This window comes from Sciurus carolinensis, chromosome 7, assembly GCF_902686445.1.
Source record: "Sciurus carolinensis chromosome 7, mSciCar1.2, whole genome shotgun sequence".
Lineage (NCBI taxonomy): Eukaryota > Metazoa > Chordata > Mammalia > Rodentia > Sciuridae > Sciurus > Sciurus carolinensis.
Window position 1 is genome coordinate 87,041,997 of NC_062219.1, and position 1,050,107 is coordinate 88,092,103.

The 1,050,107-nt window shown below is 36.9% G+C and overlaps 9 protein-coding genes, 3 non-coding genes and 4 pseudogenes across 17 annotated transcripts; 8 read left to right on the forward strand and 8 right to left on the reverse strand.

The window, feature by feature from the left end:
- Positions 1-308: 308 nt before the first annotated feature.
- Mto1 (mitochondrial tRNA translation optimization 1) lies at positions 309-28,185 on the reverse strand. 3 transcript variants are annotated; one of them, XM_047559669.1, is made up of 12 exons: positions 27,828-28,185; positions 22,217-22,416; positions 22,019-22,136; positions 16,496-16,785; positions 13,980-14,092; positions 13,697-13,887; positions 13,336-13,466; positions 12,533-12,737; positions 12,283-12,454; positions 6,324-6,442; positions 3,782-3,942; positions 309-988 (listed from the first exon to the last, which is right to left on the reverse strand). In XM_047559669.1, the coding sequence occupies exons 1-12, from the start codon at positions 28,051-28,053 to the stop codon at positions 827-829; spliced, it is 2,088 nt and encodes a 695-aa protein (XP_047415625.1). In that variant the 5' UTR covers positions 28,054-28,185; the 3' UTR covers positions 309-826. The 3 variants fall into 3 exon arrangements, 2 of the variants coding, with proteins under 2 accessions (XP_047415625.1, XP_047415626.1); XM_047559670.1 differs by having other exon boundaries at positions 27,837-28,184; XR_007109604.1 differs by lacking the exon at positions 309-988 and adding an exon at positions 6,815-6,885 and having other exon boundaries at positions 3,912-3,942.
- On the forward strand, positions 9,449-9,523 carry Trnaa-ggc (transfer RNA alanine (anticodon GGC)). Its single transcript has one exon. It is a non-coding gene; the product is annotated as a tRNA-Ala (tRNA).
- A 3,287-nt stretch (positions 28,186-31,472) lies between the features above and the next one.
- Cgas (cyclic GMP-AMP synthase) lies at positions 31,473-49,644 on the forward strand. The gene is made up of 5 exons (XM_047558511.1): positions 31,473-32,277; positions 37,814-38,033; positions 41,629-41,871; positions 46,967-47,069; positions 48,172-49,644. The coding sequence occupies exons 1-5, from the start codon at positions 31,597-31,599 to the stop codon at positions 48,515-48,517; spliced, it is 1,593 nt and encodes a 530-aa protein (XP_047414467.1). The 5' UTR covers positions 31,473-31,596; the 3' UTR covers positions 48,518-49,644.
- Positions 49,645-66,408: 16,764 nt separating this feature from the next.
- Positions 66,409-84,278, reverse strand: Ddx43 (DEAD-box helicase 43). Its single transcript, XM_047558510.1, has 16 exons — positions 84,029-84,278; positions 81,873-81,928; positions 79,005-79,131; positions 77,738-77,866; positions 76,271-76,352; positions 75,755-75,911; positions 75,421-75,539; positions 74,368-74,478; positions 73,524-73,665; positions 72,843-72,943; positions 71,436-71,523; positions 69,579-69,706; positions 69,289-69,398; positions 68,483-68,621; positions 67,062-67,149; positions 66,409-66,522 (listed from the first exon to the last, which is right to left on the reverse strand). The coding sequence occupies exons 1-16, from the start codon at positions 84,276-84,278 to the stop codon at positions 66,409-66,411; spliced, it is 1,941 nt and encodes a 646-aa protein (XP_047414466.1).
- Positions 84,279-123,304: 39,026 nt separating this feature from the next.
- On the forward strand, positions 123,305-124,295 carry Ooep (oocyte expressed protein). The gene is made up of 3 exons (XM_047559189.1): positions 123,305-123,494; positions 123,684-123,866; positions 124,195-124,295. The coding sequence occupies exons 1-3, from the start codon at positions 123,305-123,307 to the stop codon at positions 124,293-124,295; spliced, it is 474 nt and encodes a 157-aa protein (XP_047415145.1).
- A 4,417-nt stretch (positions 124,296-128,712) lies between these two features.
- Positions 128,713-129,678, reverse strand: Khdc3l (KH domain containing 3 like, subcortical maternal complex member). Its single transcript, XM_047559191.1, has 3 exons — positions 129,510-129,678; positions 129,004-129,309; positions 128,713-128,867 (listed from the first exon to the last, which is right to left on the reverse strand). Exons 1-3 carry the CDS (start codon positions 129,676-129,678, stop codon positions 128,713-128,715), a joined length of 630 nt encoding a protein of 209 aa, XP_047415147.1.
- Positions 129,679-139,448: 9,770 nt separating this feature from the next.
- On the forward strand, positions 139,449-140,285 carry Dppa5 (developmental pluripotency associated 5). The gene is made up of 3 exons (XM_047557302.1): positions 139,449-139,560; positions 139,645-139,824; positions 140,227-140,285. The coding sequence occupies exons 1-3, from the start codon at positions 139,449-139,451 to the stop codon at positions 140,283-140,285; spliced, it is 351 nt and encodes a 116-aa protein (XP_047413258.1).
- Positions 140,286-227,903: 87,618 nt separating this feature from the next.
- LOC124989865 (U6 spliceosomal RNA) lies at positions 227,904-228,010 on the reverse strand. Its single transcript, XR_007109674.1, has one exon. It is a non-coding gene; the product is annotated as a U6 spliceosomal RNA (small nuclear RNA).
- A 3,928-nt stretch (positions 228,011-231,938) lies between these two features.
- Positions 231,939-240,505, reverse strand: LOC124989266 (mediator of RNA polymerase II transcription subunit 28-like; annotated as a pseudogene).
- Positions 240,506-259,430: 18,925 nt separating this feature from the next.
- On the reverse strand, positions 259,431-262,137 carry LOC124989267 (60S ribosomal protein L7-like; annotated as a pseudogene).
- Positions 262,138-265,411: 3,274 nt separating this feature from the next.
- Positions 265,412-266,357, forward strand: LOC124989268 (KH homology domain-containing protein 1-like). The gene is made up of 3 exons (XM_047559192.1): positions 265,412-265,511; positions 265,665-265,847; positions 266,170-266,357. The coding sequence occupies exons 1-3, from the start codon at positions 265,412-265,414 to the stop codon at positions 266,355-266,357; spliced, it is 471 nt and encodes a 156-aa protein (XP_047415148.1).
- A 9,676-nt stretch (positions 266,358-276,033) lies between these two features.
- Kcnq5 (potassium voltage-gated channel subfamily Q member 5) lies at positions 276,034-803,114 on the reverse strand. 4 transcript variants are annotated; one of them, XM_047559115.1, is made up of 15 exons: positions 802,477-803,114; positions 446,315-446,405; positions 396,064-396,190; positions 368,053-368,228; positions 367,666-367,791; positions 355,378-355,488; positions 349,836-349,931; positions 341,808-341,902; positions 337,717-337,743; positions 332,235-332,291; positions 328,460-328,680; positions 301,110-301,218; positions 283,777-283,908; positions 281,618-281,744; positions 276,034-280,471 (listed from the first exon to the last, which is right to left on the reverse strand). In XM_047559115.1, the coding sequence occupies exons 1-15, from the start codon at positions 802,869-802,871 to the stop codon at positions 279,509-279,511; spliced, it is 2,853 nt and encodes a 950-aa protein (XP_047415071.1). In that variant the 5' UTR covers positions 802,872-803,114; the 3' UTR covers positions 276,034-279,508. The 4 variants fall into 4 exon arrangements, with proteins under 4 accessions (XP_047415071.1, XP_047415075.1, XP_047415072.1 ...); XM_047559119.1 differs by lacking the exon at positions 355,378-355,488; XM_047559116.1 differs by lacking the exon at positions 332,235-332,291.
- On the reverse strand, positions 345,364-345,438 carry Trnai-uau (transfer RNA isoleucine (anticodon UAU)). The gene has a single exon. It is a non-coding gene; the product is annotated as a tRNA-Ile (tRNA).
- A 2,169-nt stretch (positions 803,115-805,283) lies between the features above and the next one.
- LOC124989269 (3-methyl-2-oxobutanoate dehydrogenase [lipoamide] kinase, mitochondrial-like) lies at positions 805,284-837,081 on the forward strand (annotated as a pseudogene).
- Positions 837,082-912,553: 75,472 nt separating this feature from the next.
- Positions 912,554-913,316, forward strand: LOC124988985 (proteasome subunit alpha type-7-like). Its single transcript, XM_047558864.1, has one exon. It carries the CDS (start codon positions 912,554-912,556, stop codon positions 913,298-913,300), a length of 747 nt encoding a protein of 248 aa, XP_047414820.1. The 3' UTR covers positions 913,301-913,316.
- Positions 913,317-1,004,603: 91,287 nt separating this feature from the next.
- Positions 1,004,604-1,009,476, forward strand: LOC124989766 (baculoviral IAP repeat-containing protein 2-like; annotated as a pseudogene).
- Positions 1,009,477-1,050,107: the final 40,631 nt, after the last annotated feature.

Here is a 1,050,107-nt window from a genome sequence, read left to right on the forward strand (position 1 = left end):
AAATTATGGCAAGGACCATTTCATAAGAAAATATCTTTATTGTATGATATGAAATAATTACTTTATTCTTCCTTAACTAGGTTACCAAACAAGTTTCCACACTGTGGATGATATGAACCAATGATGATTTCTAATCTTTCTACTTTATAGGTTTTTCATCAATGCTCAAAAGCCATTATTGATAAAGATTTCCTGAAGTACATAAATCTTAGAAGTCAACTTTAACCATACACATTGTGTTCCAAAATTAGAAATTAACTGATTCTGATGATTTTGTATAGTGTCAATTCATAGCTCTGAGGGCTTTATTATTGCTTCCTAACTTCATGGTTAAAGTCCTTATGAGCAGACAGATCTGCAAGTTGAGTTTTTTTTTTCCAGGTTTAGTTTTGTGTAGTTATATGAGTAGGCTGACTATATTACAGCTTCTGAGAGTATAAATTGTTTACCATTTTTTAGAGAAAAAAAAGCACAATTGTAACTTCTGTCCTCTTCATAAATTAATGACAAACCCATAAAAACCTACTAAGACTATTTTCATGGGTATTAGAACAGTTCTTATTTACTATTTATACTCTTGTGTAGGTTAAATTATTCAAATACTTTCTTTAAAAATCTATGGGGGGGAAGGGAAAAATAACAGAATAAGTCAAAAACTATTACTCTATGTAAATGTATTATTACACAAATGGTATGCCTCTACTTCATGTACAAACAGAGAAACAAGATGTATCCCATTTGTTTACAATAAAAATAAATTAAAAAAAAAAACCCAAAAAACCCAAAAAAAAAAACCCAAAAAAAAAAGTCTTCTATAAATTGAAAGCTATAACTCTCTTTCCTGAAGTTTGTCTGTATCACGTAAGTATTCATCTGTTTGGGGCAGTTTATTCATAGCTCCCTGTCTTTGCTGAGTGGTCTTCACAAATCTGAGCAGATTGATGATAGCAGCAGGTGTCACTCCAGGTATGCGGCTAGCAGCCCCGATCTAGGAATCAAAACCACGAGAGAATCATATGTTAGTTAGTTATGTCAAATGAAATTATCCTCCTCCTAACAACCTTGTAGTGAGTCTGCAAAATATTTAGGTATTAAGATGGGGTCTGGCTATGTTGCCCAGGCTGGCCCCAAACTCCTGGGCTGAAGTAATCCTCCTGCCTCAGGTTCCAAAGTAGCTGAGATTATACATTGTAGGCATGTACTGCCATGCCCAGCTCCTGTTTAAAAAATAATCATTGTTTCTTCTTTTCTTTCCTTTTGGTACTGGGATTGAACCCAGGGTCTCACACATGCTAGACAAGTACTCCACTACTAAGCTATGTTCCCAGTCCTTTTAATTTTTTAAAATTGAGACAGGGCCTTGCTAATTTGCTTAGGGCCTCACTAAATTGCTGAGGCTGGCTTTGAACTTCCAATGTTCCTGCTTCAGCCTTCTGAGTCACTGGGATTACAAGTGTGCCACCACACCTGGCTGCAGCCCTTTTTTTATTTTACATTGAGACAGGGTCTCTGTTGCTCAGGCTGCCCTTGAACTTGTGATCCTCTTGCCTTGGCCTCCTGAATAGTTTGGATTACAGGCATACATCACCACTCCTGATAATAATCATTATCTTAATATATCTGCAAAATAATATTGTAAAGTAGATAAAAGAAAGGTGATCATCATTTGTTTTCACCTCAGAGAAGATAAAATGATTTGTACAAGATCACAAATCTAACATGTTAGATTATCTACTTTATCTATCCATTAAACTAAGAAAAATTGCAATAGAGTTCCTTTCTTCAAATATAGGTCCACAGTTCCTTAACTGAAATCCTAGAGGCCACAGGTTTTTGTACTAAGGTGAACTATTGTACATATGGTAATATCCTCAGGAGTGGGTGCAGACAACACCCTGCAATTTTAGTCTCATTAATATTCTTGGCAGTGAGATTTTTCTTTTTTTTCCCTTCTTTTTCTTTTGCAGCACTGGGGATTGAAACCATGGCCTTGCACAAGCTAGGCTAACAGTTACAAATGCAGCCCCTTTTTATTTTACTTTGAGACAGGATCTCACTAAGATCAATAGTATATTTTTACAGACAAATGAATGACTATTCACTCTAAGTGTTTAAAAGACCAAAGAGCTTCATCTTAGTTCTGTTATTAAATGAGTATGGGGGCAAACTTTTTCTTTCTTTCTTTCTTTTTTTTTTTTTTTTTTTTGTGGTACTGGAGATGGAACCCAGGGCGTCAAGTATGCCTGGCAAGTGCTCTATCATTAAGGTACACTCCACACCTGTGGCAAATTTTTGTCAAAGCTTTTTGTGTTCTGGAAATGAGATGTAAACTCCTATGGTAAGTGCTGTCCAGTTGAACTTTCTGTGATGGAACTCTTCTGCAACATTTGCAGTGTAATAATGAATTGTGCAAAATAGTACTAACTAATGACATGGCTCCTGGGCACTTAAAATGTGACTCATAAGGTTAAAGGGCTAAATTTGAAATTTAATTTAATCAACATACATGGCCACACTTGGCTAGCAGCTATCATGTTGGGCACTGCAACCTATGATTACCCATAAAAACATAACCTAATCAATAACATAATCAACGAGAGGGGACGGAGTTGTAGACTTTAAGGCCCATTTATCAAGTTTCCATGATGTCTACTGTTAAGAACATCCTCTTAGCGGGCTAGGGAGATAGGTCAGTCGGTAGAGTGCTTGCCTTGCATGCACAAGGCCCTGGGTTCGATCACCAGCACCGCAAAAAAAAAAAAAAAAAAACAAAAAACAAACATCATCTTATATTGATGAAATCCCTCCTCCCACTAAAAACAACCCACCCCATTTGTTTATATATCATAGTTTAGTAAAATGCCCTTTTATTTTATGAACCATTATGAAAAAATATACAACCAAGGAAACTATGACATGCTATCATTTTTTAAGATAAAACCCAATTCTAGAGATGTTAATATGTGAAAAAAAAGTGCATCTCAGATGTCTTTAAACATTCAGTAGAAGCCCTCTACTATATAATAAAGTAGCTTCTTTGTTTTATTTTTTAACTTTGCTTATGCTCCCTATTATACACACAGAGTAAAGCTGAAGCACAGAGCAGGGAAACACTTGGCTCCCCTTTCTCCTATTTGCTTATAAGGCAACACTATGGAATGCCAAGGGAGGGATCAAGTAATGATTTGAGAACTACTAAAATGTGTTATATTTTAACACAGAGTGGTTTCTTTTAAGTCATGTGCACATGCACACAAGTACACACACAATTACACATATACTAGTTTACATCGATGGTTTAGTTCAGGTAATTTACACAGATGACCAAAACAATTAATAAAATCTTCAGGTAATTTACACAGATGACCAACTCTTTCTACCCTTCTCCCCATATCATCCTGTTATGTGCCTTTTCCTTTTTCTTTCTTTTTCTGTGCATTTTCATTACATAATTTTCCAGGAAAAATCTTCTATCAAAATGCAGAAGCCAATTCTCTGTATTTTTGTGTTTGAAATTTTTTTATACTCTCTGGTTGAGACCAGAGAGTAGTAGCAATCAACATCAAACCAATTCTTGATTACCAATTATTTATTTTAATTAAGCTTTATCATCTCTTCTACAGACATACTGGCATGTCAAAAGTCGGGATAAAGAAAACATGAGGTATGTTTCTTATCATTAAAGAAAACATTAGTTATATGGTCACTGTATCCCCAGATTTAAAGATTAAAATACTAGCTCTTTTATAACTTGTTCCTATTCTACTGCTTGTTTTCTTACCGTCTGTGGGCGACTGAAATGTAGTTTCTCTCGAACTTCATGGGACAAAGACACATCCCTGATAGTCAAATAGTCTAGGTCTTTTGGCAGTTGGAGAGCTTCATCTCGTTGAACTTCCTTTATTTCCTGCAGCTGATGGATCACTACTGATTCATAAGTGGCTGGTGAATAAAATTAGAATTATGTTATATTAAAAAAAATTATGTACTCAGTTATACTAACAACCTATATTGTATAGCCTTTTACTACTTATAAAGAGCTTTTGCAGCATCATCTCATTCAATACATTGCAACACCATGAGACAGGTGGAGAAGGTGTTCCCTTTTTCAGATGAGAAAACTGAGGCTAAAGGGAGACTCTTGTGTGTTAACAAAATTCTGTCTTGCAGTTCAGCGTATATCATCTTCATTTCAAATGTGGAAATTAAAAGTTAGAGAAATAATTTGTGCCAGGAGTAGAGGCACGTGCCTATAATCCCAGTGACCAGGAAGGCTGAGGCAGCATGATCACTGTTTGAAGCCAGCCTCAGCAACTTAGCAAGGTCACATGTAACCCGGAAAGACCTTGTCCCAAAATAAAAATAAAAAGGGCTGGGGATGTAGCTTAGTGGTAAAGTGGCCCTGGGTTCAATCCAGTACCAAAAAATTGCTTTTCCTGTCAGTGCAAATCTTGGTTGAAACATTTCCCTTAATAAGCCATGGGTTTGATTTTTAAGTCTGAAGGATAAGATGCTTCTCCAAAATGGTTCTTGGAACAATCTCTATATAAACCTATTAGAAGAATAATTATTTTTTTCTTTCAGTACTGGGGGGATTGAATTCAGAGTGCAGCACATGCTAGGGAAGTGCTTTACCACTGAGCTACAACCCCAGCCCTTTTAAATTTATTTTGAGACAAAGTCTCACTAAGTTGCCTCAAATTTGTAATTCTTCTGTGTCAACCTTCCAAATACCTGGGATTATGAGCCAGGTATAAGTCACCATGCCTGGATCCAAAACTATAATTTTTTGAAGTGGAACTTCTTAGTTGACAACACTTAACTTATTTAGCAGAACGGGGTATTGAACCTGGGGCCATGTACACTATGCTACATCCCTAGTCCTTTTTATTTAAAAAAATTTTTTGTTTGGTATTGGGGATTGAACCCAGAGGTGCTTTAGCAGTGAGTCACATCCCCAGTCCTTTTTATTTCTAATTTTGAGACAGGGTCTCAGTAAGTTGATAAGAGCCTCTCTAAATTGCTGAGGCTGGCCTTGAACTTGTGATCCTCCTACCAAGTCACTGGGATTACAGGGATGCATCACAGTGTCCATCCAACATTATTTCTTGTCTAGGTCATTTGGAAAAATGATACTAGGATTTGTGGTAATACCACACCATCGACCAACTCTTTCTACCCTTCTCCCCATATCATCCTGTTATGTGCCTTTTCCTTTTTCTTTCTTTTTCTGTGCATTTTCATTACATAATTTTCCAGGAAAAATCTTCTATCAAAATGCAGAAGTTAATTCTCTGTATTTTTGTGTTTGAAATTTTTTATAATTAAAACCTAAAAAAAAAGTAAAAGAAATCTAAAGACATCTGTGTCTTTCACTGTCAGCAAACTGAACAAAAATAGGACAGCACATCATATGTTAAAATGTATAGGGGCAGATTCTGAATTTCTTTGACAAAGTTTTTTTTGTCTGTTTGTTTTGTTCTGTTACTAGGGATTTAACTCAGGAGTGCTTTACCACTGAGCTACATCGCCAGCCCTTTTAAACTTTTTTTTTTTTTTAAATTTGAGGCAGGTTCTTACTAAATTGCTCAAGGCTTCACTAAGTTGCTGAGGCTGGCTCGAACATATAATCTTCCTGCTCAGCCTAAATTGCTGGGATTATAGGTGTATGCCACCATGTCCAGCCTTGTTTTTGTTTTTTACAAAGAGCTCTGCAATAACACTTCCTAATCTTGTAAGATACACCTGAAGATCTTTTTTTTTTTTTTTTTTGTACTGGGGATTGAGCTCAGGAGCACTTAATCACTGAGTTACATCCCCAGCTGTTTTTTGGTATTTTATTTAGAAATAGGGTCTCACTGAGTTGAGTAGGGCCTTGGTAGGCTGCTGAGGCTGGCTTTGAACTCTCTCTCTCTCTCTTTTTTCTTTCCTTTTTTTTATTCCCTCTGGGGCGCGGGGGATTCAAACCACGTGCATGCTAGGAGAGCACTCTCCAAAAGGAGCTATTTCTTTAGCTCGTGGCTTTGAACTCTTGATCCTCCTGACTCAGCCTCCTGAGCCACTAGAATTACAGGCATGTTGCCACCATGTCTGGCTCACCTGAAGATCTTAAATGTAGATTCTCACTCAGTAGGTCTGAAGGGGGGCATCTGTTAAGTTCCCAGGTATTGCAATGCTGCTAGCTGGGGACCACACTTTGAATAGCACAGAGTGAGACACTATGGTGGTCCTACAGTTATGACTTCCCTTGGTATAGACTGATCTGTTGTTCATTCATAATTTGCACAAATGAAGAGTATACAGACATCTTAATTATTTTCTACCTTCTATTTTCAGTCTTTCAGCAAGCTCTCTACATTTAGTATACTTCTTCAAGGATTCTGGAATAGCTTTGGCTAGTAATTCCATGTCAACTTCCTCATACTTCAGAACATCTAGAGCTCTGCAAATATACAGAAGTGTCATTAACATAAGGATCTGTATAGAATCTGTATATCACACAGTAGATTAAGAACAAGATTCCTTGGAATAATACCAAATCTTAGAATCAATAACCAAAAGATACCTTAATTCTTTCCAGTACAGTGAGCAAATACAGCACTATCTGCAGAACAGTACAATTTCAGTAAGATTTACTATTTGATTCTCCCCAAATCCTTATCATGAGAATTAAGATGTTGGATAAGGGTAGCATGGTTACAATTCATTTTTCCTTCCTTTTGTGTAAGAACAGAATATCCTCTAACAAGCGTTTCAATGAAATCTAAAGAACAGGGAACTGCCCTAATATCTAAACTATGCTAAGTCCTAGTACCTGGTGAGTGAGTTATCCTTTTGGATGCTGAGAAGCACAAAGGAAGTCTCCTGCTGCTTTTGACAAAACTCCTTAAGGAAAAACAAGAGAACATTGTATGCTTAAATATATGCAAAACAAACTAATAGAAATTATATGTTTTAAAAAAGTATTCTTCTAACTGATATTTTCTTCTAATTTTATATAATCTTCATTTTGATTTTTACCATAAGGGAACTTTTGACAGTTCATAGTTCTATTTCTACTACTCATCTGGATGGGCTACTATCTCCTGGAAAAAAGCAGGAGAGAAAAAAAAATACACGCTGTTAATAAGAATAATTAATAAAATCTTCAGGTAATTTACACAGATGACCAAAACAATATGCCTAAGTACTAATGCTACAGATAGATCAGGTGAGATTTCCATTAACTTGATTCACTAGCACTTGCTGATATCAAACTAGTGAGAGAAACTTTGGATACATTTAGTCTTCAGAAGTACTGATGTTCCTCTGATCAGTTTAACCCCTTTTATACTGATCTTGGGTCTTCCCTCTTGGTATCACTCACCTTCAATCCTAATTTGATCCCAGATACTACCCTATAACTTCCTGATCTGTTATTTACTTACTTCATCTGCATGTGGCCCTTTTTTTGGTTATAATTTGATTAAAATGCTATGGCCAATGGCATTTTCCACAAAAACATAACTTTTCTTTTTTGGTACCAGGGATTGAACCCAAGGGTGCTCAACCCCAGAGCACATCCCCAGCCATTTCTACTTTTTTTTTTTTTTTTGAGACAGGGTCTTGCTAAGTTGCTTAGGGCCTTGCTAAATTGCTGAGGCCAACTTTGAACTTGAGCTGCTGGGATTACCACTGTGCCTGGCAGAAATAGAACTTCCATCTTAAAATTCATATGGAATCTCAAGGGACCCACATAATCAAAATAATTTTGAAAAAAGAACATGGTTGAAGGACTCATATACTTCCTAATGTCAAAACATATTAAAAAGGGGCAGTAATCAAAACAGTGTGGTACTAGTGCCAGGCATAGTGACAACTGCCTATAATCCCAACAACAGGGGAAGCAAAGGCAGGAGAATTCAAGTTCAAGACATTCTTGGCAATTTAGTGAGACCCTTAGCAACTTTGTGAGATCCTGTCTTAAAAAAGAGAAAAAAAAAGTTCTGGAAACCTATTGTACAACAATGTGAAGATACTTAACACTATTGTACTATACACTAAAAATGATTAAGATAGTAAGTTTTCCAGGCACAATGGCACATTCCTGTAATCCCAGTGACTCAGTAGGCTGAGGTAGGAGGATCAAGGTTCAAAGCTAGTCTTAGCAACTAAGTGAGGCCCTAACCAGCATAGTGAGACCCTGTCTCAAAAAAAAAAAAAAAAAAAAAAAAGAGGACTTGGGTTGTGGCTCAATGGTAAAGTACCATTGGATTCAATTCCTGGTACCAAAGGGGCGGGGGGGGGAAGAAGCATATTTTGTTGTTTACTGAAATGAAATAAAATAAAATAAAATAAAATGTTGACTAAGAGTGGTACATAATGAGTTCCATCTTTACCAAGACTCTGGTTCTATTTGGTTGAGCCCTGACAACTGTCCTTGGTTCACCTCACTCCTATGGTCCCAAGATTGCAAAATATTCTGCAGTTTCTGCTAATTTTGTTTGGTTCTCCACTGGTCTCTCTGATCTGTATAGTTTCCCTGAATTTACTGTCTTAATTCATTTTATTTCTGTTTACCAACTTTGGTATTTTTACCTCTTTTAAAACTGTTATTTTGATGAATTCTGTCCAACCATAACCAATTAATTTAATTACTAAGTCAACAGAATGTTAATACTGCTCTCCCAAAGCCTCCCAGTCAAACATCCTTATAGCTCAATCTATTATTACAATCACATATTATTACCTATGCAGATATTTGATTCCTCATCTGCTTCTCAGTTGAGACTACTCTAAGAAGGTCTCAGAATTCTCTCACCATGCTAGGCAGGGTGGTGCATGCCAGTAATCCCAGAAGCTCTGGAGGCTGAGACAGGAGGATCACAAGTTCAAAGCCAGCCTCTGCAAAAGCGAGGTGCTAGGCAACTCAGTGAGACCCTGTCTCTAAATAAAATACAAAACAGGGCTGGGGATGTGGCTCAGTAGTTGAGTGTCCTTGAGTTCAATCCCCAGTAGACCCCCCACACCCCACACCAAAAAAAGAATTCTCTCACCACAATGGTCAGTTTTATTATACTCTAGTAGACAAAACAGGTCAACTCATTGCAGAAGCCTTATTAAATAAGCTATAACAAACCATAAAACTGAAAGCAGAAATGGTTGTCCTTTCAGAAATTATAGAATACACTGGGGTACATACTTCCTAATGACTAAGCAAGGAAAAAAAAAGTTATCTTGAAATCCTAACTCCACCCTATCCAGTCCATCACTGAAGAAGCTCCTCCAGGTCCTGGCCCCCTTTACCCGTAAGTTATAAATAAAGGAGAGTTGGGTGAGTTATTTTAAGAGGTCAGAGCTAGTATGGCCAGACCCGTTATGCCCCCTCTCATTTAAAAAGAGAGGCTCTTGTGTGTTTATTGAGTAGATATAAGTTTTTTGGGTAATAGATAGAAAAACCACCAATGGGGCTGGGGAGATAGCTCAGTTGGTAGAGTGCTTGCCTGGCAAGCACAAGGCCCTGGGTTCGATCCCCAGCACGGCAAAAAACAAACAAACAAAAATACAAAAACCGCTAACATCCTCTTTCCAGCAGTTAACCCTTTTCTCCTCCATGCAGGACATGACAGAGGACCTCCACAAATCAAGTCTAAGCCTCAGATTCCAGAAGTTAACATACTTCATATGAATCTGAACGAATCTGTGAGCGACCTAACACATCTACAGTACCAACAGAAAATGTGTATGTGCATTTATGTACCTTTCCTGTTAAAAGGCCTATTTGGAATTTGGTTCCAATAACTGATTAAAAAAAAAAAACCCAAAGCATGGTGTTAAAAATTCTTTGTCCAACTTTTCAAATAATTTAAATTTAAACAAATGGATACATAGCTGAAGGGCCAAATACACTGTAAATTGCTCACACTATTGCCATTTTCCAGAGCCACTTAGCTGGTTCTATGGTTTAGACATGGTTTGAGTGTGTTCTCCAATGGTTCCTGTGCTGGGAGCTTGGTCCCTAGTGCAGCAGTGCTTAAGCGGTAAAATCTGTAAGAGGAGGGACTGAACGGGAGGTAAAGAGGTGCTGGGGCGGGGGTCCTCAGAAGGGATTAATGTTGGTCTCATGAAGTTAGTTCTTATGAGAGAGAGATGCTGTAAGAATAAAGGTGGGCCCTAAAGCTCTGGCTCTCTGCCTCACCAGGTAATCTCAGCACATTCTCCCACCAGTGTGACACCATCATCTTCCATGACACCCTCACCAGAGGCCAAACAGATAGGGCTGCCCAATCTTTCAGCTTTCAAAACAGTGAACCAGATAAATCTTTTTTCTCATTAAGTATTTTATTTTTATTGTTGTACTAAAAACTGACTAATATAGCTGGTCAGCAAATATATTGACTGCTATAGCCTGAATACTGGTGTCTCCCACAAAATTCATACTTTGGAATCTCAGATGATAGAGTATCACTAATGTGGTATTATTAAGAGGCAGGGTCAACCTTAATGAGAGAGATTAGTGCCCTTACAGAAGAGGCACAAGGGAGCTTGTTTGTCCTCTCCGCCACATGAGGATGCAGCAAGAAGGTGTCATATTTTTTTCTCTTTTTACATATTTTATTGGTTGTACATAATGATGGAATTTGTTGTTATATATTTGTACATGCACACAAAATAACAATATAATTTGGTCAATATAACTCCTCAGTACTTCTCTGCTCCCTCCCTGCCCCCAACCACTTGGTTGCTTTCCTCCAGGGATCTCCGTTTGATTTTCATGAGATCCCCAACCCCAACCTTTCTTTTCCTTTTTTCCTCTCTAGAGAAGGTGTCATTTTAGAAATAAGCAGCCCTCACCAACATCAAATCTTCTGATACCAGATATTGGAGTTACCAGCCATTAGAACTGTGAGCAATAAATCTGTTGTTCATAAATTACTCAAGACTTTCCTTTCCTTTTCTTCTGAAGTTCTAGGGATCAAACCCAGGACCTCATGCATATTAGATAAGAGCACTACCACTGAGCTATGCTCTCAGCCTTAAGTTTTAATTTTTTAATTAATTAATTTTGGTACCAGGGATTGAACTCAAGGGTGCTTAACTACTGAACCACATCCCCCCAGCCCTTTTTACTTTTTATTATGAGACAGGGTCTCATTAAGTTGCTGAGGGCCCTCCTAAATCACTGAGGATGGCTTTGAACTTGAGATCCTCCTGCCTTGGCCTCCCAAGTCACTGGGATTACAGACCTGTACCACTGCACCCAGCAAGATCTAATTTTAAAAAATCTGCTTAATATCTTGTTATAGTGGTGCTAGTGTTTCGGGAAATTCCCATAAAAATGAAAGCTTGGGAATGTAAGTTGGAAAAGATAAAACACCCTGATGAAATGAAAGTTAAAGAAGGACATATTGATAAATAAGGAAAGAACTTCTGAAAAGATTATAGATGATACAGAGTTGCATTAAAATGAGTATATCTTAAAGTTCACAAAAACTATCACAAGCAAAATAGGGGTTGAAAAAGGGAAAAAAATATACTGGAAACACAGCTGTATAAGATCAATGCCATTATAATATATACAACATGCTTCTAAGCTACAAAGATTGTTGATTTGCGGCCCTTGGGCATCTTTTCCCATGCTAATTATACTTCTTTTTCCCCCAAATGGGAAAAAAACAATGATGAAATATCCAGAGTTTGTATTAAGCAAGATCCTTAGGACTACATCTCTGAAGCAAAAATGTTTAATATATGCCCTTTAGACTCAGAGTCTATACAACTATAATGACAAAAACTATGAAATACAGCATGGGTCTCTTTAAGTCCAAAGAATTTATAATACTCTTCTTTGTTTTATAAAAGAGGTTTTCTTGCTATAGCTAATGGACAAGGTAAGACCACTTAAATTGCTCCAAGCCCACTAAAGAAAGCAGGTAATTATAATTTTTTCTTTAGGTCCTCTAAATTTAGGAAAATTAAAAAAATTTAATAGGCGCCACAGAAAAATTATATACAAACAGAAATAACAATTTGGAAACTCTTATAATATATAAACACACACACACACACACACACATTTAATTTTTGGTGTTGGGAATAGAACCCAGAGCCTCAAACATGCTAAGCATGTGCTCTGGCAACAAGTGACACCTTTAGCCATATGTATTTTTAATACTGAATAAACAGATGTTATATCTAATCACTTAAAATGTACAAGTAGGGGGCCTATTGGTAATGTCTCTCTGAAATGATGACATTTTTCTGCAAAAAGTGGTGAGAGAAATCTATATTAAAAATGCATACCTGACAGGCAGACTTCTTGCAGTACTTATAGAAGCCTGTGGGATTAACTTTTTCCACTTGGAGCTTGAAAACTCAATGGATTTCAACACAGAAATGCCTTCTTCTAAAGAAGACTTCATCCAAGAAGCTCTTTCATATCGTTGTTGAGACACACAGCCAGCTTCCTTATACCCTAGAGAGGAAGAGAGGCTATAATGAGAGAGGTTTTAAAAAACAGTAAACTAAGTTGTAGTACTTAGTGAAGAGTTACCTCGGAATGTAAGCCGGCTGTCAGCATTATCAGGGCGCAGTGACAAACGGAACTCCACTCGGCTGGTAAACATGCGGTATGGTTCACAGGTGCCCAGTGTGGTAAGGTCATCAATCAAAACTCCTATGTAGCCTTCTGTTCGACTAACAATAAATGGTGGTTTGCGACTGACCCGAAGACTGGCGTTGATTCCAGCTATCACACCCTACAAGAGGACTGAAATGTTTAAAAGGCCATTATGAACTGGATGAAGAGCTATCCTATTCAAAACACTACCTGGAAAGAGCAGTATGGGACAGGGAGAAAGCAGACCCATAAGGAATATGTTAGAGGTGGAAAATGTAATCCACATTAAGGAACAGAGTATGCAAAATGTACCATTTTAGCATGTTATGACTTATTATTTTCAGAAATACCTAATAGTTCTAAAAAGTCTAGGGAGGAGGAGCTAATCTTTTTTTTTTTTAGCCTTTCTCACTTAAAGGTAAACCGTTTTCCACTAATAAGGAATACTAATAATTTTCAATAAAGTTATCTTAAAAGAACTAAATTTCTTTTTTTTAAAACTTCAAAGCAATGTAATTCATCTAATCAAAATAGATCTAGGAAGTCAGAAAAGAATAAAGCCACAAATGTTTTAAAAATCCTATTATAAACAACAGCCATCTTCATGTAACCTAAAACACAAATAGTCTTCTATTAGTTATCAATTGTACCTAAGATATATATAGTTAACACAAGCAGGAGAAAAACCAGTTAAATAGTCCCTTTGAGTTTATAGTAACATCTGAACAAGCTCTTACTTGAGCTGCGGCTTCCTCATAACCAGTTGTGCCATTTATCTGTCCAGCAAAGAAGAGCCGTTGAACCAAATGAGTCTCAAGGGAAGGAGTGATTTGACGGGGATCTAAGTAGTCATACTGAACACCATAGCCTGATCAAAGAATAAAGGGCATAAAATAAGTAAAAACGGAGATGAATCTACCTCAAAGTAGAGATGTGAAGATTACCATTAAATGGCCCTCAAAAACTAAGACTATTTTATATGTGTACATCTTGGACTTCATTCACTGAGGCTCTAAGTAACAACGGGAGCAGCTAAGACCTCCTCACTAACCACTAAAGCAATGAACAAAGCCTGAATAGCAGCTGTAGCCCTCTTACCTGGCTGAGTCATTTTAGCATTCTCCAAGCCTCTAATGCACATGATCATTTTCTCCTGTAACTCAGCTGGTAGTGTCACAGATAACCCTTGGGGATAGATGAGGTCAGAATCCATTCCTTCAGGTTCTAACCAAACCTGATGCACACGATTCGGAAAACGTAAAACCTTTGATTCAATGGAGGGACAGTATCTAGAAATTAAAATATATATACATAATATTATGAATAAAAAAGGAGTGACATCATTCCTTAAAGTAATTGAGCACTGATGTTTTGTCCTTACCGGGGCCCTCTTGTAGTTTCCTTAACATGACTATTAAGGTGAAGGTTCTCAAGCACGATCTTATCCACTCTTGGGTTGGTGTGAGTCAAGTAGCATGGCAGCTGATCTTCTGGCTAAAAAACAGTAATCAGATACAATACTCTTTTATTTCTCTACTAGTTTGCCTCTTATCCAAATAAATTCTACTTGATATTTACTCACTTTAATGAGCATTAAATTTATGCATGATGCCCAGCACTACTCACGAAGTACTCTTGCCAAAAATGAATAACCCAAAAGATAAAAACTTCTAGATCTAACTACCAGTTTACAGGAAGGACAGAAGCAGTAGAGGGATGCAATCAGACCCATCAAGAACGTGGGAACTTCTAGAGAATGAATAACTCAACTTCCTCTGTAAATAAATGTTAAAAAGAAAATAGGGAAGTAATTATAAAACATCCTGGGCTGGGTGGTAGAGTGCTTGCCTAGCATGTGTGAGGCACTGGGCTCAATCCGCAGCCGCACATAAAAATAAATGCATAAAAAATAAAAAAAATAAAGAGATTGGGTCCATCTATAACAAAAATATATTAAAAAAAATAAAACGTCCTTAAATCCATGTGTGGACCTGGTTCAAAAGAAAAATGTAAAAATCATTTCAGAGGCTGGGTGCAGTGGTAGGTGCCTATAATCACATCAACTTGGAAGGTAGGAAGATCACTAGTTTGAGTCCAACTTGGTCAATTTAGTGAGAACTTGTCTCAAAATTTAAAAAATAAAAAGGCCTGGGGATGAAGCTCAGTGGTAAAGTGCCCCTGGATTCAACATGCGTGCACCCACACACATGATTCTTTTTGGGACAATTAGGGAAAGTTAACATTGAGTATTAGGTGATAAGAAATTATGTTTTATTAGGCATGATAGTATTGTGGAGTTTTTAAAAAGTTCTTCTCTGTTAAAGAAACATACCAAAGAATAGGTGAAATGATATGACATCTAGAATTGCTGCTTTAACAATCAGCAAGAAAGAATGAAGCAATAATGTAAAAATGTTTTTTGTTGAAGCTTGGTGATGGAGACATAGATTCATTATACTATTTCACTACTTCTGAAAGTTTACAATTAGAAGTATATACTCTAAGATAGTATAATATTGCATTTTACCAAAGCAAAAATATAAAAAGTTATTTGGTTAAAGTAAAAGAATGTCTCATCAGGACATTACCAGAAATTGGGACTATCAATTGTTAATCTTCAATTCTAAACTCACAATATACATCTTTTGGGGTGGCAGTACTGGGTATTGAACCCAGGGTCTCCTGTGTGCTAACCAAGAGCTCTTCTACTGAGATATATTCTCATCCCTTTTAAAAAACTTTAGCCAGAGATGGTGGCACCCACTGTAACATCATCAATTTGGGAGGCTGAGGCAGGAGGTCAGCCTCAGCAACTTAGTAAGGCCCTAAGCAACACTGCAAGACCCTGTCTCAAAATAAAAAAAATAAATAAAAAGGGCTGGGGTAAAGCGCCCTGGGTATCAATCTCAGTACCAAAAAAAGAAAGAAAGGAAAAAAAAATTGATACTGGGGATTAAACTCAGGGTCACTTTGTCACTGAGCCACATCCCCAACCCTTTTTATTTTGAGACAGGGTCTTGTTAAATTGCTTAGGAATGGCTAAATTGCTAAGGCTTGGCTTGGGAACTTACAATCCTCCTGCCTCAGCCTCCCAAGCCACTGGGATTACAGGTGTGTGCCACTGCACCCAGTTTTTTTCTTTTTTTTAAACTTGAAGGATAAGCAAAAGCAGCCAGTATTCTTCAAAACTGTCAGTTTCATAAAGACTGAGGAACTGTTTCTCATTGAAGAGATTAATGAGAAATGACAATTAAAAGCAATGCATGATCCTAGATTGGAAAAAATAAAAAGGTCACTGGATGATATTGGAAAAATCAACAGAATTTGACTATGGATTTTATATTAGATAGCAGTATCGTATTGGTGTTAAAAATCCCCATGTTTCAAAATTGTACTGATGCTTTATAAAAGGATGTTTTTGTGTTTAGTTCAGATATGGCAAAGTTAGAGTCAAAGGCTCATGATCTCAACTACTTAATCTCAAATGTTCTCTAGGGGAAAAATATGTATATATTACTGTTTTATACATTAAACATGCATTAACATCTACATGTCTCTCCTTATGTACAGGGAGATATATAAGGGAAAATATGGCCAATGGGTAATTTTAATGGTTTATAAAGGAGTTTAGTATAATTGTCTTTGCCATTTTTCTGTAAATCTGAAATTGTTTCAAAAAGTTTAATTTACAAAATGTGTAAAGTTATACAAGTAACAAAAATTTAAAATTTATAGGGAAATACCAATTAGCCAAATTAGTTAATACTTTTTAAAATCACTTTACACCTTGAACAATAGTGATGTGAATGGTTGTCAAAAAAGAAGAAAATAAGGTAGTATATCTCCTGCTACAAATGGTCAATATCAGTTAAGTCAAATTTTCATAAATCATCTTACCTTAATCCACACTGTCTCATTGACAAAGCTGAATGGTATAGATGGATTATCTGGTGTCTGTTTATTTAGAATGCTGAAATTAATGGTCTCTTTGGCAATTCGAGGTGGAGTCCCAGTCTTCAACCTTCCCACCACAAACCCCAACCTCTCCAGAGTCTGAGCCAACCCCATAGAAGGCTGATCTCCCAAACGTCCTGCTGGGTGCATCTCCAATCCAATTACAATCATGCCTCTCAGAAATGTCCCAGTAGTCAGAATCACACTCTCTGCATATACTGTGCTTCCATCCACTAAATGAAAAAAAAAGAAAAAGTAAAATTGTTTTCTAATTACCACAGATCAAGATGGAATGTGATTATTTTACATCGGAACTACAGAAAAATTTTCTCTATTTAGAAACTTGAGAATTGTGTGTGTGTGTGTGTGTGTGTGTGTGTGTGTGTGTGATGCTAGGGTTTAAACCCAGAATCTTGCACATGCTGGGCAAGTACTCTACCAATGAGCTACGTCCTCAGTCCTTTTTACTTTTTATTTTGAGACAGGGTATCACTTAGTTGAATATACTGGCCTAGAATTTGCAATCCTCCTACCTCAGTCTCGAGTTCCTGGGATTACAGGTGTGCACCATTGTAACTAGTTAAAAAATCTTTTTTTTAATATTTAATTTTCCTCTGTTTCTTTTCCAAGCTTTACTGAGGTATTACTAATAACTAAAAAACTATCTACTTAATGTGTACAACATGATATATAAGTATGCCTTTGTCATCATTCCCATAATCAAGCCAATTAATATACTCATCACCTCAGAGTTACAATTTGAGAGTATGGTAAGGACATTTAAGACTACTTCCTTAGCAAATTTCAAGTATAAAATACAGTATTATTAATTATAGCTATCATGTATTGTACATTAGATCTCTACAAAGCATTTATCTTTTATTTATTTATGTTTTATTTACAACTGTCTGGCTAAGTTGCCTGGGCTGGCCTTGAACTTTGATTCTCTGGCCTCAGCCTTTTAAGGAAGTGGGAATACAGGCAAGTGTCACCACATTCAGCTTTATTTACTTTTTTTTTTTTTAAGAGTTTTTTTTAGTTGTTGATAAACATTTATTTACTTATTTATATGTGGTGCTGAGAACTGAATGCAGTGCCTCACACGTGCTAGGCAAGCACTCTACCACTGAGCTATAACTCCAGTCCTATTTACTTATTTTTAATGTCCCCTGAGGAGGTACACTATTCCTAAAGCTACTGCGATACCAGGTTGCAATCTGGTAGGAAAACTACATTGTGTTATCACTAATACACATATTTCTAAAACCAACCTCAGCAACTTAGCAAAACCCTGTCTCAAAATAAACATAAAAAGGCTGGGGATATGGCCTAATGGTTAAAAACCCTGGGTTCAATCCTTGCTCCCCCCACAAAAAAAAAAAAAAGAAAAGAAAGAAAGAGAGTAGTCAAAAGAATGGTAACTGACTTAGGAGAGGGGAGAGAGCTAGGAGAAGATACCAATAAGAATGAACTAATTTGCCCTGCAAAGGCTCAGAAATTGAAGAACTGAGAATGAGAACTTAAGAATGTAAGATGACTGAGGCTAAAATAAAAAATAGTTTGAAATCTACATACGAAAAATTTGTCTCCAGTCAGATTTGTCTTACAGGAAATGAAACTTAAGCTAATGAGGAGTTATTATTTAATGGATACAGAAATTCAATTTGGGATGATGAAGAAGACGGACAGTGGTGAAGGCTGCATGACACTGTAAATGTACTTAATAACACTCAATTGTATGTTTAAATCATGGTTAAAATAGTAGTTTTTTTTTTTGGTGGTACTAGGGATTGTACCCAGGGGCATTCTAACACAGAGCTATGTCCTTATTTTGAGACAGGGTCTCACTAAATTGCCCAGGATGGCCTAAAACTTGCAATTCTCTTGCCTCAGCCTATCCACAGGTGGGATTACAGGCATGCGCCAGTGTGCATGGTTACAATGGAAAATTTTATATTAATTTACACAGTAAAGTGACAAAAAAATGCATTAGCTGGGCACTAATACCACAAAACAAAAACAAAAAAACCGGTACTGTTAGGCCTATAAAATATAGACAAAAATAACATTTAAGGATATTAAATTAAATAACAGAAGTACAAATGACTTAAAGGTAGAAATGGTCTATAATAGTAAAAGTAATAATTAAATCCAGAGGCGAAAGTAAGTAGGGGGAAGAAGAGGAAATAAATAAAAGGATATAAAGCTAATTTAGTAATTATTCACAGAGGACACTCAGTTAACATCAATTAAAAAATAAATTTATGCATATTAGGTAAAATCACAGTTACTGGGGTGGGGATACAGCTCAGTGATAGAGTGCTGGCCTAACATGAATAAGACCCTGGATTCTATCCCTGGCACCACAAGGTGAAAAAAAAAAAAAAATCATCGTAATTAAGGTAAACTCCATAAAAAAACAAAACCACAAATTTTCAGAAACAAAATCGTCTTCAAACGCAAAACACAGATCAAGTGAAAAAAATTTTTATTTGAAAAAAATACCAGATGAACCTTACAGCCTGGAAATTAAAATTTAAAAAAAAAATCAGGAAAAAGTTATGTCATGAATACATAAAATATATGTTAGAAGTAGCAATAGTCTATTTTATCATTTACTATCATAAAATTTATACAAATCTAGTATAAAAAGTTAAAAATTTATCCAAACATACTCACACACAGATAGGGGTATAGCTCACGGGCAGAGTTCTTGCCTGGAAAATGTAAGGCTCTGGGTTCAATTGCTAGCAACACACACACACACAAACACATGCGCACACACACACCTTTAACACCATATAGAGCAGCATCATTTTTTTTTTTTTTTGGTACTAGGGATTGAACTCAGGGGCACTTGACCATAGAGTCACAGTCCCAGCCTTTTTTTTCTATTTTATTTAGAGACAGGGTCTCACTAATTTGCTTAGTGCCTTACTTTTGCTCAAGTTGGCTTTGAACTCATGATCCTCCTGTTTCAGCCTTCCAAGCCACTGGGACTACAGGCATGCACCACCACGCCCAGCTAGCCTCATTCTTAGTTAAGAGAAATGTAAACAAACGAAGATGCAGTATTAAATCATAACGGAACAAAACTGATTTTTTAGCTATTTCCTATTGCTATTTATTGCAGTGAACTTAGGCTAATCAATTCAGGTGAGTAGTTTAACTTTTTATTAATTGCACTTGGCAATAAAAAGTGACTTCTCATTCTGTAGTTTTCACCATATGTAAAATATATGTAACAGAAAAAATAAGTGTGTATGTGTTAATCGACTGCTTATGTTATCGGTAAGGCTTTTGGCTAACAGTTATAATAAAATTTTGAGAGTCCAAAGTGAGGATAGTCAGTCAGGGGCTATTCAAGGATCAACTGTGTATGCACAGATAAAAAGACCACACAAGAAACTGGTAGCAGCAGATGCTCTTGCAATAGAAAACTGGTTGGTTAGCCAGGCATGATGGTGCCTGCCCAGAATTCCAGTGGCTCAGGAGGCTGAGGAAGGAGGATCACAAGTGTGAGTCCAGCCTTAGCAACTTATTGAGACCCTAAGCGTATAGAGACCCTGTCCCAAAATAAAAAATAAAAAGGACTGGAGATGTAGTTCAGTGATAAAGCACCTTTGGTTTAATCCCTAGTACTGAGAAAAAAAAAAAAAAAAAAGTAAAATGACAAAAAATGAAAATAGAATTATATATTTAATGAAAAACCTAGAGAACCAATCGAAGAAGGAAAAAGCAAGAGAAGAAACCAACAAGGGCATGTATTTATAGATTAAAAGGCAACACTGAGTATCCCCATCACAATGAATGAAAAAAGTACACTGAGGGACACCATCTTAAAATATCAGAACACTAGAGACAAATAAGATACTAAAGCTTTCAGAGAAAGAAAAAAGACATACACATGCAAAAAAATTTAAATCAATATAGCACTGGGTTTCTCAACAGCAAAACTGGAAACCAGAAGACAATGGAGCCAGACTGTCAAAACTCTGAAGAGAGGGCTGGGTTACAAGCGCTCAGTGGTAAAGAGCGCATGCCTAGCACGTGTGAGGCACTGGGTTCGATTCTCAGCACCACAAAAAAAAAAAAACAAAAACAAACAAACAAAAAAAAAACCCAAATAAAATAAACTTATCAAAAAAAAAATTCCAACTCTGAAAAGGTTTAACTCAGAATTCTATACGAGCCCCAAATTAAGAGTCGTACCTGAGGGAAGAATAACATATTTTCAGAATCTGCAAAAACAAGAAGTTTACCTCCCATGCATCTTTTCTTAGGAAGTTACTGGAAGATGTGCTCCAGTAAAAATAAGGTAGTAAGGAAGAGATAGGAGCTCCAGGAAACAAGGGATATAACAGCAAAGCAGTGAAAGCAAGTCTCAAAATACATCCATGCAGGCCTCAGAAACAACAGTCCTGATTATAGAAAAGACGGTTCAGGGGCTGAAGAAACTGATTTCTCCGGGAGGAAGCATCAAAGAAGCAAATTAGAATGGACAGATTACTTGATATTTGAGTATTAACAAAATAATATTTGGACATGATAGTTCATGTTTATAATCCCAGATACTTGAGGGGATGAAATAATAAGATCACTTGAGCCCAGGAATCTGAGGCTGGCCACACAGTTTCCAAGACCCTGTCTTGGAAAACAACCAAGAAAAGAAAAAGGAAAAAAAAAAGAGGAGGAAAAAGAAAACATAAAGCAAAACAATATTATGCAGTGAACAATATTTAAATAATCATAATATAAATACCATATATCAAAAATTATGGCATAATTGTAGCTGTGAGGAGTGTAGCTTACTGGTAGAATTCATGTTTAGTGTAGACAAGGCCCTGGTTAAATCTCCAGCACCAAAAAAATAAATAAATAAAGAGAAGAGAAAAAAAAGGGTCAGTATATAGCTCAGTGGTAAAGTGCCCCTCGGTTCAATTCCAGGTACCAAAAAAAAAAAAAAAAAAAAGGAGAGAAAAAAAATTGAAAGAAAAGAAATATGGAGGTATGTACCAGAAGTGACAAAATAAAAAAGTTGATGTAGCTTTCTCTAGGGAGGGAAGTAGTGGTTTTTCCTATACAAATGTCTAAATTTTATTTAATGAAAAAAATATTTTATGCATTATCTTGGTTAGAAATATTCACATGTAACTTTTAAAATAAAAAATTCAATTGATAAAACATAAATTTAAAAAATTTAGAACCAGAAAAAAATAGAAATTACAATAGAAAGACCAGGAGAAAAAGACACAAATAAGCAGGCTATGAGGTTCTATGCGCTTGAACTTGACTGAGCTTCATGATGGTCAAAATTAAAAAAGAGAAATATGATCATTTATGTAGTTTTTAAAATCCAGGCAAAGAAAACACAACAATGAAACATTTCCACACTTCGCTCCATAATAAATGTCTCACATGGAGTTTGATACACTGTAATTACCATCTAACTAGTACAGTACATACCCAAAACAACACCACTGACACGGCATTTCCCAGTGTGTTCAGGTTCTGGTTCTGCAAGAATAAGATCTTCTACAGCCCCCTCACGAACAGTAAGCAGTGGTGTGTTCAGGATTTCTTTCTGTCAAAAGACAATGCCAGTTGAAATACAGAGGTTAAATAATTACAGTACTCTTTCCTATTTTCATGACCTATTCTTACCTGCATGTTTTGTTTATAGAGTTTCCTATCAATTTGAGCTCTCAGTCCCCACACAGCTGGTCCCTTCCGTCTGTTTAACACTTTGTAATGCACACCAGACTGGTCACAGATTCTAGAACACAGGCCATCCAAGGCATCTACTTCCCTCATTAAATGTCCCTTTCCAATGCCACCAAAGGAAGGATTACAGGACATCTGACCTAAAGAGAACAGACAAAAACAAAATACACATCAGCAGTGTAGGCCATATAGCCCATCTCGTAGAGTGCCTGCATCTCATGCTGGAGGCCCGGGTTTGAGTCCCCAGCACTCAGGGATTGTGGAAATAACAAACAAATGAAACCAACCTTCCAAAATACACATCAGCACCTTGCATACAATGAGCCTTTAATAAGGACATGTTCATAAAGGTGACTAGAATCACCTTATATGAAAAAAACAGAAAATTTGAAACATACTATAAAGAAAATCCTGAGGTCCCAATGGAATGCAACAGTTGTCTAGGGCATCCCAAAAGACAACTCCCTGAACTTTCTTTTGAATAGTTTCCTTGATACACATAGTTATTGTTTCCTTAGGCTGCCTTTTCCTTTAAAACATGGAATCTCATTAAACCTTCCTAAATCAAGCACACTTTTAAGAAGTTCCATGGCCCTGGCTCATTGTTATAATCGATCATATCTCATAAATGCCATCTGCTATTTTCCTTTTGCTCTTATTTCTTAGAAATAATTAAATCATAAGTAGAGACCATATCTTAAACCTTCCCTTTAAATCTACTGTGATTACCTCAAAGATTTTTATAGGAGGTTCTGCCTTCATGGCTCAAGCAATATTCGTAGTTCATATACAGAGTTCAGAGATGGGAAAGTTACCCAACATCTGCACATCAATTACAGTCACCATTGAGCCTTTAAAAAATTTTAAAGTTCTCCATGGGGAGGCTGAGCATTCTGAGTGTGATTGTGAGGAATGTGTTAAAGAGATCTGGCTCAATTTCTAGATCTACTACTTATACTGTGCCACAAAAGTTGAACATGAAGTCAGCATTCATTCGTAATCATCTGGAGTTCATACACAAGATAAGTCTAGGGGCTGAGGGTGTGGCTTAGTGGTAGAGTGCTCAGGGTGAAGGCCCTGTGTTAGATCCCCAGTACAGCAAGAAAAAAAGTCTACTGGTCATCTCTGCTTTTTTCCCTCATATTGGAGACTTAATCCCAGGGGTGCTTTACCATTGAGCTATATCCCCTGTCTTTTTTTTATTTGTAGTGCCAGGGATCGAACTCAGAGGCACTTACTACTCAGTCACATCCCCAGTCTGTTCTGTTTTTGAGACACAGTCTTGCTAAGTTGCCTAGGTCCTCACTAAATTGCTGAGGCTGGCCTCAAACTTGTAATCCTCCTACCTTCTGAGCCACTGGGATTACAGGTATGTACCACTATGCCCAGCTTTAAAAAATTTTTATTTTGAGGTAGGGTCCTGCTAAATTGCCAAGGCTGGCCTCAAATTGCAATCCTACTGCCTCAATCTCTCAAGTCACTTGGATTACAGGTGTTTGCCACCACACCCAGAGGTCATCTGTACTATTAAATATAGCCTGCTAATATCTTAAGTGTGGTATCAGTTTTGGAGGTGGGCAGTGGTGGTAGGAATGTGTAATTCAATTTATCTTACTCTTCTAAAGAATGTAAGTCAGCAATGTAAAAAGCTTATGGCAAAATAATAGCTAATATTTAATACAGACCAGGCATTATTCTAGGTGATTTATATGTATTTTCTGATAAACTTACAACTCATCAGTTTGGTACTATTGTTATTTCTATTTTATGGAGAAAGGATATGAAAGTATGTATGAGAAAGTATGTAGAAGAAAGAAGGATGAAAAAAGAATGCTTAATGGATGGAAGGGTGCAGTTGGATGGGGGAAGAACTTCTAATGTTCTACAGCGCAGCAGGATAACAATGGTTGACAAGTTGTCCTTTGACTAATGCCACATGGCTGGTACACAGGGAGGACTAAATTCAGAATGTTTATCTTTTTAATAGGGAACACCTGTCATGATCCTTTTTTTTTTTTTAAGTTGTCAATGGACCTGTATTTACTTATTAATTTTCATGTGGCGCTGAGGATGGAACCCAGTGCCTCACACTTGCTAGGCAAGAGCTCTACCACTGAACTACAACCCTAGCCCCCAAGAAACTTATAGGTGAAAGGAAGAATAAAAAGACTCAGAAAGTCCTTTTTTTTTTCATTGTGTGAAAAAAAATAGTTTGTCAGAAAGCATTATTTTACAGGTTGGTATGCTGTAAAAAACTTTCTGCCTCTGACTTCAAAAGGAGATATTAATAGATGCTATGATCTAATCATTCCTGCCTTTTGCATTTCTATGGTCAAAGCTGTCCTTCCAAGTTAAAGCTATATTTTGGTTGAGCGTAAGTAGGAATACTAGATTCTCTACTATATCAAATTACCTTAAAAATCAGAATTTGAGGGCTGGGGTTGTAGCTCAGTGGTACAGTGCTTGCCTGGCATGTGTGAGGCACTGGGTTTGATCCTTAGCACCACATACAAATAAATAAAGGTATTGTGTCTATCTACAACTAAATATATTTTTTAAAAAATCAGAATTTGATTTCAAGATAGAATTGTTATTTGCTAAGTTCACCTAAGTTATTAAAATATCTCTGAAATGTATTAATCTGAACAGAAAACAAATCATGCTGTATTGCTATGATAGAGTATGGATTTTGTAATACTAGTTATATAGTCAAAAGACTTACATCTGTACATTAATTTCATGTTTACTTCAGCACTAGTCACAACTGCCAAGAAACGGAATCAAACTAAGTGGTACAGAAAATCCATGCATTTGTGTGTGTCTGTATGTGCACACATACACACAAGCATAAAAAGAACAAAATTATGTCATTTGTAGCAATGTGGATGGAACTGAAGGACATTATGCTAGGTAAAGTAAGTCAGATACTAGATTCTCACTCATTTGTGGAAACTAAAAAGTTGATTTTAACTAATTAGAGAATACAATAATTGTTACCATAGCCTGGAAAGTATGTAAGAGAAAGAAGGATGAAAAAAGAATGCTTAATGGATAGAAGGGTGCAGTTGGATGGGGGAAGAACTTCTAATGTTCTACAGCACAGCAGGATAACAATGGTTGACAAGAGTTACCTAAATATCTCAAAATAACTAAAAGGAAGTATTTTGAATTTTCTCAAAGCAAAGAATAATGTCTGAGGTGATAGATATGCCAATTACTTGATCTGATCATTACACACTGCATGCATGTATTGAAGTATTATAGTGTAGCCCACAAATACTTACAACTACTATGTACTATGTATAAAGTATATATATATTTTTTTCTGTCTACAATACCTTTATTTTATTTTTATGTGGTGCTGAGGATTGAACCCAGGGCCTCACGCATGCTAGGCAGGCACTCTACCACTGAGCCACAACCCCAGCCCCAGTCTGTCTATAAATTGAGTGACTTAGTACTGTTTTTCTTTTTTCTTCTAATTTATTTTTATTGTAAACAAATGGGATACATGTTGTTTCTGTTTGTACATGAAGTAACAGCATACCATTTGCGTAATCATACATTTACATAGGGTAATGATGTTTGATTCATTCTGTTATTTTTTCCTTCCCCCCACCCCTCCCACCCCTCTTTTCCCTCTATACAGTCCCTCCTTCCTCCATTCTTGCCCCCCTCCCACCCCCCATTATGTGTCATCATCCGCTTATCAGCAAGATCATTCGTCCTTTGGTTTTTTGAGATTGGCTTATCTCATTTAGCATGATATTCTCCAATTTCATCCATTTGCCTGCAAATGCCATAATTTTATTATTCTTTATAGCTGAGTAATATTCTTACAACTACTATGTATAAAGTGTATTTTTTAAAAAGAAGAGAAGTAGGAATGTAGTTCAGTGGCAGTGTTTGTCCAACATGAACGAGGCCCTGGGTTTGATCCCAGTACTAAAAAAGGAAAAATAATAGAAGAAGTGTTTTATTTGGCTGAACATGAAAGTTTATCAGCAGTCAGTAGTTGTATTCTTTTTTTTGAAGTACTGGGGATCAAACCCAGAGCCTCGCACATGCCAGGCAAGCACTCTAGCACTAAGCCCCAGTCCCAGGCCCAGAATATGGGTTTTGATGGGGAATCCCTTTATCCCTGAAAGAACATTATTTATACTATGCAATAATCAACTTAGTTCAATAAGTTTTAGTTCATTAGATTTTTTTTTAAAGCAAAGGTGTTACCAGGTCATTATTATTTTTTTTTAAATGCAAACAACACTAAAATGTATAATAAAGTATAATCTTCCTGGAAACCATATAGTCCCTTCTTCCCCCAAAAGAATCCCTGTGAAAGGTGCATATTTCTCCACAGTTATGAGAAATAATTTCTAAAAAGTATTTAAGTATATACAAATATGTGATTCATTCATAATTTTATTTACTATTATTATTTGCAGTATTGGACGTTGAAGCCAGACCTCTCACATGTTAGGTAAGCGCTCTCTCACTGAGCCAAATCCTCAACCCTTTTTTATTTTCTATTTTGAGACTGGGCCTCACTAAATTGCCCAAGCTGACTTCAAACTTGAGAGTCTCCTACCTCAGTCTCCTGAATAGCTGGGATTAAATTCACAATTTTTACCAAACACAGTAAATATTCCAATTACTGCTCATTCCTAAGCAAAAGGCAGGAAGAAAAGCATAGGCATGCATAATTTATAGGACGATGTTTCAGCAATCATCTACCATGATGCTAGAGTAGAAGAAGTCTTGCTTTAAAAGATTTCCTGACCATCCACTCACTACCCGTTACATGGGGATACGGAGTACCATCGGGACCTAAGCACAAAATTGACAAATACACATCCATTAGAAATACATGATGCAGTAAATAGCACTGTTCTCCAAAAGGGTTTCATAAAATTTCAATGAAAGCGCAACTGTTCTTTAATAAATGATGTAGAATAATGTTAATCCACCTTTGATCTGAAGTACCAAGGCAGTAGAGGGTAAACTCTACAATGAACTAAGAAGCTGTCAATATTTCTTGTTTCTCCCTTCCCGGAGGCACCACGCCCTCCCTCTCTCCATCTTCGCCGCAAGTGAATACTTCTGACAACAGCAATGCTCCGCGGGTCCACAGAATAGATTAATGCAGAGTTCTAGGCCAGGTCAGCGTGATCCCTATGACATTACACTTTTATAAAAGCTAAAACCGCCGTGTAATGCCAGCGGCTCCGTAGGCTGAGGCAGTAGACTCGCCAAGTTCAAGGTCAGTTTTCTGCAATTTAGCAAGACCCTAAGTTACTCTGTGAGAACCTATCTCAAAATAAAAAATATAAACGGTTCAGCGGTTAAGCGCTTCTGGGTTTTATCCCTGTACCAAAAACAAAAACAAACAAACAAAAATTACCCCCCAAACAAACAAAAACCTGAAACAACAGGAGTTGGAATTCTCCCTAGCTTTAGGGGAGGGGAGAGCACGCCCACAGAGGGTTCTGGGGTTGGAGGGAGAAAAGGGGTATTGATTACTGCGTCCTATGCCAGACGTCACACTACTCACGCGCCTCACCGATAGTGTCCACGCGGTGCGTGAGAAGCAGGGTCCGGGAGCCGCACCGAGCAGCGGCAGCGGCTGCCTCGGTCCCGGCATGTCCTCCACCTACGACTACCACATCGAAGTGCGGAGAACACGGCGCTGCGCTGTCCCGGCTTAACCCGGCGAACGGAAGGTATTGTTTGGTGAGAGAAATTGCGACCCTGTGGCCACAGCGTCGGAAGGAGAACATGCTGGGAGAAGACCACAGGAAACCTGACTTCGAGCCAAACACGAGCGCGACGCGAAAAACACTAGGCGAAAGGAAATCTGCAGGGCGCAGCCATCTTTCCCATGAGGTCACGGACGTAACGCTCCACGTCCAGCGTCGCCACTGATTGGCTGCTTGGCGCGACTGTACTTTTGGCGACACTGCATAACGACGTACGTGGCCCCGCGGGTGCGTGCGTTCTTTCCCAGTCAGCTCAGGCTTTCTGATTGCCTGTAGCTCTGAGTTTGGGCGTTCCCACGGAAGTTCTTCTTTTGGCTTTTCCCGGAGTTACAGTCATTATTGCCAGATGCCAACCTACGGACAGTAAATTTGATCGTTTTGATTTGCCATGTTTCTTTGTAGGTTATCATCTTAACTTCAGTTTGACTATAAAAACTAGAGTCTGAAAATACGAATAAATTCGAAAGGAGTTAAAATATATTTGTGGACAAAAGATTCATATTGCCAGTTAGTGGAATTAAATGGTTGGAGACTGTCCTGCTTATGAAATGTAATATTCTTAAAACCTTCCTCGGATGGGAAATTTGGGTAGTGAAGCAATCCATGTTGCAGTTTTACTGCTCTGATTATTAAAATTATCAAATATAAAGCCGGGCACAGTGGCGCACGCCTGTGTCGCACAGGCTCCGGAGGCTGAGGCAGGAGGATCCTAAATTCATCCTTAGCAACTTAGTGAGACTCTCAAACAACAACAGAAACCGTGGTTATAGCTCAGTGGTTTAAGTGTTCCTGGGTCCATTTCCCCGTACCAGATAAAAAAACAAAAAAAATCTCAAATATATAATTGTATTATTTTATTGAAAATAAACATTCTGCGTGCAATTTAAACCTTACAGAAATACAAAATTTGTGGAGTTAAATGTCACTTTATTTTGAGGGTGGTATTTGGAATTGAACCCAGAGACACTTCAACACTGAGCAACATCCCCAGCCCTTTTTTATTTTTTATTTTGAGACGGTGTCTCGCTAAGTTGTCAAGACTGGACTGGAACTTGAGATCCTTCTGCCTCAACCTCCTGAGTTGCTGGGATTACAGGCATGGGTCACTGGCACCCTCCTTAAAACTTGGAGAGCTAAAGAAGTCATAACTTGCCTGGCCTCTGCACTCCCGGAGACTCCTGAGGAAGGAGGATCCCATACTGGAGGCTAGCCTGGGCAATTTAGGAGGACCCTGTTTCAGAAATAATAAGGGCTGGGGGTGTAACTCAGTGGTAGAGTGTCCCTGGGTTCAATTCCCAGTAACACTCCCTTCTCCACAGAATAAGGTGTAAAAATCAAATAAATAGAGTACCCAAAACAAATTTCGTGCATTTTCGTACTAGATAAAATCCAAGCTCCACATCAATATTCAACTAAAAAGACATTCCTATTATGACTTGGACACTGGTTGCTGTGGCAAGACTGAGCAAGGAAAGAATTCCTTTTTTTTTTTTTTTTTTTTCCTGGAGTTTTCCTCTTTTGACAGGCCAGCAGTAAAATTGTTTAACCTGGTCTGGTGGATTGTTGCTTGTGCATTCTGGGTTAAGCAAATACGAATGGATTGTAGAGGATTTTAGAGACTGTTGGAAGAGAGCATTAAACTGGCAGTGAAGTCATTTACAGGATTCCATGTGAAGCAGCCCTCCCCTATGGGTTCCAACTTTTGGCTTGGGAGTTTGGGCAACATGGGAAGGTGAGCCTTGGTCCAGCCTGGGTCAGGGCATTCAGGGTGTTCAGCCCTTTCTGGGAAAGGAGTGCACTGGAGTGTTCATCCCTTTCTGGGAAAGGAGTGCACTGGATTGGGGCACCCTAGTACTGCCACCTTCTAGCAGATGACTAATCACCTGCTCTAGTTTTCTTTTTCATCTCTAGAGGATGCATGAATGCTTCCCTCTTTTTTTTTTTTTTTTTTTTTTTTTTTTTTTTTTGAGAGAGGGTCTTGCTAAGTTGCTAAAGCTGGCCTGGAACTTGCTATCCTCCTTCCTCAGCCTCCCCAGTCACTGGGGTTACTGACTGGCTAGTGCCACTGTGCCAGGTACACTTGTTATCCTTCTTCCTCAGCCTCCCCAGTCACTGGGGTTACTGACTGGCTTGTGCACAGTGCCTGGTACTGCCTTCTTTTTTTTTTTTTTTTTTTTTTTTGGGTGCTGGGGATCGAACCCAGGGCCTTGTGCTTGCAAGGCAAGCACTCTACCGACTGAGCTATCTCCCCAGCCCCTGGTACTGCCTTCTTGTTAGTCTTTGTGGGGATCATTTTAGGCAACAGGTCACTCAAAGGGGCTTGATCCACAGGGCTCCCATTGTGGGACTTGGAGAGAGCAGAGGGAAGCCGAAAAAAGAAGAGCAAGGAAGGAAAAGAAAATAAAAAGTAATCAAGGCATTTTTGTCCATTGTCAGATTAAAGGATAAATACAAGGAGATATGTACATACAGTGAAATAGTATTCAGCCTTAAAAAGGAATCATATTCTCACATTTCCTACAATATGGATTAACTTTGTCTAAGTGAAATACTGTATGATTTCACTGACTTAAGGTACTTAGGGCAGTAAAACCTCAGAAAGAGTGGCGAGTGCCCAGAATTTGGGGCAGGGGGAATTGCTTAATATTACAGAATTTCAGTTTTGCAAGACAGTTGGATTCAGATGGGTTCCAAATGGAGATGGATTCATAGAGATGGTTTACAACAATGTAAATGTAGCCACTGAGTTGTACACTTAAAAATAGTTAAGATGATTTTTACACAGTAATCAAGACTTTCTAAACCCAGGGGGTTCCTGTCTAAAATGTATTTTTATAAAGGAGGAAGCTTGGCTTCATAAATAGATATTTAAAAGCCTGCATTGAGATACTCTGGAATCACAACAGCAGAAGCAGTCTGGATGTTGTTGTTTGTTCTGATGGGCTTTAGAGAGTCTGAGGTTGAGGATGTAGTTCAGTGGTAGAGCACTTGCTCAAGCAGGTGCCAGGCCCTGGGTTCAACCCTCCTACAAAATCAATCAATCAACAATCCGAAAAGTCAGCACTTGTAGATAGGAACTTTAAGATTTTGTATGCTTTTTTTTTTTCTTAAAGAATCAAATAAAAGTGAAATACTTCAATCCTCATTCTGTGTTGTAAAATTTGAATATTTTCTATTCCTCATTAAAAACTATAAGATACTATTTACACTGAAAAAGTTTTCTCTGTCGACTTCAAATGTTCACAAATATGTAGTTCTTCAAAATAATTGAAAGCTGTGTGCCAGCAAATGTGTTTGGCTATCAAAGGGCTTTAGGAAGTTACCTGTGATTCCTAAGCCATTGGCGCAGCCTTGCCCGGAGCGCTCCAGGCAGGCAGCCGCGAGCCCGCCACTTCCCGGCGGGGGCGTGGCTCCGCGTGACCTCTCAGTGCCAGCTTCCAGGCCGCAGACGCTGCGTTCGCGCCACATTTTTGAGTTTCATTTCCATCAAGACATTGCTAGTTCCTCCTCCCCTGGCCTTTTCCCGAAGTTGACTCTTCTTTTGAGCAACAGAGAGCACCAGTCATGGAACCCCAACGCGGAAAGGTGACTCGGACTGCTTCGAAAGCCGGAGCTGCCACCCGCAAGGTTTCGGAGCGGAGCACGAGGGTCGCGGTGACCGAGCCCCGCGAGTCTCCCGCTGCTCCCCGGGCCGCCCAGCTCAACGTGGGAAACTGCGGCCCTGTCCGGGAGTCGCGATCCTTGCAGACCCAGAGCGCCCGGGACCCCCAGGAGGAGCTGCAGGAACGTGCACTCGGAGCCCGCTCCAAAAAGGCATCTTTGCGCGCGCAGGGTGCGCCGCCCTCGGGCGTTAGTAGCACCGACAGAGCTGAGGCGAAGTCGGCTCCCGCCGAGGCACCGAAGCCTCCTGTGGTCCCAAGGCCGCTCCCTCCTAGGGCAGGGTCTCGCCGCGAGGGAGGCGCGCGCTCGGCTCGGGAACAGAGACCCGCGCCTGAACCCGCGGAAGTGCCTTGCTCTGTCACGCCGGCCCGGGTTCCGAGTCTGGGCGTGCGGGAGGTGGCGCCTGGCGGCTGGAAGCCCCGGGCTGTGCTAGACAAGTTGAGGCTCAGGCGCCAGGAAATCTCAGCAGCGGCGGAGGTGGTGAACAGGGTCGTAGACCACCTGCTTCGGAGACTGCAGGACTTCGATTCCGAGTTCAAAGGTGTCGAGCTGCTGCGCACCGGGAGCTACTATGAGCGCGTGAAGGTGAGCCACGTCCTTCCCAATCAGTTATTCCCCGCTTCCCTGGACTCGGGATCCCTTACTTCCCTTCCGAGGTAACTCAGACTTATTCTACGGTGGCCCGTGACACAGTTCTAATTAGAACCACAAACAGTTGTCGGTTCATTTATTCATCTGTTCGTTCAGTGGTCATGCAACCAACAGATATTGATTGCCAGCTACTCTCAAGACACTGCTTTGAAGGAATTCGAATTTATAGATTCATTCATGCAAACAGATACATACTGAGTTTCTTTAATAATTCCATGTTTGTTTGGTGTTGATCTGAGGTTCCAAGTCAAATTCCGACTTGAAACATTTGAAGTGGTCTGTGAAAAATTCCACCAAAATAATATAAGAAACTTTTTACTATGAGGTGGAAAAATATCTTCAATATTCCCTTACCCCTGCAGACACCCCATTTCTCTCCAATTTTATTTCATCGCCCTTTCTGGGGTTTGAACCCAGGGCCTCATGCCTTCTGTAGCCCCTATTTCCAATGGATGTAGATGTAGTGGAATGTATGGATGTAGTGGAAAGCTCATATAGAGTGCTGTTTTTTAAAAATTAGGAAAAATGTTCTACATCTACTAAAAAGCATAATTCATAAACACATATCTGATATAATTGCTTTTGATTGTATATTCCACAGTTCCACTTGTTCATGGGTAGTTGAGTCACTAGAGTAACATGTCAGTATAAATTAAAGGTTTGCAAGTTCCTGCCTGAAGTTTGTTTCCTGACCAGTGTCAGATTCCTTTGGTTGTGTTTTTGGTCTGGCCAGTCAGCTTAATGAGTGCTGGGCTGCACACTCCTTTAACTCAGTAAAATCTTTGGTACAGTGTGAACAGAAAGAGAATGATAGTATATGTTTACTGAGTAATCATAATTTATTTTAAAGTTATATATTAGCTTTATACAACTAATTGTTGTCTTCCAGTAGGTGGGGTGATTATAAAAGCTAGATTTAGGGTTTAAGTATTATAAACTCTTGTTTTTCTCTTTGGTGTCTTTATAAAAATCACACAAGAGAGCAGGTTAATATTATGCATCTTTTATATCTAAGCCTTAACACATGCATTTCATGGCAGTGAATGAATGAGCTCAAGAAGAAAGGATGGGTGCAGTCTCTCAAGATTCATACTCATCCTTGAACATCTTACTAAAGATACTCAAAACTTAATTTTTAATTTTTTTATTCTTAGTTATACATGACAGTAGAAGGTATTTTGGCAGACTATACATACATAAAGTATAACTTATTCTATTAGGTTCCCACCTTGTGGCTGTATATGATGTGGAGTTACTCTGGTTGTGTACACAAATACAAGGCTAGGAAAGTTATGACCAATTAATTCTGCTGTCTTTCCTATTCTCCTCCATTTCCCTTGTTTCCCTTTGTCTAGTTCAGTCTATTTCTATTATCCCTCTCCCCAACCGCCTTTGTTTTGGGTTATCATCCACAAATCAGAGAACATTTGGCCTTTGGTTTTTTGGGGATTGGTTTATTTCACTTAGCATGATATTCTCTAGTTCCATACATTTACTGGAAAATGCCATAATTTCATTCTTTGTGGCTAATATTCCATTGTGTATATTTACCACATTTTCTTTATCCATTCATCCATTGAAGGATACCTAGGTTGTTTCCATAGCTTGGCTATTGTGAGCTAAGCTGCTATAAACATGGGTGTGGCTGCATTACTGTAGTATGCTGTTTTTAGTAGACTGAGAAGTGGAATAACTGGGTCTAATGGGTCCATTCCAAGTTTTCTAAAGAATCTCCATGCTGCTTTCCATAGTGGTTGCACCAATTTGCAGTCCCACCAACAATGGGACATCCTTGCCGAATTTATTGTTACTTGTATTCTTTATAACTGCCATTCTGACTGGAATGAGATGGGATCTCAGTATGGTTTTAATTTGCAATTCTCTAATTGTTAAAGATGTTGAACGTTTTTTCATGTATTTTTTGACCATTTGTATTTCTTCAGTGAAGTGTTTGTTCATTTCCTTTGCTCACTTATTGATTGGGTTTTTTATTTTTCTGGCATTAAGTTTTTTGGGTTCTGTGTATATCCTGGAAATTAATGCTTTATCTGAAGATACTAAAAACTTAAACCATACTGAGTAAATTTGAAGAGGAATTAAATAATGGAGACCTATATCATGTTCACTTTTCCTTAGATTGACCTATAGATTTAGTACAATCTCAGTAAAATTCACTCACTTTTCTGTTTAAATTGACAACCTGATTAAAAGATTTATATGGAAATGCAAAGGACTTAGAATACAAGGCAACTAAAGGAGAAAATGTTGGAGGGTTTACCCTACCAGAGAGCAAGACTTACTACAGTCAAAGCTATCCTAATTAAGCAGGTATTAATTGGTGCAGTTATAAACAGAAAGCCAATTAAAAAGAAAGTCCAGAAATAGACCTCTACATATAATTAAATATAGCACACAAAATATACATCAATGTATTCAGTAGGGAAAAGAGAGACCTTTCAATAAGTGGTACTGGATCAATTAGATATCCAAATGGGACAACCATGAAATTTGAACCCTACTGCACATCATATGCTAAAATTAATTTTTTTTTTTTTTTTTTTTTTTTTTTTTTTTTGCGGTACTGGGGATCGAACTCAGGGCCTTGTGCTTACGAGGTAAGCACTCTACCAGCTGAGCTATCTCCCCAGCCCTAAAATTAATTTGAGATGTAACGTAGACGTAAAAGTGAGAAGTAAAAACAATAAAGCTTTTAAAAGGAGGCATAGAAAAATATCTTCTTAATTGTGGAGTGTGAAAATATTTCTTAAACAAGACACTAAGTCCACTACCCATAAATGATAGATATATTGAACTTCATTAGAATTAAAGAAATTCTCATCAAAAGACACCATCACGAAAGTGAAAACTCAAGCCACAATTGGGAGAAGATGTTTATAATACTTAGATTTGACAAAGGATTCATACGAATCAACAAGAAAAACACAAACCAGTCTGGGAATGGTGGCTCATGCCTGTAATCCCAAGCAACTTGGGAGGCTGGGGCAGTAAAATCTCAAGATCGAAGCCAGTCTCAGCAACTTGGTAAGGCCCTAAGCAACTTAGCAAGACCCTGTCTCAGAAAGAAAAAAAAAAAAAAAAGGGCAGGATATAGGGTGCTGGGGATGTAGCTCAGTGGTAAAATGCCTCGTAACCCCCGCCAAAAAGGATAAACCAATTTAAAATTGGGCAAACAAGTTGAACAGACAGTATGCAAATAGCAATAAACATGAAAGGTATGTAGCATCATTAATCATTAGGAAAATGCAAATTGAAGCCATGATGATAGTTAAAATTTAAAACAACAGCAACAACAAAAACTTGAAAATTCCAAGTGTTGGAGAAAATGTGGGAGAAACAGAAATTCTCTTAACACTGATGATGGGAGGGTAATTTGGTACTACCTTTTTAGAAAAATTGGTAATTTCTTCTGAAATTAAAGAAATGCCTACTCTGGTTCAACAGTTCCACTCCTGTGCATACAGTAGAAACGAGTGTCATGTCCACAAAAGATATACAAGAGAATGCTCAGAAAAATATTATTTGTAATAGTTAAAAACTGAATTGACTCGGAGTGTAACTCAGGGGTAGAGCACTTACCTAGCAGGCTAGAAGCCCTGGAATCCATCCCCAGCACCAAAATAAAACTGAAAATGACCCAAATATCTGTCAAAAGAATGAGTGAATATATTCGACCTTACTTCAATGGAATACTATATGAAGTGGAAAAAAAAAACCCAAAATACCAATAAACCCAACAGAATATTGAATTTCACAATGTTGAATGAAAGAAATCAGATTTAAAAGGGTACATACTATATGATTCCTTTCTTATGACTTTCCTAAGGAGGCAAACTTAGTATGGTGTTAGAATATCCCTTGGTGGAGGTAACTGACAGAAAGTGGGAATGAGGGAAGGTTTGTGGTGCTGAGGATAGACATGGGCAAGTTAGAATGCTGCAGAGCGCGCTGTAATTATCGGGATTCTTTTTCTTGAATATATCCTCCTTGGTTTGTTGTAAGCCTTTAGTAGAGTTCTGAAAAAGCTGAATTTGATGATTTCTGCCTGTATTCTTATTGTATTCTTATGGAGAGCAGATCTGTGAAGGCTCTTCACCGTTCCTGCTGATGTCCTCCAAGTGTTTGTTTCACATCATAATATGTTTCAGCTCTGGCTGCCCATGACGAAGTACCATAGATGGATGTCTTAAACAATAAATATAATTTCTTACAGTTCCACATACCAGAAGTCTGAGATATGGGTGATCGCATGGTCAGGTTCCAGTGTGGACTGTCTTACTGCTTTGTAGATGGCTGCCTCCTTGCTGTGTTCTCAGTGCATGTGCACATGTGTGCATGTGATCTTCCTCTTATGAGGCCATCAATTCTGTCATGTTTAGGGTCCCACCCTTATGACTTTATTAAATCTTAATTACTTCCTAATAGTCCTATTTTCAAATAGAGTCATATTCAGGGTTAGGGCTCCAACATATGGATTTTGGGAGTCCATTACAGTATTTCTCATTTTGAATCAGTCACATTTCATGTCATTAGTAGACATGTATGGTAACTTGATTTTGTGTGTTGTGTGTATGTGTGTGTGTGTGTAGAAGATTGAACCCAGTGGTGCTCTACCACTGAGCTCCATCTCCATGCCTTTTCATTTTTTATTTTAGTACCACTGAGTTGCCCAGAATGGCCTCTAACTAGTGATCCTCTGGCCTTAGCCTCTGTAGTAGCTGGGATTATGAGCCACTGCTTCTGGCATGGTTACTGTATTCTCTATTGAACAGTACAGTCTAATAGCATTACTTAAAGCTAAAGACACTAGCTGACTTGATACTTGTGATATTTTCAACAAGGGAAAATAAATATTTATTTATTATGATTGCTGTAACTGTTGTTGTAAGAATGAAAAGAGGATTCTTTGAAGCTCCTGCAAATGCTATATTTCATAGACACCAATGTACTGCATGACTTGGAGCTCACATGCATTTGAGTGACTGGCAGCCATAGAGATAGCCCTTGCTCAGGTGGCCAAGAGGTAATTACACACATTTTTGAGGCCACCATGACAGGAGGGTGACTGCAGTGTGTATCTCATGGTATAAAAGGTAGAACATTAAAGGTTTTTAATTTTATTAAGCTTTAAACTAAATATACCCCAACTGGTACAGATTTTAAAAGCTTACATTATATCATTCAAAATTGTTTTAATTATAAAAATAATGCTTGCTTATGATTTAAAAAAATAGAGAAGAAAGAAAAATTGAGAGTAGGCCCTGCATACTAAATCCAGCAGTAATATTCACTATCTACCGCTAGCTTCAGTAGTCCCACTCCCAGAGGGCATAACTATTATAAATCTTGCTTTTCAAAGTCGGATTCCAAGTGGAAATTTCAAGAAAATATTGTAATTGCTTGGAACATAGTCACAAGTATACATTTCAGTTCTATTTTTATGATTTCTTAGATTTCTGCACCTAATGAATTTGATGTCATGTTTAAACTGGAAGTCCCCAGAATTCAGCTAGAAGAATATTGTAGTAGTGGTGCTCATTACTTTGTGAAGTTTAAGAGAAATCCCAAAGGAAATCCTCTGAAGCAGTTTGTAGAAGAGGAAATATTATCAGCTTCGAAGATGTTGTCAAAGTTTAGGAAACTCATTAAAGAAGACATTAAAAACATTGAAGGTAAGATTTTTGACTTTTGATTCTTAAAGTTCTAATGCTACTCATTACCAACATACATACTTCTGAGTTTTTTTCAACTTCTCTGCAACAGACTGTTGATTACTACTTCCTTCTAGAAATATTTCTTTACTATTGGTTTTCATTTGATGCTTCTTCTTGAAGAAGTGTTAACGGACTCTTTTGGTTTCCATTTAGTATTCATTAAACTGCTGCCTGTGTCACTGGATAAATGTACCTGAATAAAATTGGTGGGATCCCCCTTTGAAACTCACACTCTAGTAGAGACACAGTATAAATAACATAACCCTGAATTGCAGTGAGTGATCTAAGGGTATGAACTGGGAGATGATAGTAATAGAGGTGGAGTGGAACATGACCCTGAGGTAGCAAAAACCTGGCGACCTCAAGGAACAAAATGAGGACCATGAGGGCAAAGGGAAGAATGACAGGCAGGGGCAAGATTCAGGAAAGACTTGGAGATCCTGGAAAAGGAGTTAGATGTTATTCTGTGTTTATTGATAATCCAGGTTTTAATCAAGGAGTAATGATTGACTTTATATTTTTAAAAGTTTACGCTGGCTTCTATGGAGAAGATATAAGAAGGTAAATAGGAAAATTAGAAAGTAATATGTTTTAATACTTGAGGTAGCTTGGATGGATAGGCATGAAGTGTTAGGGATGTAGAGAAGCAAGCAGATCCACGCTGTGGCAGTGCTTGCATCTGGATTAATAGTAGTGGGTGAGAGAGAAGACTGAATTAAGATGGTTCCCAGGTTTCTAGATTGCACCTTTTTCTAGGATGGGAGGAACTGAGGAGGAATATTTTGTTAGCTTTCTGGTATTATAACAGTACCTGAGATTATCAACTTAAAAAGATTAAAGGTTTGTTTTGGCTTACAATCTTCAGTCCCTGTTGCTTTGGGTCTGTGGTGGCACATTGTGGCAAGAGCATGAGGTAGAGCAAACCATTCACTTCCTGCCCAGGAAGCAAAAAACATAAAAGAGAAAGGTAGCAGGGTCCCACAGTCTGCTTGAAGGGGATGTCCCAATGACTTAAGTACCATCCACAAGGTTCCACCACCTAAAGTTTCCACCACCTCCCAATAATGCCATCCTGAACCTTTAAGTATTTGCAAAGTGGTGCATGCCTATAATTCTAGTAACTCAGGAAGCTAAAGCAGGAGGATCACAAGTTCAAGACCTGCCTTGCAATTTAGCAAAGCCCTAAGCAATTTAGCAAGACTCTTTCTCAAAGTAAAATAAATTTTAAAAGGCCTGTGGATATAGCTCATTGGTGGAATGCACCTTGGTTCAATTCCCAGTACCAAAAAAAAAAAAAAAAAAAAAAAACAACAAACAAACCATAGCTAATATATGTAGGGATGTAAATTAAGAGTTGGATTTGGATATGTTAGTCCAGTTAGAGATTCCTGATCCACATCAAAGTGGATATGTTAAATATGTAGTTGGGATTGTCTATATAGTAGAAACCATAGCACTAATTGGCTTCTAGTATATAGATAGTTGTTTTTTCCATTTGTTATTAATTGCATATCCTTACTTACAAGATTATAAGGTACAGAAGACACAGGTCTTCATCTTTGTATTCACTAATATATCCTAAAAACCATTCCTACACCTTAGATAATCAATGAATACAGATTAATGAATAAATGAATTGACCCTCTCTGCCTAGGTGGTCTCACCCATTCCAAATGCCAGCCTTTATGTTGATGATTTCCAAATGTTTATTTGTAGTCCAAATGTATCGTCTGAGCTCCACACTTATATCTTTTTTCTTACAACTGTAGTTTTTCTCCTGACTACATCCCAGCACTCCTGATCCTTCTCATTCTGCAGAATAGGGTCTCATGAGAGGCTAGGGACAGGAGAATGCACAAAAGGAGAATATATTTTGCAGCAGTGGTCATTGTTTATTTGTTTTTGGTACTGGGGATTGAACCCAGGGGTGCTTTACCACTGAGCAATATCTCTATCCCTTTTTATTTTTTATTTTGAGAAAGGGTCTCTTACTTGAGATCATCCTGCCTCAGCTTCTGGAGTTGCTGGGATTACAGGTGTCTGCCTCCCCACTGGACATTGGTCAGTGTTTAGAATGCTATTGACATCTAGATAATCATTGGATTATTTGGTCTTTGGATTTGAATGACTGTTGGTAACTTTGACAAGAACAGTTTCAATGGGGTTATTGACACATAAGAATGAAAGGCCTAGGATGCAATGGAGACAGTGTGTGTAGGCAACTTAAAAGAATTTGGACTGGGAAGGAAGCAGAAAGATGCATGAGCATGGGGAAGAGGAAGATGTAGGATCAAGGGAGGATGTATTTTAGAGTGAGAGATACTGTAATCCTTGTATGCATGTAAGAATGATCCAATAGGGAGGGAAGAGATGGCTGAGGCAGGAGGGGATCATTAAAAAGTAAGAGGCTTGAAAAGGTGAGAGTGTATATACAGGGGTGGCCTTTGACATGTGGAACATGTGGTAACAGAAGAGAAGAAGGATCAATCAGTAAGAGGTGGGCAGGTGCGCAGATTTCTCCAGCATTTTCTCCTTTGTGCTCTACTCCCAGAAATCTAATCTAATCCTTTCTTTTCTTTTTAAAAAGTGTTTTGCTAAGTTGCACTGTCTGGTCTTGAACTTGCCATCCTCCTGCCTCAGCCTCCTGAGTTGCTGGAATTACAGGCATGCATCACTGCATTCAGCTAGAAATTCTACTTGGAAGTAGTCTTCACTACTCAAACACCCACAACTTGAAAAGCCACCTGTACTTCTGACCACCAATAGCCACCTTTCCAGTGCCCATATCCGATTGGGTGCTCATGGTGTCCAAAGTGAATTTCAAGTTGGCCTGATTTTTCTTCCCTGCTTTTTGTTTTGGGAAACAGAATCCACATCAGCCATTTCTCAGGCTGAAATCTAGGATAGAATCCCAGGCTCCTACTTTCCTCTGCATCTCACAGACTCAGTGCATCTATCAGTTTTGTTGATTTAAACCTCTTTATTCTATTTATTTAGAGGTGAGATTTCATTACTTGCTCAGGCTACCCTCAAAAACATTCTTTTGGAGTTTGCTGGGGATCAAATGCAGGGCCTTGCACATGCTGGGCGAGCACTCTACCACTGGTCTACATCCCAGCCCTGATTTGAACCTCTTTAATTGCTCTCACCTCTGTTCCTTGTGTCTTGCTGCTCACTGCTCTATGCCTGACTCTTGGCGTGGTCTGCTCTCGGGTCTCTGTCTTCCCTGCCACTCATGTGGCCTTCTTTTCAGGCTTCCCTCCAATTCTAAATGAAAATTCAATTACAACACTCCCAAATTCCAAAGTCTTTAGGAGCCCCTCCTCATGTATGCTAGACAGAATCTTGACAATGCTTCCCAATCATAGGTATCAATAAATATGGGTTAAACGAATAAAACCCTGCCTTGTGGGGTCATTTTCTGTTCTAGAACCAATATTCACCTTCTACTTAGTACTTCATAAATCCTCAATTACAGTTACATTGCTTCCCCGCTATTTCCAGAGAAAATTGGATTGATAAACCCTTTCTTCCCTTCTGTATTTTTTAACAGGTATAGATGTCATTATGGAGAAGAAAAAACGAGGGAGCCCTGCTGTAACACTTTGTATTAGAAAACCTGAAGAAATATTTGTGGATATAATTCTGGCTTTGGAATCAAAAAGTAGCTGGCCTGCTAGCACCCAGCAAGGTCTACCCATCAATAACTGGCTTGGAGCAAAAGTTAGGAAGAATTTAAGACAACAGCCATTTTACCTCGTACCCAAGCATGCAAAAAATGGAAGTGGTTTTCAAGGTATTTTAAATGTGAAGTTAAACATGAACACATAAAAGAGTTGGTAATGTTTTATGCTGGGGCAGTAGAAGACCCACAGGCAACTAATGCTGTTGGCATTGCAAGAGCCATCAGGATAAATAGGATACAAGACGAGAGTTTGGTGAGAGACAGAATTGAAGAGGGCATAGTTACAGTAGTATTATCAAACAGTTATAGAAAGCTTCAATTGAACTTTTTAAAAAATAGGCTAATGTAAGTGTTCTGAGACTAGGCTTAGCCACCATGTACAGTTGGGAATATTAAATGCATTTTGAATTTATGATATTTTCTGTTTACAATGGTTTTTCTAGACATAACCCCATCATAAGTCAAGGAACATCTGTATTTGCATGAATTGTTTGGGATCTTTCTGCATGGGCAATTTGTCTCTTTTCTACCATTTATCAATTCATTCATTTTTATTGGTTTATCAGTGTGAACTGGGGAGATTTGTTTCATACTTGGGGCTGTAATCTAATACTACTTTATTTAGTTTATTGCTTAGAGTGTTCCAGCTTTAGCCATTAGGAGCTCTTTCAGTTGACTTCTGGGTTCTTTTGACATAATTGCCTCGCTCTTTTTTGAGCACTTTTCACTTTCTAGCACTACAGGATCCAACCTTTTCTTGTATATGACCTGCTGTGTCCTGGAATCCAGGGACCTCTGGATCTCTTTATTGGAGAATGTGCTAGAAACCAAGATCTGGGTGTTAGGTGTGCTTATCACTAGTAGGGTGTCATTTCCTTCACCTAATAAAGCAAGGAAATGTGTTTGTGTACTTTAACCCTAGTATATACGCGTACCTATAAATATTTCTATGTGTAGCTACCTGAATTGTTAAGTTATACTTGAAGTCATACTGATGTCTTTAACTACAATCCTTTGCTGCATGGATCTTTCTAGCCTTTCCTTTTTGTTGTCTATAACCTCTCACCCCAACAATAAAAGCACTGGCCCACACCATGAGCCATTTATTACTTAATTCTGTGATTCTAGTGTGCAGGTATAGTTGTTTCAGAATTGTGAATCCATTCTCCTATGGGAAACAGTTATGACTAGAGTATAGTGCTTATATAGATTCTTTTGCCTTTAAAACTACAGACTCTATTCATTCCCAGAGAAAAGCATCGTTTCCCCCACCTCTTCAAGGAGGTTGTTTTATATATTTAATACAATTAGATCTTTTCACACTCTGAATTATTCTCTTGGCTATCCTGACCTCCTAAGTGGGTTTGTTGTTGTTGTTGTTGTTTTTTGGTGGTGGTTGTTTTGTTGTGCTTTACCACTGAGTTACATCCTTAGTCTTGCCCCGCGACCTTTTTTAAAATTTTGAGACAGAGTCTCATTAAGTTGCTCAGGGACTTGCTAAGTTACTGAGGCAGGCCTCAAACTTGAGATCCTCCTGTCTCAGCCTCCTGAGTTCCTGTTATTTCAGGCATGCACCACTGTGCCCAGCTGCCAAGTGCTCTTTTTAAAAATTTGCATACATTTGGGTTGACCCTTTGTGCTGAGTCAACACAAATGTTGACAAATACATTGGGTATGTATTGGCCCTTATATAATAGTTTTACTTTCCTAAAAAGTCCTGTGCTTTATCATTTCAACCCTTCCCATTCCAAATCCCTGGCAGCCACTGATCTGTTTACTGTTTTGCAAGACGCACATATTACTGAATGTCTATGTAGCTATTCCTGCACTATAATTTGTCCTGTTAACATCTTGGCCTACGGTGGGGTATAGCCCAATGGTAGAGCACAAGGTCCTGGCTTTGATTCCTAGCACCACACACATACACAAAAAAAAACAGAGGAAAAAACCTTGATCTATCCTTGGACTAGTACCATTTTGTCATATATAATATAGCTTTATAATTGATCTTAATATCTGGTAGGGAAAGTTCTACAAGTTTGTGCTTCAGGGGTGTTTTAGATATTCTTGACCCTTGACATTTTCATGTAAATGTAGGAATCAGCTTATTAAGTTCCACAAAAATAATTTTTGGAATTAAAAAAAATTTTTTTAGTTGTAGTTGGACCCAATACCTTTATTTATTTATTTATATGTCGTGCTGAGGATTGAATCCAGTACCTCAGATGTGCTAGGCAAGTGCTCTACCACTAAGCCACAATCCCATCCCAATTTTTGGAATTTTGATTAAGATAACATTGGATGTGTAGATAAAATTATTGAGACTTGTTATATTAAAAATAGTGAGTCTTTAGACACATGTACAAGTACATGTCTCCATTTATTTATATCTTCTCTAGAGCTGCTTCTTTTTTTTGTTGGTACTGGGGATTGAATCCAGGGCCTCACACCTGCGAGGTGTGAAGACACTACCACTGAGTCACATCCCTAGCCCTTTTTATTCTATTTTTGAGGCAAGGTCTTACTAAATGTCCAAGCTGACCTTGAACTTGAACTTGCAAACCTCCTGCCTCAGGCTCTGGAGTAGCTGGGATTACCTGCTGCTTCTAATGCTTTTATTTTTTTCCTTCTGTCCTGGTTGTTCTTATTTTTTTTATATTTGTTTATTTATTTTGATTTATTGTACACAATGGGGTACAACTGTTGTTTCTCTGGTTGTCACACCATTTGTGTAATCATACATATCTAATGCTTCTTAATGAAGTTCTTGAGTTTTCTCTATAGAAATTTTTTTATCTTTAGGCCATTGAGCTATTTAAAGCCTTTTATTATGAATTTTTAAACTAATAGAAGAGTAGGCTGAAGAATATGTTAAACTCACACATATTCCCACATACTAACTTTAACAGTAATCAACTTTGTGGCCAGTCATGATATTCACTTTCCTTTTTTCCTTATCATTTTGAGGCTAATACAAGACATATAATTTTACTTATATCTGAGTTTGTATCTCTAAAGTAAAGAGAAGATGTGAATATAATAATTACATACAAAATAAATAATTCCCTAATGTTATCAAATAGCTTGTTGGTGTTTAAATTTCCACTTGTCTCGTCATACTTTTCTCAGTTCACCTCTTTGGATCAGGAACCAAATAGGCCCACACATTGTGAATGGTTGATATGTCTGCCCAAATTTTTTTTTTTTTTTTGGTATTGGGGATTGAACTCAGTGGTGCTCCACAAATGAGCTACATCCCCAACCCTTTTTACTTTTTATTCGAGGGTCTTGCTAAATTGCCCAGGGTGCCCTCAAACTTGGAATCCTCCTACCTCAGCCTCCTGAGTTGCTGGTCTACTAAATCCCTTTTAATAGACCCTTTTCATCTTTTAATAGATCCCTTTTCATCTCTCTCTCTCTTTCTTTGTCTTTTATTCTTTTGAATTTACTTATTGAATTAATAGGTTATGTGACCCATAGAGTTTTTCATAGAGAGGATTAGCATGTTCTACTTTCTTTTGTATTTCATTGGTAGTTATATCTAGTAGGTAATATTTTTTATGCCATTATAAATAGTATTCTCCTTAAAATTTCATTTTTTTCATTTGTCATATATTAAAATACATTTGATTTTCTTATCTGCAATCTTGGTAATTCTTAAATTAATTCTGTAAATTTATTTATAACTTCTCATATATTTTATATGTACAGTTGTCTCATCTACCAGTAATGATAGATTTGTTTCTTCCTTTCCAATGCTATACCCTGTTTTTCCTTCCATTTCTTGTGTTTTCTGGGACATCCATATTGGCAGAAATAGGGATAGCAGGCCAGGAGTAGTGAAACACTCCTATTATAATTCTAGCACCTCAGGAGGCTGAGGCGGGAGAATTGCAAATTTGAGGCCAGCCTGGGCAACTTAGTGAGATCCTGTTGAAAAATAAAATAGAAGCATTAGGGATATAGCCCAGTGCTTGGTTAGCATGTAGAAGACTCTGGGTTCGATCTCCAGTACCAGAGGGAAAAAGTAGCAGTCATCCTTGCCTTCTTTCTAACTTATATGTTTAACTTTTGACCTCATATTCTCATGTTGCTGTAGTTTTCTAAAATCGACTTTTTATCAGATCATGATCTCATCTAAACTCAAATTGCTGGGAAGTATTTTTTTGCTTTAAATGATGAATGAATGTAGAATTTTATTAGTTATATTTTCTGCATCTCCTGAGAGGATGATGTGATGTTTCTCCTCTATTCTGTTATTGTGACAGGTTATATCTGTTGATTTTCTAATTGTAAACCAGTCGTGCATTACTGATATAAAACCAACCAGGATGATTAGAGTTTAAAAAAGCAAGCCATGCCAGGCATGGTGGTGCATATCTGTAATCTCAGTGGCTTGGGAGACTGAGGCAGGAGGATCACAAGTTCAAAGCCAGCCTCAGCAATTTAGAGAGGATCTAAGCAAGTTAGCAAAACACTGTCTCAAAATAAAAAAATAAAAGGAGCTTGGGATGTGGCTCGTGGTTGAGCACTTTGTGTTCAGTCCCTGGTACCAAAAAAAGAAAAAAAAAAAGTTGACCATTTGACCCTACAAGGTGGTGCATATTTCCAGCTACTTAAGAGGCAGAGGCAAGAGAATTTTGAGTTTGGGGCCAGCCTGGGCAACTTAGAGAGCTCCTGTCTCAAAAAATAAAAAGGGCTGGGGATGTGGCTCAGTGGTTAAGCACCCCTGGGTTCAATTCTCCTGTACAATAAATAAATAAATAAAAGAGCAAATAATCATTCTATTTTTACACAAACTCTTACAAAGAATAGAAGGAAACATTTCCCAATTCATTTTAAATTAATACCAAAACTTGCAAGGACGATACAAAAAACTGAATCAGTTGTGATTCAAATTACTATGGAAACAAACTATTAACAAACAATTTGGTAATATATATATAAAGCGATACGTCTTACCTCGACTAACTATATTAAGCTCCTACCTCTCAGCCCCTCCCACTTTTTTCCCATTTAGGCCATTTCTTTGCTTTACTGCCCTTATTTTAATGTATAATCAAATTATATGTTTGTTCACTTCTTTTGGTCTATCTGCCTCTAGAATTTCTTCAGAATATTATTGTAATAGAGAATCATTTAAATATTGTGTTATCTAGATAGGCTTTTGATAAAGTGCTTTTCTATTTTTCTTTTTGAAATTAAGAACAGACATGGCGGCTCTCTTTCTCTCACATTGAAAAGGATATTTTGAACAACCACGGGCAATCTAAGACATGTTGTGAAAATGATGGGGTAAAATGTTGCAGGTAATGTCCTTATTTTGTTAAATGGCAGATTGTATGTGGTTTGTTTAGTTTTTGTTGACTCTATAGCTCATACATGAAGATGATCATTGATTTGGGGGTCAGGGAAGGGTTTGGTGACCTAGGGAGAGTGTGAGCATATTAATGCCATGTAATGGGAGGAGGCAGAGGGTTACTCTTATTGGACACTAGTGCTTACTTTGGAATGGTTTGACTGCATTGACAGGTAGGAACTGACTGGCTAAACTTGAAACCACACTGAATAGGTAGTAATTTCTCTTGTAGCATACACTCCATAAGGAACTGAGGTGGAAAAAGAATTGTTCATGTGATTTTCTAAAGTTGACTTTTATAAAGGTTATGAGAGAGAAAACATCAAATCATGAATAGCCAAGATTCAGGCACAGAGGTTCTTTAATGTGCACATGTTGAAGCAAGCAATTAGGAAATATATTGCTGATAAGGCTAAGTAATTTTACAAACATTAAATGTTGTCATTGCCTAAATAATGGGATAATATTGTAAATATTTATAATCCAATGAAAGAAGATGATTTTATAAAAATAAAAACAGGGCTGGAGTGGCTCAGTAGTATAGCCTAGCATGCATGAGGCACTGGGTTTGATCCTCCACATAAAGATAAATAAATAAAGGTCCACTGACAATTTAAAAAATTTTTTTAAATAAAAAAATAAAATTTTTTTAGATACTGAAGAAGTAGAGGAGTAATATAAATATTTGTTATTTCTTCATGGTTGAATTAATTCTTTTTTGTGTGTGTGGTACTGGGGATTGAACTCAGGCGTTGCACATGTCAGGCAAGTGCTCTACCACTGAATCACATCCTGAACCCTAGTTGAATTAACACTGATAGAAGAAAATGTCTAAGCTAGGATTGGGGAAGAAAGAAGAACTATGTGCTTTCAAAACTTCAAAGCATATGTTGGAAAATATGATCAGGTTTAAGGTGACTATATTACATTTCATTATATTAATACATCTTTATTGTTTAAATGTTTTTTTTTCTGTAAAATGATGAAGTATTTTGTGAAATAAGTAAGTTGTAAATAAGTAAAAGTAAATGGCTTTCTTTCTTATTTGACAGGAAAGATTGTTTAAAACTAATGAAATACCTTTTGGAACAGCTGAAAAAAAAGTTTGAAAAAGAACTGGATAAATTCTGTTCTTATCATGTGAAAACTGCCTTCCTGCATGTATGTACCCAGGACCCACTGGATAGTCAGTGGCACCCCAAAGATCTAGTATTCTGCTTTGATAACTGTGTGGCATTCTTTCTTAAGTGTCTCAGGACAGAACAACTTGAGCATTATTTTGTTCCTATAGTCAATCTTTTTTCTCGAAAATACATTGACAAAATAAGTAAAGAATTTCTGTCAGAGCAAATCGAATATGAAAGAAATAATGGATTTCCAATTTTTAATGAATTTTGAAATTTTATTTTAAACAAATCAAGAAGTGACCGTAGTAATTGGGATTGTCACAGTAATGATTGCCTAGAATGAATGTAATTATTCAGTTCTCAGTTTGTCATAAACAGCCCTAATATAAAGGATTGTAGATAAAATGTGAAGGACTGACAATCCTAGAAAAGACATTAGTTAAGAAATGAAAAGCACAATGAGTATTTAAAGTCTAACAACTTTACCAGACCAGGCACTGTGATACATGCCTGTAATTCCAACTACTTGGGAAACTGAGGCAGGAAGAGGCCAGGAGTTCAGGACCAGCCTGGACAACTTGGGAGACTCTGTCTCAAATGAAAAATATAATAATAAAATTAAATTATGAAATAAAAACTTTACCAGAGTGGAAAGTGGAAAAAGGATGAAATATATATCCTCTCCAATTAAATTCATCAAGCACTTATTGAATATCAGTTCACACCTATCACAGGTATGTGGAAGGTCGTGAGAGGCAGTAGTAGAAATGATTATTTCTTCCATAAAAGTAGTAGGCTTTGTTTACCTTTAAAATATATTTGGGGCTTTGGGGATATGGGTCTTGCCTAGTGTGCAGGAGGCCCTGAGTTCTATCCCCATCACCACACACAAAAATGTGTATGTGTGTGTGTGTGTGTGTGTACAAACACACATACTGTATTTTGAAGCATTGTCTGGTCTGGTCCTGTATGCTAGGATAAGAAAGAAGGAAATGAAAAAATAAGTTTTATATTGTCTGTACATGTTTGAGGAAATACATAATCTTATAGGAAAATATAAGACATTTTACTATATGTGATTAAGCATAAAATTAACTTATTTTCTTTTATTTATTTTTATTTTTAGTAATACTTTTCTGTGTGTTTCTGGAAGGGTAATACATATTGTACCAAACTCAGAGGAAGGGGCGTGGGGTAAAATGTGACTCTCCTTTGTATTCAAGTAGCACTCATTCTAGAGGCACTGATGTTCGTTAACTTTATTTGCTGGTACATTTTGCACTTTATCTTTTGGGCTGGTTTATCTTTTCCTCATCATTTTGTTCATTGTGTTTTGGATAATTATCATTTGTTCCCCGTGTCACATATGACTTCTACCATGTTGGTTGTCTTCATGTTTTTTTCATGTCTTTTAGTAAACAAGACTTTAAATTTTCATGCATTTGGATATATCAATCTTTTTTATGGTTCGTGCTTTATACTTAACCTACTGTTTTTGAATGTACTAAGATAAAACCTAGGCATTCGGGTGAAACTTTTGAGAAATAATTAGAAAACTTGGCGTACAAGCAAAAAAAATTCAAGGTACATTTAACATAATAAAAAATGTACATAAAAGAGAAAAGTACATGAGGCCCTGGGTTCATTACCCAGTATACACACACACACACACACACACACACACACACACACAAACAAAGAGAGAGAGAAAGAGAAAGAAAAGGAAATCATAGACTGATTTGATAATATTGCTCAGCTTCAGTTACATGCAAAATTGTAATATAACAATTGACTATCTTCTACTGACTATATTAATCTTGACATTATGATTATTACTATATGGGGAAGTTAGGACAATTGGCTGAGTGCCTGTATTGTGATAATATAGTAGATGGAGAACAGATTGTTTTAGTTTCCTATTGTTGCATAACATATTGCCCCAAGCTTAGTGGCTTAAAACAATTCGTGTTTATTATTTCAAAGTTTCTATGAGTCAGGAGTGTGGGCATGACTCTGCTCAGGGTGTCATGAAGCTATAATGAAGGTGTCAGCTTGGACTATAGCAGCATCTGAGACAGGAGAAGGATCCACTCATGTTGGCAGAATTTGTAGGACTGAGGGCTTCAGTTTCTGCTGTCAGCCAGAGGTTGCCCCCATGTTCCTTACCACCTGAGCCTCTCAACATAGGCGGTCCATGATAGTAACTTAATTCTTAAAAGCCATCATCTAACTAAATTTTCTATTATCTTACCCCTTTTTTGTATTTCCCATCTTTTTTTGTCCTTCTGTATTGCAATCTGGATATCTTCCAGCTCTTAGTTACTCTTTGCCTGGCATGGCGGGGCATGCCTGTAATCTGAGGGACTTGGTAGGCTGAGACAGGAGAATTGCAAGTTCAAAGCCAGCCTCAGCAACTTAACAAAGTCCTAAGCAGTTTAGCATGACTGTCTTAAAATAAGAAATAAAAAGGGCTGAGGATGTTGCTCAGTGGTTACACACCCATGGGTTTAATCCCCAGTACAAATAAAAAGAAAAAAAATTTTACTCTTCAGTTGCCTCTAATCTGCTAATAAACTCATCTTTTAAATTTTTACTATGAAAATATTTAAATGTACATAAAGGTAAAAAGGATGATAGCATAGTCCCATATGTTTCTCACCTGGCTTCTGTGATATCATCATTCTACTTCTCTGGTTTTCTGTGGTCATTGAGTGTGAAATTTATTATTATTTTCATTTCTAGAAGTTTTATTTGGTTCATGTTCATATGAAATATGCCATTTTTTTTCATTTTCCAATTTCTGGTAAGTAATTTGAAGTTCATGTTTTACTTAATCATAATATTAAGGATAGTTTATAATGTTTGATAATTTCAACATTTGTAGCTTTTTCTGTTTCTTGTAGTACTTATTTGTGGTGCTTGTTTTTTTTTTTTTGTGTGTGTTTGTTTTTGTTTTTTAGCTAAGTATTCTTGAAAAATTACTTCAAGGATTTTTTTTCAGCCTATGAAGGTGCCTCCCTATGGAGAAGAGGTGTTTAGATGTGTTTGCATTCCTTAGGCTTCTAGGGACATTATCAGTCAGCCAAGCACCTCAAATCAAGGTTACTTCCTAAGGCTTTGTAGACCACATTTACACAATGTGAACCTGGTCTTCATTCACATCTCTGTAGTGTAGATCTACAAGTTCTTACTGTTTTGTTTTTTTTTTTTCCACTTTTCATTTTATCCCATTCTACCATGTGCCAAGAAAATCTTTCTGCAATAAACTGGAAGTGGAATTTATTTTTGGTTCATCCTTAACCTTGTTTCAGTCCTTTGAGGTAATTAATTTAATTTGAGGAAGGTTTTATTTCTGTTCTCCATTAGTAGAGAGCCTTGATTTTTATAACCAAAGTCAAAATTCAAGTTTTCTATATGGGAAGCTGTATTTTTGGGCTTCCCCAAGTATGGACGAGTCCCTTGCAGGGATCTACGAAGCTATGCCTGTGAAGCTTTTATAAGAAATACTGGCTTCCTATGGGCTATGGGGCTCCAATCAAATGTCATGTGTAAGGTGGAAGAACATATCCAGAGTGGATCTAGTCTCTTGTCCCTTTACTGCCACCTGTGGGTCCCAATAAGCATTAACTTTAGAATGGTTATGTGGGCTATAAAGGCTACTCTCATAAAGGTGACAATGCCTCTGGCATGCGAAGTTTATTGTCTCATATGCTCCTGAGTGAATCTGATCCAAGTGTAGCCTCTGGGAGGGCTGTGAGTCTGAATGTCCCTACCCTTATGTCCCTTTGGCCTGATGAAACAGGATTGTCAAATATCCTTAAATTCAAATTTTATTTTGGAGCTGTCTGCATTGCATGGGTATGTGCACTCTCTCTCTTTGTGGTGCTGGGGCTTGAGCCCAGGGACATTTTTACCTCTGAACTATAACCCAAGTCCTTTTTAAATTTTCAAACAGGGTCTCACCACCTTGCTGAGAGTCTTGATAATTTCCGAGTCTGGCCTCAAACTTCAAATCCTCCTGCTTTCCCCTCCTGAGTTGCTCAGACTACAGGTGTGTGCCACTATGCCCACACATTGCTACATTACTCTCTAGGTTCACTCACCCTTAAATTTTAGGCTATTTGTGCCTTACTGTCTTGCCAGTTCTCCTTTTAAGGAGACTTTAAAGTAACAGCTTTATTTAGGTACAATGCACATATCATACAATCCATTTAAGGTGTACAATTCAATGGTTTTGGTATAGTCACACAATATTTTCATCACATTAGAATGAAACCCTGCAGTTAATACCTTTTGTATATCTATGTCTGCACTTAGTTTTTAAAAGGAAGTTTTTTTTTGTTTTTTTTTTTTTTTTTTTTTTGGGTGCTGGGGATCGAACCCAGGGCCTTGTGCTTACAAGGCAAGCACTCTACCGACTGAGCTATCTCCCCAGCCCCTAAAAGGAAGTTTGTTCTTCAAGCTGTTACTAGGGTCCTGATTGTCCTTACCCTATCTCAGTAGCAGGGTATAGGCCCTAACAGGAAGCCAACACCATCAGAAGCTGCCTTCTCAATCCACTGCCCAGGTTGTAAAGTACAATTGTTGCTCTGAGAGCAGGCTACTGTCCCCTCCCTCCATCTTTTTGGTTTTGTATACAATGGATTCCTTATGTATAGCTTGTTTTCCCATGATTTCCACTGGTAATCAGCTTTTCATCCCTGTAACCACAATACCTGACCAGAACAGGAAAAGTTTATTTGGGGCTCATGGTTTCAGAGTTCTCAGTCCATAGTTGGTCATCTCCATTACTCTGGACCTGAGGTGAGGGAGAATGTGGTAAAAACACATGGAGAAGGAAAGCTGCTCAGCTCCTGGCAGCTGGGAATCAGAGACGAGAGAGAAAGAGACACACACACACCAGGGACAAATGTAAGGTCTTGCCCCCAGTGACCTACTTCTTCCAGCGAGGCCCCACCTACCTATAGTTATCACCCAGTTGTCTACAGATTATTAATCCATCAAATGGATTAATCCACTGATGAGGGTTCAGCTTTCATAATCTAACTACTTCTTCTCTGAATATTTCTGCATTGCCTAACACATAAGCTTTATGGGGACATTAAAGATCCAAATCATAACATTATTACCCATGCCCAACCAAGGTCCCAAAATATTAAGTGGGATTTTGGGAAATAAAGAATTTTTGTTGGGCACGGTATCATACACCTGTAATCCCAGTGCCTTGGAAGCTGAGGCAGGAGGATCAAAAGTTCAAGGCCAGCCTGGACAACTTAGCAAGACTATCTGAAAATAAAATATAAAAAGGGCTGGGGGTATAACTTAGTTGTTAATTGCCCCTGGGTTCAATCCCTGGTCCAAAAAATAATAATAAAGAAAGAAATGATTCATAAATTTTAAGTTGCCTGTCATTCTGGGCAGCATGATGAAACTTGCTCTGTCTGATGCCATCCTGTTTTGTCCTGCATGGGACATGAATCATCCCTTTGTCCAGAACATCTATGCAGTATTATGCTACCCTCCAGTAATCACATAGCTTTCTTAGTTATCAGATCAAATCTGTCATGGTATCAATTCTTGTGTTCAAGTAACCCTCATTTTATTTAATAACTGTCACAAAGTGCAAGAGTAGTGATGCTGGTAATCTGGATACACAAAAGAGAAGCTGTGAAGTGGTTTTTTTTTTAAGTGAAAAGGTCTCAATGAGAAAAAATATATATACCTGGGGTTGCTAAGATCTACAATAAGAACAAATCTTCTCTAAAACTGTCATAAAAAATTGTTCTAGTTTTGCTGTTGCACCTAAAATGCAAAGGTTTGGCCACAATGCATGATAAGAGCTTAGTTAAGATGGAAAAGGCATTATTAAATTTGTGGTGGAAGACATGAACAGAAAATGTGTTTCAACATTTGCAAGAGAAAGCATTATGCCTATAAAATGACTTCAGCAAAGGATCCATAAAAACAGGTGGCACCAAGCTAGTTATAGGGGTTAGATAGATTCAGGAATAGATTCGGACTGAGAAATATAAAAATTACTGGAGAGGCTGAATCTGCCAATGAAGAAGTTGCTGCCACATTTCTGACAGGGTTGAAGTTGTTTAAGAAGAAAGGATACCATCCAAGACAAATCTTCAGTAGTTCTACTTCTTGTTATTATTGCTCATCTCTTGTGCCTATAACTAAACTTTATCACAGGTATGTACTATGGAACAAACAGTATATATAGGGTTCAATATTATTCAACTGTAGTTACCTGAGGGTCTTTGCATACTTCCCCTTCAACTAAGTGGTGCATGTAAATGCCAAAATTCAAATGGTACATAAGCACAATAAAAGTATCATTTCCATTTGTTATTCAGCCACTCATTTCTCAGAGGCAATTACCACTTCTTCTTATATCACATTCTGAGTAGATGCTTATATTATATGTAGTCCAATTAAGATAACACATTCTCCTCTTTAGTTTTATAGAATGAATTAGAAAACTCATCTTTTAAAAATTTTTGGTACTGGGGATTGAACCCAGGGTGCTTTACTGCTGAGCTAAACCTCCAGTCCTTTTTATATTTTGCTAAGTTGCTGAGGCTGGCCTTAAACTTGCAATTCTCATGTCTCAGCCTCCTGAGTAGCTGGGATAACAGGTATGCACCACCATGCCTGGGAAAAAACTCATCTTTTTAAGTGTTCTAGCACATAGGAATTTATCCTCTCATTGAAGGTCCTTGGTTACCTTTCATATTTCTTCTGTTTTGTCTGCTCAGTTAACTACCTGAGTAAATTGTGGTAACCTAGAAAATTATGAAGTGGTCAATTCAAAGAATTTTCATATTTGATGGCAAAATTATGTTCAGTGTTCTTATCATTTGATTCTTTTAAGCTCCCAACCCCCAGACTTACAAGAAACTTGTGTACTTGATTGGTCTTACTAAAGAATCAGTTGTTAAGTTTTCACTGATTTCTATCTCTTAAGTCATTTGTTACCTTTATTTCCTTTTCTCTCTTAAGTTCTTATTAATCTTATTGTTAACACCTGGAAACTCATGGCTTGAATGAATAATTTGCAATGAAAGCCTAAACTAATTATGTACAAATATAATTATAAATGCACAAATTCTAGAAATTAATAAATATAAGCAACTCATGTGGAGTAAAAGATAACACAAAACTGTAAGGGAAAAACATAATGAATATGATCAAGGAATGTTCATGGAAATGCCATTTGATTTTCTAGGATGTTAGCATACACCAATGGGCTAAAATGTAACTGATTGTTACATATTTTGTTCTCATAAATAATTCATTTAATTGGTTCATATTTCTAAGTAAGCAAAGCATAATCATTTAAGAAAAGCATAGAAGATGGTGGACTAGAGGGAAGCTGCATTTCTTTTTGCTCCATAACTCGGGATTCAAGCAGAGGAAATACTGTTTCTTTGCAAGGCAGTCATTGCTGCCCACCAATCCCCTGCTGTTTACCCCAAGATCACCTGCCAGCATATTGCCTGCCTTTTGAGTGTGGATCGCTCACTGACTGCCACCTATCATTCGCCATTTGCCCGTTTGCCTGCCTCTTACCCACCCCTCGCCCACTGTGAAGTCTACCCACTGATCATCCACTTTTGGCCTGCAGAAGGCCTGCAGGCAGCCCACAGACCACCAGCAGATCGACTGCTGCCTGCTGTTGCCTGGAAGTCCATTGTCACAGTACCCTCAGATGAGATACTGGAAGCCTTCGGGGACACTATAAGACAACAGGGTAGAATCTGTACTGCCTCAGCTCCATACCACTAGCTGAGAAGACACACAAACATGAAAAAAACAAGGGAACATAGTGCCTCAAACAAACCAAGATGTTCCAACAATAGAATCCGTAGACAACACAGTAGAAGAAACGCCAGAGGAGTTTAGAAAATACATAGATTGATCTTCGAAATAAAGAATGTTATTGGAGAGAAAATACAGGAAGTAAAAGATCACTACAATAAAGAGGCAGCGATTATAAAAAGGAATCAAGCAGAAATCCTGAAAATGAAGGAAACAATAAACCAAATTAAAAATTCAATGGAAAGTATTCAACAGACTAGACCACATGGTAGACAGAACCTCAGACAATGAAGATAAAGTATATATTCTTGAAAAGAAAGTTGACCACAGAGAAGATGGCAAGAAACCATGAATAGAACTTCCAATAAATATGGGATAACATGAAAAGACCAAATTCAAGATTTACCGGAATGGTCGAAGGTGTGGAGATACAAACCAAAGGAATGCACAAACTTTTCATGGACATAATATCAGAAAACTTCCCAAATCTAAAGAATGAAATGGAAAATCAACTACAGGAAGCTTACAGGACTCTTAAATGCACAAAATTACAACAGATCCACACCAAGGCACCTTATAATGAGAATGACTAACATACAGAATAAGGATAGATTTTAAAGGCTATGAGAGAAAAAAAATCAAAGTACATATAGGGGGAAACCAATTTGGATCTCAGCTGACTTCTCAACACAGACCCTCAACGCCAGGAGGTCCTGGAATAACATACATCAAGCTCTGAAAGAAAATGGATGCCAATGGAGAATTTTATATCCAGCAAAATTAAACTTCAGATTTGAAGATGAAATAAAAACCTTCCTTGATAAAGAAAAGAATTCACAGCTAGAAAGCCTGCACTACAGAACATTCTCAGCAAAATATTCCATGAGGAGGAAATGGAAAAAAAAAAAACAATGAAAACCAGCAAAAGGAGGAACTATATTAAATGAGAGGTCAATCAGAGGAGAAATTAAGTCAAGTTAAAAAAAAACAAAAAACAAAAAAAAACCCCAAATGACCAGGAACACAAATCATATCATAATAATAACACTGAATGTTAATGGCCTAAACTCAATCAATCAACAGACATAGACTGGCAGATTGGATTAAAAAGAAAGATCCAACAATATGCTGTCTTCAAGAGACTTACCTCCTAGGAAAAGAGAACCACAGACTGAAGGTGAAAGGTTGGGAAAAATCATATCACTCACATGGACTGTGTAAAGAAGCGGGGGTTTCCATTCTCATATCAGACAAAGTGGACTTTAAACCAAAGTTAGTCAGAAGGGATAAGGAAGGACATTTCATACTGCTTAAAGGAATCATACACCAACAAGTCATAACAGTCATAAATATTTATGCCCCAAACAATGGAGCATCTATGTATATCAAACAAATCCTTCTCAATTTCAAGAATGAAATGGACCACAACACAATAATACAGGGTGACTTTAACACACCTCTCTCATCACTGGATTGATCTTCCAAACAAAAACTAAACAAAGCAACTATAGACTTAAATGATACCATCAATGGTTTAGACCTAATGGACGTATATGGAGTATTTCATCCATCATTGAGTGAATACACTTTCTTCTTAGCAACACATGGATCTCCTCTAAAATAGACCATATATTATGCTAAAGAGCAACTCTCAGCAAATTAAAAAAAATTCAAATACTACCCTGTATTCTATTAGATCATAATGGAATGAAACTAAAAGTCAATGATAAAATAAAAAATAGAAGCTGTTCCAACACTTGGAGACTAAAGAGCATGCTATTGAATGTTGAGTGGATAAAAGAAGAAATCAAGGAGGAAATAAGAAAAAATACTTAGAGTAAGTGAGAACACCAATACAACATATCAAAATCTCTGGGATGCTATGAAGGCAGTGCTAAGAGGAAGTTCATTGCTTTGAGCTTGTACATTAGAAAATAAAAAGTTAACAAATAAATGACTTAACATTATATCTAAAAGTCCTAGAAAAAGAACAAATCAACGCCAAAAGCAGCAGAATACAGGAAATAATGAAAATCAGAGCTGATATCAATGAAATTGAAACAAAAAACATTGAAAAAACAAAAAGTTGGTTGTTTGAAATAAAATCAATAAACCCTTAGCCACATTAACAAAGAGAGAGAAAACACAAATTACTAAAACTCATTATGAAAAAGGAAATATCACAACAGATACTACTGAAATACAGAAGATAATTAGAAACTATTTTGAAAATTTATACTCAAATAAAATAGAAAAAATTGAAGACATCACCAAATTTCTAGACATAGGATCTACTCAAACTAATGTAGGAGGACATACACAATTTAAACAGATCAATTTCAAGCAATGAAATAGAAGATGGCATCAAAAGCCTACCAACAAAGAATAGGCTAGGACCAGATGGATTCTCAGCCAAGTTCTACAAGACCTTCAAAGAAGAATTAACACCAATACTTCACAAAGTATTTACCCTTCCAAATTCATTTTATGTAGCTAGTATCACCCTTATACCAAAACCAGACAAAGATACATCAGGGATAGAATACTTCAGACCAATAACCCTCATGAATGTAGACACAAAAATTCTCAATAAAATTCTGGCAAATTGCATACAAAACATTAAAAAGATAGTGCACCAGGATCAAGTGGGGTTCATCCCTGGAATGCAAGGTTGGGAATGCAACATAGGAAAAACAGTTAACATAATACATCACAGCAGTAGACTTAAAGACAAGTATCAAATGATTATCTCAAAAGATGCAGAAAAAGCATTTGACAAAATAAAGCACTTCTTCATGTTCAAAGCATTAGAAAAACTAGGCATAGTAGGAACATACCTCAACATTATAAAAGCTATCTATTATAAGCCCATGACCAACATCATTCTAAATGGAGAAAAATTGAAACATTCCCTCTAAAAACTGGAACAAGATAGGGATGCCCTCTTTCATCACTTTTATTCAACATCATCCTTTGAAGTCTAGCCAGAGCAATCAGACAGATGAAAGAAATTAAAGGGATAAGTAGGAAAAGAAGAACTCATTTGGAAAAATAAGAGACCCAGAATAGCCAAGGCAATCCTTAGTAAGAAGAGTGAAGTAGGAGGCATCACAATACCAGACCTTAAACTATACTACAGAGCAATAGTAACAAGAACGGCATGCTATTGCCACCAAGATAGACATGCAGACCAATGATACAAAATAGAAGATACAGAGACAAACCCACATAAATAGGGTTACTTCATACTAGACAAAGGTGCAAAAAATATACATTGGAGAAGAGATAGCCTATTCAACAAATGGTCTGGGAAATCTGGAAATCCATATATAACAAAATGAGATTAAACCTCTGTGTTTCACCCTAACAAAAATTGACTGACTCAAAGTGGATCAAAGACTTAGGCACTAGAGCAGACCCTGTGCCTAATAGAAGAAAAAGTAGGCCCAAATCATCATGTCGGCTTTGGACCTGACTTCCTCAACAAGACTCCTAAAGTCAAGAAGTAAAATTAAGAATCAATAAATGGGATGGATTCAAACTAAAAAGCTTCTCAACGAAGGAAACAATAATGTGAACAGAGTCTGCAGAATAGGAAAAAATCTTTTCTACATGCACCTCAGATAGAGCACTAATCTCCAGGATATACAAAGAACTCAAAAAACTTAACACCAAAAAAACAAGTAACCCAATCAATAAATGGGTTAAATAACTGAACAGACACTTCACGGAAGAAGAAATACAATTGATCAACAAACATATGAAGAAGATGTTCATCATCTCTTGCAATTAGAGAAATGCAAATCAAAACTAAGATTTCATCTCCAGTCAGAATGACAATTATCAAGAATACAAGCAATAAGTGTTGGCGAGAATGGGGGGGAAAGGTACCCTCATACATTATTGGTGGGACTGCAGACTGGCGTAACCACTGTGGAAAGCAGTATGGAGATTCCTCAGGAAACTTGAAATAGAACCATTTGACTCAGCTATCCCACTCCTCAGTTTATACCCAAAGGACTTAAAATCAGCCTACTACAGTGATGCAGCCACATCAATGTTTATAGCAGCTTAAGTCACAATAGTTAAACTATGGAACTAACCTAGATGCCCTTCAACAGAAATGGATAAAGAAACTGTGGTATATATACACAATGGGATATTACTCAGCCATAAAAAATAATGAAATAATGGCATTTGCCAGTAAATGGATAGAAGAGGAGACTATCATGCTAAGTGAAATAAGTCAATCCCAAAAAACCAAAGGTTGAATGTTTTCTCTGGTAAGTGGATGCTGATCCATAGTGGGGGGTGGGTAGGGAAGAATGAAGGAACTTTGGATTATGCAGAAGGGAGTGAGGGAAGGGGTGGGGCAGTGAGGATGGGAAAGACAGTATAATAAGACAGACACTATTATCCTATATACATGTATGAAAAATTTTTGTTAAAATAATAATATATGCCCCATTTGTGTACAATGAATCAAAAAATTAAAAAATACATGCATGTAAACATTACATGGAACCCCTTTAGTAAAACAATTTTGTTTTTATGTATTAGTTTAAAAATACATTTTAAAAAGTGAAAAAACAAAAGAAAAACATATGTGCCAGGCACGGTGGAGCAGACCTGTATTCCCAGTGACTTGGGAGGCTGAGGCAGGAGGATCTCAAGTCAAAGCCAGCCACAGCAACTTAGAAAGGCTCTAAGCAATTGACCCTGTGTAAAAATCAAAAATTAAAAGGGCTGGGGATGTATCCCTGGGTTTAATGCCCAGGACCAAAAAGAAAAGAAAACACACACACACACATGCACACACAAATAAAATACTACTTAGGAATACAAAATTAAGGCACTACACAGAAAAACAAAGTTCAACTTGTCCTTTTATCACAAAAATTAACGTTTATTTTGTTAACAGTTATCTGTTACTGCCATGACAACATCTGAACAAGAATTAAACTCTTTAAAGACTGACCTTACTACAGCAACATTACAGATATTTTTTAGTTTTTTTAATAAAAATATTTTAAATAAAGGAAAACCTTCTCCTTCATCCTTAATAAATATCCATGAAAAAAATTTCAACTCAAGTTTTAATACTTTTGATTTTATTAAAGAAAGTATAAAATATTGAAATCTACATTTTTTTGCAGTACTGGGGATTTGAATTCTACATTTTTAAACACTATTATGTTAAGAATCAGCTGTCTCTTCATACTACTGGTATGTTTCAATACTTCTTTCCATCTTGAATAGCATATATTTCTAAAACACTTGAATTCTGAAAAGTAAGCAGAAGAAATGTAAATTGTTATTCCCAACATTGTTTTTAAAGTATAATTGAGATGAAATATACATAATATAAACTTTACCATTTTAACCATTTTTGTGTGCTGTTCAGTAGTGTTAATATTCATTGCCATGCAACAAATCTCAACATTTCATCTTTTTAAAATTTTTTTTTGTAGATGGACAAAATAGTTTGTTTTATTTTTATGTGGTACTGCTGAGGATGGAACCCAGTGCTTCATCACATGTCCTAGGCAAACACTCTGCCACTGAGCTAGAACACCAACCCCAGAATATTTCATCTTAAAAAACTAAAATTCTGTACCCATTAAATAATTCCTGCTTTTCCTGCTTTTCCACCAGTCCTTGATAACCTCCATTTTGCTTTCTGTGTCTGTTAACTATTTATATATCATAAGCGGGTATAGCTTTTTGTGACTGGTTTATTTTATTTAGTATAATAGCCCCAAAGCTCATCCACCTCCCCAGCAGTACACAGCTTCAATTTCTCGACTTGCTTGCCAACATTTGTCATTTATTAGATATAGCATTGTCTTTTTTTAAAAGTTTCTCTAATGATTAGAGATGTTGAGCCTTTTTTCATGTGGTTATTTGCAATTTGTATATTATCTTTGTGTGGTTTTTTTTTTTGCGGTACTGGGGATTGAACCCAGGGCCTTGTGCTTGCAAGGCAAGCACTCCACCAACTGAGCTATATCCCCAGCCCTGTATATTATCTTTGGATAAATACAGATTTACTTGCCCATCTTCTTACTAGGTTGCTTTGTTTGTTTTGTTTGGTACCAGGGATTGAACCCAGGGCACATAACCACTGAGCCTCATCCCCAGCCTGTTTTTGCATTTTATTTAGAGACAGGATCTCATTGAGTTGCTCAGGGCCTCGCTAAATTGCTGAGGCTGGCTTTGAACTTGGAATCCTGCCTCATTCTCCCGAGTGGCTGGGAATATAGGTGTGCACCACTGTGCCTGGTTTGTTTTGTTTTTGTTGAGTTGTACAAGTTCTTTTGGATATTGACTCCTAGTCTGATGTGACTTGAAAATACTTTCTCTGATTACACAGGCTGCCTTTTCATTTTGTGTCTTATCATGCACAAATGTTACCATAGTCAAGAAATTACTAACAAACCCAATGTCAAATTATTCCTGTTTTTCTTTCTTAGGAGTTAGTTTGGGTCTTATCATTTTAGGTCTTTAGTTCATCATCTTGTGTTAATTGTTGTATGTTATAAGTTAAGGGTCCAAATTCATTCTTTTGGAATGTGATTGTCCAATTTTCTCAGCAACATTTGTTGAGGGGACAAATGTATTCTTGACACCTAGTTAAAATCATTTGCTCAACAAGGGTTAAAATTTTTAAGGTATATTTCTGGGTTGTCTATTCTATTTCATTTGTCTATATATCTATTATGCCAATATCATAGTTTTAATTACTGTAGTTTTATAAAATGATAAGAAGTGTAAGGATTCCAATTATATATATTTAAATTTTTGGGAAAATATCTCCCTTTGATCCTTAGGCTAACCTTGAACTCACAATCCTCCAGCTCTGCCTCCTGAGTCACCTGAATTAGGAATTTGCCACTACACCTGGCCAATTAAGTTTTTGTTTGCGCTATTTAGGGGTTCTTTGAGATACCGTTTGAATTTTAGGGTGAATTATTGTGTGCTATGGATTGAACCCAGGAGCACTTAACAGAACCACATCCCTAACCCTAGCCCCTTCTTTGTATTTTATTAGAGACAGGGTCTCACTGAATTGCTGAGGGCCTTGCTAATTTGCTAAGTCTCAGTTTGAATTCACTATTCTGCCAGTTTGCTGGGATTATAGGCGTGTGCCACCAGGCCCAGTGTTTTTCATTGTTGAAAAAAAAAAAGCTATTGAGATTTTTGGTAGAAATGGTATTGATCTATCTATAGATTGCTTTGGGTAGTACTGGCATCTTAACAATATTGTCTTCTAAACCATAAAAATGGGATGTTCCATAAACCAAATATACTGAAGTGAAATCAGAGGACCCAAGTAAAATGATTCTGTGATGTCATGAAGAAAGCATCGTGGAAGACTGGGACAAGAAAAGTGATGGGCCAGATAACAGCAGAACAGGATCTAAGAGTGAGTCTGATACATAAAGGAAAACAGGAAATGATTCAAAAATAATTCTTCCTAGAAAAATATTTCATTTTCCAACAGTGTGGGGAGTTACAAGAAATACAGGATGTTCAAGGGCCTGGGTTAAATTCCCAGTACCACAAAAAAATTAAAAACAACCAACTTTTACCAACTTTGATGTCTGTTGCCTAAATTTTCATAATTCTTGTGTAACTATCAGCATTATCAGCATTTTTTCCTCAAAACATTTGTAAAATACTTCTGCTTGACCAGTGAGATAAGCATTGTGCCAGCATCATTATGTTTGCATATGGTTCAGTAGCAGTGTTTCCAGAAATACTATACATAATAAAATAAACACTGTGGTTTACAAACAGGGTTACTCTTCTATTTATCTTCCAGTTTTCATAGTATCCTTTCTTTGTATCTTTGGTTTGTTTTTGAATGTATCCTTTCCTACTACAAATGGAATTTTCTTAAATTCTAGTCTCATTCATTATTTGTATATTTCAGATGTGCAACTAATTTTTTGTTAATTCTACATCCTACAACTTGACAAATCTTTGTAGTATGTTCAGGACTTTCTAGTCTATGCTCATGTCCTCTATAAAGATACCCTTTTCCAGTTCTGAGGTCCTTGGACTTTCTTGCCTGCTTGCTCTAGCTAGGATTCCCAGTGCTCTGGTGAATGGAAGAGGTATGAGCATGCTTGTCATATTCCTTATTTTTACCTGGCTTTTAAAAAATTTGTTTTTAGATATACATGTTACTAGAGTGTTTTGACATATCATTCATATATGGAATGTAACTTCCCATTTAGAATCCCATTCTTGTGGTTGTATGATTTGAAGTCTCACTGTGGTATACTCATTAACATAGGAAAGTTATGGCCTATTCATTGTCTTTCCTATTCCCTTCCCCCTCCTTTCCCTTCATTCCTCTTTCTAATCCAATGAACTTCTATTCTCCCCCTCCACCAACTGTTTATATGGCTTCATCATGTTCTGGATGTTTCCTTCTGCTTTTTTCATTGTGAGTGTATGTTGAAATTTATCAAATTATTATTCTATGTCTGTTGAAATAACCACTTGTCATGTTGTTTCCCCCTCAACTTTATTAATGTTGGAATGTTTAATTTCTGTACACAGCAATATGTGTATTCCAGGAATAAATCCCACCTATTTACCTTTTTAAAGTACTGCTGAATCATTAGCTAGTATTTTGAGTCTTTTTACACCAATGTTCAGGGATATTGTTCTGTGGTGTTAGTCCTTGGCCTCAGTGTCAAGGTAATAGTGGCCCCCATGTAATGGGGTTGAGGTATTAGCATTAATATTTAAATGTTTGCCAGAATTTGGTGAGGCCATCTAATTCTAGGTTTTCCTTTAGGGGGAAGTTTCATCACTGATTCAACCTTTTTTTACTAATTATAGTTCTGTCCTGATATGGTTTATGATTTAATCTTGTTAGGTTATTCTTGGTTAATATTTTCAAACAAAAGTAAAACCAGGATGTATGGCATAAACATCTCACACTTAGGATTGGTGAGGCAGGATTGTTTGAGCCCCGGGGTTGAGAGGCCATCTGCGGCAACACTGTGAGAGATTGATAAAATGAAATCCAAAAACAAGATGCCACTACTGGTAACTGGTTTTATGCAAAGTCTGTATTAAATGTTATTAATTAGGAGGATACTTTAAATATTACTTCTGAGGGGCTGGGGATATAGCTCAGTTGGTAGAGTTCTTGCCTTGCAAGCACAAGGCCCTGGGTTCAATCCCCAGCACTGCAAAAAAAACGTATTCCTGAGCTTTATTTTCTTCCTTTATATCAGAGGCATTGCATGATTTCCTCTTATCTTGTCACAATTGTTTTCGGTCAACTTAATTCTCTTGAGTTTTCAAAATATTAAAATATACCCAGGATTTCTTTTGAGTCTGAAACAAAGAAGGGTGTCCTATATGAACTCAGTCCATTGTCTGAGTTGAAAGATTTTGCTTTGAACACTACAGACGTCTAAGGATGATTCACATGTTCAACAGCTGGAGAACACACAGGACACTGCACAGTATTTGATGTACCATTGCTTATTCATCTATCCCCTAGTTGGCATGTTAGATTTTGCTACTACAAATATCGTTATAAATTTTAAACTCACAAATGTACATACACACACATACACACACACACACACACACACACACACACACACACTAACAGAATACATTCCTATTAGAATTATGAAATTTAAAGGTATATGTGGGCTGGGGTTGTAGCCCAGTTGTAGAGTGCTTGTCTAGCATGGGTGAGGCCCTGGGTTTGATCCTCAGCACCACATAAAAAAGATACCACATAAAGTTTAAATTAAATAAAGATATATTTATACTTGGTAACACTGTTTCTCAAAGGTGGTTCTGCCTCCAAATCCTTCGCACTCAGTGATATTTCTGAACAACCACAGTTTATTGTCAAACCCAAATTAGTATGTATGTATGTAAATATGTCTATATTTAAATAAAATGTTGAATCTAGGGCCTTGAAAATGCCAAACAAGCATTCTACCACTGTGTTACATCCCCAGTCCTTTTTATTTTATGGACAGGTCTTGCTGTTTTCCAGGCTGGTCTAGAACTTTTGATCTTCCTGCCTTTCCCTAAGGAATAGCTGGGATAAGAGGCCCAAATCTATGTGGACCCCGACTCTACTACATTTAATAAAGTACTAGAGATTCATTAACTAAACTTTTGTTTATAGGTGAAAGAATAACACCTAATAATTCAAAGCTCTTGGAGATAATGCTGATTTTAATAAATATACTAACAAAGTCTAGTTTTAAAAGGCAGGAATTTGAAAGTCTATGTTACATAAATTTTACCTCTGGTAGGTTAGTACCATTTTTCAACATTTATTAATTAATAAAACTTCTGGGGCTTTCCTTGAGGTCTTCCCATTTTTTTCTCCATTTCTCTTTTCAGTTTATTTGCCTTGTATCTCTCAGCCATTAGGACAAGTTCCTCTGGAATACTCTGAAATTATTAAAAGTGTGATTAGGATTCAGAGTTGTATCCTACAATATACTAACACGCCTCCAAGTCATTTCAGTGAATCTACAAATAACATCTTCGCCAAAAAGAAATGTGTTTGCCTATTAAGCCTTAAGCCCATTTTCAGTCTATTAAACTAGTCAGATTTAAAATATACCCATCATTATGCTCCTCCCCTGCTGGAATAACCCTTCACCTTCTTCCCAGTGCCCTTAATATTCCTTTTTTGGGGTATCATTTTCTACACATTGCCTCACCTCTGCTCCTGAATGTTTCCACTGCAGGAACACCTACCCCATCTTCTACAACTTCCATTCCGCCCGGTGGTTTCCTCAGCAGGGTTTTCATTGCTCACTGACAATTTATTTCCCATAGCTCCTATTCTTTGCCATGTTATGAGCCCTCATAACATTTTAGAAACTTGTTTTTATCTGTTTTTCCTGATAAGCTGTGTGATCCAACACCTGGCATAATGACTGAAACACTAATGTGTAGATGTCTAATGAGTTGCATATTCTCACCTGATTTGCTCTTTCCAGAATATTAATCAATTCAGTGGCAACCCTCCAATCATTTCTAGTGATAAGAGTAATTGACATGCCGGTCCTCCTTAAATGTGAAGAGGAAAAAACTTCATGTAATTTCTTTTCTAATATGTACTGATTTAGTTAATACAGAAAATGTAAAAATAGATTCTACTTTTTTGCACAAAGACCAAATATATATTATTCATTGAGATTTAGGGTTATGCAAATAGCATTTTAGAACCTAAATACAGTCATTTCCTCAGTATTCAAAGGAACTTCTGAGGATATCAAAATCTGAGGATAATAAAGTCCCTTATATAAAATGTCATAGCATTTGCATAACATTTACATTCTCCTATATACTTTAAATCATCCCTAGAATACTTACCTAATATAATATAAATGGCAAAAAGAGCTATTATACTCTATTGTTTAGAGAATATGAAAATATATATATATATATTCAGTAGTCAATTCTTTGAAATATTTTAGATATTACCGAATACAATATAAATGCTATACATATAGCAGGGGACATGGCTCTGTGGTAGAACATCTGGCTAATATGTCTAGGGCCCTGGATTGAATCCCTAGTACTGAAAAAAAAAAAAAAAAACTACAATATGTTATTTTCTAATTTAAAGTTTTTAATTTGTTGTTACCCAGGATTGAGCCCAGGGGTGCTCTACCATTGAGCTATATCCCCAGCCCTTTTTGAGCTATGATTTTGCTAGATTTGCCCAGGATGGATTCAAACTTGCAGTCCTCCTCCCTCAGCCTCTGGAGTTGCTGAGATTATAAGTGTGTGCCAGTTGTGCCTGGCTTATTCCATACTACACTAGGCTTACTTCCTTATTTAGAGAATGACAAGAAATGACTGTAATCTACAGTTTAAATTGCACAAGAGGGTATGGTGGTAGGGAAGAAATTATTCTCTCTTAGCCTTACCAATTTGAACACTTTTTTCGGGGGATTGAGATGGAATCCAGAAGCACTTTATTGAGCTGTATCCCCAGTCCTTATTATTGTAATATTTGAGATATGGTTGCTTAGTGCCTTGCTGGCTTTGAACTTGCCATCCTTCTGCCTCAGCCTCCTGAGTTGCTGGGACTATAAGTGTGCTCCACCACACCTGATTCAATTTGAGCAATTTGTAAATGAAGTAATCACTTGTTATAGCTCAGTATTGTGACATTGTAGATATAAAAACTAAGTGTCAGAAATAATTACATGAAGCTAGTCATGGCAGGGTATAGTAGAATCTGGCCAAATGAACAAAGGAGCCAAGCAGGTTCTAAGGAGGATCAGAATTTATAAGGAAGAGAAAAATATGGTTTTCTGGGCAGGAATGGTCTGTGAGGGAAGTGATGAGAATCCAGAATTGACCTCTTCAAGGGTAGATTATGCTTACTTACCCTGCTCTTCCAGTTCTGCCTACTCTGTGTACATATTCTTCAATATTCCGTGGAAAATCATAATTATATACATGTGTGATATCATGGACATCAAGACCTCGAGATGCAAGATCAGTAGCAATCAGTATTCTCACTTTACCTAAAGTGTGAAAGCCAAATAAATATTAAATCATTCTGAAATAAACCAATCCAAAACAAATGAAAAGTGCATGTTCCTTTATTGTTCTTGGCATTGGGGAACAAACCCAGATATTGAGCTATATCTTAGCCCTTTATATTTTATTTTGAGACAGTGTCTTGCTAGGTTGCCCAAGCTGACCTTCATTTGGAATCATTATGTCTGTCTTCCCAGTAGCTGGGATTATAGGCATGGGCCACTAGACCTGGCCCTCCCATTATTGTTTAATCAGGTGAACTATTATTACTTTCATTAAAAAGCTTATTGAAAATGGTAGAATTTTTTGACTGATGGCAGATTACAACACAATAGATGAAATACTTGAGCAAGTGGTCACTGAACCAACTGGCCAATGTCAAAAAGATATATACCTTTAGATAAACTGTGACAGTTCCCTCCGCAAAGTAACACCTGGGTACACAGGTTTTAAATATCAGCATTTTGGAACTTGGCTACTTAGTTCTTAGAAGCATATTAATATTTAGAGCTCTAGTAAGTATATTTTGGAGCAATGCACACTGAAGGCATATTAACTTGGAAATGTGTTCCATGAAAAATGCTGTCATTCAGCCAAGCCCAGGTATAAACTTATTTTAAACTGTAACAGAAAACAGTTATATATATGTACCTGTTTTAAAGTTCTCTAATGCTTTCTCCCGATCACTCTGTTCTCTGTTGCCATGCAGAGACTCTACTGATATGTGTCTGAGAATTAGGTCACTCGATAAATGATCAGCGCTGAAAGACAAGGTAAGACAGAGATGCTTATTCTCACGACACCATCAACTCACTAGCTTTTCTTCTATTAGCAAAAAGTTGAATAACATTGTAAAGGACAAGTTGCCCCCATTTGAAATTAATATAATCCTAAGCAAATCAGTTTGGTTGATTTTAATGCAAGCATGAGAAAATACTTACACTGCTTTCCTGCTGACAAAGACAATGACTTTATCTTTAGGTGACATACTCTCCAGAAAAGTTTGAATATGAGTTCGTTTTTCTTCCTCTGTTGTGATGATTATATTTTGCTTCACTGTATTTACAGCCTGAAAGATTCAAAGATCATGGTATATAAAAATGAAGGAGACACCATTTAGTTCAAAATGCAATTTTGGTTAACTGCCAACAAAAAGCAAAGATCTTAGTAAAATTATTTATTTCCATTAAGCTCACCCTTTCACTTATTTATTCACATTAAGAACACTTGAATACTTGGCAGAGTATGCTGAACACAATGATTACTGCTGTAGGAAAATAAGCTCATGTCAAGCTTTTGACTCCTGAATTCTGGGTACCACTTAAAATGTAGGGTGGTCACACTACAAAAGAGGACTCTGAATTCAGTGAGTATTTTGATATTTTGACCCATTTAATAAAATATTTGGAAATACTACTGTTACCCTTCTTTAACCCATAAAATATTTATTTACATAGATAAGATTTTACTAAGCATTTAAAGAAGGAGGAAAAATCCAGCATTTATAAGGCCTTTCCTGAATGGCTAGTGGTTTTATAAAAGTATTTAATGATCTCCTGCAAATCCCTAATGATATATGGGGCTAGGAGACCCTGCTTTCCTTTTTTGGAGTGCCTTGCACAGTATGGCAATTGTTCTACCACTGGGCTACCTCTCTTGCCTAAGCAATGATCTATTAATTAATGATTAAGTAATGTACCAACAGAAAACTTTTTACCACATTTTTTACTGGCACATTGTTATAGCATAATGATAGGATTTATTTTACATCGTTTTTCTCCCCTTGGTCCTTTTCCTGTACTCTATTGGTCCTTTATTTTATTTTATTTTATTTTTGAGATTACCACTACCTCTCCTTTCCTTCTGGGTCTTTTATTCTTACAAATAAATTTTAGGACTGTTATTTCTAATGCTCTTAAAAAAAACTGTCAATGGTATTTTGATGAGAATTGTGTTCAATCTATAGATTGCTTTTTTAACATTATTAACTGTACCTATCCATGAACATATTCATTTTTCCAAAGGCAGAAACAGGTTTATTTAGGAAAGTCAAGGCACATTCAGAAAGAATGTGGGCTATCTTGAGAGTAAGTCAGTCTTTATCTTCTAATGTCTTTGGTTTATCTTCAGAATTCTATAGTCTTTCAACTCCACGGTTAGATTTATTCCTAGGTTTTTAGACTATTAAAAATGGGATTGTTTTCCTGATTTCTTTCTCAGTAGATTCATTATTGGTACATAGAAAAGTTACTAATTTTGCTATGTTGATTTTGTATTCTGCTGCTTTGCTGAATTTTCAAAGCTTTTTAATGGGGTTTGGGCTAACAATGTTTGAAGTCAATGATCAATTTTCACTTCATAAGAGAACACTAGACTTCCATATATACACATATGTAAACTTGTGTTTAGATCCTGACATACAAGTAAATATGAACAGCGACTTGATAGTTGATAATATTTAGGGATTATTGCAATTTTAAATGTCATAATGGTACTAGTTATTAAAATGAATCTTATTACACATATACACTGAAGAATATGGATAGGATATAGAGATAAAATTTTATGTGACTGTGATCAACTCTGAAATTGAGTAGGCAGAGCAGATAGATATGCCAAAATTGGCTGGGTTTTTTTTTTTTTTTTTTTTTTTTTTGCTTTTGTTTTGGAATTTTTGCTGCTAGGGATTGAACCCAGGGCCTTGTTCATTACCACTAAACATTTAGCTAGGTGTTTTAAATGTCATGAAAAAACCTTAATAAACATAGCAATAGTATTAATAATAAAAACAAGCTTACAACTAGATCCAAAGTACCAACATAGACAATCATTGGTTCTTTCAAATAAGACTGTGCAAGTCGACGGACAGCATAAGGCCAAGTAGCACTGAAAATAAAGATACACCAATATTAAAAATTTAATATAAATACATATTAAATTTATAATTTCTTAAGTTTACTATCAGTCAAGTTTCTGGTGAAAGCTAAGTTTACTATTTCCTATCTTTTCAATAAGGCAGATGTTACAGAACTTTAAGAATTACTGAGCTAAAGGTAATAAAAGCTACTAGAAACATGTATATAGGTTCAATTAAAAGTATTTACAAGCTGGCTGTGGTGGCACACTTCTATAATCCCAGCAACTTCAGAGGCTGAGGCAGGAGGATCTCAAGTTCAAAGCTAGCCTCAGCAAGTTAGCAAGGCCCTGAGCAACTTAGTGAGATTCTGTCCAAAAAAAAAAAAAGTGCAGGGTAAAGTGCCTTCTGGGTTCAATTCCCAGTTTTATAAAAAGTTTATAGATAGGTATGCTATTGCATGCCTGTAATGCCAGTTACTAATGAAGCTGAGGTAGGAGAATCCCAAGTTCAAGGACAGCCTTGTCAACCTAATGAGACCTTAATGAGACAGTAAAAAAGGCGTGGATGTAGCTCTGCATGCATGAAGTCCTGGATTTAATCCTCAGTACCCAAAGAAAAAAAAGAATTTAGTGTTAACCAAATACAAAAAAAAAAAAAAAAAAAAAAACCAACTAGTACTTTTCATACAATGTCAGACTTTTGCTGATATCACATACAAATCTTTTTACTGGGCATGGTGCCATATGCTTGTAATCCCAGCAATTTGGTAGGCTGATACAGGAAGATCACAAATTTGAGTCCAGTCTTAGCAACTCTGTGAGACCCTGTCTCTAAATACAAAAAGGGCTGGGGATATGGTTCATTGGTTAAGGGCCAATGGGTTCAACACCCAGTAAAAAAACAAAAACAAAAAAATAAACATACATCATTAAGTGCAGCAAAGGATATATAAAATTTAAATGTTTCTTCAACCATATATAAAATGAAAGTGGTATATCTTTTCAGTTTTATACTATCCTTAATGCAAATGATGACAAAGTATATAGAATGAGAAGAAATTGTTACATAAGTGTAGAGTATCTAAGGACAGGTGATTCTTTATTCAATGTAGGGCCTTCCAAGAGAAACAAATGTATACAAAGTCCCATCTGTAATTTAGGAATAGTTAAGAATAAAGCAGTCATCTTTATGCTTATGCTGAGTTGCTTAACTTAGTGAGGACATAGTATTCTCTTTCACCTAAAGATCTCAAAATACTTTCTAGTGATGGCTCCAAAATATTCTGGAGAACCAGTGAGAGTGAGATTCTAATCCACTGACTTATTTTACACAAATTAGGCATACCTACCTTGTCATAATAGTCTGTCTGTCAGGGCGTACATCTAACAAAATTTTCATTATCTGGGGTTCAAATCCCATGTCCAACATCTTGTCAGCTTCATCTAAAACCTGAATTCACAATTAAGAATGTACTTGATTAGATGAAATTTAGCCAATACGTATATTTTCTTTACAAATATAATAACCATTTTGCTGGGCATGGTGGCTCATGCCTATATTCCCAGCAACTTGGGAGGCTGAGGCAGCACTGTACCTTCCGTGCCAGTTTCAGCAATTTGGCCCGATAATCAGTAACTAAGACCTCGTCTCATTAAAAAGAAAGTACTGGGAATTTAGCTCAGTAGTAAAGCACCCTGGATTCAATCCCTAGCACCAAAAATCAAAACCCAAGAATTCCTCATATCCCTAGAGATCAAAATAATTAAGCCATTGGAAGTCATAAGAACACTGATTTATTTTTGTTGGCTTTCCAATATCTTCTTCTAAATATATTTAATGAAAATAAATACCTAAATATCCAAGTAGATTTTAATAATTCCTTTTTAATTAACTACATTTTACAATTCTTTTAACATACTAAAAATAATTTACAATATTCCTAGAACCTAAAACCATTATATTATTAACCATTCTAAAATTTTAAGAAGCAGTTTTTTCCTCCCAACATTCCCAACTTCTACATGATTACCAAGTATGTTACACTTCTCAAGTTCACAAAGTTATTCATTTGAAGATCATTCAGTCTTCCAGGAGTTGCAATAATGATGTCTACACCTTTGGAAACATCTTGTATTTGTCCATCTCTATCTCCACCACCATATACACAAACACTTTAAAAAAATCCAGAGGTTCATGTTTAGACAAACAGTATCCCATAACTGAAAATCTCATTAAACCTATACATTCTAGGTATACAATAAGATGAAATTAATATCAAATAACTTTCTAAGAACAATCCAAACCACCAGTTCACAGTGGTGCAAATTAAAGAACCGTGTAACATGACTTAACCATATTACACAGCTATGGTTGATTGGATCAGTAGTGAATAAAGACCTAACCCATGTTAAGCTCTACAGCTCCTAAATATATGAGAAGCAAGAGGATGTATAAATTTACAAATCTCTAACGTATGAATTCTTAATCCTGATGACACAGGAGGCTGAGGCAGGAGGATTGTCAGTTCCAGACCAGAGCCTGCAACTTAGTAAGACCCTATCTCAAAATAAAGGGCTTGTAATTTAGCTAAGGTGTAAGGCACCCTGTGTTCAACATCTAGTATAGAATAAATATATAAATGAATGTATAAATATTTGAGGAAAGATGTTTGCTCTGATATAAATATCATAAAATGTATTTATGTATTGCAATATCACAATGGTACCCCATTAATATACAATTTATGGTCTGGGGAAATAGCTCAGTGGTGAACACTTCCTTAGCATATGCAAAACCCTGAGTTGGTTCCCAGTATCACAAATAGATAAATATTTTCTTATACTGGCACAGAGTTGGCCAAAGAAATTACTTACCTTCGAAGACCTTTATATGAATATTTAGAACATTCAGCTTCAACTTGAAGTGCTAATTCCCGAGTTGGTGTAAGGACTAACATGCCAGGTCCATTCCTTTTCTCTCTAGCTCTTTGGAAAGAAAAAGATTGCCTATCTCACATGTACGGTACACTTAGTACAAAAATTTACAACAATGAGTGTCAAAGACATATGCAGAGACACATTTGCACCTTTTAAGATATGATTATAATATCCTTCAGTATGCTTTGGCGTACTGTTCTTCACATAACAAATAAAATAAGCTAATGGTAAGTTTGTGTAAATTATTTGATTTCAAAAGCAATAGTTACCATAAATTACAGAAATACAGGAAATCATACACATAAAAACTCAATGCTCCAAATAAAGTAGTTAAATTCTGATAGGGTTTTGTCATGGCTTAAATGACGAATGATCAATATACCAGTCTTGCCTCGTCTCTGTACAAAATGAATTTATGTTTAAGGGGTCTTATACTATGAGGGTGGAATGGCTCACTAACTGTACCAATGGCAGAGGCCATATGAACTCATGGGAACCATGTGGCAGCCATTTGCAAGCTTCCAGTACAACTGCTGTGAAGGCATATTCTCTTGTCAGTGCAGATCATAACAGGGAATGGTACTGTATGCATTTTAAGATCTGGCCTAGAATATTTTGTTCTTCCCTACCTACAAAACAGAAATAACAAGAGAATAAACCCAATGTTCCAAATATCCACTTTTTCATTTAACATGGTCTCTTCATTAACATTTTTATTTAAAATATGAAACATTTTCTCACTGAAGAGAGAACTGTATAACATGATAATTTAAATAATTTGAATTCAGTGTTTCTCTATTAAGGCTTTTTGTAGACATTATCTATTGCTTCCTAAAAATATTTTGTCAATTTATACATTCATCAGCACTGTATAGGCATGTACTTGCCAGAGACAAGGCATTCCTTTTTGATTGATGTAATAAAGGAATCTAACATTTTTGGTGTCTAGCTTTGAAACCATAAAGAGAACACAGCCAAAGGATTTCTTACACTGGTTGAGAGTCTAGATGAATAAATCCAGGCATTAAATAGGATAGCGTCTTCCCTGTTCCAGTTTGAGCTACTCCAATAAGATCTATTCCTTGTAGAACTATTGGCCATGCTTGTGACTGAAAAAGAATGATAAACTGTAAAAAACGCATCTCTTCTCATTACATCTTTCCCCAGCTCCATACTTCATTTAACAATTTTGAATGCAAGGCCTTGGTGGGAGTGATAGAACTAGGAAAAAGTTCAAAAGAGACAATTGTTCTATGGTGATTTAATATCAGATACTGCTTGGGAGGAAATATTCAGTAAAACACTAGAATTATGGAAAGCATACCTGAATTGGTGTTGGTTGCTGGAAACCTGCCCTTTTAATGTTTTCCATAACTTCAGGGTAAGATTGAAAGGCATCTTCAAATTTACAGGTAGGATTGGGGATAGGACGCTTCTCACCATCTTTCAAGTCATCACATGTTATATTAAAATTTTCCTTCCTTTACAGAAAAAAAAATAAAAATGGAGGATTAGGAGCTTAGGTCACTTTACTCCCCAAGAAAGAAATTTCTAAAAACAGTTTATCACTTAGAAATTCAACTATGAATGATTAAAATCAGAGTACTAGAAAATTTAGAGTGAAACATTGTTAGCAGCATAATTATATTCAGTTTCTCAGCTTAGTAGTCACATTTAAGTGCTAATAGCTATATATTTCTATTCCAGACACAAATTAAAAACCATTTTCCATCATAGTGTATTTTATTGGATACCAAAGTTCTAAAATATATTTGCCTAAAGAGTTAATGCTAATAACAATCATGCAAAGGCACACTTAAGTTAACAATAAACTACATACCTCCAGATATTTACTTGCACCTCCGACATAGAACTTGTTGTTGGAGATTCAACATAAAAGTTTTTCTTGATTGGAGGTAAATCTGGGATAAAGATGAAAATCCAAACTTTGGTAATATGAATTTACATTTCATGAACATTTATTCAAAGCCACAGAAACAAACTAAAATACCTATTGATTCAACATGCATACAGATAATTTAGATGTTTCTATAGTTTACCACCAAGAGTTATGCCAGTCTAGGAGATTTCCTTTAGCTTTGTAATTTTTCACCCAGGAAAGAGATCTTTAATATTGAAGTTTCAAATAAACTAAAGCATGCTTAAGATAGAAAAACACAATTTATGATGTTTCCTCTCAAACATAAACTTAACAGTTTATATCATTACTTTTTAGGAATTAAATTTTCATTATTATTCTGCTTTATCCAGCAATATCTTATATGCCTATGATACCTCTTCCAAACTTAAATCTTTCCTCTGGTTTCCCATACCAAATCTCTAACAGATCTATTGTTGAGGTAGCTCTGGAAACTTAACGTACAGATGTGCTGACAGTGATGTTAGTCACTTATAATTTGATCATCCTATTTCAGTGTGTTACTTTTTAATTAAATATAAAAGATGCAGTATTGCTACCTCACTCTAATTGCCCAGATTATTATCTGCAACATACCCAGATCTAATATACCATGTGTGCAATTTCATTTAAAATTCAAAAATGGCCAAGTGCATGGCACTCGCCTGTAATCCCAGTGACTCAGGAGGCTGAGGCAGGATCACAAGTTCATTGCCAGCCTCAGCAATTTATAAAAAATAAAAATGGCTGGGGACTTAGCTCAGTAGTAAAGTACCCTTGGGTTCAATCCCCATATAAATAAGTAAATAAATGAATGTTAAAAATGCCTGATGGGGTGGTGCATGCCTATAATCCCAGTTAACTCAGGAGGCTGAGGCAAGAGGATCACAGTTGGAGGCCAGCCTCATCGAATTAGTGAGACCTTGGTGGTCTCATTGGTAGAGCACCCATAGGATCAATTCCCAGTACTGAAAGAAAAAAATATCCAAGAAAAAACCATCTCAATATGTTATGCTTTTTATGATTTAATGGTTTTCCATTTTTCTCAATCTCATCAGCCAGGTCATTCCAAGATAAATTTTTGGTCAACCACCACAACAACTTGTGGTTGGCATGTTTAGTCACTTCACATTTAACCCTTGGGCTTGATTTTCTTCCCTTTTTCTTAACCTTTTTATAGTGAGTTAACTCACATAAGGTATAAGTGTAATATTTAATTTTCCATTCATAAAATAGAAAACATATAGAAATAATCATGACCTAGAGATCAATGACAAATAAGTTTTCTATTTTTCATTTGAATTTCATTACTAAAAATATGGCGGATATCTTACAGAGAAGAACTGAAGTAACTAATAGCATGTGTGAATCTTAGGATGTAGCACGGACCTGCCCACTTTTTTTTTTCCCATTTCACAGCATCCTCTCGAATTTGATCCCAATCTATCAATGGCTGATCTTCTGTAACACTGTCATTTGTGCTTGCATTTCTTCCAGCAGGTTGGAATGCAACGATATCTGTTAAAATATTTATACCAAATTAGTTTTATAATAGTTTGTCTGCACAAAATCCTCAAAGCTATTTTTGTTTTTTAAAAATATTTTAGTTGTCAATGAACCTTTATATGCGGTGCTGAGAATTGAACCCAATGCCTCACACATGCTACCCAAGCACTCTACCACTTAGCCACAACCTCAGTCCCTCAAAGCTATTTTTCTATTCTGTTTAAGGATCAGAAGTGGGGATGTTGATGCACACCTGTAATCCCAGCTACTTGGAACCTGAGACAGGAGGATCAAGTTCAAGACTGGCTTGGGTAACTTAGCAAAACTGTGTCAACATAAAAAAATTTTTTAAATGGCTAGGGATGTAGCTCAGTGGTAGGCTGCTTGCCTAGCAAGTATGAGACTTTGAGTTTTAATCCCCAGTACCAAAAATAAAACAAAAAAATTGAATATGAAAAATAATTCTTGAAATATAAAATTCATTTTTTTTGGTTAACCTAGCATGAGCAAGGAGATCCCAACACCACAAAAAAATAGTGGTGAGAGGGATCATAATATACTACCATGATAATCTAGTCACATGGGTTTTGTTATCATTTATTAGCTTATGAAAATTTTATTTACTAGTAAAATAAATGAGAGTCTCGTGTGTACTAAAATACTATAAGTTATATTACCCCATCTTGACAGATAAAATGATGCCTTTTTAGTTTACATTCCAAGAAACACTAAGGAGGGGAAATGTGGCCATCAGAACTCAAGTTTATACTCTTTTTACTTTCAACTTGCATCTAGATATGGTTCAATAATGGTTTTTTCTCTAGTTTTTGGATTTTAAATATTTCAATGATTAAGCATTTTTCCAAGTCATCCTTGATCTAGGGAAAAGAAGAGTCAGAAGCCCACGATTAATCCTCACCATTATTATTGTTTTAAGTGTATGAAAGGGTTATTTTCAATTGCCTGTAGGTGAAAGCAAGCTAAACTGAACTACAGACTTGACAATTTAATTTGAGGAAAGAAAGTAATCTGGTCTTCTATATAAAAAAATATGACTATGAAAATAAAAACCTATGTCTCAAGAAATGAATCAAATATAATGGCTTATAACAAAGAAATTTTTAAGTTTTTAAAGGGAAAATTTACTTACCAACTCTGCGTTCTGGATTGTAATTTTCTTGTTTTTTAACAAAATTTTCTATCATTGCCTTTGCTTTTATTTGCATTGTCTTGTTGCCAAAAATTTTGACTTCTGCCTCAGGATTTCCTTTTATTATCTGGATATAAGAGGAAGAATAGGTAAGAATGAAGTCCCTTCACACCTATCCCCGTCACTCAACCTCAAATAATATAATAGGATATAGTGTTACTATAGATGAATATCTAAATTTCTCACGTGAAGAGAAGGCTTGTTATATCCACTCTGGGATTTAACTCATGATTGGATGGGGAGTATCAGGACAATCTATAGATTAAAAAACTTACAGCTAGAAAAATTAATTCAGGCTGGGTGTGGAGGTACCCTCCTAATTCTAGGAACTCGGGAGGCTGAGTAAGGAGGATTTCAAGTTCAAGGCAGCCTGGGCAACTTAGTTAGACCCTATTTCTTCTTTTTTTAATACATATTTTTTTGAAATTTTTTATACCTTTATTTTTATTTTTATGTGATGCTGAGGATTGAACCCAGTGCCTCATGTGTGCTAGGAAAGCGCTCCACCACTGAGCAATAGCCTCAGCCCATAGACCCTATTTCAATATTAAAAAATAGAAAGGTCTGTGGATATAGCTCAGTGGTAGAGGGTCACTGGGTTCCATCCCCAGAATGGCCAAAAATAAACAATTCAGCAAGTGTTAGAGGGAAAATTAGAACATTAATCTCACAGGTGATAATACTTTGAAGTCTGAATTCTCTCATCTATGATGGGACTATTTTGGCAGGTTTATTGTACAGAATTGTAGGGCTGAAGTGGATTAAACTGTTATGTGGATAAACATTTACATTCTTTATTATTTTATTGGACCTGGATATTGAACCCAGGGGCACTCCACCACTAAGCTACACCCCCAGCCCTTTTTTCTTATTTTGTGACAGGGTCTAAGTTGCCCAGGTTGTCTTCAATCTTGTGAACCTCCTGTCTCAGCCTCCTGAGTTGTTGGGATTATAGGCATATGCCACTGGTCCCAGCTAGATAAAACTTATTGAACTGCCAGGTTACTTATATAAAATTTTAACTCCACGCATTACATGTATAGACATGTATACCGTTATGGAGGTAACTTCTTTTTCTTTCTTTTTATTTTGGTACCAGTGATTGAACCCAGGGGCACCTTACCACTGAGCCACATCCCCAGCCCTTTTTTGTCTTTATTTTGAGACAGGGTTTGACCAAGTTGCTTAGGGCCTCACTAAGTTGCTGAGGCTGACCTGAACTTGTTTTCACCCTGCCTCAGCTTCCTGAACTGCTGGGATCATAGGTGTATGTCACAGTGCCTGGCTGGAGGATAAATTCAACAAGGCTGATATTATGACATTGAGGATAGAATTTTTAACACCTTTAAACATGCCCAACAGCAGATAACCTCACTGAAAAATCATCTAGAAACTACTATACACTAAATGCTGCCTTAGGCTGGTGAATCAATGCTCATCATCTGCGGAGTTTACAGAAACAACATTGTGTAAGTCCTGAAATGAGGCAGTCATAAGATGTTGACATAGAAAAGGGATACCTACATAGAATGGTGAGCAGGACAGCAGGAAGCCTTAGACCTCCCTGATGTGATAACTAAGCTTACCTGAATGAGTAAGAGTGACTTATAAGATGACACCAATATAGGAGAGTATTTGGAAATGTGTGGTAGTGTTCAGGACAGTAAGGGAGGTTAAACATGCTAGCTCATTGAACCATGCTGAGGAGTCTGAACTTAAAGGCTAAGATACCATGATAGATTTTATGCAGGAAAGGAATGTGAACGTAATTTATGTTTTAGACTGTTCAAACTCCACTAGAGAATTGTTACAGGGGGAGAAGAATGGAAGCAGAATGTATAGTTAAGGGAGAATACTAATGATGACATTTCCCCTTGAGAAGTATGATCAACAGACCAAATCAGTGAAGGAAAAGGAAGTACCACAGAAGATAATCAGATTTCTGACTTCGAACTCAGTAAATGATACCATCTCTTGCACTAACATTGTGAACACAGGAGCCAGGTTTCAGGGGAGGGGCTCAGACAGGTTGTCATTTGGGGCATGATGAGTATCACACAGATAAGTGTAGATCAAATCTAAAGATTTATACCTCTGGCTCTTTCTCCCTCTCTTTTTGCTTCCTGGCTGGCAGGTGGTAAGCAGCTTTGTTCCACTACACCTTCCCCACCAAGAGGTTTTGCCTCACCTCAGGCCAATAGCACTGGGGCCAAGCAACCATTGCCTGAAACCTCTGAAACAGGAGTCAAAATAAATCTTTCCTCTTTGAAAAAAAAAAGACCTATACCTCTGAAAAATCACAAAACCTATGCACGAAAAGACTATGGCACAGGTAAATTCTTAACTATCATTATGAAGAGCTTTAGCAACTTATGAGAATATGTTAATAACTAAGCAGAAACTAGAGTTAGGTCTTCTCTTAGGAATGAACTATATACACTTTTAGGGTTTAAGAACACAGATGACAGCTGGGCATGGTAGTGCACTCCTGTAATCCCTGTGACTCAGGAGGTTGAGGCAGGAGGATGGCAAGTTTGAGGCCACCCTCAGCAAATTAGTGATGACCTCAAATTAGTGAAACCCTTAACTCAAAAAAAAAAAAAAAAAAAAAAGACCAAAAAGCTGACTAAAACAGCCCTTGTGTTTAGTTGCTTATAGGGCTTTTTCTTTTTATATGAAATTAAAGCATATTTTATGTTTTAAAAAAATGAGATGTACCTCTGGTAAAACACCACTGGGTTCAATCCCCAGCATAAACACACACACACACACACACACACACACACACACACACAAAAGATGACTTACCTGTATTCTAGTGTTTGTCATATTTTGGATTTCTTTTATTTTTGACCCTCCACGACCTGTTTTTAAAAGTAAAAGAGAGAAGGAATAGGACTATAATAAAAGGGATTATACATACTTTCCTCAAAGAATCTTGTCTAGCTCTTCCCCAAGATCATTTTATTCCACATTTTCCAAGTATTACAAATTTTTGTGGAGGCTTCTTTCTCAGCAGGGGAGTCCAAGAACCCTACCACAACCTATGCAAAAAACTAATGGATCCACACTGGAACAAGTATGCACAACAAAAATTCAGTTTAAAAAAAAGAAGGTCAATAGCTGGGCATAGTGGAGCATGCCTGTAATCCCAATGACTAGGGAACCTGAGGCAGGATTGCAAGTTCAAGGCCAGCCTCAGAAATTTAGCAAGGCTCCTACTTAGTGAAACCCTGTCTTGAAATAAAAAGGGCCATGAATGTAGCTTAGTGGTAAAGTCCCTGGGTTCAATCCCCAGCACAGTAAACAGTAAATAAGAAGGCAATGGAGTAGACACTTCCCAAAAGGACTAATAGGAATCTAAGATGTTTGATATCACTGATTAGGTAAATGCAGATAGAAATTGAAACCACAGGATGATATATCACCTCATACCTGTTAGAATGGTGATTACGAAAAAGAAAAAATAGTAAGACATTGGAACCCTTGTGCACTAATGGTGGGATTGTCCAACCACTATGAAAAACAGTATGGAGTTAAAAAAAAAAAAAAAGCCAGGTACAGTACTGCATACCTGTAATCCCAATGACTCAGGAGGTGGAGGCAGGAAGATCACAAGTTCGAGGCCAGCCTCAGCAAATTAGTGAGGCCCTCACTAACTTAGTGAGACCCTGTCTCAAAATTCAAAAATGGACTGGGATGTAGCTCAGTGGTAAAGCACCCAAGTTCAATTCCCAGTTCAAAAAAAATTAAAGGGTCAAGGTATATAGAGAGCTTGCCTACCATAAGTGAGACCCTGGGTTCCAACCCCAGAGATGGAAGAGAGCTTGCCTACCATGTGAGACCCTGGGTTCCATCCCCAATAGGGGTTTTGGGGAAGCCTGACATAGTACAGCATTCCCACTTCAGAGTATACATCCAAAAGAGCTGAAGCTGGGTGTGTCAAAGGGATTTTTGCACTCCTGTGCTTATAGAAGCACTTTCACAATAGTCAAAAGCTGGAAAGAACCCCAAATGCTCAGCAATGGATAAATGGATAAACATACAAAATGGAATATCATTCAGCCTTAAAAGGAAAATCCTGTCATGCTACAAAATGGGTAAAGCTTGAGCACATTATGCTAAGTAAAATAAACCAATTACAAAAGACAATTACTTCATAACTACATATTTAAATATCTGAAGTTACCAAACTCAACCAGAACAGAATGGTGGTTGTCAAGAATGGGAACCTGGGAGAGCTGTACAATGGTCATAGTTTCAGTCATGCAAGCTCTAGAGATCTGGGATGCAACTTTGTCCTAATTGTTAATTCAGAACTGTACATTAAAAAAAAAAAAAAGTTGGAGCTGGGTTTGTGGATTAGTACTAGGATTTGCTTAGCATTCATGAGGCACTGGATTCCATCCCCAGCTCTACCAAAATTGAATAATAATTTGTTATGCTTTTATATCAAAGTTAAAAGTAATTGGATCTGGAGCTAGGGATGTATTTTAGTGATACAGTGTGTGCTTAGTATTCACCAAGTCCTGGGTTCCATCCCCAGCATACATGCATAAACGCTCAGATACACACACAAACAGTGTTAGATACAGATTCAACAAAGTCAGTGCACTGTAGTACAGTGGCCTCACTTTACAGCTACTTGTTAAATGCCGAAAATTGATCCATTTGGGAATAAGCTATCTGTCCTAAGACCTGATCGTTTAAAGCATCCCTCTTTTTTCCCAAAGATAATCTAGTCTTCTGGGAGTTGCTCCCCCCAAAACTTTTCTATAAAATGTCAAAACATGCATTAAACTATTCGAGCCCCAGAAAGTTTTAGAAATTATCCCAGAGAGAGATGTGTATCTCATTATATGGCAGCTGATAGGCGGAAGAGCAAATGAGGAGGGGTACACTTGCCCGGACCCACCTATATTCCTCCCTACCCTTGCCCGCCACTCCCATTCTCTTGCTCTCACCGATCACCGCTCCGACCAAGTCGTTTTTGAATCCAAAGCAGAGCGGCGGTTCCCCGCGACCAGCCGCCACAGCCTCAGGGGGGCCAGAGGGCTCTCTCCAGCCGCCACTTCTGCCGCCCCTACTACTTCCCCGACCTCGTCGATTCAGCTCCTCTGCCGCTCTCCTCTCCGGAGCCCGGGGCACAGTCGAGTTTCGCCGGGAAGCAACGACCCAAGGGGAAGCGTTGGCTCCTGCTTCTTGCCGAGACATGGTTCTGCGAAGATTCTGCGCGCCGGACCTATCAGGCTCTGCACCACCCAACAGCGCCGTCGTATAAGTCCTGTGCTAAGGCACTCACGCAGCCGCTACTTAAGGACCCAGCGCGAGGCTCGCCCCGCCCCTGACCCGCCCCGCCCCACCCTTGCTGCGCAGTCATTGGCCTGTGGGCGTTGTGGGCGGAGCCCTGCAGTTTTAGCCAATCGGTCTCTCAATCTTGGGAGCGTGCTTTGACCTAGTCGATGGCGTCGATCGTGTGGGTGTTCCTTTTCAGGCGTGGGACTTTTCCCTACCTCCCTCCGTGCGCCTCTCCCTATTAAACACCCACCTTCACTACTCCGCATCTTAGTGCCTTGGAAACGTTTTCAATTGTGCTTCAAAAAGCTAATCACTTTTATAACGTGGCTCAATCCACGCATTAAAAAATCTGAAAGAATTTATAATCCCAGCGACTCAGGGAGGCTGAGGCAAGAGGATCGCAAATTTGAGGCCAGCCTGGGCTATTTAGGGAGACTGTGTCTCAAAATAAAAATAAAAAGGGTGGGTGTGTAGCTTAGTAGGACAGTGTCCCTGGGTTCAATCCCCAGTACCGGAAAAACAAAACAAAACAAACTTGGAAAAAAAGGCTGTATGTAGTGGTATACACCTGTAACTCCAGCGACCATGGAGGCCATAGCAGAAGAATGGCAAACTCAATGCCAGCCTGGGCAATTTAGCAGACTGTCAAAAATGAACAAACCAACAAATAACAACTGGGGATGTAGTTCAGTGATAGATCCCTCTGGGTTCAAACCCTAGCAAAACAAAACTCTTGAAGCAGAAGGTTAGGATCGTATCCTTGTTATGTAAGCACTGCTTTCATATATTTAAACCTATTTTTAAAAATAATCACTAATAATAAAAAGAACATTTATGACAAAAAAAATTTAGTTTTAAAATCTGACCCTAGTTTTAAAAAATGTATCTGATGACCCACAGTTTTAAAATTATTGGCTTGAAGCGAGGCGCGGTGGCGCAGCCCTGTAATCCCAGAGACTCATGAGGCTGAGGCAGGAAGATCGCAAGTCAAAGTCAACCTCAGCAATTTAAGGACGTCCTAGGTAACTTAGTGAGACCCGTCTCAAAGTAAAAAATAAAAATTGCTGAGTTATGATAGTGCATAACTCAATGGTTAAGTGCCGCTGAGTTCAATCCCTGGTACCCATTCTATCCCCTCCACCTCAAATTACTGGTTTGAGCCCATGGCGGTGACACAATCCTGTAATACCAGCAACTCCCCCGATGGAGGTAGGAGGTTTGCAAGTTCGAGACCAGCCCGAACAGTTTAGTGAGACCCTATCTCAAAGTAAAAAGAGCTGGGGATGTATAATTCAGTAGCCACCTTCCAGCCTGAGTTTAATCCCCAGTGCTGAAAAAAGCAGAGACAAAAGACAAAAACCAAAAATAAACAAAAACAACAGGCTTGAAAGATGTTGTTCAGTGCTTCACACACCATCATTTCAATGTTTGTTCTAGTTTCAGAGCTAACAAAATTAACGACTTTCAGTTGATAATGCTGCATCAGTGTAGCTTCATCCATTGTAACAAATGTACTCTTCTGGTGAGTGATGATGGTTGGCTATGTATGTATGTTGGGAGAGGGGACTGAGAAGAAAATGGAAGATATCACTACTTTCCCCTAAGTTTTGTTGTAAAACTAAAATTCCTCTGAAAGCACCCCCTTTTAAATAAACAGGATTGAACCCCCTGAGCCAAATCCCGAGAGACAGGGTCTCCCTAAATTGCTTAGAGTCTTGCTACATTGCTGAGGCTGGCCTTGAACATGCAATCCTCCTGTCTCAGCCTCCTCAATTAGGGATGGTGGCATTACAGGCATGAGCCACCCCACCCAGCTAAAGCCTTTTCTTAACTGAAAACAAAACTTTTTCTTTTCTTTTCTCTTTTTTTTTTTTTTTTTTTGTACCAGGAATTTGAACTCAGGACATTCAACCACTGAACCATATCCCCAGTCCTATTTTGTATTTTATTTAGAGACATGGTCTCACTGAGTTGCTTAATGCCTTACCCTTGCTGAGGCTGGTTTTGATCCTCCAGTCTCAGCCTTCGGAGCTGCTGGGATTACAGGTGTGCTCCCCGGTGCCTGGCTCGTCTCTCTTTTTCCTTTTTCTTTTTTTGTACTAGGGATTGACACATCCTCAGCCTTTTCTGTTTTTTATTTTGAAACCGGGTCTATCTAAATTGCTGAGGCGGGCTTTAAACTTGCAATCCTTCTGCCCCAGACTCTAGTCGATGGGGTTACAGGCGGGCGCCACCATGCCCAGCATAATTTTGATTTTGTTTTTAATTGAATCGGGTAATTCCTTGTGCTGGCGCAGGGGATGAACAAATGATATTTTGATACTGTTATCCCGAAGGACAAGGAGGGGTGAGAAACGGTATCCAGAACGGTAATTTCAGGTAATACGGATCTTTGTACTCTTCTATATTTTATACTTGTCACAAAATAGAGCAAAATCCAATTCTCCCCAGATCTGTGACAGCAAAACCGTTTGCTAGAAAAAGCGGTAGAATCTCTTATCCCAGAGCAGGGTGGCTGCAGGAATTCCACATTCTTCAACCACCTTGCTTCCCCAACCGGCCCACTCCCGCAACTCGGCCCCGCACTGAAAAGGATTAAAAGATTAAAAGACACTTCGGGGTTCCTTTTGAGCTGAGTCCCCTGAGGCTGTTTTCTTTCACCAGGCAGGCAGAAAGGTGTGCACTCCCCGGTACTTTTGCCTCGGGTGAACTGCAGGAACCTCTACCTGGCTCCCGAGGCAAAAGCTAATCCGCCCAGATCTCGGGCGACATTTCCACTCCACTTTTTGAATCTCAGAAGGTGAGTCCGGCCTTTCGCCTGCTGCCAGGCGATTTCTTTGGTTCATCTGGGTTCCTAGAACTCCGGCTCTGACCTGGCAAGGATTCTCTGGGACCCGCTTTCTCAGCCTGGCTTCCCCAGCAACTCCGGGGCGCCAGATGAAAGCCTGGCCCCGGCTCGCGCGCTTGCTCTAGCGTTTGCCAAGAGTCCCTAGGCGAGCCCCACCTGTCGCATTGGCTAGGGGTGGAGCAGGTGAGAGTGGAAGGTTCCTCTCCTTTGAAAAACTTATTTTTGAGCCAGTCAGGCAAGGAACCACCTTCCCACCAGGGGGCAGCAAACAGTCTTTGGCTCTTGGAGCAGCGGAGTAGACAAGTTCCACTGAAATGTAGGCAGACACTAATGTGTGAATTCAGGGGGACCCTCACTCTGGGAAACACCCCGGACTACCTGAACCAGGGAGGCTGCCACTTTCTTATATTGACACCTATAATCTGTCAGACTCTCTTTTCATTTAATTCTTAAGTCCCCCTGCCCCCCCAAGGCATGGGTAGGTTTATTTAAGAAAGTAGAAAAAAAATTCTTTGGAGAATGGGGGAAATCTCAAAGGAGATGCCTCTGGATTAGAGTAAGGAATATGCACACAAAGGAGAAGGCGGGCTATCTCCGTGTGGAGACAGACTCATTTGATTATTTCAAAACTCTTTTGATGTGGCTGTGGGAATTCCTAATTCAAGGATAAAGAAACATCAGAGAAGCTCTGCACTTGGGAACCCAAAGAGATGTGATCCCGAAGCCAGACCTTTTCTGTGGTACAACTTTGCCATTTAAGTACCCATAGCTGAATTTCTAGTCGGAAGGGGATTTCGGCCTGGATCTGCAGTCCTCTTTTCAACAACAACAACAAAACAAACAAACAATTCTTCTGAATTAGGAGAGCTAATTTAAGCCTGAAAGTGATTACAGAGTTAATGTGTTCATGGATACAATCTGAAAAAATAAAAATATAACCCACAATTTATTCCAAGTTTTTTTGAGGCAAATTTCTGAGATTGTACTGTATATTTAATTTTGCACTAACTTTCCCCCCAAACTTCACAAAATAAAGCATTTTCCATTGTGAGACATATAAACTTTACTATATACATTCTCTTCTGTTCATAACTGTTTTGTTATAAACTTTATTTTATATATATATATATATATATATATATATATATATATGTAAGTGCAATATGTATAAGCTACTGGACTTCCTTCTCTTTTGTTCCTTGAAGGAGACTGGCATTTTTAAATTCTCAAAGGATCACTGCTGCTAAAATAGATTCTAAGGGAAATACTGATCTGGTGGAGTTGTAGCTTACACAATTTTGAGAGTATAAAGAAGCTATCACAGTGGCAACTGATGCTGATGGTTTGGACTGGCTTCTTAGCAGTGGAGACCATGAGAGGTAATGCAGTTTGAGGTGTGTATTGAAGTTAGATTTGACAGGATTGTTTTATGGGTATGAGAGACAGAGGAATAATCCAAGTGAATGATGGTAGACTTTTGAAAGGAACTCTAAGGAAGGGCAAATGTTGGGAGTAGGTTAAATGAGAGATGTCTATTTAGTTTAGCTACGAGGTAGGGAGTTAGGCATGTTCAATCAATTTTGTACTTCATAATCCTCTGTACTTCAACACATATGAAATTGAAAATACTTTTGTAATCTCTTAAAAAAAAGGAAAAAAATAAAAAACAATCTTTACAGAAAATAAAACATGTTTATGATCTTTGCTTAGTAATTCAAAGTCTGATGTTCTTTTCTAATGGAAATATTTATAATGTGCAAGGAAGTTTATGCAGATGGTAATAGTTGACAGTATTTTTGTTTGTTTGTTTGGCATAATTAAGTACATGTATCAACTCACTTCATCTTCACAACTCTGCGACAAAGGTATTATTGTTCTCATCCCAGATTTACAGATTAAAATCAGGGACTAAGCAGTTAGACATCTTGCACATAACACCAGCTAGCAGGGCATGGTGACCAACGCCTGTAATCCCAGTGGCTTCAGAGGCTGGGTCAGGAGATTGAGAATTCAAAGTCAGCCTCATGAATATAGAGAGACCCTGTCTCAAAATAAAACAAAATAAAAAGGGCTGGGTATGTGACTCTGTAGAGACTCTGGGTTCAATCCACAGCACCTGCCCTGTCCCCCAAAGCAGGGGATGGTGGTGTGTATATGAAGAGGGAGTGGAACAGGATCCAAAGCAACTAGTCACTGTTGGTTACAGAATGTTGGAGACAGTACGTTGTGGTATATATTGGATTTTTTTGTGACTTTTTTTTTTCTTTGTATTGGAAATTAAACCCGGGGCACTGTACCACTAAGCCAAATCCCCAACCCTTTTAATTTTTTTCTTTTGAGATAGTCACTAAATTGCCTAGGTTGGCCTCGAGCTTGTGATCTTCCTGCCTCAGCCTCCGGAGTAGATGGGATTACAGGTTTGAGCCACCGCGCTGGGCTGCAAATCATTTTTTTTCGGCGTAGGGAAATATTATGAGCCAAGAATTGTGCTTGGCACTTTAGATGCATCAACTTATTTATTTAATCTTCTGAATAATCCTATAAGTATTACTAGTTTTCATTATTCACATTTTATAGATGAGGAAACCAAGGAACAGAGAAGTTATAAGTAAACTGCCATTAAGTGACAAAACTGGAATCGGAATCCCCACTATTCTTTCTTCATCCCATAAACATTTTGTGCCAGGAGCCATACTACTTGCTGAGAGTACTTTAGCACATAAGACGTGGTCAAATGCTAGGAATACATGAGTACATAAGATGTGGTCGCTGCTCTAAAAGATTTCCAGTCCAATCTAGTAAACAGACCCAGAAGGCGCAATTCGTTTGATCGCGTAGCCCTTTGAGAACTCCCGGTCCAAATAGTGTGAGCACCCCTTTTCATTACGGTGAAGTTCGGGAACACTGATCTGACTACTATCTGCTGAGGGAAGACAAGGAATTCGGAAGCCATCCCGACGTTCAAGAGGACTGTAATTCGGCTGTTCCTGGTGGTCCTCGCTACTAGATTCTGGGTTCCTTGGGCTGCGCTTGGCGTCCCGGCGAGCTGAGCTACCGGGGACCGTACCGGGAAAAGCAGTTCTGTCTGCTATAGGCGCGCCTTCAGCTGGAGACGCAAGCCCACGATGGCATGGTGTGCCTGAGTCTGGCTCATGGCACTGAGCGACAGCACAGGTTTGTTCCGGGGCACTGCCCACACGTGGAGGGTTTCCTAGGTTCCGGCGGACTGAGGCGTTAGAACCAGGAGGCGTCTGCGACGTCTCTCAAAGAGCAGGACATGGGGAGAACCTGACTGTATTCAGAGACCAGAATTGCAAGGACCGGAACATCCTTTCCGACTGATTACAAGAGGAGAACCGGCGGGCTAGGGATATAGTTCAGTCGACAGCACGCATGACACTCTGGATTCAGTCCCAGCACAGAATAAGAGGAGCTTGGGAAAATGGGTAGTGTTGCCCTTATCCGTAGAGTGGAAATGGTCTTTAATGTTCTGAAGTGGCCTATCTTTAGTCAAAACTGCCCAGTCCCTCTACCCTTCCTCCAATTCCAATACAAAAATTCCCACTCTTCCTGCCCAGTCAGGGTCTCCCCCTCCGGGTCCAACTTCCCCACCACGAACTCCCAACCAGGCACAAAAGAACATCACATGCCACCCCTTGGAGCAACTGACCGAAATCCTGCTTCAAGGGTAAATTCTGTACCCCCAAGTCGTGGCCAAGATCTTGAACGTAACCCGCCTCTCCCCCACGGGAAGAAGCAGCAGGCGTAGCTCATAAAAGAGCTGTACTTCGTAAAATGAAGAACCAGGATTCAATCCTGATGGTGGGATTCAATCTGAGTCCCAAGGACTGAGAAATCCGGAGCTCAAAAGTCTAAAGGCAGGAGAAAATGGATACTGCGGCTCAAGTCGCAACTGGGCCTGGTGCGTCACCTACAGGTGGTGCCTACAGTCTCAGTTACTTTACAGGCTGAGGCAGGAGGATCGTAAATTCCTGACCAGTCTGGGTAATTTAGTGAGACCCTTTCAATCAATCAATCAATCAATCAATCAATCAATCAATAAGGCTGGGATGTAGCTCAGTGGTAGAGCAACCCTCGGGGAGCCGGGGTGGGGAGCTAATTCGCCTTTGCTTAGTCCTTTGTTCTATTCAGGCACTCCTTTGCAGAAAAAGGCAGCTCCTCCCGGGTTGGTGACTGTGTGGGCGGGAACAGTAGCGTTTGGCATTGCCTGGCGAGCTTTCCTTTTCTGTTTTCAGCCTGCGCTAAGATCATGTTTCCTGGCTCCTAGGTGATTCTGGCAACTACTTGATTCAGAAAATGTTTTTTGAAATATCAGTTTCACCCAGTATCTATCTTTTCTTTTTCTTTTTGTACTGGGGATTGAACCCAGGAGCACTTTACCACTGAGTTACATTCTCAGTCCTTTTTAGTTTGAGACAGGATGTTGCTGAATTGCTGATACTGGGCTCCGACTTGCCATACTCCTGCCTCAGTTTCCTGAGTTGCTAGGAGTATGTCCACGTGCCTGGACAGAAACCAGTTATTTAATCAAACGCTAATCAAAATCCTGTTGTGAAGTATTTTGTAGATATACAATCAGTTTATGTAAAGGAGATTACCCTCAATAATCTAGCTGGGCTTCATTCAATCAGTTGAAGAGTTTTAAGAGCAAAACAGATTTCCTAGAAAGTGAAATTCTGCCTCAGAACTACAGTATCAAGTGGGTCCTGGTGACTCATAGTGTTAATCCCAGCCAGGAGGGAGGCCAAGGCAGGAGGATCAAAATTTTCAGGTCAGCTTCAGCAATTTAGTGAGATCCTAAGCAACTTAGCAAGAACTTGTCTCAAAATAAAGAATAAAAAGGGCAGAGGATGTGGCTCAGTGGTTAAACATCATTGGGTTCAAGTCTTGGTACAAAAACAAACAGAACAAAACATTACAGCATCAGTTCCTGCTCAAGAATTTCAGCCTACTGGCCTGTCCTAGCGATTTTCAGGCTTGTCAGTCATCACAACTACATAAACCAATTTCAAAAATAAATAAATAAGTAAAATATGTAGAATATTTAATATATCATTTTATATGCATCATACATCTAATTAAATAATCAGACACAACAAACAACCTTGCTCACTCTTTTCAACCAAGCATTACATTTTCAGAGACATTCCTCAACATGCCTGTGACCACCATAAGGAGATTTTGCATTGATTTGCTGGCACTTCAACCTGTTCTTTGCCTTTTGAAGAATTTCTAACTATTTGCTTATTGGTGATCTCCCTATGATTTTTTTTCCCCTCCATGCAGGGGATCAAACCGGGAGCTTTGCAAATACTTGGCAAACACTCTACCACTGAGCTACAATGCCAGACCTTAAGATTTCTATAATCAGTACAGCATATTTCTTTATTCACCACTTAAAACCTTATCTGGTTTATAGTGGGTGCTAAACAAATACTTAGTAAATTAATAAATGAACATATCAGATTCCCAGTGCTTTTATTTCCTAGGGAGGGAAATTTATAAATACATTTATCTGAGTTTAATTTTGAAGCATTTAAAAATATAGGAAGCAATTTCAGATGTCATATACTAATACAGTTTAAGAAAAATTTTGCTGGGCATGATAGCATGTGTCTGTGATTCCAGCTACTCAGGAGGTTGAGGCAGGAGGAACCCAAGTTAGAGGCCAGCCTGGGCAACTTAGGGAGGTTGTTCCAAAATAAAAAATAAAAAGGGTTGGAAGGGTTGGGGAGTTAGGTCAGTGGTAGAACAATTGCATATGGCCTGGAATCAATCTCCTGTATCAAAAAAAAAGGGGGGGGGGGAGGAGAAGGAGGAGGAAGAAGAGGAGGAGGAGGAGGAGGAGGAAAGATGAAGAAGAAGAAGAAGAACAACAACAACAACAATAACAACAACAACAACGGAAAGGAAAAAAGAAAAAGAAAAAAATTTTTTAAATTTTAATTTATTTTTATTGTAAACAAATGGGATACATATTGTTTCTGTTTGTACATGGAGTAACAGCATACCATCTGCGTAATCATACATTTACATAGGGTAATGATGTTTGATTCATTCTGTTATTTTTTCCTTCTCCCCCACCCTTCCCACCCCTCTTTTCCCTCTATACAGTTCCTCCTTCCTCCATAAAAGAAAAAATTAATAAAGCTTTAAATAAATGTATTTCCTGCTGGCGCTGATTTCATTTTAAAACATAATTCATAATTTTCCTAATTATTTTGTCACCTTGAAAAGTCTATCTAAAGCCAAATCATTGTGTGAAGGTCGTCTTCTTCATGATATAAGCTTCTGGACCGTAGTAGCTCATTTTGATTTTTGTTTGTTTGTTTTGTTTTCCACTGGGGTTTGAACCTAGAGGCACTCTACCACTGAGGTACATTCCATTCCTTTTAATTTTTTATTTTGAGACAAGGTCTGGCTAAATTGCCTAGGCTGGCCTTGAACTTGCAATCCTCCTGCCTCAGTCTCTGAAATTGCTGGGATTACAGATGTGTATCACCATGCCCAATGCCACATTAACTTTAGAGTTGTACCACATGACTTTAGAGTTCATATATGGTGCTTAAAATCGTTTCATATAGGTTGTATTAATTCTCTTTTTCTTTATGTACCCAGGATTGAACCTAGGGGTTCTTAAGCACTGAGCCACATCCCCAGCCCTTTTTATTTATTTTGAGACAGGTCTTGCTAACTTGTTTGGGACCTCACTAAAATGCTGAGGCTGGCCTCAACATTTTATCCTCCAGCCTTGGCCTCCCAAGTCACTAGGATTACAGGTGTGTGACAACATGCCCTGCTAATTCTGTTTTTCTGAGGACAATATACATATCATCACTGTATAATTCATCTTTTTTATCACCCCAGTGCCTCCATAAAACTTTGTGTGCTTTAAAAACTTTACATATTGTTAGATTTAAAATTATATTTCTTTTTTCTTTTATATAATTATAACCAAACAACACTTTTTTTTGTACTGGGGATTGAAAACCCAGGGTAATTTTACCAAGGAGTTATATCCTCAGTTCTTTTTAAAATTTTTAGATAGGGTCGGCTGAATTGCCCAGGCTAGCTTTGGACTTGTGATCCTCCTCTTTCAACCTCATAAATCTCTGGGACTACAGGAATGCACTACTACACCTGACTAAAAATAGACTTAAAAAGTGATGAATATGTCACATCCATCAAGACGTGTTTAAAAGAGACAGAAGGACTGGGCTCAGAGGCACATGCCTGTAATCCTGGAGACTCAGGAGACTCAAGCAGGAGGATCACAAATATGAGGCCAGTCTTAGCAATTTAGTGAGACCTGGGGATGTAGTTCAGTGTTAAAGAATCCCTTGGGTCAATCCTCAGCACAAGAAACAACAAAAACAAAACAAAACCAGAGAGAGAGAGAGAGAGAGAGAGATGGAGGGGTTGGGCATGTTGGCTCTACCTATAATTCTGGCAGTGTGGGAGGCTGCAGCAGGAGGATCACAAGTTTGAGACCAGCCTGGGCAATTTAAGCCAGATTCTGTCTCAAAATAAAAAAATAAAAAGGGCCAATGATGTAGTATAGAGGTTAAGTACCTCTGGTTCAAGCCCAGTAAGAGAGGGAGAGAGGGAGAGAGGGAGAGAGAGAGAGAGAGAGAGAGAGAGAGAGAGAGAGAGAGAGAGAGAGGGAGGGAGGGAGGGAGGGAGAGGTATCACTACGTTGCCAAGCTGGCCCCCAAATCCTGGGTTCAAGTAGTCATCCTGGAATTGGTAGTATATCCATACACTACTACACTTGACTAATAAATGTTTTATGAATGCTGGAGATCCTGTCTCAAAATAAATAAAAAGTGCTGGGGATGTAGCTCAGTGTAGAGCATCCTTGGAGTCAATCTCCAGTTTAAAAAAAAAAAGTTTTATGAATGCTTAGACCAGTTATTTAGTGATTCTCTGAGTAATCCATTAGCCATTTGACCAAAAATTTTCTTCAGAAAGTGAGCATTTTGATCTCTTTTCCATGAGGCAATGCCTATTTTTGCTATTTCTTTTCATCAGGAGCCATAAGTGATTTTTAAAATGTTCTCTAGTTTAAATTAATTAGAGGTTATAGACATAAATTAACAATGAAAAGTCAGTAGAAAAAAGCACATATATAACTCCTTATCCTTGAGAAATAGAAAGAAGACAGCACTTAAGACATCTGTTTATTAAAGCTCTCATCGCTTGCTATCTTAAATGACTTGAATTTTTCTCTCCACCAGAATAGAAATGGAAATAAGAAGAGCACTGATGCGGTACTTGGTATTGCCAGCACTGCTGTGAACATTTTCAGTGATTTGGGGCATGTTTTAACTTACTGTACTGAAGTTTCCTCACCTGGAGATAATCCTTCCAAATTATGAACCCATCTAGGACTAAGCATGAATAGTAAATGTTTGTGAAGTGCTGTGCAATGGAACAGAATAACACCACAGAAATAATATGAATCACCTCTTCCATAAGTGACTCATGGAAAACCTATAGATTGTTTAAAGTGAAAAAGTAGTGACTCCAGGACTGGTTGTGGCTCAGTGGCAGAGTACTTGCCTAGCATATGCAAGGCACTGTGTTCAATTCTCAGCACAGCATATAAATAAATAAAATAAAGGTCCATTGCCAACTAATATATATATATATATTTTAAAAGTATTGACTCTGAGGCTGGGGATGGAGCCCAATGATAGAGTGCTTGCCTAGCATGTGTAAAGCCCTGGGTTCAATCATTCCCAGTATCTAAAAAAAAAAAAGTTTCCCAACCACTATTTCAGCCCACTGTGGGTTGAAGACCTCTAGTTAGACCTAAGGACACTGAAGGGAGGCCATCAATCCATATAGGTATGATATTTCCTAAGACAATATTATTTGCAAAAAAAGAGACTTAAGGAGAAGTTTATTCTGTTGCAAAACAAGCATTCTAGCTTATAAGGTTGTTTGACTTAATAATATAATCACTAAAACTATCTAGATTCTATTGTCTACTAGACAAGGGTGCCAAAAACTTACAATAGAGAAAAGATAGCCTGTTCAACAAATGTGCTGAGGAAACTGGAAATTCATATGCAGTAAAATGAAATTAAACCCCTATCTCTCACCCTGTACAAAACTCAACTCAAAATGGATCAAGGATCTAGGAATTAGACCTGAGACCCTTCACCAAATAGAAGAAAAAGTAGGCCCGAATCTCCATCACATTGGCTTAGGACCAGATTTCCTTAACAAGACCCCCATAGTGCAAGAAATAAAAGCAACATTCAATAAATGGGATAGATTCAAACTAAAAAGATTTTTCTCAGCACAGGAAACAATTAATAATGTGAAAATAGAGCCTACAGAGTGGGAAAAAATCTTTTCCACAGACACTTCAGACAGAGGGTAACAGATGAGATATTCTCCAAAGTATATAAAGAACTTAAAAAACTTTACACCCAAAATACAAAGAACCCAATCAATAAATGGGCTAAGGAAATGGGCAGACACTTCACAGAAGAAGATATACAGGTGAACAACAAATATATGAAAAAGTGCTCATCATCCCTAGTAATTAGAGAAATGCAAATTAAAACCACCCTAAGATTTCATCTAAATCCAATTAGAATGGCTATTATCAAGAACACAAGCAATAATAAGTGTTGGCGTGGATGTGGGGGAAAAGGCACACTCGTACAGTGCTGGTGGAGTTGCAAACCGGTACATCCCACTCTGGAAAGCAGTATGGAGATTCCTCAGAAAACTTGGAATGGACCCATCATTTGACCCAGCTATCCCACTCCTCGGTTTATACCCAAAGTACTTAAAATCAGCATACTAGGATCCAAGATGGCGGACTAGAGGGTGACTGCATCTACAGTGGCTCCAGAACACAGGATTCAAGAAGGGGAGGCATTGAGAGACTCGGACTAAAATAGAGCCACGGGTGAGTCTCCCTGACCGGGTGAAGCTCAGCCTGGATAGGGGTGGCTGATCAGAGCAGGGCAGGGCAGCTACAGTCTTCCACAGGCAGCCCTGCGCACTCCGGCAGTGGGCCCCTCCCACACGGCCAGCTTCTCCAGCTTCTTGGAGCAGGCCTCCCAGTGAGAGCCTTTCTGAACAGAACCAGCTCCAAGTCCCGGAGTCAGCGCAGCGTGCTCCGGCCCGCAAGCAGCTTCAGGGACCAGGACAGGGCAGCCAGAGATTCCCCCAAGCAACCTGTCCCCCTCCGGTGGGAGGCGCCTTTCAAGGCTAGCTTCTCGGAGTAGACCGCCCAGTGAGAGCCTTTCTACACAGAGCTAGCCATAAGTCCCCGAGCCAACGGAGAGCTTCGACCCGCAAGCAGCCTCTGGGATCAGGGCAGGGCAGCCAGAGACTTCTCCAGGTGGCCCTGCCCCCTACGGCCGCAGGCTCTTTCCACAAGGCAATCCAAGATGGTGGACTAGAGGGTGACTGCATCTCCAGTTGCTCCAGAACCCAGGATTCAAGAAGGGGAGGCATTGAGAGACTCGGACTAAAATAGAGCCACGGGGTGAGTCTCCTGCACCGGGTGAAGCTCGGCCTGGGCGGCAGGCACGGATAGGGGTGGCTTATCAGAGCAGGGCAGGGCAGCTAGAGTCTTCCCCAGGTAGCCCTGCACACTCCAGCGGTGGGCTCCTCCCACACGGCCAGCTTCTCGGAGCAGGCCCCCCAGTGAGAGCCTTTCCGCACAGGGCCAGCTCCAAACCCTGGAACCAGTAGGGGGCTAGGGGCAGCTTTCTTCGGAAGCACTGCATTATCAAGTTCCTCCAAGACTTCAGGCAATTGAAGACTGGGAGGTGATACACTGGAAATCTACCAGGACGCTATAAGCCAATAGAGGAAATCTGCAATATCTCAGAGTCCCACTGACATCTGACCAATATGAGAAAACAAGGGAAGAAAATGTCCCAAATAAACCTAGATACTATATCAATAAAACCCAATGACAGCACAGCAGAAAAAATGTCAGAAAGGGAGTTCAGAATGTACATAATTAAAACAATCAGGGAAGCAAAAGAGGAGATGAAAGAACAAATGCAGGCATTGAAGGAGGAGATGAAAGAGCAAATGCAGGCATTAAATGATCGCACCAATCAACAGTTAAAAGATTAAATACGAAAGAAGGACTGTGTAGAGGGAAAAGAGGGGTGGGAGGGGTGGGAGGGGTGGGGGGGAGGGGAAAAATAAAATAAACATCATTACCCTATGTAAACGTAAAAAAAAAAAAAAAAAAGATTAAATACGGGAAGCAAGAGACCATTTCAATAAAGACTTAGAGATACTGAAAAAAAAAAACAAAACAAAACCAGAAATCCTTGAAATGAAGGAAACAATAAACCAAGTTAAAAACTCCATAGAAAGCATAACCAACAGGATAGAACACCTGGAAGACAGAACCTCAGACATTGAAGACAAAATATATAATCTTGAAAACAAAGTTGGCCAAACAGAGAAGATGGTAAGAAATCATGAACAGAATCTACAAGAATTATGGGATATCATGAAAAAGCCAAATTTAAGAATTATTAGGATTGAGGAAGGCTTAGAGAAACAAACCAAAGGAATGAACAATCTATTCAATGAAATAATATCAGAAAATTTCCCAAATCTGAAGAATGAAATGGAAAACCAAGTACAAGAGGCTTATAGAACTCCAAATATACAAAATTACAACAGACCCACACCAAGGCATATTATTATGAAAATACCTAACATACAAAATAAAGACAGAATCTTAAAGGCCGCGAGAGAAAAGAATCAAATTACATTCGGGGGAAACCAATAAGAATATCAGCAGATTTTTCAATCTGGACCCTAAAAACTAGAAGGGCCTGGAACAACATTTATCAAGCCCTGAAAGAAAACGGATGCCAACCAAGAATCTTATACCCAGCAAAACTTACTTTCAGATTAGACGACAAAATAAGATCCTTCCATGATAAACAAAAGCTAAAGGAATTTACAAAAAGAAAGTCGGCATTACAGAACATTCTCAGCAAAATATTCCATGAGGAAGAGATGAAAAACAATGATGCAAATCAGCAATGGGAGGAACTAGCCTAAAGGAATAGCCAAATAAAGGAGAAACCAAATCATGTCAAAAAACAAAAATGAGTCAATTGACTGGGAATACAAATCATATCACAATAATAACCCTGAATGTTAATGGCCTGAACTCCTCAATCAAAAGACACAAACTGGCAGATTGGATTAAAAAGAAAAATCCAACAATATGCTGCCTGCAAGAGACTCATCTCATAGAAAGAGACACCCATAGACTAAAGGTGAAAGGATGGGAAAAAACATACCATGCACATGGACTCAGCAAAAAAGCTGGGGTATCCATCCTCATTTCAGATAATGTGGACTTCAAGCCAAAACTAGTCAGAAGGGGTAAAGAAGGACATTACATGCTGCTTAAGGGAAGCAGAAATCAGCAAGACATAACAATCATAAATATCTATGCCCCGAACTCATCCATGTACGTCAAACAAATCCTTCTCAATTCCAGAAATCAAATAGACCACAACACAATAATACTAGGCCATTTTAACACACCTCTTTCACCACTGGATAGATCTTTCAAACAAAAATTGAATAAAGAAACTATAGATCTCAATAACACAATCAACAATTTAGACTTAACCAACATATATAGAATATACCATCCAACAAAGAACGAATACACTTTCTTCTCAGCAGCACATGGATCCTTCTCTAAAACAGACCATATTTTATGCCACAAAGTTACTGTTAGCAAATATAAGAAGATAGAGATACTACCTTGTACTCTATCAGACCATAATGGATTGAAATTAGAAATAAATGACAGAATAAAAACCAGAAACTTCTCCAATAACTGGAGATTAAATAACACACTATTATATGATGAATGGATAACAGAAGACATCAGGAGGAAAATAAAAAAATTCTTAGAAGTAAACGAGAACAAAGACACATCATATCAAAATCTCTGGGACACTATGAAAGCAGTACTTAGAGGAAGATTTATTTCATGGGGCGCATTCAACAAAAGAAGTAGAAATCAACAAATAAACGACTTAACACTACAGCTCAAAGCCCTAGAAAAAGAAGAGCAGACCAACACCAAAAGTAGTAGAAGACAGGAAATAGTTAAAATCAGAGTCGAAATCAACAAAATTGAAACAAAAGAAACAATCGGAAAAATTAACAAAATAAATAGTTGGTTCTTTGAAATAATAAACAAAATTGATAAACACTTAGCCACACTAACAAAGAGAAAGAGGGAGAAAACTCAAATTACTAAAATTCAGAATGAACAAGGAAATATCACAACAGACACGAGTGAAATACAAAACATAATTAGAAACTATTTTGAAAATCTATACTCCAACAAAACAGAAAACCTCGAAGACATCAACAAATTTCTAGAGACATATGAATTACCTAAACTGAACCAGGAGGACATACACAACTTAAATAAATCAATTTCAAGCAATGAAATAGAAGAGGTCATCAAAAGCCTACCAAGAAAGAAAAGTCTGGGACCACATGGGTTCTCAGCCGAGTTCTACAAAACCTTTAAAGAAGAGCTCATTCCAATACTCCTCAAACTATTCCATGAAATAGAAGAGGAGGAAACCCTCCCAAACTCGTTCTATGAAGCCAATATCACCCTGATACCTAAACCAGACAGAGACACATCGAGGAAAGAAAATTTCAGACCAATATCCTTAATGAACATCGATGCAAAAATTCTCAACAAAATTTTAGCAAATCGCATACAAAAACATATTAAAAAGATAGTGCACCACGATCAAGTGGGTTTTATCCCAGGGATGCAAGGTTGGTTCAACATCCGGAAATCAATAAATGTCATTCACCATATCAACAGACTTAAAGTTAAGAATCATATGATTATTTCAATAGATGCAGAAAAAGCATTCGATAAAATACAGCATCCCTTCATGCTGAAAACACTAGAAAAATTGGGGTAGTGGGAACATTCCTTAACATTATAAAGGCCATCTACACTAAGCCCATGGCCAATATCATTCTAAATGGTGAAAAACTGAAAGCATTCCCCCTAAAAACTGGAACAAGGCAGGGATGCTGTCTTTCACTACTTCTATTCAACATCGTCCTTGAGACTCTAGCCAGAGCAATTAGACAATTTAGAAATGAAAGGGATACAAACTGGAAAAGAAGAACTCAAACTATCCCTGTTCGCTGATGACATGATTATATATTAGAGGAACCTGGAAATTCCACCAGAAAACTTTTAGAACTCATAAGTGAATTCAGTAAAGTAGCAGGTTACAAGATCAATGTTCATAAATCCAATGCATTTTTATACATAAGTGATGAATCTTCAGAAAGAGAAATTAGGAAAACTACCCCATTCACAATAGCATAGAAAAAAATAAAATATTTGGGAATCAATCTCACAAAAGAGGTGAAAGACCTCTACAATGAGAACTACAGAACACTAAAGAAAGAAATTAAAGAAAACCTTAGAAGATGGAAAGATCTCCCATGTTCTTGGATAGGCAGAATTAATATTGTCAAAATGGCCATACTACCTAAAGTGCTATACAGATTCAATGCAATTCCAATTAAAATCCCAATGATGGACCTTACAGAAATAGAGCAAGAAATTATGAAATTCATCTGGAAGAATAAAAAACCCAGAATAGCTAAAGCAATCCTCAGTAGAAAGAGCGAAGCAGGGGGTATTGCAATACCAGAATTTCAACTGTACTACAAAGCAATAGTAACAAAAACGGCATGGTATTGGTACCAAAATAGACAGGTAAATCAATGGTACAGAATAGAGGACATGGACACAAACCCAAACAAATACAATTTTCTCATACTAGACAAAGGGGCCAAAAATATGCAATGGAGAAAAGATAGCCTCTTCAACAAATGGTGCTGGGAAAACTGGAAAACCATATGCAACAGAATGAAATTAAACCTCTATCTCTCACCCTGCACAAAACTCAACTCAAAATGGATCAAGGACCTCGTAATCAGACCAGAGACCCTGCATCTTATAGAAGAAAAAGTAGGTCCAAACCTTCAACTTGTTGACTTAGGATCAGACTTCCTTAACAGGACTCCCATAGCACAAGAAATAAAAGCAAGAATCAACAACTGGGATAGATTCAAACTAAGAAGCTTTCTCTCAGCAAAGGAAACTATCAGAAATGTGAAGAGAGAGCCTACAGAGTGGGAGAATATCTTTGCCACTCATACTTCAGATAGAGCACTAATTTCCAGAATCTATAAAGAACTCAAAAAACTCTATACCAAGAATACAAATAATCCAATCAACAAATGGGCAAAGGAAATGAACAGACACTTCACAGAAGAAGATATACAAGCAATCAACAGATATATGAAAAATGTTCAACATCTTTAGTAATAAGAGAAATGCAAATCAAAACTACCCTAAGATTTCATCTCACCCCAATTAGAATGGCGATTATCAAGAACACAGCAACAATAGGTGTTGGAGAGGATGTGGGGAAAAAGGTACACTCATACATTGCTGGTAGGGTTGCAAATTAGTGCAGCCACTCTGGAAAGCAGTATGGAGATTCCTCAGAAAGCTTGGAATGGAACCACCATTTGACCCAGCTATCCCACTCCTCGGCCTATACCCAAAGGACTTAAAATCAGCATATTACAGAGATACAGCCACATCAATGTTCACTGCTGCTCAATTCACCATAGCCAGATTGTGGAACCAACCTAGATGCCCTTCAATTGAATGGATAAAGAAACTGTGGCATATATATACAATGGAATATCACTCCGCCAAGAAGAATGATAAAATTATGGCATTTGCAGGCAAATGGATGAAATTGGAGAATATCTTGCTAAGTGAGATAAGCCAATCTCAAAAAAACTAAAGGACGAATGATCTCCTGATAAGCGGATGAGGACATATAATGGGGGGTGGGAGGTGTTAGCGTTAGGGTTAGGGTTAGGTTTAGGGTTAGGGATAAGGAGGGTGTTAAGAATGGAGGAAAGAAGGACTGTATAGAGGGAAAAGAGGGGTGGGAGGGGTGGGAGGGGTGAGAGGGGTGGTGGGGAAGGGAAAAAATAACAGAATGAATCAAACAACATTACCCTATGTAAATTTATGATTACACAAATGGTATGCCTTGACTCCATGTACAAACAGAGAAACAACATGTATCCCATTTGTTTACAATAGAAAAAAAAATCAGCATACTACAGTGATACAGCCACATCAATGTTCATAGCAGCTCAATTCACAATAGCTAGATTGTGGAACCAACTTAGATGCTCTTCAATTGATGAATGGATAAAGAAATTGTAGACTATATACACAATGGAATAGTACTCAGTCATAAAGAAGAATAAAATTATGGCATTTGCTGGTAAATGGATGAAGTTGGAAAATATGCTAAGTGAAATAGGCCAAGCCCAAAATAACCAAAGGCTGAATGTTTTCTCTGATAAGTGCACGACAACATATAATGTGGGTGAGTGGAGGGGGGAAGAGAAGAATGAAGAACTTTGAATGGTGTAGAGGAAAATGGGGTGGGGGTGGGAGGGGGTGGAGGGCAGAAAGATATTAGAATGAAATAGACAGTTTTATCCTATGTATATGTATGAGTACATGAATGGTGTGAATTTACATTGTGTACAACCATGGAAATGAAAAGTTGTACCCCATTTGTGTACAATGTATCAAAATGCAGTCTGTAAAAATAAAAAAGATTTTAATAAAATAAAAAAATATAAAAAGAACTGGCAAAAAAAGGGGAGAGGAGTGGTTGGGGCTATAACTCAGTGATAAAACACTCCTGGGTTCAATCCCTAGTACAAAAACAAAAACAAAACAAAATGAAAACTTTGATATAGCCTAAAAATAAACATATAATGACTAAGCACATTCAATTCCATTGCTTGGGGAAACAATAAGACCCATTTGGATGTATTTAAAAGGGACCTTGCCTGGTATAGTGGTGCTTGCCTGTAATTCCAGCTACTCGGGATGCTGAGGCAGGAGGTTCACAAATTCAAGGCCAGCCTGGGCAATTTAGGGAGGCCATGCCCCCAAAATAAAACATAAAAGGGCTGTGATGTAATTCAGTTGTACAAAGTCTCTGGGTTTTATTTTTAGTACCTATAAACAAACAAACAAAGTTTCCAGGTTCTGCATCATTTATTTATTTGTTAATGTAATACCAGAAATAGAACCCAGAGAGCACCTTATCACTGAGCTACATTCCTACAGACCTTTTCATTATTTCTTGTGAGACAGGGACTCCCTAAAATTCCCAGGCTAACTTCAAACCTGTGATTCTCCTGCCTCAACCTCACAAGTAACTGAGATTACAGGCGTGGTGTTTTGTTGTTATAGTGTGCTGCAGATTGAACCCAGACCATGTGCATGCCTCGCAACTGCTCTTCCACTGAACTACATCCCCAGCCTATCTTTACAGTTTTCACAGGATTTTATGTTCAGCAAGTAGGACTGCAATAGAGACTTTTTTGGATATGACTTTAAAGTTTTCTAACAAGGCTGGTTTAAAGTTGTAATCACTCTATCTCTGCTATGGTAATAAGATTAGACTAGAGTTCTTCCCAGCATGCAGGAGGCACGGGATTTCATCCCCAGCATCCCCTGATCAACCAACTTGATACTACAAAGCCAAAGATGTGATCAGAGTCCAATTTCAGAAAACAAAATTTGTGAGGCTGGGGATGCTGCTCAGTGATTTGTGAGGTCCTGGGTTTATTTGCCAGCACACTTGTATATAGAAAGAAAGAAAGAAGTCTAAAAAAGTACAGAAAGACAACCTCCCCCCACTTGTATCCAATTGCATGAGGTAGTAAGGAAGGGAAACAAGGAATTTTTGTCTTTGATGAATACACCGTTACCAAGTTGAGGGTCTTGTGCAAACCTTAATAGAACCTCCTTGCCAGGCAGGGTGATGCATGCCTATAATCCCAGAGACTAGGGAGGCTGAGGTGGCAGGATCCCAAGTTCAAGGGCAGTCTCAGCAATTTAGCAAGACCTTTAGCAACTTAGCCAGATCCTGTCTCACATTAAAATGTAAAAAAGGACTGGGGATATGTCTCAGAGGTAAAGTGTCTGAGCTCAACCCCCAAAACCAAAATAAATAAATAAATAAATAATCCTAGCCTTAAAAGTCAATTGTCAATTTAAGATCATTAGGGACCAACTTGTAGTCTGACACATCAAGGTTTATTGACTCCTTCTTGTGAGGAGACTGCATAGCAGAAGAACCAAAGGACATCTTACTGGCAATAAAAACATGGTTTTCTTTTTCATAGGAGTTTGGGAAAGAAAGCTGTTTAAGTGAAGTGTGCATGTGTGTTTCTGAGGATCAAACTCAGAAGCTTGAGCAAGTGCTTTACCACTGAGCTACAATCTCAAACTCCAAAATGAACTTTAAACAGCATTGGACCAGTGGCCTATGCCTGTGGTTCAAGCTACTCCAGAAGCTGAGGTAAGAGGATGCTTGAGCCCAGGAGTTCACGAGCAACCTGGGCAACATTGCAAGGGCAAGTCTCAAAAAAATAGTGTTTCTTTGTGCTGTATGTGTAAGGATTAACATCAGTCTTGTCTGTGAAGTGGACCCAGAAACTCGTCTTGTTGAAAATTACAAAACTGAGATAGATGTGGAATGTTGTATCCAGAAACCCCTTATCTGAAACTTGGCAACCAAATTGTAAATCAAGGCTAATTTGTATCAAAGTGTTAGAGTTTCCTGGCAAGAATGGGATGTTTCATTGTTACTTAGAAATAATTTCAAGTAGTAAAGTTTCTGATAATCTGTAACTTTAGAAAACAAAGTTTCTCATTAAGAATGCAGTAGTGTACCCACATGGGGGAATGTGCCTGTAATCAGTGTCACTCAAAGTTGAGGGGGGGGGGTATCACAAATTCAAAGTCAACCTGGGTTACTTAGTGAGACCCTGCCTAAAAATAAAAGGAAAAGAATTGGAGATATAGCTCAGAGGTAAAGCAGCTGACTTCCATGTATGAGACCCAGGGTTCGGGTCTAGATTCTTGATTGTAATCTTTATTAATTTCTTCGGGATAAATTATTTTAACATACATGTTTTCACAGGTTTCAGAAACTGCTTACTGAGCCTATTGGAAGGACAAACTTAGCCTAATCATCCTCCTCTCCGGGAAAAACCCAAGACCCAATGTGAACTGACCAGAAGGAAGAACTCTCACAGTCCTTTCCGTCCACTTAAGAAGCACCTTGATTAACTATCAGGCTCTGAACCTGACCTCAACTGGATTCAAGCAAGAGTTCACATCCTGCCAAAGTCGGTCACTTTCTCGATTGTAAGGACCCGTTCAAATTGAGGCTTCTGCACTGAAAAACTTTAGTTCAAAAGGGGAATTCTGCCGGGCGCGGAGGCTCACGCCTGTAATGCCAGATGCTCAGGAGGCTGAGGCAGGAGGATCGCGAGTTCAAATCCAGCCTCAGCAAAAGCGAGGCGCTAAGCAACTCAGTGAGACTCTGTCTCTAAATAAAATATAAAATAGGGCTAGGGGTATGGCTCAGAGGTCGAGTGCACCTGAGTTCAATCCCAGTAACCCCCGCTCCCCAAAAAGGGTGGGGGAATTCGGTGACTCCACAACCTGCAGATCAGCTGGGGGAGAGCGCGAGAGGACTCGGAATGCTGCTCCAACCTGGGGCGCCCGGCACCCGCTGGGCGGTGGAGGGAATAGGATGGGCCTCACGTGGGCATCACCTCCTCTGCTCACCAAAACCCATTTCGTTCAGTCCCATTTCCAGGCAGAACACCATCTGCAATTTTCCTGGGTTTTTGGGTCGACGCGCAGGAGTGAATTAAAATCAGACTCTAAGGCCTCAAACCTCAAACCAAAGACCAGCTGACCAAAGTCCTCAAAAACAGCAGGCTACCTAAAGTCTGCAGCCTCAAGAGCCCCGCCTCCGGTCGCTCATTGGCCTGCAGGCGAGGCGGGGCCGCCCAATCCGCACAGCAGGAAGTCGCCGACAGCCGACGCTCGGGGCTCACCGTGCGCAGGTGCGAGTGCGCGAGTGAAGCGTTCCTGGAGGAGGTCGGTCTTCTCCGTGTAATTTCCTGCGATCAGGGAGCTTCGTACCTGAAGTCCGGCCGCAGACTTTCAAGGAGCCAGTAATGCACCCCAGGGTTTACCAAGGGCTTCCACCCCCCAGTAGTTCTGTTCTGACTAGTGCTGGGTGGAGCGGTTCCTGCAGGCTCGGAAGGCTTGCGCGGACAAGCAGCTGTTCACAGAACCCGGGGGGTTGGGGAGGGTAGAATGGGCTGCACGCAAGGCGCTCTGTTTCCTTGGACTTTCCAGCACATACAACGCGGATCCTCCAGCTCCCGGAACCCTGTGTTTTTCTTCCTCCGGTATCCTGCTCCCCACAACCACGACCTAGTCCTTGCTCCACTCTCTTGCCAGGTCTTTTCCGCGCCGTGGAGTCCTGGGTCGCAGAGTATTACCGAATACTCACACAAAACTGAGGTCATGCTGTTCCAATTTGTAACTTGCTCTTTTCATATACAGTTGATCAACGGTAATTGAGGCAGCGTCCTCGTCTTCGAGCCCGAGAGCCAGCGAGCAGATCCTCTGCGCCCGCAGGGACTCCATCCCACGCTGTGGCGGGTTCCCAGGGTTTCTCCGGCCGGCACTGGTGGGCCTCTTGCACCAGCTATTTTTGTCCTTGTTGAGATCTGAAGGGGTACTTAGGTTACGTACCTCTTTGGCCATGATGCCTACTTCACCTCCCCTCTTTGGCAACAGAGACATACAGCAGCCCCCACTGATCCCACAGATAGCCCCATGTAGGTGAACTTCCCTCATTTCTCTCTGCAATTTGGAAAGAATTCCTCTGTGGGAAAAACACCTTTCTAGCCCCACAACAAACTCCCAGCAACCACCTCCTAGCCTCCTATTGAGGTAAAAGTGCCTTTACTGGGACAATTATCTTCCACCCTGCCAATCAACCCTGCTGGCTATGGTCACCTTTATGGATATGCCTACGTCCCCCTTTCTTGTGTTGTGTTCAGGTCTGCCTTGACCATACCCCACCTAAACCACAAAATGAGGGAAGTGGGTACCTAGGATTTCAGAGTGCATACTCTACCTGGTGACCCTCTCCAAATAACCTCCTCCTTGTGTGTGTGGGAGATGGTTCTGTGGAGATAGAAATAAGCAATAAATGTTAATATCTAAAAAAAATTCTTTGGAGTCAACCCAGTCTATCATTTATTATTATTATTATTATTATTATTAATTTTGGTACTGGGAGTTGAACCCAGAGGCATTTTACCACTGAGCTGTATCTCCAGTTCTTTTTTTTATGTTGAGACAGTCTCATTGAGTTGCTTAGGGCCTCACTAAATTGCTGAGGCTGACTCCAAACTTGCTATACTCCTGCCTCAGCCTCTAGAGCCCCTGGGATTACAGGCCTATACCACCACAACCAGCCCAGTTCTTTTTTTTTTTTTTATTTTTGGTACTTGGGATTGAACCTAGGGCATTTTACCACTGAGCTGTATCCCTAGTTCTTTTATTTTTTGAGAGAGGGTCTTGCTAAATTTTTGAGGCTAGTCTCAAACTTGCAGTTGCAGTCCTCTTGCCTCTGCCTCCTGCATGGCTGGGATTATAGGCAGGCCCCACCACACTCAGTCAAATTATTCTTTTTAAAAAGCATGTGTTTTTAAAAAGTTGTGAGGCCAGGCATGGTGGCACATGCCTGTAATCCCAGATACTTGGGAGGCTAAGGCAGGAGGATCTCAAGTTCCAGGCCAGCCTGAACTAAAAAATCATGATTGGTGAAGAGCACCCTCCAGGAGCATCTTGTCAGGAACCTCAAGATGCTGCCAGGTATGTGGGATTGATAAAAGGTTTCTAAATCATTAATTCTAAGAAGCAAGTTGGGAGGAGTGAGATGCTGAATTTGCACTGGAACCTGTAGAGTTTTAATGTCTTGGGGACCTCCTACTTGGTCAATTTGGTAGTACCTGGAAAAAGGTTGTGACTGGAGATGAGGGTTCATGAATAATTTGTTATATGTGATATACCACATTTTGCTGTTGATAAGATGCCTAAAGAGTAAGTGCGTAGAGAGGAGGATGAGAACTAGAGGTACTTCAGAACTCTAAACTTAAAAGAAAAGCAATGAAGTCAAAACTGGTGATAAAGGAGAAGAACAAAAGGAGGGATCCTCAGAAACCAAGGAAGGAAAGAGAATCTGGTAACAGAAAAACATGAAGCAGAATTCAGACAGAGTAAGAATGTAATTTATTTTTAAAGTAATTGGATAGCCATGTGTGGTGGTACATGCCTGTAATCCCAGATGCTTGGGATGCTGAGGCAGGAGGATTGCAAGTTCAAATTCAGCTTCAGCAACTTAGTGAGGCCCTAAGCAACGTTAGCAAGACCCTGTCTCAGAAGAAAAAATAAAAAGGGCTGGGGATGTGGCTCAATGATTAAGCCCCAGTAAAAAAAAATTAAATTAAATTAAAAAATTTGATTCTCAGTTTCTGAATAATGTCATTGTGACTTGTAATGTAGTTTCTTATAATTTTGTCTCAGGTGAAATCAAACAGATCAAATTTTTTTTTTTTTTTTTTTACTATACTGTAGATTGAACCTACCCAGGGTGCTACCACTGACTTACATCCCAATTACTGGTGTGTAACGCAGTTACCTCTTTGGCATAGCTCTGGCCTGAAGCACCTTGCCTTCCTGAGTAGCTGGGATTATACAAGCCTGTTTCCTTTGCTTTTTCTTTTTCTTTCTTTTTTTTTTTTTCTTTTTTAGATTTTATGTCATATTGAAGTTGCTTGTTTTACTTTTTAATTTGTAGAAGGTACTTTTTAAAAACTGTCAAATTCATCAATGCTTTTATTAATAGTCTGTATTTGTGTCTGAAGAAATCTTTCTTGGGCTAGGGATGACACTCAGTGGTAGGGTTTAGTATGTGCAAGGCCCTGGGTTTGACCTCTTCATCATAAATTAACAGGGCTGGAAATGTAGCTCAGTAGTAAAGCATTTGTCTAATATGTGCTAGGCCCGGGGTTCTAACCCAGTACTGGGGAGGGGAAGGAAAAATGAGAACAATCTAGAAGATTCAACATAACAATCAACTAACAGATTTTAGAAAATAAGAACAGAGAAAATGTTGGAAGAAGAAATTATAAGCAGATAATTCAAGAAATTTTCCAGAGTTGAAAAGGACCTGTGTTTTCAGATGAAGAAGTCATACAAATTGCTGAGCCTAGAGGATAAAAGACAAAGAAAAAATCCAAAGCACAGAGACAGAACAAGAAAATGACACATGGAAAGAAATAGGAAACTCCTCTGTATGATGCTATGTAATGGTGGATACATTTGTCAAAATCTGTAAAATATACAGCACAAAATATACAAGAATGTACCCTGAGGCAAAACTGTGAACTTGGGTAGTGATGTACCTACATAGGTTCATTGACTATATTAAGAAGTATATCAGGGACTGGATTGTGGCTCAGTGGTAGAGTGCTTGCCCAGCACATGTAAGGCACTGGGTTTGATCCTCAGCACCACATAAAAATAAATAAATAAAATAAAGTGGTTGTGTCCATCTACAACTAAAGAAAAATTTTTTTTTAGAAAAAAGTAGTGTGCCACTCTCAAAAAAGAAAAAAAAAAAACTATGTCACTCTGGTGCAAGCTATGCACCAGAGTGTGTGGAGACCAGAAGTATATAGGAATTCTTTGTACTTTCTGATCCAATTGTGACAGGAGCCTAGAACTGTTCTTAAAAAATAGTCTTTAGCCTAGTGTGGTGGTACATGCCTGTAACCCCAGCAATTTGGGAGACTGAGGCAGGAGGATCCAAAGTTTGAGGCCAGACTGAGCAATTTAGTAAGACAGTGTCAAAAAATAAAAAGGACTGGGGATGTAGCTCAGTGCTAGAGTACCCCTGTGTTCAGTCCCCATTTGGGAGGTGAAGCAGGTACAGGAGAGAGAAGGACAAGGGATGCAGCTCAGTGGTAGAGCACTTGACAGCAAGCAATACATTTTTAAAAAATATATTCTGGAGGAAAATTTTTTAAAACTCAAGATTATATAACCCAGCCAAACTATTTCACAGTCTTTAAAACATTTTAGACATCCAAGGTGTCAATACACTTACCTCTCATGATCAGAAAAATGTATTCCTTTGAAATAAGTAAGTTGATGAAAGATTTGGTGCAGAATCAATGCAATTCAGTTTCTGAAAGGAGTCACAGTGAGACTCAGGCTCCCTAGTTAGTTAGGTTCTCCCAAATATTTACATTCCTAGCTTTTCTATCTTCATTTCTAGGCCTCTTTATTTGGAACCTGGTACAATGATCCTCTTGAGGAGCCTCTGCTGAGATCTCCTCATGAAGGTACACAGAGAGGAGGTGAAAGAGGAAACCTTGAAGACATTTTCTTTTTTAAAATTTTATTCATTCTTTTTAGATATACATGATAGAATCCATTTTTGATATGATTATGCCTTATTCTAATTAGGGCCCTTGTCTTGTATATACACAATGGTGAGATTCACTGTGGTGTATTCATATATTTACATAGGAAAGTTATGTCAGAGTCATTCTTTTCTCTTTCCTTTTCCTATCCCCTTTCCCTTCCCTTCATTCCCATTTGTCTAATCCACTGAACTTCTATCCATCCCCTGCTCCATTGTGGGTTAGCTTCCACATGTCAGAGAAAACATTTGCCCTTTTGGTTTTGGGGGATTGGCTTATTTCACTTAGCATAATAGTCCCCAGATCTCTCCATTTATAGGCAAATGTCATAAAGTCATTTTTCTTTATGACTGAGTAATATTTCATTGTGTATATATAACATTCATCTGTTGAAGGGCACCTAGGTTGGTTCCGTAGCTTAGTTACTGAGAATTACACTGCTATAAATGTTGACGTAACTGAGTCACTGTAGTATTTTCATACTCCTAGCCTCCCTTCCCTTCCCTAGTCAGTGTACATAAAATCACTCTTACTTGTGAAACACCTTCCATGCCCAAAGTGGTCCACCTGAAACTTCACCTGTGGTTTCTTTTAGCCTCTTGCTTATTATCATTGCAATAAATGATTAAAGGTTGACGCTTTCCTTTTTGGCTTGTTGCTTTATTATTATTATTATTATTTTTATGGTGCTAGGACTCAAACTCAGGTCCTTGGACATGCTGGGCAAGTGCTCTACCACAGAACTGCATGCCCAGCCCCCACCCCTTTAAAATTTTTTTTGTTGTTTTTAGTTGCAATACCTTTATTTTATTTATTTATGTGGTGCTGAGGATCAAACCCAGTGCCTCACGCATGCAAAGCAAGGGCTCTACCACTGAGCTACAACCCCAGCACCCCAGCCCTTTAAAATTTTTATTTTATATTTTGAGACAGGCTTGATGAGGTTGGCCTCCAACATGGGGTCCTCTTGCTTCAGTGTCCTGAATTACTATAATCACAGGTGTGCACCACTGTAGTGATTATTTTCTTTCTTTTCCTTTTTTAAATGGTAGTGGAGATTGAACCCAAGGGTGCTTACCACCCCCAGCTCTTTTTGTTTTTATTTTGAAGTAGGGTCTTCCTAAATTGTCCAGGTTGGCCTCATCATTTGATCCTGTGACCTCAGTTTCCCAAGTAGCTGGAATTACAGATGTGGGCCATCATACCTGGCTCAGCTATTTTATTTTAGCCATTTTTCCTTATATTAGCATTTTTTCCTAACAATCTAAACATATTTTGATACTATGTGGTATAAAAAGATATTATGTTTTCATTATGCTTTATACCTTTTTTCATTATACAAAGATTTCATTTTAGAAGTTAAAGATTAGATCAAGAAGTGATATCTTGATGATTAAAAGTGCCTCAATGAGAAATTACAAAAGCAATTTATTCACATATTCTGTTGCTGAACCCAAAGCCCTTCAGGTTGGTTCTTCCAGGGCTAAGCAGAGGAAGTGAAAGCATATTTGTGCAGGAAATCTTAGTAGTTTTTTGTTTTGGTTTAGTTTTGATAGCGTATAAAAAGTTTAAATAAGTATTCAGTCCCGCAACTAGAAAAAGAAGGAGTCAATATTTAAATCTCCTCCATTTCCAAGATCAAAGCAGGACACCTGGGAGGTAACAGAATGACAAAATTGACTGTTAAATGCTGAAAACATGCTGCAGGTTCTGTTTAAATGCTAAAATCATCTTAATTTTGTTGGCGGCCAGCATGGGAACCAGCAAATAAAATTCAGGACTTTCCCGGTGTAGGAAACAATAAAACTGAGATCCCAAAGAACTATACTCCAAAATAAAAGTAAAACAAACTGCCATGAAGATGAAAATGGCAAAGAAATTTGTCTTTCTCAAATTTTTTGACATTATAGTAATTAGCTTGTGGCTAACTCAAGCTACACGTGGGACTCTGAAAATGGTTAAGTAGATAATTAAAAAAAATTTTTTTTGAGGTACTGGGGATTGAACTGAAGGGTGTTGTACCACTGAGCTACATCTCTGGCCCATTTTATTTTTATTTTGAGACAGGGTCTCAATAAATTGCTGAGTCTGGCCTCCAATTTTCAGTCCTCAAAGAGATAATTTGAAGTAGCTTTAGGTTGAATGCATTCTCAGGAGAAAAGTTCAAATAAAAAATCACTAATTTACCAGGTACAGTGGCATATGCCTATAATCCCAGTGAGACTGGAGGCTGAAGGCTGAGACAGAAAGATTGAAAGTTCAAGGCCAGTGTGAGCAATTTAACAAGACTCTGTTCCAAAATAAAAGGGATTGGAGATGTAACTCAGTTCTAAAGGACCCTAGGGTTCAATCCCAAGTACCACCTAAATAAAAAGTACCTATTTATTTATTTATTTATTTATTTAATGGAGGGGCAGTAACACTATATTTGCCAACATTTTCTATCCTGTTTTTACTTTTTTTAAAGAAACTTTTATTTAAAAATAACAATTTATGAAAAGATGAAATTATATCTTACCTCATCCCTAATTTAAAAGAATTGCCACACAGCCAGCTTCTCCAGGTTCTCGGAACGGAACTGGCCCGCTAGTGAGAGCCTGTCTGAACAGAGCACGCTCCGAGTCCCGGAGCCCCTGCAGTGCAGTGTACTCCTGCAAAGAACCAGCGGAGAGCCTCGATCTGCAGTCAGCCTCAGGGATAAGGGCAGGGCAGCCGGAGACCTCTTCAGGCGGCACTGCCCACTCCGGCTGCGGGCTCTCTTCACGGGGCGATCCAAGATGGCGGCCTAGAGGGAGACTGCACCTCCGGTCGCTCCACAACCCAGGAGTTAAGAAGGGGAGGCATTGAGAGACTCGGACTGAAGTGGAGCCACGGGTGAGTCTGCCCACTGGGTAAAGCTTGGCCCGGGTGGCAGGCCCAGATAGAGGTGGCTTATCGGAGCCGGGCAGGGCAGCTAGAGTCATCCACAGGCAGTCCTGCGCACTCCGGCGGTGGGCCCCGCCCACACAGCCAGCTTCTCCAGGTTCTCGGAACGGAACTGGCCCGCTAGTGAGAGCCTGTCTGAACAGAGCACGCTCCGAGTCCCGGAGCCCCTGCAGTGCAGTGTACTCCTGCAAAGAACCAGCGGAGAGCCTCGATCTGCAGTCAGCCTCAGGGATAAGGGCAGGGCAGCCGGAGACCTCTTCAGGCGGCTCTGCCCACTCCGGCTGCGGGCTCTCTTCACGGGGCGATCCAAGATGGCGGCCTAGAGGGAGACTGCACCTCCGGTCGCTCCACAACCCAGGAGTTAAGAAGGGGAGGCATTGAGAGACTCGGACTGAAGTGGAGCCACGGGTGAGTCTGCCCACTGGGTAAAGCTCAGCCCGGGTGGCAGGCCCAGATAGAGGTGGCTTAGCAGAGCCGGGCAGGGCAGCTTGAGTCTTCCCAAGGTAGTCTTCCACACTCCGGCAGTGGGCTCTTCCCACACGGCCAGCTGCACGGTGCAGGCCCACAGTGAGAGCATTTCCGCACAGAGCCAGTTCCAAAACGTGGAACCAGTAGGGGGCTAGGGGCAGTATTCTTCGAATGAGCTGCTTTATCAGATTCCTCCAAGACATCAGGCTACTGAAGGCTGGGAGGTGATACACTGGAAATCTACCGGGACACTATAAGCCAATAGTGGAAAACTGCAATATCTCAGGGTCCCACTGACAACTGACCATTATGAGAAAACAAGGGAAGAAAATGTCCCAAACAAACCTAGATACTACATCAATAAAACCCAATGACAGCACAGCAGAAGAAATGTCAGAAAGGGAGTTCAGAATGTACGTAATTAAAACGATCAGGGAAGCTAATGAGGAGATGAAAGAGCAAATGCAGGCATTGAAGGAGGAGATGAAAGAGCAAATGCAGGCATTAAATGATCGCACCAATCAACAGTTAAAAGACCAAATACGGGAAGCAAGAGATCATTTCAATAAAGAGTTAGAGATACTGAAAAAAAACCAAACTGAAATCCTTGAAATGAAGGAAACAATAAACCAAGTTAAAAACTCCATAGAAAGCATAACCAATAGGATAGAACACCTGGAAGACAGAACCTCAGACATTGAAGACAAAATATTTAACCTTGAAAACAAAGTGGAACAAACAGAGAAGATGGTAAGAAATCATGAACAGAATCTCCAAGAACTATGGGATATCATGAAAAGGCCAAATTTGAGAATTATTGGGATTGAGGAAGGCTTAGAGAAACAAACCAAAGGAATGAACAATCTATTCAATGAAATAATAACAGAAAATTTCCCAAATCTGAAGAACGAAATGGAAAACCAAGTACAAGAGGCTTATAGAACTCCAAACATACAAAATTACAACAGACCCACACCAAGGCACATTATTATGAAAATACCTAACATACAAAATAAAGACAGAATTTTAAAGGCCGCGAGAGAAAAGAATCAAATTACATTCAGAGGGAAACCAATAAGAATATCAGCAGATTTTTCAATCCAGACCCTAAAAGCTAGAAGGGCCTGGAACAACATATACCAAGCCCTGAAAGAAAATGGATGCCAACCAAGAATCTTATACCCAGCAAAACTTACCTTCAAATTTGACGATGAAATAAGATCCTTCCATGATAAACAAAAGCTAAAGGAATTTACAAAAAGAAAGCCAGCATTACAGAACATTCTCAGCAAAATATTCCATGAGGAAGAGATGAAAAACAACGATGCAAATCAGCAACAGGAGGCGCTAGCCTAAAGGAATAGCCAAATAAAGGAGAAACCGAATCATGTCAAAAACAAATATGAGTCAATTGACTGGGAATACAAATCATATCACAATAATAACCCTGAATGTTAATGGCCTGAATTCATCAATCAAAAGACACAGACTGGCAGATTGGATTAAAAAGAAAAATCCAACAATATGCTGCCTGCAAGAGACACATCTCATAGAAAGAGACACCCATAGACTAAAGGTGAAAGGATGGGGAAAAACATACCATGCACACGGACACAGCAAAAAAGCTGGAGTATCCATCCTCATCTCAGATAATGTGGACTTCAAACCAAAACTTGTCAGAAGGGATAAAGAAGGACACTACATGCTGCTTAAGGGAAGCATAAATCAGCAAGACATAACAATCATAAATATCTATGCCCCGAACATTGGCTCATCCACGTACGTCAAACAAATCCTTCTCAATTCCAGAAATCAAATAGACCACAACACAATAATACTAGGCGATTTTAACACACCTCTCTCACCACTGGATAGATCGTCCAAACAAAAATTGAATAAAGAAACTATAGATCTCAACAACACAATCAGCAATTTAGACTTAACGGACATATATAGAATATACCATCCAACAAAGAACGAATACACTTTCTTCTCAGCAGCACATGGATCCTTCTCTAAAATAGACCATATTTTATGCCACAAAGCTACTGTTAGTAAATACAAGAAGATAGAGATACTACCTTGTACTCTATCAGATCATAATGGATTGAAATTAGAAATAAATGACAGAATAAAAAACAGAAACTTCTCCAATACCTGGAGACTAAATAATACACTATTATATGATGAATGGATAACAGAAGACATCAGGAGGGAAATAAAAAAATTCTTAGAAGTAAACGAGAACAAAGACACATCATATCAAAATCTCTGGGACACTATGAAAGCAGTACTTAGAGGAAGATTTATTTCATGGGGTGCATTCAAAAAAAGAAGTAGAAATCAACAAATAAACGAGTTAACACTACAGCTCAAAGCACTAGAAAAAGAAGAGCAGACCAATACCAAAAGTAGTAGAAGACAGGAAATAGTTAAAATCAGAGCCGAAATCAACGAAATCGAAACAAAAGAAACAATCGGAAAAATTAATAAAATAAATAGTTGGTTCTTTGAAAAAATAAATAAAATTGATAAACCCTTAGCCACACTAACAAAGAGAAAAAGGGAGAAAACTCAAATTACTAAAATTCGGAATGAACAAGGAAACATCACAACAGACACGAGTGAAATACAAAACATAATTAGAAGCTATTTCGAAAATCTATACTCCAACAAAACAGAAAACCTTGAAGACATCAACAAATTTCTAGAGACATATGAACTACCTAAACTGAACGAGGAGGACATACACAACTTAAATAAACCAATTTCAAGCAATGAAATAGAAGAGGTCATCAAAAGCCTACCAACAAAGAAAAGTCCAGGACCAGATGGGTTCTCAGTCGAGTTCTATAAAACCTTTAAAGAAGAGCTCATTCCAATACTCCTCAAACTATTCCATGAAATAGAAGAGGAGGGAACCCTACCAAACTCGTTCTATGAAGCCAATATCACCCTGATACCTAAACCAGACAGAGACACATCAAGGAAAGAAAATTTCAGACCAATATCCTTAATGAACATCGATGCAAAAATTCTCAACAAAATTTTAGCAAATCGCATACAAATATATATTAAAAAGATAGTGCACCACGATCAAGTGGGTTTTATCCCAGGGATGCAAGGTTGGTTCAACATTCGGAAATCAATAAATGTCATTCACCATATCAACAGACTTAAAGTTAAGAATCACATGATTATTTCAATAGATGCAGAAAAAGCATTTGATAAAATACAGCATCCCTTCATGCTCAAAACACTAGAAAAAATTGGGGTAATGGGAACATTCCTAAACATTATAAAGGCCATCTACGCTAAGCCCATGGCTAATATCATTCTAAATGGTGAAAAACTGAAAGCATTCCCCCTAAAAACTGGAACAAGGCAGGGATGCCCTCTTTCACCGCTTCTATTCAACATCGTCCTTGAGACTCTAGCCAGAGCAATCAGACAAACCAAAGAAATTAAAGGGATACGAATAGGAAAAGAAGAACTCAAACTATCCCTGTTCGCTGATGACATGATTATATATTTAGAGGAACCTGGAAATTCCACCAGAAAACTTTTAGAACTCATAAGTGAATTCAGTAAAGTAGCAGGTTACAAGATCAATGCTCATAAATCCAATGCATTTTTATACATAAGTGATGAATCTTCAGAAAGAGAAATTAGGAAAACTACTCCATTCACAATAGCATCGAAAAAAATAAAATACTTGGGAATCAATCTCACAAAAGAGGTGAAAGACCTCTACAATGAGAACTACAGAACACTAAAGAAAGAAATTCAAGAAAACCTTAGAAGATGGAAAGATCTCCCATGTTCCTGGATAGGCAGAATTAATATCGTCAAAATGGCTATACTACCTAAAGTTCTATACAGATTCAATGCAATTCCAATTAGAATCCCAATGATGTACCTCGCAGAAATAGAGCAAGCAATTATGAAATTCATCTGGAAGAATAAAAAACCTAGAATAGCTAAAGCAATCCTCAGTAGCAAGAGCGAAGCAGGGGGTATTGCAATACCAGATCTTCAACTCTACTACAAAGCAATAGTAACAAAAACGGCATGGTATTGGTACCAAAATAGACAGGTAGATCAATGGTACAGAATAGAGGACATGGACACAAACCCAAATAAATACAATTTTCTCATACTAGACAAAGGTTCCAACAATATGCAATGGAGAAAAGATAGCCTCTTCAACAAATGGTGCTGGGAAAACTGGAAAACTATATGCAATAGAATGAAACTAAACCCCTATCTCTCACCCTACACAAAACTCAACTCAAAATGGATCAAGGACCTCGGAATCAGACCAGAGACCCTGCATCTTATAGAAGAAAAAGTAGGTCCAAATCTTCAACTTGTTGGCTCAGGATCAGATTTCCTTAACAGGACTCCCATAGCACAAGAAATAAAAGCAAGAATAAACAACTGGGATAGATTCAAACTAAAAAGCTTTCTCTCAGCAAAGGAAACTATCAGAAATGTGAAGAGAGAGCCTACAGAGTGGGAGAATATCTTTGCCAACCATACCTCAGATAGAGCGCTAATTTCCAGAATCTATAAAGAACTCAAAAAACTCTACACGAAGAATACAAATAATCCAATCAACAAATGGGCTAAGGAAATGAACAGACACTTCACAGAAGAAGATGTACAAGTAATCACCAGATATATGAAAAAATGTTCAACATCCCTAGTAATAAGGGAAATGCAAATCAAAACCACCCTAAGATTTCATCTCACCCCAATTAGAATGGCGATTATCAAGAATACAAGCAACAATAGGTGTTGGCGAGGATGTGGTGAAAAAGGAACACTCATACATTGCTGGTGGGGTTGCAAATTAGTGCAACCACTCTGGAAAGCAGTGTGGAGATTCCTCAGAAAGCTTGGAATGGAAACACCATTTGACCCAGCTATCCCACTCCTTGGCCTATACCCAAAGGACTTAAAATCAGCATACTACAGAGATACAGCCACATCAATGTTCATTGCTGCTCAATTCACCATAGCCAGATTGTGGAACCAACCTAGATGCCCTTCAGTTGATGAATGGATAAAGAAACTGTGGCATATTTATACAATGGAATATTACTCCGCAATGAAGAATGATAAAATTATGGCATTTGTAGGCAAATGGTCGAAATTGGAGAATATCATGCTAAGTGAGATAAGCCAATCTCAAAAAACTAAAGGACAAATGATCTCGCTGATAAGCGGATGAGGACATATAATGGGGGTGGGAGGGGCTAGCATTAGGTTTAGGGTTAGGTTTAGAGTTAGGCTAAGGAGAGCAGTAAGAATGAAGGAAAGAAGGACTGTGTAGAGGGAAAAGAGGGGTGGGAGGGGTGGGAGGGGTGGGAGGGGTGGGGGGGAGGGGAAAAATATAATAAACATCATTACCCTATGTAAACGTAAAAAAAAATAAATAAATAAATAAATAAATAAAAAAAAAAAAAAAAAAAAAAAAAATAAAAGAATTAACCCCAGAGCTAGGGACATAGTTCAGTAGTAGAGCATGTGCTTAGCTCTGTGTCAGGCCTTAGGTTTAATGATTCTATAACACCATTAAAAAAAAATAATAAAAACAAGATTGTTTGAGGATTTAAGTGTTAAGACAGAAATTTCAATATTCTTAGTAGAAAGTAGAGGGACTCTCTTTAGAGGACAAGGAAGGACCGACCCCCTCCCCCAATTTCTCTCTCTCTCTTCTTTGAAATGGGGTATTGCTATGTTATCCAGGTTGGCCTGGAACTCAGGATCTCTCTGTTTCAGCCTCCAGAATAGTCAGGGTTCCAGGCATGCACCATCTAAACCTGGCAAAAACACAAAAGATCGCTTAAAGATGAAAAGACAATTTATATTGGAAAAAGAAATTTATAATACACATTGTTAGCACAAGAAGACTGGGCAGGATGCAAACCTCGCAAATTATCTCAGCTGTTTATGCAGGAACAAAGCTTCACACAAGAACAGGGAATGTGGGAATGAAATGGCGGGTGGACCCACTTTTGTGGTGGAAAATGAGTCACTGAACAAAGAAAGGGATGGGTTTATGTAAGTTATTTTGAAGGGTGGTCTAGTGGGCATATCAGTTTTCTTGGGCACTCAGGAATTTGAACTTTCTGGGTGGAGGGGGGTCTGTGGGCAGTGTCTGGAGAGGATTTACTTGAAAGGAAATAAATGCTCCCTAGAGACTTACTTTAGGGTTGATAAAACCCTCCTCCCGTCTGCAGCCTACACCTAGAAAACACTTGTCTGGGGGGATGAAGGCTGTCAGTGCATGGTCTTCTCTTTCATTCCCTTTTTCCAGGCTACATTATCTTGGGGATTTTTTTATTTTCCACACCTATTATACATAATTGAAAAAGGAGTAGTAAGAGCTTGAGGAAGATTATGTATGAGAACTTTCACATGTTACTTTTTATCCTCATGACTTTTTATAATACATATTGTGTTTATTTTCAGAATTAGATAGCCACTAAACTGAGATTCAGTCTGTCTCTCTCAACTTGTGTGGGTGTGTGTATTTGTACTGGGGATAATGGGGATTAATCCCAGGAGTGCTTAACCATTGAGCCCATCCCCAGTCTTTTCTACTTTTTATTTTGAAACCTGTTCTCATTAAATTGCTTTAGGGCCTTAAGTTGTTGAGGCTGGCTTTGAACTTTTGCTCCTTTTGCCTCAGCCTTCCAAAGCAGTACTATTTCAGAAAAGAGAACTGAGGCAAAGGTGGGAAAATGTCCACATCTGTGAAATTGAAGGGTACATGGGTGTGTCACATGATTTTTTTGATTTTGTGAAATCTTTTATGATTTAAAATTAAAATTAAGAACACTGGGAGAAAATGTTTACTGACATGTTTACTTAGGATAGTGGAAATAAATGAAACTTTTCTAACTTGCTATGTGTTGTATAATGACCACCTCTGACGTTGTGTGTTGTGTTGAAAACATGACATAATGGTTTGAAATATTCTGATATTTTCTCTCTGGCATTCAAATCAGTGTAATAAAATTATTACTGGTGAGTAGGATTTGAATTAAGAGATTCCTCAGCCTTGAGTCTGGGTCTTCTCAATTAAACGTGAGGTGGCTAATGACAAAGCAAAGAGTGACTCCTTTGGGTTTTTTCACTGATGAGAGAAGTAGGCACAGTAAGGTCCAACTATGACCTTGAGTCCACTCCCTAGAGAAACGACTGGCATCTGGGCCCTGCTTTTTTGTAACAACCCAAAGGGAACTTTCCAAGTGTATAAAGTATGTGGCTCATTTGCATAGTGACTGAAACCATCTTTCAGGGAAACTCCCTGTGTAACATACAGAATTATTATTAGTTTCAGTAGGGTTGAATGACCAACATTGGTATTGACAGAAAGGAGGGAATGATTTCACACTGGAGAAGTAGCAAGGATTAAGAGAATGTCTCCCTGTCGGAACTTTCCTAAGCTACTAAATATAATTTTATTTGCACCACACTTGATGACAATTAAATCAAATATTAGCTTTGAAGTACTGTATAATCAACCGGAAATGTTCATTTTAATTGCTTGTAAAGGGAATGATAATTGTGAATATTTGCAATGAGAGAATGGCTAGTCTATAAACTGCAGCCAGCACAACAGGAACATTTCTAAATGTAAATTCAAAGAAGGTTGAAAACTTAAATGTTCAAGTGGGGAAAAAAATCTGAAATGGCAGCCATGTGGGCAGTCAGAATATAACAGAGTAGGGCTGTGAATATCTACAGATTTGAGAATCTGCCCTGGGTCTGATCTACGTACTTATGCTTGGAAGGTGATATGCAAACCTTAACCTAGGCACAGAAAGTTCAAGGTTGACTCAGGATCAACAAGGTCATCAAATCAAATTCACAGTTAATGGGTCACCAGTCTTTGAAACTACCTGACACATTCCAAGACGGAAATGAGGACCCCAGGGGCGTCTGAGATCAGAACCCAGTTCAAGTAAAAAGTAGCTGGCTGTCTCAGGCAGCGCAGGAAGACCGGCGTCCATTGGGCCTGCGCTCCCGGAGGGCGCCCGCAGCCGCCGGAAGGGCGGGGTGTCGGGCATTGTAAAAGGGAGCGGGTTGCGGGAGCCTGCGTCTGGAGGCAGCCAGAGAGAGTCACTTGGAGCACGCTGTTTGGGTTGCTGTTTCCATCATGGTAGGCCAGGCTGGTGCTGCTGAAGCCGCTGGGGCCACAGGGACGTCGGCCCACTCACTGGAGAAGCTGTTCGGGTTACCCCTTCCGCCACCACGGATTCGCGTCCGGCCCTGGTGGTTTCCTGCGCAGGAACTGAACGACCCTTTGGTGTTTTACCTGGACGCCTGGGTAGTGGACTCAATGTTTGGTGAGCCACCCTGACTCGGGTATGCTCGGGCTCTCCCTGTCCAGTGTGGGAGAGGCTCCCCAGAGCCTCTTTCTCAAATTCGCAGGCCACGGGAGTTTCCGTGATGGTCAGTCTCCTGCTCGTCCTTTCCCCCAGCCAACAGCCCCTCGAAAGCTAGCTCCTCCTGAGGGTCTCTCCTTACCTGTTTAGGTAAAGACCGATCTATACTCTCGGAAATAGAGTGGATGAGCCAAGCCTTGCTGAGGGTGGACACAACGGACACTGGAAACTTAGTCGAAATCACCGTGTTTGGGCATCCCCGCGTAAAGAATCGGGTGAAGAGCATTCTCCTGAGCCTGGCAACGTGGTACCGAGAACTTCGTGACCAAAGAGGTGAGGGTCCTTGTGAACCTACATGTGGAGGAAGTACAGGTGGTCCCTCTGGCCTTATGGCTTCTTCTTAGTCTCTTTTCTCACAACTTCTTGCAGTTTCTTAGCCCCAGGAAGCTGCAGAGCCCCTGAGATCCCTTTAGCGAAGGATTCCTGGGAAAGAAAGCGGAGATCCCACGCATTCAGGGCCATCATTGCCCAAGTCAGCCTTAGCTGGGGCATATCACAATCGCTAGATCCCAGGTTCATAATCTCCCCTCTCCTCTCCAATCACGGAGTAATAGTTCAAACATTTTTCCTTGTGGATGGTTGTCAGTTGCTTGCCTTCCAGCTAAGAAGATAAAACACCTTGAGGAGTTCTTGAAGGCTCGTGCATCATGTCCAGACGCTCTTAAGCATCCAGTTCAACACAATCAAGATTGCAATAATTAAATCAAGAGGAAAAATCTGCTTTTGCTAAAGAGATGGAAGAGAAGTATTCTTAAATCTCTGCATTACTTTCCCCCTGTCTTTGAATAGTGGTGTATTTTGTTGCAGATGTGTTTGTAGAACTATTCTAATTTTTGTCTGGAATAAAGTCTTTTGTTCACGGGAAATAAAGCAAATTTAGGAAATACTGAGTTTTCATGACTTGATGTGAAGTATGGGTAGAAGGCTGATAGTAATTTTGGACCTTTCCCCTTTCTCTCCCCCTTTATGGTCTTAGAGTTGAGTCCTCAACTGATTTGACAGATTTCACAAATGGTATTTCAGTAGTATTTTTGTACTGAAGATTTAACCCAGGGGCACTTTACTAGTAAGTCCCATCCCCACTCCTTTTTGAGACAGGGTCTCCCTAAGTTGCTGAGGCTGGCCTCGGACTTGCAATTCTCCTGCCTCTCTTGAGTACCTGGGAATACAGGTGTACACCAGAGGGTACACCACCGATTCCCGTTTTTTGTTTTAAACACAATTGCTTCTCAAACTTATTTGGTGCGCAATTTTTTTGTATGTGAAAATTGTACAGAATGACTTTCTGGTTCTCAAACTTTACGGCAAATTAGCAATCACCTTGAGCTTGTTAACAATTTTCCTAGGCCAGGAGGGATTGATTACAGTGGGTGGGGCTCGTTAATTTACAATTCTAACAAGTTCACAAGTACACCTAGGAGCCCTGTTTGAGGCGCTCTCAAACTGCAGTTTGTCTCCCGCGGAGCACCGGGTGTGCGTTCTCTTGGAACCAGTCTCCTTGCGCACAGGTGGCGTTCAAACGCACACTTTAAGGTGTTGGTTGAGATTTCCCACAGAAAATTCAGCGTCCTAGGCCCGTTGTACGCAAGGACGTTCTGTTTGAGTCGCCTGTAGGTTTTCTGTGATGCCACATAGGTGTTTGTCTCGGGCGGGTTGTTTTTCCATTACCCTTTACACTGCAACGACCAGTCTGCCCCAGACATCTCCCGTGGCACCCCGTACTTTCCAGAAGCGGAGTTGTTAGAAGGTGCCAAGAGGGCCGGGGTTGTGGCTCAGTGGTAGAGCGTTTGCCCGGCAAGCATGAGGCACTGTGTTCAATCCTTAACACCACATAAAAAGAAAAAAAGGTATTATATCCATCTACAGCTAAAAAATCTTTTTAAAAAAGTGCCAAGAGATCTATAGTTTCAAATTTGGCTTCTGTTTGAGCCGTGCGAGTCTTCTCCACCCTCCTCACTCCTTGGTAATAGGGAATTACAGATTTGCCACCGGCTAAAAAAGCCTTGTTTTGATCAAGAGTGGAGTTGAGCTCTCGCAATGGCACACCAGGAATCCCAGCAACTCAAGAGACTGAGGCAGGATGATTACAAGTTGTCTCACAATTTAGTGAGACCCTCTCTCAAGGTAAACAAGAGAATTAGCTCGTTGGTAAAGCACTCCTGGGTTCAATCATCAGTACTTAAAATATATATATATATAAAAAGTTTCTTCCAGATTTGTCTGGGCAAGCAAAGGCCTGCCTTTTCCTAACCTGTAGGCAGTGGGGATAGGAACTTCCTCTTCTTCTCTTTCCTTAGTCCTAGTGGGAGGATTTCATGTTTATTACCTTGATTTTTCACTTAGAGGTAGCCAGCCAGATTCTTTCGGACCACAGGCCCAACTACTACTACCCTCCAGTGGATGAACAGTTTTCTGGCTATGGAGTGGGGACTGGTGTGGGAGGTTTCTTCCTCCACCCAGGCAGGGCTGGACTGATCCTTTCCCACCAAAACTAGTTGTTGCTGTGCACTCCCACCCCATCCCCCAACTGAGAGACTCCAAGAGTCAGGAAGGGCTGTGGATGCATGTGCCTTTGGGAGAAGACCTTGCACCATTTATTATGAGACAATAAACTAGGGCTGGTTCCAATAGCTATGAAGTGCCCACCACCCTATCTCCTACTGTGACCCCACTCCTTCAGGATCAGGAAAAGTACTTGGAATGTAACTCAGTGGCTAAGTGCCACTGAGTTCAATCCCTGGTTTCCAAAAGGTGGTAGGTGGTACACGGCTGTAATTCCAGTGACTGGGGAGGCTGAGACAAGAGGATGATGGGTTCAAAGCCAGCCTCAGCAAAAGTGAGGCACTAAGCAACCCGGTAAGACTCTGTCTCTAAATAAAACACAAACTATTAGGGTTGGGGATGTGGCTCAGTGCTGGAGTCCAATCCCTAGCACTCCCCCTCACCCACCAAGTGATGTTTTGTAAGGAAGTGAGTTTGGGAGGGGGAAGCAGCTCTGGAGATTTTGATCTGAGTAAAAACTCTTTTTGGCAGTACTGGGGCTTGAATCCAGGGGCATTTTTTCTATTCTTTTTTTTTTCTTTTTTGGTACCAGGGATTGACCCCAGGAATGCTTAACCACTAAGCCACATCTCCAGCCCTTTTTATATTTTATTTTGATACAGGGTCTCACTAAGTTGCTGAGGCTGGCTTTGAACTTGTGATCCTCCTGATTCAGCCTCTGGAGCTGCTGGTACAGGTGGGCACCACTGTGCCTAGCTACTTCTTTCATTTTTTTTTTTGAGACAGGGGCTTGTTAAAGATGCTGGGGGTCTTGCCCTCAGCCCACCAAATGTTTTGTGCTTTGGCAAGGTTTGTAGTAAGAAAAATAGTTTAAAAAAAAAAACTTACCTATATGCACTAAAATTTGTTTTTTCAAACATGTAAGCATGATATCATTTAAGTTCTACATATTTTCCCCTTGGCTCTGCCCACCTCCACTCAAGGATGTTTAATGTAGTACCATAGTTTTAAATTTAACTATGAAGGTCAGCTATCAAAGCCAAATTTGTTTTGGTACAGGGAATTTAACCCAGGGGTGATTTACCACTGAGCTACATTCTCTCAGTCCTTTTTTTTTTTTTTTTTTAATTTGAGATAGGGCACTGCTAAATTGTTGAGGCTGGCCTGGAACTTGAAATCCTCCTGCCTCAGCCTCCAGAGTCACTGGGATTACAGGCGTTCATCAGTGTGCCAGCCAAACTTGTTCTTAAAGATTAGATTCCCTCTGCCTTCTGCTGGGGATCTAACCCAGGGTCCTTGGCATGCTAGGCAGGTGCTTTACCAGTGAGCTACATCTGTAACCCAGAAGAGTTTGAAAAAATCTTACATCATTCTGGGGGCATTCATTTGCAGATAGGAATAGATCGGAGTAGAAATCAACCAGGTTCTTTAAAGCACGCATTTATATGTGATGCTTCATATGCTGTACAGTTTCCTTAAGGGAAGAGGAATGAGTCGCAAAAGGCCAGGTGGTTGAGGAAATTCTATAAGGAGACCACATCCTCTCGAAAATTCCCTTTCATCTCCATATTCAACTTTGGCACTGTGCCCTCATTCCAGAAAGCCAGTTTGTAGCCGCTGTGCTTTGCTTTCCCCTCCTCAGTGACCACCTCCTCCTTGAATGTTTTAAATGAAAATTTTCATATCATGAAGATCACTGTGTGCTATTGTTAGCTTAATCCTAGTATCCTAGGTAAATATAAAGAAAAAACATCCTGGTATCCTGATTCAAAAGTGTTGATGTATAAATTTCTAGTTTAATGCACAGAAGCCAGGACTAGCATTCCTGTACCACTTGGGGCCCTACAACCCTAGAAGGAAGCCAAAGGGGGCTCAGCTACTACTCAAATCTTCTAGTTGCTGAGTTAACCAAGGAGATTAACCTTGCACTGCCTGTTGGCTGGCTCATGTCAAACTTCACGAAAGCTTTGTTGACCCTGACAAAGATTATGGACCTTAGCATCGCCTCCCAGCTCTCTTGCAGTTTCCCTCTCTTTGGTCAATTGACCAAGTTGGGAAGTGTCAGGTGGCAGAGTGGGGATACACCCAGGTAGGCCTTTTGTATTCAGCTGGGTCACAGTCACTGGATTCCAATTACCCCAGGTTTTTAAATCCCAAGTCACTTGGAGTAGAATCACGGTTTGGAGAGGGTTCCCAATAAGGACTGACTCAATGGACACGGAAGGCCTCTCACCCTTTGCAAAGTCAGATACCCTGGGTTAAGGAGTACAAAGGAAACACCTGACCTCAGCCAGAGACTATTGGTCCTGGGCAGCTAGCAATCCAAGAGGTCCCACCTGCCTCAGGGTAGAAAATAGCACACAGTAGAACTTGGTTGCAGGAAGAATGTATTATTTCCTTTCCTTCTACCTTCCAATTAACAATCCCTAGGGAAATTTAATTCTTTATTAGAACTTTTTAAATTTATGTTTACATTTAATGCAGGGGGAGGGAAGCGAACACATCATATCACACCATTATTTCCCCAGCTTTTAGGGTAGAAGGACCATTAGGAATACGACTTCTTCGGAGACTTCCACTTTAACTCCTGGATCTCATTCTCTGCTCAGAGATGCCTTCATAACCTGGTAACCGGGTCCTCTGCTGCCTTGGTAGGCGGCTGAGTCCCGGTTTCCTGGACTTCCAGGTCCGGAGGCTGCTGGGTCCCGGTCTCAGGAACCTTGGCTGGAGATCCCTGGGTCCCAGTCTCCTGGGTAGCAGCCTTCTCTGAGCCTGGAAGAAAAGCAGTGTGAAGAGGTTGCACCTGTGTTCCCACACCCTCTCCACAAAAGTATAGTCACTCCTGCTGGCTGCGGTTGTGGGGCCCCGAGAGTCCCAGAGCGTTGAGTCAATTTGGCCTTTTAGATACCTTGCAAAGACGAAACCCTCTCCCCGCCCAACCGAGGGCGAGATTGCAGCGGTGAAACTTCAGGATCCCTCCCAAAGAGCGGGGCTTTGAGCGGGATGGCCCTCCCCATTCCCCGGCCCCCCGTACTTTGCATCCGGAGCTGGCGGAAATGGTCAGCCAAGTTCATGATCATCTCGGATACGTCCTGTTGGTAATAAGGCCTGCCAAATATCAAGATCTCAGCCTCGCCGTCAGGATTCCACCGATTCACGTGAAGCAGGGTGTGGGTAACACACTCGACGTGCGGGATGTGCTCTCCGTCCTGGCCTGCGCAGGGAGGCCGAGATGGTAGAAGTGACTCACCCGGCTTGGGAGGGGAAGGTGGTGGGCGAAGGAGGCGTGGCGGCAAGAGCTTGGGCTCCGGGCCCCTGGAGAGGCTTTCCCCCGGACGCGCGCAGACTGTGAGGGGCGTAGGTATAAGTGGCAGAAAGTAGGCTGCATCACCCGCCTGTTCCCGGTGCACTCACCGAATATCGCTTCCACCAGCCACGCCTCCAGGTTAACTGCTTTCGGACATTTTAGGTACTCGGAGTGGAACCAGTTAGGAGGCTGGGTGAGGTTTCCGAAGACCTCAAATAGTTTCCCTTTTTTCTGTTGCAGTTCCACAAGCGTGTGAAACTTCTTGGGTGTGGCCATGCTGCATGAACTTCGCGGCGGGTAAAAGTGTCCCAGGAGACCCTAAAGCTTCCACCCTATAGCGGGTGGAAGTTGCGGCTCCCTGGAGTCTTATTTCAAGGGCTTTCAGCAGGCCCCTCCCCACTCGAGCTCTTCTCATTGGATCCCAGGCCTCGCTTCGCAATTGCTGCAACCAGGCCACTTCTCCAGCCCACGCGAAAGCACTGGGGTCTGGGCTTTTCTGGACCCGCCCTCTTCCCTGCGCGCCTGGAGGGACAGCCGGGCTCTGGACTTGGACATCGGTTGGGAACTCGCTGGAGTCCAATCCGGGACTCAGGAAGGTGAGGACAGTTCCAGTGGGGTAGGAAAGAACCAACATCTAGATAGAGTCTCTTAGGAAAAAACCAACTGATTCTTGTGGGACTAATATTCCTTAAAGGACTAAATGCAGACCTCCACATCCTTCCGAACTTTGGCCACTGAGTTCCCTCCTCTGGCCACCACATTTCTAGATTCTTCTATTACCTTTCTGAAACAGCAGAGCACAGGCAAGGGTTACTTACCTTTAATTCAGTCATACACACACCCAGCAACAGATGATTCACGTGGCTGGGACACCAGAGAGGGAGCGCTTGAAACTTTTCTGATGCCTCCATTCTCTAAACAACGTGATTTCTCTTTCTTTATTTTTCTGTTCCACTTAAAGAATTGTTTATTAACTGTTATTTGAGAAGATGAAGTTATGATTCTGGTGTCAGTAGTAGGGGGGTAATACCCAAACCCAAGTCAAGAGGTCCCTAGAACTGTCAGGCTGCTCCTTGTATTCTCTATGCGAACTCTGTAGTTCAAGGAAGCGTCTGAGAAAATGCAGGGATCTAACAGGATCAAAAGTCTTGAAACCTAAGCAGAATATGAATTAAAAGTCAAAAGGCCAGATGTGGTGACCTGTAATCCCAGCTACACAGTGAGGCAGGAGGGTTTCAGTTCAAGACAGCAAGTTAGCAAGACCCTGTCTTTAAAAAAAACAAAACAAAACAATAAAGGATGGAATAATAAACTTATGTGGGTAGTAGAAGAACAATTAGATGAGTATATAACTGAAACTCAAGGATCTGGTCTCCACAACCATAACCATCCCACCTTGAGATGATGAGACATTGACATACAACTGAAAACTGAAGTTTGAAGTACCATCAGTGTCACCCATAAGAATCGAATTCAACATTCCCATGAAAATCTCTGGTCTGAAATCTATTTCTTATACCACAATGATACAATTGTTCCTTAATTGGCATAAGAGGATACTTACAGTTCTTGGTATGTTATTCTTTAGTGTGTGTGTATTGGCATGTGTAGAGATCTTTCTTTCCTGAAACTTCAGAATAGAGTTGAAATGTTTAAGAGAATAAAAACTGTAGTATAACAAGTTGTGTTAAAATTTTTAACTGATGGAGACTAATGTATAGTGCAGAAACCAGGGAACAATTGACTGGGAATGGATGTGAAGGAATATATAGAGGAAAAAGAGGTACTAGGAAACTCTTGAGGATGATGGAAATGTGCATTGTTTTGATTGCAGTAATTGGTTCGCTGGTGTATCTGTATGTGTCAAAAGTAAAGAATCATACATATTTTAATATAAGCAATTTATTGTACTTAAGTCATTCATCAAATTGGCTATAGAATTCATTAGAAGTAAAATTTTTCATGCTAAGCACAGTGGTCCATGCCTGTAATCTGAGCAACTCAGGAGGCTGAGACAGGAGGATCTCAAGTTCAATGCCATCCTCAGTAACTTCCTAAGCAACTTAGTGAGACTCTTATCTCAAAATAAAAAAGGACTGAGGATGTAGCTCAGTGGTAAATGTCCCTGGGTTAAATCCCTAGTGCCCCCACCACCCAAAAAAGAAAATTTCCCCTCAAAATTTCATGCTTTGATTCATTTTACCCTAACTCCCAGTAATGTTTTTGAAAATTTTGTGCCATTCTATTTTTTGATTTCTAGAATTCTGTTATTCAAAAGTTGGTCCTCTGAGCCAGTGCATGCCTGTAATTCCAGCCACCAGGGAGGCTGAGGCAGGAGGATCACAAGTTCAAAGCCAGCCTCAGCAAGCTTGTGAGGCCTTAAGCAACTTAGCAAGACCCTGTCTCAAAATAAAAAAATTAAAAATTAAAAGGATGTGGCTCAGTGGTTAAGTACTCCAGTGTTCACTCCCCCTCCAAAAAAAGAAAAAAAAAAAAAAAAAAGACCCCCTGAGCTTCCAAGGTGATGTGTTATTTCCAGCTACTTAAGAGGCAGAGGCAGGAGAATTTTGAGTTTGCAGTTAGCCTGGGCAACTTAGAGAGCTCCTGTCTCAAAAATTAAAAAGGGCTGGGGATGTGGCTCAGTGGTAGAGCACCCTTGAGTTCAATCCCAATTTCACCCACTCCACCCAACCCCCCCCCCCCCCCCAAAAAAAAGAAAGGAAAAAGTTGGTCCCTCTGGACTGATATTTTTCTTTTTTATCTCTTTGCTCTTATGTTGTCTCCTAATCATGAAGGCTTGGGAGATTAAAAACAAACAAAAACCTAAACAAACAAGCAAGCAAACAAACAAAAACTAACTGGAAGCTTGGAGCATGTTACTTTGTCTCTACATTCACTAGAGGACCTTTCCTTGAGAGCCCCCATGCAGTGTTATTAGGTCTTTTCATCTATGCACTCTTCTTTGAGGCCCTCTCCAGGATTGTGGAGTACCACCCACAATCCTGGCATTTCTGGGAGTCCTTCTGCCCACTCATGATAGGTCCCTGCTTCTCATGGAGCTGGTGTCTGAAACCATTGTCCAGGTGAAAGTGACGAAACAACCAGAGACTATTCATGACCATGCCCTCAGAGATAGTCTCAGGTGACAAGGTATGGGGCACAGGGAACAGATGGCAGCCTTCAAGGATGGAAGGTGAAGCAAGGAGAGGACAGGAATTGACCTGGATCCCACCTACCCCCAACCAACTTATACCACCAATGGCCAAATTGGCCCATGTTGTAGGTCCTTATGATGGACCTCAAATTCTGACTGCTGCCCAGGCCCTTAGGTGGATATGGTCCATTTAGGAGGGGAATGGGATGTCTCTCTTCCCAGTCCCTTTCTGTTGAGACAGTGGGTCCTAAACAAGAAGTACTGCCAGAGCTGACCCAACCTGAAGCCAACTCAACAATTGACTCTGGAGCTGGAGTGTGAACAGCCTCTGTGAACAGGCTCTCTGGAGGTACAGCTGAAGCTGGGTGCTGATGGGACTGTTCCTAACTTGCCTTGATACTTAATGCCACAAAAGTGTGGCCAATGATTTTTCTTACTGCCCATCCATTTCCTTACTCTGGTCCTTGGGCACAAGCATTTTATTCTAGTAGATATGTTTTCCTTCATTGAGATTAGAAGAAAATCCTTCTTTGTTTTGTACTGTACAAGCAAGTAGTATTTGTCTACCACTCTTAATGGGAGGGTCACCCTAAACTGAGTGCATACTTTACAACTAGGCTCTAAGATGGTGGTCTTTGACAAGTTGCAGGCTATAGGTGATCATCACAGCAGGGGTTTTATGAAGAAACCCAGACAATCCGGCCTGGGATGGGTGGAAGTGGAATAGACTCTGAGGCCTGGCTGGTTCCCCTCCTTGTTGACTGTATCCTCAACCAATCCCTAAACCTAGCTATGGTCTCACTGATCCAAAGAAATTTCTTCAGATGGTGACATTGTAGATCCCCAGTGCTTGGAGACCAGGGACCAGACTTTGGTAGGAGTGGAGGAAGAGCTTATTTTTCCTGAACACTGAAGACATCAGTTGAAAAAAGCTTTCTGTTCAGCAGAGTACTGGGTTACAATACTCATACATGTAGCCTGGGGTGCAGCTCAATGGTAGAGAGTCTGCAAGTGTGAGACCCTAGGCTCCTTTCCCAGCATTGGGAAAAAAAAATTGAACATAACTTGGGAGATTGATTTATGGTGGTACTGGGCATTGAACCCAGGGCACTCTATAACTGAGCTACATTCTTATCCCTAAATCGCCAGGCTGACCTGGTAGCTTGAGATCCTCTTGCTTCAACTTTCCCAATAGCTGGAATTAAAGCCATGGGTCACCATACCCTGCTTCTATACTATGTTTTGAAATCAGGTATTGTAATGCCTCCAGCACTGCACTGCCTATTCAGGGTCTTTTGGGCATATGAATTTTAGAATTATTTTTTCTAGTTTTGTGAACAATGTCATTGGTAATTTTGATGGGGATTGAATTGCATCTGTAGATCACTTTAGGTATAAGGAATGAGATATGCATTGAGGTTCAATATTATATAGTTTATTTTATTTTTGCCGATGGATGTCCCACTGCCCCCATGCCATTTGTTGAAAAGGTTCTCTTTCCTCTATTGAATTTCTTTTGTTCCTTTATCAAGAATCAGGGATATTTGTGGGGCTGATTCAAGGTTCTTTGTTTTGTTCCATTGATCTATGTGTATTTCTTTGTTAATGAAATGGAAAAGAGGCTGGGTTTGTGGGTCAGTGGTAGAGTGCTTGGCCAGCACATGTGAGGCACTGGGTTGATCTTTAGCAACACATAAAAATAATAAGATAAAGGTATTGTGTTCCTCTACAACTAAAAAAAAATGAAGGGGAAAAAAAAAAAAAAGAAATGGAAAAGAACCAAAGTAACATCATTTTGTTCTGACCTGACTCCATCGTATGCTTGCTTATGTTTTCCTTTCAGTCTCCTGAAGCTGTATCTATGTTGACAGTACAGTAGGACCTTCCCAGGTCCCTGACTATGGCCCTGATGTATATAACAAAATGACTCTGAAATGTATAATCAAAACAATTCTCTCATGTAATCAAAATATCTGTCTCAACAGGGTCTTTCTGACCTACATGTGCCTCAGTTGTTCTTGTGGTTTTTGTGATTTTTGCCTTTATAAACTCTGTCATTCCAAAGTTCAGGTGCTGGGAATTCTTCGAGGTCTTAGCCTGCTCCCACCCACAGCTTGCCTGGCATGCTTATTTAAGGAACCCTTTTTTCCCTTTCAATTTGGCTCTATATGGTGGTGGTTTGTAATTCTCCCATGCTCTATAGCAATTAATATCACACAGTTTGGATTACTATAGCTATGTAAAGCATATTCTAAAGTAATCTAACCTCTATCAGGTGTGGTGGCACCAGCCTGTAATCCTAGCTATACTCTGTTGGATTGAAAGTTTGAGGCCATCCTAGGCCGGTCTCATCCCTTCCCAAATCTGACCTGGGAATTGTATTTCTCTGGCTCTTCCAGAGACTGAATGAGCTGTTTCTGGACTTGAAAATGTTAGACTCTTGTCGGTGCTCAGTCTACCATCATTAACAGCAGCAGAGGAAGCAGGTCTAGCCCTGCTGGTCTAGTGATGGCCTGTAGGCACCCAGCGCCATAGTTGCTTCCAGGGTGAACTCTGAGATCTGGGGACATCTCCAATGCAATAGTCCCTGTTAGAGTCTGGCTTCCCTGCTGATGGGCTAGACCCAGGGGCCACTTCCAGGTGCTACCTCCCAGGAGTGATGGAGTGGAACTGCCTTTAGTTTGGTCCCTATTCCCCAGTCTAGAGACACGGATTGCCCCGCGCTCCGGTAATTGAGTCTTGTGCACTCCCAGTGATGTGATAGTCTCCTCCTCTTCCATTAATCCAGGGCCTTGGGCAGGCTAGGCGAGTGCTCCACCACTCAGCTACATCCTCAGCCATATTAAACCAATTTTAGTTTGAGACAGTTCTCATTAAATTGCCCATGCTGGTCTCGAATTTGAGCACCTCCTGCCTCAATCTCCTCAGTAGATGGGATTACAAGCACTGGCTACCTCCCGAGGCTTTTGTTTCTGTCCCCCACCCCATTTTAAATTGGTGAGTTATACTTGTACATGATGATGGGATTTGATGTTACCTATTCATAAATGCATATGCTATAACAATACAATTTGGCCAACATCACTCCCCAGCACTACTCCCTACTTTTGTTTTTGAGACAGGGTTAGGCTCTGTTGTCCAGTCTAGTCTGGAAATCCAGGGTTTAAGTGATCCTCCTGCCTCTGTCATCCACGTAGCTGGGGATTACAGTGGTGCGCAGCCAAGCCTGACCGTGATTGTTTTTTATTCTTTATGTAATTTTAAAGACAGCTTTATTGAGAGATAAATTGCACTTGCATAGTGTACAATTCAATGGTTTTTAGTATTTTCGGACATAACAGAAACCATCACTATTACCAGTTTTAGAACATTTTCTTAAAAAGAAACCCAGTACCATTCAGTCCTCACCCCTCTATGCCTATATTTTTTCTTAACACTACACAACTGCTAATCTGATTTATTTCTATAGATTTGTTATTCTAGTTATTTAAATGGAATCATTTAATAGGTGGTCTTTTGTGACTGGCTTTTCATTTAGAACATTACTGAGGTTCATCTATGTTCTAGTATGCATCATTACCTCATTTATCATGGACAAATAATATATTGTAGGGCTATACAATATTTTGTTAGTCCACTTATCAGGTGATTAAATCTTCTGTGCCTGTACTGTTTTCATAGTGTTTTTCCCCTCAAGAACTGAGAAAAAGTATTAAAATTTCCTACTATGATTTTGAAATTATCTGCATTTATAATTGACAGTTTTAACGGTTCTGATAAAAGCAGTTAATTTCTCCAGATCCTGTGGAGGCTTTATGATGGAAACTCAGCTTTGGTATTTGTTTGTTTCTAGCAGCAGAGCCGCAGCTCACTAGGATTTTCACCCGCTTCTCGGTACCGGTTGACCCAAGAATTAGAACAGACCCGAGATGACTTCTGGATTTTAGCACAACGGGTGGAGAGGCAAGGGAACAAGAACATCAGATGTCTGAGAAGTCGCTACTGAACTGGGCGTGGGGTATCAGCAGCCTTTTCCTGAAGAAATGGCGAGGGGCTTAATGACTGTTGCCAGGACAGCTTTTCCTAAGGCAACGTCCCCAACGATTCCGTACATGGCAGAAGCACGCTGCAGCTGTACCTGGTTGGTGCTCCGGACCAAAGACTGCTGTATGACCACTCACTGTGAGGGCGTGACTGCCTGATGGCTGGGTTAAGCCACCCTATCCCGGCTCTCCTCGAGCCCCACACTGACATCGACATCGCTAGCTTTGCATGACTGAAAGCGTTCGAATCTCGGACTGAATGTAGCTGAATAGGTCGGATCGCAGGTCTCAAAATTCTTGAAGGGGCCCAGGGGACAGACCGGCGTGTTTTGGAGTCTCTGGCACTTCTGGTTAGGCTTACCTAAGGTTTACCTGCTTAGCCTCTTAGGCCTGCGTTGGGGGCTATCCAGGTGCTCCCAGCGGACCGCCCACAGTTTTTCCTACCGACTGTAAGCACTTCACGTGGGAGAGGAGTCTATGGCGCAGCGCCCTATGCTTCAGTTTCCAGTACTCGTCTATGTGCTTCCCCCTGCACCCCGCCCGCCACCGCCACTGTGCTCGTGAATAACAGTCTTACGTGTGCTGCGCACTCTACCACTGAGCTACACCCCTAGTTTCCTCCATGTGCTTTAAAAAATCTTACACTGAACTTGTAATTAAAGAAATGAGAGATGAGGATAACTCTTTAGAAAGTATAATAGAAGTCCTGATTGAAGAGATGTATTATTACATTTTCTCCCTTGGAAAAAGTTTCTTTTTATTAGTTACTTAACACACTATAATACTTAATCTTCTGTTTTTCATTAATAAAATAAGAACTACAGAAAAGATGAAAGACTATAGAAAAAAATGTTGTCAGCTAGAACCAACTGTTAACATTTGTCAAATTGACTCTGTTCCTATATATACATGTAAAGTTCTGGAGGTTATTTATTTATTTATTTGTGGTGCTTGTGATTGAACCCAGGGCTTTGTACATGCAAGGCAAAAGTACTCTACCAACTGAGCCATATCCCCAGCCCTGGAGGTTATTTTTTTACAGGGGATTTAATATTTGTTATTTAACTGCAGATATGCCAAGCCTGTAATTCCAGTGACTTGTGAGGCTCAGGAGGATTTCAAGTTTGAGGCTAGCCCCAGTAACTTGGTGAGGCCTGAATCAACTTAGTGGGACTCTGTCTCAAAATAAAAAATAAAAGACTGGGAATGCAACTCCCTAGTGAAGCATCCCTGGGTTCAATCCCCAGTACCAAAAATAAAAAAAATTAAAATAAATTGCAGATATAACAGTCTACTCTTCATCATTATGCTGCTCCTGAGAACAAGGACTTTCTCTTATATAAGTGGTATAATGCTAGAAATTTCTAAACACTAAAAGACACAACTTTACAATTTAGTCCGTATTCAGATTTCCTTCATTGTTCTGAAATGTTCCGATTCAAGATTACTTGAATCATCAGAACAGTTGGTTGTCTTTAGTCTGTTAATAACAGTCCTCTGATTTTTGTTTTCATGACATTGCCCAATCATCCATTTGCCCCATTACTGATGTTAACCTTGGTTATGGTGGTGCTCTCTAGGTCTTACAAGGGAATGATTTTCTCCTTTGTAACATAATTTGTGGGCTAGGACTTCCCAGATCTTTTTTCCTTTTCACCCCAGATTTTAAAAATATCTAGTCTTCAATATCATCTGATAGCTTTAGCTGTTGAGAATTTTCTAGATAGATTACAAGGTGGCTGCAAAACAATCCATTGTTGTTGTTTTCTCCTTTTCCTACTGGTTGGGGGGTGGTGGTTTACCGCTAAGCTACATCCCCAAACCTTTTTATGTTTTATTTTGAGACAGGGTCTCTTAATTTGCCCAGGTTGACCTCAAATTTGCCTTTTGCCTTAGCCTCCTGAGTTGCTGGGATTACAGGGGTGGGCTTCTGTGCCCGGCTGTTCATTCGTTATTAAAATATATTATTTGAGGCTGGTGCAGTAGCGCAGGCCTGTAACTCCAACGGAGCAGGAGGATTGGAAGTTCAAGGACAGCCTCAGCAAGCAACTTATTAGCGAGTCCTAAGTAATTTGGTGAAACTCTGTCTCAAAAAAAAAAAAAAAAAAAAAAAAAAAAAGGACTGGGAACGTAACTCAGTGGTGAAATGCCCCTTGGCTCAGTGCCAAATACCAAAAGTAAATAAATAGAAAATAAAAACGAATAAACCAAGTTAATTTAGTAAGCCCTCACGCATTTGGGCACTAGTGAGCTTTGAAACAGGTCAGCTCCAGAACAGGGAACAGATCTCAAGGAATGGAACTGTGGGGGCACTTTAGAGCCCCTTTTGCCCCAAGTAAGAAAATGAATTTCCGAATCCCGATTTCCTCTTTGTTAAATGGCAGGAATTATTGCTTCATTCCTGGTAGTTGCCTGGGCCACCTGCACAGTGAAGGAGCGGGACAAGCTCCTTTGGGACAAGGAGAAACGACCCTCTTTTGGAACCTACAAGGCACAAACTGATACCTACATTTTGGAATATGACCAATCTTTGGTTTTCTAGGGGGAAAGCATCTTCTTCCTACTCACTCTCAAACCCTCAGTATTTTCGCGCAGAAGACTCGAGACAATGCAGGTGGAAACCCTAGTTAACTTGGAGACAGCTGGGTAGGAGTCTCGTACCCGCGTGCCAAGTCCAGGAGTTCGGAACCCGGCTGACCAATACGTGGGCGGGGCGGGCGGAGAGCGTGGAGGGTGGGATTGGATCCCAGGCCCGAGGCCGCCGCCCCGCTGGAGACTTTCCTTGCGCGGCCGCTCTGTGCTGCCCTAGGTCTCTCCACTGGAGAGTGGTTGGTTTTCAAGGACTCAAGATGGGTGCGCTCCCGGAACGTAGAGATATCCCGCCGTGGGTGAAAGTTCCCGAAGACCTGAAAAACCCAGAGGTGTTACAGGTCCAGACGCGACTGCTGGAAGCCCTGTTCGGTGAGTGCCCAGTCCTGACCCCGCTGCCCAGTCATCGGCTCTCGGTCTCCGAGACCTGGAGCGCTCATTTCCTTTCCCCGACAGGCCCACGCGGATCTCGAATCCCTTACATAGAGCAAGTGAGCAAGGCTATGCTCCAGCTGAATGCTCTGGAATCCTCAGATTTCACCGAGGTGTTGGTTTATGGCTCCCACTTGTTTAAGCTCCGGACCAAGTGGATGCTTCAGTCCATGGCTGAGTGGCACCGCCAGCGGCAGGAGCGAGGTGAGAGACTCTGTGACAAGGTGCCCTTTCCTCCAGCAGTCCTTTTTGCCTCTTCCCTCTTCCTCGCTGCCCCGAACCACCGCTGTTACCAGGAGCGCCCTGAGGGTCTGGTCTGTTCCTGGAAGTTTTTTGGGAGTTGCAAGCCTGATGGACTGAGAGGCTGAGGCTGGTCTTGTTATCCGACATCTCTCAACTTGGTCCCCACCTCCGACCTAGGTTTCTTGGAGGGTTCGAAACCAGGTCTAGTTTTTTGAGGGTTTGAGAGTTTCAGACCCAGAACTCCTGGTTCAGAAAGTCCACAAAACTACCTTGAAAGAGGTGGAGAACAGCGAGGGCTGTTATCCTTCCACCCTCCCTCCTTCAGCTCCCATACTCGCCTCACTGTTGCTTTTTCTGGTTTAGGAATGCTCAAACTCGAGGAAGCCATGAATGCTCTTGAACTAAGCCCTTGGATGAAGTGAAGCCAGTTTCCAGCCAGTGTGTCTGGGACACGGATGTAGAGATGAGGTTATGGCCAGACTGGAGTGGGTCTGGCGTGGTTTAAAATCTGTATAACTTCTATAGCCACAGGAGTGAAGGAAAAACCAGATATTTGGGGTTCTCTGCCTTGTACTGAGTCCTGATGTGAATTTCTCTTTCCAAGGTTTCTAATAAAGGAATAAAGTTTTAAATAATATTCCTGGACATTGTGGCTGATGGATTGAAAGTAGCACCTTAGATATCCAATGCATTGTGGAAGTGTGGAAACCCCCCAAACTGGAAAGCAGTCCATGGGCAACTTGACAAGAGGCAAAAGGATCTGAGAATCCAGTCCTGAGATGAAGATGTAATCCAAAAACCCACAGGAAGTATGATATCATCAAGCACTGACCAGGACCCATTTAAAACGGCCGGAACATAGGCTTCTGTAATCCATAAGACAAAAAGCAAGTGCTCTCCCAAAACAAAACTATGGAAAAACCAGGACCGACTTCAGTGTGGCAGGTTTGCGTCCCTGTGCATTTCTTAGTAGACAACAGCTGGGTTTTCATCTTCAATCTGTTAAATATTAGCTAGGTTGATGCATGTGAAGAAAATTAGGCTTTACACAGATGGAACAAGAATTCCTAAGGACACTTCCATTCTTCACTAGGCACCAAAAGGAAAGTGGAATTTGAGTGGACAAAGTTGTCATAGGTGAGGCTTGTTGCTGATGGTACTACAATTTTCCCTGGTAGAGAGGAGTTTGATAATTAACCTAAAATGAATCCCACTTGTGGGGACTCTCTGGCCCTATGACCTTAGGCCAGTTGTTTAATACTTTAAGTTCCTCAATTTCTGAGGATAATAACAGCATCTATAATCATGAACTATCTTCAAGAGAAGTCTAGCATGTCTATCAGATATTCCAAATAAGCTGGGCCTAGTGACCCGTGCCTGTAATCCCAGCAACTCAGAAGGCTAAGGCAGGAGGATTGCAGGTTTGAAGCCAGCCTTGGCAATTTAGGTTTTAAGCAACTAAGTGAGAACTTGTTTCAAAAGAAAAGGCTGGGGATGTGACTCAGTGGCACTTGGGTTCAATCTCTGGTACCAAAAAATAATTGTAAAGTGGGGAGCAATCAGTAAGTGAAGGCACCACCATTTTGATCCAGTGGTTAAGGTAAAAAAAAAAAAAAAAAAATGTGGTTCAAATGGTGGTTCCATTCCAAGTTTTCTGAGGAATCTCCACACTGCTTTCCAGAGTGGCTGCACTAATTTGCCACCCCACCAGCAGTGTATGAGTGTACCTTTTCCCCATGTCCTCACCAACACCTATTGTTGCTTGTATTCTTGATAATCGCCATTCTAATTGGGGTGAGATGGAATCTTAGTGTAGTTTTGATTTGCATTTCTCTTATTACTAGAGATGTTGAACATTTTTTCATGTATCTGTTGATTGCTTGTACATCTTCTGTGAAGTGTCTGTTCATTTCCTTAGTCCATTTATTGATTGGATTATTTGTATTCTTGGTGTAGAGTTTTTTTGAGTTCTTCATAGATTCTGGAGGTTAGTGCTCTATCTGAAGTGTGTGTGGCAAAGATTTTCTCCTGCACTGTAGGCTCTCTCTTCACATTGTTGATTGTTTCCTTTGCTGAGAGAAAGATTTTTAGTTTGAATCTATCCCAATTATTGATTCCTGCTTTTATTTCCTGTGCTTTTGGAGTCATGTCAAGGAAGTCTGGTCATAAGCTGACGTGATGAAGATTTGGACCTACTTTTTCTTCTATAAGATGCAGGGTCTCTGGTCTAATTCCTAGGTCCTTGATCCACTGAGTTGATTTTTGTGCAGGGTGAGAGATAGGGGTTTAATTTTATTCTGCTGCATATGGATTTCCAGTTTTCCCAGCACCATTTGTTGAAGAGCCTATCTTTTCTCCATTGTATGTTTTTGGCACCTTTGTCTAATGTGAGATAACTGTTTTTATGTGGGTTTGACTCTGTGTCCTCTATTCTTTTTTTTTCATTTTTATTGTAAACAAATGGGATACATGTTGTTTCTGTTTGTGCATGGAGTAACAGCATACCATTTGCATATTCATACATTTACATAGAGTAATGATGTTTTATTCATTCCGTTATTTTTTTTCCTTCCCCCCGACCCCTCCCACCTCTCTCTCCCCTCTATATCGTCCCTCCTTCCTCCATGCTTGCCCCCCTCCCACCCCCCATTATGTGTCATCATCCACTTATCAGTGAGATCATTCGTCTTTTGGATTTTTGAGATTGGCTTATCTCACTTAACATGATATTCTCCAATTTCATCCATTTGCCTGCAAATGCCATAATTTTATTATTCTTTTTTTTATTGTATACAAATGGGATACATATTGTTTCTCTATTTGTACATGGAGTCAAGGCATACCATTTATGTAATCATAAATTTACATAGGGCAATGATGTTTGATTCATTTTTTTTCCCTCCCCCCCACCACTCTATAATTTTATTATTCTTTATGGCTGAGTAATATTCCATTGTATATATATACCACAGTTTCTTTATCCATTCGTCAATTGAAGGGTATCTAGGTTGGTTCCACAGTCTGGCTATTGTGAATTGAGCAGCTATGAACATTGATGTGGCTGTATCTCTGTAGTATGCTGATTTTAAGTCCTTTGGGTATAGGCCGAGGAGTGGGATAGCTGGGTCAAATGGTAGGTCCATTCCAAGTTTTCTAAGGAATCTCCACACTGCTTTCCAGAGTGGCTGCACTAATTTGCAGCCCCACCAGCAATGTATGAGTGTACCTTTTTCCCCACAACCTCTACAACACCTATTGTTATTTGTATTCTTGATAATCGCCATTCTAATTGGGGTGAGATGGAATCTTAGTGTAGTTTTGATTTGCATTTCTCTTATTACTAAAGATGGTGACATTTTTTCATATATTTGTTGATTGCTTGTAGATCTTCTGTGAAGTGTCTATTCATATCCTTAGCCCATTTGTTGATTGGGTTATTTGTATTCTTGGTGTAGAGTTTTTTGAGTTCTTTATAGATTCTGGAAATTAGCGCTCTATCTGAAGTATGGTTGGCAAAGATATTCTCCCACTCTGTAGGCTCTCTCTTCACATTACTGAGAGTTTCCTTTGCTGAGAGAAAGCTTTTTAGTTTGAATCTATCCCAGTTGTTGATTCTTGCTTTTACTTCTTGTGCAATGGGAGTCCTGTTAAGGAAGTCTGATGCTAAGCCAACAAGGTGAAGATTTGGACTACTTTTTCTTCTATAAGATGCAGGGTCTCTGGTCTGATTTGAAGGTCCTTGATCCATTGTGAGTTGATTTTTGTGCAGGGTGAGAGATAGGGGTTTAGTTTCATTCTGTTTCATATGGATTTCCAGTTTTCCCAGCATCATTTGTTGAAGAGGCTATCTTTTCTCCATTGCATATTTTTGGCACCTTTGTCTAGCATTAGAAAATTGTATTTATTTGGGTTTGTGTCCATGTCCTCTATTCTGTACCATTGATCTACCTATTTTAGTGCCAATACCATGCTGTTTTTGTTACTATTGCTCTGTAGTATAGTTGAAGTTCTGGTATTGCGATACCCCCTGTTTCATTCTTCCTGGTAAGGATTGCTTTAGCTATTCTGGGTCTCTTATTCTTCCAGATGAATTTCATGATTGCTTTCTCTATTTCTATGAGGTACATCATGGGGATTTTAATTGGAATTGCATTGAATTTGTGTAGCACTTTTGGTAGTATGGCCATTTTGACAATATTAATTCTGCCTATCCAAGAACATGGGAGATCTTTCCATCTTCTAAGGTTCTCTTTAATTTTTTTCTTTAGTGTTCTGTAGTTTTCCCCAGCCCTTATTTGTTTTAAGACAGGGTCTCACTAAGTTGCTGAGGCTGGCCTTGAATGCCATCCTCCTGCCTCAGCCTCTCAAGCTGCTAGGATTATAGGCATGTGCCACTATGCCTGGCTTTACTTACATTTTAAATAAATTATACATTCACACAGATCAAAATCCTAAAGTGATAGAAAGGTCTCCCTCCTATCTCCTTTCATATTCATGTGTTTTCTACTCCCCAACAATAGTTTTATTTTCCTATGTGCCTTTCTGAAGTTTTTGTTTTTCCTTTTCTTCTTTCTCTCTGATTGTGGTCTTGCTGTATTTCCCTGGCTGTGCTTGAACTTGAGCTCTTTCAGCCTTCTAATTAGCTGAGATTACTGGTGTAGGCTGCTATACTCAGGTCAGAATTAGTTTTTAATGCAAATACAAGTAATTATAAATGTAGATTATTGTCCTTATTTCTTAGTCACATATTACATTTGATTATTATTTTTTTTAAACAAGGACTTTTGGGGTTATTCACAATCTTTTGCTTTTACAAAGATGTGGTGAATGCATTGAAATGCTTTTGTTTTGTGAAATTCCAATTATGTCTATAGGATGAATTACCATAGGGGAGAATTATTGGTCCAATGGGGGAAAACATAATTTTGCAAGATATTACTCGCTTGCCTTTAGTAGGGGCTGAAAAAGTTTTACTCTAACAGCAATATATGAGATTGTCTGTTTTCCCATTGCCTCACCCCAGAATTCCAATTCTTTCTTTCTTTTTTTGGTACTGTGGATTAAGCCCAGGGGTGCTTAGCCACTGAACCACAGCCCTAGTCCTTTTTATTTTGAGACAAGGTCTTTCCAAGTTATTTAGGGCCTCGCTAAATTGCTGAGGGTGGCCTCAAACTTGCTGTCCTCTTGCCTCAGTCTCCCAAGTTTCCTGGATTACAGGTACGTGCCACCACAACTGGCCCAATTCTTTTTTATTTTTATTTGTGGTACTGGGAATTGAATCCAGGGGCACTTTACCATTGAGCTAAATCCCTAGTCCTTTTAATTTTTATTTTAATCAATTAATTAATTTTAGTACTAGGGATTGGACCCAAGAGGTGCTTAACTACTACGTCACATCCCCAGCCCTTTTTACATTTTATTTAGAGACAGGATCTCACTTAGGGCCTCTTAAGTTGCTGATGCTGACCTTGAACTCGCTATCCTTATGCCTCAGCCTCCCATGCTGCTGGGATTACGCGTGCACACCACCTTGCCTGGCTTCAATTTTTTTCTTTTGAGACAGGGTCTAGCCTTGAATTTACAGTCCTCCTGCTTCAGCCTCCTGCATTGCTAAAATTATAGGCATGTACAACCATGCCCAAGTCTGAATTCTAAGTATGCAGTATGAATCAAACACACAAACGCTGACCTTGCAGGATAAGGGCTGAGGCCTGGGTTTAGTCCCCAGTACACAAAACAACAAAAACTGACTTTACCCTTTTAAGTCAACTTTAGGAGAATCTCTCAGTTGAGGTAACCAAAGTGGGAAATGTAAGCTTGGGGGCAGGGCTAGTGACCAAATAAAATTGGACAGAAAGTGATGGAACCAACCCGCCCCCATGCCCCAACACCCGTGCAGTCAGTGTAGGGAGCCCGGAGAAAATCGCACATGGCTCCAGCTGCCCAGGGTCTTTATAGGCTGGAATAGGTGTGGGGGTCCTGCTGAGTGATAAGTGGAGGTAAGGGTCAGTATTTTTCTGCCTCTGTTCGATTGGTCGTTGTGTGGTGCGCTGCCCTTTGCCTCCGTGGCTCCGCTGTCCCTCATATAGTTGCTCAAATTCCGACCTAATGGTAAATATAAGAATATGCTATGAATTCTATGCATATGGAAGACTTAAGACTTTTCAACGTTCAAAAACAAAAACAACAAAATACTTTTAAAAATATTCAAAGGAAAAGTTGTAGAAGTAATAGTTTGAAAGTTAAAACCAGCGGGGTGCGGTGGTGCATGCCTGTAATCCCAGCAGCTTGGGAGGCCAAGACGGGAGGATCGTGAGTTCAATGCCAGCCTCAGCAAAAGTGAGGTGCTAAGCAACTCAGTGAGACCCTGTCTTTAAATAAAACACAAAATAGGGCTGGGGATGTGGCTCAGTGGCCAAATGCCCCTGAGTTCAATCCCTGGTACCCTCTAAAAGCACCCAAAAAACTCCCCTAAAACAAAGTTAAAACCAGTGTTTGTCTTGGAGTGTGTACACACACTATGGATAGAAACGGAGAGCACTCTGCCACTGAGTTACTTCCCCACCCTTGTTGGTTTTCCATTTGAGACCTGCTGGAGTTTGAGGTCCTCCTTCCTTAGCCTCCCAATCAATTGGGATTATGGGAGTGTACCTCCACACCAGGCTCCTTTTTTGAATTTTAATACCTTTGGTGGAACTCTAATGAAGAGATGAGAAACAAATCAAATGTTCATTGTTGTGGAGATGAAGGGGTCTGCCTAAGGAGGGTCAGATAATGGGACTGAAGAGTTTTGGAGAGAAGGTAAAACAAGTATGAGAAAGCCTTAAATAGTCAATAAAGGAAAATTGAGTCAAGTGAAATCCTTCACACCCAGTCTAATATAATCATGAGAGTCAACGACTCCCTATCATTTTAACTCAGTACCTTCTCCAAATGGTAGCACTTCCCTTGTACAGTTCAGCCGCTTGAGGCCCCATCAGTCACATCACCTTCCCGGGACTTATTTATTCCTATTTGAATGCTATGTAATTTTTTTTGAAGGCCACAGGGAAACTTTTACTCTTGGGGTGGGCTGATACAGTGGGATTGGGGAAGCAGAAGGCTCCCCAGTGAGTGTGGATGCTCCATGGCAGAGCCTGGCAGGTTGCCTATGCCTATCTCTTTCCCCAGTGGGCTCTGTAGACAGGTGGGCTCCACCCTCCAGGGGCTTCCTGCCTGGCTGGGAATTCTATGGATCTAAGAATCCATGAAATGATGACAATACTAAATGTGACAAGAAGCTTGACAGTGCTTGGGAGAGTATAATGTGGACAGGAAAGTCAGGGGGACCTGAACAGGAAGGTTCTGTTGCCGAAAGCTTGTCCCTTGTCCCCAATGCCAGTCCAATAATGAGGACACAGTTTTGTGAAAAAGGAAAAAGGTTTATTGCTTTGTTAGCAAAGGAGAAACACAGGGGACTCCTGTCTCAAAGGCCATGATTCTGCCCATCAGCAGGAACAGGGGACTTTTCGAGGTGACTGGAAGGCTACATTCTACGTGTTCTCTGTTGGAGATGTTATTCACTTGTTAGTTTGGGAGGCAGTCATTTCTGAGACTTTCTAGTACCATCCCCAGTCTGGGATTATTTCATTCCTATGATGCGGGTGTACTCAAGGACAGATAGCTCTGCCAAGGATGGAGAAGAAAGGTAATCCTGTTTCCCCTGAGATTGTGGGGGGCGGAGATTAGGGAGAGAGGAAGAGAAAGAAACATGCCTATTTTAAAAATAAGTTGCAGTATCAGAGCAGCAAGGGTTATATTCAAAGCATAAAGTGAACAACTAGTACAGTTCCTGAGAAAGTTACCTCTGGGTGAGATAGAAATGACCAGCTAGAGAACTTGGGAATGAACCTTTGTCCAGGAGAGGTTGCTTTACTAGGTTCTGTAGTCACTTTTGTAATTTTTGCAGCAGAAATGGAAGCACCAGGTTATCTGAACTTGACTATTAGACTCTAAAACTGAACCTAATTTCATGGGTTTTCTCTTTTCTTTCTGGTTTTAACAGAAGGCATGACTATTGTTGCCTTGGGAGTATATAAAATATGCCTCTACTAAAATGCCAAATAAAACCAGGCACAGTGGCACATGCCTGTAATCCCAGTGGCTCAGGAGGCTGAAGCAGGAGGATGGTGAGTTCAAAACCAGCCTCAGCAAAAGCGAGGTGCTAAGCATCGCAGTGAGCCCCTGTCTCTAAATAAAATACAAAATAGGGTTAGGGATGTGGCTCAGTGATTGAATGCCCCTGAGTTCAATCCCTGGTACCACCCACAACCCAAAAGAAAAACAGTAAAATGCCAAATTAAATAATGTTCAGTTGTATCACAAGAAGAGGAGAAAGTGGAGGCAGAAATAGAGGGAAAAGAAGAGGAAGAGAAGAAGGAAGAAAAGGAGCAAATGGAGGAAAAGAAAGGAGAAGATGATGACAGGGAGGAGGAAGAGGAGGGAAAAAGGAAAGAAGAAGAGGAGGAAGGATGGAGGAAGAGAATGAAGAAGATGAGGAAGAGGATAGTATGCACTACCCTGAACTTCTATCATCATCATGGGACTTTATTTCTTCATTTTTTTATGGTGCATGGACTGGAATCCAGGGCTTTGCACATAGGCATGGAACTTTAATGGAATAAGTAGTGCAAAAAAAACAGGGGTACCCTAATTCCATCACTATACATCATGCACATGTATTAAATTTTCACAGTACATTGCATAAATGTGTTTAATTTTTAAGTATCAGTTGAAAAGAAGAAATGGATAGAGCTAGTAAGGCAAAAGTTAGGGCTTGGGGTCTATGGAAGAAGAATTGGAAGGAGGAACAGATAAAATTCCTGTTTTGAGGTTTTAGTAAAGTTTGATGGAAAGAGGCCCAGCTAATCTTTCTTGCAAAGCTTAAGGGATAATCAAGTGCTGGGATCAGAGGCAATCTCCTGCTTCCAGGATGGTGGCTTCGTGGGTGGGCAGGCCAGCCAGCAGGTCATCTGAGTAGGTTGTTTGAGTGATGAACTGTTGGTTGCTCAGGTTGAACTCTTCACCCCCACTCTATAACTTGACCTTCTAAGATAGTGACTGTTTTGGATTACAGTCATCAGTATCCTCAGGGACTTGTTTCTAGGACCTGCAATGGTTACCAAAACCCATAGATGCTCAAGTCACTCATATAAATTCAGGCAATATTGCTATACATGGTGCACACCTGTAATCCCAGTGACTCTGAAAGCTGAGGCAGGAGGATCCCAAGGATCCCACACTTGGAAACTTAGTCTCAAAAAATCAAAATGGGCTGGGTTTTAGCTCAGTTGAGTGCTTCTGGGTTTAATCTCCAGTATTGGGGGAAAAGGTGTAGTATTTGTACATAATCTGCATACATCTTCTTGTATAGTTCATCATTTCTGGATTGATACATTGTAAATGCTATGTAAATAGTGGTTATACTGTAGTATTTATGGAATAATGATTAAGAAAAAAACCAGTACATACCCAACCATCATAGGCCTACTGAGCAACAATATTTTCAATTCACTGTTCATCTAAAGATATGGAGGGCTGGTTGCACTTGACTTTTCCTCAGGTTCTTATTTTACCATACAAAATCAAGATGCTTTTCCACACTGGGTGATATAACACTGGAAAAAAGTTGTCTAAATTGATTTAATCATTTTACTTTCATCCAACAGGAGGATTATAGTATGATAATTATGTGTATAGTGGTAGAGCAGGCCTGCATTCCCGGCAACTCAGGAGGCTGTGGCAGGAGGATTACAGGCTTGAGGACATTCCCAGCAACTTGAGAGCCTGTCTCAAAATCTAATAATAAAAGGGGTGGAAGTGCAGCTGAATGATAGAGCCCCTCTGGATTCAGTCCCCAGTTGTGCAAAAAAATATATATATGTTTGTATGTATATGCATATATATATATTCATGTGACAAGAAGTTCAAGATATATTGGAGGAAAAGTAAGGTGCAGAACATTAGAGGATGATCACATTTTCATTTAGCATATATTCAAAAGAAATAGGAATACAAATCAACTGTTGTGAACTATAGAAATGTTTTTAACAATGGCCATTTTATCTTATCATCTGGAGGAAAATGAATATAGAATCATTATAATTGAAGCATAAAAGCTTAGAAGAAAAATAAAAATGTTCAAGTCATCACTTATAATCTTAGAAAGGCTTCTATAAATCTAACATCAAAGGCAGAAATTGTAATTGAAAATAGTACTACACCAAAGAGCATAAAAATGGCTGTCTGTTCCACCTACAGTACTGGGGAACCCCAGGGCCTCACACAGGCTAGGCAAGTGCTCTTCCACTAAACTACATCCTCAACCCTTATACTATTGAGTCAGAGTCTCACCGAGTTGCCCAGCTGGCCTCCAACTTGGTGATTCTCCTGCCTCAGCCTTCGGAGCAGCTGAGATGACAGGCTTGTGCATCCAGACCTGCTTGTCTAAAATCTTGAAATCTTATTATTAACAAGAGATGAATTTGGCTTATTTTGTGATATCCCAGAAGCTGAAACAAGTTCCAGTATTTGGAAGTTTATGGAAGAAGACTCTAGTTTAAGGTGGAGAAGAATTTTCTAATTGAACTGTTTAATGTGGTCTTGTGTGCAAAGGGAGATGTAAAGGGAGACACAATGTACTTGCATTTTAAGTTGGTTTAGTTTAAAGGCACTGAGGCAAAAATACAGTGAGTACAAAAGTACCCCAGATTACTCACAGTTGGAAATTTCTGTAAAAGTTGAATATGAAACGAACTAATTTGCTTACATTTAGTGCATGGGTTTTGGAGCAACATGTATCTTCAGTGCAGAGCCTAGTGAGATACTTGTGTAGCTGAGGGAATTCTCACTAATCTTTGATTAAATTAAATTTGTAGATAGTGCAACTCCAATGTGTATATGTGTGTGTGCATATGAAACACTCTTGGATAGACGAGTAAGAAACCTTATTTCACTGTCAAATTGGATGGGGTTTAGCATAGGAAGGTGTTATCCTGTTTTTTCCATTTGATATTTATTCCCTTGTCATGCTCCTGTGTTTGAACATGAACTATAATTGTAAAGTCTGAAAGATTCAAACATCAACATTTCTTTTTTTTTCTTTTCTTTCTTTCTTTTTTTTTTTTTTTTTTGGAATGAGGGATTGAATCCAGGAGTACTTAATTATTGAACCAAATCCCCAGGCCTTTATTTTTCATTTTCTATTTTGAGACAGTTTTGCTAAGTTGCTGAGGTTAGTCTTGAACTTTCGATCCTCCTGCCTCAGCCTGCCTAGTCACTGGGATTACAGGTGTGTGCCACCACACCTGGCACATGAATACTTCTCACCACTCAGCATTAGCATTCACTCCTGAAGTCAAATATGTAACAATAGTGATTGCTAACAGAGTTCCCCTAGTGCAGTAAAAATTAACAAAATGTCAGCTTGTCTCCACTGATAGACAATATCAGTACGTTTTGCCCATTTTGCCAATGGGAAAATTGAAATTGTGATTAAGCATCTTAAGTGGTCCCTGAACTAGTGTGTCACCTAGGAAGTTCTTAGAAATGCAAACTTTCAGATCCATGTCAGATATCTGAATTAGACATTCTGGTATGGGGTCCAGAAAACTGTGGTTTACAAACCCTTGGATTCCTTCTTTTTTTCCACCCTTTAAAAAAATTTGTTCTTTTTGGTTATACATGACTATAGAAAGTATTTTGGCATATCATATATACATGAGTATAACTTCCCATTTTTGTGGTTGTACATGATGTGGACTGATTGTGTATTCATATATGAACATAAGAAAGTTATGTCCCATTTATTCTACTGTCTTGCCCATTCCCATCCTCCCATTTCCCCCTGTATAATCAGGTGAACTCCCCTGCTTCATGCCCATTGTGAGTAAGCATCTGCATATCAGAGAAAACATTCGGCTTTTGTTTTTTTGGGATTGGCTTATTTCACTTAGCATGATAGTCTCCAGTTCCTCCATTTACCTGAAAATGCCAAAATTTCATTCTTCTTTATAGCTCAGTAATATTCCCTTGTGTATATGTACCACATTTTCTTTATCCATTCATCTATTAAAGGGCACTTTTGGTGATCCATAGCTTGGCCGTTGTGAGTTGAGCTGGTATAAACATTGATGTGATTGTGTAACTGTAGTATGCTGATTTTAAATCCTTTGGGTATAAACTGAGGAGTGGGATAGCTGGGTCTAATGGTGATTCCATTCCAAGTTTTCATAGGAATCTCCATACTGCTTTCCATAGTAGTCGCACCAATTTGCAGTCTCACCAGCAATGTGAGTGTACCCTTTTCCCCACATTCTTGTTTATTGTTTCTTGTATTCTTGATGATTGCCATTCTGACTGGAGTGAGATGGAATCTCAGTGTAGTTTTAATTTGCATTTCTCTAATTGCTAGTGATGTTGAATATTTTCATATATTTGTTGACCATTCATATCTTCTATGAATTGTCTGTTCAGTTCCTTTGCCTATTTATTGATTGGGTTATTTGTTTTTTTGGTGTTAAGTTTTTGAGTTCTTTGTATATCCTGGAGATCAGTGCTTTTATCTGAGGTGCAGGTGGCAAAGATTTTCTCTTATTCTGTAGGCTTTCTTCACATTCTTGATTGCTTCCTTTGCTGTGAAGAAGCTTTTTAGTTTGCTAATATCCCATTTATTGATTCTTGATTTTACTTCTTTTAATTTTTCCTAATTAGTTATACATGACAGTAGAATGCATTTTGACATATCATACATAAATGGAGTATAACTTCTCATTTGGCTGGTTGTACATGATGTAGATTTACACAGGTCATATAATCACATATGCACATAGTGTAATAATATCCAATTCATTCTACTATCATTCCTATCCCCATACCCCCTCAGTGTAGTCTAAAATACCTCTGTTCTCCCCCCTGCGTATTGTGAATTAGCATTTGCATATCAGAGAAAACATTTGGTCTTTGGTGTTTTTGGGAATGGCTTATTTCAACCAGCATAATATTCTCCAGTTCCATCCATTTACTGGCAAATGCCATAATTTCATTCTTCTTCATGGCTGAGTAATATTCCATTGCATATATATACACCACAGTTTCTTTATCCATTCACCTGTTGAAGTGCACCTAAGTTGGTTCCATAGTTTAACTATTGTGAATTGAGCTGTTATAAACATTGATGTGGCTGCATTACTGTAGTATGCTAATTTTAAGTCCTTTGGGCATAAACCTAGAAGTGGGATGACTGGGTCAAATGGTGGTTCCAGTCCAAGTTTTCTCAGGAATCTCCACAGTGCTTTCCATAGTGGTTGCAGTAATTTGTGGTCCCACAAGCAATATAACTTTATTTCCCCATCCTCGCCAACATTTATTTATTGTTGCTTGTATTCTTGATTGTCATTCTGACTGGAGTAAGATGGAATCTCAGTGTGGTTTTAATTTGCCTTTCTCTAATGATAAGGATGTTGAACATTTTTTCAAATATTTGTTGACCAATTTTATTTTTTCTTCTCTGAAGAATCTGTTCAGTTCCTTTGCCCATTTATTGATTGGGTTATTTAAATTTTTTTTTTTATTTTTTTGGTGCTAAGTTTTTTGAGTTCTTTGTATATCCTGGAGATTAATGCTCTGAGGTGTGTATGATAAAGATTTTTTTTCCCTTCTGTAGGCTCTCTCTTCACATTATTGATTGTTTTCTTTGCTATGAAGAAGATTATTAGTTTGATACAATCACATCTATTGATTCTTGATTTTACGTCTTGCACTTTAGGAGCATGGTTAAGGAAGTCAGTTCCTAAGCTGACATGGTGGAAATTTGGGCCTACTTCTTCTTCTCTTAGGTGCAGGGTCTCTGGTCTAATGCCTAAGTCTTTGATCCACTTTGAGTGAGAGAGAGGGATTTAATTTTATTTTGCTATATATAGATTTCCAGTTTTCCCAGTCCCATTTGTTGAAGATGCTATCTTTTCTCCAATATATGTTTCTGGCACCTTTGTCTGTATTTATGTGGGTTTGTCTCTGTGCCTTCTATTCTGTACCATTGGTCTTCATGTCTGTTTTGTGCCAGTACCATGCCATTTTTGTTACCATAACTCTGTAGTATAATTTAAGGTCTGGTATTGTGATGCGTCCTGCTTCACTTTTCTCACTGAGGATTGCTTTGGCTATTCTGCAAGCTCTTAGCTTCTGATGTACATCAATGTCTGAAAGCTACTGACTGAACTGAACTTAGTAAATTGGATTCTAGTCCCTTTACTACTTCAAGCTGAGAGACAAGTATTCTCAGTTCACCAGTCTAGGTTTTCTTTAAATGATTCCAACATGAGTAATAAAAGAGTGCCCTGAGTTTGCATTGGTGGAAAGGGAGAGAATTCTTTGCTCTGTGTACTGGGAAATGACTGATTATTATGAAAACTTGGTAGCTGCATGACGTAAGATACACTCTTTGTGGTTACTCCTGCTGAAAATGGGGGATAATAATTGTAGTACCTCATGAAATTGTGAAGATTAAATGAGTTAAGGGGCTAAGAAGAGTATCTAGAAGATAGTTAACCACTCAAATATTAGCTGTTTTGTTAGTGCTGCTCTTACTCTTCTCTTCACTATTTTGCTTATTAAACAGGCTCTGTGTATCTAATAGGTATTGCTAACATGACCAGTATTTTACTGCATTGGATTTGGTTCAGTGCGAGCAAAAAAGCAACTTAAGCCAGCAGCAGTGGTGCACAACTGTGATCCCAGTGACTTGGGAGGCGAAGCAGGATTGCAAGTTCCAGGCCAGCCTCAGCAATTTAGTGAAGCCCTAAGCAATTTAGTGAGACCTAATCTCAAAATATGAAATATAAAGGTCTGGGGATGTGGCTCAGTGGTAAATTGCCCCTGTGTTCAATGCCCAGTACCAAAAATAAAATAATTTAAAAAAATCTACTGCAGGGCATGGTGGCACACCCTGTAATCCCTGTGGCTCAGGAGGCTGAGATAGGAGAATCGTGAGTTCAAAGCCAGCTGCAGCCATGGGGAGGTGCTGAGCAACTCAGCGAAACCCTGTCTCTAAATAAAATTCAAAATAGGGTTGGGGATGTGGCTCAGTGGTAGAGTGCCCCCGACTTCAATTCCTGGCACCCCCACCACAAAAAAATCTCTCAGTGGGGTGCAGTGGTGAGTGCCTGTAATCCCATCAAGTCAGGAGGCTGAGGCAGGAAGATTACAAGTTCAAGGCCAGCCTTAGCAATTTAGTAATAAGACCCTCAGTAACTTAGCAAGAACCTACCTCAAAATAAAAAGTAAAAAAGTCTGAAGACATGCCAAAATACATAAAAAATACATAAACAAGTAAATCTCTCACCATTTCCCATTATATTCGCTCCATTAATTGCTCTGGTATATACCCTGGATGAAATTTCAGGCAGATTCTACAGCCTTTTTGCGTCACTTTCAGATACTAAAGTATCCAGTTAGGTCTCAAATAAGCCAGGGAGTTAAAGGATCGTAAGTGTCCAATCAGAGGACGCTTTATCACTATTTGTGACCTGCTGTCAGAAGGCTGCAGTGCAGGGGCCTCTGTTGAACCCACAGGAGGATGGTGGGAGGCTGGAATGGACCTCCATTCTCCCTGGAGTTCTCCTGGGCTGCCTTTTCTTCAGGATGACTCAAGGCCACTCTTTTCTACAGGCCCACAGGAAACATTATTTTTGCCTGGCTGTCAGGGGAAGCAATTCTCCATTTCATTCATTCCCTGTCCTTTGCCATCGAGTAGCTGACTGGCCTTCTGCCTTGAGGCTTTCGGGTATCAGTCATTTACAAGTCTCTATATTCCATCAATTGTAGGAGACTAATAAAATCTATTTATGGTGCTTCTGGATACTCTTCTCTTGGCTTGGGAGGGGGTTGGCTATGTATTTGATGCCCACTCCCAGAGGGAATAGACACAAATTTTCTAAGACATCCTCAGCTGGGCGCGGTGGTATATACCTATAATCCCAGTGACTTAGGGGGCTGAGGCAGGAGGATTGCAAGTTTGAGGCCAGCCTCAGCAACTTAGTAAGGTCCTAAGTAACTGTGAGACCCTGTCTCAAAATAAAAAATGAAAAGGTTTGGGGATGTGGCTCAGTGGTCAAGCACCCCTGGGGTCAATCCTGAGTTGCCAAATAATCCAATTAATAAATGGAAAAATGAACTAAAAAGACACCTCTCAAAAGAAGAAATACAAATGGTCAACAAATATATAAAAAATGTTCAATATCATTAGAAATTAGGGAAATGCTAATCAAAACTACACCAAGATTTTACCTCATTCCAGTCAGAATGGCAGTTATAAAGATTACAAATAATAATGTGTTGGACAGGATGGAGAAAAAGGAACACTTTTACATTGTGGGATTGTAAATTAGTAAAACCTCTATGGAAATCAGAATGGAGGTTCCTCAAAAGACTGGAACCACCATATGACCCAGTTATACCACTCCCCACTATTTATACTAATGAATTAAAGTCATCATATTATAGTGATATGTGTATACACAGTGGCGTTTTATTCAACCATAAATAAAAATGAAATTCTATCACTTGCAGGAAAATGGATGGAACTAAAGACCATTCATTACGTTAGGTGAAATAAGCCAAACTCAGAAGGTCAAAGGTTGTATGTTTTTTCTCATATACTGAAGCCAGAGAGGAAAAAGGAAAAGAAAGGTGTGTGTGTGGGCGGTGCCACAGAGCTCATTAAACCAAAGGGATATCAGTAGGGGAAAGGGATGGGGGAGGAAGGAGAGAAGGGAAAGAGGAAATGCTGGGAAATGATGTTGGCCAAATTATATTGTTACATCATGTGCATATAGAATATATAACAATGAATCCTACCATCATGTACGACTATAATGCACCAATACAAAATATTGGGGGGGAAGGCCACTGATACATCCATGCAGGTCAGCCTTCCAAAGCATACATCAGGGTGGGAAGGAGAAGAGTGGACCAAAGGACAAAATGCTATCCAGCAGAGCCCAAAGCCATGGGGCCAGCTTGAGGAGGGAGGTGGCTCAGTGTATTTTGTTACTGTTTTAGACAATTTGGTTTTGTAAAGGGGTAGAAAGGTCATGGAAGGTAAATGGAGATTGGGATTATGGAATATTTTATTAGTGAAAAGTTACACAACTAACCTGCAAGGTTCTACATTATCTGCCTTCTTTCCTTGTATGTTGTTGTGAGAACTGTCATCAATTTTGTTCAACTTGGTCAAGATCCCTTGACCCTATTTTAATGTTTTGTTGTTGTTGTTTTTCTTTGGTACTGAGGATTGAACCAAGGAGCACTCAACCACTGAGCCACATCTTCAGCTCTTTTTTGTATTTTATTTAGAGAGGGTCTCACTGAGTTGCCTAGTGCCTCACTAAGTTGCTGAGGCTGGCTTTGAACTTGCGATCTTCCTGCCTCAGCCTTCCAAGATGCTGGTATTACAGGCAGGTAATATCTCACCCGGCTTAATTTTTTTTTTTTTAGTGTTACTGACTGTCATACTAATCATTATCCCTGGGAAGCCGTGGCATAAAAACCATCTGTGAACCCAGCAGTATCACTGAAGTCAGGGAGTAACATTGTAAAGTCAGGTTACATACAGGAAGTCAGCTGCGTGTGTAGGGATCTCTCATGCAATGACCAGTCTCTGGAAAGGGAAAGGTCCTGTGGCTCTGGGCTCTGCTTCGTCACTGAAATATCATTTTTTATTTAACATTGGAGTTCTCATGGACATCTCTTTATTTATTTGATTATTGCAGTGCTGGGGATCATACCCAGGGCCTCACTCACTAAGTATGTACTCTATCACTGAGCTACATCCCAGGCCAAACATATGAATCTCTTTTTTTTTCTTTTCTATACCCTAAATATGCCCTGAGTTGACCAAGGATGTAGGTCAGTGATAGAGTGCTTACCTAGCTCATATATGGCCCTGGTTTTGGTTCCTTGACACCACTGGGGTTGGGGAGCCCCATGTTGACTTGATTCAATTCATAGTAGTTCCATGTGAGAAAAGATGGATATGGTCCTAAAATGTCAATCTAGACCCAATAGGTGTCTAGTAACTGCTAAAAGCAAAAGCAACAGCTTCTGAGAGGCACAGAGGAGACTTGTTAGATTTTTACAGGGACCTGCCAAGGATTCCCCGTCACCATATTGATAAGAACATTCATCTGGAGAATCACATTTTGGTGTGGGAATTAGTGACTGGGAGGAAGAAGGCATTGCTTATTTAGAGCACCATATATATGCACACACCCCTATGTATAAAGATCATCTCTAACATCAAAAATCAACAACTTTAAAATCTTGTTATGTTTAAGTATTTGTTCCCCCTTTTTTGGGAGACATGAGCTTTAATGAGGAGCAGACCAAGGAGTTAGCTGCTGACCAGAGCTCAGGGCCATTTTCTGTTGGAAAGGGCTGGAGGAGAGTTCCCACATCTCCCTTTTGTCCATTTCAAGAGGCTGTATTCCCCCGCCCCTGAGATCTGAGATGCCTGGTTAGCAGTCTGATTTCCTGTGTGGATTTCGCCACCTGGCTAATGGCTTTCTGTATGAATCTGTGACTTGGATTTACCACTTGCTGAGTTGTGGCTCTGGTGCTGTCCCTGCCTCCTGGAATCTCCTAGCCACCTGCGGCTTGAGCTTCTGCAAGCACTCCTTGTCATGGCTGTCAGAGATCTGTGGGGTCAGCAAGGGCAGCCGAGAGACATTGATTCTTGCTCACCCTCCCCACCACTTTATGTAACAATCACTCAATTATTCTTGCAAAGTTAGTTTATGCTGGTTTAAAGATTTCAAGCAGAGTAGAAAAGTATGAGATGAAAGTAAAAATAGCACCCAAGTCCCATTACCACTAGAAATTGTCACCACTGACATTAGGTAAGATTCAATTTAATTTTACTTGACTTTTATAGCTGAGAAACATACTGGGTAAAATTGAAGAAATACTTGAATTTCAAGTAAGTATTTTTCATCATAAAAGATATTAGTTCTTAAGTTATTTCTTTAAGGTTGAAAAGGAGAAAAATATGCTAAGTTATATCATTTTAAGTTTATGACATATTCTTTTGTTATAGAACATAAATTCTATATTATCATAATCCACATTTTTTTTTTTTTTTTTTTTTTTAGTATCACACCCCTCCTTAGTTCTTCTCTTTTTATGTTTTTCCAGTACTGGATATCAAAACCAGGAATGCTCTGCATCACCAACCCTTTTAATTTTAATTTCGAGATAGAGTGTTGCTAAATTGTGGAGGCTGACCTTGAACTTGGGATCCTCCTGCTTCAGCATCCTGAGTTACAGACATGTGCCCTACACTGGGCCTAACTTTTATTTTGAAATAATTTCAAACTCATAGTTAAAATAATACAGGGGACTCCTGTGTGCCCTTTTAACGATTTTACAACATGTGTTTTCTCACTTTAATTTGTTCCCCTTTGTCTTCTTTCGAACACACATACAAATATGTACATGTAATACATTATTTTTCTGGTCATTTGAGTGTAGGACTGGGGATGTGACTCAGTGGTAGAGCACTTGGCTAGCATGCGTGAGGCCCTGGGTTTGATCTCCAGTGCTGCACAAAAATAAAATAAAATGATAAAAAAAAATAATCACTCAATTAAAAAAAGATTAACTGCTGAGTGTAGTATGTTGAATATATTATGTTCATTTATTTAAGAACTAGGGCTCCTGTTATGTAAACATAGCTCAGTTATTGAATTCAGGAAATTGAATGAACACACATACTTTTTTTGTCTGTGTGCCAATGCCTTGTGCAAGCCTAGGACAGCTACAGCTGTCCACCTCAGGCTACCCTTCTGTTTTGGCTGAGGGAACACTGAAGCTCCAGGCAGGCAGGCAGACTGATAGAATATTTTAATTTAATATATGGTTTATATTCCAATTTTTTCACTCATCCCAATATTGTTATTACAGTGCTATCTCTTGAGTTCAGGATCATATATTTAGTGTTTAGTTGTTATGGCCAGTTAGTCTCATTCGATCTGAGATAGTTTCTCAGGCTTTCTTTGTTTTCAAGATATGGACATTTTTTAAGAATGAGTTTTTTGTTTTTGTTTTTGTTTTTAAGGGAATTTTTCTTAATGTTGTGCCCTTCTCGGGTCAGCATATCTAGAGGCACATGATGTCCTGATGTTCTTTTGCCCCTCATTGGTGATGTGAAGTTTGATGATCTGGTGAACATCTTGTCTGAGTTTTCCATTGTATAGTTACTATTTTTCCCCTTGCAACTAATAAGTAACTTGTGGGAAGAACTTTATAACCATGAAAATATCCTACTTGTCATCAAATGTTCTCCTTGTATTTAGAATCCATTGATGATCTTGCCCAACCCAATTTTTGATAATGTGCTTTCAAAATGGTGATTTTTTTCCTGTCTGTTTTTTCCCATGTACCATTATACTGTGAGGAAGAACCTGGTCCTCAAGGTTTCCTAATTTGATCCATGGTTTAGAATCCATTACTGTTGGTATTGGTATTGACATTCAGATTTGACCCCAGGAGTCTTCTGATCTGGATGCTATGTCCTTAACTATATGCCCATCACAAACCTTCCCTGCCCTATCCTTGATTACTGCTCTTGGCCTAGAATCAGTGAGTGCTCCAGGGACTCTTGCTTCCTTTTCATGGAGAATAGTATTGAGAAACCAAGATCTGTGTTCTAGGTATGCTGATTTTTAATGGTGTATGTATGTGTGTATGCTTTTTTTTTTTTAACTTAAAGAGATGAATAATGCATTCTGGAAATCACTCTAACAAGTGATCATTCTCATTTTTTTGTTGTTTTATTAAAGTTGTGTAGCATTCCATCATGTAGCAGTAACAATTTATTAAGCCATTCCTATATTTTAGAAGTCCTAGTACAAGGCTGCTTTGATTACTACAGCTTCGTGTTACTATTTTTTGAAGTCAGGTATTGTGATGTCTCCAGCTTTGTTTTTTGCTTGGAATTGCTTTGGCTATTCTGGGTCTTTTGTGGTTCCATATGAATTTTGTGATTGTTTTTGTTCTAGTTCTCTAAAGAATGCCATTGATAGTTTGATAAGGACTGTCCATAGACCATTTGGGGTAGTATGGACATTTTAACAATGTGAATTTTTCCAATCTATGAGCATGGGATGTCTTCCCATTTTTTTTTTTTTTTTGGTGCCTTTTATGATTTCTTTCATCACTGTTTCATAGTTTTACTTGTAGAGAATTTTCATTTTCTTGGTTAAATTTATCTCTAAGTATTTTATTGTTTTTTTTTGTAGATAATGTGAAAGGCATTGATTTTTTGATTTTTAGTCAGTTGATGATGATGATGATTGATTTGGTATTGAAGACTTAAACCAGGGGTGCTTAACCACTAAGCTACATCCCTAATACTTTATTTTTATTTTTTATGTTGAGCTAGTCACTAAGTTCCTTAGGGCCTTGCTAAGTTGCTGACGCTGGCCTTGAACTTGTGATCCTTCTGCCTCAGCCTTCTAAGTTGCTGGGATTACAGGCGTGTGCTACCATGCCCAGTGCCAGTTCATTATTGATGTTTAAAATATATGTTATGTATATGTAAATATACATATATTATGTATATATAAAATGTATATATATAATGTATATTGGTATTGTCTTCTACAACTTTATTAAATTCATTTATCTATTTCAACAAATTTTTTTGGAAGCTGGAGTCTATAGGTTTTCAATGTATAACATCATGTCACTTGCAGAAGGATTATTGAACTTCTTTTCCAATTTAAGCATCTTTTATTTCTTTCTCTTGCCCAATTGTTCTGGCTGCTTTGCCAATTTTTAAATTGAAATGCTTGTTTTCTTTTTGTTGAGTTTAAGATTACTTCATGGTCTTAGATATGTCTTTTTGCAAATAGTTCTTTCCCATCTACAACTTTTCTTATCACTCTCTTGAGAATGTCATTCACAGAGCGGAAGGTTTAAATCTTAGTGTATCCCAGTTTATCAATTATTTCTTTCTTTTTATGGATCATGCCATTGGTGTTGTATCTAAAAAGTCATCACTACTGGGTGGGGTGGTGCACACTTGTAATCCCAGTGGTTTGGGAGGCTGAGGCAGGAGGATCACAAATTCAAGACCAATCTCAGCAATTTAGCAAGACCCTGTTGCAAAATAAAAAATGAAAAGGACCGGGGATGTGACTCAGTGGTTAAATGCCCCTTGGGTTCAATCCACAAACAAACAAATAAATAAATAAATAAGATAAATAAATAAAAGATCATCACCATCTGACTGTGGTGGCCTCAGCCTATAATCCCTGCTACTCAGGAGGCTGAGGTGGGAGGATCATAGTCCAGCACTCAGCATTTTAGTGCAACTCTGTCTCAAAATAAAAATGACTGGTGTAGCTCAGTGGTAGAGCACCCCTGGGTTCAACCTCTAGCACCAAAAAATAAGTCATCATCAAACTCAAAGTCATCTAGATTCTTTCCTATTTTTTTTAAATTTATTTTTATTGTAAACAAATGGGATACATGTTGTTTCTGTTTGTACATGGAGTAACAGCATACCATTTGCATATTCATACATTTACATAGAGTAATGATGTTTGATTCATTCCGTTATTTTTTTCCTTCCCCCCACCCCTCCCACCTCTCTTTTCCCTCTATACAGTCCCTCCTTCCTCCATTCTTGACCCCCTCCCACCCCCCATTACGTGTCATCATCTGCTTATCAGTGAGATCATTCGTCTTTTGGATTTTTGAGTTTGGCTTATCTCGCTTAACATGATATTCTCCAATTTCATCCATTTGCCTGCAAATGCCATAATTTTATCATTCTTTATGGCTGAGTAATATTCCATTGTATATATATATATATACCACAGTATCTTTATCCATTCATCAATTGAAGGGCATCTAGGTTGGTTCCATAGTCTGGCTATTGTGAATTGAGCAGCTATGAACATTGATGTGGCTGTATCTCTGTAGTATGCTGATTTTAAGTCCTTTGGGTATAGGCCAAGGAGTGGAATAGCTGGGTCAAATGGTGTTTCCATTCCAAGCTTTCTGAGGAATCTCCACACTGCTTTCCAGAGTGGCTGCACTAATTTGCAACCCCACCAGCAATGTATGAGTGTTCCTTTTTCACCACATCCTCGCCAACACCTGTTGTTGCTTGTATTCTTGATAATCGCCATTCTAATTGGGGTGAGATGAAATCTTAGGGTAGTTTTGATTTGCATTTCCCTTATTACTAGGGATGTTGAACATTTCTTCATATATCTGTTGATTACTTGTACATCTTCTTCTGTGAAGTGTCTGTTCATTTCCTTAGACCATTTGTGATTGGATTATTTGTATTCTTCGTGTAGAGTTTTTTGAGTTCTTTATAGATTCTGGAAATTAGCACTCTATCTGAGGTATGGTTGGCAAAGATATTCTCCCACTCCGTAGGCTCTCTCTTCACATTTCTGATAGTTTCCTTTGCTGAGAGAAAGCTTTTTAGTTTGAATCTATCCCAGTTGTTGATTCTTGCTTTTATTTCTTGTGCTATGGGAGTCCTGTTAAGGAAGTCTGATCCTAAGCCAACAAGTTGAAGGTTTGGACCTACTTTTTCTTCTATAAGATGCAGGGTCTCTGGTCTGATTACGAGGTCCTTGATCCATTTTGAGTTGAGTTTTGTGCAGGGTGAGAGATAGAGGTTTAATTTCATTCTGTTGCATATGGTTTTCCAGTTTTCCCAGCACCATTTGTTGAAGAGGCTATCTTTTCTCCATTGCATATTTTTGGCCCCTTTGTCTAGTATGAGAAAATTGTATTTGTTTGGGTTTGTGTCCATGTCCTCTATTCTGTACCATTGATCTACCTGTCTATTTTGGTGCCAATACCATGCTGTTTTTGTTACTATTGCTCTGTAGTATAGTTGAAGTTCTGGTATTGCGATACCCCCTGTTTCATCCTTCCTGCTAAGGATTGCTTTAGCTATTCTGGGTTTATTATTCTTCCAGATGAAATTCATGACTGCTTGCTCTATTTCTGTGAGGTACATCATTGGGATTTTAATTGGAATTGCATTGAATCTGTATAGCACTTTTGGTAGTATGGCCATTTTGACAATATTAATTCTGCCTATCCAAGAACATGGGAGATCTTTCCATCTTCTAAGGTCTTCCTTAATTTCTTTCTTCAATGTTTTGTAGTTTTCATTGTAGAGATCTTTTATCTCTTTGGTTAGATCGATGCCCAAGTATTTTATTTTCTTTGAGGCTATTGCAAATGGATTTGTTTTCCTCATTTCCCTTTCAGCTGTTTCGTCACTTGCGTATGAAAATGCTTTAGATTTATGTGTGTTGATTTTATAGCCTGCTATTTTGCTGAATTCATTGATGAGGTCTAGAAGTTTTCTGGAGGAGGTTTTTGGATCCTCTAAATATAGAATCATGTCATCCACAAATAGTGGATCTATCCGCAAAATAGATTCTTTCCTATTTTATCTTCTAGAAATTTTAGATTTTCATTTTATGTTTATGTCTATAAACCATTTGACTTAATTTTTTTCAGTCCTGGGAAATGAATCAGGGCTTTCTTTGTGCTAAGCTCATGCTTTACCAACTGAGCTCATCCTAGTCCCATTTTGAGTTATTTTTTGAGATGAGTGTAAGATGTGTCTTAGTTTTATTGTTCTGTATGTGGTTGTTGAGTTGTTCCTGCACCATTCGTTAAGAAGACTATCTTTTCTCCAGTATGTTGTCTTTGTTCCTTTGTCAAAATCAATTGGCTATATTTTTATGGATCCATTCTTAGACTCCCTATTCCACTCAATCCATCTACTTGTCTATTCATACTGTATTCTTCTTTTCTTTTTGGTATTGGGGACTGAATGCAGGGTCTTGCACTTGCTAAAGATGTGTTGTACTACTGAGCTACAAACACTCTTAGCTCAATACAACAGTCTTGATTATGATAGCAGTACTGTAATAGTTTTGAAGTCAGGCAGTGTCTGTCCCATTTTGTATTGTTTTACTGTGCATTTCCCAATAAATAGGTAGATCATGTCTTACACTTGTAAGTCATTTGTTTTCCCTGTTTGTGGATTGCTTAATCATGTTATTTTTCCATTTTCTTATTGAGATCCTTAACCTATTTTTGTTTTATTTACAAGAAAATGGTTTGCATATCAATATTTCATGGGGACTTTTGGTGTTACAATTACCTTCAAATTTGTCATCAATATAAATTTTGTGATGTCATTTGTTGAAAAGAAACCCTTAAGTTTTAGGTATTTGAGACAAAGAATTGTGTCTAAAATTCAAATTTAATTGAGCATCTTGTGTTCTATCTAAAACCTTAGTTAGGAAGTGTTTTTTTTCCATTCTATAACCTCTTCTTTTCAAGAATTTCCTTTGAAAGATTTGAAGGATTGTTTCTGCTACTATGCAGAAATACTATATATGTAAATACCCAAATTTCTGTTTATCTTAGTGAGGGACCAAGTCCACACTAAAGAGATAATCAGTCAGTTCTCTTTGGTTTTTTTTTTTTTTTTTTTTTTGCAACTGGTGAGATGGGATGGAGGAGACGGGAGGTGGGGTGAAATGGTGGGGTGGGGTTTACTGAGGGTTGAACTCAGGGGAGCTTTACCACTAAGTCATATCCCCAGCCCTTTCTACTTTTTATTATGAGACAGGGTCTCACTAAGTTGCTGAGGGCCTCGCTAAATTGCTGAGACTGCTTTTGAACTTGGGATCCTCTCACCTCTGCCTCCTGAGTCTCTGGGATTACAGGCCACAGTACCTGCTGCTTGTTCCTCTTTTAAGAGCACAGTTGTTTGAAAAACACAAGCACCATTGAAGAGGGAACATTTGACAGTGAGTATTTTAACCCTTTGAACTTAATATTTGGGACCCTCCCCTGTCTCCATTTTCTGTTAGGATTCCTCACATTTTTGAGAATGTGTCAAAGATTCCTAGTTTCAGAGGCTAATTCATTGTTGGCCACTAGGTAGCGCTAGACTCTCATTTATGGTGATTCTTAAGCTTGCTATTTATGGATGTCCCCTTTAAGTGATAAAGAACACTTTGTCTTAGAATTTTTAGAACACGTTTGCAAAGCAGTCTTCATCATAAAATTCCCCAGAGATCATCATATGCATAATAGGAGAAGATGGAAGGGGAGTTTATGTACCAATTGTGTTTCAGCATAACTATCATCGACATGAGGAGAAGCTGGGCAACTCGGGAGTCTGTGCAGTCTGCTTCTGCATTTGGTCTAAGATGTTTTAGGGCACTCGATAGCCAAATGTTAAGAATACTTCTTTTTCTTTCTTTACTGGGGATAAAGTGATTCTTTTTTCTTTTCTTTTTTTTTTTTAATTTTAGTGGTACTGAAGAGAGCCCAGGCATGCTCTACTACTGAGCCACATCCCAAGTCCTTGTTATTTTTTGAGAAAGGGTCAAGCTAAGTTTAGAATTTGTGGTCCTCCTACCTCAGCTTTCTGGGTAACTGGGATTATAGATATGCCACACCCTAGTAATTGCTTCTTTGGAAATATCAGTGAATATAACATTGTAAACTCTATAAACGGATATTATTTAAAAAGAATTTTCAGTGAAGATCTTTTTGACTACTCAAGATGTTATTAAGGGGAGATCAACAGAGAAGAGGGAGGGAATCTAGAGGGAGAGGATAGGGGGAGGGCATGGTAAAGTACTGGGGAATAAATCTACCAAATTATGCTATATCCATGAATGAATGTACCATGATGAATTATGTTTATTTACATGTATACATACATATGTAATTGTAATGCACTACTTGAAATAATAATAATAGAAGGGAGATCAGGTGAGCAGAGCAAGCAGATTGGGAGAGGGATGAGGGGAGGAAATGGAAAGGTAATGGCAAATAAATTGATCAAATTATGTTATACATGTATGAATATGGTATAATGAATCCCACTATTATTAATAATTATAATGCACCAATAAAAAATTAAAAAGATGTTATTAAGTATAGTCAGTTTTACTCACATTGGTTTCTCTTAGCCTTCAGCTAAGGAGGTTTTTTTTTTTTTTTTTTTTGGTAGGTAAATTAAGGCTATTTATTGCAAAATTATACTCCTGAATTATTTTAAGTAGCAGTACATAAGGGCTTGTTGTCTTTTTTTTTATTGTAAACAAATGGGATACATGTTGTTTCTCTGTTTGTACATAGAGCAAAGGCATACCATCTGTGTAATAATAAATTTACATAGGGTGATGTTGATTGATTCATTCTGTTATTTTTCCCCTTCCCCCCACCCCTCCCATCCCTCTTTTCCCTCTATACAGTCCTTCCTTCCCCCATTCTTGCCCCCCTCCCTAACCCTCACTCTAACCCTAAAACTAACCCCTCCCACGCCCCATTATGTATCATCATCCACTTATCAGCGAGATCATTCTTCCTTTGGTTTTTGGAGATTGGCTTATCTGACTTAGCATGATATTCTCCAATTTTGTCCATTTGCCTGCAAATGCCATAATTTTATCATTCTTTATGGCTGAGTAATATTCCATTGTATATATATGCCACAGTTTCTTTATCCATTCATCAACTGAAGGGCATCTAGGTTGGTTCCACAATCTGGCTATGGTGAATTGAGCAGCAATGAACATTGATGTGGCTGTATCTCTGTAGTATGCTGATTTTAAGTCCTTTGGGTATAGGCCAAGGAGTGGGATAGCTGGGTCAAATGGTAGGTCCATTCCAAGTTTTCTAAGGAATCTCCATACTGCCTTCCAGAGTGGCTGCACTAATTTGCAACCCCACCAGCAATGTATGAGTGTACTTTTTTCCCCACATCCCCGCCAACACCTGTTGTTGCTTGTATTCTTGATAATTGCCATTCTGATTGGGGTGAGATGGAATCTTAGGGTGGTTTGATTTGCATTTCTCTTATTACTAGAGATGTTGAACATTTTTCCATATGTTTGTTGATTGTTTGTAGGTCTTCTTCTGTGAAGTGTCTGTTCATTTCCTTAGACCATTTGTCGATTGGGTTATTTGTAGTCTTGGTGTAGAGTTTTTTGAGTTCTTTATAGATTCTGGAGATTAGTGCTCTATCTGAAGTATGATTGGCAAAGATTTTCTCCCACTCTGTAGGCTCTTTCTTTGCATTGTTGATAGTTTCCTTTGCTGAGAGAAAGCTTTTCAGTTTGAATCTATACCAGTTGTTGATTCTTGCTTTTATTTCTTGTGCTATGGGAGTCCTGTTGAGAAAGTCTGGTCCTAAGCCGACATGTTGAAGATCTGGACCTACTTTTTCTTCTATAAGTTGCAGGGTCTCTGGTCTGATTCCGAGGTCCTTAATCCATTTTGAGTTTAGTTTCGTGCACGGTGAGAGATATGGGTTTAGTTTCATTCTGTTGCATATGGATTTCCAATTTTCCCAGCACCATTTGTTGAAAAGGCTATCTTTTCTCCATTGCATATTTTTGGCCCCTTTGTCTAGTATGAGAAAATTGTATTTGTTTGGGTTTGTGTCCATGTCCTCTATTCTGTACCATTGATCTACCTGTCTATTTTGGTACCAATACCATGCCATTTTTGTTACTATTGCTTTGTAGTACAGTTGAAGTTCTGGTATTGCAATACCCCCTGCTTCATTTTTCCTGCAAAGGATTGCTTTAGCTATTCTGGGTTTTTTATTCTTCCAGATGAATTTCATGATTGCTTGTTCTACTTCTGTAAGGTACGTCGTTGGGATTTTAATTGGAATTGCATTGAATCTGTATAGCACTTTTGGTAGTATGGCCATTTTGACAATATTAATTCTGCCTATCCAGGAACATGGGAGATCTTTCCATCTTCTGAGGTTTTCTTTAATTTCTTTCTTTAGTGTTCTGTAGTTCTCATTGTAGAGGTCTTTCACCTCTTTTGTGAGATTGATTCCCAAGTATTTTATTTTTTTTGAGGCTATTGTGAGTGGGGTAGTTTTCCTAACTTCTCTTTCTGAAGATTCATCACTTATGTATAAAAATGCATTAGATTTATGAGCATTGATCTTATATCCCGCTACTTTACTAAATTCACTTATGAGTTCTAACAGTTTTCTGGTGGAATTTCCTGGTTCCTCTAAGTATATAATCATATCATCAGCAAATAGGGATAGTTTGAGTTCTTCTTTTCCTATTCGTATCCCTTTAATTTCTTTGGTCTGTCTAATTGCTCTGGCTAGAGTTTCAAGGACGATATTGAATAGGAGTGGTGAGAGAGGGCATCTCTGCCTTGTTCCAGATTTTAGGGGGAATGCTTTCAGTTTTTCACCATTTAGAATGATATTAGCCATGGGCTTAGCATAGATGGCCTTTACAATGTTAAGGAACGTTCCCACTATCTCTATTTTTTCTAGTGTTTTGAGCATGAAGGGGTGCTGTATTTTATTAAATGAAATGCTTTTTCTGCATCTATTGAAATAATCATGTGATTCTTGACTTTAAGTCTGTTGATATGGTGAATTACATTTATTGATTTCCTGATGTTGAACCAACCTTGCATCCCTGGGATGAAACCCACTTGATCATGGTGCACTATCTTTTTAATATGTTTTTGTATGCGATTTGCTAAAATTTTGTTGAGAATTTTTGCGTCGATGTTCATTAAGGATATTGGTCTGAAATTTTCTTTCCTCGATGTGTCTCTGTCTGGTTTAGGTATCAGGGTGATATTGGCTTCGTAGAATGAGTTTGGGAGGGTTCCCTCCTCTTCTATTTCATGGAATACTTTGAAAAGTATTGGAATGAGCTCTTCTTTAAAGGTTTTGTAGAACTCGGCTGAGAAACCATCAGGTCCTGGACTTTTCTTTGTTGGTAGGCTTTTGATGACTTCTTCTATTTCATTACTTGAAATTGGTCTATTTAAATTGTGTATGTCCTCCTCGTTTAGTTTAGGCAATTCATAGGTCTCTAGAAACTTGTTGATATCTTCGAAATTTTCTATTTTGTTGGAGTATAGATTTTCAAAATAGCTTCTAATTATGTTTTGTATTTCAGTCGTGTCTGTTGTGATATTTCCTTGTTCATTCCGAATTTTGGTGATTTGGGTTTTCTCTCGTCTTCTCTTTGTTAGTGTGGCTAAAGGTTTATCAATTTTGTTTATTTTTTCGAAGAACCAACTATTTATTTTGTCAATTTTTTCTATTGTTTCTTTTCTTTTAATTTCGTTGATTTCAGCTCTGAGTTTAACTATTTTCTGTCTTCTACTACTTTTGGTGTTGGTCTGTTCTTCTTTTTCAAGGGCTTTGAGCTGTAGTGTTAGGTTGTTTATTTGTTGAGTTTTGCTTCTTTTATTGAATGCGCTCCATGAAATAAATTTTCCTCTAAGTACTGCTTTCATAGTGTCCCAGAGATTTTGATATGATGTTTCTTTGTTCTCATTTACCTCTAAGAATTTTTTAATTTCCTTCCTAATATCTTCTGTTATCCATTCATCATATAATAGCATATTGTTTAATCTCCAAGTGTTGGAGTAATTTCTGTTTTTTATTTACTCTTTCATTTATTTCTAGTTTCAATCCATTATGATCTGATAAAATACAAGGAAGTGTCTCTATCTTCTTGTATTTGCTAACATTAGCTTTGTGGCATAATATATGGTCTATTTTAGAGAAGGATCCATGTGCTGCTGAGAAGAAAGTGTATTCACTCTTTGTTGGATGGTATATTCTATAAATGTCTGTTAAGTCTAAATTATTGATTGTGTTATTGAGATCTATGGTTTCTTTGTTCAATTTTTGTTTGGAAGATCTGTCCAGTGGTGAGAGAGGCATGTTAAAATCACCTAGTATTATTGTATTGTGGTCTATTTGGTTTCTGAGATTGAGAAGGATTTGTTTGACATACAGGGGTGAGCCACTGTTTGGGGCATAGATATTTATGATTGTTATGTCTTGCTGATTTATGGTTCCCTTAAGCAGTATGAAATGTCCTTCTTTATCCCTTCTGATTAACTTTGGCTTGAAGTCCACTTTATCTGAAATGAGGATGGATACCCCAGCTTTTTTGCTGGGTCCATGTGCATGGTAAGTTTTTTCCCATCCTTTCACCTTTAGTCTTTGGGTATCTCTTTCTAAGAGATGAGTCTCTTGCAGGCAACATATTGTTGGATATTTCTTTTTTATCCAATCTGCCAGTCTATGTCTTTTGATTGATGAATTCAGGCCATTAATATTCAGGGTTATTATTGAGATATGATTTGTATTCCCGGTCATTTGACTCATTTTATTCATTTATTTGTTTATTTTTGACATGACTTGGTTCCTCTTTATTTGAGAGTTCCTTTAGGATATCTCCCCCCTTTGCTGATTTGCTTCTTTGTTTTTCATCTCTTCTTCATGGAATATTTTGCTGAGAATGTTCTGTAATGCTGGCTTTCTTTTTGTATATTCTTTTAGCTTTTGTTTATCACGGAAGGATTTTTTTTCGTCGTCAAATCTGAAGGTAAGTTTTGCTGGGTATAAGATTCTTGGTTGGCATCCATTTTCTTTTAGGGCTTGAAAAATGTTATTCCAGGCCCTTCTAGCTTTTAAGGTCTGGATTGAAAAATCTGCTGATATCCGTATTGGTTTCCCCCTGAATGTAATTTGGTTCTTTTCTCTCACAGCCTTTAAGATTCTGTCTTTATTTTGTATGTTAGGTATTTTCATTATAATGTGCCTTGGTGTGGGTCTGTTGTAATTTTGTGTATTTGGAGTCCTATAAGCCTCTTGGACTTGATTTTCCATTTCATTCTTCAGATTTGGGAAATTTTCTGAAATTATCTCATTGAATAGGTTGTTCATTCCTTTGGTTTGTTTCTCTAAGCCTTCCTCAATCCCAATAATTCTCAAATTTGGCCTTTTCATGATATCCCATAGTTCTTGCAGATTCTGTTCATGATTTCTTACCATCTTCTCTGTTTGTTCGACTTTGTTTTCGAGGTTAAATATTTTGTCTTCAATATCTGAGGTTCTGTCTTCCAGGTGTTCTATCCTATTGGTTGTGCTTTCTATGGAGTTCTTAATTTGGTTTATTGTTTCCTTCATTTCAAGGATTTCTGTTTGGTTTTTTTTCAATATCTCTAACTCTTTATTGAAATGGTCTTTTGCTTCCTGCATTTGCTCTTTTAACTGTCGATTGGTGCGTTCATTCAATGCCTGCATTTGCTCTTTCATTTCATCGTTTGCTTCCCTTATCATGTTAATTATGTACATTCTGAACTCCCTTTCTGACATTTCTTCTGCCATGCTGTCATTGGATTTTATTGATGTAACATCCAGATTTGTTTGAGGCATTTTCTTCCCTTGTTTTCTCATGTCGTTCAGGAATCAGTGGACTGCAGAGATGTTGCAGATTTCCTCTGTTGACTTATAATGTCCCTGAAGATTGCTAGTGTATCCCCTCTTATCCTTCAGTAGCCTGAAGTCTTAGAGGAAGTTGATACTGCAGTGTTCCCTTAGGAAGCTGCCTCTCTAGGGGTGGTGGTCTTCAGGTGGTGTATATTCCCTGCTAGTGGGCAGAAGTGCTTCTACTTGTTGACCAATGGTCATCCAAAGGGGAACTAGACTGCGGGCTGAGGCAAGGCCTGTTTGGGCCTGTGTCTCTGGTTTTACCGTCCTTGTGGGAAAACCTCACCTGGCGGGGAAGACTCACCCGGTGGGGAGGTCTCGCTGGTCAGTTCCCCTCCTACAGGTTCCTTTCAGTCCACAACTACTGCCTCGGCAGGGCAGCCTTCCCAGGCAACGTTCCCAGGGGCCTGGACCTACCTCCTGGGCCTGGGAGCCCTGCCCTTTGCAGACGAGTCTCTTTAGGTAGCCCCCTCCTCAGAGAAGCTGCCCTCAGTCCTGGAACCTTCGCTCCGCCCCTCAGCTTGTCTCTGTGTAGTTCTTTCAAGAAAAGGTGCCTAGGTCCCCGGACCGTACCATGCTATGCACCTAATCGCCTGGCTATCGACCCCTCCTCTGAGCAGTCACTTGGAGCCTCGTACATATGCTCCAAGCCCCAGTGACCCGTCGCTCGTCTCTTCCTCCAGGCAGCCACCCGGTGTTCTGTGTGGGCGCTTGGAGACCAAGCAACTCACTGCACACCTCCACCTCCTCAGGACAGCCCCCTCCCCGTTGTTCAGGCGGTTGCTGAGTCCAAATAGCTCGCTGCCCAACTCTTTCTCTGGCAGCCGCCGGAGCCCCGGCAGATCGCTCCAAAACCAAGCGCTGTGCTGCACGGCCTCCTCTGCAAAGTTCCCCGCTTTCCGAGTTCACTGCTCCAGCGGGGGGAGGGGTGTCTTGCCGCCTGGGCAGGGCAGCCTTCGCAGGCAACGTTCCCAGGGGTCCGGACCTACCTCCTGGGCCTGGGAGCCTCACCCTTCGCAGACGAGTCTCCTTAGGTTGTCCCTCCTTAGAGAAGCTGCCCGCAGTCCTGGAACCTTCGCTCCGCCGTTGTTTCGCTCCGTTTTTTCGCTCTGCTCTGCTGTCCGTGTTTACCGCTCCAGCGGGGGGAGGGGCGTCTCTCCGAGCCACTCTACTTCACAAAGTTCTCTGCATTCCGGGGCTACCGCCCCATCTGGGACGCCTCCCCAATGGGAGAAACTCACCCGGCGGCTTTGAGTTGGTCCCAAGTCACTCACTATCTCCTATTTTGAATCTTGAGTCCTGGAGCAACATGAAATGCAGCTGCCCTCTAGTCCACCATCTTGAAAACCCAAGGAGGTTTTTTATTGACTTGAACTATTTGTAAATTTAGAAAGCTAAAGATCTTGTTCCTTTCTTAGAAAGGTAGGTCTGTAGGAAGGGAAGTTGGTAGATGGTCATGTTCCAAGCACACAGTCTGGTCATAGATCCAGCGGAATGAGAAGATTGCTTCCCTATGTCATACCTGAGATGACGATAGTCATAACAACAGTTTCTCTCTTGCCAGGGCATCGATGTACTGCTTTTCTTTGAGCTTTAAGAGAATGTTACAAAGTGGTCAGTGATATGGTGATATAGGGCAAGTAAAGATTTTGAAGAACACATAATTTCCTCACTCTGCTTGCCTTCTGCATTGTGGCTTGTGACTTGTGTAAAATTTGGAAGGGAACAAATAGCTCAACACTTTGAGTGTCATGCTCTCTGAGCTGCCAATAGCCACATTCTTTTTCTCATATGGAGAATTGTCGAATGGGGAATGGCTACAGGCCAGCCTGATGTCTGGCTGCTCCAGGGACATCCTGGCTCAACAGTCACTCAGAAGCTCAGCTCTGTGGGAGAGAAGCAGTTCCTAGGCAGCCTGCATAACTGCCGACAAAAGTTAAGCAAGAAGAACACCAGAAACAGCTAATAACAACCAAGAACAGGTACCTGGCACTTTTATTATCCCAGGCAGTTTTATTCTCTCTTAAATATGTATCTGTTGGGCTTTTACAGTTATTAAAATGTCTTCCAAGATTTCACCACGACCTTTATGGATCCCAATTTATGAAGCAGTTAGCTAAGCTGGCAGGTAGGAAGATTTATATATTCTTTGCCTCTAAACATGATGTGTTCCATTAAAAAAAGAAACAAAACAAGGGCTTATTTATTTATTTTCATTCTGTAAGTGTTCCACACTGTTTCAGGGATGTGCTAGGTATGCCAGCTTCACTGCTAAAATGTAAGGCAGGAAGCCATGGGGTTTGCAGTCTGCTGGTTACATAGGAAGCCTGTATGCTGTTGGCAGGATTTAAAGATCCCCGCCCACACCCACCCGGTGGTACTGGAGACTGAACCTGGGACCTTGCCTCTGCTAGGCAAGTGCTTACCACTGAGCCAGCTCCGCCCAGCCCACAGTTTAAGGGATTTAGAAAGACACCTTAGGATTTGGAGAATAAACTGAAAATGTAATCATTGTAATTTGAACATTGACTTTTCCTCTGTTCTAGGAGATGTGCCAGGTTTTCCAAATAATGCTGTATTTTCAAACACACACACATAAATACAGGGCAGAAGGATATAAGATGACAAGTAAAATCCCCTTTCTTTATCCCCTCTTCTTCCTATTCTACTGTTAGACTTTGATTTTCCCTAGCATTTTTGGGTATATAGTTTGAACTCATTCTTTTTTCTTAAACTTTCTATTATAAATGATTCAAATGTAATCCAGGCACAAGTCTGTAATCTCAGTGATTTAGGAGACTGAGACAGGAGGTTGGCAAGTTTGAGTTCAGCCTAAGTAACTCAGGGAGACCCTGTCCCAAAAAATTTTGAGAAAGGGGTGAGGTCGTGGCCAATAGGTAGAGCACTCCTTGGTTCAATCCCCAGTCCAAAAAAAAAAAAAAAAAAAAAAAAATCAAAGGTAAACAGAGGTAGAACAGGGGGAGGATCCAAGATGGCGGACTAGAGGGAGGTTGCGTTCCTTGTCGCTCTGTAACTTGGGTTTTAGGCAGAGGATGTCTGGGTTTTTTGTTTGTTTGTTTGTTTGTTTTGTTTTTGCGGTGCTGGGGATCAAACCCAGGGCCTTGTGCTTGCAACCAGACCAACCATACCCCACCTCCAGGACCCCTGCCTGACCAACCACACCCCACTCGAGGACCTCCAGCCACCACACCCACACCTGAGCTGCTGCTCCCCAATTGCCAACACATTTGGAAGCCACAGCGGCCATCTTGGATAATCCTGGAAGCCATAGCTCTGATCTTTAGGTGGGGCAAAACCCATCCTGAGATGCTTGCTGGAGACTTGAAGCTCATTGTCAGGTACCTCTCATTCATCAGGCTACTGAAGACTGGGAGGTTTGAATACTATGACTGTTGTAGTGTAGATTTTCTTTTTTCTCCTTATTGAACAATTTTAACTTTTTATTTTTTTATCTTTTCCTTTTGTTTACTTGTCCCCTCAGAGTCTCTTTCTCCCTTTTCTTTTGTTTACACTCTCACACTTTCTATTATCTAGAACTTCTATATATTCTTTTCTTATCCCATTAACAGCTACATCCTATACCCCTCTGCATCCTCTTTGTCCTCCATTAGGAACTGCAGACCTTATTGCAAACATATTTGTTATACTGAAGATAATAATCGAACTCATTCTGTTTATTTTGACAATATTGTTAATGTCCTCATTGAGGCTATTTGGTTTCAGGTTGCATACTGTCTGAACTGGGCACTGTGGATATTGATTTCCCCCTTAAAGAAAAGGTTTTGGAAACCTATAGGGTCACTATAAGCCTATAAGGGGGAAACTGCAATACCCCAGGTCTGCACTGCTAGAAGGGAAGATACATGAACAACATGAAAAAACAAGGGAGGAAAATGATCCAAATAAACCTAGATTTTATATTAATAGAATCCAATGACAGCATGGTAGAAGAAATGTCAGAAAAGGACTTCACATTATACATGATTTAATATGATTCATGAAGCAAAGGATGAGTTAAGAGAGCACATGCAGGCAATGAATGATCATACCAATAAGCAGTTGAAAGAGCAACTGCAGGAAGCAAAAGATCATTTCAATAAAGAGATAGAGATTCTCAAAAAAAACCAAATGGAAATCCTTGAAATGAAGCAAACAATAAACCAAACAAAAAACTCAGTGGAAAGCATCACCAAAAGACTAGACCACTTGGAAGACAGAACCTCAGACAATGAAGCCAAAATATTTAATCTTGAAAATAAAGTTGCCCAAACAGAGAAGGTGGTAAGAAATCATGAACAGAATCTCCAAGAACTATAGGACATCATGAAAAGACCAAATTTAAGAATTATTGGGATTGAGGAAGGCACAGAGATAAAAACCAAAGGAATGGACAACCTATTCAATGAAATAATATCAGAAAATTTCCCAAGCCTGAAGAATGAAATGGAAAATCAAATACAAGAGGCTTACAGAACACCAAAGGCACAAAATCACAACAGATCCACGCCAAGGCACATTATAATGAAAATGCCTAATGTACAAATAAAGATAGGGTTTTGAAGGCTTCAAGAGAAAAGCATCAGATTACACATAGCAGGAAACCACTACGGATATCAGCAGATTTCTCAGCCCAGACTCTGAAAGCTAGAAGGACCTGGAACAATGTATTTCAAGCTCTGAAAGAACATGGTTGCCAACCAAGAATCCTATACCCAGCAAAACTAACCTTCAGATTTGAAGATGAAATAAAATTCTTCCATGATAAACAAAAGTTTAGAGAATTTACAAATAGAAAGCCTGCACTACATAATATTCTCAACAAAATATTCCATGAGGAGGAAATGAAAAACAACAATGGAAGTCAGCAAAGGGAGGAACTACTTGAAAGAAAAATCCATTCAAAGGAGAAACCAAGCCAACTTAAAAACCAAAAATAAGCCCAAATGACAGGGAATACAAATGATATCTCAATAATAACCCTGCACATTAATGGCCTAGATGCATCAATCAAAAGACATAGACTGGCAGAATGGATTAAAAAGAAAGACCTAACAATATGCTGCCTGCAAGAGACTCATCTCATAGAAAAAGACATCCACAGACTAAAGGTGAAAGGATGGGAAAAAACCTACCACGCACATGGACTCAGTAAAAAAGCGGGGGTTTCCATCCTTATTTCAGATAAAGTGGGCTTCAAGCCAAAGGTAGTCAGAAGGGATAATGAAGGACATTTCATACTGCTTAAGGGAACCACAAATCAGGAAGACATAACGATCATAAATATTTATGCCCCAAACAACAGTGCATCCATGTACATCAAACAAATCCTTCTCAATTCCAGGAATCAAATAGACCACAACACAATAATTCTGGGTGACTTTAACACACCACTGTCACCACTGGATAGATCTTCCAAACAAAAACTAAACAAAGAAACCATAGAACTCAATAACACAATCAATAATCTAGACTTAACAGATAGATAAAGAATATTCCATTCATCAACAAGCGAATACACTTTCTTCTCAGCAGCACATGGAACCTTCTCGAAAATAGACCAAGCGTTATGCCACAAAGCAGCCCTTAGGAAATGCAAAAAAATAGAATTACCTTGTGTTCTATCAGATCATAATGGAATCAATAATGGATCATAATGGATCTAATGTTCTATCAGATCATAATGGATCAAATTAGAAATCAATGACAAAACAAAAAACAAATTACTCCAAAACCTGGAGACTAAATAATGTGCTATTGAATGAAGCACGGATAACAGAAAACATCAGGGAGGAGATAAAAAAATTCTTAGAGGTCAATGAGATCACTGATACAACATATCAAAATCTCTGGGACACTATGAAAGTAGTACTAAGAGGAAAATTCATTGCATGGAGTGCATTCCAGAAAAGAATGAAAAGTCAACAACTAAATGACCTAACATTACAGCTCAAAGCCCTAGAAAAAGAAGAACAGAATAACAGCAAAAGTAGTAGAAGACAGGAAATAATTAAAATCAGAGCTGAAATCAATGAAATTGAAACAAAAGAAACAATTCAAAAAATTGACAAAACAAAATGTTGGTTCTTTGAAAAAGTAAACAAAGTAGACAAACCCTTAGCCACACTAACAAAGAGAAGGAGAGAGAAAACTCAAATTTCTAAAATTCATGATGAAAACAGAAATATCATGACGGACACCACTGAGATACATAACATAAAGAGAAGCTAGTTTGATAATCTATATTCCTACAAAATAGAAAATACCGAAGACATGGACAGATTTCTAGAGATATATGCTCCTTCCAAACTGAACCAGGAGGACATACACAATTTAAACAGGTCAATATCAAGCAATGAAATAGAAGAAACCATCAAAAACCTACCATCCAAGAAAAGCCCAGGACCAGATGGAGTCTCAGTCGAGTTCTACAAGACCTTCAAAGAAGAACTCATTCCAATACTTCTCAAAGTATTCCAGGAAATAGAAAAGGAAGGAACCCTAACAAACTCATTCTGTGAAGCTAATATCACCCTCATACCCAAACCAGGCAAAGACACATCAAGGAAAGAAAATTTTAGACCAATATCCTTGAGGAATATAGATGCAAAGATCCTTAACAAAATACTGGCAAACCGACTGTGGAACCAACCTAGATGCCCTTCAATTGATGAATGGATAAAGAAACTGTGGTATATATATATATATATATATATATATATATATATATATATACATACAATGGAATATTACTCAGCTGTAAAGAATAATAAAATTATGGCATTTGCAGGCAAATGGATGAAATTGGAGAATATCATGCTAAGTGAGATAATGCAATCTCAAAAATCCAAAAGGCGAATGATCTCACTAATAAGCGGATGATGACACATAATGGGGGGTGGGAGGGGGGCAAGAATGGAGGAAGGAGGGACTGTATAGAGGGAAAAGAGAGGTGGGAGGGGTGGGGGGAATGAAAAACAATAACGGAATGAATCAAACATCATTACTCTATGTAAATGTATGAATATGCAAATGGTATGCTGTTACTCTATGTACAAACAGAAACAACATGTATCCCATTTGTTTACAATAAAAATAAATAAAAAAAATACTGGCAAACCATATCCAAAAACATATTAAGAAAATTGTGCACCATGATCAAGTAGGTTCATCCCTGGAATGCAAGGGTGGTTTAACATCCATAAAAGAATAAATGTAATCCATCATGTCAATAGACTTAAGGATAAGAATCATATGGTTATTTCAATTGATGCAGAAGAAGCATTTGACAAAATACAACACCACTTCATGCTCAAAACACTAGAAAAAATAGGGATAGTAGGAACATACCTGAACATTGTAAAGGCTATTTATGCTAAGCCCATGGCCAACATCATTCTTAATGGAGAAAAACTGAAAGCATTCCCTTTAAAAATGGGAACAAGACATGGATGCCCTCTTTTACCACTTCTATTCAACATCATCCTGGAAATACTAGCCAGAGCAATTAGACAGAATAAAGAAATTAAAGGATATGAATAGGAAAAGAGGAACTTAAGCTGTCACTATTTGCTGACATGATTCTCTATTTAGAGGATCCAAAAAACCCCTCCAGAAAACTTCTAGACCTCATCAGTGAATTCAGCAAAATAGCAGGTTATAAAATCAACATGCATAAATCTAAAGCATTTTTATCATAAATGATGAAACATCTGAAAGGGAAATGAGGAAAACAACTCCTTTCTCAATAGCTTCAAAAAAAATAAAATACTTGGGAATCAATCTAAACAAAGAGGTGAAAGATCTCTACAATAAAAACTAGAAAACATTGAAGAAATTGAGGAAGACCTTAGAAGATGGAGAGATCTCCCATGTTCTTGGATAGGTGTCCCGACCCGCGGGACATCAACGCAGGACGGCAAACCTAAGAGAGAAGGAATGAAGGGACAAGAGACACAGGGAGTGACAGCAAGACAGGAATTCTGATCAAGCTGCAAATTTTTATTGTTCTCAAGGGTATTTATGCTGAGGGAATGAGGGGTATGATGAGACACAGGCTGGTTGGCTGTGTTTTTCTTTTGGGCTCCTGATAAGGTGCAAGTTCACGCCGGCGGGCCATAGGCAGAACTATCAGCCGGGAGTGGGGAGGGGGCGCGTTCCGGGAATCCGTCAGCCTTCAGCTGCAGGGTGCCTGAGTTAGCTGCAGGGTGTTTGTGCAGGGGAGGCAACCGCAAAATGCTCCCTGGGCTGCTGCTTATCATAAAGGTCAGAACGTCCTCAGAATGAGAACTTCTTCTTGGTCCCTGACAGATAGGCAGAATTAATATTATCAAAATGGCCATACTTCCAAAGGCACTATACAGATTTAATGCAATTCCAGTTAGATCCCTATGACATTTCTCATGGAAACAGAAAAAAGCAACCATTAAATTCATCTGGAAGAACAAAAGACCCAGAATAGCCAAAGCAATCCTGGGCAGGAAGAGAGATGCAGGAGGTATCACAATACCAGACCTTAAACTCTACTGTAGGGCAATAGTAACAAAAACGGCTTGGTACTGGCACCAAAATAGACAGGTAGATCAATGGTACAGGATAGAAGACACAGAGACATACCCATATAAGTACAGTAACCTCATACTAGACAAAGGTACCAAAAACTTACAATGGAGAAAAGATAGCCTCCTCTTCAAAAAATGGTGCTGGGAAAACTGGAAATCCATATGCAGTAAAATGAAATTCAACCCCTATCTCTCACCCTGTACAAAACTCAACTCAAAATGGATCAAGAATCTAGGCTTAGACCTGAGACCCTTGACCAAATAGAAGAAAAAGTAGGCCCGAATCTTCATCATGTTGGCTTAGGACCAGGCTTCCTTAACAAGACCCCCCATAGTGCAATAAATAAAAGCAAGAATCAATAAATGGGATAAATTCAAACTAAAAATTTTTTTCTCAGCACAGGAAACAATAATGTGAAAAGAGAGCCTATAGAGTGGGAGAAAATCTTTTCTACACACACTTCAGAGAGAGCACTCATCTCCAAAGTTTATAAAGAACTTAAAAAATTTTACACCCAAAATACAAAGAACCCAATCAATAAATGGGCTAAGGAACTGGGCAGACACTTCACAGAAAAAGATATACAGGTGGTCAACAAATATATGAAAAAGTGCTCATCATCCCTAGTAATTAGAGAAATGCAAATTAAAACCACCCTAAGATTTCATCTAACTCCAATTAAAATGGCTATTATCAAGAACACAAGCAATAATAAGTGATGGCATGGATGTGGGGAAAAAGGCACACTCCACAAAACTCCACACATTGCTGGTGGAGTTGCAAACTGGTACATCCACTCTGGAAAGCAGTATGGAGATTCCTCAGAAAACTTGGAATGGACCCACCATTTGACCCAGCTATCCCACTCCTTGGTTTATACCCAAAGTACTTAAAATCAGCATAGTACAGTGATGCAGCCACATCAATGTTCATAGCAGCTCAATTCACAATAGCTAGATTGTGGAACCAACCTTGATGCCCTTCAATTGACGAATGGATAAAGAAACTGTGGTGTATATACACAATGGAATAGTACTCAGTCATAAAGAAGAATAAAATTATGGCATTTGCTGGTAAATGGATGAAGTTGGAAAATATCATGCTAAGTAAAGTAGGCTAAGCCCAAAAAACCATAGGCAGAATGTTCTCTCTGATAAGTGCATGACAATATATAATGATGAGGGGGCAGGGGGAAGAGAAGAATGAAGAACTTTGGATGATGTAGAGGAAAATGGGGTGGGGGTGGGAGGGGGTGGAGGGCAGAAAGATATTAGAATGAAATAGACAGTATTACCCTATGTATATGTATGATTACATGAATGGTGTGAATCTACATCATGTACAACCATAGAAATGAAAAGTTGTACACCATTTGTGTACAATGAATCAGAATGAGTCTGTAAAAATAAAAAATATTTTAATAAAAAAATATAGTTAATGTAAAAAGAAACAAAACAGAGGTAGAACAAACTGTATAATAAACTCGTTCTATTATCTAGCATTAACAATAATCAATAACCTTGTTTTATCATATGTTCCATATCCAGATTATCTTGAAGAAAATTCTAGACATTTCATATGTAAATATATCCTGTTTAGTTTTTATTAATAGATTTTTAGTTTTTAGAAGTTTTAGTTTTATAGAAATATTGAGTGGATAGTCATGTTCCATTCTGTATCACCCCTAGTTTCCCCTATTTATTAATTCAATTTATAATATATGTACATAATATGTATGTACATGTGTATACATGTATTATGTACATGTTATGTATTTTTTTTCTTGCAGTGCTGGGATCAAACCAAAGGCTGTACACATGCTAGGTAAGAGCTGTGCCATTGAGCTAAAACTTCAAGCCCAAATTCCTTATTATTAAGAGTATCATATACACTTTCAACAAATGCATGATTCTCCACTATAAAGTTATTCTTCCCACCCACTTCCATACTGTGCTCTTTGGAATGAAGTCACTGGACAGAGTGTACTTCTAAGGAGAGAGGAGTTATGTTCCCCCTCCTTTAGGATGTAGTATCCGCAGCATTTATTTGGAATTTTTCTGCACAGACTTGTGTTTTCTGTGTTTATTAAATTGTTTATACAGGTGTGGACTTGTGTGGTCATAATCCAGTACTACTTTATTTTGTTGTTCACATAATTTGAACTCTGGCCATTGAGAGCTCTTTCAGTTAGCTCCTGTGTTCTTTTAACACACCATCATCAGTTTTTTTGTATTCTTATTTTCTGACACTAAAATGTGCTCTAAGTTTCATCTTGTAAGTTTCCTGCCCAGTTCCAGAAACAGTCGTTTCCCTAAGGATCCCTTCTGATGGAGAATGGTAGTAGAACCCAGAATCTGGAAGCTAGGTGTGCTTATTATTAATAGTGTGTTGTTTCTGTTAGGCCACCTCAGCTGATAGAGTGAAGAAACTTATGTGTGTTTACCTGTAAATTCCAACTCTGACAGTGATTTACTTAATTGTTCAACTCTAGTGTGTATATACAGCAGTATCAGTATTGTTAACTTGTACCTCCATGGGAAACAACTTTATCAAATTGAGTATAGAGTTTGTTTACGTGTAGTTTCTTTTAGTCTTATGGACCCCATTTCCAAAGTTGCTTAGGTCAGAACTCTCCCTACCCACATTTAGTAAATTTTTAAATTTTTTTGGTGCCAGGGATTGAATCCAGGAGTGCTTAACCACTAAGCAATGCCTCCAGCCCTTTTTGTTTTTTATTTCGAGACAGGGTCTAGACTGGCTTTGAACCTTTGATTCTTCCACTTTGGCCTCCTGAGTTGCTGGGATTACAGGCTCACACACTGCCTTGCCCTCATCAGCTTTTCTTACTATTATTCTTTGCAAAACTCTGTCATAATTCATTCAGTAGGGGGTAACATTTAAAGAATTTGTTTCAATTTAATCTCTCTTTTTTTTTTGAGACTAAGGATAAAGAATTTTATTGCTTTCTGTATATTTTCAATATTGCCATATTTCTTGCCTTCCAATTTATATCAACAGAGACCAGAAAAAGTTAATACTTATAAATATTCATAAATTGGATCTTAGGAATAAGAATAATATTCATTGTTATTATTTTTTGCATATTTCTGGTCAGATAAACTTCTTTGTAAATATAAGAGAAAGGACATCTTCATTTTTCTAAGAATCTATTTTTTAAATTTATTTATTTTTAAATATTTTAAAGACTGTATTTTGATTCATTGTACACAAATGGGGTACATCATTTCATTGACTTCCTTAACGAGACTCCCAAAGCACAAGAAATCAAAGCAAGAATCAATAAATGGGATGAACTCAAACTAAAAAGTTTTTCCTCAGCAAAGGATACAATCAATAATGTGAAAAGAAAGCCTACAGAGTGGGAGAAAATCTTTTCCACATGCACTTCAGATAGAGTACTTATCTCCAAAATTTTTAAAGAACTTTACACCAAAAATACAAAGAACCCAATCAATCAATAAATGGGTCAAGGAACTGGTCAATTTAATATCTTTAAAAACTTTTTTTGGTCTTGGGCATTGAATCTGGGAGTGTTCTACTACTGCCTGTTTAATTTAATCTAATTTTAAAAATTTGAGAAAGGATTTTGCTAAATTTCCTAGGTTGCCTTGAAGTTGTAATCCTCCTGCCTCAGCCTCCTGAGTCACTGAGATTACAGTATGTGTCACTGAACCAGTTTAATATCTCGATACTTGACTTTGAATTTATTCTATGTTATTGACAAAATCTGCTGTGTTCTAACCTGTACTTATTATTTTGGGGTTGGTAATGAATTCCTTAGAGTTATATTGTCCAATACATGTGGTATTGAAATCAGATCATTTAAAATTAAGTAAAATTAAGAATTCAAATCCTTACCACTAGTCATATTTCAAGTGCTCAGCAGTCCACATGGCTAGTGTCTATTATCACATTGGACAACACAAATATGTATTTCCATCATTGTAGAAAATCTATAAATAGTGCTGTTTTAGTGAATTTGTTGAATGCTAAGCACAGTTGACTGACAAGTGCAGGCTCCATAAAGCTAGCATGGATCTCAGGGTAAATCCCTTGCTTTACTTGGTATACCCAACTTGCTTTGGCATTAGTGTCTGACCTTGAAATGATTGAAAAAACTGAGTATATGAAATTCTATGATCACCCTGAACCTTGGGTCCTAGACTCATTAATCCATGTAATGTCAAACAGTAATCACAGAAAAGTCAGTCTTTGAAAATATGTTTCAGGCACTGTGTGTAGTTCAGTGGTAAAGCACCATGCGAGGCCCTGGGTTCAATCCCCAGTACCAAAAACAAAGAAAGAAAATATGTTTCAGAGCCTTTGGTTCAGGCACACTCTTATCTAAAAAATAGCTATTATAAATGCAATGTGTCAGGGCAGGTATGTTAAGAGGAAAGTGACTTGTCTCTGCCTCCATCCTACCTTATCAGCACAGAGGTGAAGTATGGATGGGGAGAACATTTTCCAGTGAGACATTAAGAGACGAAATAATACCAGCAATAGTTCATGCCTCGTAACCCTCAATACTTGAATTATTTTCTTTAATTCTTGCAAGGAAAAGATGACTATTTTCTCCTTGTATCTGGAAAATGTTAGGCTCATATAAATAAATTGCCCAAGATCACACAAACATGTAATGGCAAATCAGGACTAACCAAAGCCAGCCTGATACCATTCTGCATAATACCTCCCTAATTTGTTCCCAGTTCTATAGGTACCAGCTCTGATGAACTGTGAATGCCGCTGAGGCATCTGGGGCTGTCCTCTTCTATATGTGTGTTAGGCAGAAGTCACCAAATTTAGAGTTGCAGACAGAGGGTTCAGTATCCTATCACTTTTTGTAGCTCAGGTTCTTGAACCACAACATAAATGGTCATAGGGGTAGCAATTTATTTATTCCCTTACCCAAACTGGTGAAGCAGAAGAGTTTGGAGCAACCTAAATGCTGACGTGGTTTCAAAGCACCAGGGACTGGGGTTGGCTATTTTTTTTTTTTTTTTTTTTTTTTTTGGTACTAGGGATGTTGAACCCAGGGGTACCCAACCACTGAGCCACATCCTCAGCCCATTTATATTTTATTAGCAACAGGGTCTCACTAAGTAGCTTAAGGTCTTGCTAAGTTGCTGAGGCTGGCTTTGAACTTGTGATCCTCCTGCCTCAGCCTCCTGAGCTGCTGGGATTACAGGCATGTGCCACTGAGCCTGGCCTAACACTGTTTTTTAGTACCTCCTCTCTTCAGAACTTCTCATCTTTTCTCCTGTAATGCTTGGTCACTGTCCTTGCCTCATCCTTCTCTGAAAAACAGAAGTCACTAGTTTTCATTTCTCTCATCCTCTTTCTGCATGTTGATGAAGTTTTAAAATCTTAGGGTCAATGATACCTTATTCTATTAGAAATATTTTGAATTCATATTATTTTTTCTAGTTCTATCATAGAAAGTGGCTCATGAATATCCACTAAAATCAGTTCCCCATCAACATTATTAGGTTTATTTAGTCCCCAGATTTCGGTTTCTAATTTACTATGAAGAGCAGGACACAGCAGGGTGTCTGTTCCCAGGTCTTTGGTCCTGTAACATTCTGTCATGATGTAAGGAATAAAAACATCCTTTGCAGACAATGTCAGGTTTTGTTGTTTTCTTCCCATTTTTGGCTGGAATTGTGTAACACCTCCATGATAATTTGTTTTCTCTGGCTGATCTGAAGCTGTGAGTGGATGCTGAAGGTATCAGGGAAACTTTGGCAGTCTTGCCTCAGTAGACTAAGACTGTGGGTCACTTTCTTTTTGGGGGCAGTGGGTGCTACCAGGGATTGAACTCAGGGGCACTTGACCAGTGAGTCACATCCCCAGCCCTATTTTGTATTTTATTTAGAGACAGGGTCTCACTGAGTTGCTTAGTGCCTCACTGTTGCTGAGTCTGGCTTTGAACTCTCGGTCCTACCTCAACCTCCCGAGATGCTGGGATTACAGGGGTGTACCTCTATGCCTGGCATGTGGGCCACTTTCTATTTTGATGAATGGGTTTGGGTTTGCTGGGAGCAGACTCTGAGTTGGATGTCTACAGGCAGAATGCCTGTTAGGGATCAACATCCATGGAGGGGAGATCAATGTACCTGGGTTGGGAGAGGGAAGTTGAGACATGATGCAGGCTGTGCAAAGGTGTCAGCTGACCCCATGGGGAATCCTAGGAACTGGAATGGGTGGACTTTTGGAGTTGAACTGAGTTGAGGTAAGAAGGCCCATTGCTTTATATCCCACGTTATTCAGTCACTGGATGTGGTTGCTCCAGCAAGTGCACATGACCTGGGCGAGATGGCTCTCTCTTTTCAGACACGGCAATTCTTGAGACTGGTCACTGAAGGCTCTCTGGCATCTATACCACTAGGAGATTAGAGCACACATCCCACATTTCTGAGCAGAAATCTAGGTGTCATTATTAACATCTACTTTTCTATATAAGCTCTGGGAATGGCAACTCCAGGATTCTAGTGGGCCTCATTTCTGGGATAAAGTTAGAAAGGAAAGGGCAGTGGAATGAGCTAAAACGGGTACTCCTCTTCTTCCTCCTTTCCATTTTAGATTCCTGTCACTCTCACATAGCACCTCGGCGAGTCTCGGGGTCTTTCTTGGTGGTATGACCCAGAAGGTCATCATGAGAGGTCCCTACCCTTGCTCACCACACCCTTTTCTGGTCATGCCTTTTCATTTGCCACCAAAACAGGACAAGGAAGTACCAAGAGGTGTACAAGTAGAACCCTGGAATATACCCTTCCTTACTCTCATTAACACAGTTCTACCTGCTCCTGGTAATCAGGGTCAATTATCCTCATCAAGAATTTGATTCTGGGCTGGGGATATAGCTCAGTTGGTAGAGTGTTTGCCTTGCAAGCATCAGGCCCTGGTTCAAACCCCAGCCTTGCAGGGGGCAGGGATTTGATTCTTTTTCTTGCCTGCTGACAGCTGAACAGAGGAGCCAAAGGGCTCAGTCAGCAACGACCACTTTTAGATCAATGGGACTCTTGCTGTGTCCTCTGAATGAAGTGTTTATCTTTAGAATCTAGGATCAGAAACCAAAGTTGCAGAGATAGGAAGCAGGAATTCCCCGCATGGGTCACTGGGACAGGGTACAACCATTCTTCCTTTCACCTCTTCATTTTTCAACCTTTTATTCTCCCTGTTGGTCATATGGAACCATGTAAATGGCATCGATTTAAGTATTAGACTACTTCCAGGAAGAGGGTATCACCTCCAAGCTGGCAGTTCAGCTGTGTGTTCCAAAGGCTATTCTTGTCACTTCATGAGGCTGGCAGCCGTTTAGTGTATGGACCAGTTATGTGTCCATTCCTGCTTCTATTTGGATAAAAAGTAGGTTCCCTGATCTGAAGGAATATTATGTGGGATCTAGCATTTTACAAGTGATGCTGAATGAGGTCCTGTGGCAGGCAAGACAAATTCATATCTAGAATATGTGTCTGTTTCCATCAAAATTAACACCTGCCTCTTTTAGCAGAGGGCAGGGGTGGGGGGTCTAATGTGGACAAGTGTCTCCTAAGTGGCTGCATGGTCTTCTTGAGCATTGGATGAGGGTGCCTGGGGAAGGGGGCATGTTCTTGGTGAGACAGCTGTCCTTAGTGGAGGCTAGGCCCATATTGCCAGCAACTGAGGATTCCCTGTTTGAAGCTTGCCTCACAGTCAGGAGTTCATACAATTCCTTCATCTGGGACAAAGGCAGGCTTTCAGGCTTGATTAGATGCCACCAACAGAGCCTAGAAAATCTAGATTTATGATGGGCCATGCATGACAGATTGTTTAGACAAGGGGAGGAAAGTGGGAAAGTAATAACACCATCTGGTTCTTCAAAATATTTACATATTGCTCTTTGTCAGGAGAAATTCTGTATACTTGTCTTGGTAATTTTTTTTTTTTTTAACTTTAGAGAATATAAGAGGAGTGGCGTTCAGTGTTTGATTAATAAATAGAAAGTTGATCTTGTGGTACGTCACTAGGTGCTGTGGCACATGCCTGTAATCCCAAAAGTTTGGGAGGCTGAGGCAGGAGGATTGCAAGTTCAAAGCCAGCTTCAGAAATTTAGGAAGGCCCTAAGCAACTTAGTGAGCCCTGTCTCAAAATAAAAAATAAAAAGGGCTGAGCATGTGGCTCAGTGGTTAAGCAACCCTGGGTTCAATGCCTTAGTAGCTCTCTCTCCCAAAATAGAGTTTATGGTACATTTGTCATCTCAGGTACAAAAGAGGGAAACAGGGCACTTCATCATCAGCCTCTCTTTTTTCTTTATAGTTCTGAATTTGATATAGTTCAAGGAAGAAGTCTCAAGAGCAGGAGATAAGAAAACAGCATGGGTAATATTATAATTTCACCTTATGAAACTATACAAGGGACTTTTTAAAAATAAATCCTCTTTGATACATATTTTAGTCAGATTTTCACTGATATGAACAAAAGACCTGATAAGAACAATTTTAGAGGAAGAAAAATTTATTTGAGGGCTTACAGTTCAGAGATCAGAGGACATAGACAGCCTCTACAGTCCAATGTTCTTCATTATAACATAGAATTGGAACTACTCACCAAAACCTGGGCTCTTTGCACTGAGCCCAGCTCCATTCCTTGGGCTAGAGATGAGGCTAAACATTAGGGCAGAAGAGTGAAGGGAAGTAGCTCAGGACATCACACCAGGAAGCCGAGAGAATGAGAGACACTTCACTCACCAGATACAAAATATACACCCTAAAGACTATCCTAATGACCCACCTCCTTCAGCCATACCCTACCTGCTGGGTGGGTATAGGATTCTGATTGGGCTACTCATGGCTCTAAGTCTTGCCTTCTTGAGCATATAGTTTTTCTGAATTATGTGGATAAATAAGCTCAATAGTTATTGCATTTGCACCTTCTCTTCCTGAATATGATTATCTATAGGAAATTTAAAAAATTTGCAGTGCTTTGGAAATCACCCTAAAAATGAAGGCAAGAGGCCTTTACATTTTATCTTTTATTTATTTATTTATTTATTTTTTGCTACTGGGGATTGAACTCAGGGGCACTTAATCACTGAGCCACATTCCCAGGCCTTTTTGTATTATATTTAGAGACAGGGTCTCACTAAGTTGCTTAGGACCTCACTAAGTTGCTGAGGATGGCTTTGAACTTGTGATCCTCCTGCCTCAGCCCCCTGAGCTGCGGGGATTACAGACATGTGCCCAACTCCATTTTATCTTTTAAACAACTAGCTAGGAATGGAATTCAGATAAGACTGAGAATCTGGGGGTGTAACTTAGTGGTAGAGCACTTGTGCTAGGCTCTCAGTTTGATTTCCAGCACCTCTCCTCTTCCCTGCCCCCCAGTAAGATTGAGCTTTTCTTCTGGTGGTTAACTTTGGGATCTACTCTTAGAACTATGAACTAACCAAATTTGAAAATATTTCAATTTTCTTAAAAAGTAGCATATAAATCATAATAAGCGTGGAAAATTCATAGAGGCCAAACCTGCAGAGTCAATACCCAGTCTTTGGCAGGATCTGTGGTATTCTTGCCAACACTTTAAAAGAAGATGAATAAAAAGTAACCTTGTCTTTCTGTGGTCAAACAAGTCCTATGGAAAATTAGAGAACGACTTATGATTGACCCTACCTCTATGTCCATGGGTTCCACATGCATGGATTCAACTGACCTCCCATCAAAAATGTTGGGCCTACATTGGTTGCTTTTATACCAAACATGTACAGACTTATCCCTTGTCATTATTCCCTAAACTGTACAGTGCAACAACTTCTTACATAGCATTTACATTGTATTGAGTATTACAAAAAATCTAGAGATGATTTAAAGTATATAGGAAGATGTGCTTAGGTATATGCAAATACTATACTGTTTTATAAAGGAATTGAGCATCTGTGGATTTTGGTATTCTGGATTCATTCCCCTGCAGATACTGAAGGATTACCACATTTACAATGCAAATTAACAGAAACAATCCTTAGTTCTTGAAAAGAAGAAAATCAAGAGTAGTGGAGAAGCCTGATATTCCAAAAGAAAGGGCAGCTATGAGAGCAGATGTGGAGTGTGAAGTCTGAGCCCAGCAGATGGAAATGCTGTTAACCCAGCAGTTTCCAAGGCACCAGAGAGGGATGCCTGAGTGAATGGCAGATGGGAAAGCATTGCCCCTCTTTGTCCTGAAGCTAGAGTCATCCACAGGCAGCCCTGCACACTCTGGCGGTGGGCCCCGCCCACACAGCCAGCTTCTCCAGGTTCTCAGAACGGAACTGGCCCGCTAGTGAGAGCCTTTCTACCAGAACAAGCTCCGAGTCCCGGAGCCACTGCAGCGCAACGTACTCTGGCACACAAGCAGCTTCAGGGACCAGGATAGGGCAGCCAGAGACCTCCCCAAGTAGCCTGGACCCCTGCGGTGGGAGGTGCCTTTCAAGTCTAGCTTCTCAGACCAGACCGCCCAGTGAGAGGTTTTCTAAATAGAACCAGCCAGAAGTCCCCGAACCAACGGAGAACTTCGATCTGCAAGCAGCCTCTGGGATCAGGGCAGGGCAGCCAGAGACCTCTTCAGGCGGCTCTGCCCACTCCGGCTGCAGGCTCTCTTCTCGGGGCGATCCAAGATGGCGGCCTAGAGGGTGACTGCACCCCCAGTCGCTCCAAAACCCTGGAGTTAAGAAGGGGAGGCATTGAGAGACTCTGACTGAAATAGAGCCACAGGTGAGTCTGCCCACTGGGTAAAGCTCAGCCCAGGTGGCAGGCCCAGATAGAGGTGGCTTATCGGAGCCAGGCAGGGCAGCTAGAGTCTTCCCAAGGTAGCCTTCCACACTCTGGCAGTGGGCTCCTCCCACACGGCCAGCTGCACGGTGCAGGCCCACATTGAGAGCATTTCCGCACAGAACCAGTTCCAAACCGTGGAACCAGGAGGGGGCTAGGGGCAGTTTTCTTCGGATGCGCTGCTTTATCAGATTCCTCCAAGACATCAGGCTACTGAAGGCTGGGAGGTGATACACTGGAAATCTACCGGGACACTATAAACCAATAGCGGAAAACTGCAATATCTCAGGGTTCCACTGACAGCTGACCAATATGAGAAAACAAGGGAAGAAAATGTCCCAAGCAAACCTAGATACTACATCAATAAAACCCAATGACAGCACAGCAGAAGAAATGTCAGAAAGGGAGTTCAGAATGTACGTAATTAAAACGATCAGGGAAGCTAATGAGGAGATGAAAGAGCAAATGCAGGCATTGAAGGAGGAGATGAAAGAGCAAATGCAGGCATTAAATGATCGCACCAATCAACAGTTAAAAGAGCAAATACGGGAAGCAAGAGATCATTTCAATAAAGAGTTAGAGATACTGAAAAAAAAACAAACTGAAATACTTGAAATGAAGGAAACAATAAACCAAGTTAAAAACTCCATAGAAAGCATAACCAATAGGATAGAACACCTGGAAGACAGAACCTCAGACATTGAAGACAAATTATTTAATCTTGAAAGCAAAGTTGGCCAAACAGAAAAGATGGTAAGAAATCATGAACAGAATCTACAAGAATTATGGGATATCATGAAAAGGCCAAATTTAAGAATTATTGGGATTGAGGAAGGCTTAGAGAAACAAACCAAAGGAATGAACAATCTATTCAATGAAATAATAACAGAAAATTTCCCAAATCTGAAGAATGAAATGGAAAACCAAGTACAAGAGGCTTATAGAACTCCAAACATACAAAATTACAACAGACCCACACCAAGGCATATTATTATGAAAATACCTAACATACAAAATAAAGACAGAATTTTAAAGGCCGCGAGAGAAAAGAATCAAATTACATTCAGAGGGAAACCAATAAGAATATCAGTAGATTTTTCAATCCAGACCCTAAAAGCTAGAAGGGACTGGAACAACATATACCAAGCCCTGAAAGAAAACGGATGCCAACCAAGAATCTTATACCCAGCAAAACTTACCTTCAAATTTGACGATGAAATAAGATCCTTCCATGATAAACAAAAGCTAAAGGAATTTACAAAAAGAAAGCCAGGATTACAGAACATTCTCAGCAAAATATTCCATGAGGAAGAGATGAAAAACAACGATGCAAATCAGCAACAGGAGGCGCTAGCCTAAAGGAATAGCCAAATAAAGGAGAAACCAAATCATGTCAAAAACAAATATGAGTCAATTGACTGGGAATACAAATCATATCACAATAATAACCCTGAATGTCAATGGCCTGAATTCATCAATCAAAAGACACAGACTGGCAGATTGGATTAAAAAGAAAAATCCAACAATATGCTGCCTGCAAGAGACTCATCTCATAGAAAGAGACACCCATAGACTAAAGGTGAAAGGATGGGGAAAAACATACCATGCACACGGACACAGCAAAAAAGCTGGAGTATCCATCCCTTTTTAGATAATGTGGACTTCAAGTCAAAACTAGTCAGAAGGGATAAAGAAGGACATTACATGCTGCTTAAGGGAAGCATATATCAGCAAGACTTAACAATCATAAATATCTATGCCCCGAACATTGGCTCATCCACGTACGTCAAACAAATCCTTCTCAATTCCAGAAATCAAATAGACCACAACACAATAATACTAGGCGATTTTAACACACCTCTCTCACCACTGGATAGATCGTCCAAACAAAAATTGAATAAAGAAACTATAGATCTCAACAACACAATCAACAATTTAGACTTAACGGACATATATAGAATATACCATCCAACAAAGAACGAATACACTTTCTTCTCAGCAGCACATGGATCCTTCTCTAAAATAGACCATATTTTATGCCACAAAGCTACTGTTAGCAAATACAAGAAGATAGAGATACTACCTTGTACTCTATCAGATCATAATGGATTGAAATTAGAAATAAATGACAGAATAAAAAACAGAAACTTCTCCAATACCTGGAGATTAAATAATACACTATTATATGATGAATGGATAACAGAAGACATCAGGAGGGAAATAAAAAAATTCTTAGAAGTAAACGAGAACAAAGACTCATCATATCAAAATCTCTGGGACACTATGAAAGCAGTACTTAGAGGAAGATTTATTTCATGGGGTGCATTCAAAAAAAGAAGTAGAAATCAACAAATAAATGACTTAACACCACAGCTCAAAGCGCTAGAAAAAGAAGAGCAGACCAATACCAAAAGTAGTAGAAGACAGGAAATAGTTAAAATCAGAGCCGAAATCAACAAAATCGAAACAAAAGAAACAATTGGAAAAATTAACAAAATAAATAGTTGGTTCTTTGAAAAAATAAATAAAATTGATAAACCCTTAGCCACACTAACAAAGAGAAAGAGGGAGAAAACTCAAATTACTAAAATTCGGAATGAACAAGGAAACATCACAACAGACACGAGTGAAATACAAAACATAATTAGAAGCTATTTCGAAAATCTATACTCCAACAAAACAGAAAACCTCGAAGACATCAACAAATTTCTAGAGACATATGAATTACCTAAACTGAACCAGGAGGACATACACAACTTAAATAAACCAATTTCAAGCAATGAAATAGAAGAGGTCATCAAAAGCCTACCAACAAAGAAAAGTCCAGGACCAGATGGGTTCTCAGCCGAGTTCTACAAAACCTTTAAAGAAGAGCTCATTCCAATACTCCTCAAAGTATTCCATGAAATAGAAGAGGAGGGAACCCTCCCAAACTCGTTCTATGAAGCCAATATCACTCTGATACCTAAACCAGACAGAGACACATCGAGGAAAGAAAATTTCAGACCAATATCCTTAATGAACATCGACGCAAAAATTCTCAACAAAATTTTAGCAAATCGCATACAAATATATATTAAAAAGATAGTGCACCATGATCAAGTGGGTTTTATCCCAGGGATGCAAGGTTGGTTCAACATTCGGAAATCAATAAATGTCATTCACCATATCAACAGACTTAAAGTTAAGAATCACATGATTATTTCAATAGATGCAGAAAAAGCATTTGATAAAATACAGCATCCCTTCATGCTCAAAACACTAGAAAAAATTGGGGTAGTGGGAACATTCCTTAACATTATAAAGGCCATCTACGCTAAGCCCATGGCTAATATCATTCTAAATGGTGAAAAACTGAAAGCGTTCCCCCTAAAAACTGGAACAAGGCAGGGATGCCCTCTTTCACCGCTTCTATTCAACATCGTCCTTGAGACTCTAGCCAGAGCAATCAGATAAACCAAAGAAATTAAAGGGATACGAATAGGAAAAGAAGAACTCAAACTATCCCTGTTCGCTGATGACATGATTATATATTTAGAGGAACCTGGAAATTCCACCAGAAAACTTTTAGAACTCATAAGTGAATTCAGTAAAGTAGCAGGTTACAAGATCAATGCTCATAAATCCAATGCATTTTTTTATACGTAAGTGATGAATCTTCAGGAAGAGAAATTAGGAAAACTACCCCATTCACAATAGCCTCAAAAAAAATAAAATACTTGGGAATCAATCTCACAAAAGAGGTAAAAGACCTCTACAATGAGAACTACAGAACACTAAAGAAAGAAATTAAAGAAAACCTTAGAAAATGGAAAGATCTCCCATGTTCCTGGATAGGCAGAATTAATATTGTCAAAATGGCCATACTACCAAAAGTGCTATACAGATTCAATGCAATTCCAATTAAAATCCCAATGATGTACCTTGCAGAAATAGAGCAAGCAATTATGAAATTCATCTGGAAGAATAAAAAACCTAGAATAGCTAAAGCAATCCTCAGTAGCAAGAGCGAAGCAGGGGGTATTGCAATACCAGATCTTCAACTCTACTACAAAGCATTAGTAACAAAAACGGCATGGTACTGGTACCAAAATAGACAGGTAGATCAATGGTACAGAATAGAGGACATGGACACAAACCCAAATAAATACAATTTTGTCATACTGGACAAAGGTTCCAAAAATATGCAATGGAGGAAAGATAGTCTCTTCAACAAATGGTGCTGGGAAAACTGGAAAACCATATGCAATAGAATGAAATTAAACCCCTATCTCTCACCCTACACAAAACTCAACTCAAAATGGATCAAGGACCTCGGAATCAGACCAGAGACCCTGCATCTTATAGAAGAAAAAGTAGGTCCAAATCTTCAACTTGTTGGCTTAGGATCAGACTTCCTTAACAGGACTCCCATAGCACAAGAAATAAAAGCAAGAATCAACAACTGGGATAGATTCAAACTAAAAAGCTTTCTCTCAGCAAAGGAAACTATCAGAAATGTGAAGAGAGAGCCTACGGAGTGGGAGAATATCTTTGCCACCAGATAGAGTGCTAATTTCCAGAATCTATAAAGAACTCAAAAAACTCTACACGAAGAATACAAATAATCCAATCAACATATGGTCTAAGGAAATGAACAGACACTTCACAGAAGAAGATGTACAAGTAATCAACAGATATATGAAGAAATGTTCAACATCTCTAGTAATAAGGGAAATGCAAATCAAAACTCCCTAAGATTTCATCTCACCCCAATAAGAATGGCGATTATCAAGAATACAAGCAACAATAGGTGTTGGCGAGGATGTGGTGAAAAAGGAACACTCATACATTGCTGGTGGGGTTGCAAATTAGTGCAGCCACTCTGGAAAGCAGTGTGGAGATTCCTCAGAAAGCTTGGAATGGAAACACCATTTGACCCAGCTATCCCACTCCTTGGCCTATACCCAAAGGACTTAAAATCAGCATACTACAGAGATACAGCCACATCAATGTTCATTGCTGCTCAATTCACCATAGCCAGATTGTATAACCAACCTAGATGCCCTTCAGTTGATGAATGGATAAAGAAACTGTGGCATATATATACAATGGAATATTACTCAGCCATAAAAAATGATAAAATTATGGCATTTGCAGGCAAATGGACAAAATTGGAGAATATCATGCTAAGTCAGATAAGCCAATCTCAAAAAACTAAAGGATGAATGATCTCGCTGATAAGCGGATGAGGACATATAATGGGGGGTGGGAAGGGTTAGCATTAGGTTTAGGGTTAGGTTTAGGGTTAGGGATAAGGAGAGCGGTAAGAATGAAGGAAAGAAGGACTGTATAGAGGGAAAAGAGGGGTGGGAGGGGTTGGGGGGGAAGGGAAAAAAAAAATAAACATCATTGCCCTATGTAATCGTATGATTACACAAATGGTATGCCTTGACTCTATGTACAAATAGAGAAACAACATGTATCCCATTTGTATACAATTAAAATAAATAAATAAATATTAAAAAAAAGATAATATAACAAGAAGAATACTGAGGAGGCAAAACTTCATATAAACCAAGAAATTATAAGTAAGGTCAAAGTAAATTTATGGAGAATTTTAGTTTGGGTACAGAATAGATTGGTATATTGAGAAATACAGACTCAGAAACCAAAACAAGGGTACGGAGACTGATTTTTAAAGGAAAAATGGGGAATAATGGAATGAGGTGAAATAACTTGTAAAATATTCGATTGGTCTTGTTAGTTACAGAAGTTGTTTTGAAGCAATTTAGATTGGTTGGCATCTGTCCATACTTTAGCTATACATGACTGGTTGCTAGGGGGCTATCTCAAGGGGTTAACAGAAGCAATACGTCTTTGGAGATAGTGGAAGGCCCAGGATTTGAAACTGTCACAATTTGTAGTCTTGCAAGCACATTCTGTTTTTTTTTTTAAATACATATATATATATATATATATATATATATATTTATATATATATATATATATATTTAAGTTGTAGATGGACACAATACCTTTATTTTATTTTAATGTGGTGCTGAGGATCGAACTCGGTGCCTCACATGTGCTAAGCAAGTGCTCTACTACTGAGCCACAACCCCAGCCACAAGCACATTCTTTTGAGACAGTATTCCTTATCTGTAAGTTAAAAACTGAGGTACTTATGTCTGGGAGGCAAACTGCAACCTGCCAAATATGATTTCTGAGACTCACAGGGAAACTTTGTTTTCTCTTCTTGACCAAACTGCAGTCATCTTAGTTTATTTCCCAAGTCATTAAGGAGAAAAACAAGTCCCATGTATGTAACCAGTGAATAATGGATATAAAAGACCCAAGCAGCTCAAGCTGAACATAAGCCTCCTCCCTAATCCTAGCTCGCACTGGGGGTAGTGGAGGTGGTAAAGCAGGGCAGAAGTACCTGAGGGAGAAGTGGGCTTGAGTTCCTGATGGAGATAGAGGACTGTGCTCCTATGCCAGTGTCACCAAAGACAGCAGGACAGAAGGAACAGAAAGAACATGTTCTGTGGTCTGGAAAGCCTCTCACCACCATCCTGGACCAAGAGAACCTCAAGTTAGTGTTCCTCTAAGAGTTTAATCTGGTGATGGTCAAGCCGAATGTTGCAGAAGGAGATTACAAAGAAGCTCGGGGCGCTGTCCCTGGGTAGGCCTGGATGACCTGCCTCTGCAGGTTGGAGCCAGCTGTACAGGCCTAACCGAGGTGAAGCCTGGGTGTGTCTCCTAGAGGACTTCCCCATGTCAATTGGTCTAAAGCCCTAGAGGCCTCCTGAAGCTTTTCCTTCCCCTTCTTCCTTTGGCTGGTGACCAACCCTAGCAGTTCTGCTTATCAGTGTGGGCCCAGGCAAGTACTGCCTAAGGAATTTAATGCCCAGAGGCAAGATTTCCTTAGAAACTCTGTTCTTTAGCCTGAAAAGAGTCTGGGGTTCCATATTACCAGTGAGAGAAAAGGAGGAAAAATGTTTTTTGCAAATCTTCCCAGTTATAACATATAATTTTAGCAGGGACTTTTCTTGACACTGTACAGCATATATAGGGATTCCTATATGGTCAAATGTCCATGTGGTCAGTGTTTATTCAATAATAGGGCTTCCTTAAGTAGGGTTAGTTGATTGGAAAATTAGCAATTACTAAAAGAGTTAATCATCCAGTGTTTAACTATGTACCTAGGGCCTCAGGGGTAGGAGAATATAGACAAATCATCTCTACTGCCAAAAAAGGAGGTTATGGCTTCCTGGGAGAGAGTGTGTTTGCATGGAAAGAAAAGTGACAGAGGCAGGACAGACATTGATGTTCTCCCACTGTTTATCCATTTGTAATGGGCATAAGCTATTTACTTTCATAAGATTATTTTAAAGATCAAAATCAAATAATATGTGTCAAGTACTGAGCAGAGAAACTTGTACATACTAAATGCTAAATAAGTGATAATTTAAAAATTTTAAAAAGGAGGGGAAGAACAGATTTGACTGATTTAGGTCTTGGGACAAGATCCAGAAGTAATTGGTTGGTGAGCTGGATATACATCTTCAATAGGTTTTTTTTTTTTTTTTTTTTTTTTTTTTTTTTGCAGTGCTGGGGATTGAACCCAGGGCCCTGTGCTTGCAAGGCAAGCACTTTACTGACTGAGCTATCTCCCCAGCACCCCCAATGTAGATTTTAAAAGTTCATTTTGATTAGTGCTAATGTTTGAATCTTTAAACAAGTCTGTATGCAGAAGGTGGTAAGAGAGAACACTGAAAACGCTTGTTTCCGTTTGGCTGCGGAGGTGGGGATGCAAAAGGTGGGATTCTGAAGGGCCTCTGAGGTCAAGGCTCCTGAATACAGTCCTACCTCCCTGCACTGAGGTCCTGAGCTCAAAAATCACATTGCTTTGGGAATGGATTCCTGGGAAGTCTCCTGACCTATTTCCAGTGACTACATGGTTTTATTAGATTGTCCATCCCTGTGGCTGAGAGGAAAGCAATGAAATGAGCTTCATCTGTTCAAGAGACTTCATGACTTCCAGCCTGTGCATCTCTATATGTGGAATAAAGGCAGAGAGCAGGTACAGTTCACAGAACCTACAGGATACACAGGGAAAATGACCCTACCGAACACACTGATAAGTCTGCCTTGCTTGTCACCCTAGAGCAGACCACCTGCATTAGAATCACCAAGAATATCAATAAAATAATGATGGCTAATATTTATCAAGCACTTTCCATGTGATCTAAGTGCTTTAATGTATTCATTCTTTAATTCTTGGGAAGAACCTATAAATAGGATGCTATTACTAGCCCCATTTTATGGATGAGAAGACTAAAGAACAGAGAGGTCAAGTAGTTTTGCCAGTATGCTTGACTCCTAGAGGGAGTCATGCTGGGCAACCTGTTTTTACAGTGCTCCTGGGCTGATTCTAAGTCTGAGAACCACTGAGTATAAGACCTTCCAGGCTGGAGTTTTATCACAAAAAGTGGAAGCCAGATAGATTCCTTCCAATCCTTGAAAACAGAGATTTACCTAGGTAGATGGGGGAGAGGCTAGGCTCGAAGATCCTCAAAGCTTCTCCTTCCCTGCATTTTCCAACTACTTCCCACTGTGCCTCATTCTAGAGCTTCTAGGATTACTCAGGCATCCCAGGTTGTGAAGGAGTCCCAATCCTGTGGGAGGGGTAAAAAGTAAAAGAGGAAGGATCCCTTAGCATAGCCCAGATCTGCAGCACCCAGACCCTGGGCACTTAAAACTCCTTACTTCCAAATTGTTTCCTTGAGAATCTCACTGCCAAGTGTGAACCAGCCTTCTGGTGTGCTTCCCGTACCAGTGCCCCCAGAGATGAGACTCTCATTTTGCCCTTAGGTCCTAGACAGAGAAGAACTCTGCTTGGGCCTGTTTGGAAAGGGGAGTTCCTGAGTTTTGACCAAATGAGGTAAGGCTAAAAGGGAATCGATTATGGGGAAGAAGGGAAGGAAGGTCACTGGGATCCTGGCCAGTAGGATCCTAGATACCACCTTAGGTCTAAGGCGGGTAGCTCAAGATGGGGTCTAGGATACAGAGGTGGGGAGAGGTGGTAAGGACTCCAGCACACTTGCCAAGTATCTCTTCAAGCAGACAAACCTCCCTATGAATGTCTGATGTTTTCAGAAAGGATCTAAACCTGCGCCAATGAGACGAGTGCTTGGAAGGCATTTCTTTCTGGAATGGAAACATTCCGGTCTGCTCGGAACACTCAGCACAGGCTCACCATCAGACTGGGCACCATCATTTGCACCCAGGCTGGGATCTGAAATTAGAAGCCCATGTGGATCACAGGCAAGCCGAGACTGTTGGACTAGCCCACAGTGCCAGATGAGATCTTTTGGTAAGCCCTGCCGCCTCCAGGGGTGCTTGCTCTTTTGCTCCTGCAGACCCAATACAGCATCTGAGCAATGCCCATCTTCAGTCTCCAGCTGGTGTTCACGTGGTTAAGGTGAAGGAAACTGGATTGGCCTATAATCCTTTGAGTCCCATTGTTTCTCTAATAACAAATGTTATAAAATTAAGGGATTTTCAAAGGCACATTGTTCACTGACATTTGAAGATTCATGTCTTCCAGTCCTAAACACACTAATATGAAGATTTTTCTGCAGCGTTAACCAGCTAATGGAACTGGGATGAGAATCCAGGCAGTAGGCAGGCAACCCATATTTGCAAAAATGTAAAATGAAAAAAAAAAAAAGTAAAATGACGCCATTATTCTCAGTAAATCTTTTTTTAATTTTAGAATATACAGTTATTTTACACAAAAGTATCCTTTAGGTTCACATGTAAATGTGTCTGTTATTTTTAAATAAATTAATAAATGAGTATTTTAAAATGTCAGTTTTATTTTATTTTTTAAATTTTTTAAATTTTGAGACAGGGCCTCGCCAAATAGCTGAGGCTGTCTTTGAACTTGTGATCCTCCTGCCTCAGCCTCCCGAGCAGCTGGGATTACAGACGTGAACCTCTAAAATGTTAGTTTTAATTTCTAGCACAGTAAATATCAACAGATTTGACTTATAGAAATGATCTCTTTATGGGTTCTCAATTTTTAAGAATATAAAGTTGTTCTAGAATCAGAAAGACTAACAAATACTACCCTAACAGAAAAAATCTGGTGCAAATTTTGAAGTCTTGCTTTGATTTCACCACTTATATTTGAATATTCTCCAGCATTTTTCTTCCCTCACAGCTTCAGTTTATTTAAACACAAATCTAGGAGATTATATTTTATTTCAAAGGAATATGGTATAGTTTAATGAATAACACTGGAGAAAATATAAACTGTTAAGCACTAGATGTCAATATTTAATCTTACTGTATATGTAACCAAAAACCTGGGTGTGCAGCAGAATTCTAAGCCCTGAGTCATCTGTCACTGCAGACTCTAGAGCAGACTGAGCCATGTCAGAAGATTAGATTTTTTTTTTTTTTCCCAGTACTGGGATTGAACCTAGGGTCTCATGCATGCCAGGCAAGTATTCTACTACTGAGCTACATCCCTGGTAGAAGATTAGATTTTAAGTACCTTAGGTCTTATCAAAAACAAAACAAAACAAAAACAACAACAACAAAACTGCCCCCCCCAAACCCCAAAACAACTCTACCCCTTAATTTTAGGAAATTCATACTGCAGTGTTAGGCAGGAAGTATCATGATGTTAGCAACTTTCAAGAGATTTGGCAAAAATATTTATTTTTATACATATGTAGATCAATGTAAAGCAACAGGACAGAAAGGTAATAAACTGTTGAGTGAAGATGAAAAGTTTGTGGATATTTACTGTCACATTTTTTCTACTCTTTTATAAGTTGTTTTCATCATGAAAAATTGGAAAATAACAACAGTTTCAATGCTTTTAAAAAGTCAACAGGTATACTCTGCACAGAAGCTATTAAACTAAGAGGCTTAGCAATATAAAAAAAAAATACAAGAGTATGGTTAAAAACTTAAAAAGATGTGCAACATCACAGATCTTCTCACTCCAGAATTCCACTTCCCACCCAACCGGCAACTATGGGCAGTTTATTGTTTGTCTTTGCAGAAAGGCTGTATGCATATAATATAAACATTTATGTGCATAGCAAGTGGATTTGAATCATATGTGCATTCAAACTTACTAGAATGCAATTACATTATAAGTTACCAGAAGTGAAAGAGGTTAAAGAAAGGAAGGGTAGGAGGGAAGGAGGTAGTTCAAGAAAATAATTTGAATTGTGCAAGTGATTCTTTCTGTTACTGCACTCAATGACCAAGTACGAAATGGGGAGGTGGCTTTGTCCAATCTTGGTTTCTGAGGGCTTAACAACTATCAAGGGCTTAACAACTATCTTAGCTACTACTGTCTTTAGAACCTAAGGCCTTACAACGGTGCCCCTCTATCCTTTACTCAATGACAACACACTGCATTCACTGTTGAACAGCTCTCATGGTTAGAAGGCTTTTCTCCATTTTGAGCTAAAATCTCTGTCTTGAAACCAATTACTGGCATCTTATATACAATCCTTCAATGAGGTAGTTAGCTTTCACACCTTCTCCCACTCACAATAGAGCCTCTTTAAATGACTTAGCAACTATTTCTGATTAATCATTTTTTAGGATGTTATCTAATTAAAATAATGATATATATTTGTTTTTGAAGAAATATGCTCTGAGTGTCTAAGTTTATTATTATTATTATTATTTTGTTTGGCACTGGGGATTTGACCCAGAGCTACCTAACCACTGGGCTATATCTCAGTCCTTTTTAAATTTTTTCCTTTTGAGACAGGGTCTTGCTAAGTTGCTGAGGTTGGCTTTGAACTTACGATCCTCCTGCCTCAGCTGCCCAAGTCACTGGGATTATAGGTGTGTGCCCCTACACCTGACTGGGTAAGCTTAATTTTAATTAAAAAATTTAAAAAAAATTCTTTTGCAGTGCTGGGGATTGAACCCAAGGCCTCACATGTGTTAGGAAAGAACTTATTTTAATTAAAAAAAAATTAAGCTAATGAAACCAGTTATGTGTGTGTTTATGTGTATGTGTGTGCATTTGCACATGTGAGAACAGTACTTTTCTGGTTAGTTGAGTCAAACATGACAACCATGGTACATACACACAATGGAATATTACTCAGCCATAAAGAAGAATGAAATTATGGCTTTTGTGGGTAAATGAATGGAACTGGAGACTATCATGCTAAGTGAAATAAGCAATCCCCTAAGCCAAAGGTCAAATGTTCTCTGATGTGTGGAAACTGATTCATAATAGGTGGGGGTGGGGGGTGGGGGGAAGATTGGAGATTCACCAAATTGGATAGGGGGGAATAGGGGTAAGGGATGGGGGATAGAAATGGGAAAAACAGTAGAATGAATTGGAAATAACTTTCCTATGTTCATATATGAATACGTGACCATTGTAACTCCACATCATGTATAACTACATGAATGGGAAGTTATACTACATATACGTATGATACGTGAAAATACATTCTACTGTGAAGTATAACTAAAAAAGTATGAACAACAACAAAAAGTGACGACCACTTCACATCTGAATCCTAGAGGGTTCAGTTTTCTTATACATTTGTAAAATAACAAACAAACAAAAAATCACTTAACATATAGTGACCATAGATTCCCAAAGAGGGAATCTAGAGGCTTCTTTGCCCTTCATCAGGGTGTATCTCTTCCAGGTAGGAGTAACTTAAAAATTCTGGTCTGACTGACTAGAGCAAACTCTTCCCACATACAGCAAGTGAATGTCTTCAGAAGCCACAGCCCCACCCTCATCCTGTCATTCTTAACCTTGGAGATGGCTTTTATTTTATTTATCATTTATTTTATTTAGTCATTGATGGACCTTTACTGAGAATCAAACCCAGTCCTTCACCACTGAGCCACAACCCAGCCCTTGGAGATGGCTTTTAAATTACAAAACAGGCCTGGAGAGACTGCTTATCCTATCAAGCTCTCTATTGGATTAGGTGGACTCTTGTGGTCTCTGACAAATTTCTGCTTTGTCAAAACGGAAGATAAGTGGTTGGAGAATCATGAGGAAGAAAATGCCACCATTTTATATCTTGATCGCTGCTGCCTGCTTTTATTTAGCCTTTGTAGCCAAAACAAATTTTAACTCTTTTTACAATTGTTTTAAATCTTTTTAACTTACTTGGATTTCTCAGCAGTATTTTGTCAGATTACCTCCCAAACAGGAGCAAAGCTCTAATCTGGGTCATCAGAGTTCCAGAAACTGGACTAAGATTCCAGGCCCACATCCTCCCTGTACTTCAAATAGTGCTGGAAAACTCACAGTGTGAATCAAGGACTACGTTGTTCATGGCTTCTTCAGGTCTGAGCATCCTGTACCCTAGTGAAAGGAAGGATGTAGGGAGGATGAATGTCAGAGAAGAAATTCCACAATAGTTTAGGTAGACCAGAGGCTGTCTCACCCTTTTTAGGTGTCTCCTCTTTTTTCAACATAAAGTCTGGATCTATCTCAGAAGACGGGCTGACCTTGCAGGCATTCCTCCCAAGGCCCACGGGTTTCTTTCCTTTACAACATCAGCTGAATCCTCAGAGCTGTGGAATTACTCTGAGCTAACTAGATAAACCAAAGGAGTCTTCTGGAAAATTGATGGCTTCACAGTGCAAGGCCCACAGAGAAGGAGGTATGGATCACTTTCCCTTCTAGGCCCAGAGAGGAGTGGTTGGGAAGGGGAAATCCAAGTTTTGTGGCTTTGAAGACCATCCAGAAGTTTCCAGTTTTGAGTTCTTGCTTTGTATGGACAAAGAGGTGTCTCTGCATCCATCTTCAGGGAGGGACATTTTCCCTTGGGCTACAGGGGTTGAAACTAGGAATTTTATGTGTGACCCCCTACAACTTTCTGGGAACTCAGGAGTTAGTCTTTTCTCTTAATGAAAAAGGACCTCAAACTGGAAAGGTTAATTAGCTCATTTCTGAGGGATGAGACAGAGCATTAAAGTGCCATTGGTTTGAAGCTTCTGAAGTAATCAGGATTATTTAATGGTCTGAATTAGTGGTTTGGGACTGCCCTGGTCATGCTGACTCAACTCTTCAGGCCCATCCTGAATAATCATCCCACATGAACAGGACAACCTGTTTATAGACATTGACATGACTACCATCAAACTACACCCTACCATAAACGTGGAACAACAGTGTATATCTGAACTGAGCATGTTCCCAGCAATAATAGTTCTCTTCCCTCAACTTTATGCTGAGTAATGACAAAAGGGATTTGAGAGCTGAGACCAACATATTTTCTTGTTCCTGTGCTAAACAATTCTTGGACTATTACGGTTTGAGTCTTGTGTTGAAGCCTTGGTTACCAGCCTGTGGCACTCTTGGGAAGTGATGAAACCTTTAGCAGGTGGGGCCTTGTGGAAGGAAGTTACGTCATTGGAGACATGATCTCAAAGGGGATAATGAGGTCCAGGTCCCTTCTCTTTCTTTGCTTCCCAGCTGCCTTGAGGTAAACAAGCCTCCTCTGCTATGCATTCCCACCATGATGTGCTATATCACCACAGACTCAAAGCAATAGGGCCAAGTGATCTTGGATTAAAATCTCTGAAACTGCAGAATGACAATAAACCTTTCATCTTTTAAGTTTATTATTTCAGGTATTTTGTTATAGTAATGTGGAACTGACTTACACAGGGACCAAACATGTTTTCTTGTTTCTATGCTAAATAATACTGACTCCAGGAAGTATTTGTTACTAAAAAATGAGACCATGAATCAGCTAAAATAATTTACTTACTAAAACTAATGACTTGCCAGTTAAGATAAATTTTAAGCATCTTACCTTATGGTGTCTTCTAATCCAAAACTATTATGTTGTAAATGCTATTCCATCTCAACTAATTCTCCACTATGCAAATCCAAATAAAATCATCCAGCCCAGGTCCCTAGACCATGTGTAGCTCTTTATCTTTTTCCTTCTAAGACTTTACTAAGATTTCTGTCAAAATGGTGTAGGAATTCTAATTGACTTAGATTTGCATGATCAAAAATTCTTTTCTGGGGAATGGATAGAAGTTGAAATTCATGCAATGCAGGATCAGAGGGGTAGGAGCTCCCTGTGCTGACTTGGGGTGCCCACCACCATCCATGCTCCAGGCCTGGGGGACACAGCTGTATCTTCTGGAACCAGATTCAGGAGTCCTTGTTCCTTCAGACCAGCTCAAGCCTGGGTCCACCTACACTGCCCCAGAGGACTCATGCATGAGTCCTGCTGCAGAGGGTGTGTAGCTCTAGGTTTGCCACGTGCTGGGAGGTTCTCAGACCCTAGACCATCTGCTTCTCGACACCTGTGTTTTCCCAGATAGTGACCACTGTAGTTCTCATGGATGTGTTCTGGGAGTGGATCGTTCTGGAGCTGTGTGTATTTTGTGTGCCAATGACCTTCAAGGACATGACCGTGTACTTCTCTAGGGAAGAGTGTGAGTGTCTTGGCCCAGGCCAGAGGGCCCTATACCAGGCCGTGATCCTGGACCACTTTAGGAGCTTAGTTGCTTTGGAATTTTGCAGCCCCCACCAGATCTTGACTCTTACCTGGAACAGTGGGATGAAACTTGGGTTGAGGATTGGGTGAGATATGAATTTCAGGAAGCATGGAGGGGTTTCCACCCAGGGTCAAGGAAGCCTGTTGACCACAAGACATGCTATGATCAGCTGGCCCAGGCTTACAAGAAAGTTCGCCTGTGGAGAAGAACCCAGAAGGGAGTTGGCTTCAAGAAGAACTTCCCCCCAGCTGTGGATAATGTGCAGCTTCCTGGGACCACTGCAGGGAGGAAAGCAGACAAACCCACAGCTTTCCGGGGCCTGCAGGCAGTGGCCAGTTTTCAGGGATCAACTCAGGAGCCCTGGGGAAGATCATGCATTCATCTGTGGCACATGTGGGCTGCCCCTGAACTGCCAAACAGTGCACCCAGGGACTAGGTCCTTGGAGTACTTCCACTGAGGCCTGACCTTCTGGTGGTGTTCCAACATCCTGTGCCACCAGAGGAATGACACTAGTGAGAAACCCTTCAGCTGTAAGTTGTGTGGACAGGCCTTCAACTTGAAGGACCATCTGGCATAGCTGCACAAAGTCCACATGAAGCACCAGACCTATGTGTGTGCTGTCTGCAGAAAGGCTTCCATTAGAAGTCCTTCCTTCTCTGCACCAGCTTGCGCACACTAGAGAGAGGCCTAGGAACAAGGAGAAGCTCAGCCACCACCAGTGAATTCACAGTGGGGAGAAACCTTATACTTGTGCAGAGTGCAGGAAGGCCTTCCGGTGGCCAAAGAACTTCAGGATCCACCAGAGGCTGAACCTGACCAAGAGGTCCTGTGAGTGTGAGCACTATGGGAGGGCTTTTGTCACCTTGGCTTCTTCATGCAGCATCAGAGGATTCACAGGTCAGGTGAGGTAGAGATGCCTTGGTCCTGTTGGGTATTCCACTCTTGCTGGAGAGTTGGGTCTTGGTCTTCCAAGCAGCAGTTCAAAGCTCCCCAAATGCCCTAAGAAATTGTACCAGGTAGCTGTCTGGGGGAGAAGGGCATCTGGAATACACCAGCAAAGCCATCGGAGGCTGCTCCCACAGTGCACATACTGTGGAGACGTACCAAGTGCATGCCTCCACAGAGCCATCAACAGCTGCCTCAGCCCAGCATGTCAGTCATGTGCACTTCAACTTTCTTTCTTTCCTGGATCTCTCCCTTGCTCTTTGTCCATCTGTCTTTCTTTCATCCCTGCAAGATAGCTTTAGGTCTTGCAGAGAAACAAAACCTCTTCTATGACTTCAAGAGGTGGTACTCAGAAATGAGCACCTATTTGGCATTGTTAGCCAGTTAAAAGGTCATAGAGGGCTAGGCGTGGTGGTGCACACCTGTAATCCCAGCAGCTCGGGAAGCCGAGGCGGGAGGATTGTGAGTTCAAAGCCAGCCTCAGCAAAAGTGAGGCGCTAAGCAACTTAGTGAGACCCTGTCTCTAAATAAAATAGAAAATAGGGCTGGGGATGTGGCTCAGTTGTTAAGTGCCCCTGAGTTCAAGCCCCGTACCAAAAGAAAAAAGTCATAGAGGAACCTGAGTTCCAAGCTGGGTGCTTGGCACACTGCATGTGGGAATGCCTGATGGCAGCATAGGACAGGTGGACAGTCACAAGTTTGTTAAAGCCACATCCTCAGCATTCTCCCTTTGATGCTACTCTCAGACTGAAACTGACTTGGGTGTTGGGTCTTTGACAAAGGAGCATGGTGTCATGCTTTCTTAGGATCTGATTGGGAAGGCTATTCCCAGGGTCATGGTGGAGGCCTTTGTCTTAGTGCACAAAGCTGTCTGGCTGGCTGCAAAGAGCCTGTTGGAGTCTCAGCTTCTGAGTATGTGGGTGAGGTCTGGATACATCTCACCAGTCTGGTGTCTGCATGTGGGGCCATAGAGATGCTGCTAAACTAGGACTGTTTTGTTTACCCCTGACTCCTTTACTTTCAGGCCCTGTTTGTAAGCTTTGAATGCTGGACAGCTCCATGCATGTACCTGGTGCTGGGTGGTGGGTGGTGCTGGGCAGCTGGCTAAAATGGGAGTACTGCTGCAGCAGAATCTCCCTCTCTCCATGCCCTCTCTGTTGGTTGGGGGCTCAGTGGGTCATGCCACTGGAGTTTGCGAGTGAGGTTGGGTCTGAGAGCAGCACTAGGAGGCCATGCTTGCTGCAGAATGTCTCCTGGGAAAAAGATGACTCTGTGTTCTGAACTTGGGGTGTCTCTACTTACCCAATCAAACACATAAGCCAGCCAGGTAGAGCTTGCAGGGCAGCCCCATACTCCAGAAGCTGATCAAGGGCCTGAACACTTTTCCCAGCTCTATCTGAAGTTATCCTAATACCTTGTTAGGGTTTTGCTTTTTAAGAATTCCAGTTAATAAACTGAGTGCAGTGGCACATGCCTATAATCCCAGCAATTTGGGAGGCTGAGGCAGGAGGACTGAAAGTTCAAAGTCAGTCTCAGCAATTTAGTGAGGCCCTCAGTAACTCAGTGAGACCCTGTCTCAATAAAAAATAAAAAGGGCTTGGGCAATCTCAAAAATCCAAAGGGCGAATGATCTCACTGATAAGCGGATGATGACACATAATGGGGGGTGGGAGGGGGGCAAGAATGGAGGAAGGAGGGACTGTATAGAGGGAAAAGAGGGATGGGAGGGGTGGGAGGGAGGAAAAAATAACAGAATGAATCAAACATCATTACCCTATATAAATGTATGATTATGCAAATGGTATGCTGTTACTCCATGTACAAACAGAAACAACATGTATCCCATTTGTTTACAATTAAAAAAAAAAAAGGCCAATGAAGGCCTTCATATAAACCCCAGGGACATATTTTTCTTCTTTAAGCAAATAAAAGGCACAGCTCCACTGGAGTGGTGCCTGGCATCTTAAAAAAAAAAAAAAAAAAGGACTTGGGATCAGTTGTCCAGTGCCCTTGGGTTTAATCCCTGGTACAAAAAAAAAAAAAAAAAAAAAAAAAAAAAAAAAAAAATCCAGTTAACAGCTAGGGGCACACTGGTGCACACCTATAATCCCAGCAACTCAGGAGGCTGAAGCAGGAGGATCACAAGTTCAAGGTTAGCCTAGGCAAATTAGCAAGACCCTGCCTCAAAAAATAAAATCGCTGTGGGGTGTAGCTTAGTGGTAGCAAGAACGCATCCCTGTCAGTATCTAAAGCTACCTTAGTTGCAGCCTCCTCCTCCTCCTTCTTTCTATTGGGCAATGAACCCAGGGGTGCTCTACCACATCCCCAACTCCTTCTATTTTTTATTTTGAGATAGGGTTTTGCTAGGTTTCCTAGGCTGGCTTTAAACTTATGATTCTCCTACTTTAGCCTCCTGGGTAGCTGGCTAACAGTTTTCTTAATTATTATTTATTATTTATGGTCTGAATACTCCATATATGTTTCTTACACTTTTTTTTTGACTTGGACTTATAGTAAAAAATTATTTTAAATTACTGCTATGTATCTAAGAATAATAGACTTTTATTCTATTTTATTTGATACAAAGGATATTTATTGTTCTTTTATAGTGCTGAGGATTGAACTCAGGGGTTCATATGTGATAAGCTCATGCTCTAACCACTAAGCTACACTCCCAGCCCCCAAAAGGTATTGATTCTTATGAACTAAACTGACTTCACCATCCTTTAATGGATAACAACCTGCAATATGAAAAACACTGCAATCATTTATTAATTGACCATTAAGGTCAATTAGAAGATTCGTTTGTAATAATGTGACATTATAGTAATTAAAACAAGTGAGACAGTCATAAGAAATATGTCCATAGTTTAAGAAGTCTCGAGGCTGGGGAGATAGCACAAGGCCCTGGGTTCGATCCCTGGCACCGCAAAAAAAAAAAAAAAAAAAAAAGAAGTCTGCCATTGTCAGGTGTGGTGGTACATGCCTGTAATACCAATGACTCAGGAGGCTGAGGGAGGAGAAGTACAAGTTCAAGATCATCCTCAGCAGTTTAGGGGTAACTTGTCTTAAAATTAAAAAATAAAAATAAAAAGGGCTGGGATATAGCTTAATGGTAGCCTGTCTCTGGGTTTAATCCCTAGTACTGCAAAAAAAAAAAAAAAAGTTTTGTATATGATGTAAGGTAAGGATCCAACTTTGTTCTTTTGCATGTAGATATTGTTTTCTTAGCACCATTTGCTGAAAAGACTGTTCTTTCCTCATTAAATGGTCTTGGCGCCCTTGTCAAAATACAGGTGAACTTAGGGCAACTTAATTAGATTCTTCAGCTTATTGGTCAGGCTCTTGGTAACTACTCCTATAGTAAATGACACGTTTATGCAATAGTGCCTATTATTTGATAAGCAAAGACTAACTGAGTTAGTGAAAGTAAAGATCTTAGAAGATCTGGCAAGTATAGGAACTCACATTGGCTATTTCATCATTAAAAATGACAATAGGGTTCAACATTTCTCTTATTTTGCTAAAGGTTTTAACATTTAGTGAATTCCACTTTGCAAGTAAATCAGACTTTTAGGTACTACATACTAGTCACAGCTGATCTTTGGCTTTTTCTTCAGGACAGATTATTCATCCCATTCACTGCTTCAGAGTTTATTTTGCTTGTCATGTCGGTTATTGCACTTAACATCCAAAGACAGTTCTTGGTTGAAACACATGGCACTACTTTTCTACGCGTTCTTCATAGCTAATTAATAGGGCAAAAGAGATGAGCATTAATGCCCATAAAACTGTTCTCTACATTTAGAAGCATTTTTATTAGGACAAATATTTTACTAGTTATTGATGACAAAGATTTTTTAAAATACTCAATTCATACAGTAGAATCAAGATAACAATTTACACCACTTTACACCAACAAATTTCCTCTCATTTCACATTGATTCTCCAAGAGTACTCTCAGGGGGTAGACCTCCTTTGTAGACATGGTGAGGCCCAACTGTCATCCTACATTTTTGTTTGTTTGTTTGTTTGAAACTAGTGGTTTATTTATTACAAAATTAGAGGGAGAGAGAGAGGGAGAGAGAGAGAGAGAGCTCTGTGAATTTATTCATTCAAAAAATAAATTATTGACCTAACTTTGAAATGTATGTTCCATCACTGGCTGCATAGATTATGACATTCTTATGTTTTAAAACAATCTCATCTGATTAAGAACTTTATTGTACTATCCAAAAGTCCATTTGGAATCCAATTAAATAAAATTATTAAAGTGAATTAAAAAATTAATTAATGTGAAATTCAGATTCTGACAAAGACATGATATGAAAATTACAATGAATGCATTGAACCTGCATGTTTCATTTGCTCTCAAACCTGCACACACTATTATTCTGCAAAAAAAGACAATTGCAGCAAAGAAAAAAAACCCTGCCCTTTCACAAACAAGACTAAAAGCATCCCTCCAATGAGGCCAAAATTAACATGTGTATAAAGTGCTACTGCTTACCATAAATGCTATTTCTAGAAAAGTACAACTGCATAGGTTATAAGAAATATGCAACATCTTAAGCCATTAAAGCACCAACATAAAAAAAAAAAACAAAATCATGATGATTAACACACAAAATATTAATCAAAATTCAGGAAGTAAATACTTGACTAAAATGATACCCACTGTTGGGTAAATTTTTCTTTGATTTAGCTGTCTTTTTTCAACTCTAAAAAAAAAAAAATCCTTAAGTGCTTACTTTATATAAAGGGTTCAAATTGTTCAAGTAATTTGTTATTAAGCCAATTTTTAAACTACAGTGATACAGAAGACAGTCAAGTAGAAAAAAGTGAGAAGTGTAACTCGACAAAGTCATAAAATGCTCTTATCCCATCAGGGCCTTCTCATTTCAATTGAATGTGTAAGTAAACAGATTTAGGTATCTGCCGGTTTTACTACACTAGTTACCTTGGATTTGCTAAAATTTATATAATAATCAATAGGTATACATGAAGTTCTAAGAAAAAGGATGCCTCTTAAAAATCTACATTGGACACTAATCAAAGCAATCATAAAATGTTGTTCTACTACTATAAATGACTATAAAAAGTCAATAGTTCTTACAAATGAAGAACTGCAACCTTGTCCAAAATTTAATTACTCCTGCCCTGGAGCAGCTTTTTCAAGAGAGTACACATTAAAAAAACACAAAGTAGGGTTGGAGATGTGGCTCAGTGGTCAAGTGCCCCTGTGTTCAATCCCCAGTACCCAAACAAACCAACAAAAACAAGTGATGATTGAGGGGTTTGCTGTGATCTTTTTCCTTTCTAAAAGAACAATCACAGAGGATACACACAAATCTCCCTCAGTCACTTGGACGGCCAGAGTTTCCTGTGCATCTTTCGTACTAGCTCCTTGTAGAACTAGACTAGCCTCGGGCAGTCCAGAATTGTCACTACTCTCTGACACGTCACGTAGGTCACTCCCATCATAACTGTGGGTGCCTTCATCTTCATCAATTTTTGGGGACCCGTATGCTGCCACAGTGCAGAAGGTGAAGCCAGCACAGGTTTGGACACTGCTTTGTTTCCTTCTAGTGCTGGGAGAAGCAACGGTGAAACTGGTTCTTCAACTGCTGAGTCTTTACCAGGGAGATTCTCTGTTGTGTTCTGATCAGCGTCCATTTCATAGCACAAAACATAGCTGAGTCGGGCTGATGCTTATCATCTAAAGCTTCACCCTCCGAGCTGTTTGAATTCAGAGCGATCCCTTCTGAACACCGGGGGGGCTGCCCAGAGGAAGAGGAGGAGCGCGGCGTGTCGCTTGGTCTAGGAGTGACTGCATCAGAGCTACAGGTGGTTGCCAGAGGAGGAGCGGCATGGCGAGCTGTTTAGACTCAGAGCGACCGCTTCTGAACACCGGGGGGCTGCCCGGAGGAAGAGGAGGAGCATCGCGGGTCCCTTGGTCTAGGAGTGATTGCATCAGAGCTCCGGGTGACTGCTCAGAGGAGGAGGCGAGTAGTGAGTTGTTTGGACTCAAAGTGACCGCTCCTGAACAACGAGGGCCTGCCTGGAGGAGGAGCACAGTGGGTCGCTTGGTCTCGGAGCCACTGCTCCTGAACACCCCGGGGGGCTACTCCGAGGAGGAGGAGGAGGAACAGGGCGGGTCACTTGGACTCGGAGTGACTGCCTAGGGCTATGGGCGGTTGGCGGGAGGAGGAGACGCGAAGTGAGTTGCTTGAACTCCTAGTGACTGCGTTGGAACACCGGGCGGCTGTCCGGAGGAAGAGGTATGTGGCAGGTCTCTGGGTCGCGGAGCTGTTGTACGGGGCTCCAGGTGGCGGCTCAGAGGAGGGGCTGCAAGCCAGGCGATTAGGTGCAGAGCACGGTCCCAGGACCTAGGCGGCTTCTTGGTGGAAGAGCCGCACAGAGACACGCCTAGGGGTGGAGCGAAGGTTCCAGGACTGCGGGCAGATTCTCTGAGGAGAGGCAGCCTAAGGAGACTCATGTGCGAAGGGTGAGGCTCTCAGGCCCAGGAGGTAGGTCTGGGCCCCTGGGAACATTGCAGAGGAAGGCAGCGCAGCCCAGGCGGTAGTTGTAGATTGAGGGGAACCTCTAGGAGGGGAACTGACCAGCGAGACCTCCCCACTGGGTGAGTCTTCCCTGCCGGGTGAGGTTTTCCCACAAGGACGGTAAAACCAGAGACACAGGCACAAACAGGCCTTGCCTCAGCCCACAGCCTAGTTCCCTGTTGGATGACCATTGGTCAACAAGTGGAGGCACCTCTGCCCACTATCAGGGAATATACCCCACCTGAAGGTCACCACCCCTAGAGAGGCAGCTTCCTTGTGGAGCACCACATTATCAACTTCCTCAAAGACTGCAGGCTACTGAAGGATAAGAGGGGATATACTAGCTATCTTCAGGGACATTATAAGCCAATAGAGGAAATCTGCACTATCTTAATGGTCCACTGATTCCTGAACAATATGAGAAAACAAAGGAAGAAAATGCCCCAAACAAATCTAGATGTTACATCAATAAAATTCAACGACAGCATGGCAGAAGAAATGACAGAAAGGGAGTTCAGAATGTACATAATTAAAATGATCAGGGAAGCAAACAATGAGATGAAAGAGCAAATGCAGGCATTGAATGATGAGATGAAAGAGCAAATGCAGGCATTGAATGATCACACCAATCGACAGTTAAAAGAGCAAATACAGGAAGCAAAAGACCATTTCAATGAAGAGTTAGAGATATTGAAAAAAAACAAACAGAAATCCTTGAAATGAAGGAAACAATAAACCAAATTAAGAACTCCATAGAAAGCATAACCAATAGGATAGAACACCTGGAAGACAGAACTTCAGATATTGAAGACAAAATATTTAACCTTGAAAACAAAGTTGAACAAACAGAGAAGATGGCAAGAAATCATGAACAGAATCTGCAAGAACTATGGGATATCTTGAAAAGGCCAAATTTCAGAATTATTGGGATTGAGGAAGGCTTAGAGAAACAAACCAAAGGAATGAACAATCTATTCAATGAAATAATATCAGAAAATTTCCCAAATCTGAAGAATGAAATGGAAAATCAAGTCCAAGAGGCTTATAGGACTCCAAATACACAAAATTACAACAGACCCACACCAAGGCACATTATAATGAAAATACCTAACATACAAAATAAAGACAGAATTTTAAAGGCTGTGAGAGAAAAGAACCAAATTACATTGAGGGGGAAACCAATACGGATATCAGCAGATTTTTCAATCCAGACCCTAAAAGCTAGAAGGGCCTGGAACAACATTTTTCAAGCTCTGGAAGAAAATGGATGCCAACCAAGAATCTTATACCCAGCAAAACTTACCTTCAAATTTGACGATGAACCAAAATCATTCCATGATAAACAAAAGCTAAAAGAATTCACAAAAAGAAAGCCAGGATTACAGAACATTCTCAGCAAAATATTCCATGAGGAAGAGATAAAAAACAAAGAAGCAAATCAGCAAAGGGAGGAATTATCCTAAAGGAACTGTCAAATAAAGGAGGAACCAAGTTGTGTCAAAAAAATAAATAAATAAATAAAATTTTAAAAATGAACCAAATGACCGGGAATACAAATCATATCTCAATAATAACCCTGAATGTTAATGGCCTGAATTCATCAATCAAAAGACATAGACTGGCAGATTGGATTAAAAAGAAAGATCCAACAATATGTTCCCTGCAAGAGACTCACCTCATAGAAAGAGATACCCATAGACTAAAGGTGAAAGGACAGGGGAAAACATACCATGCACATGGACTCAGCAAAAAAGCTGGAGTATCCATCCTCATTTCAGATAATGTGGACTTCAAGCCAAAGTTAGTCAGAAGATATAAAGAAGGACATTTCATATTGCTTAAGGGAAGCATAAATCAGCAAGATATAACAATCATAAACATCTATGCCCCAAACAGTGGCTCATCCATGTATGTTAAACAAATCCTTCTCAATTTTAGAAACCAAATAGACCATAACACAATAATACTAGGTGATTTTAACACGCCTCTTTCACCACTGGACAGATCTTCCAAACAAAAATTGAACAAAGAAACCATAGATCTCAATAACACAATCAATAATTTAGACTTAACAGACATTTATAGAATATACCACCCAACCAAGAGCGAATACACTTTCTTCTCAGCAGCACATGGATCCTTCTCTAAAATAGACCATATATTATGCCACAAAGCCAATGTCAGCAAATACAAGAAGATAGAGACACTACCTTGTATTCTATCAGATCATAATGGATTGAAGTTACAAATTAATGAAAGAGTAAAAAACAGAAACTACTCCAACACCTGGAGATTAAACAATATGCTATTATATGATGAATGGATAACAGAAGATATTAGGAAGGAAATTTAAAAATTCTTAGAGGTAAATGAGAACAAAGAAACATCATATCAAAATCTCTGGGACACTATGAAAGCAGTACTTAGAGGAAGATTTATTTCATGGAGCGCATTTAATAAAAGAAGTAAAACTCAAAAAATAAATGACCTAACACTACAGCTCAAAGCCCTAGAAAAAGAAGAACAGACCAACACCAAAAGTCGTAGAAGACAGGAAATAGTTAAACTCAGAGCTGAAATCAATGAAATTGAAACGAAAGAAACAATCCAAAAAATTGACAAAATAAATAGTTGGTTCTTCGAAAAAATAAACAAAATTGATAAACCTTTAGCCACATTAACAAAGAAAAGACGAAAGAAAACCCAAATCACTAAAATTCGGAATGAACAAGGAAATATCACAACAGACACGACTGAAATACAAAACATAATTAGAAGCTATTTTGAAAATCTATACTCCAACAAAATAGAAAATTTTGAAGACATCAACAGGTTTCTAGAGACATATGAATTGCCTAAACTGAACGAGGAGGACATACACAATTTAAATAGACCAATTTCAAGTAATGAAATAGAAGAAGTCATCAAAAGCCTTCCAACAAAGAAAAGTCCAGGACCAGATGGGTTCTCAGCCGAGTTCTACAAAACTTTTAAAGAAGAGCTGATTCCAATACTTCTCAAAGTATTCCAGAAAATAGAAGAGGAGGGAACTCTCCCAAACTCATTCTATGAAGCCAATATTACCCTGATTCCTAAACCAGACAGAGACACATCAAGGAAAGAAAATTTCAGACCAATATCCTTAATGAACATCGACGCAAAAATTCTAAACAAAATTTTAGCAAATCGCATACAAAAACATATTAAAAAGATAGTGCACCATGATCAAGTGGGTTTCATCCCAGGGATGCAAGGTTGGTTCAACATCAGGAAATCAATAATTGTAATTCACCATATCAATAGACTTAAAGTCAAGAATCACATGATTATTTCAATAGATGTAGAAAAAGCATTTGATAAAATACAGCATCCCTTCATGCTCAAAACACTAGAAAAAATAGGGATAGTGGGAACATTCCTTAACATTGTAAAGGCCATCTACGCTAAACCCATGGTTAATATCATTCTAAATGGTGAAAAACTGAAAGCGTTCCCTCTAAAAACTGGAACAAGGCAGGGATGCCCTCTTTCACCACTTCTATTCAATATCATCCTTGAAACTCTAGCCAGAGCAATTAGACAGACCAAAGAAATTAAAGGGATATGAATAGGAAAAGAAGAACTCAAACTATCCCTATTTGCTGATGATATGATGGTATACTTAGAGAAACCAGGAAATTCCACCAGAAAACTTTTAGATCTCATAAGTGAATTCAGTAAAGTAGCGGGATATAAATCAATGCACATAAATCTAAGGCATTTTTATACATAAGCGATGAATCTTCAGAAAGAGAAATCAGGAAAACTACCCCATTCACAATAGCTTCGAAAAAAATAAAATACTTGGGAATCAATCTCACAAAAGAGGTGAAAGACCTCTACAATGAGAACTACAGAACACTAAAGAAAGAAATTCAAGAAAACCTTAGAAGATGGAAAGATCTCCCATGTTCTTGGATAGGCAGAATTTTTTTTTTTTTTTTTTCACACGAGGAACTTTTATTCAAGCGGACAAAACGTGTCCACTCGGGGGAAAGGGGAAAGGGAAAGAGAGGAAGAAGATTTTGCACGGTTCTTTGTATTGGAATTTCGTGGGCTGGGAGGAACCAATCACGGAGGAGAATTATTACAGACTGACTGATGGACCAATGACATAGTGGAACGTAATGTAGGAGGCAGGAAGGTTACAGCGACGTAAGCCGGAAATTCCTAACATTCCCCCATGTCCTTTTTTATAAAAAAAAAAAAAAAAAATTGGGGGGTACATGGATGAAGGTCAGTCTTCTGTAATTACTTCCTGCAGGGGTGTGGACGTAGAGCTGGTATCATTGTGACAGGGAGAACTGGAGACTTGATAGTTTCTCTGGAGGCACATCTGCAGCCAGGCTCCAATCCTGGAGGCACATCTGCAGCTAGGCTCCAATTTTTGTGAAATCCTAATATTTCTGCAATACAAGTTGATTAATTGACATGGAAGTAAAAGACAGGGGGTGGAAGAACTGAGAAGTTGTTCCCATAACAAGGCCTAGCAAAGGCTAGAGAGGACAGGCCTTCATTTGGGAGTTTCAACATTGTCTAGGTCATCAGGAATGTGAACACAACATTTAGTACTAGCAAACATAGATTAAGCCTATTTGTGTCTGTAGGCCTTAAACTGACTAAAAACAGAAATTCTGACTCTAGCAGTTTCTCTTGATAGTTACTATTATTTTTTAAATGCCCAAGAATGGCTATACTTTGGTTTTAACTGATTTGCTAGGTGTTTAAGATCAAACTGGTCAATGTGACCTGTTCCTGTCTGTTAAAGAGTCAGCTAAGTTTCCACAGGGGTCACTCATAGAGAACTTAAGAGCAGTTTCTTAGCTCCATTAGTGCAATTGGTAAGGCAGGGTCTTTTCGATGACGTGACTTTCCATGACCCTCCTCTGCAGCAGATGCACTGAGTCTCACCAGTCTCATCAATCTCCTTGCTCAGGAGGTTGTGTGACCCAGAGTTGCAAAGCTTTTTGGAGAAGTCCTCTTGTTTCCTGGGTTCAGGCTGACTTTGAGGGCAAGACCCAAATATGGAGTTTTTCTTGGCCTCTGTATTTAATTTCTGTCTTTAAGTTTGATCTTAACCATCAAGCAAGTCAGTCTCACCAGTCATAAAGTAAGAGTACTGGGCTTTAGCTTTAATGTTTATAACTTTACAGTTATTTACCCCCTTTTTTAAATTTGGGTTTACATTATCTGTTCTATAGGTGATGGCTTACTATTCCAAGTTAATTTACGGTGTTCACTCTTGAAGCAGTACTTCTGCAAAATATTGATCAGGCAACAATTAGAGTTTACAAGGAAAATACAAAATAGAATTACCAACAGTAAAACATTCAGTTTGTGCAATAGCTATCTTGAATTTTGGCTGAGTCCCATTTTTGCTACTGCATATTACACTCTTTCTTAAATGTCATTTTACTTATACCCTATTGATGACAGGTCCTATAACAGAATATTAAATGATAGGGTTACCATTACAGACACGTTTAATTTGGAGAACAGCAGCTTGATAAATTTTCTGCTTTAAAGGCTTGCATACCTGGAAAATATGAACACATTTAATATACAAAGAATAATCTTTTTAAGTATGTTACTCCATGGAATAACCTTATAAATTAATTAGATGTCTCTAACAAACATATTTGAGTAATCCCATACATGTTGACTCCAATTCACTCATCTTATTGTAGAAAAACCAAGATATTAGACAAGTGTACCAATAGTATTTGCTGTCTCTTTTCTGTTGAAGAAAATTCCTAGAAAAATTGATGTTAGACATTTTATAAATATTAATATTTTATTAGTTTGACCACTTAGAGACTTGTGAGTTAATTTTAAGGACATTTTACTTTTTTTAGTATACCCAATTTAAATTGAACCTCATTAAATCACGTGAATTAAAAATATTTGAATCCATTTTTTAAAAATTTAATTTTTATGCGCGCTTATATTTAACACAAAAGCAAAGGCCTTGTAATATTTATCTCCATTGCAATGTAACAGATGTTCAAAAATAACTCAAGTTGGATAAAAAGAACTGATCAAAAATCATTAACCTAGGTCTGTAGGATCAAAATTGTGAGCTCAAAAATACAGCATTTAAGAAAAATAAAGTCCTGGAAGAAAAATGATAATGGTTATTAATTAAAGCATGCGAAAATGAGAAGGAGAGAAAAGTTGAAAGGGAGAAAAGTATTCTGGGTTGTGGCCCAGGAGAAATTTCCTTGGGCTTGAAACTGGTCTCCTACTGAGCCTTTCTACATTTACATTTCAATGTAACCCTTGACTGAGATCTGAATCTGAAAGAGGCTAATATGTTCTAGCAGAAACTTGATGCTTAGGACCTTTTAATTTCTTGAATCTGTAGGGAGAGCTAAGAAAAGAAAGAAAAGATTTGAAAATACGAGACCGCATGGTTGGGGAACTTGGAGGGCTGAATGAAGAAGCGGAAGGAGGAACAGAATGAGGTGAACTCAGAAAGGAAAGAAAGGTTAAAAGGTGGGGGAGAAGCCAAGAGAGGTTTAGCAAGAAAGAAAGGAAAAAGAAGAAGGGGAAAAGTTCCTTTCCATTCACCAGGTTGCCCATATATGTACTTAGTTATAACTAGCATAATTAGGCATACAATTTTACTTAGTATAAAGCTAGAATTTAGGGTGTCATAAATAGACCATTCTGATTTACTATCTAAAGGACAATTTAGCTCTGATTCAGGGAATAGGTAAAGGGGTTTGAGATGATTTAATAAGCATCTCAGGGGCGAGTTTGCTGGGTTGGATGTTTTGAATTTCATGGTAAGCTGAGACCCACCTGGGTAGTGGATTTGGCGTCCCAGAATCCACGGTACCAGGCAACGAGAGGTTAAAAACAATGATTAGGTCGTCACCCGAAATCACTGTTTAACCGGGCAAAAAGCCGAGAGAGAGTTTGAAGACCTGGCCAGGGTTTCGGGAGGGAACTGCGAGAGGAGGGGGAGAAAAGCCGCAGAGCGGCGAGAGGGACTAGCAGCGGCAGAAGTAAACTTCAAACCCGAGAAAGAATCACAGCACCATAAAATTCAGACATCCACCCAACAACTAAGACCAATTATGAGGACCAAGGAGGTACCCCCACACCTTGGCGGTTGAGTGGCAGGAGCCACGAGGGGTGAAGCCACAGGGCGGCGAGAGATGAAGCCGCTGGGCGGGCAGCGAAAGGCTGCGAGCCGGCGAAGGAAGCTGGGGACTGGCCGCTTTATAATAAGGAGGGGGCTACAGCGGACTGCAGGTGGAGGTGCGGGGAGCCGAGATGTGTTTAAATGGTCAGGGGCCTGCCTAAGGGGAACTCACCAATTTTGGAGTCCGGTGTTGTATGCAGAAAACTGGGCATCCAGGTAAATGGAAGGTGAGCCTGAATCTGCGGGCGCAGGAGAAATCGGATGGGGTTCCGCTTGCTTAGTCAGCGGAAAAAAATCACCCATCCTGGGTTTCTCGGCACCAGATGTTAGTTAGATGTAAAGGGAGCAGTTTTGGTTCGTCGATAACTCCCAGAAAAGACGCTCCGCAGATACAGGTCTCACACGAGGAACTTTTATTCAAGCGGACAAAACGTGTCCGCTCGGGGGAAAGGGGAAAGGGAAAGAGAGCGGATAGGCAGAATTAATATTGTCAAAATGGCCATACTACCAAAAGTGCTATACAGATTCAATGCAATTCCAATCAAAATCCCAATGATGTACCTTACAGAAATAGAGCAAGCAATTATGAAATTCATCAGGAAGAATAAAAAACCCAGAATAGCTAAAGCAATCCTTGGCAGAAAGAGTGAAGTAGGGGGTATCGCAATACCAGATCTTCAACTCTACTACAAAGCAATAGTAACAAAAACGGCATGGTATTGGTACCGAAACAGAAAGGTGGATCAATGGTACAGAATAGAGGACACGGACACAAACCCAAATAAATACAATTTTCTCATACTAGACAAAGGGGCCAAAAATATGCAATGGAGAAAAGATAGCCTCTTCAACAAATGGTGCTGGGAGAATTGGAAATCCATATGCAACAGAATGAAACTAAACCCATATCTCTCACCATGCACGAAACTAAACTCAAAATGGATCAAGGACCTTGGAATCAGACCAGAGACCGTGCATCTTATAGAAGAAAAAGTAGGTCCAGAGCTTTAACATGTCGGCTTAGGACCAGACTTCCTCAACAGGACTCCCATAGCACAAGAAATAAAAGCCAGAATCAATAACTGGGATAGATTCAAACTAAAAAGCTTTCTCTCAGCAAAGGAAACTATCAGCAATGCGAAGAAAGAGCCTACAGAGTGGGAGAAAATCTTTGCCAATCATACTTCAGATAGAACGCTAATCTCCAGAATCTATAAAAAACTCAAAAAACTCTACACCAAGAATGTAAATAATCCAATTGACAAATGGGCTAAAGAAATTAATAGACACTTCACAGAAGAAGATATACAAGCAATCAACAAACATATGGAAAAATGTTCAACATCTCTAGTAATAAGAGAAATGCAAATCAAAACCACCCTAAGATTCCATCTCACCGCAATTAGAATGGCGATTATCAAGAATACAAGCAACAACAGGTGCTGGCGAGGATGTGGGGAGAAAGGTACACTCATACATTGCTGGTGGGGCTGCAAATTAGTGCAGCCACTCTGGAAAGCAGTGTGGAGATTCCTTAGAAAACTTGAAATGGAACCACCATTTGACCCAGCTATCCCACTCCTTGGCCTATACCCAAAGGACTTAAAATCAGCATATTACAGAGATACAGCCACATCAATGTTCATAGCTGCTCAATTCACAATAGCCAGGAACCAACCTAGATGTCCTTCAATTGATGAATGGATAAAGAAAATGTGGTATATATATACAATGGAATATTACTCAGCCATAAAGAATGACAAAATTATGGCATTTGCAGGCAAATGGATGAAATTGGAGAATATCATGCTAAGTGAGATAAGCCAATCTCAAAAAACCAAAGGAAGAATGATATCGCTAATAAGTGGATGATGACACATAATGGGGGGTGGGAAGGGTTAGTGTTGGGGTTGGAGTTGAGTTTAGGGAGGGGGGCAGGAATGGAGGAAGGAAGGACTGTATAGATGGAGGGGAGGGGTAGGAGGGGTGGGGGGAAGGGAAAAAATGGCAGAATGAATCAAACAACATTACCCTATGTAAATTTATGATTACACAAATGGTATGCCTTTACGCCATGTACGAACAGAGAAACAACGTGTATCCCATTTGTTTACAATAAAAAAAAAAGAATGTACATAATTAAAATGATAAGGGAAGCAAACAATGAGATGAAAGAGCAAATGCAGGCATTGAATGATGAGATGAAAGAGCAAATGCAGGCATTGAATGATCACACCAATTGACAGTTAAAAGAGCAAATACAGGAAGCAAAAGACCATTTCAATGAAGAGTTAGAAATATTGAAAAAAAACAAACAGAAATCCTTGAAATGAAGGAAACAATAAACCAAATTAAGAACTCCATAGAAAGCATAACCAATAGGATAGAACACCTGGAAGATAGAACCTCAGATATTGAAGACAAAATATTTAACCTTGAAAACAAAGTTGAACAAACAGAGAAGATGGTAAGAAATCATGAACAGAATCTCCAAGAACTATGGGATATCTTGAAAAGGTCAAATTTCAGAATTATTGGGATTGAGGAAGGCTTAGAGAAACAAACCAAAGGAATGAACAATCTATTCAATGAAATAATATCAGAAAATTTCCCAAATCTGAAGAATGAAATGGAAAATCAAGTCCAAGAGGCTTATAGGACTCCAAATACACAAAATTACAACAGACCCACACCAAGGCACATTATAATGAAAATACCTAACATACAAAATAAAGACAGAATCTTAAAGGCTGTGAGAGAAAAGAACCAAATTACATTGAGGGGGAAACCAATATGGATATCAGCAGATTTTTCAATCCAGACCCTAAAAGCTACAAGGGCCTGGAACAACATTTTTCAAGCTCTGGAAGAAAATGGATGCCAACCAAGAATCTTATACCCAGCAAAACTTACCTTCAAATTTGACGATGAACCAAAATCATTCCATGATAAACAAAAGCTAAAAGAATTCACAAAAAGAAAGCCAGGATTACAGAACATTCTCAGCAAAATATTCCATGAGGAAGAGATAAAAAACAAAGAAGCAAATCAGCAAAGGGAGGAATTATCTTAAAGGAACTGTCAAATAAAGGAGGAACCAAGTTGTGTCAAAAAAAATAAATAAATAAATAAAATTTTAAAAATGAACCAAATGACCGGGAATACAAATCATATCTCAATAATAACCCTGAATGTTAATGGCCTGAATTCATCAATCAAAAGACATAGACTGGCAGATTGGATTAAAAAGAAAGATCCAACAATATGTTCCCTGCAAGAGACTCACCTCATAGAAAGAGATACCCATAGACTAAAGGTGAAAGGACGGGGGAAAACATACCATGCACATGGACTCAGCAAAAAAGCTGGAGTATCCATCCTCATTTCAGATAATGTGAACTTTCAAGCCAAAGTTAGTCAGAAGATATAAAGAAGGACATTTCATATTGCTTAAGGGAAGCATAAATCAGCAAGATATAACAATCATAAACATCTATGCCCCAAACAGTGGCTCTTCCATGTATGTCAAACAAATCCTTCTCAATTTTAGACATCAAATAGACCATAACACAATAATACTAGGTGATTTTAACACGCCTCTCTCACCACTGGACAGATCTTCCAAACAAAAATTGAACAAAGAAACCATAGATCTCAATAACACAATCAATAATTTAGACTTAACAGACATTTATAGAATATACCACCCAACCAAGAGCGAATACACTTTCTTCTCAGCAGCACATGGATCCTTCTCTAAAATAGACCATATATTATGCCACAAAGCCAATGTCAGCAAATACAAGAAGATAGAGACACTACCTTGTATTCTATCAGATCATAATGGATTGAAGTTACAAATTAATGAAAGAGTAAAAAACAGAAACTACTCCAACACCTGGAGATTAAACAATATGCTACTATATGATGAATGGATAACAGAAGATATTAGGAAGGAAATTTAAAAATTCTTAGAGGTAAATGAGAACAAAGAAACATCATATCAAAATCTCTGGGACACTATGAAAGCAGTACTTAGAGGAAGATTTATTTCATGGAGCGCATTTAATAAAAGAAGTAAAACTCAAAAAATAAACGACCTAACACTACAGCTCAAACCCCTAGAAAAAGAAGAACAGACCAACACCAAAAGTAGTAGAAGACAGGAAATAGTTAAACTCAGAGCTGAAATCAACGAAATTGAAACAAAAGAAACAATCCAAAAAATTGACAAAATAAATAGTTGGTTCTTCGAAAAAATAAACAAAATTGATAAACCTTTAGCCACACTAACAAAGAGAAGACGAGAGAAAACCCAAATCACTAAAATTCAGAATGAACAAGGAAATATCACAACAGACACGACTGAAATACAAAACATAATTAGAAGTTATTTTGAAAACCTATACTCCAACAAAATAGAAAATTTCGAAGACATCAACACATTTCTAGAGACATATGAATTGCCTAAACTGAACAAGGAGGATATACACAATTTATTTATTAATTATTATTTACTTTATTTTATTTTATTTTTTTATTTTGTTGTAAACAAATGGGATACATGTTGTTTCTCTGCCTGTACATGGTGTAAAGGCATACCATTTGTGTAATCATAAATTTACATAGGGTAATGCTGTTTGATTCATTCTGTTATTTTTTCCCTTCCCCCCCATCTCTCCCACCCCTCTTTTCCCTCTATACAGTCCTTCCTTCCTCCATTCTTGCCCCCCTCCCTAACCCTAACTCTAACCCTAACATTAACCTCTCCCACCCCCCATTATGTGTCATCATCCACTTATTAGCGATATCATTCTTCCTTTGGTTTTTTGAGATTGGCTTATCTCACTTAGCATGATATTCTCCAGTTTCATCCATTTGCCTGCAAATGCCATAATTTTATCATTCTTTATGGCTGAGCAATATTCCATTGTATATATATATACCACAGTTTCTTTATCCATTCATCAATTGAAGGACATCTAGGTTGGTTCCACAATCTGGATATTGTGAACTGAGCAGCTATGAACATTGATGTGGCTGTATCTCTGTAGTATGCTGATTGTAAGTCCTTTGGGTATAGGCCAAGGAGTGGGATAGCTGGGTCAAATGGTGGTTCCATTCCAAGTTTTCTGAGGAATCTCCACACTGCTTTCCAGAGTGGCTGCACTAATTTGCAGCCCCACCAGCAATGTATGAGTGTACCATTCTCCCCACATTCCCTTTGGCAGCAGTGGTGATGGTGCCAAAAGTTCCCGTGTGCTTCTGTGTTCCTTTAGAAGCTGGCTCTTTAACAGGTACCAAGCCAACTTCAGTAAGGACTTGCTCCTTCTGTGCCATTTCATTCTGTATGTTGAACTTTTCCTTTCTGTTACCTTTTTGGGGAAAAGTATTTTTGGGAACTGGTTTGTTATAAAGAAGGAGGAAACTCCATCTGAGCTGTTCCATTCTGAACAACTTCTGTGTGAGCAGGCTCTATCTGAGCAGGCCCCTTCTGAGTAGTATCCTTTTTAAAATATGGAATGCCATAGTACAGTGATGCAGCCATATCAATGTTCATAGCAGCTCAATTCACAATAGCTAGATTGTGGAACCAACCTAGATGTCCTTCGATTGATGAATGGATAAAGAAACTGTGGAATATATATATAATGGAATATTACTCAGCCATAAAGAATGATAAAATTATGGCATTTGCAGGTAAATGGATGAAGTTGGAAAATATGCCAAGTGAAATAAGCCAAGCCCAAAAAACTAAAGGTCAAATGTTTTCTCTGATAAGTGCATGACAATATATACTGAGGGGAGGTGGTGTGGTAGGGGGGAGAGATAAATGAAGAAACTTTGGGTGGTGTAGAGGAAAATGGGGTGGTAGGGGGTGGGGGAAAGATAGTAGAATGAAACAGTATTACCCTATGTATATGTATGATGACATGAATGGTGTGAATCTACATCATGTACAACCATAGAAATGAAAAGTTTTATCCCACATGTGTACAATGAATCAAAATGCAGTCTATAAAAATAAAAATTAAATTAAAAAAATATGGAACACTTCATGAATTTGCATGTCATTCTTGTGCAAAGGTCATGCTAATCTTCTCTGTATCATTCCAATTTTAGTATATGTGCTGCTGAAATGAGCACTGTTTTTTTTTTTTTAATATTTTTTAGAATTAGGGATTGACTCTAGGAATGCTCTACCTTTGAGCTACATCCCCAGCCCTTTTCATTTTATTTTTTAAAAATTTGAGACAGGCTCTTACTAAGTTGCCCTGACTGGCTTCAAATGGGTAATCTTCCTGCTCAACCTCCCAAGTCACTAGGATTAAGGTGTGTGCCACCAGGCCCAGCTCAGCCCAGTTATTAAGACTAGGTTGTGAGCACTAAAGACTTGAGATACTTGAGAGAAGCCTAACCTCCTCTAATGACAATCCTTATTCTCCATTCCCACCACCCCCAGACCCAGTTCTAGTGATCTTTTACTTCTTTTCTACCCATTTGGTATCTTCTTTAGTACAGAGTTTATACTTGATTTTTTTCCTCAACAATGTTTTGGGGTTCCTGGGGAAGAGTTCTTACTTCTTTCCATATCTCAGAGGCCTATGCAGAAGAACTAAAAAGGTATTTTATTAAAAATTTACCATTTGACAAGCTTGAACACCTACTTAAATCCAAGGGTCTTAGAAATTTGTTCTGTGCCATTTAATTCAAAGCACACTAGAGCCCTGCATGTATGCAAGAATAAGGGTGGAATGCATCCTCTTGCCATAGAATGAGCTTTTTTCTGGGTGTACAGGGATTCCCCTATCAGTTCTTTGGTGATTCTGCCTCCAGGAGCCTCAGAAGCTAGATGTAATCATGTGTTGGTCTAGTTGACGCTGTAAGCTCATTCCAAAAAACACCTTGCCCACTCAAAGGCCGGGTGTCACTGGCTTCTTTTGTCAGTAGGCCACATCATCTTTGAAGAGACCCATTGCAGATTTTTGACCTTTTAACTGTCAGTGTTGGATTCCTGTCCTGTACCTGGCTGGTCCTGGTTCCTCTGTGGTAACTTGCTTCCCTCCCTGGATTGGGACTTCCTACCTCTGTACCCCGGCCTGGGCTTGCCAAGGGAATGCTCCCAGAGCTACCTACTCCTGTCCTGGAGAACCTATCTGGCACACCCTTGCTCCACAGTCTTCATATCTTTAGGTCTTGGCTGACTAGCAGTTCCTAGTGTTGGGGGCTGTGCCATGCAGACAGTGCCAGGATGGCGCCTGGCAGTTAGCCAGAGGTTGTCGGCAGCGAGGAAGTTAATTGACATAAGCACACCCAGGTGATTTATCGTCCACGCACACAATGCATGTGCATGTGTTCTCGAGCACTCCTAATTGTGCCTGCTTGGACATCTAGTTTCTTGCCTAATCTTTGCATAAGAGGCGTGGCCCTACTCTCCGCCTCCTGGAGGTGATATAAGCAGGCTGTAGGCAGAAGGCGGAGTGTGCCAGCAGAGCAGCAGCTAGCAGAAAGAAGCGGAGAGAAGCCACTAGCAGAAAGGAAGAAGAAAAGGCAGCAAGCAGATAGAAGCAGCTCGCAGAGAGAAGCAGCAGGCAGCGGCAGAAGGCAGATCACAGAGTGGAGAATTGAGAACATACCTCTAGATCACAGATAGGCAGACCGCAGTACGCGGGACGCATCACTAAGAAGCACCTCAGATAGATGCACCCTTAGTTCACAGGATGCAGGACGCACCTTTAAGAAGCAGCAGAACTAAGAAGATATAGATCTATGAAAGTGTAGTCTCTCTCTTAAGCAAAGTCTCTCTTTCTCTCTTATGCAAAGCCTCTCTCTCTCTCTCTCCTCTCAAAGCAAGTAAGCCTCATTTCCTCTATCCTCTATAAACAAGCAAGTAAGGAAGCAGCTCAGAAATAGAAGTAGTTCAGTTTCCAGTCCACAACTGATAAATACCCGCGCAATTGTTGCCACAGGCGGTAATAAATATTCGTGGATGGCAACACCTAGGTGCCCAGAGCCCTTTTTCATCAATGGGAGAAACACAGCTATGCCCCAAGAGGGCAATCTGCCTCCTTGAGCATGTTCTGGCTTAAGACTCCTAGGTTTCTTTCTGAAGTACCTGATATACCATATATCTTAGGATGAAAAGGATACTAAAGAAGTTCTCAAAGTTGGAATTTTAGTGGTGTCTGTGCCCCTCATCAGTGGCACCGACTTGAGTATTCCCTGCTACATTAATGCTCTTACTCCGAAAGACACAGATGTAGAGGTTTCAGGACACCATGCCTCTGGAGAGGGTAGAGTCCAACTTTTATAAATACTCTTTTTTTAAAATTGTTATTTATTTGACAGAAAACTTCTGAATTAATATAAAGAAATGACAATAACTTGTGTACACACTAATTCAAAACATTTTCACTAAGCACCAAGTAGAACAGTTGCCTATCTTTTCACCAAAAACAACTTTATCATTGAAAGACTGCTTCAAACTTAGTTTATTCAGGATTTTAATCAAGAAACCTAAAACTGCCAATTGGAGCTTCTAATTAGCATAAGATGACCAGGTTAAACCCTTATGGGTAAAAAATAACTTTTAAGTTTCGACCTATACATTCCAACCAAGGGGATATGCTGGCCTCAGGCTGATCAACACCCGTCATAGGTCCACAAGACAAATATCATCCTCAAAGCACACACAAAAAAATGAGTAATATATATATATACACACAAAGTGAGAACAAAGTATCATGTAAAATACATTTTTGTGTATATTCAAGGGGAGTAATGCCTATTTTCCATGAGCATACAATGCAGCAAGGGGCACAGAAACAAATACCATACACTGAAAGGAATGAAAGTCCTGTGCCTTGGAATGGAGTGCAGGCTTCTCGACCAGGGGGCATCCAGGCCAGACCAGGAACAAGAGTAGATATCAAAGCGTGTGGGGAAGGATCTTCCTTGTTGGAGAGGACAAAAGAGCCACAGACCTACTGACTACTCAGAAGACAGTGGAGTGTCTATACTGGCTAAAGCGATGTAATCTAAGAAAAGATACAACAGAGAACAGAAAACCTCCTCCAACAAGAGGGCAAATACCTTCCTCAGAGGAGCCGTGTTTTCTCTATGGAGGTGAAGGAGCCGAGGATCATTCTGCAGGTCAACTCCACCCCAGGCCCTGGTCCCTGGCAATCAAATTCATGAGCAAGAATCCTCCTTCATGTAAACTGCCTTTTCTTCAAAAAATAAAACAAAAACACAAGCAAACAACACAAAATTCAAAAGAAAAAGAATCAGACCAAGCTTTGACCCCTCGTACTTCACCTGTGTCCCAGCTGTCGTGCTAGGGACTGGTCTGCTTTGTTACTCACACTGGTTCATTACTGCAAGGCATCTAGCATATCATGCTCCTAGTACAGCTCCCCATCCAACAGGCAACACCACACAACACAAACTCACCTAAACAAAAGGCAGCATCAAAATAAGGATCTGCTGTGATATTACTACACTAACAGCATATTTTAACCCTTTTTTCTGAGTCATTTACAAAAAATTTACAAAATACCTACACTACTATGGAAGCATTACAAACATTGCATTAGATTCTTCTTCTTGAGGTAGTTCAAAGTCTTGAGACAGCAAATTTACATATTTTTCTCTACTATCATGAATGGGTAGTAAATGTTAAAGGACTAAAACCAAATTCCTTCTCCCCTGATTCTGGAGTATTGTAATTTTCCCCTTAAGATAATAACAAACTAACAACTGGGAAAAAAAACTATATAAAAGCCATATAAAATTTTTAAAAACAAGCAGAAAAACAAGAAAGAATCTGTGTCATCAAACTAAGTCTAAACTTTGCTACAAACAAAACCAAACCTCACTTGGTTCACCAAGCCATAAGCATTTTATAAACTAATCAAGTAATTAACAGTTCACAAAAATCAGGGAAAATTTTTAGGTAGAAACAAAATTAACACCAACTAATACCCTGGCAAATAATTCTTCTAAAATGTCATGTCCACACAGAGAGGTTTGGTGAAACTGTCTTCAAGAGGCTACCTTGTAGGCCAGACCCCTCTCAGGTCTGCTTCAGAGGCTCAGGGATATTGGCAGAAACCTGCTCCAGGTAGGCCAAGGAGCCCTGAGGGACTTTGGCTGGTTTTTTTGTGCTGCACATTGATGTCCTCCAGCACCTGCTGCCAATGCCTTAGCTTTGTCAAATGCTTCTGCACCAGCGCATCTGTCTGCTGCAGTTCATTCCTTAGTTCTGAGATGTCCTCTTTGATAACTTGCTCCAGTTTCTGGACATGCCAGGGTCCAGCCCTAGCAGAAGTCCATGGGTTCCACACAGGTAAACAGGGTGCGGGGAGACAGCGTCGGCGATGGATGGAGAATGAAAGACACAGACTGTCAGGGGCGGGCTCTGAGGGCCCCAGAGCCGCACCGTGGCCTGATCTCTAAGATGGCGCCTGGCAGCTTGCCAGACATAGCTGCACTCATATACGGGTTTTAGGAAGTAACTCTGGTTGGCTGTTGTACATGAGGCGATCCTGGTATCTGCCTGGAGACTGTTCCTTGATAGGCTGACTTTCCTGGTAGTCTACTCTCTGATAGGCTGATGTTCTCAATATAAGTCTGAGACTTGCGGAATAAACTCCTTTTGGTTCCTGTGCTCAAGAAGAGCGTACGCGTTGTGACTGTCCCCGCGGGCGGTGGGTGATCATAAGTGGTGCCGAAACCCGGGAACTCGAGTTACGAAGAAGGAACTGATCAGGTAAATACAGGGTAAGTAAAGTACAGTCTGGCCAGGTTAAAGTTCGCGGGATAAGCGACGGAGACTAAGTGTTTGTGTGAGCTTTCGTTTTTGTTTTATTAGTTAAAGTGGTCTGCCTTTTGGTTTGTTTAGCGGTAGCTAATGGGCACTGAAATGTCACGAATGCGCATGGAAGGTCCCTTAAAGGATTTGCCCTACAGATCTAAAAGGTCCCTTACCTCCTGATACTGTTGGAATTTTATTAGGTAGGAGCTCTAGTGCACTCAGGGAACTTAGTTATCCCTGGAGTTATTGACTCTGATTTTACAGGAGAAATTAAGGTTCTTGCACATTCTCCTCTAGGAATTATCTCCATATCACCTTGGGACCGCATAGCTCAGCTTTTGATTATTCCCAGCCTTCATAATAATTTTCCATCAACCACAGCAACCAAGGGAACTGCAGGTTTGGGATCTTCTGGGGTTGATTTTGCCTGTCTTACCATGGACTTAAAAAATAGGCCAATGCTTAAAATAAAGATTAAAAATTGAGAATTTTTGGGACTCCTAGATACAGGAGCTGATATTAGCATTATTACATTAAAAGATTGGACAAAAGAATGGCTCTACAAGTAGCCGAACAAACCCTGAGGGGATTGGGTGTAGCTTCTAGCCCACATAGGAGTAGTTCTATATGATGAGGGCCAACAGGGAACATTTCAACCTTATGTCTTAGACCATTTACCTGTTAGTTTATGGGGCAGAGATATTCTCATGCAAATGGATTTAGTACTCACTACAGAAGGCCATTATAGCCAAAAGGCTCAAAATCTAATGGTAAAACAAGGTCATAAATGGGACAAGGGGATAGACCGCTATGGCCAGGGAAATACCCAGCCAATTAGTGTTAAGGGCAATCAAGGTCGACAAGGCTTGGGTTTTTCCTTGGGGCCACTGAACAAAAGTATGTAAAAATAACTTGGAAATCCAATGCACCAGTGTGGGTCTCTCAGTGGCCCCTAACATTAGAAAAACTTAAAGCGGCCCAAGAACTGGTACAACAACAATTAGAAGCAAATCATATTAGACTTTCAACTTCTCCTTGGAATACCCCTGTTTTTAATACTCCAAATATATTATTATGCCACTCTGAGGAAGATATTTTAAAGGATATTTACTCTGAATTAATATTACAACTCAAATTATGGGGACTCATTGTAGCCCCTGAAAAGGTTCAAGTTGGTACTACACAAGAATTCTTAGGAGCCCAATTAATATCTTACAAGGGGATCCCCATCCCACATTTCCCAGAGAGCTCACTCCTGAAGCGCATCTGGTTTTGAATATTATTCAAAAAAAGATTAGATGAGGCCCAAGTAGATCATATTGATCTCTCTCAGCCATTACAATTCATTGTTATTCCTAACAAGAAACTACCCACTGGAGTCTTTTGGCAGGAGGGTCCCTTGTTTTGGGTCCATCTAGCCTGTTCACCCAATCAAACTCTCTTACCCTACCCTGAAGCAGTAGCTCAAGTAATCTTAAAGGCACTTAAATCATCTATCACAGTGTTTGGAATTCATCCAGCTACTATCATTATTCCCTATGATAAGCATCAACTTTCTTGGTTTTGTAATTTCATGGATTCTTGGACTGTTGTTAGATGCTCCACTCAAGCTAACTTTGATATTCACTATCCTAAACATCCTTATATACAATTTTGTAGTAATAATTCTGTAATATTCCCAAGAGTTACCTGACAACAACCTATTCCTAAGGCTCCTGTGATTTTCACTGATGGATCCAAAACAGGGACTGGAGCTATTTGTTATCTAGATAAAGTCCAAACATTCCTTTTCCTTACTAAGATAGTTTATATATAGTTCAAGCTCTCAGTAACTTAGAATGTGCAGGGCTTATTGCCCCAAACACTACTATTTTTTATCCTTTACAGACTTTACAACAAATGATTTGGGATTGTTATAATTCTTTCTTTATTGGACATATCAGAGCTCATACCAATTTACCTGAACCTTTAGCTCTAGGGAATAATGTAGCAGACGTAGCAACTAAGGATTCCCACATTTTTTCTGCGTTTGAGGCAGCAAAAAATTATCATCAACAATTCCATGTTAATTCTACAACATTAAAACTGAAGTTTCCCATTACTAAAGAAACTGCACGTGCTATTATTAAATCTTGTGGCCAGTGTACAGTCCTCCATCATCCACCTTCTATAGGAGTTAATCCTAAAGGACTGTTACCTAATCATCTATGGCAAATGGATGTTACTAGTCTGCATGGTGGGGAAACTGAGGAACCTTGCAGGAATAGGGCAAGGGAAAATTCAAGATCCGCCTCCGGGAATAGGTACGGCAGGAAAAGTAGGAACCTTGCAGGAGTCTCTGGCCAGAGCAGTTTAAGGGCAAGGGATAGTAAAAAGAAATAGGGTCAATCGAAAACTAAAGGTCGCAAAGGACACTACAGTTGAAGTGTAAAAATGCGTGTATTTTGTGTTTGTGTGTTTGTCAAATTCAAGATTCTTGCTCTAAGTAGCGAGGTAAGCTGAGGACCCTGTCTCTTCCTCTGAGGCAGTTAGGCACTCAGGATAGCTGGCCAGGTGGTGAAATATAAAGAGGATCGATCATAAAGGAGCTCCGGAGTATGTGTATTGAGTGTTGTTTGTGTGTTTGTACTGCTGTTAGTGTGGCCTTTGTACAGTGAAGGATGGATTCAGAAATATCACGAAATCAGTCTGAAAGGATAATTCTAAAAGGAGGCATGAAAAATATATTACAAGGAGAAGAAGTGCTGGGAGAGATGAAAGAGGAAGTTAACTGGGGTAACCAAAAACAGGAAAGTTCTGGGGAAGAAAGAAACACTGGGGAAGAATTAGAAAATAAGGAAACCAGTGTATGATCATATGTTCAAACTCTAGTAGAAATAAGCCCAGGTTTATAGAAGAAAAGCTGCTCAGTGTGCCACAGCAGGATCTTCATAAACAGGATCTAATAGCAACAGAAAAGAACTCTTAAAGAGAACAAAGTGAGGAAGGATTGAGTGGTAGTAACCTAGAAAACAATTACTCAGAAAATTTAAGAACAAGGGAAAAAGGAGAGCTAAATCTAATACAAAGAACCCCCAAAAGAAATAACCAAGTGGTAGTGAAAACTTAAGAACAAGGGGAAAAGGTAGTAGAAAGCTAAACCTAATATAAAGAGCTTCAAAATTTGTAGAACCTGCCCATATTTGAGGACCAAAATAGAGATACCATCAACCATTAGAAAAACTTTAAAGAGGCAGTTAAGACTGATTGGAAACAGGTATGCAGAGCAGTGTTATCTGGAGGACAATGTCTAATTGGAGAGCTCAGTGGCAAGAAATAGCTGTTGAAACTGCTTGCAGAAACGTAGTAGCAAGGTTTCCTGGTAGAAATGTTGATATGCTAATAGAAGGCTAATATGATACTCAAAATCAATATGATCCTGGAGTGTATGCACAAATATACAGCAGCAAAGAGACAATACCCTAACAAAAGATAAAAGATAACTATAGTAAAATCTGTTACACCTTATGCCCCCAGGTCTTTGTCCAAAGTGTAGAAAAGGAAAACATTGGGTTAATGAGTGCAAATTACTGATGTTGAGGGCAAGATGTTACCAAATCATTTAAGAAACAAGGCACAGGGCTCTTCAACTCAAGGCTCACAAAATGGAAGCAGCTGTCATAGCTCTTGTAGAGTTTAAGGAGTAACAGATCTTTTTGCTGAGAGTGATTGCATCACTCAGGCAATTCCCAAATTGGAATTGGTTGGACCCATAGCCCCTCATAAGCTGATTTAGCCACATAGATGATTTTCATCTTTTTCTCAGTAAAGCAAGCTGCTTATTTTCATCCTATGTAACTTTTTAATTCTTCATGTTGGTACCTCACCTTTAAGGAGGGTTTATAAGAAAGGGAAGTGCACTGATTTGAAAGTTAATGGAGTTAATATTGAAAAATGTAGAGAGGGTGAAATAGTTTTTTCAGCATAATTTGGCACCAAATTTTGGGGATTTTTAGGTTTTACACTAATAGGCTTGGGTGTGCTTGTATTAATTCTATTCTGCATCTACAAATGCCTCAAAGCCAGTCAACAGGCTTATAATGTGATCATAAGATAAGATTTCTGAAAGTGTAGTCTCTCTCTCTCTTAAACAAAAAGTCTTTCTCTCTTATGCAAAGCCTCTCTCTCGCTCCTCTTAAAGCAAGCAAACCTCAGTTCCTCTATCCTCTATACCCACGCAAATTGTTGCTGCAGGTGGTGACAAATTGCCATGGGCGGTGACAGTTACTCACATTCCTGAATTTGGTAACCTTAAACAACTTAAAATGGACAATGGCCCTGCTTATACTTCAACCTCTTTTAACCAATTTCTCATTAAATTTGAAATAACTCTAACCACAGGTATACCTTATAACCCACAAGGACAAGATATTGTTGAACGTGCACATCTCACCCTCAAAAATACTCTTTATGAACAAAAAGGGGGAATAGGGGAGACCTTCAGGTCCCCTAAAGATAAACTTTCTCTTTGCCTCTTTATTTTGAGTTTTTTAACTCTGGATAATGAGGGTCGCTCTGCCGCTGAGAGACATGGCAATCATAAACAACATGATAGAGTGACGGTGAAATGGAAGGATGTTCTTACTGGACAATGGAACGGCCCGGACCCGGTGCTTTACTGGAGCCGTGGCTTGGTTTGTGTGTTTCCACAGGATAAAACGTCACCTATCTGAGTTCCTGAACGGCTGACTCGACCAGTGGCAATGCTACCAACAAGTAATTCGGATCAACAAAATGAAGACACCAAAGACACTCCTGACGATCATGCTATTGACAGTTTTTCACCCCTTAGCCATGCTTTCTTTTCACCCAGGTGAAAATGGTTCTACATTTCAAGAATACATAAAAAACTTAACAGGAAATGCTGTTTTACTTTCAGGATGGGTACCTTGCAGACATAATGCTACAGGAACTACTTTCAAAACCCCTAAAATCTTCCCTCCTTGTAATCCTAAACATAGTACACTTCCATATGGACAGGTTGTCAACATGCAGGACCAGCAACTCCTGTACAAATGGATTTTTTTTTTCACTCCCAATTTCACTTCTTTCACTGCTAATGATAACTTCACTAATAATGTTCAATTAGGCATGAAACGTGTCAACCCCTTTGACAATTGGATGCTTTTCACTGCAGCTTCAGGATATACTAACTTACAATCTTTTTTCAGTCTCTTAGGAGGGGCATTTCGGCTATGTACTTGGAACTCCTCTACATGGACAAACAGTTCTAGGTTCACTAGTGCTGCCTCACAATCTACGTGTACCTGAAATATTACCTTTCCACCTACCTCAGTTTGTGTGTCCCCCCCTTTTTTATGTTTTTAACTTCTTCTCTTCTCAATTGCACCTCAAGCAAATGCATATTCCTACCTTCCTACGTGTTCCAGTCTCTGTTACAGATAACAGAACTGCCAGTACTACTATCTAGAGACAAGAGAGATTTTGGCATCACAGCGGCTGTGGTCACTGCAATAGTGGTTTCTGCAACAGCAGCACTAGCAACTGCCATACCTACAGCAACAACAGTCAATCACTTGGCCAAAAATACAGCTACAGCCTTACAGACTCAAGAAGCTATAAACAACCATTTTAAGGCAAGCATACTCCTTGTAAATCAAAGAGTGGACTTACTACAAGAACAAGTGGATATCTTGCAAGAACTTTTGGGACTGGGATGTGTTTATCCTTTAAGAGCAGTGTGTGTCACCCCTATTGCTTATAATAACCTTAGCTCTGTGGCTATGTTATCTAAAAATCTCTCTGTCTACCTTACTGGCAATTGGTCATCTATGTTTGATAATTTAACCAGTCAGCTACGAGCTGAAATACTCAGAGTCAATGCCACCAGGGTTCAAGTTGCATCGGTATCCAAGATGTTCTCTTTGTTATCTAAAGCCCTGGGATTGACAAAACAGTGGGCTGGAACAGTAGCTGTTCTGATTATTATCTGCTTAGGGATAGCCTATGTTATACGCAGCCAAATCAGAGCTCGCCAAGATGCCCGACGTCATCGACGGGCTGTAGTACAGGCTTTGACAGCCATTGAGACAGGCACATCCCCCCAAGTATGGCTAAGCATGCTGGACCAGTAGTCAAAGACGGGTAAGATCCGTGGAAATGCATACCAACCTAAGACAGGGTTCTGACGCCTGGAGGTCAGAATTCCAATGACGGGTAAGGATGTAATTTGCCATGGACAACCTAAGACAGGCATGGTCCCAAGTCATCTTTTCTTTATTTAAAGAATAAGGGGGAGATGTCAGGGCCGGGCTCTGAGGGCCCCAGAGCTGCACCCTGGCCTGATCTCTAAGATGGCGCCTGGCAGCTTGCCAGACTTAGCTGCACTCATATACAAGTTTTAGGAAGTAACTCTGGTTGGCTGTTGTACATGAGGCGATCCTGGTATCTGCCTGGAGACTGTTCCTTGATAGGCTGACTTTCCTGGTAGTCTACTCTCTGATAGGCTGATGTTCTCAATATAAGTCTGAGACTTGCGGAATAAACTCCTTTTGGTTCCTGTGATCAAGAAGAGCATACGTGTTGTGATTGTCCCCGTGGGCTTTGGGCGATCATAACAGACTCTAGTTCTGGTGCAATAAATCCCACTTTATTCTGGGTAAGACTGGGTTTATATACATTTTTCTTCAGGCTATACTGGCAGTCTTATGGTTAATATTAAAGAAGTTTCCAAAGCATAGGCAGAAAACAACAACCTTACAGATTATCCTTACCTAATCACAATTGTTTTAAGAATATCTAACTATGTCGATGAGCTAATACAATATTTACTTCCTTAATATCTAAACTCTATGTGACCTAAGACTATTCTTATTATTCTCGCGGTTAAAACAATAGACAAGCAATCTCATGTGACCATCTGTACTAGGTCCATCTGGTTAATATCTAAATTGCTGAGTTAAGGGTTACAGTAGGGCAGCAGTCCCAATTGTAATTGTGTACCAACATTTATTATAGGGGTGACATATTCTTTGTAGGAAGGAAGGAATGTTGTGAAACCTTATTCTCTTACCTCACCACCACACATGAACAAAACCATTGTTAAAATTTAACCAGCCTGTTGGAGACAAAGGCAGATCTACAACTATTTTCTCCAGAGGCTTTCAGGGACTCATTGCATGGTTGCAAAATTATTTTTAATTTTGTTAGTGGTAAAGACCCATTGTTTTTCAGATTGTAGGTAATATTTTCTGGAATTTTTGTTGTATTCCCCTCAACCCCTTAAGCAATCCGTTCAGACTGAAATGAATAATATATTATCAGAAAAACACAGAAGAAAAAACACCATGCTCCGGAGCAAAACATCCGGCAATTCCTTTTAGGATGAGCCTTTGCAATCATCCTCCAGAGGATCTTTGTCAAGCACTGGATGGAATTCCGGACGCCCCCGCATGGACAGACAACTGCAATCTTTTTGTAGAAAGAAGCATTCTGTCTGTCTTGCAATGTCTAGAAACTTCTGGATACACTGATCAACACCAGTTGGAATTTCTTCCTGATCGGTGCCATTGACATAATCTTGACTCATGAGAGAAGCAAAGCAAGCCTCGAAAGATGACTCCAACTCGTCCACCAAGGTGCTGCTAGAAGTTCTGGAGGCGCCAGGCGCTGCGTGGAGAAGGGAAGCGTGCCCCCCCCCCGACCCCCGTGAGTCCCGGCTCGGGTGGCAGTGGCCCCGGAGACTGCCCGGAAAACATACCGTCCAGTGGAGCCGACGTGTTTGGGATGGCGGGCCGGAGCTGGCCCACTCTATACTCTTGACGCATCATCCAAATGGAACTGAGGAAAAGTATCTCCCTCTCTATACTGCCAAGCAGGGGGAAATGTGCCATTCATTCAATTCTTGTGCTTCATGTTTGAGGCCTTGTACAGAAAGGGATAAAATGAAACCCACAGGAAGAAGTGACAGTGACCCAAGGACACGCATTTTCCCCGGCCTTCGTGGCAGATGGCATCCCACAGACAACTGGTGGACACACAAGAGGCTGTCACTGGGTTGGCACATGCCGGCTGAGGATGGATCCAGCTCATCCCCTTCGGAATGCCGCAGGCATTTTTCCCTAGGCTACTGCCTGGTCAGGCTCCCGAGGGCCCCTAGGATCTTTCACCAATTTTAGGGGTGAGCACACAGCGCGGGGAGGGGCAGTTTGTCAGTCTGGGTGCCCAGGACGCTGCCAGGAGGCCACTGAATGCGCAGCTCTGCCAACCCGGCCTCCACGGGCGTCCGGGTTTTAGGTCCAGCCGCAGACTCTTCTCTCCCCACATGGCCACTTCCCGGGCTCCAGGGAGGCTGGGCTCCTGGCTTGCGGGCAGTGGCTCTGCAGGCGGCGGCTGGCTGCACCAGCAGCCCGACTCCCGCACAGAACACGCTCCCAGAGGGTCCACGTGACGCCCTGCGCCGCAGCCGGGCACTTAGGCGGGATCACGGCTACAACTGCCTGGGCGCCCTCTGGAAGGTTTGCTGGAAGGTTCCGGCACGCCTCCGGAGGTGCTGCTGTCCCCTCATTCCCCGGTTGGTTGCCGCCCGCCGCCACACTCTTCTCCTGTGTTACCAGTCACCAAAATTGAATTTGCGTGCCCGAGGTGCAGCAAACAACAATCACCACAGAGCACTGGGGCTTGGAGTACAGAAAGTTTAATTGAAAAGAAAGCGACCAGTGCTCTGTGGTGATTGTTGTTTGCTTCAAGAGCGAACACCATAAATTAACTTGGAATAGTAAGCCATCAGCTATAGGGACAGATAATGTAAACCCCAATTAGATAAAAGAGGGTAAATAACTGTGAAGTCATAGACATTGAAGTTAAAGCCCAGTACTCTTGCTTTATGACTGGTGAGACTGACTTGCTTGATGGTTAAGAACAAACTTAGAGATTGAGATTAAATACAGAGGTAAGAAAAGTCCATATTTGGGTCTTGCCCTCAGTGTCAGCCTGAACCCAGGGAACAAGAGGACTTCTCTAAGGAGGTTTGCAACTCTGGGTCACACAACCTCCTGAGCAAGGAGATTGATGAGACTGGTAGAGAAAAAGCGACTCAGTGCATCTGCTGCAGAGGAGGGTCAAGGAAAAAGGGAGATATCCCTGGTGCTTTCAAGGGAAGCCACCTCATCAAGGAGACCCTACCTAACCAATAGCACTAAGGGAGCTAAGAAGCTGCTCTTAAGTTCTCTATGAGTGACCCCTGCGGGAACTCAGCTGACTCTTTAACAGACAGGAACAGGTCACTTTGACCAGCTTGATCTTAAACACCTAGCAAAATAGTTAAAACCAAAATATAGCCATTCTTGGGCATTTAAAAGAAATAATACTTAAATGTAACTTAAAATGTACACTTGTGTTAGCCTACTAGAATAAAGACTAAAAGCTACAAAAGAGAGATTCTTAGGCAAATGTGCCTGATAACTATCAAGGAAGGAGAGAGAAGATGAGATCTAAAATTTTCTGGTGGAATTTCCTGGTTTCTCTAAGTATATAATCATATCGTCAGCAAATAGGGATCGTTTGAGTTCTTCTTTTCCTATTCGTATCCCTTTAATTTCTTTGGTTTGTCTGATTGCTCTGGCTAGAGTCTCAAGGACGATGTTGAATAGAAGCGGTGAAAGAGGGCATCCCTGCCTTGTTCCAGTTTTTAGGGGGAATGCTTTCAGTTTTTCACCATTTAGAATGATATTAGCCATGGGCTTAGCATAGATGGCCTTTACAATGTTAAGGAATGTTCCCACTATCCCTATTTTTTCTAGTGTCTGAGCATGAAGGGGTGCTGCATTTTATCAAATGCTTTTTCTGCATCTATTGAAATAATCATGTGATTCTTGACGTTAAGTCTATTGATATGGTGAATTACATTTATTGATTTCCTAATGTTGAACCAACCTTGCATCCCTGGGATGAAACCCACTTGATCATGGTGCACTATCTTTTTAATATGTTTTTGTATGCGATTTGCTAAAATTTTGTTTAGACTTTTTGCGTCGATGTTCATTAAAGATATTGGTCTGAAATTTTCTATCCTCGATGTGTCTCTGTCTGGTTTAGGTATCAGGGTGATATTGGCTTCATAGAATGAGTTTGGAAGGGTTCCCTCAACTTCTATTTTATGGAATACTTTGAGAAGAATTGGAATGAGCTCTTCTTTAAAGGTTTTGTAGAACTCGGCTGAGAACCCATCTGGTCCTGGACTTTTCTTTGTTGGTAGGCTTTTGATGACTTCTTCTATTTCATTACTTGAAATTGGTTTACTTAAACTGTGTATGTCAAATAGAAGAGGAGGGAACTCTCCCAAACTCATTCTATGAAGCCAATATCATCCTGATACCTAAACCAGACAGAGACACATCAAGGAAAGAAAATTTCAGACCAATATCTTTAATGAACATCGACGCAAAAAGTCTAAACAAAATTTTAGCAAATCGCATACAAAAACATATTAAAAAGATAGTGCACCATGATCAAGTGGGTTTCATCCCAGGGATGCAAGGTTGGTTCAACATCAGGAAATCAATAAATGTAATTCACCATATCAATAGACTTAACGTCAAGAATCACATGATTATTTCAATAGATGCAGAAAAAGCATTTGATAAAATGCAGCACCCCTTCATGCTCAGACACTAGAAAAAATAGGGATAGTGGGAACATTCCTTAACATTGTAAAGGCCATCTATGCTAAGCCCATGGCTAATATCATTCTAAATGGTGAAAAACTGAAAGCATTCCCCCTAAAAACTGGAACAAGGCAGGGATGCCCTCTTTCACCGCTTCTATTCAACATCGTCCTTGAGACTCTAGCCAGAGCAATCAGACAAACCAAAGAAATTAAAGGGATACGAATAGGAAAAGAAGAACTCAAACGATCCCTATTTGCTGATGATATGATTATATACTTAGAGAAACCAGGAAATTCCACCAGAAAAGTTTTAGATCTCATAAGTGAATTCAGTACAGTAGCGGGATATAAGATCAATGCACATAAATCTAAGGCATTTTTATACATAAGTGATGAATCTTCAGAAAGAGAAATTAGGAAAACTACCCCATTCACAATAGCATCGAAAAAAATAAAATACTTGAGAATCAATCTCACAAAAGAGGTGAAAGACCTCTACAGTGAGAACTACAGAACACTAAAGAAAGAAATTAAAGAAAACCTCAGAAGATGGAAAGATCTCCCATGTTCTTGGATAGGAAGAATTAATATTGTCAAAATGGCCATACTACCTAAAGTGCTATACAGATTCAATGCAATTCCAATCAAAATCCCAATGATGTACCTTACAGAAATAGAGCAAGAAATTATGAAATTCATCTGGAAGAATAAGAAACCCAGAATAGCTAAAGCAATCCTCAGTAGAAAGAGTGAAGCAGGGGGTATCGCAGTACCAGATCTTCAACTCTACTACAAAGCAATAGTACAAAAACGGCATGGTATTGGTACCAAAATAGAAAGGTGGATCAATGGTACAGAATAGAGGACACTGGACACAAACCCAAATAATACAATTTTCTCATACTAGACAAAGGGGCCAAAAATATGCAATGGAGAAAAGATAGCCTCTTCAACAAATGGTGCTGGGAGAATTGGAAATCCATATGCAACAGAATGAAACTAAACCCATATCTCTCACCATGCACGAAACTAAACTCAAAATGGATTAAGGATCCTCGGAATCAGACCAGAGACCTTGCATCTTACAGAAGAAAAAGTAGGTCCAGAGCTTCAACATGTTGGCTTAGGACCAGACTTCCTCAACAGGACTCCCATAGCACAAGAAATAAAAGCAAGAATCAATAACTGGGATAGATTCAAACTAAAAAGCTTTCTCTCAGCAAAGGAAACTATCAGCAATGCAAGAGAAGAGCCTACAGAGTGGGAGAAAATCTTTGCCAATCATACTTCAGATAGAGCACTAATCTCCAGAATCTATAAAGAACTCAAAAAACTCTACACCAAGAATGCAAATAATCCAATCGACAAATGGGCTAAGGAAATGAATAGACACTTCACAGAAGAAGATCTACAAGCAATCAACAAACATATGGAAAAATGTTCAACATCTCTAGTAATAAGAGAAATGCAAATCAAAACCACCCTAAGATTCCATCTCACCGCAATTAGAATGGTGAGTATCAAGAATACAAGCAACAACAGGTGTTGGCGGGGATGTGGGGAGAATGGTACACTCATACATTGCTGGTGGGGCTGCAAATTAGTGCAGCCACTCTGGAAAGCAGTGTGGAGATTCCTCAGAAAACTTGGAATGGAACCACCATTTGACCCAGCTATCCCACTCCTTGGCCTATACCCAAAGGACTTACAATCAGCATACTACAGAGATACAGCCACATCAATGTTCATAGCTGCTCAATTCACAATAGCCAGATTGTGGAACCAACCTAGATGTCCTTCAATTGATGAATGGATAAAGAAACTGTGGTATATATATATATATATATATACAATGGAATATTACTCAGCCATAAAGAATGATAAAATTATGGCATTTGCAGGCAAATGGATGAAATTGGAGAATATCATGCTAAGTGAGATAAGCAATCTCAAAAATCCAAAGGACGAATGATATCGCTAATAAGCAGATGATGACATATGATGGGGGGTGGGAGGGGGGCAAGAATGGAGGAAGGAAGGACTGTATAGAGGGAAAAGAGGGGTGGGAGAGGTGGGGGGGAAGGGAAAAAATAACAGAATGAATCAAACAGCATTACCCTATGTAAATTTATGATTACACAAATGGTATGCCTTTACGCCATGTACAGGCAGAGAAACAACATGTATCCCATTTGTTTACAACAAAATAAAAAAATAAAATAAAATAAATAAAGTAAATAATAATTAATAAATAAATTGTGTATATCCTCCTTGTTCAGTTTAGGCAATTCATATGTCTCTAGAAATTTGTTGATGTCTTCGAGGTTTTCTGTTTTGTTGGAGTATAGGTTTTCAAAATAGCTTCTAATTATGTTTTGTATTTCAGTCGTGTCTGTTGTGATATTTCCTTGTTCATTCTGAATTTTAGTGATTTGGGTTTTCTCTCGTCTTCTCTTTGTTAGTGTGGCTAAAGGTTTATCAATTTTGTTTATTTTTTCGAAGAACCAACTATTTATTTTGTCAATTTTTTGGATTGTTTCTTTTGTTTCAATTTCGTTGATTTCAGCTCTGAGTTTAACTATTTCCTGTCTTCTACTACTTTTGGTGTTGGTCTGTTCTTCTTTTTCTAGGGCTTTGAGCTGTAGTGTTAGGTCGTTTATTTTTTGAGTTTTACTTCTTTTATTAAATGCGTTCCATGAAATAAATCTTCCTCTAAGTACTGCTTTCATAGTGTCCCAGAGATTTTGATATGATGTTTCTTTGTTCTCATTTACCTCTAAGAATTTTTTAATTTCCTTCCTAATATCTTCTGTTATCCATTCATCATATAATAGCATATTGTTTAATCTCCAGGTGTTGGAGTAGTTTCTGTTTTTTACTCTTTCTTTAATTTGTAACTTCAATCCATTATGATCTGATAGAATACAAGGTAGTGTCTCTATCTTCTTGTATTTGCTGACATTGGCTTTGTGGCATAATATATGGTCTATTTTAGAGAAGGATCCATGTGCTGCTGAGAAGAAAGTGTATTCGCTCTTGGTTGGGTGGTATATTCTATAAATGTCTGTTAAGTCTAAATTATTGATTGTGTTATTGAGATCTATGGTTTCTTTGTTCAATTTTTGTTTGGAAGATCTGTCCAGTAGTGAGAGAGGCATGTTAAAATCACCTAGTATTATTGTGTTATGGTCTATTTGGTTTCTAAAATTGAGAAGGATTTGTTTGACATACATGGAAGAGTCACTGTTTGGGGCATAGATGTTTATGATTGTTATATCTTGCTGATTTATGCTTCCCTTAAGCAATATGAAATGTCCTTCTTTATATCTTCTGACTAACTTTGGCTTGAAGTCCACATTATCTGAAATGAGGATGGATACTCCAGCTTTTTTGCTGAGTCCATGTGCATGGTATGTTTTCCCCCGTCCTTTCACCTTTAGTCTATGGGTATCTCTTTCTATGAGGTGAGTCTCTTGCAGGGAACATATTGTTGGATCTTTCTTTTTAATCCAATCTGCCAGTCTATGTCTTTTGATTGATGAATTCAGGCCATTAACATTCAGGGTTATTATTGAGATATGATTTGTATTCCCGGTCATTTGGTTCATTTTTAAAATTTTATTTATTTATTTATTTTTTTGACACAACTTGGTTCCTCCTTTATTTGACAGTTCCTTTAGGATAATTCCTCCCTTTGCTGATTTGCTTCTTTGTTTTTTATCTCTTCCTCATGGAATATTTTGCTGAGAATGTTCTGTAATCCTGGCTTTCTTTTTGTGAATTCTTTTAGCTTTTGTTTATCATGGAATGATTTTATTTCATCGTCAAATTTGAAGGTAAGTTTTGCTGGGTATAAGATTCTTGGTTGGCATCCATTTTCTTCCAGAGCTTGAAAAATGTTGTTCCAGGCCCTTGTAGCTTTTAGGGTCTGGATTGAAAAATCTGCTGATATCCATATTGGTTTGCCCCTCAATGTAATTTGGTTCTTTTCTCTCACAGCCTTTAAAATTCTGTCTTTATTTTGTATGTTAGGTATTTTCATTATAATGTGCCTTGGTGTGGGTCTGTTGTAATTTTGTGTATTTGGAGTCCTATAAGCCTCTTGGACTTGATTTTCCATTTCATTCTTCAGATTTGGGAAATTTTCTGATATTATTTCATTGAATAGATTGTTCATTCCTTTGGTTTGTTTCTCTAAGCCTTCCTCAATCCCAATAATTCTGAAATTTGGCCTTTTCAAGATATCCCATAGTTCTTGGAGATTCTGTTCATGATTTCTTGCCATCTTCTCTGTTTGTTCAACTTTGTTTTCAAGGTTAAATATTTTGTCTTCAATATCTGAGGTTCTATCTTCCAGGTGTTCTATCCTATTGGTTATGCTTTCTATGGAGTTCTTAATTTGGTTTATTGTTTCCTTCATTTCAAGGATTTCTGTTTGTTTTTTTTCAATATCTCTAACTCTTCATTGAAATGGTCTTTTGCTTCCTGTATTTGCTCTTTTAACTGTCGATTGGTGTGATCATTCAATGCCTGCATTTGCTCTTTCATCTCATCATTCAATGCCTGCATTCGCTCTTTCATCTCATTGTTTGCTTCCCTGATCATTTTAATTATGTACATTCTTTTTTTTTTTATTGTAAACAAATGGGATACATGTTGTTTCTCTGCCTGTACATGGCGTAAAGGCATACCATTTGTGTAATCATAAATTTACATAGGGTAATGTTGTTTGATTCATTCTGCCATTTTTTCCCTTCCCCCCCACCCCTCCTACCCCTCCCCTCCATCTATACAGTCCTTCCTTCCTCCATTCCTGCCCCCCTCCCTAAACTCAACTCCAACCCCAACACTAACCCTTCCCACCCCCCATTATGTGTCATCATCCACTTATTAGCAATATCATTCTTCCTTTGGTTTTTTGAGATTGGCTTATCTCACTTAGCATGATATTCTCCAGTTTCATCCATTTGCCTGCAAATGCCATAATTTTATCATTCTTTATGGCTGAGTAATATTCCATTGTATATATATACCACATTTTCTTTATCCATTCATCAATTGAAGGACATCTAGGTTGGTTCCACAATCTGGCTATTGTGAACTGAGCAGCTATGAACATTGATGTGGCTGTATCTCTGTAATATGCTGATTTTAAGTCCTTTGGGTATAGGCCAAGGAGTGGGATAGCTGGGTCAAATGGTGGTTCCATTTCAAGTTTTCTAAGGAATCTCCACACTGCTTTCCAGAGTGGCTGCACTAATTTGCAGCCCCACCAGCAATGTAAGAGTGTACCTTTCTCCCCACATCCTCGCCAACACCTATAGTTGCTTGTATTCTTGATAATCGCCATTCTAATTGGGGTGAGATGGAATCTTAGGGTGGTTTTGATTTGCATTTCTCTTATTACTAGAGATGTTGAACATTTTTCCATGTTTGTTGATTGCTTGTATATCTTCTTCTGTGAAGTGTCTATTCATTTCTTTAGCCCATTTGTCAATTGGATTATTTACATTCTTGGTATAGAGTTTTTTGAGTTCTTTATAGATTCTGGAGATTAGCGCTCTATCTGAAGTATGATTGGCAAAGATATTCTCCCACTCTGTAGGCTCTTTCTTTGCATTGCTGATAGTTTCCTTTGCTGAGAGAAAGCTATTTAGTTTGAATCTATCCCAGTATTGATTCTTGCTTTTATTTCTTGTGCTATGGGAGTCCTGTTGAGGAAGTCTGATCCTAAGCCAACAAGTTGAAGATTTGGACCTACTTTTTCTTCTATAAGATGCAGGGTCTCTGGTCTGATTTCAAGGTCCTTGATCCATTGTGAGTTGATTTTTGTGCAGGGTGGGAGATAGGGGTTTAGTTTCATTCTGTTACATATGGATTTCCAGTTTTCCCAGCACCATTTGTTGAAGAGGCTATCTTTTCTCCATTGCATATTTTTGGCCCCTTTGTCTAGTATGAGACAATTGTATTTATTTGGGTTTGTGTCCATGTCCTCTATTCTATACCATTGACTTACCTGTCTATTTTGGTGCTAATACCATGCTGTTTTTGTTACTATTGCTTTGTAGTATAGTTGAAGTTAAAAGCATTATTCTTTGTATATTAAATGTGTTCATATTTTGCAGGTATACAAGCCTTTAAAGCAGAAAATTTATCAAGCTGCTGTTCTCCAAATTAAACTTGTCTGTAATGGTAAACCTATCATTTAATGTTCTATGTAGGACCTGTCATCAATAGGGTGTATGTAAAATTTGTTAAATGTATTTCTAAAACTTACTGAGAGCCTGATTTGTTTAAAGGTTAGGCATGAAAGCATTTTACCACTTTGCCACGCAAAAGGAAACTTAAAAGCTGTCTCAGCCTTTCTTTAATTCATGTTTTAGATATAATATTAAATTGTGTTAACTAATGTTCACATAGACGCAGAAGTCAATACCTATAAACTTCTTAAAGATTGCTGACATAACTCTTTAGATCTGCATTTCCATCAGAGAATAGAGCTAAAAGCCCCACCTCACCTGAGATAAGACTCTGCCTCACAACCCTGCTGCATATTAGAATGACTCCAAAGTAAGCCAGTCTTTAACTCATTTAAAGTTGTGTTTAAAAAGTTTGATGTTTGTTGTAAAGATTACTGTGATCTCAAACAAGGGATATAATGAATAACTAGGCCAAAATTCAAGATAGCTATTGCACAAACTGAATGTTTTACTGTTGGTGATTCCATTTTGTATTTTCCTTGTAAACTCTAATTGTCACCTGATCAATATTTTGCAGAAGTACTGCTTCAAGAGTGAACACCATAAATTAACTTGCAATAGTAAGCCATCAGCTATAGGACAGATGATGTAAACCTCAATTAGATAAAAGAGGGTAATTAACTGTGAAGTCATAGACATTGAAGTTAAAGCGCGGTACTCTTGCTTTATGACTGGTGAGACTGACTTGCTTGATGGTTAAGATCAAACTTAGAGATTGAGATTGAATACAGAGGTCAAGAAGAGTCCATATTTGGGTCTTGCCCTCAAAGTCAGCCTGAACCCAGGGAACAAGAGGACTTCTCTAAGGAGGTTTGCAACTCTGGGTCACACAACCTCCTGAGCAAGGAGATTGATGAGGCCACTAGAGGAAAAGTCACTCAGTGCACCTGCTGCAGAGGAAAGTCAAGGAAAAAGGGAGATATCCCTTTCAAGGGAAGCTACCTCATCGAGGAGACCCTACCTAACCAATAGCACTAGTGGAGCTAAGAAGTTGCTCTTAAGTTCTCTATGAGTGACCCCTGTGGGAACTCAGCTGACTCTTTAACAGACAGGAACAGGTCACTTTGACCAACTTGATCTTAAATACCTAGCAAAACAGTTAAAACCAAAATATAGCCATTCTTGGGCATTTAAAAGAAATAATACTTAAATGTAACTTAAAATGTACACTTGTGTTAGCCCACTAGAATAAAGACTAAAAGCTACAAAAGAGAGATTCTTAGGCAAATGTGCCTGATAACTATCAAGAGAAACTGCCAGAGTCAGAAGTTTTAGTCAGTTTAAGGCCTATAGACACAGGTAGGCTTAATCTATGTTTGCTAGTAACAGAAGTATAGAGATCTCTACTAAATGTTGTGTTTACATTCCTGATAACCTGGATAAAGTTAAAGTTCCCAAATAAAGGCCTTGTCCTCTCCAGCCTTTGCTAGGCCTTGTTATGGGAACAACTTCTCAGTTCTTCCACCTCCTGGTGAGGAATTATTGACTTCTGTCATCTTTATGATATTCATTGGCATGTTCCAGATTCTGCAGCATTTATATTGTATCCATCTCATTTCAGTACTCATGTCTTTTTGTTCTTCTCTCATAGAAGCACCCATCCCCAGATGCCTTTACAACCTGCTCTTCTCAACCGGACTTCTACCATGGACCCCTCAATTGACCCGATTTCTAAAAAGGGAACTCCAAACTGCTTGCCCCACGCTGCCCCTTTCCAGCTCGATGAAGCCAGATCGGTCATCACCCCCTTTCCCTACAACAGTGAAGGAGTTCCTAGAATTAGAGGGGTAAATGAAGTCAGAATTGGGGACAGGCAGTTAGTGTAGAAATAGGGAATCAGTCAAATCGAGGAAATGAAGTCCATGAAAACCATCTGCCTTTGGAAGTCTGGAAGGAGAATGGACTTTTTACATCTCACCTGCAAAACCAGCCCCAGTCACTTAGGCAGGAAGGAGAGAGAAGGCTTCAGAAAGAACTGGAGAGCAGAAGATTTTCTTATAAAAAAACAAATGGGGGAATGTAATGTATAAAGCTGCTCCCTGCCCATCAGGTGCAGTCATTTTCCCCGCCTCCCAACCACTTGTAATCTGAACATCCTAGCTAGCTATTAGTTCATCAGTCAGCTTGCAAGTATCCTTCTCCGATATTGGTCCCCTGTTAGCTCGGCAGAATTCAAATGTTTACCATAGCTTCCCCGCCTTCTTTTCCCATCCTTCTGTCTGTCCTCACTTTTCTCTATCCTCCTGGCTTTCACACTCTCTCTAGCGTGTGCCTTTTCTCTTTCCTTTCTCTTTTCCTCTCATTTTCTCTCTTACTCTGCAGGGAGACACTCTGTTTGCTTAATAAACTCCCTTATGTGATTTAAAAAAAAAAAAAAAGTCCAAGTCCAAAGTCTCCTCTGAGATTTAAAGCAAACTCAACTGTGAGAACCTGTGAAACAATAACAACAAAACAAAACAAAAAATAAGTTTTTTGTTTCCAAAATACAATGACACAGAGTAAACATTCCCATTCTAAAAGGGAGACACAGGGACATGGGATGGAAGGATCAGACCAAAGCAATATGGAAATCCAGCAGGGCAAACTTTAGATCCTCAGTTTCCATGTTCTACATCTGGGATGTAAGTGGTGGTATGTGAGTTCTGAAGGGCTTGGGCAGCCCCACCCCTGTGACCTTGCTGATTGCAGCCCACATGGCCATTATCTGTACCAGTTTTGCTTGCTACCTGCAGTTTATCTCAACAAGGAATCCACCTTCCTGGTATTACCCTGCCAGGGTCTAGTTTTTTTGTTTTTTGTTTTTTGTTTTTCCTCGTTTCTTTGTTTTTGGTACTGGGGATTGAACCCAGGGGCACTTTAACACTGAGCACATCCCCACAGTGCCCCCCCCCACCCCTTTTTAGGCAGCATCTCACTAAGTTGCTTAGGACCTTGCTAAGTTGCTGTATCTGGCCTTGAACTTGCAATCCTCCTGTCTCAGCCTCCAAAGCCACTGGGATTAAAGGCATGCGCCACTGCTTTAGGCTCAAACTGGTTCTCCTACCCTGTGACACACTGCTTCCTAGGCTTTCCTTTGAAATCTCAGTGGAAGCCTCCAATGACCCCTCAAGTCTCGCATTCTGTGTGCCTGCAAAACCAGCATTATGTGGATGACACCAAGTCTGCTGCTTGTGTGAGCTGCAGGGGGCCCCTGGAACCATAGCTGCAGTGGCCTCTCCTAGCCTCAGTAGCTAAACACAGGAAGTGAATTCTCAGGAAGCCCTTCCCTAGGTGAATTAACTATGTAGGCTGTTGTTCATTAGGTTGCAATTGATTTGTAGTACCTCTTGATATATTATTAAAATTCATGCTTTATTTGTAAAATGAGTTGCAAATATTTCTTCCAGTTTATCTTTTTTTCCCCTTTGGTACTGGGGATTGATGCTCTACCACTGAGCTACCTCCCCAATTTTTTTTATTTTTAATTTTGAGATAAGGTCTCCCCTAATTGCCCAGGTGTCCTTGAACTTGCAATCCCCCTGCCTCGGCCTCCTGAGTAGCTGGGATTATAGGTGTGCACCACCATGCCTGGGTGTTGTTTGTTTTTCACTCACTGTGGTGGTGTTTGTCAGGTATTTGACTTATAGTCAAAAATTACTAGGGCTGGGGAGATAGCTCAGTTGGAAGAGTGCTTGCCTTGCATGCACAAGGCCCTGAGTTCAATCCCCAGCACCGCAAAAAAAAAAAAAAAAAAATTACTTTTTACTTATAGGCATTGGACTTTTTCATTCTTGGAAGGACTTCTTCATTCCATGACTAGAAATATTTGCTTAGGGTTTCTTTTGCTCTAGTTTGGGTTCTCTTTCCACATTTATATATTTGATATGCTTGAGATGTAATATGATTTAGCTGCAAGGTATGGTCTAAATTCATTTTTTAATGGTTTATCTCCTTATCTCAACATCATTGATTAAGCCATCTTTCCCACACTAATCTGAACTGTATCCTTTTAAAATATTAAGTTGCTATGTGTACATTTGAGAATATTTTTGGATTTTCTACTCCAATTCATTGAGATGTCTCTTTGTTCCTACATCAATAAATGCAGTCTTATATTTATTGAAGTTTTGTAATATTGGGTACCTGGATAGGATTAATTATTTTTCATGTACGGTCTGTGAGTTAGTAATCATTTTTACATTTAAAAATTTTTTTGGTGGGTACTGAGGATTGAACCCAGGATACTCTACTACTGAGTTATTCCCCCAATCCTTTACTTACTTATTTACTTTTATTTTGAAACAGGGTCTCACTACGTTACCCAGGCTGACCACAAACTTGTGATCTTCCTCCTGTTTCTTGAGTTTTGGGATTACAGGCATATGCCACCATGCCCAGTTTAGTTTTTTAAAAATCCAAAGAATGATAATATTCCATTACACATAAAATTATATAAAATTCACTTTGTGTTTATAAATAAAATTTTCATGGCCCAAAGTTGTACCCGTAATTTATGAATTATCTTTGACTACTTTTATACTGTATAGCTGAGTTGAATATTTGACAGAGACTACATAAAACTAAAGCACAAAATATTTTCTTTCTGGTCCTTTGTAGAAAAGTTTGCCTGACTATTGCTCCAACTTACCAAGAAGAACTAAGTTCTTTGAATAAATTGATATATGTAAAAAAAATTTTTAACAAAATGATTGCTTATGTAACTTAATTAAAATTTTATTATTCAAGTTTGTGCTTCCTTGAGTGCAAAATATCTGAATCTATGGCTTCAATATATATATTTATAATGAATTCAATTTATTTAAATATAAGTTTTCTCTTGATCAAAATAGGATGAAATGACTTTGAAACATTTGTCATTGATTATGTTTATAGAGTATTTTTTCCAGTGTGCATTTGGTGATACTTAATAAATTGAGATGGTACTGAAACTTCCAATGGATTATATGTAAAAGTTCCACCCCCCCATATTTAGGTTAGAAGAGAAAATTGATTTTCCATATAGATTACCTATAATATTTTCCTTTATTATAGGTTCTCTGATTTAGCAACAAATATAGTGTTCTTTTTTCTTATTTTCATTACATTTATTGGACTTATCCTCAGTGTAATTTCTGCAGTGGTTCTTTTTCTTTTTCTTTCTTTTTTTTCTGAGGACTTAACCTCTGAGCTGTACCTCAAGTTCTTTTAATTTTTTATTTTGAGACAGGGTCTTGCTAAGTTGCTGAGACTGGCCTTGAACTTGCAATTCTTCCCTGTCAGTCTCCAGAGTCACTGGAATTACAGCCATGTGCCACCACACCTGGCCCCAGTGTAAGTTCACAGGTTTGATAGAAATAGGACTGAAGTTTCTCATTCTAATTGCGTTAATAGAGTTTCTCCCCAGCAAGATGCACAATAAAAGAATTCCAACTCAACAGCTTCACCACTTAATGTTTAAGTTGAATTTTTCTATAGCATTAGTTTTCTGGTGCTCAGTAGGGCCAGAACTACATATGCATTTCAATTGTGAGTTATTTGATGCTAATGTTATATCATTTTGGAAAGTGCTTCCAAATTAAAACTATCAAGATGCACTGTACTTTTTTTTTTTTTTTTTTGCAGTGCTGGGTATTGAACTCAGGGCCTTGTGCTTGTGAGGCAAGCACTCTACCAACTGAGCTATATCCCCAGCCCCTACACTGTACTTTTTGATCTTAAGATATTATGTGAAAAAATACTGGTTACCTATAGTTCATTCTCCTTCCTTCAAAAAGTAGAATATTGGTGAGCCCAGTTATCAAAATGAGAAGCATGTAAAAGGAACTACTATCAAGTAACATAGTTTGAACTGCACCTAACAGAAAATATTGGTCAAACTGGATGTCAAGAAAGTATTATTGCTGTTGGGCGTGGTGGCATATGCCTGTAATACCAGCAATTAGAGAGGCTGAGGCGGGAGAATTGCATTTCAAAGACAGCCTGGGCAACTTAGTGAGATCCTGTTTCAAAATAAAAAATAAAGAGGGCTGGGGATGTAGCTCAGTGGTAGAGCACCCCTGGTTCAATTCCACTACCAGGAATAAAAAGAAGAAGAAGGAGGAGGAGGAGGAGGAGGAGGAGGAGGAGGAGGAGGAGGAGGGGCAATTATTGCCAATAGAGGGAAATCCAGGCATAGTATGTCAAGGGCTCAGATTTAGTTTCTCTACCTGTGTTGGCTTCCTCTTCAGACTGGTGGTAGCAAGATGCTTCTTGTTGTTTACAAATTCACATCCAGTCACAACTACCAGGAGAAGAGAAGAGGCAAGTTCTTTTCTTTCTCTTAAAAAATCTCTTTCAGAAATGAAAAAATCTCTCTAGAAGACTCCTCCAGGTTTTACCTCATTTCAAAATCAGGATAGTTACCATTTCCTAAACCAATCACCTGGCAAGGGTAATAGGATTACCATAATCAGTCTAAACTAATCATCTGAAGTTGAAATGAGATTGGAAGTTACTTTCCATTACCACTATAAGAATCTTTTTTTCTATATTTTCAAGACATCTGAGCATTGAAAAATTTTTTGTTTTAAATTATTATTTTAGAGAAAACATTCAGCCTTAGGTCTTTTTGGTTTGGTTTATTTCACTTAGCATGATATTCTCCAACTCCATCCACTTACCAGCAAATGCTGTAATATATATATCACATTTTCTTTATCTATTCATCTGTTGAAGGACATCTAGGTTGGTTCCATAGTTAAGCTATTGTGAGTTGAGTTATTATAAACATTGATGTGGCTGCATCACTGTAGTATGCTGATTTTAAGTCATTTGGGTATAGACTGAGGAGTGGGATAACTGGGTCAAGTGGTGGTTCCAGTTCAGGTTTTCTGAGGATTCCCCATACTGCTTTCCATAATGGTTGCACCAATTTGCATTCCCACCAGTAATGTATGGATGTACCTTTCCCCCCACATCCTTGCCAACATTTACCGTTGCTTATATTCTTGATGATTGCCATTCTTATTGGAGTGGGATGAAATCTTAGAGTAGTTTTGATTTGCATTTCTCTAATTGCAAGAGATGTTGAATAATTTTTCATGTATTTGTTGATCGATTGTATTTCTTCTGTGAAGTGTCTGTTTAGTTCCTTAGCCCATTTCTGCCCCCTTATTGTAGGTTAGCTTCCACATATCAGAGAAAACATTTGACCTTTGTTTTTTGGGGATTGGCTTATTTCACTTAGCATGGTAGTTTCCAGTTTCATCCATTTACTGGCAAATGTCATAAAGACATTCTTTATGGCTGAGTAATAGTCCATTGTGTGTATATATACCACATTTTCTTTATCCATTCATCGTCATAGGGCACTTAGGTTGACTCCATAGCTTAGGTATTGTGAACTGTGCTGCTATAAACATTGATGTGGCTGCATTACTGTAGTATGCTGATTTAAAATCCTTTGTATATACAACAAGGAGTGCAATAACTGGGTCAAATGATGGTTCCATTCCCACTTTTTTGCGGTCTCTTCATATCACTTTCTAGAGTGGTTCCACCAATTTGCAGTCCCACCAGAAACATATGAGTGTACGTTTTTCCCCACATCCTCACCAACATTTATTGTCACTTGTATTTTTTATAATTGCCATTCTGGCTGGAGTGAGGTGAAATCTCAGTGTAGTTTTAATTTGCATTTCTTTAATTCTAGAGATATCGAACATTTAAAAATTTATTTTTTGCCCATTTTTATTTCTTCTTTTGAGAAGTGTCTGTTTAGTTCTTTTGCCCATTTATTGATTGGGTTATTTATTTTTCAAGTTAAGTTTTTTGAGTTCTTGCATTGAGGATTGAAAGCTTTTCACTGTCATCTAGAGATTGACAGAGTGGTAGAGCTATGGAATAAGAATTGAACTTCTGGGGCTGGGGTTGTAGCTCAGTGGTAGAGCACTTGCCTAGCACATGTGAGGCACTGGGTTCAATGCTAAGTACCACATAAAATAAATAAATAAAATAAAATTATTGTGTCCATGCACAAATAAGAAAAAATTTTTAAAAAAGAAGACTTGGACTTCTGCATGACCTGAAAATCTGAGAAATCATACTAAATGAAACCTGTAAATTGGAAGCTGTTTCTCATAGGTGGTCTGTTTATTCTCTCAAGTATAAAGAATCATTTGAATATCATGGAGGATGTAATAGAAACTCTATTTTATTTGTGGGCATATTAATTAGCATATTTTCCTACTATCAGAAAATTATTGAGAGTTTTGGTTTCAGATGTGCCTGTCTTGTTGTGAGTCCACATCCATTAGGAGACAGGTCAACCCAAGAGTATTAAGGATCCTGTACTTTTGTGTGTGTGCACATTCATAGGAGTATATTAAATAAAAACATTTACTTACTCAAATTTTAGACTTGCAAGTCTTGTTTTTTATGTTCTAAAATATGAGGTAACAAAGATTGTGCACAATTATCATTAGGTAACCCACTGCACACTATTTTTGACTGTGTTTCTGGTCCTATTGTGGTACTTTGGATTATACTAATTTTATAATTATGCATGAATAAATTGGTAAGTGATTTGCTATCCCTGAAATAAAATTTTTCTACATTGATCTGATTATTTTTAGCTTCAACACAAAAGTTAAACAATTTCTATATCAATATGTGCACTATGCTAACTAGAAGATTAGTTTTCTTGAAATAGAAATTCAAGTCTCCTGATAACACAGGTGTCACTTATACATATTTTGAAACTTTACCTTTTTTTTTTCCACCTCCAAACATAAAGACCATCGTAAGGAAACTTAGGAAAGTAATACTTTATTTCTGATTTTTTCTTTATTCCAAAAAATACCTCAAAATTTCATCATTAACACTAACATGCAACACCAAATATCCTACAGGACAGATGGAAACAGAAAGTCAGATGGTTGGTACTTAAAAGCAATAGCAGTCAAGCACATTCAGGCACACCTGTATTCCCTATGATTTGGGAGGCTGAGGCAGGAGGATCACAAGTTCAAGGACAGCCTTAACCACTTAGTGAGGCCCTAAGCAACTTAGTGAGGCTCTCAAGAACTTATGGGACCCTGTCTCAAAATAAAAAAATAAAAAAGGCTGGGGATGTGGCTCAGTGGTAAAGTGCCCCTGGATTAAATCCCCAGTACCATAAATAAGTAAATAAATCAGTAAATAAATTAATAAAATGAAATAAAATAAAAACAATAGCTATTAAGTAGTTAAAAGTGGATCAGATTGTCACTTAGCTTTTGTACATTTGAAAGACTTGAGTGGGAGACGTGGCTTTGGCAACAAGATCAAGTCAAACTGGATGCTTCCTCTCTGACAGCAGGGTCTGGATCTCATCTGCCTCAACAACTTCCCATTTTCAATTTAAATTCTTTTTTTTTTTAATTTAAATTCTTTATGCACTAATTTTCTCAGGGGATGTATTCATTTTGTTTTTCCTCCTGAGCAGAAAGAAATCTTTGTCTTCACCCTACTTCTTTCCTCTGAGCAAACGTAATGCTCTCCAGGAGGAGGAAGGCATCTTGTGCTGCACTTAAGGTGCAGGAGAGGAGGAGTAGGGGGTCTGGGGTGGGGTGGATGGAGGGGAGAGAGAAAGGGAAGAAGAGAGAGGGAGAGACTGATTAACAGAATGAGATTGGGAAGAGAGATAGAAGAGGGAGCAAGAAGAAGGGAAAAACTCCAGGCTCTAAATATCTCCAACACTGTTCAAAATACTTTTCCAGGAGATGCACATGTGACCTCAGGAAAAGGTCACCAGGGGATCCCTTCTCAGGTCTCAGTCTCCCACCACCAAAACCTGGGTATTCTGAGAAGCACATCTTGTGGATGGATTCAAGCATACACACCACTGAGGCGGAAAGCCTCACTGTCAAACCTGGAGGGAAGACCAGGAGGTAGTGTCAGAGTGTGGATTCTCTGGCTGTCTCCACTCTTAGCCGAGCAGCCTGCAATGCAAAGTGAGGTGCGGGTGTTTCGGAGATTTTCCAGGGCCATCAGCTGGTCCCAGCTGGCTGCCCAACTTCCACCATTCAGCTGAGTACCTCCCATAGGGTCCCAGGAGTGGCCTCGAATTGCTACTCTTGCTGCTGTCCGGGGTTCTGCAGACGGAAGCAGAAGAAAGACACCAAGGTGGTACGGCACTCAGTCTCTAAGTTTTAGAAACATTTTTTGAGCCACTTGCCTCGAATCTTGAAATCAGAAATTCCTGCTGGCTCTAACTTCAAAATACATCTCCATTTCATACATTTTCTACCATTTTAACCCACTAGCACTCTAGTCTGAGACATACCTTTTTATTTAAGGGTGGGGTGGGAGGGTTATAGCCCAGCAACTGAGTGTGAGGACCTGAGTTCAATCCCCAATAGCATAAAAAAAAAAGTTTTTATTTTGTTTTCTAAAATCCGGGTACCAAATCCAAAATCATCAAAACATTAAAATGTGCTTTATTGGGTTTCTTGGAATGACCATCATTTACAAAAATATTTGCTCTGATAACTTATAAAGGAAAGGATAATAGAAATATTCAGGTTTGTTGACATTCTCCAAATTTTGAGAAATTCAAACATATTGTGACTGTTCTTTTGGTTATCAAACAGAATAACATAAAAAAAAAAAAAACCTTGTTCATTCCAAATTTTGGTGATTTGGGTTTTCTCTCATCTTCTCTTTGTTAGTGTGGCTAAAGGTTTATCAATTTTGTTTATTTTTTTGAAGAACCAACTATTTATTTTGTCAATTTTTTGTATTGTTTCTTTTCTTTCAATTTCGTTGATTTCAGCTCTGAGTTTAACTATTTCCTGTCTTCTACTACTTTTGGTGTTGGTCTGTTCTTCTTTTTCTAGGGCTTTGAGCTGTATATACAATGGAATATTACTCAGCCATAAAGAATGATAAAATTATGGCATTTGCAGGCAAATGGACGAAATTGGAGAATATCATGCTAAGTGAGATAAGCCAATCTCAAAAAACCAAAGGAAGAATGATCTCACTGATAAGTGGATGATGATACATAACGGGGCGTGGGAGGGGTTAGTTTTAGGGTTAGAGTGAGGGTTAGGGAGGGGGGCAAAAATGGGGGAAGGAAGGACTATATAGAGGGAAAAGAGGGATGGGAGGGGTGGGGGGAAGGGGAAAAAAAAAAAAAAAAAAAAAAACCCTGACAAAGTAAAATTGGGTTTTCTGAGGTTAATTATAATATGATGATTGTGTGGTTCTAAAGTTTAAAAAAATCCTTTTGCAGATAGAATGAAACAATAACTGTCAACACACTGATTTTAAAAAAGAAAAATTCTTTGTCAGTTGTCAATTAGTGACATTTATAATATACTTACTTTAGGGTATAAATTAAAGCCCCTGGATGTTAGTTGTTAGTGCTCTCATTAAGTGTTTTTATTTCTGTTGGTTTGTTTGCTTTACATTGAGAACAGGTACTGTTCTATTAACTGTCCAGATTACAAAGTAGATACTGTAGTTCATTCTTCTAATAAGCCTGTTGTTCTGGTCTACCCGGTGGCTAGCATCTCCACCTTCTACAAAATGGGTGGTCTTTTTCTTCATTCCACCTTTTGGAGAACATCATTTGAAGGGCCACAGGAAGTTAGTTGCTTCTTTGAAATGTTTTCCAACAGTGTAGGTCTCATGAATCAGATCCTCCATGCAGACAATGCCATACCTACCAAGAGATCAAGCAATTGAAGTGTTATCTGTCAAGGCAATTCGTTTCTTACTGATTTTGCTATATCCACACTTGTAGATAGTTTATTCACTGACTTCAGGTTTGGATACCCACACACAATGCATGGTTCCACAGTCCTCAACATGTTAACTGAAGCCTTGTTGAGCTTAACAAAGGGGGCACTGAAGATCTGGGCGAAGGAAAAGAAGTTGTAACAAAGGTTACCTTAGTAACCTTTGAGCTCACAGCATTGATACCTCTGATTGATGACAAATGTCAATTTGGGTTCTACAAGTACATAGAAGTTGCCAGTTTTTCTTGCCATCCTAGTCATTTGAATCTCCGTTCTGTACATCTGCCTGTATTCCTTGTGGAAATGCTTGGCTTTTTCACAGATAAGCTTCCTCTGTGATGGGCTGACAGATCTGACTCCATGAGAATGTTACAGGCCAGACTCTAAGGGAAATGACTAAACAGACTCCATTTTGATTTGAGACTCCATGTTATGTAGGAAATAAGCTTCTCCCATGGGAACACCCCACCTCTGTGCCCATCATCAGTTACTTAGTGTGACATGTTTAACAATACAGAATGATAATTCCTATGTAAAGAAAGATTGCTCTCTTTTGATCCCTATTGCTCCTAAACAATGTACCATGTGAACAGTGATTGTGTGGATGTTAGTAACCATTCTTTAGTTTGTACCTAGGTAAGAGTCATTTTGACCCACTTCCCCCTCTGTCGATGATCTCATGATGTTAATGTGTAATTTTGAATCATAGCAACAGACACATATGATTAATGTGATTTTTGGTATAAGAACCCCTACAACGCTGTGGTCGAGGTTGTTCTCCCAATAGTCATTTTTTGGGGCATTGTATGAGACAGTCAGTTGGCCAGCTTAATAAAGACTCTCAAATTTGGACTTCTCAGTGGTGATCGGTCTGTTCTTAAGTTGCGCCCCATAACATCTCCTTGCCTTTTGAAGCATCTTTTGAGCAAGCTACTTCTTTCTCAGATGCATTACCTTCAGCTCTGTGAAATTCCTTTGCTTTTCTTTTTTTGTTTATTTTTTTGATCTTTCTAGATATACATGACACTAGAGTGTATTTTGACATATTATACATACATAGAATAACTTGTTCCAGTTAGATCCCATTATAGTGGTTGTATATGATGTGGAGTTACATTGGTCATGTATTCATATATAAGGATAGGAAAGTTATATCCAATTCATTCCAGTGCCTTTTCTATTCCCACCCCCTCTCTTCCCTTAATTCCCCCTTTGTCTTGTTCAATGAACTTCTTGCTCTACTTATTATCATTCTTTGGTGGCTTCCAGAGGTCAACAAGTTTTCAAGAGTCTTTCAGAAATCTTCATATTTTATCTTCTTAAAAAAATATTTTTTAGTTGTAGATGGACAGAATACCCTTATTTATTTTATTTTTATGTGGTGTTGAGGATTGAACCTAGTGCCTCACATGTGTGAGGCAAGTGCTCCACCACTGGGCTACAACCCCTGTCCATATTTCATCTTAACTCTACTATTTTTCTCCACCTAAGGAAAGGCAAAACCAAAATCTTCTTGTGTATTTTTCTTGGACTATTATCTATTGTTTTAAAACTAACTGATTAATAAAAATTTTCATCCTGCATCTGTTTTGACTAACGAAAATCTAATAGTTGTTCCTTTCCACACTTTAAATGGCAGATTTTCTTTTGTGGGCCCCTTCTGGAACTTGAATTTTCCTGAAGTTTAATTTTAACCTTTACTTCTATCAAAATTGGACACTGACCCCAAATAACAACATACTTCTACTGACATTATTGCAACAACAGATGGAGATCATCCTTGCGGTATTAGTGTGTTGCCAGGGGTGCTTAACTACTGAACCACATCCCCATCTGCAGCCCTTTTTATTTTTTATTTTGAGACAGAGTCGTGCTTAGGTACATAGGGCTTCTCTAAGTTGCTGAGGCTGACTTTGAATTTGCCATCCTGCCTCAGCCGCTTGAGTCACTGGGATTACAAGTGTGCACCACCATGTCCAGTACCCCAGTCACATTGTGATAGGTGACAATTTACCCCCATACAGTTTGTGTAACACTAAGCTACCACAGTTCATGCGGACATCAGGTTTTCACCTAATCACTATACAAACCTATCTTGTGTGGTATGATGCAGCTTTTTGAATATTTATTAATAAATATTAAAATCATACTATTAACTTTAAAAATATTTTCCAATTTTTAATCACCTACTCCTATTAGAAGCTGTATTTTCTGAGAAAGATACTTAGAGACCTAAAATGAGGCAAGCCTGGACTGTGGAGGAAAGCTCCAAGGACAGATGATTGGCTCCCTCTTCCTCTATACTCAGGAAGCTCCAATTTCAATGTCAGGAATAGTGCAACTAATGTGTTCCACAATGTGTCTCTGGCCCTCAACAGAAGTTACAAATGACATGACCTCTACAAACTAGTTTCAATTTAAGTTTCAAGGCGACTATGAGCGATTGCAAATCCTTTGACTGGCCGAGAACTTTGGTCACAAACAGTGCTTACAGCACATCCTTAGAACATTATTGGTCAGGTAGGATAGTTTTGTGACTCTATTAAATAAAGAAAAGGCACCCTGGATCTCTAGAACAGATTCGGATGGATTTTGGGATATGATTTCATGGGTTTGATGTCTGTGCAGTCTTTTGATAGGATACACAGTCATTTAGTTTCTAATGATTGCCTGCATTGTGTATGACAGTGTGTTATGTTTAATATGGTGGATGCTACCGTGCAGTCATTGACTTTTCAGATCACTCAATATCTCATTTTGCAACAAATGGCCTATGAGAGACTAACTGTATGCCACTGTAGGCCGTATGCTCTGAGTAACCTTGTTAATGAGTTCTGACGATGGTGTGGATCTGAACTGGGCAAATTCAAGTCCTGAGGGCTGACTTGTTTTTGGCCAAAAGGGGAGGGTGAAGAGTGAAAAAACACTTAGGAGCTTATAATCTGAAACTGATAGATAAACCATAATCTTCCCTACTAAATATAAACATCTCTCTTTTTTTGAGTACTGGGATTAAACCCAGGGTGCTTTATCTCTGAGTTACATCCCCAGTTCATTTTATTTTTTGTTACTGGGAATTTAGCCCAGGGGCTCTTTGCCACTGAACAACACCCTCGGCCCTTTTTTTATCTTTATTTTCAGACAGGGTCTTGTTAAATTGCTTAAAGCCTTACTAAATTGCTGAGGCTGGCCTTGAATTTGCGACCTTCCTGTCTCAGTTTCCCAAGTTGCTGGGATTACAGGCATGTTATTCACCACACCCAGCTATTTTAAACTTTGAAACCAGGTCTTGCTAAGTTGCTAAGGATCTGTTTAAGTTTCCCAGGCTGGCCTCAAACTTGGGATCCTCCTGATTCAGCCTCACGAGCCGTTGTGGTCACAGGTGTGCACCACCGCACCTTGGCTCTTAAAAAATATTTTAACCGGTCAAGGCCATTCAGATACAGTGATGGAAACTAATGGACAAAGGCCACTCTGAAACTATTTGAAACTAGATAAAGATAATACTTTACAATTCAGATCACATTCATCTCCCTACCGCTTAGATGAAGATTGCTAAGATAATTATCTAATTGTCCCATTTTAGAAAATTGGCTTCTGCTTCCCTAGTGCAGCACACTATATAAACCCAGCTTTGTTTGACTGCACATGTGTAGTTATTGGTTAACTGCCAGAACCTGTCAAAATCCAGGGAGCCTCTGCGAGTCTTCCTGCCCTAGCACCTTCCTTTCTGCCACCCCTGACCTGGTTGATGCTCAATGGATCTGCTCCAAAATCCTTTGAAATTAGAGTAAAGAAAATTTTGGATCCCTGGGAATTGTAAGGGCAAGCACTGATTATCTCATCTAATATGGAATGAAGGGATTAAGCCCAGAGTAGAATATTGCTGGATTGGATTATCTTGAGAGGGGGTTACAGGAACAGAAAATCCCTAGGGTGTGTCAGAGGGTGGGTTGTTTGAGTGCCCATATATAACACAGGGCCGAGGCTCTTTTTCACATTTTCCAGCCAGTTACTTGGACTTGCCCTGCTTTGAATCAAGTAAGAGCAGTGCACCATTTGGAAATGAGCACTCTTGGCAAGAAAGCGTGGTGGACCTTGCCTGCAAACTTTCATTCTCCGCTGGTATTTTACATGGAAGAAGACCAGGAGAAGCACATATTCGGTAGGCGACCTGAATATCTCCTCCCCCATCCCTCCCTTCCAACCTTTCTCTCCCCTCCCCAGTCTGCCCCAGGTCCCTACCCTCAGGGCCACCTCTTTGTCTCACCAAGTGCTGGGGTTTACTTTTCCTTTCTCTCCCCTCTTATATTCACAGGTCAGGGAGACACCTACCTTCGCTGCATTGAGTTGCATAGCCACACCCTCATTCAACTGGAGCCGTGGTTCACAGCCACAGGTCAGACTCGAGTTACTGTCGTTGGACCACAGAGAGCAAGGCAGTGGTTGCTGGCCATGATTCGGAGTGTGGGGAGCCAGAATTCTTACTATAAGTCCCAAGGTAAGTATCTTTACCTGAATCGTGGTTAAGAACAAAGTGACAGTTCTGGTAGATTTGTGTGGCATTCAAGGATTGCTCAGGTGGCTGGGAATCTAGGTGCTCTGCAAAGTCCATTGCAAGTGGAGGGCCAAAACCACACCATTTTTGTATCCTGAAGTCACTGAGAGAGAAAAGGTATCCGGGAGTCATGAATGGCTCATCTGACAGTGCCTGGGTTGGAATGGCTGTCTTCCCCACAATGTCCCTGTGGGGGGTCCCTACCTGCACTGCAGCCTCCTAGTCGTGAGTTGTGTTTCACTATTCCTGGTCTTTCCCTTCACAGGCCTGGAGATGTTGAAGCGTGTCCGGAGCCAGCCCCTGACCGATGGAGACCTGACTGGCAACACCATGGTGGAACCAGATACCTGGAGTATATCACTGGCCACAAGACTGAGTAGGATCATCTCTCTTGAGGCTCCTCAGGGTTCCCCTTACCAATTGCATGGTTGTTTTCAGTTGCATTGGAGTTAGCTCTATCCATAATAAGGGAATGCCCTCCCGGGCAGCTAGATGAGAGAAGTCTAGTTTAGCCCTTGTTGAGAAAAACGTGAAAGACCTGATAGAAGTTTGAATTTGTGGCCCATTTAATCTCTCAAGCCTTCTAGACATGTGTCTGAAGGAAGTTTCCTAAATGTTGAAAAATTTTTCACTGGCAAAGATATCTAATAAAGCATGCTACCTAATATGTAATGCCTTTACTGTGTCGGCCGCTTTCTTTTGGATAAGCTTATCTAGCCCAGAAAGGTATTTTAGGGCAGCCTGGTGCTGAGATGTGGGTGGTCTCTACAGCCTCTGGGGAGGCCCAGCCCAGTCATAAGACATCTCTTTAATGAACTGCTTTCCTCAGACCAGAAGCTCTTAGATTAATGAAAACAGGGGCTTCTGAATAGAAGGGATCATCCTAGGAGGTTGAGGCTTCTCCTGAAATTAAAATGCAAATAAAAAGGAAGAGTGGGAAGTTGGGAGGTCCAGATGGAGACGGAAGGTGGTACTCATTTTTACTGCCTGTGAAATAGGTAAGGAGGCAACCCAGCTGAGTCTGAACATGAGGTAGCCAACCTTGTCCCTGATTGCCAGAAGTTTTGAAGGTGGGCTTTGAGGGGGTGGTTTTCTGGGAGCAAAGTGTCCTGAGATCCTTTAAAGCGTGAATAAGATGATCAGTAAATCTTCTTGAATTTTCACTTCAGAACATTCTCTTGAATGCCAAACATACATTTGGATTTCTTCATCCAATATTATGGCAAACTACACAGGCCCTTACCTTTGAACACTTCTTCAAACCCGTATCTCCAGGAATCTGTCTTGTAGTGAAGCTGAAGTCAGAATTGGGGACAGGCAGTTAGTGTAGAAACAGGAAATTGGGTCAAATCCAGGAAATGGAGGCCGTGAAGCCATTGCATCTGGAAGTTGGAGACTGCCCCTGGGAGAATGGAATGTCAAGTATCTCCAGAGCTCATTGATTACCAAATTTACCTGCCCTTGTCAAGGACTACAGGCAGGGAGCTGCTAATTAATGCCCCCCCTGCCCTTACCTGCCTGAATACTTTGACCCTCCCCCTGCCATCTGCTGCTTACCTTTTTGCTATGTCACCGCAACTACTGGGCCTAGTCAGTAGGCAGGAAGGAGAGATAAGCAGGGAGAGAACAGAACAAAAGATACCCTAACTATAATAAAAGGTGTAGGGCGTGCTCACTTCTTGGGACTCTAGAACATCAGCCATGGCTCCCTTCTCCCTCCTGGGAGAAGTCTATATTATTACCTTTAAATAAAACCTGCTTAATATGCTTTACCCTGGTGTGCTTCTCTGATGTTATACTTCAGCACCTGAGAAAGCAGAACTCTTACCGTTAAAAGGCGGTATCAAAGCCATTGCAGTACTTGGGAGAGACATGGCTGTCCTGGACCACAGTGGAGTAGTAGAAATGTCAGGAATTTGGAATATATTTTGAAGTTAACAAGAATGCTAACTGTGGGTGGGACTGTAGCTCAGTGGTAGAGTACTTGCCTGGCACCTGTGAGGCACTGGGTTTGATCCTCAACACCTAATAAAAATAAGTAAATAAAGGTATTTTGTCCATCTACAACTAAAAATATTTTAAGAAATTCTAGCTACATGATTTATTTATTTAAAAAGATTATTTATTTTTGATACTGGAGATTGAACCCAGAGGCCTTTGCTACAACCCAAGCCCTTTTAAAAATTTTATTTTGAGATGTTTTTGCTAAGTTGCCCAGGCTGGCCTCATTTGTGATCCTCTTGCCTTAGCCTACTGAGTAGCTGGGATTATAGGTACATGTCACTATACCTGGCAAACTATATGATTTTTACATGGCCAGTTACTAAACAAAAGTTAGATCAGATTCGCAGTTAAAAAAATTCACGAATCTGACTGGAGGAAGAGAACAACCAAACCACATTATTCTCAAAGGAAATGTCATATTTACCTTTTTTTTTTAAAATATTTTTATTAGTTGTTAATGAACCTTTATTTATTTGTCTGTGGTACTGAGAATTGAACCCAGTACCTCACACTGGCTAGGCAAGCGCTCCACCACTAAGCCACAATCTTTGCCCATATTCATTTCTTAATTGACAATTTAAAATTGAGAGTTCACAGAATAGAGGGCAAACCTTTTATTAAAATAAAACAAAACAAAACAAAAATGCCTGAAGCTGGGTAGGGTGGTGCACTCCTGTGATCCCAGTGACTCAGGAGGCTGAGGAAGGAGGATCACAGGATCCAGGCCAGCCTCAGCAATTCAGTGAGGCTCTAAGCAACTTAGACCCTGTTTCAAAAACAAAAAGGGCTGGGGATGTGGCTCACTGGTAAAGTGCCCCAACATTCGGTCACCAGTTACAAAAAAACAAAAAGTTTGCCAAGAGTATTTCTTCCTTCAGTTAAGTTTCAAGCCAGTAATTATCAAATTAGCATTTACTTTCTCCAGGTTGTAATTCTGATTTCTAAAGGTTTCTGTGATGTCAGAGCCCAGGAGTCAACCTAGGATTTGATATTTCCAATACTGAAGTGAGACTACATATAGTTTAAATATGAACTCTACTGCTAAATAACTTTGTGATCTTTGGCAAGTTATTAATTTCATGGAGCATTGATTTTCTCATCTAGGAAATGAAGCCATAATAGTAACTACCTCAAGTGGTTTTTTTTTTTTTTTTTTTTTTTTTGGTACCAAGGATTGAACCCAGGGACACTTAACTACTGAGTCAGCCCTTTTTAAAAAAAAAAAAAAATGTTTTTTATTTAGAGACAGGGTCTCGACAAATTGTTTAGGGCTTCACTAGGTTGCTGAGACTGACCTTGAACTTGTGATCCTTCTGTCTTAGCCTCCTGAGAGGCTATATATAGGGTAAGAATGTCTGTCTCATTCTACCGTCCTTCCCATCCCCACCACTCCACTCCTCTCACTTCCCTCTGCACAATCGAAAGTTCCTTCATTCCCCCCACCCCCACACACTCTATGGATCAGCATCCACTTATCAGGAAAAAATATTCAGTCTTTGGGTTTTTGGGAATGGCTTATTTCACTTAGCATGATATTCTCTAGTTCCATCTGTTTACCTGCAAATGCCATAATTTCATTCTTCTTTAAGACTGAGTAGTATTCCATTGTGTACACGTACCACATTTTCTTTATCCATTCGTCTAGAACTGGGAATCTTGATGATGTAATCGAGCAAATTGTACTCTGCCTGGACTTCTAGTTATGTTAGATAAGAAAGTCTCTAGATAAGAAAGACTGACTAGAAGGGCATCCTCGTAGGACCAAGGACAGAAGGCACCATCTGCCATGTAAGGTTCACATTTCACCTCCAGAGTCATGTGGGGCCACGACCATTCATTGAGCATCTTCCGCATGCCAGGCAATGGTGTCCTGCTCCAGTGTGCTCCTGGCCATGCCTTCCTCCCCCTCCAGGTCTCAGTTAAAGCTTGCCTTGACTCCTTGGAATAGGTCCTAAGTTGCCCAGGCTGGCCTTGAACTTGAAGTTCTCTTGCCTTAGCCTCCAAGTCACGGGGCTGACAGGCTTGTGCTACCATACATGTTTTCAGCCAGGGTTTTCTTAAACCTATAGCCAAATCCATCCCAACTGGTGCATTACTTTTGGTAAGATGGATCAAGTGAGATAATAACTGGGAAGCACATATTAACATAATACTGGGCTGTCACTAGGCATGGGTTGTTACTCTAAAGCCAAGACTCTGTAGGAAATAGAGCAGGAGAAGGGGGAAGCAGGAATGTGGAGATCCAGGGCTCAGGGGTGGGGGAAGGGAGAAGAGTCCCTCTTTTCCTTTAGAATCTATAGCAAAGTTGGGGGTAACCAGTCTTCTAGATAAAAGGGCAGAGTCCAGTCTGGGTGTCATCTGAGGGATCTGTCAGTTGTTTTGGGGGCTGGCGAGGGGATGGAGGTGGAAGACGCTGAGGCCCGGGCGGAGCCTGAGCAGGGCTACTGAGCCAGGTGCTCTTCCCATCTTGTGGACACATGATTACTGGTTATTCGGCGTAGATTAAGTTCTTCCTGGGTCCTTTTGGAAAAGTAAAGACCTCTGGGGCAAGTAACACATTCAGTTTGTGACACGGGGTGAATGAAGTTGGTAATCACACTCTCCTCTTGGTTGAAAGGCTCCTGAACTTAGAGTTTGGAAGTGGTTGGGAACTGCATTAAATGCCCAGAGCAAACAAGATACTTTTATTCTTTAACATAAATAGTTCCTTTTGCAGGCACAGTGTGAGAAGCCAAGAGGGACCTTGTGAATATGATGTTCTTGCCCTCAAATTTTCTTACCCTAGGGCATTAAAGGTGAATTTAGGGCTCAAGTGAAGTTATGTAGATGTGATGAGTAGGAGGGGATCTGGGTTGGAGACACGAGACAGGGGAGACCACCTTGTAGTTGAGGTCATGGGTGAGACCCCTGGGGAGAGCATGAGTGAGGAGGAAAGAGAAGAGGTTGAAACAAAATCCACTGCAGACAGTTATGTGCCAAAGATCAATAAGGAATTTGGAGAAGTCAAAGATGAGCAAGCCAGAGAGGTAGGCGACATGCAGCTCCTGAAACACTGGAATCTCCACAGTGAGAAGTGTCGTTTTTTATTTTATTTTATTTTTCAGTACTAGGGATTGAACCCAGGGGCATTCTCCTACTAAGCTAAAGCCCCAGCCCCTTTTATTTTTAGAGAGGGTCTCACTAAATGCTGAGGCAATCTGCCTCAGACTCCTGAGTTGATGGAATTACAGGCTGTGCCCTGTAGTATGTGTTTTTTGTATGCTAATGAGAAGATGAAGGGGGTGGGTTAGATAGCTTCAGGTAGGGCGCTGGCCACCAAAAAGGATAAGGAATGATTAGTCAGATGGGATTTTTAACCTCAATCTCCCAGCCCCAGGGAGGGGAAGGGACTGATGGTTAAATTGATAACCAGTGACCATTGATTTAATCAACCATGTCTACACAATGAAGCTTCCATAAAAACCTAAAGATTGAGTTCAGGGAGACTGCAGAGAGCTGAGCATGTGGAGGTTCTTAGAGGATTTTTCCTACCTCGCCACATAATCTGGCCCTATGCATCTCTTCGAATTCTTTTTAAGATCCACTAAAATAAGTTGGCAAATGTAAATAAAAAGTTTCTCTGAGTTTTGTGAGTTGCTCTAGCAAATTAATGGAACCCAAAAACAGGGTAGTGGGAATCCCAGTCTACAGCAGAGTGTACGTTTCAACCTATGCTACTATTACTGGTGATGAACGTCTGAAGTTGGGGCAGTCCTGTGGAACTGAGCCGTGAGCCTGTGGGATCTGATACTATCTCCAGGATGATTGTGTCAGAACTAAGAACTGGAAGAGGCACAGCTGGTGTCCAATGTAGAATGGATTGATTGGTTATTGGCGGGGAGAAATCTCCACGTGCTTCTTGGTGATCAGAGGTCACAGGAGTCTTCTGTGTGGATTGTTGAGTGAGAGAACAGAAAAGCATTTTTCCCCTTTATATATTTTTTTGGTACTGGGGATTGAACTCAGGGGCACTCACCACTGAGCCACATCCCCAGCCCTATTTTGTATTTTATTTAGAGACCAGGTCTCACTGAGTTGCTTAGCAACTTGTTGCTGAGTCTGGTTTTGAACTCGTGATCCTCCTGCCTCAGCCTCCCGAGCTGCAGGGATTACAGGTGCGCGCCACCACACTCAGCTCCCCTTTATATTTAGAGACAGATTTTCATTTGGGAAGATGAGAGTGTTTTAAGGTAAAGAGTAGTTGTGTCAACTTGTCTTGCTCTTTCTTTCTTTCTTTGTTTTGGCAGTACTGGGAATTGAACCCAGGGCCTGGCACATACTAGGCAAGTGCTCTACCACTGAGCTATATCCTTAGCCCTTGTTGTGGTGTCAGCTACTATAGAAAGACCACAAAGGATGCCGACTGAGTGTCCATTGAATCAACTCGTGGAAGATCATGGATGAACTCATAAAGCAGTTTTTCTGTGGTGGCACATGAGGGTGAGTCTGACTGCCATGGCTGGTTAGTATGTGAATGCTGTGGAAACGAAAGTACCTTATACCCTTCTACAATTTATTTTATAAGCACAGTCACAGATAGCTTCATGATGGGATTTTTTTTGTTTTTTTTGGGTACTGGGGGTTGAACCTAGGGGTACTCTACCACCGAGCTACATCCCAACCCTTTTTATTTTCTATTCTGAGACAGGGTTTTATTAAGTTCCCAGACTGGCCTTGAACTTGCAATTCTTCTGTCCCAGGCTCTTGAGTTGATGGGATAAGTTCTAAGAAATGTGTTGTCAGGTAGTTTCATCATGCAAACATCACAGGCTGTGTTTAGGTCAGTCATTCCATGTGGCCATTTGATGCAATCAAAAAAGATGGTGAACATAAGATATTTGAGGCTGCTGCATTATCACACTGCAGTGTTTTACAGTAAAAATTTTTATAAATAGAAGTACATGCCAAAGTAATAATAAAAAGTATGATATAGTAAATATATTAGTAATGTAGTTGTTTTTCAAATGTTATTACTATTCCTTATTGAACGCACCAACTTTTGTATCACTGGCAGTGCAGTAAGTTTGTGTATACCAGCATCACCACGAACATGTGATTCATTGTGCAACCACATTATAATGACTGTGATGTCAATAGGTGACAGGTATAATATAAAGCTGCTTCCCCGCCCTTTACACTGCAGCCATTTCTCCCTCTCCCATCTTACCCTAGATTGTCAGTCTGTGAACATCCTAGCCAGTTATTGGTTCACTAGTCCGCCTGCGAGCCCTCTTCTCAGTAATTGGCCTGACTGTTGTTAGCCTGTGAAATTCCACTACTTAGGAGAAGCTCCCCCGCCATTTTCTCTCTCTTTCTCTCCCAGCCCCGAGAGCGGAGGCGATTGTCCGCCTAATAAAATCTCTGGTGTGAGTTCCCAGGTCCGGAGTGGCTTTCTGGGTGCTGTTGTTGGGCCGCAACTCAGATCAGGGCGCCCCAGAGTGCTTACTCCTCTGGATTCAAGGGTCTGAGCTGCCTTGGGACCCAAACTGAGCCACACTTTTCTTACAATAGGAAATTTTCCAGCTGCATTTTAATCATATGGGTTCACTGTGGTATATGTGGTTTGTCATAATTGAAATGCTGTCACTAGTTCCAAAGCTGTGTGAAGATGAGGTATGGAGTACAATAAAGAGGAAGAGGAGACTGGAAAGTTGCTGGTAATGAAAGAGGTGTAAACTGTTTATGAGGGGAAAGAGCGAGAGCTAGGTGCGGCAGGGGTGGGGATGGGGAGGGCTAATGGGACAACCATGGTCTTGGGAACCCAAGAGCAGAAATAGTCTCTTCTAAAGACAAGCAGCTCCCATCCTGGAGTGGTGGTGTTGGCCTCCCCTCCCACCAAGCAGTGGGATCGCTGGGAACGGGAGAGGGCATCAAGCACTGCCCTGAGGGTTCAGGTGAGGCAGTCCATTGGTTCTCAAAAGCATCTCTGCTTTTGGAGTCTATGTGGCACGCTCTTCTAATAACTTATGTCAGGGTGAATGGCCCTGTGAGCTACAGCAAGGAGAAAGCGAGTGTCTAGTTACTTGAGGGCACAAGAGTCTGCAGGGATTGGAAATCTAGGAAGCCAGTCATAGCAACATAGGCAGAGAAGGAAGAAAAAGTTAGTATGCAAAGTCACTAAAGGTAAGAGAAGAAACATAAGGTGGACAGATTTAAAAGTAGGAGTGGGTGCTGTCACCATGTATGGGAACTGTAGAACACTGACATCTCTCCTAGAGCATATCCTTCCACTAGTCACCCCAAATTATGGCAGAACTGACACGAATCATGAGTGGTAGACTAACATATTAAACCAATGTGCTTCGGGGTTTTTCTATTTATCTGAAAAGAAAAAAATTGTCATTTGAGTTTTTGGGCAGTGCCTGTATCTACAGGTTGCATATAATGTATTTGAAAAGTATCTGCTTTGTAATATAATAAAACCTTCAATAATATGGAATTAGGTTGGTTAGAGGGAGTGTTATAGCTAATGAAAATTAAAATTTTTTTGAAGAAATAATTGTATCTGATTATTGAAACACTTGAAACCAGGCTAGTAAGCTTTGCCACTTTAAGGTCCAGGAAACTATTTTTTAATCCATGGTCGGGGTAAAATAATTATAAATATATTTTGCTTTTAAGAGCTGGGGCTGGTTACTGCTTACCAAGTAAAGTACTGCTTACAAAGTAGTTCTAGAAATGTTTGGAAGCAGTTTGCATTTACAAGTTGGTCAAGCAAACCTGTCCTGTACACACTTTCATTTTTACTCGTTTAGAGGTTGATAAAGCAGGCACATCTCCGATCTTTTAAGAGCCATAATAGGAAGCTCCCTCCTCCTTCAAGGTAGCAGTCCCTCGTTGTTCTTCCCCAGGTCTAGAACACCAGTTAGGGCTTTCTTGCTTTGGATTCAGAATTCCACCGTTTTGGGCCTTCTTGAAAATGATTTCACTGGAATTAATCCTAGTCATCTGGCAGAAAGTTGCTAGCAGAACAGAAGTAATAGAATTTTTTTTAAGGAACAAGGATGTAGTACATTTGGAGGAGGAGCCCTTTCCTAGTAAGGCAGGGCTAGGTACTAAAAATAGTTCTTAGTAACCAGAGGCGGCAAAATTTGGGCACACACCTGGTTTCCATTTCTTATCACTTGTTTAACAAACCTTTTTATTCCACAGGTTAAATGTCCCTCATCTGGCTGACTGTAGTGGCACACAACTGCAATCCCAATGACTCAGGAGGTTGAGGCAGGAGGATTGCAGGTTCCAGGCCAGCCTCAGTAACTTAGGGAGGTCCTAAGCAACTTGATGAGAACCTGTCTCAAAATAAAAATAAAAAGGACTAGGGATGTGGTTCAGTGGTAAAGCATTCCTGAGTTCAATCCTCAGCATACCCTCCACCCCCAAATTCCTAATCGGAAAACCTGAATCCAAAATATCCCAAATCTGAAACTTTTTGAGCAATTATATGACTACCACAAATGGAAAATTCTATATCATGAAACCTTGTTCAGTTCTCGAAATTATTAAGAATATTTTGTAAAGGGCTGGGGTTGTAGCTCAGTGGAAGAATGCTTACCTAGCATTTGCAAGGCCCTTAGTTTGATCCTCAGTACAAAAAAAAAAAAAAAAAAAAAAAAAAATTGTATAAAACTATCTTCAGGCTTTCCATATAAAGTATATATAAAATGAATTTCATGTTTAGATTTGGATCTCATCCTGAAGATGTATCATTATGTATATACAAATATTCCAAAATCTGAGAAAATTTAAAATCCAAAATACTTCTGGTCTCAAACTTCTTAGATAAAGGATACCTAACTTGTAGTTAACACAAAGCTCATATGATCTATATCAAATGAATTTTTCTTATAATACTCTAAAGAGCACATGAAAATCTCCCCCATTCTCAAATTATCAAAGATTTCTTTAGCAACATTGCAAAAAGCTAATTTTTATATTTCAGTCTCAAAACTGTCAGTTTAGTTGACTTGGATCAGTCAATTCAGAACCAACCAGTTAGTTTCAGATAAAATGTTTATATTAGTTGTTTATAGATAGCTTTTTACTGTTTTACTTTAAAACGAATAATCCCAGTAAAAGAGAGCAAAGGAAATAACATTTTAATGATAGCTTGAAATGGATACCATATTCCCGATTTATTTGTTTTCAGGAAATAGACAATTGCATTGTCGTACATGACTTTCAGAACTGCTCACTTAAATGCACATAATTATATTAAGTTTCTCTTAAAAAACACAACCATGTCATTTAAGGCAAAAAATATCAGCTTCTGGGGAGTTAATATTTGTGATATTTCCTCAATCTGCTTGAATGAAGAGATCCATATATTTAGTCACCCAGGTTTCTTCATTCTTTATGGTTTTGCTTTGCACATGGGTAGGAGACTTAGTCACTTTGTGCCTGATTTCCTCCTCATTATTAGACTTGTTTGATTTTCAAATTAAGAACTTTCAGAATCACTGAGTCAGTGGGAGGTGAGAAAGGCACCTTAGAACAAGAGATAAGGACTTAGAAACTCAGGAAAGTATTTTACTTTAAACAAAACTTGCAATCTACAGATATCAATTTAATTGAACAAATGCAAACATTTAGATAAGACATAGCAAAAATTTTTAATTAACCTCATACATGGGATATTTGCAATTAATTATTAGCTTGATCAACCCTACATATTGAAGAAGGCGAACAAACCTGAACTGAGAGAGCTTGTGACTACTCAGTACTCAGCTAAATTGTGCTTCAAGACACCACCTGGGATTGACCAATGGGGTTTTAGTGTAAATGGGAGACCCCTCTTATTTCCATAGAGAGTGACATGACGAAACCTACAGTTTTCATACCATACAACTATCTTAATTTTAACATCCAAGAGATTTTTTTCTTTGTGCAAGAGTAAGATAGACAAAATGGTCATGGCTTAAATGTATAAAAGTTTTCCACAATACAATTTATCACATTTTGCTATGATTAAGACCTCAGTGATGTGTTTAGGCATTGTTCCTGAATCGTCAGTCTTTAGCAATGCTGGACCAACTGTACTGTATTTGAGGCCTAAGAAGGGGTCCCCGATACATTCAGAATTCCTGCTGCCAGTGGGGTTCGACCTGGGACAGAGTATGTCCAAGAATCAGTGCTACCTGAAAGGCGCTGCCTCCTTCTTCTTCCTCTGCTAATATTTGGAGAGAACCTGCCGAGTACAGGGCAGGTGTCTGGCTTTAGGTCTGTGGAGGGATGTGCGTTTGGGTGCAATGTCAGAACTTTGGGTTGAGTAGAGACAAGGGTAGATGAAAATTTGTATTTAATAATTGACTAACATTCTATGTTTGGAAAATGAAAATAATAGCCTTAAAAGCTTGACAAAATCTTTTTAACTGGAGTGTAAAATTTAGATTCTAGACTGTGTATCTCCAGCAGCCAAGAAGGTTCTGAATAATACACTGCAGGTGATAGTATTAGGATCCAAGTGGGGTGAGAAGAGGAAGCTTTTAAAATTTATCAAAGGGACAAAAATTTTTTAAATGTTAAGAAAAACATTTTAGGTAGAGAGAAGAATTGGTTGGGGATGGAGGATGGATAAGGTCTAGTGAAATTTCAGAGCAAAATAGTGGTAGGGAATCAATAAGCAATCCAGGAAGAAAAAAAGAAAGGTAGTGATAGAGACTGTCTGCTACGGGGGAATTGGAAAGGGTCACTGGATTTGGGGGCCTCTTTTCTTTGAAGGGCCAGTTAATATTCCTGGTCATTATCCCTGGCTGCTGGAGAAGTTTGGCTGGAGGCAGCTCAGAGGTTTGCCAAGGGAAAAGCTCTTCCTTTCTTGAGGTTTAACTTATTTGAAATGTTCTTTTTCCTTTCCTTGCCTTTGGCCCAGGTTCTGACCATCTGAGAGAGCTCGGTTTCTAAAAACCAGTCTGCATTTCTTTCTTTTGTTTTGAACTGGGAATTGAGTGAGGCACTTTACCATTGAGCCACATCTCCAAACATTCTTGTTTTGATTGTGGCACAGGGTCTCATTGAGTTGCTTAGGGCCTCACTAAGTTGCTGAGGGTTGCCTGGTACTTGTGACCCTCCTGCCTTAGCCTCTTGAGTTGCTGGGAGTACAGTGCTCCACAGCACTTGGCCATTTCTTCCTTTCTGATAAATACATTTTTAACTTCTTTCCCTTGGTCTTTTTTCTGCCATGATATATTATTAAGCATTGTGATTAGTGGACCCTGCAGTGCTATCTGGCTTCTAATTGTGAATGTTTCTATGAGGAAATCGAACTGGTAATTTCAGATTTGGGACAACATTCTTGGGGAGAATACCAAGTGTTCACTATAGTATAAAAAGTAAAGGAACCTTTAGTTGTAGCCTTTCATATGCAAAAATGTAAGACATAATAGCAAAAGACATTCAGGGTATATTAAAAAATAAATAACTTGCAAAATTCTCTGTTTCTATATAAGAATAAGGGATGCTTAGGCAGTTGAATTCCTTAGCAATACTCGTTTTCCAAAAATTTGATTTCTTTTATTTTGGTTTGTTTCTCTCCCTCTCACTGCCCTTTGAGGGAGAAGTCATTTTCTGGATATAGCCTACTTCCTGGTGTTGTTTCTGGCTTCTTTTGAAGCCTTTTGTCTCTCAGTTCCACTTAACTGTCCCGCTCCCCAGGGTCCTACCTGTGTGTTGGCTAAATGGCAATAGCTTCTCACACTGGCCCTTCATACGGCCAGGATTGGCAAACCTGGGCTTGGTGCCATCGCAGAGATGCCCAATCACACTGGCTGTTCTACCCATCAGTGTTTCATGCATGTGTATAGAAGCTGACCACTCATAGAGTTGATTCTGCCATCAGGGAATACGTTTCCATAAAGTCAAATATGTCAGATAGTGAGTCTATTTGCCCTGCTGGCCCTGAATTTCATTATTTGCACATTTTCTAAATGAAAAAACATTCTTGTCATAAAGGACAACATGAAAATGATGTGCAAAATTGCTTGCCACAGCGCTAAATCACCAAAAGCATACAAACTGACAAATTACATTAATAATAAAATGACTGAATAGAAATGGGTTGGCAAATATATCTTGAAATAAGCAACCATTTCTGTTATTCCCAAATTCTGTTTTACTTGATACCTTGTTAGCAGCTATGAGAGCCATTGTGTTTAAATATACATTATGGCCTAATTTTGAAAACGTATTTTGTATTTAGTTACAAAGCAGAAATGCCTGAAATTTGAAGGTGTTTTCTTCCACAATTTCAAAACACAGTGTCGAAATCTTCTAGATCACCTAATCTTGATGTTTTCATATACCCTGTAGCATTAGCAGTGTTTGGTTTCTGATGATTTTAAACTCAAGGTACATTACTAAATGAGTGGGTTAATGTTGATGCACCTTGGAATTTCAGCCATCCCTAAACATGCATTTTCATGCAATTAAAAGATAACGGGCTTATAAACTGCCTTTCATGTTCTTTCTGATTCTTGCAATTTCAACTTTTTAGAAGGGCTTTCAAAATAGTTCATGCAATGATATGTATGGCTAAAGGAACTGCTATGCCTAGAAATAAAACAAAGAGCTTATTTCAGTTTGACATGAGGCAAGCTGAGGGCATCTGTACTTTCTCCCGCTTTACAAATGCTCTGAGATGATCGTGATCTTCCAGTCCTTAGAGAGTCTGATGCAAAAGCAGCTTCCCTGGCCGGCTGTGGGGTGGCATCAAAAGTGTCTGTCTCTATCTCTTCAGGACCCACCTCTTCATCAGTTATAAACAATTTGGATTCCCTCCACTTGGGGTAAAAATCTTGGCTGCCTCTGGAGCCACTTGACTCACTCCCTGAAAGCTGTAAATTCAGTTCCTCTGTCGACCTGATCAGGTTTTGTACAGACAAAGATTTGCCCAAGTCCTTGGGCACCATGGGGCGAACAGACAACAGAGTTTCTCCTCCCATGTCAAAGCTTTTCCTCAGGGAACGGTCCTTGATCAGATTTGACTGTGCAACCTGAACGTTTTCCTTGGAGGCAACAAGGCAGGTGGTGGCATCAGAAATACTTTCCTGTAAGCCTGCGGGGTTTGGGTGCAGGGTCTCGGGCCTGGTCAGATGCTTGATGGCTGGGAGAGGAGGCGGGATCTGTAAAGTTGTTGGGGCTGCTGGCTTGGGTGCCGCATTTATTTGGTTTGCAATGTTGCTGGTGGCCGCCACTGCGGAACCATCACTTTGACTCATTGGCACCTGTGTTGCTTGACTGTGCATAGTAGGGCTAAGCGCATAGAAAGTCTGAGCGCTGAACTCATTTGGCGTCAGAATGAACTGCAGACCTCGCGAGATGTTGGCACTAGCTGATCTAGTTAAGCAGCCACTGTTCTGCGCGGAACTGGACAGGTCTTTGCTATCCACAGGGCTTTGATAGTCAGATGTCTGTTCACATTCAAAAGGTGGGATCTGGAATGAAGCCAAAGTAAGGGCTGAGGCAGAGCCTTTCCGGAGGACCTGTTGGTAGATGTCCAGCAGGCAGTCCAGCTTAGACTCAATGGACTGGACCTAAAAGGAGGGAAATGGTAACACATGAGGACAACCTGCTGTGAAGAATGAATTTCACTTCTGGAATTAAAATTATGGTCAGAGTGTGTCGATATAGTTAAATAAATAGAGTGTAAAGTAACATGCAGTTTGGACTCAGTGAATGTAGTAGCATCTGACAGTGATGAAGCAGGGAAGGTTATTAGGGGAGAGAGCTACTTTGGTTTCTATATAATCCCCACTGGCCATCCCCCTCTGCTTCTTTATAATGGATGACTGGTGTTCTGAAAAGGCACATAAGTGCTATAAAAATGCAACTTTAAAGCTCCCCATCCCAGTTAGATTGCCTTTCCCAGTTCCACTGATGGCCTTTCAGGAACTCGATTGCATTTTAATAAGGAACTTATTCTATAGTGAAATTAAGACCTACGTATCAATCCAGGTGACCCTGAGTTTAAAAACAAAGGTACCAAATGCTTCAGAATTAATACTTGGAATATTTATGATTCTTTTGGGAGAGCAATTTGATTTCTGGAAAATTGTTTTCGTATAAGAAGATTAACCTGGGGTTACCAAAAATTCAACATGTTGTCATGATTATCATAAGGTTTTGTCTTATTTTTAGGAAGAGTGACCTAAAGGACAACAAAAATAACCAAAACACAAAGGGAAAGTAGATCTTTGCTATTTTACTACTGAAAATCTATAGTTGCTTCCAGTTAAGTATTAATTGATGAGATAAAATTCTATATTCTTTATATGGAAATCCAAAGATGTTTTGGAGAATACTGTCAGAGGAAATTTAATATCATTCACTCTACATTTTATTCTTTAATTTTTCCTTTATATACATGTATATGTATATAAACATATAAATTATATATTCCATACTGTGGAAAATGTATATAAAATAATATATAATATATGTGTTATATGTACTATATAGATTACATTATATATATATCCCTTATCCCTAGGTGCTGGGGATAGGACCCAGGGATTCATGCATCCTAGGAAAGTGCTCTACCACTGAGCAACCTCCTTTACCCTATTTTCATTCCTTATATATATGTTAATTATTAAAAAACATCCAATTGTCTGTAATCAATTTTCACAAAAAAAAAAATCTGACTAAGAAAGAAGTTAATTAGCAGTGTTGAGTTGTACCTGTTTTTCAACTTTGACCACCCGGCCAAGCATACTGAGGTCGTCTGTGGTCTCATGTTCTGCTGTTATTTTCTCTCGGCTCTTCTTATCTGATGTGATTTGCCCTTTTCCAAGAATTTGATCAACACTACCAGAGAAAGAGAATATCTGATTATTAACACTGAAGATGGAGATTGTCCTAGGTCAGACCAAAGTGTTTTGAATAGAAGAATTAAATATAAGTATCTTCAATTTTTGTGAATTGAGTGTGTTGTAGATGATGTGCTTTTTTTTTCCCTTTCTTTCTTTTTTTGGTACTGGGAATTGAACCTAGGGGTCTTTACCACTGAGCTACATCCCCAGCCCTTCTTGCTTTTTATTTGAGACAGGCTCTCACTAAGTTGCTTAGGATCTTGCTAAGTTGCTGAGGCTGGCCTGGAACTTGTGATCCTCCAGCCTCTGCCTCCTGAATCACTGGGATTACAGGTATGTGCGCTGTGCCAGACTGATATGCTTATCATCTTAACATGTGGTTACATATGAGATTAGTTTTCTCATTATTCTGGTCCATGTTGAAATCACTTATGGGTAATCTTCTGAAGGCAAACTGTTTTAAACCAAGTAACTTGTTCATTTCCACCTTGGACCAGACAGTTCCTGAATCCAACCATTTTGAAATATAAAAAATCATAATTATGATGATTTTTGTATTAATAGAACAGATTGTCAATAAAGATTTATTGTATTTGGATGATAAGAGGATAAGAAATCTACAGTCGCTTTGTTTTAGAATATGAGTGAGAGAATATACATGAGGTAGAAATTCTAGGTTAGTTCTATAAATTCTGTAGCAGTGAAATTTTATAAAAACCATCAGAACGTTCCATTAAAGGAGTTGGAAGACCATGGCTGCCTAGGCAGAGATTATAACACAACCACAGGATGAGTTAAAGTAATTTCCAAGGAGGCTTGATCAACTGAAATGGAAAACTTGATCATTTTCCTCTTTTTTTGTATTTTAGACTTGAATTATCAGGGATACTGACTCAACTTTCCAGTTTACTTTGCCTGCACAGAAACAGGCAGTGCCTACTTTCTGCTATGATATCTAATGTATTAAACCATAAGCTCTGCAAGGACTGGGTCATTATTTTATTAATCACTGAATGTCCAGTAGGCCTGGCACACATAATGGGCTCAATATTTATCTGCTGAATGAATGAGCAAGTTGTGATTTCTATAACAGATCAGCAGGCATTTTATGAAAGGCCTAGTATATGATTCACTCTGGGCTAAGTGCGCCGTAGGGATGCAAAAACAATTTAACCCTTGATCCTTGCATTTTAAGAGCTATTCAATCACAAATGCTGTTTTATCTGAATATAAAGCAATATGCTTTAAAAAACCTGAATTGACTAAATATTTGGCTTGAAGATGCCACAATCAACCCCAAGTGGTTGGAATTAACATATTGAACTCACCATTCATTTCAATCATTCAAGAAGATGCTCACTGGAAGAAAAGTATTTATCTACCACTGTACATGACAGCAATGAAGAGAAGGCCCTATCTCAGTGGAGAGGAAGGGGGAGTACACTTGCAACCAAAGAACAGTACAGGGGCTGAGTCTCAACTCTCTGGCCTGTCATACCAAGATTATGAATGGGCCTTGGCTCTGTAGTAGACTTTAGTGCTGCAAGAGGTCAGAGAAAAGAAAGGTCTGTCTTCCTGGGCTAGATAGTTGGGTAAAGTTTAGTGTAGGGGAAAGGCTAGCTTAATCCTGATGGGTTTTGATAATAACAAAAGTGATTGCAACAGCAGGAATAATTCATATGTCAGCAATAGTCATTGATTTTTATTGAGCACTCAGTGCCAGGGTATTACATACTACGAGTTACATGTATTAACTCATTCAATCCTCAGGACAACCCCAGGAGGTAAGCACTAAAATTCTCTCCATTTTTACAGATGAGGAAACTGAGATGGCAGGAGGTTTTAGTGACTGATTTACATCTATGTTAAAAGCAAAAATAAACTATACATTAAAACAAAAGTCCAGTTGCCCACTAAAAATGAATTAGGAATATGGAATCCAGAGGTTTTTTTCTGTTAAAGAGAAGTTGCTCCCAGATGGTTTCCATGCCTGCTCCTTTACAATGAATAATGTTTTTGTTGCTTACCGTGTTTGAAGGCTTTTAATTCTACACAGCATGTCCAGGTGACCAGCAGAATATTGTTCAATGACATCTTTTACATCATATGGGCGTAATGTTTCCTTAAACTTCCGTTTGGCGACATGAAATTTCATAATTCTGTATGAACAACATATGATGTATTAATCTTCATGACTTTGCTAAAAGAAGTGACCAAAATAGTTTACTGAGAAATCTAAGAAACACTGGAAGGAAAAGTTCATGCATCAAATTATTTTAAGCTCCTACAGAAATGTAATATAAAAGTCTGAGATCACAGAGGACAATCTAAGAACATTTCCTATAAGACAATACACTAAAAATAGACTAAGCATTAAGTATTGTACTTTTTTACTGTCCATTGAAACACCAGATTAAGACTATAGTTGAAATGTCATCCCACAAGTCCAAGATGTAATACCCAGGCTATTCAAATGGACTTTTATGTAACTACATGCATTTCTGGGACACAAATGTGTTTTCAAAATTCTTTTATTCTCCTGAAGCAATATACAGTAACGCATAGAAATTTGTGAACTTTTTTTTCATAAATTATTTCTGCATTATATTGCTTGATAAGCTAGTTAAGTTCTTTTATGTTAAACACCACACACTTAGTAACTAAGCTTGCTATCTAAACTTTTAAGAACCAGAGGTCTTTTATTATAATGCCTACCCTAACAGGAGCCGCAGGTTTTGAAATATTTCATCAGTAACCTCCATGATGCTTATGATAGCTAATCTGCTTAAGATAACCAGTTACAGCAGTAACTTCATAAAATTCCTGATGAAAGCAAAGAAGCATTGTCAACTTAGCCTGTGCAGTCTCATTGCAGGAAAATGTTATATATACCTATTGGTGTTGTTTAAGTATTTAAAGTTTCAAAGATTCAAAGAATTGAAGTGACTTGCACCCAAACAAGCAACCAGCATCAGGTAAAGCCAATATCCCACTCACACCTTTCTGGTTTCCCAGAATGACCTGGCTTCCCATGCACCAACTCTGGAGAAGTGAGAAAGTGCCTGGGACCTTCAGCAGTTCCTTCTTTCCCTCTGTGGTAGTGGAGGGGCAAGCGGCAGCACTAGTCAGTGTTCCCACTTACTGTAGCTCCGGCATTTGTGGCACATCTGCCCAGTGGCAATAGTGAACCCCCCACTCCTCTAGACTGAATTACCTTTTTTTTTTTTTTTTTTTGCCATAGAAGGGTCTCACACTTATTCTTGGTCAGCTGTTGTGTGAGTTCTCTATGACAGTGCATTTCAAAGTTGCATGTTGCTTTTCTCCCTTTTATTTACTTTTATTAAAATTATTATTATTATTATTTTATTAGAGCTTTATGGTTATACATAGTAGTTGGGTTCATCCCAACAAACTCATACATGCCTGGAGATTGACTTCAGTTCAAGATACCCTGTCTTTCTCTCCCTCTTTTCCCTCCCATCTGCCCTACTTCCCTCTCCCATTCTCCTTCTTCTACTTGACTTCCTTTTGCTCGTCTATTAATTTGTTTGATTATTTATACTATCCTGTCCTTCCCTCCCCCTTGCCTTTATTTTCCTTGAGCTTCCACATATGAGAGAAAACATTTGACCTTTGGGTTTCTGAGCTTGGCTTATTTCACTTAGTATGATATTAAAAATTATTATTTTAATTGTACAGATTACTAGTATGATGTGATAATTTGATACATGAATACAGTGTGTAATGGTCAAATCAGGATAGTTAACCTTTCTGTCTCCTTAAACATTTAAAGATGTTTTTTGATTAACATGTAATGATTGAACATATTTGTGGCATACTTTGTGATATTTCAGTATATGTACTGATCAAATCATGGATATTCATGTTTCCATTTCCTTATCATTAATTTGTGTTTGGAGACTTTTAGCTCTTCTCTTCTTGTTCTCCATAAAACACATAATAGGTCATTGTATCACCCCGCTGTTCTGTAGAACACTTATTACTTCTCTCTACTTGTTTTGTACCTGTAAGTCAACCTCCAATTATCCACCCTCCTTCCCACGCTTCCTAACCTCTAGTAGCCACTATTATACATTCTAATTTATTTAAGAAAAAAAAAAACTATTCACATGTGAGGGAGAATGTGTGGTGTCTGTCTTTCTGTGTCTAATGTATTCCACTTAACATAATGTCCTCCTGTTACATTAATTTTGCTGCAAATGATGAAATATTCCTTTTTATGGTCAGATAATATTCCCATTGTGGACCCACCATTTGACCCAATTATCCCACTCCTCAGTTTATACCCAAAGGATATAAAATGAGCATACTACAGTAACACAGTCACATCAATGTTTATAGTAGCTCAATTCACAATAGCTAGATTGTGGAACCAACCTAGATGAATGGATAAAGAAACTGTGATATATATACACAATGGAATATTATTCAGCCATAAAGATGAATGATATTATGGCATTTTCAGGTAAATGGATGGAGTTGGAGAGTATAATGCTAAGTGAAATAAGCCAATCCCCAAAAACCAAAGGCTGAATATTTTCTCTGATAAGTGGATGATGATACATAATGGGGGGAGAGGGGCTAAGGGAAGAATGGAGGAATGTTGGATTGTGTAGAGGGAATTGAGGGGTGGGAGAAGGACAGATAATGGAATGAGACATACATCATTACCCTATGTACATGTATGATCATACAAATGGTGTGACTCTACATTGTGTACAACCAGATAAATGAAATGTTGCACCCCATTCATGTACAGTGAATAAAAAAAAAGATAATATTCCATTGTGTTTATATGCCACATTTTCTTTATCCATTCATCCATTGATAAGCATCTGGGTTGATTCTATATCTTAGCTATTGTGAACAGCAACAAACATAATCATGCAGGTCTCTTTGCTATGCTGATATAATTTCCTTTGAACATATGTATCCAGAAGTGGGATAGTTGAATCATAGGGTAGATCTACTTTTAGTTTCTTGAGTAATGGTTCTCCATAGTGGCTGTACATTCCCATCAACAGTATGTGAGAGTTCCCTTTTCTTTACATTCTCACCAGTGTTTATTACTTTTTGACTTTTTGATAACGGTCATTCTGACTGGAGTGAGATGATATCTCACTGTGGTTTTAGACCTGCATCTCCCTGAAGGCTAATGGAGTTGAGTATTTTTATATAAATTTATTGGCTTTTTGCATTTTTTTTTGAGAAATGTCTACTCATATTTTTAAATTGGATGATTTGTTTTTTGTTATTGAGTTTTATTATTATTTTTTTCAGTATTGGGGGTTGAACCCAGGGGTGCTCTACCACTGCGCTACCTCCCCAGCCCCTTTAAATTTTATTTTGAGACAGGGTCTCATTAAATTTCCCAGGTGGGTCTTGAACTTGCAAACCTTCTGCCTCAGCCTCCTGGGTAGCTGGGATTATAGGCATGTGCCGCCACACCCAGCTGTTATTGAGTTTTTAAAGTTCCTAATGTATTCTGGATACCAATCCCTCGTGATATGAATAGTTTGAAAAATGTTTTTCTCTTTTTCTTTCAGAAGCTTAATTTTGAGCTGTTTGACAGGCAATATTTCCCCCTCACTCAGTCATATTTTATATAGCCCTTAAATAATTTCACTTTTACTTACAGAACTTATTATTCATGTGCTAGCCAAATTAATGAAAGTCCATTTTTACAGTTTTGATCAATATTTGTCATTTTGATCAATATTAAAAAGGAAACTGACTACCTTTTATGTTATTTCAGTATAGGCATATGATGATAGTTACACAGAGTTGATTTAAAAATTCCTAATAAGCTTACTATTTTTTACACATCATACCATTCTTCAGGAGGTACTGCTTTCTCTTATGTGCTTTATTTACAGATTTTTGTACTTCATGTACCAGAATGAAACAGTGAAAACTGGATTAATAAATATTCCAATTTTTTGGAAAAGAGAAATATATACAGTAATGGGCTGTAGTAGGCTGGTATTGGCTCCTAAGAGCTGACTCTTAAAATTGTTAAGAATTTTTATGACTGTTAAATACATCCAATATTAAAATTTAAATCTTATAAACTTACAGTCAAATATGTTATACTAAAAACAAAGACAATACTTACTCAAAACTCACCACTTCTTAATTATTTTATTATTGTGTTGCTCTTTTACAGTCTTGCATGTTCCATCTATGGTGTCACTGTCGGGGGAATCCTATCTAATGATGTAATGCTGTACATCTCTTTTCAATTCCAGGCTTAGGGATGTCTCATTGGAAGCTTGAAACCAGTGATTTTAGTAAAAGTATTTACAGTACAGAAATTGGCAAAGATGCAAACCACCACTTTGCTTTCCTGCAGAGCTGGTTGTTAAGCATGTACTAGTGCGCTACAGAGGGCGTAAGTCCATCTTACGAAGGATTGAGCTTTCTAAGATGGTGATCAAATAGGTTTTCTTAGCTGGCTGTATTGTGGGTTGACAACAAAAGCTGTAAAGAAGGTTTGAGGTAAAACCAGCCTTAGTGCCATGGACCAATAGTCCCAGCTCCTTGAGAGGCTGAGGTGGGAGAAGCCCAGGAATTTGAGACCAATCTGGGCAATACAGTGAGACCCTGTCTCAAAAAAAAAAAAAAAAAAAAAAAAAAAAAAAAGTATATGTATATACACATATACGAGAAGTTTGAAGTAAGATGAAAATACTAAATCAGGTATTATGTTTTATAGTTTATATTTTTTGTTATAATAGTTATATTTTTTGTTTGCAGAGGGAATGTTTAAAGGCATAAGTATTTTTAAAATCAATAATTTATATAAAAAATAATGTCCCTGTCATTTTACTTGCTAAGTAGGGAACGATGAAGCATGTCCTAATAGTTCTCAAAGCTGTCCCCTCCTTTGCATTTGACCGGCTATAGCCTAGAATGAAACTTTCAGAATGTAAGTAAGATCATGTCACCCCCTCCTAGAATCCTCTGTTGAATTCCAAGTCCTACTGGGTAAACATCAGACTCCTCAGCATACTTCAGAGGGCTGTCTGTGGACTGGTGGTCTCCATCTATCTCTTTTACCTCTTCACCTTTCACTTCCTCTTTGGAATGTAGGTTTCAGCAAGTATTTGCAGGTCCACAAAAACACCATTTGATCAATTATACACTTTATTTGCTGCTTCTTTTCTTTTTGATTTTCTTGTTATCTAAGTGCTCATTCCTTAGGATTCTCTCAATGTATTCCACCTAACTATTCCAGATTCGGCTCAGTCATAAGTTTCTTTAGGAAGTCTTTTCCATTCTCTCCCACAGGGGTTAGATAGTCTTTTTCTGTGTCCTCAAGTGGGCTATTATGTAGTTAAATATGTGGAAGTGTATTCAACCACTGGAATTTATTAATGTCAGAGACTGTTTGTTTTGAAGGTACTGGGGATTGAAATCAGCAGTGCTTTACCACCGAGCAACATCCTAAACCCTTTTTGTTTTTATTTTGAGATAGAGCCTTGCTAAGTTACCCAGGTTGGCCTCAAACTTGGAATCCTCCTGCCTCAGTCTCCTAAGTCACTGAAATTATAGCAGTGTGTCACTGTGCCCTGTTTGGGACTATGTTTTTAATCTTAGCATCCTGCACAATCCTGGCAAGTATGCTAGCTGAATAAATGAGTGAGAATTTATTATTGCTTACTTGTTTAAAGCTTGTGTTCTGTGATAAGGCAGGCTCTTGTAGAAATCTTCTAAAAAGGATGCCTTAAGATAGATTCAAGCTCTTCAGGCACATTTCAGAGATAACATACCCTTTGACTCTCCTCTACAGGTGTAAGAAGCTTCTTAAAACAAATGCTTATTTGTTTGATAGCCAGGAACATGCTAGGGGCAGGAAAATAATTTAAATAGAACTGCTTCTGAAAAATCATGAAAACAATAATATTCTTTTCTCTTAGATTACTACTGTAATTGGGATCTCACAAAACAATTGAATCACAAAAAAATAAGATGTCATTATAAGGAAGTAAAGAGAAAAGCCCAAAACAAGTTAAGGTTCAAATTAATGAACAAATGGTACTGTAACCCGGTAAGTAGCAAATGCAAAGAGGAAGCTAATGCAAACTGAAAAGCAGCCTAATGTTAAGCAGTTAGTAAGTGTGGAATTAGGAACTAAACTAGTTTGGTTCCAGTGTTGAGCTCTTAATTATAATACTCACTATTGTCTTTAGATACTCTTTGTATTAAGATGCTTTGATATACTAGGACTTCACTCACATGAGGCTGACACAAGCAGGTGCTTAATAAACCTTTGTGAAGTGTATGGCCTGTTCTGCTGGAATCATTAGATGGTCTGTGGTAGAGTCACCAACAGGCTGAGGAGTTACTGACACACTCACTGGCTTATTTTTTCACAAGGGTAAATAGCATCACCTGGTCAACAGAACAATAAAAAGCCAAAGTTCACTACTGTCAAGTCTCCTTCCATGTTGTTGATAACTAAAAGGATAGGAGTCTAGTAACCTATTGAACAAAACTGACATGCCCCTGTAGTACCACTAGAGGGTGGAAAAGATTCATCACAAACCCAAACTGTCAACTTCTTGAAACTGAAAAACTGCTCATACAATTTTCTGAGTACGAAGAAATAACTAAAGTTAAACTCTGGGGAGAATATATCTATATATATACCCAAACACATGTGCACTTCTAAGGAAATGTAGGTGCATTTGTTTTGCTGCCATGAGTTATAAAATCTTGCAGAAGTCTTGTTCCAGTCCTCTAAATCAGGGCAAAAACATTGCATATGAATATGCAGAGATAAGAATGATGAGAAAACAGAAGCAGCAGTGACTGCTGCCACCACCTACCAGATGGATGTGTCCGTCCAGCAGCCAAACCATGTGCAGGGTGGAGAGGGCTGCGCTGACTGTGCACTGAAGAGGCAGTTTGATTGACTGTGAAGACAGCAGAACTTCCCAAGCTTGGCTGCTCATTGGGATCACCCACAGACCCTAGGTCTTACCTCCAGAAACTCTATTTGAATTAGTTCAGTGTGTAGCCCAGGGATTTTTGTAAAAACCCTCGAGATATGCAAGTCTTCAGTAAAGGTTAAGAGCCACTGAGGAGGAGTGGGACTGGGGTAGTGGTGGAGGTTGTTGGGGGTGGAAAGTCTCTGCTCCCATTTAAAGAACTGATCATAACTTTGCCAATTTGCATAAATCTTCTAAGTCACACATGTCACACCAATGGGCCAAGTGTTAACATCCATTGACGTCAGGTCTCTAATCAGAACCCAAATGCTTCCTGCCTTCCACCTCCTTGATGAGGTCTGAAGTTTCATGCAAGCAGTGAAGAAGTTCCATTAATTTTTCAAAGGATTGTTGGAAAGGAAAGGGAGTGCCAAGGTGACTGATTCATACATTCTTTTAATGCATATTCATGAGCACCTACGCTGTTGTGCTGGGCACTGGGCTATGTTGGGAGGAGCACCAGCTCTTCCAGGAGGGAGTGGGCAGAGTTGAGGAAGCCTCCCACATGATGTCAATGAGTACTCAGTCTCTGCTCTCTTTCTTTCCATGTTCATGGTGCAAGACAACAGTTGCTGCAACTATGAGTTCTGATAGGATTTGAGAACCTCATGTATCCAGCCTGGAAATTCCAGATGAGCTCACTGTGGCTGCTTCTCCAAGCGATGGCAAATATGTGCCTGATGAGAAGGACTTGGTCACCCATCCATTCATCCATTCATTCACTCATCCACCAAACATTTATTGAGTGCCTACTCTACACCAGTCTATGTACTAAATGGCAAGGATACTATGATGAAGAAATAAATCTTGGAGCATTTCCAGTCTTGTGTGGGTGCAGGACTATGGGAAGCATAGGTTAATGTAGGGGTGCAGGAAAGGAGGATTTGGTCCATATTGGCAGAGGTGGTAGGGAACCACTTCTGGAGGAGAAGACTGTCCTTTATCAGCTCTGCACCTTCATCTCTGTGGGTATTACTAAGTGCAGAGAGCCCTAGGATGGTGGCTGGTGTTGAGCCAAGAGGTGGCGCATAATTAGTGTTAACATCGTGATCTACTTTTGCCTGATTAATGTCTCTTCTGCGCTAGTGGTCAACAGATGTTCCTCATTCTTAATTGGTACCAGGGCGCATGCTCCAACCATCCTACTTAATCCTAAGCTGATTGGCTGCCTTAGTGTATATAAGACATTCTTTTCGCCTGGAAGAAGATCACAGAACAGAGAACTAACGAGACACCTATAGATCACAGAATGAAGGTTACAGATCGCAGAACGCGGGATGAAGAACGCACCTCTAGGTCGCAGATCGCAGATCACAGAACGCGGGACTAAAGCCACACCTCTGGGTCGCAGGTTGCAGGACACAGGCAGCATGCTGCACCCAGCACCTCCCAAGAAGTGACCCACCTTTAAGAAGCAGTAGATCTTTGATAAGCGTAGCCTCTCTGAAAGAGTAGCACCTCTAAAATTAAGCAAAGTCTCTCTTCCTCTAAAACTAAAAGTAAGCAAAGCCTCTCTTCCTCTATAAACTAGTGAACAAGCAAGTAAGCAAGGAAGAACCCCAGATAAAGAAAATAGAAGTAGTTCAGTTCCAGTCCACCTCCAATAAATACCGCGGGATTGTTGCTGCGGGGCAACAACTAAGTTTCTCAAGGCTACTGAAATGGTCTTATGATGCCAGATCTTATATTTTGGGTGGATGTGGGAATCTTCCCCCAGACCCTCTCCTATTTTGTGTTGGTTAGTTGGGCTGATATACTTTACCAATATGCATTCCATATTATTATTCTCCCATTTGCAAAACTCTATCTTCTGATTTCTGACTCTTCAGAAGAACTCTAACTCCCTTAAAACCAGGGGTCCCAGGTTTTTTTCTTGAGGTGACCCAGGGCCTTTTCATCACCGAATCTTCCCCATATAATCTTAGTCAATTTTTAGAGATTGGTCCAAGGATATTGATCATAGAGCAAATTCAGCAGACAACTAGGACTACAGAACTGGCTGATTTGTGTTACTCTTGAAGGCATGTGTGTGACTGGTTTAGAATATGTATTAATATTTTTTTCCCATTAATATATAAACATAATTTAAAAATACAGATTTGCATTTGTATACACAGTATTTAGACCCTAAAAATAAGCTACAGAATTATACAGCAAAAACTGGGCATGATGGCACATTCTGGTAATCTCAGTGACTCAGAAGGTTGAGGCAGGATGACCAGTTTGAGGCCAACCTTGGCAACTTAGTGAGGCCCTAAGTTGCTTAGCAAGATCCTGTTTCAAAATGAAAAAAGGAAAAGGGCTGGGGTGTAGCTCAAGTGTTTGAACCTCTGGGTTCAATCCCTCATTTCTCTTTCTCTCTTGCTCTCTCTCTCACACACACACACACCCCAAAACCTGAAGAATTATATAGCTGAGACTCCTCTACGCTTCCTTCATCTCAGACTGGGCTGCTAGCCAGTAACTAAGGAACCCCAGGGGTTGCTGAATCTGCTGACCAGTCTCATTTTCTTGCTTTTAGCTCTTAATAGAGACATTTGCCCCAATGCTATAGTCTATCTGATGTCCTCACTGCAGGGTTAAGCAGATACCCCATTTGTCTGATTTAGGACATTAGGACAAGTTCTGTGGCTGCACTGTTTCCACCAGTGGAAGTGGAGTTGTTATTTTCATGCCTGTTATTATTGTCCCTTATTTTCAGGCTCTAGTAGGTTCTCCTGTAGATTTTGTTAGATTTTCTTTCAAAAGGGTAAGAGTTAAGAAAGACCCAAGCAAAAACTTCTGGATCCAAGCAAGTCTGTAAAGGGTTAACTTTCCCTCTAGGGTTTTGTGGTAACTAAATTTGTGAATTTTGTTCTCTCAGGAGTATACAATCCTTCATACATTTTAAAGTGTGAAATGAATAAGTAAATAAATAAAGTGCCCATACATGTTAGTTAGTCTTAAATATTTTTAGTCATGGCAATGAAGAAGAGATTCATTTTAAATTAAAGCCAATTGAAAGGTTAAAAATCTCAGATGCTACCAAGTGTGTCTACAGTAGTTTAATGTAGCCTCAGAGAAAAATGTGGCTACATGTAATTATCTTCAAAACAAAAACAAACAATAAGAATCTTCCAGGGACTATATTAACTGATTTAAACAATATGTGCCAAATGATCCATAATGCTTTTCTAGCAGCATCCTTTACTGTAATACACCATAGATCTGGCTGTCAAGAGGGTCTTAATAGTTACTTGCAAACAAAGACTCATCACCTCTGTTAGAATAGCAGAAATGTCATCAGCAAAATTAAGAACTGGCGATGATTAAACAGCTTGTAGATTTAACAGAAACATGTGCAAACATGTGCCTCTTCTCTATTTGTGGAATATTCTTGTCTGAAGTATAAAATGAGATTCAAGAAGGAGTCAAAGTTGAGATCATTTTAAGGAAGGGTCAAGACAATGGTCTCAAGCTTGCCTTTCAGAGTAAGAACAGTAGGGTAAGAATACTGGAAAACCTTATCACCTAACACATGATTAAAAGCAGGGTCTGATTAGCATATCCACCTTGGAAACTCTGAAATGTCATCAGTGATTCTTCAGTGTGCTGATCAGATCTGAGCTATTTTAGAAGAGTAGATGAGTCTTCCCTAGTTACAAAGAAATTCTTGACACTTCATCCATGTTCATATTAGAGTGAAAGTTTCTGATAATTTTAAAAAGTGTTCTGTTTATTGTCTGGCTTCAAACCCTTTCCCCTCTGAATTTTTCTCCAAAGTCCTGATGACCTCCTTGTTGCCACTTTCAAAGAACATTCTTATTCTTTGTCTTCCTTGACCTCTTGGCAGTGCTTAATGCAGCTGACTTCCATCTTCTGCTTGAAACATGCTCCTCCTCTGGGTGCTCTTCCACCACATCTTCTGATTTCCACCTGTCTGCTGCTTTGAGTTGGTCTCCTTCAGAGCCTCCTTTTGTAGCTCCTTCCATGTCTGTGAGCCTTGGCATTCTGTGTGGACCACCTTCTCTTCACTTCCTGAGGTGAGGCTTCTGTAAGCCATTTATCTTTGTGTTGATGGCTACCATGTTTGTCCCCATTCCATAATTTTCTGTCCTACTCTGCCATTCCATCCTTTCCCATCAGTATATATCCAAATTCTATAATTTTTAATGTCCAAAATGCTCTGAAATCCTTCCTCCACTATTCTCCATCATGACTATGTGGTTCAGGTTCCAGCAGATCCAGGCGTTGGGACAACAATGTCTCTTTTGATCTATTCTTTATTCTATAATTTGGAAAGACAGCTGGGCATAGTGATGCATGCCTATGCTTCCAGTTGCTTGGGAGGCTGAGGCAGGAGGATTGTGAGTTCAAAGCCAGCCTCAGCAACTTAGTGAGGGTCAAAGGTTGCTTGCAGTGATACTGTCTCTAAATAAAATATAAAAAGAGTTGGGGATGTGTCTCAGTGGTTAAATGCCTCTGGGTTCAAATTCCCAGTATCAAAAAATAAAAAAAATAAAAAAATAAAAAGATGACTTACTGCAAAGTAAAAAATGGATTGCAGTGCAATGTACCAGTCTGATAAATATACTTCTGTACTCAAGATTTCCTTACATCCCTGCTCATTATGACAGTCCTCTTTTCAGCTTCACCTCTGCTCTCCTAGCCTTCCAGCATCTATTAACACATACATTCTAATGCCACCTTCACTTCTGCTTTTTGCAATTGCAATTCCCTCTCTCCTTAATTATTCTCTTTAATAACCTCCTAGTACCTATGAATCTACCAGATCTCTATTCATACCCTCCTTCCAGAAAGCCTTCCTGAATGCCACCTCTCACATGAGTGCTGATTTATGTTGACCCAGAACATCCTGGACTTCTATCATTGTAGTGCTGTGTGGCTCTGCATCAAGATTGACTCTGTACTTTTCTGCTAACACCTCATGACTCTAAGTGGGGCTCTCTCTCTCTCTCCTGCTAATGTTTATCTCTGTGACTGGTGCAGAGTAGAAGCTCCATACATATTTTTTGAGTGCATGCACTGACTTCCTGGGAGGAACTTCAAAGAGTCTGTAGTCAGGACTCTGAAAGGAGAGTCTCTGGAGGAGAGACAGAGAAGAGGTAACTTCTACCACTTACTGTCCTCTGACTTCTTTAGAAGGCGAACGGGAAGGCAGGAAGTTCCTCCCTGAGTGGGAAGGAGGAGAGATCTGATTGGAACACTGCCTCATGGTTGGGTGAAAACATTGCTCTTTTTTGCTTTGAGTAATTTATCAGCTCAGGTGGTGGAGAGATAATTTGAAATGCTCCTTTTACGTTACTTGTCATTGGAGCAGGTGGAGAGGCAAAGGTCAAAATCCCCTTTCCTAGCAGATGATGAACAGTGGAGGTGGCAGCATACTAGGGAGACACCAAGTAGCCTGAACAACTCAAGGGTGGTAACAACTAGCACCTACATAGTACTTAGCATGTGCCAGCAACTGCTCCAGGTGCATTGCAAATGTTAATTTTTTTAATCTCTGCAACAGTACTGGGACACTATAATTGCCATATCCTTCTCACCTATGAGGACACAGGCCCAGAGGGGTTATGTGAGTTACTCAGGACCCGACAGAGGAGGGTAGTGTTCGTGGACCACTTCTGTGCAGCACTGGGGAGGCGGACAGGCAGAGTGGAATTAACCTGTGGTGTCAGGGTAGTCAGCTGCAGCTTCAACTAAAAATTTCTTTGAGCTGGGCATGGTGGTGCACACCTATAACCCCAGCAGCTCAGGAGGCTGAGGCAGGAGGATGGTGATTTCAAACCAGCATCAGCAACTTAGTAACTGCAAGTAACTTAACAAGAACCTGTCTTAAAATAAAATACAAAAAGGGCTGAGGATGTGGCTCAGTGGTTAAGGGCACCTGGGTTCTGATATGCCACAACCCACAATTCTTTGAGTTTTCACCCTAGACCTTTATTTATTTATTTGCTTCTCTAAAAGGCTGGTTTGACTTGGGAAATGAAATGTTACATGCAGAAAAACATGGGAAGCATGATGTTCATTGCATGAAGGTACTAAGAGAAGTTAAGAGCCTGATATAATCAACAACTTCTCTTTCATTTCCCTTGAGAATAGTAAGTATCTGTAGTGGGGTTTTTGGACTGTCTTCACAAGGAAAATAGGTTGCACAATACTGTGATCTTGAAGGCTGATGGAAAACATGGCAGTAAGTATAAAGCAAACTGATAGGAGAACCATTGTCATTGAAGTTCTTGTTAAGAGTGGCCTTGATCCTAGATGTAGCAATTCTGTGAAAACAGAAGTGGTAGGAAACATATTCCACTGTCTTTTTGTTTGTTGTTTTTTTGGTGCCAGGGATTGAACTCAGAGGCACTCAACCACTGAGCCACATCCCCAGCCCTATTTTGTATTTTATTTAGAGACAGGGTCTCACTGAGTTGCTTAGCGCCTCACCATTTCTGAGGCTGGCTTTGAGATCCTCCTGCCTCAGCCTCCAGAGCCACTGGGATTATAGGCCTGCCCCACTGCGCCCGGCATAGTCCATTGTTTTAACAGAAAAAGCACTTCCTCCCAATTGCCCTAAACATACTAACATTTTGCCTTGGTGTACATATCTGAGAAACTATCAGTTTAGTATAGGAAAACTAGTTACCCAGTTTCTTTTGTATTTTAAAAAGTCATTTTTGGACTCTTAAAAATAGTTAATTGTATTGGACATGACTTTCAAAACTTGTTATCTCAAATTTAAAAAAAAGCATATTTTTTTTTTTGTATGAAAATTTGCCCAAGACTCATACTTACATGGTGATCTATAAGTCCTAGCACTAACAGTCATAGTTAGTCTCCACTCAGAGAATTCAGAATCTTTGGGAAGAACACACCCAAGCAATTTATGGACTATATTTTTATCAAACTGTGATAGGAAAACTGTTGTCCTATTATAAGATAGGGAAAAGTGAGTATGATGAATGCTCTAGATTTGTTTGTAGAATGTCTAGATTGATTTGTGTACTTCCCTGCTAATTTTCTCTTTCCATTTAGATACTAATTTCTAAGAATGGAGGAAAACAAACTTAACATTGTTTGAATTGAGTCAATAACAAGACATAGAGAATTTATTAAAAATACGTATAAGCCAGGCACGGTGGTGCACGCCTGTAATCCTCCCGGCTCAGGAGGCTGAGGCAGGAGTTGGAAGTCAGTCTCAGTAACTTGGAGAGGCCGTAAGCAACTTAGTGAAGCCCTGTCTCAAAATGAAAAATAAAAAGGCCTGGGGATGTGGTTCAGTGGTTTAGCACCCTTGAATTCAAGTTCTGGTACAAAAAAAAGTAAATTTCTAATCCCAGTGGTGAATTTGAAGACATAGTCCAGAAAATTTGTGCATTTCCATGAAATGTTATTTTGAGAAAAATCTGTGATAATTCTAAAGGAATTATACAAAAATAAATTTTTTTCTGTGTAAAAGACATCTTGGAAATAGTCTAAGAAGAGTAATTATTCTATGTGTACTGTAAAAAGTGGCATCATTCATTAAAAAGCCAAGTGTATTTGGATAATAGAATCCAGACAAATTCAGACAAGATTGAATGCATTCAGGGTGGTATGGTGGTACTTAGAATCCAGACAAATTCAGAGTGGTCTTAATTGTCTCATTTCCTGAGAATTTTCACTCTTAAAAGTAAGTAGAAAATAGTTACTTAATAAATATTAATAACTGAAAATGAGAATTCTTACTTTGCTCTTTGTAAATGTAGTAATATTATTTTCTATACTGTCCATCCTTGCAGTAGAATACATATTTTCTACACATTTTATTTTTAATTTGGTTATTAGGAAAACCTATTATTGTAAGAGCTATTGGGATACAAAAAGCATATCCAAGCATTCATATTAAGTATTCAAACAACCAAAAATAACAAGAAAAATGCCAAAGCAAAGTTGTTATTTTAGAGATTGATAATATATGGTTCACACTTGAATTCAGTAATGTATATGTAAAATATTTCAGGTGAGTTGCAAGAGGTGGACATATTCTGGCAAAAAATGTTTTAGCCAACTGATGCTGAACTTATTTATGCAATCTAACTTCTCAAAAAAAAGAACACTTTTTTTTGCATATGATTTAGGAACTTATACCTGCAAACTTCTTTTCAGAACTGCTAATTATATGGGTTGGTCTTTTAATTACATATCTTTAGAAATTAAGTACCACTGCAAGTGAAAAATTTCCAGTTATTATACTATTTAGTATAGCTATTAGATTTTTATAGAATCCAATAATTTCAGATGAAACTTGAAAATGATTTAAAAAAAAACCCTGCTAAGCAAAATCAGGATATGGCAGAGAAAAACATCTCCCTCAAGTGTCACAAAGTGCTACACAGAAAGTTTCAGAAATCCACACAAGGATAAGACAGATAATAATCCAATTAAGTTAAAAATAAGGACCAAGAAAGAATTCTGAAAATCAAGGGAGTTCTACAAAGGACATTACAAAAATCAGTCAGGTTTCAAGAAGAAGGTAGAGCAAAGTGAATCTTAAACTGTTGCTAAAGTGCTTAGCTAGCAGAATAAACCTATTTCATTTTCTTTCTTGCAGCTCACAATCCATTTTACAGGTTGTGAAGCAAAAGCAGAAAGCTTCAGAAGGTCTTGGAAAATGACAGAAACCAGGTTAAATATGACTTTTAGGAAACCTAATCTGCTTCCACTAGATAAGATTTTTCTATTCTTGTTGCAAGTTAGATTAATTTGAGGAGTGAATTGCCCCCCCAACCCCCTTTAGGATCTTTCATGGATATAATCAATGCATGTAAAGAATCTCAAGGTGACTTGTAGACCAGCGATGTCCAATAGAACCTCCTGCAATGAAAGAAATGTTTCATATTTCCTTTGTCCAGTATCGTAGCCAGCAGCCACCTGTGGCTACTGAGCACTTGAAATGTAGATTGTAAGACTGAGCAACTGAATTTTAAATTGTATTCCAGTTTAATCAGTTCAAATTTAAATAGTCTCAGGTGACCAATGGCTACTGTGTTGGACAGTGCATTTCTAGATCCTCTCCATCTCTTTAACTTAAGTAAGGCTTTCAGACATAATTTTGCTACATATTCTGAGTTTTCTGGGCTTAAATATCTTCCAAGATTTTTAGTTTTCCCAGGGTAGGATATTGATATAGGTGGTTGACCAAACTGGGATACTTTGAGAAAGGGAATATTATTAACAAGTACAAGGCAAGAGGCATAATCAGAGACTGGCCAGGCCAAATATGAGGTGTGATCTCCTGTAGGACTTGATACTTGAATTGTTCCACTGGGAAATAACTAGGCTTTACTTTATTTTGTTTTAGGTTGCTGTTAAAGATAGCTTGAGCATAAAAAAAAAGGTGTACTACATATTTTTACCATACCATGATTTTCTTTGTCCCCACAAACATTCGCCAAAATCTTTTCACACATTTCTGCTTTCCTAGTGACTCCCAACCATAGAGAAAGCCATGTGCAACATGTTGCTAACTGACCAAATAAACACAGATATAATCAGTCATGCTGATATGAGATTAGACCAAGCATCTGAATAGTTAAACTCTTTTGAATATTTTAAGTTTTTTCTCCTGCTTTTTGATAAGAGGCAGAAAGTGCCAAAAAAATCAGAGGTGTTTTTTTTTTGCAGTACAGTCACTCAACATTCCCTTACAGATATAAATTCTCCCAAAGGGATTCAACTAGACAGGCTGAGCATGCAGCAGTTCATTTAGTCCACATCCTGAAATTCTTCTTCATTTTTTTCTTTTTTTGTGATGGGAATAGGGGCCTCAAAAATATAAATATAAATTTAAGTTTCTTTTGATGCATTCCTAGCTTTCTTTCAGCAATAGAAGAAGCAAAGTTAAAGACTAATCATTAACAATTACATTTCAGAAGACAGGACCAAGTCACTGCATTTTAATTTGGGTTTCCCATTTTCACAACTCATTATCTTAAAATAACCTAGAGGACTGTATCTTTGATACAAAACACAAAACGTAGATTGGAGCATCACATCATAAGAGTAATTTAAAAATCCAATTGTATCAATGAATTATCCTTAAAGCAACAAATACATACAGCATGCTGATTCCTATGTAATTCTCCAGGATGGCCTGGTTTTTCACCTTTTAAAACATACTTTGTGTTGAACACTGTAGAATTTTATATGTAGAAAAAATATTTCACAACTTAATAGGCATTTGGATGAATCAGAAAAGGGAAGGTAGTTATTTCAGGAGATTTACCTGCTAAAAAAAGAACTTAGCAACATAGTAATTCAAATAATCAGAGGTATGCCTCTGAATCATTTGGTTTCAAATTTTCACCAACCTGATAGCTCTAATGACAGTTTTAAGTGGTGGGGTGAGGTCTTCTACTGATACATCACACTGGCATCCTTTTTCATCATATACATCATCTGTGCCAAGTGCGGTGTCAGCTGCAAGAGAAAATGCCAGTCAACACCAACAGCAGCAATTGAAAACACATGGCTGAATTATCTCACGGGAATAGTGGGTACTCACAGATTAAGCTTATAAACCAAAGTGTATATAAGGTAGCCGATTCTCTACCCAATGTTATTCTTTCTCATTTTTCTACAGTCTCACCAGTTTCGAGTGAGTCGACATGAATACTTTTCCATGGGAAGACAGTGGCGAGTATTTGTGTTGATCTACCCATGCTCTTTTGCACAGTTCCTTGGAAACTAACAACCAGAGTTTAAACAACAGCTGTTTGGAGTTAGGGAAATAGTCTCTGGACACATAACTAACTGGCCTGCATATGTAGAGCTCGAATCCCATGACATTGACCCCATTAACCCTATGCCCTGAACAAGTGAGCTAAGCAGCCAGACCCAGGAATGCTGGCTACTTGTTACTGCACACAGGCAGCTGTAGCCAGGAGAGAGCCTGCTTAAGACAAAGCTGAGAGCAGATTCTCAGACTGGATAAGAAAATCAGTTCCTCATAAATCAAGCAAATTTACTTTTGGGTTCATTGCAACACTGAGAAAAGAGGAAGGGTTATATTAAATAGCAAGCCATTAAGGGTTTATAAGATGAATCAGAAATAAACTCATACATTCACATTTTTTTTTCACTGACAAAGTATTGAAAACAAGTTGAAATTCCTTGAAATTTTATCTATTTAGGGATGGGCTAAATGAATATTGGTAGGTTTATATAATGGAATATTAGGAAGCTGTCACAATACATTGTTTTTTATTATAATCATTAGCACATTAACTGTATAAAACAATGGGTTTCATTGTACAATATATTGTTAAAGAAAAAAATTTACATATCTCTCTGGGATTAAGAATGATTTTGCTCTTTTTTCGAAAGTTTCTATAATGAATGTGTATTACCTTAGTAATAAGCATGTAAATGAAATAATACAAATGCACTCATGAGAAACAAGTTGTGTGACCTCTAAATGCTAGATTTACACAGTCTAAGCCTCTACATGTTGACCTGCACTATAGTACTAAAACTACTTTGTGTTGCCTTTGCTCTGTGCTGTGTTCATTGGGTAAGCCAAGAAAGGGAGAGACTTTGCCATGCACTGTCCTGGCTGCTTCAAAATCCAAGGCTACTGGATGTTCATTTTTTGAGACAGCTTGTATTTGGAATGATGTTGGTGTGTCATTTATTTCCTGTGATATTTACTGTGGGTTTAGTCCATTTACTTTTTGCTGGAGTGGAGGTGTGTAAGGGAAGAGATGATGGGATATATGTGAATGAGTTTCCACAGCTCTTCTTCATGGTCCCTTTGGCCTTCTGGTCTAGTTAAGGGGGAAAGACGGAATTATCACCTCACAACAGTTATAGTAACTGGGATATTATCAGAATTCATCCCCTAAAATTTTTATGCTGAAATTTACTCAACAATATGATAGTTTTAAGAGTTAGGGACCTTTGGGAGGTGATTAGGTCATGAAAGCAGAGTCCTCATGAATATTAGCAACCTTGTAAAAGGGCTGAAGAGAACTAGTGAGGCCCTTTGGCTCTTCCATCTTTTGCACTATGTGAGGACACAGGTTCATCTTCTCTGAAGAATGCAACAACGCACCCTCTTGGAAGCAGAACCCCAGTCCTCAGCAGACTTGGAATCTGTTGGTGCCTTGATCTTGTACTTCTAGCCTCCCTAACTGTGAGCAATAAGTTCCTGCTCTTTATAGTACCCCATCTCAGGTGTTTTGTTACAGCAGCACAAAAGGACTAAGGCAAATATCAACCACTCACTGAGATTTATGCCAGTCCTTAGGTGAAGCTCCTGCATACATTATTTTCTTACTTGGAAAAGTTCCACAAGTTGTGGTAGTGTTGTGCAGAAATTCAGGCCTGGAGAGGGTAAATGCCTTGTCTGAGGCCATGAAGGTGGGTAAATGAAGCTAGTACATCAAAGAACATGGTATTACAATCCAGTTCTCTAAAGCTCCAGAGTTCCTACACTTTGCATTGCATCACCCAGTGTCAGAATGCATTCAGGGTTAAATAGTGACACATTATAGGTTAGGAAAAACAGAGTAAAGAGCTTATAACATGTGTTGTCTGATGAGTTGCCGCCTGTCCCTGTTGGGTACCTTTAACTTTTCTCCAGAGAAGTTTGCCACCGTTTAAATGAGAGCACATGATTAACTCTGTTTGACAGCAGGTATCTGACTCAGAGATGACCTTGAGGGTGGCTGGCTTATTTTGCTTGATTGACCACCCATGCAACACAGCCATTACAGCCCTGAGATATCATGCCTATGGTGGGATGACATTCTTTTAGGAACCATTCATGGTTTCTTCCTCCAATTCAAACTCAACTTGCTTAGTTGCTATAGTGGAGTGATTAGCTTTGCTCCCAAATTTATGTCCAGAATATGACCTTATTTAGAGTGTTTTGCAGATATAATAAAAGTAAGATTTAGATAAAAACATACTGAGTTGGTTGGACTCTAAATACAATGACATTGTCTTTATAGGAGAGGGAAAAGGAGAAGACATAAGGATACAGAAAAGATAAAGACAAGAAAATAGAGTGATGCCTTTGCAAACCAGGGAACACCAAAGATTGCTGGAAACCCCCAGAAACTAAGGATTGTTTCTCCCCTGGAGCCTCTGGAAGGAACTAGTCCTAGGAATACCTTGATTTTGGACTTCTGGACTCCTGCATTGTGAAACTATATTTCTGTTGCTTCAAGCTACCTAATTAGTGGTAATTTGTTGTGGTAGCCTGGGAAACTAATACATTTGGGAAACTTTTCACCATGGTTTCCAATTTTTCACTTCAGGACAGAATGATTATTATAATAATAGTAATAAGAGTTTTTTTTTAGAGAAATCTAATTATAAGCCAAGAACTTTAATTGATTGCTACAAAACCTCATGAGGTGTGTACTATTATTGTCCTGTTTTACAGATTGCAGAAATGAGGTACAAAAGTTAAGGAGACTCCCTAAGGACAAATGGAGAGTGAGTGATAGAACCAGAATTTAAACCCATGCAGTTGGGGTCTGGAGCTACCTGACCCTGAACTTCATCTCCGACCCCTTCCAGATTTGCTCTTGTCTCTTTTTTTGGCATCTAGGTTTTCTTCTCCTACATTATATTTTCCTTCACATGACTATGTGCACCTGGCATAATGTGGCCCACCAGCATCAACAGAGGATCCAATTTGGAGAAGTATGGTTACCATGCACATGTACTGAGCCAGTCCACATCCCAAAGGATCCCTGGAAATACACTCTGGAACTTCTAAGAGAGTGTGTGAAGGGTGGAAGAGGAAAATAGGTAAAGAGGGGACTCACAAGCTGGGTAGGCGGCAGACAGAGCTGGGGCCACTGGCTGCCATTATGGAGCTCTGTGGGAAGCCCAGATATTAGCTATTCACAGGAAATATCAAAGAACACTTTTTGAGGATTCTATATATGAACACAGAATTCACGAGAGTGTTCTATGCTGTCCTTCAAAATAGACGCATGTGACTGATTTCCCTCCTCTGAACTCTAGCAAGAGGTACCTCTAATAGTCCCATCTTATACCTTGGGAAATTGGGGAACACTAGAGAGGGTTCAGGGAAGGCAGATCCTACAATACCTATATTGATGATCTCTTTCCATGAAAACAATATAACCAAACATAACATGATGATGAAGATCTCAATGGCTAAGTAGGGTAAAATGCAGGGCTTTTTAATTGTAAGGTTAATGAAAAACTGGCTTTTCAGCAGGTGTGTACTGTAACAATAAGCACTATAGTGAGCACACTGAAACTGATGTTCACAACTGATAGTAAATGGAACTGGGAACATGCCATATGGTTATGGGACAGCTGCTTGCTAGACCAGTGCTGCACTCCCTTATTCCCAATAGAAGATTCATCTATTCCTTTTGTTTAGAAACAAGGCTGCACAGGAATGGGAGTCAGACACCAACTGTATTTTATTTAAATGCATCTTATTGGGCAGTTTTATTTTAACAATTTATAATTTCATTATTCAATGCATAAATTAAACTCAGTCCTGCTTTTTTTTTTTTTTAATTTTTGTAGGTTTCATTAGAGCAAATGAAGAGGAAATGTGTTGAGGCAGAAACTGAATTAGAAATTTTTGTCCTCCTTATTTCAAAGCCAGGAAAATGGGAAGAAGTTGCTATCTTTCTGTTCTTAAGTATCTTGAGATGTCAATATTCTTTTCAGTGAGGTTAATAACACATTAAATGTCTTTCTTATGATTCCCAGGGACTTAAAACCTTCTATGAATACTAAAAAACCTGGGTGGAAATAAATTTTCAGCTGAGACTGGCTTTCTGCCCCCCAACCAGATGTTTGGCTCTCTGCCCTGGCATTTTGGGAGATGTGGGTTAAGGGAACATAAGCTCATGTGAGCACAGATCTGTGCAAAGTCTAATCACCAGTGGCAAAATGACAGTGGAATAAGGTGCTCCCTTTATTCCTGGTGGGCCTACCCCATACTTGGCATGGGGGAGTAAAAGAAGAATAAAATGTAACTCTTTGCCTCCTCCATTACTTCCTTTTTCCTCCCTCCCTCCCTTCCTTTTCCTCCCTTCCTTCCCTTCTTTTTTAAATTAATTAATTAATTAGCACTCCTGATGGAACCCAGGGCCTTATACATGCTGGGAGAGCACCCTAACACTGGGCTATACTTCCAACCCTGTTTCCTGTGAGTTGTTAGTGTTTTGGAATTGTTTCCCAAACCTCCCCCTGCTACATTTTAGAAAATCTAAAATGAATTTTGGAAAATGCTACTTAAAATTGCTAATTCTCATAGTGTTTGGAAAGAAACACTTGGTCCTTAGGTGATAAAGGAAGAAGGCGGTAAAGAAGACATGCTAAAAATTTCTGCTGTGTCCAAAGGTCATTTTTTCTGTTTCCTTTATGAAAATTTGTCATCAAGATGCATTTCTGAAAGCAGGACAAGAGCTTTCTAGTTCTTTCTTTTGGACACCTCCTCTTAAAGATTCTTTTTTTTTTTTTGGCATTTCTTGAAATGACTACGGTGGGTTTCAACCTTGGATGCACATTAGAATCACCTGCAGAGTGTTAAAAAAAATGCCAATATCAGGATGCCCTCAGGACCAGCGTTAGAAACTGAAGAGTAGACCCAGGCATCAGAGTTCTTTTTAAAGCTCTCCAAAGTAGTTCAAGGACAGCCAACAGCAAGGACCATGATGGTAAGTGAAGAAATGACATCCCCTGGTTTCTCTCAACCAGAGTTGAAGAGTGTTTAATCTGCTGCTATCTTTTTCTTGGTGCTACTGGTGTATTTTGAGAGGAGCAATGACCTCTGGACATGACCACATCATTAAAAAAAAAAAAAAAGAAGAAGAAGAAGAAATGTCCCCAGACAAATTGATGATAATAAGAAAAAGTTTGTCTATCAAGATATCCTAATCATTTAATTCAGCTTGAAGCCCTCAGTCTTCAGAGTTCCAGGTACTGTCTTCCTTCCCACTACTGTCTGAAACCTCACTCCTTTTAGGTTTTGGCACTCTTCCTCTTTTAAAGTAGTCACTACTGTTTTTATACACAAGAAGTTTACATTTGCACATACCAAAGTAAAATAACAATTTTCCAAAAATGGCAGAAAATATTTTCTTGCCTTCTGTGGAAAAATGATAGTGTGCTCAGGTTTGGGGTAATAGAAGAAATTATAAAGGAGAGAGATGACATTTTTGATCAAGAATACGGAAAGTATTGTTACCCACAGTAACATCATAATGCCAAAAAATTCAATTAGGAAAAAAAATCACAAAGTATGAAAGGGCTTAATACCTATACATGTATAAGAAGTTTATTTGAATGAATTATGATATAAAACATAGAAGTATGAATAAGTTAGTCGAGAGAGATGAGTAAAGCTCAGGGCATAGCTCAGTGGTAGGGCACTTGCCTAGAATTTAAGAGGCCCTTTGCAATCCCCAGGACTGCAAAGGAAAAAGGAAATCATCCTAAAGAGACTAGGAGTAACAAAAAAAAGGATTTAAAACTATTCAACTTTAGTATATATAAAAATCTATAAATTAGAAGTGTGGACTTAGAGCTATGTAGTTTATAAAGAATAATAATGGCTAATAACAAAATTGATATGGTTCTGTACATTTTTTCATAGCCTGTGACAATGCAAATTGAAATGAATTTTTATGGCAATAGAAACTTTGAAAAAATTGTATTCAGTAATTATATAATTTTATTCCAGAGAAATTTTCTTTGAAAAATAATTTTGAAAAGGTTAGTGCAATAATGTTTATTGTATTGTTGCCTGCTGTAGAAAATTGTCATATAAATTTCAATGTCCCAAAGTAGAAAACTATGAATTATCATAAATTATAGTATTTGACCATGAAGGTGTACTGTGCAGCTAAAAAAGATAATTATGGGTAGTATATAATAACATGAAACTATTTAAAAGTGTATGATTAAATTATAATATGAAACTACTCATGTTGATTATGTACAATGATGTAAAAAATAGCTAGAATATGTAAAAATGAGATTTTATGTTGTGTGCATATACCAATATGTCACAATGAACCCTACTTATAATATATGATTATAATACATCAATAAAAATGAGTTTAAAAGATTAAAAAAACAAAATAAATTATATTACTGGGGCATGAGATTAAAAATGATATGTATTTGCTTTAAAATTCCTTATAGAATTTAAGAACCTTTTTCCATCATGAAAATATGTATGCTTTTCTTGGGGGCATTGCTAGAGATTGAATCCAGGGTCTCATGGACACTAAGCATGCACTCTACTACTAAGCCACACCTCTGGCCCTTAATAATATGTACTTTTTGACAGAGTATTTTAAAACTAGAAAATAATCAGAATGAAGAAAAATACATATCAAAGTTCCAGAACTTAAAAGCAACCAGGATTATAATATTTTTCTTATAGTAAGAGTGTGAGGGCCAGAAGCTGACAATATATTTTTATTTTAGGAATTTAAATGAAGCATGCAATGATTCTGTTTCATTATGCTATGGGGAACACATATTAAAATGGTTGCTATTAATGGCAGTGATGACTAATTTGTTACGTTCTTTCATGAATTATAATTTATTTTCCAAGGATTCCTTCCTCTGCTGCTGGTTGTATCTCAACTACTCTACACCCCACCTCACCCCACCCTCTGCTATAATTTCCCAATACCTTAAATATTCTAAATTTAGAAATTTCATTTTAGACATGTGCTAGTCTAGTTGGATTAATTTCTTTAATCCAAATAGAGTTTAGAGTAACTGCTTGGACCCTGATGCACTAGCACAGTTTCATTTCACTATGTTCTTGGCTAAGGTCTTTTTTCCTGTTCTGTGATAGATGCTGCTAAGTCACCAAGAGACATACTGGGTTCCTGAGGCACCTTTTATAAGAAACCTAGAAAAACACTCTGGACAATACATTTTTTTTGCTGTTGTTGTAGACTTTTCTCCTTTTAAATGCTTTTTATTTTAACTTTGTTTTTCTCTCATTATAATAATATATACTCATTGTAGAAACTTTGAAAATTTAAATTTCAATATTTTAAAAATAATTTATTTTTTGATTGATCACATAATATTTGTACATTTTAATGAAATACAACATGATATTTTTGATGCATGTATAAAGTGGATAAAGATCAAATCAGGGTAATTACTTTATCTGTCACTTTAACTTTTATTATTTCTATAATAAGTACATTTAATAATCCTCTCAACTATTTTGATATATGGTGCATTATTATTAACTACATTCACCCTGCTGTGCCACAGAGCACCAGAACTTATTCCTATTTAACTGTAACATTGTACCTGTCTATCAACCTCATCCCATTCTCCCTCCCTGAATTTTAAATTAAATCATAAAGAATGAGAAGAAGTTTGCCTGTAGTTCTAACACTCTGAGGCAAATCCTATTAAATTTTAGCATATTCCTCTGCATCAGCGGATGGTTAATGTCAAAGTCAATTTCTCAACAAAGATTTAAAGTTAAACATTTGAGTGCCATGTAAGAGAAATTTATTTTGATAGCTCAGAGCTCATTCAGCCACAACTTATTATGGCCTTTCTGTCCCATGGTCCAGTCACACCAAGCTACAAATGGTTTTTCAAGGTGCTGCTAAGCATCAACACCATGGGAAAATGTCCCAAGGGTTGTTGTTTACCCACCCCCATCCATTCTTTCCTTTTTGTTTTACTGGCAATCTCTGGGAGCTGATTTTTTTTGGTAGGATTTATCCACATTGGCCCATGAAAATACTTAAGAGGAAAAAGATGTTTAAAGTAAAAGAATGAATAACTTCTATTGCAGAACTTAGAAAATATGTATTGAATAAATATTGTCTACCACAACTTGATTTTTAGTTTGAAATGCTACCTGTAGGTATACTTTAGATTCTTTGGTCTATAAAGTTTATAATTAGTAAATAGTAGATGAATTTTAACATTAGGGTCAGGTGTAGTGGTGCATGCCTGTAACCCCAGTGGCTCAGGAGACTGAGGCAGGAGGATCACAAATTCAAAGCCAGTCTTAGCAAGTTAGTGAGGCTCTAAGTAATTTAGCAAGACCCTGTTTCAAATTAAAAAATTAAAAGTGTTGGGAATGTGGCTCAGTGGTAAAGCACCCTGGGTTAAATCCATTTTACCAAAAAATAAAAAGAAAAAAAAAAAAAAGGAAAGAAATTTAATATCAGTACGAAAAGCAAGAGGAATCTCTGGGAGCTAGTGAGCTCTCTCTCACTAGTTATCATTCATATTAAGATAACAATGAAGGCTATTCAGAGTGATTTTTCTCTTTAGGAACAAGGTGACACTGATGAAAACGTAAATATATTTCAGTGAAATAAGGTGTTACTTCGTATATCACTTTTGGATAATTGACTCTGTGTCTTTTTCCAAATGTGATATTTATTCCAGGATTTATGTTGTTGGGACTATGGGACAGTGGGGACAAACTGAAATTTCAGTCATGTGGCTATTGTTTTCTCGATTCTGAATCTGATTTGGACTGAATATATTATAAGTAAGTTCTTATTAAGAGTTAGGAAATCATCTCACTGAGCTCCTATAGATAGATATAAAAGATAGTGCTGTAAGGGAATTTTTGATACAACTGTGAATGTGTTTCCATTAACTTTTCTCTAGGCTGTAGAATTAAAATAACCCAATATTTGAAAAACATTCTGGGAAGTGGAGAAAAAAAATGTTTTTATTAAAAAAGCTAAGCACTCATATATGCAGCAAATATTAGTTTAAAAATAAAATAACCTTTCAATCTTTTAAAGCAATGTTCTAGTTAAAGAGCTAATTTTAATATTTTAAGAAGGTAACTGCATTTTCCTGTTATGTTTTTTACCAAAGTAGATGCAATTTAAATACCAAACATTAGCACAATTCAAGGTTACAGATTGATAGAGATTGTGTGACTTAACTGGACTTCCTGTTTATTTTATTTTTTAGTGTTATGACGTTCTTGACAAGGAACAGAAAATTTGGAACTCAGAATAACAGTCCTAGTACCCGAAACAGAAATGAAGAGAAGCATTCAAATACACTATGAGAGGAAGTATAGTTTACCTTGGTAACAGAGATTTAACCCAGGGGTATTTTACCACTGAGCCACATCCCCAGCCTTTTAAATTTTTTATTTTGAAACAAGACCTTGCTAAATTGCTTAAGGCTTTGCTAAGTGACTGAGACTGACTTTGAACTTATGATCCTCCTTTTTTTTAAAATTTATTTTTATTGTAAACAAATGGGATACATCTTGTTTCTTTGTTTGTATGATCCTTGTCTTAGTCTCCCAAATCACTGGAATTACAGGCATGCACCACCATGCCTAGCACCTCCCCCTACCCCCTTAAAAGAGTTAGGCCTAGAATTTCCTGTGAATGCCACTTTCTGAAAAGTGACCTTATATATCTCTAAAACTCTTTTAGATCTATGGAACACTTTCATACTAAAGAGAAAATATGATTAATTTTTGATTGAATTTGACTATCCTTTCTTGGCTTGGCCTAGTAATAACTTTCAAACTTTTTGAATTCCATACACAATATGAAAACATTTTACATCATGATCTTGCACACAAAAAGATCTGCAAATACACAAAAAATTAAGATATAAGTTCCCTTCCCATGGTAGGTTGAATGCACACCTAATTTTGCTCCCTCTGAAAAACTAAGTAACATGAAGTGACAAGATAAAAAAGATATAAACCCATAAAAGGACAGAATAGAAGAAGAAGCAGCAACAACGTAAGTTTGGAAAAGGGAAGCAGGTGGATAAGTTAGGTAACTGACTAGTTGATACCAGAGAGAAAGCCCTATGCCAACACTGGGGAAAAAAGATTTACATATTCGAGAACTCAAACATCTTGGAAATTGGCAGGATTAGGTACCTCTGGATCCAGGGGGAAAGGGATGATACTATGATAAGGAAGACTGTGTGTAATCCTTTCTGGACTATTGGCTGTATTGTCCTGTTCTTTTCTAGGAGAAGATAGAAATCTTGGATGAGGAGTCATCAGCCACAGTTGAAGGAGCGGTATTAAAAAAATGCTATGGAATTAGGTGACTGTATGTAGTCTGAATTCTGGGAACACACGACTACCTGCTCACCAATGTAACAAGCCCTTGATCCCCAGGTAGGAGTTTGGATAAGTACTCACTAGGGAACCTGACCAGCTTCAGAAGAAAGTGCTAAAGACACTAACACTAGAAACTCACCAAGAAATGGCAGGCTCAGATCAACCTGTGGTGAAGATCAAAGTTAATAAGCTCCTGTAATGAGCTAAAAAATTCCAGCCACCTCTGCAGTCTTTCATACTTCATTTATGAAGAAGTGCCCAAGGGTTTATATACTAGCTGAGAAAAACTTCCCATACAAAAACAGAGAGCAAGAGCAACTAGAAGAAACCAAGGAAAAGAATATTTCAAACATTATCACAATTATCTTCGCAGATACAAGGTGAAATACTGTGTCCAAGCAAAGGAACTCTCAGTAAACAACAAAAACAACAAAGAACCTTTGAAAAATGGAAAGGTAAACTGAGAGAGAGGAAGACACAGGTGCAGAAGGCATTTGAAACACAGTGGGAGCCAGGGACAATGGAGAAGGACATCATTGTATGACACAGGGCAACAGGTGGGGTGGGACTCAGCTCAGGTGGAATGAGTGTAAAGGAAGGAACTGGCTGCTGGTATCTGTCATCATGTGCTTTCTGTCAGCACACCATCTTTTTACATGAGAAAAGTATTAGAGGTTTATGTTCCAATATAGTGGATGGAGTAGATTTAAACAGACAAAAATAGAAGAACCTAGCAGTTGAAAATTCATTTTTGGGTTTTTTTTTTGTGGTGCTGGGGATTGAACTCAGGGCCTTGTGCTTGCAAGGCAAGCACAGCAGTTGAAAATTCAATGTAGAAGAAAATGAAATTGAAAAGATAATGGCTATACAGTAGGCTTACGAGCAGCCTACTGTGCTAAAAGGAGGATAGAGGTTTCCAGGATGGGTTCCCAAGAAAGGTCACATGAAACTTGTTGGTTCCAGATGCAAGTGACCTTGAAGAAATTTAACTGAGCGATTACAGGAACATGGAAGAATTATGAAAACAGCAATAACAATAAATGAGGTATTACTAGTGCACTACAAGAAAAGCAACAGGTAAATAATCATAGTGCAATACATTGACATAAGATAAACTTTGCATTGACTTATTAAAAAGTATCATATCTTATATTGGAAGGATGGGAGGGTCTTCAGAACAGAAAAGTGAAAACAGAGCTAAATTCTAAGTTATAAGAATAGGGAGCGAATACATAATGTTCAAAATTGATTAGTGTTATGGTTTGGATGTGAGGTGTCCCCCAAAAGCTCATGTGTGAGACGATGCAAGAAGATTCAGAGGAGACATGATTGGGTTATGAGAGTCTTAACCCAATCAATGATTAAATCCCCTGATAGGGATAACTGAGTGGTAACTGAAGTGGTATGATGTGGCTGGAAGAGGTGGGGATTGGGGGCATGGTTTCGGGGTATATATTTTGTATCAGGCAAGTGGAGATCTCTCTCTCTGCTGTTTAATCATCATGTGAGCTGGTTCCCTCTGCCACACTCTTCCACCAAGATGTCCTGTCTCACCTCAAACCTTGAAGAATGGAGCCTGTTGTCTATGGTTTGAGACCTCTGAAACCGTGAGCCTCTAAATAAACCTTTCCTCCTTTACAGTTGTTCTGGTGGGGTTCTTTAGTCCAGCAGTAAAATAGCTGACTAAAACAATTAGGAATTAACAGTATACACTATTATTGGAAAAACATAGAGATATGTAAATATCAGAAGAAATAGCTAAAACAAGAGTTGCCTCTGGAAAGGAAGTCTGTGGGTAGAGTGGGAGAGTTGGGAAATTGAGCCATCACATTCTGTTATAAAGGGTTTATATTATTTGACTTTATTTATTATTTATTTGTATTTACTTTTAAAAGCTTGAACAGATAACATGTATATATTTATTGCATATAATGTAATGTTTTGGGTCATGTATATATTGAGAAATGGTTAAATCTAATTAAATGCTCTGTCATTTTTGTGGTAAGAGAATACTTAATATCCCCTCTCTTTGCATTTTTCATGAATACAATAAATCATCAGTAACTATATTCATCTTTCTCTAACTACATTTGTTGACTTTGTTCTTGTCTAGTTGTAATTATGTGTCCTGTGACCTACCTTTCCCCATAACTCTCTCTGGCAACCACCATGTTACTTTATATTCTATGGGCTCAACATTTTTAGATTCCACATATGAGCAAAATCTCTCTGTCTGACTTATTTCACTTAAGATAAAGTCCTCTAGGTTCATCCCTTTTGTTGCACATTTTCTTTATCCATTCATCTGTTGTTGGACACTTAAGTTCATTCCTCAGTGTGGTTATTGTGCATAATCCTGCAATGAACATGAGCATGGAGATATCTTTCTACATACTGATTTCATTTCTTTTGGGTTTGTACCCAAAAGTAGTAGGATTGCTGGATCATAAGGTGGGTCTATTTTTAGTCTTTTGAGGAACCTCCATACTGTTTTCCAGAGTGGCTGTACTAATTTATATCTCCACCAACAGTGTAAAAGAATTACCTTCTTCACATTCTCACAGAACACTTTTTATCTTTTTTTTTTGATACTAGCCATTCTAACTGGAGAGAGAGGAGATATCTCATTGTCGTTTTGATTTACATTTCACCAATGATTAGTGATGTTGATTTTTATTGTGTTAGTTCTCAGGTTTGCCAATTAGCAACATTCAGAGATACTAATTCACACTAATGAGGGGATATATTATGTAAGATAGTACGGCACTTGAGTGTTTTCTCTTAAAGATCAAAGATGCCATTTAGGGATAATTCATGCATCCTCAGCATCTTAAATTATGTTAATTATGCTATGAAATTCTCTAAGCTTCTCTATTAAAGATTGTCAATTAACCTCACTGGCTAGCAGAAATGCTGGCAAAATTTCATGGAATAGTTCTTGGTGCTTAATTAAAAGGAGTCTTTCTGCTTTGATTGATGATATGAAGCACTAGAGAGTTTTCAAAAACAATTAATATGGTCTCTACTGTTAAAATTGCTGATCACACCATAAAATGGCTTAGTAAGTGCCTACAACATGAAAGGGAAAAATATAAGAATTTGTTTTCTTTTTAATTGCATGTTACTATATTTTTATATTTTTCAAATAGGAACACTAGAGTATGTTTTTATGTGTTCTTTAAAAATTATTGCAAATTGAGCAATACAGGAATTTCATTATTTTCTTAAAATCACTCCAATATCTTCTTATGGAATACCTCAGCATTCTGTGGTTCAGCAATAACTTCACTAAGACACCCTCTGACTCAGCAATGCAGCTCAGTTGTGTGTGGGCTTTTTATAACCCCAAAGAAATGTTATCAATAAGGTTTAAATAATTGAATATTATTGAATCAAATAATATTGAATATTGAATCACTTATTTGTTTACAACCTGTTCATTATTTATTTGCTCAAAATTTTTTTCTAAGTAACCATTATGTGTCATGCACTATTCTATCATTTTGTAAGTCAACGTCCCCTCCCAGAGTGACAGAACTATTCCTGCCAATTTTAATAAAGTCAATGATTCCTGATAAATAGTAAGATAATAGGATATAATAAAGATAATTTCATCCTTTCTGTGATTATATTAATTATTCAATATGAGGACTGTTAAAACTCACTCTAAGGAATAAAAGAATAAAGTTTGTATAAGCTTTTACATTTTAACCTTCCATTTACCATAGATAGGAAGAAGAGGAAAATATGCAAATTAATTAAATTTAGGACTTCATTCATCAATATTAGTGAAGAAATTAACATTAATGAATTAATAAATAATAACCATATTCAATTTATTGAGCACCTATACTGTGCTGGGCATTCTATGAGAATTTTATATACGTTATGTTGCATTACAACTCACACAACCCTGCTAGGTAGGTATTATTCCTGTTAGAAAGACGGAAGAAAGAGAAAGTACAGTGAGGTAAGTCATTTGTCTTATCTCACTCAAATTAGTGGGGTCCTAGGATTTGAAACAAGTTCTGTTTTACTCTAAATCCATGATCCTAGCCACTGTGTCTGATGAATTCAATTTTCATAAAAATTCCTTGAGAATTCACAATAGCCATGAGGCTTTCCAAATGAAAAGAGATGAAACTCACAGCTTTATGGAAACATTTTTTACTCATGTATACAAAACTTTTTTGTTTTCCTTTTTCTTTGACACTAGGCATTGAACCCAAGGGTGCTCTTCCACTGAGCTATATCCCCAGATCTTTTTATTTTTTATTTTAATACAGGGTTTCACTAAGTTGCCAATGGTCTCTCTGAGTTACCCAGGTTGGCCTCAGACTTGTGATCCTATTACCTCAGTCTCCCGAGTTGCTGGAATCACAGGCATGTTATGTGATAGGGAACCTGCCACAAAAATCAATTTTGCAGATTTTATAGTTTTATTTGCAAATTGTTTTAGTCAGTTATTTTACCACTGTGATTAAAAGATCTGACTAGAACCATTTTAGGGGAGAAAAAGTTTATTTGAGGGCTCATGGTTTCAGAGGTCTCAGTCCATGGACAGCATGGCTCCATTCCTTGGGGCTTCAGGTGAGACTGAACAATATGGTCGAAGAGTATGGCTCAGGGAAGCAGCTCACAAGATGATCAGAAAGCAAAGACAGAGAGAGAGAGAGAGAGAGAGAGAGAGAGAGAGAGAAAGAGAGAGAGAGAGAGAGAGGAAGACTCCACTCTCCAGATACAAATATATACACCAAAGCCACACCCCAATTCCCACCTCCTCCAGCTACACCCTACCACTTCAGTTACCACTCAGTTAATCCCTATCAGGGGATTGATTCATTGATTAGGTTAAGACTCTCACAACCCAATCATTTCTCCTCTAAACTTTCTTGCATTGTCTCACACGTGAGTTTTTTTGGGGACACCTCACATTCAAACCATAACACAAATTATCAAGGTGTTTGTAACAAAAGCAAGGCAAATTCATAGTCTAGAAGGAATGTCTTTATTAGATGGAATGTTGAGGAAATCCTGGTAAAGTGACCAAATACAATAGGACCACTGAAAGAGTTGTTACTCCATGTCTGAACATCATATGACAGTCCCCTCACACAGTCAGGTGATGGAGCTAGGTCACACTAGAAGACACCAATGAATTGCTTTTACCATTCTACACTTAAAAATTCCAGAATGTTTTACCATAGCAGAAATACTGAGTTAATGGCAAATGACTTACAGGGTCTTATTTACTCCTATCTTTATAAGCATGAGATCTGTTTTCTTTGAATCATATTCAAAGGTATCCAACCTTAATCAAAGTAGTCATGCTTTATAATTCACACCCCCCCCCCAAAAAAAAAAAAAAACCCTGGAATCACAAAGCAACAATATTCTTTCATCAGTTCTCTTAAGGAATTCTAAATAGATCTGATGATTCTTCTCAAATTTCAACTCTTATTAGACTAATATGATATTGTTGGGAAATGCCAACATATCACCCTAATATCATTTGAACCAGCTTGACCAGGCATGGTAACAAAACTGTTGCTTTAAAAAAATAACAGAAAGGTTGAGGATGTAGCTGAAGGATAGAGCACTTGCCTAGCACGTGCAAGGCTCTGGATTCAATTCCCAGTACTGCAACAAAACAATAACAACAAAAAGAAAATTACTGGTGTATCATCTTAATTGACACATGTAGGGGTAAACAATGATAAAGGGGCATGGATTGAGCAGATTTGCTATATTTACTGAAAAAGAAGACAAATTGTTCCACTAACACTACATAGATAGTATGTCTACATCAACTTTCATTCATTCATTGATATGAATTATTCAAAGAAAAGATGCCAAGCAGCATGATAGAATATACGAGGGTTTGAGACAAGACCTAGGTAATTTCAAAAACTCAACTTCGGCCTTAAGACTGAGCTACATGGGCAAGTTATTTGCATTTTCTGAGTCTTAATTTCCTTGTCTGCTAAATGGCTATGTGATTGCTACATGAACCAGTAGAAAATATCTAGTAAATTCCTGGTTCCCCAATGCTATTTTCCTTCTTAGGTTCTGAATGTGAAGGAAACTTTCGGGAGGACTGCAAAATATATCAGATACTAACACTGTCTTCATAGAACAAGTAGGATTTGAAAATACTAAAAGTGAGTCAGCTACATATGACTATGATGGAGACTCCAACACTGGCCAAGGCATCTGTAGTTCCTCTCCTTGTTTTATTGTTTTCCTCCCTTTGCATTAGCGCTGTCTGTCATTCGCTTTGATCAACAGGATGCTTCAGATTGTATATTGTGATGGTTTTAGACTAAGTATCAAGGAGTTTTGCAGGCTCCATCTGTACTGCTCTCTATGTGAACCACCCCAGCCTGATGGAAGGTGAGAGAACATGTGGAGTAGAGATGAGTAATCCCAAATGAGGCTCCCTTTGGCCAGGCAGCTCCCCAGCCAGCTCAGCAACTGATCACAGAGAGTGAGCAAGTACAGCCAAGAGCAGAACTGCCTAATAGAATTGAAGTCTAAATGAATGGTTGTTGTTTTAAGCTACTAAATCTGGGGGTGGGGGGGAAGGGGTTGGTTATGCAGGAGCAGACAATTGATGTGAATGTGAGGAGATATGGGGCCATGGCCGTTTTTCAGCTAAAAGAAAATCATGGGAACAGAAGGTTGAAACAATTTTGGAAATGATTAGTTACCAATTGCAATGGAATGGTGTGATATACCAGTTGCTACCGCTCTAGTTGAATGAAAGATGCAAATCACTCACTAGTGGGGATTAAGGGTTTCATGTGCAATTGATTCTTTGCAATTGGAGGTACAGAGATTAATTTTCCCCAGGCAATGTTTTCTGAGGGTTCTATATTTTTGGACTCCAGGAACTGTTGTACATGGCAACAGAGGATAAAGATGATGGCAAGGGAAGAAAAACCAGGAAAAATTAATGTTGAATATAAAATAAAAGGGATTTGGGACAAAGTTTCATAATGATGATAGCAAAAAGCAAAGCCCAGGCAACTTATCTTTTTCCTATGTCAGTTGGCCATTACAGAAAAAGGATTCTGGCCTTTGCCTAACTGTTTTTTCCCCCCTCTTTACCAAGTAGAGCACACCACAAATGTGATTAAATATAGTTTTAAAATTGTGTCATATTGGTTTCTCTTTGTGAAGCAGAAAACTAAGTGTGCCTTTGAAGGAAATAGTTTGAGACAGATGAATGAAAAATCACCAGTGCCTTTCCTAAATATGGACTAAATTCTGTGATTTGTGTAATGGTTAACTTTGTGCTTATTTTGTGCGAATTTCAGAGGTCGTGCACAGGTTATTTCTGAAAAGTATGACGTTTGAGGAGTGAGGAAGGTGCCTTTTGTTCTCCCCAGTGCCAATCAATACTGTAGCTGAGGTGGAGTCAGGGCAGTAAAACTTGTAACAAACAGCATGTTCCTTGAGGTGGCAGTTGTCCTATTTACTCCTGCCCTCTAAGTATCTAGGAAAACGCTATCCCTGAGCAACACCCCTTAAGTACTTGTTGATTTGGGTTGAAATCTGCAAATTGAGGGCTTATTCAAATTTTATGGATGATTCACTATGGGTCTCACACATCTACCTCAATGGTAGATGGGACACACTTTCACACTTCACAGAATATTATGGATTAGCATTAATACAGGAAAGGAACTAAAATAAAGTGGGACTGGTTAGAGGTGGGAAGTAATGGGAAGCACTTTTCTGTATCAGAGTAACCTGAAACCAGGGTAATAACAGAAAAATTCCTCAATCAATCCTTCATTCCCTCTTCTATTTCTCAATTTGGAAGGATAAGAGGTAATGACTAAGGAACTTATTTTCTGCCAGACCAGAAGAGCCTCTTATAAGAACTCAGGCCTAAAAGAAAATTTCTTAGAAGGTTATCTGGTTTGATCTCAGAAAAGGTCTAGAAGTTCTTGATTATTCAAGTCTGACTTGCTTCAATCATGGAACTCATTCTATTGGTGCAGGGTCTCTGATTGCTAGGCCATCATTATAATGCACTAACAATTAATACCATACAGCTATTGGTTCTGGTTCTACACTTTCAAGTTACCCAGGATTACATTTAGCCTTTTGATGTAGTTGAAAAGGGGCTGTACATTGTTTAAGAAAAGGTGCTGGCTTAGAAGTTAGAATACCTTGGTTTGCAACCGAGTATCTAGTTTCCCACTCCCTCATTTAATTTTATTTATTTATTTTATTATACTAATTCTATGCTCAATATTTTGTTACTATTACTTTCAAAGGAGCAACTAAGAGTCAAATATAATTGCATAGCTATTATGTGATCCAGGTTGAGGGCCAGGGTGTGGTTGATTTTTTTAAGATAGAATAGAAAGAATATTGAACATGAGATCACAAGCTTCAGTGCTTCTAGAGGGAGGCAAGTAATGCAAATATTTGAAAGGGATGAGGAGCTGATGGTTATGATTCCTGGAAAACAACAGGGAATGGTGAAAGTCTGTGACTTGAGACATACTAGATTACAGGGCATTTGTGATAGGTAGCCAGCCTGTAAGATGGTCACCAGCAATCCCCACCTCCTAGTATTTTCCTGTTGGGTAGTCTCCTACATTGTACCAGGGTTGGTTGCATGACTACCTCCATGTGGAAGGAGTTCTGGTGGAGTACTTCCAAGGCCAGGTTGTAAAAGACTGCAGCTTCTACCTGGGATACTTTCTCCCTCTCTTGGGAGAAGCCAGCTGCATGTCCTCTGAACACCCAGGCAACCTAAGGAGTGGCTGATGCAGTGTAGAAATGAATCCTGCTAGCAAATGCTCGAGCGAGCTTGGAAACAGACCTTGTCTCAACTCAGCCTTGAGATGACTGCATCTCTAGCCAAGAGCTTGACTGCAAACTCATTGAGCCATAGTCACTCACCTAAAATGCTCCTGAATTCCACACACAGAAACTGTGAGACTACATATGCACGTGTTAAATCACTAAGTTGGGGGAAATTTGTTGTGTAACACTAGATAACTAATACAGCATTCAGATTTATTTTGAAGCAGCAGTATACACATGCACACATACATTTTGCTGGGGAAACAAGATAGTGAGCTCCAGTTCACAAATCTGGGTTTCTCTATAAAAGCCAGAAGGTGTGACGTAAGATAAAACTTGGAGGTCATTAGGGAGCTTAGCTCCTGCTGGAAAGGAGGAGGTGGAATCCATTCACACTTCAAACAGGAACAGAAAATAATTTCCCCTATCACTCTAGGGTGACAACAAACACTGGGGCAGAACCTAGAGAAATCTGACAGAAATCCTGTTCAGTAATACAAAGAACATTTGAATGAGAGTAGAAAGCCAGGAGGAAATTTAGCCCAATCAAAACAGAAAAGATTTCCCTTATAATTAAGAGCTAGGAATAGGTGCTTTACAAAAAGTAACATATACTATAAAGCATGAGTTGCTTCTTTCCTTAAAGAAGCAACTTGCTATGGTGTGAGTGCTTGTGTCCCCTCCCTACAACCTCACATACATTCCACAGGTTGAAACCCTCACCTCCAAGGCGATGGCATTAAAAGGTGAGTTCTCTGGGAGGTGACTAGGGAATGAGGGTGCAGCTCTCATGAATGGGGTTTGCACCCTTATAAAAGAGACCCACGAGGTGCCTTTCCTCTTCCAGCATGGGAAAGTAGACCCTCATCAGAAGAAGAATCAACCAGTAGCATGATGTTGGACTTTCAGCCTCCAGAATTATGAGAAGTGAATGCTTGCTGCTTATAAACCATCCAGTCTACTGCATTTGCTATAGCAGCCAAAAGTGACAGACACACCCTTCTCAGAAATAACAACAAACACTTAGTCTTTGGAATCTATAACTAGAGATTGAGAGGCCCTTCCCCCATCACAATATCAAAGCTTCAGAGCTCTGCTGATAAGCTTAGGGGGCGAGAACAGTTAGGAAAAGCAGGAGAGGACTAGGGGATGTCTTAGAATAAAGAAAAGGCTAATAACCAACAAACCAAATGAAGAACCTGGATAATTAAAACCATCACTACCACCACCACCAACCCCCAAACCAAAACACCCATAGGCCAGAATCGAGACAATTCATTCAGGCAATGGTTTCCATTAATAACTTAGTGAAGAACTGAAAGTGTATACTGTGTACCCCTTGTGGGCTTTTGCATAGAATTATGGTCCCAAGTTGAATATAGAGAGAAATGTGGGGTGTAAACTGTCAGAATTTAGATCCGTCATTCTCAATAGGCCACTTGGTCCTTATCATTAAAGAAAACCCTCAAGTTTTGTTATAAACAACTGACAGGAATGAGTACACTCCTCAGTCAGAATCCCAGACCAGGAATGTGTATAAACTGGCTCAGTAGAAGTCCTAATAGAATGCTGCTTGAACCAGATTGTTTCCGTCATCACAATGTAGAGTCATTATTGGGCAGTTTCAGAAAGTGCCAGGAAATAACATATACTGTAGAAAGTGGTAATCAGGGTCTGGATGAAGTTGGACCATCATTATGGAAAGTCAGGGAAAATGTTACATACAGTAAGTACAGAGACTGGCATTTTGTGGGAACACCAAAAATGTCACCTGGGGAGACTAAGAAAAGCATGAGGGAAGAAGATGCCTTTGGAAAACAAATGTAAAAGAAGATTATAGAAGATCAAAGCCCATGTGCATTAATCAGACATGTGAAGTGTTGATATCTTGTAATTTATGCTGCTTGAAAGAAAATATCCTAGTATGGATGTAGGAGACTGTCAGTTCAGATACAAGAGTTGTCAAAACCATTGTGCTAAAATGCCTCCTTTTGTTCAGTATTCTTAGTTATTTTAAACTGATAGTTTCAGGCAAGGGTTTTAGTAGACCAGTGGACCTGAGATCAGAGAGAAAAGGATGAACTGACCATCTTCCAGAGGATTTGAGGGTTCTTATACCCATTGTGTACTTCTGTTTGCTACTTTTAGGTGAGATCTGGATAGTTATCACTAATGTCAAAAAGGAGAGTGACTAAGGGAAATACCCAGGAGCTAGGTGTGGTGGTGCACACTTGTAATCTCAGCGACTTAGGAGGCTGAGGCAGGGGGATTGTGAGTTCAAAGCCAGCTTCAGCAATTTAGTGAGGCCCAAGCAACTCAGTGAGACCCTGTCTCTAAATAAAACACAAAAAAGGGCTGGGGATGTGGCTCAGTGGTTAAGCAACCTGGGATTCACTCCCAGTACCAAAAAAAAAAAAAAAAAAAAAAAAAAAAAAGGAAATAGCTGGAGGAGTGGGGTTTTGAGGGGCTGCTAAGCAGGTGGAGAAGAGGCATATGAGCCAGCTTTCCCTTAGTGATGGCGAAGCAGACAGGAAATGGATGTGTTGGTCACATGGGAGAAGGGATTACATGATCAAAATACTAATATTTATTTTTGTCTAGTTTTTGCTTTACCTACTCTGTCCTTCTTTTGAAATTCAAGGAATAAGAACAGTATGTTCATTGTCTTGTGGAAATGATGTGATGAAAGAATACAGGAGGAAAAACAGGATTCTAAATTTGGCTTTTTGTTTTAAAACCTAGAGATGCCTAGCATAGTGTTGCATGCCTGTCATCTCAGTGATTTGGGAGGCTGAGTCAGGAGAATCACCAAGTCTGAGGTCAGCCTGGGTAACTTGGTAAGGCCTGGTCTTAAAATAAAAATAACAAGGGTTGGGGGTGTAACTCAATTTTAGAGAGCTCCTGGGTTCAATCCCCAGTACCAGGGATGGAGTGGGTTTTATTTTTAAATCTATGTGTGAGTTACATTTTTAAATCTATGAATATTTCTGAAACTAACAAATGCTATTTACTCTAGAACTCTCAAGTTAATATCAAATTACTAAGCACTACAGAGTGGACCTACCTCAACTTACCTCCTTGTCCTTCTCTGTCAAAGTTATTGTGTTCTTTGAGTGCTGTTCTGAAAGGCATTCGCATGTGCAGCAGGGTCTGAAAAGCATGGCTCTCCTTGACAGCAAACCAGTCACCCAGAATCTGAAAACTTTCCCCAGCTCTACCTTAGTTTCACTCATGTAGATTTCGGCTTGATCTTTCTTACTTGCAATCTGCTACTTTCTACTGGCTCGTCTGTTGACAACAGCTGTCCATCTCCCGCTATTACTTTTTGCATCTTGAAACAGACCTCAGATAACCCCATCATTTGCCTGCCTGCCTGGGTAAATGGACACAGACCAGCACAGCTATTATCCTGGGTCTCTTCCTAGATACCTGATCAAAACAGAGAAGGGTCAACAAAAGGCCACTTCCCCAATTTGCCTAATCTAGCTCTGGCATCCTTTGAAGATGATGCAGTTAAGAGGTATGGCAGCTGGGACTGGAAGACAGCCTGGAGCACTAGCAAGGTAAAATGGCTTGTATGAGATGGAGGATCTGGACCAACTGAAGATGGAAGAGTGAAAGGCAGGCAGGTAGGAAGGGAAGAAATGAAAGATGCTGAAGGGAAATCGATGTGACTGACTAGAGCACAACTTACAACGTGTCTGAAGGAGGGCTATGAAATTAGATGGCCCAGTGTGCACTATGGCTCCTTGACATGGACACCTGGCTTAGCTCTAGATCTCAGTTTCCTTACACATGAAACGGTATAATAATGTCACTACTTCACAGGAGTACAGGGAGAATTAAATGAGATAACAGGGATAAAGCATTGAGAACACGCTGTCACAGAGGAGTCAATACAATTTCATCATTATTCTTATGCACTCATGATAAAATATCACTTCTGTGCTACTTAATTTCTAAAATTACACAACGTGGCCCAAATACTTAAATATTGACTTTCTAATTGTTCTTATAGAATTTACAAACTAAAAATACCAATCATATCATATTGGTCAAAATAAATGTGCTATGGTAATACCACACCAGCCCTTAAAGCTGACTTTCTTCTTTTGCCATGTTTACATTTCTGGTTTTTCATCATCTTCCTGCTACTTTCTACTTCTCTGATGCACATGAGTATGGAATATTAGGAGATAATTGTGTCCTTTTAAAGTGTGACATATTAATCTCATTAAAAGTTACAATGAACAAAGAAAAGCAAGATGGATATTTAATAACCTTTTGAGAGAGCCATTAAATTACAAAATACTGCCATCTGTGGTAAAGAGTACCAGATTTAGTTAGAATTAATAAAATTTATAGATTAACTCTGAATTTGTTTTGCTTTTCCTTTATAGTATTTTTCAGTTACAGGCCCATTACTTTTGAAATGTAGCTTTGGTTGTTAACTTACAGGCTGATCTGAATTTCCATTATTCTTTTTTTATTCATCCAATCTGCTTGAGCATGCTAATGGGCAATGAAATGCCTAAAAATATATAAAGAAAAGAGAGAAGTGGAAGAAAAGAACCCCAGAAGTGAATGAACTAATGGACCTGGAACAACTGGGAGTTGACTGTAGTGTTCTATATTATTTTCTAAGGATAGCAAGTGGATTTTAGAAATACTTAAAGCCTGGAGAGGCACTAAAAATAAGAATGTATAATTGAAATCTATGTTTACTTGATAGCTACTTCAGATTTTTTTTTCTTTTCTGTAAAAAGGAATTTCCATTGTTTGAAGACCCAACATCATGTTAATTAGAGGTAAAGATTCTGGACTATTGGATTAAATGAGGAGTCAGGAGGTCCATCTCCTGCAAGTGTGAAGCCAAAAGTTACTTCAGCAGAATAGCAGTCAGTCCTTTCATCACTTGGGGAGCTCAGAATCCATCGAGATGACCATTGGCCAGGGAAAAGTAATTCCTTTCTAACCAAACAGAACTGCACTTGTATGAAATGATCTAGAAAGTGGGTGACAGGAGACCTTTCCAATTTGTGAAATGGTAGAGACAGGACATCTGCTTTTAAGTCTGACCTCGGAGACATCTTTGCAGATACTGGGAATACTGTGATAGTTAGTGCTGACTCTGTCAAGTCTTTGAAATTCTCTTTCCCTCTGGCCAAACAGTACTAGAATTCATTTTCCATGCTTGGAATCCACATTCTATGAATTCTATATTTAAATATGCTCAGCCAACCATAAGGACCTCACAGCAAGAAGTTGAATGTTTTCTGAAGCTCACATTAGAATACAGACCCACTGTAATGTGTGATTAATGAGTTTCTAGTACATTATGAACCCAGGGTCAGGGTGAAGCTATGGACGCACCTTAGCTTACCAGGGATGCTGTGGTGTGGTGAGCAGGAGTTCTGTCACGGGAGGTATTGTGACCCCCTTCCCCAATTCATGTGCTGAAATCCTAATCCCCAGTACCTCATAATGATCTTGTGTTTGAAGTTAGGATATTTAAAGAGGTAATGAAGTTAAAAATCACTTATTATGGTGGACCTGAATCCAATATGCTTAGTATTCTTATAAAAAGAGGAAATATGGACACGAACAGGAAAAAGAGGAAGATTGTGAAGATGCAGAGAGAAGATGGCCATCTAAAAGTCAAGAAGAGAGCCTTTAGAAGGAACCACCCTAGCAAGAACTTGATCTTGGGCTTTTAGACCCAGACTGTGAGAAAATGAATTTTTGTTGTTTAAACCACCAAGTCTGTAGAGCTTTGTTACAACATTCCAAGTAAACTCATACAAACTGTATTTGTTGAAGAAGATGTCAAAACTCATCTGACAGTGCACACCTGCACTCAGCACAGGCTGGTCCCCACATGGGAGGAAATCAGCTTAAGGAGAAGGGTTTGTGAGTATACGTTGGTCCCAAGGCCCTAGAGCACAGGGAGGGCGAGAGGGGAGTGTGTGAAAGGAGGGACTATTTTTGAACAAAAAAAATATTCTTTTGCTTTCTTATTACAAAAGATTTACAAGTTCATTGTAGAAATATTAGGAGATATAGATGAAGAAATGCATAAATGGTATATAACTGGGATCTCTCATCACTTCGAGATAAGTATTCATACATTGTTGTTAGTCTTTCCAGACTTTTTCCTGTTAACACACAAATCTAAATATGCAATACGTACATGTATATAAGCAAAATGGAATAGTTTATTTTTCATGTCTGATATAATATAATATTATTATATTCTAGAAGTGGAATCAGTGGGTGATATGGGTCTAGGATTAGGCATATACTAATCCTAATATACTTTGATATACTTTGCTGAATTACCTTCAGAAAGGATGCAGCCATTTATATTCAGTGAATCTATTTCAAGTACAACATAAAGCGCTATTACCAGTAACTCTACACTCAGCTGCTTAAGGGCTGTTAGCCAAATTCCGAGGAAGGAAAGTGTGGAAACTAGAGGACACTGAAAATCTCTGCCACCAGTGACTCAGGGCATTGCAAGTGGTCTGATGGAGGAGTGTCCAGTGTTGAAGGAGGAGGCATTTCCCACCTTAGCAAAGCAACAGGTGGAAGCAAAGCGTGGCAGGAACAGCATGTACCGAAGCTGAGGTGGTAGTCGCAAGCTCTGCCAGGAGGGACCACATCATGTCAGCAGTTAGGAGTCTGGATAGCATACCCTTATGGGGTTGTGGGGAAAGGAGAAGTGTGAAGAGGGGACTTGCATAGCTTAATTGAGGGTGGAAGCATAGCCCCAAGATCTCAGGAAATTGGATGAGGCCCTGGGCTGAGGTTCCAGGGGTTTCACTACAGGGAGCCTGAGATCACTGTTGATTATGACCCCTGGTTGTTGATTTTATCCCTTGAGTTTTCAGGGCCTGGGAAAATACAGGTTATTCTAGGGAATGAGAACACAAGGACTGATAGCCTTTGCAGTTTTTATGCATTAATGGCAAATGCTATTTGATTTTGGTTCTTTGCCCAGTATAAGAGATCCCAGAGGGCACACTTAAAAGGGAAAACAAGCTAATCTTTAAATGAAAAATAAACATTTTATTTCATAAACATGAAAATTATGTGGCACTCAGTAAAGTGGGTTAGCAAGTAAACTTCTGCTACATAATATGATAAATAAAATAGGTTAATTGTGCTTGGGAGAAGAACTTGAATTTCACTTATCATTGGGAGATTTCAGAACTTTTCAGCAGGAGTCTTTCTGAGGAAGAGAGGCAGTGGTCTGACTTAGTGGTAAACGGAGCATGTGAGGAAGGGGAAGAGCATCTTCTTCACTGACTAGAAAGGAGCTGTCATCCTCTGCTTATGTTTCAGCATATTCAGAGCACCCAGTTGTCCTTAAGCCTTTGTTGGTCAGACATAACTATATGTTGGAAATAAATATATTGTAGATATGAGTGAAAAACTAATAAAAATCTTATTTATTTTTTGTTGTTGGCTTTGGGGGTGGAACTCAGAGTCTCCACCTATGCTAAACTCTACCACTGCACTACGTATCCATTCCCTTGGCTTCTTTGAAATGTGAATTTAGCTGCCAAAGTTGCTTCCAAAAGTTAACTTATATTCTGTACATTTGCCCAAGGCATTGAATAAATTTACAACAAAACAAACAAGCAATTTCTTTCCCAGGAGTGTTTCCTTCTGTCTTCAAGTGGTACCATGGAGAATTAATTACTTCATAATCTCACTCACTATAGCCTATCAAATTAAAAGTGGTTATGGAAAAGCAGAGCTTACCATCTATCACTGGTTTTGGCTGAGAACTTTTGAGGCGTAGCGAGGGCCGGAAGCGGGTTCGGTCATTGAAGCTCCAGCTCTTCTGAACTTTGGTGGGGCTGCCCTCGGCTGTGATGTCGGTGCTTGGGGACCTCCTGTCACCTACTGAGGCTTGTCTGCTCTTAATACTCTGGCCCCTCGGGCTAGCCATGCGCACTCGCTCCTTAAAACTTAGCTTCTGACTGTGGAGAACAGAGGCATGATTATTCCATTTCAAGCAGTTTCTTTCATCTCACTTGGGTACATAATTGGATGAAATTGTATATGGTCATGTATAGACAAAGTGTTTTCAGCAAGTAGGAACATAGAAATGTATTTTATCCTTATTGAAAATTTGAGCTTCATTTAATCTGTTTGCATTCATGTGAGTTCAGTCTCATTCCATAGACATACACACACTTCTTGTATTCATCATAGAAAGGACTGCAACCAGGTACATTTTGTACACAATTACACTGGAGATAAACAAGAACTAGTTTGGAATTCACTTTAAAACTGTTGGGTGATTTTAGCTTTAACCTCAACTTTAAATTAAAAAGTTTCATTTATTTTTTGTTTGGGAGCATATCTCTTTGTAATTTCTAAACATTTCTACAGGAAAACAGGGATGACAGTTACATATATACCTACATTCAGCATGCATTTTTTATTCCAGGCAAGATTATGAAATTCATACATTCATGCAATATCATAGCATTTGGTAGAACTGCATACACAATACTAAACATACAACACTTAACATTACATTTCTTTTATGCTTACATTCATTCTTGTGAGACAAAACCCACCAAGATAGAACAGCCTCAACATATAATGAATGACATGACTGATTAACGGAATGAGATGTAATGTTCACTAACACAATTTCCTGCTATTAAACAGGCTATTGATTTGCTGTGGCAGCTACTGGTAAATTATATTTGTTCAAACATTCAGTTCTCTGGTCCTGGCCAGGATTAAATTGTTGTGGACGGATCAAGGAAGCATTAACAGCAAGAAAATCCCAAATGCATCTTCACACATTCCTAATCAAGAGATGTGGTGTGATGTGCTGGTAAAGGGAAGGTTGAAACCAAAGAGACATGGCTTTTGGAATCTGATCTCTGACATGGAGATAAAAGCAGCAATGTGGCTAAAGGATTTTTGTGGTAATCAATTGAACTGTAGGAAGCTTTGCATACGCATTTTGTTTGTTTTCTTGCTTCTTTAAGTAACTTGTGCTAGTCTTTAGAAGGCAACGCACTGTTACCAATGTGAGAGGCCCAGGACTCAGCAGGGACTGAAGAAATAATGGGCAATGGGTCTATGGGAGAGTCACCCCGAGCAGCTCTTCTGAGTCATGCTGCAGCCCTTGTGGGGGATGAAGGCAGTGTTCTCATGGATAGGGATTATTTGAGACAAAGTGGATGCCTTGTCTTTTCCACTTACCGCAATGTCCACTGTCCCCAACTGCAGCATGCCAACAGCAAATGTGTTTAGTGGATATGTGTTTTATAGCTAACAAGAAACAATAACATTTATTTTTCCATGCCTAGTTGCTTAACAAATGATATTCTAAAAATGCACTGCATTTTATGTGTGTTTACATGGAAACAAATTATATCATGAATTGGGGTGGTCAGAGAGTTCTGGTAACAATAAACAAGTTGACCATGCAACTGACAGCTCCCCTCTGAAATGCAGACACAGCAAAGTCCAGCACGGCTAGCTGAAGGCACATGCAGAGAACAGGCTGGGCAGTTTTGTGATGAGGTCGGGTGAGTTCAAGAGTTCTTTACGATAGTACCACCAGTCGGAAGGTTTATCTGTACTTGACAAATGTGTGATTAAATGATAGATTACATTAAACAAGAGCAACAATAACATCATAAAACTGCATCTTTTTATTCTCAGACTAGGTTCTCCGTGTCATCCAAAAATCTTTAATTATTTAAACAAATCCATCAAAGGGATAGTGCCCAAAATGTATATTTTTCTTAATTTTTTTTATTGTAAAATTTCAGATCTCTTCTTGATTTCAACAGACCTGCTCCACAATTTAAATTTACAATGATCTGGTTCAGGCACCATATGCTCCCGTCTGCAACTTTATTCAGATTAGTGAAGGAAAAGCAGACGTAGCTATCATTACAGGAGTCCTCACTCTTCTTGATCTTATCTATTACCTTTTCTGGAACCGACAGAAGCTAATTCTTATAGAAGGTTGGATTTAGTAAATATTAAAGTATTTTCTCACACTTTCAAGATATCTCTTTCCTGTGCCAACTAAATGAGCAGGAGACTAATAAAAGTCATGGAACTATTTAATGTGAAACTCATTTTGTTACTTTTAAAACATTTCAATTTCTAAAAAAGTTAAAAAAAAAAAAAAAAACCCTAAAATGAAAGTATCAACTTCAAATCCACCATGGTCTATTTACAATAACAAAATATTTAAAAATTGCTCTGACAAAATATATTAAAAAACTGTTCCTCTGAAACATTTTGGGATTATCTCTATGGATTCATGGAAAGTGGGAACAATGTTCTCTAAATCTTAATTTTAAGTTCTATTCAAATGACTTAAAGTTGGTATAAATGAATTCTGGTTGCCATTTCCCATTTTTACCTCTAAAATACATGAATATTTGCTTAAGTCTAATATTTTAAAAATTTTCAAGAACTATTTTAAAATAAACTCAGCATATTGCATAGTAGAGAAAATGTAATGTTTTCATTTTTTCTTTTGACAGAATTGTCTGAAAGGTAAGAATAAGACCCTAACCCAGAACTTTTTAATAAGGCAATTTTTTTTCCCCAAGGCAAAGATGTGTTCTTGTGTTCTCTCACAAAAAGCCCATTTTTATTGGTTGTTCTACTTCATTTCCCCTTTGGAAAACAACAGAGCATTTTGATTTGATGACAAACTGATTAAGTAGCTGTTATTGAAAACACACATTGATTAAAAATATAGACTCTTAACTGGTACATTAAATTTTCCATTCTTTTCCTGCTTTCTTGTGACATTTAGAAGCATCATTTTTGAGGAAGATTTATGTAACAGTATTTTTAGGAAGAATGCCAAGAATGATCCCCAGGAGATCAACAAGTAGGTCTCTTTGGAGAAAGTAACCAAAAGGTTGTTGTGGTCATTGATTGGAGCATCCTTCTTAGTATATAATCCCACATTCCCAGCTGAGGACCATGCTCAGGGGAGCCTGCACAACTGCTCTGGAAGGGAATTTTTCCCTCTAGAACCAGATGTACAAGTTATTCAAATGGCCCAGCATGCAGTTAACTACTGGATGCTCCCTGCCAGGGAACTGTGTAGCATCATATCCCACAGTAATCCTCTAAGGCTTAGAATGCTGTAGTTATTGTTATACTTAATTAGGGTTTTAGCCCTTCATAGGATAAGCATTCTACAATTTCTCGCCTCAGGCACAAGATGGCAACTAAGCCATAGCAATCCAATGCGTGCAGCAGCTCAGCAGTTGTCCAACCACAAGGAGGCGCCAAGGGGCTGACTGCCAGTACTATGTGGGACCCTGCCTATTTGTCCCAATAGTGAAGAGTATCAAAGCAGGCAACAGGCAATAAGGAAAATGACAAGCCGGCTGAAAACCTCATTCAAGAAGTCCCTAGGAGTAGTAAGTCTGTGAACAGGGCTCAGGTGGGGTGGCGGTGTAGCCTGGTCATGCACCTGAGGTTAGTTGGCATTCTCAAATCTCATGTCAATAGCTGGGATGCTGGGTACCTCTGCTTCCGTGAAGTGTACATTCTGAAGAGCTTCTGCTTATTACTACAGAACTTACTAGGAGTGAGGGAAATAGAGCAGCACATTACTAAGCATTTTACCACCAGGAAAGTGCTTAGGGATTTTTTCTTTCTTTTTTTTTTCTAAAAACAAAGCCTTTTGGCTTTATCATGTTTTATATATAAATACATAGACTATTTAAACAGTAAATACTATGTACTTTAATTGTGCTGCTTGAAATAAATTCAGTGTTCTTAATTGTTAGGTTGAAATAATTAGGTTTGAAATAGGCAATATAAATGATGGTAGTCTATGTGTTAGCATCTGTTTCATAGGAAAAGAAGAACACAGATATTTTAGAATATAGCAACCCCTGTAGTAAATATCAATGCAACACAGTATAAACGATTGAGGAATAAAATATTTCAGAAATTTTAAGAATAAGTATTTATAGAAATCAATGAGGTAGATAACATTAATCGCTTTGAAAGGTAAGAACAGAAATTTTTGATTTCTGCAAAACACCTGCAGTTAAAATTAATATAAGTAACTGTCAAATAACTACATTAACAAAAACAAGAAAAGAGTCTAGATTGCTAGTCTGATTAAAAAGTTTCTTATTTCAAGTCCTATGGTTTTTTAAAAGATTAAATCCTTTCCCTCTATCAATAAATATGAACAGAAGGAGAGATGGTTTTAAAAAGATTTTTTTTAAGCAATTGAACATTTTCCCAATAATGATTCAAGTTGACAATGCTGGCAAAAATAAAGTCTAGTTTTACTGAGCTTAGTTTAACAAAACATGCAGATCATTCATTGCACACAGAAGAAAGAAAATGTAAATAATGGGAAATAAATGCAGAAAATAAATGCAGATTTGTGAGGATTTCTTCCACAAGTGTTCTAGAGTTCTGTCCCAGGAGCCACACACTCTCAGAACCCAATAAAGCAATCATGCTGGAGTTGTTTAGACAAAGCACTCAGTGGATCACAGCACAAGACTATCATGTAATCAAAGAACATTATTTGTGCCTTAACTTTTAAGACAAGCATCTTTATAAGTCTCACAAGTACCTGTGAAAGCAAGTTTGGGTAATGTACTGGCTGAGAAGTCTGAGGGGGTTCTAGTGTTGCTTTGTAAACAGCTACTAAGGAAGACAGTGTAACTATAAAGCAGGCGCCTGCCCAACAATTATTGGCTGAGAAGAGAGGTAAACAGACGCAGAGGATGGCAGGTAATCCCCACATCTCAGATGGCATGATTTATTCCTGTAGCAATAAAAAGCCAGGTAAGAAGAGGCACAAGTTTTCTTATTTCAATGTGGTGACGACTCACTGACCATTATTTGATGACTTGGTGAAGGAGGAAAAAATGTAGGACCAGGTAAGAATCCTGTGCTAAAGTGGCCAGAGAGGTTCACAAGTAAATTCCATTCTCTGAAAATGTCAATTTACACCATACAGAGAAAAACTGTCCCATTTAAAAAAGTGGGTTGGAAAAATTATTAATGAGATGATTAATTTGAATAAAATTAATAAACACACTTGCCATTTCATATCTGAGATTAAAACTATTTTCCTTAACCTGTTTATGGATTGGGTTATTTGTATTCTTCATGTAAAGTTTTTTGAGTTTTTTATAAATTCTGGAGATTAATGCTCTATCTGAAGTGCATGTGGCAAAGATTTTTCTCCCACTCTGTAGGCTTTCTCTTCACATTGTTGATTGATTGCTGAGAAAAAGTTTTTAGTTTGAATATTGATTCCTACTTTTATTTCTTGTGCTTTGGGAGTCATGTTAAGGAAATCTTGTTCTAAGCTGACATGAAGCAGATATAGGCCTACTTTTTCTTCTATTTGGTGCAGGGAGTTGGAGAATATCATGCTAAGTGAAATAAGTCAGTCCCAAAAAACCAAAGGCTGAATGATTTCTCTGATAAGTGGATAAGTATGAGGGAGTAAGAGAAAGAATGGAGGAAGGATGGATTGTGTAGAGGGAAATGAGGAGTGCGGAGGGGGTGGGGGAAGGAAAGATAATAGAAAGAGACAAACATCATTACCCCATGTACGTGTATGATTATGTAAATAGTGTGACTCTACCTCATGTATCACAGAGAAACATTGTACCCCATTTGTGTACAATGAATCAAATAATAATAATAATAAACTATTTTCATGGGAAGAAAAAGAAATGAGTACTAAAATGATGCTCAAGAAACTGTTTTCATGGTCTAAGTGAGGAAGAACAGAGCAGGCTCAGCTGAGACCCACAATAATTTGTACCCAACGTTGTACCAAAGGGAGCCAAAGAAACATGATTTTCACTATTGCTAGTTGAGCTATATTTAAAAAGCTCTTCTTGGGATGGATGGTTTGTACTTTTTTAAAAAGATTTTTGGATCTGTCACAAACAATAAAACACTGTTTCTTAGCCTGGGACAATCACAGATGAATTTTGTTTGACATATCCTAATTTCAGTGTAGAAAGACAAAACTCTGTTTTTTTTTTTTTTTTTTTTTTTTTTTTTAATAACAGAAACACTCCAAAGCAGGGAATATAATTAAGTAAGCGTTATGCGAATGTGTTTGACCTCCATCCATTCTGCAGAGAGAAGAGTCTCTGTGGATGGCCCAGGCTACAGTGCTGGCTGTCTGTGGGTGCCAGGTGCTGGAGAGAGGGTACTGGTTGCTGGGTGGAGCTCATCTGCACTTGTGTTAGTCTGTTTCTGACACAAAGAAAAATCACAAGGAAAGACTGAGGAGATTCCAGGCTCTGAGATATTTGAAAGATAAAAAATTTGGCTCCTACTTGGGCTGAAACTTGTCTATTCCTTTTACCTGAATTGCTATCAATAACCCACTGGCCCCAAACAGTAACAGACTCTGCAGCTGGGTGATGCTAATTGGTTCATTGAAATGGGTCAAGCATTAATTATCAATATTCTGGACCCAGAGCTGCTCTTCTCTAAGGGAGAACTCTCATTATAAATGCATTTTTCTTTGTGCTTATTTTGCTTGGATAAGGACAAATGTGTTATTTTCTACGATGGTGCTATTGCTATTGTCATTACAATAGTCTTTCTGCATTCATTATGCAGCATTATAAATTCCATTGCCTATGGAGCACAAGGTGAAAGCTAAGGCAATATTCAAATGGGAATTTCAATATGTACAAATTTTTTGTGTCAAAAAAGTGGGAGCCTTTAGCTTCTTTCCTTCAGATTATTTCAATGTTTTTAATTTATCATTTTCTATTTTTTTATATTTCTCATTTTCCATGTCTGTTTGTGTTTTCTCTCCTCACATAAACTCCTTGAGGTCAGGGACAAAATACTACTCTATCCAAGAATTATTAATTGAGCACATTCTCTGCATAACTTTACATAGGTAATATGACAGAGTTGGGGGTAGGAGACTTAAATGTATGAAGAATGAAGCATGAATTAAGGTGTTCAGGCTAAGTAGTAGTATAAGATTTGTTTCAAGGTAGTTTTGCCAGATGTCCAATGACTGGGAAGTAAGAAATTTTCTAAGTCATAAATTCAGTTCAATGGTTCGGTACATATTCAAATTCCTGGATGAGTTATCCATCTTTGACAACCTCAGTCCCAAACATGCAGAATAGATTTAATTATTTTAGATACACGTGAAATTTAGAAAATTCGATTGTAGTCCTTTTGCAATGCTGACAAGGAGGCTCATTTTTGGATTAGTGAGCAGAAGCTCAATAGTGACACTTGAATTCTCTTTTCTTTGTTGTCTTGGAAAGCTTGTTGGCCCGAAGTGAATGCCACTAAGCTCTGCCATGGAGCTCACGATCATTCACTCACCTCCACAGGATTTACAAACTTCCCCTCTGGGAGTCAACAGTTCTATTTTGGAGGATGAAAGCAAGATAGGTGATCTTATTCTCAAATAGTGTTGTAATTCATGCCAAAGGTGATCTCTGCCCTTAGAATTTAGAGACAAATCACCCTTGGAGATAATTTGTAAGTAGATAGCTCCTGAGACAAGGGAAGCTTTAAAAATGTCACAGAGAGATTAAAACGGCTTATAGGGGCCATGATTTGTTTTGTGTAACTTTTTTTTTCACAAGTAAATTTGTTACAATAGAAGGATGGAAAGGTCTTCATAGAAAAGCTGTGGAAAAGGTGCTATGGGGTTGGAATTGGTCTGCTGGTCACTTCCAGTGTTTGTGCAAAAATGTTTTGAGTCTAATGACTAGAACTCTCCTTGTTCAGAAATAACTCTAAGGTGGAGGAGAACAACCCTTCAGGCAGTTAAAATTTTCTGGAAGTATCACTCAGGAATATCCAATGACCATTTCTCTAACTCTACGGCTATCAAGTAAGAGAGGATCCTTAACGCCATCCCTGTACAGGCCTGTGTACCCAGGAGGGCTCACAGATGAATGCATTGGTGTCTTGGTTTGGGAATCTTCTTAAGTGTCAATGCTGAAATGAAAGCCTACAGTCTTCTTATCCCAAGTGAACTTTCAAGACTAATTTCAATATTGCATAAGTATTTTATGATTAATGTCATTATTATAATACTACAATACACAGTGGCTCCCACCTAGAAGCCAGCTCTAAGTTGGGGGGATGCCTTTGCTTCCTGTATCTTGAAACGAGTGGCAATGATAGGAAGAAAATCCCTCCCAGGCACTTGTTCAGATTTGGGTACTTGTTCAGACTCGGCCACTCCTTACACCATCAGTATGGGGGTCCACTGGCTCTATCCTTCAGGGTTTTACTCTGGAATCCTGGTACTCATTAAGACAAATAAACATTTTCTCTTTTTACTTTCTGTTCCCTCTAGGTCTAATTCTACACTATTTAATCTGATTAGGCACTTTCTTTTGGAGCACAAAAAAATGAACATTTGTTATTTGGAGAAGTTTTGGAGGACTATCTTCTTCCTGAAAGATGGAAAGGGTTCTTCTTTTGAATTAGAGAACCTAAGTAAACCTCATTGCTCAATGCACTGGAGATATCCTAGAGAAATGGTTCTCACCTCTTGTGCATAGTGTTTGTCTAATAAAAAAAAAACAAAATAAAAAAATTTTCACCTCCAAATAAGCACTCTGATGAAGGAAAGTGTATCCTAGACTGTTTTCTGAGCCCATAACAATCATAATTTTCTTCTTCTTTTTTTTTAGACTGTCTATATTTCTGTATTTGAATACTTGAATTAGACTGGGAAGACGGCAGCAAGGAGTAATCAAAGATCGTAATTTTTTTCTCCCCAGAATGTTCTATGTCCTGCAGATTGTTAAAAGCAGTGAGTGGGTTAGGGAAAGATGCTTCTGCTCCCAAGGGGAGAATAATCAATAAAAAACCAGCAAACTTTGCAGGCAATCTTGTGAAAGGTCACTTTTAATCATCTCGAATTTGTTGATCGATATTACTCATGAGGCACATTTAAAACATCTGTTAGGCATCAGATTTATAAACAAACATGTAGCAAAAGAGAAATCACAAACCTGCTTGATGCTTCCCCTTGTTCTTTCCTTCAGGTGCGTGCAGACAGAAGAGAAACGATGATAAACCGGTGAATACATTTACAGCACTTGATAATGGCCAAATTGGAGACTGGGAAATCAAGTACCTTAAGTAGCCCTTTTCAAGTACAACCCACAAAGGCAGTATCACTTATAATAAATATACCCAGCTTTCCAACATATGTTCTTTGTGGTATAGATCTGAGGTAGCACATTTACTTGGCAAATCCAATACTGCCCACATATAGCCCAAAGCTCTTCATTAATCAAGGTTATTCATAGGTAAGAAAAAGTAGTTCTGATCCAACTGGCATTAGAAGGTTGCTAATTACAAAGAAGCTCCAGTCTCTGTGTCTTAGGCAGACTTTTGGGCTCTAAATCAGGATTCATTAATCACTAACTGTGGTTTTTTTTACTTCAGCCACTTGTTGAGGTAGATTTTTTTTCTATAGGATAAAATAAGAATTTGCTTGGAATAAATAAGGTACATAAAAATGCATTAGAGCTCATCCAGTCTACGGTTGAGTAGCATTTTTAACAAGTTATGTGAGCAAACTCAGGTCACAGCAGCAAGGTGCTGGGGCATCACTCTTAGCAAATGAACCGTGGGACTCTGGTAGTAGGCCCCTCACTTCCCTTTGGGTCTTGGTGTTTCTCATGACTGAATGGAAAGGCCTTATGTTAGACAGTCTTCAACTTCTGACTTCTTAAGGAACCTTGTGGCATCCCTGGAGTTTGATAATTCCTTGCAGCTTCACAGAATATGTCTGACTCATCCTCTAAAATAGCACATTTACCCACGTTTCACCCTTTGCATAGCTTTCGCTCACTCAGAGAAGAAAACTCAAGGCAAACCTTTCCCTCTATAAATCCTTCTGTCTGAACAAAACTTCGAAGTAGCATCTCAGATTTGCGAGGTGTATATAAGAGACAACTAGGCCAGAAAAGAGAGTAGGAAAATGCTGGTTAGCACCTCTGGCAGGATGGAGGAGATGTGGCATGTCCCCCTGCCTGCCTCTCTCCCCAACACAACACCTCTGTTTCTTAGACGCTTTCATCCTACTCTGGGGAGGAGTCTGTGGAATCACAAAGTCCCACTGTATTTCTAAAACTGTGGGGAAGCAGAGCATGGGGTTGCGGTCTTTTAGGGATAACTCCATTGCTGCTGCTGATGGTGATGATGATGTTAGTAATGTGTTCTTTCCCCTGACCTCCTACTTAAAATTGCAGCCCCAATACTCCCTAAATTCTTTATTTTTCTTTTATCCTTAACACTTTTTGCTGTCTAACATATTTTGCATTTTACTTTTTAATTTATTTCCAGTATCTATTGCATATAGACTTCCTGAGCCCTGAGGTTCAAACGTTTTTGTTTTTCTCTCTGACTGCTGCATTTCTGGTGACTCAAACAGTGCCTGGCACCCAACAGGTAATCAAGGAATGCTTGTTGAATGGATACATAGAAATATTATATTTCTCTCCAGAAGTTCTTGCACTCTGATAAAGGAAATGCACTATAGAAATAACAAAAGCTTTGCTCTTTTTCTTACTACATCACTCTGCATTCAATAAGCCATCTAATTATAAATATAAAAATATCCCTCTAAGTCACTGCAAATTATTCTTCTCACAAACATAGAAGCTTGACTAAAGTAGGTTTTCTTTCTTAAGCAAAGGTTCTGAGTTCATTAAAATTGTGAGCAAGGTTTTGAGTTTTATTTGTGCAATGAATATTATTCTTAGGGAAAAGCTCTTAAGTTCCATCACAACACTGATATAAAGAATAACAATAATACCAATAGCAAGAACCATGAGAGTCATGAAGTATCACTGGAAGGAGAGATGTTCAGATACCCAGGTTTCTATGGACTGCACCAGGGACTGCTGTCATTCTGGACACATAACTTCTCTTCAGTAAATGGGGCTGAGACACAGAGGCCAATGAGGTTGCAGGGAAAGGTGAGTGAGGGCATGGCTGAGGGACACAACAGGACAGGGGGAAGGCAGGCACTCACATCTGTCAATCCTTCTCCATCTCCACCCCCATTTAAAACAGGGACAATATCAGGAAAAGAAAGAAAATGATGAGTCAAATAATAACTGATTGCACCGTGAGAATTCGATTCATTATTAAATGGGTTTTCCAGGCTTCAGAATGACTTTTAATCTCAAACTGCAGTGAGTGGGATAATCACAGATGGTACTTGAGAACCCCAGTTTTCCTACCAACCTTATTATTTTACCTTTAGATTCTTTAAGATAAGAAATATAATTTCTGTGTAATTCCCATTTTTATTCATATACCAAGGAATAGATGACAACAAGAGTTAAGTTCTTTTTGAATTTCTATACCAACACCTTGAAAGGATCTACTATTCAATAAAAGGAATTCAACGAAATTCCAAGATCTAAATGAAGAATGGATTCTAATCCACACATTCACTCAACAGCATTCAGACTTCTGTCCTTGATAAGGTTCCACCTTCTCTAAAATCCTGGAGCTGTTGAGGTGTTTCTATGAATATCTCTGTCCCAGGTGCTGATAGTTTTGGCGACTGACCTCTAGGAAATGTGTTCCATTAGCACTTAGGAACCATCTTGACAGCTCTTATCATTTTCTTTGTGGATAGGAAGATTAAGGCCCAGGGCAATTCAGGGAAGTCACTTAACAAATCCTGTTAGTTAATGGTTGGTTTGCTGCATCCCAACACTGAGCATGGTGCTGCCTTACAAAGCTCCACACAGTAGCCATGCTGTGGGGTAAGTCATGAAGGTTTCTGCAGTCCATCTCCCTCCCAGATCAATAAGAATAAGATGGCCTTTCTGAGTCACAGTGGTGAGACCTTTGAATCCCACAAAGTCACTGAGACTGAGGTTTTGTCAGGCTAAGAAGGGAAATGGCCAGTGCACTAAAACTCTAAGCCAGATAAGCAACTTACTATCTTTGGAACAATCTGAAGGACTGACTCCTTGGATTGAGCTGAGAGACTCAGAGAGTCTTTATCAGGACAAACTTGCTTTGGTGCCTCAGTGAAGGCTTCTTTAGTAAGATTGCAATTATGATTTAATGTGTGCTCTGTGAGTTGAACTGGAGTCTAGGATTCTAGGACTAAGGATTTTTTTTTTTTTTTTTTGGTGCCAGGGATTGAACTCAGGGGCACTCAACAACTGAGTCACATCCCCAGTCTTAGTTTGTATTTTATTTAGGGTCAGGGTCTCACTGAGTTGCTTAGTGCCTTGCTGTTACTGAGGCTGGTTTTGAATTTGCCACTCTCCTGCCTCCCAAGCTGCTGGGATTACAGGTATATGTCACTGTGCCTGGTTGGACTAAGGACTTTTTAAAATTAAAGATCAGTATGATAATCATTACTTGTGTTCAAATGTCTTAGGTTCTCTCCTACTTCTAGGTACATGGTAGGATTACACTTTCCCATTCCCTTTGAATGGCATGGTTGAATGATTGGCTCTGGCCAATGAAATGGGAATGGAAGTAATAATATGATTTTAAAATCTTGATTATTCCAAATTTTATTCTGATTAGTCCCATTGCCTCATTGTAAACTCTAATTTTATTGAACTTCAATTCTCCTTCTCCTCCTCCTCCTTATTTTTTTTTTTTTGCTGCTGATTTTTTTTTTTGCTAAATAACCACCCTGTAAGACACAGATGAGCAATGACTTTGACTTAAATGTGTGAAGATACATTGCTTTCAAGGCACTCCCCTCCTGAAGTTAGGTGATGAGTAGAAAATAAGCAGGAACTGTGGTGCTTCCCTCTAGGGTTCTGGTGGCTTTTATGAGTTGAGAAAGTATGAATAGCAGAAAGAAGTCTATATAATAGTTTACATTCCTGTAATCTTTAATCCTGGCTTGTGGGTGATGGGGAATGACACTGATTCCATTTAGTTTTGTGCTTAAGTTGCTAAACAGGTATAAATCTCTTTAAGAGCAAAAGAACCACAAGCCAAAATTGACACTGTGTGTGCATGTGTGTGCATGCACGCACGTGTGTACAGTTTCTTTAACAAACTTGAAATGACTCACTACAGCACCAGCTGTCACATAGATACCTACTTGGTGGGGCTGCAGGTGTGCAAGGCCTTCAAGTGGGGCTTCCAGGTTGCAATGGAAACAGATTTCTCATCAGCTGCATAACTACGCCAAACACACTGCATGTGGCACACGTGGGGACATGAAAAAGAAAACAAAAGAGAGAAGGAAATAGAATGACATAACAGGGGGAATATTAAGTTATGCACATTAAGAATCTTTTCTTCAGGGCTGGGGTTACAGCTCAGTGGTAGAGCACTTGTCTAGCACTAGGTCCAGCCACAACTAAAAAAAAAAAAATCTTTTCTTTGTCATACTTAGCCCTGATAAATGCCCAAAGGAAGAAGAAGAAGTCTACTTTGGCATTTTCAGCTGACACACAGATTCTGCTACATCAAAATCATTTTTCAAAATAATTCACATCAAAAAGCAAAAGTACCAAAAAGTATAGCATAACTCAATTTTTGAATTGGTTTTGAAAAAATACTATATTATCTAAAACAAAACCAGTAATGAGTAACTGATTCAATATACTAGTTAGATATACTAGTTAGAGAAACTTCTTGAGCATGGACATGCATTCCAGGGTGTGGTCTTTAAGCAATATTTGAAAGGATAGAGGCAAAGAATTACCAAAATCCACTGTGCAACTAGTGAACTAACTAGTACACTAATGGTATGTTAATGATTTCATTAGTGAAGTCCCTGAAGGTGAACCATAAAGTAGTTCTAATGATAAAAATGAAAATAGTGATAACCAGAATAGCACTAAAACAAGATTGGGAGGGATGTATCTGTAGGAATATAATTGGAAAACACCTAAAGGTTTAATATCATGAACTAAGAATATATTTATATCTCTTTGATATAAAATATAAGCTTGGTCTACTTAATGTAATCATACCTGACATTCATAATATTAGGTATTTTCATGAGATCCTTACAATCAAAGTGTGGATTAAGACCCCCATTTTGTAGATGAGAACAAAGTGCTCAGATAAATGAAGAGGTTTACACAAGCTTGGAGGGGTTGAGACAGCACCTCCAGTTGCCTGGCTCTTGGTCACAGCCCCCCAGTGGGGATTTTACTGACTGCTTGATCACTGTGGTTGAAAGAGCTTCCGTCTGAACTGTCTATTTGAGAGATTGCCTGAGCTTACTTTCCATGTAGAGTTTGGTAAACGTATCCCCTTGCAATGGGGCTGCAAACATCTCTAATGATCAAATGTTTGCTCCAATTTCCTCAGAGAAAAGTTTTTATTATGATTCATTACTCAGAGTATTCTATTTTATGTGGCAAATTCATTTAAATGGGTCATCTCCCTACTATATAACCATCAGTCATGATTTTGAAACCTACAATGAAGGAAAAAAGTGATCTAATTATATTTCCTTTCCTGAGCATATCATTGAATAAATCTGAGCTGCATAAAAAGTTAAAAATTGGCACAACTACTTTGGAAAACTGTCTGGCAGATCTATTAAAGTTGAACATACACAGTTCCTATGATACAGCTATTCAACCCTAGGTAAATGACAGAAATGTTTATATATGTTCACCAAAAGATATGTACTAATTTCTTAATAAACTAAAGCTAAAAATGCCCAGATATCCATCAGCAGTAGCAAAAGCAGGAAACTCGTGGTGTGGTCATGTAAGGGGACACTACATGGTAATAGTTCATTCTAACTATGCTCAAAATATGGATAATAATAACAATATGCTAAACTTCATATGAATAATGTTGAGTGAAGGAAATAAGACAGAAATGAATACCTTACCATCATGTACAAAACCCAGGGAAAACTAAACTATCCTTAGAAGGCAGCCCAGAGTTACCCTTGTGCAACAGTGATTGAGAAAGTGTACACGGGAGGTCATACTTTGCTTATTGGGGTGCTGGTTAAGCAAGGTGCTGAGTTTTGTACAAAGTGTGCTCTTTGCTGCATGCACATTATACTTCAGTAAAATGCTCAGGAAATGACATGAAAAATTAGAAAAATATATAGTAGAACCTGAGGGACTTTTTTGTTTGTGAGAAAGATTTTTATATTTTCAATGAGGATTCCTTGCCTGAAGCCTTACTCACCTGGCTCATGTTGATTTAACCAATAAATCTGTGGAAATTTGTGGTAAGCATCTTGACATCTTATAGACAATAAAGCAATTACTAGCCTATCATCTTGAAATGCTAATTTTTGCAACCACATATATGATTTTTAGAGTGACCTAGAATAATCAATGAAAATTCATGAATTTGTTATTGCAGCTTCTGTAGTGATAAGGCCTAGAGAACCTCTGATGCTGTGAGGGAACAGATGGTTGCTTTACTTAAATAATTTCTGTAGAAGGTATGATAAATATGTGAGCTCTTGATACCCTGAAAGCAAAGACAGCAGGGTGTGTGCATTATTTGAAACTCATGGGGAAAAAAAAAAATCCCAAACAACAATACAACAAAAAATGGAACCAGGGCACTATCTGTTAATGTTACAGAGAAGTGGGGGCAAAAACTATGCTGAGAAAATTGAAGATTTTTTTCTATTTTCTTTCTTTCTTTCTTTTTTTTTTCTTTTTACAATAGGACCTGGCTTCTTGCTCTTTTTCATAAAATTGATCTCAGCACCTAAACTCCTGTTCCCTTCCTTACTCTTCTCCTAAAAATGCCTTGTAAATTAGAGGTACAGAAAGAGCAAGTGGCATCTATTCCAGGGATAATATTAGTTAACAGTTGAAAAGGCAGAGGGAAGTGTAACTCCACTACTCTAAGACCTCTTAATAACTATGTCCTGCCTTCCATCTCAGTTAATTGCTTCTAGCAGTTGAAATTCAAGTCCACATTCGCATGATCCAGTACCTAATGTTCCTACATTTAAAGTCCAAATCGCATAGTGGTTGGCAAGAGGAAAACAACACCCCAGAGGGATTTCCCAAGGCTAATTTACATGGTGTATCTACTCCAAAGGACAAATTAACAAGAAGCAAAGTGAGACCTAACTTTTCTATTTGTCAGGTGAGGGGTGGTGCTCTAGACAGCCAAACAAATTTGAACCTTTTTCTATGATCATAAATACAATGTAGTATAATTCAATTTTGGAAGTGTTTAGTTGCTCTATGTGAAGTAGCCTATGGATGGCAAGTTTGACCTTTTCTGGAAACAGTCCAGAAGGTTTCAGATGATCATCCAAAGATATATTAGTAAGGAAGTTATTTTTTTCTTTAATCTTTGTTTTTCTTTCTTTCTTTCTTTTTCTTTTTCTTTTTCTTTTTTTGTTTTTGGTATCAGGGTTTGAACCCAGGGGTGTTTAACCAGAGACATATCCCCAGCCCTTTTTTATATTTTTTATTTAGAGACAGGGTCTTGCTGAGTTACTTAGGGCCTCACTAAATTGCTGAGGCTAGCTTTGAACTCTCGATCCTTCTGTCCCAGCCTCTTGAGCTGCTAGAATTATGGGTGTGCGCCACCAAGCCTGGCTGTCATTTCTGCTTTTTAAGAATCCCAATTCTTAAAGTTTACGCTCATATTATTATTTCTTTTTTTTTTTTATTTATTTTTAACGTTAAGAATTTTTTTTTTTTTGGGGGGGTGCTGGGGATTGAACCCAGGTCCTTATGCTTATAAGGCAAGCACTCTACCGACTGAGCCATCTCCCCAGCCCTTTATTATTTCTTGATTTTCTATTTTTGGGCATCATTAATTAACTTCCTACCATGAAAGATACTAACATGGCCCATTTACATGCCCCCTTCCCCTCCTCTCATCCTTCCAACATTTTTGTATCACAATTTTAGTTATCATTTAGTATTTTCATTATTATAAACATGTAACTACTGTTCCCAGTTCAGCAATGTAATATACTATGACTACTCATTCTTTTCTATATAATTTTTTTTTGTTTTGCTTACAATTATCACTGCCCTATTTAGTTTATTGATTTGCCTTCATGTAATTATTATGAAGACATTCCTGCTCTTGCCTACAGAACTATAAAATTTTTCTCATCAAAAGCATCATGGAATCTGTCAGTTCTGTTTTTGCATGTCCTTGGAGATCTTTCTCCTGAATCCCTCAGCCTCCTGCTCACTCTGCTATCCAGCCTGCTGTGCCTGTTGCCCGGGGACTTCCCTTTCTTATCACTGTAGAGATGGAGCTCTTATTTCCTGAATTTCATATCTCTTCCTCTCTTGGCTTATCCTCTTTTGGAAGGGCGATCCTGTCCAGGTAGCTTCTTGAGTAAAGGAAAATAGTAGGTAAGTTTTTGAGATCTTTATGTCTAAAAATGCCTTTGTGCTCCATGACTGGTTTGGCTGTGTGTAGAATTCTAGGTTAGAAGTAATTTTCCTTCATAATTTTGGATGCGTTATTTCACTGTCTTCTAATTTTAGAGTTACTAATGAGATAGCTATCTAATGCCATGCTGATTCTTGTTCCTGGGGATATGTCCTGTTCAGAAATCATTTTGAATCTCCTTTGTTGCAAGCATTCTGATATCTCATTATGATAATCTTGGTATGAAGTTTTTGGTTCACATTGTTGGGCATTTGGTACACTCATTTACTGTGGCCACTTCTGGAGAATCACAATATATATTTATGTGGTAAAATCTCCCCTCTTCAGTTTTCCTGTACTCCCTTTGGAGATTTTCACAACTTTATCTTTCCTATTATTTTTCTCTACTGTCATTTTTTTAATATACAGGATTTTTTTCTGATTCTGTTCTTATTTACGACTGAAGCACTAAAAAAGATGTATAGTCTGTATAAGTGACTTGAACTTATGGATTGGCAGCCTCACTTTAGGATAACTTGGTAAAAGTCAAGTTATGTCATTAGAGGAACCCAGTTTTATATATATTATATATAAAAAATATATTTTATTATATAAAATATATAATATATATAAAACGTTTCCTTTGGGTCAGTTAGCATCCTCAAAGCAACAGCTTTTAATTGCCTCCTTTAAGGAAATTAATTCTATCATCATTGATTTCTCAAACTTTCATTTAATTCCCCTGTTTCTGTTTCTAGGAAAGCATCTTGGCTACACCCTGAACTGGTCCATCCTCTACAGAGGTAAACTTCTGATGTGGAACATTGGGACAACCCTTAAATGTTAACCCCAAAGTTCAGAAATGCCTGTATGAAGGTGCAAGGGTGCTTTTCCAAAGGAGTAATGGATTTGGATCTAAACATCAAGAATTTTAGTCCAAGCTCCTCCTGGGCTTGTCTTGAGGATCAAGTGACATTGTGTATTAGAAGCACTCTCCAAACTAAAAAGCACTTCATGAGTCTTAGGCATTATTAATAAAAGTTGTGACATTTGGGCAGGTATTCAAAACGTTACTGAGAGCTGATTTCTTTTCCCAGACTGCTCCACTTGAAATGAAAAGTTAATTTAAATGAATCATGCAAAGATATTGACACAGCTAAATTTACTGCAAGCTGCTGGGGTTTTAAACTTTTTCCTAAAACCCTGAAATGCTGGTTAATTTAGTTCTCTCACCAACCAAATGACAAAGCAATTTGGGCATCTCACTTGCCCTTGTAGGAAGAGAGTGGCTCTGGCTTAAAACAAATGAGATTGCTTTGGGTCTTGATACTTTGTATGTTCAGCAAATCAAGTCAGGTTTATTGGGTAAGAAAATGAATGGATCAGCAAATGAGGCTTGCTTTTCAATCTAGTGCATCCTTAAAAATAAATTTCTACAATATATAATCAAGGTCTAAAGCCCTGAATTCTGTCCAAAGACTACATCATGGAGAAGTAGTGAATGAATTAATAGTCATAGTATTCTTATGTATAATAAATAAGTTGCATTTGAATGAGGGAGCAGTTGCTTTTTAAATTAGTAAATTCTATTTCGATTTATGAAACTATGATTAGATTTTAAAGGTGTTCTTCAACATTTCAAGTCCTGTATTTTGCATTATTTTCTGCTAAGAACAACATATACTTTGGAAATTTGAGTAAAAGAAAAATTCATGATTTTGCTCTATTTTTACCTACATTTTTACAAGTTCAATGGATTGTGATATATGTTATATAACCAAGTTCCATAAAATAAAATTCTAAGCCTCCAGGCAAATCTGTTCAATCAGCATCTTCTCCACCTTTTATAGGTTACCTGTGATGCAGACCTTGTCTTAGGCTGTGGATATATAAATGCCTTGCTTCAGTGATTTAATGCAGGAAAATCGCAATTTATTTTAAGTTCAATTGGAAATTGTTTTTGCACAATTTAGTAGTTAATAATGGTAAGTCAGATCAGAAAAGTTTCTGCTATTTTTCTCCACATATGTCTTATGTAATATGGTAGCCAATAGCCACTAAAAGCAACTGAACACTTGAGAAGTATTTAGTACAAAGGAAGGGATTTTTTATTTTAATTAATTTTTGTTTAAGTAGCTACACAGAGCCTGTGGTTATGGTATTGGGCAGAATAGCCCTATAGCATCACAACTGATACATGCATAAGAAATTCCTACATGGGCTCACTTGCTAACAGAATAGCTGATGTTCTAAGAAGTTTTAAGATGTAAGAGGTAAGATATATTATTGGCTCTTTGCATAGACAGGGTTTGGTGCCCAAATGGAATCAAGGAACCCATCAAATAACCTTTCACTCACAGGTTGGAAAACATTTTTCTAGAGTGAAGGAAAATTAAAGAGAAGAATAGTAAAGAGAAGGTTTTATTAGAAGCGTGGAAACACAATCAGCTAAGTGCTAAAGGATGAAAGGCTTGGAGTACAGGGCCTCAGGGTGTTGTGTGTGCATCCTCCTTTCCTTTTGCTGATCTTTGTTTGGCATCAGACCTTATACTCTTACTACTTAAGGAACTTTTCCTTTAAGTAAAGTAAATTTTCTTTCTTTTGTGCTCTTTTAAAGTCTGGAAATTAAAAAAAAAATAGGGACTTTGTCAGTGATTTGCATTGAAAGTCATATGCAAAGATCCATTTTTTTTGTCAATAGTTGCAGAATAGATTTAAAGATTAATGTCCTTGTCTAGCCATTAGACATGAACAGATCTCTTTCATGGTGTACTCCTCTTGCCTTTCCCTAGCTCCTCTTGTGTTGGACATACTGCAAGGCTAAAGGTTCTGGTGGTTACTTCCTATTAGGTCAGCCATTCAAATCTACGATGTAAATTAAAGCCATGTGCCTGTTACTACAGCATGAAGACAAGCCTCCAAGTACCTGGGACTGCCATCCCAAACACCTCCAGTTTAGAAGTTCTGGAGCTTCAACTGCTTGACAGAATGGGAAAAACTTTAGAATGTAGAATTATCTTACCCATAACTAAATGCCAACTTCACATTATGAATCCAGCAAAAAATATATTTTGTGATTCTCAACCTGATTCTAGGATAGTTCCACACCCAAATGATATGGATGGCAAAAGGATAGCTCATTTCTTTTAGTCCTAAGGCAAATTTTGAGTTATTGAAAAGAAAATGAAATGCTTAATAACATCAATATATTATGAGCTAGCCTCAAGTAATATGCTTATTATTGCATATCCTCAATCACGGATACATCCCATAATCCCACCAGCTCTTAAAATAAGATAACTCTTTCAAGTGATTACCCTAGATGACATTAAAAGCAATTTCACGGCACTAAACTTTGACACCCTAAACACATCTGTTCTTCAGCATGGACATACATCTGGCTGGAGAAGTTAACTGTCACGCAGGGAACAATGCCATGTTCTGCTCCATCACTTAATGATCAATTACATTTCACCAATAATTCATAAGACACATTAGGTCATTCCAGGAGAAACATAACAGCTAATTTCTATATGGCTTTGTTAGTAGAGTTAATTAGTCTGAACAAGGCTCAGATCATTTGCTGAAAAAATATATTTTTCTGTTGGGAGAGAGGAAATACCTGCCCAAACCCAAGACTGTTCATTAAAAGTGCTGACTTTATTTTTAAAAAGAGACAAAATAGTAGCTCTACAAAGCAAAGAAGCACAGAGATTTGAAAATGACCCAACAAGCACTGTGGAGACCGATGTTGTGGTCTACCTATTGCACTGACATTCACCTGAATGAGGTTGGCAGCTGGGTTCCTTCTTTTCTCGAAGTGTTTCTGGCGGTGCTGTTCCTGTACTTTTAATGCAAAACCTGAGCCAAGAATGCCCTGGAACAAAATATAAAAATAGCACTTTTAAAAACAAATTTCAAAAGTACTGTTAAATAATACAAATATTTTAAAAACTGCTAAAATGGGTCTGAGAAGATAAGCAGGGTGTCACCTGTCCAGAATAAATATGTTACTTACTAAAACAAACACTATTTATCTCTATTATAATACCATCAGCTAATGGCAAATTGTTAGGCAACATTGTCAAGAGATATAATTTCTGTCCTTTAGCAAATCAACTAGGGATTGTCATTTCTTGTCTTTGCTGGTATAGTAAGAGGCATCATAAATGCAAATATAATTTGCTATTAAATTGTTTCTCATGTGACCTTCTCTGTGATGTTTCTTTATGTCTAAATTGGAGTAAGTGGTCTTATCCAGTGATAGCATTTTGAGGACATGAATTCTGGATTTTGACTTTGAGAGAAGTAAAATCTTGCTGCTATGGACATGGTGACCCTCTAGCCCTTTGACATAACTCTAAAGTTGTATATTCTTCATCCATGAAATGCGGGGGAGGGGTGTTTCAAATCTGTCCCAGTTATAATCTTTCATGATGCTGTAATTCTACATCTACCAAAGTAAAGTAAAATAGAGGGGACGGTTATTCAGATGAGACAAACAGGCACTCAGTTTTGATGAAAGAGGTTTTCCATTTTGCCTGTCTATACAATAGAGACATGACTATGGGTCATTGCAAAGTACATTCCTGTTTTCCTGTTTTCATCTCTCACTTTTAGCAATCCTTACCTTTTGGTTTTGGCTCACCTATTCAGATTTTGCAGTTAGTAAGATTTGTATCCCCTCTTATGTTTACATTAGTTTTTGGCTAGTTTTCTTTCCTTCTGCTTATCATCTTGATCAGCCCCAATCCTAGTTCTTTGATGTTCCTGTCTCCTTTCAGTTTGGTCTAACATTTGTGGAATCAGAGTGCTTTTTGTCTCAGTCTTGGGTTGGCTTTTAGAGGTTGCTACATTCAAGTCTCTGGGTTTTGTCTGTATTCTCAACTTTATTGGTATGGTACTTGGAACACCACTGCTTTCAAGTTTGTGGATTTTATTTGATGGCTATAAATTATTAGCTTTTCATTAAACTTCAAGGAGTCTAACCCTTAGGTTAAAGATGGACATCTTAGAAGTACTAAGTCATTATTTGCCATAGGTAAGGAATGGTTGCTTTCCTTTTCTTTATATTTTTAAAGTAGTTCAAGGATAGTACAGGCTGCCTGGAGAGGTGGTGGGTTTATTTCATCTCTGGGAGGTGTTAGTTAAGTCTTGACTGGGTGACAGTTTGGCTGAGGTATTTTTGGACTCTAGATAGCCTTTAACCTTCCTTCTTATCTTGAGATTCCACAATTCTGAGTACATCTGTGACAATAACCAGACAATCAGTAATGCAATCATGTTTAAAATACACAATTATAAAATAATACTATTTGCTACTAATGAGCAATGATCTACTCCATTACTAATTAGATAAATGACTGTCCCATGTAATGAGCAATGACATCATAGGTTCTGCTTTCCATCTCTTTTTTTCAGTGCATGCCTCATGCTGTCTAAGATTTCCATCTCATACAAGTTGTGATTATACAAACTAAGCTTTATAATAACGTGGTTTCTGTGATCTGGTTTGCAGATTTAAACAATATTTACCTCCACTTGGAGTTTATAAAAATGGCTTTCTACTTCTAAATCCAGATCAACTCTAATCATTCCTAATTCCTAATTTTTTTTTGTTACAGTAAGTTCTTTAGGAAAAATTGATTTATTTTCCTTTTAATGTTACTGTCCATGAAGTATAAACATATAAGAGAATATAAATCCTCATAACTTACAGTACTTATTTATAGTATGTATTAGATGTACATTATGTGTACATTTGTATATAACTGACTCTTATGGAACATAATATTCTGTGGAAATTGAATTAATGGCCGTAACTGCCAGTTTTGAACACTTGTGTGGTTATGAGTTTGGAAAATGAAGACAGGCCCTATATAGCACAACCTATGCATCTACCAAACACTACAATTTGCTGAAAGTCGTGTTGGTTTTGTTTAGAAAACTATATTAGTAGATGGCAACTATTTGCTACATATCTTGTGCGTCAGATTGTACATTACAGCAGTTATTAAACCAGGTCTGCTCATTGTCTCATTGTGGCTCCATTCCAACTTTCTTCCACCTCTCTCTTAGTATACAGCTCAGTGTACCTAAATAGAAGTCTGTTAAGTAAAGTCTGTTATGATATATACACATACAACATGGCTTAATCTTTCAACATATGTGTTATCCCTGCAAATATTGACACCAATAAATACAAATTCTTAGAAACCGAGTTTTGTTTTCATTCATTTTCTGGGAAAACAAGGCTTAATTTTAAGGTTTTAAGTTTCAGTACTAGGCTGAGATGTGCTACATAAACACTAAGTAAAAAAAAAAATATGTTCTGCTAAACATTTTAAAATATTTACCTTTCCTTATCTTCCAGATTAAATGAGCCTAATTTGTATACCACACTTGGAAAACAAGTTCTGCCAAAAGACTTTTTAATAGTTGTTAATATTTTACTATATATAATAATTACATTTGTTAATATTGTTAATGATTATGGATAGAGGCTAATATTTATTTTTTGAGTGGTTAATGTCCTGAATCAAACAGAACTAGTCCTTGCATTGAACTTATTAGCCCAAGGTTTCAAGTAATTCAATCTGTAAAAATTTCTTCATCAGTAAAAAGATACCTGTAGTAGAAGTATTAGCAGGAGGGAGGGAACACCCCAAAGAGGAGAGAGACCTTCTTTCTCATCAGGGTGATCCCGGGATACTGGGGCTGCTTCTGTGAGCTCTTTAGTCTAGGTGAGAGGGCCTCAGAGGAAGTCACACAGTGTGACCTGTATGACTCCGTGGTGTGCAAGATAATCCTTCAACTTTGAAGGTAAGATGGGGAATCCCTGGTCTTCAAGTTTACTGGATGGGAGAAACCCGAAACCGGACTGATCACAATCCATCTCTAACTTTTTCAGCAAAATGCCAGTGTGTCCACCTAAATTTCAATCAGACAACACTGTTGACTGGTGGGTACACATGACAAAATGATAACTCAGCACCTCCTGCAAGGTTACAGTAAAAAGATCCATGACAAAGGCTACTTTTCTTGGCTTTGTTAGGAAATGTTCTGTTCTGTGCAAATTCTTCAGGTTTCCAGCATGTGTTACTTTGATTTGCATATAAAATGTAATCACTTTATTGGAAACATACCCAAGAAGACTAGTCTCTGACCTTTAACCTAACAGCAACACAACTTAAACTCCCTGCAACAGTCCAGAGTTTCATTATGGGGCACAAAGCATTTCACTGTGCTGGAGGCAGCCAGTTTCTAGGGGCAGGTTGACCCTAACACTAATTGGCTCCAGGTCTTTACACACCTTTAACAGTTAGGTCTGCCATTATTTTAGGAACAAAAAATTGCAAACTGTTTTTCACTGTTCTTATACTATTTTCCTGCAGGAATCTAATTGTTCAGTGAGTCTCTGCTCTGTTCTAGGTTGTTCAGACTGCCAGATGAGTTGACTTTGGATAAGTGAGAATTTTTTTTTATTCTCTTTGATGTCATCATTTTGCAGGAAACATGTCTTTTTATATTCATGCAATAAAGGAAAGTAGCATTTATTAAGTTTTCTTCATAACAAGTCCTTGACTTACATTATCATACTGTTTTTTAAAATTTTTTATTTGTTCTTTTTAGTTATGCATGACAGTAGAACGTATTTTGACATATCGTACATACGTACATACATACATACATACATAAAGTATAATTTCCCATTTTTATGGTTGTATATGACATGGGTTTACACTGGTTGTGCATTCATAAGTGAACATAGGAATGTTATGTCTGATTCATTCTACTGTCTCATATTGGTTGTTCTTTACAAAATTTCTCTAGGTTCAACAATTCTTCCTCCATTGTATTGATGAAGAAACATACTCAAAGTCACTGAATGGAATTATGTTCCCCAAAATTCATATGTTGGATTCTTAATTTCTAAACCTCAAAATGTAACCTTATTTAATAGGGCCCTGACTGAGGTAATAAAGTTACAATAAGGTCATTAGAGTGGGCTCTAATCTAATATGACTGATGTTCTTATAAGAAGAAGAAATTTGGACATGGAAGACATGAACACACAGGAAGAAGATGCTATCCTCAAGCCAAGGAGACAGGCGTGGAATAGATGCTTCTCTCATGGCTCTCAGAAGAGACTAATCCCTCCAACATCTTGATTTTAGATTTCTATCCTCCAAGAACCATGAGACAATAAATTTCTATTATTTAAGACAACCAGTCTGTGGAAACTTGTTATAGCAGCCCTAGCAAACTAGTCATATAGTATGTGACAAATAATTCAAACTCAGGTCTAATGGCTAAGCACGTGTATAGTCTTTTAAATCTCTTTTCTGTGATTTTGAGTGTTCTGAGAAAGAAACAGCAGATCAATATGGAGCTGGGCTGGCTGTGAGAAGGATGAGAATGTCATTTGAATTCATTAATAGGCAGGGAGGATCCCCATGAAATAAACTCTGTGGAGCAGGAAAGCCCCATCTGACTCCCACTCCCTTGGCTTCCTTTGGAGGGTACGCTCAGGTTTCTCCTTGGCAGAGGCTCTGCCATGGCATTTGTGTGTGTCTGGAGGACACAACTGTGTTCCTTAGGTACACTTGTGACCACCACCTCAACACTCCATTACACTGACTGCTCCCCACCCCCCAGGCAGAGGGGACAAAAGTTAGAGCTTTGAAACAGGGACAAACTAATATTTTCTCCAACTACCAACAAAGAAACAACAGGATAAAATGATCAAAAAAATAAACTTCATCCATTAAGTAGAAAATAATCAGAAACTTGGGGGAAGATAAATGTGCTCTTTATTCTGATAAGATGCAGAAACTGCTCATTAAGAAAAATCAATGACAGTGACAGAGAATAAATCACTGGACACATTTAAAACCTTTTAAGGTCATATGTTTTTCACTCAAATAGATCTGAAGAGGAACGCACTCCACTTGTGCATATCCATCTCTTTAGTAGCACATGTTATAAACCAAATTGGAACAATCAGTTTAAAATGAAGACTTTTTAAAATTTTCACAAATATTTAAAATGTATCGAGAACATGCTGACTGAAAGGTGATACCATCTGAATTATTATTTGGTCATAAAGACCTAGCTGGTATTAAAGTCTAACTGCTTCCAAGGGAAGACCACATTTTATAAATTATCCGTCTAGATATATTTAGAAAAGTCAACATTATATTAGAAAAATTATATTTGTCAGTGACACAGATATGTTCCCAAGCATACCAATGTGTGAAAGCTGACTCCACTAAACCTCTAAAAACTGATTGAAGCTGCTTTATTGATGCAAAGATACTCACGGCAGGAAGTGCAAAGAAAGAAATGCCAAGGAGCGCAAAGCCTGCAGAAAGCAATCTTCCCAGCCAAGTTAGGGGAGTTTTGTCTCCATAGCCAATAGTTGTCAATGTAATCTAAAAACAAAATAAACAGAACTTTCAGCTTAAGTACTTGAGAGGGAAGTTAGGACCCATGAACAGGAGACAAAGCAACATTTCCACTAAATCATTACTCAACAAGTCTTGTTGGCACATTTTATTACTGTGCTTTAATTTTCCATGACGCATAACTGAACTTCTCTTTGTTTAGGGAAAGGAATAACCTACATAGTTGTTTCTCCCGTATAACAGCTCTCCCGTATAACAGCTCTCCATCTTTTCTAAGTGTATTCAAGGAAAGGTTATTTAAGTAAGTAGATAGTCATCAGTGATACAGAAATGAGTACCATGAATTTAGGACCGGATCAGTACCCCAAACAATAATTAATGTTAATTAAGGCTGTCCATTAATTACCTTGGCAGGCACTTCCTGAAGTCTTGGTGTGCACAAGGTACATGTCATGATTTGTAGTGGAACAAATATGAGAGGTACATAGTTTTTGGCTTAAGATATTAGGGGAGGTGTGTCACACACAAATAATTAAAACATAAAATAGGGCAAGGCAGGGATGGGGATGGAGGCCCAAATAACCTGCTGTAGAAATATAGGAACAGATTGATTGTTAACAGTTTGGAGGTTGAGCAGGCTTTACTGGGGAGATGTCATCATATTTAGGTTTTGAAGGAGGGGTAATATTTTGAGAGGCAGAGATGATCAAGCGTGACCTCTGGGGAGGGGAAACAGGTGACCAGCAGCACAGCAGTGAGAACATACAGTAGATTCTGAAAAGTCTAAGTGGTTCAGCTGAGCTGGGGCATGGCAGATTTGAAAAGGGTTAGTGGCTTCCTCAATTTCTTCCACTATTATTTTATAGTTTTCAGTGAACAGGTCTTTCACCTTCTCATTTAAAAACTTGCAAGTTTTTACTTCATTTTTTGGTGTCTATTGCAAATGGGATCATTCTCCTGATTTCTTTTTCAGAAAGTTTTTCGTTAGTTTATAGAAATTCTGGGGACTATTGTGTGCGTTGATTTTGTATTCTGCAACTGGACCGAATCTGTTCATTCTAACAGGTTGTGTGTATGTGTGTTTCATCTTTAGCGATTTCTATGTATAAGATCATGTAATCAGTAATAAGTGATAATTTCACTTCTTCCTTTCCTGTTTGGATGGCTTTTATTTCTTTCTCTTACCTAATTGCTTGGTAAGGACTTCCAGTGCTGTAATAAATAGAAGTGGTAAGAGGAGGGCATTCTTATTTTGTTCTGGATCTTAGAGGAAAGACTTTCAAATTTTCACTGCTGAATATAATGTTAGTCATGGGATTGTCACGTTTGATCTTTATTGTATCAAGGTAACTTTCTTCTTCACCTAATTTATTGAGAGTTTTTTTTTTTATCATGAAATGATACTGAATTTTGTCAAATGCTTTTTCTGCATCAAATGAGATGTTCTGAAATAAATGAGGCACAAAAAGACAAATACCACCTGGTCTCACTTATATGTGGAATCTAAAACAATTGAACTCGGAAGCAGAGAGTACAGTGGTAGTTACCAGAGGTGCAGGGTGGGGAGAACGGAATGACTTCTTCATCTTCTTCTTCTTTTTTAAGATTTATTGCACAATGTTGTGAATATGGCTAATTATAGTGTATAGGATATTTTAAAATTGCTGAGAGTAAATTTCAAAATTCTCGCCCCAAATGATAAGTGTTTGAAGTGGTAGTTACATGAATTAGCTTTACTGGATTATATTTTATATTCATAAATCATAACATCTCTTGTACCCCATAAATATATACAACAAAAAATTGTCAACATATAATAAAAACAAAGAGCACTAATGGAAGAGGAGGTTAAATAGATTTACTAAAAGTATCTTTTTATTTTGGTTTGCCATCCTGGGAATCAAATCCAGGACCTTACACATGCTAAGCAAGGTCTACCACTTAGCCACATCCCTAGCCCCTCAGGGAGTGTGTTTGAAAATGATAATCAGAGGGTGTTCTCTCTCATTCTTAGTCAGCTCCAGAGGCTTCCTATATTCCTAGAACAAAGTCCCAGCTCCTCCTCAAGGCCTGCAGGGTTTTGCAAGATTGGGCCTCTGCCCACTTTTCAGGTATCTTCTTCCACCACTCTCTATCTCCTACTGCTTCCATGGCACCTGCCTTGCTGCTCATCAGTATGACAATCCTTTGCTTGCCTCTGGGTCTTTGCACTTGCTGTTTTATTTGTGGATTTCTCTTACTCCAAGGTCTCCATTCAGGTAGCTAGCTGCTCAATTGTCAGCTCCACAGAAAGACCATATATGATTGCAGGTACAGGGGTGCAGTTGAATAGGAGGAGTAACTTCTAATGTGTTATATAGCACAGTCGAATAACTAGAGTTTTCAATAATCAATCAAAAATTTTAAAACATTAGAAAGGATTTTGTATGCTTCCAACATAAAATATGATGTGTCTGTGACAATAGAAATGGCAATTACCCTGCTCTGATTATTATACATTGTATGTGTGCATGTATGTGCGATTGCTATGTGTCAATTAAAAATAAAAATAAATCTAACAGACTATCCCTGGTCACCTTATTATTCCCTGACAATTGTTTCCTAAATCTTTAATCTGTTCATATTTATTCATAGATAATATAAGTATCTGAAATAGTATTTAGTGATTAAATTTACTTGTTCACTGGCTTCCCTGCTAGAATGTAAACATTATATGGGCTGTGGCTGTGTCTTACTTACTGCTGAATCCAAGTACAGTGATTGGGTGGCAGTAGTCACTCAGTAAATATGAACTGAATAAATGAGTGAAAACCTTAAGTGGTGAGATAAGAATTCTGCTTCCTGTCTTATAGCAAGGGAAATGCTTATGAAAGGTTTTTAAGGTAGTGTGCATTGAAGTGATGATTATAAAAATTGAAATTTTAGCAGATAATGTTTAGAATGGATTGAAACAGGGAGAAATGAGAAGTGGAGAAACCAGTTAAGAGACTGTATGGAAATGACAAGTAGAGAGACATGTTTAGGAAGTTCAATAGAAATACATTTATTGTGTGTCTGGGGTAAAGGGGAAGACTAAGTAAAAAATGACTTTAAAAGTTCAAGTGGCAAGATGTTTGTGGCGTAAATAAAATTACAACAATGGAAAAGAGAAGGTTTTAGAGTAAAGGTGAAGAGTTTGTTTTTGCAAATAATTTTTTTTAAATGTCAGTGTGACTGATGTAGCCAAGTCTAGCAGGAATTTGAGAATGAGAGCTTGATTTTGAGAAAGATTGGGTTTGGCATGATATTTGGGTTTTGAAATCAGGCACAGTGATTGTTGAAGCTTTGTGCAAAAATGACATTACAAAGAAAGCAAAGAAAGGTCCAAGCACACCTCAGAAAAGAGATATTTAAAGGATGGAAAAGGAAGTCAGAAGAATGTTGTTCTTCAATAATAGAAGAACAATTTAAAAACTGCTATATGAATGCAACCCTACTAAAGAAGAGAAGGACTGTCACAAAGGATTAGGAAATTCCTGATATTGCAGAGTAATAGGGAACCAGGAGAATGAAGATTGAGAAAAGGTACCAATGTGGTGGGGATAAGTGGCCGTGGGTAATCCCTGAGAGTGATTACTCAGGTCACGCCATCTTAACTGGGTGTTATGGTTTGGATGTGAGGTGTTCCCCAAAAGCTCACATGTGAGACAATGCAAGAAGGTTCAGAGGAGAAATGATTGGGTTATAAGCGTCTTAACCCAGTGAATTAATCCCATGATAGAGATGAACAGAGTGGTAACTGAAGTGGTAGGGTGTGGCTGGACGAGGTGGGATTGTGGCTTGGCTTTGTGTATATATTTTGTATCTGGAAAGTGGAGACTCTCTCTGCTTCTTGATTGAAATGTGAGCTGTGTCTGTCTGCCACACTCTTCTGCCACGATGTTCTGCCTCACTTAGAGCCCCGTGGAATGGAGCCAATCTTCTATGGACCTCTGAAACTGTGAGTCCTCAAATAAGCCTTTCTCCTCTATGGTTGTTCTGGTCAGGTCTTTTTGTTACAGCAACGAAAAAGCTGATGAAAACACTGGGCGGGTATCATTCTGAGAGGTAGAAATGATAAAAGGAGAGACTCTAGCATCAGACCTTGCAGAAGCATTCATTTGAGTGGGCCATCCTTCCTCAGAGCACTTTTCTCTCTTCACTTCCATGGTTTCCCTGTGTTTCTGGTAGCTCATTATCTATGGGGTCCTCCTACTCCTTCTAATCTTTGGACATTGGATTCCGAAGGTTTGACTTAGGTCTTTTAAAAATTATTTTTCTTGGACTTTCTTTTTCCTTTTTTCCTTTCTCTCTCTTTTCTCAGGTGATCTTAAAAGTTCTTGTGGATTTAGATATCATTTTCATGCTGAACACACCAGATTTATACTTCTAAGCCACGCTACTCTTCTGAGTTTTGAATTCACACATCTGCAGTTCATATTTTTATTTGGATATCACAGAGTCATTTAAGCTGAACTCCTGTTTTTTTTCCAATCTGTGAATTCCCAAATGTTTCCCCTTTTATCTTTTTTCCTTAATAATTGTTTTAGTTGTAGATGGACACAATACTTTTATTTTATTTATTTATTCTTATGTAGTGCTGAGGATCGAACCCAGTGTCTCACATGTGCCAGGCAAGTGCTCCACTACTGAGCTACAGTCCCAGCACCCACCTTTCATCTTAATCAAGAGTACCACTATCCATTCAGGGGCTCATGTCAGAAGCTCAGAAGCATCCTAATTACTCCTTTCTCTTGCCACCACCTCACTGAAACAATCTGCAAGTCCTATTGATTGTATTTATTTCAGTTATTGCAAATTCATCTCCTTTGCTCTGTCTTCACTGCCAGCCTGGAAGACCAGGGTGTTACAGCGGTCTCTTAATTGCTCTCTGTTTGTGTTCTTGTCTTCCTCTATTTCCTTCTTTACACACATTACTCTCCTCAAAAAATATTTTAATGGTAATCTGTTGAATTAAGAAGAAATTCTAAGCTTCTAACCATGACATGCATGATCTGATTTCTGCCAACCTTTCCAAGATCATCCTGGAAAAGGGTTGTAAGGCTGAGAGGGCATCAGGTACAAGTCGACAAGAGGCTTCTGGAGTAGAAGAGGTCATCCATGGTCAGAGTTGGAATTTGCCAAGTTAATAATATGTCACCAGAAGTGTCAGTATGACACTTGATTTCTTGAAGAATGCAAAAAAAAAAAAAAAAAAGGACAATTTTATTACAGATTTCTAATTTTAAGTATGTGGGAAAGATTTTAATGTACTATTATTTTACCTTTTCTGCAAAATATCCTTTATAGTAGTTTATTAATAATCATCTACTGAAGGTGAAATTTGATGTTTTGGTCACAGCAAAAGTGTTACCTTTCATGGTTTGCTTTACATTCCAATAACACATTTGAATTATTCTTCTTGGTTCAAGTGCTGACAGTGTAGCAGTTTAGGGTCCTGCTGGCTGGGTGAGGACTCTTCCTACCTTCTCCCTGCACTCTGGGTCTGGCCTCTGGGATGACCACATTTCAGAGTGCAGGGACCTGAAGAGCTAGTACTGATCCCCTGATCTCTACAACTTCCTCTGTTCTGATGTCAAAGTAGCACAGGGAGTTTCTTGGTTGGCAGTAGAGAGACTTTTTTGTCTCCAGGGTAGGCCTGGGAAGGATTTGGTAACAGGTGGCAGTTTGTTTCCTCCATGCCAAGGAGGGAGGTGGTGGGAGTTACCTTTGTTTTTTGTCCAGAGAGCGCATCACTTCTGTGGATGCAAGTGAGCAACTGGACTCCACCATGTGAATTGAGAGAACACCAGACAAAATTATGAAGTCTCTAAGGTGCACTCAGAATAAAAAGATGCGAATCTTCTCCAGGAATTCACGATGGCTCATCTGGTTGATCTGGCTGCTAGCTTTCTAAGGCAAGGGCCAACTGCATTCAATAAAGCCATCTTTGGATTAAGCCCTGCATAGAGATGATTGATTTTCCAGACTTTCAGGTGAAGCTTCCCTTGAACTACCAGCGAGTCTCCTTGGAACAGTACAGCTGCACAGTAAAGCTGTTTCTTTTCTTTTCCTAGCACTGGAAATGTCTTGCTAATGTCAATCAGTTGATCCTTCACAAATGAAGGTGAGAAGCCGAAGCCCCATTGGGACTGCCTCTCCTATGCTTATGCTAAACAATAAAACACTTCTGTCTTCCAGAAATCTCGTGAATCTTACTTTGGATGTACCCATTAATGATTACTTTTATGGAGATTCAGAGTCAGAGAGAGGTAGGCCCCTGTAGGACCTAAACACCCTTCAGGACATTGGAGGAGATTCTGGAACAGCAGTTTGTTTCAGAGAAACTTGAGGCCACCTCTGAGCTCTTCTGGGGTTGAGAGGAAACCACACCTGGACTTTACAGTTGAACTGGGTGATAATGGGGCAGTTGATTTGTCTTCTGGAAAAACTCTTTGCAGATCTGCAAGATCCTGGAAGTATCCTGATGGTTTGGCATGGTAAGATGAGTTTTATTGTATCTCATCATCTCTGTATTGTAGCAGCTCCCACACCAAGTGTATAGGTAACTCCCAGTCAGAGGACAGATGGTGATTATTAATTACTGTATATAGTTAACATAGTAAGGTGAACTGCATGAACTTACAGAGAAAGTGTTGATTTTGATTAAAAAGAAATCTAGTAATGGAGTACTATTGTAACAAAAACCAAATCCCTTGAAACACCAGTTTCTTTAGGGATCCAACACAGAAATAGAGTAAGTAATATAGTTGTTCTTTGAAGATTTCTTCATCAGCCCTGTGTTAATTACTTGCCAGTTCTACATGTGCACACGACTTAGGGTGCAAGGGTTGAGTCCAGTGGGTAGTGGTACTGGAATCAAGTTCAATGCCTCTGTTCATCTTGGATGAGCCTGAGGATGCTTCATGACTGCACATAGGCTGGCTGGGTGGGAATGACAGGGACTGGGTGGGCTCATGAAGACAGAAAGAACTGAATTGTAATTGTTTAATGTGTTCTCCTTTTACTAATACATTTTGATAATCCCTGAGTCAAGGCATTTAATTCCCTTCTAAGATATAGTGAATCACCATACAATAGACTTTTACTCTGTATAGCAAATGTATTTCAAGGGAATGAACTGAACCACAGTGCAATTGAATTAATGTAAAATAAATGTTCTTATGAGACTCCTGTTATTTTTTGTAGGTGAGATGATTTTCTGAGATTATGTATTAATGCATGATAGTATAAAGAGAAGCTTTTCTGATTGAAACTTCTGTGATGATTAATTGGCCACTTAGTCAGAAATTTGATTAAAGTACATAATCACAAAGAGATAAATGTTAAATATTTTATTTTAACCTGAAACACACAAATGTACATTCATTTCCTAATATTCTTGATGAAAGGCATAGTTTGCAGTTGGCGATATGCTTCATTTTCCTTGCATAAACTTCACCATAATGAATCATTTTTCTTAATTTTAATGTTTTTTTCATAAGTTGTATTTTTAGTGAAGCAAGAACACAGTGGAGACATCTGAGTATAGAGTTCTAGATATTTAGGATTTCCCCCTGTGTAATTGTATGCTCACTTTTGGTTTCACAGCAACACAATTTTTAGAATTTTGCATTTATTGAGTTTTTCTAAGGCATTCTATTCCATTTTAATAGGACCATCCATCTTTCTTTCTGTACCATATATCATAAGCTTATGCAATAATATGAAATGAAGCATGCCATTATAATTTCAAATACGACGGCCATAAAATACTTTGGAATGAACACATTGAACACTTTGCAAGCATTCAGACAATGGTGAGAACAGAATCCTGTGGATACCAAAGAGCGTTTGGTGTGCCACAGGCCTCAGTTGGTATATTTCCTAGGAGGGAATTGATGGCTGGAAAACTTACTGCAGGGGAATGAAAGTGCATATTTGGGATGTCAACTTGTTGAGTGCATAGTGCATTACATTACACATACAGCTTGCTTTGAGATTATAAGGATTTTGGCATGAATTCTGAAACTAAATCTCGTTGATGTAAAATTTTTCTATATGAGTGAGGTAATCATAGTCTCACATAGTCTCAAGTGGAGTCTGTATGCAGATGTTTGCTCAAGATCAGATTTACACTATCTGCTGCTGCATGCATCTTTCTTTTAAACCAACAACACTATTTTAATTACAAGAATAGCAGCAAATAGAGAGAAGAAGAAAAAAAAAACTGGTTTTCTAGAACAGTTCGTTACCAGAAAAAAATTGCTTCAGGAAAATCCAATTCCAAGTTATTTTAGAATAAATTTAAAGAAAATCAAAAGGAGAAAAAATAATAACAGGAAAGGAGGGAATAATAATAGAAAATAACTTCAGGAAAATTCATTCTTAAATGAGTTCAGAATAAATCTGAAGCAATTAAGAGGGAAAATAACAGGAAATAACATTAAACGGAGCTCCACCTAGCACCCAGAAGATTCTCTTTTGCAGGAGCTACCAGTGCCTCAGCTGGCAGTCACTTCTGCTCACCCCTCATCCACTGTCTGTCACAGGCCCTTTTAGTTACCCACTTCAGATCCCAGAACATCTTTTCATCACAACCTTCAATTCCCAAGCCTCCTCTGTGCTTAAATGGTGGGTCTGCAATGAAACCCATGGTTCTATTTTGTCTCTTTGGTTGTAAAGATCCCTCCAATGAACATCCGCAACAGTGATGTCTACACCAGCAATAGCTGCCATCTTTGGGCACTTGCTATATGTTCTTGGTACCAGGCCTCTTTACCTGTTACCTAAGTTAATCTCTGAACTAGATGCCTTCATTCTCTAGTATGGAGCTGTTTTCAAGGATCTAAGTTCTTGTTATTTGCTGTGAGCGGGGCTGGTCACACCATAGTACTCCCCAAAATTTGTCTTGGGGACAGTTCTCATAATCTTAATGGAAGGAGCTTATATTTAATACTTGGAATTCACTGGCAGCCTGTATCTGTAGAAAATGAAATACATTTTGGTACTTTATGTTGATACTTTATACTCTTTTAATAAAGTTTTTTTTTTTTTTTGCTAAAGCCAAGTACTTAGAAATACTCCAACTCAGGATGTTTTCTTTCATTTTCCTATTTAATTTGATACTTCTATAGTTATTAAGGTGCTCATTACATGCAAACTAGACTTTTTTTTTTATATTGAGCATGATCTCAGGAGTACTTTACTACTGAATTACATACCCAATTCTTTTTTTGTTGTGTTTTTTATTTTGAGACAGGGTCTCACTAAGTTGCTGAAGGTCTTGCTAAGCAAGGCTGAGGTTGGCTTTGAACTTGTGACTTGTGATCCTCCTACCTAAGCCTCCTGAGTCACTGGGATTGCAGGTGTGAGTCACCATACCTGGCTAATCTGGACAATTTTAATTAAAAATTATCTAGACAAACCTTTTATGAATGTTTTATTTACATAAAATAACATAAGATATAATAGTCTAAATTTATTTTAATTAACACTATGACCTAGTATATATTCTTCTTATAATGAATAGAAATAATAAGTCCTCTTTCTTACTTCTCATGTTTTTTTAGGCTTCAGAAAATTTCATTAATGACTCAGTATCAACAAACCTGCTGTGTACCAAAAAGGTTTTTTTTTTTTTTAAGAAGATTGATATATAAGAAATTTTTACTCTCATATCAAGGCTAGAGTTTTTAAACAGAAACAAATTAAGGCATTTAGATACCTGTTAAGTATAAGTTAAATGTCAGTCAAAACAGCACTGCTGAAATGGAAATCATTGAAAACATGTTGCTTCCCCCTGAAAGTCATAGATTATGACCTTTGCAAACCTGTTATGTGTGTTACTCTGGCAGAAGAAAGTAGTTGGTAACTAAGTGAGAGGTATAGAAAGAGTTTCCCACACACTGTTTAATACACAGTACAGCACTTCTTATTAGTAATAAGGAGAAAGAGAAGACTAATGGAAGGAAGCACAGAGAGCTGCCAGGCTGAACTCCCCAATAACTGCAGACCAATGCAACAACCTAGGACTCAGAAAATACTATTGATGATTTAGAAATGAACCTTTGTTGGACCAAGTGGGAAAGGTGCACATGAATACTTCTGTAGTTGAAAGACATTAGAATTATCTAAGAGAAGCAAAAACTAAGCTTGAATTCAAGCCATTGCTTCAAAAACTGGGAGGATACAGCTTTCCCTTCCCAGGCAAGAAAAGTCTCTGTTTTCTCAGTTTACACAGTTAATCCTACCACGAGTAACAGATTTTCATTTGCTCTCTACTTATAAAAAGTATTTTAAGAATGTCAGATGACTGCTCTCTTTTGGTTTTCCACTCTTCTCCTTTCAAAATGTCTATTACTGCTTGTGGGTGGGGAAGAGGAGTTGGAAACCAAATTATTAATGCAACAGAATACTTTGTTACCAATGACACAATCTTGTAAACATTTGCTCAGATAATTTTAAGAAGTCCTAATCTTTAGGTGAATGTATTTTTGATTTTTATTCATTTTATTGCTTCTATGCAACCCACAAATATGCCAAGTTCTGCTTAATTCAGCCCTGATACATTTTCTTTGTTGCAGGCAGGAAGTCCTATGTTTTGCTGTTGAACCTGTGATGGTGGCCTAAGGAACAATTGGTAACTTCAATCTGTGCTCCACAAAAAACAAAACAAAAATCAAAAAATGTTTCCATCACTGTTTATGAAAGTGGTATGTTTTTATTTTGCAACAATCTAGCACTCAAAAAAATGTTATTGATGATTTATAAAAGAACCTTTCTTTGATAGAGCAAAGACAGTGGAAATTCTTTACAAAATTATAAATGCTGTATATTTCCACATAACTCCCCATTGGAATGTCTTAAGAATAAAATCAAAAGAAATGTAATTTATATATTGCATAAAGCACTCCTATATCCTGTGAAATTCTTGTTAGGGCACAAGTTCAATGACTGTTTTATAAATTCTTTATAATGTAGGGAAATTTTTTGCTTCAAAGGATAACTATGTGTTGTTTAGTTATTGGATCCAGTTTATTAAATTTTGATTTTATGGGGCCCTGCACCTTTCATGGTTTTAGCTATTTTACAACTCTGTAAGTTGTAGATAACAGGTAGCAATGCAAAATAATTTTTTTCTATAGACATATAAATAAATTATGTCTAGTGGAGGTTCAACTGGCTTATTTCCAATAGTATAGAAAAAAACAGGTTTGCTTCTATTTGTACATCATTTCAATTTTCCTGATCTTTAGATGTCTTTGTTCTTTGGTATTTGAATTAATTGTAACATCTTACAACAAATGTTGTAATGACTTAAAATTTTTTAAAAGAGTTGAATACAATGATTAGCATTTGTTTATTTTCTATCTGTATCAAGATTTTACTTTGTTTGGAAAATTATTCTCAATAAAAATGTAAAGGAAAAGTAGGATTTTGAGTTTGAAGTTTTGAAATCAATTGTATGTAACTGCTGATCTCACAGGTGGATTTTCAGCTTCTTTTTTTTTCTTTCTTTCTTTTCTGGTGATCTATTTTACGCTTCTAACTTTCATTCAGTAACCATTTACTTTTTTAACTCCTGATAACCTTTTAAAAAATTTTTTTTTGGTGTTGATAGACCTTTATGTTATTCATTTATTTATATGTGGTGCTGAGATTCGAGCCCAGTGCCTTTTTTGATGAGTAGAAGATCAATGCAACAATTGACAATGTATATCTGTGCTTCCTAAGGTTAAAACACAGAAATAAGACTATCAATTTTTAATCACCATTGAAAAAATGATATATTTTATTTTGGCAACAATCTAACCCTCAAGAAGCATTAATGATTCCAGCTAGTTGGGAGGCTGAGGCAGGAGGATCACAAACTCAAAGCCAGACTCAGAAACATAGTGAGGCCCTGTGTCAAAATAAAAAATAAAAATAGGGCTGGGTATGCCTCTGGGTTCAATCCCGGTACTGGAAAAATATTAATGATAAAATGATAATTTATGAGAGAACTTTGTTGGATCAGAGGCCTGGAAGATCTCAAGACAATTATAAGTAATATATATATTTTCACATACCTCCCTTTTGGAAGTTTATATTTTCATTGAAACCATTCATAGGAGCCATTACATAGTATTCAAAAGAAACATTTCATGATATCCAAGAAATAAAAACAGATTTTTTTTTACTTACTGTGCCCCACCAGAGAGCATCTGCATACGTAGAAAACTCTTTATTTGCATCCTTTTCCACCAGATAGACAAGGAAAGATGAAAATATAAGAACCAAAAATCCTATGTACCAAGCTGTGATTAATTCCTAGATATAAAAGGAATGAAAGATTTTTTAGAGGCAAAAAACTGAAAAAAGGGGGAAAATCTACGCATAATTCCGCTCACTTTACTATTTCTTGGATATTTAGGATGTTCTTTAAATAATCTACTACCCACTATGTCCCTAAATTGCTTTAACTAACTTCTGAAATGACTAAGCTTGCTTGTGATAGGTTTATTAAATATTACAGTTATCAACAAAAATGTTTCAAGAATTTTGTTCTAAAACTCAGAAAACAAATCTTACCTTGCTATGTGCATAAACCACTGAACCTAGTAATTTCCAAGTGCCTCCCCTCCGGTCCATGCGCACCATACGGAGGATCTGTAGGAAACGGAGACTTCTGAGTGCGGACGTGGCAAAAATGTTACCCTGAGTTTTTGCAGAAACAACTGCTATTGAAGCAATAAGAACAATGGTATCTGAAAGAAACAGGTTGAGAGAGCCATCAGTTGCATGACATTTTAATTTCTCAAAACAATAGTTCCAAAAGGTTCTCTTGGATCTGTTTGAAGCACAAATAAACAGATCTTGAACCCTAGTCTCGCCTACAGCTACTTGGGTTCCCTGATGATTGAAGAGTGAAAAGGCAGAGAACAGTTCTGACTTTTGGTCACTTGGTGCTTTACCCATGGAATTTTGAACTACATACTATGTAACCTTTAATGAACTCGACAATGGCCTTGAGGAAGTTCAGTGTTTCCAGAAGCTGAGTCTGCCAGGCAGTCTTCCTATTAGCATTCCTTTCTGCAGAAAGGAGCTCCTACATCAGCCCCCAATAATGCAGCTCCCTGTTTTATGTGGTAGAGGCATCACAACCCACCCAGGTGTAAAAATGCTGCTTACTTGGTATAATGTCTCTTATTTTTTTGCCAAACAGTTTGTATCTCTTTTATGTCCCAAATTCCTAATGTTGTGAAGTCTGCAGTTTTGCATACTGTTAAACAAAGGCCTAGACTAAACTGAACACTCAGACTTTCTCAATACAGTACTCTTTATACCTGGTCTGTTAGTGTGTGAAAGTCTGGTGCACAAATTGAATAATATTACATTTGTTATAATAGAGTACATCATTATAAACACTGCATTGCATGGGAATGGATGTTTAATATTTGACATGTTGACATTTGGCTTAAAGATATTGGCCCTTTTGTAAGCAAAAAAGAGACAAAGAACAGCTAATGAAAGCATAGAAAATTTAAAAGAGGACTTAATCACTCCCTGAGTAAATACCTGAGTGATGTGAAATAGATTTTGAAGTGGAAAAATGAAGTGGGGATGAATGACCTCCTGTAGCTATTTTAATTCCTTAGCTTGACCTTAACATCTTCAAATAAAATTTCTTTCCTGTTTCAAGAGAGTTGTGCATGACTGCACTTCCACTCTCCAAAGAAAGAGTTCCACTTCAAGGGTGTTGCATTTGTCATGTTTCCATGATTCTCAGGATTGGCTGTTGTCTGAACATGTATAATTCATTCAGCTCATCCTTCTACCTGCACTCAGAAACATCTGGTCTCTTGGTGCCAATTGCCAAGATCTTCTGAATCACTCTGTGGGTGCCCCTTTTTGGGCCAGTGCATGGAGGAAGAGGGTCTGTGATTGACAGTGCATGCATCAAAGGGCTTTTCCCAGTCAGATCTAAACTACGTAATATTGTGGGTAGATACCAGAGAGTCCCAAAGGCATCCTTGAGTTCCTGCTCTAGGCAACTGTTGGAAATAATAAGGAACTAAATGGGTTGATACAGACATGGAGAATATATTTTAAAAGAATAAAAGTCCTTTTTCTTTGTTAATGACATGATCTTGTATGTAGATGACCCAAAAAACCTACACCAGAAGACTTCTAGAACTGATGAACAAATTCTGCAAAGTTGCAAGATACAGGATCTTATGGGTTAGATATGCAAAGTCTCCCAAAAGTTCATGTGAAACAAGAATTTTCAGAGGTGAAATGATTAAATTATGAGAGGCATAATCTAATCAGCGGATTAATCAAATGATATGGATTGACTGGGTGGTAACTGTGGGCAGATAGGGTGGGGCTGGAGGAGGCGGACCACTGGGGGGTGTGACTTTGGGGTTTATATTTTGCCCTTGGTGAGCACAGCCCTCTTTCCACTTCCTGGCTGCCATGTTCTGAGCTGCTTTCCTCTGCCATGCCCTTCTTCTATGATGTTCTGCCTCATCTTAGGTCCAGAGAAATGGAGTTAACCATCAGTGGACTGAACCTCTGACCACGGGCCAAAACAAAAAATTCCTTCCTCCTCTACATTATTCTTGTCATTCTTTTGGTCACAGTGATGCAAAAGCTAATTAAAACACAAGATCAACATACAAAAAAAAAAAATCAACAGCTTTCCTATACTTCAATAATCAATCTGCTGAGAAAGAAATCAGGAAAATTATTCCAGTTCACAATAATCTCAACAAACAAACAAACTTGGGAATCTAACCAAGGAGTTGGAAGACCACTATAGTGAAAACCATAGAACATGAAGAAATAAATTGAAGTAGACCTAAGAAAATGGAAAGATCTCCCATAGTTATGGATAAGCAGAAATAATATTGTCAAAATGGCCATACTACCAAAAGCAATATACAGATTCAATCCCATCAAAATACTAATGACATTTTTCATAGAACCAGAAAAAAACAATTCTAAAATTCATTTGGAAGGATAAAAGATCCAAAATAGCTAAATGGTACTGAGCAAGAAGAGAAATGCAAGAGGCATCACAATACCTTATCTCAAATTATATTAAGGAGTTATAGTAATAAAAACAGTATGGTATTGGCCTCAAAGCAGTTATGAAGGCTAATAGAATAAAAGACATAGAGAAAAATCCACATAGTTAAAGTCTTGTCTTACTTGACAAGGTGCCAAAACCATATGTTGAAGAAAAGATGGCCTTTTTAGCAAATGGTGCTAAGAAAACTGGATATTCACATGCAGAAGAATGAAACTAGATCCCTAGTTCTCACCCTGCAAAAAAGTCAAGTCAAAGTGATTAAAGACCTAGGAATTAGACCTGAAACACTGCAACTGCTAGAAGGAAACAGGTTCAACAGTCCAACATACTGGTGCAGTCACTGACTTTTTTCTTAAAGTTCAAGAAAAAAGCCAAGGATTAAAATGTGGAATGGCATTAAATCAAAAAACTTCTACACAGCGAAGGAGTATTAAGAGAGAGCCTACAGAATAGGAGAAGATCTTGGCCAGCTAACTCCTCAGACAAGGGATTAATATTCAGAGTATATAAAGAGCTCAAGAAACATAACACCAAAACACCTCAAATAACCCAATCAATAAATGGGCAAAAGAAGTCAACAGATATTTTTCAAAAGATGGAAAACAACCAACAAATATTTGGAAAAAATGTTCAACATCTCTAGCAATCAGGGAAAGCAAGTAAAAACTACACTGAGATTTCTCTAACTCTAGTTACAATGACAGTCATCAAGAATATAAATAATAAGAAATGCTGGGGAGGAGGCAGGGAAAAGGTGTATTCATGCACTATTGGCAGGTCTACAAATTAGTACAAACACTTTAAAGCATTAGGGAGAGTCCTGAAAAGACTAGGAATGGAACTGTGGTATGACCTAGCTATCCTACTCCTTGCTATTTATCCAAAAGAACTAAAAGCAGCATATTATAATGATACAGGCACATCAGTATTTATAGCAGTGCAATTCACAATAGCCAAGTTATGGAATCAGCCCAGATGCCCAGCAATAGATGAGTGGATAAACATATGTACACAATGGAGTTTTAGTCAGCCAAAAAGACAAATAAAATTATGGTATTTAGTAAATGGATGGAACTGGAGAATATCATGCTAAATGAAATAAGTAAGACTCAAAAAGTCAAGGGTCAAATGTCTTCTCTCATATAAGGGGCTAGAGGAAAATAAGGGGTGGGGAAGAGGGTGGTTAATCCCATGAAAACAGAAGGAAGATCAGTAACATAGAGGAAGGGGATTGAGGGGGAGGAAGGAGGGACAGGAAAAGGGAGGAACTATGGAGTGAGATTGACCAAATTACGATAGGTACATAAATGAATATACCACAGTGAATTCTATCTTTATGTATATCTATAAAGCACTAATTTAAAAAAAAAACTGTAAATAAATAGGATACCAGTAATATAGAGGAAGGGGAACAGGGAGAGGGAGGAGGGCAGGGAAAGAGGAAGTACGAGGGACTGAGATGTAGCAAATTATATTCTATGCATGCATGAATATGTCAAAATGAACTCTCCTATCATGTATAACTATGATGCATTAATAAAACATTCGAAAAAGCCAGTTGCAAAACAGAATATACGATGTGATCTTATTAAAACATTTGTATTAGTATATGACTAGGAAAAACAAATGAGAATATATACAGATTATTACCATTCTTTATCTGTAGGGGTAGAGGGTTAGGGTGATATGTAGAAAAAAGGACTTTTCGCTTTCCACATTATTAATTTTTGTTGTGTTAGAATTTCATAACAATGAATATATCTTTGGAAATTAGAAACAAAGTTAAAGAGTTCTGTGTAAATCAACTCATGGTTTTCATCATTTGGAGGAATTTATTCCTGAGACTAGTGACTTGCATACAAAAAAGGGTTTTTTATATGGCCTGCTGGATATATATGTGTGTGTGTGTGTGTGTGTGTGTGTGTGTGTGTGTATCAGTATATATGTGTATACACACACATATAAAATTTAAAATTTTATTGTAATATTTCAGCCTCCCAAGCATACAAAGGAGAGAAAGAATTAAAATACTTCATTTACAATATCAAAATATTTGGAACAGTAGAAATAAGTAAATAGCTAGTAGAGGTGCAGAAAATGTAGCACTGAAAAATTACTATTGTGCCTGGCATTTTTCTACAGTTCTAAGACATTATCTTTCTTAATCCTTATAAAAACCTAGTGAGTTAAGCATTCTATAGGTCCACTGTGTAGATTAAAATAAAAAGAGGCATACAAAACATATATTGTATTATTATTTTAAAATAAACTTTATGTGATAGATGCAAGAGAAGAGTGCTATGAAGTTAATTCATTAGAGAAAAACTATATAAAGTAAAAGAACAATGTTAGAGACAATTTAAGAAATTATTCCTGTAGTGAATCATAGTCTAAATATCTGAAGTCACAGCATATGCAGAGGTAACAACAGATTTGATTTAATACCCTCATTGTAATTCAGATCAGAGAAGAAAGTCAGAGTTCAGTAAAATGAAAATCATAGATGAGCACCCAAATGGCAAGTAGTGAATGCAGTTGCAAAAATGTTTCCAGTTGGTTCCAGTCGTTTACTGGAGGTTTGCTATCAGTAACACCTAGAGTGTTTCCTAGGCTAATATTTTAAAAACTATGAGTAACCTTTACTTTTGTGTTTATATATTTATTGCTTTTGTGGTCTGATACTTTAAACAATACAGGTATGGATCACTAAACACTTGGATCCCAAGGACCTAGAATAGTCCCTGCAATGTGAAAGTCATAGAATGAGTTTAGAGAGCTTGAGCTTTGTTCTCTTACCACATATATGGTTTAATAACTGGGGTATCAACCTAAAATACTTATGTAAGTTAATTAAAGAATCACCTCAACATTTAGTACTAAATTTTACTGAAATGTAAGTTATGGTTATTATTCATTAATATATAGAGTACATATATATTGAATTGGGAGGGTAGGTTATAATGTGAAAATAGTTAATCATCTAAAATATTTTTTAAATGTAGGAGCCTTGTGTTTTGTGAGGCTATTACATTTTAGTATATGGCATAAACTACAGACAGCACTTGCAGCTCACCTAATAGTAGATGCTTTTTGTAGTACACAACTTCTGTTAGAAAGCTCTCAGCTTCTCTGAATGGCTTCCAGTTCATTTGTTTATCTATTTATGTATTAAGTAGTTAACACAGAGTGGCAACCATTATATTAGACCCATGTTTCAAATGATCATTCATCTATCCGACCATTCATCAAGTCGCTGCTATGTACCAGGAAACATATTAAATGTTTATGTACTTCAATGGTTCTGGAGGGGTACAATTTTGCCTTTCAGGGTCATTTGGCAGTCTGAAGACACATTAGGTTGCTCTAAGTGGAGGGGGAGTTGCAACTGGCATTAGTGGTCAGTGGCAAGTGTTGTTGCCGAATAACCTAGAATGCCTAGAACCATCCCCAGAACAAAGAATGACTCAGCTTCAGATGTAACTACTATCAAGGCTGAGAAACCCTGATATACACTATTTCATTTAATCCTTCGGACAACTGTATGTTGCAGATATTATTAAGATTATATCCTTCTGGGGCTGGCGTTGTAGCTCAGTGGTAGAGCACTTGCCTAGCATGTGTGAAGCACTGGTTTCAGTCCTCAGCACCACATAAAAAAATAAATAAACAAAATAGACTTATAAAAAACCTATATCCTTCTCACAAATGGAGAAAGTGAGGCTTGCAGTGGTCAAAAAATCAAGGCCCAGCATCCATAGACCATCAGGTTGGCCCTTACCTGACTCCAAAGCTGTGCTTTTAAGAGTTATCCTGTTCCACTATGTGGATAGAGAGAATCCAGGGCAGGATGAATTGGGGGAAGAGAAAGGAGGAGGCTGTGAAAGCAGGTGGAAAACAAATCAAGAATAAATTGTTATCACATAAAGCATTTAGGGAAGAGAGAGTGCAGGGAGAATAAAGCAGAAATAAAACGATGCTAAGAACAGATGGTACTTTTATAGATGTATCAAGAGAAAATGGGGCCAGAGAAAGAAATAGAACTGCTAATAAATAAGTAGGAGCACTAAATTGCATAAAAATCCATGCAAACCTTGAGCCCTAAAGTCTGCCTCTTCCAAAGGAGACAGTAGTGAACAAGTTGAGAAATAGTGAAGAAACAGTTATTGATTTTAAGCAGCCCAGAGGAAATGTGAAATACAGTCTTGTAAGGTATTAAGAAGTAGACTCACAAACTTACTGAATCACTTAGAATGATTTCTAGAACCAAGTCAAATTCTGCTGTCATTCAAAGTCTACAAAATGCAACTGCTCTGCCTAGAAAGTGTTTCCCTTTGCTGTCTGTTTAACTTGTATTTGCTTCTGGAACTCAGCACAACTCATTGAAGAAACCTGTTTTCACATCACTAGTGCCCAGAGCTCTGAGGTACCCTTTGGTTGTAACACTGCTCACTGTTGTTGTAGTAGTCTATTCACTTCTGGTGTCTTCTATAGTAGACCATAAGAAACTGACAGCATGAAGAAGTGCTTTATTAATTTTCTTATACCATCACTGCCTAACTTAGTAATTATTATACTACAGTTGTTCAGAACATCTCGAATGGAATTATTTGATGACTTGTTTTCTTATAGTAATAAGCAAAAAACTAGAATATAATTTTTTTTGCATTTTGCAGTTGCGAATCTAAGCCACAAATATGGGAAAATTAAAAATTCTCTGTGTTAAAAAAACCCACACAGACTGAGATGCAAAAAATAAACTTGGAAAAATTTTTAATATATATGATAACAGATAAAGTGTTAATATATGAAAAAGGTGATAAGAAAACATGGTAGAAGAAAATTGTATAGAAGGCATGAACACAAATTTATCTTAGGAAGAAGTAAAAGCGGCCAATAAATATATAGAAGTTTATAGTTTCTAGTTTTGAAATTTAAAGTAGTAATAAGTTACCATTTTACTCTATCAAGCTAACAAACTTTAAAATCATGTTAATATCGGAAAGGAGGAGAATAGAAAGTTCTTTCATGAAGATTTTCTATAATAATAAAGTGTCTTTTTTCTTTCTTCTTTCTTTTTTCTTTTCTTTTCTTTTTGGTGTGTGTGGGAGCAACTTGGCATTATTTGCCAAAGGTATTAATGTGGATATGTATTATTTTGGTAATTTTAATTCTAGGAATTTATTCTAATGAAAAATTGTAGATGCCAAATAAAGGTATGCATCAGCATGCTTATTACACTATTATTAATAATATAATAATTAGAACCAACTTAAATTTCCAATAAAAGTGTATTAATGGAAAACAATATGGTTTTTCTTTTTCAGAGCAAGGACTGTAGAGTTCTGCCTGAATTCTAACCCTCTTATTAGCTGGGCACTTGAGTTAACTGAATCTCTCTGGCTTACTTTTTCTGTAAAACGAGGGTAATAAAAGTAACTATGCTGTTTTGAGAATTAAACAAGTGCTAACACATAAATTTTTGCTAACTTATTATTACTATGACAAAACATCATGGTTTATAAGAATATTGATGAGATAAAATGTTTCCAATATGTCACTGTGTAAGAGAATTGATTATACAACTGGATGCATAGGATGATTTCAATTTTACCCCTAAAATGAATTACATATTCTTATAGTACATATAAGAATGAATGCTATAAGTACACATTTTTTCATGTTAATGGTGATTGTCTTTGGGTGGTGGGATGATGTAAAATTTAGTTTTTTTTTTACATGTATGTCTTTTGCCCAAAATTATCTACAGCAAGTTTGTACTACTTTGTAATGAGAAAAGGGAGAACTATTATTTCTTTAAAATGAGAAGCTGTGGTTCTGGAAGGTTAGCATTGGCCAAGGTAATTTATTTAGTCAGTTGTGGGGAGAGAGAAGGGAAATAGGCTACACTTTTTGAGTACTTCTGATATAGGAGGCCTCAAGGGTCCTCAGTACACAGACTTTATTTCATTACTTCTCCATAATTGCCCTTCAAGGAGGCAGAGAGATTATGATTGTGGAGTTCATGTGAGACAGCACAGGAGTTCCTAGTTCTCTCCTTTGCTAATTGTTTGATCTTAGGTCTATAAATTGTGCTGAGCCTTGGAGTTCTCACCTATAAATAGAGAGTAGAACCATTTTTCTCATAGGGCTATGGTGAGGATTAAATGAGATAATACACATGAAGTCCTTAGTCTGCTTTAGTGTGCCTCACATCATGTTAACTTCTCAATTAAAAAAAAAAAAGAATTATCCATATTTGTATCTACCTCTCCCTACACTTTTATACATCTGAAAATTGATACTAAGAAAGTTCAAGAATCTTATCCAAAGTCATTTAGCTAGTAAAAGGAGTCCAGAACAAAACTCATAGCTGTCTGATTCCAGAGTACTTGCATTTCATTCTCTTTTGGCAAATTTCACCTAAGATAATGACCAGCCAATAGGCATGTAGGCGGGCAGTAAGGCCAGCCTCCAAGAGGTGAAGTGTTAATAGAGAATGTGATTACTTACAAATGGTTATTACTCAAACAAAAATTAGTAAAAATTTTATAATTAACACATTTTTATATTTTAGGTTGTCCCAATGGGACATCAGAATGGTCAATCTCTCTCGCCTATGTGGGACCACTTCTGCAAGAATTTACAGTTTTGTCATGTCCCCTGGGTATCATGTGGCAGATGTTATACTACCAACAGAGCAGCAGGATAAGGAGGAATTGAAAATTTGTGGTCCTATTATATTTGCCTATGTATAAATGATTCTAACCCCCTGAAAGAAACAGAGATGTCAAGTATGGAAGCATAAAGAATATTGACCCATGTGTGGTTTAGCTATCACTTCCTCCATTGTCTAAGTTCTCCACTGCTAATCTCTCAGGGTTGTTTTCATACTTTAAAATGAGATGGAGTGAACTGGAAAGTGGCAAGGATCCTTTCTAAATATGAATTTCTAGAATTCTAAGTGTATATTCCTTATTTTTGACACTGGTTGAATGATAACATCAGCAAGAGTGTTTTGTAAATAATTTTTCTCAAATAAATGGTAAGACAATTCATTCATTCATTAATTCATTCAGTCATTAGTTCATTCAAAAAAAGTTTCTGTTGTATGTCTGCTGAGAGCCAAGCACCTGGAAGAGGGCAATGAATAAAGAGAAAAGTTTTCTGCCTTCCTGAAACTTATGTTCTGAAGGGTAAGGATGATGTTGAACTAATATATTGAGTAGTAACAAGGGCACTGGAGAAATACAATGAAGGATGAAGGAAGCAAGTGGATCTCTCTGAGCTGGAATGGTCAGAGAAAACATTTCAAAAGAGATGACATTTGAGCTGAGATCTAATGAAGTAAAGGGGTGGCTGTGACCACATCTAAAGGGAAAATGGTTCCAGGCAAAAAATTCAAAGACTTTGAGGCAGATGCACCATCTGTGTGTATAAGAAGAGGAAATATCAAGTGAGCTTGAGTGGAGTGGAAGGGGAAGAGTGGGTCAGATCATGGAGATTTTGGTAACAGCTTTAGATGTACTTTTTCTTGCTTTCTTTTTGAGACAGGATTTTACTATCTTGTCCAAGTTGGCTTCAAATTCATGACCTTCCTGCCTCAGGCTCCAGAATAGCTGGGATTATATGTGTGCCATACTCAGCTAGATGTCCCTGTAAGTGTGATAGCAGTCATGGACGGTTTCCGGGTAAAGTCAGAATCAGATCTGTATTTTGAATCATGGGGATTTTTTAGCTTTTGAAAAATAAGCATACAAAGCATTAGAAATAAAGTCAACTTTATTAGCCACAAATTAAATCATTAGTGTGTACTTAAAATTTAAGACACACATTATCTTCTAAAACACAGACCTTAACACTTAATTTTATAGTAAGAGATAGAAACATTAATACATAAACCTTGACCTTGACATTTCCTAAGGCTCTTGAAAATAACTTCTCATCCTGTATGTTTGACTTTAGAGTATGTCACCTGATTCTCCTTTAGGAGTTAATCATTCAAAATGATGAAATCAGCATACTACAGAGATACAACCACATCAATGTTCATTGCTGCTCAATTCACCATAGCCAGATTGTGGAACCAACCTAGATGCCCTTCAGTTGATGAATGGATGAAGAAACTGTGGCATATATATACAATGGAATATTACTCTACCATGAAGAATGATACAATTATGGCATTTGCAGGCAAATGGATGAAATTGGAGAATATCATGCTAAGTGAGATAAGCCAATCTTAAAAAACTAAAGGACGAATGATCTCGCTGATAAGCGGATGAGGACATATAATGGGGGGTGGAAGGGGTTAGTGTTAGGGTTAGGGTTAGGGATAAGGAGGGTGGTAAGAATGGAGGAAGGAAGGACTGTATAGAGGGAAAAGAGGGGTGGGAGGGGGGGAAGGGAAAAATAATAGAATGAACCAAACAACATTACCCTATGTAAATTTATGATTACACAAATGGTATGCCTTGACTCCATGTACAAATAGAGAAACAACATGTATCAGGGCAGCTAGAGTCTTCCCCAGGTAGCCTTCCACACTCCGGCAGTGGGCTCCTCCCACACGGCCAGCTGCACGGTGCAGGCCCCCAGTGAGAGCCTTTCCGCACAGAGCCAGCTCCAAGCCCTGGAACCAGTAGGGGGCTAGGGGCAGCTTTCTTTGGAAGCACTGCATTATCAAGTTCCTCCAAGACATCAGGCTATTGAAGGCTGGGAGGTGATACACTGGAAATCTACCGGGACACTATAAGCCAATAGAGGAAATCTGCAATATCTCAGGGTCCCACTGACAGCTGACCAATATGAGAAAACAAGGGAAGAAAATGTCCCAAACAAACCTAGATACTACATCAATAAAACCCAATGACAGCACAGCAGAAAAAATGTCAGAAAGGGAGTTCAGAATGTACATAATTAAAACAATCAGGGAAGCAAATGAGGAGATGAAAGAACAAATGCAGGCATTGAAGGAGGAGATGAAAGAGCAGAGGCAGGCATTAAACGATCGCACCAATCAACAGTTAAAAGACCAAATACGGGAAGCAAGAGATCATTTCAATAAAGAGTTAGAGATACTGAAAAAAAAACAAACTGAAATACTTGAAATGAAGGAAACAATAAACCAAGTTAAAAACTCCATAGAAAGCCTAACCAATAGGATAGAACACCTGGAAGACAGAACCTCAGACATTGAAGACAAATTATTTAATCTTGAAAACAAAGTTGACCAAACAGAGAAGATGGTAAGAAATCATGAACAGAATCTACAAGAATTATGGGATATCATGAAAAGGCCAAATTTGAGAATTATTGGGATTGAGGAAGGTTTAGAGAAACAAACCAAAGGACTGAACAATCTATTCAATGAAATAATATCAGAAAATTTCCCAAATCTGAAGAATGAAATGGAAAACCAAATACAAGAGGCTTATAGAACTCCAAATATACAAAATTACAACAGACCCACACCAAGGCACATTATTATGAAAATACCTAACATACAAAATAAAGACAGAATTTTAAAGGCTGCGAGAGAAAAGAATCAAATTACATTCAGAGGGAAACCAATAAGAATATCAGCAGATTTTTCAATCCAGACCCTAAAAGCTAGAAGGGCCTGGAACAACATTTACCAAGCCCTGAAAGAAAATGGATGCCAACCAAGAATCTTATACCCAGCAAAACTTACCTTCAAATTTGACGATGAAATAAGATCCTTCCATGATAAACAAAAGCTAAAGGAATTTACAAAAAGAAAGCCATTTGTTTACAATAAAAAAAAATGATGAAATTTGTGAAACTGTAAAGGTAGAAAATACTCCTTCGTGTTTCAAATCATTTACAGATTTTGGGTCTTGCCAAGACCATACCTATCTCAAGTGGATAATATGTGATTCTCAATCAGCAGGCTCCATCATTAGGAGCTCATGATGGCTCCCAAGTACATTCATTTCTACTCAGGACACTGTTAGCTGAGGACATACAGAAGGAGTAGCTGTGTCTGGGTATGTATAGCAGGAGTCAGGCATTTCATCTGCTCCTAATCTTGACCCTCTCAGATTTGTATTGTACAAGATCATGTTGGTTGCCTTATGGAACAGATCAGGAAGGGGCTGGATGCCAGAGAGGGAGCCAAAAAGTCAGTTAAGAAGCCACTTGCTGTTGTCTGGTCAGAGGGTGAAAGCAGCTTTACAAAAGTAAGGAGAAAGTGGGTGGTTGGATTTAGGACGTGAAATGAAGATGGAGAGGTCAAGATTTGTGGAAGGACTGATTGTGAGATGTGAAACTAAGAAGGGAATCTAAGGTTGACTTTGGGGCTTGGGGTCTGAACAACTGTATGAACAAAGTGCTGTTTTCCGAGATGGAGAAATTCTGTGAGTAGAGAGGTAAGAAAGGACTGCTGTTCCAGGGGCAAAATTATCAGTGTGTTTCAGCATTAAGATGCCTACTAGACATCTGGTAGATGGTGCCTGAGGTTGGAGTTCAGGGGAGAGGTCAGGGCGGCAGATTCAGGCAATAGGTTTTTTACCACCCCACTCTCTTTTGCCCCCAGAACTGGGATTGAACTCAGGGGTGCTCTACCACAGCACTATATCCATGGCCCCTTTTTAGGGTTTTAGTTTTGATGCAGGTCTAACTAAGTTGTCCAGGTTGGACTTGAACTTGTGATCCCCCTGCCTCAGCCTTCGGAGTAGCTGGGGTTACAGGTGTGTGTCACTGCATGTAGCCAGGCAATATATTTTTGTTTTTTTTAATGCTCAGAATAATCCCATCTAATATCAGTGATCAACTGAAACTATTGCTTCAAGTGTGATTCAAACATTTAATTTCAGATGTGTGTTACAGACTGGAGGATGTAAGGAAGCTGTGTTTCTGTATTTATAACACAGGAAAGAAGTGTTTGTCCCCTGAGAATCATTGTGAGTGAGTCGGAGGCAAACTCATTCTCTTTAAAGCACCATATAGCATCCTGAGCAAATTACCTGGGTGTAATTCCATCAGTCCTCAATAAATCGAAGGGATGAGAAGTCATGTATACTTCTCAATGATTTGAAACATGGTTTAGGACAATGACATGGCGGCTTTACATTACATTCTTTTATACAGAAAGTACAAGACAGGCTTTCAGAAACAGCAACTTCGTACTTCAATGTCCTCCTTTAGTGTCCAGGTGTTTAAAATTTTCTCTTAGTACTTACTTTCATACATACCAAATGACAAAACTATAGTCAGTTTTGATTTCTAAGTAGAGCCCTCAACTAGTATTTGACTACAGAGCTAAAAAAAGATTTGGATTGCTACCAGTGAATGATCAAAGTCGAAACTTCTACTGGAAATCCCCTAACAGCGTATGATGAAATTCAATGCTTGGCTATCTCATTCTCAGGGTCATAACCTGAATGTGTCTATACCAACAGGCAAACATTATCACAAAGGGTTTAAATTTACAGAGTAAAACACAAATTCCTCACTTTCAATTCTCCCTTTTTGCACTTGCACTTAGCAGTTGAATAATTAGTGACTCTGCATCTTGGTGGCCAGTTGTGTTTAGTAGTGTTGGAATATGTAATATTTCTTTGAGAAACTTGACACTTACTTTCAGGTGACATGCAGGTTATGATTAATCACCACCTACCATTAAAAGTTTTTAAAAGGATATCTTCAGGAAATTCTTTGATGAGTTGCTATTAGGGTCTTGCAATGGAGGGGCCACTTGAGCTCAAACGCCTCTAAGTGAAGGGAATGTATGGATGGGAATTTATTTCTAAGTATAATCTGGGGAAATTGAGAATTACCTGGTTCACCTGGCTCTCTTAATCTTTTCCAATGCACATTTCTTATTTTTAGAAATAAGAAATAGATACAATTTAGGCACTCGGCTAATCCTTTGGGATAAACACTGGGGTGTGAAAATGGATTCTTCCTTCTGTGAAGAATGAAAAGATAGTGCTTTAAAAGAAGTTAATTTGAGTAAATACAAGCAACAGATAAATACTTGGCACTCCTTATAATTTTGAAAATCCTACTTGCTGCCATTTGGCAACAGATAGGTTATATCTACCTATTTTTAATGTGATTATTAACCAAATAGATCATGGTTAATTATACATTAATGTTCCATCTTTATTTATAAAATCCTTGCCAAGATTTTCCATCTTTGACACTGAAGGACAGTTTTTAGAACTTTCTAATTTCATAATTGCTTTCATGCACTACTGTTTATGAAACCTACAAGGGTACTACTGTTCTTATCTGTGCTTAAAAGGAAAGAAACTGTCTCAGAGAGGCTTTACAAGATAATGCAGAAAGTTGCTTCCAGAAACAGTGTTAGAATTCCTGGTAGCCAACCCCTGAAGCAATAGCTCAGACTGAAATATACTGTCATTAAGAAATCCTAAAGCTACGAGGAAAAATCCTCCTTTGGACACATTTTTCATTATCAATTCCTTTCCTACCATTGTGAGCTTTTAGAATAAGACACGCTCTGTTTAAAGGAGAACAAAAAACAAGGTTTATTGGAAACATGTGATAATAAACCTAGGAATCCTTTATAAAAAGACTGGAGATGGCCTAACGGAGTTCAGTACCACTCAGGAGCTGGACATTTTCCCAATAACTAAATATGGAAAAGTAGAAAGAAAACGTAATTCAAAAATAGTTTCAGATGTGCACATTTTAACATTATGATTGGTAAACACTCCAGAAAACCACAGAAACTTGATAAGAAGTGGATTCTTAAGTCACAAGATGGCAAATGTCCTAAGGATTAGCTACAGTACTTTGATCTCCAAATTTCAAGTGCAGATTTGGAGTCTGTAGTAGGGGCTAAAATCAAATATTTAAAGCATTTTGCAAAAGACAGAAATGAAAAAAAAATGAGAAAAAGACTGTATAGGCAGAGAGCCTATTGCAAGAGTCTGAAAGTGCCAAATAAACACTTTATTTAAAAAATCACATTCACAAAACCAAATTAGAGAGTTGAAGCAATTAGATTACAAAAAAGTAGGCAAACATTGTTTGCCTGAAAACTCCTGATGACTGAGGTGAAGTGAAGGTGCTGTTTTTCGCCTTGCACTGCTTGGATAGCTGCCACAAGCTGTTCCTTCATTCGTTCTTGCTGACTGTCCTTTCCACACTGTGCTTCTGGGGGTTGCGATGGTGGGTGGGGGGAGAGGTTCTTCAAGTGAATTCTTAGTAGCTGACAATTTTCTAATATTCCAGTTCACCCACTATACGTTCATGTGGTAGAAACTGCTAGGACCTGAGTATACATAATGGAAAAGTGTTTGGAGAAGGTGTGCACAAGAGAGATGCTGTCCATCTACACAGGGTGATAGGTCAGGTGGCAGAGAAGACACCAAAATGTGCAACCACAGTCATGGTTTATGACAAGTGTTATGACAGAAGAAATTCCAGGAACACACTCCAAGGGCAGTTAGAGTCAAGGGCCAGGGAAGTCCTCCTAGGAGAAATGTGGGTCAAGCTCTAATTAACAACCAGTCAAAAACAAAGCTTCAAAAATCCTCTAAGTAACCCAACATCTTTTAGGTACAATACACACCATTCCTATAATATAATGTTATGGTTTGGATGTAAGGTGTTTCCCCAAAACCTCACATGTGAGACAATGCAGGAAGGTTCAGAGGAGAAATGACTGGGTTGTAAGAGTTTTAACCCAATCATTGAATTAATCCCTGACAGGATTAATTAAAGTGGTAGGGTGTGGCTGGCGGAGATTGGAATTGGGAGGTGGTTTTGGGGTATATATTTTGTATCTGGAGGGTGGAGACTGTCTCTCTCCGCTTCCTGATGATGTGAGCTACCTTCCTCTGCCACACTCTTCTCTTCTGCCATGATGTCCAGCCTTACCTCAAGTCACAAAATGAAGCCAGCCTTCTATGGACCAAGACCTGTGAAACTGTGAGTCCTCAAATAAACCTTTCCTCCTCTATAATTGTGCTGGTCAGATCATTTAGTCACAGCAGCAAAACAAAACAAAACAAACAACAACAACAACAACAAAAACCCAAAAAACAAAAAAAACTGGCTAAAACAAGTAATAATAATAATAATAATAATAATAATAGTAATTGCAGTACTGGGGTTGAACCCAGGGGTGCTCTACCACTGAGCTACATCCCCAGCCCTGTTAAATTTTTGTTTTGACACGCGTTCTTCCTAAGTTGCCCAGGCTGTCCTCAAACTTGCCATCATCCTTTTCAGTCTCCCGAGTAGCTAGGGTTACAGGCATATGCCACCACTGCGTCTGGCTTCTTTTTCCTTTACTTATGTCTTGGGATCCTTCTGTAGCTACAAGAAGATCTTCTTCCTCAAGTTCCATTGTGTAGATGTAACTTGGTTTATTCAACTATGATGAACATTTACTATAAATGGATGGAGTTATTAGGAAGTGGGATTTCTGGGTCAAAGAGTAAATACTTATGTTATTTTAACAAGAAAGAGCACATGATGCCTATTTCCACACATTTTCACGAAAACATTGTGTGGTCAAATTGCGGAGTTTTGTCAGTCTTATAGGTAAGAAAATGTTATTTGCATTTTTTTTAAGAGTGAGACTGAGTATGTCTACGAGCCATGCAACTGTTTCTTTTTGTGTGTATGTGTATTCTCTGTTCACTTCCACTTCTCATCTTTTTTTTTTGTACTGAGTTTTGGATTTCCCTTGATGTTTAAAACTCCTTCTATCTTAGGGTGATTAGTTCTTTGTCTCTGGTAGGAGTTGAAAATATTTTCCCACCTTGTTCTTTTGACATTCCTTGTTTTTGTTTTGCTTATCAGGCAATATTTTTTTTTTAATTTGATAACCTGATTTATCAGTGTTTTCTTTGGTATTTTTAGTTGTAGTTAGAAAAGGGTTCCTGGTTCCAAGTTTACAAGAGAGTTTACTTATTTCTGCTTCCTCAGATTTTTTGGCTTTATTTGATTTGCATCTTTGATTTTTTTTTGGAATTTATCTTAGGATAGGATAAGATAGAAAGGTATCTAATCACTTCCAAACGAGTAACTGGTTTTTCCAATATTACTGCAACCAGAAAGTGGATGAAGTTGAAATTCATAAATTTGGCTGCATAGGGCTACTATTAAATTTTGAAAAAAAAAAGACTTTTGTGTTGATTGTGATGGAAGATCCACTGAAAAATATTAAAGAAAATTTTGGAGGAAAAGTAGACTTTTAGATATAAGACTAGGGGATTCTTAATTTTAAAAGAATAGGAGGATTTCTTAGATATGTTGGATTGAGGAAAACAAATGATCTCTTTTTTGATCATATGAGAACTATGAATATTGGGTCCAACTCTCCATAAAGCACCATCGGGCCTTGGTGGCAATTTCCAACATGTTACTCGGTTGGAGTCCAACTAACAAATGTGATTATGTGTATCCGTTAGCAGGCAAGCATAATTAGTATTGGTCTCAGTAAGGTTTGCTTGAATAAGGACTTTCTACAAAGTAAAGTCAGATTTAAGCAATGGTCCTTCAGGAATTTGACAGTATTGACTTTTTACATTAATTGGTCTCTCAACAATTCATCTACATAAGCATCGAATTTACATTCATTTATCAGAGCATGAAGAACTGCTCCTTAATGGGCTTTATTTTTGTTTGTTTCTTGACTCGAATGGTGAAATATGAATTTCATCAACTTTTGCTTATTAAAATAATTTTCATAGAAAAACAGAAAAAGCAGCACAAACATATTTTCTATGAAAATAAACAATGTCATTGAAGGGCTGGAGGTGTAGTTCGGTAACAAGCATGCCTGAGGTGCTGGGTTTGATCCTCAGCACTGCAAAAATGTCATTTAAATCATCATAGACATAATTTACTACCATCAAATATTCTAAGCCTATGTTTAAAAGGGATCGGCCAGATTCTAGAAAACAGTTTGGCAGTTTTTGGTAAAGTTAAACAAACACGTACCATGTCACTCACTTCCCAGTAATTATCCCAGACAAATAAAAACATGTTTATACAAAAACCTCAACACGAGGGCAGGGGGTGTAGCTCAGTGGTAGAGCACTTGCCTAGCACGTACGAGGCCTGGGTTCATTTCCCAGCACTGCAACAAACAAAACAAACCTGTACATGAGTGCTCAGAGCAGCTTTATTTGTTTTAGCCCCAAATCTAGAAGTAAACCAAATGACCTTTAGCAGGTAAGTGGATAAATGGATAAACAAATTCTGGTACATCCATATCATGGAAAAATATTCAGCAATAAAATTTGAAGCACATGACAACTTGGATGGATCTCAAGAGCATCATGCTGAGTGAAAAAGCTAATTTCAAAAGATTACTTCTGTATGATTACATTTACATGACATTCAAAACATAACAAAATTATAGTGCTGGGAAACAGATTAGAGGTTCTCAGGGGTTAAGACTCCAGGGAGGGAGTGACTCTAAAAGGCTAACATTAGGAGTAGCTTCCCAAGTTTCTTTAGGGCAATGGAAAAGTTCTGTATCTTGATTGTGGTGATGGGTAAATGAATCTGTATATGTGATAAGATTTCATAGGAACATATGTAAATATTGAGTGTGTGTCAAAACTGATGAAATCCCAGTAAGGTCTGTAATTTAGTCAACTGTCTGTATTCACATCAGTTTCCTGGTTTGGCTAATTGCACTATGCTTCTGAGATATTATCTATGGGGGAAGCTGGATGAAGGTTACCTTGAACATGGTAATCTCTGTATTATTTTTATAACTTCTAAGTAAGTTTAAAGTTATTTCAAAATAAAATGTTAAAAAATAGGCCAGATCTTGGGAAAAAGACTACTGAAGGAATCACTTTTTTTTTTTAATGCTGATATTTACTTTTAGAATTTAGGTAATGTCTCCTAGAGGGAGGAGTGAGATTTGGTGAATAAGACTCAGACTTCATCATATGGTTTATTAATTTGTTCCTGTGCTGCACATGGGTGGTGCAGAGAGAGAATGGGTGTCATGAGGAGAAATCAAGATATGACATGAGTAAATCTCTTTTTCTTTCCTGGCACTTCAGTTTAGATAGTGTGTGGCCTTTGACAATGCTCTTAATCCTAGTCTTAGTACTTTACAGCATAAAATAGAATCATAATATCTTGCATGTTTAATAGAATTGTTAGGAGAAGTATGTGAAGTAACTTATAAATATGGTTTACAATTTAAACCATGAAATTTTACTGCTGTTGATGTAATACCAGGTAGCTCAACTCCTAACCTTCTGTTTTACTCAGTTTCAAGGGAAAATTTCTTATTTAAATATGTTTTTTAAACTATAGTCCTTTCTCTAATGCAGGTATAAGAAATAGACATTGAATGAACTGGCATGTACACGGCTACGGGGAAATTATTAGAAAAATGATCAAAAGTCAAAAAATTGAAGAAAGGCACACTCATCTTGTTCCTAAAAGCTGTGAGATGAGCATTTAACTCTTTGTAGTTCCTTCTTTTAACTCAGGAGGGGTGGTAGAGGGGAATTACGCACCTTTCCTCCCATGATATTTTTATTTTTAATCAGGTTTATTTCTCACAAAGAAGATGGTTCTGCAGCATTTTCAAGTGAAACATTTACTTATGCTTCAAAGTGAGGAAAATCAAGAAGTTCTTTACCAATTCTGGCCAGTGGAATTAGGATAACCTCTTTCATGGCATTGAACATTTTCTAGAAAATGCTGAAAATCTGGATACTAAAAAGAAAGCTGCATTCAATGTAACACTAATCTGTTAATAAATTCATTTTTCCTGCTCCCTCATTATTCTTCCATGTGTAGATTAAACGGATTACACTGTAATTAAATTTGACTCTAACAAGAGGCAGTGCTTCAGAGCAGTGAGCTCTGGGAGGCCAGCCTTCTATTCCTAGCTTCACTGCTGCTTATAGCTGAGGACAAAGCACCCACTTCATGGTGCCTCAATTTTTCCATCTATAGAGTGAGATAAACAATGTCTCAGAGGGGCATAGTTCTGCTTTATGAGCTCCATTTTCTAATTGAGCTCCAAATTCCTTTATAGAAAGGTACTCTTTGAAGAATTAAAGATGTATTTATATTGTTGTTGTGACTCTTAATAGAAATGAAGCTTTAAAATCTAATTTTAAAAGCCTCCTACTGCACAGTACATTATCCACGTTCTTAAATACTGCAATCAGCTGTGCACTGTGATGTTTATTAAAGAAAAAAAAACATCGCAAAGACATATTATAGAACATTTTCAAAGCCTCATGCCGCAGTTTAACTGTGGGACTTTCACTGAAGTTAATGGGACTCATACTGGCAAATTCCAAGCACCACTTTGAAAATTTACCCCATAGTGACAGTTTAATGCTTCTTATTGATCATAAGTTTTCAGACAACACCTCAAGGCAAAAAGGGACAATTTCTCAAAGGAAATAAATAATCTTTAATGAAATAAATCTGTATTGCAATCATTATAACTAATAAGAATCTGAAACAGTTTTTTGGTAAGAAGGCTCTCAGGAATTGTTTTCTGGTGATGGTTAACCAATGGGGCTGTAAAATAGTTTCTATCACATTATAATTCCGGTAGCTCATAGGAAATAACACATTTTATTTTTAAATTTGAAAATTCGTGTTTCTAAGGGCAGAAATAGAGATACATGGAAAATTCAGAATTATTATTCCCTTATAACTTATGCTTCTATTCCTCAGAATGGGTAATGCATTGTATATTGCCAATAGGAAGTACAAGCAGGCATGCTTTTTGTTGCCTAAATATATATTCTTGTTTTTAAACCACATATTCATACTAGACTTGGCAGCAACCTCCTGGAGCTTCGCATGGTGATGGGTCTCCAGAAGCTGTCTTGCATCTTGGTGGACATGACCCTTAGGGCAGGACCTCTGCCTGTCTTCTCTCTCTTCATAATATTCTCCCCGCTCCTCACTGAGTTCCTCTGTGTACAAACCAAGCTTATCAGGTTTTAAGGATTTTGGCAATTATTCTTTCTTGTCCTGGAAATATATGTGCCTAAATATTTTCATAGCTGGCTCCCTTTTAAGATTGAGGTTAACTGAGCATCCACTCTTTAGAAAGACTTTGTCGGAACACCCACTCTAAGGTAGGGTTACCTCTACTCACTGTTTCATCCCCAGCATCCAAAACCATGTGTGCACATAGTAGAAATTGTGTAAATTTTTTTTTTTATGATCGATCTCAAAAATTGAGAGTTGTCTTTTGTTCCTTTGTCTTATGCAATGAGTCATGAAATTCTAAAGCCTTTCCCCCATCACTACTTCAGCATCTATCACTTATCCTCTGTATCTCCATAATTGGCATTCTCCTCTCTGGTTTTGCCTTTCATTAAGGACACAAGAAACTGAACTCTTACAGGTGGGGACCATGTTCAGCTCTTTTTTGTATCCTCTACACCATGATTGCGTTTGGCACATAAGTACTCTGTGAATGAATTTTCTAATATAATGTGACAGTGCAAAATATTAGTAAAAATAGTTTATAGAGGGAGTGGGAAATAATCTTTAGTTATTAATTTTCCTCTAAGAGTACTCTCTGTATGGTCAAAATATATCAGTTAATCAAACTACCTTATAAGTTCAAGTTTGTGTATAAGGTCAACCATGTCTTAAAACAATTACCTGAACTACCAATAGTCTATTAGTGTTAAACATCTGAAGGTATTTCTGGGAGTAACACTGCTTATCCTTGTATGTGTTTTCAATTTGAAAATAGCAAGGGAATTTCATGATAACATTGCTCAAAAGCATATGCAATTTGATGTAGGACACATAAGTCTATTTTTTCTCCAATTTCCCCTTCAGTTTAGAGAGCAATAATAATTAGGTTGACAGTGGCTATAAATAAGGCTGGTATTGCTATTAATGTTATTTTGTTAAATCTGATTTCTTCTCAAACATCTTGAAGTACATAAAAGTACCAAGTTTTATATTTATAAGTTGGTGGTAATGGACAAAGTTCAATTAAATTTAATTTTAAATTGCTAACAAGAAATAAGGGCAATATTTTTCCATAGCTGGGTTGGTTAAATTTCATAGAATGAAATCATGCCATCTTCTGCCACTCACCTTTCTAACTTTGGGAAAGTTTCTCAAGCCCTACCTTATTTCCTGATCTATAAAATAAGATATTATGATACTTACATAGTGTTAGATAAGATAATATTGATAAAGTACTTATAGCAGTAACTAGCATATAGTAGTTCCAGCAAATAGCAGCTACTGTTCCTGAAAGGTAGTGAAATGGCTTAATGTTCTGTGGTCAATCAACCAGGTTTTATTGTCCTCATATGGTCTGGTCCATCGTCTGAGGGAGTCTATGTGCACAGAAGGAATTTGAACACTTAGTAGTTAAGAGAAGTTGTAGAAGAGAGTATGGCTGGCAGGAAATAACCTGTTTGAATATAGTTCTTACTAAAGGGGAAAAGAGATTAGAGGATGTAGAAAATGACCCAGTTGAAGAGCAGATCTCTCAGAACAGAAGATAGAGAAGGCAGAGAAGTGGAAATACGATGTCTCAAATCTTTACAAGACAGTGGCAGTTCTGAGAGCCTCTGATCTAACTTTTGAACACATTAACAGCTAAAGTTTCCTTTTAATTAGATGAAATCACTACAATGGAATATTAATTAGCCATAAAAAAGAATGAAATCATGGCATTTGCTGGTAAATGGATAGAACTGGAGACTATCATGCTAAGTAAATAAGTCAATCCCTAAAAAACAAAGGCCAAATGTTCTCTCTGATGTGCAGATGCTGTTATGCAATAAGTGGGGAGGGAAGAACAGAAGTTCACTGGATTAGACAAAGGGGAATGAAGGGAAGGGAGGGGGTTGGGAATAGGAAAGACAATAGAATGAAACAGACATAACTTTCCTATGTTCATATATAAATAGACAACCAGTGAAAGTCCACATGGTGTACAGCCACAAGAATGGGAAGTTATACTCCATGTGTGATATGCCAAAATACTTTCTACTATCATGTATAACTAAAAAGAACAAATAATAAAAAGAAAAATATATATAATGAAATCATAGATATACTAGTGCAGCCTCAGTCATGTGGTTGATCTCAATAAAGTCTTTGATTTTCTTTTAGCCAAGTTAGAAACTGGCTACATTTTCTATTAAAAAATACACTTGTTGGTACTTTCCTGAGGAACCGTTATCTCAAGTCAAAGACATCTGTGCTCAGTTCACGGGGGAAATATCATGCTGTGGTTTGCCTGCTTCATCCTCTTGTGGAAATACTACACTGAAGGGAAACTTAAAATAGCAATAAGAAATCAGCTTACATTTTGCATCAAATACAGATCCAAGATTAATAACAGGCTGGTATTTTCTGCTTCACTGAGACACATTGCAAGACTGAAAAAATATGGCCCTGCTATATCTGTCTGTAGAAGGAGTCACCAAGGAATCCAAAAAAAGCCACTGTTGAAAGTAATTTGTTGGCTTTCTGACATCTCAGGCTCATAATTGTGATCTAAATATCAGTCCTTGGTACTATTTGCAGTTTCCGGGTAGGTCATTAATGAAAAAGGAATGGAAAAAACAATGACTATGAAATCAGGTCTTGAGACTATTCATACATTCTTGATACTGATGTTATGGGGTGAATGACTTGTGTTTGGGTATAGAAAAATCACCCAGCCTAGGCAAGTGAAAGGCAGTTCAGGCAGTCATTCCAAAACATATTCGACTCTCCAAATTAGTAATGCAGCGGTCACTGCCTGCAGATGTAGCAATGTTATGAAGAATACTAGGGGGGTTATGTAAATTGAACACACAGGTATAAGGAAAATTTTTATATTCTAGATAAGGTTTTACCAATTTTCAAAGCAAATATTCAAAACCAAGTAGAAATAATTCAGTATAGTAATGAAAGAAAGTTCCTAATTAAAAAGGAATCAAAAGGACTTTTCCCTTAGGTTATAGGGGTTTAAAATATGTTTTCCTTTGCTGAGAGAAAGCTTTTAAGTTTGAATCTATCCCAGTTGTTGATTCTTGCTTTTATTTCTTGTGCTATGGGAGTCCTGTTAAGGAAGTCCAAAGGACTTAAAATCAGCATACTACAGAGATACAGCCACATCAATGTTCATTGCTGCTCAATTCACCATAGCCAGATTGTGGAACCAACCTAGATGCCCTTCAGTTGATGAATGGATAAAGAAACTGTGGCATATTTATACAATGGAATATTACTCCGCAATGAAGAATGATAAAATTATGGCATTTGTAGACAAATGGTCGAAATTGGAGAATATCATGCTAAGTGAGATAAGCCAATCTCAAAAAACTAAAGGACGAATGATCTCGCTGATAAGCGGATGAGGACATATAATGGGGGGTGGGAGGGGCTAGCATTAGGTTTAGGGTTAGGTTTAGAGTTAGGCTAAGGAGAGCGGTAAGAATGAAGGAAAGAAGGACTGTGTAGAGGGAAAAGAGGGGTGGGAGGGGTGGGAGGGGTGGGGGGGAGGGGAAAAATAAAATAAACATCATTACCCTATGTAAACGTAAAAAAAATAAAATAAATAAATAAATAAATAAAAAATAAAATAAAATATGTTTTCTAAACACAAGTATATGATGATTTTATGATTTTTTTAAATCAATGAATTTTTGAAATGCCCTTGGTTTGGCTCAAGTTAAGGGGGTAAGGAGGGTGAGCAGTCCAGAAGGGGGCCTCTATCGTACAAAGGATGATGCTGGCATGCTAACAGAAAGCATTTCCCACATTGAACACATAACATCCAGCATACTACAGTCTTTTCTATGTTCTTTTCTTGAATCCTCAAGAATTCTAAAAATATTTGGGTGTGTATTTTGCATGTTCAAAGTAATCAAATCTTACAAATAGATGAAATCTTAAGAAGTTTTAGCTACATTTCCAAACTCCCACTCAGAACAGCTATTATAGACAGATGAGAGAGATGTGCTATATTCCTTTTTTCATTTTGCCTGTATAAATTTGGTCAAACAAGGGCTCACTTTACCATTTTTACCAGTTAATCAGGGATTTTTATGGACCAACTAAACAAGCCTAGAAAGGACCTCGACAGTCATCTAAGTTAAATCTCCTGTCTTCAAACAGGTGACGTTTGATTCATCTGTTTGGAAAAAGGTATGGTTATTCCAACTGTAAGTACATATCTGATCTTTGTTTTAATGGAAATTCATTATTTATTTACCTATGGAATTTTCTTTCAAAGCAATTAATTTACTTGATATAAAATATCCAATGGAAGAAAAGGCCTGGAAACTTAATAAAATTGCAATTATGCCCAAGCCATGTCATACTAAATTTGTGAGGTCACTACTGATAGGTGCAAAAGCAAGTAAGATTACAGATAACATCATTTTTAGAACAAGACCTGCAAGGATCTGAGGCAGGAAAAGAAAGATTAAAGCACTAGGATGTTCTTATATACCCATCTCTGAAAACAGCTATCAAAAGGCTGCAGGCATCTGGGAGAGAGCTTTCTTTTTAGCTTGGAGGCCAGAAATACATTGGCATTGCCTCTGGAATTGGAACAAAATCAATTTTTAATTGGCTTTAAAATCTGGAATGGAACATTCCTGCAGCCATCCATGAACCGACCTTATCCTGTAGAAGTTGAGTGAATCTTGGCCAACCATCTGCCTTGTGAATTGTTTTGTTTGAGTCCCTCATGGGACAGACAGTACTTGTTGTGCAGTAGTTTTACATCAAGTTTCAGTCCTTCATAATGTTGCCTGAGTGGAGAATTTGAAAGAGAAAAAATCTCTTGGGAGAAAAATCAAATGCCTTCAGCAATATGCCTTGGAGCTGGGTGGACCCACAAGACTGGGAATTACCACCTGCTTTCCTCCATATCTCAGCACAACGACTTCCAAAAAGAAGTGCAGCTTATGCTTGCAGATGAAAGACAGCTGAGCAAATAGACTCCTTTAATGAAGGCCAAACAATGTATTTTTAAGATTGATTTAACTTAGAATTTCACTATATTCACTATTTAAAATCCAAATTTCCATAAATTCTGGTTGCATTCTCTTGAAGTGTGCATACTGTGAAGCAAGTATGGAATAAAGGTTTATTTCTAATAGTGCCCATGAATGGGGAGTCACTTTCCTTCTTGAATCCATCTTGTCCCCACCACAGGGAACATGAATAAAGGAGAAAACTAAGAGGATGAACTACCAATTTGTAAAACAAAATGGAAAATCTATTGTGGATGAGTAAGATAGTCTAAACTACATTATAAATTAAAACTCCACATTCTCAGCGTGGAAATAGTTGATGTAAGTAAGCCTCAATGGAACTTCTAGCATTTGAGTTTGAATGACTGCTTAAGAAGCAAGAGAGAGAGACAAGAGCAAGAAAAATCAAATTTAGCAGTCTAATAATAATAATAGATTTAATATATAGGGTTTTCAATTTCATGATGTTTTAATATCTGGTTTATATTCTTGGAAGATGCAAGACATTAACTCCAGAGTGCTCTGTGGCATCTTCATAGAGAAGTATGATTTCAAGTCACAACCCAGCAGAATGGAGTCCCTCTGGAATGACAGCAGCAAGAGACATGCAGAGATCTGCTATTTATTTGGGAACTGTGGGATGGAGATGAATCAGACACTTAAGTCTGAAATCATCAAAGCAAAAAGTAAATCATACTTGTAATCTTTCTTAAAGTATACTAATTTATACACATTATTAGGACTAATACAATCGTATCCATTCCAGCCTATCAAAAGCATAACCTGGTATCCTATTTTAGACCTAAAATAATTTTTTTCTCTTTCCACATTTTCTGTTGGTACATTATAGTTGCACATAATGATGGGATTTGTTGTTACATATTTATACATGCATACAATATAACAATATAATTTGGCCAATACCACTCCCCACCACTTCCCCTCTTTCCTATCTCCCTCCCTATCCCTTTCCTCTACTCTACTGATCTCCCTTTGATTTCCATGAGATATCCCCACCCCCATCTTTGCTTTCCTTTTTTCTCCGTAGCTCCCACATATGAGAGAAAACATTCAACTCTTGACCTGAGTTTGGCTTATTTTGATTAACATAATGGTCTAAAGTTATATCCATTTTCCTGTAAATAACATAATTCCCTTTTTCTTTATAGCTGGATAAAACTGAAAATTTTTTTATACTTACTGAAGTCAGTTCTTCCCCTATTCAAGGAAACCCTACTTGAATATGAGTTATTAACGTAACTTATTTGATATGAACGTGTGTTCTAGAGTAAGATCACTTGGCTCCAATCCAAGCTCTACCTGTAAGTCTTTCTGTAACTTTCTTTGCCTCAGTTTCTTCATCTGTAAAATGTGGATAATAAAAATATCTACTGCACAGTGTTGTGAGGAGAATTAAATGAGTCAAAATATCTGGTTCATGGGAAGTACTCCACAGGTATGAGCATTTCATGTTAAACAAGTGTTACAGTACAGGAGGAAAGTATGCAGTGTCATAAATCCAGGCTCTAGGTCTTTCATATTCACCTATAACACAGAAGGGCTTTCGGGCAAACCTCAGTCTTCCTTGCCATCCTCTATACCGACAACAGCAACCTGCCGACCAGATTCGAATGATGAACTCCAAGCCAAAGACGACAATCATCACGAACTCCTAAAATATCAGATAAGACACATCAGAGAGAAGTAGCATGGAGAAAACCCCAGTAAGAATCTCTGTAAATATTTCTGGGCAGATTCTCCAAACCCAACTAAACATGAAAAGCTTTGAATCCTCGTATTCTCTGCATTTACTATCACGGGAAACTATTCCTTTTCAAGTCAACTAACACTCTGACATTTAAGAATCAGTTTCAACACTAAACATGCAGGCTAAATAATGTTTCTGTCTCGCTGTAATATATGGTGTAGCTGATGTTAGTTATTCAGTAACATGAATATTGGAGTCGAAGAGTGGACCCTAAAATATAATTGCAAGTTCTACTGAAAACAAAGATTCATTTTGTGCAAGGAATGACACAATCCTTAAGTTTTTAAGAGTTGTTCTCAGAGAACAAGAAGTAAATATTTAGGAGTAACTGAGCTCTTTTGTTACAGTGTCAAAATCTCCTTATAAAACTGATTGTTCTAAAGCATCACCATGTGTGTGGCCTGCATATCCATTGCCAGAAATAAGACCCTGAATCCTCTGAGTCTGAAGCCTGTTAATTATTATGCTGCCCTTTGGCAACAGCTGCCTGAAAAACAACACCTGCGCCAGCAAAATGACTTTGAGATTATTTAGGAAGAGTTGTGAGTGAACCCTGGGGAAAGGCCAGCTAAAGTGGCTCATTAAACAGTCAGTCATAGAAGGAAAAACCAAATGGAATTTGAAAAAGGGAAATATCTCTGGGACAAACTTAGCAGAGTCACTTGTCCCTATAGGGATAGGTACCAAATTTATTAAAATTGTTTTTGTTAATAATTCCCTTCCTAGTTTTTAAACAAGGATTGATTCAGCATTTATAATGCAGACAACATTTGTTAATTGATTTTTATTACAATGGCTTAATTGTTAAAGTGGTACATGCTCTTTACTGAAACTTCCAAACATCACAGACATACAGAGCATTATATAAAGACTGCAATCCACTCCTCACTCTCTCATCCCACTCCCAAGATGAAAACTGTTACCAAATTTATAAAAATGGCATTTTTGTTGCAAGTTTCAGGCAAATGTCTGTTTCTTTAGTTAGAGCATGTGATGATGTGCTGCACTTTTGAAACATCCAGTAGAGACACATCATTCTGTCCTTCTGTTATTTTGTACTAAGTAATCTGCAAATATTTCTCATGGGAAATAAATCTTCCATATCATCATTCCTTACTCACAGTGACTTAGAACTTCTCACAGGATAAATCTCAGAAGACAACTTTAGGCACAGATCACCAAACTCTGGTCAATACATTTAGTGATTGAGAATTTGAGGGTTTTGATTAGTTTTGGCTTTCTTTTGGTTTTGAATGCATATCTGAGTAATTGAGTCTATTTATTTAATAAGATTTCAAAAATTTCAGATCATCTATTTTCATCCAGCACATCTTTCCATATATAGAAACCATGCTAAAGAAAACAACAACAACAACAACAACAAAAAAAAAAAAAACCAAAAAACAAAACAAAACAAAACGAAAAAAGAAACCGAGCTAAGGCCTAGAATGTCCATGTAGCTGTACCTTGGTCCAATATAAGTTTCGTGGAAGGTCCATTTTTTCCTTAACCCTGCCCTTGACTCCCACTATGCGAGGAAGTTTAGTACCGCTGTTGTGAGACATTGTGTTGTGAAGGATACCCAAGAAAACCTGAAGTGCGACTTGAGCCCCCCTAGTACTACCATGTAATGATTTTTATTTTTCATGGAAACAGACGGTACCAATAGATGGATAACCATTGTTCTTAAGAAAAGTATGCCAAGGGCTCTGTATTATTTCTATGGTGCAGTGAGGCAGAATAAATTCTATTTGCAACTTATTTTCCTGAGGCCCATTGTACAAAAATACTGCTTGCTACTGCTTCCCCTTCCCCTCTGTTTTTTTTTTTTTTAATTCGACCTTTATAGGTTCATCCCGGCAAACTCACACATGCATGAAAATTGATTTCAGTTTATGATCCCTCCGCTTTTCCCTCCTATTCTTCCTTCCCTCTCTCATTCTGCTTCCTCTGCTCTACTGGAGTTCCTTTCACTCAACTATTAATTCATATTTGATTGGTCCTTTCTACCTGTACATAAAGGTGATATTCCCTAGGGTATATTTATATATGCACATGACATGATTTTTTAAGAATTCATTCTCTGTTGCCCCCTTCCCATCCCTCCTCTTTGCCTCTCTGACTCCTTCTATGATACTGATCTTCTCTTTATAATATCCTATCCTTCCTTCCCCCTTTTCTTTATTTTACTCTAGCTTCCACATATGAGAGAAAACATTCGATCTTTGAATTTCTGACTTTTGTTATTTCAGTTTTGAGGTTGTTTTTTGGTTTTGTTTTTAAAAGAGATCACAAAAAAAAATGGCAAGTGCTTTTTTTTTTTTTTTTTTTTCCACCTCAGGAAGCAAAACCTGGTAGAGTTGAAAGGAGAAATATAGAAATCCACAGTTATATTTGGGGAATTCATCACTTCCCTTCTCAGAACTGCTGGAATAGAACTAGTGGAAAGAAAATCAGCAAGCTTATATAATATTTGAATAAAATAATAACTTATAGGATCTAATTGGCAAATATAGAATATTCCACCCAAAAACTGCAGAATATCGAATTCTTTTCATTCTTGCTCAATGTTCTAAGGAATATGTGCCAAGATAGATTCTATCCTAGGTCATAACAAACTTCAAAGGGTTTGAAAAAATGAAATCATAGACTGTGGTCAAACCACAATGAAATCAAACCCAAAATCAACAATGAAAGGACACATCTCTAAACATGTGGAAAGTAAACAACACATTTTTAAGTAATTCATTAGTCAAAGGGAAGTTGTGAAGGAAATCACAAATGCGTAGAACAGGAAGAAAATGAAAATATAATGTATCGAAATATAGGGGGTGCAGTTAAAGCAGGGCTGAAAGAGAAATTTATAGCACTAAATGTTTGTATTAGAAATAAGAAGAGGTCTAGCCAGGCCCATCAGGGAGGTAAGGCAGGAGGATTGTGTTTGTGGTCAGCCTGGGCAACATAGCAAGACCCTGTATGAAAAAAATTTAAGAAAGAAAGAAAGAAGGTATGGACTTAAACGAGCTAGGACCCTAGTTCAAGAAATTAGAAACACAGAGTAAATAAACCCAATGAAAACAGAAAGAGGGACATAAAAAAAAGCACAGATTAATGAAATAAGAAAATAAGCAAAAAGAAAATTCATGAAACAAAAAAATTGGTTTTGTGAAAAAAATCAATAAAATTGGTAAAATTCTTGCAAGCTGACAAAAATCACCAGAATACTACAGCTATTAAAAATAATAAAGAGATACTATGACTAAATTTAAGTATATAAATATGACAAACTTGAAGACATTGACCAAATTCATAAAACCCAGCAAAGAAGAAATAGATAATCTGAATAGTCAGTCCTATAATCTCTAAAGAAATTGAATTTTTAGTTAAGAAGCTTTCAAAAAAGAACTGTCCAGGCCAAAAGATTTTACTGCTGAAGTCAACTAAATATTTAAAGTAAAATTATGCCAATTTCACACAATTCTTTCCAGAAAATAGTAAAGGAAAAAACACTTCTGGATTTACTTTTCTTAAAGAGACAGGGTCTCATTATGCTGCCCAGACTGGCCTCGAACTCCTGGGCTCAAGCAATCCTTCTGCCTCAGTGTCCTGAGTAGCTGGGACTATAGGTGTGTGCCACTACACCTGGTTAAAAAATACAAAACAAGGCAAAACAAAAAATGACAAGCCAGTATCTTTAATGCAATTAGATGCAAAAATCCTCACAAAATTTCAGCAAACTGGACCTATCAATATATAAAAATATATATTCCACAAACAAGTAAAATTTATTCCAGGAATTCAAGTACAGTTCAATATTTGCAATCAGTGAATATAATGCATTATATTAAGAAACTAAAGAAAAAAATATAATCTTATAAATTGATACAAAAAAAAGTTTTGGACAAAATCGAATGCATATTCATGGTAAAAACTCTCAATAAATAAGGAATAGAGAGTGATTACTTCAAGTTGATGAATTACATCACAAAAATCCTACAGCTGACATCATATTTAATGGTAAAAGACTGGTTGCTTCCTCTAAAATCAAGAACTAGGCAAGATATCTACTTTCAACACTTTTATTCAACATTGTTCAGTAAGTCACAGTCCTTGCAAGAGGCAAATAAAAGGCACACAGTTGGGAAAGGCAAACATAAAATGGTCTGTATTTGCAGATGATGTGATTGTCAAGAGAAATTCTCAAGGAATATACAGACACTCTGAGAACTAATAAGTGAGTTCAATAAAGTTGCAGGATATATAACCAAAATGAAAAAGTCAATCACATTTCTGGGTACTAACACTAAGTATGTGGAAAATTAAAAATATGACATTAATTACAGTTATTCCAAATAAAAATAATAATTAAATTTATGCTTAGAAAAACAAGTGTAGTTTATGTATTCTGAAAATTACAAAATGCTGATGAAAGAAATCAAAGAAGACCTAAATTAGTGGGTGAAATACCATGTTCACAAATTGCAAAATTTGAATAATTAAAGTTGCTAATTATTCCCACACTGATCTATAGATTTTATGAAATTCCTCTCAAAATCTCAACAAAGCTTTTTTGGAGACAGAAATAAACTTATTCTAAAATGATATGGAAATTTGCAGGCCCTAGAAGAGCTAAAACAATCCTAATAAAGAAGAATAAAGCAAAAGGAATCATTTTATCTGATATTAAGGTCTACTACATAACTCCTGTAGCCAAGATTAAGTGGTACAGGCAGAGGGATGGACATATAGAACAGTGGACCAGAAGAGAGAACTCAGAAATTGGGCCATGCAGACATGCTGATTTTTGTTAAAGTTGCAGAAGGGATTCAATAGAGGAAGAACAGCCTTTAAAACAAATGCTGGAGAACTGGACATTCATACGCAAAAATAACAATGATGACAAACAAACAAACAAACCACCCTCCATCCAAACCCCTCAGTCTATACCTTACACTGTGTACAAAAATCAATTAAGGTCTCGTACTGTGTCACATGCTTGGAATCCCAATGGCTTGGGAGGCTAAGGCAGTAGAATGGTGAACTCAAAGCCAGCCTTAGCAACCTAATGAGACCCTCTTTCAAAATAAAATATAAAATGGGCTGGGGATGTGGTTCAGTGGTTAAGCATACCTGGGTTCAATCCCCAGTACCAAAAAAAAAGAGTATCATTTAAGAAGGATCTTGGGTTTAATTATTAGATAGAAAACAGTAAGTTTTTAAATGAAAAGTATAAGAGAAGATTTGGGGGACTTGGGCTAAGCAAAGAGTTCTTAGACTTTACACCCAAATCACAATTATTAAAATGAAAATTTGACAGATTAGACTGCATCAAAATTAAAATGTTTTGCAAAAACCCATGAAAGCCCATGTACAGAAGATAAAAAGAGGAACTATAGACTAGGAGAAAATATTTGCAACCCACATATCTGACACTAGTATCTAGCATATATAAAGAAATCTCAAAACTCAACAGAAAACCAAAAATGCAATAACAAGATTGTCAAAAGATACGAACAGGATATTTTTAGTAAATGTGAAAACAAAGAGAATATATTGCTGATGAGTAAGCACGTGAAAAGATATTTGACACCATTAGCCATCAGGGAAATGCAGATTAAAATCATAATGAGATATCACTACACAGTTATCAGAATGTCTAACACAAAAAATAGTGACGGAAAATAGTGACAACACAAAATGCTGAGGAGGATGTGGAAAAGCTGGATCACTCAAACATTCTGGAGGGAATGTAAAACAGTAGAGTCCCTCTAGAAAACAGTTAAGTGGTTTCTTACAAAATAAAACATGATTGCCATGGAAGTCAGTCATTGTATTCTTGGGCATTTATACTAGAGAAATAAAAACTTATGCTTGTACAAAAACCTGTACATAAATGTTCATAGAAATATATCCATAATGAACTCAAACTGCAAACAGCTCAGATGTCTTTCACCATGGAGTGGTTAAACAAGCTGTGTGTGATACATACATACCATGGAATACTATTCTACAAAATGAATGAAATACTAATACTCACAATTGGGGTCAATTGCCCATTATACTGATTGAAAGAAAGTCAATCCTGAAAGTTATGCACCACATTATTCCATTTGTATCACATGTTTGAAATGAAAAAAAAAAAACATTTAGAAACAGAGAACAGATTAGTGATTGCTGGGAGCTGGTCTGGTGGGAAGAAGGGGTAGACCAATGGGATGGAGGAGATGATCAACTTGAGAGATTCTTGTGGGGATGGAATGGTTGAGCATCTTGACTCTGTTATGTGATAAACTTGCACAGAATTAAACACACACAAGTGTACAAGTAAAACTGGAGAAATCTGAATAAGCTCTTGTGTATTTTGTCAATATTATCATCCTGATTGTGATATTATACTATAGTTTTGCAAAAGATTATCACTTGAGGAAATTGGGTAAAGTGTACAGACGATATCTCTTCATTATTTCTTACAACTGCTTATGAATCTACCAATTACATCAATAAAATTTTCAATGAAAAACCATCACCAGTGATCTAGCCAAGGAAATATGTTCTGCTTCAAGTCCAAAGGCTAAATCTGATCTCATCATGTGTTGGTTTAGTTGTGCTCTCTAAATCACCTTTTGCATAGGTCTCCTTATTTTCTTTTCAAATGAGTTAAAGATCTGTGTGTTCAGTTGAAATGATTTAGATTAGTGGTGGTTATTCTGATCCTTATTTGGTCAGAAACGAGATAGATTCTGGTGCTTTCATTGCTATTCCTTGGGATAAATCGGTTCACTTCTCTCACTTGGTTCTCATTGAACTAGAAATTGCATAGTATTACTTAAATGACTGCTGAAGAGATTAGTAAATTATACTCAGAGTACTTGATCTACTTGGAGGAAAGCTGTAATGTAAAGTTAATGGTTAATATTGGTTCTATCCTTCTATTACATAGAAGCCACTAGAAGTTAGGCTTTGGTTAGAGGTATAAAACCAAAGGCAATGCTTGTTATTTTTATTACTAGTATTGAAGAAATTGTAGTGCTTCCTCATTAGTCCTCATATAATTTTGGGAAAACATAGAACACTTTACTATTTTTAAAGACTAAGGAAATTCATATAGAAATTAAGAAATCTAAGAGGCCGTGGTAGAGTTAGTCCTGAGTTCTATCTAGAATATCTATCAAGGCTACTAATCAAGCATTAAACATCTTTTCTAGATATTACATAAGCCTCTTCATACATCACACCAGAGAACTTTGACACTATTTCATTGGTAGATATGACTTTGTTGTATCATTTGAGATTTGAATTCCATTCTTGAAGTTATTTTGTTTTTTAGTTACTTAAAGAGGTTTTCAGGTAAAAGATTGATTGATTCCTTTGTGGGGTACAAATTCACAATGCCTAAAACCACATGTTCTAGTTGTTTTCTCATTAATTAACAGCACTGTTCATTAAAACACAGTGACCTTTGTCTAATCTACAAACTGTCGGCTGTGACTATTAGTTTTTTCCTGTGTTATGCCATCAAATGGTATTTTTGTGAAGATGAAATGCCACCATTACAAGCTCTGTGACATTTGCACCAATTCTTGAAGAGCTGTGGCTAATTAGACACACAAAATTGGAACTATTGCCTTTATCCACAATATCAGCGTAATCAATTTCCAGCTATTTTTGCTCCTTTTTTGTGTGTGCATATATTTAAAGTAGCACAGGGCTAGCAGGCCAGCATGCCACACAATACCTGCAGCAAAAGACTTTGTAATGTAAACCATATTGTAAATTGCAAAGAAAAGCATCAGTCAGAAGAGTTGCAGTTGTAATTCTTCATAATTTAGAAAATTCTACCAGTATAATACATATTAAAGAAATGAAATTAAGATGCAGAAATGGTTCCTCACTTAAATCAGAAAGTGGAAAGAGATGTATAAAAAAGTAAATCATCATTTTGTATTTTATCTTTCTGAAGGGCAGAAAAATATCTCAAAACATGCACTAACCATTACTTAAAGGACATCACATACTGTCATCAATCTAGTTTTCAAAATTTTCCTTATTTTTTTGGAAGATACATTAATTATTAGTGTATCAGAAGAGATTTGAAAGAATGATTTGCATTGCTGTTGCAGACACATCAGTACTTTCAGAATCATGCCTGTATGATGATGGTGGTGGGAATACCAGGGAACTTTACCAAGGTGCTCAGCAGGCACTGCAGGAGGTGGTGTAGGTTGGAGGATATAGACGTAGGAGCAGGGTAGAGATGGGGAAAGTAGAACACAGTATGAAGGGGCATCAATGCTTCATATCTTCAGAAGCAATGACTGAGAGTTTGGAGGACAGTATAATTGGGACTAGCCCCTGTGGGCTGGAAGGCTTAGGAAGACTTGGGTGAATTAGTTTAAGTAGCACCAGAAAATCCATTGCCTCTGTAGGTCTTCTGTATTTTTGTTAGTTGATTTTTAAAAATTTCCTAAACATGATTTATCCTTTCAAGATTTTCACAACTGTTAAGTGGAATTCTCCTTCTGAAAATCAATTTGCTTAACCATATCTATATGGCAATGTTCATTTGTCCCAGAAGTCCTTCAGAGAAGAAAACGAAAGGGAGAAGTTTGAAAATGCCCCATTCCAAATGACTGATTTACACTTTGTTACTGAGGAAGGATCAGGGCAGATTTTTAGCAGGTATTGGGGCCACATGTTAAGAACATGTGGGTCAGGGGCAGGAAGAGGTGCCTCCCTTTTGGGGAGAAGGATAGCACTACAAGATATGAGAATACTGCGGCATTCCTGGTCCCTGCCCCTACCCCAGGAGTTGATCCTAGTGTGGTCCTGTGCATCTCAGTTACCAGTTGGGATGTTACTAGGAGGACTTCCATCCTCTCTTGTAGTTATTTTACACAGTTAGGTTGGTTAGTTGCTGGTAGATGCCATCATGCCTCCTTAGTATGTGTTAGCCACATAAGGGATCCTTTCTATGCTAGTCACATCAGCATCACAGTGGAGGGTGTCCCAGGCCTTCACCCACCACAGGGAGGATCCATCCATGAGGCAGTCTGTGGTGGTGCCCTTTGAGAAGGAGCCTCAGTTGGCAATGCACACAATGGAGATTCTCACATATTCCTTTCTTCTCTCCACAAGAATGGAAGCTACCTGATCGTGTTCTTTTTGGTGGTCTATCCCACCCCACAAACATAATTATATCTTAACTGGTTTGCAGTTGATGTTATGGGTGTGTGTGTTTGTCACATGTGCATACAGAAGGATTGGAACTAAATCTCTGTAGCTGGAAGAAATTGACAACAGGTTGCTGCATCTTGAACTGAATCCAGATAATCTATTCTGTCATAATTTTGTGAATTAATCACAAACTAACCAGTTCAACTTAGAACAGTAGCTGAGAACCCTAAATCAGATCAAAATGGAAACACCAAATGTCTCCAAAATAAACAAAATCAAATCAAGTTTTTGTTTGATTTAAATTGCTGATTTGTCAATTTTTCATTAACTTGTCAATCTTTCATTAGACTTTTCTTTCTCTTAAGAGTTATATAAGATTTCCCCCATATTATATGATTGACAATTTAAAACTAACACTGCTGCCAAAAATAAAATTAGGCCTTTCTTTTTCTTTGTTTTGTTTTTTACAGTAATGAGGATGGAACCCACAGTTTTGCACATGCTAGGCAGGTTCTCCACCACTAAACTATATCCCCAGATGAATATTTTTGTTTTATAATAAGGTACATGCAAGGCTAATGGGTTTTTCTTATTTATAAGGATTTAAAATTAAAATTTAAGATATTTACACAAATTTAAATAGAATTCCTTAAACCCAACAAATGATGTATTTCAGTTGAGAAACATCTCTGGGTTTAAAAAAACTGGTGCACATCAGCCAACTGACTATAAAGCAAACCTTGTCTTCTCCTGTTGGTGATACTTATCCCAGGGGCTGAGGCAGATACCTGTGACAAGACAAGAGGTAGGACAGCCTTTGAGCTCCTGAGGGGCTGAGTCAGGTCAGGGCTGGGCCTGCTCTTGGAGACTTTCAGAACTTTCTACTTTTCTTGCTTGGGAGTTACATCTCTGTGCTTAGAGCTGCCCTTTCCTGGACCAAAGAAATTGCTCTTATACTTCGAGTTCCAGAAAATCTGTCCTTCCTTTAGGGTATTTACATAGTTTAGTATAATTAACTGCTCTGCAAGGTTCATTTTATTTATGGGTGTTCTACTTCTCAGGAATTCACTTTGAAAATGTATGCCTTTACCATAAACAGGCGGGATGAACACAGTGTTCTACCACCCTAGAGGAGGGGAAAATAAGACATACAACCAGAAAACTCACGAAGTTCAGTGTCCCGAGTGCTGCTGGGGTAGTGGTTCTGGAGAAATCCCTTTCCCACTGTTGTGGCTCCTCTAACTAGGGCGGGCACTCACTGGGTGTTGACCCTTCCTTCAGTTCAAGGCTTTGGGTTTGGTGAAACTCAATTAACATACTGTTTTATTAATCCATTAAGATCAAAATTCTGAAAAACAGCTAGCTAGACATTAAAAACTGGAACAAGTTAATTGTTCTGCAATTTTTTTAACCTGCTGCTTACTTCATGTTATTGACACTGATTACCACAAGGTGTCTTGGTATCAGTGTGTGCCTATTTTAATTAAGCTATAGGACAGTAATTACTGAATATTCCTCATATGACTAATACTGCTGACCAATTTTATTTCCATTTGGGGTCATTTTTTTTCTTTTACTTTTTTTTTACTAGAACGAAAGGAGTTTTCACCAGTGGTTATGCTTGTGTTAAGGAAGCCCAGGGAAGGAGGAAACAAAGTAAGAGATATTTTTTCTTTTTATTTGTGCATGTTTTAGGAAGAATCTCCAAATGTCTTGGTTTTGGAGGAAATGAAGATTCAGGGTGGAACCAAAGTGAATCCTGAAGGTTAAACAGGAGCAGTCTGTATTTTGTTACACACTGTCTAGGAAGACTGAGCCTGTGTTGGCGGGTCCAAGGCCTAAAAACCTCAACTGTAGGGCTGTCAGTTGGAGTTATATTTTGCGTGTTAGTAGAGTGGGAAAATGGCAGGCATAGCCTGGAAGAAAGAGACACCTGGGTTTGTGGCTTTCAGAGAAGAAAAGTCTATGGGCTATGTAGTGCTGAAGTGCTGCATAACTATCTATATACACACTTGCACAAAAGCTTTCAGAACCTGATGTTGGGACTCAGTTTTTCTATATGGGTTCATATACCCATATAGAGAGGACAGATAAATCATGAGTAAGTCAGGCCTCATAGGAAAGGGAGCCAAGGGTTACCCAGGGAATGCTTGGGGGCGTGTCGCATATGATCCTGTTATCCCACTCTTCGGTAAATATCCAAAAGATTTAAAATCAGCATACTACAGTGATGCAGTCATATCAGTTTATAGCAGCTCAATTCACAACAGTTATAGTATGGAGCCAACTGAGATGCCCTTCAACAGATGAGTGGATGAAGAAAATGTGGTTTAAGTACACAATGGACTATAAGGTCACCCCCGACCCCCCTTTAGGTGCCAATATGGCGCTGACTGAGCTTCTCTTCCTGATTTTACTCCTCATAACTTCTTCCCGCCAGCGCAAACTTGCACCCAATCAGTGCTTGACACCCCACCCAGACTGCTAGCAACAAGGCTCACCCAATCAACCATCGCCCTGCTCCCCAGCAACAAGCCTCTCCCAATCAACTCTCAACCCGTTTCATGCCCCAACCAATCAGCCTCTTCCGGGACCTATATAAGTTTGTGCATTTTTAAAATAAAACAGGACTTCTTCAGTGATTTGCTTTGGACTGTGGCTCTGTGCACTTCTTTCAATTCTGCCATAAAGAAGAATGACTTTATGACATTTGCCAGTAAATGAAAGGATCTGGAGGCTATCATGGTAAATGAAATAAGCCAATTCCCAAACACCAAAGGCAGAAGGTTCTCTCTGATATGTGGATACTAACATACAATAAGCAGGGGTGGGGAATAGAAAGTCAGTGAGGTAGACAAAGGGGAATGAAGGGAAGGGAGTGGGGGACAGGAAAAGGAAAGACAGTGGAATGAATCTGACATAACTTTTCTACATACATATATGAATATACCACAGTGAATCTTACCATCATATACATCCACAAGAAGTTAATTAAAATAACGGGTAAATGGCAGAAAGGTCAATAGAGAGAAGGGAGCAGGAGTGGGGAGAAGGAAGGGAAGGAGAGGTACTGGGGTCTGAATTGGAATAAGATATAATCCATGCTTATATAATTATGTCAAAATGGACTCTACTGTCATGTATAACTAAAAAGAACTAATAAAAAGGAAAAATGGGAGAGACAAAAATTCATAAATGAAAATCTACAGGTGTCCCTAGTAACAGTACACACAAATAGAAAGTGCATTTTATCTCTCAGGGAAATCTCTGATTGACATAAAAAAGCTTATTATCCCCAAAGTACATACATGGATGTTGTTGTATCAATATTCCATTAAACCATTAAGTCCCAAGTTTTTGATTCTTGGGAATGACATAGATACATTAAAACAGATTAGAAATCATAATCTATAGCTTATATATATATTATATTATAATATAATTTTATTATTATTTAAGTATATTATATATTACATGCTATGTTTAAGTTTTTATAGGTATTTCACATCTGGAATGATGGGAAAAAATGGGTTAATAACATTTTCTAAATTGAAGGAACATTTGAAGCTTTCTATCATTTTGAATATTAAGACCACAAAGACATTTCAAATATATAAAAGATAATTTAAGTTTCAATTTTATTAACTATGGGAGCCTTCACTGTATATTCCTTATGAAATCTGTCATGATTCTGAGATATCTATTTATATCTCTAATTGTTTCTAGTCATCCATCAAAGTTATTCAAGACTGGTTATGCCATAAATCAAGTATACTCTTAAATTGAATAAGATGAAGGACCTGCTCATAGATAATCTAGAACTAATAAAATGAGTTATTTTGCCTGTTGTTCATTTGAATCATGAAATAATAGATTAAGAGTAAATATGTCTTCTCTATTTACTATTTAAGAAAAACTGAGATGATATTATAAACAAGAAACTACCTGGGAATTTTCAGGTGTTTTGGAGTGCCAGGTTTGGTTATCTCTAAATATAAGATACAGCACTTAGCAAATATTTGTCAATTTAATTTAATGGTGAATTATTCTGACAGAAGAATCCAAGGAACACATGGGGTGTGCATTGTTTCAATCACAGTCTATTTCTCTATTATGTTATTCAACATATCACTTTCTGATTCCCATTTGTTTTTCCAAAGTTTCCTTTTTGGAGAGAAAATGCCTCATCTTGCTATGTCTAACTTTTATCTGAGGCAGAGAGGACTCTTCTTGTATAGAAGCCATCACTCTTATTTGCTCATAATAGTATTTGGGATGTTATTGCTGCCAAACTCACATCACCAACATATCTTAATTACTACACCACTACCCACTTGCACCCATTATGAGCACCTGCCAAACAGCCTCTGATGGGAGATGGCCTCCATCAATAGGATGAATTGCCATCATTTGGACTGATTTGGAAAATCACTTAGTGTAGGAAGGAACTGATCTGTCACAGTAACTTGAAACTCTGTTCTGCTCCTCTGCTCTTTTATTTGGTTGTAGGCTTATTCTGAGCTGGCAACCTGACACTTGCTCTGGAGACCAAAGTAGTAGTATAATGTCATATGAGAGGACTGATTCACAGTTTTGACTAATAAAGCATCCAGTACACAATTAGAGATCAAAGCCATGGAAATATAGACACACATACTGACTGACTTTACAGGACATTAACAAGAGGTAGGCTCTGGGCAAAACTCTGTTTAGAAGTGGGAGTCTGCCCCAGGAAAGAATGCACTGGAGAGAAAGTGCACTTCTTAACATTTCCTAAGCAGCCTGGATGTCTGAATAGAGGTAAAATGATATGGCAGTGTCAAGTTGACCTTTTGTAAAATCTAGACAAAAGAAGTCCTGGAACAATGTGCACTGGAAGTAAGTTTACAGCCTGCCTAGAGTTGGTGGGGGTGGTGGGCTGGAGGAAAAAGAAACAAGGAACTTACAGGGTTTGTTCTCCTCTTGAACCAACAAGGGTTTTGGGATTTCCTTGTTTGGGAAGGAAAGAGCTCTCACCTCTCATTTGTACCCGCCTTTTCCATCATGACTTCCTTTTACAGACCAGTTCCTGAATCCTTTCTGGAGGAGATGGGGTCAGGCTCACTTTTGGTAACCTGCCTGTGCAGCTGCATTCATTGTGGTAAAAGAAACCCCAAGAATCTCTACACAGGTGTGGGACTGGGGGAGACTTTTCCCTGCTACTTCTGTCTCAGTCCATATCTTCACAGGCAGGGACTAGAATTACACTGAAGCCCCACCCTATGATAAAAGAGTGTCTGTGCGTTACTAGAACACAGTGTTTAAAGACTAGCTTTACATTCCAAGATTGGTATTTCATCCGAAGGTCTGAACTGTCTATACTGTTGAAAGTTCCCTTTCTATCATCCTTCCACTATTTTACTCTGCTTGTTTGCACAGTAAATATGGTTTCAATGGAATCTTATCTTTTTCAAGAGCACAAACACAATTAATCACTTCCATTCAGACACCACTAATTCAGAATTTGCAACAATTCCATGATAGTTTCGGTAACACATTTTTGTACCATTTCTTAAAAGAGGATTCACTATGAAAATTAAGAGCAGAAATGAAAGGACAAGGGGAAAAGTTTCATGTATTTGAGAGGAAACATTTCTCAAGATCCCTAATAGCAGTTATTTGCATTTAAACAATTAATGGAATAATTACTACCAAGTCATCTCATTAATTAAAGAAAACTCAGCAGGATCTTTATTTGGCAACAGTTTATTAGCAGAGATTCCCTAAGTATCAACTCAATGGAATACTGGTAAGAGATATTCCTCCTCCCAAATTCTAATTACCCCCTTTCAATCATCTTAAATATTTTCCAAACATTGAGGTTATCATTTCAATAAATTACAGCTAGCTGCATAAATTAGAATGCAGATGTGTTAGTCTGCCCCACAGGTAGCTCCAAGGCCCCTGTAATCTGTGCCCCCAGCCTAGAAAGAGCATGACAAGCTGGGCCAGAAGGAGAGACTATACTAATTCAAGGGGCTTGAGACTCATTTCTAAAGCTCTGTGTTCATTAGTTCCTTCCACTGAATTTGAATATTCTGTTCTGATATTTTTTTCATATGTCTACAAAAAGATACACAGCCTTTCCTCAGTAGATATACTTCCTTGCCTCTCTCCCTGATACTGGCCCCTGGATGATTCGCTGCAAGTTTCGGGGAAGCAGAAGACCAGCATGGTGATCAGTCTAGGTTAGTGTCAAACAGTGGGATCTGGTCATAGTAGGACACTTAGGACAACTTTCAGAAAATGGAGATTCCACTGTTTCATTCATTTAGCAGAACCCAGGGGTAAGGAACATAGAAAGGCTATGAGGTATGTACAATTTAACTTAACCACTCTGTGCCTCGATTTTTTATTCTATAAAATAGGGATGAAAATCCCTTATTAACTGGGAGCAGTGGTGCTCCCAGCTAATAGTTCCATCAGTTCAGAAGGCTGAGGCAGGAGGATTGGGAGTTCAAAGCCAGCCTCAGCAACTTAGTGAGACCCTAAATAACTTGGTGAGCTCCTGTCTCTAAATAAAAAATACAAAAAAGGGCTGGGAATGTGGCTTAGTGGTTAAGTGCTCCTGGGTTCAATCCCTGGTACCAAAAAAACCTCTTATTAATAAAGTTGTTACCAGATTTTAAATGTTAATGTTTGTGTAGCATTTAAACCAATGTCTGATACATAGAAATCACTTTATAGCTGTTAAATAAAATAAGTGCAGTCATTAAATATTTACTGAGTCCTTTCTAGGTGTGGGGTACTTTTCTAGATTATGGGCATAGAGTAGTGACCAGAGTGAAAAATCCCCGCCCACTTGGTACTTCTAGTGGAGGAAGTAGATAATAAACGAGTACATTTTACAGCACACTGGGAGATGACTACTCTAGGGAATGATGAAAGAGTGGTGCTGGAAAGAGCTGGCAGTCTTAAATAGGAGATTCAGGGTAGACCTTTCTGGAGGCAATTGAAGTTGTTAAGGGAGTACGTCAAGCAGCTCTCTGATGGAAAAGGTTGCAGCAAAAGCTCTGAGGTGGGAATGAAGAATAGGAGACCAGGGCTCTGAGGTGGGAATGAAGAATAGGAGACCAGGGTGGCTGAAGGAGGCTGAGTAAGGGAGAGGGGCGGGGGGAGATAGATGGGAATGGAGGACAATGGTCTGTAGGGTTGCCTTGTTTTTTTTTTTTTTTTTGCGATGCTGGAGATTGAACCCAGGGCCTTGTGCTTGCAAGGCAAGCACTCTACCATCTGAGCTATATCCCCAGCCCCTGCCTTGTGAGAATTTTGGCTTTTACTCTGAGGGAAATGAGGCGAATGCCCCAGGACAAAGGTCTCAGGCACCAGTTTGGGTTCTCTGTTTCCTCACAGCTGCTCTTCCCCTCAGTAGGGGGCAACTGGGAGAACACTCATATGTATGTCTATTCTGGGCAGGAGAATAGAGTCTCTGAGCTAAGAACAAGGCATTCCCCACACATGCTAAAAGCAGAAGCTCGAAAATATATCATACCCTCATTAGTTTCCATAATTGTTAGTACCCACTAATCTGCTCACTGCCAAGTGCCAACCCACAGTTCCTCAGTCCTTGTCTTTAATGTGGTCCTGAACTGACAAGCTTCCAAAGAGCGGCTCTGAGGAAATGGGAAACAATGTTAGACTTGATATTGTTTATTGGCAGTAAAGGAATGGGAAACAGTAGCTCAGGGAAGAGTCCTCTTATACTTGATTTTTACATAATTCTAAGATAAATTTAAATGGAAATTCAGAACACTTTAGAAGTTTTTTAGTTATAAATTTGTAGGATATAAAACCCTACAAGTCCTGCTTATCCTATACTACTGCTCACATTCTTCTTGCTGGTGCCAGGGATGTAGCTCACTAGTAGGGTGCTTCCTAGAAGGTATGAGATCCTGAATTCCATCCTGGGGACAGGGGGAGAAAGAAAAAAAATATTATTCTGGAAATTTAGAAATATAGAACATTGATTATATTGCCATAGTTTGGGTAAATCATTTTTAATCCAATTTTTATAATAGCAGGCTCAAAAGTCTGAGTAGCATGAAGGCTGTGAGAACATTATTCTCTCTCCTTTTGGAAGCTAAGGCAAAGTTGGGGAGAAAAAACTTTGAGATTCCCTTATTGTCTGACTTTGGGGATGCATGTAAAGGAGTGCCCACATAGTGAGAACACTAAAGAGGTCAGGGATAAAAAATTCCTACCTTTCCCTGCCTCTCAATTGAATGCTGGGTGCTCAAGGTGCTAAGAAAAGCCTACGGCATGCATTGATACTATTACCTAATGTTGAGACCCTCTAGTGCCCAGGGGAGACAGTCTTCCGAGTAGCTCTGTGCTGTGGGGAGGAGGCTGGGCTGACTTGTCACATGGAATGCACTCAACATTCATAGGCCAGGACCTGAATCAGATAAGCTGAGCATGCTTATTTCTATGGTAATAGTTTGTCAGTTGGAAACAGAACCTACTGTTTTTGTTTGTCTGAAATGTCTGTCTTATGAAAAATGGCTAGTCACTGTAGTGGTTGCAAACTTCCATCTTATAATTTTTTGAAAAGTTGTTGGATGTTGACAGAAACAAAAATGAATCCTGGCTCTGGCTAGCTTAAATTATGTTGAAATTGTATTTCATCCCTCTATATATCTGAACATTACTGAGTCAAGAGAAATAGAAATCCCTCATTTCAGATAGATTTTGTTTTTTCTTGGAGATTTTTCAGAGCAATTAATTCTCTTTGCCTTCCTGCCCCTGTCTCCTGAAAATCCCAAACTTTGATGTTTTTGTCTCCAGCATATCAAGATAAGTTTGTATATGTAAATAAACTTAGGCCTTTTTCTTGTTTGTTTCATCATTTTATCCTCTGCATCACTCCGTCTTTATGATGCAGATGTTCATGCTGGTGACTGAACTCATACTGACATTTGCTGCTCAGATATAGGACTAGACCTATTTTTCCCAGAGACATAAGGATAAGGACTGACTTCTTACAGTTCATAACAACTTAGGTGAGTGGTTCTTAAAGGGCAGGACCTTCTTCTATCTATGATATGTTAGGAGTTAATTTTGATTGACCCAATGATTATGGGAAAGAAAACTGACTTTTAAGGAGGATGTTAAGATTCCTGAAAAGCACTGATCCCACCTTGAATGTTTAAACTAAGCTTTCCAAGGTGGTCCATTTCTTGGAGAAGTCCATCCCTCTGTCCTGCAAGAAAATGGGCAGCAGCATGTGATTTCAATCACCTAAAACTTTGTCAATTTCAATCCTAGATTTAGGTTAAAGAAAGGTTCTTGGTAAATCCTTTTTAAAAATTTGCTTTAAAAAAATTAATTCCAGTGGGTCATCAGTGCAGTGTTAATTCATCACTTATTCATTAAGAAAGACGACTATTCCTAATTGTTAATGGTTTAGATGTGGTGTCCCTCAAAAGCTCACATGAGACAATGCAAGGTTTGGAGGAGAAATGATTGACCTATAGCCTTAACCTAATCAGTGAATTAATCCCTGATGGCATTAACTGAGTGGCAACTGGAAGTAGGTGGGGTGTGGCCAGAGGAGGTGGTTCATTGGGGGCTGTGGCTATGGGGTGTATATTTTGTGTCTGGAAAGTGGAGTCTCTTTCTCTCTCTGCTTTCTGATCATCAGATGAGCTGCTTCCCTCTGCCACACTTCTATGCCATGATGTTTTGTTTTACCTTGAGCCTCGAGGAATGGAGCTGGCCTTCTATGAACTAAGACCTCTGAAACTGTAAGCCCTCAATTAAACTTTTCCTCCTCTACAGTTGTTCTGGTTAGGCCCTTTTAGTTACAGCAGCAAAAAAGCTGACTGAAAAAGAAATTGGTATGGTGAAGTGGGGGTCGTTGCTCTGACTAACCTGACTCATAAATTTTTGGGGCATTTTGCCATTGGTAGGAGGAATTTTGAGATGCTTGCAGTACACGCTGGAAATGCTTTAGATTGTTGTAAGCAGAGCTTAATGGCTGATTCTGGTGGGAGCTCAGAAGACCAGAATGGCAATAGAACCATGGACAGTGAAGACAGGGCTCAAGAGGGTTCAGAGAAGGAGAACTCTATTGGAATTTGGAGTAGAGGTCATTTGTGTTATGTTCTGGCTGAGAAGTTGTCTGCATTTTTCCTGTGTCTCAGGACTCTCTGTGAAGCCAATTTTAAAAGTGATGGACTTCTTAATCTGGTGGAAGAAATATCTAGGCAGCATAGCATTCAGGAAGTGGCAAGGGTATTGCTGGTGGCTTTTAGTCAAGTTTATTGTGAAATTCAGGAGCAGAAAGCAAAGCAGAAATATTTGAAAAACTTGAACTTGAAAGGCAGGAGTAAAACTGGAGCTAAGGAAGTTGTGATTTTTAAAGACATTACTGCCACTAAAGAAATGCTATAGATTTTGTCCAGAGACAATGAGAGAGATGGCTTGAGGGCATCTCAGGAGCTAGAAAGAACACACCCATCTCAGGCTCAAGGTAGTAAAGGTGAAAATTCTCTTGAGAAGAGACCAGTGGGGTACCCTTCTTTCATGAAGGGGCCTAGGAAGTTTTTTCAACATGCTCAGCCAGCTGGACACTCAGAGGCTGCTGCATCCAGGGTCCCCGGAGGTTATACTACTGCTTGAGATGGTGACAAATCTTGGCATCAACCATGTGGTGCTGGTTCTGAAGGAATGCAGGATGCTGGAGGTAGGGGATCATGGAGGCAGGGGATCATGGAGGCTTCCACCAAGATTTCAAAGGAAGGCCTTGAAGGCCAGGCAAAGTGCAGCAGGGTCAGAATCCCTGCGGGTATATCCTGAGAAAGCTAAATGTGGAGATTAGAGGAGGAAGCCAAAACTGCAGTGGAGATCCCAAGATGAAGAAATACCAATAATGTGGGACATTGTCCTGGGGAAGCTATAGGAATTGATTAGAGACAAGCCAACAGAAAGGTCACTTGGGCTGCAACCAACATGGTCACAGGAGTGGAGCTACACAAGTCCATTGGAAAGAACATCACCATGCCATGTGCCCCAGATGCTGGACATGGAGCTACAGGACATGTTTGTCTAGCTGGATTTTGGTCTAACTTTGGTCCTATCCCATTTTTCTATATCCCTAATTTCGTGAATGGAAATGTTTACTCTGTACCATTGATATATTGGTACTTGTAAACTGCTTTTAATTTTATAGGAGCTCACAATGTGAGACTGTCTTGAGTCTCAGAGAAGACTTTGAATTTGAAATTTGAGCAATCTCAGAACTGTTGAGAATATGGACTCTTGGGAATGGACTAAATGTTTTTGCATTACCAGATGAGTGTGAGCTTTTGTAGGCCAGGGGCGAAATGTTACGGTTTAGATGTGGTGTCTTCTCCAACTTCACGTGTGAGACAATGTAAGAAGGTTTGGAGGAGAGATGATTGGGTTGTAGCCTTAACCTTATCAGTGAATTAATCCCTGATGGTATTAACTGAGTGGTAACTGGAGGCAGGTGGGGTGTGGCTGCAGGAAGTGGTTCACTGGGGGGTATGGATATGGGGTATATCTGGAGAGTTGAGTCTCTCTCCTTTCTGATCACCATGTGAGCTGCTTCCCTCTGCCACACTCTTCTGCCATAATGTTCTACCTCACCTCAAGCCCTGAGGAATGGAGTCAGCTTTCTATGGACTGAGACTTCTGAATCTGTGAGCCCTCAATTAAGCTTTTCCTCCTCTAAAATTGTTCTGGTTGGATCTTTTAAGTCACAGCAGTGAAAAGGCTCACTAAAACACTAATTTTGCTTCTATCATATAGGACCCCAAGAGTTTGGATGAAGACTGCTGTAAACTGGCATTGTAACAAGTTGAATGGCCAGGACTGAGATGCAGGTGGTAAGCCATGTTCTGGGAGGGACTTGATGAAGTGTGAAAAGTCTAAACATTAACAGAGGAGGTGTTGACACTAGGTTTCTAGGGGCATGACATGAAGAAAAAGAGTGTTAATTTTGGATCTGTTTTTAGAGTAATTTGCTTGTTATATGGGTGGTTGCTACTTTCTTATCCAATTTTTTCACTCTCCCTTCTCGAGTTTCCTTGATTGCCCCTACATAACCATGACCTATACGTACAAACTTCCACAGCTACTGGGTTATAGATAAATATTTCCAGTCTTCCCGATGATCCCCAAGTGGGTCAGGTTAGTGTATCTTCAACCAGTCTGAATCCTTCTGAACCTGTTGAAGGTTCCATGTTCTCAGTCTTGGTAGATGGCATCACTTTCGGATTCCACTTCAAAGACAGAATAGAATAGCTAGGTATCCTCACCCTCAGTCCCCCACATCCGTATCTCACTACACAAGCCATTGCTTGTTGGCTCGGCTTCTGATCTCAGCCTTTCCTCTCAACTTCTCTGCCTCTGTTTTAGAGCAGATGCTAATTAAGTTGCTGCTGGGCAACGTGGCAGCCTCCTTTCTTTCCTGTCTTCCACTGTTCCTTCTCTATTCCAGCTATTCTCCAAAAAGGAGTCAGAATTATCTTCAAAACCAAATTTGAACAGGTTATACTGGAGTATCTCCTTTCAATTTCCATCACAGCATAAAATAAAAATGACTTGACAGTAGTCCTCTTTACCCTCTGGAAATGTGTTCCAAGACTCCTACTAGTTACCTGTAATTGCAGATAGTAGCAAAACTTATATATACTGTTTTTTTCTCATACTTGCATATATATGACAAAGTTTCATTTATAAATTAAGCACAGTAAAAGAACAACAAAACTACTAATGGAACAACTATAACAGTGCACTGTAATAAAAGTTACATGAATGTGGTTCTCTGTCTCTTTTGCTCTTTCAAAATATCTTATTGTTCTCTACTCTTCTTTTTTGTTGTGATGATTTGAGATCATACAATGCAGGTGTGATGAGATGAAGTGAGGTGAATGGAAGGCACATGGCTTTAGCATGTGATTTTTTTCTTTCCTGATTAAGTCAAGAACTTTAACCTTTTCACTTAAAAGAAGCAGTTCATGACTTCTCTTTGGCGTATCTGAATTCCCAGTGTCACTACTCTTGTGCTTTGAGGTCATAATTTAGTAAAATAAGGGTTTCTTAAATATAAGCACTGTAATACCATGAGAGTGGATCAGATAACTAAGAAAGGTAGGTAGCATATACACCGTAGACACACTAGACAAAATGATGGTTCATGTCCTGGGCAGTCAGAGATTTCATCATGTTACTCAGAATGCCACACATTTTAAAACTGATGAGTTATTTCTGGAAATTTCCCATTAAATACTTTTAAACTGGTTGATGTGGATTACTGAAACCACAGAAAGCAAAACTACAGATAATGGGGGGTGGGGGAGATTACTGTACTTAGAAACCTAGGTTCTTCTAAGTCTGGTTCAAACAGTTCCTCTAAGCTTCTGTTCAACTACATGATTTCCTTAAAATCTAGCCAGACTGATCCAGATCTTTGTGATGCTTGATCCTGCTTAAATGTTCCCACCTCTGGAAGTTTTTCCAACTCCTAGTGAACAATGAGTCATTTCCTCTGTTGTAACCAATTGGTCTTTTTATACATTTCTGTCATGCCATCATATTTATGAATCACATAGCCTCTAATTCAACTTCTCTTGATTCATTTAAGTGTGAATAAGATCAGGAATGAGATAAGGCATTGAGCCTAGAACAGAGTAGGTACTTAAGACTTGTTTGTTTAATGCATGGTTGAATATACATCAAATGTGAAATTTAATAAAGTACTGCATGAAGTCTGAGGAGGGAGTGGTAACTACATCTTACTTTGATTAGGCACAGCTAATCTAAAATGTTATCACAGGAAGTTGTTTGGAGACTATTTTTTTTTCCTCTAGAGATCATTAGTGAATGATTTAGTCATTACTAAATGACTTTTTAATTAAAATATATTAGTATTGAATAACTGGCTAGGTCTTTGCAGTAATTACTGTTATATGATCCTGTTCATTTTTAATTTTGGCTGCAGACTTATGTTCTACTGTTATTCTTTAATGTTAATGATCAGACAGCTTTGATTTTAGATAAGAGTATTTGCCATAATAACATAAATGCTTGATTAGCCCAGATTCAGAAGGGTAAATTAAACTCAGAAGAAAATGAGAAAGAGGGAAATAAAGAGGTAAAAATGAGCAAATAATCACTTCATTTTAGATTTTGAAACTTATGTTCCACATTACTTAATTATACTTGCCTTTATAGGTCTTCCAAATGAGTGAAAAATTATTTTTGGAATTTAATACTGCTGAAATTACAAGATTAATTGAAACCAGAGTATTTTAATGTCTCCATGGAGGCAATGAACTTATATAGTAATTTATGAAAAAGCTTGCTCTTAGTATAGGAGAGCAAAACCTGGATCTAGTCATTCATTTCATCCAATTGAGAGTTTTATTTCAAATTTCTTTTTTTCCAGACTCTGAGCATTTATTTTATTTTAGGCATTGGTGATAAAGTGGTTAACAAAACAACAAGGGCTGACTCTTAAGGAGCTTGTATTCTGGTGACAGAAACCAATAATGAAATGCAATAACAAATACATAAGAAAATACCAAGTAGTGGTAAATACTATAATGACACCAAAACAGGAGTACATGCTGGCTTCTTTAAATTAGATAGTCAAGTTAGGGAGCTTATATCTGGCGAAAGAATACCTTTCACATGTTTATTATATTCAATATGCTAGGCACTGTGATATATACTAGAAAATAAAGACTACTAACATACAGTCTTACATAGTTTTCAGTCTAGCAGAAATAAAATGTGTATGGAAACCAGCAGTGGTACTAGAGTGCAATGAATGCTTTTATAGACCATCTGCTGCTACAGACCATTCCTTCTGAGCTGTGTTGGACCCCAGAAGACAGAAAAAGTGTAACAACTTCTGGAGAATCAGGGAAAATTTTCAAGAAGAGAAGGCATGAGCTGAGAATTTAAACATGAATAGGAATGACCAAGGTGACAAGGGGAAGTGGGGGAACTGAGTCTTCACTAGAAGGAACATCACTGAAGGCACACAGGTAGTGTATGTATAAAGTATGAATGACTTAGTACTGCTGGAGTGTAGTAAGTGGCTGTGAATGTGTGTGTGTGTGTGTGTGTGCACCCATGCACGTACTGGTGCATGCGAACATGCAAGGGAAACTGGTACAAAACTTAGGCCAGAGATGTAGGAAGACCTGGACATGAGAATCCTGCATGTGGCAGAGTAAGGAAATGACCCTTTTATTTCTGATAATTGTTTGGAATTTTACTTAAGGTTAAAAACAAGAAAAAATAGTATAACCTAAATGTTATGGGTTTTACACACTGAGAAGATGTCAAAATACTTAAAGTGAAAAGGGTAGTTAAAAATTATTAAATCAAACTATCTTATAATTTTATTAAAATATTATCAATTTGCTCTATGGAGTTTTAAAATTTGTTTCTAACTTCAGTATCATATAACATTATTTTTTAATCTAAGCTACCTAAAAGTCGTCCTTATTAAAATTTAAGCTAACTTAAAAAATGTAAATGTTTGATGAATAAACTTGTAAAGTTTAAATGTTTCTTTGACACAGATTGATAAGGGGAATGTAGAAAAGTTTGGTTAGGTGAATTGTACTCTAAACCATGATCTGATATAAGCTTTTATTCTTTTGATTTATTTGACATAAGGATGACAACCCCAAACTTAATTTGTGTTGCTAATCTCTTTCTCTTAAAAAGACCAATGTCAAGAGAATACAATGTAGGTTTTTGAATAAGTAGGATGGGTCAATTCTATTTAAACACTGACACTGTGCAATATATGCATCACTGAAAAGCATATATATATATATATATATATATATATATTTTTTTTTTTTTTTGTACTTGGAATTGAACCCAGGGACACTTTAGCACCAAGCTATATTTCTAGTCCTTTTTAATTTTTAGTTTGAGACAGGGTCTTGCTAAATTGCTTAGGGCCTCGCTAAGTTGTCTAGGTTGGTCTCAAACTTGCAATCTCCTTGCCTCAGCCTCCCGAGTCACTGAGATTACAGGTGACCATCACTGTGCCCAGCAGAAAGTCTGGACATAGGCAAAATTTCACATAAGAAGCACAGGGATTATGATAAAAATAGGGCAAATCACTCTAAACATTTGGAACTTCTAAACAGAGCTATAAGAAAAACAATAAAAGTATGGTCAAATAGAGATGTCAAATTCTAAAACAAAATGCACAGCAATCCTGGCCTTCACTTAAGGTGAAGAAGGCATGATGGATCGGATGTCAGGAAGTGTCTAGGCTGCTGGGTTATGGAGTCAAGGGCACCCTGTCATGTATTGCAGGTAGAGGGAAATGCTAACTTGGCACAAAAATGTAGTGATGCTAAAAATGGATCATTTCTGTTTATCATCTTATGTTCAAGTCTTTTGCACAAAGACTGGGGGAGGATGGTTTTATCAGTAAACTCCAAAGCAGAGCAAGTGTCAAAAATAGAGAAGATGGTCATACGCAGTACTCTACTTCTTGAGTATGGTTGCATTCAGCTAGGGTAATGTGCTTTCTGCTTAGTTGTTGTAACAGGAGAAAAAAGATAATTCCTAACTCCCATGTTACATTGACATCATTATCCTATTGACAGTTACTGAAAGGTAGTAGAGGCCTGTGTTTGCATAATATTGCAAACTGTTTAGTTGATTTAAATAGGAAAATACTTTTAAGATCCATCACAGGCAAGGATGGGACCATATGAGTATCTCAGTGCACAGCTGCTATATAATGTGTGTCATGCCTCTGGCCACAGGACGTTTGGTAGTTACATAGTGAAGAATGAATAAATCAATTGCACAGTTGCATTTGATGTCCATTTGTCCATAAAAGAATGAATGAATCAATGAGAAGCTCAAAATAATAATAAAAAACGGCCTTTACTCTGCAAAGGTGACTGAAGGAAATGTTTGTCCTTACAGCGTTGGACTTCTGAATGGATTGCCTGATGTTTCACATTGCTGACCTCTGACCTAGCGCTCTCTATAACTCTTTCCAGGATTGTGAAAATGGACAAGCTTCCTGACCTCATCATACCTCCCACTGACCTCAGCTAGTTTTATGCCAATCCTTGCCTGGCAACAGTGACCCTGGGCATCCAATTCTCCCCTGCTGTGGACTACAGGTCAAGACCAGAGAGACTCAGCATGCTTGAGAGAAGGTAAGGACAGAAAATCTTCCAGATTCATAGATGTGTGACCAACTTACAACTGCTCTAGTCAATATTATTATTAATTCAAAGAGAATGAGAATTCTTGCCAACTCCTTTTCTGTATAACAGCCCTTCTGTTATCTTTTTCTTTTCTTTTTTTTTTTTGTGGAGGGAAGTATCAGGAATTGAACCCAGAGGTGCCTAACCACTGAGCCACATTCCCAGCTCTTGTTATATTTTATTTTGAGACAGGGTCTTGCTAATTTGTTCAGGACCTCTTGAGTGGCTGAGGGTGGCTTTAAACTTGCAATCCTACTCCCTCAGCCTCTGGAGTTACTGGTATTACAGGTGTGTGCCTCTGCGCCCGGCAGAATTTATCTTTCTTTTAAAGTTGCATTTGATGTCCATTTGTTCTTGATTCCACATGATTTGAAAAGTAGTGTTCAGGAGAGTAAGGGTAGGGAATGAGAATCAGAGTTAGTCCTCCCCTGCCCTGCAGCCACTTTCCATGCATCCCCTGAGGACTGTTACTTCCTACAGTTTCCATTTCTTTGTTAAAGCTGTTCTTCAGTGTTCTTTTGTAAGGAGGGCTTTCCAGGTTTCCCATGTTGCTGAGATTTTGCAGCCCTACATCTTCCTCAATCAGTCTTCTGTGAGCCAAGGCTGGAGGCCTGTACCCTTAGACAGACTCTTTTCTGTTCTCCATTTTCCAGTAATGTTTTGTGGATTCATAGTGATTTATAGTCCTGGAGGAGGCCAGGTCTGCAGCATTTTCATTGAATCCAGCCTGTAATGTTGTTTGTCAAGCTGCCATTTACAGCTTGGAAAATTCTTCTCTAATCTACTTTGCAGAGGCCTGGTGTGTCTTCTCACCTTAATTGTGACTCTGGTGTCTGTCTGCATGAGAAACAGTGGAACCCACCCTACCTAGCTGTTGGTTTTGTATAGTACCAAACCGAAATTTAGTAGTAGTGACCTAATTGAAAAATAGTTTTTTAAAATCATCTTATTTGTAATTTTCAGGAGAAAAAGATGATGAGATAGGTCTATTTACTTGTGTGGATATGTTTTTAGGGAATTTTTAAAAATGATAAACTAATTTCTCTCTCATTTCCTAATTTCATCATTTATATATATATATATATATATATATATATAATTTTTTTTTATTGTAAACAAATGGGATACATTTTGTTTCTCTGTTTGTACAGGGTGTAAAGTCATACAATTTGTGTAATCATAAATTTACATAGGGTAATGTTGTTTGATTCATTTTGTTATTTTTTCCCTCCCCCCCACCCCTCCCACCCCTCTTTTCCCTCTATACAGTCCTTCCTTCCTCCATTCTTGCCCCCCTCCCTAACCCTAACCCTAAGTCTAACCCTAACACTAACCTCTCCCACCCCCCATTATTTGTCATCATCCACTTATTAGCGATATCATTCGTCCTTTGGTTTTTTGAGATTGGCTTATCTCACTTAGCATTATATTCTCCAGTTTCATCCATTTGCCTGCAAATGCCATAATTTTATCATTCTTTATGGCTGAGTAATATTCCATTGTATATATATACCACAGTTTCTTTATCCATTCATCAATTGAAGGACATCTAGGTTGGTTCCACAATCTGGCTATTGTGAACTGAGCAGCTATGAACATTGATGTGGCTGTATCTCTGTAGTATGCTGATTGTAAGTCCTTTGGGTATAGGCCAAGGAGTGGGATAGCTGGGTCAAATGGTAGTTCCATTCCAAGTTTTCTAAGGAGTCTCCACACTGCTTTCCAGAGTGGCTGCATTAATTTGCAGCCCCACCAGCAATGTATGAGTGTACCTTTCTCCCCACATCAACGCCAACACCTGTTGTTACTTGTATTCTTGATAATCGCCATTCTAATTGGGGTGAGATGGAATCTTAGGGTGGTTTTGATTTGCATTTCTCTTATTACTAGAGATGTTGAACATTTTTCCATATGTTTGTTGATTGCTTGTAGATCTTCTTCTGTGAAGTGTCTATTCATTTCCTTAGCCCATTTGTCAATTGGATTATTTGCATTCTTGGTGTAGAGTTTTTTGAGTTCTTTATAGATTCTGGAGATTAGCGCTCTATCTGAAAGTATGACTGGCAAAGATTTTCTCCCACTCTGTAGGCTCTTTCTTCGCATTGCTGATAGTTTCCTTTGCTGAGAGAAAGCTTTTTAGTTTTAATCTATCCCAGTTATTAATTCTTGCTTTTATTTCTTGTGCTATGGGAGTCCTGTTGAGGAAGTCTGGTCCTAAGCCGACATGTTGAAGCTCTGGACCTACTTTTTCTTCTATAAGATGCAAGGTCTCTGGTCTGATTCCGAGATCCTTAATCCATTTTGAGTTTAGTTTCATGCATGGTGAGAGATATGGGTTTAGTTTCATTCTGTTGCATATGGATTTCCAATTCTCCCAGCACCATTTGTTGAAGAGGCTATCTTTTCTCCATTGCATATTTTTGGCCCCTTTGTCTAGTATGAGAAAATTGTATTTATTTGGGTTTGTGTCCGTGTCCTCTATTCTGTACCATTGATCCACCTTTCTATTTTGGTACCAATACCATGCCGTTTTTGTTACTATTGCTTTGTAGTAGAGTTGAAGATCTGGTATTGTGATACCCCCTGCTTCACTATTTCTGCCAAGGATTGCTTTAGCTATTCTGGGTTTTTTATTCTTCCAGATGAATTTCATAATTGCTTGCTCTATTTCTGTAAGGTACATCATTGGGATTTTAATTGGAATTGCATTGAATTTGTATAGAACTTTTGGTAGTATGGCCATTTTGACAATATTAATTCTTCCTATCCAAGAACATGGGAGATCTTTCCATCTTCTAAGGTTTTCTTGAATTTCTTTCTTTAGTGTTCTGTAGTTCTCATTGTAGAGGTCTTTCACCTCTTTTGTGAGATTGATTCCCAAGTATTTTATTTTTTTCAAAGCTATTGTGAATGGGGTAGTTTTCCTGATTTCTCTTTCTGAAGATTCATCGCTTATGTATAAAAATGCCTTAGATTTATGTGCATTGATCTTATATCCCGCTACTTTATTGAATTCACTTATGAGATCTAAAAGTTTTCTGGTGGAATTTCCTGGTTCCTCTAAGTATACAATCATATCATCAGCAAATAGAGATAGTTTGAGTTCTTCTTTTCCTATTTGTATCCCTTTAATTTCTTTGGTCTGTCTAATTGCTCTGGCTAGAGTTTCAAGGACGATATTGAATAGAAGTGGTCAAAGAGGGCATCCCTGCCTTGTTCCAGTTTTTAGAGGGAATGCTTTCAGTTTTTCACCATTTAGAATGATATTAGCCATGGGTTTAGCGTAGATGGCCTTTACAATGTTAAGGAATGTTCCCACTATCCCTATTTTTTCTAGTGTTTTGAGAATGAAGGGGTGCTATATTTTATTGAATGCTTTTTCTGCATCTATCGAAATAATCATGTGATTCTTGACTTTAAGTCTATTGATATGGTGAATGACATTTATTGATTTCCTGATGTTGAACCAGCCTTGCATCCCTGGGATGAAACCCACTTGATCATGGTGCACTATCTTTTTAACATGTTTTTGTATGCAATTTGCTAAAATTTTGTTGAGAATTTTTGCGTCGATGTTCATTAAGGATATCGGTCTGAAATTTTCTTTCCTCGATGTGTCTCTGTCTGGTTTAGGTATCAGGGTAATATTGGCTTCATAGAATGAGTTTGGGAGGGTTCCCTCCTCTTCTATTTTATGGAATACTTTGAGAAGTATTGGAATGAGCTCTTCTTTAAAGGTTTTGTAGAACTCGGCTGAGAACCCATCTGGTCCTGGACTTTTCTTTGTTGGTAGGCTATTGATGACTTCTTCTATTTCATTACTTGAAATTGGTCTATTTAAATTGTGTATGTCCTCCTCGTTCAGTTTAGGCAATTCATATGTCTCTAGAAACCTGTTGATGTCTTCGAAATTTTCTATTTTGTTGGAGTATAGATTTTCAAAATAACTTCTAATTATGTTTTGCATTTCAGTCGTGTCTGTTGTGATATTTCCTTGTTCATTCCGAATTTTGGTGATTTGGGTTTTCTCTCGTCTTCTCTTTGTTAGTGTGGCTAAAGGTTTATCAATTTTATTTATTTTTTCGAAGAACCAACTATTTATTTTGTCAATTTTTTGTATCGTTTCTTTTGTTTCAATTTCGTTGATTTCAGTTCTGAGTTTAACTATTTCCTGTCTTCTACTACTTTTGGTGTTGGTCTGTTCTTCTTTTTCTAGGGCTTTGAGCTGTAGTGTTAGGTCGTTTATTTGTTGAGTTTTAATTCTTTTATTAAATGCGCTCCATGAAATAAATTTTCCTCTAAGTACTGCTTTCATAGTGTCCCAGAGATTTTGATATGATGTTTCTTTGTTCTCATTTACCTCTAAGAATTTTTTAATTTCCTTCCTAATATCTTCTGTTATCCATTCATCATATAATAGCATATTGTTTAATCTCCAGGTGTTGGAATAATTTCTGTTTTTTACTCTTTCATTTATTTTTAACTTCAATCCATTATGATCTGATAGAATACAGGGTAGTGTCTCTATCTTCTTGTATTTGCTAACATTAGCTTTGTGGCATAATATATGGTCTATTTTAGAGAAGGATCCATGTGCTGCTGAGAAGAAAGTGTATTCGCTCTTGGTTGGATGGTATATTCTATAAATGTCTGTTAAGTCTACATTATTGATTGTGTTATTGAGATCTATGGTTTCTTTGTTCAATTTTTGTTTGGAAGATCTGTCCAGTGGTGAGAGAGGCGTGTTAAAATCACCTAGTATTATTGTGTTATGGTCTATTTGGTTACTAAAATTGAGAAGGATTTGTTTAACATACATGGATGAGCCACTGTTTGGGGCATAGATGTTTATGATTGTTATATCTTGCTGATTTATGCTTCCCTTAAGCAGTATGAAATGTCCTTCTTTATCCCTTCTGACTAACATTGACTTGAAGTCTACATTATCTGAAATGAGGATGGATACTCCAGCTTTTTTGCTGAGTCCATGTGCATGGTATGTTTTTCCCCATCCTTTCACCTTTAGTCTATGGGTATCTCTTTCTATGAGGTGAGTCTCTTGCAGGCAATATATTGTTGGATCTTTCTTTTTAATCCAATCTGCCAGTCTATGTCTTTTGATTGATGAATTCAGGCCATTAACATTCAGGGTTATTATTGAGATATGATTTGTATTCCTGGTCATTTGGTTCATATTTAAAATTTTATTTATTTATTTATTTATTTTTTGACACATCTTGGTTCCTCCTTTATTTGACAGTTCCTTTAGGATAATTCCTCCCTTTGCTTCTTTTTTATCTCTTCCTCATGAAATATTTTGCTGAGAATGTTCTGTAATGCTGGCTTTCTTTTTGTAAATTCTTTTAACTTTTGTTTATCATGGAATGATTTTATTTCATCATCAAATTTGAAGGTAAGTTTTGCTGGGTATAAGATTCTTGGTTGGCATCCATTTTCTTTCAGAGCTTGAAAAATGTTGTTCCAGGCCCTTCTAGCTTTTAGGGTCTGGATTGAAAAATCTGTTGATATCTGTATTCGTTTCCCCCTGAATGTAATTTGGTTCTTTTCTCTCACAGCCTTTAAAATTCTGTCTTTCTTTTCTATGTTCGGTATTTTCATTATAATGTGCCTTGGTGTGGGTCTGTTGTAATTTTGTGTATTTGGAGTCCTATAAGCCTCTTGGACTTGATTTTCCATTTCATTCTTCAGATTTGGGAAATTTTCTGATATTGTTTCATCGAATAGCTTGTTCATTCCTTTGGTTTGTTTCTCTAAGCCTTCCTCAATCCCAATAATTCTTAAATTTGGCCTTTTCATGATATCCCATAGTTCTTGCAGATTCTGTTCATGATTTCTTACCATCTTCTCTGTTTGTTCAACTTTGTTTTCGAGGTTAAATATTTTGTCTTCAATATCTGAAGTTCTGTCTTCCAGGTGTTCTATCCTATTGGTTATGCTTTCTATGGAGTTCTTAATTTGGTTTATTGTTTCCTTAATTTCAAGGATTTGTGTTTTGTTTTTTTTCAATATCTCTAACTCTTTAATGAAATGATCTTTTGCTTCCTGAATTTGCTCTGTTAACTGTCGATTGGTGCTATCATTCAATGCCTGCATTTGCTCTTTCATCTCATCATTCAATGCCTGCATTTGCTCTTTCATCTCATCGTTTGCTTCCCTGATCATTTTAATTATGTACATTCTGAACTCCCTTTCTGTCATTTCTTCTGCCATGCTGTCGTTGGATTTTATTGATGTAACATCTGGATTTGTTTGGGACATTTTCTTCCCTTGTTTTCTCATATTGTTTAGGAATCAGTGGGTCATTAAGATATTGCAGATTTCCTCTATTGACTTATAAGGTCCCTAAAGATTGCTAGTATATCCCCTCTTATCCTTCAGTAGCCTGAAGTCTTGGAGGAAGTTGATAATGCGGAGCTCCACGAAGAAGCTGCTTCTCTAGGGGTGGTGACCCTCAGGTGGGGTATATTCCCTGCTAGTGGGCAGAGGTGCCCCCATTTGTTGACCAATGGTCATCCAACGGGGAACTAGGCTGCAAGGCCTGTTTGTGCCTGTGTCTCTGGTTTTACTGTCCCTGTGGGAAAACCTCACCCGGCAGGGAAGACTCACCCGGTGGGTGGGGAGGTCTCGCTGGTCAGTTCCTCTCCTAGAGGTTCCCCTCAATCTACAACTACCGCCTGGGCTATGCTGCCTTCCTCTGCAACGTTCCCAGGGGCCCGGACCTACCTCCTGGGCCTGGGAGCCTCACCCTTCGCAGGCGAGTCTCCTTAGGCTGCCTCTCCCAGAGAATCTGCCCACAGTCCTGGAAACTTCGCTCCGCCCCTAGGCGTGTCTCTGTGCGGCTCTTCCAGCAAGAAGCCGCCTAGCTCCTGGGACCCTGCTCTGCACCTAATCGCCTGGCTATGCGGCCCCTCCTCTGAGCCGCCACCTGGAGCCCCGTACAATATCTCCGAGACCCAGATACCCGCCACACACCTCCTCCTCCGGACAGCGGCCGGTTTCCGACGCAGTCACTAGGAGTCCAAGCAGCTCACTTCGCATCTCCTCCTCCCGCCAACCGCCCATAGCCCTAGGCAGTCACTCCAAGTCCAAGTGACCTGTCCTGTTCCTCCTCCTCCTCCTCGGGGAAGACCCCCAGGTGTTCAGGAGCGGTGGCTCCGAGACCAAGTGACCCACCGCGCTCCTCCTCCAGGCAGGTCACTGGTGTTCAGGAGCAGTCGCTTTTAGTCCATCAACTCACCACTCGCTTCCTCCTCTGGCAACTGCCTGTGGCTCTGATGCAGTCACTCCTAGACCAAGGGACCCGCCGCACCTCTCCTCTTTCTCTGGGCAACCCCCCAGTGTTCAGAAGCGGTCGTTCTGAGTTCAAACAGCTCGCCACGCAGCTCCTCCTCAGGCAGCCGCCCGGAGCCCCAGTGGTTGCTCCGAGTCCAAGCGCTGTGCTGAGCCACCTCCTCTATGATGATCCCAGTTGTCCGTGTTTACCGCTCAAGCAGGGGGAGGGGCGTCTCGCCGGGCAGCTCTACTTCACAAAGTTCCCTACGTTCCAGTGCTACCGCCCCATCCGGGACGCCTCCCCAACAGGAGAGACTCACCCGGCGGCTTTGAGTTGGTCCCAAGTCTCTCACTATCTCCTCCTTTGAATCTTGCGTCCTGGAGCAATGTGAAATGCAGCCGCCCCCTAGTCCGCCATCTTGAAAAACCTGTATATATTTTTTTATAAACTCATGATTTGCTCTAGAATCAGAGGTTGGAGATAGTGACGTGGTTCAGATAATGAATTCTCCCAGGGAAAGGCAGTGTCTTGCTCCTATTTGTGACACCAGTCCCCAGCACAGGGGCTGGAATGTAGGAAACACTTAACATATTATGAATTAAAATCACAGTGAGTTAAAGACCTGGTACTGGAGAAATTAGGGAAAAGGGTAGGCAGGAGCCAGGGAAATAACTAAAATTGATGGAACTCAATAGGAGCAGAGACTAACTTGGAAATCCAGTTTGGATACACAGGTCAGAGCATGATGGTGGGTCTCAACCACAGGGGCAATGAGGAGATGGAGCCACAGAGAAGACAAGCAGCCTCTCGAGCAGGAGGCAGTGAGCTGTACCTGGGTAGTAAGCAAAGGGGCAAGATAATTCAATTCTGAGGAGAGAAGCCCTCCCGACTCTCTGTAAAGCGCAGATCAATTAGACAGACTTACAGCTTTAACTTTAGCTTTAACCTCCAACCTGCTGACATTGCTCTACTGTGTGGCCTCATTTTGGTTCATGCTTGTTTGTTTGGTTTAGGGCTCCACTGAGTTTTACAGGAATGACTTCAACTGTTTCCTAAATGACATCCACCCTATAACTTCCCTACTCAGTTCAGGTTCTACATCTTGTTTTAACTTTTTTTTTTTTTTTTTTTGTACCAGGGATTGAATTCTAGGGGCACTTCACTACTGAGCCACATCCCAGCCTCCCTCAACCTTTTTAAATTTTATTTGTTCTTTTTAGATATACATGACAGTAGAGTATATTTTGACATATTTGCACAAACACGGATTCTATCGCCCAGCTCTTTTTATACTTTATTTTGAGACAGGACCTTGCTAAGTTGCTGAGGCTGGCTTTGAACTTGTGATCCTCCTACCTCAGCCTCCAGAGTTGCTGGCATTACAGGCATGTGCCACCATGCCTGGTTTGTTTTAATTTTAACACCATAACCATAATACTGTGATGATCTCAATATTAATGCTGGCTAATTTAAAATTGGGTATCTTCTTTCATCAAGAATCTATTGGCAATTGCCACCCAATATCCCTGTATTAAATGCTGACACTAAATCAACTTTGGATTCTATTCTCAAAAAGTTTACAGTTCAATAGGTGCTTCATTTTTTTATCCTCTCTGTGCTGGCTCACTGTTCTTCAGTTGCTGTGGTCTTCTTGTCTCTCCTTGTTGCAGCAGGTCCAATGTTGCCCAGGGCTTTTCTCCTTGCAGCTCCATCTGCCGACAAGGTTCTTCCTAATCACTGCAAGTCTTATTGCCTCACTTCATTCAAGACTCGGCTATAATGCTGCTCCTTTTCAGTGGAATTTTCTAAGCAGATTATGAAATATGCCCTCATAATCTCTACTTTTTTCTTTCTTTCCTTTTACTTGTAATTCCTGATTTATTGATTTGCTTGTTTACTGTATAGCTTCCCCACAAAAACGTGAATTCCCTGAGGAAAGAGATTTTGATTGTTTTGTTCATTGTTTGTATCCTCAGCTCCTAAAAGATGCTTTGTCCATATTGGGAACTGATTACTCACAAAGAGAACTGCATAAATCTTGTTAAATAAATGAGGAATAAAAGAGATATAACATAAAATAGACAGTGCTAAAGAAAGTTAGAGGAAAGAGTTCTTGGAAGGAGGAGGTATTTGGAGTTCCCAGTGGTGGGGATGATTTAATGATGGAGTGGTAGTAAGGGAAGGATGTTCTTCCTATTGCCAACTTTCTTGCATTCTAATTTTTTTTTGTCTGTGTGGTGCTGGAGATTGAACCCAGGGCCTTCGTGCATGCAAGGTAAGCACTCTACCAACTGAGTTATATCCCTAGCCCAGGATTCTAATTTTTTTTAAAAGCAGTCTTGTAAAGTTTACCAACCTACTGTTCCCCACCCACCCTCAGCTGAATATACTTTTGTCGAGCTCAAATGGAGCTAAGCATCAATGTAGACCTGGTTGAGGGTGGCTTATTGATTATGCTAAGGACGTCTGCTGGGCTGTTCATCATTGAAACAAATATTATGGAGAAATATTGTGATAGAATAGACCATTCGGTTAGATATTAATATTTGCATCATAAGTGTGGAAGTTTTTCTTTCCTTATCTTTAAAAAAAAAGACTTTAAAATATATTATGCAAAGTTCTCTTTGTGAGTAATCAAGATCATTAATTGGGAAGAAAAAAATTCAATACAATGACATGCAGAAGCCCAGTGTAAGGAAAGCACTTGATATTGCCCCTTCTACCTGGAATGGCACAGCACAGACAGGAAGTTTATTTCCTGGTCCCAAACACATTCTGCAAACAACAAAGCATAGGTTTAAGTATTTGAAACATGAATGAAGGACCCCTTTCAAAATGAGGAAGTGGAAATAGGTCAGCTCATCATGCTTGGCCTTGCTGGTGTGGAGGCAGACAAGGTAAAGGGCTTGCTTCCATGATGGAGACTTCTGAAGACCGTGAGCATTACCAACCCCATGCTCAAGGAAGACATTTGTCCCTGCCACCACCTGGCTCTTGAATGACACACCCTTACACACAGGGAATTTCTGTTTTTTGTTGTCTTAGAGCTGGAACTTCACCTGGTTGGAACATCCAGGTCTTGGTGGGGGCAGCTGCGTGATGCATCATGCAGGAGGCATAGCAGACTGTGAGCTGACGGTGTGGGACCAGGCAGCGGTGCCAGTCCTTGCCTTTGTCAGACACGATTTCATTTTCTTAAACTTGAACAGCTCTTCCCTCTAACATCTAAAGTACTTTTCACAGGGAAACTTCCTTACTATATTATTATCCTTCAGTTAAGATTCAGTGTAGGTGTTTAACTACTCCTGCCTTTTCTTTTCAGTCATCAGCAGATTGATGAGGGTCGTTAGTCTCCATGAATCATTTTAAGCTTATTTGCATTTTCCTTGATGAAAGAAAAGCAAAGGAAAATAATTGCAGTTTTCAATGCTCATTGGGATATTCTGAGAGTTTTCTACAGTAAATTATAGGGATGTGAGAAACCTAAAGAAGCATCACTCATTTCTCATGTGATTGCTTAATATCTCAAACTGTATCATTTCTATTGCAAACATAAGATTTAATACCCTTGAATGGATTCTTATCCTTACACTCTGTTATCCTGTCTTACAATGTTTAGCATCAGGAGCTTTAAATGTAAAGACTAATGTAATCATATTCTACATCAAATCAGTACAATTCCATATGCAAACTTCCCTACTTTGCAAGGACTGGCAAATAAATGTGTTTGTGGCTGATTCCTCTCTCCCTTCCTCCCTCTAATACTGGTAAACAGGAAATGGCAACAATATCTTTAGGTCTTCAGTACCATGTTATATAGTGTATAGTTACATAGCAATTAAAAAAAAAACCACACTCACCCAATTAAAAAAGAAAACAAACATGTAACAGATTAATTATGTAGTTGTTTTAGCTATTCAAGGGAACTCTTCATTTTACAAAGGGATTCACTACAGATTTTCTAGTGAAAATCTAAGCTCTACTAGTGTACTTAAGATATAATTAGATCTGCCTAAATTGGATTTGTACACATTTCAGGAACTGATTCACTATGCAAGGAAACAGCAAACCCATGTTTGCTTTGCTACATGAAGCATAAGCAGCAAATATGCATATGTTATATCCAGAAGGTGTCAAACAACCAGATGTTTGGGAAAACCTGGGTATCTGACCATGCATTCAAATACCAATCCAAATGCTTAGCATGGTATATTTGGGTATGAAGTCTTTCTAGCATAACAGGAGGAGCACATACATGACATAATCTCCATTGTACTAAAACTGATAGTGCACCCCTTCTATTACTTATGGGTGGGCAAATTTTGATGAAAATTTTGCAAATAATATCCATCACTTTTATTAAATGAAGAAGTTGTTTTCTATGTGATTAACAATTTGCATTTAAAGGTCTAAAATAAAATAAACAATAATAATTATTATTGATATTAATTATTATTATTATTTTGATACTGGGAAGCAACTACTCTTTCAATGAGCTAAACCCCAGCCCCTAAAAGTAACCTGAAAGTCAAGATGTAACCAACAGAAAAGAAATGCACTTGAAACAGTATTGTTCTCAAAAAGACAGGAAATGAAATGCTAAAATATACAACCTCATGCTAACAAAATCAAAATAGCCACAGCAAAATTTTCCACAACAGTCTAATCTGGAAGTAGAGGAGTTTACTTTACTAGATTGATGCTCACCTGAACAATGTGAGCTGGGACTAGAAGACAAAACTTCACACTGTGGATTAGGCTGTTGAGTGCTTACAAAATAGTATTTAGAATACCTGATACAAAGAACATCCAGTGGTCTAAACTGATATACCCCTTTGTGATAATTTTGTAAGTGGATCTCTTTATGAAAAAAGAAACCAACTTATTCTGGGTAAAAGTGTTGTAGGCATCACTTGAGGATTAGGGGACCAAAAAAAAAAAAAAAAAACCCTTAGAACTTAGTGCTTCACTGGGTGGTGGCAAATGCATTCGAAGGAACTAAGAGAATAAGAGGTAGTTGAATGTCTTGAAGATAAGTCTGGGCTTTTAGTCAGCAAGGCCTGTGTAAAAATCACAGCTCTGTTTTATACTTGGTATATTATCTCACACAATTTATCAGGCCAATTAGGTAAAATGGGCATGGGGTGGGGAGGATAATACTTAACATTGTAAGGTGTTTTTGTTCGTTAGTTTAAACAAGAAATCAGTAAGTCTGATAAATAAAATATACTCAAATGCTAGCTCCCTTTAGGTTTTGACAACTTTGCAAAATATAAGACATTAATATTAGCTTTAAATTGTCCTTGGAATTTGGATACACAGCCTCAGACATGTTCTTAAGTTCATAAATTTTATCTCCAGAGGGAAGGTAGAGCAGCGACTCTGTCAGATCTGGAGTGATCCCTGCCTAATGCTCCTCTCAACAGAGGTAGACATTGAGAGAAGAGCTTACAAAGCCATGAGCACTGTCATCAGACACATTTACCACAAAACTACAACAATAAAAATTCATTTCATTAGTCACTAGAAATAAGTGGTTATTGTGAACACATCAAGTCACTTTTAGTTAGATAAATATGTTTGTGGACAAAACTGCCACAATTAAGAGAGTTTGATTGTGGCAAGAAAACTCTTACAAAGATGCTTCCACTATAAAAGTATAATATTTTCTCCCATGTAGCATTTAAAAATATTCCACAGTTCACTTGCTCTTGTGTTAAGTCCTCATACATGAAAAAGTCAGTGATTGTAATATTTGCTAGCTTTCCAAGTATTTTCTCTGTGCAGGGCTCCAGTTCTAAGAGCTTCAATTTATCTAATTTTAGTAACAAACTTATGAAATAAGGTATATTATTATCAGCATGTTTTTGAATTTTTAATTTCATTTAATTTTTAAAATTTTTTATTGTCATAAAATACTTATAAAATATACCCCTTAACCACATTAAAATACATTTCAGTGGTGTAATCATTTCATACATTTCATAATGTTGTGTAATCACTGTCATACAAATCCAAAAGTCTCTTCATCTTAATAAATTGAAAAACTATGCATATTAAACAATAATTCCCCATTCCTCACTTCCCCCAACACCTAGAAACCATCAATCTACTTTACCTCTCTGATGTTTGACTAAGTCATCTCATGTAAGTGGAACGATATATTAATATTCTTTTTGTAACTGAATTATTTCACTTAGCAACAAGGTCCTTGAGGTTCATCTATATTATAGCATGTCCCCATTTCCTTCCATTTTTAGGGCTGAATAGTATATTGTTGAATGTTTATAAAAATATTGCTTATTTTTTTTATCTTTCAATGGACACTTGTTTTGCTTCCACATTTTAGCCCTTATGAATAATGGTACTATGAACATGGGCATACAAGTATTTCTTCGAGATCCCGCTTTCAATTTCTTTGGCTGTACACCCAGAAGTGAATTTGCTGCATAATAAGGTAACTCTATTTTTAGTTTTTGGAGGAACTGTCATACTCTTTCCTACAGTGGCTATATCATTTCATATTTCCACCAATAGTGCAAAAGGGTTCCAGTTTTACACATCCTTGCTGACATTCAATATTTTCTTTCTTTCCCTCCCTCCCTCCCTCCCTCCCTCCCTCCCTTCCTTCCTTCCTTCCTTCCTTCCTTCCTTTTTTTGTAATACTGGAGATTGAACCCTGGGGCACTCTACCTCTGAGTTACATCCTTAGCCCTTCCTTATTATACTTTGAGACAGTCTTGCTAAGTTGCACAGGATGGCCTTGAACTTGGAATTCTCCTGCCTCAACCTCCTGAGTGCCCGGGATTACATGCGTGTACACTATGCCCAACTGTGATTGTTTTGATAGTAGCCATCCTAATGGGTGTGAATGGTATTTCATTCAAATTTTGATTTGTACTTCCCTAATAATTAGTGATGTTGACCATCTTTTCATGTGCTTATGGCCATTTATATATCTTCTTTGAAGAAAAGTCTATTGAAGTTCTTTGCTTATTAAAAAAAAATATGGTAGAAGTTTGTCCCTTGGAAAATAGTCTGCAGTTGAGCAGTTCAGTGCTGTTTGGGTGTCTTTCTCATTTTTAAATCAGGTTGTTTTACTATTATTGAGTTTTAGGAATTCTCTACATATTCTGGATATTATTCCTGTATCAGATTTATGATATGCAGATGTTTTCTTCTTTCTTGTGAGTTGACTTTTTACTCTGTTGATACTGTTTTTTATTTATTTTTATTTTTAGTTATAATGACAATAGAATGTATTCTGGTAGAATGAATATACATACATAAAGTATAACTTATTCTATTAGATTCCCACTCTTGTGGTCATACTTGATGTGGAGTTACCCTGGTTATACACAAATACAAGGCTAGGAAAGTTATGACCAATAAATTCTGCTGTCTTCCCTATCCTCCTCTTCCCTTTGTTATCCTTTGTCTGTTCCAATCTACTTCTATTATTCCCTTACTCAACCTCCCTTGTTTTGGGTTAGCATCCACAAATTAGAGAGAATATTCAGCCTTTGGTTTTATTTTTTTGGGGGGGGAATTGGCTTATTTCAATTAGCATGATATTTTCTAGTTCCATCCATTTACTAGCCATAATTTCATTCTTCTTTATAGTTGAGTAATATTCCATTGTGTTTATACCACATTTTCTTTATCCATTCATCCATTGAAGGACACCTAGGTTGTTTCCATAGCTTAGTTATTGTGAGTTAAGCTGGTATAAACATGGATGTGGCTGCATCACTGTAATATGCTGATTTTAAGTCTTTTGGGTATAGACTGAGGAGTGAGATAACTGGGTCAAATGGTGGTCCCATTCCAGGTTTTCTAAGGAATCTCCATAATGCTTTCTATAGTGATTGTACCAATTTGCAGTCACACCAACAATGTATGAGAGTACCTTTCTCCCCACATCCTTACCAACATTTATTGTTTCTTGTATTCTTTATAATTGCCATTCTGACTGGAGTGAGATGGAATCTCAGTGTAGTTTTAATTTGCGTTTTTATAATTGCTAGAGATGTTGAACATTTTTCATATATTTTTTGACCTTTCATAGCTCTCCTTTGAAGTGCCTGTTCGGTTCCTTTGCCCATTTATTGATTGGGTTATTTATTATTCTGGTGTTAAGTTTTTTGAGTTCTTTATATATCTTGAAAATTAATGCCTTATCTGAGGTATTGGTGGTGAGGATTTTCTTCCAATCTGTAGGATCTCTGTATATGTTCTTGATTGTTTCTTTTGATGCGAAGAGGTTTTTCAGTTTGATACCATCCCATTTATTGATTCTTGACTTTTCTTTTGTGCTTTAGGAGTCCTGTTGAGGAATTCAGTTCCCAAGCCAACATGTTGAAGAGTTGGGCCTAGTTTTTCTTCTAGTAAGTGCAGGGTCTGTGGTCTAATGCCTAGGCCTTTGATCCACTTAGAGTTGAGTTTTGTGCAGGGAGAGATATAGGGGTTCAATTTCATTCTATTACATATGTATTTCCAGTTTTCCCAGCACCATTTATTGAAGAGGCTATCTTTTTTCCAATGTACATTTATGGCATCTTTGCCTAGGATGAGATAACTGTATTTATGTGGATGTGCTCTATGTCTTCGGTTCTGTTCCATTTGTCTTTATGTCTGTTTTGGTGCCAATACCATGCTGTTTGTGTTACTACAACTTGGTAGAACAATTTAAGGTCTGGAGTTGTGATGTCACCTGCATCACTTTTCGTGCTAAGGATTGCTTTGGATATTCTGGGCCTCTTATTTTTCCAAATGAATTTCATGATTGCTTTTTCTATTTCTGCAAAGAACATCATTGGGATCTTTATAGGAATTGCATTAAATCAGTTTAGTGCTTTTGGTAGTATGGTCATTTTGATGATGTTGATTCTGCCTATCCAGGAACAAGGGAGATCTTTCTTCTGGGGTCTTCTTCAATTTCTTTCTTTAGTGTTCTGTAGCTTTCATTATAGAGGTCTTTCACTTCTTTTGTTAGGTTGATTACCAAATATTTTATTATTTTTTTGTGGTTATTGTAAAGGGGATAGTTTTCCTGATTTCTCTTTCAGCTGATATGTCTTTGGTGTATAAAAATACAATTGATTTATTGGTATTGATTTTAAACCCTGCTACTTTGTGGAATTTATTTATGAATTCTTGGAACTTTCTAGTAGAGTTTTGTGGGTCTTCTAAATATAGAATCATGTCATCAGCAAATAGGGATACTTTGAGTTCTTCTTTTCCTATTGGTAACACTTAATTTCTTTCTTTAGTCTGATTGCTCTGGCTAGGGTTTCAAGGACTATGTTGAATAGAAGTGGTGAAAGAGAACATCCCTGTCTTGTTCCAGTTTTACAGGGAATGCTTTCAATTTTTCTCCATTTAGAATGATGCTGGCCTTGGGCTTAGCATAGATAGTTTTTACAATGTTGAGGTATGTTCCTACTATCCCTAGTTTTTCTAGTATTTTTAATACTTTCTCTTAAGAGTTTCATACTTTTAGACCTTATATTTAGGTCTTTCATCTGTTTGGTGTTAATTTTTGAGTGTGGTTGTTAGGCAAGGGTCCAACTTCATCCTCTTGCTTATGGACTTTCCCAGCACCATTTGTTGAAAAAATAGTCCTTTCCCCATTGAATTGCCTTTTCTCCCTTGTTAAAAATAATTTGACAATATATGCAAGGATCTATTTCTGAACTCTCTGTTCTATTATATTGGTCTGTATGTGTGTCTTTATGCCACTACCATACTGTTTTTATCACTGTAACTTTGTAATAAATATTGAAACTTGGAATTGGGAGTCTGCCAAGTTTGTTCTTTTTCCAAATTTTTTTGATAACATAGGATTCTTTGAAATTCTATTCAAATTTTAGGATGGCTTTTTATATTTTTGCAAAAAAAAAAAAAAGCCAAAAAAAACTTCCTTGGGATTTTAATGAGGATTACATCAATTCTGTAGACCATTTTGAGTAGCCTTGACTGCTTAACAATATTAAGTCTTCAAAACCATGGACATGGGATATGTCTCCATTGATTAAAGGCTTATTTAATTTATTTCAGCAATGTTCTGCAGTTTTCACTGTATAAATACTTGTAAATTCCTGTATAAATACTAAGTAAATTCCTAAGTATTCTATTCTTTTTGAGGCTGTTGTTAATGGAATTATACATTATAAATGGAATTTTCATAATTTGCTTTCAGATTGATCATTGTTAGTGTACAGAAATGCAACTGGTTTTTGTGTGTTGACTTCATATACTGCTATTTTGCTGGATTCACTTATTATCTCATAGTATTTTTTTAAGACATTGATAGACCTTTATTTTATTCATTTATTTTTATGTGGTGCTGAGACTCGAACCCAGTGCCTCACACATGCTAGGCGAGTGCTCTACCACTGAGCCACAACCCCAGCCCTCATACTTTTTTTTTAGTGGAAGTTTTTCTGCATATGAGATTGCATCGTCTGTGAACTTAGATAATTTTACTTTTTCCTTTTCAATTCAGATGCCTTTTATTTCTTTCACATGTCTAATTTCTTTAGGTAGAACTCACAGTACTATGTTGAATATGAGTGGTGAAAGCAGGCATTTTGTCTTGTTCCTCATCTTATGGGAAAAACTTTTAGTCCTTCATTCAGTATGGATGTTGATTGTATGTTTTTTGTATAAGGCTTTTATTATATTGAGGTAGTTTCTTTCTATTCCTGCTTTGTTGAGTGTTTCCTTTTTATCATGAAATGGTGTCATGCTTTGCCAAATGCCTTTTCTGCATCTATTGAAAAAAATCACATGACTGGTTCCCTTCATTCTGTTAAATGCCTTTTCTGCATCTATTGAAAAAAATCACATGACTGGTTCCCTTCATTCTGTTAAAGGTGTGTATTTGACAGTTTGAACCAGGCTTCCAGTCCAGAATTTAACCCCATTTGGTCATGGTGTATTATCTCTTTAACATGCTGCTGAATTTGGTTTACTAGGATGTTGTTGATGATTTTTATATGAATGTTCACAAGGGTTATTAGTCTGTAGTTTTCTTTTCTTGTAGTATCTCTGGCTTTGGTATCGAAGTAGCAAAGGCCCCATAGAATCAGAAAACATTACTTCATTTTCAAATTTTTAAAAAAGTTTGAGAAGGATTGCTATTAGTTCTTTAAACATTTGTTAGAATTCACTAGTGCAGCCATCAGGTCCCAAGCTTTGTTTTTCAGGAGATTTTTGATTATTTACAGAATTTCCTTACCAGTTATTGATAGGTCTATTCAGGTTTTATATTTCTTCTTGATTTAGTCTTGGTAGGTTTTGTATTTCTAGGACTTGGTTCATTTCATTTATTAAATTTGTTCACAGTATTATCTTATAATCCTTTCTATTATTGTAGAATCATTGAGTTTCTGCTGAATCCTCCCTTTTTCTTAGTCTATCTAGCTAAATGTTTATTGATTTTGTTGATCTTTGCAAAGACCCTGTGTTTTGTTTCACTGGTTTTATTTTTTTCCTGTTGTCCATTTTATTTATCTATGTTCTAGTTTTTATCATTTCCTTCCTGTGGCTAGCTCTGGGTTTGGTTTGTTCTTCTTTTACTGTTTCCATAAGTTGTAAATTAGGCTGTTGAATTGATCTTTGGTGTTTTTTTTTTAACCTCTCAGTATTTCCTGATTTTCCTCATGATTTCTTATTTGGTCCATTGGTCATTTAAGGGTATTTGTTTAATTTTCACAGATTTGTGAACATCCCAATTTTGCTGATGTTACTGATTTTTACCTTCATCCCACTGTAGGAGAAGATACTTTGTGTGACGTCTATCTTTTAAAGTATACTAAGACTTAATTTGTGAACTGACATATGGTCTGTCTTATAAAGTGTCTATGTGTACTTGAGGAAGATGTGTGTGCGTGTTGTTGGGTACGGTGTTCTGTTCATGTCTGCTATGTCTAGTTTGTACATTGTGTTAGGTCGTCTCTTTTCTCATTGATCTTCTGACTGATTGTTCTATTCATGATTGATTGTGTAGTGTTGAAATCTCCAACTATTATCGTAGGAGTGTTTATTTCTCCCTTCAATTCTATCATTTTTTGTTTCATGTATTTTGATGGTTTGTTATGATGGATGTAAATATTTATAATTGTTATATCTTCTCCTTATATTGAAACTTTTATTATTATATAATGGTCTTCTTATCTCTTAAAACCACATTTGATTTAAAGCTTTTTTTGTCAGATTTTGGAATGGTGGCCACCTCTGCTCTCTTCTCCTTTTACATCCATTTTTTTCTTTGGAGCTAAAGTGAATCTCTTGTTATCAGCATATAATTTAAGGACGTTTTAATCCACTCTTCAAATCACTGTCTTTTGATTGGAAACCTTAACCTATTTATCTTTAAAGTTATTAATGATAAGGAAAAAATTTACTTTTGTCATTTTGCTATTTCTTTTCTAAATATCTTAAAGCATTTTTTGTCCCTCATATCTACATTACTGTATTCTTTTATGTGGCAGTGAAATGTTTAAATTTCTTTCTGATTTCCTTTTGTGTATATTCTTTTTACCATAGGGTTTATTAACATCTTAAAAGTTATGTCACTCTAATTTGAATTTATACCAGCACAACTTTGATAACATGCAAAAACTCTGCTACTTTACATCTTCATCCCCACTAATCTCAGAATTTTAGCTTTGTAGACTGTGTTTCAAAAGGGGGAAAAATAAAAATAAAGAGGAGGGTCGGGTCCATCAAGTTCCATAAAAGTTCCTTCAGCTGGAGGAGGATATTGTAATACTAGGAGGTATAACAAGAATGGCTGCCACAGTTTGTCTGAATTTTTGTGATCAGATGCAGTAATCAGTAATCATAGCACAGTTCTCTGATATTTGAAGGACAGGGCCCTTTTGCACACCCTGGCTCCTGCGAGCGATGTGAAGGCTGTTTCAGGAACACAGGCACAGATGCCTGCCATGGGCTGGCATGAGGGACCAGTAGCTGTTACTGTGCTAGAGCTGAAATTGACTGAAATTGACTATAATTTACTGTCCAACCCTTCCTCTAGAAATTGAAAGCAGTCAATAGATCCCAGAGTTCCAAAAATAGTTACATCAGATTCTGCCAGTGCAATTGTTGTCTAGGTAGGGAGGCCCATTCCTCGTGCTGTTTATTCTATCATCTTCTCCAAATCCTCCTATCCACTTTTCTTTTTACTTTTTTTTTTTTCTTTTTTGGTTTTGGGGATTGAACCCAGGGACACTTTACCACTGAGCTACATTCTAGTTCTTTTTTTTAAAAAAAATTATTTTGAGACAGGATATTATTAAGTTGGTGACAGCCTCACTAAATTGCTAAGTGCTGGTCTGCACTCCTCCTGCCTCAGCCTCCTGAATTGCTGGGATTACTGGTATGTTCCACCACCTTAGGCCTCATATCTATTGAACCCAGTGGCTCTCTACCACTGAACTACATACACCCCAACCCTCTTTTAAATTTTTTTATTTTGTAACAGGGCCTTACTAAATTGCATAGGCTAGCTTAGAACTTGCGATCTTCCTGCCTCAGCTGCCCAGGTTTCTGGGATTACAGGCATGTGCTACCACATCTGTCTCCTATCCACTTTTAACAAATGAGAAAACTAAGACACAGAGAAATGATTTCCCAAATCACAGAGGTAAAAAGTGGCAGAAATGGAATGGGACACAGGGTGCCTGGCTACAGAGACTATATCACATTCTTGAATTATAAATTGCTATTTCTGTAGAAAGAAATAAAGGGAGTGGGTATATAGCATGAAATCTTAGTTCATCCTAGTTCACCTAACTGAAAAGAATGAAAGAGTAAATTAGCATAGGTATTAATCTGGCTTGTAATTGAGGTAAATATGCAGCTTCAAGTTTACAAGTAGTTTTGGAATATAATTCTGGATGAGGATGACAAGAGCCTCTCTGGTCTGTGGGATAAAGAGCTGAAGTCTTCATGGGGCCTCAGGAGGTGAGCAAGACAATATCCAAATGGCTTGCATGCCATACCTTGGTGCCCTCAAGGAAACACTTTAGTGGAAAAGAGCAAGTGTTAAAGAGGCCCTGGGAGGTTTGTCTGGGGGCCAGGTTTGCTTGTAGTGTGCTCCCTGCCAGAAGTGTGGGTTCCTTTTACTTGACCAGAAATGAATTATAGGAAATCTCTGAGCACATTTAAAAATGTTTTTTAAAAACCTAAAAAGGACAAGGCTATGAAAAAATGCACAATTATGATGTGTGATTTATATGTCATTCTAAATCACTCCTCTGGTGGTGTATTTGTTCACAACAACATACCCCAAAGTATACAAAAGTGACTTTAATCTCAGCCTCTTGGGAGGTTGAGGTGGGAGAATCACTTAAGTCCAGGAGTAGCCTGAGCAACATAGCAAAACCCTGTCTTAGACAAACAAATTGACAACGTCTGTATTTTATCAACTAAAATGTATTCTAGTTACTAAATTCTGATCAGTTGTCCACTGCTCATCATGTTTAAAAATTCAAGGTTTTAGTCAATTTTGGTCTTTGTGGTTTTATGGGTTTCTTTGGTGTCTTTAGAAACTAAATAGCAATGATTAAATATACATTTCAGAGATTTGGAGGATGCAACCTAACATTTTAAATTATTTTTTCATATTTTTTATTGGTACATTATAATTTACATAATGGTGGGATTTGTTGTCATGCATTTGTACATGTGCACAATATAACAATGTAATTTTTCCAATAGCACTCCACAACTCTTCCCCCTTAGTATTTCCCCTTTCCTTCCCGTGCATTTTGGATTCTTGATTTATGAAAGAAACCTTTTTATGAAATTCCTAATGATGATTTATTCCTAATATATATCAATGGTCATACAGGGGATCCAGTTTTTCATGTTCTCGAGTCAGAAAATGTGATGTATTTTCAGTTTAAATTCTTGTTTGTGATTCTGCATGTAGACATAAAACCAACTGTGCTTGAGATCTTTGGCTCAGATCACTTGTTGCAGTCAAAGGGGTGGACAAACCTAAAAGCCCACTTGCTACCCAAATGTAAACCTTGTAAATGGAACAATTCTCCAGTGTGCTCTGTGGTCTATCTGTTCTCTGTCTTGGGTTTTGAAACAGTAACCATAACATTAGAAATATACTGCTGAGCACAATTTTTATGGAAACAAATTGAGATAGATTTGTTTCAGACTCAAAAATATTTTCTCCCCTAATACTGAACCCAAAGACTTGATGATTTCTTGGCAACCTCAAGCACAAACTAGTCATCTTTTTAAAAGCTAAGGTAAGAAAAGCATCTGCCTTCCTCTCAGGTTATGTGAGTTGCAATCTTCCAGTTCTCACCTTCATAGCAATAACTTTTATTTCCAAAGTAAATGCTTATTGCTGTGTATAACCAATCTCTGTTTATTAGGGCACATAAACCATCTTAATTGGGCTCTCCTCCATCCTTCATTTTCCACTAGGTTTTACAGAAGTGAGTTGTTTCAGTTCATTCAGACGGTTCTGAGACTGTCAATTCTGATAATTTCGGACTAAGTGAGCAGGCCAAAATGGATGTAAATGAATCAAACTTTCAATCATATGTGATTTGAGTACACAGAGCTACATAGTTCAGTTGTAATAGAAGGTATAAGAGCTTAAAAGACCCAGAATAATTCATACTAAAATATCTTGAGGTCTTTTTCCATTTTAAAGTGAATTGAATAATTCTGTGTGGTTGAGGATTGACAGCAGAATGGAAACAGAGCAAACTGTAGAATTTTTCACCAGGTAACTGCATTAGCAGCAAAACTCATAATATAGTCTGTCAGTTGAAAAGAACATGAAGGAGCCTTCTGTTTTCTTATGAGGTGCCATATTCTCACAGTTCCTGGCCAATTATACTCAGCTACTGCTGAAATGAGGTTATTAGAAAATGCTCTCTTCCCTTGTAGCTTTTAGCAATAATGAGAGACTTCATGGATACTGACTCTTCTTATAATTTGTTTATTAGCATAGGTAAACATAATTAAAACTACTTTCAAATACTGCTTTCTAATTATAATGTGCCTATAACATAAGCTATTGTTCTATAATATCAAGACTGAATTTTAAAAATACATTCCTAAGGATTGACTACAAGGTTAAACTGGTGGGCAAATGCTTTAGTGATCTTTGAAACTTTTATATTTCATAGTAATATTCTTTTTTTTTCTAGATAGAAATTTCTGTGGGATAAAATGCATACCATAAATGTTATAGACAATTATTACAAAACATGAATTTTATGCACATTTTTGTTCATGTATTTCACTTACCAGAATTAAGAGGCAACTTGAGGCCAATTTTGTGTGTTCAGGGATGGTAGAAAACACGGACAAAATCAAGCAACCAAAGACAAGGAGGAAACTGTAAAACAACAATAAAAAAGAGGTATTTGATAAGAAACTTGCCTTATCATTATAGAAAGAATAAAACACCAGACCCACTTGAATAGGCATAAGGTCAAATCATAAAAGCCATAGTAGACACTAGCCATTTTGAATATCAAAATACAGTATGATATAAGGTGTAAATGGGGCTCCTTACAATTTGATTGATGAATAAAAGTTTGCATGTGTGGGTTTGTGTGTGTGTGAGAGAGAGACAGAGAGAGAGAGAGCGTGATGCTGTGTTTAAGTGTTTACATTTAAGAATCTACAAGTTTCCAATATAAATCTTTCCTCAAGCAGGGATCCTGAGAAAGATCCAGAAAGTGGTCTTGTTCTCCTACTGGAGCAGACTGCAGTCACTTTTCTTTCAAAGAAGCAGAATCCACCTCATGTTTGGCAACTTTAGTAAACTGTCAGGTATTTTAAGTCACGGTTACCAGGACACTGGCCCACTGTTAGTGTCTGATACTGCTCATGGATTCTCATTTGTCCCTCTTTTATATGAATAAGAATAGAAATGGGAAGGGGTGATCTACTCTGCTACCCATGCATCTCAATTTCCATGCAGTCAAACTGCCAGAGAAATGACCTCTGTGCTCTGTCTCCTCATATTATAATGATAAGAAGTGGAAGTCAGGAGCAACAATTTCTTACCTATCCATCTATAGACTTCTTTATTTCAAGAAAGGTGGAACTTGCAGAATGAAGGGATGAGTGAAGTTCCCACGGAACGTATAATAAAAGAGAAGACTCTGTTTCAAAGTCAACTTACAAGATGACAAAACAAAACACCTGAGTTACCTGCTTTGGAAAAATTTCAACTTTTACTTATTTCTGAGAAACTCATATAATAAGGTCCTTTAAAAGATCAGTTTTTGTGTTCTTCTGTGTAATAGTGGAGTTAATCCTTGCCTCCCCTTGGCTTGCCCTGAAAAGTCTTACAAATCTTTCTACTACCCTTCACTGAGAGTGCCTAAGGGCTTATAGCCAGGGATTGGCTAATATGGTCTGGGAAACAAATTCGGTCATAACACCTATTTTTGTAAATAAAGTTTTATTGGCACACAGCCATTGCTACTCATTATGTATTGTCTGTGACTGTTTTCATGTTACAACTACAAAACTGAGTAGTTGCAAAAGAGACAGTATGACCAGCAAGACAAATATTTACTATCTGGCTTTCCAGGGAATAAATTTGCTGATCCCGACTAATACCATCTATTCCTAATTTCTTTGTATCTGTCTCAACAGATAACTGGAGGGGAAGCTCATAATTGCTCATATTCTGCATTATGATAATAATTACCAACATTCACAGACCATTTCCTATAGGTTGGACACTGCACTAAACTTCCTTTACCTGCATTCTCCCACATTATCCTTACAAATTTGTGGAGTAGAATTGTCTCCAGTGTACAGACGTGAAAACTGAGAGGTAAGAATCTTTTGTAAGTAGTCCAAGGTTTTGCAGCAGGAGGGTTTGAGCACTGTGTGCAGTCAGCCTCCACACAGAATTGCTGGATGAGCTTCAGTGTGCCTGATGAGAATGATGATCATGTTCTTGGCTCAACAAGACATTGGGGGCTACCTCTCTATTACTTTAAATCAAGAGAGTAGTAGTTGCTGTTCCAGATAGAAGATGTTTCTAAGGGGAAGGATTCTACTAGTGATACAAATCTAGCACACAATGTTAATAATGTCACATGATCCTTGACTTGTTCATCTAATAAATCAGGATACTTTGGATTATATATTAAATTCATCCTAAATGAACTAGAAATTATAAACCAGTGGTCAAAATCTAGTGCATCTACATGACTACCAAACTACCAATGAGAAAATAAATCATTAAGGTGGTTGAGAGAAAGATGTGGCATCTAATAAGGATGATGACAGAGGTTTCCTCTCTTATGAGTGAACATTATCTGGATATACTCCTTGAATCCAGTTTTACCAAAAAAAATTAGGAAAAGTGAGCTAGTGATTTTTTAATCACAAAATATCAACCTTCTCCAAGAGATCTCAATTGTAGGCTCATAATCTCTTATGTCTGTATCCAAAACGGAACTTTTTGCTAGTTCCTTCTTCACTTCACTTACATTTGGATCTGTTTAGTCTTTTTTCATTATGTCACCACTTTTCCCATTTTCTTTTTTGAATTAATACTAACTTCATTTCTAATGAGAGTAGTTTCTGTATTAGCATTCTGTCATTGCTACAGAGGCCCATCTGAAGACTGAAAGACAAAGACCGCTGTTGCTCTGGTTGCCCAAGAAGCTATGAATGGACAAATATGTTCATTAGTTTATCCCTTTCTCTCCCTTCCCTCCACCACCTTCAACCAGTTATCCATTCAGTAAATACTGATTAAGCATATAATGCTAGTCTGAGTGATGATTGCAATGTCAGGGAAAGTACAGGGGATGACAGGAGCAAGAGTAGATGACAGATTAGGCAGGATTGGCTGCCGCTGGATTTGTGAATTCCTATGCAAAATAAAAATATGTGGATTTTGGTAAAAATTTATTAATAATTTCATGATAGAAACAACAGAGCATGAATCCAATTTTAGCACCCTTTAAAGTGTGGGATTCCATGGAACTATACAAACTGCACACCCATGAAACCAGAACTGAGGTTAGGGAAGATTTCTTGGAGAAAATTCTGGACAAACTAATCCTAAAGGTCTAGCAGGAGTTAGTTAGGAGAATGGTTGGGAAGAAAGAGTACTCTAGTTCATGAGACCATGTGCATCAAGGTCAGATGCAAGCAAAACATCACCAGAATTTACTAATTAATCAATAAATTAGAGTTAGTGAATGTCTGTTAACTTATTTTATGATATATGAAAAGAATCAGACAGATCAGTAATGCAAATCCATTTTTTTTTTTTTGCATACAGCTCATTTCAGTTCAACTGAAAACATGTATTGAATTCTCTCCTTATTGTGAAAGACACTATGCCAAGCATCACAGGGGTACAAAGATAAATTAAGCAGCACCACACTTAGGAACTGTATATCTAGTGAGATGGACAAGGTGAGCATATTGGATCATAACAAGAGGCAGAGGCAGATAAGCACTAAGAAAAATGCTTCAGAGACTGAAAGAAGGGAGGGATTTTACTCAACTGGGAAAGGTAGCAAAGATAGCAGCACACTCAGAAAGTTTCCCAAAAAAGGTGGTGTTTGAGATGGTCTTTGAAGTATAGGATTTCAATATGAGAAGTTTTTTGGAAAAACACATTCCAAAGTAGGGTACAATATGAGAAAGGCAGCAAGCCAGAAAACAAATGAGAGGCTTGTAGAGCAAAGGTCTGTATCTAGTTCAGTAGACAATGGGAACCATTGAATAAATTTTGACAGAGTATTAATATCATTAGGGTTTCTAATGAAAGGAAACTCTCCCCAACATGGCTCCAGACTCCATTTCAGCTGCCTATTTCACCCTGCACTGCAAGCTTGATTACTTTGTTCCATGAAACAGGGAGCAAATATTTTGCCTTATTTGTTTTCTGGCTTGCTGCCTTTCTCTATTGTACCTTCTTTCTGGAATGTGTCTCCAGAAACTTCTCTTGTGGAAATCTACCCCTACATGAGCAAAGTGGACATGAGAATAGAACAGAGGCAGCTTGGAGGGTTTCTGCGAGCTGGTGAGTGGAGATTGGGAAGGGGGCATGGCAGCTGGGAACTTGCAGGTTTTCGTACGTAGTTATTAGTGATGCTCCTAATAAGTTAGGAGGAGAAAAATCAGTAAAGTCAGGAGGAGAAACTGATTTTGGGGACAAAATGACAATCCCAGGTTTAGACATCCACATGGAAATGTCAATCAGAATCTTGGGTACTGAGTTAGGAGGAATGTACATATATTTTTTCCCCAAAGAACTAAATGTGTAAAACATATTATACTGAGAACAGTACAGACCAAACGTATAAGGTTTTGGTAAATAAGCATAAAGGATATTTGAGGACTACTTTCTGAACTTGGTGAATGACATCATACAGAAAAACAGCTCATTTTGCTATGAGCTCTTGGTAGCATTGTCAGAAGCAGATTTTCTGACTTCAGAAAGCACTGATTTGAAACAGTGACCCCTTTGAAGTGACAATCAGACATGCAATGCTCATTGGTAGTGACATGGTGTATTACTGGGATGTGACTATGCCTCTACTGACATCATGGATTCTGAAGGTCTCATGCATATGTGTATGTATGTGCATGCTAGTGACCTGCCATCACCCTGCTGCACCTCTCTGGTGGCTGAATACAAGTGGGAACAGTGGCAAGAGTCTCTGAACTTAGGGTGTCTTATGTTGGATTAATAGGTCTCCAAGGAACTGGTGCATAGAACTTAAGAGTGTTGTGAACTTGGGTTGGAAAACCATGACTTTATCTTGCACTAACCATGGTCACAAATCCTGATAGTATTAGTAGTACTTGTGACTTTGTCACTGATAGAAATTAAATATTTTTATATCTCATTTTACAGTGTAGATAAAATCATAATTTTCCTCCTGAATAGTGATTTGGCTCATCATTATTTTGAGATTAGTGTAGTCATTAGACTTCCTGCTAGGGGCTGTTTTTAATGCAGTCAGAAAGAAGGATATGCTCTACCATGTAATAAATTTAATATTTCAATGATAAATTTTCAAAATAAAAATTTCTTATGTGATCACATGTATTTTATGCATTTAAAAACATTATTCTACCTGGCGTGGTGGTGCACACCTGTAATCTCAGTTACTCAGGAGGCTGAGGCAGGGGGTCACAATTTAGTTAAACTCTTCCTCAAAATAAAAATGAAGAAGGATTGAAGATGTGGTTCAATGGTTATACACCCTTGGGTTCAATCCCTAATACCACCAGAAACAAACAAACAAATAAATAAATACAGCATTATTCTGAGAGGTGGTTCATAGGCTTTACCAGACAGCTGAAGGTCTGTGGCACACACAGCAAAGGTAAGATGCTTTGGTGGAGTATTAGGAAGTCAGTGTTGGAAGCTGGAAGATGGGCAATTTTGACAGCCATCAATAATTTACCCACGAAAGTTTTATGATCAGTGTTTTAAATGTAGCTATTTTGTCTTTTATACATAAATCCTAAGGTATTAGATGATGTATATTCTTTCAAAGTCATTCTGTAACAGTTATTGGTCTTTATTTTACCTAAAATATTCATTCATATTTTGTTTCTGAAGACATTCACTTTTATCCAAACCTTCTTTGGAAGGTACTGACTGTTGCAAGAAGAAAAGAAGTCCATGTCCAAAAAAAAAAAAAATATTACCAGTTCAGAGGTGATATTTAGTCAAGAAAACCATCATCAACTTTCTTGTGGGTTAATTAAGAATCGGTCAGGTTCAATTTTGTAAGATGTTTGACTTGGAAAGATCACTGGTTCTTGTGGATCAGAAGATGTCTATCTTCCAAAGCTTGTGCCTCAAGCACAGATTCACTTAGCTAGAATTAAAATGTCTTGAAAATAGAGCATTAGGAAAAGCTCTGGTGATGCTTCATTAAATGAATTGTGGCAATTTTCATTGTTGTCATTCACATGAACTCACAACTCAGCCATCTTCAAATAATTGTGAATGATGCAATGAAGAAAGAAGAGATAGAGCTGATACTTAAAGTGACCATCCTCAGGTACAATCACAAGACTGGAAAGTTACACTTCATGTAGGTATGATATGTCAAAATACATTCTGTCTGAATAACCAAAGTGAACAAGTAAAAAAAATTAAGTGATCATCCCACCGAGCTTAACTAGAAGTACCCATACATTTCTACCCAGAAGATGCTCTCTGCAATATTTTGGTGAACTATAAGTTTTGCATGACACAACTGTAAGTCAGTTATACATACTGAGAGGAGGGGGGAGATCTTGAGTGTCTTCAAAGGAAAGGAATCATGGGATTAAAATAAAGGATACTAATAAGAAGTAAATACAGAATCTTTGAAGAAAACAAGTCTTTTTTTTTTTTTTTTTTTTTTTTTTTCAGTGCTGGGCATTGAACCTAGGGCCTGGCACAGGTTAGCACATACTCTACCAGTGAGCTACATTTCCACCCCTTGCAGAAAATGATTCTTTAGAAATAACTTCCAAAGGAAATTCAGCCTGGCCTCTGACTTTTCATAAATTTCCAAGTATTGCTTTGATCAAGTATGCACTTTAGAACATTTGATGGGAGACCTTGCTAGTGTACCACAAATTTTGCCAGCTGGAGTTGGTGTTATGCATGCTGGTGTTGGTGACCAAAGTGATCTGCTGACAGACATGCACTGGCCTGGAAGACACCCTATCTGATGAAATAAAAAGTTCATCATCAGAGGAAAGGGCTTCCTGCGTCCTAAATTTATCTGTCTTTCTAAACTTGGTAGTTTGTAAATGTCCTTTCTGAGTAACTTTTCTATAAGATAAGTGCATTTTACACCTGAAATCTATTCACAGCACACCCCAGCTTCCATCACAAAGCAATAAAATTTTAGCACGACATTTTTTTGGCATCTTCAACAGTGATTTAGAATATTTGACTGGAAATGCTGTACAATTCTGCTTAAGTACAATGAACCCTAAATATTAATAAAAACTCTACTCAATAAAAATTATCAGTGAAGTCTTTGTGAAGTTTTAAAAATAGGGTAACCAGCTGACAGTTTTAAAAAATGAAATGTTGCATTTTAGATGTGGTGTTAAGGGGAAATTAGGTGTGGGAAATGGCAGTTTTCGCTTACTCAGTGTGTTTCTGTGGAAGACAAGGCTAAAGTAACTGAGCTAAAACATGGCAAGAAAATCCTTAAGCAGTATGAGAGGCTTCCCTCTGATTGCAATTGGACTCTGCTGACATCAGCTTAGGACGTGATCTGCCAGATTCCTATTCCAGGATCAGGGAATCTACAGGCTAGATTTATTTCTGACTGAGTCTCCCTTTTCAAGACAGGGATTATTTTAAAAACATCACAGTCAGTTGAACAGTTTCTCTTTGAATCTTTCCAGTGTCTAGAACCCTCCTACCACTTTAAGGCAGCACAGGGCTGCTATAGACAGCTGTACTGTTGGAAGGCTATTTTCTCCTCTGAGTCAACTGTCCTTATCTGGGACCTTACTCATTGGCCCTCCATCAGGCTCTGAACCACAGAGGACATATTCTCCCACCTCCCTAAGATAGTTCTTCAAATAAATGATGTTCGTTTTTATCATGGCTTTCCCATCAGTCTTCAGATAAAATATACCAAGCCTAGTTTGTTGTCTGCTTTGCCTCTGAAACAATGTCCAGGTCTGTCACTCTCCTTGTCACTGCTCTTCAAGTTTGCCCAGTTTGTTATTGTATCCTTCCAAGTGAGACTCCTACCCATCATCATCCTCCAGTGTAAGCAAAAGATTTGGCATTTAATCACCAACATAAAATAGCTGCACTGTTGATTCTTGCCAGGAAACACAAGTTCAAACTTTCCACTGCCCAACTATTAGCAAAAGTTTGGTTTCAAAAAAGGACTATCTCCAGCATATGCAGTCACTTATTTTCTTTACTTTTCCTACTACACCACAAGGCCTGGAGCAAACCTAAGCACTGGGCCTCCCGACCTTGGTCTCTAAAGTAATTACCTTCACAAACTGTCTTTGATTCCTGCTATTTTTTCAGTGCTATGACAGTGTTCTACTATTGAGTTACACCCCAGCTCTCTGCTACTACCTTGAGAAGGAGGGAGTATTCAGCCAACTCATTCGACTTTTAAGAGCTTCTCAGTATTTCACTTTGCATTTACTGACTGAGGCCTCCATGGGGAATTTGTCAGTATTTTATTGAAAGAAAAATTTGTGTCATATCGCTTCAGGAAAAAAAATGAAGTTTTAGTGTGAAACAGTAATCTTTAACATTTTGTTTCCTTGTCTGGGTTGTTAGGAAGCTCAGAGGTGACTCTAATCCATGTTAATGATGACTTGAATCCATTACTAACACAGTTGTATGAGTTCATGGTGAATTTCATTCTTGACTTCTTTTTACTAGTCTATCATTACCTTATCTTCCCTGTATTGTATTAGTCATAAATATTTAGAGACACTGTGGTGGGCACTGGGAACTCAGACATTGTCTGTATTCTGACAGGGTTTTCAGTACCTTTGATTATTTTATTCATTTGTAATATATTATATATATATATTTAATATATATTTAATATCCTCAAATTTTTTTCTATGATACAGAATATACAGGATATGCTTGACTGAATGACTAAGCACAAAAGCAATAAAGATATGCTTTTGTTTATCACTACTCTTCCTTGAGAGTATTAATGCAGCTTAAAGTTGCATTCTTTTAAAAGAATCAAATGACACCTTTGGGTTGATTTAAAAAAATTGTTTTTTAGTTGTTGATAGACCTTTATTTTATTCATTTATTTATATGTGGTCTGAGAATTGAGCCCAGTGCCTCACACATGCTAGATAAGTGCTCTACCACTGAGCCACAACCCTAGCCCCTTCGGGTCAATTTTAAAGTAAACTAAAATGAATTGATTTTGCTTACTTAGATTTCTGAAAAATCTTATATTTATTACTTTTATGTATTATTATGCTTATTCTTTTATTCTTAGCATGAATTACCAACTCCCTACTCTAAGAACCTCCAAATGTCCTGTACTTGTCTTCAGGATTTTTCTTGTGGTATGTCTTTGGAGAAGTTGTACTAGGTATGTATTCTCAGGACTACCATCATTCCTGCCTAATTTTGTCTTTTTACCCCTCAAGGATGCTATCAAACATTTCCAGTACTTTTCTGAAATGAAGATGTTTCACTTACTCCGTAGCCCTAATACAGCAAAACTGATAAACCTATTCAAATAAGAAACAAACATCACTTAATGTTTCTTGCTTTTGGCAAGCTTTTTAGTAACTACATTGTTTGTTTACATTTATGATAAACCATTGGCTTAATATTCTTTCTGAAATATTTTTAGGAATTGTTATTGAGCTTACCAGTATACAGAGTCCAGAACTCCCTATTGTACTGTTTTTTGACAATCAGTATATTTTCTTCTCTCTGATCATTTGGCAACCATTACACTTTTTCAAGATTAATTAATGTCTGTTAATAACAGTTCTTCAATTTATCTATAAAAACTTCAGTGCCTTATAATGTAATAAATGTAGGTTCAGAAATATGAACTCGTTAGGTTAAGAGTTTGCATATATTATATTTTCATTTTCTCTTAATCACATTTAAAAAAATAAACCCCTTTCAGTTTGAAAATCATGCTTTTTGATGGAAAAGAAGGAATAGGTTTGGGTTTAAACAGCTCTGATTTCTCTGTGTCACTGTAACAACATTTACTCTTGAAGTAGAATCACTTATCATTTCTTCTCTAATCCTGTTTTCTGTTTTTAAGAAAAGGAGATTTTTGAGGTAAGTGTGTTGTGGTTTACCTGGCTTATAGCCCATCTGAAATTGTTCTTGACAATTCTGTATTTTTTTTTTAACAAATATGTTCTTGGTTAAAAGAGCTTCCAATTTCTATTTAAAAATACAGAGAAAAAAAAATCTGAGTATCTGAGTTCTTTGGAGAATTTCTGGGTAAGACTGGTTTATTTCTATGCTCCTTCTTTCCAGTTCCTCTTGTTAGTTTCTGTCCAGGGTTTCAAATCTCTTGTTTTTGCTTTTTTTTTTTTTTAATGTTTTCCTAACCTCTTTATTTCTTTATCTCTGTGCTTATTCTGTCTATATCAGTCTGAGTTCTTGAGAAGAGTCCTTGGGATGGGTGTTGGGTATCTGTCACCAGTCTGAGCTTCTTGAAGACACAGTCTGAATGAATTGGATGGGAAGTGACCTTTCAAAATTAAATTGATCACACAATTTATGCATGTAATGAAACATCACAAGTTGCACCATTAAAAGTATTTATTTTGTGGCCTTATGAATCAATTAAAAATGTCTAATTTAAAATTAAACTGAAAATCCCATTTTATGATAAGGATATTTTTTTTCCTTGTGAGGCAAGTGCTTTGCCACTCACTGAGCTACATTCCAGCCCCCAGTTTTGTTTTTTTTTAAAAGCACATTCTCATTCTGCAAGATGGCTGAATGCAATGATTAGGAATGGTCTTGTTGACTAGAAAAATACAACAGAACTATTTCTTAAAGGGCCTGAGGTCTGCAGTTTAGAAATCGATCACAGTCAGGGTCTTGCCTTTGCAAGCGCTCTGTTTTGGTGCCCTTTCCCAGAAATGTAACTGATGTTGAAAACCAATGCATATTGTTCAGAGATAATTAACTTAAAATGAAAAATCTTTCCTATTGTCACATATTAAATGCAAGCAACAGTAAAACAGTCTGCCTGCTGTTATATATTCTTCTTACCCTGTTGTGTATTTCTCTGAGCACATAGTACCATTTGGAATTACACATGTAATTGTGTAGGTAAGCTCTAGGAGAGCAGGGACTTTGTCTCTCTTTTTTAATCACCTTACTTCCAGTATCAAGAACAAGACCTGGTACAGGTACTAGTTAATTCACTTATTCATGTAACATGTATTATTCAGTAGCTACTATGTACCAGGCAATGTTCTAGGTGCTAAAGTTCTAGTAGTGAATAAAGTTAACAAAATCCCTGCCCTTATAGAACCTGTATTCTAGCAGGAGAGGTAGGACATAAATAATGTAAATAAATAATATGTATACTTTGTTAGAGAGTGATAACTGTGAAGGAGGGGAAAGTGCAGCAGGGAAGGATAAGATACAGAAGTGGACAGAGTTGAAAATTTGGATAGAGTGGTCAGGGACTATCTCACCAAAAAGGTGACATTTATTGAATTTCAAAACTGAGGTCCAATTAATCTATGAAGTCAAAGTACTTCCTGCACAACCTGCATAGTTCTTGCATACCCTGCTCCTCAAGGGACCGCCTTTATCATGTGAATTCTTTGTTTAAAAACTTGTGGCCCCCCTCTGTTGCTTTCTTACTCAAACTTTTTTTCTTTAGAGTTTAAGATCTGCTCAAGAACATTAATTCTTCCATTTCTTCTGAGTAGACCCTCAGGGCAGGCCTGTCTCTTTTCTATTTTCTGTGCTATATCATGCTGGTACATATAATGCGATGTAATTATGGAAGTTCATGATTCTGTGTGCTGCGTCCCCTGCCTGCAGTCACATCAGCAAGTCAGATGTCAGTTGATCCCCACATGGCAGCTCTGTCTGTTGCTGGCACGTGCACACAGCCTCCTCACTGTGCTCCTTGCCTCTCCTGAAGTGTTTCAAGGAAAAAATGAGAGAGCCTCAAATTGATAACCCTGTCTTAACATAGTAGATACCAAATGGAGTGAAAAATGCTAATTGATACATAATCCTTACAAGTTTTCATTAACACAGGTCATAATTATGACAATGAATTAAATGGAGATATCATTTAGAATCTCTGTAAAGTAAGACATTTAAAAATGTAAAATATGAAACAAGTCTAGCAAGATCAGAGATGCTCAGATAATGACTTGGTCTAAGCAAAGCTGCATGAATGACGTCATGACAGCTGTATTTGTGTGTGCTGAAGTGCTGAAGGCTGGCTTGTCCTATCTTCTCCATACATAACAGCTTGGGTGAGCTGGACCTGCATTTAGCCTCTCCTGACTATTGGCCCTGAGAAACTATTTGAGCTGCCCTAACTGAAGCTGCTTGGTGGCAGCCATTAGGTGGGAATGAGCCTTGGTTAAACTGACCAGGCAGATATTCCAATTCATCATTAAAATGACCCCTAGTGATTCTGCTGACCTAGGCTGCTACGCTAATGAACTGATAATCTGCCCATCCGAGGTGAGAAAGGGGCTGCCTCAAAGCAACTAGGCTAATTATGCCATGAATGAAATAAAAGTGAGGGTGAGGAAGAGACATTTGTAGAATCTTTGTGTTTCCATTAAAGTCACCTTCTAAAGAGATTAATGTCAATGCCAACACCATAGAAAATAATCCAGTCTGATAGTTTTGATAATATGAATCTCTGCGGATTAAATTTTCCATATTTTGTTTTTAAGGGTCTGTGTATGCCTGAAAGTAAGCCATAGTAAGTGTTGAAAACATGTTAAAAGATGTTTGCCAATAGTTGTCTAGCCTGAATCATTTTTCCTTAAAAAGGGTTGGAAATTTATTAGACAAATAACATCTTCATCGTTGTAATTTTTTAATGACTATATGATAACCATATATTATCTGGAAATTAAAATTCTAAAGTACATTTATTTAAATATAATTGGAAACAAAAGTAAAAGGGGATAAAATAGGCTTAATGTTATTTTTATCTGGGAAAAAAGCTATTTTAAGGTACTAAATTTGGTAATAAAAATCAATTATGAATTTGGTTACTGCCAACTGATTAGATCCATATAATCCACATGCTTTAATCCACATTTTCCTTGAAAGGTTTTCTGGGAGTATTCACAACTCATGGAAAATCTCAGTGCAGCTCTGTTATGCATATATATAAAAAAATCCTCTCATGAAATGGGAGTATTTTAAAGCTGATGAAAAGCAAGAACTTGTAACAGGAGCAAGCCAGGTTAAGCTATGTATATGGCCTATGGAGTGTGGAATTGCTACTGATTTTCTCCAATTTCTTTGGTCTACAGAAATAAAGTAGTAAAGTGACTAAAACAGCAGAAAACAAAATCTTGAAGAGTTAAAGTGCTGTTGGCAGAAGACTTTATGATGTGGTACATCAGGAAAAAATAAACCCAGCAGACAGATGTCTCCAGAGAGTAATAACCATAAACTCTGAAACTACTACACATGTCAGAACCTGCCCATAGAATAGAGATGGTAGATGGTTTTCTTGGGACTGACCTACCATGGCACCTGTTGATCTCAGTGACCAGAGTTGAAAGGAAGCTGAAAGTCAGCTTTCGTGTGTAGAGTCACTGAAGTATTTTGTAGACCAGAGAAACTGGCAAGCAATGACAGGCACCAGATAACACGTACTTCCTCTGTCCAAAAATATATTCACGGTCAGCTTAAAAACCGTAGACACTCCTTGGAGGTCTGGTAGGTAGGAAAAAGGGTGAGTTTTCTCCTGCTGCTGTTACAGTGATAGACACCAAGAATTCCCTGTTCCCTTTTTGTTCACCAAAATATTGAAGTTGGTGATTCCATGTTAAAAAAGGGAAGCAAAGCACTATCTTACACTTTACCATTCACTGAAAATTCTACATGTGTTTAAATGTTTTTTTTTTTGTTGTTGTTGTTATTGTTTCACATGCATTGACGAAACTAGAACATATTAAGTATGATAGAAGATGTAAAAGTAGAAAGTGCTAATTGTCTGGATATTTTGCTCTGAATTTTCAGTTTTCATGAGCACTTATTTTTTTGTTTTCATTAATTTTTCTATCTTTAAATGGAAACATAAGTCGGTTTTCTTATCAAAGCTTCCAGGGATGCACTAAGTAATACCTTAATGTCTCCATCAGTTAAAAATTCAGTTTTTTTGGGGGGGGGTTCTCTGCTATCTTTGCTTTTAATCAGAGTTGTGGCAGAAAGACCCTGCTGTTGAAGAACCATAAATAGTTTCTGATTCCTGGGTCCTTCCAAAATGCACGTGAATGGCAAAGACCCAGAAATATAGCCTGTATAACCCAGGGGGAAAAATGTTATTTTCCACTTCTTGCTGTAAGAGTCTGGGTTATGTCTTTTCTCACTAGTTACTAACATTTGCAAGAGGAGAAAGATTCACAGCAGGTGAGGGCAATTTTTTTTTCTGCAAAGGACTAGACAGTAAATATTTTAGGCTTTGTGAGCTGTATAGTCTTTCTTACAGTAACTCATCCCTGTAGTTAGAGTGCAAAACCAGCCCCATAGCTTGTAAATGAATAGGTGTGACTGTGTTCTATTAAGACTTTATTTATGAAAACAAGTGGAGGACCAGATTTGGTTCAATGCTGTAATTTGCCAGTTCTTGGTTTTAGAGTATTATAAAGGGCAAAAATACGATTTCCACTTTCATCTAGTAAGACATTGGTTATTCTGCTTTATAGTTCATTTATTTCCCTGAAAGACATTTGAGTGTGTATTTCTTCCTACTTAAGTCCTGTGAAAGAATCCGGTAAGAACATATTCTTTTATCTTGCCATTTATTGTGGATTTAAAGATAATCATTCAAAAATAAAATATAGGGGAAATGTATGTTCTTTTTTGTCTTTAAATTAAAAAAAATTAACCAAAGGACAAATAACAGCAGGTTGAGAGATGTCGTGTATTTGGAAATATCTCTGGTAGGACTAAAGTTCCCATTCTTTTCTGTTTTGTCATTTTTATTAGACAAAATGATTTTGAGTTGATCCGAGGAGTAGTTGGTCTTTGTCTTCTTTGTTTAGTGCTGCTTGGTAGAAAAAATCTTTGAAAAGCAATAGGAATCTATGACAAATCCATAGCCACATCATAGTGAATGGGGAAATGCTGAAAACATTTCCTCTAAAATCAGGAATGAGACAAAGATGTCCACTCTCACCATTCCTATTCAGTATAGTACTTGAAAGTTAAGCCAGAGCAATTAAGCAAGAGAGGAAATAAAAGGGGATTTAAGTAGGAAAGGAAGAAGGCAAATGATCATTATTTGCAGATCATATGATTCTGTACTTAAAAGACGCCCCCCCCCAAAAAAAAACCAACTCCACCAAAATTCTTCTAGAGCTGATAACAAATTCAACAAAGTAGCAGGATACAAGATCAACATACTACAACCAATAGCTTTTCTATACGGAAATAACGAATCCACTCAAAAAGCATGCAGGAAAACAATTTCATTTACAACAGCATCAAACAAACAAAATACTTAGGAATAAAGCTAACCTAGTGAAAGAACTCTACAACAGAAATTATAGGGCACTGACACTGCAAGATGGAAAGACCTCACATGTTCTTGAATAGGCAGAATTAATTAATTAAATAATTAAAATGATCATATTTCCAAAAGTAATATACAGATTCACTGCAACCACCCGCGTCCCCCACAAATTACTAAGGTCATTATTCACAGAACTAGAAATGAAGTCTTAAAATTTATGGAAAAATAAAAGACTCAGGATAGCCAAAGGAATTCTTATAGGAGCCAGAATGGAGGTATTACAATACACAGTCTCACATTATACTACAAAGCTATAGTAGCAAAAACTGCATGGTACTGGCATAAAATCAGTAGACATAAGACCAATGGAATAGAAGACTCAGAGAAAACCCCACAAAACATACAAAGTTCTGATCTTTGACAAAGATGCCAAAAACATTTGTTGGAGAAAAGACAGTCTTTTAAACAAATGGTAGTGGGAAAACAGGATATCCATATGTAGAAGAATGAAACCAAACCTCTCTCACTCTGCAAAAATATCAACTCAAAGTGGGTCAAAGACCTAGGAATTAGCTGAAACTGCTAGAATAAAACACAGAGTCAACACTCCAACATATAGACATACATTTCAACTTCCTCAATAGAACTCCTAAAGCCCAGGATGCAAAAACAAGGGTTAATACATGAGATGGCATCAAATTAAAAACCTGCGTAGCCAAGGGAACAATTAAGAGCATGAAGATAGAGAGCCTATGGAATGAAAGAAAATCTTTACCACCTTGTCCTTTGACAGAGGATTAATATCCAGAAAATATAAAGAACTCAAAAAACTTAACACCAAAATAAAACAACAACAACAAAAAACCCTAACAAACAACCCAATCAATAAATGAGAAAATAGAGAATGCAGACATTTCACAAGAGAAGAAATACAAATGGACAACAAATATATGAAAAAATGTTCAACACTTTTAGCCATCAGGGAAATGCAAATCAAAACTACACTGAGATTTTATCTCACTTCAGTTAGAATGGCATCCATTAAAAATAATGGCAAAAAATAATAAAGGCCAGTGAGGATGTGGGAAAAAAGGAACACTTACATACTATTGGTGGAACTGTAAATTAGTACAAACAATATGTACGTTCCTTGAAAAACTAGAAATGGAACCACTGCATGACCCAGTTATAACACTACTTTGTATTTATCTTAGAGAATTAGCATACTATAGTGACACATACATACCTATGTTTATAGCAGCACAATTCACAATAGCCAGCTTACAGCACCAAACTAGGTTTTCATCAGTAGTTGAATGGATAAAGAAAGTGTGGTGCATACACACAGTGGAGTTTTACTCAACCATAAAGAAGAATGAAATTATTGGGTTCACAGGAAAATGGATGGAACTGGAGAACATCATGATCAGTGAGATAATCCAGACTCAATGTCAAGGGCTATGTGTTTTCTCTCATATGCAGTAGATAGGAAAAAGAAAGAAGGAGGGGGAGAGAGAGAGAGAGAGAGAGAGAGAGAGAGAGAGAGAGAGAGGAGAAGAAGGAAGAAAGAAAGAAAGAAAGAAAGAAAGAAAGAAAAAGAAAAGGAAGAAAAGAAAAAAAATTAAAGACAAGTAAAACCCATAGAGTAGAGAAAGGGGATTTGGAAGCGAGGAGAGGAGGGGAATGGGCTATATGGGGGACTGAAACAGAACAATTTATGCAAGTACAAATATATCACAATGAATCATATTATTATGTAAAACTAGAATGCACCAATAATTTTTTTAAAAGAAAGAACAAAAAGGGAAAGAAGGAAGAAAGAAAAGCAATAGTAAATTAAGAAGGTACTACTATCTGTAATGAGTGTTAGGTAAGTTCTGCATCACTGTAAAATTCTAAGTGCTTGAAAAATTTTCAAGAGCATCTTTTTCCATGAAGTTTGGTAAGAAAACAATTCAATATTCTCCAGTTTCAAAATAATTTTTCATAACAGTTTAGTCTTTTTTAAGGATTTCTACAAAATGCTTTGTCTCCAGTTGAAAATGCAAAGGCTTTAACACACACACACACACACACACACACACACACACACATTCATACTTTTAAAATGCTTCTGAGAATAACTTTCCAACATTCAATGCTTGAAAAAAAAATTCATGGCATCTCTAAAAAAGTACTATTGACCTCAAGTTTTTTTTTTTTCCCCATGCCTTTCTTTTTTTATAGCCATCTTAGGTTCACACCAAAATTGAGAGGGAGGTATAAAGATTTCCCATGACCTCAAAGTTTTAGAATTTTCTTTTAACTGAGTAACATAAAAAATTTTAAAGATAAAGAACTATTTTACTTGTTAAAAAACTTATAACCCTGTCAATACAATATGACTTTGGTAACCAGTAACCTATCACTAAGAAGCTATTAACTGAGGGACACATATTGCAAAAAGTAGGAAAAATTTTTCAACCCATTGGGGGCATTTGTGAGAGAACAAGTAAGTGTTCTTACTGTCTTCCGTTAGAGTACTTCTTTTGTATTTTTACTTTTGGTACTGGGGATTTAACCTGGGGGTGATTTACCACTTTAAAAAAAAGTTCTTTTTTAGATGTTGACAGACCTTTGTTTTATTCATTTATTTATATGTGGTGCTGAGGAATTGAACCCAGTGCCTCACACATGATAGGCAAGCACTCTACCACTGAGCCACGTTTCAGATAGGATCTCAAGTTGCTGAGGGTCTCACTAAGTGGCTGAGGCTGACCTTGGATCTTCCTGCTTTAACCTCCCACGTCATTCTGTGTGTGCCACCATGCCTGGCTAGAGTCCTCCTTTTTGTTTGATTTAGTAAGCAAGAGCAATTTGGTGGAACTAGCATTATATGAGGCATGAGAAGTCCTGGAGTTCAATTGAGCCTCATTACTTCCTACATGGAACCTTTGGGAAAATCTCTTATCTTCTCTCAGTTTCAATTTCTTCATTTGCAAAACGAAATCTAACGCCTGCTATGTGTTGATAGGATTTGATTATGTCTGTGATGAAATGAAAGCTTTGCACAAACACCTGGCATTCTTGTGAGAAAATTATAATGTCCCCGGGAACAGGTCTTTGTCTTATTCCTTTGAATTTAAGAAAAATTCATTGAACACCTATTAAGCACCAGTATTAACCACCAGGGCCTTATACAAAGAAGTAGTTCAATGATTACTTGTTGACTTGTATTGGGTTAAATGCTATTTTTAATGAAAAACATATTCATCTATTCATTAATAAACAGAAAATGCAAATCCGTATAAGACAATGTCTATCCATTAGATTTTTGAAAGAAAGAATATGAAAACTGGCTTTCTGGCATGGCAGATGGTTTTCAGACTGACAAAGGGAAGGGTTGTGACAAATGTTGTTAGAGAACGCCTTTACCAGTAGCTAGAGAGGAAGTGCAATTTTTGACACTATCAAAAAGCCATAAGAACAATTGTGTCCTGAAGCGAGAAGATGGTGGATTAGAGGCACCGAGCACTTGCTTCCTTCTCCATGAGATAGAATCACAACAATAGGCGAGCAGCTGCAAGTCGAGACAGGTGCCTGAGAGAGAATGCGGCACGCATAGTGGACAGAGACTTGGGATAGTGGACTGAACAGAGGTGAAATAAGTACCTCAGCACTAGTCACATGGAGGGGTGGCAGAGGAGGGAGGGGAAAGAGGGAGAGTCCCTGTGAGCACCACTGGTGTAGGGATCAGCATCTTGCTGAAATAAGGTGTAAAGAGACACCAGACCTAAACGGACAGCATAGTAACTGACTCTGGACAAGTTTTCTGCACTTCTCAGCATATTCTCATGGTGCTGTAATAGGGCGTCATTTTGAAAAGATCCTGTATGAGCTTATGGCTCTGGGAGTCAAAGGCCTCTGCATTTTTCTGTCTCTAGGTCCCCAAGGCAATATTACTACATTGGCTCGGGGATCAGCTGTCTTGAGAATCAGTTTGGTCCCAGGGGACAGCCTCTCACAAACCCACTAAGAATTTTATGGTGTGGGAAGCTGGACTGCAATGCATAAGGGAATGGAGGATCCTTCCCCTTTAAAACTGGTGGTTCAAGAAGCCAGCTGCAGGAATCGGGGAATGTGTGTGGGGTCTGCTTCCATCCCTCTCAGCATAGGTAGTTACAATTCTATATCATCTCCCAAACTTGGAGTAGAGTATGTAGCACAAAGGGCGCCAGGGTCCTTGACACACTGCAACACAGTACCTACTCCACTATGTGACTGTGCCGCCCAAGTAGCTCTGGAGTCAATCTGCCTGGGGAGCTCTGGGTTTTTCCCAAGCTTGTTTTTGTGTGCATTGAAGGCATTGGCAGGCATTCCAAGTGGCTCTGGCCACAAATCCCTCCCATTGGTCACCTGGTGAGCACAACAAACTAAAGAAGAAAGGAATGAGTAACTGTTTTCAAGGGCACACAGCCTAAGAAGACAAGGAAAGAAGGTCTGATCAGCATATGCTGCCATTATCCATTCTTGCCCACACAATTGAGCAACTCAGTAAAGTAAAAATTTTTATTTTTTATTAACAGCTTTCTTGCTATTGCTCTTTTGTGTGTGTGTGTGTGTGTGTGTGTGTTTGCGTGTGTGTGTGCGTGTGCGTCTGTGTCTTTCCTTTCTCATTTCTACTTTAAATATTTAAATTTTTTCTTTACTTCTGTTTTAATTTTTTTCAATTTTAACTTTATCTTTCTCTTTTTACTTTCAAGATTTCTCCCCTTTCCCATTTTTCTTCCTTTTATTTTTTTATAAATTAATTTACTTTATAAGCTTTTCAGTTTATGCTATATTATTTTTGCCCCTGTCTTTTCTGTTGTTTGTTGCCGCCTGCGGCAACAGTCCCGCGGATATTGTTACCACCTGCAGCAACAATTGCGCGGGTATTTATGGGAGGTGTACTGGAAACGAACTACTTCTATCTTTCTTTTTAGTGGGCTGCTTCTTCCTACTATCCCTCACCCTTAAACCTCTCTGTCCAGAGACTCCCGCGAGGTTCCTACTTTCCCTCGCCCTACTCCTGCGAGGCTCCTACTTTCCCTCACCTTATTCCTGCAAGGCTCCTCAGTTTCCCCACCGTGCCAATTTCCCTTTTTCCCTTTCTCCTTCCCCGTAAGGGCCACCATTTGTCGCCGCCCGCGGCAACAATCTTGTGGTAATTTGTTGCCACCTGCAGCAACAATTGTGCGGGTATTTATTGGAGGTGGACTGGAAACTGAGCTACTTCTATTATCTTTCTCTTTAGTGTGCTGCTTTCTTGCTTGTTTTTTCCCTAGCTTATAGAGGAAGAGAGGCTTTGAGAGGAGAGAGAGAGAGAGAGAGACGCTTTGCATAAGAGAGAAAGACTACACTTTCAGAGATCTATATCTTCTTAAAGTCCTGCATCCTGCAAACTAAAGGTGCGTGCTATCAGAGGTGCTTCTTCTGTGATCTGCCATCTGCCTTCTGCAATCTATCAGAGGTGCTGCTTATACGTGCTTATCGGGTTATCCGTGGTGCTTCCTATAGGTGTGTCTTATATACCTAAGGCAGCCAATCAGCTTAGAATTAACACAATTGAGGCATGCCCCTCGGTACCAATCAAGAAAGAATAAAGAATATCTGTTGACCACTAGCACAAAGGAGATTAACTAATCAGGCAAAAGTAGATCACGCCATGTTAACACTATGCGCCACCTCTTGGCTCAACGCCAGCCGCCATCTTAGGGTTACCTAAACATGTCTTCTGCAGTTGTTGTAGTGGTGGTTGTTTTATTTGGATTTATTTCTTCATCTGTTTTTTATTGTTGTTGTTGATATTGCTGTCACTTGTCTTCTTTATATGCAGTGCTACAGACTGAACCTGGCCCTTTGAGTATGTAGTGTGGGTGCTAGGCCCCTGAGCTATACTCCCAGTTCACTTCAGAGAAACTGTACCTTATTCCAGTCATGACCGAACCTTGTTTGAGCATTTTAAGATACTTCAACTTTAAAAATAGGAGAGATAAAAGTTTCTAATCATTGAACTATTCCCAAGCAGGTAGATGGGAGCGGGGGAGGTGTTGCGGTCCTGTTTGTGAACATTCATCCCATAGCAATAACAGAGAAACATAACAGGAGTTATAGACACAATATTTATGAGGGACCTCAGCATAGGTTTCTTTCAAACCCCATTAGACCTCATATTGCTGGAAAGACTGCAGGAGTAGTCACAGAGGGTGCACCCTGTATATTATGCTGCCTATATCACATCTGTCTGAACTACCAGAGGGACCTCACTCTGGTGACACCTACAGAAAAAGTGGGTCTTTCAGGCTCTGACACATTATACATTGTGTCAAAACCTACTAATTATGGCTAAAGGAGCTTCAGGGAAACTTCATTATGAAGTCCAAATGGAATTAAACTCAACACTACACAATAACCTGATATTCAAGGTCATATCATTAAGAGAAGACCCTCATATTAAAAAGACTAAGAAGGCCCTCATATAGAAATGGATGAGATAGGCATCATAATAGATGCACAAATAGCAATATAGAAACACAAGACATATGGAAAATATGACATCTGCTAATGTTCATAATTCTCTAGTAACATCCCAAGGATTGAAGTGCATGAAATTCTGGGCAAAGAGTCCAAAAGAATGATTATTCTAAAGTTCAGTGAATTCTAAGAGGATACAAATAAACAGCTGAATTAATTTAGGAAGACAATGCAGGATATGAATGAGCAATTCAATAAGGTATTAGACATTTTGAAAAATAACCAAACAGAAATCTTTGAAATGAAAAGTTCAGTAAGTCAGATTTAAAAAATCAGTCGAAGGGCTCACCAACAGACTAGAATAAACAGAATAAAGAATATCAGGGCTTGAAGACAAGTTGCAGGAATTATCACATTCAGATAACAATAGAGAAAAAAGTAAGAAGGAATGAGCAAAACATACAAGATCTATGAGGCACCATTAAAAGACCACACATGCTGCTAATCAGAGTAGAAAAGAGAAAAGCTATAGGCTAAAGGCATAGAAAACCTATTCAGTAAAATAATAGCATAAAAATTCCCAAATCTTAGGAAAGACATGAACATCTAGGTGCAGGAGATATTCAGAACCCAAACACACAAGACCAGAAAAGAACTTTTCCATAGCACATTATGTTAAATTGCCGAAAGTACAGAACAAAGAAAAAATATTAAAAGCTGCAAGAGTAGCACAATTCACAATAGCCAAATTGCAGAATCAACTAAGATGCCTATCAAAAGATGAATGGATTAAGAAACTGTGGTATATATATACACAATGGAGGTTTACTAAGTCATAAAGAAAAATGAAGTTATGGCATTTGTTGGTAAATGGATGGAAATGGAGAAAATGATGCTAAGTGAAATAAGTCAGTCATCAGATCAAGGATCAAATGTTTTCTTGGATATGTAGAAGCTAGAGTAAAATAAAGGAAAGAAGGAGGGGAGGATCAGGCATCATAGAGATATAGGGAAGATCAGTAGAGCCAAAGGATAACCAGAGGAAGAGAGGAGGGATGGGAAAAGGGAAGAAATGGAGAATGAATTTTATTGCTATGTGCAATGTAAATTACCAGGGAATCTCACCTTTATGTATAAGTATAAAGAATCAATCAAAAATAAGTAAGTTGATGATCAAAAGGAAGAACAATAGGGTAGAGGAAGGAGAATGGAGGAGGAAAGAGGGGAGAAAAAAAAGGGGTGGAGAATGTGAACTGAAATAAAATTCCATGCATATATGATTTTGTTGGGACAAACCTAACTACTTTGTATAACTATAATGATCTAATAAAAAATCTGTGAGAGAAATTCAAGGTCACATTTAAAGGCATAGAATAACAACAGATTTCTTAAGAAAAGCTTGAAAGGCTAGGAGAGCATGGAATGATGTATTTTGAATCCTGAAAGAAAATATTGCCAACTTTTTACTATACCCAGTAAAGTTATCCTTCAGAATCAAAGAAGAAATAGACCTTCCATGCTAAGCATAAACCTCTAAAATTCATGACCGCCAAATCAGAATTATGGAAGATACTTAAGAGAATTCGAAATTCGGAAGAGGAAGAAATCTAAATATAATAATGAAAACACAAGAAAGAATAAATTTCACTTGAAGAATAGATAAGCAAACAAGAATTAGAAAAGAATTAACATTATTAATACAGAAAACCACCAAACTTCTAAAACAAGTAAGAGAGGAAGAAACAGAATATTCAAAGCAACCAGAGAAAAACAACAAAATGATAGGAACTTATACCTTTCAACAATAGCCCTGAGTACAAATGGTCTTAATTCACAAATTAAAAAATGCAGACTGGCAGTCTGGATTGGAAAACAAGACCCAAAAATATTCTGAAAAGACATACGCAGACTCAAAGTTTAAGGATGGAAAATAATATTCCAAGCAAATAGAATCTGAAGGCAAACAGGAATAACTAGTTATATCTGACAAAATGAACTCTAGGAAAAATCAGAAGAGACAAAAAAAAATCACTATATACTGGGAATGATTCATGGATGAGATATTACAATTATAAATGTACATGTGCTGAATATTAGCACACCCAATTTTAGAAAGCTCACACTATTGGACATAAAGGAAGAGACAGGCCCCCAAACAATGATAGTGGGTGACTTCAGTACTCTACTTTTGCCAATAACTAGATCATTCAGAAAAAAATAATGACAAAGAAACATTAGAATTAAGATACACTATATATCCAATGAACTTAATGGACATCTACAGAATTTTTATCAGCACAGAACTTTTCCCAAAACAGAATATATATTTGGTGATAAATCAAGTCTAAAAAAATTCAAAACAATTGAAATAATTTCTCTGTACTTGTCAGATTATAATGGAGTGAAAACTAGGAATTGGCAGCAAGAAAAACTACAGAAATTATACAAACACATGGAAATTGAACTATACACCTTTAAAAGAATAGTGGGTCACTGAAAAAAATCAAGGGGGGAATTAAAAATCAAAATCAAATTACAATGAAAACTGACAAAAACTGTGGGATTCATTGAAAGAAGTCCTATGAGGGAACTACAATTATCTGCATTTGAAAAACAGATCTCAAATAACATAGAGATGTATCTCAAAGTCTTAGAAAAACAAGAACAGACTAAACCCACAATTAGTAGAAGGAAAGATCAGGGCAGAAATAAATGTAATAGAGACTAAAAGAACAATACAAAGGATCAATGAAACAAAAAGTTGGTTCTTTGAAAAGGTAAAAAAATTTGACAAAACCTTAGATATGCTAACCAAAAGAGAGAGAAGATCCAAATAAATAAATAGATGAAAAAGTGAATATTACAACAGGTACTGCTGAAATTAATAGGCTCATTAAGGAATATTTTGCAAAATGATATGCCAATAAGCTCGACAAATCTAGCAGAAATGGACAAATTTCTGGACATGCATGACTTAAAACAATTAAACCAAGAGTTTGTAAAAAATCTAAATAGATCAATACAAGAAATGAGATTGAAGCATGTGACCAAAATACCTGACAAGAAAAACTTAGAGGAGGAAAGGTGTCTTTTGGTTCATGGTTTAGAGGTTGAGTCCCCGGTCAACAGAACATCATGGCTGAAGGTTAGGGTGAAGGAAACAGCTCACCTCATGGTGGCCAGGAAGCAGAAAGGTGGGTGTAGGATGGGACCCAGGAAAAATGAACCCTTCTAGGTCATGTCCCCAGTGAGCCACTTCTTCCAGCCACACTCCACCTGTCTAGTTATCATCCAGTTATTCTCTTCAAAGTAGGAATGATTGATTAGGTAACAGCTCTTCCAATTCAGTCATGTCTCCTCTGAACATTCCTGCATTAACACAGGCCCTTTTGGGGAGATACCTCATATCCAAACCATAACAATTTCCTAACAAAAAAAGCCAAGAACCAGATGGATTCACCATAGAATTTTATCTGCTTTTAAAGAAATAATACTGTCTCATCAAATAGAACGAAAAGAAACCCTTCTAAATTCATTCTATGAAGGCAACATTACCTGACACCAAAATTTGATAAGGACACAACAACAAAAGAAGAAAACGATAGACTAATGTTCTTGATGAACGTAGATGCAAAAATCCTCAATATAATACTTGCAAGTAGAATTTAGTAGCACATTAAAAAGATCATAAAGCATGATGAAGTTGGTTTTGTTCCAGGGAGGGATTCGAGGATGGTTCAATGTATGCAAATCAAGAAATGTAATATAGTACATAAACAGAAGCAGGATAAATGTTATGTATTCATCTCAACATAGTCAGTAAAACCTTTCATAAAATTCAACATCCCTTCATGATAAAAGCCCTGACTAAATTAGTTACAGATGCATCATATTTCAACATAATAAAGCCTACATATGACAAATCCAAACATCATACTAAATGGGGAAAAACTAAAAGCATTTCTTCAAAAATCAGGAACAAGACAAGGGTGTCCACTCACCACTTACACTATTTTATACAATGTTTGAAATTTTAGCTACAGCAATTATATATGACAAAGATATGAAAGAGATACAAATCGGTAAGGAGAAATTCAATGTATCTCTGCAGATGATACAACTCTACCTACAAAACCCTAAAGACTACACCAAAAAACTCTGGGAACCAATTAAGAAATTCAGTCAGGTGGAGGGATAGAAAAATCCACATTTTGCATATGACAGTAACACAGTCACATCAATTCACAATAGCTCAATTCACAATAGCTAGATTGTGGAACCAACCTAGATGTCCTTCAACAGAGGAATGGATAAAGAAACTGTGGTATATATACACAGTGGAATATTATTCAGTCATAAAGAAGAATAATATTATGGCATTTGCAAAGAAATGGATGGAATTGGAGAATATCATGCTAAGTGAAATAAGCCAATTCCAAAAAACCAAAGGCTGAATGTTTTTCCTGATAAGTAAATGATGATACATAATGGGGGTTGGGGGGTTGGGTTGTGAGAGAAGAATGGAGGAACTTTAGATTATGTAGAGGGAAATGAGAGGGAGGAGGGGGGCGGGAATATGAAAGATGGTGGAATGAGACAGACACCATTACCCTACGTACATGTATGATAACATGAGTGGTATGAATCAACATCATGCACAACCATAGAAACAAAAAGATGTACCCCATTTGTGCATGATGAATCAAAATGCAATTTGTAAAAATAAAAAAAATAAACTAACAAAAAAAATCAATAACTTTTCTATAAACCAATAATGAACTCATTGAGAAAGAAATCAGGAAAGCAATCTCTGTCATTCATTATAGTCTCAGAAAGAATCCCCCTGACAAAAACAATAACAACATCATCATCAACAACAACAAAACCTAGAATAAATCTATCCAAAGTGGCAAAGAATTTTCAAAATGAAAATTACAAAACATTGAAGAAAGAATTTGGAAAGACCAAATTCTAGAAGATGGAAAGATCTCCCATGTTCATGCATTAGAAGAATTAATTTTGTTAAAATAGTCATACTACCAAAAACAATGATAAGACTCAATACAGTTCCCATCACAATACCAATGATGATATTCACAGAACTAGAAAACAATCCTAAATTCATATGAGACCACAAAAAACTTTGAAGAGTCAAAGTAATCCCAAGGGAGAGATAAAGAAGAAGAAAGAAAAAAGAAATGCTGGAGCATCACAATACCTGATTTCAAAATACAATATACCACAGAGACATAGTAACAAAAAAACATGATTTTGGTATAAAACAGGAATGTATACCATATAATAGAATAGAAATAAACTCACACATCTACCATCAACTGATTCTCAATACGGGTGCCAAAAACACATTCGAGAAAAGATGGCTTCTTCAACAAACGGTGCTGGGAAAACTGACATTTACTGCAGAAGTTTGAAACTAGACCCCTATCTTCCACCTTGTACAAAACTCAACTCGAAATGGATCACAGACCTTAATGTAAGATCTGAAATTTTGAAACTACTAGAAGAAACAGCAGAAACAATTGAAGATATTGGTACAGGCAACAATATCCTGAATAGGACATCCAACATCTCAGGAAACAAAGCAAGAATTGACAAACTGGTTTATATTGAATTAAAAAGCTTCTGCACAGCAAAGGAAACAATCAACAAACTAAAGAGACAACCTACAGAAGGGAGAAAATCTTTTCCAGCTATTAATCTGACAGAGGATTAATATCCAGAATACAAAAAGAACTTAAAAAACTTAACTAAAGAATAAGTAGTCCAATTAATAAATTGGCAAATTATCTAAATAGGCACTTATCCAAATAAGTATAAATGGCCAAAAAACATGAAAAATGCTCAATATTTTTAGCCATCATGGAAATGCAAATCGAAACTACATCAAAATTCCATCTCACCCTAGTCAGAATGATTATGATAAAAACATTAATAAATTTAATGCTGGCATAGATGTGGAGAAAAAGAAACTCTTATACACTGTTGGTGGAAATGTAAATTAGTACAGCCACTATGGAAAACAGTATAGAGGTTCTTCAAAAAACTAAAAATAGAACTGTTATATGATCCAGCCATACTATTCCTGGGTATTTATCACAAGGAAATGAAGTCAGCATATGATACAGATGCCTGCATGCTCATGTTTATTGTGTCACTATTCACAATAGGCAAGATATGGACTCAACCTAGGTGTCCATCAACAAATGAGTGGATAAAGGAAGTATGGTACATATGCAATGAAGTATTACTCAACCATAAAGAAGAATGAAATTATTTGTAAGTAAAATAAATCAAACTGGAGAATGTCATGTTAATCAAAAAAAGTCAGACACAGAAAGACAAATATCTTAAGTTTTCTCTCTGATGTGGAAACAAACAACAAACAAACAAACAAACAAATGACCTGGAAGTAAAAGTGGGACATTTAAGGAAGGGGAAGGAGGCTGGGGAGGGGGGAGTCTAAGAGGGGAAGAGAAGAGAAAGTAAAAGGGAGGGTAAACATGATAAAAGCATAGTAGTCTGCTTCCTTTTTGCTAAGTCCTGTGGTGCTTTCCTCCACCATGCCCTCTACCATGATGCTCTTGCTCTGCTTGGGCCCAGAGCTATAAAGTCAACCATCTATGGATCTGAGACTTCTGAAACCCAAACACACTTTTCCTCCTTTTTGTTTTCTTGTCAGGTCTTTAGGTCACATCAACAAAAAGACTAACTAAAATAGAAATGGGTACCGAGAAGTGGGGTCATTGCTGTGACTAACTAGACCATGTGGTTCAGAACCTTTTGGAGCTGGTTTCCATGGGTAGGAATTTTGAAAAGTTTAGACATGCAGGGTGGAAAGGCTTTAAAATGTTGTATGTGGAGCTTAATGACCAATTCTGGTGAGAGGTCCAAAGACCAGAATGCTGAAAAGACTGTGAGCAGTAAAGACTGGACTCGAAGTTTCAGGGGAGGAGGACTCCACTAGAAACTGGACTAGAGGCCACTCGTGTGGTGTTCTGGCAATGAAGTTGTCTAAATCTGGCCCATGTCCTGAGACTTTCTGTGAGTCTGAATTTAAAAGTGATGGAGTAATTTTCTGGAGGAGGAAATTTCAAGGCAGCATAATATTTGGGTGGTGGAATGGATATTATTGGCAGCTTTTAGTCACGTTTACTGTGATAATCAGGAGCAGAAAGCACAGCAAAAGGATTTGAAAAACTTGCAATTTGGCCAGAAAACTGTGTATAAAACTGGGGCTAAAAAAGTTGTGGTTGTTGAAGACATTATAACCTCTAAAGAGTTGGTAAGTTCTTTACAAATAAATAATAAGAAAGATGGCTTGAGGACATCCTAGGGACTGGCAATACAACATTTGTCTCAGGCTCAAGGGTGTAAAAGTAAAAATTCCTTTGAGAAGAGACCACTGGGTCACCTTCCTTGCACCGGGAGACTAGGATGTTGTTTCACCAAGTTCAACCACACAGTCACTTACAGGCAGCTGCAGCAGCCATGGTCTCAGGAAGCTTGGCTACTGCTCAAGATGCAAGCAGACCTTGGTGTAAACATGAGGTGCTGGTTCTGCAGAAATGCAGGATGCTGGAGTAGGGAGGCATAGAATTTTCCATTGAGATTTCAAAGGAAGGCCTAGGAGACCAGGTGAAGGGTAGCAGATTTAGAGTCTCTGTGGGCATCCCCAGAAAGGACAATGTCTGAAGACATGAGAAGGAAGCTGAAGCTTAATCTTGAGATTAAGAGATCTGGGTAACACGGGACATCTGCTAATGAAGCTGTAGGAATTGAGCAGAGACAATCCAAGAGGTCATGTGTGTATTAAGCAGAAAAGTCATAGGGACAGAGTTTAAAAAAGCCCTTTGAGAGAACATCATGATACCATGTGTCCCAGATGCTGGATGTGGAGTTACAGGACTTGTTTGTTTAGCTGAATTTCAGTTTTGCTTTGGTCCCATTCCTTCTTTCTATGCCCCTATTTCTCCTCTTTGGAATGGAAATTTTACTCTGTGGTTTTATATAACATTGGATATATGTAACTTGTTTTTGATCTTTACAGGGAAAAACATCTAAGAGTTTGCTTCGAGTCTCAGAGGAGACTTTGGGCTTGACTGGACTTTTGGGCAATATTGGAACTGTTAAGACTCTGGGGCTCTTGGAAATGAACTAAATGTATTTTTTATTATGAGACTGGCACGAGCTTTTGGGGGCTAGGAATGGAATGTTGTGGTTTCTATTTGAGGTGTCTCCCAAATGCTCATGTGTGAGACAATTGCAAGAATTTTCAGAGGTGAAATGATTAGATTATGTGAGTTACAACCTAATCAGTGGATTAATCCATTGATAGGGATTAACTGGGTGGTTAATATAGGGAGTAGGGTGTGGCTGGAGGAAGTAGATCACTGGGGGTGTGACTTTGGGATTTATTTTTTGTCCCTGGTAGTGGAGTTCTCTGCTTCCTTGTTGCCGTATCCTGAGCTGACTTCCTCTGCCATGCACTTCCACCGTGATGTTTTGACTCACTGTGAACTCAGAGATATGCAGTCTGTCTATGGACTGAACCTCTGAAAGCAAGAGCCAAAATAAACTCTTGCTTCTTTATGTTATTCTTTGCCAGGCATATTGGTCACAGTGACACAAAAGCGGACTAAAATATTTCTTTTTTTTACTCAAAAATATCAGCTACCAAACACATTAGATCATATTTAGCATCTCCTATAACATTTCATTCTCCTCAAATTGACAATTAGATTTGGTTTCACTGAAAATATGCATGGAAAACACATTTTGTGATTTTTAAAATATTTCCAGATTATTGTGAGAGTACTGTATACATGTACATGCTGACAAACTACTGAGCAGTCGGGTCAAGGCTCAGATACCTAATCCATGAAGCTGGTGTTTGTTTTGATCTGTAATCATAGTGGTGGGGGCATCAAATAATGAAATACAGGGAGCAAGAGAGTAATAAGCATGCTTGATTTATGGGGGGAGTACTGTTAGCATTTGTCAGGAAAAACCATTTTCTATGCAGGCCTTAGAACCCTGCCAGGCAGGGCATCAGACAAATCAGAGGTTGTCATCCAGATAGAATCCTGTTAGGCACCTGAACTTCTGGGGTCAATGAGAAACTCTTGGACAGTATCAAGAGTAAAAAAAATAGGGATTGGCAATAGAGGAAGGGCAGCAATAGTTGACTTATTCTACACATGTGATACTGAACTCAAGCAGGGTCTTTCTTTGATCGTTACAGTCTGATGTCTGTGAATTTTCCAAACAAGAGATGAATAAACATAAATAATCAGTCTGTCTGGTAATATGTAGGAGAATGAAAGAACAGAATGATATACAAGCAGAAAAGGCAAAGAGAGAATTCTGAATCAAATGGGGAATGTGATGAGAATCAAAGTACTACCCTAATACAACTGGTAAATTCTCCACACAAGGGAGGAGGGAGCACTAACTAATTAGTGAGCTAAACCACCTGGTTCAGCTGTATGAAATCGTCATTATTGGAGGTCAGAAACAGTCACTTTTGAGCAATTTTTCATGATTTAACTATGTGGGTACTGGCATCATGCTACTTTGCTGTGTATATATTTATGTCCAACACAAAGGTCATGTGTATCTTCTTCCCAGATTCAAAAAGAATAATTTCTTAAAGAGTTGAGCAGGGAAATGGTTTTCTAAGGTCATATTTATAAAACATCTCTTTTATCTAGAGTTATTTCTAAACCTGGTTATATTTTCACATTAAAAACATCATGTATTTTGGGCATATATAATTTATTAACTATTAAAGAATATCTAAATTCTCCATTTTAAGAAACAAACATAATTTAAAAACTCAATACTCCGAAATTAAGGTACGATTTAAAAAGTTCTTACACAAACTGAACTATAGTTAAGACATTCAAGTTGGCTATTTTCAGCTTACTCCTCAACTCCTTAGTTTCAGGCATAAAGTCAGCACATACCCATGAGGTAACGAGCCAAAAGGAAACTTAGTACACTGTTTATTCTCATTCCTGAAGTCAGTCACACTTGAGAGATGAGCAAACAGCAGGTGCGGCTCAAGCTCACAACACAGGTTGACCTTGATGTTTCAATTTATTTTTGGCCAAGATATTGTACTTGCACATTATTTGTTTGTAATTATTACACAGATGTGTATTAATTATGAAAATAAAGAGCTATGGATATTATTAACTAATCTGATAGACAAACTTAGTGAGTTTTAGAAAAATATCTCCTAATTATAATAAGCCCACTTTCTGGAAAAACTAACATGTAAACAAGATAGAAACATATAACTTAGTCAAAGTCCCCAGTAATCATTGTCTGCACTTTTGCCCCCACTAATCCAAATAATCAGTGTTAACAATTTGGGAAATATAACATCTGTTTCCCCCTTGTTGGACTAATATTCTGCTTTTTCTCAACTACACTTTTATTTCTTCTAAAGTCTAACGTTTGAGATTCTTTTCTTCACCAGTCCAGATCATAGTGATCTTTCTCTTCTCTGCACTTTCAATACTTTGAATTTGGACTCAAAATGGTAATAATAAAATTTCACTCGTGGTTCTCTAATTTGCATTTCCCCCAACCATTTCCCATAGGATGCTGATATCCCAAGAGAATTTTATAGGATCAAAGAAAAAATTGCCTCATCAAATACATGTAAGGAGTACTAGATTTAATGCCAGCCACTGGGTCTCTTTATCACAGGATTTCTGAGGCACCTCTAATACCTAATGTGAATGGTGAAGGCTTAGGGGAAGACTTTAGTGTCCCATGTTTCTAAAACTTGGATTAAAGAATACCACCCTATTCATCCTCTTATGATATTTTAAATGACACTTAATGTTTCTCAGACATTAAGAAACACTACATTCTTGAAAACAGAGACTATGTTCTTCATTCCTTTGGAGACCCTGGTCGTGCATAGGATAGTTCTGAAAATGTCAAAGTACTCAATAAATATTCATTGATTACTTCATATAATTGAGGGTAAATAAGAAAGGAATGAGACATATATTGAAAGATAAATATACACAAATCATTCACCATTTTTGTCACTGATTCTTTATCTTTAATTAAATAACTTGACACCTTTTGTTTAGATGTACATCTTAAAATTACACAAAGCCATTATCTTTCACTATCCTGATAAATCATTACAGAGGAAGGGTCTGGGCACTGGAGATCAAATCACTACAAAAACTTGAAAATTTTACTGATTAATTTTTTATAGGGTAAGAAATGTTTTTATCCTAAAGAGGGTTATAAAAAAGGTCAACATAAAACTCTCAGAGAAATACCATTACATTTATGGAAGTTCATTTCCTATGTATGAATAGAGTGTGATGGAAAACTTCATAACTGTGGGCCTTCTCCTTTGTCATAGCTGAGGGAAGTCAAACTGAAATTTTGTTCCATATAATGAAATGTACAATAAAAGAAAATGTTGTATCTTAAATACAACTTTGTGGCTGGGCATGGTGACACATGACGGTAATCCCAGCAACTCTGCAGGCTGAGAAAGGAGGATCACAAGTTCCAGGCAGCCTCAGCAATTTATATCTTTGTATATCTTCCTCTGATTTCTACGAGACATAAAATTAATCTTATCTAATTCCTTAATGTCTCCATCTCCCTCCATAAGTCTTCAAGGCACAGTAGAGAGGGTTTTATTGAAATCAGTGACTGGTAGTCCTTGCTAATCATTTGTGCTATTGTTGAGTTACAGAGGATGTGTGCAGCTCCCAGGTATGTGTATATGGAGGAAATTCTTCTCAAAGCATGTGTCCCTATCTCACACTACCTCTCATCCTCCTGCTCAAGACCTAGTCGTGAGTTTCAGATTGAACAACTTGAATGTATGTTTTCCTAATGCAAGCTCAGTTTAGTATAAATATTTGAGTGTTACCATAAATTTAAGAGAAGGTTTCCTTTCAAAATATTGCTTTCCTTTTTATAGTAAAAAGATGAAATAACATTTCTGATTCTATGTTTACTGGTAATATTTGACTTCTCTTTACAAATATGCCTGAACTAACGAAGAAGGAAACATATATTTATGAGATAACAAGAAGAAATTCTAGTAGGATTGAGCTAATATTTCAAAGTAGTCCAAAAGTATGTTGTTTTCTATAATAGTTGTCAGTACTTCACAGGAAAGGTGATCTGATGGAGGGAAGTACTCACACTGAACTGGATGGTCATATCTCCCCACTTCTGCCCTAGAAGGTGGCCTAGGGCAGGCACTTAACCTCCCTGTGACTGGCATTTCTCTTCTGTAAAACCAAGAGTTTGATCTGCATAAGCTCAAACAGCACTTCCATATAAATCCAAATCCATGTATTATTCCACGTAAAAGTGTGCTGTAGATTGTTTCACACATAGGCAAAGCAAATTACTCTCTATTTTTTTTTAAAGCATATTGTTAGGTGCTGCTAGTTCTCAAGCAATATGATTGCATTATAGTTAACCCAGTTATGAGTCCTTTCTAAAATTTTAAATGATACTGTCTATATCTAGTAAATTCGACCTTAATAGCAGGCTAACTGTTGAGATTTGGGTTTGAAAATAAAATAGATGAGCCTCCAATGGTTAATAACTCTGGAGACTTTGGGGACACTCTGTCTATAAATTGTTTGATCCTTAGCATCAGTGGATTCAGCAATAAGAACATCTACTCAGGTCACACATTTTTCATGTTCCCAACCAGGCCACAATAATTCATGATGACATATTGGGAAAATGACTTCTAGAAAAGAACATAGTTCATTCTCATTATTTGCAGTAGTTATGTTTTATAATGCTGTCACAAACACTGAATTAGCAAATACCAAACCACTATTCCTAGGGAAAATACAGAGGTAGGCCCTTGTGATCTTCTGGCCACAATAGTTTCGTTAACTGATTAATTCATAAACTTGTTTAATGTGTGTTTATGTTCATTAAAATACCTTTTGCTAATATCTTTGTTGACACAGTAACATTGAACTCCCAGCCAAAAGTGAGCACTCTACTCATGGTGAAAAAAGTTTACCTAATCCATGTATTTTCTCCATGAAGCACACCACAGCCTCTGGTGCTTAGGAACATTATATAGCATTTCAGCACTGCCCTCAGGGATCATTTTACATAGTGAAATTATCAATGAAAAGCACAAAAATGCAAAATCATGGCAGTAACTAGACCTAAAAAAGAGAAGCATGTTTACAGTCTGAGAGTTGAGACCAGAAGATAAGGTATCACTTTCTTTCAACTCACTTGGAAACCTGTGTATTGCGAGACTAAAATTTTTTTCACCACTCTGAATGATCATGAAGATTCCATGAATATTAATTATTTTGTTTCACAAATTAATTAGTGAGTTTTCACAAATAAATTAGTGAGTTAACAAATTTGTAAATATAGAATCCATGAATAATGGGTTATTCTAAAAGTAAGTAATGGTATTGCTGTTTTAAATGCGTAGAAAATATGAACTTCTAATACTTTCTTATAAACACACAGTAAGAGAAATTAATAAAATAGAATTCACAAAAATAATTTTTCTATATCTTGCTGCACATTTTCACTTGATAAAGGGAATTTGTTTTAGAATCAAAAAATAAAGATGAATTACAACATACAAAAATAGGAATCTGAGAGTAATGAGGCCTTCTCCTAATATTGATTAACACAAATCCTTTGACCACATCCTTAGAATAATCCATGTATAATTGCAAGGTCTACCAAAAAGAGTAAAATGAACAGTTTAGGTGATGCTGTCATTTTTTTTTTTTTTTTTTTTTGATGCTGTCATTTTTAACACTTCACAGCTTATGTTCAAAAATCTATCAGGACACAATTACGAGTACTTATTTATTGATTGAATAAATACAAAGCTGCCAAGGCATTCATGAACTCGAGAACTAACATAAAAGCACCAAAGACAACATCATTGTAATTCATTTAAATTAATATCTATTCTTTCTAATTTTCCTGAACAATGAAAAATTGTGGGAGCTCAAATGAGGCACTGAAACTCATCATGACAGACTTGACAAGAAGTATACTAAGCTCTCCATCTTAAAAATAAAAGCCATGATTAATAGCTATAGCAATCTAAATGAAGGTTTCAACTCAGGCTTTAAAATAAACGCTTTCTATTATCATTTAAGTAAGGTATTTTTTGCTAAAACAGTACTCCTTCTAGATTTTAGGCATTTTCACATATCTAATAATGTGAAAGGTGTCACATTTTTTGTGGCATTCACTAAGAAAGAATAGTCATAAATTAAAATAAATAAGAAATTTAATTCCAATAAGCCTAAGGTTTATTCTGTGAAAAACAGAAGTGAAAATATATTAGCTAAATCCTGTTTTTATTCAAGTTTTAAATAGACCATTCACAAGTGTGAAATCCCTATATGCAACCCAAGTATCGCATTGGTCAACCAAATTTTCTTTCCATCTCCATTGATTAACTTTCTGCTTTTTAGTTACCACAGGTAAAGAACCTTTAAACCTTTCCACTTTGGATTTTAAAACAATATCCTGTCTCCAAATGATGTTAACTACCAAATGTCTGAAAATATTTCAGTCATATAAACTCAACCAACTCTGGAATGTTTTTTGCTTTTGTAAATATCTAAATTAACTCAGATGCATGTTTTTTGTTGTTTTGTTTTGTTTTGTAATATGCATATTGTTTTAGCTCACAAAAATTAAAACTTGAATGAAACAATTTTTTCTCAGAAAAGTGTGATACATAAATTTGCTTTAAAGGGAACAAAAGAATCAATAATGCCTTTAAAATACATCTAAATTCTCAGATAACAAGATTTTTTAATGCAAGATAGTTATTGGCTATAGTTGGGTATTACATAATAAAAAGCTTAAAGACCTTTGCAGATGGACAATGTGTGACCCTGAGAAACAATTAAATTGTATCCATCTAGTGCAGGCTCTTAACGGTCTCACAATTTGATGTTGTGATTGGCTCTTTACTATTCTCTTTATTATGCTCCCTGGTTCCACTCTTCTCTGCTGCCATATAGCTTACAAACTGCTCCTATATTTCTCCTTATTTCAGTTCACTTTCTTCCTCTGACAGTCATCAATGGTTCCTATGGCTTCCAGAACTGAACATTGTTGCAGTTGCCTTTCAAGGTCATCGTGCATGACCCAGATATGATCCTTTTCTTTTCCTCTGACCAAATGCAAAATGCTCCGGGTGGGTCTTACCATTTTCAGGTTCATTTTGGTATTCCTCAAGTTCATGCCTAAAATACTTTATCCTTCCATTATAGCCTGTTCAAAATCCAATTAGCCTTGCCTCTTCCAGTCTATTTCACTTCTCCTAAAACATACCTGTGGTCTTATGGTTCCACATGCAATTACATACATGTATTTTTTATTGCTATTTAACTTTTCATTTCTAATATTCTTGTCCACAAGTAGATGATGTGAGTCAGAATGGTATATTTTCAGTTTGCAAAATTACATCAGCTTCAGAAATGAATTGAATTATTGATGATTTAGAATAGTCACTTTTTTGTTTCACTATGCTGATATTTTTGTATAAAAATAATTTATATAGGAGCACTGAAATAGACTATTGAGGGAAATATTTAAGTATCTATCAAAAGGTCAGAGAAATGAATAAAGAAGTAAATTTGATGAATACATATTATTATAATTTTGACATCATGAAATGTTTAAAGTTGCCTACTGTTAGATCTTGATCATTTGTGCTAGTGATAATGTGGTTTAATGCCATGAGATCTTTTGGGCACTCTCTCCCCATTTAATCATGTGCTTGTAATTCTCCTTACCTGACAGTATGTTATATGTCATATGTTATGAAAATGCCAACAGAAGGGTTGTGTTGTCAAGCTTCTTTCATTGTAATCCCAGTCTATCACAGAGGAAGATTCAACATACACAATAGTGTGTATCAGACCATTCCTTTTCACTCTGAGCCACAGATGGCATGCTTTCAAAAATCCTTAGCAGCACAAGATCACTCTGTATTATATTTATTCATTTTAGAGTGTGTGTTAGCTTTTGTTGCTATGAGCAAAACAACTAACAACAATGACTTGACGGAAAAAATAATTACTTTGGCTCACAGATTCAGAGGATTCAGTCCATGGTCCCTGGCACTGCTGCTTTGGGCCAGAGATGAAGTAGAACATCATGGCAGAGAGTGTAGTAGAGGAAAGCTGCTCAGTTCCTGGCAGCAGAGAAGGAGAGAGGAGGAGAGGAGGTGGGCGGGAGGTAGAAGGGTTGGGGGAGAGAAGTGCTGGGGACAGGATAAACCTTTCCAGGGCATATCCCTAGTGACCTACTTCCCACCTCCCAGTGGTCAGTCTATTTGAATTATTAATCCATCAAATGGATTAATTCACTGATGAGGTTAGAAACTTCATGATCCAATTCTTTTTTAAAGCTCCATCTGTGGACCTTGTTCATTGAGGACTAAGCCTTTCAATACACGAGCCTTTGGGGGACCTTCCAAATCTAAACCACAATAGTGTGTTAGATGAAAAAAGTTATTGCTAAAAGTATAGTTAAAAAATTTAACATATTCAACATACTTCCTATACCCTTGTGCTCTAGGACGTCATTTCTGTAATTAGATTTGAATTGTATTGTGCATCTCCTAGATCTTCAAGTGTATAAATAAACGTTTATTCACCAACAATTTCAGTCTGAGTTTCCTCCAAAGCAACTTGTTTAAAAAAAGAAAAAGAAAGAAAATGGAAAAAAAAAGCTATCATTTTGTATTTTGAACTCTGAAATGAGCAAGTGTGATTTATTCATGCCTCCCATTTATGGGGAAGAATTCTTGTTTTCTTTAACAAGTCTGAATCTCAGAGCTATCCAGCACATTATATAACCAAAGGAATATTGCTTGTTATTCTTTAGATTCACTTATATTGTACTAAACTATGTATCCTAAAATATTTTAATTACCTCCTTAGTTGGTAGTACAATTTCTAGAATCAAGGGTGTATGTTAAAAGTTTGCAGGTAACTCATATATTGTATATGCATGTTTCCTAAAAATACAGAAACCTGAGACCTCAAATAGGAATTGTGCTCCTTGAAGAGTTCCTTGGAATTCTTTAACTCTGGTAACTTATAATACTCTTCCTTTTCTTTCCCAATTATGAAAGTTAGTGTTAATTTGATGTATTAAAATGAAATAGCAAATATGAAACAGCAAAAATGAGAGCCAAAAAGGCCCTGGGCAAGATTCCCAGGCAGAACATCTAGAATTCTAGCCCTCATTTGGAGGATCATTATTGTCCAGGCCTACAATGAAAGCTAAATGCAGTTTATTCTGCTGATGGATGCATGTTCTGCTTCATAACGAGACAAGAGATTACTAAACTCATTTTTTTCTGCAACAGAAAATCTGATTTAAAGTTCACATTTTCAAAAGGGAAAGTGAAGAGTACTGGCTGACTAGTATCATCACAAGTATTAAAATACAACTCAGAAGCATATAGAAGAAAAGAGAAGGATAAACACTTTCCAAACCCTCTTTACTTTATAGTAAATAGGTAGCATGTATACAGGATTTTATGAAGATTTACATTCGTTGGAGATGTTAGGAAATGGGTCCTAGCGTCTTATAGAAATAATAATACCTCTACCTAATGTGGTACTAATGGATGGTTGCCACATGTTTTCCTGTTTTCAGATAATGTACTGCACTTTAAAAACGTAAAAAAGCATGTTCCAATGGTACCAATTAGGGCAATTCTCCTATTAATGTCATTAGAATTATTACCTGATTCCTGACATTAGTGTAAGGCCTGTTTAACATCAATTGAACACATATTTATTGGGTACTCATGTGTGAGGCCTCATATGGTTTTGATATTTTGTTGTCCCTTAATATATCTGTGTAAAATAATCTAAATTCCCTTACCATATTATTCAGTATAGAGGTAATGTTTGACTTTAATAGCTTACAGAAAACTTAAAGTGAGAACTTCAAAAGTAAGCATGCTTTTGAAAGAGGAAAATGCTTTGTTTGTGCTAGGGGATATGTTGGGAGGGAATACAGAATGGGCTTCTGGGGCTAGTCTGGCAGGATATTAAACCTCACATAAAAAACAATTGTGAAATAGTGTTTATAAATTGAACAATAGTTTTGTGCCTCTACTGGTGATGTATTATAAATAGGCTTTTTGAGATAACCATATCCTTGGTACTGTTATTATATCAAATCAAACAATTATCTGACCAACCAGCAAAATTGGGAAGGGGATAGGGAGACTCCAGCATGACAATTTCAATTGCCCATTTATTTTATATTATGGTCAAACTGTTCTCTTGTAATGGTCACTTTGAGGCTTCATAGGGTAACCTAATCATAATATTATTTGGCTTTAAAAATTCCATTGGTTAGAATTGGTCCCTTTCATTAATTACAAAAAGAAAAGAAAGAAAATAAAAATAAAAATGAACATAAACACAACAAAAATGGACAACTTATTATGTGCCAGGCACTCACTGTGTTAGGTACTGGGGACACATGAGTTCATAAGATACAGAACTTGCCCTAAGGAATCTAGTAAAACACTGTAGTCATTCTGAGAGAGGGCTGGAATTTTTCTTTATCACAGTATGTGAGACATAACTTTTAAGAGTGATTGTTAGAAAACATTGAAATGACTTGGGAAAGGAAGATGACAACACAAAAGAAGCATTTTCCTGGGGAACCCCTTGAGATATTAGCCTTCCTCTCAAGTTTTCTTTGGAAAAGGACAGCCATGTGATTAAATCTAGTCCACGAATAACATGGACACTAAGGAGACTGAAATTCGTAAGAATGACCTTCCTTAAGCTCCTAATGCTATGAAATAGGATGGATGAGATATTTGAGAATTGACTCATTAGCATTCCAATGACAAAGATTAGTTTAGAAATGGAAAGAAAGAGAGAGATCATTCTAACCAGTGTTTCTCCATGCTGGTTATACATTAAAATCATCTGGGGATCATTTACAAAACAATCATGTCCAGGTTGCATCCAAAGGTAAAAGTAAATTGGAATCCCTGGAAGTAGGTGTTTTTTTAAAAGTTCCTTATATAGAGAGAGAGCAAAAATTGACCTGAGTGTCCAGGTCAACCTTCACTCATCTCAAAGCTTAGAAAACCCAGATCCACAGGGTTAAGTTGGGCACTCAAGGTCATGCTCTAGATGCGGAGCTGAGCCTGGACTTGGGGAATCTGGACACTGTCAAGGGCCTGAGCACCTAGTACTCCAGACACCTGCTTCTAGGCATGCTGACTTTTGAGGAAACTTTGTATAGTCTACTCAGAGTAACTATTTTATTCCTTTAAGAACATGTGACATAAATTGTCTAAGATCTCAAAAGCCCATCATGGTGGTAGGGAGAAGGCAGAGTTTCGGCGGTTCAGCCTGACCTGCTCCTTCCCTCTTTTATCCACAGTATTCAGTTTTAATCTGTTGAATATATTAGCTTTCTGTGTAAGATTTCAGTCAAGAAAAATGTAGAAAGGGGCTTCGAAATACACCAATTTAAAATCTTCCCCCAACACTCAAATATAGTGACTTGAGTTTTTGTTTAGATATTATTTGAAGTATCTCTCCTATCTTTGAGGGGGATCTACACACAAAGAAGGGGTAGACACTGAAAACAATTTAACTCTGAGGTTGCTACAGGATTAGGGCTCTATATTGGATCATCTTCTGGCAATTGACTTGCTGTATGGTTTTTAGCAACTTTTTGGATCCTTAGGTTTTGTTAAATATGTAAAATGAAGATACAGTTATTACAATTATTATGCAAAACAATGAGTGTAGTAAAAGATTTAGCACAAAATACAAAAGCAAAGCACAAAATGTATCCAATGTGAAGCATTAGTTTCACTCTTTTCTTTTTTCCCTTTTAGTTGAGAGCAATGGAAAAGTTTCAATTCAATGATGATGTGAGATTATAGGGTAAAGAATTTAGCTACTAAAAATTTTTTAAGGTGTGCTTTATTTTGAGAACTATTGTTTTGGCATCACACTTTAGAAGACATAATCACAGAAGATCCATTTTTCATGACTTTGGTGGATCACAGTGCTTCCAAAACTCAAAAAGTGAAATAATCCTATTTCATATTTGTCAGTATATAAGACATTAACCAAAAACTGAGACCTAATTCCTTCTGTTCTACTTTCTATGTAATTCAACCCATATGAGGTGGACTAAATCATCTGGAATATGTGTTTTCTTCTTTACATTAGAGGCATTAAAGCTCCTACTTGTAGCTATAATGGATTAGAGTTAGCATACAGTTTGGCAGTACTCAAAGCAATTAAAAATGATTTAAAAGGCAAAAGAATAAAATTACTAGAGATGAAATACATAAAAGTAATCTAGTTGTTCAATTTTTTATTTAATCAAAGACCTGAATTTGACTCTTTGTATTAGTTTTAAAGAGGTGTAAACTGAACAATTCAGAAGGCCCTTAGATGATTTATTCATGCTTTGCCATGTTTATGTATTCAATTTAAATTTAAATTTCAAAATTACTCAGACTACACAATGATAAGAATGGACTAGCGGGTTCACTTTGGGAGGATGCTTGTGAATGATTATGCTAACTGCTAAAATAAAAGGATAAAAAAATCATGGAACAATTGCCTGTGAAAATAACCTAAATTAATGTTTAGATCTGCCCTAGTCCTTAGCTCACTGCCAAATTTCCATGATGCTACTGACTTAACCGCCTTTGAAGAACTCTGCCAAGAGACTTCTCCTATCTGGAGGAAGAAAACAAAGGGAGACCTTTTCCATGAGCTAAGAACAAATCTCAAGTTAATAGGATCCAGATAAAAAGGTAGTAACAGCTGACAAGGTTGGTAAACTGTATGAACTTGTGGACTTGCACACACACACGAAGAGCTATGACCCCCAGATTCTGTCACATTCAATACTGAGGGTTGTCCTTCTTTTTCAAGCATCATGTGCTTATTTTAAACAGATGTCAAATACAATTTTATCACACAGATGGAACCAACCATTTAAATCCATGGACTGTGCCAAGTCTGGGAAAGAGCTGTATATCTAGAAAAGCACATTTTGTAGCAGTATCATGCTTTTCAACTTAAATTCTTGCTACCCTTGACTATAGCGCGACATTTTATAACCAATGAAAGGGATCAGTAAGTGAGAGTTTTTATCAATACACCCATCCATACAAGTCTCAAGAAACTCTGAGACTTATACACCAAGTTAATTTCTTCTTCACAGAAGTGTAACAGCACCAACGACACTTTCTTAAGTGGGTACACAGGAATGCTACTTTAGTTATCTCAAATTGTTTTCCTGCTACATTATTTCATACTCATTTTTACTCATTCTTCTGCATCAACCTCCAAATCCACCAAGCACCTGGATCTTTCTCTCCTTTTCCTCTCAAACCCTCACCTTCAACACATAGTTTCTTCTCTAACAGAACTAGAGTCATATAGATCTGTATGTGACACACTCGACTCTTTAGGTGAGACTCTCTACACAGATCAATAGTTGGAACCAGAAGCTCACATGGTCTTAGTGTCACAGATGAGGAAGATGAATAAGGTACTTGGATATGAACTCGAAGATAGCATATTCTTACTTAGTTGTACTGAGATCTGCCAAAGAAAAATTCTGAAAGATTGCTAAAGGATTTGAACATAGGTGGTAAAAGCTTTGGTTGGTTCAGTTTTGCTACTGATGTTTGTTGGTGTATGACTGATTGGAATCTCAAATCAACCCAGAGAATCATCTGGGGTCCAGAAAGATGATATAAAAAAATAATGACTATGGGTGAAATATTGACTGTGGTGCCAGATATTTTAATTTTCTCACCATTCTACTTCTCTTTATCTTCTTTATTTTAAAATTGTAATTCTGGTTTGCTTTTGTTTTGAATGGATAATATATTTTCAGACTTTAGAAGTAGCAACTCTGTAACATGCCACTCCTGACTCTCTGCTCTGCTCCTTTCTCCACAGGTAACTGAAAAATTGAGAGTCCCCTTTGTTTTTCTTGAAGCAGGTACAACCTGTCCAAGATGTCTTAGTTACAAGAACAGATGGGCATGGAAGGGTCTTACAGGTCCAGAGGGGCTAGAAGAGGAGGCCACCCTGAGGGAGAAGCTCTTACTCTGTAGAGAGGAAAAGAAGTGACAGATTGGTATGATTCATTTGAAGTGGATTTAAGTGTAATAGCATTTCAGTTATATTTAAACATTTTACAATTTGTTGATGTTATTTCCTACAATATTAGAAAGCAACTACAATACATGTGGGCCCAATATAAATGGCCTTGGTCAAAATTCAGTTAATAACCTCTACTTTGAGAAACAAAGGATGAATTACTAGCTCTTATTCTGGGGGCTGGAAAAATCTTATTCACCATCTCCAACTGAAATTGTTATTCATAAGAAGAAAATCTTGGTGTATAGTTAGTTGTTACAAGTCAGGCTAAAGTCAGGCTAAAGTCACTTGGGAAAATGTCAGTTAATCAAAATGTTTATATAAATACATGTGTCACCACTGGATAAAATGTGGGTCAGGAGAAATTCTCATTTTGTAAACTTCATCACAGGACAAGATCCATGAGGGTGGGCACTAGGTTGTTTTACTCACCTGTTTTTTCTACAGTCCAGAACTATGCACAGAGCACACCAGGTACATAACAAATAATCACTGGCTAGATGAAAGGATCAGATGAAAACAGTCTCCTGGAAAGTTTTCAAGAGGCTTATGTTGCATTCAAGAGACATTGTTGGGTCCTTAGAAGAAACATAAAAATCAAGAAAGAAAGCAGATTCCTGTCTCTGGAATTTACAATCTCGATGTAGCATATAGATTTATGACTTTTGACTTAAAACAACAAAATTGAGCTATTTAAAGAAAAAAAGTCCTAGTTAAGGAATGATTTTGGCAGGGGTAAAACAGGGAATGAATGGAAGGGAAGACTCTTGAGAAAGGTCTTCCAAACCTTTGCTAATTAGAGAATTACCAAGAAGTTAAGCAGTTACTGTGGGAGATAGGGAATTTCAAATAAGGTGGAATAAAATAATTTGGCTTTGCATCTCTCAATGTCTGAATTCAGTTGAAGTTGTAAAATAGTTTATGAAATGGACTAAGGTTTAGTATTAAGCATTATAAGGAGCTACAGTATTTTGTTACATTTCCCATTTTATTAAGGTGATTTCATACTACTATAATATTTTTCTTGCTTTATAAAACAGTTGCAAGGTCTATGCAAGGTCCACGTCTTCTAGAATATTGTGGTCTAGAATAAGAAGTTATGAGCTATGTGTCAAAGAAATATACAATGCAAGATCCTGTCCTGGATCTAGTATCCTGGCTTATAAATTTATTTTCACAATGATGCAAATGATGATACATACTGAAAAGAAAAAAAATTTCTGAGACTAAGTGAAATGGAAAAGTTGGCACAAGGGAAAGTGAGAAAACACTGAGTACATGTATGTGCACAGATGTGTTGTTGAACTTTGGTTGGCTCTTTGATATATCAAGAGTACTTAGCTGATTTCCTTGAACGGTTCTTTCCCTTTGCTTCCATTTAACCACCTACCCTTTTCACCTCCAACTTGGCAAACTAGCAATGGCCCTTACATGCACAGATTATTCTTAAGTAATGACTTTGGTGTGCTAGGCACAACCACTATCCTTTCACATCTAACTAGATTTATAACAAGTCAAACTAATTTCAGAAAAATTATCCTAATGGTATTTGGTAAAATGTTAATTACTTTTCTACCCAGTTCCTTCAATATCTCTTTTAATTTGATGGAATTGCATAGACTATGAAGTTCTAAAAGTACATTATTTCTCACTCTTCAGGAAGGAGATCAACTTTAGCATGAACTAAACTTTGCCTTTTGTTATAGGGGCATAATATTCATCCCTAAAAATATTTTGTTATCTGGGATATTGAGAAATAGTCTGAGGGGTAGAAAAAATAAAATAAAAACCAAACATAGATATAAACTTTCAGGATTACTGCAGATTTACCTATTTTAGGGGACATTTCTATAGTAGAAGGCTAAGGTGTTAAATTGAGGGGTGGGGAGGAGAGAGAGACAAAGAAAAGGAGGAAAGGAGGGAAGGAGGGAGGGAGGGGGAGAAATATTTGGGGGAAAGAGGATACGAGGAAAATAAGAAAAATGAAAATTCTGATCATTGGGAGAATATGCACATTTTTGCTCTATGTTCAAATGCTTCCTTTGCATGTAAAAATATTCAAGTTCCCAACATAGATTTTTCAGGATTTGAGGAGAAGTCAAGGAACTGGAAATCAGGCTCTTTTCAGAAAACAATTAGCCTTCTCAGATCTAAGCAGCAGCAATAGAAAAGGCTAGACAAGATTGTTTTGAGGTCTTGGGATCAAATATGTAATCTAATCATCAGTAAGCAACTTGATTTCACATGACCTTTCACAGAGCTCAGAAAGTTACATTTGGGTGATTAATCCTTATGATATCACAGTAGGCAAAAGAGTCAATATTTGGGTTTCCCCCTTCCACTATATGGCCCTTCTCCAAATCACAGATACATATCTTTAGAATGCAAGACCGACCACACTGGATTGGAACTTTTCTAGTGCTCTGTGCTTGGAATTCACCCCTCCTTCAAACGCCTCCAACACACACAGAGTTGTGAATTCACAGCCAATGTCAGTGTGGTTTTTGCTGCAGCAAGAGACTATCTCAGTCATCACTGTCACCAGGTGAGTACAGGGCATAGCAGCTGGCCTATGCCACCTGAGGCAGTGACAGCTGAGAGGGTCTGCTGCAACGTGTGGTTCCTGTGACTCATGAACGGATACCATACAGTTGGATTCTTACCAACCAGTTGAGCTTTTCTTTCATATATCACACAAGTTGGCAATAATTAGTGAGGATTTTCTGCCTGATTTTCAGACAACAATTTTAATTTTCTCTGCGGTGAAACATTAGTCTCATCAACTCCATTCAGTGACTTCAGACTGCATCCTGAATCTAGACAAGTGAATCAGTATTGGGAATGATGAAACTTGGATGACAGATCATCTTTTAATTGGTTTGTTTACCAAGATTGGCTGCTACTAGTATGTCATGAAGAAATAATACTGAATATTCTACCAGTTATTATAACAAACTATGATCAAGAGAGATTTTAAAAAAGCAATAAAGGCAATAAGAGACAAATTTCTAGAGGACCTTGCAAACACAATTCTTAGTTTTCCTTAACTATTCTTGAGTTTTAGTGATGTGGATAACCACAATCTTTGCTAAAAAAATATTCAAGACATTTCTATGGTATTTTTAAACCAATTCTGCTCCTAAAAGAACAAATACAAATTTCTTGCATCTCTTTTGGGAATTGAAAAGGGTAGGAAATTTTGAATAAAATGATTGTGCACAAGAGTTTTGAATAAAAAACATTTGAGAGGGTAGACTGTTTAAAAAAGAAGAACTTTTGTTTTCCCTAATAATTAAATATAGCATTAAATTTAAAATCATTTTCAAAAACAAATTTGATTTTTTGGAGGAGTTGGAAGGGTAAAGCAGATATTTTGTTCTCTAGTGCAACTTTGTTGAAAGTAGCAATTTGACTTATTCCTATCACAATTTATGAAAAGGAATAAAAAGACTATTATTGAAGAAATGTCCATAGTTAATTGAGAAAAAATGCTGAAACTGAATGTTCTCATTTTGATTTGTGCTATATATGAAAATGAATGCCATACGAATACTTTTAAAACTATGTTGAAGAAGTTTCTATACAGATGGCAATATTAACACAGTTTCCATATGAAATCTGAACTTAGAAAACTCACACTAATCGATGCTGATGTTTCATATCTATTTTAAAGAAATGAAAGATACAAAATACAAAGATATTTACAGCTGTTCTTGCCCATCACTATACCCAAGAGGCCTATGCCAACGTGGTGGATCCAAGTGTCCTGTTCCACTTGACATGTTTGGAAATGCTATTTGCCACATGTAATTCTATTTTGTACTCTTTGGCTCCAGACCATGAAAATCAAGTGTCACAATATCTCCAAGAGAGGAAATAATACTTCCATTATTCATATTTCCAATGAGACAACACAGGCAGACAATTTGCATGGTGTCATTGAGAATGCTAATTGTAAGCCAGGGTTCAACTTTTCAGCCTTGGGCACCCAAGGGGTCAAAGATCTGTGTCTGAATTCTGCCTTAATTTTAATGTGACCAAAATAAGTGTTCTTTTCTGCCTTATCCTGAATATGTAAATCTGAACATAAATATGAACATTGATAGTCAAAGAACACTTCTTTGATTTTTGACCCAATAACAATACTAACCAGAAAAGAGAAGGGAAAAAAATGTAAAAAGTTTTTTTTTTTTTTTTTTTTTTTTTGGTGGAGGTGGGTAGAGGCCCTAACAACATGAATATGTGCATTTGTTGGTTGTCAAAACCTACTTTGGTCCACAGATCTGTTACTATCCTCCCTTAAGGAGGACATTGTCAAGAAGACAATGTTGTTAACATTGATTATTAAGGTCAACATACATAAAATCTTCATTTCTTCATAAAACTCCTGCTCTTTCAGGCTTTCCTTCAAATCTATGTAAAGAAAAGTAAAATGAACTATTGGCATGTGTTAATCTATTAGCATAACAAATAACTGAAACACACAAAAAAATCTTAAGGAAATATTTTTCAAAAATGTAAAAGTAAATTACATGGGGAATAGATTCAAGTATATAAAGATAGCATAAAATGAGTTTCCAGTTCTCTTTTCTCATAATACATATAAGGAGAAGAAAAGTTAATAAATGTAGTAAAAAAGAAAAGAAAAGAAAAAGAACTGTTCATTTCACTAGAGAAAAGAACTCAAACCCTAATGAAATGGTGCATACATGAATCAGAAGAGATACCAATGCTCACTCCATGCTGGGGGTTGGCTGGAAGATGCAGAACAAGTTGTTCTCATAACTCTTAACTATATGGTAACCACAAGTCAGTTGAACTTGTAAGCCAGCTGGTGTAAAAACATCTTGACCTTTTATATACATATAAATCTCATAAGAATGACCTTAAGGATGTACAACCATAGAAATGAAAAGTTGTACCCCAATTGTGTTCAATGAATCAAAATACAGTCTGTAAAAATAAAAATAAAATTTTAAAAAAAGGAATGACCTTAAGGAACCTTAACAAAATTTCTACAAGTAAATTCATGGTATTGTTAAACAAAGATCAGTCCAGGAATTATTTTAAAATTAAGTATTTGACTACTATGAAATCTGCCTCTGGGTTGGTAAGGAAAGTTGATAATTGCTTTTTAAACTAGTGATGCTATGTTAACTTTTTTTTAAAAAATATTGGGTGATCTTTGAAAACACTTGTATGCCGGTACCTCTTTATAACATTGTATAGTTGAATTCCTAAGAGTCATGAAGTTGTTATTTTTTAACTGGTTTATATTTTTACTGTATCTAAATTATACAGAAGCTAACTATAAGATAAAATAAATTACCAACTATCTCCATGTCACATATCTGCGTAACTTTGCAAGTAGCTTTATCCTTATTATTGGATATATTTTTGGATATATATATATATGATATATAATATAATAGGATATATATTATTTGTGGTAATAATAAATCTCATTATTTAATATTTGTCAGAAAAATGTGATCATTGTGTACAGGTGGATAGACTATGAGATATAGGCCATGAGAACTGTAGAAAAGACAAATTGCATTTTTAGTTTTAAAAAATACAGAAAGATAAACAGGTAGTGTTTCTGGACATGGAGTGGTCAATATTCCATCAGGATTTTATTTTGAGAGTCATGAACCTTTTAACACTTCCAACAGTGTTTCATTAGCAGTGTGCCAGTAAGTTTCAGATTTTTCAAATCAGTAGACAAGAACATACTTAACCCCTCTACATTAAATGGCTCATGATCTAGTAAATAAACACAGAATCTTGCTTATATCTAAGATGTATTTACCAGTCAAAACTTTGCCCTTCTATGAATCATAGTTTTTAGTAAATATTTTGATGATGATGATGATGATGGTGATGATGATAACTTCAGATAGTCTAAACTTCCTCTCTTGATTTGGAATCAAAAACATAAATTAAAGACTGCCTGACTGCAGGTTCAGAGTGTGGATGACACCTATTTCATGTTCAAAGCGCAGGAGGACCAGAATGTCAAGTGAAGAATATAGATCAGTTTCAACACTGCATTTTTTTCCCCTCTAAACATTATCATTTAAAAATGTTATCCATAAGAGCCTACATACAAGGTCCAATAGACTACGAATACAAATAGAATTAGTGTTGAAGTTCAAAGGCTATTGTGGTGTTAGTTATCTAAGGATATAATTTAAATATTCACTGGTGGAAAACTAAAAGTGCAAAGCCTAGGAATATGAACAGCTGAAAGATTCAACTGCAAGACCATCAGACTGAAATTTGGGCAGTTCTGCCACTCACTGTGGAACTCTGCACATTACCTGGTGGTGCTTTGTTTTCCTGGGGGGAAATGACAGCAAGGAAACCCCCTCTCCCATACCTTATGAGATAAACACACTTGGAATATTTTATGACTTCTGTATGCAAGTTCCTTTATAGACAAGATATAATCACAACAAGATAAACCACTTTGCCAATAAGCAAGTCCATATTTATTTCCTTTTCTTCTTGCTGTTCCAATTAGATTTAATAGATGTTTAGGTAAGAAACAAATCTATATTTGGCTTCTCAGTAGAAGAAAATTCAAAATTGTTCAAAAATATTCATAGACTTCTGATTTTTCTCCATTCTTTTTATAAATGAATGCAAAGATTTTTCTAATGAGTACATAAAATCGAGGCATTTCAATTGCAGTTAATGGCTCATGACCTATTAAATAAGCAGTAAATCTTGCTTGTATCTCAATTATGGCTTCCTGCTCTTCTAGGAATTACATTGTGCATTGATGATGATGACGACTTTAAAAAGTATATAATAAAATGAATGGGGAAAGGTACTAATATCATCTACCCCGATTATTTTTATTCCTTTTAATGAAATCATCAAGTAATATTTGAAGTGTTGCACTTCATCTGAGAGGTGCAATTGATTTAAAATTGCTTCACGTGCCTATTGAGTCAATATGTTTAGATGGATCACATGAACATATTTAGAGGATTCTTCATGCTAATATTACCATAATATATGTACAATAGAATGTATAAAAGACTATTCAGAATCACTTTCTCTAGAACAGTGATGGTCTTATAGTCATCTGCATGACCTCTGTTAATTAGAACACTGATTTCATGGGAGGGACATGACTTTTGAACACAGCTGGTCTAGTTCTGGCTCTGCTGTGTCAGTGAACTTGGATCAGTTACAGCCTTTCCTGAATCTCTATTTGCCCTGAGTTAAGTGGGGGTTAAACATTATTACTTATAGAGTTGTGAGAATTATATGAGATTAAATGTATTAAATTTGTGAGTGGTCAGTATATGTAACTTTCCTTTCTTCTCCTTAATCTCTTGAGAATAGACTACCAGAATTATAGAATAAAGAAACATGGATATGTTAATTGCTCGATATAATTTATCCACAATGTATACATATACCAAAGTATCACGTTGCTCCTCATAAATATGCACAATTATTAGTGGTCAATTAAAAATAAAAATTAAAAAGAGAAACATATGCTCTTCCTTTAAAATTTTAGGGAGCTATGTCTTTTTTTTTTGTGCTATGAATTTTCAAGGAACATTTGGCTTTCTTTATTCTCCTCATATTATATTTGTTTATCTATTTTATTATATCCCATCCTTTTTTGAAAATTTATTTTTATTGTAAACAAATGGAATATATCTCATTTCTCTGTTTGTACATGGAGTAGAGGCATACCATTTGTGTAATCATACATTTACATAGGGTAATAGTTTTTGATTCATGCTATTATTTTTCCTTCCCCCCCACCCCTCCCACCCCTCTTTTCCCTCTATACAGTTCCTCCTTCCTCCATTCCTGCCCCCCTCCCACCCTCCATTATGTGTCATCATCCGCTTATCAATGAGATCATTCGTCCTTTGGTTTTTTTGAGATTGACTTATCTCACTTAGCATGATATTCTCCAATTTCATCCATTTGCCTGCAAATGCCATAATTTTATCATTCTTTATGGCTGAGTAATATTCCATTGTGTATATATATATATATATATATATATATATATATATATATATACCACAGTTTCTTTATCCATTCATCAATTGAAGGACATCTAGATTGGTTCCATAATCTGGCTATTGTGAATTGAGCAGCTATGAACATTGTTGTGGCTGTATCTCTGTAGTATGCTGATTTTAAGTCCTTTGGGTATAGGCCAAGGAGTGGGATAGCTGGGTCAAATGGTGGTTCCATTCCAAGCTTTCTGAGGAATCTCCATACTGCTTTCCAGAGTGGCTGCACTAATTTGCAACCACACCAGCAATGCATGAGTGTACCTTTTTCCCCACATCCTCGCCAACACCTATTGTTGCTAGTATTCTTGATAATCGCCATTCTGATTAGGGTGAGATGGAATCTTAGGATAGTTTTGATTTGCATTTCTCTTATTACTAGAGATGTTGAACATTTTTTCATATATCTGTTGATTGCTTGTACATCTTCTGTGAAGTGTCTGTTCATTTCCTTAGCCCATTGTTGATTGGATTATTTGCATTCTTGGTGTAGAGTTTTTTGAGTTCTTTATATATTCTGGAAATTAGTGCTCTATCTGAAGTATGAGTGACAAAGATTTTCTCCCACTCTGTAGGCTCTTTCTTCGCATTGCTGATAGTTTCCTTTGCTGAGAGAAACCTTTTTAGTTTGAATCTATCCCACTTATTGATTCTTGTTTTTATTTCTTGTGCTATGGGAGTCCTGTTAAATAAGTCTGATCCTATGCTGACATGTTGAAAATTTGGACCTACTTTTTCTTCTATAAGATGAAGGGTCTCTGGTCTGATTCCAAGGTTCTTGATCCGTTTTGAGTTGAGTTTTGTGCAGGGTAAGAGATAGGGGTTTAGTTTCATTCTGCTGCATATGGATGAGCTACATCTTTTTAATAAACTCAATTGCCCTCAAATAAATAAAATGATTGAAAAAGGTACATTGGATAATTATATTGTTATTCAATGTATGGTAAAGGGACATAAACACATATGAAAATCTTTCACTAATATAACTATTTTACATAAAATCAATAGTAACAGGACATGAAAAATTTGTTTAAAAAGATGACTCTGCAGTTCAAGCCAGCTTCAGTAATTAAAATATATTTTTTAAAAAAAGGGTTGAGGATGTGCCTCAGGGGTTAAGTACCCCTGGGTCCAATACCCACTACCAAAAAAAAAAAAAAAGACAATGAAGAAATAAGATGGAGTCAAATTCTGTTCTCGGGAAAGTGAAAGCTTAAGCTTCTGTTTGTGACTCTGATGGCTGTTCTCCATGCAGTAATGAGGTGGCTTATGAAGACGCCACTGGTGTACCACTGGAGCAAACATACTGGTGCATCTTTTCTGAATGGACTTTATTTACAGACACAGTTCTCAAGGTCCTAGAGTGCCTTTGCTCTGACCCCAAGTTGCTGATTTGAGGGAGTCTGGCACAGGTGGGAGGAAGGTTCTCCAGAGGCTGGCTCTGAAGCAGTTTTCTTAAGTGTATGAGGAAGAGTCAGTGATAGACAGGACTGTGGCTGTGTAATACTTTTTCCTGCCAGTGTCCCAAGGTTTAACAGTGGAATATTTCAGTTCTAATTGTGCCATAATTTTCCAAGATTAAAGGCTCAAGTTTGAATTGAGTTGTTGACAAAATTATTGAGTAGGAAGTGAAGTCTGTGAAAACAGGATCTTGTCTATCTTAGTCTCTACTGTCCTAGAACAGGTCTTTAAATAATACCAGGGATATAGTAGGTGCTCAGTAAGTAGTTACAGAGAAAAGTGAATACTTTTTGAAAATTCACCTTTATCACTTCATATGAAATGATGTATGAAGCTACCAGAAACCAAAAATGAGTGATGTCTTTTAATATGTGTTGGCTCAAAGATAATCTTATGAAATCCCACAAAACATATCAAAAGATGGCATAACAAAAAGAAAACTTTAGTGGAAAATTGAACATTCAATGCAACAAAAGAACATATAGTAAAGTATGTATATAAATTTTTATGAACTACTGATAGACACAAATGTTCATTGAATATTTAATAGAACCACATAATGGTTTAAGAGGCTTGTGGGTATAATCTCATTAAATAACAGCCCCATAGTGTTGTGTATATTAGGCATTGTAGGGTAGTGACTGAGGATGCTTCAGGGATAGACAAATGTTGGTCTAAATTCAGGTTCTGAAACTGAGTTGCCTCTGGGAAATAAGCTCATGTTTCCTGGTTTCCTTCTCTATACAAATGGGAAAATAATCCTTCTTGCCTCATACAGTTCTTGAGAAAATTAAATGCATAACTGATCTTAGAATATTAGAGGCTTGCAATCTCTCTCTCTCTCTCTCTCTCTCTCTCTCTCTCTCTCTGGCAAGCATACTTGGAATGGTGCCTGGTGTAAAGTAGGAGCTATGTAAATGTTAGCAATCATTATGCGTTACTATTGTCCCTGTTTTACAGATGAGGAAACTAATGCACAGAGAAGTAACTTGCTCAAGTTTGCACAGCTAGTAGGTACTGAAACTAAGGTTGGGATCTAGGTTGTCTAATTCTAGAGCTTATGCTGCTAACCTTTAGGCTACTGTATCTCCCCAGCATGAATATACTGAAAAGGTATTTAAATCACTCTTAGTAATAAACTGCTCCTAGAATTTATTCAAGAATTTTCTAATGATAATTTGGCCTTCTTTGGCTAGAATATCATTTTGAAGCTTTCTGATGAATAAGCACAGGTGTTTTTGTAGGTTAATAATAAAAATATGCTATTATTAATCCAGGCTCCTGATTAATTTTAAGAGCCAAGGCATTAGATAATGATTGCTATTTTCTGTAATTTAGTCTTGAAAAAGTGTTAGTAACTAAAAATAAATCTTGTCTCAATGAGACCAGCTTTGCATTTATTTGACACTAACCCATTCTTTGAATTCTCCATTGGAAGTGGTGGAGCCTCAACAAGAGCTGTGGTTTAGGATGTATTCATGCAGATTTTATATGGCATAAGTGAGGTCAACATCATTGTTCTCTAGATACATAAGAGCTTAGTGCTTTTGAAAAATACTTGAACATAATTAAAAAAAATAGTGTGGGAAAATAACATGTATTACTAATAGTGCAGACTATATTTAAATAGTAAATGAGAAGAAACTGTTTGCTTTTTTTAAAATTTATTTTTATTGTAAACAAATGAGATACATCTTGTTTCTCAGTTTGTACATGAAGTAGAGGCATACCATTTGTGTAATCATACATTTACATAGGGTAATGGTGTTTGATTCATTCTGTTATTTTTTCCTTCCCCCCACCCCTCCACCTGATTATGTTTCACAGGCTGTTTAATCTCACAAAGTTAAGTTGCTTGGAGGGAGACCTTTGGAAATTACATAATAATTTTTATCCTTTTCATAGACAAATGATCATAAAAATTATTATTATGTAATTCCCAAACGTCCCCTCTGAGCAACTTAACTTTGTGAGATTAAACAGCCTGTGAAACCTAATCAGATATGCCAACTACACTATAAAGTAGAAGACTGAAACTATAAAAGGGTTATTTTCCATTATACTTATAATTATTTTCCCTTTTGAAATCAAATAGTTTGATACACATAAATAAATACAGGCCAAGGCTGACATGAAGCTTTTTGGTGAATTAAACTGGTCATTTTAGGTCTCAATGCTTCCTGCCTAGTGCACATTCCATGTCACCTGAGAAGCCCCTCAGCACTATAGTGAACACCTGAGAAAAATCACTTTGAAGAGACTGTATTTCTACTTACACTTCTGAAGCATGAATCCTATATTCAAATTCCCCTAAAGAATCTGAAAAGTTAGAAGGCAATTAGCATACTGAAAGAATTTCTCTGCAACTGAGGTTATGATTTTCTTTTAACTCTTTTATCTGTCAATTTCTTTAATTTTTTATCTGTGAAATATATTTTTGAGCTTTTCTCTGGTATACTCCTGACAGCTACAGAGCAGGCGTGTCAAGAGAGATTCTAATTCTGCTTTTTAAGACAATCATAAAATCTTCGATGAATATTTGGCTGGGCATGGGGATAATTATTAATCATTATGTTAACACAAATTTATGAAGAATAATAGAAATAGGTTTAATTTGGTATTTACTGAAGTAGATTTTCTGTAAATGGAAACTTTTATTTAGAAATAAATCATATGATACTGTTTGGTTATCGGTAAGGCAGAGCAACTTTTCACTAGATATTACTGTATTTCCCCTTTATCTTTCCAGTGAGAGCTGCAGCACTGCTGTGTCCCTCCCTGAGCACCAGTCACATTCTCGTAACGTCTGCTCTGACCTCTTCTCTGTGAACTACTGCTTTGCAGAGAATGTCCTCCCCTCCTTTGAGCCTGGAGCCTGGTCAGCTCACTCATGGTCCTCACCCTCTCGCAGGGCAGGTGCTTCAGACACATGCACTTACAAAGCAGTGTTCTATTTGCTCAGGATACTTATCTGAAGTTTGTGTTTATGCATCATCAGTGGGATGATCTGATACACTTTTCTCCTTCATTAGACTACAAGAGGCAGTCAGAATTATGTTGGTTTATTCTCCAGTTTTATCATCAGAATCCACAGACTACCTGATATGGAGAAGGAAATCAGTAACCATTAGTTAAGGTGGTGGGGGTGGGGTTGGGTGGGGTGCCGGGAGAATACCTTAGCCTAGATACTTTATAAACACGTTAGTCTCTTGACAATCTTATTCCAGGCCCTTCATACTATATTACATTTTCTTCACTCATGTAAATGTCCTTTGTGGTTTAATTTCAACTCTTTTCCCACCTGCGGGTATAACAGAGAACTCCCAGATAATTAAATTGAGTGTTGATTATGTGCCAGGTACTTTTCTAAATACTTACCTTATTTAATCCTTAAAACAACCCTATTGTTCTTTCATTTTGCCATCAGGCAACACCGAAGTTAAGAGCCATGCAGAAACTGTGAATCAAATGGAGGTCAGTACTAACCACTCCCTTACACTGTCTCTTCATAGAGCAAACAAATAAGTGATTCCATCTAAAAGTTCATTATTCTATCTAAAAGTTTACCTGAACATACACACTCACACCATCTCTATCCCCATATGGAATGTCAACTGACATCCCAGAATCCTGGTCTGCTTTCCCACAGGCCCAGTGTTAACCACCAGTTGCTGGAAGTGACTGTAGTAGCCCCAGCTTGGGTATGAGCTGCAGAGACTCTCCAGTCAGACAAGATTGAGGCTGAACTGGGTGACAGTCATTCTATGCATGAAAACGACTCTCAGAGCTAGGTAAAAAGTTTCCTGCTGAAACTTTAATAATTTGACTGAAATATTCACCATTTCAACAATAATGCATAAGTAATGCAGTTGGATAAAATATTTCCTCTGGTTGAAGTGGTCAAACTATTAACTTTTGTTGTTGGGAATAGTCAGTCCCATTTGGCTCTACTTCAAATTTCCACTTCTCACTGTGAAACTAAGGGCTGAATTTTGGGTATGATTCAGAGTTTCAAAAAACGTTCAAGCTTAAAGAGGCCTTGGGGGTCATGAATGCAATGCCCTCATTTTATAAGAGACAAAACTGAGGCCCAGAGAAGCAGTTTAAGAAGGATGAATATTCTTTGTAACGGTAAGATGACTCAGAGAGAAAGACACCATGGAGAATAGCATTTTTCCTGTGCTGCCATCCCCATTAGTTACCAAACTGAGAAAACCAGTCAGTAAATGATGGTTGTTTTTGATTTTCCTCCTCATTTTCAACTTTTACTCATCTTCCACTGGAATGAATGTAAAGAAATGGGACCTCTTTCTGCCAAGGAAACACACGCTTGAGGGGTTTCCAGGGGTAGAACATCAGGGGCTCCGTCCAGAGACAAACACGTAGATTTATGTGTTGGTACGATATGCAGTCTGATTTCCAGACTTGGAGTAACTTGAATTAGATAAGAAGGCTTAATAAATATTTGCTGAGTGAACGAAAGAATGCACAACTGTGTCAACAGGAAACATGTATGTATCTACTCTCATCTGAGGTGTACGGATCAGGTTGGAAGAAGATAATATCCATTACCTGTTCAGAGAGGCAGACGCTAATAGAGATGCCTCTCCAAGGAGGACCTGTCTGAAAGTTGAAAAAGCTGTTTGAGGGCGTAGGATTTAAAGCAAGGCAACTACTGGAAATACAAGAAAGTTTGGATGAGTTGGGATCCAAACTTCAAACCCAGAGCAAAGGTGTCCTTTACACTTCCTTAGTGCACAATATCGTGTGCTGGGATAGAAAACCTGGGTTGGATTTGCCGACTCATTCCTTGCGAGTAGAAGCAGAAGCCCGGGCTGTGGTGGGTCTGCAGTCTCTGTTCTACCCACCCCTTCCATCCTGCTTGCTGTGATAATCTGGGAGCTGGGCCAGTCAATGTCCCTGAGGGGCCCTGCTCAAGAGCATGAGAGTGCCAGGGCTCAGCTGTTCCTCTTCAGCCTGGCTTCCACCCGCTCTCCAAACAGCACTGAGGATTCTGTGATGATCAGAGAACATCACATCAACAATACTGGCAACATTTCTAGACATGTCAAGGCCTTGTTTCTTAAAATAAAGTCTCATACATGCCAAATTTGGTACAAGGATTAATGAGTTTCTGCAAATTTCAGATATTGTTTATCTCTATAGAGTATAAAATCTGTCCTGGGTTTGAAACAATATTACTAATGTGAGTAGTATTTAAATGTTTGCTTTTTAATCATAGACCATTTAAAATTTTGGTCACGTCAGCCAACAACATCCTATCTCTCCTCCCTCACAGCTCTCCTTAGTTTACATATTGTTTTTCCTCATTAGACTATAAGCTTCTTAAGGGTAGGGGTGCATTACATTTTAAAAATGCTTTATTGAGGTATAGTATACATATCATAAAATTCACCTATCTTAAATATACAACTATGATTTTTAGTTGATTTATGGAATTGTGAAAGTTACTACAATTTTATCTTAAATCATTTCTATCAATTCAATAGAAATCTCATAGTCTCTTGATTTCATGCAGCTACTAATTTATTTTCAGTCCAGTTCATTTTTGAAGCCCCAGTTGCCTTAAGAAATTCTTGGCACCTAGTAGGAACTCAATAAAGGTTTATTAAATCAATGTCTAAATTAATTGGATACTAGAAATGCAGCACTTTCTGCTCATGAAATCCAACCTTCCATTTGTATATCAAGCACTTTAATCTGGCATCATCCCATTTCATCAAAAAACCTGTGAGATGTTCAGGTCAGAATGATGCTTTCTGAAAATGATAAAACAGACCTAGAGAGGGTGAGTGACATGATCAAATCTAACTGTAAGTGATACAATTATGCTTTTTGAGTACATAGCTGGTTTCATTCCATATGGTCAAAATATGATGATAAAATATTGAGATTACTGAGGTTTACATAAATATATTTGGACTTTTTACATAGAACTTAGAACTTTCATTACCTTTAAACCATGAATTTATTTGATATAGAACAATAAAATATTTTTACTTTACAATGATATGTATACAAACATAGTAACATGGAGAACTAAAGAAATTCTTTGGAGTTTCCAAAAACACATGTTTTCTCCTTCTATTTGGAAAATCTGAGAGCACATAGCTTTCTGAGGACCCCTTTTTGTGGCTGGTTGTTTAATCTTGCCCTTCATTGTGGGCAACAATGAGTGACTCACTCGCTTTTATATAACCAAAGTGACATGGGAAAGAATTACTAACAGGGGTACAAAAGAAAAAGAAATTACTTTTTATTAAAACATACTTCAACTTGATCTACATTATCTTTATTTTGGCAATGTGTGCTATATTCCACGGACATATGACTCTGGTGAAAGCAAACATAGCTTTCCTTTAAAAGTGGTTCTGGTCGGCACATGCCTCTGAAGGCTGGTTACCCTGTCCCTGAGGGCAAATTCTTGTTGGTTCAAGCAAAGGATGACATAGTTCCTTAGTGAAATGGGCTTCAGTTGGCAGCTGAATTTGTCCTGGACTTACAGAATATCATACAAGACCTTCAAGTCCTGTTACCCTTGAATACCTAAAAAATTGAGGAGAAGGGGACTGTTAAAGAATTTTAAAGTTTCTCTGGATATCCAAAGTGATACTTCCTTTTTATGGAGCATTAGTTACAAATTACTATAATAAAATGTTCCTTTATTCCTTTAAAACCTTAACTCATATGTAGAATTTGTCAATGTGAATAGTTGTTTTATGGGTTAGCTATCTTGTGTGTACTCTTAGCTCTCTGGGGACTCTCACAGTTCTAGTTCCAGTCACGGTTTTACCTCAAAATGTACAAGTGGAACTGTGGGGGAGTTGCAGAAACGAGCAACACATGAATGAAAATACATCTGATGATGGCAGAGTTAAAATGGAGCTAGAGTTCACAAGAAGGAAGTCTCCATGCTCAGGAACTAGGAAACCATGTTCTAGGCAGACTGAATAATGTGGAAATGTAATTGGAGTAAGAGAGAGGGAAGAAGGAGTGTCGAAAAAAGCTGAGAACTGTCTATAGAATTTATGTTTTAATGAATTAAGTATATTTATTAACTAAAAAATTAGATAAGTGGCTGGGGGGTGTAACTCAGTGATAAAAGCAGGTGCTTATAGTCCCTGGGTTCAATTTGAAATCCCTAACAAAATCAGATAAGTTAAAATATACTAATTTTGAACTGAGCTATAGAATACCAAATGTGGTGTTCCATATTTCACTTGTAAGAGGAAGTAAAAACGATAAATTTCTCAGTTCCAAATTTTGCATGTGACTCATTTTAACACAACATCTAATTCTACGTTACCTTTCCTTATTTGAGGAAAACCCCTCACACAGATCTTTGAATTAAGTTTCATGTTAAAGTTGAAGTTTCCAGTCTTTATATCATTCCTTTTCTCAATGAGTTTGCAGTAATTATTTGTTGAGTTTCTGCTCTGAATCAGCATTGTGTTGTGTTCTGAGACTGAATCCAGAATAAGTCAGATCAACACCTTGCCTTTGGAGCTTACATTCCTGTGGGAAAGCAGATTATGCACAAGAAAATCAATAAATGAGTAAGAATTTCTGAGAGTAACACATAGTGAAGGTAATGGGATGGAAAATAGCCAAGGGGATGATTTTAGATAAGGTGGTCTTGCAAATCTTTCTATGGAGAGGACATCTGAGTTGAGACCTGAATGGAGCAGATGAATTGAAGAAAACCAAGTGTGAAGGGCCTTCTGTATGAAATGCTTAGCGAAGACTTAATGTGTTTAAAACAATGTGTTTGAGGACTAGATGGCTAGAGATTAGTAAGAGAGCGGGGAAGTGGTGGAAGACCATAAAGAAATAGCCAGGAGCCACCAGGTGCTTTTATTTACAGGTCATGATAAGGAGTTGAGATTTTATTTTAAGGTCAAAAGAGAGTCAAGAGGAATTTGAGCAAAACAGTCATAGTCTGATTTATATTTCTAAAGAGTTATCTTGGCTGCTGTTTGGAGAATGGATTATCCAGAGTATCTGTAGAAGTGGGGAACAGTTAGTATGCTGTCTCAATAATCCAGGTCAAGAAAGATGGAAGCTTGGGACGGCAGTAGCGGGGAGGAGGCAGTAGCAGACTTAGAGAAGTGGACTGACTCAAGTACCATGACAGAATTTGCTGATGGACTGGGTGTGGAGCAAGGAAAAGAAAAGAAACAAGAGTCATCAACGATGATTCTCAGTGTAAGCAACTGCGTGGAAGGTGCAGTTTCTGAGAAGGGCATTGCTGGAAAAGGAGTTTTTTTGGAGGTGATGACAGCATGAACTCTGTTTTGGCCATGCTACATTTCGGGTGACTCTCAGAAAAGTAAGTGGAAATGTCAAAGAGGCTTCTAGTTGTGTGAGCCTGGATTCAGGGCAGAGTTCAGGGTAGCAAATGAAAAGAGTCAGTATCTGCATACGGATGGGATTTGAAGGCACAGTATTTAGGGGAGACTATTTAGGGGGCATGCTAAGCCCCGGGACTATTCCAAGTATAAAGTAAGTTAGAGAACAGAAACCATTAAGGGGTCTGAGAAAGGTTCTTCCAGGAGTGAGGAGAAAACCAGAAGAACATGGAGCTTTAGAATGCAACAAAGGAAAATTTCAAGAAGGAGGCTAATTGTTTGTATGGAGTAGTGCTGCAAGACAAAGGGACAAGAGGACAGAAGAGGTACAATTGAATTTGGTATTGTGAAGATTTTGAATTTGGCCAAAGCAGTTTCAGTGAAGAGGTGAGGACTTAAGTTTACTTTTTTATTTTTATTTTTATTTTTTTAGGACTTAAGTTTATTGGAAATGAATTAGAATGGAAGGGGATAAGAAGGGGAGACAGCCCTTTGAGAAACTGGCTGTGAAGAAGAACAGAGAAATAGGCATAAACCAGATGGGGATAGAAGATCAAAGTGTTTGTTTTCAGTGGGAAATATTAGATAATGTTTAAATACTGATGAGAACTATGTAATAAAAGAACACAGCTAATATGCAAAGGACAAACCTGAAGGAGCTCTCTCTGAGTGCTGGGAGAAACACTTTGAAGAGGAGTGAGGACTCATCTATGACATATGGTCATTAATTTAAAGAGAGATCAGCAGCATGAGATTTTTCATATGCGGTCTAACTTCTCAGGGACAAAACAGAAGAAAGTCAGTTTATGGGTTTAGTCAAAATTGGAGTCTTGCTGAGAGTGGGGATTGCAAGTGAGGGTTATAGTGGAGGTACATGGAATTTATACAAGTTAGATGAAGAGAATGAGCACAGGAGGGCACTGATGAATACATTCTTAGGGTTCCTGGATTAGAGGTTTCAATGAATTGAAGATTTAGTGTGATTGGGAATATCAAAGTAAAGGTGCAAGGGTGGTAAGTGATTTGCTTAAAATCAAGTTTCTGGAGTTAGTAACATTGTTGATCAGTTAGGTGAGACAATATGGCTGAGCTATACAGGTCATGAAGATCCTCCGAAAAGAAGAGCAACTTGCAATCAAGTTGAAGGCATTAGCTTCCATAGTTTGGGAAGGCTTAATAAGGAGTTTTGAAATTAAGGGTTTCCTATAGAGATTTGCCAATTCTGCAAGAGCATTTCTAATAACACAGCCAAAAGATGAAAGTTCAGGTCAGTTTTGCAATTTCATTGTCACTAAATACTTTGGTTTGGAGGGCTATATAATTTACTCATTGTGTGACCATGGGCATTTTATTGAGTTTTGTTGAACTTCATTTGCAATAGAAAGGTATTCCTACTACCACCATCATTATCAGCATCATCACTATTGTCATCATTGCCACAACCAAGGCCACTACTATCTTCCTCCTCCTCACCATTATCAGCATCATCATTGCTAAATATGTAGTTTGCCATAATTAATTAGGACCTTTGTACTGGCTCTGTCCCCAGAAATTTGCTGACTGGGTTATTTGGTCTCCCTTTCAAATGTCACCTTTTCCAAGAAGTCCAACCACTCAAACTAAAGAAGGATCCCCCTGGACTCTGAACATTTTCTAGTCTGAAAAAGCAGTTTTATTCCTTAATGCACTCAGACTACCTGGGCTTATCTTTGTAATGGGAGATGTTATACATTAATTTATTTGCTTGCTTAGTTATTTTTAAATTGATTACTATTATTTTAAATTTTTTCAAGATCAGATCTCACTATGTTGCCCAGGCTGGTCTGGAACTCCTGAGATTAAGAGAACCTCTAGCCTCAGCCTGCCAAGAAACTGGGAATCCAGGTGCATGCCACCTCACCCACCTAATTGTTTATTGTTTGTATTGCCTCTTTCAAGAAAAAAATTCTATGAGATCAAAAACCTTGCTTCAAAAACAAGAACACTGATTGGCGTATAATAACGATGAATCAATATTTGTGAATGAAAAGGTAAACTGTGAAATTCTGTATGAATGGTTACTGTTTTTATCAGGAGGAGATGCATGATCTCAATGCAATCACTTTAAAGAAACAGTTTGTAACTCAAAGATGAAGTAAATTTTACACATTGTATTTTTGAAGCATGACAATTTTTTTTAATCTCAAGATTTAGGCTTATAGAGAAGACGACAAGTATGGTCAGCTCATTAGAACTAACTTGAAACAATCAAGTAGAATTAATTACCTGTGACAGATGACAGAAGATCACTAATTAGTACTCACAGCAAAGACTAAAAGGACTAAGTTCACACAACATGGCCAGTGGTAAGGTACAAGTGTCCAGAAGGAGATGAGTGCCACTTTCCAACCCACCCACCTCCTCCTGAATACCTGCAGACTGGGATGTTCATCATGTAAGAATTATAGATGTGATTCCACCAAAATCAAAGGACTCTCATCTATAGTTTAGGTACTCCTTAAGGTAAAATCTTAATGTGATTTAAACTTTAAAATTATTAAGATAGTAAATTCTGTTTAGAATTCTTTCCAATCTGAGCATAAGATGGTTATTTCTATTTAATATGTGAAAATACAGTGGCTTATTAAAAATTTAGATTTTTTTCCTTTCTGCTGCTTTATTGAGGACAGCTAAGAACGACACTAAATTTTCATGTTCAAACTTATTTAAAGCAACAGAGTAAATTTATGTTTCATATAAATCATATTCAATTGACAGACTTACATTCTTTGTTAAGGCACTGTTATACACTAGTTTATGTGAACTTTCATAAACAGTTTTAAAATCAGTTTTAGTGTAAAATAAAATATAGAAAAGCCAATAATGCTAACAATTCATATAGTAGATGAGTTCCTTAAATCAATAATATCTTAAAAAGCAAAATTATAAAAACCTCAAATTTTACACTACATCTAATTTATCTTTAATACAAGATATAGATGCATTTTAAGCTATTTGATATGATGTAGGATAGGGCATCCAAAAATCATAATTCCTAGGGCTGCACAGGTTTTAAAATAGCAGAGTCAAGAGGATCCACATGAAATTAAGCATAAAATATCAAGTCTAGGAAACTGGTAAAGAGAGAAAAACAGATTTTTCTTACTTTTTTTGAAGTTTGTTTATCAAATGAGAACTATATAAGTGTCTATTTTATGTAATCTTAATTTAGTCTTTATTTTTTGTCAGTGTAGCATGTATATAACAGAGTCACATAGTTCCCTGCTCTTGAGCCAACTGCTTTCAAGTCTCATTTAATAGAGAAAATTTAAATTACATGCCTATTTTCTGTTTCTTGGTTATTTGTGTAGGTATCATCTATCGACTTCCTGTTAGGAAGATGGGGACGTAGCTTTCTTTCTCCCTGCCACCTTCCTCTCCCTTTCTTTCTCTCTCTTCTCACACACACACACACACACACACACACACACGCATTTTCCATGCCCCAGCTCTTACTCTCTCAATAGAGTTATGACATATCTTGGGTAGGATCCATGTTCAATGTTTCTATTATTAGGAACCATATAATTTCTATCCTCTGCTGAGCCAAGTAGTGAGGAGTGTAAAAGCCTACTGAGAGCTTAGTGAGTTAGATGGAATTTGTTTGGTGTCAGGAGATCTGGCAGGGTCTTTTTAAGATTTTTATGGGTTTCCCCCTGTTCTGTCCCCAGCCTTATATCTGTGGAGGCAGGTCTTTGTTCTTGAATTGCAAAGATTCCCCAGAGAAGGTTCTGAGTGCCCAGAAGGTGGGCTCTTCTTTGTGCTTTGGGAGTCATGTGGGGATGAGCTCACTTGTAATGTATTGACCTTCATTTTATCTGCCTGCATTGGTCCAGTATTCCCCACTCAGCTAGCCTGGGGACCACAGTTTGGAAGCCCTCTCTTGTAGTCTCTCCAAGAGAATGCACTTCCAATTTTTGTCAAAGTATGGGAGGGTCAGCTACCTGGTCTTGTGAAGTTGGGGAGGGACAGTGGGGTCTAACTGCCTCTAAAACTTTCAAGAAACTTCTTGTTAGCGTCCCCATTCTCGCCCTTCCACAGTCACCAGTTCGAAGTCTTTTGGTCTGCAGTATAAATCAGGTTGCTTTTTGGCTTTCCCAGCTGCTGACTTAGGAATTAACTTTCTAGGTTTTGCTAAGTCAGGTACCCCTTGTCTACATGCCGTCCAGGCTTGTTTTGTGTTCTTCTTATTTCCTGTGTCCCAGTGATTTAGGGTCTTTGAAAAAACTCATTTTATTTGAGTTTCAGAAGAGGATCAGAGGGAAATACAAGTGTTCAAGCCACCACTTTTAACTAGACATCCTGAAACCTGATTTTTAGCGAAAGCTATTCAAAGGGTATTTAAGGAAAATACAGTTTTTTGTACGAGATGTTCTGGAAGTAACTCATCATCATGCAACACTGGCCAACATGGTGCAGATTCAGGGAGCCAAACTGATGTAATCAAAAAGTAAACTTTGGTTTTAATAAAAGATAAGTTCTATTATTTAAAAATGTCATTTGTCTATGTGAATGGTCTCTCTAAATGCAAACTTTAGTATCTAATTAAAGTGGGCCATAAAAAGATATCAGGAATGGCAGTTTGTATATTTCTGCACAAGGAACAGATGCATGTCCGCTTATATGAAAGTACAAATCAATTCCATTACAATAAACGTAAGCTGTAGTCAATGATGACCCAGTTACCTACAGTGAGCAGAGGCTAGCTAACAAACTAAAGGTTCGATGCCTCTGTTACTTAAATAAGTAAGACTAAACAATGATTAAGTTAGAAATTACCTGATCACTGACTCTCAGGTGTCTTTTTTATGTATTAAGACATAAGACAGCTTGAGATAGCAGGTTTAATTTAAACAAGTAAACCAATGGCTTACTCATTCATTTATTGCCTTCAATCACTTCCACAGCTGGCGTGAACATTTGCTACGTTTCAAGTGAACAGAAGCCAAAGTGTGTTGAAGTAATTAACTTATGAAAGCAATTAACGTAAGCAACATATGCAGGAACATTATCACGTAGTAGTGCATATGGTTAATTAAAGTTTAACATAAATTAGATCTATTTAACCTTATTTCAAGGACCAGTGGCACAGGTTCTTTGTAAAATGCCCATATGTCTTAACTAAGGTGATTAACTGAATTACATTAATGACCTCAAAAAATTAGCCTAAACCCTCGAAGTTTATTGCTTAGTTAACAGAAAACATGGCTCAAATGTTCTGTTTATTTTCAAGATGATTTTAAAAGTCAAGATTGGCTAACATTCACAAAAGTCAAATGAATCTGACTTTCTGGAATAAAGGGATACACTTTATATTTGAAGAAAAACTTCTCTTTGTTTTAAGGTAATAAAACATAGCTGCTCCTCTCAGATGAACTTGCTTTGTTGAAATATTTTAATTAATTGGTTGATGTCTTTTTGTCTTTATTTACTTTATTATGAAAGATCTGACTAATTAATTAATACTGTGGTTAAGGCATGTCAAACTCCTACATAAGAAATGAACTCTGTTCAACTTTATAATGATACAAACTTGTGCATGTTACCTTTTGCAAAGATGATTTAAGAAATTTTTTTAAATGATCACTTATACCCACTCCTCAGTTTATATCCAAAGGACTTAAAATCAGCATACTACAGTTACACAGCCACATCAATGTTTACAGCAGCTCAATTCACAATAGTTAGATTGTAGAACCAACCTAGATGCCCTTCAACAGATGAATGGATAAAGAAACTGAACCACCATTTGACCCAGCTATTCCACTCCTTGGCCTATACCCAAAGGACTTACAATCAGCATACTACAGAGATACAGCCACATCAATGTTCCTTGCTGCTCAATTCACCATAGCCAAATTGTGAAACCAACCTAGATGTCCTTCAGTTGATGAATGGATAAAGAAACTGTGGCATATATATATACAATGGAATATTACTCAGCCATAAAGAATGATAAAATTATGGCATTTGCAGGCAAATGGATGAAATTGGAGAATATCATGCTAAGTGAGATAAGCCAATCTCAAAAAATCAAAGGAAGAATGATCTCGCTGATAAGTGGATGATGACACATAATGGGGCGTGGGAGGGGTTAGTTTTAGGGTTAGAGTTAGGGTTAGGGAGGGGGGCAAGAATGGGGGAAGGAAGGACTGTATAGAGGGAAAGAGGGGTGGGAGGGGTGGGGGGGAAGGGAAAAAATAACAGAATGAATCAACCAACATTACCCTATGTAAATTTATGATTACACAAATGGTATGCCTTGACTCCATGTACAAACAGAGAAACAACATGTATCCCATTTGTTTACAATAAAAAAAAAGAAACTGTGGTATATATACACAATGGAATATTATTCAGTCATAAAGAAGAATAATATTATGGCATTTGCAAATAAATGGATGGACTTGGAGAATATCATGCTAAGTGAAATAAGCCAATCCCAAAAAATCAAAGGCCGAATGTTTTCCTTGATAAGTGGATGATGATACATAATAGAGGTGGAAAGGTGGGGGTAAAGAAGAATGAAGGAACTTTGGATTATGTAGAGGGAAATGAGAGGGCGGAGGGATGGGGGTATGAAAGATGGAATGAGACAGACATCATTACCCTATGTACATGTCTGATTACATGAATGATGTGAATCTACAACCATAGGAACAACCTAGGTGTACACCATAGGTGTACAACCATAGGAACAAAAAGTTGTACCCGATTTGTGTACAATGAATCAAAATACAGTCTGTAAAAATAAAAAAAGATCACTTATAAAATATCAACATAGAACAATAAAACAAATATAAGAAAATGAGAGCACAAATAGTTACCAGTTACCATGACTGAGCATCAGTCATATTTGATGCAAAACTTCCTGATAGCTATGGCCAAAAGAAAGCAAGTTTAATTACATGAGTTTTGTATAAATAAAAAATAACATGCAGTTCCTGCCTTTTGTATTTCATATCATGAGATTGTGTCTAATATTAACTATCAGTATTTCTCAATCCTCTATTAGTTTTATCAATAATTATATTTAGCAAATTGTACTCATTTAAAATCATCCTGGAAAAAAATGAGCATTTTTAATGCTCTGGATTTTGTACATTCTTAGAGTATTTTTCCCTATACTATTAAATTTCTGGTCCAACCTAATGTATTCTATGCATTCTATTTGGCACAACTGCAAGCTTATAAATTGACAACTTTGCAGTTTAAAACCACATGAAACACATGGAATTGGTTTTATAATTCCAAACTACAAGGTTCTTAATTAGTATATTTAGGACTTTAATGAATAAGAGACTATGCCAGATATTTCCTTGTGCCCAGACAGCAACTAAGAGTGCATTTTCTGGCAACCATTTTATGGGTCTTTGCAAGGCTTAGGAGGAGTGAACAGTTCACACTGTCCATTTGGTCTTGTTCCACTGAACTTCACTTCCTTTTTCTTTGGTTAACCCACACAATCTTTTAACTCCTTTCCTTATCTGCATCGACAGGGCATTTAATCAGTGGTCACTCTCAGTTCAATGCTACAAATCCAAAAGGTATCTTAATTTCATTACCGTTTTTTTACAAATCAAACTCCTCAATGCATTGAGAGGTCAAAGGACTCATTTATGGCTTTACAACTGGTTAAAGAGCCTCCATTGTGAGTAAGCATTGATGAGGTTAGGGTTTTGAAACTAATTTGTAGAACTGATTAATTACATAATCATAATGACCTGTTGTATTTCTGGACACATGACTCAGGACTGAGAACAAACCTTGGGATGCCTGTGAGTCTTTAAACACAGGAACAAGGCCTACTTATCTTTCTCCAACACTTGACAAAATGCTTGGCACAGAATGTTTAATAGATGTTGTTGACTGGGTGAAAAATCAATGAATGGAAAATTAATAGTTTACTGGTACCTGCAGGATAGGGAATTGTGCTGGGTGTATAAGCAATTTATTCTAATGTCGATTTTCATGGCAATTCATTCAAGAATAACCTATCTTCATAGAAACACATATAGACATATTAGATTCTATACCTGTTTACCTCAAGCTGTATCTACTTCGTATCCAGGGACTTCATTGTTCTAAATGGAGGCTTATTTGGAAATAAAACACAGATTTCTCAGGCTACCAATATGAGACCTTCTGTTTATATTCTTTCATATTAAAATTTAATTTTAATAATATACATAATTAGCTTTTATCCAATTATACTTCTAATTGAGCCAGTTAAAGTGATACAAACTGAAAAAAACTTCACAATCTGTTGTGTATCCAAGGACCTACTACATATTAAAGAAATGAACATAAAGGCATCAGTTTTTTCTCAAGTAAGCTTTACCAGTCTGCTTTTAATAAATACTTTTATTCCTAAAAGAGTTCTCAAACAGTACACATTTTTAACATGTGCATTTTCTGTTTTTCTTCTTTTTCACAAGTTTGCTTCCTGTCCTAAATTTTTCAAAGGTCACATTTTGTTCCTCCAATGCTTAGACGTTCTCAGAAGAAAGTATGGGAACTAATGTTTTTTGAATACCTTTTGTGACCAGGAATAGTGCCTAGAGATCTGGGAGTTCAGAATTATCATTTGTAAAAGCAAGTGAGAAAACACTTAAATCAGTAGCTTAGAAATGACCCTAGAAAGATATAAATACATACTTAATTAAGACAATAAAAATTGACAAATTCGATACAATCTTAGAAAATTCAATGAAAAGTATGCAGTATTTAAGAAAAATACGGTGTGGTTGAGTTGGCTTCCATACTGTTTACATGATGATCTTTAAAAATTTTCTGTTCTGATAGGAGGATGTTAGTCAGATTTTCATACCTTTCCTATTCTGTTTTCTCATTTCTCTGGACTGAAATGCCTTTGTTTTGAGACACCAAATTTATCTAAAATTCTCATGTTAGTCTCATTGTCAACCATATTCCATTAAAAGCCTTTGTCATGGGAATCTCTAGGATCTGCAAAGTCACAGGAGATCACATGACGTAAACAATTCATCGTAAATGAGATGACTTGTCTCTTGGATTTGCAGTACAATCAAGTCAAACATTTTCCCAAGTGAGATATGAGCAAGTCATATTTTCTGAAAAAAAATTTTAAGCTTGTCATAGTTGAAGTATTTGAGAAGCTCAGTGGGACTTAGTCCAGGGATATTTGCCACATATTAAAACTACAGAATTCTGGTTGTAAAAGTTTTAGCATTTCCACATGGCTAATAAAGAACCACTAAGTACTACTGAAACAACCATAAATTTTTCCCCGGTGGGAACAAAGTTAGCCAACTTTGTAAAATTTAATTCCTTGTGTCAATGTTTTGTGAGGCTTTGATTTTTATTTTTTTAAGCAAAGCCTTTGGATCTCAATTCTATCTCAACATGAATTGAGTATTAGAAATGATTTGCTGCACTTAAAATGCAAGAAGTCACCATGGCAGTGAGAAACTTATCAGAGCCTGTCATTTGTACCTACTTGTTTTTAATAAAAACACAAGTCTTTTTAGCACTTCCTTAAAATATTATATGAAGATTTTGAACTTTCACAATTACAGCCTTTTTTTTTTTTTTCCTGCAAAGAATTAAATTGAGAATTCTAAGGAACATTAGGCTTGTTGGCTCCTTTAGATATTGTTCTTTGTTGATAAAATTCGAGGTTTGGGGAATCCTTAGGTATACTGCTTACATAGCCAGCTACATGATCAGAAGTAATGACTGAGTTAAACAAAACACTGCCTTCTAGAAATCAGAATGAAATGCCAGCGAGGAGGGAAGTGAGGAGAAGTGAAGCCTCAGCAAAGGCTGTGGACAGATGTTTCCCATAAACAACGTAAGCATGTTGGTTTTTAATATTGTGTAGCTTTTCATGAGCTGATAATTTCTAGCAGCTGTAATATTAATTAATCTTTTCTAGCCAGTCCTGTGTCCCAAACCAATAAAATTCTGTGGGGCAGAGCACTTTATCATTTTCCCTGGCAGGCAAGAGGATGAGTGAGGGTGGATCCCTGAAGGCAAGAGACCCAGCAAGCAGACCATCTCCACTTTCAATCCCCACTGCCCAACCGCAGAGGAGAATAATTCCTGGACTCATCACGTTGCTGAGATGCAGACTTTTTCTGGCTCCCTGCTATTTTTCTGGCATTCTCATGTCTATTTTCACTGAGGCAGAGTATTCTTTATACAACATCAACTGGACCACATACCTAGGCATCTAAGTCTAAAACTCTTAGATGGTTTCTCATTACAATTCATGGAAGAGGCAAAGCCTTTGCCTCCAGCTTTCAGAGTCCTCTGTCATCTTCAGCAGTAGCTTCCCTTTGCTTGCAATGCTCTAGTTGTGTTGTCTCCCTAAGGTTCCTTGAATTACTCAGCTTCTCCCTCAGACACATTGTTCTCTGTACCCAGAATCATCCTCTGCCTCCATGAAGCCAGCCTTCATATTTCAATAGGGTCACCTTTTTCCCCTCCCCACAACCCATTATTTGTACCTTTTCTCTCCAAAGCCCTTATCATGAGTTCTTAGTATGTATTCATGTAATTACGTTTGTTTTATGCTACCATTGTATTATAAATTTCATGAGGCCAGACACTGAATCTGTTTTGCTTAGAGTATGTCTTAGGAGGGATTGGTATATAGTGGATGCTCAGTTGTGAAATGGTTAAGTACATAAATGAATGACTATTTGTAGATTTATTCCAATTATGCAGGCCTCTTTGGGATATAATTACAAGATTCAAAAGCAGCTAGTTGAGGTATAAAGCTTTTAATTAAGTGGTTCAGATGCAAGATAGCTGTTTTGACTGATTTTTATAAACATCTTTACTGAGTCGACATATTTGGATTGAAGAGCTCTGTTTGGAAACTCCTCTAGATTTCCAAAGTTCTGCATGCACTGATATCTCACCACCCATTCACAGCATGTTATGGGAGAACATCCTTATCCAGAATTCTGGACATACTTATTCACATACAGTTTTGAAAAATTGTTTAATCATTCCCTTTATTAAGAGGTGCTAATGTTTTAGTGAAAGATAATTTTCAACAGTAGTTTCCTCTGTTCCTGCTGTACATTATCAGATAAAAAATTCATTGATGAGGAGGGAGGAGAGAAGGGAAAAAGGAAAGGTATTGGGGAATGAGATGGATCAAATTATGTATGTTCATGTATGACTATGGCATAATGAATCCCACTATTACAATTATAATGAATCAATAAAATTAAAAAAAAAGAAAAAAGAAAGTTTATCATAAAATGGCTAATTGATAGATTCAGACTCATGCTCCAAAATAATAAATTATGAGTAGAAGCATTTGAATATTAAGAACTCTTTCTTCTATTTTCATATGAATATCTTTCTTCTATTTTCATATGAATATGTTTTTAGAGACAGAGCCTCTATGTTGCCCAGACTAGTCTCAAAGTCCTGGGTTCCACTGACTCTCCTGCCTCAGTCTCTGGGGTGGTGGGACTGTAGGTGTGCACAACTGTATCTGGCTTTCAATGAATATTCTTTTAAGGAACAAAAGAAATTGAAATTTGGTTCAGACATGAGCATAGGTTTGTACAATACTGGGAGAAAGAAAGAAAGATGAGGGACTGCTCATGAGGGTCTCCCCTCACCACCTCTTGCCATGAAACCGATCATCCTGGTTTTAGTACTGAAAATGTCATATCCAAGGAAATATTTTAGCAGAATGGTTGCTCACCCTTCAAGGGAGGCTAGTGGGATGAAGGTGTGTGTGTGTGGTCATATGGGAGGAGGGAAGGGGAGAGAAGAGAAGGATCCTGCATGGCCTGGGAAGGGAAGACAAGGCTCTGCCATCAAGGTTCTGAGCATGAAGAAAAAAATCACACACTGAATTGATCACAGAACAGGAGATGTGCGGTTGATGACCATTTGGCTGTAGGGTTTGAAGGACAGGGTAATGCCCATAATCAAGGGAATCAACTTAAGAAGCCACCTATACTAATTCTTCAGAGAAGCAAAGACCTCAACATTGAAATTTTGAGACTCCAATTTTGACTTTTATATAAAATTATTGACTTGATAGTTCTAATATTAATTTCTGTTTAGAAAAATTGCTATTTTTGGCTTTGTAGTTTCCTGTGATAAGTTCAGTGTGTTATTTTGAAATCTGTTCTTCAAGTTCAAAAACTAAAAGAATCTGCATGAGTTTCTCTCTCAGCTACACTGGAAGATGTCATGAAAATGACTGGTAGATCTCAGATGAGTATGCTATGATGTATAATTATTAGAAGAACATGAGCTATAATAAAACTTGTTTTTATATTAAAAATTATTTTTAAAAAGGAATTAAAATGGAAAATAGTATAAAAATCTACCAAGTTGAATGTTATTTATGTGACTCATGAAATACTAGCAAAATGTTCTCTTTTTTATTTAGTAACTCCTATTGAATTATTTCAATACCTTTTTCCAGACTCAACTTGAAAAGGAAACCACTGTCTGCAAAATTATTCTCAAATATAAGGGCTACATTTATATTTCTCTTTCCTTTACATATTATATAACTCAAACAACTCAACATCAAATAAACAAATAACCCAATAAAAATAGACAAAGGATCTGAATAGACATTTCTCAAAAGAAGACATACAACTGGTCAGGAAGGATATGAAAAAGAAAATGCTTCCTATCAGGGAAATGCAAATTAAGATCACAATGATATGTTACCTCACATCTATTAGAATGCCTATTACCAAAAAGTCAAGAGATAATAAGTGTTGGCAAGAATGTAAATAAAAGGGAGCCCTTGCATGCTGTTGGTGGGGATGTAAATTAGCATAGTCATTATGGAAAACAGAATGAGGATTCATAAAGAATTAAAAATATAACTATCACACCATCCAGCAATTGTACTTCCTGGTACGTATCCAAAAGTTTTGAAATCAGTGTGTCAAAGAGATATCTGCAGTTCCATGTTTGTTGCAACTTATCCACAATAGCAAGATATGGAGTTAAACTAAGTATTATTCATCAGTGGATGAATGGATACAGAAAATGTGCTCTGTATATAAAAGAAGGAAAATCTATTATTTTCAACAACACAGATGAACCTAGAGGATATGATGCTAAGTGAAATAAGTCAGGCACAGAAAGACAGAGACAGCATGATCTCACTTAAAAGTGGAATCTAAGAATGTTGAACTATTAGAAGCAGAAATAGCTGGTAGTAGGGAGTTGGGGAAACATTGGTCAAAGAAATAAAATTTCAGTGAGAAGGAATATGTTTCAGGAGATCCATTGTTCAACATGATTACTATAGTTAGTAACAGTATACTTTTAATATGATCAGAAATTACTAGGGGCAGATTTTAAATAGTTCCCGTGAAAAATGATAATTATGTGAGGTAATGGATATGTTAATTATTTTGATTAGTCACTCCACAATGTACATATATAAAAAACATGTCTTATACCATAAATACATGCAATTTTATGTCTATTAAAAATTAAATTAAAAATAAAGATCCCATAAAATATAGATTGTTTATATAATGAAATGCTCTTCTATTAAATAATTCACTAGAATTGGATGATTGTTTGCTCTTTGCTTGGATTATTTAGGACATTTATGCATAAAATATGGTCAGAGATATAAGTCAGTCTTAAGGCAGAACTGGGACTGGTACCTCTGATTACTTTGGAGTAAATTGGTAGTTACATACCTCTGTCACTCTTTAGTAAGATGTCAGTACACAGACGTTCGTGGTATAGTCCCCCACTGCCCCTTCAGAGGAACATTCTTTAGTGTATGTATATGTGTATGGAGGATACAGGGAACTGAAGCCCTTGTGCTCTACCACTGAGCTACACACAACCCTTTTTTGTCTTTTATTTTGAGACAGGATTTTGCTAAGTTGCCCAGGCTGGAATAGAGCTTGTCATCCTTCTGCCTCAGCCCCTTAGGAGGCTGGGATTACAGGTGTGCACCACTGCACTGGTTAGAACATTCTTTAATAGTATCAAGGGTTTCAAGCTGAGGGAATTGTGTATCTTAAAATACTTCCTTACATCCTTAACTGACAAAGTTACTACATTAGAGTCACAAAGCCAAGGTAGGTTTGGGTTTAGGGATTCAATGAGTCGTGCATAATTGATACCCAGTTTTCATTTGAATCATTGAGAAATTTTCTGTCAAAATGTACAAGATTTTAGAGGACAAAAGAGCAGATAAAAACTAGTGAGTATTGTAGGATCACAAATGTATTCTACAGTCATGTATAACTATTAGAACAAATAAAACAATTTTTAAAAATAGTATTTTTGAGAACTTCACTTGGTTTAACTCACATAATTTTTACCATAACCTAGTGAAGCAGATTCTCTTATTTTCCTAATTTTATAGAGAGAGAAAAAAAAAAGGAAGCTCTAAGATTCAAGGTTATACAGTTGGTAAGTAGCACAGCAAGGACTCTGACCCCAGCATTCCTGGCTCTGCTTTCTTGCTTACTGTACAGTGGGCTTTCCAGCAATGTCCCTGACCAATTATCTCCAGTTTGATTTCTTACTCTCCCAGCCCTGCCCCTCAGTCAACCTGCTGTTGAGCCCAATCAACCTTCATAGCACTCTAAACTCACCGTGTGTGTTTCTGTTTCCATATCTCTGTTCATATATTTGACCATTTGGTCCTCCCTTCCTGCACCTTGTCCTCCAGTGAAAGTTTTCTGGTGCATTTCTAATATGATGTTACTGCTGTTTCCTTTCATCTCAAGCATTGGTACAGTGATCTTATAACATGTATATCCTTCCTTAAGTTATAAAGTCATCCTTAATTTGGACCCTGGACTGATTACTGTGACACTTGTCTTGATTTCCTCTTCTATCCCCTCTCATTCTAATTTGGCTCAAGCCCTTCATGGCAGGCTTTTCCACTATTCCTTGAGTCCACTAAGGCAACATCACTGTGATTTTTCATGTTTCAGGTATTTCAATAAATGTTTGTTAAAATGAGTTTAATCAAAGGCATTCTGAATAACATTTAAAGGAAAATTGTGTCTCGCTTGAATGCAAATCAAACATACGAGTTTCAGGTAACTTCTTTTGAAGCCAGATAAATAGTTGAGTAAAAGTATAAGTCTTTGACTCTAAGTTAAAGAAGGTGGTGGATTTACCTAAATTTTTGTGTGTAGCAGTATCACTATACTTAAAGAATCAGACTAAGTACCAATAAGAAAAAGGATTTAAGACTTTATAAGAAAAATACTTTTGAAAGACAAACTGAAATAGGGTGAGGGATTGGGACTATTAAAATTATTCTAAGAAAAAATGTAGAGCACAGAAAAAGAAAAGTGCATTGACCTTTTTATTTGCTGGAATAAATTTCAAGAAAATGTTAAAGGTTAGAGCTACTTGAATCTGAAATAACACCCGAGTGGCAGAAGTCTTTCAGGAAGTAGCGTTAATGGCCACCCTATTGATAACAGAGCAAGCCTTGGGGAATATAAGTAATCTGCATGAGATCATTGATCTTTCTAGGTGTATATTCCAACATCCTAGTTCAGAATGATCCATTTAAAAGGATCAAATCTTTTTTTTATATAATTAATCATAAAGGAGAGAGATTAGCTCAAAGTCTGTCTTCTGATCTTGAACCTATGATCCTCCTGCCTCAGCCTCCTGAGTAGCCTGGGCTACAGTGAGTGCCACCATGCCTAGTCCCCTCTCTCTTACATAGGTGGAGATGAAGAGAGCACTGCCATGAACAAGCTGCAGTGAACAGCTGGCACTCAGTTCTGGTTTGTGCTAGACGGTGGCTGGACTTTAGGCAACAGACAAACTCTGAGGTAAATAACTGGGGAGCTCCCATAGCACACATCCATCTGGGGCATGGGAATTTAGACTTAAATTTCAAGATTGATCTATAACTATAAGCATGTTTAATATTGGCTGATACTTTTTCTGAAACATCAGTCCACACAAGATAGTTTTGCCAAAGTCAAGGTATTGGATTGTCTGAAGTTGTATTTTATATTTACATTTTTTTCCAGAGAGGAAGTTAAGTGGTGTAATTATGAGCATAGATTCTGAGGTTTGAATCCTGGTTCTGTCATTTATCAGCTGTTTGGGAACTAAACCTTTCTGATCCTCTATTTCCTCATCTGCAAAATAGGAAAAATAATTCTATCACCCCATATGTTGTTACAAGAATAAATTGATTAAATGACCAAAGAGCACTTGGGAAAATGCCTCACACACACACACACACACACACATATATATATATATATATATATATATATATATATATATATATATATATATAGTTAGCAATTAACCAATGAATGAATGCTCGTTACCATTATTACTATGGTGCGTGTCTGAACTACCACTGTAAACTACAGAGCAATGGGTTGTGATAGATGTGTTTCAGGGTTTCTGTTTATCCAGGACTTTTCTTTACAAGCTGTGTTGGTTCTTACAGACTGTCGAATGGGTAGGTTCTTTGACCCTATAAACAGTTTGTGACTGTCTCCTCTTCCCTGGCTTTAGATCACTGAACCACAGGTAAACATTTGATCTAGGACCAGCTAGTCCATTGGTTGGCCATGGATATTCAGGCCACTTGAAAAATGTCATCTAGATTTTGGACCAAAGTTAACCCCAGGGAAGAACAAGTCACTTGCTCACTTAAGTTATGAGAACCAAAACCACCAGGAAGTTAAAGAGTCTGTCTATGGAGAGGGAAAAAAAAAAAAAAAAAGAAAGAAATAGGGGGGGAAATGCATGTATATAGAGAGATGGGGATGCGGGGCAGGCAGGAGAGTGAGGAAGAGTGAGAAAGAGAAGAGAGAGCACTTCAGCCTCCAGATCTTCCGGTTTCCAGCTCTAATCTCTATTAAGTCATTTCTGAGGTCATACTTGTTACTTGTTTGCTTGAGTTTATTTGCATGACTGAGTTTATTTTATTTTCTTTTGCTCTACCATATTATAGTATGATAAAATGCATAGGGATTCCCAATTCATAGATAGGATCCCAAAGTTTTCTTTTCCTTTCTCTCCATCCCCAGTGTTGGGTACTGAATATGCTAGGGAAGTGTTCTACCAGTGAGTTATACCTCCAGCTCCAGGACCCCAAAGTTTTATTTGGTAGCCATCTAGGCCAGGTATTGTCACTTATCTCCCTCTCATTGTACAATTTGTTTGGCGTAGTGTGATTTTCTGTATGTGAAAGGAATGTAGGGCAGCCAGCACTCAATTTCTCTGGATATCACGATCAGGGACTTTACGATTAGCTCCATCTCTTTCTCTTCTTGATTCCTCTGAGAGTCTCCTACAAATTCTTAAAGTTCTGGGTGGAACAAAATTTATCTCTCTTCATAAAGACCCCTCTCTCATGACCTTCAGACACATTCACAAAAATAGTTACCTTCAGGTTAAGAGCTTTGGAATACATGAACTGTTAAAAGAATCAAATCATTCTTCCACTAATTTCCATACTAATCAAAGCCCATTCAAAGAGTATTTCAAAACAAAAGTTCCATAAAATACTGATAGATGTTAGTAGAAAATAAGATTCCTATGCTTAAATGAATTTGGCATGGATTTAAACAAAGTCAAGCAGGGGGTGGAGGACAGAAACATAGTAGAATGAAACAGACATCATTACCCTATGTACACGTATGATTACATGAATGGTGTGAATCTACATTGGGTACAACCAGAGAAATGAAAAAGTCATACCCCATTTGTGTAGAATGAATCAAAATGCAGTCTGTAAAAATAAAAAATATTTTAATAAAAAAAAAGTCAAGCAGGACTTCTGAGATACTTAAATAGGCTGATGTGCTGAAGAGATCTTTAAGAACAGGAGAGAGCATTTGAGAGTTTCCATGGTGTTAATTTTTCAAGTAGCACACAGACGTAGGGAACCCAGTTTGGGAAGTTTAATCTGTATCAGTGGTTCTAAACTTGATACAAGATTTTCCTTATCAGTCCCCTTCATCCTCCCCCCACCCACCCAATGTGACAATATCTGGAGAGATTTTTGGTTGTCACAACTCAGAAGTGGGGGTGCTATTACATCTAGTGGGCCAAGGCTGGTATGCTGCTGAACATCTTGTTTTAAGAATAACATCTTATAATAAAGAACCACCATAATGAAGAATTAAATCCTGATTCAGCTTGTAGTAAGTCGATGGGTAATATTAGTGGGAACTTGAGGGGTGGGTCAAGGAATGGGCCGCAGGCTTCCCTGATCACATCCTTCCTTCCCAGGCAGAACACTTCATGAAAATGGAGCTCTTAAATCTCCCAGAATCTGTACTAGATTAAGTTCTCTGCAGGTCCTTGATGTTCCCAGTTTAACAAAAAGCTTTTTTATGTCTTTCAGTCTTATTATATCCATTCTTTTTTTAAAAATACTTCAAATTTACAACATAAAAGGGAAAGTAAGAGTGAAATAAGTATTGGTAATTTTTTCTAGCCTCATGCTTTCTCACGATTTTCTCGGTCTAATTTATTTGTACCACATGTCGTGGAAGATAAGCAGCAGCAGAGGTGTCCCTGGTTAGACTGTGAGGCAATTTTAACAACTGTCCCCTCCCTACCTTCTTTCTGCATCAGTTCTTTCTTCAGCATCCTGGGCTCTTTTTGCCCAGCCTGTCTTCCCGAAGGAAGAATTCATTTCTGTGAATGCATAAGAACACTAAAATCTCATTCCTCCATGGTCAGGGAAGGGGTTCAGGGTGCAGGAGAGAACGTTCACATGGAAATGTTAGGTATCTGCAGGAGGTGCTTCAATACAGCGCCTGCTTCACAAATCCACTCTATAGAAGTGACTATAGAAGTTGAGCATGACTTTGGAGGCACTGAGAAATACTGCCAGAAGCAGAAGCGGTCCAGCAAGCATAGAGATGTGGATTCCTTTCCTGTTCTCATCGAGCAATGTTGGGACACGCCCTCCTGCCTCCTCCTCTACATCCCTAGTCTCCCCAACCCATGTTTCTCCCAGTTTGTCTTGGAGTGGTAACTCACTCTCAGGTGCCTAGGGGGAGCACTTTGCTGCAGTGAGAGGCCCCCTGCCCAATATGACCTACTGTACATTTCTCCTGGTTCTTTGCTTGACCACTGGAACTGGCCCACTATTGAAAAGCAGTACCAGACAATGAGGGTACTGACAGGTTACATATTTATGTCATGTTTTTTTCAAGTTTAAGTGAAATAGAACATTTCTTCAATCTTCTCATATGTCATCATTAATATAATCACTAACCTCAATATTTATTTATGTATTTATTTAGTACCAGGGATTCAATCCAGAGGTGCTTAACCACTGAGCCACATCCCCAACCGTTTTTCATTTTGAGACAAGTTCTCACTAAGTTGCTTAGGGTCTCGCTAAATTGCTGAGACTGGCTTTTTAACTTGAGATCCTCCTGTCTCAGCCTCCTCAGCCTCTGGAATTACAAGTCTGCACCACTATGCCTGGCTTAGATCAACCTTTTTTGTAAATAAATCAACCTATTTTTTGTAAATAAAAGAAAAAGCATTAAATCAAATAAATGCAGAAGACTGTACTGATGTAAGAAAACTCTTGGATTTACTTGAGAGTGAGATATGAAAGGGAAAAATTCATTTCCTCCTCAGTGAAAGTGAGAATAGGAAAAATGTTTTCCATTTCATATTTGAGAACATGGATTATTCCATCCATTTTTTTCAGGATTGAAAGGGGAAACATGGATGGAATAGTCAAGCTGAATGCCAACATGCTTTTTCTCTGACAGTGTTTAGGAAACTCCCAACTGTAAGTAGGAATGAGTTGGCATTGTTGGCATCTCAAAGGAATCCTCCTCCTTCTTTTATTTCCTCCTGTGGTACTAGAGAGTGAACGTGGAGACTTGCTAGGCAAGTGCTCTACCACTGAGCTACACCCCAGTCTTTTTCAAATTTAATTTTGAGATGGGATCTTTCTAAGTTACTGCAACTGACTAAAACTTGCTATCCTCTTGCCTCAGCTTCCCAAGTTACTGAGATTAGAGGTGAGCAACACCAGGCCTAGCCCACCTCCTCTTTATTATCAACACAATCCCAATTTTTCATTCTCCCTGAGACAGATTTTTTTCTTCTGTACTTCCCTGAAAAGTCTAAGGTATATGAGCTAGTATCAGTTGCATTTTAAGGCAGGACCCATATACTGGTAGGTATTACAATTTTTAGTAGTGTCCATGTATTTCATGGATCTCACCTTTCAAGCCAGCTCTTTAATGTGTTAGTATTCAAATACAGGATTATACATAAATAATTATATAAAGGTTAGATGTGAAAAGAGATGTACAATGAATGAACCTGTTATTTTTCTAATGGCTGGAGACTTTTTTTTAATTTATTATTATTGTATACAAATGGGATACATGTTGTTTCTCTATTTGAACATGGAGTCAAGGCATACCATTTGTGTAATCATACGTTTACATAGGGCAATGATGTTTGATTTATTATTTTTTTCCCTTCCCCCAACCCCTCCCACCCCTTTTCCCTCTATACAGTCCTTCTTTCCTTCATTCTTACCACACTCCTTATCCCTAACCCTAAACCTAACCCTAACCCTAATGCTAACCTCTCCCACCCCCCATTATATGTCCTCATCCGCTTATCAGCGAGATCATTTGTCCTTTAGTTTTTTGAGATTGGCTTATCTCATTTAGCATGATATTCAGCAGGAGACTTTTGACAGTACTTAAACCTCAGTCATTGTGCCTTACTGTGATTGTGTGTATGTGTGTGTTTGTGTATAGGCGAGGCACACACAGTAGAGAAGGTCTGCTATCCTTTAAAGATTCAGGTTCTTGGCATAGACACATATATTTCTTTTAAAATTACATTTTACAAAATTTAAGCCCTTAAGACAAAATCTGCCATTTTCAAGGAGATTGATGGAATATTTATTTGAGGGCAGTTAAGGAAAATTACTCAACGTGGAAGTCATTTGCCTAAATTTTCTGAACCCTTCTGGTGGCTTTTCTAAAGGAGTAAAAAATACAGACTTTTATATTTTGGAGTAAAGATTCAATAGTTGTTTAAACTTTTAAAAATAAGAAGCAAAACATCTGTGAAGTCAGGCCACATCCTAAGCAGTCAAGCTACACACTCCTTATAATTAGAGTAGACACCCCTTATGACTGAGAAGTCCTTCTTCGTATCTAATCTAAATATATCCTACTTCAACTCTTGCTACTTCTCCTTACTTTGTCTTAGTAGGAAAAAATAGATCTGCAGCTTCAATGCAACACATTTTTTTTTTTTTTTTGCTAAAAAACCATAATTAAGTTAGTCTTTTTGGTATCTCTTCTTCTTGACCAAATAACCTGAATCCTTTCACTTTTTCAATTTATGGGCTCTCTTTTCTGATTCTTGGACATTCTTATAACTTTCTACCCACACTTTTTTTAAGATACAGAGCAACAGAAAAGGCAGCCTTCTCTAAGAGAGGTCTGTAGAGTCAGAGTCAGGCAGCAGTGTTTATTTGGTCTGACTTTTGCATATTTCCTTGACTAGGAGATCTGCTGAGCTTGCATTCTTCCACCACCACCCCCCAACCCCCAAGTCTATAAATACACTGCTGTCCAACTCTCTGGCTTGAGACCTATGTGTAAAGACTCAGCCAATGACTCTTCCAGTACCGCTAATGGCTGGCAACCCCCTCCCCGCCCCCACACACACACTGACTTTGCCTCACAGGACCCTTGGTACAGAAACCAAGATTTATTCTTCATCTCTTTAGGGTTTTGATGCTTCTTTTATCATAGCAATAAAAAATTCTCCTGTTGTATTTTACTTTGTACAATCTGCTTTTATTGTGTTTTACATTTTAGTTTTATTTTCACATTTAAAATGGGTAAGAGAGAGCCCCTGTGGCATGGGAGATGTGTCAGTGCTCCCTCAAAGCAGGAGACCAGCTCTCTCTCCCTCACCTACCCTTCCTTATTAGTGCTGGGGAGGTTGAGTTCACAAGGGTGGCCTGGTCCTGAAAGACCAGGTCCTGGTCCTGGAAACCCCACTCCTGCACTGCCCCATTCTAGTAATTTAATATATCAACACATTTGCAGGCTGAAAATATATTTCCTTTCCCTTGCCAATAAAACAACCCTATGCAACCTTCCTCGTTTGTCTCCAGGATCTTCATTATTCTCTTTTATCAAATTCTTGGTTACATTCTTCTCCAGCTTGGACTGAGTCAGAAACCTTGCCAAATGCCATCTGGATGTACCAGTTGGTTTCTCCCTTCCAAGTTGATAGATCCATGTGAATAACTCCCAGCCCCTGACCTTCAAGTACAGAACTTGAAGTTCAAGTCCACTCCAGAATATGGTACACTGGCATCGGACAAAACAGCAGAAGCATAAGGTTGCTCTCCCCTCTCCCTTGCCTTTTTATGCCAAAGCAGACTATAAAATATAGGAAGGTCACTCTCTGACCTTCTTCTGCTCTTCTCTCCTGAAGCAGATTGTAAACCCCTTGTTCTGGAGCTGCTCTCCCTGTAACCAGGGGAAAGGCATGGTCATTTTTGAGGACATAGAGACAAGAAGAAACATCCAGACAAGCCTGACTTGCTCCCGTAGTTCATACCCTTATATTGCCCACTCTTTACCTTCCAGTGATTTCCCCATGACCCTTCACTCTTCATCAAACCTAAGCATAAAAATACACAACTTTATCTATTTCTTTGGTTCTTCATTTTCATGTGAAGGCATCCATACCAGGAGAACTTATTTTAAATAAATTTATATGTATTTCTCTGTTATTTGTTATGGGAGCCTCAGTCATGAGCCTAAGATGAGAAGAAAAGGTATTTCTTTTCCCTTACACCATTTAAAATGCCCAAAGTTTTCACATGGGAGTAGACAGATTTTACATAACTGTTAGTGGAAAAAGTATAAAACAGAACCCTACTCAAATTCAATAATGCCTTCTGATGAATTTCTGTTCTTCTAATCACAACTGCATCTGTGTATTTTTGTAAAACAGCTGTACCCCTATATAGGGTACTTAACACTGATTATCTTTTCTAATCACACATAATATGACTTTCCATGGACACAACCACTCCTCGTCATGACTTAGTCTCTCAGGGATCTCTAGGTTACAGTGGGAAACACTGCTCTAAGGACTACCTAGCTTGACATGATACTGTTGTTACTCTAAACCCTCATAATGATCCAGTGGCCTTGAAGGTTTATATTAGGGCTGAATTTCCAAAATTTTACTTTAAGGCAACCTTGAGTTTCCTAGGCTTGTTTAACATCATCAATGCCACTGAGTAAAATCAAGCTGAAATCTTTGGTGGTGAGAAAACAGAAAGGGGAAAAATATACCAGGAATTTTAGATGGCAGCCAATACACCAAACATCATTAGTATTTTTACCTAAAACAAATTAGACTTCATACACACACACACACACACACACACACACACACACATTTTGCATTCTTTATTCATGGTATATATATAATATAATATATGATATTATATTCAAATATATATTTGAATTCTATAGTACTACATGGAATATTTCATTAAATTCTTTTTAAAATGACACACACTTTTGCATTCTTTATTCATGGTATATATATCATATAATATATGATATATTATATATAATACATATTATTATATGTATTATATGTATTATAATACATATAATTGTTGTGTCCATGGAAAGTCATAATATATAATACATATTATAATACGTATTATATATATATAATATAATATATGATATATATACCATGAATAAAGAATGCAAAAGTGTGTGTCATTTTAAAAAGAATTTAATGAAATATTCCATGTAGTACTATAGAATTCAAATAATACCAGTGTGGGTCTTTCTGAGATTCTATTATTTTAGTTCATTTGATGTTTTTAAACACAACAAAGATACAAAGATACCTTTTGCAAACTTTTTCATTTGAAAGAAAGGTCATGAAAGTTCATTCCTTTATGTGTCTGGCATTGGGCTAGACTTTAAAAAAAAACCTAAACGATTTAATTAAACCTCTCAAGTACCTCTTTAGATTGTGCTTATTATAAGAGGAGAATATCAAGCTCAGAAGAGGTTAACATTTGACTACCATCACCAAACTGAAGCATCCTATGACTTTTAAATCCTTATTGGTAAGATGATAAGGCCTGAGCATTTTGTGTTACATTTTCTGAGGCTACAAAACTCTCTGGTAAACTCAGTAGAACGGGAAACAGTAGGTGCCAGTATTGGAAAATCACAAACAGCTCTAAAACTAATAAAAAAAATTCTGGATTAAAAGATAGTAGAAAGCTTTGTTGGCCAGTGGAAGTTTTCTGTAAATTTACTAAATACATCTAATCCATTAATACTCACTATGAAAAAGTTATGGAATAATAAACCCACTAAGTCTTTTCTACTTGCCTCTGTGTGCACGGCCTTGGTTGCCAGTCCACATGATTTCTCCCCAAGTAATTAGCTATTTTCAGTAAGAGTGAGTATTTTGGATCCTGTCCAAGCTCAATCTGTCAACACTTGGGATGGATGATAGCACCACTGATGAAGAGAAAAGCTGCTCTTGTGTAAACTCACCTGGTGTGCATCTGTCTATCCTTGCTTGTTTGTTTTCCAGTTTCTTGCTCTCTTGGTTGTTAGTAATTAGAAAGCTTGTGTATTTGAACCTTACAGTAAAGAATGAGGGCAGAAATGTGCACTGCCAAACAGAGAAGTGGAAAATGAATGGGCAAGGCTTCCAGAGCACAGAAGCCATCAGCAAAACTGCCAGCTCAGAAGTAATGCAGCTTCAGCAGTGAAAGAGCACAGGATCTTTAAGAAAGGAAAACTGCTAAAAGTGAAATGCTATTTTGACAAACAAAACCAAGAACTTTTTCTTTACTCTGGATTCAGCATATAATATGAATACATACGATGTTCTTAGTTTTGTAGCATCACGTTGGACACTTGGTGAACTCTTGGTGACAGCTATCAGGTGGGCCCAGAAACTCCTCTCCTACCTGGCTTTCTGGAACAGCATCATAATGGATCTTCTGCTGCCGTACAGACTCAGCAGTATTTTACCTATCACCTCCTATTTGCCAAGCACCATGCTAGGTGTTGGTCTTTTCATCACTCAGCGGCTCACTACTGGTCTTTTCATTCAGGCTATTATAACAAAGTACCATAGACTGAGTGGCTTAGAAACAATAGAAACTTATTTTTCATAGTTCTGGAGGCTGGAAGTCTAAGATCAGGGGGCCAGGATGTGTGTGTGTATGTGGGGGGGATTCTGGTGAAGGCCCTCCTCTGGGTTGCAGACAGTGACTTCTCATTTAATCATTACATGGTGAAAGAGCAGCTCACTCCCTGGTATCTTCTAAGGGTGCTGATACCATTCAAGATGCTTCCCCTCAGAGGTCCTAATTACCTCCTAAAGGTCCAGCTCCTAGTACTATCACATTGAGGGTAAGGGATCTAAAATGAATTTTGTGTGGTCACAACCATTCTATCTATTGCACAGTGAATTCTCTGTTTCTCACTTTGAAGTTAGGAGGATTTTTTTCCAAAACATAAATCTGGCCTTATCATTTCCCTGCTTTAAACCTTGCATAGGCTTTCTATTGTTTTGGGGATAAAATTTAAAACTCCTTAGTACAGCTAACAAAGTTGTGAGCAACCCTGACCTTGGCCTGTCTGGAATCATGGGTACAGATCCTAATGTGAGCTTCCTTCCTTATTCTTCTCTTACCTTTCCCCACTTGCAAATGTCTAAGAAAATGACTCTTCCATCTGTGGCTTCTTCAGTTGGTAGCCTGATATGAAGCTGAGGAATCTTTGTACCTGCTTCAGTGCTGCTCTGAGTGAGTACTAAGTCACTCATGCTTACCACTTCATATACAAATTACTACTCATATTAATTTCATCCTCCTTCAGCTTCTCATTTAGCAAGTTGTCTAGAGACTCAGAACAATAAAATTTAGAGTTCAAAGCGTATTTGAGTCAGATGAGTAGGAGGTCTAGACAAGAGACGAAAACATATTTATACACGGGGACAATAATTAATCAACCTCTCACACACAAATTCCTTTCTAAAGGATTATAAAGGCAAGGGTTTAAATTTATGTGTGTTTATATATTAATAGCTAATCGGGTGAAGAAGAATAGATGAGGGAATGGTTTACAGGTGACAGCAAAAAAATTAATTCTTAAAATATTCCATGTAAGTGTCATAGGCACTGGCAGACAGTTCATTTTTATGTCACTAACTTTCATGGTTTTATTTCTTCAATTGTAATATGAGGAGGTTTAAATCAACCAACTTTAATGTTCTATCTCAAAATTCAAGAATTTGTGTGGGGGGGTTGCATTCAAAATCTTAGTCTCCACATTTTGTTTTGTTTGGTTTTGGTGTGGGAATTGAACTCAGGTCTCATGCATGCCGGGCAAGCATGCTATCACTGAGCTGCACCCCAGGCCCTCTTAGTCTCCATCATCTTACTCTTCTTTCTAGCACAGACATTAATACTTCTTCCTCTCTAGGACCTACAATCCATTGATTCTAGAATCATTTCACTATCTACCAAATCCTCACATTTGTCCTTAACCACTTTCTGTCTATGCCAAATTCAATAATTTGATTGGCATTTTCTCAGAAATGTGGATAAAATCATAATGAATTTTAGAGCTTAATGTTATAAATAAGAATCAGACTAGCAAATCATTTTCCTGCAGTTAGATATATCACAAACAGGTGGCAGGAATGTGCTGTACCATGCAATTCAAATAAAAACAAAACAAAAAACCACAAAGTTGTATTTGATAAAAGGATTCATATGTTTTCTTACATTTTATTATTCAAGATGTAACTCTGCAAAGAAATTCAGTAACATTCAGCAAAAAGGAATAACCTGGGTCTATCCTCACTGATAAATTACCTTTTATCTAGTAAACATGAACCAAGTGTCTAAGCTTCTTTTGAAGGGATGTCCCAAATATTTAATCCTAATTAAGGTAAAATTGCATGTGTTTATCCGTTTGTAATGTTTTCTTTTCTGCATTAGTTGTAGTCCGTCTATTCGTTTAGAAATCTCCCTGATCAGTGGATGATGGCACATAGTGGGGGATGGGAAGGAGATAAGAATGGAGGAAAGAGGAACTGCATAGAGGGAAAAGAGGGGTGGGAGGGGTGGGGGCAAGGAAAAAACAACCGAATGAATCAAACACTATTATCCTATGTAAAAGTATGACTACACAAATGGTATGCCTTTACTTCATGTACAAACAGAGAAACAAGATGTATCCCATTTGTGTACAATAAAAATAAATTAAAAAAAAAAAGAAATCTCCCATATATTCCTTTAAGTATCTTTGCTTAAAATTCTGTCTTCTCCGTTGAGAAGGCTGAGAAGTCTCCTCATAGGGGCATAAAGGCCCTATCTGCTTATTTTAGATATTAATTCTCCCCAGTCTTCGGGTTTCCATTAGGAGTAAAGAGTTCTGAGTTGACTGGAAAGCATCAGGGTGGCTCTCAACCTAAGCTGCTACAACATCCACCTTTCCTGAGCTCGAACCATGGAAGCAACACAACCGATGCTGGCCAAAGATCATTGCTCTCACTTTGGAAAAATTTACTCTTGGTGCTTTAATTTCCCATCAGATTTATCAAAGAAAAAGTTTTGGAATTACTTATATACTACCCTCTGATTTAATCTTCTCTTCAATTCTTTCTTTTTCTCTGCTATTACTGTTTCTGTTTCTGTTATTGTTAAAACCTCACTCACTATCACACTTCATTTCTCTTGTCTGCCCTAAAGCTATTTTCTCTGGAGAACACTATTAGTTTTTGTCTATTTCCCACAACCATTAAATCTTATTACCTGTAACTTTTTCCCTTACACATACATTTTTCTTTCAAGTGATTTAAGATCTGCCTGTGCCTCTATAGCTTTACCCTTTGAAAACTTCTCCATTAAAATATTATTGTTTCAATTAAAAAAAACTGGAGATTTAAAATATCACAAGATTGGTCACTGAATAAGGTCAATGTCAAGATTTTTCTGTTTTACGTATTTAACTTTGTAGGATTATATGCATACATTTCTAACTGCAGAGAATGGGGACTATTTGTGAAACTAGATGCATTTTTCTCAATTTATAAAAAGAAATTATTGAATTTTGGAGTAAAGAACAGGTAGCATATTTGAATCAGCAGATATCTTTAATTTTATAAAAGAAGATAGAAATATTTTTAAGAATTTCTCAAATTCATTTCATTCTCTTCCAGACCACAAAATTAAATAATTCTGCACATCATCATATATCAATCTACAGAGCTTTGCTTCCATAGCACAAAATTGTTTCCTCTATTCGGCTGATCTCTTGTTTTTAAATAATTCACTATAGCTTGTTGCATCCAGCCCTATTTGAAAAGTCTCTTCAAGTGCCCAAAAACTTTTCTTAATTTTAGAAAGTCCATATGTTTAGTTTGATAAATGCTTTCTGCAGACCTAGTTTAAATGGGTATGGAAAATGTGCATGTGGACAAAAGTATATTATTTCATATGTTTTTAGATGCTTAGGGGAAAATAAAGATCAAAAATGCAAATTCTTGGTGCTAGAAATGTTGAATTAATGCACATACTTGGTGAAGATAGTTGTGGAAGAAATAGTCTTTGCTTATTAACACATTTCTATTTGTATTACTGGTTCAGACTGGGTCGTGAAATATTTTTACTTTCCATTACAAGAAAAAACATGAATAATGATGATGTGAGGTAATGAAATGATAGTTCAGAAATAGAGGAATGTTGTGAGAACAGATTTGAAAGAGGATTGAGATGGGATTCAGGATACATGGACTCTTCTTGGATTTGTAACCCAAACCTAGCTCTGTGTAGAACCCTGCACCCTGCACACAGAGGCCTCCTCTCCACAGACAGATACAACCTGCTCTCAGCTACATTTAGAACTAACTTGAAGGCTAAGTAAAGATATATATCATTGAAAAGATTAAGGAGAAAACAATTTAGGAGATTGTTCTAAAAATAACACTGTGGCAATGTTCTTATATATTAAAATTTCAAGGGTCATGATAATTACTTGTCATGGTTCATTGTGTGCACTAATCACTCAGCAAAAGAAAAAGCCTACATCTCTACTGGTTCACAGCATGAGAAGGGGTTAGAAATAATTAACAGAGGAAGGTACTACTAAGCCTTTTATTCTCTTAATGATGTAGGTTTGGAACACTATATCTTTGAAGTGACCTCCTTCTCTTTAAAAACAAAAGTACCTACAATTCACTTTTAGGAAAAGTCTTTACTGAATTGCTAAGAAATGTAAAGTAATATATTTTGCAGATGAAGTGTGGTTAGAATTTCTTCACCCAGTGAAGCAAAATCATTTATCCTGATTTGTAATAAACTGTTTTGAAAGTTTATTTTTTATCAAAATATAAAATTTAGTAGTGTAGATAGTACATAATGTCATAAGAATAGGTAGATATGTGAAGGGAGTAGATAACCTAAAAAGAAACACAAAACTCATTTTACCTATAATGAAAGAAAGAAATATCATAGTTAGTGGAGAAAGGAAGGAGTCATAAATTATTACAGGACAAATGGTTATCTATTCATGAAGAAAAAAATGTGAAATCTTTGTCTCACTACATTTACCAGGTAATTCTCTATTTATTGTAGTTAGCTATAAAGATTAAGTCCTTCCCAAATTTTAAAGAAACATAATATATTAGTTATAAAAATCAATTCAAGGGTGAACTTTAAAAAGCATGTGCAGAACAACAGAATAAAAATAATAAAATTTTAAAACATCTGTGTAATCCAAAGGAATACACAAAAATATAAAAGGTTCACCACAATCTAGTTGGAATAAATATAACATAGTCAATAATATGATAACAGTCATAGACTATAAAACTCCAAATTTTTAAGAAAAACATTATGATCCCAATTAGCAAATTCGTAGTAACACACTAGAAAATTTACAAAGGAAAAATTATGGGTAAATATATTTCATCCGATTAGTAATCAAAGCAAGATGAGAAAAAGATATATAATATTTTACTGTCAAAATAAACTTGTGATAAACAATTTTCTACACTGCTGAATATGTGTAGAGAGTAAAAATCTATTTCCAAAATACTTTGAAAATATGTATCACATGCCTCAAAAATGCTCATGTTGCTTGGTTCAGTCATTCATACTCTTCTGAGCCTATCCTTGGTAAATGATCTGAGATGAGGGAATAAACAGTGACACTCAAAAGAAAAGAACCTGAAATCTATCAAGGAAGGGTGATGGTTGCTGGGAAATTGTGGTGCTTGCATAAGTTAAAAGAGCATATTGTTATTAAAGATGACTTTTGAGAACACCAAGTGTCAAGAGAAAATGCTTTTGTTAAAAGGTAAATGAAAAATCAGGACACGAAGTAATCTACCCAATAATGTCTGGGTAGGTAAGTATATAGACATTTTCCATTTTGTGTCATTACCCATTAACAAACAGGAAACAAACTGTGTACACATATTAATTTAAACGGCAAATTGAACACAGTATTGGAGAAGAATATTCCAACCTTGCTCAGTTTTTGTAGTATGGATAGGATTGACAGAAATTTATAGTGTATACAGGGTAATAACAAAGCCTCATTTAGAAACTTAAGCTTTTTTTTTTTTTTTTTTTTGTACTAAGAATTGAGCCCAGGGGCCCTTTACTACTGAGCTGCATCCGCAGGCCTTTTTTATTTTTTATTTTGAGACAAGGCCTTACTAAGTTGCTAAGGTTGGCCTAGAACTTGTGATCTTCCTGCCCTAGACTCCCTGGTCACTGGGATTACAGGCATGTGCCACCTTACCCAGCTAAGGCATTATCAATTATAAGATAATCATATTTCTCGGGAAGTTCATTTAATCTTAGTCTTAGCCTTAGGAGTGTTTTCCCTTCATTCCCCAGCAAAGCCATGAGTTTTAGGCTTATGACCTCTACTTTCTTCCACTGTCAGGCCTGTGCTGACATCTCTCCTACTTTCTCTTCTCCTTTTTGTTTTTTATTTTGCTATCTCTTCTTTTGGTTCTATTTTTCTTGAGTTTCCAGTGACCCTGATAATGGTTCATAAGCCTTTACTGTTAATCAGGTATTTTCATATGAGTTCTCTTTAGTTAATCAAGAAAAAGGAAGTCAATAGTTTCAGGCCTGATTGGGTGTCTCATTTTCCAAATAAATTTATTTTCCAGGGATTCCTAGATTCCTATGACAGAAGCAGTGTAATTCCAGTGTTTTTGTTTTGTTTTGTTTTGTTTTTTGTCATCCTGAGCTTCAAAGTGTGCCAGTCTACACTTTTACCTCTTCTCCTTCTACTCCTAGAGGACTCTGCCCATCTCATCATTATTCCAGTGTGTTCTGCTGTCTTTGTGACTCTCTTACTTTCCACTTTGCTCTGAGTGACCTCCTAAAATGACTTTAATACTGGAATATGATAGATTAAGGAGAACTTCCTGAAAAGCAACAGGTCTCAGAATTCTCCAGCAAGAGACTTCCTTTACAGTAGTTTCTACATTGTAGTTTCTGCAATGCTTACATTTCTGACAAATGGATATGAGTCTCACTCTGAGTTTTCAATTCCGTAGAATGCTTCGTGACCACTACATGGGGAAGGTTCCAGTGCCTGTGGAAGGAGGGTCTTAAGAATTCCAAGAGCATCACTTTTTACAACCTGGGAGACTTCAGGAAATTCTCGGTACTCTAAACTTGAGTTGACCATAATTATATCATCCAAGCTAGTACACTGAGACTGGAAATGAGTGTTATTAAAAATTGTAGGACAACTTTTACAAGTAAAAAATAGAACAGTTGGATGAATTTTTCCTGCTTCTTATTGTATATTTATTTGTAAAGAATATAGACTCCTGGATTTCTGACCTTCTGAGTTTGAATCTGCAATTACAGCCTGGGATCTGCATGTTAAACAGGTTCCTCAGTTGCTTATTAATTAAGATTTAAGAACCACAACATTTAAAGAATTTTTAAAAAATACCTAAGTATTTCTTTGTGACTTACTTCAATAATCTTCCTCTAAACATTTAATGAAAATCATCTTTGATACAGTTTATGAGTAAATAATCAGTATCAGGTGCCCTTATGGTAAGTACACATATAAAGTTAAAACTCGCTTTCCAACTGATGTTTCTAGTAATGCATTTATATAAACTGTAGATACCCAGTTCAAAGACTTAGTTTAAGTACTGTTAAATAATTATAGAAGTATTGTTCTTAAGTATTTTTCAGGGCAAATACATGACATTGTAATTACCTTATAACCTCTTTACAAACTCTCATTGGTATGGCATTATAATGTATAAATATTTTTGTTATAGTTGAGTACACATGCTAAGAAATGAACTTTTGTAACTCAACCCATTGTCTATATTGAAACTATAAAGTTTTATAACTTAAGTTTTAAACAAAAATTTTAAACTGTTTTAAAACAAAAACTTTTCCAATAATGTCAAATCTCTAGAGTTTAGTTGTTAGACCTACTAAAGATCTCATTGACTTTTAAGTAACTAAATTTTTGGAAGTAGATATAAAAACTTTCTGACCTGGATGTAAAAGAAAAGCCTCTGAAGTCCTTCTTCCATTCTTTAAAAAGACTATCAGTGCGTCACTGCACATAGTTAAACATTAAATATATGCATTAGGGGCCTATTATGGATAGGTTATAAAAATATCCTCAGTGGTTGAATAACATGTAAATTGAGTTCATTGCACAGTATATGGTAATGAATAATTCAAAGTCTCAGTGAATGTTCCTCCTAACCCTGCTTCTCCTCAGTTTTGTATTCTCTTAAGGAATCCATAAAACTGCATGCTGTCTTTTTCCTCTTTAAATGGGCCCATTAAAAAAATATATGTATGTGTGTGTGTGTGTGTGTGTGTGTATACATATACATATATATGTATCAATGTTCTGAATTGTTAGCCTGAATTTATGATGGGCATTCTTGTCATTTCACTGTCCAGCTTAAGTTAAAGAAATCTATTATGTACATGGGGATTCTCAACTGGGGATAAGCATCTGAATCACCTGTGGAGCTTTTTAAAAATGCAACCTCTAGGGCTCCACCTTAAACCTACTGAATCGAAATGTGTGAAATGTGTGTGTGTATGTGTGTGTTTTCTCCTAGGGATCCCCAAGTGACAGCCACTGTGTGTCTGTCCTTCCCCATTACAAAGAAAACCACTGACAACTAGAAGTCTACGTCCTATTGTTTTAGAGTTTGGGCTTTAGTTTCTGGGGAAGATCTAATTCAACTTTCTGTCTGACCATATAATAAATGTGTGACCATGTTACTTATTCTCTCTGACAGTAATTGCTCCTCTAAAATAAGGGAATTATCTCGCAGAATTCAAAATATGATTTTCAGTAATCAAAATAAGACAACCAAGGTAAAATGCTCAAATTTCCCTTTATGTAACACAAATTTTCGTTAGTCCCTAAAAGGAATGATTTTATATGAATAACATCCATTATACAATCTCCTTATGCTAGTTTTCATTTAATCAGACAGATCTGACAAGTCTCCAGGAGGAATTATAAAAATAATCCACATTATCCCAGAAGAATTGTCAACCAAGACAAAAGCTAGAGGGCAATTCATTTTTATCACCTTTTAATATTTGATTTACAAAGAAATTTGTTTTGCAGCTTTTCTTGCTTTCAGAATAAAACGCTGAAACAAAACCTCTTGGAAAAATTTGCATATCATTTCTAACAAAGATGTTATGACCTTCTATCAAAGCTCAATGCCACTCAAGTTGCCATACAAGACCCAAATTCCTAAAAAGGTAAGAGTGACAGCTGTTGGGTTGAATGGCTGTAGAAATGGGAAAACATCAAGGCAGTAGGGAATTGTGCACATTTATGGCTGTTTTCTTATACTTCCTCTTTAGCTGGTTCCACATGGGGTACGGGTAAGTACAAATGATGTTTCCCAGGAAACGTTAAAAGTAAAATTTCAAGTGTCAGAATAACTACTTTGACTCATTTGAGTCAATAGAAATGATAAATTTAAAGGGACCCAGAAAAGACACTTTTTTTTTCCCACAAGATTATTTAAATTTCAGTATTTGAGAATAATTTTAGTTATCCTATAGGCTACTACAGAGTTCTAAAACAAACTATTTCCAGTTCAATTTGTAGGACAAACACTTAAAAAATACTTTGGTGAAAGCGTTTCCCAATCTTGATACTTACATAAGATTGGAACTCAGGAAGGATGGGAATCACTGCTTTATTAACCAAAGCAGGAGGAACAGATGAGGAGGAGGAAAATCTCCGAAGGGCAGAAAATGTGCAGTTACAGGAACTTTGGGTTAGGGTTCTGTGATGACCTGGAAAAACTACGCATCCTTGCTGCAGTTTCAGTAAGTAAGAGCTTGAAGGATATGTGATATTTTTATTTGACTGTGCTAAGCGCTATGACTGGCATATAGTAGATGCTTAATTAAAATCCATTAAATGAATGATCCTGGGTTGCCCACTTAGCCTTAATAGGCTACCTCAAAAATGTCTACCAGGGTAGCAAAATTGTGTGTACCTTGGTAGCAAAACTCCGACAAATCTATCTGGGTACCAATCTATCTGGTACAAATGTCTACGTGGGTAGTAAAATTGTGTGTACCTTAGTAGCAAAACTACAAATCTATCATCGGAAAAAAAAAAAAAGTCCTCCAAAGAACACTGTTACTGAAGGTGGGCCAGTAGAACAAATTCACATGCAGAGGATAGCATTTTTCTCACAAGACACAAAGTCAATGTTTACTTAGAGAAAAAAAAAAAAAGTACGGTATTTGTTTTAAAGGATGCTAACATGGTACCTAGTTTCTCCTAAAGCATTACATTTCAGATTAGATTGGGGAGAGTATGTGGCAAAATTTTCTCTCAGATTTCTTGCAAACGCATTTCCTCAAGTCTCCCTTTGATTCCTACTCTCCAGGCTCCCTGTCCATAGACATAGATGCCCACTTACTAGAGGAAACAGTCTGCCACACTTTTTCTTTTTTTTAAGTCTTACTTTTACAAAGGAAAAACATGTATAGAATTAGTCTTCAAGAAAGAAAGAAAAGTACAAAAGTAAAGAAAAATCCTGATATATTCACTTCAATGCCACTGAGAACAGAAGTCTCCAGTATTTTCATGACCCACATTCAAATTTCCATGTGCTCTGACTCTACACTGCTTCCCAGCTTCCCTCACATGTAAAAGCAAGTTACACAGCGCTCAACCTTACTTTCCTCTTCTGTTTGCACTATGCTCAGACAGTAGCTTTACAATTCTTATTTTCACTTTTCGGAGATACACAGGATGGAAAATTGTGCTCAATATGGAAAGTTATGGTGTAGGCAAAAAACCCCAAAACAGCAACAACAAAACAAAAAACAAAAGCAAACCAATCTCTCTTTCCCATCATAACTTTACAAGTATGTTATTCATATGGTTCCATTTGAATCATGCATTCCATCAGTGGTTATGATTGATAACCAATAAATTTGTCAAAGGCACTGTACTTTTTCTTGCATAAATAGAAAAAAACCCCAATCCTGACATTTTAATTCAGAGCAAATGAAGTTCAGAGAGCAAATATTTTCTGCTATTGATATTTTGGTTTCAAAATATAGACAAGCCATAATATAAATACGTTGCCTTTTTTTTTTAAAGGCAGGTTCCACAAAGTACAAACTTGCTGTGGCATGCATGTCAGTCTGCAAATTATGTTTTTAGCTAAAGAAGCTCTGCTTGTCTTTGAGTAATAGTTCCAGATATTTCAGCTCTTAGGATTGGTAGAGGAAATCCTCCTGTCCCTAGAGTTTGATACATTTGCTCAAATTCTTCAATTCTGCCATAGAGTCTCCACTGCAGTTAAGCCAATGGCCTAGCTGTTGGCTACTGTGCCCGGTGTGAACTTTCATCACAGGTGTGAATTAGCAACATTCTTCTTTACAGCTAGAGGGAAGCCCTATGTTTGCCACAGGGCTTTCATTTAAAGCCAAAGCTCTGGCTACAATTTACCTGATTAAACTTAGTCTACACTAAATCTACTAGACCTGTCATGCATAGAGGATTCACGTTCCTGACTCTCTAAGATAAAGCAGCATGAGTTTAAAAGGGGGATTTCCAGGTGTGCAAAAGGGGATGCTGCCAATGGAGATGAGTTCTGTCCTTCTTGAAGAAAGCCTCTGTGTTTTTAAATTAAAGAACACAGAGACCCTAAACATAGTGCCCTCCATAGAGCAAGCACCTAGGAAATGTTAATGTTCTCTTTGTCAGAGAAGGTGAAGACTATTTTCTGTTATTCCTTGACAGTGTATATATGTATACATATGGTAGAGTAGAACCTAATATGGAGATTAGGCTGTAAATCTAATGAGAAAGATAAACCATTAAACACAGTAAAAAAAGATGTTTAATTTCTTTTAACTTGACCATAGAGTATTCATGATGTTAACATAGTAATAATTACTACTGCCCCCAGGCCTGAGAACTCCTTAAAGTTTATTTGCAAATGTGTGGATATCCAGACCTGTTTGCCTTTTAGATTACTACCAGATTCTGAGGTGAATGGGAGATAGGCAGAGAATTCTAGAATGTTCTTGCTTTATTATAGGAATTACATTATTCTGCTTTAATAAAATTAAGCCTCTAGAGACTTTGGGCAGGTTAATGTAGTTCATCATTGTGGCAAGGACTGGACAAGGTAGTGGGATTACATGTTCGATCAGTGCTGCAGTCTAACATAAGTGGCTACATTTTACAAATTACTTATTTTTAAGGCATTTATTACATAACGGTGGATTACATAACCACATTGAAGGTCATGTAGAGCAGACAATTTCAGTTACAGGTGTCTTGTTAAAATCACTTTAATTTGTCACCCTTTTAGAGATTTTTGCCATGATTAAGAGTGATAACATTATCATTAGGTAAGAAAGGGTTTTGGAATCATGGGTTATCTGAGTATGGAGTATGCTTTATCCAAATATCCTCATTCAATCTTGATAATTCTCTACAGTATCTGAATTGACACTTTTTAAATATGTTCATCCAACCATTTATACATATTGTTAATTATAGAACTAAATAACTGAACATTTTCTGAAGACTTATATGACCAATTTTGCCATTTGCTGAAATATATTTAACTAATAATACCATAGTTATAGTTCTAGTAAATCTATCAAACTGGGAAATAAACAAGCTTGGGGTGATTTATTCTTGGTGAGCTCATACAATATCCTGAGGACACTTGATTCTCAAAATACTTATGCTCATCTATTAAATAATACATTCTAGAATACTGCCTTTGATCCAATGAAGCTCACTGGTTCTTGAAATTCCCAAAAGTAAAAGCAGTAGCATTAGCCTGTCTCTACTACTCCCATTTCCCCAAATTCTTCCAACTGTGAAAAATCATTTATCAATCTCACCCAGAAGTTTTATACTAGGTTAGAGTTCATTCTATTACAACTACAGAATTCCCTTAGGAGAACTACATGTTCTCTTACAAGGGCCAGATGTTTGGTGTCAATCTTGATGCTCAGCAGTCTTTCCAGAGTCTTCTGATGTGATGTGTTTATGTGATGTGTTTTCCAAAGCTGGTCCCTGGGACACCTAATTCACTTTTGCCTAAGACATGAAGGTCTCTATCTGACAATTTCTGAAATACAAAGCTGTTTGCATCAAGAATGGGAACTGAGGCAAAAGGGTTTTGATGCTGGGACATCCTAGCATTCCACCCATCAGACAGCAGCAATGATGGCACAGTTAATGATGGGGGGGGGGGGGGAGCTTCAGCCTCCCAGGGGGCAGCCAAGGCCACAAATTCACACCCTGCTGTGCTTGGCAGTGTTTGTTTCTAATGTCACCTAACCCTGCCCCTCCCCTTTCCCACCCTCTCCTCCCCACAAAAATTTTCTCTAGAACAGGGAATTTTCTGAGAAAAATTCCTTGAACAGCCTGGGATGCATAAACTTACCCTCTACTTCTTAGCATCCTGGATTTGAAAATTCCTCTTGTAGTTCTGCCCATTTTTAATGCTTCATTTTCTGTATTAACCATCTCTTCCTTTTTTTTTTGTCTTAAATTTTATTTTGTCTGTTTTTAATGAAGCTGTACCAACTTCCATTTGTTTAGTTTTCTTGGTGCATATTCTATGGATTGCATATGGTGAAAATTACATGAGAACCACGAGAGATGGCTTTTCACTGCAATCTACCTGGAGTCACAGGCTATCTTAAGAGGGTACTCCCAACACTTGAGCTCACTGCAATAGCAGCAGGATGTGGCTACTAAATCATTACAGTAGTAGTAGTAGGTGCTAGCTAATTTTATGCAGTTATGATTTAATACTGCATCTTTACCTTTGTTTACATTTCTCTCAACTGCAAATGGTGCCAAGTAGGGTCTGGGTGTGCAAAATTTTGATGTATTAATGTATATTTAATGTTGGTAAGTACTACCTATGTTTTATGCATTCAAGACATATCTAACTTTTGCTTTCTTAGCTTTCCCAGTATTTCTGGGTTACATAGTTCATCTGCAAGTTTTTTTTTTTTTTTTTAAATCAACACATCAAAAGAACTGCACAGTTCAAGCCTATGTTGTTCAAGGTTCAACTGCATTTTTTATTGTGGCTCTTTTAAACATAATAGAGTTAGTTAAAAATCTATTATCTGTTGATCTTTATTTTTTAATTTGACTATTTAATCTATTTTCACTTATTAGGTAATCAGTACATGTCTGCTATTTCTAGCACAAATTTTCATTGTCATTCTTTTTCAGCTAATTGAATTTATCTGTCTTCTGAATTTTCCAATCTACAAGTTTTGTAATTGTATTTATTCATTTATTTATTTATTTGGTACCGGGGATTGAACTCAGGGGCACTCGACCACTGAGCCACATCCCATGCCCTGCTTTGTATTTTATCTTGAGACAGGGTCTCAATGAGTTGCTTAGACCCTTAGTTTTGTTGAGGCTGACTTTGAACTCATGATCCTTCTGCCTCAGCCCCCTGAGCTGCTGGGATTACAGGTGTACACCACTGTGTTTGACTTGGAATTGTATTCTTTAATTCTATTAGTTTAGAGTTTACTCTCATTTCCAATATGCATAATTTAACTTAACAAGGTTTAACCAATATATTTTCCATCTCTTGGAATTATGACCTTTGAACATGTTATCCTGAGGACCACCACTAACAACTGAAATGCTGTTGCCCCACTTTTCACTTGTTTTATTGAGCATGCAAATTAAATATTACTTCCAATCATTTGTAATCAATGTTTAGATTTATCTATATGCTAACTCTTTTCTTTGCTCATCATACTTTCTTGCATTTCAGATCTTCCTTTGAGGAAATTTTCCTTCTTCCTTGGACCATTTTTATTCTGATAATGTCCACAAAATTATTAGCTATTATTTTTCAGTAGTTTTTTTAACACCATGATAATTCACTTCTTTTCCATTTATTTGCTTATATTTACAAATTATGTTCACCGTTCTTTCTTGTCTTTCAGATAAGATAGGATAATTTGCTTTTTTTTTTTTTTTTAGGTACATCTTTTATGAAAATTACTTGTTTGAGGGTTTCTTGGTAATAAATTCTTTAGTTTTAGCTTTTCATATTTACTTTTTGGAATGACTGAAAATGAAATTGTTTTGCCCTTGTTCTTGGAAGATATATAATTACACTTGTCAGTAATTTAACTCTCAGAACTTTAAAATAATTATTTCACTGTCTTCTGTAGTCCATTGTTGCTGAAAATTGAGAAGTGAATTTTTATTTTAATAGTCTTTCTGTTTTAGGTTATCTGCTTTCCTCTCTGGTTTCTCATAAAAATTTCTATTTCTATAGTATGTTTATAGTTTGCATGGACTTATTATCATGAGATACTTTGGAATAAATTTGGCTGCTTGAAATGGCTAATTGATGTCTTTCAATTTTGCAAATTTCTCAACAATCCCATTCTGGAATATTTCCTCTTCTCTATGTGCTTTATTCTTTCTAGAATTGTGATTAAATGTGCTCTTAGCCTCTTTCATATTTTTTCATTCTTTCCCCTTGATACCTCAATTGTGTGTAACATGCTCTGAAGTTTACTATACACACATACACATATTCACACTCACTACAATTTTTAGAGGTTATATCATTATCTTTCAAATATGATGCCTAAAAAATGTTCCCTTTTCCCTCAGTCATATGTGGAATGATCTTTTATTTCTTTAAACAGATTTTATTTGCCAATCGAATGCTCTGAAATTGCTTGACACTATGACACAATATTTTTTTTATTGTAAACAAATGGGATACATGTTGTTTCTCTGTTTGTACATGGAGTAAAGGCATACCATTTGTGTAATCATAAATTTACATAGGGTAATGTTGTTTGATTCATTCTGCCATTTTTCCCTCCCCCCTACCCCCCACCCCTCTTTTCCCTCTATACAGTCCTTCCTTCCTCCATTCTTGTCCCGCTCCCTAACCCTAACCCTAAACCTAACCCTAACCTTAACACTAACCCCTCCCACCCCCCATTATGTGTCATCATATGCTTATCAGAGAGATCATTTGTCCCTTGGTTTTTTGAGATTGGCTTATCTCACTTAGCATGATATTCTCCAATTTCATCCATTTGCCTGCAAATGCCATAATTTTATCTTCTTTATGGCTGAGTAATATTCAATTGTGTATATATACCACAGCTTCTTTATCCATTCATCAATTGAAGGACATCTAGGTTGGTTCCACAATCTGGCTATTGTGAATTGAGCAGCTATGAACATTGATGTGGCTGTATCTCTGTAGTATGCTGATTTTAAGTCCTTTGGGTATAGGCCAAGGAGTGGGATAGCTGGGTCAAATGGTGGTTCCATTCGAAGTTTTCTAAGGAGTCTCCACACTGCTTTCCAGAGTGGCTGCATTAACTTGCTGCCCCACCAGCAATGTATGAGTGTACCTTTTTCCCCACATCCTCGCCAACACCTGTTGTTGCTTGTATTCTTGATAATCACCATCCTAATTGGGGTGAGATGGAATCTTAGGGTGGTTTTGATTTGCATTTCTCTTATTATTAGAGATGTGGAACATTTTTTCATATGTTTGTTGATTGCTTGTAGATCTTCTGTAAAGTGTCTGTTCAACTATACTACAAAGCAATAGTAACAAAAACGGCATGGTATTGGTACCAAAATGGACAGATGGATCAATGGTACAGAATAGAGGACATGGACACGAACCCAAATAAATACAATTTTCTTATACTAGACAAAGGGACCAAAAATATGCAATGGAGAAAAGATAACCTCTTCAACAAATGGTGCTGGGAAAATTGGAAATCCATATGCAACAGAATGAAACTAAACCCCTATCTCTCCCTATGCACGAAACTAAACTCAAAATGAATTAAGGACCTCGGAATCAGACCAGAGACCCTGCAGATTATAGAAGAAAAAGTAGGTCCAGGTGTCGGCTTAGGACCAGACTTCCTCAACAGGACTCCCATAGCACAAGAAATAAAAGCAAGAATCAATAACTGGGATAGATTCAAACTAAAAAGCTTTCTCTCAGCAAAGGAAACTATCAGCAATGTGAAGAAAGAGCCTACAGAGTGGGAGAAAATCTTTGCCAATCATACTTCAGATAGAGCACTAATCTCCAGAATCTATAAAGCACTCAAAAAACTCTACACCAAGAATAACCGAATCGACAAATGGGCTAAGGAAATGAACAATCTTTAAATGTCTGATTGTCATTTGTCACTGACCCTCATTCATGTCAGGTCATGTTCACTGGCACTTATTTGTGAGACTTCTTGGGTCCTGGGGTAAAGTATATGCCCCCAGAGAAAATTCTTTTGCTTATGTCAGGTGTGGAACTTAGGTTTTGGGGAGCACTCAGTAGTGAGAACCCAAGGCACTCATGGGTGAACTGGCTTGCAGTTCTCAGTGGAAACTTCTGTCCTCTCTCCAGTGAAGGTAGAGGCATAGTGCTTTCTTTGGTCTCTCCCTTTGCGAAGTGGTTCCCCCACCTCATTTTCCTGTTCAACCATCGCACTTGCCCTTAGACAGCTTTTGCTCTACTGGGACACTCACTAGCCCCCTGAGGCTCTTTTCCCTGGTGCACTGGTGTTCTAAGTTCTGGGCTGCAAGGCATTAGCAAAGGCTGTCTTCTCTATGGAGTCTGGATTTTCCCTCCTCTTTTGACCTTTGAGGAGCTCCATTATTTTCTTGTCACCTTGGTTATGCATTTTTTAGGTGATGTTATAAGAGGGATTTTTAGGGTACCTGTTTCATTATATTATTAGAAAGATATGTTCCTCTTACAGTGTTCCAAATTTCTCATTTTATAACATTTAGTACATTCTTTAATACATGTCAGTTAAATTTGCTCTCTCTCCATGTTGACTGCATTCATCCTGAGGGCAGGAGCTGTTGTTTTACCATGTACTAATTTATTCAGACAAAAATATTTTCAGCTTCTATTATTTATGATGCACCAATGAGTTAGTTGTACAAACAGAGGTGATCTAAATTGAAATGATACACTACGAAGCTGATAAATTAAACGTAATAAACACAGTCATTTCTTGAATCATTCCTAGTCCAACAAATTGCCTAGTTCTTCTCATAAATGCTTTATGTTTATTGTCTGACATTAATCTTCAAAATTACCCTGTGAGTTTGCCACTATTCTTATTTCATTTTAAAGGATGAAGAAACTGAGGTTGAGAGAAGTATCTTATATATGGTAAGAGAGTGGTGTAAAAATTATGATAAGCTACCCATGACATAATCTTTAAACATTTAAATAATCGTTCTATTGAATTCCAGTAATGGTTACTTTTTGCTATAGACTTAATATTACACATGACTTCAGAGATTCACTTTAACATACCTAAAGGCAAGCGAGGAAGGCATCCCTGAGGATGGAGCCAATCATAGGCTCTAGACTACATCCTGGATTGAGAAGGAAGTATGTTGAGGTAAGAACACCATTGTGTGAAACCTTTTGGCAAAAGAATTCCAATCTTAGTGGGTTTTATGTGTCAGACTTTTTAATGGAGTCACGTCTTCAGATAGCTACTTGGTGTGGCAGTGATTCATCTCATCACATAAATTCTGAGAAAATAAAGACAACATACTGTATGTGCCCTTGGGTATTGATTCTTAATATGAAGCAAGCAATAGTAGTCACTATGCAATATATAGTTGCATTTAATTTTACCAGTGACATCTTTTCAGCATCAACTTGTACTTTTCACCTTATTGTGCTTCTGTGACATTTTAAGAACCCCCTCCACTCCTCTTATTCGGCCTAATTTTAGGTTCTAGCCTTTTGTCTTCTTTGTTCTTTCCATTTCCTTATCTTTCTGGGCAGCCCAGGCGGCTGCCTGGTCTCCTCTTATTCTCACTTGCTGCCAGCTGTGTGATGAGCTGCAGGTGAGGTTTCCTGTAGGCAGCAATGGGAACCTTACTGTTCTGTTCTCCTGCACCCCCAGCCTCTATGCACACACAACACTCTTTTTGACATTGGCTCTCACTGTTGCTTGCAAATGGTCTATTCTGATCACTTCTTTATTTCCATGTCAGCTCCATCCTAAGTGCATTTATTTCATGTTGGACTCTTCCTTCTTTTTTTCTTTCTTTTCCTAAATGCTTTAAAAAGTTTTGGTTCTGAATTTTCAAGAGGAATCTATAAAATCCAACAGTGGTTGCTTCAGGGATTTTTAATGGAGCATGAGCTCAGCAGGTAAGGTAGTCTTATGGGGCTTTTCACATTATAATTTCTTACTTAGCTTTACAAAGACAGTACACCCAAGAAAAACACAGTGTTCATTTGGGAACGGGAGGCAGCAACTGTTCTAAAAGGAAATGGTGTTATAAGAAAATAGACAAAAACAGTGTAAGAAGAAAAATCATCTTGTTAAATGTTTTGAGAAGCGCAGAGCACAGGTGGTGTTCTTATTTTCAGCAGCTCTGGTCAGACAATGATTACCTGACACACCTTGAGGGTAGAGAAGGAAGATTGGTGAGTCTAAGGTTTAAAACTGCTGGAAATCTCACAGAAGAGTGGGTTTTTGATGGATTTTAGGTCTATGATTAATTACAGACCAACACCACATGAGTCATAACTTGTTAGTCACATTAAAACTCTATCTAAATCAAGTCGAAAATAAAATGGGATATAGATTTATTTTTCCTACATGGAGAAAAAGTTGCTTTCAACATTAAAGACCATAAAGCTCCTGCAATGACACATACAGTGTTGTCAAACTTCCCTTGATTGCTTGGAAGGACATCTCACACTCAACATCAACCCAGCAGAATGCAGAGAAATGAAATAAAACATCCCTAAAAGTGTGTGTTGGGAGCCAATAAAAAGAAAAGAATAAATCAATATGCCTCGATATGTACGTAATTACTTCAGATCTCTCAAAAGAAAATTTTAAAACATTGAATTTTTAGGAAAAAAATGAATGCTTGAAAGTGGAAGATAAGCCAAACAAGAGTATCAACATTTCTGCACTTTTAAATTTAATTCTTTTAACTTTATGCCTTGTTGGAGTCTTGAGCTTTCCCTGAACACAAGACCAACAGATGAATTTTCATATTTTGTTCCACTGAAGTTAGGGACATTTTTGTTTATTTTTAGGACATCTGATGTATTCATGCCTTTTATAATTTGATTATGATTAGGATTATGATTGTGGCTCTGGGGATGGAAACCAGAGCATGGTAAGCACGTGCTCTACCACTGAGCTACTACACCTCCTGCCCTTCAGACCTTTTAAAAGGAGTATTTCCTAGTTGATGCCTGTACCCGGATCTGCACTACTAACAATTATGCAAATGAATCCCAGAACCACCCACGTCCACTTTTAACACGATGCTCTCTTTGTATAGCAGACCAAACTTCAGAGATTAAACATATCTGTATGAGCACTGGTCTTTTAAAATTGAATTTGAGACATTTTGCCTTTCTAAGTGGCAATTATACATTTTATAAAATTATTACTAATGGGAAAGTATACTCTTTTTCTCTGTTTTGTTCATTAAAAAAATCAAGTGCTTGAGAAGCCTTCAGATAAATTCATCCATCTTTATCCTTTACTTCCTTTTATCAGTTAGTACACTATAAAAAGTGTAAAAATAAAGATCGAACTTCAGAATCACCAACTGGGAAGGATCACAAGAGGTAATCTAATCTATTCCCAGGCCTTTATGCCAAGCAACATTTGCTTATACTTTTCCTCATAACATTTCTTTTATTGTGCCTGATATTATAGCTGGTCATATCCTCCTTTGTCTGCTATAATATACTGAATCTCTTTGAGGAAATTTTGTTTCAGTTATCCTTGCCCGCCTATGATTAGCGCATAACTGGTGCTCAATAATTAAGACTAACATAAGAAACATGGTTTTCTATCCTCTATTTTAAAATTTCCAGAGAAATAAAGGAATGCTTGAGAAAGAAGTGAAAGGGGGCTTAAAATCATTTATGTTGAAACTGAAATCCATTACCTCTATTCCCTCACACTCCAATTCCCAACTTCTTTTCTTCGTCTCCCCTCCCGGTTTTCCTTCCTTAGTGGGGCTTTGTTATGTTGCCCAGGCTGGTTTCAGACTCCTAGGATCAAGTGATCCTCCTACCCCAGCCTCCCAGGTAGTTGGGACTGCAAGTGAGTGCCACTGTACCTGACACATTGCATGTATTTCTGTCCTTGGTAGAACTAAGGAACCATGGATGGTCTGATGCTGAGAGTTATAGGGGCGTGCCAGCACTGACATCCTATATCTGTTAAGTGCTAACTGCAGCACCATGAGCAAGTCTTTAAACTTCTTTAGGTCTCATTTTCTCATCCTTAATATGGTGATAATAGTAGTTACCATCCTCATATGATTTTCCTAAGGATTAAGTTTGATATAAATATTTAGCAGTCTCTAAAATGTAGTAACATTCATGCACTAAATGTTAGTTATTCTGGTCATTACCATAATAAGAAGCAGCAGGGGCAGTACCATCCAGTTAGATTATCACAGCCAGCAGTTTCAAATATAATCTTATCAACACCTTTAACTCCCTCTGCTCCCACAAACTTGGATCAATCCAACTGTTGCCATTTGCCCTTTGAGAATGATTAGCGCTACCATTTAGCATTGTACTGAAGGTTCTAGTTAAAGGAAAAAGACAAGCAACTGAGTTTTGGTAAAGTAGAGAAAAAGTTGACATAACGGACTTGATCATCTATATTCAAATTCCAATATAATGTAAACTATTAAGACTAATAAGGCAATTTGGCAAAGTTGTGGCATATAAGATCAAAATATAGAAAGTCAGTAGTATTTTTATATGACAGCAATAGTCAAACAGAAAAGAATGTAGAAAAAAAGTACTGCACAAAATGGCAACAAAACCTTTAGGGTACCCAGGTATAACACAGAACGCATGTGTCTATGACTATCATTCTTCACTCACGGAAGATCAAACTTAATAGCAAAATAGGATGAACGAATGAATAGAAAGTGCAATGGTTGGAATGTTTGTGTCTCCCAAAATTCACGTGTTGGTATCCTAACCCTCTAGATGTTGGTATCCTAACCCTCTAGATGAATCTATTAGGATGTGGGATCTTTGGAAAGTGACTAGGTAAAGGGGGTGGAGCCTCATGAAGGAAATTAGTGTTCTTATAAAAGAGACCTGAGGGAGACTCTTTCTGTGATGTGAGGATACAGTGAAAAACTGCCATCCATAATCAGAAACAAGCACTTAGACTGAGTCTGTGAGCGCTTTGCTCTTGGACTTCCTCATCTCAAAGTAGTAAGAAAAAAATTTCTGTTGTTTATAAGCCACAGTTTGTGGTATGCTTTATAGCAGCTTAAATGGACTAAGAAAAGACACTATTATTTGGATATCAGTTCTTTAAAATTCTTCTATAAATTATGACAATTTAAGTAAACTATAAAAAGTTATCTTTTTGGGGGGGGCTAGGAGGAAGAGTAACAAAATGATTTGATTTTCATATGGAAGAGTAAAGACCCAAGATTAGACCTGATTAAAAAGAAAAGAAAAGAAGAAAAGAAATTTAAAAAGAAAAAAGAAAAAAAATAAAAGAAAAGAATACTGGACAAGAATACTGGACACAGGGATAGATGAAAATATCATCTCTGCAAAAGACTGTATGTCCCAGAAATCCACTAGAGCTTATAAGGATCTTGGTATAGGATAAAGAGGCATTAAAATTTAGCAAAGAAAACAGGAAATGGACTAGAAATAATTTGGGACCATTTGCTTCTAAAAATGAATACAAAATCAATTAGATTTGCTTTTTTAAAAAACATGTTTTTAGATGTTGACAGACCTTTATTTTATTAATTTATTTATATGTGCTGCTGAGGATTGAACCCAGTGCCTTACACATACTAGGCAAGTGCTCTACCACTGAGCCATAACCCCAGCCCCTAGGGTTGCTTTTATACCATACGTAAAAATAAACTCCAAAATGATTTGAAGATCCAAGTGTGAATAAAAAAACTTGATAAATCTCAAAACTCTTAGAGAATATCCTTACATTAGAGCAAGAAAGGATTTATGTAAGACACAAAACACAAGATAATAAAAACCTGATGAATTGGCTGTATAGAAACATACAACTTCTCTACAATAAAAAATACTGCATTTTAAAGTGCCTGGGAGATATATATTAACACATATAACAAATGGCAAATATCTAGAATATATAGCATCATTTAGAAAAAGATACAAAAGAAAGAAATTGGCAAAGATGTGAACAAGAAATTCACTAAACAGAACTCTAAATTGCAAACATATGAAGAGATATTCAATCTCACTTGTAATTAAGGTACTGAAATTAAAAACAATGAAGTTGAGCCATTTTCATTATCAGAAGTAGCTAAAATTTAAAACCACCGATGATACCAAGTACTGGTGAGAATGAGGGGAAATTGGAAATTTCATATGCTTCTGGTGAGAATGCAAGTTGTCAATCCATTTTAAAGAGTGCTTCATCAAAATTCAATGAAGTCAAAAGTAAACAGAATCTAAAACCTAATAATTATACTTTCTATCAGACTCTATCCCAGAGAAATTCTAGCAAATGATGACAGAGATTTATACAAGCTATGTGTTTATAGCTTTGTCTCTAAAAGTCTAACTATATGGTATAACAGGAAAAGGTCTTAAAAATCTAATGCTCATCCAAAAATGACTGTTAAATTACGACTTATACAAAGAAAGAGAAGACCCAAATTGTAGCTGAAAGAGTTATAAGATCTAAGCAAAACACATCTAAACACATCTACTCATACAAAAGTTAGACATTCTCATAATCTAATCATGTAATTTAATACGACAACTTATAAAATACTATATTCAGAGTGGTAAAAGAATGATAGAAAAAGAAACAAATGAAATAAGAAATTTTATATTAGAGCAAAAAATTTTAACAGACTTTAAAAAAATTGAATCTAAAAGTAAAATGAACTACATGAAATGGACATGAACGTCAAAAAAGTTGGCTCTGTTGTTAAATACTCTGGGAAAATATCACAATGTCTATCACAGTCCTCATGCATCACAATGGGATATGCAGCTCTGCTGTCCAGAGTTTGGTCTGTGTGTTCCAGGGACCCAGAACTCCTTGAAGAGTAATTAATTCCCTGTCATGAAGTAGAAAAAGAAAATCGTATTGAAAAGAAATAGTTGTTACCAGAAAGTAGACTTTGCCTCCAAAGATGTCTGGGAGCAGAGAGGAAAATGTCTCCTGGGGATGTGACAATCAGAGAACCAAAAAAAGTGCATAATGATTTTCTCCAAGACCACGTATTTAAAATATTTCTCAAAATGGACAATCACATGAAGTATGTGGAAACAAAGTCATCTATAGATTTCCAGTGTTGTCTACAGAACACACATTTATCAACTAAAACTAAGTATATTGCATTTTATTTGCATTTGCCCCATTAGGAAAAATCAGATGGTAAAAATTTAAGGAGGAGGTTATGGGAAAAGATGTGTATGAGATGTTGAAAAGGAAAAGGGAGAGGATGACAATTAAGAGATGTCCATGGGATAGGCAGTTCTTTCTTCCTGAAAGAACAGTTAACAGAGCAGCAGATGGTATTGTGGAAAAAAAAATCACATCTCAGAGATCTGCCATATAACTAATAGACCCAGGTTCCTGTGTTCCAGTCAAATCTCTAGCTAATGAAATCAATTTATGCCTTTACTAGGGTCTTAATTCTGTAAACCGAACTCAATCTCAAAGCGACTGTGAGATGGTCATTTTGCTTCCGTGGCAAATGACTTTGGCACTTAATGTATACCATGAGTGTATATATATAGATGATGAGGAAATAAAATAAATGCTTAGGGCTAATACTTCTGTATGAAGTGCAAGTGTAGTAATGACCTGGAATTATTTTGTTAGTTTGTATTTGTGCTGCTTTTTAAGAGAGGCATTTAAAGGATTCTCACTTAAAAGGGTTTTTTACTGAAACAAATAGAAAGATCTAACTTAATTTTAAAGTAAAAAAGTGTTTAAATTTCCAAGGCAATCTGATTCATCAGAATGTTTATTTAGGTGTATTGTATTTATAAGCAGTGTTTCAGAGTTTAGGAAGATTTTGTTGTTCTTGTGTGTATTGACTCTGTCTCCTGGGTATCTGAAGTGCCAAAATTAGATATATCAAATTTGTGTTTTTAATTATATGTTTAAGAGAGATTGACTAAATTTTCTTTAAATATTTTCAAATATTTGGAGATTCTAACGTATTAAATACATAAACAAATTGAGCATTAATTCAGGAACAATAAAAAACTATTTTGTTCATTAAATTGCTAGTTTTGAAAAATAGAACTTGCTATGTTGAGACTCTCAATTTTAAACCTCCTGACTTCCAAAACTGTAAGGAAGAGATCTCTCTTCTTTATAAATTACTCAGTCTATGTGATTCTGTTATAGTAGCATTAATAGACTAAAACAATGGATATCAAATATTTTGATCTGGTTCATTATTGTAACATAGCCTAACTCTGACAGATACAAACAAGGTATAGTGAATGTTACAGTAAACAACCACAAAATTTCAGTGACTTACTAAAGAATTTTATTTTTCCTTCAAGAGTTCAATAAAGTGGTATTTGGCAGACAAAAAAAAAAAAATAGGACTTGCAAGTTTACTTGGAAATCTTTTGAAAAGTTAAGTTTTAAAATTAAAACTCTATTAAACAAGATAGTAATTTAAAGAATAATTATTAAGCATCATACTATTTTCTGTATTAAAAATAATGCCATCTCTCCCATGACATAAAGGGGCAATCGATTGGGTTAATTGAAAAAAAGCAAGCTACAGAAAAAAATATACTATATGATATAATTCTTACAAGTGAAGAAACATAACATGAATAATTCTACACATTATACATATGTATATATAATGTATGTATATATATGGATTGCCATAAAAACAGGAATAGAAATATAAAAATGTGAACTGAAGTGGGAAATAAAATTTTATCTGAAATTTTGTCAAAAAACTCAAATTATCATAACCAAAAGTATTTGTTAGTTAGTATCATGCACATTGGTTGTTATTATATTATTTATTATATTTTAAAAATTAATATATTTCTAGTGTAAAGAATTAAGTAAAAATAAATGAAGAACTTTTGGGACCAAAAGATACAGTAAATTGGACATAGATTTGAGTGCTTTAAATTAACTGTGAAGATGGTAGCTGAGTAATTATAATTTATATAATAAATTTTGTTTTGAGTGAATAATTTTCACTCAAAACAAAACAATCTAAGAATTAAACAAGTTTCTTCCAAGATGTCTCACTCATTATGAATGACGAGCAGAGTGACAACTTGACAATTACTGTATTCTCTCAAGTGAAATGGACAAAATAATGTGAATTTGAGAAAAACAGTGCCTGGAAATATGTTGTTTCCAACAAAACTTGGAAATAAACCCAAAAGTCTGCAGTGAGAACTCCAACATGGAGAAAAATTTACTTGCCAAAATCTAAGTTAAACGAATATTGATTTATTCCTGTAAAATCAATGATATTATTCATGGAGAATTCATATTATTGAGTCACTTAATCAGATTTATTGTGAAGGGGAACTCGTGATGCACCTTTAAACTGTGTAATACAAAGCCAAGGGATGGCTGGCTGTGGCTGACTTCACCATGATGTGGTGGTTTTTTCCAAGGGGTTTTGAGTGATACTACATTTACTGCTTTAATCATCACCTTATGCATAGAACAAGATCCAAATGCTTTCAGGCTGCTTCTAAAAATGAAATTTATCCCTACTGGACAAAAATTTTTCCACAGTGAAGATAATCAAAGGGCCATTCCAGACCCAATTCACAAAACGTTTTCATTAATGGTAATGTTATTGGCAGGAATATGTACAGCATCATTTAAAGAAAATAATATTTGCCTGACGTGGTGGTGCACAACTGTAATCCCAGTTGCTCTGGAGGCTGAGGCAGGAGGATCACAGATTTGGGGCCAGTCTCAGCAACTTAACGAGGCCCTAAGCAACTTAATGAGAACCTGTCTTAAAATAAAAAATAAAAGGGGCTGGGGATGTGATTCAGTGGTTAGGCACCTCTGGGTTCAGTCTCCAGTACACACCCCCCTCAAAAGAAAATAATATTTGACTATTTAAACACAGCTATGCTTTTCTGAGAAATTTGTTTTTCTGTCTACCTTTTTTTTTTAAGTGAAATTTTAAATACAGATACTTCAGAGCAGTTATATCTTAGTGAAGCACATGAACTAGGGATTGAATTCTTATTCTGCTGTTTAGTGTAGACGACTTGATTTTTCTGTAAAATGAGGACAAGGGGCTCACATTACAGCCATGAAGAATGAGGATGATGTGGAGTACCTTCCAGTGTCTGGTTTGTGGCAGCCGCTCAAAAGGGATCTGTGACAAGTGTTATTAGGAATACTATTATTATTCATTTGACAAAAGGCCTATTGGTTCTTTTTATTTTTATTAAGCCACTTCCATGAGATTTGAGAAAGAATCGTTTTTTTCTGGTTTGGTTTTGGCTTTAGTGTATATACACTGTTTTTTTCTCTCTCTCTTTCTTTTTTTTTTTTTTTGGTACTGGGTACTGAAGTCAGGTGCACTCTACCCCTGAGTTACATCCCCAGACTTTTTTATTTTTAAATTTTTGAGACAGGGTCTTATTTAGTTGCCCAGGTGGGCTTCAAAACTTTCGATCCTCTTGCTTCAGCCAAGGTGTTTTTAGTAATTTTGGTAATAGAAATTGATTTAGTCAGCTTTCTTTTACTGCTGTGACTAAAAGACCCAACAAGAATAATTTTAGAGGAAGAAGAATTTATTTGGGCGTTCACAGTTTCAAAGGTCTCAGTCCATAGACAGCAGGTCCATTCCTCACAACTGGAGGTGAACTGAACAGGATGAGAAGCAGAGAGAGACGCCACTCATGGTATAAGAGTCATATACCCCAGAGACACGCCCTCAATGAGCCGTCTCCTCCAGCCACACACTACCCACCTTCAGTTTCCACTCAGTTAATCCTGTCAAGGGATTAATTCACTAATTGTGTTAAGGCTCTCATAACCTAATCATTTCTCCTCTAAACCTTCGTGCATTGTCCCACACATGAGCTTTTGGGGGTCACCTAATATCTAAACCATAGAAGTGAAAATAAATTTCCCTGGAAATCTCATTATGTGATTATTAAGTCATTTGCAATAATATTCATATTGATAGACCATCTAGGGCCCAGAACTTTATTTCTCCCCATTTCTACAACTTTATTGCTTTATTTATTCTAAGCAATTCAATGCACACGTCTTTCCTCTAGGTAGATAAACAAATTCACTTTATAAAATTTTTTCTAAAGAAATATACAGGAACTACCTTATCTAACCAGTTTGGTAAAATTATTCATAATAAGCTTTCCAGAAAACTAAAACTATGATATTACTTTATCTTCCCACTCTGAATACAGCAAAGACAAATTATCATAGCAAAATATTTTCCTTTTCATATTTGGAGAGGCATTCTCATTTGTGAAATAAACTATGGTGTTTAATCCTGAAGGGATATAATAATTAATACATTAAATATAGTGTCAGTTAGATTTACGTTTACTCTTGTGTAATACGGAGCTTTAATCCAAAGATATATTTTAAAGTCCATGCATTTCTGGGTTTAATGGTTTATACAGTCGTTTCTCAACTTTTATATCAACATCCTTGTTGTCATCAAAGTTTTGCACCTACATAGGGTAAGAAATTAAAAATATAAACATGTTCCTATTAAACTGCTATCATACTTGGCTCATACCAAGAAGAAAAAGGGTTTTTCTAGATTATTTTTAATGTACTAAAACACTGTTCTGTTGAGATGCTCTGAAAATGTAATTAAATACTAAAACGGCTACTAACATGATTAAGAAGAAAGTACAGCTAGGCTTTTATAAGCCAGTTAAAACCATTGTGCGGCTGCTTTACTCAGTAATAAATCACATCTAATATCTGGAAGCAGAAATACCATGTAAGCAATTCTGTTCTTTCCCTGTCCATAAAAGGTTGGAGGACTGTATTAGAGTAAGCTTTTTGATGAGGTCAAATGAATACTCACCCAGTCTGTACAGGTACCTGCAGAACTGCTTTATTTACTGGGGTTTGAGGATTTGTAAAATCAGTGGTATATTTTTAAGAAGAGACATACCATGTTTGTGACAGGTGTAATAATCATAAACTTCAAAAATTATTCTTAAATTACCCTAGGTGAAATGCTTACTTACAAATTCCAAAAAATTAACATAACCAAAACATTATACTTGAATATCATCTTTAATCAGTGCATTTTACTTAAGTTTTTGTAATGTTAGTGTCAGACAGAAAAGATAAATAGAAAAATTATCTGAATATAAACTATTGAGAATAAAAACCAGATGTCATTGATTAAAAATATACTGAAAGATATAATTAAGTTTTAGATTAAAAAGATTATTTCCCTAAGTGTATATGACATGTGAGGGATCTCTAAGAAAAATTTGAGCATTTCTTATTTCTGAAGACTTTCAGAGCAGAAAAGTCATACATTTCTTTCAGATCCTGTTTTATTAGAAGAGCTATCTGGTTAAGTCTATAAGGAATAGACTCTTCAATATCTGCATGAGTGAATAATTCTACATAACAATAATTAAATGTAAAGTATGAATACCAATTGCAAGGTTTACTTTCCCAATTTTTATCATAGAATACATATTTTGAATAGTCCTCAGACACAGTAGTAATGGAGAGTATTTCATACTGTATACCTCCACATTTTTGCACAAATTGGAAATGAAAACATTTCCTCAGTGAATAGTAGCAAAGCAAATGTCGCAGCACACAAGGCCTGGGTTCAAATGCCAGCTCTGTTATAGCTCTTTGAATGGTCTTGCTCTAGTTACTTAACCACGTGAAGCTACACAGGAGAGAAAGCAGTACTACCTGTCACAGTTTTTGAGAACATCAAGTGAGATAGTACAGGTGAAGTTCTTGGAAAAGCATCTGGCATGTAGAAATTATTCATATTATGCAAGTATCAGCTTTTATTATTATTATTACTCTAGAGTAGTTCCCAACACTTTTTTTTCTTCTGAGACTCTCAAGACAGATAATGTCCATATGTTAGAGCATACCTACACTTTTGGTCCATTTTCTATGAGATGCCCTTCTACTCTCTCATGACAAATATTCTGGAATCCAAATAAGCAAGAGTGACATTATTATAGAGATAGCTCTGAATGTTTCAACTTTAAATAAGAAGTGATTTTAAAATTTCAGGACTTAATTTTAGAAGCAGGTTAACAACACATTAGATCATGACTCAGACATGTGCAAAAGTACTTCTTTCTGGAAGTAAAGGGAAATGGAGAGAGAGGTATACAGAGAAACAGAAACTATACATTTAGATACCACTAGTTATATTAAAATTAGTTCCTTTTCTATCCATCCATCCACCTGTTCATTTATTCATTAATCCATCCATCTATTTGTCCATCCTTCTAGCCTTTAAATATTTATCGAAGATCTATTTGGAATTGCAAATAGATACTGGGTCAGGTAGATAGACTTGGGGAAACTTTAACAAAAAGCTTGTGCCATTTCCTGGAAACCTAGGTTTGTTTGTTTGTTTGGCTGTTGTTGTTCTTTTTTTAAATTTTTTATTCTTTAGGGGAGCTTCTCACTTGAGGCAGAGAGAGAAAAGTTTAAATTTTTTCTCAGAATGAACAATACTCTCTTCAATGACCCTGTTTGAGGGTGAAACAAAGGTGTGGATGAGTACTGGGTTAGTCCCCAGATTCTGCTAGGTGGAGAGAATCCCTGGTCTCATACCTAGTGGAGTGGAACAAAGGGAAGAGGCAACTTCATTTACAGAATCAGAGTGTACTCCATGGAACCTAGGGCAGTATCTTTGATTTCACTCTGGCTTTTATTATTCTGTATTTAATGAATTAACAAAGTGACTTTTAGTTTACATTTATGTTAAATATTGTTCTGCTTGGATTTATATGGCAAGCAAAATTGTGGACTTTTTGTTTCATTTTGCTAGTTATTACCACAGGGAAGTTATACCCAAGTAAAACAAACCTTCAAATTGAGTGAGTAGCTATTTCTTTATCAATTTATTCTAACACTCTTGTTTATTTAACAGATTCAATGATGAGGGAGTTGGCAGCCATATCATAACAGTATTTACAACATAAATATGTAAATACATTATAAAGAGAGGAAAACAGCAGGAAAAAATAGCAGCTAGCAATCTACTTCTATTTGTTTCCTAGAATTTCCTAGTCGGCTTGCAGATTCAGAATCAGAATATTTTATGTGGTCAAATGAAAAAAATTAAAGTCAAACTAAATATGTGATAAATATTTAAATGATCTCTTCCTCTAAATTAAAAACAAATTAATGAAGAAGTTCCCCAGTAAGCTGCAGCTTACTGTCTATAAAATGTGGATGATAGTTCTTGTCTCTCAAGTGTGTGGTGATGACAGGTACATGGCAGACAGAGTACTTAGGCTAGGGCATAAAGGCTGCTCAAGTGCACAAAGTCAGTCCACTCCTGGCCCCGTCTATGGATGTTCAGGCTTACCTACTTGAAAAGCACTAGCTTTTCTATCATCCCCGAATCATTAAAATGTAAAAGGAAAAATTAAGCAGCAAAGAATAACCATCATAATTTTCCATTGAGTATTTAACTTTTAAAAGCCCTATGCATTAAACATAAATTATAGTCATTATGATGATATAAGCAAGAAATCTTCACTGTTGGATTATTTGTAGTTCATATAACTTTTTTCCCTGGGTATAAAATTTCTGATTACATGTTAGATAAAAGGGCAAAGGAGTAATATATTTTTTTCAGAACAACAGAATTATGATAAATTGGTTTTAAAATTGAGTGATGGCTTCAAATATCGGGATGAAGTTTAATTGGCATAAGGAATTTATGGTTTTTTTCTTTCTTTTTTTTTTTTTTTTGCCAAGCTTGAATATCAACATGGAGATATTAAGAAAAAAAAAATCACCCAAATAGCAGGGCTATTCATCCTGATGTCATTTTAATTACAACAAAAATCTGATTACATGAGGTAATAATTTTACCATGATTCTAAATTTTAACATTTTAATAAAATGTAGTCAAGTAGAATTACAGTAAAAATGCCAGTACTTCAGAAATAGTGGTACTTTAAAAATGTGCAGGTGAAATTCTGTTAGGACCATTTTGATGGTGTGGACTTTTCAATGCAGCAATTTTGGCAAGAGAACATTTTGATATGCCCCAGAAAGTAAGTCACTGAATTCTCGACTTCTTAAAATACTGAGTTTTTTTTTTTGACAAAAGTCATCACATTGTCCCTCTGACCCTCATGATAGCTCTGGCTTGTGGGTGTCCAGAAGTTGCTCTGCAACCCATGTCCAGCCTTGACCTGATGTTGGGCCTCACTTACATCCTGGAGCATATCCTGAAGGATGGCACAGGGGTGACACATTTCCTCTGTGCTTATTACTTGAAAACACCACCCCCATGAATTTTTTAAAAAGAATTTTACATCTTGAAGTGAATGTCAAAAAGGCTGTGTCAAAATGTTCTGTCTTTGTAAGGGTTATGCTTGTAAAAGGTGAGCAAGGAAGCCTACAGAAGGAAAGGAACTCATGGGTTTGCCTGAAGTAGATGTAAAAATGGAAAAAAACAAAACCCCACCCTCAAGTGCAGACAAATCTGTGTATCATTACAGAATCAGAATATTTAAGAGTTGGAAAACATCTGAAAGACCATTTGATCAAAATGCTAACCTACATATTAGGAACTCCACGTTTCCCAGTGCCCTGCTCTCTCAAGACTGCTCTCTTCAGGTAAAAGCCACCTGACCCTTACCTGCAATGTCTGTCTACCCATGCTTAGATGCCCAGATGAAGAGGATAGAAGGAATTCTGGTTTGGGAAGACTGAAATCTTGCTCTACAGGTAACTACTAATCCTAACATGGTGTTTCTTATGTGTCAGACTAAGTCCTGATTAGAATTTAGCTCTTGACATTGCATCTTATACTTGAATCTCTATTTTCATTCCCTATTTAGGAAGTGAGGGTGGCCTCCTTCTCTCAGGACATCACCTTTTTATGGGGGCTCTGCTGCCTCCAGACATTGTTTTTCTGATGTGGGCTGTCAGAGCTTGCAGGTTCCTGTCTGTCCCCTGACTGTGCTCCACCTTCCTGTTACCCTGGCCTGGTCCTCTTTGATGCCACCTGCACAGTCACCAGTCACTTGTCACAGTACTCACCAAAGGCATTTTGGCACCCATTTCAGTAAGACTCACTTTCTCAACAACTGCTGCTAGTGTCAGATTGAAGCTCATCTCTGTCTCATGACTAGAAAGAAATTTCTCTCAAGTAGTTATCCAATTTCTTGGGGTCACAGAAATTCAAGAACCCACAGTTTTTTAAGGAAGTTGATTTTATCTTACAAAATTAAGGACCTGCTGGGCACAGTGTTGTGCATGCCTGTAATCCCAGTGGCTCAGGAGGCTTAGGCAGGATGATCCCTAGTTCAAAGCCAGCCCCAGCAACTTAGAAAGGGCCTAGGCAACTGAGGGACACCTGTCTCAAAATAAGATAAAAAGGACTGGGGATGTATGGCTCAGTGGTTAAGTACCCCTGGGTTTAATCCCTGGAACCCAGTCTCCCACCAAATAAAAATAAATAAATATATTAAAAATAAAATTAGTGGCCAACAGAAAGATTTTTATTCTGTGAACTAAAAAAAAAAAAAAAGGGGGGGCAATATAACACAGTACTTTTGTACAAGTTATAAAAAGGCAAACCTCTAGATAGACCAATTTTAAAAAGGGCCTCTATATCCCACAGCCCAATCCAGGTCACAGAGTGCTGATATAATTTCTGCCCATTTTTCTCCATGGCTGGGCATTCTTGTGCAGGACGCAGTCTATGTAACTCCTGAGGGGGGTCCATGGATTGGTCCTGGCTTAGCACTCAGATTCCCAGATAACAGGTCTAAACAGACATTCTACATGAAATTTCTCCAATTATTTGATAATAGTTATTATATTCGTTCTGCAATTTCCTTTCTTTGGGTTACACATATTGAGTTTCTTCATTTATTCTTCTTCATGAATTATTTTTAAATCTCCTATTGACCATTCAGAACATACTTCCATTTATCTATATTTTTCTTCAAATATCTAAATGAAATACAGCATTAGTCCAGGCTGGTTTCACCAATGTGAAATTATAATTTCCTTTGTTCTCTACCATTCTGTTTCTTTTAAAGCACTCTAAGACTGAGGAGAATTTTAATAACTTAGTAAGACATCCTCTGAACTTTATCAAGTATTCTAGGTTAAATAACTAACAGAACAAAACCAAATTTGTGTTTTCTTAAAGATCACTTTTTAAGAAAGGATTATAAGGAAAACTATAAGGAACTCTGATAAAGCAAAAGCTACAATGATTTTGTGAGATATACTGAATTCCGTTGGGGTTTAGTAGCTTATTTCTTTCTGTAAAGCTAATTCTGATTCACAGACATAATTTCAAACTATCTTTCTTCAAGTCTATGTATACACATGTATTTATCATTCAATTATTAATTAATAAGCAATCAATAACTGCATCAGCTATAGAAGTATCAGAGCTTAATGGATTAGAATAATTTCTTAAAGGTTAGATAGAAAAAATATATTTTGGGAGCAAATAATTTGAATTCATGCAAACAAAAGGGAGGTGGTAAAAATGGAGAAGCTTGTGTATTTTCATATTAAGGAAGGATGTTCTAAATATATCTTGAGAGGTATTGAGGATGTCAATGATAAAGGTTATAAAGTTCAAGGTCTTTAGCAGTACAGTTAGATCATAGCACGGTCTGAAGTCTGAAACTTTTTCCATGCATTTAAGTTGATCGACTGACAATGTGGTTGCATGGTAAGAATTAATTGGGACTAAAGGGTTTGACTACTGTGTGGTTTGGAGACACACATTATAAACTACTAACACACATCTGGATCATCTATCTTGGCTTTGTTTTGTAGATGAGACTACAACCCTCATAGAGGAGGGTCCTCATAGAGAAGTGGCTTTTCTCCACAGTAAAACAAAATTCCTCTTCTCATCACTCTATGTTAAAGATTGTAAGAACTTAAAAGCATCCAATAAAGAGCAAAATGATTGCTACACACTTGGAATCGGCCAAGTGTGTAGAGGACATTATTAGTACATATGTGTACAGGACATTATTAGTAACTTCTAGTTGTCAGTTGAAAAGTATGCAGCCAGGACTATGTAAATAATATGCTCTAATTTCAACATAGTTGGTTTTGGAACTGGGGCCAAGCTTTCATGACGTATCTCCTGCTGGCATCCCAGTGGTGCTGGTTTTCTGAATGGCAAAACATCCCGTCCAGGATCCCTTATGATCAAAAGAGCTCAGTAAAGGGATTATCTTATCAAAGGGATAATGCACTGGGAGTAGGGTGGTGACAGGACCATTTATATGACCCTGAGACAGGTTCAGTATTGTGTACTGAATCTACTAATTCCACTTAGAATCTTTCATGATGGTGAATAAAGGAGATTATGTCTATGAAGTACTTTACATATCAATTTTCTGTATATTGGTCAAGACTTTTTTTCAATGTACATTTTCATGATGACTTCTGGATATATTCATGCTTGGATTATAATGGAGTCTGTATGGAGAACATTAAAAAGGAGTGTGAGGATACAATAATATGGAAAGGAGTTGAGATTAAGATCTGGAAGATTTGGAATTCAGACCCAGATTTCTATAGACAACTTTCAAGTATGGTAAAGTTATTTCACTACTTTAGACTTTAGTAGCTCATCTGCCAAGTGAGGTTTATCATATCCACCTTCAAATATGCTGCAAGGATCTAATGAAGAAATGCAACTCATGAACTGTAGGTCCTCAAGAAATAAGGTTCTCAATAAGTGCTTAACGAATGAAGGACACAAATTATTTCTCATGGGGATAATTCTCCAAATAGCAGAACATATTATTAGATACTAATTAAAACAATGTTCAGTCAGGCACGGTGGCACACACTTATAATCCCAGCTGCTGGGAGGCTGAGGCAGGAGGATTTTGAGTTCATCACCAGCCTCAGCCACTTAGTGAGGCCCTAAGCAACTCAGCGAGACCCTGTCTCAACATAAAATACAAAAAAGGGCTGAGGATGTGACTCAGTGGTTAAGCAGCCCTGGGTTCAATCTCTAGTACCAGGAAAAAAAAAAGTTCAAATGTTGACTCAGTTGTGAAAAGCTCTATGTAATTCTTGGGATGCTAGTTTTACCATTTCCTTGGAATATATATCATATCCTCTTACTGAAGGCAGCAAAAGCCTGAAACGACAACGAAATCAAACTAACAATTTTATTATCAAGACTCACTAAAGTTAAGTACATAAGAAAGAAGTCCAAGTAATAAAAAACTGCACTGCATTAACACTCTTGGTGAGTATGTGTGTGTGTGTGTATGTGTGTGAAATTAAATTATGCATTCATGTTATTATTGATAGAAATGAACACTTGCAAATAATTCTGCATGGCTTCAAAAAATCAAATCCACTCAAACTTTTGACAACTGTTAACATTTTAAGATTTAATAAAAGTCACCTTTGTAAGAATATTAGGTTATTTGGCAAATAACAAGGGGAAAAATGAGATAAGAAAAGATATGTAATTCCAGTGACTTGGGAGGCTGAGGCAGGAGGATCTCAAGTTCAAAGCCAGCCTCAGCAAAAGCAAGGTGCTAAGCAACTCAGTGAGACTCTGTTTCTAAATAAAATACAAACTAGGGCTGCAATATGGCTCAGTGGTTGAGTGCTACTGAGTTCAATCCCCAGTACTCCCCCCAACTCCGCACCAAAAAAAAAGATAAGCAGCAAACTAAAATTGTGTGTTCACCCAAATTTTCTTAGTGAAAAATGCTGATTCTGGGAAAAGAGTCTGGGATTTGGGGGTTGGCATGAAGTTAGGCTGCTAGAATAGTATTTAATAGTTGATTATATAAGTTCACTAGGGAACTTTGTGTCCTGAGTAATACTGATGGTTCATTATTACTTTACTGATTACAAAAAGAAATGCAATTGTACAGGGGTGGGGGCAGGCAGCATTGGAAGTAGCAAGTCCAACATGGATAAGGCCAGCGTGAGTGAAATCAGGAGTAGAGTACCAAGAAAAGGACGGAGGAATAAAAATAGTGTATATAAAATTAAAGCAAATAGTAAATATAATATAGATATATTGAGATATTTATGATACAGCAGAATCTAGATATAGTTTTGATATTTGGGCATTGAGTTACTTTGCAGAGGGCATCTGCAATGCCAATCAAAAGGTGAAAGATAAGGATATAGGGAGTCATTATACATCAAGTAGGAGAAAGTGGTAGCTCTCCCCCCCCCAAAATTCATACTTGTACTATTTACCTATAATATGTGATACTTATAATTATTTGTATAAGAAATTAAATACTTAATATTTTCAGTTATAATTTTTTGTTATCCATTTCAATCATAGTTTTAAAGAGTTTATTTTCTGAACAAATAAAACACTCTAACAAAAAAATTCTGAAGAAATACTTGTTCTCCAAATAACCATATCTGAAGGCTATCAATGCCCTATTTTGTTGTCCAGGTAGAAACTAACTTTGTTTGGGTCTACGTACTCCTCCTTACCTACCACAAACTCTTTTAAAAAACAGTTTTTGTTTATTTTTTAGATCAGTAGTCTAGCTGGCTTTCTTAGCAGTTAAGAAGGCCCTCTGGGGTCTTTTCAATAAATTTTCATTTAATTAAACAAAAAGTACTACATAATCACATGTAAAAATAGGAATCTAAAAATGTGAATTTTAGGAATGGGTTTGTTATGGTTTAGGTATGAAGTGTCCCCCAAAAGCTCATGTGTTGAGATAATACAAAAAAGTTCAGAGGTGAAATGATTAGATTATGAGAATTATGATCATTGGACTGACAGGGGATTAACTGGGTGGTAATTGTAGGCAGGTAGGGTGTGGTTGGAGGAGGTTGATTACTGAGAGTATGCCTTTGGGTTTATATTTTGTCCCAGGTGAGTGAAACTCTCTCTTTCTGATTCCTGGTTGCCATGTCCTGAGCTGCTATCCTTTACCATATACTTCTACCATGAAGTGCAGCCTCACCTTGGGCCCCAGAGTAATGGAGCCTGTCATCTATCAACTGAGACTTCTGAAACCATGAGCCCCAAATAAACTTTCCCTCCTCTATGTTGTTCTTGTCAGGTGTTTGGTCATAGGGATGAAAAAGTTGACTAAAATAACACTATTGAAACAAAGGCAATTGGTCAAAGAAATTCTTATTTGTAAAGTGTGATTTGTGGTGTTAGGATGGCACTTCTTGCCTTCTGAGACTTTTTGACCTCGTGTTTAGTAACCTGGTAACTTGCTCATAAGGATTAACGTTTAAGAGTCTGAAAAGACCATAGTCTCTATGTGGCTGTTTGGACATACAAACAAGATGAGAAAAAGGCCCTTTTTCTTAAAAGTCTGCGTCATGCTTTTCCTATACACATTACACACAATACTGCTTGCTAAGAAATGCATCTTTTATATGTTATAGAGTTGTTTATACACATAGTATCAACCCAGTCAATTAGTCTGTCATAAACTGCTTCCAGTTTTCAGTCCATGTTCTCCAGAAAAAAATATATATCATTTTTCTTGTCTGTATTCCTATAAATAACAGTGCAAAGGTATTCAGCTTAGAGGAAAACAAACAAAGAAATGTGCTATCTTTAGATATTTAAAAGATATTGTCTAGGCTTTCTCCCCCTCGCACAACAGTCACTGGTAGAATGTCTTGATTATAAGGACGGTAAAACATCAGAATGAGCTTATGAGTATTCTACGAATTTAAAAGGGATCTGGAAATTACTTAAAAAATATAAAGAAAGAGACAGCAGGAGAACCATGGCTTCTGAGCACTCTGTGAATCATGATAAGAAAGCAAGTCACTTGCCATTGACCCTCCCTGTTCAGTTATTAGTATATCTTGAGTGAATTGAGAATGCTGAGTCAACTTCCTTCTTAAGTACAGGAGACACCACATTCATTGCCTCTTCTCTCAGGCCTCCTTGGAGAATTTTCCCTCCCATTCCCTTAAGAACAGTTCTCTTAGCCTCTGATAGGACTCCCCTGAATTAGCACAGCCTGGGCTGACTGACCTGAGCTGGACCATCAGGCCCCACTGCAGAGAATTTAGAATGGGGAAGAAGAACAGGAGTCAGTTACTTTGGTTGGTTTGAAAGTTCATATAGAGTCTGAGCCAGACTTTGCATCCACTGCCAGCCAAAGATTTAGTAGAGCCAGGAGGCTACTGGTAGGCTGAGAAAATGTTTTGCAGAGGGCAGGAAAATGGTCTACACCATTTTCTCATGGGGAGAGAACCTGAGAGAAAAGAGTTACTAGAGTTCATTTAAAGACATTTGTTTTTATTCTTGACAACAGGGCCTGGCTGCAAATTTTATGGACCTGGACCATATATAATTTGAGAGCCTTCATTCAGGATAAGAATTTGCAATTTCAACAGAGAATTCTGTACAGGGAACCATGAAGCTTCAGTGAGGGGACTTTTAGCTTGGGTTCTATTGCTTTATTTTCACCTCTGCTTACAACTGTGTGGTTTCTGATGAAGATATTAAAAAATACACCAAGAGGAACTTTTGTAGTAGGTCGGAAGGAATCTGTATTGATTTTTTAAAGAAAAGGTTTTCTAGAAAATTTGAATTAGGAACATTCTGGTAAATTCTTTCTTTTGGCCAGTTCATCTCTGGAGGCCTCAATGTTCTCCTGAAATTCTGTAGGCTATACTCATAACTCATTCTCTGATTTTCTACACACTTCACTCATCCTCCTATTATTTCAGTTTTGGTACTGGCCTTTTGGAGAATTTATTTGTGTTTTAAATTCTCCTTTAAAGAAATCTTTGATTTTTTTTTTTTTTTTTCTGTATTTGGAATTGTGCTGGTTGGTCTGCATCATTATAATCATCCTATTTTCTTCTTGAGTCATTATCAATAAAGAAGAAAATTCACAAGGTACATGTTGCTTCCCTCTTTGGCTGGACTTCTGCATTCTGGCCCTGTTCTTGAAGGGTTTCAAGTTGCCTGGTGGCCAGTTCTCCAATCCTAGCAGCTTGGGAGTCTAGGTAGCAGTACTCATGTTGCTATCTAAAAATGTGAGCTCTCAACCTCAATCTGCACAGGGCACTTCAGATAGAGCTTCTAATATTGTGTACATCAATACTAATGTCCACAAAAAGGGCAAAAAGTACAGTTCAAGCATTTCCACAATTTATCTCCCCAACACACACACACACACACACACACACACACACACACACCATAGCAGAACTGTGTTGAGCCATAAATACCTTAACAGCAAGACAAAACAAAAAATAAGGATCATAGGAATTAAATTCATACCCCAAATGTATAAAGTATAACGTTTCTGAAGAAGGAAATATTTCTGGGGCGAATAGAGTTTTACAAAGAAAATGGATATTGTGTGATTAAATTTATGATGGTAGAAAATGAACTGATTATAAGACATTGATTCTGATAACCTACAAAGGAAAAAATAACCACACATTGTGCTGATTAATTTATTTGTATCATACTTAGTGCTTTCCATGAATTATCTCCCATATGCCTCAGAAGAGCTCTTCCAGTCTTATATCCCATTTAGTTATCTTTTTCCATTATTATTACTTCCATCATTTTACAGATGAGTAATCTGAAGCTTCCAAAGGCTAAGGAAGCCAAACTCACCCACCTCTTTGGTTGGAGCCAGGTGCAGCCAGGACTCTGATTCCTGAGTACCATGGCCTTTAAAACCACCTCCTGCCAACTCCCCCAAAAAACATTTAGTACTTTGCAAAGGTTCTGTTGAAATGATCAGATCTGGATAAAGCTTAAACAGGATTGAGGGGTCACCTTAGAGAAAAGACTTCAGAGGAAGAACAGAATTAGAATAAAACTGGGAACAGAGCTGGGAAAATGTCACCCATGCTTGTGACTTTAGGAGTAGGACCCTCATGTCCTTTGTATTTGAATATCTGAATCACTGCACCTGTGTCTTTTATCTCTCCATTTGACCTTGCTTTTTTTTTGGTTTGTTTGTTTTGTTTTTTTAAGGAAAGGGCATTGTCTTTCCTTTAGTGTCCCGTCCAGTATCTTAGAAAAGAAAGTGAACAATTGCTTATTGAGGACAGAGACAACAAAAGGAGGAATTTTTTTTTTAAATATAAGATTGCATAGTTTTAAGGAAACAGAAGAAGAGGAACACAAATGGGACATTGAATAGGTAAGGATTTTTTTTTTTAAAGATCAGGTAAGCTCAGGAAACAAAAGAAAAAAAAATAGATTACATCAAACAAAAACTTTTCCACATAGCAAAGGAAACAATCAACAGAGTGAAGAGACAACACACACACACACACAGGAGAAGATATTTGCAAAGCATACATCTGACAAGGAATTGATATCCAGAATACATAAGGAGTTCCAAAAACTCACAGAAAAGCAAATAACCTGATTAAAAAATAAACAATCGACCTAAATAGTTATTTCTCAAAAGAAGACATGCAAATGGCCATAGGCACGTAAAAAATGCTCAACACCACTGATGATCAGAATTGCAAATGAAAACTACAGTGAAATAGCACCTTACCCAGTAAGAATGAGTATTATTAAAAATAAAACATAACCAGTGCTAGCGAGGATGTGGAGAAAAGGGAGCTCTTGCCACTGTTGGTGGAGATGTAAATTAGTATAGCCATTATGGAAAATAGTATGGAGGTTCCTCAAAAGATTGAAACTAGAGCTATAGTATGATTCAGCAATACCACTATCTTGTATATATCCACAGGAAGTGAAATCAGTTCACCAAAGAGACACCTATACTCCCATGTTCACTGTAGCAGTATTGACAAAAGAAATGGAAACAACCTAGGTGGGTGTTAACTGATGAATGGATACAGAAAATGTGTCACATGTACACAATGAAGTACTATTCAATGGCTGAAAAGAAAAAAAATCCTGTCATTTGTGTCATCATGGAGGAAGTTAGAGATCTTTATGTTAAGTGAAATAAGTCAGACAGACAAGTTCTGCATCTCACTCATATGTGGAATCTAAAAATGTTGATCTCAATGGGTTCTAACTTACAGTTAGATGGAGGAAGAAGTTCTGGTGTGCTATGGTGCAGTGGGGTGACTACAGATAAGAGTACTGTACATTTTAAAAAGCTGGAAGAAAATGTTCTGAAACTTTTTACCATAAAGAAATGATAACTTGTTGAGGAGACAAATATGTTTATTCTGATTTAAATATTATACAATATACAATATAAAAAATACACAGGTATCAAAACATCACATGGGGGCCGAGGATGTGGCTCAGTGGTAGAGCGCTTGCCTGGCACGTGTGAGGCACTGGGTTCGATCCTCAACACCACATAAAAATAAATAAAATAAAAGTATTATGTCCATCTGCAACTAAAAAAATATTTTAAAACTGTCAAGAATATGATTTAAAAAACAAATCACATGGTACCTGTTATATTTTTATATTTTTATGTATTAGCTAAAATAAATTCAATTAAAACAAAATAAAAATCAGAAGTGAGAGAGGCAGGCACAAAGATTAAAAAATGAGTACAGAGTTTAAATTGAGGAAAACAGAAGAATATGACAACTGGAAAAAGTGATGTATGACATAGACAAATGGAAAGAAAAACAAAAAATGTGGGGAAAACAATTATAAATTGTTGTTAACCATTTCTACATATTGAAAGAAGTTTAATTAATCTTTGTTGTTAAAAAAGCAGTATTATTCTATCAATAGATATTTTAAATGCCTCAATGGGAATTTTTTCTCAAAGCATTATGAAATAGGAGGGCATGTATATAGTTAAAAGGAAAAGTTTTATTATTATTATCATAGGGCTTTTATAATAAAACATTATTATCATAGGGGAAAACTTGGAAATGTTTAATGAGGAAGTTTATATGGTCATTATATAAATCTCTTGTGTTTACATTGCATAAACAAGCCTAATCTGCAGAGAGATAGGAACTAGAGAATACCTTCTAAGAAAGCCTTTTCCTTTTGAGCTATGTATAAACTTTACAAGTTGCAGAACTAGAATGGGGTCCTCTGTGCCCTTCATCCAGTTTCTCTCAGTGGTAACATTTACATAGTTAGAGTATTTTTATCACAACCAGAAATTTGCCATCAGAACAATATAATGAACTAAACTACAGAACTTACTCAGATTTCACTTTTTGCAGTTCTTTGAATGTGTGTGTAGAGTTTTATGAAATTTTGTTACTTGTGTAGATTTGTGTAACTACCACCACAATCGAGAACCTTAGAAAGGAAAGGGACACATGATACAGAACTAGAGGGTGCTCTGGAAGGGAGCACCCTGGGAAAAATGTCAATGTAAAGGATGAAGTCAAATGGAGACATGAGGGTGATGTGAATGATGGTCCTGACCAGAATTTTTAAAAAGTCGTGTATTTTTATAGTTGGGAAAACTGATATTATCTTTCAGCTAATAGAGATACACTTTATATAAGAAAGTTATTCTAAGAAAGGTAAGTATATGGGATATAGGACCAGATGATTTAAAAGAAAAAAAAATTAACTATTAAGGAAAGAAATATGACACACTGAAAATATAAAAATAAATGTTGCTAAGCAAAAAAAAAAAAATCACACTTTGAAGGCTATAATTTTCAGTGACTTGAGAATATATAAATATATTAGAATGATATGTAACACAATGAAAGAATGGTATCCACGCTCAAGGCCCAAATTTACATGTGTTAGAGAAGTGACTTTTTTTGGTCCTTGTTGTTGAAACAAGAAGTGTGTGTGATGTATGAAACAGGGGAACATCTAATCTCACTGTGAAAATTGTACAAAAGAACTAGTATTTCTCTAACAAACTTGCATTCTCTAATAAATTTATGTGGATGTAGAGATATAAATATTCAGGGAAAATGTATATAAAGAATAAAGTCATTTGAATGGAAACAACAGGTAATATGGACTATAGTCTATGCCAGTGCTGAAGAGAGTATCCTTTTTCCAGGCTTCTTTTTTTCCAAACAGAACCCATCTCCTGTGACAGAAATTGAGCTTGCTCTGTCAGTCTCTCGCAGCAAGACATTGATATAAAATCCATTCTGGCAGATGGAACTTGAGGGAAAGCATGCTAGCAAGTCTTCCAGGAAATTCTTGCTGGATTGAAAAAGAAGAACTGAGATCCCTTCTCCCACTTCGTGTTATTGATATTCTGTGAAAAGAAGGTTCTTGGATCTTCTGTAGTCATTTTACAAACATAAGGCAAGGACAAGAGGATTACAGAGAAGGTGAACAACAGTTCTTGCCATTGAATTAATGCTAGATAAACCCTGTCTCTGGGCTTTCCAGTTATGTGATAAAATAAAAGCCTATTACTTTAGCCAGAGTACAATAGCATCCTAACAATCATGAAAGAATGCAGTAGTCACTACTAACTGCCTACTATGTGTCCAGCTCTACACTACAGCCTTTACTTTAACACCTTTTTCTAAAGAATTATCTGTGAAAACATGGAACAGAAATGACCAGAAGCCAAGAATGGCCAATGGAGGTCAATGTTTTCTTGAAGATGGAAAAAAAATCTGAAAGGAATTTTATTTTACACAAAGGGGTTATTGGTGTTGAAGGTAGGTATGAAAAGGGAACTAGAGTAATAAAAAAGAAAAATGTATATGTACATTATAAGAGTGTTCCTTTGTAACATATTTGATGACTAAATATATTTCTCAATTTCAGAACTTGGAAATCTTAAGAGATTAGGTCTAATTTGGTAAGAGAAAGGCTATTTTGAAGATTTATGATTATGAATAATTCTATCTGTATGATATATATATATATATATATATATATATATATATGTAAAATGTGAGTCTGTGGTATTTTCTCTTTCTTGAAAGGAGAAACATTTGGAAATGTAGGAATTAGAGTTTTCTCTAGGAATTCCATTCTCAGTTTTATCAAAATTACACATTCATCTAGAGAATGAAGTTGTTTGTCCACGTTGAGAAAGGATGATTTAAGGGCATCAGCCTTGAACTATACCTTTTGAAGGGGAAGAACTTGACCAAGAGAAATGATTTTGTTTAACGGTTGTCACGAATTTAATCAGCAAAGAAAACTTCATAATATCTACCTTACTAGAAATGTTGCCATATATACATATTTTAGAGCTATATATTTTAATCTAAATATAGAAACAACATTAAAGTATAATTTTAAAGCATGCAAATTTTTTCCTCTCTCTCTCTATATATATATATATGAATTTTTCAAAGCTAAAGACTATTTTAAAGTTAAATGCCACGGGAAAAATTTAGAATAATTTTATTCAAATGTATACTCCATATATAGTTCTATGAGCCATGATTCAGCTTAAATTCTACTTTCTCAAAGACTTTTCTCAACCTCTGAAGCCTTTACTATTTGTTTCCTGTTTTGATCCATATCATGTCTTCCTTCCTCTATCTTTTTTACCATTAAGGAATGCAAGTTCTAGAAGGTTGAATTCTTTATGCATTTTGTTTTCTTATGTATCCTAGGAGCTTGCTTAATTCCTGGTAAATAATAGGCATCAAGAAACGTTTACTGTGTAAATTAATGAGCATATTTTTATTCTCCAGTTAAATTGTAAACGCTTTGAGAGTAAGGTCCATGGCATATACTTGTGTATCCTCTCTTGCATACATAGGGGTCTATTAGCAAATAACTTAATAACCAAGTTGGATGATACAGCACATAATAAGAAGTACCATTGTTTCAGTTCATGAGTTACTGTCTTGGGTCAAAAAAAAGCCACTGCCGCTTTCTCCCCCTTGACTCGTAAATATGTAATACATACAAATTATTTTAATGTACAGAGGCTCATGTATATTCTGAGGTCTTTTAGTTTTGTGTTTAATCCCAAAGACAGAATATGAAGGCCAGTGTTGAGGCAATTATAAAGGCTTCATTTTGTGAACTTGTTCTGTATGTAAAGATGTCCTTTTTGTAGAAGATGGCAGTGTTAGAAGTAGGCAGGCAGTCTTTGCTTTGCATAGTAGTGAGGAACTGTGAAAATGATTGCAAACAGAAATCATGCAACATGATCTTAGTAATCAATGGACATAATTATGATTGATCCATGAATTTTAAGTTTTTTAATAAAAATATTAAAAGGCTACTATAATCAGTCATAAATGTACAATAAATGAAAAGAGTAAAACTAGTATTTGTTAATTATGCTGCAACTTAAAATATTAAAAACACTGAGAATAAGAATGTTTTATTTCTTTGAAAAAAATCTTAATAGAATATTTTGATTCCACATATAAGTGAGATTATGCAGTATTTGTCTTTTGTGCCTGGCTTATTTCATTTAATAAAATGTCCTGACTTGATCATTGTACAATGTACACATGAGCATCACATTATCTCATAAATAAGTGTAATTATGCATCAATCAAAAATAAAAATGAAAAAAACAAAATATTTTGAATAATGTTTGTTTTCCTCTAGTCATATAGTTTACTATTAAGAAAGACAGTCATGCACAGCTTGTTGCTATTTGCACGGTCACATAAGATTGGCTTCAGGCCCAGAACATTTCCTAACTGGGAGATTAAGAACCTTCAAAGCCTTTGCTGGATTTGCTGCCTTGTGAGGGAGTATCATTCCCTATTCTGGGCTTGATGTATATTCCTTTGTTCTGCTTAGGCATTTGTGTCTATGGCCCTCAGGCATGCCATGAACTTCCTGCATTTCAGATCCCACAGGGAAGAGGTCAGAGTCTGGGGTCCTTTTATTGATGCTCAAAGAGGGAAGTGTACTACTACATCACACAAATTGGCCAACAAGTGGATCCACTGGCCAATGGGACCACCATCACAATGGTGGGGGCTAGATCTTGTACATTCTTTTTTCCCTCTTGTGTGTAAATGTGGTACCAGTTGAGCCTGGTGTTACTCATTCTCAGTGACCATGAATGACACACTGGTCTCTTTCCTGGGAGGTATGTGACTGTCCTCTAAACTTGGTCACACAGTTTGGTCATTGTGAATGATGAGTTATATGGAGCAAGAAACTTTTATGTCTTGGAAAATCGTCATTCTCCTAAGTTTGGATTGGCTTCAAACGTTTTGTCCTTTGCACTTCCATGGCATGCAATGCCTCTGAGAGTTCTTTTAATGTGAAATTTTTTCTTCTGATGTTACTTTCTCTGGAACATTGTTATCCTTTTCATCATGATCAAGTTCCTATGTGTGTTAATAGAATAGCCATCACCAAATTCTTCTGGCTACATGTCTGTTTCTTCCATAACTCCATATATGTTTGATTTAAATTTCATTTTTGGCATTATGACTTTTTGTTTCTTTGCAGCATTTTCTTTTTTATTGAACATGGTGCTCTTTGGATGTTCCATTAGCATAAGAAGTAGCATGGTTTAAACATGGGGAGACAAGCAGACAACAAAGCTATACTTCACTGTATGTGTATGAACTGAATGACAGAGTAGCAATGACCAAACTGAAATTGGTTACTGATGGTGCAAATTTGTTCTTTATGTAGTTTTCAGTGGACAGAAGAACTACCAGTGAAGTTTTTGTTTGACTCAATTACTCATAGCTCATATACTATGGTAACAGAAATCTGATCCTATATATGGGGTCTGCTATCATTTAACCAAACTTTAGTAATTGAAGTTTGAGAGTATTAGAACTATGTAAAGTGAGACTTGCCTGTAGTTTGGCTTCTTTTTTTTTTTTTTTTGGTGGTGCTGGGGACTGAACCCAGGGCCTTGTGCTTGCAAGGCAAGCACTCTACCAACTGAGCTATATCCCCAGCCCTTGGCTTCTTAATTTTAAGAATTTCCATGAAAAAACCTTTGGAAAATCAGTTTATTTCAAAGAAGGGATGAACTAGAAGTGAAAAGTCTATTCATCTCTCAAATTTACCTTATTAATTTACATATTTCAAGTATCATCCATCATTAGAATAGCTTTAAAAGACTGATTTATTGACCATACTTAATACTATTTAGTCATCCCTTAGTATCTTTGGGGTACTGGTTCCAGGACTCCTCTTTCCTGTGGATACCAAAATCTGCAGATGCCTAAGTCCTTCATATAAAATGGAATGACATTTGCATATAACCTACATACTATATACTTTAAATCATCTCTAGGTTATGTGTAATATTCAATACAAAAATTATATAATACAATGTAAAAGCAATGTAAAGAATTTTTATAATGCATTGTTTAGGGAATAATGACAAAAAAGTCTATACATGTCCAGTATAGGTATTAAAAAATATTTTCCATCTGTAGTTGGTTGAATCCAAAGAAACAGAACCTATGAATTTGGAGAGTCTGCCTATACTGACAAATCTGATCCAACATTTTTTTGTTGAGATTTTCAGAAAATGGACCTTTAGCTGAAGTCTAATTTAAAATCTCATTTATACCAGAGGGTGAAATCTGCATGGTGGATTTTATATCTCAGCTGGTAGCACTCATTATTTCTACCACTTAATATGCTCCTGACTCATAAGTCACTTACTTCCAAGCCCTTGATTTCCATAATAGTTCTTTATACCCCTAGTCTAACATTAGCCAAAATTTCATCAGTGTGCCTTTCCAAACTATATTAAGCCATGTGAACATCATTTCCTTGGTGTCTTATTAGAATTACTGAAAGTCATTTACCAAACTGAATGAAATGTTTGTATGCTAGATTTGTCTACAAATATAATGGACTGTGGTGTATAAAATTAAGACCTAGTAACTTTTACTTAAATCATTTTAAGGTCATGTAAGACATGCATATGCATACTGGCATAGAAGCATTGATTATCTTTCTAGATAGCATTGCAATTTATTTTAAAAATTGCTTGCTTTAACCCAGCATTTTAATAAAATAATGCATTTATTGTAACTAAGACTTGATGGTCATTTTTACTTTAGTAGCTAGTTGATTTTAATCAGGGGTTTCATGTTCCTTAAAATAAACATCCAAATTTAAAATAGTTTTGATTTATCCTGTTAAAAAATGCTAGAATTGATTAAAAAAAAGATTTCAGCCTATAATGGCATAGGTTCTTATCTTCCTATCAAAAGTGTGAACTTAATTTGAAAGCTTGATAATGGCAAGGCTTGGTGAGAACATAATAATTTGCACTGGGTAAAGCTTGGTGCTGCTTCTTCTCTCATATGTGATAATTGATAAAACAATGGCCATTGATGAGTGATGCTTGCACAGCACTGCTTGTTCCTCTGAAAGAAGGAAAAGTGTTATTATCTATGGTACAAAATGTCAGTTGAGAGCCGGTTGCTCAGTGAGGCCATACAATCACAATAGGAAAACTGGGAACCCATAAAGGACACTTCTCAACTGGCATGATAAATTAATCCATTTGCTCTAATAACCCATGTGACATGGTGTATATGTTTGTGAGTATGTATGTGTGTATGAGAGTATATACATACAGAGAGACAGAGAGAGACTGTTATCAACTTCTTAGCAAGTCTTTTAGTATTTTGTTAATATTTTGTCAGTATAAAAGAGGTGAATAAAAATACAACATCTCAAAGGACTAAAGAATTAAATATAATAAAAGGATCCTTTAACTTATACTCACCTCTATTCTTTTTTAAGAATTAATAGTAGATATTGTAAACTTTCTTTGAATTACTAAAAAAGCTATGACAGAGTTTTAGAGTAATACTGAATGTTTTTTATAGAAGTGAACATATAATTAATAGCAAAAGTAAATTTTTCATCAAGTAGAGCTACCTAATTTCCTAACAGTTTTGCCACACCAAATAATAATAGTATGATCATTCCATATTTAGTGTTGCCTAAGTGAAGTGATTGTATTTTATATGTAACATTAAGTTAAAATTTCAATATAACCAGATTATAAAGAAATGATTTATTCACTTCATGCCCCACCTTTTTCTAACCTCATTAGCTGTGATAAGCATGGTTTTCTACTGTTATAAACATCTGTGCTGTATTTTATGTCACTAAATAATCTAAAAGAGCTGAACATAAATATAAAGAAAACATAAACATAAAACATAAAGAAATGATGAGCATTATTACCCTATGTGAATATGGGAATACATCTCCTGTGTAACTCTACATCATGTACAACCAGAAGAATGAGAAGTTATACTCCACTTATGTATGATATGTCAAAATGCATGCTACTGTCCTGTATAACTAATTAGAACAAATTTTTAAAAATTCAAAAATTTAAAAAGAAATGTTGAGGACAGAGAAATTCTAGTGACCCTGATTTGATCATCACAAGTTATAAACATGTGTACACAGGAACTTATTAATATATGCAATTAACACATGTTAATAAAAACAAAATCACAAATACAAGGGAGTACAATAACAACAAAAACCAATTTAAATCTTTTTTGGAGCAGGGCATTCTGCCTGGGTTTTGTTCTTTTTTTTTTTTTTTTGGTATTAGGGATTGAACCCAGGGCACTTTACCACTGAGCTACATACCCAGTTCTTTTTATTTTTTATTTTAAAATTTTGAGACAGGGTCTCACTAAGTTGCTTAGGGCATTGCTAAGTTGCTGAGGCTGGCCTTGAACTTGCAATCCCCCTGCCTTAGCCTTCTGAGCAGCTGGGATTACAGGTGTGTGCCACCACATTTGACTTGGGTATAGCTTTTTATTTTAGGAGTTTTTATGGTTTTACTGGTGCATTTTATTTATATATAATCTTGGGACTCATTTTGACATAATCATACATGCATGGAATATAATTTGCCCCACTTCAGTCCCCAGAATTTCCTTTTTCCCTTCCATTCTCTCTCACCCTGTTCCCCTTCCTTTACTCTACAGGTCTTCCTTCTATTTATTTGTAGTTTTTTAAATTGGTACTTTATAGATATAAAGGTGAAATTCACTGTGGTATGTTCATATACGTACATAGCATAACTTGGTAGATGTCATGTAATGCTGCATGCAGAGTTTTAAAAAGCCTTCTTGTGGTGTTTCCCTTAATTATGTCCTGGTAACCTTATTGCTGACACTTCACTAAAAGTATGTACTGGCATGGTCTGGACTATTGTGGCCTTCTTGGAAGTGGTTTACATGAAAAGAGAAGTTGTTTACATCCAGAAGGTGTGGAAGTCAGTCATAAATATGGCTTTACTTTTAAGGGTTCAGTGTATACATTCTTATTGCACATTTCTCTAAATACAAGAAACATGATAATATGCTACAAAATAAAAATGGGTGGAAACTGAATTGGCAAGACTTGGGGGCATTGCTGGAAAGGACACTACTGACGAATTACTTTGGTGAGTTACATTTAGACCAAGAGTCTAATGCTTCCTCATTTCAGTGGATGTCAACTGAACTTCTTTCCTGCTTTTAAAGACAGGACAGGCTGTTCAACCCTGCTGCACATCAGGCAGGGCTGTTGGAATAGAAGGGAACAAAAATATCTGCCAATCTACACTTGAGGTGAAATTTTCAGTGTTATCTAAGATTCCATCTGAAGTTCAAGTTTAGTAAGAGGGCTTGAAATCACAAAATCTCAAAGTACTTTTAATAGAATGTAATGCAAATGCATAGTTCATTAGAATATAAAATACTGTCCTTTCCCCACTTTGACTAAAATGTGCCAGAAGGAGTAGGATAAATCAATACAAAGAATCAACAGAATTAAATATTTATCCAATAATTTCATTAGGATAAGTAGGTAGTGTGCCAGTGAATGTTTGCTAACTCACCAAGGTTGGGTGGGCAGGGGTGGTGGTATGTCAGAGTGGGGATTCCTCATGTGTAGCATTTGTTGATTTCTGTGGTGTAAATATTTCCATCATGGCTGATTTCAGGCTTCCAATGAGGTGTCACTGAACTTGACCTTGGAGCAAAATGCTCAGTAACTCACTATTTAATTAATATCTCTATTATGCAGATACAATACATAATTCCAAGAATGTAAATGAAATTAGAGTGCTGAAGTTTGACTGTTCTGTTCTTAATGTAATTTATTTAATTATAAACTTATACAATTAATAATTCAGTAATGTGTGGGACTTACACCTGGCTCACAAAATTCCTGAAAATTTTACATCCAACTCTCATAAGCTGGTGTGAGCCACTTCCAGTACATTCCTAAGATATGCAGACTTCTATGTTTCTATAAATATCATGAATATGTCCTACTTACGCATACTTAAATTATTGTTTGTGTTCTATTTAATATTGTTAAAGAGTTCATTTAAATATTATTAGGAAGGCTGCAGAGAAGCTTGTTACTTAATAACTGGTTTTACTGGAAAAAAACTGAGAAATGGAAGGAGTAGTTCATTATCAACTAATACTACGTGTATGTGTATTTATATATTTGTAATGGAATATCTTCATCTCTATCTTTGTATTTATATTACCTACCTTTTTCTATTTTAAAATGGTTAAATTTATCTGTATTTATTTACATATGAGTATGACTGCATTCTGGAAGAAGTACCTCAATTATTTTCAGGAGAAAATTAGTTTTACTATAAAACTAATCATACATATTCTTAAATTCATTAATAAGCATAGATAATTATTGATGTATTACTTTACTCCCATAGTCTTTAAAGAATAACTTATATTTTATGTAAATGACTGTAAAGAGGTGGGTGGAACTTAAAAAAGTTAAATATATATGTGTATACATATGTGTATATTATATATATGTATACACACACACTCACACACACATATATCCTGAAATCCACTTAAGGTAAGATTTTTTATTTTGTTTTCAACATATAAAGTTCTTCAGAAAGTATCTCGTCAGTAAATTGCAAGCAATGATAGTTTTGGTATTTAAAAAATGTAAATAAAGCTTACCCAGAAAACTATGACATATTGTAAATTGAAGAATCAGTATCCAGACTCGTTTAGATCATAGGCATCTTTGTTGAGTTGGTCCCAGATTAACAGCTGGAAATGAGCTCAGTTCCTGACTGCTAAGTGCTAATGAATACTGCTAACTGTTGACACACATTACAAGAGGGACAAAATTGTATTTTTCAGAAAGTGTCATCAAACTAATAATTTCCAATATATGTTGGCAAGATTAAATAGCAAAGAGTTTCAGTTAAGATGGTCAGTGTGTCCACTAAAGTCTTCATATGACTTGTTTTCCAATGAACTATTTGAAAAGGTGGTAACAATATTTTCCTTAATCTGATAGTACATTGTCTTAAAGAAACGTCTTCTTAAATTGTTTTTTAATTCAGTAGAACTTTAGAAATTATTCTTTTCAATTATTATTTATGAGCCAACTTCTAAGCAATCACATAGTTTGGGTTTTGAACACCTTTGCAAAAATTTTCCTGAACACAAGGGATATGTGTTAGTCAAAAACCAAAGTTCTCTCTCTTTTTAACATATAATGAGTCACAAAAATTTTTCATTTAGAAGTAAGGGAAGAGATTAGGAGACATTTAGTCCATATTTGAGGAAAATATAATTTGTTCTCTATATCCTTGTCTCCCATGGGGCCATGTGTCAGGGATACAATGTAATATAAGGCATATACCTCGGAACAGGTGAACTCCAGTGAGTAGCACCCATCCAGGAAAACCAGGCTGAAGAGAGGCTCCAGGCACTGGCCTGGAAAGGCAACATTCTATTATGCTTATATGACACATTCATCTGAGGATTTCACACACTTCCTAAGCATTCACTTGTCAATTTTCACAGCATCTCCAGGAACAAGATAAGTGTGAAAAATTATTATTCCCACAGGAGAGTTGGGGGCAAGAGTCATACAGCAGATGTGTTTGCCAGGAGTCACAATGAAGCTGATGGAGTGCTGCTGCTGTGCCTTTAGTAGGCTTGTAACAAATACCATTTCATGGATCTGAATCAGAGCCTGAGTGTAGAGGCAATGGCTTTGCCACCTCTTTACACAGAAAGTGGACCTCAAGCAACTCTGAAATAAATGTCATTATAGGTCCTGCCAACTGTGCAAGCCACCTCAGATAAGTAAACTACTTTAGATCAGAACAAAAGTCCAGACATTGACTCATATTTCATCTGAATGTAAATTCTCTTCTCTTCTCTCTACAACTGGCTGTTTTAGACTGAGCCAGCCTTACATCTCTCACCTGACCATAAACCTCCTTAGAAATCACAAGTACTTCTAAATAAATATTTTCTTACTTGGGTAACTAAACCTGATGTTATACAATTTCTTGCCATAAAGAATCATAAATTGATTAAGCTCACAAGAAGAAAACCAGCAAAGGTTGACATCGTCAAAAAACATACCCTATACACCAACACATTTGGATAAAGAATATGTTTGATACAGAAATATGTTTTTAAACATCAGAGTGTTTAAGATTTATTTCTGAGTGTTTATTATAAATTCCAAGGAGTTGGAGACTCTGGGCTATTTGTGAATTACTAGAAATAAATCTCCCACAGAGTGGGGAAGGGAAGGTTCCTGAGCAGAATGCACAACAGAACCAATGGTTCCAAGACTCCCATTGCCATGAGACACTCAAAGACTGTCTCTCCCTTTTCAAACATGGAAGGCTATGTAAAAAGAAGTTGCTGAAATTGTTCAGGCCTCTCCCTGCCCCTTCCTCTGAAGATGCTTGGTAGGCTTTCAGTGTCTTGCCACGCCATGGCTCTTCACATGCCAGCACGAAGCCCCATAGGTCTAGATCATGACTCATCTGTATTTCTCATACCTGTTTTAGAATAGCTCCTTTTGAGGAATCAGAAATATCTGTCTTCATCTTCCTCCACACCTTAATAGCACTGATCATTGCTTTTGTCCTCCTCTATTTACTTGACTATTTAATGATCACTTTGGGGTCACTTAAATTTAACAATTTCAATTTCAAATTCTGATGCATAGCTGGTTAGTTAAGTCAGTATGCCACTCCTTTGTTGTCTTTATTGGCTGTTTTACAGTGGAACAGAGTTGGACAGTGTTTTGGTTTAGATATGAGATATCTCCAAAAGCTCCTGTGTAGACGCAGGAATGCTCAGAGATGAAATGATTAGATTTCAAGAGCTGTAACTTAATCAGTCCATCCTGGTTTGAATGGACTGACTGGGGGGGTAACTGTAGGCAGGTGGGGCTTGAGTGGAGGAGGAGGACCACTGTGGGCATACCGTGAAAGGGTGCATATTCTTTATGACCCTTTGCCCCACCACCCCCTGCATTCTGGCTACCATGAGCTAAGAAATGTTCTTCCATTGGACCCTTCCACAATAATGCTCTGTCTCATCTGGGGCCCAGAGAAATGGAGACAGTTATCTATGGACTGAGATCTCTGAAACCATGAACCAAAATAAACTTTTCCTCCTCTAAGGCATTCTTGTCAGGTATTTTGGTCACAGTGACAAAAAGCTGACAAATACAGAAGATATGTTTAATGTGTCTATCAGGTATCTTAAGACTGGCCATATCTCTTTTAAGTTAGATAGGTTTTGGGGGTGAGTGAAGAGCTATTTGAGAGACAGAGCCAGATCAGAATCTCCCTGTCTTCATTACAAATTGCACAGGAAAACTTTAATCTTGTTAACTGTGAGTACACTTGTTATTAATCAGCATTCATCAATGTTAATGTCTATCAATGTAACATTTTACTGATGGTAAATTTTATCAATATTAGAAAGCTGTCCTGAGAGTTTATTCTGAAGCTAATACACAAGGAGGCTGGCTACTGATGGCCTTTCAAGGGTCTAGCAAATATCGTAACTGTAGAACACTTGCCTCTTTTGTGACATGGACTGGGCTGGTTTAAGATATTTCCTTGGAAACTGGATGATTTCTGCTGGAGTTTTCTTTCCTAGCAAGGTTCTCTTTAGATATTTACAGCTCCGGATGTATTATTCTAATTATATCATCAAGTTTAATATAAATCTTGAAGCTACTTGGCTTTCCTCCTCTAACGAAGGTCGTTGATGACAACCTTTCTAAGTTTCAGAGATGGTTTGGTTTGGAAGTCTCCATCAATTTCTGTCTGGTAAAGAGAAGTGGGTGCAGAGGATGGAGGCTTTTCTCCCAGACAGAGTTGGGCTGCTTTTCCTTTTCTGAAAGTTTCTTTGTAAAATGCAAATATAAATGGTTGGTCATAAATATAATGTCAAGCTGGGGTAGGGGACAAGCTCATTAGAAGAGGAAATAGAGATGTAGGAAGGACCTAGTAAAGGTTAAAAAGTCAAAGTTTTTAATTTTAAGCTTTGCCTGAGGCCAACTGTCAATCAAGATCCTTTACTCTAACTCTTTGGGTAAATTGCTATTAACCAGCCTTCTGTCATCATTAAAAGACTCTATTGGAGAACAAAGAATTTTTCCAAAGACATCAATCTCATATTGTTCTAGAGAAGGTCAGTAGCTGTCCTCCGTATGCTCTGTTCCACCCTTATTCTCTACCACAGGACAAAGAACAAGGCAGAGGTTTTCACATATAAATTTAAAGGCACAAGTTCCATTTTAAGGTCTTCTAAGGAACCCTTTTATCTAAATGAATAGGATTCTCATTTAGGGCTTCCAACTCAGAAGACTGCACATTTATAATAATACCTTCATTACTCAACATATTTTTTGGAATTGATTAAAATAAATTGCAAAAGAACCTTTTGAATACTTTGACAGTTGACACATTTTTGCCCTTTCAGAGTGGATCTAACTCTTTTAATGACCAAATGTCATTCGGAGACAAGTCTGGTGAAGAAGGTACCTACTCAGGCAGGGAAAGTCCCCTTATGAAAAGGTAGTAGGGCTATAAAGCTATCAAGTTGAGTTGTAAAGACTGTGGCTTGTATTTTTTCCACGTTATGGTTTGTATTTTTAACTTAATTTATGTATTAATCTATTTACATGCAGTACCAGGATTGAACCCATGAGTGCTTTACCACTGAGCATCATCCACAGTCCTTTTTACTTTTTATTTTAAGATAGAGTCTTGCTAAGTCATCCAAGCCAGCTTCAAATTTTCTCTCCTTTTGCCTTTGCCTCCTGGATTACTGGGATTATAGGTGTCACCAACATGGCCCAAAGGCCATGTGTTGAAGACTTGGTCTCCAGGCTGTGGTACTATTGGGAATGGTGGGACCTTTAAGAGGTGGTCATAGTGGAAGGAAATTAGGTTATTGGGAACATGACCTTGAACCCCTTGGGATATCTGGACCCCAACCCACTCCTCTTTTCACTTCCCAGCTGCCACGTGGTAAACATACCTCTGCCACATGTGCTCTGCTGTGGTGTACTGTGCCACCACAGGCCCAAAGCAACAAGGGCCAGTGATCGCGGACTGAAAGCTCTGAAACTATGAGCCCCTAAAAGTTCTTCTCTCTTTTAAGTAGTGTATGTCAGGTAATTTGTTGCATTGTCAGAAAACTGACTAACATGAAGACTGCCTTATAAACTGCTTCTAAATTCAGTTCCCAAGAGTAGTAACAGAACTTTGTTGAGAAATGGTGGTGTCACTAGTATATGATGAGAATGCAGTTACATACATACGAAACAAATACGGATGTTTGCTTAACAGTGTCTGTTGCTTTTCTACCATATTCTGTTGTAATTTTATACTCTCCTCTAAGCTAAGGATTTTCCTATTGTTAATAGAAAGTCTCTGAAAATGTACTGGCTGGGTACAAATCCAATTTATGATACTTCATACTGTGTCAGACTAGACGGGGGTTCCCTAACTTCTCTGTCCTTCGGTCTCCTCATCTTACTAGAACTGCTGTAATATTAGTGTTGTGAGATTCAGTAAGTAAATGCATGCATTGCCTAGTGCCCACAGTAAGTACTCCACAAATATCATTATCTGCAAAGCTTTACTGACAGCCCACATTATGCCACTCATTGTGCTGCCCAAATTTCTAGTTTGGGATTTAACTGAATCATTAAAATAATTTTAATAAATTCATATAAAAATGAAATAATACTGCCTTGATTTGATTATTTAAAATTGCATGGAGGGCTGGGGTTGAGGCTCAGTGGTAGCGCGCCTGCCTAGCATGCGTGAGGCCCTGGGTTCGATCCTCAGCACCACATAATAATAAAATAAAAGTATTATGTCCACCTACAACTAAAAAATATTTTTAAAAAATAATAAAATAAAATTGCATGGAACCATATGCAGTGGCAAATGCCAATAATCCTAGGGGTTTGGGAGACTGATGCAGGAGGATCACAAGTCCAAAGCTAGCCTTAGCAACTTAACCCTGTCTCAAAATAAAAAAACATAAAAGGGGCTGAGGATGTGGCATGGTGGTTAAATGCCCCTGGGTACAATTTCAATCCCTACTCCATAAAACTAAAAAAATAAAAATTGCATGGGTATAAAATCTTCTAAACATATTCGCATGACCAGAACATGACTTGCTATGGTAACAGTAGCTAGATGACACTTATTTTAAGATGATATATGCTAGTGGCCCTAAACATCCTCATTAAAGCAACTAATGTTTTCATGCAAAAGCTCTTAGCATTTAAACTATAATAAAGTATATTACCTTCATATAATAATATTGGAAGTGTGAGCTGTATAGAAATATTCTGCCCAGTATTAAGTTATTATGCTTTTGAAAATGTGGCACACCTATGGAAATTTAATAGTTTTGGGATCAAGTTATAAGTGAGACCTCTTTGGGTTGTTTCTAATAGCTGAATTCTATGGCAAAGACCCACATCTCACCTACAGGTACAAATACATCTAAAATTCTGCTTTAGAGTTCACTGGGACAAGACTCTGGAGGTTTGTTCTCTAATCACAAGTGGCCAGGGTGTACAGTCACTCTTCACTTGTATGTGTTTACACACTTTCTGTATTTACTCCTGCATAAACAATGTGCCTGAATTTGTCATAAGGTGGGTAATATTAGAAATAGCCTTCTATTTAAGAGGGTGTTGAAGAATAATAAGGCCTTTCCATAAGGTTTTCCAAACAATAGTTTTAGTTTAAGATTGATCCCACCAAAGGTATGATTTCCCAGTTATTTTGGCAGTTGCAATTATAGTTTCTTGGACTTAAATCCTTAATTAAGAGCCTTTGGAAAGTTTCATGTCAAGCTAAAAATATTTCTAATGTACACTTTTGCTTACTCAAAGCTGCATGGAGCTGTAATTTACAAAGGAAACTTGTTTCCTTAATTGTTGTGTCAGTCAGCAAAAGCACAGGGAGCAGGCACAGAATAATCTGTTTATATTTAGCTGTGCCAGTGACCACAAAATGTCACAACCTTCATGTAATTTAGGAAAAGGTTAAGCATGTCATTTCTATAGGAGAGATTACTTTACAATTTGTTATATTTTAAAAATTCTATACTTAATGAGATTTTTATTTCAATCAGTATAATTTTGTTTTTATGCAGTACTTGAAAGTAAAGACTTGAATCAGGTTTATTAGTTGATTCCTACATTTTCCTATTGTGGTTAGTCCTTACAGAAAGTGAGATTGATAGAAAAGACAGATTACCATGTAGAGTTGGAATTACAGGGGTTTATTCTATCATAATTCTATTGTGTTATTCTGTCTTCAGTTACCGAAGAATTTGTTTCAATATAGAATAGACCTTGAAATGAATAAACTAAAGCAAAGTGCACATTTTCAGGATGACTCATGTATTTACCAAGTGTGATGAGAGAGAAAAAAGGGAAAACAAAGGAAAAGGAGCCAACAGGAAGGAACAATGCCTCGCATCTCTGCAGCAGCATTCTCTTGCTTTCAAAGCTTTTCCACATCTATAACTTGGACCTTTGCAGACAGCACTCACAGGGTGTGTTCTTATTAGATGAACTCATCCCCTCTGAAAGGCATTGTCACACAGAGGTTACCGGCTCAAGACTGAGAATTAGATTGATGTGTGTCATAATCCAGTCCTGCCGGGTCCATCAGTGTGACCTCGGGTAAACTACATAGTGTTTCTGAGCACCAGACACCTCCTCGAAAAAGGAGTTATGATAACTGTGTTGCAGGTTGTCTGGCCTCACGAGTGAGCACACTGTACGTACACAGTGTGCCTTTAATGAATCCTAGTTGTCAGTTCTTGTCATGGTGATTGAGATGCAGCCCTGTGGGCAGAGTGAATGCTTTCCAGCTATTGTAGGAAGACAGGGGCCAAAGCAGAATGGACAGCAGAGACTTGACAATGGACTTATTAACAGAGAAAAGTGTTTCTCTCTCTTTCTGGAAGTCGTTTCCATAGATGATGTCAAGATACTGGCACTTTTTTCCACATCACATCAACTTTGAAACATTTTTTTCTTAGAGTTGGCCCTCCTACACCACAAAAGTTTCCTCGGGAATCCTTGCTTCATGATGTGTGAAAATCTCCAGTTAATATAATTTGCTAACCCAATGATATTTCTTATTTGTTCTATTCCTAAATTATTTTTGATTTAAATTATTGATTTAAATCTAGAAGTAATATGCTAGCAATTAGGGACCCCTTGACAATCAAGATTCACAAAAAGTCTTTTAAAAGTCATGTAACATTGTCATAATTTTAGTGTTTATGTTTTATGCTGTATTTGATTTTATTATCAACATTCCTTAAGTGTTTTATAATAATTGTAGTAAATGTATAGAACTAATATGTTATTGATACAAATAGATGTATGCATTTCAAATCTTTATTAATAAATAATACTTATCATTACACATCTAAACAAGAGAAAGGACATTTTCACACATTTATGATTTTTAAGGAATAACTAGGTATAATATTGGTGTAGAAAAAGGAGCTGTGAATTTATGGTGAATAAAACAGCATTGAAGAAATATAGCACTATATTAATTAAAAATTACACTTATTTTAATACATAAAAATAAAAATTGTGCATATGAATTTGGTAACATGATGTTTCAGTACATATGTATGTTGTGTAATGTTTAAATCAAGATAAACATATATAGTTTCTCAAACATCTATCATATCTTTAAGATGAAAGCTTTCAAAATAACATTTTCTTGGATTTTTAAAAATGCATATACTATATTACTGTTATCTGTAGTTACTATACTGTGCAATAGCTTGCCAGAACTTCTTGTTTTTATCTAATTGTAACTTAATACCCATTTATCATACTTTCCCCACCACTCCCTCTGCTTTCCCCCAGTCTCTAGAGATCAATGTTTTTAGATTCTACATTGGAGTGAGATCATGCTGTACTTGTCTTTCAGTGCCTGGCTTATGTCACTTAACAGAATAATCTCCAGACCCACCCATGTTGCTGCAAATGACAGGTTTTCATTTTTTTTATGGCAGAATAGTATTCCATTGTATTTATGTACCCCATTTTCTTTATTCATTTATCACTTAGGTTGTTTCCATTTTTTGGCTAATGTGAATAGTGGTGCTATAATCTTTGATAATCATACTTTTGCTAGGAATAAATATTAGAAAGAATGCAGAAATCTAGAGGTATTTCCTTCAATATCCTAAGCATAGCAAAAGTCTGGATGCAGAGAAATGTGGTTATATCCATGACAGGATCAACAGGGCACAGGTATGAATTTGAGTATGCCCATAAGGAAGTTGGGAGGATGAGGTAAGATTCAGGTCAACGAGGTCCTCTGAAGTTAGAAACAAGTTTTGACTCAACATGTTAAGTAACAAGAGTCACTATGCTGATCTTCACCATCAAAACTTCATGATCCAAATAGTGCTTTTGTAAAACTAATGGAATTATGACAGTTTTACAAAAAATTATTGTTGAGCAATATGCAGTGATACTAAAAAGGGGGGATGTGAAGAGGTTTAGGATTTAGTTTGTAAGTTGTGTTGGTGACTGGGGCGGTAGGCTGGATTTAAGTTAGAGTCTCTTGGCAATTCTGTGTTACGTATTGCAATGGCTTACAATGCTACAGAAGAGCACTCTCTGCAGTTACTTTGAGCAGGACTGATTTGCAGCAGTCTGGGTACTTTAGGTCTGTGTCTCAGTGGAGGCAAAGATGAGGGATGAATGTAAAACACAGGCCTACACTTGGGATGAATCAGTTGCCCACAGGCTTCATGGTATGACTGTATCACGTAGCTATGTGTGCGTGTGACATCACACACCCACATGATAAAGGCAGCTGTACATGGAAGACCATGCCCTGTCTAATCCTAGAGTGAGCCACTTGAACCACAGACCATGTTAGTATCTATGTTATTGCAAGGTGTTTCTGGTAAATAATGGTGAAATGTTTTGATCTGTAAAATCGATATAAGTTTCTACCTTTGGTGTAGAAGAGTAAGTCCCTAACCAAATTCGTGAAAATGTCAACTATAAATCCTGGTTAAACAAAACAAAACAAAACAAAAGAAAGAAACCCCTATCTATCTGAGGACATTGCAGGGTAAACAAAAGTAAGACAGTTTTGAAGAGGAGTAACTATGTGGTGTAAATGACCGGCATGGGTTACGTGTCAGATTTTCAATTTTCCCCTAAGGGTAGCTGGAATAACCAAGAGATACTGGGGAGTGAGACAGAGAAAGGAAAAAGCCTGATAAATAGAATTCCAAGGTTTTTGTATATATACTCTGCCGAAGTCTCTTGCTAACCCTCAAGGACACACTAAAGGTTTTATGGAAAATATGGAGGTTCTTCAAAACAATAAACATTGAAGTACTGTATAACCAAGAAATCCCAGTTATGGATACATATTCAAAGAACTTGAAATCAGCATGTTAAAGAGTAGCTGCACACCCACATCCAGTATAGCACTATGCACAATGGCCAAGTATGAAATCAACAATGGAATAGTATTCAACCTTGAAAAAGAAAACTATTATTTACAATAATATGGATGTATCTGGTGGACATTATGCTAAGTGAATTAAGCCAGGCTCAGAAAGACAAATGCCATATGATCCAACATACATATGGAATGGAGAACTCATGAAAGTAGACAATGAATGGTGAATAACAGAGGTTGTGAGGACAGGAACATGGGAGATGTTGGTCAGAGAACACAATCTCGGGAAAATGAGTTTTTGAGATCTACTGCATGGCATGGTGACTATAGTTGATAATGTGCTATATATTTTGTAAAAAATATTTTTAGTTGTAGATGCACACAATATTTTTATTTAATTTGTTTAGTTTTTATGTGGTGCTGAGAATCGAGTCCAGTTCCTCACACTTGCTAGGCAAGCACTCTAACACTGAGCCACAATCCCAGCCTGATAATGTATTATATATATTACATTCTCTCTCTCTCTCTCTCTATATATATATATATATATATTCTCTCTATATATGTATATGTATATGTATATGTATATGTATAGAGAGAGTAAATTTCAAATGCTGTCAACATAAAAATGGTAAGTATGTAAATTGATGGATATGCTAATTAACCTTGACTTAATCATTCCATATTATAGACATATCAAAATGCCACACTGTATTCCATAAAAAAATACATTCACAACTTGTCAATTAGAAATAAAAAAAAATAAACAATAAAATAAAAGCAGTATGAATGGTGACTTGAGTTTCCAAAAATGGGAGGGGGGACAGATTGCAGTTTGATTCCAACATGGACAATTACCCACAAAAGTAAAAAGAAACACCTTTTAAAGTAATGTAAGAGAATCTAGAGTCTTCACAACAAAATCCTCACAGTGTCCAAGGTAAATTCAAAATTATTTAGCACAAATCCAGGAAGACATGATCTATTTTCAAGGAAAAACAAAAAACAAATGCCAACTCCAAGATAACACAAACATGGGAAGTACAAATATTTTAAAGTACCTATTATCATATGCTCAATATGACCAGATAAAATATGCATATGGTGAATAAAAGATACAAATTGACAGCAGAGAAAAGAGTATATTAAGACAATCTTCAAACTCAAATGGGAAAAATATCTGAAGGAAAGGGTATCATTTAATTTGCACAAAACACTATGTGGAGTTATTGGTCAAAGATACTTTCTTGAAAAATAACTAGAACCATTTGCTTTTGAAGGCCATACCATAGTTTAAATTAACCCAAGAAAAATTCCTTTTAAGTTCTTGAACTCAATCCTATATAAAAAAATGAACTAAAGCATATTTTAAAACTCTGGGTGAGAACAGAAATATGCAAATTTCCCACTCAGCTCCACTTTCTATCAGGCTTCCAAGATGATACAATATACAATACCCTTTACTAAGGGAATAGCAGCTATATAAAGTTGTGTGAAGGTAGAATTTTCTTACGGATTTCTGGATTTCCGGTGTAACTATTTGGTGTAACTATGTTGGTGTTTCTTTTTTTTTATTTTTAGTAAACCCACTCTGTGGTTTATACCCAAAGGACTGAAAATCAGCATATTACAGTAATGCAGCCACATCAATGTTTACAGCAGCTCAATTCACAATAACTAGATTGTTGAACTAGCCTAGATGGCCTTCATCAGATGAATGAATAAAGAAACTGTGGTATATATATATACAATGGAATATTATTCAGCCATAAAGAATAATAAAATCATGGCATTTGCAAAGAAATGGATGGAATTGGAAAATATCATGCTAAGTGAAATAAGTCAATCCCAAAAAAACAAAGGCCAAATGTTTTCCCTGGTAAGTGAATGATGGTATATAATGGGGGTGGGGACATGGGGGGGTGAGAGAAGAATGGAGGAACTTTAGATTACATAGAGAAAATGAGAGGGGGGTATGAAAATAGGTTATATAATACAAAGTATACATTTCATTGATGAAAATGAAAGTTATACAATTTGTAAGCAGTGTTAAGCTACTGTCATTAAGTTATGTTCCACATGTGTTAGTCATAGTAAAGATGATAGGGAATATTTGTGGATAATTACTGAACCTCATTTATCTACTTCCTTTTACAAAATACTCCCCACTCTCCCAGGGAGTATAGAGATCTATTCTGTAAACTACTTTGATGAGAAGTTTCTAGCATACTTCAACAGAAGCAAAGGAATTATTCAATCACTAATGGCGTGGGTAGGAAAAGAGCTAGTGAGATATTGGATGGAGACACTCTATTTAGAGAGTTGGTGATAGAGACCGATGTGTGAAGAAATAGTGAAAGGGCTAATCAAAGAATTGCTGCCCATAATATGTATATTCAGGTTTCTGTTTAGCCCCATTAATTCAATCTGTAGTATATTCTCTAATCCATTTTGTCAGGAATGATAATATGGATGCTTTTTACTTGTGAAAGGAAACTATACTGCATAGGAAACTCAACATTACTGACAAGTAGGCCTTTTATATTTGTCGTTTGTCTGTGTGTGTGTGTATGAATAGATACTCGACTTTTTAATGTAATAGTTCCCATGTGCCTTTTTTCCAATAGGGCTGAATGTTCTTCAATATTCATACCTATAAGACATGTTTTTCTGACCTTCCACAGGACAGCTGTTAAACATAGAAGAAGGGTACTAGGCAACTTGTTGCTCATAATTAAGAAACAATTATTCAGATCTTTTGAACTTTCCAAAAGATAGATTCTTTATCTTTTAAATAGGAATAATAATAAGAACTACCTTATACAGTTTTTACAGTTTTGTATAGGACAGACTATCTAAAGTGTGTATTTTAGAACTTGGTGCTTAATAAATAGTAGTTAATATGCTTAACTATTGCACTCCATCAAAAATTTGTTGAATGAATGAACTAATGAATGAATGACATAATTTTATCAACTTGAAAATCTTATCTCATACTAATCTCCAGGTGGTGCTAAGTGGTTAATTTGAGGATTAAAAGGTGAATCAAGACATTATTTAGCAATACTAGGTGAGAATAGATAATTCCATTCGGTTCCACATTCTAAAAGAATTGCAGGGAATACAATACACAATATTTATAAAGGGAGTACCAGTTCTGAATCTTATGACCACATAAATTCCAATTATTTATTAGTATCCAAAATTTATGATGCATTATCCAGAAGGAATATAAAAGACAGAAGAATTGGAAAATGGAAATAAAAGGGTTAAAAAGGCACAATCCCTCACAACTTTCCCTTAGAAAATAAAACAATAAATTTCCTCATACAAATCATAGTCCCATTCATTGTAGATAGCTGGAGACTATGAATAAATCATCACACTTGTATAAAAATGGATTTATATTCCAAATTTGCAAATATCCTTCAGTTTTGTTTTAATAAATACAATCTAAATTTCAGATACTTACATGAGGGTCACAAAACCATGAGTCTATGCCCAGAAGCCCTGTTTTCTGTATTTTTATTGGTCATCTATTAATATTTTTTGTTTTTAAATTTCAGGCTTGTTTCATTAGTAACATACGTCTTGACTACAGAATCTAATGAAGCTAATCATTCTCCCTTTCTGATTACATGCATCCACCAAATGCTTGACTCACACCCAAAATTATGTTATTAGTGAGATAGTGAGGAAGTCAATGAAACTACTACAAAAATAAAAAAAAATAAACAAGAACAATGAGAATATACCACCACTAAAGTACTCACTGGTGTGCTGGTAAATGTTAAAAGACTGGCTCCCAAGAAAACAAAACCAAACCCTGATTTTTAGCATTTGCCAATTTTTGTAGCATAAATTCTCCATCCATGGGCTGATTTCAAGTTATAAAAGTGATATCCCTGAATATGGGAAGAGAAGCATAGTAATACAACATTATATATTCATTCCACCATGAGGACAAAAGAAATGTAAATAACTTGAAGAATTGTAATAGGAAAATGGGGCCAATAATTAGGGACTGATGGGTTGTGAGTGTTTATGATCTTTTAAAATGTATGTAATTTAAATTTCATATAACTTAATTTTTAACAATGGTCAAGCTTAACAACTGGCATGCAAAATTCCTCAAAATTCAGCAGGTTGGCTCTTATGAGCCAGCAGGAGCTGACTCCAGCATTACACTGACCACAGGGTTAAAGGTAAAGGGCCTGGTACATGGATTTGAAGCTGGACTCTGCCACTTTCAGGTATTACTGGTCAAACTACCTAATCTTTCTCAGTCTCAGTGATCTCATGTGTATACCTACAGAGTACAGTCATTACAAAGATAAAAAGAAGAATTACATGCCTGACACCACAGTGTCCAAAAGATTATAATAACAGAATTCACATAATAATTTATTCCATCCTAATTCATAATAATATTTCCTTCCTTGTGTGATTATAAATTGTTACTACCACAATATGTTGTTGAAAAAATTGCTCCTCCTGAAAAAAGTGAAATTTTATTGATGGAAAAATATAATTATTGTGTGATGTAAGAATCACATAAGTTTAGTCAATTTTACTTCCTTAGACAACTGAAGGTAATCTACTGCTAGAAATTGCAAGGGGAAAAGTGGTCTCAACCAATATGATTGATGCAATATTTAATTAGTTGGACTATGGGAGCAGAAAGGGATTCCATACATTCTGGAATACATCTGCAGGAGGATTAAATAGGTTTCTTCTTATGTATTAAGTCTGATTAACAGATTGTCATGTTGAGAAAGGTTCTGAGGCTGTTTCTAGGTTTGGCAGGGAAGAATACTTTCATATGTAAGGTATCATGACTATGGTTAGTGATGGGGAGAAAGAAATCATTGTATCTATTGACTATCCTTGATCTGGGTCTATGCTTACAGCATTTGAAGAAAATTCGTATGGTACCTTAGCTGTAAAGAAAAAGAAAAACATCTTCTGAACACATTCCTGGGTTTGGGGATATCACACTTTTGAAATGAAGTTTGAGTAAGATATGAATGGCAACTTTGTAAAAAAATTTATGTAATATACAGTCACAGAGCCAGAAAACAAAACCGACTTAATTATTTCGGTTTTTGTTTGTTTGGGGGCAAGGGTTGGTGGGGGAAGATGGAAAAGGTTATAAACTAAATGGAACTTGGGATAAAAAAGAAATCATCTTTGGCTATTTTTTCATATCCATCTGAAATCATATAACACAAATAGCAATGCTAGAATATTGTTTGGGAAATGCATTAATGAAGTTTATATATGCAAGTTAAGAAAAGATTACAGGTCTTGCCTTGGTTTTCCAAGCAGTATAACAACTTAATTTCCACATGAGAAACAAGTTCAGACAGATCTTGCAACAGAGGACCAATTCTAAAGTTCCTTAAGTAAAGAGAGTAGGATTTGTTTGTGCCTTGACCTTACCAAGAGGCATCTTATGCTCTGCTAAACTGATTGTGTCACACCCTTGACATGTGTCAGTCTACGTACAATCAGGTTTGCTCAAATTATAAAAATCATCTCCTAGATTCTGCTAGCATTTTCTGGGGTATTCTTTTTAGAGTCTGTCCTCAAAAAGCCCAAATCTTTTCCTATTTAGGTATGTGCTTCCATGTCAAGCGAACATTATAATATTCAATACTGAAGTTCTTACAGAACTGAGAATAAGAATTACTTTTGAGAAATATAGGTCTTGGCAAATTAACCTAATTTTAGGGTTACTTTTTATGCAAGCCCCATTTAATGAAATACACTTTTCTTTTTTAAAGCTTAAAAAGTACAGAAAAGTACAAAGAATAATTTAACAAACATTTATGTATCCAACCTACCAGTTCACAAATGTTCCTATTTTGTCATTTTATTTCCTATATATTCATTTGGCTTTATAAAAGAACTACAAAACTTTTGATAAAGTCGAAGTTTCTCTCTTCTTCCCCAACCCATTCCCATACTTTCTTGCCAGATACATTTGCTATCTGTAATCCATTTATAGTATTGTATAATGTTTCTTATTACATTTACAAATGTATGATAATTTCGTAACTTGCTTGTGTCATTAACTCATTATTTTGTAACTTGATTCTTTCATCCAACTTTGCTTGAGATCTAGTAATGTGGAAAAATACAGACATGCCATTCTTTTAAATTACCATATAGTTAATCCATCAGATGATGATGTCACAATGTATTTTGTTTTTTTTTTTAATTTTAATTTTTTATTTTTACAGACTGCATTTTGATTCATTATACACAAATGGGGTACAACTTTTTGTTTCTATGGTTGTGCACGATGTAGATTCATATCATTCATGTAATCATACATACATAGGGCAATGATGTCTGTCTTGTTCCACCATTTTTCCTACGGATGAATTTTAAGATTTTTTTTCTAAAACAAAAAGGTGCAGTATGTCATCTTTAAAATTTTATTGCTTTTCAATTTCTAATTTAAAATTTAATTCCCATGCAATTTAGAAACAGACAACACAAAAAATCCCAAATCTTCAATCTCATTATCTAGAAACTTAAGTGAAAATTAAAATTCTATCAATACTTTCAAAATGGGGCTCCCTACACACATGTGCACACACACACACACACACACACACACACACACATTTGCAAAATGATATCCCAGTGAGCAAGCCTCTTTTTCATGCTAAGCAATATTTAATGATTTGTGTATGTGTGTGTGTGTTTCACAGAGATCTCTCTATATGCAGGGGAGTATGTGTTTGTTTAAAGCATAAAATATGACAAAATTTGAAAATTTTGGCTTGGTGACAGGCTAAGCAATGCTGAATAATGTCATTCTGATGGTTCCACCTCTTTCAAATTGTGATTAACAACTTATAAACTAGGGTCTGAGGACTATTTAAATTCTTGTTTTTTAGCTTTGATAACTTACAACCACATATAAAATCATATAACTTCTAGAATTCTAAGGACAGAAGAAAACTGAGATAATACTTCTTGTTGTGGGCTTGCTATGTTTCAGATGCTTTCTCTTTTAATTCTTACAACTAGCCTATTAATCATAGTCATCCTGATTTAACTGTGAATGCCAACAACAACAAAATGATCTCTCATATCCCAGGTACTTGCTCCATTCAGGCCTCACAATAGCTCTGACAGATGGGCATGTTCCCATCCTCACATTTCATGAGGAGACTGAGGAGGAGATGTTAGGTGACTCACTTTAATAACAAGTGTGACTGAGATGTGGATCTGGACAGAATGGGACACAAGTTCCTCCCAGCAGCACGGCACTCAAGTGCTCTCATGCAGAGAAGTTAAGTGGCTCAGGGATATTTTGACTCCTTCCCATTTACCTATTGTTCCAATTTTATCCAATGAATCAAGTATCTCTTAAGGAAAGTCACAAAAATAAAATCTTTCTCTCAAGTGAAAAGCCCTAGGATCCTGCATGATGAAGCACAGCCCCAACACAGCCTGTGTGAAGTGATGCCACCACTGGCAAGAGGCAGGGAGGCTCACAGGCAGGCTGCGTGGGGCTGCTCAAGCATACAGGCATGCTATTCATTGATCATGCGTGTTTCTGAATACTCTGAACGAATAACAAATGCGAGCTTATTCCTATCTTGTTTCCCAGTGGTTTTACCATATATAGATGTGTCCAGTTGAATTTGTTTGCAAAAATGAATGAGTTCTTGCTTGCTTTTGTGAAAATTATTTTTTCCCTAACTATCATCCTTATGTTGAATATATAGGTTTTTATTTATGGGGAGTGGGAGAGAAGAGTTTTTCATTTACAGAAAAAAGTGATGGAAGAGTTGGAGACCTTTATAGGACAGTTTATTTCATTCTAAAAGGATTTCTATTTTCAATTCTTATAGGAGACAAGTGCATTTGGGAGACAATGTTTGTTTGACTAAACAACATGTTGAAGGGATTTATTTTTGCAAACACAGAGCAGAGGTTCTCAACCTTGGAACTACTGACAGTTGGGAGTGGATAATTCTTTGCTGGGGAGGGTTGTCCTGTGCATTACAGGATATCGAGTGGCATCCCTGGCCTCTCTACCCGTTGGATGTCAGTGGCATTGCACTTTCCTTTCCCCACACTGGTAACAACATCAATCTCAGTTGACAGCTACTGATATAGTCATCCCAAACAGGAAGAACAGAAAAGCTAGGTATGGTCATTAGAATTTAGGTAAAAACGAGTAAGATTCTGCTCTTTTACCCACCTTTCTCTCATCCTTTCCAGCATCTCATCCCCTGCCATATCTCATCAATTTTCATCCTCTGAGGGACTCCCCAGTACGCCCTTCAGCCCGGATTCTCTCCTGTGCCCCAATCCTGTCTTTTGTGCTTCCTGCTAGACATTTTCCTATGGACAACTTGTCATCTATAGAAAGCTGAGATGGTCCTCTTTCTGATTTTCTGATTCTATTCAGCACCGTAATAAGTCTTACTGGACATTGGAGTTAACACCTTTGGTTACCCTTGTTTCTTACTTCTTTGTTAGCCTCACCTTCACTCCTCACCAATTCCTTAGGATTTTCCTGCCCTTCACTTCTTGAAGTCAGTTCTACGTTACCTCACTAATGCAACAATCTTCTCTGTATATCAGCTTAACCCTACCAAAGGACCTTTGACGTCAGGTTACTTCTATAGAGACATCCTGAATGGCTCTTCCTACCTCTCAATACATGGAACTAAAGGCCCTCTGCCCAGGTTTGAGATTGCCCATGATCTGGCCATCACAAATCTTCCTATTCCCACTTTCCCATCACTTTCTTAGGGAAAGCTTCTGTTTCTCTAAGAACAGAAAATGTTCATTCAAACTTTGCCTGGTCTCAATCATCTACTGCTTCTCCTACAAATAGACCTTTTTTTTTTTTTTTAACTCTGAGATGAGCTATATCCCAAGTACTTTTTATTTTTATTTTTATTATTTTTTTTTTTGAGATGAGGTCTCATTAAGTTGCTGAGGATCTAAGTTGCCCAGTCTGGCCTTAAACTTGCAATCTTCCTGCCTCAGCCTCCTGAGTAACTGAGATTACAGGTGTGCACCACCATGTTTGGTTACAAATGTGCTTTTAATAATGTTTTCCCTTCACCTTCTCCTCTGCTTACTAAACTTTAACTTATATTTATTGACCTTATGGTCAGTTCAGATGCTACCTCCTCCCTGCATGCTCCTCCATGCTTTGGGACAGAAATTTACTCTTTTCATGAACTCTACAATACCTGTAGAATTATCAAATTATTTACATGGCCCATGCATACTGCCAAGCATTAGATATGTGTCTTATGGATGTAAAACTTCTTCTAAAGTTCCTAGTACTGTGCCTTGCACATAGAATACACTCAATAAAAATGTGTTATATGAATGAATGAAAGAGGAGGGGGGGGGAGAGAGAGAGAGAGAGAGAGAGAGAGAGAGAGAGAGAGAGAGAGAGAGAGAAAGAGGATTTTAACATTATTGTGAAGTCATTTATAAATGGAACCAAACAGGCTCTTTTACATGGCATGAGCTACAAAAATGCCTTGGGGCAAAATGATTTCTCATTTACCTAATGACAGCATGAAATTCTACTTTAAAAACAAATACATTTGCTGTCTTGTTTTTTTAAGATCTCATGCACGTACTGCAAGAAGCGATAGTTACTTGGTAAGAGTCTCTCAACATGAGGTCCTATGGAAGAAAGGGACACACATGGGATCTCTGGGAGGTGAGTATGTGAGAGCATTTCTGGATAGTCAGTCCTCAGACTATGGGAAAAGACATGGGCAAGCAACAAGCAGACGTGGGCCACACCATAGTTGATTTACGTTAACACACACACACACACACACACACACACACACACACACAAATTATCTGCAGCATAATGATGGTCAATGATGGACTGCATATGTAACAGTGGTCTATAAGGTAAATTGCTTAGTGATGTTATAGCCATCATAGTTTGTATAAGTACACTCTATGATGATGTTCGCAGAAAGAAAAACTGCCTAATGACATAGTTCTCAGAATGCATCTCTGCTGTTGAGCAACTCATGACTGTATAGATATATATCTATGTAAATGTGTGCACATATTTATACATATATATGTGTATATATGTGTACAAATACACACATATATACTCACATCAGTTAATTCTGTTGATTTTATTACTAGCAGGAGCACTTCCAAATTTTTTATGATCATGGTAGGTACCCTTAGGAGATAATATTGAACAGAAACATGATTATATTTAAACAGCATATAGGAAGCTGAAATAAAATCCATTTTTTCAATTAGAAGCATATAATATTTCTATTCATTGTTTCTTATAATTTTCTTGTAGATTCCAAGGTGAAAAGACTGACAGACTGACTTTCACTATTTCTAATCCACAAAAATGACTGCTGTTTCTAAGTTTAGCTCATTATAATTATCTGATTTTCCACAAGGCATTAACAAGGCTAATCAGGGGATATGATGACTAATCTTACAGGAAGAATGACTAGTGACTGAAGTATTCTTCATGTCATCTATGTGTATAGGTATCTTTTGATGGACAGAGAAGATTGAATTGGTATCTTTTTCTTGTGAGCTCATAGTTTTGCTCAATTCCCTCAATTGGTATGTTCAGCATGCACTCTCTGGGGCTAAAGTTCTTTGCTATGGATCAATGAAGGCAAGTGTGGGATAAGAGTAGCTTTACAGCCAGGGAAGTAGGATCACTTACTGGTGTAACATGTAAGACTGACCCCAGGAAGGCAGCTACGATTGGACAACTGGTTAGCCTACTAGATCCCCAAATCCCCTGCTTTATTTGCTGACTTGTCTGAGGCTTTCACTGCATAGTTATAATGAAAGCATTCAATGACACTGATTTACTTTAATATATAAACGACTGGTTTCATGCCTTCATTATTCACTCATTCAAAAATACAACGCTTTCTTGTGTGCCGGCGTAAGTAGACAAGTAGGAATGACCCTAACACTTGCTTGTAGGGTGCCCAGGAAAGGACTGAAGAACACCCTTTTCCTGAGCAAGTGGCTTGCTCCCAAACTCAGCTTACTAAGGGCCCTTGAGGTTTCCATGTTGCACAGTGGGGTCCCCTAAGCTTCTGAGAGGGCTGATACCTAAGGCCAGACTGTTATGCTAGGATGAGATGTCTTTATCATGCTTTTAAGACTCTTCTCACCTTCACCTGTGAACAGGAGATAACTTTCCTAGTGCAAACACCAGCTGATGGATCTTGCACCTAGTTCTAGTCTGCATCCTGTGACTCAAGACTCAAATGGGCATTTCTTCATGCCCTTTGCCATTGCTCTATGTTGGTGCTGGGGAGATATGTATAAAGCAAATGAAAATTTTAACTCTCAAGGAACATACATTCTAGTTGGGATCCAAATGACAGATGAAATACATAGCACATTCAAAAGTAATAAGTGGTTGAGTGCGGTGCCTATAATCCCAGCTATTTGGAAAGCTGAGGCAGGAAGATAACAAGCTCCAGGCAAGCCTCGACAATTTGGTGAGACCCTCAGCAACTTAGGGAGACCCTGTCTCAAAATAAAAAGGGCTGGGAGTGTAGCTTAGTGGTAAAGTACCCCTGGGTTCAACACCCTGTGCAAAAAAACAAAAACAAAAAACAAAACAAAACAAAAAACACAACCAGAAGTAAGAGCCGCAGAAAAGGAAAGAAGACAGCAGTAAAGGGGGACAGTGTTGTGGATGGAGGGTAGGTGTCATTCACTTTGCAAAATAGTGTTTTGAAGGGTGATGAGGAAAAAGACAGTTGTCATAGGACACATGAAGGCGAGGGTGAACATTATGCCAGAGGGAAAAGGGAAAAGCAGGCAGGATATGACAAATGTGCACCAGGTAAATGCATTTTGCTGCTTTGTGTTTTCTCCTAGTCTACTCCTAGAGCAAAGTTCACACAGGTTTGGTGTGATCTGATGACATTACCCAAGGTCCTCAAAGATCCTATAACTTGAAGAGGTCTCCTCGTGTCAAAAGGGGAATATTACTCTATCTCCTGCCCAACTCTTGGAGCTGCTGTAAGGATCAAAGGAGAGAATGGCTACAAAGGTGCTTTAAAAATAATGAAAGTTCTAGATGCTGGCAAATGATTATTATTGCAGGATCGTCTTGGAAACAAGTGGGGTGACTATCCTCTACCCCAACATCATTAACCATAGTATAAAGATGGGGGAGGTGCTGAACACAGGTTTGGGTTGTAATCACATTTATCAAGCTATCTGCAGACTATATCTAGGTGAAGTGACATCCTTCCTTCCCTGCCTGCAGAGCACTGCTGCTGGTTGAAATGGCTTTGATCTTCTGAGATCTCTTTGCTCCTCACCATTAGACTGCAAATCACATGATCAATTCTAGGGCAAAAATATTGATTTTACCCTCATAAGTACATGTGTAAATTGAAAGGCAGATTAATTTTTCAGACTCTTTAGTTACTTAGGCAACAGAAAATATCAGTAATTGCCTAATAAAAAAGATAAAACTTGAAAAAATTAAGAACACGTAATAAAAGTAAAACTTAATTGAATATATGTATTTGTGTGTGTGTGGGTGTGTGTGTGTGTGTGTGTGTGTGATTTTTTTTTAAAGATGGGGTTCTCACCGTGTTGCCCAGACTGATCTCATACTCTTGGGCTCAAGTGATTCTCTTGCCTAAGCCTCACAAGTGCTGGGGCTATTGGCATGCACCACTGAATTAAATATTTTGATATGAGAAGTAAAACTAACAATTTTCCAATTTAGTTACAACTTTTTTCTTTTTTTTTTTTTTAAAAAACAAGATTTTTTTCTTCATCGTTTCACAAACTCCCTTTCTTGATTTCATGTAGGTCAAAAACTGATCAACTTGAAGACCATTTGTTGCTATTGCTCAATTGTTTCCAAAAGGGTAGTAGTTAAGGAACTAGCAATTAGTTTTTGATTCATAATCTTCAAATGTTATTAATTATATAAAAAGGGAGACAAATTTTCTTAAAACAACATGGAAGCCAAACTTCTAATGTTTAATTTCTTCTTGTTAGAATACCGTGATCCTGGATAAAAGCAAAACTTTCAGAGGAAAAAATTTAAAATGGTACTTATTAATAAAAGTAATTTGTAAATATTAAAGTAAATTTAATAAAAATGAATTAAAATATTTTTTATCTATGAACATTATGAAGAATATAGTGGATGAAGCAGATCACACTATTTGATTTGAAATTGATCAGAATTCATGACATGAACTGTTTTTAAATGTGGTGTCTTCATCAATCCACATTATCTATCCCTGATATTTCTGTTCATAAGGTTAGTAGAAAGTTTTTATTCCAATGTTCTTTATTTCTGAGCCCTTATCTAGCACACAATTTGGAATATAAAGTGCAACCTCAGGGGTGTGACGTGATGCTCAGTGCCGGGAAGTGTGAAGCATCTGGTAGACTCTGAAAAGACCTGGGTCAGGGGCTCCAGCCAGGCCAGTACCTGCCAACAACCTGCAGGGCTCCCTGCTGAGCTGTGATTGGCTCAGAGGTTGTTACAGGGCAGTATTTATGTCCAAATAGTAGTGCTACAAAAAAGGATAGGGAGTAAGAAAAATGTAACTGGAGAGAATTTTTCAGAAATGTGACAGACATATTCTTACATGTGAAAATTCTAGGAGTTTCCCATAAGTACTTGTACTGAATGAACTGTGGCAAATTTAGGTCTTGTTCATTTTAATGCCACAGATTATCAACATAAAATAATTAGCAAAAAATAATTTCATATATAACCAGCATGGTACATTAAGAAAGGCACCATCAAGCATTATGTACCTGCTTGCTGTGATCTTAAAAAAATTTTCCTCTCCTTGTTTGAATATTAGTGAGTCTATTTTCAATTAAATATATGAAAAGTATTATGCATAGGCTGAAATTTATAATCATGTAGAGTGGGATAAGCACTCTACTTATCTACTTGTGTTCTACCCCAACACATCCAAGTTCTAATTTCTGGAACCTGTGAATATGCTATCTTATATGGCAAAGGGACTTAAGATGTGGTTAAGATCTTGAGATGGAGAGATTATCTTGAATAACCAGGGTGGACCCAATGTGATCACAATAGTTCTTACAACTATGAGACAGAGTCAGGAAAGATATACCAATGGAGTTAGAAGTCTGAGTGATGTGGGGTCATGAGTCAAGGAATACAGGTAGTCTCTAGAATCTGGTAAAGAAAAGGGTCTAAATTATCTCTGAGAGCACTGAGATGGAATGAAACTCTGCATAAATAGGGAATTAAGCTTCATATGACATATTTTAGACTTATGATCTCCAAAGCTATAAAATAATATGTATTGTTTTAACCAACTAATTTTGTTATAGCAACAATAGGAAACTAACACATAAGAGTTTATATCTTGATTTGTTGTCCTATTCAGAAATGCAAGAGGTTCAATAACAGAATATAAAATTTATTTAAGAAAAAAACCAAATAAATTGAAATACCTGCAAATTTCCATGTGTACAGATTAAGAAAGCATGCTTTCTTATATACAGAATCATCCTATGGACATCTTTCCTCTTGCTGCTTGGTGATTTTAACCCCTTGTCACCATGGTGCAGACCATCCTTATGAACAAGCTCAGAAGACAAAATACAAGGAAAAAGGTTTGGAAAAAAGTTCTAAGGAAAACATGCACACTGTTCAATTTTATCAATCAGTAAATCCTCCAGTGTTTATTACAAACATCTTTTGTATCTAGTGGAAGGTTTTTAGAAATGCAGTCAGATGACTATGTACATAAAAAGAAACTGACTGGGAAACAACAAGGTTTCACAGGAGGAAAACACAATGTTTCACAGGAGGAAACACTAAATTGGTATTATGACATGGGAAGGCCTGAGAGTTGCACTCTTAGTCATTTTGGGTATTTGATAATGTCCTGTTGGTCAGGGAAGGATATATGCAACAGATAGATTTGCCCTTAAGGGAAAAAGGAGGGTGATATGGAGCACACTATGCATTAAGATCCTTGGGAAAAAGACTGACTGAGAGCAACAGCAAGGAGACAGGGCCTTTCCAGGGCTGCGATTAGAGGATGATTACAGACTGAACTCCTTGTTCCTGGTTTAAAAGGCATTGAGAAGCAGGGCAAAGCGGTCTGGAAAGAAACACTAGAAGTCACCAAACAGTTCATTTTGGTAGTGATATGGGGCAACACAGTGAGAAGATACTTGGGACCCTGGTTCAACAAATGAAACAGAACAGGAGTAAAATAGCTTAGGTCAGAAATTATTGTCTTTTCTTAAAAGGCAGAAGAAATGGAGATGGATGGAAGATTGGAGGGGACAATGAAGTCAGAAAATTACCAGATGTGGAGAAACTGCTAATATATTTTTTAAAAAATCTTTTGAAACATCATGAGTGACCACCTTGCAATAAACACTGTTTAGAAGAAAAGATAAATGGCTTTGGCATTTCAGTCGAGATTGAATATTTAGCTCAAAATGCCTTCCACAGTGACAGAACATAATATGTGAAACTCAATGAAAGGCAATTTGGGAGGCAGACAAGTAAATTTGTCTCTCATTTATATGCATGCTGCAGTTGAGCTCAAGGAAAAAGATCATTGTCTGTAAGTGTTGAAATGTTAGAGAGAAGAGAATTAGAACACACGATGGATAGCTGGTATCCCTTCCTTTAAATGGCTCTTCAGGGGGAGAGGGAGGAGTTTGTGGAATGAGAGTTTTCGTGGAAAGTACCTTTTGTGCACAAATTTCAAATTGCTTAGGAGAACACTAATCTTAAGTAGCTATGTTGAATATCCACTACCATTTACAAATTGTTCCAATCCCTGATCCATCGCTGGCATCTGTCCCTCACAGTTGGTGGTTTTATCAGTCTTTTTATCTCAGCATCTCATGTCTTCACTCTTCTGGCAGCCCATCTGAGGTCAGGGGGCACTGGTGGTGACTGCCACTTTCCTTTCTCTGCCCTTCTGCTTATGTCACAACATGGATAGTCATTATCTGAACATCGACTTCTCTCCAGAATCCCAGCGAATGTCCAGTGAGACAATTTATAAATGTTCTCGTAAAATGTTCTACTAAGCACAAGATGAACGTACACAAAATGCTATTTGGAAAATGACAATTCTTATAATGCATCTATAAAACACTACATCATAAACACTACATGTGTTATGGCCCTAAGGCTCTGCTGGTGAGCAGAAGCAGTTCCTCACTATAGAGAGAAATGATAAATCTCACTGATTATCTCCAGAGTTGCCTGTTTTTTCTTTGTGAGTCTCTGATTTGATGTCAGAGAGAGCCAAAATCTGCCATCTTCTCTGGGCTTTCCCCCTAGGCCTACTCTGTCTCTCTGTTTTAAATTTATTTTATTCTTCCTACTAAAGGAAAATGCAAATACATTACTTATTAAAGACTATGCTGACATTTTGGAATTTATATTTAAACTCACAATCTATTAAATCTACTTACAAAAAAAAAAAAAAGAAAGAAAAAAAGAAAAAGAAAGGCCTGTTGATAACATGGAAAGAGTGACTAGATTTGTTAGTAGACTTCTTCAGATTCTACACCAGAGCCTACTCAAAGTCAAGGTAAGTGTTTTTAAGAGCCCAGACTTGTGCATTGTGTGACTCTCTAGGTTTGAATTTTAGCTCTATTTCTTACAGCTGGGTGGCTTGTCCAAGTGTTTTAACTTCTTGTGCCTCAGTTTCTCCAAATACCTAGTTCATGATAATAATATCTGGACCCTCACATGAGAACCCTGAGGTCCTCCACTGGTCTACCTAAACTTCCACACACCATGACAAGAGAAGTTGACAGGTATTCCTAGATAAAAGTGATCTGAGACATGTTTTTCATGGCTTACAGTGAAAGCACCAGCCTCTAACGGGCCTGCATTGGTACATTGGGCTCAAGGCCAAGATGTGTAAAGTGAGAAAAATGGAGGAGTGCAATGCTCCACTGGAAGAGGTTTCATAAAGGGGGGCTGTAAAGTGATAGGCAGAGGAATGAATGGGAGCAGAGGAGATCAGAGAGGAAGCACAGAAAGGATTTACATGCAGAAAGCAAGTGTGGGACTCTACCCTTAAGACAACAGGCTGCCCAAGAAATGGAAATCAGGAAAACAGGCAGACAAACAGGAAGCTTAGGTCACCTTGAGAGGAGCTCTAGAGTCACTGGGCCAAAAGCTGAGATGACAAAACATGATAGGTAAGAAGTTACTCCAGGGAGTGAGATGTGCCAAAGAGGAGTGATAGCTTATTGCAATTTGTTAGTCAGGGAGTCTCTGGGGCATTGGGCTAGGAGCTGGGAGGAGAGGGGCAGCAATCCTACCTGAAGCAAGGGAATTTACTCTCAGGACTCAGTATTAAAATGCATTCACTTTAAATACTCATTCCTTGGGTTCTTTAGGGAATAATAGATAATTCTTAATTTAGGATATTCTTGGAAGAAATGCTAAACAGTTTTGGATTTTAGTAGCAATTTTATTTAAAAAGCTTTAGGTTATGAAAAATGAATCAAGATATAAAATATTGTGATTTCATTTTAAATTCTTATTATTTTTATTCCTAGATTCACTGATCTTTAAGTAGCTTTACTTCTGGACAAATATTAATTACCTATATGTATTCCATATTTTACTAACTTCTTAGTTTTTCAAATTATAAAATAATGCCCATCAGGGTATTGACAGTAGTAAGAACTTTCTACTTCAAGCTCTATTCAGAACCCACAAGCTCTATTCAGAGAACATGCCATTCCTAACAAGTGTACACATGAATCAAATGAAGAATCACTGAAAATCAGGAAATTATACTCTAAATCTGTTATTTAAAATAATTCTTTATTAAATAATTGCAATAAACATTATTTAAATATAAAACATATTTAAAATACCTTAATAATTATGTATTAAGACTTACTGCTTCTGTCAGCAAAAATTCCAGAATATGTCTCTATATTCCAAATTACAATTCTAAAATAATTGTTGATTTGTAAGGATTAAGAGTCTCCCATATGCATGATATTTATACTTCTATAAAAATGTCAGTAAAGTATGACAAATATTTAAAGTAATGCATAGATTTTAGTTAAGTATTAATAGCAAATTTTATGTAAATTTCAAGTTAGCTGACCTTAACTTTCACAAAACCAATAATTATAATAGTTACATAGTCATAAACACAACTAACATGTATAACACTGGAAAAAAAAAACCTTTCCTAGCAGTTTTCTTCTTGAGTGTGCCTACTTGTGTAATAAAAAAGAGCAATTTCTTAAAATTATAAAAATTTCTTTAAAGTGCTCACAATAATGCAGGCCATATTAATAAATGTTCATAAAATTTATTGAATTGGATTTATGTTCTAATAAACAGAGAAAGCAAGTTTATTAGCAATACTGAAATTGACATATAACTTCTCAATGAACTTTCTTTATATTAATCACTATTTCTTCACACCTAGTACAAGTCTAAGCATGTGCTAATGCTTATTCACAAATATTTCTTTGATATTGTAAAACAATTAATTATGTTGCTTATAAATCAAGTTTCATTCAAACTGAGTCTAGACATGTTTAAAAATTTAATCAAACATAAATAAATAGTATCTGTCACAATTTAATGTGTCATTGTTTGTTGAAGAAATTTTGTTTGATTAATCTGTAAGAATTCATTTAAAGGTCCTGGAACACCATGGGCCTCAATTTCCTTAATTGTAAAACAATGAACTTGTCAGAGGAATCTTCAAGGTGCCCAGCTTCAGTTTTAGTTTCATGATTGCACTGAGTAATCCTAATCTTCTCAATATTAATGCATTTTTCTGAAGAATTAGTCCAATTTCAAAACTGAATTTTCAGTTGCCTTTGTATTTGTTCCAATACATCATGTCTGTTTAATATTTTTAGAATCTAATTTTGAATAATAAGCAGTAAAATGAATGTTGTGTCTAAGGCACCTAACAAACATACCATGTTCAGTTTTCTCATGTTGAACCAGGATTGAGACTTACCTCTATGGTTTCTCAGTTTGACATAGTAGCAAGTAGAAAGATATGTTTTCACCGTTTCTTTTTTTTTTTTTTTTTTTTTCTTGTTTTTATTTGTTCTTTCTAGATATACATGACAGTAGAGTATATTTGGACATATTATACATTCATTATACACATATAGAATAACTTGTTCCAATTAGGATCTCATTATTGTGGTTGTATATGATGGGAGTTATATTGGTCATATATTCATACATAAGGATAGAAAAGATGTCTGATTCATTCTACCATCTTTTCCATTCCCAATGCCCCCTGCTTCTTTCCCTTCATTCCCCTTTGTCTACTCCAGTGAACTTCTAATCTTCCCTTCCCTTGTTGTGGGTGAGCATCCACATATCACAGAGAACATTCGGCCTTTGGTTTTTTGGGACTGACTTATTTCACTTAGCATGATATTCTGCAGTTCCATCCATTTATTGGCAAATATCATAATTTCATTCTTTATGGCTGAGTAACATTTCATTGTGGGTATATGCCACCTTTTCTTTATCCATTCATCTGTTGTAGGGCACCTAGTTTGGTTCCATAGCTTGGCTATTGTGAACTGAGCTGCTATAAATGTTGTAATGACTGCATCACTCTAGAATGCTGATTTTAAGTCCTTTGTACATAAATCGAGGAGTGGATAACTGGGTCACATGGTGGTTCCATGTGCACACCTGTAATTCCAGGGGCTTGGGCAGCTGAGGCAAGAAGATCTCAATTCTGAAACCAGCTCAGCAACTTAGTGAGGCCCTATCTCAAAATAAAAAATAAAAGAAAACTTGTTTTCACCATTTCTGTTAGTGCTGATGATTATATTATTAATAGTAACCATATAACCATATTAATTTTTAGCATTTGAATTTGATTTTATTTTTGAGATGGTATGCAGCTGCCCATGGTGGTGCAAGCCTGAAATCCCAGTGGCTATGGAGGCTGAGGCAGGAGGATTGCAAGTTCAAGGCCAGCCTCAGCAACTTAGCGAGGCCCTAAGCAACTTAGTGAGACCCTGTCTCAAAATAAAATTCAAAGGGCTGGGGATATGGCTCAGAGATAAAGTACCCCTGGGGTCAATCCTCAATAACAAAAACAAAAGTAGAAATGGAGACGGAGTCTGTATATATTCTTTTTTCTTGTACAAGATGCAAATCTTTATATTGCCTAATAACATTGATGATAAATGCATCCAAGCAGAACCTAGACAACACCCAAAATATCCTTCTGCATTTCTCAGGTCAGTGAAATACCTGTCCTGACTCCTATCCTTCACGTGCCTGGCAGGTTTTAGGACTGTTTCTTCCTACTCCATGCTAAATGCACTACTGAGAGTCTTATTTCCTTTTCAATTTGGAGGAACTCTCTTGTGGATAAATTAGTCTGTTCTCTGATATTACTAAGATAATGGTAACAGAGAGATCAGGTAATTCATCCTTGGGAAGACAGGCTACATCTTTGGGTGACCACATGGCTGGATCATAAAACGGCTCATTCATCCCTAGGATTCTTCTTCTGGCCAGTTCTGAGCTGTTTTAGATACCACATTAATTATGACAAGAATCTAGATAAGTAACATGAATTTTATAAAATGGGAACATGTGAGTTTGACCTTGATCCCATATTTCCCATTTTCTTTGTTATCCCCCACCCCACTCTTACTCTCTCCAGTGCACTGAAGTCCTTCTTCCAGTTTACAGGCTTGTTGAAATCTCTCTGTTCTTAGGAAGTGACTTCAATTTTACTAGCCCATTAATTTTCCAAGTGAAGTTGTTGACTTTTAAGGAAATTGTAGAATGAAGATAATTCTAAGATCTTTTTTCTTTTATTACCAAACATCCCCAAAGTCCTCTATGCTCATTCCTTCTACCTCCTCACCACATATTCTCTCCCTAATCAAAGATAGCACGGCTTTGGCCCTCACTACTCTTCTGTGCTCATGAAAGGTCACCAGTTTCCTTTTAGTCACCAAATTTGGCATCTCTTCTCAGATTCCACATTTATTTGCAACAATAAAATTCTTGTCTGGTCTTTCCTTTCTGAAACTTTCTCTCCCCATGACTTCTCTAGCACTCCAAGGTGTTCACCTCATTTCTTGCCATTCCTGTTTGTGTGTTTTTGCTCTGTAAATGGGATGTTCCTTAGGGAAGTGTCTTTAATCCTCTGTTCCCAGGCACTTTCTCTTTTGGTAATTCCAAGGCTTCAATTATCACCTGTATGTGACTGCTCTCTCCACTGGAAATCTGTCATGAGTTCCAGTGTTGAATATCCTGCCAGCACTTTCAACTTAATATGCCCCAAGTTCAACTCATCATCTCCCCTGTAAATCCAGCTCTCTTTTTTTGGTTGCCTGGCTTTGCTAATGGCACCATCATCTGTTGCTTGGATGCTCGAAATGAGTCATATTAATTTTATCTCCTAAGTGTCCCTTGCACTGGCCTTCTAATTTCTAAGTTCATGGCCAAATGGTTCAACTCTCACTATCATTGGATTCATCACTGAAATTTGCTGATTCATTTTAATGTTTTGTCCCCCGAAACGTCACTCTTATCAGGCTATTACCCTGATCTAAAGTCTTCCTTGAGTCCTCATTTCCTACAGAATCAAGTCTAAATTTCTAAGCCTAACTCTCAGGGTTTTCAGTCAACTTACTTTTCATTCTCCCCTTTTCCTTTTAGTCAAACCGAGCTACGCACTGTGACTTGACACTTCCTGCATCTTCCCACCTTGCTCACAGCTTCTCTCCCACAAAGCCACAGACCCTGAACATTAAGGAACACCCAGCTCAAGTGTTTGCCCTTCCATGTCTTTCCCCTATCCCTCCATTTTTTTCACTGCTTGAACCTTAAAGCTATCTTAGGATGCTTATAAAATGTGTTTCTAACCTTTTACTACATTTTCTTATTTTGTTGTGTACTGTGGAAAAAAGCAAACAACTTGTCATTCCCAAGTACAAAGTGTGTATAAGGTGCTGGGGTTGTAAAAACCCCATGTACAAGTCATACACCACAAATCTGACTCTGTAAGTCTCTTGAGAGCAAAACTGTCTGATTCTTCTTTTTATCTTCTAGAACACCAAGCAGTGACACTTCATGCATTTGAATCTATGTTAAAATGCACAATCCCAAATTGAATACCATATTTCCTGACCATGGTCCATTTTTCCACCTTTTATCCATGCACTCCCCTGTCTGAGATTTAATCTTTGTTTTCTGAATTCAGTTGACAAGATTCTATGTGAAAACTGATGTAAAATTATGAATAGTACACTAAATTGTTTCCTACTTAAAATTCTAATTCAGGGCTCTGTTCTGTCAAATTGTCTTCTAACAACCTCTAAGTAAGGATATTCTGTTTCAAAGGAAAGGCACACAAAAATACTCAAGAAAAAGTTGCTGTTGTTACTGTGCTCTGGATTGGTAGTGTTTGCATCCACTTTGTCAACTAACAAGGTGAAAAAAAAGGAAAAACCAGGATTATAACTCTACATTGAGGTATGCCACATGAGATGGTAGTAAATGGAAGGAAGAGTCACATAGAACTTCTCAGAATTTAATGGCATGCACTTGCAGTTGCATCAGACAGTATAATGCAAAAATACTTAACTTCCTGTGTCAGGTATGGCTCTTTCAGAACTGAGTTACAGTATTTTATATTATCAAGTAATCCTCACAGACATCTATGATATTGCTAATGGTTATGTAACCCTTATTCTACAGACAAAAACAAGGGCCTGGAGAGCTTGAGTAATCTCCCTAAGGTGGCATAATTAGTAAGTGGTAAAAATTTAAGCCAGGAAGTCAAATTGTAGAGAGTGAAATATGACATTAACACTGCAGTAGACAGGTGCAGTGGAATATAGCTCATTCATCCTGACCGGGCCCAGGCATCCTCTTTCTGTGGTGAACAGAACCACCACCTTCAGGGATGACGACTCCGCCTTTCTCACCTGGGAACCCACCACGTTTTTTGCCCTTTCAGCTATTGTGTAACACCAAGTCATGTTTTGTCTTGTCTTCTACCTTCTGTACTTTGCTTCCATTCTGTTCCTCACCCTAAAGTGTATCAGTGCCTTGGGCCTGGCTTTGTGCTGAGCTTGCTCTTATTCTGGCAGCAACCCTGCCTGCCCTTTTTCCTGCTTTGCCCTTTTTCCAGCTTTGGCTCTTCCTGACCCCATAGACTCTGGTTAACAGTGGTACCAATAAGGGCTCCATAGAGTCAGAAGCCAGAACAACTTATCAGCAAGTCCAGTGACTTTTTCTAAATTCGTGATCCAAGGAGTACAAAGTAATTCAATTAAGACGTTCACTTTAAAAAGTGGTACGTGAGATAATGTCTATTAATTGTGGGACGTAAAGGAAGAGGCTCATTTGAATACAAATAGTTATTCCTCTATTCCCAGATATGTGCAGCATGCTAATAAACTGATGAAAAACCTTATAAATTCACATCACTGTTACCAAGCAATAAACCATATCTGAGTAGGCTTTGAAAATACGTTTCCCTAGTAGGCTTAACATATATTCTGGGTAAGGCCGTCAGGCTGGGAGAATTCTGGAAACAAGTCTTTTGTTTAAATCTCTCTCACCATGTTCATTTTAGTCATAGGTAACTGATGGAAACAAATACAATAAATTGCAAAAATAAAGGGGATGAAACATGCAGTTCCATACAGGTGAAAAAACTGCATCTCAAGTTGAGGAATAAAAAGGAAAAATAAGAATTAGTGTTTGATTTCACCAGGAAATCAATCTCCTGTGTAATTTCCCCCAAACAGTATATGCTACATTATAATACCATCTTTCAAATAAAATTTCATTAGATTATAAATCACTCAGGGAAATGAGAATTTTATCCTACTTAAATTAAAAAAATTAATGCTTCTAATTTAAAATGCCCCTCCTTTTGATTTGGTAGTTGTCATGAAGAAATATACCAGGGTAAGCCTCAGTTTGCCACTTATTTTGTAATTTGCTCTCACTTGTTCCTAAAACCTTTGCAATATTTCCTTACAGCTAGAAATAAAGCTTGAGTGTACTTAGTGTGCCACTTCTTTGGTTTCTGAGTAGTTCTAGTTTTGAAGCCAGTCCAGTTCACCTAGCTCTATTCCACACAAAGTCAATAAGCCTCTCTGCCTCCATCTCTGGCCAGGAGTGATATTCCTCACACAACATAGCTTTTTAGCTCCTTTGCAATGATTTTTATCAACACAGTTCCAGTGTACTATGTGTACACAATTTTATCAAGAGGTTCATGAGAGAATACAGTGGTTTTGCCATGAAATTGGTTCTGACAGTAAATACTTTTTAGTAAGTGCATACATGATATTCCCTGTTCAGTATGATTTTATTTAATAAACATAATATTGTACCTACTGCTGGTAAAATGCTGTCCTATGCACTGTAGGAGTATAAGGATGAGCAACACTGGATCTTAGCACCCACAGGTTCCCAATCTAGTGGGGCAGAAAGAATCATCCTTAAATAACTCTAACACATGCTGACCGTGAGAAATGCTATTACTGCCATAGAGCTGTGGGAGTAAGGAAGATTAATTTTCAGAAGAATCTCTTTAAAGAAAATTGCTCTTGGAATATAGCATTCTTTTGTTTTAGAAAAGAGATGCTTGCAAATATCATTTATAGTATATTTATCTATAAACATATGGAAAATAAATCATGATCCTTTCCTACAAGGGGATGCAAAGAACTTGAGCAACAGATGACATCAAATGAATCTTCATGATTTATCCTCTGGAATTCTGAATTTATTAAACTTCTTCTGATTCAAAAAGCATAAGCAAAGCATTCTGGGAGAGGAGGAAAGAATAAAATCTTCCTCCACATTTCTTCCTTTCTACCAGAAATATGCTCTTCAGAACTGACCATCAACAGAATTTTCCTTTGCAGCAAACCCGGCACAGGAAATAATCGACATTCAGTGCCAACCTGGCAACTTATTTTGCACACAGGCTCTGACCCTGGCAAGTCCTAACTCCCCCTGCATTTTGGAGCCACCGGGAGAGACTGGTGCTTGAGTGACGCCACGTGCAATGATGCTCTGCATGAGTTTAAGACAGGAAGGCGTTTTCCTGCCTTCCATGAAAAACATCAATTTACACAAGTGAATATTCAGTACCAAGGAGAACCAGACACAGCGTATTCTTAGCACCTCTAGGTTAGCAGCATAAAATGTTACCCTACTGTTTTAGAAAAGAGACAGAGTTGTAGCTGTGGAAAACAATGTTAACGCTATATGTCAGAATAAAAAACACATGTTTATGTTTCAGGTAGTTTTTTTTTTTCTTTTTCTGTTTTCTTTTTTAACCCCAAAGTAGGGACTAAGCATGTCCAAAGAGGCACTTTATTTTTATAGCCATGCTTTGGGAAGCCAAAATGGCACCTGAATAACTTTTCCCCTCTAATAGCTCACAGTCATAATTTCTAGTACTAACATTATAGTAGCTGGGAGTGTTGTCAAAAGTGAGCACTTCCTTTTTCATTTCCAAACACAGTAGAACAAACAGGAAGGTTCCTTGCAGAGCTGACTGCAGGAGAGGTGGTGGTGATGAGAAATTTTGATACTCTCACTATTTTTACATTGGAAAAAGAAAATAGGTTTCTTCTCTGATCAGACACTAGAAATCCTGGTTCTTCAATCTCTGGAGGAAAACTAGTCCTGGAGACATATCAGAATAAAGAATCATATACCTGCATTATTCACTTTCCTTTTATTCTCTGGAAAAGATTTTCTCAACAAGTTAGAGAAAATTATTGGAAACGGCTACTAGAGTGAGGGGCAAAGTCCATCAAACAGTTCAGAATGCTCACTCAAATACTTCTCTGAGGAAGCATGCATAAATGATATGACATCACTGTTAAGGAACATTTAGCTGTAGGAACCTAAAAGGAATAATCTGCTCTTTCAGACACAGGGAAATGATAAACATGTTCAAGGGAGTAACAGCTATGTGCAGGGAACTGATTTAACTGGAACACGGTTTAATGACACGTTAGCTTGAGCCCAATGCATAGTAAACATTTACAGCCCATAGTATGTAATAAAGCAGTAGGGTAATGCCTTTTATCAGAGGCTGTTTCTTAATCATTCAGAACCCATTAATAGTCACAACAGAGGCAAACAGAAACTGTGACATGTGCCTCTAAAAATACTGCTTATTGGCAACTGTTCTCTGGAAGAGGTATTTTGTGTTCATTGGAACCACTAGTGTGTGAGCGAAATTTTCCAGCAGTTCACAAAAATACCCAGACCACATCAAGGGCACATCTTTGAACTTCAGAAAAAAGTGAAAGTGAGAGGAAGCATTAGAAAGCAGTATGTCTCTGATATCTAGGCAGACTGTCACTACATGCTGCTTTGCCTTGACATTATTAGAATCAAATTGTAGAGAAGTGTTCAGTGTCGAGTTTCCATCAAACATGGTCAGCATCCAGCCTGCTTGGATCAGTATATTTATATGTGTTCTGTGTTCTAGGTTTCACTAGTTAACATGGATATGACTCAAAAAATGTGTTGCCACTTTTACAGTCATTCCTCACTCACCACCTGGCTTGGGAATAGCTCCTTATAAGTGCCAGGGCACAAGACATCAAAATAACATATAAAAAGGGCCTTTTATTTTTTCTAGCTTTAAATCAATTTATTTTAAATAGATACAGTGGATCATCAGAATGAGTAGCATAATAAATAGGATAAAATTTATGGCCAATTAAAAGATAACAAGCTTTGATGATAGTTACACCTCACACAGTGACATGGAGACTAAAAGATGTTTTTGATTTGACTAATGTACTTATAGACGTATTAAGTGAATATTCCAGACAAACAAAAAGAAATCAACCCAGTTTCTGCTTCTTTATGTTGTATGTCTCTACTTTTCCCACTCCCAAAGTGGTTATTCTTTTTATATTTCCTGTCTGGACCATATATTTAGTTGTCTGAGGTAAAATATTCAAAATTCTCCTCAATTACTTCTTTGTCCTTAGATATACCTAAGCATCTCTCAGATCAGTCCTCTTCTCTCCATTTTCTTTCCCACTAGCCCAGATATGACAACCATTTGCTCTGTCCTTTGATTTTGGTACCCCAGTCATTCTTCTGTCACTTAAACATACATTTGATCATGTTAAGAACTTGCTAACGCTTCTGCAGCAATTAAATGCCCTAAGGGTGAAGTGTGAGTCATTTAACCTGCCTGCCTACCTTCCTTCCTAGACAACAGCCACACTGTACTTCTTCCAGTTAACCACAAAGACCATGTCTCCTGTTCTACAGGCCTTTGCACTTAGGATTTTCTCTGTTTGGAGCAGTTTTCCACATCCTATTCCAGCCTCTAGAATGGAGCAATATTTTACTATTTATCAGGTCTTATCTTAGATGCCACTTCCTGTGAAGTTGATGTTGGCAAGGGCCCAAGAACAGCAAATGGCATGTTAGAAACTTAACACCACTAGCCCATACAAAAATGCTTGGCAATAATGATATGCCTCAGTGGTCTGTGCATTCTGGCAAGCCTCACCATTGCTAAGCCTCACTATTCAACGATTTGGGGCACAGCCTGGGCATTTATTTGGCAAGCTCCCTCAGGTGACTGTGATGTACCCACACTTGGAGAACCAGAGTTTTACTCCAAAACAAATCAAGGTAGAAGTTAATAAGTATAGAAATAATTTCTGTAAAATAATTTCTATGATAATATGCTGGTTGTAGATGATAATTTATCACTTAGAGTCTAATCATCTTTAATTCCCTTGAGAGTAAAGATAACTTTTGCATAAGTCAATTACATCTTTGAAACATCTATTGTATTGATAAACACATAGTAAATGTGAAGTCATCATGGGGAGGTAAAAATGAACTTATGGAGTACTTACTATGACTCTTATGATGTGAAGATTATATGTAATAGGAAGGCATAGCTAGGGTTGAACACAGACATGCTGATATCAAAGCTTACACTATTTCAATACTATTATGTCCACTGATTAAATAATTCAACACATAAAACCAGAACTGTAGGTATAAAAATGTATAAATAAATAATTGGAATAGAGATCCTTACCACACCGATTTCTCATTGACAAATATCTGTGGGAAGTGAAACATAATAATAAGACAGACAAAGGCTGTTTATATTCCTGAATAACATTATTCATAGAAAAACAAATTATTATAAAATAATGTTGATCATTTTCAAATGATAAAGCTATTTGTAGATCTTATTCCCCATAAACGAAAAATAAGACTGAAAGTTAACATATGAAATTCAAAAGAAGAAACTGAATCCTTAAAAAGATTATATATGGAGTTAGGGTCAGTTCAGTCAAACTCTTAAGAACCCAAAATTGGAGGGAAAAAATTAGCAACAAACAAAATAAGGCAATATGCAGAGAATAATGATGCTCAAGCAATCATTAGAGGTTCTCTTGGGTGGCCTACATGAGAGGTAAAGTTTTGTCCAAACATTTCAAGACTCTGAGATGTTTGGCCAATACACCTGTAACTAGGTAGTTAAATGGAGGTCCTACATTTTCCATAATTTTGATTTGGCCTCTGACTTTAGTCCTGGGCTTCCACTTCTATTTCCCCAAGTTAGTTCTTTTTCTGCTTCTTGCACGGTAAAACCTGCACTGGAGCTCACAGCCTTCCTCAAAGTCTAGAGCAGCATGTGAAAAATGATTAATGGCTATGGACGAACATTACAGAAGAAAAAAGACACATGCTTTATCCTTTTCTCTAAGAAGCTTAGAAAAGCGGTACTACCATTAATATGAAACGGAAATGAGTGACAAAAAGTGGATGAGAGAGCTATTTTTCATTAATTGGTACTAAATTCTTCTAGCTTCAGAGTTCTATCTATGAATATAATGATGCAATTCGCTAATGATAATCAGTGATATTTAGTCATTAATTAGTGCTTCTTTTAATATTAACATTTCCAAACTTAACATTATGTCATCCTGGAAGGGTACACCAGATAAGTTTCATACTACCAAAGAGTTCTTAGGCAAATTCTTCCCTTTTAGAAACCACATTTACGTTGTACTTGAATATCTATCCCCAGTCTCCTGCACAGATAGATTTTGTAATTAAGCCACCAGTGGAAAGAATGGAGATAGTGTAATGGAGATATTTTCTACAAATGTTTGGTCAATTTTATAATATGAGAGAGAAAAAGCATTATCTATCAATAATTTCTTTTCTGGAAATCTATTCTTAGGAAATAACCTTAGGTGCTCTCTCTCTCTCTCTCTCTCTCTCTCTCTCTCTCTCTCTCTCACACACACACACACACACGCACACACACACACACACACACAAAAATAGTTTTAATGTAAAGTTCTTCACTACTATGCAATTTATAATTATAAAAATTTGGAAATCACCAGATCATTAGGGAACTTCCACATGATGACTTATTACCAAGACATTAACAATAAGTTTTGTGAATAATTTTCAGCATTGCAACCAGATGATAATGTTGAAAATTGAAGTGAATGTAGACAGAACATGTGTGACCAAAAATGACAAAACACATACATTCTAGAAAGATTATAAGGAAATACTAACATAGTGAGAGTGGTGGTACTCAGTGGGATCACTGGCAAACCTTTTTCTTTCTACTTTACTAGTTTTTGAATTTTTTGCCTTTTTTCCTGCCTTATTTCTTGTGACAACTCTATACCAACACATCTGAATTGATGCTTCTATATTCTTTTAGTGTTTTAAATGTCATTAAGAAATTAATATTCTATGATGAGGACCCCAATCAATAGGAGTCAAAGAAAACACTTGTAAGCTTCAGTTTCTATATAGACACACTAAAACTTATTCAGCATCATGAAAATTAATAAATTAAAACTGCAACAGACCATCAAAGAAAGAGATAAAGTCAAAATCCAAGGTATTTCTGGGCTTCCTCTGTGTCTCTTTCTTTTAGTCTCTGTTACCAGTTGCAGATTTCAGGAACCAGGAAGAAGTAACTAGTAATGTTCTTGAAAACACAGAAGACAAAGGTCATATAAATTTGACCTAGAAATGCTTTTGTTTGTGTTTTATTCCTTTCTTAAAAGGTACCTATTTATATCTACTCAAGTTATTTATTCAATGGAAGATTATTGGGCTTATATTACTCAGAAACAAAAAAGTGGTATTTCTAAGAATAAAGAATAATCTTTCACAGAAGATCTCTGAAAAGCCACTTCAGGAAAATTTTTTTAAAAAGGTAAGAAAAACCATGGCATTAAGCATTTAGTCAAAAAATCAATTAAGTAAAAGGTTTCTAGTGACAATGCATAGGAACAAGTCTTTCCAGTGGTGGTGATCTGTGATTCTTAATATTAGTAATAACTCCTATTTTTCTTGAAAATATGTAAAACAGTTAAAGCTTTTATACAATGTAACCAAAATTTTCAGGGGAAATCTGGTATATGACTAATTTTATAAGATACATCCAGAGTCTGTAGGTGTGGAGACACTAGGCAGAGCTCTCTGGTATAACCTCCCCTTTTGGAAACTGAAGCCATTAAACACAGTCTTGGAAAAGCCTAAGATGGTTAAGGTCCTTGGAAAAATATACATACTTGGCAATCCCCATACCAGACTTTGGGAGGCACATATCTAAGGACTTAGCAAGGAGATCCTGTGGTGACTTTTTCTCCACAAAGTATCTGTTTCGGGCCCAGTCTAATATTCAGATTTTCACATGCAAAGATTAAAGTGTTGAGAAAAAACCTTATTGCAACGACAATCCATACCCCCTTTCATTGCTGAAATGAAGTTGCTTTTAAAATAGAGAGAGTCTGTGGGAGTAATAACAATAGGAACAAAGATTGTGCCTAAGACAAATATTGACCGTGGTTGGCCTGAGAATGGACTGCATATTTGTCTCAAGAATAAAGTCAGGTACTGCAGTTAGAGCCCAGAACAAATATCCATGTGCAATTCCTCAGCAAGGGTCCCTAATTATCTACAGAAACAATGGCACTGGTGCAGCCTAGGGAAATAGGGTCCTTCACTGTCATATAGAGGTCATGCTGTAGTTCCTGAAGTTCAATGCAGTGATGCACATTCATATGAGTAAAGAGCTCATAAGGAGAAATGGATTTTATAAGACTGGGCTCCAACAAGACCAGAATGTGGTATATTGACTGGGCTGCAGCTGGTGTAGTGGGTGGGGAGTCTGAGTTCTGGTTTCAGCTTTGCTTTCAACTAGTAACAGGACATGCACTAGTGGACATGAGGATTATTGTACGAATGCTGAGGCTTTCTATGCCATGTACCTTTCACTCGGGAGAACACAAAAATCTCATCTTCAGAGATGTCTTATATTGATCTTTCTTACTAAAATGAAACTACAGCTAACACATAGAAAATTCTTTAGAAGTTAAAATAATCATATGAGGTTGGGTTTTGCTTTGACTATAAGCAGGAGAGAACCGAGTCAATTGCTGAATTCTTCAACAGATTAAGTAAACACAGATTTATTTATTTTGTTGTATAAAAATGTTTAGGTGATAAAAAATTGCTACTGTTGTTTTGCTTCAGTAAAGAATGAGAGAGGTGGAATAAGATTTCATTAAAAACTGTGCATGGTATGGCGGGAATAAAGGTAGGTTTTCTCATATAATTATTTATTAGTCTGGTTATTAAGAGTGTGTGATCTAAAGTGCACAATGATAAGGTGATGGTAGTCAAAGTAAATTGGATTTTTACCTCTTGCTTTAATTGGGATTATTCTGAATGGCTCCAAACATGCAGTAATCAGAACATTTTGATACAGTAAGAATCTTCTGGAGACCAGAAATCTAACTCTTTGTTACATTCTTTGGAAGCTATACTCCATGTATGTATAATATATCAAAGCACAATCTACTGTCATGTATATCTAAAAAGAACAAATAAAAAATAAAAAAGAAGTATCTGGACATATATGTGAACTTTGAGACACCTTCTACTGATCTGAAGCATATTCATTTCTCAAGATCTAGCTCAGTTCTCATAATGATCTTGCTCTGGTTTTGAATTATTAGAGTATTCACTCTCTAAACCACACAATAAGTATCACAGAATGCTTTATGCTGTTCCTTGTTATTTTAAGGACTGTGTATCTTGTATCCATCTCTTTTAGACTATAAATTCTTCAAGATTAATGGTTTTTTAAAAACACAATTTCCATTTAATTTTTATTCTTCAGAGGATAGTTTTTCTTCTGTCCTTAAGGACCCAGTTTTTTACATGGGTTTTGGTGGATGTCAAGGGGTAGCACACCATGGGGTAAGGTGTTTGTCCTTCCTGGCTTTATGAGATTGGTTCCTGGCCACCTTGCTGTGAACAGCACCTGTCATACAGTAATGCAGTTTTATACAGAACTTGGGAAGACACTTGCTTCAGAAATGACTCTGACAGTTGTGGTCCCTACTAAATTTCCAACAATGAACTTGTTTACAGCCTTGTCTTGGGTGTGCACGTGGGGCAGTTGGTGCAAAAATAGGCTGCGCATGGTCACAACACTTTTGGGCACAATCATCTTTTTTGTCATCTTGGAAGTAAGAACATAAGACCAAGATCAATGATTTTTATATTTGTTTCCCCATAGTGACTGGCTTAGAATCTTATATATGGTCACACTCATACTTCTGGTACTTGAAAATTGATTAGTGATGACTAATACTGAATATAAAAGGTATAATTCTAAAAAGAATTGAGAATTAAAAAATTTAAATGGGATTTTAATGATTTAATATTATCTATATAGTATTTAATATGTCGATTTTTTTTCCTGCTAGAAATATTATCTGTTAGTCAGCTTTCTGTCACTATAACAAATACCTGAGGTAATTAATACATAAAGAGAAAAGTTTTATTTTGGTTCACAGTTGTTAAGGTTCCAGTTCATGAATGGGCAAACCCATTGCTTTTAGGACTCCAGTAGGGTACAGGATGACAATGGCAGGGAGTATGTGACATAGCAAACTGCTCACCTCAAGGTGAGGAAGCACAAAAGCAAGAAGAGACCAGGATCCACAATCCTTTTGGAGGACACACCTCCAATGACCTAATGACCTCCTGCAAGGCATCACCTTCCTAAAAGTTCCACCAGATCCACCCATCCCAACTGCCATCCCGAGACCAATCCTTTAACACATGGGTCTTAGGAAACACTCAATATCCAAACTATAGCACTTGTCAAAATTTGATCTTTATTTTAGTATTCCTTATTCATACTGTAAGTCTATCTGATAGCTAATGTAGTAAGTCACTATACTATAAAAATCTAATTAAATCCTAATTTCAAAGGTATCTTATTCATACAGTTAAAACTTCATTTGTACTCAATAGCACTATAATAACCTATTAAAGACTACATTAACTTAATTGGCTGAGCTCTGATGGCATATTAGGAGTACTTGTCAATGTAACTATTACAAAGAGAACTTATATTTAAAATTCTGATAAATCAAAAAATGGTATAGTTCAAGACCATTATGAATTTTTAATTTATATGCTATTCTGACTATGATATAGTTAGTTATTATAGATATGTTTAGATTTAAACAAAAATTTAGTTACTTTCATGAAGTTTTCTTGAGACTATAATAAGTATTTCTGCTTTCCAAAAATTAATCAGTATTAATATATATTAGCAAAACATAGAGGCAGTGTGTTCATGGAAATGGCAATATCTCATCTCTACTCTGTAGAGCTCATTTTCTTATTTAAACTAAGGACTCATCTGCCTGAGAATAATCTCATCATATTAATGAACAGATTCACCATCAGCTCTTTCTACCCTTTAATCCTATTATCATATCTATTCGTGTTTCAGTTTCGACCTTTGGAATTCTTAAAATCAGTATTTCTTGCAGACTTTAATATTACTGTCTTAAGTATGACAAAAACATGTAATTATGTTAAAAACTTAAATAAGCTTCCATGGGTCAACAACAACCCTTGTCATCCTGTATGTCTGCTTTTTGATGTGAATGTTTTTGGGATGAAGAGTGTGGCCCCCAGCACAAGAGAGTAAGCTGTGTAGTGTGCTCCTAGGGTTGAGGGATGTTCTGCATTGCTTCACCCACATTCTTCAAGTCTTTTCCCCTAATGACAGAGACGTTGCTATTGTCCATGGCCTCAGATCCAGAGTGCTTAGGGCATTCTGAGAGAGGTCAAATTCCCGACCTTGGCCTCATTATCACCAGCTATATTGAACTGAAGTGACCAGATGCAGACATAAAAATGGTTCTTCTGGCTCCCTGTGGTCCTGGCTGGCTGTGAAACATGGCACCTGCTTCACATCATTGTCAGGGTTGGGCAGAAGGATTATAGACTGTCCACAGATTTTTCAAATGTGGGGTTAAAACTGATGATGATAAAACCTTGAATAATGGGAGATTATGAGTTTGGGGTCAGTTATCTTTTCCTTTGTACAAAGTACTCAGCAATTACTTCAGAATACATTTAAAACAAACAAATATATAATATTTAAAAACTGCTTCCATAACTATATTTATTAATGGCTTGCTTATAAGAGTAGACTTAATTACTTATATACTCAGGTACACTGATCGAATGATTATTTTCTGTAGCAGAGAGATCATACCCACTGTGCTTGTCTGCAATAAGTAGGACAGATATTAGCCAAAGCAACCAAAAATATAAGGGGAAAAAACAGAACAACTTTTCAATAAACATTTTAAACTAAGTAACAAGTTCCAATAATAATAGAAACTTTAGAAATAACATAACTGAGAAGGGGAAAAGATGGCTTTTTATAGATATGGTTTAATATTTTGTTAATAATTCCTAAAGTCTACATCAAATTGCAATTCCTAAAATGTCTTTAGGATATATGCTAAATACTTTTAATAAAATTTTGATTCACATTTTTATACTACTCTCCTCAAGTATTTTGCATAGATATAAGATAACCAGTTCTTGCAATCAGCAAGACTCAATTTAAAGATGAACATACTCCCCTAAAATATTTAAATTGATGATGTTCAACTACAAGGTCTTTTTTAGTTTTAAAATTCTGTCATTCCCTAACTATGCCTTCTTACACCTGAAGAAAAAGAAGAACAAAATTAGAATCTATGTGACTGTAATATATGTAAAACAAATTTTCTCAATACTGGCTGCTTCCTCCAAGGTTAGACGGCCTGCAGCCATCAGTTGAAAGGTACTGAAAACTCATCTCCTCCAGTGTCAGTGGATTTGGTTCAGGTTCTGGTGGAGCTGACACCACCCATTCCTACCTAAAAGGCAAAGGACCTTGACCTGACCAGTCAGCATCCCCCACCCCTCAGCACTTACTTCATGGGTGTTTTATCCACCCATTTTTACAGTGCTGTGACCAAAGTACCTGATAAGAACAACTTAGAGGAGGGAAAATTCATCTGGGGCTCATGATTTCAGTAGTTTCAGTCCATTGATGGCAGACTCCATGGCTCTAGGCCCAAGTGAGGCAGCACCTTACCAGGCAAGGGCCCCCACTGAGGAAAGCTACTCAGTTCAAGACAGAGTCAGGAAGCAAGGTAGGGGCCACAGGGAAGGTGTACTCTTCCGGGGCAGCCATGCCCTGCCTGCCTAGAATTACCACTCAGTCATTCAAACTAGGATGGACTGATTAATTTAAGACTCTCACAGTCCAATCACTTTACTTCTAAACATTCCTGCATTAACACGTGAGCTTTTGGGGGGACACCTCACTTCCAAATCATTAACAATGGGCATGTTACCCAAATTGGCTGGATAAAACACGTCCTACTTTTTGTTTGTTTAGTTTCATTCTGCTTGGATAAGGATAATTTAGGCACAGTGCTTCTGGTGACCAACATGTTGAGTCTATTTAGGGTGAAAAGTGAATTCAGAGAGAACAGAGAAGGTCAAGAAATGAAGGGTGAGAGAAAGGAGAGAGAGAGAGAGAGAGAGAGAGAGAGAGAGAGAGAGAGAGAGAACTGATAACAAAATTTGAGTCATCTAGCTATGCCTGAAGCAAGCAATGTTCTCAGCCTTTTTGGTTAGGTGAGCTCTCTCCCCCAACACTCCTCTCTCTTTTCTTGCTCAAACCAGTTTATTTGGGTATCTGCAACTTGCAACCAAAAGAAACCTAAGAAAAAGAGTTTCAATTTTGTTGCAGTGGCTGCAAAATGACACCTATTCAACACAGGTACCTTTTCTCCAAACTCAGCCTCTCCTACTTTGTTTAATTCCTTCTTGCAGCAATACTCTGGTCAGTTAAAAATGAGATGCACAGACAGACACTCCTCATTAAATACTAATCTCTAATTTTTAAAAGAGAAAGAAATCTGTCACTTATCCAAAATTATAATACATTTAAATTAACAACTCTGAAATGTTATTTAAAAAAAAAGTATATTCAAGGATAAAAAATGCAGAAGCAGTATCTGTATAGCAGAAAGGTCCTCATGTCAGTCTTTAAGAACTACAATCGGCCCCCTAGTGAGAGCCTGTCTGAACAGAGCACGCTCCGAGTCCCGGAGCCCCTGCAGTGCAGTGTACTCCTGCAAAGAACCAGCGGAGAGCCTCGATCTGCAGTCAGCCTCAGGGATAAGAGCAGAGCAGCCGGAGACCTCTTCAGGCGGCTCTGCCCACTCCGGCTGCGGGCTCTCTTCACGGGGCGATCCAAGATGGCGGCCTAGAGGGAGACTGCACCTCCGGTCGCTCCACAACCAAGGAGTTAAGAAGGGGAGGCATTGAGAGACTCGGACTGAAGTGGAGCCACGGGTGAGTCTGCCCACTGGGTAAAGCTCGGCCCGGGTGGCAGGCCCAGATAGAGGTGGCTTATCGGAGCCGGGCAGGGCAGCTAGAGTCATCCACAGGCAGTCCTGCGCACTCCGGCGGTGGGCCCCGCCCACACAGCCAGCTTCTCCAGGTTCTCGGAACGGAACTGGCCCCCTAGTGAGAGCCTGTCTGAACAGAGCACGCTCCGAGTCCAGGAGCCCCTGCAGTGCAGTGTACTCCTGCAAAGAACCAGCGGAGAGCCTCGATCTGCAGTCAGCCTCAGGGATAAGGGCAGAGCAGCCGGAGACCTCTTCAGGCGGCTCTGCCCACTCCGGCTGCGGGCTCTCTTCACGGGGCGATCCAAGATGGCGGCCTAGAGGGAGACTGCACCTCCGGTCGCTCCACAACCCATGAGTTAAGAAGGGGAAGCATTGAGAGACTCGGACTGAAGTGGAGCCACGGGTGAGTCTGCCCACTGGGTAAAGCTCGGCCCGGGTGGCAGGCCCAGATAGAGGTGGCTTATCGGAGCCAGGCAGGGCAGCTAGAGTCAGCCACAGGCAGTCCTGCGCACTCCGGCGGTGGGCCCCGCCCACACAGCCAGCTTCTCCAGGTTCTCGGAACGGAACTGGCCCCCTAGTGAGAGCCTGTCTGAACAGAGCACGCTCCGAGTCCCGGAGCCCCTGCAGTGCAGTGTACTCCTGCAAAGAACCAGCGGAGAGCCTCGATCTGCAGTCAGCCTCAGGGATAAGGGCAGGGCAGCCGGAGACCTCTTCAGGCGGCTCTGCCCACTCCGGCTGCGGGCTCTCTTCACGGGGCGATCCAAGATGGCGGCCTAGAGGGAGACTGCACCTCCGGTCGCTCCACAACCCAGGAGTTAAGAAGGGGAGGCATTGAGAGACTCGGACTGAAGTGGAGCCACGGGTGAGTCTGCCCACTGGGTAAAGCTCAGCCCGGGTGGCAGGCCCAGATAGAGGTGGCTTAGCAGAGCCGGGCAGGGCAGCTTGAGTCTTCCCAAGGTAGTCTTCCACACTCCGGCAGTGGGCTCTTCCCACACGGCCAGCTACACGGTGCAGGCCCACAGTGAGAGCATTTCTGCACAGAGCCAGTTCCAAAACGTGGAACCAGTAGGGGGCTAGGGGCAGTATTCTTCGAATGAGCTGCTTTATCAGATTCCTCCAAGACATCAGGCTACTGAAGGCTGGGAGGTGATACACTGGAAATCTACTGGGACACTATAAGCCAATAGTGGAAAACTGCAACATCTCAGGGTCCCACTGACAACTGACCATTATGAGAAAACAAGGGAAGAAAATGTCCCAAACACACCTAGATACTACATCAATAAAACCCAATGACAGCACAGCAGAAGAAATGTCAGAAAGGGAGTTCAGAATGTACGTAATTAAAACGATCAGGGAAGCTAATGAGGAGATGAAAGAGCAAATGCAGGCATTGAAGGAGGAGATGAAAGAGCAAATGCAGGCATTAAATGATCGCACCAATCAACAGTTAAAAGACCAAATACGGGAAGCAAGAGATCATTTCAATAAAGAGTTAGAGATACTGAAAAAAAACCAAACTGAAATCCTTGAAATGAAGGAAACAATAAACCAAGTTAAAAACTCCATAGAAAGCATAACCAATAGGATAGAACACCTGGAAGACAGAACCTCAGACATTGAAGACAAAATATTTAACCTTGAAAACAAAGTGGAACAAACAGAGAAGATGGTAAGAAATCATGAACAGAATCTCCAAGAACTATGGGATATCATGAAAAGGCCAAATTTGAGAATTATTGGGATTGAGGAAGGCTTAGAGAAACAAACCAAAGGAATGAACAATCTATTCAATGAAATAATAACAGAAAATTTCCCAAATCTGAAGAACGAAATGGAAAACCAAGTACAAGAGGCTTATAGAACTCCAAACATACAAAATTACAACAGACCCACACCAAGGCACATTATTATGAAAATACCTAACATACAAAATAAAGACAGAATTTTAAAGGCCGCGAGAGAAAAGAATCAAATTACATTCAGAGGGAAACCAATAAGAATATCAGCAGATTTTTCAATCCAGACCCTAAAAGCTAGAAGGGCCTGGAACAACATATACCAAGCCCTGAAAGAAAATGGATGCCAACCAAGAATCTTATACCCAGCAAAACTTACCTTCAAATTTGACGATGAAATAAGATCCTTCCATGATAAACAAAAGCTAAAGGAATTTACAAAAAGAAAGCCAGCATTACAGAACATTCTCAGCAAAATATTCCATGAGGAAGAGATGAAAAACAACGATGCAAATCAGCAACAGGAGGCGCTAGCCTAAAGGAATAGCCAAATAAAGGAGAAACCAAATCATGTCAAAAACAAATATGAGTCCATTGACTGGGAATACAAATCATATCACAATAATAACCCTGAATGTTAATGGCCTGAATTCATCAATCAAAAGACACAGACTGGCAGATTGGATTAAAAAGAAAAATCCAACAATATGCTGCCTGCAAGAGACACATCTCATAGAAAAAGACACCCATAGACTAAAGGTGAAAGGATGGGGAAAAACATACCATGCACACGGACACAGCAAAAAAGCTGGAGTATCCATCCTCATCTCAGATAATGTGGACTTCAAACCAAAACTAGTCAGAAGGGATAAAGAAGGACATTACATGCTGCTTAAGGGAAGCATAAATCAGCAAGACATAACAATCATAAATATCTATGCCCCGAACATTGGCTCATCCACGTACGTCAAACAAATCCTTCTCAATTCCAGAAATCAAATAGACCACAACACAATAATACTAGGCGATTTTAACACACCTCTCTCATCACTGGATAGATCGTCCAAACAAAAATTGAATAAAGAAACTATAGATCTCAACAACACAATCAGCAATTTAGACTTAACGGACATATATAGAATATACCATCCAACAAAGAATGAATACACTTTCTTCTCAGCAGCACATGGATCCTTCTCTAAAATAGACCATATTTTATGCCACAAAGCTACTGTTAGTAAATACAAGAAGATAGAGATACTACCTTGTACTCTATCAGATCATAATGGATTGAAATTAGAAATAAATGACAGAATAAAAAACAGAAACTTCTCCAATACCTGGAGACTAAATAATACACTATTATATGATGAATGGATAACAGAAGACATCAGGAGGGAAATAAAAAAATTCTTAGAAGTAAACGAGAACAAAGACACATCATATCAAAATCTCTGGGACACTATGAAAGCAGTACTTAGAGGAAGATTTATTTCATGGGGTGCATTCAAAAAAAGAAGTAGAAATCAACAAATAAACGAGTTAACACTACAGCTCAAAGCACTAGAAAAAGAAGAGCAGACCAATACCAAAAGTAGTAGAAGACAGGAAATAGTTAAAATCAGAGCCGAAATCAACGAAATCGAAACAAAAGAAACAATCGGAAAAATTAATAAAATAAATAGTTGGTTCTTTGAAAAAATAAATAAAATTGATAAACCCTTAGCCACACTAACAAAGAGAAAGAGGGAGAAAACTCAAATTACTAAAATTCGGAATGAACAAGGAAACATCACAACAGACACGAGTGAAATACAAAACATAATTAGAAGCTATTTCGAAAATCTATACTCCAACAAAACAGAAAACCTTGAAGACATCAACAAATTTCTAGAGACATATGAACTACCTAAACTGAACGAGGAGGACATACACAACTTAAATAAACCAATTTCAAGCAATGAAATAGAAGAGGTCATCAAAAGCCTACCAACAAAGAAAAGTCCAGGACCAGATGGGTTCTCAGCCGAGTTCTATAAAACCTTTAAAGAAGAGCTCATTCCAATACTCCTCAAACTATTCCATGAGATAGAAGAGGAGGGAACCCTACCAAACTCGTTCTATGAAGCCAATATCACCCTGATACCTAAACCAGACAGAGACACATCAAGGAAAGAAAATTTCAGACCAATATCCTTAATGAACATCGATGCAAAAATTCTCAACAAAATTTTAGCAAATCGCATACAAATATATATTAAAAAGATAGTGCACCACGATCAAGTGGGTTTTATCCCAGGGATGCAAGGTTGGTTCAACATTCGGAAATCAATAAATGTCATTCACCATATCAACAGACTTAAAGTTAAGAATCACATGATTATTTCAATAGATGCAGAAAAAGCATTTGATAAAATACAGCATCCCTTCATGCTCAAAACACTAGAAAAAATTGGGGTAATGGGAACATTCCTAAACATTATAAAGGCCATCTACGCTAAGCCCATGGCTAATATCATTCTAAATGGTGAAAAACTGAAAGCGTTCCCCCTAAAAACTGGAACAAGGCAGGGATGCCCTCTTTCACCGCTTCTATTCAACATCGTCCTTGAGACTCTAGCCAGAGCAATTAGACAAACCAAAGAAATTAAAGGGATACGAATAGGAAAAGAAGAACTCAAACTATCCCTGTTCGCTGATGACATGATTATATATTTAGAGGAACCTGGAAATTCCACCAGAAAACTTTTAGAACTCATAAGTGAATTCAGTAAAGTAGCAGGTTACAAGATCAATGCTCATAAATCCAACGCATTTTTATACATAAGTGATGAATCTTCAGAAAGAGAAATTAGGAAAACTACTCCATTCACAATAGCATCGAAAAAAATAAAATACTTGGGAATCAATCTCACAAAAGAGGTGAAAGACCTCTACAATGAGAACTACAGAACACTAAAGAAAGAAATTAAAGAAAACCTTAGAAGATGGAAAGATCTCCCATGTTCCTGGATAGGCAGAATTAATATCGTCAAAATGGCTATACTACCTAAAGTGCTATACAGATTCAATGCAATTCCAATTAAAATCCCAATGATGTACCTCGCAGAAATAGAGCAAGCAATTATGAAATTCATCTGGAAGAATAAAAAACCTAGAATAGCTAAAGCAATCCTCAGTAGCAAGAGCGAAGCAGGGGGTATTGCAATACCAGATCTTCAACTCTACTACAAAGCAATAGTAACAAAAACGGCATGGTATTGGTACCAAAATAGACAGGTAGATCAATGGTACAGAATAGAGGACATGGACACAAACCCAAATAAATACAATTTTCTCATACTAGACAAAGGTTCCAACAATATGCAATGGAGAAAAGATAGCCTCTTCAACAAATGGTGCTGGGAAAACTGGAAAACTATATGCAATAGAATGAAACTAAACCCCTATCTCTCACCCTACACAAAACTCAACTCAAAATGGATCAAGGACCTCGGAATCAGACCAGAGACCCTGCATCTTATAGAAGAAAAAGTAGGTCCAAATCTTCAACTTGTTGGCTCAGGATCAGATTTCCTTAACAGGACTCCCATAGCACAAGAAATAAAAGCAAGAATAAACAACTGGGATAGATTCAAACTAAAAAGCTTTCTCTCAGCAAAGGAAACTATCAGAAATGTGAAGAGAGAGCCTACAGAGTGGGAGAATATCTTTGCCAACCATACCTCAGATAGAGCACTAATTTCCAGAATCTATAAAGAACTCAAAAAACTCTACACGAAGAATACAAATAATCCAATCAACAAATGGGCTAAGGAAATGAACAGACACTTCACAGAAGAAGATGTACAAGTAATCACCAGATATATGAAAAAATGTTCAACATCCCTAGTAATAAGGGAAATGCAAATCAAAACTACCCTAAGATTTCATCTCACCCCAATTAGAATGGCGATTATCAAGAATACAAGCAACAATAGGTGTTGGCGAGGATGTGGTGAAAAAGGAACACTCATACATTGCTGGTGGGGTTGCAAATTAGTGCAACCACTCTGGAAAGCAGTGTGGAGATTCCTCAGAAAGCTTGGAATGGAAACACCATTTGACCCAGCTATCCCACTCCTTGGCCTATACCCAAAGGACTTAAAATCAGCATACTACAGAGATACAGCCACATCAATGTTCATTGCTGCTCAATTCACCATAGCCAGATTGTGGAACCAACCTAGATGCCCTTCAGTTGATGAATGGATAAAGAAACTGTGGCATATTTATACAATGGAATATTACTCCGCAATGAAGAATGATAAAATTATGGCATTTGTAGGCAAATGGTCGAAATTGGAGAATATCATGCTAAGTGAGATAAGCCAATCTCAAAAAACTAAAGGACGAATGATCTCGCTGATAAGCGGATGAGGACATATAATGGGGGGTGGGAGGGGCTAGCATTAGGTTTAGGGTTAGGTTTAGAGTTAGGCTAAGGAGAGCAGTAAGAATGAAGGAAAGAAGGACTGTGTAGAGGGAAAAGAGGGGTGGGAGGGGTGGGAGGGGTGGGAGGGGTGGGGGGGAGGGGAAAAATATAATAAACATCATTACCCTATGTAAACGTAAAAAAAATAAAATAAAAAAAAATAAAAAAAAAAAAAAAAAAAAAAAGAACTACAATCAACCAACAAAGGATAACTAATGAATTCTGATACATTTTATTTCTAATACAGTTCTCTTAAAAATTTTCTGTCAGATTTACTATTGCTGTATATATCAGTTTTTATTTTTTTCTCCTTTTCTTTCTCTATGGTTCATCTTAGAAATTTTAAATTTTTTGTTCTTTCCAAATGCCTGGGATTTGGCTCAGTGGAGATAACACTTTCTGAAACAACTCCATGGCTAAAAGTGGATATAAACATATGTGTAGTGTTTCAATGTTCATTTATCACTTGCGGATGTGTCCCGAAAGCTATAAATAGGAAGCACAAGCGCACCAACGTGCACTGACATTCATATGCATATGAATTCCTGTGTGCATCTACTATGATTTTTTTCAAATTTCATGATAATACTTCTTTGTGAAAATTTCATTAACTACCATAAATCAGGCTCTGAGACTGCCACTGATTTAATAGAACTTTTAAATAATTCTAACATTCCAGCAATGTCAAGAATATTCATCTACTCATCTTTTATTCTCTGCTCTCCAAATGTCAAGCACTCAGCTCTGAATGTGGCACTACAGGGCCATGAGATTCAAAGCACACATGGCATTTCTCAGCACTGTGCACAAGAAATGAGATCATGGATTGGAAGGGCTGGGCACAGGGCCTGACACACAATAGGGGCTGAAACCAATGAAAATTCTCTTGTCTCCCTTTCCTTCCCCCCGTTTTTTTTTTTTTTTTTTTTTTTCTTCTGAAATGCATGTGTGTACACCAAATTCTCCTTTAAAACATACTTATTTTTTCTAATAATGCCCCTCTGATATCCTGGAAAGAAATTCAACAATAATTTGCCTAGGCACACAACCCCCTCCCTCCCCCACAAATCTACATGTAATATCAAGGAAAAATATAAGGAAACTCATTCATAATAAAACATATTTTGGTAGGTAAATGTTTGGGCATGATACACTTTCTTCATTAGAAGATGATTAAATTGTTGGATGAGGGTCCCTAAACACAGAATCCTCTCAACTGCAACTGCTGCAAATGTATAATAATACAGGCATATTTTATTGGCAGCTCAAAATACCACAAGCTGTGCTGCCATCCATGGTATCATTTTTTTTTTTTGAAATGGTGAACAACTCTTTGTAAAGTTCTTAACAAAATTAACTACAATTGTCTGTTTAAATCTTTTTATTTGTTCTTTTCAGTTATACGTGACAGTAGAGTAAATTTTGACATATTTAGACTCTTGGTTTGTATACTAGTTGCATTCCTACAAAACTCAGTGGGTATAGAAATTATGCAAAAATATTTTGTGTTCATTTGCAAAATGGAGTTAGGTTTGAATTCAGATGACTGTAAGCAGAATTTCTAACTACATATATGTCCAATTGAGTGTTCAAACTGTATTGCAGACAGTGGCCTCTAACAGACTACCTGAGAACAAACATCTCACCCATTTAAAAAACTCTCCCTGATGATGTTGATCCTATTCTTATGGAGACTTCTTAGAAGTATACGTTTAATGTCAAATCACATCTTTAATTATAATAAAATATTTGCAATCCATGCTAACATATACCATATACTTCCAAAATTCCTCTGACATTACTGTCTGCTGCAATGAAGACATCAAAGGTGTTCCTATGCATTCCCAAATATGTATGGATAGTCTTTGGGCTTTTGAATGTGCTGAAATGGCCTTGAAATAGAGACATTAATTACATGCTTAGTCGGAGACAATGTAATAAGGTTTCTTTGCCAGAGTAATTGGAACCCTGCAGCTACTCTCTCCTAGTTATTATACAGTAGCAACAAGTTTTAAGGCACATAAAATACCAGAGGCAAGTTGAATTGTAACAAAATCTCAAAGTCAATTAAAAAAAATGCAAATTAACATAAAAAACTTATGACCCATTACTGAAATGCTCTAATTCATGACTTTGTGATTACCAGTCTATAGCAATTTTAAGGGCCGCATTCATTTAAAGATCTTTTTCATTCAAGAGTTGATTTACCAGCTAGGTGTGATGGCATATGTCTGTAACTCCAGCTACTCTGGAGGCTGAGGCAAGAGGTTCACAAGTCTGTGGCCAGCCTTAGCAACTTAGGGAGACCCTGTGTCAAAATAAAAAATAAAAAAGGTTGGGATGTAGCTCTGTAGTAGAGGGTCCTGGGTTCACTCTCCAGCACCAAAAACAAACACACGAAAATAGTTGATTTACTTGTAGAACACTTAGAAAAACACTAATTCCAAAATACTCATACAAGACAATCTCTGTATGATTTTATTACCTGGCAAGATCTCCCCTACCAAACTAGAAACAACATCAATAATAAAAAGCTTGAATTTAAAAGAATATCTTGGAAATGTTATGAACAGTGATCTACGGAAATAAATGAATGTGATAAAACAAACAGACCAGAAGATGAGATGTTGAAAAAAAAGAAAAAACAATAAACAAATTGAAAGGTTGGGGATGAGCTCAGTAGTATAGCACTTGCCTAGCATTGTGATGCCCTGGGTTCCATCCCAGCACTACATAAATAAATAAATAAATAAATAGATCTTTCTCAATAATTAAATAGTTGCATATGTATTGCTGCCATGAGGAAGAAGTGAAGCTCAAAACAGGCTTTAGTACTCATGGCATCTAAAAGTCATTTATTGGGAGTCTTGATTTAGACAGTGTGTTATATTCATTTTTTAACCCCTTTGAAAATATATCCTGAAACATTTTGAGTGACTTCCAAATAGATGAATTTATAAAAACCACCCTTCGACCAAGCACAGGCAGAGGGCATTTTCTATGATATTCTGAACTAGAGATAAAGATGTGTCTCTCTGGAGGGTAATGTTTTTAATTCTTCCCAAGTTAGATGGGTATATTTTGGATGGAGAAAGGGGTATATTTTGGATGAGAGAGAAAAGAGTGAGAATACCTTAAAATATCACATTAAGGAAATATATCCATCATGATTTCTGGATATTGATCTAGTTGTTGCTTTTTGTCATCATTCACATCATTGTGTGTATACATGTGTATTTGTGTGTGTGTGTGTGTGTGTGTGTGTATGTTTGTGTGTGCAATGTGTACATGTGCCCAAGTACTCTTAAAACACACAAAGCTGCTACCACTCCCTCTGCCTAAGATGGCCCTCCCCTAGCTTGTCCTGTGGCTTCCACAGACTTAGATTTCATCTCCAATGCCACCTCTTCTGGGAATCCCTCCCTGACTCTATGGAAGGATTCATTCTCACCCACCATTGGCTGTGTGTGGTCCTTCTCAGTCACTCTGTTATGGTTTAGAGGTGGTGTTCCCCAAAACCTCACATGTGAGACAATGCAAGGTTTGGAGGAGAAATGATTGGGTTATAGCCTTAACCTAATCAGTGAATTGATCCTTGCTGGGATTAACTGAGTGGAGACTGGAGGCAGGCCGGGTGAGCCTGGAGGAAGTGGTTCATTGGGGGCGCAGCTATGGGGTACATATTTTGTATCTGGAGAGTGGAGTCTGAGTCTCTCTCTCTCTCTCTCTCTCTCTCTCCCCCTCCCTCCCTCCCTCCTCTCCCTGCTTCCTCAGCTGTTTCCCTCTGCCACATTCTGCCAAGATTTTCTGCCTCACCTCGAGCCCCAATGAATGAAACTGGCCTTCTTTGGACTAAGACTTCTGAAACCATGAGCCCTCAAATAAACTTTCCTCCTCTGCAATTGTTCTGGAGGGGTTCTTTAATTACAGCAGGGAAAAAACTGACTAAAACACTCTCCAAGATCATACCCTGTTCATTTTCTTCAGAGCACTTAAAAAACTACAATCTTCTTGTTTATTGACTCAATGGTTGTTTTTGATGTCCTCCCTCCACTGGAAAGCAAGCCACTTCAGGGCAAGGTCCTTGTCTGTCTTGTTTATCATTCTTACACCAGATGTAGAATAATTTCTGCCATATAGAAGATGCTCAAAAATTTTTTTGTTGAATAAACAAACACTGAATATAATTCTTTGGATCTAAACATTTTGTTCTTTATGCTTAATTCTTTGTAATTTATTCACTTAATTCCTTAGCTTTCTATATGATTAGTTTTCCGAACAGAAAAAAAGTTATACAAATTATTTTTCTACTTTTAATCTGTAGCTCAACTTGATGTTTTAGCCACTAAATTCACCTCCATGGCCTTCTAGTTTGTGCAATGCTCTCTGCAGCATCCCTGAACTTCCCTGGCCTCTTTATTTATATGGAGAAATTTTTGCTACTGTGGGAGCTTATCTTGTGATTACTAACATTCTATAGAACACAAAAGAACTAGATTTCAAGAAAACCTAAAGAAAAATTTATTAGTGTAACATTTTAAGCACCAACCTATTGCTTTAAGAAAGTGTTGATGTTTAAATCAACATTTTAAGGAGTTCTGGACAAACATGCAAGTTGTATCAAGTATTTATTTGACAAGTCGAGTCTAGTTCTGATTCTATTTGGCCACTTCAGAATCCCCTCATCTCAATACTACTCTTTTTCTATTCTCTTGTGTTGGGATCCATCCAAATTCATTATGAAATGGCCCTTTGTGAAATGTAAGTACACTGTGCTCATCATTCCTATCCAACAACAGGTCCTTTCCACTGAACTTCCAAAAAGCAAAGCAAAACAAAATGATGCCTCCCTATCCCTGCCACTCACTACGCATATCAGGGAAATGGCCTACAGAAGCCTACTGAGCTGTCTTAGATGAATCTTAACCATGTGGTGCAGACTACAACATTTACAAGTTCACCTCTTCATGTATCTTCATATCTTTCAGTTTGCCATTAAACTAAGTTACTGACTCAAATAAATTAAGATATTAATGTCTTCAGGGAAAAAAATCAGAAAAGGCAAAGGATTGTACAAATTATATTTTCTATTTTTAGGAAGGGGAAAGGAAGATGGGACTAACTATTCTATGATTTAGGTTCATTTCTTGACCAGAAGTCATGAGTTGTCACTAACTTACCAAAGTCTATTGACCTTTTTGTGTATCCATTTCCTCATACTGTCCCAGAGAAAAATTAGAATGAAGCTATTCAGAGAACGAGGAAAAAATGCTGGGCCATTACAACAAGAGAGACAGCCACTAGGACAGTTTTTAATAATGGAATAGCATTCAATGGTGCGGGATAAAATATGAAAATATATTAAATGGATCCAGTTTTAACTGGAAAAAATGGGAATTATATTTACCTCATGAAAGTGACCTAAAATGAAAGTCACCCCACCTAACACATAAAATGTGCTGAACTGAACTTTAGAAATGAATTAAACACATATACTTTAGTTCTTCTATCACTGATATTTTCTGTGTATTCACACATTTAAATTAATTTAAGCAATATTCCATATAGTGATGCTTTTATATGCATCAAGAAAACTATTCAGTCTAAAATTCTTGGCTTAGAATTTTAAGCCTGGGGAGGCAGAGCTGGGTTTTAGTTCCAGATCATCTGAGGGGCAGTGGGCACATCACAACCCTCATATGTTAAACACAGGGGTTGGGATAAAGTAGTGGCCTCCAGCCTTGGCTGACCACTGGCCTCATATGAAAGACTGAGAACAGGTGATGCTCTGGCTCCACTCTCAAAGTCTGTGACCCTGCAGGGGCTGGGCCTCAGCATAAAAGCATCTTCTCAGATGGTTCCAATATGAAGCTAAGGTCAGAAGATTTTGATCCTTCAGTATGTATGACTATTTTAGAACCAACAGATAGGAGATTTTTTTAGGTTGAAATATACTTTGTCTAAGTATATAAAATACATGACATGGGTGCAAATGAAGTAAATTCCCATCTCAAAGTTTTAAAAACCTTTTAAGAAAAAATAAAATGTAATGTTTCACAAAAAGGAACAGGGCCTACAAAGTGAATAGATTGTGTGATATTTTTATTATGGAAAAAATCAATTATTAGAGTCATGGTTAATTACAGAATTTTATTATCTGGAATTACTTTTTAAGTTGCACTATAAAACTTATGTACAAATTATAAAATCTTTTTACCAAGTTATATTTAATAATATTGCTATCAGCTGCATAATTTAATAGATAAGGCTGCAAACTGTTTATAACTATAACAATTAGGATATTTTAAGTGCAAAAGGATCCCTCAGCTCAGCAAAAACAAGAAGGAGCAGGATGCTTTCCATTAAAAATAGGTCAGCCACTACACGGGGTGCTACAGTATTTGGTAAAGACTCTTTATACTGTCTTGTCAAGTAGGTGTTGCTCTCTCAAAGCAACCAAAGCTTTGTTCTCACGAAGGCAAAGGATCTTCCCACAGGACATCTAGGGGAAAGTAGCAGAGATGACATTCAAGTCTGGACATTCTGTGTGTGCAAAATCCCTCCATATATTTTCCTAACTTTTCTCCCCATTCATTCATTCCTTCATTGAACAACCAATGAACCCATCACCAAACACTTAAGTGGCTTAGTATATGTCAGACTGAAGACTCAAAAATACCCAAGTAAAGCAACAACTGAAGTGGAAGTTGTCTAAGGCACAGGCACTGAGGCAACCAGGAAACATTTGGGAAAAAATAAAATAAAATAAAAGGAAAATCGGGTTGGTCTTGAGCAAGTTACAAAGGTATCTAATAGCTACTCAGAACAGACAAACAAAATCATGTTGGAGAGAAACAATGGCCCCAGGCTGATAAGACTGGATTAAATGGTGAATGCACAGGAAGAATGTGTCAATCAGCAGAGGAGTTGGTTAAGCCGGAAGTGTAGGAACATCGAGGTCATGGAGGTGAGTACCAACAGGCTGAACACTGACTCAGAAGAACGTGCCTTGGCATGCTGGCTCAGGTGGCCCCACTGCTGACAGGTATAGACTGATGGTGAGGATGAATACTCAAGCTACCTTTCTGACTCCTTGTCCTGAGGCCATGCTTTCCATATAATCTGTCTTTGAAATAAATTGGTTAAAATATTGGGATTATCAAGAATACAAGCAACAATAGGTGTTGGCGAGGATGTGGTGAAAAAGGAACACTCATACATTGCTGGTGGGGTTGCAAATTAGTGCAGCCACTCTGGAAAGCAGTGTGGAGATTCCTCAGAAAGCTTGGAATGGAAACACCATTTGACCCAGCTATCCCATTCCTTGGCCTATACCCAAAGGACTTAAAATCAGCATACTACAGAGATACAGCCACATCAATGTTCATTGCTGCTCAATTCACCATAGCCAGATTGTGGAACCAACCTAGATGCCCTTCAGTTGATGAATGGATAAAGAAACTGTGGCATATTTATACAATGGAATATTACTCCGCAATGAAGAATGATAAAATTATGGCATTTGTAGGCAAATGGATGAAATTGGAGAATATCATGCTAAGTGAGATAAGCCAATCTCAAAAAACTAAAGGACGAATGATCTCGCTGATAAGCGGATGAGGAAATATAATGGGGGGTAGGAGGGGTTAGCATTAGGTTTAGGGTTAGGTTTAGGGTTAGGGATAAGGAGAGCAGTAAGAATGAAGGAAAGAAGGACTGTATAGAGGGAAAAGAGGGGTGGGAGGGGTGGGGGGGAAGGGAAAAAAAATAAACATCATTGCCCTTTGTAAACGTATGATTACACAAATGGTATGCCTTGACTCTATGTACAAATAAAGAAACAACATGTATCCCATTTGTATACAATTAAAAAAAATAAATAAAAAAATAAATAAATAAATAAATAAAATAGCCTTCACAAGAAAAAAAAAATATTGGGATTTTTCTTTTCTGTTAAAGACTGACAGGTAGGCTGCACCAGAGACTTACTAAATCAGAATTACTTGGGGGTGGTACTAGATGTTTGTACTTTTTAAAAACTCCTCAAGTGATTTACATACACAACATGGGGTTGGCAAACATTTTCTGAAATGGGCCAAATAAGCAAATATTTCAAGCTTTGTGGGCCATATGGTCTCCATTGCAATATTCAACTTTGCTATTGTAGTACAAGAATCGCTATAGATAATACTTAACTGAATGAGTGTGGTCGTGTTCCAATAAAATGTTTCTATAGATGAATTTGAATTTTGTACATTTCTTATCTATCACAAAATTTTGTTCTTCCTTTGCTTTTCTTTCAAGAATTAAAAAATGTAAATGAATCATTCTCAGTTTGCAGCTACACAGAAACAGATGGGAAAGGAGTTGGATTTATCTCACGAGTCAGGGCAGTCAAACCAGGGTCTACAGAAAGGACACAAATACACAGACCTCCTGACATATTTCATTGCAAATGGATTGGGATTCTTTTTTTTACACACCAGTCTCTCAGAATTTGGTCACCAGGAGCCAGGATTCTGAAATAAATCAACTGGACAACTTCGAATAAATCAAGTTTTCTAAACCCATGTGGCTGAGACCTAGACTCTGGGCAATGGTGTAATCACTAAGACAAATGCCTTCCATGGGGAACTGACAGGGAAGCAGCTGGATTTCTTCACATGAGACAGCTTCGTGCTTGACCTCATGCCATGAACTCTGTTAGGCATACTTAGGCATAGCTAAGTAGTTTTATAGTGAGTCACTGTGGTCTGTGGGCTCTAGAGTAGTGCCTTCTACTATGGTAGCCACTGGCCACATGCAGCTCTTGACTGCTGGAGAAGTGACTGGTCCAAATTGACAATATTAAAACGCATACTGGATCGCTAAGATGTGCCATGAAAACAAGACTGTAAGATAAATCACTAATAATTGTTATATATAATAATAATCATCATGTCAAAGTGATGGCATTTTGGATATACCAGTTTAAGTAAACGATATTATTAAATTTAATTCTCCCTGTTTCTATTTGTCATTTTTAAAAACACGGATAATAGAAAACTTAAAATAACCAATGGAACTTCAATTACATTTCTCTTGGGTAATGCTGCCGAATTTGCCAAATGGGTGAGCAGACCCTTGGCCAGCAGGTAGAAGACTGGAAGCAGGGTGAAATGGCCACCTACACTGTGAGGCAGGGTGGGGGTGCAGCGCTACCTGTGTTAGAATGCCAATCTCATCTCCCCATTTGGTAGGCCCTTGGGCGCTCTGGGACCTATTTCTCTATGAGCTTCACGGCCTTTTGTGTTCTGTGGTTAAATCCACACAAGCCTTGTCATCCCAGCAAAGTCATCAGGCTCTCATTAGCAAAGCATTCCTCCCCACAGATAAGAAAAAGAAGCCTCCCTCCAAAAACAGCCAAGTCAACAAAGGAAAATTGAAAAGACGCCCAGACAACAGCACGAGGACATATGAACTCAGAAAAGGAAAATGTCTTTTTCCCCCGGAGCTGTTTATTCAGAACTTTTTGATGTAACTAGGTGATACTGGGTAATGTTGATACAGCTACAGTTTTCTACTTTTCTTTCAATACAATCATATCCTTGACTTTCTTTCACAAATTTCTTCATTTGGCAATAAATACATAGGATACTTTGGGTGAAATAAGCCTCTCCTATTTCCTGCATAAAGCAGCCTGCCATCAGAGGTACAGAGGACAGGCAAAGGCACATCTCATTGCCAGGTAAATAAATACCTGAGGAGTTGCTTGAGTGTGTCTCATTTATTTTAGTTTGGTTAAATTCACCTCAAAGTACAAATTAAGTTCTTTTTTTCCAGCATGCTATTGCACTGCACACCAATGCTATATTATAATGTCATGTTCCATTGAGTATTTATATGTAAGCAGGAATGTAGAATTTTTAAATGTATGTTCTTCCTGTAAAACCCCTGAAAATGGTGCTTAGGAATTCATTAATTTCCTCTTCTGAGGGTGTTATTTACTTGTCACATGTTAAACAAGCTCTAGAATTGCTCAGTTTACATGCCCCTTTCTCCCACCTCCCTGTATAACCATGTGAAGGACACACCATTTTGATTTGACCTTTCACCCCCCACTGGCTGCCACTTTGTACTCTGAATGCCTCCCTTCTTTTTCTCTGCAGACTACAAAGTCAAACCCTTCTGCTCAGGACCCAAGGTTTCTTCCCTGGATCTCAACAGTCTCTTCTACTACTTTGCTGCAGATCCTGCTTAGTGTCTATTACTGCTCCTTTCTTTGAATCCTTACTCCTCAAGGTTCCTGGGATACCTAGGCTGCATTCATTAAACAAACTTTTGATTAACAGCAGGCATAGTTTTAGGCTTTATAGAAGGTAAAAAAGCAGATAAGAGTCAGTGAGTTTGAAAAGACAGAATAAATTTAAAAATAACAAAGCCAGGTAAGTGATGAAATAAATTAAAATGGTTGGCAGAGGGACAAGGGATCACTGTGAAGAGGGGACATTTCAAATGAAACCTGAATGTCAAGAAACTTCTCACTGACCCTAAGATTTGCATCCTATGTCCTTGTTAATTCATCAAAACAGCCACAAAAACCTTTAAGAGTGAATTTCAGGAGGAAAGTGGATCATGCTTTGTGTTAGTGTATTTGTGTTCCTGGAAAATAGGATAATCACTTCCTTGTACACATGTAACTTAAAATACTCCTATTTATGGTGAAGCATAGAGTGAACAGCATTGTATGGGGTCAGGATGGCAGGTGCGGAGATGTTCTGAGCAGAGCTTCTCAGGTCACAGTCTCCCATTTTACCCTCAGGGTGTATCCCATAGCCCTGGTGGGGCTTTGTGAGTGCACACAGTTGTCTTTGTGACTGATGAGTCTGAGTGGGCACCTTAGAAAATCTCAGGCACATTTTTGTCCAGCTTTTCTTTGTGAAAAATGAATGGCAAAGAGAAGCAAACCTGGAAGCATTTGCGAAGTAGGTAACAAATGTAAGTGCCATATCAACAAAGTGGTTGGCAGAGAAAAGGACAGATGACGTTGGACTAAAGTCATCAATGCCACTATTTTGGTAGAAACTTAAAGTGATTTTTGACTCCTATTCATTACATGTCAATTTGATTTGGCTAGCTCTAAAATTCTATAGTTCTATGCTGTGAAAACTCAGGTCTCTAATAAGATGTGAAAAGACTCCCTTCCTGTTGCATTGCTTGTCTGGTTTATCGTACATTTTGCAAACTGCTCCTGATATTTCTAGTCATGAAAAAGGGTAGACCATCAGCTCCTGGTGAGTGTGAAAGCCAACTCTAAGGCAGGCTTGAGCACTTTTGTGTCTTTTTTTCAAGCTCAAAGGAGGTTGTTCTGGATATCAAGTAAGTCTTAACTTCGTGTTTCTGCCAGGGTAGGGTGAAAAGAGAATTCTGTTCTTGTAATCCAAAATGCTTAAAGTGTGGGTAGCAGTATCAATATACTGGTGAAACCCAGATTTGCCCCCAGGAATCCAAGTGAGATTTATCTATCAGGCAAAGGGCAGTGAACAGCAATAAAGATAAGGGTGGTGGGACCATTAGACCATCAATGGTGAGTGAGCTCTCCCTCAAAACCATATACTTATTTGTATGTGATCATCAATACAAGAGAATATAGCTCTAACTTGAAGTTTAACTTGAATAAAGGGAGGTTAAATGAGTTCCTTAGGGCTGTCATAACAAATGATCACCAAGTTGGTGTGTTCAAACAACAGGAATTTATTCTCTCACAGCCTAGGGGCTATAGGTCTGAAATTAAGGTTTCCTCTGAAGACCACAGGGGCAGATTCTTCCAGGCTCTTCCTAACTTCTGGTGAGTCCTGGCATCCTTGAATCTCCCTGGCTTGTAGCTGCATCTTTCTAGTCTCTGTCTCCTTCTAGACATTCTTTTCTGTGTGTATTCTTCTCTTCTTATAAGGACATCAATCACTGGATTTAGAGCCCATTCTCTTCACTCAATATGAACAACCTATTACATCCACAAAGACCCTATTCCCAAATTAGAACATATTCTGGTGTTCTGCACAGACATGAATTTGGGTGGAACTCTATTCACCCCACTACAGATGTCATAAGATCTATTTTCATATCTAAATAAAACTATGAAAAATAAGAAAACAGTGGAAAGAACACTAGCCTCAAGGCTAGAAAGCTGAGGCTGGTTCTTTCTTTATTGGCTCCACTGATATTGCCTTCATTCAATCCTTGGCATCTTTTAAGGCCATCCTAAAATCCTCCTAACCAAGACTGTGCCTTAGTCAGTCTGCTTGGGTTCAAGTTTTGCCTCATCCACTTTTAGCTGTAAGTCCTTGGGCAAGTTACTTAACCTGTCAGGGCTTTGGTTTCTACACCTGCAAAATGGAAATAATCATACTTTGCTCATAAAGTTTCTTTGACTAAATCACTGAATCTATGAAATTCACTCATCAGTGCCAGATTCAGAGTGGCAGCTAATAATTATTGTAATTATTAATCCCCTTGTTCTGGAACCCAATCTGCTGATGACCGCTAGGGTCCTATCTCTAATAGTCAAATCTGATGTAATTCTATTCTATAAAATCTTACACACCATCCAATTGATTATTATTAAAGTAAGTTCTCAGTAGACACAACACCTCTTATTATCTGATCTCATCTTTCCCAAGTCCCCCACTCATCACCCAAAGTTCACTCCATGCTCCAGCTGCAATAAGCAAAAATGTGTGCCTTCTCATGATGTCTCTTTGCTGTCACACACACAGTCTCCAGATCTGGAATGCCCAGACTCCCTGTGCACTGGCAAGTACGGACTCATACCTGGTCAGGACTGGGGTGTTGGCTCCCTGAAAAGGCTTCCCTGAAAACTTAGTAAGAGCGATGAACTTTTATCTTTTGCTTTTTGAGCATCAATACTCATCACATATGCTTATGATTATTTATCAGCATATTTTCTTTTGTGCATTAGGAGTTCCCTGAGGTTAGGCAAAATGTCTTATCAATTCTTCAAGCTCTAATTCCTTGGAAGGAAATGTAACATATGGTTAACAGCATATGTTTTGGAGTTGGACAGACCTGTGCTCTGCCTTTTAACCAACTGTGCAACCTTGGAGATGTTACTTAACCTGTAAACTGGAGTAATAAACGTGCCTGCCTACTGGGATTGAAGTAATGCTTGTAATGCATAATGCCAAAAATACAGTAAAGAATTCTTAACAAATGCCTTCTTAAAATTCCAGTAGCTAATGACAATCAAAAGAAAATCACACAAGCCCTCAGACTGCTGCTTCAAATTGCGAGTCTCCCACTCTTAAAAGACTCAGTTTAAACTTCTTATTTTTTTAACTTGGTCATTCCCTTGCCCACTCTTCTCAGCTTCACCCAAATACTCATTGCTCTCCTAGGACTCTATTCAACAATATTCTCAGCAGATTACCTTGCTCCCTGCTAGAAAAAATATGAGTAACTAAGTGAATAACAAACGAAGTCTTCAAGCATGATCTCCAACTTCCTAGTGCCCCAGTGCCCTATTTGGTGGACTCACTCTCTCTCCTTTCCCCTCTTCCTCCCTGCCCCCACCAAAACTTGTCCACATACCCATTTTATGCTGGCTACGTCCTTCCTTTCTGGGTTTGAAAAGGAAATACCCCTTCAACTGCTGGATGCCAGCTCCTCTTCTTCATGCCCTGCCCCCGGTGCTGCAGGACTCTCTGTTCCCACCGTCTCTCATCAACACCTGCTTTCCAGTAGACAGCTCTCCTTGTAGCCTACAGATGTACTAAGCATCTCATTCCAAATTAAACAGACAAGAGTCTCCCTTGGCTCTCCCCGTGGATACTTTCTTGCCTTTTTCCTGATTTTATACAAACCTTCACTTCACCACCTGCATACACATCAACCCACCTCAGTGCAAATAAGGACAGCTATTGCACTGAAATCATTCTCACTAAAGTCACCTACATTCTGTTCATTGCCAAGTTTAATAGACATTTTTATAGGAACTGTTTTTAGAGGCTCCTCTTCAATATTCAATGTAAGTGAGCATTCAAAAATGATATAAACCTGTGTTTTGGAATAAGACTCTCCTAGTTTTTCTTCTAGATTTCTGACTCTTGTTGAATTTTTTTTTTCAAAAATATTTTACAGTTTTATTGAGGTATAAGTGACAAATAAGAGATATGTACCTTCAATGTGCAATGTGATGTCTTGATACATGTACACATTGTGAAATGTTTACTATAATCAAGTAATTAATATATGCAATAGCTTGAGTGTGTTGTGTGTGTGTGTGTGTGTGTGTGTGTGTGTGTGTGTGTGCACATGGTGAGATTTAAGATCTACTTTTGGGGGCAATTTTCATGTACAGTTTAGAGAAATCTTCCTGCACTATGCATGGATAATCAATAGAGATCATTGAGGTGATTTTTTGAAGAGCTGAGAGAAATTGCTCTCAATGATGTTTCTTTTCTCCTAAGTCCACCCTAAATTTCAAGTATACTCCATAAGGTGTGCCATCTTGGATTCCTACCTGATTCCAGCCTGTTTTAGTCTTTGGTGACTGTGGATGATTGTGCTGCCTACCAAAGAGGGAATATGGGAAGAGAATCATATTTTCTGTGCATTATTTTATCTCTTCTACCTTTGACTCATGTGATGAACTGTTGTTAGAGTATCTATTCCTGGCCTTTCACCTGGGCAAATCCTGTCCATCTTCCAAAGGATCAGCTAATGCCTAAGCTAATCAAGTGATCTGCTCCCTCATTTCCCAGGCACTCTGTACTCATACCCCTTGGCTTGCTTCCACTGTATTCATCCATCCAATTCCCTGCCCTTCCCTGCCCCATCTCCTCCTGCTGAAGGATGAAGTTTTACTGATTAAAAGAAAATTTCTAACATCTATCACAGTTCTTGAAACATAATAAAACTCAGTAAATGCTTGTTCAAAAGAATAAGTGAATTCCAGTTTTCCCACCAATTTATTATGACCCTGGGCAAATCCCAAATTCTCTGGCACTCAGTAACTTCATATAAAGTTAAGGAGCTGAACTAATCTCTTAAATGTCCCTTTCAGTTCCAACATTCATGATGCTTCTATTATATTTGTTGAAAGAGTGTAATGGAGTGAAAATTAATTTTTAATAGTCAGTAATTACTAACAAAACATTCTCTATTTCATCACTCAGCTCTTCTGCATGAAGTTTGATATATAAAGAGTTTAACTTAAAATATCTGTAAGTAATAGTTCATAAAGTTTCCACCTTAATGTGTTGGAGTAAACAGAAGTAATTCATATTCATACAGTTTAATCACTAGAAATCCATTTAAACTTTCAGAGAAGGCAAAGAATAATTACTGCATTATAACTGGCTATGGGGTAATAAAACTAGTCCTACCCTTACATTTTATTATCATTAGTAATTTGATGTTATAGGTCATGTTTTCCAGTTTAAGGGTACTCAGTACTTATTATGTGGGTTATTTTTATTTTAAATAAACTTTTAATTTTGGAATAATTTTATATTTACAGAAAAGTTGAAAAGATATTACAGAGAGTTTAGTAAACCTTGTCCTAAGTTTCCCCTGTTCTTAGCATCTTATTTTAATAGGGGCCATTATTGTAATTATTGAAACAATATTGACAGATGATCATTGACATCCACACATAATTTAGATTTCCTTCATATTTATCTAATGTCCTTTTTATCTTCCAGATCTCCATCGGGGTACCACATTACATTTAGATGTCACATCTCCTTAGACTGCTCTTGTTTCTAACAGATTCTCAGGTTTTCCTCATTTTTGATGGCCTTCATGATTTTGAGGAGTGCTATGTCAACTATTTTTGTGGAATCTCTCAGACAAGAGAGATTTTGTCTGGTATTCGTATGGTTAGACTGGGTTTGTGAGTTTGGGGAGGAAGACCAGACACACAAAGAGCCATTTCATCGAGGTTGCATGTTGTCAGTATGACCTATTAGTGATGATGCTGACCTTGATCACCTGGCTGAGGTAGTGTTTGTCAGGTTTCACCATTTTAACATCACTCTTTTCCATCCTTTCTATACTGTACTCTTTGTAAGGAAGTCACCACATGCAGCTTGCCCTTAAAGGGTAGGTATATGCTCCCTCCTTGAGGGCAAAATATCTAAAAGAATTATTTGAAATTCTTTTGCATGGGAGATTTGTCTCTTCTCTCCCCTGTATGGCTTCATCCAATCATGGATCTACAGATTGTGAATTACTTTTTAAATAACACTTTTACTTTAAACAGAAGTAAAAGGAGACAAAATTAACACAAAACAGGAATGGCGACAAGGAGCCAAGAACCATTACTCTCATCATCCTGTTGGTAATCTAATTCTCTTCAACTCGTTTAAGTCCCTGTACAGAAAACAATAGCAGAGTACAAAATACACAGAAAAGTGCACTAAAATATGCATTTCAACTCATTTTCAGAAATGACAATTTTGTGGAAACAGTAACGAGTTAAGGAAACGAAACATTACAGGCCACCTGAGAACACTCCTTGTGCTGCTGCCCTCCCAGTTATTGTGTCCTCTCCACCTCAGTGCTTCATGAGTCTCTATTCTAGACACAAAGATAATTTTGCCTTGTTTTGAACTTCATACAAACATAATTTTATTACATGTATTCAATTGTGTCTGGTATCTTTCACCCTATGTGTTACGGGGATTAGAGTTGGAGAGAGATTCATCCGTGTTGCTGCATGTCATTGTAGATTACTCTTATTGCTATGTGGAAATATACCACAGCATGTTTCACTGTGTGTGTAGTGTAGATCATTCTCACTGCTGTATAACTGAAGGTCTTTTAGTGTGAATATTCCACACATAAATGTAGATCTAAATAATTCACAGTGTGAATATACCACATGTATTCATGTTTTCTTTGTTGATGAGCATTGAGATAATATGGATATTGCCACTGTGGACATTCATGCATGTGGCTTTTACTGAAATAAATATTATGTTGATTTTATATGAAAGAATGGAATTATTATCATCGGTGTATCCTATGATCCAAGTAAGTACTGAAGATTTGCAATGGAGCTGTGCCCATTTGTACTCTGACCAGCAGGGCAAGAGAGTTCTATTTGTTCTACATTCTTCACAATCCTTGGAATAAGGATTTTCATCTGTGTATATTACACTATGTCATTGAAATTTCATTTTTTAAATTTTCCTGACATTAAAACTATGAACCTTTTCATATGTTAAGGACTACTTGGATATTATCGTTTGTGGAGTTTCTTTTGAATTTTTATTCTTTTTTCTCTATTGGAGGACTGTCTTGTCAATCTGTAGTGCGTATGTTATATGTGTATATGCACTTATACATTATGGATATGAATTCTTGGTTGAATACCCTGTTTCAAAAATCTCCTTCCACTCTGTGGATTTTGCCTTTTCACAATATTAATAGTATCTTTATGAACAGTTTTTACAATTTTAATGTAATCTATTTTATCAAATTTTATTTTTGATTATTGCCCTTTGTTTTCTGTTTAAGAAATTTTTGCTTACTACAAGATCAGACAGATGTTCTAGGAAAGGGGTTGGAAAATGATAGCCTTTAAGTCAAATGCAGTTGCCATCTGTTTTTGTAAATAAAGTTTTATTGGATAACAGTCTTACTCACTCACATATTGTTTATGACTTGCTTTTATGCGACTATTGCAGAAAGTTGAGTAATTGCAACAGAGATTGCATGGTCGCCAAAGTAAAATTTTTACTGTCTACCCCTTAAGAAAAGTTTGCCTACCCCTATTTTAGAAGGGTTTTTTATAAGTTTGTACTTGAATTTTCCATTCCCCTAGAATAGACTTTTTTGTAAGTTTTGATGAAAGATTAAAAGATTCATGATTCCCTCCTTAGGCTATCCAATTGAACTTTCAGCTCTTATTGGGAAAAAAATCCTTTCTAACTATACCACAGTGTCACCTTTCTCATAAATAAGGTGACCTGCATGTGTGGATCTATGTCTCTATTCTGTTACACTGATTTATTGCAGTCTATTCTTGTGACAATGCTGGTATGCATCAAGAAAATAAGAAGCAGAAGTTGTCAGGATATTGATGATATTTAGCAAAGAAATTTAAGAGGGAAAAATATAGTAAAGTTAGTTTAGTGATAAATTTTTAGTATAATTTTTGATACCAGTGTAAAAGTGAATTCTGTAAATAACGATATGGGTATATTTATGGGAAGAAAGCTCAGAATTTTCTGGCTCTGGTTTGTCTTTAGAACTCTGCACGGGGTCCACAAGGGGCATTGCTGGCCAGTACCTGAGTCGTAACAATTTATGTCTGGGGCAGGTGGGCTAAGCATGTTTCCTCTGTGTTGCAGAATAAAGCCCTGCTTCCTGATGTAAAAAAAACAAAAACAAACAAGAAAAACATACTGCACTGTCTCAAACGCTATACTTCTGTAATAGGCATTACATTGGGTAGTGTAAATCTATCCAAAGACCTTAGCTATTCTTGGTCCTTTACATTTTCTTATGCATTTTGGAGAGTTTAATGTTACTTTTGCAAAATATCTTGACCGTTAGGGAAGTAGGAAAACAGGTTTCCCTTTTTAAAATACACTTTTTCACATATGAAAAGAATACTTAAAACTAAATATGTCTGAAATTTAAACATGTAGAGTAGCAAGTAGTTTCCATAAAGTACCATCTTTGTTATTATTAAATTCAATATTGTGTTTCATAAAGTGCAACAGATAAGGTAAAATGTAGAGGATACATGGTATTGACGTAAAAGATATTCTTGGTAATTGAGTTCAATTTTAAAATACCTGTTGGAAATTCCTAAGGTCACCATCACAATTCAAGTGTAGCTGGTGTGCACACATTATCCTTTCAACAGAGACAAATTTTTTGGTAGCTGTTGAGTTCTCATGAAAAAGCTCTCTCTGTACCTTCCTCGGTGGTTTCAGGTTAGAGGGGGCCTCACTGTCATTTATTTATCTATTTATTTTTCTGAAATCTGTTGTTCAGTGAGGTTGATTTTAAAAGAAATATTGTCTTCTTCCCCAACAGGCAACTGATAGGTTAAGCACAGTAGGGATGCTGTACACCTCTTCCATAAATCTAGTGAGATTTAGTGGAGTTTTAAATTGTTGGATAACACACAACCTGCACAGTACTTTCCCTACCTTATCTCATTAGATAATTAACAACTCTGGAGGGAGGCAGGTGGGGAGTGGCCAGTTTCCTAAGCAGTCATTTTGTCAGAATACCAATGTCTTTACAGAAGCCATTTTCACTTCTATAAAGCCATTTACTTTATTAGAATAAGAAAGAATTTTGCTGCTTAGTGTCTAAAACCATGTAACATTTTACAATGAACTATGCACATGTTATGAACTGGTATCCACTTTCTAAATTCTGTTAATTTTTCCTTTCAACAATTAACTTTAAGACTTTTCTCATTGCACTTTACCATTAGATAGGCTATTAAAGGCTTCTAAAATAGCTGATTATAAGTTAAAGCTTACATTGGAATTTTGTGTATGATCTTTTGCATCAATGTATTCTCTACAGTGAATACTCTAAAAGATGTATGTCATTTAAAAAATATAAGTATGTAAAAATATAAATGTATCAAAGAAAATAAATCTCAAGATATATAATTTACTAGCTTAGGGCCAAATTATATAGTGCAATACATTTTGCAGACTCAAAATAAAAGATACTGAATGAGCAAAAACTCCACATCATAAAACATATAAAATCAGTCTTATTTTAAGGCAAAAATATTAACCATTTTGAAGATATGAATCATTTTACTATGTGTTGGAAACTATAGGCTATCTACACAGATAAATAAAACTTTTTGCATACAATTTTTCCTACCCATACATATTCCATGCATAGATTCTATTCTCTACTCCTTTATATGCACCTCCGCTGCTTCTTAACTTGCAGGGACTACTAAATCTGTTATCAAAGTTGTACAACTGAAAAACAAGTTCTCATTTATAAATTGCTTTATCATCAAAAGCAATTTTTGCTATATGCATTTAAGGTGTACAACATTATGTTTTACTATATGTATACACTGCTAAATGGTTACTGTAGTCAAGTCATTTAATCCAGCCATCATCTCACATAGTTACCTTTTGTGCATATGTCAAGGAAGAGCCATATGCATAAAAATGTGCTCATTACCACTAATCTCAGGGAAACGCAAATCAAAACCACAATGAGATAGCACCTACCGTCTGCTAGGATGGTTATTAGCTAAAAGACAAGAAATAACAAGTGTTGGCAAAGTGTGGAGAAAAGGTAATTGTATTGGTGGGATTATAGAAACCATTTTGAAATTACTGTAAAATATTTTGGTTTTCTAACAGGTTAAATATCCTATCATTCTTCAAGTTCTTTATTCCAAAAAGTAAGTCTAAATTTAATGCAAGTCAAAATATGTTGCTATTTTCCTAGCTAGAATAATTTAATACTTTTTCATCTGATCTGAGGCTTGAAAAATCTACTGCCACCACACACACCATTCCCCTCCTCCTGGCCACACTTAAACCCACACACATGCAGCGAAGCTTTTCCTCACTCTTCCATTCCCACCTGCCCTCCCAGGAGCTTTCTACTCCTTTATCTGCTCCTTCTTCAGATCTGTAAGAACTTCTTTCAGCACACTGGATTTATTGCCATGCTTTGATTTTAAGTCCTTATCCACATGTCCACTTCTAGTCTGAGGGTCAGTTGAGGGCTGAGAGGATTTCACATTCATCCATGTATCTGAATGCCTGATACAGCATTTGGTACATTAGTGAGCAATGAAAGTTAGTGGATCAATAATTGAATGAAGGGATCTTTTCTGTGGCATATTTACTTTGATAAAGCTCATTTAGGGGCTAATATTACTAATTTTATAATCATATACAAAACATAGTCCTTCAGTACATATTTTGAGCTTGTCAGCTTATTCTATGATATTCAGATAGAAGTACTAAATGAATCATAATTATATTCAAGGAATTGTAATGTAATGAATTGTAATGCCCACATGAGCACCCTAAAGATAAGGAAAATGAGATGACCCACATATGTGGTTCTTTACTACTTGAAACAATTATTTAGTTCATAAGGTACATTGTTTATTTGTAAATAAGTCAGGACATTATACGTATACTCTTTTTAAAAACAAAATTTTCCCCATATCATAATATTTAGTGTATTGTTTTAGTGCTTTCAAATATTATAATATTTAGAATGTTTTTATTATTCCTTTTAGATTCCTGAAGTATATCTACCTGTTGTGACATCACTGAAAGTCTCACAATCATCTACTGAAGCTCTAATATACTTAAGGCAAAGGCAGAATGGAACCTTGCCAGTCATGTTTAGAGTTAGATCCTCTTATCCTCTGCCTCTTTCCTCTCTTCTCATTTCCTCCATTGTAAATTATTAATAAAAAATATTTACCTAATATATATATATATATAATGTATATGTGCATACGCACACATGAACTATATATATATATATATATACATACACACACGCACATATTCTACAATTTATTTCTCCCTAAAATAACTTTTAGTCAGATGAACCATTAAAATCCATTATAAGTCATAACTCCCATTGAGTTTTTTTCAAATGTAGCTTGATATAATATTGAGAGGGTGTCCATGCTGTTGCCTCCATTTATAGATTTATAGGTTTCTGTTCCTTTTGTTGAATGTAGTTTTAAATTTTAGATCTACTCTAGGCAAGCCCTTTCCAGGACAGTGTGATAGAAGGTATAACACTTGTCAGCACAGTGCCTAAAAACAGATCATAAATAATCTGGCTGACTTCCCACTTCATTCAAATTAACAGCTGTGTAGTCCTTTGCATCTCTGAAGTCTGCTGAATTTTTTATTCTACTTCCCCATCTTGAAACAAACCCATAAAAAACTATTGTTTTAACTTCTTGTCTTTTATACAAACTAATTCCAAACAAAGCTATGACACAAAAAGTTTCCAAAAGTGTAGGATTGATTGTAGTGTTGTTTTCCTTCCATATGTCAACAGTAGTCAGTTCACAGTGTCCAGAACACAAGGTCAGACAATAGTGTTGAGCATTCTTCAAAAAACTCTCAGTGATCACTCTGGGCTGCACATGGAATCTGGAGAGGAATTTTTTTTTTTTTAAATTATGCTCAGGTACCCCTCCAAAATTCTAATTTAATTGATTTTGGGTGAACCTTAGACATTGGCATTTTATTTAAATAGCTCCCAGGATGATATTAAGAGTTGACAAATATATAGAAAGCTCTTCATATTTTTGGATATATCTATGATTTTGCATTTGATCATACTTAGATTTACTTGAATATGGTATAATTTTATCAAACAACCCAAAACAAAACATTTATCTTAAAGGTATTTTCATTAAGTGCATAGCATTAAATATTATATCACTGATTTTGTTGCCACGTTGCTTTCAAAAACCCAAAATTGCTTTTGAAAAGATGAACAAACCTGTGACTGTGTGCATTTGCTTCCCTGTCATGTGTTAGCATGGCACAGTGTATCTGTTTTGCCTTAAACTTCTTTAACTCTGTTCTGTATTTCTACTGGTACTTATCTTCTGAGTACTGCATGAGTAGAACTAGGAAAAGAAAAATATTTGGGGAAAGGAGAGTATTTGGGGTGTTCTGGGATAGGGTAATTGGTTATTTAGAGAGCAATTCTTTTCCACATGATAAAATGCTTCTCCCTTCTGCACTGTAAGAATTGTTGACTGAAGTCCAACACAAAGCTCCAACAGTGAGGTGGATAGTGAAATATTTATAAATGTAAGCCAAGCAGGATAGTCCCAGATTGGGACATGAAGAAAGGGAACCACAAATTGGGTTTTACAACTGAAATATACTAAAAGGACATACATGTGCATTCATGCACACTTGCATGTGCGCGTGCGCACACACACACACACACAGAATAAATGTTTTAAAAAACAAGACAGCCGTGAAAAAATCCACTAATTTTCATGTATCAAATTGTGATGTGGTGACTGTGTCACTCATTTGTACTCACAACCTGCTTTCCTTCAATTATGTTGGCTCAGTGGTCTCATTACTATCCAAGGTTCATCTATTTTCCACCAGAATTATGGATCTCATTCTCTCTGAGACTTTGCTTTGGCAATTATTCTCTACCTCCCTTTTGCAGCATCAGTTTCTTTTTCTTCATTAGAACAATCATATAAGAGAACAAATCTTCTCTAAAACAAAAGAATTACAGCCCCTGTCCTATGTCTTTCCTAACTTTAAAAGCAAAATTTCTTGAATAAGCTATCATCAATTATCTTCCCTTCCTTACCTCTTTTCTCTCCTTCATCCACTCCAGTTGGATTTTCTTCCTCTACTGCAGCAGAAAAGATCTCCACAAATTGCTGCCATATTGCGAAAGTTAGTAGTCAATCCTCTGGTCTCCTTACATTCAACTTCCTTTGCCACGTTTCACCACATTGACCATTAACCCTAAGAAGCTTGTTGTCAATAGCTTTGATGATGCATTTCATTAGTTCCCCTCCCATCTAATTGTTCCCCACTTTGTTGCTCTGCTTTTCCTCTCTTTTGGGGAGTAATTTTTTATTGAGATATAATTAATATATCCATTAGTCCACCCATCTCAAGTGTATGATTAAATGTTTCTTTTTCCATATATTCAGAGTTGTGTAAGCATCACTGCACTCCATTTTCAAACATTTCATCAGGAATAGAGGAGGTTACAATCCTGACTGCTCTGTTGCATGAAACCAAGAAAGCAGACAGGTAGCTTCTCAGCAAGGTGGGTGGAGAAAAGAAAAAAAAGTGGGGGAGACTTTACTGGAATCTAAAACTGAACTTTCAAAACAGATCAGGGACTCAGGAGGTTGATGAAATAAAATAAGGAAGAAATCTCCAGTGGCACAGTCACTGCCATGTCTGGGTCAGAAGCATAAACTGGAGTGGTCCCTCTGAGAGCAAAGTGGAGGGATAAGGAAGGGATTTAAAGGAATCTGCATTTTCAGGAGGCCTGAGGTGTGTCTGGTATGGAGCATTTAGAGATCAAGGACACTGACTGATTAAACTGAAATGTTGCTGCACAAAATCCTTCTGCAGGAAAGAAGCTGGCATCCCTCCAGGAAGTGTGCAGAGGAAAAAGAAAGGAACCATTTTGCAGCCATAGCACGGGGGCCAGCAGCTGGGAGAGTCAATGCCTGGCAAATCTGACTTTGGCCCGAAATACAGGCCCAATAAATACACATTACAGGACATAGTGACCAGGAGAAAATCAAACGTGGAGAGAGATTTATACAGGGGACCACTGGTCATGGAAACTCACCTGGCTCTACCCCTCCCCTTCTAGTCCAGTTGCTTATAGGACCTGCTGGGAAAGATTCTGGCCAGGAATTTGGAAGGGCAGGGGCAGGAACGATTGAGTTTGGAGACTGAACCTAAGATCAGAAAATGTAGGGTATACAGGTGATGTAGTGAACTAAGAATTGGCTGCTCCACCACACAAGTGGAACCCAGGATAGATCCCTGGGGTACACAGTCTTCCAGTGCAGACCAGCAATTGCTAAGCCCCAGAGGTGGGCTGATTTAAAAATCTCCAGACCAACTGGCATTCAGTAAAGAGCTTAGAGCCCACCTAAGCCCAAACCCTGCCTCCAGTAATTTTGCCTATGGGATGACCTCTCTCACTCCAGCAATCCAGAGGGTGGAGCATCACACTCCAGATGACCCCACCCAAAACTGCTGAGAAGAGAAACTGAAAATCTTTGGAACTTGAAGTGAAAGAATTCTATAACTTTTCATCAAGTTGTTTTTTCTTTCTTTTTTTCTTTTTTCTTTCTTTCTTTTGTCCTCTGTTTAATTGTGACCTTAATGATTCATAGACATTTATACATACTCATATTTGGTTATTTTTCTCAATTCTAGCATTTATTAGCCAGTTATTTTTTATGGATCAGTTTATGGAGGAGTAGGATGTTTGATTAGTATATTTCACTTTTGTTTTGTATTCTTTTTTTTTTTAATTTTACTTTATATATATTTTTCTCTCACCTATTTCCCTTGATTCTTTCTCTCTTTTTTCCACTAACCGACACTATAAGTCTACAGGGTAGAAACTCTACTGCCTCAGATCCATACTGTTAGATGTGTAGACACATAAACATCATGAAAAAGAAGGGAACAAATCCCCCCAGACAAATCAAGACACTCCAATAACAGAATCCATGAACACCTCAGTGGAAGAAATGTCAGATAAGGAGTTTAGAGCATACATAGTGAAATTAGAGAGCAAATACAGGAAGTGAAAGATGACTCCAACAAAGAGATGGAGATTCTGCAAAATAAACAAAGTAGATTTTCAAAATTAAGGACTCAATAAACCAAATTAAAAATTCAACTGAAAGCATCACTAACAGTCTAGATCACTTGGAAGACAGTTTTAGGAAATGAAGACAAAATATGTAATCTTGAAAGTAAAATTGACAGTGGAGAAAAGATGTTAAGAGATCATGAACAGAACTTCTAAAAAAATATGTGATAACCTGAAAAGACCAAATTTAAGATTTATTGGGATAGATGAAGGCTCAGAAATACAAATAAAAGGAATGTGCAATGCTTTCAATGAAATAATATCATAAAATGTTCCAAACCTAAAGCATGAAATGGAAAATCAAATACAGGAGACTTACAGGAACCCAAAACTGCACTGTTTGCAGTGTACAAAACTGCAACAGACTCACACCAAGGCACATTATTATGAAAATGCAGAAGTATAAGGATACAACTTTAAATGACGCTAGAGAAAAATGTCAGGTAACATTCAGAGAGAAACCAATCTGGATCACAGTTGATCTCTCAACCCAAACCCTCAAAGACAGGAGGTCTTGAAATAATATATGCCAAGCTCTGAAAGAAAATGGATGCCAGCAAAGAATACTACACCCACAAAAATTAAGCTTCAGAATTAATGATGAGATAAAATTTTCCCATGATAAACAGGTTAAAACAATTCATAACTAGAAAGCCTGTACTACAAAACATACTCAATAAGATATTTCATGAAGAATAAATGAAAAGTAAAAGTGAAAACTAGCAAAGGGAAGAAGTACATGAAAAGAACAGTGAATCACTGGAGAAACAAATTCAAGTTAAGAAATGGAAATGAATTGAAATGACAGGGAATAAAAATCACATCTCAATAACACTGCATGTGAATGGCCTAACATCACCAATCAAAAGATATAGACTGGCAGATTGGATTAAAAAGCAAGACCCAACAATATGCTGTCTCCAAGAGACTCACCTCATAGGAAAAGATATCCAGAGATTGAAGGTAGAAGGATGGGAAAACATATCATTCACATGGATCTCATAAACAAGCAGGGGTTTCTATTCTCATATCAGATAAAGTGGACTTCAAGCCAAAGTTAATCAGAAGGGACAAAGAAGGACATTTCATACTGCTTAAAGGAACTATCCATCAATAAGATATAAAAATTGTAAATATTTATGCCCCAAGAAATTGAGCATCTACAAACATCAAACAAACCCTTATCAAATTCAAGAAGCGAATAGATCACAATATAATAATACTGGGTGACTTTAACACCACTCTCTCACCATTGGAGGAATCTTCCAACAAAAACTAAATAAAGAAGTTATAGAACTAAAAACTGCAATTAATAATTTAGACTTAACAGACATATATAGAATATTTCATCCATCAGTGAATGAATACTCTTTTTTCTCAGTAGCACATGGACACAGGGATCTTTCTCTAAAATAGATCATATCTTAGGCAACAAAGGAGTTCTTAGCAAATTAAAAAATAGAGATAATACTTTGCATCCGATCAGATCATAGTGGAATAAAATTAAAATCAACAATAAAATAAAAAAAGAAGCTACTCTTAACACCTGGAGATTAAACAATATACTATTGAATGATGAATGGATAGTAAAAGAAGTCAGGGATGAAATAAAAAAAAATAATTTGAGATAAATGGGGATAATTATATGACATATCAAAATCTCTAGGACACTATGAAGGCAGTGGTAAGAGGAAAGTTCATTGCATTGAGCGCATTCATTAAAAGAACAGAAACTCAACAAATAAATAACCTAACATTACACCTAAAAGCCCTAGAAAAAGAACAAATCAACACCAAAAAACAGAAGAAGGCAGGAAAAAATTAAAACCAGTTAAAATCAATGAAATTGAAACAAAAGAAAGAATCCAAAAAATTGACAAAACAAAAAGTTGGTTCCTTGGAAAAACTCAATAAAATTGATAAACCCTTAACCAAGTTAATGAGGAGAAAGAGTCAGAAAACTCAAATTACTAAAATTCATGATTGAAAAGGAAATATCACAATGGCCACTACTGAAATACATGATAATCAGAAACTATTTTGAAAATTTATACTCTAATAAAATAGAATATCTTGACAACACTGACAGATTTCTAGAGACATATGACCTACCCAAATTGAACCAGGAAGAGAGAAAATTTAGAGAGATTAATTTCAAGCAATGAAATTGAAGACATCACCTACAGAATGGGAGAAAGTCTTTACCACATGCATCTCAGATAAAGCTTAAGCTCCAGGATATATGAAGAACTCAAAAAACTTAACACCAATAAAAATAAATAACCCAATCAACAAATGGGCTAAGGAACTGAATAGGCACTTCACAGAAGAAGAAATACAATTGGCCAACAAATATATAAAAAATGTTCAACATCTCCAGTAATTAGAGAAATGCAAATTAAAACTACACTGAGATTTCATCTCACTCCAGTCAGAATGGCAATTATCAAAAATACAAGTAACAACAAATGTTGGTGAAGATGTGGGGAAAATGGTACACTCATACATTGCTGCTGGGAAAGCAAATTGGTGCAACCACTCTGGAAAATAGTATAGAGATTCCTCAGAAAACGTGGAATAGAATCGCCAATTGACTCAGTTATCCCACTCCACAGTATATAATCAAAGGACTTAAAATCAGCATACTATAGTGATACAGCCACATGAATATTCATGGCAACTCAATTCACAATATCTAAGCTATGGAACCAATCTAGGTGCCCTTCAATAGATGAATGGATAAAGAAAATGTGATACATCTACACAATGGAATATTACTCAGTTATAAAGAAGAATGAAATTGTAGCATTTGTAGGTAAATGGATGAAACTAGAGACTATCATGCTAAGTGAAATAAGTCAAGCCCCCAAAACCAAAGGTCAAATGTTCTATCTGATATGTGGATGTTGATTCACAATAGGCCAGGAGGTGGTGGAAGTTCAACAAATTGGACAGGGAGAATGAGGGAAAGGGAGGGTGATGGTAATGGAAAACACAGCATAATGAATCAGACATAATTTTCCTATGTTCATATATGAATATATTATCATTGTAACTCCACATCACGTATAATCACAAGAATGGGAAGTTACAGTCCATGTATCTATGATATGTCAAAATACATTCTACAGTCATGTATAACTAAAAAGAACAAATTATAAAAAATGAAATCTTTAAAAAAATTCATTGCCCCTTTATCTTTTAGCAGTGACTCCCCTTTTTCTTTTAACTACACCTTGCCTTCTGCCACAGATCTAGGCAACCACTTACTACTTTCTGTCTCTACAGATATGCTTATTTTGGGTATTTCAAATAAATTTAATTATGCTACATGAGGTCTTTTGTGATTTATTTTAGTTCAAGGCTCATCCATGTTATAACATATATTATTACTTGATTACTATTTCTTGCAGAATAATATGCTATTGTATGGTCACACAACATTTTAGTTATCCATTCAACAACTGATAGACATTTGTGTTGTTTATACTTTTGGTTATTATGAATAATGCTGTCACGAATGTGTTGAAGTTCAAGTTTTTGTGTGGACATATGTTTTCATTTGCTTTAGGTATATACCTAGGATTATAAATGGAAGACTGTATGTAAAACTTTAAAGAGCCATGATACCAATTTTCAACATCACTACACAATTTTATTTTCTCATCAGTGTGCCTGAGTGTTCCCGTTTCTCCATATCTTCCCAACACTTGTCTTTATCAGATTTTTTTTTTAATTGTAGCCATTGTAGTTGGAATGAAGTGGTATCTTACTGTAGTTTGGCTTTGCATTTCCTTAAAGCCTAATTGTATCAAACATATTTTCATGTACTTATTGCTCAAGATGTTTTTATGTGTGGCAAGTAAACACCTGAAAATATATATCTTTTTTGAGGAAATGTCTACTTACTATTTATTCACTTTTTAAGTTGGGTTATCTTATATTATTGAGTTGTGAGAGTCCTTTATACAGTCTATATACTAAGCCTTTATCAGGTAAATGATTTGCAAATTTTTTTTCCCATTTTGTGGGTTGTCTTTTCACTTTTTTCCATCATATATTTTGAAGTAAAAAAAAGTTTTAAATGTTGATAAATCCCATTGATCTGTCTTTTCTCCTGTTACTCATGCATGTGGTATCATATCTAAGAATTTTTTCTTTTGCCAAATCTATAGTCATGCTTATTAACCCTTATGTTTTCTTCCAAGAGCTTTATACTTTCAGATCTTATATTTAGGTCTTCATTTTCACTTAATTTCTGCATATGGCATGAGGTAAGGGTTCAACTTCATTCTTTTGCATGTGGTTATCCAGTTGTCCTAACATCAATGCCTGATCACCCCTTCTTGGTTTTGAATACCTAATGCGCATTAACAGGTTACTCTGCATGTCTAACAGACATCTCAAATTTAAAAAGAGAACTTCTGATTCCTTTCCTATAAAGTGATGGCTGCTTCTTCTCCAGTCTTTTCCAACTCAGTGATTGATACAATTATCCAATCAATTGTTTAAGCAAACAGTTTAACTTTGATTATTTTCTTTCTGGTATTCATCAGCAAATTATTTTGTCTCTACCTTCAAAACACATCCTAAATTCATTCTCTTCATATCCTCTTTTCTTTCTTTCTTTTTTTTGTCATAAGAGGGTTTATTACACAAACAGAGTGTCTCCCTGCAGGGTGAGAGAGAAAATGAGAGGAAAAGAGAGAGAGCGTGCATGAGAGAGTGTGAAAAGTGAGGAGGAGAGAGAAAGAAAGTGAATAGGAGAGAGAAAGCATGAATGTCTCATGTCCTCTTTTCTAACTTCACTTTTTTAGGTGAATTCACCCAGTTCCATGGCTTAAATTTTATCTGCATGTCTTGATAACCCAATTAATTTCTCTAGTTCCATCTTCTACTCTAAACTCTAGTTTTATTTATACAACGCCCTGCTAGATATTTCTTCTTGACTATTTAATAGATATCTCAAACTTAGCACATCCAAAAGCAAACATTTAATCAGTCTTCAAATGGGTCCCACTGCTTCATTTCTGTTACCCACACATCTGCTGTCTTCTCTTCATAGAGCAGTCAGAGTAATTATTTTAAAATATAGACCAGATCAAGTCATCCCCCCATCCAAAACCCTTCAAGAACTTTTCATAGAATTAAAAACAAAATTAAAGTGTCCTTAATGTGGCCTATGTAACCCTGCATGACCTGGTCCTTATTTGCCCTCCAGACCTTGACTTGGTCACGTGCCTCCTATTCAATTATGCTCCAAACATAGTCCCATCCTAGAATCTTGATAACCCCCTGCCTGAGTCTTTTCTCCAGGCAGTTGTCAAGCTTGCTCCCTTGCTTAGGTCTGTCCAGAGGTCTTCCCCAAAATCCTGTTCAAAAGTAGCTCCAGTGCTCTTCATTCCCTTAATGTCTATATCCTCCACTGTATTTAAGCCACAGGAGGGCAGGTTCTTTGCTTTAGATTTTTACTGCAAGCATGATGCCAAGAATAGAATCTGACATTTGGCAGACCACTAGTAAATATGTGTCAAATGAAAGATTGAAGGAATGAATGTCTTTATTACCACCATCCTAGCTGAAGTCACTGTGGTCTCTTGCCTAACAACTTAAGAGTCTCCTAATAAGTCTTCTCCTGTCCATACTTGTCTCCTACAGTCTAATCTCCATAGAGCAGATAGCCTTATGTTTTATATATACTACTCAGATCAAGGCATTCTTCTGTTTAAAACTCCCCAGTGGTAACTCCTCATGCCTATAATACAACTCAATCTCTGCATGTCTTAGGAAGGTCGATAGGAGCTGTCTCCTAGGTATTTATCCGTATCTTAGTTCTCTGTGGCTCATGTTTTTTTTTTTTTTTTTTTTTTTTTTTTTTTTTTTTTTTTAATCCTTCCTTCTTCTTTTCTTTCTTTCCAGAGCTGATCTTATTGCAGTCTCTACAGGGCTAGCTTATTTCTGGTGACTGAGACTTAAACTTAAATTTCACCTTATCAGAAGGGACTTTCCTGACCACAGTGTAAAGAAGACACTAGTCATTTTGACTCATCACTCTGTTTTGGTTTTCTGAATAGCCCTTATCTTTATCTGATAGTTTGCTTACTTATAGATGATTGCTTGTCTACCTTTTTTGTCCCTATCCCTGACTCAAATACACTAGAATATAAGCCCCAAAGGATCAGGCCTTGTGTTTTCCTTATTAAAGCAGCACCCCTAGAATTTTCCATAGTAGGCACATAGTGGATGATTAATATTTATTTGTTGCATCAAATGCTTTATGTTCTTTCATCTTACCTGATAGCAAACACTAATTTCCAGCTAAAACTATAACATCAGGGGAATATATTCTGATAAAGTCTTACAAAGCTTTTTGGTTTTCTTGCTTTTGTCATTCCAAACAAGAGCAGTTTTCAATTGGGCCTAATTTTTCAGATAACTAGCATAGTGTTTCCTCATGATCAGAAGTCACTAATGACATTTTCTGAGTATTATCTTGGAAATTCAACTTTCACAGTGGAAGGTTTACTGAGATTATCTACCCTTTTAGTTAACCAAAATAACTAGAATCAGCATACCACAGTGATATAGCCACATTAATATTTACAGCAGTGCAACTCACAATGGCCAAGCTATAGAACCAGCCCAGGTGCCCATCAACAGATGAACAGACAAAGAAAATGTGCAATATATACACCATGGAGTCTTTCCATGCCATAAAGAAGAATAAAAATTAGGGTGTTTGCTGGTAAATGGATAGAACTATAGAACATCATGCTAAGTTAAATAAGCTGGACTCAGAAAGTCTACAGTGGAATGTTTTCTCCAAGTGCAGAAGTTAGAGCAAAATGAGGGGGAAAAAAGATGGGGGAATTACATGAAAAGAGAAGGGAGATCAGTGGAATAGAGGAAGGAGAGAGAGGGGAGGGAGAAGGGACAGGAAAAAGGATGAAATGCAGAATAAAATTGACTAAATTATGATATGTACTTATATGAACATACCACAGTAAATTCCACCTTTATGTATATCTATAAAGCACTAATGAAAAAAACTGCAAATAAACAGAATAAAGACCAATAACATAAGAGGAAGGGGAACCGTGGGAGGGAGAAGGGGAGAGAAGAAGGAAGTACTGGAAACTGAAATGGAGCAAATTATATTTTGTGCATATATAATTATGTGAATATGAACCCCAATATCATGTATAACTATAATACACTAATACAAATGTTTTTAAATAATGAACATAAGACCTTATGCTTACACAATAACTTAAGAGTTTATAATCACTTTATAAAACAGAGTTCTGGATCTGCTAAAAAAAAAAAAACAAAAAAACTTGTTTTCATTAGTGTTGTATACTAAAATGGAGACAAAAGTGAAAAAAGATTGAATAAATTTCCTAAGGATATTAGATAAGGAAAGAGTAGATCCAGAATTTAGTTCATTTTTTTTCTCTCTTCCAAATGTCTTACTCTTCCACATGACCCCTCAAGAAGCTACTTGGAAATATGAAACATTAAAAATGTTCTTCCCCCTCTTAGGACTCCTGTCTCCTTACTGAGCACACCAGATCCAGAATACTGTAGAATTAAGAGAAAGAACTAGCTGATGTCCTCCTTTAGATTAAAAATCATGCTTTATATATACTATTTTTTTTTACAATAAAACCTATTTTTTAAAATAAAACCTGTGTTTTCTCCAATAAAGCCTCAGACTTGTAGTGAACACCTTTCTATTGATAGCACAATTTGTTCTGGTACTAACATACTAGAATCATAAGAATTTGTATTTTAAGCATTCAGATATGAAGGATCTTGACACAAGACATTAAAGGGAATCAAGAATGACCTGTAACTGATACTTCATGCATTTGTTAAAAGGAAGAATTTATTGAGAAACACTGGAAATTTGCAAACTTTTGGGAAAGAATATGATAGGAGATGAGTATATGTGTGGGAGAAAGACGAAAAATAGGTTCTTGAACCTGTAATTTTAACTCCCACACTGTTTCTTTCAAATGTCTACACAGATAGTGTTTATAATAACTCATCCCTTTAAGGCCAACACATCCTGCCTGTGGGGCTATTAAGCCTGTTTAAAAAAATAATCAAGGTAAGGTTTGTTAATACTATTCTATGTGTTATGGAAGTGACCTACCTAGGGCCTAAGGCAATAGTACTTTTTAAGAATAATAGTAAGAAGAGATATATTTATAAGAAAGTAAATTTTTATCATAATAAATAGGTAATATATTACATTGTTCATAGTTTATAGGTAAACTAAAATCTACCATTTATGGAAAGATTTTTATTATTGTATGAAAACATCTGATTCTGGGTAAAAACTTAGCAATATAATTGCATAGGATTGTGTGTGTTTGTGTGCATGTGTTTATATTACAAGCATCATTAAAATGGCTCAGTGCTACTCAATTGCTTTTATATCTTGAGATGAAACTAAATATTTAAATTAGATTCAAATGACAATGATAGGCCAATTTAGCAGAAAGCACAAAAAGGAAATTTGACTAAAATGGATGAATGTAATGTACTTAAATAATCTGTAATTCAAAGCAGTAAATTTGGGTTATTTAAAGAGTTGGAAACAATGCGTAGTATTATTTTCTCATTTAACCATGACACAGTGTCATCCTCTTATTTGATAACAGTTTGTGTTTATTTTATTACCTAGGAAACACTGCCTAACTTCAGATGTTATTCCAAATTAACTTTATAGTAGATGACTACAATATCATAGTTTGGGCCACCGATGCCATCTTTTGGTCTTGATGTTTTCAAAATCATTCAGTGCTCAAGCCATATTTGACCATTGTGAATACTGAGGCCTGAATAAAATGATAAATGGTCATATCTCATATTCTTAACTGTGTTGCCATCAATCAAAATGTATGTAGGATCTGAATTCCTTAAAGAGGATCCTAGGGTCACATAGCTAGTTGGTAGCAAAGCTGTGTCTCAAACATAGCTTTGAATAATTCCAATAGCTGCACTTTTTGTACCGTGCACTCCTTCCTCACTCCTAGTGCTTTCTGGCAAAACTAAAAGTGTGTGTGGTTTCATCAGTTTTTCACTGCTGTGACTAAAAGACCTGATAAGAACAATTAGAGGAGGAAAAGTTTATCTGGAGATCACAGTTTTAGAGGTCTCAGTCCATAGAAGGCTGGCTCCATTCCTCAGGGCTCGAGGTGAGGCTGAACATCATGGTGGAAGAGTGTGGCAGAGGGAAGTAGCTCATATGATAATCAGGAAGCAGATACACCAGATACAAAATTTATACCCAAAGCCATGCCCCCGCCCCAAAGCTCACCTCCTCCAGCCACATTCTACCCACCTTCAGTTACCACTCAGTTCCCCAGATTAATTCCCTCATTGGGTTAAGGCTCTCCTGACCCGACCATTTCTCCTCTAAACCTTGCACTGTCTCACACACAAGCTTTTGTGGGACACCTCACTCCAAAGTATAACAATGTGACCATAATTCGAAATCTGAAAGTTGACACTGAAGCATTATTTCTTAATTGTAATAGCCTACCATTTATTTTCCCACAAACATTTAATATGATTTTTAAAATTCTCATATATGGAACACTTATAGGCATTTCAAACAGGTTGGAAGTTCTATTTGTAATCCCTTGGGAAACAGTGAATAGCTCCTGAAGATGGTCCTGAGAAGAAGGAAACTGATTCCTGGATGTGTCCCTCACCCAGCTCTAGTGATAAAGGAGGGCTGTGTGTGGGACTCACAAGCTTCTCTGCATAAGCCTCTTGGCCACTGTGACAGGAGAGAAAAAACAGACCTTTTTAGCACCTGGCCCTGGAAACTGGCAGATGCAGTCTGGGAATCTTGGTGACTTCCACCTCTAAAAGGCTTGTTTCTAGCTACTACTGCTGATATTTGGGGGTAAGAATAGCTAAAATAGGGCTCTATGATATATTGCGTGAGTTGTGATATTTCAGGGTATTGCATCCCAATGTTTATTTGAAGATGTAAATATTAAGACAGAAAACATTCATATTGTAGTTACTGCAAAAATATCTTGTAGATTTATGGGTTAAATGATGTTAACCAAATGAGGAAATAAAATGACATCTTATTTTAATAGAACAGTTATTTTATAAATATGGAATAATTATAAAAATTATAACTTTATAACCTTTTTAAGTTTTACATTTATAATGATTAAATCTGGCTTATATGGAAGTGTTTTGTAGGTTATTAAGGACCATGTATATATAGTAATTATCAATGTGGCTTATAAAACACATTATTAGAAAGTAAAAGAGGAAAAGAAAAAAATGAAATAATACAGATACCAATTTTTAAAAATGACTGAAATTAGCCATTAATTTAGTTGTGATTTTTATATTGAAACTTACATGGAAAATACTGCTGTAATTTTATTTATATTTTTGCTTTGGAAGTTTTGAAATATTTAAATTCTTCATATTTCTGCATTTTTACAATGATAGTTTTAACAGATAATTATTTTTGTTTAAATACATTTTCCAAAGGTGTTAAAATTCCTAGAGGAAAAAAATAAATTGATCATTCTTGGCATTTAATACGTTTTGAAATTCTTAACCATCATCTGAAAATAAGGAAAATAATAAAGACTGCCCAAGGGCTTACTTTGCAAGGGGTCCCCATATACCCCCCTTCTCACCACTAGAGCTGGATTAGGGGCACTGCTATGAGATCAAAAATATGGGTCCAATAATATAAAAATATAGTTACAAACTAAATCAATGTGAAGCACATGCACTAAATATAAAGCAATATAAAGCACATGCAATAAATATAAAGCTTTTTTTCTACAAAGCTTTCCTGTGACAATTTTGAATTAAGTACAGCCACTGCTGTACCCTCTCCTTTAGATAAGTAGACCAGATAGGCAGTTACATTTAGTGTTTGCTTCATCAGTTTCTACGTTATAGAAAATGGGTAAGAGTCATTTAACCAATAACTGGTGAAAAACTAATGCCCTCCCCTTCTAGCCCAGAGGGTTTCCATGGGAATCCTGTCTATATTAGCTTTGGCAGAGAGACTTGTGGCTATTTTTAGAGGATTTGAAAGCAACCAAGAATGCCTTTCACTTTTATTCCAAAGCTGACCTGTATCTATGTTTATCAACCCTCTCACCCCACACACATGCTCCACATACACATACACACACTCCTGAAAAACCAATTGTATGCAACTTTAACTTGGGTGCAGCTCAAAATCAAAAGCCAAGTTACTGGCTTTTTTCCCCCACATTGTTCAGGTGCTGACAAGCCTGTCTTTTTAATTAGCTTTAATTGCTCTTAAAACTTTACCCAGGAGACCTGAATCTGGAATACTAATGCTGCTCTTCCAACTAGATCCTTTCCTAGTATCACAGGAATTGCTGGACTTAGTTTATTAATAAGAGTTACCAGGTATAGATGAAGTCCAACAGTCATACACTATGAAAAGAAAGCCTGTTTTCTGGAAAGGGGCTCCTTTCTCCATCATATGAAATCAGTTTCTCAGGAGTCCTGTTTATCCTGGGGCAGAAGTGCTGAGTGTTTCAGTGTGTTCTGTTTAGTAAGAGCTGCACTTCTTGTCCTTCTGCCCTTTTAGAAAGGATTGTCTTATTTGCACATCTTTTCTTTTTTCTTACTATACTGTTAAGATTCATGGGTACTTCAATTTGGAAAAAAGATTGCTGAATGGTGTATATGTGCACGTATGTGAAGCTTTATCCTTTTCCTTATATTGTACCTCTTTAGTTCTTTTAATGTGACTGTAAAATATTTAAAGCTCTCTTCTTAGTAATATTTAATACAATCTGTAGTTAAGTTCTGATACTTTGTTTCCCTTCTGGGGAGAACCCATCTCTAGATGAGTGACTCGTTTAACAGAGTGAACAATTACATTTGCATCCAAACCATGATATTTTGAAAACAAATGGGGCATAAACTAGTGCTCTATTATGTAAATTGCAAGACATGGTTATAAGGACACTGTGTACAGGTAAGGTCAGGGCAGTGCCTCTACTAGACATAGTTACTCCAAAATGTTCTGCTGCATAGTCTATGGAGAGCTAAATAAAAACAGGAGGCAGGCTCTTATAGTATGAAGCCAAACTTACATACTGTCCTCTTTTAACCTGAGCCAAAATCAACATGAACTGATCACTCTTCTACCATAATAGTTTTTTGCTTCTAACAGGAGTGGGAAAAAGACTGAAAAGCTTGGCGACAAGGAAATTTTTTGCTAAGAGTTATGTCTTCTTACCTTAGACTTAAAGATCAAAATATTTATGGGTTAGCATCTTCAAGAGGTCATTTATCTCCTAAGGTTTGGAGTTCTATCCAACTCTGCTGTTCAGTGTTGTTTCTGACTCAAGAACCAGGTATACAAAGCTTAAATGTCTTCTTTGGTATGTGGATGCTAATTCACAATAAGTGTGTGTGTGTATAGGGAAGAATAGAGGTTGTTTGGAATAAACAAAAGGTAGTGAAGGGAGGGGAAGTGAGGGGCTATGGGGATACGAATGATAGTACAATGAACAATAAATTATTACCCTATGTGCATATATAACTACATGACTGGTGTGATTCTACATCATGTACAACCAGAATGAGAAGTTATACCCCATTTATGTATGATGTGTCCAAATGCATTTTACTGTGATGTATAACTGATTAGAACAACTTAAAAAAATAAGAATAGGTTTATCTGAAATAAGAAGCATCACATGGCACCTCTGGTTTTTTATTGGCTTTAAGGTGTTTTATCAAATACAGAGTTCTCGAAGGCCAATGGTCTCCTTTTCTCACTTCCTAAATCTCTAGATTCTGTGAATTCTCTCATAGTTATTCGTGTGAAATTTCTGAACACCTTGGGTGATATTAATAATCACTTCTTTCTAATAGACTTTGATTCCTTAGATTCTATCCTTTAGGTTAATCAAGTTAGAAAGAACTGTGGGCAAGACCTAGCTTGACATGGCTACTTCTTACAGACACATAGTTTGGTATTTTCTCTATAATAACAAACTAAAATAAATATGAATAAATAAGCAACAGAAAAAGTACACTTTAAATGAGCACATTCAAAGGTGATTAAAAGCATTGAATAAATATGGGCCCACATCCCTGATGAATACAGATGTAAAAATCCACAGCAAAATACTAGCAAATCAAACTCAATGACACATAAAAAAGATCATACAATTTGATCAAGTTGGTTTCATTTCAGGGATGCAAGAATGATTAAACATATACAAATCAATAATGTAGTACACACATAAATTGAATCAAGGATAAAATATCACATGATCATTTAATAGATGCGTAGTAAGTTTCTGATATATTTCAACATTCCTTCAGGGCAAAAGCCCTGGACAAATTAGGCATAGAAGGATCATATCTCAACCTAACAAAGGCCATATATGACAAACCCATAGTCAACATCATACTGAATGGAAAAAAATTAAAGCATTTCCTCCAAGATCAGGAATAAGACAAGGATGTCACTTTTGTTGCTCTTATTCAATAAAATATTTGAACTTTCAGTCAGAGAAATTAGGTAAGAAAAAGAAGTAAAATGCATAAAAACAGGAGAGAAGGATAAAATGATCATGAGAAAAATGCAAACAGGAAATTAGAGAGAGGTCCTTGCTGTGGTAGAGGCATGTAGGAGGTGACTGAATGCTGCTCTATGACAGGTACAAAGCCAACAGACCTGTCCTGTAAGAAAAGTTCATCTATATGACACCAGATGGAAATTTTGAACTATACAAAGAAATAATTAGTACTGAAAATGGTAAAAATACAGGTCCATATAAAAGATATTTTTCCTTACTTTTAATCATTTTTAAAGATAACTGGCTGTCTAAAACAAACATAGTAATAATGTATTGTGAGATGTATAACATGCCGAAGCAAGGTAGATTAGAACAGTAGCACAAAGGATGGGAAGGAGTAAATGGAATGTGATGTAAGATTCTTATACTACAGATGAAATAGCATAAAATTACTTGAAGGTAGATTATGATAAGTTAAAGATGTATACTGTAAGCCTTATAATAACTACTAAAAGTTTTAAAGGGATAATAAAATAATAGGCCAATACTAGAGATAAAATGTAGTCTCAAAAATATTTAACCCAGGACAAGAAAGAAGAAAGGAATAGAGAACACGAGTCAATAAACAATTAGCAATGTGGTAGGTTATAATCTACATTGAAACCTGCCATATAAATAATCGCATTAAATGTTAATGCTCTATACACATCAATTAAAAGATGAAAAGTTTCAACAAGAGTTTAAAAATTTCCAACTCAGTGATCTACACAATCAGCATACTATAAGGAGACATAGTTTAAAAATTAAAGGATTAAAAAAATAAGCCACATAAGCTCTAACCAAAATAAAGTTTGAGTGCCTATACCATTAACAAAGAAAGCAGGTTTCAGAAGAAATTTTACTAGAAATAAGAGGGACATTACATAATAATAAAGAATTCTTTATGAATACACATAAAGTTGAATGTATCTAGCAATGCTGCTTCATAACACATGAAGAAAATACTAATCAAAATGAAAGCAAGAGTGAAAATGCTCCATTATAGTTTCAATGCTCTTCTCTCAGTAATCTGTAAAGAAAGCACAAAATTCAATAAAGATACAGAAGATTTGAACTCTACCAGTTAACTTGACCTATGGACATTTATATAATATTCCTCCCTACATTAAGAGAATGAACATTCTTTTCAATATGTATTGAACATTTACCAAGATAGCTTCTGGGTCACAAAATAGTAAATCAAAATAAATTTAAAAGATTTAAAATCCTGTAAAGAAAGATTTCCTGAAACTTGGCAGTATTGATAATACTTTGCTGTGTGGAGCATTCTTATGCAATTTAGGATATTTAACAGGACCTGGTCTCTACTTCTAGATGCCAGTAGAAAATTCTCCCCCTTTCTCAGATATGACAACCAGATATCTCTCCAGATGTTACCAGAAATCTTCTGGGGAGCAAAGTTGTCCACAGTCAAGAACCACTAAGATAAAATATGTTCACAAACCACAACAAAATTTTAGGAATGAAAATTAAGTAATAACAGAACAAAAAGAACACATCATGACCAAGTGAGTTTATCCCAGAAATTCAAGGTTGTTTCAATATTCAGCACATTTGACAAAACTCAACATCCTTTTTGATAACAAAACTTTGGCAGACTTGGAATAAAAGGAACTTCCTCCACTTGAGAAAGGGTATCTAAAACAAACCCACTACTAACTTCACACTTACTGGTGAAACAATGAATGCTTTTACCCAAGACCAGGAACATGGTAAGACTGTTCTCACTACTCCTATTCAGCATCATGATGGAGGTCCTAGACAATGGAAAATGAACAAAAATCAAATTATACACATTAGAAAGGAAGGAAGGAAGGAAGGAAGAAAGGAAGGAAGGAAGACAAAGGGCAAGCAAGTAAGCCATTTATCTTCTAATTATAGACTAGTATGAATGCATATGCAGGAAATATCAAAGTCTACACAATTTTGAATGATACTAAGAAAATTAAAAGGCAAGTCACGTAATTTGATAATGTATTTTCAAAACACATATCTCATAAAACACCCTTCCATCCAGAATTTATAAAGAACTATTACAATTCAACAATAAAAAACAAACAACTCAAAAAAAGTTCAAATGAGAAGAGTATTCTAAATATGTATACTTAAGAAGAGATATGAGTAGATAATAACATGAAAAGATGTTATCATTAGGTATTAGAGAATTGGAAATTCAAATTATACTTAGATACCATTATATCTCAATAGGAGTGGCTAAAATTTTAATTTATAAAGTTAAACACATATTTACCATACCAAGGATTCCCTCTCCTATATATTGATCTGAATCAAATATCCACACAAGGACCTATTTGGGGATGTTCATAGCAATTTTATTTATAATGACCCAAACTAAGTATCTGTCAATTGGTTAAAAAGTGAATTATTGTACACCTATAAAATAGGATTCAATTTGAAAATACAAAGGAATGAAGAAATGATACAACATAATGCATAAATCTCAATAAAATAAAAATATTATGTAAGTGAAAAAAATCAGTCACAAAAGTCCATATATTATATATGATTCCGTCTATTTCACCTTCTGAAAAAGGCAAAACGACGGGACCAGAAATCAGACCAGTGATTGCCAGAAATGAAGACTGGGAGAAGAGGAATAGAGAAATTTGGAGGATGATGGAAATATTCAATGGCTCAACTGTGGTGCTGGTTAGGCTTTTATTTTTTATTTTAACAAATCTCAGTAAGTAAGAAACTGCACTAAATTTTAATTATTAAAGTTATTAATAACATTTAAACACTGACAGGGCCACGTGACTTTTCTCTACTTCCTCCAGAAGCATTCTAGAATCTAGCAGAATCTAGAATGACTTTTCCTTCACTTCCCATCCTTTGTTAATATACTTGTTCACTATGCCCTGTTTCTAATAAAAAAGTAGTTATTATTTATCAGGTATTAAATTCTGTAGTATCAATTCCCATAAAAAACAGAAACACAATATTATAGGTTGTTAGGAAAGAAACAGAGCTTTGCAATAACCTAGTCCAGTCTCTTTATCTTACACGAACTGGATGTTACAGTTTGTCAGTATGAACTTTGCACAGTTTAGGACTTAGTAGGTCAGCAGGGTATAAGGATCCTATTTGTGCAATGGACTAAAACACGAAGACTTTGCAGATGAATTCCCATATCACTACGTGGGGGGCATAGCCTGAGTGAAAGTATGTTTTTTAAGATCCTGGTTTTTACTTTAAGCTAACTTGAATTGAGATATCTCAATTACTCAAGGAGACCAAAATCTTTACTAGGCCATTTTCTTTGCCTAAAATCCTTTCCTCTCTACTATCAGTTAACTCCTACTCTCTTAAAGGTGTTAATTTAAATATCTAAGGTCATTCGTCCTGCCCTGGGAGTCAAGTTCCTCCTCTTATATACTCTTATACACAATTATATATTATTTCATTGCATATAGCACAATTTTAGTGAAAACTTAGCTTGTAATTAGTGTTTCCTATCTGTCTCTGAACTCAAATATGAGTTTATAAGAAAAAGGATAATGTCTGTTTTGGTGGCCACTACAGTCACTTGCTCAACAAAAATTTGATTTTTCACTGGAAGATTTCTGGTTACACTATAGAAACAGCTTAACTCCAATGTGAAGCAGTGGAGCTGTAACACAAACCAAAAACAAAACCTAAAACAAAACCAAAACAAAGATACTTGAAACTAGCTAATGACTTAGTGAAATTTGTGCAAATATTCTGAGCTTCATTCTTCTTCAAAATCATTTACTTGTGGTGTTTTGGGAAAACAAAAGCTTTCTGACCTTCACTAATTCTTAAAATGTGTCTAATAAAAGGAAAGAATCAAAATATTTAATGTGCTTTACAATGATTTGCTTAGGAAATGGTAGGTAGTCAAAAAATTGGAGAATTGATCCATTGTTTTTTGTACTAAACCACAGTGATGATTATGTAACAGTTTAAGAATATCTACTCATAAAACAAGTCAATAGCAAAATATACATTCTGATTTCAAGATCGATTATGAAGGTTGACCATATAAAACTGATGATATTTCATTGTTGTTAACTTTCAAAAATAGCAATTTCAAGTAGTGTAAACTATTTAATAATTTTATATTCTAAATATGTATATGTGTTTTACACATCTCCTTTTTACTACTAGTATGAGCGTGAATTGGTAGCAGAAAAACTCACAAAAAAAATTTTTTTTCTTGTTGCTCCATTATCTAAAGAATAGCATTAACTTCATAGTGTATCATTCAAAGTTTCTCGAATCTGGCTTCAAGCTATGTTGAATGATTATTTTCTATACTGAGCCCAAATCTCATCACTTGGTTCACTAAATTCACCCAGCGGTTTTTGAGACCAGGTACACTGTACCTTCTCCCTGAAATTATCTTTCAACATTTCTATCAAAAAGTATTGCCTATCCTCCTAAGACTCAGTTCAAATGCTATTTCTTAATTTCTCTCTCTGTCTGTCTCTCCCCACAACTCACTTTGAATAACTCTTCTTGTATCAAAGCTAATTTTGGACAGATTTTTCTCTTCAGCTAAGTTATAGGCTTCTTAATGACAGGAGCTATATCTTAGTCTCCTTTTTAATTTTTTTTTTTTGCATTCTATTACCAACTTAATCTAAGGTAAAATCTAAAATAAAATCTTTGGTTAACTGGCATAATTAGAAAATGTTTCATAAATTTAAAATGTCATAAAGTGATGAAATTCACTCAATGTATTGTTGAAGGAATGGAGGTGGAAGGATTGAACAATTAAAGTTCTTTTTGAGGATAACATCACCAAGTGTAAGGACTTATTCTGGGCAAATTACACATAGCATCATTATAGTTTTGCTTGTAAGATACAAAATCAATATGCATGACCAATTAACTGGGTGTTTTTTTATTATATATATTTAATTTTAACATCAAATTCATTGTAATGCATGAAATATAATCATATTTGACCATATATAGTAACATATTATGAAACGTCAGTATTGTGACTTTTTAACCAAATGAGCTTATAAGCATTATGTTATAACCGTTTGAAAACTTAACTATCTTTTCAAAAAAACTCATGGTTCTGTAACTCAGTCTATAACCAAAATATACTGTCATTTGGTTTTATCATTGATAAAATTAACAAATCACTAAGGACACTGATAATTCATTGAGAGTTCTCTTACCTGAGTAATCTTTAAGGTAGCCTGAATTTCCAAATAATTTGTTTGAAAATAGGATATTTTCTTATTTGAAAATGAAATTTCAAAATGACATTGTAGTTGTTTCTAGAAAATTTTTATTTCTAAGTAATTATTATTTATCAGATTTCACAGGTTATCCAGTCCAGAGCATTTTTTCACTCTGGATAGGAGTAGTGCATTTGAACTTACATAATACTCTTTTAGGCGATGCACTTGGGAGTTCCCTTCCAGGGTTTGCCAATGACTCATGAAGGCCAGCTTATGTGCTTCTTTGTTTCTTAAGTTTCTCCATATATTAAAAAGAATATAAAATTTGCCATGTACTAATTTGGATAGCATTTTGCCACCAGGATTTAAAGAACAATGTTTCATAAAATTCAAATTTCATGCTACTTACATTTCTATTAAAAATTGTAATCAATGAAATAATTATGGTTTTAAAAAGATTTTACCTTTTTTTTTTCTTTTTTTTTTTTTTTCTTTTTTTGACAGCATTGTCACTATAATTTGGCCCATGAATGGTGAATACTTCTTTGACAGGCTACTTTAATTTATATGTTTATTTTTAATTAGATAATGCTTCTGAAGAAATAAAGAAGATTCTATGAAAAGGAAAACCAAACATCCCAATGGCAGGTCAAAAACAACCCTAAGTTGATTGCATAAATGGAAATAAAAATATTTTTAAAAAATATTGTCAGTGGCTGTTCAAGGCAGGATTATTCCCTATGTGGGCTATTTGTGCCTTGTATTTTTCCATCCACCTACCTGTGGTTGGACCTTTTCCCTGCCCATTTTCTGTGGAACGGAAAGCAGAGCAAGGCAAGAGAAATAAAATGTAATGAAGTTCAAATCCTTCCTTTTGGCTACTTATGAGCAATTGGAGGCAGTGGTTCAATATGAGATTTAACAGCAGGTATTGCCTGAAACTGGTATTAATGGTTTTAATTTGTCCACACTATTCCATGGCTAGATGTATCTAAGGATTAAGTGATTAATCAATGGTATCTAAAAGCACACTTATGAATGAGAATAATTCCTACCCTCAACTAAAAAATAAACACTAAGTCAAGATGCCCCATAACCAGGGGGCTTTAAAATGTAAATAAAAATCACCTTTTCTAGTTTGACTGGCTAAATTAATTCTCTGTCTGAACTTTCAACAGTATTTCAATCTAAATACCAGAGTAAGGATTTGCCTTTAAATGAAAATGCTTTGGAGTGTTAAGAATTCTTCTTGTAGTTTATTCAAACTTCTCTGAATTGTAAGGTTCTATCATAGCAATGAGCAGTGAAGAGAAATATGAGGAGGAAGAAAATAAATATGTAATTTAGAGTTTGTTCAGGATCCAAGAGTTAACTCCCTTTATTCAAGAAAGTTGAGTCATGGGCAAACCACAGGTGGTCAGGGAGTGGGTGAACCATGACACATCTGTTTCTCATAAAACCCGACTGTGCCATTCTACAGCCTTTACTTTTTCTGAATGAAATACATTCATGTGTGAACATGTCAGAGCCAGTGCAGGAAAAACATTAGTTTTCCCTGGCACACTATGCACTTATGATTTGCCCAAGTGCAATATATTTGGGCCTTCTTGCTCCCTCGGAAAGTGAACTTTCCTGGGGCGTCTATGGTACAAACAGGGGTTGATTTTTCTCATACATGGTGCTATGGTAAAAATCTCTTCATAAAATCTTTAGGAACAAATGGCCTGATTTCATGAGATTTTCATTCAAAGTAATTATTAAATGCATTTTCATTAGTATGACTCTCAGATCCCTCCATGAGGGTAGAAACAGTAGCTGGAAATTCCTTACATGATAGAAGATCAAGTTGTGAGAAATGTAGTCATTTCTCAGTTAAAGTCATCAGTGTTTCTCAAACTTGATAGTGCAATTGGACTACTTGAGGATGTTAAAATACAGATTCTGATTCACTAAGTCTGAGGTGAGCTCAGGATTCTCATTAATAACAGGCTTCCAAGTAAGTCTCTAACAAGCTGTTAGTCTATGAAACATTTCCAGATTTCAAAAGGACAGACATAGAGCTTGGGTTCTGGACAGGAAGATACAACCAAGCAGCTGATACTGAAGCCAGTTTCTGTTTACCTCAATTTCGTTCCATATCTTTTCCTAGTTTTTGTGACAGCGGTATTTGCATTTAGGAATAGGTCAAGATTTAACAAACAATGTCAATAACAAACTTTTGCACATCAACTGTATTAAAGTTTATGGTCTGTATTACTTTTCCAGTTCCAGTATGGTTTCCAATTCTTCTCTATTCCCTTCTGAGATATACATGTCTTACATAATCAAGCACTTTATTCCTAACAAATTATCTTACTATGTTTAGTAAATGTGACGATTACATACTCACACTGGAAGATATGGAGTGTTTTCTGACAAAGAATTTTTTCTATGGAAACAGTCATGTGAAATGAAAAGTTCCACCAAACTACAATTTGAAGTAACTGATGATTTTCTTGCTTCATCTCTCCCGTGTTGAAAGGAAGTCACTTTATTTATTAAACTGGTATGATCTTTCCTTACCAATTTAAAAAACTGTTGATGATATCCACTGAGTTATTAAGTAGGGCAGCATTCTGAGAATATTTTTAAAAACATTAAACAAATATAAGAAATTATTTTAATATATGATGTAAAAAAGAAAATTCACAAGCCGTGCAACTAACTAGACTATAATGTCACTGAAGACGGGAATTATGTTATACTTTGTTTTTGTAATCCTGTGTCGTTAGTTATTTTGTCCACTGTTAGTTATCATAGGATTATAAAAAAAAGTTCAGTTGATTAATGAATTGGCTAAGTGAAAAAGAAATAAAAGTTGTAATACTTAATGTCAACATTTAAACCTTTTAACCTGTCACTATGAAATACAAGGTACTAAAACAAGCAAAAGATTCTTATTTAGTTTTATGTCATGGGCCATTTTGGCAATCCTATGAAGCCTAAGGAATTATTCTTTATATAACCCTTTGGGATGCATAAAACATTACAATGAAATAATTATATGAAAACAATGAACAAAATATTAAAATAATTCTTTGCTAATGTGTTAAATAACAAGGTCTAGCCTCAGATCTATCTAGTAGTTAACATAATTTTGAAGCAGTGCTGAGTATATATTACATTTGAGATAAGTTTAATACTTGTGATGTAATTTAACTAAGACTTTTATTGTTGATAATGCAACTTTGATTTGTAGCTTGTATTTATAATTGAGGGGATATCAAATATCAGAGTTAGTAAAACTAAAGATGTAATTGTTTTTGTCTAAGTTCTGGACCTTGGGTAATGAACCCCTAAAGACAGATAAGTATTAGAAGTATGAAATAATACAATCTATAAGAAACCTCAAAGTCCATACCCTTATTTCCTTCTAAGCAAGGTTTACAGTACAACATATTATCTTTTGTTACCATCATTAAAAGGCTTGAAGTTCTGCCAGATAGAATCATGTTTTATTTTTATTATGTTTGGTAACTACTACATTAGTATATATAATTATGGTATGTCTTAATTTAACAAAGGAATGCAGTATAATATAAAAGGATGCTGTTGATTCTTGATTTATTATCTGGTGTTTGGATCTTAATATTTTATCCTTCATGGCATTTTCTAATTTTTTCCTTCTTCCTTTGCTCAAAATTGCTTTCTTTATTCAAAATTATATTATTGTTACTTTGAAAGAAAAGATGGTGATGTGAGATTTGGCTTAGTTTTTTTTTAAAGCCTTTAGATAAATATATCCAAAGTAGTTGGAGAAGAGCAAGAGGGAAAAATTCTAAGTTATCTTTGTTAAAAGTGTTACAACCCTTGATTTCTTTCACCATTGCTTCAGATTTAGTTCAATGACAGAAACCATTAGTATCTGTCAGCAAATCCTTGACGGAGGAGGGAAAGAGTGACTCACCCTTGATCACTAGCATGTCTACTCCACTGCATCCGAACTGCCTCTCAAGACTTTTTTAAGGAAGGCCAAGTTTAACAAGTACTAAGAAAATCATAGAAAAAGAAGAGCTGCTATCAAGGAACCAGGTCCTAGGGCAAATAAACAAAGATGCAGATTTATAAATAAAGTGATGATCAGAAGCAAACAAAATGATATTGATGACATTAGTATTTGGGGACCGAGAGGGTAAATATTCCACAGGATTCTACAAATGATTGCCAGAGAATTACAGAAGTATCAATAACACTGTCATTGCAGGTTGAATTGTATTCCCTAAAAGGATACGTTGGAAGTTTTAACCTCTGATACCTGTCAATGTGACCATTTTGGGAAATAGAGTCGTTGGAGATATAATTAAGATAAGATCATGTTAGATTTCAGTGGACGCTGTCCTTTCTTACCCTTGTGCAATGTCCTTATAAGGAGAATGAGATGTCTGGAATCAGAGACAGGCGTAGAGGAAAAACAGCCACGTGATGACAGAGACAGAGACTGGAGTGACGCACTGTAAGCCAAAAAATGTCAAGGATTACTGGGAACTGCCAGGCGCTTGGAAGAGGCAAGGACAGAGTGCTTCCTCTTGTCTTCAGAAGGAACAGGACCTCTGACACACCTCTACTTCAGACTTCCAGCCTCCAGGACTGTGAGCACATACTTTTCTGTTGTTTGAAGCCACTCAGCTCGTGGTAATGTGGTGTGACATCCCAGAGCAACTCGTACAACCATCTTCCTTAAGAAGGTTTAGAAATTCACAACTACCATCATTTTCGTCTCAAAAAGCTGCTTTAATCTTAAAACAAAATATACACTGAATTTAAAGAGCACCCCGCTACATTACTGTTCCCATAAATACAGGTTAAACTTTGGGGGGGGAAAAAAAAAAGTAAAAGCTACAAATTCACTAACCCGTCCTAGCCTTGATTGATGCTGTTGTCAAATGACAATCTTGAACCATTTGGGGTGGCTCCTAGAAATTGCAAGATGTGTGAATGCTATGCACACTCACTTGATTTAGACATTTAATCGTTACTGATTTGATATTATAAGAATAGCTGAATCTATAAAGCCCAATTCAAGTAGAGGCAACAAAAGAAGCACAAAGGAGCCAGTAATATCCGAATTGATCTTTCTACTTTTAAGGAGTATTCATGCACATAGAAAGGGACATAGTTTCCAAAATTTCTTTCATGGTTTTTAAATGGCAAAGCAATGAGACAAAGTGCAACAGAAACAGAAATGCAGAAAAGCTGACTCATTAGATTAAAAGGTCCTGATATTTTAGCAAAAAAACAACATAAATGTGCTCATTAAGAATGGCACAGAACCCAGAATTTATGTGTGAATTCTACTTCTCTGTATTATCATTTTTCATATCCTCTCTGAAAATCCATGTCCCTCCTGTTCTTCAATATCATCTTTAACTCATGTTTCCCAGTAACCCTTATCCAGTGTAACTATAGGATTCCTCTGGAAGTCAGGTGTCCCTGTCTTTCTTACCACTTTTCTACTTCATTTCTGTATCTCTCTCACCTTATGATTCTCATAATAGGAATATAATAGTGCATATGCCATGAAAATAGTATTCAGATCTTTCATACCAGAACATCTCCCCTTCTCAGATATTGGCTCACATATCCATAATTGATAGCAGAAAGTCCTATGATTTGCAAGGCAAAAATAATTTCTTCACTAAATTCATCTCAAAATAAACAGAGTACAGTTCCACAATGATACACCATGATAATGATTAGGGTTCATCAGAAATGTGCCCAACTCTCTCATAAGGCACAGGGTAGAACAGCACTTCCCCACTTGCTCTGAAGTTAGGTGTGGCTGTGTTATTTGCTTCGGTGAATGACATGTGAGCTCAATTAGGGGTGTCATTTCTGCAAGAACATTTTAATTGCCAGGGTGTGATTCGTCAGCATCTTTCCCCTGACCTGGTGATTGTGGAAGCACACGCTAACATGGAGCTTCCACTGGCCTGCATCTCACCAGGATCACAATGAACCAAGCACCTGCAGATATGAAGCATGAGAAATAAACTACCTATGGACTAGGCTTACGTGCACTGAGATTTGGGGATTGTTTTTCCTTTTGTTAATGTAGAAAGACCTAGTCTATCATGAAACGTACAGTAACAAAAAACTTATATCACATCCAATACTTTATTTTCACCTCAGTTAATGCTGCTTTGCATAAACAAGACACAGATTAGCTACTCCAGTTCACCAAAGAGAAAGTTAAGGCTCAGTGGGAACAGATCTGGTAAGAAGACAAATCAGAAGTTGAATCTGGGGCCACATTTTTGCCTTAATTAGGTTGCCTATAATAGATATAAAGTTATATAAGCATAGTCCTCACATAAGGAGGGAGATGAATTTAAGAGCTTATGTTTATTGCAGGATAAGCTTGGTATGGTCACTACTGGAGACATTAATAAACTGAATCTGACAAATTACTCTTATACTCTATTTTCATCCACTATAATTGTGAAATGAAAAATGAAAATAAAGTGGATTTTTATTTACTATGAATTAAGTTTAAAATTCAAATTATGAAGCTGCATGGTAATGTCTTTAATCCATTCAAATTCTATTAACATAATTAAATTACAGTTCAATGACTAATGTCATGAAAATATTTAATAAAATGTATTAGTTATATTATAAAATATTTTATTAGTTAGGTTTAATAATATTCAGACATTACTAATAGACAAAAATTATAGCTTGCTTATTTATCAGTGCTTTTATTTATATAGTTAAATTTCTACTACCATTCCACACTTTGATCTTCATATCTTGAAAGTATTTGATGACTGCTGTCACATTACCTAAAGTCAAGGGTGCATTTTTAAATCAAGATACATCTAAAATGTTTAAAATGATCAAAGATTTTTTAAAAAGTCTATGTAGAAGCTAGACTGAATTGCCTTTAACATGGGCAATTTTAAACTAAAAAATATATTGGATATTTCACTCCTAAAAAGGAAGTTCTATATTATACCTTTTTATCTGATTCTTTTTCTCAAAGAAGCAAGAATATTTTGTGTTTATTTTAGTTACAGTGTAAGGGGCATGAAAATGAACAGGTGCTCACACTTTCTAGGTATGAAAGATATCATAACAAATGGACAAATCAGACAGCTGCACCCTATTGAGTCCATCATGTTCATTTCAGAATCTGGATGTCATTCTTAGGGAAAAGTCCAACTCAAGGGCATAGCCTCAAAGACCACCACTGTTTCTTGTTTCTGAATGTACCTGCACTATAAAAACTCCACTATAGTGACATTTTTTATAAAAACATCATTGAGGTCAGGTGCAACTTTTATTGCATTTTATATGCAAAGTATTAATTTATGTTAATAACAGAAACACATCAGTACCAAATTATGAATATAAATAACCAGATATTAGTCCAGATGGAAGTCTTGAGTAGATCATACCTAGAGAATTGTGGTTATTTATATCAGATACTGAAAAGAAAGCTGATCTCCTGTAGAACAGCTGATATAAATAGCAGTAGAAAGAGGAGTAGGGAAGAAACATTTGCATGTGTGAGCAGATCCAGTAGAACTTTTGCAACCACTATAAACTTTGAAAACTATTTTCAAGCTCACATCACAAAATCTTCTATTAATTCAAGGGAAGTTTCATTGCATCAAGTTTTAACAGAAATACAAAATTTTGGTGAGCCTTGAATTGCATTACATTAAATATTCAAATGACTATTTTAGTAAAGAATACTGAGCTACCTTCTAACCAGCCCTCCACCATCACTCCATCCCTAGAGAGATTATACCTTCTCCCTGCAAAAATCAATCATTCTAGAATACTTGAGAGCTAAGTCTTGAATTCATCCCAAGCCAACCTGCAGTTGCTAACTTACTGTACAAAAGCGATCAAGAGTCAGTGGTAGGTATAGTTCAATGGCAGGACAAGAAGAGGGCAGGGTGGGAGTAAGTTGGGGTATGGGGGTGTGGAAGGCAGAGTTCTTTAACCAGCTAGCATTAAGTGACCCTACAACTTAGAACAGAAGACCATATCCTTCAGAGTTAGGGAATAATAGCTGTAGGTCTGTCTACTTCTCTAGCAACTACCTCATTTCTTCTTCTTTCAAGACACATTCTTTAGTGAAGACAAAAACTGGCTTCACAAATTATTTGTGTTTTGAGCTTTCTTTTCTTGTAGGTTTCAGGTACTCCTGAAGAGTTCTATAATTCCTACTTCGGCTGCATAAGTTGTTTCTTCTACTCCTGTAGCTCTGTGGTACGTGAAAACCAAAAATCACATCATCTAAAGTATGTCTTCCCTATTCTAATGCTTAGTATCTGCAATATTTGGTAACTTAAGAAGTACACATTCTCCACATTCTTAGCCCCCTCTCCCTCTCTAACCTATTGCATCAGAACCTGCATTTTAATAAATCTCCAGGTGATATATATGCTCATAGACATTTGAGAAACATGGCCCTAGGAGGCATTCGTATCCTTACTCCTTTAAGTGAGAAAGAGTCTCATTTACTTTACGGGCTCTCTTATAGGCTAACATCTAAAAGTGGTAGAAAGTCAAGGGGCATCATCCCTTTAACTGAACTGCAAAGTCTTCTTGGTTACTCATGATATTTAGACGGGTCACAGAAAAGCAAACAGTGTTCAATCTGATGTGATACTTGAGACTTTAATTAGGAACTCCCCTTAATAATCTATTTTCTGGGCAATCTGACATCAGAGCTCAAGCCAACTGAGGTTCAATTCATTGCCTGTTCAGCTCCCTCTCCCACACTCAGGGAAAGGACAAGACATCAAAGCCTTGACACGAACTCCCACTGGGCACTCTCCTCCCTCATTTATGAGTGGCCAGGGTCACCCTCACCCCTTTAAGCCCTCCCGCAAAAGAGAGCCCATTAGAGCCCCTTAGTACCAAAGTTCATTATACTGCAAGCACTGAAATGTGACCTCCATAATCATCCAAATCAAAATAATCTCTAGGTTTCCCTCCCCAACTATACTGAACCGCAGCATCCATAAAGTCATAATTAGAGGCACAGTAAAAGGACTGGACAAGTAAACAAGAGCTGACAGGACTCAGGTGAAATCCTTAGGGTTCTATCTAGGACTCAAAACATAAAATGGCACAAAAGTTTCACATAGCATACAATCCAATTTTCTAGACTCTTTCAATCTGCATAACTATGCTTGGAAAAGTCATCAACACTTTGATCAGAATTTCATCTCCCTTATGGGTTCTGTAGACATCTCCCTAAAAGTGAGGTATCTCCTTAGCATTTCCCTGATTTGCCTCAGTTCTCCCGCTAGCATCTTCAATAGAATCATAAAATTGCTGCTTACACTTGATCTTTCACTGAGAATCTTGTTTTAGCTTTGCTGTTTTGTAGTGACCTCTGTCAACTCAGATGACCTCTGCAAACTGCTTCATAAGTGTCCCAATATAATAATAGCTTTTCATAGCAAATCTATCATCTGAAGAGAATTTCCAGTTGCTCACTAGTAGGGAAGTTTCTCTCTCAAGACAAATTAATCCTGGCAGCCACTCTGAGTTCCCTTCTTCCTCTCAAAATGATTCCAGCTTGGTCTCCCTTAACATCTTTCCCCAATCTGCTTCACTAATAGATCATAGAACCTTGTACTCTTCTCTTATTTCCAAAGCCTTGAACTGGAAAATAAGAGGTACTTAATAAATATTCTGTAACTGAGGGTAGTTGGAAAATCTACTGTGGCTTTCTTCAGACATCACTATTCAGGGAAGACACTAAAATCTACTGAAAAAGCTAAGGGATTACTGTAATAAAAATTTTGGAAAAACAATTGCTTTTGTAAGGAGCTTGATTTCAACAGAAGGTCACAGAACAAAGAATCCAAGTCTTGCCTAGATACCTGATCCACAGAAACTGTGAGATAATACATTTAGGTTGTTGAGAGCCACTGTTTACCCAGTAATAGGTAACTGACATAATAGTCTAAACATCTTGTGCTGTAACATTCCTAAAATATAAGAATCGACTTTACTTTTTCATGTTATAGATTTATGCTGTATGAAGCATACTTTGAATGACATTAGTTCCTGGGACCATGAAATAGTGGAAGAACTGCTGTGAAAATTAATAGCTTCTCAGTCCTAGATTCTCAGCTCACTGAACATGCCATCTGTAGCTCTGTTGCCTTCTCTGATAGAGAAACAAATTATTTAGGCAACCATGACTTTCTTTAAATGTGTTTGTAAAAGTGGTGTATGTACTACCATTTCTAAAAAAGAAAAGGTTTTAAAATGAAATTTAGTGAAGTGGCAAAAGCTCAGCATTTCATTTATGAAATGAAAGAAGTTCATAAGCAATAGTGATGAAGCAGAGTAAAACCAAAACGAGTAGCTGGTGTGAAGGCAATTGATAGACTGTAGTAAATGTTAAGATTCTTTTTCCCTGTCATATTCGTTGGCCCCACACAACCCATCACGAATGGCGGCTTCAGTCCTTACGCTGCAGCACTGCTGTCAGACTTTCACAGAGGTGCTCTGTAGAATTGCCCAGCAAAGAACTCATTTCTAGAATGCCCACAATTTTATCCTTTTCATGATTCTTACACTAATCTTTAACTTCTTTTAAAAGGTTTAAAAAATAAATTCTATTTTCCAGACCAATTTTGGTTTTATAGCAGAACGGATCAGAATGCATAGAGGGCCTACCTACCCCCTGTTCACAGTATCCCCACTGTGATGATTTCCCCATCCAAGGGGGATGTTTACTGTAATCAGTGAACCTACATTGACACACCATTATCACCCAAAGGCCGTAGTTTACATTAGGGTTCACTCTTGGTATGGCCCATTTTATGGGTGTGGACAAATACATAATGACATCTATCCACCATTACAGTATCAGAAAAGTTGCACTGCTCTGAGAATCCTCTGTGCTCTGTTTAGTCAGTCCTCCCTCCTTCCTCGCCCCCAAGAACTGCTAGTCTTTCTGTCTCTATAGTTCTGTCTTTTCTAAAATATCATGTAGTTGGACTCATGCAGTCTGTAGCCATTTTGGATTAGCTTCTATGCACTAAGGCTCCTCTGTGTCTTTTCATGACTTGATAGCTTATTTATTGCTGACTAATATTCCATTTTCTGTGACAAATAAACCAGTTTATTGAACCATTATTTTACGGGAAATGGTTATTCTAATTCCTTTTAAAAATGTTTTTTTTTTCTATACTACCATGTAAGTTCTTATAATTGACCATGGAAATAATGAAATAAGTCAATACAACAATAGAAAAGGCAATAAAAAAAGAAAAGAAACCAATATAATTCAAGGAATATGTGAACTGAAAGTCTTACCACTTTATTTGCATATTACATTGGATATTTTTAAAAATAATCTGAAGCCTAACAAGATATTTTGCTATATTTATAGTCATTAAAAGAATAAAATTATTTTACAAACTAGAGTATCTGAAATCTATAAGGAAGTCTCTAAGAATTGAAAGCTGCCCCAGAGCCCCTCCAGGTGAGTGAGGCCACCAGGACCTGAGGCTGTTTGAATCCTAGGGATTTGTAAAGTCAGCTTTTTCAGCCCTCTCCTGCCAACAGATGATTTCTTTCCCCTCTAAGGTAATATTTTTCCAACTTTTTCAGCAGACGATGAGTAATACATTTCATATTCTCTCTCCTTCTGTCCCTCCACCTTCTCTCCATTTCTGTCTCCTCTACTTTCCTTCACAAATAAAATGAAGACAAGTTTCATGAAACACTACTTACTTAAAAGAATCATAAAACCATAACAGAGTCAATAGGGAAGGTGATAACATTTAAATAAACTTTTATGAGAAAAACTCCTAAAATAAATGACACTACTGCAAATTTAAAAAAGCAAATATATAGTCCACTATGCACAAAATTAATACCAAGTCCTACTAATGGTTCAGGATGAATAGGATGAAAATCACCCCCAATGCTCCCTCGTGCCTTCTCTTAGGCATTGTCAAGATGCTGGCAGTGACTCTCAAAGAGAAAAATATCAGCTGTATCTTCTGGAAGTGAAAATACTCACTTCTTACTTTGTACATCATCGGGCTGTTAGAGGCAGTGTAAACCTTATTAGTTTAATGTAACCATCCATTTTTTTCCTTTATTTATTATAAATATTCCATTAATAATAAATAACGTGATGAAAGCTGACCACCACTTGAGTGCTTATAATCTCCTAAAATGAAATTAGTAATCTAAAATAAAACTCCTTTTATTTACCACTCAGTTTAACATTCTTTAAAAGCTCTACAATATACATATACTTATCACTGCAAAAGTTTAAAATATTAAAATAATAAAATGATAACAATTTCACCTTTACATATTGCTTAATTTTTTCCCTAAAATTTTTATCTACATGCAAATGTGCACAACTGTAATCCCAGCAACTCCAGAGGCCAAGGCAGGAGGATCACAAGTTCAAGTTCAGCCTGGGTCACTTAGCAAGGTCCTGTGTTAGAGTGTTACTGAATTCAGTCCCTAGTATTGAAAAAAAAATTCTAACCTATGTTTTTTCTATATTTTCTCATTTAATATTATTTTGTAAGCAGATTTGCATATTCCCTCTTATTAATTCTATTATCATCTTTTTTTGCCAATATATTAACCAACAGTACACTATACTATAATTTACTTAGTTATGTTCCTATTGTTGGACATTTAGATTGTTCTTATTTTTAACATTATCAATAACATTGCTAAAATTCTTTGTACACAATTTTTTCTCCTTTTGCATTATTTCCTTGGAGAAACTTCCTGGAAATGTAATTTAAGGGTCAAAGATATTAGGTATTTTATGGATTTTTGGTATATTCTCCAGTGTCACAAACCATATGCTAAAAATTTCAACTGTGTGTGTGCACGTGTGAAGTAAATCTTAAATTATGAATTTCATGTTTTTAAATTATTAACAATAGAAGGGAAAAATGTCAGAAATATATTTTTATTTCCTACATTGAGTATATACATACTACCATATAAATTTTTTGTTTCTTATAGTTTCTTAGCTTAAATAGATACAAAAAATAATCTTCAACTAAGTACTATTATACAGTTATATAAAATGTGGCAAAATTAGTTAAATTTCTACTTGCTGCATTATATAAACACTTTATATAGATTAAAACATATATAGAAACTTCTTTATTTTTTAAAGCATCCAAAGAGACTCTTTTCATAAATTCCCTAAAACTAAAAATAGTTTAGTTTAATTAAAATAAGAGGACTCTAAGTTATCAACAATAAACTGAATTCTAAATCTAAAGGATTGACAAGTTGTACTGTGCTTGAAATTCACAAGTTCAAAACTTCGAGTTTAAAAAAGAAATGAAAAAGTTACTTATGTGCAGTCACTTTTTTTAAAAAGACAAGTTTAAAGACACTTGGTGTTTACTAAGACATTAAATATAAGAGCAGTAACCATTCTACAATAAGAGGAATAATTATTTTAAGAGAAGTCATTTATTATAACAACACTTTTAACCTAGTCTTGAAAAAAAATATATATGGAAATCTTAAATTTTGAATAAATAAAACTATTGAAATGATCTAACAGTATCTAAAGTCATTATAGTATATGATGTGTCAATTGTAATTCCAACCACCAATTTTGCTGGCTCTATTGCAACCAAATCTTATACACCTATGAATGAAATGATTGATACTGCTTATCAAAAAGGGAGATTCTACACCAGAGCACACAGCTAAATGTTTCAAACATCAAATAGAATCAGCTGTAATTGTTAGACTTGATTAAAATTTTGTTTTAAGTCATTTAGAAAATACTTTAAATATAAATTTCTTATGGTAGTATTTGACTATTTATATTTGAAGTGAACTAACTTGTGGAACAAGCTATGACAATTTAACATTCACTTAAATATATCACTTTTCAGTCTTGAACTTGAGAAAGAGATAAAAGTATTGTAAAGCCCCTGTAAAATCATTCATCACCTTGTACTAGAAGTACTTCTTTATCTATCTACCTTCCATCCTAGATTATACATTACTCAAGGAAATAACTATGTCTTAATCATCTTTGTTGACTCTGTAAAACTGTCTTTGGGGACTGAATTTTTACTGAGGTTCCACAGTTTTAAAGAAGAAGAGAACATGCTATTTATTACTCTTGAAATATTTTTACACTGAGAAACTATAAAATCAAAGTAGCGATTTCTTTTTTCTCCCATATTTTTTATCAGTGCATTATAGTTGGACACACTGATTAAATCTGTTGTCATATATTTGTATATGCACATAACACACAATATAACCATATTATTTGGCCAATATCACTCCCCAGCACTTCCCCCGCCTTGCCCATCTCCTCTCAGTTGCTTTCTTCTACTGATTTCCCTTTGATTTTCATGAGATCTGTCCCCATCTTTCTTTTCCTTTTTCTTCTTTAGCTTCTGCATATGTGAGGAAAAACAGGACTCTTAACCTTCTGAGCTTGACTTATTTCACTTACTATCATGGTCTCTAATTCCATCCATTTTCCTGCAAAGGATATAATTTCATTTTTCTTTATGGCTGAATAAAACTCCATTGTGTACATATACTACATTTTCTTTATCCTTTCATCTGTTGATGAACACCTAGGCTGGTTCCATAGTTTGAATATTGTGAATTGTGCTGCTGTAAACATAGGTATGCATATTTCACATAGTAGGATGCCTCTAATTCTTCAGGATAGATACCAAGGAGTGGCATAGCTGGGTCATATGTTGGTTCCATCCCTAGTCTTTTGAAAAACCTCCATACCAAAGCAGTAATTTATAGCTCAGGTTTTTCTAAGCCATAGAATGTCATAAAGGATCCAAAGACTTGAAAAATAATTGAACTGTACTCACTTTATTTATTTTCCCATTTTCTTCTTGGTATTTTCCTTATTCCTTTTTAACACACTTCAGAAGAAAATGAAAAAAAAAATGTTTACTCCTTATGTCAAGAACTGAAAGTTGCCATCCTGAAGTTCATTCTCCCCTTCTTCTTACTATCAGAATCTCTATACCACTGTGAGCAGCATCTAGAGTATTTTAAGATAGAGGAGTGAAAAAGAGGGAGACCTCTGAAAAGCCATTAGAAGAAGGTTGGCTTAACTTATTTGTTCATGCTATTAATTTGTTTGAGCTCCTTATATATTTTGGATATTAACCCCTGATCAGTTGTATGATTTGCAAATATTTTCTCACAATCTGTGGGTTGTCTCTTCATTCTATTAATTGTTTCCTTTGCTGTGCAGAATCATCAGGGAAATACAATTAAAACCATAATGAGATACTACCTATTCCAATAGTTATTATCAAAACTACAAATGATAAGTGTTGATAAGGGCATAGAGAAAAGGGAACCCTCATATACACTGGTGGGAATGTAAACTGTTATAACAATTTTGTAAAATAATGTGGCAGTTTCCTCAAATACTAAAAATAGAATTCCCATATGATCTCACAATGTCAATACTGAGGATATATCCATAAGAATTATTGAAGAAATATATTCCTTCCCTGTTCTTTTCAATATTATTCACAAAACCAAGATATAGGAGCAACCTAAATGACAATGGAATACTAAACAATTGTGAATAAAAGGAAGAAATTCTCTCATTGGTGGCAACATGGATGGAACTGGAAGACACTACGCTAAGTTAAAAAAAAAAAAAAAACCCAGTCACAGAAAGACAAACACTGTGTTGTCTCACTTATCTGTGCAATGTTAAAAAGTTAATCTCACAGAAGCAGAGATGTGGTTACCAGAAGTTGGGGAAGAGGAGGGGACAAAATAAGGGCAGGGGATATGAGTACAAGTTTCAGTTAGACAGGAGGAAAATGTTTTAGTGACGTATTGCACTGCATGGTGACCACCATATATAGATCAAAACATTACATTATGTCGCATATATGTGCATAAGTATTGTCAATGAGAAACAAATAAGTTGCTGGGTGCGGTGGCACATTCCTGTAATCCCAGTGGCTCAGGAGGCTGAGGCAGGGGGATCGCAAGTTCAAAGCCAGACCCAGCAATATCGAGGCACTAAGCAACTGAATGAGACCCTGTCTCTAAATAACATACAAAATAGGGCTGGGGATATGGCTCAGTGGTCAAGTGGCCCTGAGTTCAATCCCTGGTACTCCCCAAAAAAGAAACAAATAAGTTCATTTTTTTAAATGTTTTTGGCATGTTTGGCTTTATGCATTTACTCTGTCTTTTGCTGTGAAATCATGTCTCATGTAGCTCCTGGTCCAAAGATGAATAAAGAAAGGTGGAGAGGATCTAGATGCAATCTGCAACTTAAAGTCAATTCCCAATAAATGTAACCTTGATCAGCCAAACACCAGCCAACCCCGAACAACCTGTGAGGAAGAAACAAATGCCTAAATGGCCTTAGGTTTATGTAAGCTATTAAGCATTATTATTGGGGCAATAGCTAACTAACATAAAAATCCAGGAATCTGAAAAATTACTGAGGAATAGAAGTTGCTAGATATTGACTCCAACTTATTTCAGAGGTATTTGTTGGAAATCATTTCTATTCAATTAATATGTGTCTATAAAAGTTCAAAAAGATCTAGAAAAAATATGAAATAAAGGGACTACCCTCAGAAAATCATTTCTCTGAGAGGGAGGTATGTTGAATACATAAATACCATAATTGAATTTTATTTTATTTAGTAGTAAGTGTAATGTTTAAATATTATGAAATGAAAATCTTACACAAAATGGAAGCCAATACCTCAGAGACGGATTTAACATTTTCTGTTTATTTTCCCACAAATTTTTATCAAGATGAAAAGTAGAAATCTCTATTCTATGAGATAAAAGTAACTATATGAGATGTCACTGCTCAGAACAAAGCACACTGCTCATCCCTCCGGCATCCATGGCAGTTCACACCAGGATCCTGCTGTGCCACCTAGGAAACATGGTTCATCACAGTTAAGTATTAATGGTTATTGGCTCCATCTCAAGAAAATATTTCAGTTTAAGTACTCAATTAACATTATAGTAGTTAACCAACTTACTTATATATATATATATATATTTTTAAATCACTTTCTTGAAGGTCAAAACTAAGTGTGATCTGAAAAGTTTATGTTTTATAAACATGCCTCAAAACCTAAGGTCTTCCTCTGTGTCTGCTCCTCTTTTGGCATTCTCTCTCTGTTTCTTCAGTTTCCTTCATTCTTTTAACTACAAAATAATACTACAGATTAAAATGGAGAAATTATGTTATATGCATTCATTAGTATGTCTAAATAACACCACAATTATGTAAAATGACAATGCACTAATAAAAATGTTAACAAGAGAGCACTGAATTTTCTTTGTATCTGTTCAATAACATTTCATAATCTGTTGTACATTAATATATTTTTCTAATCAATTATCTGCCCATGTTTTTAACCATGCATTAGTAATCACTTTGACAAGAATTTAAAAGGTGGCTGCCTATGCAGAGAAGAGTGACCACTCTGTGGTCCCTTTGGCTCCCCCGGCAGGCCTCCATCTTGGGAAGCTCCAGCCACTACCATGGCCCCCACCCATGTAGTAGCCTCCACCTCAGGACAACAGACAGGGCCTGGAGGCAACTGTCCACCCCAACAACATCCACTACAGTGCTGCATAGCCAAATAGGCCACCCAAGGCCACTGCTCATCCCGCCCTCCCAGCCTCACTACTTAAAGCATTCACATCCATCCTAGGTCACTTCTGCAGCCATCTTGAGTTACGTCTGCTGCAATCACTGCCATCTTTAGTAGGGACAGCCTCCACTGTGGGACACTGGAAGCTGGGTCCGGGAAGCCCAACACCAAGATAACTACAAGTTTTATATTGCTTCTGCTGCCAACTAGGAACATGGCTACTTCCATCTAGGGACAACAGCCAGGTCCTGGAAGATCAATTCCAAGGTCCCTAAAGGTTTGGGACCTGAGAGTCCCTTTCTCTCTTCTCTCCTGCTAACACTCAACTTCTATTGATTCCTCTTTCACTCTTCCTATGATCTACCTCTGTAGTCAGCCTCCTACCTCATAAACATCACAGCCTACAATCCCCTGTTCTCTCTTTGTCCACCAATAGAAACTGCAGACACTATTGCAAACCTACTGTTTATCTTGTAGATAATAATCAAACACATTTCTGTTTATTGCAACAAAACTGTAAATATATTAATAGGGGCTAATTGACTTAAAACTGCATATTATTTGCACTGGGTGCTTGTTAATATTGATCTCCCACTTAAAGGTGAGGTATTGAAACCTTCAGGGACACTATAAATATACAGTGCAGAAACTAGAATACTTTGGATCCGTATTGCTGGAGGGGAAGAATCTTGAACAACATGAAAACACAAGGGAAGAAAGTACCCCAATCAAACCAAGACACTACAATAAAATAATTCATTGACAGCACAGTAGAAGAAACGTCAGAGAAGGAGTTCAGAATGTACGTAATTAAAATGATCTGGGAAGAAAAGGATGATATAAAAGAGAAAATTGCAGGAAACAAAAGGTAACTTCAATGAAGAGCTAAGAGAACAAAGGCAAGAAGTAAAATATTCAAGAAAGAGAGATTCTGAAAGAAAAAAAAAAAAAGAAACAGAAATCCTTGAAATGAAGGAAACAATAAACCAAATTAAAAACTCAATAGAGAACATCACCAACAGACTAGATCACTTGGAAGACAGAACTTCAGACAATGAAGACAAAATATATAATCTTGAAAATAAAGTGGACCACACAATGAAGGTGGTAAAGAACCATGAACAGAACTTCCAAGAATTATGGATAACATGAAAAGACCAAATTTGAGAATTATCAGGACAGAGGAAGGCCCAGACACACAAAACAAAGGAATGCACAATCTTTTCAACAAAATAATATGAGAAAATTTCCCAAATCTGAAGAATAAAATGGAAAACCAAATACAAGAGGTTTATAGGATACCAAATGTACAACATTACAACAGATTCACACCAAGGTACATTATAATGAAAATGCCTAAAATACAAAATAAAGATAGAATTTTAAAGGCTGCAGAGAAAAGTATCAGGTTACACATGGGGGAAACCAATTCGGATCTCAGCAGATTTTTCAACCCTGTCCCTCAAAACTAGGAGGTTCTAGAACAACATATACCAAGCTCTGAAAGATAATAAATGCCAACAAAGAATCTTATGTCCAGAAAAATTAAGCTTCCAATTTGCAGATGAAATAAAAGTCTTCCATGATAAACAAAAGTTAAAAGAATTTACAACTGGAAAACCTGCATTACAGAACAATCTCAGCAAAATATTCCATGAGAAGGAAATGAAAAACAACAATGAAAAACAGCAAAGGGAGGAACTACACTAAAAGAAAAACCAATCAAAGGAGATACCAAGTCAAGTTAAAAACCAAAAATAAACCAAAATGGGAATATAAATCACATCTCAATAATAATCCTGAATGTTAACGGTCTAAATTCATTAATCAAAAGACACAGACTGGCCAATAGGATTTTTTTAAAAAGACCCAAAAATATGCTGCCTTCAAGAGACCCATCTCATAGAAAAAGACTTCCACAGAAAAGTGAAAGGATGGGAAAAAATATATCACTCTCATGGTTTGTATAAAAAAGCAGTGATTTCCGTCTTCAGATAAAGAGGACTTCAAGCTAAAGTTAGTTAAAAGGGATAAAAAAGGACATTTCATACTGCTTAAGGGAATCATACATCAATAATACATAACAATCATAAATATTTATGCCCCAAACAATGGAGCATCAACATACATCAAACAAACCCTCCTCAATTTCAGGAATCAAATAGACCACAACAGGGTCAAACAAACCACTATAGGGTGACTTTAACACACCTCTCTCACCACTGGATAGATCTTCCCAACAAAAACTAAACAAAGAAACTACAGAACTCAATAATACAATCAATAATTTAGACTTAACATATGTATAGAATATTCCCTCAACAGTGAATACACTTTTATTCTCAGCAGCACAGGACTCCTTCTCTAAAATAGACCATATGTTATGTCACAAAGCAACTCTTAGCAAATACAAAAAAAGAGAGATACTACCCTGCATTCTGTCAGATCATAATGGAATGAAATTAGAAATCAATGATAAAAATGTAGAAGCTACTCCAACACCTGGAAACTAAATAACATACTATTAAATGATGCATGGATAACAGAAGACATCAGGGAGGAGATTAAAAATTCTTAGAGGTAAATGAGAACACAAATACAACATATCAAAATCTCTGGGACACTATGAAAGCATTACTAAGAGGAAAGTTCACTGCATTGAGCGCATTCATTAAAAGAACTAAATGTTAACAAATAAATGACCTAACATTACATTTCAAAGCCCTAGAAAAAGAAGAACAAATCAACACCAACAACCAGTAGACAACAGGAAATAATTAAAATCAGAGCTGAAATCAATGAAATTGAAAGCAATAGAAACAATTGAAAAAATTGACCAAACAAAAAGTTGGTTCTTTGAAAAAATAAATGAAATTAATAAAACTCTAGCCACACTAACAAAGAGAAGGAGACAGAAAACTCAAATTACTAAAATACATGATGAAAAAGGAAGTATCACAGTGGACATTATTGAAATATAGAAGAAAATAAGAAACTATTTTGAAAATTTGTACTCCAAATTGGCTCATCCCAGGGATGCAAGGTTGGTTCCACATACAGAAATCAATAAATGTAATTCATCACATCAATACACTTAAATATAAGAATCATATGATCATCTCAATAGATGCAGAAAAGATATTTGAAAAAATACAGCACCCCTTCATGTTCAAACCACTAGAAAAAATGGGGATGGTAGGAACATTGTAAAAGCTATCTACGTTAAGTCCAAAGCCAACATCATTCTAAATGGAGAAAAACTGAAAGCATTCCCTGTAAAAACTGGAACAAGAAAGGTATGCCCTCTCTCACCACTTCTATTCAACATAGTCCTTGAAATTCTAGCCAGAGTAATCAGACAGATGAAAGAAATTAAAGGGATATGAATAGGAAAAGAGAAACTCAAACTATCACTGTTTGCTGACAACAGGATTCTATATTTAGAGGATCCAAAAAACTCCACCAGAAAAGTTCTAGAACTAATAAATGAATTCACCAAAGTAGCAGGAAATAAAGTCAACACCCATAAAACTACACCCATAAATCAACAGTTCTCTACATCAGTGATGAATCCTCTGAAAGAGAAATTAGGAGAGCTACCCCATTCACAATAGCCTCAAAAAAAAAAAAAAAAAAAAAAAAACTTGGGAATCAATCTAACAAAAGAGGTGAAAGACCTCTACAATGAAAACTACAGAACACTAAACACTAAAGAAAGAAATTGAAGAATACCTTAGAAGACAGAAAGTTCTCCCATGATGTTGGATAGACAGAATTAATGTTGTGAAAATGTCCATACTACCACAAATGTTATCCGGATTTAATGAAATTCCTATTAAAATCCCAATGACATTCCTCATAGAAAAAAGCATGACACTCATTTGGAAAAATAAGAGACTCAGAATAACCAAAGAAATCCTTAGCAAGAAAAATGAAATAGAAGGCCTCACAATACCAGACCTCAAACTATACTACAGAGCAATAGTAACAAAACCAGCATGGTATTGGCACCAAAACAGACATGTACACTAATGGTACAGAATAGAGAACACAGAGAATAACCCACATAAATATAGCTATTTCACACTAGACAAAAGGGCCAAAAACATTCATTGGAGAAAAGATAGCCTCTTCAACAAATGGTACTGGGGAAATTAGAAAATCCATATGCAGCAAAATGAAGTTAAATCCCTATCTCTCATCCTGCACAAAACTCAATTCAAAGTGACCAAGGACCTAGGAATTAGACCAGAATCCCTGAGCCTAATAGAAGAAAAAGGTCCAAATATTCATCATATCTTCCTTAACAAGACTCCTAAAGTGCAAGAAATATAATCAAAGAATCAATAAATGGAATGCCTTCAAGCTAAAAAGCTTTTTCTCAGTAAAGGAAACAATTAGTAATGTGAAGAGAGAGCCTACAAAATGGGAGAAAATCTTTACCACACACACACATCAGATAGAGTACTAATCTTCAAGATATAAAAAGAACTCAAAGAGCTTAACACGAAAAACACAAATAACCCAATCAATAAATGGGCTAAGGAACTGAGCAGATACTTCACAGAAGAAGATATACAATCAATCAACAAATATATGAAAAAATGTTCAACATCTGCAGTAATTAGAGAAATGCAAATAAAAACTACTCTAAGAGATCATCTCACTCCAGTCAAAATGGCAATAATCAAGAATACAAGCAATAATAGGTGTTGGCGACAATGTGGGGGAAAGGTACACTCATACACTGCTTTTGGGACTGCAAATTAGTGCAACCACTCTGGAAAGCAGTATGAAGATTCCTTAGAAAACTTGAAATGGAGCCACCATATGACCCAGCTATTCCACTCTTTGGTCTATAACCCAAAGACTTAAAATCAGCATACCACAGTGATGCAGCCACATCAATGTTTATAGGAGCTCAATTCACAATAGCCAAGCTATGGAACCAACCAAGATGCCCTTCCATAAATGAATAGATAAAGAAACTGTGGTATATACACACAATGGAATATTACTCAGCTTTAAAGGACAATAAAATTATGGTATTTGCAGGTAAATGGATGGAATTGGAGAATATAATTCTAAGAAAAATAAGCCAATTCCTCCAAATCAAAGGTCAAATGTTTTCTCTGATATGTGAATGCTAATCCATAATGGTGGAGGAGCAAGGGAAGAATGGAGGAACTTTGAATTGGACAGAGGGAAGTGAGAGGAAAGGCAGGGAAGTGGAAACAATGGTGGAATATGATTGACATCATTACCCTACATAGTTGTATGATTACAGGAATAGTATGACTCTACATCATATACAACCAAAGAAATGAAAAGTTGTGCTCCATTCATGTACAACAAATTGAAATGCATTCTGATGTCATGTATAACTAATTAGAACAAATTAAAAAAATACTTGGTAGCATATTTTAAAAAAAAAATTCAAAAGATGTTCTGTTTATTTTCAAACATTAAACTTTATGAAAAGAATTCATTTACTGTGAGAATGTTGCAACATTAAAAATAAAATTCTGTCTATAGTTAGTAATAACCTGTTTTTTCTGACACACTTATAGTATCCTTTATTCTTGTCAGTTAATTTATTTTTTATCAAAGATCAATTCTTTTTCTTACATTATGTGAGATAAGAATTTTTAAATAGATTCATTCTTGCGTATAAACTATTTTGAGAGTTAGGAACTTTGGGAAATGATGCTAAGAAAGCTATGACTATGATGCATCTGTTTGTGTAATACAGTAAACTATGTGATAAATGTATGGCTGATTTCATAGATTATTTTCACTGTAAAATTCAAATATCCTCTTCCAAAATGGAGATTTGTAATAAGAAAAAAAAAAAACTAGATTATATTATCTTTGGTGATTAAAATAATTCTTTTTTACTTTTAATTGACAAAGAATTTTATATATTTATGGGGTATAATGTCATGTTCTGAGACATGTTTACATTGTGGAGATGCAAAAATTAACTAGTTAACAAACCCATCACTTCACATATGTAACAATTTTTTTGTGGTGAAAACATTTAAATCTACTATTTTAGCATATATTCTACTTTTAGAATATACAATGAATTATAACTACAATAAATCACTAAAGCTTATTCCCTCCTTGTCTAAACAAAATTTTGTACTCACCAGATCAACATCTACCCTTTCCCCGTTTTACCTCCCAACCCACCATTCAGTTTACTCTCTACGTCTATGAACTGACTTTTAAAATAATTCTTAAAGGACATTTTTTCTTTCCATACTTATTAGAGAAAAGTTTTGCCACACCAAATAAGCTACTTCTATATCAATTTTTCCTCAAAATATCAATTAATATGATTAGTTTTTGAGAAAATGATGGCTATTTCAATGCCTTTAAATATATTAAGAATTTATAGATTTAATACACATAAATATTCTAAAATTATCTCTCTCTATATATATATTGTGTGTTTGTATACACACACACACACACACAGTATAACTCAATGTCATTTTATCAACAGACTTTAATTTGTTAATGCATTAAAATGTCTATTTGAAAAAACACCATGATTCTCCATTATAGGATTTCTAAAAATCATGTTTACATGAAAAATAAGGAACACTACGATTTAAAAATCCCTAGTGGGAGGGGAAGAATACATGTTCAAAGGATTAGATAAAGGGGAATTAAGGTAAGGGAGGAATAGAAATAGGAAAGACAATGGAATGAATCTGACATGTTTCCTATGTACATATCTCTTCACCACAATGAATCTCCACATCATGTACATCCACAAGACTGGGATCCTAAGTAAAATAACTATATTCCATGTTTGCATAAATATGTCAAAATTGACTCTACTGTCATTTATAACTAAAAAGAATTAAATAAAAATACATCTTTACTCTAGCAAATAACAAATCAATTTTTGGTATATTCTTTAAGATAGGTTGTTAATTTCATTGTAGGTTAGTCAATGCATTAGGATCATATTGAGTTGTTTACATTGTTTTCTGTCTCCAGTATGATCATGTTATAAGGTAAAATATAACTTGTATTTCCGCACTGATGTTTATGAATAAGCTAAACAATATATTTTCTATTGGTTTCAAATGCCTTATTTTAGGCAGAGAGATACAGTGAGAAAGCACATTTTGCACAAGCATGAGCTATTGCTTATTCATGAGTAAAATCATATGTCACCAAGTCTATAAAGTAGCACAAGTTTCAATGGGCACTCTTACTTCTCTGCGGTGGCATTCATGCACGATGGCCACGGAGAAACACAAGAGGCATAAATCTTTCAACAGAACAAATGAGTCCTCCATTCCTCTACTAAAGACATTTGTGGTGTACATCTGAGTCCAGAGTCAGAATGTCTCCTCAGAAAAAAATGGACAATTTTCGAATGCATTGAGCTCCTAGGCAAAGTTTCCAGGGAGAGCCTACGACCACTGTGATTGCTGTTTTTGTATTCTAGGAAGAATACCCAGAGAATAGTCTATCTCAACAGATCATAGGGGAAATCCTCAGTTGCCTTTCAGGCAAATTTAGTCCTCTACATTATTGATTAAATTATTACTTTGAATAAAAGAGGTCAATGGAAAAAGAAGAGAAAGTAATCTTTCTTTGCTTTAAATGTAATAATAAAGAAAGGGTAAATTCCAAAGCATTAATTTATTATATGCAAGTATATGTTTTCTTATTCTCAAAGGTATTAGCTTGATTTTTGTCTTCCTTTTTTCTAATGACAAAAATAGTCATTACCACCATTTTTTCCTAGCATTCTTGCATCATGTGACCATGATTGCATGTAGCTATTTTATATGGCTTAAAAATGAATAATTCCAAGTCTCTAAAATAATTAGAGAGTCAACCACAGGGAAAAAGCTATGTAAAATATAGAAACATCTTTAGAGATAAAAGACTTACAAATAAGCCCAAGTTTCTAAATAAAAGCATGTCAAAAAAGTAACTCAATTATTTAAAAATCATATTACAACATTAGCAGACAAAGGAAGTGCAGAAGATATAACAGACTTTAATTTTAGCATAGGAACTCATGAAATCTCATTTGAAAAATGAAGTCAAATTAGCCATGATAGGAGAGCTCTCATCTGCACTAAAATAGCATGAAGAGTTGTAAGAGAAGGTATGATTAATGGCAATGTATTGAATCACAGATTTTTTTTTGCAAAAAGTCTACCAAAATCCAGTATTTCAAAAGTACTTTAAATACCCAACTATTCATACAACCACCTGAGATGAAAGAGAAGAAGAAAGGGACGGAGGGAGGAGGAAAAGAGGGAAAAGAGACATTCAGACAGACTTCGTGTTTCCTATACAGTTTTGTATAGGAAAACTACTCCAACAGCAAGCCCTAAAAGCCTGAGAGATTCATATCCTATAGCACATGTAATATCCCTACCAATTATACCAAGAATTCAAGGACACAATAACATGATACAGATGAGAGACATGGAGTTAGCAAAAAAGTTTTTGGCAATAGGCAACAATTCACTAAGTAGATTCAGAAACTTAAGTGGATGCACTAGTTCATGGAAGAGTCCTTCCCTGGGAGCCTTGCCTTCTCTTATTTTATGTACAATCTGCAAAATCCATGTAAAATATCATCCATTCCATAGCAGATTAGAAGCAGTAAATCTACTAGAAGGTTAAGACAGTTGTGCACTTATAAAGGAAAAAGCAATGCAGAAGGCAGCAAAACTATTAAAACTTTAACACAATGCCCCAACAGCAAAATGTTTGAAGTTCCTCACGAGGGACAAAGGGTAGGATGATAAGGAGTGCTACCTTCTGTGTGGACAGGCAAAGACAACGTCTCGAATACTGACTCAACATTTACTGAGGCACCACCAGGGTATAGTTACACATCAGGTATAGGAAGCATTGGGACGAAAAATAGGAAATTCTCACCAAATTCTTTAGGAGATAGATTCTGGATGTATGGTATCAAGACAGGAATCTCTGAGTCTGGGGTGTCAGTACTTGAATAAGTGCCTTGAGAGAAATCCAGAGAACTGCTGCTGGTACTAGGGCATTCTGTAGGTGTTACCAAGAGGGTAACAAAGTGATGTCCAATCCCCGAGGAGTTGTTTGAGGGAGACAAGAGAGCAACCTGAGAGCCATCCACAAAGGGCCTGCTGGGCTCCCACTGCCAAAAAGAGATGGCACCTTCACAGAGAAGGACCTCTAAGTAGGAGGCACCAAAGTTATGGCTTTAAAAGTGGATGGCCCTGGAGTCACACGGACATGGTTTTGAATCCTAGCTTAGCTTGAACATTCAGTACCCAGGGTTTTCACCAGTAAAATCTCTTTATCATCTCATTGCATTTATAATTGAATAAGATTTTGCTAGTATATTGCTGGACAGTGACTAACTGAAAATCTTTTCTGTTGTTTTATTATTAGTTATGAAATCTGAGATGTAATCAGAGGAACCCATTAGAGGGTCTTCTGAGTGGAAGCAGCCCCTCTTAACTTTGGAAGCAGCAGGTAAAATGGAACCACAGGGGTGCCAAACGTCTTGACAGATCTCTGCCTCTGTTGCTCCCCTCAATGCACACCATGCTACTCTTTCCAAATACTCCTTACAGTGAAAACAGAGTAACACTTGGCATAGTAGGGGTCTAAACATCTGAGTGGGAGTTCAGACTCCTGCTGGTTCAGGGCAAAACTATAATTTTTTACATCTAGATTGCATGCTCTAAGGAAACGGAGTTATGTCTTACTCATAATTTGTGTTCCACCTATCCTAACCAATAGGAGTTGCTCAATCAACAGTTATTCAAACAGAGAATAAATAAACACTCAAAAGACACTCTTCTCAGGCTGGGGTTGTGGCTCAGTGGTGCAGTGTTCACCTGGCATGTGTAAGGTGCTGGGTTCGATCCTCAGCACCACATATAAACAAATAAAATAAAGGTATTGTGTTCACCTACAACTGAAAGAGAAAAAGAAGAGACACCCCTCTTCTCTGATCCCCATAGCATGTTTCTCATTGAAAGCGCTTTAATTCATCCATGTTTGAACAATTTCTTAGGAGTTATTTTTAGAAAACAAAGCTAGAATTTTTCAGATTTCAATTCAAAAAGAGCAACTGATGAAATATGAGCACATACAAAACCAGGTCTAAAAAATGGGACTTTTATTGGGGAATGAGGAGAGACTGTCATTCTTTTTGGTCCTTTTCCTCAGCACCCCAAATATGTAAAAGGATTTCAGATAAGACCATAAGAAGAAGCAGGAGGGAAGAGTCTCAAGACCTGGCTTACCTCCCAAATCTGCAAGTAGAAAGTGAGATAAAGAGAAGGCAGCTGCAGCTTAATGCCACCAACTGCTGATGGAAAACTGGCAGGCAGACTCCTCGGCCAGGAAAGGACGAGGCATACATTCAAAACATGATGAACTATTCTTACCCTCGTAGAGATCAATTTGGAAGAATTTTCTTGCAAGATCATGGATCTCTAAAGGAATTCAGAAAAAGTAAGTGCGGGCGGTCAGGGCAAACTGTGTTACTCAGAAGAACCACTCATGGCAAATTTTTAATAACATAAGGCAAAGAGGAGAGGGCTCTTCATGGCTTCTCTCCAAAGTCAATTCATAAAGAGGCAAGAGTGCTCTATGTATGAGGCATATACGCTTTGAGGTGGCCACAGAGAGTGGAAGGGGGACACACATAAAGTACAATCCTTGCCCTCGTAAAGATGCGCAGCTAGTGATGAGCAGCGTCAGTTTTGACTGGGAGAAGTCATGTCAGGTCATGCTGGGGAAGACTCCAAGGCAGGATTCCAACTACTGTTGATACTACTATGATATAAAACCTGAGTGAACACTCTACTAAACAAATGGCTTTTTAAAAATGAATAAGTCTTAAATATCTCCTTAGTGCTATGGATCTTTTTCATGCTTTTGTGGAAACTCATTCAAGAGTACAAACAAAAATATTCACTAAATTTTTATTTCTGTGGTTTAGACGAATGGTAAAAAATCTAGAGGCAGCCTCATGGAGAAGAATTTTAAAGTAATGACTTGATTGATGTTGTGCCTATTACCCTTTAAATATGTGGTTAATGCTAAAACCACCAACCCCAAGACCCATTGGCTTTATTAAAGATGAACACCAAATAAGGGTTGATACTTTGCATACTTTATTTTCTAAAAGCACATATCTAAAAAAGAATTCCCCTATATTATTTGATAACTTCTGAGAAATCTAGGGTGGTCAACTATTCTTCTTAACAGTCAATTTACAACATCAGTGAAAGAATATTAGGTATTAGGCATCCAACTTATCTAGATTTGCTCAAAATTGGATAACCAGTACTTCCTGCTGTGACACAGTTACTGAAGCTCATCAAATTATGCCAGTGAGACTCCACTACACAGAGACCATTACTCACATTTTGTCAATAACCAGAAAAGGTGCTCACAGCCGCTCATAGTATCTTTGAGAATCATTGTCATTCTTCCTTACAGAATGAAAAACCCATAGGACCTCTGTTTTCCCAGTCCCTAGAACACTCTTTGGCATGTAGTATGTGTTTACTAAACATTGCGATAATCAAATGCACAAAGGGATTTAAGTTTCTTCTTTGAGATGGCACTGGGATAACAGTGGCTAAAGTGGACAAGAGGTCTATGTGTCACTTATGAATGAGTAACCCTGCAATCTGTTCTCTGAAGATGGCTTTTGTTAGAATGCAATTTTCTCTCCTCTCACCAAAGTTGAACACTTCTCTCAAATTTCAGAAAATCTAAAAATGACAGAATGAGTGTCTGACATCTAATATCTCTCGAGAAGCAGTAATTAAACACCTACTCTATACAGCTAGTGAAGCCGACAGATGTGGACTTATGACATAAAGTTCTGAAAATAAAGTTAATCCTGTAACTATAGATGCAGCTTTTACAATGTGATAACCTAGATCAATTGGTTAAAAAGAAAGAAAGCTTCTGGATGAAAAAGCAATTAAAGATTAGGGCGAAGTCCCTAAAATAGAGGTTGATCCACTGCTTTTGTGACTGCAAAAGCCAACCAACCAAATAATTCCACCAAGTTACCTTAAAACAAACTAGAACATTTTCAAATGTCTCCTTTATGTTGAGAATAGTTTTTCACGTTACCATAGTAGTTCATTCAAAATTGATGGGTACAAATGTTATAACTAGACATACCATAGCCTACACATGCAAACAATTGCTTTCCTTCATGAAAAGGTTACTCTGTGAGATGATACATTTATTCTCATAAACTGTCATTTAAATATTTCAGAATCACATTTTAATTTCCTTCAGAACTGTGTTCTGTCCTTTTAAATAAATTCCTAAGATGTTAGGAATTCTTATGTGGTTCATAATTTGATTGTAAGGACAAATCCAAAAAAAGAGTTAGCTGTGCTAGAGATGGAACATAGGGTCTTGTGCATGCTAGGCAAGTACTGTATCGCTGAACTACACCTTCAGCTTAGAGTATCTTTGAATAATATCAATACCATTTGAATAACTGGAAATTTTATTAGGTTGATCATTGTCAAGATAAATCCCCATTTTCTAATTTAAATATATTTGCTCTACTATCTCAGTATTTTGTTCTTAGTCTTTAAAGATGAATTTCTAAAGGATAATCTTATTTCATCAACTTATTATATTATTATTATCTCCTAAAGAAATCACACATTAAGACAGTGCCAAAAAGCTTGAAAACTATATATCCTGAAAAGAAACATAACTTTAGTGTAGTACTAAAATAAACATGGCAGATATCATGTTTTAAAATATAAAATACAATGGACATTATATCCCCTAGATGGTCTAATGGGAAGGAAGATTTGACCCATTTGATCTCATCTGTGTCTTTAAATTTAATGTAGTAAAGTTTTACCCACAGCTAATTCTTTATATCATTTTCTTTAAGCTGTAGGTCTTTCTTCTAAATAGGCATACACAGTTTGTTACCTAATTTGTTTCTATCAAATCTCAGATAGTACATCTTGATGTTTTAATATCATTTGGATGTTCCTTAGAAAAGAAAAAATTTTTAGGTGACGTTCATAGAATTATTGTAATCAATTATTAGAAACATGATATCATTGTATTTGAATAGGTGCTTATCTGTTATAGAGTGTTTATATTAAATAGAAGGTCGGGAAGGATATGGAAAGTTCAAGAACACAAAAGTTTTGAGAGCAAATGTGTTCAAACATTAAAATGAGCTTACCACCTATCCATGTTGCAAATCACTTCACATAAAACTAAAAATGTTCTTTGTGAAATATCTATTTTTTCAAAACTTTAAAAAAAAAACTCCATGTGTTCTACTGCATTACTGTGTCTAGGCTACACATAAACATGCTTCTGAATATGGATTCTAGTTTTATGAGAAAAATATTCTCTCATACAATTTATTTATATAAAAATCACAATTTCTTGGTGCCTTGAAATAATTGTTCAGTTATGATCTCAAATATATTTTCAAAATTTTACGTAAAACCATAAAGTAATTACATCCTAAATATTAACCACAAACTTTTGAATTTTGATATATATGCTGGAGAAAAATCATTTTATTTAGATATGAGATTTCTTAACACAGATAAAAATAAGATGATGTTAGAATATTCAGATGTGAAATAATTATTCTTTGCAAGACCCTAGTCAGCATTTAGAATATCACTAAAAATTTATAGTGTCAGATTATTAGCCAATCATCATTAAAATACAATAGCATTTTGTAAACCAAATATTATTTAAAGATACTTTATAAAAATTATTTTTAAAAATGTAAATGCTTTCACTATATTTCGAAGTAAATTACATATCTGTCCTTTTTACGTTTTAATGAGGGACCAAGGATGCTCAATGTTATGTGAAGGCAAGAGCTGACTTCGACCAAGTTTAGAATTGACTGCTTCTGCTCAGGCCTTGGTTTTCAACATATACTTCATGATCCTGTCTGAATCTCTGTACCAAGACAGGCTTTGTAATAATCAAAAAGCAAATATTTTTATTAAGAATATACACGCAGTGTACAAGGCTCTGTAACTGTGCTTAAGAGTCAAAGTTTGTCAGGCCTGGATTTGGGATGTGTGTTGCACCATAAACACTCCTCGGCACACGGCCATACTGCGCACTACAATCACCAAGCAAGCTCTTCAGTGATCTCATTACAGGTACAGGGATTGGAGTTAATCCTCCACACCCACCCTGTAATGACCTGCCTGAAACTGGCTCCTCTAGGGATGAATCATACTTATTTCAATCCAGTTAAAGAAATAGTCACTAGCAAATAATCTTGTGAGTGCTTCTTTGTAATAAAACACATTTAAATATCAAATTTGGCTTTAACAGAAAGACAATTATTTAAAGATAGGAATAAATATTTAGCCAGATTGCATAATTTTTAAATTCTTGCCTACGTTTAAAAAGTTCCATCCAGTTTACAAAAGAAGAAATAAAATCACTAATCAGCTCACAGAGACTGCGTTTCTCCTTATTGAAACGTTGATTTTTGTTTGCCCATTTCCTTATTATCTCCTGTTAGAAAACGGTTTTCTAGCATTAATTTGTTTATTCTAAATCTGATGGCAAAATCTATCAGAATTATTGCCCAGACTCCCTGGTGCCCGTGAATATGATTCTCAGGATATTAAGGAGAAATCGAGTTTTTGCTATTTTTGAACTAACTTGACATTAGCAGTTTTCATTTAGAAACTGTGGGAAATTAGCCAGTATAAGAAGGAGTTCTAAAATGTAGCAGTTGACAATTAAACTCTGAATCTGATGGTCATTAGTGAAAGCACAGTAACTATCAAACAACACCCAAGGCAACACTATCCATAAATATCCATAAAAAGATATTTTCATGTCCTTTTGTAACCCACACTATATTAAGCACGGAATACACAGGCGACTGCTCCTGAGCTGTATCAGAGAGGAAAGGGAAAGCAAAGCATGTAATGATATTACATGGACTGTGCTATGAAGATTTCTTTTTCAGTTTAGTGGAGGATTCATTTCCATTTTGAACTCCAAGAAGGGTGTGAACCTTTTTACCAAATGCATTGCAGAAAACTCCTTCCGTGTTATAGATCAGAGGCAGAGAACTTTAGAGAAAAAGAGCAAAATAACTATTGCATTGCATAACCATGGCTAGCACTTCATAGAGCATACTGAAGGGAATCTAGAAACTCCTTAGAAATGCAGTCATGGGTATGAGTTGGATACCTCAAACAGGTAATTAGGTAGAGATTAAGACTTAGTAATAAGAGGCCTTAAACAACAACAACAAAAAATGGACTTAGAGCATGTCTCTCTAAGGCACTTAAAATCTATTCCACAGATCTAAATGCTGTCACAGAGGAATAAATGAAGTCGATGAGAAAACAGAAAAGGCTTAATTTTGCCTAGGGTAGCAGGTGAGGGCTCACAGATAAGCTGACACTTGATCTGAGCTTCCAAGAATAAATGTGATTTTTTTATGTGTGTAAAGAGAAAAGGAACTTCATCCCGGTTAGGGGAATGAGAAGAAAACAGGCACAACCCAGGATGAAGTTCATACCTCTCTGGAAAGGACACAGTAGTTGGGTAGAAATTTGTTTTTAGGATTTTGAGAATGATCTGATTTGAAGCTGGGAAAGTAAGAGGATTCCTACATAATGGTCTGGAAATATCAGAGTTAAGTTTTCTTCCACTGGAGACAAGAAGTCTTTGAACAAGTTTGAGAAGGGCATTGACATAAGCCTATCGAATCTCTGCACTCCTCTGTAAGACAAGAAGCCCTGTGTGAGCTTGGAGTATTTATTGCTTAGACCTAGAATAGACACATAAAAGGGACTTGCTTATTGATCAAGGAACATCACATCAACTAATTATCATATAATTTTAACAAATCTTGGCTGACAATATGGAATATTGACTGGACAAAAGACAGATTGAAGGCATCAGAAAGAGATGTCACCTTGTGAACCAAGACAAGTGGTTTGGAAGGTAGATATAAAGACATTGCACAAGCAGAATTAACAGAATTTGGTGACTAGGCATGTGAAGGAGAGGAGAGAAAAGAATTTTGTAACTCAAATGAGCAGGTTGAAAGTGACACTTTCCTCAAAGGTAAGATAAGCCTTGAGGAGGAAATGATGTCAGAGTTTGAGGTGAAATACAGGAAAAATTAAAGAACTGCATTTGGAATACTTTGAGTTTGGAGTGCCTGTTCGACTTTCATGTGGAAACATCCAGTGTGAGGCTGGAACAAGTCAGCTAGAGGTTAGCAAGCAAAGATGTTTGTTTGGCTTTCAAATGTCTGACTTGTTATTAGGAGCTGCATCTCCAACTAAATTGCAAACCCAATCAACATTTTTATATTTACCTCTTGCCATTAGACTTTAAGCATCTATTCCTTTATTTGTTCTATAAATATTACTGAATACCTACAATGTCAGGCATAGTTTTGGGTCTGGGGAAGTAGCAAATGAGAAGAGACAGTATTCCAGTTCTCATGCAAATTATTTTGCAAGGGACAACTGACCAAAGCCAATTAAGTAATAAACATGTAATAAAATATTAAATAGGAGAACACTGTTGAAGAAAAATAAAGCAGGGAGGGAGATGAAGAAGTATTCTTTAAACTAAATATTTACGGTACAGTTGAGATTTAAACCAAAGACTAATTAATGACTTTTCTCCTAGTCTCTCCATTGCAGATAATAGTATTTAAAAGCCAAGTGGATTCTCTATCTCAAGGAAGAGGCCATTCAGATGAGAGGGGCTGGCAGGACTTTTTAGTAAACATCCTTAATCTCTAGGTTGAGAACTGTGGCCCCAATTTATTTATAAGATAAGTATGCTCATGAGTGTGCAGAACAGTCCCCAGAAGGACCCACAACTATGCTGCAAGGCAGAGAACTGTATGAGAACAACCAGGGTTAGAAGATTTACATTCACAACCTTGAGAATTAATTACAGTCCTTACCAGAATATCATTTTTTCTTTTAATCAGTTCATCTGTTTTAAAAAAAAAAGGTACATGGGTGGCAAAATAAGATTATTTTTTACTTCTCAGCCATAACTTAATTATGATTTATCACATAGTTATACATGAAGTTAATTCAGGTGCAGAAACACAGGGAAGCACAGAGTGAAGTGAAAGGACAGGAAAGGAAAGGAAAACGTTGCTGTTTCATCCAGAGAGAATACTCCAAGTGAACTTGCCAAGAAAAATGATCGGTATTCTATTAGTTGAACACACTTTTCCCAACTGTCACTGAAACCATAATTTAATACAAAGAATGATGATGTAATTATGTATGCACCCATGCTGGGAATGTGTCAGAGATGTGTTTTCAAAGGTAGTTCCAAAGGGCTATTATCTGAATAAATCTTGCATACAAGAAATCAAATCTTCCTAGACTCAAAGACTGACAACTGTGATAAACAGGTTTAAGTATTTTAAAGTCGATCTAGCTGTTTGGATTCAGAAGTGTTCATTCATGTCCTAGGCTTGCTGCTGTATGTCACTCATTCCAAACGACAAATTCTCCTTCCTCAAAACACTATTTCCCCGGCTTCCTAAATGTCAGATTGTACTGATTTCTTCCTCTAACTGTTCTTTTGCTGTTTCTCTGTAAAGTCATTCTCTTCTACCCATCCTATAAATGTTGACATTCCCCCAGGTTCATTCTAAATCTGCTTCTTTTTTCATGTTAAGCTCTCTTTAGGTAGTGGGTTCATTCATTTGTTCATTCATTCATTCATTCAATAAATAGGTATTGAGTGCCTTCTGTATGTCAGCACTGTTCCATGCATTTGGGATACATCCGTGAAAAAAACATAAAATTTCCTGTCTATGAAGAAGTTATACTGTAGCAGATTTTGATGACCAAAATACACTTTTAACCCCCAAGTTTGTATCATTAGTCTCAACCTGTTACTCTGAGTTCCAGATTCTCCACTTGGATGTTTCAGTTGCATCTCAAATTCACTACATTCCATATGGAACTGGTCAGGTTGCAAGTAAAATTATAATTACCCTTCACCTCAAGAATGTCATCACCTTCCTTCTATCTGAAAAAAACAGAAATGTGGGAGCAATCCTTGTTCTGCCAGCTTCCTTCATAGTTACCAAACCATTCCTCTCCAACTCCAATACCACCATCTCTACCTAGACTGCTTCAAGTCTCTGCACCCACTCGTTTCCTACTCAAATTCTTCACAGTCAGAGATGTTTTAAAATGCAAATCTGATCATGTCAACCCCTTTGGGCTCATGAACGCAAGCCTTCACAGAGCCCATGCAGCTTGATATGACTTGGCTTCCTTCGCCTCTTTCCTCTTTCCACATGCTGCTCTCATGATTACTCTTCAATTTTTTGACAAGTTTTCCATTCAAATTCTCAAACATGCTGAACACTTTCCAAATGTAGATCCTTTACACACGGTCTTCCCTTACACTTCTTTACATGGGATTAGCTCCTATTCAACCTTCAGTTTTCAGCCCAAAGGTCACCTCATCAAAGAAGTTATACTTCTCTGCTACTGGTATCACAACAACTACAAAAAAAATTAATAAATACATTAAAAAAAAACAACAACAACAACAGTCTGGGTGCACCAAACAGCACACATTGATTTTTCTCACAGTTCTGGAGGTGAGAAGTCCAAGATCAAGGTGCAGGCAGAATTAGTTTATCTCGAGGTCTCTTTCTTTGATTTGCAGATGACTGTCCTGTCACTGTGTCCTCACATGGCCTCTTCTCTATATAAGCACATCCTTCACATCTCTTCTCTCTAGAAATGCATACCAGTCTTATTGGATTAGGGCTCTACCATTACAATCTCATTACTTCATTCAATATACTCACACTGGGAATTAGATAAATTTTTAACTTGGGGAAACACAATTCATTTCATAAAAGAACCTTCCCCTGGCTCCCCAGGTCAGGTTATAACCCCAGTTATCTTTTCTCTTAACGTTCAGTGTTTGTTGCAATACACTCTCCTCAGTTTTAAATAATCAACAGTATTTACCATGGACAAGACCTGGACCCTTCCTATCTCTATGATCTCATCTCCTTCCATTCTTCCCTCACTCACTTCATTCTTCTTGCAAATATGCCAATATGTCAGGTACGTCCTACCTCTTCTCATAGCAGGACAAGAGCTCTCTTCAACCAGGTCTCTGTTCAAATATCATCCCCCTGGTAAGACCTTCCCTGACCACTGTGTCTCTAAACATTATCCTAAATACTAAAACTTTCTATATGACCTTGCATGGTTTTATTTTTCTTCATAGTATCCCATGGCATGAAAATATCTATTGTTTGTCTATGTGCATATTATCTTATTTGCTATCAGAATAAAAGCTTTAATGGGTTCAGGCAGTGTATCTCACAAGTCTAGTCCAGATACAGAACTCAAGGAGCACTCAATACGTATCTTTTGAATGAATCGATGAATGTGTTTATTTTTATGGTTAGTTGGTTCCTATTTGTTTGCTCCACCAGACTGTAATCTTCATAGCACAGGAAGAATATCTATTTTGCTCACCAATGTCAGGCACTTAAGACCTAGTGGCAGGTACATGGTTGGTTTTCAGTGAATATTTGCTGAATGAATTTTTTTAAAAAGCAAAAATAGTGCAAGTTTATCGAAAACATCTTGAAATAATTTGTAGAACATGAAGAGAAGTTGTAGCATTTCTAGCTATTTCACAATTCATTTTGGTTTTGCAGGGGTACGCCCTCAGTTTAAGCATGTCTTTTCTGGGCCAAATCTCTGTTAGAGACCATAAAACTGCCATCAGAGTGCTATGAAAATTATAGGAAAGACAGAATAACAGTATTTTTATTTCTAGAAATATTTCCCCTCCAAGGACCAAGTGTAATCCCAGATTATTATTTATATGGATGATACTAAAGTTCACCAATCAATGGGATACCAGACCAAATTATTTGAATGTTTTGTGTAGATTGAAATAAATGTGTTAAAAACAAAGCAATAAAAGTACAAATTTGGAAAGTTTCCTACACTAAACCAAGTATTACTAAGAAAGTGGATGTTTTCTATGTCTGTTTTATTTTTGGAAAATATTAAAATAAGGAAAGCTGATCAATATTATAGTTAATTTATTATTTTGGTACTGGTCAAAAATAGATGCAACTCAATAAAAACTATGTATGTTACATTTGCAAATTCTTACAGAATTGTGTTTGTTCTCTTCCAAAAGATCCTCGTAGGAATCTGATTACTTGTTGAAAAGAGCATGAGCCAAAAGGGTAACAACATGTATTGCCTTTTGATTTATTTCTCCACCTAGAGGAAAGATAGTGAGAAAAAGAATTTGCTTTGTTAAACAAATTAGCTCAAATATAACTTTTTTTCTTTTTGCCAAAGGGTAAAATTCCAAATTAGTTCTTGTTTTTAAGAACATATAAAAGAAGTTTCAAATTTTTTCCATTTTTTTTCTCTATTTCTTTCCACTGCACATCTTAATACATGCAAAATATGTCTTAATATGAACAACTTGTTTGGGAAGAAATCAAATTCATAAATATTTTGTCATTTAGTTGTAATTAGAATTTAAGGATCAACAAATACATTTGCAAAAAAAATAAAACCACAATCTTATAGCAGGAGATTGTATGAATAAGAAAGAGTAAAGACTGATGAACAGCACAGATTAAAGAGTAAATTTAGCAAGAACAGGATAGCTGCTTATGACAGGATTAAGGTGGTCCCTTGATATTTTGATAAATATAGTATAGAGTCAGTTTGAATTTTTTGTGTTGGAAATCAAATGAAGATTTAAAGAACTAAGTATTCAAATCACCTGGAACATTTCAAATCTCTGCAACATTTCTCTGATCTTCCTTAAGAGAGAAGAAGGAGGAGAAAGGAGGAGTAAGAGGAGGAGGTAGAGGAGGAGAAGGGGAAGGAAGGGAGGAGGAGGAGGAGGAGGAGGAGGAAGAAAATATATAAGATCTTTGATTGCTTACACTCAAATTATTAAAACAGGATTTCTTAACCCTGGCACTCTTGACATTTTGGGGGTTGGGGATAATTGTTTGTTGTGAGGTTGTCCTGTGCATTGCAGATGGTCACCTTTAGTAGCATCCCTGGTTTCTTTCACTAGATGCCAACAGGACCTCAATTGCCATTCTGATGACCAAAAATGTCTTCAGACATAGCAAATGTCCCCTAGGAAATCAAAATCATTCCTGAGAACCACTGACATATAATCTTCACAATGATCTTCGTAATCTACTCATTTAATGTGCATTACTGAGCACCTGTGTCTCTTTGTTTTCTGTGGGCAGCAACAGAAGACTAAGTCATGGATTCTTCTCTTAAAAAGGAGGAGTCTACAAATTTAAAAAGAAAAAAGGAGTCCATGGTAAGTAACAATATTATCAGAGTATAGTGGAAGGCCTTCTCAATGAAACCAGATGTCCTATATTGATAATAGATATTTCAGGGTTTCATAGACTGTCCAGAGTAGTGAAGAGCCCTGGGGCACATAAGGGAGGACATACCTTGAAAGGGGACTGAAGGTGAGACAGGTATTTCAAGAACATTTCATGCAACATAGAAAACATACTTTTAAAGGCCTAAAGTAGAACTGAGTGAAGCAAATATGAGAAGAACCAATAAAATAAAGGAAGATGAAAGTTTTAGGAGCAGTTTTAGCTAAAACTGCTAAAAATTTAAGTAGCTACTTTGGAATTGTAACCTATATCAGTTGTGGGGAAATAAAACATTTGTTCATCTAGGAGGTAGGTTTCTTGAAAACTAGAGCTGGAACTTGAAAAGATGGGAGTACTTTTCTCAAAGGGAACTTTCTAAGGTCCTGGATTAGCAGTTGGACAGCAGATGATGGGAATAATTAAGGATGGGGCTATATCTTTAGGACTTCTGAAAGAGAAATGGAGGGGAATTTATGAATCTTTTTTAAAAATTTTTTCTTTTTTAAATTTTTTATTACTTCATTATAGATGTACATAATATTGGGGTTCATTTTGATGTAATTATACAAGCACGGAATATAATTTGCTCCAGTTCGGTCCCCAATACTTTCCTTCTCCTTCCCTGTTCTCCTTCCCCTACTCTGCTAGTCTTCCTTCTATTTATTTATCATTATTTAATTAGTGCCTTGTGAATATACATGAAAGTGAAATTCACAGAAAAGCTTGGTCAGACTCATGCCACCATTCTTCACTTTTCCTGTCCCTCCTCCCTCCCACTTAATCCCTTGTCTCTAATTCACTAATCTCTCTGATATTTTCATGGAATTTCTTTACCTTACTTTTATTTTTTCTCCTGCCACCCTTATTTGGTCCAACTTCCACATATGAAAGAAAACATTCAACCCTTGATTTTATGGGTCTAGTTTATTTCACTTAGCACGATGTTCTCCAATTCCTTGGATTTATCAGAAAATGTCATGGCTGAATCTGAATCTGGAATCTCTGAATCTTAAATAGAGAAGAAATACAATTTGGGAGTTGAGTTTGGGTAGAAGGCCAGGTCAGGGCCAGATTCTTGAATATGTTGACTGATTAAAAAATGCTTGAATGCCAACTGTGGATCTTCAAGACACATCCACTTGCTCTGGATAGCTAATAGAAATAAAATCTTTATCATTCAGATTTATTAAGATGTTCTATGTCTGCTTAATGATTAAACATGCACATATAAAATTATAACTGATGTCCAGCTAATGTTCTATCCTAAATTAACTATTATCAGGCCAATGTATAATTTAAATTTTAGGAGATTCAACAATCATGGAATAAATTGAACACTTAAGCATTTTATCTTAGCTATAATTTTTCTCAAGAACTATTTTTGGATGATTTTCAATATTTTTAATTTCACTTAACAAACAAACTTTATATCATTTCTTACTGAATCAAAGCATAAAGTACGTCACTTTAAAAATAATTACCAAATATATATATATATATATATATATATATATATATATATGTTTATATATACCAGTCCCCTGTCTCTAATTCACTGATCTCTCTGATATTTTAATGGGATTTCTTTACCTTAGTTTTCAGAGATATATGTATCCCAGAACTGGATAAAGCATGAAGATAAGACATCAATGTTCACATACAGAACACTTCTATTACCAAGTAAATTGATATTGATCTTTATTAATTTAAGACTTCCTGCCTTTATAGTTAAAGGAATATTTATCAACACAGTCCTCTAGTGGGATAGGACACATTTGTGAGATTCAAAAATTTGCATTCAGTAATGCAAATGGTTAATACATTTAAAAATTCAGTGGCTTTGTGAATATGCATGCAAATCTTAAAAGCTTTTATGAAGCAGATAATTGTCATTCCCAACTGGAGACACTGATGGATATACATATCTAACAGAATGTTCACACATGCATACATACTCATAGTTTGCATGATTATGTTAGGTAGGTATCTCTGTCCTTCACATGAAAGCCAAGAAACAATTAACAATTTTTACCTAAAAGTATCTTAAGTACGCCAGGCACAGGGGTGCACACTTGTAATCCCAGCAGCACAGGAGGATGGCAAGTTCAAAGTCAGCCTCAGCAAAAGTGAGGCACTAAGCAACTCAGTGAGACCCTATCTCTAAATGAAATATGCAATAGGACTGGGATGTGGCTCAGTGGGTGAGTGTCCCTGAGTTCAATCGCTAGTACCTGAACCCCCAAAAAAGGTATCTTAAGTATAATATAGGTAGAAGGATTATGTTGGTGTGGGTGTCTTCATATTATGAATATAAACAAGCATATAAAATTATTGCATGTGGCTCTAAGAGGAGTTGTGTTTTCTTTTGACAAGAAGGGAACAGATATATATGCACTTTATAATCACTGGTGGTGTGGATTCCTGCAGAAACCTATTCTGTAATTTTCTTTTTACAAGCATTTGCAGTGGTCAGATTTCCCTTCTGGTTAATTATGCTTTGGCTTAATGCATCAAGGAAGGCACCTTGATGCTTTCAAGGCTAACATGACACCAATTTAGGTTGCCACATGAGGAATTAACTAAAATAGAGCACCTATTGCTTAAAGGAGTTAATATGTTTTCTCATTTACTTAATCTAATATCAAAAAGTAATTTAGGCATAGAAAGAATAAGAACCAAATGGTTATATACTGATATTCATAAACTGATTAAAATATGTTAATATATATACTTAGATTTTTCAATTACAAAGATACACATTCATATGACTATATTAAAACATATATATAAATATTTTAGAACCCACTAGAAGTTCATGGGCAAAGTAAAGCTACTCTCTTTGTGCTTTTGCTATACTCCTTATGCACATCTATACGTTAATTACTTCTATTGCACTTATTCCCTTATAACTCTCTTTACTCTCCCTATACCATGAATCTCTGAGGATTGAGAGTTAAGATTCATCTCTTCATTCTGTCTACCACAGTTTTTGGGAAAGAGGAAGCACAAAGAAATCTCTAACAGATGAATGATTACATTTATTTGATCTAACCTTAGAAAAGGTATATTTTAAATTTCAATTGCAACAAGATATTTGAGAAGATATAAAATTTACCAGACTCTTGAAACTTACATAGGAAATATCTTTTCCGTTTCACAGTTTGAACTCACTGTATTTATGCTTCTGCTTAAAGAAGATCATAACAGCTACATTTACAATGAACAATAAGGTGTTTCTGTTTTGAACCATTCAATAATTCATATAAAAAGAAAATGCAACTACACCATGAGTGGCATTTTAACTAAATAATATTTTTATAATGTTTAATATTTCTGATTTCTGCTACCTTAACCTAATTTCAAATTAAATTAAACAAGTTCCTCATACAGTAAACATTTGTCAAATATGTATTTCAAATCAATTTATGCAAACATAATACTTCATTTTAATAGTTTTCTATTCTTTTGTTCAACTTTTCACACTAACCTTTTTTTGTAAGACAATATCTAAAAGAATAAAAAATTTTATCTTGAACTAGACTTTGTATTTTGATAATATATCTCAGCGAATTTGAGACTGTCAACACTATAACAATATAACAAATTACCTCCCAGATTGGAGCAATTTAGGTATAAAACCTGACAAGTCTTTTATGTTAAAAATTAGGTTTAATAATTGCTTTGAAAATTCTCCCCTACCTTATTTTTTTTAAGGCAACACAAAGTCTTATGGGAGAAAAAAGGGCATTTTACAAATTTTCATTTATCTTATTGGCTATATTTTATTAAAAAATCTTTCATCAGTAAAGCTTCTAGGCATGTTTTTAAGAATTGTTACATAAAAATGCATCAATACTTCAGTTTGCACCTACTTAAACTTTCCTACTTTTAAGAAGGTAGTCTCCATAAGGAAGCAGTTAGTGTTTCTTTTACTCTACAGAGGCAATTCTACAATCTATACCTTGGCAAATGAAGTCTGTCCTATTCATACTTGTTAAACATTGAGAAAAGTAGTAAACTGACTGTATACAAGCATATTTATATTCTAGCTTTAGCATCTGCTGTTTAGCTTAATTGATGACAGACCCGCAAGGAATTCTGATGAAGCAGAATATCTATATTCACAATTTGACCTCTAGAGCAAAGTGAATAAGTAAGTAATACACCTCCAAAAGGATGTAACAAGAATATAACCACCTCTCAATGAGGCTGAAAGGACTGATGTGGATGGGATTGGACTCAGAAACCAACGGAAGCATATCAAGTGGAAGAAATAAATCAAGCAAAGGCAGTAAGGAACAGAAATCGCAGGAGAAATACTGACTAGTTGAGTTTATTTGGAACAAAGGCACCATGAAAAAGTCAATCCAGAAACAACATGAAAGGCAGGCTAAGCTATTATGAAGGCAGTGGGTTGCATCTGAGTTTCTGAACTGAGAGATGCACAATAAAACTCCTATAATACATTCTCTGTAAATCATTTGTAGACTGAATGCAATAGCATTATAACTATTTTTAAAATTCAATAAGATTAGTGGGGTAGAGAAAGAAAAAGGGAAACAGATAGCATAGCATGTTCTAAGTATCATCACTGAATCCAGAGGCTTACAATGGGATAAAGATACATAAAGACTGAATAATAGCATTTCATTTTTTAAAAGACTTCTAGTTACAGAATGGACAACCCAATCAATAAATGGGCAAAGAAACTAACAGACACTTCTCAAAAGAAGAAATATGCTGTTTTAGTCAGCTTCTTCATTACTGTGACTAAATGATCTGACCAGCATAATTATAGAGGAGGAGAGGTTTACTTGAGGGCTCACAGTTTCAGAGGTCTTAGTCCATAGACGGCCAGCTTTGTTCCTCAGGGCTCAAGGTGAGGCTGAACATCATGACAGAAGAGGGTGGTGTAGGGAAGCAGTTTACATCACCGTGGTCAGGAAGTAGAGAGAGAGTCCACTAGCCAGATACAAATATATAACCCAAAGCCACGCCTCAATTCCAATCTCCTCCAGTCACACCCTACCACTTCAGTTACCACTAGTTAATCCATATCAACACTGATTGGGTTAAGACTTTTACAACCTAATCATTTATCCTCTGAACCTTCTTACATTGTCTCACACTCGAGCTTTTGGGGGACACCTCATATCCAAACATAACTTATGCACAGTCAATAAATATATGAAAAAGTATTCAACATATCTAGCAATTAGAGAAATGCAAATTAAAACTATATTGAAATTTCATCACCCCAACAAGTATGGCAATTATCAAGAATACAAGTAACAATAAATGTTGGTAGGATGTGGGAAAAGGACATACTCATACATTGTTGGTGGGACTGCAAATTAGTGCAACATGAGAAACAGTGTGGAGTGTGAGTTCCTCAAAAAAACTAGGAAAAAAACCACCTTTTTACCCAGTTATCCCACTGCTCAGTATATACCCAAAGGACTTAAAATTAGCATATTACACACCACATCAATGTTTATAGCAGCATAATTCACAATAACTAAGCTATGAAAACCAACCTAGATGTCCATCAACAGATGAATGGATAAAGAAAGTGTGGTATACATACACAATGGAATATTATTCAGCCATAAGGAAGAATGGCTTTGTGACATTTGTCAGTAAATAGATGGTTCTGAAGACTATCATGCTAAGTGAAATAAGCTAACCCCCAAAACCAAAGGTCGAATGTTCTCTCTGCTATGTGGATGCTAACCCACAACAAGTGATGGGGGTAGGATTTCAGTGGATTAGATAAAGGCCAATGAAGGGAAAGGAGGGGGGTAAGAATAGGAAAGACAGTAAATGAATATGACATAATTTTTCTGTGTATATATATGAATACAACACAGTGAATCTCACCATTCTGTACATCCACAAGACTGGGATCCTAATTAGAATAAGATATAAAAATGCATGTATAAATATATCAAAATAGGTTCTCAATGATAAAAGATATTTAAATGATATTTTAAAAACGCTAAAAGATATTTTAAAAAGCCAAGAACGAGGTGTATGGACAATTTAAGCTCATATTATATTTTCTTTTAATTAAGAAGGAACCTCTAAAATTATAAAATTGCTATCATCAGATTTCATTTTACATGTGATTTTGTTTTTTGCAAAATTCTTAATATATTATACTAAGTGAAGAAAGTCATTATTACACTTGCCTAAAAGAATTTATTAAGCATCTCTTGTATGCATACATGCAGGGTTTAGTCTTTATGAGTTTTAGAAACTATTTTTAAAAATTAAATTTCACATGATTCCACTATCACTCCATAAACATACAAAGTAATAGTTATCTGAAGATTTGTGATTATGTATGTAAAAATAAGAAAATAGGAAGTTATCTTCTTACAAACTGAATTATGATAATTAAAACATATCTGAAACTATTTACTAGAAATTTAAAAATTTAAAACACCTCATGTGCAATTATCAGAATTCAGAGAAGTAAATAAGAATTCACTTTTATTTCCATAGAAAAGTATATTTTGGACATATTTTTTAAACATGCAAAAATGGAGCATAAAATATTAGCATTTAAAAGCAGACACAAAAATCATTTATTGAATTTTCCCTTTTTAAACCTTATTTTAAGAGGAAGTCTCTTAGAATGAGCAGTTTTACAAGTTTCATAGGAACAGTAAATATATCAAATGTCCTCATCCTAGGTAATGACTTCCTTTTCAGGGCCTTGTACATTCTTGAAATTTAGCTGAAAATTAAAGCACATATTACAAATAGAATTGGATAAATGGAAAACATGTTTTTAAAAAATCAGACCAAATGAACAAATACCTAAAAATGCTGACATACAGTATATCTAAACCACCTGAACTTGCTGCTTTATAGACTGAGCTAAATTCTTTGCAAATGCTTCTTTGTAAGAATTTTAAGTCTGTGTACCTTATCTCTGGCCAAATAAAATATTTTTAAAGTAATGGTTTAACTAGCTATTTTCAGTACTTTTAGTTTTCTTGGATTGGTACAACATAATTCTTATCCCTAAAAAATTAACAATCTCCTGGGGAAAACAGACATTTAACAAATAATTACAAAACAATGTAGAAGTGCAATAATCAAGAGATGTCCAGGGCACAGGCAAGAGCTACCCAAGTAATGACTGCAGGAGGTGATATGGGAGCTGAGTTTAAAGGAGAAGTTAGGATAAACAGAAAGAGAGATTTAAAGGGCAGCATGGGGAAAGGCAGATACTGGGAAGAGCAGTGAATGGAGAAATGAGGGCTGTTCCTGTCCACAAGGGGTATAGTCTGAGCAGATTAGAGCTTGTCCTCTGCCTACTGGTTGCAGGGGGCCAATGCATGTCTCTAGAAGCGGGGTGACATCCATAGATCTGCATCCTAAGTAAGACCTCTGTGGTTGCACAGAGGACAGAATGGAACAGAAAAATCCAGTAGGAGAATATTTGGGAGAGAGTTGAATAGGGCCTAAAGCAGGTCAGTGATGGCAGCAATGGAGAAGAGGAGAAAGATAAGTAAAATATTTTTTAAAGTAAATTAACACTGTATCCAAGGAAGGGAAAAGATTGAACTCTTGATAATGAACAATTATTATTTTTATTATAATTGATATTATGAATGATTTTACCTGGATCTGCCAAAAATGTCGCTTCATGGAGTGAAATCATTCTGTAAAGTCACATTTTTTTTTTTCATTTGCAGTGAATTCTAGGAAATTGTACACTACCTGATAATTAGAAGCTATGTTTGTGTTTGAATGTTCTGTATGAACAGGTCACATGTAGAGGACTGGGGTGAACAACATCACCACTTATCTGATGCTGTGAAGTCCTCAGGCTGGATTTTAAAGTATTTCCACAGACAGTGGAACAAAACAAAGGGAGTTTTGTTATTTGAAATTTGAAAACACATCTTTCTCTACTTGAACCATGACTATTTATTGCAACATTCCAAGAATTTAATACTTTTTTATCAATTGCAAAAAAAGTACCTGTTTCCTAAACCTTTTCATGCACTCCTGAAGACAAAAAAGAAAAAGGAACCTGTATTTCCTCTACCTTAGCCAATAACTCAAAAATGCCCATGTTATTTCTCTTGAGCCGCATGACTTGGTGATTATATTTGGCTTCTACCTTTTATCTCAGCAGCCCTTCACACTGCTAAACAGATTTTCGAATTTTATCTTTGTTCAACTTCACCCTCGTAATGTATTTTTTTGAAAAGTCATTTGTTTGTGCATGTTAACGTTCTTCTGAAAGGGTATTCTAGGACATATACAAACTAAGAAGACTGACCAAGAAAATAATATGCAGGAAGCAGAAAATAATTTCTAGCTATGAAATTTATAATACTATTTATAAAACTGCCAAATTTTTAACTAATTCTATGATGGTATTTTTTTTGTAAATGTGATATTATTGTATTTGGAACTTACTTTTCAGAAGTTAAAAAAAATGGCCTAAAGCAGTATTTTAGAAATTAAAATAAGGGAATTGTTCCATAGTGTCTGAAGCTAGGGTATAAAGCCTAAACTCTTATGTGCTTTTCATTTAGCCTTTGCTCAACTACGTTAAAAAAAAGAAATGAGTGATTGCTTTGTTAAATTTTCATGATATGAAAGCTTTAATTGAAGATCTTTTTACCTTTATCTGATATTTAACAAATAGCCTTCTTACAAAGTGCACCAAAAGTAATTTATTAATCTCTCAGAGAGTCATTTTAGTAACTGAGGTTACTAAAATTTCCCTTCATATTTTTGACATCAGAGTATAACCTGGAAATTTTGTTGCTGATGTCCTTGCTGTTATTATGTCTGAAATGAGTGAAACTATGAATGAATTTAGTAAACAGTAAGGTAGTCATATGATAGAAGAGTGAAAACAATATTCTTTGTTCCTGAATTTATAGGGTATAATTCTAGATAGTACTTTGTTCTTATCTGAAAAACTTCACAGAGGTTTAACTGAGGGTTGGTGGGTCAGTCTTTCAACCTGACAATTATGATGGATAACATGCAAGACCCTCTCTGGGGCATGTACAGATTATTGGTCTATGCCTTGTGTAAGGTTTCCAGAGAACTGGTTGCAACTCTACTCTTGCTTTCCTTCTCAAGGAAGTACATAAGATTGAAAGAGAGTGAATAGAAGTTTGTTTAGGAATAATCTTGGCTCTGCTAGAATTTATATTTTAAAAGCCATTTGTAAAAGTTAGCTCTTTATGGTACTATTTTGCTGTTATGAGTAAAAATAATTGGGAGGCACTTAGCAATTGGCACTGGTTGAAAACCACATAATCAGATATGGTAGTGAAAGTAGACACTGCCTCAACCTGATAAATCTTAAAAGAACAAAACAACAACAAAAAAAAAAAAGCACTCAGTGGGAGAGAGCTGACGGGGCCTGAGCAAGAACTGTGATGGTAGGAATGGGGTTAATCATGGCAGAAATTGTTTGAAAAATTTGGAATATGTTAAACTGAAGCAAAATTGTTAACAGCTATTTAGCTCTTGGAGTACAGGTAAGGAACTGGACCCTGAAACCAAATAGAAATTGATTTGCATCTCAGATCTGCCAGTTATTAGCTGCCTGAGCTAACTGTACTTTAAAGAATTAGGAAAAGAATAATAATGTCTAAACATAATAACAATATGACAAATATAACTGTGCTGATTATAAAAATAGCTGGTATTAATATCTTACATTTACTGAGTGTTTAAGCTGTTTCAAGTGTTGTATATAAATGATTTCATTTAAACAAGCCTTTGATATGGATCTAGTTCTTATGCCCTTTTTACAGATGAAGAAGCAGAAATAAGGAACAACTAATTACACATGAAAAAGTGTGATGCATGGAAAGTACGATGCCTAAAACACAGATTTAATAAATGTTAACTATTTTGCTCACAGAAATTTAAACCAATAGTGTAAGTAATGAGTAGAACTCCAGAATAAGAGTACTTAAGCCTGATCAAAATTAAGCTAAATTTTCAAATTAATGAATGTTCAAATTAGTCATTTCATCCCAACATAAACCAAAGTAAGTGGTAAGAATGAAAATTATTACATTAAATAAAACTTCAACCCATCAAATTATAAATTCTTGAGATTAACAGAGTTGTCATTTGTTCTTCAGTTGTGATGTTTATATAATTCACAATGAAGTGGGAGATCTGGCAATCTTCTAAGTAACGTGATATAAGCAGCTAAGAAGGATAATTCTCATAACAAAAACAAAATTTTTCGCCTAAATCATTAATTTTTGAGATCAAGAGAAAAAGAAAGTTCTTACTCAGCATGGACAAAGAATCATAAAATCCATTTTGGTCACTGGAACAGTTTGTAAATTTCTAAATGACAGTTTGTCAGCATTTAATCATGATCACATGTTAATTTAAATGCAGGTTCATATTATCTGATAAATACTACTTCATACTGGAAAGAAGTCTAGAGCAGCTTTTCCTTAATTCCCTTCTGTAAAAGTTATTCCTTAAAGGTGAATCTGAATCTAAAATTTCAGAGATTCTACCTGATTTCTTTTTCAATACCTGATCTAGATTTTTGACCATTCATTCGCCCTCTTATCTGTAGTTTTTCCAAAGAGCCATCCTTATCTACAAGTTTTAGTCAAAACATGTTAAAATGGGTACCTTCTGGCACTTCCATTTAGAAATCAATATGCTCTTTAATTATGACATTGTGTTATTATTAATTTTATTTGATTTTTTAAATTACAATAAACACTAAAAAACCAGAAGTCTATTCCCTGATTGTCATGGAATATTTATTTTTTCATTCATATAAACATCTGTCAACATGTTCAGATAGTACCTTGAGAATCCCCTAATTGCAACATAAACAAAAACAAAAAAATGTAAATGTGTTCATTTTTAGCAATGCCTTACATATTAGGGTTATAAAACAAAGACTAACTTTTTCCTGAAAATACTGACTTGATTACTTATTGAGTGGAAACTGATTTACAGGTATCTATGGGCACACTTTTCAAAGGATTTTGCTTTATCAAGAACCTCTTTGATAAAATTTATACATATTTAGCAAGTACATCTTCATATTTTGATATATGTACACATTGTAAAATAATTACCATAAGAAAACCAATTAGCATATACACTTGTCAACTACATCTCAATAAAGCTGAAAGGGACCCCTTTAATAAAACAAAAAAAAGGTAACAACTTTGACTAATAAAATGGTTTAAAATGCAAACATCAATATAAAACTGCAATAACTATATCCATATCTTAAAACTTTATTTTGTGTTGATACTTTAAGCAGTCAGCATCAAATATTTCTTCATTACTTCCTGCTTTATTTTTCACACAAGTCTAAGGAATCTTATCTTATTTTGTTATAAGTTTTTGATTCTTAAATTCAACTTGGATTAGTTTATTTTACCACCCTCAGTTTCTTTGCCTATAGTTTAGAGAAAAGTGCTTTAAAAATATCTAGAATTTCTATTCCAAATTTCAGCAGAAGAAACCACTGAAATATAAACCAAGTTGTGATCCACCATGAATTACTAGATTCTATAACTATCTTACATGGCTCTCCCCAAATCCCTGTATCCCATTTTCCCCCTCCACAATTCAAATAGTGCATAAAAATGCAGAACAGGTAAGATCTAGTGTGAAAGTGAAAGATCTGTTAGAACAACCATCCTATTAGAGCTATGGAATCAATGTTCTCTGAAATACTATTTTACAGGGGAAAAGTAGCTCAGTGATTCTGAGTGGAATAGAATCAAAAAACTAAACACCAGTTAGCTAGGGTAGTACACACCTGTAGAGGCTGAGGCAGGAGATACACTTGAGCTCATGAGTTTGAGAACAGTCTGGACAACATAGTAAGACCCTGTCTCAAACAAACAAGTGACAAGAAAAAAACCTAAATCCTGTTTGACTTGTATGACTACCTGATTTAACAGTTTCACAAAATGAATTAAAACAATATTAACCTCAGCTTCACAGTGATGATCTTGACAAAATATGGAAGTAAATCATGACACATGCTTGACTACAAATAAGTATCAAGCTTTGGAAGCAGAATGGTAGCCTGCTTATCCTCAGCTTCAGTAGATCTTATGAAGTTATTAATATCTGGTATCAGAGTGTCAATAAGTATTCAGCACTAATTTTATTGACTTTTGACCTGCAGACATACCTTTCTTCTTTATGCAGCAGATGTACTTTTAGAGCATGAGAAAAAATAAATTTAGCAGACTGAATCGTATTTAAGGTACTATGTGTGTTTCTAAGCAAAGGTTTTTCCCATTGTAAATCCAAATATACTCCTATTTTGGAAAATCTCAAATATGCTATGTATTTTTAAGTCCATATTTTAATATGCCAGATTTTTCTAAAGCACAGAATTCCCTGGATAACACATATTTATTTATTTTTTAATCATGTGGAATTATATTTTGTGGAGGATACTGGGGATTTAATTCAGGGGCACTCAACCACTGAGCCACATCCCCAGTTCTATTTTGTATTTTATTTAGAGACAGGGTCTCACTGAGTTCCTTAGCACCTCATTTTTGCTGAAGCTGTTTTTGAACTCAAGATCCTCCTGCCTCAGCCTCCCGAGTTGCTGGGATTACAGGCGTGCGCTACCTTGCCTGGCATAAAATTGTATTTAATATATTAATGGAGAATGGTTTTCAACATTCTATATTATGTGACTATTTTGCATCTTAGAGCATCAATCTTATTTTTTCAGTAAGAATTAAGAAATTATTAGCACTATTGCTGCTCCACTGTCACTAGTGTTCCGGAAGTCAAGCAGTCCCGAACACCCTATCTGGGAGCTCAGCAAGAATAGGAACCATGCCTCCTCATTTTCCACTGTAGAACCAGCACTCTTCAGGGTTTCTGGCCCTGATAAGATCTCTCCACAGTTATTCACCGAACAAATGAATGAATGAAGACTGGCATGTAGATAAAGCTATTGAAACAGATTTTAGGTGGAAACTGTAAGATCTCTTTTTATTTTTTTTACAGATTTAATGCAATTCTTATTAAAATTCCAATGATGTTTTTCATAAAAATAGATGAAGCAATCAAGAAATTCATTTGGAAAAATAAGAGGCCCAGAATAGCCAAAGCAATTCTTAGTGAGAAAAGTGAAGCAGGAAACATCACAACACCAAAACTTAAATAATGCTACAGACGTACAGTAACAAAAACAGCATGGTTTTGGCATCAAAACAGATATGAAGACCAGTGGAACAGAATAGAAGACACAGAGATAAATCCACATATAAACAGTAATCTCATACTAGACAAAGTTGCCATACACTTAGCTTCTTCCACAATGGTGCTTGGATAATACTAATTTAAAAGACATTGATTGTGGTCCTCAAAGAGCTAGTACAGAGTTACCACCTAGCATTGTATAAAAATAGAATAAAACTACAAAATAGATCTTGCCTATTTATTAACTTGAGTCACTTTTGAAGATATCTTCTTTTATACTGAAATTATCCCATGTAAGTGCAATACATTTGTTTAAAACAGAAATAGATTATGTAAAAATTATGATGAATCAGGTATATAATAACTTGATTTATAAAGTGTTTAATATTTAAATTTTTCACACCTATATTTTATCAAGTATTCTTAATAGATCTATATGTAGTTAATAGTCTTACTAATTTTTTCTAAGATTACCATAATTTGCTTTATAATAAAATTATTTTAGCTGTTGCACAGGATTCTGCTATTTGTCCATTTCAATGATGAGGGACCCATAGATTACTTCCACATTTTACTCTTAAAGTCATTGCTATGAACAACCTTGTATCATCTTTGTACACATATGAGAATTTTTCAAGATTACACAGAAAAGAGGAATTGCTGGGTCACAGGATACACATTCCTTCAAATTTGTCCTATATTTGCAAATAACTTTATAACTTTATGCTCTGTGTTAGTCAGCTTTTCATCACTGTGACCAAAAACACTTGACACAAACAACTTCAAGGAGAAAAGGTTTATTTTGGTTCAAAGTTTCAGAAGTTTTAGTCTATGGTTGGCTGGCTTTGTTACTCTGGGCCTGAAGTGAAGCAGAACATCATAGTGGAAAAGCTTCTCAGCTTATGGCAGCCAGGAAGAAGAGAGAGAGGGTGGGACAGACAAGGAGGAAGGGGTCAAGGACAAGATATAGTCCCAAGGGCATATTCCCAGTGACCTATTTCCTCCAACCATGCCCCACCTGCCTCCAGATCCTACCACCTCCCAGCAGTCAATTCAACTATCAATGGATTAATCCACTGAAGAGATCAGAGTCCTCATGTGCCAATAAATTTCCAAAAGTCCCACCTCTGGATACTGTTGCTTTGGAAATCAAACCTTCAACACATGAGCTCTGGGGGAACAGTACAGATCCAAATCGTAATATCCTTCTAGCAGCAATTTTAAATCTCACATTCTCTTTGCCAATTAAAATAAACTAAAAAGGTATGTATCAACTTACATAAATCTCCAAAAACATTACTTTTGAATGCAACAAAAATTTAAATGACTTTACATCCCCCCAAAGAAGTAGTGTATATGTATGTATGTGTATATGCACATTATATTTATTAAATAGTTTATATAAAATTCACATGTAGTGAAAATACAGAAACATGCATGTGTGGTACAGACATCCATATAAAGATAATGATGACATTCAGAGAGGGAAATGGGAATGGAATGGGGAGATGGGACCTCAGCAACATCTGTAAAGTCCTTTGTAAGAAAACCCAGAGAAGAGAAAATGTGGCAAATGTTTATACCATTTTATACAAGAGGAAGATAGAAAATATCTATTTTCTGTAACTGAGATTGAAAAAAATTAATGAAAAACAAGAAATGAAATATTGAGTTCATGTAGAAATTGATGTCCTTTTGAAATGGCACCAAAGTCATGAAATGCAAATTCAGGTTTCACAATAATGATCACTGATGTGTACAATTATCTCAATAACACTTGTCCCAGAACAGAGAACAGCGAACATTCAATTTCCAGGTGCTCCCTCCTCAGATTCTCATAGTCAGTCTGAGATAAGAGTGGCATGAACCCATCATATAAGTGAAGAAATTAGACTCAACAAGATTCACAGACATGCCCATGAGCAATTATAGAGTTAATCTGGGCCCAAATCAGCATCAGAACCCAGGAATACTTCCTAGGTGAAGGCACTTTCTCCTAACTCTGCCACACAAACTCCATATCTCTCAATCCATGAGATGAAAAGACAGACACAAAAGGAGAATGTATGTGTTGTTACCATGTCAAGCCTTCAGAACAAAATAATAGAAATTTTAAGGCATACAGCTAGTGTATCTGCAGACTGAATTCTCCTGCCTATGTAAGGGGTATAACTGGTGCAGGCCTTTCTAAAGGTCACAGGGTGGATACTCCACCTAAGGTGCACAGATGCTGCAAACTTTCTGAGTTCTATTTTTCATGGAAATAATATGCTCCAAAATACGGAAAAGGGTAATCACCAGAAAAATTATCCATATTTTACACAATCAAAATGTATAATTTCTCACTACTTCCTCAGTAACCCTGCAGCTTAAACAAGGTAGCCTGGAATGGGGCTGTCCTAGTTTTTGCTTGGCAGAAGGCAGCTGCATTTATGTGTAATGGCCCAAAGGAAGAAATTAAATCTAAAAATTTAAGTTAATCAATGTTCTACAAAAATCAGTGAAAAGGATAAATAAAAGAAAACATGGATTTCTGGTATCTTCAGAAGCTAAAACATCTGAAGTTATATTTCTTTCTTTATTTCATCAATTCTACTTTCAAATCTGAGAATATTTCAAATATGTAAATATCTATGGTTTTGAGAAGAGCAGAAAGAAGTCTTAAAACCAGCTAATATACACGTCGCTCTCAGAATTAAATCAGTGGGGTGCTAGTTGTAATACCTCTTCTTATTAGTTTATAATTACAATTCAATATAAGCAATTAAAATATTCACCTCTCTGGAGCAGTTTAGGCAGGGTCTCCGCCTGTGGTGGCACAATGTAAGCAACCAGTCATAACCAGTTCTACAATTTTATGATTAGGGCTTCTTTTTACTGACATATTAGTTTCATTTTTCTATAATCTGTTCCTTTTTTACCTCCAAACTTTTACTCCATTAATTTTCCTCCCCTCCCAACTCTCAAAGAATTCTTTATCCGGATACTAACAGTGTTTTATTTCCTAACAAATGTCTCCCAAGACGTTATGAAGTGAACCCAAACAGCACAAGGGTTCAAACAACCTACTTGTCAAATCCACTGTACCTTCTTAATTCTCATCCTACTTAACACTTGGCAGCACTTAGTGTTCCTTATCAATTCCTTAATCTTAATATGCTCTCCTCATTTCTCTCCTAAAACATCTTCCAATTCTCTAAACAGAACTTCAGTCTCCTTTGCTTGTTCCTCCCCCTTTTTTCATCAATCACACATACTTCTGAGAATTCCTTCCTTCTTCCTGATTTTATTTTTCTTGTTCTTCCTGGGTTCTCTCGTCATTTCCCATAATTTTAATTATAATCTATAAGCTACTAGGCCATAAATTTATATCTCTAAATTCAGTCTTTGTCTCAACACCCAAACTAATTCTTCGCATTGCTACTAGAATTATTCCCTTTTAAAAAAGAAATGACTCTGTCTCTTGCTGAAAATACAATGGTTCCTCTGATCTAGATTTTAAAGTCCAAATTTCTTAGTGTTACATATAAATTCATCTATTGTATGTCCTTATATAGTTTTTTAATCTTATAAACCCTGAAGCATGTCACAGCAGAACCTCTCCAACCCTTCTTCATTCATCTGTATCTTTATTATAGTGCTCATTTTTCCAGGATCAAGTGCATCAGGACCTCATCAGTCTGATAAGCAGATTTTTTTAATACCAGGATAAAAGGTCTCATTCAGTCAATACTGTCTTTGACAAGTCTGGAATATAGGGTCTTTGCTTTCCTGCAGAAGCTATTCCTAACTGCCCACAGGGTTTATTCTCTTAGAAAATGTCAAAAAACATTCATCATGTAGAATGCATTTACAAAGTCTTGTGTAGAAGAACCTATGTTCTAGAATCCCCACTTCAGGAGGAAGACTCTTCTCCGAGTTGAATTACTTTCCTTAACTCACAAGTAATTTTCAGAATGGAAAGGGAGGAAAGAGACATGAAATAGAACAGACCAGTGGCATGAAGCCTGGTCACTGAGGAAGCAACCCTGCTGCAGGCAGATGGCTCTCATATGTCCTGCAAATCCCAGCTAAATTTGCAAGCTAAATTTGACTTATTCTATGATTGTTTTCTTTTTCTATATGTCTATAAAATCTAGTTTATGGTTTGACTGTAACTTATAGCATATTTATCTGTAATTACTTCATTTTATTTCCATCTTCCCAATCAGTCTATGAGCTCCTTGTAGACAAGCAGAACACCTGGCATAGAGCAGATGCCAATAAAGAAGGAATGAACTCATCTTTCAAGAACAGTAATGCCTAGGATACAATGAAGAAAAGTTTTTTTTTTTTTTTAATAATTCTTGTAATTATAGAAATGGCTACATTAAAAATAGCACAATTTGGTCAAAGAAATTATGACATAACATAATTTCTGCTGATATAACATTCAATATGAAGTCTCTCTCATTAAAGCAACATGTTCATAAAACAATCTAAAATACAATTACACTCTAAGTTTTCAGATACCATAAAGTAATTGTAATGACACACACACAAAAAAAATTCTTGAAAATCCAACCTAAAAATGTTGTCCCTATGTAATCTCATAACAATATTGTTTCCATTCTTCCACATCCACTAAGAACTAAGGACATAAATTCACATTACAAAAAAACAGACTTGCCCTAGTGAACAATGTTAATTTGATAGCTGTGACAAGTGGAAATACAGAGTGCCCTAGAGATTAGGACATCTGTCCAAAATGCCAAGCAGTTACCAAAAATGTGCCGATAATAATTCTTTTTCTTATTTCCACATCTCTAATATACCTGTTTCTATTCCTTCTCTGAAATTTCACATTAATACAACTTTCTTCTCTACAATTTAGCTCTTTATTTAGCTTACAAAGTAGGCATTATACTAAGAAGGCAAAGTATTCATCTTTTGGCGTCAATACTAGTTGCCCTTAGCAACTACCACTTGAAGGGAAACTTTATTTTCATCTGGTTACTCAAAATAGGACTGAAGGGTCAACTGCAGAGCAATTGTAAAAGGTAGGTCTTAAATTGGCAAATTGATCAATATAAGACCCTCTTTCGTTTGGATCATCTGAATCACATTAGGGCTTTTGTTCAAAAATATTTCATAAATCATGGGGTTTATAAATTGAGTGTCTAAGTGACACATGAAAAAATAGAACTTATACATTTATCTGTAATTAGTTATTATTATTATTATTGAGGCTATAGTGACGAACTCCTTATTATTGAGACTATGGTGATGAACTACCTAACTGATACAAATAGACTATAAACAGAGAAATAGGTGAAGGAAATAGTAATCCTTTCAAATGTTATGCCACATAACCTCGAAACTGTAGCTCCTTTTGAATTCACTGGTTTTTAATTTAAGTTCAAGTTTCTAAGAACTGATCCCAAGAGGTAGAACAAATTTGCTATCTATTCTTAAATTAAGATAGTAAATGAAATAATTAAAAAACTAAAGACTATGAATATTTTTGAATTATTATCTGAAAATAACATTTGTTAAGGAAAATGATTAAGAAGAAAGGGATAAATATAACTTTATTCTTTTACATTCTTTAAAACCCATTTTTATATAATTTATGTACAGTAAGCAACATTTAATATGTACCATAAACTTTAATATCCTTCCTATGAAGAACGAAAAATACTAGATGAAAACACCTACAGTAATACACTAATATTGTATCTTAATAAATCTAAGATATTGGACCATTAGGCTTTTTTGACAACAGATTGCAGGTGTCACAGGCTGACCAATGTCAGAGCCCTGTGTGTGCATGAGGAATGAATGCTGATATCAGGATCATTAACAGCACCCCTTATGTTGATATTTCACAAGATTTGCCTCTTTCATTATAAATCTTTTGTAGGAAGATGCCAAGTAATTGGTAACACCATTGTTTTACATTGTTTAAGTCCATTCAGTTCAACAATGAAATTTTATTAGAGCTCTGTCCACAACTCTAAATAGGATATAAGCCTTCCTTTCATAGAACACACAATTTAGTCAGGGAGATTATTTTAACTATCTATATTCAATGTTATTTATTTTAATGGAGGAGTGGAACCAAAGTACAGAGAATAAAAATAGGTCAAAAAGGTATGGAAAATAACTTGTAAATATGAGGATGATCATAAAATTATATTAATAAACCTGGGACAGCAACTATATATGATTGTATGAGAAAAGGATTCTGTGGAAATAGCCTGTTCTGTAGCTATTCCAATTGTTTTGAAATTCACATTATGAATTTAATCTTGTAACCTTTAACTCTTAATAAACTCCTCAAAAAGAAAATCTGTTACTGAATCAGAGTACTGACAACTTACCATGTGGTTTTGCTTTATTTTGTTTTATCTTTTTCCTGCACACTGAGGTTCTATCAGAACCTATTGTATTCAACTAGAAAAACTAAACATAATTAAACTAATTTAAAACTGCATGCAATGTCATTGAGTTGCAGTGTATTTCATGAATGTAAATTTTATTGCTTCACAAAAATACTTAATGTAATGACCACAGACTAACATTTGCTTAATACTTAACATGCAAGCATGAGTATATTTAATGTTCAACTTTATTTAAACACAAATTGTCAGTTCTGATAAAGTCTGTCACCTCTGAAACGTGTTTTCCGAGGATCTGAAAACTGATGTGGGTCTACCACAAATGCATTTTACTCTTAGCAAGAATGCTGCTCTGGACCCACATTGGCCGGATGCTCCTTGACCTTCTGGGTCGATGCTCTCTCACCCAGTTCTCTCTGGACGAATGCTCATGTTTGTGAGAGGGCTGGATGAGTTGGGGATGTTGCCTGAGATTGCAGAATGTCTCTTGTTGGAGATTTTTCTGTTTTGTTTTTCCTGTGTGAAAGCCAGCTCTGTCCATGGGGAAGCAGACTCGTGACTGAAGGTCCACTCCATTACTCACTTCCCCTGTCACTGCCCTCACTCACTCTGTTCCTATTGCTTACGTTAGAGTTCCACACGTTTGCAGAGAGATGGAGTAGCTGCGTGGTTTGTATTCTAACCAGAGGGCTGTCTCTATGAAGCTCCTTCTAAATTTCAAAATTAGTTGTACACAGATCATAAGTAAATTCAGTTCTCAATTGCAAGAACTTTAAATGAGAAAAGGATGCTTAATGACAATGTGACATTTCTATTGGTCAAAACTCTTTATTTTTACAAAGTTTTTCTCCCTCTAAATTTGGGGGTAAAGGGGCATTCTTGGGATCAAACCAGGACTTTGTGTATGCTAGGCGAGCACTCTATCACTGAGCTACATCTTCAGATCCTCCTACCCTTTAAGTTTTATTTTGAGACAGGCCTTGCTGAATTGCTCAGCCTGCCCTCAAATTTGTGGTCCTCCTACCTCAGCCTTTACAGGCATATGCCACCTCATCCAACTAAAATTTTTACTTTTATATGTGCACCATTTTGACAAGAAGTATTTTGGGAGGTAGTAAGATTTTCCTAATCTTATAATTTTTATAACTTGGATAATTTTTGTAATTCTTGTAACTTGGATACAACAAAAAATAATGCAACACAAACTGACCCTTTGAAAAACTAGTTTTGTTTTTTTACAATTATAGGCATTTTATAGCATTAGATAACATTAAAATAAGTTGGATAACTATGATAAATATTGTCTATCAATAAATATGCGATCTAGGGGGTTGGGGATATGGTTCAGTTGGTAGAGTGCTTGCCTAGCATGCACAAGGCCCTGGGTTCAATTCCCAGCACCCAAAAATAAATAAATAAATAAATAAATAAATAAATAAATAAATAAATAAATATGCGATCTTAATCAGGGTATAAAAAATGAACTAAATGTCCTCTGGAAATCTTTTAAATTTTATTTTTTATATATGACCATACTCCATCTATACCCAGAAAACTTATCCAGATAATTCAACTGTTTAAGCATTGCTAAGAAATAAACAACAACTTAAAGAGATTGGATGAAAGTTAAAACTGGCTGCACATGTTCTGTCATGAAAGCTCGTTTTGTTATTTGTAAGAAAAAATTCCATGCTAGCATAGAGATTCTATAAATTCTTTTTTCAGATATAATTCTGACCCGTTGCTTTATCTGATTTCCCCAACAATACACAATAGGAGGCAGCAAATGAGAAAGGAGAGATGTGAAGAAATGCTTCAAGTGAACGTGGAGCTAGTTTAGCCTTAGGACAATGGGGATGAAGAAAAACTCTCTAAAAAAAAAAAAGAGTGAACTTTGACGACCCCATCACTCAGGGGGTCTTGAAGAGTCCCTGACAGGGTCATACTGTACAAAAAAATGTTTTTTTTTTAATTGTATACAAATGGGATACATGTTGTTTCTCTATTTGTACATAGAGTCAAGGCATACCATTTGTGTAATCATACGTTTACAAAGGGCAATGATGTTTATTTTTTTTCCCTTCCCCCCCACCCCCCCACCCCTCTTTTCCCTCTATACAGTCCTTCTTTCCTTCATTCTTACCGCTCTCCTTATCCCTAACCCTAAACCTAACCCTAAACCTAATGCTAACCCCTCCCACCCCCCATTATATGTCCTCATCCGCTTATCAGCGAGATCATTCGTCCTTTAGTTTTTTGAGTTTGGCTTATCTCACTTAGCATGATATTCTCCAATTTCGTCCATTTGCCTACAATGCCATAATTTTATCATTCTTCATTGCGGAGTAATATTCCATTGTATAAATATGCCACAGTTTCTTTATTCCATTCATCAACTGAAGGGCATCTAGGTTGGTTCCACAATCTGGCTATGGTGAATTGAGCAGCAATGAACATTGATGTGGCTGTATCTCTGTAGTATGCTGATTTTAAGTCCTTTGGGTACAGGCCAAGGAGTGGGATAGCTGGGTCAAATGGTGTTTCCATTCCAAGCTTTCTGAGGAATCTCCACACTGCTTTCCAGAGTGGCTGCACTAATTTGCAACCCCACCAGCAATGTATGAGTGTTCCTTTTTCACCACATCCTCGCCAACACCTATTGTTGCTTGTGTTCTTGATAAACGCCATTCTACTTGGGGTGAGATGAAATCTTAGGGTAGTTTTGATTTGCATTTCCCTTATTACTAGGGATGTTGAACATTTTTTCATATATCTGTTGATTACTTGTACATCTTCTTCTGTGAAGTGTCTGTTCATTTCCTTAGACCATTTGTTGATTGGATTATTTGTATTCTTCGTGTAGAGTTTTTTTTTTTTTTTTTTTGCGGTACTGGGGATCGAACTCAGGGCCTCGGGTAGAGTTTTTTTAGTTCTTTATAGATTCTGGAAATTAGCGCTCTATCTGAGGTATGGTTGGCAAAGATGTTCTCCCACTCCGTAGGCTCTCTCTTCACATTTCTGATAGTTTCCTTTGCTGAGAGAAAGCTTTTTAGTTTGAATCTATCCCAGTTGTTGATTCTTGCTTTTATTTCTTGTGCTATGGGAGTCCTGTTAAGGAAGTCTGATCCTAAGCCAACAAGTTGGAGATTTGGACCTACTTTTTCTTCTATAAGATGCAGGGTCTCTGGTCTGATTCCGAGGTCCTTGATCCATTTTGAGTTGAGTTTTGTGTAGGGTGAGAGATTTTATTAATGGTATTTATGAAAACTTAAATGAAGTATGAACTCTGCTGAGTATGGATAAAGAAATCAAGGTAACACACATTTAGAACATTTTTAAGGTCATCAATAAAAAGGCTTCAGTTTTATAAATCAGAACTTACATGTGCATTCTTTTCAATTCTCAGGGGAAATAATTCCATTTCTTAGTCCCAGAAAACAAAGCCAGATAAATGAAGCAACAATCTATAGGTTTAAAATATAATGCTTATAATATAAACAGAAGTAAAATGTTAAGGATTTTCCTAAACTTACTTTAGATCCATCATTTGCCTAGCACTCAGAGTCAAAATATTTGAAAAAGATGCTTCACTTTTTATCTCCTCAAGTAACTTCTCATCCTTTCCAGTCCAGTTTGGATGGCCTTCCTCTGAACTTTTCAGGATGATGTAAATATATTACGGCTGTCACACGTATTGACATTGTGGATGTTGCTGTCTGTGTCTCCATCACTTTGTGTGCTCCTTGACGGCAGGGCTTACATTTCTCTTCTTTCCTTCCTTCAACCTCAGGACAGTGCCTGGAATATGGTAGACACTCAATAAATGTTCGCCAAACAGATTAAATGGAAGTATGAGACATAGTCTCTCTGCTAAAAACTTCATAGCTTTCCTGAGGAAGGTAGATAAAGATTTACAGAATACAAAATTATACAAGGAGGAAGTTGATCTTCCACTCAAGTGTTTGGTACAGGCAATAAATGTCCTGTAAACAGAGCAGGGAGCAGTATTGGTTAAGTATTCAGCAAGGCTTCATATACAGCCTTGAAGGTACAACAGAATCTCACTGTTGGTGACACTCTTAGCTGCTTGAGGTAATTCATCTTCACTATTTAAAAGCAGTTTTAGATTATGTAAATCAAGTAGAAGAGTTATGCAATTAACTGATAAAGACAGGCTTAAAATATATTTAATTACAGTAATTAAAAGGTGTGTGAGTGCACACACACATATCCATGCATACACATTCTAAGCCTGAATTATCTATATTGTCCTTACAGTAAAAAAAAAAAAAATCAACAGGTAATCATAAAGAATCACATCATTTTAGCACTGATAGGTCTTTAGAAGATATTTGATAGACTAACCTATTTTTTCTGAAGAAATAAACTTGTGAACAACTGAGTAACAAACATTAAAAGAACAAAATGATCAATCAAGTAAAACAAAAATATTCGTTATTATCTCAGAATGTACAACATAATAATCCCACATGTACCCACAACTTAAAAGTGAAAATAAAGTCATAAATATTCTAAAAATAAAGATGGGAGCAATAATTTGTAATCTCATGCTGAATAGGCATTACAAGAAAATAATTCACCATAAAAAAATCCCACCATTAACAAAAATCAAAATATATCAAAAAACTTGCAAAGGTATTTATAGTTTATGTCAGTGACAAAGGACACATTTTTAGTAAACATGCATTTCCTAGAAAACAAGAAAAAGATAAGTAACACAACCGAAACATGAGCAAAGACCATAACTGGCTGATTCTCAGAAAAGAAAGTACTGATAGTTACTAAACATATTATATGTTTTTCAACCTCACATATTAACAAGAAAAATGTACATTAAAACTATACTGAGCTACCATTTTGACCTATCAGCTCAAGGAGCACCCACAAATCTGATAACACACTTTTATTGGAAAAGTCCAAAAACTTACTCTCACATTGATAGGACCCGATATGGAGCAATGGAAAAACTCTAACAATATTTTACATTGTTTGATCCAGTTGTATCATGGATTCAATGTTGGCATCCCCTCAAAATCCACATGTCAATCCCTTCAATGGGACCGTATTAAGAAATGGGGCCTTTGGGAGGTAATTAGGTTTAGATGAAGTCATGAAGGTGGAGTCATTGTAGTAGGGTTTGGAAGAGATATCAGGGCTCTGAACACACACAATAGAAAGGACTTGTGAGCAAACGAGTCATTATATGGCCATCTGCAAGCTAGGGAGAGGGCTGATACAGAATAGCATCTCAATCCTGGACTTTTCTGTCTGTAGAACTATGAGCTATAAATGTCCATTATTTAAACCTCCCAGCCTATAATGTTTTGTTAGAGTGTTCTAAGACATTTTTGTTTTGTTATAAAACACTTATATGCAGTCATCCTCTGGATATATTACCACAAAAGTGATATAACATTCATCTAAGTGTTTTTATCAAAATAATATATGTAATCTTAGAAATACTGAAACCTAGTTAAATGAACTAGTATATATCCATTTTTAGTATATAACCATTTTTTGTAGTATAAAAATGAATAAAGCAGTATTACATGTACTGCTAAGGCAAAAGTACAATATGTATTATATGCTAACATTTATGAAAAAAAGTAAAACATCTCTAATGATAATGCAGAGAGTATCTTTTTTTTTTTGGATGCTAGGGATTTTACCACTGAGCTACATTTGCCTTCCTTTTTTTATTTTTTATTTTGAGACAGGGTCTCACTAATTTGCTTAGGGACTCCTTGCTAAGTTGCTGAGGCTGTCCTGGAACTTGCAATCCTCCTGTCAGTCTCCTGAATCTCTGGGATTACAGGTGTGCCCCACCACACGTGGCTTTTATACAGCATGTCTGAGGGACATCAAAAATGCCAAGACAGTGGTATTACTGGGAAGGAAACCAGTTGTCAGGAGGGGTAGGAACAAGTAAGAGACTTCCCAATATTAACCAATGTGTTCCTTTTAATATTGTGTCATGTACATATGTGTGTGTGTGTGTGTGTGCGTATGTGTGTGTATACACATATGCACAGTCAAAAGCAAAAGAGCAGTATATTAATGGGATGCATATCATTTTGCTAACCAAAAACTGAGCTTCATCTAAAACAGTATATTTCACTTCATTGAGGGATTTATTCTAAGAAAACTAACTTTGTGTATCTCAGACAGAAATTACTAGATTAATTTCAACTCTTTGGGTCAAGTTTTTAAACACAGATTACTAAGGCAGATAATAGATTTTTGTAAATCAAATCAGAATTTGTCTGAATTCAGTTATTCTGTACAATGTACACCCCATACTTCCACACCTCACCTCATATTTATCACCTTTTATCTTTTTGTTCTGTGTTTACTGTGCTTGTTTGTTTGGGGCTCAGTGTATAAAGAATCTTCAGAGGGAAGGATCATGTCAAGAAATGCAGCCCAGTGCAAATGCTTTTAAAGAATTATGTAAAGGAGGAACAGAACAATACCTATAAGCCTGATATTAACATGTGTAGAAAGGCAGATCTGTCCAAAAGACATGATTAGAAGTTTTTGTACTTCTACTTTTACTGTCACACTGGATAAAAATTTTGCAGACAAATGTCAAGTAACACACTGGGAAGAAACCAAAATACTTTGTAAGTATAGGCTCTCACTTGGTTATGCCTTGAAATTGATGAGTGGTTAGGAGCCTGTCAGTAGTAATCTCCAGTGGCGGGGAGTATGTGGTGTGGTCTTTGTTCCTGCAAACAAAAGATCAAAGATATGACCTAGGAAGGATGCTGAATAAATAACAACTTTGGTGCATATGGCTGGAGGGATCATGGTCACTCAGAACAAGGGGCTGAGAAAGTCACAGTGGGTTTATTTTCTTTGCCTTAAAGAGACCAGGTGATCATGCCACGTGCATAATGGGTGATAACACTAGACATATACAAACGAAATTTACTTACAGTGTTTAGAAGCCTATGTATTGACGTTGATCATGTAGATGAGTAAACTCTAAGACTCAGTCTCATTACCAGAAAAATAAAGATACTAAAGTTTCTCTTACAGGTAAAATTTTCTATGAGATAAGGACAGAAAATAATGATTTATATAGAAACATTAAAGAAATGCCTATTAAGGATTATATAATTAAGCTCCCAATAGTGCTAATCTGAACACTCTGACGTATTTTCTCATCCTAACTGGGTAAGCTGGTAAGCAGTTACACTAAGAGCATTCTTAAGAGACAGCTAAAGCATGTACCTGCTCGATTACTGGGCATGTGATGCATGTGCATAATAAGCTTTCTTTAAGCTCCCACAAAGTCCAGGGTCCAGGAGTGCTTGGGAGTGTGTAGATTTCTCCCTCTTCTAACCATAAATATGTCAACAACAGTATTTTCCATCTGCTGCATCTAGGGCAGACACTGAGGTACCAAGTCATGCAGAGCAATCCTTACAGGAGTGGGCATGCATGGTCCAGAGAGGAAGGGAATAGACCTCTGTAAGTGAGGCACTAATCAGCTCCTCCTTCCAACCCAGAATGGCCAAGAGACTCTTGGAGGTGGGTGGGGCCACAACCTCTCTTTTCTCTCCTTTCTTTTTTGAAAATGTTAAAAAAGTACCACCCTGGCCTTCCACGAATGCAAGATTCACTGGACTTCCGATGCATCTCCTCTTCCATATCCAAATCTCTTCCTACTGGTAACAAGAGTTACCAGGAGTTGTCTACTCTAAGAATCAGTTTCAAAAACAATTTAATGAAAAGTAAAATGGAGGTGCATGAAGAGTACCTAGGGAGCTGAAGCACTGAGGGAGGGCAAGGTGTGTGTGAGGGACTGTGGACGGACCTTGGAGAGCCCACAGCCACTGGGTGTCTGAACACGGAAGGAAAGGCAGGACGAATGGGATGCAGGGGGAAGCAGGGGAGTGCAAGTGTGGGGCCAAAGGGGAAAACCTGGCTCTACTGTTAGGTAAACTTGAAATAGTCAGACAAGCAGGGAAATGGCAGAACTGGAAGAAATTTAGATTATCAGGTTTGGGAGGCTCTAGAAGCAAATGCTTTCGGAGATCAGACACCAATGTTAACCAATGTTAGTCAGGGAAGTTGGCCAGATGTGATAAAAATAGATGTACATTATTCCTAAAAACAATGTTTGTTGTTTTAAAGAACTGAGATGAAAGCCCAGGGGGCTCCACCACTGAGCTACTTCCCCAGCCCCCCTTTTTTAAAAAAATTAGAGCTTTATAGTTATACATAGAAATTGGGTTCATACCGACAAACTCATACGGGCCTGGAGACTTGATTTGTTCCCTCCTCCTTTCCCCTTCTGTCCTCTCCTCTCTCCCATTCTCCTTCCTCTACTCTACTAGACTTCCTTTCACTCAACTATTTATTTACATTTGGTTGGTTTGTTTTACTTATGCATAAAGGTGTATGCATAAAGGTAGTATATTTATATATGCACATAACATGATTTTCTAAGAATTCATTCTGCATTGCCTCCCCTTACCCATCCCTCCACTCTGCCTCCAGATCTCTTTTCACATTACTGACCTTCCCTTTATTTTTTATGTTATCCTATTCTTCCCTCTCCCTTTCCTTTATTTTACTCTAGTTTCCACGTATAAGAGAAAACATTCAACCTTTAAGTACCTGAGTTTGGCTAATTTCACTTAGTATAATATTGCCCATTTCCATCCAGTTACCGGCAAATGCAGTAATTTCATTCTTCTTTTATGACTGAGTAGAACTCCATTGTCTACATATGCCACAATTTCTTAATCTGATCATCTATTGATGGCCTCCTGGATTTATTCTATAGTTTATTGTGAATTGTGCTGGCATGAATAATGAGGTGACTATATCACTACAGTACACCAATTTTAGATCTTTTAGGAAAATACCAAGGAGTAGGAAGGCCATCTCCAGTTCTTTCTATGTTTTATTTTGAAACAGGGTCATGCTAAGTTGCCAAGACTGGCATCAAACTTGTGATCCTCCTGTTTCGGCCTCCTGAGTTGCTGAGATCAAAGGTGTACACCACTCCACCAGGTTCAATGTCTTTTTTTTTTTTAATAAATGCTGTGCTGAGCTAAAGAACATAACTATGGGAGCAATTTGTCCAATTCCTTTATGTTACAGATAGGATTGCTTAAGTATTAAAATAAAAGGTGGTATTTTATAATGTGTCTATGTGTCAACTGAGGTTCTTTTCTTCAAAGATTGAAATCTGGGTCACTGAATCTGAAGGAAGTTAGTTCCTGACACTCAGGGAAATCCTGAAATCCTGGGAAACTCCAGGAATTTTCCAGTTTTCCCCTTAGCTTCACTGGAGGATAAAGGAGTTATTCCTTTATTCTCCAATGAAGCAAGGAGCAGGTCTGGGGTACAAGTGAAAACTGACTTCTCAAGAAATATTTTTAAAATATTGTAGAGTGATTCAAGATTCTGTAAGTCAGACAAGGGCATTGAAAGAGGATGGTTCATGAGTTAATTCCATTAACACTTAATCACGTCTTCTGACTGTCCTCAGGTCATGCATGATGATGATAAGCTATGGGGATAAGCTTAAAAGGGCACCTGTGAAGGTGCAAGATCCATGACAAAGTGTGCCCAAGTGTTTATTTAAGGCAGATGTGCGATGTCTGTCTTCGGGACCATGCAAACCATACTATCATCAATGTTGCAGGTATGTGGTGTCTATATAGATCTGATGTCAAACACTCATCACCCATCTTTACTAGTTCAAAGGGAGAACCTTTGGATTAGTATTTGAATTCCTACTCTGCTACTTATTACCTTTCTGAGACAGAGGAAAAGCACTTCACTCTTCAGTTACTTTCCTTGTCTATAAAATGTTGATAATAAAACTTATCTTGGAGGGTTGTGGAATTAAGAGGTAAAGTATAGACCCAAAGCACCTGGCAGACAGTAATTATTCAAGGAATGACAGCCACTGTTATCTCTTATCTTTCTTGTTATTGTTATCCTAAGAGTCATGACAAGCATCGTCACACAACAAGCCCCATGTTTATTTCTCACAACTTCAATGTTGTAATTTCCTAAACATGCAGGACCTGTGTGTTTCCAGAAGACCTATGATAAACCTACGGGTCACTCAACATGTATCATGGTTTATAGAAGCAAGTAACTGGGTGAGCAAATTATTCACAGCCAGTTCACACTTTTCCAATCAAGCTCTTTAGTGTACAATCAGTAAGCAAGCAGTGTTTCTAGCAGCTTGTGATTGGCAGTACGTACATGCAGTCTAGAGATCTCTCTTCTGTTGCCACTTGCTAAATGCCCACAGAAGTCAGGGTTTTTCTTTCTAAAAGTATCTTCTTTTCATAGGCTATGATGCTGTTTAATATGAGAGAGAAGTCACGAATTTTAATTTTTGCCTTTTCAGTAGGAAACTAGGATGAATTCTATTCTCCTACTCTTCATAATTTTAATATGAATGAAATATATTGATCCAAACATTCATCACCTAACTAATGAATAAAAATGTGATATGTCTACACAGTGGAATATAATTTAGTAGTAAAAAGGAATAAAGTATGGACACATGCTCTCATAGATATGCCTTAAAAACATCATGTAAAAGAAAAGGTACAAGAGATCACATATTATATAACTCCATTTTTATTAAATATCCAGAATAGGTTAAAACACAGTAATGAAAAATGGACTGGGTTGCCTAGGACTGGGGAGTTGGTGGTCTGGGATGAACAGTGACTGCTTATGGGCCAGGGCTTCTTTTCTGGGGTGATAGAAATGTTTTGGAATTATGCAGTAGTGTTGGTTGTACGATTCTTTGTAGGAAAACACACTGAGATTTATACTTTAAAAGGACGAACTATATCTGTGTGAATTATATCTCAATTTTCTACCTAGAGAATTCTTGCCTGTCATCCTCATCATTTCCCCAAACATTCCCATGAGTTTACCTTGTGAGGTTCGGTGAATTCCTGAGTTGACACCACATTAGCAAAACAAGTTTCAAAATCCCTGTAAGTTAATTTCAGTTTGGTTTCCACAATCTTATAAACAAAATTTCCTGTCAATTTTAAATTGTGGGGAAAAAACTACTTTAGGTGATTCTTTTATTTTATCAGCTTTTGTGATAGGATAAAAGAAGTGCATCACATCTTTCATTTTTGTCTTGGGGAACAAAGTGGAGGCAAAATGGGATTAAATAAGAATTACACTTTGTGGCTCCTTGAAGTCAGCAGAATATCAAACATGAAATATACCCAAAGTGGTGAAGAAATAATTACTTAATTGAGCACATTAATAAAAAAAACTTGCAAATTAAATGTTGTTCCAAAGACATTGTAAACACTTATTAGAGCATCATACACATTTGTTGAGAAAATGCCAAGTTTTATATTTTGGTCTTCTAATAACCTAATGCAATGGAAATTTCCAGAAAAAAAAAAGAATAATGTAATTTTTATAAAAAATGTATACACACATTATAAAAAAATGTATACACAAATGTTCTTTTTTCTTTATTTTTTTAAAATCATGCATTTGGAAGTGGTATTAACACAAGGTTTTATTTAATAAGTGGACAATAATGTGTAGCAATATGGTCGTTAAGACAAGTCCTGGAGTTGGACTATCTGATTTGAATTCTGATTCTCCTAGTGATGCTCTTCAGAAAGTTTCTTGATCTCCCTGGGCCTCAAATTCTCCATCCTTAAAATAAGAATGATAATATAGGGATCTAAGAATTCAATATTATAATGTATTTAAAGTTTTTAATATGATGTTGGGCACATGATAAACTGATATTATTATCATCATATCATCATTGTTTTTTTAGTTCGGTTTGATGCAGTTTTGTAGGATCATTGCTTATTCTAGTGACGCTTTTTTTTTTAGTTTATTTTTATTGTAAACAAATGGATCTCAGTTAAAGAAGCAAGGTCACAAACCAGTTCCGCCTATAGTAAGATATTTTTTGTCAGTTTCTCTCAAAATATTCAAATTATAATTCCAAGAAACCATTCATCCTTTTTGCTAACAGGCCTCTAACCACAAGTTCATAAAATATCTTTTTTTCCATAAACAAAGCCAAACACAATATCTTATTCAGCTGCTTATAAGCAGAATAGCTTCTACCTGAGTACTGCTGTATCACAGACAATAATGGCAATAATTGTCAGCCACCCGGAAAAAAAATCTCCTACAAAAAACATGTGGCATCCATCAGTGTAATGAAAAATGAAAAGAGGCAAACAAGTCTGCTCATTCAACTTTGCTTGATTTACTGTTAAGTGACATTACATCTATTCTGTAAGTAATTCTGGGTACTCACTGTGTTTTGAACATAGTTACACAGAATGTATTTCCCATTCAGTTGAATTCCCTAGTATTGCGTGAGGTGTTACAGACCACAAACGAAGGTTAAATGATCTGTTACCTAAACCTGAAAACCTTATTCTGAGACATACTGTATTTAGAATTAGAAATAGACAAGTCTTCAATTACAAGATAAGTTTTAGTGAAGGTCAGGTTTACCATCAAGAAAATGTTAATGCCAAATGCACTTATTCTCTGTGACATTAGATACAGATCACATTCAAGATGAGTTAAGTAGTTTAGAAAAGTTCATGGTATGGCAAGCAGTGATAGTAATCTTAAACACAAGATCCCCCACCCCCAAGGGGAAATGTTATCTTATGTCATCCTATTATACACCTTCCATTCCTGAGGTTCCCAAACTGTCTGGGCACTATCCCACCTGCTCTATTCCTGGAGAAAACCCCACCAGTGATCTCACGGCTGAACACTTGTGCTGGTGTTTGTGAGAGATGGCGTGTGCAAGGCCCAGGGCTTCACCTTGGTTACCGATGTGTCTGACGTGAGTGAATGGTGTGAACGAGCCCTGGCTTACACACAAGGAGCAGGGCGATGGCAGCTTCAGAGACTCCTGTGACAGGGTATGCATTGTTTCTGTGAATTGAGTTTTGACTGACCCATTTTTTGGAAGACGAAATGAACTGTGACCACAACTACTGAACTAATTTGATTTGGAAGTCCAAGACAATAATCCTTAAAATCCAAAGCATGGTATGGAAGCACAGACACACACACCACTACCCAAATATTAGCTGAAAAGAAAGGTACTAACCAAAAAAACACCCTACAGTCCTACACACTCCCAAAAACAAAGCTTTGGATTTAGACCATTCAGGACCTCTAACATATGGCCCTATATTATTCTACAGTAGGTTTTTGAAGAAAAAAAAAATCTAAAAAAGTCTAGATAATTTGATTTCATCTCCACTAAAGAGATTTTTAAAAATTATCATTTTATAAAGAATCAGGACAAAATTAGTAATAATAAGGATTATACCCAGATTGCAAAGATAATATCAAACTTATGGGAAAAAAACTAAAGTAGGATAAAAACAAAAATAAGTGAAAGCATTTTTAAAAAGTAATATTGATCAGGGTAAGGATAGAGCAGAGTGTTAGAGCACTTGTTTAACACATAGGAGGCCCAGGGTTCCATCCCCAGCGCCACACACAAATAATAATAATAATAATAATAACAACAATAATAATAATGATGTTGGCCAATTATGTTACAACTATAATAAAAAAAATAAACAATTTTTTTTTCTAATTACCAGAGTCTTTTTTCTATCATTTCCATACAGGAATCTTTATATTCTCCCTTCATTTAGAAAAGTTTGAGATGCTTCTTCCAAAAATTCACTCCAAATCTAGGGATGTGGTTACCAACCTGATTCATTATAGACTTACCACACAAGAGGAAGACACTGTCCCTCTATATTAGCCCTAGACACATTCTGACTTGCTGAAATTGAGTTTATATGAGGGTGAAATACTTTATGATGGAACTTTTATTCTATTATTTTATGAGGGCAAACAAACCATATTTAAACAATCCAGGGGGAAAAAAAGACAAATTTTTCAGTTTTTCTGGAAGGACTGCATTCCTACACAAGTCTCACTCTCAGCTCACATGCCCAGAGGTATCTTTATATTCAAGATAAGAGTAGAAAGTAACCAGTCCTTTTCATGGATTGGTAAATAGGATATAGAGCAGATGAGGGCAGTTTAGCTGTCTCACAGAGGCAACCCCAAAAAGTCAGAAGGTCTTTGTAAGAATTAATAAATTAGATCTTATGATGATAGCTCCAAAAATATAATTTCAGAATTTACTTAAACAGTTAAGTAGGAGCAGTACACTATTTCAAAATCAGTAAGAGGTTCAGAGTTTGTATATGTTATAAACAAAGACAAGACTATTATAGTAACTAGGTGAAAATGTCTAGTTGTTTACTCCCTTAATTCTAGAATGGATCAATTTTTCTAAATCATTGTTCTCATCTCATAAAATCACTTGAAAATCCTGAAAATTAATAGTACAAAGCTTCAGGAACATAAAACCTGAACGCTTAGTTAATGCAACCTTTAGTGAAATAAAGGAGATGAATTCTATGAAGGCAGTGTTTTACTAGGGGTCATTCTGGAAAACTGTGACATATTCTTTCACAAATCTGGTATGAGAAGCATGCCAAGGAAGTTCATGGTTATTATCTCCCTGGCAGTTCTCACTATTGTCCAGTCACTTGGTCTTAATCACTGGTGGTTAATCTCAAATGGCTGTTGTTCGTCTGTATAAGAAGCAAGACTGCAGACATCGGGGCCAGCATCAAAAATTGAAATCAGGGGCCACAGACAAACACTGGTTTTCCACAATAGAAATCCAAGCCACAATGTTTTAATTTAAACATTACTTCTATTCCAAAATAAAATAATTGAGACTGCTTTCTCTAATTTTCTCTAACTTTCCCTGGGAATTAAACTTTCATTTACACAGACAATAATTTTATAATTTCTTGGAAAGCTCTTGCATAGAAAGTATAATTAACTTGATAATTTAACAAGTAAGTTCATGACTAAGCCTTACATATCCCTAAGATTATTTTGGATACTCAATTTTGAAAATCAAGTGGTCCCCAGGTATCAATATATAACATCTTCTGGGAAATATAAACAGAGAAGGTTTTAAAAAATAGTTTGGTTTTGTCTCTGAAAGACTTGAGCAAAGCAAAAATAACTACTGGGCCTTTTAAAGACTGACCTACAGTGGTAATGAAAAATCTAAAGTACAACTTAGCAAAGAACTTTCTACAAAATAGTCCTTATGTAATAATTATATTACATAAAATAAGAGATTAGTGGGATCCGCACAGTTATGCTCACACACATTATTTCCTCACTGAAAAACAAGACAGAGTTATTCCATGAAGTGGAGTCAAAACTAGTGGATAGCAAAATATTTCTTAGATTATCAAAAGACAATATGCTACTCCTACTTCCAACTTGTTAAGAATTTCCATCAAGCATTATCTCTTGAGTCCATTCTCTAATTCATCTACCTAAGAAATGTAATTATTATCAAGACTTTTGGAAAGTGAAAAATAATTTCTTCTGAAAAAATAAAACACTGGATGATAGATGGCAGGAGAGAAGACAAGGTAGATAAAAAGATGAATGGCTGATAGATGACAAATGAATAGGTAGATAGATGATAGATAGTTGAATAGATATATGCAGATTTTTCTTCCCTCATTTCAAAAAAGAATCAGCGATGATACTTTATTCACTCTACAGCTTCAATTTTTAAGTCTTTAGGGTTAGAAGTCTAATTAATAAGATGATGCTTCATTAGAATAAAGTAAATAATGTGTCAGTGCTTTTGGTGTAACACATTGTTTTATGACTGGTTGAAATTCTAGAAACATAAAGTGACTCATGCTCACCTCTCCTTGGGGCTGAAGTGGAGAACTTCCTTCTGGTTGGAGAACATTTGGTTTGATGTACTCTGGATAAATCTGCCTTGACACTGCTGCCATGGTCTAGAAAACAATTTCCAGTGTCCACTCTAGTGACCCTCTCAAGTTTTATTAAACCAAAGTAAAGTGTCAGAGGGTTGAAGACCTGAACCTAGTGGTTAACCAGCAAACTCCTGGTTTTGTTAACCAGCTAACTCCTGCTTGCAAAGGCAGAACATGGATGATACACTTCCCATCCCCACAGTATGCATGAAGAATGGGGTGAGCCCTGCACTAAACCTCAAGTGCTCCCACACCATGTCCTCCTTCTGCTCTCCTCCTCTAGACCACCCTGCTAGCCCACCTGAATCCCCACCCCTGCCCAAGCTCCTTTCCTTCCTCCTCTCTCTTCCTACTCCACTCCCTTGTTCTTGTCTTCCTTCCCATCTCAATCACCTTAAATGAACATAATTTTGGAAAGAAGTATGTTCTACTCTTTAAACTATTTAATAAATAAAATTGCTTTCAATATTTTAAAATAAAAAATTAGACACTTTCTCAAAGGCCATGTTGATGCCATGTATTTAGTTTGTGGGTTTCCATAATTTGCTTATTTTTCTTTAAACCATCATGCCCAGGAAATAAGAAGTTCCCTTTTCCACTATCACAGTACCCAAGATCCATATGTAAGTGTAGGGCACAACACTGAAAGGGAGCTCTGGGCCGTCACAGTCAAGTCCCTGACACCAGCTCAGGCTGGTGTTGAGCTGCTCTCATACAATGGGGGAGCCATCACAAAATGGGATGTTACAGCCCCAGAAGCCCATTATACTTTGTGGGTTCTTTCACTATTGGAAAGTTATCTTGTTTAATTAGTCTAAATAGCTCATGCCGACCTTTTCCATTCTGCTCATCATTATTCTCTCTCAGGAGTGCTTGAAGACAATTATTGGATCACCTGTTGGCATCTCTTCCTCATGCATAATTGCTACAGCTCATTTAACCTTTCACAGGTGCTTTTTATCACTTTTTCTTATTATAACACTAATATCTCCAGACTTTTTCCTATCACCTTTAATTATGGAACTTAAAAGTAACAAATATTATAAAGTAATAATTAGTGTGGTAATGAAATTACACGTGAAATAAATACAACATCACAAAATCTTTCCTTGGTGAAAGAGAAATTAGGAAAACTACTCCATTCACAATAGTCTCAAAAAAACTAAAATACCTGGGAATCAATCTAACAAAAGAGGTGAAAGACCTCTACAGTGAAAACTACAGAATGCTAAAGTAAGAAATTAAAGAAAACCTTAGAAGATGGAAAGATCTCCCATGTTGTCAAAATGCCATACTACCAAAAGTGCTATATAGACTCAGTGCAATTCCAATAAAAAATCCCAATGTCATACCTCTTGGAGAAAGCAATCGTGAAATTCATTTGGAAGAATAAGAGATCCAGAATAGCCAAAGCAATCCTTAGCAGGAAGAGTGAAGCAGGGAGTATCACAATACCAGACCTTAAACTATACTACAGAGCAATAGTAACAAAAACAGCATGGTACTGGCACCAAAACAGACATGTACACCAATTACAGAATAGAAGACACAGAGACAAACCCACATAAATACAGTTATGTGATACTAGGCAAAAGGGTCAAAAACATTCATTGGAGAAAAGATAGCCTTTTCAACAAATGGTGCTGGAAAAATTAGAAATCCATATGCAGCAAAATGAAGTTAAATCCCTATCTCTCACCCTGCACAAAACTCAATTCAAAGTGATCAAGGACCAAGAAATTAGCCTGGAGATGCTGTGCCTAATAGAAGAAAAAGTAGGCCCAAATTTTCATCATGTCTTCCTTAACAAGACTTCTAATGCAAGAAATAAAATCAAAGAATCAATAAATGGAATGGAGTCAAACTAAAAAGATTTTTCTCAGAAAGAAAACAATCAACAACATGAAGAGAGAGCCTACAGAGTGTGAGAAAATCTTTACCACAGGCACTTCAGATAGAGCACTAATCTCCAGAACCTAGAAGAACTCAAAATTATAACAAAAATACAAATAACCCAATCAATAAGCGGGCTGAGGAACTGAGCAGGCACTTCACAGAAGACATACAAGTGATCAACAGATATATGAAAAAATGTTCAACATCTCTAGTAATAGGAGAAATTCAAATCAAAACTACCCTAAGATTTCATCTCACCCCAATTAGAATGGCAATCATCAAGAATACAAACAACAATAAATGTTGTTAAGAATCTGGGGAAAAAGACACACTCATACATTGCTGGTGCAGTCACTCTGGAAAGCAGTATGGAGGTTCCTCAGAAAACTTGGGATGGACCTATCATTTTGACCCAGTTATCCCATTCCTCTGTTTATACCCAAAGGAATTAAAATCAGCATACTACAGTGACACAGCCACACCAATGTTCACAGCAGCTCAATTCACAATAGCTAAATTGTGGAACCAACCTAGATGCCCTTCAATAGATGAATGGATAAACAAACTGTGGCATATATGCACAATGGAATATTATACAGCAAAAGAAGAATAAAATTATGGTATTTGCAGGTAAATGGATGGAGTTGGAGAATATCATGCTAAGTGAAATAAGCCAATCCCAAGAAACCAAAGGTCAAATGTTTTCTCTAATAAGTGGATGATGATATGTAATGGGGGGGGAAGGTCAAGGAAGAATGGAGGCACGTTGGATTGTGTGGAGGGAAATGAGGGGTGGGGAGGGGGCAGGGGAAGGAAAGATGGTGGAATGAGACAAACATCATTACCCTATGTACATATATGATTACATGAATGGTGTGAATCTACATTGTGTATAACCAGAGAAATGAAATGTTGTACCCCATTTGTGTATAATGAATCAAAAAAAACTAAAATCCTCTCTTGGGAAAATTGTCTTTTGATTCTGATGAGTTTGTAGGGTAGGTATGGCAGGGGATGGAATGTACGTTTTCTTCAGATTAGGAAATGGAAACCTCAGGAGGTCCTAGTTTTCTGAAACACAAATAATGCCAAACTAGAAGCTAGAACTCAAATACCCAACTTTTCTCATTTATTACTAAAACTACTAGTTGGCATATTCATGTCTATGATGCAATCTTAGTGAACCTTAGTGGATCTTCTGATCTTTCTTATGTTAAAAAAACTTATTAACATATGTACATATACATATAAAATTTTCTGGTGATGTGCGTGCATGTGTGTGTGTGTGCGCGTGAGAGAGAGAGAGAGAGAGAGAGAGAGACAGCCACCACAGACAAATATTTCCTGCCAAAGATCTGCATGCAAGAAAGCCTGTTGTCATGGTTACTTTTTTGATAATTCTCCTATACTTTGTTATGTATAAAGGTGAAATTACTACATATTGTACAAAATTGATGCCATTTCTTGAATAAATGATATTAGAAAATTTAAGCTCAAGAGGCAGCACAATTTTAAAGTGATGAATAAAAATGTATTCACTGCCGTTATCTTCTCTCTCTAGAAAACAAAACTCAAAAGAAAAAACACAAAGGCATTTGGTTTGGGATAAAGCTTGTAAAAACTCAAGTATTTCTAATTACTGAGACTATCTAAATAATGGAGACTCAACTGTGGGAACCCCTTCTGACTATTCTGACAAGAAACACTTCAAGCCCTCATGCAATCCTATGAGCCCTCACCCAGACTCCCTGTGAGACTCAGCAGTATCCCTATCCCTTGCTCCCTCAGCAAATGATTCATTCTACTTCCCCAAAGTAAAGGCTTTCTGCTGTATGAACTTAATATGTGCATCCTTCCAAATTCCGTATCTTGAATCACTAACCCCAATGTGATTGTTTGAAGAAAGGGCATTTATGGAGGTAATTATAGTTCAAGTAAGTCACAAGTTGGGGAATCCAATCAAGTCCTTATAAAAGGAGATATGAAAGATATCATACTCTCTCTTTCCCTGCCATATGAATATACCATGGGAAGTTGTCTACAAGCTAAAAAGAAAGCAGGGGTTGAATTGGCTGGCACCTCAGTCTGGGTCTTCAGGCCTATGGCACTGTGAGAAAATAAATTTATGTTGTTTAAGCCACTCATTCTACTGTTTATTACCACTAAGGTATTCTGTTAAGGCAGCCTGAGCTAACAGACAGATTGGGGGATGGCTTTAGGGCCAATTCTCTTCCCATCGAACCCCTCTATGTCAACTTCCCTTAAAAAAAAAAAAAAAAAAAAACACTTTAAATTTTGAAATCATTCATTCAAGAATTACAGGGAAAAAAATTCAGGTGTGGTGCATCCCCAGCTCTCAGGAGGTTGAGGCAGGAAGGTTGCAAGTTCAAGACATACACAAGCAACATTGTGAGAGACCCTGTGTCAAACATAAAATTTTTTTGGAAAAGGTCCAGGGTTATAGCTCAATGGTAAAGTGTTTGCCTAGCATGCATAAGACCCTGGGTTCAATCCTCATTACCATACATACACATACTTACATACATACATACATAAATAAAACTTACAGAGTCAAAAATAATATGCCCTATACCACAGGACATATAAGAGTGATCCTATGTGATCCTCACCCAGCCTTTCTAATATATTTTATATAATTACACTACATTTATCAGACCCAGAAATTATTATGCTAGTAGTCCCTAAATTAGAGATTTATTTGAATTTCACAGTTTTTCTGCTAATGATCTTCTGTTCCAGAATAAAATTCCTCATTTCATTTACTCCTCCAACCTGTGATAGTTCCTCACTCAGTCTTTCATTGCCTTTCATGACCCTGAAAGTTGTGAAGATTATTGGTTGATTATTTTGTAGAATATTGCTCATTTTAGTTTATTTTCTGATATTTTCTCATTGAATTATATGTGACTAACATGAATGCCATCATGTGTAAGGCTACATGATTTCACTGTCTTATTACATCAACTCAGAGGCCTGATAGAGCTATCTTATGAATTAATGTTGATCATCTCACACAGGTGCATCTCATTACTGGTGACATTATCTAGATAACCACATGGTTCCTGTTGAATTTCTCCGCTGTAAAGTCACTGTTTTTTTTCCTTTGTAATTAATAAATATCTTGGTGGAGATATTTGGAGACTATGCAAATATTCTGTTTTCTCCTTCACCTTCTATCCACTTATTTTACCATATATTGACAGCTTTTACTATCAATATTATTTTGGTGGTATTTACCTAATTGTGATTTTCAATTTTCCTTATTCCTTGTACTGTCAACTTTCAAAACAAACTGACCAACTGCGGTCTCCTGTAGAGAAACCAAAGGCAAAGGCTAGACTTCCCTGGATAATGAGATGAAGGTGAATTTGGGACAAGAATCTGAGGAATCAACAACACAACTCTACAATAGGAGATTTAATGGTGCCCAAATCCAGCATGGAGGCAGATGTCAGACTTCAGTCTGCTTTGATGTCTGACTTGACTTGACAAGTCTAGCCCATCCCACTTTTCTTACTTGATGAAATCAATTTTTGAGCTAAGCTTGCTTAAAGGTTTGCTTTACAGACAACTGAAAACAGATGCGGAGCAGAAGATAGGAAAGTAGTTGCAAGCAGCAAACATTTCTGAGAAGTTATTCTGACATCTTTTTAAAAAACTTTTATTAATTTCTTTGCTAATATCATTTATCTTCTAAAACTTGTCTAATTAATATATTTGGTGATTAATCATGACCAATACTTTGAAAATGTTTATTGCAATATCTATAAACAAATGGAACATACAAATGTAGAAAACAAAAATAAGAACTTACTCATTGTATATGTATTTGGAACTCTAGGTGTTAATTCACATCCATATCATGAATATACCTAAAAAGTTTTTATTGGACTTTTCACTATATTTTTAATTTTACAATAATACACTTTAAAAATTAAGTGTAAATATTCATAATAAAAATTATATTTTATATTTTACTTGTTAACATATTTTTCATGACTTGATATTAATGTTGAACAAATCTGTATTTCAGATCACCTTCTGGCATATTTGTAAGTGTTTTGAATCATGTAACTATACATTAATCATTATGTACAATTTTAATCTTCAAGTTATTCAAAAGGAAATTAAAGAATTTTTTTAAAAAAGCACAAATGAAATTCAAAGTTACAGATTTAAGTTGATTAAAAAGAAGAGAATCATCTATCAGTCTATTAAATTTGTTGAAAAGTTATTAAATACTTAATTTTTAAGGGATTCTGTTTCATGGCATTGATAAAACTGAGTTCATAATATAGTGACTTTGAACTAAGGCATGACTTCCCCACAAAATAAATATGTGAATTTATCCATTTGTAATTTTCTTTTTATACACTGGTAAGACAAATACAAGTTTAGAGATAGAACGTTTTCATTAACAACATTAAAGTCCTTTTTAATATCATAATTATGCCTCTACTTTTTATTTATTGTTGCTTCTGAAAAATAAATATGTAATTTTATGTTTTGAAGAGTAGCAATAACTTCATCAATCTTTGAAGGCTGAAGTCCTCTACCCTCCCTCATAGGAACAGTGCTATCAGATGGAGAAGCTGTGAAATTACTCCTGTTGTACTCCCACTTATGGAACTTAGAGCTCAAATTTTTTTTTTTATGGGAAGAAATACAAAATCATTAAAAGCCAAGAGTGCTGAGTACAGTGGGACACAGGTTTGGGGTAATTTCATTCATGACCAGAAGCCCAACGATTGAAATTCTTATGCAGCTCATGCAGTGACTCTGAAGGCAATTCTAATGTGGTTAAGAAGTAGCCTCCCAGTAACGTTATATACCTGTGTGGCTGCCTGGATAGTACCTCAACAACAGTACTGTGTAGGTTACATAACTTCTAGCATGCCATAACCACCCTCACATAGGCAGTTCTTCCAACACGTAGAAATGTGAAAAGGTGAACTACCCATGAAAAATCTGATTACATGGAAAGGAAGCAGCTTGATTGTTTTGGGTGAAGTTAACATGCTTCAGATGACCTCATGAATCCTGATGTGGAAAGTGATTTCTCACTGGCAATATATAATATGAATAATTCACACAAAGCTAGCTAGAGGTTTGAAAAAAATGGTACTGATTCTCTTTCCTGAAATTCTTGGCATTTATTGTGTGACACAATAAATGGTGACAACAGAGATTTAGATCCTGGTAATTTTAAAACAACCTATTATACATATGGATTTTTAATTTTTTTTTCTTCTTAGTTATACATGACAGTAGAATATATTTTGAGACATTATACATATATGAAGTACAACTCTCCATTCTTCTGGTTGTACATGATGTAGAATTACATTGGTCATGTATTCATATATGAACATAGGAATGTCCAATTCATTCTACTATCTTTCTTACTCTCATTCCCCTCCCTTCCTTCACTCCCTCTTTGTCTAATCCAAAGTACTTCCATTCTTCACTACCCACGTGTCTTATTGTGAGTTAGCATCCACATATCAGACAGAACATTTGGCCTTTGGACTCTATCCTCAAATCACAGCCATAAAATTGAAATTTTAATTGTTATTGCAGGTAATATATGAATACTATCATAGTTTTATTTATAGACAAGACATGGTCAGATATTTAAAATGACTGTATTTTATTCTCAAAAATTACTTTAGGGCTGGGGATACAGCTTAGTTGGTAGAGTGCTTGCCTCATGGCCCTGGGTTCAATCCCCAGCATCACCAAAAAAAAAAATTACTCTAAAAATATATTTACACATAGTAAAGGACAATCTGGTTATCTCCCTGATAAAAGTGTATATCTAACTACCTCATGTTGTGTGCAATTCAGTACGGGAGATTTATGAAATTAATAACAAATACAAGTTATAATAATAACAGAAGTAAGAGTTTTAAATAGTAGGGGCTGTGCATGTGAGGAACGATAAAACTAAGTTTCATTCATTTTGTGGTAAATTTGCCTTTATATAAATGCTTGGAAAATGTACACCTTCTGTTATTTTTCTCCCCACAAAAATGGTCTTCTATAAATACTTAAGTGTCAAGTATGAAATCAAAATATGCTTGGTTGTCTTATGCCAACTACCTACAGGGTAATATGAAGCCACATTCAAAAGTTATTGCCATGTACTTTAAGGCTTCCTCTTCCGGGCCTCACATGAAGCATTCAAACAATACTGCTACCTGAAGAGTGATATTACTGTTCCATATAACCCAAAGCAGTGTTTTCCACAGGACCCATCATTAGAGACCTGTACTTGCCTTCTTACACTATTCAGGGGTGGTAATGACTCATGAGGCTTTCTTTTGGTTCCACTTTTGGACTGTGATGAAATAATGCAAGGCAGCCCTCCAATGAGAGCCCCTTGTTCTTCAGAAGAGAAGAGGTTTCTAAGAGTGGATCTCAGATAAGTTGTAAGATTCTTTGGAGAACCATGACATTTTGGATCAGTATTAATGGGTCATCTGATTATAGAATACTTCTAGGAGAGTCCAGAGCATCATAACAGGAAATGGGTGGAAAAAAGGGGGGGCTTAAATTTCATAAAAAATGTTGCTTGATTCTGAAGGTGCCAAGGACTTGCCGTCCTGAAAATGTCCTCACTCCGCTGTTCTGTATCTTCTGCATGGGAACCAAGTCACCTTCATGCTTGGAACAGCCACTGCTGATAGGACAACAGAAAAGTAAAGTGGAAGCCATGGGTAGTGAATAGTAGAAAAGGGAGAGGACTCAGAGAAATACAGTTTGGCACAGTTCAATGTCCTCATTTATATACAGAAGATAAAGTATTTTTAAACTACTGACCCAAAAGGATATCCCTTAAGAAGTAAATTATGCTAAATACCAACTATGATTATAATTACAGTATGTGATGCTTCAATTCTTGACAAATCTTAATGAAATGAAACTTTAAGCCTCCTTGGAAATAGGACTATTTTAATGATCAGGCAACTACTACTGTACCATGTGTGCCATTTCCTGAAGACCTTTAAAATATCTCATCTTGGAAGGTTTTTTAAAGAGCAACACAAAATTCACTGATGTTATTCTAGATGCCCTTATTAGTTCAGAGATTGTTTGGTAATTATTGCAGATCATCTTACTTTTAGGTTTAAGCTGTCAAAATTGCTTTCCCTATTTTTCTTTTACCAATAAGTAGAGTGGTTTAAACAAACCAGAACAATGACAGCAACAACAACAAAGTAATCCCCTAGAAAGATGAAGAGCAATTCAGTTTTTAAATTGTTCAAATTCTTACCTTTGCTAAATGGCATTGAGAGTTGAAAAAGAAAATTATCCCCTTCAGTTATTTCCCAGGAGGTAACTTACGTTTTTGATCACTTTGATATTGCAGTTTGATTATTCGTAAGCATTATTTAATTTTTAATTTCTTTTTTGTTTCTCATGGGCATAGTGTAAGGTTATCTATCTAGTAGCTGTTCCACACCTGCTTTTCAATAAATAAAAACATTTCAGACAAGTTATTTATGTCATTACACTACTACCATACTACTGAGACTGAAAGAATAAAAGAGAAACAAACTATAGATGTCTTACTATGCAAAGAAGTTACAAAATTTTACTTATTTTTTCTCTTACTCCTCAAATGTTAATATCTATATTCATGCTTAGTACTTTAAATCATTAAAAATATTAAACAGTGACTGTGACTAAAGTAAATGTGCTTATATAGTAAAATAACATTATTCTCAGCTGCACCAAAAAAAATAAATAAAATAAATAAGCCTTAGTATATAAACTGTATGAAGAGGAAAGCATGTGATAATAAAGATTGCTTTCTAAATAGGAATTAGGCATGAGATGAGGAGAGATATAAGAAGAAGGATCACATGAAAGGAGAGGTTTATATGAGGGAAGGAAAAATGAAGCAAGCACTGAATGAACAAAGACTGAATGCATGGGAAACCACGTGCATGGCGGCACTTCTGTTCTTATGTCCATTTTGAACATGGCACTCTGTAGTACATCAGGTTCTAGTGGTGAGAATAAATAAATACTTTGGGAGCACTCCAGTCCTTCATCTTAAGAAGCTCATTCCGGAGCATGATATGATTCTACAAATCCAGAAAAAATAGTTCATTATTAGCCAAGTAGTATGTCAAATACTCTACATACATGAACCCATGAGGAACAAACATACAGAGATTAAAGAATCTGACCAAATAGCAAAGCCAACAAAACTTGCTATATCACAGACCTGCCTTTCAAATCTTCATGTCTCTAAAGCTCATCTTATCACTACTCAAGTGACTGACCCACAATGGTGTGTGAATCATTCAAAATACAGAGCAATACTTTAAAAATTTCCAAGTATAAGTCAATATAAAAAATGAAGCTAAGTGAGAAACATATGTAAAGAAACCAACTCCTATGAAAAAAATCCTTTATGTGCTTTTAACTAAGAGTAATTTGATGATATTATTGATGGTAAGTAAACTTGTATTGTTTTAAGAGCAACTCGATTTACAAATAGCACCTCCAGGCAGGTATTCTCTTTTTATTATTTGATTATATAAATCTGAAATGAGGATTATGCTAAAAGAGTTGATAAGCCTGCATAGAAAGACTAAAAAACATTAGCCAAGTATTAGAAATACCTTTATATGTAGTGTCAATTTTATTTTGAACTCCAATCAGTAACCTCAGGATGTGTGATTATTATAATTCAATATAAATAATAATAAATTATGTAAAATTTTACATTCCTATGAAAATAAGGATTCAGCAACACATTAGTGACTTAGGTTTTGGTACGAGTGTTAAATCTCCCTATACATAATGTTTGCTCACTATTTATGTTTTTCCTTTGGACAGTTATTCAGACCAGGTACTTTAAAAATATCAGAAGTGAAGAAATATATTAAGACTGGATAGGAAATGAAATTTATACTTGCTTAAATTCATGAAAAAATAAATGTGATTTAAAAAATTTTGTCAACCACAAAAAATTAGCCTTTTATATATTTAATAGTGTTTTGTTATATGTTTATATTATGACTTTGGTTACAATCGCCATATTACCCTGATAGTATATAATAATACTTCCCAATTTGGTAAATTCTTTCTTTGCCTACAATTACATTCATTTTAATTCCTGCTGATTCTCATAAAGAACAGAGTTTAAAAACGCAATGTAATGAAAATGAAAGAAATAATAAAATGTTTGAGATGGAAGTACTGATTACTCTGAGTTGATCATTACACATTATATACATGTACCAAATTATCACACTGTAGCCCATAAATATGTACACTTATTACGTGTGAATTCTGAAAATTTTAAGACATATATAGTGCATATTATTTTCAATCCTTCATCTGTAAAAATGGATTATAAGATAGACTTCATTTATAGTATGTCCCATTAAGAGATTAAATAGTTACAAAGAAAAGAGAAAAAGCACACTCAACTACTGTACTATCCAAGTGATCTTGAGAAAGTGATTTAATCTTGCTGTAGCTCAGTTTTCTCATGTATAAGCCAGGAATAACAAAAGGTTGTGGTAAGGATAAAATGAGAATAGGTTTGCATGCTTTTAACATAGGCGCTGCTATGTAGTGAGTGATCAACACACATTAGCTAAGTTATTATTACCAGTGCTCATAACATTTCAGTGATACTGCAAGATTTCCAACAGAGGATATATATGATCTATATTGGGTTTTAAAAGGCACACCCTAGCTTCAGTATTAAGAACAGACTGTAGGGAACTAGAATGGAAGCAGAAAAGCTGGGTAGGCAACCCTGACAGTTACTACCAAGGTAAGAGTGGTGGGAGTGGTAAGATGTGGAAAGGCTAGAAAGACAGCATCAAAGATGCTTTACTGACTGGACCTGGCATTTGTAAGAAAGGTCAAGATAATTCAAAATTGAATTTTCTTGTGGGGGATATTATGGTCCAAATGTGATCCTCCAAAATTCCTGTGTTGATAGTCACCAACAGGAAAACATTAAGCAGTGAGTCCTTCAGGAGGTGATTAAGTCATAAGGACAGAGCCCTTAAATCAAGATTAGTGCTGGTGATGCAGGTCAGTGGTAGAGCACCTGTCTAGCATGCACAAGGGCCTGGGTTTGATTCCCCAGAACAGCAAATAAAGAAACAAATCATGGTGTTATTCTTACAAAAGAGTTGGAAAAGAGCATTCTAGTTCCCTTTTTGCCCTTATGTTCCTTCTGTCACATGAAGACAGAGTTTAATCCCCTCCAGAGGACACAGGAGCAAAGCATCATCTTAGAAGCAGAAAGCAGCCCTCAGCAGACACCAAATCTGTTGGCACCTTTATCTTGGACTCCCCAGCCTTCAGATCTGCGAGGAATACATTTCAATTATTTACAAATTACCCTAGTCTATGTTATTTTGATATAGCAGCAGAAATGAAATAAGATGGGGGAATGTATTTGTTAAATTTTTAATGAAAGATTTTTTTTGTCTTGTCTAAGTGACTGGAGGACAGATTTTGGAGTGACAGGACACTTAAAAAGAGCTGATAATACAGTTGTAGATTTGGAATGAGGAAATTCCAATGTGTACGAAAATGGGAATTTGGGTTCATACGCATTCCAGTAGAGATTCCTATGAACATCCTTGGAGATGTCAAGGAAGTAGTTGCAGAAACAAAGGGAGAGGTCTGACTGGAGGTTTAAAAGCAGAGTTGCTATTGATTAAATTATATTGTGCAGAATGGGGTTCAAATGTGATATGGTAAGTTGAAAGAAGATACTTAAAAATGAATAGTTAATCATAACATAAGTTATTTTTCCCCAATGGAGATTTTTTAACCTCTTAAATATCTGAATAATTGCTAAGTTGTAAGTGCATCACAATTCAACATTGTCTAGATGTTGTTAAATGTTGAGAAAAATCACACTCCTTGAATACACAGACTATAAAAAAATTTACTATTCCCAGAACTGTTTATCATGGAATATATTTGGGTGAGAACACAGGAAGTGGTCAATACTGGGGAAGAGAGTTTAGTGCACACATCTCAATTTTATGTCCAAGGCACACCCATCACCACTTAATAGCAAGATTCAAACATGGAAATAATTTCCTTGCATTTTAAGTTAGCATACAGTTATATTCTCTAACAACTGAGCATTTATTCAAATGGAGATTCAGTCATTTGACACTGGGAATAAAGAGGAAAACACAAAGCCTGAGTCCTGAGGAGCTTACTATGGGAGACATTGTTAAGGGAGAAATTCCCATGTGCTCTACCAAACACCTTCCCAGGGTGCTGAAGAAGCACATCAGTAGAATCAGTCACTGACTAGATAAATTTTTTGAATGAACTTTGGAAAGAAGATGACTTTACAAATGGACCTACAGGAATCTAGGTACTTAGAAGATTGAGAATATGGAATGGTGAAGCATGCTGGAAGAGGAAGTGTGCGATGAAAGACACTTCCTCCTGGGACTCACGACTTTCTTCTCAGCCCCCAAATCTGTTCCATATATTCTTATTTTTTAAATTGAGCTGTCTTTGCAACATTAACATAATGTAATTGACCATTTAAACTGACAAAAATAAAAGTATCTGATCTATAAAACAAACATGCTTTATTTCCCAAGGTTCCTACTTTTCACAACACATTTTGGAATGTAAACTGAATCTTCATTCATTTCTAAGGAAAAAGAAAAAGATTTCAGGCATTTCAGGAAAGCTTCTTGTTGCCCATCATACTTCATGGTCTTCAGATACCTAGGATTCCCAAAATAGCCATGACTATGGAATCCAAAGTTGTGGATTAAATTATAAACATGTGAGCAGTTTGATGGTCATTATATCTTAATGTGGCTGGAGAGTATCAAATTCTGAGGATCTTCCCCCAAAAAGTGAATTTGAACAAGTGGTGAAGTAAAAATAATAACTGATAACGAGCAGATTTAAGACTATCAAAGATAAACCAATGTAATTTTAGAGGCTGCATTAAATTCTTACACAAGTTAGACAAATATAAAAGTTAACTGTAACCATATAATAACACCATTTGGAAATAAGTTATGAATTTCTATCTAGAAAGGCTTTAATGTGGGCTTTAATGTGAGGAAAGAATTTTAATAGTCCTGGCACATTCTGAAACTGAGTAAATGTCTCTAGCATCTCCCAGGAATTCCTGTAGGTGAATAAGACCTTGTTTCTTTCCTTAGGCATGAACAGTCCGTAAGCAAACTCCAACACCTTCAGAAGTAAAATAACCTCTTTCAGTCTGAGAAAATACATTATAATATTTAAATCTGAAAAGGTCTTATTTATTAAATGGGTGAGTTAATCAAGGGATTGATTTTGAAAGAGGATAAGCAAAAATGGTAAGTTACTCTCTTGAATACTGAGAATTATAACCACATTTCTAAGACTTCTCTCAATTAAAAAATATGACTTGATTTCTTATTGTATTTGAGTAGAAACTAAAACAAATTTGTGGGATGGATTTTGGAAAGCAGGGTCTTCCCCCACCCCATTATTCTTTTAGGCTAAAAAAATGTACCTTCATTCACAGGATTTTGGTTAAAAACAAAATAATATTTTTATGATATTATGTAATGTCTTGAAGCATTTAGTGACAGAATCAAATAAATTCTAGATGCAATTAGTCAATGAAAATGATTAGGTTCAGGCCAAAATGTGTAAAAGCAAGAGATAAAAACCTACAGTACACATACACTTGTATGGTGGAGGTAACTTCATGGAGTATAAATCTCAGGAAGTTGAGTCTATGATATTTATTGCACTAATAGATGAAGAATACTAAATTGATTTTTATTACATGAAAAGATGGAAAAAAAGCAAGGCTAAAGTGGTTGACATAGATTCTTATTTCATAGTTATTTGTGTTAAAATTTTATTCACAACTGAATGTATTTCAATATTGAAAATATGTAACAGATGAATAGACAACATGATAACAGTAACTGAAATGTTCTTTACTCAGAGCTTATTCTGTTAACTGAGTAGGAAACTGATCCTTATGAAAAATAAATAAAGCAATACACTTTCAAACATACCAGTTGCTCCCAATGGAATACCAAGTAGAGATGCACTTGAGGACTGAGCACAGAGGGCAAACACGGAATGTCCAAGTCATAGTGGGTGAGGAGAGCAGCTGCCTTTCTAAAGTAATTAAGAAACCTCTAAAACTCCCTGGGAAAGCCAGTTCATAACACCATAATATTTTGTATGGTCCTGAATCCCTGATGAAACTTGACTGTGTGCATGTCCAAGACAAGCAGTGTAGAAGCGGTGACTAATTTCACTTATGCATCCATTCTGGTGGCCTTATAAAGTTGAGAAGACACCATTAATACAGGACAAAAGTGGTGTTCTGCAGCTGAAGTCATCTGTGCCAAATCACACCACAGTTCAATCTGCCAAACATCTGAGGGCAATGTGAAAATTTAAAACACAGACATATGCTCTGAATATATGGAATGATTCCAAATATTAGCATTTCGGAAGACCTATATATAGATCCTTTCCTTTTCTTTCCATTCCACTCCATTTCATTAAATGTGAGGCCATAACAAAAGGTTTCCAGACAGTTTCCCAAATTCCCATTTGTCTTCATTCCAGAATAAATTATGCACTGCTGTCATATCAGTCTTGTGAATTGCTGCTCCAGTAATATTATCCCCCACTTAGAACCCATTAATGGCCTCTCATGTCTACCAAATCAATCAGAATTTCCTCACAACAGCACTACCAGTATGTATTCACACCTCATGCTGTATCCGAATCTCCTACTACTTCCCCACTTTTATGTCTGTTTTTCTCCAGCCAACAGGATGATAATGCCTCCCAACACCACAGTAGTCTCCAGATCTTCACTGAGGCCCATCATTCCTGCAGTGGGGAATGTGCATCACTCTGTATCCCTACTCCTCTTTCCTCTCCAACTCTACTTTCACCATGAACTTTTTCTTGCTCCATCAACGTATTTTATACATGCTCTCTGTGGATCTTCACAGTGCTTCAGAAATGTCTTATGGTGATCAACAAACTCTCTTTTGTGTCATGACTCTTTACATTATTGTCTCCTTACACTTGAAGATTGTGAGCTTGTGGTTAGCAGAACCTAACATATTGCTCAAAAATGGGTGATCAGTACTCATTTGTTTCTTTGAACTGAATCTAGCAGTATTTGAGGTTTCCTTTAGTGACTGGGTATGGGGTTCTAAAGCTTGAGGTTCATCACGGTTTATTCTGAAGACTTTCCCCCAATTTTCCCCTTTTGTTTGCATACATGCACCAAAAAACTAAAACACCCAGTTTTCTTTTTCTTTAAAAAAAAAAAAAAGGCATCCTGGATATTAATCATAACAACAAATAAATTAAAAGCATTATTTCTCAGAAATATGACTGGTTGCTACAAATTGTGCAGAAAATTTGCAGAACTAAGCATCTTCCAATATCAAGCATTGTCTTAATTAGTATTTAGACAATGATACATTTTTCATTATTCCTTTAGTAACTGCTTCAATACCTTTAATTTTATGAAATTAATTATTTCATACTGGAATAAATACATGTAGTCATTTTGTAACTAAGGTATATAAATGCCAAGAATAATCTATTTATCTTCATTTTCCATATGAAGAAAGATACTAAACTCTAAAAAGCATTCAATTCATATAACAGTGATTCTTCTGAGCAGCTACAATTATTTGAAGTTATCTTCTACCCTGACAGCACTTTCTTGGTATGTTCACAGTCTCATATTTTGCCACCTAGGGAACTTCTTCCTTCTTCTCTTGTATTGGCAATCGTTAGCCATGCCTACTACATTCTTCCCCATGTCTAACTTTCTTTCAGAAAATTGACTAGCGAACTGACTTATTTCCATTCTAGGTTTCTCACCTATGCATAATATCTGCTAAATAGTTGGCCCACAATAAAAATCTTTTGAAAAATCAGAAGAACAACAACAGCAGCACAGAAGATCTATTTCAATTCATGAGATGGTTACAGTATATCTTCACCACAGTGACCTCCATTACCTTAAATTCAGTATATACCAAACACAACTTAGTGCTGCTGCTTGTCTTCCTAACCCCCAAACTCTTCAAGTTTCCTTCCCCTGGACTCAAATTCCCTTCTGCTCCTGTTCTGTATTGCATGATCTGAAACACAATGAAATCATTTATCTCATTTCTGTTTTCTTTTATTTAAATGTTAATTATTCCTATTATTATGTCCCTAGGGTCTTATTCTGGGCTATGTTTATAACATAATATTTATTATTCACTAAATGCTCACCACATGCCAGACACTGGGCTAAGTTTCATGTGCTTTATTTTTATTGATTTTCAAAGTAACTCAATTAGAAGATGCTATAGTTATTTATATTTTACAAATGAGAAGTCTTTTATATATAATTGTATATGAAACTACCTTATGTCCAAGTTTCTATAAGTTTAATCTCAGAATTAAGTACATATCTATAATTTAATTTTTCTCTAATAAACTTATAATTTTATCAGAAAAATATTGAGATAATATTACTTTAATTTGATAAATGAGTATCATTAGCAAGAGAATTAACTATATAACTACATTTAGCAACACAAACTGTTATTTAGAACATGTTTTTTCTCTTAAAAGAAAATGTTATGTTGGCAAGTATATATTATTCAGAGATTGAGATCAGTGCAGTTATTTTGAATAACTCTTTTTAAATAGGCAATATGAATGACCATAACTAGAAACTAATGTGGTTGCTAAAAATCACCAAAATATTTTAAAAATGAAAAAAGGCGTTACTTTAGCTTCTTGTTTGGGGTGTGCCATCCATTATCCTTTCCTTTCTGAATAGTATTGAAAGAAAATTCACATCTATAAAATAAATTTCATAACTAGAAGTGGAGATAATGCAGGCAGGGATGAAGAATCTATTCAAATGAAGGAGGATCCTTACAGAAGAAAACTGAAGCACTAGGGAAAGAGAGAATTCTTCTTGTATCTAAGACAAGCAGTAAATGGTTTGCTCCACTGATTCTGACAACCTGCAGGTTGGTTATGAAACACCAACACAAAGGCTTCAAGACATGGAAGTTTCAGAAAATGTGGCAGATGAAACACATTGTAATGAAAACCCAAGGGACACATCTCTCTTCAAAATAAATCAAAGTCACCCTGAGGAATAAACCAACTATCTTAAGCAACTGGTAGTGCGATTCTGCTTATGTACGGGTACCCATGATTGAGTGACTAGTACCCACTGAAAGAGGGCGCGCACCCAGACTGCTGTTGTGAACAGCACCGAGGGCAGGAAACATGCACAAAGCTCCACTCGGGAGCCTGGCCCGTACATTAGTCATTTCGTGTGATCCTCACCACACTTGTCGGATGTGGCTCTTAATCATTCTCATGTTATAGATGAGGAAACTGGGACCTGAAGATTTCCTTGTTTAAAATCTGAAAGTAACTTGTGAGGTTGAATTGAACTCTTTTCTGACTAGGATTGAATGCTCGTTCTTCTTTAGTCCAGGGTTGAACCAGAATACAGAAATATAATATATTTGATATTAATAAATGTGTCTTCTGCCTTTCCAAAACCCCTGACCCTGGCCAGGTGAGGGGAGAGGTGGGCTGTGACATAGATCAGGAAGCCTCCAATAATACCCAGGGTGGATAAAACAGGGAACAGAAGAAAGAGAGAATGGCTCCTACCTAGCTCAATCCTGCTCTGTTCTAGGGCATAACCATCAAGAAATCTGGGCTTTTTGTGAAAAGAGAGAAAGAAAGGAAGGGGAGGGAAGAGAAAAGGAAGAGAGGAAAGGAGGAACTGGGGTGAAAGAAGAGGGAAAGAAAAATGAGAGTGGGACTCAAAGTTGGAGAGAGTGATTCAGAGGAATTAATATCCCACTCTTCTAAGGAAGTACATAATTAAAACTTCTTCATCTTCTGAAACATCTAACTAAAAAAGTCACAAGCGTAGACAGCCTCTCTCACTTTTTTTTTCCTTTTCTTTTTTGCTTCTGTCTCTGCACTTAGAGTTGCCTACACATTACAGAATGTTTTGTTTGATTTCCTTTTAATGTTCCAGTGAATATTCAGAGTGTTTCCTAATTTATATGTGGTGTGGTGCTGTTTACACATAGATCCCATGAAAAAGAAAAATAAAAAGGTGTGAGTGTTCGTGTGTGAGTGTGTGCATTGAGACAGGAGGAGGAGGTAATTAAAGGAGGTAGAAGCAGCTTACAAAAGCCTGTTTCTTACACTATCCACCATCATCAAAAAACAAATCTGTAATTCATGAGTAAAATATAATCTGAATTTTACATCAGCACTATAAAGGTTCTTATTGAGTGTAAGTTTTTAAAATGTTATTGTGTTATAAAATTTAATGGAAAATTTTTCTTTCCCTTAAAAGTAACCCAAATGCCACAGACATTTCCCAAAAATTCCAGCTGTCTGCTTGCTCTCCCTGTGTCTCCAGAGCTATTTTATTTTTCCTTCATTGGTAGTTTAAAGGTGTACTCTTTGATATGTAATAGCATTTTAAGGGACTTAACAGAATTAAGATTTTTCCAATGAACTAAGCAATGTATTTTCAAATAACTGAAGTGCACAAAATCACAAATTAGTGTTTTAATTGGAAGACTTTCATTACTGGTTAAAAAGAGTCAACTCAATGAAAGAATAGGCTTCAAAATCAATCGAGATGTTAGTCCAATAATTTAACAAGTGTATTAGTATATGCATAAATGTGAAATTTTGGAAGGTCCAGTCATAGGAAGAAAAAATTTCTAATTTATAATAAAGTCCCAGAGTGCTTCTAGTAAAAATTCTTTTACATTCTACCACACCCCATGTGTTGCAGTTTTTTCCTATTTCCTATGTTGTTTTTTCCACTGAAGCCGTCATAGCCCCAGTACATTTCTTTCTAAATACAGAATATCTATCCATCCATCCATCTGTCCATCCATTCATTCTTTCAATCATTTATTCAGTTCGACCAAAAGAACAGTCGTTTTTCAACCACAGATGCCTAGTCTAATATAAGACACTAGAGAATACAGACAGACAGAATGTTCCTACTCTTGAGCAGATTAAAAGGTAATCAGATGATTCCAGTACAATGAAGGGACAGCCACATTAAACAGATGAGCAAACGTAAGAGAGCAAGAGCCTGTAAGGGCAGAAATTGTGCCTCTTACCTCACCTCTACACAGAAGGTGAAATTTACATTTCACAAATGCAGTTGACAAAATATTCTCTCTTGCATTTGGCCTGTTTCTGTTCCTTCCCACCTGTCTCTCAACCAGGCTGACTATTCTCTCCCTCGTGCTCCAAGGAATTAGTGACTGCACACTGCATTCTCTGGCACCTGTGTAGTGACATTACACTGTGTTGTGTCCTAAAGTTTCTCCCTTAGGACTGAAACTACTTGAAGGCAAGCACTGGTTCTTTCATCTTCATGTCACCAATATTGATTGTCTAAATGAATGATAAATGGAAAAAAGAACAAAAATACAGTGGGTCCACCATTTGTCATTCTGCATATTGTGTTCAATTAACCCCTGATTGAAAATATTAGTCAAAAATCACATCCATACTGAATATGGACAACTGTTTTTTCTTGTCATTATTCGCAATACAGTGCAACAACAATTTATATGACATTTACATTGTAGTAGCTATTGTGAGTAATTTAAAGATTATTTACAGTACACAGGAAGATGTGTACAGGTTATATGCAATCACTAAGAGACTTAAGCATTAGTGGATTTTGGTATTCATTGGGTTCCTGGAATGAATCTCCAGTAGTTACTAAAAGACAACTAGTACCAGTACAGAAAACCCTAGACTAGCATCTTGTACTGTGTCCTCCCATGAGCACATATAATCTCTCCCCCAACTACTAAGAACTACTCTTTTTTCTTTTCTTCTACAAAGGTAAGAATTTAAAATATTTTCTCTTTTAAATGGATTTTTCCCCAGAGGGCAAACCACTCATTTACTCTCCTGGCAGAGAAAAACAATAAAGTGTCAAGATGTCTTAGCCAGTTTGAAAATATTCTGGAATTTCTGGTTTCTTTTCCTTGTTTTTTACACAGCTATATAAATGTGGACCTAATCTGAAAGTCAGCTTGAGACACACACACTTCAAGGTATTTGCAGTATTTTTTTTTTTATATTTCACTTGACTAGGAAGTTGTTTAAAAGGTGGCATAACCAGACTGCGCCTATTTTATATTGGTTATTTCAAAATATCCATGAATCACTATTTTTATATACTTTAGCTAGCTAGTCAGCCAATTCAGAGAACAAAATATGGTTAGGGTAAATTATTAGAATAACAAGTTAGCAGTCGAATGATCTAATGCAGATTCAATCATAAGAAAGAAGGTCAGAAAAGAAAACTTGGTTTCTATCTCATATAAGCACATTTTATTCATTTGATCAAAACAATAACAACACAAATATCATTTCAGAAGAGTGGAAAATTAAATCTACTATTATAGACTAGTCATCAAATGTCTGAATCAAGACAAAAATATGTAAGTCAGGAAAAAGGCACAGCACTTGCAGAGAAAGGCAGTCTGTATTAAATATACTTGGATGTGTCAGTCAGTGCAATATTTATTTAACGAACCAAGCTTCTGGGATTTCATTTCTATTTGCCACCTGGTGAATAAAAATGTGTGAAGTCCATGTTGTCTGTGACCTTTCACTAAAAGTTTCATTCCTTAGTCATATTCTGTATTGGTGGTCGGGTTTGAAGCCAAGAATTCACTTGTCATCCAACTGAGTTTCTTTTTAACATGAAATGCTTCAGCTAAATTATACTATCCTAAATGGCTGCACATGAGGTGACAGAAATGGTTGAAGGATTTTCTATGCCCAACATCTCCATCCCTTAAGGAAGCATTCAAGTATTACAAAACTACTATAGTAAGGGCAGTTTCTATATATTTTGGTCATTTGTGCTCTAAGATGGATAGTGGTTAATGGGGTATCTAAATTAATTGGTTCATGAAGTCTCCTTGGGTTGAACAGACTTCACTGAGTCTGCAGGTCCCTCTCCAGAGTCCTGAGTATATTCACAGAAACTTCATCTTTAGTTATCTCCACTAGAATACTTGACCAAATTAAGGCAATGTGTCTATACATGAGGTTCTTAATCAAGGTTCTTAGATCGGGTGGTTTATGGACTTGCAGAAATGTATGCCACCAAGCATCCATGTGCACACAAGTGTGAATGACTGTTTAAGGTTCATAAGTGTGTTTTACTTTTCTGAAAGGGGCTGCGACCCCCCCAAAATTATAAACTTAGCCTTTGCACCAATAATTACTGGCCAGGGATTCCCAAATTATGTGCCACTCCGAGTTCTCAGCATCCATCTGCTGCTGCCCACACACGTAGTAGTAACCCAGTCAACAGGCCAAGGTCAATGCTCAAATAAGGTTATCTCCAGGATCTGATTATTAGTGTGACCACAGGAAACGCTGCCTTGTCTCCATTATAATGTTAATCTTGACTGATCAGGACACAATAAAATTGGGCACTCAGATGTAGAACAGTATCATCTAGTTCAGGTGATCGAGTAAAATCACCCATGCTTCCCTTCTTTGGGATTTCCTCCATATGAACACACACAGGCTTTTCTTTTCTTTCTCTTCTGAGATATTTCAAACAGAGAATGTCTGAGAATGATAAAAATGAATCTCCATGTGTCCCCCATGTATTTTGCAGTATTTCCTCAGGCTTAGATCACTTTTGAAAAAAAGAAATTGTTCAGATGTAGTTTGAACCACTGCATAACTCTCCTCAGTCACATTTTCCTCTTCCCACCCCTGGATTTAAGTTAAGTTTGTATTTATCAATTCTTAACATTAAGAAAAACGTTTATATAGCATATGCATGCTAATCTAAGCAATATACAGTATTGGTTCCCATGTTTTTGAACATCATATAGTTTTCTCACACTATAAAAATGCTTTTGCACCTTTATTTTTGACTCAACATTAGGTTTGATATGTATCAATATCAACTTTCATTCCTTTCAACTACTGTGTGATGTTTTACTATATGACACTGCAAGTTCTTACCTGTTATTTTTATGAATATTTTTTCTATTATCTAAAGTGTTGCAATGGGCTTTCTAAATATATCTCATGCCTATCTGCCCAATGCCCCAAGATGGCTTGCTTGATCTCAGCAGCAAGAAGTGATCTTCCATTCTCCTCAAACACAGTATTACAGTATCTCCAATGTCAAACATCCAGCTTGGTATCCATAGTGCCTTGTATTATGCTTTAGTGCATAATGAGTCTGCTATAAATATTTATTAAGAGTTGTTGGTATACCTGTCTTAACTTTCTTATGAAATTGGTTCCTGGGAATGGAACTTGTTATATAAATGTTCTCATCCAGTGAGCTGTTATGTAAGTTCTGTACACTTAGTGGGGTTTCAATACCTATGGAGTGAATGAACAAATCAAAGGGAAATATAATTTAATTACATGATGTGTGTGTGTGTGTGTGTGTATGTGTGTGTGTGTGAAGTATCTTAACCATGATCAACAATGCATTTAAGTTTTCTATCACCATGGTCCTTGGTCTACTACACCAAGTAGCTTTTCTACACATATGATTTATTCATGCTTATTATCAATGCTGAGATCTAATGGGGATAGTCATTCCCATAGCAATAAGAGAAACAAATTTGCCCCATGATAGTAAAAACATGTCTATTTTAGTTGCTCTCTTTTGATTTCAAAAAAGAGTTCCTTGCTTTGTATAGACAGAGTTGTGTAAGTACACCTGTGGGCTGGACAGCTGTCAGAAACCCAGGGAGCTTGAGGAACAAGCTAATCTTTGTCTCAGGCCATCTGATCTTTCCCTAAGGCACCAATGCATTTTTCCTGATCTTTTCTACTCCCCTCTATCTCCAGACTAGTTTCTTCTGCTTAACTTTTAACTTCATAACTTCACCTTGCACTCTCCCTCACTTAACCATGATTCTAATTCCAACTAGTGGCATTCTTCCTATTTCAACTCTACTGATGATCCACTCACCATGCTCATTTATTTATCTCAGCTTTCCATAAGTCACCTGTCTACAGCATAAACACATATGATAGAAAATGTAGTTTTTTGGCCTTGGTCAGACAATAAACATTTTCAGCTTTGGGGGTAATAGGTCATTATTTTAATGAGGAGGAGTCCCTGCTATTGTGGCATGAGAACAGTCACAGAAAACACATAAATGAATGTGAATGATGGTATTCCAATACAACTATTTATAATGAACCCCAAACCTATTAGACTTGACAAGAACCTGATTGATCTGTGCTTATGTTTACCCAGTCACTATGTGGTAATGGTTCAGTTTTGTAGATAGCTCTTCCTACTAGAAAAGAATAGAAAAGTCAGATGGATTTGAGGATTGTAACTCATTGAAGAATTTTATAGGGTTACTAAACAAGAAGAACACTTTCAAATGTGAGTAAACCATACACAATAACATCTTAGTGTTCATAGACATGGCTCGTTGGTGGTTTATAAAGGAGACAATGCTCTGAAGATGAGCACTTGTCTTTGGGCAGAAGTACACCTCACAGTGCATACTCATAGAGAAACTGACACAAAATCAGTCACAGAGAACTTGGTCTCAGTTGGAAGGCACCATTAATCTAAAGCAAGCCTGGACTAAAGGGGCACACAGCATCCAACACAGGTTTTGATCTGAGAAGGTCCTTTTAGTTTTACTAAAGACTCTCTGTACAGGTGCAACAGTAAACTATGTGGACACATAGATACCCATACGCTTCCCCCAAGAACACTTGTGGTTTTTCAGACGTAAGATCAACAATAACTACAATCTGGGTTACTTGTGGGTAACTGTTGTATTCAGTTAGGAAAATAAATGCTTTGGAAATTTTACTATTTTTATTTTTAGAAGAAAATACATTTACAAAGTTTATTCTTAAAATAAACTCACCATTTGTTGCTGAAGTTATTCTTTACAAGTCTTGTTGATTTTTTTCCAAAGGGGTGTTTTCATACATTTTGATTATGTATGTGTATATGCACACAAATATTTAAAAGACAGTACTCTCAATATTTGAGAAGAGAATGATAGATGAATACTGCTGTCAAAAACCCAATTACAAAAAAATTGAATTATTTTAGATTACAGACTAATAACTAACAATTCAGAGAAAACCATTAATATTAATGCATATACTAGCTATGATTATATATGGGCATGTCTTATATATTTTTTTCTTTATTCACTATCAGCTTAGCTTTGACTTGCTTTTAATCAGGGGTACAGTACATCACAGAAAGTACCTGGGGGGATATGGAAATTTATACATTGGGGAAAAAAGTCTTTCAGGGAAGCCAGAATTTGCTTTCTATTCAAGCTTGTCTTTCAACAAAAGAAAAGAACACCGTAACATATGCAAGGAAGGAAACATTATACAAAAATTAAATCTTTTCTAAAGTTATGAGTTATGAATGGCAAGATTTCAAAAATAATTCAAGACACTACAATGCTGAGGCTAGAAATGGATGTTCTTGAATCTGGTTATCCTGGGAAAGATGGGACTCAAAAACCCTTGATTGAATAACTTATGAAGTCAGTGTAAAGGGATCCGACCAAGAGAATCACCACCTCTTCTGCCACTATGAGAGAGGCATAGGGAACCCAGACACTGGAATTTACCTGGGAGAATTTCTATACCATATTTTATATATTACTTCACCATTATTACTGTACCATTAATAGCACTCATTTCCTATTTATTAAGTTTCCATTCTGACAACCAGTGGTAAGAATTTAAGCAAGTGTATTTGAAAGACCTGAAGTACACCAAAGTTCAGATCTTTCCAGGATCCTGGGATATAGGGAAATATTGTGTGAGACCATAAGGGCTCATGTTCTAAATATCATTCTTAGTCTTCATTTGCAAAATTTTATAGCCTGATTTTTCAAGAGTTTGATTCAGTGTGTAGTCACTATGATCAATTTGGCTCAAATAAAACCTTGTCCCTGTAGCACCCCAGAAAATGTGCAAGTCTGGCTGTAAGAATGGTTACAATTGTGGTGGTAGAGAGGACAGAAAATAAGAAGGTATATGTGATTCACATGATAAAGGAGTCATGGAGAACAGAGAGGACAGTAACAGGTACATCTTATCTCTCTCGCCTGAAGTCCTACTCCCCAAAGGTACTTTCATGGAGTAATTTCTTTTATTCATTCCAAAAATATTCCACTTAGGTACATGTATATATGGTATATGTGTGTATGTATGTGTGTGTGTGTGTGCACGTGTGTGTGCGCACACTCTCACTATTCAGATTCTTATTTGCTACTTTGTCTATTCAAAACTGATTTGTAGCCCTAAGATTCAATACTGTGCTTTTGAGGTCATTTGTAGCATGTACAGAGCAGTCAAAAATTTGAGCTGCTGTTGCACATGTTCCCAAATAACAATAAACAAGGCTGAAAGGCTTTGGAAAGTTCCAAACCACAAGAAGGCTGGGATGTGTCTTCTGGAGAAAATACATGTAATTTAACCTTCTCACTCAGGTATGAATTACATTAATAAGTTCACAGTATGTATTAAATAATTGTCTTTAAACAGAAACATAAATAAAACAAGTTATGTATTGACTGATTGTTGAAAGTGTTATGATCAAAGGCTTTCAAGACCTAACCCTGTATTTCCACTATGAGTAAAGATTCAGCATCCATTAATTCATTGTTTGCAGGGATTTTACAGAATATAACTACCCTGAATAACAAGAATCTACTTTGTGTTTGTGTGTGTTTTATCTACAAAAGTGGGAACTTGTGTATGTATACTATATGCACTATGTTACACCTTGATTCATTTTAGAAACCAGACCACACCATGTCATGCATATCTACCTCATTCTTTTCAAAGGATGATGTTTCCCTTGGATAATTTTGCTACTGTCAATTTAACTACTTGCCAATGATTTTTGTTTTGCATAATTTCTGGACATTTTAAATGACAAAACAAACCTTCAAGGAACATTCTTGTGCTTATATTATTGCAAACGACACATCTCTGAATTAAAGAAAATTCTAACCTTAGCAAATATCCAACTGCTATGGTTGTCGTAAAGAACTATTGAAGATTTTCATTAGACTAATATTACTATACAGGGTATAGATTTGGCTGATAGGTTTAATGTTGTTCAACAGCAGCACCATGCTGAGGATGTCTAACAGAGGTCAAATAGACTTTCTTTGGTGGATAAGGTCAGGTTTAATAACAGCAGGGTTCCTCTTTGTCTCAGACGGCCAGTGGTCAGTGTTCTGTTTGTGTACAAATCTGTCCATGAAGAAGGGAAGTCCTTTTAAAGTGCTCCGTATCTAGTAGTGTCAAACTAAGCCTCTCCCTTAAAGTAAAAAGTAATAGCCATGTGCCAAAGAGAATTGTGCCTCTTCTTCCTTACATTTCATCTGCCACCAGCCAAAGCTGTTTGAGTAATGAAATAGCTCAGAACCATCAGGTGTGGAGCCTATGTTGACTGAAAGAAAATCTCACAGGTATTCAAAAATCAAGGGACAAATAGGGCATACTGAATTATTCATATAAACAACTGGGAGCACTTCAGTTTCTCCAATCATTTCCATGCTTCAAAATTTTCCTAGATTGGAGAATATCATGCTAAGTGAGATAAGCCAATCTCAAAAAACTAAAGGACGAATGATCTCACTGATAAACGGATGCGGACATATAATGGGGGGTGGGAGGTGTTAGCGTTAGGGTTAGGGTTAGGTTTACGGTTAGGGATAAGGAGGGTGGTAAGAATGGAGGAAGGAAGGGCTGTATAGAGGGAAAAGAGGGGTGGGAGGGGAGGGGGGGAAGGGAAAAAAAATAACAGAATGAATCAAACAACATTGCCCTATTAAATTTATGATTACACAAATGGTATGCCTTGACTCCATGTACAAATAGAGAAACAACATGTATCCCATTTGTTTACAATAAAAAAAATTTCCTAGATAAAAAGATAATGCCTGAACAAGTACTAAATGTATAGTATACTTCAACTTGTCTATGCATCCAAGAGAACCCATGCAGAAAATGGCATTTAGAGACTAATGATTTTAAACCGCCACCTAACTCTTTTCTTCCCCATAATTCATTAATAAAACCATTACCTTTTAATGACAATATTAACAATAAAAGCATATTAAATATGTACAATGAAAAACCAGGAGCATAGAAACCCAATTCAAATTAATTTTAACCATCACACACAAGAGAGAAAGGAAGAAAGAAAGAAAGAAAAAGAAAGAAAGGAAGGAAGGAAGAAAAGAAAGAAAAAAGAAAGAAAGCAAGCTAGCTAGCTCTGCTGGTAGCTCCTGCCATGTCTAACTGTTCTGACCTAGGCTCTGAGAGCATGTAAATAGGATATTAGGGTTACTTATCATGGCACATTTAAATACAGATGTCTATACTCACTTGAATAAACTGGATAAATTCACTTGCCTTGCCCTAATGTATTTATGAAATGAAATGAAATTTGTGTGTGTGTGTGTGTTTATAATACTCTTTCCCACTCCAACTTGTTTGAATTCTGGAGATAATTCTCACAAAATTTTCATACCTAGAAACAAATCATAGTGCTGTAACTGAATGGGTTGAATACTGACTTGCGGCTTCTTTGATCTCTTCACTTAGTAAAGAATGAGCTCTTATCCATGCATTCAAAAATAGAGATTATATTTCCAGATTTCTGGGGAAAAAAAGTCTGCTCAAGCTCAGGGAGCTTGTACACACAACAGTAAATGTGTGGCTATCTAATCTTGGCACCAAATATAGAGTTGTCATAAAATATATGTGAAGTCTATTCATTTATTCACTTATTTATTCATTGCACACATTCTTTACATGTGCCTATTATTACAGTATTTTCTCCTTTGGTTATTAAGACTATTTGGTTAGGGAGTATGAAAACTAAAAATTTTTGCATCAGCAATTATATTAATGAGCTTTAACACCTTGTCTCATTATTTCCACATTTATCAGATGGTCATAACTTAGAGAAGTTCACAATTTGTTCAAGGTCATACATGTTGAATGTGTGTGTGACTTATATGGTATTGTCCTTCCCTTGGTGGCTGCACTGTTGTGATTCCTGGGTTGTGGCTCCATCTGCTTTTTCAAATTTCTCCCTCATACCACTGTTAGAGAAATTCTCAAAATTTCATACACTAGTCTTCTACATGGTAGTGCCAGAGCTCCACCAGGGTCTTTGCTGTTACCAACTATGATGTTATATATCACCCAGCATGACCTTTAGACAAGCCCCAATGCTGCCATCCCAAACTTTTTTTTTTCTTTTTTCTCACTCCAAACCTTTAGGCATCTTAAACCCCAATCTCTCTTCTTCCACTATCTTGTTCCTCTCAATTACTTTAATCTTTCCCCTTATAGGGCAGCCTTTTTAAAGGCTTTTATGTTTGCAAAGACCTCCAGCTGCTTGGAGAAACAAAAAAGGTTTAATTTTACCGTGCAGCTTCTTAATCTACCATTCTCCTTCTCTCTTCACCCATTTAATTGTGAATTATGCGGCCTAATCTCTCTCCTCCTTCCCTCCAACACTGTTTGGTGCCTTATCTTAAACTCTTTAGAACTGTTTTGCACTTATCATCATCTCTCTTGCAGACTGCAGAACTGCTTTCTCACCAGATTTCCCTGCTTACAGGAGAGTGTCTGTATCACCCTCTCTCCTAAAGTCCCCATTCTAGTTACACAAGTATACCTTAGGGGACATCCTTCAGCCTACGGTGACTTTTGAGACTCTGATTGCTCATCTGTACTCTACCTACTTGCAAAGTTGTTTTGTTCCATACCCCAACCATGGACATCAGGTTTGTTTGTTTGTTTTTTCCTGTGAAGGTGAATGCCCTAATACATGGGACTGTAGATGCTCTCCACTCCTAGATGGCCAAGTTTTCCTCTAGGTTCTGGCCTCTCCTCTTTAATCCTGCATTTCTGCATTATTAGTTCTTTCAATGCACACATCTTCATTTCCCTTCTTTGTAATGCTTTCACCCCATCAAGAGTAGGTCCTTCTACAGATGCTGTATTGCACTAGTTTTTCTCTTCTCTCTTTTCCTCTCATCTCCAAATGCGTTCATTCCCTAAACTTCTATCCCTACATTCTTTGCCCAACACTTTTATTATCTCTTCATTCATCAACTCTACCTTGGTAACTGATGACCTTCTGTCCTTTCTCAAAGCCCAAATAGGCCACATGTTTACCTATGTATCCTGTCTGTACAAAAAACAGGATTAACAACTCTTCATGGTCACAGGTACACTTGCTTGAAATCTTTAAAATTTTTATTCTTTCCTTTCTTCTGCCTATGAGAAGATATTCAAGGACAAATAACTCCAACTCTCCATTTGAACTCTTTCCCATCATCCCTTCCTTCATATTCCCAGAGTGAATGCTCCAGGCCAGGCTCTTATGCCATGTCACTGCCCCACTGCCAGATGGTATTCCAAAGTGACCACTCACTAACTTTACATGTGGCCCTTGGCAGCAAGTATAAAAACACATAATAGATTTATTGTGAGTTGGGCTCTTAAGTATAATACCATGTGCTTTGAACATGTATATTAAGAATGCGATGTGGAAAGGGACTTAAAACCACCAAACAGCAACAAAAAAAAAAAAAAAAAAAAAAAAAAAAAAACAGGTCTTTGACCTTTTTTGGAGGGGGAAAATCTATGGTCTCTCATTGATGATAACTGTGAATTAAGCTATCTATCTTTGATTTAGAGGAATATTCTGTTCTCTCCTGCATGATGTGATAGTTTGACTATTCTTGTTTACGGTTGTCTAGGCTACCTTGCCTACTGCCATCTATAAACTTATTTTTATTATTCACTTCCTGCCCTGAAGCCTGGAATAAAACTCCATACCCACAAGCTCTGGAAAACAGCTCTCTGCAGCATGACCCAACTAGTTTAAGAACAGTAATTTGTAAAGTAACTCATCAAGGCCAACACTAGAGGCAACAGTTGGAACCATGTAAGGGAATCTTTCTTGCTAGACATACTGTGAAACTCTCACTTCCATTTTCAGAGGAAAGACTGGTACCATTCTACAGAGAAGACAATAGGAACTACTGAGGATGGCGAAACCAAACTGGTGACTTTAGTGAGTTTCTAGAAGTCAATATGATTGACACAAATATGATGACTGGATACTTTCCTTTCCTATTCTCTTGATGTCCTAATTTTGGAAGAACTTCAAGACCATCTACCTCAGTGCAAGACTAAAGTAGGACTATGTTAAACTAGAGTAGTTGGCTCCTTTGAGAAGATTCTAACCCTTCTCCTTCTGTTTATTCCTTGGTGGGTCTGAATCTAAAGGAATTTACCTGGCTTTCTTCTATAGAAAAATATTTGATGACCATCTGAATGTTCAAGCATGGTAAAAATGTTGTCCCTAAATAATGTGTCACTTCTTCTTATCAAGGATAGCATGAGTAATAACAAACTATTCCTGGGTTCAAAATCCTATCCTAAAGGTGCTAATGTATTCTCCAAAACTCATTTGTGTTGTTTAACTTCTTTGCCTTATCCATTTAATGTAGCATAATAGACAAACAGAATTTCATCATCTGGCATGACAAATTTAAAACTAATCTTACTTTGCAGTTCTTTAAGTTGACTGATGATCTAGTTCAAAAACTCCTTTGAAACTTAAGGAGGTAGTTTTAAAGAGATGGAGAAAGTGAACATTAGGGTTTGCAACGAATACACATTCCTGATACTGACCTTTGCTGCACTAGGAAGTGCCACCGTCTAGCTGGAAGGGAAAAAATAAAGCCATTTTCCACATCCCTGTAGGTAGCTGAACAAATGGGGAGAAGTATTTCCAATGTGTTCCAAGGACAAAGTATGTGTTGGGCACTCAACTATTAAGTAAATGAATGAGTGAATTCTAGGCCCTCTGGAAAGAAATATTTTCCTTTTTGTGTGCAAGAATAAAAATGTTAACCATATCAGAAGCTTAAAAAGTGTACAGTGAAAACAAACAGGCATTTGACTCAATTTTTTCTTAAAAAAAACTTTTGGTTTTTATTATTGTTCTTAAGCCATTTGAGGGAAAAAATATATATAACATCTCCAACATAGTATTATGATGTGGCCTCAGCTTCTTTTCTATTTTTAAAATACTTTGGAGCAAATTGAACATATTCAGAATGTTTTATTAACTAGAACATTTAGTTTAACTAGTTTAATTACTACTCTTTAGAAATTACTATGATCAGCGGGAACTCCTGTGCCTGGTGTGTGTGTGTGTGGGAATGCCCTGAGCGGAACGCCCACCTGCAGAGGCAGCGCAACACCCGGCTTCAAAGTTTCCCAAGGGTCAAGAGAACTGTCAACCAGTGGTTTTGTGTGTGGCATTCCTGGAGTTTACTTTATAAATCCTTTCAATAGGAGCAGTAGCGAAATGTCGCTGGAGAAAGGCCAATCTTTTCTTTTATCCTAAGTCAATTCATAGAGATGGTTTTTGTGACTCAGTCAATAGTAAACTAATATCCTTCTAGAATAAAAATTCCATGAGGGAATACACCAGGTCTTATGGATGTTAAGTCCCTATAGTTCCTACACCAGGGCCTTAAACATAGTCTGAGTTGAGGTTGTTGAACAAACACTGAAGAATTACATCCTGGTTTTACAAATCAGAAAGCTGCAAAACATATCCAAAACCTGGAGAAGAAAATCTAAAATATCAATCCTATCCAATCCCCCTGATGCATTCAAGTGTGAAAGAGAACCAGATAAGAGAAATGGGAGCCCTGAAACTTCTTTCCTATCTACAAAAGCTTATGGGAAGAGTTTTCAAGGGTCTATGTTTCGAAAAATTTCCAACTAGAAAAGGGAACAGGTGGCTTTCTATCTGATAGGTTCTCCTGTGTTACACTTGCATTTTGGGGTCATTCTCTAACTTCCCAATTACACAGGAAAAAGTGCAGCTCACTGATGCCAGATCACAGATCTACTTCTTGAGTCAGGGAACAGGAAACTCCTAACTACTAGAAAACTCCATGTGGTAAGTATTTTTTTTAAGTTAAGTGCTATTCATCTGTATGTTACAAATATATTTGAACTTTTTAACATTCCTTTTTCTAAAATAATTCCATCTGAAATAAAGTTTGATTTTTAATTTCTCTACCGTATAAAGTAGTCAACCTTCAAAATGCAAAGCATGATCTTTAAAAAAAATTACTTGCTAAATATCTAAGTATTCATATATTTCAGAAATAATGGATCAAGCAGTATAGAGATTCCTCAGAAAGCTTGGAAAGGAACCACCATTTGACCCAGCTATTCCACTCCTTGGCCTATACCCAAAGGTCTTAAAATCAGTATACTACAGAAATACAGTCACATCAATGTTCATTGCTGCTCAATTCACAATAGCCAGATTGTAGAACCAACCTAGATGTCCTTCCTTGATGAATGGATAAAGAAACTGTGGCATATATATACAATGGAATATTACTCCACCATAAAGAATGATAAAATTTTGGCATTTTCAGGCAAATGGATGAAATTGGAGAATATCATGCTAAGTGAGATAAGCCAATCTCAAAAAACCAAAGGACGAATGATCTCCTGATAAGCGGATGAGGACATATAATGGGGGGTGGGAGGGGTTAGTGTTAGGGTTAGGGTTAGGTTTAGGGTTAGGGCTAAGGAGGGTGGCAAGAATGGAAGAAGGAAGGACTGTATAGAGGGAAAAGTGGGGTGGGAGGGGTGGGGGGAGGAAAAAATAACAGAATGAATCAAACAACATTGCCCTATGTAAATTTATGATTACACAAATGGTATGCCTTTACTCCATGTACAAACAGAGAAACAACATGTATCCCATTTGTTTACAATAAAAAAAACTGAAAAAAAAATCTGGAAAAAAATTATGTCTGTACTGAATATGTATGTATTTAAAAAAAAAAAAGAAATAGTGGATCAATATTAGGAAAATTTGAGCCTAAATGAAATTCCAAAAGCAACAACAACAACAAAAAGTAGTGGCCTCCCCTTTTACTTCTAACCCTCACAACTTTCTAGAAACCTCTGTTAATTATTGCACAGTGATGTGTAATTAGGTAGCTCAGTTTACTTAGGCAGTACACTTGGAAGATGTGAGTAATTAGAGGGTCAATGCATCTCTTGATTAAGAGCAGACAGCTTCCAGAGGAAGAGAAATCAAACTATACAACATAACAAAAATAAATAAGGAGAAACACCATTCCAGAAAGGCATATGCACAGAGAAGAAGAGAAAAAATCTACTACTCTTAAGGTGGTGGGGGGGATAACAGTGGGACAAATGAGAAAAAGAAAGAAATGTACAGGGAAACTGTATTTAGTGAAGGGGAAAGAGAAAGCATAAAAAGTGAATATTTCTACTAGTGTGAACAAAACATGAGCTAGTTGTTATTTTACAAAAAGACAGAAAACCCTGTGAAACTGGTTTGAAGCAAATATGTCCTACATTCAGTCATTTTGAGACATATTTAGAGCAACTGCTACTATTTTTAAATGAATCCTAGATATTTTTCAACAAAAGTAAAATTTTGAATTTAACATTCATGGAAATGGCATTAAGAAATTATTGCTAGGATCATCAATACAAGTTGTCTTACAATTTAAACTTGGAAAATGTAAGGAAATTCTTGTTGGGAAAAGAAAATGTTAAAACATTATGATGGTCCAAGTGGTGGTAAGATTGAATTTTGATTACAAATATAGAATAAAAATCTAGCTAGATACTGTAGAAGACACAAAAAGAGTATTTTGGTTTATTTATATACAAACTGTGAAGAATTAGGTATCCAATTAAAGGACAATGCATAATGTAAATAAGGACTAAAATTCCTGATCCAATTAATAAAAGCTACAGGAGGTTAAAAAAATTAAAAAGGAAGGCAATAAATCAGGGAAAACCTTAAGGAAAAATTGGATCTTAGGCAGTTAGAAATTGAGGGAAGAGGAACAAACATTCCTAAAACTATTCATTAATGAATAATAAGGGATTTTTAACTAGCATTCATTTATTCAATGAATATTTATTGATTATACATTACACTGCTAAGAGTTACACTGGAACAAAAGTAGTCTGTAATTACTCTATCCATCTGACATAAGGATGTCCTGGGTCAACAAGTACCAGCTTCAATCAAGATATAAGAAGCAAAGAGCCAGGTGTGGTGTCGCACACCAGTAATCTTAACAACTTGGGAAGCTGAGGCAAGTTCAAGGACAGCAGTTTTGCAAGACAGTGTCTCAAAAAAAAAAAAAAAATCAAATGACTGGGGATGTGGGTGCTAAAGTAGCTCAGTGGTTCAATCCACAGTACCAGGGGAAAAAAACTATGTTGGCTAAAAATGTAGGCTCCCAGTCAACCTGCCTTTTTTCAGAGCTTTATACTGCCATTCACTCAGTGACTAACAGTGGATATGATATTGAATCTCTTCCTACCTAAATATTCATTCTTTTTTTAAGAAAGATTTTTTTAGTTTTTGATGGACCTTTATTTTTATTTATTTATATATGGTGCTGAGAATCGAACCCAGTGCCTCACACATGCTAGGTGAGTGCTCTACCACTGAGCCACAATGCCAGCCCCTCAATATTCATTCTTAAATGGAGAAGACAATAGTAATAGTACATCTTTTAGTTGTTCTGAAGATCAAAAAAGCAAATGTGTATAAAGCATTTAGAATAATATTGATTATATAACCCATAATCAAAATGACTATTACTACTGATAATAATTTCTTTCCTATAATGTTATCCTTTCTTGATCTTCCCCCTTAGTCTTATCTTCTAGCTGGTGTCCAATCACCCTTTTATCTTTTTCAAATTATCTAAATATATGGCCTGAATTCACTGTTTCCCTCTTTTTTTCTGATTCATTTCACAACTAACAGAAGTCTGGCTTCTGTCTTTATCACTTCACTAAAGACTAACATTGGTGAGGTCAGACCATCACTGAAAAATTTCACCTTGTCAGTTCCAATGGTAGACCCCTGGCATTTATCATACTTACCTACTCCCTATATTTCATAATTGACTATTTGTGAAACTTTTTCAGCACATTTGGTTTCCACAACCACCTGAACATCTTTTTGTCTAGTGTTTCTTTGTATACTGCTGTCTATATAATTTCATTCCCTATTTTCTATGCTCACCCCTTAAATTCTGGTATTCTCCAGGTATCCATTATTGACCCATGGCCCTTTCTCTTTCATGCTCTCCTTGTGGTTTAACTCTTATATTTCAAATCACTGTCCACAAGATGCTGAACACATACAACTGGAAGTTCCACAGGTACTGATAGTTCACTATCTCCAAAGTTCAACTCAATCTACTGTTCCCCTCAATCTATTGTTCTACCTGTACTGATCTAAGTTATGGCTCAACTCTCCATAAAGTCATTCAAGTAAAAAAACTGGAAGTAAGAAATCTGTCCCTCTTCTTCCTCTCCTCCATTCAATCATTAATACATTTCAACTGTATCGCTGTGTTTATTCTCCTTCCTTCCTACCATCATCCTAGTCTATGTCCTAATTATCTTCTGCTTAAGTTGGAACAACAATTTCAAAACTGATCCACAACCTCCAGTTTGGTCCCTTTAAGTCATCATTAATAGAGCTGACAGGGTAATAAACCAGAAATGAACATCCAACGACATTACTACCTAAGTCCTACCTTTCTCCAAGATTGTCCATCACCTACAGAATAAATTCTAGAATTTTAACATGGAAATCTATCCCTCTACCATATCATCTCTATTTTTCTCTCCATTTTCAATCAACAGCCACTATGGTAAGTATGAATATGTATAGATAAAAGATATATGCATACATTTCATATATCCTGTAATACTGTATACCATATACTATAATATCTTGATGTAATATTTTATTCCTACCTTGAAAATTAAGAAACTAGTGTTGCAGTAAACTTGCTCATAGAAATCAAATCAATAGAAATGAAGTTGAAAATTGAATCTGAACCTAATTATATTTCCAAGTGGAATTTCCTTCAGTTCATGTCATTCCCTATTTGGAACCACCAGCATTTAACAAATTACCTGGTACATATAATAGCTGTTAATTAAATGTTAAACTGAATTGACTGTTGAAAACAGGAGAAAAGATGGATTACAACATTATAATTATAAAAAGAATCATCTTGCCACTGACTGAAGAAGAAATAGAGATTGCAGAATTACCTCATAGGTATATAAATAGGAATAGTGGCCCTTGTGGCTGAGTTTGCAAAAAATGTGTCTCTTCTTATCCACTTAAATTTAAATATATTTAATATGAGATAATCTTCATATTATCAAAAGTACATTTAAGACTCCTTTTATTTTTAACTAACTTACTTGAATATCTTATTCCACTGTTTTCCTTATTTTAAGAGGAGCAAAACAAAGGGAAATATAAATATTTACATTGACATAATTTCTCTGTTAAAGTATATAGTGTTTACATTGTGTATTTGTGCATGATTATGGAAGATATATGCACTAATATCATAAATATATGTGTAATGGAAAATGCTCAAACCATTTTCAAATTTAGGAATTGATGACTTCACTGATATTTAAGAAACTCATTCTTCAGACAGAGTCATTGCAAAGGATTAAAAGGATCACCTGGAAACTCTGAGACTCATCAAAGAATTTCAGTAATTATGAAAAATGTAGTTGTGTGGCTAACATGTATCCCAGGTTGCAACCACATAACACTTCAAACAACATACTCATAAATGGTTGAAGAAAAGGGGAATTAAAATGGAAACATCAACAAATCATTAAACAAAACTATGAGCTGTGGTTATTCAACAACTGGGCTTCTAGTAGTTTCACACCACTGGGCCAGGATAAAACATGCTCTTCTGGCATTTTTCATCTGCCAAAATAGCCATTTGCAATTAAAAATTAAAACCGGCATTACTTCTTTGCAAGTAATTATCAAAAGCTACTGGCTGTCTTCTTTGTTTATAGTGTTTCTTGTATCAGGACTTTTTTTCAGTTTGAAATTTTTTTCACGTTTTTTTTCTTCTAGGCCATAATATTCCCAATACTAATATCTTAACACTTTTCAACATTTATAAATTCAGTGTGGTCCCCAAAATTGATTGGTTTGAAGGATGTGGAGCTTCTTATGTTCCTATATGAGTTTAATAGAAAGTTGTATAAATTGTATAAGACCTCTCTTCACTCAAGGAAAATCAGTGATTGGTAAGGAATGTGGGAGCAAAAATAAAATGCAAATACCAATTTCTATAGATATACACATAATTCAGAACAGAATATATACGTAAATAATAAAGCTATTCATTGGGTCTAATGCAATCTGATAGAGTAGCCAATAGAGTAAAATTCCATCTTCCACAAGGGACTCAATAGCGTATTTTAGAGATCTGGGGTGTCCATCAGTGGATCAACAGGCATGCATGAAGCATCTTCTATGTGGCAGGCACTGCTCTGAGTGACAGTGGTACAGAAATGAACAGAGAGACCCTGCCTTTAATGAATGTGTGTGTTGGTGAGGAGAAGCAATAAACAGCTTTCTTCCCCAAGAAGAGAAGCAATGTGTTCTTCTTAAGTCTTTGGAAAGATCATTTGTCTACTACGTGGCATAGATCTTGGGGAATTAGGAGTGAAGTTAGAGTAACTGGTTAGAAGGCAACCCCCAGCTCAGAGATAAGGAGGGGAAATACAAAAAACATCAGGAAACTTTTAATTCCAAATGCTCATTTCATTTATTGTTCATTTATTGTTAGACTCAACAGTATCTTCCACCATCTCAGTTGGACCATGGACACTGTTGTACCCCTGCACAGGTGAAGATAAGGAGGCCCAAAAGGCTAAAATATCTTATTCCAAGTCACAAAACTACTTAGTTGAAAAGCCAGAAGCAGGATACTGGTCTCCTATTTCTAGTCCCATATCTTTTTCCTTTAAATGAATCAGCAGCAGCTTACCTCTAAGTAAACTGAAAAGACTGGATAGTTCCTTTAGCTTAGCATCATCCTGAATCTCTTTTGTGGAAGGCTTCCAAGGAAAATTATTTACTTACTCATTAAACAAGTATTTGTTGAGGGTCTACTAGATACAGGAGGACTAACTAGGTACTTCAGATTCAGAGATAAGTAGGAAATTGTAGTTCAGCCTCCTGCTAGAGCGACAGAGAAAGTAGCCCATGATAACAACACAAGAGATGAGAAACATCATTATAGTGACACTCCCAGAGTGCCATGGAATCTGAGTCAAGAGGCACCTAACCCATCCTGGCAGATTATCTGGAAGTGTGCCTAAGAGGAAGCCATTCTCTCATTTTGTTTAAAACAATCAAACAACAAGAACCAAAACAAATAAACAAACAAAACCAGTAGGAGTTGGAAAGCCAGAGTGCAAGAAGTGAGAAAGGTCCAAGAGCATAGATGAAAAAAGGGACAGAAGTGAAACATGGGAGGGAGCAGTTCAGTAAGTCTTGGGACCAAGGTGCATATGAGAGGGGAATGGTTGGAATGAGGCCAGGGAGATGGGCAGAGGCCATAGCATGAGGTTCTTGTGAGTTGTTCCAAGAAACCTAGAGTGCAACTGATACTACTATGTCTATTTTTCCAACTCTAACTACCCCTCAGTCCACTGAAATCATCATATTCCTTTACCACTCCACTTGCTGTCTCAAAAGCCATCAGTGGCCTTCTTTGAAAACAGTCTATTGAAATCTTACCCAAATTTCTAGTCCTTTCTGCAGCAGCAGAAACTGCTGCTCATAACTTCATTCTTGTATATATCTTCTGTTGTAATCTGAATATGAGTGTCACCCAAAGACTCACGTGTTCAAGATTTGGTCCCCAATACAACAATGTTTAGAGGTGGGTATTTTGGAGAGTGACTGTACCATCTGCTGTGCTCTGACCTCATCAATGAATTAATCCACTGAAGCAACATCGTTGACAGTTTTATTGAAACATGGTAGAAACTGTAGGAGGTGGGACTTAGTTGGAGGGAGTGGGTCCTTGGGGGCATACCTCTGGAAGCTATACCTTGTCCCTGGCCCCTTCTTCTTTCTCTGCTTCTCAGCTGCCATGAGGTAAGAGACCTTCCTTCACCACTCCCTTCTGCCATGCCCTTCTGCCATGATGTTCTATCTCACTTTAGGCCCAAAGCAATAGAGCTAACCAACCAAGGACTGAAACCTCTGAAACCATGAGCCAAATAAGTCTTTGTCCTTTAAGTTGTCTATGTCAGGTATTTTGGCCACCACAATAAAAGGTGAACCAACATTTCCATTGTTTTCATAAAAATAAGGTCTCCTGGCTTTTTCCTTAGCATTTGGGTTGCTTTATTATGGGTTTTCCAGGTTTTCCTGTGGAGTCTTACTCTTTCATTCACTACTTGATTTTGGTGTCCCCAAGACACTGTCACCAGGGCATTCCTGGACTATTTCATATTTTCTGCTCATTACCATGAAACTGCTACAGGTTTTCAAATCTAAATATCTGATCAGATATTTAGGTTAACCTCCAATTTTAAATGCATTAATTCATTCAAAATTATCTTTATTGCATATCCTCTACATGCCAGGAATAGTTTTGGTTGCTGATCCAAGACTCATTGGAAAGAGACTGGTTCACTGCTATGTTCCCTCAACTAACAATCTCCACCTAAATAACTCAGAAACATCTATAATTCATGACCAAATGTGAACTCTTTTATTTTCATGAATATGTACCCTTCATCCTTGTTCCCATATATTAGTGAATGGCACTTCCACTCCCCAAATCACCCAGATCAGAATAATAATCATCCTGCTCAAATCACAGATCAAACTGGTGAAAACAATCTGCCAATTCTGTATCTTTAACATTTCTCTTACTAAATCCCTCTTTTCTATCTCCATAGTTACTGCCTTGGTTCTTATGCAATTATCTCTCATATTTCTAGGATAGTTCATGGCACATACTAGAGAGCCAAGACACATTTGAAGAATGAATTTATGAAAAAGGAATGCAAGAATGAATGGAAATTTCAAGGCTGCTACTATCTAATTATACGCAGTATCAACTCCATTTTGAATCCTCCAATTCAGTTTCCAAACTGATAAAATGCAATGTTTCCAAAATTCATATTTAATTATGTTGGTCCCATGATTTTTACCATTCATTGACCACTGCTGACTATAGGATAAAACTAGACTCCATGCCCAGCATCTGAGACTATCAAACGTCATATATGTGCCTTTCCCTATACCCTCTTTTCTTGCAGCTGTCCTCAGCTTGCACATACTTAACAGTAACTGGGTTGATTCACAATTCCATATCTCTGTTCCATCAAGGTTTCTCATTTCCCCCCTGCTTTACCCACCTGAAAATTAACTATTCATTTGGTCAAACTTGGCTCATGCCTTGTTTCCTTCGGTGACTATGTGGGCCTTTCTTCCTCCGATCTCCTACACTTCTTTCCCATGAAGCTTTCTAACCTGTCTCCTCTATAATGACACCAATAATATTTTGTTTCAAATTTGTTCACATGTTTGTAATCACCCCATGCTGAAATTTTTCCCTTGACAGTGGAGGCCTTTGTCTCATTAATTTGTGAATTAGCACATTAGGCACTCAAATATTTATAGATGGATAAATAAACAAATGAATAAACAAATAATATAGGGTCACAGAAAGATTTTAGAAAAAGCAATAATATGATATGATTTGCATTTTAAAATTAAGACTATGGTGTCAGAGGGGAAAGCAAGCGATGAACGGATGCCAAAAGATTAGACAGGAGAATATTACAAATCATCCAGTGGAGAGGTATAGAGAAACAGGAAGAGAGATAGTAGAAGTAGCAAGAGAAAGACGCAAATATATTTGAAAAATATTACTGAAGTGAACAAACAGAATTTAATGGTTATTTGGATGGCCAGCAGGAACAAATATGAGAAAAATTATTGCTCTGGGGTGCTTAGCCTGGGTGGCTCAACTATTTCTTCTAGTTTACTCATAAATTACCTCGTGGTATAAAACCAGGCAAAGATAAATTTGACAGAGTGATAAGTTAGATATCTGTACAACATTGTTTCCTGTGTAATTTCTCAGAACCACATTGGCTGTATCAATGTAAATTTATATATGGAACCCCATCATGTATTTCTCTGCTTCCACAGGTATTCTTCTAAAATCTTCTTTTAAAAGTAAAAAATTACAAAGGGACAACAACATTCAAAGAAATAACCTCATAGTTCAATAGCTCATCTATGAGGAACAGATAGGAAACATGGCTGACCAGTAAAGAACAGTAAGGGTATAGATCTCCTAAACTCTGCTACTTTATAGATTGGAAGAAAATATTTAAATTAGGTCATCTCTTGTAGTCATGCTATCAGTAGGCTAAGAGTGGATTCTTGGAACTACATTCTATACTATTAAAATATAATAAAAATGATTTTTGCACATCATGAGAATTTTTTCCTTACCTGAAGTATAACTTTAAACATACTCCTCTTGTTTCTTGGCAATGAGAACACTGGTCTACCAAGTAAATTCATCCCTGAAGTATCTCATTAATCACAATGCACTTGTTCTTGGCAGGAACCTTAATATGCTCCAAACACTGTTATTAAAGTAAGATTTGGGGATTCCCAGTCTGGCAAGAATAAGTTAGCTACACCTCTCTAGAAATTATTTTCTTATAATTTCCAATATTATTAATGATCTTATTAGACTTACAGCTCAAAGCAACTTTGCTTTATTAATTTAATATGTAAAGTCCTGTTATTCAAAACTCATTTAAGATCATAAGCAGCAATTGCCAAAGATGCCCACTTTTCCTCAGGGTCTGCTATAGTTGCATACAATCTCCTAGAATATGACACTATCTATTCTCTCTGTATGCTAATGTGGATCTAGCACCCCTATCTAACTGCTCAGACATTACAGTTTCAGTCTCTAGAGGTAACACTGAAATTTACATCAGCAACATCATATTAACAATTTATTCCCTATCTACAACTAAAGACACAGCTAGAGTGATAAAGTCTGATGAGTAGTGTCCAAATTTTAACCTTTTAAAAATAATTCAGCAAAATGTAAAAATTCTGTAAGTCCATAAAAACCTGTTAAGCACAGGACATCAAACAGAAAATGTTGCACTATGAGGTGTACTCATGTATGTTGGGAAAAAATGCTTAGGAGATACAAAGTAGGAGTTCCAACTAAAGTGGTCTCTAACCCTCTCTGAATTATAATGTGCATAATTTACCAAAAATGAAAGGCTATAAATGGTATCATACTGAGAATTCAAAGCAATGAACACTTCGAACCTATTCTTGTAAAAAATCATTTCCAAAGTGTATATTTGCTGCCAAACTGAGCATCATCATTGCTAAAATTTTTAGTGTATCTTGAAACGTCAGAATAATTTACTAGTCTCATTAAGAAATAGGATTAATTATATATCAAACTGGAGGTGATGAACATGTAAAGTGTCAGTAGTGTTTCTTTGTCTATCATTAAATAACAGTATTCACATATAAATCAACATGAATTAGTGAATAATGCAAGTTATACCTTTTGATGTAATAATGATGCAACACAACATTCTCCTTGTGTACCTTGTAAAATGGAAAGTTGGCTGGAATATTCTACCTAATCCTAACCATTCGTATCAGTCTGGGACCGTAAAATTTTCCAGACACCCAGGCCCCACAGATTGTAGACTCCACCAATTTCCTGATTCCTACGTGGTCATATTCCAGGTTCACCTATTTACAAAACCAGTCCCTTCTTCCATGTTATTAAAAAATATTTCCAATATTGGTGCCAATGCTTCATCCCAGATGAGGGATATATATGGATAACACATCTCATTCTAAAAGAAACGTAGTTCGTGTATTCCAAACATATTTTATTAGGAAACAATGAATGAATCAGTGAGTGCCTGCAACTTTCTCTATGGGTCTCCTAAGGCTGACATTTATATATCATTTTAACATAAAGAACTGGGGGGCGGGACACTAAAAAAGAAGAAAAGAGAAGAAAAAACAGGAATGAATTAGAGTGTAAAGGCATAAAAACAACCATAAAATGTGCAGATAAATCTAACTCTTAACAGGAGATGGAATGAATGGACATTGTGGGAAAAACAGTAGTAAACTTTAAAGCCACTGAAAGGTTTTAAATGCCTAAGGGAAAAATAAACATTTGCTTCCAATCATTTTCTCATTAAGCATTCTCTGCTAGATGGCAAAGGCTTACTTAAAACACAGACTTTGACTCGGCGCCTTAAACCCCAACCTAACACACTGCCTGATCCCGGTCAAAGACCGCTCATTTGCGCTTCTGGTAATAGCACCTCCGCCCGCGCTACCGCACCGCTGATGTCCCACCGCCCGCGCCACCAGCCCCCGCCGCAACGTTGCTTCGCCGGTCCGCTAGCCTCTTCTAGGCCTTTGACCACCTTCTCTGTGGCAAGAAGGGCTACATACACTGACAGATTTTCCGTTAGTGGTAGCTGTGGTGGTGGTGAGGCGTGTTTCCGGGCGCACTTAAAACCTAGCAGCTCTCTCCAAGTAGCAGTTTCCCCTGCTCCGCCCCGAGGACTTAGGACCCAGCCCTCGCTGCCTCCTCTTTCAACCCGGTCCTGCCCTGCCATCAACTCCCAACCTCTCCCATATACTCTCAAGCCTCACATGGCTCAGGTCCTCCCGGTGCATATCCCAGCTCCCGCGCCTGACTCAGTTGAAGTTTTTGTATCTCAGGACCAAATTGCTGCCAATTACTCTTGAAGCTTAAGTCCCGCATCTGCCTAGCTCCCGCCCCATGCCGGCCCGAAGCTGCGGGGCACTTCATTGGGTGCCCTCGGGGAGAAGGTTCAAACTGGGAGATGGGAGAGGTGGAGCTGAGGGAGGTGGAAGGCTCCAGGAAGAAGACCACAAACACGTGCAAAGAAATAAAAACCACCACGTGTGCGCGCGCGCGAGTGTGTGTGTGTGTGTGTGTGTGAGAGAGAGAGAGAGAGTGTGTGTGTGTGTGTGTGTGTGTGTGTGTGTGTGTGTGTGTGTGCGCGCGCGCGCGCACGTCAGGTCAAGGCGCGGGCGCCAAACCCTCTGCAGGGGGCCAGGCGCAGGGGCTCCCTGGAGCAGGCGTGGCGGGAGCGCGCGGGGGGCGCGGGTACTTACACGAAAGCGTGGTAGATGAACGCCCAGCCGCGGGGTCTCTCCAATACGTTGTAAAGATAGTTCTGCACTCGCCGGTACTTGACGTTTCGCCGGCAGCTCTGGCTACTAGTGTACGAGAGCGGCTTCCCCAGCAGGCTCATCCGGGCCCCCTGCTTGCCCCGGCGGCTCTCCCTCAGGCCGCCGCCGCCGCCGCCGAGCGCGGCCGCGCGGGTGCCCAGAAGCAGCAGGCCGTCGCCCCTGGCGGCCGCGGAGTTCAGCAGCACTCTGCTCCGGCCCGACTCCACATCCTTCATGCCGCTGCCCAGGCGCCCCCCGCCCGCCGCCGCCGCCGCACTGCTCTTCACCCAGAGCCCGGCGGCGCCGCCCTCCTCTCCTCCCGCGTGGTGGCGGGGCATGGCATCACCACGGGCACCGGGAGGGGGGTGCCAGCGCCTGCGGCGGGGGCAGTGGCCTCATGTGCGCCGCCGGGTTTGAAGGAGGAAGCCGGCGGCCGACGGGGCGCCCGCCCGCCAGCGACCTCCGAGCCGGGGGCGGGAAGCAGGCAGCCAGCAAACCACCGGGTCTTTGGGGCGGGGGCAGAGGGGGGCGTGCGGAGGAGGCCGAGGAATCTCAATTTCTAGCAGCTTTAGCTTCGAATTCGAAATCCGGAGTGTTTGGGCGTCACTTTGAGAGGGCTTATCTTGCTCCCTCTTATTCCCGCGACTACCACTCCCTCCTTCCCGAAGCGGCCCCAGGCCTGAAGCGGGGATGTGAGGGGCGCTCCTAGGCGCGCTCCCACGCGCGCACACCCAGCCGCAGGCTCCCCCTTTCTTCTCTCCTTCCACTCCCCACGCCCAGATTGTCTTCCCCCTCCCCCCGCGGAGAACGGGCCTCCTAAGCCAGTCTCCGGGGCAGGAGTTTGATTTGGTTCTCCCCAGGGATTTGGAGCTGTCCGGAAGGTTAAGTCCGCCGTGTGCCCTGTAGAGAAACTGGAGACGCAGGTCCTGCGCTCACCCGCCGCTACGCCGCCGCGCCTGGTCCTGCCATCCTTCTTCAAGAGGTGTGAGCAGGAATAGCCCTGTCCTGCCTCCAGGTACTAGCTAGCCGGTAGAAGGAGAGCGGGGCAACGCTGCTCCGGGCAGTGGCGCCTGGGTTCCCGCGCAGGGAGCGAGTCTTCGGTATCTCAATGGGCACAACCGAAAGACGCCGTTGCCGAGTCCGCCAGGCGGGGACCCGACTTCCCTCGGCTCACTCCAGCCTGCAGGCTGTTACTTCCCATCCTAGCATCCGACAGCATGCCCGCGAGTAACTGAACATCCTTCCCATCCTGGGGGTTGGGTGTGGGGAGGGCGTGAAACTCCAAAGTGGCTTCTCGGCCGTGAGCTAGTGGCCCGGGGCACTGCCTGACAGGGAAGACTGAGAGAATGAACTCAGTTCCCTCCGTCAAGAAATTTCCATTTTAATCCGAGAAAGTCATAAAACTGCTAAATCTCGGCAGGGGCGACGGTGGCCCCAGTGTCTGGGAAAGGAGATCCAGAGAGTGGGAGCCCAGGGTGCGTCACCTCACTCCCATACGCTGTGATGGACATGCTAGAGACATGTAGCGAGGAGCCACGGGTTAGGTCTCCCACCACCTCTGGCACCTGGGCGCCCCAGCACCCACGACCTTGATGGAGTGGAGGCCACGGTTCCTCTGGCTTTCAAAAACAGTGTCAGTAATAAAACATCACATTCAGCGTGGGGAAACGGTAAGGATGCCAAGCTTGGGGACTTCTTCCAAGAGAGTAGCTTTCCTCTCAAATATGAAAGAAAACATTCACCAAGTTAAACCCAACTAAGCTTCCACCACAAAGCCATGGCACATAGTTGCAAGGTGTGTTGTTCCCTGTGATTTCCTTCTTTAAATCTAAACCAATAATAAGGCAAAAGTCTTACTTCAGCGATCTCCGCCCCTCCTCAAGATAAATACTCTACCAATTCCCTCCTGTACAGACACCCACGCCTGCGGCAACTATTTTCTGCCTCTGGTAATAGCTTCATTTAAACGCGTTGCTTTTATTTTTTATTCTTATTGCTATTATTTATGGGAAACCTCGCTGGCTCCTGGTCACTGCAAGACCTCGTTTCCCACCACTCGCCCCCCACCCCCAGCTTCTGAGCAGCAGGCACTAGCTCCCAGCTCGGTGCAGCTGGCAGCGGTGACACGTGACTGTGAGCCAAGCACCAACACCCAGAGCCACTCTTGCTTTCCCCTAATACACTTCACACCCACGCTCTGTGGAGGTGCGAGAGAGATTGCTCCGTGCCCTGCCATTGTAGGCAGATGCAGAGCGCGTCCTGGAACGAGTTTTCCAATCCTAGAGCTGCGCGGGGACCCCAGCTGAAGGCGGGGGGAGTTCGCTGTTCCTATATTTAGTTTCCCCACGGAGTTTCTGTGCAGGGGTTTTCAGGGTGAAAGATCTAGAGACTTAAAATGACTCGTGCACACGCTGTAAACTTGAAAATTTTGGCTTTTCTGCAGGCAGTAAAATGAAAACCACTTCCTCTTTACCAAACTGTTTTCCTTGCTAGACTCTTCTACCGCGGTCAGGTTACTTCCATCTCACCTCGCGGTTGGGCCCCCAAGTGCAGGCAGGAAGTCTCAGGAACGTTAGGCACAAGGACATATTTTGCCGAGGAGAGCCAGCGGCTTTTTCCAAATAATGCTTTCCTAGGGCGCAACAATACTAGTGAAACTGTGATGTTGGTTGAGTAACTGCCCATAAACCGTTAAAAAATTAGATCCCACTGATTGGTAGGGATTTAGAGCTTAGACACACAGCGCTGACATGGGAATCCGCCCATGTATTCACCGTATTCACCAGTACTTAGTGTGAAGGTTACTAGGAACCCAGCAAACTCACTTCCTCTTTCAGTGTCCCTTCCATTAGGTCTGCATCTCCACAAGAGGATGGACAGACACAGCGCACAGTTTGGTATCAGACGTCCCTGCCTGCTCTCACTGGGGAAGACTGGTCTAGCTACAAACTATAATCATCCTACCAAGTCCCAGGAAAGAAAGGCCAAGTGAGGTTGCTTCTAGAGATTCTTTGTGCCATGTTTTCTTTGCCACCCACTAACTTTCCTGGATAGACAGGAATTAACTTTGAAGAAAATAAAGTGTTGGTGATTAAGCTTTTGTTGTTGTTGTTCCTTTGAACACAGATGTTGCTAGGAAACTGACTTTTATTCTTTTTGCTGAAATCAGTAAAGAGGGTAGGCATAGTGATCCATAAGTAAAATAATATATTTATATTCCATGCATAATACTGATACTAGAGCATTACAAAGAAGTGAAGGTAAAGGTAATGAAAACCAGATTTTTCAAAGGCAAATGTTAATTGCTAGTGTAGAGCATGTGGGTCCATGGGCCTTTCCCATCCTTTGAGATGGATCTGCTTTTAACCATTCCTTTTCTACAAATGTGTGATGCCTGCCCGAAATTAATGACATTGGAAACTTTTCTCTGAAGTCTGCATGAAGTTGATTTCAATTGAGCATCATGATTAGAAATATTTTATTTCAATCTGTTTCCTACCCCATTGTATTTTTTTTTCTGAAAGGTACTGTAGAATAGTAATATTGAAAATTCAATACTTAAGCTAGAGATGCACAAAAAGACTTTCACTGCCTGCAAAGAAGACAGAATAACTAGATCTGGATTGGGTTCACAAAATGTCAGTGACCCCCTTTCTCTCTTTCTTTCTTTTCTGTGCCCACCAATTTTCCCCAGTCCTTTCAACACAGTGTACACTCCCATCAAGTCATGTTCATGGTTCTGATGAATAGGTGAATTATGTAAGCACCACTGTTAAGTCATATGGATGCACTTTGATACAGTGTGAGATTCCTGGGCTAATCAGAGCAGTAAGAATAAACAAAATTGTTAAAATTTAGAGCAGAAAGGAAATTTACTGATGCAAAAATGGAAATTCAGGGTTGGTTACCATTCAATAATTTACCATGTAGACTTGGAATAGAACTAAAGATTCTAAACTTTTAAATAGAGTGTCCTTTAAGCTATATCATCCTTGTTAGTCTTTCTTACCCTTCTATCACATCATAAACCAATAAGCAAAACAGATATACTGTCTTCTTTATGTTTTTATTAGTGCATTATAGTTATACATAATAGTTCAGTTCATTTTGACTTAATCATACGCACATGAAATTTAAATTGCTCCATTTCAGTCCCCAGTATTTCCCTCCTCCTTCCCTCTGTTTTTCTTCCTCTACCCTGCTGGTATTCCTTCCATTTAGTTATTTATTTTTAATTGGTGATTTATAAACATACATAAAGGTGGGATTCCCTGTGGTATACTTACACATGCACATAGTGTAATTTTGTCAAATTCATTCCACATTTCCTCTTCTTTCCTGTCTCTCCTCCCTCCCCCTCAGTCTTCTACTCCACTGGTCTTTCATCTACTCTTATTCACCCCCCCCCTTTGCTCTCCTTAGTTTGTTGTAGTTTCTAAATATAAAACGTGTGATTTTCTGAGTCTGGCTTATTTCACTCAGCATGACGTTCTCCAGTTTCATCCATTTACTAGCAAATGCCATAATTTCATTCTTCTTTATGGCTGAGTAAATCTCCATTGTGTACATATATTTTCTTAATTCATTCATCTATTGAGGGCACCTGGGCTGGTTTCATAGCTTGGCTATTGGAATTGCACTGTTACAAACACTGATGTAGCTGTATCACTATATATGTGCATTTTAGTTCTTTGGGGTAAATACCAAGGAGTGGGATAGTTGGGTCATATGGCAGTTCCATTCTTAGTTTTTTAAGAAATCTCCATTCTGTTTTCCAAAGTAGTTGTACTATATTGCAGTTCCACTAACAATGTATGAGTTTACTTTTCTCCTCACATATTTCACCAGAATTTATTATTTGTATTGTTAATGATTGCCATTCTGACTGGAGTGAGAAGAAATCTCAATGCAATTTTGATTTGCATTTCCCGGGTTGCTGAGAAAATTGAACATTTTTTCACATTTGTTAGTCATCTATGTTTATTCTTTTGTGAAGTGTGTTTAATTCTTTAGCCCATTTATTGATTGGGTCATTTATTTATTTATTTTGCTTTTAAGTTTTTTGAGTTCTTATTATATTCTGGATATTAATCCCCCATCAGAAGATTGGTCATCAAAAATTTTCTCCCATTCCATAGATTCTCTCTTCATGCTCGTAATCATTTCCTTTGTTATGCAGAACCTTTTAAATTTGATGCTGTCCCACTTGTTGATTCTTATACTATGCTTTGTAGGTATCTTATTGTAACCATTTGTTTAGAAATCATATTCACTTCCTAATATTTTAAATGTATCAGTACAATATACCAGAATACCACTTTTTTTTTTTTTTTTGGTCAATCAAGAGTTGTTATCTTTAAAATATATGATACAAGCTTCACCATGTGTTTCTCCAACAAACAGAATCCAGGACAGTTTCAGGAATCATCTGAGGCTGGCCAGATTGAACGAAGGTGGTAACACAATCAGACTCTTAGGCCTACATTACACAGTGAATGAGGTATGACCCTTTAAGAACAGCATTTACCATAAGGATACAGAAAGGATGTAGGTGTGAATGTGTACAGCTGTAAGGAAAACGCTGGTAGGAGAGGAGAGAAATAGTGCTTTAAAAAGAAAGTGCTTTGAGCTGGAGTTGTGGCTCAGTGGTAGAGCACTCACCTAGCATGCATGAGGCCCTGGGTTTGATCCTCAGTACCGCATAAAAATAAAATAAAGGTATTGTGTTCACCTATAATTAAAACAAAATTTTAAAAAAAGAAAGTACTTCAACAACTTAGTGAGGCCCTGTCTTAAAATAAAAACCAAAACCATGTGGGGATGTAGCTCAGTGGTAAAGCACCCTTGAATTAAATAGTCAGTAACAAGAACTTTTAGAAAGAAAGAAAGAAAGGGCTTCAAAAGTTTTTACTGTTTTATTTCAGTGACTACCAAAATTTACTTGTCTAAGAATTACAAAAATATTATGCTGATCACTTTTGTCAAAGCAAAATAATAGCATACACTTAGTATATGGTCAGAATGTGGTGGGCTCTTTGGCTTAAATAATTATTTTACTTGATTCTGACAATAACTTCATAAGTGTATACTACAATCATACCCAATTTATAGGGGGAGAAACTCACTGGAAAGATAGTTTAATAATTTTTGAAACTATTAAGAATTGAACCTATATTTAGGACAAAAATAAAACAAAGTTTTAGTACAAAAACAAAGCCCAGATTTTAACTACTGATCCTATTTTAACTTTTGAAATTAAAAAATAAATAACTGTACCTTTGTAGTTCCTCTTTATAAATGAAAAAAAAAAAGTATTGGAAAGTTTCTTTGGGTTATTTTAAAGCAAAATTTAGGGTTCCATTTCAAGTACAGAAATAGCTTCAATTTCCTTGTCGCTTTTCCTGTGGATGTAGGGGTTTCAGTGTATTGATAATTTTTTTTATTGGTATTTTTAAAACAATCCTGGGTCTCATAGTATGAATTTCTTGAAATTATATTCACATTTTATTTTTCCTAATGCTGTCTTCTGTTTTATTAATAAAACCCTGTTTATTGTATTCATCTATACCTGATTTCATTTTTTTTCTGGCATGTTAGTATGACAGTATGACTATCTTTTAGCAACTAAACACATCATTCAGAAAGTAATTTGAATATAGTTATTTGATCTTTTTAAGATCCATATATTTAGAAACTGAGTAAGTTGATAGAGAAGGAAAACATCTCCTCTGAGCTAGTGTCCTGGAAAATTCTGTTATAATTCTGTGCCCTCTAGTGGTACTTACATTTTACCATTATTTTCCAAGTAGAATTAAGGAAGCATCCTTTATGAGGCTCCCAAAACATATTCATTCCTTTAATGGGCAATCACCAATCACCAGGGGCAATACTAGCTGGAGTGTTGTAGAGGTGGAAAATATTCCTGATCCTTATCATGTTCATGAACTAGTGTGAGAGGTGGATAAATGAGAAAGTAATTATAATTTGGTGATGAGTTCAGAGAGGTTTATGCAAAATCTCATAGGAACCTGTAGAGGGTTTCCTGAAGGATATAATAGATGAGCTAAGTCTTAAGGAATAACTAGACTAAAGAATACTGAAGACAGAGCACACAAAGAGAAAACATTTGAGGAAAAGTACAATCTAGAGAGCTGATCATGCTTTGAGAATAATGAGTAGTTGGATTCTACTGGAGTGCAAGTTGCTTGTTAAAATGTAACTGTAAGCAAGAGGAAGGAGTAGTAGGGCAGGAGCTCTATGGCTAAGAGTCTGGGAAAAACTTCGAATTTTCTCCTGAAAAACTGAGAGCCATTGGAGAATCTTAAGCAATAGAAATGACACATTCCTATTTCTACTTTCAGAGAAGGAGTTGATGAGGATTGAGCACCCATGAGTGGTACACACTCCTCTAAGACAGAGGAATCAAAGATAAAAATGATACAGTGTTTATGTTGGAGGTTAGTGAGAGCTCCCTATCAATCCAAGCCTAGATCCTAAACCTAACTTCCAATCTTCAGGCCTAAGTATCTGAATGGGTAGTGGTATCACAAACATAATTAGGAAAGACTGAAGGGGAGGTCATTTGGGGAAGGAAAAGATACTGAATTGAATTGGCTTTGAGTTTGATGCCAATTGGTGGTAAAGATGTGTGATTGGTGGTTGGCTAAACAGATTTTCAGCTTGCAGAGGAGTGAGGAGTTTAAATTTGAGATCATTAACCTATATTTATACGGTGAAATCAAAAGGTTGGTATCAGATTTTCTGGGGAAGCATGTTTTAAAAGAAAGAAAACTGAAGTCTCTTCACACAAGCACAAGCACTTAGGGTATGAGAAGAGAAAGAAGGAGGGAAGGAAAAGGAAATCCACCACTGAGCTCTACTATAACAACTTCAAAAGAAAAATTCTGGAAAGAATTTGGCATTTTGGATTTATTAAGAAAAATGTCATTTGAAGAAGTTGCTTTTGTTTTATTGCAGAATTATATAAATACATTAGGTTAGAGTAGAGAGAGAAAGAATTTAAAGATGAGGGAGTGAGGATAGTTATTTTGAAGGTAAGGGAGAGGAAGTAGCAAGCAGAGGGCTTGAGTTTGAGGAAGACTCTAGACAAAAAATGCAATATTCATCCACCAAAGACCTGAATGACTGCTGCAGTCCTCTTACAAGTCCTGAGGCTGTGTCAGCACAGGCATTTGAATAACTGAGCTAAAATTTTGACTGACACTATTTCACTTTTAATTGTGAGATCTGAGACAACTTGAATATCTTCTACTAATTTTACATGGCATGATATTTTTAATAAAAACCACCATATTTTATTTCTAACATTTTCAAAAAAGTTCAATTTGATGAAAACACATTATTATGTTTAAATTATCATGAAGAAAGATGTGTGATGAATAAACTATATATTTTTGCTTAATTTTAGCATAATGAAAGGCAGAGGAACTAACTGGATCATTCAGGGAAAAAAATTGCTCATCATAGTTTTCAAAATGTGTTGCTGAGAACTAGCAGAGATATTCTCAGGTAGGTCAGGAGTTGGCAGAAGCAGGGAGTTTCAAGTTCCTGAAGTTTCAATTAAAGTTTATTTTTTCCTTTTATATATGAAGTTTCTTTTAAAATTATGTTAATAGAAAGATTGTTAAAATTATGTTTGAAAACTACTCAACAAAACAATGTGCCTGTATGTTGGGATACTTAGAGTCACACTTCCTGCCATTTTGAGTCATGACTCATAAACAAAATGACAAGATCAATAACCCACTAACAGGCTTGTGATTCTGGCCATCCTGGCTCCACAGCATTCTGGTTAAGCTGTAGATTATAGGAAGGGTTAGAATCAAAATGCTACAATAACATATCTTATAAGAATCTTGTTAGTTGAAAGAGTTAATTAGAGCAAGAGGCAAACTGTCCTGAAGAACAGAGGAAAAGTGGGGCTGCTACCGACTTGCAGTTTGCCTATCTGGTGTAAAATTTTGAGAAGATACAGAATAAGGACAATGAAGTAGAGGGAGTATTACTTCAATGTGTTTTTAAGGTAATTGGTTTTGCTTTTGAATGGTATTTTGCATGTGAGGCTGAAGCATATTGAGAAATAGAGTGACAAAGTTGATCATTGTTTTAAGGAAGATGATGTTTCCTGATGTGAATAGGAAGATCAAAAATGAGGAAGAAGCTTGAGACCACAAGACTCAATATTGTTTGGGGTAATGAGAAATGAAAGTGGAGCAATAAGTAACAATAAGTGTCTAAGTATGCTTTTAAATGTATTTGTATTAGTGCATTACTTTTTACATAATATTGGGGTTTGTTATGCCACATTTGTACATATACAAAACATAATTTTGGTCGATCTCATTCTCAGTACCTTCTTTTTCCTTTTCCTCCCTTCCCCAATCTGACTGATGTATTCTGCTGATCACCATTATTATTAGTAGTCATATTAATCTTATTATTTTAATAAATGCATTAAAGATGTTTTTAAATATGCTCAGCATAAACTATGGGACCTGGTTCCTAAATCTCATTTAGTATGCATTTCTTCCATGTTTACATAATAATAATATGTAGATCACAGGGATTTTGTGAGGATTAAGTAGAATAGTTTATGGAAGGGCCTTAGCAAAAATGTGGACACATGATAAGTGCTCAGTAAATGTTGATGACTAATACTAATATTCATGCTTATCAAGATTTATTTTAGGTTCAATTATTGACTAGCCTGCAATATGAAATAACAGCTGATTAATTTTTTAAATGTTAGATTTTGTAATTGTTAACATTTGGCTAAAACCTAATAGTCACAAAAGATTAGAAATATGAACACGTAAAAAAAATGAGTAAACTGAAGATAATCTAGAAGTGAAACTTAAATTTTTGCAGAAGATTGCTTCCAGAGGACTATGGTGAAGTTTGAAAACAAATGAAAGCAACAATACCTAATTTTATACCAGGCTATACATTCATGGATATATATTTTATTAAAGACTACCAGGCACAACAAAATAAAGGAAACCTTAATATATATATAGTTTTGGGAAGTTACCTATTTCTAACAACCATATTCAAATGGTAATCCTTTCTCTTTAAAATATATTTTTTAGATGTCTGACAATAGGTATTGAATTCATTACTCCAGAATATCTGTGAATTTATGATTCTACAGTTTCTCTGGATGACAAAGTTTTGAGAATTTGGTGAAATCCTTAGAAGAAGTAAAAAAGCATGCTTATAATTTTGCATATAACTTAGGACATTCACTGACCCTTAGAAATAATTAGTAAAACCTGATGTTTATGGTTCTTAGATTATGAGTCTTTACATTATATTCTTCTTAAAAATATTTATTTACTTATGTTTCATGTTTGCAATGGGGATAATAACACCTCGATCACAGGAATTTTGTGAGAATTACATGGAATATTTTATGTAAGGGCTGTAGCAGAAATGTGAGACAGGACCCCATGATGTTGTCCAGGCTGTCCTCAAACTCCTTGGCTGAAGCAGTCCTTCTAACTCATCAACCCAACTAGCTAGAACTACAGGCATGTGTCACCATGGACACCTCTCTAAAAATATATATATATTTTACTTTTTAATTAAATTAAAATTTTAACAGACACATAAAAACCCAAAGATTATACATATTAATGAGGTACAATGTGATGTTTTGATATGTACATACTGCATAATCAGGTTAAAAATATTTATCTCCTTGAACATTTATTAGGTCTTTAAGATGAAAACATCCAAAAGCATTTGCTAAATATGTGACACATTTGCTGTCTATAGTCACCCAGCTGGGCACTAGACCTTCTTATTCTTAATTGCAATTTAGTATCCATTTCTCAAACTTTCCCCATCCCTCTCTGCTCCCTATTCACCCCAGCCTCTGTTAACAGGCTTTCTACTATCAATTTCCACAAGACCAACTATTTTATATCCTACAAATGAGGGAGATCATGCAGTACTTTTCTTTTTGTGCTTGTCTAATTTCACTTAACATAATGATCTCCAGTTTCATTCATGTTATTGCAATGACAAGATTTCATTCTTTTGTATGACTGAATCCAAACATCTTTGGATTATAACAAACTATTTTGAATTATAACAACTTAATATAATTGTAAAAATAAGAAAAAAGAAAGCATTCTAATAAAAATTCTAGGCTTGTATTCCATTCTTTCTCATGTTAAAATTTCAATATCCTACTTAATATCTTTCCATATTGCCAGTGTAGTCATTATTATTACTTTGAATAGTTTTGTTTTTTAGTCTTCATACTAAAGATATCAATGGTTTATGTACCATATTTACAAGATGAAAGCATTCTGTATTTGTCTGCATAGTTATTCTTACCAGTGAGCTTTGCACCTTCCAACATTTTCTTCTTACTGATTGCTTTTTCATTTCAGTTTGAAGAACTCCCTTCAGCATTTCTTTTAAGACAGATCTGGTGGAGATATATTCTCTTAATTTTTGTTTGTCAGAGAATGTCTTTGTCCTTCATTTTTAAATAGCTTTACTGGGTATAGTATTCTTGGTTGGCAGGGTTTTTTTTCCCCTTAAGTTCTGCAAAATATCTCATGCCACTCTCCTGGCCTGTAAGTTTCTTCTGAAAGTCTGCTGTGAAGCAAATGGGTACACCGCTATGTTTTGTTTTGTTCTGTTTTGTTTTTTCCCTCTAGCTGCCTTCAGCATCTTCTCTATCTTTCATCTTTGAGAATTTTATTATAATATATAAAGTAGACTTAGTTGAGCTTAATTTTTTGTTTTTTTTGTTTTTTTCTATCAGGGATTGAACCCAGGGATGCTTAACAACTGACCCACATCCCCTGCCCTTTTTGTTTTGAGACAGGATGTCACAAGGTGCTGAGGCTGGCTTTGAACTTGCAATCTTCCTACCTCAGTCTCCTGAGTTGCTAGAATTATAGGCACCTGTCTTCGTTGAACTACATTTGACTGACTTTAGACCTTCCATTGATGTCTTCTGTTTTAAATTTCACCTAGCAGGTATTTAGTTTAAGGATTCCAGTTTCATTTCATAAAATTTTCTCCATTTCTAAAAGTTTCTCTGTTAGAGTAACAAATTATTTTGTGCTTTTAAGCTCATTAAGTTTCCATAAAACAGCCATTTTAAATTATCCATCTGAGGATTCAGATCTACTGGTTACTATCCGGTTTCTGGCACTGTATTTTTACCATTAGGTGAGATCACGGTCTCCTGAAAGTTCTTGCTTGGTATGCAATGTCCTTTGGGCATTTAAGGATTGTGTATTTATTCCAGTTTTTGTCATTTCTCTTCATGCTGTCTTTCCAGAAATTTTAATCAAGCTGTTTATTTTCTCTGAATATGTAGTTATTTCTGCTATTTCAGCACTAGATTACACCCTAAGTCCTGGTTTGCCATCAGTACATGGTTGGAATGTTGTCACTATTTCACCACCAAAGAATGACTCAAACCCACATTTATCTCAAATCCACAGTTGGTGTGTTTTGCCACAAGACCTGGGAGAGTACCTAAAAAGGATGGTGGATCCCCCAAGCTTCTCCCTGGGGTTGAGGTAGGCCCATGTGCCTCATCCACATTCATGGTGTGTGGTTAGACACTGTGGGATTCTACTTGACTCTAGGCAGAATCACCATCGATGGACCAGCCACAAGTTCCTGTACCATTCTTATGGCCAGCAATGCTGTAAAGTTGTATTACATCCTGAGTTCACAACCTACCAAGACATAAATTGCTCTGGAGCAGAACCAAGGGCCACACTGCTAAGGAGTGCCCACTGTTGAGATGGACTAATGGCCAATGATCCCTGAAACCAGCCATATAAATCCAATTGCGTGGGCCTGAACAGAAGTCCAATGGACTGGGACTGCTTGTCTCAGCCTGGCTCAGGGATGTTTCAGAAGCACTACCCTGGGCACAGGGTTCATTCAGATCTGCCCAGTGTTGAGTTTTATTGTCCTGGCAATGCTTTACAAGGCAAAGTCTTGGGCTGACTATCCCATCCTACTCCCAGGAAACAGAATCTTGATCCAGGCCCTGCTGCCTAAGGTTGGGGTAGTGATGGTGAAGGTATTTTCCTGGACAGTAAAGCTAATGCTGGTGTACATATGGGTATAACCTGTATGCTGAACCAGGTTTATGCCCAAGTATCACAAATTCAAGGACCTATAGTCTCAGTGACACTAGACCCACCCCACAACTGATGGTAATGCAGGCTAAAACATAAGTCTATTCCACCAATTATGGGATGGTCTAGAGGCTTCATTTGTAAGCACTGGCCTGGGGATAGCTTTGCTACCCAAGTTTGGGGGACTAGTGATAGATAGAAATAGTTGCTTGGTCACCAAGGCTGATGCTAAGTTTGGTCAAACCTGAGTCTCATAGTCCCAGGGGCTAGTACTGTTTGGGGAAGAGAGCTGTGTCCCAGGCCAACTACAAGACTAGCAATGATATAGAACATAACTCAAATCTGTCCCACTAGGGTACAGGTCTCTGCCAGATGCTGGAGCAGATCTAAAGGCTTTTTTGGAGTAGTTTGACCTAAATATGGAAGACTTTGATTTCTGCCTGGTCCTGTATGGCACCACATAAGATGGGTGTCTGAGCTCCAAGACAAAGTCCTATGCTTTCATTCAAGGCCTGTTCCTCATCAGGTGGAGTCTTGTTCCCTGCTCTGCTGCCTGAGGTTGGAGGAGACAGTCAACTGCCTCACCAGTCAGTTGTGGTGACTTAGTGTGTGGGTATTGGCCTGAGGGAAAGTTGGGCTCTGCCCAGCACTGTATTTCATCATGGTGGCTTAATGACTAATTTCATATCTAAGACCTGGACTTAATTTTCTTCTCCTCCCCAAGTGAGAGGCATCTTTCTTCAAACTGTTTGGAGTTGAAAGAGGAGTAATACCAGAAACTCTGTACTTTCTGTCTTCTTCAATGCATCTTTTCTTTCTGTTATGCTAGTACCAGACATAGGGGTTCTCATCCAGCTTCCTTAGCTCTTGTGAAGGTAGTATGGTACATGAATAACTCTTCAAACTTCCTCAATCTCCATGGAATTGCCAATGCTCTTTCTCAGACTTTAATCAGAAATACTTTCCTGACACTTCTATCAAGAGGGTTCTGCAAGGTTGGTGGTCACCATAAAGTCCTTGAATTGGTAGAACTGAGATTCTGGATCTCTATTATGACTCTTCCTATTCCTACTATCTAAAATGAGTCCTTGAGTTCTTATTACTCACTGCATTTGGTTATATTATGGGAGTACATTCACTGAGAGCAATGATATTCCTATTCTGAATTAATCTTCCAGATTTTGTATATTTTAAATTTAAGTAAGTGTGTTTGTGTTTGTGTGTGTGTAGTTTAGTGTATAAACATATATACATATTTATTGACATAAGTGCTGTTCAATACTTTAAAATATTGTCCATCAAAACTTATAAACCATCAGGAATCTATTCATGTAATATGATGGAAAAGGGCCAGCCAGGGTCTCATCTCTGTTAAATGGATTATAGTCATTTCTATGTTTAAATTTTTGCACTGTTGTCTGACTATTTCACTGTCATGGAAAATTCATCTTTGTTCTTGTCAGTCATCCTCAGGAGTTGGCCCTTGATCCCACATTGATGACTATAGTCCTACTACTAGAGTCAATAACTAGAGTTATTGACTTTAACAATGCAAACTGTCTGCCTGCGCACCCACTTGAACCTCTGGATGTCATCTTGACTCTAGCACCATGTTTTATAAGTTGTGTGTGTGTGTTGGGTAACCTACTGCATAACTCTATGTCAAAAATAAAACACACCCTTCTGCCTAACAGACTATTTCCTCTCCAACATCTGCCAATGAGGCTGTTCTCCCCAGCCCTTACTTGAGTTCCTAAAGATGGACCTTTCAGTGTTCAATTCTAAAGTGGTTAGCTGGGTCATGAAAAATTATGCCTGAGTTTAGACCAGACTCATATTTCATTCTTCCAGTGAAAATTTATTCATTTATCCATTCATTAATTCAGTCAAAAATTATTGAGTTCCTACCATGTTTCAAAAGTATAGAACAAACATTATTCCTAATGTGGTCTTTTGTTTACTGTAATTTTAAGCTTGAAACTCCTTTCAAAGCAAACTTAAATACATAACAGAATGATAAAAAGATTGCCTCAAGCTGGATAATCCAAAACCAACCTGTATGTTTTATAAACTTCCATTCATCCAGAGTTAATTCTTCATGCTAGTGTTGATTTGGGGATATCTGCACTGTCTAGAGATGAATTTGCTTAGCACTGTGCAGGGTAGGTGTGAGGGTGTGGGGAAAGCAATACTACCAGTGTCCAGTGAGTAGAGACCAGGAATGCTGCTAAACATTCTACAATGTATAGATTATCTTCCAAAGAAGAGTTATCCTGCCTAAAATGTTAATAGTGTCAAGGTTGAGAAACCTTGTTAACTTTTAAAGGAATTGAGATGGGAGTTTTGCTTGCCATCATTTGGCAAAATATGTTGGTCAGTATACTATTAGTTTCAGCATTTAGAATTTTCAATGTTAGTATTTGCCCAGGAAAATGTGGTAGATATACATATGAAAAACATTTTTCTTACTCAGAGAAAATCCTTCAATGTATGATACCATGGAAGGCTGACAAGTACCAGATCAGTCTCTAATATTCTAGAATGTTAAAACAATATCAGTATTCTTTCTACCTAAAAATTAACATATCTTCCTGCCTTCTCCATATGATAGAAATGAAAGAAGCAGATCATCCGGGGAACAGATGAATAGACAGTTTGTGAGGGTTTTGAGGGCTCCTTGAGACATTATTTCTTGATTGCATTAGAATGTAGATCCTTCAAATAACCCTATAGCTTTATTCGAACTTATCTAATTCCATATAAATTTATACAATAGCTCTTGAGATAAGAATGGTAAGAAAATGCCAATCACCAAATTAGAATAACTATGATTTATAGCTGTCTATTCACCAATTCACTAGAGATATTTTACGAGAGATTCAATCATGGGCATTTGGTTTGAGTGTAATTTTAGTGCAAATATTTCCATTTTGATTACTGTATTTTTTTTGAGAATTTTAATGAAAAAAATTTCTTGTGGTAATCATAATCTTTGAAGAGTTACATCAAACCCACAATATTTGTTTTTTTACTTTAGTTAATAATATATGAATGTATTATAGTAGGTAACAATTTTCATGCATAACAATGGTCTCTGGGTTAGAAGGAAATCTGTTAGAACTGGAAAATATCAAAAGAAAAAAGTGGGTTAATACATTTTCTTATGAATAAATTTACCTACAGTTGTATAACAAAGCTTGTTTTTAACCTCTCTTGCTAAATTTAAGATTATTTACTATACTCGTTTATTTTTTGTGTATACACAATTTGGTTATAGATATATGAGCACATAGAACCTCCAAAATATTGGATTTATTTTTACTTTCACTTGCCTACCATACTCCTTCAGCCTCTTTGTTCTAGAAAAGAAAGTCATTACTTTAAGGAAAATAAAACTACTTCTCAAATTTGAATTACAAAGGCTTTCCTATTTCCTTAATATTTCTTCATCGATGTTCCAATTTTTGCTTTCAACAAAATTATTAAACCTGCATTAGATTGTTTTCTGTTATGAATTCTACTGAGAAAATCAGAGATTTTACAGTTTCCTTATAATCTAATAACTCTATTTAACTTATGAGCAAACTTGGATACATTGTTCAGTCTGTACGCTCCACAATTTTCTTATTTTCAAAATAGAAGACAATAAAGGGTTCCTGGAAAAAGAACTAAGTTCTTACATAACACACACAAAGTGCCTTACCCCAGTAGGTATTCTGTAAATGCTAAATAACACTTAAAGATGCCTTTCCAGTTTTGTTATTGGTGGCAGAAGGAGTACTGTTGAAAAAAATTAGGAGTCACCACATGTTGGTATCATTATGTATTTAAAATGTTTTCTTGTAAAGGAACATGATTAATTGGTAAATTCAACATTACTTAGGCATACAAATTATTAAGTTTTTACTAGTTCCAAAGCTAAAGTAAACATTAACATAAATATACAAAAATACTTATATACGTGAATCTAAATAATCTCAAATTTTTATTATTTTTTTTTGTTGTTAAACTTTTTGTTCTGAGTCTCCTACTCCTGTAACACAATCATCACATATTTAACAGCCATTGAATTTTAGGGTTGAGATGGAGTTTAGGATCCTTTCAATCAATGCAGACATTCTAAAATATATTCTACATTTGAAATTTTAACTCTTTGTGGAACAAGTCAGTATACACTCTTCTAAATGTTTTCTTTCATTTTGTTCTACAAAATCTATGTGATGTATTAGTACTCTTCCTATTTTTGAGATATAGAAATAAGCTCAGAAATGTTGAGTAATTATTCAGGCTTAGCAAACAGTAATGGGAAAGTAGGAACTTAAACAATGACTGACTCCAGAGATTGTGTCTTAACAATTAAACCAAATTTGAAAATGCTCTTAGGAATAGGGTATTGTCTGTTTGGGAATTTTATTCTCGGCCACATTAGAAAGAACAAAGAACATAACTGCAAAGACCCAAAATCATTGATGAAGGGCTTTAAAAACCAGGAGAGAATTAGTCACTTCCCAGTTCAGATGTATTGCTCCTGGGGGATTCGGTACCTAAGATGATGAGTATATCTATTAAGAATATATTTAGTTGAAAATAGAAAACATTCCTGAAACAATAATTTAAGTACATTTAATTTGGTTCAAGCAGAGAAGTCTTGAGTAGGGCAAGTGACACTCTGCTAAGCCATCAAGGCCTCACCTTTTCTATCTGCCACTTTTGTCTTCTTAGCATGTGTCTTTGATGTCTTATGGTCATAAAGATGGCCTTTCTATCTCCAGACATTATGTCTGATTTCCAGATGGAAATAATGGGGAAGGATCAAAGGCAAAATGCATTTTACCTTTTATTCAGAAATAATGTCCTCCTGTGGGATTTCTCATAGGCCAGAATTACCACATGGACATCCATAACTGCATAGTAAATTATTTTATTTGAATTCATTGAAAAATAAAAATTGAAATTCATTTAATTAAAAGAAACGAGGAATGAATACACAACCGGTACTGTCTACAATAGTCCACTCCTTCACCCATAGCCCACCCCTTTGACTATTCAACATCATCTGTATAACACTTCATGACCACAGAGCACACCCTCCACCAAAGCTCATCAAAGTACTGAGTCTACCTTAAAGTGGAGGTCTCTGGATGAGGTGCACTGTGCTTTATTAGGTCTAAATTTGGATTCTGGTGGACTGATGACTTAGACACTCCCAAATAAGTGCCCTTCCATATAATGCCACACATCATATGGAAGTGTTAAGACATAGTAATAATAATAATAATAATAATAATAATAATAATACCTCCCATTAAAGAAAGAGGAAGAAGGAAAACACAGAGTGGCAGAAGCAGAAGAAAGTAGAATTGGACAAGAAGAGAAAATTTCTTGTTTTGTAAGTACATTAACTCTTATTACCCTGGCCTCTGGCCTCTGGAGGAACAAGTCATTTCTCTAATTAATTAACATGCCCACACTAGGGATGTCACACTCAAGGAGGATGTACTCATGGAAGGCTACTCCACTCCAGTAACCCAATTCCTGTTGATGTAAACTTGGGTGCTGGGATTGCATTAAGGACTGAACAACCACAGGCTATTGTCAAGCATAATTACTGTGGCCAGTATATTAGCTTCCAATGAATTCTGTGTGATAGGAACAAAAGGGAGAAATTGTGTCTACACCATTAGTTCTGAGGCCAAAAACCATGAAACTTTTCCATCATCCTTTTAGCCCTTTGGCTATACTTAGGTCAATATATTGAGGCAGTTTAAAATACTAAAAATTCTTCCTCTGATCTTTGCCAGTGGCCAACCTGTTTTATTTGACTGAGAATTTCTACCAGAATTGATTCCAAAAGAACTGTGAACTTGGTTTATCTAGTCCTAAAGTTCAAGTCTCAGATTGTGAATTCTAAGACCTAAGGGCAGAATGATATTCAATGTCATCAGTCTCTTGGAATCAGGACCAGAAGATCATAATTTACCAAAAAATCAATGAAAAAAGGATAAAAGATCTATTTTATTTATAAAATTATTTGCAGATAATGTCAGAAGAAGATTTGTTGGTGTTACATATGTTGTAAGTAATTCAAAATGCTTGTTAACTGAACAATTTGCTTTCTAAATGAATAGTAGAGAGCAGATATTTTTATATACACATACATATATATCTGATTATAGAAACACATACTAACATAATAAAGAAACATAGTATTGGCATTCTGTTCCTGGCCTTGTAGAATAAAATATAATAATCTAATCTCACTCAGAAGTAAAAAATAATAATAAAAAAGATAATTTTGACAGGTAAGTGAAGCACCTGAAAATATTTATTAACCATTGTAAGAATGAAAAATTTAATTTTCAAAGGGTGTTGAGACTGGGGGTAGATAGTGGTGGGAGACAAAGTTATTCAAGTTGGGATCTAAGGAATGATTCTCCCTGCTCAGAATCCCAAGAGGCTGAATTTTCAATTAAAGGAAAAGAATGTTGGAATAATTTCCTGTTATTAAACTGCACTAGATTTATGGAGAAGGGATGTATGCTAATTATTCTTAATAGGTAAGAAAATAAACATTTGTAGATTGAATTCATATCATCTGGGCCTAGTATTTAGGGAAATGCAAATCAAAACTACATTGAAATTTCATCTCACTTTAATCTGAATGGCAAGAATACAAATAATAATAAACGTTGGCAAGGAAGTGGTGGAAAAGGTACACACATACATTGTTGGTGGAACTGTAAATTGATGCAACCACTCTGGAAAGCTATGTGGAGGTTCCACAAGAAACTAGGAATGAAACCACCATATGACCCAGCTATCCTACTGCTCAGTATATGTCCAAAAGATCTAAAATCTGCATACTATAGGGATGCATCCATGTCAATGTTTATAGCAGCACAACTCACAATAGTCAAGCTATGAAACCAACCTAAGGTGCCCTTCAACCAATCAATGAATAAAGAAGAATGAAATTATGACTTTTGCCTATATATAGATGGAACTGGTCACTATCATGCTAAGTGAAATAATCCAAATCCAGAAAGTCAAAGGTTGATTTTTTTCTCCTATATGAAAAGCTAATCAAAATAAGGGAAATCAAAGAAAATAAAAAGGGGGATTTCATAAAAATAGAAGAAAGATCAGAGGAGTAGAGAAAGGAAATTGAGAGGGAGAGAGAAGAGATGGAATAATGGAAGAACAGTGAAATTAATCTAACCTAACTTTCCTATGTTCATATGTGTATATACCACAGTAAATCTCACTATTATGTACATCCACAGTATACTAATTACAAAAAAATTTAAAAAAAACCTGGAAATAAATAGCAGAAAGATCAGGAAGAACAAGGGGAGGGAGAGGAGAGGGAAAGAAAAAATACTGAGGACTGAATTAGAGCAAATTATATTCTGTGCTTCTATAATTATGTCAAAATTAATCCTAATGTTATGTATAACTAAAGAGAACCAATAAATAAAGATTCTTCCAGAAGCAAATCTTCTCATTATACTTTACAATGATCATTTTATTCACATTGGTTCATATTAGCTGACATTTAAAAAATAAATTGAAGCACTACTTTGCAATAGCTAATAAATGAACTATGTGATTGAGTTCAGAGTTTTTTTCCCATCTTGAATGTGAGTGATATATGATTTTCTCCGAATTTAAATGAACTCTACTAATGTCCTTATGGAAAACTTTATTTGGTTAGAATCAGTTAACTTGAAGTTTAAGGAAGACTATCACCTATTCTTTACCCCATGCTTTTGCATTAAGAATATCTTTTATATATTTGTTCTTATACAACAAAGACTATTTTAAAGCTATTTTAGTAGTATTTTAGTTTGACATTGTCCAGATTGATAGTAACCTCAGAAACTGAGAAGAGGCAAATGCAAACACTCTATCCAATATCAAGTCAGGCTCCAAGGAATACTTGGGGATAAAGTTCTAGTGAATGGGATCTTATTGCCAGAATCAGCCACCCAAAGAAACAGGGCAACATGAATGAGCACCAGCAGGGTAAAGAAACAACTGAATTGAATGCTTAAGACTTTTAGATATGAGATTTATCAGACTATAAAATGGCTACACTTAGAATTTTTAAAATATTTGCTTTAAAAAAACTGAACTAAAATATAATTATTGGTGGTATAAAATTATACAAGACAACTTGAAAGAAAAAGAAATGGAAGTTTCATAGTGAATAAACATTGAAATAAAATAATGGTTAGATTTAAGGGCTCATGAGAAGTTTAAAGAAGTAGGTGAAGGATCAAAAAATTGATCTGGAATGTGGCACAATGAGAAAAAAGATAAAATATGGCAGAAAAGCAATAAGTAGAACAGAATCTAAATAATCAGTGTTTTAAAAGTAGAGAACCAGAGAAAGGCATTATTGAAATTGAGTAAGAAATTTACTTATCTGATAAAAACATCCAATAGAGTCATGAATCATAGCAGAATAAATGAAAACAAGTGAACATAAAGCTTTTCTAGTTTAAACAAAGGAATGCTATAGATTAACCAAAAAAATTTGCAAACACAAACACTAGAGAGAAAGAAACTCTGTTTAGATTGACAATTGCCTTTTCAACAATAGCAATGAAAACCAGAAAACAGTGGAGTATTGTGATGAGAGAAACACCTGTTAATCTTGTATTATTACTTAGCAAGAATAACTTTCTAGAATTAAAAAGAAAAAAGACACAGATGAAGAAAAACATAGTTTTTAATAGAAAGATATTCCCTTTAAAAATTTCAAAAACTGTACTGCAGGCAACATGAAACCAATACCACATGGAAAATGCAAAAAGGATTGAAGAATAGGGAAAGTAGTAAATGTGTGGGTAAATGTTAACAACATTGAATGCACAAAAATATGTCTTTTTTGGTTTAAAACAGGATAGATGTATGATATCCAATAATTACGTATAAGTTAGGAAGCACTGGTTTAATATAATCCGTGTGTAATGAAGCAAAACTTGTATTTTCACATTTTAATAAATTACCTAACATTCTGACAATATTAAGGTAACCAATTAAAGAATATAAATAGAATATTTTAACTTTTAATTTATTATATTAGAGAGAACTCCAATAAATTTTTAAAAAGCAAAACAAATAATAAATAAACCAAAAAAAGAGAAAGAAATGGTGATACAAATAGAAAGTATAAAAATAGAAAAGAAGAAATAAAATCCAAATAGGTATGTCCCTCTCTTCTGAGCTCTTAATATTTTAGATATTTGCAATAATGATTTACAAATGTTTTACTGAAGATTTACTATCTTTACGCATCAGCAAAAATGTTAAATTTTATGTATGTTCATAAGGAGGTTTTCAAATTCTTACAGAAGGATATCAGCTGTTTTCCTGATAATGTTTTGTCTTTTGCTAATGTTATTTTCCTAAAGGTTAAATTTCTATATTTGCTTCTGCCAGTTATTTTGGGACATTAACACCTAGATCAAATTTAGATAACACCCCTTACCATATTAGCATACAATTTATTTGCCTGTAGAATAGTACATATTTGTTATTATGTATAGAAAGTCAAATTAACTTGCATCCAATACTCATGGAGTAGATACTAGACACAGTATTGTCAATAAAGACACCATTAAGAAAAGCATTAAAACTTTTGACAAGTTGGGTTTTCAATGTTCAATATAATGCAGAAGTGTTGGGGACGTGTTATATGAGTTTTAGAGTGTTTTAGTGATATATGGGGAAATTTATCTGAGTTTTTATATGATTACTATTGTATTCCCTAATTTGATTTATAAAACTAAAAAACATAATTAGTGATCCAGTTAAAAGACAAAGAGTTTCTCTCTTGATTGAAAAATGAAAACCCTATCTGAAAATTCTGTTTACTGCCTGAAAATGGAAAGATGAAACACAGATACTTTGGGCCTGGAACAGAATAAAAGACACAGGGACAAACAACACAAATACAGTAATCTGTTTCTTTCTCTTTTTTTAAACCTTTTTTAAAAATTCATTTATTTTGATTCGTTGTACACAAATGGGGTACAACTGTTGTTTCTCTGGTTGTACATGAAGTAGAATCACACTATTTGTGTAACTATACATGTATATAGGGTAATGATGTTTGTCTCATTCTGTTATTGTTCCTTCCTCCCACTCCTTCCCTACCCTCTTTCTCCTCTATACAATCCGATACATAACAGGGGGTGGGAGGGAGGCTAGAATGGAGGAAAGATGGATTGTACAGTCATCTGTTTCTTGATGAAGCTGCCAAAAAACACACTGGAGAAACGACAGCCTCTTTAACAAATGGTGTTGGGGAAATTGGATATCCCTATGTAAAAGAATGAAACTAGATCCCCATCTCTTGCTGTGCATAAAAGTCAACTCAAAATAAATCAAACACCTAAGTACAAGTCCAGAAACTGCAGCTATGAGAAGAAAAAGTAGTGGAAACACTTGAACATATAATACAGGCAAATACTTCCTGAATAGGATCTCTATTGCTCAGGAAATAAGAGGAAGTAAGACTTAAAAAATGGGACAGCAGCACATTAAAAAGCTTCTGCACAGCAAAGGAAACAAGAGTGAAGAAGTAACCTACCAAATGGGAGAAAATATTTGCCAGTTACTCTTTCAACAGAGGACTAATGTACAGAGTACATAAAAAACTCAAAAACCTCAACATTAAAAAACCAAATAACCCAGTCAGTAAGTGGGCACATGAACTAAACAGACATTTCTCAAAAGAAGAAATACAAATGACCAACAGTTATATAAAAATTTGTTCAGCATCTTTAGCCACTGGGAAAATAACGAATAAAAACTATGTTAAAAGATTCCACCTCACTCCAATTAGAATGTCAGTCATCAAGAATACAAACAACAAGGCTAGTGAGGATGTGGGGGGGAAATGAGCTCTTAAACACTGTTGGTGGGAATGTAAATTAGTACAGCCACTATGGAAATTAGTATGGAGTTTACTTCAAAAGTTAAAATTAGAACTGCCATGTGTCACAACTATACCACTCCTTGGTATTTATTCAAAAGAATTAAAGTCAACATACTTTAGAAATACATGTATGCCCGTGTTTATCACAACACAATCACAAGAGCCAAGTTATGGAAACAGCTCAGGTGTCCATCAACAGATGAACAGATAAAGAAAATGTGGAATATATATACACTATGGAGTTTTATTCAGCCACAAAGAAGAATGAAATTAGAATATGAATGGAACTGAAGACCATAATTCTAAATGAAATGCCAGACTCACATAGATATATATTATGTATTTTTTCTCATATATGGAATCTAAAGGGGGGGGCGGACCAAACAACAACAACAACAACAAAAAAACAGAAGAAAAAGGGTGCCATGAAAGTAGATGGCAGACTATTCGGGCTGAGGATGGTGTTCAGGGTGAGGAAATAGAAGAGGGTGAGGCTGGTATTGATGAAAATACATATTTATTTATATACAAATATATCACCATGAATCCAACCATTCTGTATAATTAATATGAAACCAGTAAAATAAAAAGGTACATTGGATAAATAAGAGTAAAAAATGAACAGCAAAATTATGTAAATACCAACCAATTTTATCTGAGTACAAAAATCAGTGGAGATAAAAGGGAAGCACAAAGTGAAAAAAAGTTCCAATTTATTAGCAGTATCTAATAATTTTAACTCATTTTGGCATCTAATTAAGTATAGTCTTTGTATGTATATGCATGAAACCAAAAGAATGAAAAGATGAATACAACATCAGAGTGGGAGATTTTAGCACATTTGTCTAGTAGCTGAGGGACCAGACACATAAAGTCAATAAGGGTATAGTAGATTGGAAAAACACAATTAACAAATTTAACCTAATGGTTCAATGACAAAATGCTCATTCTATTCAAAGAACACTTACAGCCTTTACCAAATTAACCGAACATTGTACCATAAAGAAACATTAACTAAGCTTAAAATTACTGGTATTATACAGAACACATTTTCTGGCCACAGTGAAATGGTTAGAAGCGATTAAAATACTCAGCAAAACTCACTTTTTGGAAATTAGATATTTCTTAAAACTCATAGGTCAAAGAAGAAACCAGTGAAAATTAGAAAGTGCTGAGGAGAGAAAGATAATGAAATTGGTGCATATCAAACATGTGATGAAGCTAAAGTGATTCTTAGAAGGAATTAGCTTTAAATCATTGTATTGGAAACATTTTTAACAACTCAAAAGGATGGGCTTAAGAAATTGAGCTAATACAATACAAAACTACAACTGAATTCACTGTCCTTAAAAATTGAAGGCAGAGTAAAAAACAACAAAATAAAAGGAAAACAGAAATACAATAGAGAAATCAACAAAGTGAAAAAATTATTTGAAATGAATTGTAAAATGAACAAACTCTCATAAGACTAAGCAATGGGAAAAAGGTGAAAAAATACATAACTAGATATTTTGCATAGTTTTAAATGATATATTATTGTTATCACTTCATGCCAATGAATTAAAATGAAAAACATTTAATTGAAGTATAACGAAAATGAACTTAAGAAGAAATAGAAAAAAATCTGAATATTGATTTCACTATTAAGGAAACTAAATCAGTAGTTAAGTCTTTCCTCTTGTATACCCTCCCAAAATGACTCAAATACTTGTAAATTCTATCAAACATTTAATAGATTAATTAATTCGATCCAACAAACTATTCTTAAATGTAGAATTAGAGGAAATATTCCTACATTTTGTCATGTTCCAGAATCTGAAAGGACAATATAAGACAATTACTGCCCAAACTATCTTGTAACATAACCATTGATATCTTAAAGAAAATATAAGCATTGTTTAAAAGTGATTAATATTCTGACAAATGTGCAATCATTTGGGAATTTAAGGTGGTTTAAGATAAGATTAGTTTCACATATATACCATATTAACAAATTAAGGAGACATAGATAATTATCTAAGTGAATGCACATAAAGAATTTGATAAAATTAAACGTTCATTTGTGTTAAAATTCTTATCAAGTTAAAAATTAAAAGTAAAAGACTTCTCTAATTGGAGATATTATCTAAAGCCCCAGAACATACCTAATGATATAACTGACAGTATTTCTTTTAAGATAATACAAAAGAGTTTCTGTTCTTATCATTTCTATTGGACATTCCATCAGAGCAATGAGGGAAGAAAAAAGTATAATATTTGTAAGTGAAAAAATAAAACTAATATTTTGCACAAGATGGCATAATATTTTAAAAGGCAGAAACCTCTAAAGAATTATTGCACAATTTATCAAGACTGCTAGACACCTGAATCAATAAAAAAAACTTCATGTTTTACACATTAGCAACAAAGAGTTAGAAATGGACTCAAATAAAACCTTTAGCATGGTACTTTAAAAATTACCAATTATGAATTGCACAAAAGTAGCTAAGACCTTAATGGAAAAAGTTATAAAACTAACTGAACATTACCAAGTAAGACCAATACCTAACTAAATGTAGAGACACACCATGTTTATGGATTAGAAGATAAAATATTATAAAGATAATTCAATTCCTTTAGTTATATTCAATACAATTCTAGTGGAAATGCTAACAAATTTTGTTGTTTGTTTTTTATTCTGTTAAGGAACATGACACACTCACTGATTCCAAAATGTATATAGCACTGTACTGAAGAGCAAAAAGACCCCAAATAACTGAAATACTGCTGAAAAAAAAAGTGCCTTTGTAAATCATGAGGAATAATTGTAAAGCTATAAGCTACAATAATTTAGTCAACAAACCCAAAGAGTACCCTGAAACAGAATTAAACAAACTCAAATGATGAATTGCCATTTCATAATAATTCTGATAAGGAGATATTTTAAGAAAAAGCACTGGAACAACTATGTGGGAAATTATGTTGGACTTAAATCTAACCAAAAAATAATTTCTGCATCATAAAAGTGACCAGAGAAAAAAGGAGAGATCTCCTTTCTTTTATTCTCCATTGTTGTGAAACAAAGGATTCCAAGACTTAGTTACTTGAGATAATAATGGTTTACCATTTATCACACACATACACAAAAAGAGAACAGAGAACAAAGATGGGAATACTAGTGTAGCTAAATCTCAAACAACACTGAACAAGATCTGCTCATTTTGGTTCCTGTTGATAAGAATTAGTATGGATTTTTCTTAACCCATGGCAATACCAGAGGAACAATCTTTTTGCCAATCCAGAATTTGGAAATCTGGACAGGTTCCATGTTTGGTCCTTCCAGCAAGTATATGGTAAGCTTTAAGTTAACACCTCTACAAAGTCTTTTATTTCCTTATCATTCAGGAACCACTTTTGCTAAATAATTTGCTTTATGGAATTTTAAGTGACCCTGTATCTTGCTCCTATCATCTATTACCTTTATCATCATCCACCAGCAGATCTGAATCCAAGGACACTGACAAGAAGCCTTACTTAGTCTCACAGCACAAATCCACCTTGTGCAAATGGCAGTGGTACACAGAATTTGTAGCTCTGATAAAGAGGAATTCTAAATAACAAGCTAACTCCAGAATACTGAACAAGTTTCCCAAGGGAGCTTCCCAATCCAACATCTAGGCATTGGATCGTATTCAAGTTATTCCACCCAACACATCATTCTTCTTATTCCCCAAGGCATGTCTACCTCCTTGTGAACTCTGCACAAGGTTGCTCCCTTCCTTGTTAACTTCGAGACTCTTAGTTGCATATAATGCCTGCTGCATAAGCATCATTTCGCTGTCCTCATTTTAAATCCAGAATTTTTTTTCATGTTTGCTTTTTGCCCCTCTCCCTTCAGAATCAGCCCTCTTCTAAGACTTGCTCCAGCCTGTCATTCTTATCACAGTACTGAAGCATCTCTGTTTATCAGACAAACTGTAGATTTCACGAGCCCTTCCCTGTGACACATATGAGGCAGAACCCCAAAGTGTCTTAATCTCTGCTCTTGGGGCATGTGAGATCTTCCTGAGGAAACAAACACATGAAAACTCAAACAATTTGAAACAATAGAAGAGGTAACACAAAATACAAGGTTCTTTGTAACCTGCTGGAAGTCAGAGGACATCACAGTTGACTAAGGTGATGAATCTATTCCCTTTTCCAGTTCTTCCCCAATGTCACTACACAGCATATACTCAAATAAAGCAATAGTTCCTGGGTGCATACTGCTAAGATCAAGAACAGAGAAAATGCAAATTCAAATAGCTAGAAAATAAAGCAAAAGAGTCAAGTGGTGAGAGAAGCAGAAAGTATACAGAATATAATGACTTTGTACACTTCATGGTTGTCATGAAAAAAAAATCTGTACAACTGCTCAAAATTGATGGAGATGAAGTCACAGAGAACCTCAGTGGAATTTGCTTTGGTTCTCTTTGGTTCCACTAAAACTTAATGGCTTAAAACAAACAAAAAACAATTCTGAATAAAGTAATGACGGAAAATATCTTTATGCCCATAATATAGAGAATGTTTTCTAAAACAAGCCCTCCCAAAATGTATTAATGGGTACTTTGAAATAGAGAACTTCTGCTCAAAATATCTGTAAAATAAATAAAAACCCACTAATTTGGAAGAAGTCATTTGCAGTATATATAACTGATAAAGAATTAAGTCTAGAATATATCTACAATATCACAAAAATCTACAAGAAAAAATATAAACAATCCAATGAAATGGGACTAAAAGAACAAAGAGGGAGGGGATCCACTCGAATATTCATTTCACTGGGAGAAACAAAAAGCCAGAAAATAGATAAGATGTTCAATCTCATCAAGGATTAGGAGAATGGAAATTGAGACATGATGAGAAGTTGATTCATACCTGCTACGTGGCAGCAATTTCAAAATCTGAGAATGTTATATTTTGCTTCCAGTGTGAAGCCACCAGACCACTGTGTGTTCTTGGTGGAAATGTAAACTGGAACCATCACTTAAAAAATAGCTGAAGTTTTCCAACTGAGCAGAATATGCACAAATCCTTTGACTTAGCAATTCCACCCTTGCCTATATTCCCGAACTATTTGCTCATGGATACCAGTAAATATGTGCAAGAATGTTTTTCGAAGTATCATTTGTTAACAGCTCCAAACTAGAAACAACCCAATAGTAGACTGATTAAATATTCCTCCAGTGGAATGGTAAATGGCAGTAAAATGAATAAATCAAAACCATATACAACATCAACAAAACTCAGGAGCAAAAAAAGAAAACCAAATTCAAGATTTTGTTGTACTTGACGATTCCATTTATATACAGTACTAGACCATCCAAAAGTAAACACTATGCTGCTTGCATATACAAACATATTTGGTGACTATTTAAAAAAAAATTCAGTAACAAAGAAATGATACAGAAAATATGATTATGATTTCTTGGGATGGTGATGAGGGCCAGGAAATAGGATGAGATGGGAGAATGGTGTTTACAAGTCAAAGTGATAGGAATACTGTATTTCTTAAACTGGATTGCAGATAAATGCTTTTTGAAGTGTTGTTTTTACCATTTTTGGTATTTTAGCCATATTTTACATGGTTTTTTATATCTACTCAATATTTAATGAAAATAATTGAAAAATCATCTTCAATAAGTGCTATAGGGAAAACTCACATTTATAATATGAAAAATGGAGAAACCCAATAATTTATATCCTATGAGACACACTAGGGGCTATCAGAGCAGGCCTGATTTTGTATGTCAACCATGGTGTAATTTCTTAAATACTTTTTTTCAATGTAGAAACCCTTAGATCTCACAAAGCCATAAAAATAAATGCTTTTATTAGTGCATTACAGTAATATGTAATATTAGGAATCACTTAAACATAATCACACATGCATGGGATATAGTGTGCTCTACTTTAGACAACAGTACTTCCCTTTCCCTTCCCTCCTCCCTCCTCCTGTTCCCCTTCCTCTATTCTACTGGTCTTCCTTCTATTTATTTATAGTTTTTTTATTAGTTATTTATAGATATACATGAAGATGAAATTCACTGTGGTATATTCATATGTGTACAAAGCATAATTTGGACAATTTAGTTCTACCATTCCTCTTTTTTCCCATCCTTTCTTCCTCTCCTTCAATCTTTCTCTGCTCCACTGAATTCAGGTCTATTTTCATAGGATTACACCTGTGCTCCTTGTGCCCTTATTTGGTCTGGTTTGCACTTATAAGAAAAAATATGTAACCACTGACTTTCTGAGTCTGGCTTATTTCACTTACCATGATATTCTCCAGTTCCATCCATTTACCAGCAAATGCCATAATTTCATTTTTCTTTATGGCCTTGTCCATGTATACCACATTTTCTTTTACCCATTCATCTGTTGACAGGCACCTGGTCTGATTCAAGAATTTGACTATTGTGAATTGCACTACTATATACAGTGATGGGCCTATAGCACTATAGAATATTATTTAAGTTTTCTTGGATAAATATCAAGGAATGGGATAGCTGGATCATATAGTGGTCTATTACTGGTCTTTTAAGAAATCACCATACTGCTTTCCAGAGTGGTTGTACTAATTTGCAGTCCTCAAAACAAAGTATAAGTGTAACTTTTTCCTTATATCCCACCAGCTTTATTAGTAGTAGTATTGTTAATAATTGCTGTTTGGACTGGAGTGAGATGGAATCTCAATGTAGTTTTGATTTGCATCTCCCTGATTGCTAGAAATGTAGAACATTTTTTCATATATTTATTGTTCATAGTATTCATTCCTTTGAGAAGTGTCTGTTTAGTTCTTTTGCCCAAATAATTGGAATATTTGTTTATATTTGTATTAAGTTTTTTGAGTTCTTTATATATTCTGAATATTAATACCCTGTCAGAGGAATGGTTGAGAAGGATCTTTTCCTATTCTGTAGCCTCTCTCTTTATGCTTTTGTTTGCTTGGCTTTAGAGAAGCTTTTTAATTTGATGCTGTCCCACTTATTGATTGTTGGCTTTATTTCTTATGCTTCAGGAGTCTTGTTAAGGAAGTCAGTGCTTGTACCAATATTGGAGTATTGAGCTTATGTTTTCTTCTAGCAGTTGCAAAGTTCCTGGTCTAATTCCTAGGACTTTGTTTAACTTCAAGCTGACTTTCGTGCAAGGTAAAAGGGAACTAGTTTCACTCTGCTAGTTGGAGCATTTTAATAAATTTGTTAAAAAGCCTCATTTGTTTAAAAGATCATCTTTTCTCCAAAGTATGTTTTTGACAACTTTGTCAAGTATCGGATGACTGCATTTATGTGCCAATACCACACTGTTTTTAATATTCCTCATGGTATAATTCAAGATCAGGTATTATGATGCATCTAGTATCACTCTTCTAGCTCAGGATTGATTTGGCTATTTGGCATCCCATTATTCCAATTAATTACAATTTTTTCTAATTGTGTGAAGAATGCTATTTGTATTTTGATGGGGATTGCATTGAATCTGTATAATGCTTTTGGTTATATGTTCTTTTTTGACAGTTTTAATTCCATGACAAGAACATGGGAGGTCTTTCCATCTTATAAGGTCTTCTTCAATTTTTTTCCTTTGGTATTCTATAGTTTTTATTTTTGAGGTCTTTTATCTCTTTGTTTAGATTTATTCCCTAGTATTTTATTTTATTGAGGTTGTGAATGGGATAGTTCTCCTGTTCTTTCTCAGCAGAGTCATTCTTGGAGTACAGGAAAGTGATTGAGTTATGAATGTTAATCTTTTATTCTGCTACTTTGCTGAATTTATTTATCAGCTCTAGAAATCTTATGGTGAAGGTTTTTGGGTCTTCTAAGTATAGGATTAGGTAATCAGTAAACAAAGATAATTTGACCTTTTTCCTAATTGTTTCCCTTTAATTTCTTTCTTTTGCCTGATGGCTCTGGCTAGAGTTTCAAGAACGATGCTGAATAGGACATCCTTGTCTTGTTCCTGATTTTAGAGGAAACAATTTCAGTTTCCTTCATTCAGTATGAGGTTGACCTTGAGTTTGTCATATCTAGCCTTTATAATGTTGAGACAGTCTCCTTCTAGCCTTAGTTTCTCCAGCATTTTTAACATAAATAAGTGCTGGATTTTATCAAAGCACTTTTGTGCAGGAATTGAAAATATGTGATTCTTGTCCTTAATTCTGTTTACATGGTGAATTACATTTATTGATTTGCATATGTTGAACCAATCTTGTTTCCCTGGGAATGAAACCCATTTCATCATGATGTATTATCTTCTTGATGTGTTCTTGAATGTGGTTTGCTAAAATGTTAATTTTTGCATTTGTGTTCATCAGGGATAGTGGTCTGTAGTTTTCTTTCCTTGATGTGTTTTTGTTTGATTCTGATATTAGAATTATACTGACTTCATAGAATATACTTGGGAATGTTTCCTCCCTTTCAATTTCATAGAATAATTTGAGGAATATGGTGTTAGTTCTTCTTTAAAGGTCTGGTACTATTCAACTGGGAATATGGTCCTAGCCTTTTCTTTGTTGGAAGATTTCAATTGCTGCTTCAATTTCATTGGCTGATATTCATCTGTTTAAGTTTTCTATATCCTCATGGTTCTCTTTGGGTAGGACATATGTGTCTAGAAATTTGTCATGTCTTCTAGATTTTTCAGTTTCTTAGAGTTTAAATTTTCAAAATAATTTCTAATGCTCCTCTGAATTTCAAAGGTACTATTAATCCAATGGACTTAATGGACATCTATAGACTGTTTTATTCATCAGTAACAGAATTCACTTTCTTCTCAGTGGCATATGAATCTTTCTCCCAGATAGATCATATTTTAGGGCACAAAGCAAGTGTTAGCAAATGCGAAAAATAGACAATTCCTTGCATCCTATTGGATCATAATGGAATTAAATTAGAAATTAACAAGAAGAAAAATAAAACAGAAATCATTTTAACTTGTGTAGATTAAACAATGCACTTCTTTTTCATTTTAAAAAATTTATTCTAGGGTTCCGCTCAGACCCTGGCCCTGGCTCTGGCCCTGCGATGGGAGCTACTCTCCCAGGGCTGAGCTTATCATCATCCTCCACAGATTCTCGCCCCTGAAGTCAGAGAAGGACCCTTGTCCACCCACACTATTTGCCCCTTTTTGGAGTAGCCTCCATCTGTTGGGTCTCAGGCCTACTGACAGCCCAGTCAGACAAAAGAGCAAGAGGATGATACTCTTGCTCCCCAGCGTCAATGCTGGGGAGCAGCCCTCAGGCTGGGCCTTCACTTTGGCCCCTTGTGGGGCCCTCACTTTTGCTATGGGCCCATTCGACATCTGCCACGGATGCACACCATGTGGAGATGGCACGGGAGTGCTCCAAGACGGTCACTTCCTTCTACAATCAGTCGGCCATCGACGTGGCAACAGAGAAGCCCTCAGTCTGCCTCACTCCAACCATGATGCTCTATTCTGGCTGCTCTCAGGATGGCAGTCACCTTCTGAAAAGTGGTGGGTACCTGCAGCAGGAGCTACCGGTGAGGATTGCTCACCATATCAAGGGCTTCCGCAGCCTTCCTTTCATCATTGGATGCAACCCCACCATACTGCATGTGCATGAGCTGTATATCTGTGCCTTCCAGAAGTTGACAGACTTCCCTCTGATCAAAGACCAGGCAGATAAGGCCCAATACTGACAACTTGTGCGACAGCTGCTAGATGACCACAAGGATGTGGTGACCCTATTAGCTGAAGGCCTGTGTGAGAGCCGAAAGCACATAGAGGATGAAAAGCTTGTCCACTACTTCTTGGACAAGACACTGACGTCAAGGCTTGGGATCTGCATGTTGGCCACTCATCATCTGGCGCTACATGAGGACAAGCCCGACTTTGTTGGCATCATCTGTACTCGTCTCTCACCAAAGAAGATTATTGAAAAGTGGGTGGATTTTGCCAGACGCCTCTGTGAGCACAAGTATGGCAATGCACCCCGAGTTCGCATCAACGGACATGTGATTGCCCATTTCCCTTCCTATGCCGTTGGACTATATCTTGCCTTAGTTGCTCAAGAATGCCATGAGAGCCACAATGGAGAGCCACCTAGACACTCCCTACAATGTTCCAGATGTGGTCATCACCATTGCCAACAATGATATCGATCTCATCATCAGAATTTCAGACTGAAGTGGAGGCATTGCTCATAAAGACCTGGATCAGGTCATGGACTACCACTTCACTACAGCTGAGAACAGCACTTAGGACCCCTGCATCAGCCCACTTTTCAGCCACCTGGACATGCACAGTGGTAGCCAGTCGGGACCCATGCACAGCTTTGGCTTCAGGTTGCCCACATCACAGGCCTACGCTGAATACCTCGGTGGTTCCCTGCAGCTGCAGTCCCTGCAGGGCATTGGCACAGATGTCTACCTGAGGCTCCACCACATCGATGGCTGGGAAGAAAGCTTACGAATCTGACCCCACAACCTTTGGCCTGCTTTCCTGCCCAGGCTGGGCCACGCTCCTTGCCAGGACCTTTTGAGTCAGGCAGGATTGCACTCGGCTCCACACACTGCGGCATCTTGGGTCTTAGGGCCCCATGCAAGACAGATGGACTTACATGGAACTGGGTGCTACTCCTTCTCAAGAGGGCTCACTTCTTCCTTGCCTCGAGGGGGAGGAAGTGGGGACCTCTGAGGCCTCTCCACCAGCTCCATCATTCTTGTTCCTAGGGAACCCCTGCTTTAACATGTTTTTGTTATTAAAGTTCACACTTTGAATGCCAAAAAAATTTTTTTTTTGTTCTAATTAGCTATACATGGCAGCAGAATGCATTTTGATTCATTGTACACGAATGGAGCACAACTCTTCATTTCTCTGATGTAGTCATACCATTCAGGCAATCATACATGTACCTAGGGTAATAATGTGCATCTCATTCTACCATCTTTCCCAACTCCATGCCCCTTCTCCTCCCTTCCTTCCTTCTGCTCTATTCTTCCTTAGCTCCCCTTCCCCAGCTTTATGGAGCAGCATCCACATATCAGAGAAAACATTTGGCCATTGGTTTTTTGGGATTGGCTTATTTCACTTAGTATGATATTCTCCAGTTCCATTCATTTACCTGCAAATGCCATAATTTTATTCTTCTTTAATGCTGAGTAATAATCCATTGTGTATATATACCACAGTTTCTTTATCCATTCATCTGTTTGAAAGAATGCTGAGTTGGTTCCGTAGTTTAGCTATTGTGAAATGAACTGCTATAAACATTGATGTGGCTACATCACTAGTATACTGATTTTGGGTATAGACCGAGGAGTTGGGATGATGGGGTTAAATAGTAGTTCCATCCAAGTTTTCTAAGGTATATCCATACTGCTTTCCAAATTGGTTGCACCAATTTGCAGTCCCACCAGCAATGTACGAGTGTACCTTTTTCCCCACATCCTCATCAACACTGACAGTTGCTTGTATTCTTAATGATTATCATTCTGACTAGAGTGAGATGAAATCTTAGAATAGTTTTGATTTGCATTTCTCTAATTAGTAGAGATCTTGAACATTTTTTCATATGTTTGTTGATTGATTAAACAGTACCCTTTTGAATGAGGAATGGATTGTAGAAGAAATCTTGAGAGAAGTAAAAACCTTAGAAAAAAGGAGAATGGAGATAAAATGTATCAAAATCTCTGAAACAATATGAAAGTAATTCTAAGAGAAAAGTTTATAGCATTGAATCACCACATTAAAACAATAAAAGGATTGCCAATAAATAATTTAATGTTAAAGCTAGAGACCCTAGAAAAAGAAGAACAAACTAATTCCAAAATCAGTAGAAGACAGGAAATAATTAAGATCAGAGCTGAAATTAAGATTAAAAAGCAATACAAAGGATCAATGCAACAAAGACTTATTCTTTGGAAAGATATACAAGATTGATAAACCCTTAGCCAAACTAACCAAAAGAAAGAAAGAGAAGACACAAATCAACAAAACTGGAGATGAAAAAGGAGATATTATTATACCATTTTTGAGAGGAGAGAAGAGGCAATTATTCTAATATTCTTGACCTTCTTAACCTAAACGATTCTGTAAGCACAAGGTTAAAACGTTTTGAAGATAAAGCATAATTTAATATGAGTTGTTGTCTTGGGCTACTTTAAATGGGATTTACTTATAGACTTTTTATATTATCCTTTGTCTTAATTTCAATCACAATTGTTTTGTGTGAAAATGCCTTAGTGTTTTGAAGTCAGTATTGTTAACTATCTAAGGTTGCTATCTTACTTGACAGGGTTTAAACTGGAACATCTTTGTCAAGTATGTAGCCTTGGGGTTTTTTCCCTTCCATCTCATGTGATCCTCATATCTTTTCTTCTTAGTGTTGTCTTAGTATTGTTATGAGCTTTTACTCCTTGCTGAAGGCATAATTGCTGACCAAGGAGGCTCCATTAGTATCCACTAAACTACTGCAGTTTGAAGTTAGTGGTGCCTTGTAAAGATCTGTCTTCAATTAATTGTAGATCAAGGCATGAAGTTTCTGGGGTAGGACAATCCTCTTTCTCTCTCCTCTCCACAGATACCATTTGGTAATTTTCTGGAACTCAGCATGCTACTGAAGACACATCGAACATAACAGTAGCTATTATCCCTTTCCTTTTAGCTAATTTGAAGGCCCAATTTTAAAAACTAAAGCAAAAAATAACTGTTAATCTATTTTAAAATTCAATTGCTTTAGAAACTTTCAATAGTAAATGAACTTATGTGATTAATATGGAAAATAAATCTGTTCTAGTTCACCCCATGCTCCATTCTGTTTTACTTGTATTTGTGCCAAGACATTTTGGCAATCTGTACATCTTTTTAAAAAAAACCTCAAAAGTAAATAACAAAACACAGACTCCATGCATGGATAATTCTGAAAAACATTCTCCTTCAAAATTTTCCTTCTGTCCTACAAATGCATCTCTGGAATTCTTCCACTAGGTATGGGTGTGTGAGTGTGTGTGTATGTGTGTGTGTGTGTGTGTGTGTGTGTGTGTGAAATATTTCTAAATAGATACTATTTTACATGATTTGGACTTTCAAAGAATGTAAAATATTTAATGAGCCCTCAGCATTCTAAAATGACAGTTAACAAAGCCAAATAAACTATTTAAAACATTTTTCAAACCATAAGTAAGCTAAACTGAGAGTCAGTTCTTACCTAGAGAAAACCAACAATCAACTGAATATTCAGAGGGTTAAGTCCAAAACTAAAGCAGCTTTTTCCCAGAGGGTATTTGTCTATTGAAAGAAACAGGTATGGAATTGAACTATGGTTCAGGCAGCCTCTTGGGTCTAGGGAAAAGGCTTCAAAAAATCATTTTCTCCCCATCTGCAGTCTGAAGAGAGCAGAACTCTCACATCAAGGGTGAACCAGAAGTAAAGAAGTCATTGCTTGAAAATAAGCCATTACTTGAAAAGAGATCCGTAATAAATTCAAATATTTGAATTAACAGACTTATTTTAAAACAACTTATGAAACAAGTCATAAATATATATAAAAAAACAAGTTTAAGAAACAAAAAATTGTAAAAAAAAAAGATAGTTACTGATTAGAAAAAGAAAATCAATCTTCTCATCCTAAGCTATAACTAAAATTAAGAAGTCAGTGGAAAAAAATTGACAATTGACTAGAAATAGCTAAAAAGAAAATTAATGAGCTATAAGATAGGTTAGAACAAAATTTTCAGAATGCAGCATGAACTTGACAAAAATATGGAAAATGCAAAAGTCAATGCTAAGAGAGATAGAATTAGACTGAAAAGATCCAAAATAACATAGGCACAAATTGATTTTTGTAGTTTGTCCCTCTAAGGGACTAAAGGAGGAATATGAATGTGGTTATAAAAGTACAGCATGAAGGATCCTTGTGGTTTGGGAACTTTTTTTTTTTGACTGAAGTAATGAACATGGAAACCTACATATGTAACAAAATGTTATAAAACTACCCACACGAATAAGTACAAGTAAAACTAGAGAAATCTGAATTAGATGAGTGGATTATATAACTGTCAATTTCTTAGTTGTGCCATTATACTGTCATTTAAAAATTGTTTTTAAATTAAGGAAAACTAGGGAAAGCATACATGTTCTGTATTTTTTCTTACAATTACATGTGAATCTACCATTATCTCAATAAAATTTGAATTAAAAAGAGAAACAAACATGTAGACACATGATACTGAAAATTCAGAATACCTAAAGCAAAGAGGAAATCTTACAAATGACAGGAAAATAAAGGTGAATTGCCTCCAAAGAAGGAACAACTTGACTGACAACCAACTGCATAATAGCAACCAAAGATGCTAGAAGTCAGAAGAATGCTAATATCCTCAAATTTCCAAGAGAGAGAGTGATGATATATTCAAAACTGAAGGTAAAAGAAAGACATCTTCAGATAAAATGTCAAGTGGTCGATCATCTCAAAACTGCATTAAAAAGAAATTCTAAAGGATTTATCTAACAACAATAACTACACATGGAAGATTTGAGATGAGTAAGGGCATAAAAAGTTAGCCAAGTGATACATATGTGATACATATGTTAGTTTATCAAATGAGATGAGTGTGTATCTCTATGAGATATCAAGACTTAGGAATATTAACATGGTATAGAATAATTAAGATAGTTGATAGAACAGAAGAGGGAGCCTAGAAATGGAGTAAAGCATCTTTGGACATCAGATTAAGTAGTAGCAAGCACTAGAAAAGGACATTTTAAAAATAAATGATGTGATAGCTGGTCTCAGAGGCACACGCCTATAACCCCAACAGCTTGGGAAACTGAGACAGGAGGATCTCAAGTTCAAAGCCAATCTCAGCAAAAGGGAGGTGCTAAGCAACTCAGTGAGACCCTGTCTCTAAATAAATACAAAAAATGGGGCTGGGGATGTGACTCAGTGGTTGAGTGCCCCTGAGCTCAATCCCAGTACCAAAAAAAAATAAATAAATAAAAATAAAAATAATTATTATGTAAGAAAAAATAAAATGGATTTCTATGACACAGCATGTCATAGGTGGATGAAGTACCTGGCATTGGCAAAGGCAAAGTGATAAAGCTTTAGGAAGTATGTTTAAATAATTTATTCTGGGAAGGGAGTTATTTTTCAAATAAGACACCAAAGTACTAACCATGAAGGAAAAAGACCAATATATATTATTATGTTAAAAGTAAGAATTTTGTTCATCAAAAGGTACTATAAAATTATTAAAACATAATCCCCACAATAGGAGAAGGATTTGCTAAAAATTTAAAAACTCATCTGTGTGAAACACAATGAGCTCCTATAAATCAATAAGAACAAAAAGAAAGAAAAATCCAAAAGTAAAAATGGACAAAATACAACAAGAGTAGACGCTCTTGCAAAAAAGGGAGAAGAAGGAGAAGGAGAAGGAGGAGAAGAGAAGGAGGAGGAGGAGGAGGAGAAGGAGGAGGAGGAGGAGGAGGAGGAGGAGGGAGAAGAAAAGACTGGTATACATTTGAAAAAGTTTTCATGAAATAACAAGACTTTATTGTCATCACTGGTTTTGTAAAATATGAACCCAAGAAAGCCCAATAATAAGAAAAATTGCTTAATTTTAAAAATGGGCAGAATTTTTTAAGACACTTCACCAAATATATTCAGATAGTAAATTAGTACACCTTTATTTTTAAAAATCCACTATACTAGGTGTTGGTGAAGTTGTGGAGCAACTGGAACTCTTATATACAAGCTCTTATATACAGCTTGTAATAATGTAAAATAGTTGTTTTTAGGCAGACTTACATGAATCTTGAGTCTCAAATATATTTATCTCCTGTTTTCATTAAAAATGTCAATTTAGGTTTTTATTTTTATTCTTCTGTTGTTTTTTAAAGTTATTCTGTAGAAAGTGAAAAACTGATCTTCTTATCCATGTTTATACTGGAATCACCCCTTATATTTTTTTAGGCATATCAGTTAATAATTTTCAAAGTCTGAGTTTAGGTATCTTTTAATACTAAAGTTTATTGACTTATATAGTGCTGTATTGTAACAAAACAGTGAGAGTAGTTTTCTATTCTATACTACTTCTTATATTATGAAAATCTGATCCAATTTATTCAATAAGAGTGAAAATTGTGATAAAAAATGTATCATAAAGGAAATCAAAGCAACTACACCACCCTGAAGTAATATTCTCTATAATCATAGATGAAAAAAATATACAGAGGACCTCACCCTTGGCATGGTGAGTGTTTCAGCATTGTTTAATGAACAGAGAATATTTATCCTGCTACATATTGACAGAGGAGTTTGATACTTACCTGGCAAGGTAGATCCTGTGGTCACAGAAGGGTTTGAAACTACTTACCAGTCTCCTGAGGGCTGAAGACTCCTTTCTGCAAATTCTCTGGGTAGAGCTGAGTGTAGGATCTTGTGAAACAGTACTCAATTTTAAATTTTGGATGGAACAAAGAATGAAGGTTTCTGTAGTGCCATTTCACTTTCCTGCTGATAGATTCTAGATATTTTATACTTGACAAAATATTGAAAAGACTTTCTCAGAAGAAATTTTTTCCTGTGCTCCTGGTGGTATTCAAAGGTACTTTTGGTTTGGTGAGCCGATTACTTAGAAAATGTCCAAATCCATTCTTCAATCAAAACAAATTCCACAACTTGTTTTCTATTTTATCTCAACTTGTTTCTGCAAACTTTTTGTATTCACCTCACTTGACTGAATTTGTTACTAGAACTTTTTATGTCTTTTGTGTTGGGAACGTTTTAAGACTTTCCTCTTTTTGATATTTGGAAAAGAAGTGTAAGAGAGGAGTTGGCATGATAAAGGATGTAGTGATGAAGAGTTTTTCAGAGGGAGGGCTTTGAAGGGGGAACAGGAAAGAAAGACTGAATTCAGGGTTAAGATAGGGCCTAGAAATGTTATAACAGTAATGTTTGTGGATAACACATACAACAATTTAGGTTAAATGTGAATTATGTCAGTAAAGAAGGCAGGTGACTTAGTCAAAGGACAGCTTTAAGGAGTTAAGTGAACGTGCAGGTGGAAAACTAAAACTAATGGTGGGTTTTTTAAAAAGACTTAAATCTTGACCAGGTATCTAAACAGAAGAGGCTAGTTCACTGACAAACTCATGAGATATCCTGGATCCGTTCCTGGTTTTTATAAAACGCTCTTTATATTTGTAGGTACAGTTCTCCCAAACAGGAATATGTTTTGGAACCAAATGGATTTGGGTTCAAACATCAGTTTAACTATTAATTTCTCATGAGCAATTATTGGGGTAAATAATATCTAGTGAAAAGACCTGATTATTGTATGTACAGCACACATAACTTAAGTAGACTGGCCAGTCTGCAGGTGCAGTTGTTTTGCAGGTATTGCTCTGTCTGAATGTTACTCCTTACAGTGTAGTTTCCCATGAAGGGAAAGACATCAAGAGAAACAAGTTCATCAGATTACTGATCTAGAAGAAGAGGCACTTGTAAAGCATAAAACCTGGGACTTTGAATGGGATATGAGAAAGAGAAATTGAGGACAGAAAGCAATAGTTATCTACTGGTTTTATCTGGTAGTCCCAAATTAAAGGGTGATCTTGGAAAGAAGTAAAGTACATATTGTAGATGTTCTAGGAAGAGAAGTACTCCTTTCCTAATCATGTTAGAGAGGATAAAGAATTTCTATGAAGGAACACACTTCATACTGGTATTAAACACTGTGAACATCTTTGTACACAAAATAACATTTATTCTTAGTAAGTAAAAAAGAAAAATCTACTGCTTTATTTTCATAGTGATTTTGATCAAGCCCAATCAATTGACTTTAGGAACAAAGACTGATACTTTCAAGAGTTCTAACAATCTGAGCAGTTTTGCAATGTATTTGTTATTAGGTTGCTGTGCTTTTGTTCATGGTTGTCTTTGCCGTCTTTTACTCCAATGCTTCTAATTTCTTCATGATTTTGCAACTATTATTTGTTTTATACATAATTAAATACCTCTTACATTATCACAGAGCCTGCTTCATTTCAATATTGAGGAAATGGCTTGTGTACTTTTTAGTAAGCTCTGATCTTAGAATTCTACAAGGAGTAGAATTCCTGAACATTTTAATTGTCTGACAGATAAGAACAGTATGCAGACAGGGGAAAACAATGGTATAATTCTCAGGGACAAAAAGAATAACTAACTCAGGGGGTTGTTATAGAATAACAGTTGGGAGAATAGATAAGGGGGCAGTCCTCTTCAGGCATTTTATACCTAGATATTTGAAGTAATAAACCAGTCTATTAGGATTAAATAATGAAATTATCTTAACAGAACACACTCCATCATGTTTATTACAGCAAGGAGAAAAATGTAGCTGTGATTGCCAAGCCCCTTGCAGGTAATCTAAAGAACCACACAGAAGGTGAGGCAATACTGCAGCAGCATTCATGAAACAATGAAGTTACTGGAGCCCACACAGTTTCTTTTATCTTAAGGAAACTTAGAACACCAAAATTAGAACAAGGAGACAGGTTAGAACCAGGACAGACACAGGAGCATGGCAGTAACTGGCAGCCATTCTAATACACACCAGCTCTTACAGTAATGGATGTGATCTCAGAAAAAAAAAAAAAAAGCCTAAGTGAGGAAATAAAGTAATACAGTTATACAATCAGTACCCATCTTCAGCAGAGTTGAAGAACATGTCTGCAAGTGGTGTGGTTGCCTAAAGAGTCAGGGCTTCCCACTTGGGTATAAGTTTCACTACTCTTCAAAATAATCTAAACACAAGCAGTTTTTTTTTGCCTCATTTGGATCATAGTTAGTTATCAACAGGTACCTTTGGAAATGCTCTTTAGAATAGAAATGGTTTCATCTGCTTTTTAATGTCTTTCTATATCTGTCCTATTTCTTTTTTAAGTAAAAAGAAGCCCTTCAGTTAAAAATGTGAATATCCCTTAATAAACTTTATTATTAGTGTCACTAAATTATTTTTGCTGCTTCCAAATACAATAGATTTATTACTTATCTGAGGAATATGAAAGATAATAGCTTCACTTTAGAAGAGCTGAAGTTAATGCTAAATCACTTATTAGATGAAATTAATACATATAGACATTTTTCATAGGGAAAATAGAGTGCATTAAAGATTTATTTTTAGTGTAAGAATCACATAGTGAATCATTATTGTTAACTGTTTCAAAATAGATTAAAAAGTTTTCTGTGTCAGAAAGCTATGCTAGCATTACTGTTCCTTCTTTCCACACATGGACTAAAAATTAATAAATATGACATCAGTTCTTTCTAGTTTCATGAACTCCTATTAACTGTAGTAGTCCCCTACAGTAGCCGGAAGCATGCAGCAGATGGCACTAAGAACATTCAGCAAAGCAGCCAAAAGTTCTTCCATAGTTGCTCCAAAGGGTCAGAGAATTGCCTGAAAAGTGAGATACACCAATTAGATAAATACCACCTTGCCAAGCTATAAAATAGAAACTAAAAGTTTCACAGAGAGTACTTTCCACTCAGAACAACTCCCAATCTTCAAAATAAGCATTATAGTTAATACTATGTTGAGTAAACATATAGATAATGCCATGTTGAGCCTCTTCCAGGAATTAGGACATTGAGAAACTTTCTGAAATGGGAGCTACCATAGTAATTACTTTTTATTTTTAATTATGAGGGTAAAAGTATTCAAGTGTTTTAATTTTGGCGACATAAAATACAATGTATATAATTTTCTTCAAGAAAAGAAATGATTCACACAAAAGATGGCAAAATAACTGTTTCTCAGTGTGTTGTCCCTGCTTTCACTTCACAGCTCCCTTCTCTGTATTTCCTCTGAAGCAGTCCCAGAGAATTTTTTTTTAGACAGGCCACTAGTCTCTACCTTGTGATTTTTTTCAGCAAACTAATATTTGTTGCAGGATTGGATTGTTTGAATATGATATATTTAGGTACCAAATAATATACAATTAAACCATAGAAAGAGACTGAACAAGTCTAAGATGTGCAATGGAAAATAAAAATCAAGCAAATTTCTAAATTAGTGCTCTGCATTTTAAAAAAATATTTCTTTGTATCCACAGTGCAAATTTACATCAATTTTTCATCCACAACTTTTATATACTTTTGCTTACATCAACAGCATACATTTAAATCAAAACCAAACAACTCAATTAGTTTTGGAAATATTTATTGTACAACAGGAAGATAGCTTTTACAGTCCTTTTTCAGTACTTAAAATTTTATTTAAAGAAAATCTATTAACTAGAGGATATGAATATACAAAACCAGGAGCATTTTGATGACCATGCCTCACATAATGACCTTCTATTTATGAATGATCTGTGGTCCCAGTACTCTTTGTGTTCTACTTGACCCCTTAGAACTACCATGCATATTTTCTAAAACTAATGGTTTGTATGATTTTTGTCTTTATTTGAACATTTTAATCAAACTAATTTTTATATACAATATGAATGAAACTAAATATGACTTAATGTAGAGATATATTCTTGTTCCCTTTCTTCATGTGGAAAATATTATGTCCAGGATGATTGTATAAAAGGAGGAAGGAAGTCATTAGTTGATCAAATAAGAGATCCTGAGAACCCCATCTATCAAATATAACATATGGAGTATTGAGCTGTGAATTTAGTATTCTTCATTTCTTGAGGATTACACATCTTTAAGAAGAAGAGGTTAAATACTTTCAGCCAACCCTAATATGTTTTTAATAAGTAAAATATGTTTTATATATAGCTCTGTAGTAAAATTTGAAGTCTGACATTGTGATGTCTCCAGTATTGCTCTACTTGCTCAGGATTACTTTAGTTATTCTGGGTTTCTTATTCTTAATGAATTTAAGAACTTTTTTTCTAGTTGTGTGAAGAATGTCAGTGGTACTTTGATGGGGGTTGCATTAATCTGTATAATGTTTTTGTAGTGTGACCATTTTGACCATATTAATTCTGGCTACCCAAGAACATGCTATGTCTTCCCATTGTCTAAGTTCTTCAATTTCCTTCTTAAGTGCTCTATAATTTTCATTGCAGAGATATTTCACCTCCTTGATTTGATTACTTCCCATTTATTTTAGGTTATTGAGAATGGGATTTTTTCCTGATTTCTCTCAGCAGAATCACTGTTGGTGTATAAGAAAACTACTGATTCATGGATATTGATATTGAATTCTGCTACTTTGCTGAATTCATTTATCAGCTGTAAAAATCTTCTGGTGGAGATTTTTTGGGTCTTCTAGATATAGAATCATGTCATTGGCAAAGATAATTTGACTATTTTCCTATTTCTATTTCTTTAATTTCCTTCTCTTGCCTTATTGCTCTGGCTAAAATTTTGAGAACTCTATTGAATAGAAGTGATGAGAGTGAACATCTTTGTCTTGTTCCTGATTTTAGAGGAAATAATTTCAGTTTTTCTCTGTTAGGTATAGTGTTAGTTTTGGGTTTGTCATATATAGCTTTTATAATGTTGAGGTAAGTTCCTTCTGTTCATAGTTTCAGCATTTTTAACATAAATAAGTGCTGAATTTTATCAAAGACATTTTCTGCATCTATTGAGATGATCATGTGATTCTTGTTCTTAATTCTGTTTAAGTGGTGAATTACATTTATTGATTTGCATATGTTGAACCAACCCTACATCCCCGGAATGGAACCCACTTGATTATGGTGTATTATCTTCTTGATGTGTTTTTGAATGTGGTTCTATTAGGAATTTTTGCATCTATGATTTCATCAGGTATATTGATCTGTAGTTTTTTTTCTTTATATTTTTTTTTCTGATTTTGGTATCAGGATTATATCAACTTCACAGAATAAATTTGACAGTGTTCCCTTCCTTTCAATTTCATGGAATGGTTTGAGAAAGACTGGTGCTAGTTTTTCTTTAACAGACCTTTAAAGAAATGAACTCTGCTGAGAATTCATTTGGTCCTGGGATTTTCTTTGTTGGAAGGCTTTTAATTGCTGTTTCAATTTCATTACTTGATATTGGTCTATTTAAGGTTTCTGTATCTTCCTGATTCAATTTGAGTATGTCATGTGTCCAGAAATTTGTCAGTGTCTTCTAGATTTTCCAGTTTCTTGGAGAATAAATTTTCAAATTAATTTCTAATGATCCTCTATTTCAGAAATGTCTATGGTGATATCTCCTTTTTCATATCTAGTTTTATTTGGGTCTTCTCTTCCTCCCTCCCTCCCTCCTTCCCTCCCTCCCTCCCTCCTTCCTTCCTTCCTTCCTTCCTTCCTTCCTTCCTTCCTTCCTTCCTTCCTTCCTTCCTTCCTTCCTTCCTTCCCTTTTTCTTTTTATTTTTTTCTCATTCTCTGTTTCTTTCATCAATCCTATTTATCTTTTTGAAGAACCTATTCCATTGCATTGATCTTTAAGAAACTTCCCAATAATTTTATTAGGAATGAAAATTCCTAAGGAAATAAAAGGAGGTAGCCCCCTAACCATACTGTTTAGTCAGTGTGCTAAAGTTGAGGCAGTAGTCACTAATACCCAGGGATTGGAAGATTGACATTGACCATCAGCTCATGTGATATCTTCTGATTTTATCCTTTAAGTGCACAATGATAATCTTTTGAATGTTTAAGACACATTAAATATTTATAGATTAAAGAGTTCCTCTTGGGGATCTGCCAATATATAATGATTAATGAGTTATATATAAAGATTAATTATTTCCTACTGGGGATCTGACATTATATAATAGTTTAAAATTGTTTCAATATCAAATAAGTTTGAAATATGTAAATCTGGACAGTAATTTTACAGTTGTCATTGGTCCATGAACAAAATGTCTGCAAATTAGAAAGAGAGAAATGTGTATATGAATTTTTATATTATGTGATAAGCAGATTTGTATACATTTTCTAAAGCCATCATTTTCAAATTTATTTGATAATATTTTCAATTCTTAAGTTCAAGTCTACAGAGAATAACTGAACAAATCTAGACATGCACAGACTTCTCCACCATCGACATGTGCCATGATAGTGTACATTTGGTGAAATCATTGAACTTACACTGATACATCATTACCCAAAGTCCATAATATACATTCCTCACTTTTAGTGTTTTACCTACTATGGGTTTGCACAAAAGTAAAATGACGTGTATACACCATTGTAATATTGTGCAGAATAGTTTCACTTCCCTGAAAATCTTCTGTTCTCCTCATATTCATCCCTCCCTCCAACCTAAAGTCCTGCAACCAGTTATCCTTTATTTTCTCCATTGTTTTGCCTTTTCCAGAATGTCATATAGTTGGAATCACATAGCATGTAGCCTTTTTGGATTGACTGTTTTTCACTTAGTGGTATGCATTTAAATCCAGGAATGTCTTTTCATTGTTTGATAATTCATTTATTTTTACTGCTGAATGATGTTCTTTTGTCTGAATGTAGTACAATTTATCACTCACTTACTGATGGACATATTGGTTGCTTTCAAGTTTTGGCAATTATGAATGAAGGTACTAGAAATATCATTATGCAGGATTTTGTGTGGAAATATGTTTTCAATTCATGTGAGTAAATGTTGAGAAGTGTGGTTGCTGGATCTCATATGAGTATGTATAATTTTGTGAGAAGCTGCAAAATGTCTTCCAAAGTAGTTGTACCATTTTTGCATTCCCATCAATATTTAATGAGCACTCCTGCTGCTCTCATTTATACATTGTTCGATTTGATTTGCTATTATTTTCATGAAGAATTTTACATGTATGTTCATAAGAGGTATTGGTCTATAATTTTCCTCTCTTGTAATGAGTTCTAGTTTTTGGTTTTACCCAGTGCAATAAATTAGTAAGTATCCCTCCAATTTTATCATTTGGAAGAGATTGTAGAAAATTGATATACATTCATTGTTAGATATTTGGTAGAATTCACCAATGAACCCATTTGGACCTGGTACTCTTTGGAGGCTTATTGATTATTGATTCAGTTTCTTTACTAGAAGTAAATCTATTTAGATCATTTTTTCATGATTGAGTTTTGGTAAAAAGTATCTTTTGAGGAATTGTTCCATTTAATCTAGATTATATGATTATGGGCATAGATCTGTTCATAATGTTCTTTTACTACCCTTTTAACATCTATGGAATTTTTAGTAATGTCCTTACTTTCATTTTTGATAGTACATGTCAAGTCTCTTGTGTTCTTAGCCTTTGTGGAGTCTTTTGAATTTACTGATCTTTTATTTTATTTATTTATTTTTTTTACACACACACACACACACACACACACACACACACTACATTTAATACATTTAAAAATAATAAATACTACACTTAATATCATTGTGAAATGGTAAAATACTGGTACTTTCAACTACTTAGTGATACTTTGTAGTACTCTATGAGCAAATATTGAGTAGTCAGCCCTCTCAATCTGTGGGTTTTGCATCCTAGGATTCAAGCAACATCAGATCACAGATATTCAGAAAAAAATAATGTATCTGTATCAACATGTACAGAATTATTTTTTCTTGTCATTATTCCCTGCATAATGCAGTATAACAACACTTCACATAGCATGTACATCTTATTGGGTATTATAAGTCATATAGAGATTATTTAAAGTATACAAGAGAATATGCATAGGTTATATGAGAGTACTGTGTCATTTTTTTTATTGTAAACAAATGGGATACATGTTGTTTCTCTGTTTGTACATGGCATAAAGGCATACCATTTGTGTAATCATAAATTTACATAGGGTAATGTTGCTTGATTCATTCTGTTATTTTTTCCCTTCCCCTCACCCCTCCCACCCTTCTTTTCCCTCTACACAGTCCTTCCTTCCTCCATTCTTGCCACCCTCCCTAACCCTAACTCTAACCCTAACACTAACCCCTCCCACCCCCCATTATGTGTCATCATCCACTTATTAGCGATATCATTCTTCCTTTGGTTTTTTGAGATTGGCTTATCTCACTTAGCATGATATTCTCCAATTTCATCCATTTGCCTGCAAATGCCATAATTTTATCATTCTTTATGGCTGAGTAATATTCCATTGTATCTATATATACACCACAGTTTCTTTATCTGTTCATCAATTGAAGGACATCTAGGTTGGTTCCACAATCTGGCTATTGTGAACTGAGCAGCTATGAACATTGATGTGGCTGTATCTCTGTAGTATGCTGATTTTAAGTCCTTTGGGTATAGGCCAAGGAGTGGGATAGCTGGGTCAAATGGTGGTTCCATTCCAAGTTTTCTAAAGAATCTCCACACTGCTTCCCAGAGTGGCTGCACTAATTTGCAACCCCACCAGCAATGTATGAGTGTACCTTTCTCCCCACATCCTCACCAACACCTGTTGTTGCTTGTATTCTTGATAATCGCCATTCTAATTGGGGTGAGATGGAATCTTAGGGTGGTTTTGATTTGCATTTCTCTTATTACTAGAGATGTTGAATATTTTTCCACATGTTTGTTGATTGCTTGTAGATCTTCTGTGAAGTGTCTATTCATTTCCTTAGCCCATTTGTCGATTGGATTATTTGTGTTCTTGGTGTAGAATTTTTTGAGTTCTTTATAGATTCTGGAGATTAGTGCTCTATCTGAAGTATGATTGGCAAAGATTTTCTCCCACTCTGTAGGCTCTTTCTTTGCATTGCTGATAGCTTCCTTTGCTGAGAGAAAGCTTTTTAGTTTGAATCTATCCCAGTTATTAATTCTTGCTTTTATTTCTTGTGCTATGGGAGTCCTGTTGAGGAAGTCTGGTCCTAAGCCGACATGTTGAAGCTCTGGACCTACTTTTTCTTCTATAAGATGCAAGGTCTCTGGTCTGATTCCAAGGTCCTTAATCCATTTTGAGTTTAGTTTCGTGCATGGTGAGAGATATGGGTTTAGTTTCATTCTGTTGCATATGGATTTCCAATTCTCCCAGCACCATTTGTTGAAGAGGCTATCTTTTCTCCATTGCATATTTTTGGCCCCTTTGTCTAGTATGAGAAAATTGTACTTATTTGGGTTTTTGTCCATGTACTCTATTCTGTACCATTGATCTATCTGTCTATTTTGGTATCAATACCATGCCATTTTTGTTACTATTGCTTTGTAGTAGAGTTGAAGATCTGGTATTGCGATACCCCCTGCTTCACTCTTTCTGCCAAGGATTGCTTTAGCTATTCTGGGTTTTTTATTCTTCCAGATGAATTTCATAATTGCTTGCTCTATTTCTGTAAGGTACATCATTGGGATTTTAATTGGAATTGCATTGAATCTGTATAGCACTTTTGGTAGTATGGCCATTTTGACAATATTAATTCTGCCTATCCAAGAACATGGGAGATCTTTATCTTCTAAGATTTTCTTTCATTTCTTTCTTTAGTGTTCTGTAGTTCTCATTGTAGAGGTCTTTCACCTCTTTTGTGAGATTGATTCCCAAGTATTTTATTTTTTTCAAGGGTATTGTGAATGGGGTAGTTTTCCTAATTTCTCTTTCTGAAGATTCATCACTTATCTATAAAAATGCATTAGATTTACATGCATTGATCTTATATCCCACTACTTTATTGAATTCACTTATGAGTTCTAAAAGTTTTCTGGTGGAATTTCCTGGTTCCTCTAAGTATACCATCATATCATCAGCAAATAGGGATAATTTGAATTCTTCTTTTCCTATTCGTATCCCTTTAATTTCTTTGGTCTGTCTAGTTGCTCTGGCTAGAGTTTCAAGGACGATATTGAATAGAAGTGGTGAAAGAGGGCATCCCTGCCTTGTTCCAGTTTTTAGGGGGAATGCTTTCAGTTTTTCACCATTTAGCCATGGGTTTAGCATAGATGGCCTTTACAATGTTAAGGAATATTCCCACTATCCCTATTTTTTCTAGTGTTTTGAGCATGAAGGGGTGCTGTATTTTACCAAATGCTTTTTCTGCATCTATTGAAATAATCATGTGATTCTTGACTTTAAGTCTATTGATATGGTGAATGACATTTATTGATTTCCTGATGTTGAACCAACCTTGCATCCCTGGGATGAAACCCACTTGATCATGGTGCACTATCTTTTTAATATGTTTTTGTATGCGATTTGCTAAAATTTTGTTGAGAATTTTTGCGTCGATGTTCATTAAGGATATTGGTCTGAAATTTTCTTTCCTCGATGTGTCTCTGTCTGGTTTAGGAATCAGGGTAATATTGGCTTCATAGAATGAGTTTGGGAGGGTTTCCTCCTCTTCTATTTTATGTAATACTTTCAGAAGTATTGGAATGAGCTCTTCTTTAAAAGTTTTGTAGAACTCGGTTGAGAACCCATCTGGTCCTGGACTTTTCTTTGTTGGTAGGCTTTTGATGACTTCTTCTATTTCATTACTTGAAATTGGTCTATTTAAATTGTGTATGTCCTCCTCGTTCAGTTTAGGCAATTCATATGTCTCTAGAAACCTGTTGATGTCTTCGAAATTTTCTATTTTGTTGGATTATAGATTTTCAAAATAGCTTCTAAATATGTTTTGTATTTCAGTCGTGTCTGTTGTGATATTTCCTTGTTCATTCCGAATTTTAGTGATTTGGGTTTTCTCTCGTCTTCTCTTTGTTAGTGTGGCTAAAGGTTTATCAATTTTGTTTATTTTTTGGAAGAACCAACTATTTATTCTGTCAATTTTTTGTATTGTTTCTTTTGTTTCAATTTCGTTGATTTCAGCTCTGAGTTTGACTATTTCCTGTCTTCTACTACTTTTGGTGTTGGTCTGTTCTTTTTCTAGGGCTTTGACCTGTAGTGTTAGGTCATTTATTTGTTGAGTTTTACTTCTTTTATTAAATGCGCTCCATGAAATAAATCTTCCTCTAGGTACTGCTTTCATAGTGTCCCAGAGATTTTGATATGATGTTTCTTTGTTCTAATTTACCTCTAAGAATTTTTTAATTTCCTTCCTAATATCTTCTGTTATCCATTCATTATATAATAGCATATTGTTTAATCTCCAGGTGTTGGAGTAGTTTCTGTTTTTTACTCTTTCATTTATTTCTAACTTCAATCCATTATGATCTGATAGAATACAAGGTAGTGTCTCTATCTTCTTGTATTTGCTAACATTAGCTTTGTGGCATAATATATGGTCTATTTTAGAGAAGGATCAATGTGATGCTGAGAAGAAAGTGTATTCACTCTTCGTTGGATGGTATATTCTATAAATGTCTGTTAAGTCTAAATTATTGATTGTGTTATTGAGATCTATGGTTTCTTTGTTCAATTTTTGTTTGGAAGATCTGTCCAGTGGTGAGAGAGGCGTGTTGAAATCACCTAGTATTATTATGTTATGGTCTATTTGGTTTCTAAAATTGAGAAGGATTTGTTTGACATACATGGATGAGCCACTGTTTGGGGCATAGATGTTTATGATTGTTATGTCTTGCTGAATTATGCTTCCCTTAAGCATTATGAAATGTCCTTCTTTATCCCTTCTAACTTTGGCTTGAAGTCCACATTATCTGAAATGAGGATGGATACTCCAGCTTTTTTGCTGAGTCCCTGTGCATGGTATGTTTTTCCCCATCCTTTCACCTTTAGTCTATGGGTATCTCTTTCTATGAGGTGAGTCTCTTGCAGGCAACATATTGTTGGATCTTTCTTTTTAATCCAATCTGCCAGTCTATGTCTTTTGATTGATGAATTCAGGCCATTAACATTCAGGGTTATTATTGAGATATGATTTGTATTCCCGGTCATTTGGTTCATTTTTTAAATTTTATTTATTTATTTATTTTTTGGACACAACTTGGTTCCTCCTTTATTTGACAGTTCCTTTAGGATATTTCCTCCTTTGCTGATTTGCTTCTTTGTTTTTCATCTCTTCCTCATGAAATATTTTGCTGAGAATGTTCTGTAATGCTGGCTTTCTTTTTGTAAATTCTTTTAGCTTTTGTTCATCATGGAATGATTTTATTTCATCATCAAATTTAAAGGTAAGTTTTGCTGGGTATAAGATTCTTGGTTGGCATCCATTTTCTTTCAGGGCTTGAAAAATGTTGTTCCAGGCCCTTCTAGTTTTTAGGATCTGGATTGAAAAATCTGCTGATATCCGTATTGGTTTCCCCCTGAATGTAATTTGGTTCTTTTCTCTCACAGCCTTTAAAATTCTGTCTTTATTCTGAATGTTAGGTATTTTCATTATAATGTGCCTTGGTGTGGGTCTGTTGTAATTTTGTGTATTTGGAGTCCTATAAGCCTCTTGGACTTGATTTTCCATTTCATACTTCAGATTTGGGAAATTTTCTGATATTATTTCATTGAATAGATTGTTCATTCCTTTGGTTTGTTTCTCTAAGCCTTCCTCAATCCCAATAATTCTTAAATTTGGCCTTTTCATGATATCCCATAGTTCTTGGAGATTCTGTTCATGATTTCTTAGCATCTTCTCTGATTGTTCAACTTTGTTTTCAAGGTTAAATATTTTGTCTTCAATATCTGAGGGTCTGTCTTCCAGGTGTTCTATCCTATTGGTTATGCTTTCTATGGAGTTCTTAATTTGGTTTATTGTTTCCTTCATTTCAAGGATTTCTGTTTGTTTTTTTTTCAATATCTCTAACTCTTTATTGAAATCATCTTTTGCTTCCTGTATTTGCTCTTTTAACTGTCAATTGGTGCGATCATTCAATGCCTGCATTTGCTCTTTCATCTCATCATTCAATGCCTGCATTTGCTCTTTCATCTCATCGTTTGCTTCCCTGATCATTTTAATTATGTACATTCTGAACTCCCTTTCTGTCATTTCTTCTGCCATGCTGTCGTTGGATTTTATTGATGTAACATCTAGATTTGTTTGGGGCATTTTCTTCCCTTGTTTTCTCATATTGTTCAGGAATCAGTGGACCATTAAGATATTGCAGATTCCCTCTATCGACTTATAATGCCCCTGAAGATTGCTAGTATATCCCCTCTTATCCTTTAGTAGCCTGAAGTCTTGGAGGAAGTTGATAATGTGGTGCTCCACAAGGAAGCTGCCTCTCTAGGGGTGGTGACCCTCAGGTGGGGTATATTCCCTGCTAGTGGGCAGAGGTGCCTCCACTTGTTGACCAATGGTCATCCAAAGGGGAACTAGGCTGTGGGCTGAGGCAAGGCCTGTTTGTGCCTGTGTCTCTGATTTTACCGTCCTTGTGGGAAAACCTCACCCGGCAGGGAAGACTCACCAGGTGGGGAGGTCTCGCTGGTCAGTTCCCCTCCTAGAGGTTCCCCTCAATCTACAACTACTACCTGGGCTGGGCTGCCTTCCTCTACAACATTCCCAGGGGCCCGGACCTACCTCCTGGGCCTGGGAGCCTCACCCTTCGCAGACGAGTCTCCTTAGGCTGCCTCTCCTCAGAGAATCTGCCCACAGTCCTGGAAACTTCGCTCCGCCCTAAGCGTGTCTCTGTGGGGCTCTTCCACCAAGAAGCTGCCTAGGTCCTGGGACCCTGCTCTGCACCTAATCGCCTGGCTATGCAGCCCCTCCTCTGAGCAGCCACCTGGAGCCCAGTACAGTCACTCCGAGTTCCAGCGACCTGCCACACGCCTCTTCCTCTAGATAGCCACCCAGTGTTCCGACGTGGTCACTAGGGTCCAAGCAACTCACTTCGCGTCTCCTCCTCCCACCAACCACCCGTAGCCCTAGGCAGTCACTCCGAGTCCAAGTGACCCGCCCCATTCATCCTCCTCCTTGGGATAGCCCCCCGGGTGTTCAGGAGCCATCGCTCCGAGACCAAGCGACCCACCGCGCTCCTCCTCCGGGTAGGCCCCTGGTGTTCAGAAGCGGTCGCTTTGAGTCCAAACAACTCACCACTCGCCTCCTCCTCTGAGCAGCCACCCGGAGCTCTGATGCAGTCACTCCTAGACCAAGCGACCCGCCGTGCTCCTCCTCTTCCTCCGGGCAGCTCCCTGGTGTTCAGAAGCAGTTGCTCTGAGTCCAAGCAGCTCGCCACGCAGCTCCTCCTCAGGCAGCTGCCCGGAGCCCCAGGGGTAGCTCCGACTCCAAGTGCTGTGCTGAGCAGCTGCCTCTACGATGTTCCCAGTTGTCCATGTTTACCACTCCAGCGGGGGGAGGGGCGTCTCACCGAGCAACTCTACTTCACAAAGTTCCCTGCGTTCTGGGGCTACCGCCCCATCCGGGACGCCTCCCCAACAGGAGAGACTCACCTAGAGGCTTTGAGTTGGTCCCAAGTCTCTCACTATCTCCTTTTTTGAATCCTGAGTACTGAAGCAACATGAAATGCAGCCACCCTCTAGTCCGCCATCTTGAAACCTCTTGATCTTTTAAAAGAAGCAGGTTTAGATTTGTTGAGTTTTCTCTATTTCCCATATTCATTTTCATTAATTTTGTCTCTAATTTTTATTATTTCTGTGCTTTTCCTTACATTAGATTTCATATGGTCTTCTTTTCCTAGTTTCTTAAGGTAGTTGCTTAATGACCTTAGCTTTCTTTTCTAATATATATACTCAGTGTTATTGATTTTCCTCAATCAATAGTATTGAATGCATTTATTACAAGCATTGTTAAGCCTCATTGGTAAACATTGTTTTCACTACATCCCACAGGGTTTGATATATTGTATTTTCATTTTCATATAGTTCAAAATATTTTAAAATCTCTCTTGAGATTTCTTCTTTGACTCATATGTTATTTAGAAGTGTGTTCAATCTCCAAGTATTTGAGATTTCCCAGCAATCCTTCTGTTACTGATTTTGAGTTAAATTCCATTAACGCCTGAGAACATGCTTTGGATGATTTCTATAATTTTAAACTTGTCAAGGTTTATTTTATGGCTCACAATGTGGTCTATCTTGGTGAATGTACCATGTGAGCTTGAGAAGAATGAGTAATTTCCTGTTATGGGATGAAGTAGTATACAGATATCAATTAGTTAGTTGATTGCTGATATAATTGAGTTCACCTGTGTTACTGATTTTCTACCTGATGTATTTCTTCACTTCTGGAAGAGAAATGTTAAAGTGTCCAACTACAATAACCAATTCATCTATTTCTTCTTGCAGTTTTTGCCTCATGTATTTTGATGCAGGTTTTTTTTTTTTTTTTTTTTTTTTTTTTTTTTGTTTTTTTTGGTGGTGCTGGGAATTGAACCCAGGGCCTTGTGCATGCAAAGCAAGCACTCTACCAACTGAGCTATTCCCCAGTCCCTTGATGCTGTTTTTATATGCATACATATTAAAGATTGCTAATATTCTTGGAGTTTTGACCCCTTTATTATTATATAATGCTACTTCCTATCTCTAACAACTATCCATGCTATGATGTCTACTCTATCTTAAATTAATATAGCTACTCATACTTCATTTTGAGTAATGTTAGCATGTATATTTTCATTTATTCTTTTAATATTTATTTTTCTTTATCTATTAAATGGGTTCCTCATAGACAGCATTTAGTTGCCTCTTGTTGTTTGGGTTGCTCTAACAATCTGTTAGTAAATGTATTTAGATCACTGACATTTAAAATTATCATTGAGCTGGGTGTGGTGGCACATGCCAGTAATTCCAGCTACTCAGGAAGCTGAGACTGGAGGATCATGAGCTCAAGGGCAGCCTGAGTAACTCAGCAAGAAGCTGTCACAAAAATAAAATAAAAACCATAAAGTAAAGAAATTATTTATATAACATAGTTAATTTGACCATATTTAGTACTTTTTAAAAATTGGTTGCCCTTATTCTTTGCTCTTAAAGATTTTTTAAGCTGCCAATTGTCACTTTTTCTTTAATGTTATGCTTTTAAAATGTTGTTGGAAAGCATTAGTCATAAGACTTAGTTTTTGAACTATTTCTTTATGGCAAAATTTTAGATGCTATGGAAATATTTAGACTTAGTAATTTGTTTAAATTTCCCAAAGTCACAATTTGTTTTAAAGAAAAAAAAAAAAAACTAGATTGATAAAAATGTCAACTACCCATAAGAATTTTGAAAAAAATCATGGTTCCAAGAATTTAAGGTAAAGATATTTTATCTGAACTAGGTATTGGTTTCTCTCTAGTTATTTAAAAAACTAGAATATTTTGGAATTCTTTCAAAAGCAAAATGAAGTTGTTTTTCAAGTTTCATGCTTTAACAGCTCCCCTTGAGGAACAAAAATAAAATAAAAATGATCTCTTATGTTTCACTTTTTTTGTATTGGTGTATTATGGCTGTACATAATTATGGGGTTTGTTGTTACACTTTTGTACAGGTGTACAATATAACACTACAATTTGGCCAATATCAGTCCCAGAACTTCCCCCATCCTCCCTGCTTCCCACTCCTTGGTCCCTTTCCTTGACTGATCTCCCTTCAACTTCCATGAGATCCTTACCTCCCCACCACCTTTCTTCTCCTTTTTCCTCTCTAGCTTCCAACTATGAGAGAAAACATAAGACCCTTGACCTTCTGAGTTTGGTTTATTTGACTTAATATAATGTTCTGTAATTCTGTCCATTTTCCTGCAACTGACATAATTTCATTTCTTTTATGGCTGAATAAAACTCAATTGTGTATACATACCACATTTTCTTCATCCATTCATTCATTGATGGATACTTAGGCTATCGTGAATTGCGCTGTTATTAACATGGGTATGCATGTATCACTATACTACGATGACTTTAATTCTTTAGGATAAATACCAAGGAGTGATATAACTTGGTCATATGTTGAGGAACCTCCACACTGATTTCCATAGTGATTGTACTCATATAAAATCTCATCAAGAGTGTAAAATTGTTCCTATTTCTTCACCTCTTCTCCAGCATTTATTTTTATTTATATTCTTGATGACAGTCATTCTAAATAGTGTGAGATGAAATATAGTTTTTATTTACAGAAAATGAACTTTTCTTAACATGAAGCTGGTCAGATATTTTTAAGCACAGTAAATTTATGGTACTTTAACCTTAGAAATTTTATTTCCATCTTTGCAAGTCATTAGTCTTTAGATTTATGCACCATACATTTTGCTCCACCATTTTTATGTACTGATAAGTTGGGCTTATTTTGGTTAAAATCCAAAGCCATTTTTATTTTAATTTGGAATGTTCTTTTGTAGGTTCATTCAAATTATAGTATAGAAGTTGTACTTAGAGGAGATAAAGAGAGTAGTGGCTTCCCTAATTTCTATTTAACTATTAACCTGTTCCAGCAGTCCAACTGCATTGTTTCTGTATTGATATGAAGCTATGCATGAGAGTAGAATGATATTTTCACTCTAAATTTGAAGAGATAAGCTATATTCTTTCTTGAAATGGTTACTTTACTTGCTTTAATGGACTTTCTTAATATTTCTCCATAAAGATTCTATTTATGTAAACAAATTATTAGAATCTTTGGCAAGATTGCCAATAATTTTTTAAAAATCAAGTTTCACCAAAAATAAGGATTGTTATATTTTTTTCATATCCAGGAAGTGTAATTAATATTCAAATTTCTATCACTAATGGAATTGACCTCACTATGATTATTATGTTATGATTATCATGAATTATTTATTGTTTTCATGTTTTAGAAATATAAGTTGGATTTGAGTTAATTTATTTTTGTATCTTGAGAATTGTATTGCTAAAGTCTTGAGTATTTAATGATCTCTAAAGACCAAAGGTGTCTTTTTGCTATTTTTTTCAGGAGGAAAAAAAAAGAAATAAATTTAAAGATGACTTACTGATATTTTATAATATGCTCTGCATAGTCTTTGAAAAACAAAATTCAAGAGTAAATATGGGTCCTAAAAGAACACTCAAAAGCTGCTGCTTCCAAATGTGATACTCCAGGAGGGCTCTCAAATGCCCTGCCACTTTTCACTGTGGCATTTCTATAGAAAATCAAACAGAATGTCTGACCATACTTTTCTGTCCCTCGTGGCTCTCCAAATACCAACTAACATCACTGGCAGAAAGATTCTCAGTATTTGTTTTCCCAAAGAATGTATTTTAAAACTGTTTTTACACTGTTAAGTTCAATAAAGACAAGTAAGCCATGGTCTGCTCCCTTAAGGAAATACATGCTATAAAAGGAGAGAGACATACACAAGCAACCAAAGATAATAAATTGCATACTGTGCTCTTTGTGGGACTACTAGGAAGAAAGCTAGTAATTCTTCTGGAAGGGTTAGAAACATTTTACAGTTGAAATGTGATTAAAATTTTCCCTTGATGATTGAATATTTCACAACAAAGATAGCATGGGAAAGTGAGGGGAAACTAAAGAGACAATTCATGCAAACCTTTCAACTTACAAAATCATGCACTTGGAATAGGAGGGACCCTCTAATATGGTTATTAGAAAATCAAGCAGGGATAGAAAGGAAGTCACAATTTAGGATATTAAGGTAAAAGGACTCAGTCTCTTCTCTCCCAACTCCATTGTTTACTAAAAAGTATAAAAATCATCAAAGAATATAAAATTACTGCAATCTAACTACTATGTAAATATTTATTTTATGCAAAAACATAGTTTACTTTGCACATGAGCTCTCAATCAATTCTGTCAGCAACTCTTACAGTTAGGTATTATTATTTCCCCTTTAGAGCTGGGGGAAATAAAAACCCTAAGATTGGTAAAGTATAAATGTACTTCCTGAAGTCACTTGACTAATAGGTGGTATGATAAAGGTTCTATGTTGAGTGACTCCATAGTTCATTCATGTTCTTAGCCTCTGTATCGTACTATCTCTATTGTACAAGGAACGTGCTGCAAGGAACATCAAGAAACCTAGGTCATCCAGGTGTGGTAGCACATGCCTGTAATCCCAGTGACTTGGGAGGTTGAGGCAGGCGGATCACAAGTTCAAAGCCAGCCTCAGCAACTTAACAAGGTCCTGAACAATTTAGCAAGACACTGTCTCAAAATTGTAAAAATAAGAATAATTTTAAAAGTGCTTGGGATGTGGCTTATTGGTTAAGCACTCCTGGTTTCAATCCCTGGTACCAAAAACAAGCAAACAAACAAAACAATACCCCCTGTATCAACCTATCAGAAAGACGTACCTAGGCTGGGGGCTTAGCCTGGAGGTAATCTACAGAGATTGAATGCAGAGTACTCACCTTCTTCTTGATATATTTTTTAAATTAATAGAGGTCTACAAATACTTGTCTTTCCTCCCAGAAAACTAAGACCTTAGTAATCTCAATGTTTGGTTTCATAAATAAGGGGTATATTATGCCTCACATCTTTTAGTTAGAGCTATAGGATCATCTTTTGATGTTCTATTTCCTTATTACATGACTACAAGATTCTAATCTGTATACACCTAAATACCAACACTCTTCACCTTAACTCTTTAAATTCTGTTGTTTTAATTATTTAATTCTGTTGTTAATATTTGCTCTCTGTATCTCCATTCTTAACTTCAGATTGCAATTAATAGGGTATTGTGACAGGGATAGATATGGGATACTATTAATTTCAGATGAGTATTCCTGCTACATAATCAAAGAGAGAAGTTGCAATGACATCTTAGGGAATTTCTGTCTCCACTGGCCTTTCTGTGGCCTACAGTCTGCAGGAAAACAAAGTGACAGACTCCTCCATAGTCAGTGCAAATGTCTAGGTCATAGAAATCCTGGTGGGTACTGATCAAATGCCTGACTTCTGAGATTGACAGAGCTAACACACAATAGATAATTCTTATTCTTTCCTAAAACCGTTACTCAGAAATATAACTGCAGTCCATTAGTCACATATATCACACGATTTTTTTATTTCACATATTAGACTGTGTTTCCACTTTGTAAAGACATGTTAATTCCATTCCTAACTCACCTATAACATACTTGGTTGAGTATATAAATAATATTCCTAGTGGTGAGTTGTCATTGGAAACTACTTGCTTCTCCCAGTTAATTACCTATTACAGAATAGTACTGAAACAGGCAATAAATTTAAAATAAATATAGATCCTTGGCTCAAATTAGACTACAAATTATCTGGCGAGGATGTGGGGAGGAAGGTACACTCATACATTGCTGGTGGGGATGCAAATTAGTGCAGCCACTCTGGAAAGCAGTGTGGAGACTCCTTAGAAAACTTGGAATGGAACCACCATTTGACCCAGCTATCCCACTCCTCGGCCTATACCCAAAGGACTTAAAATCAGCACATTACAGAGATACAGCCACATCAATGTTCATTGCTGCTCAGTTCACAATAGCCAGATTGTGGAACCAACCTAGATGTCCTTCAATTGATGAACAGATAAAGAAACTGTGGTATATATATACAATGGAATATTACTCAGCCATAAAGAATGATAAAATTATGGCATTTGCAGGCAAATGGATGAAACTGGAGAATATCATGCTAAGTGAGATAAGCCAATCTCAAAAAACCAAAGGAAGAATGATATCACTAATAAGTGGATGATGACACATAATGGGGGGTGGGAGGGGTTAGTGTTAGGGTTAGAGTTAGGGTTAGGGAGGGTGGCAAGAATGGAGGAAGGAAGGACTGTATAGAGGGAAAAGAGGAGGGGAGGGGTGGGGGGGAAGGGAAAAAATAACAGAATGAATCAAGCAACATTACCCTATGTAAATTTATGATTACACAAATGGTATGCCTTCACGCCATGTACAAACAGAGAAACAATATGTATCCCATTTGTTTACAATAAAAAAAAATTGACAGCTAAGAGTTTTCCTTGAACTAGGAAATAAAAAATTAAAATATCTTGAGAATCTCTGTCTTCAAAGGCAAGTTTCAACAAGTCTTACATGGAACAGCATGAAAATGCTGTTTTATATTAACCTCATGAAGCAATGGTGGAATCTGTTGAATGTTATTATATCCAGGATGCACAGTTTGCATATTAAATTGTAAGCAAAAAGAAATTACGACAGACATTGATTTAAAAAGTTGACATAGGGGACAGGTTTTTAATATTATAAAGTTTATATGTTGAGTAATGGAATGGCCAGATTTGCAAATGTCTTAATTGGATTTTTGTCTAGTATAAATTACAAAGCACTTTCACTTTACTATAAATGAAATGTTATATCTATTCCATATGATTATCTCTTAATATTGAGTAAATACCTCCTGTGTTTGTAACTCATATAAATCTGGACTTCAATTACTGAGTTGAGACGCTTAATTTATATATCTTCAAGTTATTACTCATTCATAACGCTAGTAAAAATAAAGAGTTGGATGCTGTGACATATTACAGATAAAAATTTTATGATGACCTCTCTAACAATAGGTAATATAAATTAAAAAAAACACTAAAGAAAATGGCTTACCTGTTATTATAACTATTATCACCCCTGTCATGACTATAAAGCATAATGCTATAAAATTAAAAATAACTAATAATAAAATGATTCTTTCAGAGTAGTATAAGCTTACCTAGTGAAATCAATAAAAATTAATTTATCTTAAAATTGGAACATGTAACTAGTGATTTGTCTTTATTGAAGGCAGTATGTTTTAACAAGTGTGATCTCAGAAATGAGGGAAATGCAGGAAAAGACATCAACTACATATAATTAATTGGGGAATAAATTATATCTCCTTACATAAATATTCAAAGTGGAAAAAACTGAATGCACAAGTTTCAGTTTGCAGTAAAAAGAGTCAGAATAAGGAAAAACCACAAGTCAACCATGAGTGTTAGCAATTTCACCTTGGGCTTGTGGTTTAGTAAAAAAGTTGTGCATAGAGGAACCTGGAAGCAGTCAAAGGATCTAGCAGGATAAAATTCTCCTAAATTATACATTCTCAATGTTTCCATTAAATAATGTTCTTTAAAAGAATTTTGATTTGACATCAGCAGGACAAATACCCTCTGAGATTCAGGAGGTGAGTTTGGGAGGCTGGATGGGTTCACCTCACTCTCAGGAGCTGAGGCAATGGTGATTACTCTGCCCCCTACACCATGCTGAGGACAACATGCATGGCATGGAAAAGTAATTCCTTGTTCCTGGGCTATAACCACTGAGATCCAGGCACCGTTGGTCTCCAATGAAGCAGGTGAAGATATTCTGAATACTCAGGTGAATATTGGAATTGAGGTATAGGAGAGAGACTGGGTTGCAAATTAAAATATGGAGTTTTGTTTTTCATTGAATGGAATTGAAAATGTGGGAGTTGGTTGAGATAATTGCAGAAATGTAAATGTATTGAAAGAGAAAGGTAGATGGGAAGAGACACTGAGTTACTGGAAGGAGTCAAGGAAGAAAATCCAGCAGGGATAGTAGAATTGTTCCATAGATGGGATATTTTAAAAATGGTAAAGAGAAATGGTTTCAGGAATGATGCTGTAATCTCAGTGTCAAATGATGCTGGAAAATTGAGTATTAAAGGACTGTGGTTTTGTCAGGTAGAAGTTAACTGGTTGCCTTAGCATGTTGCAGTTTGAGTGGATGGTGAACTTGGAAGTCAGAGTGCTACTTTCTGAGGTGAATTAGAGGTGAGGAAGTAGTGAAAAGCCAGCTCTGTCTCTACTCGTATTGATTTATGCTATTATTTCTACCCAAAAAGGGTAAGAAGAGAAACAGAATAGCCTAGTGTGATAAGCCACAATGCTAGATACATATTACAGTCACCTTGAGAAAGGTTAATTTTATTTTTTACTTTTTAAATACTAATGCCTGAGACTTACTCTGAACCAATTAAATCTGATTCTCTAGGGATGACATCCAGATATTGGTATTTTAAATCACACTCCAGGCAATTCTAATATTTAGCTAGAATTGAGAACCACTAGATTAATCAGACAAGAATGTGACTTTTCCCATCAGCTTTAGAATAAATGTCAGTCTCACTTTCTGCTGACTGTGTGATCTTTCAGAGCTTGAATTTCCTTATCAGATAAATGGGGACAATAATATCTTCCTCATTTTACAAAGCACTAAATGGTATAAGGCCTGTGAACCACTTGTTATGGCAATTATTGGTTGATATTATTACTTTTATATCACTAAGGCAGGCAGCTGATGTCCTTGTTTCCTGCAGTTGTCTCTTTGTACCAGGAATTGAATCTGGGGTTGCTTAACCACTGAAACATCCCTACCCCTTTTTTATATTCTATTTTGAGAGAGGGTCTCGATAAGTTGCTGAGGGCTAGCCTTGAACCTGTCATCCTCTTGTTTCAGCCTCCCAAGACACCAGGATTAGGGGTGTGCACCACCAGGCCTGGCTCCTCCAGTTCTTTGATACATACTTTGTGTGTGTGTGTGTGTGTGTGTGTGTGTGTGTGTGTGTGTATTCCCTGTGGTGATAGCATACTAATCAGGAGATGAAGATAATCAAACTCTGACAGTCTCTCCATTGCTTATATTCCATGTCACCTACTCAAAAACTCCTCTACTACTTATGCCTGGTATTTGGCTCTTGCCATTCTATTAGCATAACATGGAAATTGTTGTTGTCAGGTGGGTTCTTTGTCTCACAAATTTGAAGAATGAAATCCATGGACACAAGGATGAGAACCAAGTAACAGGATTTATTAGAATAAAAGAAAGATAGAAAGCAGAGCTCCTAAAAGAGAGGGGTCCCAAGAGAGGGTGCAATGAATGTCTGTTGTCTAGGGGTTTTTATGGGCTTGATTTGTCCCTATAGTTGATTGGTGGGATGAAATATAAATATAGGATTCAGAAAGAGGCCAATCAACTCTATTTTATTTGCTTCAGCAAATCTGAAGAAAAGTGTTTTCTAAGCCTTTATTATCACAAATGTGGGGATGAAGTTCTGTTGGCACAAGAGGAAGCAACTTTTCCAGCTGGTCATGTCTAGGGGCTGTTAAGGAAGTGTCCTTCTGGCTGGGAATATGTGGGGTCAAAAGTTTGATTTTCTTGCAAATCAAAACTACACTGAGATTTCATCTCACACCAGTCAGAATCAAGAATACAAAAAATATTAAGTTCAGGAGAGGATATGGAAAAAAAGAACATTTTACATTGTTGCTGGAACTGTAAATTAGTACAACCAGTATGGAAATCAGTATGGAGACTCCTCAAAACACTAGGCATGGAAACACCATGTGACCCAGCTATACCACTCCTTGGTATTTACCCTAAAAAATTAAAGTCATCGTACATACGTACCCATGTTTATAGTAGTATAATTCACAATAGCCAAACTATGGAACCAGCCCAGGTATCCATCCATCAATGGATGAATAGATAAAGAAAATGTGGTATATACACACAATGGAGTTTTGTTCAGCCATAAAGTAAAATGAAATTATGACATTTGCAGGAAAACGGATGGAACTAGAGACCATAAGTTTAAGAGAAACAGGTCAAACTCAGAAGATTAAGGGTTGTATGATTTCTCTCATATGCAGAAGCTAGAATGGAAAAGGGAAAACAAAGGCGGGGGTAGATCTTCTAAAAATCAAAGGGAGGTCAGTAGAGAAAAGGGACCATGGGGTTGGGCGTGGTGGCACATACCTGTAATCCCAGTGGCTCAGAAGGCTGAAGCAGTAGGATCATGAGTTCAAAGCCAGCCTTTAGCAAAGATGAAGCACTAAGCAACTTAGTGAGACCCGGTCTCTAAATAAAATACAAAGCAGGGCTGGGGATGTGACTCAGTGGTTGAGTGTCTGAGAGTTCAATTCCCATACCAAAAATTAAAAAAAAAAAAGAAGAAAGGCAAACAAGGAAGGGGTGAGAGGTAAAGTGGAAGGAGGAAAATGCTGGGGAGTGATTTTAGCCAAATTATATTGTTATATGGTGTGCATGTACAAATACATAATAATAAATCCCATCAATATGTCCAAATATAATGTACCAATTAAAATGTGGGAAAAAAAAATCTTGATTTCCCAATCCTTTCCTCCTCCTTTTTTTCTCTGAGTCCCTTTTCCTGGCTGACTATGCATGACCTATCTTCCTGTCTCATCATCTGTGTCAAAAGTTTCTTGTCTTACTCTTATTGCTGTTTCTTGGGCCTTTGGTTTCTCACATCAGCCATAAAACTTTATAATACTTTCATAGAACTTGATGAGTTTTCTCAAGCCATTGTTCATTTTCAACCCGAAACTAAAGTCATTTGTGGTAATTTTGTGGCGAGATGCCTTATTGTATATTTACACTGTACTAACTGCTATGCTTCTTGCTAATAGGCACTTGGAAATGTCTGTTTGATGATGGCGTCTGCACAGACCTTGGTTTCTTGCCTGGTTTTCTGCCCTTTGGACTTACTTTGAGGCCTCTGGCAAAATAAAAATTGCACTGGAGAAAGTTAAACAGGTAAGGAAGTTTTTATTCAAGACTATTGCAATATAAGAGAGACCTGAGTATGGACTACATTTTGCTAAAACAAAAGACTAGAGGGTTTTAGGCCCAGTAGTAAACTATTGGAAAAGTACTGTAGGATGTTAGGGGGAGGTTGATCAATGGGATATGTTATGCACATTAAGTTATTTATTCTTGAATTCGCAAATGTTCTCTGTGATTAGGCTCTATGATTAGGCCATCTGTGTTTGCTAGTTGATACCTCCCTCCCTCCAAAACAGGGAGAAAACATCATTATCTTGATGACTATGTTCCACAGGGATGGCTCCCTGGTCCTTGACAAAGACATTCCTGGGTTGTAAAACTGACAAGAGGCTGGGAGAACATTTATATCTCAAAGGGGCAAAGAATTTACAATTGAAAGTTTTCTCAAGTAAATGTTCCAAAAAATGGTCAGGGCCTAGAGTCAGAAAGAAGCCTGTCTAAAATTTAGTAATCAGAAGGAACTTTAAGACCATACTGGTAAACATATTTGATTTTTCTGTGAGTAATCTTTTCATCAACAATACTTTTTCTAAGTGCTTCCCCCTTTTTCTTTTCTAACTGCTGATATTTATTTACCATACTTTGGTCATTAGTAAAATTCTTTGCATACTTATAAAAATTTCATGCAGTATATACATATTAGGTTAATGAACAAATTATGGTATTCAAGTTATTTTATGGCATAACATAGATATAAAGCATCCCCCCCAAAAAAAGCTCATATGTGAGATAATTCAATGAAGTTTAGAGGTGAAATGATTGGGTTTAAAGTCTGATAAAAATTAACTAGGTGGAAAGTACAGGCAGGTAGGGTGTGGCTGTGGTGGGTGGGTCATTGGGAGCATTCCTTTGGGGTATATATTTTGAGAGATGAAAATTTTCTCTCTCTGCTTCCTAGGAAACATGTCCTGAGCTGCTTTCCTCTACCACATTCTTCTACTATGATGTTCTGCCTTACCTTGGGCCCAGAGCAATGCAACTGACTCTCTGTGGACTGAGAACTTGGAAACCTTGAGCACCAAATAAACTTTTCCTCCTCTAAAATTGCTCTTTCCAGGTCTTTTGGTCACAGCAGTGAAAAGCTGACTAAAACAAGTTATAACTTTATCTTGCAGCTTTCCACTCTTACAATTATCTAAAAGAAAATTCTAAAATTTCCAGGGAAAATATTTTAATACTAATTTCACTGTGATGTTGTGAATTAAATATTTTCTTTTTGTATGCATTAATGTATTTAGTATAAGATTGTGCTATCAATAAAAAACATTGTTACAAATGAGTATTTTAATTAAGTTCTACATTTTTGATTTTATATATATGTATACATAGTTTATAAAAAGTATTTTTGGAATTTCAACATTTAAAAAAATCTCGATTAGCATATAATAATTGTACATATTTATGGGATATAATGTGATATTGTAACACATATGTATAGTATGTACTGATAAATCAAGGTGATTAGCATTTTCATCTCATCATTTTTTTTTATGTTTGAGATTTTGAGCTTCCCTCTTAGGCTATTGTGAACTATAGTCATCTCAGTAGATGGAAAACTAGAACTTACTCCTTCTGTCTATTTGTGTTTTGTATCCATTATTCCTCCATCCCACTCTTCCCAGCCTCTAGATTCTTATGTTTAATCTGCCTTCATGTTCTGGTTTAAATCAAAATTTTATTGAGCTAACACATTTTTTATATCTTGGAAAAAATATTCACTGGGAAAAATGCAAAAATTGAAAATAACGTATATACACATATACATTTAGTTATAGAAATAATTCTAAATTAATCTAACATAAATTTGTATCAAATATTTGATTCTCCTTTGCCTCTGCCTCAGTTTATCTCCAGAGAAGAATGTGTTAAGTAATGCTTCCCTCCTTTGTCCATATCCTTACCCTCACAGACAACAATGTGAAAAATCAAATTAATTCCTTATTCCCACCAATGTCCTTGAAATAATTGTGCATAGTGTTGTTGAGCTTTCATCTTCCCTTCCTTGCCACATCTTCTCTGTTTAAATAGCCATCATTCCACATATGATGTTGATTTAAGGCAATTCATCATGCTGGTTGTTTTCATCAACACTCTTTTAAAATATGGCATTTAGAAATGAGTACAAATTTTCTACATATATAATGAGTTTTTAACTCCTTCCTTATATTCTACTGTGTCAAGACAGATAGAGATCAAATTCACTTTTGGTAACTTCTTTGATTTTTCATATATGTTTTTCTACTACAATTTTTAAACCTAAGTGTTGAACTTACATTAATTTTCATGGTGATGGGGTCTGTTTGATCACTGCAGTTTAACAAGATCTTTTGGGATGTTGACTATACCCTACATTTTATTAATGAGTTTTCCCATTTTACTGTAATCTGCTATATTAGTAATGATTACTTTTACTTTACCCCTTGAGTCTGAGAATAGGCCTGGATCCCACCATCCACCAATGAGTCCACACTTTTAGGACAGTCATTCAGCCCATGCTGAATAAACTTATTTCACTGTTGCCCAGTTTCCATTTTATTTTGTTCACATCCATATCCTAAGATAATTTCAAGTATGGTGACAAAGCACCAGTTCAACAAACCTTTGCTATTTCTCTTTGTTTTCATACATCTAACTTTAAAAAATCAAAAAGATTTAAAAAGTTACAGGAGATCTTTTACTTCCTTCTTTAATTCCTGGTCACATTTATAGAACTAAAATATGTAGTGCCCTAAGAACAGCATTTCATTTTGAAGTACATTCCAGATTATCTGTAAAACTTATACTTTTTCTGGGGAAAATTAATTATGAATTATTTTTGGAAAAAGTCAAAATTATCATTCCAACATACATTGATAGCCAAGAAACAGAAGGGCCAAGTGTCCTTTGTTTGACTTCTTTGTCAGAATGATATCTTTTCTGCTTTCAAATCAATAAGAAAAGTATTGCAAAGCATAAACCTTCTTTAATCTCTGATAAGGGCCAAAATGGAGATCTCTGTGACTGGCTTCTCTTAGAAGATCACTGGGCTGCACACAAGCAGATCTACTTCTGTTTAGATTAATCGTTAGATTTAGAAATGTCCTCGAATATTGTATTAAGGGTCATTTATCCTATATGAACCACTTGACAAAGCATTTCTTTACTTTTGTTTTTTGAAAAATACTTAGAGTCTACGCAATAATTTTGCGAATGCCAACAGAATATTGGAGAATAAAAATATAAACATAATATATTAAAATATAACTCAAATGTTGATATAATAATGATTTTGGACATTCTACTTAAAGCATAGATATGTACATTCATAACTATTTTATTTATAAATGATTGACTGTAAAGTATAATTATTCTATTTATTTATAAATGATTAAGTTAACTGTAAACTCTAAGTACTAAATTTCCCAGATCATACTTAATTGAGATCCTTTTTCTAGATCTTGCAATGCCCTATAGTCTTTCTTAAAGGATCTTTATTCTGTCTGATCTGCTAGCTTTCTGCTTATGTATGTACTGATTCATTTCTCACCTAATTGGATTTTGTCTTCTCTTGACACCTATCATTTCTGCACTCACTGTTGTTTGGCATCTGCCTTCATGTCACGTCTGTCTGTACAAGTCTCTCATTCCCCTTTTGTCCAAGATGTGGAATGAATTTAAATTCTGCGTGCTAAGAGTCCAGATTAGAACTTTCTGAAGAAACTGTGGCCAGATCTAAAATAAGTTTTGTGATCACAAGGAGAGATTTGCAAAACCTTCAAGGATGGAGTGACAGATACAGAGATGGACAAGGAAAAAGTGAGATGTGGAGACAGGTGGTGGTAAATCTTTAGTATAAGATAAATAATTGGAAGATTTTGAGATCATAAGCAAAGCAGGGGGTATCACAATACCCAGATCTTCAACTCTACTACAAAGCAATAGTAACAAAAATGGCATGGTATTGATACCAAAATAGACAGATAGATCAATGGTACAGAATAGAGGACACGGACACAAACCCAAATAAGTACAATTTTCTCATACTAGACAAAGGGACCAAAAATATGCAATGGAGAAAAGATAGCCTCTTCAACAAATGGTACTGGGAAAACTGGAAAACCATATGCAACAGAATGAAACTAAACCCCTATCTCTCACCCTGCACAAAAATCAACTCACAATGAATCAAGGACCTGGGAATCAGACCAGAGACTCTGCATCTTATAGAAGAAAAAGTAGGTCCAAATCTTCAACATGTTGACTTAGTACCAGACTTCCTCAACAGGACTCCCATAGCACAAGAAATAAAAGCAAGAATCAACAACTGGGATAGATTCAAACTAAAAAGCTTTCTCTCAGCAAAGGAAACTATCAGCAATGTGAAGAGAGAGCCTACAGAGTGGGAGAAAATCTTTGCCAATCATACTTCAGATAAAGCACTAATTTCCAGAATATATAAAAAACTCAAAAAACTCTACACCAAGAACACAAATAATCCAATCAACAAATGGACTAAGGAAATGAACAGACACTTCACAGAAGATCTACAAGCAATCAACAGATATATGAAAAAATGTTCAACATCTCTAGTAATAAGAGAAATGCAAATCAAAACTACCCTAAGATTCCATCTCACCCCAATTAGAATGGCGATTATCAAGAACACAAGCAACAACAGGTGTTGGCGAGGATGTGGGGAAAAAAGTACACTTATACATCGCTGGTGGGGTTGCAAATTAGTGCAACCACTCTGGAAAGCAGTATGGAGATTCCTCAGAAAGCTTGGAATGGAACCACCATTTGACCCAGCTATCCCACTCCTTGGCCTATACCCAGAGGACTTAAAATCAGCATACTACAGAGATACAGCCACATCAATGTTCATAGCTGCTCAATTCACAATAGCCAGATTGTGGAGCCAACCTAGATGTCCTTCAATTGATGAATGGATAAAGAAACTGTAATATATATACACAATGGAATATTACTCAGCCATAAAGAATGATAAGATTATGGCATTTGCAGGCAAATGGATGAAATTGGAGAATATCATGCTAAGTGAGATAAGCCAATCTCAAAAAACCAAAGGAAGAATGATATCGCTGATAAGTTGATGATGACACATAATGGGGGGTGGGAGGGGTTAGTGTTAGGGTTAGGGTTAGGTTTAGGGTTAGGGTTAGGGAGGGTGGCAAGAATGGAAGAAGGAAGGACTGAATAGAGGGAAAAGAGGGGTGGGAGGGGTAGGGGGGAAGGGGGGAAAATAACAGAATGAATCGAACAACATTACCCTATGTAAATTTATGATTACACAAATGGTATGCCTTTACTCCATGTACAGAGAAACAACATGTATCCCATTTGTTTATAATAAAAAAAAATAAGTCCAGGATGGAGCCTAAGAAGCTGCCTTTCTAGAAAGCTCGCAAGTATTGTTCTCTGCAATTTTGAGGATCATTCTTTGACTAGAACAATCCTAAGCAGTTATGATTAGTCAATGATTAATTAAATCCAGAATCTGGAATACTTATATGAATATCCATGACCAAAGAATGGGTCTCTAGAGGACTGTCCACAGACTGAAGAGAGAGAAAGGACACACCTGACTCACCAGTAATCTAGCAATTACCTCTGGAAATCCATGTGCTGGTAGTTGGCACAGTTGGATCAACTTCCTAGGTAGAAGTTGGTAATAATATAAGTGGAGAAATGAGAGATGTTTGCTAGCCAGAATAGGAAACTTTGTCCATAGAACCCAGTAAATCAGGGTCACACAGGCTGTTGCCTTGGGCTATGTGTGACCAAAAATTTCAATCTGGGCACAGAGAAAATCTTTTCATAAACAGTTGTGATCAAGACCCAAGTTTATGAGTAAGGAAACTTATGGTAGAATCCCTGAACTACCACTTAGTTTTGTTCCTTGGTAAGTTACTTAACATTTCTGGACCATAGTTTTTCCATATGAAAATAGAGATATTAATAATTCTGGGTTTTTCTAAGATTATTGTGAAACTTATATCAAGAAACTTATCACCACACCTAATGCTTAAAAAGTACTCAGTAGAAGTTAGTGCTTGTGACTCCAGCAAGATAATTATTTCTTTGAGGATATCTAGTGAACTTCATTAGAATAAAGACATACTTATATATTTTAGCATGACAAATGCAAAAAAAATCACATAGGAGCTGGAGATGTTTTGAAAAATTATTTTGAACACAGTATATAATTTATGCTGTTAAGATGGTTCAGTTACCATTTTCATTTTGATAACTAGGCAGTAGCCAAACCTATCTTGGGTCATTGCTTTCAATTTGCATTCTAACTTGGGGAGAATTTTATCTCACAAAGTATCAAATTCTAGAAAAAACAGGATGTGGATAATTTCTGATAACTTGACTCCTATGTATCTCTTCCAGTGCATCCTTATTACCGTTAGACTGATTCTGAGCTCTCAGAGTATGTGTTGTGTTTGTTCATTATTCATTCATTTCTTCCACTCTTTAGTGCACGTGGTCTGTTTCTATTACCATGGGGTTATCCACCCAATGACAGTACCCTCTTTACTTCATTTCAGTCTTTTACACAATGATTATTGTATAAGGTTTATTCTGGTTTGGAGACTGATGAAAAGGGAAAAAGAAACAGTTAATAAAGTGATTTTTTTCTGCTCAGTTTGCTTTTTCATCTCTTTTTCTGTGTCTCAAATTTAGCAAGAGAAACATTTGTTTCAGTGGATTATCTGAAATACATCATTGGCTGCCACATGCACAATTGATTTTAAATGTGTGCCTGAGTCCCTCCTACCAGACTAAACTTCAAGGAAAGCAAACCACATTTACAGTATAAAGGACTTTTCTGTCATTGTCATCTTTGACTAAACCCTCATATTGTAAACAAGTAGCAGCTGGCTGGAGATTGAAACAACAAATTATGTCTCTTTTTTCCATTCATCTCACCGGGGAGGTAACCTAAGATATCACTCTGTTTCATCCTCTCTTGGTTCTTGGCTCTTTTTGTAACTCGTCTTGTATCCCATATTCAGTTTCCCTGTATCCATTTTGATTCAGTCTCAGTGCTTCTTTGGTTACTGCAGCTCAGCAATGAGTCATGGAAGCTCCTTAAGTCTTGTCTATCCATCCTTTCAGTCAGATCCTGTTATTTGTCTGCCTTTCAGCTGCCCTTGTGTAATGAGAAGTTTTTTTATTTTTTTTATTTTTTAATTTATTTTTATTTTTATTTTTTATTGTAAACAATACATGGGATACATGTTGTTTCTCTGTTTGTACATGGAGTAAAGGCCTACCATTTGTATAATCATAAATTTACATAGGGTAATGTTGGTTGATTCATTCTGTTATTTTTTTCCTTTCCCCCACCCCTCCCATCCCTCTTTTCCCTCTATACAGTCCTTCCTTCCCCCATTCTTGCCCCCCTCCCTAACCCTAACTCTAACCCTAAAACTAACCCCTCCCACCCCCCATTATGTGTCATCATCCACTTATCAGCGAGATCATTCTTCCTTTGGTTTTTTGAGATTGGCTTATGTCATGAGAAGTTTTTATACTTGCCTTCTTCACTTTTACTTTTCTTGTTTAAATTTTCATCTTTGAATTGATAGCCCTCATCACCATTTTTTCTTTTAAACATATTATTATCTTTGATATAATTTTGTTAAATGACAGTGTTTCTGTCTTATGAACTATGTGATAATACAATATGTTAAATTTAATTAGTTTCAGTTAATGTTTCAAACACAAAATATCTTATATTCTGTCTCATCTTTCTTAATAGCAGAGGCATACAGTAAAGTATTTATTAAAAATCCTGATTTACATTTTCCTTAACAATCTTGTTAGTTTGATGATTCCTGTGAGTTCAGTTATATCCAGTAAAGTTGGACTGATTTTCCTATAAGTTCAGTTTAATGTCACTGGAATATCATCTAAATGCCAGTTGGGTTGTGACATTGGTTGAAAAACTAAAAACTGCGAGTCAAATTTAGTCCAATGCTTGTTTGTGTAAATAAAGTTTTATTGAAACATAGCCATTGGCCATTTTATACTACAAAGAAGAGTAGAACAGTTTTACAGAGACTGTTTGGTCTTTAAGACCTTAACTATTTGCCATCTCATTCTTTGAGAAAGCATTTGCCTTCTGGTAACCTATACACTCTTGGGCAAGTTTCTGTGTTTCTGTGTCAGATCTTGAAGTAAAGCTTATGGTATGGTCACTCACGGAGTATCTCCTCCAAATACATGAAAATTGCACATTAGCTCATAGGAAAGGCCAGATTAGCTTTAGAAATAACTCAAAGATATTTGCATATAAGCAGGTTTGCCAGATTAAATATAGGAAGGAATGTCCAGTTAAATTTTAATTTCAGAAAAACATCAAAGAAAAATTTAACAGGAGTATGTCCCTCACAATATAGGACATCTTGTACATTTGTTTTCTAACTCTGGCAACCCTACATACGAGGGAATGCAAAGAAGAAGAACTGAAGAGAAGTTGAAGCAACATTTGCGGGGCACTGTGTGAGGTTTTTAGTTTATTAGCACCTTCCAGTGGATTGTCTGATAATATTCCAGATTTCTCCAATTTTATATTCATGTTTTGAATCAATAATAAAGGGAGGCTTCATTCTTTACACCTAGGTGTTTGGTGCAGAGATGGTCTGCTTTCCAACCTAGGAATCCATGCTGTTTATTTGCAGTTTGAATTGTTCAATTGTTCATTGGGTTTCAGGAAGATGAACACTTTTCAATACAAGATGAAAGGGAAGTTTTCAGTAGGACTTCATAGGTTTGATTTAGTCACAGGAAGAGGGCAAAAAATGGAAAGTTTACAAAGTGAGTTATAGGGAAACTGGCAAAAGACCACTTCTTCAAATATGTCTCTATTTGTAAGAAATAGCATTAGAAATCTAGTTGTAATTAGGAAGCACTGGGTGATTCTGCCAATTAACCAAGAGAAAGCCAGGTTTGTTCACCAGGAAAATAAAATATAAAAAAATTCTATCTTAGAAGCAAGCATTTGCTTTGGTATATTCTAAAATATTTAATGAACTCCTGTGATGGCTACCTCTCTCACAACCATTTTAGTTTTCTTCTTGATTGCATGTAAGAAAATGTATTTATATATGTTGATCAGCACATTTGTACCAGTTGAAGTCATTACAAAGTTGCTGAGTGACTTTTAGTCAATAAAATTACCTTTAAATTCTTGGTTCATGTGAAGAAGCTGAATTATAAAATTTCAAAGATTCTCTTTGGGTCTAAAACTGGTCCTATTACTTACCTATGCACATTAAATTAGATTGATATCCAGGTTTCACAGCAATGGCATTTGATGAAATCCAGTTAAGGAGTTACATCATTAGCACTCTTTGTTCTTATTTATATTTAAAACCTATTTATAATGTGTTTAAAATACCAGAATTATCAAAATGAAGTGAATTCTAGTCATAACTTGGTGAACATGACAGATAGTAATAGAAGTTGCTATAGTAAATGAGACTTGTTCCTATCAAATTATCACAGACAATTAAATTAAAAGGAACTGCTTCAATATCTCAAGTTTGTCTACCTCCAGAATATTGTATGAAATATTTGTATGTCTGAAACTCTATTATTTTATTCCTTTATAAGGATTTTAGTTTTCTGATTATTTATAAATTTTTCAGAGAAAATAGCAACTGTTCCATTACATGGTGCTTGTTTTTGTAATATGTACTGAAGAAAGAAAAATCTGTCTTTTATGTGGCTTGAAATGCAATAATCTATGAATTAGAGAATATACACAGGAAGCTATACAAAAATTGAATGGTAAAGAATGGACCCTTCCTATGCTTGATCACAAAATTTATCTGGGAGATATTTATTGTGTTCTCTTAAGCATTTTTAGAAATATAAATCTGAGAAAGGAAAAAATAGTGTGTAAATATGTGAACATTAACTTATGTACCTTCTAAAATGCTATTCTTTAATAGTTTATTTTCCAGGTAATTTTAAGTGCATTTTTGCACAGAAATTTGATTCTTTGCTCTTCACATATGTACTAACAAGATTAACCAGCTGTATTTGTGAAAACAATTGCTTCTGAAAGATCTTTTTCACTGGGCTTAACAATAAAAGTTAAAATTTAAGTGAGTCAGGGATGAGTCACTTTAGGGACAAGATATATGTGTGTGTACATATGTGTGTCTTGAAGGTATTTATAAATTGGGTTCAAAATGTTCACAAGCCACTTTACACCTTGATTTCCTTATCTGCAACCCAGAATGTGATCATCAGTAATGTTTTGTCTAGCTCTCAGTTTCTATTGACCTATTATTTTCAGTGCGAATAAAACAGTTGCAAAAATTCTGTCCTTCCCCATGATGCTTAGTTATAATTTCTGTGAATGCAACAATTATTGTTTGTGAAAGCTGATTAAAATAGATTAAACTCATCCCTGGTTCATATAGGCCAGGAGGGAAGATCCAGCAATGTTAGTTAGCCTTTAATAGCATCTCAAGATTATTCCTTATGAATTTTACACAAGTCTATTGGATTTAATCACATCAAATTTACCTCTTTTTAATTGTTCTGAGTATCTCTGCAATCCCCCATCATACCAAATTTGGTGAGCAATGCAGATAAACTGTATATGATATTCTCCTATCTCTTATTTTAGAACCACAAATAAGATTAGTTTCTATATCCTTTCCCCTTATATCTCACTTCCTATTTCTGTCTCACTGCTATTCTTAATAAATCATCAGTAAGTCACTTAAAACCATCTTTGATGTCTGTAATCTCTCTTTCATATGAAGTTGTGAACTGTAATCAGTTTGTGTTCTCTATTGGATAAATGTTGATGATATTATTATCTAAGCAATATCATACCTTTCTAAGCTTTGCACCTTGGCCCTGCATCAACAGCATGAGGACTTTGTTGTACTTATTACTATTTTCTTACATTTCTTAAGTCTCCCTACCCAGCCAGATTTGCTATTACTTCCCACATCAAATGAAGCCTGGCAGATAAAAGGTCTGGCAGAATGAAGTGAAGGATTCATGCAGAGAGCTGAACACAGAACAATGCAGTAAGAGTTCACTGCTGTGGTTTCAAAGCTATAGGACTCATGCAAAAGTGAACAGAAATAAACGTCATTAAAAATATACATTTATAATTTAAGAGTCCAATGGAAATTACCTTTTGTAAATTTGTAAACCCTTTATAAGTATGTTATTATTAGCAATTTTGAGCAGCCATATTGCCAATTAACCAGAGGTTTTCAAAATAGGCCTGAATAAAATTCTACCACAAAAATAACATTCATATGTACCCAATGTCAGTTGCCACTTGGTTAAGATATCTTTTCTCTAATTTTACAGGTGTCAGTATCTTGCTTGCTTCAGCCAGCTTCTCTGCCAATTTTATTTCACCTGTGATTTCTAGTTAAAACTTCATCACACAGAGATGATTGGAAAGCAGTATAGACATGTGAGGAAAAGATTCACCTTCAGAGGCACAAGCATTCTTTAATAATTACCAAAACATCTCCAGAAGGAACATGTTCAAAAACAGAATGAAATGTTTCAAGTCAATGAGAATTTAATGCACTTATCTTGGATTTAGTTTGATTTTACATGATATTCTTCCAGTGTGTTAAAAGACAAAGTTAATATGTATTCTTAGGTGTTGAAACATATTGCTTTATATATTTAGATGATTTGAATCTTGTTCTAAAGAAAAGTTTTGTTTTAATTAAATCAGCAATTCCTTTGAGCTTAAGGAAGACAATATGAACTTATTAGTTCATGACTTTTTATGCTCCTAGAGGTTTGTGGTAATATAAAGCTCAGATATTTTTCCAGTAATTACTTTTAGATTTTACGTGAGTGACTTTGAAAATTTTCTAGAGATTGTCTAGTGCTGGCACTAATTCTCTAGGGTGCTAAGAAATAATGTTTATCTTTAATTTCTGTGCCCATAGGTGAAAAACACTGTTGTTTAGAGAGATGTATTGAAGAGAATTGCAGCTAAAATGATTTTTCTAATACTAATTTTCTCAGTTTCCTAGATCCAATTTTTGTACCTGTAATATTATAATATTGATATCTTCTTTTCAGTAAGTGAAACTGTGTCTCCCTGAAGTAAGTGATACTAATGACAAATAAGCATGACATTTTTTTCTCTCCTGAGGTCAGCGAGATAATTTTGATCAGTTTCCTTGTCTTTCTGGATGGACTTGCTTGTTTTTAACATTGAATACATTAGTCAACATCTAGTCTGCTCTCAAGTGACTGTGCTTCTAAAATAATTTCAATAAACTATGTAATTCTCTGGGTAATACATATAATTTCTCTTCACTGTAGTTTAAGTCTATCTGGTAAACTTGAAATATATCTTTTCTGGTGCTGCAAAATTTTAGGGCCATTGTATTGCCAAAAGTTTGGCTATAATTTTCAATACAGAATTATATGGAAAATTTAGTGATGTAGAGATTATATTAAGAATTTTAGAATTATACACAAAGGTTGAATTGTAGACAGAGTTAATGGGAAAGTAAATTCTTCAATATTTCCCCATATGGTAGTCTTTTCTATATTAAGAAACTTCATTCCCTTGTTTAAGTCAAGTAAGTATCCCTTAATAATTTATTCTTTCTTTCCTATATATGTTAAGTCAACATATTAATAACATGTACATACTCATATAAGAGAGACTGTTTTTTTCTTTTTAAAATTCAAAACCTATATTTTAATTCAGAAACTTGAAAACATTTTTTGTAAAGGGCCAAACAATAAATATGTTCATCTTTTCAGTAATTATTCAGTGTTACTGTTCTATTTCAAAAGTAGCCACAGGCAACTCACAAAGCAAAGGGTGTATTTGTGTTCCCATAAATCTTTGTTTACAAAAGCTGGTGCTAGTCTATGGGCCTTAGTTAGCTGATCTAGTAGCTTTGGTATCTGACATGTTTTAGAAGCTTATAAACTCCTAAGATGAAGTTTCAGGCTATCTTATTAATGGTCATATACTCCTTTTTAGGATAATTTTTAGCATGTAATAGTACACAATAAAAGTATACTGAGTAAAAAAAAATAGTTTCTGTTCCACATTTACTCAAACACACTTTATACACACAGGAAAAGCAGTTAAAAGTATATTAAAAAGTGATGTCAGCAAAAAGGATGGAGTAAGGAACTCCAAGAACACATCCTATCTCCAAAACACTGGAAAACGTGGCAAACACTGCCAAAATTAACTTTGTTAGAATTCTGGAAAAGAGTCAAAGATTTAAATTTAAATAAAGAAAAAGTCAACTGAAAATTGTTGAAAGGTCTTGTGACGTTTTAACTACATCTCCACTTGGCATAATGCCCCTCTGCCTTCCGGTTTATTGGGGGATCCCAGGGAAGTTTCCACCTCTTGACTTTTGACCAACAGTAGAATTGCATCTAACTTCCAAGCTCCCACTGGCCCATGCTGATGGATTCTAATTGCAATTTGTTCTTAGAGATTTTATGGTTACTGGGAATTCTGGAAACTATCTATGTAAAGTCACAAAATTTCCCTCCTTTGGGGTAACTTATGTTCTTTTTATTGACATTTTTGGTCTTCATTTCTTTTGCAGATAACATGTTGTTTGCTGAGGAATGTAACATATCCTATTGACTTAAGCAAGGCAGGGCTATAGGTAAATTTTTGATCCAACAATAAACACATAGAGCCCAGTTGCTAATTAAGTCAGAATTGGGCACAGGCTGTTAGTGTAGAAATAGCAGATCAGGTCAAATCGAGGAAATGGAGGCCATGAAAGCCATCTGACTCTGGAAGGCGGAGACTGCCCCTGGGAGAATGGAATGTCAAGGATCTCCAGAGTCCACTGATTACCAAATTTACCTGCCCTTGTCAAGGACTACAGGCAAGGAGCTGCTAATTAATGACCCCTGCCCTTACCTGGTTGAATCACTTAGGCGCTCCCCCTGCCCATCTCACCTGCAAAACCCGGCCTAGTCATGTAGGCAGGAAGGGAGATAAGGGGGGAAAGAACTGGAAAACAAAAGAGACCTCAATCTATAAAAGATGTAGGGTGTGCTCACTTCCTGGGATTCTAGAACATCAGCCATGACCCCCTTCACCCTCCCGGGAGAAGTCTGTATTATTGCCTCTAAATAAAACCTACTTAATATGCTTGCCTTGGCGTGCTTCTCTAGTGTTCACACTTCAACATTAGAGGAAGTGAACTCATCACCGGTAAATGGTGGTATCACTAAGACTAGGAGAGTCCTTTCTTTTTTTTCTTTCTTTCTTTCTCTCTCTTTCTCTGGTTCCAGGCATTTAGAGACTTTGGTAACTACATGCAAACCTAGTATGTAGTCTTTAAAAACTAGTTCAGAAAAGTCATTAGACAAACAAATAGCAACTCATAACAAACAATGACAATGAACTCTGGGGAGAGCGGAAAATCTGACTTTCTAATTTACTATATTACAACCTTTAAAACTTCAAGTTGTCAACAAAAATCATGAGATATGTAAAAAAAAGAAGAAAATATGACACATTGATGTTTAAAAATTTTTTCAGTAGTAAATGGACACGATAGCTATTTTATTTATTTATTTTTATGTGGTATTGAGGATCAAACCCAGTGCCTCACACATGCTAGGTGAGCACTCTACCACTGAGTCACAACCTCAGCCCTGAAAATGACACATTTATATACACAAAAAGAACTTAATAGAAACTGTTCCTGAAGAAGCCCAGATATTGAATTTACTAAACAAAGATTTTAAATTGACTCTCTTACATAAATACAAAGAGCTAAATGAAAAAATGGGGGAAAACAAAAAAAAAACTAGGGAAATTATTTATTTTCAAGTACAGTTATCAAGAAAGAGATAGAAATTATAGAAAGCAATCAAACAGAAGTTCTGGAGCTGAAAAAACATTCATAGATACAATGAAAAATTCACTGGGTGGTATTAACAAGTTTGAGCAGACAGAAGAATGAATCAACAAACTTGAAGATAGGACAATTGAAATTATCTTGTCAAAAGAGCAGAAAGTAAACATTGATGTGGTTGCGTTACTATAATATGCTAATTTTAAGTCCTTTGGGTATAAACCCAGGAGTGAGAGGACTGGGTCAAAAGGTGGGTTCATTCCAAGTTTTCTGAGGATTCTCCACACTCCTTTCCAGAGTGGCTGCACCAATTTGCAACAACACCAGCAATGTAAAAGTGTGCCTTCTTCCCCACATCCACACCAACATCTATTATTGTTTGTGTCATTCTAATTGGAGTAAAATGAAATCTTAGAGTTGTTTTAATTTGCATTTCTCTAATTACTAGAGATGTTGAACACTTTTTCATATATTTGTTAATCTCCTGTATGTCTTCTTCTGTAAAGTGTCTGTCCGGTTCCTTGGTCCATTTATTGATTGGGTTCTTTGTATTTTTGGTGTAAAGTTTTGTAAGTTCTTTATAAATTTTGGAGATAAGTGCTCTATCTGAAGTGTGTGTGGAAAAGATTTTCTCCCACTCTGTAGGCTCTCTCTTCACATTCTTGATTGTAACCTTTGCTGAGAAAAGCTTTTTAGTTTGAATCCATCCCATTTATTGATTCTTGTTTTGATTTCTTGTGCTTTGGAAGTCTTGCTAAGGAAGTCGTGTTCTAAGCCAACATGATGAAGATTTGGACCTACTTTGTCTTCTATTTGGTGCAGAATCTCTGATCTAATTCCTAAGTCCTTGCTCCATTTTAAGTAGAGTTTTGTGTAGGGTGAGGGGTAGAGGTTTAATTTCATTTTATTGCATATGGATTTCCAGTTTTCCCAGCACCACAATGGAATATTATTCAGCCATAAAGAATAATAATATTATGACATTTGCAAATAAATGGATGGAATTAGAGAATATCATGCTAAGTGAAATAAGCCAGTCCCCCAAAACCAAAGGCCAAATGTTTTCCCTGATAAATGGATGACGATATATAATGGCGGTGGGGATGTGGGGGTGAGAGAAGAATGGAGGAACTTTAGATTATGTAGAGGGAAATGAGAGGGGGGGATATGAAAAATGGTGGAATGAGACAGACATCATTACCCTATGTACATGTATGATTACATGAATGGTATGAATCTACATCGTGCACAACCACATAAATGAAATGATGTACCCCATTTGTGTACGATGAACCAAAATGCAGTCTGTAAAAATTAAAAAAATTAAAAAATTAAAAAGAGCAGAAAGTAAGAAGAATTAAGAAAACTAATATAAAGGCAGAGGAGGATAAAACATTTCTTAATTCTACAAGTCCAGCATTATCTTGAAACCTAAACCAAAGCCATCAGAAGAAAAGAGAATGATAGGTCAATAACTTTAATGAATACAGATCAAAAATTTTTCAACAAAAGACTTGCAAACCAAATTCAGTATTGTCGGAAGCTGTATATGAATTATGGGTTTATTGAGTCAACATAAGGCAGGAAAGCTACTTTTCTGGGAACTCCTGGATGAAATTCCCGGTTGGAGAAAGCCCAGATCATGCTGGTACCCTTAGCTCACAGCCTTAGAATCGAACACACTGGAGATGGGCATAATCTGCCAAGCACGGAAACAAGACCCCTCCCACACTGAAACCTTATCCCTGCCATTGTGTACTACCCCTTAAATAAAGAATTGGGGCCTTTTTCCATTCATGCAGTTGCAGTTCCAGTTAGGGCTAGAAGACACATCAGGTGCCTGGCTTCCTAAACCTACTCTCTGGCATTGTCTTTATTTCTTACTGATTGTTTCAGACTTTTTATCTTCCCAGACAGCCTACCCCTCCTAGCAGGAACCTGCTCTGCTGGGGTGTTGGCTACCCTGTCACAGTATCATCTAGAAGGTTATGAATCACAATGATGTGAGACTTATCAACATATAAAAATGAGTCAATATAATACATCACATTAATAGAAGGAAGAAAAAACAATCATGTCAATTGTCACACACACAAATATTTGACAAAAATCCAACAAACGTTCATGAGTACGACTCTATAAATTGGGAATTGAAGGGAATTTACTCAAAATGATAATAGGTATTTTGAAAAACGCACAGTTAATATCACATTTGCATGATTGAAACCATTCTCCATAAGATCAGGAACAAAGGAAGGAGGCCTGTTTTTACCATATTTATGGGTTTTATAGGACGTTTTAACCAAAATGGTTGGGCAAATACAAGAAATAAAAGGCATTCAGATTAGAAAGAAAGAGGTAAAAAAAAATCTCTTTTTACAGAAGGCACAAACTTATGCAGAGCATATTGTAAAGAACACACACATACACACACATACACACAAACACACAGCTATCAAATCTAATGACTTACCCCAAATTGTGGAATATGAGATCAATTCACAATCAGTTGTACTTTAACATATTAGTAAGGAATGATTTAAAAATAAGAAAAATAATGATTTTAGAAGAGCATCATAAAGAATAAAATCCCTAGGAATAAATTTAGTCAAGTAGGTAAAATGTATATACACTGAAAACTAAAATATAATGTTAAAAGAAATCAAATAACAACTATTAAAAGGAAAAGCATTCTTCATTCATGGATTAGAAAATTTAATATAATTAAGATATCTTCAAAGTGCTCTATAAATTCAATGCAGTCCCTGTCAAAATTCCAATGATTGTCTTTTTCTGCAGAAATGAAAAAACCCACACTAAAATCCACATGAAATTGGTAATTATCCTGAATAATCAAAATAATTTTGAAAAATAATGAAATTAGAAGCTTCATATGCCTCAATTTCAAAATTCTCTATAAAACTATAGTAATTGAAACAATTTGATATTGACTCAAGAACAAATATGTTGATGAATGGAACAGAATTAAGAATTCAGAAACAAAACTATCTTTGCCCAATTGAATTTTGACAACTCAAGATTACTCATTGGGGTGAGAATAGTCACTTCAACAAGTGGTGCCAAAACAACTTGATATGCACATGCAAAAGAATAAAGTTGCGGGGCTGATGGTGTAGCTAAGTTGTAGAGTGCTTGTCTGGCATGAACCAGGCCCTGGGGTTAATCCCCAGCACTGCCTAAAAAAAAATGAAGTTTGACTCCTATGTCACATCATATAATTAATTCTCCCAAATGGATCAAAACTCTGAATGCAACTTCTATAACTTTTAGAACATAGGGGTATATCTTTATGATGTTGGGTTTGCCAATGACTGCTTAGAGATAATACCAAAAGCATGAACAAAATCCAAAAGAGTGGATATTTTTGACTTTATCAGAATTTAAATCTTTTGTATATCACTGGACACCATCAAGAGACGACTCACAGTTTGGAAGAGAACATTTGCAAATCATGTATCTGATAAGAGTCTAGTATTAAATATATATAAAGAAATTTAAAAGTCAATAGCAAAAGGACAAACCACCTAATTTAAAAAATGGTGTAGATTTAAATAGACATTTTCCTAAGGAAGATAGACATGTAGGGAACAAGCACATGAAAAGAAGTTCAGTGTCATTTGTCATTAGGGAAATGCAAATACAGATCATAATGATATACAATTTTACACTCACTAAGACGGCTGTAATTTTTTAAAAAGGGAAAATAACAAGTGCTGATGAGTGTGCCAAGAAATTAGAATCTTGGTGCATTGCTGGTGGCAATATAAATGATACTGAGACTGTGGAAAGAAACAGCTCTTTGATAAGTTAAAAAAATTGAACAATAATTTCCATATGACCCAGCAAATTAGTGACAGTTAGGGACTGGAGGAAAGGCAGAATGGGAAAGGACTGTTTGATAGGTACAGGTTTCCTCTTTGGGCAATAGAAATGTCCTAGAACCACACAGTGGTGAGAATTGCCCAACAGAGCAAACCTCCTAAAGTGGTTAAAATGGTGTGTTGTGTGTACTTTACTACCAAAATAAAATAAAATAAAATAAAATAAAACAAAATAAAATAGGTGGCATGATTATGAAAACCACACGCATATGTGTCTATCAACTCTAAATTTCTACAATTCAATCTATGACTCCACTTTGGTGTTGTCTCAGAATAGCTTTGAGCATCAGAAAACATTTAGTTTAGTGCTCCCAATACTTTGAAATACTTACCAATCTATAAGTAGGCCTAAAATTAAAAGTTTCAGCAACATCAATCTACATCAACTAAAATTTGAGTTAGCAAATAATATAAATAATTTTTTTTTTAGATTGGAAGGGATACTGGCGATGACTCATCCTGAGAGAAGCACAGTCCTCAGGAGATTTTAGAGAAAAGCCACCAACATTATTAAAGGATTAGAAGACTGGATTTTTGAGCAGAGATGAAACAAAGCATAGGAATAAACTAGCCTAGTGAAGAACAGACTAAAGACTGACTTAAAAGCCGAAGTTAAGTACTTTATTAAATGTAATAACGTGGGGAAATAAAAGAATGCTAAGGTATTGAAAGCACAGAAAAAAAGCTGGATTTTTGTATCTGTCTTGATTTTTTTTCTCAGACACATTTTAGTGAACTTCTTTAAAAACACATAAGCCAGTTTTGGCAGATGTGAGGGTTTTTCCTTAGTACATTCCATGAGAGTAACAAATAGCAAAAAACCATGTCATCCTTATCTCTTATGGTGACAATCATTTTGAATGTTTAATGGTCAAAGACAGGAAAGGGAATTATTCTCACTTTTTCCTAAATATTTACAGCTATCTTTGGCATTTCTCTTCAGGTAGGTCAGAGAGGACTGAGGTAACTCAGAGGTAGGACAGATGGACTTGAACCTATCTGCGAAAAGAAGCTTTTTTAGCATCAGAGACAATAAATTTTACGACCACATCTCTTAAAGTGTGATTTTCTCTGGAAACCTTTATGGAGAATATATTCTCATGTATAAAACACGATATCATTGTCATTGTGCTTGAGAGAGATGACTGGATTAGATGACCACTCAAGTTTTCTTTCATTTAAGTGAAGTGGTCGAATCATGTTCTTATGATCACAACCCTCTCTGAACTCATAGATTCTTAGAAATGCTCTTGAGATAAGAGTAATTTAATCCTTTAACAATCTGTCCTAATTTTAGCTATTTTTATAGATAGGTGGTACCACTAACATAGTTCCAAGAAAATCGGTAACATGACTATAGATGAGAAACACATTTTATCAGTTCAGAGAGGAATAAAAAATCCAGCATCAGCCTGGGAAACTATGGAAACACAGCCATAGTGCTAAATTTCTTCTTTGCACAGTGTAAATGCTGATAGCCTGAAGAAAACCCCCAAGGTCCTTTCTTCTAAGCACAATAAATTGTTTCTCCCACAACTTTGTCAACACTTGGATTAAATGTAAATGTAAATAGATATTTAAGAATAAATTATTTGGGCTGGGGTTATAGCTCAGTTGCCTAGTACGTATGAGGCGCTGGGTTCAATCCTCAGCACCATATAAAAATATATAAAATAAAGGTATTGTGTCCATCTACAACTAAAATTTTTTTTTGAAAAGAATAAATTACTTAAAACTAGAATAAAGATCTTCGCTTTCTGACATTATATATTAGGTATGCTGAAATACTTTTGACTTATCAAGCACTTAAATACTGGCTTTAAAAAAATGCATCTTTCTAAATGACCAGTTGAACTAGGCAGGAATTGAGGAAAAGTCAAAAGTCAAAAATCATGGCAAAATATAAATTTAGTGAAGTATGCAGTTACTTGACACATGGCTGCTCTGAATATCATCCATTTTTCTATTTCATGGAAATGCCCCCACGCATGGTGCTGGAGATGGGAAGAGACAAGCTCAGGAGATAATACTAGCACCTTTATAGGAAGCCCTACTATAACACTAGAACCCCTGAAGGGAAATACCCAGGCTTAAAGGGCGAACCACATAAATAAACCAGTCTCTTACAGATTTAGCTCTATATGAAGGGCAGAAAACTTTCCATATGATTTGAAATCAAAATTCTCACTGCTTAGTTCTTAGAATTTAGTTTAAATTTAGTTTAAACAAAGTTGAATTGGGGAATCATTTTCTATGTCTAGCCCAAACAAACTGAACACTGAAAGTAAAACAAGAGTAAACTGAATCTTTTTAGGAAAGAATATTAAATGCAGACAAAACTCCAAGTGCAAAAATGTACCAATAAATTTGAGTACATAAAAAGAAGAAATTTATTAATAAATATAAAAGGCAACAAGAGAGAAAGAAGAAACAGTAGAACTATAATATATTCGAGAATCAGAATGATCAAGTGAAAATGGAGAATTTATATGCTTGATTTGTTTAAAGAAATAAAAAACGGTCAAGATATCATCAGACATTAATGTGCACAGATGCTGCTTCTGGTAAAAGTGGATTAGCCTGATGTGTTCTGACTGTGTTGTAAATCACGATTTAAAACCCTATATAAAATAATTCTTAAAAACAATTATTTGAAGGCACAGGAGAAGAAAAGACAGAAACTTGAGGGGAATCATGTTTGAGAAAATAAAACTGGGAAAGATTCCTATTTATATGTCGAAGAAGAGTTGTAATTCTGGGAAGATAGTGGTGTGGGAAACAGACTGGTCGAGAAGCAGCAAGCTGCACTCAGAGAAGAGAACTCCAAATTTTATTTTATGCCAGCAGGCCCAGAGGAGATCAGACTCCAAATTCTGAGTGCCCATCACCAGTTTTTCACATTTATAGCCTATCTAGTGTCATAAATTTTCTGGTCTAAAGGATATATAGTTGTGCACGGGGTTTCAAGCTGGAAGCATAGAGTGCGATAAGGAGAAGAACTAGCTTCTTTTACAAGGCCTTCCATAAATCTCTAGCCTTGCGTCTGGAGCCTCCATGGGGGTATTTACACTTCAAAGGAAAGTAGTTAGATCCTAGGGGAAGTCATTTACAATCCAAAAGGTAGAAGTGGAGGGTGCTAGTCAAACTCCCCGAAGAGGAGCTGACTAGAAAGGGGAGAGAAACTCTCCCTTTCCCAGGCACTAATTCTCAGGACAGTATTCTTAGTTCATTTTGCATCCAGCTTGGGTTAGTTACCCATTACAGTAGAACTGGAACAGAAATCCAATTCTTATTGGCTACAGGGGTTAAAGGATGGAATTTGATACTGCCATCATAACTAGGGAATTTGGGAAACATGCTAAAAAGGGATTCACAAATGAGGAGTCCTGAAAATATATACAATAAAAAATGTCTGAGAAAATAAAAGAAGTCTGAGAAAAGTGAGTTATTTTAGTTTTGACAATGCAAGGAAAATGAAGTTTGTAGTTTGAGCTCAGCATAATTGACCCCAGGCCAAAACAGAAATCAATACTCTTAAGAAGCCAATGATAGAATCCATCTATGATGGATTATCCAGAGTATTCAATATATAATTTTAAAAAATTTATTGTACCCGTGAAGGAATAGAAAACTGTGACTCCTAGAGAAGGGAGAAAATAGTCCAGAGCAAGTCTCCAATATGATGCAGATGTTGGAATTAGTAAAGTAGAAGTTTGAAGAAGTTATAAATTCAAGAATGAAAAGGAAACCAGTCAATGAATTTATGGGTAGGGAATCTTGGCAGAGAAATGGAACCTGGAAAAAAAAAAGAAAAAGAAAAAAGAAAAGAAAAGAGTCTAAATGGAAATTTGAGAACTGAAAAATAAAACAATATCTAAAAAAAAATCATTGATGGGCTTAACAACAGATTGGAGTTGACAGAAGTAAGGGTAACCTGGAAATTAGAGGCAAAGAAATAATCTAACATGGAAAAACAAAGAGGAAATGGTAATAATTTAAACAGCCTGAATGACTTATCAAACGATATCATATAGTTTTTTCTCCACATTTTAATTGATTCATTATAATTATACATAATAGTGGGATTCCTTGCTACATATTTGTACATGCACATGATATAAGTGGGAATACTTGGGGTCATATGGTAGTTTCATTCCTAGTCTTTTGAGGAAACTCCATACTGATTTTTTGATTGTACTAATTTACAATCCCAACAATGTAAAAATATTGTTTCCTCCCCATGCTCTCTAGCATTTATTATTGTTTGTATTCTTGAAGGCTACCGTTATAACAGAATAAAATCTCAGTGTAGGTTTGGTTTGTATTCCCTTAATTTACAAAGTCTTTTTAAATGCTTTTTCATTCATTTGTTGGCCTTTTGTATTTATTCTTTTGAGAAGTGTCTGCTTACTTCATTTGATCATTTATTAATTGGGCTTTTTTTTTTTATTTTGAGGTACTGGGGATCGAACTCAGGGCCTTGTGCTTTCAAGGCAAGCACTCTACCAGCTGAACTATCTCCCCAGCCCAATTGGGCTTTTTTTGATGTTAAATTTTTTAAGTTCCTTATATATTCTGGATAATAATCCTCTGTCTAGCAAAGATTTTCTCCCATTATGTATGTTTTCTCTCTTCACATTCTTAATGATTTCTTTTGCTGCACAGAAGCTATATAATTTGATGCCATCCCATTTGTTAATTCTCGGCATAAGTTCCTGAGCTTTATGGGTTCTATTAAGGAAGACACACTGCCCATGTCTCTGTGTTAGAGTATTGACTCTATGTTTTCTTCTAGCTGTTGAAATGGTTTGTGTCTAATTTCTAGGTCTTTGATTCATTTTGAGTTTGACTTTTGCACAGGTTGAGAGATAGAGATTTCGTCTCATTCTTCTACAAATGGATAATTAATTTTTTCAGCACCATTTATTTAAACTACTGTTCTTTCTCCAATTTATGTTTTTGGTATCTTTGCCAACGCTCAGATGACTGTGTCTGTGTGTGTTAGTCTTTGCCTTCTTTTCTGTTCTGTTGGTCTACATGTCTGTTTTTATACTGATACCTTGTATTTTTGTTACTGCAGTTCTGTAGTATAATTTGAAGTCAAGTATTGCAATGCCTCCAGTTTTGGTTTTTGGCTCAGAATTGCCTTGGCTAGTCTTGATCTTTAATTTTTCCAAATGAATTTTAGTAACTTTTTTTTCTAGTTTTGTGAAGAATACCATTGGTAATTTGATAGTATTGCATTGAATCTGTATATCACTCATGGTAGTATGACCATTTTAACAGTATTAACCCTGCCTATCCATGAACATATGAAGTCTTTCCATCTTTTAGTATCTTCTATTTATTTATTCGGGTTTCTATAATTATCAATATAGAGGTCATTTACCTCCTTGGTTAGATTTGTTCCATTGTTGGTTTTTGTTGTGGTTTTTTTTTTTTTTTTTTAGATTATTGTGAATGGATTATTTTCCTGACTTCATTTTCAGTGAATTCATCATTTGGCATTTGTTTTGAATACTTTTTTTATTATTGTAAACAAATGGGGTACAACTTGTTTTTCTGGTCGTACATGAAGTAGAGGCATACCATTTGTGTAATCATACATTTACATAGGGCAATGCTGTATAGGAAAGCTATTTGTTTTTGTATGTTGATTTTATATCCTGCTACTTTGATAAATTTCTTTATTAATTCTAGCAGCCTTCTGGTGGAGGTTTTTCTTTTTTTAATCTCCTAAACACAGGGTTTTATCATATATGCAAATAGTGATAACTTGACTTTTTCTTGCCTATTTGTATTTATTTTATTTCTTTTTTTTTTTTTTTTTGCCTAATTACTCTGGATAAAATTTCTAGTACTATATTGAATACAGGTGGTGAGACTGCACTTCCTTATCTTGTTCTGAATTTAGAGGAAATGCTTTCAGCCTTTCTCCACTCACTACTGGGTTTGGGTTTATCATATATAGCCTTTATAATATTCCAACTCTTTTTATTTCATTGTATAATTTGAGGAGCATTACAATTAGTTCTTTAAAGTTCAGGTGGAATTCAGCTAAGGAGCCATGTAATTCCAGACTTTTCTTTATTGGAAACTTTGCATTACTACTTCAATTTCATTACTTATTATTGGTTTGTCTGGGTTTTCTATATCCTCTGCTCAAGTTTGGCAGGTGATACATGTGTAGAAATGAATCCATTCTTCTATATTTTCCTTCTATATTGGAGTATAATTTTCAAAATAATTCTTAATGATCCTCTGGATTTTTGTAATGTTTATGGTGAAATCTCCTTTTCGTCTCTATTTTTATTATTACTCTGGGTTTTCTCTTTTTCTTTTACTTAGTTTAGCTAAAAGTTTATTAATTTTTTTCTCTTTTGAAAGAACCAATTCAGTTCATTAATTCTTTGTATGGTTATTTTGTGCTCTATTTCATTGATTTTTGACTCTGATCTCAATTATTTCTTTCCTTCTGTTGGTTATGGAACTAGTTTGTTCATGTTTTTCCAGGGCCTTGAGATGCATTATTAGGCTGTTTATTTGAGATCTTTCTTATTTTCTTATGTAGGCACTCCTAGCTACAAACCCCTTAGAACCATCTTTATAGTGTCCCAGAGGTTCTGGTATGTTGTATCAACGTTCTTGTTTGATTCTAAGAATTTTAATTTTTTTCCCTTCTTTTCCCTTCTTTTATCATCCATCATTGTTCAAAAATGTATTGTTTGATCTCCTTGTGTTTTTATATTTTCAGTAGGGTGTTTTTGGTGTTGATTTCTAATTTTATTCATTTATGATCAGATAAAATGCAAGAAAAAAATTATGTATTTAATTTGTATTTTCTAAGAGTGACTTTGTGGCCTAAAATATGGTCTGTACTGGAGAAGATTCCATAAGCAACTGAGTATAATGAATTCAATTGTTGTTGATTGAAATATTCTATAGATGTCTATTACATTCATTTGATTTATAAACTAGTTTAGGTGCAAAGTCTTTACTGAGTTTATGTCTGAATGACCTTTCTATTGGTGAGAGAGTTCGGTTGAGATTACGCAATATTATTGTACCAGGATCTGAGTCTTTAATTCAATATACCACAAACCAATCAGCACAGAAAGAATAACCCCCCCCCCCAAAAAAAAAAAGACTTAATAAACCAATGAAAAAATGATCTCCACTGAGGTAGGCAAACTGTTGATGAGAATGGATGGTCATTGTTTAAGTCCAGCTGTCTTTCATTTCATTTCTTCTGAAATGAAGAAGAGTACACACACAAGACTGGGTATTGTTACATACTACCAAATGAGTGTACTAAAATTGGAGTTGATTCAAATATCTTTCAACTTCCTTTCTCATCAGTATAAAGTAGAATGAAATGGGGAGTACTGTTGATTGGAGTTTTGTCCAGACAGACCAGATCAATGTACTCCCAGGATGGGGCTGTTACAGAGTTCTCAGTGGGGAATTCCAGCAGTTGGGGCTCAGCTCTAATCAGGCCTTTGGGACTTTGTAGGGTGATATCTTTTCTAGAGAATCAGACCAATATACAGCTAGGACTAGCAACTGCTGATCTCTTCTGGGAGTCTGGATCTCAGTAGCCTCCTGAAAATTCTACTTATGGGGCAGGGGAACTGACCCTCCACACATCTCACATACTTCCCATGAATATAGCTTCCAAGGCTTAGTACCTGAGTATTTTCAGGCCCATCTATTCAGTTTCTTAATCCTCCTTAACTGGTCACATTAGTTGCCAGACTCGAAAGGAAAGTGAGTTGCTGTTCCTTTTGTATCTCTGACTTGAATCCTTCTGGGTACAAAATCTTATCTATGCCTGTTTCACTCACATTCTGTGAAGTACACCCTAAATTACATGGTAGGCACTTGCCAGGACACTATGGCAGTATTTGCTGTGATCTCTTGGGTTTCTGCAGTAGCAGCTGCAGCAGAACAGAGCCTCCTCAGGATGACTCCTTTCTCAGCTCTCTGCTGTCATGTGAGAAACAGAGCACTTTTTAAGCACCATGTTATGGTTTGGATATGAGATATCCCCCAAAAGCTTATATGTGAGACAATGCAGGAAGGTTCAGAGGAGAAGTGATTGGGTTGTGAGAGTCTTAACCCAATCAGTGAATTAATCCCCCATAGGGATTAACTGAGTGGTAACTGAAGTGATAGGGTGTGGCTGGAGGAGTAGGAATTGGGGTGTGGCTAAGGGGTATATATTTCATATCTGGAGAATGGAGTCTCTCTCTGCTTCCTGACCATCATGTGATCTGCTTCTCTCCACTATCCTCTCCCACCATGATGCCCTGCCTTACCTCGAGATCTGAGGAATGGAGCTGGGCTTCTATGGACTACCACCTCTGAAACCCTGAGCCCTCAAATAAACCTTTCTTCCTCCACAGTTGTGCTGGTCACAGCAGCAAAAAAGCTGACTAAAACACACCAGTTCATTGTACAGTCTCTGGATCAGCTAAGTTCAGGTTGTTTTTCTGTTCTACCTTTTTTTTTTTTTTTATGACAAATTTGTCCATTCTGTTTTTCTCTGTTGTCTCTCCCTCTGTCGTGAACCAATACTGCTGTCACTGTTGCAACCACCTTAGCTCCAATATACTCTTTCTTATTCTTTATTAACTGCCCCTGAATTTCTGATCTGTAAGAGACTCTGACTGCCCATTATTAAATTTCAATGAGTTCCCCTTTCACCTACTTTACTGAGAAGCAGTACTCCCACTGCTTGAATCCTGAGCCACATAGTAACTGGAAATGCAGTCTTCCTCTTATCTGTGGTCTTGAATCTCTAGTTTGCTACATTCTTTATGAGGGAACATAGATAACTTATTCTGATATTTTCTTCTTTTCTAATTGTGTGCATTTGAGGGCTATAAATGTCCCTCAGGACTGCTTTAGCTGCATATGACAAGTTTTGATGTATTATATTCCTTTTCTTCTAGTTACATGTTTTAACTTCTCTTGATAGTTCCTTCTTGACTCCAGATTGTTTAGTGCTTTGTTTTTGAATTTTCAGGTTTTTCCATTATTTTTGTTATGTAATTCTTTGTGGTCAGAAAGCATACTCCATAAGATTTCTATTTTTAAAATGTGTTGGGTTTTGCTCATAGCCAACATGTAATCCATCTTGGTATGTTTTATGACCACTGAATGAATTTGAACCTTTTATTTTGGGTGGAGTATTCTGTAAATGTCTATTGTATCCTTTTGGTTATTGGTGCTCTTTATTATTGTTATTGTTTTGCTTTTGTTTGTTTGAGTTTTTTAAATTATTTTGCATCCCTACTTCTAGTTGTGCCATCAATTGTTGGAAGAGGGGTGTTGAAGCCTCCACTTGTAATTTGTAATTGCTGATTCATCTAGTTCTTCTAGTAGTTCTATCATAATTTGTTTCATATATTTTTCAGCTCTACTTTTGCATACATATTTAGGATTGTGATATATGGGTACATTGACCCTGTTAGTATTATATAATGTGTTTTTTTTCTGTCACAATTTTCTTCCCCTGAAAGTCTACTTTATGTAATGTTATTATAACCACTACTGCTTTATTTTGATTAATGTTTACATGATATAAATTTTATTTTCTCTTGCTTTTAACCAGCTTATATCATTGCATTTGAAATGAGTTTCTTTAAAGTATATATTTGTGTCATGTTTTCAACTCTACTTTCCCAGTCTTTTTCGTTCAGTGGTTAAATTATAGCACTTACATAATATAATTATTGATATATTAGGACATATATTGTTATTTTATTTAAAAATTATTTTTATTGTGCTTTTGATTTCTCTATGCTCTTTAAACTTTTAAAATACATTTTCATTTGTAAATACTTTGAGATTTATAGAAAAATGTGGAAGGTAATACCTACTGTTTCTATATGATGTGAAGTTACATTGGTTGTGTGTTCATATTTAAGGATAGAAAAGATATGTCCAATTCAATCTACTATCTTTTCTACTTCCATTCCCCTCCCTTTCCTTCATCCCCCTTTTTCAAGTCCTTAGTTTTTACCTAGTATCTTTTTCTTGTTCTATTATAACATCCAAGCTACTAATTATATTTAATTGTCATGTCTCCCTTGTATTCTCTTTTCTATGATTGGTTCTTAGACTTTCCTTGTTTTTGTGTGAACTTGTAAGTTTTGAGAAAACTGATCAGGGATTTTGTAGACTGTCACCTTAATTGGAAATTATTTGATGTTTTTCTAATTAGACTGGAGTTTTGTTCTTGGGAGGAATATCACAAAGGAAAAGTATCATTGTCTTCATGTCACAGTAAATCTACATCTGTTGATGTTGAACTTAATCACCTAGTTGAAGAATTATTTTTCATGGTTCCCTACTGTAAAGTTACCAGTGCCCACATCCACAAGCTCATTTCCATATTGTGTTCTAATGAATAAAATGGCTATACACACTCCATATTTAAGGAGTGGGGAGTTATGATCCAGGTCCTTGAATATGTAGTATCGATACTGATGATGAGAATCAATCATGGTCAAGTTCTGCTACCCCAGTTGTTGAAGATTAAACACTTGAGAAACATCAAGGCAAGCGTAGAAAGCAAGTTTTATTTAAGGATAGAAAAGAAATGGACTTCTCAGCAGACTTCAGTGTCCCAGGAAGTGTGGGCATCCTGCCCCTTTTATACTTTTTAGAATTCCTTTGCTCTTATGCTCTGTCCTCCTGCATCCTGCATGACTAGCCACCAGAAGGTGGGCCAAAGGTGGAGTGATCCTGGTCAGAAAGGAAGGGAGAAGCCCAGGGGACTTTCAATCATTAACAGCTCCTTATATGAAGGAACAATTCCCTGCTGTCAGATCACCTTGGCAACAGGTGGAGAAGGGGGAAGCATCCTGATGGCATTAACATTTTATTTCCTCCTGAAACAGCCCTCATCTTTCATCCCAATCATTTATTTCCTACACTGACATTTTGTCCCATAACCTCTGTATCTACATTAATTATTTGGAGTTTGTCTGACCTAGAGATTTGTATCTTCTTATATTTTATTCAGTCTTTTATTTATTTGAGTATAGATTAATGCTTATTTTTTAATTTTAAATTTTGATTCTTTGTACACAAATGGGGTCCAACTTTCTTTTCTCTGGTTGTACACAAAGTGGAGTCACACCATTTGCATAATCTTACATGTACATAGGGTAATGATGTTTGTCTCATTCTATTATTTTTCCTTCTCTCCACTCCCTCCCCACCCCTCATTTTCCTCTATAAAATACATCCTTCCTCCATTCTTGCCTCCCCCTGACCTCCCATTATGTATCATCATCCACTTATCAGAGAAATCATTTGGTCTTTGATTTTTGGGGAATGACTTATCTCACTCAGTATGATATTCTCCAACTCCATCCATTTACCTGCAAATGCTGTAAATTTATTCTTCTTTATGACTGAATAATATTTCATTGTGTATAAATACCAGTTTCTTTATCCATTCATCTGTTGAAGGGCATCTAGGCTGGTTCCACAATTTAACTATTGTAAATTGAGGTGCTATAAACATTGATGTAGTTGCGTCACTGTATTATGCTGATTATAAGTCCTTTGGGTATAGGCCAAAGAGTGGGATAGCTGGGTCAAATGGTGGTTCCATTCCAAGTTTTCTAAGGAATCTCCATACTGCTTTCCAGAGTGGCTGCACCAATTTGCAACCCCACCAGCAATATATGAGTGTACCTTTTTGCCTATATCCTTGCCAACACCTTTTGTTGCTTGTATTCTTGATAATCGCCATTCTAATTGGGGTGAGATGAAATCTTAGGGTAGTTTTGATTTGTATTTCTCTTATTACTAGAGATGTTTAACATTTTTTCATATATCTGTTGATTCCTTGTAGAACTTCTGTGAAGTGTCTGCTCATTTCCTTATCCCATTTATTGATTGGATTCTTTGTATTCTTGGTGTAAAGTTTTTGAGTTCTTTATAGGTTCTGGAGATTAGTGCTCTTTCTGAAGTATGAGTGGCAAAGATATTCTCACACTATGTAGGCTCTCTCTTCACGTTGTTGATTGTCTCCTTTGCTGAGAAAAGGCCTTTTAGTTTGAATCTACCCCAATTATTGATTCCTGTTTTTATTTCTTGTGCTTTGGGAGTCATGTTAAGGAAGTCTGGTCCTAAGCCAACATGATAAAGATTTGGACCTACTTTTTCTTTTATTAGGTGAAGTTTCTCTGGTCTAACTCCTAGGTCCTTGATCCATTTTGAGTTTTGTGCAGGGTGAGAGATAGGGGTTTAGTTTCATTTTGCTGCATATGGCTTTCCAGTCTTCCCAACACCATTTGTTGAAGAGGCTATTTTTTCCTCTATTATATGTTTTTGGTACCTGTGTCTAGTATGAGATAACTGCATTTATGTGGGTTTGTCTCTGTGTCCTCTATTCTGTACCATTGATCCACCTGTCTATTTTGGTGCCCAATACCATGCCATTTTTGTTACTATTGCTCTGTAGTATAGTTGAAGGTCTGGTACTGTGATACCACCTGCTTCACTCTTCCTGCTAAGGATTGCCTTAGCTATTCTGAGTCTCTTATTCTTTCAAATTAATTTCATGACTGCTTTCTTTATTTCCATGAGGAAAGAAATCGAATTTTAATTGGAATTGCACTGGGTCTGTGTAATGCTTTTGGTAGTATGGCCATTTTGACAATATTAATTCTGCATATCCAGGAACATGGGAGATCTTTCCATCTTCTAAGGTTTTTAAAATCGTTTTCTTTACGATTCTGTAGTTCTCATTGTAGAAGTCTTTCACCTCTTTTGTTAGATTGATTCCCAACTATTTTATTTTATTTTTTTGAGGTAATTGTGAATGGGGTAGTTTTCCTAGTTTCTCTTTCAGAGGATTCATCTCTTATGAATAAAAATGCATTAGATTTATGAGTATTAATTTTATATCCTGCTGCTTTGGTGAATTCATTTATTATTTCTAGAAGTGTTATGGTGGAATTTTTTGGCTCCTCTAAATATAGAATCATGTCATTGGCAAATAGTGATAGTTTGAGTTCTTCTTTTTCTTTTTGTATTCCTTTAGTTTCTTTAGTGTAATTGTTCTGGCTAGAGTTTCAAGGACAATGTTGAATAGAAGTGGTGAAAGAGGGTGTCCCTGCCTTGTCCAATTTTTAGGGGAATACTTTCAGTTTTTCTCCATTTAGAATGATGTTGGTTATGGGCTTATCATAGACAACCTTTACAATGTTGGGGTATGTTCCTACTATCCCTATTTTTGTAGTGTTTTGAGCACAAAGGGGTGCTATATTTTATCAAATGCTTTTTCTGCATCTATTGAGATGATCATATGATTCTTGTCCTTAGGTCTTTTGATGTGGTGAATTACATTTATTGATTCCAAATGTTGAACCAATCTTACATCCCTGGGATGAAACCCATTTGATTGTGGTGCACTGTCTTTTTAATGTTTTTGTATGCAAAACATTGCTAAAATTTTGTTAAGAATTTTTGTATCTATGTTCATTAGGGATATTGGTCTGAAGTTTTCTTTCCTCATCTAGTTTTGGTATCAGGGTGATACTAGCTTTGTAGAATGAGTTTGGAAGGGTTCCCTCCTTTTCTATTTCATGGAATACTTTGAGAAGTATTGGAATGAGTTCTTCTTTGAAGGTCTTGTAGAACTTGAATGAGAATCCATCTGGTCTCAGACTTTTCTTGGTTGGTAGACTTTTGATGACTTCTTCTATTTCACTGCTTGAAATTGATTTATTTAAATTGTGTATGTCATTCAGACTCAGTTTGGGTGGATCATATGTCTCTAGAAACCTGTCGATGTCTTTGAGATTTTCTATTTAGTTGGATTATAGATTTTCAAAATAGCTTCTAATTATGTTTTGTATTTCAATAGTGTCTGTCATGTTATTTCCTTTTTCATCACAATTTTAGTAATTTGAGTTTTCTCTCTCCTTCTCTTCATTAGTGTGTCTAAAGGTTTATCAATTTTGTTTATTTTTTCCAAGAACAAACTTTTTGTTTTATCAATTTTTGAATTGTTTCTTTTGTTTCAATTTCATTGATTTCAACTCTGAGTTCAATTATTTCCTGTCTCTACTACTTTTGGTATTGATCTGTTCTTTTTCTAGGGTTTTGAGCTGTAATGTTAGGTCATTTATTTGTTGGCTTTTTCTTCTTTTCTTGAGTGCACTCCATGAAATGAGCTAAGAAATGTACTAAGAGATACTGCTTTCATGGTGTCCCAGAGATTTTGATATGTTGTATAGCTGTTCTCATTTACCTCTAAGAATTCTTTTATCTCCTTCCTGATGTCTTTGTTATCCATTCATCACTCAATAGCATATTATTTAGTCTCCTAGTGTTGGAGTAGTTTCTGTTTTTTTATTTTATTATTGATTTCTAATTTCATTCCTTTGTGATCTAACAGAATACAGGTAGTATCTCTATCTTTTTGTATTTGCTAAGAGTAGCTTTGTGGCATAACATATGGTCTGTTTTAGAGAAGGATCCATGTGCTGCTGAGAAGAAAGTGTATTTGCTTGTTGATGGATGGAATATTCTATATATGTCTGTTAAGTCTAAATTATTGATTGTGTTATTGAGTTCTATAGTTTCTTTGTTCAATTTTTGTTTGGAGGATCTGTCCAATGGTGAGAGAGGTGTGTTAAAGCCACCTAGTATTATTGTGTTGTGGTCTATTCATTCCTGTAATTGATAAGGATTTGTTTAATGTACATGGTCGTGCCATTGTTTGGGACATAAATATTCATGATTGTTATGTCTTGCTGATTTATGCTTCCCTTAAGTAGTGTGAAATGTCCTCCTTTATCCCTCTGACTGACTTTGGATTGAAGTCCACTTTATCTGATATGAAGATGGAAATATCTGCTTTTTTACTGAGTTTGCATGTGTGATATGTTTTTTCCCCATCCTTTCACATTTAGTCTATATGATCATTTTCTATGAGATGAGTCTCTTGAAGGCAGAATATTATTGGGTCTTTCTTTTTAATCCAATCTGCCAGTCTGTCTTTTGATTGATGAGTTTAGGCCATTAACACTCAGGGTTATTATTGAGATGACTTGTAATCCGGGTCATTTTGGCTAATTTTTGGTTTTCAGCTTGACTTGGTATCTCCTTTAATTGGCTATTCCTTTAGGGTAGTTCCTCCCTTTGCTAACTGACATTGTTGTTTTTCATTTCTTCCTCTCAGAATATTTTGCTATTTGTAAATTCTTTTAGCTTTTGTTTTTCATGGAAGGAATTTATTTTGTTGTCAAATCTGAAGGTAAATTTGCTGGGTATAAGATTCTTGGTTGGCATCCATTTTCTTTCAAAGCTGGAAATATGTCATTTCAGGCCCTTGTAGCTTTTAGGGTCTGGGCTGAAAAATCTGCTGTTATCCATGTTGGTTTCCCCCTATATAAAATCTGATGCTTTTCTCTTGCAGTCTTTAAAATTCTATCTTTATTTTGTATATTAGGTATTTTCAATATAACGTGCCTTGGTGTGGATTTGTTGTAATTTTGTATATTTGGTGTCTTGTAAGCCTCTTGTATTTGATTTTCCATTTCATTCTTCAGATCTGGGAAATTTTCTGATATTATTTCATTGAATAGATTATTCATTTTTTTGGTTTACATCTCTGTGCCTTCCTCAATCCCAATAATTCTTAAATTTGGTCTTTTCATGATATCTACTATTGGAGTTTCCATTTGTGGTTTCTTAGCATCTTCTCTGTTTGGTCAACTTTGTTTTCAAGATTAAATATTTTGTTGTCATTGTCTGAGATTCTGTCTTCCAAGTCATCTAGCCTATTGGTTATGTTTTCTATTGAGCTTTTAATTTGGTTATTGTTTCCTTCATTTCAAGGATTTCTGGTTTTTTTTTTTCAGAATCTCTATCTCTTTATTGAAATGATCTTTTGCTTCCTCCATTTGCTCTTTTAACTGTTTATTGGATCATTCATAGGTTGCATTTGCTTTCTTATCTCATTGTTTGCTTCTCAGATCATTTTAACTATGTACATTCTGAACTCCTTTTCTGACATTTCCTCTGCCATGCTGAATTTATTTTGTTGTCAAATCTGAAGGTAAATTTGCTGGGTATAAGATTCTTGGTTGGCATCCATTTTCTTTCAAAGCTGGAAATATGTCATTTCAGGCCCTTGTAGCTTTTAGGGTCTGGGCTGAAAAATCTGCTGTTATCCATGTTGGTTTCCCCCTATATAAAATCTGATGCATGGGTTCTATTGATATAGCATCTAGGTTTGTTTGGGACAGTTTCTTCCCTTGTTTTCCCATTTTGTTCATGTATCTTCCCTCCAGCAGTGCGAATCCAAGGTATTGCCATTTCCCCCCATAGACTTATAGTATCCCTTCAGATTTCCAATATCTCATCTTGAAGTGAGAGATCAATATTAGCAGCACATAAGGCAAACAATATGCATCCCTAACCCAAATAGTCCCTATTAAGATATTAACAATATTGTGTTAATAAACAAAGAGGATGAGTTCAATTGTTGTCTACAGCATAACCAATAGGTTTGCAATAAGGACCACAATTTTTTCTTTTTTTTCTTTTTTTAGAGTATAACTTCTATTTATTTATTTATTTATTTGCAGTGCTGGGGATTGAACCCAGGACCTTGTGCTTGAGAGGCAAGCACTCTACCACCTGAGCTATCTCCCCAGTCCAGACCACAATTTCTAATGGTGGACAGAGGATGGGGAGGGGTGTTGGATATAACATTAATGAAATAAGAAGTGAGTCTACAGAGGTACTATGTCATAGGAATAGTGAAAGCAGAATTAAATGAAATGGTTGTTAGCATGAGAAAAGGGAGAAAGAATCTCCAAGGAAACAGAAGATAAGAGGAAAATAGAGAAAAATATTAATAAAAGAAAAGTAGGAATAATAGTAGGTATAATAGGAATAATTATAATACTACTACTAATAAAAAAAAAGTCTACAATAAAACTATACTGTACTGCTCAAACCTCCTAGTCTTTAGTAACCTGATGCCTGAGAGGAACTTGATAATGTGGTGTCCAAAGAAGGGAGCTGCCCCACTAGGGATGGTGGCCTCCAGGGCAGGAATAATCCATGCTAGCAGGCAGAGGCGGTCCCATGTGTTAATAGATTCAGCTGCTGCATGGTGGTAGACCAAACGGGGCACAGGCAGGCACTAGACTGTGGGGGGATGAGCGGGGGCACTGGAGACCACAGGGGCTGGGTTCGGTGCCTGGGCTGGCAGATTAATGCTAATTTAATTTATACTTTAGGTTGTACTCTAATACTAATTTAGTTATTTTGTTGCTTAGCTTTTTCCAGGTATGTCCATCAGTATCTCTTTTATTTGGCTGCGCCCCTTGGACAGACCACCTGTATTAGTTTTCTAGAGATGCTGAAACAATAAATTTAACACTGTGATGTTGGTATGGCCATGTTCCCTCTAAAGACTGCTGGAAAAGTTCTTGTCCCTCCGACTTCTATTGGTTGTTGTAATTCCTTAACTTATACATTATTAACTATCATCTTTATTTCTATTTTCACAAGTTCTTCTCTCTGTGTGTTTATGGGTTCACCTCTTTTGTAAGGACACTAATCAGGATATAGGACCCACCTGTTCCACTATGACCTCATCTTAACTGTTTCCATATAGGCAAAACCTTACTTCCAAACAAGGTCACATTCTTAGGTACTGGGGGAACATTCACTCAGAAGGGACTCTATTAAACCCACTACATTCACATTATTGTAGAAAATTTGGAGCATTTTATAACAATCCACTATCATCTGGCATATTCTCTTCCCCCGTCCTAGATTCAGCCATTTCTCCTTGGAGCTCTGGGTTCCTTTATTGGAAACTGTAATAGAATCCAAGGTTACCAGCCTCTAATAAAAGTTTCTGGGTTAGTATTTTTTCTAGACCTTCTTAGATTATGGCACAAAAAATCTGTATATGCTGACTTGTTTATCAATGTATACAAATATTTCTGTGTTTAGCCATCTGTATGCATATTAAACTGAATGTGGATTCATGTTCATGAGTCTCTAACACTAATCCTTTGCCACATAGATCATGCTAACCTTTTTATCTTGCTTTTCTATAATCTTTCATTCCAATAACAAGAACCTAATTCCTACCATTCACCATCTATTTTTTTAAAGTTCAACTTATATGTACATGTACAGTGGTCTCAGAATTGTTAACCCATACCCCATGAGAAACAAGTTTATTGAATCATGTACAGTGCTTATGCTCAATTTCTTTTGTATTTAGTCTTAAAGGTACTATTCATTTCCAAAATTACTTAGGTCAACACCTTTTCCCCTCTCCCTACTTTTTCAGCAGAATTGTTTCATATATTTTTAATACAATAACATGGTATTAAATGCCCTGGGATCTTTTGACCCTTGAAATGTTTGCATACACTGAAATTCTCTTTTTGTGGTTTTATAAATGCTTAATGGCATGTATCCACCACTACAATTTCATACAGAGTAGTTTCACTGCCCTAAAAATTCACATTTGACCCTCCTACCTTATCCTGAACTTCTGAAAATCACTGATAAAATACCATCATTCTATTTTGTCTTTTTCCATATCATCATTCTATTTTGTCTTTTTCCATTGTCATATATTGACATACTATATCATATAATATAATGTCATATAATTTCAGTATGTCACATAATAGATAGTCTTTTCAGGTTGACTTCTTTCATTTCAGAATATGCATTTCAGATTTACTCATCTTTCTTTTTGTGATATAAGTTTTACAAGTCATTTAAATATAGTATCTGAATAATATTCCTGTCTTGGTTCATTTTCTGTTGTGATAGCAGAATACCTCAGACTGGGTAAATTAGAAATGAAAAAAATTCATTGGTTTAGCCTCTTGGTTCTGGAGGCTAAAATGTCCACAAGCATGACATCAGCATCTGGAGAGGACCTTCATGCTGCATCATAACCTGATAGAAGGACATTCGAGCATAGACAAGATAGAGAGAGAGAAAAGGGGAATAAGCTCCCATGATAGCCAAACCACTTCCAGGGAAAATAACTAATCCATTCAAGAGGGCAGAGTCCTCACGACCTCCTCACCTCAAAAGGGCCCCACTTTCCAATATTACCACATTGGTAATTAAATTTTGGGCTGAGTTTCAGAGGAGACATTAAAAACAGCAATTACATTGTATGACTACATCACAGTTTATTTATTTATTCATTTATTGAAGGAAATTTTGGTTGAGATTTTGGTGATTCTTTATAAATGAAGCTTCAGTAAATATTTCCATGACAGGTTTTGTGTGGATTCATGTTTCCAAGTTAGTTAGATAATACCTAGGGAAAATGGTTGCTTCATTATTTGGTAAGGCTGAGCTTAGCTTTTAAAAATTTCCAAACTATCTTCCAAAGTGGTTAAACCAATTTACATTTCCACCAGCAAGAATGAGAGTTCCTGCCTGTTCTTTCACATCCTGCAGCAATTGCTATTGTCAGGCTTTTCCGGTATAGCCACTCTAATAGGTATGTAGTTGCACCTCATTGCTGTTTTAATTTGTCATTTCCTAATGACAAACGACTTCAAATAAAACAGTAATTCAGAAATAGAACTAAAAAACATAAGACACACAGAAAAGTCACATTAAATGTAAAAGGCAGAAACTGGCCGATCAGACTTATTAGAAAGATGATTCAAGGTAGCGTTATAGCTCAGTGATAAAGTGCATGTTTATACAAGGCCATGGGTTCAATTCTCAACACCAATAACACAAGATAAAATAAAACAAAAAGAAAAAAATGACTCAATTATATGTTATTTACATTTAGACATATTTGGACACATCAAAATCAAAGGCATAAATCGTTTGAAAGTAGAAGGATGGAAAGGTATGTTATGCAAACTGTTAGTGGGTATATTAACATCAGACAAAATAGACAATGTTAATGAAACTAAAGACATTTATAAAGATGAAAGTGATGAAAAATGATCAAGAAGATATGATGTCTATGTTCACCTATGAAGAGAGTACCAAAATGGAAAAAAAAAAAAACTGTCAAAACTGAAAGGAGAAGAAGAGAATTCAACAATAAGAGTTGAAGATCTCAATAATCCACTCTCAATAATAGAACAACTATTAACTAAATTCTGGTTAGAATTAACAGACAGCTATAGAACACTGCACTCAACAACAGCAGGCACACATTTTTTGAAGTGTGCATGGAATATTCTGCACGTGTTATGGTTTGGATGTGAGGTGTCCCCCCAAAGCTCATGTGTGAGGCAATGCAAGAAGGTTCAGAGGAGAAATTATTGGGTTATACCCTTAACTTAATCAGGGATAAATCTCCTGGTAGGGATTAACTGAGTAGTAAGTGAAGTGGTAGGGTGTGACTGGAGGAGGTGGGAATTTGGGGCATGGCTATGGGGTATATATTTGTATCTGGCCAGTGGAGTCTCTCTTTCTACTTCCTGATCACCATGTGAGCTGGTTCCCTCTGCCACACTCTTCCACCATGATGTCCTGCCTCACTTCGAGCCCTGAGGAATGGAGCCTGCTCTCTATGGACTGAGACCCCTGATACTGTGAGTCCCTAAATAAACCTTTTCTCCTCTACAGTTGTTCTGGTGGGGTCCTTTAGTCACAGCAGTGAAAAAGCTGACTAAAACAGCAAGGTATTTATAAGTTTGGTCATAATATCAATAGGTTTTAAAAGTTGAAAATCATGCAATGTGTAATTTTTTTTATTAAAATAGAAAATATAGAAATCACTAACAGAAGGGCATTTTAGACATAATCAAATGTATAGAAAGCTAATAACACACTCCTAAATAACCAATGGGTCAAAGAAGAAATCAGAAGGGAAAATGGAAAAATAGTCTGGAATGAATGAAAATGAAAACATGATATATCAAAACTTTTGAGACAGAGCAAAAAGAGTGTGCACTAGAGCATTTACATCTGTGACTGCTCATATTAAAAGGAAAACTATAAATCAACAATTTAACTTTCTAAAGAAAATAAAAGAAAACCATGCATGGTGGAGCATACTGGTAATCCCAGCAATTCCAGAGACTAAAGAAGGAGGATGGCAAGTTTAAATAAAAAAAGGACTAAGGGTATAGGTGTAGTTCAGTGGTACAGTGCTCCTAGGTCCAATCCCTAGTAATACAAAATAAAGAAATAAATAAAAAAGAAAAGAAGAAAAGCAAACTAAATCAAAGCAAGGAGAAAGAAGAAAAAGATTGGTATGAAAAATTTAAGTACAGTATAGAAAAGCAAGAGAGAAAAATCAATGAAACTCAAATTGGATTCTCTTAAAAGAAAAGAAAACACAAAAGAGGTAACACACATTTAGCTAGGATGACCAGAGAGAGAGAGAAAGAGAGAAAGAGAGAGATTATTAAATTACAAAATCAGAAATGAAATAGGAAACATTAATATCAATCTTCCAGAAATAAAAGAGATTATAAGTGGATACTATACTACAAGCAAGTGTGTGCCAGCAAATTAGAAAACTTCAATGAAATAGACAAACTTCTAGGAATGACATAAGCTATCTATCTCCGCCTCAAAAGAAAAAGAAAGTCCAAACAAACCCGTAGCAAGTAAAATGCTTAAATTAGTAATCAAAACTTCTCCCAGTGAACTCCCAGGTTTTGCTAACTTTATTGGCATATCCCCAGATGTGCACGATTTTTGACTCCTGGCAGGTTACACTTCCTCCTGTGCCTATTTTACACATCATCCTATTTTCTCAGAGCTTCTTGCCCATTGATTGCCAGTGTCTGCAAGCCAGCAGTTTCCCTCTGAGAGACCCTCCAGCCACTCAGAACTGTCTTTCTATGCTGTCCAAACTGTTCCTGAAGGTACCAGGTGCTGATTATCATTTCTCTTACTGCTACAGTACATAGTGCTATGAGACACAGATTTTTGACTGTCTTAGCTCTAGTTTTTCCAATAAAACTTGCTATTAGTGTGTAACTCTGCAAGCATGGGTTTTTTCCCCCAGGACATATGTTGTACCATAAAAAGATGCATTTATCTATTTCCTAAGATTTTTGTGAAGGTTCAGTAAGCTATTAAATATACAGTACCAAAAACATCCCTGGTATGTAATAAGTATTATTTAAGAGCTTGAGGTTATTAATGATAATTTTTTTCTAATGTGATTTTTTTGCACTCCTATTTTCTGGAGTGAAATGCATGTTACTCAAAAATTATTAAAAAAAATAAATCCATAATTTAGTAAGTCTTTATGAAATCTCTGAATGTTCAAAATTTGATTTAAGGCAACTTTATTACAAACAAACCACAAATAGAAGCCCAAACCAAGATTTGTGATTGATCAGTAATTGAGATCTGTGTATGAGGGTAGGGGGCAGAGTCTGAAGTAGTCATTATGCCCAAAGCAGCTCTGACATCTAGGCCTGAAATTGGAAAAGTGAGAACCCCATAGGTTTTGGGCTGCATCACAGAGGGAAAATGTCTTCTTCATAGAAGAGAAGATAGTTCTGAAAATATAAAAATCAGTGAAACAACTGGTGTCCTATTAGGAAACATGCCAGGATTCAGTGATGAACTGTCATGGTCAAGAAGAAACTTCCTGCAGCCTCTGGAGAAACCCAATAACATTTTCAGGAGTGGAGAAAATGTTCTCCGCAGGAATCTTTATGAATTTTTATTGGACATTAGAAATGAGGAAGAGATGTCAAAAGGCTTCACATCCGCCACACTGAAGGACAAGGCTTGGTCCTAGCTACTGATGTTCAGATGCATTGGTCTTAAAGGAGAACGATCAACTCAAAAGTGTTCTGTGATTATCACAATCCCTTAAGGCAAATATTTACATTTTTCAAAGCCAGTTAGGCAGGTAAAAATACATAATCAATTCTCTATTTTTCCAGTAAAGTTTGTTATTAGTGTGTAACTCTATAAGTATGAGGTTTTTGTTTTTGTTTTTGTTTTTGTTTGTGAGGGTTCAGTAAGTTAATAAATGTGTAGTTCTAAAAACATTCCTGGTATATAATAAGTTTTATTTAAGTAATTGTAGCTATTAAGGATGCAGAGTCAAGTCAGAAAAAAAATAGAAGAATACCAGAGATCATGTGCCAGTCTGCACTTGGTAATTACTAACAACCCAGGCAGTGAAAACCTATGTTGGATTCAGAGTTATTTACAGGGAGCCTACATGCTGATATTGAAACCATATTCGGAAAGTCTATCTGTACAATCACAATAAGAGAAATGTAATGGATACTTAAGATAATATGCAAGTAAACACTCAGAGAACTGCAGTGGGTTCCAATATTCTTAGGAGAAGAGATGAGCGTGAGGACTCAGAAAGTTTCTTGTTTACACTTGCAGGTGTAAACTGGAAAATCATAGCACTCATATTAGCCTCATGCTCTCAGTTCTACTAGCCTTCTGAGAAATCACCCTCCACCTCTCTCTCCCACCACCTTTTCCCACTCTTCACCACCTACTCTTCAAGAATGAAAGTCAGAGAGATTGGTTACATTGTTGGGACAAAATTTGAATCTGGCTTTGCTTTTTCAATCTGCCTCCAAAACGGGGTTTGGTTCTTTATCTAGTATTTATTCCCTTTCCTCCACTTTGAGAGAAAGGATCTAAAGATGCCCGACTAACTTTAGGGGAAATCAGGTGATAAAAAAAATGATGGGGGAAGATAAATGGGAGCTGGGGGAACGGAACAAAATAAAGGATTGCAAAGATCAAGAGGCAAAATAGGCTGAGGAAAGAGCTGCTGGAACAGGATTTGGAGAATTTGGAGGGAAAGAGTGCAGCCAAGTATGAGGAAAAGAGCAAGAGAGATGTGGAATCTAACCATGCTCCTTAAACTCCATGTAGCTGCATTCTCTTCATGGTTATAAAAAAAGGCAAGCAAAACCTTGTGCCTTGTATCAATATTAAAATTAAAGAAATATTTGCTCACAGTTTTGAGCTTTCTTTGATCAGAACATTGCCTGGGATTGAGCCATATGATCTTTGAGTTCACAAGTTGACAGACAGGAGACAGATAATGAAGACCTGAATTTGGTTAGTGATCAGCGAAAGCAGCTTAGTGCCACTTTCAGATGTCCTTCAATACTGTTTTTCCATGTCTATAACCTCTGCTTTTATTTATGTCTTCATCCTGTTTCACCCAGAATATTGCAAAATCCTCCTTGTACATGTTGTTGTTATTCTATCCTTGATCAGTTCATCCTTGGATTTGCAACTTGAAGTCCAGATTCTCTTCCTTGGCACCTCAGTGGAGCCAGAGATAAGGTGCCAACACTATTTTAGCAGATCCTAGAGCTGTTTTTATGTCTGTCCTAATATCTCTCATGGGAGAAACTTTGGATGACAACTCTTACTTCCTTTACAAACAGCACACACACACACACACACACACACACACACACACACACACACACACACACTCTCAGCTTCACCTCTCATGATTTTGGAGATATATAGAGAATCTCAAACTACTGTAAGCCTTAAGAATATGGTACTGAAGGAACACACATAAGAAGCGACTAACTGAATGAGGATGGGAGAATAGGGTGACATTCAGAGAGGAACTAAATTTCATAAATAAGAGATCTGAGGAATGTATTGATGTTGGAATAGCATGAGAGTCTGTGTTATCTGCATAGTATAATTTATTATTGAAGTTGATTTCATGTTATATATTTACATCTCTTTCTTCACTCTTGTGTATATTTTTTCAAATGGTTTTCATCATTTAATATTGATTGTCTTTGATGTGTCCATATTCATGGTTTTGCAGTGAAAAAGGCAATTGTGATTTTCATGGGATCTACAGGATCTATAGGGGCAAAAAGTCAAATTATACAAATAAGAAATCACCAAGGGGCCGTGAGTGTGAGCTTTTGAGTGGCGGTTAGAGTTGCACACCCAGCTGGCATGAGCTACCATCGTGCCATCACCATCTTCTCGTCGGACAGCCACCTCTTCCAAGTGGAGTACACACAGGAGGCCGTCAAGAAGGGCTCCACTGCAGTTGGTGTTCAAGGAAGGGACATTGTTGTTCTTGGGGTGGAAAAGAAATCAGTGGCCAAAGTACAAGATGAAAGAACAGTGTGCAAGATCTCTGCTTTGGATGACAATATCTGCATGGCCTTTGCAGGCCTCACTGCAGATGCAAGGATAGTTATCAATAGGACCCAGGTAGAGTGCCAGAGCCACCTGCTAACTGTGGAGGACCCTGTCACCGTGGAGTATATCACCTGCTACATCGCCAGTCTGAAGCATCGTTATACACAGAGCAATGGGTGCAGGCCGTTTGGCATCTCTGCCCTCATTGTGGGTTTTGACTTTGATGGCACTCCCAGACTCTATCAGACCGACCCCTTGGGCACATACCATGCCTGGAAGGCCAACGCCATAGGCCGGGTTGCCAAGTCAGTGCGTGAGTTCCTAGAGAAGAACTATACTGAAGAAGCCATTGAGACAGATGACCTGACCATCAAGCTGGTGATCAAGGCCCTCCTGGAAGTGGTCCAGTCAGGTGGCAAAAACATTGAACTTGCTGTCATGAGGCGAGATCAGCCCCTCAAGATTCTAAATCCTGAAGAAAGTGAGAAATATGGTGCTGAAATTGAAAAAGAAAAAGAAGAAAATGAAAAGAAGAAACAATATAAAGCATCATGATGAAGAAATCTCCCTTGCTTAGAATAGCTTTTAAACTTGATCACTGATGAGTCTGTGGGAGCTTTTCCATCCATCCACCTGTCTGGGATGTCAGAGTACCCAATAAACTTCTGTATTTTTTAGCCAAAAAAAAAAAAAAAAAAAAAAAAATCAGCAAGGTGTACCACCATAGGAATTGCTGGAGATATTTGGAACCAGACCCTCTGTCCAAAAGCAGTACAGTTCAGATTATTAAGCAACACTGTGAGGGCAAAGCAAACATTTGCAGACCAGTAGTAACTCACCATATATCAACTGAACGCTACTGAAATATCAAGAAAGGCAGTTGCTCCATACTTTAAAACATAGAAGGGAAGATTCTTTGATCCAGTTTCTGGAGAAATTTGACAGTAGAAGGGAGACATGGGTTCTGAAGCCCAGACAGACATTTCTGTGGCTAGCTGTGAAGCATCCAGTTAACACCCAAGAAGGTGTCACTGTGCCATCTCTTTCCCATTTCTTATTTCTTTCCACTTCTTTGCTAATGTTACATCCCTAGAAAGCTGAATTAACTTTACTTTCCTTCATCAGTCTAGTTTAGGTTTCCAGTGAAAGAAACAATTCAGAAGACAAAAAACACAATTAGATTATGATGCTGATGAGCAGCTGGAGGCAATCATAAAGTAACAGAAAGTAATCTCATGGTAGCAGCATGAGGAAAACCAGCTATTTCAAATTTTGAGGTCAAATTTGAAGGAGAGTTCTCCCTAGCTCTCTTCAGTAGAAAGGAGGCACAATCCCTAAAATATGAGGAGAAATGATGGGCAAATTTTCAAAAGGTCCAAATTCATCTTGGAGCAATGTCAAGAAGAGGCATCCCTTTAATGAGGCAGACTCAGGATGAAATTCAAGTCTTAGCCCTGACGAGTGGTTCAGAGAGTACTACAAGAACAAGCTCATTGTTACCTGAGGAAGGTGAGCATCCAGGTGGTCAAGTGTCAGCAGTGTGCCATGAGGAGCTAGAGAAGCTCTGAGGGAGTGGCAGAGCCCTGAGCTGTGAACTGAAGATGTGTCCCTCAGCAGCACTCATTTTGGCCACCGTGAGAGGCAGTAAAAATACTAATAGAAAGGATAAGAAGCTACAGGGCTAAGAGCAGAGGTGAGGTGCCTTTCTGGCTTATGACTGTGACAACAAAAGGTTTCAGGGTCAATCTACAATAGGCATGGTGCCATTGTGAGCCATGATGGACTCCAGTATCAAAAGAGGGATGTCAGGACACTAACTAGTATTGTCAGTTTTACTGCCACCCCTCGATTAGGGATGGTAATATGGGAAACATTGCTTACATATTCTGTCCTCTACAAAATCCATATGAAAAAGACAAAACACGGGATAACATTTGGAGAGTGAGCACTTTTCTTCACTTTTAGAAAGTCTCCTGGAAACTTTTATATCCCTCCATGTCAGGGTAGCATTACCCAAGCTGGTCATATATTCTTCACTCCATCTGGTAGTGATAAACTTCCAACTGCCTCCCACTTGTGAAGTGGAAAGAGCCAACAAATGTTTTTATGAATAATTGGTCTAATAGAGCATCTTGAAAAGTAGCCACATATTCTATTAGAATAATTACAAAGCATTTGCACAAGAGTAACACTTTGGGTGAATACATAAAGCTTAAGATCAACTAAAGTATCATTCTGTACAATACTGCCAAAGAATGAAAATTTTCTAAAAATAACTAGACACAAAGTACAGCTTTATACAATAATGCTTTGGGGACCAATAGGGTTGTTATTGGTGCATGTATATGTATTGATTTGAAAACCAAAAATGTGGGTAGTTTACAGTCAGAATTCAGACTTTAAAGAGAGAGGCACATTCCTCATGTGGTTATGATATCATCATTCTGTTAAGTAAAAGTGATATTAAATAAACATATGTCTACCTTCACTGTCCCAAATGGTTCTTTAACATTTGCTTCCATACCTTGTTCATTCTCTCCCTAGCATAGTCTTATAGCATTTTCTGTTCCTTTGCAAAATTGATCAGCGTGTATGCACATAATATTTGGAAACCAGCATTAAAATTTATCAGGAAGGATTTGTCAGGAATGATAACATCATCTATCCCACCTTCCTTTCTTGAAAATTCTTAAGTGATGACTAAAACAATTTATAACTAGAGTTTTTTTTTCCTGTGGTTGAACAAGAGTAACTATAAACTGCCTTGGGAACATCTTTCTCCATACATTTATATAGTCTCTATTATTGAATACTAACTTACTCTACTTTGCTGAGCTTCTTCTCTTAATATATTCATCATATTTAACACTTACAAGTTGAGTAATTACTGAATATATATATATATATATATATATATATATATATATCAACTGTCTCAAGCAAGCAGTGAACAAACTTGCTACATATGTTCATCTCACCACAGATGCTTTCCCCCCTGGTTTTTTAAGTGCATCAAATATTAATAAATGCACTTGTGAACACTCTTACATATGTCTCTAAGATAATCTGACTTTGTACAAAATCCATCTTTACTAGGTTTACAGAGTCTTTATATAGGCAAATCCCCTTAGTCAAAAATTACTGAGGGTAGCATAGTACTATAAACAGAGGCTGCTAAAGGTAGCAGAGAAAAATAATCGATTGTCATGGTGTAGACACTAAATTGAACAGTATGCAGCCAAACAATAGCTATTTAGGAAATTCACAAATTCAGGCCAAGACTGTAGTAGTATGGGATGCTGACTAAAATGATGCTATGGCTGCATATCTGGTAAATTGTCAGCCAAGTCCATTGTGATCATCAGTAAGGCTAATCTTATTACCATCAACTTAGAATCTGCTAAAAACTTATGGGTAGCATAAAAATCAGAAGGGTTTCCTTTACTTGGATTAGGGAAATGGTGTTCAATCATTAAAATGATTTTAACCAATAAAAATCAATTTTCAACAACCAATTTTAAAATTAAATGGTCTTACTCATTAAAAAAATAAAATCTTCTACATATATGCTGTCTTCCTCTGAGAAATTTAAAATCCCATTTCATTTAGCAGTGTCAATCCACTATGAGTGAAACACTGTGGAAACAATAAAAGTAAAGTTAGACTTCAAACAAGTGATTTGTGGTAAGAAGTGAAAGTAGTGAGTGGCTATAAAAGTCTTGAAGTTCAAGCCTGAATTTATAGACCTAAGTTAGAGACCACAGGTTCACATTTCTTAGCTCAGTGATCTGGGCCAACATTTGACTTCTTCACCTATGGTCGAAGGCTCGTGTTACCCACTCTATCTAAGACAAGTTATTGTCAGGTTTGGATGAGAAATCACATTATTGGAGATTTTAGGTTGTCTTTCTATGTGATGAAATGACAAATTGACAGCATAATACTAGAATCACTTAACTAGACCTGCTGGTTCTTGACCAATGGTGCTTTTTACTTGTTACTATAAGGGTTCTTCAGTGATGCTTGGTTTATTTTACCTTTTGCCCTTTTTGTGTGTGCATGTGGAGTTCAAGCTTACATGTAATGGAAGCAGCATGGTATGGGGAAGGGTTTGGAGTTCAGAGTGAAAAGGTTTGCGACCCAGGGCAAGTTACTTATCTAGCTGTTGAAGATAATGATATTGATGAGAATGAAAAATAGACTTTCCAAAGTGCTCTCACACAGAGGAGTGGCTAACTCCCATGATACCATTATCAATTCTCCAGGCCACCTTACTAACATCCCTGTTTTATGAAAACTTAGAAAACTTACATGACCTGCCAAATTAACCAGTATTATAAACAGTTAATAACTGGAACTCACAATCTGTTTCCAGATTCTTGTTTATCTGTTGCCCTGTCACAAAATGGGGGGAGTCTCCAAGGTCACTGTCAAACACACTCACTGCTTAACTGTAGACGTACTGAATCCTCACAAATAAACCTAAAGGCCCACAGAAACAGAGCTTTTGGGGAATAAAAATTGTGAAAATCTCATCTCTAATTCTCTTTGGGATCCCAACTGAGTTTGAGTTTGAGAAAAGGATTGTGCAGGATAGCCTAACAAGGGCTTCCAGGTACAAGATGCTTTAGAGGAGAGGAACTACTCTTTGCTGTCCAACAGCAGTAGGACAACCAAAGGGGAGTTTCAGAGGAGGACTGGAGTTCTCCATCTTGACTAGAGGAATTCTTTCTAAACAGCAGGAATGAAGGTACCTGTGGGAACTCTGGATTGTGAAATCTTTTCTATAAATCTCCTTACAGTACAACAAATTAGAAAAAATAAAAACATTAAAAAAAATCTCCATACAGAGGAAAGACTACTCATCTTAATGAGTTTAGCTTTGGCTTAAGTGTATAGAGTTAATAGTTTAAGATGGTTTTTCAAAATTCCTTCTAAATTTTTAATATACGCTTATACTATACATTTTTTAGAATTTTTTTTGTTTTTTAAATTTTTTTTCTTTTATTTGTAGGTGGACACAATACCTTTTTTTTAAAAAATTTTTATGTTGTGCTGAGGATCCAACCCAGGACCTCACCCATGCTAGGCAAGCACTCTTCCACTGAGCAACAACCCCAGCCCATATACTATACATTTTTAATGATAATTCTTTCCTAACAAATACTTGATGCACTAAGAATGAGAACACATGCCCGTAATCCCAGTAACTCCAGAGGCTGAGGCAGGAGGATCACAAGTTTGAGGCCAGCATCAGCAACTTAGAGAGACTCACAAGTAACTTAGCAAGACCCTATCTCAAAATAAAATGTAGAAAGGACTAGAGCTGTAGCTCAGTGATGAAACAGCCCAGGATCAATCCCCAGTACACAAATAAGTAAATAAATAAAATCACTTGATGCCAAGCCTCAAAATAAGTCTTTTCATTGTTAAACTTGCTGATGCCATAACATTTTTAGAAACTAATAAAGTTTTTCCAAAATTCATGTGAACAATCCAAAAATACACTTGTATGCTTACATAAATGTATGTGATCTAGTTTAATTTCAGTTAACTGAAAAGTATCATAAAATATTGAAGATCTGGGATGAAATCCATCAATCATGAGGTATAACCTTAACATGTTTTTTTATTGCAGTTTTCTAATATTTTATTAAGAAATTTTGCATGTATTTTCATCAAATATATTGATCTATAGTTTTCTTTATAGTTTATAGTTTTGGAATCAGGGTGGTATGCTTCATAGACTGAATTTGGAAGTGTTCTTCCCTTCCTATTCCATGGAGTAGTTTAAGGATGATTTGCATTAGTGCTTCTTTAAAGGTCTTCTATAACTCAGCAGAGAATTCATCTGGTCCTGAACTATTATTTGTTGGAAGTCTTTTTTTGTTACTACTTTAATCTCATTATTTGATATTGGTCTCTGTCAATATATATAATTCATCACTTAAATAGAATCAACAAAAATTTTTAATGATCACACAATCATCTCAATACATACAGAAAAACAACCTTTGACAAATCCAGCATCCATTCATGTTAAAAATACTGAAGAAACTAGACTTAGAAGGAATGTACCTTAATACCATAAAGGCTGTACATGACAAACCAATGGCCAACATCATATTACATGGAGAAACACTGAAAGCACTTCCTCTACAATAAGGAACAATATAAGGATGTCTATTTTCACCCTTCTTATTCATTATAGTTCTTGAAACTTTAGCAAGAACAATCAGGCAGGAGAAGAAAAAGGGATACCAATAGGAAAGAAAGAAGTCAAACTATTTCTGTTTGCTGATGATAAGATCCTATACTTAGTAAACCAAAAAACTCCTCCAGAAGACTTTAAGAGCTAATAAACAAATTCAGTAAGGTTGCAGGATACAAGAGCAACACATGAAAATCAATAGCTCTTCTGTACTTTAATAATGAATATACTGAAAGAAAGAAAACTATTCAATTCACGATAGTCTCAAAACAAAACAAAAACAAAAACAAAACCTGGAACTAAATCTAACTGAGGAGGAGAAAGATTTCTTTAATAAAAACATTGAAGAAAGAAATCAAAGACCCTAGAAGATGGAAAGAACTACCATGTTTATGGATAGAACATGTAAAATTAATAACATCAAAATGTCCATATTACCAAAAGCGATCTACAGATTTAATTCAATCCCCATCAGAATATCAATGATACTCTTCACAGAACTAGAAAAAATAGTACTAAAATTTACATGCAAGAATAGAAGATCCACAATAGCCAAAATAATCCTGAGCAAAAAGACTGAGGCTGGAGGCATCACAATACCTGACCTCAAATTATACTACAGAGCTACAGTCACAAAAACAGCATGGTATGTGCATAACAACAGAATTGAAGACCAATGGAATAGACTTGAAGACCCAGATAAAAATTCATGTAAGTACAGTCATCTGATCCTTGGCAAAAATGCCAAAAGCAGAAGTTTGAGAAAAGTTAACCTCTTTAACAAATGGTGCTGGGAAAACTGGATAGTCATATGTAGAAAAAAACTAGATCCCTACCTTTAATCCCACACAAAATTCAACTAAAAGACAAAGGAATCACACCAGACACAGTGAAACTGCTAGAATAAAAACATTGGATCAATACTCCAATCCCTTGGTATAGACACTGACTTCCTTAGTAAGACTCCTGCAGCTCAAGAAACAAACCAAGAATCAATAAGTGAGATGGTATTACATTTAAAAGCTTCTTCACAGAAAAAGAAATGAAAACATGATGAAGGAATTTATAGAACCAGGAAAAAATATCTTTTCCTGCTACCTTTCAGTAGGGAATGAATAACCAGAATATATAAAGAACTCAAAAAACTTTAACACTAAAAACTCTAATACCAATAAATGGGTGAAAGATCTAAAGAGACATTTCTCAAAAGAAGAAATACGAATAGCCAACAAACACATGAAAAAGTGTTCAATATCCTTAGCAATCAGGGAGATGCAGATCAAAGCTACACTGAGATTTCATCTCGCCTGAGTCACAAAAGCAATCATCAAGAATACAATTAACAATAATTGATGGTGAGAATTTTGGGGAAAAGGCAACATATATTGTTGGTGGGACTGTGAATTAATACAACATCTTTGGAAAGCAGTGTAGCAATTCCTTAAAAGACTAGGAATGGAGCCCCGACATGTTGCTTTTATCTCACTTGGTATTTATTGCAAAGATCTAAAATCAACATACTACAGTGATATGGGCAAATTAATGTTCATAGCAACAACCAACTTATGTAATCAACCTAGGTGCCCATTGATAGACAAATTTTTTAAAATGTGGTATATACAGACAATGAAGTTTTACTCAGACATAAAGAAGAATGAAATTATGTCATTTGCTGGTAAATGGAAGCAACTAGAGAACATTATAGTAAGTGAAAAAAGCCAGACTCAGAAAGTCAAGGGTCAAATGTTTTCTCTCATATGTGGAAACTAGAGAGAAAAAAGCAATGATAAAAGGGGATCTCACAAAAAACAGAAGGAAGAGTAGAAGAGTGGAAGTAGGAGGTCAAGGATGAGAGAGAGGAGGAGGCAAAGGAGAGAAACTGGGGAATAAAATTGAACAAATTTTTCTGAGTACCTGTATGAATATATCACAGTGGGTTCTAATTTTGTATGTAACTATAATGCATTAATTATAAACAAACAAACAAACAAACAAATGGAAGGAAGACCAATAGAGTAGAGGAAAGGAATGGGGGAAGTGTAGAGGATAGTACTGAGTATTAAAATGGAGAAAACTGTTGTATGTATTTATGAATACATCAAATGTATCCTACTATTATTTATAACTATAATGCACTAAAAAATAAAAAAATTAAAAACCATTCAATAAATATCTGCTAAATTTCCATGTGGGAGCAGATATTGTTTTGCCAATTTTAAACACTGGGTTACATTTTAATGTAGAGATGGGTGCAGCTTCAGAGGCAGTATTTGAGATTTATAACAAAAGTTGACATTCAAGTCTGGTTGCTACAGTACCTTAGTAATATCGGTGCTATTACTATTGTTTTGGTGGATAATTACTTTTTGAGTATTGCTTTTGAAATCTTTCTAGCATTTTTTTTTTTTCAGTTAGAGTGTTTAGATGAAAACTAAACTATAGATGAAAACTGAACCTTAGAAGTAATAGTTCTTTACTTAACCAGGTAGGGTTTTTTCTAATTTTTTAACTTTTATTTTTTTTTAGATGTTGATAGATCTTTATTTTACTCATTTATTTATACCTAGTGTCTCACACATGCTAGGCAAGCACTCTACCACTGAGCCACAACCCCAGCCCCCAATTTTTTATATTTGATTCTAACTGGAAAAAGGTTAACGGGGCTGGTTATTAAAACTTTAAATGAAAATAAAGATAACAGTCAGTTTTACTTTGGAGGAGTCACCTACACACAGGTCAGCTTTCCAACCTCACGTGACTCTGGTTTCATTACTGGCTTTGCATGTCAGTAAATGAACATCACTGTTTTCTTGTATAATGTAAAGGTATCTGGGGGACCTAAACCTTTAATGTCTGTTTCTTTGGTTTAGGACACTGACATCCTTTGTTAAAATGCAAATATGAGTTGGTGTATTGTTATTTTAATTGTCAACATAACCACCTTAATTCAAAAGCACATATGATTGGCTTAGTAAAATGCTCATGTTTTAAGAGAATATTAAACATGAGCTATAAGCACTTGATTTGTATGTCTATAGAGGAAGAAAGGTCTGGAGCATGAGACAGTTTCTACTGTTGAGGGATTAGTGTTAGATATTGTGGTAGAATGGTTGTTTTTGGAATGAGGATCCCTGTTCATTTTCTTGGACATGGGTTAGATGCTATGAGTAATATAATGCACAGATAAATAGCATTGAGACTATACTTTGTCTACCTTCCCTGAAATAATTCAGTATCTAAGTATAAAAACATTATATTACCCCTGTCTCCACCAAGGATGCTGTCATTATGTTATCAATGATCACATCTCATGGTTAGCCAATGTCTTTCTTCCTAAACTTGAAATCAGTGATTCTGTCTTTACCTCTTTAAGCCACACAAATTTTGATTTAGGGTCATATATACCTTTTTAAATTCCTCATACAGACTATAGGCAAGGTGGGATAATACATGTACAGGACACACCATGAAAAGGCTCTGGAATCAAAAGAAAAAGTTCTAAATATATTCTTTTTGCTCTTCATAAATGGTATAAATTGGTTTAATCATTGTTGTGTAGGTCAGTATGGCTTTAAATACCTGGAGTAATTTACAGTGTGTTCCTAAAAACTTGGTGAAGTCTGATGTATTTTTTTTCTATTTCTTCCCTAATTAAAGGAAGCAACAAGGAGGAGTGCTTATTTATAAGGGTCGTGCTGGAGTAGTTAGGCCACAGATGTAATGCCTAAGGAGGAAGATCAGTGGATTGATGTCAATGTAGCTAGGTTTCTGCAGAGACACATCAAAATACTCTTTCATCCTCCATTCAAAAATGGACTTACAAAATGTATCAATGAAATATCAATCAAATTCAAAGATTAAAAAATTTTGGAAGAATAACTAATATATCAGATAAAGAACTAGGAATGAAATATTACTTTAAATACCAGAATGCTGAAATAAATATAGTATGAAGAAATGTTGAGAGGTCTAAGTGCAAAGTTACATGTTTGGGCTCACAAGTTAAATTGCACAATTCTGGGTAGAGGACATTTGGTTTAGCTGATTATGAACTCAAAGAATAAGGAGCAGATGTCTTCCAAGAAAGTGCCTGTGGTTTAGGCTAGGTTTATAGAAAGTGTCCAAGTGGTCTTGCTGGATTGTTTGTTGATTAGACCTCACAAGGAATCATCTGTTCAATGATAGTTTAAGAGATTCCTGAAGGGTAGCCAGGGTAAGGTGTTTGGAATAGCTAGTGGTCTACAAACCATGTGACATGGCTGTAGGAGAATGGGATGTTTACTTTACAGAGAGAAGACCTGAAGGGGGTTACATGGTGGGTGAACTTTTGGCATATGGTATTTTTACACAGAAGAAGGATTAGATTTCTTTGGTGTAGTATAATAAGGTAAAGCTAGAACCCATGGGTCCAAGTTTAAGAAGAACCATATTGGTTGACTACAAAGAATGATTAGATAGTATGTGGGCATTTTGGGTGGCAGCAGCAGCTAGCTGGTATGTTTATACCTAGAGACTCTAAGTGATTATGGGAATGACAGAAATCCAAAGAAAAAGGCAGTCTTTGGAAATAGTGTTTTCAGTTGCTAAAAGTGCTTTTAAAATTGTATGGAAGATCAGTTTGCAGGGAGCTGGTTATATCTGGGGGTTATTTAAGCATTCACTTCCTTAATTTCTATGAAGTTCATCAGTGTAAATTTTGAAAAATAGTTTATATTCTCCTTGGAAAGAGAAAGAGTAAATGTCCCTTTTGTGTAATTTGTTCATTCACCTCCCAATTTCTTCTAATTAGTGACCATAATTTTTCTGTGTAAATAAGCTTCTCTTCGACTTTTGAATGCACAACTATATTTCTCTAAATATATGTAGATATTCAGCATTTGGAAATTCCTGCAGTTTTCTGGGCTCTTCCTACACCATCCAAACATTATTTGACTTTTTGTAACTATGCTCAACTAGAAATAGAGTGTTGAAAGGTAAATTGTAAGAATAAAGTTAACTTCACAAGTGGGAAAGAATCTGTGTAGTACACATCTTGTGACAATGGCTTAATTTCAATGAACAGCATTTCATTAGGGGTTGAAAAGACCTTACCACCTGGCACAATGAAACAATTTTAGAATTCCCTCTCCATGCAGAAAAGAAGGAAACAACTGTGGGAGTGATATTTCTTTTTGACAAGGGAAGAAAAAGCAGAGGGTGAAGAAAAAAATAAAACACTTCTTGGGAATTAAGAGAACCAAGAAATACTCAGTAAAGCACAAAATAAAATAATAAGAATCCTGTCTGGGGCTGAGCAGCACTTAAGCCAGGAGATAGAGCTTTCTCCTCATTGCCTTTCAAGATTCCCTTCCAAGAGGGATGTGCTTTGAGATCAGTCTGTCTGGTTCTTATGAAGTATGATTGCTTAGATGAACAGATCTCTTACATGTAAAATGGAAGAGAAGTTTTGGTTTTAGGAGTCTTATATTAAATGTACTGAATGTCACTCTAACTTAAAGTCTGTAAGTAATCAATTCTTCTGAGAAGCCATAGATCAAAATGTTCTTTCAAATATTCTGTTTGTTTTGCTGATAGCTTCCTTGTCATAATTGCCATTATAACTTTCTCTAGAGACTGAGGAAAGTGGAAGAAAAAGTATGTGGGAACTCTAGATTCTTTTTCATACACATTTTCTAGCTTCTATTAATCATAGTCACATCCTCTCAGCATCCTGAAATTAGTTCAGCTCTCACTGCAAATGAACACCTATAATAAGCTTTTGGTGACCAACTCTTCAGAAGATAAAAGACTGTTGCCAAGACAGATTGTTTATATTCAGCATTTGCCTCAACATACAGTTTTTGATTCAAGTCACTGGGAAAAACGTGTAGATCAGGCAGCACAACCAAAGATAAAAGTAACCTGTTACCTGGGGAAGATTGAACATGGGTTTTGTTTTCCCTGTTAGGTTGAGTCACTGTGCTGAACCTTGAACTGGTAAGTTCCTGGGGACTTGCGACTTTATAGCAGTGAAAGGTATTCTTCTCTTAACCTAGGAAAGTGAACTTGTCTCCTCAGAGATAGGCAGGGTGAATGGAGGTAGGGAGAGGAGTGGGGACAGAAAGAGACAGAGACAGTCAGGAAGATAGAGACAGAAAAACGTGTAAATGTAAATTTTGGGTTACATTTGTATGACACCTTGTATGGCAACAGCAGTGGTAGGTAGCATCCAGCTGAAAGCCCACAGGACCCTTTGGATGAGAATTACTACATAAGCCTCTGGATTTGGAGACAGTTTTGGGGAGTGGCGGACATTGGTTTAGACCGAGGAAGTCCTGGGCTCCTGCCTAATTCAGCAAGGAGATAATTGAGTTGGTGTGCATATACTTTGGAGCTATTGAAGAATTGTGATGATACTGGCACTATGAATGTTCTGGAGCTTCTTAACCCTGCACATGTTTCCTGTGCAGGATGAAGGGCATTGATCAAAACAATATTTTTTAAAACTATTGACCACGGGGCTCTTTATTCTCCTCCACCAGATGGGACAGGGAAATAGGTGATTATTATGTTTTTTTCAAAATGCTTGCAGTTTATTAATTTTTCCCCAATCCCTCAACACCCTCACATCCTTACATGGATGCCTGATGAGGTCACTCAGTCTTGGGATGTCCTCCATGTCCCCCCAACTCCTACATCTTCCTGTTTACATCAAAGACAGGCAGTTCATACTGATGTAAATCACCTCCTCATAGGGGCTATCCTAGGTCTGGAAGTATGAAAAATACTCCTTCCAGGAAGTCAGGTGGGAAACCTGTTTCTGATACATCTCAATCCTAGAGCAGACATAACTCTCTGGTGGCTTAGCACGTTTTAGCAGCCTATAGCCCCGATAGCAATTGTAGGGTTTGTGCCTACCTCACATGTGAGTTTGCTTTTTCCCCCACTAAGGAAACAGATGTGTTTCCTATTTTCAAAGAGTTTTTTTATTATAATTATTATTGCACATTAATTGTAAAAAGTAACTTTTCATCCATGCATACCATTTTATCCATGCTTATGATGTATTTTGATCTGTTTCTTTCTCCCCCACAGTCCCTGCTTCCCTTACCTAATAGTTTCCCTTCTACTTTCATGTCATGTTTTATTTTTTCCTCTAGATTTTATATGAGAGAAAACATGTGATACTTGTCTTTATGAGTCTGACTTATTTCACTTAACATAATGTTCCCCAGTTTCCTCTGTTTCCCTGCAAATTACATGCTTTTAGTCTGTATGACTGAATAAAATTCTATGGTGTATATAGGTATGTATGTGTGTATATATAATCCCATTTTCTTTATTCATGTCCCTTTTTTATTCATTCATGGTGTGCCTATCTAGGCTCCATTGATTCCATAATCTGGCTATTGTGAGTTGTATCGTGATAAGCACAGGCAGGCAGGTGTCTAGTAGTATGCTGACTTTTTTTTTGTTATTCTATTTACTTATACATGACAGCAGAATTCATTTCTATTCATTGTACATAAATGGGATACAACTTTTCATTTCTCTGGTTGTGCACCATGTAGAGTCACACCTTTAGTGATATCATACTTGTACATAGGGTAATGATGTCCATCTTATTCTACCATCTTTCCCCCCTCCCTTCCCCCTGCCCTGTCCCCTCATTCCCCTCTCCCCAATCTAAAGTTCCTCCATTTGCTGATGATATGATTCTATATTTGGAGGATCTAAAAAATTCCGCCAGAAAACTTGTAGAACTAATAAATGAATTCACCTAAGTAGCAAGATATAAAATCAACACCCATAAATTAAATGCATTCCCATACATCAGTGATGAATCCACTGAAAGAGAAATTAGGAAAACTACCCCATTCACAATAGCCTCAAAAACAAAAAAAAAAAAAAAAAAAAAGAATCTTGAGAATCAATCTAACAAAAGAGGTGGAATACCTCTACAAATGAAAACTACAGAACACTAAAGAAAGTAATTAAAGAAAACTTTAGATGATGGAAAGATCTCCCATGCTCTTGAATAGGCAGAATGAATATTTTCAAAATGGCCATAGTACCATGTGTTATACAAATTTAATGCAATTCCTATTAAAATCCCAATACCTTTCCTCATAGAAATAGCATAGATAGCCTTTACGAAGTTGAGGTATGTTCCTACTATCCCTAGTTTTTCTAGTACTTTAACATGAAAGGGTGCTGTATTTTGTCATACAATTTTCTGCATCTATTGAAATGATCATATGATTCTTAACTTTATGTCTATTGATGTAATGAATTACATTTATTGATTTCCAGATGTTGAATCAATCTTGCAACTCTGGGATGAACCCTTCTTGATCATGGTGCACTATCTTTTTAATATGTTTTTGTATGCAATTTGCCAGAATTTTGTGAAAAATTTTTGCATCAAGGTTCACCAGGGATATTGGTCTGATTTTTTAAAAAAATTTTTTTTGATGTGTCTTTGTCTTGTTTTGGTATCAGGGTGATACTAGCTTCATAGTATGAGTTTGGAAGGGTTCCTTCCTTTTCTAGATTATATATCTCTAGAAATTTGTCTATGCCTACAAGATTTTCTATTTTGTTGGAGTATAGGTTATCAAAATATCTTCTAATTATCTTTTGTATTTCAATAGTTTACATTGTGATATTTCCTTTTTCATCTTGAATTTTAGTAATTTGAATTTTCTTTCTCTTTAGTGTGGCTAAAGGTTTATCTATTTTGTTTATTTTTTCAAGCAACCAACTTTTTATTTTGTCAATTTTTTTCAATTGTCATTGATTTTACCTCTGATTTTGATTATTTCTTATTACTTCTACTTTTGATGCTGATCTGTTTTTTCCTAGGGCTTTTAGATATAAAGTTAGGTCATTTATTTGTTGACCTTTTATTCTTTTAATGAATGTGCTCAATGCAGTGAACTTTCCTCTCAGTACTGCTTTCATAGTGTCCCAGATATTTTGATATGTTGTATCAGTATTCTCATTTACCTCTAAGAATTTTTTTTTATCTCCTCCCTAAAGTCTTCTGCATCATTCAATAGTATATTATTTAGTCTTCAGATGTTGGAGAAACTTCTATTTTTTATTTTATCATTGATTATTAATTTTATTCCTTTATGATCTGATAGAATTTAGGGTAGTATCTCTATTTTTTTGAATTTGCTAAGAGTTGCTTTGTGGCATAACATATGGTCTATTTTAGAAAAGGATCCATGTACTGCTGAGAAAATAGTGTATTGGCTTTTCAATGAATGGAATATTCTATCTATGTCTGTTAAGTCTAAATTATTGATTTTATTATTGAGTTCTATAGTTTCTTTGTTTAATTTTTGTTTAGAAGATCTATCCAGAGATGTATTAAAGTCACCAAGTATTATTGTGCTGTAGTCTATTTGATTCCTGAAATTGAGAAGGGTTTGTTTGATGTACATAGATGCTCCATTGTTCGAGGCACATATATTTATGTTTGTTATGTCTTGTTGATAAATGATTCCCTTAAGCAGTATGAAATGTCCTTCCTTATCTCTTCTAACTTTGGCTTGAAGTCCACTTTATGTGATATAAGCATGGAAACCCCTGCTTTTTTATGCAGTCTGTGTGCATGACATGTTTTTTCCCATCATTTCACCTTCTATCTGTGGATGTCTTTTCCTGTGAGATGAGTCTCTCGAAGGTAGCATATTTTTGTTTTTTTTTTTAAAACCCAATCTGACAGTCTATGTCTTTTGATTAATGAGTTTAGGTCGTTAGCATTCAGGGTTATTATTGAGATATGATTTGTGTTCCTGGTCATTTTGGCTTATTTTTGATTTTTAACTTGACTTGGTTTCTCCTTTGATTGGCTTTTCCTTTAGAATAGTTCCTTCCTTTGGTGAATTTCATTGTTATTTTTCATTTTCTACTTGTAAATTCTTTTAATTTTTGTTTATCATGGAATGTTTTTATTTCATCATCAGATCTGAAGCTTAGTTTTGCTGGCTATAAGATTCTTGGTCAGCATCCATTTCCTTTCAGAGCTTTGTGTATTTGTTCAAGGATCTTTCAGTTTTTAGGGTCTGGGTTGAGAAATCTGCTGAGATCCAAATTGGTTTCCCTGTATATGTAATCTGATACTTTCCTCATGCAGCCTTTAAAATTCTATCCTTATTATATATGCTGGGCATTTTCCTTATAATGTGCCTTGGTATGGATCTGTTGTAATTTTGTACATTTGGTGTCATGTAAGTCTCTTGTATTTGATTTTTCCATTTCATTCTTCAAGTTTGGGAGATTTTCTGTTATTATTTCACTGAATAGATTTTTCATTCTTTTCGTTTGTATCTCTGTGCCTTCCTCAATCCTGATAATTCTTAAATTTGGTCTTTTCATGTCATCCCATAACTCTTAAAGGTTCTGTTCATGATTTCTTATCATCTTGTCTGTGAGGTCAACTTTATTTTCATGATTAAATATTTTGTCTTCATTATCCGAAGTTCTATCTTCCAAGTGATCCAGTCTATTGGTGATGCTTTCTATTGAATTTTTAATTTAGTTTGTTTTTTCCTTCATATCAAGGATTACTATTTGTTTTTTCAGAATCTCCCATTGTTGAAATAATCTTTTGCTTCCTGCATTTGCTCTTTTAACTGTTATTGGATTGTTCATTCATTGCCTGTATTTGCTCTCTTATTTCGTCCTTTACTTCCCAGATCATTTTAATTATGTATATTCTGAACACTTACTCTGATATTTCTTCTACTTTGCTGTCAATGTATTCTATTCCTATGGTTTGGGGCATTTTCTTCCCTTGTTTTTTCAAGTTGTTCATGTGTCTTCCCCTCTAGCTGTGGAGATCCAAGGTAATACAGTTTCCACCCTTGATATTGTGCTTCTAGCCTCTGGCAGGTATCCCAAGATGGACACTGCCCCAACAAAAGATGGCAGTGGTGGCAGCAGGGGTAACCATGATGGTGGTAGAGGTGCCCCTATGTGAAGACGACTGCTTTCAGATATGTGGCAGTGAGGATGGGCCATGCACTGGTGTTAGGCAACCTGTTCAGAGATGTAGCACTGTGGTCGGTGATGCTGCATCAAGTGGCTGTACCCAGGTCCTGTCTGGTATCCCAAGGTGGTGGCTACCACATGGAGGGAGGGTATGGAGACTGCTCTAGTGACCCAAGATGGAGGCCACCATGTGTTGGTAGATGAGGAGCTGCCTCTGCACCAGTATGTTGACTTTGATTGACTTCAGTTATATGCACAGGAGTGGAAAAGGTAGATCATATGGTAGTTCTGTTTTTTTATTTTTTGAAAGACCTCTATAATGTCTTCCATAGGAGCTGGACTAATTTATATTCCCATTACCATTGTGCATGCAAGGGTTTCTTTCTTTCTGCGTCTTTACCAGCATGTTATTGTTTGTATTCTTTATAATAGCCATTCTGGCTGGAATGAGATGGAATCTTAGTGTAGTCTTGATTTGCATTTCCCTTATGGCTAAAGATGTTGAGCATTTTTTCATATATTTATTGGCGATTCATATTTCTTCTTTTGAGATACGTCTGTTCAGTTCTTTGTCCATTTATTAATTGGATTACTTGTTATGCTGTTCAATTTTTTTAAGTTCTTTATATATTCTTTGTGTTAAATCCCTGTCAGATGAATAGCTGGCAAAGGTTTTCTCCCATTCTGTAGGTTTTTTGTTTATTTTGTTGATTGTTTCATATGCTGGGCAGAAACTTTTTAATTTTATGTAATACCATTTGTCAATTATTGCTAGCATTTTCTGTGTTATTGGAGTTTTGCTTAGGAAATTGTTGCCTATATCTATATCTTGAAGTGTTTCCCCATGTTTTTCTAGAGTAGATTTCAAAGGTTTTCAGTGTGTGAGTTCCCCATGTGCCACAACACATGGTTTCAGCATGGTCCTGATCAGACTGGGTTCACTTACGTGTAGGACTGGCTTGTAAGCTGCCACTCAAAGCAGTACTCCATGTAGACCTTTGTCCTTCACACAGGTGGTTAAGCCCTGGGAAGAAATAATAATCACATTGGGGACTCCATAGCCCAGGTTACATGTACTCATAGGGCTTTATGTTGTCATTTCTCTACTAGTTCTGAGCGGACCCACTTACTGTTTGTGGTGGTATTCCTTTAAGTTTTAAATGAATTATGGGATTTATTTACATGTCACCTTTTAAGAGCCAGAACACAAAAAATTTCACTTTCTGGGAAGTTGTGTAATTGAAAATACATGAAGCACAGTCAATATAAGAAAATAACTCAAATTTCTCTGACCATCATCAAGATGGACAGGTGTTTACAAGTTCCTTGAAACAAAAATTTCCTCACATTTTCATTGAAATATCTACAAAGATGATCTTAACCGAGGGAGGTTTGAAAGAACCTTTTCCAGAAATTGGAGTGAAGATGACCTTACCATTTTGGTTAGAAAGAGCTATTGCCTCTAACAGGACCAGTCTTCTGTAGGGGGAGTGCCACAGCAGCAGGGCACAGTGGACAAGCTCAGATCCCTCTTTTCATTTGCACCGTGGGCAGTGGGACTAAAAGAAGATACATGTTCATACTTACTGTATTTCCATTGAAGAACCTGCCCTGGCTCTGTATTTCATTTGATCCATATTCCTTTTGGAGAGTTGGAGGTAGAGTTCTGACTTGGGTTTTCCAGGTCTTAGGTTCTCTTTTGCCTGTCTTATATGTCCACATACCCTTGGAAGTAAATTATAGAGAGGACAGAAAAGACAGAATGCTTCTGATGATTGAATTCTGACCCTAACACTGCAGTCTGTCTTATTTTGGCATTTTAATCTACCTTCAAGAGCTCCTGGATGACCTCTTCTCTCTCTTCATTGATGTCATCTCCATTAGGATAAGGAAAGGTGACCTTGGGTTAAATTCTATGGGTGATTTAAAGGCATGAGTCTGCTCAAGCATGGTGTGAGTAGTGCTTTTTCATTTGGAGACAGTGAGAAATTCCAGAGAAAGTAAAAAATCCAAAACCTAGGCATGACATGATGGGTAACCCAAGGATCTTATAAGAAATGTGAATTGGAAAATGGAAATCAGATCTCCGCAAGGTAGTGTTAGTTGGGTTAATCTCAAGTTTGGTGTGTGTGTGTATGTGTGTGTGTGTGTGTGTGTGTGTGTGTGTATGTGTGTGTGTTTGTGTGTGTTAACAGAAGAAAGAAGGTGACTTTCATAAACTTATACTGTAATGTTTGTAAAAGTGTTAATTGGAAGGTTTCTACAAGTGTTATCATAGAGTACTGTCCCTGTCAACAGAGATCTTGGAATGTTTGGGGCTGTAAGTCTTTCCTCTGTGGTGGGTCTGCTGTGTAAACTTACACTGTCCTGACTGAGGGCTATGGTATTGGCAGGCATTCTCTGGAGATTTGAAGAACCGGCAGGAGAAGGGACTACAGTTTCCCTGAGTCCAGAGTTTGTTGGTTTACGTTTTCCAGAAAGTAAAACGTTTTTATCAATTCACTAAGTTTTAGTTTCCACTTGTATATTTTGAGACCTTTGAAAGGATGCATTTATATTACTTTGGCCTTTAAATATGATTTATTGATGTATTTATCCCAGCAATTATAAAATTATGTTGTTGGATACTTTTTTGTTATTCTATTTTTCTCTAAAGACTTACTTTAAATAAGCTGATTAATTTTAAATAGCAAAGTTTTTAAAAGCACCTTAATCAGATTATTATTCTTAAATGACTTCAATATTTAAGTGTAACAATTACTTACCTGAACTTCCTGTTCTGTGAAACTTGCAGAAGAAGAAAATAGCCCAGCATGAATAAGAAGGCCCCCAAATTCTTACAGATGTTGTCTTGCTTTATATATCATGGTCAAATCTTAATAGAGTGGATAAAGTTGTGTAAAATAAATGTCAAACAATTCCATCAAATGAAGGTATTTTAATTTAGTAGCAAACTCTGAGTTTTTGTCCTAATTTAATTTTTGAAGTAAAGTTAAACATGTTTTAATGTGATTACTCCAATGTACAAGTTTGATTTTGGTTTGGTAAGACAAATTTAATTCTCAAGAATCTTGCATACAGATTTCGTCACTGTTGTTGTGTTTGAGTATAGAGAGATACTGGATCCACCAGCAAAACAGCATCATAAGAAAAGTTCTAGGATAAGGATACAGCAAGAATTGGTGCTAAGAAACACATTCTTTGAGTCTTCATGAAAAGCAATAATAGTGAAAAACATGTATCTGCTAGAAACTAAAAATATAAATCAATTATATTCTCAAATTTTTTAGTGCCTTCTTTCTCCATCCATTCGAGTATTATGTTGCAGTAAAGCAAAGCAAAGGCCAGGGTAGACTTCACAATCCATAACAATTCATTTCCTTACCTCAGGATGGAGAATGAAACTCTGAAATCCAGATAATGGACAGATAACAATTTTTCATATGGATTTATTCTCCTTTCTTCTGGGGTTTAGCTCCATTGTAAAAAATATCACTAGGTATAAAATGAATAAGTACTGATTCATGCACCTTGCAATGTGCAGTCATATCAGAAATAAATTTTTCTTCTCAGTAACTGTTAAAATGTGGAAGGATTATTTATACTGGATTGGAAAGTATCAGCTCATCCAGGTAAAGATACTTGGTAGATAAGACAAATAAATTTGTCTTACCTAGTCAAGATAAAACCTGTGCATTGGAGGGCTCTCTTTCAAACCTTTATTTCCAATTTATATTTAACAATTGCCTGCTAAATGGCCTGGCACAGAAGTGCTACTCAAACTGGGACAAATGAGACCAACTTGGTTCTTTCTTGGAAACCTAAAAATGGCTAAGAAAAACATAGCTTAAAGTTAATTTTATCTCTTTCTTTTTACTTCTTAAATATGGCTACTAGGAAATTCATGATTCTACATATTAACCACCAAAAGAAATCCTATTGTTTGTTAGTATGTAGTATTTATTATTTATTTATTATTTTAATAGGGAAAAGAAGGCATATTCAAAGATTGACTATTAAACAGCTTAATAATTATCCAATTATTACTCTATCATAGATCATTCATTATCCTCATGATCTTGCATGTAAAATAATAAAATGTTAATATGAGCAACCATTGCAAGGGTATGCTTGATGAAACAACAGAGAAAGGCTTATGACATCATACAAATGGAGGTTCCTGGTTAGACCCTGGACTGGTCCAAATTGTTATTCCATTCCAGAGAAGGTTTCAGAACAAGGAGAGAAAGCCCAGCCAAAGAATCCAGTAAATGAGAAGGTGAAGGCAAATTGGGGCAGGCACTCAAAATTGCCACACCACGTAGCCAAATGCATGTGTAGGGTCAAATGTACATGCAGAAGTGAATATGGCAATGTACACTAGACGTGAACACCTACCACATCCCAAGTAGAGAAAGCAAATGGGACAAGTAGAGAGATTATTTTAGCCACTCTGTTTAAGCATCACCACTAATTTCTAAATGAGGAGAATTGGGAGACACATAGCTAAAACCAATGTATATCTGGAAACCCCAATTACATATACATATATGGAATATATTATTTATGTAGATCCCTAATGTAGAGAGTCCAACTAGCTTCAAAATGTTAATTGCTTCATATGCTTTCAAGAGAAATAGTATTTCTGGGTATTGTTGCAAGCAGTTATCTGAAATGATGTGCCTTTTTTCATTGTTTCTTATTTAATTTTTATTGGTGCATATTATTTACACAGAATGGTTGGCTTCCTTGGATCATATTCATATATACATAAATAAGTATTTTTTATAATAATATTCTGGTACACAGAAAAGAGAAAATCACTCCTCACTCCCCTCTTTGAGAATTTTGTTCCTGGGAGGCTTATTTCATAGGGTGGTATTACTCCTCTCATTGAAAGAAATTATTAGCTGTGAGGGACCTGTCTCATTCTGAGGAGAATGTAAAGAACATAAAGCCTCTAGAATTAAATTTAATGGAGGAGACTAGATATCACATGTATAATGACTCACTGAAAAAAATATGAAGGGATCAGTGAAGTAGTGTACCCATTCCTGGCAAGTTTGGAATATATTTAAAGTGGAGAATTACTGAATTAATTTGTATTTTAAAATTTCAATTAGTTTGTGTTTTTACATCTGAAAAATGATTTTAATGTTCTCTGAAAAAATGAATACAAAACTAAAGACAAATTTTTAAAAGGTATTATAAGTGCATTAATAGCAAATATTAAAAATAATATAGATTTCAATAATTAAACAGTGGTGCTTGAGTGAAAAAAGTCTCAGAAAAAATTTTAGTATTTGTATAACATAAAAATAGGATTTCAAAAATAATAAAAACAAATAAGAAAGAGGGTTTATTTTCTAAATGGTTCAGGAATAAGTGAGAAGAAATAGGAAGAAAACCTATTTATAGTGTCTCATACCACATCAGAATAAATCCATATGAATTAAAGACTAAAGACTTAACTGTTAACATTTTTATTCCACATTTATCTTTATGGAAAAAAAGGAATCTGTAAACATTTAAATTTATTATTTAAGAAATATCTGGAGGAGAAAGGACATGTAAGTTTTAAAATATAAGTATGAAATCAGAATAAAAAAGATTAACACATAATTGTAGATGTCCAAAATTATCTTAGTGCAGTTTAGGGAAAAAAAAAATTTATCTGAGCACAACTTACAGGTGCATACATAAATGAGTTACATTTCAGTTTCTACTCTCCTTCTCTGTAGGATGTTCTAGTTCAGTGTACAACCTGAACACCGTCACCTGTGACCCCAATGAAGGGTCAGTGTCTTTCTTCATAGCCTCCTATTCAAAAGACAAGGGTCCAAAAATAAATAGGAAAACTCAATACACAAAATTAAAAACAATGGGTTAGTTACTATATGAAAACATATTTGCCATACCACTTAAAATTATTTTTCTAATTAAAATATCAGAATGTATTCACCTGTCATAACCTTTGTGATTTTCATATTAAATTATTTTTAAAAATTCATCTACCTATTTTGTAACTTATACATAATAATATACATAGTTAAGCAGCACAGTGTGATAATTAGATATGTTTGTGTGTGTGTGTGTGTGTGTTTGAGAACAGTAAACTCTTCATGTCATTTGGTTTAGTTTATTTCTTCACAAAAGATTATTATAATACAATAGAATTATCTTCATAAACTACCCTTAATAACATGAAAAATGCTCATGTCCTAAAAAATTCTTAAAGCAGGTTATAATTCTGCTTAGGAGGCCAAAAACTTTGCAAATACTAAAGCTAGAAAGGAATAAAGTATTTTCAAATTTAGGTTGTGGGATTATGGGAACTGTTTTCCCCTGATTTTATTTTCTAATTTTTCAGTTATAATAATCATGACTTTTATTATTTGATACTGTTATCATTATAAAAGGGTTTTAATGAAAAGTTAAGATATCATATATGATTTTAAATTTATTTTAACATGATGCATAAAACTATTAAATTCATACATACTAATGGGGTACACTGTGATGCTTCAATACATGTATACATGTATATTGTTTAAATCAGATTAAGCACACTTACCTCAAATATTTATCACTTTGTTACAGTGAAAACTTTAAAAATCTTTTCTTCTTGTTTTTGAAATGCACAGTACATTATTCTTATCTGTGAGCATACCAGACCTTGCTCCTATCTAACTGTAACTTGGTATCCATAGATCAACCTTTCCCCATGGCCCCACTCCACCCTTCTGGCCTCTGGTAATCACCATTCTACTCTTGACTTCCATGAGATCAACTTTTGAGTTCACATTGAGCGAGATCATGCAGAACTTACCTTTTTGTTCCTGACTTATTTCACTCAATATTACGATCTCCAGTTCCACCCAAGTTGCACAAATGGCAGGATTACATTATTTTTTTATGGCCACATAGTAGTCTGTGTATCACATTTTCTTTACCATTCATCAGTTTATGGACACTCAGGTTGATTCAGTATTTTGAATATTATGGATGATGCTGCAATAAATAGGGAACTGCATATGTCTCTTAAACATACTGACTTCATTTCCTTTGGATGGGATATTCCTCCATAATAGAATGATTGCTGGATCACATGATAGTTCTATTTTTAGTTTTTTTCATACTGTTTTCCATAGTGGCTATACTAATTAATATTTCCACCAGAAGTTGGCAAGAGCTTCCTTTCTTCACCTCCTCCCCAACACTTGTTCTAATTACTCATTTTGATAATAGACATTATTACTAGTGTGAGGTAATGTATTATTATCTTTATTTTTTGCATTTCCTTGATGATTAGTGACTTCAAGAATTTTTATAACATACCTGGCAATCAACTCTATGTATTCTTTTGAGAAATGTCTGTTTAGATTCTTGCCCGTTTTAATTGTTTGTCTTTATTTGCTATTAACACTTCGGAATTACATATATATTCCAAGGATATATGATTTTAAAGTCCAGAAAGCAGAAGGTATAGACATTGTTGATTTGAGAAAACTATGCAAATCACATGAGTTGTCTCCAATATATAAAATATTATTGAACAGCAAGGTTTAACTGGGGTTTTTCAGTCTCTACAGATTCTTAACTAACATGAAAGAAATCAAGTTATTGCCAAAGAGAAATGTGCGAAAGAAAGGACTACCTGGGGTTCCGTGAAACTCAAAGTCACCGAATAGCACCAGACATTAGACTGAGAAGCGATGACAATGTCAACTGACATGATAGCAGTTGATATTTTTAAAGTACTTACTGTATGAGTGCCAGACAGTGATCCAAAGTGCTCATATGTTTTAACATTCTAACTGATAGTATTACTATATGGTAATTCTGATGATTATCCTTCTGTGAGAAATGAAGAAATTGAGATCTAAATAAGTAATTTCTAAAGACCATATATCTAATCAATGATGGGTGTCCAGGTGAGCAGTTTCAGGACTTGTCTTCTCTTTTAGAAGACTTATCTCCTAATGACTATTTTTTTATCCAGAGATTTCTAAGCAAGGGCACTGAAACACATCTCTAACAATTCTACCTGATGTATGTTTAATTAAGGAGTATTTATAGAAGACTTTTTAATCATCTGAGCTTTTAAAACTGTTATAAAACTATTTTCATCAAAGTTTATAACTTCAGCTCTGTGAAAAACTCTGGTAAGAGGATGAAAATTCCAGCTATGAACTGGGAGAAATCATTTGCAGACCACACATTTGACAGAGGGTGTGCTTCTTGAAAATACTCAACAATGAAAAGAAAAAAAAATCCAATTAGAAAATAACAAAAGACATGGTAGACTTTACCAAAGAGACTATGAAGATGGCAAATACATGAAAAGATGTGCTACATCATTAGAAATTAGAGAAATGCAGTTTGAAAGTATAATGAGAAATATGGTTGAGTTGTGGGGACAAGATGAAGTAGATGCACATCTCCTTATTCCTCCTGATAAGTAAAGTTAAACACTTTGGGGAAAAATATATATACACACATACATACATACACACATACTTTTATGTCTATTGTACAGTTACAACTGTGTCAATTTTATGTGTGTTTATGTATACACACATGCATATATGAACTGATAAACATTGAAAGCATTTGAAAAGTGGAGGTAAGAGAGAAGATGAGCTAGGCACTTTGAGTCCTAAGAAATGAGACTGGGGTGAGTTCCCTGGGTTTTCTTTTCATTTCACATCCCTCACTTTGTGCTGGAGAAGAAGGAACCTGGAAACTCCATTGTTTTTCCCCCCTGTCCTTGGACCCAAGAAGTGTCACCATTCTTAAGTCAAAGAACAAGAAAATGGACAGCCTACCAAGAGAAAAATCTCTCAGACAGTATTATCCCTCTCTATATCAGCAAACACTGTGGATGAAATTTTAACTATACACACCTCCAATAGCAAAGGCAGAGTGGGAGCTAAGATCTTTGCCCTTGAGAAGCTGCAGCAATTTGTCCCCTTCACCACTGGGTTGGGGTCAGGGAAAGTGGATAGACATTCCTACCCTCTAAGGCTAGCAAGCCACTTGCCACCCAGTACTCACAGTGGCAGTGTGAGCCTTACCAAGAGCAGTAACGGAACATTATTCCTCCACCAAATCAGGGTGGCACCAGCACAAGTAGAGCAGGACACTGAACTTCCCCCCAACCCAACCGCAAGAAATGATCCTCCTTTGGGGGTGTCTCCTGCAGGTAGCTGGGAAACCTTGACTTTCACTCCCACCCGGCAGTACTGAGGTAGTGTCCCCAATTTGCTGCTTAAAGACAAGAGGGTACCTGCTAAAGCAAATTATTTAAATAAGATTCAGGGACTCATGACATAATGAGTGAAATGTCCAGATAAAATATAATACAGAAACAGAAAAAAAAAAATCTCACCTTGAATGAGAGACAATCACAGAGGACAACACTGACATGAAGTCAATGTCATAATCACATGAAAAGAATTTTAAAGCAGTCATCATAAAAATGTTTCAACAAGATTGAAGTAATTGAAAAAATAAGAAGTCCCATCCAAGAAACAGAAAGACTGCAAAAATAGGAAAATGCTAAAAAGTCAAATTGAAAATTTAGAACTATAAAATAAAATAAAATAACTGGAATTTAAGAAGTCAACAAGAAAGCTAAACAGCAGAAAGGATGTGACAGAGGAAAGAACCTGAACACAGAGGATAGAAATAGAGAAATGGAGATTACTCCATTTGAAAAAATAAGAGAATATGAACTGAAAAGAAAGTGAAGAGTGCCTTCAGGATTTGTGGGAACTCTATTGAAAGATCTAGCATTTGTTCTATCAGAGTCCTAGAGGAGGAAAAAAAAAAAAAGAGTAGGGTTGAAAATGTATTCAAATAAATAATGGATGAAATTTTCTCAGATTTGGCAAAGGACATAAACTTACAGATTCAGGAAACTAAGAAAATGCCAGACAGGAAAAATCAAAGAAAACTATGCCAGGACAAATCATAATCAAGTTTCCAAAAACTAAGAAGGAGGGGAAAAAATATCTAAAAAATATCAAGAAAGAAAAACCTTACTTACAGGAAACAATTCAAATTATGGTGGATATCTCATCAGAAATCATGAGGCTATAAAAAAGTAAAACAATATTTTCAATTGCTGGAAGACAGTCAACCTAGAATAATTTTAGATAAATAGAAACTAAGAGAATGTGTTGCCAGAAGGTCTAACCTAAAAGAATCATTTGTATTTTTCAAACACAAAGAGATGATAAAAGAAGGAATCTTGGAACAAAGGGAAAAAGAAAGTGTAAAATTCAAGTAGGCTTTCTTTTTCCTCTTAACTTTTCTGAATTATATTTGATGGTTGAAAAAAAACTATAATGTTGAATTTATGTATTGAGAAAAGAAAAAATATTCAAGACATAAACATTATAAATGAGGGAGAATAAAGGAAAGTCATGTTTCAATAGTCTTATTAGAACTGGTGAAAGTATGACACAAATAGACTGATAAACTATTATGCATAATTTACTACCTGCAGAAATCACTAAAATTTTAAAAAATTAATAAACTTAAAAACACTATAGGTAAATCAAAATTGAATTCTAAAGAGCATTCAAAGAAGGCATAAAAAGAAGAAAAAATGTCAGATTTAAGCCCTAAAAGGTCAATAGTAACACTGAATATAGACTTATAAATAAATTAACAAAAAGACAAAGATTAGCAGAGTGGATTAAACATAGCTTTATGCTAACTGCAAGAAAATATCTTCAAATACAACACTATAGGTAAATTGAGAATACATGAACAGAAAATATATATCATATAAACACAAATCAAAATAAAGCAGAAATAGATTGGAGGTGAAGCTCAGTGATAGAGCACTTGTCTAACATGTATGAGGCTATAGGTTTGGGGCTGGGGAGATAGCTCAGTGGGTAGAGTGCTTGCCTTGTAAGCACAAGGCCTTGGGTTCGATCCCCAGCACCAAAAAAAAAAAAAAAAAAAAAAAAAGCATTCTAAGGCTGTAGGTTTGATCAACAGCACTGCCAAAAAAGAAAAGAAAAAAATAGAAAGTCAGGAATGACTTTATTAATATCAGATAAAGTATCCTTCATAGCAACAAAATTTACCAGGGAGAGATGCAATCATTACATAATGATAAAAAAGTCAATCTTCTAAAAAATAAAATTAAAAACAATTGAAATCAAATTTTTTTCTGGTTGTGATATAATCTAAATAGACATCAATATCATAAATAGAATAATCCAAAACTCTTGGAAACTAAGCAATGCATTTTTAAAATTTGTTCTAATTAGTTATATATGACAGTAGAATGCATTTTGACACATCATACAAAAATGGGGTATAACTTTTCATTCTTCTGGATGTACATGATATAGAATCACAGCATAGGGTAATAATGTCCAATTCATTCTACCATTCTTCCTACACCCATGCCCCCTACCCTCCCTTCACTCTCCTCTGCCTAATCCAAAGTACATTACCTTTCCTTAGCCCACCCCTTTATTGTGAATTAGCATCTGCATATCAGAGATAACATTTGGCTTTTGATTATTGGGATTGGCTTATTTTGCTTAGCATGATATTCTCCAGTTCCATTCATTTACCTACAAATGCCATAATTACATTCTTCTCTAAGGTTGAGTAATATTCCATTGTGTATATATATCACAGTTTCTTTATCCATTCATCTATTGAAGGAATTCTAGGTTGGTTCCATAGTTTGGCTATTGTGAATTGAGCTGCTATAAACATTATGTGACAGAATCACTGTAGTATGCTGATTTTAAGTCCTTTATGTATAAACCAAGGAATGGAATAGCTGGGTTAAATGGTGGTTCCATTTTAAGTTTTCTGAGGAGTCTCCATACCACTTTCCATAATGGTTGCACCAGTTTGCAGTCCCATCAGCAATGTATGCATGTACCTTTTCCCCTACATTCTCAACAATATTTATTGCTTCTTGTATTATTAATAATTGCCATTTTGACTTGAATGAGATGAAATCTTAGAGTAGTTTTGATTTGCATTTCTCTAATTCCTGGAGATGTTGAACATTTTTTCATACATTTGTTGATTGATTATATTTCTTCTTCTGTGAAGTGTCTGCTCAGTTCCGTAGTCCATTTATTGATTGGACTATTTGTTTTTTTAGTGATAAGGTTATTGAGTTCTTTATAAATCCTGGAGATTGATAATCTATCTGAGGTGCATTGGTAAAGATTTTCTCCCATTCTGTAGTCTCTCTCTTCACTTTATTGATTGTTTCCTTTACTGAGAAGAAGCTTTTTAGTTTGAATCCATCCCATTTATTGATTCTTGATTTTACTTCTTGCTCTTTAGAAGTCTTGTTAGGGAAGTCACTTCCTAAGCTGACATGGTGAAGAATTGAGCCTACTTTTCCTTATTTTAGGCACAGGGTCTCTATTCTAGTGTCTAAGGCTTTGATCCACTTTGAGTTGATTTTTGTGCAGGGTGAGAGATAGGGGTTTAATTTCGTTTTGTTATATATAGATTTCCAGTTTTCCCAGCACCATTTGTTGAAGAGACTATTTTTTCTTCAATGAATGTTTTTGGCCCTTTTATCTAGTATGAGATAACTGTATTTAGATGGGTTTGTCTCTGGATCTTCTACTCTGTACCACTGGTGTACATGTCTGTTTTGGTGCCAATACCATGCCATTTTTGTTATTATGGCTCTGTAGTATAGTTTAAGGTCTGGTATTGTGATGCCTTCTGTTTCACTTTTCTTGCTAAGTATTGCTTTGGCTATTCTGAGTTTCTTATTTTTCCAAATGAATTTTATGATGGCTTTTTCTATTTCTTTGAAGAATGTCATTGGACTTTTAATAGAAATTGCATTAAATCCATATAACACTTGTGGTGGTATGGCCATTTTGACAATATTAATTCTGCCTATCCAAGAGCATGGGAGATCTTTCCAGCTTCTAAGGTTTTCTTTAATTTCTTTTTTAGAGGTTTGTAGTTTTCCTTGTAGAGGTCTTTCACCTCTTTTGTTAGATTTACTCCCAATTATTTTATTTATTTTTTGAGGTTATTGTGATTGGAATAGTTTTCCTAATTTATCTTTGAGTGAATTCATCACTGATCTATGGGAATGCATTTTATTTATGGGTGTTAATTTTATATCCTGCTACTTTGGTGAATTCATTTATTATTTCTAGAAGTTTTCTGATGGAATCCTTTGGATCCTCTAAATATAGAATCATATCATCAGCAAATAGTGATAGTTTGAGTTCTTCTTTTCCCTTCACATCCTTTTACTTTATTTCATCTGTCTAATTTCTCTGGCTAGAGTTTCCAGGACTATGTTGAATACAAGTGGTGATAGAGGTTATCTTTGTCTTCTTCCTGTTCTTAGAGGGAATTCTTTCAAATTTTCTCCATTTAAAATGATGTTGGCCTTTGGTTTAGCATAGATAGCTTTTATAATTTGAGGTATGTTCCTACTATCCCTAGTTTTCTAGTGTTTTTTAACATGAAAGAGTGACTATTTTTTCAAATGCTTTTTCTGCATCTATTGAAATGATCATATGATTCTTGTTGTTAAGTGTAATGATGTGATGAATTATGTTTATTGATTTCTGTATGAAGAACCGACCTTGCATCTCTGGGATGAACCCCACTTGATCGTGGTGCACTATCTTTTTAATATGTTTTTATATGCAAATTTCCAGAATATCAATGAACATTTTTGCATCTATGTTCACAAGAGATATTGGTCTGAAGTTTTGTTTACTTGATGTGTCTTTGGTTTTGGTATTAGGATGATACTAGTCTCATAAAATGAGTTTGGAAGTGTTCCTTCCTTTTCTATTTCATGGAATAATTTGAGGAGTATTGGTATTAATTTTCTTTGACGGTCCTGTAGAACTTGCCTGAGATTTCATCTGGTCCTGGGCTTTTCTTGGTTGGTAGGCTTTTAAAATAATTAGGTCAAAGAGGAAATCTCAAAGAATAAGAAATACACTGAACTGAATGCAAATGAAAAAATTTTCTTAAATGTTGTGGGATGCAATTAGAGCAATCCTATGGGAGAAATTTCCACTACTAAATGCTTACTTTAGAAAAGAAGACATCTCAAATCAATAATCAATGCTCCCATATTAAGAAACTGGAAAAAGAAGGGAAAAATAAACTAAAATCAAACATTAGAAGAAAACAATATAATTACAGTACAAATTAAAGGTAGGGAAACAATTGAACAAATCAATGAAACAGAAAGTCACTTCTTCAAAAAGAAATAAGATCAGGCCTCTAGTAAGACAAATAAAAAATGGGACATAAATTACCAATATCACGAATAAACCAAGGAATATCACTTCAGACCAATAGCAAATGGATAAAACAAACAAACAAACAAACAAAAAACATAGGAGAGCTCCCTCTATACCTGTCAGAAGGACTAAATTAAGATATCCCAAATTTTGATAAGGATGCAGAGAACTTATCACTTATATAGTGCAGGTGGGAAAGAAAAATGGTCTGGCTATTTTGGAAAACAGTTTGCCAGCTTCTTACAAAACCAAATGTGCACATACTTTACAATGAAATAACTATATTTTTGATCATTAATATCAGAGAAAGGAAGAACTAAATTGACACAACAACCTGTAAATGAATGTCCACAGCAGCTTCTTTTATTCATAATAAGTAAAAAACTTGAAACAACTCAAATGTCCTGTCAAATGGTTAAAATAGCTGTGTAACCTCCATGTCACATACACATGCATTGACATACAACTTGGGTGTATTTCAAGGTATTATGTCGAGTACAGAAAGCCAGTGACTAAAGGTTATAAATGGTGTGATTCCAGTTATATAACATCCTTGAGCAGAGATGAAGTAAGATTTCATGTCTGTGAAATGACTAGACATTGGGAATTGGCAGGGAATGTGTGGACAGAGAGGGATAGCACAATGGAGTCTTATAGTAGAGTCATCTTGGTTGGCTGTATCTTGATTGTTGTGGTACTTACACACCCTACACAGGTGATAAAATTCCATATACCCGTACATGCTCACATATACACACCTACACACATAAACATATGCAAATCTGGAAAAATCCAATCACACTCTGCGGATTGTACCAATGTCAGTTTCCTGGATTTGATAGTATACTACAGTTAGGCTGTTACTATTATAATCTGAATGAAAAACTCACAGGACTATTTCTTTTAACTTCCTATGTATTTACTGTAGTTATTTCAAAATTAAAAAAAAAAGTTTTAAAGGACTTGAGTAAAGTCAGAGTGAGGAAGCTTTGCTTCACATTTTAAGTGATGAGCCAGACACTATCTTTTTGGGGATAAGTACTATCAATAGCTAACAGCTATTAAGCAGTAACTATGTCAGGTATTCTGCTATGATATATACCTGCAAATTCTTACATTATTTAATAATTGACAAATTTGGAGTGTTTTAGTCCATTTTTGGATGACAAAAAAGAAGATCAGAGTTACATCACTTTCCTGTGCTTTCATAAGTAATGCAGTGCCACATCCCACAAAGTTTGGTGAAACTTGCAGTGCTCTCAGGGGCAGTAGGAAAGCCTCCTACCTCTTTAAATACACTTCTCCCTCATCACAGATGCTTATACTTTTGTCAGTATTAAGACCTTTCCATTTCTGACTAGAAACTTGTCTGATTCCATGAAAGAAGGAAAAGGGACACCATACAAAAGGAAAAATGAAGATAAAAATAGGCGGCTATCTGGGGACATACTGGATCCACTTTGTGATTTTGCACAAGAAATGTTATCATCTAATCCAAAGATAAAACAAATTTTATACTGGAAAACTTCTCTTAAGATTGGCCTTCATCTTGGTACTTAAAATTGTGGTGCAGGAAATTTGATTAAAATCAGTCAATCCATTTGAAAGTTAATAGGAAACAAATAGATGTGAAACATTAAAAGGTCCAACCGATTTCACTCTGTTCAATCAATACTTTTTTCATTCCCAATTCAGCAGGTAGCCTTCTTTTAAACATCCATGTAAGCCAAGAATGACTGAAAACGGGGTTTGATTTTTACCACATCCTGTTAGCTGAAAATTAGCCACAGGAAGGCAAAAGATAGACTATTCAATAGCACATTTATTTATCTTTCATATTAGTAAAGTTCTCTTCATGTACACCATGTAAATATAAAGAACTCTGTAATTTATATATTAAGAGCTTAAGTGCATTTTTTTGTTTGATTTTTAGTTTGTCCTATATTCAACTGATGACTCTTGGGTAAGAGTGATTTTGTGATTGAACTTCAAAAAAATAGTATAGATAAAATTATTAATGTACTTGACTTAAATGCTGACAGTTTAGTTTCTGATCTTAAAATTTTTTTATCTTATACCATAATAATGGATCCTTTTTAAAATTCCTAAATCATATAGATTAATCTCAACTCAAACATCAAGAGTAATAACCTCCTTCCCTTTTGGGGCAAGATTATTCAATCTTTTAACAACACATTATCCAGCATTGAAGTGCCAGGGTATTATGTTTAGTATGGGGTATATCAAATTATCCAAAATTGTGTTTGTGATCTGGCTACACAAAATTAGCATATGGCATAGATATTTTTAAGTCAACAACCATTTCATTTCATTCAATATAATAGAATGAATACAGATTCTTCCATAAAGACTTCACAATCTAATAAAAGAAACTTTCCAATGAATGAAATTATAAATTGGAAGATTTGGGAAGATTTCCTTGAGGAAGTGCTCAAGCTGATATCAAAAGGATGAGTAAGAGAAACCTGGTGGAAAAAACACATGGGAAAGCAGAACTTTTCAGGTAGAGGAGAGGAATTAACAGAGAAATCTAGACTCTGGGAGACAATGGGGAAAATGTTGAGTCTTGACTGGAGAGAAAGGTAAAACCATGTATGAGATTTTTACTGAGGGCAATTGGGAAATATCAAATGCTAAGGAGCAAAAGAATGAATGGGAAATTTGCCTTTTAGGAAGTACACTCTAGAGTCATATAAGTTGTAGGAGAATTTGGACCTGACTGTAGGCTGGCTATTGCATCATAAGAGGGGGGAGGTAATGAAAGGGCTGAACAAAAACAGTGATTTAGAAACAGGAGGAGCTAACCCAAGGGAAATCAGGAGTGTTCTTACTACACTGATCTAATGTAAAGTGGATAGAGAGAGAAATACAGATGGAGAGATATGATGTGGGAAAACATATATAAAAATAAGTTAGAAAATGCAGAGGAATTATGTCTGCACGAAGGCAAAAAGGAAGATAATAAGTCCACTTTCACACATCCAAGGGGACATATTTGGTTGGGAATTTCCATTTGGCTTTTGAGACCACAAAAGCAATCAGAACAGAAAATACAGATGCAGTCAACAACCTACAGTAGGTAAATTAGCTCATGGGAAACAGCATACAAATGGTTCAGCTTACCGGACTAGAAGGGGCTGTCCAGGAAGAGTGGAAACTTTTTTTCACCTGCTAGAATGGAAAGATTATTTTTTCTATTGCTCATGTTTGAAATAAAAAAAAAAATTCTACTGGTTCACTTTGTGCAAGCCTACATAACTGTAGACTTGAAATAATGCTCAGAGTTCCCATGACATTTTTTGATGTCCCTAATACCAAAGGAACAGGGCAAAAGTGGCAAGTCCAGAAGAGAGGCACTTAAGATATAGCAGGAAGGAAGGAAGGGGAATGTAGGGTCGGAGAAGCCGAAGGAAAAGAGACATTAAAGAATAGGTGAGTAATTAATAATACAAATGGCAAGAGAAAATCAAATGATAATGTGGCATCCCTTAACTTTTGCTCCTAGAAAACCATTTGGTACCTTTGTAGACAATAATTTTTATGAAGAATTGAGGATAAAAACTAAATTGCAGAGATCTGAAGAGTTTATGAAAAGAATGAAAAAATGGAGGCAGCATATGTAGACTACTTAAAAGCGAAACCAAACTACTACCAAATGTTTGTGTCTTTACCATGAAAGGTAATGTATATTCATTAGGAGATGCGGGAGAGAGTGGGAAACACTTGTAATTCCAGAGAAAATGCCATTGTACCATTGATATTTAAATTTTAGAGTATAATCTTCCAGAATTTTTCTATGTATGATAATGGAGAAAGAAAGAGAGAGAGAGAGAGGGAACACACACACACACACACACACACACACACTCATTATACTTATTGGCAAAGTATTTTGTAATCAGTTTGTTTTTAAACATAAGTCACTATGAACATATCAAGAATAGTCTTGGATGACATTTATCAAGTTCTATGGATGTACCGTGATTTATTTAATGCTTCCATATCTCTGCACGTTTTAGTTATTTTCTTCATAGATACATACATTCTTATGTTTATCCTTTAGCTACTGTCCACACTTGTTCTCTGACTCTGATACACATATGGTGTCTCAGAACTTCTTTTCACCTGCTATTTTGGAATGTATTTTTCTATTGCCCTTATGTCTGAAAATTTATAAAATTCTATTGGATCCCTTTATACAATGTAAGCATTCAGAGCTGTAGGCCTGAAACAGTCTCTCTTGGAGCTCCCAGGATGTTATTTCATTATCTTTCAGTTTTCACTATCACTAATGATACTGCCCTTGATGAAAATCAATAAGGACCGAGTTCTGTTTCCCCAGATGTGAAGATTTAACCTCCCAGAAATGCCAAGGCAAGTGTAGAAAGCAAGTTTTATTTAAAGGCTAGAACAGAGATAGATTCTCTTCAGAGAAGGGATCCCAGAGCTGGGGATCCAAAGAAGTGGGGGTGTCCTTCCCCTTTTATACATTTTAGAGTTCCTTTGTTCTCATGCCTTCCCTCTCCCCTTATCTTGCTTCTCCCATCCTGCATACATGACCAAAAGGGTGGGCCAAAAGATAGATGAGCCAAAAGGTGGGAAAGAAGCCTTTCAGGTGTACTTCTCTGTCTCTGCCCAAACAGACTTAGAAGGACTGCTCAGGAGGTGCTTCATTAACAACCTTTTGGGAGGAACAGTTCCCTGTAGGCGGGCAACCTTGGTAATGGGTGGCAGAGGAGGGAGAAGGGCTCTGGAGGTATTAGCATTTCATTCCCTCAGAGTCGTCTCCATCTGCCCAGACCCAAATCAGATTCCATCTTCCGGATCTGACCAAATTATCTATTATTTATACTGACTGTATTTTTCTCCCTCGTCTCACTAATGAAAATAACAACCACCAAAAATATTCATACACAGCATTCTCTCATCTTTGATACACCATGACTTTTTCCTCTCTAGTTTTAATAACTTATCTACATAGTTAGTGCTCCAGAATTTCAGAACCGAAGAATCCCAATAATATTTTAATTAATTGTCTTGATATTTGGTAGCCTCTTTCAATTTGGAGACTTTAATCTTCTAACTCTGGAGATTTACCTTTAACTGGTAATTTAATCATTTCTTTCATCTATTTTTACATGCTATTGATCTTTAGAGACTCTATTCTAGTAATCAAATGCTTAACCTCCTGGACTATTTCTTCATATTTTTAGTCCCTTTGTTTTGTAGCGGTAAGGTCTGAAAGATTACTCATTCTAAATCTTCCAGGGCTTTAAATTCCTAAATCTTTAAAGGCCTTTTTGGTAGGGATGTATTTCACATGTTGTTCTTTTTGTACTTTCCTATTCTTGTTTTGTGTGCCTAAAATTTTCTTGAGTCTCTGGGAATAACAATTAGAAATATTTTGTTTTTTTTTTTTAAATTAAGTTAATTTTGATGTTTATTTATTTTGGTCACTTTTATATTGAAGGCTTTCTGTGGTTTTCTAGTGCATTTTGATTGTTTCTATTTTACAAATAAGCTGATAAGAATCTGGTATTTCTATATCTGTGAACTGTGATAATTGATAGGCAAACACTTTAGAAAAGAGAAAGAACACTACATCCAAGAGACTTATGTTCTGTTTTCCTCAGTCCATTGCAGTTTGATCCACCAATACCATCATCTCCAGGAAAGTTCAAAGCTGATTGTGGCTTAGTTAGAAGGGGTCCTGGGGTCCTTCTAGCAACCCTGTGTTCCACATGCTGTCAACATCTGTTCAGCCCTGCTCTCTGGGGGTCTGTGCTGCTATTCTGCATCCACACCTCTGCTCCCAGGACTGAAGCCCAAGTGGTCACACAGCCCCAGGCCCCAGCACTTCTCCTATCTTCTCCCCCTTCCTGCTCACTGTCATTCCAGTGCTACTGAGTGCCTGAGGAGCTTGTGGTCTCTGTTACAAAATTAAGTGTTGCTTTGCCTATGCTGGTTTTATATAGCTGCTTACCTGGCTGCATATTCACAAATCCTAAGTAATTTGCTTTGTAAATGGTGAGTATTTCTTAGATATTTAATGAATGAATGAAGAATTAATGAGAATGAATGGTAAAAGAACTAGGGATACAACACTCTGGAATCCATGATTTAATGACCTGAACAGCTAACCTAACTAACTGTGGGCAAATACTTGGGAGCCAGGCAGATGGCAACCAGGATATCTGAGCAATATACAGCTATGTCTCGCCATTTTAAAGCATTGATTTATTTAAGTGCTTTAGTTGGCAAAATCATAAGTTCAAAATCTAGTGGAAAAAGGGGATTGAGAGAAAAAACGGTGAACATAGCATTTGTTATAAAGTGATAAACCATTTTTGTCACTTTTCTCCTGCACAGGAGCACACACACAGTAAACGTGAAGCCTGAAGGGCAGCAAGTCCCACAACAAGCCACCTTGCCACTCTCACTTGCTGTGCTATTGCCCTGTCATTTTTCAAAAACAAGTCACTGAGGAAGATTTTCAGATAAAATCAATTACATTAGTTTATTGTAAGGCAGATTATCTCTCTCCTTACAATTTATCCACCTGGATTAAGATTTAATGGTTTAATTTTTGAATTTTCACATTCTCTTGTGATATTTTCACAAGTCCTTATTTCTCCTTCAGCAACTATATTGCCAGACATTATTGGATATTACAGAAATAACTTCTAGGTCTACATCAGTGAAAACATTCATAATCCCTACCTTCAGGAGTTTATTAACTAGCAGGACAGAATTAACCTGTACTTAAAGAAACACTTGGTCAAAGATGCTTGAAGTCTCATCTCCAAACAAAGACTCCCACAAAAACTTTAGAAAGCCACTCTTTAGAAAAAAGAGATGGGTCATCAACAAATGAGAGATTTAAGCATATTTGTGGAATTTATAAAAGAGGTGAAGAAAATAGTGGGAGCTGAAGAATATCATGCTAAATGAAAGGGTTGTGGCTCAGTGGTAAAGTGCTTGCCTGGCATGTGTGCGGCCCTGGGTTCGATGCTCAGCACCACATGTAAATAAATAAAATAAAAAAGATCCACTGACAACTACAAACATTTTTTAAAAATAATAAGTCAATCCCAAAGAACCAAAGGCTGAATGTTTTTCCCGATATGAGACTGCTAATTCACAATAAGTGGGTGGTGGGTGGCTAGGAAAGAATAGAGGTACTATGGATTAGACAGAGGGGAATGAAGGGAGGAGAGAGGGTCCTAGGGTAGAAAGGACAGTAGAATGAATCAGACATTATTTCCCTATGTTCATATATGATTACACAACTGGTGTAATTCTACATCATGTACAACCAGAAGAATGAGAAGTTATACTCCATTTATATATGATGAGTTAAAATGCATTCTACTGTCATATATAACTACTTTGAACAAATAGAACAAAAAAAGAGGTGAAGAAGTGGTGTCTGGCAAATTAGATCAGAGGAAATCTCCAGTCTATAATATGCAGAAAGGCTTATGTCTAACTTTATCTGCAATGAATCTAGGAAGAACTTGGAGCTGAAAAATGCTAGATTTAATTAAGGGCTAAGTCAGACATGAGACTAAAAGGAGAAGGGATAAAAGAATATCTGTTTTGGAACAGTGGACTGCCCCCCACACATACACCTTCCAGCTTCCATAAAGCATGCTGGAAAACAGGATTTTGTCTACCAGCCAGGAAGAACTTCTCTAAAGAAGTTTAATTCCTAGACAACAGAATTTAGGTGAGATTTGTGTGTACTTAGTCAGGTAAGTAGCTATATAAAACCAGCATAGGCAAAGCAACACTTAATTTTGTAACAGAGACCACAAGCTCCTCAGGCACTCAGTAGCACTGGAATGACAGTGAGCAGGAAGGGGGAGAAGATAGAAGTGCTGGGGCCTGGGGCTGTGTGACCACTTGGGCTTCAGTCCTGGGAGCAGAGGTGTGGATGCAGAATAGCAGCACAGACCCCCAGAGAGCATGACTGAACAGATGTTGACAGCATGTGGAACACAGGGTTGCTAGAAGGACCCCAGGACCCCTTCTAACTAAGCCACAATCGACTTTGAACTTGGCTTTCCTGGAGATGATGGTGTTGGTTGACCAAACTGCAAAGGAGGGAGAGAAGTAGAGCAAAGAAAACTATAATAATAAAGGGATACAAAAGATATTAAATAACAAAAATGGCATTTTTGGTCTATGTTCTTAATAGAAAAGAGAGGTTACACTTCTTATTTCTGATGTTTAGAACTCCCTTCAGTAATTTTGGTCTTGGTTCACTAGAGGAATGAACTGAGGACAAATTCAAGCATGACCTGTATTTGCCAAGGGTATTAACTGTGGAGTTTCAACTAACAAGGAGGAAGGTGCTAAAATGCCAGCTCAAGCTCTGGTTAAAGGAGCAAATTTTAACAAAGAAATCTATAAGTTAAACATTACGGGACCTGGGCTAGGATATGGCAAGAAAGAAACCTAGGATACAAAATTTAAGAAGGCATCCATTCCCAAACCCTGCTTTTGCAAGACCTCCTGAAAATTTGTCTTCAGCCTCTCACTTGCCTTACCCTAGCTCTGATCCTGATATCTTAAAATGTTTTATGGTCTCCACTTATTGCACTTATTGCAGTCCTTATTCTCTCACCACCTCAGCTCATATCTCAAAATAACTAGTAAAGGAAATGGCAAGAAAAAATAAGAAGACGCATGCTTGGACATGAAACCTTCACTCCTGATCTGAAGATATTTGTCCTTACATGTCTCATTTGGTGGTTTTTAACCTCTTTTCACTTCTTGGAATCCTGTAACAAAACAGCACATGCCTGTTAGCCATTTTTGGTGACTTATGTGAGGATGGAGAACATAAGTAAGTCGCACTTGACATGAATTTGGCAGAAAGAGTGAATAGATTGCATGCCAGAATCAAGATTCTGAAAGATCTTGACAAGCTGAAATGATGGGCCAAATGTAATAAGATGAAACTTCCCAGCGATACGTGTCTATACTTTGGTCAAAATTCTAACTAAATAGATGCAGACTGAGAGGTGTTGAAAGGCAACCTTTGTGAAAGTCTCAAAAGTTTCAATCTAAACAGTTTCAATGAGTCACACAGTGTGTTCAATCTAAACTAAATGCAATTTTAGGCACTTTTAAGGAAAATGATAGCTCTCTTCAGTTCAAATGGGTGACTCCCCAGCAAGGAGGAGTAGACAGCTTTTTTTTTTTTTTTTTTCCAAGCAAAACCTATTAGTGACCTCTTATGAATGAGATATGTGAACTTATTTAGGGGAGAAAGTGCACTTCAAAGTAAGCTACATTTTTAAATTATAAAACATGGGAAGGTTCTGGGAGAAAGATCCCTATGGGTAGAAGTACGGGTCTTGAAATGTAGTGGAAGGCTAGAGAGAAAGGATAGTGAGAACTTTCTTTCTGGGCAAAGTCTGTGACCGTTCAGAACTGCTATTCAATAATAGTTTGCTTTCTCTTCTGAAATATACTTTCCCCAAAATTCCCAAATATTCACTAAAGATCAGTTATATAAAATAAGTTTGCGTTTAGTAGAAGGCAGGGCATTCTTCTGTGGGGGATAGAGGGCAACAGCCACAGGAAGACATGAAAAGACCAGGAGTGGAACTTGGAGCAGGATTTGGAGAAAGAGGTAACAAATGCCTTCTGAAATGAATCACTGCTATCCCCTGATGAATTCCGAGCAAAATCAGTAAGGTGCTAAATTTCATTTGGCTTTAGAATTATTTTATGTGCGCAAAATAAATAGTGATCCTGGAAAGTTGGCAACCCAGGAAAAATGGGTCACAATTCTCTGTCTGGAGTCTTTCCCGGTAGAGTGTAAGTTTTTCTTATGGGACTGTATTCTTCTTACTTGTATCCATAGTACAGTCCCATGAATATGGACATAGCAATACTTGTTGAGTAAATTAGTAGGATTACAGCCTTGTAGCTAAGGATGACACCACAAAACCAGAGAGTAATGAGATAATGCCTGTTCTTTGGAATCCTGTAACCTTATGGGGAGTCATTGCTGCAAGAAATTATTGAGGTGATTTTCTTGGCATTTGGGCTACTTAAAGAAGAGGGCAAACAAAATCTATTTTCTCCTGTAGTTTATCCTCTGGCTAAAATACCCAGAGAAAACAAATTAATAATTAAAAAAAATATTCAACAGTGCTGATCACTATGTAAAGAACTAAAAGGATGTGGACTGACAGAAGCTACGGTAGATTGGGTGGTCAAGGAATCTTTATGCTAAGACGATATTTAAGGAAATGTATGAAAGAAAGAAGGTGGTGATCACATGAAGACCAGGGCTTGCAGGCAATCCACAAAATGAACACCTTATACCTGAGGACCAAGAGGCTAGCTGCACCTCAGGACCCTGGGGGATATAGAGAGGTACTATATGAGTAGGAGATTTAGAGAGGAGTCAGATAAACTAGAGTTTTGTGAATCAAAGTGAGGAATTGGATTTTATTCTGAGAGTTGTACAGAACTCTCAGAAAGGTTTTAGGCTGGTTTAGAGGATGGAAGAAAATAATATGGTATGATAAGTATTCAGATAGAAATGAGCTAATCAGGATTCTGAGAAATGACCTAGTGACAGAGGCACTGTCAGGGAAGGCTGTTTGGAAAATGTGTTGCCTTTTAATTAGCCTGACAGGTAATGAGGTGAATAAAGATAAAGCAAATGAAGCCAGAAGTATGCTCCAGTCTGGAAGCTGGATGAAGTGTGACTTCATCATGGAACTTCAAGGGGCTTGGCAGTGATGACAGGGAATGAGAAGAGGTGAAGCTGGAAAGGTGAGAAGTATTGGGATTGCGAGGGATTATGCACCTTGCAAAAGAGTTTGCTTTTTTTTTTTTGCCCAAAGATAAAAAGGGAAAACAACACAGAATTTCAACCAGAAGGTTTTCATGGCACAATTGACAGTTTGTCATTGCATTATCATGAACACAGATTGGGGAAGGTGAAAATATCTCTAATGTTGTCCAGGGCACCAAATATGATGTTGAAATCCAGAGAAGAAGTATTGGTGGTCTGAATCATTATCAGCGGGTGAGGAGAGAAAGAAATGTATGAATCTGATCAATAGTCAGGAAGTTAAAAAAAATCCTGTCTGCTTGGTTATTAGGTAAATGGTGATGCAATTCACTGAGAGGGATTAAACAGACAAAAAAAAAAAAAAAAAAAAGAAAAAGAAAAAACCCAGCTCTACACTATTTGGGGGACTTCCAGGAGAACAGGATTTGATGATGAATTCAGTTTTGTACTCACTTTGAGACACCCAAGATATACAAATGTGTATGCATCTATTAGGCAGTGGGCTCTTCAGGTCTGTGCTTGGGAGTGGTGCTTTTCTGCTATAGAGATTTGATGCTGGCAAGTGACTGATGATCAAGACATTGAAGAGATGACTCAGGAAATGTGTGCATTGGGGGACCGGATAAGACATGAGATTAGAACCCAGAAGAACATGGACATTTTAGGGACTGTCAGTGGGATAAGAGTCTATGAATACCACTGAGAAGAAATTTCTGGAAGAGGGCAAGGAAAATTGGTCACAGAGTCAAGTGACATAAAGATTTTAAGGAGGCAGAAGCCAAGAGTATATTAGGTTGCAGAGACCTTGATTAAGGATTGAGAGTACTTAAAGATAATGCAGAGAGAGATGGTAACAATTACTCAGGCAGTTTCACTGAGGTGGTATGGAGTGTGCACCACACAGGAAAATTTCTAACAAAGGAGACACATCCAAGGGGACAGTGGGGATGTCTTCCCTGTGAATAGGTATATTCAAGTACCATTACTTGTTAAGTTTTGTGCAAAATACAAATTCAAACCTGAGAATGTTTTTTAAGATTTAAAAAAATATGGTAATTTATAAAATAAAAGGGTTGTAGTAACTACTGCCATTTCACATCAAAATGAACAGACGTGTGAGATAAGATAATATAGGGAAAGAACTATATTCTTAAGGAAACATGATATTTCTGATTGCCAATGCAATAAAATATTCACATATTTTAAAAGAACTTACAATATGGAGAAAACTTTAAAAACCAGAACTAAGATTCCCTTCCCCTGAATTTGAGAGTAAGATGGTGATCAGCCCATCAACTCCAAGTACTTTAATGAGTATTTCTTATAAATGAAGACATTACTTATATTACCACAAACCATCAACATCAGGAAATCAACACAAACATATTACTCTCATAACTCTCAAACCCCATTTATATTATATTAATTATTCAAATAATGTCCTTTTCAGAAAAAGACCCAGTTCAGAATAAAATGTTGCATTTAGTCACCATGCCTAGCCTCTTTGTTCTCCTTCAGTTTGGAAAAGATCTTCCATCTTTCCTTGACTTCATGACCTTAATACTGCTGAAGATAAAGATTGGCTCATTCTGTAGAATATCCCTCAATGTGAGTTTGTTTTGTATTTCTTCATAATGTATTTTATTTCTCGTGGGAATACCATAGAAGTATATTGCCTTTGTCTCTTTGCATTCAATCAACCAGTACATGATTTGATTTGTTCTGTTACTGTTGATGTCAACATTTATCACTTGTTTAAGGTAGTGTTTGCCAGGATTCTCCATTGGAAAGTTACTGTTTTTCCTACCGCAATCAATTCGTATTTAGTGGGAAAGTACTTTGAGATTATGTAAATATCTCATCTCTCATCAAAGTTTTAATTAATTAATGATCTTAGTATGGGCTTGTGGTTCTTATTACATTTGGTGTTACACTTTGTTACTCTTATTAATTGCCTTGATGTTCACATTGTCCTGGATTTGGCCAGTGGGGAGTTTCTTGGAGCTGGTTCCTGTGTCCTTTGGACATGTCCTCATCATTCCTCAAGCACTTTTTATGGCATAATAAAATGTTTCAGGCTCATCTGGTACTTTCCCTGCCCAGCCATGGATTAAGCCATTTCTCCAATTCCTTTTAAGGTAGGATAGTATTAGTTACCAATATCTGGGTGCTAGGTATTTGAAACATGGACACAAGATCACTCACATTGTTATACTAAATTTTATGTGTCAATTTGAGTACAACAGGGTTTTCCCAGATTTTTTTTCAAATATTGTTCTGGGAGTGTCCATGAGGGTATTTCTGGATGTGAGTTGACTTCACATTGGAGGACAGCGTAAAGCAGTTTGCCATCCTGAATGTGGATGGACCTTATCCAATCATTTGACAACCTGAGTAGAACAAATATTCTGACCCTCCCATAAGGACTGGGTAATCTCATCCTGTCCAGTTATTTTTGATCTAGGTTAATTTTGCCTTCAATGTGTAACTGAAACATCAGCCGTTCTTGGGTCTTGAACCTCTGACCATTGCACTGGAAACACATCAGCTATCTTGAGTCTCCAGTTTGCTGACTGCAGATTGTGGGACTTGTCAGTCTCCATAATCTCATCAGCTAATTCCTTATGATAAACTTTCTTGTTTTTGTTTCTGTGGAGAACTCCAACTGATTGATATAAACTCATATACATCTACATTTATTTCTATGTATAAACAAATGGGAAAACAAAAGTTCACATTCACATCTCTGCTCGTATCTCAGGATTCTTTCTAGTTTTCTCTCCTTCCCTTTGTACCTCCCTCTTCAACCATGACAAACCTGTCTCCTGTCAATCATAACACATTTTCTTATTTGGTCATCATCCACATAACCAATCCTACCCTGGGTCTCATTGCATGGATGGCTTCCATATTCCACTCAAGTTCTGATGCCCCTTTCTAGGCCATTGTCCCTGCTGTCCCCTGAGCAGTCCTCTACATCCCTGTAGCTGCCACCCTCCTTGTCACTTTCACGTCAGACACCTGCAGTCTGTGTTGGGCAGTAACTACTGAAGATTTATACCCCTTTCTCCATGTGAATATGCTGCTCATCCTACTTGTTCTCCCTGCCCATGTGGGGTTGTCTTCCTCACTTGGTTTTTTTAGTACATCAAACAAAATGGAAAATCTGCAATAAATAGTTTTGACATTTCCTAGTTTAAACAATCCTCCAATTCATCAAATGCATTTAGAAAAATACCCATATGAATATGGATATTTCATAGCTTCCTTCCTCTGCACCATTCTCAAGTTTTCGGTTTTAGTATAACTACTAAATGCGGGAAGGATATTCATGGCCGTGAAACATGTCAAGAGGACCCCGAGTTCTACTTGAGAAACGGCATTCCATGTCCCACTTATACAAGTTTGGCCTTCAAATATAGGATTCATGGCAGCTGTGCTACTATACTTAGAAGAGGGTAGGGATAGAAATTTAATTTTGACAAATTTCTTAACACAGCTTAAATCTTATTTTGAAAAATGAATTATTTAAAAACAAAACACTTATTTATATAAGCGAGCTTTTCAAAATCTCAATTTAAAATATTCACAACTTTAGTTGTGAAGGCATATATCATGATAAATATCCCAATTTCTGGTATAGTTCCTGTAACAGATTTTTTTTTTAAAGAGATGAATGTTTCTAGAGCAAAACATTGGCAAAATCTCTCCATTTTTCTGAATCTTTCTGAAATTTTTTGCTCTTTCATTTTGGAAAACAATGAACAAGCTCTCCTTTATAGGGCACTGAAGTGCTGACATATGAAGTGTAATATTTATTACTTTTCATGAGGCAACATAAAATTTGGCAGATATATGCTCACTTAGCTGATTTTTAAATGTTGCAAATTTCTTTGCCAAATACTGTGGCTATAGGAGATCTATCTGTAATTTATTCACAGTGATAGAATTATCCAGAAATAGGAAAGAAAGGAAGCAATATTATGGAATAATTCCTTATGTATCTATTGAATTAATTTTTACCATTCACTTCAAGAAAATTATTCCCTTCTCACATTTTAAGCAATTTTTTGAAAAACAAATAAACATGAAAGAAACCACACCTAGTAGAAACAGCATTGCCAGACTGCTTTAAGTCCTTTATGATAGGAAACGGGAGTTCAACATTTCAACTCAACACAGAAGATAGAAAATGGGAACTGATCAGTTCAGTGATTACAAATCCTTCTTCAGTCATTCAGCCTACTTCCAATGATTTTGATGTTGTGAAATACATCAGAACTAATCATAACAAGTCATTTATTATTTTTAAAAGAGAAGCCCACTTAGGAGGTATTGGTAGTGAGGATCACATATTGCTGAGTTTGAATAGCCCTAAAATTAGCAAAATTGCTTATTTGCTTTTCAAGTATGCTTAACTATTTACAGAAATTGTAAGACTGAAAACTTGTATAAATTAAATATGGTTAAAAGTACTAAAGCAGTGTTTTCCCAAATAAGTCATAAAATAAGCTTTAATGGACTTCAGCCAATATTTTAGAAATAAAATAGTTGCAGAAAATACTAGAGGATATGAATGTAGTAAGAGTGAAGATTGATTTTATAAAAAGTTTACCTCCATTATGTATGATTGAATGGTGAAGTTTCATGACATGAATGTGTTTTGCTATTGGTTGGGTAAAACAATACTTGAAAGTGATTTTGTTTACAATGTCCCATAATGAGTTTTTATATTTACCTACTCATTTTCTCACTCAAGCTTTAATTGTATGTGTGTGTGTGTGTGTATGTGTGTGTGTCTGCATTTCTTCTAAACTTGTGAAATATTTTAACATATACTAAGTACTACTCAAAATTTTCATTATTTTTATTGATGCTTTAATACATAATATTGGAGTCATTACAGCACTACCTATTTTTAAGTTTTATAATTGTCAGCATGAATTGAATAAATGCTTGTTGAATACTTTATTGCCTGTCATGCTCTGTGGTAAATCCTAGAGGACAAAAAGATAATCTGTGCAGGAAGATTTGGTTGAGAATGAGGTGTGAACAAATATTTGCAGGAAACTGATCTGAGTCTTCCTGTACACAAATGGACAAAGTACAATGGCAGGAATATATGTGGGCTTGATGCTGAAAATCCTATGCTGGGAAATAATATTAAGCATTGACTCTTGAAAGTGAAGAGTCATAGTAGAGGCAAAAGAAGGGCAAATGCATAGACATAAACACTATCTAACTGCAGAATAAGGAGTCATTTGTAAGTAGATTCTGGGGGAGAAAGGTGGTGGTGGTGTGATGTAACTGAAAGATCAAAGAGCACATTTCTAAGGATCCTGTTTGCTCTACTGAGGTATTAGTGTTTTATCCAAAAGGCCACAAGGAAACAACTACCTTGAGATTTACAGATACAGAAGTGAGATAATTAGATCAGTCTTCCTGACAAATGGCTTAGATGGGAAGGGTGGATTGACAAGAGAAGCCCAATTAGAGGAAAGGAATCCAATGTGAACTTGGTGTACCAGAACTCACAAGGTGTGAAATGAGTCTCTCAAAGTGAAGGTAGGAAAATGGGATGGATTGGAGAGAGGTCTGCCAATTACGGTAGTAAGACTTGTGACCGAGTAGAAAGAGCCAGGGGAGATGGGGCAGGCACTGAATAAAGCAATGGGTTGTCCAGCTTAAGCAGGTCCATTATGGTAACCTTGGCTGAAATAGTGAACACTGCAAGTAAGGGGACAGATCTGATAATTAACTTGGTTTCAGATATGTGGATTTGGGTTGTTGGAGGACAGTGCCTTAGGATATTTAACATTTGGATAGGCACTTGGATAGAATTAAGCTCTCAGAGATATTTGTTAATTGAAGGACAGAAAGGCAAAAGGCTCAGAAGTTGCATCATGATTTGGGGACCGCTGCTTTGGAATAAGAGATAGTGACCCATAATGAGACTGGGGAAAGCCGATACTGAAGGAGGTAGGGAGGAAAAGCTGAAGCAGGAAGGGAAGTTTTCAAAGAATATAATCACTCCAACCTCATTTCAGCTTAAATTAGAATTTTAAATTCAGGACATAGCATTTGCTTAAGAAAAAATATCCACGCAGGATGTTAAGTCAAATCAGCTAATTTTGCTGGCTTTGAATGTAATTCAGATCAGGTTAGGATGACAAATTTAGGAATAAACTATGATACGATTGAGAAAATTTTAAAGCACACGAGCACCCTGGATTGTTACCTTTAAAAACAACAACAACAGCAACACTCTGAAATGTTTATGAGTTCAGTCAAGGGTAAAGAGACTTGAATTTACAAGATGGGAAATTCAGGCTAACCTCCAAAGGCACTGGGAATAAGCGGAAAGTTGTAGGGCATGGGCATCATGTTCCTGGAGATATTTACATACCATGATAAACAAAGGAACATGGCTGTCAGGGAATGGCAGTCTTTATTGAGTCTTGTTAGGAACACTGACACGGTTTTGGGATCTTTCAGAAAGTACACTGAGGCAAAAAACAGCTTTCTGGAACTCGGTGACTCTTAATTTGGTGAGAGCCAACACATCCTCTTAGTTTTGTTTTGTCTCCCTTTCCAATTGGTGATGTCGCTCCTCTTCAGCTGTGCCACTGAGAGCAAGCCACTACCATCATCCTCTTTTACTGGAACCACTCTGTTAGCTTCCTACCTGTCCCATATCATTTTTACACCATCTTCACACCTGTTCTCTACCCATAGGGTGACTTTTCAAATGCACATCTGATATGTCATCCTTTATTTAAAGATATTTTAAGATAAATTTTAGGGAAGTTTCGGATAAAAACTAGTCTTTGCAGTCTAAAATGGCGTACATAACCTGGCTCCATCAAAACTCCTTCATCTTGCTCTGTGCTCTAGGTGTGCTGTTATCAGAGCCTGCAGAATATGACACAGCTCAAACTTTTATCCTTTTCTTATTCTTTTTAAAAATTCTTTTTAGTTGTAGATGGACACGACTTTATTTTACTTGTGTGGTGCTGAGGATAGAACCCAGTGCCTTATATGTGTTAGGCAAGGAATTTACCACAGAGTCATAATCCCAGCCACCTTTTCTTATTCTTAGCTCAAAGACAACTTCCCTACACAGTGGCAGACAATATAACAGGGGTACTGAAAATTTCTTTTAAAATTAATTAGAATTTGTACTGATGAATACTTTCATGCAATAAATAGTGGGTTGATGTCTGTTGCTTTCAGTAGAGCAGGAGTATCATGTGGTGATAGGTCACTTATCTTGTCCATCATGTATCTCAGCGCTTTACACAGTGCTAGGAATGTAGAGAGACTCAATGACGCTTGGAATCAATGAAGGGTCTGTGAAGGAATTAGCCCAGTTGAAGTGCAGTTTCTTCTACTTTGATGAGCAGAGAGTTCTTTATAGAATAGCCCCAAATTAATCTATTTCATAGAGACATGTTGATGTAAATGATGTCTTCCTGGCTGTACTATTTTATGGAGAAAATGGTGACAGTGAATTGAAAAAATACGTTCATAAGGAAACTTTAGTATTAAATGATCTCTATAGTTCTTTTTGTTCACAAAATTAGTATTTAATATGATATTAAATATGATAACACTTTAATGCAATATTTGAAGTGTTTGTATCTACTAGTGTGTTTCTTTTCCTTTCACTCATATTTTTGAATTAATCCTTTGTCTTTCTCTATTTTTATCTTTAATGGAAGAAATTAAATGCAGTATCATAATTATTTGTATGGAAGGGAGGAAGGAGTTTAATGACTTTGCTCACATAAGTATAATCCCAAATTACCCTAAGTGTAGCTTCTGTCTCAACTTGAATAAAATAAAATTTTAATTCTGAATACAAGTTGCAAATATTTGTGCATGGCATTATGAAGAATCCACTTAAGGAGAGTGAACATTGAATTCAGTATAGTTAATCATTTACCAATTATTTATTGTATTAGAGAGTATGGCTTTTTAGAACTATGATGTCATACTACCATCTCTGACTTTTTAAATATCCTTGATAGACAGGTTCTAGATGAGATGAGATTGTGTGAAATGACCTGACGGTAAAGGGTTGCAAGAGGGTCAGTTGGTGAACACTGTAGTTTCTTTTCCTGGCAAAGGATTTCAGCTTTAGTTCCATTTCCCCCTACTCTCTTCTCTTTAGTCTGAATGGGCCTCGATCTTCAGCTTTCGCTATGGAATATGTGGCTAAGGCTAGGTCTAACAGTGTGTCAATTCTTGTATTCTCCAGGTCGCAGTAGTTGATTGGGCAGGTGGTCACAGTAGTGAATTGGGCAGGTGATGCAAGCAGAGCGAATCAAACACAATAGAGCTCTCAACTGGGAGTACTAAAGCAGAGTTAGTACTCTTCTGTTAGACTTGGGGTTGGAAGGATGTGAGGCTACAGATGCTGCAGGCATCTTGCTTCTAAAGAAAACTCCCCAGGAAGTATGAACTAGAGGAAAGGTCTGGGGGATGTCCACTGCCCTCTGTACCAAGCCACTTCTGACTTTGACTTTTTTAGTTTTCTGAACCAGTGAATTTCTTTTCATTTATTTATTTTTGCGTGATTCACTTTGAGTAGATTCTCTGTCACATGTAATTGAAAGTTCTAATGCAAGTGTTTTCCAGAGTTTCTAGAAAGAGCTGAATCCATACCATGGAAATATCCATCAGTTCAGGAGACCTCTGTTATTTGTAAGGTGTCCCATCTACTCATTGGAAGATCTCTATAATTTTTAAAAAATTTTTTTGAGTTGTAGATGGACACAGTGCCTTCATTTTGTTTTATTTATTTTTGTATGCGGTGCTGAGAATCAAACCCGGTGCCTCGCACGTGCTGGGCAAATCTTCTACCACTGAGCCATAACCCCAGCCCTATAATTTTTTAAAGAATAAATTGTTTGGGGATAATTTTTCCAAGAGACAAAAGTTTTTTATTATTTCATAAAAGTTATTGAACTGTACAATTGTGATGGACTGACAGATCTGGCTCCATGAGAATGTTACAGTCCAGACTCTAAGGGAAATGACTAAACAGACTCCATTTTGCTCTGAGACTCCATGTTATGTAGGAAATAAGCTTCTCCCATGGGAACACCCCGCCTCTGTGCCCATCATCAGTTACTTGGTGTGACATGTTTAATAATATACAATGGCAACTCCTATGTAGTAAAGAATTGCTCTCTTTTGATTCCTATTGCTCCTAAACAATGTACCATGTGGACAATGATTGTGTGGATGTTAGCAACCATTCTTTAGTTTGTATCTAGGTAAGGGTCATTCTGACCCATGGTCCCCCTCTGTCGATGATCTCATGATGTTAATGTGTAATTTCGGATCATAGCAACAGACTTATGATTAATGTGATTTTTGGTATAAGAACCCCTACAACCCTGTGGTCGGAGCTGCTCTCCCAATAGCCATTTTTTGGGGCACTGTGTGAGACAGTCAGCTGGCAAGCTTAAAAAAGACTCTCAAATTTGGACTTTTCAGTGGCAATTGATCTATTCTTAAGTTGCGCCCCATAACACAATATGAGTCAATTTAAATTAGAGAATTCTCTGTCCAAGTGCATTTAACTAGACCAAATAATTTTTTTGCAATATTAGCTTTGTATGGTACAATTTGATACCACATTTAGACAAATTCTAAATTGCAATGCCATGGATCTGCATGGTTGCTCTAAAGCAGTCAGAACTAAAATTCAAGTACCTCAAATTCCAAGGACAACCATTTGATGTTTGCTTGTCTATCCTTTTCCAAAAGGCGTAAGTGAAGTATTACTAGTCTTGGTATGCATTATGCCTACTCAAATCTATGATGAGTCAATCAAGATTATATTTTTTAAGTACAAGCAAAATCTGAATGTGTAACAAGACACATCTTTTTGTTTTGGGAGAGAAAAGCAAATTTAATCCAGTAGATAAAAGACTACAAATAAATTTAATCTAGATAGGTATCTGTTAGCTATGGGGTCTGGTTGTAAAACAGAAGTAATGTGGAAGTGTTGAGAGGAAAAGATGACTTTCAATTGTTCTTTCGAAATAAGAAATAATTATTAACTTTCTGCAATAAGCTGTTCGGAAGGAAATTGTGTTTTTCTGAACATACGAGTTCTTTTGGAGGAATTACCTCTGAGATTAAGGACCAGTCTCCTACAGTGTCTGACCTTGTGGCTGTCTGCTGTGTAATCCTAGATAGGGCTTGCCAAGACTCCAAATGCTTCTACTGAGGTTACCCTTATTCCCCAAACAGCAAAGAGGCAATAGCTAACTCTCATTAGTCTATCTTTGCATTGTAACATTTTGTTTCCATATGGTAAGAGGAAAGTTTCCACCAAAGGGCAAAAGCAAGGAATAATTGTGTTGCAAGCCTGAAAAAATTTGATGTTCTCAAGTGGTTGTTCTTCTGTATGTATGCTACAGTATCTATATTTTCACATCTATAAACACAGCAGATACAAAGGATAAACTGTCCTGCACAGAATCTCTTGCATCAACTCACACCACTCCCAGCCTCAGTGAGGCTGCCAGGACCCATTCCAAAAGTTAGTTCTAATCTTACCTTTCCCTGGTGCCAAGACACTATTTATACAAACTCTCTCAAGTATATTATTTATTGACTGGCCCATGAGGAGGGATGGAAGTAGGGATCTTGTAAATCATCTAATTAAGAATTTTATTAAATCCATCATTTTCCTTGGTATATTTGTTTCACTTTTTTTTTTCAATTTGACTTTTTTCCGTAAGTATCACTAGAAAAAAATATAAAAACCCACATAAGATATTAGATATTGGTTGTTTCCTAAATTCAAAAAAATCCTATTTCAGAAATGAGTGTATGTTTTATTTTTCATCCCCTACTTTTAAATATTCAATCAAGCTTTCATTCCATGTTTTTCTGGAGCATAAATATTTAGACACCAATATTTTCATTATTAGCAGTAATGAACATACTGTCATTTATATTTTTGTTTTATATATGAAAACACTGTCAGAAGCCAGTTTAGTTATTTTCCATAACAGTTCTCTGAAGAAGGTTAGCAAGAAATCCTTATGCTAAGTTTTAGCCATGTGAGAAATCATTCTTGTTATTTTTATTTTCATTTGAAGAATTCAATTATAAAATTGAGTTGTATGTAGGGGGTGTCATTTTTATGCTATTTTAAAAACTCTCTTCCACTCAAGAAAATTTTACTTGAACAAAGAGAAAATAAGTGTACTCACATGTATATTCAGGGCTGCTTATAATTACTTTGGGCTGGAAGAAACTGTTTTGAGTAATGAAACAGTTATCAAAAATTTTTAAGTGAACTTTAATTTTTCAAAACCTGAACAATAATCAAGAGGAGATACTTACTACTATTAAATTGTTGCTTTGTCCTTTTTTCTGATTCATATTTAATCGACTAGGCTTTTTGATGCTCTTCCTATTATTTATTTAGTGATTTATAAGTAGTGTTACAAAGATGCAACTGAAAGGGACTTTGTGTCCTTTTTCCAATGTGAAAAATTCTGTTGAATAATGGTGCTGTCTAATTTATCTGTTTACAAATAAGACACTCAAGTACAAATGTTAAATATTCTGTTTAATAATTTAAAATGCTGTCTCAGAGAAAGCTGGAATGCACATCTCTACAGAAAAAAAAAATTCTTAATATCCTCCTATCCTTCTGGAGGTGGATATAAAATATATCTAGAGAGAGATGCGTGTTTGCTTATGTAACTAACCACACACACACAATGTTAGAGATGCAGATGTATGTTATGATATAGTGGTTCCCAAACTTACAGAACTCAAAACCACTTTTAATAGAAAAAAATTTCCTTTCACCCACTTTTTTTTTGATAGAAGTTGAAATCTATATATTCTTGATTAAGAGGATAAAGAAACCAGATGGCATTGACTTGTGGTGTTAAATACACACACGTGTCCTCTACTCACCACCACGGTCTCTGTACACATTTGAATAGCCATTGTCTACAGGCCCCTGAGATGTGCTGTGCCCCATCATTCATTCATGGAGTCACTGTCCACTTCAGAGAGCTCTCAGTGCCCCTAAAGTCCATGGCATACAAGCTAGGGACAACTACTGAGGAGGAACACTTGTGGAATTCTTTTTGAGCCCCATTTGAAATGACTCCCAAGGGATCTCATAATGGAAAAAAGTATACACTCATAAAATAAATGTGAACACTGTGTGATCTTTTACATTTCTAAGAATATATTCCTTAGCATGTCAGTTACCTAGAAAATCCTGAGATACTTTCCTTTTTTACACTCTGACTCTTATGGAATTTCATCAAGAGTATGTAGAGAGTTATTCTTTGAACTGAAAATGATTGAACTGGAAGGAGAAGGGGATGTGGCATGGGAAGGAGGAAGGATGAGACATGGGGGACAAGGGAGAAGGATAAGTGATACAAATTTAATGCAGATTCTTTCTGTGACTTTCTGGTTTGTAAGCTTACATTATTGATATAGATTTCACAGAATGCTAGTCATCTTCCAAGGGCTAAAATAACACAAATCCATAATTATTAATAGAAAAGAAATGAGACATGCCCATCTATATTAGTCAGCTTTTTATCACTATAATGAAATATCTGGTACAGACTACTTAGAAAGAAAAGATGGTTCGTGGTGTTGGAGACTGAATGTCCAAATGGCATGCGCAGGCTCAGTGAGAGCTGCCACCTTGGTTTTATCACCTGTGGCAGAGATAGCAATAGCAGCAGCATGTGCAGAGTCAAGCAAGTGATTACATCTTGAACCAGGAGCAGAGTGAGGACAGAGAGGTCAGACTTGCTCCTTCTATAACAACCCTCTTGTAAGTCACAGGGAGAACTACTTTCAGAGAGCACATCCCCAATGACCTAAGAACCTCTCTCTAGTCTCAAATTCTTAAAGGTTCCAGGCACCTTCCACACTTATCACCTTTGGGACCCATACTCCAATCACGTGAACCTTTCAGAGGACACAGTCAAATCATTTGTAGACCACAGCACTATCAAGATCGTAGTCCCCACATTGCTACCTTCTTCATTCTTTATTCATCTCCTCCCCATGCTGATTTTCTTATTGTCCATACAAATCATCTATTTTTCCTATTTTAATAGTTCAACTCTGAGTAATGCTCTGTTCTTTCTATGGGGTTAGTTTCTTGGTTGAAGTTTTTTTTTTCTTGGACTGGGTGTTGAACTCAGAGGTTCTCTAACACTGAGCTAAATCCTACAGCCCCTTTTATTTTTTATTTTGAGACAGGATCTTACTAAGTTTCCCAGGCCGATCTCAAACTTGTGTTCCTTCTGCCTCAGTCTCTTGAGTTGCTAGGGTTACTGGCATGTGCCCTGACACCCAGCAGTTAAAGCAATTTGAGATTAACCATACACAATATTCTTAATATTTTTTTAAAACTTTTTTTTCTTGGTTGTAGATGGACACAGTACCTTTATTTTATTTATTTTTTTGTGGTGCTGAGGATCAAACCCAGTACCTTACACATGCTGGGCAAGAGCTCTATCACTGAGCCACAATTACAGCCACAATTGCAGCCCATGATATTCTTTTATTATGCTTAATTTACACTCAGGAACCCAGACTTTACAATTCAACAGGATTTTGCCTTTGTTTGTGTTACAGAATGAAAAATATTTATAGTGATTAATTAAATTTTTAAAAATTATCAATTAAATAAATCTAACAGTAGAGTTGAAATGTTATGCACACTCTGAGATCCATTAATCCTCTCCCATGTATAAGTGCTGGAGAAATTATTGCATGTGTGCACCAGAAAATAGGTAAAAAATAGTTTTTAAACAACAAAAACAAAATAAAAGGCCCCAAACAAAACAGAACTAATAGATAAGTTCTCAGCAGACAATAGAATGGATACATAAATTGTGGTATGATAATACCACAGAATATTATTAATCTGTGACAAAATGCCAACATTACATACTCAACATAGATGAATCTTGAAAGAAAAAATGGGAATATAAATAGAAAGTCATCAGAGAAGGCAAATAGTATGATTGTTCCATTTATAGAGTTTATAAAGTTTGAAAACAAGCTAAATTAAACAGTACAATGTTTGTACATACAATAAAAGAGCAAGACATAATTCATACATACTCTCTCAGTGCATATTAGTCCATTTGAAAGACTGTTCAGGAGGTTGTTGAGTTGTGATCTGAGAGAGGCACAGGTGAATTCAAAGGTGCTGTTAACATATTCTGTATCTTAAGATGGGCAAGGCACACACATTGTACATATATACACAAAGCTCATCTGTATATATTTCAAAATTTGTAAAAATAAAATGTGAGAAGAAACATGCAAAATTATGCTTCGTGATTTCTACAAACGGCCAACAACTTGGATAATGAGAGTAGAAGGGAACTGTTCTACTTCTTATCCAAAATTTTATATATGAGGGAAAGTTCTGAATTTGATGTAGGTTCTGCCATCTTCATTCTGCTTTTTAAAGAACTCATAATTTTAAAAACTTCTTATTCCAGATAGCATTATACTCCCTCATATAAATTCCTAAATGTGCACAGGAAGGTAACCATACAGAGTAAGTCAGGAGTTCTATCAATCTTTGTGTAACAGGTGTCAAATCAGTGGTACTTCCAAAATCAAAACTCCACATGAGGTTTAAGTTCAGAGATTGCTGGTCATGTCTTATTTTTCAATGAAAAACAAAAGGTGCACTAAATCTGTAGGGTATTGGCCTTGTACATTTGAGATTGCATCAGGCTGGGGAAATTCTAGAATGTTAAAAAAGGTGGTGGGGGGGAATCTTCAAAATTCTCTGTCCCCACTAGTTAATTTTACAGAGGAGAAAACTGAGGTCAAGAGAAGTTAAATTAGTTATGAAATTCTCAGAGAGTTTGTAGAGGACCAGCTGAGACCTCAGCTTTCCTTTTAATTGAGCATCTGGCATTATGATGGTTAAGTGGGCTATTGAGTCAGAGAACCTTCAAATTCTAGCTCTCTCACCTACTAACTGTACCTCTTGAATAAATCAAATTCCTTAACCTCTCAGAGTCTTGGAAATGGAGATAATAATATTTCTTTAAAAATTTTTTTTAGTTGTAGATGAACACAATACTTTATTTATTTATTTATTTATTTATTTATTTACTTATTATGTGGTGCTAAGGATTGAATCCAGTACCTCACATATACTAGGCAAGTGCCTGAGATAGTAATATTTCTTTTTTAAAATTTTTATTTATTATTTATTTATTATTTAATTCATTGTACACAAGTGGGCTACAACTTTCATTTCTCTGGTTGTACATGAAGTAGAGTAACACCGTATAATCATATATGGACATAGGATAATGATGTTTATCTCATTCTATTATCTTTCCTTCTCCCACCCCTCTTCACCCCTCATTTTCCTCTGCACAATCCATTAATCCTCCATTCTTGCCTTATTCCCTCCCCACACCATTATGTATTATCATCCACTTATCAGAGAAAATATTTGGCCTTTGGATTTTTTTGATTGTCTTATTTCACTTAGCATGATATTCTTCAACTCCATCCATTTTCCTGTGAATGCCATAATCTTATTCTTCATTATGGCTGAATAATATTCCATTGTGTATATATACCACAGCTTGTTTATCCATTCATCTGTTGAAGGGCATCTAGGTTGGTTCCACAATCTAGCTTTTGTGAATTGAGCTGCTATAAACATTGATGTGGCTGCGTCACTATAGTATGCTGATTTAAGTCCTTTGGGTATAAACTGAGGAGTGGGATAGCTGGATCAAATGGTGGTTCTATTCCAAGTTTTCTAAGGAATGTCCATATTGCTTTCCAGAGTGGTTGAACCAATTTGTAACCCCACCAGTAATGTATGAACTTACCTTCCCCCCACATCCTTGCCAACACATATTGGTGCTTGTATTCTTGATAATAGCCATTCTAATTGGGGTGAGATGAAATCTTAGGGTAGTTTTGATTTGTATTTCTCTTATTACTAGAGATGTTGAAAATTTTTTCATATATCTGTTGATTGCTTGTAGATCTTACACTTCTGTGAAGTGTAATTAAAATCCCAATGATGTACCTCATAGAAATAGAGAAAGCAATCGTGAAATTCATCTGGAAGAATAAAAGATCCAGGATAGCCAAAGAAATTCTGGGCAGGAAGAGTGATGTAGGATGTCTCACAATAACAGATCTTAAACTCTACTATAGAGCAATAATAACAAAAATGGCATGGTATTTACACCAAATAGACAGGTAGACCAATGGTACAGAATAGAAGACACAGAGATAAACCCACATAAATACAGTTATCTCATACTAGACAAAGGTGCCAAAAATATACAGTGGAGAAAAGACAACCTCCTCAACAAATGGTTCTGGAAAAACTGGAAATCTATATGTGGTAAAATGAAATTAAACCCCATCTCTCACCTTGTACAAAACTCAACTCAAAATGGATCAAGTACCTCTGAATTAGACCAGAGACCCTGCACCTTATAGAAGAAAATGTAGGTCCAAATTTCATCATGTCAGCTTAGGATTAGACTTCCTTAACATGACTCCAAAGCAAAGAAATAAAAGCAGGAATCAATAAATGGGATGGATCCAAACTAAAAAGCTTTTTCTCAGCAAAGGAAACAATCAACAATGTGAAGAGAGCGTCTACAGAGAGGGAGAAAATATTTGCCACATGCACTTCAGATAGAGCACTAATCTCCAGAATTTATAAAGAACTCAAAAAACTCTACACCAAGAATACAAATAACCCAATCAATAATAATATTTCTTACTGCGAAATTTTGTATAAAGATTAAATGAGATCATATACAACATAATATTTTGTACAATGCATGGCTGTCATTAAGTGCTAAATGGTAACTATTTTACTATTGTGAGTAAAAATTCACAAAACAAAAATCAATTTGTAAATGTATTTTGAAACTGGTACTGGTTCTTTTTTAAAAAAATTAAAATGCATATTAATTACACATATCAATGGGGTTAAATGTGCTATCTTCCTACAAATGTATATGGTGGCATTGGTTCTTAAATGTCTTATAAAGCATGCAGCAAACTATTCAACTTTCCCAACTACAAAGGAGGGACCTTTTAACATCACCTTCTAGAATCTTACATGTGACATACAATAAACGCAGATAGACCTGGAGTTCAATTCTTGTTCTGTCATTAATTCACCTATTAACTTTTCTAAACTTCAGTTTCTTTCATTATACAATAATGTGAATAGAATGCTTGTGTGAACATTAAATAAAATAATAGATAATAGTGCACATTTTTTTTATTTCTTTCTTCATAAAATACTCTCCAATTATAGTAAAAGGAAGTGGAAAATTGATCTGGTTCCAGGGATGAGGGAATTTTGAGGGTACAGTCACACTATTAACAGTGGAGAAAGGAACTTGTAATCAAAGCAAAATGAAAACACCCTGGATAGAGTGGTTTCTTGTCTGATATGTGTGTAGTTCATCATTTAATCCCTTATTTGCTATAAATATTCTTGCCAAGTTATTGGGTGATATTTTCCTGGAAGCCAAATCCTTTACTTTAAAGTGGAGGGCTATAGGAAAAGAATAATTCTTTCCTAGCTAATATTCCCCTTGCAATGTACAAAATTAGTACTCTTAGCCATTCAAACATCAGAAGTCTATATTGACAGAGAATGTACTAAATATTCCAGAATGCATATCAGTGTCAAATCATCTTTACAAATAGAAGAAATACATATGGTCCTATAACTGTCACACAACAAGATTCATTTTGGTGAAACATTTTTCATTGCAGAGATTCACAAATTCTTTCTAACCTTAGAAATCACCTGACTAAAATTCTGCTTTTTCAAAAAGGAAAACTGTGAACCACCAAAGGTAAAAAGACCTGTGCTAGTCACACAATAAATTTATGGAAGAATCAAGTCTGTACCTGGAACTTGACACCCTGCCTATAAGGCTTCCAACAGCCTCCAGAGCTCATGGCAGAAACTATGCCATAAGATGTCCTTTCAGACATTGGTCTTTATGCTGTAGTGTTTTCTAATCTTTTCAAGTTGTGAGTTGTGCAAGGGATGGATGTAAAGAAGAACAGAATAGATATCAGACATCAGATAGGTGACCAATATTGAACTGGCCCTAGACATATATTTTCCCCTAATTTAATCCTATAAACTTTTGTAGTAAGAGAAATTTCTAGGAGAACCACAGAATTCGTCCACACTTCTAATGGTGACTACTGATATTTGTTGTTTGATAACATAGGAGAAAAGTAATGAAACAGATCAGTTGTTGAGTGCTGGAGCTTTGAGATAAGGAGACATATGTAACTACCAACAGAAGTTGAAAGACGAACAACACCTATTGTTTTAATAAATACCTACTGAGTATCTATAATTTGCAGGCCAGGTACTATACTAACTATCCATAATGGAAACATGGATATGAAAATGGTATATTTAACTACCATTACATGTTTAACTAAAAGAAATTTCCTCTGTAATTTGTGAGAATAGGAACACTTGTTTGTGGATTTATTTCCTCATTCACAAGTTTATTGTTCTCCCTACACATCTCATCATGTCTCTTTGAAGACTGACATTTCTTTTAAACATCAATATTTTAATCTTCAGCACAGTATGCTTCTGCTTTATTTCATAACAAAGTCCTGCAGCATGAGGTAGGGGACTCAGGTGGAGACTCCTAAACCAGCATCAAATTAGCACTCTTTACAAGGCAAAGTCTAGAGGCTGAGTCCTCAGTCCTGCTTCAGCACAGCAACAGAAAGAGCACCTTGTTGTTTGTTCCAAGCATGGTGTCCCTGTCATTCGTTGAGATCTCTCTCCTGAAAATTATGGAATTTTAAATCTGCAAAGCATTCAGCAAAGTACTCTCACACTAGAACAAACAGAGGTGAAGTCAGGAGTGCTCCTCTTCCTCCCTTCCTCAACTCCTTATGAGATTAATCTAAACTCTCACAGAAGGTAAAGGGGCCACTGAACCAGAAAAAAGAATGCCTAGCCTGGGAGTTCAAGAAAGGTCCAGTCCTGGGACTACAGGTGACAACCAAGCCAGTTCTTCTCATTCTCATTCTCGTTCTCCTCCTCCTCTCCCTCTTCCTCCTCTTCCTCCTCCCCTTTCCCCTTCCCTTCTCCCTTCTTTCTCCTTCTTCTTCTACTTCTTTTTTAGAAGACATGTTCTTGCTATATCTCCCAGACTGGTCTTGAACTAGTGGGCTCTTGCAGTTCTCTCATTTCAGCCCTCCAAATAGCTGCAACTACAGACACACACCGCCACCCCCAGTTCCAAATCAGTTTTTGAAAGATGATTAAGATGTAGCTTAAGAATATACTACAGTGAACCTTACCACTATGTGTATCCACAGGACACTAATTTTTTTAAAAAAGGAAATAGATCAATAGAGTAGAGGAAAGAAATAGGGGGATCGAGGAGTGGGAGGGTAAGGTTAAGTACTAGGGACTGATTTGGAGCAAATTGTATTTATAATTATGTCAGAATGAATCCTAATATTACGTGTAACTATTACAAACCAATTTTAAAAAGATAAAGCCTTGGACTTAGTCCTACAACTGCAACACAGCAGATGAAAAATCTCTGCATGTACAATAAATAGAAAATAAAATACTAGAAAATGTGTCCTGTCTTTCCAGAGTAGTAATAACAATATCCACCTTTTCAAGGTTGTCATACAAATTAGAGAAAATGTATGACAAGTCATTAGCAGAGGGTCTGGTGTATATTACCTGCTCAAGAAATAAGGACTGTTACTGATATCAATAGCATTGGATCAAAGTTTATCTAAACAAAATCACCTTCACATGGTTGCTTCCAATGTACAAGTTGATCTTGTTTAAAAACCTTGCATGTGTTTATCTCATTTTCTCAAACTCTGTAGAGGCCAGTATTTATATCTCTGCTATTAAAGGTGAGTAAACTAAAATTTTGGAAATTTAAGTGACTTGTCCAAAATTACACAGGCATCTTCATTCCAAATCCTGTGTACTCTGGCTTCCATGGCTGCAACAGTTTTCAAGTACCTGTTTACTATGGGTTACACCTTGCATTTGAGCTGTCCAGACAGGCACTCCTCCACACTGTCTGCCACTTTCAATTGATTACTTGAAGAGAGATTTGTGTAATGACATTCTTTCAATGTGTTGTATTCCCTCTTTTCACAGAGATAATTTAATTCTTATCCATCAACACAGTATTGAACATGTTGCTAAAATAGACAATTCTAGATTTGTTATTTTAGAGTGTAGAATGTAATAAATAAAGGTTAATTTAAAAAAAAACTATATTTGTGTTTCTAAATAAGATTTATATGCTTTCTTAGCATTCTATACTTTTACATATTATATAATTCTCCCAATAGATACAAAATTCTTCTTCATTCACTGGACTCTGTCTACTTTTGTGTGAGACACAAGTGATGTTCTGAGTACTTTTCATCGATTGCCAACTTTTGGCACTTACTTCATCTCCCATTACTGCCTTTTTCATCTTCATTACATTTTAGGTAGTGATTATCAATTTTCTGGCATTTCTAAAAATGTTACTGGTTCATACAATGAAATAATTGCTTTAAGTGAAGGCTCTAACTGAACATGTGAGTGGAAATTAAAACTTAGAGGAATTACACTTGAAGAAAAGTTAACCCACAGTTACAAGTGAATTCCTAAATTACAGCATTGTTGGTTGTTCAATTACTGTAAACTATTGTGAAAACTGGAATAAGACCTCAGAACGATAAACTCAAGGCCAGGGAAGTGCTAATATGAGAAGAGATCTATCAGGTTAAACCTATCCAGATAGTTAAGAGCAATTTACTTGTTTCATCAAAAGGAAAATATTTTTCTTTCATTTTTTTTCTTTTCCAAAATTCAGGAAATATGGAGCTATATGCAAGGATAGAAGATAGCAAGAAAAGTTTGAATGAAACTTGGTGCAGCTGCTCAGATTCAATAAACTAAAACAATGAATTAGGGGAATCAAATCAAAACCAGAAAAGCCACAAAGCTAAGGTAGTGAAACTGCAATGGCTAAGCCAAGGGAGCAAAGCAATAATGTGCTGCTGGCCCCAGAGCAATAGCTGTCCCTGAAAGTAGCGTGTTCTGATTCTGTAATGCCAGGTAAACCCCAGAGAGGCATTGTTCAGACATCTGGAAGTCCGACTTCCAAGGTGTAGAACTGATCCTTTGATTTAAAAAGGAAAAGATAAATCCTAGTGATGTATACTAAAATATGTTCAAATTGGTACATCCACAGGGCTCTAAAGACCCAAGAAAGACTGTCATGTTGAAGGACAGAGAATGGCTCCCTCTGAGCTCTGCGTCTCTTCTCACAGCAGCAGTGGTTTTATTTGCTCATTTGATTTGTACTGTGATGCCAATAAATACTGCATGCTGCCATGGAAGCCTAAAGCCATTTAGATTGGTTCTGTTTTCTCGATCTGTAGGGAATCACAAATAAAACCAGACACCTCGAAAGGTCGTTTTTCCTCTTCTGTTTATAGCACTCTGGTGCTATAAACTGAACTTCATATATTTATCAACTGAGATTGTTAATTGGACATTGTTTGAATGGAAATATCATAGATCTGTCATAGAAGTACCTTGAAAAAGGCATTAGGAACACTAGTCATGAGTGTTCGAATGTATTTAAAGTCCCAGATTAGGGCATGGAAACAGTAAGCACTGCTCCTTGAACTCCAAAAGGGACATTAGGTCACCAGAATAACTTAAAACAAAGTATTTGCAAATTGGGGCACTAGCCATGCCCTTCCATGTTTTCGAATTTTTATAATTATTTTCTATTCTGGATCATTTAAGGTAGCCTTTTTGCCCCTTCTCCTGCAAAGAACAGTTCCTGTTATTCTCTAAGGTGTTCTTTAGCTAACATGCGTTCATCCATTGCCTGCCTCACTATAAATAGTTCAGTTTTACATGCCTGCCAGAAAGAAACGCAAACAGCCACACATTCTGTAACTCAGTATGTTTCCTCAAAACTTACAGGGATTTCAGGCCCACACTGGGTCCTTTCAGGTATTGTTTTACTTACCCATATTTTTCTGCATAATTTGAAAATCACATACTTTCAGGTACCATGTGAGAATTTTGGCATTACTGTCACAGAACCCAAAACCTTGTTAAAGGAAACTTTTTGCTGTCTGTTAGATATTTTCAGGCTTAAAAAAAAAAAAGGTGACTCTTGAGTTCTTCTTTCAAGAATGTTGTTAATCCAGGTTCAACAACATTTTTCTATAAAGAGCCAGGTAGTAAATATTTTTGCTTTGATAGGTCATTTGGTTTCTTTTCCAACTGCTTGATTCTGCTGTGGTAGCTTAAAAGTTGCTACATAAATAAATGTGTGTGACTATGTTCCAGTAATACTTCACTTATGGACACTGAAATTTGAATTTCACATTATTTTCATGTGTCACAAAATCTTATTCTTCCTTTTGATATTTTTCCTACAATGAAATATATCTTAAAACTATTTTAGATTATTTTTAATCCCTACAAAAAAAGGCAGTAGACCAGAGTTTGCCCATGGGCTGTAGTTTGCTGATTCTTGCTGTGAATTTAAGTTTTGTTTTGTTTTTCATTTGGACAGAGCCTGCACTATATGAAGGCACTAAAGACACAACAGAGCAGCTGTATGGGGAAAGTATTCCTTTGCTGTGGAAAACCCATAAGATCGCCAATAAATACTTAAGGATTATCTGCAGAATATCAAGAAAGTAATACTTTCAGTCTCTTGAACTATCTCAATGATGAGTGTGTATTACTTGAATTAATCAGTAGGCAACATTTATGGGATTAAAACTAGTGAGTAACTTTATTATGTGAAGAGGTTTTTAAATCAAACTGGAAGTTCAATTTAAAATCAAATCTGAAGTTATGTTCAACCATAATGATTTGGTAAGGAGGGAAAACTTTCTGCCAATAAATCAGCTACTTCAGCCTTCCTGTATCCTCACTTCCAAGGGTTTGGACTTTAGGGGAAAGGAATCTACCTTTCACCGATGGCATCTTTTATCTTACTTGACCATATAAGAAGCTATCAGGGGAAACATTTATCTCAAAGACTGATGGCTTGATTATAGCATGATTACCCTAGTTATTCCTATGAATAATAATATGCATTTTATTTATAATTTTTCAATTAGTCTCATAGTTCATGGCCAACAGATGTATTTCTTGATTCCAAGGGGCAATACTTTTGGAAAATATTTCTGGACTACTATGCTATAGTTCAAAATAATGTCTCAAAACAAGTCCATACTGAATCAAACAAGCACAATTCATGATTGTTATTATACAAATAATGAGACCTTTTAAAGAAAACAGACTCCTTAAAATAAGGCAGTCTGTTTCTAGATGGGATTTACTTAACCTTTCATAATTTGCACTACACGTCATCTTTGCTCTGTTCCCAAGGGGAAAAAAGAAATTGATATTTAAACTTGAGCAAGGGTGAGTACACATTTCCTAGTAAAAGCCATTGCTGTTGGTGTCATGGAGCCAACCAAAATGGGCTCTGTGTCTGTGATATATATCACTTACTTTTGTTTTTTCTATGATGTAAGGGGACATTTAAAAAATTAATTAATTAATCCTTTTTTTCATTATTAGGGACTAAACCTAGGAGCACTTTACCATTTAGCCACATCCCCTGTTGTTTCTATTTTTTTATTTTGAGAAAGGGTCTTGTTAGTTGCTAAGCCTGGTCCTGAACTTGCAATCTTCTGCCTCAACTTCCCAAATTGCTACAGCTATGGGCCAGCTCTTCTTTTCTTTTAATGGAAAATTGTTATACATTCTTCCCCCCCATTTTCTCTATTTAAAGTTAATCAATTATTTTTTAAACTCATAGGTCTTATATTTTCCTTAAAATCCAAGTTTGATCATAGTATTCTTCTGCTCCAAAATTCAGCAATTACTTAAATGAAGATAGAGTTCACATACTTTGGCTAGTTGCTCAGTATCTCAGTAATTAGATTTCCCAATTAACATCTTTAAATTTCACAATATCCCTCTCTTTCTGTCCTCTCACAATTATTAGCTCACTTTCCATCCCACTGCCTCTGTACATTTGACCCACCAGATTATGTCAGGGATGCCTGCAATGCTCTTCCCTTCGGTAGTCGCCTGTCAAGGCGTAAGTCAAAACTCAACTTGTCCACGAATTCTTAAAAAATCAAAGTTATGTTCTTCACTCAGATAAACTTAATTATTCACATAATGCCCTGGAATTGAATTGTCTATATATGAGTATCTTTTTTCTCACATATGAGAAATAAAGATATGGAGGATACATATCTCCAAAATATGATGCTTTACAAACATTGGAACAAAGGGCTATGGTTTCCAACAGGAGGATCCATCATTTCAGATTCCACAGTCATCATGAAGATTTAGGTCCTTATTCAGGAACTTGTGAAGAGAGAAGAGACTATGAAGAGAGAAGTACATAGTAGCTTATAAGTAGTTTTAATTAGACCAAGAGGCTTAATGGGATTGGGGTATGAACTAGAGGAGGACCTATAATTTCAAAATTTATGGCTATTTTCTATGTACAAGTGATAGAAACCAGGCATCTCTTTTGCTTTGGATGTTTTAGTTTAGATAATATATTGCAATATTTTGTGTTTGTGAACAGGGATTGAGAAGGTTGAGTTGCTTTATTTGGGTAATGCATAGATAATGGAAAGTGCACAGCTGAAACTGAGGTGCCAGTGCCTTTTTCACTTCAATGAAAAAAAAAAAGTTTTTCTTGTAGAGAAAAATAACTTCACTGGAGAGAAACTACCTACAATGGAGGGGGTTTTGAGCTAGTGAGAAAGATAGATGGTGGAAGAGTATTTCTTTCTCCATAACTCTTCAGAGAACCCTCAGTCTAAAGTCTGGCAGCTTTGAAAACTTCCAGGGACACATTTTGATGTCTATAGAGGTCTTTTCATAATGGTCAACTGACATTTTTCTTGGTCTGCTTGAAGTTTCATAGCCAAGTACAATGGATAAATTGTACTTGGGGTCGAAGAGCAAGACAGAAGCCATCAAATATGGATACAACTGACAGATGAATTTTAGTTTCAAACTCAGCCTTCTTTTGGAGACTCTAACCATTAAATATCCAGCCCTCTGAAGAGGCTGACATTGTGTTACCTTGAAATAGGACATTTGGGTCTTAAAAATTCATCTGAAATCATCTCGTATACATAGAGTTGTTTAAGAAGTTTTATTTAATAAAATTTTGTCATTGATTAGAACTCTGAGTGACCAGAATTACCATTTCAGTGTAATTGTCTTATATAAGAAGTTTTCATCCATCATATTAAGACAGACTATTGAGACATCCATCTGTATTAAGGGGTATTTTTTGACTTAAGAACTGAAGTCTACAAACTCATCCAAGAATGCAAACTTAGGCGATTTTGACATTTGAAAAGTAAATATCATACTCTACTTAATCTTAAAGTTTGCACAAAGTGCTCTTAGTACTGGGAGAAGGAGTGCTGTAATGACTACTTGTAATGTGTGAATTTATACTCTACCCCATCCCACCCGCACACATAGTCTGTGGGTGAGCTGGCCCTCATCTACTACTTCAAGTGTAGACCTGAAATTCTGAGGAACAAAGCATTGATTTAGCTCACAGCATCAGTTAGGCAGGGTGGACCAAAGAGAAACAACCTCAGTTGCTAAGAAATTGCCAAGAGCCTAGGGCCTGTCTGCAAATCCATATTTTGGTTTTAAAGTTCTGTACCCATCAGATACATTAGACCGTGAACTCATTTTCAATTTTAAAATTCTACCCTTCACTCCTCCCACCAAAGCAAACATGTTGACAATGCAGCATATTGTTTTATAGAAGAAGAGACAATTATCTAAAATGTAGCTACTTCTCAAGCCTCTTAAATGCCTTTTTACTTCCATTTTCTTGCCACTAGTCATCTAATGACAAGATGAAGAATCCATTAGCCGGACCTATCGGCCTATTCCAATATACTTTTGACTTGAATTTTAATTAGAGTCCATACATCTGCATGTATCTTTGCTCTAATTTTTTTCTCTGTTTTTATTTTAACCATGCTTTTGGGAAAATGATGTTTTTTTCTTTTTGACAGAATATTCTCACACTATGAGCATTCTCTTTGCACTTGAAGAACAATTTTTTAATCCTGTTACATCAATGCATTCTCATTGGTCATTATATATAGAGTAGTTTTGGAGGACTGAAGAAAAGAAGTCTAAAGAACAATGCTGATTTTTATGATTTTTAAGCGTTTTCCCCTATATGTTGAAAACAGTCGTTTTTCTCTAAGGGCTAATTAAGGAAAGAGGAAACTCTGCATTTTCTCTAGTTCACTGCTCAATAAGTAGTCTCTTCTAGCAAGGAAAACACAGCTTTAGGGCTGCAGTGATGTGCAAGGGCGTCTGGCCTACCTTCCGCAGCAGGACTTGTGCAGTGTGTGGCAGCTATGGTAGGTGCCCTTCCTGTGCAGTATGTGGCAGATCCCTAGGGTCAGAAAAGCCCTGCTCTTTCTCCTCCTTGTCTTGGCCACATATTTCTGGATGAGGTCATTAGTAAACAGGATTCACCAATAGGGTGTTGAGTGCAACCACTTTCCAAAAGCTAATTTGAATGACAGGCTTTGATGAGCACAGTGGCATTTTCAGTATGGGTCCCGATTATCCCCTAAGTCTGAAGTTGCCTTTAGAAATGTTGTGCTTACAAGGAGTGTTGACACACATGGGATGGAGAGAAATGCCAGCAAATATTTTTACTTTCTCCCTCAAGAGCATGAGTCACGGTAGTGCAAGGGAAGAGAGACTTCATATTCCAGTATTCTCAATTATGTGCTTGTGGCACTCCAGCAGTGCACTTGGCCTTGATCAGCAGCTTCCAGAGACCCAAGGTGGAAGAGCTCCTCAGCCATTCATGGCTTGGCTCCCACAAGTCAGTACTAAGGCATGGCCAAGCCTGATGCTGGAAATACCAAAAGACAATGAATACAGACAGGAAGATAAGCAATATTCCCCCAGTGTTTAATACATGTCTGTACATGTGTTCGTAAGTAGAGCTATACATATAAGCAGAGGATTCCCAGAGGATTTGATCTGGGATTGTAATTTGGATTTAGAGTAAAATTAGGAAAAAAAAAAAACTGTTAGAATGATTTATTTTATAAAATATGGAGGTAGGACCTATTGATTAAAAAGCAATAAAAGGGAGAGAAAAAATTGTGAGAGTGGAAAAACTCATCTTGTTGATAACCTGCAAGGGAGGGAAAATCATTTGAGTTGGGGGACAGAGAAAATCCCTTAGGAATTGCAGGAAAGTCTGAATTAAATTTGCAAAATTGTAACTGATAGAGAAAGAGGAGATCTCTACTTAGCCAAATGTTTATTCAGAGTGACTGAAAACAATGAGATATTACTGACAAAGGATACTAGAACCAATGTTGATCACTGTTTTGTCACTTCTGCCAGACACTGATTTTGACAGCTTAGGTAGATGTTTTGGAGATTTGAATTTCCTATTTATTTATAAATCCTCCAATTTTGTATTGTGTTGTGAATGTCCTGCACACTAACAGCTAGTTTCCTGAGTTAGTTTCATGCTTCTGAAACAATCCAGATTTTTTATTTCATCTTGTTACCATAGGTTCAGTAGAGAAAGATATAATCAACTAGATTATTGAGAACAAATTGCTAGAATAGTATTATAATTTTCATGGGAAAATTCTGAGGCTTCAGGGACTATTCCAGGATAAAAGGGAGAAGAAAAATAATATGTGTAATTTGGATAAACTCAACTTGAAGTAGAAACAATCCCTTTATTTGTGAAGAGGGAGCATGTGATAGGAATTGATTTCATGGTTTTTGAAGGGATTCAAAATAGAAAATAAACATGCACATTCATTTGGATAATTATCTGGTGGTACTGGTAATGATGTTTATTTAGCAGATGAAAATAGAGTTTCAGACATTTGAATATAAGAGTTCGGAATTCTAGAACATTAGAGCTTAAAGAGAACTTGGGGTATTTTAACCATCCTGAAGTCCTGGGAAGTCAACTGACATTCAAGTTCACATAACTAGTAGATAAACAATGTGGAGTCATTGAATAATGTGATTAGAACCCATCATTCAAAATATGAATTAGCAAGTCCTTTTCTTCTTATTACTTTTCACTGGTTGCATCTAACTTTAAAGGGGTAATCAGGAAACATTAAGACAAACTAAGTAATGTGAAAAGTTCTGCACTTTGCTAGATCTATTAGCGGCACCTATGTGTAGTTTGGTGTGAAAAGAGATTGCAACCGGAAGGTAAGCCAGAAGTTTGAATTCTCTATCCATTTAAAACTAATGAAGAGTTTATTATGCAACTACTTGTAGAAGATTGTGTTTTCCAAAGATGGCAGCAAGAGCTCTTTCACCCCATGTGTTCTTTACATTATGACCTCGCTAGAATTGGGGCCTATTTTCCCACTTCTCTTACTTCTCACCTTCAACTCCTACTGCCACCCCACTTACACCCCAGTGGTCCTTTTTGTTTGGTGAAAGCGGTGCTATGTAACCTCTGAGGCTGAGACAGACAGCCTTTATTTTGGGATACTTGCCCTGGGAGCAAGCCATGGTGCTGTGAGGGAAGCCCAGGACGCCTAGAAAAGCCATCTCCAGGTGTCCAGCTGGCAGTCCTGCTCAGCTTCCATAAAAGAGCCATGTGTGTGAGAAGCCTTTAAGATGACTCCAGCAGCACCCAGCTGATTATAGCTGCAGGGAGCTAAGCCACTTTCTCTGATAAGGAACTGACAAAATAAAAACAAACGATAGCTGCTATCTTAAATTATTAAGGGTTTGGATTGGTTCATTAGGAAGTAATAGATAAGAACACAACTCCAAAAAAAAAAAAAAAAAAAAAAAAAAAAAAAAAAAAAAAAAAAAACCAGAAAAATAAAAAGTGATTATTATCCCTTAAAAGGCAAAATCAATTTGAAATTAGTCAGACTCACATTCTATCACACAGATACAAATTGATTTCAAAGAGAATGTGAACTATAAGCAAAGTGTAAGTTTCCAATAAAACCCATAGGTAAGAGTACATATAATGAGGGGCAACAACATTCTCTAAACTTAAAATGGGAAGTTATGTAAACTCAAACATTAATGCGCAGACATCTTTGTATTTGTCAAAAAAAAAAAAAAAAAAAAGGCAAGGTGACCTTATACATCTTTTCCACCTCTAACTTCTGTCATTCCATTTTCATTGTGTGGGTGTTCAGTTTGCTGAAAAAGCCAGATTTTAGAACAGCTTTCTTTAGGAAATGATGTTTTTAAAGTTAAGAAAAAAATCTTGCCACACTGTAGAAGTGGCAGATATAAAAATAGATAAAAAAATAAATTGAAAATTCATAACAATTGTGCTGCAAAAGATGTGTTGAGACTGAATTACAAAGTAAAATGAACAAAGTGGGCTTTTGATTAAATGAGTAAGCCAAAGTATTTACAGTATGATAATATGTTGGAAATGACTAGAGAAATCATAAAATAAATGAAAAGGCACATGCGTACAAGGCTCAGATTGAGCTAGCATAAAATGAGAATTTTAGAAAGTATGGTTTTATAGTGTAATGCAGGGGCCAGAGAGCTGGTTTGATTCCTAATTCTACAGAAAGAACACTCAAATCTGTGCTGAGAAAATGAAGAAAATGGGAACTACAATATGTCAGAAAAGTTTTATATTGGAGGAAAGATACTAAGGTAGAAAACCAAAGGATTTGGACTGGGTCGTGTAAGATAAAAGTACATTCCTTCCCTCTTCTGCATCCCACCCCCGTTGTCCTCAGACACATATCAACACCATCCGTTTTTAAAGAGCGAAAGTGACTCCATGTTCCTCACTTACATCTGCACAGATGGCAACAATAATTCATCAGTTTCCAAACAATTCATCATCACTTTCTAAGTGAAGGTTGAGGACCTTGTTTGGATTGAAGTTTTAATAAGGCTAAGGGCTTTTTTGAAGTTCTTCTATTAATAAGTATCTTTATTCATTTAGCATCTACTCAGGCTGATAACAGATCCACAGGTTAAAAGCCTAAAGTGGCTATGACCCAATTGAGGAGATAGATCTAAATTGATAAAGAATATTGAATTCTGGGGAAGTCCAAGCCATGCTAGTAAAAATGAAGGAATGAGTATGAGGTTTGGAAATATTGGTGAGAACTGACAAACAGTAAATCATTCTTGAACAGCCTCTAGTTTTGTGCCTAGTGCATACTGGGTGCTCAAAAAGGATTTCTAGAAAAATTGAGCAAGAAAGGCAAAACATGTGAAAAGAGGGTTTAAAAATGTGATAGGGAGGTGTCGGTCCTGGTTAGTGATGGGATGGCAAGGTTGGTTATGGGGGACAGAGATCAAGGAGACCTGGAAAGAAAGTGATCCATTCATTTTCTGAGGTAGAAAAATTAAAATTGATAAAGCTACCCAATATTCAAGAGGGATTACTCTGATAGCAGAATGAGAGATGGAACAGAAAGAGAAACTCAAGTGAGATAGCATCAATTTCCATTCTTCCCAGTCCTAGAGGCTTGTTTCAAATGTTTGTTCTTTGTGTTCTGTTGAATAAAACAACCTCAAGCAAGATGTGTTGTGTTTATGTGTGTGAGTGTGGTGGGGGAGTTCTGCAAGAATATTATGAGGCACATCTGGATTTAACTATGTGGGTGATGAGATGTGGGCAAGTCAGTCTGAACCAAGACATGTAGAAAAAAATAGTTTATGAGAAGGCATACAGAATGCAGCCTTAGACCTCAAAGGATGGACCACACAGAAGCTACACTGTCTTTAGGTCATGATGAGTACAGAGAACTAGATTTTCTTGTCTGAAGATGAAAGAAAGTGACCATATATCCACCTTTGCTTACATGAGGAACATACCTTACCTTAAAACAAACAAATTCTTTGGTAGAGTAATTCTCATCTGTTTTGGTTTAGATGTGAGGTGTTCCCCAATAGTTTGTGTGTGAGACAATGCAAGATGATTTAGAGGTGAAATGATTGGGTTATGAGAGCCTTAACCCAATCAATAAATTAATCCCCTGATAGGGATTAACTGAGTCATAACTGAGTCAGATAGGGTATGACTGGAGGAGGTGGGTCACTGGCGGTGTGCCTTTGGGGTATATATTTTGTAATTGTCCAGTGAAGTCTCGCTCTGCTTCCTGATCATCAAGTCTTGAGCTGCTTTCCTCTGCCACACTCTGTTGCCCTGTTGTTTTGCCTCATCTCAGGCCCTGGAGAATGGAGCCAGCTGTCTATTAACTGAGACCTCTGAAACTATGAGCCCCCAAAAGAACTATTCCTCCTTAAAATTGTTCCTGTCTCCTCCTTTGGTCACAGTAGTGGAAAAGATGACTAAACCACCACTCACAAGTTTGGCACCTTTATTGACACACTAAATGTCTGACTTAGGAGGTGAGACCTTTTATTTGTCGTTTCATTGGACTAGCAGCAAGGTATGATTGTGTGGACCTGAGACAGATTGTTTGAGTTTGAATACACTAATCACTAGTTCTGTGACTCCGGGCACATTATTTAACTTTTCTGTGCCTCCATTTTCTCACTGGAAAATGGGGAGACTTCTATAAGTCTCCCTGTAGGGATGATGTGAGATTGGAATATTATTAATTACTTAAGATGTGCTTGGAATAGTACTTGGCTCACAGGTATTGATCAATAAATATCAGATATCATTTTAACTGTCCTATCTTTGCCCTTGTCTCTTTTGCCTGAGGAAAAAACTGATCGTTTCTATGAGTTTTTCTACAGTACTATGTCAGCGAGTGACAACTTAAATGGCTTGTCCTAAGTAACACAATGAATGATTTGATGGCATTTAGACACTATTCTCAAATCCTTCTGATAAAGAGAGCCACATTTTTATTTTTCTAGAACAAAGCTAAAAAATACCCTCCCCAAGTTGAACAAAACACAATTATGAATAAATTAGTTGCATTTTACTTTTCCTTTCTGAAAAAGCCTGAAAAATAATCTTTTCCATGTGAAAGGACATCTAAAAAGAACCAGGCCACACAATGTCACCACAATGTCTGTACCAGAAGTAAAATGAACCACAGTAAAAAAGAATGATGTCTGACAAGAGGCTGAGGATGCTGTTTTGATTATCCAGATATTGCCTATGTAAAAGCCACTAGTGTGCTGAAGTGGACCTTGTCATTTGAAAAGCACTTCATCTTGTATTTCTGAAGATTTAAATGGAAATTGTTGCTTTTGGGAAATTGCTATCAGGAGAGACTTGGCTGTGTTTAAAAGCTCAGATCTATTTGCTTCTTAATCCCTAAGTCCTTCCCTTATGTCACAGGTTTGGTTTCCTTCAGGATCTAATACTAATCTAGAAACCATAGAAATAATTGATCTTCAAAGCTTTGTGTGCATAGAATGGACCAAATTTTATTGTATAGTTACATGTACCAATGCTCACATGTAAATGAATAGTAGTTTTGCAATGTAGGTTTGATTTTCCTGCACAGAAGAAGAAACTGAGACAACAGAGGTTGAGTCCCTAGTTCAAGGTCATACAGCCACAAAAGAAAGGACTATGAATAGATATTTTCACTTAGCTTTTTTTTGTCTCCACCTCTCAATTACTACCACCTGCATAGCGGATATAGTTCAAGACCTGTCATTCAAAATAATAGGAAGTATAATAAAAAGTGGAGCTAAAGTCTTCAGGGATTACTACCTGAACTTGAACAACTTTAAACGACATTCAAAGAAAAATTTGTCCTATCACTATACTTTGAAATGCCTGAACATCAATGAATGTCATGTGTTTCATGTACTTCTAGTTCCATAAATTCCCTGGAAATGCAACATTGGGGGGTGGTTTGATTTCTTGACTTTTCTTTAATACAACAGTCCCACTCTTTTGACACCACTGTGTTCTTGAAATATTATTAATACAAAATGAAATAAATTTTCCTCTGAAAGATTCTTAGAATATTAGGTGGAAAGTAAAACATGTTATCTGCAATAGTGTTAAACTAAAAATGAATGCCCAGGTTAAAAATAAGATCAAAGAATACCCTTTGAGATGCCTTCCTGAAGAATAGCATCAAATTCATTGTTATTCATTATAGATTAATTGGTATGTGTTACTAACAAGAAACTTTTCTTTCCCAGATGCATTGTTTATTTACTGACATTTGAAATTCTAAAAATAAACTCTCTCTTGGCTCATGGGAGAAAAATAAAACAAAAATTGGACATAACTACAGGGCTCTGAGCCTCTCTACTGAGAAAAGTTGAAAAAACGATATGCAGATGCAATTGATTCCTTTCTCATCTCATTCACAGCTTCTTTAAAGGACTATAGGAACTTAGCACAGTAAAAACAAGAAAGACTTAACAATAGTTTGGGTAACTCATTTTTTTTTTTCTTTGATAGTAGTATATGACATCAGGATATATTTGTTAGTCCACTCTTTTTTGTTTATACAACTAACTTCAATATTCAGTTTCTTCAAGCATTTACTGAAACTTAAAAAGGTTGACCATTTATTAGTCATAAAACATAACTCGATGTCTAATTAATTTAAATATCATGAGTTCTGTTTTTTATCACAAAGTGATTATGTTAGAAATGGAAAGCATCATAAAACTAGGAAATATATATGTTTGGGAATTAAGAAATAATCATTAAATAGTATATGGTTCAAAGAAAACATTATAATGGATCAGACAATGCTTTAAAATGGAAGATAATGAAAATATTACATTACAAAACATAGAGTATTCTGCTAAATCATTACCTGGAGAACATTTTAAGATATTTTTTCTCATTGTTTGTATTTATCATTACAATATGTTTTGAAATATGTAATATTATGGAACAGTTAAATGAAACTAATATGCATTTGCCTAATATATTTATCATTTTTTGTGTGTGGTGAGACCACTTAAAAAATACTCTCAATGATGTTCAAGAATAAAATACATTGTTTTTAACTGTAGTCACTGCATTGCACAAGAAATTTTTTGAATTTATTCCTTCTAATTGAGATTTCCTGTTTTAACTAACATTCCCAGCTCCCATTCTACTCTATTTTTCTAAGAGTTCAATTATTTAAGTTTCCACATATGAGTGAAATCACAGAGTATTTGCCTTTCAGTGCCTGGCTTATTTCTATAATGTCCATCAGGTTCATTCACGTTATCATTAATGACAAGATATTCTACATTTTCAATACTGAATAGTATTCTACTGTGCATAATACATCTTCTTTATGTATTCCTCCATTGATGAAACCTTAGGTTGATTCTGATTCTTGTCTATTGTAAATAGGGCTGCAATGAACCAAGGTAGTGTAGATATCTCTTTAGCATACTAATTTCATTTTCTTTGACACATAGCCAATAGTGGAACTACTGGATCACATGGAAGTTCTATTTTTAGTTTCTTGAAGAACCTCCATACTGTTTTCCATAATGGTTTTGCTAATTCACATTTCCACCCACAGTGTGCAAGTGTTCCCATTTTTCCACATCCTAATCAGCAATTCTTATTTCTCATCTTGCCTATACTAACCATTCTAACAGGATGGTATTTAATTATGATTTTAATTTGCATGTCTCTCATGATTAGTGATATGGAGCAATTTTTTTTCTCACATACCTGTCAGTGATTTGCATATCTTCTTTTGAGAGATGCTATTCTGGTCCTTTGCCCATTTTCAAATTGGTCTATTTGTTTTCTTACTATTGAGCTGTATGGTTTCTTATTTATTTTAAGTACTAACCCTTTATTAGATGTACAACTTGAAAATTTACTTATATTTTCATTGAAAATACACTTGTTAGAAATGAAAAATGCTGAAAATAGGTGAATTAAGCAACCTTCTCAAGAACTTCTAGAAGAGCAAATTAAGCCAAGGAAATGTAGGTCATGAGATAGAGGTCATCACACGACAATGAGAATTGAAGGATTCAAAAGTCAGTCCAATACAATGTACATGTATGATTACACGAATAGTATGAATCTACATCATGTACAACCATAGAAACAAAATGATGTACCCCATTTGTATACAATAAATCAAAAAGCAGTCTGTAAGAAATTTAAAAATAAATAATTAAATAAAAAATTTAAAAATTTAAAAAGTGTGATATAACTTACCAAAACTGTTATGAGAAATCAAACTTGAATTATTTATCTACAACTATTTAAAAATAGCAAATAAAAAATATTCCCACAAAGAAAACTCCAAGTCAAAATGACTTTGTCAGTGAGGTCTCCCAAACATTTAAGGAAATAACATGAATCTTGCTAAAACTCATCTAAGTAGTAAAGAAAAGATTATAGACTTACCAAGTCATTTTACGAGAATAACATAACATCGATTATAAAACCAGGGAAACAAAATTGTATAGACCAATCTCACCAATAAACACAGACTGTAAAAATCCTTTATAAAAACTACCAAAGACATGAAAATATATAAAAGAGTAATATACATGACCAAATTGAGCTAATCCCAGGAGCTGAAGATTAGTTTGACAATCAAAAATCAATCAACATAGTTTCCCATATTAAGATATTAGAGGAGGAAAATAAAAATATCATTTCAACAGTTGCAGGAAAAACATTTGACAAAATTCAACATTCATTAATTCTCAATTAAAAATATGAAAATAGGAAAAAAAAAACTTCAAGTTGAAATGAATGTCTCCAAAAAAAAATTCTATAGTAGACATTGCACTTGATTATTTTGAGAAAAATACAATAATTTCACTATTGCCACTTCCTTTCTTCTGAGTACTGAGGAGCTAAGCAACTGCAATGAAACAAAAACAAACAAATATATATACACATTATTACATATATGTATGTTATTATATATAATACAAATATGTTATAAGAATCAGAAGGGAAATGTTTTTAAATAAATTATGAATTTCAAAAGAATTCAGTTGAATATACAGATAAATTTCCAGTTTTAATAGAATTTATCAAAATGACTACATACAAATGACTGCATATTTATATACCAGAAACAAATATTAGGAAATTAGAATAGAAAAAAAATTAAAAATTAAATTAAGAAAAGCAAAAAGAATACTATATGCTAATATATATTTTATATATATATTATATATTTTATATATATATATATACCCCAAAGTAATGAAATTAGGAAGATATGTCTAACACTTCTCTATAAGAATTCATGAACATTTAATAGAAGAAATTTTTAACAGTAAATGAAGACACATACATGGATTAGAAGATTTAATATTGTTCTCCCAACACTGATTTACAGATTCAATATAATCTCAGTTCAATGCCATATAAGTATCTCTGGACAAGGCAAGTTGAATCTAAATTTCCATAGGAATGCAGAGTGCCAAGGGTAATAAAGACACTCTTGAAGAAGAACAGCAGTGTAAGGATGGGTTCTAAATGTTATTAAAACTTATTACAAGGTAAAGTTGAAAACAGATTTACTGTGGAGCTTGAACAGCCCCATTTCAGGACCTTGAAGATATACTAACACTGTGTTCACATGATTATGTACTTTTAGAAAATTTCTTCCTTCTACATAATCTAAAGTTCCTCCATTCTTCTCTCAATTCCCATCCCCTCTCCCCACCCCTCCACCCTCACTTATCAGGGAAAACATTAGGCCTTTAGTTTTTTGGGATTGGCTTACTTCACTTAGCATGATAGTCTCAACAAATAAAAATGCAGTCTGCAAAAAATAAATAAATAATTTTTAAAAAAATTTGTTAAATAAGGTAATTAATCAGAGTCAGTTAAGATTGCTGTCTTTCCTTGCTGAATTATGTTCATTGTATATCCACTTAAACTGGCCATCTTTGGAAGGGTTATAGACATTTGAGGAATTTGAACAAGGAAAAGTTGAGTTGTGGTTTTATTTAAAAAATTTTTTTAAAATTTTTTATCAGTTCTTTTAGTTATATAAAACATTAAGATTTATTTTGTCAGGAGTATAAAACATGGAATATAATTTGCTCTAATTCAGTCCCCAGTACTTCCCCTTTCCCATCCCTCCTTCCACCCACTATTCCCTTCCCTTTACTCTGCTGATCTTTCTGTTATTTACTTATATTTTTTTAAGTTAATGTCTTGTGGATACAAATAATGGTGAGATTCACTGTGGCATATTCATATATGTACATAGGAAAGTTGGGTTACATTCATTCCACTATTCTTGCCTTATTTCACCCCTTCTCCCTCCCTCTCAATCCCCTTCCTCTACTCCACTTATCTTTCTTCTATTTTGATAGAATTCAACTCCTCCCCTGCTTTTTCTTTTCACCCTGCTCCCCTTATTTTGGACTAGCTTTTGCATATCAGAGAAAACATTTGACCTTTGACTTTTTGAGTCTGGCTTATTTCACTTAGTATGATACTCTCCAGTTCCATCCATTTACAGGCAAATGCCATAAGTTCTTCTTCTTTATGGCTGAGTAATATTCCATTGTGTAAATATACCACATTTTCTTAATACATTCATCTGTTGAAAAGCACCTAGATTGGTTCTATACCTTGGCTATTGTGCTGCTATAGATATTGATTTGGTTGTATCCATTTATTAGATCTTGTGACTATGTACTGAGGAATGGAATAGCTGGATCATATGGTGGCTCCCCATTCCTATGTTTTTGAGCAATCTCCACTCTGCTTTCCAGAGTGCTTTCACTAATTTGCAGTCCTATCAGCAATGTATGAGTGTACATTTTTTTCCCACATCTTCTCCAGCACTTACTATTATTTGTATTCTGGATAATTGCCGTTCTGATGGGAGTGAGATGAAACCTCAATGTAGTTTTGATTTGCATTTCTCTAATTGGTAGAAATGATGAATTTTTTTCATATATATATGAGCATTTGTATTTCTTCTTCTGAGAAGTGTTTGTTTAATTATTTTCCCCCTTTATTTATTGTTTTTTTAATGTTAAGATTTTTAGTTCTTTTTATATTCTGAACATTAATGCCCTGAAGAGCAAATTGCAAAGATTTTCTTCCATTCTATAGGCTCTCTCTTCACACTCTTAATTGTTTCCTTTACTATGCAAAATTTTTGGAATTTGATGCCATCCCACTTACTGATTTTTGGTTTTATTTCTTGAGCTTTTTAGGAGTCTTGTTAAGGAATTCCGATCCTGTGCCAACATATCCAAGTGTTGGGTCAACATTTTATTTTAGTAGTTGCAGAGTTTCTGATTTAATTCTTAGGTCTTTGATCCTCTTGGAGTTGACTTTGTGCAGGGTGAGAGATAGGGGTCAAGTTTCATTTTTCTATTTATAGATACCCAGTTTTCCCAGCACTATTTGTTAAAAGTCTAACTTTTCTCCAATGCATGTTTTTGGCAACTTTGTCTAGTATCAACTGTGTCTTCTATTTTATTCCATTGGTCTTCATGTCTGTTTTGGTGCCAATACCATGCTGATCTTGTGACTATAATTCTAGTATAATTTGAGGTCCGTTATTGTGATGCCTCCAGCATCACTCTTTTTGTTCAGTATTGCTTTAGCTATTATTTTTCTGAATGATTTTCAAATTACTTTTTCTAGTTCTATGAAGAATGTCATTCAAACTTTGATGGGGATTGCACTGAATCTGTATAATGCTTTTAGTAGTATGGCAATTTTGACAATATTATTTCTGCTTATCCAAGAACCTGGGAGGTCTTTCCATCTTCTAAGGTGTTCTTCAAAACTTTTCTTCAATTCTGTAGTTTTCATTGTAGAAGTCCTTTACCTTTTTTGCTACATTGATTTCTATGTATTTCATTTTTTTTAGATTATTGTGAATGAGGTAGTTTTCCTTATTTCTTTTTCAGCAAATTCATTATCAGAATATAGGAAAGCAATTGATTTATGTACTTTAATCTTGTTTTCTGCTACTTTACTAAATTTGTCTAATAGCTCTAGAAGTCTTCTGGGAGAATATTTTGGGTCTTATAAATATAGGAGCATAACATCATCAGTAAACATAATTTGAGGTCTTCTTTTCCTATTTGTATCCCTTTAATTTCCTTATCTCATCTGATTGCTCTGGTTACTTTCAAGGACTATGTTGAATAGTGGTAGTGATAGTAGACATTCTTGTCTTGTTCCTGATTTTAGAGGAAATGCTTTCAGTGTCTCTCCATTTATTATGATGTTTACCTTGGGTTCATCATATATAGCCTTTCAAATGTTGAGGTAAGTTTCTTCTATTCTTAGTTTCTCTTGTGTTTTTAACATTAATGGATATCATTGTATTTCTTGAATGCTTTTCCTGCATCTATGGAGATAATCATGTGATTCTTATCCTTAACTTTATTGATGGTGAATTACATTTATTGACTTCCTATCTTGTATCCCTGGGATGAAAACCATTTGATCATGGCACACTATCTCTTTAATGTGTTTTTCTATGCAGTTTGCTGATATCTATTAAGAATTTTTGCATCTGTGTTCATCAATTATATTGGCCTAAAGTTTTCTTTCCTTTTTGTGTCTGGGTGATACTGGCTTCACAGAATGAATTTTGCAGTCTTCCCTCCTTTTCTATTTTATGGAATAATTTGAGTAGGGTTGGTATTTGTTTTTCTTTAAAGGTCTGGTAGAACTCAGCTGAGAATTCATCCAGTCCTGGGTTTTCTTTGTTGGAAAGCTTTTGGTAACTTCTTCAATTTCATTACTTGATATTGATCTGTCAAGTTTCCTATACCCTCATGGTTCAATTTGGGTGAGTCATATGTATCTATGAATTGGTCAATATCTTCATAATTTTCTAGCTTATTAGAGTATAAATCTTCAAAGTAGTTTCTGCTGATCCTATGAATTTCAGTAGTTTCTGTGGTTAAATTTTCTTTTTCATTTCTAATATTGTCAATTTGTGTCTTCTCTTTCTTTTGGCTAGTTTGTCTGAGGGTTTATCCCTCTTGTTTATCCTTTCAGAAAGTCAACTCTTTCATTGATCTTTTGTATTGTTTTTTATTCTCAACGTCATTGATTTAAGCTCTGATTTTAATAATTTCCTGTCTTTTATTGATTTTAGTGTTAGTTTGTTCTCTTTCTGGGTATTTAAGGTGTAAGAGTTTAATGGTGCAATATTAGATATAATATTTTGTAGCTAATTTTTTAGGGGGACATACTAGGAATTTAACCCAGAGGAGATTATCACTGAGTTGCATCATCAGCCCTTTTTTTATTTTTTATTTTGAGCCTGGGTCTCACTAAATTGCTGAGGGTCTCACTAAGTTGTTGAGACTGGTCTTGAACTTGTTATCCTCCTGTCTAATTCTCCTGAGTCACTGGTACTACAAGTATGTGCTAGAGTTCCTAGCTGGTATCTTTTTACTTTTTAAATATATAAACTCAACCCTATAATCTTTCCTCTTAGAAATGTCTTTATACTGTCCCAGAGATTTTGATATGTTTTTTTCTACTATTCTTATTTGTTTCTAAGAATGTTTTTATTTCTCTCCTAGTTTATTCTGCTATTAGTCATTCAAAAATGTATTATTTAATCTCCAGGGGTTAGAGTGGTTTCTGTATTTTATCTTGTCATTGGCTTCTAATTTCATTCCATTAGGATGTAAGGAATCATATCTCTTTTTTTGTATTTGCTAAGATTTTCTTTGTATTTGCTAACATTTTTTTAGAAAATGTTTCATGCACTGTTGGGAAGAAAGTGAATTTAGTCTTTGATGGAGGGAACTATTCCTGCTTTGCTTATGGAAATAGTAAAAACCTTCTGTGATTCAGTTACTCAGGATGAAGATGTTGATACTACTCAGAACCCACCCTCACTACCTACTTTTGTCTCCAGACCTATAACTAGTTCCAAATCTAAGCAGGTCCCTAGAGGCGAGGTACAGAGTTTGACCCATGAGGAGGTACACTACACTCTGAAAGAACTTCTTGAGTTTTCTAATTCATCCATCATTATAGTATTCCATACAGCATTGCTTTGGACCAAGAAACTCACTTCACAGCCAAAGAAGTGAGGCAATGGGCTCATGATCATGGGATTCACTGGTCTTACCATGTTCCCCACCATCCTGAAGCAGCTGGTTTGATAGAAGGATGAAATGAACTCTTGCAGATGCAGTTACAGTGCTAGATAGGTGGCAATACCTTTCAGGGCTGGGGCAAGGTTCGTCAGAAAGCTGTCTATACTCTGAATTAGCATCCACTATATGATACTGTCTCTCCTATTGCTAGAATTCATGGGTTCAGGAAACAAGGGGTGGAAATAGGAATGGTACCACTCGCCATTACTCTTAGTAACCCACTAGGAAAGTTTTTGCTTCCTGTCCCTGCAACCTTACACTCTGCAGGCCTAGAAGTCTTAGTTCCAGAAGGAGAAATGTTTCAGCCAGGAGATTTCATTAAACAGTGATTTCATTAAACTGGAAGTTAAGACTTCCCCCTGGCCACTTTGGGCTTCTCATACCTCTGAGTCAACAGGCTATGAAGGGAGTTACGGTGTTGGTGGGGGTGACTGACCCAGATTACCAAGGGGACAATGGACTGTTACTCCACAATGGGAGTAAGGAAGTGTACTCCTGGAGTGCAAGGAGATCCCTTGGAGTGTCTCTTGATATTACTCTGTCCTATTATTAAGGTCAATGGGAAAGTACAGTATCCCAATTCCAGCAAGACGACAAATGTCTCAGACCCTTCAGGAATGAAGATGTATGTCACACCTCCAGGTAAAGAGCCAAGACCTGCTAAAATGCTTGCTGAAGGTAGAGGGAATACAGAACGGGTAGTAGAAGAAGGTAGTCATAAATACCAATTACGTACACATGACCAGTTACAAAAAAATGTGGATTGTAATTACCATTGATATTTCTTCCCTGTTCCATTAGGAATATGTTTATGCATACTCACACATGCATTAAGAGGAAATGTTTTTTATTCTCCTGTTATTCATCATGTAATGTACTATCGATTGACTTAACCTTAGTAATGTTTCTATGTTTTTCTTCTGTTCTGGGGAGAGAAATAGCATGCTTTCAGTTGTATGAAGGATAGTTATGTTAGGTGGAATTATGAACTGTTAATGTGTTGATTTGGAGATTAAGTATGATGTAAAGAGTCATGTTTGGATATCAAGTTGACAAGGGGTGAACTTATAATGGTTAAATTTGAATTGTCAACTTGATTGGATTAATAGATACCAATGATTAAGAAGCTTCTGGGTGTGTCCATGAGAGCATGTCTAGGATTGCCTGGAATGTGAGATAGGAACTGAAGTGGAGCCCCTCCCTAAGCATGGGCAGCACCGCCCAATAGGATGGATAAAAACTGGAAGAACAAGGAAGCAGATGCAGATGCAAGCTCCACTCTTCTTGAACAGGTTCTTGATGGCCGCTTCCATTATCTGAGAATATCGGACTCTTGCTTCTTCACTCTACCAAAGGGGACTCTGCTGGTGATTCTCCAGGTAGTTTCCAGAAGCCTTGGTCTTGGACTAGGGTAGCACTGTTGATCTTTCTTGTTCTGGGGTTTCCACTACTTGGACTGCACAGCTGCTGGTTCTTCCAGTTTTCCAACTGCAGGTGGCCATTGTGGACTATCCAGTTTCTGGTCATGTAAGCCAATCTAATAAATTCCCTTTTTTTGGGGGGGGCGGTGCTGGGGATTGAACCCAGGGCCTTGTGCTTACAAGGCAAGCACTCTACCCACTGAGCTATCTCCCCAGCCCCTAAATTCCCTTTTTATAAGCATACTTCCTATTGATTCTGTTCCTCTAGAGAACCCTGACTAATACACTGGGTGACAACTATCAATCAAGATTAAGAGTGCTATATGTGATCAAAGTTGACATTAGATTTATTTATAGCAAACCCTGCCAAGGTGAAGAAAGTTCTTGTTGAATCTTGGTTTAGATTTCATTAGGATTTGGGATGTTTAGAAGTTGTCAATCATTATTTGGCATTGGATCCCTCCCTAGTACACAGAAGTCATTTCCCTAGTTGCTATGGACCTCCCACTGACTGGTTCTGGTTTGTCAGCTCAGGGACCTATGGCTGACTCCTCAGAGGGTATGGTGTTGTGTGTGTTGATTGTTTCTATTGTGTGCGAGAGTTCAGAAGCAGAGTTCTGGGCTTTTGCTGTATTGCTGTGGATCACCATATACCTACTCCCTTCTACAGGATCTTTTCCAAGGTGGCATAGAGCCTGATGTTTGTCTACAAGCACATGTCCTATGGTTGTGGATTCTCTGTGGGTGATTTATGGTACTGAACTATTTCCCCTGGCTGACACTCAGCTGGTTTGCCTGAGTTCTAGCTTCCACTGTCCCAGGTTATGAACAACAGGCTCCACTTCCCTCTGCTTTGACTGAGACAACATCCAACCAGTGTCCAAACAGTGCTCTAAAACTCACCAGTTGTGACCATGGACCAGAAGGGGTACCACTGCTCTCTGCTGCCTTGGACCCAGGCAACTTTTTACCTTGACCAGCCTCCCATTGACTATGGTAACAATGAGGCACCTTCCCTCTAAGCTTTGTGGGACTTAGGCAAATTCTCAGTCTTGGTCTTTTACCAGTTGCTCTGATAATTCAGGGACTGTCCCTCTATGCCACTGCTCTGATAATTCAGGGACTGTCCCTCTATGCCACTGAATAAATATCCTTGGCAGCTTCCCTTCTGGATAAGCCCCACACAGACTGCAGCCATGATCAGGGATACAGTTACTGTATGCATTTTAGGACTCAGGCAGTTTTCCACTGTGTCCCCCTACCCCGGTGACAATTACCAGTGGTGGCAGCAATCCTAGTAACTTTCTTTTCCTCCCCTGGGGTTCCAAACTATTTTCCCCCTGGATTTGAGCTCTCACTTCCCTCTGCCAGAATTGTGGGACTTCCTCTCCATCTCTGCTGGGCTCCTACAGAGGCTGCACAGAGCACTGGGTTAGGAGACCACTTCCCAGGTAGGTTGCTTCACCTTTTTCCTCTTGTTCCTGGTAAGGGGGAGGGCATTCCAGCAACTTTCAATCAGTAGCAATTCCTCTACAAGTTATTTCTAGATGGATTCTTAAGATATCCCACTGCATCTATCTGGAGGTGAGAAGATGCCATATTGATTTAGAGGGTTACTGATAAGCTATGAGATCCAAAAATGGCTGTGGAGCTGACAGGGATTTCTGTACAGGATTTGATTTTAAACTGCTTGATCTACTTCAAGGACACCACTGTTTTTGCCATGCTTTAATTTTGTCAACTCTTCTTTGCAGTTGTTGTTAAGGGGGTGAGCTTATGTGTTTTTCCATTCCCTCTATTGTTCCTCCCCACTTCCCTCATTCTGGCCCAGTTTCAAGGTTGGGGAATACTGTTCTTATTTTCTACTCCAGTAACCAATCTTCAAGCTTCTCCAGGTCTCAGATTTTGTAATATTGGGTTTTAGAGCATTTATTTTGTCACCCACCTCTCAGATCAGTTATTCTTTCATTGCCTCCTTTCTCCGTATTTAGGAAATTGGGAATAGCTGCTCTGGAATACTGATTTTATTTAATACTAGTTAATTGTGGCATACTTTTGGGAATCCATGTCAATTTCATATTTGGTTACTTCATTCCTAGCCTTAAGTTGCAAGAATGACTTTCAGGAACACTCCGAAGTCCATTGTGCTGAGTCACCCAGTGTGGTGACCTGAAGGAGTAGGATCAGTGGCCAGATCATACCAGGAATGTGCTTATGGTCCCTGGTACCAGAAGTTTGCAGGTGGTGGAGGAGAAGCAATGTGTTAAAGTGAAAACAGAAGCTACTCTGGAACTTTTCCAATCCCATATATAAAATATTAAGGGGAAAATTCATTTGTTTTGATGCTTAAGTAAAAATGAAATTCTCTTGTTTCAGCAATATGCTGGAAAATTCAGTATTCATAATGTATTCATTATTATTGGAAATAATCCAGTATTCATTATTTTTTTAATGGGAACTATGCCATTAACAATTATATTAGAAATTATAAGAATTATTGTGTTTTTAGGGCACTACTTGCAGCAGTACACAAATGGCAAGTATATCTATACCTTACCTATGAAAAAAATGGGTTGAGATTAGTACAGATTTGACAAAAATTCTAAATTATTCCAATCATTAGCAATGATGAGTCGAAAAGATGAACAAAACTTTCTAAATTTACAAATATAAAAAATAAATTTTGATTAATTCTGCTATAGGATTTTATTTTTTACTAGAAAATAGTATTACAAAACATCATTATCCATATATGGAGACCATCAAATAAATGTAGCCAAATATTTTAGAAAAAAATGTTTGAGATATATGAAGCAACAATTAATAAATTCATATTGCTTTTCTGTATCTCATGATTTTATAGGTTTCATAAGCTTTCTATGGTAATTTGTTGTAGTTTCTCATTTATTTTTGTATTTAATTTTAGATCCATCATTATTTACTAATTTTTTTCTTATAGAAGGGCATAAAATTGTATAAACTTTGTGCTCCTCAATGCCTAGATCTGTCCATAGTTCTAGCAAGTAAGAATTAAAGCTGTACATGGTGGTACATGCCTACAATCCCAGTGGCACTGGAGGCTGAGACAGGAGGATTACAAGTTCAAAGCCAGCCTCAGCAAAAGTGAGGTGCTAAGAAATTCAGTGAGACCCTGTCTCTAAATAAAATACAAAATAGTGGTGGGGATATAACTCAGTGGTTGAGTGCCTCTGAGTTCAATCTCTGGTATCAAAAAAAAAAAAAGAGAAGTAAGTATGAAATAAGATTAGATGAAGAGCAATGGTCTATGATAAAGCACCTAGAAAAAGATCCCTAGATATATCCACCTGATTTATAATAAAGCAGCATCCTGAGTAGATGGAAATGATAATATTTTCAATAAATGCAGTTGGGACAGTTGAGCATGTATGGGCAAAAAATTGGGCTGCTTACTTCTCAATATGCACAAAATTAAATTGTAGGTATATCAGATTTAAATGTGAAAATCAAAATTAGAAAACTTTTACAAAATAATGTAGACTAGTATCTTCATAGTACTGGGCATGTAGCTCAGTGATAGATTACAGAAGACCAATAAAGTAGAGGAAGAGGATTGGGGGACAGAGGAGCAGAAAGAGAGGGAAAAACTGGGGATTGAAATGCAGCAAATTATGCTATATGCATTTATGACTATGCCAAAAATGAATCCCACTATTATTTATGACTATAACATACCAAAAAAAAATAATTGAGAACTAAGTTGAACTTTTCCTGTAGAAAACTATAATATAGTCTCAATTATTGCTATCAAGGAATAACCTACTTCACTATGATGTACAAAGCAAATTGCCTTACAAAGTAGTATGCATGCAGTTTTAGAATGTAGTATTGATTCTGTAGCAATGAAAAGAAATGTTCAGAAAATATAATTTTTTAGAAAAATAAGCATGGAATAAAGATGATTTTAAAAGAAAAAAGAATAATATCTGTATGATGTTAGAGTGAGGAGTGACCTTTAAATAGGACACAAAATCCACTAACCTTATAATAGACTGATAAATTTAACCTCATTAAAATTAAGAACATCTGATCATCAGAAAATACCATTGAAAGGCAAACACAAGGGAGAAAATACATATGCAGTACATATAATTGGTTAAAAGAGCATACCAAGAATACATTGACCTAGAATTCATCAGAAACAAAGAAAAATGGGCAAAAATCACTTCACAAGTGGGGAAATTTAAAAACCTGATAAACGAATAAAATCATTCCCATCCTCATTAGTCATGGGGAAATGCAAATAAAAACTGCAGTAAGATTCTACCAACATCCAGAATGTTGAAAGATTTTAAGAAGCCATATACTTCTGGGCGTTGATGAGGATGTACAGCAAATAGGAACACTTTCCTAAAGCTGGTGGAAGTTGGTAGGTATGGAAATTAGTACAGCCATTATGGAAAACAGTATGGAGTTTCCTCAACAAAATTAAAAATAGAATGACAACGTGATCTAACAAAGCTACTACTGAGTAAGTAAACATCTAAAGGAAATGAAACTGGTATGTCACAAAGACATTTGCGTTCCAAAGTTCATTGCAGTTTTTATTCACAATAGTCAAGAAATGGAATTAACCCAAGTGTCCATCAACTGAAGAGTGGATGAAGAAAATGTGTACAATGAGGTAGAGCGGAATACTATTGGGTTATAAAGAAGAAGGTAATCTGAAACTTATGACAACATGGATGGATCAGAAGATCATTAAGTTAAGTTAAATATAACAGACATATAAAGACAAGTACCTCATGATCTAACTCATATGTTGAGTTTGAAAAGGTATATCTCATAGAAGTTGAGAATTGAATGCTGGTTACCAGAGTCTGGGGAAAATGTGAGGGGAATATTAATCAATGGGTATTGAGTTACAGTTAGACAGAAGCAAGGATTTCTGGTGTGCTATTGCACAGTAGTGTGGTTATAGATAATAATAATGTACTATACTTTGTTAAGACTTGGATATGAGATGCCCCCACAAAAGTTCATATGTAAATGCAGGAAAGTCCAGAAGTGGAATGATTGATTACATTATGAGAGCTGTAATCTCATGAGTTAATTAATCCATTTGATGTATTAATAATTTGGACTACTGGGTAGTAACTGCAGACATGTTGGGTATGGCTGTAGCAAGTACATTCCAGGGGCATGGCCTGAGATTATAAGTAATCTTTTCATTTTCTAAGTTGTCCTTGTCAGGTATTTTGATCACACTGATGAAACACTGACTAACAACTTCAAAAAAGGATTTTCAAAAAAGGATTTTGAAAACTTTACTGTAAAGAATTAATTATTTAGGGAGATAATACGCTTAACCTGATTTAAACATTGCATTACATGTAGATGTATTAAAACAACATGGTAACCCATTAATACTATGATTTTTATGTTTTTATATGTTAAAATAAATTTTAAAATGTTTTTTAAAAGGAAATATAAATTGGCAAAACCATTTAGACAAATGTTTGAGAGCTGAATATATTATTAAATAATTCTCAGTACATATTGTGCTCAAGTACAATAAAATACCTGTTAAAGAATATCCATAGCAGCACTGTTGGTGATAGACCCAAACTAGAAACAACGTGAATTACCATCAGTTATCGAATGTAGTATAGTTTTTCTTGCATAAATGACAGACTCAATTACACATCCACATAACAGTCGTAACAAATCTTTAAGGCATACTATCAAGGAAAGTACATAAGAGAATGTATACTGCATGATCATATTGTTATAGCAATTTGAAAAAATAAGCTACACTGCTTAGTGATATATAATTTAATAATAAATTTTTAAAGAAAAATCAAGGAAGTGATTACAATAAAATCCAGGATAATGGCTCTCACTGGGTGTAAGAATAACAGGGAAGGGACATAGAGGAATTTCTAGGATGTTGGTAATATTAAATACTTTTTGACCTGAGTGAGTTTATAGGGATTTTTTGGTTTTCTCTTTCAAGAAACCACAAATTTATGCCATAGGTACTCCTAGGTACATTATTCTGCTTCATCATAATTCTTATAATATATGAGCCGGGCGCAGTGGCAAATGCCTATAATCCCAGTGGCTCGGGAGCCTGAGGCAGGAGGATCGCAAGTTCAAAGTCAGCCTCAGCAACAATGAGGTGCTAAGGAACTCAGTGAGACCCTATCTCTAAATAAAATACAAAATAGGGCTGGGGATGTGTCTCAGTGGTTGAGTGCCTCTGAGTTCAATCCATCCCCCCCAAAATTATATATATATTTTTAAAAATTATTTAAATATAAAAATTATATATATATGATAAATAAAATAAAACCTCATACTAAATAAATGCCAATTTAGGAAAGAATGTTCATTATATCTGCTAAAATGATAATCAGAAGCTTTAACTTGACAATTTTTAATAGTACTTTGCCCTTTATAAAAATACTGTTTGGTGTCCTATGAGGGATAAATGTAATTGAACCCCCAGAGTTCAGCTTTGTTGAATGTTTCCACTTTGGTAATGGATTGCCTATGATGATAAGTGATAATAACATTGCCAAATGATAAGTGAAATAAAATATTTTATTTAGAGAGATTAAGATTATAATATTAAGGATTCAGATCTTTCAATTAGGGCCTTGACAAAGAATTAGGAAAAAGGCAACAAAAAGTTAAGCTCTAGAAAATGCTTAAGAAAACAATATATTTTAAGTAGTAAAAGTAAATATTAAGCATTCATTGGCATTTACTCAGAATGCCATAAAAGCTAAATCACTTCAGCTAGCTTTCTGCTTCTTCCCAGATACTTAATAAAGCTGAATGAATGACTACTCACTAGCAGAACTCACCAAAGTTTTTTTATTCATTTATTCAAAAAGTATTGAATGACTTCTATGTATCCTGCACTCTTCTGTGTTCTGGGTTGAAGCAATGGACAAAACAGTGACAAGAAAAATCAATGCCTTCTTAGTTTTTCCATACTGAGCTGGAAGACAGATCATAAACAAATAGTTAAATCAGGTCAGACAGTGATAAGTGCTGTCAAGATAAATTAGACAAGGTGGAGGCAGAGAGTATACAAACTCAGTCAAGAAGCACTGCCGAATGCTGGTCTCCATGGGGTCAGTTTGCTGATTTGTGGAATGAATGGGGAAAACGCCTCAGAAAGCAAAGGGATTTCTCAGTGTTGGAGGGCATTCTTCAGGTTTAGGGCAGCTACAAAATCTACAGATAGGGAACATTTCTATGAGCTCCTCGAAAATACCTGGAGAAAGAATCCCCCTTTTCCAGTAAAGTGGTTTGAAATCAAAGATTGCGGGTTTCATTTATATTTCACATATGGTCACAAAATTCTTACTTCATGAGAAAAGCAACTTACAAGTCAGATCAAACTTTTGTTTTTGTTATAACTCTAACTATTGAGATACCTTTTAAGACAAGTTGTTTTCTTGCTCCTGACTGAAAAAGAATAGTAAACTGAGACAGCTGAATATTTTATGGATGTTTGGACATTCATATGCTATAACATTACTGCTTTAAATAGCCTTCAGCAATCTTTACCTTTCGATATGATGGGGCAGTTAGCTTAATGAGTAATGGTGCTAGAACTTCCTCTGAAAATTATCAATAGAATCCCTTTGATAATGTACTCCTTTCTCCTAAAACTATAATATAGAAAACAAAAATATTCCAAAAATCTGATTTAACAGAGATATCTGTAGCCCTAAATTTAAACTTGATGTGGGGCCTTGGAGGTAATACATATACACATTTAATAACCTTTTAGGTCTGATCTGATTTTTAAGGAATATTCAGATTGGCATCCCTGTATCTTTCTTGGATATTTTTGTAACTTGATTGAAAATCTCAACTAAACTAAATTCTTCTAGATGAAAATAAAATTATGAATTAAATTAAGCATACTTTTTTGATACTAATGAATATTTATTGTAGAAAATCATTTTTAAAAATTGATAGCAATTGAACAGATTCTTGAATTGTTTAAAGAAGACTAACTTCTATTTTCTTAATTGTTTCCCCCAAATCACCATTACTTGGTTTCCCTTTTTAGTCACTGAGTTTGTTACAGGGTTTGGGTCCATGCTGAGTCAAGGCAGCTGCAGAGCTCCTTTGTGGCCCTATTCTTGTGATCATGACAAATATTTCAGACCTATTGCTCAGAGTAGCAGGGATGAGTTTATTAGAAGGATAAGAAAAAGGATGCTCTCAAAGGAGAGCAGGTCCTCAGAAAAAAGGATGGCACACCCTTCCCACCCTCCAGTTTTATTGGGGGTCACAAGGAAGTTTTCAGAGTCCTATCCAGTTTTACCTTTTGACTTGATGGTGAAACAAGAGTTTTGAGCTGCGACTTAGAGTCTCTGTTTTACCAGTTTCTTTCTGGGTTCTTGTCTTGCAAATTTGAAGAATAAAATCCAAGAGAAATGGAAGGGAAGAGTAAACAGAGTAGAATTAAATAATATTTAAGTGAGAAGAGACCATGTGGGAGTGAAACTGATAGCAGGAAAATTCCATTTTTGTGTGCTAGTCTAGAGACTTATTTGGTTTTGGGGTATGAACATTGAACAAAATCTATGTTACAGAGGCACTGAAAAAGAGAACACAGCGGCGCTGGTCAGAAGGCTCTGATTCAGGTGGATGCTGTTGCTTCCCTGGTCTGAGGGAAGCCTCTGAGCCCCCACCTTGCTTTCATGCTTTCAGTGCCAGTACTGTGAGTTACAGTCCTGAAGAGTTCCCCCCTACTCATATTTTACCCCTGCAGAAATGAATCTCATTATGGAGAGTATAAAGTTTTACAAAGGAATAAAATTTGAATTTTATGAAGTGTAATTTTGTGTATGAATCACATTTTTAAAATATTGAGTTTTCAGAAAGAAAGTTAGTAAATTCTGGTACAGTCTGTGTAAATAGTAATTCAACTGGTAATATGTTGTTAGACGTTCGTGATAACAAAAGAGCTGTCTCTTGATAAATTGGTTCATCCATAAATTACAACATGACGATACCATATCTGAATGATCCTTAAATGATGGTCAGTTTATTTAAATTTTTTAATGCAATATAGACAGTGTTTGCTGTGGAAATTTTATGGCTAAGTTTAGGGAGAAAATACCATTAGTTGACCAGGTAAAATAAAGAGATGCAGAGTTAGGAAGAAAGACAACATGGTACTGCAGGAAGTAGAAACAAATATAATGTTTAGCAAAGGTAGAAGAGTTAACAGTTCATGAGCTTTAAACAAAATTAATTTGACATTATATATAACAGGCAGAGGTACAATAAAGCTTTGGGTGTTGGCTTCCCCAAAAGTTGTTAGCTGAAGCTAATATTACCCACTTAAGTCAATTCTGTGATAAACTGAAAATAACTTTTAAATAATGTGACCCTTTGAAGATTTTAATTATTCTTATTTGCTAGAATAAGATGGGATTATTTTGGATGTCATGGTAAAGTGCTTGTAAAGGCAAAAAAACCCTACATTTAACTCTACTTTTGTGGCATAATCTTTAATTGTCCTAATATCTAGTCTTCATAACTTGTAACTAAAAGCAAATTAAAGGCATTATTTAGGTATTCTGTAGTTACCTAGAATTTTGAGAATATAAACTTCTTTGAAAAAAAAAAGTTCTAATATTTTTAGAAGTGCATAAACTTTTTTCAGGTCTTTAAGTCAGTTATTATAAGAAATTGTGAGCAAATAGCATGTGGGTTACTTAAAAGTGTTAATATAATCCCAAAGTGCTCAAAAGTATTTTGGTAATTTAGGAGAGATATTCATCCCATCTGAGTTTAAACTCAGATATAAATCTAGTAAAGAGGGTGTAGTTGTTCAACTAAATAGGAGTAAAAAAAAAACTTTTTTTGTGTGTAAAAAAAAGTGACAAGAGAAATTTTATGTGAAAGTTTTAGCCATCAGAAAGTACTTCTACCTACTCAGGCACAAAACCATCTCCAAAGAGTTATCTAAGACCCTTTGCATCAAAAAATAAGGAGTGTAATGGAAGATAACACAATCCTGTCAAATTGGACAAAGGGCAACAAACAAACAATAAAGTATGACTTTTCATGTGAGCTCTACAGAATCTCTATATATTCAACCTTCCTCATCTGTGTTCCTGTTTCAGAAAGGAGTCTTGCTCATGCTGGTTTCTGTTACACTGGTGTGAATGACAAAATCAGATGCTTCTGTTGTAGCCTGATGCTGGGTAACTGGAAATAAGGAGACAATTCTATTGTAAAGCATAAACAGCTATATCCTAGCTGTAGCTTTATTCAGACTCTGGTTTCAGCTAGTCTGCAATCTACTTCTAAAAATACCTCTCCAATGAGAAACAGTTTTTCACATTCATTATCTCCCAGTTTGGAACATAGTGGCTCATTTGGTGATTCTTATTCCAACCTTTCACCAAATCCTCTTAATTCCAGGGCTGTTGAAGACTTCTCTCCTTTGAGGACGAACCCCTACAGTTAGGCAGTGAGTACTGAAGAAGCCATATTTCTTACTTATAATACGATGTCATTAACCTTTTTGTCACCATTGGAATTGGTGAGAGGTGACTTTTACTACATAGGACCTTGAGATAAGGTAGTCTGCTTTACCTATGGTGGGAAGCCAAGTAACTGGGAAGCAAAGAATGATGCTGTGTCAGAACACAGGAAACATTTCTCCAACTGTCAATTTTTGGAAAATTCTCTAGAAATGCTGAGGTTTAGTATTTCAAATCTGAGCATGCAGACACATATAGCTTGAATGAGAACATTTATGTACTGGCCATCTAGTGTTCCAGTTCAACCTGAGCAGCTTGGGAGTGCTGGTTTTTATTATGTGGATCACAACAATGATGTCAAATGCCTTTGCTGGGATGGTGGCTTGAGGTGTTGGGACTCTGGAGATGATCTATAGGTAGAATATGCCAAGTGGTTTCCGAGCTGTGAGTTCTTGATATGCATGAAAGGATAAAAGTTTGTTGATGAGATTCAAGCTAGATAGCCTCATCTTCTTGAACAGCTGGTGTCAACTTCACACACTCCTGGAAAAGAAAATGCTGAACCAATTGTTCATTTGGGACCTGGAGAAAGTTCTTAAAAAGATGCCATATGATGAATATACCTATGGTTAAATCTGCTTTGGAAATGGGCTTTAGTAGAAGTCTGGCAAAACAGACAGTGCAAAATAAAATCCTAACCACTGGAGAGAAGTATAAAACACTTCATGATATTGTGTCAGCACTTCTTGATGCTGAAGATGAAAGAAGAGAAGGAAGAACAAGCTGAAGAAATGGCATCAAATGATTTGTCATTAATACGGAAGAATAGAATGGCTCTCTTTCAACAATTGACATGTGTCCTTCCTATCCTGGATAATCTTTTGAAGGGCAATATAATTAATAAACAGGAATATGATATTATTAAACAAAAAACAGATACTTTTACAGAGAACTGATTGGATACAGATACCAGCAAGATAACTGATTGGTACCATTTTAGTTAAAGGAAATGCTGCGGCCAACATCTTCGAAAACTGTCTAAAAGAAATTGAGTCTACATTATGTGGAAAAGAATATGAAGCATATTCCAACAGAAGATGTTTCAGGTCTGTCACTAGAAGAAGATTGAGGAGATTACAAGAAGAAAGAACCTGTAAAGTATGTATGGACAGAGATGTTTCTATTGTGTTCACTCTTTTTGGCCGTCTGGTAGTACACAGGAATGCGTCCCTTCTCTAAGAAAATGGCCTATTTGCAGGGGTATAATTGAGGGTACTGTTCATATATTTCTCTCATAAAAGAAAAATGGGCTATACATTAGTCTTTACCAAAAAGTCCTTAAGCTGTTGTTGAACATTTGAAGCATTTAAAATAAAAAAAAAGAGGAATGGTTGGTTCTTCATTTAGTAACATTTATGTTCTACTCTGTTTAGGTATTAATAATCTTGTTTCAAAAAAGATAGTATTATATATTTAATCTCAATCCATTTAGTTGCAAGAGAAGATTTGTGTTTCATGAACTAGATCAGAATATAAGTGTGAATGTAGGAAGTATTAAAGGAGTAGTGTCAGTGCTTGTTACAGGTCATTTGGGGATTCTTTTTAAAAGTTTTTAATACTAAACTACAGTATAGTTTAAAAGAACTATAAATTAGTAACACTGGAATTCATCAGAGTTGTTGCCTATTATTTGGTGCTTTTCACTTATTTTGTAAAATAAGGATTTTTCTGTTACTAATAAACAATACTTTCCCTAATTTGTTGGAAAGAGTAAAATGCTTTACAAGGAAAAAAAAAGAAAAAGTGTCAAAATCGTTGGTCAAAAATCTCTGTTAAACTGACAACGGAAAAATGTTAAGGCATTGACTTGGTCCTTTTACCTCTGAGTTTTACTTCTTCTGATAGCTTCCATCTGGGTTCACCCCCACCTTCCATTTTCCCCCAGCTGCTCTGGGAAGAAGAGTTGACTGGACTGTCCCCCCAGGTAAGACTCTGGTCTTCACATATGAAAAAGGCCTTAATGAGGCTGATTGATGTTTCTACTCTTATTCTCCTGGTATGGTCTCTGCATTTGAACAAGACCTCAATTGGGGCCCATCACCCTGATTGTTGATGATTGACTAGTCAAGGTTCTCTGGAGGAACATAATCAACAGGACATATGATTATAAAAGGGGATTTATTAGAATGGCTTACATGACCAGAAGTTGAATAGTCCACAATGGCCGCCTGCAGCTGGAGTGCTGGAAGAACCAGCAGCTGCACAGTCCAGGACGCAGAAGCCCCAGAACAAGAAAGATCAACAGTGCTACCCTAGTCCGAGACCAAGGCTTCTGGAAACTACCTGGAGAATCACTGGTAGAGTCCACTGAAGAGTGAAGAAGCAAGAGTCCGATATCCTCAGATAATGGAAGCAACAGTCAAGAACCTGTTCAAGAGTGGAGCTTGCATCTGCATCTGCTTCCTTGTTCTTCCAACTTTTATTCCATCCTATAGGGCAGTACTGCCCACGCTTAGAGAGGGGCTCCACTTCAGTTCACTATCCCACATTCCAAGCATTCTTAGACATGCCCTCATGGAAATATCCAGAAGCCTCTTAATTATTGGAATCTCTTAATTCAATCAAGTTGACAATTCAAATTAAGCATTACAATGATTGATTATCCTTATTCCATAGCATAGAAACTGTATTGATTGCAGGGAAGAGTGGGTGATGTGGTGCTCAGAGTTTGAAGATTTTAAGGAAATTGAATCCCTCTATTTTTGCCTCACTCATCTGCCCTGTTCATTGGTTTATCTCCCTTTTAATAGCCCTTAGCAAGCTTTTTTTGTAAGGGTCTTAATGTTTTGATTGCCAGGGTGACTAGGGTTTGTGATATAGTTTCTGTGATAAGGGAGCTTCCAGGTCATGTGGTAAGGTGTGACATGATCTTGCAATAATAGTTTTTCTTAAGGGGATATAAATTATGTCTGGGGGAGGTTTTGACATACCAAGCCCCCATCTTCCAGGTGCTTGTCTGTCAGATAGCTTCCTGTGGTTTTCAGTGACCTTTTTATCCTTTCCTTGTTCACCATTCATTTCTGACTAGCCACTTAACAAGCTCTTTATTTTTTTTTATAGAGCATTATGGTTATACATAGTAGTTGGGTTCATTTTGACAAAAATCATACATACATGAAATTTGATTTACTCCATTTCAGTTCCTGTCCCCTTTTCCCTCTCCTCCTTCTTTACCCTGTTCTCTTTACTGATACAAGTCCATTTTTTGGTATGGAAGATTTGTAATTCAAAAAAGAAGTGGTTACCAATTTCAGTTAATATTATCTGTTGTGTGATTTTGAAAATTATCAAGTTTCTTTAATTAGCACCAACATTGTTATGGTTTGGATATGAGGCATTCCCCAAAAACTCACATGAAAGGCAATGAAAGAAGGTTCAGAGGAGAAATGATTGGGTTGAAAGAATCTTAACCTAATCAGTGATTTAATCCCCTGATAGGGATTAACTGAGTGGTGACTGAAGTGGTAGGGTGTGGCTGGAGAAGGTGGGAATTGGGGTGTGCTGTGGGGTATTTTGTATGTCCAGAGTGGAGACTCTGTCTGCTTTCTGATCGCCATGATCATCATGATTTGAGCTGCATCCTTTTGCCACACTCTCCCACCGAGATGTTAAGCCTTACCTCAAGCCCCGAGAAATGGAGCTGGCCTTCTATGGACTAAGACCTCTGAAACTATGAGTCTTCGAAAAAACTTTTTCTCCTCCATGGTTGTGCTGGTCAGTCCTTCAGTCACAGCTGCAATAAAACTGACTAAAATACACATTCTGAACATTTATTGGAGTCTGGGGGTAATAGTGAAACTGATCAAAGTTGACAAGCTGGAACCCAAATAAGCTTTCCTGAATCAAATTATGGAAAGAGCAGTTGTGCAGGTTGTTCACTGCAGATCTTTAGGGATCTATTAACTTGTATATGGGTTCTTCAACTTGATCAGAATCCTTGCACCCAGAAGGAAGTCTGCTGAGATGGAAAGAAACCAAGTAGCCATAGTTTTTAGCATAAGAATATATTTCCCAGCACAGAGACTATTTCCTGGGGTGTAGAAGATTGGGAACTCTGCAGGCCTGGGGAAACTGCAGTATCTGCCTATGCAAAGCAGTTCCATTTTAGCACCAGTGAGCAGGTGATTTTTGCATAAATTGCTACAGCCTCTGGATACTTTGTCCACGTTGGTTCCCCACTGGCAGCCTCTGTGGGATCACCTTTTCATAGTTCAATACCTCAAAATGGCTCTTTAGTCCTCAGACAAAGCTGCCTATAGGGGAGAAGAAATCTTCACTCATAGCTTCTGCCAACAGACTGGGAGGTGAACAACTGCAAGTGAGTAGATTAATTTGCAACCAAGAATCTGAAAATTTATCAGCTTGAAATTCAAGATTGTACTGTGAATTGAATTTAAGTCTTACATTCTGCTCACACCTACAAATTAAAACTCTCAAGTAAGGCATTTGAGGATAATGGAGAACAAAATCCATCTGAAAAGAAATAGTTATTTTCCTTAGCCTTAACATTTGGCATATTATATTGGACAATGAATTTGGCCCTTAGCGTTCTTATATCCAGGAGAGGCGCTGAAGTTATAGAGTTGTTGGCAATAATAAAACATGTATAAGTTCATCTGTAGCAAAAATATCCTAAGTTAATATGGCAGCAATAATCTGTCCTATGTACAGCAGCATCATAGGGTCCTACATAGGTTCAAAAAACATTTAATTCTACCTATGTGAAAACAGTCACTTAAAGAAATTAATGAATAATCAATCAAAATAGTTATACATGTTCTTGGCTAGTTCTCTGTGGGACAATTTCAAGGATGTTTGCAACAAGAAAAAGCATTGATTTACTAATAAAGTGAAGAAAATTATAGGATTGGGATGGGTATTATGAACTAGATTGTCAAATAACCTCGATTTCTCAGATGAAGAAACTGAGACTCAGGTTAAAATAATAACAAGAAGAAAAACACATCAGGAATTATTAGAAGATGTGAGAAGAATAGAAATGTAAAAAGGGCAGGGAGAATGAACCCTGAACCCAGATCTCTCTTGAAGTACCTCAAATCCTCTAAGAATATTAAAAAAAATAAAATGAGGATTAGGATATTGGTTAACTTTTAAAGATGCAAATAAAAGACAGAGGACAATTATTAAGCATATTACCATCACTTAAGTGATCAGTAAGAAGTTCATTTTAAGAGTTTAAATTTTTAAAATAGGCTATTGACTGCACAGAACAAAAAAAATATAAAAGGATTGGAAAGATGCTCTGGACAAGAGGAAATTTAGAAATTGAGAACCATGTCACTTAGCATAAGATTGAGAGAAAATGGCATTCTAATTAAAGCCTTCATTAGAATAAATGAATTTCATATCCACACAATTATCTCTATGTAGCTGCAGCTCTGCAGGTATATAAAAAGGAGGGAATATCACAAAGGACTGAAAAGGAAGAGATAATTGCACTAATTTCTATTAAGATCGGGCTTGGGAGAGAGAGAGAGAAAGAGACAGTGAGGCAAAAGATGAGAATAAGATGGAAACCATAGGCCTGGATTATATGGATTCATATAAAGGCCCACTGAGAAAATAAAAACCTCTTCCTTCATGACTATTTAGTGTTTCACGTCATTTAAAAAAGTCACATAAGGTAAGAAGGCTGAACAACAATGGTCTTTCTGCATCATAATATGAATGAGCTATAGGCTAAAAGATGGTTGATTTCATGTTTCCTGCTTTGTTCAGAGACTTCTGATTTTCTCTTATTCTTAACAAAAATTCTAGTTCTCCTGGAAAAGATAACACCACCATAATTTTCATAAATGGGGAGAAATGGAAATGTCTGAGAAAGATTAGTATGAACTGAGCACATCCTTTGATAATGCTGATTTGAAACTCCTCTTTCTGTGAGTCTCATTTCTAAGCTCACACATGAACACCTTAATCCTAGGTTGGGAATCTGCAGAGAGGCTAATAAAACTTAATGATGGGGTTCTTTCCATCAAGTTATATGATGTCTTGAACTTAGCCTGTTCATACAAATCATAGCTACCTTCTCAGGGTCTCTGAGGCTAAAAGGAGGGCTCCCTAAAAATTCTGAGTGGATAAGGAGCAAATAGCTCTTATGAGTGAAATAAAGAGAGAATATTATTTTTTAGGAGGAGTTTGTCTCTCATATCAAGTCATGAAACTTCAATTGTTGGATGCATATTTGAAATAAGTACAAGTTATTGCCTATGAAAGTACCTAGGACAATACCCATCTAGTTAGAAAAGTAGGTTATAGAAAAATGTTCTCATGTTTTAAATTCATATAAAATAATTGATCTCAAATAATGACAGAATTAAGGGTATTGCTTTTCACACATTTTTATTCCCATATAAAAGTTGACCTAGGAAGGAAAGAAGTTTCAAGTTAAAAAATCAGCAATTCGATTTTGGTTATCATTCAAGCAAACATGGATGACATTTTACTGTGAATCTACAATTGGCAGAGAGCCTCAGATGAAAAATTGAGTACAGGTTAGCATTCTCATGCACTTTAAAGTTCAGGATGTTTGCCAAGAGTCAGGTGCAAAGTACTAGTAAGTACTAGTAAAGTACAAGGTAAGCTACTAATGCCTAAGACATGAAAGTGTAAGAAACCAGAAAATGTATTTTTGAAAGTGGAATTACCAGCTGTGTGTTTTATGCCTCACACATTCTTGCAAGAGACAGGTCTACATGAGAAAAACAAAGAGGCAGACTGCTATGTATTAATTGCTCAAAAAATAGTTTAAGAGTCCCTAACTCAAAGAAGTTATAGACATCTGAATTCTATGGGGCCAGTGAAGACTTTCCTTCACCCCTTGATTTATAGGAGGAAGACATTTGAAGGGAATGAATGATAAACAGTGATCCTAAGGCCACTTGTAAATAACAGAAATATACTACAATGAACTTATAAAATGAAACATGAAGGGGTAATTAATCATTAGGATCTAAGGAATATGAGATCTTGGGGTATAGAAACAAGAGGAGGAGATCCTTAGTGGGTCTCACTCTCAGAGTGCACACAGCCTCCCCTCACCACTGCTTTCTGTGGGCCACCTTTATTCTCTTTTCTTTGTCCAGTGATTTCCTTTCCAACATAGTCTTTCTAGCCCACTTCTATGTCATTTCCTGGTTAAGAGTCCAGTAGAGAATAACTAGTTTTTGTCTCTCCAAATGGCTCAGATTGTTCAGAGTCCCCTTAGGCAATGGACAAAAGTTATGAAATTTAAACAGGAGCTCAGGGTTCATCTATTTGGGTGAGTGAGCAGGCCTTAGAATAGGCTGGCAAAGCAACCAGAAAACATGTCTACCTCAATAGGAAGTTAGCAAACTGTATCACATGACATCAACATCCAGTTTTCACATTGCCCTATTTTCTCAAGCTAAATACACTTTAGAAAATGTCATAGACTGGTTTCCATTCACAGATTCCTAAGGAAGGCACTTTATCCTTGTATATAAAAAGATGTACTTAAAGTTAATGCTCAGATTTGTAACTCTTATTATATCAACCTTTATTTGAGAACAGCACGTTTAGTTTCCACTTCTTTGCATTTCAGTACTGGAGAAGAAAATATAACTTCACTGCATATAGTGTGAATTTTTGCCTAGGAAAGAGCTGTCTACAAAGGGACTGAAAAACCTAAGTTCCAATTGCCCTAGGTATCTTCGTTCTTGCCAGTGCTGATACACAGTACTACTCTTAAAACCTCTTGTTAAAGATGGTAGCACCTCTGTCAGCATGGGTCTCTGAGTGTCTGTTGGACTAGAGGCATTAAGAAAAAATATTCTGCTATAGAAAATGGCTTAACCATATTTCTGAAATTTATTATTCTCTAAAGCAAGAAAATAGTTATAACATACAATACATTTAGCAGAAGTGATAATTTGTCCTAAAATCATATTAAAGTATAAATCAGTGTTTTCAGATTATGTTCTGAAAAATCCATGAGAACAGTTTGCTACCGACCAGTGAGGGCTAAAAAGCTCGCCCTGGAATGTAAATCGACTGCATCACTAAGCACAGTCTACTTCAGCAGACATTATGTTTTCAGAGGAAGACTATTTGGGAATGGAAGCAATGTGTTGATTTACATTCTGACACATTTACCTGAGTTTGCCATAGATCTGTACTTTGAGTAACCCTGGTATAAAAAACACATATTAGAAAGTAGGTTTATTTTATCCTTTGAACCAAAGTAACATATAGACATACTAAACAAATGAACAACACAAAACAGTACAGAAAAGCATGGAATGAAAAGAAAAAATTTCCTTTCTCCTCCATTCCCGAGTCCACTTAAGTCCTTCTTCTCAAACAGATCCTTATAAGCAATTTTTTGTGTATCCAATCAGAGAATGTCATTAGTGCATCTGCACAAATAAATATACAATTTAAAAATGTACACAAAATTTTGGCATACTCGCTCCTGGGTACTTTGCTTTTTCACTCATTAATATTTCTTAGAAAGATTTACATATTAGCAAATAAAGGTGCTTGTCATCCTAGAATTGTAGAGTGCATACAAATATTGCATTGTATGTATGTATCATAGAGTGACTAACTAGTCATCCATTTGTGGATATGTACCATGTTTCAAATTTGTTTTTTCTACTACAAGCATTATTACAAAGGATAGAATAATGCATACATACTGTTGATGGTATGCAACACCAAATCTGTGTCAATAGGAATGCACATATGAAATGTTCACAGCTATTGCCAAATTGCCCTTCAAAAAGATGGTGCCCATACACAGTCCTTACCAAATGAATATGAGAATACTTGTTTTCTACCTTCTCCTGGAAGCTGACAGTTATTGAACAGTAACATTTTAGCCAGTCCAATAAGTAAATAATGTTTAGATTTGAACTGCCTATTTTAAGAGTTTAAGTACACATTTCCCTAACAAAGTCTTAGAGGATTGGACCAGGTAAATAAATTGTGGAAGAACATCCGAGGAAATGAACTGAGAACTGGAAAACCAATGGGAAAATCAAACTTCCTCTTTCATCGACATAACGATTCTTGTTTCTGTTTATCTTTAAAGGTTTGCATTCTTTCTCCCTCCCTACTGCCCTCTCTCCCTTCTCTCTCCTCTCCTCTCCTCTTCTGTTAGTTTTCTTCTGTGAACTAGGCATAAGGCAAAGATGATGATGCTCCCGGGTAACAGAATTCAAGCAAGATGGAGTAGCTGATATTCTGGTTTTAGATCCATAAGAGTAAGAAAATGATTTGGTCTGCTTGGTCAAGGGTGTCACACAGTATCATCTATATCATCCTGCCTATTGTGGTTTCAGGGGTAAAAGAAAGAAACAAGTAATGGATTAGAAAAATACTTGAAATGCCATCTCTCTACAGCAGGGATTTCCTACCACGGTCATTTGCAGTACTGATTCATCATCTAGGATTGCCCTGGCTCTTAAATATCAATCTTTAATATTCCAGTCTCTATCACAGGCTGTCTCTCTAGCTTTTTTTACTTCCTCATTACCATTAAAAATATTTTCTTCAAATTTATTAAGACTTCATATTATGTGACCCTTCTTCTTCCTTCCATCTATCATTTTCTTCCACTACATCTCTTCTTCAAATCTACAAAAATTCTCACCCCTTTTTGTCTAAATAATTTTCACATGACAACTGTGAATTAATTCAACCATCATCTTTTTTCTGCTGTGCAACTTGCTTCTGAGAACTGCTAGAAAAAGTCCTCAAAGCAAATGGATTATTTAAAGCATGAAAGTTTTAAACCTGCTGCAAGATGTTTAACACTGCTTGATAATCCCATGTCTTATCCTTGTTCATGTTCCTTCTTTATGCCAGACTCAGCCTCTGCTTGAGTGTATGACTTCAGAAAACCCCCATTTTGCTGCAGAATGATCTCTCTTAAGCATAAACCCACTCATGTCATTTCCCTTGCCTAAAAGCATCTAAGGGCTCATTTCCACACTGATGCACGAAGTCAAACATCCTCTGCCTTTTGTTCAAGGCCCCTACTGGAGTAGTTTTTGCTTACCTCCCATCACATCCCACATCTCCATATGTACCCCATATTCCAGCCAAACCAACAACTGAGAGATCTTAGGAGGCACCAGGTTCTCACATCATCATCTTTGCACATCCTATTTAATCTTGTTGAATGCCATTTCTTCCTTGCTTTGCTTAATGAGCTCCTCCTTATCCTCTCTATTCAGTTCAGATGTAACCTCCTCTGGGAAACTTTGCCTGCCTCCCCTCTGCACCCACCATTTACCTTACCCTATTAAGGTTAAGTTCTCTTTTCTCCCTTGTTTATTTTTCTGCTCCCTTCTGAGTCCCAGTCCTACAACTCTGTACCCCAGAGCAGAAATTTTATGTCTCAAAAACTGAAAATCACAGCTGCCCTATAATAAACACTCAATAAGTGTTTACAGAATGAATAGACAGATGGGCTTATAATATGAAGAACAGGACATTCAGTTTAGTAATTGGGGGACTGGAAGAGAAGTGGGGATGTCTATTACTCAGTATTCTGCTCTCCTCTTTGGAAATTTCACTAAAAACAATAACCTAAAAGCAGCAACAAAAATGTCTCAATCCTCTTAATAGAGAAGAGTCTTCTCCAGTTCGTTATCTTCAATAATACTTTACTTTAAAAAAACAAACTTCTTTTTAGTATTTGCAGGCGTCACTTGGGGTTAAACTGTGGTGTCCCTCCCCTCTGCCTTCCATTCCCAATGAGGAAGTGGAGGATATATGTTGATGTTTTGTTCAAGTGAAAATCAACAACCATACATTAGTTATTACCTAAAGAAACCGATTTTTCCAGGTTGTCAGGCTTTATTGGAATCCCTGGAGGTCCAGAGAAAGTCTGTTAACCGGAGCAGGATTGCTCAGAGCCCCAGGGAAGCAAAAGTGCAAAAGCAGATGCAAAGTATCCATGGGTCAGTGTTTTACCAGCACCTGGGATGTTTGTTAAAACTGTTGATTACTGGGTTTTACCTCAATCCTACTAAATCAGGATCTCTGGGGAAAGAGACCATGAATCTGATTTTAACAAGCTCCATTAACTGGGAACACTAATTTAGACATGACTCTCCATAGAGCTGGTTAGAGCAGGGGAAGGGCCTCAGTGTGGAGAGGGGTGTGTCAGGCTACACAAACACTGAAGCCCTTCAAACTGTCAGATCCCAAGTCCTACTTCCCTGAGACATCAACCTCACGTTCACAAGTACCCTCTGGCGATTTAGCTTCCTTGTGGCTACACCACTGGAGAAAGCTGCAGAGAGAGCCAGTCTGGACTGTGCTTCTTTTCACAAAGATGCTTTTCATTGCAAATTAACAAATTACCATTATTGTTCTTATTTAATACCTTGTGAGCTTTGTTCTTGTGAATTGGAACTCTGAATCTGATCAATTTTTTAATAATTCTTTGAAATATATTGAGCTTCTGGACATGTTGGATTACTACTATGAGAATCTTTATTAAGGAACATCTCTGGTCTCCCCTTCCAATCCCTTCTGCCCCACCCCAACTGTCTCATTTTCCTAAAACATTTATGATACGTTTATTGGTTTTTATTAGGTAGGAGTTCAGGGATGCCAAGATGGCAGAGGCAGAGTATAAGAAAGATGCCTCTGGAGGAAAAGACAGGGATATGAGTCACCATTTCCCTATTTATGATAAGTCCTATTATCATGACAACCCCTTGTCTGCAGTATTCTAATTGGGTTTCGTAAAGCAACCAATGGGGGAAAATTGGACAATATTCTAATCAGGTTTCATAAGGTAAACAATGGAAACAAATGGGGTAAGGTCTTCAATCTGGTCCAGATAAAAAAGAGACTGTTTCACAGCTCAGCATATAAGACACTAATTTCCAGACACTGGGGCCCTGAACCTCTCTTTCTCGCTCAGTCCACTCCTTTCTACCTTACAGAGTTGTACTCTCACCTTCACTTTCAGTAAATCTATACTTTTCCTGTTACTTGTGTGTGTCTTGTTCAATTCTTTGTTCGGAACACCTAGAACCTGGACCCCAACTGAATACCCCATGATAATATCTTCATCTGAAGAAATCACACATTAACAAAATATCTAGCTGGGTTCTATGATTTTGGTCAAGCAAGGATAAAAAATAATACCTCCTTAAGAGACTGGAAGACAGAATCTAGCTTCTCTCTTTCCTATGGGGGTAAGGCCAACCTGAAATAATAATTTTCAACCAGAGGTGATTTTGACCATGAGAGGACATTTGGCAATGTCTGGTGACATTCTTGGTTTTCGAAACTGAAAGATACTCCTGGCATACAGTGGCTAGAGGGTAGGGATGCTCTCAAGTGTTTATCTTACAATGCATATGACAGCTCCCTACAGAAAGAATTATCAAGTACAATGGTATATAGGAAAGGAATCCTATGTGATTTCTGCTCAATTTTTAAACTTTTCTAAAAATTAAAAAGAAAAAAAAACTATCTAGACTATTAAAAAATCATCTAGTCCAAAATGTCAGTAAAACCAAATTTGAGAAACCTCTCCTTGAGGAAGTCACAATTTTTATGCCAACGCTAGACATTTGTTGTAAAGGATAGTAATTTTGTATAAATTGCTTCCAAAATGAGTTCAAGTGTGCAACTCTTTTATTTTCAAATTAAAAGATGATGTTATAATTGAATAGCATATGCTCCATGATGTCATCTTTAGGATGAAGTCACTTGGCTACACTGAAAATATAAACTGTGCTGAGGTGAGAATTGAATTCACTTTTTAAAAAAATACACTTATGTCAATTGAAGTAGATTAAATTAGAAGTATGAGATGAGAAATTTGGTCTTAAAATTTGATTATGAGGAATGACCTACTTTGTAAGGGGTTTCATTTTGGATTTCCAGAATCTGTGTTTCCCTCACCACATGAGTCTTTCCATACCCACGCATCTTGTAGGCCATATGGTGCTCTTTTGGAATAACTTCCATTTCATTTTTCCCTTCTTTGGAAATATTTCTTCTATTTTCACCCTTTTAGAAAGTGCTGATGTCCTTGAAGATGGGTCTTTTGTCTAAATGCTCTTCTTGCTAATGATGTGATTATTCTATTAAGACTCTTATCTGAACTATATGTATTCTGGAACAAACAAGAAGGATAGGCCTACTGGTGATGTTTAAAAAGCATTTCATGCTATTTGGATAAATTAAAAAACCCATTCTTCATTTGGACTGAGGATGTCAATAGTTACTTATGGGAAACGTCAGCAGGTTTCCTTTGGGCAGGGTTGTGTGGTGCAGAAAATGGACAAGCAGAGGGGTAAGTTAGGCATTTGGGATAGGAGAATACAAAGGCCACCTCCTAAGGAGTTACTGAAGAAATATCATAGGACTATGGAAGAAAGGCACTTGAAAATGTCATCTGTGACTTCAGTAGTTCAGTAATAAGAAAGGTAAGAGAAAATGGCCACCTCTTACAAGGACAGCCAAATACATGGTGAAATTTAACTATCTGTTACTATGAAAAGATGCCAACAAGACAGCAGGAGAGAATCAAGATTAATTAAGTGCAATTAAGGAATGGAACTCACTGTACGAGGAAGAACCTGGTCATTTCCCAGAAAGTCAGCACTTCCCTGTGACTTTTAGTTTTCCATCCTCCAGCTTCCCTTGGAAGTGGTTCTTCAGTTTCAGACTATATTCATTTGCTGATGAGGCTGGCCTGAGACCATCTACTCTGTTTCCTTTTGGTAGGGTGCCCCACCTTTGAATTATGCATATTTGCCTAAGACCTTTCCATCATTGTATCTGCCCCAGAAAGCCACACTTAGTGAAACTCCTTATTAGAAAATTGCGCCTTCAGAGTTATCATCTGCAGGATGACATCTTCTCCAATGTTTAGGTTCAGATTAGTGGAAGAGATTTCCCAGTTGATGGGTTGGTACCACCTGGGTAAAGTCAGACAGTCTTTAAGCCAATTTCAACAAGCTATTTGCAGCCAAAAAAAAAAAAAAAAAAAAAAAAAAAAAAACCAACCCTCAAATCCTTTGAAAAGTGATTTAAATCTTTACTGCAATGTTAAAAAGAGTTTACGTTCATATTAAACAGAAGAGAACTTCCAAGCCTGTTTCCCCATCTCCCTCCAATTATCAAATCAAACACACAGCTCTTGGGAAATTTCTTCTTCAACCTCTACGCTGTATCTGAACTATCTCCATGTTAGGCTGGGTGTCTCCTACTGTCTTAATCTCTTAAACTCCATTCTAATCCTGATCAATCTAAACTTTCAAAGTCTCTTTCAATTCTCTTTTCTATACACTACATGGATTGACAAAATTAAATGTCCACATACGTTCTAAGCAACAAAGACATGCTCCTTTTGAAAGTGATTTGAAAGTTGAAGTTTAATGCACCCGTATTTCCTTTATAAAATCACATGCTCATGCACACAGTAACAAGGCATCATGTTCTTCTGGAAGAATAAAAGACTCAATTCTTATGTCAGATTGTCAAAAGTACATCTACAGAGGATTAGTATTTTGGTTGCCCAAACAAGGGAAAGAATTTCAGCAAGTTCCTTAGAAAGAATTATTTCATCCTATAAACAGGTTCTTGAAATGTTCTGATTGATACTGACTATAAAAGCCATAGAGTTAATCCCTTTCTTCATGTCTTAATGAAACCAATATCTAAGTAAAAATAGAGGTATATCTAGAGGTTTCTTTCAAAAAGAACCTTTTGCCAAATCTTCAGTGAGTTAACTCTGCAAATGAGTTAACCCTGAAAATAAGGAAACATTTCTCTTGAGCAAATTGTTCATTGAAGCCTTTGGGGGATCCAGCCTGCAGCCCTTTTCAACTCAGAGATAGTCCTAAGCTGGTTGTGGTTTTAGAGATAATGATCAGAACCCAGAAATAGAAGCAGATAATGGAATGTATTTTGTCTTGTTAAATGTCATGAAGAACAGAATGCCATATAACTGTGTGTGTACATGTGTGTATGCATGCACATGTGTGTGTGTGTGTGTGTGTGTGTGTTTCCCTGATATTTATAATGAAGAAGTCATATAATTTTATAAATGTATCTTAGTTTGTTGAACTATGTGTCTTTCCCATAATTGTATTAAAAGCAATATAAAGTTAGGGTAAACCTTGTATGGTATTGCAGAATCAACCTATTAATCCAGGAATAATTTTCTACATAGACAAGTATGTAAATTTATAAACCCTTTACCCTTAAAAAATAATACAAGTCTTAAATGCTAAATTAAGTGATACATTGAAGGTCATGTAGTTTGTGTAGCTGGGAGATGAGAACAAATTGAATTAGTCCTGAAAAGAGGAGAGACAAACTTGGCCTTGAATAATGAGCCAGGAGAGAACTAAAGATCTAACCATAGCTCTACTTTAGGTATTTTCCATTTCTTAAACTGAAGAAATATATCCAAATATTTTAAAATTTTCTCTTTGCATATTTATACATTTTTATGAGTATATAGTTTCTTTTATAATGGGGGAAGAAAGTCTAAATCATTCTTCAGACAACAGTGATTGAGATCAAGAGCTGGACTCTGTAGTAGTTTTGCCTGTTTTCAAACTCTAGTACAGGCTGTTACAACACCTTCAGCAAGTTGTTGCACCCCTTTTATCTCAGTTTCTTTATGTTTCTTTCCATCTGGGATATTACTAGCACCTACCTCCTGGTGTTGTAGGAAGTGTGTGAGCACATGTAGAACACTTGGGAAAGTGTCTGCATGAAGATGGCCCTTGAAACATATGCAAGGACTGAGGAGCAGGAAGAGGAGGAGCTGCCTAAATGAAAATCCAATTAACAGTTCAAACTGAAAATGTTTTCTTCTTCTTAATTCCAGTATTTGCAGATAATTGGTAAAGTACATTGCAAGGAATCAAGATCTGTTTGCTAAATTATCAGGTCATGCAAGTTTTATGTTTATCAGTGTTCATAGAGATTTTAATAAAGATTCAAAAATGTTTAGCTATAATTCCAGTCCCATATGTTTCCAATGAAGAAGTTTTATCATTCATAGATATTTCCTAGTTTGTTGAACTAGGTATTTTTCTTTTCCATTAAAGTATTGTAAACACTTTAAAGTTAGGGTAAGCCTTGACTGGTATTACAGAATCAGCCTATTGGTACAGGAACAATTTTCTACATACATAATTTATTTTTTATTTTTATTATTTATTTTAGAAGCATTTATTTTTTGTTCCAATGACAAAGGGAATACAGGTATTCCCTGACTAGCAATACTTTTAACTTAACAGTTTTTCAACTTTACAATGGTGTGAAAGTGGTAAGCATTCAGTAGAAACCACAGTTCAGATTTTGAATTTTGAATTTTCCCCCAGCTAATGGTATATCCCATACTCCCTTGTGACACTGGACAGTGGTAGCAAGCCACAGTGTCCAGTCAGCCATGCAATCATGAGGGTTAACCAATGCTCCCCAGTGTACTGTGCACTGTGCTGCTAAGCCACGATGTTCTGCAGATTAGGTGACTTAATTGCACTTTTGACTTAAAATATTTTCAATGGGATGTAGTCCCTTTGTTATTTGAGGAGTATTCTGTACATACAGTATCAGAGGTTGCTATTCACCAAAAAAAGTGAAGTAATGAACAGCAGAAGCTATTTATAGATATTCATTGTAAAAAATTTAAGTTACTGAAAACAGCACCTGCCATTCCACCAGTCAGAGATAAGTTTTGTTGACATTTGATGTTATTTTCCTTTAAGTTTTTTTTTTTCTGAAAAATGACTCCTAATATTTTGGTACTTTATCAAGAGGTTTCCTAATATTTTGAAAATGTTATTATGAAACATAACCACCCGTAAATATAAAAGTAGTTAGTCCTTCTCAGGCTGAAATCACATGACTGCAAAGTTCTCTGTTGAGCTGTGGTCCTGCAGGACTTCTGACTCTTTACAGTCTGACATTCTATTTTTGCCATATTTGCATCTCCCAAAACCTCAGAAGAATTAGTAACTGAAATGGTGACCTGAAGAACGTGAAAAGCCACTTGCTCTTATGAGTATTCTGGAAGTCATTCCCTTTTCCTTCTCTTCTTGCTCTTTCTGTTCCTCCTCCTTTTTACAACCTCTTACCGCAAGTCTTTCTGAAGAATACTTTTTTTTTTTTTTTACAGATAGGTTGAGTCCCTATTTTAACCTCAATAGATATGTTTCCTCACAAGACACAAACCTTCCATTAACCTTACATTTAAATGTAAAGACTTGTTTTATTTGCTCATTACTCTATTTCCACATGTTAAAAGAATGAACATTTAAAACAAAAAAATGAAGTTATAAAAACTAGTGTACTTGATAATACTGTGTTTACTAATAGGGAATTTTAATAATTACATAGCATTCTGAAGACATTCATGTTGTTCTTCTTTGCTCCTTTGGAATCATTGCTTTCCCACATTTCTCTAAACATCAGAGATTTATTTCTGGAATGGTATCATGCAGCTCTACCACCCTCTGGTCACAAGCAATGTAATCATGCACAATTCTTCAAGTCATTCATGAACACACTTTGAGGATTTTAATATCTAATTCAGTCGTCATGTCTCCCCCAACTCCTGCCATAAACTTGGAGGAATCTAATTTCCAAAGGAAATAAGTCATCTCAGAAATGAAGCTCAGTTTCAAGATCATTTTAAATGAAATTATCTTTATCTTGATATTAATCAATATTGTTTCCTCTGAAATGTTAAATTAAAAACAATAACTTTGATATTTTTTTCTATACCACACTCTCCTCTTTCTGTTCTACTTCCATTAAATCTACTCTTTAATTAACAGAGTCCTCTAGGTCTTTGATTGTTCTCTTTAATTCCAATTGATCTGTGAGGATTAGCTTCCTTCCTTCATTTTATGGCTTAAATACTATGTTTTTTTCAATTGCCTTTCCTAACAACTCAAAGCCTTGCCAATTTGTGCTTCTTTCCTGCCTGTGAAAACACAGTTCTGCCTTAATCAGCATTTTTTTCTCCTCATCCATGAAGACTTGGGAAGCCTTCTAAAGTCTCAAAACTTTTCAGATTGGAGTTTGCACAAATGTCTGATTTCAATGTCAGCTGAGCCTTTTGTGTTGCTTTGTGCTCTTCTCTTGAAAAGATCCCTTTCCAGGCCCCACTCTCTTCAGCTCAACCCTTACCCCATCCTTCCTGGCAAATGGCCTTTCCAACTCTGTTCAAAAGAACTATCTATCTCCCTCTATTTCCTTCTTCCTTACTTTCCAGTTCACAGGAATAGGTATTTTCTTTCTTTCTAAAACAAATCCCTCATTAACACTATAATTTTTTTCAAATATTTTCATCAATTTTCTTTTAGGTTTTTGTAAATGCCTCTTCCTCCCTTAGTAAATATGCTCATATCCATTTCTTCTGAGCTATTATTAAAGTTACAACCTATACTTTTTATGGTTTTCTATCCTTTCTGTGATTGTGTATAATGCCTTTGACACCAGATACAAAACCAATCCAAGGTAAGATTTGTTTCTTTCTCTCTTCTTGAACAAACACCTTGAAATAATGATGTCATTCTACATCCTCTATTTCAACTTTCTCACTTCTAATTTGCTACTCAGTCCTGTGCCACCAAATCTGTGTCACACTGTTGCCATCCCTTTACTCATATAGTTACCAGTAATTTTGTAAATAACAAAAACAACGTCCTTCTCTCCTCTTTCTTACTCACCTTCCCGATGTCATGAATCATCGTTTGACTCCTTTGTTCACTCTCCTCTTATTCTATATGGTCTTTCTGGAAGATGACATCCACCTCCATCACTTCCAAGTATGCCATCACACTAAAGGTATCCAGGGATCCAGGGTGGGTGTTTCACTTAATCTCCCAAATTAGATCTCAACACTCCATGAATGTCTCTACCTGCCTGTGTTACACAGACATCGGGCACCTCAAATTCAAAAGGTTAAGGGCAGAACCTATCTTCTCCTCCAAACCTTCTCTTCCTTCCCTGTTTTCTATATTAATGACAAGTAATTCCATTATCCCATCTTCTAAGCTAAAGGGGCTATTCTATTTTACCCTATTTGCTTCTCATATCCAATTACTTACCAAATTACATTGCTTCTAACAAGTATATGTAGAATATTCTATACTTGTCCTCCTTAATTTCGAGCACTCCATATTAGTATAGAACAATTGCTTTTAATTTCTTTGTTAAGTGGCTTTATCATCTCACAGAAAGTCTCTTAAAAGCTCTAATAGGAAAATTAATGGTCATTTCACTATCAGCTAGTCCATCTTTTATACATGAATGATTGATCCAAGCTGTGCAGATCAAATCTGAATTATTCATTCTTGGAATAGAAATCAAAGTGATCAAGAGCTGGTAGAACTGACTTACATTAGTGATATCACATAAGGAAACTGTTCAGGACTTCTGTAGCTCTTCTTGTTCTGCCCATAGTCTTGGCTGTCTAACAGTTTCTCCAATGAAGTGAGATAACACAAAACTTTGTAGCAAATTCCTGTTTTAGTTAATTTTGGTCCATTTGTTCCTGTTGCTCAAAACACCTTTAAATTATAGCATTTCTAACACTGCCATTGAAGTTATCTTTCTGAAATACAAGTTTTATCTTATTTCTCTTTTTAAATTTTTTTTTTTTTTTTTTAGTTGTCAATGGATCTTTTATATATTTGTTTATTTATATGTGGTGCTGAGTATCGAACCCAAGGCCTCACACATGCTAGACAAGTGCTCTACCACTGAGCCACAACTCCAGCCCTTATTTCTCTTTTTAAATCATTCCAGACGGACTATCTTTCCTGATGTTTAAAACCCAAATTCCATAACTAAACATAAAAGAAAATCTAAAATCAAGGGTATTTTTCCTTCCTGGTGTTCTCTGCCAATATTTCCCTGAATATAGAAGGGATTTCAGCTTTATTACTTGTGGTTCTAGGGTTTTTTGTGTGCTTCAGGCTGCCAAGGCTTGCCCATGTTTCTCTCTCTGCTTAGTATTCTGTACTGCTTCTTCTGGTGGTCAATGTCCTCACTCACCTCTACTGACACCTTTAGATAAAATCAGCACCTTCTTGCCCTCTGTTCCCAGAGTACTCTTTATTTCTGTAAGTGTTTACAATGCTGAGTCTAAGTATTGGTTTACAGACCTTCGTTCTATTAAACTGTAAGCTCCTTGATGGTGGAGGCTCTCAAGGTAGAACTGGCCAAAGAGACCATCAGCCTCTGGAGACCATCTTCTGGGAAGAAGGATAGCAGAACACAGGAGACCCTTAGAAAGACTGGGGAATTGAGGGTTCTTAAGCTTCCCTGGCAGCTTCCAAGATGAGATAAACTCCAAGAGAAGAGATTTCATGACCTGATAGAATGAAGTAAAATAAAAAGAGTTTCAACAGTAGAGGTGTTAAGTGAAAATGGTGTCACCCTCATTTGGCCCTAGGGGTTAACAACATAGGTGGGAAAAAATCTCCGTTCATGTCAGCATGGAAATAGTAAGAATTCAGGGATTTGTGGCATTAGCATAGTGGGTTTGAGGAGGACCAGATAGCAACTTAGGGACACATGGGAATGAAACCAGAAATGGCTGAACAGAAATGAAATGACCCTTGGAGCTGAGTCCCAGATCTAGACACCAGAAAATCTTTATTGTTACTGGGCCTTGTTCATAATGATTGCTGAGGTGATTAAAGAAGAGGTCAAAATATCCCACAAATGATGTAAGAACAGTAATAGCTGTTTGGAGTTAGGACCTCTATGGTTTAAGTGTTTTGAGAAACTGGTCAAGGATGCTGAGCGGATGGGTTGAGTGAGTCAGTCTCATGCACGTGAGTGTGAATATGTGACTAAGAAGGCGAGGAACAAAATATGCTGAATGGGGGTTAATTAAAATGTAACTTGGCAAGCACTGAAATTTTGGACAGCTTTAAAACTTTAAAAATGTTGCCACTTTAATATGCCCTTAGGTTTCTACTGATTTCTTTAATTGCCATCTGTTAAGTGAACAGTGATAATGAAGTAGAATAAAGTTTTCCCAATGATTTTGGTATTAAATCTGCTTTAAAAACTCACTCACTTGTGAAGATTTACTTTTCTTTCTTTTTTTTTTTTTTTTTTTTGGCTATTGTCCTGTCTGAGCCAACTATACTTGGTTTTATGGCTTACACCAATATTCTCAGCTTTATCATGGTCACCATTACCACTGTTTTAATGTTCCTTGAAGTTGCAAATGAAAACCCCAAGTCTCTTTTACCTTGTGAAAATTGTGTGCTAGATTTGATGATGAAAAGGAAAATGCTTTTAACTATGAATGTTCTCCTGATTATAGCATCTTAGTGTCTACCAACTGTGAATTTGGTTTGACAGAACACACTGTCACTTGTACGGATATCTCAGTAGGGTTTGGTGATTACGTGATTGGACATTATTTTCTCTACTATTACATTTGTTAAAAAAATATTTAAATGAAGCAATCAGAACGTTTACCACAACTCTATTATATAAAAGGTAAAAGGAGATTTCAAAAATTTTTTTCTACATCCCAAATAGTAAATAGAGAAATATGGGTGCTTTCTGAGATGTCTAATTTTCTAGAGCAGATTTCCATTCATCTTTTGTCCCCTGAGAACCCACACCTAACAGAGGTAAAAGTGATGTAAATGCAATGTAATCCGATTGTATTAACTACATAGAAAACACTAGAAATTCAACACTTAGTAGTTTCAATGTAAACTAAGAGATCAGCTAGCTACTGAGGAAGTGAAATGTGACATCCATGCAGACATGGAACTATTCTGCAGAACATGCCCACTGTAAGGTTGAGATTTAGGTAAAATAACTTGTCTTTCTGCCTTTCAGGAACCTTACTGGTTTTCCATTGACAGGCACTTTTTTTCTAGGTCCCAAATCTGTTTTTCTCAGAATATCAAGATAATTCCTCTTACTCAGAGTCCAATTCAGTCCTACCTCAACTGTGATTATCTGGAGTCTCAATGCTTTCCTTTCTGTCTGAATTACTTCACTAATTGGTAAATTGGATATAATAAGTAGTTACATATATGCACTACAATGATTGTTTAGTGTTAAGGCATATTTCTAAGTCTATTTCCTATGTAGATTGTGAACTTTGGGAAATAGACACCATGTTTCATACTTTTGTGGTATTCATCCCAAGAAAATTCTGAGCACATGTTCAACACATATTTATTATTTATCTACAGTTTCCCACAGGCCTGCCAAAGGGGAAGGAGGAACATAGTGAGGGCATAACCTTGACAAATTAATTGAAATCTCCAAGCACAATGGGCTGTTAACTGCTCAGGCAATTCATTTGCTGATACTTAAATTTGTGGAAAACAGGAGATGGAGATACTGGTGGGGCTATCAATCGAAAAAATTTTTGTATAGACCTTCATTAATTCTGGTTACTTTTCCTTACGAAAGTTCTTTCTGTTCTAAATATGATTTATAAGATGCTACATACTCACTGGTATATGAAAGCACAGCTTCTTCTGACAGCTGACTAGTAGTGCATTGAATTTTCAATTTGCTTCTATTTTCCCTTCTTTTTGGCCAAAGCAAATAGTTGTTATTGTCTCTATTTCCTCTAACTGTTATTGCTACCATTAATCTCTCCAAATCTCTCCAATGAATTTTATAGAAAGGCATAAATCTACCCCTAATACCAGATAAGACAGACACTCAAAGAAATATGTATACACTTAAAAATGTTGCAATTTTTAAGCAGAGTTGTAGCCTTTAGCTAATTTTTAAAATTTATTTTTTAAATTGCTAAGATAACTGAAGATCACAAGGGCTAAAGTAGTCAGTGGATTACTTAGATTAATCTTAAAAATATAAAAATGAATATTACCATGGGTATGTTCAAAAGAGCATGTGAACAAAATATATAAAGCAAAAGGCACAGAATAACTGACTAATGAATATTATTTGAAAATATGCTATAGCATGCTTAGAATTTGCATGCTGTCACATGTGAGTGCAATAGTTCTTGTCTGCTGTCTTCCTTGTAGACTCTCCTCCTCCAGTTTGAGTAGTGAATGGACTTTTGAGAGAAAATAAATGTGTATTATTTTATCTCAAGGCAACTTGTCAAATTTTCAAAGACATATCCTGACTTTCAGCATTTTAAAATACTTTTAAGAAAATGAATAAATTATTACTGATGGTATTTTAGGCAACTGAAATTAGTTTTGTATTATTTAATACTTTTTAGGTACTTGGTATATACCAGACACTGACAAAATGAGTTTACAAGCATACCAACAGCACTTATTTAACAAATATCTAATGGGTGCCCACCAAATGCCAGGCACTATCTTATTTGTTTCTCACTATAAATCCACAAACTAAGGGTGCTTATTATTGACATTTTCTGATAAGGAAACAAATTTTCAAGCTTAATAAAATTCCCAATGGCCAAATAATTAGAAAGTGACAGAGCCAGAATTCTGACTCAGATCCCAAGCTCTTAAATGGTATGCCATACTGCCTCATATAATATATCAAACCTGAAATTATGAAGATATATCACAATTTATTATTTTGTTTTTATATATGGAAAAAGCAAGGAGATAAGCCAAGTGAGAGCTAAGGAAAGTGAAGAAAACCAATTCACTCCATTTTAAAAGTTATGCATTTTTTGCAGTATTTAGGTAAAATATTCAAAGTTTCATTTACTTCCCCCTCTCCCCATTCTACCTTAACAAGGTTTGAATTACTGATTCTCTGGCTTAAGGGGAAAAAAAAAGTCTTGATGAATAGCAGTTGCCATTTTCTGTTGTGTAACTACACTCGATAGATGATTTCAAGTACCCTTGTGAATTGGGAGGAATATTGAATATTCAGATTCATGAAATCCAAAGGATCTCAAGCAAGATCAATCCAAAGAAGAATACTCCAGGGCACAATTCTAATCAAATTGTCAAAAGTTAAAGACAAAGAATCCTGAAAGCAGTTAGGAACAAGAGACCCCTCCACACAGAAGGGAAGCTGCAGAAGACAATAGACTTCTCAACAGAAACTTCACAAGCCAGGAGGGAGCAGAGATGATATACTCAGAGCGCTGGGGGGAGTGGGGGAACCTGCCAACTACTGGAAAGTTGTCCTTCAGAAATGAAGGAGAGCAAAAACATTCCCAGACAAATAAAAGTTAAAGGAGTTCAACACTTCTCTACCTGCCCTATAAGAAATAAAGGAAGCTTCTTAAATTGAAATGAAAGGATGCTAATTGACATGAAAACATATGCTGGTACAAAACTCCATTATAAAAATGGTAAAAATAAAGTAAAATCAGAATACTATGTAATGATGGCATAGAACTCGCTTATATCTCTGGTATGAAGGTTCAGACAAAATTATTATAATTAACTACAACCACAATAACTGGTTAAAGAATATGTGATATAATTGTGACAGCAAAATCAAATTGTGACATCAAAAACATAAAATGGAAAGGGAAGAAAAGTGTAGTAATTTTTTATGTGATCAAAATTAAGTTGTTATCTGCTTGAAACAAATTATTGGACTATGCAATGTTCTCTGTGAGCCTCAGAGAAGAGGCTCTGTTCTTATAAACTGGTTCCAGCACACCGCTGCTTGAATCCCATCACAGTGGGCACTTAGGAATTGATAAATCATGAATTTCTGAGGGAAACTATTTTGAAGCTTGAGACATTTAATCTCCATAATGTTTTTGGTACATTGGTTTCATTCCTCAAAAAAAGTCTGGAGAGAAGCAGCAATTTTCTTCGGTAGAATTTATGGTGTACTATTCAAAAACTAGGAGGACCTGAATAGTTCTTTAGGTTATGAGCTATTTCCAAAACTTGGGGGTTGAATACGAGTCTATCAACTGAACACTGAGAGGTTAAGGGTAGATCTTTGACATTGTTGTTAGATGATTTGGTGAATGATTCCTCCTATGGGCCAATTAGGGAAGAATACATAATAAAAATATGGTATAAAATATTCCTAGAAACTCCTATGTGAAGAGCTTATAATACATGATATATATCAAGGGTTCCCAGTGAGAGCTGATCCTGGGCAGAGTGCCACACCACTACTGGCCTCCGTATGCTGGCACAGCAACCCTTACTGGAAGGAACTACTGTCTGCAGCAACTTTTTTCTCTGCTTTACATAGTCAGAGGGTTCAGCCAGCCAGGAGGGGTCCAGGTCCAGAGAGCATAGACATCCTGAAGTGATGACTTGCATGGAGGAGAGGTCTTCTTTGAGCAGCATGAAACTCAATGAGGCTTTGCCCCCACTCCATTAAAATAAAAATCAAAACCACCTACTCTTCACTTGACTCATTCAAGAGACAATTTGGATGCCTGCCATGATCTCCCCAGAAAGTGCTATTATATGAGTAATAAATCTTTTCATACCCTTTGGGTGCATGTAAGCCACCGTTCATCTGAATGCCCTAACTGGTACTGAGTAGGGGATTGAGAACTCCCCTAACTGGGCATCCACAAAACACTGAAACAAGACTATTTGCTAATGTTTGATAGACACCAGAAAACCAACAAAACTTGAAAAACCACAGGAGAGAGCACCTCATGCTTGCTACTGGGTAGAGCAAAGCTTGCTACTCACGGGAGCAGAGGGCCTGAAAGTCGCCAGTGCACTGACATCAAAATGGAGTCTTTATGTTTAGGTGTTACAAGAGACAGTGCAGTCGTGTTTCCAGTTAGTATGTGGAAGGGCACGAGTGGTCATTTGTGCTGGGTGATAAGGACAAGGAAGTTCTTTTGCTATGTTTGAAAAGTCCCTTAAGTTTTCGAAAATCCAGCCCAATCTAATAGTAAGACTTTAACCTCTCATCCAGCTTATGCTTCTCATTCTTTACTGATGTGGGCCTAATGCAGGCTCAGAAACCTACAGTTGAGATGGGGAGTGTGGTCAGATGACTCGGTTTTCTTCTGTTCCATGCATTTCTCAACTCCTCCTCACTCTGTGCTGCTTCTAGCTGCTGCAGGGCTGTATTAAAAGCTGGGAGGAGAAGGAAGGGCCTGAGAAGGGTACAGTCTGGCAGGGGTGCTCTCCTGCATGTGGGAGGTATCCAAATGAAGAATTCTGCTATGTTTATTTTCATGGATTCACAGGCTTTCAGAATCCTGCGCCCTAATTTCCAGGGGAAGTAATGCCAGGTCTGAGGCGTCATTAATGACCTTGTCAATACACATCCCCTCTAAGTGCATGTCTCCAGTCTTTTTATGTTGAAGTTGCTCCACTCCTGGAAGATAAGTCTTCTAGGGTAGAGTCTTTAATGACACAATCCAAGACCAGTAAATTCGTAGACAGCCCTCTGCTGCAGGGAGACCCATAACAGGAATGAGCTATGGAGCCCTCTCTGTTCTCCTTACCTTGAGGGAATCTACAGAATTCCCCAGGGGAGAGTCAGATACCAGACCATAGGTCACTACATGTTAGCTAATGGGCCCTTACTTGGCCTCCCCAGTTTGGGCAAGTGTCTGCTGTCCTATGAACAGCTCTCTGGAAGTTCTCCTTACCTGCTTTGCTGTTGGGGAAAAAAAAAAAAGAAAGTTCTCTGTCCTTATTCTGAAAGGGTGATACTGCATTCTAACCATCTCCCCAGAGAAAATCTTTACTCCTAAGCTTCCACAGTCAATCTCCTCTTTTTGTTAATACCCTAGATTGACGAGTGTGGAGTTAAATGTGACCAAACTGTGTTTTGGATTACCTCTCAGTGAGTGTTGCCTCATTTCTCTGGTATCTCCTTTTAGAATATATAGATATTTAACACCCTTCCCTATGAGCTTTGGAGTCTCAGCCAAAATCCTAAAAGAACAGGGAATTCACAGTTAGTTCTTCTTGTATTTGCAATCATTTTAAGGCAATGTTACCCATGATATTTCAGGGAAAAAGGCAAATATATTACAAAATGCTCTTGTTGGTTATTTTTTAAAACCTCTTAGAATTCAATAAAAATCACATTTTAGGTGATAGCAAACAGTATAGATGCTTAACACTGATAAAAAAAAACATGGAATACTACAGGAAAAGACTGACAATTTCTATCTACAAATATTAGCCTCAAGTAATTTTAAGGACTGAGAGCCAAAGAAATCAATGGGAATTGGGGAAAGGCTACCTGTTACAACTCTGCCTACTACTGCCTAGAAAAATCTTTGTTAAGTCACAATACAGAACCCAAATTTTTTCATACTTGATATAGAAAACAAGGACAAAAATAAAAGGATTGGAAGGGAAGAAGCCAGTGCCCAGCATTCTTTTTTTTTTTTTTTTGGGGGGGCGGTTGCTGGGGATCAAACCCAGGGCCTTGTGCTTGCAAGGCAAGCACTCTACCGACAGAGCTATCTCCCCAGCCCCCTCCCAGCATTCTTTTTTTTATTTATTTATTTATTTATTTTTTTTATTTTTTTACATTTACATAGGGTAATGATGTTTATTTTATTTTTCCCCTCCCCCCACCCCTCCCACCCCTCTTTTCCCTCTACACAGTCCTTCTTTCCTTCATTCTTGCCGCTCTCCTTAGCCTAACTCTAAACCTAACCCTAAACCTAATGCTAGCCCCTCCCACCCCCCATTATATGTCCTCATCCGCTTATCAGCGAGATCATTCGTCCTTTAGTTTTTTGAGATTGGCTTATCTCACTTAGCATGATATTCTCCAATTTCGACCATTTGCCTACAAATGCCATAATTTTATCATTCTTCATTGCGGAGTAATATTCCATTGTATAAATATGCCACAGTTTCTTTATCCATTCATCAACTGAAGGGCATCTAGGTTGGTTCCACAATCTGGCTATGGTGAATTGAGCAGCAATGAACATTGATGTGGCTGTATCTCTGTAGTATGCTGATTTTAAATCCTTTGGGTATAGGCCAAGGAGTGGGATAGCTGGGTCAAATGGTGTTTCCATTCCAAGCTTTCTGAGGAATCTCCATACTGCTTTCCAGAGTGGCTGCTCTAATTTGCAACCCCACCAGCAATGTATGAGTGTTCCTTTTTCACCACATCCTCGCCAACACCTATTGTTGCTTGTATTCTTGATAATCGCCATTCTAATTGGGGTGAGATGAAATCTTAGGGTAGTTTTGATTTGCATTTCCCTTATTACTAGGGATGTTGAACATTTTTTCATATATCTGTTGATTACTTGTACATCTTCTTCTGTGAAGTGTCTGTTCATTTCCTTAGCCCATTTGTTGATTGGATTATTTGTATTCTTCGTGTAGAGTTTTTTGAGTTCTTTATAGATTCTGGAAATTAGCGCTCTATCTGAGGTATGGTTGGCAAAGATATTCTCCCACTCTGTAGGCTCTCTCTTCACATTTCTGATAGTTTCCTTTGCTGAGAGAAAGCTTTTTAGTTTGAATCTATCCCAGTTGTTGATTCTTGCTTTTATTTCTTGTGCTATGGGAGTCCTGTTAAGGAAATCTGATCCTGAGCCAACAAGTTGAAGATTTGGACCTACTTTTTCTTCTATAAGATGCAGGGTCTCTGGTCTGATTCCGAGGTCCTTGATCCATTTTGAGTTGAGTTTTGTGTAGGGTGAGAGATAGGGGTTTAATTTCATTCTATTGCATATGGTTTTCCAGTTTTCCCAGCACCATTTGTTGAAGAGGCTATCTTTTCTCCATTGCATATTGTTGGAACCTTTGTCTAGTATGAGAAAATTGTATTTATTTGGGTTTGTGTCCATGTCCTCTATTCTGTACCATTGATCTACCTGTCTATTTTGGTACCAATACCATGCCGTTTTTGTTACTATTGCTTTGTAGTAGAGTTGAAGATCTGGTATTGCAATACCCCCTGCTTCGCTCTTGCTACTGAGGATTGCTTTAGCTATTCTAGGTTTTTTATTCTTCCAGATGAATTTCATAATTGCTTGCTCTATTTCTGCAAGGTACATCATCCCTTCATGCTCAAAACACTAGAAAAAATTGGGGTAGTGGGAACATTCCTAAACATTATAAAGGCAATCTACGCTAAGCCCATGGCTAATATCATTCTAAATGGTGAAAAACTGAAAGCGTTCCCCCTAAAAACTGGAACAAGGCAGGGATGCCCTCTTTCACCACTTCTTTTTAATATCGTCCTTGAAACTCTAGCCAGAGCAATTAGACAGACCAAAGAAATTAAAGGGATACGAATAGGAAAAGAAGAACTCAAACTATCCCTGTTCGCTGATGACATGATTATATATTTAGAGGAACCTGGAAATTCCACCAGAAAACTTTTAGAACTCATAAGTGAATTCAGTAAAGTAGCAGGTTACAAGATCAATGCTCATAAATCCAATGCATTTTTATACATAAGTGATGAATCTTCAGAAAGAGAAATTAGGAAAACTACCCCATTCACAATAGCATCGAAAAAAATAAAATACTTGGGAATCAACCTCCCAGCATTCTTAAGGTTCTTGTCCTAACAGAAAATGTAGGACCTAATAAAGGCCCAGGTACTTTTACTGGCAAGAGATGAAACAGAAATGCACCTATTTCACATCATTCTTATTATTAATAAAAGGACTTTTATGTAAACTTACATGTAGCTCATATTTTGTATTTATTAAGAGAAATAGCCTGTTTTAATATAGTTGCTTAGAAAGTTCAAGGCATTTATAGGTCTATTTAAAAAATCCTTCTTAAGTTCTACCTGTCAGCCATGAGTCTTAAACCACTTAAACCACTCAGTAGTAGGATTGGCACAGGATTTCTCTTTTCAGTGCCATCTGGATGGCAATGTTCATTTTAACTCTGGCAATCAGAGGATGAGGTGAACCATCTGGATTCCGCTCACCCTCCTGGTAATGTGTTAGAAGGCACTTGGCACAGAGGACAAATTGGCATGGAAGGAAAAATAATAAGGTGAGACATGAGAGACCCTAAGAAATCAGACCTTTGCTTCAGCCTTGCTCAACAGAACATATAGGACCTGGCCTTTGGAGGGCCTGCAGCAGAAGTGTTTTTCACCTACCTACCACAAACATCATTCTGTTTTTTTAAAAAAATTGCTTTGATAGGTTACACTGTTGTTAATTTCCACCAACGAAAGCCTTGGGTGGGAAATAATAATGGCAACAGTAATAATAATGATGATGATAATATTAACAATGTTTAATACCACTAATGTGGTTCAGTTGTCTCCTGTCCATGGTGGGGAGAAAGATTCTAAAGGAGTGAGTGATTTACCCAAGCCTGTGGCAGGCTGGGTAGGAACCCAGACCTCCTCACCACCAGCAGTCCAGGCTTGTGTGACACTGCTGGCTGAACTCCTAAGGGACCATGCCAGCGGTCCCTCCTCTCCCATCCCTCCTGCAATGCAGGGACCCACAGGAACTGTATCCTCTGAGGTGAGCATGCTGCTGCGTTAGTCGTTCTTCCTTCATTCTGTCTTAATCCCTTTGAATGTCAGCAGAAGCCAGAAACAAGCAACAGAGTCTCTTCCAAAACAAATCTCTCATGTGCTGTCTTCTTTTCCTTTGTGTATCTGTCACTGAATAATTCTTACTGAGTCTGCTCAGATTACTCTGAATCCCTGAGCTCCTGTCAAGAAAAAAATAAGAGAGCAAAGCTACCTTGTGCACATGGAGAGGTGACTTTTGGCACTTTGATGTTTCAGAAATGGATCCAAATTGAGATCTTTCCAGCTGAGATGTGAACTCCAGAGGCACAAGACAGGGAATTGTAAATCAGTTCAGGATGCTTCCATTTCCCTTAATAGGTTGTTATATAGAAATCAATGTAACGTGTGCAAATCTAATGTCTGTGAACAGTTTGAGCCATTTATTTATTCTAAAGCACACACAAAATACAAGAGGCTATAAGATAATGGTGGCAATCATACTGGGTTTAACACCTGGGTTCTGGACATTCCTCGGCCACAAACTATGAGCTTCAAAATCACATTACCTTTCTAGACCTAGTTACTTACTCTGGAATGAATACCTCCTTCTAGCTTTAGCATTTTAGATTCAATTGCATTCAGGGAGTTAAGCTAGATTTCTGGCACTGCTATTTTGGATGTCTGATTTTGACCTAAGCATATGCAATGCTAAATATAATGCTTTAACTGCATTTCTGTCTCTGTTTATGGTTCTTTCCCTAAGCCAAGATGAGCCTGTATGATTCAAAGCTACACAGCCTGGATATGCTGAGCACGTTCAGACAATTCTGTCTATGACTGCAGCCCTTCTGGAATTGCCTATGGAAAAGCAGCAGGAATCTCAAGCAGGGCTGTAATCTGAATAACTGAATAACTGGAAAGGTAAAGGTTGTGTTAATTGAGTGAAATGAATGACTATTTGAGCTGAAGTATCTCTGTTTACACAGATCCAACAACTGAAGAACATTTGGGAGCAAATTGCATTAACGCTATAGAATGAAAATCAGCAGTCTCAAATAGCAGCAGCCAAGGAGCTATCAGGAGGCCACCACTGGAAGGGGAATTAAATTGTGTTCTGTGAATATAACAAAGAAGTCTAATTAAAATGGACATTGACAGTGGCATCCACAACAACATGTCCTATGACAGCCAGAATAACAGTAGTAGCCAGAGAACTGTTGATCTGCCCTATGCCATTGTTAAGCAGAAAGAACCAGAGAGGCTTATCTGAAGAGGAGGCAGAGACTGGGGCAAATACTACTACAAACTGGCAGTTAGGGGGCTCCTTCTTAGCAAATGTTGATCAGCTCTAACCATGACCTACAGCAATTAGTAGTTATGGAGTAACCAGCAAAGTGTGTTTCTCAGGCTATCAAATTACACATAGAGAGCTTTCCAGGTCATGGAGAATCCTCTACTTAGGAAGATATGGATTAGTGTATAGCAATGAATTTATAGAACTAGAAAAACCACCAAGAAACATAAAATGCAAACTATGTCCTTAAAAAACTGAAATTGAAAATGAGTTCCTTGGAAACTCATTTTTTTCCTCTCTGGGTCCCTGAGAACCTGGTGGGGACAGTAGAAAGGTGGGGAGACTCAAAAGAATTCCAAGCTGTTCATGTTAAATAGGGAAGAAAAACCAAAGAGATCTTGTGAATTTTAATTGATTAACATGGAAAAAGAACTGCTTTACGGTACCTTTTAGTTTTCAAAGTGCTTCCACAAATTCTCTTTTACTTTTACTACCTTCCTTCACAAAGGTGGAAAAAGTGTCAAATAACCTTTGCAAATTCCACAATGATTTGCTGGCAGGCTGAAATGGAAGTATCAACTGACCAGACAGAATCCTCTCTCTTCTCCTGTGTCTTCTCTAAGCTTCTCTTATGTCTTCCTTTGTGTCTTCTCTAAGCTTCTAAAGAAGTGATTCTGAAATGATACCCATGATATTTAAATCTTAAAAGGAAAACCCACTTTGGGGCTGAGGGTATAGTTTAGGGGTAGAGCATTGTTTAGCATGTGTAATAACCTGGGTTCAATCCCCAGCACCATGTGCGTATACATGCACACATGTAGGAGTGCACACGTACACACCAAAACAGCAGAAAATAAAAATACCGTTTTTACAATAAAAGAGTATCTATAATTAGCATGGATGTATTGGTAATAAAGATGATAATAATACTCCATTAAGCACTTACTATGTGTTGGGAATTGTACTAAGCAAGTTTGCATATATTGTCTAATTTAATTCTCATAATTTGTCCTTTTAGGAAAGTAATATTATTTAATCCCAGTTTGAAGATGTGGTATCTGAAGAACAGTGTTCAAGTTATTTCAAAGGCTACAGAGCTAGTGATTGCTAGAGCTTGGATTTGACCCCCAAGGCATCCAAACTGGCAACACTATGCACACATCAGTAGGTTCTAGTTGAATCCTGCCCAGCCTGGAACCTAAGCTCATTTCCTCTCACCTAGAATGGTTTCACTCCCAAATGAGGTCTGTGTTCTTCATGCTCTAGGGAACACCTTATGCAAGATGCTACAAGGTCTGTCTCACAGTAGTGAGATGGTCTGGTGCAATGACTAAGAACATCGCTTTGCATCAAATAGATCAGACTGAAATACATGCTCAGCAATAGTCTAGTTGTGACATATAAGTCACTTATTTAATTTTTCTGGGATTCAGTTTCTTTTCTGTAATTGTGGGCAATATCTCCTACCGTGTAGGAGTGGTGGAAACATTAAAACCAGATGCAATAACTCTAAAATGGTGTCAGCCAGTAAGTCTTTAATGTCTTTTTTGTTTTGGCTTCAGTGAGGTTTTCTTGAAAATCTTATGGTTGCTTGACTGTCTGTTCCACCTTCTTTCAGTTTTCACTGAGGGAGGGTGATTTACTCAAATCATAATCGAGGATCTGCTATGTCATGCACTATGCTGGGCACTTGCAGTAGAAAAAATAAACATAACCTTGGACTGGTAATAGTATGAGATACCCCAAAAATAACTACAATAGAATGTGATAATAAAGGCCTGAATATTGTACCATGGGAGTAAAGAAGAAAAGCAAATTCCACTGGGGAGCAGTGAAGAAAAGCTCACAGATGTGCATGAGCAAGGCACGCCAAACACATTCCTTCCTCTAGGGGAAAGGGAAAAACAGCATTTCTCTGGTCCTTAATGATCAGTGTGCCAGCTAAAGGCAGGAATGTCACCTGAAGCTGGACTAGTCATTTCATTCACAGGTTTGTCTGCAAGAGACAAAGTGGGAAGACTTCTCTGTCCAACTAAGATAACAGCTCTCCATATGGCACATATGTTCAGATTTAAGGTTTCCAAGTCCCGTTTGCTGTTCCTGAGAAGGCTACTTCCTTCTTTGCTAAGAGATTCCAGCCCAATGAGCTCCTTTGGAGGAGAAGATGGGCACGATCCCTTCCAGGAACCATGATTTACTTTTGTCCTTGTCACTGAAAATACATCTTTCATGTGAGATTCTGCTTTCAGCTCCACCAGTCAACCAAGAACCCAGACAGCCCCAATCGCTCCTGCAGCAGTTTCCTTGGCAACCAGGGCCTGTCCAGAGAACTCAACAACCCACAGTGGGACCATGTGAGGCACTGTCAGGCACTCCTGGCTTTTAAATAGTAAGAGACCACACTGGAGACTCTGTGTCCTGGTCAAATATCAACCCAGCTGCCATCATTTTGTAATTGTAGAGTACCTTTCATCTGAGTGCCTCAAAGTAGGAATGCTTTCACACATGGGTCTTACCTTGTTGGGATGAATGTCACTGTTATTTACACCAAAGAAAAATCAAAGGATTCTCTGATGGGCTTTTTTGTCCTCCTTATCTCCCCACACCTTTCTTTTTTCTTCTTCTTTTTAAACAGATACTCCTGGCACTCTCTTGCAGTTTCTCTTTTCAGTTGCCTGAAAATGCTACACTAAAGAGCCATCGTCAAGATTTTACGCAGGATTTTATGCAGTTCTCCAATCAGTGCAGTCCCACTGATCTTCCATAGTCATCCAAGCTGAGCCAGACTAATGCCCAAATAAGGGTCAGAGTACTTCTCTCCCTGCGACAACCACATTCATAGCTGGGGTGCTCTTAAGAAGCAATAATGAAAAAGTTGAGGGTCCTGTTTAGTGAATAAAATTTGCCAAGCAAGGGTCATTTGGAGCAGGACATCTCTATTTGTTAGTGTGTCCTCAGGGACTATGTTAAACAGTGAATTTTGATTCAGTCAGTCTGGAGTGGGGCTTGAGGTTCTTCTGTATTTCTGAAAAGTTCCTAAGCTGCTACTGCCACTGCTGCTGCTGCTCAGCAAGGCAGAGGACTAGTCTTTGATTAAGAAAGGCTCAGATCTCCCTCTGTACACGTCTCTTAGTTTCTCTGTGTCGCAAAAGAGAACGAGAAGGAAAAGTACATCTTTCCCTCAAAATAATCTAATTAGAATGTCATTATTATAGTTCAAGCTAGAATATTATTGTTGTGACTGTGATTGATGCATAAGTACACATACACACACATATATACTAGAAGTTATCGAGTTGCAGAAGGGTTCACCAAGACATCTCTGTGGAAAAGGCCTTTCTTTACCAAAGAGTCCTCTTCAGAAACCTCTACATTCATAATCAAGTGGACTTTGCTGCTTTGACCTGATATTTACTGACTTTTGTCCAGAATGACTGACATTCTATAACTCTGATGAAAACAGAGATGTCAGGGAATAACCTCTCTCCAAATCAGTCTACTTGGAGTGTCAGAATGTGACCTTCTGTGGGAGGAGTTTCTTTGTAGACATAGTTAAGGCAAGGATCTTGAAATGAGATCATCCTGACTTAGATCGAGCCCTGTGTCCAATGATAAATGTCCTTCTAAGAGACCAGATAGGAGAAGACAGAGGAGCACGGGCAGAAATGCATGTGAAGATGGTGGCTGAGACTGGAGAGATGGCGCCACAGCCAGTGAAGTTCTGGAAGCTCCAGAAGCTGGAAGAAGAAAGGAAGGAATCTTCCCTATCGTCTCTGGAGGGAATGTGGACTTGCTGACACCTTGTTTTTGCATTTCTGGGCTCAAGAAATGTAAAATGATAACATTTTGTTGTTTTAACCCACAAACTTTGTGGTAATCTGTTGCAACCCTAGGAAATAGTACATCGCTCCTCACGAAACTTCCAGTGGTTAAAATGATCTGACCTTAAGAATCTTCCTCAGTGCTGCTGACGCTTGAACTCTGGGCTAGTGTTCAGACATTTGGCCTCTGCCTGACGGGGTTATGTGGTGTCTGGGGTTGAGCGACATTGATCCTGGGAACAGGAAAAACTTACTACTACATAAATGAACTAATAAGGATTCTCTGACAAGACATATTTGGGGACTGAAAATGAACTGCTCTATTTTTAAGGAAGGAGAGTCAAAATTCAAAATTCATTCAACAACATAAGGACTTCTGACTAATTCTTTATTTTATTTATTTATTTTTAGGAGGTGCTGGGGATTGAACCCAGGGCCTCACACATGCTAGGCAAGTGCTCCACCCCTGAGCCACAACCCCAGCCCCTGACTGATTCTTAATGGAGATAAAGATGAAAAATATTTCATGTTCATAATTATGGAACATTTAGACTCTAAAACATATATTTTATATCATGAAGAAGAACACTTCCTGTAAGTTTGTCTTGAGCCTTAAGGCTTAGTCCCATCTCATTCTTCCACACCTAAGATTTCCACAGTACTATTTCTCCCCGAGGTTAATCAGTATTTGGAGTATTCCAGGAGCTGCATGAAGTGCTGCTGCCATCTTGTGGCCTAGGAGCATCACTACACTGGTTAATTTTCTATGGTACTAGTTCTCACCAACAGAGGGCAGGGACTGAGAAACCTTCGTCTATAGTTTTGAGTGTTTGGCATTTACTTAGTGTGGCACAGAGATATTTCTTTTGAAACAGAAAATTGAGAAAAACAATATAATGACAATTATTATTTGTTAATAAAGCAGTGGAGGTGTACAAAAATTACACAACCTCCAGGAGGTGAAAACATGCTGCTAAATATATTACTTTGAATTTCTAATTTGTCTTCTAGTCTATGCTCAGCTTGTGCTGTACTGGTAGCTGATGGGCTCCTGGGGTGGGAGGATGACAAGGGTCAGAATTTTAGGAAGCTATCTAATAACCAACTTGCTGTTGAACTTCCTTTTACCTTTGGAGAAAAGAGGCCAACCAATCCCCATTGTGTGGGCTTCTGTTTAATTGTTTAACTCTCTACCAACCTAGGTTTCTGTTAGTCTAATTTCCTGGGAAAGAGGATTTATACAGGCCAGAGTCATATTGGTTCTGTGGGTGGTATTAGATTTAAAAAATCACTTTTAGTTTCCACCTAACTTTTCACAAAAGTGGAATTTGCCTGACTGACCCACATCTATTTCTATCTTCCCCAAACCTCAATAAAAATGCCAAGCAAATTAAAGTTCAGAACTGTGGTTAGAGCAAAAGTGAAGGTTCTGGGATCTGCCTGCTTACCCTCCATTCTCCTCCTTCCACCACTAGTAGAGATAGGCTCAAAGACTATTCCTTAGTTCTTCAGAACATAATCTGGAAAAGCTCTCATCAAGAGTGTTTCAAAGAAGAAGAAATGAATTCCTCAGATGTTACTGAAAGGGTAACAAATTATCAATTTTAATCAAATAAATCAGAAATCTAAATGGATAGGAAAACATGACTGATTTCATCTGGGTATTGCTCTTGGGAGATAGAAGTCCCTGATGCAGCCACAAGGTTTTCCCCTTGAGCACGGACACCTTCCTGCTCCACCAGATGTGAGTTCCACCAGATGCTAATACTTGGCACATAGATTCCCTCATTCCTTCAATCACTGTGACAGACTCTGCTAATGGCATGTTCATTTTTCTGGGCATTCACACCCTCCCTCACACTGAGATAAGGCTAAGTGACTGAATTCTAGCTGATGGAATGTTAAGATATATCACTTCAGACCTGGTCCATAATCATCCTCTGAGGGTGCTCCTCTGCTTTCTTAGTCTAGATGGCTGCACTTAAGTCAATTTCTAGGGAGCCTAGAAGTCACATATTAGGGACACCAGGGCCCACATCATTCTGAGCTCCCAAATACTGTGTAAAAAAGGGCTATTTCTGTTCATCTGTTCACCCTCCCAATTGCGTTAGCCAGGAAGAAATGAATTTTATTGAGCTTCAGCTTATGATACATTTGGGGCCCTACTCTTTATAGTGGTTACCCTCCCCCGACAAATTCATCTTCCTAAAAATACCAAGTACCAAGTATGTGAGAAGATAGGTACACACTTACATTAAAGGAGTTCTGTGATATGAGCTATAGAGAGTTGCAAACCACCCCTGCACCCGGACTTTCAGAGAGGTGAAAAAGAACATTGCATGGTCTGCCTTTGCCTCCTTTTCTAGAGTCTTTGATCTCAACATTTCATTCACAGTGGCCTCCTTTCAATTCTTAGTGTGCCACATCACCTCCTGTCTCACCTTTGCATGGACTTCCTTTGCCCAGAACATCATACACTCCTGGATATCCTATGGATCTCAACTCCAACTTTATTTCTTTAAGAAAGTCTTCATAATCTAGTCACACCAATCTCTCAACTTGCAGGTTCCTTTGGGGCAGGGCTTCTTGTCATTTCCTGTGACATTATATGGTCAATTATTTGGTGATTTATTAGTATAAAACATTCAATAAAAATTTGTTGAATAAACAAGTTGTAAATGGGACCCATTCTCATCCAACTCCTCATGGACTTTCCTTACTTACTCTGTCACTTCTTTTATCATCAATCTCAAGAATAACCAAACATAGTCATATGTTGCTTAACGATGAGGATATGTCCTGAGATATGCAATTGTTAGATTTTTATCTTTGTGCAAACATCACAGAGTGTATTTACACAAAACTAGATGGTATACACACCTAAGCTGTGTGGTATACACTGTCAGTTTTGCAGTTCATTGCTGATCTAAAATGTTGTTTTGTGGCACATGATAATCTTTTGAAACCTGGAAAATGATGGTGCATAACAGAAATAAACTTAATTTGGGTGTATGTGATCAACAGTTTGTTTGTATTTGTTCAATCTGAGGTGTTGGATCATTGGGAGATGTCCTAGAAACAGTTTGGCACTTAGGTCTGTTGGAGAATTTGCAACAGACCTGCTGATGAAGATAGAGACAACAACTGAAGTCTTGAGATAAATAAAATGGGGAAGGAACAGAAAAAGGTGAAAAGGTTAGAATCTTGTGGTATAAGCAAACATAAGGATCGTTCAGGAATCTGCAACTTATTCAGCTTTGTATCTTACTCAGTGCCTCACACAATTACACATAGTGGTTGCTGAAGAGGATCTGATAAGGAAGGACGGCATAGTAGTTTTGCTATAGTATTGCTCTGTAACAAACCTCCACATCTCAGTGATGCTTGACAAAATATTTTTATCTTGTCCCCAGATCTGGAGATCAACTGGGGCAGCTCTGATTTAACCTGGGAGTTTAGACTCAAGTCTGTTCCACATGCTCTTCACTCAAGGTCCAAGTTGAAAGAGCAATGCCTACTTGCCCAAAGTCCTTTCATGGAGAATGGCCTTTGCTTATACATCCACTAACTTTCCTTGAAATGGTGAAATACACCATCTGGCCAAGTGTCTACTCTACTGAGGTACTGCAAAACAACATGCAACCGGTATGGATGTAGAATCCTGTTAGGAGTACAGATTTTGAACAAAATCCATTCTCCTTTCAAGTTAGAAAATAGGACAATGAAGAGAGAAAATTTTCCAAGGAGGAAAACTTCCATAGTAAATACATAGTATTCAATAACTTTGCTGAGAAAAGGCATTTTTGGCATTCATCAGCAGTTAGATAGCATTTAGGAGAGCATTTCAGCAAATGGTGGGGACACAGATCAGATGGGAACAGGGTTAAGATTGCCAGACTTAGCAAATAAAATCTTGGATGACCAGTTAAATTTCAATTTCAAATAAACAATTAACTTAAAATTACATTTAAAATTAAGAATTTGTTGTTTGTTTAAAAGTCAAAATTTAATGGGCACCCTGTATTTAATCTGGTAAATCTAAGGCTGGGGAATAAATGAGCAGCAGATGGGGCACCGGATGCCGGGTAGGAAGACCACTTTGGAAAAGTCTGTGGTGCAGGAAGGAGAGGGATAAGCTGGAAGGTCTATATAGTTAGGAAGAGTTCTATTAGCAGTGAAGACCTGATCCTGGGTGCCGGAGACCATCACACACACTCAAGGCATGTGTGCGAGTGGAACACTTCCCATACTGAGAGTTCATGAGTAAGACACAGTTTCACGTATAATTGGGGACAGCAGCACAATAGCATCTTTTTACTCTTTTTCTGGTGATTACACAACGACAATTAAAATTTGGACCCAAGGTTTGAGTTTAGAGTCACCTGCATAAATAAGGCAACTCACAAAACTGTCATTATGCTATGGCCATGACATTGGTCATGCTTTGCTTACACTTGGGAAGTGTGCAGACTTGGGTGTGTGGCTCCCTGTAGAGAGGTCTCTGAGTGTGCAGGTGGCACTGCTAGGCAGGCTGTGTAGGGGCCTTGATGTCTGAATGCCTCTGGGGAGAAAGAAACCTGCACAGAGATGAAGAGTGGTGAAGTCTATTTTGGAAGCAAATAACTTAGAAATTGTAATAAACACCAAGAACTTCACTGGACTAGAATTCCAGCCTGATCAATTCAAACCCAGATGTAATTAGTGAGAGAGGCAGAATTGAAGGACACTGTTGCATCGGGACAAGGAATCACATAAGGGTACTCAAAATTAGAACTTAAACCAAAGGATAAGGCTGGGACCTTGATAAAATAAACTTTATCTCCTTTATTCATGCTGTTCCTGCAGCTGATGTGTTTTTGATAGTTGGAAATGCAGTATGGAGAGAGAAGGACACAGAGGAGAAAACCCTTAGAAAGGGGATTCAGGAGATGAAGAAGAGTCCATCAACCTTCTTTCCCTACTCTCACACCCACATGGTGATGGTAGATTCATTCAGGTAACACGTAGGAGACCAGGTTAGGCCACAGCTGCCTTATGGCAGAAGGATGGGTGTGTTAGGTTCAGATTGTTATCCTGCAAGTTATTCCCACCTGGCAGGTTTTTCATTCTTTAGATCTAGCTCAACTGTCAGAAGTTAGGGAAGGGCACAGGATAATAGGTAGCAGACAGGCTCCTGAGTTGGTCAGACCAGCTGTTACCGGTCAGCAGTATGAACTGTGATCCTCAGCTTCTCTATGCTGCATATCCTTATGTGTAATGTAGGGGTCCTAATAGTGCTGATATCATGGAACTTTTGTGAAGAATTAAACATAACCCCATTGTCCTTCATATAAAAATTAAGTATATCATCTCATCTTAATTATTTTTTATATAATGATACCCTTTAATAGGGAGCTTAAGACAGGCTCATTTTTTTCCTCATTTTTATATTCTGAGCACGTAAGTCCTTAATAATATTGGCTAACTATAATCAAATCATATAGCTCAGGCTGAGATTTCAAGAACTGAGTCATCAGCATAAGCAAGAAACTATGAAGACCTAGAAAACTGAGACCCTGAAATCTCAACACCATGCAGCTTCCTCTGATTCGATGAGAGATTACTGCTTTTCTGTTCCTGTCTAGACATTCTGGAACTGTCTGTAGTAGCCCCCCATTTCAGTGGCAGACATGCCTCCACCCTCTTGGTTACATGCCATCTTAATGCATATGTACTTCACAGATTCACTCTGACAGTTTTAAACTGAACAGATCAGTTGGCTTTTGCCTCCCATTGACCCAGCCTTGAAGATAATTTCACATCTTATAGACCAAACAACTGGATGATTTCATGGTTAAAAGTCCAGTCAATTGTTTTAAAAACTATAAACAATGAGTGGTGTCATGTCTCAAATTTTTGCTTTGTTTCAAATTTGAAACCAACATTTTTATGTGATTATGAAACATTTGAATAAACTTTTGGAGAAATTTAGAAATTATGAAATAAATCTAATAATTTAACATGTTACTTTTAGAGACTTATCTACCTTTGAAGATATGTTTTATTCCCTAAGAGTCTATTGAAGATGACTTAGAGTAAATGCATTGATCATTTTGTTAAGCTAACATACTCTAAGTCAGGGTTCTATATACTAGTTAAGGACCAAAAGGAATAGATTGAAAGGGGAACCAGGTACTAAGACGAGAGGTGCAGGAATTGACATTCAGATATGTCACATCACCTGAAATGATTTAGCAATTGGACAACAGAGTGGTCTCTTTTATTAACACATTCAGACAGCAGCAGAAAAACAATCTTCCATTTGATTCTTACTGAGATTTATTGTTTTTAATAATGCCACTTTTCAGAAGTATAGTCATGTGCTCACTTAGACAGGCTGACAAAGTGA

Excerpts from the sequence above, each read along its gene's own strand:
- Mto1 (XM_047559669.1), bottom strand. The coding sequence starts at position 28,053 with ATGTTCTCCTTCCGACGCTGTGGCCACAGGGTCGCAATTTCTCTCACC. Across the intron at positions 13,888-13,979 it reads GAAACTACAAGAGGGCCCCG|ATACTGTCCCTCCATTGAAT; the intron begins GTAAGGACAAAA and ends TTTAATTTCTAG. Across the intron at positions 3,943-6,323 it reads TGAAAGACTGAAAATAGAAG|CCACTTATGAATCAGTAGTG; the intron begins GTAGAAAATAAT and ends TTTATTCACCAG.
- Cgas (XM_047558511.1), top strand. The coding sequence starts at position 31,597 with ATGGAACCCCAACGCGGAAAGGTGACTCGGACTGCTTCGAAAGCCGGA. Across the intron at positions 32,278-37,813 it reads GCTACTATGAGCGCGTGAAG|ATTTCTGCACCTAATGAATT; the intron begins GTGAGCCACGTC and ends ATGATTTCTTAG. Across the intron at positions 41,872-46,966 it reads AAATGGAAGTGGTTTTCAAG|AACAGACATGGCGGCTCTCT; the intron begins GTATTTTAAATG and ends TTTGAAATTAAG.
- Ddx43 (XM_047558510.1), bottom strand. The coding sequence starts at position 84,278 with ATGTCTCGGCAAGAAGCAGGAGCCAACGCTTCCCCTTGGGTCGTTGCT. Across the intron at positions 76,353-77,737 it reads GGAAAAAAAAAAGTGGGCAG|ATTTACCTCCAATCAAGAAA; the intron begins GTCCGTGCTACA and ends TCTTTATCCCAG. Across the intron at positions 66,523-67,061 it reads TTCTGGAAAGAGCAAATCAG|AGTATTCCAGAGGAACTTGT; the intron begins GTGAGAATATGC and ends TAATAATTTCAG.
- Ooep (XM_047559189.1), top strand. The coding sequence starts at position 123,305 with ATGGTAGGCCAGGCTGGTGCTGCTGAAGCCGCTGGGGCCACAGGGACG. Across the intron at positions 123,495-123,683 it reads GGTAGTGGACTCAATGTTTG|GTAAAGACCGATCTATACTC; the intron begins GTGAGCCACCCT and ends TTACCTGTTTAG. Across the intron at positions 123,867-124,194 it reads AGAACTTCGTGACCAAAGAG|CTAAGAAGATAAAACACCTT; the intron begins GTGAGGGTCCTT and ends CTTGCCTTCCAG.
- Khdc3l (XM_047559191.1), bottom strand. The coding sequence starts at position 129,678 with ATGGCCACACCCAAGAAGTTTCACACGCTTGTGGAACTGCAACAGAAA. Across the intron at positions 129,310-129,509 it reads GCTGGTGGAAGCGATATTCG|GCCAGGACGGAGAGCACATC; the intron begins GTGAGTGCACCG and ends CTCCCTGCGCAG. Across the intron at positions 128,868-129,003 it reads GAGGGTTTCGTCTTTGCAAG|GCTCAGAGAAGGCTGCTACC; the intron begins GTATCTAAAAGG and ends CTTTTCTTCCAG.
- Dppa5 (XM_047557302.1), top strand. The coding sequence starts at position 139,449 with ATGGGTGCGCTCCCGGAACGTAGAGATATCCCGCCGTGGGTGAAAGTT. Across the intron at positions 139,561-139,644 it reads ACTGCTGGAAGCCCTGTTCG|GCCCACGCGGATCTCGAATC; the intron begins GTGAGTGCCCAG and ends TTTCCCCGACAG. Across the intron at positions 139,825-140,226 it reads CCGCCAGCGGCAGGAGCGAG|GAATGCTCAAACTCGAGGAA; the intron begins GTGAGAGACTCT and ends TTTCTGGTTTAG.
- LOC124989268 (XM_047559192.1), top strand. The coding sequence starts at position 265,412 with ATGAGCACTCTTGGCAAGAAAGCGTGGTGGACCTTGCCTGCAAACTTT. Across the intron at positions 265,512-265,664 it reads CCAGGAGAAGCACATATTCG|GTCAGGGAGACACCTACCTT; the intron begins GTAGGCGACCTG and ends TTATATTCACAG. Across the intron at positions 265,848-266,169 it reads TTCTTACTATAAGTCCCAAG|GCCTGGAGATGTTGAAGCGT; the intron begins GTAAGTATCTTT and ends TTCCCTTCACAG.
- Kcnq5 (XM_047559115.1), bottom strand. The coding sequence starts at position 802,871 with ATGCCCCGCCACCACGCGGGAGGAGAGGAGGGCGGCGCCGCCGGGCTC. Across the intron at positions 337,744-341,807 it reads CACACCTGCAGCCCCACCAA|GAAAGAACAAGGGGAAGCAT; the intron begins GTAGGTATCTAT and ends ACGCACCTGAAG. Across the intron at positions 332,292-337,716 it reads CAAGGGGAAGCATCAAGCAG|TAAGTTCTGTAGTAATAAGC; the intron begins GTTTGTGATTTC and ends CCTCACTCCTAG.
- LOC124988985 (XM_047558864.1), top strand. The coding sequence starts at position 912,554 with ATGAGCTACCATCGTGCCATCACCATCTTCTCGTCGGACAGCCACCTC.